Below are 812,676 nucleotides of genomic sequence, written 5' to 3'. Positions count from 1 at the left end.
AACTGCTAAAGAAAATTCGAAAGGCTGTGCTGTAAATTCGAAGTGGGATATAGGATGGGGTTGTGTCAAGAGGAAGGTTGAGATTGACAAGAAGTGCTTTAAGGGCAGTGGATCAAGAGATGGAACGTTGCGGTGAATAGAATGGCTCGCGAACGGTTGATATCGTTGGATGAAAGGTCGAAGTGAGGAGGAAAAATGAAAATGATTTACTGTCTCGAGAGATGCCTTCAACCGAACTTGATGTCTGAGAAGAGAAGAAGCTGTGTATACTTCAGGAAAGTGAGAATGAGATCAGCAATCTTGGACAGATGATGAGGCCATATTCTAGTAGACAGAGTGCAATTCAGTTTTCTCTTTTCTATGTGCAGCCCTGGATTTACTGAGGTTTTGGCATCCTTCCTGCCCTGCGAACCTCATAGCGTTACTTCATCTACAAATGTAGTCAGAGTGTATGCCATGTGCACATGAAGTTTCAAAAGGATTTTATGGTATGTATATTCGATCCCTGATAAGATGACATTACCAAAGAACCCCCGGTATCTCTATGTCTCGAAGCGATTGCGAATCACTGGCGGATAGCGGGACTGGGTATGATCAATATACGACATTAGCATAGGCTTTAATAGTATTGTAGTCTTGGGACTGGTACTTTCCAGCAGCTTTGGTATTTTGGGCAAACCCTGAAGCCACTACACTGTGAGCTTCCTTTGCATCCAGCTACAGATATACCAGTTTCACCAGTGAGAGAGGAGCGTGCTGACAGTAGCATCTTTTGTAAAGGGGCTCTGTCCACCCTCAACCCAAGAAAATTGAATGGTTAGCCTTTTGTTGAGGCTCAGCTCCACTGGCTTTAGGGCGAAACGCTCCAGACCCCGAGAGTCTGGGGAAATGCGCACAAGTCCTGATGAGGCTCTGAATGGAACAAAAGTTTAATTTAATTACAGCTAGAATATAAAATGATTTTTTGCGAGTGTTCATCTTATCTATGCGAGTCAGAATTGTTATCTTGTGTAACGTATAGTATAAGCAACTAATTGGTCAGTATGAGCTTTGTGATCCATCGAAGACTCACCGCATCAAATGTTCATGAGAATGTGATATGTACCTGAGATTAGGCTGACACTGCGTTTGTAAACTGAGCCAAGTATGCAGTCTAGATTAAAATACCTTTGTTTCGGAGCATGCCAGCAAAAGATAAGCCTGGAGTGTGCGAATCATATGGATGAAGGTACTGCTCATCCCTGCAAGATAAGGTGAAAACAGGGAGTCACTAACCGAATCTCTCCCCACCAGAATCCACGAACGCGGTTGCCGCGCTAAAAGAAAACCGTCTAGTCGCGATCTGAATACAAGTCTTATCTACCGTCTAATTCCTTCTTTCAACTTCCCTTTCCCTTTCTCCTTTTCATCAAAATAAGCAATCCCGAAGTCCCGGAAAAGTTTGTGACCCCTTGTCAAATGAGATACGAAACCACTAGAAGACATGGAATCCGACCCCAATGCGCTTTATCTGACTTCCAACCTGCCCGACAGATGTATTCGCTTTCCCGATGAAAAGCGCCTCTGGTGCCATTTTGTCGATGTCACGTGTCATATGTTGACCTTGCCATTCGACGCAAGTCATGACCCTATCATGTCGGGTATCATATCCAAGGGTCTACATGACACGCTGGTTTTGAACGCCATCTTGTGCTTGGGAGCATCACATCTGATCAATCCAATGCGACCAGAAGCCCCCGAAGTGCAAGCCCTGACAAAAAGCAAACAATGTCTCCTGAGAAAAGCTCAAGAAGAACTCTCAACGAGGGCCTCTGCCCTACAATCGAACAAGCTAACAGCGCACAACAATGCTGAATTCGAGATATTGCTTACAGCTTACCTTTTACTGTATCTATACGAGCTTTCAGAAGGTGCAGGTGACGACTCGTGGGAGACTCGACTAGATGATACAAGGACCTTTGTGTATGGCGTGCTTGGGAGACATCGCACGAGCGAATCAGGTTCCCGATCGCTATCAGATGATGAGATTCAGACACCTTTCAATGAAGATTTTGAATTCCTAGGAATCGATAAATTTCTGATGCAATTCTTCTCATACCATGATATTCTTGGTAATGTGACCAGCGGCAACAAATTCCTGAGTCAAAGATACAGTCCAGCATCCCTGCTCGCTTGGGAGACGGATTATTTTGAATACGAGCATATGCTAGGAATGCACCATGGACTGGTTGAGATCATTTCGCACGTTCACACCCTTCAATTGGATACTTCGAATGCTGCATTTCCTAGGCATATTGTTATAACTCGAGCTGTTGATATTTGGCAGGATGTCAATGAGTGGGCGATCCCTGAGTCGGACTTGGATCTCCGCCACATATACGATGCTTACATTGCTGCTATCTCTATTTGGATCTTGTCTATCATATATCCTGGCGATGTTGCAAAGGACAAGGTCCAGACCATGGTCTCGAGAGGTATCGCCAGCCTGACTTCAATGGAAGGATATTCGTTCCAAATTGTTTCACTTTTGCCATTTTTTGTTATTGGATTGGGGTGCATTCGTCAGCAGGATAGAGAGGCGCTTGAGGCGCAGCTTAGAAGATGTGAGATGACTCGATGCTTAGGATATATTAGATTATGTCGGACGAAGATTCGAAAGGTATGGCAAGATTACGATGGGGGAATCAATAGATCATGGAATTGGGAATGCATATCGCAGGATGGAAGTCTGCCACTCGTTTGAGCTTACAATAGACCAGAAATAGAATGAATGCCCAGGTGACTGATCACTAATTCTAGCACCATGACCTAAGTCAATTACAGGCTCAATATAGTTTACAAAAGAAATTCCAACTTTCATTCAATCATTCATAAAGACATAAAATTTGACATGGTATCGGTATATATAAACGTGATGAGCGTGAGAAAGACAGAAAGAAACCAGATTCCCCTCTCCAATTTTGCGTTCAGCATGAAGATGAACAGACAAATCAATACAAGGGCATAGGCGACTGGTTCACATAATCAACATTATTCGCCACAGACTCAATACGATCACAGCATGTGCCGAAAATGCGATCCCAAAGTCGAGTCTGTTTCCCGTAATTATAACTCTTCTTCCAACCCTTCCGGTGATGCAAATCATGGTCCTCAATAACCAGCTCGGCATTGAAATAACGAAGCAGCCAGTTCAGCGTCGAAGGCGGGCTCGAGTGTACACGAAGTCCACTATGACCCGCTAGCTCTGCGAAGACAACATATTGATGACAAACCCACCACTCATAGAAACCCATCGGCAACCCAATAAACTTCATCGTGAAGTAAGTCGCCAGCGGAATTCCAGCGATATCGAAGAACTCCTGCTCCAGGTCTGCGTAGAGGGTAAGGAGCGGATTAGGGTGCTTGGTCAGGTGATGAGTGCGATGGTATTTCCAAAGTGGCTCGAAATCGTGCATCAGGCGGTGGTACCAGTAGAACCAGAAGTCGAGGATGATGCCGTATAGACCGATTTCAAGAGGTAACCAGAGGAAGTTCATGGATGAGGGGGCTTCGGATGTGCGGTAGGCGAGGAAGACGGACATCATGGGCCGGATGGTGGAGGTCGACATGAGGGAGCGGACGACCTTTGCGACGCCAATGTCGGGGACACCGTCGCGCGCATGCTTATCACCATCTAGGAAACCGTGGATATGGCCCAGGCGACGGAGGACGTGTAATTCATGGATGGCGATGAGTTTAAAGGCGGCGCTGTAGAAAAAGAAAGCGGCGATAGTGCTGAGATTGCGGCCTGTATATTGGACGTAGGCGTGTTGTAGTAGGAGGGGAATGATAGCGTGGGTGATGACCCAGCGGTGGGTGGACCAGTTTGGCACATAGGGGACTGCGTCTTCTTTCAAGTGGACGGGGACGTTTTGATCGAGATGTTCCGGGTGGATGCCGAGTAATTCGTAGAACCAGTGGAACAGAGTCCACTCTGAGCGGGCCTGCCGGCGCCAAGTGGACTTCATGGAGTCCTTGGGATTTCGTTCAGACATGGCTGATATAGTCGCAGTTTCAACTCAAAGCGAATGCCGCTAAGGCTTCCCCGGAAAACATGGGCATTGTGGGCTTTTAAATTGGATGAGGGACTTGGACTTGGACTGTCGATCCCCTGAACCACTAAATCACTTCGGCATCATGTGAATCTCCACTCTCCGCAAAACGAGCCTCGGACTGATGTCGATCGCATCTGATACGGGAATGGCGTCTTCCCCAACATGTTCTCCTTTAGGTCTAGGCTTCTGTTTAGCTTATGGCTGTGGACTCAGGTCGCTCGGTTTACAGTACCTGCAGGATCAATCATGTTTGTGCAGTTCAGATGATGAAAACACAATACAAACCCCAGAGAACTTCGAACATTAGGAGGTCCAGTCATATGAAATTACTTTATCAACCTTGAATGTGATACGTACCCTGTATACTGCAAGGTACAGACAGTTCGGAGATATGCACGTGGTGTTACACCTTAATATCCCGAACCATTAGGAACATCTGATTATGTGAGCTGCACGTTAATTGGTGGATATACCTTCAGAAACAGAAATAAATTCATATCAAGGTGGCAAGATTAGACAAGTCATAATGATCACAATCAGATAAAATCAACACAACACTTGAATTTGTGTGGCGAGATTCAGGTGGGTAGGAGTACGTCGCTGTAGGCGCTAGATTCCCTAAGAAGTGAATATTTGAAGGGTCCAGCTAGTACTAGGACTAACGACATTAGACGAAGAGATAATTGAACACGCACCGAAGGAGGTGATTTAATCGTACCATTTCAAAATGACAAAACATCCATGTATTCTATACTATCAAACCAACCCAAGGGAATATAACCAAGTGTAAATTAACAACTGAGCCATACAAGACAACAGACCCCAATCACAGGATCATCGTCGATGGCCAGGCAGAAAGAAAAGGTAGGCAAATTATGAAACAGGCTTAAGCGGCTGATAACCCACAAATGATGAAGCCTAATAGAACCCCCGAAAATGGAAAGAAAAATGTTGGGACGCAAAGGCCCTCAGTGCAACTGCACATGCAAATCCGATATGCTAATCAGACAATCTCAAGCCAAGCAGACACAACACATGGGCTCAAAAGCCTCGGTTTGGTTGATACGATCGACTTCCTGTGATCTTGAACTCTCCTACCACGCTTGCGGTTCTATGTGCGTCTATGCCGCGACAGTAGTAGTCTGAGTCTCCTCGGTTGACACCTGGTCAACGTTGACCGCGACCTTCTCATTCTCCGTCGGGACAGGAGTGGATTCAGCGTCGCTGCTCGCGGACTCAGCGGCCTTTGTGTTGGCCTCTGAGGCAGATGCTGTCTGTCCTGTCTTGGGGACGGGGATGTTGCTACGGCGCTCCTTGCCGTTTTCAGTGCCTACTACCTCGATCTGATCGCCCTTGAACCGCATCGGGCCCTTCAAAAGACCCGGCTTGCCACCCTCTTGGACCTCAACACCCTTCAGCAGCTCGCGGCTGGGCTCGTCCAGGTTGGGCAAATCGCCCCATTGCCACTCCAGGTCGCCACCATACTGCTTCGGAATGCTGGAGGGGTCCATGAACGAAGTAAGAGTAGGCTGCACCTCTGCAGCGGACAGAATAAAGATCTTGGAGGTGGTTCCTGGGTCGAACCAGCGCTTGATCCAGCCCCAAACGGTAGGGAAGAAACTAGGCGCACCAACAATCTGTGTACTAGTAAGAATCAAATCTCATTACCAAGAAAGCAAACAAACTTACAAAGATACGATCCAAGGTCTCGGGGTAGTGAGCCGTTGCCAACACACTAGCATCCTGCATGTGGCTCTTCAAGTTCCAAAACTGTTTCAAGCCAACACCGCTGACGTCGACAATATTGGTAGAAGTCACAATGGGCGTCTCGGGATTGGGCCGTGAAAGTGCCGAGCAAAGCGGCATCACAAATCCAAGAAGGTTCTCATACAAGGCGAACAAGTTGAGCAAGCGCGCGGGCACGGAAGAGGATTTGTGAGTCTCGGGGGTACCGGTGCTCAAGGTAGAGTTATAAGCGGCCATCTCCTTGGAGTTGAGGTGCTGGATCTCGAAGACGTAGACAGGGATACCACGGCGATCACGACGGCCAGTCCACTGGGGATACTATACAGAAACGAGGTCGTTAGTCTATTGCCCGGTACATTCAGATGTATGTGAGTGAAAATATAAATCACGAACCATTCGCCGCGCCGCCTCATACGAGTCCACGCCGATGTTATCGTACAACGACTCGATGGCATTTTCTTTGCGCCAGTCTTCGGTATCCTTGAACTGATTCCACGCCCCCTCAACCTCGAACTTGCGAGCACGCAAAAAGCGCCTGTGGTCATAAACAGTATTAGTTCAACGAGCCCGAGGCATATCTCAAGCGGTGCAACATACAACATGGTCGCATCATCATGGCTGGCTGGCTTCTCCTCCACTCCTTCCGCTGGTGCCACAGCAGCAGTATAATATCCACGTTTAGCACAAACGTCCTTGAACTCGACTAGCTTCTCTTCTTGTTCCGGTGTAAGGTGGTGTAAGTGACCCGCAAGCCAAGCCGTGCCCGCGGCCGCGGAGGCAGAGGCGGCAGGGTCATTGTTGGACGCGGACGCCACAGAGGTCTGACTGTGGTGGGACTTTGTTCGCCAGAGCATGATGACTTTGTAGGGTTGTGAACGTGGGATCGTCCCCTGTTTATAAGTGGCGTAGAGTCGGGGGAGAAAAAGAGGCGGTCAGCCGTAATGAATTTGCGGAGTATTTCCAGACCCTGGAAATGCGCCTCTCTGGATTCGGAAGTTCCGGCTTTTGGCCAGGGGTTACTTATGGTGGATTTTATGGATCTATATTGTTCTAGTTCCCTTCTAGATCACCTTGCACTAGATATATGAGCCGATCTGCCATCTTATGGATCTTATGGGGTGTTATTGCAGATCTAGAAAGTAAGAGATTCATGAATCATGAACGCAGCCACGATCAGTCAGTTAGCGTCGATTCCCTCGAAATAGCCCATAACAAGAAAATGAAGAATAACCAAGGATTCTGGCAAGGGAGATCTAAATGCAAACTGCTTTACTTATACTGTATGAGTCTCGCCAATATGTGCATCATGAACCTGCGGGGTATCATCGGCACGGACCACTGGGCTTGAAGAATGTAAGCAACATTTGATAATACATAAATATCATGCACATGGTGTATCTTGTGGTAAATAATATCAACATCTATCGACTTGTACCTACATTTCTTCAAATAAATATGTTTAGATGCCTGTATTGTATGGAGTAAATATTTAGGAAATTCAGATAAAATCAATTGATGATTGGTTCAATCGAATCCACGCCACTCTTCACCCAAAAGAGGCAACGCATCCTTATCTTCTTCAGAGAATCGGATTTGACTTGTCCGGATTCATTGTTGACAAGGGTCAGAGGTGGTCCTAACGTGATATTTACCTAACTATTTACCCAACTGCTTTTTCTTCTTGCATCTCAGCTGTCGCTACTCCCTCTCGAGGACACCTGTCATAAACACCATCACGATGCTATCTAATATCGACGAGAAAGAGAACTTGGCCCGCATGGAGCGAGGTGAGCTCTATTTCGCCTTTTCTCCAGAGCTGGTTGCTGCACGTAAAAGATGCGGACGTATCGTCGGTCAACTCAACCGCGCGGGAGAACTGTCCCGACGAGAACTGGCAGCATACTGGAAAGAGTATGTCGCAGTCATCAACCCATCCATTCTGAATCCTAAGAAGACCTGATTTTGGAATGAAAGCATAAAGCTGCTATCTGGACTCGCTAATGCAAAAGGGAAAAAAAGCATAACGAAGGATCCTCGGCCTCTCCCACCTCCTGGTGCAACAGATGAAGAAGAGGATTCAATCCTGCATGAATACCCATGGATTGAACGCCCTATCAATATCGACTACGGAACCAATATCAAGGTTGGCAGTAATGTTTTTATCAACTTTAACTGTACCATTCTTGATACTTGCCTTGTGTCAATTGGAGCGCGCACTCTCATCGGCCCCAATGTGTCTTTCTTCAGCGGCACCCACCCTTTAGATCCTGATCTTCGCAACGGCACCAATGGACCGGAGTTAGGTCGGCCCATCACAGTTGGAGAAGATTGCTGGATTGCCGGAAATGTCACCATCTTACCGGGAGTGACAATTGGCGACGGGTGCACCATCGGTGCAGGCAGCGTGGTGACAAAGGTAATGACCAGATTTTATTGGAGCGTTTTTTCTCTAATCAAAAGCTAATCCTGGCTCTCCCTACGTCTAGGATGTTCCTGATTGCCATGTTGTTGCTGGAAACCCTGCAAGAATTCTTCGCAAGATTGAGCGCAGTGGTACCTCAAAATGTCAGGCTAGTGCTCAAAGTCAGGTCAATGGTCCTTGAAACAACCATCAAGTCAGGTAATTATCAACTTTGCAGGATCTTTTACCTGCTATTTGTCCTTGCATGCGCGGTGGATTGCACAGGTTGTGACCCAGAACAACTGTTGGGATACAGTACATATGTATGCACATGTGGTAAATATTAGAATACAATTCAACTATGGAATCCTAGAACAGTGATGTGTCTATCGCATAGATTTTTCAGATAGACTTGATTCAATTAAAAATCGGCACAGGGGCTGGAGAGAGTGGAGGCTTGAAGCGTTTAGAAGTAAAGGAGAAACGAATTGAAGGTTTTAGGCATGGAAGAAAAGAGAAGTGGAAGGAGAGGGGGAAAGAATGATTAGTCGGAGGCTGGGGGTTTGGAATATATATCCAAGAACCTAAGAAAGAACATTGTAAACAGTTTATCAACATTCAATCTCAATTGGAACATTTAACAGAGGGTTAGATCCATCACCATGTCTCTACTCTTTTCAACATAACATACATGAGACTGGCACCTGGGTCATTATAAGAGGTCAATCGATGTGCACTCATAGAGCTACTAGAGGAACATCAGGAGCAGACATTTGAACTTGGAGTTGAGGTTTATGAGATTTGAGTTTGGACTGATTCTGCAAGGTCTAAAGGTTCAAACCAAAACCCAATTCACGATCCATTATCGATGCGGGATAAAAAACGGCATACCTGCCGGCACAAGAATCGCATAGGGCCATCCAGCCCGGAGAAAAATCAAAAACAAGAGCAAATTACAGGACAATGCATATCATATGGAACAAAAGAAGTTTTCCCATGCCTGAATCCCAGTTTTGTACAAAAGACGCCACACTAAGAAAAATTCTCAAAGCCAGAGATTTAATCCTCGGTGAGGTCGCCGTACTCCCACATACCACGGCGGTCGGCCTTGGCCTCATCCTCGAGAGTACGCAGCTTCTCCAGGGTGTCAAGTGAGGCACACTCCCAGGCCTTCAGCTTGCGAGGCACCATGGCCATACCCTCGCTGATAATGTCAGCGTTGATACTTTGGTCAATGCTCTTCGCCACTTCTGCGTCCATGAGGGTGACGTAGAGGGTACCATCGGTGTCAACATAGTCCACGTTGGCAACGAGTTGGCGGTCGAAGGCCTGGTCACTGATAAAGTCCACGGCGTCCTGAAGGTATTCGGGGGAAGTGGGGAATTGGCAGAAGGAGAGGACAGCATCGACAGCCTGGGGGCGGAGCTTCTGGGCCGAGAATTGGGGCTGAGTAAGAGGGCGTAGGTTAGACCAGGGGATGGTCTCAGAGTTTCCAAAGTCAACGTAGAGAACTTCGGCGGTCTGCTTCTCGCGGTCATTGCGGCGCACCTTGCCGCGGTACCAGTTGTTGTCCTCGCTGAATTGAGCGGCGACCCAGTCGCCAGCCTTAGGGGGACCCGGCAGAGGGGTGTCGTTGGCCTTGTTGATGTGGAAGGACCGGAAGGCGGACATCAGCTCGGTCAGCGCACTTGTGCCATTGCCAATCTGCTGCAGCTTCAGACGACCAGTCTCGGGGTCAATGTAGGTGACCATAACATCACGGTAGTCCCTACGACGCTGAGTAATGGCCTCGCTGTCAGTGCTAGTGGCGTTGGCAGCCTCCGCGGCGGCTTCGGCCTCAGCAGCCTCCTTGGCTGGGTCATAGTTCTGCCACAGACCCTTGCGGGCGTTCTTGGCGCGCTCCTCAGCAGCATAGTACTCGGTGGCGTGACCAGTCTGCTCGACTGAGTATGCGTGCACGGTAGCAAGACCCTCCTCCAGCAGAACCTTGGTGAAGTTCTCCTTGTTAACATAAAGAGTACCAATGAACCCACCGACCTTATCTATGGTCTCAACGTCAATCTCAACGTCACGCTGCATGCAGCGGCGGTTGGCCAAGTCGTGGGCTTCCTGACCGAATGGCTCACCAGCTTCGTTCGGCCCACGCGCAGATCGAGGGGCACGAATGCCGGAAAGAACAAGAGTCAACTTGGCATTCTCACGAGGAATCAATACAGTGAAGCGGGAGCCTGACTTGACAAAGTCGACAACAGCGGGGATCCGCTTAGAACGTTGCAGCACACCAACCTCAAGCTTGGCCTTTTGGACATTCTCGGAGTAGTCCACATATTGCTTCGACTTGGGTGGCTTGGGGGACCACATACCGCGGCCATCCTTTTGCGCTTCCGCCTCAGCGGCAAGGAGAGCATCGTAGTCGGGTGAACGATCATCGTCGTCCATCCGGTGGCGAATCACTGAAGCGTAACCAGCCTCAACGAGGGCCAGACCAATGTTGGTGTTGCCCTGGACAACAGTAGCAACCTCACGTTCTTCATAGCCCTCGGTGGCGGGCTTCTTGCCGTTGACGGTGACCTTGACATTCTTAGCAATGACGCGCTTGCGCAGGAACTCCTTAGCATTGGCCGCGAACAGAGCCTGGTTAGGATCAGAGGGCTTAGGTTGGCGAATGCTAGTGAGACTGATTTTCTTCTCCTGGCCAGCCTTGTTGCGAATGAAAATAGTATCAGCATTCAACACACGGGTAACGGTGTATTCAGCGGAAGGGGCACCGGTGGCCTTAGATCCAACGTGGCCAGTGAAGATACCCTTGCGAGCATCCTTGGCAGTGTTCTCAGCCTGACGGAGAAGGGCCATATCGGCACCAAGAAGTGTAGAGTGGTGATCCTGACAACGTGCAAGACCCTCTTCAAGAAGGAATCGAGCGATATTTCCGTTGGGGTGGAGAACGGTAGCCACAAGTTGGCCCTGGGGTGTGACTCCTAGCAATGAAACCTTCACCTTGCGCTGCAACAACCGAGACTCGACAAACTGTTGTGCCTCATCACCGAACGGTTCGGCAGCCTGCTCCTTGCCATCGGCGTTTGTGCGCTTTGCAGAAGGGGCCCGGATACCAGCCACAGCAACCACAGTCTGTGCGTGTTCCTTTGGCGACAGCAGCAAACGGATCACCAGACGGTCACCATTCAGGACCTTCTCAATGATACCCTCCATCTGCACACCCTTGAATTTCTCAATGAGAGCTGCACTGCTCCAAAGCTCATTGTTTGTCTCAATCAGGCCGTCGTCTGAAGTAGCCCAAACACCTTTTCCTTCACCCTGAGCCAAAGACTCCAGGGCACGCAGCCGACCCAACAGCTCGACAGTTTCCGGAGAGTCATCACTGCGCTTGCCTGCCTCCTCCCGGACCCGGGCCCAACCCTCTTGCACACAGATATCAGGCAACTGGGCGTTGAAGCCAGGTAGTCTAATGATACCATATTCGCGCTTGGCACCGGTGGGGATGGTGTACACGACTTGGAATTGAATCACCTTGCCGACAAGGAGTTCACGGAGGAATTCGCGTGATTGGAAGCCGAATGCCTACAGAAAGTCAATTTGTCAGTTCAACGTCTGTGCTGTCTTGCGGGAAATCTGTATCTCCAAATATCTCCAAATGATTCTGAAGTCCTGAAAAGGACACAGATCACGCATTGAAGTACCCAATTGATATCAAAGAACACATACCTCATCACCCTCTCGTCTCAATCTGGGAGCTGATACATATGCTAAGCTCAGGATGCGGTCGTGTGCAGGGTTGGTGACATGTTCCAGAACAACTGTATCGCCCGATAGGACAGACTTGACGCGAGCTTCGAAAGGCATGGTGGGGAAGAACACCACTACCTGATCTAGGTAGAAGAATGGAGTTCAATGACAAAAAGGAGAAAATAACGCGTTGAACAAATGAAGCGAAGTTGAAAGGGGATAGCAACGTGGCCGGTTTGTGGGGGAAGGCGGTCAGCTATTTTGGACTACGACGGAGTGCAGAGAAGTATAGAAAAGAACACCTTTCAACTACAACTGATGAAAATGGAAAAAAAAATAATTGACATTGAATTCATCTCATCCTAGCCAGGAAGTAACCTGAACTTTTGGTCTTATAGCAAGATGGAGGGATATCAGACCTGGTTCAGCTAATTTAAGCGGCAATACCAATAACACCTAGACAATTTGATTAATAAATAGCTTGTTAGGATTATCAGACAGTACTTACCGCAAGCAGGGCGGGGTCCAGCGTTACCAGTCTTCTTGGACTCCTCGTTGCCACCCTTGCCAAGGTCGTCAGTGCCGGCGTGGACAACCAGAGTGCGCTGTAATTGTCAGTAGAAGTCCGGTCTACAAGTACATGGTTTGCCCGGGAGAACTTACGCCCAGAACGCTCTCAGCACCGATCAGCTTGACAAGCTTGTCCTGAACGGAGCCATTGGCGTTACCCTCAGCATCGGTCTTGAAGTTACCGAGGTCACCAACGTGGCGGTCCTCATCGGAGGGAGCACCGTGGGTCTTGCCGTGGGGGTTGACTATGCGGTGGTTAGTCTGAGTTCATACATATTGTTTTATAGTCGATCTTACAGTGGGGACCGGCGGAAGTGCAGCCGTTGGTGTTGTCACCGAACTGGTGGATGTGGAAACCACGCTCAGCGTTGGCGTCGTGGCCGGTAATGTTCCAGGTGATGGTGGTGGGGGCGGACTCGGCGGTCTGCTCGAAGGTGACAGTACCGGCGATCTGCGAGTCACCACGGATAACAGCAACTAGCAGGCATTGTCAGTGTTGAAATTAAGTTGGGTTTATAGATCGCTGATAGTGGATGGAATGTCAATCGTCCCGAGCGTTTGGAAGCTCGGGATCTGTGCCTCCCGCTCCCGCATCCGACAGCATCCAGCACCTAACCAGCACCTAACCAGCAATCAAGCACTCCGCAACAAATCAGGAGATGAGTATCCTGGAGAGTGCAGAATTATGATATCTGGTGGAGAGGTGTTGGGGGAGGGAGCAAAGCCGATAGGTCCGCGGTGATCCTCAAGGTGCTCAAATGTGCTCACCCCAAGGTCCTTTGCCACGGACGTGGAGAAGGGGAAGATCCAATAACAGGTCCCAAATCCATAAAGATAGAAAAATATATATCACACTCACCAGCCTTGACCATTTTGACGGTTATAATTTCAATTGATTTGGATATTTGGGGGAAGGAATTGTTTGTGAAGAAAGGAAGAAGGGGAGAAGGAAGGCGGGGACAACAGAATAATAAGCGGATGATGAAAGTTGACGTGCTACGTTACCGGGCTTAGGTGTCTAATACTTAGCTTGACCAGCAAAATATGCTGGTAGCTTCTGGTACCAAATACCGATTACCGCACCAAAACACCTTCCCCCCACCTTCCTAAGCGGGACGAGGGGAAATGACATAATGCCGAACCTAACTCCGACAAGCTATATACAGCTCCACCACGATTGAAATATTGATATGATCGGAATCGCTATTCAGTACAGCTCTGGCAATAATTCCAGGTAGACCAAACCCTAGATATCTAGGAAAGTTCATATTGTAATACAGTCACACGGAGTACGACTGCGGGATTCATTCCGCGAGGATCAGGGATTCAGAATCATGAATAAGCCGATGTGGTCCAGATCCTTGGGCATTAGCTTCGGATACGTCGGCCTACTCTGTACTAAGGCCGGAAATACATCCAATTGACAGTAAAATTACCGGTCAAAATATGGAACTTTGCGAGGGAGGGTTGATTGTAACAAAAATAAAATATTCATTTCATCAATTCGTATCTACCGATTCCAACGTTTTGAGGATTGCCAATTTACAAATCATAACTGGAGAAAAGGGGGTAATGGAGAAAAAGAAAACAAGTCAATCTAAGCCTGGATCTTGGCCTTCAGGAGATCCTTGAGAGTGACAGCATCAGCGGCGAACTTGGAAATACCCTCACGGAGCTTCTCAACAGCCATAGCCTCCTCGTTGAAGTCGAAGCGGAACTCGGCCTCGTTGTGGAGGTACTCGCGCTTGGGAATGTCCAAGTTGGTAGCGCTGGAGGAATCCAGCTTCTTGGGCACAGCATCGGTGGAGTTGTACAGGTCCTCCAACAGGTTGGGGGAGATGGTCAGGTAGTCACAGCCGGCAAGCTCGGTGATCTCACCAACATTGCGGAACGAGGCACCCATGACAATGGTGTTGTAGCCGTGCTTCTTGTAGTAGTTGAAGATGGACTGGACGGACTTGACACCGGGGTCCTCCTGGGGAGTGTATTCGCGCTTGTGGGCAGCCTTGAACCAGTCAAGAATGCGGCCAACGAAGGGGGAAATAAGGAAGGCACCGGCCTCAGCGGCAGCGATGGCCTGGACGAGGGAGAACATGAGGGTCAGGTTGCAGTTGATGCCGTGTTGGGACTGCAGGATGTGGGCGGCCTTGATACCCTCGTAGGTGGAGGCGATCTTGATCAGGACACGGTCCTTGGAAATACCGTTCTCCTTGTACAGCTGATATCATTGTCAGTTTTGCGATTTGTGATTAATTGTCCATTCAGATTGGTGCATACCTTGATGATCTCAAGGGCCTTGTTGACGGAGGCCTCAGTGTCGAAGGACAGCTTGGCATCGACCTCAGTCGAGACCTTGCCGGGAATGATCTTCAGGATCTCCTTGCCGAATTCGACCAGGAGGTGGTCCATGGTGGCCTCGACCTGCTCGTCGAGGGTCTTGCCGACCTTCTTGCCTTGGGCGACAGCAGCATCGATGAGGGCAGCGTACTCGGGCTTCTTGGAGGCAGCCAGGATCAGGGACGGGTTGGTGGTGGCATCCTGGGGCTTGTACTTGCCGATGGCTGTAATACGTTAGCTATCTGAAACTGAAAGAAAAGATTGCTCGATTGAGCAATGTTCGCCACTCTGTGAAGAACGAAAGAAATACATACTGGCAAAGTCACCTACATAGCGCAAGTTAGCGGAGTGTTCAAGCATGCATATCCCGGATGGATCGTTGGAACTTACCAGAGTCGCAGACCACGACAGTGCCGGTGGCCTTGAGCTGTTCGAGAGAGGAAGACATGATAGAGGATGAATAGAATCAAACAAGGAATAGATTTGGAGAGGATGAAGACAGATGGATGAAAAAAAGAAAAGTGGCGATGACAGAGTATTTAGAGGCGGGGAGGTCCATGGTTAGGTGAGCTATTATGGGGAGGTACCTCCGTAAACTATGGGGCTACCATAGTGAATGGAAGTACCAAATCGTTGGATTTCCAGGTGGGATGGGAAAGTGGGGCAAAATGACGCTGCACAATGAAATCACTCCCAAGTTGAACTTCCCGCTTTTGGTTTACTTTTACCCCTCCATTTAGACATATTTCAGGTACACTTCCAATTCATTAATTCCTGAAGAAAGTTCAGGTTCAAATTGTCATTCATTATTGACCGGTCTATTCAATTCCCAATAATTGACTCTACTGAAGACTATATTGATCGGGAGAAGACCCTGGGAAACGATGATTCGGCGCAGAGTGCTCCGGCACGTCCCTCCGGAGGATGGTCGACCGGCCAACGGCCCACTAGATTGTAACTGGGCCTACACTCTGCCTCACCGGGATCCGGTTAAATTTCACGATTTACGGGGTTCCGGGTGCTGAATGCTTTCCATTCCCGCTATGTATATGCAACGCTAAAAAACCCCGGATTCAGGCAATAATCCAGGGGATGCGACTAGGAAATAAGAACAAGAAAAAACATGGAATTCCCGGTTTGGGATTGAAACACCACGTGCTTTTTTAAGGTCACTCCAGTTGATGTAGAATCGTGGCCCTTCTATCAATATAGGAGGACAGTCTTCCGAATACTTAATAGCCGTACTGGGCGGAATTCACACCCGATACATCAGCGCCGCTGGATGCAGTTCCACTCATACTAGATTCAAGTCAGTCAAGCGTTCCAAATGAGCTAGAGTAATCGGATCAATAAGGGTAACTCACCACCCGTCCTGCCTCATCCCCCGTATAGACAACCTGGGGAAGAGCCAGAATACAACTGATGCCGACGGAGATATTCGCACCATTATCTCTATTGCTGTCCGTATGGTGCAGCTGTCGGATAAGCTCCAGTTCGAACAATCCATCCCGAATGTTCTTGGCCCAGATATTGACGACTCCTCGACTATGGCCCGTTAACACGAGCTCACGCTCGAGCCATTCATTTTGAACACCCTCGTAGAAGACACAGGAGAGAACGTGATCCTCGGTGGATTCACAAACGGGCTGGTCAACCAGCACATCTCCATTCAGCGTGTACATGGTGATGCGATTGCCACGGCATACGATGATATCTCCAGTCACGTCGTTGATTCGAGCGCACTAATTACAGGAATTAGTCACAGCTAACCACTGGTGGATTATGAGTACTTACATCGACAGTGCCATCGGCTGGAAGAGCTCGCACGAAGCATCGTCGATTCAGATCCCATAGCATGATTTGACCGTCAGTGGAGGCTGACAACATGGCGCTGAATGAACGAGAAACTGCAAGAACAGTGACTGGAGCACGATGACCAAACAGAGACCCTATGGGTTGTAGGTCGATCGAGCGAGAGGTCGAAGTCACTGTCCATAAGGAAATCGTACAGTCCGTTCCACAGGTGATGAGCGTGCGCGAGTCCGCGAAGCTAGCATATGAGAGTTGACCGACATGGAGGTGCTCAAAATGCCCGAGTATCTACTTGAGGTCAGATCTGATCCACAAAAGTTTGAGTTCCAAGTTATTTAAAACCTTACCTTGCGACTGTCGGTGGAATAGAAGCGCACACTTCCATCGAAGAAGCCCCATTCCATGTACTGGTCATATGTTGGTGGGACATTGAGTCGTAGTGCAGCAGTGCATAACAGACGATCCTGCTTCATCGACAGAGTACTCACTCGTTCTTCAATATCAAGAAGCGAAAGTGGCATCTGGGTTAATGATTCTGCAAGGGTATCGAGCCGTGGAATACGATGTCGATCATCTTCTCTCTGGGGATGGGTTCGTTGGAAGATTTGATGGGGCGTCTGACCAAAGTTGTGAATGATACCAATTGTTGCTAATCGTTCCATCGGATCGTCAATGGTGTCCAGGTCCTTTGCACCTCGGTAGGAAAGATGGTGAAAGACATTGATGGACTCCACGGCGGCCTCCCCTTTCTGTTTGCTGCCGAACACGAGATCTATCCAATGGTGAAGATTTTCAGACACATACGGGCTCTCCAGGGCCTCGCGGTGCTTTTGGATGAAGATCTTGGGATCGCCCTTGGCCCAGGGTGGAAGCTCAACAGAGTCGATGGCTGTTGTCTGGTTCTGTAACAGCCCGAAATCATATTTGTTGGAGTTGATCAGGAACTCAGGAAGATAAAAAAATTCAGGTGTCAGTTCTCTGACATCAGTCATGTTGCCCCGTGATGCGGACTCCCATGCTTTACGGATGGAGTAAAAAAGCCGATCTGCATGATCAAAGGTGCCACCTTGTAGGAGCAGATATGACTTCACGAACGGCTGAAGACGAATGAGGTATGAGCAGACAATCATGGCAGAGGAGTAGTGAGTCCCGTAATGGAATGGTGGGGAGTTGTCGTCGCCCATCTCTGCAAAGGCATTGTACCGCTCACGGAAGCCAGCCTCACGATCTGGTGTTTGGCAGCCCATGGGCTTAGACAAATCGCGGAAAGTCTTTGGGTTGGTGAGATCCAGCTCCTCGCTTGTATAATCGGCAAGAACCCAAGGGAAGACAGGGTACTGAGTCAAATCGTTGAAGGTCCGTCCAGCAAGCGTGTTGATCAGCATGAGATAATGGAAGTTGGAGATTTCACCACGGACCCATTTCCGGGTCGCTGGGCTTGATGGGAGATGACCAAAGACACTGGCAAATTTGGACCCAAGGGACTGCGGTGCATCGTCTTGGCTGCGCAAAGTTTCGAATCGCCAAATATCTTCTTGTCGAGAGTGCCCCACACTTCCAGTGACCTGGGGAGCCTTGTTGCCAAGTTGGGTGCACAGTTCATCTCGGACACGCGCAGAAAGGAATGTCAACAGATAGCTGGTACCATCGGTAAAGAAAACCTCAAGAGCAACATCCCGGAAGAGGAAGCGCCGTTTGGAAACACTGACCAAGTCAGACCATTTCCAGCTTCTTGTTTCATGCTCCTGGGATCGGCGGTCGTTGGATTCTCGCCCGGCAATCATTCGCACGTAGGGGTCTCGCTCCTCGGAGGGTGCTTGCCAAACATTGACGATCTCTCCATCAGCCCGCTGGAAGAAGTTGTCGAGGATGTAGATGCAGTCTTTTCCGATGATCAGAAGGCCTTCAACGGCCTCGAGGCCAATGATCCGTGACTGGTTACAGACATTCTGTACCTGGTCGCCTCGTTGGAGCGATCGCATCACTCTGCGATTTTTATCCTCATAGTCCTCAAGTTCAACCTTGGGATCTTCAATCATTTCAAAGTTCTCTTCCAATAAGCTGCGGTCTTCAGGGTCACCATCTAGTGCCTCAGGATCAACAGTCTCGGATTCCGCTGTGAAGCCCATTGACGTCCCTAACGCCTCACCCTCAGACAGTGCACGCATTCGAGTGTCAATTTTCATCACTGGAGGCTCGGAAGCCTTGCGCTTGGGCTGATAGTTTTGGCGTTCCCCTGAATCATCTGGTACAACGCGTAAGCGCATGCGACTGCGGCCTTCCGTCTGATCCAGTCTGTACTTTCTTTGCTTTTCCTCAGAGAGAAGACCACCCGGTCGTCGAAGATCCAACAAGAGATTAGAGAAAGCTGACCACATGAAGGACGAGTTGTCCTGAAGATCTTGCATACATCTCTGGGACTTGAGGGTCTCAGACGCGGAGATGTTCGAGATCCAATGTGGCAAGGTGGCATCATGCTTGCGAATCACATCTTGATCAAATTTCTCCAATTGAACCCATTGTTTGAGTTTCTCCTTGCGTTTTGCAATGCGGTTCTTCGCTGAATCCTCGCTCTTTGCATTCTCATCCTGGACGAATGCTTCCCATGTTCGGGCTAGGATACCCAAGAACAAACAGTCGAGGTCGTCACGCTGATCATCGATCCAATGTAAGAATGCTTCATCTTCCAGGCCTGCAAGAGCTTCGAAACCATCTGATAGTCGACGTTGCAGGGTATGAGGCCCATGAGCAATGATGTTGTTCATTTCCTCGGGCTTTTGCACAAGAATAATCCTCCAAAGGCTAGCAGCAGCCAGACGAATCTCTTCATCCGTGCTGAGTAACTTTGTGTAAAGAAGGTAGCAAAGGAGCTGAAGATGTTTCGACTCGGCCTCTGCTGCACCGAGAAGCACTACCTGCCAGTAGTTGAGACGCTTCAAAACAGCCAAAGTCTCGCTGTCATCGGCTTCCGACAATTGAAACAAGACAACTCGGTACAAAGTAGAGTGAGTTGTTGCCACTGCCTGATTACAAAGCCGGATGCTTTTCAGACTGGAAATGTCCGGTCGCTGAATATATTCCAAAATGGAGCCGAGACTTTCTAAGGTGGTAGAAGCGCCATCAATAAACCATCCTTCATAAACTGCCTCTGCTAGATGTGTTGCGAACCGGGAAATATTAGTGAGTGTACGAGGTTCGTGAAGAAGATGAGGCTTGGAGTTGGGCAATGTCCGCAGGGTTGACAAAAGCTGATTGAAGATCCAGGAATTGAAGTATGCATGATGCTCCAGAAAGCCAGGAGGGGTTTTGTGATATAGCCCCAGGCCTGTAAAGTCCTTGCGTTCCAATAGCTGATCCTCAAAGACGGCAAGAGCCAATCCAAAGACAGCCTTGACAAGGGGGTGATCTGACACAGATCTATCATTCGAAAGGGTAGGAAGAGTAACATGCCGAATGCGCGCAGAGGATGGCTGGTGTGTGGATTTATCGGAAGAAACGAGAATGAAGGAGCCACGACGAACAAACTCGGTGCTGTCGCCAGGACTAACGGGAAAATCGACAGTTGTAGTCTTCAAGGCATGCGACGTATTGGCAGCACTCGAACGTGGCCGCAACACCAGATTACTGTCATCAAAAGAAAGTCCGCCATATCGGGTGTTCAGCTCTGTACTAGGACTTGTTGAGTCTGAGCCAACGATGACCGGATACAAAGCAGCCAAGAGCTCTTGCACATAGGTGGACTGAAAGGTGAAATCTTGAAAGTTTCGTGATATCCTGCTCGCCTCATGTAGAAATCCAACCACCGAGGACAAAAGATGGTTGAGCTGCGAATCTCGATCTTCCAATGGAAGCTCTATTACAAAAGCAAGTGATTAGCAAAACATTCACGATCCCAGGTAGTTTGCTGGAACATACCATTGACTTTGACTGACGACATTCTGAAACTTTTCATGTCTAAATCTGGAACCTCTGTCCGGTCTTGCACATGGGGCGGAGTTGTTTCAACAATACTCCTCAATCCGCTCTTCAGCATTTCAGAAATAACCGGGAGCATCTCAGGGTTAACAATGCGAAGATCTCCATCGCTGAGGAAGAGCTTCAGAAGACCAGCGCTTTCAAATGGTCTGTCTAGGTCCAGCAGAGCAACGTCTCGCCCGAATAGAATGGCAAAGCAAATAGTCCACAGCACAGGAATGCTCCACCATCTTTTCAGGTGGCACTCTAGGATCTTGTATCCCCCATTCTTATCAGAGAACTTCTTACTGTACCCACTGCCATGAATAACTAACAACCGAGCTAGTACTTTGGTGGCGAGGACTACTACTTCTGGTTCATCCTCGCATGCTAGGTAAAGAAGCCACTGCAAGCGTGTTAGAATTATATTTAAAAGAGAGGCATAGCTGGTGACAAACCTTATTGGTGACTGCTTTGGCGAATTTCCTCAGTGGTGTGGAATCTAGCGGATTGCACAACACGGCGGTATAGACCCGCAGCATTTCAGTTCCTTGTGCCGTGGCCGATATGTACCTTTCGGAATCAGATTTCGCAGAACTGGGTCGCGAGGGAGCTGCTGCAAATCGAAGACTTTTCTTTTTCTGCAGGCCAGCAGTGGATTTTGGCACATGAAGTGTATACGTGATAGACAAAGCGAAGGACCGTAGCAGATCGGGAGACATGCTGCTCTTCATCAAAGACTCAAACGCAGAGAGACAAGGGTTTAGCGTCTCTGAAGTAAGTTCACCGCCCTTCATTGTCTCGATTAACTTTTTGCTGACACGCATGCGACCGAGTCGCTTTGCATTGAAGCGGTGATAGGTGCTGTCTGTGGCAAAAGCTCGGAATTGAGTATAATACAGTTCAAGCACAGTTGGTCCACCATGTCGCCAAATGTCCATGTCAACCAGCAAGACCCGATAAGCGAGGGGATTGGTGATTATAGAATGACCTGGGTGCTCAGGATCGTATCCAACAAACTCGAGTGTCAAGCGGAGAAGATCAAAGATCAGGGAATTTTGCTCTTCAAGCGTGGAGTTGGTCACCACAGATTTACCAAATGAGAGGTTACCGAGCTGAAAGCCTAGCTTTTCCCGCAGGAGGGCTGCAAGAATGCCATAGCCGTTTTCCCTTTCCATTGCTTCACTATTTCTCCAGTTGTCTTGAATGGCTCCAAAAAGAGCCTGCACAGCCAAGAGAAGCGTTTTGGGGGAGCTAGAAGATTTTATCAAACTCAAATGTACGGAAGCACAGCCACCGAGACACCAACTGGCATCATCTAATGACCATGGTACTGATACCACCGGATCACCGGTCAGAATTCCAACCCCCTGTGGCTGAGTTAAGCCATCGTTAATTGCAGGAGTCGCTCCATTGATTGCAACGGCATTGCCGCCCGCTTTGGTTAGCTGGTGCAAGCTCTTTGCTGCCTGTTTTGACAGGCATTTCATGAGCTGCGACTCGTCAACATTGTTGCTATCATCGTCATCGAGTACAGCAACAGGAGAAACATTAATCAAAAATGAACTCTCGTGGATCAGAGTGCTCGCTCGTCTCCTGATGGCAGTGACGATATCAGAAGATTCCTCCTTCCCGGGATGAAGGTGCTCATTACGTAGATTCAGGGTCGCAGAGGCCTTGTAGGTCTGAAAGGAGCCAAGGCAATCCTGGAAGTTTCCATAGTAGCGGGGTCCCAGGTTGTAAAAAACGGCTATCATATCGTCACTGAAGGCCTCATCGAGGAGAATTCCGTTGGCCAAGGACCACCTTGAAGTGGAAACTCCCTTGCCAAGACGCATTGCCAAGTCTTGGGGGGTGCCAAAAAATGCTTGGATGTGGGGTGGCCTGCTGAGATGATTACTTGTGGGAGCGGAAGGATAGTCAATTTTTAATTGTTCCACAAATTCGCCATCGACGAACAGAAATGCTCGCGATGATGAGGTTGGCTTTGGCCGTTTGTGGACCATGCAAATATGGTACCAGCGACCAGGCTTAAACCTGACAGACTTGAACCGAACACTGGGGCGAGGACCGCGGATGGACGTTTGAAGGATAAAATTGCGAGTGTCTTTCTCCAGGTAAGCAAGCAGGAAGCAGGTTTGACTAGCATCGAATGCGCCAAAGATTGTAGTATGGGTATTGAGATCGAATTCATCAAATCGAACCCAGGCCGCCAAAGTATAGCCAGCTGATGAGCTTGGGGGAAATGGGCGTCCCAAGGTCGCAAACTCCACAGAGGAATATCCATGCAGAGACATGTCAAACTGTATCGAAGGCGGCTCCTTGGAAGCTTTGAGGGCGGATACCAGGAACTTCAAGACTCGAGGGTTTTCGTGTGCTCGACGGTACAGAGTAACGGCATCTTCCAAGTTGTTCATTCCTTGGGCGCTGAGAAGCCGAGCCAAATCCTGGTAGAGTTCTGTCTCATTGTCGGGCCGGCCGTTGTCGAACAGAAGTGGTAAAATGGAAGTCAACATGCCCGTTGCATGTAAAGCTACAACGTTCCTCAACGATTGCGACGCCAATTGGCAAAGGCATGCGGGGATGGCAAGACGAAGAGTATCATTTCCTGGAGAAACCGATTGCTTCAGCCAAACACGAAGTAATGGCCCTAGAAGCTCTGCCACTTCCACAGTTTCGGCAGATCCCATGCATTGGTCCACGGCACGCCGCAGCTGCGCTGGAGACCGAAGGCTCTCACTCGGGGATTTCGCACTCAATGTTACAAAAATACCCGAAACACTCTCCTGGCACAGCGCGGCGGCCAGAACCGCTCCATATAGGTGCTGTGCGTCATTTTCGTTCTGGTCTATTTTCCCGACGAGCACATCCAAACTCCGCTCTATAGCGGCCGTTCCCCCTCTAACGATCTTGCGAGCAAAATATCGTCTGTTGCCGAAATGATCCTTCAATGCTTCGGCCAACACTCCCAGGACATCTTTTTGAATGGCCAGCAAATCTTTCCTCTCGTCCTTAGAAAGAGCATTGGCGTCATACAGCTCGGCGAGCTGCTCGGTCAAGCTGAGCAGGGTCTGAAACCCCAACAGTTGCCGGAATGTATCTTTGGCAGTTCGCGGTCGGGCATCATCGATGAAGGTATGGCGGAGGCGCAGGAGGGGTTCGGTGGCCGTCAGTGCCTGCGAGAACGTGATTGGATTGGCCGTCGTAAGGGACTTGAGCTGGTCCAGAGTGGGTGCCAGCTCTTCGGCTAGTCGCTCAGTCGATCCGGAAGGGGAGGGAGAGAGGGGCGGCGGAGCCATGACCAAATCTTATCCACGACCGTTCCGATGGCGGGTGACCATCAGAGACCGTGAATGGGCGATTGGCGAGACGATTGAAGCGGTCTGCATTGGTATGTGGTGGGGGATCGGACCGACAAGCACTGATACACCCGAAACGGAGTGAAACACCAAAGTTGAGTTCAGGACGATCCGGACCAAACAAGCCCCAATATTGCCTTGTACAGGCTACAAAAAATGGATCGGCAGCTGTTTGGAGAGGCTCTATCGACGGCGGGGGAGCCTATCAGGTGACTTTGGGGGCGTTTTGGGGCGCAGTTGCGTCTCCAAGTTTGGCTGTGGTAACTTCTGTATCAGCGTACCATGTACGGAGTAAGTTTACGGCATGATAAGAGCGATAAAGATAGTTAAGTTCATTAGTTTAAGATAACAGGAAGCTAACTCCGTACTCAGATGTGGAGCCCCGTTCCCTTGTGATCAGTGATCATGACAATCATACGGAGTACTAAGTAGTTAAAACGACTATCATTTCAGAATCTGTCTTGTCCATGCATTTACTACATGTCTCGCGTCATCCGAGATACTGAGAAAGCACGCGACTTCGGAGATCCTAGTTGCCTTGATTCGTCATGTAGCCTAAAAGTCCGTGCGACCGTGGCAAATCATGCCAGGTACCCGTGGGAGAGTGCGAAGAAAACCCTTCTTTTGAGTCAGTCTGGTTGCCCACATAATTATAATTCCCTTGCATTCAAAGGGCCAGAAATATAATCAATCCCGATATAGTTTAGTATCCAATGGTGTATGACGTGGATGATTGTATGGCGTGCGATAACAGACATTCTCGGCTTATCTGCTTTTCCTTTCCCTGATCGCGTGTTACCGGGGAAAGCTGAGCTGCCTTACAATACATTACTGTAACGTCCACCCCCGGTCTCGCTCCCCACTCATGATCGACAGCCAGCGCCAATCGACAAGTCATCTGCCACCGTATCCGTAATGTAATCGCCCGCTTGCATCATCTCGCCGGGTCCCCTAGATAAGGTTAGTGACTCCTCACTTCTCCTCACCTCCTCGTCCTCTCCCCATTTCTTCTTCAACCATCCTTCTCAACTTCATCCCTCCATCCACCTAACACTGTTTATTATTCCTGTTCACTTTCTCTACTCGTTTCTCGTCATTTCTCTCGTTTTAAGTCGATTTCGCCCATAATGAAAGGCTTCCTCGGCTTAACGCTGCTGCCCGTGTTGGCAGCTGCGTCCCCCATGGGTGTAGGCTCCATCCACAATGAGGCAGCCCCCATCCTCTCGTCCATGAACGCCGAGGAGATCCCAGACTCCTATATCATCGTGTTTAAGAACCACGTAGATCCATCCGTGGCCGCCGCTCACCACGACTGGGTGCAGGATATCCACTCCTCCCAACAGCGTATGGAGCTGAAGAAGCGTTCTCTATTTGGCTTCAACGATGATGCCTACAAGGGCCTCAAGCACACTTTCCACGTCGCTGGTTCGCTGATGGGATACGCTGGCCACTTCCACGAGGATGTTATTGAGCAGGTCCGCCGCCACCCGGATGTAAGTAACTTGTCTTACTCCTCACAAAGTATCTTCATTAACCTAGTTTCTTTCCATAGGTTGATTACATCGAGAAGGACTCCGAAGTCTGGACTAACTCGGTTCCCTCTGTCGAGAAGAACGCTCCCTGGGGTTTGGCCCGTATCTCCCACCGTGACAGCCTTTCCTTTGGCACCTTCAATAAGTACCTGTACGCTGAAGATGGCGGTGAGGGTGTTGACGCCTACGTGATTGACACTGGCACCAACATCGAGCACGTTGACTTTGAGGGCCGTGCCAGCTGGGGCAAGACCATTCCCCAGGGCGATGCTGATGAGGATGGAAACGGTCACGGCACTCACTGCTCCGGCACTATCGCTGGCAAGAAGTACGGTGTTGCCAAGAAGGCCAACGTCTATGCCGTCAAGGTCTTGCGCTCTAACGGCTCTGGTTCCATGTCTGATGTCGTTAAGGGTGTTGAGTGGGCTGCCGAGGCTCACATCAAGAAGACCAAGGATGCTAAGGCCAGCAAGAGCAAGACCTTCAAGGGAAGTGTTGCCAACATGTCCCTGGGCGGTGGTAGCTCGCGCACTCTGGACCTTGCTGTCAACGCCGCTGTTGATGCTGGCATTCACTTTGCCGTTGCCGCTGGTAATGACAATGCTGATGCTTGCAACTACTCTCCTGCCGCTGCTGAGAAGGCCGTCACTGTCGGTGCATCCACCCTCAGTGATGAACGTGCTTACTTCTCCAACTACGGAAAGTGCACTGATATCTTCGCCCCTGGTCTGAACATTCTTTCCACCTGGACTGGCAGCAAGTATGCCGTCAATACCATTTCGGGAACCTCCATGGCCTCCCCCCACATCGCTGGTCTGCTGGCCTACTACGTCTCCCTGCAGCCCGCCGCGGACTCTGGTTACGCCGTCGCCGAGATCACTCCCAAGAAGCTCAAGGAGGCTCTTATCACTCTCGCCACTGAGGGTGCTCTCAGTGACATCCCCGAGGATACCCCTAACGTAAGTCATCCTAGCTTAGATTGCACCAACCCCAATTCTAACTTTTCTGATAGCTCCTCGCCTGGAACGGTGGTGGCAAGGACAACTACTCTGAGATCATTTCTGAGGGTGGTTACAAGGTTGTCTCCGAGCCTGGTGTTGAGGACCGTCTCAAGGAACTGCTTGGCCAGGCTGAGAAGACCTTCCACAAGGAGATGGGTGCTATTTACAGCGAGATCAAGGACGCTGTTGTGGCTTAGAGTAGACAACGAACTGAGCACCCGTCTGTGACGGGACTCTTCACATGGGCATATGGATGGATGGATGGATTATCACACCGGCGCAGATCGTTTCATTTGGCTTGATTTCGTCTTCTTTTTCCTTTTCAGTTTTACCCTTGGGGTGGTCCAACACCACGGGGTGTCAACCCGCTCCCTCACCCAACTGTCGTTCCCCGCTTGCTTTTTATCATTATCGTAGTATACTTTTCGCTATGACGATACATTTCCGACAACATCTAGAATGTGTTTAGGGTTCATACATGTGTTTCAACAATGCTTCTGTATTTGTATTCTGTAAAGCCTTCGAAAATTGAACACAGTAGGCATGTAGGTCCTCGCCTTATTTCTAGATCCTAACACCATTGACTCGCGATTTCGGTCCTTTCCTGGGCAGTTACAGGAACATACTGATTGATGAATTTCTTCTTTAAATGGACATCCGTCATGGGCCTTTCCAAGCTCCCCACCGCATGATTCGGATGCTTCTCAATGGTGATATTCTCCCCACTTCCCTTCTTGAATGAAACGGTAAGATGACATACATCGAGCTTGAGGTTCTCGTCCACCTTCACCTTAATCCGAATTCTCACTCCCACAGCTCACGAATTAGTAACGACCTCATTCTCATACTGCACCGGTGTAGACTTTCCCAACAACAACCTAACTGCTCCACCATGATGCACACTAAACTTCGCTTCCAGCCCATGCTTAGGCTTCATCTTCCCAGTCAAGTCAACAACAAGAGGGTGAATTTCTGCCTGAACTTCCACAATCTTCACAACCGATAACCCTGCACGCTCCAGCTCCTCATGGATGTACCATAATTTCCCACCGTCCCGCGCGTGCAAGACTGTCGGTCTGTGCATCGAGTTCATGTGAGCTACTGACCACCCTCGCCAGTCACGTTTAGCTTCTAGAGCCTGTTGAACGCATGATGTGATTTAATATAATTCTCCCCAGATTCCTTTGCGATTCTAGACAAGCTTAAAACATTTGGAGGAGAGAAGCTAACATTGAATGCGCCACGCGATACACATTCCAAGAAAAGAAACACAATATATATATCAGCAACGTTAACACAGGAAACTGCACTTACCACCCAACAACATAAGATGCGTATCACATGATCATGGCAAGCGATGCCATCATATGCCCTCCTCTTCACCCAATAAGCGGGAGGTGGGTGGTCTTGAGAATTGGGCGAGCGCTTTGCGTGCTATAGTTGTTGCGGGATGGCCGCTGCCCGCGGCCCCCCCACTATACAACCAGCGCAATTGTAAAAGCTTGTACGGACGGCGGCGGTTTTGAGTTCCTCTGGAAATGAGGCGTATGTTTGTTTTACGGATAAATGGGCGAGGCTTTGTAGCCATTCTCAAGAGTTGAATAATTGTTTCAATTGAGCATTCAACAATTAATGGGGCTATTTTGATGTTCTCATGATTACTCCAATCAGTATAGGAGGTCAAAGTGCGGAGTATACTTGTATGCAAGATATCCTTAAAGTGGAACCCCTTTGAACAGCTCATTGGTTGAAGAACGATACAAGCAGTACAAGAGATTCTTCTGTGAGCTCAAGGATAGCCCCATGGTCCATTTCTATCGGTGGAGCTCAATACATATGTACAATATTTATGCACGCGGATCAATATATTTCATTTGTCCACTCCAACTTGTTTACACACGCACATTTGTTATGTACTGTCAGAATATCTCAGATGCTTGTAAGGGCTCAGTCTCCGCATCATGTTTTATTCATCAGTAGTAGATGAGTGGTAGACGTACATAAATGCGCGATGTAGCGGTAACAAGACTGTCATTAAAAATAAAAAAAATCCATGATATTGGCCTCATGATAAGATAAAAAATGACAAGCCTGATAAGCAGGTTCAGCTAAGCAAGATGCCCAAGACTCCATAAAATGCACCTCTCATAGTACTCCAGAAAACGGCCTGCGTTGTAAAGTTGAAAGAAAGTCGGTCTTCTCGATATACCCGTAAGTTGTATGCCGACAATATCGAATAGAATGATAGTGGGCTCATGTCAGCCATTGAAATGCATGGCTGACTTTCACGAACTCTTCTCTAGATCTCTGTCCTCATCCTCGTCCGCATCGTCCATATCACTGGCAGTAAGCTGATCCCCATCAGAATCCCCCTCGGAATCACTGCCACCGAATGGGTCACTGTCCTCATCGGAGTCGGCCCAGAAGTCGGCGTCCTCCTTGTCCATTTCCACCTGACTTGTTTCCTCGCTTGGCATCTTGAAATCAGGCGGGGTCATCGCTTTGGAGGCTTCAACATTCGCTTTGACCATTGCACGGTACTCTTCTGGATGTTGCCGCAACATCACCGCTGCGTCGACATTGGCAGGGGAAGACACTTCGGCGTCATCCAAGAGGGAGAGGATGGATATCAGGACCGACTCTACTCGCTGAGCAGGAGACCAACGCTCGGCAGCCAGCTCGCCAGACATTTCATCATCCCCGGGCGGGTGCAGAATGGAGATGCACACTCTGCCGTCTGTGTAAATATTGGGGTGGTAGAGAGGTAGAAGGAAGCGAAACCCTAGAGAAAAACTGGTATTAGTTTTGTTGTCGGTATCACCCAATGTCGGCTGAATAGGAGGGGGTGATACCAGGAGGCGAGTATGGGTAGTTGTCAGGGAACGTCATGCGGGCTTTGAAATAGCCGCCGTGATAAAGGGAGTCCTGGTTCAGGACGAGGAGCCCAACATCCCATTGGTAGATGTTCTCCTTGTGTAGCTATAAGAAGAATATTGACCGGTGAGCTTATATCATTTATGCGCACACATTCCAGAGGCATTGTACGAACCTCGACATTTAACCACTTCTCACGCGACAGCGCTCGAAACTCGTTCATGAGGATGCGTTCCGTCATGGCGAAGGACGCGTTTTGGTAAACGGACCTATTTCCTCTTTTCCTTGTCACCGATTTGTTTCCTAGTCCCACTGAGAAGTCCACGGCACATCCCCAAATGTTGAAGTGGACCGGAGAACCGAGAGGGGGAAGGGAAGAAGAGTGGAGATCGATGATGTCGGTAGGAAAAAAAGAAAAAATTGGGGTTCACTTTAGTCAGGACTCAAGGAACGTGGCAAAGAGTGAAAACTTAGTGGCAATCGAAGAAAATGTCTAATCCCCGTCGGACTTCCTTATGTCTCACGTGGATCATTTGCATTTTTATTTGCATTCACTTTGACCACTCTGACCACTTATCGTGTCATCATGTGAGATGATTCACTAACTGATAACAAGTGGGGAAGGCAAAACATGACGATAAGGATCGATCGGCAGTTGGAGTCAGATGAACATGAGATTGAGTACAATGGGGAGATCAAATCAGATTGATTGAACCTGAAACTGAAACCGAATAGTTTCAACTATATAGTTATATATCCTATAATCTCATAATGATATATTATTTGCAAAAGGAATCGGGTTTCGGTAGGATAAGTGGTACCTGACTCCACTATACTACTGGCGGCCCATGTCACCTTGGAACCGTTTTTTCCACCGCCGGGTTTGGCCCAGAACCTCTTCGCCTCTTGACTCCTCTCTCTCCCTTGGTGCATCTCAATTTGCTACCTTGCTTCATAATATCATCGAATCCTAGATATCTATCAACCCCATATTCTTGAGTTTGTAACTCTCCACGGTCCTCGGCTCCGGAATCCGGACTTTTTCCAATCCGATCTTGCTTTTCCGCTTTCGTCCAACTTTGCGATGCGAGCCTCGTTTGGCTACGGAATCGTTTATTCTTACTAACTGTCTGGGGGTGGAGGTTCTATCTTGCTTGTCTTTTCCTTAAGTCGCGTGGTCGCATAGCTTGAGAAGGCTGTGAATTGACCAATACCCGACACCTGGCCTCCGGGAGCTTTCCCCCTTCGTTTTCCCTAATCGTATCGCCCTATCTACTATGCTCCCACAATGTCCCGGCCCTATCTGGGCCGTGGATGACCTGTCTCGGTGCTTCCAGCGCAAGTAAGTGGTCATGTTCCAGTGGCCTCGTGTTCAAAAGTTTCGCGTTTGGGCCTCAGCCGACCGTTACAGTACTGATCGTCGAAAATCTGATATAGCACCCTGCAAGTTACTCTACCCCTCGCAGCATGCATTGTATCGCTGCTCCTCATAGTCGCGCGCCTAGTTCATCGCTATGTGGTATCCAGAAAAGACGTCGCATACAAGGTCCTGACAGACGACTCAGATTCATCGGAGGTTCCCAATGGCCCGGAAACTGAAACCGACCCGATGCTATTCCAGGCTGCGCAAACCGAACATGACCATTTGAAGCTGGAGGTTGATCGTCCCCGTGGAGAAATCGCGATCGTGGCTCTGGAGATCGCCGCACTCGTCGGTCAAGTCGCACTTTATGTGGTGATTCTATCTACCGATGGTTGGGGCCGCCATGGTACCATTCCGGCCATTGCTGGCTTGGTATCCTGGGGCTATATCCTGTTCTTGGTCTTGGTGCGGCTATTGCTATCGACCATGGATCTCTCCTCCGCGCCGCGGCTTTGGACTCATACTGCGGCTCTGTATGGTCTGCAATGGCTCTTCAACGTCATGGTCTTCAGATCCGCCGTCATTCACCCGATTTCAAAACAAGCTCTTGTTCTCAGCAGCGTTGGATTCTCACTGAGTTCGTTGCTTCTCTTGATCTGCGTGACTACTCGCCGTGGCAATAAGCCTGTCGTAGTAGAGCGCGAAGATGGACTAGAGCCTCCACGTCATCCAATGGCGAGTCTTCTAGCTTTAGCCACCTTCGCCTGGTTGGATCCACTCATCATGAAAGGCTATCGGCAACCGCTGGAGCTTGATGATGTATGGAACCTGACTCCCAGTCAAAAGGCGGCGGCGGTTGTGACCGACTTTCGAAAACGCCAAATGAAGGGCTCTTTGGCATGGAAGCTCATTCGATACTTTATCGGAACCATATTGAAGCAAGGCCTCTGGACGATTTTTGCCAATCTCTTCGTGTTTGTTCCCACTCTACTTCTTAAAGCGATTCTCGAATATGTCGAAGACCCTCGCTCGACTACGCCCAATGCCGCTTGGTTGTATGCAATCCTTCTGTTCTGCTCTGCCATCGTCCAAGGCGTGGGAGACGGTCAGGCGCTTTGGATCGGCCGTACGATGGGCGTGAAGATCCGTGCTATCATTATTGGTGAGATTTATGCCAAAGCGCTCCGCCGCAAGGCTGGCGCGTCAACGGACGTTGCTCGCAAAGCTTTAGAAGAGCAGGAGGCGCCCAAGGACGCTAAGAAGAAACGGATCTTCTCATTCGGCCGGAAGAAGAAGAAGTCTGCCGATGAGAATGATGCTGAGAATGGTACTAAGCCCAGCTCTAAGATCGAGGAGGCTGCTTCACAGGCAAACGTCGGAACTATTATCAACTTGATGGCCATTGACTCCTTCAAGGTCAGCGAAGTTGGTGCATACCTCCATTTCCTGTGGGCAAGTGTGCCGGTGCAGGTGACCGTAGCCGTCACACTGCTCTATAAGATTATGGGCTTCAGTTCCTTCGCCGGTATCTTGATAATGGTTTGCATGCTCCCAGTCAATCTCTTCATTGCCCGACAGTTTAGCAAGGTCCAAAACCAGATCCTCAAGGGCACTGACGCCCGTATCCATGCGACCAATGAAGTCCTCCAGAATATCCGGATCATCAAGTATTTTGCCTGGGAACAGCGTTTCCAGGATATTGTCAATGAGAAGCGCCAGGCTGAACTGAAGTCGTTGCGACGTCGCTATATCTTGTGGTCTTGTGCTGCCACAGTTTGGTACGGTACTCCCATCCTAATTACTTTCCTCTCGTTCTTCCTATACACGGTTGTTGAGAAGAAACAATTGACCCCTTCAATCGCCTTCCCTGCTCTGTCGATGTTCTCGCTTCTGCGGGTTCCCTTGGATCAATTGGCCGATATGGTGGCCCATGTCCAGGAGTCGAAAGTCTCTCTCGATCGTGTGGACAAATATCTAAATGAGGAGGAGACTGAGAAGTACGATCAACTGCGTGCCAGCTCCGATGGCCCAACTCAAATCGGACTCCAAAATGCGACCCTCACTTGGGGAACCTCCAAGCCAAGCCCCCAACTTTCCTCTTCCTCTGGCAATGCTGACGCATTCCGCCTGATCAACATGGATGTCAATTTCCCGCTTGGTCGTCTTAGCATCATCGCCGGACCCACCGGCTCTGGCAAGACTTCTCTACTCATGGCTTTACTTGGTGAAATGAATCTCATTGAAGGTCGTGTTCATCTGCCTGGTGCCATAGCGAATCGTGCTGATCTTCCGGTTGACCCCGAAACTGGCCTGATTGAAAGCATTGCCTACTGCGCCCAAGAAGCGTGGTTGGTGAACGCCACCGTGAAGGAAAACATCATTTTTGCCTCTCCTCACGACGAGAAACGCTACCGCGCAGTTTTGAAGGCGTGTGCCCTGGAGCGTGATATTGCTATTCTCGACGCCGGTGACCAGACCCTCGTTGGCGAAAAGGGAATCAGTCTGTCGGGTGGGCAAAAACAGAGAATTTCTCTTGCCCGAGCCATCTACAGCAGTGCTCGCCACTTGTTACTGGATGACTGTCTCTCCGCGGTCGACTCGCACACTGCTAAGCATATATTCCGTCAGGCCCTGACGGGCCCCTTAATGATCAATCGTACCTGTATCTTAGTGACTCACAACGTTTCTCTCACCGTTCCCCAGGCCGACCATGTGGTTGTCCTCGACAATGGAAAGATCACCGCCCAAGGCCGACCCGATGACGTTGCTGCCACCGGCGCTCTAGGTGATGAGTTCATCAACTCCCGGCCAGTCTCGCGCGACAGCTCGCGCGGCCTATCTCGGGTTCCATCGGATGCCGACCTCGCAGATGAGACCGCCGCTACAAACGGTTCAACGAACGGTACTGTCAAAAAGCCCCAAAAGGACGAAGAGACAAATTTGAAAGAGTCAAAGGCTGTTGGCAGTGTCAAGTGGTCCACTGTCACTATGTATCTGGGCTCAATGGGACGATGGTACTACTGGGTCATGGCTGTTGCGGTATTCTGTCTGCAGCAGATAGGTTCGGTGTCAACCAATATCTGGATCCGACAGTGGGCGAATTCCTACCAAACTTCCAGCGTTGGACCGAAAGATGACCCCGGTATGTATGCCGCTGTTGCTCACCTTAAGCCTCCGACATTCAATGTCGGCAGTGTCTCCAAGGTGAGCACGTGGGGGGCCCCACAACTGTCATCCAATAGCATGGGCCCTACTACTCCTGACGGCCAAGTCAATGCTTTGTATTACTTGGGCATTTACGCTCTGCTGGGTGTTGGTTATATTTCAATTTCTTTGACCCGCGAGGCTGTCTTGTTCTGGGGCTCTCTTCACGCGTCCTGGAAGATCCATGACCGTCTCCTCAAGGCCGTCACGCATGCCAAGTTCCGTTTCTTTGACTCCACCCCGCTCGGTCAGCTCATGAACCGATTCTCTAAGGATATCGAATCAGTCGATCAGGAAGTTGCGCCTGTGGCCATAGGAATGCTCCACAGTCTTGCTTCGGTCATTATGATTGTCATTCTGATTTCCATCATCACGCCAGGATTTTTGATTGCGGGTATTTTCATCACTTTAGTTTATACTGCCTTGGGTGCCATCTACTTGAACTCTTCTCGTGACCTTAAGCGCATGGAGTCTGTGCAAAGAAGCCCCCTGTATCAACAATTCGGCGAGACTTTGAATGGCATTGTCACCATTCGTGCTTATGGCGATGGCCCTCGGTTCATTGTCGACAATCACCGCCGCATCAATTCCTACAACCGACCTCACATCTATCTCTGGGCTGCTAACCGTTGGCTTGCCCTTCGAGTAGACTGGACTGGTGCCCTGGTCTCGTTCTTTGCTGCCGCGTTTGTCCTGATTAATGTTGGAAAGATTGATGCTGGTGCGGCTGGTCTTTCCCTGACCTATGCCGTTACCTTCACTGAGAACGTCCTTTGGCTCGTCCGCCTTTACTCAGAGGTTCAGCAAAACATGAACTCGGTCGAGCGAGTGCGGGAGTATCTTGAGGTTGACCAAGAAGCTGCTGCTATCATCCCCGAGTCTCGCCCCGCCAAGGGATGGCCGGTCGAAGGCGCAGTAGAGTTCTCCGGCTACAGCACTCGCTACCGCCCTGACTTGGACCCAGTGCTGAAGGAAGTCTCCTTCTCTGTCAAGGCCGGTGAAAAGGTTGGTATCGTTGGCCGCACAGGTGCAGGCAAAAGTTCACTCGCCCTTGCTCTGTTCCGCGGGTTGGAGGCTGAGAAGGGCAAGATTCTCATCGACGGTGTTGACATTGGTGCAATTGGTCTCCGGGATCTTCGCGAGGCCATCACAATTGTGCCTCAAGATCCTACTCTGTTCACAGGAACTATTCGCAGCAACCTTGATCCTTTCGGTTTGTTCACTGATGAGGAGATCTTTACTGCTCTCCGCCGGGTTCATCTGATCGGATCTCCATCAGGAACCACAACTCCATTGACTGGAAGCACATTCACCCCTACCGAAGCCAATGGCGTTAGCAGTGGTGCCAATGGCAGCGCCGTGACAATTGTCGACAACAAGAACATCTTCCACGACTTAGAAAGCTTGGTCTCCGAGTCTGGATCCAACTTGTCTCAGGGACAGCGACAGCTCCTGTGTCTTGCCCGCGCGCTCCTAAAGAAGCCACGCGTTCTTATGATGGACGAAGCTACCGCGTCCATCGACTACGCGACCGACTCCAAGATCCAGGAGACCCTTCGCGAACTCCACGACAGCACAATTATCACCATTGCCCATCGCCTGCAGACTATCATCGACTACGATAAGGTCCTAGTCCTTGATCACGGTAAAGTGATGGAGTTCGACCACCCCTGGACTCTAATCAATAGCGAGAATGGTATTTTCCGCGGCATGTGTGAGAACTCAGGCAACATGGACGTGCTTCTTGATGGTGCGAAGCGTGCCTGGGTCCAGAAACGCCTGGTCGATGACTCCTAAGCATTTCTCCATTTCCTTGTTACTCGCGTACATATTTGTTTTCCAATTTTCGTCTTTGTCCATAGTCCTATCCTTCTTTCTCATCCTTTGAGAGAACATTGCAAAAATGAGTTTCCCTTCCTTGTCCGACATCGTGATAAGGGTGGCTTTTGTACTTATCTCTGATTGTCATTCTTGAATGCCTCTCTTGTACCTACGTCATGGCGTCACAGACATTCTTACTTCTAGAAAACATCATATTCTTAGTTTATATTTCTATTACTTCCGACTAAAGTGCTATGCAGCCACCCGTATATGCTTTCAAAAATAATAATAGGTGTGGGTGGGTGGCCCACCCGACCGTGTGGCCCGCCCGACTGTGAAATACGTTAGTTACCTAGTTACCGAGAGAAGATAACTGGTATAGAAGATTGTATTACCCCTATCAAGACAGGTTGGATTGCAGCTCATATTTTGTTTATACTATATGCTATCATTACTCCGTATATATGCTCTTAATGGCACTCTTAGCTATAGTAGCTTCCAACCAACTACGTCTTAAAGTAGATCAAACCATAATATAACTTTGAAAGTTAACACTAATATAATGTGGCAAGGTCAATTGGTAGGTCGGAAGCTGGCTTGCGGTTTAATACTTTGTGGAATTTCTGGTTCGCTGTAATTGAAGTTTACACTTTCATATTCTGTGGGATTCACACGCTACGCATAAATCCTGGTGTGTGCGCAGAACCATTCGTGCACGAGAAAAATATAAAAGTGAATTGTGCGATCTAGTTATAGACTCACGATTGTGGAAGAGTGACTGGACACCAGAGAGAATAAGGTACATCACAAAAGTTACAGAGAGTCCGAGATAATGGAAGGACAATACGGGAATGATTGGGATTCTTAGATTTATTCAAAAGTTTTTTTTTTTTTTTTTTTTCATGATTCTCCTTGCTTTTTCGTCTAACGCAATTGCTGAAGATCTGCATCAATAATTGAAATTATGTGCGCCACATTGCTGATCCCTAGTGTTGTTGATCATTAATAGATATACTAAACCCCATTTACGTTTCATTCATTTCAGTTCTATAAATTGCTACTCAAGCCCAACATGCTATGAAAGCTGCATATGATTCCTCTTTATCTTTATTCCTTATTAACCAAAATGATGTCTACATTCAGCGTCTTGTTGAAGATTTCCACTGTGCTTCTTTGCTCTTCAGGGATTCTAGCAGACTTAACTCCTGACCAGACGGTATGGCTGATTCGAGATACAATTTATCGCAAAAAGCTCACGCGTAATATGAATAGTAGCCTGCCCTGGACCTGCATAATCAATGTGAGTTGCGTTTATGAAGTTGGATCTACTACCACAAGGCTTTTCAATTACGATATTAGATCGTCTTGCTCTTCATAATCCTCCGGCTGCCGACATGCTTGAGATGACTTGGGATGAAGAACTCGCCGATAAAGCCCAGGGTTGGGCTGACAACTGCGAGTTTGCATATGATCCTAGGCACTATACGGCCAAGTACGACTCTGTTGGACAAAATCTATATGCGTCAGATCAGTTAGAAGATATCTTCCAGAATGCAACGGCAACTTGGGCGGAAGAAAAGGATTACTATACTTATGACTATCCGTGCCCTGCTGGGCAGGAATGTCGTCAATATACACAAGTAAGTCATAAATGATAACATTTTTCCCCAGAATCTCCACTACCGAAGCCTACTCACTATTCCTTTTTCAAATTCTAGGTTATCTGGGCCAAAAGCTATAAACTTGGCATGGCTGTATCTTCGCGAAAATGTGCTTTTGGGAAATATCTTGTAGTTGCCAATTACGCGAAGAGTGGAAACTACGCAGGGGAACCACCCTATACAGCGGGCAACCCAGCTTCCAAATGTCCTGCGGGATCGCAACCCGGAGCTTCTGGAATGTGTGAGGTGACTGATGAAGACCAGCTAAGGAAATCAATCGGCCTAAGCACTCATGAGGAAACGGATTAGACCCGTTTCTCACGTTGACTTTATAGCTGAGCTGGTCTGTATGGTGTTGGTCGATTGGGAGATAGACAGATGGCCTGGAGACTTGTGAAGAACCCATGTCAAATATATTTGCCTTGAATGGATTTCTTGGCCTCTCAAGAAACAGTCTTTCATTAATCTAACTTCTTTCCTCCTGACGAGCAGGCCCTCTACACTGCCCGGTACATAGTGCCATATTCGAAATCAGATTCCCTTCGTCCGTTCAGAAAATAACTCTCCAACCCTATCCAAATCGCGCTAGTCTATATTTGGATTAGCTGCAGATGGTGGCTTGTATAAAATACAATTTCAATCTGCATCGTTCCAAGCTTCAATGTTCACGATACAATAATCGCCAGCATGTGATATTTTGACCCTACATAAATTCTTACTATTCGCTATCCAACATTGGATTTCAGTGCCGAGATTGTGTTATTTGTTCGTTCGGGCAGTGGCGGACACGGAGAAATGAATTTCGATCTTGAAACAACATTTGAAGGAGTCAAACGAAGACTTAGAGCAAACTATTGACCAAGCACACTAGGAAGTGGGTCAGGGTCCATGGATGTGAGCGAGCCAAGCCGACAATAACGAAGGCATGGAGTCCCGACTTTGATATTTTCCCGTTCTCTTGTGACCCAACGCTTTGCGAGGTACTGGGCTTTCCGTAGGAATGAAAATGAAAAATACTCTCCTTTAGACAAATACAACCTATCAAGTTGAGGTGGTCCAGTTCTTCTACTAGTATCGATTGATCACTTGAGAGCGGGGTAAACCAGGGTCCAGTAGAAGCTGGAAGATTTAAAGCTGACTACCCAGCCTCTTCAAAACCAGCCTCAACACGTTCAACACATCACAAGTTCAGTTATTTGCACATCGTCTGCATAGAAGCTGTGGTATTGACCCTTTTGACAGCCACACACTCTGATTTCATGGCAATGGATATTTCTCAACTTCCGGACATCACCGGCTTGCTTGTCAGGCCAGATAACCCTCCGCGAGAGGATGTCGAAGGAATGGATTACATGCGATGTGCACATCTATACAACTACCTGATCCAATATGCTTGGCTCGCTGAAGGCCGTCCACTGGCAACTCTGAATGGCAACAGCACCAACTTTTTCACGGTCCACGGTGCTGAAGCTGAGGCTCTTCGTCCAAGACTTGATCCGTCGGTGGTGGCTTTCCTTGACAACGCTATCATACCTCCTTGGGAAGGTTTTAATGATACGCCACTCTCTATTTTCGCAACGGGTCTTAATTCGCCACAAACACTATTTGCGGAAGATGAAGCTGATCTTGAAGACCAGCCGGTTGACAGCATGCTACGCTTGTGCCATGTGGCCTTAGAAACCAATGACAGTAATGGGGGTGTTATCTACCACCAATGCCACCATCGCGTCGCGATCTTCATGCATACTGATGACTGGGTCTTCGGGTTTCCAGTTAAGGATCATCCAGACGTTTGGAACCCATTCGAGACAGTGCTCTCCCACTGGATCGACCTAATTCATATTGGAAAAGTCGTGGCTGCGCCTCATGAAGAGCCAGCCCTATTCGAATTCGAGAAGATCGGGCCCTGGGAGTGGCGGCCCTATAGCGAAGCTCAGGTTACTACGTGTGTCGGCGCGTGGGATCGTCTGTGTCAGGCTATCGAGGCGCGTATCTCGCAGCTGCCAAACCCACCATCGCTAATTGGCCCCATTTCCGGGACTGATCCAGAGCCACTGGTTGCATCAATTGTCCTGGACGCCGCTTCGGTGCCCGATCCTTCCTTTGCGCGTTCATTTCTGACGTGCGTGAGACGACCCTGGTTTCACTACATCGCTCCGGGCCTTCTTCTGCCCCCAGCTGACTCGTCTGGATTTGTGGCAGCACAGCCATTCGCTGTGTTGCCCCGCTCTCAGCACACTGTACCGCCAGTGTGCCTTTTCCCCTCCGACAGTAAAGACCAGCTTCCTATCGAGCTCACCAGATTTATAATTCCATGGTCAATAGAGGATTTTACGCACGCACCTTCTTCCATCTCTGCGGGTCTGTATACTACAGCAGTGAATAGAAAATGGGATGATATGGTCGAGGATGGATTTCAGCTGTTTCTCCCGTTCACTGTCAATGCTGGTTATGGCAGGAAGATAGGCGCACGAAAAAGCGATGGGGAGCTTGTTGATAGGGACAGCTTTTCACAACTCTTTCAGCATGGATTCAAGCCTTTTGGTGGTGACTACCATCGCCCTCAGCGGCTGGAGCGTTTGTTGGATTGTTGGCTCAAGCTGGTTAAAGATGGCGTCTGGTCTGTTGGGCCGAATGGGGTAGAAGGTACAATCGATACTTTCAAAGATGCTGAGTCCGACCGTTGGGAGGATTATTATATTTCACCCACATGGTAGATATCCCAGTGCCATCCCATCCCGCCTTCAATCCGGAGACCATTTCTGCGCTCTATTCTGCGGGGATGGAGGTGCCAGGGCCTAAGAGGGTTATGCAATTCACAAGAAACCAGTCACGAGGATAAAAATTTTCCTGACTGATGGTGATTTATCTATTCTCTGTCTTAAGTCGATCCGCTGCTGTCTGCACATGCAAAAGCGCCCTCAATTTTCCCATCACGATAAGCCTCATTGATCTGGACGATGACCCCATATGTACCTCCAATCGCCATGAACGCACCTAACAGGATCAAGAAGATATGAAACCCATATACTACCTTTTGAGACACAGGGCCCTTCCTGTACTCAGAGTGACTGTACAGCCATAGCCAGCCAGGGAGACTAATTGCCAGCGGCGCAAAACAAAGCGCGCCCACCAAAGCAAGCACATAATTGAAGATAGGAATGGCACAGGCAAGGATGAAGGAAATAGCTGCCATGCCAATCGTGCAGCCCAGCCAGGTGCCCCAATGAGTAACCGTGTTGGCCTGCAAATGACGCGAGTTGCGAAGTACCCTTACAAACAAGTATTTCGCCGCAACATGCACGTACAAACACCCGCTAATTATGAGGCCCGGCAGGGCAACACCATACGCGACTCGTTTGACTGTAGGACCGGCGCTGCCGAGTGAGGGTGATGCGATCCATTTACCACACCAGGCATATATCACGAGGCTGAAGGTAAGATATGAGGTCGTAACTAGGCTCATGCTGAGGTAGACGGCTTTGGGATAGTCCTTGGGCTTGCGCATCTCCGAGATGACAGGGAGGAAAGCGGATGTTGCAGCGCTAGACACGAAAATTGTCGCAGCAGCTGTGATACCGCCGGTGAAACGAGGATCGCCAATTACCCTGTATCCCAAGTCAAATTCGCCTGACTGCGGCGCAGCAGCGGGACGAGCTCTCGTCGTCACGCCGATACTATGGACGGTCAGCGCGGATCAAGAGAGAAAGGCGAAGAGAACATACACAACAATAAGTACAGCGATATAGACGCTGGCAAATCCAGCCCAGGTAAGCCAGCCAATGTGGGAGAATTTGCGCACACTCGCACAGGCAACGATTACAGCTGTGGCGATGAGGGAAAACCATACCGTGCAAATAGAATGCAGCGACAAGGCATTGAGAGCGGTCGAGACGCCAATAATACCAGAGGCAGCTACAATCACATAGCTAACAATGAACAAGAAGCCAACCACCTCCTTGAGGAGAGGACCGCCGACAACCTGTGCCATGTCGGCAATAGAGTGGCAACCTGGATAGGCATTGCGAAAGTTGCCCTGCACAATAGCGCAGTAGGTGTTGAGGAGAGTCCAGCCGAGAACATTCAGAGCACCCGGTAGAGCTCCCAGTCCATACATCAACGATGGGATAGAAAGAATTCCAGTGGAAAAAATGACTGGAATTGCCAACTATTAGCATTCTGGAGCTCATCATGTGCGGATGCATATAGCTCACTCTTAATGAAGATCACACTTGCACGGATCCATGAGACAGTACGAAAGTCGACCTGGCCATCACCTCTTTTGAAAACCTCATGGTCCTCCATCTCCGCTTTCTGTATATCAGGGACAAATGAGTCATTTGCAAAGTCCGGGGCATCCTTCACGTTATCTGGCAAGGTTGTCATGATGATATATGAGCACTATAAAACCGCATATAAGTTCCCTACCCTCGACTTTCAGGGTCCATCAGGGGAATATATAGACACAACCAGTCTGATGCAGAGACTAATCCCGAGGCACGGGCTGGCCCATGCATTGCAGAATCAATTCCTGTTTTCGTGGTCTTATAGAGTTTCTGGTATTTCGGATGTTTTGGCTCTACTAAAGATAACGGTGCCTGAAGAAGTGGATTGGTTCCGTTACTTCCCCACAAACTCGAGCTATCTGATAACATGCATATCGACTTAAATTGACGAATGGGCTGAAGTTAATTGTTGGAGGTGTTAGTTGGAGCAGGCTACGGCTAAAAGCCCGGAATTGTTTAAGCGTCGGGGTAAATCAGCAAACGCGCGAGATGCAGATAAGACTTGAAGTAGTGTAAATCACAATGGATGTGGATTATGATAACCACGAGCTCAAAATTTTGGAGACGAGAGTTGGAGTAGTAGAACTATACTTGGCAATTGGAGATAGGATATTGTCATACATGGTGGAAGATTTTCAAATTGATTCAAAGAAATGGGAACTATGAAAGAGATGACTTCAGAATTGCGCCCACTTGAGCTGGCATTAAAGCCCCTGGAGGCATTGGGTTCTTCTTCTTGAACTCGTCGCATACTTGCTCCATCGTGACAAACTCTACACCTTCATGCTTCTTAAAATGCTCAATGAGCCTGTTCATCATTAGTATACATATCTCTGTATGTTAGACAGTGATCACACTCACCTCTCATGCATCAGAAGCACATGTGGCCGCCCAGAAACATCTGGATGAATCGAGATCGGGAAAATAAACTCATCATACTCGCGATAGAAATAGTCAAAATGGTCCCTCCAAATATCTTCCACGTCCCTCGGGTTGACAAAACCGTGACTGTTCGGTGCTGATTTGATAAACATCATCGGAGGCAGATCATCAATATACCAATTGGAAGGAATTTCCACTAGGCCTGTCTGGGGACCATGCTCCAGGGGCTTCATCCAGGTCTCGGCCTTCTGCTTGTAGTCGATATTGGTCCAGCTATCGCCCGTCCGCAGATAGTACGCCTGACAATCTTCGTGACTCATGCTGTGGTCATATTCGATGCCATAGTCGAGAAGAAGCTGGGCGCCCTCCCTGCTTGTTTCCCACCTAATCATGGATCGTTAGTTGGAGCTCGTAACGCGTAGATTGAAGTCTACGTACCATGGCGCTACGCTTCCTCGTGGGGGCTTTCCCGCGAATTCGGTGAGCATACGGTATGTTTTATCAAGCACGTCACGCTGTTGCTGGAGGCTCATGTCGGTTGGGTTTTCGTGCGAATACCCGTGTAATCCGATCTCGTGGCCTGCATCTCGGACAGCTGCCATATCCTCTGGAAAGGTTTCCAATGAATGGCCAGGGATGAACCATGTTGTCTTGATGTCGTACTTGTTAAAAAGCTTCAGCAGACGTCTAGTTCCAACAGTACCGGCCCAAATTCCTATATTATTTTTATCAGTGTTTTCCGAAGTCAAAGTGATAGTAACTTACCTCGACTAATGTCGTTAGGTGAATCTTCACCACCGTACGAGCCAATCCATCCAGCAACAGCATCGACATCAACTCCATAGGTGATTAGAACTCGCTTAGGACCCATTGTATACGGTTGCTTGCAAGACGGGGTGATGTGAATGTGAAAGCGTCTGGTAGCTAAAATACTGACTGGGATATTGATTGGGGAGAATTGAAGACCGAGCTAGTACGGAGTGGAGACTGGAGACTAAACCGAAACTGATCAACATTGGAGTATTCGGGGTCATTGCAACAATGTCCAGCGATCATCATATCGCAAGACTTGAATAATATTATTAGATTCAAAAAGTAATGCGAATGTCACACTCGGTATCTTGTCCGATCTTGATTATTTTCGTATCATATCATTATCTTTTGGAGGTGGTTAGCACCTGTGGGGCTGTCTGGAATGGATTTGGAGTAAATTTGGAGTCGTTCGACAGTCGGAAACGGTCGCCAGTGACCCAGCCAAATTAGGTAAGGAAGAGATTGGAGAACTGTTGTCGGGGAATGCCGATGATGAAAAGAAAATCCTTCTGATTTTATCAAATCTTCATGAACCCAGTCTTCGCTTCACAATCCCAAAGTGTCTTGCCATCATGTCTGTTCTGTTCACCAGCATATCAAAGTAAGCATCGCGATGAGATTGATACCGCAATCTTTCATTCATCACTGATTTACAATACAAAACTGACCACTCAACTAAGGAACAATCCTGTTAAACTGGGAGATGCGGAGAGACTCTTAAAGCCCCTAGGACTTACCATCGACCCGTCGGAATCAAGCGACTTTCAGACATTACTAGCAGCGGTACATGATTGCGCCGAAAGTATCGCGGCTCTCCCCGATTACCAGCCAGTCCCCGATCAACTCAAGTATCCGCGGGAGAATGTTCGTCGACCGTGTCAAGAAGAGCAGGCCCTGGGCCAAGCCTGGGCCTATAAGTTTCTTATTAAAGGAAAAGAAGGAGGCACGTTGACTGGAAAGTCTGTCAGCCTCAAGGATGTGATTGCAGTAGCTGGAGTACCTCAGCTAATGGGTAGCGACATTATACCATCATGGACGCCTGAAACTGATGCAACTGTTGTGACAAGACTCCTTGAGGCTGGTGCTGATATTCATGGGACATCAACATGCGAGAATCTTTGCCATTCGACTTCCTCATATACCAGTGCTCAAGGCACAGTTGAAAACCCCCACGCGACAGGCTATTCTGCCGGAGGAAGTACCTCCGGGGGTGCTGCTCTGGTAGCTGCGGAGCTAGTCGATATTACGATCGGAGGTGATCAAGGTGGAAGTATCCGGGTTCCAGCCTCTTTTTGTGGATGTAAGTTCATTTGCAATACTCACTTTAATTCTCATTCTAATCATCAATAGGCGTTGGGCTGAAGCCAACATTTGGCCGTGTTCCCTTTACTGGAGTTGCCAGTGGCGATGCCATGATTGACCATGTAGGCCCGTTGGCCCGCACAACGATGGAAGTGGCAGTCTGCTTGGATGCTATCAGCGGATATGATGGTATTGATGATAGATCAATAGGCAGTTCCAAGCCAGGCTCGACCAGCTTTGCAACCACCCTTAAGAACACAAATAGACTTGACGGTTTGCGGATTGGAATTCTCAAAGAGGGATTTGAACACGATGCTGTTTCACCAAGTGTTCGAAACTCAGTATTGATTGCCGCTAAGAAATTTGAAGATCTGGGTGCAACTATCGAGGAAATTTCTCTTCCAGACCATCTTCATGGCCCGGCAATCTGGACCATTCAACAGCGAATAGCTGGTGCACAAACTCTTCTGGGTCAAAACACTGGCCGACGCGGTCTATACATGACGGAGATGGAGCGCGCAAGGTTGCCTTGGACCGATGAAGGCTTCCAAAGAGCATTCCCATCCACGAAGAATGTGATAATCAACGGAGTGTATCTCATGTCTCATTTCCCAGGCCTATATGGCAAGACTGCCAATATCGCACGCCAGCTGAGTGATAAGTACCAGGCATTATTTGAGAAATATGATGCGATTGTGATGCCTACAACACCAGTTGTGGCTCCTAGACACGGGAAACGAGGCCAGCCAGTGGAGTCGCTCAAGCCAAGTATGGGGTTGACAATCAATACTGCCATCTTCAACGTGACAGGACACCCGGCGTTGTCGATTCCGATTGGATTTGCACCCGCCAAGGAGGATGAACAGATCATGCTCCCGGTTGGTATGCAGATTGTTGGTGGATTGTGGCAAGATGAAAAGGTGCTGCATGTTGGTCATGTATGGGAGACTCACTTTGACTGGAAGAAAATGAATTTTGGAACCACCCATCAGAATTAGGTATAACCAAGCACATCCATGAGTATATACTTTTCAAATTCAAGCTGCTTTCATATATTCACATTGTCTCAAAGATAGTAGCGATATCGGAAACCAGATCTACATCAGATAATGTTTGTTAACTACGAGTTCCTGGCTGTTTCATCAGCTTAGATCGTAATGTAACCTCCATCGACAACCATGGCATGTCCTTGGACAAATGAAGCCTGTGTTGAACAAAGAAAAAGGGCCGCATCCGCTACTTCAGATGGTCTCCCCATTCGTCGCATTGGAGCAATCTGTGCGCCGGGGGTGATTGCCTCCCTCACTTCGGCTTTCTCCATGATCAAAGGGGTTTCGATAACTCCAGGGCAAACACAATTCACTCGAATTCCATCCTTGGAATAGTCAATCGCATCGGCTCGCGTCAATCCAATGATTGCGGATTTGGACGCACAATATGCCGCTGTAAGAATCAACAGCCAGAAACCCAACCCAGGACAAGGTTCACTTACGCGCATTTGAACGACTGACAATCCCCAATTGGCTCGCAATATTAACCACGGCACCACGTTGTGCAGGACGAGTTGGATCGTGGCTAGGAAGCGGATCTTGTGCAAGCATTTGCTTAAGCTGTGCGCGGGAAGACAGCCAACATCCCCGATAATTGATGTTATTGACGCGATCAAATTCTTGAAGACTGGTTTCAGTCGATCGCATGGGTATACCAAGCACACCGGCACAGTTAACAGCATAGTCAACACGACCAAATGCTTTTGCGACTTTGGAAATGAACAGCTCGGCGAAGTGATCGTCTGCCACGTTCCCAGCATGGACAAGAAGCTGAACTTTCGGGTGAGCCATGGAAATGGCATCTTTGGTCTTCTCTAGAGTATCTGCATTCAAATCTGTGATTGCGATTCTGTCACATCCTGCTGTTGCGAACGCACGAGCTATCGATGCTCCAATTCCTGCCGATTTCCGGTCGTTAGTATGAATCCATTATATGTTCAAGTTGATGGCAAGTCTCTTACCAGTTCCTCCTGCTCCCGTGATCACAGCTACTCCTGGAAAAATACTTTTCGCTAACATTTTCAATAGTATTCCAAGAATGTTACTTTCAATATCCCAAGGCTTAAGTGCTGGCTGATATGATAAGTGATAAGCCGAGCGGAGAAAAGGTGGGGCGAAAAATTGGAGTCACCCCACGAGAATGAAAGGATAGGATTCCCCCCCAAACTAATCTCCGTCGAACCCGAGTCCACTTTCCTTGTCTCCAAGTACTCCGACAATGACATCCCCATCACCACAGGTTAAGAGCCGAGCAAAAGCACGGATCTGTAATCATTGCGGCCGAGGCTTTCGCCGCACAGAACATTTGGAGCGCCATGTGCGAACTCGTAAGCGGCCCCGTTGGAGTCAAGTACCGTGGCGAAACTGACAGGAAGCTGTAGACACCAAAGAGAAGCCGTTCATTTGCTTCTGTGGGTCTGCATTTACTAGGCGCGATCTTCTAAAGCGACATAATCGAATTACACACCAAGATGCCCTCACATCGCCCGATTCACAACCGGCGCTGAAGGCGGATCTTCAAAGACCCCACAGTGTGACACCTGCAGCCGTTCCGCAATACGATGCACCCGCCCGTCCAGTAGGATCAATCCCGGAAGCTTCCCCCGTGCATCAGTGGCCTGCTACCCAGCATGGTCACGTATCATATCTATCACCAAGCCATGGCGGCATGATGCCTAGCCATCCTACTGCTCATTCTGCGCCGGACAATCATCCAGGCATGCATGACCCGGCGATGCTTCAAGCGGCACAATTGCTCCTTCCTGGAGATTATCAGGCCCCTGGTATGAATATGACATTATGCAGATGGGTGGACTTAATTGCTGACAATGTGCCAGCACTACCTTACTTGCCAGAAGATCTCAACCATTTTCAAGAATTCACACACTTTTTAGATTCCATTGGTCTTCCAGCGGAATGGCTCCCTGCCGAAGGCGAAGCCGCCCAAATACAGGATGTTGGCCTTGAGGATGTGCAAAGGCCTCCTCAACCACAAGAGCAATCAAGGCCTCCAAACCCCCGAGAGGAGTCGCGTGGCGACTCTCCTTTCCGGTCATGGCTACCATCAGTGCCGAGGGGCGACCAGAGCTTAACTTCAATTTCGGACACAGGTGAGCTTTACTTTATCTTTGGCAGGTCTGCTTGCCTGACAATACCCAGAACCACCGCATGCCACCAAATCATCGCGATTTAATGTTTCCGAGGATCAACGATTTCGACTTGCTGCTTCCCTCGAGGATTTTCGCAATGTTATTCCCGATTTCACCCTTCCATCTCGCCACACCTTAACACGTTATCTCACATCATACTTTGAAGGGTTTCACCCTCATATCCCTTTTATACACATTCCGACATTTCGTTTCAACGAGTGCTCTCCAGAATTAATATTGGCGATAATGACGATCGGAGCGCAATATCGATTTGAGCACCGGACTGCAGAAAGGATCTTCCATGTATCCAAAGCAGTTTTATATGAGCGCATGTCAAGAGAATCCCAAGCTGCAGCGCAAGGATTCTCAGTGCCTGTAGGAAGGCCTTACTCAGAATCAAGAAAGGATCAGCGGGGCACGCTAGTATCCAGCACCTCGAGGCAGATGGAGGTTATTCGCTGTCTCCTTGTTCTCATGGGCTACGCCACCTGGGAGCGAGCAGGGCTGGTACAGGAGGCACTTCAACTTCAAGCTCAACTGGTTCAAATGCTTCGCGAGGCTAGCTTGACTGAACCATCGTCCGATCCACACGCATTATCCACGGACTGGTACGAATGGGCTGACCAAGAGTCGGTCCGGCGCACCAAACTGATCTCCTTCTGCTTCATACATATCCATAGCATCGCGTATAACGCTTATCCTTCACTTCGGAGTAGCGAAATCCATATGCGACTTCCCTCCTCTACAAAGGAGTGGACGGCAACAAATGCGGCCGAATGGGAAGCTGCTCAACGAGAGAGAGGGCCTCAGCAACTTTTCTTCCAGGATGCATTGACACTTTTGCTTCAGAAATCACGATCAGCAGTACCACTCAATCCTATTCCTTCACCCATAGGAAACTATATTCTTCTTCATGGCCTGCTTCAGCGGATTCATATCGTCAGCGAGCTGTCATTGCCCAATGGAAACCACTCCACTTCTCTTCCAACCGAAGAGTTGAACAAGATCGAGCGGGCTTTACGCTCCTGGACAACGGTTTGGCAACAAGCTCCCGAGTCCAGCCTGGATCCACACAATGCAAACGGCCCTATCCCATTCACATCAAGTGCACTTCTAGGCCTTGCCTATGTTCGATTATCCTTGAACCTCGGCCCGTACCGTCGTCTCGAAACACGAGACCCATTGATCATAGCCTCTGCTCTCTACCGTTCCCCCAAGCCAGAAAGAAGCTATCGCCTCATCCCGGCATTAATATACGCAGCACATGCTCTGAGCATCCCGGTACGCTTGGGAATCGATCACATTGCTCGCAGTCAGGCATTCTTTTGGAGTGTACGTCACTCACTGGCCAGTCTGGAATGTGCTGTATTGTTGAGTAAATGGCTTTTCACGCTTGCTGAAGCCGCCCCGGATCAGGCACTCAGTGGTATGTTCCAACCTCAAGTGGAGAAATTCCATTTATTAACAGTACCACAGAAAATGAAAGTCGAATCCTTCGTTGGACCCAATGTATCGTGGAGGAGGCCTTTTCTTCTATAGATCTGGACGACGAATCCGAGGCCCCGCCTAACTTGGAGCCGGCATCATTAGGAATGGCCGTTTTAAGACTGTGGGCAAGATTATTCAAGCGCAATGCACAATGGCCTTTTATCAACACTCTTGGCCAAAGCTTGGAGAGATACATGGCCATGATTTGATTTATGCACATATCCACCTGGACAGGTACCTGGATCACGTGAACGAATACCCATGTTTCGAATGTTTATGTACAATCATGTCCTAGTATTTGAAAATATTTCAATCAAATAAAATCACTAAATAAAATGATATGAGTTGAAGAAAAAATGTTGATCCGACCACTTAGCAAAATCCTTTCTGTACGCCTTGCCTTCTCGCATTGCATCTTAGCGAAATCATAAATATCACTGTATTTCCTCCCAAAACACTCCCTTGATTTCTTGACTCAATCCAAGTCAAGAAGATGCCCCTCGGCAACATAGGGGGTCTGGGGCTTGGGCACCACCTTTTCTCTTTCCTTGTGATCCTGAGATTTTTGGAGCTCAGCCTGGAACTCCTCAGCTAGGGGCTCTTCAGCTCCCTGGGACTCTTTCTTCAAGTCCTCTTGCTTCTGAAGCTCCTGAGACAGTTTGATCGGCAAGAAAACCCTGGGAATAAAGGACTTATCAAGATTAGCAATTGCATTTCGCACAACATCCGTGGTCGCATCGGTTGCTCTGTTCAAAGTGTCAATATACCCATCCACCTCTTTTGCGCCCCCTTGCGCAAATGCCTGCCATTTCAGCCGGCCCTCAATATCTCGCGGCTCATCTGTAGGCGTAGGTAGCTCTCTGAGGCCTTTTCGGCTGTCTTTGGGTCGATTGAGTTTTGAACCTCGGGAGTATAGAATGGACCTCATGGTTTGTTTGGCCGAGATACGTCCTTGTTTGACTAGGGTATGCGGCGGACGAGAAAATTCGCCATCAATAGCAGCCTTCTCAATACCATCAATCACCTTTTGAATGTCGTCTATCTCTTCGTCCTTGGTTCTTTCAACTACCACCGCATGTTCAGCACAGTCGCAGTGGTGGGAATGGACTTCTTTGCATAATCTGCCACATACGACCCTACAGCATGGCTGGACATGGCTGCATTTAGCCGTACAGATCACTGTTCTGTGGCTGGATCTAATTAGAACTCGTTAGTATGGTTTGACCAACAGGGTTCAGCCTTGCAATTTACCTGTGACATGCCATTGGGCACAGGCGGCCACATTCCAGAGTCTCTCCGCAGTCTTGTTGGCAACCACCGTTCGTATCTTTCCAGTCACCGGGTACTAAAGAAATAATTCAATTAGATGTTAAATCTGAAATTCCGAACAAGGAATATTACCACTGATGTCAATGGAACGGCCGTGTGACTTGCAAGTCAATTTGAAGGCAGTCCCAACACGCTCGTTAGCAGCCATGATGTCGAGAACTTTCTTCCACAGTGGACTGTTAGAGGCGAGAAGAGCTGAGTTCCCGAAAAGAAAATACCCTCTTTTGGCGCGAGACAATGCAACACACACTCGGTTATCCACCCCCAGGAATCCGATTGATTGGGACGAATTGCTTCGAACAAGGGACACTAGAACGATATCGTTCTCTTCTCCCTGGTATGAGTCAACTGTCACCACATTTACTGGCATAATTAGTGCGCTATGCTTGTGGCTCCTCATGAGCTTGTAAAGCAGCTTCCTTTGGCCGTTGTAAAATGTCAGGATAGTGATTTTTCTCCCTGGGGTTCCATTCATGACTAGATAGACGTAGAGCTCGACTATCATGGCCGCTTCCATCTCATTCAGCTTCGAAAAAAGACTGTCACCCTGCTCGGGCCAGCCATGAGTGAAAAAGAACGAGCGTATATTTCCCATTCCGGGAATGAGAGGGTACTCTAGAACAGAGGGATGGTCATGAAGTTCGCCGTAAATCGGATGGAGAAGCTCACGGATTTCCGGAATCATGCGTCGCTGCTCTCGCAACATGACATATGGCATGTTATTCCCAATCAACCTTTCAAACATAGACATGTCCAAGTGGAAAGGCGGTCCAGCCAGGTCGTTCAAGGAGCAGTGGCCCTTTAGCTGTTTATGATCTCCCACGAGAATGAGCTGTTGTACAGACTCGAGACATGCTGCTGTTATAGGGCCTTCGAGGACTTCGGCAGCTTCTTCAATGAGCACAATCTTGGGATTGACGCTGGCTACGAGAGCCCGATACTTGCTTAGACCGGTTGTGGTCATCGCGACCAGCTTGGCGGCGCGAAGAATTTCGGTGTCCACCTCCTGCCTTGTCATTGCAAAGATGTTGGAAGCTTCCTGGTATTTGATTGCAAGCTCTCGGACCTTCTCATTCAATATTTTGATCAGCTCACCGCGGAGATGATTGTAGATGCGACCCCGTAGCTTCGCTTCGATCTTCCCCAGGTCGGGATTCTGTAGGTGATCGTGAATGACTTTTTCAGAAACGGACGTGTTGTCTCGTCCACAGAACTTTGTCTCAAAGGCGACATATCTGCCATTTAGAAACTCTCGGTCACCAGTTTCTGATTCTTGCATGGCCTCATACACTTGGTCATTGTCATCCTCAATAGATCTCGCATGCTCTTCTCCGTATTTCACCCAGAAGGGCGACATCTGGCCTTCGAGCCAGTGTGTGATAGGGTCATCTTCCCCTTTGTCATTCCACCCCGTCAAGAGATTCAACGCGTGTTCGAGGGATTCAACCTGGTCCGATGTCAACAAGCCATATTCGAGAAAGGAAGAAGCACTGATGGGAGTTCCGGATGTCTCTTCCTTCAATGGATCGAAGAGATCAAGAATCTCGGAGGCCAATCTGTCCAGTTCTTTTCTTGAGTTCTTGAAAACTTTATTGAACTTTGGAAGCGGACCAGACATCCTGATGGCGTACAATGATTTTGCGACAATGTCCGCATCACTGCTTCTTCCACCCAAGCGAATGTAATTCTGCTCGGATTTAGAAACCAAAGTGAGAAGCTGGTCCACTGCATGGTTTGTATGAGCGGCGATGACAATCGGGGGATCACGTTTCACCATATTGGACAAAAAAATTTGCAACGCAGCGACTGAGACGTGGGTCTTTCCAGTACCTGGAGGGCCTTGGATGAGAGCAATCCTCTTCGTCAGTATCTCCTTTAGTGCTTGCCACTGAATAGTATTCAGACTCCCCATAGGAGCGGTAGGCAGATCATCGAAGATATTGTACACAGACCTTTCTCCAATAGAGACACCGGCCAATGACTGTAGATCCATAAGCGGATTTCTCACGACATGATCCGCCATGGCGACATTGGGGTCCAAGTGACAGATATACTGGCCCAATGAGAAACTGTGATATATCAGATCTTATGTCCCAAGTCTGAATAGAGTAGATACTCACCTCTCTTTGGCCATCTTTTGTAGAGCAGTCAGGGTATACCGGGAGGCTTCAAAATAGCTGTCTTTAGCCTCGACCATGACCCACTCTTGTTGAAAATCAATGTCAATATCCTTCGGGCGGGCGAAGTAAATGTCAATCTCCGGTGGATACTTGTTCACATTATCCAGGGGCCGTGCTGCCACAGTTGCCACCGCACACTTGGTCGAAAAGGAATCCCTGGCCGGGGATAAGGCGACAAGGGAACCTGCCATAAGACGAGATGAATGGTCCCACATGATCTTCTTGCCAGCACGCTTGGTGGAGAATCGGATTCGAAATGCGATTCCTCGGGGAGCTGCAGTCACACGGACAATGTGTACCTATTTTCACTTGTCAGCAGGAATTCTCCTCAGGAGGTTAGATAATGACATGCCTTCTCGTATACGGATACTTTCTTGGTGTCCTTCATATTGGGGCCATCACGTAGATCAGTCACAGCATCCCGAAGCGGCGCAATAGCATCCTCTCTGAGTAGCTCATAGTGCGTTCTGAGGTATTCTGTTGCAGATGGCCATGGGCCAAAGGGCCTGTTCGATGGCAAAATCACATCGTCTCCCGATTCTGTACCATCGATGCCCATGATCTCATCTCCGGACGGCACTTCAGGCTTGCTGATCCATTGATGACTGGTTGATGGTGTGGTTTCGGACCCAGCCAAATGTTCCTGAATGCTGCAATCGATCAATGGCATTTCACTGAGGGAATCCATGGTAGGTATCTCTCCAAACTTTTGAATGACTTCAACAGGGGGACAGTTGTTAGGCGTGGACGATGATGGCGCAGTCTCATGGCAACAACCCGGGAAGCTCAGACGTATTTCGGAAGAGGCGTGGTCAAGGCTGTAGAAGAGTGTAAAGTGAGAGAATTTGAAAGGAAGGAAGGTTTCATGGAAGCCGATCAAGCAAAGTCACGGAATGTGCAGTCAGGCAGAGAGAGTGGGGTGGAGGGCGTATTAGCTTACACATGTGAGTATGAATACAAATAAGGTTGAGATACTTGATCCTGTGAATGAAGTTTTGAAGTGTCCCCTTATCAACCTTGAATTATAATATCAATTGATGATCTACGGAAATATATGTTGGACATAATTTGCAAACGAAGTGGACCTGTATGCTGTACACACATACGATTCAATAAATCATTCAATACGAGAGGGTCTTTTATTGATTTCTTCTGCTTGCCCACCTGCTTCCATCATCCTTGGTATGCCAAGTTCTATACAGCAGAACCGTTGATTGGTCCGTGCCGCAATTCGACCCTAGCGGGATCTCGATTGTCCGACTCCAATCTTGCACATCCTTTTCAACTCATAACTCGGCTCTCAAAAAGGGCCTTCTCTTCTATCGGCGGGCGCTAAGGTCAATTTGTGGGCGCGGCATGGTGGGTACAAAGGGTGTCAAAGGGTATATTCACTTTCCCCGCATGATGTATTCTTGAAAACTCTAGTCTACAGTAAAACACACATCTAAAAATAGATGATTGGGTTATTTTTGCCTTGATCACTGTGATAAATGGCACTTTTGAATTCTGGATCTTAAAGAATTGGGAAAAAGAAAGCGGGCGACGCTTAAGATGGCCTTGTTTACTCATACGACATTCAGTGGCCAATTTCCCAAACTGAGGCAAGTCTTCTTCGTCTATATCAATTACAAATCTCATTATCTTTTGTTGTAGATGATGATGCCGATCTACCCGACTCCCAACATGATTCGGCGCTACGGCCGGCTCCTTAGTCCTGAACACGTCGGGAATACAAAGCTTCCGTATTCCCTTGCTGATGAAATCCGTATTTCCGGCAGTATTCGTACGGATGGTTGTTGGCAATTGGGCAAAACAGCCTCTGTTGCGGGTCCCTCCTTGGCCTCCGGCCACTTTATCCGACGCTCCCCAATTCCAATGCCTTAATGAGCGTTTCATGAAATGACTGGGTTTTTGATGACTAGATTAACTGAAATCGAATTTCTGGTATCTTTGTTGGTACAAAGTGCTGATGATGAACGAAAAGGTGCAATCCTGGCTCAAAGACACTGTCGGCGCCTATGCCGGGCCAGATGACCAGGCTAGCAACCATGATTCGAGAAGGCTGATTCAGCAAGTTTTTGAGCCCACAGAATGGTATCTTTGATACGAATGTCCATGTTATAGTATGATGAAGATCTAATACTCTATTAGTGATCAGTGCCAACGCAACATAAACGTAAGGACACCATGGGAATCAGCTGAGAAACAATTGCTCAATAACATAAGTCTGATAACAGACCTCCCTTTCAGCTTCAACCATGTCTTCATGACTGTTTCAAGAGGCCTGTTGGTACAAACCCCCGCAGGTCAGCCAGGATAGCAAAGGACCAGCGCCATCGCCAGCTATTGGCATTGGAAGATGAAGTCCAACATTGGTACCCACTGTTCTTTCTCTTAACGATGCTAGCGCAAACTAACGATTGCTCATAGTCCCTTGGATCCCGGCATACAAGATGTATCGGCACGCCTAGATCAGGTTGAAACGAAGTTGGGCAGGATCCTTGCGGCTACATTCCACGACCCTGAAGACTATGAATTGGATTCAAGCAGCAAAAAATATTTGTCCGAGAACAAGGATGATCTGCTGCACTCTACCACCGCATCAACTCCAAACTCCACAGATGAAGATTCAACTCGACACTCGATAGACCAAGTTGAATCCCATGTGAGACGTATCCAACCGACTTGCGAATCAGAGCCCACAACCCCTCCATTCCACCAGTCGAGTCGGACCTTCTATTTTCCCTCTACCCCAGACTCAACTTTCCAGGAATGCAAACCAGCTAATAAACCCACATTTCTCTCTTTTTATGGCATTGAGCCAAATAGAGCCTTGTGGGATGGGTACATGGAGGGCTTTATTGATGAGGTGCATGTTATGTACCCCATCATGCATTTGCCAACGCTCCAGCGACACTACGAGTACTTTTGGAATGACATACTTTCTGTGTCAGTGAAGGATAGAGCCCCGTCTTCCAGAAGGGACCGACTACTTGCCGCGCAAATATTACTCTGCCTGGCCATTGGAAGATGCGCTCAATTTCAGCGATTGAAGGGTGACAAAGAACGACATGATCCTGATTTGAGTCTGTACCATGCTGCTTTAGATCTCTTTGGAGACATGTTCATCAGCTTAGCAGACTGTTTGAACCCACTTGACGTGCCGCAGACTCTCACATTAATGGTATGCATACCCCCTGAAAAATTTTGCACACGAATACCTCTGCTAATAATCAACGGCGACCGATGGTTAGGCTGTGTTTCTCTTCCATTTGGATCTCGCCAAAAAGACAGAGAGTCTTCTAACCCTTGCCGTATCTCACCTCCATCATCTTGGACTTCATCGTGAAAATTTGGTTTTCGAAAACATGACCAGACTTGACAGTGAGATGTGCCGGCGGCTATGGTGGTGTATAGATATCCTGGGTCACAGAATGGTCATTAAAACCGGCCGCTCATTCTCCTTGGTCCACTGAAGTCAAAATCGAACTAGAAATGTTGATTATGATCACTGACTTTGTGTGTTTAACTAATCGCTTTTGGCTTGCTTTATAAAGTGAAACCTACTCGCTAACTAATTTGAATCATAATTTTAAAGTTTTTGGATTTCCAGAAACACCGTAAAAGGACTCTATAGGCGGTCTTCAAATATGGTCCCGATAATCTGGGGCAGCACTTAATCTTTGTTCTGGATACCCTCAAGATGACTGAACTCAGGTTAATAGAATTAATCATGTTCGAACAGGCTAGAGGATGGAACCAAGGGGTCGACGGGCTGTCTTTCATCGGAGTCGGCGTTGACCAGGGGCTTGGAATTGCGTAATATATCTGGGATAATCGGCGCTTCATGCGTGTCGCTAACGCATCACCGGACGGAAATGCGACCCCCGAGGCTCGACTTCCTCCATGCATGATAGCAGCTTTTCTTCTACCTATTGGACTATGCTGGCTGGCATGGACCAATTCGCCTAGCATTCACTGGTACCTATCATTGCTACTGCATCATTTGGCTGCGGGCTCATCATCCTGTTTTTGGTCACGATCAACTATCTCATGGACGCAAACACAATTTATGCAGCCTCAGTAATGGCGGCGAATACAATTCTGCGCTCTTTGTTGGGTTTTGCGTTTCTCATGTTTACTCGGCAGATGTACGCCAATCTCGGACTACATTGGGCAACTATGATTCCAGCTTTCATCACTATTCTTTGCTTTCCAATTCTGTTTTTGTTTTATAGATATGGAGGTTCCATTCGTGCCCCGGTGCAAGTATGCCGCTCAGACTGCAGAGATGATGGAGAAAGTTCGCCAGGCTGAGCATTTACGAGAGAAAGAAGGACCTGATCTTGTGAGAAAATCAGGGCATTCGTCAGCTTGACCTAACTATTTCATCTTTCATCTTTCACATCCATATTTCCGATTTGATATGGTCTAAGATGAGTGATAAATGCGAGGCGAATAACGAAAGCCCAAAGTCTCACAAGAATAGTATTTATTGTCCTATGGGCTCCACTCATTTATTTGAATTAAATGCTATTCAAAGGAATGATGATTTTTGTTGTTGTAAAAATGAATCCTTCAGACTATAACTATATTTAAGAAAAAGATCAATTGATTAGAAGTTGACTTGATGCTTTGTGCCTATTTATAGAAGAATGCCGTTCTATGGTTCGCCATGGATAGGGGACTTCGTCTATTATCCCTAATTATTATCCCAATAGGCATAACTAGAGGTCTTAAAAAGCCCGTGGGTACCTGAGTTTACCTTAATACAGATCACCCAGAGCAAAACGGTCGCTTATGTAATGCTCACTGATTGGGTCAGTGCGCTCAGGGCCGTGCTCAACTCTACTCAATGAGCAAAAAGCGGCAAGGGGTGAGCACTAATCTGGAAAGAGGAAACCCAAGAACTGGGACAGGAAATGCTCTACCTAGGTCTAGTAGAGATTCTCACTATACCTGGGGACAACTATATTTCCCACTGGAGCTATGCCGTCCATTGACGAGGACGAAGACCGTGACTTGGCGGGTAGGTGCTCCTGCTCATCCAGCTCTCCCAGATTAGGCGTATAGCTGACAATTTCTTCCTTGGACTTTCTAGGTTCCCAAGATGGAAGCAGCGATAACGAAAACGAAATTGACGACAACATGCGCGACATTGACGACGGAGACGGCGACGGAGACGGGGATGGAGATGGGGACGACAATGACAATGACAATGACAACGACAACGACAACGACAATGACAATGAGCAAGATGGTGATGCGGACGGAGATCAAGACCCCGACAGCCCTTCGAATGCAAGCCAAGCGTCAGAGGGCGCGGGTCTAGCGCAACAAGATCAAGATTCTGGAAACGGGGATACCAACATGGCGGACTCCTTCTCCATTTACCACCCCAGTGTGCGCCCCGAGTGCTTAACAGCTCAAACCTACGATATCGTCCCTACCACCGCCGCACCCCATAGCACCTCCATCAATGCGATCACCTCGACAGCTGATATGCGCTGGGTCTTTACTGGGGGGTCAGATGGATACACACGGAAATTCAACTGGGCGGATTCGATCAATAGCAAGCTTATGTTGACTGTGGCGCAAAGACACCCATTCGTGGATAGTGTTGTGAAAGCCGGGGTGTTGATGACATACTGGGAGAATATGGATGGAAATAGTTTGTCACCGGTCTACTCGCTGGCATGCCAGAGTGAAGGCATGTGGCTCCTCTCCGGGTTGGAGTCCGGTGCTATTCGGCTACAGACTTTGCGTCATGACGAAGGCAGGGAGATTATTCAATTACGACAGCATACTTCTGCAGTTTCATGCTTAAGCTTGACGTCGGATGAAAAATCACTTCTCTCGGGAAGTTGGGATAAGCGTGTATTTGACTGGGATCTGAACACAGGACAAGCCCGTCGTGCATTCGGTGGAAGTGCAGCACAAATCTCTACGGTACAAATCCGACCGGAGTCTAGTCTACCTATCCCACAAGATACAGCGGAGCCTTACCTGACAAATGGCACCTACTCGTCAAATTATCAGGCCAGGGACACCGACACATTCAATTTCAATACCGCCACGGAGGATGCTGGAGATCCAGGTGCCGCTGAAAACCCGCAGGCGGGATCACCAGCGGATTCCCTTTTCGGTGGGGCGGACTCATTATTCGGCGATGGAGATGGGGCTGCAGATGGAGGGGAGCCATCTGGAGGTGTGTTTGGAGTGGACGAAGATGACGAATTTGGTAAGGCGATGGTCAATGGCCTCGCCGATGCAGATGCTCCTGGAGAGATCGATACCGACGTCCTAGAGCAAACCAACCACCAACCAGATGCTCCTGCGGAGCAAGATACCGATGGTCCACCGCTAACCAATGGGCATATCGACACGGATATGTCAGGTACAGAGGTACATCCACTCACCAATGGTAATGCCAGAGCAGAAGAGCTTGAATCGTTCCCGGAAGATGCACCACAGACAATGCCGTCAGAGCAACAAGGATCCACTACGGACACTACATTTCTGGCAGCATCTATGGATGGAACAATCCGGGTGTGGGATAGACGCCAACCTGACCCTGTTGCTCGGATTACTCCCCGCAATGTTCCTCCATGGTGTATGAATGCTTGCTGGTCTCCAGATGGAAATTATATTTATGCCGGGCGACGAAACGGCACCGTCGAAGAGTATAGCTTGCACAAAGGTCTTCGCGAAGCGGAGCGTTCTTTCAAGTTTCCTCAAGGAAGTGGTCCAGTAACGGCACTCAGGGCCATGCCAAATGGCCGTCATCTAGTCTGGTAAGTTGACTTTTAGACACAAGGCCATGGACACAAGGCCATTCTGACATATCACAGTGCTTCCCATGATATTCTCCGTCTATATGACTTGCAACATGACCAGACCTCTCGACACTCAACAACTCCGTTTTTGATTATTCCAGGTCACCGGACCGGTACCATCTCTCAATTATACCTTGATAATGCGTGTCGATTTATGATCTCTACCAGTGGTAACCGTGGTTGGGAAGGTAACTCCACAGAAGTTCTACTTGGCTACGAGATTGGAGTTCCCCAATGACGGGTCTGATTTTGCTCCGAATTGAGCGTCAATGAATGTACCTAATGACTCGGAGCGGGTGTCCTGCCCTGTCTGGGATCGACAGCACAAGAATATTGTAAAATAACAACCTCTGATCTCTCCCTTCTTATTTTCCAGGAAACCCCGGGTCGTTCAATGTGACATGACGCATAAACTTATCATTAAAGGCGCAAATTCCATGTTCTAACGCCGATTATGTACAACACGCAAGGTATAAACTAAAAAATCGATCATTGCTCGTCACGGTAGGAAACATCGTCCAAGTCCAAACCTTCGCAGACATCACGCCTTTGCGCCCGCCAAGATTGATAATACGAGCTTTGCTCCAACTCATACCCTGGACGATCACTTTCAAAGTAGATATAAGCTGGTGGTTCAACGACTTCACCCTCGTCTTGAGAAATGATCTTCTCCGAACCCCGAACAAGAGCTTGAAACTCGGGCAGGTTGGAGCTGGGCACATGCGTCCGAGCTTGAACATTTCCGCTTCCGACATTATTCACCGTTATCAAATAGACAGGGGGCAAGTTGGCATCGCGGTCTGGACGAAGAGTCATCGGCGTCCACGCCAAATTATCGTAGGAATCAGGACGGCTTTGGTCATACACAAGTGGCAATGCTTGCGACAAAAGGATATCGTCTAGTTTCCTTGTGTCCAGAATCATACCACGTGATGGCAGATACAATACACTGTCGTATTGCATAAATTGAATTTGGCCTAATCGTAGTAATTTGGTGTCTGTTGTCGAATAGCCCTTTGACGACGCTGCCGTCATGTCAATTGGCAGGAGCCAGATACCATATTTTCTACTGGCATCGCGTAGAAAGGATAGGGCCGTCATAGCAGGCTTGCCAAGTTCTTTCGCCGACATTCGGTCCCATTCCTCGGGATACATGAACAGTCGGTCCTGGATGGCACTGCCGTTGAGAGCAAGTTGTTTGAAGAAAAGAATAGAGGAGCAGATGTCAGAAGGGTCTGGACTAGCAAGCAATTGTAGATATGCGTAGTTTCCCCCTGAGCTTGGACGGGGATCTCCAGCCCCTAAATCTAGATCTGATAAACCGCGTTTTTGTGCGGGACTCTGGAATGTGGATCCTCTTCCATGGGGTACTGGTGGACGCAAAGCATGCTGAATGTTCTTCACTGATTGTTGTTGGACCACGTAACCCGCCAAAAATAGCATCAGCGAGAAGATGCAGATTACCCCAAACGACACGATGGCGGAGACCGTTGATGAAGTAAGGAGAACCATGGCCTAGATGTTGACATGGGAAGAATGTGATTGAGATTTAGACAGAATAGAGATCACACTGCATACATGTCTGGGCCCTGAGACCCTTGATTTTTGTGGTCCTTGGCTCCACGTCTCCCTGTTTCATGACATCAATATATTGTTTACTGGTTGGCCGCGCGACTATCGATAAGCCTCGCTCTTGGCAGGCGTTCTGCCGCTTTTCACCTCCTTCTCTTGATCCGTAGATCCTTCCAAGCTCTACTCCACATTTCGACGTCCACATCGCTATGGCACAATCTCATCGCGCTGATGCCAGTCAGTTCCTCGACAATCGAGGATACAGCGGTCCGCTTGTGCGCGGCGTCAACCCCGTCACCCTCTTCGAAAAAGCCGTGCGCGACCGCATCACAGATTCATACTACTGGAAGGAACAGTGTTTCGGTTTGAACGCTGCCACCTTTTGCGATCGCGCCACCGAGTTAACCTTTATCGGTGGTACATACGGTGTCTCTGAAAAGCCTTCGCCATTTCTATGCCTTGCCTTTAAGCTCTTACAACTCAATCCCGAACGAGACGTCATCCTCGAATACCTCAACTTCAGTGATCCCGGAAGCGACGATGAGGGCGACGGTCAAAGCGGGGTGTTAAAGGCTCGTGGAGACTTTAAATATCTGCGTGCATTAGCAGCATTTTATGTGCGACTTACCTTTGACGCTGTCGACGTCTACAAGACCCTAGAGCCGCTACTTCTTGACTATCGGAAATTAAAGCGACGAGTGCGCGACTCATTCACATTGTCATATATGGATCAATTCGTTGATGACCTTCTCACAAAAGACCGTATCTGTGGTACGAGTCTCTGGAAGCTGCCACCACGTTCACAATTGGAAGACTTGGAGTTGTTGGATGAGCGGATCAGTCCCTTGGCGGATGAGCTAGAGGAGCTCGACCAGGACCAAGATAGTCAGCACGAAAAGGAAGACCGAGATGATTCCGATCGCAGTGACGGTGAAATTTCGAACTCGAAGGATGACTGAAGCGTTAGCCCTTTTCACATGCCTGCCCAGTGTTCGGATTGTCAACCCAATTATACCCCCGACATCAACGAATACTGCTTGAGGAGGAACATATGGATGTTGATCATGACATCGTCAGCCCCGGATTACCTCCAATCTCCACCGCAATTTGTTAAGGAAATGGCTACGGAGGCTTTCCACACGGTCACCATCGATGGATGCCCTTTTGTGTATTCATCAAGCAGAAGGGGTTTGCATCTAATGATTTCGAGTCACGATGCGTGTCTCAGAAATTGCATCTATCCGGAATATACCCCTCAAATGTATCATAGATCAACGAAGCCTCACAGATTAAATTAACATGAAAAATGTGCTGCAATCAACATTTCACTTGAAGCCCTGTTGGCGATGCCACTTTTCCTCCCAGCCTTTAAACCACGGACTATCATCCAGGGTCCCAACCTCCCAGCCCTTCGGAATAAGACCTGCCTCCTCCTGTTCCTTTGCCCACTCCTCAAGCTTGGGTAGAACGACATGCTGAACATGCCATACTCCCTTGTACTTCATCAGGTTCTCCTTTCCTTCTTTCAACACTTTTGCTACCAGAGACGGTACACCAGGTTCATCACGAAACTCGGATACTGGCGTGAACACCGCCTTGAAATTGAAAACAACCGATGCTGACAAGGGGAGACGGCGGAGCGTCTGCCAGTCCACACGCAAATTGCAATCATCGAGACTCAAATTAGGATCCTGCGATAGCCGAAGAGCCGCATGTGGGTCACCCGGCGGCATGTACAGCGGCTCCCCCACTTCCAGACCCCATGAACCTCGTTGAATAGGCTTATCAGTTGGCATTTTGACGAAATATCTGTATTGCAATCAGCTTGGCCAAAACTATACATATAACAACATCTTACCGGTCCATTGAAAATTGCATTTTCTCTTTGTAATCCGGGATATCAACATGGATTTGATGTAGTTGCTTGTCAATCTTGGAGGCAACATTCCACCCCATAGCTGAGCAAATCACCGCTGCGCGCAGGACATAGTAGCCTGTCTTTTCATCTCGTAGCATAAGTCCAAAGTCTTCAGGAACGTTATCCAAGAGAATCTCCAATGGGTGTTTGCTCCTGATATCTTGCTCCGTGGACAAAATTCTGTTTTGCAGTATTCGTCCATCAACGAGAGTGAAGTACTGCGGATAACGGGTGCAAATGAACTGAATCACCATCTCTAACAACTCCTTGCATGCCAGCTCGGAGCCAGGCCTTGCATCGAGAACTGCCTTGCCGTACTTGGCGTACAATTCTTTGCGCTGCGCGATGCGATCTTTGTATGTGCTTTCAAGTTCGATCCACCAGTCGGGTTCCAGCTTAGTCAAGGCTATTTCAGATGAGCACGTTTCTTTCTGGGTTATGCTTCACGTACACATGGTTTGATGATAATTCCATCGGAACGGCCGATAAGGTCTGGCCTTTGCTTTCTCAATATCATGCTCGGGGTAAGGAATAGGAAGTGGAACCCCACTGAGTGTCGCATAATCAGGGAAATCTCCCAAAGCTTTCACTTCGCTTACCGAGAATCCAGTCGGTGTGTACATTTCGCCTGGGCTTTTCATAAAGTCGGCAGTCATGGGTAGAATATTTTGGCGCACTTCGGCTTCGTCGATCTCGCGCCAGCGGAAAGTGATTTCTTTCAGCTGAAGAAGTGAATCTCTACGTTGTGGGGGGAGGTTGTAGCTTGTGGGCGATATGTCGCTGGTGGCATTTTTCTTCTCGGGTGTGATTGTCGAGTCTTTGCGGCCGCGAAGGGATATTATGTTCCGGAAGAACTTGCTTGATAACTGATAGAGGATTGAGTAGGCTGCGACGCTAGCTAGAAGGACCAGACCAGCCTTCCAGGCGCTTTCTGGGCTTGTCGGGAGCTGCATGGTGGCTTAATCCATGCGAGGTAAGGGAATGTGAGTGGTTGTTCGTTTCCAGTGGGCTTGTGCATTGGGCAATAGTGCTTTACTCTTTACTAGATGAGTGGCAATGAAGCTACTATTTAACAAAAATAAAAATCTGGAGGATACTACGATGCACTCAAGCCCTGATTCAGGAAGCGGGGAAGCTCACATCCATTCAGAATGGGGGAATCCGCATCGAATAACCTCTTTAGTTGCTGTTTAGCGACTAAACGTACACTCTTCATATGACAATGTGTACCACGGAGAATTGGAAGGGCTTATCTAGCTCTTATCTCACTTTTTTGTTATGATCTTGGACGTAACATTGATCTACTTTGCATGCCAGCATGTCACCCAGGTAACTCATCTGAGCTTCGGGAAAACGTATTAATAAAAGAACATTTGACAGCAGCAAATCTGCAGATCAATAATTCAATATATTCGTTACAGCTGTTCTAGTCCCTAATGAGTATTGAGGATTGGAAAAAGTATTACATATCGATAAGAATCTGGACTGACGGGCTTGGCTTCCTAAAAGGGTTAAAACTTCCCCGGTCTGTTAAACTAGAAAACACACCCATTATAGAAATTTGCTCTATGGCTCTCACACACCGCTCTTGGTTACATTTGACATCGCCAATCTTTTTTTCGAAATATTGGGATTCATACAGACGGATCAAGTACGTCGTAGTGCACTTGTATATAGTTGGAAATCCAGAATACAACGAAAAGTCACCCAAAGGTCGGAGCTACTAGCCATAAAAGATTCCATATAATGAAAACCTTATATTCGCTTTACTAAAAAACCAACATTGCTAGCTGGAAAATCGTTTCAAGGTTACTACATAAACCGAACTGTACAACTTCACTCTTCCAGTCTCCTTCGTTTTCTATAAAAGGCCATTGCAATTTTACAAGAAGAAAAAGTTCTTGAGAAGGTTGAAACCATTAATTGTGGTGCATGGAGAAAACATTGGACTTGAAAATTAAAGAACTTGAACTCTCCTGGGGGATTACAAAGTGGTCTGGTAAGTTCTCTTGTAAAGCAACTGTTGTTGGAAGTCGTGGCTCGGCTGCTCAAGAGACTCCTGAATTCGGCTGTCCAAGATGTTGTTGGAAGTCCCCGTTTCACTCGCCAATCTGTACAACATAGTTCGGAACACCAGGTCGTGAATTTACTAACCGTTTTTGACACAATCAGAAGGAAGATCGGTGAAACCGGAGCGCACTACGGATCCGGCGCTGGTGGCATCGGCCGAGCAGGCCGCCATCACCACTCGGCTGCTGGCTCGCATCGACGAGCATGGCGCCGAGTTGGCGGTTTCACAGGCCGCAGGAAGTCAACTTCCTTCACACTCCGAAGACACCCCGATGGGTGGTTTGGAGAACCAGCCGCCGTCCGTAGATGCAGAGGAGGAGGAGGAGGCCCCAGAGGGGGTGCGCGACAAAGGACAAGGTCGCGCCCAGTGGTGGTTGCGTGTTGTTTCTTTTTTTTTGTACTTTTTACCCCGTCGACACAAAGTCCGGGGTTTAGTTTTAGATGTATTTTTTAGAATTCTTATACCCAGTGGCTTCGGCCCTTTTTATTTATTGAATGCTGTTCACCTGTTCCATTGTAAATCAATGCTTTGAGATCATGAGGAGCTGAGCGTTCAGGAGAGGGGTGGTGTGCAACTCCACTCTTCCAGTCTCCTTGTTTCCCAGAAAAGGCCTTTACAGTTCTACAAGAAACAAAAGATCTTGAGAAGGTTGAAAACATCAATTGTGGTGCACGGAGAAAAATATTGGCGATTCCCTTACTTTAGACTTGGACATTAGTCAACTTATCCCTCTCCTTCATTCCAAGCTCACAACAGAATTTGAACTCTCATAGTCACTTTGGTAGTTCTTTTCTTACTATCTGATGTCTCTGCAGCTGTCTGATCTTCTGCTTAGAGCTCGTGGATGTTCCCACCAAGCGACAGTGGTCCTTTCTTTGTCATAATGGTAAGCACCTCAAATAGAACATCAGCAGCAGCCATCGTGGTGAGCTCGGCATTGCTGTCGTAGGCCGGGGCCACTTCTACGATGTCAGCACCGATGAAGTTGATTCCATCGAGGCCTCTGATAATCGTTCGAAGCTCACGGGTGGACCATCCGCCCGTCTCGGGGGTGCCAGTTGCAGGCGCGACTAATTCAATGTCAGTAGCTGACTCCAAATTCGATATATCCCTTGTGCGGTAGATAACATACAGGCAGGATCAATTGAGTCAATATCGATGGAGAGGTACACGGGGTTCTCGGTGCCAACGCGGTCTCGGATTTTGTTGATAATGCCGTCGGTGCCTAGACGAACATATTAGAAGAATCATTGGCTCATGGCAGAGCTTTGGGACGTACCAATTGTATCGATATCTCTCGCTTCGACGATTTCAAATCCACAGTAGCCGTCATTTTCATAGTCAGAGGGTCCCGACAGAGTCGTTCTGATTCCAGCATGAATGTTGGTATCGTTCTTCAACAGGCCTTCCATGGCAGCATGGTAAAAGTAGGTTCCATGATTAATGGCAGCGATCTCACTAGGAGATCCACCAAATACCTTTGGTTTCCAAGTGTCGCTGCATATGATACTAATCAGTACGGGGGGTTCGAATTGAATTTGGGGGAACTTGCAGGTGCGAGTCGAAGTGAATTACCGAAACCGGTCCATAAGCTCTGTTGATACTTCGCAGCAGAGGCAGAGTGATGGTGTGATCTCCTCCGAGCGTGATGACACGAGGAAGCGTCTTTCCAGCCAGAGAAAGGCCTGACTTATCAGCGTCAGTGTAAGGTCGGCGCATCAACACGCTGTTGTGTCCCTCTTCGATTTGTTGAATCGCCCACTGATTATCGTATCTATCATGAAAAAGTACCCGTAAGATTCATTGAAACTTTGTGCATTTAGAATGTACTCAAAGCTTGGGGTTACGACTCACGAGGACACGGGAATGTCGCCACAGTCAAGAATCTTCATTTCGCCAGAGAACGGATTCGCTTTCAGCGGGACATTATAGCCGCCGCTGAAACACGGAATGTCAGCATCTACCCTATGTCCTCTTGTCATGAAGGGTGACGTACTAAAGATTGAGACGACGAGACCCTTGTCTGATGCCACTAGGACCAAATCGTGCACCGGGTCGATACGAGGTTCCAGTATCGAAAGGAGCACCTAAGAAAGCAATATCGTACTTCACGTCATCGGTGGACAGGCATGGCGAGTAAGGCAATCGACCGAAGGTAGTGATTCCCGAAAATACCGAGTCGGCCTAGCAAAGAGTGTTAAATATCTGTTAGCTTTCATTTTGAAGCGCCAAGGTGAGGAAAACTTGTTCTGAATACCTGAGTACCCCCATCACCTGGTAGAGTGTTATGCCAGAAGTCTTCAAGCTGTTTATGAGGACCGGCCATGGGAGTTTGGCCATGGTCTCCATGGGCCGCGGACAGGATTGGCAGGGCCAGAAGTCCTACAATTGATTTGAACATTGGAGGAAAGATAATAATGGCACCTGGGAGTAGAAGTATTGACAATATTGGAGGTTTCAAGAGCCTTGATCACTGTTGAATTCCCAAAAAGTTTCCCAAGCTCACTGTTGCACCAGGGGACTGAACAAACTATATAAATAAAACTGAAGCAGTAACTAGAGCGAACCAATCTGCAGATGTCAATTTAAAAATTGAATAGTCTATGGATCAACTACCTATTGAGACATGCCCACTGACAGCCAACTCTTTCCTGGCGTATACAATAACATGAGAATTACATCACCTTCTACTCCGTATCTCTACCAATTATGCCCTATTTGGTGTTAGCACATTGGATGAATGACCTTTTTCTTCAACTCTGTTTGCCTTCCCAATTTAGAAAATTCGCGTCAGATCGGGGTACTTGGGAATCGACTGGATGCCATAGATGCCATCATATGCAAGACGAGTAGGCAAGCAATCCCAAAAAGGAAGTTCTTGGTAGAATGGCAAGGGCTGGCCTTATGTATAACACGGGAGGAAAGATAAGGGTTAGGGTGGTTGGGGTGGGGCCAATAAGGGGAAGATTTTTTATCAGCTTGACAACGTGCAAAAAGCCACTCCGACAACGGACAAGAGGGATGTGGATCGAAACCCCGCAAGAAATATCTTTATTTTTGATTTTTATGTCTACTCCAGGTTTCTTATCTGAGATCTACTACTATATTGGTTTGACGTTTCGTTTGATACTTGGTATTCCCCCTCTGCCAGGGCTTGGGCTTGTTTTGAGCGGGATGCATAGATAAGGAAATATCGCGGGAGCCAGTCAGTTTCCATGCTTCAATGACTATAGTTCAGTCGGTTATGATGGCGAATAAATTGGTTTTGGTTCTAGATTGGCTTGATACCTTTTGATGAAAGATTAAACTATCTATGGGCTGGACGTCACTGATAAGCGCTTGAGAGTTGTTTGGGACATCTAGATAATCGCAACGTTATGATATCTTAGAAGTTTGGGCTGGAGTTATAAAATATCCTTGTTGAAACATTTCAATGGCAAATTCCCTTATTTATCCAAACTCTTATCCCCTGCGCGATATCAATTGATTGCTTATTTCGTTCGTCGCTACTGGCAATGGAATCCGATCACGAATACGCCGAAAAAGGGGATATATTGCCTGGCTTCAGTGATCAGATACCGGAAAATCTTGGCCATGGAACTCAGATTGCCATTGATGAGCCGGCTATCAAGCTACATCCACAGCCTACATCTGATGCCTTAGATCCCCTGAACTGGTCGAGTTTTCAGAAACACATCATTCTCTCAATTGTTATGTTCAAGTATGTGTTGAGCCCCCCACTGCTTTACCGCGGGAATTGACTGGTACCGGACAGATACTTTCTATTCACGTATCTCACAACCACAACGGTCCCCTCTTTCGCGGAAATCCAAAGTCAATACGCAATATCCTACTCCCAAGTTAACTGGACAGTGGCTGTTCCTGCTTTAGGCCTCTCGGTTGGCCCACTCATATGGTCTTCATTGAGTGATATCTATGGCAGACGAACTGTTTTCATTTTTGGAACCATCATCGCCTTAGTATCAACGATTGGTGCTGCTGTGGCTAATAACTACTCGGGATACATGGCAGCGCGCTTCTTCCAAGGATTTGGCGTCAGTCCTGCATCCACGGTTGGAATGGCCGTCGGTGAGTGGCATCAATCATGTGTCGTTACATGTACTAAGCCGGCATCCAGTCAACGATTTGTTTTTCGACAACCAACGCGGGCAAAAACTTGGTCTCTGGGTTCTAGCTATTGACGCTGGACTACTCCTCGGGCCAACCTGTAAGTTGAATCTTAGCATTATAAATGGGCCCATAATTGACTGGATCAAACAAAGTTGGTGGATTTTTGAATGTTCTTAGTGCTCAATGGATCAATTGGTTTAATGCCATTTTGTTCGCCGTGCTACTAGTCCTTGAGTTATTCTTCATGCCCGAGACCCTTTACCCTCGCCAGCAGATGTTACTGAATGAAAGCATCGCGAAACTCAGTGAGCAAAGATTGAAGACAACTAAAGAAACATCAACGCTTCAGACAACAATTCCTGCTGAGGTACGAATCTTGATTCCTCCCCGAACACGGAAGCTTCCTTTCCTGAACCTAAGACCTGTTCCTGGCATGATTCATCCCAAGCCTTGGGACTCAATTTTTCGATTTGCTCTCACCTTTCAGTTTCCTGTCGTCGTCATCGCAGTCATTGGATACTCGTTCCTCTGGTATTGGTGGGTTCTATCTGTCATCACCATGATACCTTCGGCATATGCAACATATAGCCCACTTATACAAGGCTTGCTTTTTATCGGCTTGTTTCTGGGAACGATTGTTTCGGAAGTATGTTGCTCTGGGCGTCTGAGTGACTATATCGTCACGAAGCTCTCAAAGCGTAGAAACACTCGAGATGCGGAAATGCGACTATGGTTGGGGTATCCAGCTATTCTTCTAACAGCCGGTTGGTACCCCAAGAAGTTCCTTGCTTGGACCAAAACTTAATTTCTTTTAGTTGGATTGATCGTCTGGGGTGTCAGTCTTGATCGAGACTACCACTGGATTGTCGGCCAGGTGGCCTTCTTTTTGTGTATGTTGCGCAAATTCTCAATCCTGGAAATCATGAGACTTAACTATTACATATTTCTCTAGTTGCTTCTGGCATTCAGATCGGCAACACCGTAATCAGCAGCTACATTATCGATGCGTACCCTTTGCAATCGACTAGTGTAGTTACTTTCTATGCCGTCTTTCTGAATCTCAGTGCCTTCGTCAATCCGGTAAGTGAGCGGTCATGAGACTCTGGACAATTGAAGCTGAAGGTGATTGCTGACTTTTTCCAAGTTTTTCATTGCCTCATGGCAGACTTCGATGGGTTGGACCTGGACGTTTACTACGCAAGCGTTGATCGTTCTGGCAGGAGGAGGGCTACTTATGACTTCATTGCACAGATATGGGGCACGCATGAGGGAAATGGCACCTAAACCCTCGTGGGTAAACCCCGAGTACGATATAAGTGTGTAGTCCGCATTTGAAGTCAGTGTTATCGAGGCTGAGAATCGAATTAATCTCGATAAAATTGCGCAGTTTACTAGATGACTACAGCTCACTAAGCGGAAAGTGCATTAGATTCTGCAGTTGACATAAAAACGGCGAAACTCGCGAGTCTTGACATCTCACAGTGAGTTACTGATTAAATCATGCGCCCATCAATCAGCATGCAACTTGAAGACTTAGAATGTATATACATGAATCATAACTGATCATAGAGTAGTATAATCATGGAAGAATGCCAGGATTGAACGTAAATTACGGTTCAGACTGCGCCCTGTTCAAAACAGGTTTTATAAGTCCCCCGATGGAGTCTGGTACAGTGAGATGGTGTAGGGGATACTCTCCCGCCCGCCCTTCAGCCTCAAGGTCCAGGTAGCCCGGGGCATTAATCTCGACATCAATCATCCATTCCTCTCTGTCACACAAGTCCATCATTCCTGGCAGTTGGCCAGGGACCTAGAAATTAAACCATTCGTTGTAGAAACACAAATAATTGATATGTAACAAAGTATGCTTATGTTTAAACAAATAAGATAGTTAATAAATGAAAAGCCAGTTGAGTATGTTCTCCATCGTTTCTGAGCGCTTCTTATCAGTTTAGTGCTTCTCTTCAGTAGACAATTGGGGGGTAATACCTTTAATGCCGATTCGTGGAAACGCTCAAAGGTATTTCAGGATCCAGGGACGTAGATGCACTTGAGCATTGACCGAAGGAATTGATGAGAGATCGCCATGAGATTTCACATCGAGGTCCAGCCTTTTTCGTGCGAGGTATCGCCGGTGATTGAACAAATAGATTCAGGGAGAACATACACGCAATGAAAAGCAGCACAGAGAAAGCGACGAATATAAATTTTATGGAATGAGATAAACAGCGAATATGGAGCTGTATTTCTGTTATCGAGCTCTGCCCCGCAGTGAGGGTTTGTGCCATTGTGCGATTAACAGACTAAGCACTCCGGAGATCGAATGAGAATCCCAAGGTTATGGCCCTGAAATTCAAGAGTTGTCTTTTAGATACATAATCCCAAGCCTGAAGATGCGCCCCACTTTCCCAATTGGGGCAACGATAGGAGAACCTGCAAGGTAAAGATAGACATAATGTGTAATTACTGTTATCATTCAATCTATAACCAATGATATTTTTGACAAAATTAATGTTGATTTCAGAGCAATTCCGCGATTAGGGGGATGTCCGAAGTCGGAACCCCGTGAATGATGAGTTGGCTTGCATCAATTGACGACCCACTATACTTTGTTTGATTGGCCTTAGTCTAAGAGATACTGTCTTGCAGCTCAGGAATACCATACGAAAGCCATTTATGGTCTGCTCTGCCCGTCAAATTTTACGAAAGCGTTTCTCTTGATTTTGTTCTTATCGCTGTTCTAGCTTTGTCGGCAAAATGTCAGATCTGAGGCAGACAGATGAGTATACATCTCTTTTGCCTGGAACTACCCCCGAATTTCCCTCACAGAGTGATACATTTATGATAAAAAGCAATTCTCTTCTACATGAGTCATGGATCTTGATCAAGGGTGCCGTGCCCGTTATACTCGCCTACATGCTTCAAATGAGTATCTCAACGATCACTGTGATCATTGCAGGCCGTGCATCTCCATTGGACCTAGCTGTCAGTGCTTTCTCCCTTATGTTCGCATTGGTCACTGGATGGATGATTGCACTAGGTGGTTAGATATCCCCGAAATATACGTCGGCATTCAAATTGACTAACCGATGTCAAGGGACAACGGCCCTCGATACTTTGGCGTCATCCACGTTCACCGGAAGTAAAACGAAACATGATTTGGGTATACTGCTTCAACGGGCATTCTTGGTTCTCGGCGCTCTCTACATACCGGTGGCTATGATTTGGGCGTGCTCGTATCCACTTTTCCTCGCCCTCGGTCAAGATCCAGAACTTGCATACCACAGTTCTCGATTCTTGACTTGTCTCATTCCAGGAGGGCTTGGGTATATTTACTTTGAGGTCATGAAAAAATACTTGCAGGCCCAAGGTAAGAGTACAGTCAGTCCTCGATTTGACAGTCAGCTCTAATACGCTAGACAGGCATTATGCGAGCCGGAACATACGTTCTTATGATTACCTCGCCTCTAAACGGTGTGCTGTGCTATACGTTCTGTTATTCCCTGAACTTGGGGATCCTTGGTTGTCCTCTCGCGTTGAACATTTCCTACTGGCTATCCTTCATCTTGTTAGTTCTTTACGCGAAGTATATCAGCGGTTCCGAATGCTGGGGTGGATGGTCGCGAGACGCCTACAGAAACCTGGGGACTTTCACTCGCCTTGCAATTTCTGGGATCCTGCATGTCGGTACGGAATGGTGGGCTTTTGAGATTGTTGCTTTAGCTGCAGGCCACCTGGGCACTATATCGCTCGCCGCTCAAAGCGTTATCATGACGGCTGATCAGATCATGAATACCATTCCTTTCGGAATTGGTGTTTCTATCTCTTCTAGGTTGGGAAATCTTTTGGGGTCTCGAGATCCCAAAGGAGCTATGCGCGCCAGTCACTTGGCCGCTATAATTGCCTGTATCTTCGGCGCGGTGGTACTTGCTATTCTGATGGGCACCCGAGACCATTTTGCTAAGATTTTCAACAACGACCCACGAGTGGTGGAGCTGGTATCAGAAATCATGCCATTGGTTGCTCTCTTTCAGATTGCAGATGGTCTGAATGGAAGCTGTGGTGGCAGTTTGCGTGGAATGGGAAGACAGCACTTGGGCGCAGCCGTGAACATCGTCAGCTATTATCTTTTTGCTCTACCTTTGGGGATTTGGCTTGCATTTCAACATGGCTGGGGTCTCAAGGGTCTTTGGGTTGGCCAGTGTGTTGCCCTTTACTGTGTTGGAATTGTGCAATGGATCATTGTTGGACGTAGTCGATGGGACAAGGAGGTGCTCAAGGCATTCAAGCGCATGGATCATGAGAACTTGGAGGGTATAGACGAGGAAACGGCAATTGATGTTTGATAAAGTAGTAAAGATGAGAGAGTTGTTGCGAGGTCTTGGTAGATATGTGAATGATTTTTGGGTTGGAGCAAGACGCTCACTCCAACGATCACATCCTTGTAAGCATACGAGCAGCGGGCACCTAGGCTATCCGCCATATATAAAGCGCGGTGTCTGCTTAAAAATTATATTATATCTTTTACTTTATTTCCTACTTAGTCTCCTACCTAGTCCCCTACTCGGTATTCTATCTAGTATTCTACCTTATATCAATATCTTCCAAGCTGTGTACTACATGTGTTCGCTCTCAAACTGCCCGTTTTATATTAGAAGATGAGGAGACGAGATGAGAATGAGAGTTGGGAAAGAGCAAAGAGCTTCCGTTCCTGGCTGAAGAAGCTTACGACGACCGATGCTGTCCATCGTGAAGATACTGGTCGTCACACCGACCAGCTCGAAAATTCCACCTACTGCGCGGCTGACGTTGACCCTTGCTCCTCAACCGGATTGTTCAAGCTCGAAGACTCCTCCACATTCAAACAGCTAGAATATGGCATGAATATGACCTACGTGGGCGGAGACTATTTGTATAGTAACGAAGTCGCGGGCTATCGGCCCCCCCCCCCCCCCCAAAGGCGGTGCCTGCCCCGCCCGGTTTGATCCTTCGCGGCCCGCAAACAGAGAGAGAGAGAGAGAGAGAGATCGTGGGTGTGTGTGGGCGTTATTCGCCGTTTTCGCTGTCGTCGTCGGGTATCGGTACCGATGGAAGTAGGTATGTGAGTCGTTTTGTAGCCAGTAGAAAGCGGGCTGTCCGCTTAGCGTGCTCTTTGCCTAGGGCCAGTTCGAGGTATTGGGTGCTTGCTGGGGGCCCCAGGTCTGGTCCCAAAGCTCTCCGTTTGCACATGATGAGAGTATGGTAGGTCGTTTCGTCCCCATCCTGGCAGGTTGGACCGAGGGCGCTATCGACCTTTCCGGGTGACAATGCAACGATTGTAGAATTCCTCCGGGTATTGCCTGTTGGGGAAAAGTAGGACTTCTCGATCAAGGCACTGATCCCTCACCCTGTTCACGAAAACTTGGAAGACCGTTTGTGGGAGATGAGGGTGAGTGAAATATCTAGAGCTAAGATGATTACGTTCTCTTGTTCTCCCTCGCCCACAGCGGGCACTCTACCAAATTTCATCGCGGTCTCGACTTACGGTTCCTCCGGATCTACTGCTGCTGTTCCTGCTGGAACGCCCGCCTATACACTTATGTATATAGAAGAAGACCATGAACGAACCCGTACGGGGGCGAATAGGGACTATTTTGTCAAACCCCCTAAACCCAGGCAGAAATAGTAGAAATGGGAATATCCCGATATTCTGAAAACACTACTTCTCGCAGGAGATTTGGCATGAATTGCATGTTTGAGCCATGGCACGCATACTGAGAAAGCTAACATTTTGATAAGTGCGGAGTAGTAATACGCACATGCAAGTTACCGAAAACGGTTTAGGCCCACGTGGCAAAAATCTCCGAGTTTTTCGTACAGCACGTTATTATTCTAGACCCATTCGGGCATACGTGTGACTAATTATACGTACTTACCAAGGCTCCACATTTGGTGAGAGGGGGCATAAATTAATGCCGGCTACTTGTAAGCGAGACAAACATTAAATTCAGGGGTTCTCAGTTCAAAGTAACGTAATTAGCCACTAACGTGTCATTTTTGATGGTCCAGGCAAGATTGGATCGGTCCACCCAATCGCGTTCGTGTTCGTATTGCGAATACGCATACATAAAATCTCTTGAACCCCACTTTTCATCGGAAGACTCCTGTTCCGAACCAGATCGATTCAAGTTATTGGAACTCCTTTATCTTCATGGCCTTTTATTCTTCAATTTTCGAATGCTTATTCACCTCACGCCTATATTCACAGGAATGCGTGTAGCTTAATTAGTCAATCAACGTACGTTCGTTCCTAGGCTTGGCGAGTCGGTTGTTAACGTTTTATAGGAGAAGTTCGGAAGTGCTCAGGGCACGAATCCCTGATATGTCAAATACAGCCATGGAAAGGCCTGATGAATATCTGGATGAGAAGCAAACCATCTCTCACGGCACAGATGTCAATATTGATCTCGCATCGAAAGAGGCACAACTTACGAAGCTCGACTCCAAGCATGTGATTGTGGAGAATGCACTCGATTCAGACCCTTTCGGACATCTTCCAGCCGGGGAAGCTGAGATTCTTAAACGACAGGTCGTGGTTCCGCCCGTCCAAGTAACAATTCGAACACTTTATCGGTATGCAACCACTACGGATTTGGTGTTGATTGCAATCTGCGCTCTCTGTGCTATCGCTGCCGGTGCTGCCCAGCCTTTAATGACTGTCATCTTCGGCAATCTGTCCGGTCAGATCTCTTCATTCGCCGGTGGAGGCAGTGCCTTGGAAGACTTTCGCGCTAAGCTTTCTCACAACGTGCTTTACTTTGTTTATTTGGCCGTCGCCAAATTCTTCGTCACTTATATCTCAACTGTTGGGTTCATCTACACTGGAGAAAAGATCAGTGGACGGATCAGGGAGGAATATCTTGCTGCGTGCTTGCGCCAGAACATCGGATACTACGACCACCTTGGGGCTGGCTCAATCGTCACACGCATCACGTCCGACACTAATCTCATTCAAGATGGTATTTCGGAAAAGGTGAGCCAAAGTCTGATGGCGATTGCGACATTCTGCACGGCTTTCATTATTGCTTTCATCAAATACTGGAAGCTTGCTCTCATCCTCTGTTCGATCATCGTTGCCATTGTGATCGTGCTAGGTGGCTGCGGAAAATTCATGGTCCAGTACAACAAGCAATCACTGGCTTCGTACGCACTCGGAGGAACCGTGGCCGAGGAGGTTCTTTCTTCGATTCGGAACGCCGTGGCCTTTGGTACCCAGGAGAAGCTGGCTTTGCAATACGATGTGCACCTGGCTGAGGCTGAGAAATGGGGCTTCAGACAGAAGGCTGTTCTCGCCGGCATGATGGGCTTTGCCATGTGGGTTGTCTACCTCAGCTATGGTCTAGCGTTCTGGCAAGGCTCCCGCTTTCTCGTCGAAGGCGAAGTCAGCATTGGTCCAATTCTGACCATTATTCTCGCCATGTTGATCGCCTCTTTCAGTCTTTCGAATGTTGCTCCTAACGTCCAAGCGTTTACCACTGGACTTGCGGCTGCGGCGAAAGTTTTCGATGCCATTGATCGGGCCTCGCCACTTGATCCCACGTCTACCGAGGGTTTGATGCTAGAGCATGTCGAAGGAACCATTGAACTTAAAAACATTAAGCACATTTACCCTTCACGCCCTGAGGTGTGCGTTATGCAGGATGTCAGCCTGGTCATTCCGGCTGGCAAGAAAACAGCCTTGGTAGGTTCCTCCGGCTCAGGAAAGTCAACTATTGTTGGGTTGATCGAGCGTTTTTACGACCCAGTCGCTGGTGAGATCTTCCTTGATGGCCATGAAATCTCTACTTTGAATCTGCGCTGGCTACGCCAACAGATTTCCTTGGTGAGCCAAGAGCCAACATTGTTCGCAACCACTATCTTTGAAAATATCGCTCACGGTCTCATCGGCACGAAATTCGAGAATGAAAGTTTGGAAAGTCGCTGTGAACGAATCTACGAGGCGGCCAAGATGGCAAACGCCCATGACTTTGTCACCGGACTGCCGGAAGGATATGATACCCACGTCGGTGAAAAGGGATTCTTGCTTAGTGGAGGACAGAAGCAGCGTATTGCCATTGCTCGTGCGATGGTCAGCGATCCTAAGATTCTTTTGCTTGATGAAGCAACCTCAGCACTCGACACCAAATCCGAAGGCGTTGTTCAGGCAGCTCTGGAAGTTGCTGCCGAGGGGCGAACCACGATCACTATCGCTCATAGACTCTCTACCATCAGAGACGCAGACAACATCGTTGTCATGTCCCAGGGCCGCATCGTCGAACAGGGCTCTCACCAGGAACTGATAGATATGAAGGGGGCTTATCATGGTCTTGTTGAGGCACAGAGAATCGGAGGCGCAATTGAGTCGACATCCCCGGAGCAAGAAGATGCCCTGTCAGAGGACCTCGACGATGAGAATCCTGTGGACAAAAAGCTTACACTCGATCGTACCAACACGCAGAAATCTCTATCCAGCCAAATTCTACGAGACCGTCAACCCGAGGTCGGACAGAAGTACTCTATGTGGACACTTATCAATTTCATTGCGGCTTTCAACGCAAGCGAATGGAAGCTCCTGGTAGTTGGACTTTTCTGGGCTACGATCTGTGGAGGCGGTAATCCAACCTCGGCGGTCTTTTTCGCAAAGGAGATCATCTCACTTTCAACTTTCGGGGTAACAGCAACAGGCCCCGAGGCCCGAGCACAGAGTAACTTCTGGAGCTGGATGTACTTCATGCTGGCGTTTGTCCAGTTAATTGCGTTCATCGCCCAAGGTGTGATCTTTGCGTGGTGCTCTGAGAAACTCACCCGCCGAGTTAGAGATGCTGCATTTCGATCCATGCTTCGACAAGACATTTGCTTCTTCGACAAGGACGAAAACTCGGCAGGCGCTCTGACCTCTTTCCTTAGCACAGGCACAACAAGTGTCGCTGGCCTCAGTGGCGCCACTCTGGGATCCATTCTCACTTGCTCAACTACATTGATTGCTGCAATCTGTCTTTCCTGCGCTATTGGCTGGAAGCTGGGACTTGTATGTACGGCTACTATGCCGATTCTGATAGGATGCGGATTCTTCCGATTCTGGGTTCTCGCCAGATTTCAAGCGAGGGCCAAGAAGGCATATGAGTCCTCGGCTAGTTATGCTTGCGAAGCTACATCCGCCATTCGCACCGTCGCTTCATTGACTAGGGAACAAGATGTGATCGTTCACTACAGAGCTGCAATTGCCGAGCAGGAGAAGAAGAGTCTTCAATCTGTTTTGCGGTCTACGCTCTTGTTTGCTTCTTCCGAGTCTCTTGTGTTCCTCTGTATGGCATTAGGCTTCTGGTATGGTGGTACACTCATCACCACTGGAGAGTATAGCATTCTACAATTCTTCATCTGTTTCCCTGCTATCGTTTTCGGAGCTCAATCCGCAGGAAGCATTTTCGCATTTGCTCCAGACATGGGCAAGGCACAGGAGAGCGCTCGCGAGCTGAAAAAGCTCCTCGACTACAAGCCATTAATTGACACCTGGTCGACTGATGGAGAGAAGGTTGAGGAAATGGAAGGTCGCATTGAATTCCGCGACGTTCACTTCCGTTACCCAACCCGGCCAGAACAACCCGTTCTCCGGGGTCTCAATCTCACCGTCGAGCCTGGGCAATACGTCGCATTGGTGGGTGCTTCGGGATGTGGAAAGAGTACCACCATTGCTTTGCTCGAACGTTTCTATGATCCCCTCACCGGCGGCGTCTTTGCAGATGGCAAGGAGATTTCCTCTTTGAACCTACCTGATTATCGATCCTTCGTCGCCCTTGTATCCCAGGAACCTACTTTGTACCAGGGTACTATCCGCGAGAACATCCTTCTCGGTACGACTCGAGATGATGTCCCCGATGAAAGGATCGAACTTGCATGCCGTGAGGCGAACATCTACGACTTCATCATGTCAATGCCGGAGGGCTTCTCCACCGTCGTTGGAAATAAGGGAACCATGCTCTCGGGCGGACAGAAGCAACGTATCGCCATTGCCCGTGCCCTTCTTCGGGATCCCAGGATTCTTCTGCTGGACGAGGCTACCAGTGCGCTAGACTCGGAGTCTGAGCGGGTGGTGCAGGCTGCGTTGGATAAGGCTGCTAAGGGTCGGACTACGATTGCTGTTGCTCATCGGTTGTCCACTATTCAGCGTGCCGATATCATCTATGTCTTTGATCAGGGTCGCGTTGTTGAGTCTGGGACGCATGGAGAGCTCATGAAGTTGGGTGGTAAATACTCAGAGCTGGTGAATCTGCAAAGCCTGGGTGACGCATCATAGTCATAGCCCGTGGGGCCGGAGTTCTATTCATTTCATTGCACATAGATTATTATAACTGCAAATACAAATACAATCTTACTAATCCAATCAATACATTGCAATATAGTAGCTTTACCTTATTGTACATCATAGTATGACGTCATGCGTCACGTTACCGATGCATGTTGGAGGGGGAGGGGCATTCGAAGTGTCAATTTAAGAAAACAACTGAACCAAAACAGATTCTGCTTAAAAATGTCTACAGCTTTCAAAACTGTCATCGCGACCGGTGCTTCTTCAGGCCTGGTAAGAGCTCCCACCTTGTCTTCCGGCCATTGGTAGGGTTGAGAGGACTCTCTTATTTTGGATGAGTTTTAGCCAATACCCTTCAATCAATCCTACTTTCTCGCAGAGAGGACCTTCTCACTGTCTGCGACCTCATCACTAATACTTTCCAGGGATTTGAATCAATCAAACAACTGCTGGAGCAACCTGAGCCTTACAACTTTATCCTTGGTGCTCGGAACACAGAAAAGGTGCAGGCTGCCTACGATGATCTTGGATATGAGAGAACCAAACATAGCGTCACAATTCTTCCCCTCGATCTCCTGAGCCTGCGAAGTGTGCAGCTGTTCGCACAGGAGGCTCGAAAAAAGTTGGGCCATAGTCGCATCCAATTTTTATTCCTCGCTGCCGGAACCCTCGACAGTGCTGAGAAACCGAATCCCTACGGTTCTCAATGGTGCGAAGGACTGATGGTCAACCATTTAGGTCAGTAGGTCTTCAACAGGTGAAGGCGTGACATACTGACGATATCAATAGCTCAGCACTACCTCGTCCACTTGCTGCGGGAAACACTCATTGCCTCGAAGACTCGTCTCGTCTTCGTGTCATCTGGCGCAATCCGCAACGTCAGGAGCCAGGACCCTGCCACTCTTGATATAGACCTGAAGGCCAAATCCGGTGCGGGTGTTGGTACAATTTACAGTGCCTCGAAATTCGTACAACTGCTCGGAGCTCATTATTGGAGGCGTCAACTTCCCGAGTGTACTATAGTGGCTGTCAGTCCAGGATTGATCCCCAGTACTAACCTTGCCACAAGTATGGGTCTGAGCATGGATATGCCAGATGCCAAGACTATCCCTGAAGGTAAGAACCCGTCTCAGAATCGCTATCTTCTAGGCGTAGATTTTAACCAGTTATAGGTGCTCAAAGCCTTCTCCGGGCCTTCACAGCCAGTGACATCCCTACTGACCCGGAGCAAATCTTTCTCACTAGCTGGGGAGAGTGGTGGCCCAAGGATGTCTATGCCATGAGTCTCGATACCAAACTCCAGGACAAGTGGTGTCCCAGCTTGGAGCAAATTGAGAGAGAGGAGGGCCTCTCGAAGCAGTGAATCCACCTGGATTTACACAGAAAGGAAGATTACTACCTTCTCTATGCCATCTGGAATACACCTCCGGAGAGCTTGTTTGCTGCCAGCCTGTGATGGCGTTAAGGAAAGACGAGTCGACAAGCAGTTTACCCAAGGTTAGTGAGAATGGAGAGTGGGTCAACCCCTTCGAGCTTCAGTCTTGGCGAGACCTGCACATAAGGCTACTAGAAAACAATGACAAAGTTCCAACGGCAGCATGCTATCTTAAAACCGTCTACTGTTAAGTTCGTCTAAAAACTCGAATATGCACATTATTGAATATTAAAGCAAGACAAATAAAGTCTTGCGATTATCATTCATAGCATTAATCAATATAACTTGCTGACCATAAACCGTGATTCAGTACATAACCGTGACGTATGATCGTAGCAATCAATCCCTTATTACATGTATAGATCTAGATATAGATCAAGCCTTCTCCTGAGTGATCTCAATCTGGTCCTCAGTGACAGCGGTCTTGAGATCCTCAACGTTCTCAACACCGGCCAGACCAAGAGTCTCGTAAATACGCTCCATGCGCTCGCGATCAGCGGCGGCAATGGTAGTATCGGAACCACCGAAATAGATGTCCAGCTCTTCCAGGGTCTTATCCTTAGTCTCAGGGGCGTAGAGCCAGATGAATAGACCACCCAGGCCACTGAAGATGGCAAAGAAGATGTAGGTACCGTACTTCATGCTGTTGAGCATGTCCTTGGTGGTGAGACCGATGATGAAGTTGAAGAACCAGTTGGTCGAGGCCACGATGGCGACACCGCGGGAACGCTGGCTGTTGGGGAAGATTTCCTGAGTCAGAACCCAAGCAACGGGACCTAGAAAAGTTAGTATTGGTTCGAGAGGGAGAGAAAGGATGGAACATACCCCAAGAGTAGGCAAAGTTGACAGCAAAGAGCCAAATGAAGGCGATGGCCACCCAACCTTGGGGCTTGTCGAGGCCTTCGTTGAGGTTCCAGTTGTCCTCGTAGATACCCTCGACGGTAGCGACGACGATGTGACAGCAGAACATGCCAATGGCACCAGCAATCAGGAAGGTCTTACGGCCAAACTTGTCAAGCCAGAGGACAGTAGGCATGGTGAAGACAATCTGCAGGATACCGGTCACACCAGTAGCCAGGAGAGTTTGCTTGGTGGAGGTGAACCCGAAACTCTTGAAAATCTGGGGAGCGTAGTAGAGGACAGCGTTGATACCAGTGAATTGTTGGCAAATCATGGTTCCGCAGCCGAGGAACAAACGCTTGAGCATGTTGGGGGCAAACAGAGCCTTCCAAGGACCCATGCGACCACCAGCACCGACGAGCTCCTTCTCACTCTCCTCGTCGAACATAACAGCGGCCTTGATCTCGAGGAACTCGGCGCGAATCAGAGGGTCGTTGCTGGGAAGACGACGCAGGCGCGAGAGGGACTCGAGAGCTTCTTCCTCACGGTGCTTCATCATCAACCAACGAGGAGAGAAGGGGAAGTAGAACATTCCGAAGAACAGAATCCAGGCGGGGATAATCTGCAAAGCCAAAGGAAGACGCCAAGCAATGGTCTTCTGTCCCAGGCAAGTGTGGCCGTGGTTCGCAGCGGCGTTGTAGGTTCCGTCAGCGAGGTAGGGGTTGGAGATACCCTCGGGCTTGCAGGTGTTTCCACCGACGAACTGCATTCCGTAGTCGAGCCAGAAGGCAATGGAGGTACCGATGGTGATGGAAAGCTGCTGCAGGGAGACGAGGGAACCACGCAGCTCTGGGGGAGCAATCTCGGCTTGGTAGAGAGGAATGACCATAGAGAACATACCAATACCGAGACCACCAATGACACGACCGGCGAAGAAGTAGGCAGGGGTCTGAGCACCGGTTTGGAGACCAGTACCCAGGGTGAAGATAATGACAGCAACCATCATGGAGTACTTGCGAGAAATGCGATCCGCAAGGACACCGTTGATCAGAGCACCAGCCCAGGCACCGAGCTCGAGGGCAGACACCAACCAACCCTGGATGGTAGAGCCCATGAATGTGGGGAAGTGGTTCTCAAAGTTCTCCATGACCAGGACAGGTCCCATCACACCCTGATCGTAACCATACATGATACAACCCAGGGATGCGAAACAACATGTCAAGGCAACATAGGGATTCTTGAGCATACCCGCGAAGCCATGGGCCTTTTCCGCATTGTTGCGACCAACAACCGACTGACTAACCGCCATTTTGACAGATAACCAGAGGTATCAGGTAGAAATATGAAAGTAGAGAGTAAATGATGTACAGAAAAAAGAAACCTGGGGATGGGAGGGCTATATAAACTTTTTTTCACCTTTTTTTCCATACTTTTCTGTCCTTTCTTGGTTTATTTTTTTCTTTTTTTAATAATTTCTTTATTTTTGCCTTCCACTTCCTGGGGTTAGCTCTGGCCAAGCGTAACCTGCGGTCCTCGTGCCCATGGGCCCCAACATCACGGCTGACGGTGCCCTATGAGGGGACCCTGGGTCACAAGATTCCATGTGCCAGACCAAGCTAAAGCAACGCTAAGTATGAAACAAGTTAGACTCGGGGAAGCAATATACGTCGGAAATGCTATATTCCGGTTACACGAAACAAGAAGTATCAAACCTTCGGAGGCTAGTGGACGCCACTAAGCTTTTGTGGCCAAGAAGGCGTGTCAAGCCGCGTTGAGTGGACTGACCAAACGCCAGACTTCCCAAAGAACAAGCCTTTCGGGCCATGGAACGCCACTATTGGCCGAGACGGAGGACTTGCATTCTGTGCAGTTGCAGTGCTCTAGGGTCCTTTCTGGGGTGCTTCTGATTAGTCTCTAGTGCTTACGGCGGGACAACGGGCAATTCCCTCCAGACCTTAATACCCCGCCTGTCCGATATTTGACCGATGGAAGGTAATAGCCAGTAGGGAGAAGGGAGAGCGTAAAAATTCCGTCTCGGGCTGAATCGGTACGTCTGACCATGCCCCATATTCGGAAACGCCTCAAATTTCACTTGAGGGGGGACCTGTGGTCGGCCGAGCCGAGTCCTTGTGATGTTCAGAAAATTCTGCTTCTAATTGTGGATGCGAAAGAGGCAAGATGGGAGGGACCGGGGAGAAGAATATGGCATTAACCTCATCTGGAATAGACTACAGACAAAGCGATCCCAGATCTAGCATGGCTTACTCGGCTCATATGATACTTTAGTCAGAGGAACCGTAACATTCTCGAAGTCCAATCTCCACACGCCACGAGGTTTATTTTTCGGGTAAGATCCATGGATTGGTTGAAATCCGGCCTATAATCTTACCCGTCCAGGGGATTTGGTGAATTTTTCGGGATTTTTTGTTCTCTCGGTCTCGCCAAGCCTATCGGGGAACCGAGTCAATGGGGGGACGCGTGGCATTTGAATCTGCCCATGGGGCGGGAAATCCGGAGAGTCAAGAATTTTCAACCATGCCTGTTCCAGATTCCGGTGAACAAAGATGGTCAAAAATGTCGGGGGACAAATCTGGGGGAACGGCACTTGTTTCCTCGAAACTGACTGGGGGCGGAGATGAGGAGTTCACTTTAGCCTGTTTTTTTTACTTGTCGACATTGCGCTTCGGCCAACCGAACCCGCTGACATGCCGGTCCTTCCGGTCTCGGCTATCCTCGACCATCTTTTCCTCGCTTTTGTAACCAATGGGACCTTGGATCCTTCTCCGTCCCTGTCTCGGCCTTGGCCGTCCGTGAGCCAGATTGACTAGCGTGTGCAAGGGCATTCTGACCTGTAATTTCCCTGCTTTGACCGCTTCATGTCTGACCTGGGGAAGTACGGAGTACTCCGTACATGGGGAGTCACCCGAATCCTGTTTGAATCGAACCCTAGTCCATCTGCGAACATTGATGGCATGGTGGATACTGGGGCTCGTGGAGGTCGTGGAGGTCGTGGAGTTCGTGGGGATTTCATCGTGGGGAAGTTTCGCTTTTTCCATGTACAGTACCTTCAAGATCTTACTGTCGCTCATTTCCATTCTGGGCGACTTCATGCATGTGTTTACGGTGGGTCGATCGGTCTGGGGACAAAGATATACAGCGAATGTTGAACATCTTCACTTGTCTTTTAGTAACTATGATAACTGACAGCAGCGCATAAAGCGACACGAAGATTGGTGTTTAGCAATTCTAGGTACTTGGAATGCGCGGCTGAGCAGTGAGGACCATAATTAGACACAAGTGGCATGGTGTGCTAAATAAACGGAGCTAGAACCTTCTATGAGAAAACCTGGTCGGGCGTGTCTCATAGGTTATGGAGCGTACTAGAGAACAATTGTGATGATGATATGTTGAATCAATTTTTTAGACGAAAGCCCAATTGCTCGAGTCATGCAAGCCTTCCTCTACTCGCAGGTACTTGAAGTGTTGGTCATATGAGCGTGGAGGTTCCCCGGGTTTCCCCACTCTCTCCTCGAACACATCGTTCCATACCTGTCCCCTGACCCTGGTCGACAAAAGCGCCTGTCGCTCAATGGCCATTTGATGATAGTGCGGTTTCGTTTCGGGCATGGTACTGAACTAGTCCAGATCGCCGGTCTCGATCGAATGAGCGGGGTACATCCCACGGATCACATAGAATGTCGGCCATGTACTTGTTCACAGGATTCTCGACTTCCCGGAGTTTACCCGCGGGATCAATCTCCCACCGCACCGCCACAAATGGCGGTAAACTTCAGCCGAACTCGGGACCATCGTGGTTCTTGTTTTCGGCATGTCGATTTCCACCAGTATAACTAATAATGATATCTCGTGGCGTCGCCATCAACCACCCCATCGACAACCTCATCCAGAGTCATGATCTCAAAGCATTGATCTACAATGAAACAGGTGAAAAGCATTCAATAAAAGGGTCGAAACCACTGGGTATAATTGTTCTAAAAAATAAATGCTACCGACAAAAAAAAAAATTATGCCCCGGATTCGGTGCCGACGGGGTGAAAATAACAAATAAATTCGAACTCCACAAAAAAAAACCCACTACTTCGCGGGGGCTTTTCCCTTATCCCCCTCATCATCCTCACCGAGGATAGGCTGGGGCTCGAGGTCACCCATTACGGTGTCCTCAGACGCTTCGGCACCCAGGTCAGCAATTTCCCCCACCTTCTCCGACGAGCTCGATTGATCTGATTCATTGAGAACCGGTTAGCAATTGAGTTTCACGACCTGATATTCTACAGATGAATGGGGACTTCCAAAAACAACTTGAAGGCCGAGCCAGGACTTCCAAGTACAGCTTGGACATTCGCATCAAACCAGGACTTCCAACGACAACTTGGACAATCGCATCAAACCAGGACTTCCCGGAAACGGTGCTGACGGGGGTAAAAATGTAAAAACATTCAAACGCCACAAAAAAATGCGCGGCCTTTGCCTTTGTCCTGACTTGCCCCTTCTTGGGCCTCCTCCTCCTCGCCTTCCGCATCTTCGGGGATCGGCTGGAGCTCCAAGTTTCCCAGCACCGCATCCGAAGGGCGGTCGGCTAAACCTTTGTAGCAGCCCGGTTTGAAAGCCACCAGATCGGTGGTGATGGGGTGAAAGTAATTGGTTAGCTGATTGCTCTGCTGGACCTTTTTCTTACCACCACGTGTGGCCGTCTGTTTTTGAGAGGCCATTTTGATAGAGGGAGGGGAGGAAAGAGAGGGCAGAGAGAGAATAAGAATTTAATAGGATCAAAGACCCTTAGCTCTTAGTGGTTGTGGTTGTGATTTTGCAATGGATTTGCCGAAGGGTCGCCTTGCTGAACCTTTGTAGCAGCCCGGTTTGAAAGCCACCGCATCAATGGTGATGGGGGGAGCTTGACCCCCCGAGCCCGAAATATTTGCAGTCTGGGTCCATGAAAGGGAAGTTGAAGGCCTTGGGGAGATGTGTGTGTGTGAGAGAGAGAGAGAGAGAGAGAGAGAGAGAGAGAGAGAGAGAGAGATAGAGTAAAGGAAAGGTGAGAAAGCAGCTGCGGCGGGCGGTCCAGCAGGAACAGCAGCAGTAGATCCAGAGAAACCACAAGTCGAGACCGCGATGAAGGTAAGTATCTCAATGAAGAGAGTGACCGCTGTGAGTGAGGGAGAACAAGAGAACGTTATCGTGTCTAAATGTCAAATTGCCGGGTTTGTAAGTGTGCCACAGGGCTGATTGGATTCATATGCAGTGGATTTGCCTTAGGCTTCATGGCAGTGGACTTGCCTAATGGCTGATTGCCTTAATGAATTAAACTAGGCCGCGGTGCAGCGACAGTAGGCTTATTTCCTAAGGCGATATTTACTGTTAATTAATATAACCGATACGAGAATATATTTATAGTAGGAATACTTGTAGGAACAGTAGTAACCAGATCTGGAGGAACCGTAAGTATATAGGCTGGTGGTGCAGTAGTAGTAATTAGATCCGGAGGAACTATAAGTATCAATGGGTGTCAATATAAGCGAGTGGTCTAGCAGGCATAGCAGTAATCTGATCTGGAGGAACCGCAATTGTATGATACATCGCGAGGTCCGCCTGATTTTTAGACGTGGGTCGACCTTTAAGTATTCGTGCCCCTTCGCGGAACACCTCAAACACTTGCTTAGAATGTCCGAAGAAACATATGAACAGGAAAGCGCCTCATGTTTCCTTTTACCTCCTCGTCGCTTAGCTATAGCGGGTGGTAGAGAGCAATTTAAGGTACTGGGAGAGGATAGGAGAAAGCAGCTGCGACGAGCCGTCTTCATCTGGCGGTACCATGTCAAATCGAAATCATGAAATATGAAGTTCTCACCCAGGTGCACTACCTCCACTTCATACTTTGATACCTCGAACAAAGCCCCATCTCAATGTTATCTGCAATTTTGACAATGATGATTTATATAAATCTGATCTCACAAAGAAACGTCAACGTCAGAAATCCTCAAACCCATTCATTCAAATCTTGGAAGATCCAGAACTCCACTATGTATGCTAGCCCTGCCATCCAGTATATACTCCTCGAAATCCTAATTATCCCATCATGGATCTACACTGCACCCAAGCATCTAAAAAAAACCTCCCTCGGTGACATACCATGCGAACTCCTATTAATAATTGCCAAATTCTGCGACACCCAATCCTTCGCCCGCCTAACCCAAACCTGCAAAACCATCCACATAACCCTAACACCCACCAAGACTCACCGCGGCAAAGAAGAAGCCCTCCTCCCCGCAGAGTCCTACCTAGAACGCTGCATCTACAACAAAGGTCAAATCCCCCAGGTGCCGGCATACACCCCCCAGCCCGATTCTCCACAAAATGGCCTTCCACCGCCAGAATCCGACGAGGATTCAACAACGAAGGCCGCCTTGTCCGCGCAGTTCAAAAAGGCAAAATCCACGGCTTCAAGGCCCTCCTTGACTTGGGCGTGGATCCAAATGCATATGACTACACAGGCGTATGGGTTCTCGATATAGCAGTCTATAAACAAGATCTTGAAATGGTAGATCTTCTTCTTCGCCATGGAGCGATTCCTGACGTTACGGATCTTCATCATCGTAAATATGTCTTGAATTATGCGGCTTGGGATGACCCTATTACGCAGCGGTTGATTCTTGCGGGAGCGGATTTGAATCTTGGCTTTTTGATGCATAATATTGTTTCGAGGAATAGTATTCAGACTATTTCTATGGCGCTGGGGTATTGGAAACGGGGACAGCATTTGGAGGGGGAGCATGATGATCGGAGACCTTCACTGAGACATTCCGCTGTGAGACGAGGAGATCCGGATGTTCTGCGTCTTCTTTTCTCTCGGCCGGAATCCTATGTCATGTCGAATGATGTTGCTCTGTTTCAGGGATCGGCGCTACACATGGCTATCAAGGCACGGGAAACGGAGCTAGCGTGGATGTTGATTGAGGCGGGGATTGATCTGGATGTTGTGGGAAATGATAGCTCTACAGCGCTGCATTGGGCACTGAAAGAGGAACTTTTGGATGTGGCTCGGGGGCTGGTTGAGGCTGGGTGTGAGTTGAATCATGTCACTGCGGAAGGCAAGACTGAGTTGCATATTGCTGTTGAGGTTGGGTCGGTGGAGCTGGTTCGGTTGCTGCTCCAGAAAGGGGTTCTCGTTGATTTGCGAAGGAATAATGTTGTTTTTCGAGGTAGATTGACTTTTCTTCATCATGCGATTCAGGGGCGGCGGAGGGATATTGTTCAGGCGATTCTTTCGGAGGGATCTCATGGGCCGGATTTGACGATTGAGAACGATGTTGGTATAACTCCATGAGGCGGCTGCAGCTATTGGGGATCAGGAGCTTTTCGCTCTGCTCGTTGACTCAAAAATGTAATCGACTTTGATTTGGAATTGAACGACCGCGATTGTACTGAATGGAATTAGTCTGATTTGCAAATGATGGGCCATAAGATCCAGTTCTCTTTTTGCAAACGGCCTAGAATCGCAGAGGTTGCACAAAGACAAACAGTCAGATGACGCCCTTACACACTAGCAACATACTAGATTTATACTGGAGATCATGGAAGACTGTTATTTAATTCAGTATTGCAGATGTATCACTCTAACACCATGAGGCAACGCCATGGCAGAAATCCAAGCAAAACAGGTGGATTAGGATAAAAGAAAGCAAAGAACTGGCTGAATGGTACAACGGATGAAATGAGAATTAGAGAAAGAAAGATCAGGGATGAGCGATCTGGGTCGGATGTATGTACTGGAATCACATGGGCTGAGCTCATCATCCACGGTATTGTATGTATGCTGTTGCTCGTGAACTCGTCTCGACGGCAGATCATCGCTCCCAGGGGTCGAATAGGCTCATTGTCAGTCGGTGCCTCGTATTCATCCTTCTTCTCCAATCAGAATTGCGGTGGAAGTATTCCCTGGTTCAAATCCTCCATCTCGGTTTTCTTCACAGGCACCACCTTAGAAATAGGAAAGAAGTCAAGGGACGGTTGGGTATCATAACAGACTTGTTTTGGGCAAATTCGCGCAGAATTAATGGGGCGATCTCGCGGAGTCAAGGGAAAAGAAGAAAACGTGGATAGGAAATCCGAGTCAGATTTAGTCCGGGTTGGTGAGCTATCATAGGTTAGCAGGTACAAGGTCAATTCGGAATACAACTTACCCGAAGGACAGGTCGCGAATAGTCCTCGTTGTCCTGCAGCGAGACGCTGCTGTCCCGTCGGCCATTGGGGTAAACGGTGGTTGATTTCATACGGTTATCGGTGAAAGTTGCCTTGCGTCCAAGGTCGCCCCCAGGGAAAACACCACGAGACCAGTTGGAACCCTGACTAGTTCGGTCGGCCATATCCTGGCTTGGTACCGGGCTGGATGAGCGAGCACGCTTGCGGTAGAAGAAGACGAGGAAGATGAGCGCGCCGACCAGGGCAAGACCGCCCAAGACGCCAACGACGATTCCAGCGATCGATCCACCACTCAGGCCAGAACTCTTGTCGCTAGTGGAGACGGTGGTGCTATCCAGACCAGAGGTTGCACTCGAGGCAGAAACGGTGATTGTCTTGACTTCGCCGTCCGACGAGGTGGTATAGGAGACGGTGCCCGCAGTCGTGGTAGTGGAGGAGGAGGAAGAGGTGCCAGTCTGGTGAAAGGTTAGCTAGGTTAACGTGAGGGTTTCAGGTTGACGATAGTACATTGGTGGTAGAATGTTTGGTGGTTGACGATTTGCTCGTACTAGTCTAATCCAGGTATTAAAAATCGGGACCCATAGAAGAGCGCAGATTCAAAAGACCCGGAAGAATCAGAGGAGGGTATTTTGAAAGGAACTTACAGTAGTCGAACTGCTTTCACTGGCAGTGCTGGTCGCCATGTTTCCAGTAACAGAGACGTAGGCGTAGACTCCGAGGGTAGAATTGCCACAGCTATCATCGGGATAACCAGGGCATTCACCATCGCACTCTGCATGCTTCTTTTCCGTATCGGAGGCCGGTGCCACGTTCGAGCACCAACATTCATAGTCTAGAAGAATACCAAAGGCGTAATTCTCACAAAGCCCGGTACAGTGTCCGTTGGATTGGTAGGTGTACGAAGCTGGTGAATGGTCAGTCAGCTGTTCGGTCCGTTGTTGATTTCGGGTCACTCACAAGAGTTGCTAGAGGCTCCTGTATTCTCAGTAGAACAGTAGGCCAAGCTTGAAGTTGCCAAAGTCTGAGGCAAAACAGCCAAAGCGACCGACACCAGCAGTGAGAAGTGCATGGTGGGCAGAGAGGTCGGGTCGAGTCTCAGACCACAACCCAATCCTTTTTTTGGTGTATTTGTCCCTCCCCCTTTGTCGGCTTGTACCGTCCACTGATTGATGATGTTCCTTGGTGAGGGTGATGGAAGCCTGCTGTCCAGGTGTGATGAGGTTGAAAATGGAAATTGTGTGCCGACCGGTGTCGATCACCTCAGGGAGGGAAGAGAAGCGAATGGTCCCCCACCTTAGCCACCAGGGTATTCTTTAAACGAAGGCAGCGACAAGTGTCAAAAGGGTTGCATCCCTGAACTTGTCTAGAGGTCGATTACCTGGGGAAGTTCGGGAAGATGGGTGGGAAAAGGAAAGGAAAGAGGAGATGGTAAGGGAAAGTCGAGCTAGCGGCATGACCGGGTACGCAGTCCATCCCACTGCATGTGGGGACTTTTGTTACAAAACAATTTCTGCAAATCTTTTACATTTTATTGTTATGTTTGAAGAAACGTTTTCTTTGTCTTCTTTTCTGTCACGTCTTTGATTATTATTCCATGGATTTGTTTATAGATTCGGGAGAGACGCGAGGTACGGGAAGTACATAAAATACCAAACTTGGAAAATCGGATCCACCTTAACCATTGGAAAGACATTCAAAACCATGAATCATCACATTCTTGTCCCTGCATACCGTTCTATTTCTCTTATTCCATTTTACTCTTCTACGGGGTACGGAGTACTCGGTACTATTCTTATAATTCTATTCTAGTGAGGCCTGTGAGAGGGGAAATCAAATTTAAGGCATACGTAATGGGTCCACCTAACTTGGTCGTTGGTGTGTCTCAGAGCTGCACCAAACAAGCCACCCCCATGAGCCACAACTTATGCATCAGAGATTTTAATATCCTACGGCTGATCAACAACGAAAAGAATGCGAAAATAATTGTCTTAGAATCAGAGTGAATAGAACTAAACCAAATACAGAGGTATAAAAGTGTTCCCCCTTCCTGACCAAATGTGGTGTCAGAAGCTTTGTTCCAAATCTCTGCCGTGGATTGGCTCCGATCAGCCGGTAGGTAATCCTTGATATCCGCAATCATTCTGATTGATCAGAAAACTGGGCATAAAAACGCCATACATGACGATCATCCTGTGAAAAGCCCAGAATCACAGCCGAGTGTGACATTTTCTCACATATTGCATAACTCCTGCTGGACTATCTACCCAAGTAATTGATATCACATTGTTCAAACGTTGTTGCAGACATTAATCTCCCAAATGCCAATTTCGAAAAGTGGAAACTTGAATTATGCAAATGGATCCGTAAATTGGCAGTCAACTGACATTTTCGATCCGATCGGATCTGACGGACAACCCATGGTTCTACTGATCATATCCCGAACCAATCTCACGCGTCGGATCTGTATCAATTGTTGACACCGACTATTGTAAATTTGAAAACTTGAAATTTAACCCATGTCAATATTCTTCTTTCCGCCCTGAGTGGCAAATTACCAACTCTAGACTGTGCCTGGTACCTGGACTTCTCCACATCAATCCATTAATATGCCTGAAACCCACAATCCCGGGTGGCGGCAGGGATATGGTTAGGTTGCACCAGGGATACAGATTACTGTACATGGATCCAAAATTTGAATGATCGCCCTTGGACTTTGGGCCGGGTACTATAAGAGATCTAACTTGGTGCTAACTTGGGTACAGATCCTCGGTATGTTTTACAGGATCCCGGCGTGCTGCGTGGTGGCTTGTGGCTGGCCTTGGCGACAGGGGCTATTGGCTGTGATTTGATGCGGTAGAGTTTTCCATGTGTTGACGTTGACGTCTTGTGGCTTCGCAAAATGTTCTAAGAATACATACTATCAAGGGGCTTTTATGCAGGTCTTTGTTTACATTCTGAATATAGAAGCCGGTGGAGTATTGTCTCGGTTCTTTATGATTTCAGATGGTTGCACCGGTGGGTGTTCCGAGGATACACATTGATGGTCTAGATCACTGCACATGTCAGAGTGAAGTAGTTAGTGGGGCGATACTGGTAGCTGAGACCATGCTATTGAGCTATCTTTGACCCCTGAGTGATCACAACTGTAGTCTTTCGCTCGGTCGGTCAATTCACGATAGGAGATCTGAGTAAAGCAGAGAGATAAAGGGAGCATGGTAAAAGAAGCAGATAATAATTGCAAGAGATTTACCTTGGAAGTGTACTATAATCAGATACCATACTAATTGATGCGCTCATTCGTCTTACATCAAACCTTCATATATCTATAAGGCAAAATGTAAGGTCTTCACTATCATTACTTAACGTGCCAGTGACGGCAAAGTGATAGAACGTTCATCGGACTCAAGATTGGTTCATTCATTAGTGGTGGCCTATTACAACCACTCAATTATCCTCATCCCGACTTCTAATCAAGTTCTTCTCCATCCTGAGGATCAGAGAGCAAAGCTCCCACCCTCTTTTCTACGGCCCAGCTCAGCCGCCCCGGGCAGTCCGTGTCTTCCTCAGCCACATCCTGCACATCCATCTCGGACCCGCTCAGCGCGCCACACAATTCCCACGTACCGGCCATAGCCACGATCCGGTTGACGTACCACTGCATATCGAGAAGCTCAAAGCTCGGCAGTGGGCGGAGGACGGGGTCATCAGTTCGAAGTACGAACCGGTGGCCGGATGCGACGAGGAACGGCTCTCCACGCTCGTTCGTCAGGGTAAGGGTCATCTCTTTCGAGCCCTTGCGACCCTTTGTTGAAAATGGAATCTCGGTTGCAGCGCAGAACTTGGAAGAGTCCCGGTCCCCATGGGAAAGCCAGTGGAATTCAACCTCTAACTGGGTTTTGTCCTCTGTAACCGAGACTGGACGCAGATCGAAGAGGCCACTGACCCATGCTATGCTGAGGTCGTCGCGCAGGCTTAGCAGGAAAGAAGGGTCGTTGATGATGGCGTAGGTAGGGTTGCTGGGGTAGGGGAAGATGACATTGCGCCAACGCTTCACGATCTCGGGATCCCACAGGGCGTACATGAGTTTCCAGAATCCATGATCTGTGATTGATCTGTTGAGTAGGTCGGCCACGGCGGAGGCGGGAAAGATACAAACAAGGTTGATTGGGTGTTCGGCGCCTGTCAAGACGCATCTGGATAGATCTCGCTCTCTTGGTGCGCTTTGTGCGTGCTTGGATGTTTGGTAGGGGATGTATGGCGGGATGGATGATCGTTGTACCCATTTGCATGGGAGTTTTCTGAAGATTTCGGCCATGGCTAGGAAGTCGTCAAGCCAGTTTGCTGCGAGCCAGATGGCGAATTTTAGCTTTGAAATGCTGCAGACCTGAAGACATGCCCAGAATGGTACCGGTAGTGATTCTTGTCCACAAACAGCGTGAAGTTTGCGCAGCAGGGTGGTTCTGGCTTCGGTCCGAATGTTGTGATTCTCATCTGCAGCAGTACCCAAAAAGATGGTAGTATCCGCAGAGGAGTTAGATTCATACTCATGTTCATACTCATATTCGTATTCATATTCGTATTCATATTCGTATTCATATCCATTAGAGAATAGATCATCGGATTGTTCAGGGCTCATTTGAGCGGATAAGACAGCGGGAAGCGACATGCACGTGTCAAGATGAATGAAAACAATCAAGATGAAAGGCGAAAGGCGAAAGCAAAGCTAGAGATCGTTATGATGGGAATGATGAGAGAGTGGACGCTGTTATGGGAAGAAAGGATGGATGATACAGATTCTACAATCGTCGCAGCCTGTCCCAATCTGGATCTTGGTGCCTCGACGAGCAGGCCGTCGATGAGTTAGCGGAGCAAAACCAAAACCATACTGAAGATCTTCTGTATCCTATCAAACTCATGTTATTCATTCTCATTATCGTTAACTCCACCGACAAACCTTCTTGGAAAATGCCTAATGGTGACCATTGATAATCCACTCCCGCTCTCTGACATGCCTTGCGATTCCCGGTCGAGGTCGAGGTGGCATTCGATCTATCAAGGAAGCTGAACGACTAGGAACCGATGCCCGTTCACGGTGCATCTCCTTGATTCGTCGCCGCCGAGTCTGACGTATTTGGTCTGATAGCTCGACCAGCTCATCAATATCAGCCTGCAGAATCAGGTCAGTGCTTTCCGCGTCCCTTGAATTGTGAACATACCGGCTCAAGATATGAGAAGATGTAATAGAATGTCCTCGTCTCCTCGAACTCATATCCAAGTTCTTCGATAGCGCCACGAACCACAAGATCCTTGGTGATCTCGGTCCACCGTTCATCGCGTCGCTCCTTGGGAATTTTTCGTTCTGCTCTCTTTGATTCAACCTCAATCTCAACCTCTTCTTCAGACTCGGAACCAGAATCGGTGGAAGCATCTTTGGGAGCCACCTCGATTATGTCAAGGGCTCCAGTCATCTCAATCGCCTGTTCCTTGGGGGAATGAACAATAGACCATTCGTCGATACTCTTTCGTGGAGGATCGTCGGCTAAGGTTGAAGCTTTCATCTTTTCGCTTAACGTCATCACGTCTTCATCAGTCTCGCGAGGGGGACCTCGTCTGCAGCTATGAGGGCGCTCAGCCTCCAGGGGTTCTTCCTGGCTTATGGACCGGGACTTAGGGCGTGAACGGCGCTCATCTCGCTTCCAGGGATTACGGAAGTCACTAGTCGACGAAACGGATTCCTCTCCACGCTCAAAGGAAACGTCTTCATCAGATCGGAGGCCGCCTTTTCGGGACCTGAGCATGATTAATACATGAAATGGATGACAAAGGAACAAACTCACCGGCGCATATGGACTTCATCAAAACTGGTATCCGTTGATGTCTTTTCCGGGCTTGGTGCACGCGGCGGTCGACCTTCATCAAATCCTAAACAATTAGCCCCGGTGGAATACGAATATTCAAAGACATACTATGGTCAATATTCCGGTGGTGTTTTATGACATCATGAATCGAAGGAGCCGGTATAGGCTCCGGCGACACGCTCCGTTTTCGAGGCGAGGATTTACGTCTCTCGCGGATAATAACCTCTTCGATTTCTGTACTCCGTCTGAGAGGGGCTTTCTTCTCTCTTCGTATATCGATCTCGTCATCCTCGATATCTCCTCGTCTGAGCCGTCTTGAAAAGCGAATATCAGCCTCTTCGTCATCTGTCTGTTCCCAGCGCGGGGAACGTCTTGAGCGGATATCGATATCTTCATCTATATCTCCACCAGGTCTCGAGTGTCTTGAAGAGCGGATATCAATTTTATCATCCTCAATATCACGTCCATGTCTGGAGCGTCTTGAGCGAATATCAACTTCATCCTCTGTCTGTAGCGGTTCAGGCTTGAATCGACCTTTGGTTCGAGAATCAGACTCATGGTCGCCATCTGCCCGAGTAGACCTGGAGCGTCTTGAGCGAATATCAACTTCATCCTCTGTCTGTACCGGTTCAGGCTTGAATCGACCTTTGGTTCGAGAATCAGACTCATAGTCGCCATCTGCCCGGGTAGACCTGGAGCGCCTTGAGGGAATATCATATTCTGAGACTTCATCTTCATCTTCCAGATCATCAGGCCAGGAACCAGGCGGTCCTCGACCATATCGTGCTTGGTGTGGACTTTGTTGGCTGCGTCGCCGTATATCTCGCACCCGAATCTCCTCGTCCTCCTCGAGGTCCCTTGGAGAGGGCCTATCTTTCCACTGCATGATCTTCTCATCTTCTTTCGACATAGGCGGCGATTGATCCTGACGCTTCGGACGCCATGGAACTTCTTCCCCAATCAAGTCTTTTTCGAATTCCACTGCCCGACGACGAGGCTTGCGACGTGATTCAGAAGAGCGAACATACACTTCATCTCGTACGTCAGAGTAACGTCTTTCCCGAGGTTGTCGATCTAATTCGCTATCATAGCTTGGAGGCGGTCCCCTCCGTCGGAATGACATTTCGTCAAAGTCGCGTTCTGGGCGAGACCTTCGAGTACGACGTTCTCGCTCATCGTATATTAAATCTTCTTCAACACGAGGCCGATACTGTCTGCGTCGTATCTCCCTTTCATCGAGATCGTCGTCGATTCCAAGTGAACGATGACCCCACCGTGGTCGTGTGCGCATATGGACCTCTTCCCGATCCGGTATAGGCCCAACATCATCTGCAGATCTTCTCATATGAACGGGTGGCTCAAGGTCTCGGGGTGGGACTATGAAAGTCTCGCGCACAAACTCTCGTGGCATCTCCGGCGCTAAAGGGATTGGTTCCCTACGCCTTCTCACGTCATCTTCAAATGATGACCGGTCAGTCCGACGTGGACGGTATCTTTGATTCGGTTCGAACTCGTCTTCCTCCCAATATCCTGGTGGTGGTTCTCGTCGAGGCATGGCAGACAGCGACGTTAGGCGGCAAATCTTCAACTTGAGGCTATCTGATGGCAACAGAGAAAGGATCAAGGAGGGCCGAGAGTATGGTATAACTCAGTCACCTCAAGGCGTTAAGTCATTGAGTTCTTCGATCGAAACGCTCGGTGGATTACAATCGCAGCCTGACCTTTCTCATTGTTAGTCGCAATTCAAGGCGCAGGCAACTCGCACAGCCTTCGGAGCTGCCAGGTAGCAGCAAGCAAGCGGTTAGAGATTACGAAATGACTCACTGACGTACAGCTTGTTATTCTTGCAGAGCGCAGTTCTTGCCGCAGCAAGACGTATCGGTTTCAAGATCTTGGCGGGGTATTCGAGCGCAATCACTTGTCGCGCGGCACAACCCGAAAAGAAAAACCCGCCAAGCAATGACGTGGATTATGAATGGTGTAAAGGGATGAAAGCTAGCATTAAAAAGGGAACGTTTTGGTGCCAGGGAGAATAAGGCACGCAAGAGATAGAGAGCGCAGTGATTCGGCGAATGGCTGGGCGCAGCGACGACATAATCGCTACCCTATGACCCCGCTGCCTGATGTCACACACATTATCTACAGATACAATTACACTTCTGTGGTAATTGTGCATAGTAAAAGGATTGTAAAAGGATTTTTTTTTTTGTTTTGTTTACTCTTATTTACATATAGATCAAGAAATGATTTGATCCATGGTTAGGATTAGGCCCCCTGGTTGGGTCCCGAGCAAATTCGTTAATTATGACGTTTCCTGTCCAAGCTAGATTGGGTATGGGGTATATTATGAGAATTAAAAAAGTTCCAGAGACTACCTCCGTGTCATACAGATAGCTCTGTTATTGAAAAGCCAGTCGCATCTGTCCTTTCTCAGACTTTCCCCGGCCACCTCGACCTCCTCTGCCACGAGGATTGGACGCTCGGGAGCTGTTGGGCGTGTAGCTTTGTTGGGCATCCCGCGCTTCTTGTCTGTCCTGGGTTACCAGGTCTTTAGCAAAATGCCAGTCGTCATGTTCCTCTTTGTCATATTCGGGAATAGATTTTGAGCATCGACTGCAGGTAAATTGCGGAATATGGGTGTCCAGAGCTTGGTCCCCGCCAGGCGCTGGATCTTGGGCTAAAGGTTGGGCTAGAGGTTGGGGGCTTTCATTCTCTGATGTAACAGAATCATCATGAGGTTGGTTGAAAAAGCGCTTGATACCGTCATCAACCTTTCTCTTTTTCTCTGCAGGGGACTGTTCAGTATTGTCACTTTTCAGTATTGCGCGAGGTCTGGCATGTATGAGAGACTTGGCCTGATCAGCACGGACCAAAAAGCCTTCAATGGCCTTGTTCTGGCCCACGCCATCCTCAAAACTGCTCACGCTCAAAGACAGATTTGCACATGGCCACACCTGTCCATCTGCCAACACTTGTCGAAGCAAGGTTTTGGCCAGCTCGAAGAGCAAATTCTCATCAATAGTATTGGAACCAGGGATTGACATTTGGCGGGACCGACTCTGCACAACTCTGTGATGGAGAGTAATAACTCGAGGACGACGTCTGTTCTCAAGCACGCCGTCCTCTACTAGGCGACCGTAGATATCAGCTGCAAAAATGTGCAACCATTTTTCCGCTTGATCGACTGAATTGATACTGGGACGAAATGACTTTGCAGACAACATGGATTTGATCTGGGTTCGGGGATTGACCTCACTGCGATCGTCTCCCCGGATAGTGTTGTACAGCCAGGTTGCGGTGTGGTCGTCGAGTTTGGCACGCAATTGCTCAAGGGACACATTAAGAAGGTCGCTCACTTGTTCTGTTCCAAAAAAGGAAGTGATCTGATCCCCTAGCTTGCCGCCCAGCATCCGGATTTGAGTAAATTTGTACCCACCCAAGAAGTTTTGGACAGCACGATTCCGTACCACAGTCTGCTTATTAGGCTTGTTACAAGCGCTGCCCAGTTTCGCGAGCATCTTGTTTTTGGCAACTCCAGCAGAGCAGGTATAGTGTAACTTTTCCCACACTGCATTTCTGACCGACCTCGTGATCTCCGCCGCCACCAGCATGACAATGTCATCCCAATCTGGGTCATCTTCCTCGCTTTCCTGTAGATCTAAATCTATCAGATAATCGTCGGCTTCCCATTGCAGCACCGTAGGAGGGAAAGGTAGCGCGGCATCTTTTTTCTCGTCTTGCACAACGGCCCGAAGCTCGGGGTATCTCTGTAGCAAGACACAGTAAATGAGAGGAGAAAGATCAATGAAGACTTCATCGACGCTGGCCTTTTCCACTGCAGCCGAGATACCTTGGGTAAGGTGACCAAGGTCGCCCTCCGTATCCGTGCACCATCTCTGCACCTCATCCTTCATCGTCTGGAGGATCTTCCGCGACGCCGCCCGGTAGGGATCCAAGGAAACCTTATCAGTCTTGACACTGCGGAACGAGTCATCCCGATAGGCCCAGCGACCACCCTCGCCTTCCCGAAAAGTGGCAACATGTTGTAAGATGATATTCGGGCATAGTTTCCTGGCTTCAGCGGTGCTGACCATGCGGTTGACGCCGAATGGTCGTGCCGCGTAATTTACAGCGATCAGCGAATCCCATTGCTGCACTGCGAGTGGAGTATCACGAGGCGTCCCCAGGCGCACCATCTCACACTGAGCGTAGAAGGCATCGAGGTCGATGTGCGCAATGGCGCGTAGAGGTGTGGCAGTAGACCCTTGGCGCAGTAATTGAAGGTGGCGGTAGGTGTAGCGGGAGCGTTTCACGGCATCGGGCGAATTGGGTGGGTCTTCAGACGACATGCCTGTATATTCGTCATGATTCGGTCAATGAACTTGGAATGGTCCTCGTTATGCTGAGATTTGGAAGGTCGCGACCAAATGTTGGATATATGTCCCAATGGGGACTAGTGTATTCACGTGTAGTTTTGGAGCCTCAGGTTTCAATATTCCCCCACAAACAAACAAACAATCTATAGTAGAATAATATCACTCTTACAGTACTCCAAGGTTTTAACGTAAATCATGTAGATATATTGTATCCTCACCCATAGATTTGAATAGCTACTAGTATGTTTGATCAGCAGTCATCTTGATTCTCAGTCATTGGCACTAATTTATGCACTCCTGCACGTCACCTCTATCCATTCAAGAGCAAGCCCAGGATCAGTTGGAAATCCGTGAACTAACCTCCCACTCAAATCCAAATCTCGTCATCTTTAGAACGCGTCCCCTCTCATCTACTCCGTACAGTCGAGACCGAGAACCGCTGTGTGATCTGCTGACATAGCCGAGCTCTGAGTGGTCCACGCGCTGACGGAGTTGTGCCCAACACGCATCGGTGCCCAACGCCAGTCCTGTGGTTCGGTGGCAACGGTCTGTCGCTATCCACCGATCTGGCCTTAGATTGGTCCCTTACTTCACTGAATATTGCAGAGGAAAGCGAGGATCATTCCCCGTGGCCCTCCCAGGCCCCGATTTGTCCCACTTGGTCGCCTTGCTCACGAATTCGGAATTTTCCTCCCGGTCTTTCGCCACAAAGAAGTATCCCGTTACTTACATATTTAGTCACTATCCTATGTTTGACCGCTTGTCCATCAAGCTCAGGCATCTAACACTTATACAGTAACTGATTGATACCCAGCTAAATCACGTGGGAATACGGTCCAAGGGCACAGACTAAGGAGCAATCTAAGCTGAGAGGGACTATGGGGATGATCGGCCTTGCAAAGTTTACGGCGTCTTTTAGAATCAAGACTAGAACAAGGATTAACTCAGGGTTCATAGGGTTAATAGCCAGGGTATGTGGATTCTATCGGATACGAACAGTGTGGTACAGTGTACTTTTGATTTTTTTTTTGATTTTTTTTCCCACTCTAAGCCGTATTAGACCGTGCATGCTTTTTCACGCCTTGACTTGATAGAGTGAGAAGTGGGGGGAGTCGTGGCACCAGCCCAAGAGACGGCCCAACCGCCATGCCCACTTTAGTTCGCCCCTTCTCCTCTTCCTTCTTCTTTCTTCCACATCACCTTCCTCTCCCTTACCCCCCTCTCTCAACCCCGACCCGACTTCATCAGGGAAAAAAAAATCTGGAAACTATATATCGGAAATAGGAAGTGTGGACCCAACTTCTCCCCAACTCCCAGGATCTTTCAATCTCGCCTTGGTGTTTTCTTTTTCTCTCGGCTTCGCAGACTTGATTTAGTCTCTTCGACCCACGATATATCTCCCTAGGATTTTGATTTGATTTATTTGCCCTGGACAACCACTCTGGATACCTAAGGATTCCCTGGACATTTCTCCCGGACAAAAAGGACACCAGTTTTTGCTCTCCCGAGATCCCCTTTTGCTTCTGTGGCCATCTTTCCGTGGATTATATCCGAAGCCAGTGACAATTTCCCCTCAGGATTCGACTTCTTTCGTCATTAAAAGTGGTGACGACCGTGGACATCTTCATACCGGTCGCTCTATAGAAAACCAAAGCCAAAACTTGTACATTCTTTCCAATATAACGGACCCAACAACTACCTTTTCCAGGATCTCTCACTGCCCCGGATTTTCCTTTCTTTTTTTTGGCCCGGACTTGAGGAAGCCGTTCAATTACTTCCCGGATATTCTTTATTTCCCAAGGAACCCATTATGACAGGCCGTCAAAATGAATACTTTATCCCCGGTGATGGAATCAGCCGCGAGGTGATCCAAGCAGATATCTGTCGCTACCTTGGAAATGATGCACTTGTGCGACCCGGCAACCATGGTGTCCGTCCTCTTTCCTTTGCTTTGAACCTTTGACGAGTGTCTCAACTGACCCCACCACACAGGACCGTGCGGGCTTCTTCATCCGTGCCTATCGGAATCTCACATCAGTAAGTGGACATGCTGCGAATTTTAAAGCCAAGCCAACGACAAGGAGAACACCATCTGACCAAGGACCATCTGGATTAACAGGAAATGATTGCTGATATCAAGGCTGACTCCGCTCGGTGGAATGCGGATGTCGCACGTCGGGCTGACCTAGGCTATCCAAGAGGTAGTTATATTCAAGATGTGAATATGTCACACCCTAACTCTGGCTCAGCCAACTATGCCACTTCGGCTCTCCATGAGGTTCGCCAACAACAGGGGCCGTCCCCAACCACCTTCAGTGCTGCTCCTGCGCAGCCCTACATGGAATATCCCCAGGGTTCCTATGCTGAATCCCAGAGTGTTCAATACAACCAACCCCCATCTTCCTACACTTCCAACTCGCCCTACGGATCAGGCCCGGCTCCGTACCCCCCACCTCAAGTCTCCTACTCTGGCCCTTCTCAACCCGTGGTCACGGCTGCTGACATGCACCCCGCTTCCTATACCTACGCACCCGGCTATGGTTACGAGGGTGGCCGAAATGCCCCCAGGTATCCAGGACCCGGCTATAATGACCAGTCGGACTATCCTCCCCAGACCACCGGGATGACATACCCTCCCACTACTGCCCCAGATCCCCGGATAGGAGGAATGGAGCCGAGATATACCCCGGAATACGAGCGCAGTAGGCCGCAACCCACCAGAGAACGAGACCCGCATCGCCGGCGGTAGTTTTACTAGTCTGGCACCGAATTTTCTCTTCTGCATTGCATACTTTTCTCTCCTCCGTTGTGGCCCACTGGATGAAATGCCTCCCTGGACTATGAAGAAATCCTGGAATTCTTTGCTGTCAACGAACAAAAATTTTCCTAGGATTCTTTCCCCTTCTACTTCCACTTCTCCAAATGTCGGCTTTGCTTCTTCTACTCTCTCCTCTTGAAAGTCCAGGATTTTCCTACAGAAGGAACAAATTTCATCTAGTACAGGGTCCAACTCACCCACGATTCGTCGGATATGGATACCATTTCTTTTCCCCGGAACTGAATTCCTCTGGATACCATTGGCCACCTCGGGTCTACCACTCGAGCAAGGCCACCAGATAGGTCTTCCACATTTAATTATTCTGCGCTATCGTGCAGTTGGCCGGTTAGGAGCATTATGCGTTGGACTGGGTTTTTATGAAAACGGTGGCTTTTCTCGATTTTGAGCTGTTTTGTTTGTTTTTTATGGCTTGGCCCGGATACTCTATTCACACTGGGATTTTGTCATGGTTTATTTCCTTGGTCGTTTTTATGGTGTACGGGATATGTTTTTTTTTAGCAATGGTTGCTCCTCCCCTTGGGACTATTGAATTCCCTATGGTGGGACATACGGCTCGTGCCTCGCATGTTTGCTTTTTGGATTGGAGCCTTCTGGCTGACGGAGACTGCTTTGATAAAGCGATGCTGATGAACGAACTACATGTAGATATGAGCATATACGGCGTTATCCGTTGTGTGGTTGACGCTTTCATATGATCGGTTTCATCAATATTAATTGAACCTTTCATTGCCATTATCTCCAATCTTGCCAATAAACCTGTTTCAAACAAATTCAACGCAGGGTAGTCCGCGTTGCGACCTTAAGAAATGTACTAACTCAACATCACAAGGGAATTGTGACCAAGACAACATACCGCGATCAAGGTCTGGGAGGTGTTACAGCTGATTGAGGTCACAGAGTCGTGATGGCCGATCAATATTACAACTGTTCATTTCCAGGGCTGCCATGCGGTCTCTCGCAAGGCATATCCTGAAGTTGTCAACTTTTAATAGAGCTTACAATCTCGGGATGATAAATACAGAATTCACCATTCGAACTTTCGTACTTGCATGTGCGTAATCTTAAATGCCACACTTGCTTGTCTACGTAAAAGGAATAAAAGAGAAAACCTGAAATGGCCCTACACGTTGATACCAAGGGTATGAGCGCTGACGCTCTACCAGTTTGAACAGAAAACGACTGTGTCGGTTATATGATCTCTCTAAACATAGTAAATACACTGGCAGCGCATGATCTCGATACCCGACTGTGCCGAGATCATGCGAACGAGATTGGTATCAAAACGCCTCTTCGTGGGGAGAAACGAGATCGTTTCTTGCTGGTTAACAGCTCAGGCTATATCAAACAGCCTTGCTATCAACCTCATTTATTGAAGGCAACATTGCTTAATCCCCATCTTTCCGTCTCAAATAACGCGCATCATTCCAAGACCAAAAACTGTCAAACGTGGGTTGTCTTTTCTAGGGGCTCGACGTTCGGTCTTTTACTCGTCATCATATCCCTGAGGGATTGATCGCGGGCCCTTCGGAACTGTAAATATTGAACATTGTGGTTAGAATAATTCAATCAAGGCATAGATCATGCTGAGGGATTGTTATATCAGGAGCCCTTACGAGGATATGACAGGGGAATAGGCTCCGGGTCAACGTCGCCGAGAGCCCGACGGAGCGGGGGAAGGCCGACCAGCGCGACCGGGCCCATGGAACCAATGATCAGGGAGAAGAAGATCGCAGGCTTCTCGTGGGAGGCCCAGCGGATGTAACGGAGGGGAGTCGACCAGAATTGAGGGGCAGACATGGTGACGGAGCGAGGTCAGTCGACAAGACTGAATGAGAAGATTTTCGATAATGCGGCGTCAATGTCCTGAGGACTCCGTAGATGACAATTTCCGACGAGAAATTGACGACAGGCGAGACCGCTGGTAGGTGGTGGAGGGTAGACCGTGGACGAAGATCAAAATCGAGAGACCGTGGGGAAGAGATGAGGTCGAAGTTCCGGAGATGCGCAGGTCCCGAAAGTCTTGGCATCCGCCCGATTAACACGTCGCCCTTTCTGACGATCTATACAACTTCGTACTCTCCCCTCACCAACCCCATCAACTTCATTTTTTTTTCTCAAGGTGTCCCGCTCCGCTGTGCGGAATTATCCTAAAATGCGGTGGTACCTTGCGATGCTTGTCTGCGCCCTTGTGGCTGCGGTAAATGCTCTGAGTAGCTCTGGCAGCCGCCTGCTGGTGGTCTTGGACGATACTACAGACAAGAGCAGTTACTCGATACTGTGGTCAGATTTGGAAGGTGATTTTTGCAAACCGAAGCTAAATTCACTGTTACTGACTCCAATTGATAGGTCGTGGATATGATTTATCCTTCGAATCTCCCAAGAGTGACAAGCTGTCCCTCTTCCAACATGGCGAAAGAGCTTATGACCACCTCCTCATCCTTCCCCCGAAGTCAAAGGGTGAGTAGCTTTCCTGTCAGTTGTGGAAATCTCAATTGACTCATTGCATAGGACTTGGCCCTAACTTGACCCCGAAACACATCTTGGACTTCATGAACCAGGATGGTAACATCCTCCTCGCCCTCTCTGGCAAGGCCTCTACCTCCAGCGCCATCAGCTCCCTCCTCCTTGAACTTGATATCCACCTTTCGAATGACCGCTCCGCTGTCGTGATCGACCACTTCAACTATGACACAATCTCGTCCGCCGAGAAGCACGACGTCCTTCTGCTCGAGCGCCAAGGTCCCCTGCGTCCCGATGTCAAGGCCTTCTTTGACGGAGAGGGTGTTCTCGCCCTCCCGCGTGTTGCCCCTCAGACCCTGGGTAGCGATAGCCAGCTTATTGCCCCGATTCTGCGAGCTCCTGCCACCGCTTATGCGTTCAACCCGAAGGAGGAGATGCCTTCGCCCGAGGACATTGAAGCTACCGGCTCTCAATTGAATGTAGTATCGGCCGTTCAGGCTCTTAACTCGGCACGCTTCGCTGTTCTGGGTTCCGTGGAGGCTCTGGAGGACCAGTGGTTTTCCGGTTCTGTCAAGGCTCCCAACGGCAAGAAGGTTCCTACTGTTAATCGCGAGTTTGCGAAGCAGTTGACTGCTTGGGCTTTCAAGGAGACTGGCGTTTTGAAGGTTGAAAAGATTGAGCACCACCTGGCCACCGATGGTGAGGTGGCTGCCGAGGACCTGAACCCCAAGATCTACCGTGTCAAGAACGATACCGTACGTCAACTTCCATTGTCAAGCTAGTTTCTCTTAATTTTTTTTTTTTGCATGCTAACCACTTTCTTCCTACAGGTTTTCAGCATTGAGGTCTCGGAATACTCTTATGACAAGTGGGTGCCCTTTGAGGTTCCCGCTGGTGATGAGCTGCAGTTGGAATTCACCATGCTCTCTCCTTTCCACCGTCTGGCTCTCCAGCCTACCAGCCAGACCGAGATCAGCACCGTGTACAGCACCCAGTTTACCACTCCTGACCAGCACGGCATCTTTTCGTTCCGTGTTAACTACAAGCGCCCTTTCCTTACCAGTATTGAGGAGAAGCACGAGGTCACCGTGCGCCACTTTGCGCACGATGAATACCCTCGCAGCTGGGCCATCACTGGTGGTTGGGTGTGGATCGCCGGTCTGTGGTCCGTGATTGGAGGTTTCCTGGCCTTTGTCGTCGTCTGGCTGTACTCTGCTCCCGTGGCTGACAAGGCCAAGAAGATCCAGTAGATTTGTATTCAATGTACGTCAATGATGTGAAATTATTTACTTTTTCTTGCGATTGCATAGGCATTCTTAGGCTACAAATCAACCTGAGTTTCCACGGTATATAATTTATGATAGGTAATCGTGTCTTGAATCGGATCCTAGTGGAGATCGCCAACTTGAACGTAAGAATGATATGGTAAAAAACAAAACTCCAACCATGCCAGCATGAATCAGAACTTCCACAGAATTGTATGATACATAGAGGCCGCACACCTTGGAACAAGAATGCCGCTCCGCAATTGATTGGCTTCTTTTTTTCTCCAGGGCCCTCCCTAAATGTCCAATATTTTCTTACAGACCACGGGTCTTCTCGGGGTCCATCTGCACTTCATCACCGCTGATTTCCTTGACGGTCGTGTATGCTGGACGTCCAGCATATAGCTGTTCCGACTGCTTTCCTTGCCCATCAACCTCCTTGCCCATAGAAATCGGGTGATTCCCTCGGAAACGCTTGCGCATATCAATCATTCCACGCCTATCGTAAGAGCATGTAAATTAGCCACATCGTTCCTATCTTGTCTGGATTGGACTCCAAAATCTAGCATGCCGAATGATCCGCTTACTTGCACTCGCTGAAGCCTTTCTTCAACTGCTGGCATTTCGTGGGTAGCTCTTCAGCCAACGGAGAGCTTAGGCACTCACGCGGCGTGTGCCGCTGCACCATAATGCAGTCCGACTCCTGCAGGCATTGGGCCAGTGCCTCTCCTACGAGTCGTGTGGTTAGCGCGCCGGGAAACTATTAAAAAAATCTGTCCACGTGAAGTGATTTGGGGATTGTGTCGCTGGAGAAACGGGTATCACTCACTGATATCCGAGCACGAACTCGGCATTGTGATCTGCGATGGGTGAGTCTCATGGAGCGGAACTTTGGACAAAATCGGGCGGATCATACTACTGGCTGATGATTGGTTGAGTCCGGATGAGTAAGCATAATGCTTTGGAATGCTCAGATGACGTCGCATTGAACTTCACATGCTCGCAAGTCGGCTTCAACTTGTCAACAATTTGCAATCTTGTCAGTGTATATTTGTACACTATTATCTTTAAACATATGCATAAATAATCATACAATCAAGCATCATGTCTCGTGTACCTTTTATTGGGAGGTTATTTTGGTAAGTTCTGGGGGCGCCAAGTACCAGAACATGGAAGTCCGGGGTAACTAATGTCCCACCTCTAGGTTCGAGTACCTAGCACTGCTGGGATCTTTGGTCCTGGTATTCCTCGAGACTGTCATTCATCTAATCACATTCTGCCTTCGTGAGTCTAGTCGCATGTTCCCTCCGTGCTACCAACTAACTGGCAGTTAGCATCGCCGATCATTCGATTTTGCCACGATCAGTCGAAGAAGCTTTTCAATGTATTCATTCCAAAGGAAGCACAGGATACTCGCACAAAGGAAGAAATTCTTGCTGGCTGTATAGCACAGGCGTCGGACTTTGTCGAGATGTGTGCCCTGTTTGGATACGAGGCGGAGGAGCACATCGTCCAGACTACTGATGGGTATCTCCTTGGATTGCACCGACTGGCCTACCGTAAGGGCGAGGAAAACATGCGTGTCAATCAGGGACCTGGCTCGATTACCAAAAAGGTTGTCTATCTTCATCATGGTCTTCTCATGTCAAGTGAGGTGTGGGTCGCCTTGACCGACGAGCAGCGCTGCCTTCCCTTCCAGCTGGTCGAAAAGGGGTACGATGTATGGCTGGGCAACAATCGTGGCAACAAATATGCAAAGAAGTCTGTACAGTTCTCGCCGGGGTCGAATGAGTTCTGGGACTTCTCTATCGATCAGTTCGCCTTTCACGATATCCCAAACAGCATTGAGTACATCCTCGATGTGACCGCTCAGCCATCGTTATCGTATATTGGTTTCTCGCAGGGCACTGCTCAGGCTTTTGCGACACTCTCCATTCACCCATTGCTTAACCAGAAGGTTGACGTTTTTGTGGCCCTGGCACCAGCAATGGCACCGTCCGGTCTCCGCAATCGCATCGTCGATTCTCTCATGAAGGCATCTCCTAACTTTCTATTCCTCTTGTTCGGTAGACGCAGTATTCTTTCCTCGACAACAATGTGGCAGACAATTCTGTATCCGCCAATCTATGTCCGCATCATCGACACTGCCCTCTCAGTTCTATTTAACTGGCAATGCCGCAATATTACTCGAACCCAGAAGCTCGCCGCCTACCTCCACCTTTACTCATTCACAAGCACCAAATCTGTTGTTCATTGGTTTCAGATCATTCGCAACAAAAATTTCCAGTTCTACGACGACGAATTGCAAACTCCATTCAGCATCGTTGCCAGTGAGCGCTTCTACAAGCCTGTCAAGTACCCAACCCGCAACATCAAGACGCCTATTGTGCTTCTATATGGTGACAGCGATAGCCTTGTTGATATCAACGTCATGTTGCAGGGCTTGCCTCGTGGGACTATTGCCAAGCCCATACCCACTTATGAGCACTTAGACTTCTTGTGGGCTTCGGATGTGGACCGACAGGTCTTTCACCATGTCTTTGACGCACTGGAGAGATATAGTCCGAAGAGTGTCAATGGTGTTCACGTTAATGGTGCCAATGCCGTTACCAGCGACTCAACTCCAACCAATTTGCTTGAAGACAGACCTTCTACCGCAACGCATGCGTCGAATACCTCTCTGCCAAGACATCGAACTAACTTCACGGCTGACCCTGCATACAGTACAGCGCCATAGACTTGGTTCACTTGCTTTACTCGTACCATTAATTTTGTCACGCACATACCCTTGGCATGTATGCCATCACACGTCGTTCTTTTTGGCTCATTGATTTTGCTTTTTGTCTAAACATAATACACGACTAGGTCTTAGACAATATAATGGCCTTGAAGCCTTTCAACGGGATTTTGAGGTTCGAACTTCCGAACATAACTAAACCATATAGGCACCTCCAGTAGCCTGGAAAGTTTGGCCGGTCAACCACTGCGACTCAGGGCTTGCAATAAAGGCCGCAATGTTCGAAATATCATCCGGAAGCCCTACCCGACCCAATGGAGACCACTTTGACAACAGAGTCTCGATCTCCTCGGGTGTCATCTTATCCCCACCAGGGATATACTCAGCCGAGTTCTCATCATACATATCCGTCTTCACACCACCCGCCGCAATACAATTGACCGTAATATTCCGCGGTCCAAAATCCACAGCAAGACACTTGGTCATACCCTGAACCGCTGCTTTCGAAGCAGCATAAACAGCATGCCTAGGAACACCCTAAACATGACCCCAGTTAATCACCCATCAATCAGCTTCAATACCAAACAATCGATTGATCCATACCTTGACCGCCGAAATTGACGAAGTCAACATAACCCTTCCGTAATCCGCCATATACTTGTACGCTTGCTGCGCAACAAAATACTGTCCCTTGACATTAACCCCAAAAACCCGATCAATATCCGCCCCCGTCGTCTCTGAATGATCGGCAAAATACTCAATCCCGGAGTTGCTAACCGCGATATCCAGTCGACCGAACTTGTCCATGATCGTCTTGAACATGGCGCTTACTTCTTCCTCTTGGGAGACGTCGGCTTTCACAGTGATAACATCCACGCCGTGGGAGCGGGCTTGTTCTGCTATGGCATTTGCGGCTGCTGCGGACGATACATAGTTGATGGCGATGTTTGCGCCGTGTGAGGCGAGTTTGATGGCGACTGAAGCGCCGATTCCTCGACTGCCTCCCGTGACTGTGATGGGGTTAGTTTGTTGTATATTTATATTTGGTAAATTCTCACTCAGTGCCACTTTTCCAGCCAGGTTCTTCGTTACAGACATGATGGTGGAATTTAGGAGAGAACTGGAGTTCACGTTTGGGTTGGATGAGGGGTGGAATAGTTGGCCGGTCATGCAGAAGAATCGGTGAGGAGCGCAGATCTGATGATGCACGGGGTCAGTGCATACGGTACTAGACTATGTGACCATTTGAAATCAATTGGTACTCGTATTTGAAAATTGAAGGGACGATCATCTGGTGCGTCAAGCTTCTGGTCAATTGAACTAAGGCAAGGCACCGCGAACTTGATTCATCGTGTCAAACCCGAAATACAAGAAAAGGTCATTGTCGATGTTGCGGTCTATTGTGTATTTCTTGCTCAGACTACAGCTCAGCAAAAGCAGTAGACGGCATCGTGTAAGCGAAGGGTTACATTGAAAGCTAATCATGATCTGATTCGTGCAGACTGGTTTCCTCTTTTCTTTCAGTTTCTCCCTTCACAAGACAAAATGTGATAATCAGTGCGACAAGTATAAGTGCTAGTAATATCAGGTCAACAAACTTCAAAACAAGAGAAGTGGGATACTCACCCGGTGCAGCAAGGAAAGTTTTTCGGAAAATCGCTTCAACCGTCTTTCTAACTTCATCGGGAAGAGAAGCGGTATACTGAGGATATTCCAATATATCCTTGACCATCTTCCAAGCTTATCAATTCATGCCCTGGACATTGAAAGATTAAAGAGTTTACTCACCTTTACTCCCTGCGAAGTTTTTCCAATTTGCTTTGTCAAGTCACTCGCAAAGGAACTTCGAATTAGACAAGCTGTCACGGATACACCGATCACGGATCCGATTTGCTGCATCATATAATACGTTGTGATTAACCTTGCGACATACTTTCTTGGTGAATGAGCAGCCAGTACCACAAATTGAGTGGAAAATAATATACCCAATCCCACTCCATAGCAGAAAGGATAGAAAAGTTCCACGAGGGATGGGTTGAAGAAACACCATCGAATCATGATCAAGGTACAGCTGACGATGCACAGAGATAATCCGATCTGACTTAGTTCCTGATATCGACCAGTTCTGGATCCTAGATTAGTCTTCATGAAGGGCGTCAAGGCCTGATGTACCAACCGCCGAATGTGATTTCCTGCTAAATATCCTCCGAGTGCGCCTCCAAGTGCTGAGGGGGCTAGACAGGCTGATGCGGCGACCATGGAGAATTCTTTTGTTCGCACGAAATAGTCGCTGATTGTTGAAGACAACTTCATAAATTTAGCGTTGGAGAAAGTTCTGGGAGAGGTGAAACTCACGGCAAGGTCTGAGATCATAGCTAGGATCTGCACAGAGCATACAATGCCGGTTTGACTAGACATCATAAAAGATAATGGAATTAAGGGGCTTTTTGCCCAGCACACCTCATGAAAACAGAAGATACCCACCAGTAACAAACTAATGGTTCCAAGAGCAGTGCTGATGTATAGTTTGTTGTCTGGGAAGATATCCTCTTGTAGCACTTGAATCATCATCAAGGTTGAGACAATTGCGCACACAAGGAGTATAATGCCTACTATGTCCATGCTCATAGGCTTTGGGGCTTTTGTTTCTTGCTCTTCCACGTTATCACCGAGTGGGGCTTGCAAGGCTCGGGGTATATCCCTTGGAAGCTGGATAAGTGTGACAAGAGCACAGATGAGGATAATCGGCACATGGAGAAGAAATGACCTGGAAAAGCAGTCAGATTTTGAGTTACAAAACGTGTGAACTCTTACCATCGCCAACCGACCAACGTAGCCAGTAATCCGCCTAGTGTTCCTCCACCACTATATCCAATCATCATGACAGTCATGAAATAGCTTCGCAGTACTGCAGCTCCGAAGGGACCGCCAAGATCTAAGTGATAATCAATTTCGTATGTTCGTGGCTTGGATTCATTTCGGCTCACCATTTATGAGAACGGAAGACAAATCCAATATGCCTGAGCTCCCAAAGCCGGTGACTATTCTTGCGAGAATGGACATGTAAATGTTAATCGACGTTCCCCTGTTTCCTGTCAGCATGTATATCCAGATGAAAATTGGTTGATCCACTGGTTATTCCTACATCGCCAAACAGCCAGCTCCATATACAGCGTGTGAGAATAGATAGGTGTATTTTTTGCCTAAGACATCACAAAGATATCCATACTATTTTAAGGTGAGTACACGTTCACCAGAAGCGTAGATTCAACTCACAACAGGAAGAGAGACCATGTATCCCAAATTAAACCCTGTAATCAGCCACGTACTAGCATTGGTTTTTTTCAAGTCTGCAGCAATATCAGATGAGCTAGAGAGAACGAACGAGTCGTCGGATGATGCCAGAAAATTTGCTGATGAGAATGTATCAGGCACGTTCCAATTCTTCAAGTGTATCAATTAACTGACAGAGAAGCATCACGGCAAGAAAGCCGGTCCCGATTTTAAACCTAGGGGATCCATTTTCCAGGTCCCGGTCATCGTCACTCGATTCTTGGAGAAGTGACGATTGCTCATCTGTGGACATTGTAAAGGTAGAAAGGCGTGATCGAAACTCGCAAGATTCGGGGGATCATGGAATATTATAATCTATTCTTGCCTTCACATTGAATTGGGGAGGCATACAAAATTGCACGGTATGGGTTAATGGTCTCGAATCCTTGCATAGGCTTGCATGGAATATTGTACTTGGAAGTCTTCAATGATTTCGTAAAACTTGCCCACGCAAGGAGATTAGCTGCAGGGCGAGGTCTGCAGCTCCAAATACAATTTCAGTGATTATTATTTCCGTTTTCTGTTTGAGACGGGAATTGGAGGATAGAATGAATTTTTCCAAGGTCTACAAATTGAAACTGGCTGAAGATTTTGATTATGCACTTACTGAAGTCATAAATAGCTCTTATACCCAGATGCAGCTGCCGGGAACCGCAATAGCAACAATATCCTTGAATCAGTACTATATTCCAGAAACATGCAGATAGCCACGCATTCATTCCTGATCCTCCCTTCAATCCAAGGTTGCCACTCAGATAACAAACACATCAACCCCATCCAATATGCCAAAATAATAAGAGCAGGTGGATCTCTTCTCCTCAGAAGAGCCAGGAAATCACACTCCAACCTGCCCATGAACGATGCACAATGCGCAGCATTAGGTCCATTATGCTCCAGCTTCATCAACTGAGAAAGGTAGACTAGAGGAGCATAATAAACATTGTTTCTCTCGGTGCTTTCATCATCAATTCCACACAAGTCTGCCAAATCAGAATCAAGACCTTCTCGTCCTTTAGCTTCCTGTTTGAAAATCTTATCTCCAGTCTTATCAACCTCTTTAAAAGCATCACCCCAGATGCTTGTAGAAAGATACGGAGATGCAAGCTTCAAGATGGTTTTCAGTCCACTTTGCAACGCAAGCCAGTTCATCGCTTCGGGTCGGTTTGTAAGAACCCAAGAGTCTGTTGGCTCGAACTTCTCGGGACAAATTGTCATTACTCCCATGAGCATGCATGTGGATAAGAGGGCATTCACGTTTTCGGGCCGTATTTGAGAAGATAGGGCCTTTTGGTATGACTCGATTGCCGCTTGCCAAAAATAGGACTCTACTAGAGATCGTCCTTTGTTTGGTGAGTAGCGGTTATAATGAAGCATTGCGACAGCGAGGATTGTGTACATCAAATGATCACTCTTCATAGCATTTCGAAATTAGATCATTTCTGTTAGGGGTTCAAATGTTTCGTAGGTGCTTACTGTGAATGCGACGCGTATCATATCTGTTCGCATGACATCGCGAATGGCAGGGACAGCAATTGTATCGGTTGAACATCTCACAAAATGCTGGAAAGCGATTGTACTGATAGGATGATCGGAGTTGTTATCCAGCAAGACAAATGGGCTCCAGTCCTGGTCCTGGTCAAGGCTCAATGTAGTCTGAATGCTTTTCGTAATATTTTCCATTGCGAAAGAGGAAATTATAGTAGTTGGGGAAAACATTCCCTTTCTTTCATCATTGCTGGTACTTTCCAAATCAGAGGAATAGCAGCATTCAATACCCCGGTTTTTGCATCTCTGACATTTTGGCTTCTCTTCATCACACTGTGGATATCAGTTAAGCTCTGCACAACTTGAGCTTCTTTGTTTATAGACATACCTTCACTCGTCTCTTCTTGCATGTCAAGCAACCAGCTCGAGACTTTTTGTGAGCTCTTCTTGAATGAAATGCATTTTGTTTCTGCCCTGGGAGAGAAACCCGGAATACAGTCTGAAAAGTGCGTGGTGTGTTCTCGTCGGAGGATGAAAGTGATAAAGTATTATTTGCAGACATGACGTCGTTATGGAGAGTGTATCAAATGTAGTATTCGATAGACTAGGAGCATGCTGCGATAGAGAGGGTAGAACCTCAGCTGGAGGGGCTTAAGGTTAAAGCATCGCCACCTATTATGATCACGTGTTGAGGTTATGGTTCCTAGTACTTCAAGTCTAAGCCATGTACACAAGTTGAATTGAAAATCAGATATTACTAGTATGGACCGATTATTGAATCTTTCTTGACTGACTTAACTAGCCAGATGCTAGATCATACAGGGTCAGCCCGATCTCTAAAGATCGTTGCATAGCTGAAAAGACCACCCCTCGTGAATCGTTCATTGAAATCAAAAAAAGCAATCTCTTCTCCGGTTCACCTAAATCAAAAGCACGGAAAACGCCTTCCCGAAACTGCAGAACGGCAATGATAACTTTCAAGGTGGATATGGCAATAACACAGGCAGGGAAGGAAGACAAATATGTATGTGACAACTCATACTGGTGAACAGGAACATTACTCCTCGTCAAGACTGAAATCAGTGCCGTTGGCACTGTCAAAGTTGGAGTTGTTGAAGGTAAGCTTGAGCTTAGGTTGCGCTCCGGGGGTACCAGCAGTCAACGGGGTGTCGGCGCCGGTTGACTGGCCGTCACCAATGGAACCAGGTTCGTCAAAGTTGGCAAACTGGGGGTAGCCCTCAGTCTGTCTTCTTAGTTCCGACAAACATTTAGCCTGGGTGATCATTAGTATCGGGAGAAAATAAGGTTTTATTCCAATGATGTGCTTACCTCGATATCATTCGCATCCTGGAACAAGACGCTGCCATCCTCGTTGTAGGTCCGAGCATTCTGGCAGAGCAGGTGGACGTCATCCCGGAACTCTTTCAAGCTTTGGTAATCATCGCGCTTCAACTTTCGCTCGATGTTTTCTATCGCGATGGGGTTCTTGATAATCATGTAGTAGTCGGGATACTGTGAGCGCGGCGGGATCTTCATAAAAGGCTCGATGATGGCACGCAAAAGAGGGCCATCCTCGCTTTCAGAGCCCTCGGCCGGGATCTCCTGCTCCATATCCTTCAGCGCCTGAATGGTGCTGCTAACGATTCGGGTCAAAGTGGCACGATCGGCACTACTCAAGGTTTCGGGAACCTTGGGCTGACGGCCTCTCTTGCGCTTGGGTTGGGGGTTTTCTTCAATGGCTTCCTCGGCCTTGCGCTTTGGTGGAGGACCGCGGCGACGACCCTGCTTCCGCTGGGGAGTTTCTTCTTCATCTTCATCAATAATGGATGGTTCGGGTTCTGGTGAAGAATCGGCACCTTGTGCCTTCTTGTGCTTCTTGTCTTTTCTAGCCGCACGTTCAGCAGCACGGCGCTCATTTTTCTCGATAACTTGCTCCAAGGTGAGTCTTCCTTCTTCCAGACCTTCCATAGCATCCAGGAATTGCTGCTCAGACAGGCCATCGTCGTATCGGGTGACCTTGCGTTCACGAGCACCGCGACCATAAACCTCCGCCTCAACTTCCTCAGTGACGGGGTTATCCTCCTGCAGATAGATATCCGGCAACTCTTCCTCGCACATAAGACGGGGGTAGCGCTTTCCAGGGCCGTACTTGTCATTGAGCTCTCGTTCCCGATCCATTTGCCGGAAGATCTCGATCTCGCCTTCAGAACGAGCCATGATTTCGTTCAGGTCCTCATCATCCATTTCCTCTTGTTCACCGATTTGATCAGCAGCTTCTGCAGTATCCAGAAGGGTTCGAAGAAGGGCGTCACGCTCCTCATTGGTGGACTTGTTATCGAATTTTCCGGCTTGGATAACCTTGCCGTCCATGTCAAGCTTGAACTGGGCGCGCTCCAGAATCTTCTCCTCAACGGAGTTTGAACTGATAAGTCGCAAAATCCGAACCTCGTTCTTCTGACCGATACGGTGAGCACGATCTTGGGCTTGCAAATCCTGGTGAGGATTCCAATCAGAATCGTAAATGATGACAGTGTCAGCAGTCTGCAAATTCAAACCAAGACCACCAGCACGGGTGGAGAGCAAGAAGCAGAAGTAATCGGAGCCAGGGTCGTTGAAGACCTTCAGGAGATCGGATCGATCGTCGGACTTTGTGGAACCATCCAGACGAAGGTACTTGAGACCACGCATGCGAAGAAAATCTTCCATAATATTCATGATCTGGGTCATCTGGAAGAACATCAAGACACGGTGACCAGTGGCACGGAACTTGGGCAGGATACGATCAAGCAGTTCAAATTTACCGGCCGTTCGCCAAAGAAGGTCGTTGGTCATGCGAGTAGGGTTCATCTGGTCCTCAACAGGCTCAAAGACGAAGGGATGGTTGCAAAGCTTCCGCAGCTGCATAAGCATGTTGCTGAGACCACGCATGCCAGTCTTTCCACCCTTGCCGTCACCGACAGCGATTTTGTTGGTAGTGACAAGCTGCTTGTACAGCTTGGCCTGCAAGGCGGAGAACCGACACTTGACAACACGCTCTTGCTTGTCGGGCAGATCCTTTTCGACATCTTTCTTCAGGCGACGGAGCAGGAATGGGCGAAGAACCTTGTGCAAACGACGAATCACAAGCAACTGCTCTTCTTCGCTCAGGTCCATACGATCTTGGCCACCAGTGTTGGCAAACGGTGTGTTGAACCATTCGTCGAACGACTTCACAGACTTGAAGATATTAGGGAGAACAAAGTTCAAAAGAGCCCAAAGTTCAGGCAAGTTGTTTTGCAGCGGGGTACCAGTCAAAATCAGACGATATCTGCTGGTGTAGTACGATGATAGAGTGCTGCTCAGCTTGGAATTGGCGTTCTTCATACGGTGACCCTCATCAACAATCATGTGAGTCCACTTGATCTTACTAAGAATAGGTCGGTCCTTGATGATGTATTCATAAGTCGTCAGCAGAACCTGGAAGTTACCCCAGCGAATCTGCTGTTGCTGCTGCTTTCGTGCATTCGGAGGTCCCTTGTAAACCACCTTGGCAACGGAGGGAGCCCACTTGTCAAATTCGATGTTCCAGTTGGTGAGTGTACTGAGAGGCACAATGACCAGGAAGGGACCGTTATTTCTCTTCTTTTCAATGATGTGGGTGATCAAACTGATGGTCTGAATAGTTTTTCCAAGACCCATCTCGTCTGCCAAGATACCGTTCAAGTTGTTGTTGTACAGCGAAATCATCCACTGGAGACCCTTCAACTGATACTCCTTCAGAGTACCACCAACAAGAATACTCGGCTGTTCTGTAACCGTCTCCTTGATGCGGTGGGCCACAGCATAGTAATCGATTGTCTTCTTGTTGGGATCTTGATCAGCCTCGTCAATCTCACTGTTGGCGATCTCTTCGTCTTCATCCTCTTCCTCATCCATCTCGTCATCTTCACCGTACCGCTCAGCCTGGTTACGCTGCTGCCGTCTGACTGACGCAGCGAGCTCTTTCAAGAACTTGTCGGTCTGGTTCAGCAAGTGCGTAATACGAGAATCCTTTGCCTGTCCAAGCAGCTTCAGGTAGGTTTCCTCATCGTTGGCTTTCAAAGCTTGGAGACGTTGCTTGGCGGTACGTTCCACACGACGCTGCTCTTCACGTTCCATATGCTGGTGATGCTGAACCATCATACGACCCAGTTTCTGAGATCGGGCGCGGGTCTGAGCTGAGTTGTTCATGAGCTCGGCAGTGTGGGCCATAATAGCTTTAAGCTGAGCGAACTGTTTCTGCTTCTCCCGAGTCTCGCGGGCATCCCGCTGTTGCTTCTCGAGACTCTCGGTGACTCGAGCTTCACGTAGCGTAGGCTTCTTCAGACGGCGGTGAATGGAACGGTTGGCAGTCATGCCTTGGCTATATTGGAACATCTCTCGGGAGATAGTGTCCCGAAGTCGCTGTTGCTTGGCATACTTGTCCAATGCGGAAAGCTCGTTGAAGATTCGAATCTTCAATGAGTCGTCACGGGTCGGAGTGTCATTCTTAGCAGTGTCCCAAACACCGATGGCAGACGACTGTTCAGCAAGTTGCTCACGTCGGCGACCCATCGCATGAATCAAAACATCATAGCGACGCGCACGGATCTCTGTCATGTCAAGGCCATAAGGCCAAGAAGCTGGGATGGTGGGACGATTCCTGCGAATGCGATATTTGTGGTAGTTGATTTGCTGGTGCAGGATTTCGGGTTGCTCGAGATTGTTGTACCATGTTTTCTCAGGAGTAGCATCTCCATTGCTCGCAACTGGTTCGACTGATCCTTTCTCAACCTCACTAACAATCTTCTCTGCCGCTGCAACCATCTTCGGGCGTGAAGGGGCGACTACCGATGTATATTCCTGCAGGCTCTGCATATCAGCTGCTGTGAGGGGTTGGTTGTTTTTTGCTTTCTCGTGCAAAAGTTGTTGGTGTCGGTACAGATCATATTGAGCTTTTGACCATGGCCCATTTCCGATCGTTGCACCTTTCTGGGCAGTGGATTGGGGCTGAGCTTGCTGTGATCCAGCGCTAGACGGCGTCGAGGCATTTTGACCTAATTAAGCGGTCAGTCATGAACAAAAGAGCTCGAATATCGGATGTGTTGGAAGTACTTACCCTGAGCACCATTAGCGGCAGCAGCCTTTTTTTGTTGGTAAGCCATGACCTGTACGTAGACAGAAAGGAAGTATTTGTAAGTTTCCTTTTTATCGCTTGGGAGGTCGTCAACTCGAATTCCCTTGGCGTCCATCTGCGTTTTCATCTGGCGGAGTTTCTGTGTCGAGGTTAGACATCTGACGGTGTAGACAGGGGAAATACGGCAACGAGGGAACACATTGGTTGGAAAATTAGGGTTGGAAAATACTTACGTGAAGAATATCCTTCACTTGATCACCATTCAAGTTCTGTAATGGGTTCGCGCCCTGGGCCGCATTGGTGCCATTGGCTGACGCCATATTTGGCGCCGACTGGGTGGAAGCCATGGTATGCGTGATTTCTTTTTTTTTCAATTCATAGATAGGGATAAAAGGTTGGTGGTGGTGCAGAATTGATAGAGACGCGGAGTTGGAGTGAGTGTCGCGAACTCCACTTTGTTCCTACAGTAGGTCGCGACTAGGAGACCAGGGAGTAGTAGGGTGGCGATGGGAAGGGTGGAACGGCGACGACTATGAGATGATTGGGGGATCGTGGGTGGCCGAAACGGGTTGTGAAAGGACCTCTTGGCGATAAGACGCGATGCTTAGGCGCGTAGTCGGCGGTTCGGGGATGCGATCGATGGGATGGGGGGGGCGGGCGGGTACTGGGAACAAAAGGGGATAAAGGGAATTAAATGGGGGGAGACCAGGGATCTTCACAGTGAATGCCGTTAAAAAAGTGAATGGCAGTCGCTGTGGGGGGATGGCGCGTGGACGTGGATGGGAATGGAGATAGAGGGGACCGAGTTGCGCGACTCTCTCTCGGGGAAACCTGGGTGCTCTCTGAGTTGGTAACAACAGGAAGGGAGGAGATTTCAGGAAAGTCACGTGTTGGCTGATTCAGCCTGGTCTGTGCTGAACGCAACTTATATTCTGTCTTAGTATTTTTCAGACCCCAGAATGACTAAGGCAGCATATCCAAAATTTGGTACTCGGTAACAACCGAGCTACTTTATAGATCCAGGTTTACCTTATTCTTAACGTCATCATGGTAGGCTCTCCGGTATGGCGCAATTTTATTTGTAGCTAAAATCAACTGGATCAAACCCCATGTGCGGATAAGCTCAAACGTTCCCTTCAAAAGAATTACAAAGCTGCTACCACAAGGCAAATCTGTAGAGAAATGCCATTCTAGTAGTCAACAGTAACAGGTAAAACGCTAGAGAATTAATAATAATGAAATCCAATGTTCATCATGAAATTAACAACTCTCAATTCCCCCCAAATAGAAAGCCTTCATTTCGTTCCTACGCTGTCGGTGCAGTGGACAAACTGCGCTTCATGGGGGGTGGAGGTGGAGGAGGCTTCTTTGCACGAGATGGAGGAGGTGGTGGAGGACCTTTTTTGCTCAGATGGGTCGAATTCAGGGCCGTATAACTGGGTTTCCGAGATGCTACACTGCTGCCATGGGAGGTAGCCGGGGAGCATGATCGATCGCCATACATGCGTTCCGGGCTTGAGCGACCATACGAGCCGTAAGAGCTGAATTCAGAATCGGCGTATGGATCAGCCGCTCGAGTATTCAAGTACGTGCTATTCCGTCGGTTGGCAAGAGTTTCGCTATTCGTTCGTTGAATCCACTGCGATGCGACTGGGGACTGATCTTGCCGAAGCTGAGTCGGTCCTTCAAAAGTGGGAACTCGACTCAGAACGGGGCGGGAGTAACCATTGCTAACAGGTTGGGCTTCTCGCTGGACTTCTCTCGGGAAAGTGTCTGCCAGGTTTGACGACACAGTCCTAGTCGGCCGGATTGTGGGCCGGCTCTCCACTGCAGTCGTAATCTCTTCCTGTACGGGCTCATACCGCTCCTGGTACGAATGTGCTGTGTTGGAGCGGGCTCGTGTGGGGCGACGTGGCGCTGGACCTTGGCCGGATCTATACAAGTTAGCACAAAGTTCTCCCACTAGTGCTTTTTGGATACTAACCCGCCAGGCCAATCATTTCTCAGCTGCAAAAGTGCTTCCCGGCAGCGATCGTGGTATTCCAGCTGGGCGTCCAAAAACGCGCCCAGGTCCATAACGCTGTCGACTTCCGACTCCTTGATGTCCTGCATACGGCGGAGCACTTCGTCATTGGCCTCTTCGTATTTCACTTTCTGGGTTCGAAGCTCCTCTTCGACTCGGAAATCTTCTTTCTTGGCCTTTTCCATCTTGGAAAGTGAGGTGTCATATGCCAGTCGTCGGCTGTCCAGCTTCTTGCGCGCCTGTTGGTACTCTTTCATTTGAGTAAGAGATCTCTCCTGTGACTCAAGCCAGCTTGAGGTCGCCTGTGCGATGTAATTCTCTTGAATGCGAGCAACGCGCTCTTCGATCCTTCCAAACACTAGACTGACTGTCAGTCATGCAATTTCGATGGTGGGAACGAGTATCAACTCACTAATCAGGCACTGCCCGTATTCGGAGTTTCCGTCAAAGTCCTCCCCATGGCTGACCATACTGCCTCCCAGGTGAGCGATTGGCAGGGTCTTTTCCTTATCGTCTCCCTCGGTGCGTTTCGAGATGGCCTTGACGTAGGCAGTCATGGACTTGTGAATGTGATCAATACCTGATAATTAGGGATCAGTATTGAGTGGTAAGACGGTAATTCAGGGATGCAAACCTTCATGGCGCACACCCATCTCCGTCTCCATAGCCTTGAAGTCATCCGACTGGCAAGTCTTGGCCTCACCACCCATGCGCTCCCCCGCCCATTGCTTGAACCGACCGATTCTTTTATTCACGTGCATTGTGGACGTAGCTGACCCTTCCAGACGAGGTAATGAGTGGTATGGTTGATCGCAAATTTAACCGTCGCGGCGGAGCACGGAGTAGTGATCGAGGGGGTGATAAATGCAGTGAAAGTCTTATGAAACGATTGTGATATTTTCCGAACGCGATATACCGATCCGGAAGATTAGGTCAAAACGAAGGTTATTGCCTGGTGGAAGATGCGGAGGGGAAGAGTGAAGGGGGGGGGGGTTGGGAAGGAAAGCCGGGGCAAGGGAGAAACTTGATATAATTGTACGAAGGTACAGGGTACGTAACTGGTTGTCCATCCAATCTGATTTTTTGATTTTAATTAGTTTAATTTATCCTCATGGCACGCAATTGCTTTTCCAGACAAAGTTTCTCGAATTTCCCTCCCTAAAACGTTTCACTGCATGCAGAGATACAGTACAATGGTGTCGATCGGTGGGGAATGCGCCTCAACAATGAATTGATTGGAGATGGAGAGATTGTTTCATCCGCCCCTCGCCACCATCATTCAGTTTCATTACAGACAAAACTCTCAACCCCTTATTGATGACCAAAAAAAGAAATAAAAAATAAAGGGAAAAAAGTGAAAAAAAAAAGCCAATCTCCCCCCTAATCCACACTAGGAACAACCTGCCAGGAGATTGAAAGTGTTTCAAATGGGCTCGACCATACGGTTAAAGGTGACACGCGTTAGTGGATCCATTGGTGGGGGAAAACCATGATTCCAATTGGAAGACCAGGAAGTTGTCCCGGATCTTCAATTGCTATAATTATCTTCAGAGAAAGCGACACGCCACCTCAAGGAAACAGGGTCCTGTGGATAGACCAGCTTGCAATCCAGGCGTCAATTGAATCGATTCCAATCCAATTGCCGATTGCTCAAGATTCCTTGAATGGTCTACGTATACCTGGGCATGGTACCCCCCAGTTGTCGTCTGAGCGTCTCCGGAGTCCGTAAAAGTTTGCGGGTGTTTCAGTTCACCCTTACATATTGCCAAGCCGTGTATGGTGGTGGCGATGAAGATAATCACGTCGAATCATAAAAGATGATTAATCCCACTTAATCTACTCCTTCTGGTGCTTCGCAGCAGGGACGCTCACAATCTTGGTCATGCTTATCTATTCCATATATGGAGCTAGAATTCTACTTGTGGAAATTGTTATCGTATTCGTATATTTCATTTACAACGTAATAAAGACAAGCATCGTGGGTCTGCACCCACAGCCGAATGATAATGAAATGAACCGGTTCGCGACAAACTCACTCACGCCCTATGAGAACTCGAGGATCAATCGAGAACGAATCCATAGGATCCACCTGATTCTCTGCCGCTAACAAAACGTCAAACTCATTCCATGCATTATTCAAGATGACAGGAGAAAGATCCTCCAGCCTAACCGCCGACTCAGGAAGCGCAGAAACCATCCCGCAATCTAAATCCAGCTTGTTCCCGCCCGACCCAACTAACCCAGGTGATGCCAATGGAGGTGTTTTAAGCTCAGACAAAGTATCAGGCGTTAAAGACCCCGGTGTCGGACATGAACCATTCTGAACCACACTACTCGCATACTGACCCGGCGTAACGCCGAGGATCTTCTTAAACACACGATGGAAATGGCTGGGCGTCAAGCCTGCTTGAGTCGCCAGATCGTACAGTCGTGGTTTCATCCCCGCGCTGACCTCGTCCCGGATTGTCTGGCATGCCTTCTCAACCATGGCCGCTTGGGGATTACTCTGCGCTGCCGTGCCGCATTGTGGTCGACAGCGCTTACAGGGTCGAAAGCCTGCTTTCTCGGCTTGGGAAGGAGTATTGTAGAATTCGACGTTTGCGCGTCGAGCGAGCCGCGCGCCGCAGGACGGTCGGCAATATATTTTTGTTGTGAGGACGCCGTAGACGAAGTTGTTCACTGTTGTGTCGCGCTTGGTGATGGCTTGCCACCGCTCAGCGGAGGTGGAGGTATCGGATCGGCTGAGGCGGGGGATTTTTAGCGGGGCAGCTTGTACACTGGTCATCTTGGAAAGGCCTTGGTAAGATGAATCAAATTTGCATAGACCCTGAGGCCGGGCAGTGAGGAAATGAGGAGGTTTTGTAGGTAAAGCTGATAAGATCCCAAGCTGGTCCCCAGTCGCACCCATGTCACTGATTGGTCAGTTTAGGATCAACGATACTATGACTGATAGTTCCGCCTCTTGTCTCAACTCTTCCTATATATCAGGTTTACCTTATCAATTGATGGATCAGGGTCATTTTGCTGGGCATTGATTGATTGGAAGGACTATAAATTGGAAAGTAGCACATGCAAATGTTGTGTGACATCGGAACGGTTAGGATTGACACTAAATATATTTCTCCGGGTACATTAGAACTGCTCTAAGGTGTGTTGTAGAAACGGTTTTCTAGTGAATTTTGAATTTTGCAAATTATTTATTATATCACCCTAGACTTATTGCAGATGTCCATATATACTGGATGATCAAAAAAACTCCCAAAAAGGGACAGACGGCAGGCAAAAAATCCATTCTTAGACATGCATCCAGTTCACCAAGCACTCGAAAATTACGGCGTCGCAACTTTGAAAGAGCGGAAATATTTTACGAAAAGTATGGGAGACAGCCTGGAGTAGTGGGAACTGGCTGCTTCAAGTTCTATCAAGATATGGATGTAGCCCAACTTCAAGGCTCAGGTGCCAGAGCATCCAGATATCGGAGACGAGTCTTAATTGAAGCACTTGCTCCGAGGTTCAGACGCCGTCGTCCATGTCACTCCAATCTGGACGTAGGTTCCGTTCTATGTACTGACAAGATCTACAATCTATAGGGCGGCATCAGGACATTTTGAAGTTTCATAGATATATCATTTCAGAGCCCCATTGGGCCTTTTTGATTTTTCCGTCCTGCCCGACATGAGGTCAACCCCGGACCCCATTCCACCGCCCTTTTTGTTTTATTCAGAAAAAGGATGGTGACCACAACCTTAATTCGCTAAGGGCGCATGGGACGCTTATCCGCAGTCGCCTAGGTACATATGTCTCATAGCAGAAGTCCATTTTCAACCCGTCACAATAAAAACTCCACAATACATCACTACCCTTAGTCCTTGGTCTTCTGGGTACCACGGAGCAGACCAGTACGGCGGGCAGCAATGAGACCGGCCTTTTGACCCTGGGTGGCGTAGCGGGAGATGGTCGAGGCCTTACCGATGTGCTGGTGGTTACCACCACCGTGAGGCTGTAGAGATGAAATCTGGTTAGCCAATGGAAAAGAGGGCATCTCGAGTCGTCAAAACTTACGTGATCGACGGGGTTCATGGCAACACCACGAGTCTTGGGCCAAGAGTTGCGCTTGACAGCGAACTTGTGCTTGGCGCGGGAAGCCTTAAGCAAAGGCTTGTCGGTACGGCCACCACCGGCGACGATACCAACCATACCACGGGCGGTGTTCTTGACGACCTTCTTGGCACCGGAGGGGAGCTTGACACGGGTCTTGCCCTCCTCGGGGTTGTGGCCAATGATGGTCACGTAGTTACCGGAGGTACGACCAAGAGCACCACGGTCACCAGCCTTCTCCTCAACGTTGGTGACAACGGTACCCTCGGGCATGGAGCCAAGGGGCAGGACGTTGCCGACGGTCAGCTGAGCGTTCTTACCGGCGTAGATGAACTGGCCGGTGTACATGCCCTCGTTGGCAATGAAGGTCTCGGTGACCATCTTGAACTTGTAGGGGTGACGGAACTGGACCTTGGCGAGGGGGGCACCGCGACCGGCATCGTGGATGATCTCCTTGACAACACCACGGGTGTATCCGTGGCGCTCGGCGAAGTCGAGAGTACGGAACTGGGCCGGGGTCTTGTTAAGACGGGTGTTGGCCGCTGTACGAGAAAAAAAAATCGCTATCAGTAATCCAATTCCTTTCGCGCATGTTGTATGTGGTAGCCGTAGGGTTGTTTCCATCTCTTTTCTGCTCTGGAGGGCAGCGCCGACAATTTTTCGAATATAGGATGTGTTTGTGGGATTTTGATGCGGTCGCACTCACTGAAAATGGATCCACGACCCTTCCTCTGGTTACGGATGACACGACCCATGGCGACTGTCTGTAAAAAGGAAGAACCCTGTGTTAGTTTGAACGAGGAGGACAGACGAGGTCGGGGACGGTGGAAGGGGAAGGTCGTACCTCGAATTGCTTGTCGTTTGGGAGGATGAGAAATCGACGGAGAATGGGACTGTGTGGGCTTTAGGGCGCGGTCGCTAACCAAACCCAATCAGGGTTAGCGTTCCGTTGCTTATGTAATTATCCATGGTTTGTTTAGATCACATGATCTGAACAACTAACCTGAACTGCTTCAAGTTCTTGCGAGAGAACGAACTGCATTGCCATTTTCTTTCAAGAAATGGCTAACCTAGGATCAAAAATTGTCCATAAACATTCAGAATTTCCTTAAGCTAAAATTACTTTTTTTTCTTCTATATTATAGACAGTATTATCTGAACCTTCCATTCAGATGTTCATCTCGCCTACACTCGATGACCTAATAAAGTCACATGACCAGACCGTTAGCCCTGAAATCATAATCACTTGGCGGGCATCATCGCCGACCATGCACCTCCATGCGGAGAACAGGATCTTATCCTTTTCAATGAAACTGATCAATCATTGAAGTGAGGTTTTTCCCTTTCTATGCCCCAAGTCTCATGATCGTCTCTCTTTGAAGATGAATCAAATCAATTTTAAGGGGTGGCTATGTCGAATAAGCTCGCGCATCAATTCGCAAGATTTGCCTTGAATGAACCCAACAATGGTCACAATTTAATGGTCATTGCGTTTTAGCCTAGTTTCATTATCTAGATTCATGAAATTGACTTCGAATGCTGCATATTCGTGATTCTCTCTATTCCATTACAATATACAATGTATACATATTGATACAAAAACCCTCGGGCCATTTGAACCGAATCCAATCCATTTCATTAATGATGCTCAAATAGCTGTAAGACAGAAGGGTTCGAAGTACGTAAGTATTCTGTTCATACTAGTTGCCAACGCGGGCGCGAAGACCCGACGTGACGCTTCCTGCGCGGACTTCCACTTTATCCTTCACATCACCTTCCATCTTCCATCATTTCCACCATGGCACCCACAGACTCAGATCTGTCATCACTATCATCGGCACCACCAACAGACGACGAAGCCGCTATGGCTATCGACGAGAAGCCTGTTGGTATCGCAAAATACTTCAGAAAAGAGTCTGAGACTCCGCCGCCAAAGCGGGAGCCATCACCACCACATGAATATGTGCTGGCAGACAACTCCAGTATCGCTGTGAGTTTTCCTGTCGCCGATAAGATCGCCTGTTCTTATAAATCCAAGAACACGTTTAAGACGCGTTTACTTCACTCACGAACACGTTCGCTGACCTGTCGCAATGTTTAGTTCATCGTCATGTTCCGCGCGCGATTCCACGACGCCTTTCCTCGCAACCTGCCACATTTTGGTCCACAGGACATCGAGAGAGGTGTTGAAGAGCCCATCCCGGGTGAATATATTGAGCGACTGCTTTGCGCATTGTTAGGTCTTGTTTTGAACCGCAAGAAGGATGTTGAGTATGTTCGCCACCCGATGCTTGGTCCCGCTCAGAACCTAAAGAATCCGCGCGCTTTTGGCGGCCGCCGCCAATTGACTACATAACGTAACGCTAACCGCATGTGTGTTGTTATTAGACGGAATCATTATACACGACCGCTAGAGGAGGCAATTCATACACATCAACCACAGTGGCCCAAAGCATGGGAGGGCAAGAATCCCCTTCACGGGGGTCGCAGTTTTACGACCATGACACCCGAAGAACGCGTATGCAATTGATACCTTGACAACGATTAGGAATCGCAATTCTAATACTTTCGCTTTCCTGATATAGCTTGAGCTACTTAGGTCTTTGATCCTCTGGTCTCTTTCGTCATCTGAAGCCATTCAGGCCAAGATCAAGGAGTCTTACAAGCAAGCGCGCCATGACGACGACCTCAACCAGCCTCTATCCGTTCAATCGTGGGGCCGTGATAGTTTGAAACGGCGATACTGGCTGATCGAAGGGCAAGATGACACTAATTTCCGTTTATACCGTGAGAGCAACCCCGCTCTCAAACATGTCAGCTGGTGGAGCGTTGCCGGAAGTATCCCCGAGATACAAGATCTCGCCGAGAAACTGCAGCAAGAGAAAGGCACAAATTCGAAGAAACTTGCCGAGAGGATATATAATGCGATTCCCCGGTTCGAGGCATCAGAAGAGGTATGTTACTGCATGGATTTTACGAGGGCGCCAGAAATTGATCATAAAAAAGAAACGAAAACGCCGGGACTACCGTCTTGCTCGCAAGGCCGCATTTACCCGACCCGATCCTGGATTTTCTATGTACGAAGGTCGAACTCGTGGAAAAAAGTTGAAGTATACGTACTCTGAAGATGAGGATATCTTCTCCGACGACCAGCCTTCCAGACGATCCGCTCGCAATGCATCATCCAACGTGGCAGCCCCCGAGCCTCGTTCTCGATTCACGGCCAGCGGGCGGCAGATTCGTTCCCGTGCTGGAGGTCTTTATGGAGAGACCTTGCTTAGTGGACAACGTGAAGACTCTGAGGAGGAAGAGGAGGAGGACACTGCAAGACCGCAGAGATCCCGAATTTCCACCAATCCCAACGGCTACTCTGGATATGCTGCTGATGATCTTGAGGACGAGTCGGAAGCCCGGTCCAGTGGAAATGAAAGTGGAAATGAGTGGCAAAGCGGAGACAATGAAAATGGCGTTGAGGATGAGGAAGTAGAAGACTCAAGCGGGGATGAATCCATTATCAACGGAGAGCCTCCTAGTCTCGTGGTTCAACTTCGTGTTGGCAAAGGGAATATGCAAAGTGAACAGAAACCAGCCAACGATGAGCCTCCTCCTGCGCAAGATGTTCAGATGAAGGGTATCCGTGAAGTCGTGCCATCGCCATCCGCCACAGACCAGGAGTTGAAACCCCTAGCAGAGAAGCTCCCGCAGGTCCCGATAGGCCCAGTAGTGGCCGCACCAGCCATACCCTCCAAACACCAGGAGACCGCCCTGCCGATGACGGCGGATGCATCAAACTTGCCCAATATCTCCACGCCACAGGTACCGAATTCCGTTCAGCCCGAGGAGAATGGATGGATTCAAGATAGCAACGGGGCTGAGAGTCGACCGGGTGCTGGACTGACTCAAGTGCATGCTCCTACTCAAGGCTAAAATCTGATACCCGGGTGCTAATGTTCAGTCTTGGATGTTGAAACATCAGGCCTATGTATTTCTTTGGAGGTAGCACTTTCAGTTGCTCATTATGAATTATTTCCCAAGCTGCGAGAAACGCGGCCATCGATAGGAATATATATTGGACTAATACGAACTTATGCCATCTGCGATTTAGGAAATGTAGGCACAACTTTGGCTGATGAAAGAGAAAATACTCTAGATATTGGGATATAGAACAGAAGAAAACAAAGTTAAAATAAGACCCAACGCCAAAAATGCTAGTATCCAAGCATCTGGATCTAGATTCAACGCCCAGCGTAACAAAACTCAATCCGAACCAGCATTGGAAAACTGGGCCTCGTAGAACTTCAAAAACTCCGGCAGCGTTAGCCCCATTGCCCCTATAGACAGCGAAATGTGTTCATGACGATCTACTCACTTCTTCAACTTGCGATGCAACACGTGGGTTCTTTGTCCACTTGGGTGGAAGTTTCCAGTTATTGACATCATACCACCATCTGCGAATCCGACTGCCAACCGTTTGTCCACTGAGAGAGGCGTTGCGGTTCCAGAACTTCCAACCGGAGAGCGCAAGAGTCCAGACGGTACCTTGGATAAGTGGAAGAAGGACCTGTAGATTATTCGAGTGAGCCATTATATCTCATAAAATCCATCACACAATGCATATTTGGAATTGGTCACAAAGGAGGATTCCTCGTGATGTAGAGGGTATGGAAATGTGCTTACCTGGTCTCTCACGGTAATCCACGCCACCCGCCCCCAGGTGTCAGCATCCTTCAAGCTAGCTAGATAGCTCTGCTCGAAACGAAGGTCCGGGAGTGGAGGGAGAGTCTGGTGTCGGCGAAGGGGTCGAATTACCCGGTGTTCATCGACAATGTCCGAGGCAAGGCTACCAGCTTCCGAAGCTGGGGCAGCGACCACGGGGTGTTTCTCCGAGGCCGCGGTGGAAGGATTGATGTCGTGAGCTGCGGAGGGATGACGTTGAATTGAGGCTGTTTGGATGATCTCAGGTATCTCCAACGTATGATCGGCCATGATGATCGGTTTATGAGTATACAGCTGTAAACAGGCTGGATGATTTATTGCAGGAGACGAACATCATCAAAGTGGAGTCGGGGACTTGCCGCCCCGACACCCGGCAGAAAAGCCCCTCCATCCCACCTACTCCTCTTATCCCTCCTTACTTTTTCCCAATTCTCATTTCTCTTCCCCTTATTCAATTCATCACTTAAATTGTTAAAAATGGCCGCCCCTCAAGGATACCCTCTGCTCTGCCTGGAGAACCCTCTCCTCGATATCCAGGCTCGTGCTGATGCTGCTCTTCTGGAGAAGTATGGCCTGAAGGAGAACGATGCCATCCTTGCTGAGGATAAGCACATGGGTCTCTACGAGGATCTCATGAAGCTTGATGCTAAGCTCATCCCCGGTGGTGCTGCTCAGAACACTGCCCGTGGTGCTCAGTACCTGCTCCCCGATAACTCAGTCCTCTACATTGGCTGTGTTGGCAAGGACAGCTACGGTGAGATCCTCAAGAAGACCTGTGAGGAGGCCGGTGTCCACACTGAGTACCGTGTGGATGAGACCCAACCCACTGGCAAGTGTGGTGCCGTCATCACTGGTCACAACCGCAGCCTGTGCACCCACCTTGCCGCTGCCAACGAGTACAAGCTCGAGCACCTTAAGCAGGCCCACATCTGGGACCTCGTTGAGAAGGCCAAGTTCTACTTCGTCGGTGGCTTCCACCTGACTGTCTGTGTTCCCGCCATCCTGGCCCTCGCTGAGGAGGCTGCTGCTAAGAACAAGGTATATACTTCCTTGCCCGAATTGGTAAATCATGTCAACTCACGCTTTCAACTCTAGCCCTTCATGCTTTCTCTCTCCGCTCCTTTCATTCCTCAGTTCTTCAAGGAGCAGCTGGACAGTGTTCTTCCCTACACTGACTACACCGTCTGCAACGAGACTGAGGCTCGTGCCTACTCTGAGAGCCACCAGTGGGGTACCGAGGATGTTGTCGAGATCGCCAAGAAGCTCGCCCTCCTGCCCAAGAAGAACACCCAGCGTGCTCGTATCTCCATCGTTACCCAGGGCACCGAGCCCACCATCATTGCCGTTGCTTCCACCAGCGGTGATGTTGAGATCAAGGAGTTCCCTGTCCACGAGCTCTCCAAGGACGCCATTAACGACACCAACGGTGCCGGGTATGTTTACAGGTCCCTACAGTTCCCTATATTGCAGTCAGCTAATTGAATCTCAACAGTGACGCTTTCGCTGGTGGTCTCGTCGCTGGTCTTGTCGCTGGCAAGTCTCTTGAGGACTCCGTTGACATGGGCCAGTGGCTCGCTGCCAAGAGCATCCAGGAGCTTGGACCTTCGTAAGTCTTCTGTCCTTATTCACTTTTGATTCTGAAAGCAACTTACTAACATGTCATTTTTTATAGCTACCCCTACCCCAAACAGACCTACTCCCGGTCTTAAATGGTCACCCCTAAAAGCCAAAATCAGTAATGAAGACCTTTCAACACAAGATTTTCCACAACGGAAAATCTCGGTGCATTGCAATACCAATTGATCATGCACCACCAACCTTTGGATGTTTCAACCCTCTATACCCAAATATTTTCTTAGTTTTTCCGTTTTCTTATAAAATTTCGACTTGACGTCGAGAGACTGAACAAAAGGCACTCGACCCTTGGTCAAAATATATTTTTCTTCTCTAGTATCTGTCCTTACCTAGATGAGAAACTTTCGGTTATCTTGAATGTTTGTTACGACCATGTCTGCGACGGCATCATGTGCAATATAGACTCGAGCATGGGAATTCTCAAAGTGCCCCGTTTTCAACAACGATATGATGAATTAACACGCCTATCTGATATGTCCAAGATTCACTTGTAAAACAGAAATAATAACATTCATTGCATTGCATTGACTAGACGCATTGATTGCATAGAACCTATTCTGGACTCAAGCCTTCTTCAAATCATACCTCGGGCCATCGTACCATTCCTCCAAGCCGAAAATTGGGATAAACAAAAGCAGGGCTGATAAAAGCAGATAAAGGATTTTGCTGGTCGTGACTGGACTTCATCTCATATGAAAAAGGACAACAAAAAGAATAAGAAGAATAAACTCAATGTGAAAATGATTTTCCCAATCAGTCTATCGCCTCGTTTCGATTCCCATTCCGGTGTTGAAAATACAGTGCATACCATCCCCCACACGGAAAGGAAAAGCAGAGAACAATCAACATGGAAAGGAAATGAGGGGTTGGGGATATCAATACATCTTAGAAGCACACCACGAGCATTCCTATTTTGACGATGACAAGGACATGGAAGGGTTCAGCCGAACCTAGTTCCAGAAACGCAGCTGCATCGGAAAGGAGATACCAAAGTGAGCATGAGCATACAATCACTGTCCATGCGGTCTGTGCTGGATATAGTCTTTGTCCATAAGAAACGGTAAAACAGAGCACACCGATACCGGGTAACTAGGGAAATTGATTCCGGTTGCGCAGGTAGGATAGTTCGATATCACTTTTTCGCATAGCTGATAGGTGTGGGCTGTATGTGCAAAGCACATAACGAAATGGTTCATACTTATCGTAATTAAGCCGCAAGGAGGCCCTAATCAGCCCCCCTGGCCACATGGCGGAGTCTGCCCGATTGCACCGAGCTGGGTGGCTGTTTTGCGGTGAGGGACAAGCCCAGGAGGGTACTGGGTCGCACCAGACGCAAAACTGCTGGCAATAAAGGCATCATTGGCCCATGACGGAGCTTGCATGCTGGACATGGCTTGAGTGGGGAACTCGTAGGAGCCGAAAGTCATTCGGCTGAGAGGTTCTCGTTCCCATTGGTTCATAGGGGGGTGGGCCGGGGCTGCAGCGGGTGAGTTGGAAGACGCCATCCACGAGGGAGCAGATGGTGTGTCGTACGAGTTTGAGAGCTGGGCCTGGGCCATAATACTCTGTCGGAGTAGTTCGTTGGCCATCTGCTCCCGGGATGGTGACCGTTCGGAGATGTTACCACCAACCGAGGCCATTGAGGGCAATTGGGGTTGTTGACCAAGTCCGGGTGGAGTCCGCGGGGATACAGCGCTTCTCAAGGACCCGGGAGAAGACGTATTCCATATACTTGGTATGCTTGGCAGAGCAGCCAGTGGCGTGTATGGCTGGGCAGATGATGAGCGAAGGGTCTCTGTATTGTGAACAGGCGGCCCGAGCCCAGGAGGGGCCATTGGCGTGCCAAGAGGCTGTACACTCTGATCATTAAAGGGAAAAGCATGGGGGGTAGGTCTGATATGAGCGGAAGGCGTGGGCATGTCTCCAGTGTCGTGTAGGAATGGTTCAAACTGGCCAGGAACACCAGGCGCATTCTCATATGTATCAGACTCAACGAGACGCTCAACACCTTCCACGATACGATTCATATTGGCAGACATGGATGCAGAGGCAGACTGAGAGCCCCCAAACATGCTGTGACCCTCGACAACAGAATTGGAGTCTTGATTTGGTGGTGGAATGTCTTCACGCTCAATGGTAGCGCTTGAAAGTGTATCCTGGTGAACATGAGGACTGGAGAAGAATTGAGCAGGCAGTCCATCTTCCTGGTAGATGAATGTCTTCTTGTCCTCATCATCAACAAGGGCGATGGGAATTCTATTTCTCACAACCATATCAAGACCGTCGATTACAAACTCGCGGACTCGATACAGCATTTCCATGTTTGGGTGGCTTCTTTCAACGCCGGGATCATTCAATCGAGGCTTGAGATGCTCATCTGTAGCATAGTATCGGCGGCGAGTAGCTTCTTGATCTAGGGGCGCAAATCCTAGGCTTTCTTCATCTTCTTCGAGAAGATAGTCAATCTCTGGGAGATGCACAACATCAAAGGTGGACGCGAGGAGAGTCAGGGTTCCAGCGTAGATTTTCCAAAATTCCTGGATTTGAATCGATAGAGCCGAGTCTTTCTCTTCCTTCTGTGCAAGAAGAAAGTCGCAGGTAGTGAGAAGCCAGGAGCTGTAATGACGTAGAGCAGGCAGGATACGACGGGCAACTACAGTCACCTTGTCTGGGACATTGTCTGTGGATCTGCTATTCGAATCATCCACAGCGAAGCGTTCCAATTCAACCAGTAGGATTTGCAGCAATGTGAAAAATGTCTTCACGTTAATGCGCTGGAAGAAAATGCGTGCATTCGCCGATTCTTCGGTGGACCGCGCTCGAGCGAAATCCTCCGCAGCGATATTGACGAGACAATACTTCTGGAGTGTACCCTCCAGTGAGCGCTGTTCTCGAATATCCACGGCAAACTGGCTCATGACTTCACTCTCTAGCTCATCATGTTCGGAGAAGTCGTTTCCTTTGTAACATTGCGCATGCAGATAGACAAACCAGGGAGCCAGAGCTCTGCCTGGAATACCCGCATCCTCGGGGCGGATCAGCTCCCGTTTGGCCCATGCGTTCATGACCTTTCTGAATTCTATCTCCAAATTTCCCTTCGCAGAGGGATGGGGGTCCCGGGCGGACAAGGCTCGATATAGATGATAGGTGGCGCGGAAATGGTTACCATCGGCGAGTGCAATAACAGCCAGTTGGTTGTGTGATGCGCCAGACGTCGGGTATATCACGGAAGCTAAATCATAGTACCCAATAGCGGGGCCCCAATTGCGATCCTTACTGACCAATTCCGTTTCCCGATATCGAGAGAGGTCGCCAAGTCGAATAAGGGTTGCATGGCAGGATTGGAGAATGCGCTTGCGCAAGTCAGGAGTGATCGAGGACGGGGATTGCGCAGACAGATCTGAACAACTCATTAGTAACCTTCAATGGGCCGCTGGATAAGCAAATTCAAGGGTATCGCGCACTCTCGAAGTTGAATTTGCAGGCAACCTTCTTCAATTCCAAGATTCCAGAAAAGTGAGACGACAGATGCTGGATATATCCTCGGTAGAATCGCTGGCTCGACTTGATGAAGTCCAAGTAATGCTTCTCTAGCTTCCGTTTCTCGACTGGCTTCTTCTTGACGTTCTCCTCCTTGTGCTATCCAATTCGCACTAGTCAGCTACATGATGTTACGTGCCTCCTCCAGGTCGGCACTCACGCGAGACAGCTTCTTGCGAAACCGGGTGTTGAGTTTCAGATGCGCATCCCACAGGCGGCCTTCAATATCGTATTCGCGGGCGGCATCGAAATCCAGGAGAATAGCATTTTGAGCTGCGGTGCGGAACCTGTTCGACGAGAAGCCATTCAGTCAGCGTGGGCCGAGAGTCGCGCGGCCAGAAATAACACTAACTCGGACAGATAGTGCGAGAACTCCACGAAGGTCGGTTCCTTGTCAGCGAGGCATCGCAATAGCTCGCGTTCGGCATCAAGCGTAGTTCTAAGCCCGACCGTCGTTAGCATCATTATTTATCGCTTATTCTTTTAGTTCGGTTGTCGCTGGGAGCAAGGAGCACTCACTGCCACGCATCCGGGAAGGACGCCATAATCGGGGGGAGGGGAATCCCGTTAGCCCCACTGGGACGCCCGTCAGATGGCTCCTTGAAAGACGTCAGACTTAAAGAACAGTGGCCAAGCCATCAGTTCTGGGGGAAGGAGTAGTTGAGGGGAGGAAATTCAGATTCCGATATCAAGAAAAAGCGTGGAGTAAAAGGCACAAGCGCGGAAACTCCCCCCTTTGGTTCGAAGGTCTGATTGGCCACTGAGCAAAAGTGGAGATTTTCTGTTAGCAAGATTTGCGTGCCTCTTTCTCCTCATAGATATCATATTGAGCCCATACAGTCAAAGCCACCTCACAAAACATGGCATCTGTGAGAATGAAATCTTTTTTCTGATCAGGTCGTGACTTCGAAAACACGTCATTGAAGGCAAATCGTATAGAACCTTCGATTCGTGGTTTAGGTGTATCTCGTGAAATGCTTATTTTGTCTGTCGGCACAGGTGGTTTATTTGGGTCTTCTTTTCTCCATCTCTCGACGACCAGCTTCGATTTCATCACGCAAACAGTCAATGAGACGTTAACTCCGGTTCTTGTCCAAAAGTCCATGTCTTCAACGACTTTCCATTGCGTTTCGCTAAACCCCACTTCCAGGGCGATTGTGGGCCAATCGTGGGGGTCCTCAGGCCCCCAGGCTGCATCAGCGCTTTTGGTACCATCGTCATGGTGCACATGGGCAGCACCCCATATTAAGAGTCGTTTTCGTGCAATGGTTGTTGCCCAATTATCGAACAAAACGAAGAATCTACCCGCAGCTGCTTGGTGTGGCTTTGAGACCGGCATGATGAGAAGATGGGTTGAGGAGTTTTCATATGATTTCCACGATTTTGACATTAGATCATCATTATTAAATCCTTTTGGAAGGTGCACTCGTCCAATTTGAAAATGAAATATGGGTTTCGACTACACTCCCGTTTGTAAACCTCAAGGAAATACTGTATCCCACTATACTCATATACTGGTATTTTAGAGGATGCCATAATTGCGATGAAATAGGTAGTGAGATTTCCAGGTGGCAATCCTCAAACAGGTTTGTGGAGGTTCTCGCTGGTGAAGTGGATATTGATAGCATATCCCGTTCACTCGTAGCGTAGCGCAGATGGTACCGAATGAAAGGGAACTATACCTTACAGTATTTATGTGGGTTTGAATATTTAGGATCATAATGATGATACCATTACGGAGGCGAGTAGTGGCCACGAGGACAGAACCTTTAAATACTACACCGCCGACTTCCATTTTTTTACCTTCTCCTCTCTTCTCTTTTTTTTCTCTTCCGCTATGCATTAATTTGGAGAGCCCTTTGACCCATTGACTGATCCGGTACGAAAGAAGGTATAATACTGGATAGGATATCGAGTAGGAGACTAAGTAGGAGACTAAGTAGGAGATTCAGTAGGAGATATGGTAGGAGGTGTGGTATAATACCTAAGTAGCGCAAAGCCTCTGGTATAACAGTGCCCTTACTGCATATACCTACCCTACAGATGTACCTAACCGCTACAATACTCAAACTACTATCTATAATCCAATCCATGTCCATAGCAGTTCAAAATAAGTGGTTCACAGTAACAGAAATTATCACAGTCGCAATTAGCTCGAAGTCGATGTTATGAGAGTGGAAGCCGGCTTCTTCTAGCGTTCCATTTAGCAGACTAAGACAAAAACCGACCAACAACTAGTTACTAATAACTTATACTGCATATATTTATCAATCTAAGCCTATTCGAGATGATACCTCGATACTATACGGACTATCCATGATAAGATTGCAGTCTTTATAGTATGTTCAAATTCTATTAAAGAGAGTAAGCAGGTATAGAAATTTATATAGAGACAGAGTTAAGTGTAAGTGTATACATAGGTCAATACCAGTTGGGTGGATATAATATGATAGCATTTATGGAGATTTTCAGCGCAAGTCTGTATAAAAGTGGTAAAAGCGGTGAATACTCATCATAGAATAAAAGGTTCTGTCCTCATGGCCGCTAGTTAGTTACTCGCCCCGTATATCATTACTAAGCTCATCTTGGCGGAAGATCAATGATAGATCACATCTGGCCGACACCGCAAGTGCCTTAAGTACCTAGCAATCATGTCCAAACGCTCCAGAAGCCATTCACACTCCTTGTCGGACCTGGAGTCACAACCAAGGTCACCAACATATCAAGGTAGCACCACACCTCCCGTCTTGGAACGAGCAAAGATTGCACGGGATTCGATCCCCGTCACCGAGGTCATGCATTGTGCGCTACCACCACATAGAGAGACGCTGTCATTCACCTCCTATGAGGACTATGAAATTCATTACATCCAGGCTCATGTCAATCGCTGCTCACAGTGTAGCAAGAACTTCCCTACGGCTCATTTTCTAAATCTTCATATCGAAGAGAACCATGATCCTCTTGCAGCGGCTCGAAGGGCACGAGGGGATAAGACCGTAAGTCGTCATGTTTCTTTATGCATGAACAAGACATCGGGGTATTAATTAACCATTTGATGAATTGAGCAGTACGCTTGCTTCGTTGAGACGTGCGAACGGAAATGTTCCACTCCCCAAAAAAGGAGACTACACCTGGTAGACAAACACATGTTTCCTCGGGTATGAATGACAAAGCCATCGAATTGAAACTCGCATAAAAACTTACAACACCTTTAGTCGTATAATTTTTACGTCATTAATGATGGAATTGACAAGCAAACCTCGTTGCTGCGGCCAATGAATAGCGACCGCAGCCGACGGCGCTTCTCCACGGCGTCTATCTCATCAGTCAACGAGGGACGGCTACGGCGGCGAAGCTCAGCATCTCAAACAATTCCTCCACCAATCCAAGCAAATACCCCGGCTCCGGATGATATGGAGATCGATGACCTCGAGAGGTCCATGTCCGCACTTCGATTTGTGCCTGCTAGTGTGACGAGGAACCGGGCGAAAGGATTGAAATCCAGTTCTTAATCAAAGATACCCTAGACATTTTGAATAACATAAGGGCACTATACTAGCTTTTATATTCCGCTATAGGCCCTCGCATGACAATAATATTACACACTATAGTAACCCATCCACCTCCCGCTGCGAGGTTACCTTGTAGTAAGAGGACTTTGATAGATGAACGCTTTTGAAATCATAGCATGCCACACAAGAAGCTGCAGGATTAATCTTCTACCTTGTCTACCTTCTACCTTTTAACTACTCCAAAGCGGACTTTCTGTCCCTCCTTTAGACTTCCACCAACTTCAAGATTATTTCAAGAAGTCTAAATGACGTTTTAAAAGAAAGTGAGCTGCGGCATATTCATGCAAGTACAACTCATACTTAATAGTAACATTAGTGACATGTCCGATGATCATCCGAGTCGGGGTATGTTGTTTTACCTTTGCAGGGTCTCCTAGAAATAGTGACCCACATTCAATAGACTATTCAGTATTTATAGTAGATAGGAAGTGATTACTATTCGCACACGTGAATGAGGTATTTTTCATGCCTGTATGACTCTGGCCTTTTCATATTGTTGCTAGATGGCCGGCCATATTCTGAAGTTAATGTCTTATCCCAGTGACGTCGACATGAACAATTCGGAGTGGTAGAAGCCAACAGTCATAGTAATCACGGATAATAAGCCATATGTACACCGATATGCATCCACTCTTATGTGGCATTGATCCGTAATCCATGGACGGCACTAGGCCCATGAATAGACAGCAATAGGAAAGCCACCGGCAGCCACCGGGAGCCATCAGATTAAAAGCCATCGGCAGGAATTGCCTATATGATGGCGAATATCAGCCGGGTGGTACATGGTAGGACCATTTCGGGAACAGCACAGCTATTTGGGTCCTCGGACGTATGGATTTGACTTGGCAGGTTTAAGACTTGACGAAAGTGTATGAAAAAATTTCATTCATAAAATGGCAAACACGCAGTACCGGGTATAGACACCAATCACGAGTCATGATACATACAATAACTTGAAATTTCTCCCAGAAAATCCTTCCGAACACTCCCAAAACACATGTACAGAACTCAACTCCGACAGATATCATGTCCACTAGAAAGCAACAGAACAAAGATAAACAGGAAATATAAAAAGCGTCCGCAATAAAATCATTAAAGTGGCTAGGCCACGTAATCGAAGCGGTTCCCGATAGGAAACCGTTTCCAAATTTTGAGGTTCCAAAACCATACATGCTTCAATCCCGTTTAGTTTTCTAAGAGGTCGGCATAAGCATCCAAGCTCGCGCCAACGAGATCCACAATGGCCCAGCTGGTATTACCATTGAAGGTGCGGGCCCAGACACGAACAATAGCCACGCTCAACTGCCGTACCTTGTATGGATTCGCCATGAATTCCATATCTGGTGCTCCGGGAGGATCAACAGCCATGTCGGTTTCATCCATCATGCTCTTGATCCATGAAAGAAGCTTGCGCTCGTGTTCTGACAATCTTTGATCTGGCTGCGTCGCAGGAATGGCGAGCAGCCAGCGGCTTAGAAGGAAAGCGCATTCGAGACTGCAGAGGGAATGCTGAATGCTCCAAAAGAACGAGTGTGTCCTTGCCACAAAATCAATTCCCAGTCGAACTGGGATAGAGAGAGCGTGAGCAGAGTGTAGTAATGCCATAATCAGCCGGGGGCTGCGAACGATAGGCGGTGATTCACTTAGAGCTAAAGCGATCTGCATTGGGTCTTGAGTGATTAAATGCCGGCAAGGACCTAAGTCAACATGTAACCTGATATAAGCCAAGCCGAGGAGTGCTGTGGATGTAAATGCGATAGGACCAGCTGGGTTTTGGGGATCAATGCTGGATTCAGGAGTGCGTTTCCACAAGGCTTTCCAAGCGCTCAATGAATTATCCAAGACAATAAGATCCTCTTGTCTCAAGCTGGTGCCTTGCATATGTGGCGCAGACAGGCAAAGTTGACGGGCAAAGAAAATTTGTTGTATGATGGCGTGGATGAGGATATAGTTTCCGAGAGGAGAGATCGGGGCCGATGGGACAGAGGTAGAGGATCTCGAGAAAAGTCGAGCAAATGCATCTTGAAAAGATACATCGGAGCCTTGCCGGGTGCGACACACTCGGCGCCATTGGGCCGCATTGCTTGCCTTCCATAAATCATGGGAGCAAGGCATATTCAGCTTCAGCTCCCCATTGAGAATCAAAGGCGGAATGTTATACATGATGGAGTGTAGGTTGAAGAAACAGTATACGATGAGCTTCGTCCGCCTGTTGCCCTCTCTTCTCACCCATTCTTCCCAACTGATTGGATCCAGGGTAGGTTGTGGCTCGGTCAGGCCGTGCTCTCGAACAAGCCTTGCCAATGTGCTCTGAAGCGAGAGAATCTCTCGCAAAAGTTCTGGCTGCTTCTCCCAGGATGCGAACACAGTCAGTAGTAAGAAGGTCCGTATTACTTCCATATGAGCATCCGAGTCATCTAACGTGTATATCGATGTATTGAAAGGTGGATTTTGGAGATGGTGTTGGGTCTGAAAGGGACTGCTCGCTGTGTTCGAAATCATTGAAGACCCCCGTGAATTGTGATAACCGGAAGGCGGAGAGATATAGTTCCATGTAGGAAGAGGTACCTGTCGGCTGTCTCTTCGACGGAGGCGCTCCAACAAGATGGCTTTGGCAGCATGGAACAGTTCGATACCGCGGCCATTCTCAAATCGGTAGTGCGATCCTGCAGCCGCTGTGGCTAGCGTGAGCTCTGGAGAGCACTTGGCTATAGAAAGAGTGGGGACATGCACAAAAGGTAGATGCTCGTTTAAACCGTTGATATATCCAGCGAAAAACCGGGATAAAGCGTGACGCGAGGGCGGAACGAAGCCCTTGGGAAGAACGAACGAAAATTCTTCAAGCTTTGAGACAAACACCTGCCGATCTGAATTGGAAATATCCCAAGCTGGCCGGGAACCTTCATCTTGAAGACCAATGCGATCCTCAATCTCATGAGAATCGGGTTGGAGCGACGGTAACCGAGACCCAAAGTTGGAGAAAGATGGGGGTTCATCCACGTGCATTCGTGGATCACTCATAAGATCCCCACCCAGTCTGTTCGAAGATGTTGTTTCCCGAATTTGATGTTTTGAATCCATTGGTATGGCTGGTGGCAACATCGGCTCCTCCACAGATGAAAATACTCCGGAGTCCCAATCTGATGACAAGCCCACACTTTCCAGAAAGACAGTAAAATCTTGAACCGGATCACCCAAGTCTGTCAGATCGAGGATGGAGGGCTCTAGACCGTAGTTATCGGTGATTGCCCTCTCTGGAGCCTGAAAAGATTGCGATGGTGTGCTGACTGAATGTGACGATTTTCGAATCGATTCCAAACTCTCCTGTTGTCCTTCCAAAGCGACATGGCTTGCAGCATGCGACAATAAATTGAGGTCGTAGCCCCAGGATGGATTGAAGTGTGTGGTCTCTAATATTGGGGGTGGTTGGACCTGTACCTCAGGAGGGGGAGGAGCGACTTGGGTGTGAACGGGGATGGCGTCGGCCAGCTCGAGCATGCGGGACTCGTGATGGGCGGGTTGGATTATCGTCGACTGGATTGGAATTTCATGATGGGTGTTTTCATTGACGTTGTGCGTACGATTTTCTCGACCAGCTGCAGTCTCGACAGGATGAACTAGGCGTTCATGTCGCACTAAAAGGTCACTGCGGGTGCATGGGAATAAGCGATTGGACGATTGCGGCGGGATGTCATGGATAGGGCATATTGGAATTGGGTATTATTTACCTTCGGGCAAAAGACTTGGAGCAGATATCACATGAGAAAGGCTTCTCCTTGGTATCTGAATGGTCCTACATCAGCCGGGTAGTCAGGGAGGCCTGGGGAGGTTACTCAACGAGTGCGGAGATGGCGTTGGAGATGCTCCAAGCGGGCAAACGATCGACTGCAATATTCGCATGAAAGGGACTTTCGATGAGTGGCCCCCTTCTTCTTAACTTTGGCAGATTTGTCGTCCTCCATATTTGGGGACAGTTGGGGTCCAATTTGGGGTGAGTTTTCCAGAGAGGGGAAAGAATTTGAGGCCCTTTAGGAACTGAGCGGGGAAAAAAAAGAACTGTGGGGTTTTAGGCGCAGTGTGAGGGGGGGGAACCACGGTCACGTGTTGCGCAAAACAACTATGATAAACATAAGATTGTTTACAGTCAAATAATGTATATTTTCTGGTAAAATTGATTTATGGCGATAGGTTGAGATTTTCCTGTAGCTGACACATATATTCCGTTATGCATGTTGTCCCCACTGGTGCGGAGAGGCCATGCTGGACCGGTGGAAAAATGCAAATTTAATGCGACTTTGAGTTTATTAAGCGGAGTAAATATAGCATAGACTTAACAAAAGTGGAAAAATAAAGTAGTTGCGATTCCATCTTTGTTGAAACGAAGCTCCTATACTGCTGGTCTGCCGGTCTCTTCCACTGCACTTGCTACATAATGAAATTATGCCGTAAGCGTAGACATGATAATGACCAAACCCACGTGGATATAGTAGAAGCCTCCGATGTTTCAGATGAGGTATCTAAAACCCGTATGTTCCAAGCTTTACTCTATCTGTATTTAAAATTTACTAGAGACCTCAGAATAGGCCACAGGCTATATCATTCGCGCTAGCGGCTTGTCCTAGTTCTGGTCTCTATACGGGGGCTTGTTCCTTCTAACTAAAGGGATTCGATAAGTAAGAAGCTTGGGGAGAGCCTCCTTAGAAACAGAGCCAATGATAACCTCCCGTTGTTCGAAAGATAAGCAATCTCAAAAAAGGCATCCTAGACAAGATCTATCTGTTTTTCAAATTTGTCACGATTTTCCGCCGGCATTCCATCAAAGATCTCATTCCAGACAGCTCTTTCTGCATCCTCTCATATTCATCTGGCGCCTTAAATTCCCCGCCCGCCTACTCGCCAGCATAGGTATGAAGCGACCAAAGCCAACGCTAGGTTGCAGAGGTGTAAAAAGCTCCCAGTCGATCAAGCTAGTTATGTTGCAGTCCTCGTCAATTAAAACATGTACTTCGTTCAGGTCATAGTGAGCGACCTATAGTAGGAGCTGTTTCAGCTGTTCTAGCTTGTTTTGAAACCCTTGAAGCTGATGTCGGTACGGATGAATGTCCTCTAGTGGCGATTCTAAGAGGCCTGAAGGTGGCGGGATCGGACACGACTATTCACAACCTTATCGCTGGCATTGTCTGAGGCAACCTTCGGAACGAACACGGCCGAGAGATTTAACAATAGTAATTGGACCCTTTGCGCCCTTGCCGGTAATTCCGTGAAGCCATATCTTTCTATAAAGACGACGAGAAGACTACGCCCAAATACCTTCACTAAGAAGGTCCTCGATCTAGGAGACCTGTCAACATTTGAAGCATATTGATAGCACTACCCAGATGTTTGATGGCCACTTTTTACCCATTTGACTTGTTCCATGGGTGTGTTGAGCAGCTTAAGGAGGACTTTGTCAGAAGAGCTCGGTGGCATTGTCATGGTGAAGGTGTTGAGTAGCAAAGACGAGAAAAAGAACGGTATTATATGTCAAAAGAGTATAGCTCCCAGGACTGGTGGGAACACCTTTGGGCACACATTGTACATATATCTACTGCAGGGCGGTGAAAATAGGGACATCTGGATGTGGTTAGGATATATATTTACGGATACACTTTAAGCCTCACGCGATTTGAACTTGATGTCATGTGGAATATGGCTGGGAACTATCAATAGTTACATAGTCGCATCGTAAACCTTGCCAACTAGAATAAATCGAATTCCTTTAAGTGCTCAGCGGGGTCGATGGGTCTTGAGAGAGTCATGGTCAGTTTCAGACCACAGAGCCAGTGTTTCAATTGTGGGGCCTTTCGGGAATATATACATAGACCAAGAGAATTGCGATGATGAGTGTTGAGATGTAGCAGTAGACAATTAACATAATCCATATATATGTACATAAACTGTGCCTAAGTTGATCCTATATATATGCTTCTCCGTGGGTACTGTACAGGGTAAGCGCATCAGAATCCAGGGATGAGACATGTCATGGCCAAAACCTTCAATGTTCCGTACCTTGAAACGTGTGGGGGATGCCCCTTGCAGTCCACGGTTGAGACCGAATCTCCATCTGGGACATTACACTCAAAAGTGGAAGAAACCAAATTTTCGATCCATTTGACCTTTGATTTGTGTGACTTCTTTTCCCCCCAGATCTTCTGTTGCTCTCATTTCTCTTGCCAAGGTTCTTGTCAGGTGGGGAGTTTATCTCGATAACGCCCGATCTCGACCACACTAAGTCCACCCTTGACCGATCTCACCCCAAAAAAGCTCAGACGAGATCAGTCGTCACCCGCTTTCTTTCTTCCCCCCAATTCCAATTCCGCCTACCAGGGATCCTTTGTATCTTTTGTACATTGTGCAACAGGTCAGTCAGCGCTCCGTCATACTACACTGGACCCCCGATGTCATATCATGGCCAGACCGGAACGATCACCGCCCCTCTCTGCCCCCAACCATCATATAACATACTGCCTGACCATGTAACGAAAGAGCTGACCACAAATCTCAGGTGCTGAGATGATGTATTGACCGACCTCCATCTCCCTCCGCCTGCGTATCGAACCTCGGCTCAAACGGCCCTTGTCCGTGGAGGCAAGGGCGCTTCGATCGCGATTCGTCTTCAACAAGAGATATAGCAAGGAAATCTCGCGGCAGGACCCGGTACAACCATGCTGGCCAAAACTCAGTACTCGGCGGGCCCTTTAGGGGTCCCGACTCCAGTGACAGCTTATCACACAACGACCCCCCGACCTGCGACTGCGACAAAAGTGGATGGAATTGGGTTCGCAAGCCCGACCAAGTCGGAATTCTCCGATGGACAGGATGAGCTTGCGACCATTCGGTGAGAGGTGAAATACTGGAGTCATCAGGAAACCAACTGACCTAAAATAGAGGGTGGGATGAAAAGAAGGTTGTTGGATGGCTTCACAGTATCAAATGCGGCCAGTACGAGTCGGTTTTCAGAGGTATGTTTCTCCTATCATTTTGCGCAGCGAATGAAAATTGACTTCATTGCAGCCAATAATTTCAACGGCGACAATCTGATCGACTGTGACCAAAAGATACTGCAAGAGATGGGCATCAAGAAAGTGGGCGACCGAGTGCGCATTTTTGTCGCAATTAAACAACTTCGGAACAAGGCTATGGTGAACCCAAGACAGAAGAATATTGTATGCTCTGGTTAACGATTACATTTGATTGGGATGCTGACTTTTCGTAAAGAACAAACTAGCTGCCATGGAGACCGCGGCGTTGTCCTCTGAACCTTCACGCTTCTCAGGTTTTGGACGCATGTCTCAGTTAGCGGAGGAGTTCGGAAAATCATCACCTGGGACACCTGGAGATTCTGACCGCTGGCGCAAAGATTATCCCAATCAGCCATCATCGGGAGGCTCAGGAAATGGGCGAAGCTCTCATCCGCGTAATCCAAGTCTTGACGGGCTAACAATGGGCCCACTCCCGCCCAACTCGCCAGTGATTCGTGTGATTTATACTGGTGGGCAGACCAAGGTTCTCGATATCCGACACTGCAAAACGCCAGACGAAGTGATGGTTGGAGTTCTGAAGAAGCTGCAGCTCCCCGAGCATCAGTACAGGAACTACTGTTTCTACGTGTTGGACGGATTGGACCCAGATTTGGCGAACTGCAGGCGGTTGACTGAGAACGAACTCATGGAGATCTGCGAAGGCGTCAGCAAGTCTGAACGCGGTCGTTTGATCTTGCGAAAGATTCACGCCGGAGAGCCGGATGGCGATGAACTCCGTCGGGCGTCGCAGCTGGCTGTGGATGAAAGTTCTGTTACACACCAAATCGCCCTCAACAGATCCAACCGTCGCAATCAACACAAGATTCAACAACTGACGGGTGAATCATGGCAGGTTATTAATACCAAGCAGCCAGTCTCTCCACAGGGACCTCGCAGTCGCTCTAACCCCTCAATCGAGATAGAGCAAATGTCGCCTAATGACCAGCGCAACCCAGTGGCCAAACTTCGGTCATTCTTCGGCCAGAGACCACCTAGTGAGATGATTATCCACGAGCTTCCATCATTCTTCCCTAGCCATGATCGGGAAGATATCGAGAAGACGATGCGGAGATCGCAACGTCTTAGCCGTGCTGCCAGTCGCCTTAGTGTTGTCAGCAACTATAGTGTTGCATCGAGTATGAAAGATGCACCTCCACTCCCACCGCTACCATCTATCCCTCCCATTCCCCCAATGCCCAACATTGCCGACGCCTGGCTTCAGCACCAAGGCGGAGCACCAGCCGCGCGTGCACGACCCGCCTCTATCTCCAGGTTTAATCTTCCCCAAGCCTCCTACCGTGACTCTATTGCGTCGAGCACCCTCCAACCCCTCCAGGAAGAGTCTCCTACTACTACAGAGCCGAACCGCAAGTCTTATGTCTCACTTGATAGTGGCTCGGATGAGCAAAACCAATCGCGCCAGAGCCTGTTGGAGGAGAGTATGAGTGTTGCTGCCACCGACGGCGGTTCCTTTAATGATCGTATGAGCGTCATCGTGGCAGAAGATGATGAGGAGGAGGAAGATGATGAAGAAGACCCAGACATGTCCGCTTTCTTGGCTGGCAATCACTTTGCACCGGCGAATTGGATGAAGGGTTCTCTGATCGGCGAAGGTTCCTTTGGAAGTGTCTTCCTGGCCCTACACTCCATTACCGGAGAGCTCATGGCCGTGAAGCAAGTTGAGGTTCCCTCCGGCACGAAGGGCACAGAATTCGACCAACGAAAAAACCTCATGGTCACTGCCCTTAAGCATGAGATTTCGCTCCTGCAAGGCATGCACCACCCGAACATCGTGCAATATCTGGGTACAGCTGCTGACGAAGAGCATCTGAACATTTTCCTGGAGTATGTGCCCGGTGGCTCCATTGCAACCATGCTAAAGCAATACAATACCTTCCAGGAGCCTCTCGTCAAGAACTTTGTCCGACAGATTTTGGCTGGTCTTTCCTACCTACACAGTAAAGATATCATTCATCGTGATATCAAAGGTGCCAACATTCTCGTTGACAACAAGGGTGGAGTCAAGATCTCCGATTTCGGTATCTCCAAGCGCGTCGAAGCATCCCATGTCCTCGGATCCCGAGCCAGCCACGGCGGCGGTGGTCTCAACCGTCCATCTCTGCAGGGCAGCGTGTACTGGATGGCACCCGAAGTTGTCCGACAAACCGCTCACACTAAGAAGGCTGATATCTGGAGTTTGGGCTGTCTGGTCGTCGAGATGTTCATCGGCGCCCACCCATTCCCCGATTGTAGTCAGCTTCAGGCTATCTTTGCTATCGGTAGCAACCAGGCTCGTCCACCAGCTCCAGACCATGTTAGCCAGGATGCAGTGGAGTTCCTGGATATGACTTTCCAAGTTGATTATGAGAAGCGACCTAGCGCAGACGAGTTGCTGAAGTGCAAGTTTTTAGCTATGCCGAAGCTAGGATAGCGGGTTTTCGTTACTCTTGTCTTTTCTTATCCTCTGTACAACGATATCCACGCAAAGTTATTCTTACAAATGATGAATCTGATCACGAAAGTGTAATGTTCTCTACTGTACATCCGTATGAAGCTAAAAGATCTTTTGTCTGATGTAAATCGCTTGACATGAATTGGAATTGAAAATAATACACAAGGTTGGTGAATCGCAATGACCACTATGCAGGCCACCTCTAAAGTTACAGTTTTATAGGAACACAACACCACAGGAAGAAGGTAAGGAAAATCGCCAGTAGTGCAGACAGCCTATCTAGCACCTCAATGGATGATCTTTCCGTAGAAAGGAATTCCCATGGCACTGAGGAGGAGTCGGGCATCCTTGTCTGCCTTGGCAGTTGTGTGGAGGGTAATGTGACAACCAGGAATCATCTTGGGAGGGTACCTATGTAGAAGATTAGAATCAGAAACTCGCCAATAGTCCACAGCAAAGACAAAACTCACATATCGTAGTTGATTTCAATTTCGGGGAACATGGCCACATTCTCCGGTTCCAGACCGAACGTGATGTTTCCGCTGCTGTCACCACTGCTACCCTTGATACCCTGCCAATCCTTGATGCGAGGTAGGACCACATCAACCAGCTTGCCCAAGAAGTGATACATAGTCTCACCCTGCAGTTCAGCCTTGACTGCCACGGTATCACGGCCTGGAGCAATGCTCCAGGTAGCAACACTGGCCTTGGACTTGAATGTCTCCACGCGCACATTAGAGATAGCCTGGACGGCAATACCAGCGACGTGCAGCCACGAGGAGTTATCCTGTGCCGCCTCCTTCACGTAACTGTGAATGGTAATTCGCTCGATCTTAGGGATATTGTTGAACTTGATCGGCTTGCGGATCAACCGCAGGACGTCTCCACCACGGGGTCCGCGGAGAGGACGGTTCTTGTGGTATGGCGAGCTGTCGTCCCATTCACGCAGACGTGGCGCTTTGGGAGGGGGAGTAAAGCCTGGAGGGGTGTGAACATAGCAAAGGGTGAGAATATCAGATGCGATGGTCGAGTTGTAGGTTTGCTCGGCACGAGGAAGAGCGAAAGGACCCGGGACGAAAAGACGGGAGGAGGGATCGGACGGAGGAGGCGGTTGGTGAGGGTGGAGAGGACCACGATCGTATTTCGGAGAACGGAATTGGTATCTGAGTTAAGTTAGTCAAGCTCCTTTATCCCAGGATAGCTGTTCGCTGTCACACGACTAGGAACACAGTCTGGGACTTGATTTACGTACCGACTCCGTGGAAGTTGGGTTCTGCGAGATTTGCTTCGCGCAACAGGGTCGAAGGACTTTGCTGCATCCTCGGACACAGGTGTCGTCAATGAAGACGCGGTCTCCAAGTCCGAAAGACGTCTGTCCGGGGCTTCGTCGGAGACATTGCGCCGTCCCAAAAAGGCCTGCGAACGGGCAGAAGGTGCAAAGGCTCGGGGCAATGCCCTTGATAGATATCTAGATGGCTCCCGGGCAGCCATTGTGTATGTTGTGAGGATATGGTGCGGATGAACTCGACGTTCTAGTTCTGGGGACTTTCGGGAAAATTGTTTGCAATCCGGGACAAAGTCACGTGTAAATAATGGCGCCTGATATACAAGGCGAAAATATGTGTCCATGCCCCGCGCAAGTGATCAACATGCCTTAGCTCCGTTCGATCATCCCGCGATCTCTTCTCGAATCATTCTGCCTTCCACCCATTCTCGATACCTGAGTGGTTCTCTTAAGATACCCCGTGCGCTACAATAGGAGCCATTGTGGCAGATGATGTGTTCTCCAGGTACTCCATGGGAATCTTGCAGCCTCGACTCCGCCCGGCGTTAATACAAGAGCTTCCTCATTCATTTCTCCGCATGTCGCCCAACTAGAGATTTCGTCGACCCACCTCCACCTGCATCCCTGTTCACTAGAGGGCCCGGAGCTTGCTTCACACAAACATTCAATCCACAAGCCTTTCAGAATGAGCGGAATTCATCGATTTCTCACGCGCCGCGACAAGCGGCGCCATGGTAAAGATGAGGTATTGTTGTCATTTTGTCATTTTGTTCAAGCCATTACTATACACTACTTTTGTATTAATTATGGAAGAAGTTTACTAACCTCACTATTATTTTAAGAGAACACACGCACTTTCATTACCTCTGTTTCACGGATTCTTTGACTCTCACGTCCCAAGCGATGAAAACCAAGAACGTCAGAAGAAGGTTAGTGCCCCCTCATTTCCCCGCTACTGTATAACCTCTAACCTCTTGGTTTGATTAAATAGGTGAAGACAATTGAAGTCCGCATGCGAGCGATGGGCATTGCAGCCTTAGAAGATCGCCATTTTAATTATGCATTAAAGTCTACCAATGACGACGTCGATCAAGCCATCAATTTACTGTTGTTACTCGAGGACTCGATTGAGGGAATTATCAGGAATTACACACCAAGTACCAAACTCCTGGGCGCGGAAAATCGCCAGGGTGTCACCTGCTATCTGGACGCTCTTTTGTTCGCCATGTTCGCCCGTCTTGATTGCTTTGAGGCGATCTTGTACAAGTCATTCAATGATGAGCCACGCCGCAAGCTCGTCATTCTCTTGAGATTCTGGGTCAATATGCTACGGTCCGGGAGATTGATTACAACCGATATTGTACGTATATCGGAACATCTCATACATGATTCCTGCGAAGTTCTCAGGCTAACTATTTAATCCAGACAAAACACATACAGGATGCTCTGGCCGAATGTGGCTGGAAAGATGCAGCCATGCTTCGACAGCAGGATGCCTCCGAGGCTTTCACTTTCATCACAGAAAAGCTAGAATTACCATTGCTTACTCTTAAAATGGACATCTACCATTTTGGGAAGGAAGATGCCAGCGACGATCACAAATTCATCAACGAACGTCTGCTGGAAGTTGCGATTCCACCAGAGCCTACTGATGGGCAGACACTTACACTCGAAGACTGCCTGGAAGCCTATTTCAACAACAGGATCGAAGTGAAGCGAGATCTGGTACGACGAAACACAGCTAGCTCCGCTCGATCGGTGGACTCGATGTCCATCTCGAAAGGGTTCACAGCTCATGTGGAAGAAGTTGAGATAACGCCAACAATGACTCCTGTCCAATCTTCTCAATCCGATTCGCCTCGACTTGAGAAACCAAGTCCATGGTCTTCTTTTTCGGAATTCAGTGAATCTCTATCATCACGAAGAATCGGCCGACGGGACAGTCTAGTTCGTGAGCGGTTTGTTCCAGACTCGGAGGATACCCCAGGTACCGCAGATTCATCTACCTCAGAAAATGCGCCTCAACGAAGGGGTATTTACAGAAAAGAGGTGATGATGCCCGCATGGCAATTCTTCAGCCTGATACGTATGTCATTTTGCCTCAAAAACTTCGATGAATGTTTAACTAACTGAGTCATTCGCATAGCATGGTATACTGACAATACGCCAACCAATGACGCTCAAGTTGCGGCACACTTCTCTTCCAAGAGGCCTATTCTGGGCATGTGCTTGAAACGATATTCATTCCTCCCAAATGGAAAAGCCATTCGGCTGAATACATACGTTGATATCCCAACTGAAATCGGCTTGCCTCACTTCATTCAGGATGATAATCTCGACGCAAATGCCCCGATTTACGGGAACTTCAAACTCTCCTTGCAAGCGATGGTCTGCCACCGGGGAAATTCAGTTGATTCTGGGCACTACATTTCTATTGTTCGAGGCACTAGTTCTAACATCGCTCCTCCGGGCTCTAGTGATAGCTCAGGTCACATCACTACTGAAACCCCGAAACACTGGATGCGCTTTGATGACTTGGCTCAGGAACGGGTGACTCTGATTGACATTGATCAAGCGCTGAAAACAGAGTCACCTTATCTCCTATTTTACCAGATTCTCCCCATTGACCAGGATGCATCTATGGCGAACTATCTAAGCCACCCCCCATCCTCCCAGGCCTCTGATGCTACGCTCGATGTGGATATCGCAGAATTAGCTAAGAAGTTCACAACGCAGAACATCGAGGAGATGACAGACGGTAGTATTACTGAGGATGGATGGTCTGGCCGACCCAGTGTTGAAATAACCGCACCAGACAATATTCCCCAACTCCCAGTCACTGGTGGGCGACCGAGTAGCATTGCCTTTTCCGAAGCCAGCTTCAATCCTCCTCAGACTCCCCGATCAATGCCCGCTTCATCACCACGACTAGCCCCCATGGAAGAGGATGGCGGCAAAGGATTTCCCTTCCCGCGACGGGGATCTCGTACTGCAACCACGAAAAGCAACTCCGGAAGTCGTGCTGGTAGCCAGTCCGGTGAGAATCGAATTGGCGCAACTTTCTCTCGATTCGCCACCCGACTCAGTAAAGACAGATTCACTATCGACAGTGAGGGCGAGGCTGAAGAGTCCGCTCTCGAAGTGGATGAGCCCGTCCTTGAAGATGGCAAGCCGGGACCACCTCAGGCAGCTGAAGGTAAAGAGAGAAGTTTACGAGGACGCACTAAAGATCGTGGTATGAAAGGAAAGAACAAAGAGAAATCGAAGGAAAAGGTCCGCAAGCCAGAGCGGGAATGCATTATGATGTAGTTTGGGTTTTTCCTGGTTTATGATACCCCCAAACACCTATGTTTCTGATGACTTCTGCTTCCCAATTTTCTCCCTATCGATTGATGATACCCAATGCATGCAGTAATAAGATAAAGTATTCATTACACAGATATGAACCCCTTAGATTCATCTCAACATTCGATTCTCCACTTTGTTGTGTCATTCCCAGCCTCACATTGTGGCCTCAGGCAGCCAGGGACATACCCGTGCTCCGCATTCCAGCTTGTCTTCCCTCGTCAACTTAAGCTCTTCCAGCTCCCCTGCAGCTTGCCCAGAACTAACGGGCGGCATGATATAGCTGGTCGACATGGCGCTGGACGGATCCAGCAGTTATGTTGCTCCCAACAACCTGACTGAGCCCGCTGACTCCCTACCCATCTTCGACGTGCAGCGGGTGCAGCTCCAGTTCCCCATTGCGGCCGACTTCGTGGCGGCGCAGGTCGCCAACAATGTGTTGATTTTGGCTCTCTCGACCAACCGAATCCTTCGAATTGACCTTGACTCGCCAGAAGATATTGATGGTAAGATACACCACAGCCCTTCCCCGCAATCGTAACCGAACCGGGCGGAACCTAACTGTGTTCATTCGAAACAGACATCGATTTGCCTAAGAAGTCCTCGGAGATTGGTTTGATCCGTCGCATGTTTCTGGATCCTTCTGCATCGCATCTTATCATCAGTACTACCCTTGGCGAAAACTATTACCTCCATACCCAATCGCGACAGCCCAAGTCCCTGTCCCGCTTAAAGGGTGTTTCCATTGAAAGTATTGCCTGGAACCCTTCGCTACCAACTGCTTCAACCCGCGAGATTCTCTTAGGTACAACGGATGGCAATATTCATGAAACTTACATCGAACCATCCACAGAGTTCTATCGGCGCGAGGAAAAATATGTTAGTGCTGTTTATAAGGTGCCAGACGCTTCGCCCGTCATTGGAATCAGCGTCGAAGCAGCTTCCTCGAAACCCGACCAGAGGAGGGTGATCGTGGCAACCTACGGAAACTTGGTTCATTTCTTAGGTCGGGTCGGGTCTACAAAGCATGGAAGAGATGGTGGTGGATCTATATATGCGGACCTTTTCCAGCGCGAGACGCCCCTGAACCATGAAATCCCGCACTCGTCTGCCTCTGCACCATCAAAATTGACGGTCTCATCGTCGCCAACCAATGCGGCAGACCAAGCCGATGGATATACTGCAAAGGAGTTTGCGTGGCTAAGTTCTCATGGAATCTACCATGGCCAACTTGCATCTGATTCACCATTCGAAAACGCAAAAATGCTTCCGCGTTCAAAGTTCCCGGCTTCTGAATCTGCCCGAGGTGGAAGGAAGATGATTCAAGATCCAATCACGGCGATGGCCCTGTCTCAGTGGCATGTTTTGGCGCTTGTTGAAGGACGAGTAGTCGCTGTCAATCGTCTCAACGAAGAAATTGTTTACGAGCAAACGGTCTTAGAGCCGCGACAAAGCTCACTAGGTCTTCTGACGGATCTGACCCAAAACACCTATTGGCTTTTCACCAGCCAGGAGATCTATGAAGTTGTTGCCAACGACGAAGATAGAGACATATGGAAGATTCTTCTTCGCGAGCAGAAGTTTGAGGAAGCACTTCAGTATGCTCGCGGCCCTGCCCAGCGCGATGCTGTCCTGACTGCTTCCGGTGATTTTCTGGCCAAAGAAGGCCGTTTCTTCGAGGCCGCGAAAGTATGGGGCAAGAGCAGTAAGGGATTTGAGGAGGTGTGCTTGACAATGATCGAAAATAAGGAATATGATGCTTTGCGCAAGTATCTCCTCGCGCAGATTTCCACATACAAAAAGGGATCTATCATGCAAAGACTGATGGTTGCAAGCTGGCTGGTGGAACTCTTCATGTCCAAGCTGAATTCCTTGGACGACAACATCGCAACGAAAGCGGAATTGACTGAGCATGCCACCACGGGAGAAATCAAGGATGAACTTGGCACCGTTCGACTCGAGTTCCAGGAGTTTGTGACCAAGTATAAAGCCGAACTGGATAAGAAAACCGTCTATGGCATCATCAGCAGCCATGGTCGTGAAGAAGAGTTACTTTTCTTTGCGACCGTTGCCAGTGACTTTAACTACGTTTTGTCTTATTGGATCCAGCGAGAGAAATGGACCGAAGCTCTGAATGTTTTACAGCGGCAGAGTGAGCCCGACGTATTCTACAAGTACAGCAGTGTACTTATGACGCATGCGGCTACAGGCTTGATTGAGATACTGATGCGACAGACCAATCTGGACCCCGAGCGGCTTATCCCTGCGTTGTTAAACTATAACAAGACCGCCAGTGTCGCTCTGGGTAATAACCAGGCTGTGCGGTACTTGAACTTCATCATTGTCAACCATCCTAAACCTTCCGCGGCTGTTCATAATACGCTCATCTCTATCCATGCCTCTAGTCAGTCTGCTTCAGAGGCTGGGCTGCTTACCTACCTCCAATCACAACCATCCTCACCACCTCCATATGATGCAGATTTTGCTCTCCGACTATGCATACAGCATAAACGAGTGCAGTCATGCATTCACATCTACAGCGCTATGGGCCAGTATCTGCAGGCAGTGGAACTTGCCCTGGAGCATAACGATATTGAACTCGCTGCCATCGTGGCTGACCGCCCCGAAGGCGACGATAAGCTCCGCAAGAAACTTTGGCTTCTAGTGGCTGAGAAGAAGATCCGCCAGCCCGGTACCGGCATTAAAGACGCGATCGAATTCCTGCGCCGCTGCGAGCTCCTTCGTATTGAGGATCTTATTCCATTCTTTCCGGACTTTGTCGTCATTGATGACTTCAAAGATGAAATCTGCACTGCACTGGAAGATTATTCTCGTCTCATCGATGCTCTCCGTCAAGAGATGGATAACTCGGCCAATACAGCCCGCCAGATCCGCAATGAAATCGCCAGCTTGGATACTCGTTACGCTATTGTTGAACCTGGTGAGAAATGTTGGATTTGTTCTTTACCTTTATTGAGTCGCCAGTTCTTTGTCTTCCCCTGTCAGCATGCCTTCCACAGTGACTGCCTGGGTAAAGAAGTGTTGGAGGGCGCAGGAGGCAAGAAGAAGTATATCCGAGACCTCCAGGCCCAATTGAGTCAGGGAGACCTTTCCACTTCCCGGCGAGAGGAGATTGTCAAGGAGCTTGATGGACTCGTTGCTGAGACTTGGTAAGTCGTTTCTTCGAATTAGATATTCCTTACTAACAATTCTCAGTATTCTCTGCGGCGATCATGCCATCAAGCAGATTGATAAGCCCTTCATAGCTGCCTCCGAAACTGACGAGTGGGCTCTTTAAACACTCCACCCCAGTCTTGTTTCAGGTGCTTTCTGTCATGTCCGATAGAACTTAGATGGGTCAAATGAGTCTGCTTTTGCATGATCTACCTCGACCCTTACCTTGGGCGACATCTCGATTTTCATTTTTCATATTGGCAATACCCTCTTATTTGACTCATTACTGCGCTCATGAATATCGTAAATAGCTATGAATATACCTTGAAATCTGGCTTGTCTTGTAGTCCAGTAATGTACCCCAGTTCCCCACAAAGTAAGAATCGACGATCGACCGGTCCAATAGCAGTCAAATGATAAGCGTTTGAGTCAAACCCAAGCATCTACATTTGTTCCGTGAAACTCTAATTGCGGCGTTTGCGAGAGACGTGGAGCTTCTTTGGGGTGTTTGTTTTCAAAGCACCAAGTCGGTCCCCGCTTTACATTTCGTTACTGGTCTCAACATACGCCTCAAATGCAATAAGAAGCAGCTCTTCCCCCCTAAATGGAATCCCATATACCCTCAACTCAAGAACAAAATGCAGTATCAACACTCCATCGAAGTCTTTGGCACAGGCGAAGACCCTAAAAACCGTTCCCACTGGGGCTTTGTCATCCATCAACCACCCCGGACTTTCGGTGATCTAGAGAAACTCTGGTACGAGTTCGAGCCTCGATTTGGCACAGATCTTGATATCATGCAGGCGCTGGGTCTGTGCAAGATCGGCACGCTGGATTCTCCGCAGCGGAGACTTGCCATTGAGCTTATTAGTCAGGAACCGGCTCAGGGACGGGAGGAGAAAGTGTCAGGATTGAGTGTTTAGTACGTTGATCTCTCTGGAAGTGGAGGATTTGGTTCCAACTGGGACATCGCAATTTTGGAAAGGAATAATTGAGTTACCTGCGAAAGAAGTTCAGAGAGCAGTCGGGGGAAATTGGAGTTTTATGCAGAGGTGATTTGAATGAATTGATGTGATCAGCTGTAAAATAAGCTTTTTAGTCGTCCAAAGTCGCCAACAAAGTAGCTGACGGTGCAAAGAACGTCGTCCCAGTCAAAGGAGTTGAGAAATCCAAAATCCGATCATGTAGACCGGGAGGATCACCGATAAACATTCTCTCCAACATCTTTTCAATCACCCACAACCTTCTTGTATATCCAATGAAATAGGTCCCAAACTCCCCCTTTCCTGGTGACCCAAAGGGCATATTATCCCTTAGAATATCATGCTCATTCCCTTCCTTATCCTCAATAGTATTAAGAGTCTTGTGAGACCTCTGTCCTTCCTCAGCATCATCCAACTCCACATTATCGAACTTGGTCCGTCCAATGATCTTCTCCTGCATCTCCACCGAAAGTCCCTTCCAAGCCTCAAGATCATGTGTATACTTCTGCACAACAATATAACTCCCACCACTTGCCGACGCATCCTCTTCCGCAATAAGCACCGAGTCCGGCACAGCCGGACCAACAGGATTGGCAGTCCCATCTACGAACCCGAGCAGATCACGTACATCAAAGTAGCGAAATCCGACCGTGTCATCAACAACAGACACCGAATCCCCCAATTGATCCATTAACTGGCGCTCGAACTCAAAGCTTAGATCTCGCCGTTCAGCGCGGATGTGGAAGAGAAGATCACCCGGTGTGGAGGGGGCTATGTGTTTGGATCCTTTGATCGGGTTGAAGGGGTGGAGTTCTTTTGGTCGGGGGAGGTTGGTTAGTTTGTCCCAGATGGCGCTGCCTATGCCTACTGTGCAGGCGAATTGGCCGTTTAGGTCGCGGATTGAGACGTTTTTGGCGAGGCCGTCTAGGCCTGCGAGGGTTGAGCGGATGTTGTTGAGGGAGTCAGGTTTGTTGGTTGCTGTTACCACGAGGAAGGTTGCTGAGGAGGTCAATGGTGCGTCGACGCGCTGGGGTTCGATTGGAACTCGGGTGGACATGTTGAATTTGGTGATTATCTGATTAAGTCTTGGATTGAAGTGTCTGGCTTGCTCGAATGCAATTGATGGAGCAGCTAAGGAATATTGACTGACTCTAAACATATTTAGTATCAAAGATGTGTGATTAATGGGTAAAGGTTCTAATGAATATTGTCGAGTTGAAAGCTTCAGTGATGATGTCACGATCGGATAACGCCACATCCAGATGTCGATAAAGTTGGAGATCGTATACTTCCTCAGTGGGGCTCGTGGAAGTAAACCGCCAGATGGCCATTATCGCAGATCGGAATAGCTAAGTTGCATGTCAGGTGTGGGGGGTATAACGTGTGTATAACGTGTGTAATACTTGGGTCTTGCGCTTGTGGAGATGGAATCGGAATTGTAAAAGTTCTAGAAACACCTACATAGTACGGGGGTATAAGTATCCAAGATCGGTTTCAAATCAAGCTAGACACGGCGTGAAGCAATTCTCACGCTCTACAAACAAATGGCTAATACTCGATCTTAGAATTCGGGATCCATTCGCTTTCGCGGAACCCGCTGGTGTAGACATGGTTGAAGTACCCCATTTTACAACATTGTGTCTGTCACTGAATCTGCCCAGTAGATAACAGAACTTAAGAACTGAAAGGCTGCTTCTTCATGCTGCCTGAATAACGAACCAGTAAACACCAGATATAAGGACAAAGGTCCAGACACGCAATACGGAAACGACACGGAAATCAAAGGTGGGTCAGATGACCTGTTCTAATAAATAAATCCTATTTTACTTGTGATCCTAATTCTGCCGTAATACTGGGGCCCGAGCCGCAAATTGCGTGTTAACCCCCTATATCTACGCTTTTATTAGTGTAGAGGCACTTTATTCCTTCTAGCTTAGCTTCAATAGAGGTTTTAATAGGCATAAGATCTTTATATCTACATATATTAGTAAACATAGTATTGGTATATCCCCTCTAAAAGTAAGGATATGGTCTATCTACGGAGTCTGGGTAATAGAAGAAAATTGTACCAATTCCGCATTTTTATTTCTTTAAAGGATGTCAAAACTTTGTCCTAGCAAGATATGCGTGCCTTCTTCTCCCCATAGTAATCGTACTGTGCCCAAAAAAACAAAGCCACTTGATGAAATATGTCATCTGTGAGGATGAAAATCTTTTTTTTGGGTCAGGTCGTGATTTTGGAAAAACGTCGTTGAAAGCAAAACGCAAAGAACCTTTGATTCGAGTGGTGACTGTCTCTCGAGAAGCGCTCATTTTGGCTATTGGCCCAGGTGGTTCATTTGGGTCTTGTTTTGACCATCTCTCGATCACCAGCTCGGATTCCAACACGCGAACAGTCAATGCGACATTGACTGCGTTCGTCGTCCAGTAGTCCATGTCCTCAATGAGTTGCGCTCATCTGTCGGTCAGGGCAAGAAAGGAAAGGGCTATCTGGGTAATTGAGAAACAGACGAAAAATTTATAATCTGTACTCCGAGAGGGATAGAGAAGTGAGAAGGAAGAGAGAGAGAGAGAGAGAGAGAGAGAGAGAGATATCTAGCTAAGAGCAAACGGAGGAAGCTACTTGACCCATAGTCCAATAGAATTTAATAATATCAGCTCCCTAAAGCGACTATTTTTGAACTTCAGAAAGAACCAGTCTCCTGTACTCAGATCCATGTGAACTCTCAATCCCTCTATTACTTGAACACACCCCAGACTTCTTGGATACGCATTGGAAACCCTTTACTCCCACTTGTCTTTCTTTTCATTTCAGTTAGCTGCTTGAGGAGAACCCTTTAGAGAAGAACCTGTTGAACTTTTGGATAATTTGGTAGGAGACTGGGTAGGAGACTGGGTAGGTAAATGATATTTAAGGTAAGCAGGTATAGTAGAAACATTAGTTGTCTAGGCGCCGCGCAAAATGCGCGGCGAAAAACCTCTGGTGTACTGCTATCAGGCCCAATATGAGGTTTGCATTACAAAATTAAAAAGGAAAGAGAAAAGGGTCCACTCCAGACTGGCCGTCCGTGAGATAGTCGGCTGTCCATGGAGTGATTCCTCCATCTAACATGTCCATGAACGCCAAGTCTGATGGATCCCATGCACCACCAATGCCAGGACCAGATGGTGATGACAGGGTATTTAAAGCCAAAGAAGGATCATCCCTACTCTGATTAGGGGGTATATAAAACGGCTTCCCACGAGAGACACTGCTTTCTTGAGAGTTCACTTGCATTTGCTCCTCTGGGTGGCGATATGTCTGTGCTGAAATTTCCACTTCTGGTCTTGATCTTAGTTGAATGTTGGCGGCAGAGCTCGGCGAAGCAGCTTTCTGTGTCGATGGCGAATATGAAGTCGATGATTGGCTGTCTTTTCTATGCAGGGCTGTTCGAGCCATGCGATAAATGGCCAGTGGATTGAGGACGTTCTCCGGAGATGATTGAGCGGGCGGGTCTGGGGAAGCACTGTAATCTGTTAGTTAGAACAGCAATAAGTAATTTTCATTCCACGGCTCAACATACACATCTTCTGTCTCTGGCGCTGGGACATTCCCAGGAGCGTTCAGCGAAATACTAGGCTGGATACCAGCTGCTACCAGCATTTTCACGACCGATACCGACTGTTGAAAAGTCAGTATAGATGTACCTGTACGCTTGGATCAAATCACTACTGACACAATGTTCCGCTGTTGCTACCATGGATCTCATCTGTAGTAATGCGTCGAGATTGCTATGCACCAATGTGAGTGTATCACTCATCTCACTTTGATGAGTATCAGCGGACATTCCGTTCAGCTTCAGATAATGAAGCATGACCTTCGTACTGTCATGTGCGATAATGCAAATCCACGAATCCGCAAGAAATTTGAGACCATATCGTAAGGCTTCGGATATAATTCTGGATACCTCGCACGCATTATCATAACAAACCCTGCGGCAGTGTTGAAGAAATTCCTGCTGGTCAGATGGGAAGTTCAATTCCTTTTGAATGCGAAACAAAGACGGCATGCCAATACGGTACAGATCGACCAAGCTTTGGTGAAAAGTGCACCATAGTAATGTCAAAGCTCCGAGCTGCGAAGACTCCTTTCGCGCATAGATCGATCCAGAGTTCCAAAATAAGCTTTTAGGAAGAGAGCGACGAATTTTTTCAAATTGCGCTGATAACAATTGAAATTCAGAATTTGCCTGCCATGGGGGCTTTGCTGTGTCTAGATGCTTGACATATCTTACTATTTTGTCAGCTTTACGATCGCCATCTAGGAGTGGAGTTTACAAACCGTAGTACTTTCTTTCGGATACTAACCAAACGAATGAAGTACGCTTCGATACCCATGTTTTCGCAAGAACCTGGAGGTACTTGATCGCGAGGTACAAAGCTCAAAGTTTCTCCTTCATCCAGGGTCTCTGTGAGGCATAGAATGCCCAGCGAGAAATTTTGGCTGTGGCATGGAAGTTGAATTTTCAAATCACGGTCTTCAAGTAAAGTGAGTTGGTTAACACCACTGCCCACCCAACTATCGAGCAGATAGCAACTCCACATGAGTCGCCTTCTAGTCTCATTAGTGATCGCAGATGAGTCTGACTTTTGGCAAAGTACGTCTGCAGAGTTTTCCAGATTCAGCTGTAAGGCTTGAGACATTCTTGCTGTCATACCACTCAGCATGAAAGCACTTGCGTAGCTTCCAATCCGAAGATCATGATCATATAGTAAGATCGCAGTCTTAGGTGCCCCGAATAGATTAGTCCAGAGCACCAAGATAATCTTTCTCAACTGCACCCAACAGACTTACCATGAGTTTGTCAACAGACAAATCGTCCATGTCTATAAATATTCCAGCCTTTGCTATTTTGGCCCACTGGTTTCCGGCCGTCAGAATCGCCTCGGGTGGTAAAAAAGAGGTGTAATTAAGCGCGAAGAATCTAAATGAGTATTAGTGATGTTTCGCGAAATTGAGACATTCACCAACTTGGCTCCCAGTGCGCAGATAATATGAAGCAGCGACTCCTGACGACACGAATCCAGATCTTCATCTAAACGTCGCATAAATGATGGCTTGTGTACAAAACCATTGCATCTTAATGGGTGAATATGAGAGAAATATTCTTCAACCAAGACTCTAAGGTTCTCGCCATTTGGAAGCTCCGAAGAGTATAACCTTCAAGAGTTAGATTTCCGAACTTTCCGACATAAAAAAGGGCATACCATGCAAGTGAGCTCGTCATATTATCAAATCCAGAAGAAAACAACGATACTGCTGGATTCTGCATCAAAAATCGTCGGCTTGGCTCGACATCCGCAGACTGCCTTCGTCTCAAGTGTGGTTGTGAAGTTTTGCTTTGCTCATCCCCGCTTTGACGGGACATGTTCATAACACAATCAAAGCCTTTTGCAGCACAGCGAACGCAAATAGATTCACCTGAACATTTTGTCTTTGCAGAACGACACGCTTGACAAGAGTTGGCTACCCTTCGTCGTAAAGTTCCGGCTTGGGTGAATTCTGTATTTCGGCGGTTTCGCGGCCTCCGATACTTCGGACGGGCATTGGGACTGGGAGAAGGTGGACCAGGACAATTCAATTTTAGCCGGTCACACTTGGAGCATGTCGGCCATTTCTCATCACATTTCACTTTTCGAGCTCGACACACTGTACAACCTGTTTCAGATATTAGTGTATGTTAGTTTCCAACACGCATGTCAGAAAACAGTCTAACCTGATCTAGCTCGTCTTGACCCAGAAGTATTCCCTTGCATCGGATCATGTAAAAAATCCCCACTCCGCAACATGACGAGTGCTGGGAAAGCTGAAGAGGAAGAGCGGCTGTCGCGTGGCAGTCGGCTATAAGTGCGGTGGATTACGGCAAAAATGCCTATTCCACAATAGCGGTCCCTCGTGTAAACAAAGAATCACGACCACAGGTGGATTTATTTCCGTTTTTTCACTTGATAATTACGTGGACCGTCTCAATGGCACCATTCTAAGTCTGGTTGACGAACTAGATGTGACCCCGCCTCAACAGATGTCGGCTAACTTGATCCTCGCGTCGCCTGCCCGATCGGGTGGAGTACATAAATCTGGGGGCCCAGGTCTACAGATTGCACAGCTATCTACAGCTTTCTTGATTCTGTTCTTGATCTGGGGTAATCTCACTATGGGAAAATCCTATCTTCAAAATGTGTATGTGATCAGCGGACTGACGACCATCGGTGGCCTTATTCAAGGTTTCGATGTGTCGAGTATGTCTGCTATAATCGGCACTGATGAATACAAGAAGTACTTCAACAAGCCTGATGCAGTTCAGCAAGGCGGAATCACGGCGAGTATGGCAGGTGGTTCTTTGCTAGGATCTCTTGTGTCGTCTTGGACTAGCGACCGGTTTGGCCGTCGCGATTCTCTTTTTATTGCTTGTATCACTTGGCTGATCGGGTCAACATTGATGTGTGCAGTGCAGAATGTTGCGATGCTAATTGTGTCGCGAATCTTGAATGGGTTTGCGGTGGGAATGTTGACCAGTCAAGGTCCCATTCTTATCGCAGAGATCAGTTTGCCTCATCAGCGTGGTCGTTTGCTTTCGTTACAGCAGTGGATGATCACTTGGGGTGTAAGTTCTACCTTTCTATGCGTCAACAGTGCCTTTACTGAAAAAGCTGTTAGATCTTGATCATGTACTTCATTAGCTATGGGGCATCCTTTATGGGAAATAACGGGGTCTTTCGCCTTCCATGGGGCCTCCAAATGATCCCGGCTATGCTGCTGCTCTGCTTTCTTCCCATGATACCCCGATCCCCTCGTTGGCTAGCCTCACAAGATCGATGGGAGGAGGCTACAGACGTTCTTGCTCGGCTGCATGGTAAGGGCAATACTCTTGACCCTATCGTTGTGGCACAGGTCCATGAAATCCGGGAAAAGATCGAGTCAGTCATTCCTTCCCCATTGCATGTTAAGTATTAAACCCACTGACGTCAATTATCAGACTGGAGCGGCAATACCGGAGCACGTCATGGCTTGAATTGTTCAACAAGCGCAACATAATTCGAGTCCATTGCGCTATCTTCACACACGTATGGTCTCAGATGACTGGAACCAATGCAATGATGTACTACATTGTCTATATTTTCCAGGTACGTTTTCTCAGACTTTCACGCAGCTACATCAATCCAAATTGATATCTGACAAATTCATAGATGGCTGGCCTAACTGGGAATGCCACACTTCTTTCGGCCTCTATCCAGTACATCATCAACGTTGTCATGACACTTCCCGCTCTCATATTTATTGATCGTCTGCCCCGACGTCGCCTATTTATATTTGGAGCACTCGCAATGGGCTCTTTCCAATTCATTCAAGCAGGGCTCGTGTCCTCTTTTGGTCACAACGTGCCAGGCGGCTTGAAGGGATCACCGACTGTAACATGGAAAGTCACCAACTCCAAGGCCTCGAAAGCAATCATTGCGTGCTCTTATCTTTTTATTGCATCCTACGCACCTACATGGGGGTATGTAAAGCTCCACACTGCCTACACATCGAACATTTGCTAATATGCCTTTGCTTTAGTCCTCTTGGCTGGTCAGTCTACAGAGTTACTAATATCCTATACTAGTTCAGGGTTACTGACGTTTATATAGGACCTATCCACCTGAGATCATCCCACTATACATCCGTAGCAAAGCAGTATCTTTGGCGACTTTCTTCAACTGGGGTTGCAACTTCGCGCTGACCTTCTTCACGCCCCCGGCGTTCGAACACATCCAGTGGAAAGTAAGTGTTCTTTTCCTTCCCACTTGACCTAGTACTCACGGCTTATAGATATATTGTGTATTCGGCACATTTTGCTTTGCCGCTGCGATCCACGTGTTTTTTCTGTTCCAGGAGACATGTGGCAAGTCCCTGGAAGAGATTGATATCATCTTCGAAAAAGAGAGTATTTGGGCTTTCAAGGCTAAACAAGAGCCTAGTCGATTGGCTGCTGATATTGAGCAAGCGAAGGAGGATCTAAGTATTGGAAAAGTAGGGGCATACCATGCTAAGCAGGCAGAGTCGTGATTGCTTGGCATTATATCCGCTTTAATTAATGATGATCCGGTAGCTACTCAGCGAGGATTATAAGCCTTTTGTAATGAAATATCAAGAGCTATTCTTTGTGATTCATACATGACTTATAACGTCACAAAGGCATGTCCTTTCGGATTGATAGGACCGGCAATAAGACGGATTTAAGGGTTTAAGGTGAGTGGGTCCTATGGGTCCCGGTGTCAGCAATCCGCATATCGGGACTCTTCCAACTGCTGGGGCGTCAGTATTTTGCATAATGGGACTCTTTTCCTGTCTGAGATGCTTCGTTTCCCGAATGATCACGAATCCCGAGCCAAGTTCGAAATGCCAGCCTCTCAACAAAACTTCATTGACCCTTCTGGAATGCCTATCCCACTAGCGCAATCGGAACTATCACCGGCAGACAATTGGCAGGGTCTGGCGGATGCCAAGGAACGCAGAAAAAGGCAGAACCGAATAAACCAACGACGACACCGTACGTGATTCCCATTTCGTAATGCAGTCAATATCTTAACCTTGATTGGTATGTAGGCGAGGCCAAAAGAAAGAAGCATGTAGCCAAACAAATCACTTCTATTACAGCCGGACATTTAGGTCTGGTAGCGCAGACTGTCGACCTTCAAACTTCACACCAATCACCATCAATTACAGAACTGGCAATTCTGGATGCAGCATCCATCCCCCAATCCAACAATCCATACCCAAGTCCAGAGACTCCATCCCGCACAGACCAGGACTTCTCCCCAGAGTCCCCACAAATGATGACCCTCTGGTTCACGATGCCATGTCCCAAAAAGCGAGCGGCATTACTGGAGCAACTGGCTACATACCACAATAGCTACACCATGAATTGCCCCTTATCCAACCACCTCCTCACGCTAACAAAAACGAATGTCCACCGTGCCTTCGTGGCTAACATGGCATCTCTGGGAATTACCTGGGAATGGATGGAAGAGGATTCAATATCCCCATTTAGCATCCCCGGGCCAGCCGAGAAGTTACTACCGGTGCAGAAAAATCTTCACCCGACAGCTCTTCAGCGAAGTACAGTGCATCATACTTGGATTGATCTGTTTCCTTGTCCTCTTATGCGAGATAATCTAGTGAGGGCGGGGAATGACTGGGACGATGAAGAGCTATGCACTGATATCATGGGGTTTTGGAATGGGAATTCACCGGATCCCCATGGTCTAATTGTTTGGGGGGATCCTGCAGAGCTTTCGAATTGGGAACTTCAACCGGGATTCGTGAAGAAATGGGGGTGGGTTATACGGGGGTGTGATGACATTATACACTCCACGAATAAGTGGAGGGCAAAGAGAGGAGAGCGGCCACTATTTTCGACGTCGTTTCTTTTATCTGCTTAATTTACGAAGAGCTCTTTATTTGAAGTGTATACGGATTCTGACTCTTTAAGCACAAAATGAGGTCCGAGGATTACTTGTAGCAGATACCTAGTAGAGATAAGGGCGATTCCAATACGCACAGTCCATATGATGGGCCTGTCTACGATTATCAGTCGGATGTTATATACAGTGAAGCTTGAGATTCTTAGATGGATATGTATCTCCTAAATATATGCAGTATATCGAAGTAGAACGGAGAGAGAGATATAGACAAAACTGGAAGGCAGAGAACGGATCTACCTAACACCCGAAGTGTGATGAGAACGCCCGAAATATGGCCAAAAGACCGAAGCAAAACTGAAACCCCCTCCCCCCCAGTTTCTTCTGCTATGTAGTTTCTTAATGATATATGACCGCCGATGAACTCCAATAAATATTCAGAAATATTCGAAAATGAATCATACAGATCATGTCTCGCCCCAGGCACCGAGTCCAGCTCCGACACCAATAGCACTGCTACTCTCAACACTACCACCAATGTCCCAATAGTTACGACTTGAGCCCGTGAGGGTGCGGCGACTAGAGATAGCAGAGATCTTCGCGCTTTGACTCGCACAGCTCGAGCTGGGGCGACGAAGATGAGGTCGGAGTAAGGGGGAGGAAACACCCACGGGCCCTGTCACACCGGAATACTGAGAGGGCCGACGCTGTGTTTGGGAGCGGGAATGAGCCCGCGCAACAAGAGGATGATGGTGACGAATCATAGCTGCGCGGCGGGAGGCATCTTGTGTGTTGCGGGGAGAAGGGGTTGAGGTATATTTGTCATTTGGCATGTATCCTCGGCGAGTGAAGCGAGTGCGAAGGTAGCGGAAGACCATCATGGCGTCTAGGCCATGTTCCCAGTATTCTTGTTCTTGCTGCACTCGGGCAGCTTCTGAGACCGGGTCTACTGAAGGGTCGTCTTCCTCAATGCCCCATTGAGCCTCGTGTTCTCGATTTGCTTCGCGAAGAGTAGGGATGAATTGTGGTGATGGCATGGAGTTATCGAGATCCGTGGCAGATGTTGAGTCTGCGTGCTCAGTAGGCTTTTGAGAGAGCTCGCTTTCAGCTAAACGGTTGAGCGACATGCCTGCATATTGACTTGTGATATCCTTGGTCATTTGGTAGTATGTTGTAAATGCACCCGGATGTTCACACAGCTGATGCACTAAAACTCCAAGCTCATGTGCGATGCGTTGGAGTACTTGGCTCTGCCACATTGGCGAGTCCGAGTGATCTGGATCTGGTTCACAGGCCAGAACACTTTCCATGTCGAGCTCCCCAGACCGTTCTGTTTCTTCTAGCCCTTCGGGTAATGACTCGCCAAAGATGACAGAGAGCAAGGAGTCATCGATGCCAATCAAATCCCGAATCACCTTCCTAGTGATACGTCGCCAGAATGACTCATCTGTCTCTGGGTCTGCCTCCGGGTCTGCCTCCGGGTCTGCCTCTGGGTCTGCTTCTGATTTAGACACCGCATCTGTCAATTTCCCTGTAATGCGGGCAGGCGATATTTGCTCGACAGCATCAGGGATACTTGATCCGCTGACACGGCTGTTCCGCCGCCGAGTCTGGCGTTCGATCTCCTGCAGCAAGGCCCGACTCTGATCCATTCTCCACTGCTCGATCCGCTGCCAGCGCTCTCGTTCAACATTTGCCTCTCCCTCATCAACAGTATCCAGATGCCGCTGGACACTCGTCCGCCGACGGGGCTGAGGGGAGGCATACTGGCGTCGTTGAGGATTATACTGCTCATGTAACCAGAGCTGTTCCTGAGCTAACTGGCTCGACGCCTGAAAGCTACCTAAGCCATCGTGAGCCGGGAGCAAGGCCGGTGGACCATGATCCACCCGTGCGGGGGATGTGGGGGAGAGTGATGGGGCACGAAACGCATTCAGCCCATCATCCAAGCTATCCAGCTCGGTACCATCTTCGTCCAGATGATCATCTAAGGCCTCGTCATCTGCATCACCCTCGAGTCCAGCAGCGGATCGAGTTGCGGTACCAAATGAGCCAAAGTCACTTAGTCGAGAGGCTCCTGCTGTCTGTGTACGGTCGGTGGAGGTCGTGTTTGTATGGGCGGTCGGGGAGAACAGCACCCATTGTGTGGTGTCGTCATCTTGTTGTTCCGGGGGAGAGGATATTATATCGAGAGGAGGAGGGGGTTGCGGAGTCGAGTATGAGGTTCTTCTGCGAGGGGCCTGGGAAGGGACACGGAATGCCATCGTTGCCTCGGGCAGGCACAGGACCAGATAAGGCTTCAAAGATTCCTAGATTATGTGGATCTTCCCCGCAACAAAGAACCGCAGAAGCGGTCAGAAGCGGAGAGTCCGTTAAGAATATATGAACACTCAAGGGATCGATATGTATAGATGGGGTGTGAAATCCTGAAAGTAAAGAATAGAGAAATCGTGTTGCTTGGGTATGATGATGCGTTGATAACGATAAGGCGGTGGAGCCGGATCTTCCCAAATGGCGTATCGGGCCACTTTCGGAATCTATACAGACGGTGTACACGCGTTTGTTTTCACGAAAACCAGATTCCTCGGAGATAAAGAAAAAGAAGAAATCTTTCAGTAGACACTGAGAGACTGCGGGAAAATAGGAAAATCTGTTGGGCGCACCGTCAGCTCAGCCTACGCGATATGTACGCTTAGCGCTATGTGACTGCTCGCGTGTGATTTCCCCAGCAGAACAGACGATTTCAGTCCGAACAACCCCCTGACAGACTAACTTTTACCGAACTCCAGTAGCGTAATACTGGAATCAAGCTAAGGTAATAAACAAGTTAAGTGCCTGACGTGGAAGTGGCGAAAGTGATCGACAAACACCCGTCATTTTACGGTCTGACCAACAGGATAAATGCAAGGATAGCGCTGATCGCCCATATCCATCCAAGTGGGATCTCTGGATCTACCCCTACATGTCTGGAACCAGTAGATACGCATAGTATGATCGCTTATTTGGGGTATATACAAGATAGAGCATGGCAGGATGTTCCGACCAGGAAAAACATGGTTTCACTGGCCAGCAAGGGCCTCGCCAACCCAGTCCATCTGTACGGCGCTCACACCCCGCGCGTAACTGCGGTTCGTGAACACAAATTCGTTATACATGATGGCCTCGACCTTTTTGCCGAATAAGACGCTCGAGGGGTGGATCGCAACAGTCTGGTTGCCGACCACCGTACGATAGCTCCCGTCGGGCACAAGACGAGCGGTGTTTGTCGCAAAGCCACAGAGGAAGCTCTGCAAGATATGCACCGGCGACGGATCATAATGTTGGTTGATTTGGTCATCACGAGGTAAGAGTTTTGCTTGGCGGCATTGGGTCCGTAGTTGTTTCCGAACATCCTAATCATTATCAGCTTGGCTATTCAAAAATTCGTAAACGCGATAGAAACGTACCATGACGGACTGCATCGCACGATGCGACACCAGGTGCCGCTCGGCCCACGCCTTTCGGTCAGCATTCTCACCCGCATAGGCCCGAACCGTTGACAGCATCGTCATATGATCTCCTTCGCGTCGATAAAGATCCCGACGGGCGATCTCGGCTGCTTCCTTCTTTTCCTCAGAGGTAGTGTTCAGGAAGATGTTTTCCACACTGAGACAAGAGATAATGTCAATCACATCAATCAAACATTCAGCGCCGTTTTCCGACGCCGCCAACAAGACTCGTCCAAGGGTGGGAGTCAGGGGCAGCTTGGCGATCTTCAAGCCGACCTCACTGATACCACCGGACTCGTTCAACGCGTCAATATTTAGCAAGTGGAGCAGGGCCTTCTCCAGTGCCTCACGCGGTGGCAGTGTCAAAAAGGGGAATCGGGCAATGTCGTCGACACCACGAGCCTTCATATTGAGGAGTGCCTGACTCAAATCACATCGGAGGATCTCGGGGGTATTAGTTTCGTCAAGTTTCAGGTAGTCACTCTCGGTGTACAGGCGGAAACACTGGCCGGGTGCTTCACGACCAGCACGACCCTTTCGCTGGATGGCGGCGGATTTGGAGATGGGTTTCACTAGCAGGGAATCCAGGCCAAGCCGGGTGCGGAATTGTTTGACCTTGGCCTTGCCGCAATCCACGACATATCGCACTCCAGACACCGTCACGGATGTTTCAGCGATGTTAGTTGCCAGGATAACTTTACGAGTCCGGGGTGGTGCAGGAGCAAAGACTCGCTGTTGGGCAGCTTGAGGAAGGGCTGCAAAGAGCGGGAGGACTTGAATCCGTGGTAGATTGGGATCCATTCCGGTGGCATATTCATTGACCAGGTTCTCCAGAGCTTCCACCGTCTCTTGACCAGTCAAGAAGACAAGAATGTCACCAGGCATCGGCTCCTTGTAGTGGATCTGAAAGATGACCTTGAGAGCTGCATCAACGTAGTCATGGACGGGCTCTGGTGCGTATATAGTTTTCACAGGAAATTGTCGACCCTTGATGTGACAGACTGAGATCTGCTTAGAGCTCTCGTCATCTTTCTGCCCTTCCGTGGCATTTTTGGTCCCGTTCTGGAGTTGGAGCTGGTCTTTGAATCCTTCCTGGAAGAAGCCAAGTAGACTCTCCATATCTGCTGTAGCACTCATGACCACCACTTTCAAGGGGACTCCCCCACGGCCTTCCCGCTTCCCAGACACCAAGTTCCGCAAGAACCCCGTAGTTAGATCAACATTGACACCGCGTTCGTGAACCTCATCTACTACAATCGCGCTGTACTTAGTAAGCCACGGGTCATGCAACATTTCTTGCAGAAGCATTCCTTCAGTCAAGTATTTGACCCGGGTACTCGGCGAAGTGGATGTATCGAATCGTACCGAGTAACCGACCTTACTCGCTGGCGATGATGATCCAAGTGGTGTTCCCATCTCCTCTGCCACACGGCGGGCCAGAGAGATAGCGGCCACTCGTCGCGGCTGTGTGATCGCAATACAACCACCAACCATCATCGATTTGACTGATCCATCCTTCTGCGGTACCTTGGCTGGTGTCGGCCGGCACCAGAATTCGTTCACCAGGAACTGGGGGATCTGGGTACTCTTTCCGCTACCAGTCTCACCGACCAAAAGCATAACATCCTGTTCACGAAGATTTTCCCGGATCTCGTTTGCATGGGCGAAAATTGGGAGTTTCTTTCGTATTTCGTAGAGAGCATTGGCTTTTTCGCGGAGAGATGTGAAATTGGTCTTGGGATCGATGAAGGATTTAGGCTTGTGTTTGGGCTTCCCATTGAGCGCGCTCTTATTTAATGGTGCTTGAGAGATATCTGTTACTTTCGCTTCCGGTTCGGGTTCCTCCTGGAATGCAGGGGCAGGAGTGGGCTTCGTTTGAATGGATTCATGATCGCGAGGCGGTTGGGGTTCGGACTCGTCGCGCTTCCGTTTGTTAGCCCGCTTCTTCTTCCGGGCAGTTTCTTCAGTGGTGGGAGGCGCGGTGAGTGAAATCTGCTTAGGAGCAGACTCCTCACCACCAAAATGAGTGTGGACTTTTTCGGGCATTGTGAATGGGGCGTCAACACTAAAGTGACACCGCTAATCATATCCCGAAAATTTTCTCTTATCGATAAGGAGATACGTTATCTTATCTGAATCATTTCTATAAGCATATGGAAGATTTATGGATTAGTCACTAAGTAGGATTTGTCACTCAACTCATCTTCCACGAATATATTTCTATAATCAGTTAATTGCATTCCACTATCCTGCATATGATCCGATACAGTAAAGGTTGCCTCGTTACCCCCACCTAGATAGATCAGTCGGTGGATGTATGGACAAGTGGAGAATGTCAAACCTTGTACCTAACAGCTTCGATCAGTTCATTGTCCGCACAATCACAAGTTCACAGCCAATGAACCACATTGTTTAATAGTCGTCGATCTCTACTTTTTTGACCCGAGCATTCGGGTCAGCCCCTGTCAGAACTACGAATCTAGACCCGAATTCCGTCTGCGCCAGCGGTCAGACCCCTGTACTTTTGCCGAGAAGATCTCCGAACGTAGGGGTGAAGCAGTATGTACGGGGAAGCGACTGGATAGATTCACTACGGATGATGCTTAAACAGTCCCCGAATGCAGTACAACCATTTCCACACCAATCATTAAATCCAAAAGAATCCCAATTTCTTTCGCCCCACGGGCATATGGCAAATGTAAAGGATTCATGTTGCGGTTCGGTGTATCCAAAACCATGCAAGCCATTCAAGCCAATCACCACGAACACGGCGCTACGTCAAAAGTCTTGCCGCGAAATGTAAAATTCGATAGACTCGGAAACAGCCGCAGATCAACGCATTGTTCTACTTTAAAGGGGCATTGGACCAAACCCTTCGCTGCACAATTGCATCACCGGTCCAAATCGACTCCGATCTCTTGTGGACCAGCCGCCGCGTATCGATCGATCGCTTGTTTTTTGCAATTGTGACCTACCACTTACACCCGCAAGTGTTGTCTTGCCTTCCATGTCAAGCACTTCCAGGTGCATTGTTTTCTATGCACAGTACTAAAGTTCCAACTGGAACATAGTCGATCAATTGATGCATCAATAAGCACGTCCAATTACCAAAGTTGGACTAGACTGTTAAAGAAAAGGTAAAATCCCCAGCTTCCTCAGCTGTGCTGTCAAAGGAGAAGAAAAATTATTTCCTTTTTCCGTCCTAATCATGTCGACTATAGATTTCCATGCTGGATTGACCAGTCCTGATGCTGAATCTCTGCGTTCATTCACGGAGACGTTACCGGACGAGTATCACGAATGGGTCTCTGAATCGGGTCGATCTTCACGGTAAGGAATGGATTTTACACCGTCTGGTCACTTCACCGCTAATCGCAATTCAAGAAATGGTCAAATCCTGGATGATTTTCCTCAACCGCCGATTCGGAATCAAAATCTCGACGCCATAGCCGAAGAGACAGTCTACCCCACTCCCAGGACTTCTATCAAGAATATGCGACGAACCGTGACAACAAATGAGCTCACCATGGGTATGGGCATCACAACTGACCTCCCTCTGCTCCAACAAACGAACCCTTATGAGGACGCTGAAGAGTTCCACCCCGTCAACGAGGAAGGAGCTGAAGGCGCTTCCTATGACTTGATTGCGCCTTTTGAAGGCGACGAGGCGCCACTCCACAAGCTGGAGCGGGTCTCCGATGTCATGTTCGGCACTGAGCACATGTTACATATTCTGAACAATCCACGCTACCTGGCTCGTTTTCGCGAATTTCTCCTAGAAGAACGGCCGCGATCTATCTCGACTCTTACCTACTACCTCAACGCGACCAAAGCGCTCAAGGCGATCGAATTCGCCAATGCGCTCGTCCGCTTATCCGTTGATGTTCCCCCTGCCGCTATTACGAATGTTCAAAAGGACAGTGAAGCCGTGGGTGTCACCGTGAATAAAGCTCTGGAACAACGAGTTGAAGATGGACTGCGCGCTTTGACAGCCGAGGAACTTCCCGCGTTCATCACATCTAGGTGCATCACTATCACCAGCAAGATTGTTGAGGAACGGGTTCGAGGTACACTGCCAATGAAGTTTCGAGATACATCAAATGCGTTAGCGGAGGTCTTTTGCCTGACGGATCCGACACGGCCTGATAATCCTATCATTTTTGCATCGGAAGGTTTGTCTGCGGTCTTCAGATTGAGGCTCAAATCTAACATAAGCAGAGTTTCATCGAACAACACAATATGGCATGGACTATGTTCTGGGGCGTAACTGTCGATTCTTACAAGGGCCGAAGACAAATCCAAACAGCGTTCGACGTCTTCGAGAAGCAATTAAAGAGTGCCGCCATCATTCGGAATTGTTCCTCAACTAGTACGTACCCTCCCTACCAAAACTTCTCATGATGTTAACATACTCCAGTCGCCGCGATGGCTCTCCATTCATGAACCTTCTCCAATGTTCTCCTCTCTGCGACAGCCAAGGTCGCGTGAAGTACTTTATCGGTGCACAAATCGACGTGTCAGGATTAGCACTGGATGGTGCGCAGATGGAGTCACTGATCGAACTGCAATGCAGATATCGGAATGCAGACGAGGAAAGCGTGGCAGAGATGCCTGAACTCAAACACAAAGACGAGTTCCAGGAACTATGTGAACTCTTCAGTCCTCGCGAATTGAACTCGGTTCAAGAGCATGGTGGCGACCTCTTCCAGCCATCTCACAACAGGGCAACGATGAGGGGCCATAGAACTTGGCTCCAGCGTGGCGGCTCAAGTGGTGGTGTATCAATGGACAGCGAGACGGAAGCGATTCGTCTGCGCGATATGAAGTCGCCAATGCGAAGTGGTGCTCTTTCCGGTGTCTATGAGAACGTAAGTCATTCATTCCCGGCATCACTTCTGTCAAAGGCTTATTGGTATTTCAGTATTTGCTTGTTCGGCCATACCCTTCCCTTCGCGTCTTGTTTACCTCGCCGTCTCTTCAAATCCCCGGAATGCTTCAGTCATCGTTCCTTTCTCGCATTGGTAGCTCTGCTGCTGTCAAGGAGGAGCTTGTCGAGGCAATGATGCACGGACGCAGTGTGACAGCACGTATCAAATGGGTCACTCGCTTCAACCCCGAGGGTCGCAATCGCTGGGTTCACTGCACACCTCTGATTGCCAGTAATGGAAAAGTAGGAGTTTGGATGGTGGTAATTGTGGACGACGATGAGGAAACACTCATCAACTGGAGGAGTTGAGAATGGTGAATTCTGCCTTTTTTGTATATATCGCGAAATATCCCCAATGATAATTAATGGACTTGAGCAAACAGTCCACAGCGCCTGGAATTATTTTGGATCATTAATGCGTATGCCACGGGTTTGGTACAAATCGCTAGAGTTTGCCCCAGACCAATTGATGAATTCAGTGCATATACAGAAATTTTGAGCATCAACAAAAAAGGAGAGACCACGGGATTGGATGTCTGCTCTCAAGGACATGGTTTAGACAGGGGTAATCAGTCTGTCACACGTTGACGACCCCAGCAAGTAGGCGTTCTACCCATGGATTACCCCTGCATCAGCTTACCCATGATCTTTCTTTTAAAAAAGAAAAGGGATTAATTGCCTATTTGGGAATCTGAGATAACGAATAGAAGTTTTCAAGCTTTTTAACCTACTTCCCCGGGGTAAATAGCTTCATATTCTTTATCTCAGAGGCTGAGATCAGAGCTATCTTCTTTTGAATCTTGATAATTATTGTATCTTAGCGTCTGTTCGTCTTGAAATGTCTTTTTTCGATGTGGCGGAGTTGGCATCGGGGGAAGGTTGTTTTGTGTGGACGACTGTATACAAATGCGATTTATCCAAATGCAACCTGAGCCATCAATTTTCTTGATTTTGGAGGTCCCAGAATCGATCCTTGTTATGCGCACTTTTTGAGCGCGCCTATAATAAATAGTCCAGAGTACTCAAATGAATGTGCACTAGAACTAAAAAGATCTATCTATCAACTATTAATTCACCGTTACCCTCCTATACATGTAGTCTTACTAAAACACTATCAATTAGCTTTTATAAGATCTACATACCGTTTTGACCCGGGCCTATCATATTGAAGGGTGCTTACTCCAATAAATATCAATACGAAGAACAAGACTAGTACTCCTCTTTCAACAGTCGCCTATCAATTTAGTATCCATCCTTCACTAGTAAAATGAGCGAATACTTAAACTCCACTGGTAATCACGGGTTTTATCGAGGCGGTATTGCTCAGCTGAATCGCCTGGAAAAGAGAGTGTCAAGTCAGGACCCGGGAATCAGGACTTAGATAAGATGGAAAAAAGTGCCCGCGAATAGGAATCGGTTGTTCCGTAAGGCGGCCCTGGAGATACGGAGGTAAGGGGAAGGAAAAGATACAGAGAAGAGAGGTGTGCTCTCGTATATCTACTCCCAGCGCTAAAAGAAGCATCGGCAAAGCTAAACCTTTGGCTGTAGAGTATAAAGTACTGCCCATTGATTGACCTTAATGACAGGCGTCCTAGAGGGCCGGATGGACAGCTCATGGCTAAGAACGGACCCGCCGAAATTTTTAATTTCTCGAAATTAGGGGAGAGTCGACATCTTTCAACACGGTGGCAAGGTCCCCCACATAACTTGACTCGGCTTTCGTGTACTTGTTATCTCCCAATCCAAAGGACCAAGCAATAATTCTTGTTGGGTGTTTGTCGTATGACGGTGCCTCCGTAAAGAAGGTTCGCACCCGGTCATTCACAGCAGGTAACTCATTTTGTGGGAGGCTCAAGGCATAGAAAGCCACCCGTTTGATAGCTCCTGTCTTGTAGTCCATTGTGACAGCAAAGGAAAAGCCTTGAGGATTCAAGAATGATTGCATATCCCGAAACTCTTGCGAGGTGGGAGGTGTGCATTGAGCCATTCCAGTGTACTGTGCAGCCTGGGTCTCAGAAACCGGCCCAGGCGCGGTGAAATACATATTCATGGTAGATCCTTCGTAATCAACGGCGACGAACCTTACCAGCTTTAAGCCTAGGCGATGGAATGCTGGCCCATGGGCCCGGACGGATTCTGAGACTTCTGATGCGCTGAGAATGCTGTCGACTGGGCGTGGACCTTTCAAGTTCACCCAGGTTTTGACCAAACCCGTCTCGGGATGAAAGTCGCACCACTGCTCGGTATCTTCATTGTACAGTGCACTCCAGGAATTTATTAGTCGGGCCATCTGGTTGTCCGGATCGATGTAGCGGCTTTGGCGGCAATTTTAATGGTGTCTAATCTCCGCTGAAGGTAGAATCGATAATTGACGGGATCATTTTCTCGATCTGTGGTGCGCCAGATTACCGTAGCGTCCTGAAAGCAAGATTTGAATGTCTGTAGAGATTTCAGGATGGAGGACTCCGAATAAGAGGCACCGATGGCCTCAGAAGTCTTTCTGAAATCAGACAAAAACTGCGCTGGATTGAACTTGCTGGTGACTTCCACAACGGTCATGATGAAGATAGTAGGAATAGTTTGCCGAAGATCGGATGGTATAGTTGTATTAGGGGAAGGAAGCCATCTTATATTTGAACCGCAGCACTCCAATAGGCCAGAGTGGAACTCTGAGTCTCTGACTCAGGGAGGGACTCGCGATAGTGGAGGGATTTCTACATTGGCTTTTTAAGGCTTGCAGTGCATATCGAAGCCACGGAATCGCACTATGTAATGACAAGTGTGATCCTTTGCACCTTGTGCGCGGGGAAGCCTTGGCAAAGTCAGCTGCCACCTGTCACTTTCATGTATCTCGTCCCGTGGAGTTGGTTATCTTGACCAAATTCTTCTTACTAGCTGCAGGAATCTCATTCCGGTTATTATTGCCTCCATGAAAAACTCGACATTTCTTCAATGGCAAGGGCATTGGCGAATTCTGGCTATTAAATTGCTGATCCACTAGTCCCCCACCACGGCGCCACCAAAGAGCGCGTATGTACGACAGGGCCAGTGCTGCTGACTGGATATTGCGGCACATGCGGCACGTGTGGACGCAGATGCGGACGCAGGTGCGGACGCATCAGCGGACCCCTAAAGAGACCCGTTGTTTCCAATTGGTTATGACCTGTCTTACTGATGGTATTCAGAGGGAGAAGATCACCGATGATGAGCAATTATTTGCGACGGTCTGAAATCCTTCACATTATTGTCCCAATCAGATCACTTGTCTTGTATGAAGAACCATGCAGTGTCTTGCATTTCACAATGCCAATTCCGTTCGTCTCACGGTGTTTGAAAGAGCGGTCCAGGTCTCCCCAAAGTGTATTCCAGATATCGGACACTCGTGGTTCGTTCGGCACTCTCGAGCTGCGGGAACCACCGCGAAAGCACTCTCGTGGGTACATAAACGCAATTTGTTGCCAAATGCCAAAAGTACCAGAGAGCAAAATCAAGTATAAGAACTATTGTTAGGCTCGTACGTATGTACGATTGGGACTTTAGTATTCCTCTTTACTAAGCTTTCATTCCCGCTTTCACATTTTGTGACCTGTCAACATGTTCAACGCGCTCCTGAAGGCTATACTGGGGCTACTCGCTCTTTATACCACGAAACTATGGGTGGAACGTAAAAAGCCCTTAGGGCCACTGCCCCCCGGGCCACAGCCTAAGCCAATCGTGGGCAACATCGCCGACCTGCCGCCTGCAGGCGTGCAGGATTGGATGCATTGGCTCAAGCATAAAGATCTCTATGGTAGGCTCAAGAAGCTCCGGTTGATCGAGTCTTCATTCTTCTCCGGGGCTTTTGCTGATTAGAGATGCTTTTGTAGGGCCGATCAGCTCCGTCACCGTGATGGGACAGACTATCGTAATCTTAAATGATGCACAGATAGCATCAGAACTGTTGCGCAAACGCGCCTCGCTGTACTCCTCACGGCCGCATATGGTTTTTGCTTCTGAGATGTCAGTTGGAAATCCCCTTTCAAATTGCAGCACCAGGACCCAGTCATCGGACCGAATATTGACAAAGTAGTAGGGTGGGTTGGGGGCATGCTTTATCTATGCAGCCGTACACGGACCGTTTCAAAGCATATCGGAAGATTCTCAAGCCATATTTTGGCTCACGGAAGGTCGCTTTACAGTATGCTCCATTGCAGGAGGTCGAAGCCCATCGCCTTTTGTGGCGTATTCTGAAGGACCAAGATAACATCACGCAGCACATCCAGACGTTAGTAATTTCCCTTATATCCAAAAAGAGAAAGCACTCATATAATAACGGGATTCTATAGTGAGGCTGGGGCGGTTATTCTTCGAATAACATATGGTTATAGGGTTGAGCCGCACAAACAAGATCTACTGGTGAATCTTGTCAATGTAGCCCTTGAGCAATTCTCACTCGCATCAACACCAGGTACTTGGCTTGTAGATATCATACCGGCATGTAAGTAAAGCCTGAAAATCCCTTTTATCTGCTTTCTTCCTCAAGCTTTCTTCCTCAAGCTTTCTTCCCCAAGCTAATGCCAGCTCAGTGAAATACTTACCATCCTGGTTTCCGGGGGCTGGATTCAAACGAACCGCACAGGAGTGGAGGAGAAGTCTTGAAGATGTTGCAAAAAAACCTTACGCTCTTGTTCAGAAGCGGATGGAAGGTGGTAGATATGAGCCCTCGTTTCTCTCCGATATATTTAAATTAAAGGGGATTCCATCTCCGGGATCAGAGGAGGAGCTGGTTGCCAGATGGACAACTGCATCGCTTTATGGCGGAGGTGCCGATACTGTAGGATACTCCCTTGCCTCCCTATGACTGGTGCTCTCACTAACGTGAATCAGACTGTGTCTTCAATTGGGACCTTTTTCCTCACTATGGCATTGAATCCAGAGGTCCAACAAAAGGCACAGGATGAGATTGATCGGGTGATCGGGACCAGTCAACTCCCTACCTTAGCAGACCGTGACCGCCTGCCTTATGTCAGTGCAGTAGTAAAGGAGGTCTTCCGTTGGCACGCTGTAGTACCAATGGGGGTCCCACATATGTCCACGGCCGACGATATGTACGATGGATATTATATCCCCAAAGGTTCTCTTCTTATGCCAAATATTTGGTGAGTTCTCTTCTTTTCTCAAGGTTCCACTAAGATATACATTTTAACTTGCATCATAGGGGTATGATGCATGATCCCGTGTTGTATCAAGACCCCCTGGCCTTTAAGCCAGAGCGCTTCTTGGAGAACGATGGCCGGGAACCTGAAACAGATCCGCACAATCTTGTGTTCGGCTTTGGGCGTCGCGTCTGCCCTGGTCGAATTTTGGCAGATACTACAGTATGGATCAGTGTTGCAAAGTGCCTCGCAGGGTTCAAAATTAGCAAACCTGTAGAGAGTGGGAGTGGTGTTGAGGTGGATGTAAAAGCAGAATTCCAGCCTGGGGTCATCAGCCATCCGGTCCCGTGCAAGCTGCAGGTCGTGCCTCGGAGCGCTTCGCATGAAGCACTGATATTGGCCGTCGAGCAGGAACACCCGTGGGAGCAAGGTGATGGTTCTGAGTTGGATAAAATCCGATTTTAAGGATCTTGTAAGGATTCATGGATTGCTTATGTGAGCCTGGAAAATTCCCACAATGAATGGCCTTGAGGATTTTGGTGTCTCCTAGCGTGTGTGATGTAGGGAGTGTCTTGTAGGAGTCTGATAATCTAGTAACTTAATAAACTAAAACTAAGATCCTCTTTCACATTACTAAGTATCATTGGTCTAGTGGTAGAATTCGTCGTTGCCATCGACGAGGCCCGTGTTGGATTTACGGATGATGCATTGCTTTTTTGCCTTCTTGCATTAGATCCATACGCGTTAGTTTGTTCTTCTTAGATTGTTCCCTGTATTCAATTTTGTAGATAATTCAGTACATAGTGCTTTTCTTAGAGTGGCTGAGGTACCAGCGACACGTGGCTTAGCTTCAGTCCTGCGGCACATGCGGACGCAACTGCGGACCCCTAACACCCAATAGACCACATAATGCGGTACACAGCATTTTGCTTGTCAGCATAGTGTCGGACTAAAGCTAGCAAGTGGATATCATCGGAAAAAGATGCCATCGATACTGTTAGTAATAGCGAACTAGACGTAATCCACCACTGAAAATTGTTGAATGTAAACTTATCTCTCCACATTCTTCCCAATGACGGCATCTCATTCTAATCAAGGGGATGCCCGACATACCGAGTCGCCACGAGACCTTGATTTAGTGACGAAAATGGAATATGGGGTAGAGGATCTACACTTCCCCTAGTTCCTGCAGGGTCCACAATTGATCTGAGATAAGCCGCCCGGGCCTTATCATTCACTAGCGCCAGTCTCAACTTTACCGCTCTCCTATGGTTGGCCAAAAATATAGAAGGGTCCAGGGCATCTTCAATAGGCAACTGTTTCGACTTACTTGACCAGCGTCGATCCAAAACACTCCACTGAAAATTCCTGAGCATAAAAATCAGTACATCTTGAAATGGCAATGGCTTCGAATTAGCTAACTGGATGTAGCAGGTCCTCTGGCTCTAGTACGATATAGCCAGGCACCAGGAATGTTTAATATAGCTCAGCTGACTAGCATCATGTCAACTATACAACTTACCTAGAAGGAATCAAGCCTAGATCCACACCAAGGTATCTTGAATAGGTAAATGGGTCGCCTTACCTGGCTAAACTTCGCAGTTCAAGAGCACTTTCCAATTTGATCGATCTAGGCTCGCCACCAAAGGTAGAAAAAGGAACGTACTTTCACGTCAAATTTGTCTATAAAAGCCAGGCCCCCTTCAGTGATTTCAATAATATCATCAGTTCCAGTTCACAACACACAACACACAATCAGCAATCATCAATCATCAATCATCAATCATCAATCATCAGTCTTCAAAAAGTCTACCTTAGTAGAAGCTCAAATACCGGCAGTAAGTACATAGTCAGTATAAATCGTCGGCATCGTCACTGACCAAACCCTTCAGCCATGCAATTCAAGTCTCTTCTCCCTTCCATTCTCTTGGCCAGCTACGGATCTCTGGCAGCCGCCGACTCGTTCTACGCCTACACCTGTGATGGCTGTGGCTGCAACGCCTTCCAAGGCCTGGGAGCCAGCATCGAGGGGACTTGCACCAACCTGAACAGCGGTGCTGCTTCGTTTGGTATTAGTACCGGCGAGGATAGCGGCACCTATTGCACCTTGTTCACTGGAAAGGACTGCAGCGGTTCGTCGCAGAATGTTGGTCATCACAAGGGTAAAGACTGGGGTTGCACCAACTCGAACATTGGATGGGTGTACTCGGTCCTTTGCTTCAAATAAGAGCATTGCAGAGCATTGCATAAGCTGCGGGACGCAAATGCTATCGAGCTTTGGAGGTTGCAGACAAATTCTGCAGGAGGTGATGAATATGATTAGGAAATCTAGCTTGACCATAGTGTCAGTATGAATTCAACTTCATTAGATTTCGGGAGAATATATTTGTAAATATCGTATACTTCGGGCATAGTGTTTGATTTGGTTCTTCCGACTGAACTTGGTTAGGCTGTAGCGTAGTCCGATTCGCGCCAGCATTGTAAGCACTACGTACTATCCATTCCCCGCGTGCTTATCCGAGCACTTTGAGCCCCCACCATTGCCAATCTTGCCCTTCACCAAAGCTTTTCGAAATTCAGAAGTATCAAAAAATGTCAAACACGAAGCAAAGTACATCTCTTTCTCCTCTTGACTGGATGATGCCTCAGAATTGACCCAAGTCTTATAGTAGGAATGTCGATCATCATCTTTAGTTTCCTAGTAGATCACACTTCAGTATTTTGTCATCCGAGATTCAACAAAGCATGGGACGCAAAAATTCCAGGATGTTTAAAAAGCAAATGAATCGGTTATAAAATTCTGTCATCTCACCAGCATTATCTCTATAGCCCACACGGAACTATATCGCTCAGGTGCCTAGGCCGTGCTTGCTTCGTCAACTAAGAATTGCACCTGATGATATAGTCACCTCGAATCATCGAGAGCGTTCATTGCGGTGTCCTTTGCTTGTATCCACCCTGCTCGCCTGGATAACGCATAGGTCCTTTTCAGCCTGAGATATGGATTGGATGGTGACAGCTGTGGATGGCATCTACAAGGAGCTATTGGATTCCACATATAGTAATACAGGCACATCCAAGCGGCATATTTTCAGAGGATAAGTTACAAACTGAAACGGTACTGTAAAAGTCCAAATCATGCATGGAGCACAGCAAGCCCCTTTATTATTTGGAGCCTTGTAATTGCAAGGTTATATATGTGTAGATGATCCCCTTGAAACCACTGAAAGCCCGTGACTTTGATAAGGAGCTGATATTGTGGTAAGCATTTTCTTGAGTTGGAGAACGACCACAAGATGCCTTATGTCAAGGTAATACAAGTCGCGAAGATAATATCTCCTAGCAAAATGACTGCTATTACTTAATGAGCCAGAGAACGGATTGACAAGTGTGGCTGACTGATCCATGGGGCAAAAAGGTAGGTGGATGATTAGGCAGGTGAAATACTCGTTGACTCAACTTTAGATCTCGCCAGTGATATCCACTCTAAATTCCCTTAGTCTGAATAATACCTTCAAGGTCTTGATTTGAATTCTTAAAGGAGAATCTTAACGCTTGTTGAAAAATGTTAAGGGTTTTTGAATCAAGGTTTACCAAATCTCTCTTTGAAAGCCTTTTCAACACGTATGAATTTAAGCTCAATTTTTCGAAAGATTTCTAGTTTTCCACATTCATAATCAGGGTATGAGACCTCAGGAAACTAGCAATTTAGTCTTGATTTGTCTGTTGATAACAATGCCCCACTCCCTGACCATTCTCCTGATTGGCTCGCAAATACTTGCCTCATGACTTACCCAATCAACGGGCTCCATCCCAGTCTTTAAGCGGTAAATCGAGACAAATCGATTGGTCCACGTAGGGCGATGACTCTAATCTAGTGTATTTTATGTGAGATATGCAAATGCGGATGCAGGTGCGGGTTCAACCAAAATTAGTACCCAGAGGGTCATTCGAGGGTTTCAGAAGCCTATAGATGTGCTAACTTCTGAACTAACCACAAATCAGGCTTTCAAAAAAAAACTGCTCAAGGTGAGAGGAACGGCTGAGAGCCGCTCCAATGAGATACGCAACAGATATTCAGAAAGCAGACTTTCCTTTTAAGGATGTTTTTTCCCCCCAGCTGACACTGAGCTTTGCCTTCATTGAGTGGTACGACGTTTCCAGTTCTACCTCTTCTGACCTCAACATATCATGGCCATACCATCCCAATTCGTATCTGCAATTTTGGACGCGATTTCCTCCGCACGTATAGCATTTGACCAGAAAAAGGCTGGCTCGAGGGAATGTCTTATCGACCACAGCCGCGCGCTGATTGCAGCACTGGAGATTCCGAGCGAGTTTATCCAGCGCACATTCTGGGCAGAAGTAAGGAACTACTAAGATCCCTCGAGATCAATCACGCTGGTCATGATAACTTTAGAGTGTACATTGCGTGATAAACTGACTTGGATTGCATGATAGCCCGCTCAATCAGCTATAGTACGCCTCGCAGTGGACGTCAAGCTTTTTCAGCACCTGCAAGAATCGGGAAATGCGGGCCTGGGACTTTCTTCTTTATCCCAAAAGACGGCGGTTGATCCTACCCTCTTGTCAGGCCTAGCGAGACACCTGGTGGCCATGAAACTTATAACATTCGACAAGGGTGCATTTCACGCCACAAGGATGAGCAACGATCTCGCAGCGGATAACTTTCAGCATGGTATCTGCTACTGCTACGATGTTGTTCGTCCTTCTGTCAACGCATTTCCAGATTATTTCAAGAAAAACGGATACAAGTCCCCATTAACTGATGGAACCGATCTACCATTCCACGAGGGACACAAAACCCAGCTACCATTCTTTGAATGGCTTGTCGCAACGCCCTCACATCTTCACCATTTTGACTCCTTCATGAGCGCATATCGTGCAGGCAAGCCAAATTGGTACGACTTTTACCCCGTGAGCGAACGCATTATCGATGGTTTCAATTCCTCCATCAGTAATATCCTCCTTGTCGACGTCGGTGGCGGAAGGGGTCATGATGCTGCTAGCTTCGCCGCACAATATACAGATCATCCAGGAAAGATTGTGATCCAAGATCGGGAGCCTGTTATTGCTAGTGTGTTAGCTCAAGGCCCCAATCAATGCTTCCAAGCGGAAGTCCACAACTTCTTTACGCCACAGCCTATCAAGGGTGCACGTGTCTACTACCTTCATTCTATTCTGCATGACTGGGGCGATGAAGATAGCGTTAAGATACTAGAGAACTTGGTACCTGCTTTGGAGAAGGGCTACTCGAGGGTTTTACTGAATGAGATTGTCGTCAATGAAGAGGAGCCAACGCTAGCAGCGACTAGTATGGATCTAATGATGTTGGCGCATTTCGGCGTCAGAGAAAGAACTGAGGCTGAATTGATGAGTCTTTTGACGAAGGCTAAGCTGAGGATAGTCAAAACATTTTGCTGTCCAGGTGTTGCGGAAAGTCTAATCGAGACAGAATTGGCCTGAGCCTAGATTATGGCGGCTAGTTGTGTTATCAGAGAGACCTTTGCAGTGAACTTGATTGCATATGGATTAGTGCTACCCATTAAAAGAGCAAACATCAGTACTGTAGTTGGTTGGTTAGTATCTCGCATTTCAAAGGAGAGACACGGCAAGCGGTTATGAGAAGGATTAGGTATGTATATCTCCCGTATTTATGCAATCCAAATCAAAGCCCATTAGAAATGACTGTCTGTGTAGTTTTTGTCTACTCCTCATGGTTTCAAATACTAACCATACTGGGATCCAAGCCGGGTGGGACGGGGAAGAACGAAAAAATTAATCTCATGGCATAGAGCAAGTCTGTTGCATTCAGCGGGCTCTGCGGCCGCAAGTGGGGCTGCATTTAGGGGGCCAGAGGGTCCGGAACTGGACTCATGTGATCTGAAGAGTTGTGAAGCATTAGCAATGAGAGGTTTCGGTTGGCTTAAGTAGCAAGTTTTGTAATAATAGCAAAGGAGACTTGATGGTGTTGTTTGATGATTGTCAACAGACCGCTCTAGTAGCATGTTTCGCTTAACATCGCTGATTCGCCGAGCGTCGGGCAAATTTTCAGTCGTCCAAAAAACCGCCACCAGCATTTCAAGGGCTACTGTAGAGGAGGACATGAGAAACATAAAACTAAGGTTGCAAAATAGACTTTGAAGGGAAGCACATTTTGACCTACAACGTGCGTATTTCAACTGTAACTAAACAGACTCCCACGGCGGTTCGTTTAGTAATTTGCTGACGCAAGTGACGTATACGGTATACAGGAGTTTTGATTTTCTTTTATTCTTATCTTTTTCTTTTTCCCAAAAATATGCCTTATGAGTTTTGGGTCTTGGCAGGGTTTAATGCACTTAGTCATGCAACCAAGTCATTTTCACGAGCTCAGGCCATCCTGGTCTGTTTTCTCTTTTTCTGATCGAACCCGGCATTTCCATGACTGGTACCAATGGAGGGCGAACAGATCCAATTACCGAGCCCATCTCTTGTCTGTTTGTCTTGTAAGGCAAGCAAAAGACAATGCGACAAGCAGCTTCCCTCGTGTTCGAGGTGCAAGAAGTATGTCTTGGTTTCACTGTAGACTTGGTCTTAAATGAATACTCACGACCTATTTCGTCTCCTTTAGATTTCAACGAGTGTGCAAGTACCAATCTATTCCCTTGTCATCAGCTGCGCAATCTGAAAGATTGCCACCGCACGATGGTGCGGGGTTGTCTGCAGACTTAGGGTTGGTGGCGGCCAGGGTGTCAACACACTCCTGTCTAAGATGCAGGATCTCTAAACGTAAATGCGACCGGAGATACCCCGGCTGCTCTCGGTGTATGAGGTACACAATTTCCCTGCGCTAGCTGAGCCTCAATGGGGTCTATCACGTCTAATTTTTGGTTTCTCTCAAATCGATGACCAGGATAGCTGATGATATCTTGATTCAGGTTACACTTGAGTTGTGAGTACAGATCCGCCAATACCAATTTAATGCCAGATTATTCGAGTAATGAAGCGACGGACTTCAGCCCCGACCATTCGGAGATGAGTTGGGCGCTAGGCAATTTCCAGGTGCCAGGCCTTGCATTCCATCCTCCAATTCCATACCGTCCCTACATGCCCAAATTACTACAATTTTGTAAGTGATGAGCAACTAAACTATCAAATAACTCTCTATCTAACTTGAGCCTCCCTTATCTTTAATTTGAAATCCAAAGGTCGCCGGTCGGGAGAGACTAACCTTTGATTGTGCGCGCAGTTCTTACTTCTGTGGCCTTGCCTTCACCTTTGTCGGCAACCAATACCCTGGCTTCGCACCTCCGCACAGAGTGGATTCAAGCCTCAATGATAGATCCTTGTGCATTCCACGCTACCATGTTCAGTGCCTCGGTCTCTATTGATACTATAAATGGTGTGAAGCATAATTCAGTCACACTATACCACCAAGCTTGGGTTATTCGTCTACTCAATGATCGGCTCACAAAGGAAGCGCCTTTATTGGACTACAGCACTTTGGGATCTATAATACCCCTGCTTTACTACAACGTGAGATACTTTCGTGCCCTACTACGAGTCTCCTCTCAACTTGAAATTTCAGCTGATTGCAGATGTACAGATGATAGGCTTGGACCGATTTTCTGCCATTGTTCATCAGAAAGGATTAGTCAAGATGCTACAATCTACGCCGGTGACAACAATGAACGTATTAGGATCCCTGTGGGGTAATATCAAATTGTTAGTATAATTGTCATTAGTGAAACATGCAAAAGTTAACGTTTCGCAGAGCAATGCTTTCCTTGTCTTGCGTGTTCGATGTATCTCCAGCCTTGGACTGCTTGATATTAAGCACAATCCGTCCAAACTTGATCTTACGAGATCTTCTGGCAAATGCCAGCTTTACCGGTAGCGGGTCCTTGTTTGAGGCCAAAGTCGAGGAATTCATTCGGGATGTGTACAAAGCCGTATCACATTTAGATCACCTCGTCCGTACTGATCCCGCCACTATGAGAGTGAAATTCCGAAATCATTCCTCAATAATTGAACAAAACGGCTCTTCGGTTCTAAAGCAAGATTGGAAAGAACAAGATGCTGCCGGGCGGCTCAATCTTTGCTCTCGACTATCCTGTCTGCTGTTTTGGAAGATACTGAAGCTTCGAGGGCTCATACACCAGGAAATGGAAATGGACAATGTTGATGAAATCAAGCTGCTTCTTGAAGTCTTGAGGGACGTCGATACGTCTTTTTGGATCTTCAACGCACCAGAAGCCTTGATCTGGATTATATTTACAGGGGCCGCTGCTTCTATGGATGGAAAGACACGGGCGGCATTTATTCACCTCGGAGGCGTAATCGTCACCGCAATTGATTCCGAGGATCTGTTACTGGCGAGACAGGGCTGGACGTATTTCCGTTTACTGCAGGATTTGAGAACTTGAACTCCCTCTGGGCCATTATGTGAACCAATCAATGCACAATCAAGGACAAACTCTAAGGAGCCACACTTGAAGGGAGAATAGAAGCAAAGTTGTTTAGACTTGCTTCATTATTCAATCCTTTCCTTCTTTCAATCCTTCAATACAACTATATCTTACCCTGAATACCTACCCAAGTAGGTGACCTAGATCAGACAACATATTCGTTAATTGTGACGAAGATAAAGACCCTACTCCTTTGGGGCCCATGCTTGAAACCAGGATTTGTGTAGATCATTGGAGTAGCGGCGTCGGAAGTATACTAATTAGACATTGAAAGAGCAGTCATTGCAAAGACAGTGACAAATGTCTCGGCGCTTGATTCAACATGGAAATTCCATTTGCCAACTGAAAACTGCAAAAGTGGAGATGGATCGAGGTAGGGACTAACGATGGTGAAATAAAGAACCGTAACAGGGTATCCTTCATGTAAGCTACAGGCATGGTCGTCTTAGGCAAAAACATATTTCTCCTATGGTCCCATTCCAAGTAGAAGGTTCTAAGGCTCGCAACACTTAAAACAAGAGATAGATGGAATCATGTAACAGACAGGCCGTCTTTTCACATACGTTTCGATCCATCCTTTCATCAAATGAAGAGATGTTCATTTCGTTCAAAATTTCCATCCATCGCTGTTATGAGGGGCGAAGTCTCAAAGCCACCATGAGAGGTGGCTGGTGCCAGGACACAAAGGCAACTTGGCTATCAAGCCATTCAGAACTCTCGGGTGCCAGGTCTAGGTCGAACTTCCAAATAAGCCGTGCTAGAATGAGCTTCATACTATCAAGAGCAAACCTTGATGGGCGATTAGCATCAAAATTGCAATTCCTCAGTCTTTTCACACTTACTGTTGTCCGATACAATTCCTTGGCCCAACTGAAAATGGCTTAAACGCCTCTTTATTATCGCCACGGAATTTCTCATTATCAAGCCAACGGTCGGGAATGTAATCTTCGGATTGGCTGAAATTCTCTCGGGAACGATAAGTGCTAAAGTGGCTGACGTTGACAACGGTCTATCAATACCACACGTTAGATACTTATGATACTTCATATAGTGTAATTGCTGAAGGGGAATCTTGGTACTGACATTCCCCGGGATGAACTTCCCATCGATGATAGCTCCTTCAGTGGGGGTCTCACGAGGGAATCCGTTCGCAATCGGAGGCTGCAGGCGCATGATTTCTTGTAGTACAGCATTGAGATACAACAGTAGACTTCCGCAAAGCCCAACTCAACCCGGGCCCAACCCGGGCCCAACCCAGGCTGGGTTGGGTTCTGGGCCCAGGACTCCAACCCAGCGCTGGGCTCTGGGCCCAGAGCTCCAGCCCAGCCTGGGTCCGGGCCCCCAACTTGGGCCACAAACATAACAGACATGCCAAGACCCGTGACTTTTTTTCTTTGCATTAATCATGCGGTTTTTGCCTGTAATAGTGCGTATTCCCTTTACAACAAGAAAAGTATGCCAGGATAGAAATAGTGTATTCTATTGAAAATTCATCGGGGGGCTGCCCCCCGATGAGAAAATTATGTACAATCATTTTGAGTAATACTCAAAGACCTCATCCTCTCGAGCCTTACGTTTCCGTCCTGATGCCCGTACCTGGGTACTATTCTCAGGTGCCGGAAGCTGGGGCTCATCTACCTCATCTAGCTGTACATGATCACTTGTCTCCTCGTCTGCCTCCTCAGTATCACTAATCAAGTCAAATTCCACCTCCTCAAGCTTATCATCTTTCTCTTCCTTCGCTGTTTCTATCTCGATATGAGAGAAGAATTTCTCTAGATACTTCGCCTCCTTCTCTTCAATATCAAACCTTGAAGTACAAAGAAACATCATTAGCTCTTCAATTGTCTGCTTCTTTTGTCTCCCTCGACGATAATGACAGATATCCCGAGCAGTATTAAAGAGTCGTTCAACACCTGCACCTGTTGCCGGGAAGGAAAGTGTATCCCGTGCAAGGGCAGCAATTGCTGGAAAGCGAGTTTGGTGCTCTCTCCAGAAGGCAAGAGGCCTAAGATGAATAGTATCTATTAACCAGTTAGTATGATATCGTAAAGGATTCGAAAAACGTACCACTATCAAGATACTGGGTGATTTCATTAGTCGCTGTCTCTGGTTGTGCTATACTTTCATCTAACATTTTATCAAGCTTTGGGCTTAATTGAACAACCGGGCGGGTTCCATCTAAGGACTGGCTAAGCGTTGAGAGTTGCTCTTGGTATGGAATAAGTGCCTGTTGGAAGGAGTTGCGATACGTATCGCGCCATTCCTGATCCCAATCGTTTGTTAGGAAGAATTTAAACTTGTTCACAGGCGCAAGCATTGTGCTGATAGCGTAGAGATGTCCTTGAATACCACCAGTTTGAGAGTAATATTCATCAAGCTTAACCCGACCAGCTTCTAGCGCGTGGAGCATCTCTTGCTTCCATGGAACGCGCTTTCGTCGTAGCTGTTTCATTGACTGTTCAAGGTGTTCAAAGAGCTTATTATAAATCTTGAAGATATAATGCGCTGTGACATCACGAGTCTTTGACAGTTGAGTTGTATAATCAAAGAAAGGCTCAGTAATGCAAAGAAGATAGTCAACTTGGCGCCACTCTTCGTCATTTAGTAGCATCTCCTCGCAGTCGTACTCCGTACAGAATGGGGCAAAGATATCACGGAGACGCTTTGCCCGGCGAAGCATCAAGAAGGTTGAATTCCATCGAGTTTTCACATCTTGGATAGGCACTAGCTTCACGTCTGTTGTCTGGAGATTATAGAATATTTCCCGGCGCTGAGGACTCGCATTGACGTAGATAGCGAGAAAGCGGACCTTATTCAAGGTATAGGAAATCTCACGTACTTGGTGCTGCGCGTTAAGCTTTGCCAGTCTTGACTGCTTCTCTGTCCACTTTGTCTCGGCTGACTCATTTAATGGATTTGCCTTGATACGGCCAAGAAGCTGCTGGAGACTGAGCTGGATAACGTGAGCAAGGCATGGAATTCGAGGAAGAATCACATCATCTGCGAGAGCCTGCTGGAGAGACTGCTGGAGAGAAGTAACCAAAGTCTTATTATTCGATGCGTTATCCGTGGTGATTCCAAACACTCGGTCTTTAATATTATGCTCCATAAGAGTTTGAAGGAGCACACCACTTAGATTCGCACCTGTATACGAACCATAAACTGGCTTAAAGCCAAGAAGTACCTCATGGTACCTCCAATCAGCATCAATAAAATAGCCTGTGATTGCCATAAACGACTGCGAATAGGGAGACGTCCAACAATCAAGCGCAATTGATATCTTTGAGCCAACTGGTAATCTCCGAAGTATGCCTTCTTGCCGGTCTTTAACAATGCTTGTTAATCGGCGGCGGATTGTATCGGCAGAGGGGATTATTGGTAGGCTTAGGGCGCAGCGAGCCCGAGAAATCAGACGCCGGAGCGAGGGATGCTCAATAAGGTGAAGTGGGAGTCGATTAAGTGTTAAAAATTGGAGGAGGTCTTCTTCCCATGATTCTTGTGAAAGGGGCGTATTATCATCCATCGGTAGTCTCTAGTATTCCCCAAAATATATTAGTTAAGATATTAGACACTGACTTTGGCCGAAGATAGGATCAAAGAAATGATCGAACATACCCCATTCTTTAGAAATTTAGTGATCTCATTCCCCTTCCCTTGCCCGGCCTTTAAACACCCTGCTGTCTTAAGGTGTCTTTATATTGTCGATGTGCCATGGTATTGCGCCTTACCCTTTGCCTTTGGATTAACTGTGTATGGATGCTCAAGGATAGCATCACAGCGTTGACACATTACCTTTGGCGCACCATCCATATTATGGGCAACTTGGTGGAACTGGCTCCAAATCTCCGCATGTCGGGTTGAGTCCCAGTTGATCTTACTTTTTCTCCCATAATCAGTCTGTAACCACCAGTCCACCCATTCACTATGGGCCATTCTTTCATAGAGAACAAAGGCTTTCCTTCGGTCGGGTCCAACGCGCGTAAAAGAGGAAGGAACTACCGGTCGGAGAGGTCGGAGAAAGTCTTGTTCGGAGGCATCAAGCGTGTATTGACTACCAGATGGAGTGGCTGGGGGGTTTGGTGTTGTAAGATAGCTAAGATTATCTATCTCGCCGTCATAAATTGAGGATGCGAAGTTAGAGTGCTGACTTTGTGACATGATGAATTAGCTCTATGATCAATATTGAATGTAAGGGAGGATTGATTAAAGAGACACCTACTAAGTAATAGTATCTTTAGGTAGTAGGGAATAAGTTAAATAAACATGATACATCAATCATGATGAGGGGGTAATAAGAAGAATTAGGTTTGATTGGCTAGAGAGTTACATATGATGTAGAGATAACCCAGAAAGCCCAACAATAACCCAGAAAGCCCAGCTAAAGCCCAGTAATAACCCAGAAAGCCCAGCCAAAACCCAGTAAAAGCCCAAAAACCCAATAATAACCCAATTCCCAGCCCAACTTATGTTTAAGATCGTCAAAAAATTTCAACCCATCGCGCCAAGAAGAAAAACTTCAATCTTCCAGTGGCCTTCCTACTCTATAGTCTTCTTTTGGCTGATTTCTGAGTAAACTAATCTAATTAAATGAATAAAATGAATCACTTTTATATATATTGTTCTCTATATTCTGTTAAATTAGTGCAATTCGATAAAAATTTTCTTTACTCTCAAAAGATGCATTAGGTACCTTCTGTTATAAATATATATCTTTATCACTTCATTATTAATTCAAGGCAGAAATCTCATGATTAACAGACCGCGCCTAGAATAATAGAACTTTCATATAGCTCTATGGTAATTTAGTATATGCTAAATCAACTCCTTATGAATACAAGTCTATTTCTTAAAATTTCAAATGATTTATGAAAAGAAGGCATAGTGCTACGTTGTATAGACCAGACATGTGTAAAGAACGGTATATTATCTTGATGACTGAGCAGAGTTATGACAAGAATTATGCAAAAGTTGGGCTAAGTTGGGCTAAGTTGGGTTTTACTGGGGGCCCAGCGTTGGGTCCGGGTTGGGTCCGGGTTGGGCTTTGGGCCGAGTTCTTAGGCCCAAGTTGGGCTTTGCGGAAGTCTATACAACAGTCGGTTGATAGATAACAAATCAATATCTCCTTCGTTGGCAAAGTTGCCGCGCACTTCATCACACAGTTTTTTCAAGAGCTCTGGCTTACTCAGAAGGAACCATGTCGCAAATGCCAGTGCCACCGACGTGGTCTCACTACCAGCGAGGATAAAAATGCTTGCCTGTGTCTCAACCTCTTTCACGGTAATTGATTTGCTTTCTGTGGCTTTCATCATGTAGTGAACAAAGTCAGGGCGATCCGTACCTTTACGTAAACGGCCACGAACTTTCTCCACAGACATCTGGTTGTGCTTGTCTATCTTCTCCAGCAGAGAAGCGGGTAGAAGCAAGGCCAAGACTTTGTTCAAAGGATAGAATCGATGCACGACTTGCAATAATGTCGCAGCGAAGAAATAATCAAGTACAAATGCAACCCACTCGTGATATTCCGAGTTCTCCAGGCATCCGAACGTTTCGCCAAATGCCAGGTCCCCAATTAGGTCAAAGGTTGTGTAGTTGTACCACATTCTCAGGTCAATTGCAGATTTTTCCTTGCATTTCTTTTCAATTTGTGTAATGAAAAGTTCCACATTCCGTTCTATGATTGATTCGTGAAGGAGCATGGATCGTGGGGAGAAGCCGGGTGCCATGGCCCGTCGAATGCGGCCGTGATCAAAATCGTTCATGACTGTCAATGTCTGAGAGTCAACAAGCATGTCATTGAAAAAGATCCTGTCTTTTTTGAAGGCGGGCTTTCCTTCACGACGGGCATAAATATCGTTCCATGCCCCTGCTGATGTGAATGATAACTCGTTTGGGGCAATGCGCACAACACTGCCGTATTTATCATGAGCTGCTTTGATTTCTTTGTGACACCTACCACGCAATTGGGCTAAGGCCAAAGGAATCGAAGATGCTGCAAAGATCTTCGGCCCTGGAAACGCAGATAAAGGGTGCAGGTAGACATTATAGAATACCCGAAATAGAATCACTGTTATCGCCTGGTTTTCGGTCCATTAATTTAGATCTTATTCGTGCGCTGGAGAATTTATGAGAAGCTTACCATGTAGCCCAAGAGAAATGACATACTCTTGATGTCCGAAGGAATATCCAACATTGAGAAGTCATACATGACGCCCATATTTAGGAGTGACAGGCAAGATCGGTAAACTATGGACCTTGTTAAATTCGAAGAGAGGGGATTGAAGGCAAAAGCCTGTGGTCCTGTTGTGGGAATAGATTAATGGGATTCAAAATGTCTTATCTTTCAAAACTAGGCTGTGAAGAATCCAAGAATACAGTTTAAGTTTTGGAAATTCTGGTGGTGAGCCGTCACCTCTGCACGAGCTCGCAAGATTCGGTCCCACATGTGGCGTCTGATAGCTCTTCTGTGATGTGATTCGATGTGATTCGAAGTCGCAGCTTGCATTTACTGCCAGAGTTTGGGGTATATTATTGGACTACTGAACACCCGTGGACCCATATGGGTACTTCGCAGGAATGCAAAACACCACGTAATACCATCTGTAATTAATTAAGGGTTTCCAAGAGTGCCCAGATACCCTCCTAGTTGATACAATCATTTTTCTCTGTTCATCGCTAGCAATACACCGGTATAGGAAACCTAATGTCTCATTCTATCAATGAATAATAATCCGTAGAGCGAGCACCGTCCTTCCATTCTTCAAACCAATATATCTAAGTACGACCATATTCCTAATGTCAAATGGAGAATATCTCAGCCAGTCTCAATTTCGGAATTAAAAACGAACAAAAGAAAGAAAACGAACGAAATCATATTCATAACCGTAAATATCTATATTCCTGGTAGCACTGAAGTGACTTTGCTATGCGGAGAAGCATCGGGCAAATAAGTGGTCAGAATCTACGTTTCAAGGCCACTAGACATCAAATTCACTTGGCTCTCAGGTGCGTTAGCATGCACGAAGTACTCCAATCTCGCCTCATCCGAACCCAACTTTGCCTTCTTAGTGTTGGGCACAACCGTGGCCTCCAGCCGTCTCTTCGCATACCTCTCTCCACTTGTCTCAAGCGCTTGGATTGCTAGCGCCGTAGTCAACCCGCGATTTCCAATGTTGAGCCCCGAGGATCCGTATCGGTAGACCACGCTCGCATCCCAGCCTCCGTCCTCGCATTGCATCGAGCGCAGGGTCGATGAGTCAGTCGGATTCTCAACACCTGCCATTTTCCCGGCGAGTATTCGCATGGCAAGGCACAAGGGATCCCCATCGGCCCCGATACGTTCACGGACGCGCTCTGCAGCCAAAGATTTCAGATCCCGGTATAACTCAAACTCCTTTCCATATATTGTCTCCAGAAAGCGCCCGAGGAAATAGAGGAAGGCCTCTGCTGTCGGATAATATCGGGTTCCGTCCAAATATGCACGGTGGTAGAGGACCTGTCGAATCCATTGCTGGGTGCGCTGGAGATCCTTCCCACGTCCGTACTTGTAGAATGCTCGGAGTACGTTCACGCAGACCACTGGATCAATGCGTGGTCGTGATTTGTCGTAAAAGGTCTTTCAGAGACATATTAGAGAGAGTTTCTTGCACCACGATGTCAATTGAATTTGCCTGACATGCACGTACCATTATGAGCCCCTCACTGCTCATGAAGCCAAGCATGTCGTCGAGCATGAAGTTTATATGCTCGTTTGAATGATCTTGGATAATCAATGCAGCCGAGGTCGTATCAAGATCGAACGGGAACTCTTGTGTCGTCAACAAAGGCTTGCCTGACACACGAATATATGGTTAACCTCTCTTTCTTACATCATCTGCGTCTTTGAATGTACTTACCAATGAAAAACTTCCATCTTCTTTTGTGATGCTCCAGTGCAACTAATTCTCTAAAGAAACATCAGCCGGCTTGTTTCTGTCTTAATTTGAGGTCCTGGTAGTACTCATTCTGCGTTGCCTCCAAAATCAGCAATTGCGCAAAATTATCTTTGATGCGAACCCCAGTATCCGTAGTACTGTCCATATTCTTGGCATTCCTTGAGAGGAAGTTATTTCCCCTCAAAATTGGATTGCCCAATAAGTTCCCCAAAGTTCGGGTAAGACTTCTGACATCCTTGAATTGTATCGCACGTATTCCCAGTGACTTGGCAGAAATTACATTCTCCAACTTGTCATCAACAAAGATGACTTCTTCTGGTCGAACATCTATAGTCTGAAGAACATGCTTGTAAAAACAAAGATCTGGCTTACGCATACCTACCTCCCCCGAAGCGAATATATGGTCAAAAACACCCCAGTCGGCTATTTTGGTGCGCAGCACTTCGTAGTCAGGCTTGGAAATATTTGACATCGCATAGATCCGTCGCTTGGATCCTGAGCTGTCCTTAATTTTGCGTAAGAAAGATAAAATTGTATGATCGACCTTCAAGGAGTCGCGAGCCTGTGAGAATGCCTCCTTGACCTCGGAAGCCTCTAGATTATAGGCGTCGCCCACTTTCACATAGCAGTCGGCTTCTGAAAGCCGACCTTGTTCATATTCACACCAAATGTCTGATGACAAGATTGATTTCAGGGTCTTTCCAGATATCCCTGTCTTGGTAGAGGGGGACCAAGTGAAGAGAACATCCCCAATATCGAAGATCAGAACACGATAAGGAGAGGAGCTCATGGCTGTGGGCGAGAGTACGCTCCAGGTCGTACTTAGAATGTTTGGTGTAATTTTCACAGTACTGAAACTCTGTGAAGGTTTGTAAAACCATTGGGAAACCAAATTTATAGAAAGGATCGGCTTGCATCAAGGGTCCACCTCATGACATTGTCATCTATGAGTGATTCAGGTCATTGTTGCCGATCAGCAATTTATGCCCCTCCTCTTGCCGCTAATCAATTGAACTAAGCAGCAGACGGGATGTAATGCTGCAGTGAAGCATAAATGGCGTTAAGGGAATATCGTTGAGATACTAGGCCTCTAATTCATTTTTTTTATTCAATAAGCAGCCCATCGTACTATTAGTGCTTTTAAGTCAGGATCTCATTAGCTCTGAAGAATATCAATTCGTGTATCCCAGCCTTGTATTTTCAGTAAGACTTAGACTCTTATTCAAGTCAGTTTGGGATCTCTTGACTTGAATCGCCATTCGTAAATCTCCTCGTGCCAAGAGTGGAAGACAACGCATGCAATAATAACAATGCGCGTAGCGATAGAAACTTCTCTCGTATTACGGTACTACCTGCATCGGCAGATAAAGTCTGATCGAATAGTAGTTAAATGGATGGGCTCGCGTATCTTTCCGCCGGCACTTACCACGCAAGCAGTCAAGCGGCTCATAGTATCCACGCCTCGCCTGCATCCAAGGCCATCTGCGTACATCCATCCGGAAAAGGTCTGTATTTCTACCAGAAAGTCTGCAACCAGGCGTCACACGACGAAATTACATGCCAAAATTCAATGAATGGAAGCTGATAGAAAATTTGCCGAGTAAGTTAATGCGGCATACATCTTATGCAGCTGCAGGGGCGGCTGCGGGTGCGGCTGCAGGTGCGGGGGTGCCCACACCGCGGGACCTACAACGTGCTGTGCTTACCGACGCATTTCATCTCGGCTCGCAAATACTTGGCACTCGCAAGCACTCGGCCAATCAGCAATGAGTCCACCTATAATATTGCATTCTTCTGCATGGACCCATTCATAACCACAGGCAGATTCTTGGCAGATACGTGAGATTTTAGCTCATTGTGAAAGACCTCACTGGTTACCCCTTTGGGACATGTCTTTCTCACAGCTCGTGCAACTCCCCCAGGTGCCCTACTAACATTAACTCTGTCTCCCTTAAAGTCTTAGATACTTCTATTTTGTCTCAATTTTCTTCACTCACGGTTTTAGCCTCCGTTGGTAGGCCATGAACTAGCTTGTTGTGACCAAATCTCTTACGATCTGTGCCCTTCGTTCTCGTCAGCCGATATCATCAAAGCTCCTATAAAGAATCAAGCTATCCCTTTTCCCCTCCCTTTGATAAGATCAACCATTAGCGGTGTGGATCAATCCTGCGACGCTGAATAGCAAATGAGGGAGTTTTCTGATATAGCACGTTGCAAATGACTAGTGTTAACCGTCGGACTACAAGAAGACGCGTAATCCGATGCAGCAGGGTGTTTGCGAGTTGCTTATTTGCATTAGCTCTTACTGAGGGGAAGACTCTTTGTAAAATATCTGTGGACTGGAGGCAAGCTATCGAATGTTAGTTCTGGTTTACCATATTTAAAGGCGTTCATTCCCTATAGAGATAAAGCAGCAGAATAACCAAAACTTCCCTCTTATCTCGAACAACCACAAATAAGCTACTCAGCTTCAAACACGCAGATAAGATGCAGTCTACTATCTCTAAGGTCAGTGTAATCTTACCCGAAGACTTCTCACTGACCTAGCAATATTCATCTTTTGCATTCCCTATCTATATTTCATACCACACGCGTTAACAGTCTATATAGGCTCTTACCCTTCTGTCCGTCATCTCAATGGTCACGGCAACCGACTATCAGACTATCACCGTTAATACCTATTATTTCGCCAACTGCTCCAGCGGCGAGATTTCAGTTAACGACCAAGTGTACGAGGGCGAATGTACCGGCACCGACACTTGGCCACTGAAATCGATTCTAGCCTACCAGTCCAGTGGCTTATGCAGTGATACTTCCACCTCGCCTGTCCTATATGTATATTCGGAGACATTCTGTGCAGGCGATCCGGTTGCCTCCTTTGATGTGACGGATGAGGAAACGTGTTTTGAACTAGATGATACGGTCCAGGGGTTGATGGTGGAGTGTGTCTAGGTTTATTTGAGTTTTAGGGACGGTGGTCCTTATCTATTACTTTTATATAGGTCAGCACGATTTTGAGTATACTCTCTCCTCTCTAAGTACCAATTATTGAAATATATAAAATACACCTATGACCGCTAGTTCCCCGATGCTGTCGCAGTACAAATTTCTCCTCCCTTGTGCTTAGGTGCCTCATTCCAAGGTTGATGTATCTTGTGTGCTAGTAAGACGTAGGACACTTCCAGTCCATATGTCGCGTCACCACCCTCAAGTGCTATAGAATCATTCACCTTGTTCCGAGACAGTCTTACCATCTTTTGCTTGAATGGCCTGCACCTGCTGCATCTGCATCTTCTTCATGGTTTCCGCTGCCTCGAACGAGTACTTGCATTTCATGCGGACTTGCATACGATAGCGATACATGATCTTCTGTTTTGAACGCAGCACCTAGGCCTTGGTCGCGTGCTTTGTAACAGCAAAGGTATATGAGGGCTTCATGTCGTCCTTGACAACGTAGTAGTCGTCACCTTTCATGCGCATATCCCGGGCGTAGTACTCAAAGTTCAAGGCGCTGCTGTTGATATCAAGAGTCACAAAGCCGTTGGCAGCCTGATTGGCATCGGCACCGAGCCACTTGGCGTAGTCACCGAGAGGAACACCATAGTTGCAGTCGCCGGCTTGAGCATAGCCTGCGCCGCCAGTGAGAACAAATTCAGTGCCTTCATACTGGTAGTGGGCCAAGCAGTGATCATGGCCATTAACGACGACGGCATTGTTTGCGCGCACAATTTCCATCAAGGGGTCCAGCTCAGTGTAGTTGGTCGAGGAGGACATGTAGCCGTGGTGGATCTGCAAGATCTTCCAGGTAGCGTCGGACTTAGCAAAAGACTCACGCAAGAAGTCCACCTGCTTCTGAGTTTCTTTGTGACAGGAGATCACATAGTCAGTGTTGTAAACCGAGGTGTTCTCTTGGTACTTGTCGATAAAGCAGTCGGAGTCCACAACCACCATGGTTGCGGTCCAGTCGGATCCGGTCAGGTCGTAGGTATAGTAGGGCAGGTTCTCGTGTCCAAAGTACCAACGGTCATCGATCAGGGGCGCAAGACGGGTTTGGAAATCAACACCTGCCTGGCCAGCGACAACATCGTGGTTACCGAGAGCCTGGTACCAGGTCTTATTGTCAAAGGCCTCGCCGACGTACATGTCAGCCCAGCCCTCGTAGAAGCGCTGGATACCTTCCGATGTGAAGTCCACACCGCTATCGTAGAAGTTGTCGCCGACAGAGACAAAGGCCGAACAATTCTTCTTAAGACAGACTTTTTCGATGTAGCTAGCCGTGCGGGCTATAATGAGCGTTAGCGTTAGTGCATTCTTCCGTTTCCTTGTGTTTCTATTTTTTTCTTCTTTCTCCTCGTCGCTTTTCTGTGGGTTTTTCTTCGAACAATATTCAATGATAACAGACTTACTCTCCTCGATCGTGGCATTGGAGATGTCTAAACGGTCACCAGCATCGCAATCATTCTGAATCGCTTTGGGGATCTCCACACCGTCGGCCTCGAGCTTTGAAAAGGCATTGTTGCAAAAATCCAGAGGAAGTGGCTGCCAGCCAGTCCAGCCGTAATCTAGATCCGTTATTAATTTTGCCCCGGGACTTGGTCTCTATTGTTCGAAGATACCAAAACTTACCGCCAAGAAGAGCCAGGGTGAGGCTCTCGGCACCCTCGGGCGCAGCGATGGAGTTTGGGGCAGCAGCAGCACCGAGGGTTAGACCCAAGGTCAGAACAACACGAGACATCAAAGGCATGTGTTATATGGTAAAGACAAACAATTTTCTGTCTCAACTTTCTACTGTTTCCTGCTCGCTTTTTATATGGGAAGTTTGGGGGTAGACAGTACAAAAGGGAAGTAATTAGCCGTCGGTAGTATATAGACAAGGCAAGTGGGTTTAGCAGGCTTCTAGAATCCAACAATTATACTGTGAATGAGCGGCGTTCCTGTTCCTAATCTTGCATCTTCGTAATAGTGGAGGACGCTAGACGGTACGATCAAAACCTTGAGTTTGCTTTTACGAGACTTCCACATCGCTGTAGCTAATGAGAGATCATGATGTGACATTGTGACCCGGAGATTCTGGGTCATCCTGCTTTTAGGCAAGTGCTCGGACAACGCATTTTCCACCAGCGATGTCAGTTTCTCTATCGGGGAGCCAGAGAATTAAGGCACAGGATACATCAATGGAAATTGCCGTGATCCGAGATCCCCTTTGTACCAATAAAGCTTGGCATATTTACCCACGTGCATGGTCGATCTTAAATTGTGAACTTTAATGAATTAGTAAGCTCAAGCCAGTCATAGGCTGGACTTGGCACGTGTTTGCAAGGTTGGCCTGGACCTAACCGGATATAGACGGATCCTCTATACTTAAAGAGAACAACCAGAATAATAAATAAAAGTATACATTCCTACTTCCAAAGTAGTAATATGAGCCCTTACTCTCTCCTCTCGAAGTACCAATTATGGGAATATATGTAGCATACCTATGACCGCTACTTCCCCGACGCCGTCGCAATAGGAATCCTCCTAAAGTACCACCTAAACAACATTGAAATGAACGAAGAAACCGGAGGCTAGACGATCCGCCTGTTGAACGTCTATTGGAACGGCGGAGAATTCAATCTATGGCGTATAGTTTTTCCCCTGAGGTACCTCATAATAACTTTATCAAGGTCCTATTGTGCTCCTGTTCATCGCCTCGCTCATTTCGACGCTCCCATTCCTCGACTCTATCCCGCTCATCATTCATCGCAGCCTCCAGCACGTCAACGTGCGTTTGGCCGAGGAAGGCTTTGAGATCTTCCTTCGATTTAGGCCCGTACATACACAGATGACGGTATTGAGCTTGCATAAAGAAATCGCTTCGCAAATTCTCTGCTTCAGGTGAAAGCCAACGGGGGTTCGCTGACCTTTCCTCCTCCGAAGTCTGATATAGGCCATCCTGTCCCAGAAGCGACTTTCCATACATAACGAGCTTCCTGTACATCTCTAGACACACGTCCGTTCCTTCAAAGATGTACTGATGACCTTCAAGATAGTGGGCGGAAATTGGCAATCCAAAAATACCGATTCGCTTGAAAGCATCGTCGGAGCTACAACGTCGGAGAACTAGGGCATGAACCTGAATCTCATGCTCTGTTTTCTGCGAGCTCATCAACGGAAGAATAAAAATCTCATCTCCATCACTGATCTTCTCCGGCCCATCAGTATTCCAGTCGTAGTCCCTTTCTGGGAGATGGCACACTCTTGGGTTTTTGTCGATCACAATGCCCGTTTCCGTCATCTTTGCTGGGAGTAGGTACCCTGACAGTACGGCATAGCCCGAACTAACTCCCGTGAAGACATTGTTCGAGGAACCAAGAGGCATGCACGCTGCCTCTTCTAGCTGGCAAAGAGCCTTCATATCTTTATCCCCTTTATTGTAGGTTTTGGGTCGGTCGCTTCGAGCCCAGGACCAGGTTGGAATACACTCATTGACTCGTGGAGGGTTGTTAACAATGCGAGATGAGGGCTCCCAAAGCATATCCTCGATGAAAGTTTCTTTCCAGGAGCCCGCAAAGTAGCTCATAGAATGCCCTTCATCTAATCGTTTGAAAAGCCTTGTCGCAATACCCGCGATGGCAGACAGCTTGTCCTTGTTGAGAGTGAGCAGGAGTTGGGTATATTCCGTGACCATTTTGCGCCAAAGCATTAATAGTAAATCTTTGGAGCATTTTTGGTTGTAAACTGAGGTGAATGCATGTTTAGGTCGAGAATCAATCCACGGGTAGCCAGATTCAGTAGTATTAGACACCCGGCATTCAAAAACCAGCTCTAGGGGCGTGAAGAACAAGACTCGACCAGAAAGCATACGTTCTTGATAGATCCAGGCGCGCTTCATCAGTGGAGAGATTTCCTCCGACCTGGACCTTTCTCGGACAGGTTGAAGACGACCGTATTCAAAGAATGCTGGATTTGAGAATCGACGAAGTGCAGGTTGTATTTTCCCCTGGTTGCTATGACCGAGAGCTACTCCAGGAGTTGATTCGCGAAACAGTCCGCCCTTGGTATCTTGAGATGAAGCCGCAGCAAGTGTCAGGACCGCATTTTCATATATACTGGCCATGCGTCCCGCTTCCCTGAGCCAATCCTCGCTATCATCTTGAATAATGCACAGAGAGTCAATCCAGAGGAATCGATATCCTAGCTTGCGTGTGAAAACAACAGCATCTTGGAACGTCTTTGGGAGTATTTCATAAGAGATACTCAGTTGGAACCGGTGCAGCCTTTCAACCGTTGTTTCCAAGGGTTTTGACCCCATTTCAGAGCCCCAGCAGTAACTGAGGCAGACGTATGTTTCTGTCTCATTCTGCGTCACATATAGTTTAATGTCTGATGTGAATTCATTCTGGGTTTCTCCCAGGTCCAAAACCCTGGTTGGAAGTCCCCAGCCCGCCTCGTTCAAGTTGCATTCTGGATGATTGTCTCGGCAATTCTTTAGCTCTGAACGCGTGAACTGAAGGGCCGCCTCACCCCCTGTGTCTCCGGATCGAGAAGGCCTGCGAAGAATACTGCTCCATAAGAGATGCGATTCGTCATCCAGAGCTTGAGTCATCAGCATTCTTTAAGTCAATTTCAATGCTTGCAATTCACTCACTTTCAGATCCCGCTGAAGGAAGGTAAAGCTCATATGCTGGCGAGGATATCCGATACTCCCATTCCCTGTTTGGGGACTGTTTGCTAGGTCCAGTATGGATAGCTACTTTCAAGTCAGGGTTTCCTTGTGATTGCTCCAAATCTCCCAATTGCGTATGGGCTGGATGGAGCATCGTCAGTATTAGAGACAGACCCGGTCGTTGCTCATCTTCGAGAAACTCCACAACAGCGTTCCTAAAACCCAGCCCATACTCTTCTTTGATTCTATCAGCAGCCTGGGAGAGCAAAGCGCATCCTTCACAACCAGTTGATGATATATTTTCAGCCAGAAGCTTAAGAGTCAAAGAGTATGGGGCATCCGCTGCAAAAAGTCCCCCAACAGAGCGCCATTGACGGCGGAGATAGTCTCTGTTCAGATCTAGACATACGGAACAGCGTGCCACAGAGTCATCAAATGCATTTTCCATGCTCATCGGAGTCATCGCCAATGTAAGTGATGTCTCTCTATGCAAAAAGAGTGAGCAATAAACCTCGATTATCCTCCAGAGTGGCGGTTTTTCTTGAGGCAAAATCGTTCAATCTTCAGCCTCACTCAACCCCGCTGCTTGGCGCCAACATCATATGCAAGGCTTACTTTAGGTAGAACAAATTTGGGCTGCTTATACGCCCAGAGTGCGCCACGTAGGATGGGGGCCATCGTTTCACATATGGGAAGTTCCACTGTCGATCACAGTGTCAAAGAACCAGGGTCCAAAAGACAAATGGCGCACCAGAAGCAGATCCTTGACATGTCATTACTGGCCTGTTCCTTCATATGAGGACTTTTCGATTCCATCTAAAACTGATACATCATGTCTTTAACACCACCGAACTCCAAAAGAACCACATTGCAGGAGGACCTTGGGCGAGTGTTGAAACAACTCAACGCACTTGAGGTCGGGTCGCTCCCAATAGAGATCAACAGCGCTGTCGACTGTGCAAGGGCTGCCGCGCATGACACTACCCAAGACGAAGCCGGGAAAGTTTTAGCCCTGACTATCCTCGCTGCCGCCCTTCAAAAGCGGTACCAAGTTTCTACACCAAAGAATCCTACTGATCTGGAAGAAGCTGTCGACGTGACGCGAGCTGCCGTGGAGATAACTATTCGACGATCCCAGGAATCTTCGATCAAAGACTCGCAAGTTTACTTCATAAATCTGGAACGCGCCCTCTGCTTTCGATACGGGACAAAAGAAGAAGCACATATTGAAGAATGCGTCGCTATTGTAATTCCCCTTCTCAACCTTGTCCAGCAGGGCAGCAAGTGCCATGCTTTCACCTTGAAGATACTCTCTTCTTTGTACAGTGCCGGTTATAATCGGACAAAGAATCCAAAGTATCTCGACGACGCAATCGATGTGACAAATTCTGCGATCTCCATAATCCCAGAAAAGCACCCCTTTGTAGCTGTCATGCTGAAAGTTCTCGCCAAGTTACATGACCAGCGTTTTGAGAAGACAAATCTCCTGTCTGACCTGGAAATCTTCATCAGTACACTTCAAGAGTTATCTGAAGCACATAATGATACTCTCAAAAAGTTTGATGTCGTCCACGAGCTCGCCTGTGCATTTGAACGTCGCCATAAGCTCACAGAAAACATAGAAGATCTGGAAAAGGCGATTGATTACGGGACTGCAGCTGTCAAACTGGCCCCGAAGAGCTCATTAAAAGGCCACCCGATTTCCGCAAGAGATATAAGCGTTCATAATCTGCGAATCCACGTGAAAGACTATTTCAGGAAAACAGGAAACATCCCTGAAATCGATGAAGACTTTCTTGAGGGAGCAGGCATTGTTGGGATGCTTGTCAATTTGGACAGCGATAATAAGACACAGCAGCGACACAAGATCGCTAAAGCGCTTCAGAAACTCTATGAAAAGACAAACAGGGTTTTTGACATCGAGCAAGCCCTTCGTCTGACATTGACTGCGATGCAGTCAATCGATGACTCGCAGGATGAATGGGGAGCAATTCAGGATACTTTCAAAGCTCATTTCCGTCTTTGGTCAGAACATACTGGCAAGATGCCCGATTGCGAGATAACGATAATGGCCTTTGAACGTAATGGAGGCACTTATATCCCACCGGAATCGACGGCGGACTTGGGCCTTAGCGTTCCACTCATGATATTCAGCGGCGAGCTACCTGTGGAATAGGAAGCAATTCCCAAAACCCCTGGGTCCGTGATTGAAATACTCCATTCAATGCTATATCTATGCCTTTATATATTTGTTCTTGGATCGTAAATCATCATCTCAGTCGAGGCCCCAGCCTCTCACGCGTCGAAAAACAAATGCTCGATCGTTGCGAAGACCAAACTCTCCCCAATCATCAGTGAGCGTGTTGTGGCCCCAGTAGCCGCGCCAGACTAGTTTAGTATTCTTTGACGGGTTCACGTGGGACTTGGATGCAGACGGAGACCGCAAGCTCAAGTGCATAATATTGACATACTTCGGCTCAACACCCTCCGTTTCGATAATGATATCTCGTGGATCGGAGGATTCCTCGGGCCCACGTAGACCTGCCGCTGGATTCTGCTCTTCAGGCGAGTTTTCCGAGCGAGAAACGGGTGAAGTCAGGCACCAACGGCCACGGTGGGCATGTCTCAGCGCATTCATCGCAGCTGCAGGTACGGGATCGGTTGCACCGGATAGTGACTGACCCTGCTCCGCAAGCTGCCGCTGATGTTGCTTGTGTGAGGTAGCTCGGGCGGCCATCATGTTTTCCTTGTTAATGTGTGGCACCACGTCGACAGGCTCTGTGGTTGAAAGCAGGGAAACGATAGATCCGTCAGGGTAGAATCGAAGGTAGCGGTAATAGGTCACAATGTGGATGGGACTATTCCAGGATACAGTCTGGTAACTTGACTGGGCACCGTCTCGGGTGTAGTTGACTGTACTGATGTAGATTCCAGAGAACCGAATTCGTGGGAAAGACTGGAATACTTGACTCCATGAAGAAAGGGGTTTGGGTATCTCCAAAGGAACTCCTTCCGGGAATGGGGTGTACCGTGAGCCATCCAGAGTGTAGATTGGAAGTCCATGAATATCACAGGCAAATGCGTAATGCATTCCAGCGAATCCAAATTTGGAGCTCTGGCAAACCGCTTTCCAGATCGGTTGTTCATGGGCAAAATGATATGCCAGCCGCTTGCAAACCAAAGCCACACGGCCGAAGGTGGCCGGATCCTGCAGCGCAACATATCGCAGAATCTCACTTATGACTTCGGAGGGCATCTTTGCAATAGGACATGGCGGTGGTGGTGAATTTTCGACGAGCGGTTCCGCCTGAGGGATAGGCAATTGGGCGAATGATTCAATCAGCTCATTCGTGGGGATGTTTTTGATTTCAACGGGGGCCGCAGTCGTCGCAGGTACATCATCTGCTCCGGGGGCAGGCTGTGTGGGCTTTTTCCACACATGAGCATAGTGCTTGTTCCGGTAAGACTTGTCTACACTTGCGTCTAGCTATGCAGTTGTTAGGATAAAGCCGCGTCTGTAAAGTGATCAAGGTTGTCACTCACCCGGTAAGCTCTACGGTAATGCTGCAAGCTATCCCCCAGGTTGCCCGCAGCTTCCTTCTCGACAGCCCGCTCAAAATGCTCCAGGGCTGAGCGAGGTTCATGATGATCCGTTCTGGTAAATCCATCTTCTTCATGCTCTTCCTTTGGTTCCACGGTCAGCTCCCCAACCTGCTGGGCCAGCTCTTCCGGATCAAAAGATCCCGGCGGGGGCCCCTCTTCTTCCAAGTCCTTGCGGTGAGACACCTCATGGTGCCTTAGTGGAAATCTCGTTGGTTGCGAGTCCCGGGCCACAGATGGAGGGGTAGCTCTGGGTTTAGATCGACCAGCAACTTCCTCGCGCCACTTGCGGCGGAACGATTCGAGCTCCGGATTGTCTGCCATGGCGGGAGGGGAGGGAAGGGGGGGCGTCCGGTCTCGGAGATCGGTCGCGATTGATAAGCCCACCAGAGGGGTCCACCGGGGGCTAAAGGATCGAAGCACAAGAGAAGAATGAAAGTTAACTATCCAAGAACTGCAGTTGAAGCCATTGATCTTGAAACGGAGGGTTTGTTCGAACTTCGAAGTGTGTAGAAGAGGGAAAGAGGAATCCGGGAAGCTTATCTCCGCTCGCCACCTCCCGCAAAACCCCGAAAATCTTCTGGGAACTGACGCTTCGTTCCTCACCTCAACCGCTCGCGTCGCAGGCTTCTATTCATCGCCAAACTTTCTCAACGCGGTGCCTATCGATTGAATGACGACCGGGTTGGACTTCACTGCGACTCACACCCCAGGTACCCCTGGTAGCGAATTCGTTAACGAGATCGACTCCTCACCGGGGACGTCATGGGCGTCCCAATTTGACGAGACTCCCATGTCAGCTTCAACAGGGCTGGGCAATGCCCTGCCCACAAGCGCTCATACTACGAATCATGATATCTCCATTGGACAGCGAATGACATCTGCGTCGGCCGGAAACATCTTGACCGGGCTCCTTGGTGAGTTGCAGACCTTAATCACCAGGGTCCTCGGAATTAAATAACTAATACATGTCGCAGTCACCCCTCTCGATGTCGTACGAGTTCGTCTACAGTCACAATCACAGGTTACAAGCGCTTCACAATTCACCACACATACGACCCGGTCTTTAAAGAACCTCCCTGCGAATATTGGAATCACTTCGTGCTGTCGCGAAGTGTTTTGGGTTGGAGACAATGCGCAGATGTGTATGCTAGGCCCCCAGGCTGGTGCAATCGGAAACCCGGCACACCCTGCACTGGACTGTGCTGTTGAGGAGACTCAGCGGCGGACATTTACATCAACATTGGATGGATTAAGAAAGATTGCCCGGAATGAGGGTGTATCTACCTTGTGGCGAGGTCTGAGCGCGACGTTGATGATGGGCATTCCGGCAAATATAATCTACTTTGCCGGGTATGACTGGCTGCGCATGGACGATAATAGTCCAGTAAGAAAGCTTGTGCCGGACGCTTATGCACCATTCATCGGCGGTGCGATCGCGAGAACAACGGCTGCTGCCGCCACCAGTCCCATCGAGATGTTTCGCACTCGGCTTCAAGCTACCCCAGGCACGGGCGCTGGCCATTTCAAGGCCACTCTGCAGGGGTTACATCAAATGACCAAGGCGAAAGGTTATACCTCTCTTTGGCGTGGATTGTCGCTGACGATGTGGCGCGATGTCCCGTTTTCTGGTCTCTACTGGTGGGGATATGAGAAGGTCAAGCTAAATCTGGAGATTGCGCGTCAACAGACGCCAAATCTGTCGGGCGCTGACCTCGATGCTCCCACTAGTGCTACTGCCTTCCTGGACAGCTTCATTGCCGGTGCCTCTTCGGGAGCCGTCGCCGCATTGGTAACAACACCTTTTGACGTCGGAAAGACGCGCCAGCAGGTTTACAGACACAAGGACGACCACATTCCCGCTACACAGCGATCTAACATGGCTCCTAAGGCCCTCGTTCCTGAACAACTTTCCCTCCCAAAATTCCTTCTTCACATATTCCGTGAAGAGGGCATGCCTGGACTCTTCCGTGGCTGGTCAGCACGCTGCCTTAAGGTCGCACCAGCCTGTGCAATCATGATATCTACCTACGAACTGGGGAAGCGCATGGCCCGAGAGGTCAATGAACGCCGGCATGAAACCCCATAATTCTCCCCTCATTTGTACTATTAATGCATGCGATCGTCTCGATCGTCCCCTCCCTACTCTTTTGTCCTTTCTGGCGTTCATTTTCGATACCGCATCAGCCGAACGATAAAGACAGCATCGTTTTTGATTTTGTTTGAAGCATATACGGAGTGGTTTCTGGGAAGAAAATGCCCATTTGTACATCAGGGTTTTTATATGGAATAATCTCATCTTGGAAAGCAAAATACATTAATGTACTAGTCGTGTCCCTATCAAGTGCAAATTTGTAGTAAGCCAGCCTAACGGTAATGGGCATATAGTACTCCTACTTGACCTAAAACGTGACATTCGTACATTTGATCAAGGGACCATCCTCGTGTTCAGGTGCTTTGACTCAGAGATCGGCGGGCACAGCCGACATAGGGCGAAACAGCATGCGTGCCGGGGCGTGTTCATCTGATCGTTGAGGCTGAAAGTCCCCCTGTTAATAGGGTCCATCCCGGTATCTCCTTTCAACATCATTTCCTTCCATAGCGCGATCCGTTCCAGTAAATCAGTACAAGCTATGCTACCGGCATCCGGGCTGGGACGTCCATGGTTTGATATCCAAGCCGAACCACAGACAAACGTGGAGTATGTGGGCCTTTTCCCCGCTTACAGGGGGCCATTTTAACCTGTCTACAGCATTGTTGCCATACCACCTATTGGAGCGCATCATCAAAAATCATGGACTGCACCGGGCTCAGATACACCCTGGCTCCGGGCCGAGTTGGTTCATCGGATGCCCAGGGCACGGGTTATGTTGTTTAACTATGGGCAACTGCACGAGCATGACAAGATCGAGGGCCTTGGTCAACGATTGTTGAATCTCCTGTTAGACGAACGAAAAAGTCACAGTTCTCGCCGCCCGTTATTCTTCATTTGTCATAGCACGGGAGGCCTCGTGGCGAAGGCATGTTTGGCTCTCGCGTCACGGGCCGAGCCGAATCAGGCTATCCTGACAAGCTGCTATGGAATCGCGTTTTTTGCGACTCCCCACCAAGGCTCAAGTTATTTGTTCGCAGATGAGTATGTGACGAGTATTCGTCACTTGCTGCATCTTGAGCAGGAAATTCCCGTGTCCCTTAGAGAGCAGTTTCGGCCTCGACAGGAGAAGTTATGGCATCTTTCTAATCAGTTCAAAGTACTATCAGCGGATATGAAAGTCTGGTCTTTTCTTGAGACCATTGACTCAACTCTGACTGTATTGGATGTAGAGCTTGGAACTACCATGGAGTTCCATGCACCCATCACATCCATCCGATCGGGCTTGTTGGGCATCGAGCACGAAAGTGAGAGACCTATGGCTACAGATCATGTCGGAACAGCAAGCTTCCAGGGCCTGGAATCATTTCGAGACGCTTTTCTGATCGAGCTAGCCGATGCAGTCAATGTAGCTGTTGAACTTTCAGGTCATCAAGACACTCCGTTGAATGTTGAACAGAGCGTAATTGTTCAGATCAACGGATTCTTCGAAGATGCTGCTCTAGGCGTCAGTGATGAGACACCGCTGAAGCTCTGGTCAACTCGTGTGTCTTTAGAAGAATACCTTATTCGGGGACCTGGCGCATGCCTCCGAGAGCGCTTGAAGCGCATTCAGCCTCGTGGGCTAGATGATTCTTCTCTAAGCAGCTTTGACAGCCGCAATTCTTTTTCACACCCCGTGCCAGAACCAGAGCACCACGAACATCCAGAAATAAAAGAAGAGCAGCAGGAAATAGAGCACATTATTGATCCCAGACCTTCCCGACCTCCCGTGCGAGAAAGCCGCAGCTTCATGGTACCGGAGCACCTCTCACCAACAATTCATATCACAGAAGCAGGAGGCGATGGATACTTTGATCGCGATCGTCCTTCAAGCGAGAGTCCCCCACCGCCAATGGAACGGAAGCGGAAATCGTCAATTGCGAAAGTGCTAGGCCTTACCCAGTTGCGCGCTCACAAGCGCAACACATCCGACGTCAGTTCACAGGGAAGCAGTTCTCGTCCAGTATCGTAAGATTTCTTTATAAGATGCTCAGGAATACTATTCTAACCCTGCATAGAAGCTCGACTTCCCCACCACAAAGTGCCGGGTTCTTGGCAATTCCTCCTTCTACGCGGGATCGTATCAATCAACTTGGAGATGCACCGGACATTCCTCGTTCCGTGCCTCGTTTTGATCGACCCGAACCCGACACAGAGAAGCTACTTTGGATCCATGTCCCTTATACGCATCCTGGGTGGGTATCGCAAGTTATTCGACGGGCCTGTCAAGATCGCCAAGAGCCAAATTTGTAAGGGAAAATTCCATAACATCCACAGGATTCATAACTGACAGTAACGCAGTCTGAGGAAATTCATTAACGACAAGAATTGGTATCTAAATCTTAACCGCGCTCGACATTTAGAGCCGCATGCTCGATTCGTCCGGCCACAGTGTATTCATGCCCGCCATATGGATGTTTCTCAGGGCGCTAAGCCTGGGGCGTCTGAAGATCCTCAACTGGCCCTTTATGTGAGTTCCTACTCCAGATCAAATTTGTGATCAAAGAAAAATGAAAAGCTAATTTCTCTACAGACACCATATGTGAGTCTGAACGATATCGGGTAGTTCAATCGTCACTAACCATCAACTCAGCTTCATTGGGACACGTATCGCAATCTCATCCAGCGTCGCAAAGTAGTCGAAGACCGACTTCGCCAGGGCCGCTCTCGCCCAATCCCGCCTCGAATCGCAAAATCCAGTCTAGAAGCACAACTAATCTGGCAATATCTGGGTTGCGAGCCGCCCATCCATTTCAGACGCACTCTGGACCAGTTCGGATACCCCAATCTACGATCAACAGTCGCTCGAGATGATGATCAAATGTTATGGAAGCGTACACGCAGACCGGCCCGTTTGGATAAACAACTTCGAGAGTATCTTGACGCCGCGAGCGATGATGCCGAAGACTCGGAGCCAACAGAGTTCATGGATGGTAATGTATTGATGGTTGATCAGCTGTGGATCTGGATTGTTGACCAGAAGACCATTATCACATTTTTTCCTAATCAAGAAGCCACAACATCTGAGGGCAAGCTGTTCGAGCAGTCAAATCTGCACAGCAGCATCTATAACGAGCTGAATGGAGACTTGGCGCGTCGGTTTGAGACGGCTGGTGATCTTGCGGCTTTGATTATGTTACATGCCGTGACTGTTCTTCTTGACCGGACCCTTCATCATGATCTACAGGTTTTGAGAATCTTTGAAGAGTCAATCAGTATCTTGGTATGTTCTTGACTTCCGGCATGTGTTAATGGAATAGAAACTAATCCGAATCTACAGACGGAGTCAGTGACGAAATCATTTAAACGTTTTCGTAATCGTGGGTTCGCCGACCGACCGGCTGATCATGATCGAACCGCTGAGGGCAGGTTGATGACAACTGCGCAGCGCGATTATCGAGACCGCCAGGCAGCACGACGAAATCGAGACGACTTATCCGTTCTACTTGAACTCCGAGATATTGAAGACGAGCTTTCGACTATTATAAAGCTTCTAGATCAGCAGGATGCTGTCATCAAGAGTATGATGAAGTACTTTGAGCGAGACGGTTGTGGAAAGATGTTCCTCGACGCTGCACAGCTAAGAATCGACGAGTATCGAACCCAACTAAGTGAGATGAAAGAAAACAGTCATCTCGCCCAAAAAGCAGTAAGATGCCGTGACTTGAAGATATAAAAGCTCGCATTCACTGACTTTGACCCTTCAGGTGGAAACTTTACTCGACCTTAAGCAGAAACAGGCAAATGTCGACGAGGCCAAAATGGCGCGCTGGCAGGCAGAAGAGACGCAAAACCAGTCAAGATCCCTGATGGTTTTTACAATCTTCACTGTAATGTATGAGGCTCGATCCATTCAGCAACATTTTCGACAAATACTGAACTTCTCAGCTTTTTACCACTGTCTTTTTTTACCTCCCTCTTCGGAATGAATGCGCGGGAATGGAGTGGCGAACAAGCTAACCTCCCTTTGGGCGTAATGTTCGAAATTGCTGGTAAGTTTTAACAATTCTATTTAATATCAATGCTAATCAAACATTCTAGCCCCAGCGTCATTTGCCATCATCGCCGTGGCTCTCCTACTGGCCTTTAGCCAAAAGCTACGAGAAGTAGTGACAAATTCTCACAAAATCGGATCTGGTCTATGGTCCGACTTCATATCCAACCCTTTCAAGAGCCTTATGCGTTGGAACTCTGTTAAAAGCCGAATCCCTTCGCTTGTGCCAATTGAAAACACAAGGTTGCGGAACCGGTTTGACCAGTATCTTGGGTATACACAACATCGGGTCAAGTTTGACGAGGACTTCTGGAAGAGGAGGCAAGAGGACAAGAACTCGATATTGGAGGTGGAATGGAAGAACTATAAGTTTGCCCATACAAAACACGGGGAGGAGTCGGAGAAGCTGCAAAGAGTACTACAGCAGGCATCAGTCTAAGCAGCGTGAATCAAAATTGCATGGATGGATCTCTTGATGACTGTCTTCAGAATCAGACCGGCAGATGCCGTGTAGAGAAGGGTGAATAAGATGGTTGAGGTGATGCTGTTAAGCATCATTCGACACTTGGTACTTAGAGAAATGGCGAGATTTCATACTATAACTCAGGCTTTTTAGGTACTATCGAATGAAGCTTTTCGCCACTACAAAACCCAATCTCATACACAAACCTCCTCCTCTTGTTCAACCATCCTCTCACTTCTTCGCGAGGTCATTCCAGACGCGTTTCCAGCCGTATCCGCATCTTCAATCCGCTCCTTGAACTCTTTCTTGTCATTCTCTTTGCTGAAGGCTAAATCAGTCATCATGGCTCCCAGCGGTCTCATAGTGAAGGGCATATCCAGCAGCTGGGACAATGAACCTGAACACCTACTAACTAGTCAAGACTTTGATAAACCCGAAGTCCATTACGCGATCAACCCGCATCCAGTCTGGGGATGGGCCCATGGTGAGTTTGTTTTCATGCATATCAGACAGGTCGTTTGTGGTTCTTCTAATAAACCAGGCCCTATTCCCAACCTGGCACTGACGCAAACTCCTGTCGTTAAGCTCATTCCTGTCAAGGTAGAGTATGTGGCAGAGTACAGGCGTGAGGATGAAGGTGTTATCCGTGCTTTGGTCCGCAAGAAAGTCGTGCCAGACATCCGTCGCGATCCTATCCCGCCTGTTCAGCTCAACACATACAATAACGTGATGTGCGTATAATGTTCCCATTTATTCAAAGACCAAAAGCTTATACTTCCAGTTGCGATGTGGTTATCAATAAAGCTGGTACCATGTGCGGTAGGAAGTTTTATTTCAGTACTGAGCTGCATACTCATCTTCGTCGAGATCATCCTGGATGTAAGCACTCTTACTCCCGCTCTAACATTATTTAAAGCCCTTTAGTCCCATCCTTTTTATTTTTATCACTTCACGCTACCTATATATACACTAACATTCCCAGCCTTTACTTCTACTTCCCACAAAGTCGAATCTGAATGGAATGTTCATGTCAATGCGCTCAAGAAATGGGTACTGCACCATGGCTGGCGCGACGCCATGTATGCCATCGAGCCAGTCCGTATGCACCCTGATTCACTGATTGATCAGTTCTGTGAGACGCTGGACCATATTGCGTGAGTCATCTTTGTTGAATATATGAAAGGGAAAGAAAGAGCATGTGCTAATCATCTTTGCTTATAAAAGACGCCACGATAAGTCCTTTGCTCGCAGATTCGGTCACCACTTCCACCGCCATGCGGCTTACCTGAGCAGCATGGATGACCCTGAATGGGGTAGCACTGCACAAAACCACAGATTTCGCGCCGACAACATTTACAACTATGATGACCACAGCGAGGATACCGACTCTGCTGGTCAGCCCAATATTTGAAAATTATATCGAGATGGAGATTAAGGATTCAAATATTTCGAATTTAGGAAGCTGCTTCTGACATATCCACAATTTTCTCATGGGTCATGGTGGTCATTCTTATGGACAGGCAGCAACAAGCACCTTGTGGGCAGTTATGATTAGTGGCGGGTACTTATCGCGAAGTCAGTAATTTGAATGGAAAGGAAAATCAAAGAAGAATCCTCTCTCTTTGAACAGTTACTTCCGATGGTTGTAGTACCGATTTGCAAATTGATCTTGGGGGATCATAAGGCTTGCCTCTGGCGCTATCTGCTCTTTGATACTGCTGGAGCTGTTATGCCTACTACCTGATTGGCTCATCTGTTACCGGATATCCATGTTTATCCTATAGGAATCATGGTTCATGGTTCAGTAATAAAATTCGTATTCCCTAGGAAAAACTCAAGGAAATTATTGCGGTTAAGGTTGGCACCTGTCCACCCTAGCAATAAGTGACAATATTTGGAAGCACAGTTAACTAAAGCTCATCAGCTCTAGTATAACTTGACTGATAAGAATGATCGCCGAAAAATCTAAAATACCTCCAACCTGCATGGGGCCCAAAAGATGCATATAGAAATGATGTAATCAGATGAGTGAAAAGAAAGGCTTGCCGTCCAATAAATCCAGCGTAGTACATCAGACAGCAGTAAGTGTTAAATCTTCCTGGGAAGAGTTGGTCTGTGGGCCATGAAGATCAAGAGAAATGGAAACCAAGCCAATTATATTCTTCAAGGCTTGTTTGCTGGGAATGCGGAAAGGTTCATCGCCGAGTATTTGAGAATGGTCTCCATCATGTGATTGGGTTGCAAAGGCTTGGAGACGTAATCGTCCATCCCGGATTCAAGGCACTTTTCACGATCTCCGAGCATAGCATGTGCTGTTAGTGCGACAATGGGTGTTCGAGGGAGATTCTGCAGCTTCTCATGCTGTCTGATCGTCGCGGTCGCTTCAAAGCCGCCCATCACTGGCATCTGGACGTCCATGAGAACCACGTCATAGCGCCGGCTTTTGACCTCTTTCACGGCTTGAAGCCCATTGCCAACAACGGTGACGTGGTGTTTTGCTTTTTCGAGAATGCGGACAGCTACTTTCACGTTGACATCGTTGTCTTCGGCAAGAAGAATGGAGAGAGGGCGAGTATTTCCGGGCTGTGTGAGATTTTGACGGTTCCCCAGAGCAAGAATAATTCCATTCCAGAGATCGATAGGGCGGCAAGGAGTGGTGATATAAGCCGTTATACCCAATGAACCAGCAGTCTTCATCGGCAACGATAGCTCAGTGGCCATGAATATGAGAGGGGTGGGCGAGAAGTGGCTGCAAGCGCGTAACTCGACAGCATCTTCCATGGTTGAGACAATAATAGCACTAAACGCAGAGCTTCTTTCATTGCATTGGCTTGAAAGTTGATCTCGGGTCAAGATCACAGCTTGAAGACCTAATTCTTGCAGCATGCGGATAGCGGGGCATTCTGTCTGTCTGGGATCGCCGACGACCAAGAACTGGCGATCTCGATACGGCATGACTTGCTCAGCGAGGGTCAATGGAGGTTCACTAACATCCAGTTTGCAGGTGAATCCGAATGTGCTTCCTTTACCAGGGTTGGATGTGACCCAGATATCACCACCCATAAGGGAGACAAGGCGCTTGGAAATGGCAAGTCCTAGACCTGTGCCTCCGAAGCGGCGGGTCATGGATCCATCCGCCTGTTGAAACTTGTCGAATATAAGCCCAAGGTTGCTTTGTTCGATTCCAATGCCAGAGTCCGTAACCGAGAACTGGAAGGTAGCTTCGTTAGATGCACAAGTGCTATCTTGAATATGCTTTATGGAAACATGGATTTCGCCGTGGTCGGTGAATTTGACGGCGTTACCGACAAGGTTCATCATCACTTGTCGGATTCGATAAGCGTCTCCAATGAGATAATCTGGCACACTACCATCGACTGAATAAGTCAAGGTCAACGCTTTTTCGACTGTTTGGACGTCAAAAGCCTTCAGCACTCTCCACACGGTTGTGCTAAGACTAAATGATGTCTTTTCGATCTTCATGTGGTTTGCCTCGATCTTAGAGATGTCTAAGATGTCGTCGATGATTGTCAGAAGGCTGAAAGCCAGGCTGTGCACCATACTTAATGTTTCGCGAACGGAGGCGGGCAGATCGTCTGTGTCGAGGGCTAGACTGGTCAGTCCAATGATTCCATTCATTGGAGTACGGATCTCATGGCTGGTCTCCTATTAGCATTACCATTGACATCATGAACAGATTGGAGACGAACCTGGTATTCGCAAGGAACTCCGATTTACTGCGATTGGCCAACTCGGCTGCTTCGCGAGCAGCAGTATTGCGCTGAATGCTGTCTCGAAGACTCGAGATCATCTTGTTGATCTTCTGCTTCAAATCGTCCATCTCACCCGACGCAGATACCGTGATAAGCGAAGTAAAGTCACCGCTCATGGCTGCGGTTGTGATCTCTCCAAAGGCTCGCACTTGCGATGTAAGGTTGTCCGCCATCGTATTGACGTCTTCGCTAATCGACCTCCAAATACCATGAGATCCTTCAACATTCGCCTGTCCACCAAGTTGTCCTCGCACGCCCACGTCTCGTGCCACGCCTTTCAACTCGCGTGCAAATTGACCCAGGCCATCCACCATGCTATTAATTGTTTCTTTCAGGGTCAAGATTTCCCCTTGAGCATGGACCTCGATCTTGGTGCTGAGATCACCACGGGCAATGGCCTGGGTCACGTTGGAGATCTGCCGAACTTGCATAGTAAGATTCTGGGCCATCGTATTGACGTTGTCTGTGAGGTTCCGCCACTGTCCTTCGACGTTCTCCACCTGTGCTTGGCCGCCCAGTGTACCGTCAGTTCCCACTTCACGTGCAACTCGGCTGACCTCAAATGCAAATTGATTGAGTCTATCAACCATCGAATTAATCGTCAGCTTAAGGTCCAAGATCTCTCCCTTGACATCCGCCGTCACTTTCATGGTAAGATCTCCACGAGCCACAGCGGTCGTTACTTTGGCGATTTCACGAACTTGCTGGGTCAAATTAGAGGCCATTCGGTTCACGTTATCGGTTAGATTTTTCCAGGTTCCTTCCACGCCGTGGACGACTGCTTGACCACCAAGTGTTCCATCTGATCCCACCTCGCGAGCGACACGGCTGACCTCAAAGGCGAACTCCCGTAGTTGATCGACCATAGAGTTGATAATGTTCTTCAGCAGCAAGATTTCTCCTTTGCAATCTGCCTGCACCTTGCGGGTGAGATCTCCCTTTGCTACTGCCGTCGTAACAGTGGTGATATCGCGAACTTGGGTCGTAAGATTGTTCGCCATAGCGTTGACATTGACAGTCAGCTCCTCCCAGATACCCTGAATTCCCTCGATCTTTGCCTGTCCACCCAGGACTCCATCGGTCCCGACGTCGCGGGCGACCCTGGAAACCTCCTGGCTAAAAACCTGTAACTGATCCATCATTGTATTGATCGTTTGTTTAAAGGTGGCGATATCAGGTGAAATCTCCAACGGGTGCATGCGGGCCCGCTGCGACAAGTCTCCATGGGCAACTTGGGTTATAATCTCTCCGATCTCACCCAGTTCCTTCTGAAACGCCTCATTTATGTGGGTGTGTTTGCGTAATTCTTTCCGAAGTTGCGAGCACTCGCGCTCGATCTCTGCGATGGATGAGTGAGCCTCGCGACATTGGATGAGCTCCTCGACAATTTGTGTGATGAATTCGCGTGGGACCGAGACCTCTGGACTCTGTTGGTGTTGTAGGGCTGCACGAGCCTGGTAAAGATCAACATCAGCAGCTGGGGCCATTTCTACGGCCATAGTCGCTGACGGCGGGATATGTTGACAACCCCAATGTGTGGGGGATGAAGATCAAAGATCGAGCTCCACTTTCCTCGGTCAAAAAAGTCTTTTATTTTGAGGGGTGGCAATACGCGGTAGTATTATTGGTACGATTGTCCCGTGATCCGGGGATCGTGAGAAAAGTCTCCCCCTGTTCGCAGGTTAGAGGTACAGCAAGGCTGGAATAATGTAGGCGCGCTCGTATGCATAACCGAGTTCCCCAAGTCCCAGAATTCGTCCCTGTCAGAGGAAAAAGAGATGAAAGTGGTTCTTTTGTGAGGCTAAACTAAAATAGGGTGGAGGTAAATACAAAGGGGAGAAAGGGAAAAGACAAAACACTTTTTCCCTCGGGTTCGTTTATACCGCCGATGGCAACCTTTGACAAAACTTGCCAAAATACCCGAGGCGTGCGTAATTCCAATCTTTATCTCGGGATCAATTGCCACCCAAAAAATCTCTGGAATGCTGGATTGTTTGATAAACAATTTACACATAAGACATATCAAAGTCCAGAGTTCATGCAGATCCGTCCAAGCGGGACGATCCTTATTCCTGGTCCACTTCAATAGCCGATCTACAGTCAAATTCACCATTCCCGGAGAACAGTTCCGACCGCATCTTTATGCAACCTGGAGGAATAATGGAAATCAGAATAATATGGCATCAACTTCAATGCATTAGAACCACGTAGACTGAGAGGAAATATGATACAGGATTGCGCCGGAACCTTTTTCGAGCCCCAGGAGAGTGGAGATGGGAAATAAAAAAAGATACAAAAATACAGGTATAGGAAGCAACTCCAAAACATTACAAAGATCCAGGGCCGTAGAGGGGGACACGGCGATGCAAAAGATGCGCATGGAAGTCGTCAGGAAGGCACAGGGTTAAAGGGGAACATGGAAGGCGCTTAGAACATGCCGCCGCCCATGCCGCCCATACCACCCATACCACCCATGCCACCGGGGGCGGCAGGGCCCTTCGCCTCGGGAGCGTCAACAATGGCAACCTCGGTGGTACCAAGCAGGGAGGCAACACCACTGGCATCAACCAGGGCAGTGTGGACAACCTTCAGGGGGTCAACGATACCGTTGGCAATCATGTCAACGTACTCGCCGGTGGCGCTGTTGAAGCCCTTGTTGAAGTCCTTGGCGAACTCATCAGTGAGCTTGCCAACAATAACGCTACCCTCCAGACCGGCGTTCTCAACGATGGTGCGGGCAGGGCGGGTAATGGCGCTCTTGATGATGCTGACACCGAGCTGCTGGTCGAAGTTGGCGGGCTTGAGGTCGTTAAGGGCGTTGGCAGAGGCCTTGAGGAGAGCGGTACCACCACCGGGGAGGATACCCTGTTCAACGGCAGCACGGGTGGCGTTCAGGGCGTCAACAACACGGTCCTTCTTCTCACCAACCTCAACCTCGGAGGCACCGCCGACCTTGATGACGGCAACACCACCGGAGAGCTTGGCTAGACGCTCCTGGAGCTTCTCCTTCTCGTACTCAGAGGTGGTGGGGTCAGCCATGACACCACGGATCTGCTCGCAGCGCTGAGCGATGTTATCCTTGCTGCCCTCACCGTTGAGGATGATGGTGTCCTCCTTGGTGATGGTGATGGAACCAGTGGAACCGAGCATCTCGGGGGTAAGCTTCTCGAGCTTGATGTCAAGCTCATCGGTGAAGACGGTACCGTTGGTGAGAACACCAAGGTCGCCAAGGATGCTCTTACGGTTGTCACCGAAGCCGGGGGCCTTGACGGCGGCGACCTGGAGCTGACCACGGAGCTTGTTCAGGATGCAGACGGCAAGAGCCTCACCCTCAATGTCCTCGGCAATGATGACCAGGGGGCGGCGCAGGGTGGTGGAGGCCTCCAGGGCGGGGATGATGTCCTGGACAGCAGAGATCTTCTTCTCAGACAGCAGGATCAGAGGCTTCTCGAACTCAACCTTCTGGGACTTGGGGTCGGTAATGAAGTAGGGGGAGGTGTAACCACGGTCGAAGCGCATACCCTCGGTGACTTCGAGTTCGTCCTCCAGGGTCTTGCCTTCCTTCACGGTGATGACACCCTCCTTTCCGACACGCTCCATAGCAGTGGAGATGAGCTTGCCAACGTGGGTGTCACCGTTGCCGGAGATGGTGGCAACCTGAGCGATCTCCTCACCGGTGGTGATGTCGCGCTTGTTCTCCTGCAGGTACTTGACGACAGCCTCAACAGCAGACTGGATACCGCGGCGCAGATCCATGGGGTTGCAGCCAGCCGCAACGTTCTTCACGGTCTCAGAGAAGATGGCACGGGCGAGGACGGTAGCGGTGGTGGTACCGTCACCGGCGATCTCGTTGGTCTTGGAGGCGACATCCTGGAGGAGACGGGCACCGAGGTTCTCAAACTTGTCCTCCAGCTGGATGGCCTTGGCGACAGTAACACCGTCTGGGCAGAGAAAAAAGATGTTAGCGTGTTTGTTGATACTCAGCGCCAATCACGGAGCAACATACCCTTGGTGATCTTGGGAGAGCCGTAGGCGGACTCGATCAGAACATTGCGACCCTTGGGACCAAGAGTGGAGGTGACAGCCTTGGCGAGAGTGTCAACACCCTTGAGAAGGCTGGCACGAGCATCGACACCAAACTTAAGCTCCTGTTCGCGGTCAGCCAGGGATTCTTCGGAATCGACGGGGAAAGAGGCCCAGAGTTTTTGAATAGATCATCGAGGAAGAATTGAAGGTATCACGTACCTTGTGGGCGAAACGCTGCTGTTGCAGGTTCAGGGTTGAGCGACAGAAAGGGGCACGCTTGGAAGCGGCGGACAGGACCGAAGTCCGGGAAGAAAGAGCGCGCTGCATGGCTTTGTGAAAAACAAGAAAAAGATCAAAAGTAATTAAAAACAATAAGATAAATTATGGAGGAGAGGGAAGTAGCCCGATGGGAATTGGACACGGGTGGTAGTGGTAGGAGGGATGAGATAGAGTTGGAGATGAAGCCAAAGTCTCGAAAATTTTCCAAGCGTTTCTTTCCCCATACCCGGAGAGCTTGGCGGCAGAAAGAGCTAGAAGATCACCTGACTACCCGAGGTCCGGGCCAACGGCATTACACTCCTAGATGTTTCATCTTTCAGATATTCTTCTGAGTTTCCTTATTCATTCTTATGGAGCTTTCATCTCCATCTAAAGTCATGAGCTATTGTTCCAATCTTTCAAATGGTACTGTCAATCCGGATATGTTCGGCAAAATATACTGTACGGGTTCCCGCGGGCCGCCTCCAGGGACCTGGAGCTATGTTTACGACAACATTGTATAGCACTTTCAAGGTATGCACATGTGTTCGGGATTAACAAGCTTACATGTAATTTTTGGACTTTCTGGTTAACTTCCACTTACGTGAGACACTTTTCTCATATTTTATCGCTGATTTCGTAAATAATCAGGTTCATCTGTCCATCTATACACATATCCTACATATAACACTAGAAGGACTAAACTGGACAGTCCTCGGAATCAATCAATCACTTATTTATTTAAACTCAATAATTATCTGAGACTGAATTCATGGTACAGCTGATATTCCCCGATGCTGTTAAAAGGGCACATGTTCTCTCATCTACTGCGTCCATTTGACTGCAAGTGGAGGACGTACTGAATATATATGAAGTCCTCATTCTTTTCTTGTTCCATGATTCAAACCTCGCCACTGAAGTGCTAAAATAAAGGTGCAGGTGATAAGCGGTCTTTGAATCATCAGCAATAGTATTGTTTTTTATTTCTTTAATTGACTACTATTGCTAATTTATCATCATCAAGTTCCTTGGAAGTTCAATTCAAATCTCCTTGAAATCTTGGAATATTTGCAGCTTTGAAGCTTAAGCAGGACATAAATGGAGGTCAATGTACCACTGAATCGAAAGACACAGCCATGAAATCGCAGTCACCTCCAACCAAGAGAGCTCCTTCAATTGGACGGACAGTATGCTCTCTCATCAATCGCTGCACTCATCAGTGAGCTCCCATGAAGTCCCTAGTGAATTTGTCTAGCCCGTCACTGCTAGATTCTTTCAAGCCATAGAACAGCTCATGATCCTCATGCTCTTCGTCTTCGATGCACCTGGGCTCCTCCTCGGAATTCTCCCCAGGCTGTTTGGCCGGCTCCTCCATAGGCTCCTCCTTGACCGGTTTCCTCACAGAATTATCCACGGACTGATGAACGTGTCGCTCCGTACGTCGGGATACTTCAGATGTGGTACCATCTGAACCATGATACGCCGAGTGCTCTTCACCCATTGCCCGCTGCATAGCAGCAAGCCGAGGATCGAGAATGGATGGCCCGATGATATAGTCTCCCTCGCCTGGCGTTTGGCTCATCGAACCCATGCCCCGATCCATGCCCTGAGGTGCCCTTTGGGGCATTTGACCCATCGAATTTATGCCCCGATCCAGGGCTTGAAGCATTTCTTCGTCCATCTGGCTCATGCCTCGATCCATGCTTGGAGTCATGGCATCCGCATCAAGAGGGCTCGAACCACGTCCAATGCCGATGAAAGTGTTTCCCTGGTTCATACCACGGTTCATCGCGAAAGGGCCCATGGCGTATGGCATACCGTAGGGCATGCCGTAAATTCCTGGGAAGGCCATTGGGTACTGACTGCTATCGCCAGCCATACCTCGACCCTGGCTTGGGTACTGGTACATGCCTTGGTGATAGCCATGCGACGGAGGCGTGGTCGCGCTGTCATAGGCAATAGGCGAGGGAGGCGGGTACCATGGCATTCCGCCATAGATACCAAGATGACTGTTTGGTCCTGTTTGACCATGAGATCCTGTTTGACCTTCAGCTCCTTGTTGACCTTGATAAGGGTGCTGACCTGGGTACATGGGATACCCTTGGAAAGTCGCGTCCCAGGCCGGAAGGTAGGGGTCGCTACCCGGTATCGAAGGTGGAGGGCCCATAGGGCCCATGGCCGGCATGATGGGCGAAGTGATCCCGGCCAAATTTGGAGCTACGGGCTCCCTGCTAACCGGCAACCATGGCCTAGAGGCTAAAGCCAGAGACTCCTCGGTGGCTTCGGGCATAGGCGGACGAACATTTCCAGTCAGTCGAAGATTTTCAAGTGCCCCAGGATCAACTCTCAGAGCCACCACAATCGACTGCTCATTCCTGTCATCTTCCTCCGAGTACGCATCAGAAAAAAAAGAAGGCTCAGAGTCAGTACTGACATCATCCCGATCCTTTAGTTTAAGAAATGGGGCTTGGGCACAGAGCAAGCCCCTGCTGCTGCCCGCGCCGGTACTGCTCGACTGTGCGGACTGGCTCGAACCTTTCCCACCCTTTCCACCCGGACGCATTTCGTTCTTCACGATCTTGGAACGCTTAGGTCGGTAAGTAGGATCCTCACGATTGTCGGCCCCATCCGAGCTCTCCTCGCTCGAAGACTCTTCCTTGATTGCCCTCTTTCTCTTCGTGCCTGTGCCAGCTGCAGAACCCCCGGGGCCTCCGCCTGCAATTTTCTCTGATTTTTTTCTAGGAGCCCTTCCACTTGGCATGCCTGCTTTTTTCATAGCGCAACGGAGAAGGGGAGGAACTGGCTTTCCCTCGTTCTTGCGACGAATGCGCAGCTTCGAAATATGCTGGATGATCCCGCTATCGGTGTACTTGGGACCCATTGCCTCAGCAATCTTCACCCAGGGGAGCTTGTAACCAGTAGCATTACAAACTTGTTGAATGACGAGCAAAAGGTGTACATCCATATCATCTACTTAAGTCAGTAATGGCCACAGACTTTGTCATTACGATACATAACATCTCTCAGAAACACAGCACATGTTCCATTCATGTAGAGGACCTCGAAAATGCTATGCACTCAAAAGAGGACATAGAAGGGGATGACAGGACAAAAGCCCTACATGGGGCAAGCTGCAACACGGGATATTTACTTACTATCCCATCGAACTAGCGTTCGTCCTTTGTGTGCTCCTCGACCTCCTCGAGCAGGACCTTTCCCTTTAGCTGAAGAAGGCTGGCCAGATGGACCTTCGCCATTGTCGTCCTCTTCGCTGTCGTCTTCGGGCGAGTCTTTCTTGCCAGAGTTCTTCTTAGGGGCAGTCTTTTTGTCATCAGACTGTTTATCAGCCTTCTTTGCCATGGCAAGAAGACTTATTGATGCCTTTTTCTACCAGATGTTAGCTCTTTACTGCTTCAGAGAATGTTGATGGACAAGTGTGATGCTGAGCATGTGGACCCAGGTCTTTCAGACAACAGGTATATGCATTCGCATCATCATCAGAAGAATAGGCTAAACAACGCGACCTAGGACAGTGTACTTCAAGGTTTATGTCTTGGAATGTATCCCGCACTATGAATTCTCACGGATTGACGCGACGATGTTCCATATATGGGGAAAAGACTGCCGGGTACAGCAGAAAACGGAAAGCAACGCGTGAAAATGTTGGTTTACTGACCTTTGAAGATGTTTCCAAGTGATATACAAGGTTAGAATGTTTCGAATCGCTTGGATCAAGAGAATTGCAGAAAGACTGCTGGGAAATAAGAGAAATAAGATGAGTGCGAAAATGAGATGGGTGTCACTGAAGTGAGGTCGCGGCGGGGAAAAGTAGAGTATAAGAATTTACGTGAAAATATCTTTTGCTCAAAAACAGGACACCCCCAGACGCGTTTGGGGAGGCCAGTTTCTCCTCGGACGTGTTTGGAGAGGCTGTTTTACTCTTAGAGAGTTGCGTTACTTTCGAAATCTACTAATCTTGTTTGAACTCCACCAAATTTTTAATTTCGAGCAGAGAACTCTGGCAGCATATCAAGTATTCTCTCAGTTCTCTACTCTACTCAAAAGTATACTATATGATCATCATCTTATCAGAGTACTTTTAATCTACTACTATGTCCTGACTCCTGACTCCTGAGTCCTGACACTTGATCGATCATCGTCGAGAATCGAGATTAGTACATCAATTTGGACAGCAGGTAGGGAGAATCTGCAAGTCTCTTAGGATAACATATTATCATTCTGTATCAATCTTGCTCTATTTGAGACTTTCATCATTTTAATATATTCAGCCTAACTAGGTAATATAGTGGGCGAATTGGCATACTATATTCTTGAGTTGGGGCTATATTTACACGTGACTGATGGAGTCACCGCCTTGGATCATGCATCACGTGACCTCCATAATAGCATGTTTGATACACGTGATTTCAACACACGTGACCATGACTCCCGATCCTCCGAAGTCGAACGCTTCCAAACTCACCCGAAGCCGTTTTCACCCCCTTCAATCGAACCACTCCCCCTTCCATACCATTCAAAATGACTGCCGCCTGGAAAGCCGCTGGCCTCACGTACGTCTTCTTGAAGAGAAACTACTCGGACAATTGGTTTTCTGACACCGTTCTAGCTACAACCGTTACCTGGCCATTGCCGCCCGCACGGTGCGCCGGTCCCTTAAGGATGAGGCTCGTCTCGCCTCTGAGCGTCGCGGTCTGATGGACCTGCGTTTCGCCAAGTGGGAGGTCAGTCAATAAATACATCCCTGGAGCTCCGACCGATAAACTGACAAGAACCGAATGAACAGAACGGCAAGCAGGGTACCGTTCGCTCGCTCGCCGAGGCCAACAACGAGGCCATTGCCAAAGCCGCTGAGAAATAAACGAAAAATGCGCAATCAGCCAACCCGAGACCGTGAGAGTGTGATGGTGCAATGATAGACCCAGGCACGAGCGGCCACGAGAGGAGAAGAGACTCCGGGGAAGCATTCAACTTGTACATGTGTAGCAATACAGGCTCGTCTTGGATAGACAAGGCCTAGAAATCGCACTCTGCTTTTCTTTTCTTGTCCGATCGTATTCTTGCTGCCAGAACTATGGTTTTTTTTGTCAATGTTGTAGCAAAGTACTGTTGTAGAGTGATCTGGTGGTCGGCCGCAGCTGCACGTCACAGGTCCCCCAATCTGCCCGAATCACTTTTTCCGTTCACGACACCCCCACTCACCCCTCGACCCGTGTGCTTCCTTCCAAACCTCGTCTACAGTGCTTTTCGAATTATTCTGTTGCATGTCAAGAACCGGCAGCAGAGTACAGAGCTTTCATATTCCTCTGTGATGCTGCCGAATAATGAGGTTCGAGTGCCCCCGAGGGTTGTGCCGTCCACTCTTCGGCGCGACATCACGGCCGAATTCACGGAGGCCGCCTCGAGTAAGTAGCAACAAAGCCTGCCTTGCCGCTTTATTCCCGAACTGACAATCATTTCTATTATAGAATTACGGATGGGTCAGCTCGTGAAAGATGAGACATTCACCCTCTTCGAAGCCGTGGGCGCATTGGAGGTGCGTCCTTGTTACACCGGGAAATAAACAAGCGGGACAAGATGGCGCTGACGAGAAGTCGACATTGAAACAGATTATGGACTCCAAGATGGACAGCGGTTATATTGCCCCAGGCGAAAATCAAGCGCAGGCGCTAGAGGATGATTACGATGTGCGACGAGCATTGACACCAGAGGAGGTGGTGGGGTTAATGGATCAGCTGCTGTGCCACGAAGTACGTTGTCGTTTCCATGTGGGCTATAGCTGTGCTGATGGATCTTTAGATGGCATGGCATATGGGCCATCCTCTGTCACAAACTCTCTTCACATCCATTTACCTCGACAAATTATTGTGGCCAGTACCGAAGTCTATGCAGGACGCCCGCTTTGATCGCGTGCCAAGTGAATCGCCTCTCGTTAGCATTGTGCTTCGAGCATATTGTCTTGCAATGGTCAAAGCTTGCGACTTTGTTCATGCTCGGGTGGCAGTCGAATATTACTACGAGGTGAGCTATGCAAGGAAGTGGTCCTTGAACCTGCTGACATTGTTTATATTTGGTTTTGGTTTAGGAGGAGGACTTTGTCACCCAATTGTACAATCGTAACCTGTTATCTGTCTTTGACGGATCACACTTTTACCGCCTGCTGGACCAGGCGGTTGCGTGGGTAGATGCACAGGATGACATTGATAAAAAGCTTAAGGATGCTATTCGAAGCAGACTACTGTTGCGGCATGAATTCCTTTCTGCTTTGGATCAGGACCTCGAAATCCTGGCAACTCGGTCAACAGACAATTTCATGGCATGCTTGTCGTATCTCGATGAACTAAAAGAGTCGCACTCGCTTGGCCAAGCTGTGCCGGAAGCCTTTAGCCTGAAAATTCAACGGAAGCTCGCGAGCACTGTTCCCCCACGTCCCATTGTGCATATCAGTCATGAAGACGCCCTTGCTCATTTAAAGCGGCTCTGCCAGGATGCTATCGATATGCAGCAGATGCTCGACTATCGGGGTCCAACAAACTTCAAGGTACAGACAGAGAACCCCTTTACATGCTTGAATCACTAATAGTTTGTAGACTTCTATATGGACTCTTATGTCGCGGAAGCCTCAGCCGTCAGTTTATATTCGCTGCCTCATTCAGGCGTTGATCGTTAGCGACATGACGATCCTGGGCGCCGTTTCAGTCAAAACGTTCCTTTTCGATGATCTTGCAGAGCTGGTGCTGCCCTGTAGTATTCTTCTTGAGGCAAATACAGATGACGTGGAACTCCCATCCGACCCTCGCTTCCAAATCGCCCGACAAATGGACGGTTTTGTGAAACGATTTGCACAGGTACGTTTATACAGCCACAGAGCTAATGAGGTTATACTAAGAAATTGCAGCCTTTCGTTGACTCGGTGCGATGTGCTTGCCTGAACCGATGTCGTGTTCGTCGAACCGTTTGTCATACTGTCGTGGACTGGGACAGTTTACAGATGGAGGTGAGATTGCCCTCAGCTGTTAGTTGAAAATTGCCTTTGCTGATCTCTTTTTAAGGCCGAGGAACTTGATTTGCAGCTTCAAGGCCTCAGCGGAGAGCCCCCACTGCAGATGGGGGGTGGAGAGCCAACTTATTCATACCCGCTTAGCAGCTGGGCGTATCACCAGAAATTAAATCAGCTTCAGCTCATTCTTCAAATGGGATTCGAGCTTTCGATCTATGCACCGGAGGAACTACCGGGGATATACTGGTATTTGTCACACATATGCTCCACGCACCTCGGTCATCTTGATCGCATTCGAACGTTCACCGTTGCTGCCCGAAAACGAGATCTAACATCGACAACTAATCGGGCGAGCGCCACCCGGAGAGCTTCCGCATTCCACAGGTCATTCCGATGCCTGGAGAGATTGACGACACATCTCATCGCGGTAGATGCCTTTGCAATTGCCCTTCACGCTCTATACGTTCTACTGGCGCGACACAAGGTGCTCCCATCTGCCTCGGGCCCTCAAGCATACTCGACGGATAGATTGCGCTATGAAATTCGCATGAAGCCTTTCCTTCCTATCTCTTTGCCTGAGTTGGTTCCTTTTGACGAATTCCGGCGCGAAGCGACTCTAGAAGGTGATACAGATGCTACGATTTTGGATCGCGCCTCGAAGGCGATCACTGAAGCTCGGAAGGCTTGGGAAGCAATGCTGACTCTTGGCGCATTTGTCGAGGATCCGTCCCTAAGCATAACTCCAACCACCGCCATTGAGGCAGATTGGCAACGTAATATTAAAGACACGATGCGTGCCTGTATCGGAGCTAGCATTGCCATTGAGACAGTCAAGAAAGCTCTTTCGGGCGGCAAACAGTCGGAGTTGCAGGTGAACATCCCCGAGATCGGGACTAAAAGCCGATGGCATGACTGGTGGAGCGTGCCGCAGGTTGTCCAGAAATCGGAATGAGATGCGAGATTCTTATGAGCATAAATTAGGAAGCATTTAGAGAATTATAAGAAAAGTATCACACATCATAACTACAATTCATCTCTTTCGGTTAAAGAGGATATCAACTAAATACTACTAAGTAGCATCAAACAAACGCCACTAACACAATTCCGTTTTAGGCGGCACGAACCAAGGAACTCCCCAAATTATGAAATCATCGATCCCAATCTTCTTTAACAACTTCATTCACCTTTTAACGATCGGCACTATATACATCCGGGGGAACAGGAACACCTGCGGGAACTGTCGATCTCAGTTTATTCTTTCCCAACATCCGGGGCAAAAAGCTCACGGACCTACCAAAGATACGCCACAGCTTGAACGGTTTTTACCCGAGATTCGACTCCTCGTTCTTACTGTTACTTGTCACTAGTCACTAGTCATTAGTCACTAGTCACCCAGCCTCCTCCAATCTATGCTGCTCTTTGCCCTCTCGATGCAGGCAGCCTGACCTCAGATCGCTCTTCCGAGACCACGCGGGGCTCTCTAAAACATGCCGACGTATCCCATCCGCCGCCGGCCACGCGAGTGCAAGACCTGCTTGCCATGTCGCGCCAGTAAAGTCCGCTGCGATCGCGAAGACCCCTGCGGGAATTGTGTCAAGCGGAATTTCACCTGTTCCTACGGTCGCCCGCCATCCACCAAACCATCGGCCCCGGTCCCTCTCCACCCATCCTCCACGCCGCTCCAGCCGTCTTTTGCATCGCCCGCTACTGCGCCATCTTACACATACAGCCAACAAGATACCTCATACGTCGGCCCGTCTTCCGGGACTGGCGATGATCATGATCAGGATCAGGATTTGGACCTTCCGGAGGTCATCGATATCTCGCAGGTCGAGTGGGACGAGATAAATTCCAAGATGGCGGCCATGGAACAGATCCTTGGGAGTCTGCATTCTCTCTTCGAGGCTCACTCGCATAAGCAAAGGGAGGATCGGAGTATGGAGCGCAAAAATTCCACCCGGTCGGAGGGTGTCTACGGGTCGAATGTGTTGAAGACTGGTGCTGTCCATCTTGGCGCGAGGTCTGCGCTGGTGGATATCCTGGACAAATCCAAGAACTCGGAGGATACAGCGCAGGCGCTACCCCAAGAGGATCTGCTTGCTGACCTGGCACTGGGCAATGAGTCGGTCGCGTATCCATTCGTGGATCTTTGGTCGTCGGATCCGTACACGTTTAACATTGCGGGAGTGTGTTCGGTTCTTCCGGACGATGATCTTTGTTGGAGGTATGTTTGACAAAGCCAGAGATGGAAGGCATTGCTAACGAGAACTTCAGATTCGTTAAGTTCTATAAAGATATCGGTGCGGTGTTGTACCCTGTACTACCAGATCTTGACAAGATCGAACGACAGACGAATCAAATACTTTTGGGAAGGCAACAGGCCGGTGGTGTCTATAAACCAGACGCCAATGGATTAGTCAAACCCTTCGGGATGGACTTGCCCTTCCTCAGCTTACTTTTTGCCATTCTTGCCTCGGGATGTCAATTGTCCGATCTCCCGGGGCGCGACCGTGAGCTGACATCATGGGTATACGGTATGTACCAAAAGTCCGATTTTCAATGTTTAGAAGCTGACCCCTTGTAGTGTCATGCGCATATCAGTGCTTGCGGATGATCAATTACGTTTCGCAACCCACAGTAGAGGTTATACAGATTCTACTCATTATCAGCAATGTATTATCATATAACATGAACGCCGGTTCGTCCTACACATTACTCGGCATGACAGAACGGTTATGTCTCGTTCTCGGTCTTCATGTCGAAACGACCGGACTCTCATCTGAAGAGCAAGCCGTTCGACGGCGTGTGTGGTATGAATCTTCGAATTTGCCCCCATAGAATTGAACTGACCCAATCAGGTGGGCGATGGCTTTCCAGAACAGCCACTTTTCACTTGCTTATGATCGACCTTCAATCACGATGGTCAGCCAACCCGACATTCCATTTGATCGTAAATCAATGCCGGGGCATCGATCCCACGTTGAAACCATGTGTCGGATCGTATCGCTTGCATTGGAATTATTACGGTCGCGAATGGACTCGAATCATTCTCACACCAAGTTCCATGACATTCAAGAATACAAACACCGGATCCAGCGCACCCTTCTCGACGCCGCGCCACACCTGCGTCATCGAGAACATTGCCGAACGCTAGCCGATCATATCGAACGGACGGAGCTGCGACTTCACTCCTCATATCTTCTTTCAGTCATATGTCGAGTTTCATTAGATTCGCATGCACATTTAGATCCACAGCGTCGAAAACTGGTTCGGGAAGACTGTATTAGCAGCCTGATTAACACGGTAGATGCATTCGTGGAATTGCACGAAATCAATTCACATTGCTCTCGGTCCTGGATTAGTCTGCAAAGGTCCATTGCCTCGGCATTCTTGCTGATCACCAATGACGATAGCCCTCGGACCTGGGAACTCATTGACCGTCTGGAGAAGGTCTTAGGCGAACATGTTTACGCAGACGGTGCTGCCGACCATAACAATCGCACTGATTCCGCCAAGCATCTCGCCTCGTCTCTTCGTGCCTTACGTGAGATCCGAAAAGCGTTCCGCGTCCGCAAACCTGCGGCTGCCCCAGCTCAAGGCCAATACCAAACCTGCTCACCACTGGTATTGCCTTCCCCTCCATCAATCGTCACCACTCCCGAACTCCCTCCAACATTTGCAAATGCTGGCAATTCCGGACTTTCCATGGATGGTTGGAGTATGCGCAACATCCTAGGTCGCGTGTCAGATGTCATGCTGTTCCCAAGCATGAGTGGACAAAGCCCAGCTGTATAGGAGTTTTGCTCAAGGGACTGTCAATCTGGTCAACATGCCGGCCAAAGTTGCAAGTTGAAAGGAACATTCAAGGGGAACCGAAATTATTTTGTTTGCACATACCCGGATCTCGCTATTTACCTTAGAGACAACTATATGATATCATATTTAATCAAATCACCACACCCGATTCGGACCGGAAGTTCAAAAAAAAAAAAAAAAAGAACAAGAACGAAAGGGAAACCCCCGAGCTAAATATAAGCCCCGAGTCCCAAGGGCGTTCGGATCCGGTCTCATCCGCCTCGCCTTTAATCTCCAATAATTACGTCAAGTAGCTTCATTCCATCACCGTTTGTGGAGTCATGACCGTTCGTTCGGCCGGCCGAGAAATCACCGCGGCTGATCGTCTGATCGACATTTGTCTCCGCTTCGGTCTTTGACCCAAAGCCTGGGGTTCTGCCCAACGTATTTGGACTCTCCATAGGTTCCTGTACCAGTCTTACTTACCTCCGAAGTTTCAGCAGATACAAATGTCCTAACGGGTCTTTTCTCCGAGTCGATTGTGTGCCAACCGGCCGAAGGAGCGGTTGAAGTGTAATGTTGACCACGGGCCACATTCCTCTCTTTGGTTGATCTTCCGCCCTGGTCGGTGCGGTACGATGCGAGAATGCTATTCGCTCTGCTGGGTCAGTCTTTATTGCTGACTTGTTGGTTTCAGATGTGAGCGGCCTTTTCAGTGTCCTACTTTCTTGTATGCAAGAAGTCGCTTCCAAGGGCGATATGAGATACCCGAGGAATACGCCATTTAATGGAAGAAAAAATATTTGGGGCTATCAAGCTCCTAGAGTGGGTTCCCGGTCGTGCTGACATGGTGTGAACTGCATCACGAAAGCTTCAAGGCAAAGGCTATTTGACTGATTCTCACCGCTAGTCAAGGCAGCCAGATGTTTAACTCTGCTTATCTCCGACTTTCAGATAAGATGCATACAAAGCGTCATATTGACAGGCCAGATCTGCGAAAGCAACGATGTGAGCGATTCTACTCGCCGGGGATCGTGGGCCGAAGTATCGGAATCCATCCCGAATGAGTAGCTACTCCTTCGAGACTGTCAACACGTTCGCCAATCAAACATCTCACGGGCTAATCAGTCAAAATACATTATCTTCAAGCACCAACTGAACTGGTCTCATGCAAAATGTACAGAACCGGAATATCTTGTTTTTCATATTGATATCGTATGAATAGACATGAAGACGTTGGCTCACAGCCCAGGCACATCAGGAGACTGCTCCGGCCACCACACCATCGCATATAGAGGAATCCCAGGGCCACCCGGCTGGACTATAGCATTCGGATCAACCTTTCCTTTCCCGAGAATAATCTCCTCAATCTCTTCGAATCCTAGCGACAAATAGAGCTTGCGGGAGCTTGGACTTGTAGCCTCCAGCCAGATGGGGACGTTCTCGGCTCTGGCAGTGTACTGATGATCGCGCATGATGGATTTGGCAAGACCTAAAGTACCTTTAGCACCGAGTCTAAGTCCAGCCCTGCAGCAAAGCGAACATACCTTTCCCACGGTGTTCAAGCTCTGTTCCAAGACTGAAAATATAATAGTACCGCTTCTGACCGCGCAGACCCTTCTTCTTCGCATTATCCGTCATGCCAGAAAAATCATTCCAAAGGCGCTAAGACTCTTAGCCCCCCCTTCACTCCATTCCGGCAGAAGCAGAAAGGAAAATTCACCTTGAAGCCCGAGAACCCAAGCCTCCACAACACGCAAAGAAATCCCGCGTAAATCAGCGTCCACACGTTATCGATACATTTCCCAGGCGGTATAATCACAGAAGCAGCCTTCCAGCCATCCGCCTCGGTAATGATGGCGTCATTCAGCAGAGCAGACCTGATAAGCGTAGACCAGTATGTAGGAAGATATGCCAACCGTTCCTCCGATGACATGTCCAGTAGCATGTAGGTAATGACAGGATCTGTATGGAAAACATGGCCGTTGAGGCGTGCGACGGGCTTCAGGAGCTCTTCAAGTTGATTCGCTAGTTAGTTCGGAGCTGTCAGCCGAGATCGGGGCTTAAGCTTACCAGCTCTGCCGTGCGTGAGTGGGACCAGGGACTTGGCCATTGCTTAGGAATATTCTTGGGCCATATAAATGAGGAAAGCGCACTTTTAGCTGGAGGTTAGGGTCATGGTTGGCCATAGAAATTGGGGCGATTATGTGATGGATGTCGCGCGAGACGACGTATTTGTTATGTAAGCTGGTGTTGTTTGGAATGGTACAGCTTATTCTGTGCTAGTACTGGTTATAACTCAATTGATTGCTTGATTTGAATGCGGACAATAGAACCGATTTATTGCTCATTGTTCATTCTGTACTAGATTTAGTCATTTCCTGAGGCCCCACTTTATGCAGCAGTGGGTCATCTACAGGTATCGTCAACTGTTCGAGTCTGTGTAGTCTTTACTTCCAAGCTCTAAAAGACAGGCGGCTTTTTTGAAATGGAAGAGTTTCCTGTTCACCAGAACGTGGATTCACTTCAACTGTGGTCTCCCTGGCTTTGGAAGTCAGCCTAAATGAGCGGGGGGTAAATAAGCTATCTCCCGCTCATTCGACTGGTTGGTAGGTGGATCCAAATATCCTCTGGGTCTGGCGAATTTCAATTTATTAATTTCGAGTACGGACTTTATTGGTCGATAAAATACGTCTGTTTACGTGAGCCGACAATCGTCTGAAAAGGCAAAATAACAACTTTATAAATTCTTTTTCCACCAGCCAGCATATATTCAACCTCCTTTCAAAATGCTCACTATGCACACAATGGCCGAATTAAAGACCATTCCTGCCGAGGTCGTCATCAAAATATTCGGGGAGCTTTCTCTTCCGGACGCGCTTCACTTGGCTGCGACATGCTGTCGACTCCGCCAGGTCTTGGATGAAAATACGCCTACTATCTACAAACGCCTACGCAGAAATATCCAATGTGAAGGATATGCGAGAGTTCTCCTAGCAGATCAAGGGGGTCTGCCATCTGATTCTTCTCCGGTAACTATATGGGACCTTTTACGATTGCGACGAAACTCCCGTATAGTAGAGAAGGCGATTAAGGTGTTTGATCGTGATATTACACCGCATATCCGGAGTGAGTATAAGCACGGTAATAAAACCTGTATGAGACTTCAGCTAAATTATATCTCCTGAAGTTCCTGACATGAAGATTGATGATGAATTTTATGGGGGCAAACCGCGTCCGCTGCATTTGACTCCGACAGAGCGTCATCGGTTTACTCGGAGCTACTACCAAGTCTGGAGTCTCTTCCTACTAAATCGACCATCTCGGCAACAACGATATCGAAGCTTGCTGTTGAAGCATTTATACATGGTTTACGAAATGATTGATCTTGACCAGCCGATTGGCGACGAGCCTCCTCCACCCATCGAGAAACGGCGCGAACTTTTCGAAGAAGTGGACGTTTATTTACGTCATATCTACTACCAAATCCATGGACAAGACTATATTGATTTCTCAGGCCTGAGCGTTTCTATGCGCACACAAGGGCATGCAGCTATATGGGACCATTACCAGCCTGATCTTAAGAAGGTCGTTTGCTACCAGTGGCGGGATCCGCAAGAGAAACCCATTAAGGATGAAGAGGTGTGGGAGCATACGACTGATGAGGAATGATTTATGTTTTTTAGCATTTCGCACTGGTAGGACTATTACAGATTTAAAAAATAGGGATTCTCACCCGCTCTAAACCTGATCATCACCTTATTTATTCTGCACTTGGCCTAATCACCTCCGATCACGCGACGCTAAAGCCGCACTCACCGTATAGTTACCTACGGCATATTGTTTATCACTGTCAGTCAAATGAAGCGACCTTGTCAGTTGCCAGAGAAGCGAGCTGCGGACTAGCGCATTAACCTAGTAAGCTCTAGGCGGATGCATACTAATTGAATCCTACCATCGAAGGACTGAGGCAAGGGAAAAAAGACAAGGTCGGGTTTAGACGAAAGTCGTAGTCTCAAATTTCGACTTTGAAAGGTGCCCATATATGTATTTTAGTTGGGAGACTCAGTCCGCCAACGAGCGTTCCCCTCATTCAGTATGTACCTAGATAGGACCCACCCGATTCGTGGATATCCAGTCCTGATCTGATGTCACTTCCACCTCATCCAACACAAGTGCTGAGGACCTCAAATTAAAATTACAACTTGAAAGATCTGAGCTCTTTATGAATTAGACCAATTCAAACTACGCACAAGAGCCACTTATGACCATGGCCCATCAGAAGCATCTTCTCCAGAAATGGTTCCCGCATACGTCGACTCCATTTATCGCCAATGCACCTATGTTCGGGTTTGCAGATTCTCACCTAGCGACCGCAGTGACAAAGGCTGGTGGCCTTGGTATGTGGGCAGCTTCCCTCCCCGAATTCGAGGTTGAAAGCTAGCTCGATTAGATTCATTCCGGACTTGATTTACTAACCTGGGCGTCTGCGAAATGATTCAATAGGATTTATCGGCGGAGGGTTTGACTTTGCTAAAGAGTCAGATCAACTCACGAAGCTTGATGATCAGCTAAGCAAGGCCCGCGCAGAGCTTGGAGCCATTGCTCCGAACAAACTGTCCATCGGCGTCGGATTCATCACATTCAAGCCCACAGGATTTGTTGAAAATGTGATTCCATTGATTCAAAGTCATCGACTAGCGGCAGTCTGGCTATCTTTCCCCGAATTCGACGCAGATCATCTGCCTCTCATTGAGGGAATTCGTCAGGCCCGGGAAAAGAGTAACTGGGATGTTAAAATATTCGTACAGACAGGGACTGTTGCAGCTGCTATGGAAGCCGTTAAGCAAGGGGCTGATGTCGTTGTCGTGCAAGGTTCTGATGCTGGAGGGCACCAGTGGGCACAGGGAGCTAGTCTGATCTCGCTTGTACCCGAGGTACGCGATTCACTCGTGGAAGCTGGGGTCGCATCTCATACTGCGATTTTGGCGGCTGGTGGTATTGTAGATGGCAGGGGATGTGTCGCAGCACTTGGATTGGGTGAGTTACTTAAGTTACTAAAGGCATAGCTTCATGAGTCAAGTACCATCTGACGACATTCTCCTGAAAATAGGCGCTGATGGAGTAGTCATGGGCACCAGGGTGAGATATCTGACATCTTCCCTTAATCACGGAGAGCTTACCATGTCTAGTTTGTCGCTGCTACGGAATGTCCGGCTCCATCTCTTATAAAACAGGCGATTCTGTCTGGCAGTGACGGCGCTACCTCGACCGTCAAGTCCATCCGGCATGACGTCTTCCAGTCGACTGATGTTTTCCCCAGGCAGTATGACGGAAGAGCCGTCATTGGAATTAGCTATGATGAGTCCAAATCGGGTGCCAGTGACGAGGAAATTATCCAGCGATACAAGGATGCCATCAAGAACGGAGATGACTATCGGCGGACCGTATGGGCGTAAGTTCTCTAGAAACTTGTTGGGAAAACATTTGCTTACCACTCATTCACAAATATGATTAGTGGTGCGAGTATCGGCGGAATCAAAGAAGAGTTGTCTGCATCTGACTTGATCAAGGGTGTCCAGCAAGAAGTGAAGTCTGTTGTGAACCGACTGAAAAGTATCTGATAGCACTACTAGATCTGAATAAAAAAAAGCTTGAATGTTGAGAATAAAGTGTTACTAGTGATAGTCCAATGTCAAGTATCAAAATCCAGAATGTCGAAGTGTCACATTGTTCCAACTTCCCCAATCGGGCAAGGGCCCCCCCCTCCCACATCCTACCCCCCCCCCCCCCTCCTCTATCTCTTCACCCTCAATTCCTCTTAATTCCTAGGTTCCTCCGCCTTCAACTTCCTTTATTAATCCCCGTAACTCCTCGGGAAACTATCAATTCACAATTCACCGATATATTTCATCATCGGCTCCGAAGTTGGGGTCGCGGTCGCTTTTGAGTTATCCGCGTTTCGCTCCGCGACAGTGGATAACCCGCTCAGGTTTGCAGACGTCAAGCTCCGAGAAGCCCCCAACCCCCCTCCTTTGCAACTCGGCCTACACCTACGAGCCCTTGCGATCTGCCTATTCGACATATTACCAGGTCGGCACAATGAAGGGTGCTACACCCTCCCCCAGTCCGGCGCCCGGAACGAAAGCTTCGCCGGCCCCAAAATCCACGCCCTCTCCCGCCGCAGGAATCAAGCGCAAAAGAGTCCCTGCCGCAAAATATTACGCTGTCAAAGCAGGCTTCAAGCCAGGGATTTACTATGGATGGCCGGAGTGCTTAGCCCAAATCACAGGGTTCAAGGGAGCTATCTGTGAGTGATCCCTTCACAGCTACAGGTCGCATTCCAAAAGCACGGCTTTTTCTGAATACTAACGCGTCTCTTGTCACAGTTCAATCATTTTTGAGCCACGAAGATGCCACCGCTTTCTTGAACGGTGTTAAACCTCCATCCGGCGGTGCGACAGAGGGCGCCGAAAGGTACTATGGGATACAGCGAGGCCGTGTGCCTGGGGTTTACACAGACTGGTCGAAAGCACAGGAGCAGATTCGGGGATTTACGCGCCCGCGATATCGCAAGTTTTCGACGCGAGAGGAGGCCGAGGATTTTGTGAGAGAAGGACAGACACAGCCTCCTGTTGGCTTTGGGGATACAAAGAAACCCACTGGACCGCATGGCATTATGAGTGAGAACCTTAAAGATGCAGAAGGTGTGGAATTTGCGCCTGGAGAAGGACCTTTGCCACAAGGTGCGGAGGATGGGTTTGACCCCAATGTGCTGCTTGATTCCACCACAGGGAAGGTGGTCTATAAGACTGCACTTGAAAAGGCTGGTACCAAGACCCAAGCAGCGGGGATACCGGGCATGCTACGGATTTACACGGATGGGAGTTCCTTGCGAAATGGGACACCACTGGCATCTGCTGGGGTTGGGGTCTTCTTTGGGCCTGGAGATTCAAGGTATGTCCAATTCCTATTCCCCATGAGTCCATCTGACTTACTTGGTGTCATCCCAGTAGGAACGTATCGGAGCCACTAAAAGGCAGTCGTCAAACAAATCAACGAGCAGAATTAACGGCAATTCTGCGAGCGATTGATATTGCGCCTCGTCACCGCGACGTGACTATTTTCACCGACAGCCGATACGCGATTGACTGTGTTACTGTTTGGTTTGTTAACTGGCGTCGTAACAACTGGATGACCAAAGACAAAAAACCAGTGGAAAATAAAGACTTGGTCGAATCAATTTTGGTGAAGATTGAAGAACGTGAAGAGCTCAAAGTCAAAACTTTGTTTCAATGGATCAAGGGACATTCTCAAGATCCCGGCAATGAGGCGGCGGATCGACTTGCCGTAAACGGAGCTCACGAGGGTGTCAGACAAAAGGCTGAAGCCTTGGAAGCCACTCGAGATATTCCTGATGATGTATTTGATGACGATTTCTGATCTTCCAAGTTTAAATGAAAGAGTATCTAAATAATGAAATGCATACAGCGTGTATTTAATTTAATTTAATTTTTTGAAGCATATACTGAACTGTGGTAGCATGGTGGAGTACGTAAATTCTAGATTTCGGTCCCGCCTTTTTCTCTCCCACGTTCCCCCACACATTCTCTTGGACGTTTCTTTTCCTTGACACATCACTGCGCATCACAGCATAGCAGCATCTCAAGCCCATACAGGATCTTATAGATCCTCAAATCTCTACAGTGTCTTTTCTCTGGTCGTTCTTCATCTCCCAGATGGTCGCCTTGCACTTCATCAAGCGCGTTCAGATCACGATTCGATAACATTTGCTTGTTGTTACTTGAATTAAAATACATCATCTATCTTAATCTCCCTGAGCCCCGCATTAGATCTCAACATCTCATCTCAGATCCCAAGTCTCCAGATCTCTGGAACGGCTATCCGACCGTGAAAATCCTGCTACCGGCAAAATGCCGACTCTCTCATTGATCAATTTCAATATCGTCTGTGCCACTCTCGGAGGATTTGTCTCTCTCTTCGGTCTAGTGTCGTATCTATGCAAGGAGCGATTTTATCTTTCGGAAGCATGTAGGTAAACCCCCTCACTGCGGATCATGCAGTAGCTAACATATTGCCGCTAGTGATCTCATTGCTAGCCGGAGTTGCTTTTTCACCCCATGCAGCCAATTTTATCCGTCCAGAGGACTATGCCTTGCACTCTTCAGAGAACCTCGCGGCAATCACCCTGAATTTCACTCGTCTGGTGCTGGGCGTGCAGTTAGTTCTGGCAGGTGTGCAGCTTCCTAAACGCTACCTGCAGATCGAATGGCGGAGCTTGTCTCTACTACTCGGGCCTGGTATGGCCGCCATGTGGATCTGTAGCAGTCTGGTTATCTGGGCTATGGTCCCGAACTTCAAATTTCTGCATGCCTTAATTGTTGCGGCCTGTGTGACCCCGACGGATCCTGTCCTATCTAACTCGATTGTCAAGGGCAAGTTTGCGGACAAGCATGTTCCTCGTCCCTTGCAACGGATCATCATCGCGGAATCCGGTGCCAATGATGGTCTGGGTTACCCGTTCCTTTTCTTTGGCATCTATCTTATGAAGTATGTCGGCATGGGTGGCGAGGGATATAGTGGTGGAGCTGGAAAAGCCATAGGCATGTGGTTCTATGAGACCTGGGCTTATACCATCGTTTTGAGCGTTGTGTACGGGGCTGTGGTTGGCTGGCTGTCGAGGGAGTTGCTCCACTGGGCTGAGGAGAAGCACTATGTTGATCGGGAGAGTTTCCTGGTGTTTGCGATTGCCCTTGCAGTAAGTTTCAGTCCGGAGCTTAAAGAAAAATTGGGTCTAATCGCGAATCTAGCTCTTTGTTGTAGGAACCTGTGGGTTGATTGGTACCGATGACCTTCTGGCATGCTTTATTGCTGGAAATGTCTTCACTCAGGAGTAAGTTTCTGTGGATCTGAAATATGGAATGCAATAGCTGATCAATCTAGTGATTGGTTCCGCCTTGAAACCATAGATGACTCTCTGCAACCGACCATCGATATGCTTCTCAATCTGTCGATGTTCATGTGGTTTGGTGCAGTTTGTCCCTGGTCATCTTTCCTGAAAAACGATATCATCCCCATCTATCGACTCATAGTCTTGGGGATTCTGATCCTCTTGGTTCGTCGGATGCCCGTCATTTTCGCCATGCACAAGTACATCCACCAGATTGAAGATCTCTCACACGCCGCCTTTGTTGGATTCTTCGGCCCAATTGGCGTCGGTGCCATTTTTTATCTTTCGATCTGTCGAGAGACTCTCCTAGAGATCAAAGTCAATGGCCAAGTACGAGAAGATGCACAGCAGGTGGCAGATACTGCCGAGGTTGTGGTGTGGTTCCTTGCTATTTGCAGCATTGTGAGTGTACCTTGAACGAAACTTTTCACAACCTCAATTTAACAAAAACTCTAGATCGTACACGGACTATCCGTTCCTGTCGGCAAAGCCGGCTACAATCTTCCCCGGACCCTCTCGACCGCCATTACCGCGACTACCACAGAGGAGGACCAGCCTGTAGCCATTCAAGCAATCCGCCATACTCGCAGCACCGCCACGCCACTTGAAAGCGATGCTGCAAGCTTCCGAAGCCGCAGACGCCGACAGTGTGCTTCGCCGAATCCGCCGATTTTCCGTATCGGCCGCTCAAAGATCCCCGAACCATCGCCTTCCCAAGCGCAGCCTGGTACTGGACAAACCGATGAACCGGAGAGACCTGTCAACCTGGTTATCCATGAGCCAGTGACAAGTGTTGGCGAAAGGTCTGACGATTCGTCCACTCCCAATTAGCCATCACGGCAGACATACCTTTCGACATATTATCCTGGGGAAACCTCCCCATGATACACTGTCTGTCAGGTTCCTGGGCCAAGTTTTCTATCATATGAAAGGTGACCCTTTCTTCGCTGAATATTTTTGAACTTTCCGTTCGACCCCTTGTCATTCTTTGAGCTGCTCGTGACCAGGTGCATAGAGTAGTCGACTTTGTCACTGCCCTGTCCTGGTTCATTCATTGTCACATTGTTGTCTTTCCTCTCTATTTGTTCGCGGCATTCAAACTGCATATATCTGTCATCTAGATCTGCCAGCGAGCGTTGTACAGGAAGAACATATCCATAGAATTGTATCTACAACATTTATTGCTTGACTACACCGCGGACTTTTTGGATCTATGAGAGACCGGGTGGGGAAACGAGTAGGTAAGTTATACAAGAGTCCATATGGTACGAATATTATATCCTAGGCGCCGCGTGAAATGCGCGGCGGAAAACCTCAGTGCTGGGTTCTTCAAACTTAAGTACCAGTCTCCTATATTTAAAGTTCAATGTCACGTCGAATATACGGGAGGACAAGAAGATCCGAGTCTTATACGCATTTTATTGAAGTAATTGGCAGATCACAACCAGGTTATGCAAACTGATAACTCCATGAACAGGCTTTCCCAGAACATTTTCATTTCAGATTTTTGCTCAACCTTTTAACTTGGGAGGAAGGCTCTTTCGTTCTGTTCTCTTTTCTATCTTTTTTTATATTTGAAACGTGTATATATTTGAAACGTGTAACTAGTGAGAGATGCTATACTCTGTCTGGTAATCATATAGACGTCGAGGCGTAGTAGTAACTGAACTGAAGTATATGCATAGAAGACACCACGATCTCTTAGTTATCTATATGTGGCTGTCTAGAACACTTGGGGGAGAGGGGGAATGGGAAAAGGAAGAGATATGAGAGATCTCAATTGACGATTATACTGAGGGATACTACCTTCGGAAATTGGTGTCTCGAGGTAATCATCTGATCAAAGCATTAGGCAATGTTTGGACAGCAGATGAGACTCAAATCAATAAAGAAAGCAAATAGGTAGAAAAGCAGTAGTGAGGGGTGAAAGGCGCTTTGGTAGAGCTTAAAGTGAAGGACTCGAGATCTACATTTACAGGTGGTCATAAAATTTTTGGAGGGACTTGGTTGTTTATTAAACCAAGCCCCTACTATTTTTTGTATTTTTAATAAGAATCCCCTCTTCCTGAGGGTACGTAGCGCACGAGCGCGAAGACACACACACACACACACACACACACACACACACAGCCAGAGCCCCATCCACTCAATCACCCGCTTACACACCGACTGGGCGGGCTTCACCACCATCCACCTGGCGCTGCAACTGCTGTACACGCCGCCAGACGTGAATGATCTCCCGGTTAAGAGGAGAATTGGGGTCCACAGACTGAACCCCGTGGAAAAGCTCGGAAAGCCGGTTGTGAAGCAGGGTCATGATGGGACCCACCACACCTGCCAGCTCCTCATCCTGTAAAGAGTTAGTATGATGAACTTATTCTAGATATTGTATAGGGCAACATACGTGAGGGTGCAGGTTGGTCAAAACCGATTCCAGCCAGCGGAGGCGAGCAGAGGTATTCTCCCGCAGAGTTCCAGTCACGGCCACAGCAACGGAGATGCCCACAATGGACGGGACCCGAGCCGCGATGACGGGGTCCACCTGGCAGAAGTAGTTGTCAAACACCTCTGCCTGGCGCTCCGATCGTATCCACTGCAAGGGAGTTAGAAATAAAACATGTTTCAAAAGTACAGGGGACTAGCCTTGATAATGGCCGGCTCGTGGGGCGGGGGGCTGGTCACGAACAACCGGTGGATTTCCGCAAGCTCCTCCTGCAGACTCAGGATGTGTTCCTGAGGGGTATGGGGTGTAGACTGGACGGGGGGCGCAGGCTGAACTGGGGGCGCAGGGGGCGCAGGCTGGACGGGAGCCGCAGGCTGGACGGGAGCTTGGGCAGCAGTGGGGATTGTTGGGGTACCGTTAGAGGCGTTCGAGGCGCGGGAAACGTGATTTCCGTGACCCATTTGCGCCATCATAGTACGCATCATCTCTTCCATCTGCTCCAGTTTCTTCTGGGTGGCCTGGGCAGTCACCCAATCATTCTCCCGTGCCTCCTCCAAGGCCTTGATGCGGCTCTGCGCCTCATCAGAGGCTTGCTTGGATCGCACATTGAGTTCTTCCATCAAGGGCGCGATTGAATTCTGGACAGTCAGAGAAACTTCGCGTTGAACGTGCTCGCCGAGCTGGTTCAGCATAGAGGAGGCCACTCCGTCAACCAGACCTTCGTTTCGGAAGACCGAGTCGACAAACTGGGGGATAGAATTTTGAAGTTGCGCGTGCAAGGCGTTCGGGAGGTAGTTCGAAAGGTTTGTCTCCAGGAGTTGAGAAGCGGCAACGGTGGTCAACTTCTCGACGGTAGGGAAAACCTGGGTCTCCATGGCGTCCTTGAACATGCGTCGGAAATTCTTTTCAATGTCCGAAGTCAGCTTGTCTGAGACAAGACGGAGAAGTTTCTCTTGCTTGACGTTAGAAGCGCTATCCCAGAGTTGGCGTTCAGAGTCGAAGCGTTGGAAGAGACGATCGAGGCCATTGTTCAGAGAATCATTGAAGTCATCCGAAATATCCATGCGCTGAACGGCAAACTGGCGCGTGACAAACTCGGGAAGGCCAGCGTAAGAGTCGTCAGCTCCAGCTTGTGGGTTCCACATGGTGGCGGTGGAGGTAGCGAGAGGTTCAGATTCTTTGGAGGACGTAATAGGATGGGGTTCAGCACCAGCAGTAGAAGTCAGATCTTTGGATTTGGCCGCAGCGTCGGGGGAAACCTTCTTCTTCTTTTTCTTGTCAAGCTTTTCAGTGGTGCTGGGGATGGAAATAGATTCAGGTAGCTCGTCAACAGGTTTCTTCTTGGTGAAAGATTTTGTGGGTGAAGGGTTGCGGGAGGAAGAAATAACGGGGGAGTCAACAATGTCGTTTTTCTTAACAGCGTCTTTGGGGGTACGTGACGCAGAGGATGGAATGTCGCCGTTAATGGAGGGGTCTTCAACCACAGACTGTGGGAACGATTGCAGATCGCGGACCTCAATTGAACCCTCCTCTGATGCATCAATCGGAGATATAACTTTGTTATCCAATGTCCAACCCAAATCTTCCTTCTTAATGTTCAAGCACGTCACTCCACGTGAGTGCATCACATACAACTCAAATATGTCAGTTTCATCTGAAGCACGCTTTTCCGTGCCAGTCTTGGATAACGGTAACAACTCCAGACTTCTGAGCTGGCCCTTGGAGCCGAGGGAAATCTCCCGAATTCCGCTAAAGCATGCAGTTGAATCCGGTTTGGGCAGAGGGCTATCCTTGTCACTCGCAGCGATGATGAATTGGGCCTGTGACATAGCTGGCAAGCTATACTTTGGCGCCGACAGATGCACGAAATAAATCGAATTGCGAGTGGGGTGCCCGACTACGATGATACCCGACGAGGCATGGAAGACCACGCTGCAGATTGCATCGGACTCGTTCTCATGAGGGAAGTTCACCTCTCCCACGGCCTTGCCAAGCCCAATATCCCAGAGCTGCAAGGTGTGATTCTGCTTCAATCCCACAAGAACGTACCGGAGAGCATGCGAGCGTGTGTACGGACGCAGCTTATCCACGAAGAGCACTGAGGTGGGCCAGGACTTCTCTGCTGGAGAGCCGGTCACGAATGTGTTCAACGGAATCCGCACCTCATTCCATACATGACCCTCAGCGAAGCTGTTGCGATCCAAAAGCTCGCGAGTGTCCCAGAAGCGCAAACGGCCAGTCTTGTCCAGCGACGCAATGACGGTGTCATCACCACTGAAGGCAAAATCCTTTCCAGCTTTACCACAAGAAATCTTCAGAGCATGCTGCTTGAAGAACTTCTCCGTGTTCACCGTGCGTTGGGTACCAGACACGCCAAAGCTAGGATTCATCGCAGCCTGGGGAGAAACGACATAGATGCACTTGCCCCGTCCGATGGCAATGAGATCCGCATGACGAGAACTCTGTTTGGCCCGCGTTTTCAGCTGACCACCAGAGGTGTTCTCATCCGAGGCTGGAAAAGGCGGGAATATGAGGCTTTCACTCTCCAGCGCATCCATCTCGAACAGATCCTTGCCCTCCCGCGAGATTAGAGACCAGTAAACCGCACCGCTAACGCCGATCCCGAGGATGGCCTGCACATCCGATTGGCTCATCACAGTGGGAGACGAGCACAAGGAAACGTTGAATACACGATCCCGAGATGATCGGAAGACTTGACGGTCACTGCCGTCGTCCTGGCGAATAATCCGAATTCCACCACTCTTCGCAAGCGCATACACAATGTAATCAGATGTGGCAGCCGTCAATGTGCGGTCCAGTTGATCGAATTCCTTCTTAAGACGAGCGATGTCCATAACAGCGTCGTCACGGAAAGACACAATCTTCCCAGTTTGCGGTTTGACAGTCACAGAGATGAACGGCCGCAGGGGGAAGTTCCGAACGCACACTACGCGCACCTCTTCCTTCTCGGCACTGTCCTCTGCGCTCTCCCAGCTGTCAGCCAGAGCCTCGGCATTCTCATTCCGGGTCTGAGGAGCAGTGGTATCAGCGGTGTTACTCTCTGATCGCATTTCAGCGACTTCTTTGGGCTCAATGACAGTCTTTTGCAGCTGGTCGGTGATCGATGAGATCACATCCTCGGTCGGTTCCGCAGCGAGAGCTTGCGCTTCCACGTCAGCCTTAGCTTCAACCTCGACATCGACCTCGGCTTTCTCAGCCTGGGTTTCCCCACTGTTGAGCGAGCGCGAGATCTCGTCGACAAGGCGAGCAACGACACCATCCACTGCCTGCTTTTGTCCCGGCTCAAGAACCGGCGACTGGCTCCGTTTCGGCTTCTGGGATGAGGCCAAATCGGTAGCCCGACAAGACTTAACATTGGCGGAAGGATCAACCTTCAACTTTTGCATATCTTCAAAGACCGAGCCCTCGTCGTCCGACTGGGATTGGGATTTGGGGCCAGGCGAAATGGCAGCCAGCTGGTCAAATGGATTGACATAGGTGAACAATGATTCCTTAGAGGGAGATACGACCGTTTCCGGCTTCGCAGTCTCGATAATGGAAGTGATGGTCTCCGTCGGGGTGTCATTGGTCTCCAATGGCTTCTTCTGAATAGACGCCCCAGAACTGGACTGGTTTGATGCGACTGAGATCGGAGCTTCCGTTGGCTCATTGGCAGACTGGGATCTGTTGAGAAGTCGGAGCAGAATATTCTGAGTCTGATCACTTGGGCCACCCTCTTCCTGAGCAGGAGCCGCAATTTCAGCAGCAGCAGCTTGAGCAGGGGTCTGAGTGCCGCCAAGCAGAGAGGTAACCAAGTTCGACGAGGAAATGTTTCGTCCGTGCGAAGATGAGGCTACCTCCTGAATTGGAGAAGGCCGCGATGATTCCGATGCCATAGCGACAGCAGTCGGTGGGACCGCAGCGGTAGGGCCCTGGCCAAATCTCAGGAGATTCAGCAAGTTGACCGCACCTTCTGAATTATTCTGTTGCGGATACTGATTGAAGTCGGGGCGAGGGGAAGGCACGTTCGGGCTAAGGATATCAGATCCATGATGAGGAGGTGTATTAACCGACTGCATTGGGGCAGGGCTCTGAATGGCTGATGCCACCGATGGATGGTGATACCCATTAACATCGTGATCCTGATACCTGTGAAAGTCTGGATGCTGCATCGTGGGAGGCAGCTCTTGACAACCATCAAATTGAGGGTACTGAGGGTGTTGCGGGTGCTGCAGGTGCTGCGGGAACATGCTAGGGTGATGGTACTGGGGTTGAGGTTGCGCATACATCGGCTGCCCCGGCCGCTGTTGCGGACCAGAGTCTTGTGCAGACCCGTGATTCGGCGAGGGACGTGGCCGAATGGAAGCCAGGAGGGCTTGGAGATCATTTGGAGTAGCCATGTCTGTCTCTGGTTATGATATGATGCCGTCCGAACAAAGTCCACGAAAACGCTTCAAAGCTAGTCAGAGCTGGTCCTTTCGCGCGTGTAGGTGAAATCACACCGGAAGGAATGAGTGACAGCAGATTCAAGGATGCAGTGACCGAGTGAGAAGAGATATCTGAATGAAAGCAGAACAAAAAGAAAGGGGATCGTGAAGAACGTTAAAGAGTGGTGGGTGAGGGTAAAAAGAGAAGTTCGAGTCTCGTGAATTCAAGAAAAGCTTGGACAGCTTGTGGCTTCCGACACGAGTTTATTACGTCCCCCGAATTACGGTAATTACGATACGGCTTGCCTTGCCGCTTCGTCATCAAAACGACTGCACGACCTCACCAACTACACATCTTCAAGGACTTAACTGGATGGAACAATCCCCAGTTTAATGGAGTTTCAACTCGAAAGATACGGGTCAACTCAATAACGACATCCTCACGTGTCTATTCCATTTTGCACCAGCTTATAGCCATCCGGCAAGCCCATACACGATGTTCTGTCTACGAAGGTAAGACTCGCAGACTCATCATGAGAGAAGCGCACCACCAGAGCGTGGAAACTAGGAAGAATATGAGTCTAATCTGAACTCTTTCTAGCTGGCTTCCGCTTCTCTTCATCCCGACGAACGCCTCGCCGCTATTCATCATTTCCTTCGTGGCGCTCACATATACCATCCACCGGCCATGCATCTACTGTTCCGCACTCCTCCTAATACTGTTCGCATCATCCTGCCACTGGTCTGATAGGTGCATCTTTGATTTACGCAGCAACTGGTTCGCGCCACGCTATAGCTCCCAGTCAAGCGGAGATTACACACCCATGTCCGGAAATGCCACTACGGCGGCGCCGCTTCCAGGTGACAGCCTGACGAACTTTGTTTTTGATTCTTTCAATTCAACTGCGAAGGTTTTAGCCGGGGCGGCTATGGAAAGTGCGCAGCAGCGTCTTGGGATCAAATCTCAGTCTGATGAATGGACTGGCGTGGGGCTGGAGTGGTTGCGCAGCTTGTTAGGACGGCGGGAGTGGACGCTTCCTTGCATTGATGTTAAGGTCCAACTATAGGACGGAAAGGAAGAGAGAGATTATATTAGGGGGTCGCCTCCAGATGTTTTCATATCCAATTTTTTCATGCGATGAGAACCCGGACAATGAACATACTATGTACTCTGTTTACCTGAATTCTAGTACCCGGCAGGGTGGTTTTTTCCCGAGGTTAGATTCCATTTCATTGCGGAACTAAGTGAACAGGTGAATATAGATCGACTTGATTATTGACATCAATACGTTAAAGTTTAAATTTTAAGGAAGCCGAATTGCGACGAAAAAGCAATACTTATCGGAGTCACGATAAGGTACTCTGGTTAGGGAAACATGAATGTGAACAAAGGTTGAAGCTATACGACCAAGTAATGACATTTCACAACAAGTACACAAGCAAGGCACATTACTGCTCAACATAAGCACGGTGGAGGTACAGATTCAGGAACAATCTTAGAAGGATCAAATGTAGATGGCATAGCAGCCCTCATCTCAGACAAGAGATTCGACAAAGAAGAATTAGTGACATTGTCAATATCGAGACCGTTAACACAGACTCCTAAAGCCTGAAGGAAATTGTTCATGGTTGGAAGGCAGGCAGCGCATTCGCAGATCTATATTATATACTTCATCAGTACCCAGGATATATTTGTCACCAAAGGAATGGAAAATGAAATAGAATAAAGGCGAATAGGTCATACCTCACCAAGTCCTCCAGAAAGACATTGCCGTAATGAAGTAGTATCACCAGTTGAAATGGCCGAAAGAATACATGTGAATGTTCCTGATAGGCCGACACAAGCAATAAGGTTACATGTTGGCGGCAGTTTTTTAGCGAGTGGGGCATTCTCTGCTACTAGGAGACTATTAGTCTGCCCTGATACAGGCAACTAAATGGCTTCAGATCATACAGGCTATGTTATGTGCCGTATGAATCCGATGGTCAAGTGCAGGAGTTGCCATGCCGGTAGTCAAGCTGGAGGCCAGAGCGAGGGCAGCAATATTGATACGCATTTTGAGAACTCGAAGATTTTCGTGTATGTAAGGGTGATATCACTCAAGTGTGTAATGCTAAGGTTGAACATGAGATGCGGACACCGGGGTAGCAGCCTCGTTAGACTATATATCTTCATTTCAAGGTTCGGAAGAAAGGAACTTGCAGTCCTTGATAAAGTAGAGATGATCCTTGGCTGCGAATGTCACGCAAGAGGAAAGGACTCAGAACAGAGAGACATACGGGAACCGGCATTGGATGGTCACACTGGGTCGTATTGAGGGTCCATTCAAACGTCTTGAGTTGCTGCCAATGCAAGTTCGACAGAGAGAAGATTAACAGATGTGAAGAGAACTTGATTATCGGACAAGAGAATTATAACCGTGGAACCTAAGTACATGATGGGGAGGTATCTGACATTTGAAACACAAAAGACATGCCCACAAGGCTCCTAACCCGTTGATAGATAACTAGGAAGATCCCAGAGAAATCAGGTAGGCCAGGCCGGGGAAAGTCGACGCAAGCCGCCGAAGACGTAAAGAGAAAGAAAACAGTTGATCGTGAAACATGACCCAGAGGAATGTGGTATCACAACGTCGAAAGCTCTATTCATGACGAACTTGTCACAAAGAACTTAACGCCTCGGAGAGCCTGAAGACAGGCGAATGGAGGTTGTATGTATGGAATAGAGAACAAAAAGTTGCAGAAAGATGAAAAACGTAACAGGCCTACAATTAGTTGTATCCACTTCCGACGGGCAGGGGCCAGTCGTCTTCGGTAATGCTACTCCAGAAAGCCCAGACGCCAGAGACGGCGAGCAGCGTAAAGAAGGTCTCAAACAAGGTACCGTTGATCGCTCCGTTAGAGGCCTCACAGAGGTGAACGCTGATAACATACTGGAAGATCTGGCCAATGGCAAATAGAAGCGCGGAACCAGTCAGATAAACTGTGGACGGACTATTAGCAAGCGACTCTTCCAGGGATTTTTAGCATCAACATACGCATGGGTCGGTATTCTCCGAGAACTCGCAAAACCAGCACGGTCTCAAGAACGAAGAATACAACAAGACAGACTAGCGGGAACAGCTGGTACAGGACGTAAAGAGCGATATTGCGGTAATTATCGCCTTTGCTGGGCACGAAATGGCCAGACCAGTTGAAAGCCGTATCGAGGGCAATATAGCCCGTACCGATGAAGAGAACAATGGCGGACGCGGAAATTAGGCCAATCGAGGCCGCTGTGCCATCATCGAGTAGCTGGAACCCCACAAACGCATTCAATAGCAGGATCCAACAAGTTGCAGTAATTGCTCCTAGATGAACAGCCGAGAAACCCTAACTCTTGTCAGACCCCAATCGCATGAAAAAAAAAATCATCATTGCACGATGTGTCAAACTCTTACCTTTCGAACTGAGTCTTCGATCGGAAGTCCACCCACGCTGAAAATCTCACAGATCTCGATGATGATGAATCCCAACAGAAACAATTGCATCTCCCTATTCAATCCTCGTTAGTATCTTCCCCAAACATCACCCGAGGGGAATTCGTACCGACGTCCGACGGCGGCATGCTTCTTGTCCGACCTCCATAGCATAAAGAGCGACGCCAAGATAGCAATGAATGCGATCAGAATTGACCCTGTATTCCGCATTAGCCCACCACTTCGTACCTATGTATCGTGTCACCTCAAGCAGTCCATACCTAAGTTGGCAAGATGGCGGCCCCCACTCAAACTGATACCATCGAGTGGGCATCCACCGAAAGTTCCATTAGGTCCTCCATTAGGTGGTTGATTGTCCAAGAAGAGCTAAAGACGAAGAATCGGTCAGTTTGGTGGCTCGCGCGGTTGGCTCAGGATGAGGTTTCACGAACATTGCAAACGGGTAATGTCGAGTCGCGACAAAAGTCCTGTGGTACCCGAGGGTTTGCGGTCAGCAGGGGGTCTATTGGGCGCGGAGCGTGGAATATCCAGGGAAATCTCCTAGAGCTCACCTTGAAATTGCCGAATTGTGTTGAGCCCATGGTGACAATGATGTGATCACTTAAGCACAGGTGACGGTCGCGACAAAGGTGTACTGGATGTTGATTAGGGACGGGGAACCGGAGCGTCCCCTGACCCTTGAACAAGAAGATTCGCGATGAAAGGAAGGTGGAGGGTGTTGTAGAATATGGCCGAGCTCCAACGAAGGACGAGTCTGATCAAACGAGAGTCAATGGGAGGAGAGTGTGAGGCGATTCCAAGGTTTGGGCTCGGAAATTGGCGCTAGTTGGGGACTAGGCTGAAGGTGGATTACCTCCGACTTTGGATGAATTCTTGGTTTGATAACAATTTGAAAATTTGTGTACAAAACCTATTTATTAGTTTATTGATTGATTTTGGACCTGAACCTGAAATTTGAATTCTTGTTAAACCAGTGGTTCACAATACTTGGTTCGTTTTGGGCTAAGAATAGTCCGCTTACGTTGCCGTTGCCATAGGCACAGACCAACTAATCTGAATAGAAGTGGATAAATGCATCAAACATGAGTACAGTCGAACTTATGTACTCCCTTGCGTTACTGTTACAACAAATCGGACATGGTCGACGGGGCGACCGTACAAAATAAAATCTTCAAAGTTTACCTCCCATTACGGTTGCTTTTACAATTCTGATAAAGAAAAAGAGAAAAAGTAGGCACAAGATCATCTTTGCAGCTTTAGATGTCCCACACGGGAGATCAGCGTATGGATCAACCTAGCATACATCCTCAACCACCAATTCTTTACCATCATGCTCTCCAAGGTCCAGTTTCAAGGTGCGACCAAATAGCTCCAGCAACATCTCAAAACAGGACTTGGTGATGGCGGGGTCATATCGACCCTTGCTGAGCTCATCCCGAATAAATGCATCTATGCATGATCAGTTCTGACTTCAAAAAGAAAATAAACAAATAGCAGAAAAACTCACGCTGAGCCCAGGCAACTTCATAGAAACTGAACAAAACTCCCTTCTCATGAAGGGTCTTGCGGATCAAATCACGACCCTCGGGAGGGACGTGGTTATCGTTCTTGCCGAAGATCTAGATATAGTCAGCATCATATAAAACAAAAATCGACCTGCATAAAGGAAAGAAAGAAAATAACGAAGAGATATACCATCAAAAGCTCGCCCCTGATATCCCCAGCTCTCGCCAGACTATCATCATTCTTGCCCGCAGCTAGGGTCTTGCTGTGAATATCCGTCGCAAAGTAACACACAGCCGCCTTGACCCGACTATCGAGGGCACAGCGGTACGCGAGATGCCCACCCAGACACATGCCAGTGGCACCGACCCGACCATTACAGGTGGGCAGGGAGAGCAGGTAGTCTACAGTTAGACTAGCGTCTTCGTCATAGGCGGCCAGTTTCTATTACAATGGAATCTGTCAGAATCATGGAATCTGTAAAAAACCCAATGCAATGCATGAATGACACGCATATATCAATCTGACGTACCTTGCTGATCTTCCACGCGTTGCCCTTGTCCGTGTCCTCTGCATTATACTGCAAGGGCTCGGGGCCCCGTGAATTCGTGGTAGCTCGATGGCGCCGCACAGATGTAGCCCTGACCGGCGATCTGGCGGGCAAAGCGTGCCACAGGACCCGTTACTGTCAATTGGTGAGCTTGGTTCCTGGAGCACAATGATTGGGCTTAGCTAGTGCCTACCCTGGTAGATCTCGCTGAAGACAACCACTCCTGGGAATCGTGCTTTTGGATATCCCGGAATTGTGGGGTGGAAGACATAAATGCCTGTCAAGTAGTTAGTCAGGTATGTGGTTTTACTGGCATGAAGCTCACATATGCATCATAGCATGGAGCTCATCATAGCTGGGTCGGGGTATACGTACCCATGGTCCCTTGTCCATCGGCCGTGGTGGGGACCTCGTGAAAAGATTCTTGGACGAGCATGGTGAAACTTATTCTGAATTGGTTTCGTTTTCGGTCCCTGCAAATTGCTCAAGGATTATGGTGCTCAAGTGTCAATTGATGGAGTGAAGCTACTTATCGATAAGCTCCAAGATGGCGGGGCAAAATGGATTAGATCAGCAAGGCATGAATTTGTGAATGCCTCACAAATTCATGCCTGATACAAGATTTAAGCTGAATACCATTACTAGTACTAAATAACATTGATTGATATAGAACCAAAAAACTCAGGAATGGATTGAATATTGTACAAGGAACTGAATGTTGAAGAGTCACTGCCAAGTTGACCGCACCGATATACGGTAACCACACCATGGCAAGCATTATAAAGAAATAAGAAGGATCCCAAGTAGTGTGCAATTGAACTTGTCCAACGGCTTTCATGGGAATTTTGATAGGCCCATGGGCAGAAGCAGAAATATGCCCTTGAACCCAATGTACAGAGGTTATGGAAAAGGGTGGGAAACACCATCGTCAAAGGGCGTTAATTAAATGACGTACTGTGACAGAACTGTTAAAGTCGATTCTGAGAGCAGCTGAATGGGATTGGACTCACGGGAATGAACAGGTAAGGAACCTCTCGCTCATACTGTAGCCAGGCTTCGCCGTACTTCTTTCGGCACCGTTGGATATCACGCAAAGCACGGTGGGAGATCATGCAGGCGAAGAAGAGTGGGTAGAACCAAGGGAAGGGGCTGGAGAAGCCAGTGATAAGACCCCAGTTCAAGGCGAAGAAGAGATCACAAGTATAGTGGATCTTGCGGGCCTTGCCGTCTATATAAAGTGATCAGTATTTGGGTCATGCGCAAAGGGAAATTGGTATAAACTTACACCAGCCATCAACGAGAATCTTCGAGCCATCTTCAGAGGTAATGGTCTTAGGGTTCTCGACAGTTTGCCACGGAAGCTGGGGGAAGGTGTTTCGCTTGACCAGGGTGCCACGCTCCTGCTGACGGAATCGGTTCTTCTGGCTGTTCGTAGTGTCCCAAATCCAGTAAACAAACAGATAGGCAACGAAGAGAAAGGCAAGGAAGAAGCGGTTCCAGTGGTATTCTGCGGGGTCGTGATTGGCCAAGTAGATTGTGCAGTGGCAGTAGCTCAGAGGCACACCAGCCAAATTCCAGAAGATGAGCATGAAGCCCCACTTCTCGTAGTACATGTCCCTAGTTTGAATATTAGCTGTATGATCCTAAAGCATAAACCAGTTTAATAAACCTACCAGGTGGACACAATGCACTCTTCACCCTTGGCGCAAGCATTGGCGTACAAGAAATGTGCCATAACAAGGAACATTACTTCCCCAGAAACATAGCCGTAGACCTCGTACTGGCGAGCGGCCGCGCCCATGGAAAGGAACAGCAGAATGAACCACGGCAGACGGACCTCGAAGAACATCTTGAAGTCAAGAATTCCAAACATGCGGGGGTTAAGCTCCGCACCCATGAAGAAATCGTAAATCGGGGATCCAGTCATGCGGTGCTCAGCACCACGAGCCAAGGCCGAGAAATAGGCAACGATAGAGACCAGGAAGCCTGACAGGATGGCAACACTAAGCAGAGGACCAAACTCATCAATGATTGTGTAGAGCTTGAAAAGACCGGTGAAATGAAGAGCCAACACAAGGATAATACTAGTGTAGAAAGACCACACGGCCGAGCAGTAGTAGGGCAGCTGCTTGTTGCCTGAGTGCGGCAAAGTACGGCCAGTGACAGAGATACCAGGAAGCAGCACATAACAAGCACCCTCAAAGATGAAGAAAATCCAGTAGATAGCCCATGCCTTGAGCGAGGGGAAAGCACCAGTGTAGACCAGATGCGCCATGTGGCTGAAGAAGTCAGAGAAGCTTTGCCCCTCCTCACGGGTAGGGAATTTGCCATTATAGTAGGTCGCCCCAATCCACATGTAGTACATGAGCATGGGAAAGCCAATCATCATGGCGGAAACGCCGAGAGAACCACCGAACTCATAGTGACCGCTGTAGTCGATCTTGGGATCGAGTCCCGGGCTCCAACCATCCACAATGCGAGACTCAGGGTTAGGGGCGGCGACCTTCCCATTGGTCTCTGACTTCGCTGGTGTGTCCTCCTCAATTTTGACCTTGGCGGAAGCGCGACGACGAGTGGCTGATTTGGAATCGCTGGCAACTGTGTCGGAGGTATCGTTCTCACTCCCGTCGAAAGCAGAGCTGTGACGATTGGAGCGACGGCCAGGAGTCTCAACGAAGCCGGGGCGCTCCACCTTCCTGATAAAATATATACGTTATTGGGAGGCTCTCAAGGGACAACATTAGGCAATTGCGGGTGGATCTTGTAAACAATCCTCACGGGGGTTGAACGGGGGGTGGATCGCAAGTAAGATCCTGGCACAGTCACTCACTTAGGGGTTCTCCCTGTTTGGGAACGTGTGATAGTCATGATTACCTACTCGGAAATATGAGATCCGAGAGGACAATGAGTGTGGAAAGTAAAGAACGTAGGGAGCGAAGTGGAAAAAAGGAAGTGGGAAAGGGAAAACCAATCTGGTGTACCTGGCGCGTGTCTTTCCGCCCACTGGGGTGGCAGAAATACGCTTGACTTGCGCCTCTTCCGCACTAACGTGGACCTTGGTTCTTTCCCCCACTCCAACCTGGCTTTATAATGCTTCAATCTGTAAAGATGGAAATTTAGTCTTACCCAATTGATTAATTGCCTAAATAATCATTGGATCTTTCTTTTCACATAATCAAAATTTCACAATTTTGGTGGCTTCCTGCCCTGCAGTGACGATCATGCGCCAAGCTTATCGTTCCTGGCGGCAAAGCATCAATTGGGTTTCTAGCGCTTACTTCTGCATAAGAACCTTCCAAGGTTCACACATGGTAGAGTGGATATATTGATATAAATCGTAAAAAAATAATTGGATAAATTTCATCAATTGTGACCAAAGATCGCTTGTAATTTATGTTTATTTCATTTCAGATATTCGACATCATGTAAAATGTTGGGACCGAAATGTGGGCCCGGAACCGGCTGTTTGAAAGAGACAACCCTGAACGCTCGATAGCATCGGTAAATGAATATAGTATATTGTGATGATGACAAGAGAAATCAGGGAAGACAAAAGTCGAGACTCTCAATACACAGCTCTTCGAACTTTCTATTAAAAATAAGCTCGATCAATGATGGGGGACCCAAGGGCCCAACTTAGGCACCTCGGTGGCTGTTAGTGGACATCAGTGTGATCTTGTTTTTCTTCTTTTTCTTGCCTCCATTCGGCGGACCGGATGTTGGTGGGAGAGCATCGGGGGCCGTCAGAGCCATTATCTCAGACTCTTGCTGGGCCAGTAACTCGTCCTCCCACCCATGCAGCCAACCGTCACTAGGTGTTCCGAGTTGAGCTTCTAAACCCGGTAAGAGTGAACCAATAGCTGCTGTACCCCAGACAGTTCGGGTGCCTGGTGGACTGGTAGAGGGAGAGGCCAATGCCCCGGACTGCGAGGAAGCGCGGGGGGAAGAGGCAGAGGAAGTGCCCATATCGGACAGGACAGGGTCGTTGCTGGCTAGCGGTTGGAAGTCATGGGCAGAGAAGGGCGCTTCGCTGACGCCTCCAATACTCGGTCGCTTGTGTCGTGCTGCAGCCCATCGTTTATCATCCTCCTCTTTCTCTGCACGGATGCGATCTTTCTCCTCGCGGGCCTCCTTCTCCCGGTTGCGCTTTCGCCTCCGCTCAGTCTCGGTACGGAATCGTGACAGAACTTCTGGTACAACCACATCACGCCAGTCACATTCAAGGAAGTTGACCTCACAGCCATGGGGTAAATGGCCTAAGTATTTCACTCGTTTGCGAAGTTCGTCATCAACGATGTGGCCTGTTGAAATACGCTCGACTCTGGGCAGTATCGTCGCAGGGAACGAAGCATATTCATGAAATGCCGCCTTCAGAATCCGAATATCAAGAGACGACAGATAGAACTGCGGCAAGGCTTGATAGAAGTAATATGGCTCGTCTGATGGATGAGCGCCATGCGCCTCTTTGCCCTTGCCTTTAGGTCGTGATTTGGATATAGAATCCGAGTTCACCCGCAATTTATCCATGGTGTCTGATAGTTGATCTGTTTCATCAGAAGTTGTTGGTGTCGACGTAGAGTCTGCGAACTGATGAGAATCAGTGGTGGGGCCGGGCGCTGAGTCAGTGACGGGACTATCAGATGTGATAGCAATGTCAGATGGGCCCAGCATGCTAATCTCGGCGTCCACTGCAGGTTGATTGGTTGATCTGGAGATTGCAAGTTGGCGTAGAACAGCTGGAGGATTGCCAATGCCCTGCAGTTTCTCCTTTGCTTCGTGTATGCCGGAAATGGCCTTCCGTGTCCATGTATTCTCATCGCCGAACAACAGCTCGTCCTCAACTGCTTGCCTGCGCAGATCCTCAATCTCGGAATCATACTGAGATTTCATGTAGTCTTCGCCCCCTTTCATTATTCGAGCATAATCCGCAACTTCCGCTACGTGGTACCAGGGAATATCTTCTCCCCGTCCGAGCGTCTCGGCACCGTCACGAGGTAGGGCAAGGGTACTGCCAGGTTCTCGCTTTACTAGCCTCAGAACAACATCCCCCCCTTCGAAGGGAAGATCTCCCTCTTGCCCGCGGAACCACCGAACAGGACGAACCTCAGAAGCGTAAATTGAATCCCAGCAAATCGGACATTTCTTCCACCTGGGGCGTTTTTCCGGGGCTGAGTTGTCATCATCAGACGAGTGCATATACCGAATGAGACAGGGAAGACAGAATATATGCCCACACCGAGCCATACGTGGCGCCACAGGCGTGGATAGACAAATTGGACAGCTAGCAGCTTGAGTCTGCGCGGAGACAAGGACTTGAAGAACAGAGGCCCAATCCAAATGGACGTCGGCATTGGCTGCCTGCGAATGGTAATTTCGATCCGGTGAAACAATGAATCGATAGTTGGCATGAACATAACGGGCCTTGTCTACAGCATGATACCCGGATCCCGCTCCCCATGTATTGTAACGCCGAGTATTGCGAGGTGGTGGTTGGTACTGTGGACGTGGTGGGAGAGAAAAGTTCATCAAGTGAGTGATGGACGTTTGCCCTTTGCGACTGTTTGTTGATTTCATCACGGCCTGGGTATTGGTAGGGTCAGTAGGCAACGCTCGCATGTGAACGACCCTAGATCACCCACCGATTCGCTATATTCGTCATCATCCAACAGTCGCGATTTCTTCTGGTTCTTGTGTTGATTCTTTCGACCCTGAGTGTTCCTGGCAGTCGCCAAATTCCTGGAAGAGGACCCTGATCCAAAGCTTCCAGAGCCACCGACACGCCGCTGAGTGTTGATATCGAGTGAAGCTGTTGAGTGGAATGCGGCAGGCGCGGCCGGAGTATTTGATATATTTATTGCTTTGGAGGGCGGGTTCTGTCCTGCGTTAGACGACATTTCCAAGTCGAAATCTCCACCAAGCATAGATTGGAAAAAAAATAAGCTAGATAGTCAAATTGCTCCGACAAATCCAAAGACGTGAATCTTGGGGGATGGATGAACGAGGGGAGTCTTTGAATAAACCCGCCTAATCAGGGCAAATGAAGATAGACCGGACTGGCCATTCACAGTGGTCACTGTAACAAAGCACGCCGAATCAGAAGAGTAGAATGAGCCTCAAAAGGCCATCTAAGAATAGAGACAGCGGCCAAAAGTCGAAGGATCGCGGGATCTGAGAGGCAAGTACATGGGAGGGGCATGTCATCGGACAGCACGTGCATATGACTCAGCATGGCTTGACTAATCACCACCTTGACTCTTCACTTCAGCTTCTCTTCGGCACAAGCGCGGATTAATTGTAGAAGGTACCTCTTGACTTGTTCTACCCTTCCTGTCACCCACCCTACCGCTTTGACCACTGGTCCCTTGAATTTATCTATTCTACCCTGAAATGTGAGAATCCAGTACTGGCCTTCTTGTTGGGTATTCTTTTCGCGCATTGTGGCCGGTTCCTAACTCCTGCGCCTTCCAGCTCTTCGACTACTCCATCCGATATATCGATATATCCCCCCCCCCCCCCCCCGAACACCTTTAACGACAAACCTCCCAATATCTGGAAAGAGGCCAATATGGCTGCATAAGTGCACCTAGGGCATCCACTTTTGGCTTATCTTACTTTCTCCCGCGCATGGCTCCCATTGAGGCAACGCGTGGCTAAACGGTGAAGGCAACTATTTTCTTTCTTGAGCTCTGGTCAAGATGAACCATCAGTTACCCGCAATGCCGCATGTGCAGCCGCCCATGGGCCCGTCCAGGAGGCAGCATGACTATTCCTACAACCCAGGCCCTCCCAATATGCGCTCCCCGCTGTACATGGGGGGATATCCGCCGCATATGAATGGGATGAATGGAATGAATGGGATGAACAATATGAATGGAATGAACGGCCACATGCCTCCTGCATACATACAACAGTACCCACAGCCTTGGTACCCTTACCAAGTGCATGGCCCTCCACGTCAATTTCATCAGCCTTATGGACCGATGATGGCAACCATGTACCCACCCGCACATCACATCGTGGCCCCGAGTCACCTCCCTCAATCCTTGCCTATGCAACCTCCAACATCAACTCCGCTGCAGCAAGCAATGTCCCCGTCAATCCCAGCACCATTTCAACCCGAGCTGCATGATCACACCGGCCTCCCCCCTCAGCCACTCCAACAGTATCCTGTCGCTTCGCCTCCACCACGGTGGGAGCCCAAATGCCTACCAGACCCTAAACCAGCTTTTGCTGCACCGGTAAGCTTCATTTCAAGTCAGAGATATCCATTCGAGCATAGTTTAATCGTTAGAATAGGTACCTTGGCTGTCGGTCCCTGACGTTTCTTTTCCCGCCAGACTTCCTCGCCGTCAAAGGAGGAACCCCATGCGGGACTCAGTAGAGTTCCCTAAGAAAGACGGGCGATGGATAATCGGACCAAGGAAGGGAGAGGTTGAGCCCGTTGAAGAGATTAAGACAACAAACCTTACAACCCAACTCATTGAACCTCTGACTCCAACGACCTCCGTTCCTCAATCGGATACAAACTCGACTCAGCCTACGACTCCCTCATCCGCAGCAAAGTCAACTGTCCAGCAGAGAACTCCTAAGCCTGCCGTTCTCGTTGTCCCGGTGGTGCCAAACACCCCAGGTACTCCGCGTCGACAGACCAAAGACAGCCCCACCGCTACCTCGGATACCCCCAAATCCAATGCAGTCACTGCCCCGGAAGCCAATTTGGAGTCTATAAACACCAAAGAAGATATATCCAAGCCATCCTCGCCCGTCCCTGCCTCTGCTCCTAAGTCATGGGCGGAGCTTCTTCGATCGCAGCAAGCCGCTAAGTCAGCCAGCGCCGCGGCTTCGGCCCAGCCGAGCACAGCAGCCACAAAGAAGAGCGAGACCCTTGCAGATGTTTTGAGCAGCCTTGGTGAAGATGTCACCAAATACAGTGACAAGATTGCTTTCCTCGAGCCTCGAGGATTGGTGAATACCGGGAATATGTGCTATATGAACTCAGTACTGCAGATTCTGGTCTCATGCGTGCCCTTCCATCAGTTCCTTGACTATGTTGGTCGCAGATCTGCGCACAGCTTTCACAGTGACGTACCCATGATCGATGCCCTGATAATGTTCATGAGAGAGTTCCGTGTCATTGATGCGGCCACTTCAGAAGAGCAGTTGAGAATGCGACTGAAGCCCAATGAGCTCGAGAAGTATGGCGATGCTTTTGTTCCCGAGTTCGTGTATGAGATGATCCGACAATTGCCCCGCTTTAGAGATATGCGGCGCGGCCACCAGCAGGACGCTCAAGAGTTTCTGGGCTTCCTCCTTGAAGAGCTCCATGAAGAATGTGATCGTGCGGCCCAGCATGCCCGAAAGGCCGAAGAGGCACAGCGAGCCGAAGATGCCGCGAATGGCGCATCCGGTGATGGATGGCTGGAGGTTGGCCATAAGCAGAAGGCTGCCTTGACTCAGTCATCTGGAGCTATTGCAACTGAATCACCTGTCACAAGAATCTTCGGAGGCAAGCTGCGGTCAGAGTTCAAGGTGCCGGGTAACAAGACCTCAGTCACTATGGAGCCTTACCAGCCTCTGCAACTCGACATTGGGTCCTCTGAAGTCCACAACATCATTGACGCTCTCAAGGGACTTACTAAGCCGGAGAGCATTCAGGGTGATTTTAACTCATCTCGTGGGCCTAACGTCACCGCGACCAAGCAGATGTTCATCGAGACCATGCCCCCGGTTCTCATCCTTCATCTCAAGCGTTTCCAGTACGATAGTGTGACTGGAGCTACCCAAAAGATCTGGAAAAAAGTTGGCTATCCTCTTGACTTGGAGATCCCCTTGGAGGTCTTCCCTGCCCACCGGCGCAATATTCTAACCGCTTCCGGTGGTCTTCCTCAGTATCGTTTAATGGGCGTCATCTATCACCATGGGATGAATGCCAGCGGCGGACACTACACCGTTGACGTGAGACGGCAAGATGGGCGTGAGTGGATCCGTATGGATGATACTATCATTCGTCGCGTTCGCAGCGAAGATGTGGCTGAAGCTGGTGGTGAGGAGGACCCGAAGGTGCTTGCAGCTGCCTTCGAACAACAGAAGCACGATAAGAATCCTCGCGGCAACATCTTCGATCACATTGACCAGGATGACATGGATTCAGCGGACAGCGACAAAGGCTGGAGCCAAGTCAATGGAAATGGATCTAGCAGCCACGCGAGCAAGAAGTCTGTCAACGGTGTCACCCCCTCTCCTGCTACCTCGTCGGGTGTCCGAACCCCCCTGGGTAGATATGGTAGCCGCGACAACCGCGTCGCCTATCTGCTGTTTTATCAACGCATGGCTTGATTTTGGTGCAATATGGGACAGGACCCCAATATTGCTTCAAGTATTCCAGTCAATCCTTCCTGAAAGCTGTATTTCGCGGCTGAATCCGTTTCCCTCATCGTTTTACCTCATCACCATTGTCATCGTTTTCCTTTGAGAGCATCATACCCATACTCATACCCCCTGGTTGGTGGCACACATCGTGAACCTTGCCGCCATGTTCATTGATTTTATGAAATTTTAGCCCCAAATGCTTGCAGGGCTCTAATGTTCTTTGATTTGTTCGGTTATACATAACATACCACCCAGCTGCTTCGCGACTATCAGCCGCGTTCGAAAATTCCATCCATGCATCCGAGGTCATTGCTTGGCAACCCAAGACTGAAATGGGACTGAAATGGGAAGGTGAAACCAGTATTCTTTTCCTTTGGTTTGAGGCTCCCAAGGAAATGTCCTCGGGCCAATTCTTGCGGTTTGCCGCGACTTATCTCATCAAGCAACAACCAAAGACCTCCTCTCAACCTTCATCAAACCTTTGGGCCACCTCGGTTGCTTCTACCCCAGATGATGTTTAGTAAACATCTCAGAATCTCCCTCTTCCCTGTCATATTGAACACTTGTTCGTTTCTGAGTCCCCTCCATCTTTTGGATTGTACCTTATGGGATGTCAGATCCAGTTTATACCCTGCGTATTTACTTCTTTATTTCTTTGTTTTTCTCATGGATAGCCATTTTCATTCCTGACCGTCTTGGACTCAGAGAAAGATACAGGCAGTTGCCAATTTTGTTGTTACTTCCCTTTTCCTTGCTATGCTTGGCTGCGCTATTTTGGCGTGGAAAGGGGGATATGTGACGACGTCATGAATTTCCTTACCTTTTTTTTCCCCATAGACCGTGGAAGACGAGGAATAATGGCAGCTATGGTGATGTTGTCGGTCGACTTAGGGGAAAAAGCATTTATTCTGATGCTACGGCTTTATAGTCACTGTTGAAGTTGTCCGTTGGATAGCGAGATTGCTGGTCATACCCGATTGGGTATTCCATTGGAGGCAGTGTGCGAGTGTGTTGAAGTGCAGTTGTTGGGAATAAATGGAACGAAGAGGAGAAAGAGGAGGAATAAGGAGAGTCTCGAAAAAGCATGTTTTTACAGAACCCCAAAAAAATTTCAAAGGAAATTTACTTCAAGTCCATCTTAGTAAATGTAATTTTCTAGTACATAAACCTAGATAATGCCATCGGTATGGGCATGTACATAGATACACGATATCATGATTATCGTGGGATACTTCAAGCATTGAAGACCACATCATCTTCACCCTTGTCCTGGTGTTCCTCATCCTCAACAAACTCAAATCCTAAAGCGCGCCAGTTCAATTCCTTCCTCCAGTGCAAGCCATAGTACAAACGTTCATTTCCAGCCTTGTTCTTCTCATCCACCTCTTCAGTCTCGTCGTCGGAATCATCATCCCAAGGCGTAGGAGCAATAACAGGCTCCGACGCCAGACCGCCACTCTTCATCCGGCCGGAACGCGGAAAGATAACAGCGCGGAACCGAGAGAGAAGCAGGCCCATAGAGCAGCAGAGACAAGGCTCGTGAGACATGTAAATGTCGAGATCTGTGCAGAGATATCCTCCTTGCGAGCGGGTGCGAATACGAGAGGTTACACCTGGGACAGGAGAGGTAGGAGTAGATTTCGCCTGCTCAATAAGAGGGTGAGAAGTCGTAGGATCAGTGAAAGTCGTGACGGTTGATGGTGGGGGAGCTGGGAGGGGAGGCGTTGTAGGCTGGGTTTGCCCTTGTGCGGCATGGGTGGGGTTAAGGCTGATAGGGTCAAGAGAAGCAGAGATAGATTCAGGATTAGGCTCTTCGTGTTTCCTTTTCTTTTGGGGGCTAGGCGAGGACTCCTGTTTGGTGTTGACCGCAGGGACGCTGGTGGGGGTGGTCGGAAGACCAGGTTGATAAAGGAAGTATGACTCGAGAGGACTCAGTTGCATAGAAAGCTGAGGGTCCGTAAAAACAACAGATTGCGGGGTCGAGGCAGTTGCAATCGCTTCCTGGTGCTCGGGATCTTCGCGGCGTCGTCGTGCAACAAGCTCCACGGCACGCATCAGTGCATGCAGATCTGGGCCGCCTTCTACATCGGCATTGAACATCGCGCAGGCCGGGTTAGGAGTGACGCCGGGGTGTAAATCTGTCTGGGATGGCTTTCCAGCTTCTGATCGGGCGAAACGAACATCACCGCCAACAGCGAGGACAGCGTCAGTCCATCGTTCAGTACTGGACTCGCCACTTTCTTCTGCTGCTGCTTCGAGTGCGGCTTCGATGGCCGGATCGACGATGACTGCTCCGACGCCGCGGCCACGGCCTGACTGGATCGCTTCATCTGCAACTTTACGCGCAAGAGAGAGATAGTATCCTGCACGAGGCTCGATGGTTTCCTGGGCCCGAGTCAGGATCTGAGGGGGCGGAGCGACAGTGGACCGGGGTGCGGCGGGGTTAAATACGACAGGCCAGAGTGTTCTGCTCCATCGTTCAGCTTGGGCAGCATTGAAAGGCGGTTGAATTGGAATCTTGATAGGGTAGAGTTGGATATTTGCGGGTGGGGGCTCAGGTGTAGATGGATCAGGCGAAGCGGTGGGTTGATTGGAGCCATAAGTTTCTGGCGCGAAGGGAGCGAGTAGTTCTTGCAGTGCCTCTGCGGGAGGCAATGGGGGTGAAATGACAACAAAGATAGTCTTTGGTCCTCCTGCTGCAGGTGAGCCCTGGGCTTCAATTGCGGCGCGAAGTGACGCTGGCAGGATCTCTCTTTTGGCAAAGCGGCGTAGATGCGAAAGAGGGAGCGAGGGAACTCGGGGATACTTGGAGTCGAGCGCCCTAAATTAATGAATGGGTTTAATTCATTGCAAAGAGGATCGGTATGTGGCTAACTCACTTTATCACCTTCGCTGCACCTTTCACATTGACTTCTGCGACATAGGCGTCATCTGGCACGCGAGTTAGTTAGCGATATACATAGCGGGGGGCACAATCGTGGAAAGTCATACCGAATTCCTCAAGTGGTCGCGTTTCCTGGACTGTCCGAATAGGAACGACCGCTCCGCGCAAAGGCTGAATCGCATGGACTACCTCTGCGACGCCCATGATGGTGGGGGGTTGAGGTGCGGAGGGAAGAATTGAAAGAGATTAAGTCGATCGCGTAAGTTTTGAGAGGCAGGTTTGCTTCATGACTGAAAGTGAGAGAATTAAAAAGTGAACAAAACCAAAAAGAGCAACAAGCTGGAAAAACACTTCAGTGACGCATGAAGTTCAAGATTTCTAAGATCCGCTGCCCTAGTCCCCGCACCCTATGCCCTAAATTCTTAGGAAGGAAAGGGCCTAAATCACTACGCAAATGTAAATATTTGATAATTTGATCATCAGAATAAAATCGTATTTTTGGGTAATATATGTAAGATAATAGGTTCGTAGATAAAAAACCTCCAAGATCCAAAACGCCAGAATGTTCCGCTGGAAATGAAGCGCTGAAAACATGCTACAAATCACCGCCCCCGCGTGGAGTATGCTAAACATAGACCCGCTTCTATGGCATCCAACACCAACTCTTGATGCGTTCTAATAGCATATACATGGGTCAGGCCGTAGATGCAAATTCGGTAGAGTATTAAAGGTCGGTAGGCAAAGATCTCCACAATGTAAAGTCGATCATTGGGCCATATTCGTGGAACTCTGAGGCCAGCCCGAAAAGAAAACAAGTCCGTCACGAGTCATTCGGAGCCAGATCGTATTTTCTGTACATTAGGGGATTTTTTCATGCCGCAGGAGTCGTAACCGCAGAAGTCGTAGCCGCAGGATTCGTAGTCGCAGGAGTCGTAGCCGCAGGAGTCGTAGCCGCAGGAGTCGTAGCCGCAGGTGTGGATGTACTACCGTTGCGCTCAATCTCAAATCCCTCACACCGTTCTACAAGGCTCTGGTAGTAGTCAACCAGAACCTCAGGTTGAGGCACGATGCGCCACTGAACTCGAAAAAGGAACTCAAGTTCCAACATGGCTAACTCGTTCATGCCGATGCCGCCCACTCGAGCGTAGGTTTTGTTGGTCCAGAAGCTGTCACTCAGCCCTTTGCTGGCGACTGTGGCACTGGAGATGAGGAAACGGTGGATTGTGAGGCTGGAGACAGTGAAGGAGGGGTATAATGCGCAGAGACGATCAATGTAGTAGACCATACTGAGAAGAATGGGTGGTGAGAGGGTGGCGTGCGTTGTGAGGCGCTGCAAGTAATCCTGCACGGATATGCGAGGGGGCGATCGGGAGTGGAAGCGCGTCAAACGCCCCTGATGCAGGGGAATCTTGTCATTGAAGCGAATGAGCTCCATCAACATACTGGAAATCAGCACTACCAGGTCACGGGGATCAGCCAGTTCGTATTGGGCCGGCAAGATCTTGACGTTGGGCGCAGAGGGGCGCAGGCGCTTGGTCTGCGACACCTCTACATCCTGACCACCAGATTGGCCCGCCGAAGGCGCGTTTGGCGAGTGGTGGTCACTTTGGCTGTTGCGCTTGTTGGAGCCCCCCGAAGTTTGCAGGGCTGGCATTGAGACTGAAGGGGCAGGTGGTGGGTTCAAAGGGCCCGGTGGCGTGGCGGTAGGAATAGTGGCGGACGGAGAAGAAGTGGCCAAGGAAACGTAGGAAGCAGAGGGATCGACAGATGCAGAAGCGCGTCGACGTTGGAAGGCAGCGGGGGAATCAGGGGAGTTGGGATCGACAGTATGGCGATTCAAAGCCGACCGGAGCTCCTCAATGGCCAAGCGGGATGAACGTGGGCTACTAAACTGTGGAGCACTTTCATAGTGTGGATGTGCGGAGCCAGAGCGTAGCGCGGCCGATGAGGGTGAAGGGGACGAAGCCAACATGGCTTAGTGAGGGATCGAGAGGAATGTTGCGGCAAAGCAATAGGAAGGCACGCTGGCACCACGTGGGCGCACGAGTCAATGGGGCACCTGCGGAACCTGAATATTATTGGCGCACGGCCTCATCCTCACGTAGATCGTAAGGTGGAGGTAAGTTGAAAATCCGGGGGTTCTGGTTGCGGAGAGCCAACTTTGCAGGAACCCTTACTCATTTCAATTTGATGAGGGAGTAAGAAGGAGAAAAGGAGAGGGGGTACCACTTATGGGGGTTTTGGGAGTAAAAATCCTGTTCTTTATGAGGTAATTTTTACGACGAATACATGAGGTATCAGATTTACGGCCCATGCCCCGACAGACCGGCCTTCCTTCCGGAGAAATAAGACCAATTGATTGGTGAGGAGGAAATTTACTATGACAATCGTTACAATACGTTACAAGGTCACAGGGCTGGATTACGTCAGGCTGCATCTCGGGTGTTTACATAATTTTCTGCCCATATTTTCTGCCAGATAAAACTTCCATTCCGCCTAAAACTCATAGACTAGTGACCTAATATAGGTACGGAATAGGCGTTATAGAGAGAAAGAGGAAGGCGGTAATGGGGGTCATGTCAGACTTTTATGATGAGGGAAAACCCCATTCACCGCTAAACCATTTTGGGAAGCCGCTCTAACCGGAGAAATCGTTAGTCAACTCCTAATCTACGGTAACTAAGTCACTAGTGTAGATTAAGGGACGCCGCGTCTTGGAGGCTAATTCTGATGGAACCATTGGTTTAATCTGATTACTGCCGAAGGGCGAAAAGTGGGTATAAAATTCGTATCCGAATTCGTATCAGTATGGAGTGCTGAACTCAACTTTATATGACCAGTGCATCCACCGTTCCCCGTGTATACAAATCACCGACGGAAAATATTATTATTTCTGAATTAGATTTTCCATCAAATTGAAAGATTAATTCAGAATGCAACAAATCTTCTATGAATTATTGAATATTGTTTAAATCATACAAACTTGGGGTGAAACTGACAGATAAGGGAAGATAAGCAGAGTTGACTCTTACGTAACCACACAGTCATCCCCGGTGCGGAGTGGAGTCGACCACCTCCGTCCTGGAGAGAGCTTTAGAAGCTGAGTTGCAAGCTGATATCGATTACAATCCTTAAACCAATAGGAAATATTGAGATTGATCGCAGTCCGAACAGGACTACAAAATTGTCTTCATAGGAGAGTGATCGAACGCCACCGCCTGATTACACGCGACTTTTTCCCCGCCCTCAGAAGGCCGAATTCGGCCAACTCTTCCCATACTTGCAATCTCGCCCAGATTGATCGACCAACCTACCCCGACCTCCCCACTGAAATAGACGGTCCACCAACGCCGAATCTATTCCTCCTTGGTTTTCTAAATATCCATACCTTCACCGGGAGGCGGTCTTCCCCTGACGATGACGCGAGCGGTGGCTCCGCCGATTCTGCTACAGCTTCAAAGCCCGGACTCCATCTCCTCTCAGGTCGCCTCTCTACGGACCCTAAAGAATGAAGTTATAGGAAATGACCAGCGCAAAGAGGTCTATGTTGCTTGGGGAATAATCCCGGCGCTGGCCTCGGTGCTCGGGTCGCGATGGCCAGGAAAGCTATCTGCTGCTGAATCTAACGGTTCAGCTCCAACCCAGGCGACCAGACCTCATCAGTTCCCGGAAGGTTCAGAAGAGTCAGAGGCCTGTTTGCAGGCGATTCTGATCATTGGAAGCTTGGCGCAAGGTACTTAAGCGTCAACCCCCAGGATAACCGCAGAAGTTGGTGTTAACATGTTTAAAAGGTGGTCCGACATTTCTTGCTCCAATATTCGCCAGCGCCATTCTCCCCACTCTTCTTTCTATCCTATCCTCGTCTGATTGCCCCCAGCACTTCTGTCTCCCCATCCTACGACTTCTTAACACTATTGCAGACCGATTACCGTTGCAAAGCCAAGACCAATGGCCCCGGGACACCCGATTGGCAGATATCGTGTTCGCACCCGACACCGTCGGGGCTATCAGGCGGATTATTGCTCAGGATTATGGTCACCCAGGGAGCCAATCGAGTATTGAGCTCGCCGCTGCCTTGATTGGAAAGCTATGTAGGGAGGAGATCCACAAGACGACGCTGGCAGAATGCGGTGTACTAGATGCCCTGGCTGTCAAGGTTGCCAGTTTTGTGGTAGCTCAAGGATTCGTTCTGCCAGGTGCTGAAGAGCATCTACAGGAGCCTGGAGCTATGGGGAACTTCCCACCACCTGCCCCGGCAACAGCAAGGTTGGCACCCATTCTTCGCGCAATCACCGTGATCATCGAGCACTCCAAGTGGCGGGCAGAGCATTTTCTTTCTTCGCCGGGAATTGTCACCGTGTTCCCCAAACAAGTCCCTGGATTCGCCCCAACTGACGTTAAGAAACACCCCTGGGGAATCACGTACCTGTCTGGCTCGGCTGTGCCTCGTCACTCTAACGAAAACCCAGTCGATCATCTTCTCCCGTCAGTCCCAAGGGCAAGTGCCAAATCGCCCTCGGGATCAGCTAACTTTCCACCTCTGGGAAATTCTGGCACGCAGCGTCGCCATAGCCATTCCTTTTCCCCGCCGTTCTCGCTGGCCGAAACGTCTCCGCCAGAAGAGGATGAGAACTCCATTGTCCCATGGCTGCTTTGCATCCTTCGTTCGGAAAGTGGCATGGTTCAATTAATGGCGGCTCGCCTTGTGACCCTTCTTTTTCGGCTGGGTCTTGCGAAAAAGAATCGAGTCCCAATGTTCGGTTATCTCCTGGTCCCGATTCTCATTCGTATGCTGGAGAAAGATTTTCAGTTGCCAGATGAGCCTGGTGCCAATGATGACGGACTCATCACTCCGACGCAGTGTTTGAAAGAAGAGGCCCCGGCCGTGCTGGCAAATCTGGTTATAGACGATCAGGATCTACAAAAACACGCAGTTGATGGAAACGCACTCAAGCGGCTGTCTCAACTCCTCAAAGAAACTTACAACCCAGTTTCAGAAACCCTGCGGCCGATGTGGCACTCGGAGGGGGATAGCCCCGCTCGAGATCCTGAAACTATGTCACCAGACTGTCGGCTGGGACCCCCTGGATATTCGCCTACACTTTGCCACGTTATGAGGTATCGGGAGAGTATTCTCAAGGCTTTGGGTGCATTGGTGCCCTTCAAGGATGAATATCGGAAGGCAGTCTGTGAGAATGGAGTGGTCCCTTATATCATCGACTCCCTCAAACCTCGACCAAGTGATGCTCCCGCCGATGCTATACCAAAAAATTCTGCAGCAGATGGCAACCCGACACCAACCCTTTTGGCTGCTTGTGGTGCAGCTCGCATGCTTACCAGGTCGGTTAGCGTCCTGAGAACCAGCCTCGTCGATGCCGGCGTAGCCCAGCCGCTCTTTACACTTATTAAACATCCCGATCTGGAAGTTCAAATCGCGGCAACTGCAGCGCTCTGTAATTTGGCATTGAGCTTCAGTCCTATGAAAAACGTTAGTACGCACGTTTTGTCCCATTTCTCGCTGCATAATCTAACAATCATATTTCGCAGGCCATCATCTCGGAAGATATAATTCCCATTCTCTGCGAGCACGCCCACTCGCCCAATACGAAGTTACGGATAGAGTCATTGTGGGCTCTTAAACATGTTGTTTATGATAGCCCCAATGATGTCAGAATGGAGGTGGTTAAAGCTTTAGATCCCGCTTGGATCCGACAGATCATCAGCCAAGACCCTGTGAGCGCCTTGACCAGACGCGGAATGGATGAAGAGACAGATAATGCCTTTGGAATCGCCATGGGTCGAGCCAATTCGGCGGGAGAACAAGTTGACATCCTCAACCCCATGGATGATGCAGGCGAGTCGGCCGAGAGATTCAAGATGGGTGAAAGCATGCCCTCATCGAAAATGAGTTTGGATATGTTTCTTCCTGATGTCAGACGTCGGCGCAAGCTTGTCATGCATGGCAATCTGGAGCTGTCCACGCAGTCACGACAAGACGACATTGCCGTCCAAGAGCAAACATTTGATCTGCTGCGTAATATAATTTGTGGAACAGGTGCAACTGAAATGATCGACTTCCTCTTCCAGGCGATCGGTCAGGATGAGCTACTGGACGCACTTGCAGATAACTTGCGCCCGCGCACCATCCAACTACCTCACCGTCGTGAACCCTCGAACCGGGCACTACAGGTACCGCATGAAATCCTGAGTGCTGCCAGCGCCGTCATCATCCACATTGCCGCAGGACTTCCGCGCCACCGGCAACTAATAATGTCTCACCGTGATCTGCTGCGGTCCCTGACCAACTACTTCAATCACTCTCACCGCGAAGTGCGAGTTAACTGTGTTTGGGTGGTTATCAACTTGATATACCATGAAAACCAGGCTGATCGCGAAGGATGTCGTGAGCGTGCCACTAGACTCAAGGCCCTTGGAATTGTTGATCGGCTGGCTAGTCTGAAAGATGATCCGGACCTAGATATCAAGGAGCGCACCAAAACGGCTATGCATTTAGTCAGCCAACTGTCTCCTCCTTAAATATTGGTTATGGAATTTGTTTGGAGAACCGGACATGGAAGTCATATTAAAGTGCATAGGCCATTTTGTGGATTACAATGCAAAATCCATGAATTATAGTGTAAACTCTAGACTTGGATCTCACAATTAGTTCCGATACGTGATACGCGGAGATTCTATCTTGTGCGGAGATCTAACGTCATAGCTGCCCTGCAATATCATCCCTGTGCTAACCACACCTTAAACTATCTCATAAAATTTGGTTTTTAGTCCTCGCAGAATATATCCCATCATAAATCATAACCAGCAAAAACATGTCCCCCGTACCAGCAGCCATTCTCCAAGCTCTATCACTTTCATCCGACCCATCAAAAGTCAGCCTCTCCGGTCTAGGCTCGGGCTTCACGAACACAGGCGTCATCCGCGCCGAAGTGACCAACGAAAATGGAAAGGAAGAAGAACGACAATATTTTGTAAAAACCTCCTCAGACGGCAAATCCGCCGAAGAGATGTTGCGCGGCGAATACGAGTCTCTCAATGCGATCGCGAGCGCCGTACCAGGATTCTGTCCTCGCGCACTAGCCTGGGGCCCCATGGAAGAAAGCAGCAAATCCAAGACCTTCTTTCTTGTGACCGAATACCTCGACCTTGGGGGCAGGACGCGACGCAGTTCTAGCGGCGAAATGAATCCCACGACGTTGGCATACCGGCTCGGTAGACTACATACCATGGCTGCGCCTCCAGATCCGAAGACGGGAGAAGTCCTTTTCGGATTCCATGTTCCCACGTTCTGTGGTGATACAAAGCAGCCGAATAAGCCGCATAGAAGCTGGGCTGATTTCTATGCGCATGAGCGACTTCTCACCATTCTCGCTACTTCTGAGCAGCGAAATGGCCGGGATAAGGAGCTTCGGGAGCTTGTTGAGAAAACCGCGTATACCGTTGTGCCCCGTCTACTAGGTGATGGACATTTGGGATATTCCAACGGCCAAGGCGAGGGTATCGTGCCTGTTGTTGTGCATGGGGATCTATGGAGTGGGAATGCAGATCGTGGCCGTATTTGGGCCAATGGTGGGGATGATCAGGTCGGGGATGTGATTTATGATCCTTGTGTGTGTTATGGACATAATGAGTATGAGCTTGGGATTATGCATATGTTTGGTGGGTTTGGGACTCGGTTCTTTGATCAATATCATCGGGTTGTGCCGAAGACTGCGCCGGTGGAGGAATATGATGACCGAGTGCGGTTGTATGAGCTGTAAGTTTGTGCTTTCTCCATTGTTTTTGCTTGAGCTAACTAATCCCTAGGTATCATCATTTGAACCATCATGCGATATTTGGGGGTGGGTATCGTTCGGGTGCAGTATCAATGATGCAAAAGCTGATCCGGAAGTATGGAGAAGATAAGGGTGAAGGTGAAAGTAGTGACGAGAGCTCATAGATATATTTTGGTATCATCCTGGACCATCATTATTAGTCATTCTGTCCTCGCCAGGTGCCTTAATGATGTTCCTGGGGGGCAGCAATGGACTATCTGCGCGGAACGTTGTAGACAATCATTTCACGTCAGACTAGACCAAAAGGATTGTCTGTTCTCTTCGAAGAAAGGCAGAAAAGGTTAAACGTAATCTTTCTTATCAATCTTTTGATCCGATTACGCCTGTCCTCGAATAATGAAATCTCCAATTTACAATACCACCCCTTCATGCCCGCCCCCGCCCTGGAAAGCTTGGGCAAAAAACATGGGGCCAAGACATAAAGCTTTATATCACACATCAAAATGGTACTCTGGATGATATGGCATAGACTTTGATGGCCAGATTATGGAGCTACTGTTCGGACTTATCTTGAAGTGTTCCCATCGAACAATTAAGGAGTCCGCCGGAATACAAATAAGATGAGCTGCTGATATGCCTGTTCCCTACATCCTATTTTGAGGGGGGCATCCAAATGCACCCTATAATTGCTGTGTTGACTGAATCATATATGTATGAATACCATATTGCAGTTTATATGTACATGTAGATCTTGGCTTAAACCTTGGCAATTTCAAGGCCTGACATATATATACACATGCACGTGTGATGTATCGAGATTCAGGTTAAAAGAAGAGAAATACCAGTTCAATGTTCGAACGATGGATAGCAGCTGAACGGAAAATTTTAAGGTGATTATTTACAGTACATGATAGTATCAACCTGCCGAATTGAGTGGTGAGGATATAGAAAAGAGGGATCTACTAGGAGTTCAAAGTATTTAAGGTCTATTGGGAATGTGTACCATATCATAGTAGCACTTGAGAAGTGTCGACATTCGTATCTTGTAATGCAATTTACTGCTCCACTCTACAGTTTCCTTCTTCCTTTTACTTCTCTTTCTTTTTCTTGTTCATTTCGAAAACTTTGCTCTTTCGTTCATCTTACTTCGGATTAACAAACACCCGCTCACGTGACCACCAATATCAAACTACCAAGCCGTTGACCTTCAGCTGCACAAGTTCCATTTACTATTCATCAACGGGTCTCCTTTGAAAAATAATTGACACCGGAAAATCCATCATGCTTGAGGCAAGGATGCAGCGGGTTCGCTCTGGCTCAGGGCACGCGCTCCCACCTCCAGAGCTCCCAGCGATTCACCCATCATTTATCCAGGTAGCCAGGCCTTATATGTTTGAGCAGACTATTCATGAGTGCATCCAGGCCATGGGCATAAATACCATTCGAGAAGAATCACTACGTTTGCAGGGAGTTTCGTGGATTGACAACGTGCGAAAAGTGCTCCACCTGTATGTTCACCATTGAATCCCCTCCCGCGATTAAAGGAAACACTCTGCAGGGCATGAAGCTGACTCTATAATGCAGGCCAGTGCGGACGTATGATACTGCCGCGATGTACTATCATCGGTTCCGGTTGGTACATCCGGATAACGAGTATAACTTCATGGTAAGTCTTTTGTCCCTTTCTTAGACATATCTCATCTAAAATGAGAACAGGATGCGGCGGCTGCAGCATTATTCACTGCATGCAAGACTGAAGATACACTCAAAAAGTCAAGAGATATTGTGTGTGCAGCATACAATCTCAAACTGTCACCATCAGAACACCTTGCTCCAGATGATCCAGTAGGTCACCAGTCCAGAGTCTCCCATTATTCCGTAAGGCCGAAGATGAATACTGACCCCGATGACTCTCAGATTTTTGACAATAATTCCCGAGGGATCATTGGACTGGAAAGGCTGATGCTAGAGGCATCAGGTTTCGACTTCCGCACCCGCCACCCTCACAAGACTCTATTCAAGCTGGCGCGTCGCTACGGAATTTCCAGAGAAGTCTGGAGCCTAGCCTACCGCATTTCACTAGATCTTTATCGCACATTTGCGCCACTCAAACAATCAACACCACCCTTGGCATTCGGCTGTCTCGAACTCGCCAGCCGACTCTTAGATCAGCGTATCGAGGCCCTAGAGTCCAGAGAAGAATATGAGCAGTGGCACACAACCCGTGAAGAAGTTATGGGTAAGCCAGTCATCTCAATTATATAGAGTCACACTAACCCCAATCCAGAAACCCTGTTCGATCTCCTAGAGCTCTATACGCATCACCGTTCCTCAACATCTGTTGGACCGGATTTCCCGGCAGACCGGTTTTTAAACGTCCGCATCCCACTGAACCAAGAAGCCGGAGAGAACAGTATCCGTCGATTCGCATTCTGGGTGGAGCCACCATATGACCCGAGGACATTGAACGAGGGTCGTAGGAAATCCATAGAGCAGCGACCTTTGCACCCGTTGACACCTCTTGCCGCCAATGGTGAACGCCACAGGGCGGATAGGGGCCGGGATGCGGCTGTCCGTTTTATGCTTGATCCAGCGGAGGCGGAGAGAGAAAAAAGCCAGGTTGAACCATATTTCAAGGTCGAGACTGAACAGTATGAGGTTGAGGAGTAAGAAACGGCAGGCATGTACTTCGATTCCCACTATCTGGTGAGCGCTGCAAGTTGGGAGGCATCAATGCTGAGAACTACTTGAGCTGATGTATATGGCTGATTATCTCCATGTTTATTATTATTTCTGTGATACCCAAATTCTATTGATGAGTGAAGAAAGATTTGACCAGTTCTTTTACGCAAGTCCCTACTCATAAGCTCCACATAGCTACTTCAAATATGCTTAACGCGAGTGATACAATGACAGAATAAAGCACTTGTTCCAAATAACAAGGTTAGCTTCAAAATGTGAATTAAAGGCTATGTACAGATTTGACTGCCTGGTTTACTGTTCTAGAGTACTAAAAAGTAAAGACTGCAGGACAGCGAGAAGCAAATAAGGCCACCTTGGCCCACCACACAATACAGATCCCATTTCTTCATGCATCGAAGGGATATCAGCAGCCCCCAAGCATGAGCAGCTTGAACAAAATAATCAAGACCAGGACACCAGTAGATCCCAGGCCAAATAGGCAACATAAGATAGACAAAATACTGGCTCAAGAGGAAATGTAAGACAGAAAACATCCATGAATCGAAATTAAAGATCATGCCCCTGTCTTGACCACGGTTGACGTAGATTGACCTCTGTTCATTTGAGATCTTGCAATTCATCTCGTGATTTGGATACTCAAACAAATACCGTGTTGAAGGGTGAGGTGTGGAGAGAAACGTCTGATAGCCATCATGCATGTGTGCGACCATCGTACGCATCCATGTCATACCAGAAAAAGCCAATCGAACCCAGTCAGCGGATAAGAGACCAGGGAGGCGTGCTTGATCAAAGACCAGAGGGTAAGAAAGAAAGAAGTTAGAAGTGGTCCTCGAAATGTATTACAAAAAGGGGAAAATGTAAATAGAAGTCATGAAGTTTTTGTATGGGGACGCCGGCGACACGAGTTGATCAGCGCTTGAGCTCGGTAACAAGGCAGTCCAAAATCTGTAAAGATGGTTTGTTAGTCGAAGGAAATGTTGATATTCACTTAGAGAAACTTACCGTATCTGAAACAACGCCTTGGTTGTGCAGGTACTTGCTGAGGCCGCGGACTACCTCGAATTGCTCGTCAACTGTGAGACCGTTGATGACAGTCTCGATGATATCTCCAACGTTCGCCTTGTAGACAGCAATGAAGCTGTGGTAGTACATGTAGGCGAAGAAGCCCATGATGAACTGACAGTCCATACGATCGGTAATACCACCGTGGCCGGGGATTGACTCGCCGAAGTCCTTGATCTGGAAGCTGCGCTTCAGACCTGACGCAAAGAAACCGCCGAACGGAGCAATGAGAGAGGCGAAAGTAGCGAAGCTCAAGATATGAAGCTGCATGGGCTCAATATAGAAAGTCTTATCCAGGCCGATCATTTCAAGGGAGTAGGGCTGCGGGATGAAAGCGGAGTTCGGAACGCACTCTAGACCAGTCAAAACATTCGAGCCCAAGTCGTTGACGGGGCAAATGAAGTACTTGTACCGCATCAGGATGTTGGTCATGAAGTAACCAAAAATGATAGTGCAGATCCACGCGCCCAGGAAGCCCTCCACAGTCTTCTTCGGCGAGAGTTTGATCAATTGGGTGCGTCCGAATGTAATACCACAGACGTAAGCAAAGATGTCATTGGTGATGACCAGAGATGCAGGAAGGAAGAACCAGATCATGCCCTCGAAAATGTTGTTCATCACAAAGTGAGCTTGCACCACAATCAAGTACAGCGCCATATGAGTCCAGGCAAAGTGGACGAATTGCAACTTGTAGGTATCTTTGCGCAGTGAGCCCACGAAGAACACGAATCCTACAGGACCTGTTAGCAAACAATCCCCCTAAATGCAGAGTCGAGGAACACCAACCCATGACATAAAGAGTAAAGCTAATGAAGCGGTGGTGGTTCGCCAGGGGCAACAGAACTTTGTCTACAAGCAGAATGTGCTTGAAATAATAGATCACGCTCTCTCCGTAGAGAAAATACATGGTCGTTGCGAGGAAGTACCAGCTCAGCTGCTTAGTGAAGCGGGGCGCGGGTTTTTGCTCTTTCTCCTCCTGGGGCTTTTTATTGGCAATGTTGATGACCTCCTTGAATGAAACAATTTGAATAGCGGTAACTAGGCCGATAATATAGATGTGGCCAGAGAACATGGCGATGAAGAAACCAGCAATCATGACGAAAGTCCATATTGTCCGGGTAATGAAGGTTTGACGTTTCTTCTCCCAGTCTTGCTGCTTCTTCTCACTATCTGACTGCTCGGGTGTCTAAGAAGAAATTCAGGCGCGTCAATAACATTCATAAGGTCATTAGTAGTGCTTTCAGCTTACCTCTTCGGCTTCCGTGGTCAGTTCGGAGACAGTCTTCTCATTTTTATTGGGGCTGAAGGATGCGGGAGCATTGCCCTTGCGACTAGCAACATTTTGCTTAGGCTTGGCCATGGTGGAGGGGTTGGGAGAAAAAAAAAAAAAAGAAAAAAAGGCGGAAAGGAGATTAAGAGGGGAGGTGGACCAAGTGCAGAAGCGGTAGTGAGATGGGAACTTCGAGAGCTCAATGCGCGGAGGTGGGAGCGGTGGCTGAGGCGGTGGGTCACCTACCCGATGCCATCTGCCCATTTTCACATGCCAAGTTTGATAATTTTCAATTTGTGTACATAAGATTAACACGTAATTGCATATTGATCACCTGAAAATCTATATCTAAATATGAATTCCGTAGTCATCTGCTATTAAATGACTTATACCTTGTACTAACTTTGGAACATATACATTGTTGAAGGACAAAAAAAAGTATCTGGTGGGTCGATCTGGCCAGTCAATGCATAATGCTACCATGGATATCTAAGGTACTTACGGAGTAGAGGTAACTCCAAGTCCCGTCACATCTTCTCCCCTCACGTGATTAACCAGCGTGAAAGCGGTCAGCATCATCATCCGCGTTTAGAAGAACGAGAGCAATTCATGGATGAAAATCCATCTTCTGCGAATCTTAGCATGCTGATTCATCCCTAAATAACAAAACTTTTTGTCTCAATTTTTTATTTCTCTTCCTGAGTCTCCCGTTCTCATTCAGGTCTCTGTAATCCATGGCGCGGGGGCATGGAAGACAACGATGATGACTACTTCTCTGATGACTTCGATTCTCTGCCTCCCGGGACGCTGTTTGACCTAGAGCAAAATGCCGTTCAAGCTACCCAGGCACAGGCCAGTCAATACCAGCATCATTCGACAGCCTCAAATAACCCGACTTTCCATACGGTAACCGTCCACAACTCCGCGACCTTGCAACCGCCACCTCGTCTACATACCGGACTAACGAACGAATATGGCACATTGGAAGTTGGAGAATTACAAGCGGAGGTACATGAAAATGGAGATACCTCTATGGCTTTTTCAAATAGCTATCATGTGCCAGTCAAGGAGCACGGGCGCCCTGTCAACGGCGGGATGGACGATGCGATGGAGGTGGATGACCATGATCCCGGGAACGTCTCTGCGACAATTGCGCGTCTAGAACAGGTAGGCTCTTATAATTCACAGCTTGATCCATCATTAATGACCATTGCCAATATACAGCTCGAGCGAGAGAAAGAGCAAATGCGGCTTGAATTGATTGAGGCCAAAGCGCAGGTGCAATCGAAAGCCGGCGAGATTGCCATCATCCGATCCAAACAGGTGCACATGGCTGCAATGCATGACCAGCAGCTAGCAGCCCTGCGCAAGGCTCATGCGGAAGATGCAGCAAAATATAGAGAGACTACCGAAGCAGCGATGAGCGAAGGACGCGTGTTGGCGACAGAGAATATCTTCCTTCAACATGACTTAGCAGAGGAGGCACATCATTTACGCAATATCAAGTCGAAGCATCGACAGGCAGAGGCGCGTCCTCCCGTAACGCCTAAGAAATCTCGAGTCTTGCCATTTCGAGATGGTTTCGACGATGACGAGATCGCTGTAGTGTCGCCTAGCAAGTCCGCAACCCGGTCGAAACGAGCAACTCCGACTGTTCCCGGCAAGCGAAAACGACAGGCAAGCCTAGACAACCCAGCCGCGTTGCAGCTCAGCCCTGTCGGTGAGCTGATAATGGTTGACGCTCCTCCCGATGGTCCTGAACCAGACGACGAAGGGCTCGAATCGGGTGGACGTGAACAGCAAGTTACTAAATGCTTGTTAAATCACCGTATGCCTCCTGGCCAAGAAACCGATATCGAGGCTCTAGCAAGGATATCATTTCCCTCAGAACCAGCACGACCCATATCTAGCATGGTCTTAGACCGTCTGGCTCATTTGGACATGGGCAGCTATGTGGTGGAATATATCCATACCATCGGGCCACTTTGGCAGCGTGCGTTAACTGAGCGGTTCTATGAGCCTGTTCCTCGTTTTATGACGCTTGTGCGATACGTCCTTAAGATGAATGATATTCCACTTCCAAAGTTAATTAGTCCCTTGGTCTCTGCATTGCAAGATTCCGTTGAGGTCAACGCGGTTCCCCGATTTCGATATTCCCCCGCTGCACGGGGAAAGGGAAGAGCTCTTCGATCGATACCGACTCCACAGTCAGACTTGCAGCCACAGGTCGACTCGACCGAAGCTCTGCGCCTGCTGTATCATGTCGCAAGCGAATTGCTACATCTTCAAGATGCACTGAATGAATTTTGGCGGAATATCCGACATACCTTCATCCTCGTTATGTTACATCCTTCACAGCCACTAAAAGATATTGTTCTGATCGTGCATCTCTTAGCGACTAGTATTCGACCAGAATCTTTCGGACCACTCATGCCTTCAGATGGGGAACAGAACGATGTACAACGGTGGCTAGTCGACAGACTTTCCTGGATGTTCAGTGAGCCCGCCCAGCCGGATGAGGGTCTTGAACCTTACACCCCGCATGACATATGTGCAATGCGTCTGGAGGTTTTACTCCTGATGGAGTCTTTAGCATTCAACCCCGCTGCACCAACTCGGGAGCATGGTAGCGCTACCATTGCTGCTCATCCCACCGCGTTAGCGCGCCTCTTCAGATCCATGCACGACGAACTCGATGCGTTATACTCTTCGCCGCCTGAACAGGGGGTGCGATTTGCGTTAGTCAACGGACTGATGCGTTTGTTATTTGGAGTGATGCGCCGCCACGGGTCATCTGTTGACATGCAGGAGAAGCTGGCGCGTGTTTCAGGAAGCAAACAGAAACACCTAGTGGTCTTGACACGCTTGGCATTTTGCGACGGGTCTGTTCTCGAAGCCGGTATTGATGACGAGACTGTTGATATGGCCCACGAGCTGCTCGAGGAGTGGACTAATCCCCAAGAAGCTGATTCTTTGGCCGATGTTTTTCCTAGTTCTCGACGAGAATAATTTGAGGAATATTAAATGTAGGATTAAGATTTTGCATACTTGAGGCGTTGTATGGGTTTGGAGTTGATCATCTGCTTGTTTTGTTTTTTTATGGAGTTTCATGAGTCTGAGATACCAAAATCTAGTTTACGATATAGCGCATCCATATATACAACTATTCAATACAAATGTTTCATTTCAAAATTTTGTTTGAGGCCTTGCAGACAGCCAGCGACTATAACAACCCCTCTTTTACTTGTGTATACCGTAGACTTTTTGAACACGCATTCGAAACCTGCGCCTGACATTTCTTTCCCCCTTCTCCTTCCACTTCTCTTTGAGATATGGTAGGAGATCTGGTAGCAGACAGGGTAGGAGACTGGGTAGGTAAATGGTGTAGGAGGTACGGTAGAAACATTATTGTTCTAGGCGCCGCGCGCCGCGCGAAATGCGCGGCGGAAAGCCTCTAGTAGACTAAAGTATGTACAGTAGGATTCGAAAACACATTGGCTTTCTTTCCCAGTGCGCCCTTAGATCTCGCTAGACTGGATCTGGCCAGTCAAAGTCCCCACCATCATTTCTCGATATATTTCTTGTAGATCACCGAAATAACAGGTTCTGCCATGAGGCAGTCCATACTTACCGAAACGCCCCGTGGCCATACTATACTGTACATAATTCTTACCCTCACACGTGTCTTGGTGAATTTTGAGTTCGTTGGCCCGTGGTGGCCACTGGCGTATTTGGTGATTGTTGTTTATAGCACGCGTTCACGGTTACGTTGACGTCATTTTTAGGCAAAGATACATAGATCGCTCGAATTCTTTTTAACCCCGCCTTCTGTGTACACGATCCATAATTTCTCTGAAACATACAAACAATCTTTTCGCTCACAATGGCGGCCACAGTCGAAATAAACGATGCTATTTGTTGCGAGCTTCATACACAAGAAGTGGTAAGTGTTTAATGAATTTAGGACTACCTAGGATAAGTATCGCTGGGTCGTGGGGCAGTTTGATATTATGCGGTTCCCTAATCAAATTGTTACAGTGCGAGGACTGCGACTATGATGGTCGCGAGGAAAATGATGCATTCTATGGTGTAATATCCTTTCAACCCCGAATATTGTATCTTTTGGTATACTAACTTGACCCTAAGTTTGACGCTACAGATCGTGGCCCTTTGGAAATTCCCCCTTCCAGCCGGAACCAGAACGGTGTTTATGTATGCAACGAGCATAGAAATGAGGGTAAGTCCATCTTTCTATTGCCTATACTGAGAAGATCTCTCTTGCGAATGGAACTCTGACTTGGGTTGCCAATGTTTTCAAGCTTGCACTAAGTGCTTCAACTGGAAGAAGCAGATAACTCGTCTGAGGGCTGCAGCAAAAAAAGGCAGGAAGTAGAAGATATGTGGATACGAGAGATGCTACTACCACCAAACAATTGAAGTTAGAAAGGACTTTTATCTGGGAAGAAAGAGTTCATTACATCGGCGTTCAATACACTAAACCAGGTCTATTAGATGCGACGCCTTCAACGGCGCTCTATTCCAGTACTGCGAATCCAATATTTTTGGTTCGAACCAGACATGCCCTCTATATAGGTATAGATAAGTGTGGACAGATAATTTCGATATAGGAGTTTTCCAATTTATATGTACGTCTCTGAATACTAATATAATATGACTATATGGCCACGGGGCGTTTCGGTAAGTATGGTATGCCCCATGCCAGAGCCTGTTATTACGGTTATTTCGGTGATCTACCAGAAATATATCGAGAAATGATAGTGGGGACTTTGACTGGCCAGATCCAATCTAGCGCGGGCGCGCTGGGAAAGAAAGCCAGTGTGTTTGGAGGGGAAAATGTAGTGGTACTGCTGGATCGTGGTGCTCCGGTGGACGCCTAGATGAAAAGAATTGTTCGCGTGTAAATGGAAGAAGTGTACAGTAGTTATCGAAATCAGTCAGACCTCCACACTCTTGCGACTCCATTCCCGGAAAGCAAAACCGAAATACGCTAACCTTTCTAGCTTACCGTATAAGTTTGGCAAAACAGCCGTAGTAATGGCCTTACATGATGGATGAGTCATTGTAATAATACCGTAATGTTTCATGGCACCACGTGGAAACTTAGGGGAGCCTTGGCGATCTGGCATGTTCTCCAGCTTACTCACCCCCTTCCCACTCAGCCATATCGTCTCATCTTTGACACTGTCATATCGTATGATATATTATCCTATTTTGATTAGTCTCTCTTTATCCCTACACCGTTGTGGCACATCAATTCTTTGTGTGCACAATCAATTTAAGCCGTCTCCCTGAAACCCGACGCTGCCGTAGTATCAGATCAAATGGTTAGCGTTTTCGGGACGCCATGGACCCTTCCCTGCTAAAACCTCCATTCCTACCGGAGGCAACTATCTTTCCGCTTGACAATTGCACACCAGTCCAACCAAATGAAGAAGCAACACGGCATAGTCAGTCAAGTTCAACAACATTCTCGACTTTTCGGATGTACCTAGCAGCCTCATTCTCTGTACAAAACGAGGTGGGAGACGAGGTTGGCGTACAGAGAATCCAAGAAGAAAATGTCCGAAATTTTCTCGGAACAGACCTTAGACTTACTCGTTTGGACCGAGTTGAGCCCTATCTCAATTTTTGCGCTCAAAAAAAGCCTGCGCGGCCGTTACATGAATATTTTATGGAGAACCGTTCTATCACTGCGACGGAGAACGTGGGACTCCACCTAGTGTGTCCAGCAAAACGTATTTTTATCAAACCTATGCCAACATATCTTCTCCATTTCAAGTTTTGGGAAGAATACCTCTGTGAAGACGCCGAATTGCACAGGTGTGCCCTCGGTTTTGTTCTTTCTTACACATGGCTGATCAGGCATGAGAGCGATCTGAGATTTGCAAAAGCACTGCACCTACTTCCAAAAGAAATTGACTGGAAGAGCTGGACCAAATTCGTTGATTCATTTTTGCTGATCATAAGCGGAGGACTTTCGCACTCTTGTTCTTCGCTCTCCGTGCACAACCGGTATGCTTACGGCGAGATAAATCTACCCAAACTCAACACCATGTACAGATATTCCCCGGAAACGAATGGACTGGGAATTTATGTAACTGGGTATGGGCAGTTTTCAGCCTTTCTCGAGCGGAATTTTGCTTGGATGGGCCTGGGGTTCTTATACTTGGTCGCGATTCTGACGGCTATGCAGGTCGGCCTAGCAGCTGACCATTTCAAAGACAAAGACAGTTTAACTGGGCGTCAGGATCTTTCTCCATATTCTGCATTTTGCTTTCCGTTTTTATTCTGGCATTACCTATACTGCGCCATGCGCTGTATTTCGTTTTGTTTACATCTGGATTTATGCGTGACAGATAAATTTGATTGCATCGGCACTTCCCTCCACGGCCAGAATCATGCGTACAAGCGCTACAATCTATAGCTGAATTCCTGACTATGGAAGAACTGGTCGTTAATAGGTAAAGTCGATTTGATAAAAAGGGCCTTCGAGGGGTTCGAAAACATAGGTAGATAAAGAGTTAATATTGAGGAATAGAGTAATGAGTATGAGCTTTTGAAGATACTGTTTAGTGCGTCGCCGACTGACTTGATTTGTGGGAGCGTGGACGTTTCCAAATTGCTGCAAGTTCCTGTGGTTACAGTCAGCGTTCATTACATATGTAGTATTTAGAACATGGTACCTACCCTACCTTTCTTTCTGCCAGCGGGCAGAACTACTTTGTTCCAATACTAATGAACGGCCACTGTATTTTTGACCGTACGTTCGCTGCATTCAGCCTGCTCGGCTATTTCAGATGTGGTTACCCGCTCTGTATCATATCACGAGTGAAATATATTCTCGAACGGGGCAGCTTCAGCGCCATATTGTGTAGATAGCCTAGGACGATACTCCAGACGGCGAGTGAATGGCTGTTGACCCAACAGTCCGGAAGGAGCATCTCCTTGGTGGGGGCATCGAGGTTGCAACCTTCATGGCGTTACCTGTAAATTACCGTATCCTACGCTGTGTAAAACAAAGGTCTGTTTCTAGCATCAGAGGGGTTGCGAATAAACTTAATATTGGCTAGCCTGCTTCAGGATAGGGCTGCAATAACATTCTGACAGTGTATGCGGAGGAATCTGATTTCGAAATCGGCAGTATCGTTATACCTGCATGCCGGAAATGGCCTTCGGCAAAAACGCACGTATCCGTAGAACTGCGGAATATGCGCGAGAGAACAATCCTATCCTGTGTAGCGGGCAATATCTGCTATCTCTGATCACGATAGATTTTCGTTACTTATAAAGGGGCCTTGCTAAGTGGTACCTAACCTGACCTCTTGAACCCAGCGCGTTCGTTATATATAGATCCATCAACATATACAAGGTAGCATTAATTAAAATCAGACAGATTATGCAGATAATCATCTCGTAAATCGGCATTTTTTTCTATATCGCACGTTGTCGTGCAGCCTTTTTCGACTAATACTTAGCGACAAGAGCTATTCTAATACTAGAGGTTGTAATAATGGTCTGGAACTTCATCCCGAAGGAATACAGCTAACTCGTCGAGGTATAGACCGGGTTTCTCACATGAATAATTATTGAGGACTTCAACTATTAGGGGTGTCATAGTTCCTTTCCGACCTACTCAGGCTTAAGGGGCATTAATGCTGTCAAAATGTCTAAGTTTCTGCGGATATTGATAATGGTCAGCTGGTTACATTCAGCTTGTTGCGCCATTTCAGATGTCGTGAAGCACTGGTTCTCTGACATAACACGTATAAGAGCGAGCTATGCAGCAGAGAGCATTGGAGCCGTATCACGTTGAAATAGGGGTACTGAGCTGGGAAGACTTGAGCCTGTGATATATAGGGAAGTTGTTGAGTGAAGAGGGGAGAAAGCAGGGGCCGTTGAGATCGTGTGTGTATGCCGGTTTCGTGTAAAATACATCTGTCATATTCTGATTATCGTATTATAAATACAGCGACCATTACAAAAAGCGGTCTGAAATAAAAATCGAAATACATAATCCAATACATAAGAGCTCATGCATGGCGGATTTATTTTCCGGGAATGAACTTGCAAGAGTGTAGAGGCATAACTGTTTTCGAAAACTACTGTATCGAGTAAGATCAAATTAAATAAGAGTGAAATTCCCAGAGAGAGATATCGAAACGAGTGAGGGAAAGGGAAGAAGAGTGAGAGTAAAGAGAGTTGTATAATTCCAAAGTCAGACTATTTAAGGACCCATACTGTACTATGAGACAGACAGAATACAGAACTTATGGTATGTTTTTAAGAACGAACACAACACCAAGTGCGTAGGACCATTCAGTGCACGTGTACAGTAAAAATACTTGCAACGTCTACGAAGTACTTTGTGCTCTCTTCTCCAAGCTCGGGTCGTTGACCCAAGAATTGATGAAAAGAGATAGATTCCACAAGTGGAGAGTGCCAAAGAATACGCCTGTCAATGACCCGAAAGCCGTTGAACAAACCAGTCCGCCGCGCTGTGCAATGCAGGGACCAATCTGTGGTGGACCGCCTTCATGATCGCAGCCACCCAAACAAGGTAAGTATGAAGAAGAAAAGAGAAAGAGGAGGAAAACGCGAGGACACAAGAAATATTTATAGCCTCGAAATAAGGCGGTGAGATGGGTTCCATAAGCGAGGCAAAATCCCGCCAATTAGAATGAACTGGGTGGGTCTATCTTGATACCTCGTTCATCGGGCATAAACTTGGGCAATTGACGGAAAGTCACGTGGCATGGAAGTTTTGGGTGCTCAGGTCCAACAAGTTAAGCATCCACGATTGCCCCGATCACCACCCTCTTTCCCCGCGTCGCATTTAATTCTTCGCACTCGGCACTATGAGAAACAGGGCCAGCAACACCTTGTCCAAGGGGGTATGTCAATTGCACCAAAGTCCAACCAGTGGACAAAGCCGCTAACAATGTGGTCCGTCTAGAAAATCCGTCAATCATGGAGCAAGTACAACTTGTATAACCTGCAGCGATTCCGATCCCCAGGTACCGCGAACCGCACATTCTTCCAGCAAAAATGGACTGCCAAAGCCCTTGCCCGGGCCTACCACGGTGAACAGGTCCGCGAGGGTCAATGGAAGCGCATGTTCTCAAAGCGTATCCGTAGCGTTTTCCCCATGAACACTGCCGATCTCGCCATGGATGATGGATCCAAGGCGTCTGCTGGCCGAGGATCCGGTCTGCAATCAGAGGGAAAGCCCGTCAGTTCGCGCTTGGTCCCCTATACCCAGATGGCATTCGCTCCCCTGGAACGCCGATTGGATGTTGCTATATTCCGAGCACTGTTTGCTAGCAGTGCTCGGCAAGCTAGACAGTTTGTCATTCACGGTGCGGTTACTGTGAATGGCCAGAAGGTATGTTGAACCAATCGAGTCTGCTTGAGTCAGTCGCATATTAATCTATTTCGCTTTTAGATGAGACACCCCAGCTACCTTCTCAACCCCGGCGATCTCTTCCAGGTCGACCCGGAGCGTGTCATGTTCGCTACCGGTGCTCCTAAGACTAAATTCGAGCGACGAGAGGCCCGCCAACTGAAGCAGAAGGACAGTGAGAATGAAGAGGCCAATGCCGAGACCGAGACCGAGACCAAGCCAGAGACCGAGGAGAAGCAAGAGAAGGAGAGCACCAAGGATACCCTTAAGGCCTTGATGGCCCAGGCCAAGACTATCATGTCGACAGACAAGGATGTGCTCCCGGCAAAGCGCAAGCAGGAACTGCGCGGCTTCCAGAAGGCCGTGCGCCGTGTGTTGTCCCGCTCCGAGACCAGCACCATCCTCACAGACAGCCTGGAATCACAGTTCTCCGAGCTCACTTTGATGCTAAAGGCGACCCGTGCTGAGAAGAAATCCAAGGACAACAAGAAGTCCAAGGACCAACCAGCCAAGGAGGAGACCACTGTGGTACCCAAGGAATCTGAAGAGGCTGGCAACAAGCTATCGGAGGCCTTCCAGAAGGCTGCCGAGGGCGGCGAGATTGACGCCTCTGAATTGTCTGATGAGGAATTTGACGTCCTCCGCCGTGCTCTTACTCAGATGCGTGACAACCCCATTGACCACTCCAAGCCCTACGCCACCCCTTGGCGGCCACGAGAGTACATGTCTGCCTTTGCTTTTATCCCACGCTACCTTGAGGTCAACCAGAATATTTGTGCCGCTGTATATCTGCGTCACCCCGTTGCCCGCCCGGGCTCCGCGGAAGTGCCCACTCCCTTCGGCGAGTCGGTTAGCACCCCGGCCTATGGCTGGTACTTGAGGAGACGGTGGTAGAGGGGACATTCATGATATTATAAGCACCTCTACACCCATATCTTCCTGTTTCTATTATTGTCCTCCCATCCGTTTCCCTCGAGTGTATTACTGGGTCTCTTTCATATTTACCCCCTGCATATCTCCTCTGGTGCTCATGTTGACCATGGTGTTGGTGCCTTCTTTGCTTTTTGTTTCCAGGGTTTCCTGGCCTCTGTACCAACATAACCATGATGGTTTGTAAATGGATATATCAACATTTCGATCTACAATCCTACATGCATAATCATTCCAATGCTCTAGGTATTTGTCACTTGATAAGCATTATCTAAGGAAGATTGTAAAGTAGTAAAAGTTATCTCTGGCATCGATTCCACACGTCTTTGGATATCACCCTGTACATCTCGCTTTTCAAAAACAAGACCAATCAAGACCAATCAAGCCCAAGTATCGAATCATCTAATAATACAATTCATACAAAACCGATCATAAAATCTTTCAGCAAATCTCCGACAACTCCTCCTCCGCCTTCTCCAGAACCCAAGTCCGCCCTAAGAACCACTCAAAGTAGAATCCCCGATTGATCTCAGGCACTCGGCAGTATGTTTGGATAATATTATCCACCAGAGAACCCTCAACCTGCCACTTCTGGAGCTCATCGGGCGTGATCCTAAAGTAGCGTAGACCCTGATAAAGTCTCACGAGGTTACTCTTTTCCCTGATCGTGTCAAGTTCGTCAAAGCCGAATTCTGCTAGGACTTGTAAGTCCGTGGGTATGAAGTCCCAGATCACGCTTTGATAGAGACGCTCTGCAGAAGAGAGAGATGGTGGGTAAATGGTATTGTCATGGTAGAGGTCGTCCAAGGTTAAAATGAAATTTAGCTTGGGGCTTTCCTTTCGAGGAGTTAGTGGGCGGTGATTGCTTTTCTCCAAGGTTCGGTATCTTACTTGTTCGATTGGAGGTGGTGAATTGGAGATTGAGTCGGTGGCGGGTTGTCCAGGTGAACAATATTCGTGGTGTTCTGCTTCTTCGTGATCTTCATCTTGGTCTTCTTCAAGATAAGGCGACTGGTAGGGGGACTTGATGGAGGGATCCATTGCTGTCAGCTCAGAGAGGTGAAGAGAGGCGAGGGAGAGAAATGAGAGCAAAGGTTGTGCTTGTCTAAAAGCAACATTATACTAGAAGGCGAGGAAGTTGCAACTATGCCTTGTAAGTAGTAGGGCAGGAGTCAACGTGCTTGCTATAGCGAAACAGTGAAGTCTGTATATTGATCTTGATCCTTTCAATCTTGTGTATGCCTCATATTCGACACATATAGATGACTCTATTATGATTTTATTCGAAAAGGTATGGATTTGTTTTCATAGTTCACGGGTATCAACATCGATACATATTTACTTGGATTCGGAAATGAAAATCAAGACAGATATAATCAACATATAAGTAATTACTATTTAGCCATATAATTACGGAGTATAACTATAACGAGTAAGTTGTGATTAGTACTGTATACTCTGTACTCTCGATAATGATTTCATATGCCTGATTGACCCACTTGTGGTTACGCGGCATTCCGCATCACCGCGTAAAAACACAGCCTTACGTCGATCATGATTGGAACATTCGGGTGGAGCCTAATCGATTTCATGTTGATTTATTGAAATTCTTACGACTTCGACCTGAATTTTCTGTACGTCAGTGGCTGGAATAAACTGTTATAATCCTGAGCTTTTGCTGCAGATCTTCAACCTACCTTAGGCATCACTCTCCTGCCATGACTTGGCCCAAGTGTAATTCCACTGAGGAGGATATCACCAGTAGGTCTAGAACTTTGTTTCCCCTTTCTCCAGATTCTGACTCTCTCTAGTCCATGAGGCCGATCTCTGGGATGGTGGTATCACCTTCCATGAGCTATGTGTGATTCTTTGCGCCATCTTCACAGTACTGGCTTTTATCCTCGCCGGTATTATTATGATCGGTCATGCTACTCACTACAGCAACCCCAATGAACAGCGATAGTAAGTCGTCGTGTATCGCATCATGAGTCCCTTCCTAATTTCTTTCAGCATTATTCGTATCCTGTTTATGATCCCCATCTATGCCATATCTTCTTTTCTCTGTGTCTACTTCTACAGACACTCGGTCTACTTTGAGCTGATTGGCGACTGCTACGAGCCATTTGCGATTGCTTCCTTTTTCACATTGCTCTGCTCCTATATTGCGCCTGATCTGCACGCGCAGAAGGAGTATTTCCGAGGCATCGAGCCAGTCAACTGGGTTTGGCCGATGAATTGGATGCAGAAATGCTTCTGTGGTAACCGCGATAAAGGCAAGCTGCGGAGGCCTCGCAGTGGGCTGACATGGTTTAATGTATGACAACCCCACCTTCGAAGAAACAGTGGTAACAGGCTAACGTGACACAGGTCATCTGGATTGGTGTCTTCCAATACTGCTTCTTGCGAGTGATCATGACAGTCATCGCTGTTGCAGCCGAGGCCGATAATCGCTATTGCGAGGATTCAGATAGTCCATACTACGCCCATGTTTGGGTAAGTCTACTTATTTGATTAACCAAACTCCAACCTCGTTAACGGATTTCAGGTTTTGGTTATCGAGTCAATTGCCGTCACCATTGCCATGTATTGCTTGATCCAATTTTACATCCAGATTAAGGGAGACATTGCGCATCACCGGCCTTTCCTCAAGATTCTCTGCATCAAGCTTGTGATTTTCCTTTCGTTCTGGCAATCGGTTAGTCCTCATGTCCACCCTTCACTATTCCCTCTTTAAAGCGTCTCTAATGATCTGAAAAGACGATCATCGACTTCCTAACCTCGTCGGGAACGATTAAATCATCCGCCAAAGTTCAGCTCTTCGACTGGAACAATGCGTTGCCTAATCTCCTCATCTGTATTGAGATGTTCCTCTTCGCCATTTTGCACTTCTGGGGATTCCCCTGGCGTGAGTATATCCTCAACAAGGGAGACATCATGAGCAACGGAACTGATCAACGTTACTACGGTGGATTCCTGGGAATCAAGGCATTCCTTGATGCGATGAATCCATGGGATCTGATCAAGGCCACCGCTCGTGGGTTGCGCTGGTTGTTTGTTGGTCGCAAGACACGCGAGGCCGATCCTAGTTACGAAATGTCGAAACGTGTACCCAGCGATGGCTCTGAAGTTCCGGTGGTTTGAGCGATTGACAGATCATGATTTATGACTATGCGATCGGGGTTTACCTTTGAAGTAAATTTGAGGTCTATTGAGACTGTTGAAGCACGCTTCATATATGCTCATGCATTTAAATTAATTTTGAATGGCTGGTTTCAAGGCCAATACTCTTAATGCTACGAGCGATAGAATCGATATAAATTGCGTGATTGAATTCATTCATATTTTTAGAAACTATGATCTGTCCATCTGCCTATTTTCTACTTGGAATTCCGAAATACTAGTATAACATGAAGTGGAGCTAAGTAAATTACAAGCCAAAATTACCAAATACCGACCTAAAATTACTTGAATTTGCAAAACTTTCTCAACTGATTTGCACTTTCCTTTTCCCCGCGATTGACGACCAAAAGCTTGATAAGGGTCGGGGCCGATCAGCAATCCAAGTATACAGAGCTTCAATCTCATAGACCCACCAAATACTGCGAAAACCTCAATACCAGCATTTGAACCAGGGAAATAACTGGCAAATTACATCCCAGCACCACATCAATGCAACTATCACCAGAATACACCTCTCCCACACCACCGACAAATGTCCTAGCAGACTCGGAGACACCACATCCAAGTCCCCAATCACCATCCGTATCGGTAATAATCCACAACAAACCAATGCCGCAAATTCCACTACCTACCACCCAGTCCCAGTCCCAATTCCAGTCCAAGTCCCCAGAACAAGGACATACATATTTAAGCAAAAAACGACCGCGCCAAAGCTCAGCTGAAGAAGACCGCGATACAACCCGCAAACACGGCAAAAGATTAACAACCCGCGAAGAAGTCTCCCTCTTCGAAATTTGCATCCGCCACGCCCCAACATTCGGTAAACGAAGCGACATCTGTAACTGGTGGCGCGGTGTAGCAGAGGAATTCACACGCGCGCATGGGCGGCCGTATTCCTGGCACTCGGTGCGACGGAAGGTGGAGATTGTCACGAGGCAGCGAGTGAAGTTCCTCGAGGATAAAGGACAGCAGGATCCTGGATCTGGAACTGGATCTTTGCCGCAGATTTCGGAGGCTTCAATGAATCCGGAATGGTGTGCTGTTTTGGATCTGTGGACTCCTACTTGGGTACGGTTCCAAGAGGCCGAGGCGATCAGGATCGAGAAGCGGGATGAGATGATTCGGCGGAGGAGGTCGCAGGCTTCGCTGCAGCAGGGGAGGGAGGAGTCGCATTCTGAGGGACATGGTGTTGGTCATGGTGGGACGGAGGAGGGTGAGACGCTTCATGAAGATCGAAGAGCCACGGTTGCTCCGCCGGTTGCGTATCAGTTTCTCTCTTTACCAGCTGGTGTGAAACTTCCTCCTGGGTTTGAATCTATGTACTCAAACTCCTCACTACCAGCGATACGGCCGCGAATGCCGAACAATCCGCCAAATAAAGGCACAGTGAATACGATGGAAACGTTGCGCAAACTTAACATGAGTCCAGATCGACAGGCCTCGCCAGTGCTTTCGCCTCTGGTACAAGCAGCCTCCGAGTCTAGTGCCAGTCTCTCGGATACAGAACACCGGACAAACGTGTCTGGATCCGGATCTCTTGATATCGAGCGGATCAAGGAAGAATTGCGTCGGGAGATGCAAGTTGAGATAAGAAGGGAATTGGACCGGGACCGTGCTGTCTTCCAAGCGAAGCTGGATTCTGTGCAAAGGACCCAGGAGATGATTCTTCAGATGCTGCGACAGCAGCGGTCTTAGGCCAATGTTTTGGTCTTTTCTCTGTCGCGATATAGTGGATTCCCGGTTATTTGTATATCCTCTCTTGTCTTTTATGATACCCAATACACAGGCATAGGCGTTTATAATTTAAATATTCATCAACTATCAAACTGTAGCTGTAGCAAGTCCAAAAGTATTGTACGCCTCTGAAAGTTGCTGAAGTGGCATTACTGTGCCCTACAAATTCATAGTTGAACCAAAATGATGACATTTGCTCTACTCTAAAAACAAGGGCAAGGACAAAACAAAGAAAAGAGTAGTCATCGGCTAAATTACAGAATAGTGATAGTGGAACGCGGATGCACTGTCATCCTCGATCCGAAGGGGAATAATACCCAAAGCATTAACTCTTTTAGATCCGGGTAAAGCCAAGATCTAGATCGCTACCGTGCAGCTTTCGGGAGATTGAGACATCTAGTAGTAGAAGGTCTCGTCGACGGTACGACCACGCATCCACTTGGGCTCGGAGCCACGGACGTAGATGTCCTCGAAGAGGTTGCGGGCAGAGTCCTCGGGGAAGGCCATCTGCTCAGCCTCGGCGACCTCGGCGTCGACGTAGGCGCGGGCGGCCTTGTCGATGCTCTTGAGCTCCTCCTCGGGGACGCCCCAGTCGAGCATCTTCTGCTTGAGGCCGGCGATGGGGTCGTTGGTGCTGCGCATGCGCTGAATCTCCTCACGGCTACGGTAGGTGGTACCGGGGTCGGACATGGAGTGACCACCGTAACGGTAGGTGACGTACTCCATGACGAGAGGGCCATTGCCAGAGATGGCGTAGTTCTTACCGTACTGAACGGCGGCCTTGGTGGCCAGAACGTCCATGGCGTTGACCTTAAGACCGGGGATGTACTGACCACGCTTGTAGTACTCGGTCAGGGCGGAGGAGCGGGCGGCGGAGGTACCCATACCGTACTTGTTGTCTATTCCGTGTTAATTCTGCGATTCCAAGTTACGCTTCAACTGGGGTAAACCTACTCTCACAACCGAACAGGACGGGGAGGTTCCACAGCTTGGCCATGTTGAAAGCCTCGAAGACCTGACCCTGGTTGGAAGCACCATCACCGTAGAGGACAATGGAGGTGTTGGGCTGCTCGTTGTACTGCTGAGCAAAAGCGAGACCGGCACCGACGGGCACCTGGGCGCCGACAATACCGTTACCACCGTAGAAGTTCTCGGCGAACATGTGCATGGAACCACCCTTGCCGTACGCAATACCCTCGCGGCGACCCAAGAGCTCACCAATGATGGACTTGACGGTACCACCGCGCATCAAAGCGAAACCGTGGCAACGGTAAGAAGTGATAACCTTGTCCTGTCTGTTGATAGCGTGCTCAATACCGACAGCAACGGCCTCCTGACCGGTGGACAGATGGCAGAAACCCCGGATCTTCTTCTCCTTGTACAGGCGGTCGGCGGCCATCTCCATACGTCTGCAGGAATCAAGGAATTAGCACGTATGCACGTGTATAGAGAAAGCTCCTAGTGGTAGGCGCATACCTGACCGCGACCATGTCGTGATACATGGTCTTCAGCTCCTTCTTAGTGGTCTCCAGAGTGTATGGGGGCGGGTCGAGCTCGTAGGTCTCGAAGCTCTCGTCGGAGAGGCGGACGGTGAACGGCTTGTCATCCTCCTGTGCAGCGCAATCACCAGAATCAGCATTGAGTCCGACAGTGATTGGCGGGGGTTTCCCAGTTTTCCGGACGGGCTCAACAAACCTGCGGGATGTTTTCGGCGTGCGCAGAGGCGGCGTCGGTGGTGACGGAGCGACGGGTCAAGGGGGCGAAGGCCTGACGGCGCAGAGGCGCAGCCTGGCGGACTGTGGAACGGAAGAGCATGGTGGAGGATGACCCAATTGTATATGGGAGAAGGGATGGGGGAGATAGCGATACTTTTCCGATGAGATGTTGGGAGCAAACTTTCCCGATTACTTAAGCGTTTCCCCTTCGGGAGCCGCCGGTGTAGATAACTGCAAACAGACCAAACTCGGAGCTTCCCTTTGTATAGATCAGATCATTTTTCTACCCAGGAAGCTTGAATTATTAAAGAAAGGATATCGGTTAGGGAAGGAAAGTGATGATTTAATTTGTTTCAGCTGTTGGGTGAAATTTGATTGTGATAGAGTCGATCAGTCCATCTATTCCAAGTTCGGAAAACAGTAGAGGTACTTCTTGCTCAACAGCTACAATGCTTCTTTGGAAGACTTGGAAAAACCTCCCAGGAACAGTCGATGAAGATGAAATATCAGACGAATGTTTGATAACAATAAACTCCAGGTCCGAGCCTTCCTCGAATACTCCGAAAGTTCCGATCAATACACCAGTTGGGCTACTACGGCTGATAACCTTGACCGCCGCGTGTACCCGCGCGGCGTCCAGTTCGTGATTCATGACGGCAATCATAACAATAGCATTTGTTGTTGCAAATGAATATAGATATATCAACTGTGTGTCGAATGGATTCTCAACTGGTACAGTAGGAGAGTGTTTGAGATTCAGACAGGGCAGGAGATACTTTAGACGATGGTGTACCTCACATGCAGGTGCTAGGTAGACTAAATAGATGGCGGATAAGTAGAACGATTTGGAGACCATGGATTTGCATGAAAGTCCGAAGACATCAGATTCCCAGATTTCTGGACTTAGGAACTCTTGATCAGGAATGAAAAACTGTTGTCCTACCGTGTGCGTCAATTTTCCCCAGGCACGGTAGTAAAGTAGGTAGATGTTCAGGCCACATAACCCCTCAAGTGCTTATCATATAGCACTTGAACCACACGGATCGCAGCCACGAAATATTGACTTGGATTCCAAACGAGCCAATCATTTCCGTGCATAGTAAAAACCAATAGCGCAAATTAATGGGGCAGAAAGACCATTGTGTATCAATCACATCAGTCCCAGCCACGCTAAATCGACGCCTTGATCAGTCAACTCGCATATTTACTTCCCCTCACTGACACCCACGAGGGAATGCATCAATTCATAAAGATTTAACATGTGAAAATATCAAAAGACGTAGGGTTGCAACGCTCCATTTGAACAACACGACCCGTCGCATTTCCGCCGGTGATTATCATTGCGTGTTGTGATGCAGAATATAGTTTTGCTTCACACCTGCATATCCAAGGCTCAAGGACCTGACAGAGCTAAAATTGGAATTTAAGCATAGCGGAAAAACCGAGTGCCTGAAATGGCCTATTCTACGGAGACATATCTTCCAAATACTCGATTTCTAGTCCCAGTTCCATGGTTCGTCCTGCTCGGCGATATCCTAGATAGAATCGCGTGGGCCACGGATGTATTCCGAATATTGACGCTCCACTCGCATGGGGCTCCGGGGCGTGAACCAAACAGGGTCGCGGATTTCAGCTAGCCATATACAGCAAGGTCACGAATACACAGTTCTTTGCAGTCTACTCCGTAATCCCGACTGAATTCCACATAAATTCCCAGAAAACTCTAGTTGGAATACCATGGTAGAGCCGCAAATCGCATCCGAGGTGAAACGCCGAGCGAGCTAGTAGAATATCGGTCCACCTTGCCTAAAAGGGGATTAAAATAACAAACAAGGTGGCCAAGAGCTTGATGGTCTGGACTCTCTAGTTGGCCTATCCCGGTAAGCCGGAACCTCGCTTTTTAAAAGCCCGGCTTTTCCGGTGGTCAAATAGTAGGTTCTTGTAGAAGTTTCAAGTCGACCCTAGCATTTTCAAAGGTTGATCAGTCTCTTTGTGGAAGGAGCTTTCAGATGGTGGATCTTTCTGGATATGGATGTGACAAAATAATTAGAAATCGGATGATTTTCTTTGTGATACAGCAAGATGGTTGGAAGATGTATGACATTGACTGCTAGTGGAGAGAAGTGACTGGGATCCTGAAACGTGCTCTGCCTTGTCACCTGTTTCTTCAGCTATATGAGACTCGGCTACTGCAAAGGTCGATCGCTTTATTAGGTAAAATTATACGGTCGCGTCGGCCAGTCCAATCAAGAAACTGAATCTATATCGTACTTAGTCCGTTGCAGTAGTCTAGGAGAGGTATTCGCGCATTGAAGCTAAGACATACCCGCATAGACAAAACTTGGGCACCTGGGCACCTACATATGCACGATTTATCTACAACCCCAAGCTGCAACTTGAATCAACACAATAGACCATGGCAGCGGCGGGTTAACCTGAGTCCTATGCATCTACTTCCTGCACGGACTAGCTCCCGTGAATAGGACCGACGTCCACGCGGTTTCACTTTCAAACCTTAATTGTTTTCCGCAGTAATGGACATGACAGGATTGAAGCAGCATTTCTGACTTAGGACAAGCGCACATGTCCCAGGTGGATACTTGGTTGATGTTCATGTCCTGAAACGCCGGCTTCATGATTTCACCTGAGCACGGACGAACGCGTATGGAAAAGGAAGCCCATAACGGTTAAAAATCGGGGTGGGTTGATAAGTGGGACAAAGAGAGAAAATGACAGTGGATAAATTATCCTAATCCTTTTGTTGTATGACACTTGGTGACTCTGCAAGTATGAGCTCGAGTGGAGAACCGGATGGGCGAAGAACGGTGTGCATATCCCCACTTTGCAAGGCATTCAACGGCGACGATCATGCATGCCGCAGGGCGCGTAAACAATGGCTGAGTTTTGGGGACTAATATAGCTTGGAAGGTCATTTTGAGTTTCATTTAGGTTTGTACTTGCATGATCTGAGTATATCTGAATAGTAGGACTTTGTACGCGAGCGTATGTTCTTATTTTTGGTGCAAATAATAGGAGAGTCTAATCATCTAATACCGGGGGCAAAAAGGGGGGCATTGTCATATGAGTTCGGCAATAGTGGTGACGATCGGAGGTTCCGATGGATCAATCAATTTCTGCAGGGCACGGATTGACAGCTCAGGGGATGCGGAGACACTCTACATCTCGCACGAAACCGGCACGTACACGTCAAACTACGTATCTACACGTGTAGATGAATCAATTCCCCGACCATAAGCTGTATCCGGGATCTTCGTAACCATGGACACGTCCAATGATGGCTGGCTTGGTTAGCCTTTGTCGACGCAGTATCCCTGCACTGAGTTCTGGCCAGGCTAGACTTGCCTACGGGTCCAGCATTTCTGACAGAACCACAATCAGTGGTCAGTTGAGCGGGTCGACAGTTATGATCGTCATATTGGGATTGAAAGGACCCAAAAAGCAGAGCCGGGACCGATCACTTGTGCAGCCGATATTTGGGAGACTCCACATTAGTGGCAGAGTGCCACGAGTTGATGAGCACTTAATTTCACTTAGCTCGTGCTGGTGGCGACCTGGCCACTAGGGTGCGAGACGAGCCGAAGTGTGGGGAATAGTGGACATGGAATGGCGGTGATGGCGAGGCAAGCGAGCAAGCGCGGCAGATGGTATAGGGGTCAAGGCGTAGAGTGGATTTGTACGCACTGGTAAGCTAGGGATCTGGGCTAGGAAATCTCCGTGAGTGGGCTCAGGTTACGGTAGTCATTTGCGCGGAGAATGACTGAAGATCCGCCATCAGGTTACAAATCGAACCTCGAGAGACTCGGATACAAACGTTTGACTATTTGCCGAAGGGTTGAGTGAACGTAAAGTGACGTTTCTGTCAAAGCCAAAAGCTGAAGTGCTCTGAAAATGAACCTTGGGAGAAGTGATTTTGTCAGTACCATTGACAGAAAACGTTTGGGAGGATCGACGCTCGGCTCATTGACCAATCAAAGATCTTGAAGCTTCCCCATGTATCCACTTCCAATATTGTAATTCATCCGGGCTTATGTCATTCTGCCAAGATTCCACCTTTTGCGCTTTGGTTCCAAGGTTAAGGCAGTACTTGAAATCATAAGATTGGTACAGTCGGATGAGGTTAAAGGGTATCTTGCCGAGCATCTGAGATGAGTTCTGGGGAAAGGGTTCTGCAGGAACTGATGAATCCATGGATATATTAACCATGATGGACGATCCCAAGGCGCTGGAAATGACGGAATTGGAAGTATTGGAGTAGGGGGAGCACATGGCTTTTGTACCCGATCACTGAAGAATTTATCGACACATTTGTATTCCATACTCAGTAAAAGTCTAAAGTCGGTTGATGACAGCCCTATATAAGCACTTGGCTAGTTCTAGTTATCACTCCGCCGCATGTGAAAAAAGACTTAGAAGGCTAAGCGCCAGAAATGCGTATGGCTTGGGAGGGTTGTATTGGTGCCGGCTGGACTCCGCTCAGGATTTATAGATTTGCTCCAACTACAACCATGGACATAGATCAACCCCAATAGATGGGAGACAGGGGCAAACTAGAGGTCTGATGTATGTGGTGACCGCGTATTCATCGGAGCAGGGTGCTCGAGAATTGGATATGTTTCTCTTGTAGCTCTCCAGTGGGAAGTATGAGCCCCGCCATGTTCCGCACTTGCAGAACAGGGGCCATTGCCCTGGTTCCCACTCTTGCACATGAACCACTCGGGGAATTATCATTTTCAGTAAATATCCCCAAGCAACTTCTCAGAAGTGAAGTAAGGCAATGATCCTTATGTTTGTTACGGGTCATATGTAGTCTGGCTGATGATTCTGTCACTAATGTATGCGGGATTTGCCTAAAGGGAGTTCGTATGTTCCACGTTTCTGCCACGCGGGATAGAATGTTCTATTTTCCTTCTATCCCGTGACCCGGTACTCCGTAATGGAGCAAGCAAATGAACGAATGATAAACTTCAATCTTCATCCAATACTCTGGGTCCCACTGAAAAAAGAGAAAGGGCTCGGAAATAGGGAAAAAGAAAAAGAAAAAAAAAACCCCCGACCCACGAAGCTAAACTAGTGTTATGGCTCGTTATTCGCTAAACCGACTTTGGTATAGAGTGGACCCGATCTCGTTCTCCATAAAGTCAGGTACTTTACTACAGAATCCACGATCGTCACTTTTCTCCTTTTTTGTCAAATTTTGATTTTTGATTTATTTTATTCCTTGGATATGATATTAACTAGTTTAGTGAAATGAATCCCTGGGTCCTTCACCCAATAGACTTTGGTCCCTAAAGCCCCTGGATGAATATACTGAAAGGTTACGAGGGGGGAAAACGGATTACTTTGGGTCCAACTAAGCCGCTTTGTGATTCTCCGATTCTTTCAGATTAAAATTTCCTCTACCCTTGACACTTCTTTCCCCTTTATTTATTCTTGGATTTTTATTAAAAAAAAGAAAACAACTAAAAATCCCGTTTTTTAAATTATTTTTTAAGTTTCGGTGGTTTTTTGGGATTTTTATTATTTCCTATTTTTTTTAACTCTCCTCCTTCTCCTTCCCCCCCCACCTCTGGTTGTTCCTCTTTCTTGTTAAGGGTGATCCCCATGTGGAAACCTCGACTTTCTCCCAGATCGGATTCTAAGTCTGGGAGTGATTCAAACTCTCTACCTAACGGCTTACGATCTAAGAGAAAGTCCTTATTACCTGGTGAGTTCAGATCGGAGAACCCGAATATCTGAGACTGTGTTGTCCTGTCTTGTTCTAGATGCTCCTACACCTCCCCTGACGGAGTACACTCCCATAGCATTCTTCTTTTTGTCTTCTTTTCTCTATTCCCACATTCCAGACCCATTCCAATCCTATTCAATCTTACCCAGCTCTACCCAGTCGTGGCCAAATTCCAAGCCTGTCAGCATTGCTTTTTTTCCACTGCCGCCCCGCAGAGCTAATGGGGTGAGGTACAGAATTTCAATCGCGACCAGATTCACCGTCCCGCTCGCCCTTCCGTTCTTTACGTTCATTTGGTCGCAAGACTGATATCAACCGATCAGAGACTCTTCTCGCCCGCTACGACAGCAGTACGAGTACGAACCGGCCGCGCGCGCTATCCGCTGCTGCAAGCTCCGTTCATTCAGAATACCCGGACCCCGTGCTGTCGCACTCCAATAAATCTCGCGTGTCTTTCAATTCTAGATCGGGCAGACACCCAGCCGGCCCCATGGAGGTTGACCGCACTCGTACTCGGAGGGAGAGGACGTTCATTGGCAGTGAATGCGCTGTCTGCGAAGAGCCCCTCGAGCATACCCTGCGTGGAGAACGGGTCCTTCAATTTTCCTGCAGCCATGTGTCTCATGAAGCATGCTTTTACGAATTCATCCGTGAATTTGAATCGCAATACTGCCCAACATGTGATGCACCCCTAGGCCTTGATACAAGCCGTGGAGGCAACGTCTTGGATATTGGTTCGTACCACCTCAAAGATGAGACACAGGATGAGGCTAATCAGGACTTGAATCTGCAGAGAAAATCAGTAATATTGTGCGCTCGGTGACCATGAGCGATACTGCCACTACACGGAGTGGCGTCACGGGCATCACAGGTACAACCCCATGGGAACAGCAATCGATACGCCGACCACCTAGTGACAGCGGGAGTCGCTCAAACAACCGCGATTCTTCATTTGGTGCACGTCGTGACAGCCGGGATACTACCGGACAGCGGGAACGGGTCGAGCGCCTGACTACAGCATCGCAACCTCGTCAACCTCACTCACGAAATGGCAGTGCGGCAGGCTCCTCGGGGGATTACAACGAGGCTCAACATTCCAGCAGTGGACGGCGACATGACTATGATGTGCAGGCCATGGAATCGGACTTGAGTCCGCGAAAGGGAGTCACTAAGAACCCCATCCCCGCCCCAATCGTCACCGTGCGCAGCGAATTCCCCACCATGAACCGATCCCGTCAGCAACAGTCCCTGACCTGCTTGATCACGGTCGAAGTACCGGAAGGCAACTGGCGCCCGAACGCAGAGGATCTGCGACATAGCCAGGCCACCCAACAGCAGTTGGATGAGCCATATTCTGCGCGATTTGGAGGTTCTCAGGACGCACGATCCATTCAACAGGAACCGGCGGAGAATCTGGATGAGATCGCGGAGGAGCTCAAGAACCGGGTGGACAATTGGCATGGTCTGGAATTTAATCGGTATGTTGTTTTAGGGTTTGGGTTTCTCCTGCCGAAGCTAACATACATTTGATATAGATTTGGCAAGTTGCGTCTGCATGGACAGATGCGCGTTGGCAAGGACCGAGAATCATGGCAAGAGTTGGAATGTTATTTATTCGCTGAGATGCTTATCTGTGTCAAAGAGAAGAAACCATCTAGCTCACATCACTATGAAGAAGAGAAGCGCAAACGGCCACGCTGCACCCTGAAGGGCTCGATCCTCATCAAGAAGCACTTGAAATCCCTGGAAGCGGGCGCCGACGAACCTATCCTTTCCCTAAATCTGTCTGTCAGCGAACTCCCCTACTTTTACTTGCGCTTCCAGTCTCGCCAGCAACTGGAGATGTGGCGCCGCGCCTTGACGGATCTGCACCCGATTGAGAATCTGTCGCGCGCTCAGGATTATGACCTCGATAACTCCGGCGCAGAGGAGGATGACTACCGGACCAGCCGTATTCAACGTCAAGCCTCTATCAACTCGTCCTATGGCGCGGGCAAGTCTAACAACACTGCCATCACTGACTATAGCAATCCCGACATGGAAAAAGCATCGATCGACTCGTTCCATGTTCCCATCGATCTCGTGGTGGTTATTCCCGTGTCGTCGTCTATGCAGGGTCTGAAGATTACTTTGATGCGTGATGCTCTTAAGTTCCTGGTTATGAATCTGGGTCCTCGAGACCGCATGGGATTAGTGACGTTCGGTTCGAGTGGTGGTGGGGTACCTTTGGTGGGCATGACTACCAAGAACTGGAGTGGATGGAACAAGATTCTTGATTCTATTCGACCAGTGGGCCAGAAGAGTCTTCGTGCTGATGTGGTTGAGGGCGCGAATGTAGCGATGGATCTCCTGATGCAGCGCAAGTTGAACAATCCTGTTTCGACTATCCTGTTGATTAGTGATTCGTCTACCTCGGACCCCGAAAGTGTTGATTTCGTGGTCTCGCGCGCCGAGGCCGCCAAGATCAACATCCACTCATTCGGACTTGGCCTGACCCACAAACCGGACACGATGATTGAGCTCTCCACTCGCACCAAGGGTTCCTACCTCTATGTGAAGGACTGGATGATGCTGCGGGAATGTGTTGCCGGCTGCTTGGGTGCCTTACAAACCACATCTCACCAAAATGTCAAGCTCAAGCTTCGCTTGCCAGAAGGATCCCCTGCCAAGTTTGTGAAGATTAGTGGTGCCCTTCACACCACAAAGCGTGCTACAGGCAAGGATGCCGAAGCGGCCTTGGGAGACCTCCGATTTGGTGACAAGCGCGATGTCTTGGTACAGCTGGTCATTTCCCCTGACAATGCAACACCAGACAATATGCCCCAGGACCCCTGGGAGAGTTTGGTTTCCGGATTGGAGGCGCTGGGCGGTGGCCTAGATGGGGATGAGCAGCGAGTTCTCAGTGTGGAGGAGGTTCCCCTGATCCAAGCTGACCTGACCTATGGTGATCTTCTTCGGGATGGCCACCTCACTCACTCCCCTCGCCCATCACTGCTTGCCATCACCATGCTCCCACCCAACCCCAGGGCCAAAAACCAACGACCCACGACACCTCCCATCCCCCCTCACCCCTCGATTGTGCAGCGACGCATGGAACTGCTTACCTCTGATATGTTGACCCGCGCGCTCACGCTCGTCTCTCGTGGTCAGCATGATCGTGGGGAGCATCTCTTGAACGAAACCCGAAGTATCCTCAAGGGTCTCGGCAAGGGTGGCCTGCCTCCCCTTCCGCCAGTAGCTTCTCGGTCGGGCACCAGCGACTCGGGCAGCCGAGGCGACCACACCCCGAGCTCCTCCTCGCCCAAGTCTTCCACCTTTGGGGAGAGTCACGCCTCCTCCGCATCTGAAACTGCAACCATCACACCTACCTCTTCTGTTGATACCCGGACCATGACTGCTCTCAATGCGGACTTGGATGCTGCTCTGGAGTGGATCAACCACCCTGCCGTGTTCGGCCGTGACTCCCGCAAGGCGGTCCTCCAGAGCATCGGCGTCATTTCATCACAACGCGCCTACACCTACCGCACTGCATCTGAAGCCCACTGGGCACAACGCATTGCTGGTGTCCGTCGATTGACAGACCGGTCAAAAGATTGGCGTGAGATGGGTGACGATGCATTGACCGAAGAATAAATGGTCTCATATTTTTACATATTTCTCTCATATTTTGCATATTGTTCATATTATCTGTTTGTCTTTATGGGTTGATACGTGCGTTCCTCGGGGAGTCGGCTCATGACTTGAATCTTTTCCTCTTTTTTTCCATTTTGCCCTATGATACCACTTTTGTTCCCGCCATGACTGTGCAGCATGATACCATGGGCTTTCGTTTTGGTGTGTTTGCACTTTTCCTTGGATTGGTACCGTGTTATACATCTGTTTCTCTACAATGCTCTAACGGTCTTGGTTATGGTGTGAGGATGGGATAGGTTTTTTTGCCCTTCTTTCTGCGATTACTGTTCAAATCCTGTGACGATCTCCTGGATTGATAAAGTCCTTGCAACATTGATTCCCATTGTGATTAATGACTATATACGTTACCTTGTAAAGATTCTTTTAAATGGACTTATGTAACCTACTAGCTGTGGCCCACTTGGAATTGGCTGCGGCTAAAGTTGGCTAACGCCGTGGCAGCTTATCTCCGCCTGCGCACCTCCACCCTTCACCCTTCACCTTTCGAGTCACCTCCAAATCCTGCTCTCTCTCGTCTGACTTCTTGATATATACCATGGTTACTTACAACGAAGTTATGCTAAACAGATCGAATTTGCGTGCGCTTCATGGCGCTCGCCTATCTCTGTCCTCATGGGCGCAACCATCATTCCTGCGACTCCGCGGTTCTCACTTTCTAGAACCCCAGCTGTCGCGTACAGCTCAAACAGCCTCTCCCCGAATATACTCACCATGGGTCCCCAGTGTATTACCCAGAAAGCCTCTCCAAACCCTTCAATCACTACCTAGATACCGATACCCCTTAAACTCCCGCAGAGCATTTTCCTCGGGCCCGCAATCCAGCTACCAACGAAACACCTATAACCGCTTTGGAACAGCAGGACGACGCCAACCACTACTCTTCGCCTTGGTTCAATATTTGAAACCACATCATTATGTCATGATTGGATTGGGATTATCAGGCGTGTACCTATACAACACCGATGTAGTAGAGGCAAGTCAGCAGAATGCGACACTATAGGACGAATCTAACGATTTAGAAATAGGTGACTGGCCGCCGCCGCTTTAACATAGTATCTGCCAAAACAGAACTCCAAATGGGTAGAGAAACCTACCAACAGGTTCTCAATGAAGAGCGCGGCAAGATCCTTCCCGATCATCATCCTTTGGCACAGCAGGTGGATCGGGTCCTGCAGCGTCTAATTCCCCTGGCGCCCATTGAAGGTGCTGATTGGAAGGTTCATGTTATTGCAGATCCTGATATGAAGAACGCTTTTGTGCTTCCGGGGTGAGTAGACTCAGCTAATCGATCGGTTGGCTCGATGCTAAGAAGCGACTGCTCGCTAACTCGGGTGCCTGTGTTTAGGGGGAAGGTATTCGTCGCTACTGGAATTTTGCCCATTTGCCAAGATGACGACGGACTTGCAGCTGTTCTGGGACACGAGATTGCGCATGTTGTGGCACATCATCCCGCGGAACGTGTAAGCAATAGCTTCATGACTATGGGTGTTGCTCTATTAGTTGCGCTTTTACTCGATTTCTCCGGACAGACGAGCTCGCTTGTCATGGAATACATGTATAGTCTGCCAAATTCACGGACACAGGAGGTAAGTTTACGTTTAAGATTGGAATTGGAAATCATTTGGCTAATTGAATGAAAATAGGCTGAAGCAGATCACATCGGGTTGTGTATGTACAGCGGGGAGTGAACTAGTACTTACTAGCTGCTGACCATAACTACTAGTGATGATGTCCAAGGCTTGCTTTAACCCGGAAGCTGCTGTCAGGCTGTATGTTTCTCCAGTCACCAATTTCATACCCCGACTAACAATGTCCTAGATGGCAACGGATGCAGAAAATGGAGAAGGGGTCACCGCCACAATTTTTGTCTACTCATCCTTCGGTAGGTTCCTTAGCTAGTAGAGTTGCTCATAAATTTCCTGGTTATCATGACTAACACTACTTATAGAGCTATAATCGCGAAGAAGCCATTCGTGGATGGTAAGATGACTCTTTCACTTAGGTGTTCTGATTATTGACAAACCAATTACAGGCTCGAGAAAGCTGAGCACATATATGCCGAGAATGGCTGCAGCTCTCTTGGAAGTTATAGTAAGTCTTATGAGATTACATCAGATGAGTTACTAATTTCGGTCTTTATAGTGCCCCAGTTTCAAAATGCGCTGCGTTCGCAGGGTAGTTCATATGGTTGGTGAAGGAAATTTCAGAGGAAGTTAGAACTTCCAAAGAAATGTAAATGCTGTAATATAAGAATATAAATGCCTCTCCTAATACATCTTGAATTAGTTGTCTAAAAAGTCAACTGGTGAGTTCCCCTCGTGCAAACGGAGCAAACCCACCATCCCCGAGCTCCCAAAAAATCCCCGGCACAACTCGACCCAGCATCGACCACCCCCCCTCATATTCCCGTCGCATCTTTCTTAGACGCGACACCTCACAATGTCGCTATCACTCCCTGGGCCCTCCCAAGCGGGCCTCTTCAAGTCCGGCTACCAGAGGTAAGCAGATGAATGAAACCATTCCAAACCCCATCCCACCGCTGCACACCTCCTTATCGTCCCGCCCGCAAAGCAAAGCACAAGCACCAGAACATACTAACCCCCCCTATCAATGCAGCCACGATGCCGAAGATGGAGCTGTCATCCGTAACATCGAGGCCTGCCAGGCCATCTCGGGAACCGTGCAGACCTCTCTGGGCCCTTACGGCCGCAACAAGATCGTCATCAACCACCTGCAGAAGATGATTCTCACCTCCGACGCTGCTACAATCCTCCGCGAGCTGGATGTGGTTCACCCCGCCGCTAAGCTTCTTGTTATGGCTAGTCAGCAGCAAGACCAGGAGATGGGCGATGGTACCAACTTGGTTATTATTCTGGCGGGCGAGTTGCTGAAGAAGGCGGAGGAGCTTATTCGCCTGGGTTTGAAGACCAGTGATATTGTTTCGGGTTACGAGAAGGCACAGAACTATGCTCTGAAGGTTCTAGAGGGTATGTTTTCGATCTTGGATATTGGAGGGGGTTAGCTGACTGGTTATCTCTTTTCTAGATCTCGAGGTCGACCGGCTTCAGGATATGCGTTCGAAAGAGGAACTCAGTAAGGCGCTCCGCACAGTCGTGGCTAGCAAGCAGTCTGGCACTGAGGATATCCTGGCTGGTTTGGTAGCAGAGGCGGTCCTCGCGGTCCTGCCTAAGAACCCCCTTAACTTCAATGTCGACAATGTGCGAGTTGTTAAGATCATGGGTGGCAGCTTGGAGCAGTCTAAGGTTGTGAAGGGTATGGTGTTTGGACGTGAGCCTGATGGAGTTGTTAAGTCGGCCAAGAGGGCCAAGGTCGGCGTGTTCAGCTGCCCGATTGATATTTCCCAAACCGAGACCAAGGGTACCGTTCTGTTGAAGAACGCCCAGGAGATGATGGACTACACCAAGGGCGAGGAGGACCGTCTGGAGACCGCTATCAAGGAGCTCTACGACTCCGGTCTGCGTGTAGTCGTCGCTGGTTCCACCGTCGGCGATCTGGCCCTTCACTACCTCAACCGTTTCAACATCCTGGTTATCAAGATTCTCTCCAAGTTCGAGCTCCGTCGCCTGTGCCGTGTGGTCGGCGCCACCCCCTTGGCCCGCCTGGGTGCCCCTATGCCCGATGAGATGGGCCAAGTTGATGTCATCGAGACTACTGAGATTGGCGGTGACCGCGTGACTGTCTTCCGTCAAGAGGACGCCAATGCCGTGACCCGCACTTCCACCATTGTGCTCCGCGGTGCTACCCAGAACCACCTCGAGGATGTTGAGCGCGCCATCGATGATGGTGTGAATGTTGTCAAGGCCATCACCAAGGACCCGCGCCTGGTTCCCGGTGCCGGTGCCACTGAGATCCAGCTCGTTGAGCGGATCTCCGCCTTTGCCGACAAGACCCCCGGCCTGCCCCAGCACGCCATCCGCAAGTACGCCGAGGCGTTCGAGGTCATCCCCCGCCTTCTCGCAGAGTCTGCCGGTCTGGATGCCACTGAGGTTCTTTCCCGCCTGTACACCGCACACCACCGTGCCGCTGCCGCTGCCACCACAGAGGAAGAGGGTAGCTCATCCGAGGAGGAAGAGCCCTACTGGACTACTGGTGTGGATCTTGAGATTGGTGGTGATTCCGATGGTACTCTTGATGCCGTGGATGAGGGCATCCTTGACCTGTTGGCCTCAAAGAGCTGGGCCATCCGCCTGGCCAGTGAGGCTGCCCGGACTGTGTTGAGCGTCGATCAGATCATCGTGGCTCGCCAGGCCGGTGGACCCAAGCCGCCAGGCCCCAACCCCAACTGGGATGAGGATTAAATCTAACGTTAAATAAACGTGGTTAACGTGCATTTACCTGGGATTCTCTCTTTCTTTTCTGTTGGCTTCGAGACCGTTGGGACGCTGATAGATTTCCGTACGATATCACGAAAAAAAAGTCGCCTGGTGTGTATAGCCGAGTATGATAATTCATCCATACATTGTGGTCTAGATCTATCAAGTAAATAAAAAACACTACTAAAATGGAATAATGTACACAAGTTAGCCCAAAGGTTTTGGCTTATCTCGAAGCTGACATAATACATATGCGTCCACGTGACACCCAGATTTTCCCCGAAACCCATCACTCACTTTTCGTCCTGTAACGCGGCGAAGCTAATTATCTCCCCCATTCCTCTACCACGGAGCGTCTCCTCAATTGAGAATTTCTTCAAATTCCTCCTCGTTCCTCATCCTCACCTCCGCCATGTCTCTCTCTGCCCGCGCCTACCGTCAGCTCTCCGGCTCCGTCCGCCCGTCCTCCCTGCGCATCGCGTCTACATACCTGCCCACAACCCGCACACCTGCCAGCCGACGATGGGAGTCGACCGGCGCCGCCGCTGCGCCCGTTAACCCCAAGATCTCCCAGATCGTTGACCAGATCAGCACATTGACCCTTTTGGAGACCGCCGATCTTGTTTCGAGCTTGAAGGTTGGTCATCGCCCTGATTTATGAAGCGCAATGACTCTTGTAATTGCGTCAATGGGAATAGAATCCCGACATTCCACATGTGGTAGTCCAGGGGAGAAAGAATTAAAACTAATTTATTCTCTTTAGACTCGCCTGAACATCCCCGACCTTCCCGTTGGCGGTTTCGCCATGGCCCCCGGTGGTGCCGCTGCTCCCGGAGCTGCTGCCGCTGTTGAGGAGGAAGAGGCTGCTCCCGCCGCCGCCGAGAAGACCCTGTTTAACCTGAAGCTTGAGTCGTTCGAGGCTGGTTCCAAGCCCAAGGTCATCAAGGAGGTCAAGAACATGCTTGGTCTGTCACTGGTGGACAGCAAGAAGTTCGTCGAGTCCGTGCCGAAGATCATGAAGGAGTCTGTGCCCAAGGAGGAGGCGGAGAAGATCATTGAGACCCTCAAGGCTCTTGGTGCCAAGGTTGTCATGGAGTAAAAAAAAAACACAAGTGGAACTGGGGTTCCGAATGGAGGGATTGGATAGAGCTGTTTTTTTTTGTTACTTTGCTCTCCTTGTTTTTCTAAGATCTGGGCATGTACGAGGATTTAGGATTTAGGGCTTCAAGGATATCCTGGAGCGTTGGCCCTGGTTGAGGGCAAATGTATATTATACGCATCGTTATGGACCCGTCTAGTACAAAGGGCTCGTTTTTGTTTAATTGACTGCATTGAGCATTTCAGCAATCATCTCTCTCATTTCCCAGGAATCAAGTAAATAGGCTTCTGTAAATACAGATATATAAGGTTGATCTGGCTAACCCAACTGCATGTGTCAAAATGCGGATCAATTCCGACTCCGCGATTTTCCACCTCAACCAACGAACATTCTACACATCTCCCGAGGTCCCTGTTCCCACCAGCCACAATGGGAACAAAGGCAGCCCTGCGGCAATGGCTCTACTTCCGAAAAGCCCTCGCGCCCACCTCTGCGATAATCGACTTGCCTCGAGCAAGCAGCCTTACACCCGCAAATCTACTCAAAGCCAATAGCCATGCGATCCGCACCACACGGCCATTCCACAGTACCTCGTCGAAACAGGCAAAAGTGCGGGCTCGCCCAGCACCTGCCGCAAAGCGAGCGCGAGAACAAAAACAACGCGAAACCAATTTCCGTGCTGCCTGGGACCCGATGAGTGGCGTTGCTGGCACGGGCCTATTAATGGAACCTTTGCGCGTCTTCAAACCGGAATACGTTGGGACTATGGAGGAGATGTTGCATAAGCATGAAACGCATTCAAAATGGGCGTACGCAGCTGCCACTAGAGACGGTCTGATTCCCAGTGCTATCAGTGAGAAGACATACAAAGATGTGGGTGATCAGCTGATCAGAGCGGCGTGGGATTCGCGGGCAGATGAAGGGAAAGATATTATTCGGGCTATTTCGACAGGTGAGTTTCTTTTTAAGCAGGCAAGAGGATCTACCCCGAATAGTATCTCGGGGAATCTATGCAAGTCAGTTACTGATAAGAGTGCAGATGTCGATGCTATTTACCGCATTGGTTGGATGGTCAGTGCTGAGAGCAAGGCCTTTCGCCAATGGCTTAATTTGGCATGTGCAGGCGCTGGCGCTGCTCTTCCGCTTGTGATCTTTACGCGAAACACTATCTCGGATACACATGCACCGGAGCACGATACTGTTCTGTTTAAGCGTTTGTTCGAATTGGCGGATCATGGATACCCTCCTGCCATACTACTGCAGGCAAAGATCATGCATTTACGGGGGCAACATGAGGCCTCTGCTAAGCTTCTAGAAGAGAAGGTGCTGCCGTATCTCTCCCCGACAGCACGAAAACCCTTGCCATTCGAGGACATCTGTCTGGGTGGCCTCATGGAGTCACCATACAGGTTATACGCGCTGATCCTGGCAACAATGGGCGAAGCGAAGACTTCCAAGGAATACCGCGCCAAAGCAGATGAAGCGCTCCGAGTCGCAGCACTGGAATACAACGAACCCGCAGCGCTAATCGAATACGCATCCCTTATGATGAACAAGAACAACTTGGAGATGTATGAAGAATGCATGTCCAAAGCTGCCACGCAGGGCGAAGGATCAGCTTGTTTCTACCTCGCAAATTTCTACTACCTCACCCATCAAGGGGTGTACCCAACACGCGGTGAACAAAAGCCCACACGAGCCAATCCCGACCCGGTCGCAAACTGGAAACCGATTGACGTCGACTCTAAGGCTGAAATCGAACCACCCAAAAAGCTTAGCAAGCAGATCGTCAAACATTTGAAAGGCCTATTCAACCGTTCCATGAGCCGTGCTGAATACCACCGGCTTGCGCTCAGTTGGTATTATCAAGCCGCCGCCTGGAATGGTGAACTCCGGGCAAGCTTTATGCATGCGCTTCTGTCGCGGGAGATGGGCTTGATGACGGAAGGCCGGCAAATGTTGGAACTTTCGCATATGGAATATGATCCCGTCTATTCGAAGAAGGTGGCGGACTTGAAGGCTAATTGGTTTAATAAGGATTATGAGCCATCGGTGCCGAAGAAGATGTTACCTGTTCGATGAGGGAGGGATGTTACTAATGGATTTGAATTGTACATTTTGTATATCTACGGAGTTCTTTCGGGAGTTGCCAAGTTCAAATGTTTGTACCTATATATTCAACCAATTAGATCTTCTACTATTACCTGCTGCCTATTTCTACTTGACAATTGGATTATATAACTCGATTAGCATCATCAAATAAATTTCCGTGATGGTCATACCGGTATTTTGTGCTCGCCAAAACCTGAATATAGAACCATGGTTCCTCTGTCCATGGAACCTGGGGTAAAGCTCGTGTACATCACCGCATCATCATTTTCACTGGTCATCCTCTTAGAGACCAGGCATGAATCTATGTCATTCGTAACTTTCAAACCTAGACAAAAGCATCGATGACACTGATGGCTCAACTCATCTTTCATGAACTAGTCACGTTGGTGGCTTGAACCTGTTTGAAACGTCATAAAGCCGACAAAAGACCAGTCATAGACCTTGATTCATATTCAGTTTAGATTTGAGCTCGTATAAGCTTCACATGGCGTCATGGGGGTATTCTCAAACAAGGCTAATTAACATGACGAGGGGTATATAGAGCTGGCGAGTAACGTATCACTTTTGCAAACATTAAATTCTCTTATCCGATTCAAATAACTCAAGAAACTTTTAACCAATATTTGTTGCAGAATCAAAATGTCGAACTTCATGCACAAAGTCAAAGACGCCATGACTGATCGTGACAAGGAAGACCGCACCTACAGAGATGACGATAACTATGGCTCCAATGCCCCGGGCACTGAAACCAACAATCCCTCTGACAGACCCACGAATCCATTTGGTCATAGCCGCGGTGATACCACTGGTTCCCACACCAGGTTCAATGGTCAGTTCTTCTCTTAAGTACTTATGTATGATACTTCTTCATATGCTGACTAGTCACCAGAGCCCTCGAACGTAGATTCAACCAATACCAAGGGCAGTCATAACACCGGTCCCACCGGCTCTGACTCCTACGCATCAGCCAGGTCTGGCGCAACCAACGCTGGCCCTCATGATTCAGCAACTGCCAACAAGCTGGATCCCCGGGTTGATAGTGACCAGGGTAAGTTATTTCCACACCACACCCACATTCAAAAACAAAAAACCAACTCTTGTAGATCACCGCGCCAATCAAGGAACAATGGGATCTCGTTCCAACGTCGGCCCTCATGATTCAGCAATGGCCAATAAAATGGATCCTCGGGTTGATAGCGACCAAGGTATGTTCATTGCACAACTACATCCACTTACAAAACAAAAACCAACTCTAGTAGATCACCGCGCCAATCGTGGAACAGAGGGATCCCGTCCTAACGTCGCTCACGCCCAAGGCTTCGATCCTAGTAACACATCCTCTCTCGGACAGGGACGTGGACAGACACAGGGACAGGGACTGAACGAAAAGGGAATGAACCAGGGACAGGGACTAAGCCAGGGACAGGGACTAAGCCAGGGACAGGGACTAAGCCAGGGACAGGGACTGAGCCAGGGACAGGGACTGAACCAGGAACAGCTACGTCCCCCAGCTTTCGATAACCACAAGAAATCCGAAGAAAATTATTCCAAGGCCACCCAGGAACACAAAGCCCACACCCAGCCCGGTGAAATGGGTAACGAGTTGAAGAGCGAGGATGATTACAGTAGTTCTCTCCAGGAGAACAAAACTCACTCTACTACTAGTCATGCTGCGCCTTGCCAGGAGGCTGGTGGTTTGGGTGGACAGCAGGGTATGGCTGGACAGCAAGGCATGGGTGGACAGCAGGGATTTGGTGGCAATGCTGCTGCTGGTGGCAGTGGGGGCATGGGTATGTCTGGGGGTCAGGGTGGGGTTCAGAGTCAGGGTCAGAATGTTGATCCTATGAATAAGCTTGATCCTAGGGTTACTCGTGCTAATGAGCAGCAGAGCAATGTCGGGAACCAGCGTGGATATTAGGGGGGTTCCTTCTTTCGATTGATTAATCGTATTTGTATTTCTATCCAGTTTATGTTTGTATTTCTATTTACTTTATGTGTGTATTTCTATCCATTTTTTTGTATTTCTCTCTAGTTTATGTACTGTTGTATCTGCTATGCCAAAATGAAATAAGTCAGTTTTGCTAAGGTTCCAACTAATCTACTAGTATGTCATGATTTTCTCCCATTTCTATTTACCAAACACCAACTAACTCATCGGAAGTTCATCCCACCATGGTTATACAAAAGAAAATCGTCATTTCACGTCATTCATATCTCATATCAATGCAGGAACGGAAAAGAAAAGAAAACAAAAGGCACTCCCCTTTCATTCTCGTTCATCCCATCCAACACAGCCAATACCGACCTTGCGAAAAGAAATCCAATGAAGGACCAAGTAAAGCAAAGATTGGTATAAAAGCCATCCAGGAAAAAGAGAGAAAATAAGAAAAGAGGAGGGAAAAGATTCACCACCTCTTCCTTCCCTTCCCCTTCCCATTCCCACGAGTCTTCAACTCCACAAACCCCATTTCCTTCAACCCTTCAGCCAAAATAGAAGAATCTCTCATTCCCGGAAAATCCTTCGCAGAATAAACCCTAAACGGATCCGACCAAGCCTCGGCAAGAATAGGCATAGATTGACCGGTATCTTCAACCGAGCCCCAATTCATAAGCCGGAACTGCAAACGATACAACCCGGCCGTCCGAATAGATAGGTCGGCAAAGATGAAAAATGTAGCGGGCTGGTGAAGTTTGGAGGCATTGCGTAGATTGGGATTAGGATGGGAAGAAAAAGCATTGTCATCTAAGCCCGAGCTGGAGGGGTGGGTTGGTGCGGAGTTGGGATCTGGATCTGCGTCGACGTAGAATGGGGACATGAATGCTTTTCCTGAGAGGAGGGGGGTGGAGAAGTCGTCGTCTGCTCGAGCGACACCGTCGGATTCTGGGTCTGCTTCTTCGGAGGGCTGAGGGGTTGGCGTTGAATTGGCGGGGTCTGATGAGTAAGGAAATAGTAGACAGCCTACTGTGAAGCGGGGATCTTGGAGGGTGTCTTTGTCGTCTTGGGATTCTGGGTCGAAGTCTGTGAGGAGGATTTGGACGATTGGTGGAGGGTCGACGGGGCGACGATCTCGGTCACCGGCGCCGCATGCTCGTGCGCCGATGGGCTGTTGTCGGACATGAAGATGGTATCGTGGTTGAATTGATTTCCGGCGGGGTGGTGCGGGAGGTGACGACTCGGGTTCATGATGTAAGAGTTTGTCGAAGCCATGGGGCATACTGTAAGGTGGAGTACGAGGGCGTTGGGGATCTTTCTCATTGGGTATGATGGCTGGAAGTTGACTGCCCACGGAGATTGGAGATTTCTCCGAGTGTATAGGGCTAGGTATAGCTATAGAACTGTTGCTATATCTAGAGAGATCCAGTCAGAAAAGGTTGACAAAATAGTATCCAGACAGCAGTACTTCTGAAGTAGAGCTGATCATTTGTGCACCAGACAAAGGACGGACGACTGACAGGTGGTGGTTCGATAAGAATAATGAAAAGAAAAAGGAACTTTACTGGGACTCCTGGTCGTATGATCGAAACCGATAACTAGGGAACTCATTGCCTTGAGTTGACAGTGGACTCGGTCTTTCTGTGTATATGACATTATAGTCTCGTGAATCCGCAATGATAGGGTGATGAACTCGTAGCGGCAGCGTCTGCGGTACCACAGGATTCACATAGCTACTATCCGCAGAAAGTACTGGCATATATCTTGGATCAGGGTTCCTCCGTCCCAAAGGTGGTAATCTGGGACCCCCAGGTGACAAGACAGGACCATAGCCTGGTGGACGAGAAGAACCATGATGCGAATGATATGTCATGGGCACAGGCTGATATGTAGGGTCATGAGGCCGATCAGTGGGATGCCCCCATTGCTGTGAAGGGGTCCTCGACATCTATCCTGAAAGGCGCAGGCGCCGTTGGGCGGCCGTTGCGCTACTTTAAGTAAGGCCCTGACTCTTTCAGCTCGTAAGGCATTGGATGTGACCCACAAAGCGGTCAGTCAGCCACACCCGCTCGGGACAAATTTGATGTCTCAGATGTTGTAGAGTTTCTTATATGTAAGGACGCAAGGACGCAAGTTGTGCAGGGCCGTGAGTAATCAAACCCCTCCAGATTGCATATCCTGGATCTTTCCCACATCTGATAAACGGAGGAACCTTTCGGTGAAAAAAAAATGGATCTGGAGAATATGCGAGGGGGTGAGTTCTAATCGTTTCTTCATTTTTCATTTCTTTTTCTATTCCTTTCTTTTTCATCATTTCTTGATTTTCCACGTATTGTAATGTCATGAAATAATACTCAAGAATCCACTTTCTCCCAATGATCCAATCAGTCTCCCGAAAACAAGTGTGAATTGTCAGTAGGATCTGCTCTCATGAATTTTACGGTAAAGCCCCACTGACGACTAGGGAAGACCCGGGGGAACGGGCCGAATAGGTGGTTTCGCCACTGTACATTTTAGTCTGTGCGTGATTTGAGATTTTTGGTCCCTGACAGACCTTGTAAAAAGACCAGAGTTTGGGATTTCGGCGTTAGCGTTAAGGAAAATATGCCATGCACGGAGGCTTAGGAAAGTTTCCTGGAATTCGGGATGTGGCTTGCCCACAGTCGCCTGAATGTCGGCCCTCGGGTAGTGAGAATTAGGGGGGGAAACCCAAGGAATCAGATTCCAAACCATCATGATCGGGTTGAAGTCGAGAAAAAAAAAGAAAAACAATAACTTTGTTGGGTTCCATGGAACTGGAACGGGATCATCTCAGGTCAAATAGAATAACTTTGTAGAGTATAAAGTAGAGTGTAAAGCGAGAGCGAGAGGCATAATCAAAGGCCCAATGCTGACCGACTAGTTCTGCCCAGGCTTGGCGTGATCTTCAGCCCCCACAGTGGGGGGGATCCTTGACACCTTAGTTTTCAATGGTGGCAAGCTTTTCGGTCAATTCATGTATCCAAAGTGTTTCGTGGTAAAAAGGCAGCCAGTGAAATTGGGGAAAAAGCGAACCATTTCCTATTTTCTCCTTCTCCAATGAAGTGATGGATCTAATGGGTCCAAGCGTTAAAGGCAAACATATCGATCCATCACAGTTGACTCCGTAACACTGTTTATACATCATTCTATGTAAACCAAAATATTTTTAGTCCGACAAATACCAGATACAAATAAAATCCCAGATCATACTAGTAGTGAAAGACTCGCATGACAAAGCGCCCCGAATCCAAAGGTTGGAAAATTGAAGATTCTGAATATTTAGCGAGTCCCCACATAGTCCGAGAATGAAAGTGGCCATTGCTTGACACGAACCTTGCTACCCTGAAACTTAGTACATACTCAGTGTAGATCTGTCGCCACGTTCTGAGCTGTTATGCACCCCTTTCACAAGAGATACTTCAAGGTAAAATTCCCACCGCTCGAGAGAAATGTGAAAGAAAGCCGGCGCGATCCCTGCAATGTGACGATCTAGAGTGGCTTGCTAGCTTTTACCGTCGATCCCTCCCTTTTCAGTTCCGTCTGGGTCACTCGAGTGTTTGCTTTCGAGCTGCGATGAATTGGTCGACGAATCAGAAAAATTCAGCCATACAAATTTCAGCGAAAAAGCGGTTCTCAGGTCTGGATCCAAGTGACATTCGTGGATCATAGGGAACTAAAAGTGGGTTTCTTTTTGGTTTTCTCCCCAAGATAGGGAAGAACATCCCCTGAGACATTGGAGATTATCAAAAAGCGGGTCTTTAAACTTCAGATCATGTGCTGGAAAAAGAAAAAGAGAATTTACAAAAAGATACATTACACCGCTGAATTGCAATCACATTACATGTGCGATCGTCTCCACATGCGATCCTCGAACGCGATCTTCCCTGTGCGTGAAGACTAGCCCGATGGCTCTCATCACGGACCCAAATCGGGGCTTGGGTCGATGTCCAAATAATAACGACCGGAGAACTCCCGATGCCGTCGATCAGGAGACAAGGGTAATGCATAAGCCTTGTCGAGGGGTCGGATATAGATCACAGCACCAAATGGAGCTGTTGACAACGTCGGACCATAGCCGATGACAGCCGAGTATTTCCCAACATATAGAGCAATCGTTTCACCGAACTGACGATCCCATGCCACGATATACCCGGATGGTTTCCATGGCTTGTTTGGTCCACGTCGCATTTCCAAGTATCCCAATTGCATCAAATGCAAGCTATTTGCTCCATCTTGGGGCTCGCCATTGATATAAGGACGAGCCCGCATCAAACCGAGGGCAGCCGGGGTCCATCGTTCGGACTGGTCTGTCAAAGTGGGGGGAGAGTCTGAGAACTCTATTGGGGACTGTTGAGGGCACCACCGAAATTCGACGGACGAGAACTGGGATTGGAAGGATTCTCCTTGCTCTAGGCTAAGCTGTGCAGTCACGTTGTATACATCGCCGTCGTAATCATTTAGCAAATCAACAACCTGACCAAGCTCTTGACGGGATTTGGAACTCCCATGGGCTTGTAGCTCTGGATAAAGTCGGGAGATATCGTCATATCCGGCGCAATCACCCTCGACGCTGATTAGTGGCTGATCCGTGAAATTCGCCCAGAGAGAATTCAGGCTTACACCAGAATGCGTACTGCAGTCTGGTTGCCCTTGAGTTTCTTGCCATTTAAGGCCCAATCTTTGCTCCATGTCGATGAAGCCCATTTCCAGCAGCCTTTTGTAACATTCATCATTGACCAAGTTGGCCAGTGATCTCCCCACAATAGGGTCCTTAAGCAGAGCCTGCAGATTGTATGATGTTTCGATATGGGGTAACATGTCGTTGCACTGCTTGGAGATGTCGTCCAGGAAATCCAGGGCTGTCTCCGAACGCCCAGATTGAACCAGGATCAAAACCACACTATAAGCAGAGCGACAGACTCCGGAATCTTTGCTATCGAATGTCTGCAAAAATTCACCCCAGAATTTATATAATGGCTCGTCACTGCCGATTCTAGCCAGGAGGCGGAGAAGTGCAGCAAAAGAGTGTTGATCAGGGCGAACCGAGTGAGACAAGATATTAAGCATATCCGAAGCTGTACCCCCTTCTCCTGTGATCTCAGCGAGCAAGGAAGAGGGGTCGTAATTCGGGATTTCAAAAAATTTGGCATTGACAGCAGATGTCAATGCTCGAACAATTTGATCTCCATAGGTCATTCGCTCAGCTGCCTGCCTTTCCCAGGAGCGGAGAAACTGTTGAAGGGCAGGAATGGACAAGTCTAGCGCTGCATAGTATACACCAAGCTCAAAGAGATGATGATCAATAGGCAGTTTGAGCCGTTCAAGCCTAGCAATAGTGTCGCTCAATACAGCAATAATCTCTGAATATGTGTTGTGAGATTGACAGCGTCGTAGCGCTTTCTCTAGAGCAAGGCAGTCATTCGTTTGTAGTCGCATACCTCCATCCTCATTAAAAGCGATCATTTCAATGATAGATTTTAAAGCCCGTAAATCAGTGACAGCATCAAGCAAAATTTCACCGGGTTTCAGGGTTGCTGGACGGACACCTTTGAGGGGTAACCACAATGCTGCAGGAGGGCCCAACTTCCATTCTGCATCAAGCAGCCCCAAAGCCTGACTGCGCAACATTTTATCGGGGTCATTCTCATGATGTACACAGTTCGAGGCCGTAACACTATACCGAAGCAGCTGAGAGGGGGACAGGACGATCGACCGAGTATTGGCTTCGGAGCTAACGAGGGCATCAATGGAGGAGTAGTAGCGAGGAAATGGTCGTGAATTAAGGGTCAAATGAGGAAGAAAGCCGTATCTTGTCATCCGAACCATGCCTTTCATGTTGGGCGAATTCTTGAACAGAAACTAATTTGTGGACAGCGCGAGTCACGACCCACGGGTGGAGATCGAAACTGACCCGCACGGCGTGGAAAGTCTGGGGTGGCAGTTTATGCAGAGTTGAGGGCGGTGGAAACAGGCGGTGAGGCTGATGTCATCTCATCGCCGAAAACTGCAGTTGCAAGCCCTCGCCCAATCCTTCAACCCTTCTCCACAAAATTTCACAAGTACATCCACTGCTTGTGCTCTCACACCATGCCGAAGACACAGAATCAGAATCCGTCCGTTGAGGACGCCGAAAAGACGGACCAGACGAACCTTTCTCCGGACGTTACTCCCGCGGACACCCCCAGCACAGAGAAACCAAATGTCGATAAGCAAGAAGACAGTGCGGCTGGCAAGGCAAATGACAGATTACAAAGATTCAAGGCCCTTCAGGCTAGAGCGGTAAGGTGCCCAGCATCCTAGTCACGAGCTTCAAATTCTCCATCGATCACATTACTGATATCCTCTAGAAATCTGCCAATGAGCGCAACCTGAAAGAAACCGCAGCGGAAACCCAGCGACTTGCTACTGATCCAAACCTGGCAACCTCACTTGCCCGCAAGCATGCTTTTGCCTCGCATAATCTCCTCAAAGCAGACACAGAAGCGACCGGCGAAGATTTCGAGCGCAAACGAGCCTGGGATTGGACGGTTGATGAATCCGAGAAATGGGATCGACGCATGGAGAAAAAGCAGCGTCACCGCGACAATGTTGCTTTCCAAGATTACACTCAGGACGCCAACAAGGTGTACAAGCGACAAATGCGAGAGCTTGGCACGAACCTGGAGGCATATGAAAAGGAGAAGCTGGCTGCAATTGAGAAGGCCGCCGCTAATGGCGACCTTGAAATTGTGGAGACCGCTGACGGAGAGATGATCGCCATCGATAAGAATGGCAGTTTCTACTCGACCGCAGACAGCGTGGGCTTTACCGACAACAAACCGGACCGCGCGGCCGTAGACCGACTTGTTGGTGATATTCAAAAGGCCGAAGAAGTGCGTCTGAAGAAACGCAAGGAGCGCCGTGGCGATGACGAAGCAGATGTGACATACATCAACGAGAAGAACAAGCAGTTCAACCAGAAGCTTGCCCGGTTCTACAACAAGGTATGTTACTATCATCTTCATTTATATGATCATCTTCTGACCTTTTCTAGTACACAACCGAGATTCGGGACAGTTTCGAGCGAGGAACCATGATCTAATGCGCCATGAAAAAAAAAATAAAAAAATTGAAATAATATACATGTGCTGGGCACTTTTCTGAGTGAAGATTGGAACAAGACGCTACAACCCGCGAAATCTCGTGTGCTTTATCGCGACCCTGAAATGTGTCTGCATCATTCGTGAATCGGGCTCCCTTAAAGCATCGCTTTCCTCCAGGCCTTTGTGGCCAATGCCTCAATCTGCTTTGTTCCCACTGCTCCTCTTGTTGACTCATCGTCCAAAGCCTCAACTACAGCTTCAGCCACCGTATCGGCTTTCAACGGCTTCTCGGCCATCGCACCAAGGAACCTAAGCTTGTTTCCCAGGAAAGTGTTGACCTCTGATGTTAGAAAGCCGCCCAAGGCGATCGGCAATGTGAACTTTCGGCTGGAATCATACAGGAAACCAGGTCGAATGAAGATACTCCGAAGTTCTGGAAGGGTGGAGGCGATCGCGTCTTCGGCTTCCCTCTTGGTGCTGATATATCGGGCGGGAAGGACCGGGGCGCCGGCCGCAGCGGAAATGTACGCAAAGGCTGGTACATGTTCGTTCAAGGATTCCTGGGCCAATGCAATAGCTGTTTCACAAGAGCCCATCAGCTTCCTGGAAACCCAGTTTAGTTAGATATCCCCAATCGATCAACTCACCTGAATCTCTGTTCATAAGCTCATAGGTCAATTGACCATCTCTTTCCTTCGGCTTAAGGGCTTCACCCTCTTTTCGTGTTGATAGATCTTGGCTTCCAAGCTTGGATGAGCTGAATGCCCGCTGAAGTCCCCCAATGATGGGTTCTCGGCCTTGTACCACACCCTTGTAGTCGGCCTCCAGCAGAATTCCCATCGAATGGACGACTGCAGTAGCGCCGCTCAGGAACGGCTTGTAACTCTCTGGCGCTAGAAGATCAGCTTTGGCCCACTCGATGGAGCTCGCCCAGCTTGGGCGTGTCGAGGAACCAGTGACCGTGTCCCACCGCGGTTCGCCAGACCGACTGGTGAAAACATCAGCATCCAAAGATCAGGGAAGAGAGCGCTTCGTCCTACCTTAAAGAGGTCACTGACCAGCCCCGCGCCGCGGCTGATTTGCAGATCCTGGAACCTGGAGCTGTGGGTTAGCATCATTCATATCCATATGCATATGCATCACGAACCTAAGAAACCGCTTCCACCAGCGACAACCAGCCTTTTGGTAGCCATTTCGTATAGAAGTATACACGGGGGTAATATTAAAATTTGCAGAAATAGGCAGTACGATTGACCAAGTTGACAGGTTCTCAAGCTATGCGAGAGCTCCGGCATGCCGTCACCGGGTCACGTGTCACGAGGGCCTTTTTCGCGCTCCTTCAACAGCTGAAGCAAGGCTTGAACTCAATTATTCCATTTCCACTCACTTCATCCCTTAAACGGACCAGCACTCCAATATGCCGTCTACACCTGCAAATAAGCGCGTTAGAGTGAGTACCCACTTGGTACAATCCCAAATCCGAGAAACCAAGCTAATCCCTTCATAGGGAGTTTCAGTATTCCGCCCATTCAGTATGTCTGAGCAGCAAACCTGCGGGTCAAATTAACACTAACACACCGATGTCCAGTTTTCGGCAGCGAAGCACAACTATTCGACCCCGAGAAGAAGCCCGCGAATGCGCCCACCGACCACACGCATCAGTGGCGAGTCTTCGTGAAAGGCATCAACGACGAAGATATCTCCTACTGGCTGAAAAAGGTCCAATTCAAACTCCACGAGACATACGCCCAAAGCGTCCGCACAGTTGAGGCACCCCCCTTCGAAGTCGTCGAAACTGGTTGGGGTGAATTCGAGATTCAAATCAAACTGTACTTCGTCCCCGAGTCAAACGAGAAGCCGCAGACACTTTGGCACAGCTTGAAACTCCATCCTTATGGCCCGGACGCAGAGGGTATGAAGGAGCGTCGGGAGGTGGTGGTGAGCCAGAATTATGAGGAAGTCATCTTTAATGAGCCTGTTGAGCCTTTCTATGAGATTCTTACTGGAGGTCCTGCTGGTACTGCTCCGCCTCGGGCTAAGGGCAAGAACACGAAACCAGGTGCCGGGAGGACCGCGGAGATCCCGCTTAACGATGCGCCGAAAAATCCATACAGTCGGAAAACGGAGAATAAGGAGCTTGATCGGATGTCAGAGGCCATGAAGACGGTTGAAGCGATGATCAAAGAGGAGAAGGACCGCTTGGTTGAGCGCGAGAAAACACTTGCCGAGTTGCGGGAAAGTGAAGGTATGCCCGCGAACACAAAGAAGAGATGAATGCCTGCAGGCTGCTTTCTTCTCAATAGTCTAGAAAGACAGACTATTGTATACGGGTTGTCAAATTCCGGAACTCACGTCGCAACTTCTGAAGAAGTTGTGTCTTCATTGATCACAACAAGTATCCAATCTCACGACCTCTGCAATATTGGAACCAGACCTGTGGATACCATTTGTTTGAGATTCAAACATGGTCCCACGGCAAAGAATCTATGGAATGATCCTCAATAGCAAGACTACCGGCAACCACCGACTTTCTTCAGCAGGTACCGGTGATTCCCGCCAAAGAGACTGGCTATCGGCTTCATAGCAAGGCCAAGGCTGGCAAGCCCTGTTCAATCCTGACAAGCGAGTCATGGCCGAAACATCTCAAGTCCCCGATTTGGTCACAGATACTGAACAGCGCTTTGGTATTTAGATACCAAAGCTACCAGGCTTAAATGCCAATCGAATATATTGTTGAATAGCCTTGAATGCAACCTGGAGAAAAATTCTAATCAAATCACCTTTCATAAGCTCCTATCGCCATCTCAACTACCAATAAAATATATGAAGATACCCTGCGTAAAGATTCACTCGTTAAGACGTTACTCAACTTCAAATTCGAAATAAGGCATTCTGTTCGCAGCAAATGAAATCGATTGGGGTGGAACAGCATTACCTAAATGATAAAATTTGACCAGATGCACTTTGTAATGATATAATATTTGTCTAAAAAATATACGGAGTGGTAGCTAGTACATAATTAATCTCCGGAAATGAAACAAACCGCAAAAGAGGGTCTAGTAGAAAGTCGCATCTTTGGTATCATCCATTCACTCCAAGAAAGACATCAGCGCAGGAAAGGATTTAGTCAAAAGCCGCATCCTTAGTGGTGTCTCTGGTCTCCTTCAAAAAAGGCATCAAAGCAGTCCCTCCAGTTCCGAACAACCCAGACGGGGTCTCATCCCTCAGTCCATCCACCTGGGCACTCGCCGTGGCGAGGTTGACATTCTCAGATGCATTTGTCTTTGGCGCACCCCGTCGAGCCGGTAGGATGATGTATCGCGTAACAATCTTCATATGAGTATCTCTGAATGCGGCGAGAGCCAAACACGCCGCATTGTATGATTCTTTCAGTGATTGTTCAGCCGGCGAAGACATGACAAATGAGCGGACGTTGGAGAAGTGGGCCAGAACTTCGAGGAATTTCTTATGAGAAGCAGGCATGTAGTCCCTCATTTCCTAATTTGAACAGTTCATGTCAGCATATCCATAGTAAGGAGGTTTAGCCGAGAGCCGTACTTGTAGATATCCAGAAGGCCCACTAATGCCGCCGGTGGCTGCATGGCTCACTTCCAGGAAGATATCAAAGGTCTGGATCAGCGAGCTTTGACCATTACTACCTCCACTGTATTGATGCCACTGTCCCTGGCCATTTCCCTCATCGTAGAAAACACCATTGGGCAGACCAGCACTGGCCATGTTCTTGCTACCAGCCAGGAAAGGGCGGAGTTGGTAGAAAAACACATCAGGGTCGCATCTCTCATACATACGTTGGAGAGTCGAGTTGAAGTCCCGCAGGCCATCTGTAAATCTGCACAACAATGCAGTCACGCGTGGTACATCGTTGGCTGTAGCCGCGGCAATAGTATCAAGCATCAGGGTGACAAGCTTGCCACCCTTCGCTTCAATAGCAACCGAAATAACAAGAAACCACTCTTCATCCGGTGTACCAGTAAACGAGGTTAACAGGGAAAGGTTATCAGGATTAGAGATATCTGCATCGTCAGGCGCAGTGTAGTTCCACAAAGTGAGCCCTGCATATGTTGCACAGGGCGGGAGTCCGAGATGTGCGCAGATCTCGAGGAAAGGTTTGGTAATACAAGGAGGGATTTTCTGGATATACAGATCTTGGTTAGGGCTGAAAAATATCCGAAATCCATTGATCAGGGGCTTACATCTCTAGGCTTCTCGCCGCCCCAGATATAGGCGTGGGTGAGAAACCCTAATACCGAGTAGGCGCGTCGCCATTCCGGCTCGGATTGTAGCCAGGTCACATTGAGGATTGGAAGGTTATCAATTAATGATCGGATGGATTCATCTTTGATCAGAGTTGATAGCTGGCTGGCAAGGAGTTCCCAGGGTTCGTAGAAACTGGGAAGTTTGGCGAGAGGAGGACTGGAGGGGAGGAAGCCATTATTATCGGACACGGCATAATCCTCCAATCTGATGACAGAGCTGAGCATCTCTCAAGGTTAGATAAGATTGAGATTAAAAAAATGACAAATGATGATTATCGTGGGTGTAGATGGGCTGAGAAAACGTTGAAAGGCTTGATGGATGGACGATGGACGAGGGAATGAGGGACTGAATATTGTAAACGAAAAGAAGTTCCCAGAACAGAAGGAGCCTTGAATTACTCACTCAGTTGGCCTTTAAAGAGAAACATTCGAATGTTCATATGACAGGGTAATATACGGTTGGCATCGGCCATTTTGATTTGCTATCTATAAATCACGGATCTCTCATCCGTCTTCCTATCCGTGTTCCGTGTTGGGATATGGAATGATGTAATTGCGAAAGCAACTTCAATTCCACCCATATTGATCACAGGAACTATGTAGATTCCAATTCAATCAACCTTGGAAGTTAGTGAGTTTACTTCGAGTTACTTGGAAAGATGATCCCTGGTAAAAGCAAACTTGCATACTGCATCTCATACCGAGTTTACCTCGAATCCCCCCACTTATGCATGTAACAAAGGTAATGAAATCAAACCAGACCAGATTATAGATTTCCGTTGTTTATTTTACGTTCGTACCTGTAAAGACTTCACATATAAAAAGCATTTCCATCATAAAACATTTGACATGATAACATCAAACCCAAAATTGTGGGGACGGATATGGAGGCGGAAGCGGAGATAACACCCGGATGCAACTGCCACCCCTCCGTTCACCTTATAAAACTCGACTGAATTGCGTGGCTTCTATCTCAGTCTCGGTCCAAACTTTCTTCACATCTTCAATCTGCCCGGGTGTTACTTCCCAATCCCTGTTCATTACCTCATCGCACAGCTTGCCCATCTATCAATATGGGCGGAGGAAACACAAATGGAGTCAAGGCACCCAAGCCTGTCTTCCCCGCTGAGGCTGCTTCTAAAGAATATGCTGCTTCTCTAGACCTGGAGGATCCTCTCCGAGAGATGCGAGATTTGTTTATTATTCCCTCTAAGGCTAATCTGTCTTGCAAGAAGCTGGCCAAGCCAGGTAAGTCGAACCAACAATAAATTGAAGGACGAAGGGTCTGACCATTGAATATAGGTCTTTCCAAAGAGCCAAGCATCTACTTCTGTGGTAACTCATTGGGCATTCAGCCCAAGGCGGTTGCCAAGTACATGGAAGCTCAGCTCGACACATGGGCGTCCATTGGTGTCTGTGGACACTTCACTAGCCTCGAGGACTCCCCTCTGAAGCAATGGCAACTCCTTTCCGAACAGGCTTCAGCTTCCATGTGCAAGGTTGTTGGCGCTACACCCGAAGAAGTCGCCGCCATGGGAACCCTAACCACGAACCTGCACTTCCTGCTCGCCAGTTTCTACAAGCCAACCGACAAGCGACAGAAGATTCTCATGGATTGGAAAGCATTCCCCAGTGATCATGTAAGTGAAAATTATATGTTATAGATCAGAGACCCAGACTCATGTAATTAGTATGCGATTGAATCGCACATCGCTTGGCACGGCCTCGATGCCAAGGAAAACATGGTCCTGATCGGCCCCGATGATAACCAATATGAGATCCCGACTGAAAAGATTCTCTCATACATTGACAAGCATGCTGATGATGCTGCCGTTCTTCTCCTGCCTGGCATTCAGTACTACACTGGCCAGCTGTTTGACATCCCCCGCATTACATCATACGCCCAATCTCGTGGTCTGATCGTGGGCTGGGATCTGGCGCACGCATACGGTAATGTTGAGATCAAGCTGCACGACTGGAACGTCGATTTTGCTGCATGGTGCACATACAAATACGGCAATGCCGGACCCGGAGCGATGGGTGGTCTTTTTGTCCACGAGCGCCATGGCCAAGTGGATTACAGTGAGGGCGAGGATGCGCCAAAGTTCCGACACCGCTTGACTGGCTGGTATGGCGGTGACCGGTCTGTACGGTTCAAGATGGACAACAGTAAGTTAAATTATGGTATACTCCTCAAACACTCGCTAATATTTGATATAGAGTTCAAGCCAATCCCTGGAGCTAACGGCTTCGTTATCTCCAACCCTTCAGTTATCGATTTGACAACCCTTTGCGCTGCGCTGTCTGTCTTCGATCAGACATCAATGGCTGACTTGCGTCAGAAATCGCTTAAGCTGACTGCATACCTGGAATTCCTTCTCTTGAAGGATACTAGTGATGAAACCAGCCAATTCGACATTATCACACCGTCGGATCCCCACGCCCGTGGTGCACAACTGAGTGTGTTGCTCAAGCCTGGACTTCTGCATAAGGTGGCTGAGCGTCTTCAAAAAGCGGGAATTATTTGTGATAAGCGTGAACCAGATGTTGTTCGTGTAGCACCTGTGCCACTCTACAATACGTTCTCAGAGGTGTACACCTTTGTGGAAACTTTCAAAGGAGCCTTGAGCACATAGCTCGCCTCCTATGGATGAATTTATTTCATGTAATGTTCGCATTCAATGTTGTTCGATCAAATGTGGCGACCTGTTCATAATGTAAGATTGCTTTGGGTCGTAAAGGAAAACCAGGGAACCATGTATTCAGTCCTTGGTATGTCTATCATACAGAAACTCAGAAATTCCCAATATTCTCCCAACTATCACCACCTCGAAGAAACTCTTGTCCCTGAGAAAAGAAGTTTGTAGCAAGGATAGAAAATTCATCGTTTGACAAAGCCAACTGCTGTGGCGCCACCAGTGAATTCGTAGGGTAATCGTGACCGCTGGGAAAGACGGAATTGGAATTAAAATTCGGAGATTGAAGAGTGGAAGATGATTCCTCCTGGGTAGTCAAACGAGTCGGGGCCGGTAAAGGCGAAGTCTGTGATACTTCCGTTGCCACAGATGGTGGTCCGGTATACAACGAATCCCCAAACAGACGCCGAGCAGAATCCACGTCACTATTGGATGAATACTCCAGAATCTCCCAAAAGCGAGAAAGATCAATCAGGAGACTTTGATTCTGAACACCTGGATCGGATTGGTAAGTGGCCGAAACCGCATTTTCCAGATGTTGAAGTCTTTCCGCCTAGATGGAGAGGAAGTTTAGCAAGCGATCAATTCGGCTTTATTATTAGATACGTACCAAGCGAGCCATATGAGGCCATCTCTGACCGATCTTTTGTACGAAATTGACACATTTTGTGAAGCGGTCTCGCTTTTGTTCCCTGATGGCTGGATTGTCTGTGAAGCTTAGCTGGAGCTCGATGGTAGCTACGACAGCAGCGCTATATCCCAGAAATGGATCTGAGACGAGGAACGATCTCTCTTCGAAATAATTGATGAAATGTATGATCCAGGTCGTATGTGACGATATCAGGTCGGAAGTATGTTGTAAGAAGATTTCGGGGATGGTACTCCTGAAAGTACGCAGACTCAAAGATAGCAGTAGTGGATGATTGAGGAGGCAGAGGATGGTGTGGTACATGAACTGGTTCAGAAACCACGGACCCCAGTACTCTCTATGAGTCTGTAGTTCCTCTAATGATCTGTCGCTGAGATTTGCTGGTTTGAACCGGTGTGTGAGTGGCATGCGCGTTTCCAGCTCCATCTGGAGCGCAATGACTTTGGAGTACTCTGAGTCGGGAGACCATGGTGGTACATTACCCGGTCGTCCCCGGTGCCGTACATATCGTGCTGTTCTTCCAAATGCTTCACTTAGCATTATGACATATGCAACGATTCCCTGGTCCTGAAGCTCGCTTCTTCGACCTGGAGTCGGGGGGCTTGGAGAGATAGCACGGGCCGGCCGACTTGGGCTTTGGGGATATGGTGGACCCCCTATGTCTGGAAGATCTAGGATTGAGAATTCGCCACCATGAAGTCGTCTGAGGAGACATATACTCCAGAAGCATCGCCTTCGTTCTTCGAGGAGGATACTATTTGTCGATACACGAGATTCGAGTCCAAGGTTGGCACACCGTGCAAGATTCATTGCCAGACTGCTGTGGATACTGGAACGATGGGTGTTGCCATCTAGAAGTGTGAGCGACAAACAAATAAATTCTTGATTCATGGTGTACCCACTTGTAAAATCAACCAGACTCAAAAGGCACAGGCACTGGAGAGTTGAGATTTCAACTGGCCCCTCCGATACTCGCTTCATTACCAGACCCCGCGCCACTTCAGCATAACCGTTCACCAATTCTGTCAGATTATGGTAGTTACGATATGAGTCCGAGAACCGCAGGCTCAGGGCCAGAATACCGTATATGATCTCAACATCGCGCCTTTCAAGACTGGCAAGGAAGCTGCTTCTGTGGAACAGGGGCAGGGGCTGAGATTCGCAATATAGTAAGTAGAGCTTTGCTATTGGAATAATCTCTTCCCACGGTGGAAGGATAATAGATGAACTGGATCCTGATGGCGTTGCAGCAGGAACATCACTTGAACCAGATTCGATTCTAGATCTTTGACACGGTGGATCAGTATAAAACGCTTCTGAGGCCGTGAAGGATTAATACCCTAGATGATCCAGAACTGCTCCTAGCTTGCCCTCTAAGCTACGCAATCTATCTTCCTGTGTCAACTGTTAGAATGGCACACTTATACCGTCTCGACAGGACTTACAAGGTTTGGAGAAGATGATGAGAGCGGAGCACTTGACCTCGGAAGGTCGTCCGGTACATATCGCCGTTTTAACCCTGCGTATACGCAGTCTTGTCGCAATCTAGCACATAAAGAGCAAATCGGCTGCGCTCCATTGCATTTTGCCTTTTTTCGTCTGAAAACCTGAGCATGGTCCCGAGTCCGATATGATGGGTATCTTGATCTTACCTGCAGGCCTCACAGGCGTGTCGAACTCGCTTGGCGGTATGCTCTGAGTATGACGAGTCCATTGGATTCAACAGTTGTTGCAAGATTCAAGACTCATGGTTGACGATTCGTGGTGATTTGTTTCCTGCCCAGGTGGTCCTGCCGTCCCCACCAAGATGTATAACTAATTCAGAATTGAGACTGCAGAGGACGGAGCAATCCAAATGTAGATGCCTCGGAATATTCATTCGATGAGGTCAGGGCATCCTATAGCCAAATGCCGCGTCGGTTGACAGATGCTAATTAGATGACTAATCGATACTGTATCCGGACCGGAGGTGGACCGGAACACGGAATAGATGGAAATATCAATTATAAGTGTAGTGTTTTGTTTACTGCAGATCAAATGCTAACAACTGAACATCTGGAGACCGCAGGCATAGTATGGTAGTACCGTTTTAACCTTGGAAGGTGCATCCGGTTCAGGAGGCCCAAGTACTAATAACCATGGTCTGCTCCATTTGAGCAATACCCGGCCAATGGCACGAAGGAAGCGTACAGTTGTTGGCTAATTATGACCGAAACAGCCAAAACAGTAAGTCCATGCATGTTTAAAGGAGCAAAGTAACTTCATTGGCACTTGAATTGGTGGTATATACAGCCCCAAACCAGTGTGCCTGCAAACAATCTAACAATCACCGGTAGAAATACACCAATATCGAGTCACTCAACATGCATATCCAACGATCCCGCCAACTGCAGATAGCATCATCTATTATCGTCGGACTAATTTAGATCCAGGTCTTGTGGCCCTGTTGAATATGTTAGTTGATATTCACGGACTATCTTCCGGTGATCCATAGCCAGAGGCGTCTAGGGAGAACAAGGATGCGAAACTTACGAAAACCATGCGGCACATGGCATAGGTGGTGGCTATTGTCATGTCAGTCTACTGCCTGTGGGTTTGCAATTCAATCCATGGTCAACTTACCAGCACCGAGGCCGTAGACGGAGATCAGGTAGGGGTACATGACGTAGCCGCTGCGGGAGGTCTGAATTGAAACGTTAAGTCAGCTTGTTGTTTGTACACAAGGGTCTAGTTGGGTCAAACGAACCTTCCACCATTGACGCTTGCCATCGTGGTTCTGGAACAGACGCTGGTAGTAAGGGACACGGTTCTCGCGGAACATGAACCTAAAGCCAAAAAATATACATTAGTCACTGCCACTCAATCCGAATCTGTTGCCTTTTCCCAGGGCAATATCCATGGCAATTGGCTATTGTGTTTCTGAGGAGCTGCGAAAGGATATTCGGCCGCACTCGGACAAGCGGTCCTGGGTGGAATTGGGAGTAATTGGGGATGTAGAGAGCAGGATTCGGTGTCGACATACCCAGCCAGACGAGGAGCGGTGCGGAACATTTTGGCGGTTGGAAGAGAGTGGAGGGGTTGGGCAATGAGAGAGGGAATGGGGTGATGTTCACGACTTGAGGATCGAGCTTCGCAGATCATGTGACTTTCCTCTTTCCTCCGCCCGCTTTTTGCCAATCAAACTCGTGTGCTTACTAAGGGTGCGATTCTCGAAAGGGGAAAGCGTCCTTAGTTCCTCCGCGAAGCTGGCTTGTTGCTTGTTCAGTCTTTTTTCTTGATCTCATTTCCAGCATGGTCCAGCTTTGGGTGCCATCTCATTCATTACATCCATGCGACCGGCTTTGACTCGATTGTTGAAGAGGCCGTCCGCGCTCTCGATAATCGACAGTCTCGCTGCTTGCTCGATCGGAATCGAGCAACTGGAGTCTCGATACACGCGCCTTCGATGTCAATCACGATGTCAATCACGATGTGCCAATCAATCCTTATTAGATAACGAAATTGAGCCCAGAACTTCCAACCAGGAGAAAACGAAGACTTTGGGCCCAGCCAAATCGAAAAAGCCTCCCAGTTTCTCCGTCCACGACATTATACCCAATTGTCCAGAACCTTCCCTTTGCGCAATCGATGCAGCCCCAGGCGAAGCTTCAAAAGTGATCAAATCTTTACGACTGGATCCAGAAAGATTGGAATTCGAATCAGATATTGGCCACACCAAGGACTTGGGAACGCGATTAGTGGACCTCCCAGAATACAGGAACAATTTTGAGCTTTGGGAGGAACTGCTTCGTTTTCGCCAGCGACATTATGGAGACCAAGGTACCCAAGTAATTTGGGAAGGGTTGACGAACCGGGTGGAAGGAGTGGAGTTGCCGTTTACAGGAAATTGTGCAGATTTCATCTGGCAAAGTTTCGTGGACTTGGGACTGACACGAGAGATACTTCTGAAGGAGATTCTGGATTACGCGATAACACTTGGTGGAAGTGATGGAAACTGCTGGCCCCAACTTTATGAACAGGTTGTTGGTGGTCTTCTGGACCGTGGCATGATTAAACAGGCGATTGAATGGCACCGAAAGCTTCAGGATTCTAAGCTGGCGAGGCCTAGTGACCTTATACGAATAATACCATACGCTATACCGCCACCGCCTCCTCCTCCAGTCAACAATCTACTGTGGTTCGCCAGTCCCCGTCCACAGGTGTCGGAGTCACCATTCACGCGGCTCAAGACCATGAGAGCCCTATGCCGTGGAATTGATCATCGCGTTTACAGCCCGGTTATTCTGAGGTTCATGGAGCAAGGCTATGGAGATGATGCACTAGCAATGCATACCTGGTTGACGGCTCGCCACGACCATCCTGAATCACTGGAAGAACTACAACCTTTATTGGAATACACGAGGAAGTACGGGCTTCGGCAGGAATATGACAATATTCGACAATATGCCGATATCAGATTTCCGGGCTCTTCCGAACAAGGCCCATCACAGAATCCGTCGAGAGACAGGGCCGACAAGGGAGGTCAAAAGTCTGGCGATTCAGGAAAGCGTCAATACAAGGACGATATCGCTGCCAGGCTGTTTGCAACTCCTGCTCTCAATTTAGACATAGTCATCGGTGGTCTTAGGATGCTCAGAATTTCTGAAATTGGCCCACGAACCTTGCGAGAGATGGCCGTGAGGGCCCATGATGGCCAGGAAATCTTGAGAAATCTTAAAGTGCTCCGCCAATCTGGTATCACCGTCGCCGATAGCGTCTTCGCGAGGCTGGTGTCGAAACTCGCAACCCAGAACCGAGATTTCCTGCTCTCCGACTTGCTGCTCAGTGATCAACATCCTGATGTGCTAGAAGATGCGAAGCTGCAGGAGTCACTCTTGGTCTCATACTATGTGGCTCGCGACTGGCGCCAGTACAATGTATCACTAGCTATCCTGGAAGAGCATTATACTGATTCCTCAGCCTTGCTGGATATTCACTTCCGCAAGCACATGGCCGCTGGGGAGCTCAGTGCAGCTTTGAAAACGGTTGATGAGCTGACCGTGCTTGGGAGGACCTTGAGCGAAGACAGCGTGGACTTCATGGCTGAAAAGCTCCTGCCAAATCGCAGGCCGCACCATAAACCCGAACAAATCGAAAAGGGTAACTTGGAAAAACTGATGTTCGTGCTCAAGGTTCTCCAGCGCGTGGTTCCAACCGGATGCTATGTCAGTCCAGCTTTTTGGCAAGAAATTCTTAAGCGGTTGGGCATGGGCAACTTTTGGCACGAGCTAAGAGAATGCTCATTGTGGCTAGTCCGCCAGTATGCCCACAGACCGGAAGATAATGTCAGACATCAGAGAATTTTCCTTTCGCACCAAAAGCCTGCCATCCAATCAGATGGTCGGGTTCATGGTCTCATTTTTGACAAGGAGATGCAACAGGCCATCGTTGCCTGGGGCTTCAAGTTTCGTGTGACTCGTGAAAAAGTAAGCGAATACTATTGCACACACCAGGCCACCGGCTCCAAGCTTATTCCTTGGACGCGGGGCTTGCTACTGCTCCGGGAGCTGGAAGAAGCTGGTCTTACTCTTCGTCCGGAGGCAATCCGGAGAGCCGCTCAAATTCGGTTGATCATTCTATTTGGCGACTACCCTCGTTCCGCATCTCCCTTCAACCGAATGATACGGAGGATCAATCCCTACAGTCAAGATAAAGTGTTTGAAGATATCAACATTGCCTGGGGCGAGTCCTTGTTTCAAGGGAAGGAAAATTCCCATCGCAAAAGGGTCCTGAATACATGGCGGTCACCCCTTTCGCTGAGGACTTCGGCCAAAGTCGAGATGCCACGAAAGCCAGCTCCATATATGAACAAACCAAAGCCAACTCGGCGAAGTGGATGAAATGATTCTTCCAGATGTATCAATAACTGTAATATAAAACGAACAAATGAAAAATATTGAAATCCAAGCCAAGCCCCTTGAATCATTCCTGTCTATACAATATACGCCGTGCCGCCTTCGTTGCTTCTGGCTATTCTCCACTTGGACATATAAGTTCTAGGCAAAGAAATTAAAATTTCTAGCCAAGACCAAAGGCTGAGGCAAAGTGCGAAGTCCCGTGGCTGAGATGATCTAAGAATAGTTGAGACGGCAACGCGGCCTGGACCCGCTTAGTATTGATCGTCACATAAACATTCTCTAACATCAGGGTTATTATTCTGATTCCAACTCTTCAACTCAGAATTATCTATACAGATTACAGAGTACAGAGTACATTATGCGATCATTTAATTTCCTAACTTTACTGCCTTTGGTACTTGCCAATCCGTTGAATGTTCGCACTACCGCCTGCAACAACTCCCCCGACCTTTGCGATAAGAGTTACGGCGAGATTACCCACTTAGGTGCCCACGACAGCCCATTCGTGCGTGACTCTACTACCGATGACTCTATTGCTGGTGACCAGTATGTTATTGCGATCAAATGAGAAACACAAATTGACATGCTAACTCTACTCGTCCCGTAGATATTACGATACTACCACCCAACTCGATGCGGGTGTCCGACTAGTAACCGCTCAAGTCCACAAGAGCAATTCCACATGGCACCTGTGCCACAGCAGTTGTGATCTACTAGACGCAGGATTGTTGAAGACTTGGCTGGGCAAGATCAAGACCTGGCTTGATGACAATCCCAACGAAGGTGCGCAACCTGTACTTCGGAAAGCACGTAGCACTCACTAACGATCCCTCTCTACAGTTGTCACCATTCTTCTTGTCAACTCCGACTCAGCCACCGCTGCCGAACTAGGCGCTATCTATGAGGATGCCAACATCACCAGCTATGCCTACGAGCCCAGCTCCCTGACCACCGCGCCCTCCTCCTGGCCAACCCTCCAAGAAATGATCAACAACGGCACCCGACTCGTGAACTTTGTCGCATCCCTCGACGCAAGCTCTAGCTACCCATACTTACTGGACGAGTGGGACTTTGTCTGGGAAAACAACTACGACGTGACCGACGCCTCCAACTTTACCTGCACACCCAACCGACCCTCCACCTACGAAAATGATCTCTCCTCCGCGCTAGCATCCAACTTCCTTCCCTTGATGAACCACTTCCTCTACTCTACAATCTCGGTCATCGACGTCGAGTACCCGAACGCTAGCTACGTCTCCACGACGAATGCCCCGTCCGGTGGAACAGGCAACTTGGGATCAACGGCGACGAAGTGCAAGGCGGCATACAACGGGCGCCAGCCTACGTTCATCCTCGTGGACTTCTTCAACCGTGGCCCTGCCATCGACACAGTTGATAGCTTGAACAACGTGACCAACGCCGTAGGTAGAACATCCGTCTCGACAACTGCGTCGACGTCGAGCAGCGATGGATCCACCGTCAACGGCGTTCTCACAACCCTTGTCAACCTGGCCGAGTCTGCTCGCTCTGGCTCTACTCCCACTATGGGCAACTGGATCTGGGTTGGTGGCAGCTGGGGTAGTATTCTAGGAGGCGGAATCACCCTCTGATTTACGATGCGTTGCCTTTTTTTTTCGTTCTAGATTTCTCCGTGTTCACTGTATAGCGTTTTTCTGGGACATTTCGCCAGGGTGTTCAGGCACTCGGATCTATGTGGTCCTGTATATAGAGCATGGAGATGAGCGGGATTTTGACATGGGGGCATGATGCAACACGCCCACGCCAGGTATAGGCGTTATTGGTTGATTGACTTAATTGGAACGATTGCATGACTCCGACCGTTGTTTTCGTGGATATCGAAACACATCTATGTGTACTATCATCTCTAAAGAAAACAAATTTACATCCTATGCTTCTCTCTACTGTAAACGATAGATTTCAACTAGAAGAAGCAAATACTTATACTCTGGAATCTATTTCTTCCCCAACAATTCCAGCACCTTGTTCACCTTATCCTCAGGAGACTGTACCTTATCCGTCCTAAATCAAATTGAACCAGTCATCAGTGAAAGGCGCATCAAAGCACGACATGAGAGTACCAAACGTCCACCAGAAAAAACTCCAAGAGATCAGTGGGAGGGGAATCAAAATCAAATCAAACATACCTAGACCCAGCCCGGATATCAGTCTGAATCCGCACAACACCTTGCTGGTGGAGCATTGTATGCGCCTGACCAATAACCTGATGAACACGGTCCCAGGATCCCTCTAGAACAAAAAGAGTTAGCTTCGATTCGATCCATCATTAACCACCTGGTAATGCTTCATCATAGAGATGGAGATCAAAGGTGGCAGAGATTAACATTATTAAGAATAAAAAACGCACCCAAAGTAGTGCCTGCTGAGTGCATCACATATTTAACACCGGATTGCTCAATCAGTCGCTGGACATCGGCGATTTGGGCCGAGACTGAAGCCGACGCGGTACCGATCTGATGGGATGTAAGCCGGACGGACCACCAATGACCAATCAACTAAATGACTGGATGGATTATACGAACTGGGATCAGACAGAAGTCTGCGACGCAGTGGTCGGGTGTGGGTAGGGATGTATAGTCCATTGCGAGGGAGTTGGAGTGGGGAGTTTGAGATGGTGGGGTCGGAGGTTGTTGAATCTTATGGAAGTAAACCCGCCTTGGAGCCAATAACTACACAAAACTCAACATTTCGAAGCATTTAACCTTGGACTCGTTAAATCTGACTAGACTGGATAAAAAAGGCTGAAAGTGTATTCTGGGCCGAGGTTCGGTCTTGTAGAAGTGAATTTTATTAAGACAAAGGTTGAAAATTAACTTAACAGATAATTGCGAATGGAATCAAAATGCCGCCCATTATTAATATAGTCATGCATCGTAAAAGTCTTCCGATGATAGGAGACTGAAAACGCACCAATATGCAAGCTGACCGTGACCCAGTATGATATCTGATCTCGGGTCTATTGGGTTGTATACTGCAGGGCACATTCACTGGGATCCTGACTGCTATTGGACCCAAGATACCAGCCCCCATCAAGAAGCTGCATTTCGATTTTCCTCCAGTAGGTGGCTTTTCCTCCGGCACCTGTCTTCAAGTCTAAGTCCCCCAGGCGGATCTCAACGGGGGAGTTCTCGTCATGTGGAATCTAGAAAGGTTAGCCATTATAAGGAATAAGTTTCAGTGTCCATACCTTAATAAACATTGTACAGTCCCGTAGAGTCATGTCAAGGGAAGACTTTTGCGATAAAGCTGGCGGTCCAAGCAAGCCCACCTGCGCCCACGTTGTCTGCTGAGCTCGTAGTGTATGAAGAACTGGATTGTGGAACAAAATGCGCGCCAGTCGAGCCCGGTCGTTGCAACCCTTAATAAAAGCCGTAGCACCCAGGACATCTTCATAGCAGCCAGATACAAGATCTAGAGGACAAAATGACATTTGCTCTTTCGAACCTATAGACCGCGCAGAATCATTCTTCATCTCTCTCAAAGCACAAGTACGACACCGACGCGCCATAGAAGGCGCCGAAGGAGACTGTGTAAGCCACTTGGGCTTCAGTTCCGCCAGCGTAGCACCGGGCTCATCAAAAGTCGTCATATCGGTAATAAGTAAACCGAACGGCTCATCGGCACAAAGATATCCGCCAAACCGCTTTTTGGGGCGTTGCCCGTTCAGTTCAGCCGCACTAAGCTGCTCATTACACCGCTCAATGAGGCCCCCCGGAAGAAGAATGAGAGACTGATCGACTAATTCCTCAGGTCTGAATAAAGGGCGCACGATGGTATTGAAATTGCGATTGATTTCTTTATATGATATATCGCCAGCCGTCTTCTTGCGGAGACGAAGCAATTTTCCTTGGAACCCGGGAGGCACACTAGGTTCGTCGATCACAATAGAGGAGACCGAGGCCGGTCTTTTGGGTTCCCTCACGACGAGTGTTGATTTTATTGGGGCGGCGACAAAGCGATAGATGACATTGGCTCCGCCTTCCGCGAGATACACGAGCTGGACCCCTCGGGGTAGCTCTAGAAGACTGGGGTTGGTCATTCGAAATCAAGTGGGTCGGGAGATGCACCCCAGGGGTTCAGAAATAAAAAAAGAAAAGGGATCAACAAAGTATGAGAAAAAGGCGGAGAGGAAAGCGTGACCGTGATAGATCGAATAGCCCCAGAAAGATGGAACTAAGGGAAATAGCGTGCAGGGATTAGTTCCTTATGTGGGGGGTCATCAGCATCAGTGGCGTTGGCTCTAGGGCCGATCATCTAAGTTGAAGCGCGGCAATCGTGGGGAAGGTGGAACTTTTAGAATTTCCCCAAATATCAAAGCCAAAGAAATGAATGTGAATGTAACAATAGATTGAAGTTGATCAGACTCAGAGAAGGAGAAATCGACTTGAAGTTCTTAAGTTCGCAACAATCGGGAATGGTCTGCAGTTTGCGCTAAACCGGATTTGGTCTTCCCAGCATAAAACATCCATGAACATTTGAATTTATATTATTCTCAAATTCAACATATTAAATTAACTGATTTGAAAGCTCTCTCCGCCCGAAAAGAAAACAAGAATCGAGGCTTGACATAGAAGTGACAATTTGTTCCAAATATAACGAGCTGTTTCCATCTAGGCAGTCTTTGTTGGAGCAAGACGCTTGTCAAAGACGGTACCTCAAACCCGCTTCCTCCGATAGCCCTATTCTCGTTGGATTTAGGAGCAAGAGAAGGAAGAGATGGGAGAGATGCAAAGTAGTCCTCATCTTCGGGGAGCCCCCTGTCTTGCACGAAGGAGGTTCTCCACGGCTTTCAACGGGCTGGATGAAGACGAAGGGGTAGGAGTAGGAGTTGGCATTGAGATAGGCGTGTAAAACGGGGTAAGAGTAGGAGTTGGTATCGAGACAGGCGTGGACATCGGAGTCGGAGTTCGCATTGGGGTTGGTACTGCAGAGGAACTAGACGATTTCCCAAGTAATTCATCCATCATGTCCCCAAGGTCCAAGCCTCCCAGGCCTCCTCTCTTAGCAATATCATCAGTTTTTTCAGTAATAGCACGCTCAGTTACCGCATGAGCTCGTCTGGCCAGTTTCTCGAGCCGCTTTCCAAGCAGGCTGGAGCCGGTTACAGGACCGGGGCTTCTGAGGTCTCCTAAAGAGGCGACCACCAGGCTGCTCCAGAGGGCTAGATTCGAGGCCAGGAGAATAATGTTGAAGTGCATAGTGTGTGTAAGTGAATGATGATAACGGTGACTATGTCAAATGAGTGGACGGTGGAAAGAGAGGCAGTCTCAAAAGATTGAATGGATGTAGGTCTTCAGAGGATGGAATATACCTGATGCTCGTGGGCAGATGGGGGTTTATATAAGTGCTATTGACACCTTTAAACTGATAGACCGTGTGAGCCTTAACATGATCTTAGACTAGAGCCAGCTATAGCTCAATAAACCTGATTATACCCTCGAGGTTGCACATATGACCTATAGTTCGTTCTGGGAAAATCATACATTGAGCTTGAGCTTCTCATCTTTCCCTGTTTAAACACGCAGATCGAGAAAATACTCTGAGTTTAAATAGTTTTGACCTGTTGTGTGGCAAGGATCCAAACATGAGCTCGTGAAGGTTGCACGAATGTCCATCTATTTTCAATGCCGCAAAGAAAGCAAGACATTCATCATGCTGTCATGGTTATCTCATATTTTGAAGATCATGAGGTCTCTTCTCTAGGCTAAACATGAACATTCGGCCGTTGCTCAAACAACGCGAGAAGAGGCGAGAACAACTTCCGTTCTACACCATCTGAACCCAAGCGGATCTGAGCGTCCGCCTGAGGTCGAAGTTCATCCCACGATATCCACTCCCATACCTCACATTTCTCTGGCTCCAAAAGCTTTCATAGGTTAACGACATGCAAGAGATAGGGGCAAAAAAGCAATATAATAGACTCACCTGCGGCTGAGCACATGCATCACTGACGACACCCTTCATGTAGATGGTGATGTAGTGTTTACCTTCTGCCTCCATGACATCGTTTGTGGCAGTCAAGAACTCCACTTTGGTGATGTTCAAACCTGTTTCTTCGAGAATTTCTCGTACCGCGCAGTCTTCAAAAGATTCGCCAAATTCAAGATGACCTCCTGGAAGAGCCCATGTGCCTAAAAGAAGGATGCTCTTGTCAGCTGATGTTGATGTTGACTGATGCTAAATTGGGACTAACCTGCTCCATGACTCCCTTTTCTTTTGCCAATGACGAACTTCCCCTCTGCATTCACAACAAAAACTCCAACTCCGACTCTGGGATCCATGATGAGATCGACGATCTTGCTTTTTTGTGGCTGGACACGGAAAGGTATTGGGGGAGCGTGGGGCGCCGAGCGGGGAAAACGAAAAGTTCCAATTCAAAGCTGGAATGGACAAGCGTACAAGAATAGAAAGGAAAACTTTAAGGGTGCTTTGAGAATGGAAATGCTTATCAAAGTCTAATTGTGAGTCATGTTTATATGTAACTTGACTCTTGAGGTAAAGTGTTCAATTGAAGTCTGCCTTGGGCTTAGAATGGGCTCACCCAGGCACCAGTTATGTTGAGCGCCGATCGGAGTTTCAAAGACGCCTGGCAAGGTTTACCCATTTAGACTATTCTTACATGCTTTCTCTTTAAAGGCAGATCCCGGTCTTTTGTGGTATTTTAGTAAACATTGTGATCAGCTCAAAGTGCATCAGACGTATTCAAAACAAGGGAAGCCAACACAATTTATGACACTTTTCATGTTCATGTAGATGATATGATTAAGAGCCTAAAATCAACCACAGCAAATGAACTTTATCGCAAGCAAGGATGGAGTTGAAAGAAGAAGCTGAATGGTGACATGTTCACCGACTTTTTGCCGTTTATTTCAGGTGTCAAAATCCCCAATTGGGAACAGCTTGAAGTTTTGGATGACAAACAAGTTCAATACTGCAAGCCAAAAAAGTCCAAGTCCTCAAGACAAAGTTCTTCTCATGGACAGGGACTCCACTTCCAGGATTTTCGGCTCAGAACCCTCTCAATCCATACCGTCTTAGAATCAACAGTACCCGATTCTTGTGCTGCTTCAAAGACCTTGGCAAATTGCACAGGAAGACGTGTCATGTCCCGCAAATAAGAGCTGTTGAACGTATGATCGTCGTAGAAAATTGCAGCTAACGAGGGCGATAGTACCGGTACCTTCAGGTGCTTGAAAGTCACTGATCGAGCGATCTTTTCAAAGCTGTCAAGAGCGGGCTCAATCTGCGAAAGAGTAGAAAGTACATGGGACGTTGAGCCAGGTCGATATATAGCCACATGCCGTGATCAACGAGTTGGATCTTCGCAATATAGTCTACAGTGCCTGCTATAGAGACATTGCTACGCCAATTGAGGCAGGCTTCTTCAAACGCTAAAGTCTGTGCAAATTCCCGGATCTCATCAACTGTTGTTTAGAGCAGTCTTCTAGCTCTATTACAGTGGCATTCGAAATCAGATTTACTTCCACACTCTTAGACTTCAAGTCCCGAACCCTAGTTTGAAACACGCTAATACAAGTAAGGTATGCCGGTCGATCCCCCGGATTCCAGATAGACATTGTATTTTACATGATGCGGTGGGACATCCCTTGGTATAATTTACGTGAAACTACTTTACGCATGCTACCACTGTGCCCCCTCTTCACTCTCGTCTCTCCAATCTCCTAGCAACTGACCTGATAACCTTACATTAGCCTTGCAATATGGCTCCGAGACTTCCCCCATCAAAGCTGCGTCTTATCCGTGATATGTCAGAGAGCCGGTTACTAACTACTATAGTCGGAGTCGAAAACAGATTCCCCCATGGACACTCGAATTGTTTCTCGGTTCGTATCCGAGATCGCCTAATAAGTCCTGAGCCGTTTTTTTCTAGGAATTGTTCCCATTTGCCTCTGGACCGATTGTGAGACATATAATACAGGATCTCGTACGAAATGGCGATACACATGCTATCTATGCCGCTCCCTACCTGTGCTTGCCGCCTCGCCGTCCCGTCATCTACGTATAAACCTTGTTACAGTAAACCCGAGAGTTACTGTAAGTGAAATCAAAGGTCAAATACTGAAATACGGGAACAAGTTTCATTTTTCTAATGTAGGGCGTTCAAATTTCGCAATGGTGAGGCCCGTCATCAGAACCAATTCTCGAAGATTAGCAGTCTCAATCTCATTAGCCTCCTTCAACTCATTGATAAAGATAAGGCCCTCTCGGCTCATGACAGCAATGACGGGAGATACAAGCTTAGAAGCGTCCCAGTGCCGTTGCCCGTGCCAGTCCGGGTTGACCCGACAGAGACGCGTATCCTTGTCCAAAATGAACGGCACATCTGCCGGTGCATCTCCATATCCCGACTTCCAGTCGCTATAACTCTCCCATTGGAGCGTCTTAGGATACACCTTTGGGAACTTCCGATCATGCACGACGCGCTTGGCCATGCGCTGGAACTGGTAATATGACTGGTCGATTTCGTCAAATCGCCAGCGTTCGCCGTTGGCCAGGGTTACCCATCCTCGATATCGGAAGCAACATCTGCAGTGCAGGAAACTGGGATAGTCAACGTCAATACCACCGACGACGTTCTCTGTTTCGAACGGAATTGACCCAGTGTCTCTAGCCTTTAGGGATGCTGTATCGTCTTCGTAACTAGTCACGATAAGGTTGTTGCAGTTCAGCTTATACGACCTTCTCTTGTTCGATGGACTTCGGTCTGATAGAGCTATATCTCCAAGATCCGGAATGGTCCACGTGTCTTGAGTTGGGTTTGGCAGTGGTAGCGAGATTCCGAAGTATGGGGGACTCCAGATGTTATATGTCGGGAACATAAAGCCGCCCTTCCAGGAGGAACCTTGGTTTATTTGGAAGCATAGTTTGGGCTCGGACGAGAATAAGCACCAGTTGCCTGTGTTGATAGCCCAGGGCTCAGCGCGAGTAAATTGGAACACATCCGTGCATTTGGGTTTTGATGGCCCGGGTGAAGCTTCGTGATCAGCACTAGAGGCGTGGAGGATTAGATGGAATGCTTAGAGCTTTGTGGGGATCGGAGAAAGCCTTACTTGGAGGCGGGCTTATCATCCAGAGGACTACCCATCATGAGTGAATGGTCGGATTAAATACACAAATTGAGTACATATATGTAGTTGGGCCGTCACCTTAGCGAAGACACGCCATGGGCATTCAATAGCGGGAAATATACGCAGGAAAAGGAGAAGCTACGAACACAAAGTAGCTTTATTGACATCAGCAGTTGAGGCGGTACCTCAGGCCCCTTGCCCGTGAGGGCAATGTTTGGTGACGACGTCAAGCCTCAGGCGGTATCGGAGGCTAAATGATGTGTAAGGTTTCATCAGGCAACAATTTTAAAATAGCGGGGCGGTCGGACCCTCGCATCGTCGCTGCTCCTCTATGGCACAGGATGCGCGGGAGGAAACGGTGGATCGGTCTGTAGGTCAGGCTCCGATACTATATTATTATATCGTAAACGTAGTATATCAATGAGGATTATGAATGGCCAAACCTGCAGATACTGAACAACCAATGGAGTCCTGAATGATTATTGGGTATTCGAAGGGTATTGCATCATACCCAGCTCGAATATCATAGATTATTCGTTGGCTTCTGAGCCTCAGCTGTTCGAGAGCCAACCCCTGTACAGTACGAAATCGAATCCTCTCGAGCAACAATACAGCCTTCCTCATGTTAGAGGTAATTTAGCTGCAGAATGCGCAGGGAAAGGAAGAAAATGAGGACGATGGACGTGGGTCAAGCCAGATCTCCATCGTTTCGAGAAAACTGCCTAGAACATTCTTTGGAGGTTTACAGTACTTAATAATCACTCATTAGACATTCAAACCCAATACATTATGTCGCGATACAGCTACTTCAAGCAGGGGTTTTTTTCCAGATACAGCTGCAATTTCTAATTTCAATATACAGAACTTTATGTAGATAAAAATTTGGGATTTTAGGGATGATTCTGAGCGATTTTTTGCACAACACTCATTTTAAAGTTCTGACTTGCCGCAAGTTGCTGGGACTCCTAATGAGGACTAACACTACTTTCATATTGAGGCTTGATGCCAGAAGTTCATCTCACCACTCGAACTTAAGTCTGATCACGCTTTTTGATGCTATCATATATTGACCAGCAGCTAGACTCAGTATGGTGGCACAGCTCCACTTGGCCTTTGCGGCCCTAAATCGACTGCGGATATGCTTCTCAAGCTGATCATTCGTATCTACCAGGCTTCGAAAATCATGAGCCCATATCACGGAAGTTTCATTCCGGTGGTTAAAGGATATACAGTACATGCCTTCTCAGGGAAAACATTACCAGTCGTTGGAATATGAATCTGAGGATAGAATACATTGATTTTTGCTCTAGGGCTCTAAGGCGCTCCACCTCTCATGTACACATCGACAAGTTGGGTATTAAGGACGAAGATAAATTGATATCAGGAGCGTCAAGTGACTCTCTGGGGCCTCTAGATAAAGTAACGATCATCTTCCCTTTCACGGCCCTTTCTTGCCCTTTTCCCAATATGCGGATTTACATATGTTCCTTATACCCGAGCTGAAACATTGCCAAGACACTCAGAAACCGAAACTATCCGAAACTATCTGCTGTGCCTTGGCCCTTGCGTGGCGTGCCTCCGATCTGTGGGTGGCTGCTTTCAGTGGTATCAGTGGCCAACCTGCAGTTGTCTTGAACGGCAAGATAACCGGTTTCGCCTCGGGTTCTATCTCCCAGTTACCCCAGATTCAACAATTATGTGGCAAAATACGGCTGGTTCAAAACGAACATGCCGTTGCCAATCATCCCTTGCCGTTGCGGTCAGAGCCGAAGCCTCAACTCTCCAATAACTTATGACCTTTTTAGGCGAATTGCATATATTTACGCCCCCTTTCTATTACTGGAAGAGATTATTGCAGACCTGGAATGCTCGTGCTCACAGGTTCTAGCTACTCTGAGAAGCCTGGTTGACATTAGCGCGATAAGCACAAAATAACGTATCTCATAAGCGGGTCGCGCACAAGCGGGTCGCGCACAAGCGGGTCGCGCACAAGCGGATCGTGCACCTCTAAACACCATAGTACATGCGACAAATTACAACTTATTATCTCAACGATAGTGGTCTATAGGAACTTTTCCTGTAGGTACAGTTCTTTTTATATGATATTTAGGTACTTCAAGGAGTTTCGAGAATTATTATCATTTGATGACCGCAATATACATATTCTGCCAGTGCAAGGGCGTAATCTTTATCAATGGAATAATAAAAGTATTCGATGTTTTTAAAATTGATACATACGTCTCATAATCCTTATCAATGTCTATCGGTAAATACTGGAACTGATAAAGGATATAATTGTTGAGATTTTAGGGTAGTATATATCGCATTTATTACGGTGTTTTGGGGTGCGCGATCCGCTTGTGTGCGCGATCCGCTTGTGAAATACGTGTCGAGTGAGGGTTATCTGAGGGGACGCGAATCCTGGCTCGTCTGACCGATAAGAAAATGCAAGGTCAGTTCTCCGTATTGCCTAGACAATAAGCTGAGTGGTCTTGGCTATTTCCAGAATGCGGACTTTACGCCCCAGCTGAAAGGAGACTTGATAGCCAAGAAAGCATGTTTGTCTCTTATCTCTACCACGTGAAACTTCACCCTGACATGGTTGATCTGTATACTTCATGAAAACTTATCACTGCAATTTTTTTCATTCTGTATGTCCATCTGAAATTGTAAATATTGAATGGGTAGAGATCTCTCACACTGAGTTATCAATATTTTATGTTGTCTACATAAAGTGGGGGTGACCCGCATGATAACCTCCAGGCTACGTAAATTGTGTTTTGCATGGCCATTCACCTTCCTTTCATTGGTTATCTATCCTATTAGACCAATCAACATTGAACTACATATTTAGTAATTCATAAAATGTATCGTGATGTTAACATCCTTGGCCCCAATCGTACCATCCAGCATCCAGCATTCCACTGATAAGGTACTTGCGCCAAGTCTGTAAATACCAATCAATGCCACGCGACTATATTGACTCCCCTCGGCGTATCTTTGCCTTGTGTTACGACATGCGGCGTATAAAACACACTAATGTTTGTACTTAAGACTTGACAATTGAACAAATCCCTCCTCTACTTTCCTCTCCTCAGAGTTCCTCTTCTCTCCCCCCAACTCTATATATATCTTCTATAAGCATCGGCGCCGAAAGGTTTTCGAAGCTCCCTCTCCCTGACTTTCTCTCGCTTTGTCAATCAAGTCGGGTGTCGCACCCGCTGGCACACAGCATGTCAGATCAATATTCCGAAAAGAACGACAGCAAAGCAGTCTCCAACAATGACGCCGAGGTACCGATTGAGGGCGATGTCTACAATGTGACCGATCACGGTGCAGACTCCCAGCTGAAGCGCCAGCTGGGATCTCGCCATATCAGTATGATTGGTCTCGCTTCCTCTATTGGCATGGGTCTTTGGCTGGGATCAGGAACCTCGTTGATGCATGCCGGACCCGCTGGTATTTTTATTGGCTACCTGTTGTCTGGAAGTGTCATTTGGAGTGTCAGCCACAGTATTGGAGAAATGTCAATTCTGTACCCCCTTCCCAGTGCGGTGAGTTTGTGAATCTTTTCTTCGGGTTCTACCTATCGGCCGTTACTGACGCGTTCTGCTTAAGTTCGTGCAATGGACCAATATCTTCGTCGATAAATCTGCCGGTTTTGCTCTGGGCTGGGCTTACTGGCTGTCCTTCTGGATCACAATCGCCAATGAACTACAAGGTGCCGTGACCGTTATCAATTTCTGGACAGACGCCGTCCCTGTAGCTGCTTGGATTACTATTTTCTGGCTTATCATCATCGGGGTGAACGTCGGTGCGGTGAAATGGTTTGCGGAGATTGAGGTTGTCGCTGCCACTATCAAGTTCGGCTTCATCTTTATCGTTATCATTTCTGGTATTGTGCTGTCCGCTGGTGGTGGCCCCAAAGGTGGTTATCCAGCCCGACCAGGAGGCACTATGGGCTTCCAGTTCTGGAACGAGATGCCTTTCATCAATGGATTCAAGGGATTCCTTTCCGTCATGCCAACGTGTATCTTTGCGCTATCCGGGTCCGAGAATGCCGGTCTCGTCGCTGCTGAGACGAATAACCCTCTTCGATCGGTTCCCAAGGCAGTGAAGTCAATGTGGGTCCGGTTGAGTCTCTTCTACATTCTCGGTAGCTTGATCGTCACTATCAACGTTAGCCCCAAGGACTCCAATCTGTTTGGCGGATCCGGCACCAATGCCAGTCCCTTTGTTATCATGTACAGAAATGACGGAGTGGCACCACTGGCTCACATCATGAACGCTGTCATTCTTGTCTCGGTGCTCTCCACTGGTGGTATCTCTGGGTACGGCGGATCTCGCATCCTGGTCGGTCTGTCGCAGCTCGGCATGGCTCCAAAGGTTAGTCCGCATCTCCATCTCATCTGCGTCTTGCTAACCACAATTCACCTTTTAAATCACAGGTATTCCAGAACACCGATAGCTGGGGTCGTCCGTGGTGGGGCCTTGCCCCTACCCTCATCATTGGAGGAGGCCTGTCGTACCTCAACGTCAGCAACAGCGGTTCAACCGTATTCGGCTGGTTCTCCAACTTGACATCCCTGTTCACTCTCTTCGGCTGGGGCATGATTTGCCTATCGCACATCCGCATGCGCCTCGCTTGGAAAGCCCAGGGTCGTTCTGTCGCCGAGCTTCCATGGAAATCATGGGCCTTCCCCTGGGCTGCCTACTGGGGTCTTTTCTGGTGCTGCCTGCTCATCGTCGTAGAGTTTTATCTGGCTGTGTGGCCGCTTGGTGACAAGCCTAGTGCGAAGAACTTCTTCGCGAACTACCTTTCCGTGGTGGCTATTGTGATCCTCTACATTGGAGCAAAGATCTACTACCGTGGCAGACGATGGAACAACATTCTTGATATTGATCTTGATGGTTCAAGAAGATTTTACGCTCCCAAGGATGAGGAGGGTCGTGAGAGCTTCGTTAAGAAGTGGCTCAAGTTCCCTACTAAGCACTAATTCTGTAGTCACCTATATAATTATCTAGCTTTCTAAATATTTGTTATTCCAACGGCTTCAATGATGTACGTGTATAACTAGATTTCCTCAAACTCGGGTACATGGTAAAGTAGCCGACTTGAATCTCGGCGACTCAACAACTCGCCGCTCTATCACACCCCGCACAATCATCAACCATCATCCCCTTCCTTGAATCAATCAACAAAACCGGTCCAGTTAATTGAAATGGCAAAATTCGCAGTAAAATCTCTTGACCATCTTGTCCTAACAGTCCGCTCCATTCCGGAGACGGTAGCGTTCTACACGACACACTTAGGCATGCGACACGAGGTCTTCGCCTCACCAGCCAACCCCACAATTCAAAGGTATAGAAATATCTTACATTTAGAGAATATGCAAAAACTAACAAAAATAGACATGCTCTCATTTTCGGATCCCAGAAAATCAACCTTCACCAGTCCGGAAAAGAGTTCGAACCAAAGGCGCAAAGTGTCATGCCCGGGAGTGCCGACCTGTGCTTTTTGACGGATCAAAATGTGGAGAAAGTGCTACAGGCTTTTCAAGATGCTAAAATGGAGGTATGTCAAAATATTGGCTCTGGTTCATGTGATATGCGTTGATCAACTGTAGGTTCTTGAAGGTGCCAAGATTGTGGATAGGACAGGGGCTGCAGGGAAACTGAGGAGTGTTTATGTGAGAGATCCGGATGGGAATCTTATTGAGTACGATAATGAAATTCCTTTGTATAAATTTGACAAGCTGACGATTGATAGGGTGTCCAATTATGTTTGATTAGGCCGATTTCAGAAATTAAATCCTATTTACTTACATCACTGACAAGCATTCAACCTTTTCTAAAATTCAAGAACCGGATCATCTCCGTACAGTGGTATAGCTAATCTATACAACCAGACTCCAAACAAAAAGACTCATCACACCTGTGAGAGCAATATTCTGCTGAACAACCGATCCAGCACCAGTAGAGGTTGCAGTAGATCCGGTGGTCGAAGCAGTACCCTAGAAATAATTAGTACCTGGGATTTACTCAGCCATACTTAAGACAATGACATACTGTAGTAGAGCCAGTAGAAGTAGCAGCCGCAGTTACCGCACCAATAGTAGATGCACACGAGCTCGCAGACGAAGAACTAGGAGTCGCAGAGTCGCTACAGTTTGCCGCAGCCGATTTAACCTCCGTTCCATAGTATTTCCAAATCTCGCAAGTTGCGGCGCATTTCAGGCACGTGCTGAGATCCGATGTGTAATTGGAGTTGGAGCAATAATTGCCTTGTTCGGCCATCAAGATAACCTCGCCTGGGGGTTGAATATCTGTTAGTAATGCCATGTGCAATTTAATTGTATCTAAATTACCGCATGCTTCGTGGCAGTCATAAAGAGGAGAGCCATTCTCAATAGTTTCGCGCGGTCCAAATACCTGCTGACTCGCCAGTGCCGAAGAGGTCAACACAGCGAGGTAGATGGTGAAGGATAAACGAACCATTGTGGCGGTTTATAAGGAACGAGATATACAATGAATGCAATTTTCCTCGGGTTGGTAATGTTTCTAGATCAAGAAGCCGTGGAGGACTGAATTGAGTTAATAAATATCTTTATAGCAGTCGCAATCTCTCGAAGCATACGACAGGCCATGTTCAAATTTCCGGTTTCGCTAGATAATACATTTGCCAAGCCTAACGTATCCACAAATTCATATCAGCCCACCAAGAACGACCCTCATCAGATTCACTAGTGTTCTCGGTACCTCGGAATGAATAGAGAAATCGAAAGAGGCGAAGGAAAAGAGGGGTATCTAGCTCGAATCAAAGGCCCCGCTTGATCTTATCAATCTAATCTGCTCCGGCGAATGTCTATCCGGGTAGCATCATCCTTAGGAACCCTGCTAGAAGGCACTAGGAGGACGCTAAGCTCCTATTTAGCTTTATCTGTCAAATTCCAAGCCAGTTGTAGCCGCGTATATCCACACCCATGGACAGTTTACATTATTCTACACATTATTCTACCTAGGTATCCCTGTTGGGGGCACGCGAGTGGCTGTCACATGTACTAGTATATAGTTGGTGGTATGCGGAGTCTCCGATAATTGTCCGATTATATCTCCGCTCCTATGGAAGAACTTTGTAGTTGTGAATAGATGGAGCTCGGTACGTGCTACCGACATCGTCCGTCACTCGGAGGTTAGTATTTTCTCGGAGATTGGACTTGTTGCTTGAGTATTTAATGCGACTTTCGATCTTCTTTTCGTAACTTCAAGTTCCTTGAGACATCAAGTTACCACTGCTACAGCAATTTGGTTTATACTACACAGATAAAGTTCACATAGCTGTTATGCGGGGTTATTCAACTTTCCTGGCCCTTGCCAGTCTCTTATTTGCTCCATGCCAGGCTGCCGATGATGCTACAGACATGGGACCAGCAGCCTTCCTATGGCCTCCTGACCGGGCTTGGTCAAGCACAGCAGATAACACCGCTCCATGCGGATCCAACGCAAATATCGGCAACCGGACAGAATTTCCTCTGAGTAGGTACCTGCCGCTAAACAAATCACGAGCCAATCTAACAACCACAGCAAATGGGGAGGTATCTCTAGTCCTACAAGACGAGTCTTATAATGTCAATCTCGCCATCTCCTATCACAGCAGTAAGTTCAATGTCCTTTAAGAATGCCAGAGAATTCCATTAATCCCACAACCAGACCCCCCATCAAACAGCGACTTCGTAACCGATGTCTCAGGCACACTTTTCCCAGACCTCTACCCAGGGCACGAATGTTATTCCATCCCAAATGCACCGTCTAATACATCCTCGGGTGACAATGCCACGTTGCAGCTGAAGTACCAGTCCACGTTCGATACGGATACTAATCAGACATACTATGCCTGTGCGGATATCACGTACGTTGCCTTGGCCGATTTCACGACCGATGTTCTGTGCTTTAATGTTTCGGTGGCTACTTCTACTGCTACTGCCACGAGTACCAGTAGCAGTTCGGTCAAGTCTGGTAGATTGTCAGGGGGACAGATTGCTGGGATTGTTGTAGGATGTGTTGTGGGCGCGGCGTTGATTGCGGGTGGTATTTTCCTCTTATGGTGTCGACACCAGCGAAAGGTTCAGCGGGATAAGGTTATTGCTGTTAGGATGGGAGATTGGGGGAATAGTGCGCAGAAGACGGTGTCAGTTGATGAGAGTACGCATGCTTAGTTGGGTGACCTGTGGAGTTCTATGATGTTGTGGTAGAATTGGGGTTCTCTGTTTTCTATAACTAATTTTTGATGAGATTCGATACATTTTGTGATAAAAATTCTGTTCTTGGGTCTTTAACATCGCGATCAAATTGATATTATCATCAGGCGAACAATTACCTGAAACGGTTTAGACTGGCGACCAGGATGAGAGTCGCACCATTTAGATGCGTTGGATTTCTGTTCCTGAACCTTAAAATGAGGCTGAAGAATATCTATAAATTGAACTACCCTGAACCATCCCCAACAGCTTTTGACCTGGTTCTCCCATGATCAAACTGTTCATCTGGGTGCCTGGACAACTTGATCCGTGCATGCTACCCTTGCCAAGAACTGGAAGAATACTCGGTCAAAGAGACTCGGACCATCCATGGATGCCATGAGAACCCAAGTCCTGGTAATTGATATAGTGAACAAGTCACTCAGTGGCGCACTCATTCCTCTATGTTAAGGACCCCTAGGCTAAACAACTAAACAGCAAATCCAAAAGTCCAACGTCGAATACCCTTTCTCTTGAAAAATCTTCATTTTCTCGCTATCGAGTACGAAGTAGACCCACACGCCGAGAACCCGACCCGGTATCATCTCGCATGGGTCCATAAATGACGTTACGATCCATTGAAAACTTTCAAAAAACAGGGATTCAGGAGTAGGGCCGATGCCCTAGCCCCTACACAGGAACAACTATTTAAGATCATCCAGAGCATAGTCTACTCAACCTTGCAACTCCCGAAATAAACCATCGAACATTCAAAATGGCAATCTCGACAAGTTTCCTTCTTCTCATTCTATCAGGGAAACGATGCAATCATTCACCCATGGACCACCTAACTAACAAATCCGGATCTGATCACAATTCAAATCCTATCAAGTTCAAACACTTATCAATTCCTGGGTAATGTTTCCGGAATGATAGATCCCGACGCCACCCCCCACTAGCGGGAACGGTCCGACTGGTTCAGGTACGCCGTCTTGATCTTGACATATGGAGTCCCCTCAGTGATGATGAACTACTTCCATTCTCTGCAAAGATCTTGGAGAAAATGGAACATGTTTCAAGACGGGTCTCTGAGGTTTAACGCAATTGAATCTTCACTTTTTCTTATTGAGATTGATACTAATCTATCTAAGTCTTTCCTCCAGTTTTTTGCGAATCTGGTATTATATCCTTCAAAATCCGTACACAAATACTATAGCGGGTATACAGCTTCTATGATGATTGACCACTTCCCTTTCTGCAAAGAATTCTGTGGAAACTATGTCTATCTACATATACATTGTTTAATTGGTCTTCTGAGTTGCTGCCGCTATTTCATTAAGAGATACCCATTTGCTACTCCAAATTAAATCAAGTTTGAATGTTTCTAGAAACAAAGAGTCTTCATTGCAGTTCCTTGTACGTAAAAATCATAGAATAAAATCTGTTTCCGAGATCTGCTTCCGAGAATTGATGAAACAAGGTTAGTCATGGTGATCAAGCTTTGCCATTATTCAGCCACGCGCCGTAATTCCGCGTTTTCGCCTCCGTTGCCAGGGGTAGCGGATATAAGCTGTTCTATCAACCATTTTTATATATAAGCAGCGGAATAAGGACAAATTTGGCAAAATTAAATTTTATTCAACTGTACAGTACAGATCCAAATATAAAGCAATGGCAACCCGCGTTCTTCGACCAATTTCTCATCTACCCATCTACCGCTTGGGATCCATTACACGCCCGACTTTATCTGTCCAATTCCAATTCCTCTCCACTGTCTCCCCTCTCCGCCCTTTGTCAACTACTGTCACATCCCAACTTCAATCTCAATCCTCAAAGCCTTTACCCGCAAACATGTCTATCGACGCTCTCATCCAAGCGGCTCAGAACCGTCGCTCTATCCACAAGCTGGGCAAGAACAGCACCGTCTCCGATGCTAAGATCGAGGAGCTTGTCAATGCCGCTATCTTGAACGTTCCCAGCGCGTTCAACACCCAGTCCACCCGCTTGGTTGTTCTGTTGAAGGACGAGCACGAGCGTCTCTGGGACATCGCTGCCTCTGTCTTCGAAGGCCTTGTCGCATCCGGCAGAGTCCCCGAAGAAACATTCAAGAACCAGACCCTGCCCAAGCTGCAGATGTTCAAGGCTGCCTTCGGAACCGTATGTCACACTCTACATACCCCAGCGCTCTAAACATACATACTAACCTGATCCAGATCCTCTTCTACGAAGACCCCGCACACATCCAGCCCTACAAGGAGAAGTTCGCTACTTATAAAGACCACTTCGAGACCTGGGCTGACCAGTCCAACGCTATGCACCAGTACTTCCGTACGTCTATTCCATCCCCATTGAATTGTATTCTTCCAAACTAACATCAATCTAGTCTGGACTGCTCTCGAGTCCCTTGGCTTCGGCGCTAACCTCCAGCACTACAACCCTCTCATCAACGAGCCTGTTGCTAAGCAGTGGAATGTGCCTTCTGAGTGGCGTCTTCTCGCTCAGATGGTCTTTGGTAGCCCTGAGGCTACGGTTGGCGAGAAGGTGCAGAAGCCTGTTGAGGAGCGGGTCAAGATCTTTGGCAAGCAGTAGGGGATTCTGGATCTTATGTTTGAATGACTTTCATTTGTTTGGCATTGATGCTTGTCGCTTTGCGAGCGCATTTCCTATAGAGTTATAGAGTAGATATACAATTTATAGAATATAGATCAAATCGTTTGGTTTGAGGAAATTGAGTAAATGTCTCTGTTCTCGGTACGAAGGTGGTTGAAGACAAGAATGAGCGACAGGGTCATCCAGATTTCTTTACATTGACTAGCAGGAATTCAATCACTTACTTATGAACAGAGTTTAATAGGATTAAGGTTGGTGTGACAGTTGGTACACACTACCATTTCCATGTCTCAACCACATCACTCATAAGAATAGCCGATGTACACTTCCGAAAAACGAATGCCGGTCTGAAACTCAATAGTGAATCCCACCCATAATCCAGGCCCAAGCACCAATGACCAATATACCCTTCTCCCCAAGTATAAAAAGCCTACCGACCGTTGCGATACCAGAACTCCGGAGGATCCCCAAGACACTCACCAACAGTAACCGCTAAGAATCCCATTAGCAAAGAACTCTCAAATCCCACCAAAGTTGAAAACATACTCTCATGTCCTCGCAATTTAATCTCCGCTAACATGTTATCCACCAGGACCTCCACAGTAGTCTGATGAGTATCATGCGCCAACACAATAGTCCCACCAGCATCCAGCTCCGCTCGAAACTTCTCGAAGCTGCGCCAGCTATGATCGGGATGATCATTCTCGTAATCCTTTGTGTCGATACTGGCTCCGATGACGTGGTACTGCAGGGCTGTCATTGCTTTTAAAACATCGGCCGTGACCATCAGGTAGGGAGCACGCATGTAGGCTGGGTAGAAGCCCAGGATGCGCATGAAGGCGTCTTCAAGGTTGGTCATTTGGGCGAGGATTTCGGCATAGCTTAAGGTGTCGAGGGAGAGATGGCCCCATCTGATGGGGATGGTTAGCTTGAATGGCTTGGGTATCATCTGGTCTGGATCCGGGTTGTGGGAAGGGGTGGATTCATTGTGGTTGCTGGATTGGGGACCGAGTTATGTACATACGTGTGAGAACCAAGCTGGTGTCCTTCGGATATAGTGCGTTGCACCAAGTCGTGGAAGGAATCAATGTTGCCTTTGTTGACGCCGTTCAGGAAGAAAGTTGCCCGGGCACCGTGTTTGGATAGAGTGTCGAGAATCTGGCCGGTGTAGATGAACGGACCATCATCGAAGGTGAGTGCAACTGTGTTTGGAATGTTGCAGTGCGTGATGATGAGTCCGTATGGAATAGGGGACACTTGTCGCTTGGTCAAATCGAGATCATTCGTCGGGGCGGGAACAGTTGAGGATCGGGGTATAACAATGGATGACGAGAGGCCAACGGAAAGAAATACAGTGGTCAGAAGGCCGCCAAGATGCATGATGGATGCAGCTAATGATGTAGACAGTATGGGATTGTAGGGAGAATACAGGAACAGTGAAATGCAAGTTTGAGTAGTTATGGATCGAGCAAATGACAAGCACGAACAACGTGCTTGCCAATCCTGTACATCTTTTGAACATTGAAATTTCACATAAAATCACCTCATATCAGGACATTTAACCTCCGATCGCCCATAAAAAGATATGATTACATCTGGGGACAAATAGTATAGTTAAAGGCAGATTAAAACAGTTTCCCTCTTGCCTCAACTTCAACTTAGGTTGTAGTCGAGGCAAGAGACAAAGAAAAGGAAGATCCCCAGATTTCCAATCTGCAGATCATTTAACCCTTACGGGTCATGCGCTTCGATGACCGACGCTGCTCCTTCTGGCTCTCGCGGTCCAGGTACTTGCGTTGCTCCTCAGCAGTCATACCACGCAGAAGACGCTCACGCTCGTCCTTCTTGATCTTCTCGGCAGCCAGCTTGCGTTCCTCGGCCTTCTCCTCCTCCTCAACACGGCGTAGCTTCTTGATCTCCTCCTCACGGACATTGCGGACCTTGCGCATAACCTCGGGCCGGAAGTGGGCAGCTGCGACAAGCTTGTCGCCAAAGCGCAAAAACTGGTTGAAGAGGGGAAGAGTTGCGGCATAGCCAGCAGCAGAGGAAAGGTTAACCGAGAGCTGAACACGCTTCTTGGGAACAGTCTCATCAATCCTAAGACAACGTTAGTTGATAAAATACAGAGCTACAAGGCATAGGCAGCTTACTTGGTGGGCTTATCAATGGGCTGGTCAGTCACAATCAAGAACTCAAAGTCATTGCCAGCCTGTTCAATGGCCTCGATAAGCTCCTTGCTGAGAAGGGTTTCGGTGATCTCATGGCTCTCGGACATCACAGTAACCCAAGAGGGGAGCTTGGGGTGGTCTTTAGAGAAGGTGATTGAGGCATCGTAACGATCAGTACGGAACTTGCGCATGTGGCTCTTGTGAACCACCGCCCAGATGAATCCGTCGTAGGTGGAGTTGTTCACCTTCAGGGGAGTATCCTTGGCGAAGACCGGAACCAAATCCTTCTCCTTGCCATCGAATGCATACATGAGAGCCTCGTACTTTTCACTGGGAGCCTCCCAGCTCTCAAAGAAGAAGCTGAAGGCGTACTCCATGAGGTAGGTGATTGGGTTGTAGCGCTTGGGCATCTTCAGAGCGATGTCAAGGAAAGCAACGTTCTGGCGACCAGTCGCATAAGTAGTGAACTCGGAGGCCGACTTCTCCTTCAAGCTCTTCTCGGGGTTGGCCAATTCCACAGTGATGGTCTCCTCCTCGCGGATACGGGCAATGCCATCGAATCCAACCACAGCGAACTCCTTCTGGAGAGAGGGAACGTGAGCCTGAGCCCACTCGCGCGCCTTGCGGCGGTTCTTCCTCGTACCCCAGACATGGAAGAGGACGAGGATCAGGACAAATGGCATGATCATCGCCTCTTGCATGAAGTCCTTGGGAGAGGTACGTTCCCAGATCCGGTACCATGCCGTGTATGGGGCAACGGCGCCATGCGTATTAGCAGCCGCATTGGTGGTTGAGTCGGCGATAAGGGACGCAGGCGATGGATTCGGGGCCTCGACGAAGTCGGCGAAATCTACGGAGGATCTGCGGTTAGATTGAAGATCAGGGGAGATTCAATTGCGCAAAATAAAGCTTACCATCATCGGAGGCAGCGCCAGATGGCTGACTGCCAAAAACGTTCTTGAACACACCCGCCATGGTTGGATGAAGACAAGATGGTGGGTGGAAGGGAAAGGAGGTTGAGAGAAATGAAGTGCGGAGCTAAGCTGCGCCGGCACTAGCGTCCCCCACGCAATTCAATTCTCCAGTTTTTGTTACAATTGACACATCTAATAACCAAAGTCCAAATTTAGATTTCCTCCTGTATATCCCTTGTATCCCTAAAAACCCAAGATTATATACAAAAATAAACTCAAGTGAGCGTGGTATCCAAAACAAGCCCCGAAAAAAAGAAAATCCACGCCAAAGAAACATCCACAGAAACCCCCAATTTTAGTACAGTCCCGCTTCCAAGCAATCCAAATCAACAGTGACAAGATAATGAGAAACAAATTAAAGTCGTAGCGGTCATTAAAAGCGAGTCTTGCTCGAACAATATCAAAAGAGTGTTTAATGGCCGTAGGCCGGCGGTGCATCATCCTGAGAGCGAGCCCAGAAGTTGCTACAGGCGTTGGTCATAAGCTTGTCTTCGCGCATTCGACGAGCAATTTCACCCGCCAGTCGCTCAACAAGACGAGGATCAACGGAATCTCCCTTGGTCGCCTCGTCTTCTTTGGTGAACGGAAGCACGGTGGCGGGCAAAGGGTGTCGAGCAGCACCTGAGGAAGGTCCAGCTTCGGCCTTTTCGTCGTGGAAGCTGGCGCGCAAGGGACGAGGAGTAGCATCCACGTCCGGAACCTGAGAGGCGCGAATTGTGTCATGAGCATGCCGTTCCTCATGTGCCACGCTAGTCCGGCGCACTGGTCGGGAAATGCTCATTCGCTCCCGTTCGGGGATTGGCTGGAGGTGGAATTCGGACTGGGGAGACAACGGTGGAGTCACTGGGTCATCGGATTGCTCGTTCAATACAGGTAAGGGCGCAGAGGCGATGGAAGGAGGGCTGGTAGACTCGGTGTGGCTTCCATCATCACTCACGCTCATGGCATCATCAGTCGTCTTGGGACGACGCAAGTCCACCACACGCTTCTTCCGTCTTCGAGAATTGGCCTTGGAGTGACGTCCCGCACCCAAGGTAAGGCCATAGCTGCTGACCGAATGGCTGGATAGAGAGGGTCGGCTTTGCATGGAGAGCGTACTACCAGTCTCGTGGATAGATGACGTACTGCCGACCTGCGAATGCGCTCTAGACAATCCAGGGCTCGAGGGGGATATAACGCTGGCAGGGAACTCGCTGGGATCGGAAGTGGATGTCCAGGCGCGGTAAACCACCTCATTGATGGAGGGAGTAAATAACGACAGGGTACGTTGGGAATCTGTGAGAGCGGCAAGGCGGAGAAGATTCTTCTGTGAGAACAGTGAATGGGTCTCGACTGAGGAGTCCAGCGACAACGACGCGATCTCGGATTCATTCAGCGCATTTCCAAGCGAGTCGACGGGGTCCTGTGGCGGGCTTGCCAGCGGGTCTTGGCCGGGGCCTTCGCTGGTCGCTTGGTTGGTATTCTCTGTCTCGTTCTGTTCGTCCTCCCCTGCGCGATATTCCGGAACCCATAGACGAAGCGACAACCGATGAATGATCGCGGGAAGCTCATCCATGAACAAGATGCGTAATTGAGCTTCGATCGCTTTCTGTAGGAAGTCGCGCACGAATGGGATAGAATCGAAGGTCGATGAAACCTTGAGGGACTCAAGCGGATCATTTCGGAACACAACGGTAATGCCCTTTTGCTTGGAGAAAACGAGTATGACGAAGCCGGAAAGCTTGAAATCCGAGAGGGTGATTTGGAGAGGGATGGTGAGCGGGGTACTAGATGACGATGCAGGTTAGCTTGGCGCTGCGACCGCGACCGACGCGCAACTCCCGGAGAGACTTACGCGGCTGCCAGTGGTTTTGGTGAGGCGAAAGAAGGGCGAGTTATTAAGTAGGTGTTGAGTGGGTTGGCTTGGACTCGGGTCTTAAGGGTCAAAAAGGCATCTCCAGAATACGACATTTTGAAGATTCCTCGAAAGCGATCCTCTGCCAAATCACCGATCTCCAAAATCTCCAGATCAGGGGGCATAGAGCCCAAGTTGAGTTCAGTTACAATAATATCATCAACAATGATGGGAGGTTTCGGGGATTTATTGAGGGCAGCTGTAAGCAGTTCTTGAGCACGAGTGTAGAAACCCGCGTCTGCCATCAAAGGCGACCAGTTGAAGTTGAACGCCATGCCCTCGCATTGAGAAGGAAGTTCAAGTTCAAGTTCAAATTCAAGATGAAAAGGAAAAGGGAAATCGGCGCAACCGGGGAAGTGGAGGCGAATTTCAGGAGGGAAAAGAAGGAAAGAAAAAAAAGAAAATCAAAAAATCCCGAAGTCACAAGTCACTGGGTCGGGAACATGTCAACTTTGCTTAGGAATTTCTACTTTTCCTTTTCTTTTCTTTTTTCTATTTACTTTCATTTCATTTCATTTTATATTCTATTCTATTCGCTCCTTACTTCTACTTGATTTACCTCCATGAGAATCCAGATTCCAGAATCAAGTCCGGGTACGTCACAACTTCAACTTGCATGCGGGTCCCACTCTTTCCGATCAGCCCCGAAGACATTCCCACTTGGGGCTTTATTGGACCATTCATGTTTCATTTAGAATCTATGGGATGCATAAGTCTTCTTTTACGCCCATCCAAGAATAGCACTGGGGAAATAGGAGAAGAGAAACAAAACAAAGACATACCATGGAGTTTCACGGGCCAGGAACGGACATGGTCTATGCCGATCTTGCAAGGGACTGAGTCCAGACACGTTCTCGTCTTACGGAGTACCGAGTATACGGAGTAGTGTCTTGTCCGAAATACGGGATGTCTCTGATTGGACCGCATGCTCTAACGCTCGTTCCCCACGATTATAACTGACTTGGAGCTTTAGATACTACCTCACGTGAGGTCTTTCCTTAACCCTTGAATCGAGAAAATACAGTAATCCTAACCTTTATCTGTCCATGAAGCTGCTTTCCAACTTCGGTTTTGAACTTGAAATGATCATTCACATTCACCCAGACAGATTCTTCAACCTTGGAATCGAATGCATATATGTACACATGATACATATACATGGTAGATATATGTGTAGCAGAGTACAGTACATAATGTAACATATGTTAACATCCTACATAAGCACCTGTTGACTGACTCCGTGAGACATGCAATGACACAGATAATATATCATTCATCGTCACGTAATATTTGCTGATTAACAGTTGTCAAAAAGTAATCTTGGAAGTTATAGAAACAATTCAAGGTGATTGGCTGACATAAGTGGAATGCTTCACCAGAGCAACGCGGACGCTAATCCATATTCGGATAAAGATCAATACTTGCACATCTTCTCTAGCGCATCGTCATTAATGTTATCTATCTCCCTACGGCCTTCGCCCTTGCCACTGTCGACCTTTCTCGCTCGGAAACACGCTCGAATTCTGAAAGTTTTTTCGCTACAGTGATTGCAACAGTCATGAGAACAAATTCACCCTCACCACTGTGTCACGCGACACCGCAGCCACGGAAACCCACCAGAACAGTCCAACGGAAGGTCTACGGCAAGAAGAGGAGCAATGCACCCAAAGCAGTATTCGACCAAAATAGTCCAGAAATGGCCATTTTTCGCCCTCAACAGCCGGATGAGGCGGTAGAAGCTATTCAGGCCAACCTAGCCCGGGTGTCCATCGCCGAGAAACCAGGTCCGGTCCAGGAGGCCGACATCCCATCACCAGACAATTTGGGGGACCAGACGAACTTGGAGACTCAGGACAGCTATGAATCAACATGCCCATCATCTCCGCCACCTGTACCCACTACCAACAGACCTCCCACTAGAGCCCCGGAGAAAAAGAAATATGAGACTATGGTGGAGGTGAGGATTGTTGCCAAGGCGGCCCAGCCAGCAACTACAAAAAACGAAGAGAGAACTAGAACTTTACCACCGAAGGAAATGACAAGCAAGAAGATATCCGCGGCGCGAAGATCATCTGGATTCGTCCACGACACAAAGGTCAACGCCTACGTTCGACCCATCCTCAACGAAGCACTATCACCACTATCATCACAAAGCGTCCAAAATTTCAACACCTGGGCCTCGCGCTCAGCCACCATGTTTAACGTCGCGAAGCTGGCCGAAGGCTCATACGGAGAGGTATACAAGCTAAATTTACACGAGGAAGGCAGTCGACCAGCAGTCTCTAAATCCAAATTGGCAAAACTGAAAGCGTACGGCGACGGAGTGTTCAAGGTAGTCCCACTCCGAGCGCAAAGTGGCCCAGGATCCAAGAAATTCACCACTATCGACGAGATTGTCTCCGAAGTCAAAATGCTGAAGTATCTTGATCCGATCCCTGGATTTGCTCGCTTCCGTGAGATTCACGTGGTACAAGGTCGCTTCCCGGAAGCTTTCCAGATAGCTTGGGATCACTACAAGAAGACCAAGGATGATTGTTTGAACCCGAATCCGGCAAGCAAGAAGTCATATCCCGATACCCAGTTATGGGCGATTATAGAGATGGACGATGCAGGGTGTGAGTTGGAGAAATTTCACTGGTCGTCAATTTTCCAGATCTATGATATCTTCTGGGGTGTGGCTATGGCCTTGGCTCGTGCTGAAGAGTATGCTTTCTTTGAGGTGAGTTTGACTGGGAGAGTGTCGTGTATGAGTTTTTACTAACGGAAACTCTGTAGCACCGTGATCTTCATTTGGGAAATGTCTGTATTCGGTCTACTCGACCGGATGGCTCGATGGAATCACCCACAGATATGGAGATAGCTCGCCAGAAATCTCCTAGTGGATTTGGAATTAGTGCATTGGAGACCACCATCATTGATTATTCTCTCTCGCGCAGACTTGCGGTTGGCCGATCTCCCCGATGATGTAGAGGGAGTTATTGAGAATGCCTCCTCCGACTTGGATAAAAAGCAAATTTTCGATGCTATTGGCGAAGATGAGGACGAGATTTTGCTAAGAGACACTTATAGATAGTAAGTTGATGCTTGAATGTCCGACAGGAAAAATCAATGACTAACGTTTTTCTAGTATGCGCGCAACTCTCTACACAGGGAACCCCACAGAAACCGAAAAGACACCTGACATCCCGGGTATCTGGGCAGACTACGCACCACGAACCAACCTGGTCTGGCTACTTTTCATTCTGAAGAATCTATTGAAAAACAGAAAGCCCGAAGTTCCTCCACCAACAGCGCAGCCGCAAAGAAAGGCTCTGGCTCCCTGTTCTCCCAACCGGACAATGGAACGACAGCAAGTATTGGGCAAAACCACCAAACACAAGGATCAAAGCGTGACTGGTGGTATGAAGGAACGGCAGACCAAGGATCTTCAAACCTGCGTTGCACAACTCAAGCAGACACTCGAGAATAGACTCAAGGAGGTGCTCAACCTTTTGGACCTGGAACATGGCCATGAAGATATGTGTTGTGCAGCTGACCTTGTTGCTTATGCCATGGACTCACAATGGCTGGCTGAACAGGATTTCTTCTAAATTAACCTTCACCTTACGTACTGTTTATAAAGCATTGCATTTTTTCTGGGCATGTATTCGGAGTTTTCATTGTTTGGGAGTGGTGTCATCATTTATATCGCCATGGCGAGGCGTTTGGCTTCAATTTTTTCTCCTGAATTACAGCTGCAAATAGATTATGCATGAATACACCGGTGGTTCTACCTGATATTTTCAATACACTGTCTGCCCAATTTTCATGGTTTTGATAAAGGGACTGAGATCCGGGCCAATAAAGTGATAATCCAGTTGGCCGTTCAGCACCACAAACTGGAAGAAAATGTGGGATGAATACTATAGAAAGGAAAAAAACGATAACAGAAGGAATCAAATCAATCGATGGGCCCAAGAGTCTATGGAATTCATAAGCCTTCAAAGCTAAGAATAGTCGGACCGTCAGCGTTCAACAAGAAGAGCAAGAGGTTGTCAAAGCCCCAGTAAACGACACAAATAACCCGCACATAGCAGGCCAAATTGTGACCGTCTCCCAAACCCGAGCAATTACTCAAGGCAAAGTCCAAAAAGACGGAAGATGAAGGCAAAACACAGAACAATGTCTAGCCGATGCCCAAGTATAAAGATACGACCTGATCAAACCCCTCCAGCACGGGCGAGAGTTACCATCAGCGCGGGGCGAGACCAAAGAGAAAAAGAACTCTGCTCAGACCAGTTCAAGGACTCGGGTTGGAGCTCGAAATCGAAGTACCAGAGAAGCTTTGTAAGAATCAGACGCATTTCCGCGTTAGCAAGGCTGTTCCACTGTTAGTTTTTGATAGATTGGAAAGAGATGTAGAACGAAGCTGGAATTTAGAATTTCTTACTGCTGACCCAGACAGTTCCTCGGTCCATATGAATATGGGTGGAACGCTTCTTTCTTATCGAAAGCAAAATCCTTGGACTCTGCACTGGTGAGCCAGCGCTCCGGGACGAAGGAGTCGGGTTGCTTGAAGTGGGCGGATGCGTGGAAGGATGAGTACAAGGAGACTGAGACAGAAACCTATATGGACTTAGTATATGAACGCAATAATGAAGCGAGTCAGATTATGGTGATAAGAAGGCTCAATGATCAGCGACTTACACCTCCAGGCACATAACTGTCATTAATAACGGCTCCACCCGCCGGCACGAGACGGGGAAGCATAGCCGGAATGGGAGGGTATATGCGGAGGGTTTCAGTCAAGACGGCATTAAGGTATGGGAGCGAAGCAATGCGTGCCAGCTTGATATCAGACGGGTTTTCGAAGGCATTGCGGATCTCCCGAACAAGACAAGTGTACTTGTCACGGTGGCAGAGAAGGTAATACATGCAGCCTGATAGCAGTGCAGCAGTGGTTTCGCTACCCGCAAGTACAAAAACAGCGGCATTGGCGTCAATCTCGGAAGGCGAGAGTCCCACGTCGCCCTTGCTGTGCTTGAGTATGTATGAGGTGAAGTCAGGTCTGGTGGTATTGCTGTTGAGCCGGCGACGCATCTTTTCCACGCTCAAATTGAAACTGGCAGTTCTTTTCTCCAGAAGATGCTTTGGAACCAACAGAGCGAATAATGGAAGCAGAAGCGGATAAAACCAGAAGACTTTGAGATACGCACTTGCCTTGACAGCATCCAAGATGATAAGTACCCACCAATGGTACGTGCTGTTTGACAGACAGCCAAAAGGTTCGCCAAAAGCCAAGTCACCGATCAAATCGAATGTAGTAAAGTCGAGCCAACGAGTCAAATCAACCACTGGAGAAGATTGTTCACATAATACACCTCCCAGCTTGTCGACCAAAATGTCAGCATAGGTATGAAGAATGCCTTCTTGTTCACCAAGAGCTTTGCTGAAGAATGCATGAGCCAGCAGACGGCGCATGCGCTGGTGATCCTGTTCATTGGCGGTGATGATGGCATTGACACCATTTGGCGTCGGAGAATATAGAGAAGGATCCTTGACAAAAGTACTTTGTCCCTTCTTCCGGTGACCATAGATATCTTTCCAAGCAGAAGCATCTCGATAGACCAGTGCATTAGAAGAAATACGAACAACATCTCCATATTTGTCGTGTAGATCTTTGATCGCTGAATGCTGTCTTCCCTGGATATCCCAGAGAAGGTGACAGAGGGGCGAAATGGCCGCAAGCTTGGGACCAGGGTACCGGCTCAGAGGATGCAAATACAAAGCGTACACCGCCCATACCAACAAGTATACCAACGTCTGTGAGTTATCTATTTCAGATGATAGGTCCATGCCACGCCGCTGGTCTAGATTGCTGCACTTACTAGTGTAAACAGGACCAACATTGTCGTCCAAACGGAAAGCATCATCGAGACTTGGCTCATGACTCAATAGTCAAGACCATGCGTCGGAAGATGAATAGTGATTCAACGGCTAATAGAGTAGTATCTTAGTACGGCGAGGAACCGGAGAAGAAAGCCAATGGACTATAGAAACGATCATTCAAGGTTCCAGTTTGACTTAGGAAGTATCTCGACCATGCAAAGACCTGGACAAGAAGGTTTGTAACATTCTGCTCAATTCGTCTTCAAATGTTGGAAGGTGCGGCTCAACAAAGAAACCAGGGTACCTGCATTGATGATCTGTTGGTAAACTCCGGCAAGGTCGATCCTATTTAGCCTAATCATTCACCTTATTATTGACTTGATTATGCATATGTGCTTAAAGTTTAAACATATAAACATGTTTACCTTATTCTTTGTTTGATTGAATATGGTAGCCTTGATAACAACATGAACTTTCATAGAACTTTGAGCATCAGATCGGCTATGCCTTAGGATATGCAGGAAATCATTCGATCAAGTCTAGGGTTTTACTTTCGTTTGAAAGGTCAAAGTTGAAAACCTTCAAAGACCCCTGTCTATACGTGGATCACAATTATTTTCAGCTCAAGTTGGGAATGACAAGATGAATACGATCAGACATAGATGGATGGCTACAAAGTTTAGAATATGCACTATTTACAAAACCGAAATGTATTATCATTAATCATGAATCACCTTGAACAAATCAACAGATGAAATATATGGCGCACCAATGGGACGGTTTAATTGGAAACGAGGAAGCTCAACAAGCTACCAGCCGTCAGCCCGCCAACGAGCATCATGTTCATAAATCCACCCGCGGCTTCTCGCTCGTGGGGTGCCACCCAGTAGCCTGCACCCATCATGCAGCTAGAAGCCAAATCCCCGTTGGTAATCCCGAACATAAGCTGGACAATGAAAAGGTAGAAAAAGTCGCTCGACACGAGAGCCCCATTGCCTTTTACGTTGCAAAACAGATAAAGCGGGATGAAGCCAATACGTGCAACGGAGAAAATAAAGGCGACCCATGGGCGATGGGCAAGAGAAAGTCCTGGAATAGCCACGAACAATCTTCCACAAAGGTCTCCCACATTCCAGAACAGGAAGGCCAACGGGATGAAGACGGAAGGGTCGAACATCCTTGATTTGGCCGGATCATTGACCGACAAAATGTTCGAGGTATAGACCGGGAATGCCAGCATGGTGATTGTGAAGCATAGAAACACAGCAATGGACAAATATCGGAGCTTCTTGAAGAGTTCCCCTAAACTCACAGTCTTATCATGCACATGGTCATGACCGACGAGAGTCTCATTCTCTTCTTCAGTTGACTTGTGTTGCAAATCAGGCCTCTGCCGTAGAAGATGGAGAAATGCCAGCAATGTCAGCACTGAGACTCCGGTTGCAGTTATAAAGTAGATAAAGGCAGACTTCGGCGACAATGCCTGCGATCCGTGATCACCTTCGGCTTTCCTCCGTACTGCCAGGACAGAGATAATCTGGACAATGCACGGCAACACACCAGCAACGCCTTGGCCACTCATAATCGCTTGCGTGTATTCTTCCCTGCCAAAGCTCGAAACGTATGCAAAAACTCCATTCTGGTTGAGACCAGTGGCCAGACTGGCACCCCATACCATCACCATCAGGAAAGCGAAATAGCCCTTCGCCGAAACATTTGTAAAAAGAATTGTGGAGATTGCGAGAAGAGTAAAGAAAAAGCAATTCATTAACAGCGCGAGCGTCACGCGCCATGGGTAAGAGACATTCTTTTGTACTCTGGCGAGAGTATATGCTGTGGCGAGATTGGTGATGGTCGAGACCGACAGGATAGACGATTGATAATGCGTCGATGTCCACTTATTTGACTCGAAACGTTGGTGGAAATAAGGTGCAGCAGCTAGCATCATGTTCCTAGAGTATCACGCAGGTTAGCTCTATGAGCTTATCGGAGAGGTTCTATGATCTGCGGAATGGTTCTCCTCGAGCCAACTTACCATGCCCATAACATGGTCACTCCCAAAAGAAAGAATACCCCATATTCAAGCCTCGAAAAGCGAGATCGTGGCTGGAGCTCAGACTGTTCTGTATTAGTTTCATCCTCCACCGAGTCTTCTAGAGGCTCGTATGCAACAGAGTCTGAGATAAGTCTGCGAGCTCGGTCCATGGCCGGAATTGAGCTATCCCCTTCTATAGATCAGGATTGAAGAGTAAAAGGGCTTTAGCTTTACAGGAGAGCCCGTAAGAGGAAGTCGTGAGGGGATCCTAGACGTTGCAGCTCGGATAAATCAGCGTCATACGGAGGTCCACGTGACCGAGAGCGGCGATAGCGGAGAAAGCAATGCAAATGACCCTACGAAGGACTCAGGTGGTATTACTCGAAGAATTAATCATAAAGAACAGTAGAAGTATTTTAGTCCACTATATTGGTTTTTTATACATAGTTAATGGTCTGTATAATATCTATCGCCAAAAATAAGAAGCCGAAAGAAAAAAAATAAGTTATGAGAAGAGAGTGAATCCTCGTGAGTTGAGTGTATGCAAGAGTTACAAGCCCTCGCCAGACTCCGCTTGATGAATGTGACAGAATAAAGGGAGATGAAGCAGTTGTTTAATCTTTCTTGCGAGGCAGCTCTTCAACGGCCTCTTCTTCTGAGAACTCTGGATCCGCTTCCTTCTGGAGTTCCCAAAGCTCTTCAGGCTCCACAGCCCGCTTAGGGGCCTGAGTGGCTTCTCCGCCACTAAGTTGCCACTCCATGAGCTTGGTGAACGCTCCATCCGGACGCGCACTAAGCTCTTTGTATGAGCCTTGCTCGGCGACGGTCCCATCGGGTCCGAGGACAATGATCGTGTCAGAGCGTTTGATCGTGGAAAGACGATGGGCAATGCTGATTGTCGTGTTATTGCCCTGCAGCAAAGCCGCCAATGCACTGTTGACTAGGGTCTCCGACTCGGCATCAAGTGCTGAGGTAGCTTCATCGAGAATCAAAATATCGGGATTCTTAATTAGCGCGCGGGCAATGGCTATGCGCTGCTTCTGTCCACCGGACAGTTGCGCACCGCGAGCTCCAACATGCGTGTCAAGGCCATCGGGCTAGGAGTTTGTTAGTATGCGTATGGTAGAATTTTCTGACTTGTTACTTACGAAGTCACTGATAAATTGGCAGTTGGCCTTGCGGGCGGCTGCAATGATCTCTGAACGAGTTGCATCCGGCAGACCATATGAAATGTTTTCGGCAATGGTACCGGAAAAGAGTACAGGTTCTTGGGAAACAACGCCAACCTTTCTTCGGAGAGACTTGGCATTCATTCCACTGATGTCGGTCCCGTTAATCAACACTCTACCAGCAGTAGGGCTGTAGAAGCGGAGTAAAATGGACGCGATCGTTGACTTGCCACCACCAGAAGGTCCGACAATGGCAACATTAGTGCCTTGCGGGATCTCAAAGTCCAGATTCTTGAAGATTGTTACTGCAGGACGAGTAGGATAGCTGAAGGTGACATTCTCGAAACGAATGGGCCCACGTGCAGACTCTACCCTCCTGCCCTTAGTCGGGTGGATAGTCGGGCGGCGATCCTGTAGCTCGAAGAGTCGACTTGCGGCACCGACACCTTTCATGAGCTCGGAGTAGAAACTGGAAAGACCAATCATGCTGGAGCCAGCGTAGGCGGTATACATCAAAAAAGAGGTCAACTCTCCGATGGTGATGGCTCCTGTTTGGACCATTCCACCTCCAACGTAGAGAAGAGACAGAACAGTCATATTACCCATTAGTCCCGTCTGACAATCATTAGCAAACATAATGAGATGGTTATAGAGCTAGTGCTTACCGAACTGAAAAAGGCCGCACTGATCAGAGATTCTCGCTTGCCGGTTTGGAATATCTTGCGAACTTGTTTGTTGTATCGATTCACCTCAAGGATTTCACCTGCAAATGACTGACTTGTCTTCACATTGCCCAAGCGTTCTTCTGCAATCTTGGTCAATGTACCTAGATTCTTCTGCATCTGACGACTGAGGTTTCGGATAGCGCGACCGTAGAAGAGAGCACCCAGACCGATTGGCGGAAGCAACAAGAACAAGATACTGGACAACTTCAAGCTAGTGTAGGCCATCAAGGTAAAGCCGGCGGCACCGCTAACAGCAGCACGCAATCCATCGGACAGGTTCTGAGTGATACTCTTACCCACGATAATGGTGTCAGAGCCCAGTCGAGAGATCAGGTCACCAACGCGGTTGGCATCAAAGAACTCGGCGTCCTGAATGAAAGTTTGACGGAATAGCTTAGAACGAAGTCTAGAGACGATGCGCTCACCAACGATGCGAAGAATGATGATACGGCCATAGTTGGCGGCGGCACCAATTACTAGGACACCCGCCAGAGCGCTGTAGAACATAGGAAGGCTCAGGCCGAAAAGCTCACCGCCGCCCTCTGTCACAGTCTTGGTCGCCGTATCCATGATCTTTCCAATCGAAAGGGGAATCGACATTGTTATGCCCGAGGAGATCAGCAAAAAGAAGAATGCAAGCCCGAGCTTCCTGGATTCGGGCTGCGCAACCTTCAACAGACGCCAAATCTCCGAGAAGCCGGACTTCTTCCCAGAAGCACCATCTTTAGCCAGCTTAGCACTCAGATTGACTTGCGCAGCTTGTGCTGCTCGCTCCGACAGCTCAAATCCTTTCTCCGTATCGTCTTCTTCCGGAACTGAACGGCTGGCGGAACCGGCGGGTTTGGAGGGCGCAAGCACTTTTTCTTGAAGGAATCGAGTGGTAGAAGAGAACGGTCGAGTTTGTGAAATCATACGGCTCGTCGACGGGGTATATTGAAGCCCACTTTGGTGAACCAACAGGGAGGTCTCGCCCGACCGGGAAAGACCACCGGATTTGTCGCGAAGAGCTCCGGAGGGTGTTGTATAAGATCGTTTGATGTAATTGAAGCCGATAGATTGTACGGAAGGTCGATTTGATTGGGAAAGTAGGTCTCGGAGAACAGCAGTCTGCGGTCTCAAAACCGACCGAGAGCTGGGGCCCGGGGCCCAGGCCGGCAGCCGGACGCCGCGCATCTTTCGTAGCAGTGATTTCAAGATCACAGCAGGATATCAGGGAGTAAGATCACTGGGATGTAACAGAAGAGGCCATTATTTGTACTCATGGAAGAAACAGCAATTCCGCACGGTCCATGACCATTGAGAGTATTCCCCGAAAGCATGTGGAGTAAGATCGCAATCCCCCGTTGTCGGCAATTCGAGGGCAGAATTTCTCACCGCCCATCGAAGCTAATCGAGAGCTGTAGATGCTTTTGGATGTTTTGGTTTAATTGGTGATTTCTTGTGATTGCAGGACTCCTTGCATCTTATTGTCAGACTCCATATCTTGGATCATCAGTGATTGGATTGGATTCTAATTCCTCCCATCTCACATCTCTTACATTCCCATCTTACCATTCATACCCCGCCTCACCCAAATTCACAACCCGCCAAGATGGTTCTTGACTACAGCAAATGGGATGCGCTTGAGCTATCCGATGATTCGGATATCGAGGTCCACCCTAACGTTGACAAGCGTTCGTTCATTCGAGCCAAGCAAAACCAGATCCATCAGCAACGAGAGCAACGCCGCCATGATATCAAGACTCTCAAGTATGAGCGCATCATCAACGATGGTCTCCTCTCGCGCATCGACAAGCTTCTCACCGCGCTCAAGCAACACGAGAATACCTCTACCTCTCCCGAGCAGCCTATTTTCCAGACGATCATGGAGTTCGCCAGCAACCCCGCAGACGATCAAGCCCCGCCACCACCGGAGGGCGTCTATACACATGAAAAGGAGCAGCCCAAGTACTCCCAAATGATAAGCTCGCTGCTGGACATGGTCAAGAAAGATCTCGGTGATTCGAAACCTGACAACATGATCAGCGCATACATCAAAGGCGTCGAGGAACACCAGACCAAGGTGCAGAATCTGCAGACGGAATTGTTGACAAAGCTCGCTGGGCTGGAGAAGGAAGAGAGCAGCAAGATCACCAGTGACAAATTGCACGATGGGTTCAACCAGTCCCACATCAGCAAGTCTACTGAGAAACCCAAAGATACTTCATCCAAGACAACTGAAGTACAGCTGCTGAACCCTGGCGCGGGGAGCTCGAACGCGGCCGAGAATGACGACGATGATGACCCGGCTGATGTCGAGATTAGTGAACTTGGCAGGAAGTTCGCCCGTCTCCGACCCAATGACTATGCTGCCTATCTGCAATTTATCAGTGAACACCCCCAGATTATTGCCGAGAAGGAGACCGATGGCCTGCTTGTCGAGGCTTTCAACACTCAAATGAAGGGCCAGGAGGCATATGCCCGGCAGTGTGTACACCAAGCTTTACTTCTGCAGTACTGCCGCTCCCTTGGTCCTGATGGCATTAAGCTTTTCTTTAACCGGTACGTTGCTCCGCGTATAAATATTAGACCGAGCTAACAAAATATTATGATAGCATTACAACTAAGGAGCACCGCGCAGCGGCTCTGTTCAGCAACGACGTCAATGAAACATATCACCGCATCAAGAGTCGTGCAGCCGAGCTGAGCAAAGATGGATCTGCCTCTAACGACCCCGCGGGTGTTGAGCAGATCCAGCTGCACGCCGTTGACCCCAACACGAAGATCACAATCAACCTCCCCCGGCCAAACAGCGAGGATCCCATTGAGATTGAGGCTCGCAAGATCTTTGATGCCTTCTCTCCAGAGCTTCAGAAGGCCCTCGAATCCGAGTCTCTGGACGAGGTGAACAAGGTACTTGGCAAGTTGTCTGTGCCGGACGCGGAAGTGGTTGTCGAGCAGTTGGGCGAAAGTGGTATGCTCAGTATGGAGGAAGGCATTATTGATGGTACCACCGAAGAGGGCCAGAAGAAGCTAGCAGAACTTGAGGCTGAAGGTAGGCTGGAGCAGGTTGGAGAGCCTGCTGGTGACGTTACGGAACTGGATTAAATTTCCCAAAAGTCACACATCTATTCTGATTGAATGTGCTAGTCTTTTATTTGTCCAATATGTTATCTATGTGATTTTTTATGTTTAATATAGCCATGAGCATAACAAAAAGAAATTCCTTGGTATTAACGATGCCATCAGTCTGAAATACTTAAATTACACAAATTTCCCTGAAGATGTCGCTGCATGGAGGGAAAGAGAAAAGGAAACACGTCAGAAACAAAAGACCTCTCTAGACCGGCGACGGACGCATAATGCTTGTAAGCTAAGAAACAGTACAGGGAACCAAATATCTCGCACGCGCCGGGGTGTCGATGATATATGACATTCGCTCCCTAGCCCTGAAGTAACTCGTGTACCCGTGACCCCTCACTCATTCCTCGGTGAACTTGAGGGGAAAACTAAAGCAAAGCAGTCTAGATCCCGCTAGCGCCCGGAGCCTCCTGGTCTTTCCGCAAATCGATCAACAGCTCACGGAAGCGTTCCTTGCCAGAGCCACTGGCACCACCGGCGTTGCCCTTTCCGGACACATCGACTAGCTTGGCAATGCGCTCCCAGCTGGTGCCACCAGCAGAAGTGTCTTCGCGGTTAGCGAGGAACTGTTCGGCCTCGGCCTTGGTCTGAGCACGGTGCTTGTCGGCCTTGTTGTTGTAGGAAACATAAAAGTCGTCGATGTCCTCCTGAGCCTTCTTCACGGTGCTGTCCTTCTTCTCAGCCGAGACCTGTGCGCGACGGGCAATTTCTGCGTCGCGCTTCTCGCGCCATTCGCTGTAGATGGGAACAATCATGATTAGCTCGTTTATGCGGACTGCAGACGTTATGCGCCCGCCTATCTTGTGGAGCCAATTCGACTCACCGAACGGCATCACCCTCGTCTTCAGCCTGAGGGGGGCTTTGGTATCCAGTTGGGGGGAAGGGGGCACCGGAGCCGGTGATTGTACCTCCAGGGGCGACTCTCTAGATAAATACCGTCAGGTCAGCGCAACTTCAACCTTGGGGTCATGGAGCAAAAACCGGCAGCCGTACCTCGTTTTGTCCACTTGCATCCACCTCAGGGAAAGAACTTTGGAATTGATCAATCTCCTCCACAGGTTCATCATCACCGCCGCCTAGAAGGTCATCGTATCCCGCATTTCCATTCTCGTTGGTGGCGACCTGTTCAGAAAATTCATGGTCTTTGCCGAGAAGTTGGTTCTCGCGCTCCTCAAAGGTAAGGCCGTCGATATCCTGGATCTCGAAGTTGCCCTGTTCTAAATATCCGGAAGTTAGCATTGATTACATGGGGTCAGGCACCGGGTGCGGGTGAATAGACATACCGCCATCCAGCTGCTCCACTGAGGGGTACTTGTCCATGTTGTGAGTGATGTTGGTGTGAAGTTTTGGCAAGTTATAGAAAGTGTGATCAAAAGGAAATTGTAAAAGTAGAAGGAGAAGAAGATGAGAGCTTGACGTAGTGTAAGTTGACAGGTCGGCGAGACGCTCGGAGCCCCGTACACTCTAAGGCGGTCAGTCAGCTTTGGTTATCACTTGAAATGAAGTGTTGCTTCTCTCTTTCTTGTTGCCCTAACGAATTGAGCAAAGAAGAACTGCATTTACTGTGCTGGTGATTACCTGGAGCTCTCTATTCACAAGAAGTTGATCTTATTGTTTTTACTTCATCTCAGTTCCACCGTCCTCAATTGCTCTCGGTTTTGACCGCGTATCTCCAATTGGTCCGGACCAACACTGTCGCGACTCAACCCCCCAACGCCCAAACTCTTCTCTGGTTTCTTTTCTTTCGTCAAGGATCTAGTGTAATCTTCTGTAGCAATGGCATACACAGATGATGCCGTTAAGGCAAAGTTGTCTGCTCTGAATGAGACTCAAGAGAGTATTGTCACTGTCGCCCAGTGGGTCATGTTTCATAGGTACGAGGACACCACAACATGTCTCCTGTTGGATGGAAGTATGCTAATCTTGTTCTTTTTTCCTAGACGACACGCCGACAAGACTGCACAGATCTGGCTGCAGAAGATCCGTGACTCCCAACCTCTGAAGCGCCTCAACCTGATTTACCTAGCCAACGGTATAACATGACCCACCAAGCTTCATCTCCTTCGGCTAATATGTGTGCAGAGGTCTCCCAGCAATCCAAGGCTCGTGGTAGGGAAGAATTTCTCAGTGCTTTTGCGCCAGTCAGTCACCCAGTATATGTTCCTTGTCAAGTCGCAGAACTAATCAGGACTTAGATCGTCGCGGAGGCTACAGCAGTGGCCTACAAAGGATCATCAAATGATATTCAGCAGAAACTACGCCGGGTTGTGGAGGTGTGGAGAGCACGCAATGTATTCGAGATCCCCATTCTAGATGCGGTGGATGCTCGTGTCAATGGTAAGCTAGGCCAATCACGCCGCTTTAGCATCGTCAGTCCTTCTAACTGGGATTTGTTTCTAGAAATTGACAAGAATCGCTCCACCACCAAGAAACAGCCTCTCGGTGGCTCACTCTTTAACAAGGAGCCTTCTTCAGGGTCTGCGCCATCCGAGCTCCAGCCACTAGTTCCATTGCAAGTTGCCTTAAACAAAGCTGCCATCCCCTCGATCACCTCCGCCGCAAATGCCGATTCCGAGTACAACAGGTTGTATGATACCAAAGAGCCGCAGCCTACCCCTCCGGTTCACGCTGCGCGTTTGAGCCAGCTTCTCAAATCTCTCGCCAATGCCGAGAGCTCTGTTTCAGAGGTCATCAAGTCCCGGCGCGCACTGATCGACGGCCTTGAGAAATTGCTTGCCACCAACCGATCAGAATTGGCCAAAGAGGAAACGTTGGTGGCGCAGCTTTCAGAGAGAAAGGCCCAGACAGACGCCAAAAAGCGTGAAGTCGAGGATGCGATAATGCAGAACATGTCTGATGATACTTCGGGTCCCCATTACTTTGGCGAAGGAGAGGTTACCCGTCCTGAGGCCGAAGCTCTGACCCCTCCTCCTGTTGAGGCTTTGACTCCTGTCGGATCACCCAAGCGAGAGCAACAAGTAACCAGCCATGGTCCTTTCACCGAGGAACCGCAAATGACGCTCCCCGACGGACTCGTCATTCCTGAAACGGGATCAGAGGGTGCACTTCCTTTAGACTCGGCTGGGCTTTCTCCAGGTGGCAATGATTTTGATTTAAGTTCAAACGGGGGCGCAAAGCGTCGCAAAGTGGCGCATGGTGAGGAGGACTACAGCCAATATGCGACTGGGGATCTCGATATTGACGTTGCTGCCCTGATTGCGCAGCAAGGCAAGCAGTAACGTGGAAAATTCATATGTTTATCTAGGAGCTTTCACCTTGACTTTTTATCTGATAGCTATTCATCTATGTATTTGTTTCCATACTTCAAGCACATGCTGGGTCCATTTGTGACATATGATACCATCTGACTTCAAAAATGTTCCAGTCAATATGTATGTACTACTAGTTCATTCGATGGTTTGCTTATCATGCACATCTGGTCCATAATTTATGGACTCATTTAAAATATCATTCAAGTGACCTTCCCGCTAATTGCTAATCTGAAACCATTTGCACAGGATGTAGACCATCATCGAAATATATCAGGATCCATCCAACGATCTCGACCGAAGCGACTCGAGGAGTAATGTCGCCTTTCCCTCGCCGATACCAATAAAGAACGGATATTATTAGATGATTCATCGGCAGGTGGTGGCGGCGCAGAAGCATGGTTCTTCGGTTTCACGACCAAAAGAATGATCAGTCCTACCACTATGAGGGCTAACAGAATCATGACCTTTCGTTTGGTGGTTCGGCGTTGGTAATTTGTAGCCTGGTAATCTCAGTTAGCCATTTCCCATGCCTGTATAAAATTTAATAGTAACGCACCACTTTAAGTTCCTTCTCCGCACCCCTGACTTCGGTCCCCATTCTCTCAACATTATAATCAATGCGATCGAGCATGGTGCCTTGGTCGATGATCATAGTTTGCAATTCACGGAAGATATCCGAAAGCTCAATAATCCCCTTCGCGATATCGTTGATCTCGCGCTCGCGCTGCGCAATAACCGCATCGTTCTGACCCGTCGCCCGTTGTTGAGTCTGCTGCAACATAGTCTGCGAGAAGGACTTGTCGGCATCAGACTCCATCAAAGAGGGGTCGGTGTAAGGATTCTGAACAGGAGTAGGCGCAGGATCGAATGGCGTAGAAAAGCCTTCTATATCTCGTAATTCTGCGAACAAAGGCACATAAATTAGCTGCATGTTCACGACAAAAGTGAGACTCAAGCAAGACTTACTCTTCAAATATGTGCTTTGCTTCTTTCGAAACCTCGCGCTCGCCTCCTGAACTCTTGATGCCAAAGAAATCTGAATGTTCTTGGCCATGGTCTCCTCACCACTTGTCACGGTGCCCTGCTCTTTCGATTCATGGACCATCCTCTCGATCCTCTTAATGGCCTTCTGACAATCGTGAAAGCTGCGCGTAATATCCTGCGTTAACCGCTCGATCTGGCTTTCATCGTGTCTCCGGACATCCTCATCACCGAACCCAGGTAACAAATGCTTGTGGTGCAGTTTATCCAGCTCCACAGACTTCTGCGCGATATCTGTTAGATACTCTGAGACTTCTTCTTGAACATCCACCCAGCGTGGAGGTAGGAGATCCATCTCGATAACCATGTCGCCATCTTCTTCGAAGCCGCTCGTCTCGGAGATCAGTCGCCGACTTTCCTCCGGGTGGGAGGGTGAGTCGAAGCCATTTGGGCCTGTGAAGCGCGGTTTCTTGGATGGGTGGTGTGCGAAGGATTGGCGATAGGATATGTAGCTGTGACGGCGGACACAGGTGTTAGCTTTGTGTTTCTGTGAAGGTTGACGTAGCTGGTTTGACTGGGAGGGGGAAATGCGTACAGATTGGTTCGATCCCGCCACATGGTGGTTGGGTATGGGGGAAAAGGCGCGTGTAGATTATGGAGAGGGTGGTGTAATTTTGAATTGCATGATCAGTCGAGTATTAGGGTATGTTCCTGGGGATGATGTTGGGAGTATGTTGCAGCGGAGTTGACGGCCCCGGGAAGCTCTCTCCACTGCGCAGCCCGATAATTCGTCCGGCAGCCCCACTCAGTCGGGGAGTAAGATTCTTTGAGTATTGTTACTTTGTCATGCATTTGAATTAACATGCTAACCATGCCTTTTGTCCTTGATCCTACCTGGGATGTTTTATATGCACCTTACCCGCTTACCTAATAGAACAGCTGTCATGATGTAGTTACGTCCAAAATATCAATCTTGGAATGCCTTGAGCCTTTCTTAATTCCAAGTTCTGTCAAAACAGTAGTACCTCGTCTAACCAATGCTAAATTGCATTTCCCAATGCGTTGGAGAATAATTTGATTTGAACCAAGTCTTAAACGCTGCCAACCATTGCTGGCTGATATAGCTTCTAGGCCTTTTGAGATTTGCCCTACCTAGATATTTATAGAGATGAGACTAGGGCAAAATGGAAACTACATTGAAGTACACAAAACAATGATCTGCGCTGAAGACTTTATACATGCTGACTACCGATATCTGTTAGTAAGTATTATATTCCCTCTGAAATATGTCCACCGGCTCTCTACCAGTCAGACATCTGCTTTCTGCTAGGTCCTCTGTCGATATACACTGCCCATAGCTATTTACATCGAACGAAATGGATACAACGTCCGAACCTGGCATAAATGACGGAATATCTAGAAAATGGGTTAAGTTTATCGTTACCATCACAGCTAATGTGGCCTTGTATGCGCCGCTCAGTAAGCAAAAATGATGTTGTGTTGCCCTACGTGTTCTAGATCGTAAACATTTTGATCAGTTGACGAGCTGCGTGCTGTCTAACATCAGCTCCGCCATAATCAGGGTCTAAGCGCATTTTTGTATATTCACCTGACTGTGTATAAATTGCGATGGATATATAGAAAGACCTAGATAGGGATAACATATGATTTAACCTGACCATGAGGGCTACGAAGGAAATTCATAAACATCATAAATATGGACTTCAGGCCTCGGGGACTAATGCCAGTTTAAGAGGCGAGCTCATACGCCACGTTTTCATTACCTATCATGTGCGTCAAACAGGACAGGATCTCAATAGCAATTTCAGTATTTACCTCGGAACATGTAGTACATGCATGAAATGTACATGGTGGTCCTTTGGTTTATGTTCTATGATTCCCACTGAGGCTTATCTTATCTCCCATACATGTAAGGTGCCGGTGCTTGCTATTTCGAATTTACCTAGAAAATCGAAAATAAGCATCTGAATCACCTTTTGCCGTATGTCATTATCTGTAAATCCCTGTTATTTCGGAGTAACCTTCCCCGGTATGAAGTGCGGGGGTGATCATACCAAGCTTGAGGTAACCAGTAGCAGTCACAAGCTTTTTCTCTAGCTAGCGGTATCTGGATGCCAAGAATTTACGTATCACTTGAGTATCGTTCTAGGCTGGGTTAGATGTGAAGGCCCACCGTACTTTCTTGAATTTCAGCTGAGAGAGTTTCAGCCCTGTAAACTTGTTGAATCTAAACATTTTTGTTATTGTTTTTTTGCCGGTTTCAAAGTAGTTGACCGCCTAAAATACTGAACGGTGACTGGTTTACTTATCACGCTATTTTTGTGTACGGTACCATGTACCTCGCTCGTAAGGCTGGCCCTTTTCCCCTTAACTTCTCTCCCCACCTTCACCCCTCCCCATTCCACATTTTTCCACCACATTTCAATCATGGTATGATTTCAGTCCGCTCTACAATTTATCTCAGACTTATCCCCTGGTTTCTCAAAACCGGATGGGTTGGAGCGAAACTCCCCGCCATGCGGGGCTGTGAGATAACAGCTTAAGATACCATGACTGACCGCGACATCACACTCTGTACAGGCCGATTCCCTGACCGAAGAGCAAGTCTCCGAGTACAAGGAGGCATTCTCCTTGTTTGTAAGTGTCCCAATACATGATTCAAGACTATTTCCTAAACTCGATATTAATGCTTTTGCCTAATAGGACAAGGATGGCGATGGTGAGTGCGACCGTTTCGATACCTTCAGACCCGATAATACTACGCCCATATAGCGAAGATGTAACTGAGACGAATGGATGGAATAGGACAGATCACCACCAAGGAGCTGGGCACTGTCATGCGCTCCCTCGGCCAGAACCCCTCCGAGTCTGAGCTGCAGGATATGATCAACGAGGTCGATGCCGATAACAACGGTACCATTGATTTCCCTGGTACGATATCCCCGCCGAACTTTGAATCCCTCCAAACCGGATCTATATTGATATGTGACAGAGTTCCTCACTATGATGGCCCGTAAGATGAAGGACACCGACTCCGAGGAGGAGATTCGCGAGGCGTTCAAGGTGTTCGATCGCGACAACAACGGCTTCATCTCTGCTGCCGAGCTGCGCCACGTTATGACTTCCATTGGCGAGAAGCTGACTGACGATGAGGTGGATGAGATGATCCGTGAGGCGGACCAGGACGGTGATGGCCGGATTGACTGTTCGTTTCCCCGGTCCACCTTGGCCATTCAACAGGGGATGTGCATGCTAACTGTTCATAGACAACGAGTTTGTCCAGCTCATGATGCAAAAATAAACTACTCATGTCGCCATGTTTTTGTTCACTTTTAGCTGAAGTCGTGGCTTTCCAACGAGGATATTTCTTTTTCTCTTCCCAGCTCTCCCATATCGGTCTTTGTACTCTATGCTCCAGCTTGGATGATTCATGACCAAGCGTGCAACTTGAATGCAGATAACACGTTTAGCATTTGGTGGAAGATTTTGTGCGTCGAGATATCATAATGTAGGCAATGAACTTGATTTTCACCTTGTTTCCACTCCGCTCCACGGTGCCATATCACTGGAAATTCGCAATAATCAAAAATGGTATTGACTTGGCCTTGCCCAACCCTGTACATGGTTCATATCCAATCTACCGATTAAATCGCAAAACTTCCATGTACTGCCTCGCGATATCCGCACCCTCCATATCAACCTCATTCCCATTCTTCTTCTCATCCCTCAACTTCTTCAACCGATCCTTAACCTCATTCCCAACCCCAGGAACAAGAATGGCCTCCCTCGCCCCCTGAACACCAAGTCTCCCCCAAAACTCCCTAATCAAAGCCGCCGTAGCCACATACTCCGCATCAACATCCGACTCCTCAATCGAGAACTTCACATCAATTCCAGAGTCCTCATCCTGCCCATCCACACCCTCGGCACTCATATTCGTAATTGAATCCACAACAGTCGGACCCCGCCACTCAATCTCAATAACCGTCCCACGCGGCCGCGCAGTCGGGAACGTCTGCCGCACATCACCTACTCTCACCCGGAAATCACCCACATCATAGATCACACCATTAGGCACAGCGACAGTCAGCCGATGTGCCCAGAAGGGCTGACAAGCATAGGTGAAATGATGGAATAGGGTACCAAATGATGGCATTGGGAGAATAGTCATGATCATTGGCGATGATTCTGACGATGCGGTAAAGCTGTTGCTGTTACTAGTTGACTGCGACAGCGACAGAAACTGAGGTTGAGATTGAGCCATAGGCGGTGGAGGACTTGGACTTGCCCCGGCCGGTGCATGTGGTGGGTGGAAAGGCTTTTCTGGGGGTTCGGATGTGTAAATGAAGCCATGGGTGGGATAGTGACTTAGCGAGAGGAATTGCATGTATCTTGGCTTTCCTGATTGGGTATTCGCTGATGCGGGGATGAGACTTGGTGTGTCTCGCATTAGTTTTTGTTCTAGGGCCCAGCGGCCTAAGGGGATAAGTTCTTCATCTGGGTAGGCAGAGCGAAGGCGCTCGGTGATGGCTGCCAGAGCTGTTGAAGAGTTTGGATGTGAGGGGATGAAGTAGACACTTTTTGGTGGTTAGTTAGGGGCTGGCCATCTTGATGCGTGGGATGTTACCCTGTGATTGGCATGATTTTGTAGGCCTGCTTATTGAGCAGGAGGTTGATTGGTTGATTAGGGTTTAGACGGAGATGGCGAAAACCATGCGCGTCTATACAGCAGAGAAATGTTAAATGAAGATATCAGTTCCTGGGTATATATGGTGTGTCTGTTTGATTCAATCGAGCGTTGCGCAGTGATTGAATAAGAGCTCAAGTAAGCTGCATCCAATAGAAAGGACGGGAACCTTATACAATGAATCTGTGCGCTGGATTAGCATATACTTCAGATATTAGAATGGGAGTATACTAACCTTATTTAAACGATGGTTTAGATGACAAGCCTGGATTTGAGTAACCGTTCAAGCTCGATTCATTGCAGACGTTGCTGGTTGCAAACAGAGCAAACATACTATCACCAAACACGACTTACTACGTATATTTTCTTACTTATTACTTACTCTTACAATTCAAAGCCGAATTGATTACTCTCTAGTCCTATTCAATTCTGACTTCAATTTCAGAATGATGCCAACAAATTCAAAATTTATTCCTGCCATTCTTGCCACTGGAGGGAGATGTGTCGAGGCAACACGGCCTGCAGTAGCGGTCGCGGGCCTAGTCAAGGGCTTCGCCCCCAAAATAGATTAAGCCCTTTTAACCAAATGCCTTCTGAGACTAGTGGTTTCAATTTTGAAAATAATGTATTGATAGCTACATCATTATTCTACTCTTAAGCTACTTATATTGTCACTACTTCAAATCCCATATTAATGCTGTACGAGCACGCGACAGTTCATTCAATGTTTTCACCAAGGGCATCGGCTCCGCCACAATATGTGACTAAACCGAGTTTGTTATGATCGGCTGTCTCTCTACCCGATTGAGATACATTCAGGGGACAAGTGGAACTTCTATGATGCTTTTGTCTGACAAAACAAGCGACGGCCAAATTGGGGCTGTGCCATGAGTTCTAGGCCATATCATCTTTAATTAATTCTAATCCTTCACTCTACCAAGACAAAGCCACAAAAGTATCCATGAAGCTTGAATATTCCTATGTCCTAATACATGTAAGGTACATTCTGTATACGAATTTCTACCAATCATATATTGGTATTCACAGAATTCGTCTGCCTGACGCGTATCATGTATCAAAGCTCAGAGTACGGAGTATATCGAAGGGAGATCCTGACGATCAATGGACCCTAGCCTTGCTCCTAACCCTATCATTCACATTGACCCTTATGCCCCCACTGACGTGATTTTGCTTAATGTGACATTTTTAACCCCAGACCCCCCTGAGTTCTCCCGGACTGTCAACTCGTTCAGACATCTGGAGTCCAGGACATTCTGTTCCATCATGGTGGAGGTCTTCCACATATCATTCTAGTCATTCCTTGTATGCGTTTTGCCGCTCATTGTGACTTGCTCTACATTCTTTCCTCCACACTCCTTCATTTATCAACATTACTTATTTATAGGATTCAAGTCGCTTTTCGAATCCATCGCTTTCGCGAACCGCCATTCATTATGGTCCCAAATCGCAGGGGCCGGTCATTGACCACCGCACTCTTTTTCCTAGTCTTAGGATATCTCTTTTTACTCTCATTACCCTCAAGTTATTCACCCTTGAATTTCCACCGAAAACCGACTCCGGTACAAAACAAAGACATCCGACCCGATGCCATTCATTTAGAAGACGCACACAAGATCCATCCAATTGCGTCATATATTCCCTTGCCAACGAATCCAACGCCGCTTCCTCGCATCCAGCATGAGTTCGAACCGGAGAGTTGGGCGGAGCGCAGAAAGAGAACTCGCAGACAAAAGGCTGTAAAGAAAACATTTCTCCACGCTTGGAATGGTTATAAAAATCATGCTTGGCTGCGGGATGAGGTCTCACCTGTCAGTGGCAAGTATGAAGACTCCTTCAGTGGTTGGGGTGCCACTCTGGTCGATTCATTGGATACGTTGATTATCATGGGTCTTGATCATGAATTGAAGCTTGCGCTGGAAGCACTCAAGCAGATCGACTTTACCACAACATTCAGCAAAGAGGTCAACGTCTTTGAGATCGTCATCAGGTACATGGGGGGTTTGATTGCAGCTCACGACCTGTCCAATGGGGCCCATCCGATTCTGCTGAAGAAAGCAGAGGAACTCGGCCAGATGATCTTCTATGCCTTCGACACAAAAAATCACATGCCGCAGATGCGCTGGAAATGGGGTCGGTCAGCCATCGGCCAAGAAATCGAGGCAAATACCCACACTAGCCTGGCGGAGCTGGGTTCCTTGACAGTTGAATTCACCCGGCTGACCCAATTGACCGGGAATCCAATGTACTATGATGCCGTCCAGCGCATCACAAACGAGCTAGACAACGTGCAGATGCATACCAAGGCCCCAGGGTTATGGCCTAACTTCGTTGACGCATTCCGTCTCGACTTCAACGGTTCCGACTTTTCGCTCGGTGGCGGTGCTGATTCAACATACGAATACCTACCCAAAGAGTACATCCTTCTTGGCGGGGAGAAGGATCAGTACAAGAAGATGTGGGAAAGATCCCTCGATGCAATTAAAGACAAATTGCTTTTCCGCGCCGTCACCAAGGAAGATAAACAAATCCTCTTCACTTCCAACTTGAAAGTCACATACGGAGTCGACCATGTCCGACACACCTCTGAACACCTGAAATGCTTTATCGGTGGTACAGTAGGCATCGCTGCCAAGGTGTTCAACCGCCCAGAAGATCTATCCATCGCGCGGGGACTGACAGATGGATGTGTCTGGGCATACGATTCGATGCCGACCGGTGTCATGCCTGAGTCCTTCCAGTTCACCCCTTGTGCAGATCTTGACGATTGTCCATGGGACGAGACCCTGTGGTACGAGTCTGTCCTCAACCAGCCTATCAAACTCCAACAGCACCGCAGAGAAGCACAGCAGATCGTTGCACAGGAAGTGATTCCACCAGGAATGGTTGGAGCTAGAGATGCCTCATACAAGCTCAGGTAAGATTCAGAGCCAACGACAGTGATTTTAGGATATACTAACTCGAGTCTAGACCAGAGGCTGTGGAGTCTGTTTTCATTATGTACCGGATCACGGGTGATAAGTCGTTGCAAGATGCAGCTTGGCGCATGTTCCAGAACATTGAGAAGATGACGCATACCAATTTTGGTCACTCGGCCATCCAAGATGTCCGTGATCCGGATTCAAAACTGGATGATAAGATGGAAAGCTACTGGCTTGCCGAGACGCTCAAATACTTGTATCTCATTTTCTCTGAACCGGACCATGTCAGTTTGGATGAGTACGTTTTGTAAGTCCATCTGTCTACTGGTGTCTACTTAGCTTAAGCTTACGAGTTCCATTTAGGAGTACCGAGGCACACCCTTTCAAGCGACCTTCAGGGGCATTCTAGTATTAACTTCTTCATTGCAAGCCTTCTCTCACTTTATCATTAGCGTGGATCGGCGTTCAGGGTCCAAATCCGTAATTTAAGGATTTATCATATAATTTAAATTGGTTCACAATGTTCATTAGCCTGTTGCAGATCAAAATAGATGGATTTACACATTATTGGAATAGAGGTCAGATCACATTTAAAATCTTGGAATGTTCTATATACTTAAGCACAGCACTTGCACTGAATCTACACATAAGCCATCGCATCAGTCGAAACCTGCTTCGAACCCTCCCCTCGTTCAAACTGAACAGAATACTGAACCTCTTTCCGGATAACCATCCTATCCGGATCATCTTCAGCAGGCCCCTCATCCTTGCGAGCATACTGTCTATGTAACTGAGGCATAAGCTCCAAAGCATCAGACTCGAACTCCAGAGCAGAACCACCTTGATCCCGAACGCCAGCTTTCCCTTTATCAACCTTGACAGGTTTCTTAGAGCCTCCAAGCGGGAACATAGATCGCCGAACAGGTGCCCGTACATCCTCAGCACCCTCAGTACCCTCAATACCATGCATCCGTGCAGAATTCTTCAGCAGACCCGCATCATCACCCACACCCCTATCACAGCCATCCTGACAAAGCTTTTCTTTCGACCCAGACCTCAACAATGCCCCTGTTGCTGTCCCCGCTCTCTTCCTCCTAACCCGAGACAAAGACCTAGATCTAGATTCTGCATTTGAGCCAGACCCAGACCCGGATTTGGAACTCTGTTTTGTGCCTCTTGATCGTGATGCGGAGGCACTACTCTCCAAGCTGGAGTCGCCCGCAGTCCCATAATTAGTGCTCACAGCAGCCATGAACGGTCGAAGGCAGAAAACGCTACACGCGACAAGAGCGTAGTGCAGTTCGACCTGTAGCCAGAGGGTAGGCTCGACGGCTGCCAGGGTGACGTCGTTATCGGCGAGAGCGGAGTGGAGGGCTGAGATATGAAGGACGGAAAATACTATTAGACTTTCAGGGCATCAGCTTTTCTGCCGAAACCATAGTAAGACCCGGAGTGAGATTGATACTATACGCACGGAAATCTGAATATAAATGCAAAGCCTATTCCTAGCTTGCGTTTGGCAGACATGAACAGTCCTTTGAGAAGAGCGACAGCTAATGAGAAGAGGATGATTTCCGTGATCACATCGACGGCAGCTATGAACTGCCATCGTTGGTACTTTATGGGTCAGATTAGCATAATTTAACCCGTGGATTCAACGCATGCAAGACTTACCAAATTCCGACACTGACCACCCTGTATCCTCCACGGGCTATTAAGTTCACAATTAACCAGCAAAATAAAAACAGCAGGTATAAGCCACGCCGTGCACAAAGCGAGTGTTGCCCACGAAGCCCAGTTATGCGGTTTTTGAGGCGTGAGACGGAGATAGATAGCGACGACGCAGCATTTCGAGAGATAGATTACCACCAGTGCAAAAACGTCGCTTGTAGCGATTAACTAGTTGATTATTAGGTTCTTGATACGGATAATTGTAATAGATAGGACTTGCATACTGTCTGGATCTGACTGAGTCGGGGTTCATTTAGTAAAGAGAGGGATGTGCCAAAGCCGCGAGAACATGCGTAGAAGACGAGGATTGATTGAATGATGCCGATAGCCTGACATTTGTTTAGCTTTGTTTTTAATTGATGCATCAAGATCTCAAGAACTTACAGTTGCACCCAGAAGAACAATATCATCTCGTGCGAGTGGCGGCATCAGCAGTAAACGCACATATAGTCGAATTAAGCAACAGACGAGAGAAACCACCAGCCCTAAGGCGGCTGTTATTATTATCCACGCCCCATGGTGAAAGTCATCAACTACTTCGAATGGTGGCGATTGACCTGGGGGTACATAGGGGCCCATGGCAGGAGCAATGGATGTAGAGAGCTAGGTTCGCTATATCCATGGAAATGAAGAGTAAGTTTCAGGAACCACGAGTCAGGATCAGGCCTTGCAAGGCAAGTGACATAGGCCCGAGATCGCAAAACCAATCAATGAACAATATTGATATATCACCCGGTGATCGTAGAAGCCGATAGCCGTGGGAATCACAACTCGGGACGGGATCCTAGTTGTTGTATACCAGTATGACTGAGCAGCTCTAGCCCACGTAAAGCAACCAAGTAGAGTTTGTGGCAAATTATCGACGCATCCCTTCGCAGTGATTAAGAGTCAGAACGAAAAATTAAATCACATTTGTGCATACTATTTAGCCAATATCATACAAGGAACTGGACTAGCGACTCCCTCACGTCGTGGACTCCAGCGACCGAGCACATATCCTCGGCGCAGGCGGCAGCTGCCATTCCGACATTTCGGCGTTGATCAACATGGAGTTATGCATTCGTGGATCCCGCGGACAGCTCTCCGATAGGGCCATGTGGCTCGATCCCTGGGACAAACATGTGAGGGAGGATGCATTTTGCTAGTATCCTCGGGTTGTGACATTGGGGTTGAGTAGAGGGCTTGGGGTTTAAGCATCAAGGGATGTATGCAGGGATTACAGGTTATGCCAAGATAGTCGGGCGCACTATTGAACGATACTTAGAGAAAAGCAAAGATGTCTTCGAATTCTAGATCTTGTCATTAGCAAAGAAAGAATTCAAAAATAAGTAGACACGTAGAGCAGCAAGCCACAGGATCTCGAGTGATCATAGACATGGGTCTGTCAGTTGCCTGCGGGAAGGGTCGCTGCATCCCTGGCATGCAAGGCGCCGATAGCTTCGAAGCCCATTCCTCTGACTTATTTTAGTTCAAGGGATAGCAATCAGTATGGCTCTAGCGGGTCCAAGCCCAATGCAACCATTGAATCTAACAACAGATGTGTCGAACCTGTGTTTGGGGATTTTCCACATGGCGTGGAATTTTCCCCATGCCTTGCGGCCACGTCGATACCACGCTTGAAGCCTGCAATGTGACACCCGGCGCCCCCAAACTATCAAAAATGAAAACCAAAACAAAGAAAACGGTTTAGCTCCTTCTCCCTGTAACTACTTCTTTCGGTTTAGTATAGGTCTTCTGGGTGGCCGACTTGCCCCCCTCGTTCAGCAGGGGCTGCTGTATCTCTTATATTGTATCGTTGACTGCACATGCAGTCACTGGGAAAATTGATTTCTTCGAACACAGACTGCTATTGAATTTGAGCCGGTTGCTTTTGTGAGGTTTTGTTTTACTTGAACCCTATTGTCGAGGCATGGTAATTTATTGGTCTTACGATGCCTCTCTCTCATAGGTCCAGGAATGAGTCTCAGATGTCTGGTAGCCTGATGGACGATGTGGAGGACTTTCCGCAGAAGGCTTCTAAGGGCCTTGTTGAGCCTCGGTATATGGGAACAATCGCTGATCAACGCGATATGAGTGCGCTAGGACGCGTACAGGTTCTGCGAGTAAGTTGGGTTCTTTGCGGTTGTTGACATTGCTAACATTTGGCAGAGAAATTTTCGATTTATTTCGATCGTTGGATTTGGATGTACTCTAATCTGCACATGGGAGGTTATCTTGACGTTAGTTGATGTTGCCAACTTTACACTGATCAAGATTGTACTGACAAAAGAATAGATTGCTGTCATCTGGATTGACTGATGGTGGTACAGCGGGTTTGATTTGGGGGTTCATTGGTGTTTCCACGGGGTTCACTCTCGTGTATGCGAGTATAGCTGAGATGGCCTCAATGTAAGTGAAACTGAAAGATACAACTCGGTTGGCGCTAACTCATGTAGGGCACCAACTGCTGGCGGACAGTACCACTGGGTGTCAGAATTTGCTCCGCGACGTGGACAGAAATTCCTCAGTTACATCACAGGTAGGAGCCTGGTATCACGGGACTTGACGCAATAGTATTGACATGTTTGTAGGATGGCTCTCTGCGATGGGCTGGCAATGTGCCATTGTTTCCATCGCATATCTGGCCGGCACAATTATCCAAGGCTTAATCGTGTTGAATCATCCCGAGTACGATTTCCAACGATGGCATGGAACAATGCTAGTAATTGCCATCTCGTCATTTTCGATCTTGTTCAATACTTTCTTGGCTAAGAACCTGCCATTTGTGGAAGGGCTGATTCTGATCATCCATGTCATTGGCCTCTTTGCGATCATCATTCCACTATGGGTAATGGCACCGCGCAACAATGCTTATGCTGTGTTCACTCACTTCAATAACGGCGGTGGCTGGGATAATTCCGGAACTGCGACTCTGGTTGGCCTCTCCACCACCATTACATCCATGTTGGGGTACGACTGCTCTGTCCATATGTGTAAGTTTGATTAACTCTCCAGAGCCTGTTTCAAGCTAACACCATATAGCGGAAGAAATCAAAGATGCATCAGAGACGCTGCCCAAGGCCATGATGGCCTCGGTCGCAGTCAACGGAGTGTTAGGGTCCATCATGTTGGTCACGTTGTGTTTCACCTTGGGCGAAGTCAACACAGTACTGGAAACTCCAACCGGGTACCCATTTATTCAAATATTCTACAACACGACCGGCAGTCTAGCAGCTACCAATGCCATGACAGCAGTTCTTATAGTGACACTGACCGCCAGTACCATCACCGAAGTGGCCACAGCATCGCGACAGCTCTGGTCATTCGCCCGGGATGAAGGGATTCCATTTTCATCCTTCTTCGCATATGTAGGCCAATAAACCCGCCAGATTTTTCAAATCAACCCAGCTGACTGTACTGGCAGGTTACACCGGGATGGAACATCCCTCTCAACTCCGTGATGGTGTCCCTTGGAGTCACGGTTCTCCTTTCGTTGATCAACATTGGATCTGAAGTGGCCCTCAACGCCGTCATTTCTCTGACGATCACGTCGCTCATGTCGGCCTACATCGTCTCTATTGGTTGTGTGTTGTTGAAGCGACTTCGTGGCGAATCACTCCCACCTCACCGTTGGTCCCTGGGCCGATTTGGCATGGCGGTCAATACCGGGGCCTTGGCTTTCCTGCTGCCAATTTTTGTTTTTGCCTTCTTCCCACTGTCGACGCCTGTGACACGTGAGACGATGAATTGGAGCGTGGTCATGTACGCTGGCGTCATTGGATCGGCGACGATCTACTATTGGGCCAGAGGACGGCATCATTTCGTTCCACCCGTAGCATTAATCCAGAGAGAGGGTTTCTAGCCTATGTTGGTGGTTATCGTCGATGTGAAATGCATGGTGTGGTAAATAGTGGTAAATAAAAAGTTATTTCTTCCCTCTTTGCTGACTCGATGCCTTGTACATTAATCAGCATATTTTTTTTTTCAAACGCAGTGACCTCGGGATGATGAGAAAACCCGGGTCCATCCTGTGCACGGTAGCAACTACTAGAGAAACCTCGGAACAAATTGGACACGCAACCGAATATTTTCGCAAATCTAAGTTATCAGATGGGCTGTTATGTACTGAGCGCTGCCTAAGACGAGTAGGTGTGACAGCCTAAATGCAAATATCCCTTGGGCTCGGAACACCTGCCGAGAACCCGTAAAGCGAGGAGGCTTCGATCCCGTCTCTAGAAAAGATCTTTGGAGGAAGCTAGGGAAGGCATAGACTTTCTAGAACGACCCACTGGTAACGTCTTTACCGTGTCAATGGGAACATTTGTACCGAGAGACCAGGCTAGATCGAGAAAGAACCAGGAAGTGGACCAAGACAAGCTAAAAATTTCCCCCTTTTGACCAAGAACGAATCAGATAAGGTAAGGGGTTCCCGTGTTCTGGTACGACGTACAATCTGATTTGATTGATAGGGAATTACATAATCGGTTGGCACGATCCGGTGTCGGCCCACTCATAGTTCTCCTTTTCTTGTTCTTTTTCTTTTTCTTTGGGCTTTTTTTTTTTTTGAAATTGAAATGTTTGAGAAAAATACTTGATCTTACTACATATAGAATAGCCTAATGCTAGGTTAAAAGGAAAAAAAGTACGAACCTTCGAGACCGGCAAGTCTACGGTTCATTTCAGATCCGGTCGGGATAAATGGTAAATGGTCGGCTAATCAATACGGAGTTACGGATACAAGATTTCTAAGATGACCTCTCCAACGCTGCCGACTGGTTTAAATGGTAATGCAAGGTCGATCGTTAAGAGGGTCAAAAATGGAGTTCCCCCATAATAAAAACAAATCATCACTTTATTCAGTAGTCCAATCCCGGAATGATTCCCCGTAACTTTGATTTCATAACCCGGTGACGAAGGAATGTGGCAAAATCAGATAATTTCCAGATCCGAATCTGGTTTGCGCTTCCCGTAATTTTCCTTGACTTCATTTCCTTCTCCAAAAGTGAGACCTCGCTACGAAGCTACTCTAATCTCTTCCCCCGTCTGGAACCGAATTCCGGGTCCACTGTCTACACCCTCAAAAACGAACCGTGTCCCCCGAAAAGTCCTCTCTCCGCCACTTGACGTTTCCGTTCTGGCGGCCATACCCGACTTCCTCCCCATATCCCTCGGTACTTCTTTCACTCTTCATGGGTATGTGATATTTCCCTGTCCACACATATCATATTCCCTCTAAGCTCCCCTTTCCATAGTCCACGCCGTCGACGCCATGCCTACAGCAACCCTCGCATTGGGTCGTCCCCGCAAAGACACCTTCCAAGAGATTCCTGTTACCTCGACCTCCCACCCAGATAATCCCATCCCAGAAGAGCCGCGTGGGGTACGAGCCCTCTCGGTCACCGATTTCACCTTCAATGGCTTGGCTTCGTCGGAATCCGAATCCAATGGCTCCAACTCTCCCTCTACCCCACTTACGCCACCCGATACTCAGAGCGAAGAAGAGGAAGATCTCAAGTCCAATGGCCGACGACGACGGGCCTCAACCATCCTCATCTCGCAGAACTCCGAGGACATGAGAAGGGTGCTGGAGAATGTCGGCACCAGTGGTACACAGAAGATCCAGTCCATGTGCTGCGGTGGCGGTTGTTGCCGAGGTCGGCCACTCCAGGCGCTGGATGGCCCAATCTCCGGATTCAATTCGATCACTCCTCCCGACAACAAGGCTTTTGCTAGTTTGAAACTGGATTTGAACCTCCTCACGCTGGACAGTGAGCTCTCTAACCTCGCCCCGCTCCCCGAGAAGACGGTTTCTTTCGCGTCCGCCCCCGCATCTGCTCGGCATTTGCCCTCGGGGCCATCTGACCACCCCCCGCAATTCGTTCAGCCCCATCCTCCTTATGAAGTCTACCGTGCGCCTCTCCACTCTGCGCGTGAGTTGACAAATGGTGGTGCGGAAAAGCGTACCTACCACTTTGATATTGATGTCACCGACTATCCCGCCGAGAGTGGAATGGTCGATTTCGTAGTTGGAGGTGCCATTGGTGTGTGCCCAAAGAACAAGGATGAGGAAGTCGAAGATCTTCTCGATCTGCTGTGTGTGCCGAGGTCGATGCGTGATAAGAAGGTTCTTATGCGCACTACCAATGGCCGCTGGCCTACTATCTGGGGTGACGACAAGCCCCGAGAGCTCATCACAACACGCCGGGAGGTGCTGAGCTGGTGCTCGGATATTCAGAGCTATGCCCCAACAAAGGCGCTGTTCCGACTTTTGGCCGAATACACCACTGAGGAGAATGAGAAGAAAGTCTTGGAGTACCTTGCATCCGCACAGGGCCAAGGTGCTTTCTGTGACCTTCGGACCAGTTCCCACGTCACCATGACCCAGTTGCTACACGCTTTCCCGTCTTCTCACCCTCCTTTGGATCACCTTCTTTCCGTTCTCAACACGCTGATGCCTCGATTCTATTCCTTGTCCCAAGATCCTATGATCTCTTGTCGGTTCAAGGGCACTGAATGTCGCCGATTGGTTGAAATCGCTGTGACTGTCGCTGATTCAAACGACTGGCGCGGTGGCCAGCGAACCGGCGTGGGATCTGGCTACCTTGAGAAGCTGGCTCAGCGAGCCATCCAGGCCGAAGCAGCTGGCGAGAAGATTGATATCCATATACCCATGTTCCGCGGCCTAATGGCCAACCCACTTGCCACTCGTTTTGCGTCCGATGGCCCAATGCTTCTGATCGGTGCCGGTGTGGGAATCGCCCCATTCCGTGGTTTCGTCCAGCGTCGTCTGCAGTCCGCCAACTGTGCTAACAAGGTCTGGGTGCTTCAAGGTGTGCGCGACTCATTACTTGATGAGCTCTACAGCGGCGAGTGGGGCGTTCATGAAGACAAGGTTCGTACTGTCGTACAGAGCCGTCGCGGTGAGAGCCGCTACGTCCAGGAAGAGGTCCGCCACCAAGCCGACTTGGTTTGGTACGTAATCAACGCTCTGGATGGCCGTGTCTTCGTTTGCGGCAGTGGAAAGGGCATGGGTGAAGGTGTCGAGGCTGCTTTGATCGAAGTCTCTATGGCCAAGGGCAACCTGAATGCCCAGGAGGCAGAACTGTTCTGGCAGCGCAAGAAAGAAGCCGGCCAGTACATTGCCGAGACTTGGTAATCAAATTACCTGTACTCTCAAAGAGGTCAATCCAGATGTCCTCTTTCCTAGTGTCATTTCACACCATTCTCTATCCCAGCAATACCCACTGTACATATTGGGGTCTTGCATTCATACACCGGGATTTGTGCATTTGTCTTTCTGTACAGACTTGTGATATTCTGTGTCAGGGCTATCTACCCAATCACTCATTTAAGTCTCTTTTGATTCATGCATTTTAGCGGGGGTTTTTCGGTTTCCTTTTGAATACTCGTCATTTTTTTTCCTTTCAGCTTTGGTATGGTTCCTCATTTCATCTCTGGTTCGGGGGAAAAATCAGCATGTGCTTACATGTAAATTATTGTGGTATTATGGTCTATCTATCTTTAAAATATGAATTGAATACCCACAAGACATCTTTCCAATAAAAGCAGTAAGCAGTAATATTTGAACGTACGCGGAGGACTATCGTCAGTATTGGGCACTGATAGAATCCATTACAATATTTATAAAATCTTTACCCTGTCTCATAGAAAGAATCTAAGTTTCACAAGAGCAAGAGCTGGAATTGAACAATGGATTTATCAGTTATGCCTAATCTCACCAAGTGTAAGGTACATCTGAATAGCCTAATTTGCAATAACCATGAGTTCAGCCACAAAATGACCGACCAATCTACCATACCCACACTTGATTTGAGATTAATAAATAATTAGATCCATCGAGAAGATGATATTGAAATGCTCTAAGAAAAAACACCAACCCAGAGGGACTCTCCTCTTACAGCTGTTTTGACTGCGGGGAATCTCCTATGAGTTGATGGTTCCCCAATTACCCCAACCAAGTACGCGGGGACTCAGTGGGTCAAAACATTGGTGCAGCTTGTGAGTGTTTACCACTCGACCCTTAAACTTGATTCTAGTCCATCTACCCCTCTGTTATTTAGTATATCTGCTTTTTGACGGCCCTTGATTGGCTAGGTCTTTGGATAAGGTTTCCTCTCGGTCAAGTTCCTGAGTACCCACTACAGTATCTACTTGGGGTAGCTTCTATCTATGCTTCCCCTCATGACTTGCTTCCCCTCATGATTATTCTCATCATTCGCTAGCATCACCGGAATTCTATCTAAGTGGGTCAAAGTACAATGATACCCAACGTACCACTTCGTCATATGTGCATATTAAGCCTTTTTAGCTTGGTAGACCCTGCATAAATATCAGCTGACCTTCAAATCATTGGTCAAGGCTCGCGATTGCTTATCACTTCGGGGTTTGACTGTAGGGGCCAATTTCAAGGTTGTGCCACCTGTTATGCTGTCCAAATGGCCCTCTACCTTAATTTTGAAAGCACAGATGGAGTAATAAAATCCCGAGCCTTGGAATATTGACAATTGAAAACGAAAGAAATGAGTCTTTTTGTCACTTCAACACGTGAAGTAAATTAAACTGCATCGAACGACAACTGAGAAAAGCATTACCCCCATCCAAAATAGATATTTATCAAGAATCCTCCGAGAACATAACGCAAACATCCCACAAAGCCACAACGCCAGAAATTGGAAAAGAAAAAAAAAGAGAAGAAAGAAAGGTTAATAATCATGAAGAGCCCTCGGCACCAGGCCAATAGGCATAGCCCCACCCATAACGGGCGCAGAATGTTGCTGGAACAGCGCAGGTCCCGAAAACGCCGCCTGGCCCGGTCCAGGCCCATACCCCGGCATCATCTGATCGAAAACCCCATAGCTATCAACGACAGGCTCCATTCCACCCGGCGCCGGAATGAGCTGACTCAGATCCAAGCTCTCGGTGCGCGGGAACATGGCACTTTTCATAGCCTGCGCACTCGGCGAGGACTGATGGTCATTCGCGGCTTCGGAATATCGGCGCTGGACTTCGCCGACGATAAAGGCGATTCTGTAGGAGAGGTGATCGCTGCTTGGGGCAAGGTGGAGGAGGAAAGCGCGGACTTGATCGATTAGTGGATCGGAGGGGTTGTAGTCGCAGAGTGTTAGCGCGGCGTAGCCGAGGATGTAGTAGACGTGGTCTATTAGGCCTGGGGCGGCGGAGAAGCGGGTTTGCATTGAGCGGGAGATTATTAGGCGGGCGTTGTTGCAGATTTCCGTGACGAGGCGGTCTGAATCTTGGATTCGGGTTGCAGTTCGGTGGAGGAGGAGTTGGCAGAACCAGATGCTTAGTTCGAGGGTTGATTGGCCATCGCTTGCTGGGGGTTTGTTAGTGTTGGAGGTTTGATTTGGGGGGGTGGGGTGGATGTACAGAGGAGGTGGGCCCATTCCATTTTCCAGCGTTCTAGTTCTTCGTATTCGAATTCGGCAAATTGAAGGCGCTGGGGTGTGTTTTGGAGCTTTAGCGTGATTCGGTAGAGGGAGATTTCGGCCACGATGCGTCCGTCTTCGGGGGTGGCTCTGGGGTGGTCTAGGATGCGAGAGCAGTGGTCGAAATATTGGGCTTGAACGTTGACGGTACGTCCGTAGCCGAGTGCGGAACTGGGTTTGATGTTAACCTTGGAACAAGTGGTCATGTTAATGGAAGGGAAGAGCTCACTGTAAATGAGTAAGACAGAAGCTGTTCCACAGGCGCATTTGAGGAAGCATCTCGCCGGGCAAGACACCTTTGGCCGGTGGAGAGTGAAGAAAATTGAAGGAAGTCAAGGCATGGTTGATTGAGATCCCGCTCAACAACCAGGCGTCCATGAAGCCTTCTTTATGGCCAGAAGTAGGATAGAGACAGAGTAAGGCGAGGGCTTGTAGCAAGTCGTTCGTCAAGGGAGACTTTCTCCAAAGTGTTTTAGTGACCGCATGTTGAACTTGGAGTGCGATCTCATGAGTAGTATTTGGAGGCATTCCCGGTAGATATCTGGAAGCAAGCAGGCAGGCAGTATTAAAAAGCAGAGGATTTGTCCGCTGAATATTTGATGAATGATCTATAGAGACCCAGGGGCTGAAGTAATCCACAAAGCTGAGGTTGGTCAGTGCAATTCACGACCAGACGAACTTGACTCGACTCACAGTTCGATTAGTTTCAATGATAACTTAGCATCTACAATCCCCTGGGAGACAACATCACCCAGGAGTTCACCTTCGGCAGGGAACTGATCCCTCTCGCCGAAGCATTCGACTTGTAAATCGCGAATGAATTGAACGGGTTTTAAAGTGAAACCCGGACCACTGTCGTTGGAATCGTCTATACTGTTATTTCGTGACGGGAAGTTCGGGCTGCTAGTGGTGGGTTGATTAACCATCTGTCGCATAAGATGGATCATCTCCCCCATGCCACGCTCTAGAGATACAAGTCGCTCCTCGATGGAGGGAATGGCTGCATTGGCATCCGACCAGGTAGATGAATTGTCCTGGTATCGATCGGGAGTTTCCGGCAGCTCACATTCAAGCCTTTACAAATAAGAATTAGTTCCTGGTGGAGCGATCCATCATGGCTGGGTGCATTGGGAATTGAAGAAGTCGGATGATTTGGACCAGCACAAACCTGAGCGAAAGACAGCGACGACATGCGTGGCCCCGAGGATCAAGGTCACAGCGAGTCTTCAACTTGCGACATGTATTGCACGCGGTCATGGAGCGACGGATCCGACCCCGGGGGCGAGAATCCTGGCCGACCGAGTCAAGTCGGTGACCATCATCCGTGGCAGCGATGCTTTTCGTCTCCCACGACGAAGCGCTATGAGAAGGCTCTGTTCGCGTCATTGCAGAAACTGAAAGTGGATAAATATTAATCGTGAATCATTTGGTTGGAAAGAAGAATAGAAGATCCGTTGATCAACAATTGGACCCTTGCCAAGAGGTTTCAAGTGCAACGAAGATCCTTTGAAAAAGGAAAAGGTGGAGAGGCGAAGGCTTATAACAGATATCAGCAAAAATACGACAGCCAATTGCGACAAGCCACTGATTACTGACGATATCATCGACTCCGCCAGCTGCGCAGGTACGTGATCCACTTGAAGCGGACCTGGGGTAATTCCCACGGCCTCCACCAATCCCAAGGTTTCCCGTGAGCTTCTAGAAAGAGGATGATGGCCGTGCCTGCTTCTAGGCGAGAGGGGGTTTGGGATTAGTTTGATTACGCCCCTGGTTCTCGAAAAGCCGATGTGAACCGACAACGTTTTCCGGGAGAGGGGTTAAAGAGGTTTAGAGGAGTTAGAGAGTTAAAAAAGCAAAAGTGTGTGGTAACTATTCTAGATCGGATCTACTGGGGCAAACTCTTATCGTGGTAAAATTATCATATAACAAGTTTAATTATATTTATATTTTTTAATAATTTATTTAAATCCCCTTGGATCTAATTCCTACCGGTTTATGGATCCCTGGGGACAGGATAGCGGATATCGCCGTCTTATGATCCCATTACTACGATGTATTATCCCATATGGATTATGGAAGTGGGGTTTCATTATCATATATTCGATAAAGCATGTGCAAGGCCAATTTCATCCAGTCAATGTTGTTAGAATAATCGGGGATTAGGACTCTTCAAAAGCGATGCGACTCTGTAACTTTCTAGACCCGGCTAACACCGGATCGCTAACCGTTTACCTGCTAGTGTGATTCTTCACTGTTCCAAAGATCCCAGGCCTACGTTGCCTGGACGGGAAACGTGGGAGTTGAAATTAATTCCCGGAATGTTTTCTTATCGGAAGTTTTGCTGCTTTCCCGCCCCCAGCCGATTACTGAAGCCGATTGTTCAATCCCTTCCTCTTCTCTTTTTTCTCTCATTCTCTTTTCGTTTTTCCCTTTTTTCAATAAAAAAAATCCCGCATTTGCTTTGTGCAATTTGATGGTAACCGAGGCTCATTTACCGTCCCCACTGGTGCCACTCGTGCCACTCGTGGCTCCACTTTCTTGTGTGGGTTAATATTGCAGATAGTTTAGTGTCTGCCACTGGTAGAAATAGCGTCTTTTGGGTTTTGGATTGCGGGAACGGGACAAGAAGCGGTCTGCAACCGATATGGCCACTCAACTCTGGGGTAAGCCAACCAAAGGCAATCGTTGTCGTTGGTCAGATGAAAGGTTGGGTTGAAATTACCCGAGGTAGGTTTGTCTATTCCATCCCATCCCATGTCTTCAATATCCGCGCCGCGTAAGCCTCGAGGCTTGTGTAGTCATTCCACGGTCCTGCCAAGCCAGATGGTGATAGTTCGAAAGAGTCAAGCAACGCCCAGTGGTCTGACAGACTTAGCCCGTGTCCGTAATCGTAGTTTAGATGCAAGTCTGGCAGGCCCACCGTGGCGGTGGGGACAAGAGAAAGACGGCAATCTTAGCCTGCGCCCGACGTTCTTTGCGGCAGGATCATAATCTGGAAAACATGGAACATGAATGGGACATTGGAGGATTGTTGCAGATGCTGGAGGCGCTTATGCAGACCATCAATTTGCAATTAGACATTGTTGCAGCCAGAAACCTAAGTCCAGGATGATCGGTCCAATCATTGTCCCGCCATTTCGGATTTCGTTCCAGTCATGATCACCGCGGACGGAAGATCCCCCGTGGTTGGATGGGGGCTGTCAGAGGTCAATATATTATTGGCGGATGAGATATTTTCCATTCCGGTTTGCGTTCACACTGCATGGTCGAGAGAACAATCCGGCTTCCATGCATTGAATTGATCAAGCCACTCGCAATCACAATGACGCAATGCCATAATCTCTGAATTGTCAATTCCTTCTGGATTGGTCGCTACTCACAAAGAAAAGCTTTTTCCGAAGATAAGGAAGGCGGACTAGGCCGTCCGCTATATGCCTCAAAGATAAGGAATTATCACGGTTACCGACGCAAAGCGACACCGCCAGTCAAATCACTAGTCAAATCGCGCGAGTTGTCATCTAGTTCAATCAATATCTTGGGGGCGCACCTCGCTTAGTCGATGCGCCGAACCTTGGAAGGCCATATTCTGCTTTTTACCTTTTCGGGGTCGTGGTCCCGATCTTCGATGCTCCACAGAGATAGCAGACTCGGAATAATGCACGGGCGTTCCGAGTGAAAATAGCTCGTTCGGCATCATCCTCGTCCTCCAGTTCGACTCAATTCAATTCACTGTTGATATCGAATTGTTCTTCGTTTTCAATTCGACAATTGCATCAACTCGGACTGTCATCACCTGGGCACTTTGGAAGAACCATAGCTAAATTTGCCAGATAGCAGTGATAGCAGTGTTTGAATAGTGCTGCTGTCATATGTACTTCTCATCCTGGAATTTCGCTCATCGCACTTGTGACCGACACCTGTTGTTCTTGGAAGCATAAGTCAACACGGCCCATGAAAACTCTTTCAAGCTGGCCGTCTCAAGGCATATATTCGTGATATGAAAAGGCTTCAAACACCATTTGTATGGTGTTGAATATCGTGGTCTCGTGGTAATCGATCAGGGTTTAGTTTTCATGTTTTCATGATCGCTGGGATCTTGCGTTGACAAGCACCGATGCAGAGAGTGCACTGTATCCCAACAGTGAGACGTCATATGTCGAGCCAAACAGTGCGCTTGCATCTGGAGACTTCTGACTCTTTCACGCACACTGTTTTGTGAGACTCAGGTTTTGCAATGGGGGTAAGGGGAGTAAGACAACCAAGTCTGCTTCGTAGGAAAATGATCGCCTCGATGTAGATACACGCCAAGTACTTCGATGTGGCTTTGAATAGCCGTGAAATTGATTCAAGAAAGACGAGTACATTGGGAATCTGAGCCTTTTCAGAAAAGTGTCCAACACAGGATGTTTCAGTTCAACATTCAAGTAATCTTCATCTTGTGACTTGGCCGGCAGAGTCGGCAGGGCGCAGATTATATGTAAAGAGGGGACCAAAGCATTCCCGGAGTTGTGGTCTAACTCCGAAATGGTAGGTAGATTGATGGAGTAAGAAGAGACTGTATTGGTCAACTTCTTTACACTAATCATTCATGAGTCATTTCGTTTCGACAAAACAAGTTAGAGCAAGGTTACCTTACCATCGGCTAGACTGTCATATCCGGATTATGCTTGCTTACTGGTTGATAATTCAAACAGATCGTGAGTGGATCCTTAGCCTTTATTCCGTCGTTTTAGTTCCATCAGGCCTCATGACCGATGCCGGGGAGGGATTCTGCAGGAATGCGAAAACTTGACACGTTTCATCATTGCAGAATTCAATCCGAATGAATGAATATCAACTTACATCCGGGTAATCTCCGGGCATATAGGGAACTCCAAGACCGTATCAATTGCGTCTAATACTCTAGAAAGTCCAATGATCCTCGGACCCTTCATAGAGCAGGTACTGTTTAGAAAGGAGTATGCGGGGCTTATCACCAGGGACATAGCCCCGTCTCTCACTCAACTAGTCTTTTCCTTCCGTACTTTCGGTCCCGATGCACTCTGTCTCCTCCTCTATATGTCCCTTCTTACAAAGGCAAATAGAGAATTGAAATCTTTGTTCCAGCCAAGAAGGATGGAGTGAGAAAGAGAGAGAGGGAGAGGGAGAGGGAGAGGGAGAGAGAAAAACATGTCATCTTGTTTATTGTTGATTCAAGTTGCCTATAGTTAAGTAACTATACAAAAAACTGCCCGATTCAGGTGATGGAGCACACGACACTAATCAGAAGATAAGTTGGAATCCGGGAGAATGGTAAGCTATCTGTATGTACCAAAATGGTAGGAAAGAGATAAATAAAGAGTGGGTATGGGTACGTACATCCATGGATGTGTTGGTAGCTAAATAAAGACCAAGCTATCACGAGGACAAACTAGGTGGTTGGATAAACTTTGTAACTTGTCTAGGCCTAGGCCATCAGAGTGGGAACAAATCTTACAAGCAACGCTAGAAGTTTACTAATCTCAAATAGAGAAAGCACAACTACTTGCATGATACATTATCCCAAGGGGAAACTCCATGGAACTGGTCTCTCGGCTTCCAGAAAACAGACGGATATTGCGACGCCACAATTTCATCTCTGACAGATGGCGTTATCTGCATGGCCTGTCAGATTCAGATTTGTGATATTTGTGGCCCTAGCTTAAATCTTTGGCATCATCGGGTGTAACATCATGCCTGGGGCAAACTACGGTCTAGATATCAATAACTTGAACTTCGACATATGATATCTTTTCTAGGTGGACAAACTCGAATCTTGTTTCCTTCTTTGACCCTTGCAGAACCTTTGGAAATGTATCTTGGCAGAAAGTCGGTGGCAGGATGGTGACCACCATATCATATTCTGTACATGTAGCATAACACAGATGTTCATACTAGCTTTGACCCCGTGCAGCTGTCAAGGTTATTCCGATTACTTAATATGAGCAAAAGTAAATGCTGACCGATGATCGATTCCCGTTTCATTTGCCGAATTCCCCAGTTCGCAAAGTACCCAACTATGTACTCCGCGAATGGTTCGAATAGAATCCCCACACGCTTACTGCATTTGGAGAACTCCGTGTCTACGCCATTCCCCAAAAACCAAGTCGGACAGTAAAGATCTTTCGGGATTTTCCAGAAAAGTCAATACAGTAGCCTGAGAAATCACCGTACTAAAACAACATTGGCCAGCTCACCCGGCACTATTGATTTCGCGTAGAACGGTGGGTCCACTCGATTAAATTGATTGAAGGGATTTAATAGTACGATCCAGCACGATCCTATACTTTCACAAGGGTGTTCTCCGCATAACCAAGTTCCTTATGCCTTACTGGGTACATAATCCTAATCTGGAGGTAGATACAAAGTTACAAGGCCACAAGGTTACATGATCGACATCTAGATAAGGACTTACTCTGCAAATGCGATTGAAAACGAACCTGTCACCTTTTTCTCTCCGTGAAAATACCCAAATAATCAATGAAACATAAAAAAAAGCAAGTCAAACTGTAATGGGACCCTATTGGCCAACATAAACTCACCGATCAACACCCTCGCGAACTCCTTGATCTGCACGCGATCGTCAGCAGAACTGACATAAGACAGATCACATTTTCAAAATACCATAAAAATGACAGATCCAAAAACCCCAATCTCAAGAACCGAACCGAGAGCGAAACCCCAAATCAAACCCAACGTGTCGCTCGCATTGTATCGCTGCGGCTGAGACCGTGCACAAGAACGTCATAATTGGATTTCACCGCTATATGACGGGTCATGTACAACACTTTTCTGTCGCCCACGCATAGCATATGGAGTATGGAGTATCCGTATAGGACATAGATGCAGATACAGACAGGGATTAGAATATCCCCGTGCTATGTGGTGCATTTATCCCTGTCGCCAGCGCGTCAGGAAACTTCTTCCCTGCTTTTTCTAGCCCCCGGGCCCCCAGTGTGGATGTGGCTTGCATAACCGCGCCCAATGTTGGGCTGTCACTGACTTCATTTGGTATAGATCATTCTCGGCCCTCGCGGGCTTTGATGTGTTTTCTCTTACTGTACCGATATATGCAGTTATGTGCTGTCCTTTGCATCTGGTTAAAACAAGTAAGAACAGGTAAGAACCGAGTGGGGACTTGGCCTGGTGGTCTCGAAGTGGATGTGTTGTATACTACAGAGTATTTAATTTGACAACCTTACTGATCCCAGGATCTACAGAGAAGTTAATCTTTGCTTCATTCTGCCATGCTGGGACATAACATTATTTGGAATCACTACAGGAATTGCAGGTAGTTAGTTCTCCATTCAAGTTCGCTTTATCAACTATTTGATTTAGTCTCGAAGTTTTGGCGCGTAACAATCCACATTTTAGACTATTAACCCAGCCACAGTCCCAATCCCGAGAACAATTGTCTCAGACAAAGAGACAAAAAAGCAACAAAGAATGGCTCGGCGTATCACCGACTCCAAATCCACGTGGATCTACTCCCCAAACTCAACCTTCTCCAAACCCCCGAGATTACTCCTTATAGTACCAGATTGTCTGTGGATGGAATTCCAGTCCGAAAATTCACATGGCACACCCTTAATCACATGGTACACCCCTACCCCTGTACAGAACTATCGAATTTCTGCGAAACGAAACAAAACGAAACATTCGAAACATTCGGAACGATGAGACAAAAGGATCCTTGTCCGAACATCGTTGATTTCCCATGGTGGGACTCGGGCGAACGCGCCCAAACAATGGGTGTTTCTGACCCCTTTTCTCTGAATTCAAATCAAAAACCAAGTCAAGATTTTCACTGGAACAATTTAAACAATTTAAAAATTTAAACATTTAAACAAATGACAGATGCAACCTGTACAGCGGTAGCAGGTTTCCGGCTGCTAACCGGACGGAACAAACTCTAAGTGCTGTCAGAAGGGGTAGTTCGTTTCTCTAACGATTCTTATTTCATATGGAATTCGACGTCATATGGACGAAAGTATGGGGCATCTCGATCGAATGTTTAAATTTCAAATTCAGGTTTGGCATCTGGGTCAAGTGGGTCAGGTGTGGGAATTTAATTAATTGATCAAATATTGGATGAATTCATTCATTAATATTACAAAGCACCCGGATCCATGGTCAAAGGTTGAAAGGACCCAATATTGAGTTGATCCATTTGTTCAGGAACTTATGATAGGCTGCGTGCAAGTATTTTCCGCTTCTGCTACCCGCGCAACAACGCGGAATACCCGAGTAAGGAATCGGGCCAAATGAAACCAGAAAGAAAAAAGCAAAACGTGACCAGCTGAACATTGATCCTCAGCTTCAGCCGTGATCAGCTGAATATGCTGGAAAAAGTGGTTCCATGCCGCTTCGTAAAACATGATCCACGTTTGCCGTCATGCGTGCAATATTACGAGATCATCTATTACCTGGTGGGGAAGATTGGTAGTTCCCCACCTTGAAATAAGGGAGACGGAATACAAGGGGGAGAAAAGAGAAAAGAAATGAATTACAGTACGCAGTACATCAGAATTGAGATCCTTTGGTTGAAATCTGTAATGATAGCCGATACAGCCGATAGAACGCCGAATAATGCAATTTCCAATGTAATGGTCTGACACGATGCCACGATGCGATGCGTTTTGAAGATACAATGCGATGCGCAACGCAGTTGCAGTGCAAGTGTCGAATCCCGATAAAAAAATAAATTCCCATGAATCCCAAATCCAACCTGTAACAACCCCGCTTGGTAAATAACATATCACATCAGATAAAAAAGGGTATCAAGAAATGATATCTGCAAGGTTCCCCTGTCCTGAACTAGGGGCCTTCTGATAAAGCAAAGTATCCCGCAATCCAGCAAATCGGCAGTCTCGAAACTTGTAAAGAAAATAGAATAAAAAAGACATAGGAGAAGAGAATAATGCCAGTCTATCTCCAGCCCGTGAGTCGTAAGAAAATGGAAGAACCTTCCGGTCGTGAAGTGATCCGAATGAACGCTCGATGCCGTGTATCGTTGTATGCGGTAATAATAGTAATAAAGGCCGTAAGTGAGTTAATGATGATGCGGTATTCGTAAAAATGCTGAGCATGCGCGTCTTGGCATGAGGCGAATGCCAACTCAGACTCAGGACTCAGACCCCTTCGACATCGCTAAAGGGCGAATGCCGCGAATCGTCACCTCCGCCTCGCATCTGGTTGCGCAAAGCAGGGAGTTGTCGCCGCCGGGCATTGATGAACCAATTGCTAATCTAAAATCCTGTCAGCTTTCATTCCAACCCAGGTCCTGTTCCAGTTCCAGGTCATGTTCCTTACCTGGCTTATTGAAAGACCAGTCCGAGTCATGAACTGCTGCTTATCTTCTTCGCTAGGATAAGGATGATCCAAATGATCATGGAACCAGGTACGCAAGATATCAGTAACAGGCTTGGGTAAGTTTCCCCGACGCCGTTTACTCTTGGGATCAATCTGGTCTCCCATAACTCCGAAATTGGCCTGAGGATGTCCCATCATCGCAGGCGACATCTGCTCCTCCGGGAATCCCATCGGGTGTCCATATGGCACGTGGCCATGTATCATATTTGCACTGTACTGTTCGGGTCTTCGGTCCATCATCTGCGCGGGCATGGCAGCTTGCCGGTACTCATGCGCATAGGGATCAGAACGCGGCGCCATCCTGCTGTCCTGGTAACCCTTTCGATCTGGCATGGATCCCAAGTCTCGGATCGGCGGGAGAATGGGACTGGGTCCTCGTGCGGAGTTCTCGAGCCGCATGTTTAAGTGATCTCCCATGGGCCGTGGGTGTTCGCCTGTACGGGTGGTGTATTCGTGGGGTAGTTCTCCGTAAGGTGCTTTTGGTGACTGGTTTGTGGGGTAGCCAGGGATAGAGCGAGGATCGGCGATTTCGTGACCATGTCCGGATCCAGGACGGTCTTGTGATTGGGGTCGAGAATTATAGTATGAGGAAGAGTCGATCTCGTCGTGTAAGTGAGGTGGGAGAAGCTAGGACGGATAAGTTTTGGTGGGGTTTGTTGGATATTGGATTCATCTCACCTCGCGGAATGATGGGAGTTGTTGAGAATGACCAGCCGGGGGCCGGCTTGCATATGAAATGGCCATGTCGGTATCCTCGTCCAACTCACGGGACTGGGACATAGACAGAGTATAGAGCAAAGAATAAGGTATGGACAACAGCAGTTTCAACAAGGAACAACTATACAGGCGGTCAGCAACAGCAATAGCAATAGCAATAGCTCAGGGTTTAGAGAAAGAAAAGGAACTCACATGGGAAACTGGGCTGATTTACGTTGACATGGCAGAGCCAAGATCAAGCAAGGTTGGAATGGAAGAGGATATGGGATCTCCAAATAATGCAGGGCATAAGTACATTTTAAAATAAACCAGCTGTTACATGTCCATGGAAAGGGAAGAACAGGGGGGGTCCAGAAAAATGACGATCGTGGGCACAAGTGGGTACTGGGAGCCACAAACTACGGAGCCACCACCTACCGTGTCAAGGCATGCAGAGCGGAGAAGAGGGGTGCAAATCACAAGAACCCGGAGCAGTAAGGTTGTCCTTGACAGATAGTGCCAAGGATCTTTGGTTCCTGTCAACCTGGAAATAGTCTGATTTTAGTGCCAGGATCTATCCAGTGGCGTCAGGAACTGTTTCCCTTTCGACGCTAGTGGAAGAATTTGTTATTTTTTTCTATAAGTATTTTCATTTTTGATTTTGAGATTTGATTTTTGATTTATCAAATAACCAATGGTTGGAAATTAGAATAACTTCAACCATAAAACCTGAACCATCAAACACATATTTGGGGTTAACAGATCCATGAAATGCGATCTCCGATTCTGGGCTGGTTTAAGTTTGGAACTAGTACTTGAGAAGAAAATTCAATAAATGATAAATGATTCATGATAAATGATAATTCAAATTTAAAAAATTAATATTAATGTAAATGGATATTTCTATTTTAAAAAATGTTTTTAAATCAGATCCGATCAATCGGTAAGGTCCGGAATTCCCATAGATCCAAGTATCAACACATACCATAGGGGTACATAGTATGGGCAAAATACAGCAGGGGGGGGGGGGGGAGAGAAAGTGGAGAGCGGCATTCTACTAAATGTTCCTGAGTCAAGCTGAACTCAATTAATTCAAATACTTGGAAATCCAGAATCCATAAGATTGCTTTTTTGAGGAGTTATTTTTTTCCTTTTTCCCTTTTTTCCTGGCTTTACCTTTTACTCCGTAACCCAGTGGAGAAATGAATAGTGAGCCCAAGTTTTCCACGTGAATCCAAAATGTAATTTCTGTAATTTCTGTAATTGTATGGTAAAACTCAAAAAGTGGATCATGTAATCCAAGTCTAGCAAGATCACCGCTTTTCTCAGCCCGGGGGAGATGGTTCCACCCTGTCAGACAGTGGACTGGGAACCGATCCTATCACTACTCGTCCCGAGGAGGAGCTTATCCCGGTGGGTTGAATCGATGGGGTGTTTCCTTTTTTTGGGCCGGGGTATGACGGTACACATCCGTTCGATCTAATTTACGAGCCTCTGATCGGTAGCCATGGAGATCGATCGACCACAGGGAGTGCAGCTAGAGGGGTTGGTATCCGTGGTGTGGTGTCTTGGCGTAACCCGGACAGGGATGGGCAGATCGCCTAGGGGTTCTTCAAATCGACTCCACTTCCTTCGAGATGAACCATACAGAGTGTGGCGCACAAGATCCACTCGGTCTTTGGTCTGCCGTACGTCAGATCACTCAAGAATCCGCTTGGATCCATTCATGACGCGACGAGAATTTAAAAGGATATTGGAAATTGAAAAATTGAAGGTGATGGCAATCTGTTTTACCGATTCTGCTCCTTTGGTTCTTTAGGGAATGCAGCTGATTTTCCGGGCAAGCATCATGCATATGACATCTCTTTTCTCTTTTTATTTTAATTTTCTACCATTTGTTGAACCTTTTGATCCATTGGGGTGGGGAAAAGGAAACCTTAGTGTGGCAGACTGACGTGGTTAGATGGCGTCCCCGGGAATTGAGTACCCCTCGATGTGACAGAACTTTGCTTCACACTTTTCCGACACTAGGGAGTTGCCTTGTGCTGATTTGACGTATTATGCGGCTCGCGTCTCGCGTATATCTACTCTGTGCTTCGTACGATTCAGCACGGCAGAGGGAAAAAATTCCCTAGTCCCCACTTGAAGGTCCACCTTGGGCTATCAATAATGGCGCAAGACTCAGTCCAGCTCTCCGGTCGGAGATCCTCAGTGGGGCTGGACAATGGGATGTGCCCACTTGCCAGCCTAGGCATAGGACCGCGAGCTAGTCATTCTCGGATTCCTTGGTCAGTACAGTATTGTGGGAGATAAAATAAAGGTCAAACAACTTGGGACACAGGATCAGGCTCCCCATTATATCCCTACTTTTCGGGATGATCCCTGTCAAATTCCATCAATGTGATACCTAGATCCCGTTGGGGTGCACGACATCTCGGACCTGTTCCGCAGTCGCATCGAACCAACAAACTCCAACTCAAGTAAACTCTGACCATGTAAACTGTCTTAACTAAACAAGGCAATCAACCCGGAGCTTAATCACCAAAGCTAGCCATGGCACGCCACACGATTAACCATTCTTTACTCCACTTGACCAACCCGATCTACCCCCTGTCGGAGCCGGAAAGATGTGGAATTCGGACCCAGCCTCCACGAGGCCTTGGATCTTGATCTGCCTTGTTCTCCCATGAGCGTGATTCGTCCATCATTCAAGGGCGAGATCGCCCGATCTTGATCCTTGCTGATCTTTTTTTTTTTTTTTTACCCATTACTTCATGTCAAGTGACATTTGAATTCAAATCGAAATCAGAATCAATAACGATTAAAAAGACCGAGAGCGAGAACGAGAAAGAAAAAAAAAGCAAATGACCGACAGATTCGTCCGATCCCCACTTTTGGTCTTGCGGGTTCAGGCACGGCAAAGCAACAAGCCAACAGAAGAAAAAAGAAAAATCTCCCATGACAGATCGACTCAAATTTGTAAGATCCGAGATCGTGCATATGGAGTATGCAGATCATCCAGTAAGAATTTGTCATGCAATGCATGCTGCTAACCCGGTACTTGGAACAAGTTACCGTCACTATGGCCGATCCCATTTTTGAGTCGCGGTAAGAGGAACCTTATTTCTGTCGTGACCTACTTATATAGGTAGTTATTTAATCCTTTGGTAGTTCACAAAAGTTCTGCATTTCTGCAGTTGTAGTTTTGTGGTTCTGCCGTACCTAGACTTGTTTCCCGCTCCGTACTACTTTTGTATTTTATCTTGTTTTGTTATTTTGGCTTTTTCTCTTCGTGATTTATCCACTTTTCCGGGTACCTGGGTCAATATAATCTGATCTGATCTGATCTGATCTCATCTTTTGGTTTTAGTTTTAGTTGAGTTTTACGAGAGATTGAAATCACAACTGCATCGGTCAAACACCAAATATCAGTCCGGAATGTGAGTAGTGGCGCCAAACAGCACGGACATTCATAATCAAGGAAATTCTCAAATCCAAAATTCAACTACCGTAGAATCTGTCAATATCACTTGGTTTGGCGGCTTCGGGTTCGGCTCCTGTCACTCAAGTTAAGTTCTTGTCAGTCCCAGCCCCGTGGTTTCTGGGATGATCCTATCCGCTCGAAACCTTATAGCTATCGGTCCACTCTGAATGTTCTATTTCTATAATTTGGTCATTTACGATCCACGGATATAAACTTGAACTTTGGTAGTAAAGTATGTCTTACTGCAATACATCAAACAAGTTACCTCGCTACATGCCAATTGTTCTGCAGCAATCACAAATGCAACGTGGTCTACCAATATTCGACTTGATGCGATTCGCCCCTGCAGGAGACTAATTATCTATCCCACCTTACCATTTCTCATTTCTCATTTCTTGGTCTTCCTGCTGCTACTGTTTGCTTGATATACCAGCAAGGGTGGCCCCAACAATCTGTGGTCGCATCCCTGTCGACCCGGTAACTCATTGACATCGGGCCGCGGGTGTGACCTCCGCCCTACGGCGTGGACCAGCCCCTGACGTATGTGGTGGTATTGCAGCATTATATCACATTCCAGTGGAGTGGTCGGTCTGTCAGTAATGATTGAACCATATTTCCAGTTGTGAGCCTGAGTACATGTTAGAACGTGTGGCTGAAACCGATATAGGTTTATTTCAATTTTACCAGGTCTTGCAGAATGCCCAGGTGGGAAGGGTGGGATCGGTTGTATCTGGAGAATGTCTTCGTCCCCGCATTTTTAGTCTTCTCTTCAATATAGGTGCTATTTTCAGAATTGTGGGTTCAAGGCATATATTTGAATGGCGTTCATCAAATACGTGGATTGATCCCATATGCTCGACGTTGTGGACTAGGTAGGTACCTATATCCTATAAAGAGCCTAAGTGCCCAGGACAGTACGTATGCGACTTACTATGTACACAATGCCTATTGCACGAATAAAACATTGAATCTCCTGCATATCAATAATCATACACATGCAAGTCAGTAGGGTCGTATGTACTGATGAACGCTCATTTTCATTATCGGAAGTCTTTGTAGTAATATACATCTTAGAAGTCAATATCTGGATTGACATCAAGTCCGTAAAAAGTGCAGTATGCTGTGCAACTTGAGTGGTCTCGTACAACATCAAAGCACAAACAAAACAATGAATCCTACGTCGATTGCACTGACTAGTCCCAAAGAGGTAAAGATATCTTTGTTTGACCGCTGTTTTGATGTCCTCACGGCAGGGGGAAACTGACGAGTAAATTAGGCGCTTAGATGAATAGTTGTGAGTGGACTAGACTGCTCGAGGGTTTTTATGTGTTCAGAATTTATGTCACCGATCTAGGTAGTAGTGACCACGCTATTCAAGGATGGCAGGCATGGAAAAGCCCAGGTCGCAACCCAACATAAATCACTCAGCACCTAGGCATGCATATTTTGTGTTTCTTCCTATCTAGAATGAGGTATATTTTTTGACTCTCCAAGCTTAATCTAGTTCTTTCCCAACTCCGCAGACCGCGAAGTAGCCGCCTGAACAGCCTTGTTAACAATCTCTTTGAAGCCCTGTGCCTCGAAGCTCTGCAGAGCAGCATATGTAGTTCCATTGGGACTAGTGACGTTCTTCCGCAACTGACCCGGCTCATCAGACGACTCGACAAGCATCTTACCAGCACCAAGACAAGTCTGGGTAGCCAAACGAGTCGCCTGTTCCTGAGGCAAGCCCAAAGCCGTAGCACTAGCGATAAGATGTTCCACCATAGCGAAAAAGTAGGCCGGTCCGGAGCCTGGATATGAAGAAGTTAGAAAATTCCCAAGCCGACATCCTAGAGTCATTGCTTACCAGAAAGACCAGTCACAACATCAAGAAGCTCTTCCTTGTCCACCCACTCGGTAGCCTTACTGACACTGCTCAAAAGCGCGTTCACGAGCTCCTTCTCTTCCGCGGTGAGGTCGGCGCTCGCATAAGCACCAGATGCACCCTCACTGACGAGCGCAGGGGTGTTCGGCATAACGCGAACAACATGTGCGGAACGTCCGTCAGAGGTTCGCGACCACTCTTGCAAGCTGCTGAGTGTGATTCCGGCGGCGATGCTGACGACAACGGGTAGGGATGCGCGCTGGGACCAGGAAGCGCCCAGCTCCTCGCAGACAACCTTGGTGACCTGGGGTTTGACGGCGATGATGACGATATCGGCATTGGCGCCAGCTTCGGTGTTGTCGGTGGTTGTCTTCACACCCACGGCCGCGAGCTTCTCCCGGTTAACGTCCCACGGCTCGGAAACAATGATGTTCTGCTTGTTGACACCCTTGGTCACGAGGCCGCCGATAATGGCGGAGGCCATGTTGCCACCGCCGATGAAGGCGAGCTTGCTGTCTTGGAGGGAGGGCATTGTGTTGTTTGTGGGGTATGTTAATCGTAGGTTGCTAGTTCAATGTTCTTGATGTTGAAAATCCCCCACTTTGGCTGACTTATCGGAGGTGGGGTACAATGTACGGACAAGCAACAATGTTCCGGTATCGGTTGAAGGGAAAGGATGTCTGAGCATTATATATCGAAATACACAGGAAATGGGGAACTGGTATATTTAAGCTATTCTAAATGCCATTTGACCCCGCAAAATATCAATCATGACACATCGGTAGTGACCCTAGAACAGACACGTGACTGCTTATCGCGCACCGGGCCGGTCAGCCGGGACGCCGCGGCCAGTGTACCAACAGCCATTGTGCCGGCCAATGAGTATTTTAGTAGTTGAAGGATGAAATATTGGGGTAGAACGGGCATTTCCAGGGTATGGATGGATCTAGGGTGTGTATTTAGGGCGGTACATTATATTCTATATTTGGGCTGCTTACTACATACATAATATCATGCTACTAGGCTTTACCTAAAATAACCCAACAACCAAACCCCATTCTGTTCTTGCCCAAGTCCTGACATTAAATATCATGACATTAGCTATGCACAAAGAGTAGACCCAATAAGCTCAGTAGTAGGATATAGAATCCGTGGCTCCCCACCGCCCATGGGAACCGCAACATTGCCACTATCATCAACAATAAGGCTCGTACAAGTAAAGATCTCCGTAACCGCCAGACCAGCAACAAAGCCCGTGTCCGACAGCGAGAGGGTGTATTTACTTCCATCCTCGCCGAGGTTAGAAAGGATAGTGATAGTCTGCGTGCCGTCATAGCCCTTGCGCATTGCCAAGGTAGTATCATCTTGGTAGATGGGGTAATTCTAGTGATTCGCATTAGTACGAAACAAATAAAATCCTACTTTCATACTGTTGAATATACCTTGTAAGTGATATAGTCCTCGGCCTGATAGATCGCCTTATTCCGGATGGCATTCGTCTGCGCGATAAGCGTGTATAACTCGCTGCTGGTATTGTAGCCAGACAACCAGGTAGCTTCACGGTTGTAGGGATCGCTACCGCCATTGTAGTGCTGTTCTTGTCCTGCATAAATGATCGGGATACCATCTGACATGATGGTGAAAACGGCCACGTTTTTGGCTAGAGACATGTCTTCGGTGTATGATGCAAAGCGGGGATTGTCATGGTTCTCGATAAAAGTGCCAAGGAGAGTTGAGTCGGAGCAATCGGATTTCACCGTATTGATCATGTTGTACAAACCAATGATACTTCCACTGGTAGATTCGAAGGCTCGGAGGAGAGGGTAGTACCTATTGGTATCAGTTTCTCGCTACTTATCAAGAAGAAGAAGAAGAAGAAGAACATACATCGGGTAGTCGAGAATACCATCCATGACTTCCTGATACGGGCAGGCTAATGTTGGATCACCGTTGAATACTTCGCCAACACAGTAGACCCCAGCGGCATCCTCAAAGCCGGCCCAGAAGCCTTTCTGAACCTCCAAGACGGAGTCGATGCGCAGACCGTCAACTTTGTCAAATTAGTAACCGTGATCATTGCGAGGTGGGGGTCTGAGGGTCTTACTGGAATAATTCGAAACAAGATCTGTGATCCAGCCATTCCAAATATTTTGCACTGTGGTGGACTCTGTGTTGAGATCAGGTAACGAGACAGTAGTGTCCCCTTCCCAGCATTTTTCAACCATAGTCAAGTTACTATAGTCCGTGATCTCGCAATAGGAATGGAAATAATCCTCAAAATTGAAGGGCTTAAAAATATTGTAGTCCACAGTATCTCCAGCTCCTGCATAACCCTGTCTAAACAGTCAATAAACGCCTTTTGTTGGATCGATTTGAGACTGACCATGTGATTGGTCACAACATCGACCATAAGGTACATATCGCGATCGTGAAGTGCCGAAGCCAAAGATTTGAGATCATCTGCCGTGCCGAAATTCGAGTTGACAGAGTAGCTTAGGATTGTTAGTAGCAACACGTCACGAAAGGATCCAGTTCACTCACATGTCTTGTTGCCAGTACCCGTGATATGCGGAGCCATCAGCCGTATGCTGAGGGAGCTGCTCAGTAACAGGAGTGATCCAGATAGCAGTAAACCCCATTCCTTGGATATAATCCAGCTTCATTTGTTAGTACAATGCCATATCGCGTAGCAAATCGGTCAGTACCTGGTTGATGATACCCTGCCAAGAGCCACCACAATAGACCTAAAATTCAATAAGCCCCTTGTTCGTCGACAACCTTGAAGATTTCTTGATACACTTACCCTATCATTTGTATCACATGTAGCAGTGGTTGAGCCATCAGTCCGTGCAAACCGATCCGTGAGCATGAAATAAATAGACCGAGTACGCCATTGTGCCGGAGTGGCCGCGAGAGTCGAGCCAACTAAGCTCGCGAGCCCGAAAAAGCGCCAGAAGGACATATCGCATCGACTGACCGTGTGAAGAGAAAATCGACGATGGCGAAGAAATTTTTATGTCGAGTTTTTCCGTGATGTCAATTTGAAACAAGCTAAATGGAGTCAATTCAGATCCATCGGGAATAAGAACCGGGTGGATCGACTGAACAGCCCTGAGTAGCCGCGACCGAGGGATCAAATAGTCAAGTAATAAATGTGGCGTCAATATTGATAACCCACCTTTTCTTAGTCGAGTCTGTCAGAATTGGGCAAATGATCTATCACACGGATGATATCCGGCGACAATAAAGGGGTAACTAACCTTCAAAACACAACCACTAGTAACCAGGGGCATTTAACCACTCCAGCCAATAGTGATATCTCACAAGGCAAGAACGTGATACAGTTCGCTTAAACTCAAGTTTGATTATGAAGGGTTTCATGCGGGGTCGCCGGTATTCGCCAGGCACGGGCTACAAGATTGCGAGTCAGAGCGAGTAGGAAATCGGCATTGGAGAAAACGTCAATCCTTAATTTTCCATCACTGCCACGCATAGGGTTTCAATGGGGGCTGAATGGAGTGGTTTGATTGGAGCGGTTGTTCCGATGTCGATCACAGGGTACAGGTGTCTCCATGTTAGCGAATCATTCGGCTCGGGCTGACCTGCCTTACAAGTATGTGACTTCAGATATATTATTGGTTTAACGAATGTGTTTTGGATTGCATGATCTATTGTATTTGTTACTTAAAACGGAACGGGTCTGTAGATCATGGTTTGCAGATCACTCAAGATTCCCCTGCCTACGAGTGTCCAATTCTGTAACCGTAAGTTCATGATGCGACAAAAGCTGGCTGAAAATTCTCGGTAATCTTCAAGTCTGCCCGTAACGGGAGTAGGGGTAGGGGAATGAAATCCCGAATATGCCGGCTTCCATGAAGGATATATTGTACTAGGTCAGGAACATGAAAAGAAACTGCCTATCCTAGAAGCCGTATATCGTGGCTTTATTTGGATGAGTGATCCCCGGTTTTCAGGTATTCAAGCGAGAAAGTTTGGGGTTCAGATACAGTAGCTGTAGAAGCATGATAGAAGAAGCCTTTGCATTCGCATGACAGTCAAGGGAAACCTAACTCAATAGGAAAAACCCTAACCAAGGCAACTCATGAACCATATCTAATCCAAAAGCCGAATTGTTTAACGCCACATCCCCTTGGAGAGGCATGTGTAGTTCGGATATGCTAGCAAACATATATATCAGTGGACGGCAATGACAGCGCGATTCTTAGTTCTTACATCAATAAGGCTTGCTGATGCCACAGTAGTACCAGGCGTATCATACACAAGGTATTTACTAGATTTGGTCAATATAAAGGCATTATGAAGGCATCTCTCAGGAGTAGGATAAACCACATACAACCTGTCCACGTCCCATCTCTGACAGCTTATTGATCTTCAAGTCATCTATCAAGCAGGAGGGGATCAACCACATACAAGCTATTCACGTCCCACCTCTGTCAGCCTATTCTCAAGTCATACCAAAAATGAAGACTTTGCCGAAGTCTTTGGTCAACTGGTCTACAATGGTATTGATATCCCATATCTTTCATTCTATTCCCTTAGATGATGCGGTTGACTCAACGGTTGTAGTGCTTGAGGTAGGAGAATTGGTTGCGATAGAAGAGTGGGTTGCGGTAGAAAAGTCGGATGCGATAGAAGAGTCGATTGTAATGGAAGAAGTGGTCGTAATAGAAGACTTGGTAGTGGTAAGAGTAGTATCTGCGCCTGCGGTAGAGGTGATATAGATCGTCGTAGCTAGTTCCATGTTGACCTGCGAAGTGGGGGTCGGTCATTTGGTGGGATCGAGTAGCCCAAGTTTGGCTTGCTTGCAGAAAAAGTACAAGACCATACCAACACATCACGGCAGCCATTCACAGGCCGGTATTTACAACTGTACTGGAATACTGCCGAAAAGGGAGTCAGGGGTAGGGTAACCATAATAGGTATCGTATGTTTTGGAAGAGGGTTCCAGAAAGAATCTCTGTAAAACTTGCGAAACTGATTTCGATCCATTATTTAATAACAATAGATTAAGTGATATCTTTATCGCTGGCTCACTACCATGTGATAACCCAGTCCTCCTCCCAGGCATTGTCTTTGAACAACTCAACATTTTGCAGGCCGGTAATAGTCAGAATGTGCAAATTAGGATCATAGTTGGCAGACGCCGAAGGAGCCGCCTTGCCATTCAGAGTCACTGATTTGATACCCTTACTCGCGCTCGAGTGATGTGGCTTTAATCCCAACACGGTGATATTGGCAAGTGGGTTCGCGTCTTTCCAGTTTCCTTCTCTCTTAGCAGAGATGCCAGACTGGGTAGCTGTGAACGACACACTGAGTGTAGCATTGGGGGTAACGCTCTCTCCGTCGTCAAGGTATAGCTGTCCCGAGGCATTTTGGCTACCATCGAGAGAAGCGAGGAGAGACCATGGGGAGTTGCGAGCCGCACGGGTAGTCAAGGCGGGCTCTTGCATGGGAATAATGCTGCCACCACGAAGGTAAACGGGAATGTGGCCCAGTGGAGCAGAGATAGTGGTATTCACTCCTGGCTGGGCGTTGACGGCAGTGTGGTTGTACCAGTCATACCAGATCTCACCTTGCTTGACACCAGGGAAAACTCCGCGGACGTAGTCAACCTGGGGCTCGAGAACGGGAATAACCATGATCGAGGGACCGAGGAGGAATTGGGTGTTCACGTTGGCTAGCGAGGGGTCGTTGGGGAATTCCCAGGCCAGCGCCCGCATGACAGTCGAGCCGGTGGTGTGAGCGAGATGGAACAGGGTGTAGAAGTAGGGAAGGATGGCGTAGCGGATCTTCATGGCCGACTTGGATGCATCAATGACCGACGCCCATTGATAAGGCTCCTGGCTGATAGTAGAGAGCTCATTGTGGTTCCGGTAGAAGGGGAAGAATGCCGACAGTTGCATCCATCGGTTGCACAGTTCTTCATCACTGTTCCCGTTGAAACCGCAGGTGTCAACGCCGAACATGGGGATACCGAATAGAGAGAACGACAGTGCCTGGGGGATGGAGAAGAACATATACGCCCACTTGGAGGCGTTATCACCACCCCAGTGACCTGCCCACTTTCCGGCTCCTGCAAAGGTTGAGCGGCCGATAATAAATGGGCGCTTCACTGGGTCGACCTCGCGCAATCCGTAGTAAGTGGCGTTCAGAATCTGGTAGCCCCAAAGGTTGTGGACGTCGTATTCCTGGACACCGTCACTGTGTGTGGCATTCGGAGATACCGCGTGGACTGCCAAGTCGTGACCGGTCTGATCGTGGTTGATAACATATGGAGGGTAGTTGATGTCACGCACGCCCGGTGTAGGAGACGTGCGGAGGTAAGACACCGTTGAGGTTGACTCGGTTCCAGCGGTGCTGGCAGCTGCAGCTTGGCTCGACGATGCCGCCACGGCGGATGCAGCCTCGGTCGAATTTGTGACATTGAACCACTCAGGATAGTCATATATAACATTTCCCGCTTCTCCAGGGAGTGAGAATGAAGGGTGGACCGGGTTTAAGCTCAGATTGTAGGTTCCGCAGCTACCAACACAGAAGGATGAGACTTCACTCATGTCGATCCAAATTCCGTCGAATGCAATCTTTTTGCTCCATGTGACAAGCTCGTTTGCCCAGAATGCCCGGGCCTGAGGGTTGTGCCAATCGGGGAACACTGTGTATCCAGGCCAAACCTCACCGATATAGGTGGTTCCATCAGGGTTCTTCAGGAAAGCATCAACTTTGGCTCCGCGAGTGTATGTATCGTAGCTATGAATGTTAGTGCTTGTTTGTGAATGATGGAGATAAAACATACGCGTCGGACTCATTGTTAGGATTAGGGATGTAAAGAGCAGAATCGACGATGGGAACATAATGGCGACCGCCATCGTGCAGCTTTTGCAGAAATTCTTCACCTTCAGTATATCCAAAACGAATTGGGTCATTATCAAAATCGCGGTACGACTTCATGTAATCAATATCATTCCTGTGAAGAGGTTAGATAAGAATTGACGTAGCAAGTTTGAGAGCTTACCAAAGAGTTTCCAGGGGAATCTCGAATTTCTCAAAGTTGGACAAGACAGAATCCATCACAGACCAGTTCTGGTAGCCCCATCGACACTGGTGGTAGCCAAACGAGAAATATTGCTGCATCGCCGGAAGACCAACAGTACTGACTTGATAATCTCTTGTGACATCGGCTTGAGTTGGACCAGAGTAGAAAGTCAAGTCAATACTGCCGCCAAGAGTACGCCAAATGAGGCTTGCCGTCCGCGTAAGGACTTCCTGGCCGTGAGCATTTCTCAAGAAAACACCATGAGAATAGGAGACATAATCTTTGGTCTGGTCGGTCTGGTCGCTCGTCACCAGGGTGTGGCGACCTTTACCATCGACCTCGTAATAGCGAGTGTCGAGGTAGAATGGATGAGATCCATAAATATTGCTGTAGACGTAAATCAGCTTCATCATAAAATCCAGGCAAGAGAACTCACCCATCAATTGGGTCCCCAGTATCCGAGGCATAAAGCGTGAGTGTTTTGTTCTGCAAGAGTCGCAATTGCCCAATGTGTTCGCCGATGCCGTAAAGGTTGTAGTCTTGTGGCAAAGCAGTGACAAACTCAATGAATTGGTTCTCAAAGACCAAAACAGTTCCGGTTGTATCAAAGATCACATCGTTGTTAGACTTGCGAATCAACTTGAAACCGAAAGATGGCTCATTAGTCCATAAGATCTCGATTTCACTCTCTGCTCTAGATGCGCTTTTATCTGCCTTTGCCCGGGGCACAAGGTCCTCGGGAAGCAGAAACCACGACTCGTTCGATGGACCAATATAGGTCGGTGTGATCTGAACGTTTAGCCGATCGGTCGCAAGGTACGTGATCGACAAATCCAACGAGTCCACATCAGTTCCGTATGCGTTGCATGGATTACCAGCCAATTTTAAAGTCGCCGTCAACCCATTAGAATCTTGGTGGACATTGGATGCCTTGTATCCAGGACAAGCCGACTGCGCATTGACGGCTTCGGGATCGTCGATGTTGGCAATCAAGGTAGCCCCTTCGTCAGCTGCAGCGGGGACCGTAAACTGAGAATATACCGCGCTGGCAGTAGTACTCCGCGCCTGTGTCAAGCTAGCTCCGTAAACACTTTGCAAAAGGCAAGCAGCAGCTAAAAAGCCCGTGGATCGAACCATAACTCGTGGATTGTTCTGTGCCAGTCCTTTTCAAAACACAGCTTTGGTTGAACCCCTTGAAACTTTTTTGCAGAGAACTGCTAAGACCGACACTTCTCACAACTTCTTATAGGGTCACAGTAACCAGAGGCAAGGGTGTCATAGCGTGACGATTTCTCCGAGCTCGAAATTGAGCGCTAATCCCAACACACCGAATACAGTGTTGAAACGCCGTTGAATTCCCGAGGCTGGCGGGATCGGCCTTGGAGTTGCATTCCTGAGTGGTTTCACTGGGGTAAACAACATGGGATCGTCATACAATTTGCAATGTTTGTACAAATAAAGCCATTTTGTTTGTCGAAAGACTTGTTCAAACCCACTTGTGGAGCTTCATTTTCCCCCGGGAGAAGTAAGAGCCTGAGCTTTTGATTGGTCAATTCTCCGATAAACGCCCGGCCCTAATGTGTAGACCCTTGAATTGCGTATTTGCAACGCGGGGTGTACCTGCACTTAATGTTATTGCATAAAAACAGGCTAGAATCTAAGTAAGAGAAGAACGGGTCAATGCTCTATAGCATAAATACAGCTTAAGCCGACTGATATATGTTTTCTGGCTAGATGTCAATGACATAGGACGATAATCAATGTGATCATGCTGAGACAATCGGGGAATACCGACAGTCAAGCCAGATTCTGGGGAACGGGAAATTCGTCGCCAATATCTCGGTGTTACATGAGCGGCGAAATACGATGGATCCACTGGGTATGGCTTGATGCAGGGTATCAACTTGCATCCGGCTTGCCTGGTGGCACTTCCCCTCACTGTACCAAAGTAATGAAGAGGTAGATTCCCCTTTGATGATCACTCGTCATTACCTCTCTGTTTAGTCGCATGGTTGACCGGATCTTGGTGTTGCCACTGATTTGTATAGCAACCGGTGTTGAGTGCAACGGACCACATTTGTAGTACAGAGCCCCTTGATGCCGCCCTTGTGTTCTTGCCAAGGTGTGATGAGCAGACGTGTACCTGGCAAATTGGACAATCCTGGAGAGCATAGGCTTGTATGGGTTGAAAAGTCTTTAGTTCCACATCATCAAAATTTTTTAGAATCTGTTTATGGGATCCATATATCTTCCCATCATTGAGCAAGCCTAACCTGCCAGCAGCCCTAATTCTGCCTAAGAAGCAAGAGCTGGGTGTCTGAAAGTTGCGTTCAACAAAATGAACATTGCCAGTGAATAAGGCGCAATGTCATACCCGTGACGTAACTTCTCTCGATAGTATTTCATTCAAAGAAATCTGCCAAGTATCCAAGAGCGAAGAAGCTTGAGAATTCTCGTGTTTTTCGAATCATCGCGGCTGCTGCCATTATTAAAATAGCGCCATTTGGAGCCGCAAAGGTCGCATTCCATTTTCTTTTCGGCATTGTTAAATGGAAGATCTCGAGACGACTCCCTAGAGATCTCATGCCCTAGTGAGCATTGACTCAGGGGATGCAAGTGCTGATGTTCTGATTCTCTTTTGTTGCCTCCAGTAAAGCTCGAAATATCCACAGGCGTATCACCAACTCTGATCTCAGTGTAGAGGTGATTATAGCCCGATGCCGCGAGAAATTCCCAGGGGAAATGCCAAAGCTTTGTAGCTCCTTCCGTAGCATTCACCAATTTCGTCTCTCATCTTTCTTGAGAGAATCAGATAAGATTTCAGATCGATCCTGAGCACCAGTACGAACCTCCCTTGGAAAGGTTTCGAGCATTCGTCTAGTGTTTTCTTGTGAGGAGCTGCAGTCACTTTTTGTTCGTTTCATCGGGGGGTTAAAAAAAAAGAGACCAGAGCGAGCCAATGGCAGAACATACATAATTGCGGCTGTATTCAAATGGTTCAAAGTACGAGAATGAGATTCGATTCAAGCCTTGATAGAGGCCAGTTCATTTTCACGCCAACCCAGTCTTTCCCAGGTCACCTGCGTAGTAGGCCCAACGCTATCGAAATGGTCTATGGTTTTCAGCTCCAGCAGGGCATCGTGGCATTGTTTCAAATCGTTGCAAACTTCTGAGAACCTGGGACTGTGGGACTATCCGCCTGGAGTTCAGCCCGCCTGGAGTTCAGCAGAATTCTGCTCCGTTATCTCAAGAATAACGAGCAGGTCGCTGAGCTCCCTTTGAACCTTTTAAAAGAGTTCGGGGGCAGTAAAAAGGGAGTTATGGATCGATCGGGCCAGAGGTTGAAGCGTAGTTATAGAGCTATTCAATTCGAGCACGGCATCGTCAGTAAGTAGGACCACGCTTCGCGGGATTTCCACTCACTAATGTTGATATCGCGCGCCGCGTCAATGTTCCCGCCAAATACGGCACCTCTCTGTGTGTTGTAGTCGCTGTTTGGATATTCTTGCGCATGAGGCGAGGTCATGGTTGCGGGTCAGAATCGAAATTGAGCCTCACTCTGACTATTCACGATTATATGTCTCAGGCGAACCTTAGGGGACATTTTTTTCCTCAAACACAAGCAGGTCTTCAGGTCGGGATTTTGGCCGCAATGGTTTTATCTTTTTCCAGATCCCTGTCGTTAGGATTGACCACAAGCCACTCAGCGGCAGTAAGGCCTGGTTGGTGTGGGAACGCTTACTCTGTTGAGAGAAGTTAAGCCTGAGGCCCACCATTGGGAGGGCTGAAGGCGTTTGTTCTTCGTACCGGCAGTAGAGCGGCTCAGTTCAATACTGTTCGTCATCATCTTAGATGCAATTATTCACACTCATTGAATATAAAAGAAATAATCTCAAAAAGTGGAGTTAATCCAATATTGATTGCAGGAAGTGGAGTTGTTTACGCGCGATAAGAAAAAGGAAAGATAAGCAGACCCACGTGATAGCCAAAATGCGGAGGCAAATCGGGTGGAGTTGAAGTCTGGCCACAAGCCACGGGTGGCGTTAGTCATATTGACCGGTGGCAAAGAACACGAATACTGCTCTGTCTACAATGTCTACAATGGAACGGAAATGTGTATAGCCGGCTAGTGCAGCCATGAGTAATTCATTGGGTAGTTGTAATAGAGAGTGGGATACCAGCTAAGGTGTAAAATAAAACCCGTTTAACCAGTGAAATAGAAAAGGAAAGAAGCCTCAGCTTCAAAGCCCGACCGAACGCCATGCAGGACCCGTAGGACCCATCATAAGGAAATCATAATAGGAGAGGTGGTGATTACTGGCCACCACGGAGACGAAGGACCAGGTGGAGAGTGGACTCCTTCTGAATGTTGTAGTCGGAGAGGGTGCGACCGTCCTCCAACTGCTTACCAGCGAAAATGAGACGCTGCTGGTCTGGGGGGATACCCTCCTTGTCTTGGATCTTGCTCTTCACGTTATCGATAGTGTCGGAGGACTCCACTTCTAGAGTAATAGTCTTTCCAGTAAGAGTCTTAACGAAAATCTGCATACCACCACGGAGGCGGAGCACCAAGTGAAGTGTAGATTCCTTTTGAATGTTGTAATCGGAGAGTGTGCGACCGTCCTCAAGTTGCTTGCCGGCGAAAATGAGACGCTGCTGGTCTGGGGGAATGCCCTCTTTGTCTTGGATCTTGCTCTTCACGTTATCGATAGTGTCGGAGGACTCCACTTCTAGAGTAATAGTCTTTCCAGTGAGAGTCTTAACGAAAATCTGCATACCACCACGGAGACGGAGAACCAAGTGGAGAGTGGATTCCTTCTGGATGTTGTAGTCTGAGAGAGTGCGACCGTCCTCCAGCTGCTTGCCGGCGAAGATCAGGCGCTGCTGGTCAGGAGGAATGCCCTCCTTGTCCTGAATCTTGGACTTGACATTATCGATGGTGTCGCTGGATTCAACCTCAAGAGTGATGGTCTTGCCAGTCAAGGTCTTGACGAAGATCTGCATACCACCACGAAGACGGAGGACCAAGTGCAGGGTGGACTCCTTCTGAATGTTGTAGTCCGACAGGGTGCGGCCGTCCTCCAGCTGCTTTCCAGCGAAAATAAGACGCTGCTGGTCCGGGGGAATGCCCTCCTTGTCCTGAATCTTGGACTTGACGTTGTCGATGGTATCAGAGGACTCAACCTCAAGGGTGATGGTCTTGCCGGTCACTGTGAATGAAAGTTAGTCAAGTGTCGTCAAGGTGGCGGTGAGGATGCTTTGCGACATCCAGGCACCAACATAGGCAGGGGCTGGAGATAAGGGGAGGACTCACGAGTCTTGACGAAGATCTGCATGATGGCGGAGGTTATTAGATGATGACAGTGATGAGTTAAGGTGTAGGCGATGAAGAAAGGGGTTGGGAGTGAGTGATGGAGGGAAGGTTGGGAGAGGAGAAAGAGGGGATTAAGTAGTTCGAAGCGGAGGGGGCGAGGCGTCTGACTAAGAAAGGCTGTGACGCGAGAGCAAATGGGAAAGTACTAGAAGTTGGATGCCGGATGCCGGATGAGTCAATAAAGTTAGGAACAGGTCATTGACGCCACCAGTGGCATGGGCAAAATTGAAAATTCTTGTTCCCGGGTTTTTCCTTTAGCGCAAATAGAATAGAATTTTTCACTAAATTAAATCCCTCTCCAGTACGGAGTTCTTACAGAGTTTCAAACATGGCTTGCCGTGTCTCCTAAGGTATCGATGACGTGTGAGTCTTATCGTCAAAAGAGGGGGTGGAACCTGAAATGGAGTCTAGCGGCTATAGTGACCAGATAAACTGATTACGGCCTTCACTATGGAGACTTGCGCCCCCCTTTTTTCTATACTTAGCCAGTCAGGTGATGCATCCGGGATAAATGATCGTCAAACTTTACCAATTCCTACCAAACCGTTACTTTATACTATAGTCAACTAGTGATAATGGAAAGTCAATCCGAGTTTTTTTTTTTGGACGGTTTACTTAAAGAATATTGGTATCGCTAATGAAGGATATATAGACAAGATCCCGCAATTTGCTAAAAGGCAGAGAAATCCACCCTTGTCAGGCGCCGTTATGCTCGGCGACTCCGGATCCAAAAACAAATCAACAATGCCGACAGCCACAAGAATGCGACCAGGTCTGCACACAGCGCTTGATGCCAGGTAAATAAATAAATAAAAAACAATAAGCAATAAATAAAACGAATAACACACGGCCGTACACAGTTCATAAAAATCGTGATCCTCGTTCATCGCTGGGAGCTATGCGAGAAAGGTTATACCACAAAAACAGGAGTAGAAACACAGAACGAGGCTCAGAAACAGAGATCTTCGACAGGGGAAAGAGAAAAGGAAAAGGAAAATTGGAGATAAAGAAAGGCGGTTCCCAGGAACCGAAAATGAAAATGCAAGACACGGGTCCTTCTCACTAGGAGTCAGGTATAGGTAATCATAAAGAGTGGTGGATACGCTGGCGCATCGTTACGACGTATTTCGCATTGATCATCCAGGTCATCTTGGCGCAGTAAAGAAACAAATCGCTGGAGTAATTTGCTGTTGAAAACAGGTCATGTTCAAATCATCATCGTGCGCAAGCGCATCGGGTCATTTAGTTGGCGCGAATAACGAGACGGGAAACAAATTTGTTGGAGAGGCAGTCAAAGTCGTCACGGTTGAATGCCGAGTTGGAGCGACCCCGCAGGTAGTTTTCTGGAATGATATTAGTTTTGAGATTTCGACTGGGTTGGAACATTATGCTTACCGTGTTGCTCGACATGTTGGCGGACCTCGGTCATAGTATTGCATACATCGGGGTTGGAGTACAGAACTTGGTGGTGCTTTTGCGAGTCCCACTCAGTGAAAGGAGGCAGCTTCTGCGAGATGGCCTGGAACAGTCCGACAATGACACCGACAGGAGTGGTCTCCATATCAGTGCAGAACTTATCAACGGCAGCCTGGTCTGGGGTGCGATAGTGTTGGTCGAACTGCATCTCCTCCCAGACAGCCAATAGAATGGAAGCCAGGATGAAGATAGTAGGCCAGTTCTTCAGTTTCTCACCACTGTATACACTCGAGTACAGCGCAGAGAGCTCCTCCAAGACATCTTTCTGGAGCTCACGCCACATGCTGGCCATAGCACACTTGATCTGGAAGTTGATCATCACGGGGGCCATGGTCTTGCCTCGGAACTTGGAGGACGCCTGCGGAATACGGCCCAAGAAGTTATCATCTTCACCGAGACCTTCCACCATGGTGACGTGGAGAGTCAGGTTATAAGCAATGATCAGCTTCAATGCTTTGCGGATGACGGGTAGCTTGGTGCGGTAGTAATAGCGGAAAGCGGTCTTCAGCATCTGGGTCAAGAATGGAGTGCCCTCAAAGTAGTCGTCGACAAACTTCTCAAAGGTGCCGTTACCGTCGATGTGGCGGTCCAGGTAGTCAGACAAGGTCGCGTGCGAGATACCCTCCATGCCAGCAGAGAGTTTGGCGGTCTCAACTTCGTATTGTGTTGGCTCGCGGTGCAAGGACTCCACCCAGTCAATGGTGAAGCACTGTTCATCACGGACGTAGACTTCCCGAGCCTTGATCGGCAGCATCTGTCCATAGCCATGTGTGATGAACAGAGTGCGTTCCTGGTCCGAGAAGCCCTTGATGTTGCCCACGGAGAATCCCATGGAGATGTGGCGCTCGTAGTCTGCCTTCCAGTCTTTCATGAAAAAGCCAATCTCCTTGATATCAATACGCGTGCAGGGCACCTGCCATAATCGCGCATGCGATGGCTGGCAACCAGCACAGGGCTCGCCCTTATCACAGGTCTTCTTGAGGAACTTGCAGCGCAAGCAAGCACGCAACTTGCGTATTTCGCTCGCCTGCTTCCGCTGGTCCGGCTTCAGGGGACCCTTCCGCTTGCCAACCCGCTTTTCGGTCTCGGGCTTGCCGGTCTGAGATTGCTTGCGAACCTTGGTTTCGGAGTTCTTGGCGGCAATTGGACTCTTTCTTGAGGGCTTCCGACTTGGGGGTGAAGCTGACGAGTGGGAACCAGAAGAGCGACTGGGCGAGGTAGACTTCTTAATTGGCACGGGGATCGGGCGAACCATGGCACTGGGACTGACGGCAGAGGGTGAGCGAGAGCCCTGGGAAGAACGCTCATGGCGGACAAGAACGTTATTGGGCGGGGAGGTTCCAGCGAAGCTCAGAGCAGGGTGGTTGTAGGGCAGATCCATGTGGCCTTCAGATCCAGGTGAACTAATCGGGTGGGCGATATCAATAAAGCTACCGTAGGAGGTTGAATATGATGACTCGGAAAGACTGCGGTCGTGAAGTGTCTGGGTAGGGTTGACGAAGACGCCCTGCTCAGGGAAGCCGAAATCAAGTGAGCGACGGTGATCCACCGTGCTCCACCCATTGTCGCTGCTCGAGAGGGAACGGACCTCGAGATAGGTATCGGTGGGGGAGCTACTCTCCAGCACTGGGTGCGGGGCGTATGAAACTTCCGGAAGTCCATTAGGGAAACCCATCAAGTCGGCCTGAAAGTCGTGATAGGTAAATGGCACCATATCGGGGGCAGATAGCGGCAGATAGGGACCATCGAGTAGACCAGCACTCATCTGACCCTGAGGACCGGCCATCAGATCCACCGGGGACGACTGAATGGCCATCCCATAGCTCGCAGCAGCAAATTGGGGGGCGGACGGGTCCTCGGTTGAATACGACAGATGGTGATGATGAGGGGTTTGTTGCAAGTGCTGATGGTAGTGCCAGTCGACCATTAGATTGGGATCCTGGGCCACCGACTGTTCCATAGGGTGACCGCTGGTTTGTAGGGGCGTTAAATCATGGGTTTCGTCTGACCGTGTATGTTGGTCTACTGTCACGGGCCATGTTTGTAGATAACCTCTGGAATCGTAGTCGACGCCGATAAGAGCATCATTTAGATCAACATTCGACATATTGCCGAAATTTCGAGATGTGTTAGAAGAAGAGAAGGACCAGCCTGGATGAAAAGGGCCTTCACAGAGTGAGAGTGACACAGCCTGAGGGGAGAAGAAAAGCGAAGCAGAGGCGGTGGGGGGGACAAAGCAGCGGTGAGCAAAGAGATGCGCTAGGGGAGTTATCGTGGTAGAGTGGGGAATGGCTGGGCTTGCTTAATTCCACGCTCTTCTTCCGATTGTTTTTTTGTTGAAAACTAAGTGAACTAGTGGATTCAATCTTGTCTGATTGGAAGTTCTGGAAAGTCCCATGATCCATGCGTTGGTTGAATCACTAGTCAAAGACTACTGTACATACGAAATTCTTGGTTTAGCAAGGTTTCGATAACCTAAGGGAGGACAAGATAGAGAACGGGATGAGATTCTTATATAGGGTGATGACTCTTTTCTTCTGTCTTTCAGCTCTATAGGTTAATTCTATAATTTTATTTGTTTACTCGGGAGTATGGAACACGGAGTACAAAAGATCTCCTCCGCGGAATTGAGCGGACAACATGACACGGGTCGGGAACGGGAGATCAGTGGAGAAAGATAAAAAGAGAAAAAGAGAAAAAAGAGACGAGAAAGACGAGGGCAAAGAAGCCAAGGATCCGCACATGGGAAAAACAGAAGAGCAAAATGCGTGGCAATAACACAAAAGGTCCGTGCTGCTGTTCTAGACGATCTGACATCGGATCGTGACACAGTTCAGAACCCATAATTTTCTCCAATAGTCTATTAGAATGTAGCAAACCGTCTCTCTGATTCGTACTCAAAGTTCCTCCCTACAGTGCCACCATTCCTCATACGTGCTAAGGCATCAATGTGGGGGCTTACTGCAGGCAAAAGAGCAGGGATTTCCGGCCGATCTGCTGGAGAGAGGGGTAATTTACCCAGAAACGGATCTCACCATGAACCCTGAATTTGAAAATCTTCCCTTGGGATAAGACCGGACAGGTCAACTTGAATAGGAGCCCAACCCGCAGTTTTCCAATTTTCCAAGGTTGGAGGACCGAGAGGCACATGCAGCCAGCAAGGGAGGGAAAGAGAAGGGACCGCCACGGATGTTGGAGGATTATATGCACCAGCCACCGTCGCGTGCAGCCAGTTTTTGCATAATTGGATATATCATATCATGGTGCATCATCATCATTGGTTATGGAGGGGTATGGGGTTCTCTGACATGCAGATGCGGAGGATTCAATAGCCTCTGCAACGCTGGTATGACGCACCTCGGGCCACGAGAATGTCTCAACGCCTTTGTGAAAGATGTTTTAGCTTTAGCTTCATATAGTTTGGCTCAACCAGACCAGGAAGATGACAGTAGATAGAACAGATTGCGGCCTTGTGGAAGTGGAAGTGGAAGTGTGGGATAACCCCGCGCGATCAAAGAGAAAAAGGAAAAAATTAAAGTGGAGAGAACAATAGCAACGTCAATCTTACCCATTACCAACAATAATAACGAACACTCACGAACCCCAACCAGAAAAGAGTAACCAAAATATTAACTACTGTACTCTTTGTTCTTGTCAAGTCAGAAAAAATCATTAAGTCGATGCCTCCCATCGTCGCAGGGAAGTATCGACGCAAAGTTCGCTTCCCCTCCAACCAACCCCCACCAACTCAATCCGACACTACCAACCAGAAGCGCTCGGGCTTGCGTCAGACCAAATCACCGACAGCCGAGAAAATGGCGAGCCAAGCAGCACGGCCGGGGGTCCCAGACTTGTTCACGCAGCCGCCGGCCATCCGCGACCCGCTCGTGACAGAGACCACTGATCTGCAGGACGCGACACTCGAGAAGTGTCTGCCTTTCCTAAAGGGCATCCACAATAGTCAATCGGGCCCCTTTAATGCATGCGGGGTGCCTGCACTCCAACGTGATGATCATGTTGCCTTTGCCTATGATTCCCTGGAAGATTATCCCTCTGGCTTTGTCATCTTGGATGCCAGTCGCCCGTGGATGGCATACTGGGGTCTTGCAACCTTATATCTGATGGGAGAAGATCCCACTCGATTCCGAGAACGGTAAGTGTGTCATATCTACAGAGTAATTGATTCAATTATGTATTTTTGCTTTTTTCATGTTTTTCTTTTTGTTGTCAAGGGGACTTGGCTTCTGTCACTTGCGTGACATGGAACAAGGGAAGGGAGAAAAATGAAAAAAAAAAAAAAATTACTCCAGAGAATCTTCACAGTGCTAAGACTTGTACAGCTTATTCAATACTCTGCGGCCTGCTCAGAACTCTACTGGTGGTTTTGGTGGCGGTCATGGCCAAATATCCCACCTGGCTGGGAGCTATGCAGCCGTTCTATCACTTGCGATTGTCGGAGGCGAGGATGCCTTTGCATTGATTGATCGGCACGCAATGTGAGTTGTCATTCTGGTTACAAGGAACCTTGTTTTGTGCATGCGTCTGACCGACTCCTAGGTGGCAATGGCTGGGCCGATTGAAGCACGCCGATGGAGGTTTTCACGTCTGCGAAGGCGGGGAGAAGGACGTGCGGTAAGAAATCTATGCTCCCGGTGCCAGATATCTGGGCTCTAACGTCGTGCAGTGGTGGATACTGCGCCATGGCTATTATTGCTCTGCTCAATCTGCCAGTCGAGTTGCCCCCGGACAGTGAAGCTCGGATGGCTGGGCTGGAGAAGTTTACCGATGGCCTTGCTGAATATCTTTCACGATGTAAGGAACACCCGTTTCCTCTGATCTCTCGGTATTAATCCATTTTCGGGCAGGCCAAACCTTTGAGGGTGGCATCTCCGGTAGCCCTGGCGTGGAAGCGCATGGGGCATACGCCTACTGTGCGTTGGCCTGTTTGGCTCTGCTGGGACCTCCGGAAGAAACAATTACCAGGTACGACTATTTCCCGTTGCATATCGTACACGTAACTGATCATTTCAGACATATGAACTTGCCTTTGCTGCTTTCATGGCTATCTGCGCGTCAATACGGGCCCGAGGGCGGATTCTCCGGCAGAACTAACAAGTTGGTCGATGGATGTTACAGCCACTGGGTTGGTGGTTGCTGGCCAATTCTCCAGTCTACTTTAGATGGCAAGCCACAAAGCAATGGGCCTCCCGCTACGACCGTAGGTCACCTTTTCAGCCGCGAGGGATTATCCCGCTATATCCTCTCATGTTGCCAATCTCAGACCGGCGGTCTTCGCGATAAACCCGGAAAGTAAGTATTACCTCTCAAAGTTCCAAGATAACGGTCCCGCTGATTGTGAAACCAAGATCGCCCGATGCTTACCACACATGCTACGTACTGTCGGGCTTGAGCGCCATGCAGCACTACCATTATCGCACGGACTCAAGCACCACCTCAGACCAGACATTTGCATCTACCTTTTCTTGGCGCTCGACCCCGATCCGTGAGGGCAACGTGTATGAAAAGGCCGATCGTCTCGAGTCCCTCCATCCTCTTCTTGGAGTTCCTTATCCCAGGGCTGATGCGATGCGGCTCTGGTGTGAAGCCCGACCCATTACACCTTAGTGGCCGGGAGGGGCTGTCATCTGACAGAATTCCAGGGAACGCCACTTATGCGTTATTCAAGTGAGATCGGAGAAAGTATGATGGACAGATCAAAAGTGTGTTTCCGAGAAACCTTGATCAGAAAGATTCCGGGGATCGGAGTATCTATGCAAAGGCCACGGGTTTGTGAGCCACGCGAGCTTATTAGACTCTAGGTCTTTACGCAAGGGATTCTGGTGGAAAAAGCCGAGAGTGCAACGTCGGACTCGGGGACTTTTTCTGGGAAGTAAAGTCCGATTAATTTCAATCCAATACAAGTTCAATTCGTCATGTATCAGATATACTCTGGACCTTCTCTTTCCATTTTAGTGCTCACCTCTTGCAGCTTTTCGGTCATGCAGTAACATTGAGCACCACCCTGACTTGATACTATACTTACATAAGCCTGCGATCTCATCTTGAGAAGCTATTATTGAATGCATGGAGTCAATTTTGGAATACTCATATTAATGACGTACAAATCGATATGTTCTTTCAGTTCCAAGTTTGGGTTGTTCTCGTCGAATATACCATCAAAACCCGAAACTTGTAGCGCGTGGGACCTAAAACGTCGTAGTCTTCAGGTGAGCCTCAGTTTCGACAAGACGAGCACTTGATGGATTGGAAGTCCAGAATGGTGACATTCTCCTTTGCACTTCAGAGCACTAAATGTTCACCCATCCACCCTCATCCCAACATTCAACGTTAGAACATTGAAGCTACCTATACATCAATATACAATTTACATATTCCTGTGGACCTCCCCCATGCCGCCGTCATAGCCATTTATTATTTGCAGAATTTCAATTGAGTGACAAGTTTTGATATCATTCTTTTCTTAAACCGGTAGGATCACTCAAGCACGGGGCTTTTTATGCCTTGATACTAGTGAACAATACGGGACCTTTCGGATCGTCGCCGGACACACTGCATAGTATTTCCCTAGGTCCCGAATCTTCGATAGTCATTATAAGACTTGTCTGTCATAAGGTAATTGGGTGCAGGTAGAGTTCTATGGTATGTTGAGTATCCTCTCTTTGGATACGCCGAAGGGATATCGCTCAATGAAGAGATACGGACGAGATGGAAAGAACGAAAGGATCATGCAGATTGTGGCAGATTGAGAAGGAACTTGACTAGGACTGGCGTCATATTGTAATCGAGTCTATCCTCTCGATATACAAGATGATCAGAATATTGCTACTGCGCTCAGGGTTGGGAAAATATGGTATCAGATGTACTGTAAATCCCATAGTTTCTGCCAAGGTAGCTAATACTTGTATAATTGCCTGTAGATAACTTCTATACATTTGATTTTCTTCTTTCAAGGTTGAACCAGGAAATCCTTGCTTTGAGCCAAGTATAGAAACTTGACTTCCACGTGACGAACGTGCTGATATTTACCTCAAGCTCGAGCGCATAAGAAGCGGCACAGTAAATTATAGGCACAGATTCGGTAGGAAGTATATCGACGATCCCAATTTTTGGAACGTAATCTGCACGAAGCCCAACACGGCAAAGGTACAATACGCGAAAATAGATAAATCAACGCCCTCCCCACCGTACAGCTTGCCAACTCATCACTGCGTCCGATGCCTGTCGAGTAACTTTGATGAAATTATTTCCAGGGGGGCGTGCATGTAGAATCATTTTGTTTTTGTTTTTCTTTCTTCCATCAGATTCGAATTCTGGTTTGGTTTGATTCGTTTTTTTCCTTTTCTTTTTCTTCCCTTCTAATCCCTCCCAGACGCGTTCTGCACAACATGACTGCTTGGCACCAATCATGATATGGTGGATTTACTTGCAGCGCTTCTACCACTCAGCGGTAAATTCCCTGTGGGGCAAGGATGACAGACAAAATATTCTCAAAACTCAAAATGATTGACGAACAAGGGGAGTTCCATGTTCCATGTTTTGCACAAGTTCTGGGCCAAGCCAGAGTCGCTTGAACTGTTTACTCCGATCTGAAGCTAGGAAAGGCCGGCCTTTTCGCTATCTTTCGCTATAAGGATCCTGTTCAATTTTCTTTTCTTGTCTTTTTCTGTCTTTTTATTATTTGTATTTTTATTGTTTTTATAAAGGTTTTCTCTTTGTTCGATCGGCGAATTGCAGGCGGGGGAACCTAAGCCCACAACGGACCCCGGAACCTCAATTCGGCTTGATTCGACTGGTAAGTAGCTATGCCAGCGCATCAGGCTCAGAAAACAACCCAAAGATTCCTTGGGAAATCAACCTAGAGTAACCCATTCGAGCAATTGCGGGCTTTTTGCCTCTTTGCCTAAACCATTGATGTTTGGACATGTCACGGATCCCCGGACCTTGAGTTTAGGATTTGGCGTGAGTGTAATTTTGTCTCTATCCTCGGGTCATTTTCCATGTACTGACATATCAATGTTAGAAATAGGCCCCTTTATCAGGTTTTCTCACTGAGACGATCCTTCTGCAGAACAGGGGAGGTAATTTCTTTAAAATTACTGTACGCGGTCTTAGTTGCAACTATAGACTGTATACAGCCCCACCTGTTTAGAAAGTCAGTATATGGCAAAGCAGTCTTGGGCCATTGACTTTTCATTTAAAACCAACTTTCGTTTTCTTTCCGTCTGCTTCTAAAATACGGGAACCTGTATTATAGTATATGTGGCGTGGCATCTTCCAATGTCTCTTTGATTTTATCTCATTCTCTCCATTCCCTCCTCGCCTTTCTCATTCCCCAAACATCAACCCCTTGAGCCCAAGTTCAACTAGACAATCTCAAAATACAATCACGCCAAAACTCAAAACCAAAACCTCAACTGCCAGCAATTCCATCAAAAGGCCAACGGTGTTAGGCATCATAATCCGCATATCCTGGAACTGCACCAGCCAGCTGGCCCAGCCTCGCCTCAGCCCTACCCGCTCCCGCTCCCACCAATCTATTCAATGCTGTCAGGGTAGCTGCCTCACTTCTGCAAACTTGACAGGGCTTCACGCTGGTTCCCGCGCTACTTTCCTTTCTCGGCTCGAGCTCCAGTTTTCAATCCATTGATCCCGTGGCTGAAGGGGAAAAAATGTACTATATCCTTTACCTGGCAAGTAAGTACGACATTTTATCTTGCTACTCTCCCCTGCATTGCATCTGCATCGAATCTGGCATTGCATATTGTCTAGGTGTGCCTTTATCAATGTACTCTCAGTCCAACGGCCTAACAGCCCATGATTCGTTCCTACTCTGTCCTTGTTTTCCGTCCGTGCTCTCAGGCCTTATGTACATGCATCCTAGATGACAACATCAAGTTGTTGCCCGATTGGAATGTCCCCACTCCAAAGCACAAGAACAATCCAATCAAACACAATCCCACACCCAAATCTTGAACCTGGACCTGAATCAAACTAACCAGAACCAGGCCTCTGCCGCCGTCGCCACTGGCACGAACCCTCCTACGAAGCCTACACCAGCCAAACGGGGTTTACCTGCATAGTCCGAGTAAACAACCGCGAATACCAAACGGAAAGTGTCTGCGAATCAGAAGTACTAGCCCGGGAAAGCGCAGCCATGCGCGCATATCTCATCTGCCGCAATTTCTCCGTCAACGACGGCATGATTCCTGCAGGCCATGCGAGACACGGAGGGGCTGTGCAGGGAATCCCTGTTGCTATTGGGACAGGACGGAAGTCGAGGGATGATGATGATACGGAGGGAAGTACTAGTAGTGGGAGTTGGAGTGGGGGGAGTAGTCCTGAGCGGATGGATCGAGATTTTCATATGGGATTGGCTGGGGATGGATCTGGGGATGGGTTTGGGTCTGAGAGGGGAACGAGGCCTGTTTCTTTAGTTGGGATGGTTGATTATGTGAGGGAGATGTGAGACCGAGGTGAATAGGGGTTTGATATGGTCCAGTTGACTATATGTGGATGGTTGTGAGGTAAGAAGAGATGGGGTATATGGTAGCTGTTATATCTCGTGAGAGATCGCTGGATGGACTTTACGACTTACGACTATGATTTATGAGATGGCTTTCTGCATGCGGATTTTATGTTTGAAGCATGGCTTATATTCATTGATAGATGGAAAAGCTTCGTCTGTGACGCTATATGACTTTTTCTTTTGGACCATATCGCAATGCACAAAATAATGCTCAATTCGAAGAATTTGGAGTTCAAAATATTGAAAATTAGTAGTGTCGAGATCATCTTTCTGTACCACGGATCAGGAGTCCGCTGTGTATAAACATCTTACAATTAACAAGTGACAATGACTTCTTCTAAACACCCATCTGTTCAAGCACCTCCTCCGAATTCCAGAACGCACACCTCTGCGCCAGATCCTCCCACGAACTCTGGGAGTTCCGGATAGTTTTCATTCCACTTGAAGGCCCACCAATAACCCGCACATTATAAACACCCGATGAAGATGCTGCCGCACTAGACCAGCCAGAGATCGAACCACTCGCCCTGGAAGGACTACCATACGTTGCAAAAGAAGCCCAGCTGCCACTCATCTCGCTTGCAAGCTCGATATCAGATGTCGAGGCCAGGTCTGCGTAAACGGTGGTTGCCTGGTTGAATACGTAGGGGATATCACTGAAGTGGCATACACCATAGAACAATTCATCTCCTGCTGCCAGGAACGGCGTGAAAAGGGTCTGATTCAAGTTGTAGAGGTAAGTCGCTGTAGAAGCGTCGGAGAACTTGCTGTTCATCTTCGCGGTGTAGAGGATTGGGCATGTCATCCCCGTGTCGCGATACATCTGGCTAGCTTGGAAGAACTGCGCTGCGATGCCCTCTGAGGGGTAGGCTGAGAATTGTGAAATTGGATAAAGGGAAAGGGCTTTTTGGATGTTCTTCTTAGAAAGGTTCGGGAACTGAGCTGCGAGGAACTCGGTGACGTCTTTGGTAGTCGTGGCGGAGGTGTCCGAGAATAATGAACCATCGTTCTCATTCCAGCCGGCGATTATATCGATGTTGTGAGTAAACCGACCGGAAGACAGAAGTCTGGAGGGACTATCGGGGATAAAAGATGACGGAGACGTAGGAATGAAGACGTCCAGTCCGCCAGATGATTGAATGCTGAACTCGTATTCAATCATTGCAGGCAAAATAGTGTCGAGCGGTAGAGCCCGGAGACAAGCGAGCTCTTGAGTACTCGTTGAGGCAGTGCAGTTGACAGACTTGATGAAGGCAGCGGTATGTTCCATGGAGACGTTGCCTGCAGTACCCGTGTCCGCAATAGCGCAACCAGACTGCATAATGGCTCGCTTGAAGGGTGCTTTTTTCTCACCACCATAAGCTGTAATCTGCAGACCAACTCCAGTAGCGCCATCACTCTCTCCAAAGATTGTAACGTTGTCGGGGTCACCACCAAAAGCCGAAATATGCTCCTGCACCCACTCGAGCGCGAGACGCTGGTCCAGTAGACCCGCATTCAAGGAATCTGCAGCCCTCAATGCCGATGATGCAGCAAAACCAAGGAGTCCAAGCCGGTAGTTCATGGCGACGTAGATCACGGGTGTACCTGCCTCAGCTGCGCCGAGAACTAATGCGGTCGGCTCGTAGGCTGTGTCATAGATCTGACCGACCGTGTCTCCACCCCCGTAGATCCAGACCATCACAGGGAGCTTATCGGTGCTTGATGTATTTGCTGGTCTGTCAATTCGCAAATTGAGGCAATCCTCGGAGACGTTGGTGACATTATCGAAGATCGGGAAACTCGGAATTGGGTCTTTTTGTTGAGGGCAGGCTGCACCAGATTGAGTGGCATTGACCACAGTTCCAGGGGGATATGTAAATGACTTTGGCGGGCTAAAGCGATTGCTGCCGCTAGTATCTTGACCGAATCGAATATTCAGGAATGAGTCAACATTGTTCGCTAATGTACCTTCGTAGATCACATGTTGAGAGCGGACTTTAGGGCTTGCATCACCACATGCCGTGAGTGCTGAAAGAGCGAGAATAGCAAGAGCAGCACGGCCCATTTCAGGATGTGCAAGTGGATTGCTTAAGCTTCCAAGGTTCTGACACGGTAAGCTGACTGCAGGTTGCGGATGTTTTACATGGCAAGGTACTGGTGTGGGGAGTGGGTTATTTATGTAATTGTTAGAATATTTAGACTCGGACCCTCATGTTTCTTGACTAAAAAGTAATTGATGAAATGCATCGTTGACTACGCTAAGGCGCACGCGAGCCGCAGTATATCTGAAGGATCGGGGTTGGCACCAAATTGAGGAGATTGATGAGTGGGTCCAACCCAGTCGAGGGGGGGAGGCTGCATTCAACGTCAAGCTTTCCATGTTTGGTCACTACTGCGGAACGTCCTTTTGTTGGTTGGAAGCCATCGACGGACTTCTCCGTACGAGATACGGGTTGAAGGATAGACAATGCAATACCAACTCGCTTCTATTGTCCGCTCAAGTGATACCGAAGTTGAATAGCTTTCCGGTGATCAAGAGGCTTTTAGCTGCATCGTGGCGTACTTGGGACTAATCATTGACGCGTCATATAAGTCCATTGTGATTGCTTTGCAGCAGCTGATTCCCAAGACTCCCTATGATGATAACTACTAGTAGACTTATTCACTAAGATCATCGACTGGAAAGACCAGAGGAAGTGAACATCGAATCACATCATAGCCATGGGGATTTCAATTTTTTCCAGGATCGTAGGCATGTGCTAAACAATGATATCTCATCATGGCCCCCTACTCGCCTAAAACGGCCCCCACACTAGCGGGGCCTCCGGGGCGGGGGCCGCGGCCGCTTGAGTCCATGGCACGACATTAAATTATTCATTCCACTGAAAATTTCCAGTACAGTATGGCTTGTGGTAAGCCCTCAATAGGCTGGTGTAGCTCTCTGGAGAGAGTCATGTTGATCAAGGTGGCCTAGTGAGAGACACAATAGTCAAAGTAGTAGATTGTAGCTTGTAGGGTAGGGGAACAGGTAGGGGAACCGGTAAGACACTGAGCAAAAGAAAAGTAGAATATTGGAAACGATGTGTATTAACAGATATAGTACGCAGTAACAAGGCCAGGATACTGAGTGGAAGACAAGTTAAGATAGTACCTTCTTGGAAGCCTCAGTATACCCAGTTTGGGTAGGCGGTGTGTCTTTCACCTTATCCTCAGCCACAACGGCACAAAACACAAAAGCGCCACATTGACGTCATGGATGACCCAAGACAGGGAAATGTGCAGAGCTCTGTATGTACCTGGATTACCCTAGCTCTAACAATGCCAACATTCTAGGCTTTTCCCACGTTGTCTCCAGATTTGTACTCCACAGTTCCGTGACACGTACCCTGCGTCATGACCTGACCGCTTCGTCTCCTTTCCAGTGCCCACCCACTTTCCTTAACTATGCACCGGACTACCCCCGGCTTGGCTCCAAAAAAAAGATACCCTGATCATATCCCGCACACAGCATTTACAGCCATGCGCTTGTCAACAAAGGGCTGCGTGCCATTCTTGTCGCCGGTGACGAATCGTGGTTGGTCGCGTGGGGTACGGACATGTTCGTCTGGGCGTTGGACGTCAACTGCTGCTCGCACAGTGAAGCCAAGTACGCTTCTAGGGGCTACTTGGGTCCGGAGGGTAGGAATTACCGATTCCAATTCCCGTGAAATCCTATATGGAGTGACCCAGAGTCGGTCATTGAGAAAAGCCAACTATGTCGAGAAGATTGGTGACAATGAGAGGACTGAGGAGTTACTGGAGTCATTGGAGGTCAGACACGACGAGGAAGACACCCGTCCTCAGGTAGGCGTGAACGAAAAAAATGCCAAATGGGCCGAGGACATGTCAAAGGGTAAATCTACATCAACATGATTGATTTCGTAAACACCAACTGATCTATATACCCAGGCAAAATGTTGACAACTCCATCACGACTGTTCAAACTTATCATCCCTCTAACTACCCTCGATCCAAAAGGCACCAATAATAAGGGTAAAAACATTTCAATCCACACCCCATCCCGAATCACAGCTAAAAAAAAAATAGGAATCGAGCCGATCGCAATCTTAGTCCACCCCCAACAACCCCTCTCCTACCTAGAGCAACTCATCCAATCCGAAATCCCTCCAATAAAAGGCGAAAAAGAAAAACTCCGTCCACCCGCCATTTCATTCATAGCCCTCCAACACGAAGACAACGCCATAAGGCCCAAAAAGCGCGTCAACGACCTTGATCCCGACTCCATTCGTCAAAACGCCATCGAAAAAGAGAACCAAGCCGGAAGCCCGCCAACACGCCGCCGCCGCTCCCGCGAAGAAGACGCCGAAATCTACAGCTATCCACGGAAAACAGACTGTAGCCTGGATCCGCTGAATGGGAAACCGGAGCGTTTCGTAAGATGGTCCCAAGCCACCGAAGTGGGCGACTTTATCCGTGATGCAGCGCGCACGCGCGAATTCATTGTGTCGATTGAGGGTGCACCGAGTGGATTGGGACAGATCCGGGTGACGGTGCCGTCATTCAACGAGCGGACTTATTTTCTGCGTATGCGGTTGCGGAAACTGTCGCGGCGGATTCAAGGGATTGCGGAGATTAAGCATAAATGTGATGAGTTGGCTCAGCGGGGTGCGCAGCGAGTTGCCATTGGAGGATTTGGAATCCTTTCGGTGTGGTGGTGTATGGTTTATAAGTTGACGTTTGAGACGGACTTGGGGTGGGATACTATGGAGCCCGTGACCTATCTGGTCAGTTTGTCTACGTTGATGGGTGGTTACTTGTGGTTCCTTTATCACAATCGGGAGATATCTTATAAGTCTGCTTTGGACTTCACTGTCAGTACGAGACAGAAGAAGTTGTACCAGTTGCATAATGTTGATTTGCAGCTTTGGGAGACCCTCATTGATGAGGGGAAGGCGTTGAGGAGGGAAATCAAGGGGATTGCGGCGGAGTATGATGCGGAGTGGAATGAGCGGGTTGATGAGCAGGATGAAAGGGTTACTGAGGCTTTGAGATCTAATCGGGGAGAGGAGGAAAAGAAGGAAAGTAAAGAGAAAGATAGCGATGATTGAAGCTTGCATGGATTTGTTTAGAGGCTGATAGCGTTCGAACATCATGGGATACTGATAGAATTCAAATTCAATTAAATCAATGACGGAACAGTATGCAACTAAAACACTCGAGGGATTAATGCATATAACGCTGGAATCAGGTAAGAAAACCAAGAAGATGTGCATCTAGAGCGTCCCATTCCGCACAGGATCATAGTAGCCCTTCTTCGGCGTCTCCTCAACCTGCCTGGGCCTCTTATCTATAAAACCAAATCAGAATCCAACGAGCATAGCACATAGACGTATTGCATATCTTACCCGCATCAACCGTTCCATGATTCTCCCCCTTCCTCCGATTCCGATTATTTCTCACATCCCGCGACCGAAACACACTGTATAACAACCACCCAGCCACCCAATTTGGTCCATACTCGCTATTGGTAGCGCCGCGGTCAAATAGAGGCCGAGTCAGAGGACCGGCATTGCGCCAGATCTCCATGATGGCCCAACGTTGGTGGTCGGGTAAGATGTGGTGCCAGAAGAATGGGGGACGGGTATTTGGATCTTGACGGACACTATCGAGGAGGTGGGAGGTGTCTTGGTTCATACGGTTGTAGACCATGATTGCTTCGTCCTGCACAATGAATGAGTTAGAATTGGATATGTCAATTGATTCATGGATGCAATGATGATTGGTAAGAGGGGGAGAGGTCTTGAAGTGTGAAAGTGTTTGATATAGGGCCTTCTTACTCGCATGGCACGGTAGTACTGTTCATGCTGTGGGTCGTGGGGGTTCAGGCCCAAAGCGTGGATAAAATCCTCCTTTGAGACTCGGGGACCGACTGGTTGCATTTTGGGTGATTGATGGGGGAGAAGTTGGTCTAGTGCAAGAGTAGAAGCTTGCTGAATATATAAACTTGGACAAGAGAGGGCTTGAGATGACGAGCTAAATAACTGGAAAATAAGATGGAGACGGAATGAGTAGGATTGACATCGAAATGCCTTCCCAAGGCAAGGCTTTATATCATTGATCTCATTATCCAACAGGTGCCGATTCAACGGCCACTAGGTACCCGATACTTACAGGCCGTTCCCGAGAGATCAATGCAATCGGATCTCTGACAGCGGGACGAAGCAGACCAACGAACGAGGGTGATCAATCAAGCAAGCAGGCAATATGCAATCGGTTAAGTGATTAAGCAAGGCTGTAGCAGATAAGTTGAGTCGGAGTTGAGGTGATAACGGGTCTATGTCAGGGTCTGTTTGCAGGGCCCGAGACATGGGACTTGGAGAAACCTGGGGAAACAGGAATGAATGTAGGGAAATAAGATAAATCAAATATGAACACGGAGAGCCATTATTCAGAGAAACAGCCTACCACAAGGGAGGCATTTGAGCTTACTATTTCCTACTTTTTCCGGAACCTGGAATTATCCAGGACTACATGATGCTTCTGAGATCCGTAGCTTCTCCTTGGCTTGGGGCTGTACAATGTTAATCTCACACTTGGTGATAGCTAACCCCGGATCACGTCAGACCACGTCAAATCAGACCTGTAAGATGTCAACAGGATGGTGAGAGTGAATGGCTAAGCGATAGAGAATGGATCGCATGTCAGCATCGGGTCAGGGATACAGTGACACTCGTGTTTCTGCTTTCTACCCTGGTTAAGGTACGGGACGTTCCGCTTGTCAAGTGTCGAGGACTGAGCGCGTAGATCAGCAGGAAAACGTTCGAGGGAGAGTATCCGAGCTCGAGTCTGTTATCCGAGACAGCAATACATTGTAACTTGCATGCATGAGATGGGTTGTTAGTTTGTATACGTCTAACCTGGAAGCAATCAACGACGCATTAGACGTGTACAGACGATTTGCGGCGCTAACTGAATCACAAAAGCAACGTGATGCATACACGAGGAACTAGTTCTTACTAACGCGCGCTAGTAACCATATGGAGACAATATCATCGATCGAAACAAATATTAAACCTCAAATGACTACTAAACTCAAACTATGGGAGAATCTGTACTTTCCCGCAAACCAAGCAGCCATGACTCCACCACTATGCAGTGTGACGCACGAAGCCGCCTACATAGAAAACGTGCCTCATAATTGCAATCTCACCCATACAGAATACGGCCAGCTTGCTTTCGTTGGATCGGAAGTAAATTCGATGCGTTTTCATCACGTACATGCGCTAATTTGCGGAGAAGGTAGTCCATTGTAAAGGATCCAGACTTGGCTCGATCTCAGATTCCATGTTTCGCATCGTTTGTGCGAGTGATCAATAGTCTACCGAGATGCAGGTGAGAAAGAACATCGAATGAAGTGTAACAGGGAAGACGAAGACTGAGCTGCACACCAAACCAAACCAAACGGATTTCCGGGTTATATACAAGGATAGAAAATACGTGAGAAGAGTAAGAGCAAAAGTCAAATGTGTTTTCTTTTTCCAGATCTATTACTATTCAACTGAAGCTGGAGCGAATCGTGTTAAGAAAGTTTCGAAGAGAACTTCGATTAAGTCTAGCGCCTCTCCAGGTGAGTGGGCTATCAGGAGTATTATCAGCCCAGAAGGAGGTACGAGCTTTTTTCTCTCATCCCCCTGGAGCTCTTCTTTGGTTGCTTCAGCTACCCTTGCAAGGAGGACGTTACCCAGATACACACGAGGCAACCGTTGAGCTTTGAGCACGTTACGGTATATGTAGTTTAGCGGCTACTCTACAGTTCAATCTCCACATGTAAGCTGCATCTCATCGTATCGCATCGTAGACTATCATATCTACATTCTAGTGCATAATAAAATTTGTTCAGCGAGATATTTCCAGGTCTAGACTCAGCATCCTATATGTATCTGCGAGATGATGTATCTGACCTGGATATCTTCCTCATCATGTCTTATCGCGATCCCATACAACAACCCTGGACAGCCATAAGAAATTCCCCGTCGGGATAGGGTAAACACAAGAGTCAAGACCTGCACTAGCAATCATCCCGGAGCCGTCGAGCGAACGTAGGCATCACACGGACCCTCTAGCCGGGAATCCGCTCATGCAGGTTCCCGATTGTCCGTTTTGAATGGAGACGGGTGGGCGAGACGGAGACAGGGTTGTTCAATGCAGCTTGCCAGTGAAGAACATCTGTACCCTGGTGTACCCTGGCTGGTGGACGTGACCTGAGTTCAAGTTTGCAAGTTTGAAGTTTGAATGCATTGGTTAGGACTTAAGAACTTGAAGTCACGGCTCAGGAGTCACTTTTTACTACCGAGTCTCATGTGAGAATGGTAATTAGATTTGAATATTACGAGTAGTAGTAGTAGTAGTAGTAGTAGTAGTAGTAGTAGAAGAGGAACTACTCATCTGCAGTTGTTTACCTTCGATTAGAAAACGTATCACGTGACATTTACATAGTTAATTGCCAGTCAATTAACTAATCCAGCTCAGAGAGTACTCAATTCTAATTTCCAGTAGGCAAGACCAGAAAAGACTGAGCCTAAAAGAAATGACAAAAGAAATAAGGCACCGCCACTATGTTGAGATCTTTTGTATTCAAACGTTCGAATATTGTATAGGATAATCCGAAATGAAATCATAAGTGTAGGGGAGGAACCAGTTCGCAAATATCCATTCATATACACATGGAAACACCAAGAAAACTTGAACTATTCATTTTGTCAACGATCTTCGTGATCGACGAACAAAGTGGGAAAGAAGTGCGGGATTGCCTGCGCCACATTCCCCGGATTCTAATCGATTGGGCCGTTGATTCAAGCTTATCGACCGACCCCAGTCCCACGCATGTGGCTGAAGGAAGGTTTCGGAGGCACCAATGGACACAGTGAAGACAGGGAATTGTGGACCAGGGCGTTTAGATCGGACGAATCTCGCTAATGTGGATTCTACAATACACGTTTAGATGAATACGGAGCCACAAGGCACAAGCCACATACTGAGCGATACAGATACAGATTCAGATATAAGCGGAAGTCCACTTCAAATCTTCTGGGGTTCCGTCTCATCCAGATCATTGTCTTGGAATTGATATTGGAAGATATGCAAGCAACATAGCCAGGTAGGAGCATTCGGATTCCCGTGTCTCGATAACTCTTCAGTTCCCTCAGCTGTGGGGAAATGCACTGTCGCGATCTCGCCTGCACTTGCGGGACGCATCCACGCAAGTGCTTCCAGGTCAAGCTGGAGCTGGAGGCGGGGGTGGGTTGTATGTACGTCAAGAAGCCAGAAACCAGGCATGAAAAAATAAGGCCATTGCAATGCTCCATCCGTCGCTAAAAGGAAAATAAAAAGATAAAGGGAAAGCAAACCGTGAAAGCCTTAGAAACCTAGGCTTTCTTAGGCTCTTCCTCCTTTGGGTCCTCCTTCTTCTCGTCTTTCTCGTCCTTCTCGTCCTTCTTCGCCTCTTTATCGTCCTTCTCATCTTTCTTCACATCCTTGTCGTCCTTGTCGTCCTTCTTCTCTTCTTCGGGCGCGAGATCTTCGCCGTAGTAACGACGCAGGAAACGCTCGACCTTGGCGTATGCGATCTTAACCTCTTTAATGGTGGTAGCGATATTCTTGAGTGAAATCTTATCGTCGGGCTGGTATGTCGAACCGGTCTCGTCTTTGCGGGCGCCAAAGTGCTGAATCTTTTCACATCCATCCTTAACGTGCGTGAGACCCAGGGTGGCCGATGAACCCTTCAAAAAGTGACCGAGGGATGAAAGATCATCCAAATCTTCGTCCTTACTAAGGAATGTTAGGCCATCGTAACATTATAGGTGGTTCCATAACTTACACAGCCTGCTCCATCTTTGCGAATGTGACCTCGGCCTGGTCGAAGAAACCATAGACAATCCCCTGGCTGAAATCGCGGTCTTCATCGTCGTCCATTTCCAGGATTTGCTCGAAAGTATCCGTGTCGATAATATCACGAACATCTGACAGCCGAGGAGGACCCTCTTTCTTCTGCCGGTTTGTCAGTCTCACATTGCTAGAAAAGTCTGCCACCTGCACTTACCTCCTCGGACTTCGAAGTTCCGGTGGGTGCCATGGTTATTGTGTTGAAGAGATGGAAGAGATAGGATCAGCCCAAGTCCTGCACGGATCGTCGATGAGATCGAACTCTCGCTCGATGTAGTAGTCAGTCCTAATTGAGGATCGGACAGATCTGTAAACCCAAGTCAGCCTATCTTCCACCAGTGAATGTTGAAGTGCAGGTGAATATGACGAATGACACAAGCCACGTAACGCGGGAAGCCCAAGATACAGCCTCCTGAGAAAAAAAAATCAACCAGAACAGGCAAGCCCCGTGGGTTTCGCCTTACAAGCCAGGGGAAAATTTACAGATTGAGGCGAAGAATCAAAAGGTTAGGTTGGAGGAAAGGTGCAGGTGCGCGCTGGATCTAGGCGTATGCACGCGTGGGCAGGGATCAAGAGCCACAGATCACAGGAACCGGGCTATCACGCTGTGGCGGGGCAAGAACTCCGGGCCAAAGGGACCCAACACAATGAAAATTACCACAAAAGAGGGGTAAGAGCAATGGCAGCTTACTGAACAGTACCGCAAGGCGAGAGCGAAAAGATAGAAGTTGATGGAAGGGGAGAAAATGAGGAAGTTCGAGGGGGAAAGGAATAGTGACGGGCCCATTCACCATATACTGGCGGGGGGTTGATCAAGCTGCACAAAAGCCCCAGGGTCCCACACTGCAAATAGCGCAACAGGCGCAAAACTGATAACCAAATTTGCCGTAATTGATAAATAAAAGAATAAATCAAGAAGCAGGTGATGATCAATCGGGTATCGCGTGTAGGTGTGGCGGAGGGGGGAAATATCCAGGTTCAGGCTAAAAAAGGAGGGGCAGATTTGGGGGGAAGATTTGATTTATCCCACCTTTTTGAATTTTAAGATACTTGGTAACTCTTCCCTTGTATTGGGAAGGTGAAGGTCAAGGTCAAGGTCAAAGTCGAGAGTTTAGGGGAGAGTTGAGGAAGGTTAGCGAGAAAAAGGGCGGAGAAACGTTTAGGTGGGTAGGTAATTATGGCCGGCAGGAACGAGTGGAGGTACAAGAGTGTTTCCCGCAACCTATTTGATTTCAGTCTGGTATGGTATTGATGAAAAAAATTAATTTGGTTTGTCAAATTTAAGTACTATATAAATTTCCATAATCCTGGTCATTTGCTCAGCCTGTGGTATAAAAGTCCTATTTCTCTGAGGTTTCAGAGTTCTATCCTTGTAATTCAGTAATCTTGTCAGTAATCTTATCATGTCATCTTGTCATGTCATCTTGTCATGTCATCTTGTCATGTTATCCCTTCAAACCTTGCAAAGGCAGATGACTCTACCACTTATTGATTCCCCCTGTCAGCCAGATTGAATCTAATATTTTTTTCTTTTCTTTCATTCAATATACTCTCCTATACAAGGCCACTGAAATCGTCTAGTCATTCAGAATACAGTGAAACCACGAAAAATCTGGGCCCTCACTCCATCGGGACCCGAATAACGGCATGAGATCATCCCTCTTTACCTTCCACCAGTTAGAATCTGGGTACCAAAGCAATACGTGGTGGAGATCACCAAAAAAAGAAGCAACCTTTTACGATTAGTACTGAACAGGTTACTCTGTGCAGGCAAACCAGGGAACAGGTGACCAAAGCAGCCTAAACCTATAAAAGATCTGGCAGCGGAAGGGGAAGCAGCCGCGAAACGACATCATCGGGGCCGCCGATCTCAGAACAGGCACGTCACTGGTTGGCTTTGTCCATGTTCCCAAGCCGCACGTGGACACTTTCGGTTCCAACAGATATTGATTCGATTCTCCACTCCTGGGTTATCTGGTAAGACTGACAAGGCAGGTAAAGAGAGAAAAAATGGGGGGGAAAATGGGGAGAAAAAAAGGAAAAAAAAAATTAGATAGGTCGGCCATGGTCCGCCCAGGAATAAGGGGAATTGTCTTGGGCTACCAATCCCCGGGGAGGAGGAAAATATTCCGGGATCTATTTCTCTTGACTTTCATCGTGGGAGTAGTAGATTTCGTACAGATCAATGCATTGCTGCAACCGGACTGTATGGGTTTGCGAGGTCTGGGCCCTCGGGGACCGCGACCATGTGTCGCTGAACCAGCCAAAAATACCCTTTCCCCCTGTATCCTGTGCTGGTATGCTGCATGAATACCGAGGAATCTGACGTACCGACCCTGGACTCCGCGGGGTCTTTATATTGTGAATGCGAGAGCGAGGGGGTAAGGAGATCGGGGAGTCGGGTAGTCGGCCGTAGATAGCAATTATGCTGTCACCGATGACGATAGTTGGACAAAAGGGCGGAACTAAGAAATTGGTATTGTCCGACCTAGTTAGCATGCAGAATGATCAATTGGAAGAGCATTGAGGATCCAGGGTAGTTGAAAACCCTCCAAAATCAAAGCAATTACTTCTTGCGTGAGGCGTAGTCGACTCTTTTGTTTATATAGCGGATTGGGGGCATTCGTGCCTCTGTGGCTTTCTTCCTTGTTGGGTGTGAAGTTGGTTGGACCCGATGGCCATCAACCAATCATGATGGAATATCAACGCCATGACATCATAATGGAGTATACCTCCACAATCAACAGCCTCTGATGTCATGTTTGTAACGTCGTAATCAAAATACGCGTCACTTACGGTGCTTGGCACAGCTGGGCTTGGTATGCTTTTTCTCTGCAATGGCGCACCACTAGTTGCTTGGCTGAACCCCCACATCGGTACTCATATACTTGGTCTCTTGCCTAGTTAGTTATAGTGAACTAGTTGAATTGCTCTGTGAATACTTTGCTTTCTAGGGCTAATGCAGGACGACACCACACATGATCTCATGTTGCATAAGCCCGTACGACGGACTCCGGTCAAGGGGGTGTGCAATATGAAATCATTTGCTAGATGGTACGACCCATCGGCAAGTATTAGGATATCGAGTGGCTTGGATGACTCCGCTGACTACGGTTGCCTTCATCGAATTCCAAAATCTGGCTGAGAAAACTTTACCTCTCAGCCATTCGTTAGTGGTACCCCAAGACCACAATGTTTGCTTTTTCTAGACGGAACATCTGTATCTCTTCCTAGTGGTCCCTAGCGACCCCCTAGCGGCAACAAACCGTGCAGTAATGGCGCGACGACTATACGGAGTATCCAGAAGGTCTTTCAAGGAAGCCTTCCGTTTGGCTGCCGGTACCTTTCCACTGGGACTAGCCATGAGATTTGGGCGCTAGGTTCTTTAGTCGGCTGCCACTATCCCCAACACGGCCATCATACCTTGGTTCCCGACTGATATCCACTCTCGCCCGGGATATATTCGGCCGCGAGAGAAAAAATAACAAAATACCCAAGAGATTGAACGCCAATCACTGATTGGACAGCTGCAGCCCAAAGACTCGATCTGGGTGAATCGTGAACCCCACAACCCTTGAAGACATGAGACTTCGAGAGGTCTTCTAGAACCGCTTATGTAAACATCCGAGGTCCCTTTTTTCTCCAGATTCAACATTCAACAACTCAACGCCTAGCTCCCCATCAACAATCGACTATCCAGCCCTCATTCTGGAGAATTTACTCAAACCAAATATCACCCTTCTTCACCCCCATCTCCATATCTCTGGGTAGGGCACTGCACAACCCCAAATCATCATGGCTTCCTCAATCGCGCCCAAATCGCGCTCCTCAGGCCCATCAGGCATAACAAGAGCCTACCTCTTCCTCTACAATGCCCTCAACCTCGCAACATGGGGCTTCTGCATCGCCTACACAGCCTCTTTAATCCCAAGCAACTTCACCAACAACACTCTCCCCTCAATCTTCAAGCAAACTTTCTCTCCATACCTCCTCGTAACGCAATCCATCGCGACCCTCGAAATCCTCCACAGCCTCCTCAAGCTCGTTCGCGCTCCTTTCCTCACAACCGCCATGCAGGTCGCCAGTCGTCTGCTTCTAGTCTGGGGAATCATGGTTCCATTCGGTGGCCAGGTTGTCGGCGCGTCTACCACCCAGCTCGGCGACTATGCGTATCTTGGTTGTGTGGGCGCATGGGGAATTACCGAGGTAATTCGGTATGGGTTCTTTGCGATTACGCTCTCTGGAAATGAAGTACCCAAGTGGTGGACTTGGTTGAGATATAACACTTTCTATGTGTTGTACCCGATTGGTATTTCCAGTGAATGTGCGCTTGTTTATTTGTCGCTTGGTCCGGCTGGCGATGTTAGTGAGTTGCTTTACTGGGGGCTTGTTGCTGTTTTGGCTATTTACGTGCCTGGTAAGTTTCTTTTTGGTTTCGTTTGGTGAATTGGTGCTGACTAGATATAGGTTCTTATATCCTTTACTCGCACATGATTGCGCAGCGTCGCAAGGTCATGCGGGGAAAGCAGCGGGCTGATTAGATTTTCTCGGTGGAATTGAATGCCTGGGTTTTTGGGTTGAAGATCTGCTTCGAGATTGACTGGAAGGAATATTATCTTTGTATAGAACTACTGCCTCCCTCCAGGTGGGGAAGACAGAAAAAGCTTAATGACGGAAGATGATATAATTACATTTGACATCTGATTAATCTATCATAATGATATGTGGAAATATGCTATAGTTCTCGCATAAGATCATGTACAGCTTTCGCCGCAAACTTCTTTCGCTCATTCTCCGGTAAATCAGCGCCCATATCTGCAATCTTGTCAGTACAGCTAACCTCAAGTAGTGTGGATCCATACCTCTAATAGCTTGCACACGCATCATTAGGCCTTCCATGGACTCAACCTTGATTTCATCATCCCCGTCCTCAAAGTCACCAAAATCAACGTCCTCCCCATCGCTGCCACCATGTTCAATCGCCATATGCAACCCAAGCATCTCTCGTTCCAGCTCGTGAACCTCATGCCCAAAGCCACGAGTACGAGACTTGCCACCCCCTAGCAACCCAGTCTCGAGATCATCCTCAAACTCATCATCCAGCTCCTGGTCCGCATCATCGCGCACATCCCCAGGTCCAGTCCAATCGTGTGTCTCAAGCACTTCCTTGATCCGCGGCATACCCTCGTATTCTTTGAATTTAACAAATTAGCCCAACCCACGTGTAAATTTCCGAAGTCAAGCAACCAAGTATAAAAGACAAGCACAACATACCTCCAAACTTATTCTTTGTCTTCTCACCCTGTCCTCTCGGATCCCACTCCACAACCTCCCACCCAATACATCCCAGATCATACAACATATCCTCCCACCAACCAGGAGAATACGGCACATCATCAGTCCCCATATCTTCCTCAACGCCCAATCTCATCTCATCGCGCTCACGTTCAGATCCAGATTCCGGCACTGCACTTTTCGCCGTCCCCACGAGAACAAACACTCCAGGTACATCGCCCATCCCTCCACGCTCTTCATCAATACGCTCCTTCACAGCTCCAATCTCCCGCATAAGATCTAACAGCGCGCGCACATCAGCGCGAGAGGCCGGATCAGAACCCGGACGCGGATCTGTCTCGCTGGGGTTCTTGACGCAGACTAGCAGTGCGCCGACGGCATCACGGACGATCTCGGCTTCGTCGCTAAGGAATTCCGTGCGCCATGTTGTGGGCTTTGTTTCGTCGGTGGGGATCGGATTCAGATTAAGGTTCAGGTCTGGGAGAGGTACCTCGTCTACCCATAGTGGGATCTCGGCGGAATAGTATTTCGTGTCTAGGTGGAGGGGGCTGTGAGTTGTGTATCCTGCGAATGAGGTTGGTGCGGTGTCATCTGGCGGGGTAGATGATGTTGCGACAGGTTGTTCTTGTGGGAGGTCGTGAACTGGGACGTCGGTTAGAGCGTGTAAGAGAGATGGGATTACGGAGACGGAGTGTGTGGTCGGGGAGAGGATTAGGAGGCGGCGTGGGTTGGTGATTTGTTTCGCTTTTGGCTTGGAGGGGTCCGCGGGGGAGGAGTTGGAGGTCATGGTTAGATGTAAAGGGGTAATTGTAGTTGCTGATGGGATTCTAGAGCTCGATCCAGTTGAGGTGTATATCGGAGGATTATGTAAAATCGATGAGCGCAATGGTTGGAGAGAGGTTGTGAGGTTGAGAAATAGTCCCCGCATGGAAACAAAATTGCGGAGATCGCATCATCCGCAAAGAGTAAACATTACAACGTATGTATGAAGTCCATGTGACTGAATCCTCCTTTAAAGCTAGTATGCCCGGTAAGTGAACGTTATCAATTAGCTCTAGACAATTTGCAAGCTTAATCTCACGGCAAATCTCAGAGGTTCAGCACTGGGACGCCACACCAGCTGAGATCTTAAGGATGAATAATATATGCGCCAGGTATTTGCCAGGTATTCATTCATGCGACATACACAAGTCCCCAGGGAATGCCAATATCCCCGACCCAGCAAGATGGAAAGAAGCCTGAGAATTTTTTCCATAATGAACCAAAGAAAACACAAAAGATGAACGCCAACCACTAGAATCCGCTAGGTCTTAAGACTGCGCTCTTGTAATATCTCATGCATCGCTAATTTACCGACCACGCCCGCCGGCACGTGCACGCTGGACAGTGGCCTTACCACGGGCCAGACCAACACCGCGCCCACGCTGGCCTCGTGAGCGGAACATAGGAGCGTTTCTATATTCAATTCAGTCAGTAGATGTTCAAAAAGCGCATAACTGAAACGCGATGCTGGACCAAAGAAAGATGTGTTTGGGGTACAATTGGTAACGTGACAGAGCGAAACGTACCTCAGCATATCCGGCACGATGAAGAATCGCACATGACTTCCCCGAATGTAGACCTGGTCAAGATGCGAGACACGGCCATCGCGAGCGGTAACGGTGATATCCTTGAGCTGGACGTTCATGTTGTCCTCAGCTGTGAGAGAGAAAAAAAAGTCAGCCATGTCTTCATGATTTTGGAGGGGCTTAGCCAGAGCTGTCATCCATTGAGGACCTCGCTTGCTCCGTAATCCCATATTTCAAACAGCACACAGTAGTACACACCTTCCAACAGCTTCCCTCGGTAGACAACGCCCGATGTGATTTCGAGTGTCACGACATGGCCCTGAGAGCGATATTAGCGGTCTGCCAACCAACCTTTCCCAAGCCAAAAGTATCCCAAGCTTGCACTGGAGATGATCAATCGAAGATAATGGGAACGCACCTGCGCCTCGTTCAGGAGCTTGATTGGGATGCCGATGGTGCTGGTGAGCTTGCCCATCTTGTCTGAATGTGCGACGCGGGGAGGGGAATAAGATCAGGAGGATCGGCAAAGAGGTATTTGAAAGACAATCGCAGGTTTCAAATCAATAACAGGCTCCTGTTTTCGAACCTGGACGAGCAAAGAAGTGGTGGTGGTTGGCGGGATGGTAAGACGGTGGTGGAGATGGCGGAGTTCGCGAGGTGAGTTTTGCGGCTAAGCTTCCTCCTTTCCGCTTTGGGTGTTTCTTCCCTATAAAACTCCAGACCGCGACCAGAACCTCGACAACAACCACGCTCATGATACTACAACGATAGCGATTACTACACACACACAAGCCACCCATTTTGCAAATCTTCACAATGGCCGGTTCCCCAAACTCCAACCTTCGAGGCTTCAATCACGCCGTCCAAACCCTCCTCAAACAACCCTCCCAATTCCTTCCACATCTCACCATCCCAACATTCACTCACCTCCCCGAAAACCTGGGCCCCCATCTAGTCAACACATCACGACCATCGCAAACATCCGAAAAGCATCAACGAATCCCAACAATTCGTGCCCTAGTCCTAGACAAAGACAACACCCTCTGCCCTCCCAAAACAACCACCTTTCCCCCCCAAATCCTCACCAAACTCTCTGAACTCCGTAAATCCCCCACGAGTCCCTTTAACCAACTCAAAAACCCCCACGCAATCCTAATCGTCTCCAACCGCGCCGGCAGCCACCCAAACTACGACGCGGAGGTTGAATCGCTAGAATCACAACTCGCGCATCTCCAGATTCCTGTTTTCAGGTTAGCGGCTGGCACGGAGAAGAAGCCGTTCTGTGGAGATCAAGTTGTGCAGTGGTTCCGGGAGCGGGAGGTGATTAGTTCGCCAAATGAGATTGCGGTTGTGGGGGATCGGTTGGGGACCGATGTTATTATGGCGGGGTTGATGGGGTCTTGGAGTGTTTGGTGTAAGGAGGGGGTTTATGAGGTTGGGGAAGAGGGGAAGGCGGATAGGAATATTTTGGAGAAGATGGAGGTTTGGATTGAGAAGTATTTGAGGGAGAGGAGGGGTCTTAAGGCTCCTGTGCCTACGGGGTGGGAATAATATGGGCTGAAGATGCAGTCGGAGGTTACGTGGTCATTGTTGATGATTTGTATAATATCTGTTGGTAGCATTTGATATAGACGGAGGATACCTCCAGGGCTATTCGTTGTACGATATACTGCCTAAACCATATGTTGAATTAGGCAATGGACAAGTGATGAAGATATGAAGCTACAATTGCTTTGCGATAACTACAAGAACTTTGGAACTTGATGACAAAAGTTAATTAGGAGCCTAGCGCCAATCTCCCACTCGTCGTTTACCGCCAGACCAGCGCCATTTTCATCGCCTAGGAATGTCAGCAGGATGTTTCAACTCTGCAGACCCCTAGGAGCGGCGCTGGTTTCATCAAACACATGCAAGTGTCGACAGGACCTTGTGTGAAGACTGACTCTAACTTCAGGATGAGAATGACCATTGATGCATGAGAAGATGGGTAGAAAAGCCCAACTCAATCTTTTGATGGTCAGACCCATCATCGATAACACAAGAACTCAAACACAAGAAAAGAAAAGAAAATTGGGGCCAAGAGGTTGTCTCCTCCAAGTCGGTCTGTTTGGCATAACCACGTAAAAAAGGGGCCCTGGCTTCAACCATTCCAAGTTGAAACAAAAGGGCAAGGAAGAAAAGAAACAAAAATATATATCAAGAATCAACCGGAACTTCCGGGATTCCATCAAGATTGAGAATCAAAGAAGCGGAAATCGCAAATCGAAAATCGCTTCAGGACCGGCCCCAGAATGGAAAGGGTATTAATACAAAACAACGCATAAACAGAAGGGATATATGTCACGCAATCAAAAAAAAAGAAGAAACAGCAATCAGTCTGATCGGAATTGCTTTCCCGGCCATCGCCAGCGAGACGCGAAGTTGCTCCAGGCAAATCGATCATGGCTGCATGCATTCATACCAAAATTGACCCTACCAGATCCAGGACAATGAGGAACTTCCGTGGAAACCAAACCCCATCACCATATGCGCCACAAGCACTCCAAAGACCGTGCAACATCAAAAGAATAAGAAAATGAAGTCAAATCTGAGAAATCAAGATCCGGTGTGAAGTCCTTGGGAGTTGATTTCGTCAAGATTGACCATGCCATGGGAGTAATCACCTAAGCCTGGAGAACCATGCCCTGACATGCCATGCATCGGGAGTTCAAAGCTAGGTCCTTCATGAGACATAGTATAATTGATATTATGCTTTGGGTACATGTCGTTCATGGAAAGGCCGTCCTCGTAGCCCGAATGCTGATCGTGCGAGAAACCGTACATATCAGAAGAAGAATGAGACATGTTGGACAAGGGGGGTGAGTGATTGGCAATCATGGGGTCTGCGGGGCTTAGACCGGAGTAAGGCGACGTTGAGTGGGATCCAGCAGTCGGTGAATCAGACGGGCCCGTTGAAACGAACTGTGGTACATTGAACTGAGGGGGCATGTTGGCGATAGGAGTTGACTCGCCCGGTGCAGCACTGCTGAACATCGAGGGGCTAGCAAATTCAGAAGGCGATGCGGTGGTTGTGGCAGACATCGGGTTAGTCCGGAAGTCAAGTCCATATCCATCAGTGTCGATACGCAAATCGGTGGGAAGAGCATGCACAGATTGCGGGACCGGAGCATAGATTCCAGACTCAGCAGGATTATACGGTGCTGGAGTTTGCGGCATGTGGAATGAACTCATGGGGCCTTGTAACGCCGAGATGTCAACTGCTACTGGTACGGAACGACTGCGCTGGCGCTTGTGTCCGCGGGAAGCCGGCATGTGGAAACCCAGGTGGTTGTGATCTTGGTAAAGGTTCATATAGGCTGGTGGCGCGAAGTGGTTAGGTTGGGAAGCAGGGCGCTGGATGAAAGGCGGAGACATGGCTGCGGGCACAGCAAAGTTATTGTTATTGCCGTATGCCAGACGGTTTTGGAAGGATTCCAAAGATACGAGCTTGGCAAGCTGCACACTCAAGACCTTGGGATGACCTCCTAGGTGATGGACCATGATCTGGCTCGCTTGCTGCTCCTCAGTGAAATCACCACATTGGTAAAAGCCGCCAGAGTTGGACGAATCCATATAAAACATGGGTGGGCGGTTAAGCTCGACCACCAGACCACCAGGTCGGGGTGGTTGACCATTTGGCCCAGGGTTGGGGTCTCCAGTTTCCAGAGTGATATTCTTGATGTGGGCAAATGGGTATTCGATCTTATAGCCAGCTGAGTCGTTGTTGATATAGTATGTCATACAAGCCTTGTCAGGCGAGTAAAAAATAACCAAGTCCATCGCATTCTGTCCAATGCGCCGCCAGCTACCGATTGTCAAGGATCGACATGTAAAATGCGAAATGACTGCCCAAAAATTAGCAAGCTGAAAGCCGAGTCGTGATTACAGACCAAATACGTACCGACTTTCCCAGAGCCATTCACATCGTTCGCATACATGCCAGGGGTTGGGTATCCCACTGAGCGTCCGTAGGGATCACGAGTTCCAGGCTTGGTGGGATCGAATTGCATCGCAAGGTAATGGCGCATGGACTCAGGAATCGAATCACAGCCCTCACCAGTCTCAATACTCTTTTTGGCCAGCATCTTGATTTTGGCACGACTAATTCTCAGTCAGCATGCTTCGATCTCACATTATATTCAAAAAGTACATACCGGTTCTGGAACCAAATCTGAACTGAACGTTCCGTCATGTTGATATCCTGAGCAATTCTTTCGCGGGTGGAAGCAGTAGGGGTCGGGTTCTTGTTAAATTCCACTTCAAGAAGGACGAGTTGGTCCTGAGTCGCGCGTTGGCGTTTGTTATTCTTTTGCTGCTGAGTCAAAGTGCTCTTCCGGGGTGGCCGACGCGAAGCACTTGATGACGGGGCTGTTGTAGCACTCGAAGTCGAGGGCGAAGGAGTCGAGTTTGGGGGCGAAGATGATCCTGTTGTGGGCGCGCCCATTGGGTCGGGGGTTTCGCTAAACGACATCTTGCAATGCGGTCGATGGAAATCGGGACACAAGAAGATGAGTTCGCAACAATCAGGTATTCCGATAAATTGTTTTGGGGATGAATTGCGTATATAAGTTTCTTCTCTATCTTCTAGAAGAGATGCGTGACGATCCAGCCGACAGGATGGAGAGGGGGATGGTTGTAGAAATGACTGATAGTCTTCCAAAAGATTTTCTCTAGGAGCAGCTTCAAGCGCAAGAGAATGAATCCAAAAACGAATGAAAGCGCTCTGGCGTAGGGATGATATCGAATCGTGATCGATGATCCGCGGCAGAAACGGGGGGGTTGGGTGGTAAGGGCGCGTCGCAGAGGCGTCCTGAGCAAAGTATAGAAAAGAAAAAGGCTGGCCTATGCAGCGCAGATAGAAGGGCAAGGGATTTTCCCAGCAATGACTCGATCGATAGGATAAAGTTGGCTTGTTAAATCGCAATACCCAGGTTGAATCGATCAACAACGGGGGTCTTTCAAAGGAGGGTGAAAAAGCCGTTCGAAATGAAGGTAGGGCAGAAAGAGCGAATATGGGTCGTCGTAAAAGAATGAAACGAACAGACCTAGCAGAAGAAGAAAAAAGAAAGAAATGAAAAATGGAAGACACACACGAGGCACAAGAAAGGAAGAGGAAGTTTGGAAAGGGAAATCAGGAGATGCTGACTACTCCGGGTACCAGGAACCAGGAACAGGAACCACCCTTAGCATCTTCCGTGGGGCTTTGTCGCTTCCGACCGTAACCCCATCAGAGCCTCGATATACTAGTTATTTTCTTTTTCTTTTCTTGTTTTATTATTCTACCTTCATTATTTTTTGCGAATTCTCTATATTCTTCATACCCCAAAAAGGGGGTGAAATCATTCAGGTTTGGCCCCTGCGTCGGGCTGCATACATCCAAAACCAAATTCTTCGGACGGAGCGATATGATTGAGTCAGAGCCTCTCTCCAAGAAGAGGGGTTTTTCATGCGCTATCTCCTTACTCCGTACTCGGGTAGCCATCACACAAGAGACTTGTCCCACTCTTGTACCAATTGCCATTCTGTGCTGTATGACGGAACTTACCGATTGTACATTGTACAGAACCAGGGTAAGCCTACGGTCCAGGTGGTCAACAGACTTATGGGGTTCTTGTGGCGTTTAGGCCAGACCATAAGATCTCCAAGAATGGGGAATGATATCAAGAAACCCAACCAAACTCATACCCTGATCGTCAGCAAATACCGCCGAACGGCAACCACGTGAGATCCGAGGGGATCTGAAACACCAGAAAGCTGGTGTGTCTACGCGTCAGAAAACATGAACTCCCGATTCATTCTTTCCTCCGTTAATGTTTAATTGCCTCGGAGTCCGACTTGTTCTAAGTCCTTAGTTTTCAATAGTCGCAGAACGTGCAGACTCCATTCCCCGGGGGAAACCACTTGCCCCTGATTCGAGAACATCCCTCAGCCACGGCTCCAGTTAGCGCCACCATTGACCACCCACGGTTCCAGGGGCTGTCTCTCAGGAATCTCCACCAATCATCGTACACTTCGCGCAAGAAGGCCCCACGTTGCCCGGAGTGTTGTGTGCTGTGTATGGACTGTCACCAAAAGGGGAGACAATTCAGGTACCCGCCCTGACAATCCTTCTGATTGGCCATGGGGTCCATTGACAGGTCCTTCCAGACCACAACGTTGGACAATGGTTCAGTCCCCGACTGTACATTCCAGGGTGCAACCTGTATCTTGTTTGACTGACCGGGCGGGCCTGACCAATTTTGATCTCTGAAAATATCCCGTGCACCTTTCTCTGTAGTGACCCCCTATTGGCCCGGTGGGACCGAGATGACTGCACAATGGCAATTGGGGGGGGGGGTTGTTCTTTTCCCTGCTGGCCTGCAGCGCACGTCACACTTGGATCCCCGTGCGCCATTGCGTTCTTCCGTCACATCCGATGGTAATGCCGAGACATGAACTGTATCATTGACTGGATCGGGGTGGTGTAGTCGATTTAAGGATACTGGACTTGGAGTATCCCGGGTATTCAATGAGGACTACATGTGTGCAACCTTGCGACCTTGAATTCGTCACACTGGATCAGTTGGATCCAGGGTTCGAGGCTGGCAGGTTAGAATCCACCGCGCTATTTTTGGGCGGAAAGCCGGCCTTCTGGCTGGTTGCCTGTTTGGGACTAGCGCTCTTTAACACGAGTACGAACACAATGTCTTAGAGGTTACGCTACAGTTACGATGGGTTGTTGAGGCTTAAGACTTTATTCTCAACATTAATTCAGAGTATGTTCACGCTTATATATGCAAATTAGCCATTGAACAGCCAAACAGTCGAACAGCCCAACGTTGCCACCGCCAAGACGTAAATTTAGAACACAGCACCCGGCGCCTTGGATTAAATTTAAAAAATGAAAAGGCAAGACTCTTCATCTAGTGTCTTAATCTGCTTATCTGCATTGGAAATTGATAAATGTATCGACTCGGTCTGGTCCGTAATCTCCCAAACCCGGTCCGTTAACCGCATCGCCATATTCCGTTGCTGCTCTCGATAATACGCTGTCATTGAAAGATGTTTTTGTCGCACCCACATCCGATCGTCGGGGGTGACTGCCTCGCGCGCAGCAAGATAGAAGGGCTGAGGGAGGGACGAGTCAGGTCCACAACCTGTCGATAGTTGATCCATCAAACGAAAGCAAATATGTGTTAGATGTTGGACTCGAGACGACCGTGTTGGATTGCGAAACACACGGCGCGCAAGCAAAAGATGAGCCGTCCAGTAGAAACACTCCGTCAGAATGTCTAGGGGTGGGCGAGCACAATCATCCATTGACTCTGTATATCGCGTACCCCATGAATGGAGATCGCTTTCCAGCCAATAAGCCTGGGCAAGCAAGTGATCGGCTGACATCTCATTTTCCTGTCGCTGTTCCACATCGTACGCCAAGTGTGCGATCTGTACCAGGAAGCACATAAGTGGCTGGGGACAACCAGTCATTTTATGGAACGAGGGCTCCGACTGGTCCCATCGCTCTGTATCAGGCCGATGAAGCACAAAATCCCTCGGTGCATACGGTCGCCGTTGTCGCGAGAATGCCAGCATGAGATCAACCATGGCAAATCGCTGCACCGTCATTCGCATGAGCGTAGAACGTGGTGGATTGTGAAAATAGTCCAGTGTCTCCATGAGAAACGAGGCGCATCGCACATGGGGTTCTAGCACCCCGTCTTCCGACTGTGCGATTACAACGCCCTGTAATACAACGGCGGTAAGCAGAGCTTCATAGTCTACCATGTTTGTTCTTGCTGATGAAACATCCCTATTTGCACAAGCCCCTGAATGGGTGACCAATTGGAGATTCTGGCCTATTGTGCGGAGCATTCGTTGTTGGCGTTGCGCGGCGCTTGCTACGCTGCCCATGCCGAAGTTGAGCATGTGCTCTGTGGCTATGCAGATGATGGTCTCACGCAATATAGGAGATGAAAGCGCGATGAATGATAGATGCCGGTATGGGTTGTCCGGTCCGTCTAATGCAGGGACGTTTGAGGATACCAGGCTCACATCTAGGATTGAAGTTAGCTGGAGAGCATATAACGGGTTATCAGTGGAGTTCATACAGTATTCCCATGCCAATTTCTCTTCGCGGGAATCAAATGGACTATCTTGGAAAAGCGACCGGGGCAGGCTGAGCTGCTGGGCATCGTGTCCATGTTGCATATTTCTGGAAGACCTGGGTCTTGATGAGGTGAGCTGGGATCTTTGGACCCATTTCAAGCCGGAAGGCCATTCACAGTCACGTTCCCTTGTAGAGCAGAATGAGCAAATTGGTCGTTTCTCATCACATTTATTATGCCTGATCCGACATGGAAGACACCCTGCCGATACCCTTTGTCAGTGACTACATATCAGGTCTGGATGGGCCTTTGATACCATTACGCGATCGTGAGAAGCGTTTCCCACGGGGCATTCCGTGCTTGGGAGAGATATGAGCACAGGAACTATATGAATATTGATGATATTGAGCTTGTAAGCAGATCGAGAGGATCTTCGCTTCCCCGCTTATTGCGACAGCACGGTCACATGATAGGCATCCAACCGAAGGCACAGAACTGTATGAATATACAGAAATTCAAATCCTTCTTCTTTCATGGATCTTATTTCTGCTGGATGATTCCTGGACTTTATACTGCCGAGCCAATATTCAGAAACCTGATTTGCAATCATTTCTAGGATTATTGAAAGGAATGCTCTGTGATAATCCCAACATTTGACAATATTCATAGCGATTGGATAGATTGATTGCGAGGATTCTTGAAATCTACTAAATATAATAGGCTAATATCTACGAATATCTACATTGATGTCCAAGCCTCTTTCTGTCCCTCAATTCAACTCTGTTGTACAACCATGGAATAATACATACAAGTTCCTTGATAACAGGCAGAAAATTCGTGTTGTGTTTCTTGTTAGCAACTCCGATAATAGTGAATAAGAAATATTGCAGGGTACAATTTTAGTTGAAACAAGGATTCTCTGAAAATTTTTACAGGAGCTGGACCCCGATCCTCTTGTTCTCCATTCCAAGGTTGACTGTGGTTGGACCGAAGCAAATCAAAAGGCCCACTATCTCCAACCATCCAGAAATCCCCCTCGCTAACAACAAGAACTTTGTTGGGTCGAACACAGTCTAAAACTGTCAACACAACATTGAATTCATATAACTCTGGCCTACTCCGTGATCTCAAGACAAAGCCACTGCTTGAGACCATTGCAGAAAACCCCCAATTTTCTTGACCGCCACACATCTTGCCATGGTTATCAAAACCGTTGCAATCGCCGGGGGCTCAGGCAACCTCGGCGGTCCCATAATACAATCTCTCATATCGTCTGCCTTCGAAGTGACAGTTCTCATCCGAGCCGACAATAAATCTTCTTTCCCGACATCTGTGAAGACCATTACAGTCGACTATACATCTCACGAAAGTCTCGTCTCCGCCTTTCAGGGCATCGACGCCGTGATCTCTGTCCTTAGCGGCCCAGGACTAGAGTTCCAGCCCGCCATTCTCGACGCTGCTATTGAGGCTGGCGTCTCCAGGTTCCTGCCTAGCGAGTTTGGCTCCAATACCTACGTTCCATTGATGTCGGAAATCCCGATCTTCAAGGGCAAGGTTGCGTTTCAGAAATCTCTGGAGCGGAAGGTGGTTCAACACCCGAGTCTTTCCTATTCATTGATTGTTCATGGGCCTTTGTTTGAACTTTGTTTGGCAGGTGGCTTGCTTGGGGATATTCATAAACGGGAGATGACTGTTTATGATGGGGGTAATAATAGGTTTTCGACGACGTGTTTGGCTGATCTTGGGACTGTTGTTGTAGGAGTTCTGAAGAATGCGGAGAAGACTAAGAACCGTGCCATTTTCGTCGAGGGTGCGAATTTGACTCAGAACAAGCTTTTAGAGTATCTGGAAAAGGCGACTAGGTCGACCTGGACAAGAAAGGAACAGACTCTTAGGGATCTGAAGGCTGAGATGGACCTTCAGATGCAAAAGGATCAGCCGAATCCTAGTGTTTTCGTTCCTGGTTATCTGAAGGTTGCTATCTTCGGTGGATCTCCGTATGGCTCAGACTTGAATGAGCAGACACCTGGACTTGACAATGATGTTGTTGGGCTGAAGCCATACAGCGAAGAGGAGCTAGAGGAGAAGATCAAGGCAATTGTTGTTTAAATCATAAGTAAAACATCGACTCGTACGTTCAAAGCAGGAGTTATTATTCTCAATTAAAAGAGCTTCTAAGACCCTCGAACTACTGGTATCGACCTAGGAAACGTGCTTATTCTCCCAGGACATCCTGAACCACTCCAACCACACGCTCAACGATCAATTCAATCTCAGCTCGAGTCGTGTTGTAAGCAGGAGCCAAGCAGACATGGTCACCGTTAATCCCGTCCACTCCACCATTTCCAGGAATTAGCGAGATCGCATGCTCGGGCTTAAGTCCCGTTGCGTGAACAGCCCAAGCCACTCCCTGCGAGGGCGGGTACGGCTCTTTGGTCTCCTTATCTTTCACGAATTCAATCTATAACCATTAGTAAATACTAAAGAAGGCGGAAACGAAAATAACTTACAGCCCAGAAGAGCCCTCGTCCACGGATATCACCAACATGAGGATGGTCATCAAGTTTCTCGTGTAGTAACTGGCATAGATAGGCGCCCATCTCGCGAACGTTGGAAAGAAGGTTATCTTCTTGGACAATCTGCTGCACCCGATACGCAGCCGCGCACGAAACAGGGTGGCCTTGATAGGTTTGGCTATGAGAGAATGCTCCCGTACCCTTTGTTAAGGTATTGACGAGATGTTCATTTATAAGAAGACCGGCGATAGGAGCATATCCTCCACCGAGGCCTTTGGCAATTGTTTGAAGATCTGGGACGACATCTTCCTGCTCCCATGCATGTAAAGTTCCAGTACGTCCCATGCCTGACATGACCTCGTCCAGGATTAACAAAGCGCCATGGCGCTGGCATACCTCTTTCATGGCTTTCAAATAACCAGGGAGCGGAGGCATACATCCTAATGTCTAGGAGAATTGTCATTGAAAGGCCTTGCCAGCCATCGCATGGGATTACTCACCGCACCACTCATTGTCTCCGCGACAAAAGCACAGACTGTATCAGGTCCTAGTCGTTGGAATTCATCCTCCAATTCTTGAGCTAGTCTGCTGACATAGCTTTCCACCGTCTCGTCGGGCTTCATATCTCGGTATGGGTAGCATTGGGAGACGTGAGAGACATTTTTCGCTAGAACTTTCTCGTAGAGTGCTCTGCGGCTGACATGGTGTCCCACAGAGAGGGATCCAAGGGTATTTCCATGGTAAGATTGCTTGCGGGCGATGAAGTTAACACGCTGTGGTTGAGGAGTGGGCAGCTCCATAAAATACTGAACGGCCATCTTCAAAGAGGCCTCGACGGCTTCAGTGCCTGGATATGATTGGTTAGTGAAGCTCCATAGGAAGAGTGAATATTTAGACTTACCCGAGGCCACAATAAATGCTCGAGACATTTTGCCTCCAGTTGAATCCACCAAAAGCTTACAAAGCTTCTCCATCGCGCTGTTGGTGAAGAAGACGGAGTAACAATATGAAACTTTCTGCAGCTGCTCTTGGATGGCTTCATGTACGCGCTTGTCATTGTGCCCAAGGCAGGATACCGCAGCACCGCAAGTGGCATCCAGAATCTCCAATCCAGTATCTGTGATGAGGTAGCTTCCTCTCGCGCTGACAATGTTGAGGGGCTTCTGGCGGAGTTGACGATAAAGAACACCACTTTCTCCATCAGAAGCTCCATTCAGAGTATCCTTGGCTTCAGTGATTGGCGCTGCAAAAGACACAGCTGTATCTGGCTCGTAGTCACCCATGTTGTATTTGATGAGGAAAAGATAATCAGTCAAGAGGTGACCGTGATTGAACTTATGCAACGTTTAGGACAGACAACGTGAGAGAAGAAGATATCCCTCGGTGAGTTGAAATGACTGGACTTTATATATACATCCTGTCTCGAGCGCTTGCCATCATTGCTCGTCATCCGACTCAATGCATCACACTGATTGGTTTCATTATAACAAACAGTTGTACTTCTTATCACTTCCACTAAACCCAAAGAGGGAATATTTGTCGGACCCACCTCTATCAACAGCATTTGTTGGTTGCGATAAGACAGATAACCTTGTCTACGTTGTTTGGATCCAAAACATATCAACCACCTCCAATATCTATCTTTGATTGGTCAATATGCCCGATTTTCTGAAGCTGATTTGACCAAACTCCCGACCTGCAGGTGCGATTCAGTTGCTGCCCGCATTTGAGTAGAGTTACGTCACATGTGTCTTCCCGTGGGAAAGTCAGCGAGTCAATTAGATTGGTCCAGACATTATTCAGCAAATATAGTCCCCCTACTATGAAACCACGTCTTAGTTGTATCAAGCCCCAAAAGCGTCACCAAAAGCATTTTACCAAATGTATCTACATCATCTGGCCGTGCAGTAGCCAGAACCCAAGAAAATTCCAGATTACCCACGACAAAGTGCGGCTTCTCTGCCCACGCCACGGCAAAGTCAAAAGCGCTCTGAGCATTCCAAAGATGGGATGATAAGTACCATGAGTGGTGAAGGCCCAGTTTCTGATCACATGACAGATTTGGAGTACCTTGGAGAACTTTGTATATTTGCATAAAATAAAACGCGAGCAGAACGGTTCTCCGTGCTGATTCTTGGAGAACCCAGGAATCCCAAAAGTCGGTGACTGCGTCGATGGATAGTGGCATGGGTTCCGTAGAGTCTGATGGAAGTGGGAGGTGCAAGTGACTCAGAAGAGTCAGGACGGAAGACCTGAGCGATACGAAAAGGGCATCTGCTGTGGCATGAGAGCGAATGTCACCATCGAATAGGCGCATGACCTGGTAGAGAATCAAGGCGTGAACCCGCGCAAGGATTTCGATTGTAGTAGTCGGCTCCGGGCTTGATATGAGGTCTATGATTCTGGCATCGAACAAGGCCATTATGACTGCCGCGTTGACATCGTTTTTGGACATGTATAGAGAGCAGCAGGCAAAGGCATCTGACCATAATTAATATGAATCTCTAAAAATACATTAAAGATACCTCAGATGAAGACCTACCCTGCATTGCTCTTGGCATATAATTCTGGTAAAGTTTAGGATGACACCATGGTGTTCGGTTTTCGAGGACCATCATTTTGGGTGATCTTGCTAAGATATCAATCGCAAATTGAAGGTTGGAAGCAATTATGTCTGGAAGCGACCTTGGCTGTCTTGCACGTGATACAGTCATCTCAAAATCAGGTCCCACGTTGATATCTTGATCAGGAAGCACGTAAATCCCAGACAGTTCAGGCCCTTCATTATGGCAATTTTGGTGAGAATCCGCTTGAACTGATATGACGGGAAAGGAAGCTGGCTGCGGACATAGATCCAAGTTTGGCTGGATTTGGGAGATTGTATCGTCCGGGAGATCAATACACTGGGAAATCCCAACCAAATTCTCGCAAGGCTGCCGCCACGGATAGACGCAAGCCACATTCCGGTGGATACATCGAGAACAGGCTGGAAGAGAGAGGTCACAGCGTCGTTTTGCGGTCTTGCATGCTTCACAGGACTTCCGCCGCGGCAGAGGGATCGACCCGTATGCCATTGTGAGAGTGGAGTTGGAGTAGAAGGAGATCAATCAATCGACGGCGGACGCAATACACTTTGAGTCATTTACAGTTTAGCGTGCGGAATTCCGCACCAAAAGTGGATCTCTATCATGACTTGACCAATAGGAAGAAGTTAGTCACTTAAAGTGAAGGGGAGTTCCATACGGACCTCCACTGAACACATCTAACATAGTAAGATGTGAAAGTATAAGAAGTCATGGATTTCTATCACTGGATTCACAATCTTCAATCTCAACCATGCCTTCAACTGTCTTTGTCTGCGGTGCCACTGGTACCCAAGGCGGCGCCCTTGTCAATCAGCTCCTCCACAAAGGCATCAACATTAATGCCATCACTCGAGACATCAACTCCACCCAAGCCCAACACTTAATCTCACTTGGTGTATCTCTCGCGGAGGGCAACTTCGACGACGAACAAAGTTTGAAAAAGGCCATGGTCAATTGTACAAGTCTTTTCCTCAATCTAAGACCCGACTTCACAAAACCCACCGGTGAAGTCGATCAAGCTCGAATGATCCTCTCCGTGGCCAAACAAACTGGCATCAAACATGTCATCTACACTAGCGTCTTGGGATCAAACAACCCCCAAAAACTCCCCCACTGGAAGCCCTCCGGCCTGGTAGGCATGCTTCTTCTAAGCAAACAAGCCATCGAAAAAGAAGTCAAAGCCGCCGGATTCGAAATGTGGACTATTCTGCGACCGGGCAATTTCATGTCCAACTTTCTAAACCCGCTTGTCCGGATGTATCAGGGTCTTGTTGAGACGGGCAAATTCACGACTGCCTTTCTTCCAGAGACACTGATTCCGATGATTGATCCGAATGACATTGGCAAATTCGCCGCTGCTGCTATTCTTGAGCCGGTCAGGTTCAACCACCACGAGATTGAAACTGTGTCTCAGATGATGACAGTCGACCATATATTGAAGGATCTATCGACTGCGACCGGAAAGAATTTTCAGACTGTTTTCTTGTCTGAAGAGGAGATTGCCAATCAACTTCCGCAGAACCCGACTCTGGGTCCGCAAAAGGTGATGCGCGATATGTCATTGCTTGTGGATATGGAGAATGTACGGAAATGCGGGATTGAGCTGGGGACATTCGCGGGATTTCTGGAGCGAGAAAAAGAGCGCGTGGATATGACATACCTGTAAAGAAGAATACTATTATTTCTTACGATAATTCAATTCTGGCATCTGTACCTATTCAGCTGTCTACTCACCTGATGACGGTGACCTTCCTATTTACAACGATAAGATTACAGTAAGCTGAGTGAGCCGTATAATAAGTTTCATCCAATCAGACATAATGAATGAACATCTGGTCCAGATGACACTACAAAAATAGTCGATCTAAATCGATCGTGGCGCAGGGTTCGTATAAAACGGAGTTTAGACTCCGCCATGTGGCTCAGGGCCACCCGCTCCCACCGGATAAGCTCACTTGGCTTCAGGCCTACCGCCGATCAAAGCCAAGTTCAACCCAAATGAGAAATTGGTCCTAGCGTGGAGAATCAAATATTGAGGTCAGTGGCGATGTAAGGACTGTGAAAGGACTGATTGGTGAAACCAAGGGATGCAAGATCCACGTCGAACTGAAAATTGGGAGGCCTTTCTTGCATCCGACCGAGACATTACCGAGACTTGGCGAATCACCATCTGCCCACCCATAGTCACTTTGAGACCTTCCTGCCTTGGTCTGAGAAAATCAGGGTCGAGTTCTGGGGAACTGGGGATAAAAGCCCAAGATTCTACCCTCAAAGTGACATTCATCAATTTCACACTCGTTCAGTCACTCTTCAATCTCAACTTCCACCTCAACTTCAACTTCAAACTTCTCGTACAATTTTTGTTACTTTAATTTAATCATGAAGTTCATCTTTTCCTTCGTTGCTTTTGCCGCTCTCGCTCTGGCCCAGAGTGCTCAAATCGGACTTCCTAAGGCTGGCCAGACAGTCGCCCCTGGCAGCAGTGTTGTTGTCCAGGTCCAACGTCCCGTATGTTGATAGCCGTCTCGAATCCTAAGCATTGCTAACTAAACCTTCAGAACTCTTTGACGGGCTCCCAAGAAATGGGCGTCGCAATCGGCATTTCCTCCTGCGGCAGTGGAAGCTGCCTCCCCGCCGATGAGGTTATGGGCGCAATTGTTTACAACGGGAAATTCAACCCCGTTTACCATGAGACTTATCTGCCTCCTTATCAGAACTTTACTGTCACCGTCCCATCTTCGTTTGCGGCAGGAAATGCTCAAATTAATGTGGCACACGCTACACTAATCGGAGTAAGTGACATTTTACCGTCGACTTCTGGTTCACTTTACTAACTTCTATCAGGCTGGTCCGTTCCCTGATCTGGAAACTTTGAATCAAACTATTGTCATTTCCTAAATACATAAGGTCTGTCATTTGGGTGTGATGTGTACATCTCCTCGTTTTGTATGTTAGTCTGGAAATAGTTAGCACATACGACTTGTCAATGATTCAATGCAAATTTACTAGACTTGAAGTTATAATCCCGATTTAATTTGGATGGATGAATTCGCTTTTACTGTTCAAATATTCGTTCATGTGCTGGCATTGCTATATCTGAGATGAGGAATCTCTAGTTAAGGACCTCATAGACAGCGCTAGTCCATCTTAAAGATTGTGGTTTAAGGCAGAAATATCTAGAAAGTGAGTGTTACTCATAAAAATTATCAAATTCCTCTTTAGAACCCAATAAATTTATGTAGACCAAACTCTATATCGTGAAATCCGTTGAAATCGAAGGTTAGATTTTGAACCCTGAGAAATCCCGAAAGATTCCGTAGTAAAAATCCACTATCATGTCATGAATATGATATATATGGTCAGTAATACCTGGAGTCCAAAAGTCACATCTGATCTGAATTCTAAATCGTGAAAACAAATCTTATATGGTTAATCCTTAGTAAAACTCGAACCTTTCTGGCCATGGTCGGCGAAAAGTGATGCCTAAGGCAGAAATATCTATAAACTAAGTGTTACACATGAAAACGATCAGAAATCTTCCTAGAATCCAATAATCTTATCTAGATGAGGTTTTACATAGTGAAGGCACGCGAAATCAAAGGTACATCTTCAAAAAACATGCAACTAAAAAATAATAGCATAGTCTGGTCATTGATGATAGTCATGCCCATAAAAACATCTGTATTATGTGTTTTACGTATGAGTATGATCAGAACTCTGCCTAGAGTCTGACAGTGCTATCAAGTCTCAATTCTATAAAGTGAAATAAGAAGTTTATTTTTTAATGCTGATTTTTTTTGTGAAAACATACGCTATGACCTATGGCTATGGCAAAAAAAAAGCCTTAGGATCAGATTTCGACTGATAATAAGCTTTTCAGCGCAAGCAAGTTACGCAAGCTAAGTCCTCTGGCTGTTCCACTTGCTTATTTAAGGGAATTGGGAAGCTACTATGTAATCTACTCCATTTAAGTTTGGGCGCCCCCTGCAGCATAACCTTACTGATCATAGTGTATCGAGTGTCAGCACTGGGGAGAAACGTCTGATGAAGGATCATAGATTGCAAGCCAAGGACTACATGTATTCCATGCACAAGTGAACAGACCGTAAAAATCCAATTCGGCGTCGCCGTGGCCGGGCTTTCCGGCTACAACCTTACTTGTCAACTACGGACTGTAGAACGTAAGAGTCCAGTGCCTAAACGTAGGCTTCAGTATCCTGCAAAATGAGATGAGTCCACTGCTGACTAGCTCAATTCCCTTCTGGGGAACCCAGATTTGCGTTATTTTTGACCAATTTGCACGAGCGGGCAATGGCAGCCAATCTGAAGCGGAGCAAGAATTTAGATCTGCCGGAAGTGGGGGCGTTTAGCTACGCCACAAAGAGGAGAAATTACCGATCTGGAATGAATGGTTTTGACGATGTAGTCCGTACTGCGCGTGAAAATGATACCATGCCGTTGAAATTGCAATGGCAATTGCTGTCACTTTTCATGATCCTTGGAAACTTGACGGGAAATCGGTCAACCCCTCAATTTTCACCAACATGCGAGCCCCATAGCCCCATCGATCCAGAAAATCGGGTACCATTCAGATAGCGTATCTAGGAGTGGAGAGCGGCAAGACGAACCTGCCAGGATCTCGGAGATACAAGATCCACTGTTCGTCTGGTAAAGTGCGATCGTTTCAACAGATTTATCCGTATTCTTTAATTATTAACAGAAACGATGCATGATTCCCCATTGACGTTTTCATCGGGGTTGAAACCTTGCAAGCGACAAATTTCAAAACGTGAAGAATAGTTTTGTTTATTCGAAGATTTTCCTTTGTTCTGCCTAGCCCCAAGAAACATTAAAATCGTAATACATGGTCATGACTCCGCCGTCGTCCGCTTCAGCCGGATTTCCAGCCCCTTAGCCCCTTCTGGTAAATTGGCCCCGTCGTCATTTTGATCGAAATACAATCGCCAAACATCACGCCCGGCGATCCCCAGCTCTTTCTCCGCCTGCTCCTGGAGCTCATCCTCGGACAATCGCACTGCCAGCCACCCTTCCCACCCTTCAAGAGTGATATGTTGTTCATCTTTTGTCCAGTCAAAGGGCCCACAGACATGGCCCTGAGAATCAGGACGACCACCCCAACGCATCTCATGCGTGTCGGCGTCTAGAAATACCCACCGAAGAGTCGGGGCCTCCTCACCACTGATGGTTACTATCCCTGATGTGTTATTCGGTGGGAAGTCTGGATGTGTATAGAAACCCCCATTAAAAGGCACCATTGTGGCGCTAGGATGTTTGGTGATATAGAGCTGAATACAATACAATTAGTTCATGCATGTTTCAAGCTGCTACCGGAACTTACTTTGCCGTCCAGACCCACTTGGACTTGGGCATTGTGCACCTGTGACCGCATTTCCGAAGTGCCTTGGGTGATAGCACAGGTGGCCACTAGGTGAGAACGCTGCTTGCGGGCCGTGGTGCGACGGGCTTCCTCCTGATCTCGTGACCCCTGGGTGGCCTCATTTATACCAATCATGGTCGGCAGCATAGCCGCCATCATGACGACTCCAAGTACCATGATGTAAGATGAAGTACAGAGACGGGCTAAATGGCAGGTGTATATATGTGAAAGAATTTGTGGGCGAATGACAGAGAAATACAGAACTTTTTCAGCTACAGTAGATTAGCACCTAAGGTGGATACGATCTAAGTGGGTATAGAGCCCACTTATTATACCGGATTGCATCATCCTTTCTGCAACTAAACCAGATAGGTTGGTCGATGAACAGAGCACAGACGATGGTGGACCGTAGATCTCACAAACCCACGTTCAGCTGTGACCTAAACACGGGCTGAGAGGAGGTTGGGATAGCTTGTATGTTGCCGAATAAACAGCCGTCTTGTCTTTCCTGACCCATATCTTTTTTTTCTCTTTCCTCATTCCTTTCTGTGCCTGCTTTTCCCCAGGGTTATCCTATTTTCCCTGCATTTTCCACACTCCGCCCACCCTCTTAATCAACCGACCTGCCCATTCCGAAATGGCTGACAACAGGTATCTGTCTCAATTTTTTACTGTTATCCTTCCCCGAATTGATTCTGCTCTCGCCGTCTGGTTTCTTTATTTTGCATACCATTCTCACTCTCCTTTCATGGCTCCAAAATCAAAGAAGATCAAAAACAAGCCGAGGCCTCCACCGGCTCCGGGCTCTCAACGCGAGGATTCTCAACAGGATGCCCCTGTAGAGGACCAGGACCAGGACCAGGACCAGGACCAGGGTCAGGATCAGAACAAGAATCAGGACTCTGCTGGGCCTGAAGATATTTCGCTTGCGTCAGCTGGGGGGCAGTCCACTCCCCCAGACATCCCAGTCGGACAGGAGAACTCCATTGTGATCCAGTCCTTGGAATTTCCTCAACCTGACCCAGATCAACAAGAGTCTCTAGCTGCGCAGCCTGATCCTCAATTTGAGAAGCAAGATCCTCCTACCGAGCAGCAGAATTCAACCGGACAGGATACTGTAGAGGAACCTCTAGCTAATTCTCCACTGCCACCTAGTGCTACTACCACGGACAATCGTCCCACTGGCGGCCGCAAGGGCGGAATCACCGACGATGCCACCAAGCAGGTCAGCAACCTGGCCAGCGAGGTTCCCAACTGTGGCCTGTTGCTCCCTGGTATTCCCCAGACCTCTGCCGAAGACAAGAGCAGCTTGAAGATTAAGATCCACCTCAATCTCCACGCCAAGGTCAAGCTCGAGCTCGATGCCCAGATCTACGGTGATGTTGTCATTGGTCTGCTTTAAGGGCGTATGAAGGTATGTTTTGCTTCCTTGGGGTTGGCGGTCATGCTGACAGTTTTTAAATTAGCTCATGATGGGCACCCTGATCACAAACCTGCCATTGATGATGTATATAAACGATCGGAATGTTGAACAAATACCTTTCCAGGCCTCGATATTAATAATTGACGAGATTTTCCTATGGAGTATTGAATCGTCCATAGATAATTGGCGTTGGATTTACCCATTTGATTTCAATGCTACTGGCAGCTACAGAACATGACAGGGATCATCCCCCTGGATTTCGGGCCGTCCACACCCGAATCTCTTCTAAACCAACGACGCGTTTCGTCTTATCGCGTATGTTTGATTTATCAGACAGCTTCAACTCGTTTCAATTGGGCCTGGTCTTGGCGCTGGCCGTTCCCTACATCAATTGGTATCCCCTGATTCCTCGCAAGAATCACTTTCCGATCATTTCGCGCGCCGTCCACCATGGTGCATGAAGTTCAGTCTCGCATCTTCCGCCTAGTTTGGCATCCCTCAAGACGGTTTCCTGCTAAGCCAACAATGTACTCTGCAGCCTTCTCAACCGAGTCCAAAGCAATCACATGGAAGCAGGGTCAGCTATATTCAACCCATTCTACATCAAACTAGCTCACACATCGAAGGTCTTGATCCTCACAATTAAGAAATCAGCCGCTGGCTACGCAATGAAAAGCAAAATCTTGCCTTACATCATTTCGACTTCGACTTCGACTTCGATGCACTATGCGCCAGGGTCCTCAAGCTGTCCGGGAAACAGGGTATAATCAACTGTGAGAAGATGGAAGGAGGTTCCAATCGAGCCTTCATCTTCACCTTCAACGACAACTGGCGGCTTGTAGCAAAACTACAATTCAAAGTTACCGGTCCAGCAACACTCACTGCGGTCTCCGAAGTCGCTACTAGCACGTACCGTACAACAGGCCCACCATGCTGGGGACCACTGACACAACTGACGGTCACTTCTCTAAAGTGTAAAACAAAACGAGCATTCCCGTACCGCAGATCCTGGATTGTGATCCTTCAGACCCCATCGGCAGCGAGTACATCATCTCGGATCATGCAGCTGGAACATCAGTATGGCTGAAATGGCCGTCCATGACACTGTCACAGCGGGTACGATTCATTGATGCTGTCTACAATCAACTCAAGGAGGTAGCCAAGCTTAGCTTTTCCTTTTATGGAAGCAATTACTTTGAAGATGAGTACATCTAATCGTATCCCACCAAATCCCTCGGACATGGATTCTGTATTGGGCCACATTGTGGACAGCAGTGGTGGGATTGTGGCAAAGAGAATTTCTTTAACCATCATAAATCACCCATTCGAGAGCATGTATGTTTCATAGCCAAATTTCTAACGCAAATTAGCTAAATTGATCAAAACTAGTACCGGACATGATCGCGTACATCAACGCTCTAATTGACAATGCACTCGCCCAAGTACCAGCAACAGACCCGGACCCGAAGACATTGGAAAGACCCTTACCTTTCTACCAGGGCGCCGTGAAAACACACATTCGGTTACTTGAGGATACTCGTCAGGTGCTTCACACAATGTCTGAGGACATCAAAGTGAAATACAGAGCTGAACCCATGTTATTCCATCCTGATCTCCACAAACGTAACATTTTTATCTCAGATGATGATCCCACGAATATTACGGCTTTTATTAATTGGCACTCTGCCAGTATTGAGCCTGCTTTTTGGTATACCGGGACGACTCCTGATTTTGTAAAGAGTCAATCACTAGAGGCGGTGCGCGTTGGACCTACTTCGACAGATTCTTCCGAAAGTGCCGCAGAACTAGAGATAATGACTCAGTCTTCAAAGACGCCAGATGAAACAAAGTCGAATCCCAGCCAGAGTCCAGCGATATGAAAATTGACTACCCCTACACCCGTCTTCGATATCTGCATGACATACTACATCCCCCAATTAGGTATCCCCTACGCAATGCAAACGAATACTTTCGCCCATATAGGATTTGCGATAGTACCTGGGACATAGGATGTATCAAACTGCAACTCGAACTTATTCAACTCGGCACCGAATGGCAATGGCTCGGGTTCAGTGGTGAATGTACGTACCCGAAACTGTCGACAGAAGAGCTTTACTCTCATACCGAGCGATACGATGCCTATAGAGCTGTCAAAGATCTTCATTCAAGTATGATAGATGCCTTGTCTCTCCCTCTGATGGGTGGGACCAGATGAGAATTGGGAAGTGAGGGAGAAGATGAACAAGGAGTTCTATTTTAAGCTTGTGACTGACATTGAGCGTGGCGCGAAGCAAGATCCCGATCCCAATGAGCTTATTAAGAATGAGGAGGACGTTCAGAGTATTTGGCCTTTTGATATTCCTGTATAGGTTTATCGCTGCTAAAGTTTCTAGCGTATGTAGTCATCAGATCTATAGACCTATGTAAACACACTCTCCTCCGTCCTGAAATCTCCTTGACTTTTCTATAGATAGATCCCAGGAGATGTCCACTCTCTTTTACATGATCCGAGCAAGCGGGATTTCTCTTGATCTAAAAGATTCTACAAGTCTCACAGCCTGAGGGTCAGAGTACCAATAATTTGAATATTTTGTATTGTCGTAGAATAAGCCGACTCATTCAACAGCTGCTCCAACGAAGGTTCCAACTAGAAGACTCAATTCTCCCTCCCGAGGTCCACCTGTCTCTATCCAACCATACACAAAAGAAACTTGCCAAGGCCAAAGAATGAGCACTTGAGTGCTCCAAACCAATACCCTCCTAAACAAAGACCGTAAGTATTTTCCATAATAAAAACATTCAACATAGAACAGAGCCAAACCACGCAAATCAAGACTTCTTTTGGTCAACTTTTGACCCCTTAGATCCATTTCATCGAACCTCCTTCCTCTTCTTCTCCTTCTCCTTCCGCTCCTGTTGCTTAGCCTCCGACGTACAACCACGGCATTTAGCCCACTTATGGAAGAATCTGTCGTGTGTAGCGCACCTGGAAATATGGCCTTTTCTGACACAGTTTTTACTGACGGACTCTTTGCAGGTGGAGCAGTGGTGAGTTCTTTCTGGCATTATGAGGGTTCAAAGGGTAGTCGATGTATGGTTTTGTGAGATGATGTGGGGATGGTTTGAGTGGAATAGCACTTGAGAGGTTCCAAGGTTCACCTGGGCACTTTATATAGATCTTCTTGGTGTGAAGTATGTATTGTATGTACCTTGGTATATACATTCAAGTATAGAGTGGACCATTGCGCATCATTAGATTCTGGAATATAATGATTCTTTTACCTAAGGTTGTTAGATGTAAATTGCTTTCATTTTGAGACTGTTCTGGTCTGTATCTAATGAGACATCCTGAAACGTATAGCTAGAGAGACATTCCAAGGTTGTGCTCTTCGAAGGTGCGGGAAAATAAAGGATGAGGGATCAATCTGCGCTAGAGAATTGCATCAATTGATTCTAGATGTAGATGATCCCAATACAAAGAACTAGAATAATCAATGATACATAAGCTCGAGACCGCATGGAAAGCTTCAAATGCACAAAGACGATCACCAGGTGAACAGTACGAATCTATGATTACCAACAATACATTGGAAGCACGAGGTTTCAATAATGCTTGAAAATCTTATGAACTGCAAATCTTAGTACCTATATACAGCTCCATCAAATCGCAGAACCAATTGGTTCAAAATAAAACAGATTTCCAACTGAGTCGGGGTATGTTCGTCCAGGAGACTGTGCACGTGTATGAAAGAAAAAGCAGAAAGAAAAAGCAAAGACGCATGAGATAGAATGCCTTTTAGTTCGTGGCTCCTTTTTCTCTCCTCGAAAGTTAAGGAGGGGTATCCAAGATACATGGATGATGCTATCAGTTCGAGAAGAACTGAGAAAATGAGGCGCTCGCTATGGGAATATAAAAGAAAAGGAAAAGAAAAAGAAAAAGACAAAAAACACCGCACTATACATCATATAGACAAGTGGTCCAAGAAATCCGTTCGGTCATGACTCATTTCAGTTGACTTTTATGGATTGCTCCAAAGCCTTTACTGAATAATTCGTGGATTTCAAAGGAGCGGCGCTGTACAAATGATTCAGAAGGTGAAGCGGGTCCCAGACCGTAATCATTCTCGCGTGTGTCATGGGCAGTGCTGCCGACCTGGCTAGCACTAGCACTAGCACTGGAGTAGCCTTCCAGCTCATGTTCATGAGTAGCAGGTTTGACCTCAGTCATGACACGCGGACGCGCCAAGAGTTCCTGAACATGGCGCTCACGGGCTTCCATCTCGATGTTCTCACGGGCAATTTCGAGACTTGACTTCTTGGTTCCATGGTCCCAGCCCTGCTGGAGTTCTGTAGCTGCAGCCTCTTCGAAACGTCTGCGGATATCGAGGTCTTGCTCGTATTCTTGGAAGATGTCGACGTCTGTGGGGAAGAAGAGGGCGCGGAGGGTGCTGACTGCCATTTCGAGCATGAGGACTGACGTGGCCGAGACAAAGAGGACGGCCCAGAAGAGGAGATTATGGCCAACATGGTGGAGGAAGTTTCCGGGGACATCGTAGACTCCTTTCCCGGAGCTGAGCTTGTATTTTTTGGAGAGGATCATGTTCCATACCATCCAGCCGCCAACGGAGATGATTATGACGATCAGGTTCATGTAGGTCTTGTTGTGGACTTCCAAGACTTGGAGTTTAATGTTGATAACCACTATGCAGGTAGTGAAGGTGAGGAGGCCGAGGGCGAATGTATCGACGTCGCTAAGGTTGATTTGAACCATGCCAAAGAGGCTATACATCGTGAAAAAGATGATGCATGCTTCACAAGCAGCCATGAATGACCAGCCAAGCCACAGTCGGATATTGAAGCCGCCGTTCCGTTGACCCTTAGAGTAGAGTTCCGGTACTGCCAACAGCGTCGATGCGGCCAGGTCCTTGGTGAAAATGCCCAGGAAGATCACAGCGAGAGAAGTGAAGAGCGTATTGAACATGCTCAAACTCCACGACTCGTATAGACTGGTTCCAGTATACCCGTTCCAATGCTGGTAGAGCGCCTGCGTCAGGTAGAAGAGCATTTCTTTCCAAAAGGTTCCAAGGGTATACTTGCATGCGCGCATGTAATTCCAACGACCGTGAACCAAAAGTAGCTTCTGTAAGAACCGGAACTGTGCAATGGAATAGTCCGAAATGCGCGCAGCCTGAAGGCCCTCTTTACCAGCGATACCTATACCAACATGCGCCTCCTGGATCATGGCGATGTCGTTGGCACCATCTCCAATAGCGAGGGTGATAGCGTCATTGAGATGAGTGCGAATCGTCTTGACGAGGAACGCTTTCTGCTTCGGGCTCGCACGGCAACAGATCACCGAATCCACACGAATAGCCAACTGGAAGAAGCGCTTTCGCACGACTTCGTTCGCCTCGATCGTTGCCAGTGTCTGCCCATCAACAACAACCACAGAATGGGCGACACGGCCGCGAATGACCTCGCTGGTCAGATCAATGATCGACTGTTCAACGTTACCATGCAAATGATCCAGGATCGTCAATTTCGAGTAGTCCCTGACTAGACGGCAAGCATGGCCAACGTTGATAGCAGTTTCGCGCTTGTCACCGGTCAACATCCACAACTTAATGTTGGCACGTCGCAGCTTGTCGATAGTCTCCGGGACGCCCTTTTGCAACTTGTCCTCAATGGCGGTAGCACCCGTCAGCTCCAGCTGTTGTTCGATTTGTTCGCCGACCTCTTCTATCTTCTCCTGTCGGTCCACAATACTAGTAGAGGCATCGTGGTACGCAGCCCTCCAAGTATTGTAGGTTGCCTCGTCCAAGAATCGGTGGCCGTAAAGAAGGGTGCGCAGTCCATCGGTCGCAAAGTCATTCAGGTGCTGGAAGCATCGTTCAAAAACAGCGGTCTCATTCACCACAAGAGCCTCTTCGACAAGATCCTCCTCTTCCTCGCCATTCGTAGAACTACCAGTATCAGAGATCGCAGCGGAGTTCCTTCCAATCGACATCTGTGCGGAAGGCCGAGGAGAATAATACTCGCTATCGGCTTCGCGGTTGGTGATACCACCATCCGTCTCCCGGTCGCGCAGCCAGACATCAATACTAGCACGGAGAGTTGACGTATGTTGGCCAGAGATAGACGAGCGCCGACGAGTAAAGCTGGGCCGGCTGAGACTGTTCCGAACACCACTGTCTTTTCGGCTGTTGTACTCACTGTTGCGGCGAATAACGTGGTCTGCTTCTGCAGCCTTGCGCTTGCTAGTGCGGCGCGCGATCTCCTGCGACTTCTCCTGTGCCAAGTCGGCACGCTTAAGCAGACGCATCAGGGAGGTATCGGCGCCCTTGCAGAACAGACAGATCCGCTGGTCAGGCATACGCACCACGACTGACATACGCTTCCGTGCACTGGAGAATTCAATGACATCCAGAATTTGGTAAGTCTCATCGTTGGCAGCCTCATCGGGACCATTCGGGTATGTTCGGATAGTCAAGCTATTTGGCTGTCGGTCCATCACCAAGTACCCAAGCTCCTTAGCCGCCAAAACAAGAGCAAGCTCATCAGGTGAAGCAGCCTGGAAGGTGTAATCACCCGTTTTGTCCTTTTCGGGAATACAGGTGTGACATAGAGCCATAGCCAGAATAAACAGCTTGGCCTTTCGAGCAAAGACGGTGTATGGCTTGCGCTGGATGTACTCGATCATCTCGGCGGTGCGGTGAGGAGTAGAGCGACGTAGCACGTCGACAGCGGATACATTGGATGGACGGGGCATGCCCATCTCGGAAATGTTGGACTTCCGGCCAGTGGCTTTCTTGCCTTTGATGGTTCGTTTCTTGTGAATAAGTTTGTCTCCTTCACGAGCAGCCTCTTTCTGAAGATCCGAGTCATGCAACCAAGCCGTTCCAGCAACACTAATCTTACGGAAGCGCATGGAGTTATTCGTCAGGGTACCGGTTTTATCGGAGAAAATGTAGCTGACTTGGCCCAGTTCCTCGTTGATGGTGGATGTTCGTGCCTCCAAGGGGGTATCGGACTCGGGATCGTACATGTCAATGTCGTTGAGAAGGAACATCTGGACAACCTTCACAATCTCCATACTCACATACAGCGAGATGGGGATCATGGTGTTGAACATGATGAGATAAGACGTGAAGACTGGACCGTAGGCCACGCTTGCGTTTTTAAGATACCAGGAGTGTTTCTCGACATCCTGCGACCAGAAGCGGTAGGCAACCGTGCACACCACGGCCATGATGACGACGATCAGCACAATCAACATCACGACACGGTTGACCTTGGCCTGGAGTGCTGGCTGCTTGATTCGGGGATTCTTGTTGGAGTTCATCCGGATCTTGCATTCTTCACCGGTGTAAATCACCATACCCAAAGCGCGATCGGTATTGCGCAGAATACTTCCACGGTAGACTATTTCATTGTTGGTCAGGGGCAACTTCTCCTGCCCGTTAACGGTGACATGACCATCGAATTTGTAAAGATCCAGATTCGGGTCTTCAACAACGAAATGCAACTGGTTGCGGGTGATATCTTCCTCTGTAGAACACACCTTGGCGACCGGTTGACACGGTGCCTTGTTCTTCAAGTTGGTCTCCCCATCCAGGGCCATTGTCTCGATGAAAGCCACGCCGTTAGGCCCGTTGGCATGAAGTAGGGCAATATCGGCAGGAACTGGCTGGTCGCGCTCCAATTTAATGACATCTCCGACTCGAATTTCCTGCCACTTGATTTGAACCCAGTCATAGTAGCCATTGGCCACCGCAATACCTTCAGTGGTTTCTTCAGTAGCCCGGAGCACCGACGCATAGCTATTATTCTCTTCTTTGTCCAGACGATACCGGCGCCAGTCATCAAACCCTTCCTTGCCCATGGAAATACCAACGAAGATCAAAAGCGGAACGATAGTTGTATAAGTGCCAGTAGTACTCAACCCAGGGATCATTTGCAAGATGGCCACAATCAAGAAGTAAAAGTTGGCCAGTTTGGTAAATTGCGCAAACAGCTGTCGAGGAAAGAAACTCCAGAAGCTGTAGCGACTTGAGCGAATCCAATTCTCGACATATGGCTTCCCTGTACGTTCATCGATAAAGGTCTCCACCAAAGATGGGTTCAAATCGATATGGCGTCCGTTCTCCGTCGGTGGGATTTCCTTGATACGCAGAATGAAATTCTGAATCTTAGTCAAGAAGGCTTCAAAGCGATCTGAGAGGATCGCCATCTCTGCTTTCTTGCTCGACCACCTGTCCTGCGCAATTGTCATGTAATGATCCTTGAAGCCATGCTCCGAGGAAAAGTACTTCGAGGCTGCTTCTTCATCCGACTCGAGTGTGGCGGTCGTCACAGTCGGCGCGACAGCCAATTCACTCTTTTCTTCCACGGGGCTAGGCATCATCGGTGGTACAGGAACAGGGCGCTCTTCCGGTACCGTACTCGGGGTCGAGCCCTTGGCCTCTCCCAGCTCTGCGGCATCCGAATCATCTTTTTCTGGCTGCGATAGTATATTGCGGTTAAAAAGAGATCGGCGCAATGAATATCCACGGTTTCGCGACCGCGACCGACCGTTAGAATCGGTCGGGGAAGTCGGGGAGAGTGTGGCGCTCGGGGTGGCATTGGGAGGGGAGAGTGGGGAGGTCGGTGAACGCGCTGCCTGTTGGATATTGGGAGGCGCCAGCGCCGTATCAATGGTCAGTCCTCGGGAACTGGGGCGTCGATCGTTGGAGACATTGCGCTGTTCTTCGGCGGAGGGGGGTTCGAGATCGGTAGAAAAGCGTACATGTTGGGAGGAGCGACGACCCAAGTCGGACATGGCACGGGAGGAAACTAGCGACGGTCGGCGCACGTCCTGCGACTGACGAGAGCCGTCGGTTGGCTCATTGTTGGACATGGCGGGAATGTGAGATCGTGCCTGCGCGGGATCGAAGATCGACTACCTCACTGGATTTCGATCGTCTTGCTTGTCCCTTCCTTCTAGGAAATTCTGTCTGTTACCCAGCGTCTTGCTATTTTAATGAAAGCGAACTGGAGATGTTAAGAAAACCAGTCATTTCTCTCTTTTGTCTCTCTAGCACATCGCAGTGCTTCCGATGTCGCGATGTGAGATGTGAGATAAGAGCAGGTGGCTATGACCGCAGAAACGATCAACGCAAGGAATCAACGAGGGGTAAGAAAAGAACCTCGATAACCTTCAGAAGAGAACAAAGACAATGTTTATTCTCAGGAAAAGAGAAGGATGTTGACGAAAAGCGCAACACCGGATGCGGCAAACCCCCAAAAGCGGGATTCAAGGCCCTTAACCCAAGGAAAAGAATCGAAAATTAAGTTACAAGGCAAAAGAAAACTGGGGCCTCAGCCTGTCAAAAAGAGTAAGTCCAAATTCGTTCAAAGATCCACTTGTAAGAGGACGCGCAATGATGGTTGCATCTGTTAAATCTGCCATGTGCCTTCACAGCCACTAAATCCACTTGAAAGTAGTCTTTTCACTGCCCGCAACCATGGTAATCCACCTGCATCCAGAACAATAAAGAGCCGGTCCACAGGTACAAAATGGCCGGTCCATAATTATGGAGCCTAAACCGTTCTAATTTTATTGTGGCAACTTAGTACTCGTGTACATGTACTTCTGTACCTGAAGTTATATGTGTTCCAAAGTTTATATACTCCGTACTCCGTACCGTACTTTTCATTTTATTCCGGTGGGGTTTTCTTCCGTCATGGATAAGACTTTCCTTGGTCAAAAGGTCAGACAGGGGCTGATCGCTACGTTCTTGGGTTTGGGTCGTTGAGGGACTAGCGTATAGCCACTAGGACGAGAAAGACCAGGTTCACCTAATCTCCCAATCAACAGGCACTCCATGCCCATCCCTAATTCATGATAGAAGATAACAATGGAAAAATTGCATGGATTTCGGCTAAAGATTCTGGCTAAAGAAAGATAATATATTAGCCCCGAGTTCCTACCATTCTATTCGGCCTTCGTTTTCCGTGGCAAATTGTGGGGAACCAAAAAACTAAAACTTCGAGAACGCGCCAAGAATGGAAAGTGGATATGACGTCACGCTTAGTAGCGACGCGGTGGTGGTGGGTAACCACCTCCAGCGGGATATCCATACTGGGGCTGTCCATATGGAGATCCACGACTTGCGCCCGAATAGGGCTGCTGGCCCTGGCCCTGGCCCTGGCCCTGGCCCTGGCCTTGCTGCCCTTGTCCCTGCTGAGGGGGCTGACTGTAGCCGGGCTGAGGGTAGGAGCTCTGGGGCGGTCCAGACTGGTATCCAGGTGGTGGGGCCCCATACCCGGATTGACCACCAGATGGCGCTTGATTGTATCCACCATAAGGAGCCTGGGGAGGCGCACCTCCGCTAGGACGTCCAGCTGCTTTCTCGTCCTTGGTGTCGTACGATGAGTCGATCGCGCCGAGCATCAGCTTCGCACACTACAGATACAGTCAGTGATGTTCTCCTTTTCAAGCAGATCGTAAACAAACCCAAAGTTCCCGAGTCAGATGCACCGGAGGGTTAGCACGCGACATCTCATCCTGCTCCACTTCGAAGTCTACAATCAAAATGTTAAAACTTGAATCGCTCACGGGACCATAGACAACTTACTCGACGTGCAATCAATCAGGCTGCCGATCTGAGGATCCTCATCCAAATCACCCAGAAACTCACGTGCCCGCTGGTCATTGCCGACCTGTGAGAACTGGAAAGATACCGCACCACGGCCGTAACGGGTGCGTGAAGTCTCATCGACAGCATAGCGGATGGCGTCGTTCACACTGCTATGAGGCTCACCAGCGGGCTGGCCGTCGGTGATGGTAATAACCAGCACTGGCTTATCAAGACGACCAGAACGGGCAGGACCGACGATCATAGGGTCAATGACCTTGCTCTTCAAGCCAGTACCAAGGGGTGTCAATCCCGAGAACCGAACACGAGCGACCAGCGCTTCGACATCATTCGCACTGCGGATTCCGTCACCAGATTCCGAGGAGTTCATGAATCGCACCGAGATACCATCTTCATCAAAGGTTGCGGCTGCGGTAGCCACAATTGCAAGAATCTGGCGCAACTGGTCTTTCCGCAGTCCCTTTTCTTCAAATTCGATGGATCCACTGTCGTCCACATACAGAATAACGTCGAACAGTGCCAGCTTCATCACGTCCGTAGCCACCTCCATGGGCACATTCCATTCGTGGATCAGCTTCTGCAGCTTGGCCGGTGCGTCCCTGGCCAGCGATTGCACAAGTCGATCTAGGCGCTCGGGTGGGTAGAAGCTTTGGATATTCTTCTCCTGGATAGTGCTAATCAGCAGCTGACGATACGCTGAGACTTGCTGTTGGGTAGGCGGGGCAGCCTGTGCGGGGGGACCGCCGGGCGCGCCATACTGGCCAGGCGGGCCAGGCGAAGGTCCAGGGCGGCTCTGGCCACCGGGGTACGGAGCCCCCTGGGGCGGGTATTGTCCTTGGTTCTATTTCCAGTTAGCACCGATCATGGTCCAAAGCAAATTTCACGAAGACTCCGATGCAAAAACACGTAAGCACAACGTAGTACAAGACACATGGGGCTCAGATATACATAGGCAGGCTGTTGTCCGGGATAGGCTTGTTGTCCAGCATTAGGTTGTTGGTCCCGTGAATAGGAAGATTGTTGCACTGGCTGTTGGCCAGGATAAGGGGATTGCTGTCCAGGGTATTGAGATTGTTGTCCAGGGTACGGCGATCCCGAAGATCCATAGGGCTGGCCTGTAGGCGGCGGCGGTGGAGGACGTGCATAAGCCTGCTGACCGGATGCGGGGTATGGTGAAGGCTGCTGCGGAGGTGGCCTAGAATATGGTGTCGCGACCGGAGAGGGAGCCTGATAAGACTGGTATTGCTGATTTTGCTGAGCAGGTGAGTTGCCGTACATAGGATATCCAGGGCCTTGTCGATAGTAGGGGTCCGACATGGTGGGAGTCGAGGGAGAACGTGGAGGGGTAGAGGGGTAATTCGGGGGGAAACAACAACAAAATTGGAAAATAATAAAAAATGTTGATGGAGTATAAGGGAAAGAATAAATGACAAAAGGTCGCTTACCGATCCCTGGTTTGGAGGTGGGGATCCTGCATAAGCCTGGTATTGTGGTTGTTGGGCTTGTTGTTGCTGATTTTTCTTCAAGTCAGTTCACAACATTGCGGGGATGACGTTGGGTTCTTTCGTGCAGCTGATTACTTACGTATCCACCTGGCCGCAGTGCTGCAGGCGGCCCTCCGGTGTATCCTGCTGGCGGTGCACCGCCATAGGTGCCTTGATTGACAGGCATATTCTGACCTTGACCTTGGGGGTTCTGGGTCTGACTATTCTGTGCTGCGGCAATCTTGGAGGCGAACTGGGGGGATCTGTCAGGACTGTGGTTATCGGGGAGAAAGAGTCAGTACTTACACCCATCTCTGAGAAGAAAGAATGATGAGAAGGTGAAAAAGGACAAGTCAGCAGATGACGAAGGTGAATGACGTGCCAAACCAGATTGGGCAAGGCTGAGGCTGAGTCTAGGGAATTGTGGGGTACACAACACTAGTACACTGTGAATCAGTGCATGTGTAGACAGATTCAATACTTTCAAATCATACATAGATGAATACCCAATAGATCAGAATAAATGAAAACATACAAGCAACACAACCTGGGATACATAAAAAGCCCATACAAGTGGGCCTTAAATTAAATGAAGGTAAGACTTTCGTAAAACCAGTGGTTCAACTCCACAAAATATCTAGGATATCAATTACCAAGTAGGCACATAGTCATAGTTCTTACTCAGCTATGCTCTACACTGTTGATGTTCCCGAGATCATTCTATATTAAGATACTTTAGAATCGGTTTGAGGAAGAGATCGATCAGTTCCACCTGATTCGCGGATCTTTCTCCCAACATTCCAACCACTTCAATTGAACCTCATACTGTATATAGAAAGAGAGCTTCACCCTGATTCCCCGGATTTGCCGCTTCGGCCCCCGAATGCCGAGTTTTGCCCCCCCCCCCCAACCATGGGTAGATCCTACGCGATGATTGGAGCACAAGATCGTTAGTGACTCACTCCCCTGAACTGCTGACCTTAAAGAGATTGAAGACACTGATGTCACAGGCATGGAATGGCGAGCTTGTTCAAATCCCATCACGTTCTCGAGAATAGATACTAAGTTCTCCTCTAAAATAAAGCTCTATAGCTATTCAGCTACCTACCATTCTAGTTACATCGTAATTCTCATCTCGACTTCACACTTTCTATACTTCCCTCTGTCCAACAAAACACAGCTTTAAAAGTCTCACTGGCAAGACCTCAACATTCCTCTTAGCTCAACCTCCCTTCCTCCACATCGCTCCCGCCAAACAAAAAACATCTGAATCTTCAATCTACTACCATGTTGACCTCAGTTCTCCGCCTCGGCATCCTAGGCGCATCAGAGACCATCCAAACAACAATCCTCCCAGCTCTCACATCTCTCTCAAGCCTCTACAAGCTCACCATAATCTACGACCAGAATGAAGCCCTTGCGAAACATTGCCAAAAGCACTTCAACATCACCTACAGCACCACCTCCGCCGAACACCTCATAACCCATCCAGAGGTAGACCTAGTGCTAAACCTCCTCCCCTTCGAATTCCACGAGCAATACACCATCGCCGCCCTTGAGGCTGGAAAGCATGTCATGGTCGAAGTGCCCCTCAGCTTAAGCATCCACGGTCTACGCCGCATCCGCATCGCAACCAAAAAAGGCATGACCAACCGCTCCAACAACAATCCCTACGACCCGCCCAAGATCTTCGTCGGCTGCGCACATCGCTACGCACCTTGCTTCACAGACATCTTCAAAAAAGAACTCGCCACTCTGGGCCGCGTCTACTACGCGTGTTGCCGTAATATATCTGGCCCCTTGCGTATCCCTACCCAACCCTCGAACACGAGCACAAGCACGAGCACGAATGATTACGGAATAACTACAAACATGAACGCAAATGGCAATGCAGTTCCTGCTAGCCAAAACACAGCAATAACAACACACCTCAATAACCTCCTCGCAGACATCTTCGGCGAAGATCTTACACCAGACCGAATCGCCTTCTGTCGATTCCTAGGTAACCTAGGTTGTCATGACCTATCTCTAATGCGGGAATCACTCGGCCTCCCCGACGCAGTCGCTAACGTAGCGATAACGGACCCGTTCTACTCTGCTATCTTCCATTATATGGATTCGGAATCTATCTGCGGTTCTTCGGGGGAGGGGCATCCGTTTACTGTTTTGTATGAGACGGGTGTGGATTCCGTACCGCGTTGTGATGCGCATCTTACTATTTATGGGGCTACGAAGACGATTTCGGTGGAGTATGAGTTTCCTAGTTTGGCGAGGCCGGTGGCTGTTGGGGGAGCGGTTAGGGTTGTTATCGAAGAGGTTGGGGATTGTTTTGATAGGGATGGTCGTCCTCGTGTGAAGAGGACTGAGGCTGTGAGCTCAGTTGATGAATCTTATGAGCGCGAGCTCTTGGCTATGCATTCTTATTTTGTTGAGACCGGAACTGGAGGTGAGGCTAAGACGACGGCTAATGATGCGCTGATGGATTTGCAGCTGTTGAATATGATCTTTGAACATTATGATCGGCAATGTGGTACTATTCGGACTCCTCTTGGCTGAGGATGGTGGACATTCTACGCTTCATAGCAATATGAGAAGCTGTGTGTCTGATGATAGCATTTGATGGATAAATATACATGTTCACCGAGGCTGTATCCAAAAGTCGGTCGGTTCCTACGGGCATATACTAGTCCTGTTAATAGCAATCCGCGGGGAATAATCACATGCAAATGGCAATTATGCCTGTTTCTATTCGAGTTCGATGCTTGATCTCATCTCTATACAGAATACACTCCGTAGGTAGCACTTTCTTACAGCCAGCAATTCATTGTGCCCTAGTAGGTGACCCAGTAAGTACAACTACCGCTTTCCCTTCTTCTTATTCTTCTTGTTACCGCCACCCCCAGAAACAGTCTGCTGCTGCGCAGCAGCTGGCTCACCTAGCTTCTCGTTGACAGCGCCACCCTGTGTACGCTCTGCAGCACGCTGCTTCCCCTTCCTTCCCTTCGGTCTGTAGGAAGATCGGTCGCGCAATGGCAGCCAACGTTCCGGGTCAGGCTTCTTCGCAGGGTCGTAGTCCTTGGGCAGACGGGATTTCCGTACCCGCTTCGTGGTGCGGCCTTCCTTGTCCGATGCAGAGCGCTTGCGAGCGCCGGCGAATGCAGCCGCAGCCGCAGCAGATGAGGCCGATGGCGCGATACCGGCCGACTCTAGTGCGGAGATATCAATACCTGCAACGAGGTCGTTGATAGCGGGGAGCTGATCAAGTTGCGACTCCACTTTGGAGTAGTCCAGGGTGGCCTTTGAGGCGACGTAGCCAGCGATGGCGATCCGGTCGCTCGAGTCTTGCTGGTGTAGGGACTTGAAGAGGTCAGCTGCTGTGGCCAGGTCTGCCGGGCTATCGGAGTGGAGGAGGGCCTTTGCGGCGGCACGTAGGAGAGAGGTAGGGGCCTCTGGCTTGTTGCGCCAGTGGGTAGCGGCTTGTGCAAGGGTTGAGCGAATCTGGAGTTTTCGGCCCTCGAGCTGGTACAGGGAGACAAGAACACCGAGTAGACCAGGGTTGAAACGGGCTTCTTGGTCGGCTTCGGAGACGGATTCTTCCAAACTATGAAGTGATCGCTCCACAGCGGTTATCGCAGAGGTAGTGTTGCCGGCATTGACGTACAGTTGGACGACGGTCAACAAGAGACCCAGGTCCTTGGGTCGTCGTTCCAGTAAGGGCAGAATCTTCTTCAGGCCTTTGGAGCCGGTCTCTCCCTGTGCATGAGCTGCTGCGTTGTACACAGAAAGAAGGTTTGTGCTGGCCTCGGTGGATGGGCAAGAGCTTCTTGAGAGGCCCTTGGCTGTTGATCGGATCATACCGTCATATTTATGGACAAGAAGATCCGTTGCGTGTGAGTTGCCCGTCAGGGCATTGTCCTGGAAAGCGAACAATCGGTCATTGGCGGTAGCATCGGGAGTTTCGTGAAGAGACTTGTACAGCAGGTAAGGGTTGACAGTTGTCTGGCGTGCTAGGATGATGTTGTTGCAAGCGATTTTCTTAGTTGAGAGTTCAGGAATGCTGATATGTATGTTAGCTTCGATCTCGATCCATTCGACCAGCCTTGACTTACTCTTCCACCGAAATTTCCTTGAGGAGCGACTCGGCCTCCTCCGTCTTGCCTTGTCGGATCAAGACATAGAGGTATTGCACCGCAATCGGAAGCAGCTCCGCGACTCTATCTTCAGGCGAGAGATCTTCTGACGTCTGGCAAATATCTGTGCAAACGTTAGTCTTCGAACTCGGTGATACAAGCGGCTGAAGACCCACTCTTTGCCCGGTTCAGGAGAACTGCTCCTTGAGCGAACTCGCCCTTGGCAATATTCAAGCAAGCAGCGTTGTATGCGGTTTCAAACGACTCCAAATCCTCTCTTGATGGCCGATCATGGCGTACGTATTCCGACTCTCCCTTCCACTGAAGCTGGGCATCAGTAGCCCATGAATTGATGCTCAGGTCGTTTTCCTCTCCCTGGGGTTCCTTGGACAATTGCTCGTAGATCTCAGCGGCGCGACGGAATTGCTCAGCACGGTAGGTCTATAACGGAAATGAATGTGAGCGCCTGATGGAGAATTCCATAAGAGTTGGATGACATACCACTTGAGCCTCAAGATGACTAGCCCCTCGACTGGCACCTGACTGGCTTACAGCGGTGAGTGCCTCTTCCAGCTTTGCGCATTTGTACAGCGCGTACGCATGCTCCAAGCCAGCCCGCTTCTTCAGAGCGTCGCCTCCGGCCTCCAGCACACGCAGGGCATCTTCGTATCGGTCGAGTTTCAATAGTGCAATGACTTTGATATGTTGGATGTTCAGGTCGGATTTAGACTTGGCGAGGGCTGCGTTGCAGGACTGGAGGACCTCCTCATGATCGTCAATCGATGCCCGCTCCAATAGCGAGCTTAGTAACTGCGCAACCATAACGCGCAGGGTTTGATGGGAATGCCGGTAGAATGAGTGGGACCAAGTTTGCTCCGGATTGAATGTGCAAGTGACTGGGATTTGGCGCTGGACAATCCAATTCGATGTGATCCACCTCCGCAAGACCAGAGTGTGCGGAAATGGTGTTTCCCCATTTGGAAATCCTGCGTCGTGGGGTTCAACGCCCCGCCGTATATGTCACGTGATATACTATGAATGGTTGGCCTCAAAAAGCAGCAGACATGAGCTTATACTTGTGTATGCATTTTGACGAAAATTTGTCCTGACTTTAACCACTCCGACTTTCAAGCTGTTATCAGCAAGGATCCATCCATTGAATGTTGGTATTTGCTTGCAATGCCTAATTGCAACCTATGAGAGCCCTGCACAGGTGCGCCGCAGGTACGTATTTCCGACATTCTTCAGCATGAGACTATAATGGAATGATGTCCAAGCCATCTATTCATTATCGACAATCAGCTGTATGTGGGTGAATAATTATAGCCTCCAAAATAATGTACACAGATTCTTCTCATCTTACAGGGTGGCACTCCTGGTCAGTGATGAGAGGTATAAAATTAGCAACCTGGGATAAGATCAATCATTCCAAGGCTTATGATAAATCTACGCCGTACAAGAATGTCATTTATGATTCATATTTAGCGGCTTAGCTATGTGATATGTAAATAAATACAGTCTTATCCCTCCTTGGTTTTAAGCATGCAATCGATGTTATTCAGAAGCTTCAAAATACTGCACGAAAATATTAGACTAGTGAAGCCTTTCACGTTATTATGAGTAACCAAATATCTACATCAAACCCTGGATCAGGACTGAGAAGGCTGTGCAGACTTCATTCCGAGGGGCCAGGCGGAGAGCGACCAATGTATCCGCTCTAGCGCACCACGATGCGGATACATCACTAACTAGCGCAGGCTAGTTGGGTGGGACTGGATTATCGGATGTATAACGAATCTAGACTTTCAGGGTCCGAAGGACTCTAATTCAAACCAGGGACAATTGTACCCTTTGTTAAGTCCTATGGTAATGAAACATCTGAGATTCGAGAAAAGCAAATCATTGACAGGGGTTGATCAGCATGTTCACCACCCAAAGTAGGCTGGCGGAAAATGTTAAAGCCGGTTTCAAGGGTTTTCGATCAGGATCCTATCTTCGGTTTTATCAAGAATTTGAAATCTAGTCACAATAACCCCCAGGGATAAGAACAAATCCTATCAAAGTTGGTTGTAGTCAGCTATGACAGTCCCTTTCAAAGAGATTTACGAAGATATCTGCACCACACAGACCATAGAAAAGCAGGGATATGTATGTATTGTGACGCGTGGAGTGGAGACTCCGTGCTGAATGACGGCGAGTCAGGGACCATCAATGTTTCCGAAGTCTTGGCATACCATTGAAAACAATCCAGACCTTGGAACATTCCCATTCGCCCGAGAACCCATGGATTGATTGTATCCAAGATGTTTGCTATGTAGTCTGTTGATAAATAGAAAGTAAAAACACTGCAGACATTATGAAAGCAGTTATCGTAGAAGACGGGAAAAAGTACGTCATTTAAGGTAAACCCAAAAGTCGAACCCCTGGCAATTGACCTTGCCTCTTTAAGGAACCATGGAACCATGATCGTCCCCCTGTGCCGTCTTTCTCTCTCCAAGATTTTTGTTTTCCACCACTTTTCCCCTCAGTACCTATATCCTCTGGGATTTGTGCTGCTTTCTTGTGCGAGTCCTCTGCAATGCGGATGCTGAATCGGTGACTCTTTTGTCCCAAGACGTGTACTATTACGAGGATAGGAATCCCCGAACCCTCGAATACCCCACGAAACGCGAAACCCACACACGAAGAGGGAAAATATATATACAAAATATGCTCTTTCAATCACGAGACGGGCCCATCCCGGCATCTTGGGCCTGGAAGAAAATGATGCGATTCGTCGTCATATTCCTTGCTGTCGCAGGATTTGCCTTCATCTTATGGCCGTCTTCCAGTACCCAGGTCTCCCCAATGCACGCTCAGCCCAACATAACCATATCCTCGGACGTGAAGTGCGACCCTGACGTCAACGTACTGCGGAAACTAGAAGTCATCAGATTAGCCAAATATACCCGCCGGGAGGTAGTCGCGGAATTCTCCGCAGATGACTTGCCCATGACGCAGCAAGTCAACTTGCCCTTGTTGAACGTGCAGTATACCGAATCCAGTCCGAATGGGATTGACGGGGTGCAGGACGGCTGCTCGGTTGCCACTCCCTTGACTGTTCAGGTCCCGAAACCCCCAAAAGTTCCGAACGCATCGCACATCGACTTTGGAGTCGCTACTACCGTATCACGGCTAAATGAGTCCCTGGATCAGTTTGCGCACTGGGCTGGGTACACACGCACACGAATATTCGCGTTGATCGAGCCCGATGAGTCGGGTGGTGAGGCAGTTGAGGAGGTTCGGGCTAAGGCGGACGCGCTAGGAGTCAATCTCCAGATCACCGAAGCCGAGGACGACTACCTGCATCGTTACTTTGCGTTGATCCCTTTGTTGGAGGCAAACTTGCGCAATATGACAAGGTGGGCCTGTATCATCGACGACGACACATTCTTCCCCTCGATGCCGGCGCTGGTAGATGCGCTCGGCGCCTACGACCACACCAAGCCCATGTACATCGGTGGACTCTCGGAGGGTGTTCCGCAGATTGCAGCATTCGGCTTAATCGCATTTGGAGGCGCAGGCGTCTTCCTTTCACGACCACTGCTGACCGAATTGACCGGCGTCTACGACGATTGCGAGCGAATGACCTTCACCGGTGATCGTCGCATCGCGCAATGTGTCTACCAATACACCAACACCCGGATGACAGTGGACCACCGTTTCCACCAGCTTGACCTGATGAGGGATGCCTCCGGCTTCTTTGAGTCCGGTCGCGAGCTTCCGCTCTCCGTGCACCACTGGAAATCCTGGTTCCAGGCCAACATCCCCGCGCTCAGCGTCATCTCCGACCTGTGCGGACCCACCTGTCTGCTTCGTCGATATAAATTCAGCGACGACTGGATTCTGACCAATGGATTCTCTGTCGTTCATTACGGCTGGGAGCCATCATCGAATGACCTCACTATGGAAATGACATGGGAACCGCACAACGGTGCCAACACCGATTCCTACCTCCATGAGCTCGGCCCATTACGCCCCAAAGATGATGAGAAGATCAGCTACCTACTCTCCGATTCTGTTGCTGATGAGAACGGCCGCGTCACACAATGGTATATCAAACGTGACTTCGGGGGCGATGAGATCCTGGAGCTCTCATGGCGGAAACAGTAGACTGTTTGGATCGGACTTTTCGTGCCGTTTTATTCTTGCATTAGCTCATTAGCGGATTCCCAGGTGGCGATTGGGCCATCACTTTTGGCTTTTCGACCCTTCTTTATTTGTCCAGCGCTTGGTCCTGGGCACATTTTGTAATACTGTTTATAGATTGGTGTTTTACTTTATTGGCCTCAATGTCTTCGTGGTTCAACGCCGGGGATAATTTGCGCTAACGTGACAAGGAATATATGGTTTTGCTGATTCCCTAGCTTGTTTATATGGACTGGAGATGTTTCATTCCCTGGAAATTTAGAGTTATTGCTTCAAACAGTGTTCTCATGGATGCTGCGTATGAACTACGTTCAAATGTTTGGACCCCTAAATAAATTGAGCTGTTATATCGCAAGTCAATCTCTACTTAGAGCTCGGAGAAAAAAAAATTAATTATGTGGAACAATCAGGTACTGTATTGCTCTCACTGTCTTCGCTACCCTCTTCTTGGTACTTCTTCATCCACTTCCAGCTCGCATTTCCAGCTCGAAATTCCCAGAAGATCAAAATTTGATCACTAGTAGTGACTCGTTCAACCACATGTGCACGGATGGCGGATAACCGGTTTGACATCTAGATGTATCCAAATGTTGGAACAGACTATTTTGTGCATGGGTTTGAGATATTCCATGACAACCTTGTCTACCACCAAGATATTTAGCCTGTGGAGAAGAGGATCGATTTTTGTGATATAGAGTCTAAGTCAAGTATGATTACTAACATTCGAAGTGACGCAGTACCAATTAAGAGTTCCCAACTCTTATCTTACAATCCTTGAAAACACTCAATTGAACCTTAACAGTACACATGTGCACTATTGAACTTCCCTCCCACGTGTCATCAGCACGTCACCTCCTGTAGATCTCCATTCTCATTATATCTAGCTACATTTCCATTTAATCTGATAACCGTCGGTATCCGTCGGTAACTACACTTGGACCCTGAACAAGGCACGGGTAATAGAGCGGTAAGTGCGGCTTCAGAATGAAGCAGAAGACAACTCACCCTCAGCAACTTGAGATGTATATATATTTTTCTCATCACGCCTTCAAATGTTTCAAGCACTTGAGGTTAGCCCCACGGATTCATGAACTAACGATTGATTAATGAATATATCTCTGAGCTAGGATTAGCTCCAGATAGAGGTCAGATCTCGAAGAATTTAGCAAAATAAGCGACGAGGCAAAAATAAGCTCCACCACCTCGGCACCTGCGCAGGTGGACAATGGAAGCACAAAATCAAGTGCAGCAGGTACAACCGACCAGGAGATACAATGGCCTTGATGGTGGCGATATTTGCCGAAACGCTAGCCAATTGCTTCATCTCCTCTCCAGGACCATGATTTATCCGCTTGGCTTAAGACTCAAATGAGTCGTCTGATGGGGTCTCAGAAAGGAGATCATATAACGAAAGGAGTGTGTTGATCGATCCGAACTATTTATTTCTATGGGTCCGTGAACGTGGACTAAGGAACGTGGGAACGTGGGAGGCCAGTGCGCGATTTCCCCAGTGACATCATGTTTTCTTTCCCCCTTGGTCATAGCGTTCAAATGTTGACCTTTAACTTTGTACGGAGTACTTACAGTCCAATCTTTCTATCCTTTCCACTTGGGCTACGATGATGTTGTCGATCTCCTAGATACTTGCTCTCCGATACTCACCTGCATAATCACTTTATGAGAGAGCCAGGGGTACGACTCCTGTTCTACAAATAGAAATATATGGAGCCTAGCGTGAACTTGATACACCAAGACACGTCTCAGCCACAACCATGTGGGAATCGCCTAGTGCTAGGGAGCCAATAATCATCGTGTGGCCCCAATTTCTCATCTGGGATTTCGAGAAATCAAGTAAAGCTCTGATTAGGTTCACGGTCATTGGCTGAACGTGAATTTGAGACATGCATACTTTTTTGTTTTGTCTGGTATCCACGCTAGTTACTATTATTTATTTAATTTTCTATTCAAACATTGGAGGAGCGGATGGCTGCGGCGGAAGTAGAAGCATAATTTCCGCAACCCTCCGTAGACCTCCCTAGGATGAGGATTTGCGCGGAAGGTGTCGTCACAACGGTCAGGGGTGAGAGATCATCACAAAGAGTACGGAGTAAAGAGGACCAATCCTCTTCTCTCCCTTTGTTTCGTCTATTCTCGTGCTTACCCCCTATCAGGCAACTGGTTGTCGGGCACTGAGCGGATTCTTTTTTTTTTTTTTTTCGCCAGTCTGCCAGTCTGGTCAGGTGGGAAAAAAAACAAAGTTGTTAAATCATATGCACTTACCGGGTCTCTCCTCCAGCTTCACGGAAATCCCAAGTCAGTGATGGAGGGCTCGGACCTCATCTTAGCCGTGCAGGATGGAGCCAGGCAAAAACGGTGCTCCAGTTTTCCATTTTTCTTTTTCTTCCACGGCTTCCACAACCCTTCGAAATCCCTTCTGGAAGGACGCCAGAAGGTCAGGAGAAGGCTTGGCATAGCCAATCCAGAGCGATTCTTCAGGCCGCTGTCCCCATCTGTGTGGCTATGGAGTGGAGTCTTGTAGAGGCTGAACCCGGCCGGAGCCTTCTAGTGCCCCCGGAAAGGAAAAGGGGCAATGGACGAGACGAAGTAATTACCGATACAGCTCAGGGGCCTCCACATGGATCGTCATCAAGGAACTGAATAGGGCTTACGCCGTAATTGCGGTGGGAAAGTGTTGTAAGGTTTTCCAAGACCGTGCAACGAGCCACATCATGCCCCGTGTTTACGTACTTGATCAAGGGATGGGGAGGGGGGATGTAGAGGGAAATACTCCGTACTTCCGAAAGATTCGAAACCTTCTAGAAGGAAATAGCTCCATCAATTTAGCCTTCGGCCGTCCATGTTCGGGTAGCAATAGTGGGAACAGACTATCGAGATGGGAATCCCTTTTCTCACAATCTTTAAGGCTTCGGGCTGCACATTAAAAAATTTCCAGGCCCGTTTCCGAGGGGAAAAAACATGCGTGTCATCATGATGAGACTTTCTTCCTTTCTTTCTAACCTGTACAATATGTCCATGTTAGAACAATTCCTCCCCTTTCACTGGATTTTCGAGGAAGGTCCACCTTCAAAGTTTGCGTCATAAAGCCTCGATCCGTGAACTTTAGATATTCGTTTCACACGGGAAGTTTAGAGTGTACAGAGTACAGGATGTCAACGAAAGGGGGCACGCCGACAATGTACAAGTTTTTGATTCAGATCGGCGTTACTATGTTGTATCCACTTGGTTTACTGGAGTGTTTTATGAATTTATTAGAAAAGAAAATGTGGACCCACGATGCTGACGGGGGCCTTCTGGTGCCGCCCTGTTTCCTTCTAGCGTACTTCGCTGGGTCCGACTAGAGGAAACTAGTAGAGTCAGACATTGTAAGGATGCAGGGATATTCTGTTTTATTTTATTTATTTTATTTTTATTTTTGCATTTTTTTCGTAGGAAAAGGAGGCATAGAACTTGTAGCTAATTCATACCAAATCATTTTCAATCCCCTTAGATAACGAATGTTATCACGATCTATTATAGATTCTCACCTAAGATAAAAAAGCAAAAGCAAATTAAAAAATCCCCCAAGCTCAGATCGTAAAGAAATCCAAGTGGGACTGAAGTAAATGATGTATTTCTTAGAGTGAAGTGGCACCTACCACACCTAAATATCCATTAAACCTTTTCCTCCCTTTCCCCTTTCTTGTTCCCTTCCCAACATTTAGACTCTTTGCTCCCCCGACTTTTGCTTTCGATCCTTCATTGACTTGGATTTTTAACAAAATTCCAAAAAAAACTCCGTTCGTGTTCCTCTGATGACGTGACCCTACGATCTCCCCTCGTTAGGCCTCTGCGCTTCAATATCTCGTGCGCCCCGTTCGCTCCAACTTACCCTGCTCTGGTATCGGTGTCATTGTGATCCAGTTGGTTCTTCCCCAGTCTCTTCGGGATCATCCGCGTTGTCATTCTGATGTTCGCGGACTAACGGAGGCCCGAGAACAAAACCAGTGCAGGATTGGAGGGCCGAATGGGCGAGACGAAGCCACCAATCCACCGTTTCGGATGAACTTTGACTGACCGTGCTTATGTCTGATAGGATTACTGTTCATTCCCCCTACATATCCTCCCCCCCCCCCCTCACGACGATCCCCACCACCAATCACACCCTCCGCGTCTAGCCGGTTGCCTTGACTGGTCTGAATCCATCTCCATACGCAGTCTCCAGGAGACAGACGGTTGTCACGATCTCCATCGGTATCGGAACTCGGTCCAGGTATAAATTCTCGAGGCCCACCTAGGATCCACCCGTGAGCAACATCGGAATCTTGGTTTCGAGATCTTCGAAAAACGCGTCGAGATTTCCTACACGCGCTTTCATACCACCAAACAAGCCCACGATTGTGAAATACAGACTCGAATCACGTCCAGGGTCGACCTGTTATTTGGCTACGTCTTGCGCAATCCAAGCGACTCGGTGCATGCCACTTATCCCATTTGGTGCCTTGCAGAATTCAACAAACAAATTCTGAACGGCTCGGAAAGGACGGTTGAATCAGAAAGGACGACATTGCGCTGTCCTTGGCCTCGGTCTTTCAACTGATCGGTGGGTCGGGTCATGGACTTCACGACTATCTTAAATCGGAAGAACTCTGCCGCTGCAGCCGCCGCCGCCGCAGAAGCCCAATTACACCAACAATATCTTCAGGGTGCGCATATGAACCAACATACACCCTCTATGAAGGCTGAGCCAGGCGTTTCGGATAACCCTGTCAATACATACCCTCCCCACGCCGTCCCAATGGATCAGGGGCTCGCAGAAACCTTTTACTACGCTCAACAGCCAGGCTCCACGCCGCGGAATATGGGATATGTTCCCGGTGGATATGCCGGAGAACCCCAGGTGCAGCAAGCACCGATTCCTTTAGAGCGAACTGGTGCTGAGGCTCCCCCCAAGACCTTTCATTGCTCGACATGTAACAAGGGATTCGCTCGCCGCAGTGATCTCGCTCGACATGGTATGTATTTTGCGGTTCATTGGTGTCATGGGTTTGCTGACCTGATATTATAGAGCGGATTCACACCGGAGTCCGGCCACATGCCTGCGATTGGCCAGGATGTGGGAAGCAGTTCATTCAACGCTCAGCATTGACTGTTCACTCCAGAGTTCATACCGGAGAAAAGCCCCACATGTGCGAGCGATGCGGCAAGGTTCGTATTTCCCTTCTATCACATTCAGCCAATGCTTATGGATCGTTCTTCTAGCCCTTCAGCGATTCGTCCTCACTTGCGAGACATCGTCGTATTCACTCCGGGAAACGACCTTACAAATGCCCGTACGCGAACTGCCAGAAGACATTCACCCGACGTACGACGTTGACCCGACACCAAAATCATCACACTGGGACGATCGAGGAAGCTGCCGCTGAGACTGAAGCCAACCTACGTCAAAATAAGGAACGCCGTGGCCCGGGTGAAGGAATGTTCCCGGATCACACCTCAATGGGCTCTACTCCGTCCCCTGGCCAGCACCCATCTATGTCGCCCGGGGGCGATCTCCCGCCTTTGAACATGCACCGCTCTGCTGGTGACTATTACATGGGCAGTGCTCCTATCCCGCCTCATGTACGAGGAGACTTTTCTCAGGGAAGTCCCCGTGCTTCTCCGACAGCGACATCCCCGTCACTCTCAAGCTACGGCAGCGCACCTCACTCGCGGCCTCCTATGACCTCCCATCCCTATGCTCCCCCACAGCCGCTGGAGCCCCCCGCCAACAATGACCACCGGCCGAATAGTGTGAATGGCAGCCCCCATATGACCAGCCTGGGATGGGCCTCGCCATCTCATGGCAGTATGCCTTCCCCCGGTTCGACCAACGATTTCGGCTACCCCGAACCCAGCGCGCCGACATACCCAACCTCCATGCCTCCACACATGTACTTCCCTAACTCGACCATCCGACGGCCCAACAGCACTGAGCCGGACAACTATGAGACCAAGCCTCGGTTAGGTGACCACACCTGGTCCACACCGGTATAATACGAGCATCGATCTCGATCATAACCACCCCACCATTTCCTTTGTTTTTTCCTTTGTTCAATCATTTCATTGCATCATTTCCTTGATTCCCATGGAAACAAAGCCACTTTCCATCGTTCGTTGATTCCTGCGATATTGCTTATTTGGAGCATGTTGATTTATTTTGTACCTATATAAGGGAGTCATGTATCCCTACGGAGTCGGACTGTCTGATCGTGTTGCTGGATTAAGGGCCTTTTTTTTCCATTTTATGTTCAGGGTTGTCATCCCCATTTGCTATCGTCCTTTTTGATTATTTGATTGCTCGCGGATGACATGGTTTACCGAGACACGACCAGACGAGGAACAGCATAGATAGAGCGGGGATTCGCCATTTTTACGGGGCTCATTGTATCGGTTGGGAAACAGGAACTGGGGTTCTTTTTTGCTTGGGAGACCCGTGTTGCGGTGTCTGGGATCTGGGTTTGATTGGGTTTCTGGTTTCGCATATTTCCTACTGACCTTCTCTTTGTTCTTGCATATCAGCTTAATTTGTTCTTTTGATTGCTATCTTTGTTATCTGCTTTTCTGTCCTGTTCTGTTTCTCTCGTCGAATACCATTGTAAACGAGGTCGACTATCTAGCGATCCTATTTCTGTATCATAGTATTGTCATAGAATTGTGCCAATTCAGCTTTGATCTAGAAGATTCATTTTGTAGAGCAACATGTGTTGAGTGAGTAGTATATACTGAAACCGAACCACTCATCAGACGATCAATCCCACAATACAGGGGAGACACAACAGCCAAACCAGTCCTGGTACTAGTAAATGTGACCATCAGTCGTATGCTGTATCATTCGATATCCCGTGTAACATTCCACTGTCGGCTGCCTTCTTACATCAGTACTTACCCATATCCAGCAGTTTCTAGTATTCACGTATTATACAAGTCTTCAGCTAGGGATTGAAGTTACCTATATGTAGCATATTCATGTACACATCCCCATACTGCGGAGTACTATTGGTACAATATCCCCCCATCGAAGTACATAATCTGCATGTAATTGAAACTATAGGTGACGCAGGTGGCATAAACCCGGGCATGGCTTGACGATCATGTTCATCTCAAGGGGCGGCGCAACCCACCACTGGAACCAATAGATCTGAACGGTACGAAGTACAGGTATGTGAACAAGGCCTTATGTCCAGTCACTTACTCCATTCATTATTTACTTGCTAGTACACACCTGACCTGACCCGTATCAAAACGAATAAAAAAACCTCTATGAGCCAGAGCCAAGACCCCGTGATTCAAATGCACATATAAAAAAGCAAAGAAAGAAATCAAAAGGCACGCGTCGATCGCATTGACCCCGATAGGATAGGGGCTATAACCTGTAAATACCAAGTTTCTTTTCTTTTTTCTTCACCCCTTTCGAATGATTGGTCTCGGGACCAGAAGAATTCCTGCAAGGGCGGGCCCCGCCGTGCAAGCAACACCTTCAGGTCAGAGTGGATATATTTGCGAAATCGATACCTGTAAGTACGTGTGTACTAGCTAGATGGATGCTCTGCATGAAAGGATTGGTAAAGAATACAAAGAAAACTCACTCTGCTCGTGTAGATCGCACGAGGTCCGCTACGTGGCTTGGAGAGCTTGTACCAGTCTGATTCGTGATGGTCCAAAATAGAACAAAACGTAAGAACAATGGATTATTCATACATTTACGGACCCCGGACCCCGTTCTGAAACAGTTGCTAGCCGGGTAGCTTCTAGATTTTGTATAAGAGATCCCTGGAGCACAGAGATGAAGGATTTATGTTCGAGATTCAAACCCATTTAGCTTGTAGTAGACCTATGCAACTGTGTGGCAAATAGACACTTCTTTTTCTATGTACTCCGTAGTGTTTGTATGTCTTTGCTGTGTAGAAAATAGAAATGAAACATAATACAGTAGAGAGGCTGGCTGGATTTCAACTTGGTCATGCAAAAATAGGGTTATTGCATGATTCGGTGTAACTGATCCAAAAACAACTCAAATTCAAGCTCCAGCTCCAGATCCAGACCCACATTCAGGGTTAGGCTGGATAGCCTCGTTTCAGGCACGTCCCTATTTACATACTAATTTGACTCCCTAATGCTGATCTGACGGACAATTAAATACTCCGATCAGAGGGTAAATTAACTAGTGAATAATCTACTGCCATGTCTCATCAGTTTTCTTTAGGATAAAATAATAACTTTGCAAGCCTATTCTACGAAGTATCGCTTCTCATATTGTGGCGTTATGGCTTGGGTGTGGTGAGCCCCAGGCTACAAGCCTCATGCATGGATGCGACGACGCCGAAATCTGCACCACAGCCACGCTTTCCGTGTCAAAATGTGTTGACCAATCAATTTCTCTATTTTTGGGCTTGCATGGTATAGAAAATTGGCGTCCAGTTCTGGCCGTTTGTCTACGCTAAATGCGGCTGTGGTTTCTGGTTCATTGCTTCGCGGGTCATTGCGTTGCTACCTTGTGTCGATCTGTGGACGTAAATGGTTAGACTGGGGCAGCTGGGTAAGGTATTATTCCGTACGTGGAGATTTTAGCTAAGAACTGGCGATTGAGGTTTGGGACGTATTAAAGAAGAGAAGAGGAAATGTTACTAATTTGCGTCACCGCGGAAGTGCACAAATGTACCCTGTGAAGGAGGATCCATTGAAGAGTCAACGCAACACATCGCAAGTATTCATGCTCACCCTCCGCGCACCTTGACATCTAGGAGGCTTGGAATACCGTATAATCCTCAAGGTTAACCAGAATCGTCACCTACCTGAACGGTCTGCTTGGCTCCGACCCACCTCAACCAGTGTCCGCTTGCGCTCCACAATGTCAGATAGCGGTCAGACATGTTCCGTGCTATTGTTCACATCTTCAGGTCGAGACCAGGGTATCAAATGCAATTGCCTCTGCTTTTAGCAAGATGAACTGGCTGGCATGGAACGTATACGATTGAAGGGGTAAGAGGGAAGGGAGACTGTATGTCGTAGATAAGAGGGATGGTGGGCCGTGGTGAAGGGGAGAGGGGGAAGGTTGCGGATCCGAATCTGGTGAATTAGTCAGGAGAAGCATGTTAGCAGACATATTTTAAGTAAGTTTGAGTGATTCCTGCTGAGTTGGAGTCCTTAGCAAGAATGGTCAAGATCATGTTTAAATGCCCATTAGTAGTGGACCTTGACCCGTCAAGCTTTAGGACCCCACCGAGTGGTTTCCAGGTGAACCCGATGAAAATAACAAAAACCCCAAGCCCTGCAGGATCAGGAATAGCCAGAGATTTATTATTAAATATTGACTCCCCTGTCTCAGCCGAGAACTACCTACTGCAAGGGGATCCACGGGCATGCCCGGGCATGCCCCCTCTCGGGCCAAGTCCAGCCAACCCGGGCACCCAAGGGGATAAAGTAAAACCGGTTCTTGAGAATGAACACACCATAGCTATTCAAACCAATAATAAATCCACTTGGGAGTAATGGGTGATTAGATCGGCTCCGATGTCAGAATCAGTTCCAATTGAGGTCCTATGCATGAGAGAGGCCCCGTCGTGCAACGGAACCCACATCGGATTTCGGGGATTCTTGGATTCTTGAATTCTTCGGATTCTGGAACCGGTGTTTTTTGACATGAAATACCCTCCTTTCCTACCTACGATCTCCTCATTGAAGCCACGGAGTAGTATTATTTCTATTTCCATTCCCTATTCTAACTAATATGGCCCCATGTCGTACCAAAGCGTCGGGATTTTTCAAGTTACACCCTCGTCATCCGTAGTGCATGAACGAGGGGCAAAAAAAGCCATGTAATGTACCTGTTACCTTGGCCATGCAGGAAACATTCCAGCACGTACATGTACGGGTGATCGTCACAGATTCATATTGTAGGCAAAAACCAGCTGATTCTACATATCCCGGCCACACCCGTAAGAGTGGGAACCGGAAATAATAATCTGGAACTCGGGAAGCCCCATCTTTTGCCTTTTCATCTATCGTTCTTGGCTTTTTTCTCCCTTTTTGTTATGGCCCGCAGATGGCGCCTTTCTCACCGTACTACCAAAGTGGAGAAGTATAGTCCCGAAATCTAAGTTTCATATGCCTTTCCACGGTTAGTTCACTTTTCTGTAATACACACTGTTATTACTGTATAGTATAGTCGGCTGCGCTTAGTTTGGGCGTGCAATGTACAGTGTACAGCGTTACAGCTTCGGCCTGAATTCGGGGGAAAGGAAAGTATGAGAAAGTGGGGAAATCATGAGAGAAAGAAACATATTCTCCTACAGTATTTTCCTATAGATAAAGCTCAAGTTTCAGTTATCGCACTACCAAGGTTCCTTAGGTCAAGGTGATCTCCATGAAACTTCCATTACAACCTTGGAAGATTCAAATGTTCCTATACTTGACTGAGTCAGGGTTCAGTGACTAACCAATGCTTGGAAATACACATTTACACCCAACGCAGGTGACGCTAAATCAGGCGCTGAAAACGGTTAGTTTTGACGCCAGTTTAACCCCCAGATGCCCTTTTTACCATTTACTATATAACATTATACTTTGAATGGACGTGAGTGCCACTCGTCGTCGGCAAAGTTGCGGAATTAAATCTCAATCATTCGAAGCCGTATATCTCCAGTAAGAGAAGGATTTTAAATCGTAAAGAATATCTCGAATTGCAACCCCCTCCATATTATGGGAGATAGAAGCACTTGAACCAGCAGAATAACCGTGGCAGTTCAAAGAGGAACATCAAGCCCCAGGATCACTGTTAGATCAGCATGGGAACTGTTCATTAAATCCGGGGTGGCTCCGATTCTCATTGACCGAACAGATACCTTAGTCCTTCATCTCATGACAATCCAAGCCTAGTTTACGAATGATACACGAATAAATGTTTGAGAGCGGCGAGGTAACTAACTCATCTTGTGCCCCGGGGCCGATCACTTCCGCGGCAGTTTTCACCCAAAAATACCATAAAATCAGGTTCGGTAATTTATGTATTTACCGTCACTGAATTTACCAATCGCCCCGTCAGCTTCTCCTCCCCACTCTCCGCTTCGCCTTGCTCGCCCTCTCCTCATACTTTCTCTCACTCTTGGCTTGGACTTCACTTCGCCTTTTTCCCCTTCTACAATCCCTTTCTCACTTCCACTTCTACTTCTGCATCCACCATCCACCGTCACTCCCGTTCTACTTCCGATCTTATGGCGGATGGTGTTGCCTCACTTCGTGCAGTTGGCCGCCTGACCTGCAGCTCTCACGCTGCCATCCGACCCTCACAACCTCAACCTCGAATCCTGCCTGCCCAATTTTCCTCCACCAAATAATTCTGACCACCATGTCTCCTGGCTTGGTGATCCCCGAGTCCGGGCTGTCTCTCCGCCATGACGAGCAGTCCGGAGCCGGTTCGGCGAAACCCGCTCAGATCATGCGGCTAAACCTGGTGCAGAGCACTCTGGATGAACTCTTGGAAAGTCTACGGAATGACCAGCCAGCTCGAGTTCGTCTGGGAAAACACCCGTCTCTTCATTACGCGGGCAAATCCCAAGCCTTTCACGCCTACCCCGAAACTCACCGTTCCGAGATCTACCATACTTCGACCGACGATCGGGACATTTACTTTACCGGTGTTTTGAGCCATAGCCTCGAGGTGGAAAAGGCCAAACAGGACACTGCGGCTACGGACCAGGCACTTGCCAATCTGGAGGAGAGCCTCAGTGCCTTTGAAAGAGGCAAAGAGTCCAAGAAAACTCATATCATCCACCATCCCGATGAGTTCAAGGCCTTGAAAGCCGCTGGCGCTGGAAGCTCTTCTCTCCGGGGTCACAAGACCAAGGCCGAATTGGAAAAGGACCGATTGCTGCGAATGGGGCCAAGTCGGTCACTGACCTCGAGCCCGACTCTCGGTGCTCCCAAGTCTCCCGTGCCCATGCTCATGCCCACCTCCGCACCAACCTCACAGATCAAAAATCGTGCCCGCCTCGACGCCCTCAAGACCCCTTTCATCCACCTCCTCGCCGTACGAGCCGTTTCGACCAAGTTCCTCTCCCGCCAAACCTGTTCCTCCATTGAGGACTGCGGCAGTCTTGCTCAGAAGTACGGTACGGAGAACCGCCTCAACCGCGAGAAATTCGATCTGAGGGACAAAACATACAAAGACCTTGATGTGTGGAACTTCCCCTACCCCAATCAAGAGGACCGACAGCAGGCAATTGAGAATGCCATTTCGGCTTTCGATCGGCTGCGGATTTCTCGTTCGGATAAGCTCTGGCAGACACTTCTTCCTAAAGAGGAGCGAGGCAAGGGCAGGTGCCTGTCACGACTCAATCTGAGCACTGGACCCGTCAAGAAGACTGCTACTCCGCGGGTCCAGTTAGACGGGGCTGATGATCGGGCCAGTGGTGAGGGTACTGGCAATGAATCGGAACGTCCTACTATGTCTTCCAAGGGACTAGACGGTGCTCCACCTCGATCAAATGTACCGAAGTCCCGGGCGGAGAAAGAACCTGCCAAACGACCTGCCAAGGCGAAGCCCACTAACAACAGTACCTTGACCGGCCGGGTTACAAAGAAGACGGCAGCGAAGGCACCGGCCAAGGTGGATACCAAGTTCAAGTCCGATGAGTTTGTCCACTCGTCAGACGATGACGATGTGGAGATGTCCGATGCCACGCCACCTTCAGCACCTCCGGCTCCGCGCCCGAAGGAGAATAAGCCGGTCCCACCACCCAGGAAGACTCAGGGTCAGAAGGGACCTCAGAAGACCCAGGTTCCTGCAAAGCGCCCTGCCGAAAGTACTGCGTCCAAAGTTCCCAGGGAGGCGCCTACCCCCAAGCTCGAATCATCCCATGGCAAGACGGCCTCCAAGAAACCTGCATCCCGACAGTCCACCTCACCCCAGAAGCCTTCTCCACTCGGCTCTTCTCCTCCTACTAATGCCTCTGATGTTCCGAGCCGTAACCGCTCCGACAGCCAGAACCAATCCTCCAGCTCGTCTTCGTCTTCTCCCCTCATCTCCCAGCTTTCTCGGACAGACAAAACCACCGCCAATACACGGGTTTCGAAACCCACTGGGCAAACCAATGGCGTTACCAAGTCTGCGGTCACTGGAAACCCCTTGAAGCGCAAGGCGGAGTCGACAACTGCACAAGCTGCACCTGTCCGTACGACTGGCAACCTCGACCACAAGCGACGCCGAGCCGTCAGCGCCTCTAGTGGAGGCAGTACTGGCAGTGCGTCCCCACCAATGAGCTTCGAAATTGCCCGACAGCGGCTATCAGAACGGTCACAGGTATTCAAGAAGCACTATGCCAAGTACCGCACCTTGCATAAGTCCCTCGAGGCCCTATCCAGCCCTCCCCAATCAGAGCTCGACAGACTAGTACGAATGCACGAGCATCTGCAAAGCGAAAAGAGAGAAATCTGGGAAGAAGATCGACGTCTTCGAGAAGGCATTCTCTCTTAATCATCTTATTACTTTTGTTTCCTGCATGGTGACGCACTCACCCAACATGGCGAAAAATGAATATTACCCCCAAACTTGACAGCTACGGCGTTTAATGGTTTCATCTGATTTTTTCTTTTTTTCTTTTTCATTTGTCTCATCTCAAGGCTATGCTCATCTTCCATTTTTTGCATCTCAGGAGAAACTCCATCCGTGATTTATCGCATCATTATCATTTACTGCATCCATATCCGCTTGTATGCGCCACGCATCAAAACATACCATGATTCCTAGTGATCAGCAAAAAGATTGCATCCTGCCTGACTTGATTGGGAACAATTTGAACTCATACTTTACGCGCCCCACTCATTACTCTTGTAGCTTGCCTAGTCTTCTCTTGTAAGGTTATAATGTCCATTGTACATAGAAACCTATACTGATTCTTTACCTACTTTGTCTACCTCGAAGCCATATTGAGTTCCTACTTGGGTTCGATAAGACATCATACAGGAACAAAGGATTTCCAAAAAAAAAAAAAAAAACACTCCTATAAACATCTGCAACATGCATTTTCCCATCCACATAATTTCAATAATTCATTTGGACTCGGACCTCAAGCCATTCCAGACCCTCATAGATCCACGCCCATTACCCCGGATCAGCAAATTTCAGGTTCTGGTTCGCCGCTCCCATTCAACCCCTGATTGGCGGCCCGACACATGGCTTGAGTCACGGGATCCATTATTGTTTTCTGTGTCAGTGCGTATTACAGTACCATACATGAAGGTAAAATACGGTTACATCATCCGGAATCGAATCAGAATAGAATCCCATGATAACCTTGGAAGTAGGTATTGTATTGAGTACAGAGGTGTGATGGAGGGAGTAATTTATCAACGTTTATGGAGTTGATGGAAATTTACCTGAATTAGGACGTGGATTGGAGGGGATTCTTATATTGTACTTTACCTGGATCGAGTTATTCAGTAACTATTTAGGTAGACGGAGACCAGGATCGATGCATTGTATGAGATTTGCATTTATTTTTCAACTTGGATTTCCATTTTCCATTAGTTTACTAATGGTCACAGTACCTTCTTTCCTGTCGGTTCGGTAGGACAAGTTTCGCTTAAACTTTGACAAGTCTGGATTTAGGAAGATTGGCTGGTTTCGTTCAATCGGAATACCCATTCGTTTTGGTTACACACAAGCTTGGATCCATGGATATAGGTGATAGCTAACTACTTGAGTTTATAAAGATCGTTATACAGAATCAACCCCTCTATTACTTGGGTGCCTGCTGACATTTTCCATTTCTCTTTTCTTATGTCTCCAGTTAGCTAGCTACTTGGAGGAGATCTTTGTCCATTTAATCAACATGGTAGAAAAGCAGGTAGGAGATATCTATTCGCGCGGCGGAAATGTCTCGTAGGATGTTATCTGGTACCTTAAGAAATACCGGCGGATTGATTGTGCGGGATTATTGTGCCGAGTCATGGTGCGGTGCATATGCAACCTTAGATCCAGGGTTACACGACTACCTTTCCTGCTTGGTGCATTGACGTTCCAGTAGGAATGTCAGCTTTACGGTATCTAGGTCACTTCTACATTAACCAGTAATGAAATAAATCCAAAATCTCCTTCGAGATGGACAAAGCCAACATTGAAGCCATGCTAATATAAAACAGAGACATTAAATATCAGTACAAGAGCCCGCGGAGCACCCAAGTGCATTCTTCGGGCCTGATTCTCCTTCGTATAAGGTCGATTCTGTTCATGCAGAATAATAGAGCCTTATTTTTTTTCTTTATCAGTCGTGTCTATTTTCTTCAAATTTAACCGGTAACCTTGAAGATGGACTCGGCGAGACGCTGGACGTTGCCGGAGGTGATACCAGCGACGGAGATACGGCCGTCCTTGGTGGCGTAGACGGAGTGCTCCTTGGCAAGGACGTCCATCTGCTCGGGCTTCAGACCAGTGAAGGCAAACATACCAATCTGTTTATGTTAGTCAGGTAATCTAGGAATGGCTGGTGTTTGATTTACCTGGCTGGTGATGTGGGACCAGTCGTGCTTGCTGCCGAGCTGCTCCAGGTTCTTGCGCAGAAGCGCGCGCATCTCGATGATGCGGTCGGCCATGCCCTTGACCTCACCGAGCCACTGCTCGTTCAGGGCGGGGTCGTTCATGATGGTGGAGGCGACGCGGGCACCGTGAATGGGGGGGTTGGAGTAGAAGGGACGGATGAGAATTTTGATCTGAGACTCAACACGCTTCTTCTCCTCGGTGGACTCGCAGACGAGCGAGAAGGCACCGACACGCTCACCATAGAGACCCTACAATACATTAGCATCCTCTTTGTGCAAGATAATTCGCAACTCTCACCATGTTCTTGGCGAAGCTCTGGCACAGAGCAATGTTGTGGCCCTCCTTGACGAAGTGGCGGGGAGCGAAAGCATCAGTATCAGCGTTACCGCTGGCAAAGCCCTGGTAGGCCATGTCGAAGAAGGCAAAGTGACCCTTCTGCTTCATGACATCGCTGATCTGGCGCCACTGGTCCTGGGTAGGGTCAACACCGGTGGGGTTGTGAGCACAAGCGTGCAGCAGGATGATGCTATTGTTAGGAGCAGCCTTGATGTCCTCAATCAGACCCTCGAAATCCAGACCAATGGTGTCCTTGTTGTAGTAGCGGTACTTCTCGACCTCGAGGCCCGAGTCCTTGAAGACGGCGCTGTGGTTGGCCCAGCTGGGGTTGGGGAGGTAGACCTTCTTCGCGCCGGGGTAGAAGCGCTCGAGGAAAGCACCGCCGATGCGGAGGGCACCAGTACCGGAGATGGTCTGGGTGATGACAAGGCGGTTCTCCTTGATGACAGCAGAGTCGGAGCCGTAGGCGAGCTCAGCGGCGGCGTTAGTGAAGGCAGGGATACCGGTGATACCAGCGTATTCCTTGTCGCTGCGCGAAGCAACAACCTTGTCCTCGGCGGCGCGGACGGAGGGCAGGACGTAGGGCTTGCCCTGGTCGTCACCTGTCGCAGGGTATCCATTAGCTGTCCCATTTTCCCTTGTGCGCAATCCTAGCCAAGCTCTTCAATTGGATGTGGAGATGACTTACGGTAAGCACCAACACCGAGGTTGATCTTCTCCTTGAAGGAGTCGGCCTTGAAAGCCTCGGTGATACCGAGAATGGCATCCTATCGAGTCCATTGTATCAGTGTGATCCTTGATAACACCATCGCAGCTCAGAAAAGCCGCAGGGAAAATCGAGCTTACAGGAGGACCCTGGGGAACCTTGGACCAAGCAGAAGCTTGACGAGCACCAATGATCACGGTGCGCATGTTAGCCTCGCGGGCAGCAGCCGAGCGGCTGGCGACACGCAGTGTGGAGAGCATTTTAGATAGAAGAAAAGTAGAAAATGATAGATACAAATCCAAGTTGGAATTGGGGAAGAGATTGAAAGGGACAAACCGGGAGTAAAAGAGAAAAAGGTCGGAGTTGTTGCGGTGCGTCTGTTTTGGCCTGACTCATGTGATACCGGTATTGGGTACGAAGATTGTGGTGTGGGGTTACATAGTTAAGACTGGTACCGGGTACATCCGTGTTCAAGAGAACAAGCCAGGGCGGGATTGGTTCTTCCGCACATTTTCAGTCGATCAAATGTGTCAATTAATATTTTCGGTTGCTATGGGAGATGGTAGATTTGATATAATAGATCTAGGATGTGATATACTTTATCCCTACTGTTGTACTACTTTTTGAGATTCTATATAGAACAAACTTATAGGAAATCGTCCCCCGACATTGCGCGACATCGGGATTCTACTTCCCGGTGAGCTGATTAAGGCTGGACAAAGACTCCACATCATTTTCCCCTCACGAATTCGGGGTAAAGACCGGTCTGGAAAGGAACAAGGATTAATATGCAACCAATGATTCATTTGCATATTCACATTTACTGTACGCATAACTGGTGTAGATCATAATTGGACAGATCTAAACCTCCGTACACTAATATTGGAAAACTCGGTTAAATATGAGGTCAAATACCCGTCATCCCCACACGCGGAGAGATGGTCTGATCACCTTACGGGAGGACTTGTCAGATATGGTTAGCGGGTGTTGTCCCAAACATTATCGTCGTTTTGCAACTATACATTGGAGTAAAAAAACCCCCCCCCCCCCTGGGGAATAGTCATATCGTTTAGCCCAGGCGTACACCGGCCTGGCGGTTTTTTCGTGCCTGTTGTCCCATAGCATTGTTCATGCCTGTGTGTTGACTGCTGTCCATAGTACTCATGGCCTCGCGTTTATCCTCATCCTCCATCTTCTTCAGTCGCTTCTCCGTCTTCATCTTGCCACTACCTTTGCCGTGGAATTGGTGACTAAGGTGCTTGAATGCTTCCTTCTGGTTCATCGATCGGCCGTATTCGTCAACATACTTGAGTTGCACGTCTGGCTTGTACTCCTTGTTGAATATCTCGGCCATCTGGCGGGCTTCCTGCTGGTCTCGCTGTTTGTTCTCCCAGCGAGCGTGATCCTCGCGCTCGCGGGCCGTCATACGGTCGAGCTTGCCAGAAGCACGATCGCGCTCACGCTGCAGCCGGGCACGTCGGTCGGCTTCGGCTTCCCGGTGTTCCTTTTCTTGGATGAAGCGCTGACGCTCACGCATGAGAGCGTTGCGATCGCTACCGCCCGTGTCCTTCACCAGACCGCGTCGTCGCAGCATGGACAAAGCAGCTCCCAACCCCTTATCCAAAGTAGCCTCTTCTTCCAATCCAGTACCAGTAATCTCTTCTTTCTCCTGCTGAGATTTCTCACGCTTGATACGTTCAGCGAGATCCTCGTCGTCTTCAATGTCATTGTAAGAGCGTTCCATATCCACGTCTTGTGGCTCCTCCGGCTCAGGTTTAGCTTCCTGGGGTGTAGACTTCTGTCGCTCTTCCCGCTCGGGGATTGTAGGTTTCTGGAGGTTGGAGATAAATTCAGATGTTTCATCAATTACGAGGCCAGGCTCTTCTGCATCTCCGTTGGGGGTTTCGACCTCCATTGGCGTCTGAGTCTCTTCTTCGCGAAGCTGTTGAGCGAGATCCTCTGGGCGCATCTTCTTCCGCTTTTTAAAAGCAGCACGTCGCTGAAGTGCGAGAGATGCTTGTAGGTCATCATCATCCACAAATGAAACGTTTTGATCCACCGGTTTTCGGGGAGGGGCTCCATTGACTGAGTCAATATCCATAGACGCTCCATTTGATTCGGTGGGGACAAGATCATCATCGTCAATGGTCGCTCGCTGTTTGGTAGTCTTGCTCTTTTTCTTCTTCGGCTTCTTGATCTTGATCTCGCTGATGTCCATGTAATCGGAAGTCGGAACATCAGGCTCTAGGTTTAGACTGATAGCTCCCATCCTTAACTTGCCTGAGACCTCCTGTCGCTTAGCCTCCCGTTCCTCTTCTGTAGAACCCTTGGCGTCTAGGGTAAATCTCTTGCGTTTCTTGCCGTCAATCTCCTCGTCGTATTGTGAGAGGATTCCTTCATTCTCAGCCGTGGGATCATAAACCGGCTTGCGCTTCTTCAGCTCAAGTTTCTCTTCGGTCCTCTCCTTCTCCGCCAGAAGCACATCTTCCAGCTCATCACCATCTTCCTCGTTGTCGATCGCACTGTCCTTCAGAGTAAGGATATGATCCTCGCCACCTCCAAATGCCTCAAGAGAATGTCCGACCTTGACGCCAGATAAATCCTCAGCGGTGTATTGAATCGCAGCCTCACGCTCCCGCTCCTCCAGTTCCTGGGCCAGTTTGCGCGCGCGCTCCTTCTCAATCTTCTTTGTGCGTTTCTTGGACTGCATCAACCAGGCTTTTGTGTCGAGATCCGCGCCATTCGAGTCGCCCAGTGTCGATCCTTCTAGCTGTATCATGCGTTGAGCCTCATCGCGGGCTTTCTTAATTGCGTTGTTCTTTTCTTCACGTCGGCGTTTCGCGTCGGCATCATCTTGTAGTTTTTTCCAGTTCTCGTAGCCTTCCTCTTGTCGGGTTTCGAGTGTACTCGAGGGTTCTTCTTCGTCTTCAGATCCACTGGAGGAGTCGTCTTCTTTGAATTCGGGACCGGTGGCGGCACCGGGAACAGGGAGTGGCTTGAGTCCGAGGGAGACTCGGATTTTGTTGGTCTGCTCGATGGATACGGCGTCCGCCATGGTGACGGATGTATTCGATAGAGCAAGACTGGGAGTAGGGAGAATAGATAAGAAATCAAAGAGGAGGTTGGTCACCAAGTGAATGCTATCAATATCAGTTCCACCCGATCCAGTGATCATGTGATTATATCCACTAGTCCCAACATAGACTAGCGTACTAATTTCCGTTAAATAAAACAAAGTTTGATTCCCGTTTTCCTCCTTCTTTCTTCAACAAACACAACCTAGATCTGTGTCCAGATTTCCTGGTCTCAAGGGTTCGCCCTTGTGTATCGGTTGAGAGCTGGGCAGTTCGACGTCACGGGGCCATACCTCATATGTATGGCACTTTACGGTATCCAGTCGACGGATCTCAGATTAAAGTCTACACTGGGTGTGACCCGGGTCTTGAGCTCCCTCCTGGTGAGCTCGGCTTGGGTGCCTGGTCTGTAGACAGCGTCATATTCCTGAACTCTTTGCCGATGGCCGTTGGTCTGTGAGGCTAGGGATTAACCATGACAGCAAACATTCCCTTTTATATAGCTTGCATTTGCATTTCATAGTAGACACATTTATCATGGATCGTATCAAGCGCCTCATTAGCTGAGATGATCTTGCGTAGCACTCGACCCCAATCGTTGCACGAAAATCTTTAGCAGGGGGCCATGTACCCAGCAGGGTTGTTGGCCCGGCGATGCGTGATAGATGAAGATTTATCATTCATGATCATTATGTATGGCGCAGCTTGATAAATCATATTTTACAGCAACTTCAAATGCCCCGTTACACCGTCAACAATGCTCTTGGGTCCCAAAACTCCCAAAACCGTCCGACTCCCACTAGCAATCTGTGTCCGGCCCGCATCCTGAATAACACGCGCACAAAGACCCAAGCTCATAGCTTGCGCCTGAAGAGTCAACAGCTCATCTTCGCCCTTAATCTGCAGCGCGATCTTCGCCTGGCCACCGCGCTCCCATTGGCGCAGGATCTGGCTGTCGGGTGCATGAGTGAGGAAATATTTGTAGCAGGCGAGTGTCGCATGGGAAGCTTGAGCGGCGATTTTGCCTGCGCGAACAGCGAACGGTTAGCGTTGCACGATAGGAACGAGTAGCAGGGTTTTTCTGGTAGAATGTAACATACCCTTGGTCATACCCAGGTCCGTCCTCACTACCAACACCAGCTTCACTTCCTCGACGTTGTCCTTGAACTGAGCTAGCTCCTCGCCATTGCCGTCTTCACTGTCGTCGTCGGACTCGGCTTCGTCTTCCGCTTCGTCTTCCTCGTCTGACGAGTCCCGGTGGACCTTGACGTCGTATCCGTTCGGCCAGCCTTGCTTCTCTTTGAAGAGATTCAGCGAGGAACCTTGGCCGATAAAGTAGCCTGTCACGCCAGCGAGAATGGCAGTTGCGATAACGTAGGCTGTTGTTGTGGGTGGGATGCGGTCTATGGGGGCTGATGCAGCCATTCTGAGGTTGAGGAGGTGGTTTCGGGAAGGGTCGGTTGTGTAGTAGTGTGGTTGATTTCTTGTGAGTAGATTTGCGGATCGGGTCCGGACTCAAGCGCTTGATTACATATCGGGCGGCGATGTTCAACCTTTGCACTGAGAGCCATAAATTTCTGACTGTTCGAATTCATGTCATGAATTTTAGAATTTGAGTCTCGCGCTGTTCAATATTTTTAGATCTTATCTGAGTACAGTGTGAAGTGCTGAACGCGTATGCGGTCAATTTGTAAACACTGAATATATCAAACTCCCAATGGGTGTCTATCTACACATTGTAAGCTCCCACCTTCGGAATTCCCAAATGTTTAACATTGTTTAACACTGTAGTATGTATAAGACAATTGTAAGATTCTAAATATTTTGGACTTTCCATGTTTTCTTTAGACATGGACATAACATCGGCTTTCATGAGGTTCAAGTTGACTAAGTAGATAGATCTTCAAGCCAACGTTATACACTGTGTACTTCCATGGATCCACCGATGCCCCCATTCCAACAATTTTGGCGACAGACAGGCCGAATGGGCCTGACACTAGGTAAAAGGCACCCATGTGGCCACAACCTTCAAGTTGGAAACTTCATTAAGCATTGATATTACGTAACCTAGATACTACTCCTGTCTAAACCCTCAGATGAGCTGTGATAAAGGTTGACCTTGATTAAAATTCCTAATGAAGCAGCTCTAAATCATTGAAATGAAGCCTTCCAGCAAAATACACGCGCCCACCAAGTGTATTGAAGTACAAAAGGCCTGCGACTCGCTATATACAATCCAAAAAGAAAATGCCATCAGATTAGAACCTTAGTTGGCGCTGCCAGCAGGCGCAGCAGGACGCGCACCAGCGTTACCAGGCATGCGACGGCTCCTAAAATTCCAGATTAGCACAAGTATCACCAGGTGACCCAGCCTCGGCAGAACTTACATAAAAGTACGGCTGAAGAAGGAGATACCAATCATGAACATCCAGCTGGGAACAGCACCGATACCGTAGAGGGCGTAGCCGATGGGAACGTTCAGCTTGTTCTGGGCGAGCCAGCTGTCAGTGGGGTGCATGGCGCCCTCGTAGGCCTCAACCTTCTCGAAGTTCTTCTCAGAGTGGATCTTATACAGCTCCTCGGGGGTGACGGTGGTGGTGTTCATGTGGACGATGTGAAGGGGAGTGGGTGCGCGGCCTTCGGGCTGGGCCTCGGGGACCTGGAAGTAGTAGACGGAGGGAGCGCCAGCGGACCAGATAGAGCAGAGAATACGGTTCTCCTCGCAGTCCAGCAGAGCGAGGTTAGGAGAGGTTGGATCCGCGGAGAAAAGGAGGGTGGATTCCTGATGAATTGTTAGTTATCGGAGTGGATTCGAAGCGCATGAGCTAAATACGAGCGCATCCAAATAATACTTACTTGGAAAGCCTTGGTGGCATGTTCACAGCGACCGAAGCAGGTCTTGTTACCACCGGTCACGAAGATGTACCAGTCCTCGGGCTGGGGGCCGGGAGTCAGCACCGACTCCCAGTTCTCAAGCGTCAACGGGGTGACGGCCTTCTCGGAGACCTTCTCAGCCATCTTGACGATGGGCTCAGCCGGAACAGCAGTAGGCACGTATGCCTTGGCCTTGTTGAACCATCCCTGCACGCGGTCGGCGAGGGGCACCTGTTCCTGTGCCAGGGCCAGGGCAGGGAGGAGGGCGACAAACGATGTGAAATGCATCTTGGCTGTGACACGGGTTAATTCAGACCAGAATCAAGTAAACAGTGAAGTTGTATAAATGCATCAACATGAAGTAGTTTGGATACTTACCTAGACTTGATCAATTGACGCAAACCAGAGGGTGGATAGGAGGAAGAGGGATGGAAGCCAACTAGGCTTGGACGACATCTGGCCTGAGCGCCCGGACCAACCACACGTAATTGGCACGCGGGGAGATCCGACCCACTCATGGATCTTTGTTTTTGTTCTTTATTAGACTTGATAGAGCTAGTCTTCTGCTAATAACATGACTTATCTCAAAGATTAGTAATGATTTGATCTACGAGTGTGAGCTGTCACGGATCTGGGCTGGTCTACTCTGGGTCTGCTGGGTTGCGTGTAGCTGTAGAGAGATTGGTCATCTGTTTGCCTATACCTGCCTATATAATGTTTCCCCACGTTATCTCTCTCTCTCCCCTCTCTCTCTTTCTATCTCCCTCCTTAATCTCTTGAGCTTAGTATTTTAGTGAATGGATTACTCCTCTCGTGTTGATTTGCTTGCCTCGTCACAAGAACACCCCGAGACAGTCAAGGTACAACGAACCTCACTGAGCCATCGGCCATGACTTATAAATAGCGGGCTCGAACTCTGCCGTTCCTTGTGGAATTCGTTCCCTTTACAGCCATATACATGCATAGCGTTGAAGATTCGCAACACTTCTCTTTTCCTCCACCATTTTTCCACATGAAAGTTGCCCCTTGGTGTATGTACAGCGTGTCTGTACATAATTACTGGGCTGAAAGAAACAAAGTGCTAGAGGAACGAAGAGAGGATAGACCAGCACTCTTTCTCAATTACTATGATTTTACTTACTCTTCACCTCGCAACTACCATGACACCAGAGTCAACAAGATGCCTCCAAACTTCAATGAGTGCCGGGACTTATTGAGTAGGTGCCCAGGGATTTGTAATCATTACATGCTTGACATTTGTCTAAATGACCAGTAGAATATCTCAACGAACACCCTGACAAAGTGAAGTGGCTTTTGGTGCCTCCAGTGCTATTTTGCCTTGTCAGCATTGCCTTAGGGCTCGTCAGGTGGGTCTGGCCGAGAACCTTGTGCAGGTGCTTGGACTGGATATTTTGCGTACATGGGCCCGAGTCCGAAACCAATACTGCAACGCCTCAGATACCTCACCAGGAAGTATTGGAGCTGCAGTCAATGGCACCTCGGCCACCGGGGTAGGGTGGAGCTCTGTTTGTTCCTTTCTGTTTGTTTTCCTGAATATTTACACCAAGTACACTTTGCATACTGGCACTAAGTGCGTTATCATATTCGGTCGATAGGTCTGCCAGCATTCTGCTAAATATGGGAAATTGGAAAGGAAGTAAAGATACGAATGAGAAATATGTGTCTCGACGATAAATCAAATATCTCAAGCTGCAACTATTCATGAGAGCACCATATACATAACGCAAAAGCAATAGTAGATTGCTAGCTTGACCCACCCAATGGTCAACTTGGTCGAAATACCTGATCCTTCATCAAGAAATAACGCATCAACCCTAGAACTCGGTGTTAAAATACGTACTCATCTAGAGAAAGCCGAGCCAAGGCTGGAAAGCCCATCAAATAGGGGATCTAGCTATTCTCCTTTCGAAGGACCCCGTGTTTTTCTCTACAGAATCAGCACACAGGCTTTTCGCTGATGGCAGATTACTCTATGTATGAAGAATCAGTTTCCAGGAAAGGGAACGAAGCTAATATAATGCTAGACTCTAAACGCTCTGAGAATACGACAAGAAACAGTACTTGCCCAGCCTAGGTGAATAAACGATCCTTGGACTCACCATGCAAAGACTCCAAAGGATCATTTAATCGATATACTTTTAGATTTGCCATCTATCTACGCAGAAATGGAGGAAATGCATGCCGATGCGAACTTCAACACCAAAAAAAGTCACCGTATGCATTTACGAGCCAAAGCTCTAAAGATCTCACGTAATCTCGTTGAGTGAAGAGTGAGGTTCGGTACAAATACCATCACTGCTGAGAGCGATTTGCAATTGCCTGGGAGTACAGGAACAAGTGAAATTGCAATCGTTCATGCCATGACAATCTTTTGGGCGATATGCATTCCCGCCTATGATGCCATTCATCTTCAGTTCGCCGTTGATAAAATCGCCATTGGAGTTGATCCAAAAGATTGTTGCCGGAACATTATACATTATATGCCATTGATCACCATCCAGCTACAGGTATGTTTCGTCAGCATCTCGGTCCCTTTCGAATCATGATAGCGATGGAATATTTGATCTCGGGTGAGACGACTGGTTTAGAGGATGAGGTCAAGTTTCATATCCAATTATCTGGAATGCCAGAGTTTGTACCAATACGCCGTTATTTCTGGTTTGAAGAGTGATGTATTTACTGCGAAATACGATTAAATGGAATTGTTTGACTTCCTCTCGAGTAGTCAGGAAGCCCCTTTATGATACATTGCCCTCACGTAATGAAGCGTTGATTCCGTTCGTATGCCCATGAACCACGGCTTGATGTATCACAGAAACGCCAATTCGACGCCCATTACCAAAGAATGAGACTGAAATTCATCATCCTCGGACGCTAAAGCTTTACAGTAAGCCTTGTTAAAGAGCACTGTCTAAAGAATGGTGATATGACCCCGATGATGTCTGACCATCTTGCTCGCCATAGGTACGATCATCAGTCTGCACACTGTCATGAGCTCATGCCAGGGAGAATCTGCATGGGGTCTGGACCATTCAGAGTTTTTGATTTGATGGTTGAACCATCGTATCTTTAACTCTTCCCAAGCTAAAATCTCCTGAATGTAAATTGACGTCATGAATTTGCCTGAAACTTCAAATGACCAGTGATAACTCCCCACAATAAACCAAGAGAGGTTATCCCATGGATAGATATGGGATATTGGCCTCGTGATGTTTGTGGAGAGGATAAGCGTTTTAAATCATCAGATCTTACATGCCTTTGAGGAAACACCTTTCTTCCCATCCACATCTCTCATTTGAGGAGAAAGAACAAGCATGACAACAGAGTCTGGATTTATTTTTGGAGATACAGGGGGTGGCGATAACCAGGGATCACTACCACTGTATTCGGAGCCCTCACCTGACGAACCTCATTCCTACGTTACTGCGAGATTCAAATATAGTACCATCGAAAACGGACACGTGGTAATCACAGGAAGAGATGGGCCTTTATTTCAATACTGCGAGGATGAGCCGATCAGAACTCCGGGTGCCATCCAGAGCTTTGGTGTGATCCTCGCACTACGAGAAGAGTCTCCAAGCCGCCTTGTGGTTCGTGTGGTCAGCGAAAATTCCCACCAACTTTTGGGATACTCTCCCAATCAACTATTTGAGCTGGAAAGCTTTTGCGATATCATGAACACAGACCAATCGGACACGTTGTTGTATCACGTTGACTCGACCCGTGAAGACATGAACGACTCTGCTGCGGATGGTCCTGAAGTTTTCTCCCTCTCTCTTATCACAGGCTTCGAGCAAACTCGTCGCTTTTGGTGTGCTATGCACGTCAGCGAAACCCAAAATGACCTGATCATATGCGAGCTTGAACTAGAAGATGATGAGATCAACCCGCTGAATATTAGTGGAACCAAGAATAACCCGATCGACACTACCGAGCGATTTGCGACTCCTAATATCAATCTCAGTCAGCCACTTCGGACTTTCCGTAATGCTCGGAAACGCAAAGGAGAAGCAGCGACAATGGAGGTTTTTGGTGCTTTGACTCAGATCCAGGAGCAATTGAGCCTAGCTACTAACCTTGATTCTCTACTTTATGCTACTGCAGGCCTAGTTAAGGATCTAACGGGTTTCAATAAAGTCTTGATTTATCAATTCGATAACAGCTGGAATGGTCAAGTTGTTACTGAACTGGTGGATTCCCAGCTTGAGCCATTCGTTGATCTATATCAAGACTATCACTTCCCGGCATCCGATATTCCACCGCAAGCCCGTGAGCTATACAGGATTAATAAAGTTCGGCTACTTTATGATCGCGACCAAGTGACCTCACGCCTTGTATGCCGAACAATAGAAGACATAAGAGCACCTTTCGATATGACACATGCATACCTACGTGCTATATCGCCTATTCACACCAAATACCTTGCCAATATGAAAGTTCGTTCGTGTATGTCGATCAGCATCAATGGCTCTAAAGATCTATGGGGCTTGATATCTTGCCACTCCTACGGAGATGAAGGCATGCGCGTCTCGTTCCCTGTTCGAAAGATGTGCCGCCTAATAGGCGATATCGTTTCGCGCAATATCAAACGTCTTTCTTACACATCACGACTACATGCACGGAGACTAATCAACGCATTTCCTACACAGGCCAACCTCTCTCTTTATATTATGACGTCTGCAGATTACTTACTACGGCTTCTCGGTGCAGACTATGGATGTCTCTCTATTTGCGACGAAACAAAACTTTTTGGAGATACGTTGAATACGGTCTCCGAGATTTTCGCACTTTCGGGATTTCTCCGTATACGCCAACCTAACTCCGTACTCGCCTCCCAGGATATCATTCAGGACTTTCCTGACTTATTCTACCCACCCGGCCTGAGAGTTATATCGGGCTTCCTCTTTATACCATTGTCCGACGATGGTCGCGACTCCCTTGTATTCTTCCGGAAGGGTCAACTATCTGAGATCAAATGGGGCGGTGACCCCTATAATACGAAAAAATGCAGGGGGACCGCACAGTATCTGGAGCCCCGTAGCAGCTTTGCAGCATGGCGACAAACAGTTCTGGGTCGATCTCGCGACTGGTCCGAAGCGGACATGGAGACAGCGACCATATTGTGCTTTGTTTACAGTAAATTCATCAAAGCTAGACGCCAAAGACAGGATTCCATGCAAAGCTACCTGCTGCTGGTTGACTCGGTCCAGCAGGTCCAGACTCCGCTGAGCTCAATAATAACAAATCTTGAGATTGCATTGGGTGGTGATGCCCTCAATGCAGAAACTCGTGAAAGCTTGACCAAATCGCATTCTGCCAGCAAATCCCTGATCTATGTTGTCAATGATCTACTCGATCTGACCTACACCAGAAAAGAACAAGGGCATTTTTACCTCCAAATGAGGGAGCTTTCCATTGGCGATGTAGGCATTCCTCGCACCGTATTCAGTCCGGGCGTTCATGCTTGGTGCGTGAATGTGGCCTATGAACCATATCCCAAGTTGGACTTTGATCCACGGGGATTCTTTTTCATCGAATGGCAATTTTTTACTTTGCAAGGTGAACCACTGTAAGTCTTCAGATAATTATTCTCGTTCACAGCTAATCTCTTTCTGAGGGACGACAATTGTGGGGTGTGGGCGTTACTCGATAGCAACCGGCTTCTTCCAACGAGCCAAAATTTCCCTAAATTGCTGCAAGACCCAATGGTGATTGAAAAAATACAAGATTCTGGAGTCATTGGATGCTTGTATATCGTTGGGGTGATGAAGTAAGTACCAGGGCTCTCAACCTTCCAAATGTTCTGACAAAATTTTAACGAAATTTGTTCCAGCCACACCCAAACATCGGCAAAGCTCCTATCCTATTTGTACGTTACTTGTCGGGAATATTGCTACCAGGAGTTTTTTGCTAATATTCAATAGGGCGTTTTCGATACGGCAAGCATACGTGTTGGGTAAATTAAACCAAGCTCCAATCGATATTATGGCAGATTGGACGACTGTCCCAGGAAAAATTTTGAGCATCTTGTGTCCTTGAAGTGTCAATGGAATAATAACTCTTCCATGATATTAACATCGGCGTGATACCTTAAAAAACTCCTGTAGTATAAAGCGTTAAGTGTACAAGGCCGAACGTTCACCGCTTTGATATAGTTACTCTTACCGCCTTTATTTTATGCCGTTTTAATCATCACCTTCTGACTCATGCATGCATCTCCCGAAAGCGGTAAAGGGTGGCGTGCAGGAGCATGTTTTCTCAGCATTCTCTAGGTTCTATACAAAATACTTATGCAGTGTTATAGACTTCTACATGGTAGCACTTACTCACCATCTCTATTTAGGGCCCTATTATAACAATTGAACGAGACGTTGTATGGATACTCTGCTATTTCTACATTCGCATACTGTAGGTGAACATCTCTTTTGTAAGCAGTCAACTACGTGGGGCCGATTATTATGACGACACATGAATTGATCTACCTTATCATAGGGATGGAAAATATTACTAAACCATAAGGCCTAGTTTTTGGCATCGGCGAAGTCCACCGGTCACTGTACGCAGACAAACCTGGGTTAGGACCCCGCCGTGCCGATGTCGGTCTCGAGCAAGCTGCAAGACAGAAGCAATGAGGGAAAACTAAAGTAATTTTCACCCACAATGCAAATGAACAATATTCCAGTAGGTAGAAAACTCGATATGGTATAATAAATAGAAGATCCTGAAATTGAGTCATAAGAAGCACAAAAGGACCGGAAAATGTAGCAGACATGAGGGGGGAACCTATGAGCGCATTCGGCGCAACCCTTGCTCCACCCCGCAAAAGTGAAATTTTTCATTTTTTTTGCCGCCGAGACAGCGAAGGACGATTACTACGCAAATAAGCCACCACACCGCCCACTCCACTTTATGACTCTTACTTCTTTGATTCTCCCCTCCTTGAACATAAATATCATCTGAAAAACCCTACTTGACCAGGCATTGAACTTGGTCCATACCTTGAACTTTTACCACCGCCACTACCCCTCCATAACCCCACCAACTCCCATACCCACAATGTGTCCCGGTGCCGACCCCGAGCCCGCTGCGCAGGCCAATGGTTCCAACAACCATGACGGTATGTTATTTTGCCCTGCACAACTCAATATGCGAGCAGGTTAAGAGTATCAGTTCTAATTTCAAAATTGCGAGCAGGCTTCACCGGCATTGAGACTCGCCAGAACCCTCACCCTTCCGCTTCCCGCAACCCCTACGGCCACAATGTTGGCGTCACCGATTTCCTGAGCAATGTCTCCCGCTTCAAGATCATTGAGAGTACCCTGCGTGAGGGTGAGCAGTTCGCCAACGCCTTTTTTGACACCGAGAAGAAGATTGAGATCGCCAAGGCCCTCGATGACTTCGGTGTGGACTACGTGAGTGATTCACCTATGCCCCACGGGGCATACTGGCAGCAAGGATCCCAGACTGACAATACCTTTGTAGATTGAGCTTACTAGCCCCTGCGCTTCCGAGCAGTCCCGTGCTGACTGCGAGGCTATCTGCAAGCTTGGTCTGAAGGCCAAGGTACGTTTCAATCCTTGGTGGCAAATTTCCGAGAATGTGAGTTGAGACTAATTATCCTATAGATTCTTACTCACATCCGTTGCCACATGGATGATGCCCGCGTTGCTGTCGAGACCGGTGTTGATGGAGTGTGAGTCACTAAAACAAAATGTCAAAAGTTAATGGAATTGATATAGCTGACTATTGGACCAGTGATGTTGTCATCGGTACTTCCTCTTACCTCCGTGAGCACTCCCACGGTAAGGACATGACCTACATCAAGAACACCGCCATTGAGGTCATCGAATTCGTCAAGTCCAAGGGCATCGAGATCCGTTTCTCCAGCGAGGACTCTTTCCGTTCCGACCTGGTCGACCTTCTGTCTATCTACTCTGCTGTCGACAAGGTCGGTGTGCAGCGTGTTGGTATTGCCGACACTGTTGGCTGTGCCTCTCCCCGCCAGGTCTACGAGCTCGTTCGTGTGCTCCGTGGTGTTGTCGGCTGTGACATCGAGACCCACTTCCACAACGACACTGGCTGCGCTATCGCCAATGCCTACTGTGCCCTTGAGGCCGGTGCCACCCACATTGATACCTCCGTCCTCGGTATCGGTGAGCGTAACGGTATCACCCCTCTGGGTGGTCTGATGGCCCGCATGATGGTCGCCGACCGCGAATACGTCATGAGCAAGTACAAGCTCGAGAAGCTCAAGGAAATCGAGGACTTGGTCGCTGAGGCTGTCGAGGTCAACATCCCCTTCAACAACTACATCACCGGTTTCTGTGCCTTCACCCACAAGGCTGGTATCCACGCCAAGGCCATTCTTAACAACCCCAGCACCTACGAGATCATCAACCCCGCCGACTTCGGCATGACCCGCTACGTGCACTTCGCCTCTCGTCTGACTGGCTGGAACGCCATCAAGTCTCGTGCCCAGCAACTCAAGCTCGACATGACTGACGCTCAGTACAAGGAGTGCACTGCCAAGATCAAGGCTTTGGCTGATATCCGCCCCATTGCCGTTGATGATGCTGACAGCATTATCCGTGCCTACCACCGCAACCTCATCAAGGGAGAAAACAAGCCCTTGATGGATCTGAGCGCCGAGGAGCAGGCTATCTTCGCTGCCAAGGAGAAGGAGTTGGCAGAGGCCAACGGTGTTGCCGTTTAATCTACTTTATTTATTTCCCCCTTTTATGTTGAATAGCGTGAGTTTTATTCGCCAGACCATTCCTGCGTCCATGAGCTTGCATAGCGGCAGCCCGCTTGAGAGTCAAGGTGCTGAGATATCTCTGATGATTTTGATGTGTTTTATGTTTGGGACTTTTCCTTTTGTTTGATTCTCAGGTTTTGAAAAAGTCTTTCGTGTTTTTATTACACTCGGAGCCCGGAAAGGAAGATCTGGGTTGGTGTTGGGAGAGTTCTCTCCACTGTACATAAGCGCAGAAGCCGATTGGCTACAATGAATCAGTCGATCATAAGATCTTTCAATATGTATGCCCACAAGTTGATATTTGAAGTAAATACTCCGTATGGTACAAAGATAAGACATGTGAGCCTCGGCTTGGCTGACGTGACGGGACCCGGATGGTCGGACCTTACTTAATGTCCACATCCGCCCCAGGCATCTCCAATCCCCCTCCGGCATCATTATTCCAAAGACCCATCCAACGGGCAAAATGAGCTATTCGGCGTTCCCAGTCGCCCTGCAGAACAAACTGCTAGGCTATGGCCGTGCGTCCAGTGCCCATCTGTCTGTCCTAAATTTGGACCTGTAAGTAACTTAAGCACTTTCCCCGCGAATCCAACAGACCCAACGAATCGATCAGATCAACGCTGACAAACCCCAACCATTGCACAGCATCCGCAACATTGTATTTGTACTTTTCATTCTCCGCTATACCCGCAAATCCTTTTACTCTCTCCGCGGCTACGGTCTCTTCGGTAGTATTCGCAATGTCTACCTCGCTATCCGCCTGTTCTGTTACTCGGTCCTTTTGCGCACCCCCGGTGTGCGCGGCAAAGTCGACAAGGAGGTGAATACCGCCCTTGAGGACTTGCAGAAGAAGCTTGTACCGACTGGACCGGATGTCGATCGGTATCTTACGCTTCCGAAGGAAGGTTGGAGTGCGGAGAAGGTCCGTGAGGAGCTCGGGAAACTCGCCGGCATGAAACGCACGCGCTGGGAAGATGGTCGGGTGAGCGGTGCTGTTTACCATGGAGGCGAGGATTTGTTGAAACTCCAGGCGGAGGCCTTTGGTCAATTCGGTGTTGCGAATCCTATTCATCCGGATATCTTCCCTGGAGTTCGGAAAATGGAGGCCGAGATTGTTTCTATGGTATGTGAATTACATTGGAGGAACTCAACGAAGACATGGAGTTTCTGGATGGAAGCTGATTGTTGATACAGGTCTTGAATATGTTCAATGCTCCTTCTGATGGGGCTGGTGTCACCACCAGTGGCGGCTCGGAATCGATCATCATGGCTTGTTTAGGTGCCCGGCAAAAGGGATTCTTGGAGCGCGGCATTACAGAGCCTGAAATGTGAGTTTGGCTTGGAGGAGTTGGCATCCTGCGGTTACTGACAGTTTACAGGATTATTCCCGACACTGCCCACGCTGCTTTCATCAAGGCCTGCAACTATTTCAAGATTAAACTGCACCGGGTTCCTTGCCCTGAACCTGAGTTCAAGGTGGATGTTCATGCCGTGCGTCGCCTGATTAACCCCAACACTGTACTTCTTGTTGGATCTGCACCGAACTTCCCTCACGGAATGGTCGATGATATCCCCGCCTTATCCCGCCTGGCGACCAAGTATAAGATTCCTCTCCACGTCGATTGCTGTTTAGGATCTTTCTGTATCGCCCTCCTCAAGAAGGCTGGCTTCCCCTCGCCGTACGAGGAGGAAGGCGGTTTCGATTTCCGCCAGCCTGGTGTCACTAGCATCAGTGTGGATACACACAAGTACGGCTTCGCTCCCAAGGGTAACTCCGTTCTGCTTTACCGCAATAAAGCCTACCGAAGCCACCAATACTTTGTCTACCCTGATTGGTCTGGTGGTGTCTACGCCTCGCCCTCTGTGGCTGGCTCACGACCTGGCGCTCTGATCGCTGGTTGCTGGGCTAGTCTGATGAGCGTCGGTGAGTCCGGTTACATCAACAGTTGTACCGAGATCATCAATGCCTCCCGCAAGTTTGAGTCTGCAATTCGCACACACCCCGTCCTCTCGCTGCATATGGAGGTTGTCGGCAATCCCATGGTCAGCGTGGTCGCTTTCCGCAGCAAGAATGGCGCCATTGATATTTACGACGTTGCTGATGATATGTCCGCCCTTGGGTGGCACTTGAATGCTCTGCAGTCGCCTCCAGCCATGCACTGTGCCTTCACCATCCCTACCGCCAAGGCTGTTGATCAACTCATCACTGATCTGCTCAAGGTTATTGACAAGGAGCTTGAGAAGGCTGAGGAGCGCCGCAGACAAGGAAAGTCATATATTCTGCAGCGTGGTGACACTTCCACTCTCTACGGTGTTGCCGGCAGCATCCCTGACAAGAGTGTTATCAGCCGCCTGGCCGTCGGCTTCCTCGACACTCTGTACAAAGCCTAAGCTTTCGGTGCAGAACAGAATCTTTTCTCTTTTCTTCAATGCATACCCGAGGTGATTGATTTTTGCTCTTCTGGGTATCAAAAACTCAAATACATCCCCAACCCGAGGCTATAGACGACGAACCCATTCCTGGAATCATGCTCTCGGCTTTTGGGTTGGGCATTGCGGCGTTTGTGGTGTGATTCTCAGCGCCTCCTTCTATCTGCCAATGTGGACTGAACACGAAAATGGCTGGCGCGTCTCTTTTATTTTTAGTGGTATTAATTCAATTCAAATTGCACATATTCGTTTTCGAAAATATTTGAATCAGGGTTCCGTATAATACATAGCCGACCAGAGAAAAAGCAAAAGAGAAAGAAAAAGAACATGGCCATGGTCATAGCTGAAACCAAGTGGCCATAGGAATAGAATACATGACAGAAACAAAAAGCCCGCTCCATGCAAAACATAAAAAGACAACCCAACAGTCTCCATGCGCATCAGGTCAATGAAAGGAACAAGCAGGTAGTAGATGATACACAACCAAGAATATCCATAGATGATTCAATCCAATATTTATTCCCTCGACCTTTTTATTCGAGGACAGAGATAAGCATCCAACAGTATTTACTGCTGCAACTCACCCCGTTCCTGCGCACAAGTCTTCTCAACATAGTAGCCCGGATCAGGTTTCCGCTCAAGCCACACCTCGTGCTGGCTCATATAGTTTTCGACCTCCTTCACCTCGACAAGTTCTTTGACCTTCATAATCTGACCCGCAGCAGAGGACGACACGGGGTGGAAGACAGTGGCCATACGCTTCTTCAGGCCGAGTGCCTTGAGGACATCTGTTGTGCGGCGGGGAAGACCGATTGCCGATCGGAGGAGGGTGATACGGAAGTAGCTCATATTGAAAGTGGATTGATGAGAGATTAAGGATGTTTCGTGATTCGGTGGTTGAAGCGTGCGCCGTTCGGGATGGATCGCTTTGCGCGGAGAGGGTTGCGAGAAAGATACTTTCCCGATAAATAGAGTAAGGAAGAATTGAAGGTGATAAGCGGCCGATAATTGAATGAATTGTCAATTTGCGCTTAACAAAAGTGATCGAGTCCGGAGTTCATGATTATGATCGGATCACAATGCAAAGCCGCAAATTCCTGGGCGGTGACTCACGTGCTGGCATTTTGCCGCTCCAGTCATTGGAGCTCCGCAGCTCTCCACCCAAGTGAAGCGACGGGTATGGTAATGCCGTGTTGGATCTCGAAGCCTCCTTGATTGCACAAACACATCTTGACTGCAAGACTGAAGTATCTTATCTGTAATATCAGACGCATGTTCACACCTTGATTCGTGCTCGCTTCTAACTATCGAGCCGCACCGCGGTGCCTCCGATTACCGTACCGACCATAACACCGACATATCCCCTCAATCATGGATAAGACAGCCACAATTGCACAAAATACCAATGCCGATGGCACGTTTGCCATGCCACGGCTGGGAGATCTCCTTCGACATCCAGAAGATCTGGACAAGATTGGCGGCCTGAAAGCCGAGTACTTGCGCAAGAAAACAGCCGTCGACTCACGGCTCCGTGAGGGACTTCGGGACCAGCTCGAAGCCGTACAGCGAAGTATCGGAGCCCTAACTGAGGGCCAGCGCCAGGTATCGAAGACGAAGGACGAATTGGCTGGGATCGACAAACTATGCGCAGAGTCACAGGACAGCGTGGAGGACTTTGCGCAGATTGACAAGTTAGCGCGGATCCAGCGCAATTTTGATGCGACTTTGATGATGAAGAAGGGGTTGGAGAATTTTAGCGCGGATTTGCAAGAGGTGGAGGACCTCCTCAGGGAAGATGATGATGATCTTGAGAACCAGCCCAACCTGTTGCGGGCTCACATGCAGATTTCGAGGCTACGAGATTTCAGGGATGAGGCCCTGGATCAGATTCGGAAGACGCAAGATTCTAGTGCAGAGACTACCTTGACGGAGTACTTCCAGGGACTAGACTCTGTTATTGATTGGTTTGATGATCATCTTGGCACGGCTTGTATGAATTTGATCCCATTGGTCCAGGAGGATAACAAAAGCATGGTTGTTCGATTGGCTGTTCTGGTGTTGAATGAGGAGAAGAATGATGATACCGTGCGGGCCTTGCAAGAAGCGCAAAAAGACCACAAGGACCTGGCTAGTCGCTTTAAGTCCATGAATATCGGTCCCAAGACAGTTCGCGGTTACAAGGAAAAGTTCCTACAGGCGATCGAGTTCTACGCACAGAACCAATTCGACGAGACCAAGGATCAATTCCTTGGTGACCCCGATCTTCTCGAAAAGAGTTTCCGGTGGTTCTTCAATGATCTGTTCACAGTCAAGCAAGGCATGCAGAATCTGGTCCCGAAGAAATGGAAGATATACAGGACCTACACCGATATTTACCATCGCATGATGCACGACTTCCTTGTGAAGATGATTGACGATCCCGAGATCCCTGCAGACAATCTGCTGAAGATCATCCACTGGGGCGATAAGTATTACAAGAAAATGAAGAAACTTGGTTGGATGCCGAATGAGCTTCAGCCCAACCTTCTCGATGACCGGGAGCCGGAACTGATTCGCCAGTGGCAGAGTGTCATTATCAACGCCGTCGAAGAGTGGATGGACCGCATTTTCGAGACCGAGAAGAAAGGACTTGTGGAGCGGCAACCAGATGCACTGGATACCAATGCAGAAGGCGTCTTCCGCACCAAGACACTGGCAGACATGTGGCGTATGCTTCATGAACAGGTTGTCGCTGCAGGTGCATCCGAAAGGCCCGATGTAGTCGAAGGTGTTATCGATGCTATGTTCCGTTCCCTGCGGGCCCGACAGAGCGCATGGCAAAACCTGATCGACGAAGAATGCGCCAAGTCCAAGTCAGCAGGCGCGGAGATGGCTGAAGGAATTCAGCTGCTGCAGGACTGGCTGGTCGGCGTGGCTAGTGATCAGATTGCCTGCATCGATGACAATGAAGAGACAGGCCAGATGGGCTACTTGTCAAGATTCAAGCGCGACTTCGAGCCACTAGTGACACCCAAGTACATGGCTACGCGGGCAAACGAGGAGCTAGATACACTGCGCGACGGCTACGTGGATCTGAGCACACACTGCCTGGCGCAGTTTGTACAGGTGGTGTTCACTGTGGATCTCGCCACTGTTATCCCAGACCTGTTCACCCCGAAGTGGTACGGCGAATACGCCATCAAGCGGATAACATCCACATTCGAAGATTATATGACCGACTACACTCCCGTGCTCCACCCCTCCCTCGTCGACATCCTTGTCGAAGAACTTTCCGACGAGCTACTAGTCCGCTACCTATCCTCGGTCCGCAACAAGAACGTCAAGTTCCGCCGCAATGCAGACCCCTTCACAGACAAATTCAAAGACGATGTTCTCACTGTCTTTGCCTTCTTCCAGAAATACGAGGACTCCTTCGAAGGAACCATCAAGCAAAAATGGCGTCTCGTGGATTGGCTGGTCCGCCTACTTGAAGCCGAGAAGGGCCAGGGAGTCGTCAATGTCTACGAGTCCTTCAAGCTTGAGTACTGGGATCTCCAGCTCTCCTGGGTCGAGGCTGTCCTGCGTACCCGTGATGACTTTGAGCGGAGCATGATCAGCGGTATCAAGGCCAAGGCTGCTGAGTTGTCCGTTGAAAGAGGCATAGAGACTATCATGAGCCGATTGAGGTGAAATAACTGATTTTACCATGCCACCTCGAATATCGCGGAAGAGATAAAGACGAGTGCATCAAGCATACGGTGTTGGGGTTGAAATTGGAAATTGGAGTCCCCAAGCTGGCTTGGGATGTAACCCTGAAGCCACTTTTGTCAATGAATTAGCAAGCAGGTTCTACTGTACTGCCACGAATAATAGAAAGTAATTTGATCTACATGAACAATTATCCACGGTTTTGACTCTCAAGGAGTATTATCTACCTGCGGAATCCAGAGTCCGACTTGCAACAACAGTATACTCCTGACCAAGTCGCGAATTCAAATCACAAGTCCCATGATCATCAGAATCAAGCTTCTTCGCCCCCATTTCACAAATACACACCGAATTAATCGGAATGTCCTTCGCCCAGACAAAGGGATACGATTTCCGGGCCGGCCTAGACGTAGAAGAAATCGTAGAAGAGACGGTATCACGGAGAACTGTCCTCGATTCATCGACATAATAATCTTTATACCTTTCCAGAATACCACGTGCATCAAAATCAAAGCGGTTGGGTATATTCTTGCCCTTGGTAGATTTCAAAGACCCATGCGCAGATTTCGGTCCCGGTCTCGGTCGCCCTCGCACGTAAATCGTATTGACTATTGTAGCATGCAGAAGAAGTGGCCTTGGTTTCGGTTTCCAAGTTATAGCTGCAGTATAAGGATCCAGTCTCGTTGAGGTGGTGGTGACTTCCTGCTGGCTCTGGCTTCTATCTGCGTTGCCTTTTGCCTGTTCTTTGTCTTTGGAGTCTCCATCCATAAAGCCTGCTTCAATAAATTTATCCCGGAGCATCAGGCAGAGTGGATACAGACGTCCTGTGTGATCTACAGGCGAGGCATATAAGACAGTCGCAGATTTTGCTTGGGGCAATGCATGGAGAGATTCGAGAGAGATGGATAATTGATGCGCAGATTGTTTTGCCTCATCTGCTGGCTTAGATTGCCGGCGGGGATCTCGCTTTTCTTTTTGACGGAGTGATGCGAGCTCTGCCTCGTACATCAAGTTGGCTAGGTCGAGTGTTTGTAAAAATGAGAGTGCCTCGTCGAGACGTTTTTGGCTTGGGAGACTCATGACTCCGAGTGTCAGATGAAGTGTACCCAAGGGACGAACGGCGCCCTCGGGAATAAGGGTCCTTGGAGCATTATCGGTTGATGATCTATCACGGCTTTCAAGCAGATCTGCAACTGCGACTGGGGGATAGTCCTTCTTAAAAGCAGAAATTGATGCTTCTAGCTGTGGGATTGATGTGAAGTTGACCAACGGCAGACAGAGAAAATGGGTGAGAGGAGGACGCTTTTCCCGAGGCAGGTTGTGCTTCGGTCCCATCTTCGGTCCCATCTTCGGTCCCATCTTCGGTCCCATGACTCTGCTGGTTGAATATGGTGCATGTGTTTGGAAGAAATTAGTAGTACGGGAAGACCTACAGGGCCACATGTTTACAGGAATAAGTAACAAGATTGTATAATTTTGACGGATAGTTAACATATTGTGGCGCCTCCAAATTCAGGTGTCTAGCTTGACCGCCCTTCAAGTCCCTGTTATCCACGGGTAGCAATGCCACAGTTCGAAATGAGATAGTGAATGGGTGGAGAAAAAGGAATTTAGTTTGATTGAAGAGAATATTTAGTTACAGCTGGAAATGGATTTTCTATCATCGAAGAGCCCTAATCTGAACATCAATCGTGAGAGACTACCCTTGCAATTGCCGACGAAGACCAAGTTCACACTGGATTGCAGATATTAGGGCGTGTGGACATCAACCAAGTATAAACTTAAGGTCTGCGGTTTTGAGGCCGTTCAGTCCATGGTGAGACACCATAGTGGTTTCAAACAAAGTGAAAAAAAGGGTTCATGTTCTAGGATTGGGAAAGTTCTAGTATCAAGTGTTGGTGACATTGCAAACCTCCAACACGCCAGAAGGTTGTTGGTGCCCTGTGTTGACTGTTACGGGAGTAATTTATTGGCTGGGAAAGCTTCTCACCCCAAAGGATGATAAGTTATCAGCTTCTGATTATTCTGAACATGTGTTGGCTTCACCCGAAGAAGAATATACTCATCAACAGCGCCACGAAGAGGTCTATGCTCGTCGCCGCTGATGCAGAGTACATCATATCAAGCATGCCAATCCGCGAGTATCACATGTAGGTCTGATCTGGACTCACATCGAGGGGAATGGGGAAGATAGAGAAAGCATGGTAGACGCACAGCATATTGCTGACAGAGTGAGTATCTCTAAGTATCCTGAATGCCAGTACCTTGTAGGTTCCTGTTGGGGGATAGTTGTCAGTGGTGATTCTCTTCCGTGAGTGGTGAGGGGCCCAACAGTATTGACAAACCAGACTGTATTGTTTGGTCTAGGATTGGGAGAGCTCTCACCTGGAAGGGCAGCCAGTCGGGGCTCTGTTGCCGGTAGGTTGTGGGTGCTGAGTGTTGCTGCTGTCAGTGGTGAGGCTCAAGATATGGGAGGATCCCGACAGTATTCAGGAACGCCAGAGGGGGTTGTTTTCTCGCATTAAGGTAGCTTAATATGAAGTTCGCCAGTGGGGAGCCGTGCTGGCAATAGGTTGTCGGTTCTATGTGTCGGTAGACTGTCGGTGCTGTGTGTTTTTGGTGTGAGGCTGTCAGCGGTGAGACTCGAAGATGTGCGACAGACCCCAACAGCATTAAGATGTCCGAAGAGGGTTGTTTCTGTATTGGGCGAGCCTCACGTTGAAGGATAAATGGCATCACACAAGTTTGAGTTGTCCGTGCAAGATGCGACTATGCATACTAGACTTCATGAGAGAAGCCCAAACAGAGTCCCCTGTCAGGTGAGGTCTTTCGCCGACTCTGTAAATTCGCCAACACTGTAAATAAACCCCAGGAAGTGCAAAGAGGATGGAAAGAGTTCTCACTGCAAGATCTGACATGGTGACCATGTAGGGACTTGATGACCGAAAAGAAGCCTACAAAGAAACATTTTGTTAGCCAAAGGTCGTTGAGTTAATGTTTCAAAGAAATGAACGAACAGAAGTCCCAATCCAAGGAGACTAGAGAAGCTTTGAATCGATGGGCAACACCAAAGATTCAAGTTTGGGAATTGGCAGAAGGGAACCACCAGAGTTCTCACCTGGAAAGCAGCGACAGACAAAGACCGGAGACAGAAACTCGGCATGGCATATGTTGCAGAGTGGAAAGAGACCCAAAAGTTTGTGAGCCCTCCCGTCAGCAAATTGCTGGTGAGTAGTCATCATGGCTATATTTAGGGTAAAGTGAGTAAGGGGGGTGTGACCACAAGCAATTCAAGTTGCCCGTAACAAGCAACCTCGACCAATGGACAAGCAACGCAGACAAAGGTCTAGCAGGAGCGACAAGGTCAAGGGAAGTCACAAGGGCAAGTTGCCAGAGTATCACCTGGAATGGAAGAGAAGTACAGCGCACTGGAAGATCCGACAAAGCGAGACAACAACAATGAAAGAAAGGAAATAACGAGGAGCAGGTGGAGGACAAGAAGAAAGGAAAAGGGAAAAAACATCAACAGGAAAAAGGAAATGTTAGAGAAAATACAGTGTTATGATGATCTGGAACACGAACAAACGATACGTCCCTGCAGTCATGAGAGAAGTGATTTGACAAAGTGAGATAGAATGATAAGGAAACAACATCATGATGACCTACATCTATGAACAAACAATAAAGAAAAGAAGGTGAAAGGTGGAGGATGGAGGATGGAAGATGAAGGAAAGATGAGATAGGTGAAAGGTGTAGGGGTAGGATGGAGGGGAGAGGGGGAAGGGAAGTGGGGAGTTGCAAAAGGACTAAGAAAAAGGGAAAGAGAGTACTTATTGCCCCAAGTAGAGTGAATGAGTGGATGGAAATGGACAAGTCTAGGGATTGTTCAATAGAACTAATAGTAATAAGCTTCACTCGGACGGATGCCTGTCCTCCTTCCCAAAATGGATCCGGAGTCCGGACAGCATGAGAGATGTCAGGGCTGGAGCTGCGAAGTATAGAGAATAGAGAGATTAAGCCCTTCTTAATAGGTGTTTGGGGGCTGTAAAGTGTGGCATTCATGTAGGAGTATCAGTGCGCGAAATTTCAGCTACGGAGAAGCACTAGGAGTAACAGTAATACTAGCAGGCCAGTAGAGTCCCAAGCGGAAATACAAGTGCCTACTAAGAGCATCTATTGGAGTACCTGCCGAGGCCACTAACTAGCAATACTATCAAGAGAATAGAAGTACCAGGATGAAGATGTCTAGGATAAAATTTCATCGTTAGGGTGACCAGGAACAACACCACGTAGGATGGACAACTCCGAAGAGATAGCAATAGACCGACAGGTAGACAAGAACAGACATGCGAATAACCTCATGAAGTTGACTCCTTCTGGCGTCCCTGCAGCACACGCATCACATCATCCACACTGTCCTTATCACCTTTCCTCTTTTTGGGTCCACGCTTCCGCTTCTTGGCACCCTGATCCTCGAAGTCCAGCAGCACAGCGTCCTCATCTTCATCGTCCTCGTTTCGACTACCCCCAAACCCAAGATCCATATCCGCATCATCCAAGGCAGCTCGTCGTCTGGCTTCCTCAAGGAACTTCTTCTGCCGCAGGGAGGACTCGGCAGACTCGCCTTCTTCAGCAGACGGCGAGGCCTGCCGAAGAGCAGCTGCTCGCTTGAGTGCAGCAAGAATAGTCGGATCCCTCGTGAGAGGATTAGACCGGTCCTCCGGCTCCTCCTCAACAGCCGTAGAAGAATCTGTGGCAAAGTAGTTACGAGGTTTGGAAGGTACTCCAGCGCCAGGTTTCTGATCCTCTTCGGCCGGGATCCTCTTCTCTTCTCGAGCTGCCTTGACCGAATCTTTCGTCTCCCCTTCTTCATCAGATGAGGAATCATCTTCGTCCTCGATACCAGCAAGGGGATTGTAGTCCGCACCAACATCCGCAAAAATATCACCATCATCCTCCTTCTCCTGGGCAGCAGCAGCAGCAATCTTAGCCGCGATCTCAGCCGGAACCTCCATACCAAGCGGCTTGGCATCTTTATCAGGCATGGGCATCGTATCAGGCTTAACATATTCACCAGGCTTATCAATCCACCGCGTTTTCCGCTTCGTCTTACCCTCCGCATCAGTGATAAGCAAAACCTCCCTCCTTCTCCCACTCGCATCTGTCTCGATAAACCGCTTCTTCTCCGGTTTTCCATCCCCAAGCTTCTTGAACTTAGCTCCCAGCACTGACTCGGGCGGCGGAGCAGGCACACTCGCAGCAGCCCGCTTACTCCTCAACTCTTGAAGAATCTCATCTCTCGTTTTCTTCCGCGCCGGAGGAGGCGCCATCATGCCCTTCTTCTTCTCCTTCTGCTCTTTTGGCGCAGCCTGAACCTCCTCCAATGCCTTCTCCTCCATCAAGCGCTCAAACGCCTCCTCGGCATCTTCGCCGACAAGCTCATCGTCCGCTGGTGCTGGTTCAGGCTTCGCAGGTGCTTGTGAGACATCCTCACCAGCTCTCGCTCGGCGAAGCAAAGCCCAGTCCAGACCCTTGACCATATGTGTGCTCCCAGTGTCACCACCGACCCCAAGTTCCTTTTGCAGCTTCTCGAATGTGGCCTGGTCGATTTGGCCAAGTTTCACCATGTCCTCTAGCGCCTTGATGCGCTTTGTCAGGTCATCTTCGTCGGCTGTTTCATTGCGCAGCTGGGCCCGGTCTTGATATCCTGTTGGTAGCTTGGAGCCTTTTGGGGCGGCGGAGGATTTGAATCGTTTGGTGGGTCGGTCGCCTCCTTCGCGACGCTGTTCTGCGAGTTGGCGGGCAAAATCGACACCAGTTACGGCGCGCCTGGAGAAGATACAGAGATTAGTAGGACTCTGTGGTAGGAGAGAAGAGCACATACGGGGTCATGGGAATGCTGGATCGCATTCGCGAGCCGAGTAGCCCGCCGCCTGGTGTTGCGCTGCCGGGGGCTGCATTTCGGGACGAGAACGACGATATTTCTCCAGACTTGTTTGAGGATGAAGTGTCGGCTAACAGCCGCCGGAACTGCTCGTTGTTCATGGTAGTGACATGGGCTTCAAAAACGGCGTTGGTCGACGTCAGTTTTAGCATCGGCGCGTTCTTGGCGCGTGCGATAAGGTTTTCTTATCAGTAGTATGAAGCTGGATATTGTACCAGCCAGGTGAGAGGGGGATTGGGGAAAGAGTTAATTACCAGATACAAGTGAAAATTGAAGTCTGGTAATTTGAGAATAATTTTTCGGTTCATTAACTCTTAGGCCTTGGAGCGCAGTAGATTTAAGCGTTTTGGTTTCCATTCATTCTTGGTACACTGAATCTGCTTTTATCAATGTGTATGTCCGGGATATGAGGACTTCTATAAAATATTCAATCACATGTATTTGTGTCAAAGATAGTTATACCTGTTAGCAAATTTTGATATTGAGAGAATTCCTCCTTCAATGTTGAGACATTAAAGCCCTCGAGAATGTCATATACATCGTCATCAAAAGTACAGAATATATGAACATTTGAACAACATTGAACAGAGAAGGACCAAGAGAGAAGAGAAAATTTGACATTTGAATGTAATGTAACAACAGTATCACCAAACCAAGCCACCGCTAGCCGAAATATTCGCCCTCAAAATGGAATGATGATCGCAGAAGAAAAGCGGGGACAAAACGATACAATTTTATTTTTGATCAATGACGTTCATTAAATCGTTTCCCATCCACCATTGTTGATCTCCGACTCTAGTTTGCGGCTGATTGTAGCAGGAATGGAGTGAGACAACCACACGTCACGCAAGAGCCGGTCGTAACGCTTTTGGTTCAGGATCAGCTGGCGGTTGCGTCTGAGGCCGGGGTCTACCTCGCCGTGGCGGTCGAGATAGGGGGCGTAGTGCCAGGATCCATTTTGGTTATGAAGGTAGAGGACTGTGCACTTGCGAATGTTTATAAATAGGCCAATGTTTTTGCCACATCTATTTTGTGGGTTAGTTTTTGGAACAACGGAAGGCCAATAGAGGATGTATTGGTAGGGAAAACATACTTTTGGACATGTTGGTTGCATCCGCCCAGCTTGTTGTGCATGCAGCATACTGCCTGGGAGCAGAAGATGTCACCGCAGAAGAGACAGATGCTTGGATCGCTGAGTTCCTTCTTGGAACTGGGGCAGCGGCGACGGTTCGCCTCTTCGATCAGGCTGTCGAAGTACTTCGGCAGACCGACCAGTTCGAAGATGACTGGGTGTGGAAGACTGGGCCACAGGCGGTGATCCTCGAAGCGAATACCCGAGCGCGATGCGTTCCAGTGAAAGATCCATCCAGAAATGATAGCGTCAAAAGAACTGCTGCTTGTCCGTGCAGGGTTAATGGTCATCAAGATCTCATCGAGGGAAGGCAGATGCAGGGCCTTGGTGAGTCTGTCCAGCTCTGACGAGGCAACATCGGTGAAGCCGGTGTTGGGGAAATCGACACCGTGCTGAACATTCAAAAGAATAACGGCCTTACGAAGGAAGGTAAGGGCATAGCTTGATATGAGGCGACGCAGGGTAAGTATTACACCCGGAGTTGCGGATTCTTCCCCATCCTTAACGTAACCGCTGGCTGCGGGCCAAGAGGAGCCTTCGGCGCGTCCAACGGAGTTTGCTCTGAGCTCAGAGACGATCGAGTCAAAGAAGTGCTTCGTCACGTCGTACCGGGCGGTTGAAAGGTCATCCTCTGTAAAGTCACTCTCTCCATGGCTGGAAAGCTCTTCTTTCAGTCCAAGGGGCCAAAGGATGAATGTAACAGCGACTTTGACAATCTCAGCCACATAGCACATCTGGATCAGGTGGCGCATATCAATGTTGAGGACCGGCAACAGGGAGAGCGAGCATTCTGCGAGGAAGACAAATGTATCCTTGGCAAGCAGAGGCTCGATATTCCGAACATCATTCAGCAGTGGCGTGCCGCTCAGGCAAGGATGGCCGACGAGCAACTGACAGATTTTCTGCCGATGCATCTCCTGGAATTCTTGAGCCGGACGACTCTTCGTGTTATTTCGCGAAGAGACAATACCAACAGCGGCATATGTAAGCGCTGTCTCCGCCAGAACGCGAAGATGTGTCAGCGTCAACGGTGGAATCTTGTCCAGAAGGGTAGAACCAGGTTCTGACTCGACACCACGTTGAGCAATCTCGACCGCAGAAATACTGAAACCAAAGCTTCGGATCAAAGAGTCAGTATGAACCAGATCGTCATTGTTGATAGTATCAGGGCTGTTGTTGAATATCGAGTTGATGTGATTCATCTTGATAGTCTTCTTCAGACGCTTGTAGATTTGAAGTAGTTCGGTCATGGGACTATGCAATGGATTGGACACTTGCTGCAGTGGACTTGATGGGGGGATTTCTTCCGAGCTAGGGAACAAGCCAGGGATATCAATCCGCACGTTGTTTGAAATGAACTGTCCAGGCACTGTTTGGGTAATGGACGGAATTGAAGAAGGCACTATTAACTGACCGACCTTGGATGCCAGTGGAGGAACCAGCGATTTTGAGAGGTAGTCGACAAACAGATCAGTGTAAGACTGCGGGTATCCCTTGTCCTTCTCAACCATAAGAACAGAGAAATTCTGCGACTGGTTCAACGAATTCTTAAGGCCTGTGTTCATCCAATCCTCGAAAGAAGAGGACGTGGTCAATGCACCAGGGTAAGACTCCTCCTTGCCCTTCCAGGTAATCGGCAGGAATGCATTGCCAAGGGCCTTGCACAACGGACAAACGAACTCCTTTAGCCCGGTGTTTTCAGGGTGGTTCCGGGCGATTTGCTGGCTATGCCGTCTGTGTGTGGCTGCATAGTAGACCTCAAAACAAGAATAATGCATGATATGTCCACAGCCAGTTGTCACAGGTCCACGTAATGTGCTCTTGGGGTTGAAACCCTTGCTGAGACCAATCTTTTCGCTAATGACTTCACCACCAGATGAATCCAGCCGCCGAATTGTTGTTCGGTTTTCTCCAGCAACACCAAAGGGGCGGATCTCCTCGGCAGATCTGTCTAAGCTGCACGGTGTTCTGATTGCCTCGCGTATTCGATCAGGATCCCTGATGTCGGTCTGTCGCAGAATAGTACTATCCTGCAGCAAGGCGAAAGTACCGTAGAGTCTCGAATCGTTGGTCTCCTCCTGACACAGAATACAGGTTCCACTAGGGTATTTCCAAACTTTCGTTTCGGGTGCAGCTTCGGTCTCGGAGCCCAAGTCACTAAAATCCTCCTCCCCCCAGTCAATATCCCCTTGGCTATTCAGGAAGTTCTGTTGCTGCTGCTGGAATTGTGCCATCACTCGCGCCTGTCTTTCCGTGGCTTGCTTTTTCTTGAGTTCCTTTTCGCTGTCAAGGTCAATCGCAGGTGAGTTTGTATCGATACGATCGAATGGGAATTTGAGAGATGCAGTCGCAGATGTGTAGGTCCGAGGACGCTTTTGCCACAGGCGCTTGAGGATATGGCGAATCTTAGGCCCACATGAAGTGAACTCATTTGTCACCGAGATTCTCTCCAGAAGACCAACAATTGTCAAATTACCAGCCTTGATCTCTCTGGATTTAGAAAGAGCATGCAGGTTAAAAGACTTCTCTTGCTCGGACTCCATGCTGTCATCTTGAGTCTCATCTTCCAACACTGCAGCAAGAATGAGATGCAGGATCACCTGAAGGAAAGTCTCCACGCGAGTAGGCGGGATTGATGGAGTACACTCCTTAAAGAAAATAACATACTCGAGGCACTGGTGCACAAGCTGGGAAAACAGCATCGTTCCAGTGAAACCTGGTAGATCGGAGAAAACACCAGAGCTGATGGTTCGAAGCTTCGGCTCGTAGACAATATCAGCAGCCTTCTTGCCAGTCTTCTTTGCCATCCACTCCCTGTATATATTCTCTGCCTCATCTCGCTGGTTTTTAGTATAGTGTGCACTGTAAGGATCTACAAGATCAAGGTATTCGGGCTTCAACTCAAATGTTCCAGAGTCACTCAAACCTTCGGGAGGACGGAAGCTGGCAACCTCCTCCAGCACATCTTGGAACTCGTCCGAGTCAAGCAATTTATCGCTCAGGCGAGTTGAGAGATCGGAAAATGAGAGTGGCTTGAAGCACAAAACGTGGGCAATGTCTCGGCTAATATTCTCCTTGCTCATATGGGTGCCGTCATTAATGGCCGTCAATGAGGTGCGATCGGTCAGCAAAATGACCAACAGGTGAACAAACTCTTCTGCGACATCGACAACCTGAGAATCTTCATAGCCAGTACGAGGCATGTAGTTGCGAGCCATCCAGTCAACCACCCCGAATCGATGCGCGATAGAAGCAAGAACCCTGCTCGGGTCACATGTCACCAGGGCAGTCTGGAGAAGGAAAATATCCCGGTAGTAGGCGAAATCGCGGGAGGAAACTCCACGGTACTGGGACATCTGGTGTCGAAGACTAAGACCATTGCGGACCCACATTCCAGCTTTCATCTGTGCGAGCCAAGCACAAACTCTCAGAGGGTAATCAAACATGATCAAAAGTAAATCCTCGGGTCCGAGAGCCAAGAGAGCATCATCCACGTTCTCATCATCAGCTGCCTTGGCATCATGGAGTGCATTCCTAGCATCCTGGGCAGCATCGAAGAGAACCTTACGCAAAACATCGCTGCTTACATCACGGCCGCATTCAATAAGCCACGACAAGGTGTAGTGAAGAGCATGATGGAAACTGATTGAACCTTTTTCAACGACAAACTCAACCACGCGGTGGCATGGGATCTGACCAGAGGAGCCAACCTCAAAGTCAAAGGGATTGAGTGTCTTGAATCGAACCTCGTCATTAATCTCGGCTTGCTTGAAGCGCTTTCGCTCCACGCCTGCAGAATGTATGATTGTGGTGACTGTTGTGGTCTTGATTGCCCGCAGAAGGTTTTCGCCGTTATCAGTTTCAGGGTTCCTGAATGCCTCGCAGAACTGTCGGCAGAGCCGGTTGATCTCGCGCATAAGAATTGAAGCACTAATCCAAGCGTCTGTTTCATACTCGACGTGCTCACCAACAGCGCGGACATTCGGGCAGATGCCCTGAGAGAGCTTCACAAGATCCAAGAACTGAGGCAAATATTGCTCTTCCGTCCGCACACGATACTGGACGTACTCAGATTGGAGGAGGTAGCGAAGATCAAGGAAGAAGTGGTACAGTCGTCTATTGGTCACAGAGCCTGCGTCAAATGCCAAAACAGCATTTGGATTGACAGCATGCGGCTCTCCAACCTGTCTCGTTGTCAAGAATGTATAGAGAATAGACATCACCTTGGTGAGGAAATTTCCACGAAGCACGATCTCTTCAGTGATGGAGGGGGTGGTCAAAAGTTGCAATGTGAGGTTGACAATGGAGTGATCTGGTTCACGATCCGCAACCAGATAAAGCTGAGCGAGTGCCGTGTAGAGAGCAGACAAGCGAAGACCCATGATGCGCTTGAACTGGGGCACATTCACAACGGTGCTGATGTAGAGATCCCGCAGATCAGTGCGGGTCTTCTTCCACAATCTCAAGTCAAACAGAATCAGCCAGTCCAAACGAGTCCGCTGCCACAGATCCTCATACGCTGCGACCTTTTCACCAGCAGCCGGAAGAGGAGGCCGAACTTGCCAGTGCCCTGCTGTCCTTCCCGGTTGTGGTCTGACCACACCTGAAGGGGTTCGTGGGATGGAAACAAAGCTGTTGGGATCAGATGTCTGATTATCTGCATCAGTCGAATTTGACCGCTCCTGTTGGGTCTGCTCTTCTTCCTCTGTGTCTTCGGCAACGGGCCGTGGTGGTGGTGGTTGCATGCCAGTCAATCCTGCTAGAATACGGTGTGCTATAGCAAGTTCGTCTGGTCCGAACTCGTCTCCTGCAGCGCCCATGTCCATTTCCATGTCCTGGTCACCGTCCCCATCAGCCTCAGCTTGCAGGCGGGTGAGTTCCATGTCCATGTCATCATCTTCGTCGTCGGCATCGTCATGAGCTTCCCCATAATCCTCATCCTCGTCGGCCTCATTTGTCTCATCAACAACATCTTCATCCTCTTCATCTTCATCGTCGTCATCGTCGGTTCGCAGAATCATATTGCCATTTGTGGGAAGGCTAAGCATGAAGGTGCGGCCACCCAGGTGATCTGCCCTTTCATGATCGTCAATGCCCTTCATGCCGATGTCTGCATTATAAGCTCCACTGCCTTTCCGCCAGGGAACAAGGAGCTCTTCGCAGATAAGTTGGCGGAAGATTTCATTATCCTCGAGAATACTACAACCCGCAATATCCGCCAGCCATTCAACTAGTGTGGCACACATTTGCTCTCTGAATGTGTCGCGTGCAGATCGAATTGTGACTGTGACCTTGATCTCCTCGATGATCTTCGATACGGCAAGCAATCTCTGTAGGTCTTTGGAGTGCTTTATGACACTTCGACCCATATCGTTCGTCTCGTGGGCCCGGGCAACACCGAAGCTATCCCGTTCACGACAGGCACGGCTCACTTGATGGGCTACATCTCTGATGGTATGTTTCTCGTCGTTCCACAGCAAGAGGGCAAATTCGGGCTCCTCCTCTGCTTGGTCGCCCGCCTCTGACCAGTCAGGGCACAGTCGCGATGCCTCTTCGTCCTGTTTGATGCCTTCAACGGTCTTGGGCAGACGTAACTGTTCCGGTGAACAAGAGATAACATCACAGAAGTAATCTAGCACGCGTGAAATGGTAAGACGAATGGAAGATACCAAGTCCGCGGGCAGCTGTCGCTGAGCGCGCTCTTTGCCTTTGACATTACCACTATCGGTATGAATGGCACAAAAGAGCGGCAGCCGCCAGGCCTCATCGTCCCCGCAATCACAGCAACCACAGTTACCGGATGAAAGTGAGATCTGGTACTGGTGTCCCGTGTGGTCGGATGCATCAAAGCATCTACTGCACAACACGCAAGTCTCGTCCGCGGCGCAGGTTATGCATCTATAGGTAGCTTCTCCAGCGCGGAAGATGTGACCGCATCGTTTGCCTCGCGCTGCCTCGGTATATTCAGCTCCTTCTCGAGCCCCTTGAGCTTCAGCAAGTTTCCATGCTCCGGCGGGCACACCGTCGGGAAAAAGGTGGTGTATCAACTCCTCATTGTGTCCCACGAGCGATCGGAAGAGCAGCTCTAGAAGATCTCTCTCTGCCTGTGGTGTGTATCGGTAGTTGTGTTGAGCTGGTAATCGAAGAAGGCCATCACCCAGGACTTTCTCACATTCCGAGAGCATGAGCATGGCTTAGAACTCTCGGGCGGAGGTGGAAGGTCAGGGCCGCTCGGCAGTGTGAGGTCGGGAGGGTTGTCGCGCTAGGTTCGTGGGTGGAAAGAGCAGGGAACATATATAGCTCGTTTGGGATATGGTCTGAGATCGGGCCTCCAGTTGATCTATAAAGTTCGTGCTTCAAGAGGGGACTGAAAGCACGTCGATTTCAAGGATTTGTAGTGGGGGGAGAATCGACGAGATGTGGATCGAATGCTTAGATAGGTCAGAATCAGACCTTAATGATTTGTTTTGAGGCGGTCGAGGGTCAGACAAAACATTTGAAGCTTGAACAAACTCCGATGGAAAAGATTTGTGATGGAACAAAAGGACTCCCGATGAAGATAGCCGTGAGAATAAGCAAGTGGGATAAGCGACCTTTTTTCTCTAGGCATTTTTCGTTATGACATCGACGGAGCGGTCTCGCTCTCCCCCCCCCCCCCCCCCCCAACGCCACAAGTGATCCACGCTCCTCCAATCAACATCTTACATAGCTTACAAATATTCACATCATTGCTTTTTGAGTCAGAATACAAATTTCCAATGTAAATAAAAAGGCTCTATCTCGTACAAACTCGCGGCTGGAATAGGGTAATAATGAGGGATCCAGCCGATCGCTTTTCCTACTTCCGCTTCCCCTTAAACCACTTGTAAATCTACACAGTAGAAGTCACCCGGTCCTGTTGTTCATTTATTCATCGTCCTCCTCCTCAGCAGCGGCAAGGTAGCGGGGCTTGATGTCCTTCCATTGGCGCTATAAGCAAGGGTAATCAGTTAGCGAAATGTCTCCGGGTTGTCTCGGTAAAGCAAGAGGATGGGATCGAAAGAAGTCACGTACGCCGGCGTTCCAAGAGTCCCAGATCTTGTTGGAGGCGGTGTCGAAGGAACTGTTTCGCAAAGCTTTGGTCAGGGATTATGTATGGCTCGGGGGTTCTTGAATGTAACGCACAGCTCGAAAGCGAAGGCACCAGCGAAGATAGCAGTCAGGTAGACAGCATTCTTGCGGAAGAGGGTTCTAAACACGAGAAAGGAACGACGGTTAGACTTAAAAGCGACAATTGCGACCATCCGATCGGTGGGGAGACGTGCTGGTAGATAGTGTTGGAGATCTGATTCGCGGTTAGCCAGGAAGTTATACGTTGACGCGAAAAGCACCATTGGAAAGAGGAGTGACATACGCCGGCCATTGTGACGGAAAAGAAGGTGTTGACACAACCGAGAGCAAGGGAATATCTGGGGGAATCGAAGATGAGAGAGAGTGAGAAGGAATGGAAGTTCGCAGGACTGAAAAGCTGCGGGAATTCCCGGTCCGCTGATTGGCCCGTCCACACTGACTAGTCCGGCCATCCGTACAATCTTCAAGTTTGCATTGTTTCTTTCTCTCAAGGGCGAGCTCTTGAGAGTCGCCCGTCATATTCGAATAAATTCATTTACATTTTGCTTTTTTCCTTTTCCTTCTGTCACCATCCATCATGACTTCCAACGTCTCCAAAGCCGGAATCACCACCGATGCAGCCACTGGTGCAAGCTTCATCCCCTCTTCAATCCGCGCAGATGGCTCCAAACGTCGAGAGATTCGGGTTCGCCCTGGCTACAAGCCCCCGGAGGACGTTGAGCTTTACAAGAACCGTGCCGCCGCCGCGTGGAAAAATCGTGGGAAAAGCGGGGTGCCGGGTGCAGAGGCCCTGAGTAGTGGGGACGATAAATCCGCGGCCGCAGACGCCACAGCTGCCAGCAACAAAAATGCAAAGCGCCGCGAAGCGAAACGCCAGGCAAAGGAAGCTGAGGGGTCAGGCACTCCAAGTGACAAAAAGGGATCGGGGTCAGATAATTGGCGTGTGCCCGCCAAAAAAGACGAAAAACCTGCAGAGCCCGAGCCCGAACCCGTTGATCTGGAGGCTGAAAAGGAGAAGAAAGCACGCAATCTCAAGAAGAAACTCAGACAGGCACGAGACCTGCGCGACAAGAAGGCTCAGGGCGAGCCCTTGCTGCCCGAACAGCTGGAAAAGGTCATCAAGATCCACGAGTTGGTTCGACAGCTCGAAACCCTCGGATTTGATTCCAATGGAGAAATACAAGAAGATTGCCAAAAGAAAGCTTGAGAACATATTGCTCTTATGAATGCAATCTTGCTGGCCCGCTCCTCAGTCCAACCGTATGACAGATTGGTTACACGCGGTAAAGAATGTGTGCACCTTCGACACTACTAGTGGCAGTATCTCTAAGCTATCTACCCGGTGCCATCTGCAAATTAATGCGAGTTGAATAAACTGCCAACCCAGAGGGTTCTCTATTCAAATTAACTCTCAAAGGTGGCATCGGAGCGACTTTGAAGCATGCAGAGAGGATTTCTGTGGTGTCGCCAATGCTACCCCTTCATATCGACAGTCACTCGTTGCTTGGTTCACTGCGGGTCCAATTCATTTAGAACCACGGGGCAAACAACAGGCTTTCTTATAAGTGGCATGGGGAGGCTAAGGACCTCGCGGCCTGTCCGACCTGACACCCGTGGTCAAATTTGTAAAATTTAGAATATCCATGCATATTTGATTAACTTTACATTTATATGTCACAGTTTTTTTTTGAGATGCGTAATATACATTTACTACAAGTCCATCCTTTGCCTCCACTGGCCAGCATTGACATACTGCACTGGTGATGTGGGAATGCCACCCTCCAGATCCCAATCGAAATAGTTATATTCTCCAAGCCCGGACGTCTCTACACCCTTGGGGGGCTCGCCAATGCCATATGTTGCAGCAAGAATTCCTTGTCTAATGCAATCGTTGATCCCAACTCCAGTATACCAGTTCCCTGCAAGAGCAAGCCGCTTATTGAATTCCTTCTTCACTGTAGCGGACAGGTCATACATGCGGTCAATGTGCCCAACAGTGTATTGAGGAATGGCGTTCCTTTGAAGATTGCTTCGTGCGACGCTGGGGGCGGCTTTGATTCCAATATGACGCTGAAGCAAGGCGCGGGCCATCTTCACGGCGGAGTCATGATCGGGGTAATCTGACTCTTTCCAATCGTCCCAATAGTGGCCACCGAGCATCACTGTAATCTTAGTTCCCGGCGCATTGTCCTGCGTGGCAAGATCGGCGGATGCGAGGGAAGTTGGCAACCCCCAGCTAGAAGCAGATGCAAAGAGGACCCCCAATCCGCATTCTGGATTTTGATCGTACGGAACTGAGCGAGGAATTAGGTACCCAAAGCCATCGTTTTGAATGATATTGGGATCCTCATAATAGAGATTGACAACCATAACAGTGACGGCATAGTCATGTAATTTAAGTTTTCTGGCGGTCTCGCGGGGAAGAGACTGACCCGGGTGGTTCGTGTTCGTCGAGTCTAGGACTTTAGCCAACGCAGGTGCTGGGAGCGTAGCAATGACCCGGTCATAGTTCTCGCGACTTGTATCACGATTGCTTCGACGAGAAGTAATCTGCAAGATTTGAGGGTTAGCCTGCACCCCATAGAGCAATTGGGTGGCAGTGGAGAAGAACCTACGTAGATTTTATCACTATTCGCAACTGGGCTCATAGCTTGAACTTCTGAACCTGTTATCATTTTGACTTTTTTTGACGTTTTTAGATCAGCAACAATCGCGTCAACAAGCTGCTGTGTCCCTTGTTTGAAGGTCAATGTGCTCGAGCTTTTATTCCGTGCTATGGCGTGACCTGCGGACTGACACAGATGTTCGAATCCCGGCTCAAAGTAGTGTTTTGTGTCGTGAGAATATCGTGCCAAGGCGGCGCCCTTAGCAATTGCATTATCCATCAGAATGGACTGTTGCTTGGTCAACATCTGGTTCAAGATGCCAGATAAGATGCCAGTATCATCCATGTTGCGCATAGGACCCATAAGAGCCTGCGCGCTCAGCTTATCGATATCTCCCGCATATATTCCATGCATCATAGCTGAAACAAGATTGTCTGCGATTTCTGGAGTGAAGCGGCGTGAGATGAAATCTGAAATAGACTCGTCCTTCTGCCATTGATCGAACGGTCGAGGCGGTTTGAAAGGCTCCGTAAGAAGGGCCGGTATGAACGTCTTGAATACGGGCTCTTTGAGGATTGTTGAAATGGCATCTTTCACGAATGATCCTCGACCATGTGAACTTGGCAGGCGGACGAGATGATCCGGGTAATAGATGAAACGATTGGCTGAGGCGGGGGCATTCTTTGGGGTCCAAATTGCTTCATCTGCTAAGCCTAAGGTTTCAGCCTTTGAGACAGAACAAACAAGTCAGTAGATTTTCTTATACTGGGGGCCATAGTGTTCAATCAAGGGCAGTTACCATCCACCATGTAGTTAAAGTTGCGTCTGAGCACCTTATCGTGCGAGGGCCGTATTCGAATATAACATCGCCATTTTTAACTGGAATTCGCTCGGATTGCATCCAGCCTCCAAGACGAGGAGATTTCTCATGAATTGTGACGCTGGAGCATTTAGGGTTTCGCGACAGGTGGTGGGCTGATGTGAGGCCGGTGATGCCACCCCCAATAACAGCAGCGTGAAAAGCACGGTGCTGGGATCGAAACACAGTCACCGGTATCCGCTGCCTAGTTCCAAGGCCATTGTAGGCTAGAATCCGCATCTCGACAGGCTCCAGGGAGGTGGTTTGCTGAGCTGTCTGTCTGTCTCCAGTTGTTCCGCGGCAGTTCCATCTGACTAAGGAGGTTCTGCTTATCAGCTTATCAGTTATCTTATCGTAACAACAGAGATCACTCCGTACTACAGTTATAAATGTGATACTACAGCAGCTTTAAGGTCTTCTAATACCTGGAATATATTCACTGGGGAATCAAATTCGCTTTGTCTTCTTGTTTTCCATATCAGGAGAAGTTTATGTACAGATAAATGAGCCTCGAAATCATCGAGAAAAGCAAATGCATCAAACTATGAACGCCCTCCCCACCAGCCATTCATCATCACAATTCAAATTGTACAAGATAGTGCTCGAACACAGCGATCGTCAACTTCAATTAAGGCGGAGTCATGTGGTAAGCTCCTGGTTTTGAGAAATATCTCCCGTAGTCTCGGGCTTGATAAGTTCCTCAGGCATATTCTCGTCCTCCACAAATGTGCGTTCGCTGACATGCTTGGGCTTCCATACCTTGTCGGGGAAGGAACCACGCTGGCCCTCGGCATGTTTGTATTGGCAATTCGGATTCATGCATGGGGTGAACTTGCAGGCAGTCTGGTGATGCGTGAACTTGCATCCTTCAGTCGTACAGTCGGCACCGTTGCGGCAAAGTGGCATGTCGGGGTGCTTGAAATGGCAATGGGGGTTGGTGCAATGGGGGAAGAATCTACACATCTCCTCTGATTGGTGTGCAGACTTGACCGCTGGTGATGGGTGACGACCTGTGCACTTTGTGTTCTTGCAAGCGGCTCCGAACGAGCAAACATCGGAAACATCAACGGAAGTGCCCTCGGGCGCGACAGGAGATTGGTGAGCGAATTGGCAGTCTTTCCGAGTACAGCGAAGGTTAAAGCGACAGACACTGTTGGGGCCGCCCTCATTTTGCTCGCCGCCCATTTCGGTATCCATATCACCACTGGCTCCTGGGGGCTTTTGATTTTGGCGCTTATTAAACCGTCCACCACCTTGACCCTGGCGCTCCACACGATCGAACAGTGAGCGGCCTTGCTGATTTCCGTTTTGGAAGGCTGGATTCACGGCGGGCGGGACGAAACCTGGCATCAGTTGAGACATCATTCTCGCTTGCTCCTCCAACATTGTCATGAGTTGCATCTGGTTCTGGGGGCTCATTTGCATCATAGGTCCCGCCCCCATGTTGCCTTGCATTCCACCCATGTTTCGGGCCCCTCCGCGACGAGGTCCCTTCATTTGGTCACGACCGGGGCCTCCGATACGCCCGTTTCCTTGCTGTCCGCGGACTCGGTGGAGAGTTCCGTCGGCATTTCGATCAAGATTTCGGTTGATCTGATTAAGCATTCTGCCTCGTCCGGCTTGTCGTCCATTCCGCATCGCTTTAGGTCCTGTGGGTCTAGCCATAAAGAAGACAGGGTCAGTTTATTGTATCATCTTACAAATCGATATGCAAACTTACATGGAATCACTCGCATCGCCCATCTCTGCATCCATGCCATTTCCTTCAATTCCTGAGCCTCCATCGAACGAAGGAACTTGCTGTGTCGCGGAATCACTGGGGCCTCCGTTGATCTGTTGATCAAGAGTCTCGACCTGACCAAACAACCACCTTGAGAACTCAAGTGCCTGTGTGTCGCCTTCGTCTAGTCCGAGAAAGTCGTTGGAAAGTTCAGTCGCAAGCTGCTCCTGGGTCTTGCCATTCACGAGCATGAGAACAATGTATTCAATAAGCGCCCCCTCTTGACCATCGTCCGTGCTCCAGCCCATTTCCACCAGCTTTGGTCGAATGACAGTAGCGATGGCGGCCGCGAGAGGCGAATCCTGAGTAACAGTGGGAAGCATTTTGATGAGAAGGTGAAGTGAGGTGCGAGGGGCGGGGTTCCGAAAGAAGAGGTTCGGAGCTGCTGAAGAAAGGTGGGTGAATTGCGCGCCACCGAGAGAAAAAAGGGTTCGCACGTTTCAGAACAATCAAAGAATGACAATGAGACAATAATAGGAATATGCGACAAAGATGACCGATAGAATTTTCGTGTTGACCAAGATATGTTTGGCAGTAGATCAGATCTTGCTGGGATACTAATTGACGCGATAGCAGAAGCTTCGGCGACGAAATTGGGCTAAATGTCACGTGAATTTGGATAATAGGCAAACAGTGCAAACACAATTTCCTAATATGGAATAGTAGCTGTTACCACTTTTATATCACATGACTCACTGCTACCAAGCCAAATTCGAGACAACTTTCTATTTATATGAAAAATTTTCGTCTCAGGAGAAACAGATTAAGAGGATTTTCTAAGAATCTAACATTCACTCACTAGTTATGCATAGGATTCAATATATCTCATACAGTTATGAATCTCGAAATAAAAAGGTTCTTCATTCATCTCCCAAAGCCTGTCCACTGCTCCATTTGGAGGTCGCACACAAATCATAGAATGCAATGTCTGGTAGATCGAGGATCTACAATGATTAGGATTTGCCATTCCCTCACTCACATTCACCCTACTCTGTGAGTTACACGGCACATAATAGTAAATCTTGGCACGGCTAGCCGATCCCCACTTTGCGATCATATGAAACCGGGAGAGCCGAGGCCCTCACCCCCAGTTTAATTCCCCGGATTATCACAACTCTATGTTCTTTAAGATCTGAGCACTAAAGAGACCAAAAAATTGCTATCAGACTCTAGCTGACGATCTCGTATTCTATGAAACTTCGGATCTGAAATCAACACAGGTTGACCAGTACAGATGCATAGAAAATTTAAGGGTGGGTCAACCAATATCGACAAGCCGAAATGAAGTCATTTTAGCGGGGTTTGGGAGGAACCTCGCAAGAATGTCTTGAAAGGTGATGAACCCGCCTGTCCTAGCCTCCGGGTTGCTTCCGGCTCTCTATAATAGGCTGAATCGTTTCAATTTTGGAGGGAATCGGACCTACTGTGCCCCGACTGATAAACATCCTTGGGTCATTCCTATTAATGAAAGGCTAACAGGGGGTTCGTGCATGGATCCTTTGAAACACCGGACTATCAAAATCAGTGACATGTGGATGACAAAATGGTTTCCGCGAGCCATATAGGAACGTTCATTCCTATTTCCTGCACTTTAATTTCTCAATCACTTACGCATCTTCCACGCCCACAATGATTGAATATCTGCTTGAGGGTCTGACCCCTGGGAAGGCCACTTTGTGGCTCCTGGGACTATTCACTTTCTTCTGTGTTTTCCGCAAAATCCAAGCCTCTGTTCAGATCGCTCGCCTTGGTGCTAGAGCTCCTAAGATTAGCTTCCGACTACCCTACGGTATCGAAAAATTTCTTCCCCAGACTTGCAGTCATTGAGCCGGACACCTGACTAGATCATTTAGCTCTCGACTTCATGTACTATGGTCACAAAGCCAATCTGGCACACAAGGACATTGAATTTTGGAACACGAAGATCGTGACCGCCGGGGGTTTATCGAACGTCAAAACTGCTGAGCTCGATACTGGGATTTCTACTCGGATGGTCTTAACAATCGATCCAGAGAACACAAAAGCCCTCCTGACAGGACAATTTGCGGATTTTGGAAAAGGAGAGCCATTCCACCGTGATTGGAAAGAATTTCTGGGCGACAGCATCTTCACCACCGATGGAGAATTATGGTCGCGGTCCCGCCAGCTCATCCGTCCTATGTTTTCCCGTGATCGAATCGTCGACACCGAGATCTTTGAGAAGCATGTACAAAAGCTCATTCCGCTTCTCGGTGGGAGCCATTCACCTCATTCTAGCCGGGTTGTGGATGTTGGATCCCTCTTCTTCCGCTATACCCTCGATGCAGCGACCGATTATCTGCTAGGACAAGGCACAGACAGCCTGGAAAACCCAGCAACTCGCTTTGCGGAAGCATTCAGATTTGTGCAACAACGACAAGCCGAACTATTTCGATTTGGGTAAGCAGCCTCGTCTGTTACTGATGAGATGTGTGTAACCTGATTTGTACTTCTAAAACAGGGTCTTTAGCCCCCTCATGTCACGCAAGGAGTTTCGGCAGAGCCTCAAAGTCATGGATGAGTTCATCCAGCCTTACATTGAAACAGTGCTATCCCTGTCAACTGCCGAACTGGACCAGAAACTCTCGAAGCGTGAAACCTTCCTTGACGCCCTGGCTCGCTTTACTCGTGATCCTCAAGTCCTGCGTGACCAACTAGTTGCCGTATTACTTGCCGGTCGAGACACCACAGCCGGAACACTGTCCTTCTGTCTCTATGAATTATCGCGACACCCCGAGGTCGTCGCCAAGCTACGCGAGGAGATCCGCGACCATCTGGGGGTCGGTGCTGATGGCCAGAAGCCTAGCTACACCGATCTCAAAGAAATGAAGTATCTTAGTGCGGTCATCAATGAGACTATGCGCATGTACCCGGTCGTTCCGTTCAATGTCCGCTACTCGCTCCGTGACACTACACTCCCTCGCGGTGGTGGACCGGACGGCCTTGCCCCGGTTGGCGTTCGCGCGAACACTCGTGTTATTTATTCGACTATGCTGATGCAGCGGGATCCTGATCTCTATGACGGTCCTGATTCCAAGAACTACTTCGATCCCGGGCAGTGGATTCCCGAGCGCTGGATTAAGGGGTGGCAGCCGCGTCCTTGGCACTTTATTCCTTTCAATGGTGGTCCTCGTATCTGCATTGGGCAACAGTTCGCCACTATTGAGATGGGATACACCATTATTCGCATATTGCAGGCTTATGAGCGTGTCGTCGCTCTTCCTGTCAGTGGCAAGGATCGTGTCGAGGACCCTGTAATGAGATTTGAGGTGACGTTAAGCCCTGGTGCTGAATTGAACTGCGTATTTGTCAAAGAGGGAGAAGATTATGCACGCTCCAAGGAAAGTGCCTCTGCATGGGAAGACAGGTGACAGAATTATCAACCAGTCGAAGTTCGCTCTTGCTATGACTTAATTAAATGAGAAACGAATATTCATACCACAAACACAAAAATGGATTTCGGGACTTCCCTCGTTAATCACAAATTGAATCAAATAAGAAATCTCAAAGACCATAGACAGAACACTCCGCAACTAGTAAACTGGTCTGGGCTGCACACTATCTGCAGTGCGCATGGCATTTTTATTCCTCCAATCCTTAATCTCCTTAAACACCTGCAAATCATTACACTTCAAAATCCTCCTTCCATCAATCGGGCGCCGAACATTTGAAGCATATCCAAAACCCACAAGACCCAAACTCGACAAGTAATGTCCGGTACGCTCACCCGGTCATCAAAAGACCTTATGGTTTGATCCAAAGATCCTCCTGACCAGTCAGTACATCGGCGATCCTGAACAGACCCACTAATTGAACCTCTTTCATCAGTCCGCGGGTCTTCGTGGTCCAGGACAATTTTTGCTAACACCTCTAATATGGTATTTTGTGCCACCTTGTTCGGGGCTGGGATGGAGGTAGAGGGTCCAGTGGAAATTTATTGGCTGGGGCGGGTAGTGTATGATGAATAGAAAGGCGTAGATTCCGTTTGGTTTGAGTGGTGAGAGGGACTTAGGGGGCATAGTGGGTATAATTTATATCTTAGGTGGAACGGGGGATGCGAGGCCTGGTCCATTGTGAGGAATGTGTCAAAATCCGTATGTATTCTTTGCCCTTATTCTGGGGGTCCTGGTGGACAAGGTAGACATGATGGACACCTTGAGTCCGGGCACGACGTGTTCAAGTTTGTTAATTGTTTGATCAGCCCCTCCATGTATGCAGGAGCAATTGCAGCCCTTTATCCAATCGGCACTCATAGGCCCGGTGTCTCCGATGATTCATCTATTATAAGAGTTGAAGTGCAAGTTCGCTTGTCCAATTGTTCACGGATATATATTTCGGTAGAGAACCGCTGATCTTCGAATGACACGATTATCTCAGGATCAGGTTCATACATGTACTTGCCCATACGAGATCGACACTTTCAGTCATGTAAGAATCAATGATAAGCATACCATCTGATAGAATTGAGGCATTACGAATAATCAAATTGGGATCATCCGTGTTCAGGCTCATCTTGACAGAACTTCAATATGACACTTCGTTCAGATAGCATAAAAGTGTGACCCACTTCATCAAATGGGCTTGTGGTTTAGTGGTATAATACTCCCTTAGCATGGGAGTGGTCCGGGGTTCGATTCCCCGCGAGTCCATTCTGTTTTTGATTTTTCACGCACTCAAATGTGTCATCCATCAACCGTAGGTTCCGATCTTTCTTTTTTTTTTTTTTTGGTGAATTTTTAATTAGAAAAAAAGGAACATAATACATAATACCAAACCTGTGGTCAAAGCCTTGTATTGACTTGTAAAATGCCTGGAACGCTGTATGTACCGACGATAAAGTAGCAAATCTATGGGTATATTCACATGAATAGTCGATGTATGTCATCAACAGGCGAAAAGCGAAAAACAGAAGGAAATCAGGTGTAATCAGAAGATTAAACCCGAGGAGGATTGGTGAAATGTCTCAAAAGTTGAGTCCGGAAGGATCATTAGGGAAATTAGATAGAGCCTGCAACCGAATTAGCAACCCAAACAAAAGATAATAATGTAAAACGACATACCCATGAATCAAGCTGAGCCCACCAGATCGATCCCTCAAGATTTTCAAGAAGTCCCGCATCCTCAACAGGATTAATTCCAAGCTCAGGAGGCTGCAACATAGCCGGCATACTCGCAAATTCAAGACTCCTCGCATCAAATTGCACAGGGTGATCAACCCCATCCGCAGTACCCAAAACCTGGGGATGTGGATTCAACACAACAAGCGTAGGAGCAATACTACTAGATTGATCGTCCTCACCCATCTGTCGATGAACCTCCCGTCTCAGTTCTTCGAGAATAATACTATATCGTCGACTGGGGCAGTTCTTCCGCGTCGCTTCGGCAAGATGTTGCTGACATGTCTCTGCCAACGCTAGTAAGTACTGCATTTTGTCCATATCTGTAGGACTTCCGGCGGATGGGCTGGGGTCGGTCGAGTGGCGGTGTTGCTGGATGATATAAATGTAGACGACTAGGATGGCGCAGAAGCCTACGTAGTGGGTGAACCAGAGCGATTGGATGAAGACGCTTCGTTGGACGAGGCTGTCTATTAGAGTCATGGTGTCTTCGGCTGCTTGGATGCATTTTTGGACATAGATGCTGACCATTGCGTGGGAGTCGCGGGGTCGGCGGCTTAGGTCTGTGAAGTCGCTCAGTAGGAATGAGCGGGTGACATGGATCATGGCGTGGGAGTAAGCTAGTTGGAGGACTTGGCTTTGTCGACATAGTGGCGGGATGAGACTAGTAGGCTGGACGCTGTTGAAGAGGGGCGGGACGCTTTCTTTCCATCTTTCTAATTCTGTTGTGAGGCGAACGGCAGTGTCCAGTGGGGAGTCACGAGAAAGGGGATTGATGCTGTAAAGTTGACGTGAGATTTCTCCTAAGATGCGGCCGAGTCTGTATGTGTTAATGAAGAGGATAGTTTTGAAAATTAGAAAGTGGTGACTAACCGGTAATGGAGGACAGATGCGATCATCATGCTATCTGTGGCGCCTGATCGCCGCATTGGATCTTCCTCCAGCAAATCCTCGTCATTGATCTCACCCGGTAATTCCTGGTCAGTGTCTTCATCATGAAGCAGGCGAGGCCGGCCAAACATGATGCTGAGATATTTATCCAAAGTGTATACACTCCAGAATATGCGTTTCCGAAGTTCTAACTCGAGAGACGAGCATCCATTCTTGGATGTCTTAGCAGGCCATTTTCGATGTAGTCCAAGGGCCGTCACAACCTGCAATGCAGTCCCAAACGAGTACCAGCATTCATTAGCCCGCGAGGATGACAGGAGATAGAGGCATTGTATAAGTCGTACTTGGATGGTCTCCAGCCGCGGAGGACCCGATTCCAAAGAAGACAGATACTTGGAAGCCGTAAACCAATGCTCACTTTTGATATCAGCCGTGTGTTGTCAACAGCAGTGGAAAAGACTTACCTTTTACTATGCGCATTTGCCACAGCCTCCGTTTCAGGATCCTGGTGAAGCGTGCCCACGGCACATATCATAAGCACAATCGCCGTTCGGGCGACCATATCCCCAACAGGAAGCTTCGATACAGAGATATTACTCTCATAGATCTGTTTGACCCACTCTTCTACGTTCCAACGATGTAAAAACCGATAAGTGACCATGGAGAAATCAAAGTAGATAGCCACCAGGTCCATTACCCTCTCAATGGGCGGCAGGGCAAAGTCCGAGTTCTCAGGATAAGTATACGGCTTATCCCCAAACATAAACACCCCCGTATTCCTTGAGGATTCATTCTGTAGCTCATCCGGGATCCGATTATGTTCATCATGATGCAAGCGACTCCAAACCCGATTAAGAAACGAGATTCCAGACGCAGGTCCAAGATAGTTGCCTTCGAAATCCGTCGAACCCGGCTCAGGCGAGTTCCGTGAAGCCAGCACTTGGCGCTCCAGTCCTGCAGTATGCCGATGATTACTACTCAATGACTCCCTCCCACCAGGTAGGCTCGAATGCAGGCTTGCATTCGGATTCGAATTCGGAATCCCCGCTCTCCCTCTCGAGTGAGAACGGCCAGCATGGGACACGCGGCGCACCGAGTCTCCCGAAGAAGGTGACCCAGGCAGGGGATCTGGAGGCAAGCCTCTCGAGTAAGCAGCATTATATTCGCAAGGAAGCGAGAGGCGCGTACACCTCATACACGGCAGCGTGCCCGTGCATCTTGTTTTTTTTACTTTGCACGAGTCACAGGCCCGGGTGATCTTCTGACGGGCGGCGGCATTTTTACTAGGGGTAAGCATTGGGTCGGACGGTTTTCTCTTGAGTCCGGGCGTGCGTGCATCGGCAGTTCCAACGGCATCGTTGGTTCTGGATCTGGACAATCCAGGCCCCATCGAACCTTGCGTGGCTGTGTGGTTCACGCTAGTTGGAGCCATATCAAGATCGGCTAAGCTGTGTCACGCGATACATGCTTTGATTTGCTTTTCCCGTTCTTTTCCATGTGAGTGGGATGGGCTTTTTTTGCTTTTGTTTTTTAGAATGGACGTGAGGAGGGGAAGAGGAGAAGAATCCGGGGAGGAGGTGGAGTTGGAAATCCAATCCCACGGTGCGGTTACGGTGCGGTTACGGTGCGGTCGCGCGGGGCTCTCTCCACTTGCCCCGGATTTCTTGTCGAACTCTCGAGTGCAGTTGATTTGCCTTTTTTTTTATTTTTTTTTTTTAAAACAGGACTTGATATCAGATATGTGGAAGCTCTCATGGTCTAGGCTACTTTGTCCTGGGTCAACTAATCAAGAGTGATCAGCACTGCAGAGTTGAGGTGATGGCATGGGCAGTATTCAAGTTCAGGTACCAGTGCATATCCTGAGTTGTTCACAGCCGACACACGCATGGTCACAAGGGAAGAAGTGGCCTGGAATCTTCAGGGGACAAAAATATAAAGGGTTTGGTTCAATATATGTATGCATGGCCAAATAGAGCGAAGGCATCCAAGTTCATGGCTGGTAGTGGCCAAAACAATAGGCATGAATAATCCAGGCCTGTCTCCTGCTTTAATCATTAAACATTGGTTGTAGTTCTATACCTATTTCCCTAATATCACCCTTATATCACAAAATAAGAAATTAATTCCTTAAAATACAGTGAGTTGTTCTTAGACCGATGATCTGTCAAGTATTACTACAGTAATGGTGAGGACAGGCAATTATTCGAATGGAAAATTTGATCAAGCCCACTGGTATGAAAGCCATGTAAAGTGGATACTAAAGATCAAAGTAATGAATAAAGATGTCTGGGTCCATCGGGTAACTCAGTCGGTCCCGTGAGAAATAGTTCTCCAGAGGTGGAACCCATCCAACACTGAAACCGAGACCGAGACCGAGAGTCCCCAGCTAACACTTGGGACCCATTTCATGCCATCAGGCATGCAGTGACAAATAGGACAACCAGCTAAAAGGACTGGCGCCCCCAAGGTGACAGAAACTGCCAAGCGTCTCGAAGCTCGCATAGATTTCACATATCCGCAAAATCCACAAAACCTCGGGAAGTTGCATGAGAGCTTCTCTTTTGATAGGAAGGTGTCGGGAGGGGATCCACCGTCCAACAGTAGATCAGGAAACAGCGGATAGAGGACTAGGGCTCAGCCTGAATGGAAGATATACACAGGTTTAAGATCATTGGTTTGAACTTTGGAAAAAAGGAACGCTCTGAATGACGGTTCAACAAAGTGTATTCATGTGCCATACAATTTGAATGTTATGGACGAATCTCCATACAGTCCCAAGTGCGAGAACACGCAAGAGTAGAACGATCAAAAGATAAAATACCCAAGAAGCCAAACATTCAATCAACGGACAGAAGGCTGGAACCAATAATCGATTGAAGGCGTAGAATCAGGTGTATGGTGATGCTGGCATGCGACGGACGTGAAGACCGAGTCACTCCGGTGTTATGCAACAGGAAAGCTCCTAGAATGCGGGAACAAAATTCAATGAGAGTCAAAGAAGTTGTTCATGTGATTATTTATCATGTTCGGGTCCATGCCGTGTGGATGGGTTGCGGAGGATTGAGTATGAATGAGGAGGACGGCGCGGCGGATTTCCTCGTGTGATGCCCCGGAACGGATGGTGTCGATGAGATGCCGTACGACATCACTATCATTGCTGCCCAATGCGCCCAACAACTGATCCAAAAAATCGCGTAGGCCGGCGAGCTCCTGCTGGGATCGTGTGAGTTCCTCCTGGGTTCTCCTCGCAGAGGCTTTGCGACGCCTGTCGGATAATTCGTCGAATACGCATTCCCGGTCATGTGCCTGACATTCTAAACAAGGTGACCCACTACACTAATTGGAGACAATAAAGGCGTCAGAGAGATGGGTAGATAGTATATTTGCTTGCAAGTGGATAAGGCAAAAAGGACCGGGAAAGGGGAGGTTCTGGATGTATACCCTTGTTCGCCGTTTCTGGCATTCTTTGCATGCCGTTGAAGCCCTTTTCTTTTGACCTTCTTCATTCGAGGAACCTCCATTGGGCGGTAGTTGTCCGATTTCGACTCCGCCGCCTGGAGTCAAGGTCCGGGGAGCAATGGGCCTGAATGGCCTGGTTGCGTCGCCCATTGCGGGCGGGGCGGGGGTGGGGTTAGGGGGTTAAGCTGTAAGAGCAGGGGAAAACAAGGGAAGAAGAGAAGGAGAAAGTCAGAATCCCAAAACGAGATTAGATGACAGAAGAGTCGGACCTGACTCTATCAAAGTAAGGCATTAAAACAACATCTTCTGGCCCACCCGAATCATATCAAACCCCGTCTGAAGAAACTCAGGGTGCTAATTCGTCGGGCGCTAAGCTCATGTAATTTCAGCGCCAAATAACTGGCGCAATGCCCTGTCCAAAGAAGAAGGTGGATGGTCGGACGGGACAAAGAGGGGTCCTTGAGCGATATGTAAGAAAGGGAAAGAAAGAAAGAGATGAAGAGCTGCGTGTGTGGCGGAAGTGGATCTTTCCCAGAGCTGACATTCCCTTATTGTATGTTTCGGGGCTACAAGAAACCACCCACAAACCCTTCCCATCCTGTCATGGTTCGGGGCTATCGGGCACTAGCCAGGAACTGCGAACTATTCCATAGTAAGTTGATCAACCTTGTAAATTCTTCCCTCTATTTTGGAAATCGTGTGAAAAAAGAATTGGAAACCAATAGAAAACAAGGTAAAGTGTCCGTACCCGTAACTGGATTTGATTCCAGTACGGAGTCTTTACCCGAAGTCCATGCTGTTTTGGTATTTGTTCCCCGGAGCCTCTGGTTCTTTTACCAGTAAGAAAGGCTGCCGATAGGCTGGAAGTCTCATATAGGCACAGGTGATATGTGATCTGGCGTGGGTCTAGGCACGTTCGTTGTCCCAATTTGCATAATCTTCTTGGGGAGGGGGCGAGGGTGTTTTCTTCCAAAAACAATTTTTGGGGGGAGATTTGCTGATTTTTTTTTTTGGGAACCCCCTTTTGGAATTTTCTCCTTTTCATTTCTCCAGAGAAATGCAAGTTGTCGATGGCTGTGGGTATCAAGGGATCCATTGTTGGCAGGGCAGATTAGCTCGAAAGGAATATATTTCCATGGAGTTTGATAGGCCTACGGATCGTCAGGTTTCCGCCAGGCCTAGCTCCGATCGGCCGAGGTTTTACTGTACAGTACCCTTCGGGCTGATTGGTCAAAGACACAGAGCAGTTTCCTTGATCTGTTTGTTTCCAACATGCCCATACTCCTGTTTGGGACATAGTCAGTCTTCAGCTTATGCATAGTCCACTTAGACCAGCGATCTGCCCTTCAATCCGAGAGAATTTTCTCAACCGTAAGCAGGATTGACGTGAAGAAAATCATCTGCATTGTCAGCATCAGCATCAGCATCCGGAAGGGGCCCAAGTGCTTCGCTTGCATTGTCTTTCAGATTCAAGCCGTTGCCCACAGAGCAAAAATGTAAGACTGCAGATATGAGCCATGGGCAATCTCCACTAAGCAAAGTGGTGACTCCACTGTGGCTGCCCTCCACATAACATGGTACCGTCCTTATTGGATGCTTATGGTCGGTGATATCATGCGGAGCTTGCAGTTTAGTGATTGGAGACCCGTTGACGTGCAATTCTAATCATATTTCAACGTGGCTGAGTGATGAGATGTTAACGTTCATGATCGTTCTCTCACGTGGCTTGCGGTTGTGGTGGACATAAACGTAACGTGATTGGCAGGAATTATTATCCACCCGAGTCCGGACGAATAGCAAGAAACGTGACAATCTTGAGGCGCCGAATGTTTCGCCACTGGCGCAATACTGTAGGCGCTTCTACAAAGACACCAATTGATTTTATTTTAGTTTATTATCCTGGTGTCGTTTGGTAAATACCAGGTATGAAAATTTGGTTCATATGTGGATCTAAAATGACCACCAGTTTGGGTTGTTCTATGGGGAGATTTGGTGATCTTATTACAGAATGACGTATGTGGTTGTGTATACGGAGTCCAACTGATGACCACTTTGTGGTGGCTTGTCCCATACCAAATGGACTTTGCAGTTAATTTTGAAAAATGTGTTCGGCTGTGAAACCCAAAAAAGCCAAGATCGATCAATGACATGTTGACGAGTTTACAGGATACGAAGCATCGGTCAACCCTTCGAAATTCGATCTGCTCTGTATAACATCCTCAGATACTCAAGAAGGTTACAGACAAAACTGGATCCACTACCATTTGGCTCTCGGACCCAAGAAAAATAGAATAAATGGATCAGCATTCAACGCTCCTTACTGGTGTCGGCTGTTAATCCCGTCAATCCCTACGATTGTCCAATCTCAATTCAAGACGCACTGACAGGCAGATCTATGTATGTATGTATGTGGTATGGGCATGGCGGGGCGCGGGGGAGGTTATGACTCTTCAAAATCCTGGAAAAATAATCGCTTAACGGGTGAAAGAGGTATAGCACAACCTGTGCCATTGATCATCAGCATTCTACTTCCGGGTTTTTTGAGTTGACTATCTTTGCCGAGCAGATTCTTCTCGCTTGCCTTAGCATGTTTTTCTTCTGGGGACGTCATAAAGCTGCAGAATTAAGAGCTTGCAATTTCCTCTGCTCTTTGTTTGGGAGATGATGGGATCCCCTGCTCGACCCGGTGCCTAGGTTGGTTTTGCACCGGCCGTGCCTTAGTGCCAAGGGAAAATAAAAAAGGACCACATCAGTTCAGTGTGTAATTAGTTTCTGTCGAGCTATTTGGGTTCGTTTATGCACTTCTCTTCAGTCTTCCTGTAAAAGCCACGTATGCAACGCAATGTCCCCAATGATGATATATTCAATCGAAAGGAACCAAATATAAGTATCAAGGGAAAGCATTGCTAGGCTTAATTTCACAAAAACAAAGTTACCCGGTTTCCTGGACCAAGTTCGTGGGAGGAAGCGAAGCGAAGGTATGTAAGAAGCCACCGGAGCGGGGCGAATGTTTCGCCCACAGAGTCATGCACAGTGCCCCTCTTGGCCGTATCCACTTCATTATACTAGGTGGGTGTATAATACAGAGGGGCCAGTACTGACTAGTCGTATGCAGTGTATTTAGTAAGAAGCGGTCAACTGAAATGCGGCCTAGGGCTAAGTAAATAAACGAACGGACGAAAGGCAGAGCTAGTCTTAGGGCTATGGATAACCCTATACCGGGAATGTATGAGGAACCCTAACTTTTATACTGCTGTGGAGTGTTTGACTGGTGTCAATTTTCGTGTCTTGGACTATGATTGGACCAAAGAGCTGCATGTCGTAAAGATATTCGCTTCGAGTATGGTGCTTTACCTCTATGCACAGGGAATGAGCCGAAGATATACGAGGATTGTGCTCTCTGCACTCGCACCTATGTGCCCATTAGATGAACAGATGAACCGAAAAAGGTGCAGATGTAAATGCAAATAGATACATCCCCGTTACTGAGAGCTGGAGTAAATCCTCACATCAATGCACAGATCTCCCGTTTCACTTAATTCATAGATGTGGCTTGTTTCTAGATTCTAATTGTCAAGCCACTGATGATTACTACACCGGTAAATGGTAGACGATATAGACAACGCCGTCGGAACTCCCGAAGTAGTGATGGAAACCTTGGTTTTACCCGCTTCGGTCCACAGAATACGGAGTACAGTATACCGGATATGATATCCGATAAATCATATCCGGTAATTTGGATTGTGACAGCTGGGGTTGCCCCTACCGGATTATCTAGATCCAAAAAAAATCCTATTCAGAATTCCGTGCCTTCGTGTCTGCGGACCACCTCACCTTTGGGTACGTAATGATTTCGGGTGGCAATGCAGGAGTACATACACATGCATACATATGGATAAATAGTCAAGCGTAGGGGATTTAGTGCCTCGATTTAGTGTCGGCGATTTAAACCTAGCTTCGGGGACCATTTAGCGTGCTGATCGTCGATTGAGAACGCCGTCGGCGTTGACGCGGAAAACTTGTTACCGAGGATTTAGCCTGTTTCATAAAGCAAGTGGGATGATAATGACTGTGGATTCCAAAAGGGGTATTGAACTTGGCGAATAGAACTTAAATAAACAGGAATATAAAATATGTACGGTGAAAATGTGAAATCAAAAAAAGAAAGTGCGGGAGAGAATAGGAAAACGACCCCAGGGAAACGATGTCTCGTGGCGCATTAGAATAAGCGAGGAGATAGAGAAGCGTTTGAGATGCAGGGATGCCCAATCGATCCCCGTTTTGGAAAATAATTGATTAGTAGATCGGACGGCCCTCGTCCCAACGTCGGGACTGTCTGGAAGAAGTGGATGCATCTTCGGTGCTGGCAGCTACGTGGCTATCGGCCTCGGCATTGCCCAGGGGAGAAGACAAAGACAGTCGGCCGCTGTCACGGCGAGCGCTGTCGTCTTGTTTGCCGGGACCACCACTGGCGCCGACACTACCAATGCCACCAATCCATTCCCAGCTTCGAGCGACGTCACCGCTGCGCCCTTCACGAACAGCAGCTCGGACATTAGCATTCCCCTCAACCACGCGGCGCACACGGCTCCACAACTCTTCACGCCGTTTACCATGCAGTTCGAAGCGTAGAACGTCGTCACGGAGTTGGCCAATGGGAACATAGGGTTCCATTGCACCCCCACGGGCATATAGTGCAGCTTGTGTGGCCAGGCGGTCAAGTGTTGTGGCAACTAAATCAGGCACACGGGCAATGTCCGAGCGGCGGGCACGAACCCGAGCGCGAGCATACACGAGGGAAGCAATGCCAAGGACTAGAAGTGAAAGAGGGAGTCGATACGCGAGGAGAGCGAGTCGGACGTAACGGCGGGCGGCGCATGTGAATGGGAGTCGTGAAGTGGATGTTGATGTGAGGACGAGGACAGCGGAGGGTCTGTGATAGCGATGCCGCCTCTGTTAGTTCCGGTACACAGTGTCAGAACGAAGACCTTCAAAAGAAACAGGTTTCGGGAGATGGAGACCCGGAACAATAAGTGTATCCAACGAGACATAGGGATGTCCCGCGAGAGAGAAGACTTACTGTCTTGTGTTGCTCACGACTTCATCTTTATCCATGATCTCACCAATCGCACCCTTCCACAGGTCATCGAATTCGGTGTCACTGAGGCCCCTGCGGCGCTTCTTTGCAACTTCTTCCTTCAGCTCCGGTTCACTGATCTCAGGAGATGGCTCTTTGCCTTCATCTTGCAATTGACCACATTCCCACTTGGCTCTGCGCTCCCGTAGCTCCTCTACAGCCTTGTCGGCAACAGCCTTGACACGACGCGCCTTTTCACTGTCAGGCTCGCATGTTGGGGTTAAAGGTACCAAGCCACCTAGGGAGAGAGGATGGGGCTTGAGAATGAAGTCGTGTTCGCAGCGTGCCTCGAAATCCGGGTAGCAGAATGCATGAGGCGGGCAGGGCTCGCAGGCCGGCTCCAAAACATTGGCCCACTCTGGTACATTGGTTTCAGCTAACGACCAGGTAGGCTTTCCAAGACCACAGTACCCAATCTCAATCTTTTCCTTGCGCCACCAGGCACCGAATCCAACAAGAACCAGAACGATTACTAGCCAGGAAGCTACCACACTAGTAGACCCCTGCTTTCGCAAGCGCTTGCGGGCCTGAGGACCTGGCGCATACTGTTCAGTCTCAAGGGCGAGCTGTTCCTCCGGTGTAAATTCTTCCCCAGCACCAACTTCACTTTCATCCTCGGATTCCTCTTCGGAATCCTCTGATTCCTCCTTTGTGGGCCTCAGTCGAGGAGCGAAGTCAAAGGAATCCCTCGCCGGGGCCTTGATCCCATCCTCCTGTTTTACGCTGGCGGGAGTAGCTGATCTCCGTGACCGCAATCCACTCTTCAAACCCGGGCTCTCAGTTGAGAAGGGCGTGCCACTATTGCGTTTGCCATCGTGGCTTGCTGGTCTGCTTCGCGGAATCTCAGAAGGACTGCCACTTTGAAAAGGATTGTCGTCAGTAAAGACACTTTCCTCCCTCGGCTCCGTCTTGAAAGATTGGGTGAATTCGTCGCTCTCTGTGGAGGGAAGAACCGAGCTGCGGCGGAGTTTCCTTGCCGTAGATTTTCGGGGTGAAGCACCAAGAGCTGCGACTGGAGTCGCCATTAAGTCATCACCAGTCTCTGTATCCGAAGCCCGAGGGTGCTTGCCTACGGAACGAGCCGTGCTTTTTCGCTTTGTTGCGGGGACAGGGGTGGATGGAGTGAGTTTTTCGTCTTCTTCAATAGTCGACGCACGGGCACTTCGTCGCGAAGTTCCTCGTCTGGTTCCTGTGATCGAAGAAACGGTGGATGGCGTTGGTGGCGGAGGCATCGAGTCGCGGTCGTCCCTATCACTGACAACAGACGAAGCTCGGCTTCCCATGTCTGTAATTCCCGCACTTGTCCTTCTGACTCGTTCACGATCCCGCAGCAGCTTCCTAGCCTGTGGCAGGACCTCATCCTCCAGAATTTGGATCAGCTGTGCCTTTTTCGCGGACGCAGGATACGGCACATCGTGATTAACGAGGATAGAGCGTAGGCGAGGGACCGTAAGGTTGTTTAGGTCGAAATCGGACTGCAAGTAGTCCAGCTCGTCGGCCATGATGGATGCGTGTGGGGTGTGTCGATTTTTCAGCGGATAGGCGATAAGCTCAGGTCGCCACACGCGAGACCAAGATTGTGACGGAGTGTGGTGGGTTCAGTCGGGTTTGCAAGGCGGCTGCACGACCACCGATCGCTTCTTTTCTGGAATGTTGCCTGAAGATGAAGGGGTGAAAATTGGAGTGGATGTTTGTCCAGCTGTCAAAAGCCCGAGTCGGTTGGTCAGGCTCGTAGTCACGGCAACAGGTGTGGGTCAAACGATCACGATCTGGGCATCTTTCAGTACTGAATGTGATGGCATATACTATCGTAGTTCAGATCAAACTTGACGATGTGGATGTATTCAATGAAAGAGGAATATGTTGAAAACAAAAAGAAAAAGAACCAAAAGTTGGAAGTTGCATTATGACGCACCAAACAAACAAAGACGCACGTGACTACGCGCCACTATTAACATAGATGCCCTCAGCACATGGCAATCTAATCTTTGAGTGAGTGGGAAACACAAGTTCTCGAGAATGCGTAATAACAAAAATAGTATGTAGTAAACTGATGACAGCTTTATCTAAATTGAATGTGTAGTCAGTGTGGCTTTATTTGCAAGTTGAAAGTATCCATGAATACTATTCACCTATATTCATGTGAGGATCCCTCGAACAGTAGAGCTTCCCAAGTTGGCTATAATAGTCTGATTCAGGCAGCAAAACCACCTGTGCACCGGAGTAAGTTAACTGATACATATTTTGATGGTTTATCAATCTTGTGACTAGCACCTGAGGAGAAATGTAAATGATCAGACTTTGCTTCAGCCAAGCCTAATTCTATATGCAACTACCGCCATTGAAGCGGCATGGAATAATGTGCCACGGGCTAGACCCAACACTCCAAGATAAATGAGATATTCAAGGACATATGTACAGTACATGTTCTAAGTGATAGTGATATAGAGGATCATATAAGCCTACCAATCAGCAACTGGGTAACAGAAGCGAGGACCTACGGTGTCACCACCGAGATCCTGCGCAACCCGAGCAAGTTGGGTGTGCCAAGTCACACATGGGCAGGAATTCACTCTATTGTTATATTCAGTATGAAGTACCCGAGCCATAGTCGACTGGTGATCTTCTACTCCATATATCTTGGAGGACCGATCGGGCCCAAACCCATGTGGCGCTCAGGATCTTCAATGCATCTGAGCTGGACTGATGATTGCAAATCGGTCGGGATCCGAACTGACCACGCTACTGGAACCATTCAAGGATATCAGAAGAGCACTGGCCTGTTACTAGGCTTGTATAACTATGGTCAACCTCGTTGCTAGCATTCATGTATCAGGTAGTCTGATCCAAATGAGTGAGAAAGTGACGTAGTATGTACCTTAATTTTATCCAAGGCTTGTCAGCCCTTCTGCTGGCAGGATTGAAACTCGATTTGCGAATGATCGATCGTTGATGGAAATCAAGAGGCTGGGACCCACAGCTGCCCGATGCGCGCCCCCTTGTGAATGATTTACGATTTGGTTTTCATGGGTAATTTTCTTTTCAAATTAACAAGGAAATTGAAGCATTCAAGTTGAAAATATAAATATAAGTAAATGGTACTAACCTAGACATATAGTTGTACGTACACATGTACGGAGTACAGGGGACACAAACCTTGAACCCTGATCCGAAGCCCCCTAAACGTGGCGCAGAGAGACTTGACGCTGATTGGACCAATGACAGCTTAAGGGATCCACGAATCACTTGAATTGATGCAAAAGTGAAAATAGGAAATAGAGGTGGCTGGCACTTGCCTAGAATATAACTTGAAAGGTCGCCAAGATCTGATGTTGCTCCTTTCTGTCTGATTTCTGTTCCTCCATCCATCTTCCATTCTCCATCTCCCGTTAACAGGTTCTCCCCAATGATATTTATCCTTCCACTGTGATTGTTAGCTTATCATCTCTTTCTCATCTTTACTGCACGACTCTTGCCCACCATGCGTCTCGCTTTTGGTGTGGCTTTGAGCCTAATCTCTGTTTTAGTGAGCGCTCAGACATACACCAGCTGCAACCCGCTCAAGAAAAGTAAGTAGAAAGAGCCTCAGGTAAACAAACATGGAAGCTGACAAACATTAGCTTGCCCTGCGGATCCTGCACTTGGCAAAGCGGATCAGAGCTTTACCTTCACCTCGGGTGCATCCGACCAATTCACTGCATCTGGCACTGTCGACTACGATTCTACTAATGGTGCCGCCTTCACGGTCGCCAAGAAGGGCGACGGCCCTTTGATCCAGTCCAACTTTTACATCATGTTTGGCAAGGTTGAATACACTATCAAGACTGCCCCTGGAACAGGAATTGTCAGCAGTGCGGTACTCCAGTCCGATGATCTCGACGAGATCGATTGGGAGTGGCTTGGAGGTGACAACACCCAAGCTCAGACCAACTACTTCGGCAAAGGTGATACAAGCACCTACAACCGCGGTGCCTTCATCCCCAACACTGGAAATCACGATGAATTCCATACCTACTCCGTCGACTGGACGAGCAGCCAGCTTGTGTGGGCCCTTGATGGCACGACCGTTCGCGTTCTCACTCCGGCAACCGCAGACACTAACCAGTACCCCCAGTCGCCAATGATGATCAAAGTTGGTGTGTGGGCAGGTGGTGACTCAAGCAATGCCAAGGGCACCATCGGTAAGTATTCAACAAATCCACCAGAAAATAAGGACACTGACACGCTTCACAGAATGGGCTGGTGGCGAGACGGACTACAGCAAGGGTCCCTTCACCATGTACTTGAAGTCGATGACCGTGACCGACTACTCGACCGGAAACTCGTACAGCTACAGCGACACTTCCGGAACATGGGAGTCCATCACATCGGATGGAGGCGAGATCAATGGCAACAAGGCCGACGAACCTACAGCAACCCAGAGTGCACCCGCTATTACCGCGACCGTGAGCAACATCCCCCTCGCATGGGATGGAACTCACAAGGAGACCGCGACCTGGACCACCCCCGATACTTGGCCCTGGGTTGCCACGGATTCTCCGACTGCCGGCTCGACTGATACTAGTAGTTGGGAATCTAGTTCCGGACATATTTCACCACCAACTGGGGGTTCCATGAGTGAGCACTCCGCCCCACCCAATACCCAAAAGGATTCAGGAACTAAGTCCCTGTCACTTGCACAGTCTACCTCCCTCTCTATATCAGTGTCTTTGGCTTCCTCGCTGGTTTCCTCTTCCCCCTTTGGTTATAATACGTCTTCTAGTAGCCTCACTCGAGACGCAACCAGGTCTACTTCGAAGAGTACTTCTACCCAGCAGCATTCCACTGCCCAAGACAATGGGTCCCTCACCACCGGCGCGAAGCCTCTTGCTCCCTCGATCGGTAATGCAATGAGCTTGACCATGGTCCCTGCTGCCCTCAGCATTTTTTGTGCATTGTTTGGTGGAGTTCTCATCTGGCTTTAGCCAACGGCATTGACTTGTACTATTATTACCCTTGAACTCATGATGGAATGAGCTCGATATGGCGTTTTCGACAATTTCTTTTGACCACAATTCGTTCGTCAATCTCATGCGCAATGAACTTACGCCCAGTATTTTGGGACTCATGACTTCAAGAACATTCTTGTTTATGCCTTTCTTTTTGTCACTTACACCGGGGACTTCTTGTCCTTGGCTTGCTGATTTTGCGTTGCCTCATGGCCTGGTTGCCTCATGACGTTCATGTATTATGTTTTGTTTGCTTGAAAAAAAGGCGATAGGCCTTCGAATTGAAATGACTTAATATGAGTAAGATTCAAAACACCTTCTTGCCTGTAAGATAGGATTGTTCCTTGAAGCAAATTGTATATGATTTATAGCTTGGAATGCCCATTCATCTAGTTGCATGATGCAAAGATCCTATAATCAAAAGGCTTCAAAAAGACCGCATACCATGATTTTGTGTCTTGCTGATGGTAATGACTTGACCAAAGCAATAGCTCGTCAATGCAATACAAGAAATCCAATGAAAACAAGTCCACCAATTGACAATCTGGAAATTACCCTAATCGGTATTAACAATTAAAGGCATACATGACGTGATTCCCTTCTCCAAACCTAGCAAGCACTATTATCCCAATCACCATAGTTTGACATCGGTACAGAACGAAAGTAATGCGCCAGATTTCTTCTCATTCGATTCCGCTCCTGTGTAGCCAGGGTAGGCTAAAAAAAGATTTCTATCGCAGAGTCAACTCACCAAAATATAGGGCGTGCACTCACGTTCTTATGAATTTAAACTATGTAACCTCACGACTCGTAGTTGGGTCGGGGCCCAATGAAACGTACTGATTATAGTGCATGAGCCAAGCCGGGCTTAACTTAATACTGACTAGCTACCCTCAGAGCAGAGCAAAAGAACGCGTAATCACCCATTTGCGGCCTAGTGAAGGCCATGATGAATTGCGTAATTGGTTGGCTAGGATGCTTGCGATAAGCGTAAGTTATGAATCTACATAAAAAATAATTTGGGCTTACGAGGCTGGGAAGTGTCAAAGTCACATGATGTGCCTTCGTACATAAGCGCGTGCTGTTTGCTTTCTTCATCTACGCGTATTCCATATTGTTTTGCTCTTCTTCCGTCTTTATCAGCTCATGTTACTTAACTGTTTCCCATCTCTTGCGCAGCTGTGCCGTTAATGGGAAGAGTTGAGAATGGCGATTTCTCAGCCGTTGTTTGTGTGGGGCGTATGCTGGGGGTCAATCGTTCTCTCGTCTATTCTTCTTCTTCAACTATGGCGAAGCATTCGCCTTACCCAAAGCTCCTTCATCGAAAGGATATTCAGAAACCATAATATTCGAGATATTGTACGTCTTTCATATGAGGTAGCCGAATGATATCCAACAGTTGACACATTCCAGATATTCCCGTTAGGTTTCTTGATCATACATCTCACAGCAACTTGGAGAGTCTGGTTCGTGTTCCAATTTCATGAAGCGCTCGTCATTTTTACCACCATAATATTGCTTACTGCATCGGCCGGAATTTTTGTCAATGCGCTGCTCGAACAAAACAGAAACTTTCAACCGAGACGAGCCTTAACCCTGTATCTTTCCCTCTCGCTAGTTCGAGACCTCATTGCGTTTACGCCAGTGGTGATTGAGCTAGATTCTTACAGTACTAAACTTACGCAATTTCGAGCATTCTGGGAATGTGCTTGGCTGGTCTATCACTCTCAGATTCTAGGGAGCCTTGATCAAAGTTCTCCGGAAATTTCAACCTCAGAAGAAGCAGCTGGGCTTTGTAGTAAAGTGTTTCTCTGTTGGGTTTTACCTGTGCTCAAAGAAGGGTATACCGATACTTTGGCACTTCACAGTCTACCTGAAATACACTCGAAGCTACGGCCCGAGGCTCTGCGAGAAAGGGTTCTGGGTGCGTGGAAGGAACGAGGTAAGGGATCTTGCTCTTTTTGCAGTAAATTATACTAATGACATTTGAAGCTGAGCCTGTGAATAAGTGGACATTGCCACTTGTGTTACTGCATTCATTTCAGAATGCGTTCCTGTCGCCAATACTGCCCCGACTTTCTCTTATTTTATTCCGCTATTTGCAGCCTATCTTCATTGGGCTTGCGATTGAATTTGTCAAAGGCGCATCATCAGGAACCGGTTCATATTTAGTGCTCTATGTCACAGTCATCTATATGGGATTGGCGGTAAGAAACACAGAGCATATCCAGCCAGTGCATCGGACGCATCATCATTTAACATCTCGTTAGGTTTCCGCCGCAATATACCAGCATCAAATCAATCGGCTACAAATCATGGTTAGAGGAGGCTTGATCAGTCTGATTCACCACCATTCACTGGAAATTCCAGCAACAAGGACCGAAGATTCCGAAGCTCTGACCTTAGTGGGATCCGATGTTGAAAGTATCGAATCGACAGGGGAGATCTTTCATGAGACTTGGGCCCAGCTCTTGGAGCTTTCTGTTGGAACTTTAATGCTCGCCGCGAGAGTGGGATGGTTTGCATTTTTGCCCTTGATCATGATTTTCGGTAATAAATTTTGATTCTAATACACAAATTAAGACTCAGATTACTAACGAAGCTCAACAGGTTGTTCTAGGATGAGCGCATATGTAGCTAATCACCTGGAGGGTAAACAAAAAGACTGGAACGTTGCGACACAGAGGCGTATCGCGACTGTCACGTCAGCTTTGAGTGGCGTCAAAAGTCTCAAAATGCTAGGCATGGAGGATGCAATTTACAGCCAAGTATCGTACTTGAGAAATCAGGAGTTGCGCATTTCGGAAGGAATGAGATGGATCCTGGTGGCCTATAATGCAAGTGGTACGTATAGCTACAGGCCCCATTGTTTCTTCACTCTGACAATTAAAAGCAAATGCTCTCGGTATCTTCGCCCCCGTCATCACTTTGATATTGTACGCAACTTCCTCATACAATGGTGGATCTATGCAGGCTAGTGAAGTCTTCTCCTCCCTTGCTCTTCTGGCTATGGTGACACATCCAGCGAATATGGTTATGACCCTAGTCCCTCGCGCTGTTGCTGTAATGGCAAACTTTGGCCGAGTACAGTCTTATCTTACCAAGCCATCAATTAAGGATAGCCGGCAACATACAGTTGAACACGATACACACTGCTTTACTTCGGTAGATAATGTGACTATCAAGCCTGCTTCGATGCCACTACCTATCCTCCAGAATGTCTCGTTTGACATAGGAAGAGGTGAATTGCTCCTCTGTGTGGGTGCTGTTGGAAGCGGGAAAACTACGCTGGCAATGGCCTTGCTCGGAGAGGCCCATAAGACCACTGGCACTATTCGCGTGCCATCCAAGCAAATCGCATACTGTGCTCAAGAGCCTTGGCTTCCAAGTGCTACTATATGCGATGTAATATCAGGCGAGGCCCAAAACCTAAATTTGGAGTGGTACAACACGGTAGTTGATGCATGTGGATTGCTTCCTGACCTCAAGAAGCTCCCTGATGGGGAGAAGACCATGGTTGAAAATAACGGTATCAATCTATCAGGAGGTCAGAAGCAGCGTATTGTGAGTGTCCCTGACTTCGCTTTCAGCCTGGTCGCATTACTGAGAAAATAGGCTCTGGCTCGAGCCCTATACTCTCAACATAGAGTACTCGTCCTTGATGACCCCTTCAGTGCACTTGACAAAGATGTCAGAGATCATCTCATACAGAGCCTATTGGGTTCAAGAGGACTATTCAAGAAGATGGGTACAACGGTCTTCTTGATAAGCAACTCAAGTAGGTTGAAAGTCTAGACCATCGATCAATATGGCAGGGTTGCTAACAAAAGAAGCAACACTCCATTCAAGTGCGGACAGAGTAGTATCGTTGTGCGATACAAAGACCTACAACCAAGCTAGAGTCATTGATAAAGAGCCGAAGCCTTCATCAAAAACTCCCCTGTTATCTAGGGCACCTCATAGTACCGACCGGCTTGCACAATCAAAATTGTCAAATGGGTTGAACAAGAGGTATCGAGTAAATCATGTTGCAAACGAAATATCCCAAAAAACTGGAGATACCGCAGTCTATGGTATGATACCCTTTTCGTCTTACGGATGTGTGCATTGTATCTTGAATACTGAAAATTAATTCAAATACTAGGTTTCTATCTCAATGCCGTCGGGCACTTCAATGCTATTCTAATGACGCTTTGTACCGCTACATATTCGTTTGCCTTGACATTCTCTCAATATACACTCAAATGGGTGGTTGAATCACCTTCAGGAGACTTCCACACATATATGGGGCTGTATGTTGCAATGTCTGGTATTGCATGGATAGCAACAAATGGAACCATGTGGTAGTGCCCATCTCTACTAGATTACAGCAGTCTTCATTGCTAAAATCATCAAGGTCCTCTCAAATGAAGATTGCTATATGCTCAGGGGATGTGCTCCATGCCCAGCTACTTGATAAAATTCTTCGGTTAGTCATGCTTTGCATTCTGTCTACAGTAAAGATATCTCATTGCCAACTAACCTAAAACTTGGAAGAGCGCCGCTGGCTTATTTTACAGAAACACAAATGGGGGCAACATTGAATAGGTGAGTGAACCAACATTTAAATCATGAATTGTAAATGACTCCCGGAAATTAGGTTTAGCCAGGATATCTCTTTGGTTGACAAGCAGCTTCCTCCGGCACTGGGCGACCTGAACACCCGTAAGCAGTTTTGGCTTTGCCTTCCTATTTTCTCCACTTAACATCACTACCAGAGATTTTCAAGCTTCTAGCGCAAATGGTGCTCATATTGAGCATTCAACCGTTGATCATAGCGACAATTCCAATCTGTTTCGTCTGCGTGTATTTCATCCAGCGAATCTATCTCCGAACGTCTAAACAACTTCGCATCCTTGACCTGGAGTCCAAATCACATGTTTACACCAGTATTATTGACACAGTATGTATCTGCGTATGTCCCAATCATGTGGCACGATAAAAGTCTGAAAATATCTCTAGGTGAACGGTGCAACTACAATCCGAGCTTTTGGCTGGCAGGAAATCTTTCAGCACAAGCTCGATAAGGCTTTGAATCTTTCCCAAAAGCCTTCATACCTGCTTCTCTGTCTGCAGTGTTGGTTGAAAGTTGCCCTTGATTGCTTGATTGCATCGATTGCGATCACTCTCATTGCACTCACTATAGGATGTAGAGACACTACAACTGGTGCCGATATTGGATTGGCATTCAATCTCATTATAGTGGCAAACGGCACACTCTTGAAACTCGTGAAATCATGGGCATCACTAGAGACCTCCCTAGGAGCCGTTTCTCGATTGAGGAGCGTACAAGTCTCTCTATCAAATGAAGACGAGGCCTTGGGTATTTCAGATCCAGGGCCACGTTGGCCATGGTCGGGTGATATACTAGTGGACAATATTTCGGTCTCCTATTCTTCGTCGCCGGACCTTGCCTTGCGGAATATGTCTATTCAAATTGTTGCTGCCCAGAAAGTGATTGTTATGGGACGAACAGGAAGGTATGCAATCACAACGGCAATTCCATGGAAAGACTTGAGACAAATTTACTGACTATCTGCTTCTACGAGTAGTGGAAAGAGCACACTCATGCTTTCTTTACTCAAGCTTCTCAATACCAAAGAAGGGAAGATTGAAATAGACGGTATCGATATTGCTCAAATTTCCTCAAGTGCTGTGCGCCGACGCGGGATCATCGCAGTGCCACAAGATGGCTTCAATATCCCAACAGCAACCTTAAGATTCAATCTGGATCCTTACCACATGAACTCCGAAGAAGCAATAATCAAGGCCCTGAAGAAGACAAGACTTTGGGAAAGGCTCACATCAGTTTCTAGTAAAATGCATGAAAACCCAGATGAAGAACAATTTGAACCTGCGAGAATACTTGGCTTACCAATGTCATTATTCCTACCGCTATCTGCTGGTCAATTACAGCTCTTTGCACTGTGTCGGATGCTGCTGCGGGTATGGTCAGACGTTTCGACGAAGCCTGTTATTATCTTGGATGAAGCAAGCTCCTCCCTGGATCTCGAAACAGAGTGCATCCTCCATGACATTATGGTGAAAGATCTTTGTACCCATACAGTTGTGATGATTGCCCACCGCATTGATGGAATAATCAGTGCTTTGAAGCCCGGGCATGATAAAATGGTGACAATAAAGGATGGGCTGCTATTGTCAGAATCTTCGGTTAATGGAGTCCGGTAGATGGGCAGGTGGAAGCAAGGCTTTGGATAGCTTCAGGCCAGAGTATGAATATTTTTTACAGACCTAGGTCCCAGGACTTGAGTTGTCTCCAAAGTCAGATATATAAACATCAAATTCATTCGTTTTATCTGACCATGAAAACAACTTCAAGCACATTTACTGATCGTAGTGACCCCGATGGAGATGGATCATCTGATAAGGCCAGGTGGTGGTAGCTCTGACTTGGAGATATAGTATAACATCTAAGTAAGCGCCGCCCCTAGTATTGAAGTGACATGGGTTAAGTGACTCCTGCGTTTGCTCCAGCTCGATCTCTTTCGCTCTCTGATCCCTTATTATCCCTCTCCGAGTAAATATCTTGTCCTTCGTCTATTTCCACCCTACAATGTAGCCCTTTGTTTCCCTGCACGACAGATGAGCTGTCGACCTAGTGGAAGGTGGTATCGCGCGTTTGTGGTGCACGTGCTCGGCCGGAGATTCAAGGTATGCCTGCTTCTCGGGGCATTAATGAGGGCCTAAGGCATGCTCCGGCACTTCCGGCAAGCTATGTCACCACTACATTGTCTATTAACTAGTCAAACAATTCATTACCGTGATGATGCTGGTATATTGGAATTGAGACAAAAATTATGGGGTTTTCCAACATGTCATCTATGTTGAAGAAAATCAAAGCGAAGCTGGGACTGAGTATCCCCATATTGCTGCTGATGTTCAAGTATGCTTTTCCAAAAGCTGAATGATGAGGCGCCTCTCCATTCCAAATAATCAAATCTTAGACTGACAGCTATGGGCTACAGAGGTGCTATTGCACCCACAGTTGGGCTCGCAATGTAGATTCACCCTCAAGTGCTCACCCGCCAGAGCTGCGAGACGAGCAAAGTTTACTGATGTTTGCAGATATCAGAGCGACGCCGTGAAAAGAGAATTTTCTACCATTGGCTATCTTATTCCTATCATCTCGATTCTTACGATTCCAGTCGCGCCACGCGCGCGATTCTTCCAAAATCTTACAGTGAGCATGGTATAGACCCTTGATTCATTTCATGTACAAGTCATCTTGTTTGTGCTGACTTCATTTCTACACGGCAGCTGTCGGTTGCTTTTGGAGTCGGGATATCGTTTTTATCAATGTGGTGTGCGATTCGAGCTCGCGCAAATACAACCCATGTACCTCAGGGAGGCAAGAGTGCTGGTCCAGTTACTGGCACTACTATAAGCCCATACAACGCCGCTGCGAGTGTGAATATGGCAGTATGGATGTCATTAGAAGTGTGGCTGGCAAATACGTCGGTTTTTTTGGATAAAATTTTCTATCAGAAGCTCTCAAAGCTGACGAGTGGAGTAGTTTCCGTGCTTTTCGACCGCAATATTTCATTCCCTCGATAATCTTTTCCATTTTCATCCAGGTGACGGCGACATATGGAACTCAGTTCGAAACGATGGATGAAGCTGGGTCTCTAAGTAGGATTTATCCATCTGCGACTCTAGCCGTACATACTTGCTAACTGTAAGAGTCTTCTCCAGTCAAACACTTGGTTGAATCATTTTTGGCCGGATTTGGGCTGGCGGCAGCAGTCAATGTGTTAATCGTTCCACTCACATCTAGAAAGATTGTCACTATGCACATGGCACAGCATTTTGATGCGATTCAGAGAACACTGGACGCGCGTCGTGAATTCACGCAATCCCTACCATTGCGTTACTGGCGCCTTCCCCATTGTACCTCGAATAACTCCCAACAGGAGACCACATCTTCATGGGCAGAAGCAAACACCCTGAAAAATGCAACCATGGAATCTGCCAGAGGCCTTGCAAAGATAACATCGGAATTGCGCTACGCAAAACGTGAAGTGGGTTGGGATTATTTGGGGCCCAAGGAGTTGGCGAGCATCACTCATCTATTGAAGAAGGTATTGGCTTCAATTATGTGGATGGAGTCACTTGTTGAAGTCACTACGCATATTCCTCGCTTAGTGACCGAGGTGGAAAGCATTCCTTGCGAAGAGGAACATCAGAAGTGGTGTTGGGTTATGGAACAGAGGCGCGGCCCTACTGAAAAACTCATCGAAGTCATGAAAGAATGTCTTAATCACTCTGTGCATATTCTTCACCTCGGAAAAGCGCCAACAGTATCTCAAACAGATATCGAAGCGAACAGAGATCATACGAGCACATATTTGGAAGAGATAATTGAAAACTTTCTTCAAGAGCGGCAGGGTTCATTGGAAACCTGGCTCTCATGGGCAGGTATGTATCAATCTTCTGGAATGCCCACCGGGATAAGCTCTCAGCAGCGCGAACGATATCGATTTCAACTATGCTTTCTCCTTGACGTAGGCTTCTCTTAGCCCCTTGGTTGAATTTTCCTACCCTAACTTCCATTTTAGTTGGAATCTTCTCTCATTTCGACTGCGCGAAGAATCTTAGACCTGGTAAAATATGCGGATTCCAAGGTGGACGATGGTACCATGGATAAAAAACGAGTGGTGCTGCCAACATGGAAAGAATTAAAAAAATGGTTCTGGGCCTCGTTGTCCGGGGAGTATCTAGAATTGGATTATTTCCAGTACAGCAAAAGATCCGGTACCGCCAGGATCTACCTGGACGATGTTCTACAGACTGGCACAGATCCAGAACACGTTGCCCCCCAAAGTACATGGCAAAGGGTTGGCGATCACTTTCGGAAGAGCTATCACTTCTTTGGTTCGCCTGAGTCCATGTTTGGCTTCCGAGTAGCCGTGGCTACCATGGTTGTTTCCCTCGTTGCGTTTCTCAGAAACTCGCAGCACTTCTACATCCAGCAACGTCTTATTTGGGGGTCGATCATGATTGCAATTAGTATGACATCGACAGTTGGGTCAGCTGTGTATGGACAATCAATGCGACTTCTTGGGACAACAATTGGAATGTTGTTGTCGTATATTGACTGGTATATAGTCGACCAACAGCCAGCAGGCGTTCTGGTCTTTGTTGGGATCACCATGTTTTTGTCCCACTACCCATTAATTAGGTTTTCTACTCACCCCGTGCCGCCTATGGTCGAAATGGTCACAGTTGTGTTGATTGTGGGCTATGCACTTCAGGTGAAGAAAGCGGGAGTCGTATTTTCTGAGGCCAACGAGCAAGCATATCATGCTCTTTACGTCCTGTCACCTTACAGACTCGCTACTGTTGTTGTTGGAATTGGGGTTGCTTTCATTTTCACTTATTTTCCCTCTGTGACCACAGTCAAAACCTGGTTCCGGCGAGATCTTGCGTCTTTTCTGTATCTTCTCGCCCATTACTACAGCTCTGTGTACACGACCAACTTGATGATAGTCAAAGGCCTGGCTGGAGATCATAACGACAAGAAGAGCCTGGGGAGAATCCTGGAGACAGCTCGTACTCGTGTTCTTGTCAAGGAAATTGTTCTCCTACAGGCAATGGAAGAGCACACGTGGTTCTTTTCCTGGGAGCCTACGACCGGGGGGAAATTCCCTAGGGATGCCTACCATAAATTGGCCGAGCATGCGCGAAAGTAAGTCCGTTTCTAATCTCGTCCAATTATTGTAAACACTGACATATTGTATCCCTAGCGTGCTTCAACTTTCGGTAACCTTAGTCGAAATCGCTGATTCATTCCATCTCGCCGGCCCATTGACCTCAGGACCAGCCCTAGAAGATATCGGACAGCTCATGGCTTCCTTGGACTTGAAGTCCCATGAAGTGACATTTCTTCTCACGACACTATCAGGTGCCATCAAAACTGGGAGCCCACTGCCACTTTATCTTAAGGCGCCTAAACCTCGTCTGCCTATGGAGCTGCAAGCTGCTGCTGCTGCTGCTCCCAACGAGAGTCTTTTTAGCATGAAAAACTTCAACAAGCCGGGGTTTTCAGCCGTTGCTTCGATCGAGATTACCATGATGGCTCTAGAACATGAGCTATCTCAATTATTATGCGAGACGAAAAATTTGGTAGGAGAGTTGCACCTATTGACAAACATTGTCCACAGCAAGGATCTGCCTCCGAATATGGATTCGATCATGCAAATAGAAAAGAAAGATTGAATTGTGTATCTTTGTAATGTCAGAAAATAATTGGCGAGGGTTTCCTAAAATAATGTCGGAAGAAAAAATCGAAACATCTATATGGTGGCCTATCATCCTCCATCAAAAGCATTTCTCATTCGACTTGAACAAGCCAGCTTTCGTAAACAAAATTCAAGATTTTAAAACCTTGGAACGCGTGTTCAAAGCCCGCTGTACCTCCTGGCTCTCGAGGTAAGCCTCCAATCGTATTATACGACAAGGCTGTGCTCAATCAGACGAAAACGGTGTATAAAACCGCTCATTTCTGTCGCGAAAGATTTACATATCAGAGGTATCATCGGAGAGGATTTGTAGAGCCTAGAACTTAGCTGTCATTGGGAATGTGCAAGGAGTAGACTTCTCGCTGTGGCGGCAAAATGTGACGAAATGGCCAATCTGTTCCTCTGTGTCACAGAGCAGAGTGTCTTGACATTGCACAGGTCACAAGTGATGTCGCTTGGTTTGTTGACAAGAGAGAAGATATTTCCTATCCGGGACCTTGCGTCGCCTGATCGCTGGATCGGGACTACCGCGCAGGACACATCTTCCTCTATCTCTTTCCTTCCTTGGCCTAAGTATTTCGCTGAATGGACTCTTTGCCTTTAAATTCGACTCGCCGTGTTACACTCTGATAATTTGAACACACGGGAGCCCGCACTGGACGGAAGTAAAAACCTGTGCAGTGGGGCCATTTCAACAATCAAATCTTAGACTGAGACTCCATCCACTCTTTCCCTGCACCGACAGGCAGGGCACCAGTCCCAAAAAGGGGCGAGACCCTGACGCGACAAATGTCCGTGCGCAGATTGAACTTCCCCTGTCAGATTGTTGTCATTTAAGGAGAACAAGCTCTTTTCAAAATCGATATAAAATCTGCACGCTGATATTGTCAAAGCATAAGTTGTCAAGAATGAAAAACCCACTACACAATCCACTGCCGGCCTCGCTTTCTAGTACTTCACCCGTTATCTTTTGACCTTCTCCAATCTAACCTTGCCCAATAGGCGAGTGCAAAAAGGCCGCTGCGATTCTTGAATCTTTCATCGACCCCAAGCTCAAGATTGATGGAGAGATCCCACGTAAGATGTTTCTCAGGGCAAAGGTAAAACATGGACCCACTATCAAAATTACACCACGGAACAACTTACTCAATGTCAGGGAATCGCAATCTACACAGCATTCAGAGTCGGGTTCCTAGGCTCTGTGCGCTTTGGTTCAGGGCTGATAGTCGCCAGACTGCCTGATGGTAGCTGGTCTGCTCCATCAGCAATGGCTATGGGTGGCATTGGCGCAGGTGGTCAATTTGGCGCAGAATTAACCGATTTCGTGTTCGTGCTGACCACGGACGTGGCAGTGAAAACATTCATGCAATCAGGATCTGTGACTCTAGGCGGAAATATATCTATGGCTGTTGGCCCTGTTGGACGCACTGCCGAAGCCGGGGGTGTTATGGGTACTAAGGGTGCAACTGGGGTTTTCGCTTACTCCAAGACCCGTGGACTATACGGCGGTCTCACAGTCGAGGGAGGGGTACTTGCGGAACGCAGTGATGCGAATAAGAAGCTCTATAGACGCAAAATCGGAGCGAAAGAGTTGTTGACCGGTGTAATTCCATCACCGCCAGAAGCTGAGCCTCTCATGACAGTCTTGAATGGTGATTACTTTCAATTAGAATCATCTGCCCAGCCAACTGCAGGGGATTCGTCGCAGGCCTTTAGCCGCGGTGTTGGAACTTCAGGTCAATCGAATTCTGGACAGCCACAGCAGATTGTTGCTTCCTCTCATCACGAGGCCGTGGTTGCCGAAATGGGTGTAGAGGAAAGGGCTAATGCTGCAGAGTCACCTACTAAAATACTCCATGATGCGCCAATCATCCCGGAATTACCGAGCTTAGCTTCTCAACCGACATCAATTGCTGAGCCCAAACCCGAGCTCTCATCGGCTGATGCTGAAATAGCCAAGAAGACCACCCTTGATGATTCGAAGACAGATCCTCTAGCAACTATGCCGAGTCTCGAGCAGGCACTGAGTACAGAGCTCCAATACACAGTTTCTCAAGTGGGATCTACTTCCCAAAACACTGCCAGTACTGCCATCGGGCCAATCGCTGAACATCTGTCTCCCGTCCATACAGATGCTGAGCGAGTGGCTCAAGTCACAGAATCGACTAATGATGTTATGCTAGATGAACTAAAGACCAAGCAACCCGAACCTGCCACCGAACGTGTATCTGGCGATCCAGAATCTTCTAAATGAGAGTCGGAGACATGGTTTGGGGGAGAGGTGTCTGACGGAAAGGCTCGAGGTGTTTGGGTTCGAGGGTTTCTAGGGTCTACTGCTGTGTGAAGGAAAGCAAAAAATTAGCGAGATATCCTTCCATATGGGTGATCAGCAAAGTTTTGCGGAGCCCTTTCGGCTGGCTCCATTCTTGCTTGGCGATTCTGCGTCCCTCACGATCCACCATTTGATAGTGGGGAGGGGTCGAAAAGCTTAATTATTGTAATGGGCGATGCTGGATTGACATTTTGCCCTGCTCAATATATGTGTCACAATACTTGCATCTCAACGGTTCCTATGATGGATCTTTTAGTAATGGATCATGCGAACTGTGGTTCCGAGACGATGGTTACCTGATGTGGGTCCTCAGATACCTCATTTTTAACCTCCAATACGTCGGAGTACCCCAGACTCCAAAGAATCGAGACTGAGTCCTGCCTAAAAATAGTGTCTATACCTAATTCATCATGATTATCATGGTATATTTTGGAACGGCAATTTCCTCGTTCACGATATAAATGCATCCTTGATTTATGTTTTTTAATTTTATCACTTTTGCTAAACCAGTTCATCCGGGTTAATTCGACCACTCACGTGCCACGTGTGTCAAACTTTAATGTACCTGCGTGGGTCTTGGCGGAGAAAATCTGAAACACAGTGTCTCAGTTGGCCTAAATACCACTGTCCAACGGTGGAAAAAAAAAAGAATCAGCAGTAGATGCGTACGACAGTCTAACATCAGACCAGTCTGATGTTCCCTCCTAATTCTGCTGCTCCCTGACCGGTAAGGGAGAAATGACCGGGTCTGAGAATGGACCGGTGAGCGGCGGAATTTCTCCCAAGGAGAACAAGCGTTGGTTACCGGACTCATTACGACCCCCTTTTATTTTCTCCGTGGCTGCCTTCTTTTTACTGTTGGCTTTGTCAATCGAATTTCTCCGACAGTACTCCAATCGTCACCACGGAGTCATCCATCTCAAGTCATACGAGCAGCTAGGGAGTCACACTTCAGGGGTGTACACGTATATACCTACTGCCTTTGCTGTTCTAGCCGTGACACTATGGAACATCTTGACTCTTGATGTTCTTCGGCTCGAGCCATGGTTTCAGCTAGCCCAGCCTGGAGGGGCCCCTGGGACTGTTTTGTTTACCAATTATTGCTTCTACTATGGAGTTCTGACTCCCGTAATGGCGGCACGTAACCGCCATTGGATCGTTTTTTGTGTGTCATCGATTGGTCTGATTCTGAGAGTTATGTTGCCGTCCCTGATGTCTGGACTCGTCAATCTTGATGAGCCGGCCATAGTCTCCACGAGACATGTCGATATATGGCCTAGTTTGGTGGACCTGGAAACACAGAGCGCCTGGCTAGCCAACGCGGCGTCCTATTCCAAAACCGGGACAAACACCCTGCTTGATACCTTTTTCTTCTACCAAATTTCTAATTACTCACTGCCACCCATCTCGAGGCCGGTGTACGAGGGCTCTTCAGCCTCAACGTGGGCACTTACGCAAGACATATACTGGGCTGAATTGAGCTGCGTGGAGGCTCAGTCAACTGACATCAGTCACATTATGTGGGTTGACCCTATCTCAACCGACAAGACTCTGAAATGGAATGTTCGCAAAGATAAATTCCCAAATTCTTCCGATTCAAATGCAGACTCGAACTGTCAGATCGAAGTCACCTTGAACAGTACTTATCCGACTGCTGGAAATGGGTTGGCCCAAGTACGACACTGGGAGCCTCTAAATCCCGATGACAATGCGGAAGCCACATCCACATTGAACAGTACTGGCTGCAATTCGTTTTCGTTGATTGGGCTCATCATTGAATTTGACCCCACATCCAGAATCTTGGCCTCCAACGCTACAATCTTCGGGTGCACCACCTCATATTTACGTGCGAAGGCGGCTATAACGCTACCTACAAATAGCTCCATTGCCAACATTAAGAACATCTCGAGCACCAAGGCCACTTTAAACCCTACGGAATTGGATATTTCGAACTTCCAAAATCTGCTTTTCATAAAATATCTCCAGAATGATCTTGCGCTATGGAATAACGGCCGCCCGATCAGCTTACCTGGGACTACAGGTGTGAATGATACGTTAATTGAAAGCGATGCCAATCCCATCAGTATTACTCAGTACGAGCGAGACGTCAGTCAGCTTTGGAACAAACACTTTGTCGTCGCTTTCAACCACTTCTTCGACACAGCTATTGGTCCTACGCGAGTCAATGCGATTCTCCATACCGCCACAATAATATACAGTGTTATCGGTAAATCTGCTATTCTCGCAGAAGCCATTCTCTTTGTGGCTTTTTTATTGCTTGTGGTGATGTCCGTCCTATATCCACTGCGACCCAACTTCCTCCAGTCGGACCCCGGCTCTATTGCAGCGCAATGTGCCCTCATTACGGACAAACTTTCTTCTCTCAGCCTGCTGACTCCTTCTAATTTGGACTACACACGGGCAACGCCTCGGCAGCTTCGTCGATTTGCTCGCACGCTGTGGTGTAAAAGGATCGGTGGCACTGATGGGAAACGCATAGATATAACCCCTCGCCATGGATATATCTCAATAGCGGCGTCTGGTATATCTCAAGTACGGCGCAGGACACGGCCCCTTTCCCGGCCGCACTTCCTCACGCTACCATGGTTTCTGTTGGAATGTCTGCTGATGGCAGGTGTCTTGGGTACATTCGGAGTATCATTCCAGTTTCTTCGCGTGGACAAGTTTGATAGCTCCGACTCAGCTGGGACGACGGTCTTGGCATATTTCTTAATCTACGGCCCGACTGTCATCGCGTCCATGATTAGCTCCCTCTTTGCCTCTGTACACAGACATGTGGGTTATATGGAGCCCTGGGTCCAGCTGCAAAAAGGAATGGCCCTGGCAACACAGTCTCTGACAGTCAATTACTGTGCCTACACACCTGTAACAGTCTGGAAACAGCTCCGTGAGAACAAGCCTCCTCTTTTGGTTATCCTCTCATTTGTTTGTATCCTGGATTTTGTCTTGACGATTGTGAGCAGTGGGATGTTTGAGCCGTCGGTGGACTATTGGACAGAGCATACCGATGCCCTTACCGCGCAGTATAACGGCTCTCGCTTCTTCAATCCAGATATTCGACCAGAGTTTACAGGCTTCAGTCTCATATCAGACAGTTTGGCCACTGGTCATTCTCTGCTCTCATGGAATACGCCCAGCTTTTCATTTTTTTCACTTGACATCAATGATCCCGATGCTGAGTGGACCGATTGGACGATGTATACGACCCGCGCTCGGGGGATTGGAATTGAACTTCAGTGTGGAGAGCTTTCTCCCAGCCAGTCGCGGTACAGTAATATCTCGGGCTTTTCATACTGGGACTACACTAGTGCCTCGGACACCAAATGTACCGCCGAGCTGCTTAACTCCACTCAAAAAAGCCAGTCGATCAACGCTGCCCTTTATTTCACTTCATCCATGAACTCAAGCCTTGCTTGCCGAAAGACCTTTCTCGTGAGCCTCTCCGGGAGCTTCAACGCCACCAATAACACACAGAAAGCTGCGGCTACAGAAACTCCGAGCGTCTTCCATTGCAGTCCCAATATGATTATCCAAGATTTTGAGGTTCGTGTTGATCCCGATGGAATGATCCACAGCTCCACGCCAATACCCAACACCTCTGTTACAAGCGGGTCGATGTTTCAAAATGCTTCCGATAGCCTTGTGCCATTCAGCCAGGCCTTCATACGACAAGACCAAGCCAACTCTTCGTGGGCGGGACTTTTAACAACTCAACTTTACAATAACTTCATCTCCAATCCTACTATGTCATACTATCATTCTCAATCACACTCTCACTCTGGATCTCATTTTAAAGCCCCACACGGACATACTCCCCAAAACGAAACGCAAAGGAAAGCTCTCTGGCTCCACACCCTACAGGTCGTGTACAAAGCAACTTTCAGCACATATACAACCCTTCAGCGCGATATCTATCTCTCTCCCCTCACCAACCCCAAAGACACTAACACAACCATTGCTGGAACCGTTACGGCTGCAGTGTGGGAAATCTCACCCTCAAATACTACAATCGTCATCATAATTATCCTTATCTCCCTCGATCTTTGCGTGCTAGTAGCCGTCTTCTGGCTACGCCACGATCGGCACGCAGGCCTGCCAATCCCTCGCTCGGTTGGCTCTCTAGTTCCCTGGATAGCGAACAGCAGAATGCTGAATGATATCCGGGACACTGCTCAAATGAGCCAAGGCGAGCGAAAAATACATCTCCAGAGGTTGGGGCATCGATACCGGTTTGGGAAGTGGGACGGAGCAGATCGGCGTGTGGCGCTTGATCACGATGAAAAGCTTACGGCCGAAGACGAGTACGAGATGAATGAATGGCGGTTGCCAACCTCTCATCAGGTAGAGGACACCAGATGTCAAAGGAGCTCGGCTAATGAACCGTCGGATCACGAATAGTTCTGCCTACATCTCAACTACATAGACGGCAAATTTGGCAAGTAGATATTTTTGTTCTCAGGCATATAATGATAGAATGATTGATTCTCATATTCTGCTTCGCTTTATTGAATTTAGGGCGTAAGCCAGCAGCAAATCGCCCCACATAGTCTTGATCAACGTAAGCGCGAGTAGACGAAGAAAAGCGGATGGTGGGAGGCATGTGGGAAGAGTGAACTCCGTAGAGGAGAGGGGTTGAACATGATTAGAAAACAGGCGCACAAGGCCTCTTCCAATCATGTATCCTCTTTCCTCAGAATGAAAAAAAAAGAAAGAATTTTGGTAAAAGTTTCGCCCTGTTCGCCCCTGGGTGAGCTGCCACCTGAAGCGGCACCGCAGGCGGCAAGCCGCATACAACATAAGCGGGACGCCAGGTGAACATGGGAATGCCATAGCTGTAAGTTTCAATAATTAATTTTCGAATCTGCTCCAAATTACTCATATTACATCCTAACCCAATTGAGAATGACCTTCAGTCTCCCTTACATATATGACTTAAGAGTTGTATACATACCGCCCCTACCTCTCGAAACAATGCATGATAACTGAAGGGGCTAGCCCTGGAGGTACGCTTGATAGGTACTTTACAAGTATTTATGTTAATATACTAGACAATCCCACAGAGTAGTGTAAACGAGTACTTTTGGGCATTACCCCCGAGCTGGTCTTTTCTATCTTTAGTAATTCCATGCGTGAAAGGTATTATGGTGATCCCACCCCTTTGCTGCTTGGCCACCCCGAGGAAAGCCGAGCAGTAAGTTGAGGGTCCTGTACGAATAGCAGAAAATATGCACTCAAGTGCTGACAAGGCAAAATTTGCCTGATCTGCGCCATGCATCAGATCTGTACTACATGACTCGTCAAGTATTACCTACCTGCATTTATCACAGCCCGTGCTCGGGCATCATACATGTACGTAGCTGAGCAAATACAAGTACGGAACATGTTGCATTTTCTATGACTATCACGCCTCATGACCAGACCGTAAATGCATATTCTCATGCAGCCGAATAGCTGGTACATAACTATATAAGCCCACGAGCACTACATAGGCACGCAATGGATGCAGTTTTGCTTCTGTTTCTGTCCTAAAATGCAACGAATTTTTCGCTCTCTTCATACGTCTGGAATTAGGGCTGCCAGCCATTCCAGTCGCCCAATCAGTAAGTGCGAAGTTCATGTCGAGCAAGATCATTACAGTACTAACGGCAACAAGGAGACCACAGAATCTCCAGTCTTGTACCCCTGATCGATGTCAGCACAATAGATCTCGCCTCTCAAGCCTCCCACCTCAGAGCTGTCAACGGGACGCTCGAAGCGAAGGGAGTCGTTCAGCTACAACTAGGATTTCCCGACGAAGATAGCACCTATCTCCAGAAGCTCATCCTCAACCTTCACAAAGAGCACCGACATGGTCTCCCAATAACCCACAGTGCCGAACGTGGCTGGTTTTGGGATGTCCGACCTAGCGCCGACAGCTTCCAAAGCCATGGATACCAAGCCCGATCGGAAACAATGCACCGATTCGACTGGCATACAGACTGCAGCTATGAAAAATGCCCCCCACGTTACTTTGCGCTTCAAGTCCTCCAGCCGGATCGCCGCGGTGGCGGGACTTTGTCAGTACTCAACGTGGACCGGCTCCTCACGCTTCTCTCCCCTTTCGCACGTAAATGGCTCTCCACACACAATTTCCAGATCAACGTTCCGCCCGAGTTTATCAAGGAAGCTGGTGAGAGGCATATAAAGGGAAATCTTCTTGCGATGAAGAGTAATGGGGAACACGGTGGCAGTCAATTGCGACTACGGGAGGATATTACAGTCCCATTGACTGAGAACGCGGCAAAGGCGCTGGATGAACTCAAGGGAGTTCTGTTTGGTGAGAGTGCAAAATCCGAGATACTTCATATGCATGCAGAGAGTTTGCCGCAAGGTTCAATTATCATCATGGACAATCAACGTTGGTTACATTCACGGAATGAGGTAAAAGATCCAAACCGGCATCTGCGCAGGGTGCGATGGGGTGCGACCGAGTTCGGGGCTGCGAGCCTTTAGTATATTACTATCAGAAGTTGTCATTTAATTTTCATTCTGAATATCATCAATCTCGGACTAGATCAAGGAATTACTGCGACGTGTATGTTTTCCAAACATTATATTTAAACATAAATTCTTGCTTTTTATATACATCTTAGAATAAATGCAATAAATCGGCATTCCACTTGCCAGGACCAAATGAAACCGAATAAGATGACAGTAGTAATTGACTGTAAATAGCATCATATTACGCATACCGATTATACGTATCCAAGTATGCTTAACAAACTGGAACGGGCCGGCGACCCATCGGATCAGCCGATGAAAAGGGAGTGAGACATTATCAAAGTTTTTGCGTCATCCCTTGGCGCAGGCAGTCAATTTCTGTGGCTGGCTGTAAGCAGATAAGTAGATAAATATTCAGCTGTGCAAAATCCAGTGGCGTAGACACTAGTGGCACTAATCGAGATTGGCTATTACCCATGGCCGATCATGTTCATGCGCAAGGGGATCATCCCGCCGATTAAATTGTATTGGACCAATAATACCTGTATACTTTATCGAATCGATGTTCTATTGAGATCGGCGCAAGTAAGGCAGCTGTATCTATGACATTATGCATACAAAGCGATTCACAAAGACTGGAAAGGAAATGTATTTTTCCAATTGAGATTCTATCATCCGTCTTGTTCCCTCATCTTTCTCATACTGCTTTTTGCGACAAAATGAGTGTTTCTACCCCACCAGGACCTCACACAAACAGTGAGGAAACTCCTCTACTAGGAAATTTCCGCGATGAACAATTCCAAGTTCTTCCGCGTCGGAAGCTTATGATTGTCTTTCCAGCCTTGGCCCTCGTGCAGTTCACTTCTTTCCTGGACCAGACCGCCATCTCGACCGCGCTACCAAGTATTGCAGAAGGTCTTCATATCGGATCCTCTATTTCTTGGGTCGGTGCCAGCTTCCTGATCACCAGTACCAGCATCCAGTTGATTAACGGCCGACTTTCGGATATCTTTGGCCGGAAAGCATGCCTCATATCCGCCCTGGTTATCATGGCTCTAGGCAACATTGCCTCGGGATTTTCGCGCACACCTGGCGAGTTGTTTGCCACACGGGCATTTAGCGGGTTCGGTGCCGGTGCTATTAATGCTCTTGTTCAGATTGCCATATCCGACTACACTACGTTGGAACAGAGGGGCTACTGGTTTGGTTTCATCGGGATTGCGACTGCGCTGGGCAATGGATTGGGCCCGCTAGTTGGAGGTGTTTTGACACAGTCCACTAGCTGGCGATGGACGTTCTGGTTCATAGGTCCTTTGGCTGCGGTGGCATTCATCTATCTTGCTTTGGTTTTGCCGCGGTCGCATACCACTGAGGGTATTTGGAAAAAGCTCAAAATGGTAGACTGGTTTGGTGTCTGCACGAGTATGACTGCTATCATCCTCATCTTGGTATGTTTGGGTCAAAACTTCGCATTTTCATGATTTAATAGTCGAAGTAGATCCCTGTATCCCAGGGCGGTTCATCCATCTCTTGGACTTCCCCGGCGGTAATCCTGATGCTCACCAGCGGCGTCAGTTTATTGATTGTATTCCTGGTTGCTGAATGGCGATACGTGAAGTTTCCCCTCCTACCATGTAAGCACCTCGACTAACACACCTGAGAACAACACTAACCGATATATTTTCACAGCACATCTATTCCAATACGGTTGCTCCACAAACATTCTTCTGTCAATGAATCTTATCATTGGCTGGATCTTCCACGGCAACCTATTTTACATCCCTCTTTATTTTCAGAAAGTTCGAGGCTGGAGTCCAACAGTGGCGGGATCTTTAATCCTGCCGTTGGTCATTACGCACGGGTTGACCTCCGGGTTGACAGGCCCAGTGATGTCTAAATTCGGCCGATATACACCTATCATCAGTACCGGGTCGGGCCTCTGGGTTATAGGAGCAACAGCGAAAACCATGTATGGCAGTGGAACCCCGGTGTGGATCGTGTCCATGTTTGCAGTTCTTGAAGGAGTCGGTCTTGGGTGTTCCTTGCAGCCCGGTAAGTTGTGCCTACTCAGACAGGAGAACCCAGGCTAAATGTCGCCCAGTGCTTGTCGGTCTTTTGGCAAGCTCTCAAAACTCCGACCGCGCAGTCCTTACAGGCCTTCGGAACTTCCTCCGCGATATTGGTGGAGGTGTAGGAATCACAAGTATGAAATTCCATCCCCTTGACAGTTCCTTCGATACATCACTAACCATAATTGTTCAAGTATCCGGTACCATCCTTAATAACATCCTATACAATGGACTACAGGGAAAGCTTAGTCCGAGTGTGTTTTCCCAGCTGGTTTCGTCTTCCTTCAATTGGGAAGGTCTCAATATCTCCAATCAAGAGAAAGAACTAATCTTGGGAGTATATATGAATGGCCTCCAGGCGGTCTTCATTTCATATGCGGTTCTGGCAAGTGTTTACTTCCTTTGCTCTTTCTTCATCCAAGATTATGGTCTTGGTGGAAGAAACTGTGTGCCCAAAAACGAAGTCGTACCGGAAAATGATGATTGCGGACATGAAACGTGATCTTTACTTGTGTGATCTGGGATTCCATATCCCATGGTATGGCTTTATAATTCTCATCATCTCTCCACTTTTCCAATTTTTGAAAGTCAAGCTTGTGATCTAGCTGTAGCACAAGATGACAACATTGAAATTGAATAATGTATATTTGCTTTTCAGCTCGGTTTGCACGTGGGGCTAATAGAGTTACTATACCAGAAAATAGCTCTAGAGATATTGATAGATATAGAGGAATATTCAGTGCTGGGTGTACATAGGATTCTGTCGGTGTCCCTGGGTCATATCATGTGACCTGAGCAGCGCTGGCATCCCGTTTAGGACTAGCTTAGTTTTGGGTCTGGGGGCATATCCTCTAGATCTTCTGCTCCTTCTCTCTTTTCTCCCCCCATACCCAATATCACATACGTTTTGTGTGAAGCTGTCAGCCTACATATTGTAGTCATCTTCCATCTTCCCCGCTTGGGGCCTATTGGCGCCAAGAGATTCTATTCAAGATTCCATAAGACAGAGTCCATTTTCTACTTGACTAGATATAGTGTGTAAAGGTCGAGATCGCATAAATACCCCTAATGTTATCGTATTCCACTTAAAGTTATGCACCTCCACTGTAAATGATCAGTTGGAGTGCCGCGTAATGACGGATACACAGATGCGCTTGTATAAATGGCTCCCGAGGTAAAATAAACAGACCAACTTACTGTACTGTAGCGTGCCATGAGTTTGAACCCCCCCCCCCCTCTCCCTCCCGTTTTCGAGACCCACCTATTAAATAGCTCTGCCGTATTTTCTGCCAGATAAAACATTCAAGTAACCGGTATACCAACCATCATTATCAATAACCTGCTTGACCCGGTGAGGCATGGTGAAAGCTAGATTTTCTAGCATATCAGATGCGAGCTCATACTATACTTCCTATGTAACCAAAGTAACGAGTTCTAGCGTCTTCTCGTTTTCAGGTATACCGTTCAGCGCGTCTTATAACTATCGCGTATCCTACTAGCGTATCTATAAGCGATGCGCTTTTTATAGTAGGCGGTGGCAAGAGAGCGGTGAACAGGGAGGGGGGTTTCAAACTCATAGAACGCCACTGTAGCATTCTGATCTATCCAACGGCTTCTCATGAGAGCTGAAACCTGCAGCCAATAAAGTGGTACTAGTAGATAGGGGCGGCTGACATGCATAACCCGAGCCTTGTGGCTTGGCTCTTCGTTCCTTTGTGTAACTATCGGCTTGTTCACCCTTTTCAAGCTCCAGATCAGGGTCAGAGCTTATTGGCATTGACTTCAACCCAGACTCGCATTCGGCCTGCTTATGAGGTTATTCAAGAAACGATGACTTCGTTGATACCAAGATACCATGGATTTTTCGCGAAAAACAACAAATAAATATGCGCTTGATTCTTTAATTTGGTATTTTTTCTTTTGAGGAAATATATATCGGACTAAATGACACGACGCTCAAAATACTCTTCATCCTGCAGCCACCACTAATTTGAGCACCGCACATCACAGATATGCAGGCAACAGACTACACACAAGTCAAGTACCTGCAGATGTCAATACTCAACTAACGCCTAACCTAAGAAGATCTATATAGAGCCTTGGAACGCTAACCGCCCAGAACACCAAATTGACTGGATAAAAAGGCCTCGGGCCGGTCAGCAAAGGACCCTAAGCTTACGAAATGTGAAAATAGCAAAGGACGAGACCAAGATCGGAAATCTCGATTGTTGAACAATTGTTTAACATAATGAAAACTATACAAACACAGAAACACTTTAATACGACTGATCCTGGGATTCAAATTCAAACTCAAGCTAAGTGTACAAACAGAGAATCTTTCCTGTCACCGCGCGCATATGTGTTACCTTCTGAGAACCAAAACGACTGATTCAATGATGACCAAACTTTTAGTCAATTTCGTGGGAATAGTATACGGCCTGAAACTCCTATATTTGATGTTTAGTTGGCACATAATAGTATCGGACCAAGCCACTGCAAGGCGCGAAGCAATCAATAAGCGACGTGTAATATATGCGACCTAACTTATTAAACCCACAGATTTCTCAAGACTACAAGATCTCCGAGTTCAGATATTCTGATGGACCTCGCATTCTCACATATCAGAGTCTCCATGCACCGAAGACGCGTACAAAGCTGAATATCCCATATGTAGTTTTTGTTCATGAAAATATCGACTGGATGAAGAGACATGTTCTTCAATCCGATGGTGGACAAGTGATAGAGTGGTCCGATTTCTGAGTCTACTGGATCCGACCCAAGAATCATCGATGGAGGGATGTTTTGACTCAATTGCGACTGTTGGATATAGTACGGTATGATTTCATCGCCTTTTAGGATGGCGACTCTGTTCTGACAAGATGTATCAATGATTTACGTCGCGGCGGATTTGCCTCAACTCAGACAAAATCACTCATCGTGATGGCCTCGCGCTCCGGAAAACTTCTGGCATTGGGATATTTACATTCCGTTTTAATGATCTTGCAACCTTCACTTACAATGTTTTATTACTTTGAGGTTATCTTGGCGAATGAGAACAGCTTTTATAGCAGTGTCGGTGACCAGAGCGTTTCGAATCTCGCGCTTTCGCGGTCTGGTCCGATCCAATGGACTACTGTCGACTATTCATGGCATATCCAATGGCCATGGGATGATGATGTTACGGCCGGCTATGCCGGGCCCCAACACATGTGAGTTCTAGGGACTATTTGTTTTCCTGGTATCGGCGAATGGTTGGCTATTATAACTCCTCGCACAACGCACCAGGTAGATAACAATCTTGGTATAATTATGCATTGACCGGAACTTTAAATGGGTTTCCATAAAGCCTGCACGCACCTTATGAATACACAATACAATATTTCTATTGTATAGCTATCGATGGTGCACTTTGCCGTCAGTCGCGACTAACTCAATATCGCTGTTTCCATTGAAGTGCTCCGAAACTTCACCATAGTGCACATTATAACTGACGGATTTGTTGATCCTGCTGTCCTGGCGTGCATATCCATTGGTAGCACAATAATCCGGACCGGAGGCGTATTGTCGTTGAGATTCACTGCCCATAAATCCAGGGAAGTAGTACCCGAGAAGAGCCCTCGATGCTGGCAGACAGGCACACATGACTGAGATCTGACATTCGATGACGGACCAGTAGATAAGTGGGTATAGACCCTTCGTTTGGTTGAGGCCCCAGCGGTTATTCCAGAAAACAACGACTCGAATAATGGCAATAATGGTAAGGCTGGAAGGCTCGGTTAGTACCTCCTAGAATTATTTGGAATGGAAGGGGCATAAGTGATATTTACACTGAGCCAACAACAAACATCAACGCTACGGTAAGCTTTTTCCGCAGAGGCATCTGCAGCTTGCTTACTTGATAAACAGGCATCAAGATCAAGATCTGTACAGACTGTTGGTCAAAAAGTAGGACAAACCACAGGAATGATACATACGGAGTCCACAAAGATGTTGGCGAGGCAGTTCACGAGGATAGAGTCAATAAAGTTAATACATCTTCCGGTATCCTCTCCCTTCCAGCCGTCCCAAGTCAAGTGAGTTGGTATGCATCTAAAGCTATCGATGAGAGCCCAGCAAGTACCAATGGCGCAGTTTGCTGCAATCAACTGGGGTTCAATTATTAGCGGTACACGGTAAGCTGCGGGCCTGACGGGGAGGTAGTGGTACATACAAAGTAAGACATGTAGCGAAAATCGGGCGTTTGGAAGATGCGCAACAAAAACAGAATTACACTGATTTTAGCGAGAGAGATCTGAACCTTATACATCACGGCCAGGCCTTGGAATAGCTGTTTTCCTTTAGAAAATGGATACAAGTCTGCTTAATAAGACCTCACGCACCTTGTAGATCATGGTGATATCTTCTTGTGGAACAATGTCCCAAATATTAGCACCAAATCCGTATCGAATCACTGTATTTTTTTCTTCTTTAGTAAACTGTAAGGAAAATTGCTGGTGTAAATCCTACTTTGCATATCAAGGAAGTAAATTGCAGTGCCGAGGACCCATGCAACAATGATACTATAATCATCCAATCCCCATCCCCCTGCAAGCCCGTTGGTCTTGGCGAAAATTCTGCCGATGAAGAAAAGTGTGGAAAGAATGAAAGGAATCAACGTGGCAGGATTGACTACCGCAGGCCTCTTAAGAGGAGTGACCTCACATGCCTTTTCGTATAGCCGTTTGGTAGCTGTAACAATTAGTCCAGTGCCGATCAAAGATATTTAAAACCCACTAAAGAACTCCTTTACCGTGCATTTGCTCTCGACCCTATCAAGGAAGGTGGTAAGCCTTGAGTCACTAGCGCAGAAGCAAGTCATATTAGTGCTAAGTGAGCAGTTTGAAAGATTCTCCTCGTCACAGGAAATCTTGCGGATAGTCAGCAGTGCTTATAGATTCTTCAAAACTCCATACGTACAGCGCAGGACGGGAAGTCAGTTAAGTCAGCAGCATGTAGCGCTACCACCAGTAACGCCAGGACATTAAGCAAGCATAGGTGAACTCTCATGACGGCGGTGAGCAGATACAAAAGGGTTGTCAAGGATCAGTGAAATCAGGAGCATTACGCATGGAAACCGGCTGGTTTTCATTCTTTGTCGGCATACATGTCTGACCAGGGCACTATGGAGACTTTTTGTGAAAAAGGCCAAAACACGTGGAAACCATCGATGGCGTTAGTCTGAAAATTTAGATCTAGTACGCCGTGCGCTCTTTGTTGGGTCAGGTGAGACCAGTACTGTGGTCCAGCCCTAATCTCTTAAGATTGCAGTGCCCGGTGTGATCTGGTGGATCAGGGAAATCAGCCGCATTCTGACTAGATCGTTTGGGTGAGACACCCTTGAGATCCACTCCGAACATCAATCGGAATTTGCAAATTTTGAGGCTTCGCCTAATTGCCTTGGAGGCTCCGTGCGAAAATAAGTCATACCTAAAATTTGGATGGCAACGATCGCAATGATTCTACTATAGAATTTTACATGTATTTTTGCCTTGTTTTACAAATAGGCTTTTACCAATAGCGCTTCTCTGTCATTCTCAAGTCTTAAAGGTTTGTTGAGAGATTACCTCGGATACTGGCTAGGAGAAGATCTATAACGTCTGCGTATCTCTGATACTGGTGGAAAAGACTCTAATCTCATACAAAGTCGGTCTCTATTGGTCGTATGAGAGGGGGAGGTAAATAGCAAATTTGGTCACGGGACCATACTCTCTAACAAGGTTCATTCTCACCTGCCCTTTTCGGGCTTCCCCGATCGCATGCAGGGCAGCTAGCGCTAATAGTGGTTTATCCTAACTCTAATTATGACTCTGCATTCAATTACTTCGCGACTTCTACAATAAAAGAAAAAGGTGCCGCCATACATGGTCTATCTGCTATTTTTTAATTGTTGCAATTTTTCAAAAAAAGCAAATACTGACTGAAAAACAGTTGACCCATGACTCTTCTATATAGTAGCTCTTGTTTATTGAGAGGCCATCAAATATTGGCTCCACATAGTTCAAGATTCCCTACCGCCGATAGAATTTCGGAGTTTTCTAAGAGTGCACTGCAGCTAAGGTGCCAGTCTGCCAAGTCTGCCAAGTCTGCCATGAACCTTCTGAATCCTGGAACCCGAACAGCTTTACTGTGAAACTTCGGTCAAATTTTTCACATTCTCTTACCCATCAGAAAAGAGAACCGAAGAGTGAGAGTGTTTTGGTCTAAGGTTGATGCAGATCAGGAACTAAATTCCCCGCATTTCTAGGTGGGCTCTAGTCTATTCGGTCGCAGTCTGATCAAGGTAGCAATTTCTGCGTTCTGCTTCGCGTGATATGTACTGACTGGGTATTCCAAACCCAAGGCGTCTGTAGTATGAAGAAGTGAGGCTTTTAGATTCCAAGTCTGTCTCGAAAGGGATTGACCAAAGCAGAAATTTGACCAGAGTTACTTAGCCCTTGTCGCGCTATTTTGACTATAGCTAGCAAATTAGGATGGGAGAATATGCGCCCATATAAAGGCAAGACGTCCAGTAATGAATGAGCTGCTTTCACTGGTGGTTCGCTGTCATCCAGCCTCTGTTTCTTACCAATAGTGAGAGGTTTATCTTAGAGGACTATTCCTGAATAGGCGAAGATACATGAATTATGTAAAGACTATTGGGAAGCTATCGAGTGCTGGAGAAAGTATGAATCATGGAATATTTTAGAAAGCATAAAGTGAGAGGTCATGTCACTGGGCCAGCGGGCTCAAGCAGGAGCTGGAGTAAGGCGGCAATGGGGATCTCTTAATGACACGAGGTAGGAACGACAGGAACAAGATATACAGCAGGTATTTATATATAGCGCTGTGGCGCCTACTATAGCTTGGGTGTGCGCTAATTATCACTCTATCCAGGGGCTTTTCAAGCGGCTTCATGCAGCCGTCCACCTCGACGTCCGCATGGCCCAACTTAACATGGGTTTGGCCGGGGTGGGACGGCTCATTAGTTTCTCGGATGAATCTGAAAAAATTCCAAAAAAATACAACAGTTAGGAAATTTGGACACTTCGCCCAATTGCCCCGAAGGCTCCGCCATCAGCTGATGCGATGAAGCCGAGTTTTGGAATGGATTTTGGGAATTGATGGCCCGGTGGTTCACAATGCATTGCTCCCGACTAGGCCACGGTTGCTCTGGCGCCGAATCCTCGTATATCATGTGTATGTGAGTTTCGTGGGTCCCAGCCCAGTACTATAGATACACATACTAAGTACTACGATTTGGCGTGACAGGACAATACCATAATACAGGTGCTCCAACAGAGGTGCTTGCGGCTAGGGTTGGACATATGACATATCCATGGATCATAGTTACCGCGTGATACTCTTGTGATTTTCTAGAGCCAATCAATTAATTCCGAAACTCAGACGACGTAAAATCTCGGTTCGAGCTCATTCGTGTAGCCCAGCGCGATTAACGTACAAATATATGCCCAGAGGCAGTAGACACGAGGTGTCCATCAAACATCATTTCCGGTGATATCGGGTGACACGACAAATATGTTTTAAATCCTTCGCAAGGCCAAAGATATTGTAATGGGAAGCTGGCGAAGATCAGGCGATGCCGTGAATGACAGTTCCCAAAATCGAAACAATCACGATGAACTACATCCTCATTGTGACAAGTCACATTGTCAGTGAGAACTCCTTTTTCTTTAGCTTTTCTGCAGACTCGTTGACAAATTTAAGTCAAGCGCACTGTGCCAAATCCCTCCGCATCTCTTCCTGGGGCCCGAGGGAAAGGAGGAGATTACAGTAATTCGAAATCTATATCCCGCATGAACGAATGGCACATAAAGCGTCGCTCAAAGAGGGTGCCATCATTTTACAGCTAGTATGCGCTCTACATCGGGGTAGGATTACAGATCCATATCTCATCACATTTATCAGAGAATTGCTTCACATGCAATGTCCCCAAATATCAGGCTCGGCGATAAACCTAGGCTCATGTACTCCAGACGCAAAAAATCTATATCTGGTATTCACCCGTATTTGAGGATGAAAACCATTATAATATAGACCAAGATTACAGAGTGAGAGAGATATTCAAAATCGGAGAGCCTCGATTCCTCACGTAGGGTTCCTTGACATTGAATGTTATTAAACTCACGATTACAGCACATTGAACTTTGATTCGTTATTGTTACAGCTCTTAGTCACACAACTGATTCATTTAGACAGATTCCATCAAATACGAGTCCCTTACAGCTGGTATCAGATAATCCACTCATTTTGACTATCCATCACAAAATCACATAATAACCATGGATTTATGAGCACCACCCTATATATGGGTCTTTTCGAAGTTTTGAGGCTCCACAGGTCAGATAAGTTTACTGGATCAACCATGGGGCAAATTTGTTCTACGAGAAATCATGACATCACTACCAAAGACCTTTTTTAGTGACGGAGATACGATCGGTACCAGATTCTACACTGCCACCTACAAATGATTGTCACCCCTCCCAACTAGTTACTGGCCAACCAGTCACGCAAAACGTGGCTCAGCCCTTCATATTCTATTCCCTACGAAAACCTATATAAATCTTAATAGCGAGCGTTCCTCGACCATTCCGCGACAATTACCCAGACCTTCGTAGATTACTGTGGCCTAATTAGATCTTTCAGAAATGAACAAAGAGTCTAAAAAGAAGGGCGACCAAATGGAAGGGTCCATGTGCGTCCAAATGCCCGTCGTACATGAGATTTCTTGCACCGTGATGCTCAACTTGGTTAATCTCAAAAATACCTCAGTTTGTCCTTAATCGAACTCGTGATCTAGCATTTGGTGCAGGGTTATGGGCGAACAAATTATATACCATTTGACAAGCTTACTGCTAAACTTCGTTGCATCTTGATGCCAACCGTGGATACTCTGTTTCCGATGATAACACCACTTTGCAAAGCTTGAAAAGAAACCAGAACTTCATTCATGTCCATTTTTGTTTGAGCTTTCCCATGATAAATATTACCGAGAATTAAAAGCAAAGTTTCAGCATGGATCAAGCCGCAGGCTGCAGGGAAATTGTTTTATGCTTTGACGGCACAGGATACAAATTCCATGGAGATGAAACAGATGGCAATGTCCTCAAGATCTACCGAGTAAGTGATCATAATACGAACTGATTTCTCTTATTGGCACTTACGTGAGCATAGATGCTTGATCGCGATAATAAAAACCACTTCCATTATTACCAACCTGGAATTGGGATGAATACCAGCTTTATGTTTGTCGCCCAGGACGACCACGCTCATCCCGTCCAGAGATGGTATACTAAAGCAAAAGACGCTGCCTTTGGCTCGACTTTTGAAGAACATGTCATGGCTGGCTATAGATATCTCATGGGAATTTACAGTCCTGGGGATAGAATTTATTTCTTTGGCTTTAGTCGCGGAGCATTTGTTGCGCGCTTACTTGCTGAGATGCTGGATCACATTGGTCTATTAGAGACAGGGAATGAAGGGAAGGTCCGTTTTATCTGGTTTGTCTTTTCCAGATGGGCACAATGCAGTTACAGCAGGGATACCAACCAGAAAGAAAAAGACGATGCTTACCAGTACATGAAAGCATTGCGGGAGACTTTCTGTCGCCCGGTATCGCAGATCCAATTTCTAGGTTTATTTGACACCGTCAACAGCATACCGCACTTCGAGATGAATCGCAACAAATTTGCATTTCCTTATTCTACAAAAACTTCTGCCAAGGTTATTCGACATGCAGTTAGTATCGATGAGCATCGTGCTAAATTTCGACAAGAAACGATGGCAGATCCCAACCCGATTTGTACGCCAGCTCGAACCAAATCGCATGACCACGAGGCCCGGAATTTACACTCCAGCAGTCGTCAAGATAGCTTTCTTGACCAGGGCCCTAGAACTAAGGGTCATAGGCCCCCTTTGAACGAGGTTCCTAGGCAGGGCGTCTACCAGCAAGATATGTTCTATCGACCTGCACCTCGTTCACATCAGCAAGCTATAAACAATAGTGATCAGCAAATGCCTCCAGAGCCCCAGACTTCCATGGAACATATGACTGCGGATTCAACCATTCCAGCAAGTAACTCCGAGGCAGTTGCTGAACAAGTACCCATATCGCCAGAAACTTTGTTCGATACTAATTGTCGTGGGCGGTGGAGAGATACCACCCAGGACATCGAAGAAGTCTGGTTTCCTGGATGTCACGCTGACATCGGCGGTGGATTGAAGTTGGGTGAAGACGAAGACTGGGCGCTAAGCCATGTACCATTAGTATGGATGGTACATGAAGCGCAATGCGCAGGGCTCCATTTTGATTCTGACAAGCTGAAGCAATTCCACTGCTTTGATGATTCAAATGATGGTGTCAGTCAGAAATATCCAGTGCATAGAAAAGCCAACCAAGAAAGGACAGAAAATGGTGAAAAAACAGGCGAAAGATCTGAATTTGAATACGCGCTTTGGAGAGCAAGCACGAATGGTCGAATACATGATTGTTTGCAATATCGTCATGGTGCGACGTGGCCTGTTGTTCTTTCGTGGAAGATGGTAGAGTACCTTCCGGTACGAAGGATGCTTTTACAAAAAGATCAATCCTGGAGACCTATTCGATGGCCTCTGCCTCTCGGGGAAAGACGCGATATCCCTGGGGATGCTACGATACATGTTTCTGCCATTCGCCGCTTGGAGATCAATTCAACGTATCGACCAAAAAATCTGATTCGCGGTGGAAAAGGAAAAGAGAAAATTGGTGCAAGCCATGAGGCCGGGGACTGGAAGGTGCACGCTCATCATGGTTGCCCAGTGCGAGAAACATACCGACGTGCGTGACTGAAGAACGATGTTATAGTTTGTAACGCCCGACCTGTAGGCTATTGCAAGTGAGCTGCTACTGAAACATAGTATGACTAATTGCACAAAGAACAATACACCAAAAACAATACATAAGAGTGTCTTATCTTGAATATGGAAGTCACCTAGTCGTTGAAGACATTGATTTATGCGTTCGGTTAAAAAGCGAGATAAATTGTAGTTCCACTTTTCCGAGCATATGGAAAATGGAGGCTTAGCGCTGATAATGTAATTACTGCTACATTCCTCACAACGACGTATTATAATGAAATCTATTTTTCCAGACTGAAAACTACCAATACTTGGAATTACATACAGACAATTGAGAGGACAAGTAAGGATGGTTGTCTTGACGACAAGAAATTCAATTAAACAGGAAAGCTGCCCTGGTACCGTGGCAGACTAAGCGTTTTGACCCTCAAGAGACGCTGCACTATGCTAACAATCGTGCAGAAATCAGGCCAAATGGAGCCAAACTAGACAGAAATGGGAATTTCTTGGCCTCGTCAGTCAAAAATATTGGCTCAGGTTAGTCAAAGCCTGTTCTGTTTAAGTGGCGGAATGAGGTACAATAAACGGGTGAGTCCATTGAAGTATGTCGCCTTGTGACTTTTGATCACGAAGTCTTACTTATCCCCTTTCCACGGCCTTCGAAACTCCAATCGATCTGTGTGGCCATTCTCACCTTCACACCTAGCTCATTAGCAAAGGCACGGACTAAGCCAGGATTCTGCTGGAACCAGCGTTCAGCCTGCACTACATCAATACCAGATTACACCACGTCCTCGGCCAGAGGCCCTGTTTTGATACCCCCGAATGCTGTTACCAGTAGTCCATCGCTCACGGCTTTTTTGATCTCTTGGGCCAGATGTACCTGATAGGTAGGGCCTGGTTTGATTGCAATGGCAGATTTGGCGTGCACACCACCCGAGCTGATACCAACCAGGTCAACACCTCTGTCAGCCAAAAGCGAAGCGAGCTGAACCGACTGGGAAACTGTCCAGCTCTTGGAAAACTCTTTCTTCAAGTCGTCTTCAAACTCAAGCCAATCCGTCGCACTTATCCGAATCAAGAGAGGTATCTCTTCTGGAATGCTGGCCCGTATCGTCTCACAGACTTCTAAAAGTAGTCTGACCCTGTCGTCAAAGCTCCCTCCACACTGATCTGTTCTTTTGTTGCTGACAGGGCTCAGAAACTGCTTTAATAGATATCCGTGGGCGGCATGAATCTCAACTGCATCAAAATTGGCTTTTACGGCCCTTTTAGCAGCCTCCACGAAGTCCCTTTTCAGCGCAGAAATTTCCTTCAAGCTGAGTTCCCGGGGAACGATACTGATTCCTTCTTCAAGGGGAATGGCCGACAGGGCAACAATCTGATCTGGCCACCCACCAGCTTCTTCAACGATCATAGCATTGGCGCTCAACCACGGAGCAACAGCACTAGCCTTTCGACCGGCGTGGGCTAGTTGAATAGTAACCTTTTGGCTTTGGCTATGAGCGAACTCGGTGATACGTTTCAACGGCTCAATTTGATCATCTTAATCAAGACCAAGATCTTGAGGCTTGATGCGGCCCACTTTCTGTACGGCTGTGGATTCCATGATTGCGAGCCCCGGGCCGCGCTGGATGATTCCGCCTAGGTGTGCAATATGGCAATCAGTGGCATAGCCATCTTTCGCAGAGTACTGACAGAGGGATGCGAGCAACAGACGGTTTGCAAGGGTCCTCCGCGGATGGTAATGGGAGTGAACAGCTTGACTGATCCTTCCAGTTGCATGCCAGCTGGAGGTGTCTGGGCTGTTGTGTAGTATGAGATGTCTTTGACCCGGACGTTGTCGATTATTTGCTGTTCCATGGTTGGGGACGTATTTTGACGCGATTTGAGTTGACGTTTAAGAGAAAACCATAAAGTTACATTCAAATGATCTGCAATTGATAAGTAAAAGCCTGGTGAATAAAGAGATGGCAAGGTAAGGGCAATTTTTGATCTACAAAAAGTAAACAAAAAGATCAATCCAGTGTTGGATTATCTGACCACCAGCGAGTTACCTCTCCATATGCAACTGTTGATTACAAATCCACCGCAGTGCTGTTGATGTGTCGGACAACCACGAATCTTAACCCTGCAACTGCGTGACGACTGTGTGTATCCAGGTCGGATATTCGATTGGGTATGAACAGAAGGAAAAAGAAAACGAAGTGTGCTCTACTCCACCTACCCAAAATCAAGCATCTAACATTTCTCAGATTCCCTCCGAAATCCGAGTCGGGGCAATAAGACCCTGACCCAAATGGAAGTCGTTTACCATTTCTTCATCACATGCATGCGGCCCCGAGTTGGAGACTGAAAATTTCCATCACGCCACGTACCCACCAGGTGCGCCCCTTAGGCGAATCCTCGCCATGAAGAAACCGAGCACAAGGAAGCATTTTTAATTCCGACCACCAAAATATCGTGGGAAACAATACGTAAAGAAGCGCAGCACACCGTTCTAGAATCTATTCCCATCCTTTGGCAGTTGGATATCGAAGAATATAGTGAGCATTTCCCATCTACGTGTCCACCATGATAAATGATATATAGATGACTGTGTTAACTATAACTGCTGGTGTGTTAATGGGGAGACTGGTCTTGTCTGATCCAGTAACTTTTAGCTATGGTGGATGTCCGAGTAATCCTCCATCAGCCTGAATGGACGATCGTGGAGCTGAGGCACGGAGATGGCCGAGCATGCGAGCGAACATCACTCCCGGGGGTTGTTGCAGGTCGTACGAATATATACTACCATGAAACAGAGCCAATCAATAAGGCGATGAAGAATGATAGTAGAGTACGAACGATAGATTTTGAACGGCATATGGATGAAATTCAGCCTCTGACTTATGTTCGTTCTTCTGTTTTAACCCATAGGGGTAACTGTAATATACACACCATTACAGTCTCTCTTCCTATAGTCATTACAGTTTTATTTGTAGACCGTGTAAAGCGAATTATTTTACTATGTAATTCCGCACTCTCTATCTTTTGATCAAAGTTAAATTTGAATCATTTTGAGTACCAGAAAGGATGTTTATAGGTGTTCAAAATCGAGTATTTTTTTTTGATGGGGTGCCAACCCCGCGCGACCGTGATGTGCTTCTGTTGTTCCTCACCTCCGATCGTACCATTCGTACAAGAAGTGCGAAATGCGCGGCATTTGAGATTGCGGGAGATGTGACCGGTGATGATGCTGGAACGTTGGAATTAGGCAGTAATTAGTCAGATGACTAATAGCTATAACTGGATCGTAAGTTACTGGCTTAAAATCTATGGGCTGTGAGAAAGGCGCTTACTCAAATAGCTTCTTCAATCGGAGGCCGCTATAACATCAAGCGCTTTACTGCTAATGGGACTTAAGTTGAGTGATGGCTCAGCCAGCCACGACATCTTTCTATTTACCCCTCTATTCATTCAGCCATCGGGCCTCCACGTGGGCACATCCATTTGGGTCTTAGGTCTAGTTCAATACTGCTCTTGGAATTCCTTAGCGTTATAGGAGAATGGGGTTTATTTGTTACAACGGCGGATTGAGCTCCGATGATTTCACAGAATGCGGTGAAGCTATTCAAGAAAACCCTGAATCTCTCAAGACAAATTCATCCTTCCAATACTTCTATGACGATTAAGCTTTCCTAGGTGAAGAAAGTGACAAGACTGTCTTTGGAACTCTGTGCGATAGGTTCGCTTGAAAAAACTAACCCTGCAAAACGAGAAGAGGCTTCCACGACTTCCAGACTCGACCAGGCGAGGATAGGATAGCAGAAATCATTCCGGCCATCTCCTCTTCCTCACATTCCGCATGATCCTCGAGCTCTCCATCATCGCTATCTCCCTCCATCATTTCTTCAAGCTCGATGGTTGCGTACTCAGGCAGCTCAACCTTGACCATAGTAGCTACACTGGGCGTGCCTTCGGCATCTAAAGCAAACAGCATATACCAGCCAGGAAGCAAGATACCAGCACTCTCAGGAAGGTTGGCAGTGAAGACGTGGCCTTCATGAGCATCCAACTCAAGTGGGACACGACGCTGATCAGTATTGACAGTGTGGGTGGTGGTTCCTTGTCGAACAAGAGACGCCGATGCAATGTGCTTGTCAGAGGAGAATTTCAAATCCCGACCCACGATGACTCGCTCATCAGCGGTGAGAATCTTGGGGCGCTCCCGCATTTCACCACTAGCAGTGAGCAGGTAGGGAGGAGTGAAGATCTGTGCGTCATAGTGGTTCGCAGAGCAGTTCCCACACAGACCACCACCACCATTCAGGACGGTCGCATCCGGGAGCAGCATGGAAATACTGTGGTAGACACGGATAATGTTGTGCCCATTCAAAAGCTCGAAAGTATCCGTCTCGGGGTTGTACATCTCCGGGTAGAACTGGACGGTGTGCTCGTTGAATGGCTGTCCCCATGCCTGACCACCTGCAATAAAGACTTTTCCGTCGGGAAGGACAACGGAAGTGTGGTAGACTCGGGGGAAGTTCATTCCGCCGCCAGAACCCCTGCCAGCAATTTGGACAAGAGGCTCTTCAAGTGGGGTTCCCAATGTAATGATGTGGGCATTCTTGGAGGCGTCAGAACCATCGTACGAAGGCTGGCCACCAAAGGTTAGAATCTTGCCGCGAACAGCATCATACATGACAGCATTGCCCGACATGGCGTCCTGGTCATCCATGCGCCTTCCAGCGAGAGTGGTGCTGCCGCTTCCATCAACAGTGTACCAATGCATCTTCATACTCGGTCCAGCCTGGAAAATGCTTCCGTCCTTCCATCCGAACAGCCAGGCGTGGTTATCGGCACGCCAGCGACCCAGTCGGTCATTGGTCAACATAGGGTTAACCTTGGCACCAGAGCGGGTGTACCACTTCCTCTTGATAGGGTTGTACACTTCGCCGTTCTTCTCCTCCTTGTTGCCACCGCTCCAAGAGCCTCCGATCGCGAAGATTCGACCATCGGAGAGAGTAGTGGTTGCGTGGTATCCGCGAGGCTGGCGCATGTCCGGACCATACTCCCAGGTATCTCCGTTGAAAATACTTGTTCGACCAGCGTCACCACCGCCACTCACAACGATGCTTCCATTGAAGTCCATGGACATGCCCGGGCAGAACATGTCATGATGGGTGTCGGCGACCACAGTCTGCTCAATAGTCTTGGTCTTGGGGTTCCATGTTGTGGTGAGCGTCTTGCCACCGGGGGAAGCAAAGAACTGGTCATCGGCCCAAGCTGACCAGAGCACGATTTGACCATTTTTCTCCTGGGCCGCGCCAACAGGAATAACGGGTAAATCGAGTGTTGGTCCCCAGGCGCCCTTGCCGGGCTCAATGGGGAGCCTGTAATCGGCAACGTAGATTCCGAGGTTGACGATCATAGCAGGCTCATGCCACCCCTCAGGTGTGTCCGGCAGACGGGGGGTATCACCGACCAGTTTCACGTAGCGCGCAGCTGTGGGGTTGAAAGCAGCGAGCTTCATGCCTTTGTTCTTACCCCAAGTTCCGTAAGCCACCGGCTCACCCCAGTTCCGGTCATCTTTGCTGAGGTAGACACGGTGGTTGGCAATCTGGCCCTCAGTGGCACTGTCATCCAACCGAGGCAGCATCGTTAAGCCGCTGACGTTGTGCACGGTCTTGAGATCAATTGAAATCCATGGTGGCCCTCTGTCAAGGTTGTCACTTTCCCAATAGGTGTCACTCTTGCCGTCAACGGCTTGTTCACAGTAATGACCCCATTTCCGACCAGTGCAGGTCGTGCGGAATTGTTTGATATTCAGGAGAGTCGAATTGACAGGCGGTGATTGCCATTGAATTTCACCGGTGACTTGACCGTTCAGGTCAGGACGGTTCTCCTCAGTGGATTCGTAGGAGTACTCGGCGGGTTTGTGGGCGCCGACGGAGACAGCTCCTAAAAGGAGACTGGCTGCGTATGGGATCTTCATTGTGAGAGAAGAAACAAATTGTTGAGTGCATCGTATACGAGTCGTCTGGGAACTTATAACGGTACGAAATGGTTTCAATGCAAAAGTAAAAATGAGGAAGAGGAAGCTAAGGCGAGGTCTCTAGGGAACCTGTGGAGCTGAGCCCAGCGGCTAGCGACCGCCACCGCTCCATAGCGCGGACGATGTGGGCTTCTGGATGGATGCGATCATCATGGACTTTGGTCCGTGATCTCACTCGACTACGGTTGACTCCAGCGGCCATGTCATCTACCACAGTACGAATACCTACTTGAGTACCTACCGATAATCGATGGTATATAGTCTTATTCTCACAATCGTAGTACTTTATTCCAGCCCATTTATGATCTGATTTAGGGGTCATTTCAACATAGTCGCTGTAGTCAACCATAACTTGTCGCGAGAAATTCTATTTGCAGAGGGACTCATGATATTACTGCCGAAGTTGCTTTCTCCACTTTGTCTGCCAAACTTTATGAGCGCAAACCTACGAGAGATTCTCGTCTCTGCTAAAACACATGCCCCACCTTGATGGATGCGGGAGCTTTGGAATCGGGAATCGTAAGACGCTTGGTCGTTGGAAATATCCAATTTTGCTGGTGATCTTCACCTTTGGAGCTCTTAAAGACAAACGCCACAGAATTCATCATCTTTGGATAGAAATTTTCCGACCTTTTCTTCGGTTACGCCAGAAGAGATCTAAAACAGAACTGTCAGTCTGTGCAAAATTCAAAACAACTTTGTCGTATCTTTCCGATCCAATCCATGATGATATTCCGATATATATGATAACAAAATGCAGACCAATAAATGAATAGATGATGACCCAAGTGAAAATTAGGTTGTGATTTCAAACCTCAGCTGCCAAGGAAATCTGCATTTTTTTTTCTTGATTTTGAGTCAGTTCATAGATCCACAAGGGGCCCGGGGAGAATTCTAGCATACCTATCTAGGTGTTGGATCGGCAGCTACTGATGCAACCCCACCCACCAGTTCCCTGAACGTCTGAGACATCGCCACTTGTTTCCGCCTCAGAACGCCAATTCGTCATAACGGGGCGAATCATGGACGATCGCTTCGTAGTCACAGAATTTGATTTGCTCGTATCTAACCGATCGTACTGCACGCTAGTCATTAGGGACATACTAAGTCGATCGAACTGCGTCTGAACTTTGAATCAAGATCGTCTCGGTCGAATGGTACAGACCCACAAGGGCGGGCCCGTGCCAGCGGTCCGCAACCTATTTAATATGGTTAAACATTTGTTTGCGTCCATTTAAAGTACGTCACTGCACGAACTGTGGGTTTCCCGACCAATTCTATTGTGGCTTTCAGCATGGGTTTTGACATCATATATCAAAAGTACAGTCTAGGCCATCTCAAGAGGGCAAGTGCCCCGAATATTTTTATCGATCACTTTTTTATCCATAGTTCAGCTTGGAGGGGCGGGCAGCAAGTAGGCGCATATTACTAGAATCCACTCTGGTATTATTATGATTAATGAGGTTCTGATTTGTTGACCTTTGCCGATAATATATCCACCCTCCGTACTCCCCGTGCAGACACGCCACGGTCGCCTATCCAGTTCCACTGCATAATGATCGATATTATAAATGACAAAATTGGCGCCAGTATTATTTGTCATTCATATCAAAGCCCCGCTGATAAACCGGAGTTAGATGTCTGGAGCGGGGCAGGACCACCCGTGTAGAATCAGTGAGTAACCCAGATTGGGAGTGTTGATGGTTCGCTCGGACAGAGGCAAAGTTTGAAGGAAAGTGAAGCGAGTACTAGTGGATGAGATCGATGAAGTGGTGACCCATCATTGCAATCGAGATGATGTTATTGGACACCACATGTTTTCTCAATTACATCGAGGGAACAATTCACGGAGATGAAAAATGATGCATAAGAACTGAAAGCCTCCCTCAAATTGGCAGCTTTTCTCCGAATCAATCGTTCTAGGAATTTTCACAATAACCTTTCAGCAATGAGTCATCCAGTGGATAAAAGCAACATCCAGGGCGGTATCTGGCCGCGCATGCCCAAGGAGTTTGAGTCCTACCTCTTTTACAAGATCACGAATGTGAACAGATTCCGCAATGACCTCAAAGAGTTTATCGGGGAAATCACCACTGGTAAGGAGTGTGAAGAGCGTTTGTCGAAGATCGACGCGGCAGAGAAGTCTGGCAGGCCAACAAGAATTCCCATGTCGGGCATTAATGTGTCGTTCAGCCAGAAGGCATTACAGAAGGTATGTTCTGATTTTCAGGGAGTTCCTCAGCCACGAGATCGCATGCTAACAATAAATGCAAAAAGCTGAACCTGGCGCAAATCAATGACGGCCTCTTCGAAAAGGGCATGTACAGCGACCTTATCTTCGAGGGGGCCGATATCCCCGAGAGGTTGCTTCCAGAGTTCAAACCACCTCCTGGAAACCCCAAGGATGATGACAGTTGGCGCATTGACTTGGTATTTATCGTCGCTGCTTCCGGCGAGGAAAGCCTTAATGAGGGAATCGCCAAGATTGAGACCAACTTCCATCTCAGGGACTTGAACAAGACTAGTCTGGAATCCGTGGTTGTGAAGCATGGACAGCGTCGGCCAGGAGAGTTTCGTGGCAGAGAACAGTAAATATTTCCCTTAATAGATTGGGCTACAATTTTCTAACATGATCTCCAGCTTTGGATTTGAGGACCACATTTCGCAGCCTCAAATCAAGGGTCTGGACCCGGAGCCGAAGCCACGTGAGCCGCTTTCTTGTCTTCCAGGGTAGGTCATTAATCTATGTTCGAAAGGCTTTGAGCTAATTGAGTTAGATACATCTTCGTGGGTCATGAAGGAGATCCACGAAAAGACACTACGCCCCCTTGGTCTGTTGAGGGCAGTTTCCTTGTGTTCCGTCAACTTGACGAGAAGGTTCCCGAATTCAATAAGTAAGTCTCACCAGTGTCTCACGATAGAATTCAATCTTACTATGTTTAGATTTATTGAGAATGCAGCAAAGAAAATTCCTAACTACTCAGGGGAGAATGGTGCGGAGAAATTGGCAGCGCACTTGATGGGACGTTGGAAGAGCGGTATTGGAGCCTGCATTCTGTCCTCTGACGCATAACACTGATGAATTCTAGGAGCCCCTGTGGCTTTAACTCCCGACAAGGACGACGCGAGCCTCGCCTTCAGGAACGACTTTGATTTCCGGCCTAAACAAAGCATTCTAGGGTGCCCGTTTGCCGCGCACGTCCGAAAGATGCGCCCTAGAGCAGACCACAAGCGCGACCTTGGCAAGGACGACGACTTGGTCGCCGGCCAATTTACTGATCCATTGGCACACGATACCAGCAACCCTCCAGATCTGGAAGTTGACAGCGACGAAGAACCTGACCAGGGTCCTGACAAGGAAGATGCTAGCGTTATCCTGCGGCGTGGTATAACGTTCGGTCCTGAACTTGGACCTGACGAGACGGAAAAGACCACCAAGAGCCGTGGTATCTACTTCACCTGTTACCAGAGTGATATCCGCGATGGTTTCAATTTTCTCATGACTCGTAAGCACCATTGCCCTCATAATTTTGAGTTTGGCTGACAATTATAAAGGCTGGGCTAGCAACAGCGTTTTCCCGACATCCAAGAAGAGAGCTCACAAGGATGGTCCTGGAATGGACCCGTTCATCAACCAGAGACAGCGTAAGGATCATCCCGAAGGTCATATCAGTCTTTACGATGGTGTGGATCACGAGAAAACTTACAAGCTAGAGCTTGGTACTAGCCCTTGGGTGGATCAGCGGGGTGGTGAATATTTCTTTACTCCGTCCATTCGAGGCCTCCGCTGGTTTTGCAATGCGCCGCATTAGGTGGAAAGAATTCCTTACTTTACGGCTCATTGGTATATATCAAGTTGCGATCGTATTTTTCTATGAAAGTAACCACGGATTGCAGCCGGTAGCTTAATGGCTCGAACCGCCTGGCAGGCCTGTCATGCTTAGGGTATTATGATCTATATTGTGCGCCTCATTCTATATTAAATCACCTGAGATTGCTGGTGATAGTGTCTTACTTTTTGCCTTCCCGCTCTTCCAAAATGGCTCTTCTAATTGCAAAAAGCAAGTTCTGGTGAAAGTTGTCCTATTGCCTGGGCAGTCGAACATCCAACTTAGAGACAATAATGCTAGCGCATTTTGACATCAAGGGTGGGTTGAGGCTTTTGCATGGGCTCTGAGTGTTGATACTTCGGGTCCTCTCACGGCACAACACGCATGAAGCGACATACTGAGTAGCGAATTAGACACGCAAAGGTATGGTGGGGCTCGGCCAATGGGCTCTTAGGCCTGTAGTCCAAGCAGGTCAAAGCACTTCGGATAACGCTGAGTTTACGTTGGGGTTCGGGCCGTAAGTTACGGAACGATCAAATAATTCGCCTTCTCACTTTATTGTGTAACACTCTGGTTACCCATCCCTGTCCAATAGAATAAAGGGCTACGCCAATAACTCCCGTGCTTCCGGGAACCAATTTGCAGGCCTGCTATTAAATCCGATATTTTGGATTACACCACGGCGGAAAATTTCCCAGAACCTACGAAGCTACATGTCCAGTTGACCATTTATCTACATGAGAGAACGTTTGGTCAAAGATTGGCAGGTAATGATTGACCAGCTTCATCAAAGCTAGAGACCCAATAGACTCATGGTAATATTCGAAATTGGCGTCCATATCTCAACGAAGAAATAATATAGGCTGAGCCGAAATGAATATATGGTTAAAATTATTGATAGACAAGTTGATCTCAAGCTTCAACACAGCACCTTGTCAAACAATATACGAAAAAAGTCGGAAATCCTAGATAAATTTGTTCGTTGGTTGGCACTGAAACCGTGGTCTTGACAGCCTGACACTTCAGTGTGCGAATTCCACTCTTTAACTATGAAATCCTTCTCCAGCAAATGTTTAACACTCGCTTAAAGGTCTTTGGCGATTTCACATTCGAGATGATGACGATTTCCACCTGCTTAAAGTCGACGCACATAGTATAGACGGCCATGGAGCAATCAGCTGCGGGATCCAGATCATCATCCATGAGTGGGATGGTAGTCATGTCTGAGAGCTCAATCACATTGGGGTGCATGACGCACAGTTCAATCAAGAGGCAGCTTTCCTCCGCTTACCCCTCCGTGCTGACATTCATATCTTCGTCGATGGAGCACCTTTTGCTCTGTCGGAAATTTTGCAAGTAGAAGCTCAGGTCAATCCATGGTATCTTAGAACCCAGATCTGATCTGCGATATCATAAAGACTGGCATCAAGTTAGAGAAACATGGTTGCGGTTGTACTTAAGATGCCTTGACACCTAGCGAGCTTTAAGACTAATTACCGCTGGCCGTGGTAATCAAGTAGGTCACCGGCAACCACTTTCTTACCGAACCTCAAACAAATGCTGTCTTCATGTACAACCATTTTACAAGAGGGAAATCTGGGTCATTCTTGTACAAAATTACGACAGCTAAGGTGACGAGATGTTTTAATTCCTTCATCTAGTGCACCGCATTTGATGACTTACTTCAACTTGAAAGTAAGTCCACACGCCCTACCTTGTGCAAATTCCTCAATGGCACAGACTAAGTCACAACAAATCTCTTCTAAAACCACACTGTCTGCTTTGTACGTTTCATATGTCTGAATAAATGTCTTGTCCACTTCGCCGTCGTCCATAGCTCCCCAGATGCCTTTCTCGCTACAAATGTCAAGTAGCCATTGAGGACATCTCGAGTTTCTGAATCAACTTTTTTAGCATCTAAGAGGGAAATGATTAGGGGAACTAATCCAGGGCCTCCTGGAGAGTCGTCACCACAACTATAGACGATTTTCTTTACCGACATGTCTCTGTAATCATTACCTGGATTGGAGTCACTGCCTGACCAGCAAGATGTTGAGGAAGAATCTCGCGATACCTCCGAGAGAACACATTCTGTAAATCAAAACCGATTCTGATTGACGGCGTCTCTCATCACAGCGCGACGCATATTCTCGCTCACAAGTTCCATGGGAATATAGAAGCTCAGATCAAAATGTGAGATCGTACGACTCATCAGCGCCATGAATACGACAAAGCGGCATTTTTCGAAATCAGTCCCCTGAACTTCCAAAGGCCGAAACTCGACGCGCCATCCCATATCCATTCCATCTGGCGGAGGCTTCAAGCGAATATCGAGCCAGAAACTGCCAATGAGAGCATGGAAATGATATGTATCCGAGGGCGATTCAGGGTCGAGATGCTTCGGGTCTATGATCAAGGGGTCGTATTTTAATAAGTGCGAGAAGAATTCAGAAAGATTAACATCCATTCCGGCTTCTTCGAACAGGGCTCTAGTCTTTGCATTCCCAGTGCTATAGGATTGGTATCCTTCCGGGATATGATCATCATGGCTGGCATACACGGGACTGAAGGACCACCGCATATTGGAAGTAACGACGTTTTTTCCCACAACGGTCTGTAATCAGCATGATCAGCATATTTATACACAACAATGAATTTCTCGAAACCAACTTTGCTCAGAATTTCTTCCATCGTTCGATTATCGTTCAACGCATCTGTGGCATGCCAGCGACTTTCTGTATCAACCAGATATCCCTTATAGCACAGATTTCCTGCTGTAAGGGCCAACATGATTGCACTTAAAGGACAGAGCTGATTATGTAGCGAGCGTGCTTCCTCCAGGTTTTTGGCTTGGAAAGTAGTCTGTAACCCACAAACTCCGCCACTCCACGCAAAATGGTCGAGCAAAAAACAGTTAAAGGTGGGCGTAGGCAGTGGAAGTGATGTGTGTACTTTCATTCGTACCCAATCAACCAATTCATCCTTACATGGCCAAGCTGTATTGATATCTCCAAATATCGGTACATTTGCTTCGGCGATACTACCACGTTGAGCCCGCAAATTATCGGAAAGTTACTTTGGACCGTTCAAAATGGCTAAACAGATCCTGCGACATAATATGGGAGTATAGCCTCTTGCTGCTGATGAGTTCAGTACTCGTGAACTTTCCAGATGCTCCGAGCCGGGGAAACATGGGGATAGTGAGAGGCAATTCATCTGTTCCCATGCAGGTCTGGATCGCTATTCACCTAAACGACATTAACAAGGATTCCCCCTGATATTTATCATACGGGAACTTTACCGCTCTCTCATTCTGGTATCTATCTGCGACATAGCCTGAATGCTGTCTCCAAATGGGGGTCCAGCCACTCCTTCCACCATGAATATCTTGGACTCAGGATGTAGTTGGAAAGCCATCCGGCGGCTATAAGATTTGTTTCAGCATACATGAATATTTCTTGTGCAAGAAACCAAACGTACTCTTTGGGAAGTCCCTCCCAATTATCCAAGACATCCTGCTGTTTCAAAGCCAAAGTCGCCGTCTTGTTCTGTCGATCCAACGATACAATGAGATATTAGACCTGCAACATATGATAGTAATTTAAACGAAAGTATTACCAATGGAAGCCTTATCTGCATACCTCATCATCTCAAAGTGGCGGGTAATCATCGAGATGTTTATACAGTTCCAAACCGCAATACATTGCTATTTTGTCAGCAACAAGCACCTAAGTGGACTGGACCTGTCACCTCTGAAGCAAAGCAAATTAACTTTGCTTTATTAGCCGAGATCTTCTTCTTGGAAAGACTATAGGAGTAAGCGGTGGGCCATCATATTCGCGGGAAACTTAAAACTGTGCATGCCTATTCGCAGTGGTACAACCCATTTCATAATACCCAATAGTGACAGAGAAGGATTTGTGGGCCCAAGATCAGGCTCAGTCTTGTCGGGAATGAAACAGGCGAAGGGTCCAAGATTTGGCTCCTCTATGAGGCCTGGATACACATTTGCGGGAATACCATTGTCCACCAGAAGTTTCATTGATTTAGGGACTCTACCGATGGATGCTGATCACCTTGACATACCCATGCTGGGACATTTTCATCTACTCCATTAGTGGTTGGAGCAGATTCTGGAGTATCTTAGGTCCGAGAATTGAGAGCCCATTTCCTCAATTGAAAGCACAGGATAGGTTTGTTCATACGTGAAATGTCAAGCTTTGAATAATCTAGTTATGAGTGTTTCCACATGCAATTTTTCCAAGTTTAACGCCGCTTATCTGAGTATATAGTGCCTCTCGGACCCTCTATTTGTCAAAAAGCGAATAATAGCACTAAAATAGCTGGCTGTAAGCCACAAGCACTAACACCCATCTCTATTTGTATTCTTTGACCCTGGTCAATGAACTTCATGCAATCGCTCTTAAGAATTGAAAAGCTATGATGAGCACTTTGTGGAGACTTCGCCGATCGGCTCTCCTGTGCTACATAGGCTTCTTAGTAGTCGTGCGCTATTGTACTTTGGCAACAGCAAATAATGACGAGATTCAAGGCTCTCGAAGAATCCGTGTGGAGAAAGCCAACGTCGGCCAAATCGGCAGTATAAGTTCTGCCATTCTATTAATAATACAACTTAAATAACATGGAGATTCTTGAATCTATTGATTATTCAAAGTTGAGATCTCGCACAAATAGAATTTGACCCAAATTATACATTGTACATTTCCCCAACGTAGAAGTCCTAGCAATAGGATATAGGAGAATGATTTAATCACTCCTCACTCCTCAGATTAAAGTAAGGCTAGGTGGACATTAATATTACCTAGAAAAGATACTCCCAGCGAAGTTAAATGAGTAAATATGTGCAAGCCCTACATCGAGAACCCTGGTCAATATTATTTTGTCTGAGTAACTTGAGCTCATTCCCTCATCACTCGTACTCTCGATGGTACCAAGATTCTGGTATAACAGCTGATCAAATGACAATATAGAGTGAAACTGACCTAGGCCGATGCGAACTTGCTCTTGTTTCTCAGATATTTCCCATACTTGGAAAGAATAAACCTAGAAAAGTCAGTAATGGCATGAGATCGAAATTAGACTCAGTCCATATGGGAGAGGCAGCATGGCCATGGTTAAGAAAGCAAGCAAGCAGGAGGCCCACTGGTAACCCATACTGGAATAAAATACACAGGCATTAGCGACCTTAGGACTTCACTTTGTGATAATGATAACCTACCTTGTTCTGTGAACAGTGGGAAAGCAGCGGCGAAGACACAACGCGTAGTTGTATTGACAGCTATAGAACTTGCTGCATAATTAGGATACCCTGCCATAAGGAAGGTCCGAATTCCTTGGAACGCAAAGAAGAATCTTGTTAAAATTATCAGCATTCTGAGTATTTCATCAACCTCGGATGTTCTTTAGCCAAAACAAGAAAAAAAAAACTTACCCCACACTGAAAGGAATAGTGGCGATAATTGGCACAATCCAATGCACGGATGAGTATGTTGTCCATGCAAACCAAAACAACCCAACTGTGACCAACAACGATCCCACCATTGCAGACGGTAGTCTTAGTTCAGGTTCAGGCTTATAATCAGAACCGTGAATTGCCTTCATTTGCGCGATAGATCCTATCCACTGCTTGTGCCAGAGAGGATTGCAGAATAATGCAATCACGTTACCAATGAGAAGACCAAGGAAGGTAAGGCCCACCTACTAAAGGTTAAGACCATGATTTTCTGTGAATACCAAAGTGAAAGTCCTAAAGTAAAGGTAGAGAATACCTTAGAGAAGCGAAGTATAGGTGCTAAGAGCCAAGACCATAGGATTCAGGAATAGGAACTTGAATAGAACTACAAGAGAAGCACAAAGCGCCTAGGATAACGTTTTGGAAGCACGAGCAAGCTCAGATGCTGAATTATAATGGCCGTCGCTAAATTTGTCGCGTAAGCTTGCGGCTTTCTTGCCGAGGTAGGTAGGGTAGAAAGTTTCGGGGACGAAGAAAACGCATACTAGAATAACTCCTCCCTATATTAGGAGGACGTAAAAAGACTAGCGCCTGAAATCTAATTAATTAGATAAGCAGCTAAAGGGAACGGGGAATTATAAATTACTAGTCGGTATATAAGTTAATAAATCCTCCAAGAAGGGGTCCTAGGGTAGGCCTAACGAAGGGCGCGCTAGTTAAGATCGTCATTAGGATGAACAGCTTCTGAGGTAGGAAGAGGCCTACAACAGTTCCACCGGCAACACTGAGAAAGGCACTACCTAATAAGCCATTTAAGAATCGAGCGACAAGAAGAGTCTATATATTCTTCGCAATAGCACATGGGATCAACCAGATCAAGAACATTGAAGTTGAACTTAAGTAAATGGGTCGCCGTCTATAAAACTAGTCAAACTTAGTGACTGTTCTTGGTTCTATTCTCCGATATACGAAATATCATACCCCTAAAAGCGGGCTGAAAAGTAGAGGCCCAAGTCCGAACCCTAGTACGTAGAGAGAAAGTCCCAGAGTTGCAAGTTCTAACGAAGTTCCAAACTCAGGAATTATTTGGTCGTAGGTTATAGTGTAGAGAGATGATGTACACGTGCTATATACTAATAGTCAGCTTCCATAATTTGAGATGTGAGCTGCAATATATATACTAGAAGCGATCCTACGGCTACTACCGCGACGTAGAACAACTTTCTTCCTGGAGAGAAGGTGCGTGGGTCGAGCGGATCATTGTCGCCATCCTATTCTACCAGATATGATTGAGGTGGGTCATGTAGGTTCTCTGCATCATGTATAGTATCCGAAATCGAGGGTAAATGCTCTTGTTCTTGCCCGTCGTCGAGTGCATGGTTCAGGGGTACGTTGCTGCTCAATTCTGAAGACATCTTGCCTTTTCGGTCAGTCTCGGCATTCAATATTGTATTGACAAATTGGTGGTATGATGTCGAAGCGATAATTCGGATGATATTGCACGGCGATCAAGGATCAGAGAACAGGAGCCAAAAATCAACGAGAATACCCTTCACTTTATCATTGCGGCATTAGCTAGCTTGGTTTACCATCGCCAGTGCTATGATCTTTTATCATGCACGCAAATTACGTTACTCCGCCGAGATGTGGGTCCTTGACCGTACCACTCCGTACTCCGTAATACATAAGCACAACCCCTTTTGGGCTTGTAACTTAACTGAGATCTCGTCCGCCGCGCTGACAAATCGATTAATCTATGGATTATCAATCTTATGAGCCCCTTGGACAGACTGTCCCCTAGTACATTTGTCTACCGACGCTATTAAGCCCCGATTTTCTTTCCCTTAACTGCCATCACTAGGTTGTCCCGTAGTGTTTGTTTAGCTCAGGTATGTCATCTGACCTGCACCTTTCCTTAATATTGGCAACCAATCAGCTCAAATCGGTTAATTGACGTAAGTTAAGTAGTGTAGTAGGGAGACCAGTTATGTATGTGGACTAATCGCTAACAGCGGAGTACCTGATAGTCAGGTATTCTACAGTTCGACATTTGTAAATGATCAGGTGATCAAATGGGAAGGTAGCCCATTCTCTTCCTCCGAATCTTCAATTTGCTTCACCGGTCAAATTACTGTGTTTCTTGACCCGTCGATACCAAATATTCATAACGTGAATGATATGTCATCCCCGATTTCTTCCGCCGACACACGGTCCTCCCATATTCATCCTGAGGCCCGCCGAAGGAAATTACGCAAAGGCACATTTAGCTGCTGGGAATGCAAGCGGCGGAAGATAAGATGTATTCTTGATCCAAACAGGGACTCCCGGATCTGCAATGGTTGCCGCAATAGAGGTACACGGTATATTAGCCAGGCGTTTCCGGGCCCGGAGGATGTTGCTCCGCATGGCTTAGCACGGAACAGCTGTGGCAGTACCGTTGGCGATCGCTACTCGCCCCTATCTAGAGACGACTATAGCATTCCTACACCAGCATCCTTATCCACAGAACCCACCCACGCTTTTGCTTTTTATCAGGCCTCTAACGTGTGTACTCCCTTCATCATAGATTTTTGATTTCATCATCTTAAACCTAAAATAACTAATTGATAATCAGGGCAAAAATCAAAGTCGAGGTAACTATGAATAATTGTCTCGCTTCTTATATTCATCCCTACCCTCGCGAGAGGAAACAGCGACCATATATACTGCCAGTCGTCATCCCGCCCTCCTTTCTCATGAGATTATGATCATGCCATATATGGCTCTTGAAAAGGATGGCATTAGAAGAACTACAGCCTTATTAGAGATTCCTTATATGGATGCGCATCCGGTGCTCATCGCGAAATATATGCTCCTCCTCGCTAGCCTACTCCAGTTATTACATATAGAGCAAAATGATCATACCAGTCAAGTCGAAAGGCACTCGGGGCCTCCTCATGCTATTATGGTTAAAGGTCTCTCAGAACCTCCACGTGTTATCATGGAACGGCTAGTAAATCTGACAGTTAAACTGGTCACTACTAATGACGAGCTTCTCGGCAGTCTGGAAGGGCTAGAGTATATCATGATTGAGACTCTATACCAATCGAATATTGGGAACCTGCGACGCGCTTGCATATCATGTCGTAGAGCTGTGAATATTGCATAGCTTATGCGTTTAAATAGACCAGAAAGTCAAGGCCACTACAGGGTCTCAAATCCTAAGACACGATACTACACCGATCATATATAGTTCCGCATAGTGTTTATGGATCGATATCTTAGTCTTATGCTGGGTACGTCAGAAGGATGTCTTAATCGCAACATTGCCTCTGACGCAATGCTGGCAGGCGCTACCCCTATAGGACGCCTTAAAAGAATTCATTACGAAATTGCGTCTTAGATGCTGGAGCGTATTAACTTCGGTGCAGGCTCTGGTGATACCAGCCTAACGCGCGATCTCGATCTACTGTTACAGAAGGCAGCCCGAATGCTACCCAATCAGTGGTGGTTAGTTCCAGAATTAGACACGACGAAATCGCCCGACTCTCAAGATCTATCCTGGAACACACGTCGAATTTTCTTTCAAGTCATTCACTATAACCTTCTCAATCAACTTTACTTGCCCTATATACTCTGGTCGACGGGTGATAGATGTCAATTTGCTCAGATAAGCTGTGTCAAGGCATCGCCAAGAAAAATACTTCAGCGATTCATGGCATTACGTGCATTGAACAAGGTTACTTGCAGTTATCTTACTATCGACTTTCTCGCTCTTATAGCTGCTGTGACATTATTATTAGCTCACTTGGACAACCGGCACTTAGACCAGAACCTTGTCGCTCACTCATATCACACCGACAGGGCGCTCATTGAACAAGTCCAAAACAATATGAAAGAAGTCAACCGCCTGAACTCAGATGCATTGAGCGCAAAAAGTGCTGAGTTACTTAGCCGACTATTGGCAATTGATCTAGAGCCAACAGATTCAGGCCACATCAGGAGAGTGAGCATGCTCAAAGACATGTCTTCCATAGATCCATCAGATCCCGATGACGGATCGGTGATACATATACAAGTCCCTTACTTTGGTACTATCAAAATAACCCGCGATTATATATATAAAGAAAGAGGAAATCACCAATGGCGACAGCAACATCAAATAATCTGCTAGCTGGGTCACAATGTTTGAACGGAATTCGCGGCTCCAGCCCTGCAAGCCTTCATTCCGAGATGCATATTCCTTCCTCTGAGGTAGAGGGATCCCACGGCACCACCAATGTTGAGTCCGCTATACCACAAGGTAATACTGACTATGGCTCTCTTGATCAAGCAGGAGCTATTCCGATGCTAGATATAAATTATGCGCCGCAGGTAGAGGATGGATATCCCAATTGCAACTTGCAGAATGCCGAATGCCCTGAACTAGCAGTCGGGGTGGAGGATTGGGCATTGCAGGGTGTTGACATAGCGTTATTCGATTGTTTGATGCGGCGTACAGGTAATGGGGTTGGCCATGTAGAATATATGCTGTATGGCCAATTTGACGATAACAGGGGGTTATAGACGTTCTTCACCTTATCTATAAATGAAAACCAGGATAAATTGTAACATGAATGTCCTCTGCGCGCGGATTTACTTTAAAGTAGATTGATCAAATATCAACTAAATTTTTTATATTATAGTAACATATATTAATAATACTCTAGTATTTTGAGAGGTCATCAAATTATGAGATGTAAAGTGCTGTAGGGAAAATCACGAAGTGTAAATATTATGTCTGCATGTAAGATGCCTTTTCACCAAATGCTAAAGATACGAGTCTGAGGTTGTGTGGCCTCTTGATGTTTCCCGTTTTGATCCAGGAAATCTAAACCATATCCAGACCAGTCACCTATTCGGTATGTTCACCTTCAAACACCTTTGACATATATCCTTTTGTTGCCCGTCGATTAATCGTTCCCACCTCCTCATATTTCCCTGGCTATCAGGCACATAGCCAAGATCACTGACACTGGTAGGCGTACAGAATGAGGATGTTCGTGTCAAAGCATTTTTTCACATCTTTCTAGTGCCCTTTGATGTATCGCTTCGGCCTCTTCATATCTCCCTTGGCAGGAGAGCACAGTGCCAAGGTTGCCGATACTGGTGATTGTGTGAGGATGCCCACGTCCAAGCACCTTCTCTTGTGCTTTCAACGCCCGTCGATGCATCGCTTCCGCCTCTTCATATTTCCCTTGGTAGAAGAGCACTAAGCCAAGTTCATTGACACTGATTAGGGTATTAGGATGCTCAAATCCAAGCACCTTTTCATTTCCTTCCAGGTCTCGCCGTTGCATCGCTTCCGCCTCTTCATATTTCCCTTGGCTGGAGAGCACATTTCCAAGGTTACTGACACTAGTGAGTGTGTCAGGATGCTCACGTCCAAGCACCTTCTCTCGTGCTTCCAACGCCTGTCGATGCAACGCCTCCGCATCTTCATATTTCCCTTGGTTGGAAAGCACTAAGCCAAGGCGACTAACACTGGTCAATTTGTGAGGATGCTCAGCTCCAAGCACATTGTTTTGTGCTTCCAACACCCGTCGATACATCGCTTCCGCCTCTTGATATTTACCTTGGTCAGAGAGCATATTGCCAAGGTTACTTGCACTAGTGAGCGTGTCAGGATGCTCGCGTCCAAGCACCTTCTCTCGTGTTTCCAACGCCCGTCGATGCATCGCCTCCGCCTCTTTATATTTCCCTTGGTAGGAGAGCACCAAGCCGAGGCGATTAACACTGATGAGCGTGTGAGGATGCTCGGCTCCAAGCACTTTGTTTTGTGCTTCCAACGCCTGTCGATACATCGCTTTCGCCGCTTCATATCTCCCTTGACTGGAGAGCACAGTGCCAAGGTTGCCGATACTGGTGATTGTGTGAGGATGCCTACGTCCAAGCACCTTCTCTTGTGCTTTTAACGCCCGTCGATGCATCGCCTCCGCCTCTTTATATTTCCCCTGGTTGGAGAGTACCAAGCCAAGACGACTAACACTTGTTAGCGTATGAGGGTGCTCCCGCCCAAGCATCTTGCTTTGTGCTTCTAGGGCCCGTCGATACATCGCTTTCGCCGCTTCAAATTTCCCTTGACTGGAGAGCACATTGCCGAGGTTTCCAAAATTAATTAGCGTATCAGGATGCTCACATCCAAGCACCTTCTCACTCCCTTCCACGCATCGTCGATGCATCGCTTCTGCATCTCCATATTTTCCTTGATTAGAAAGCACTAAGCCAAGGCGACTAACAGTAGTGAGCGTGTCAGGATGCTCGCGCCCAAGCACCTTCTCTTGTGCTTCCAATGCCCGTCGATACATTACTTCCGCCTCTTCATATGCTCCTTGAAGCAATAAATACCATCCACAATTGAAAGAAATAGTCGCCACATGTAGTCGATCTTCTTTATTCGCACTAGATATCGACTTCATCACCTCCTTCGCATGCGGAAGCAGCCTTTGACATTCAGTCCAGCTCTCGTACTGTCCATCGGGAAACATCTTTGCCACGATGGCTCGCGACTTCTCCTGCCACCGTGCTAGCTCAAGGTGGATCTCCAGCCATGTCCGGACCGATAGCTGTACTAGTCGGTGCATATCAAATGACGCTGTTTTACTTTCAAACCGAACAAGAGAATAACTAATCAATGGTGCCAATGCATCCTCAAACTGGAGGTCATCGCAATCTGCACGGACGAGGCTTTCTAAAATCCCCTGCCGATCATACATGCTCATGAACGCCAGCAGTTCCGTCGCCGCCGGCCGGTCATGGCGGATTTGCTCGAAGGATAGCTGCCATGTCGTGATGACCGCATACCGAATACTGGGATCCCGCCGGAGGTCTTTGGCGTCCTCATGCTGCAGAAGATGTTTCTGGTTCGACTCGCTCTCACGGAACAACTGAAGATAGCGGGACACCGTGACTCGCGAAGATCTATTCGCAATATACGACCCTGCTTGAGTGATTGCCAGCGGAATGTATTCCAGCACCTGGACCAGTGCCTTCTCGTCCCCTCCACATTCTCCAGAGTGGGCGGCCGGAATCCTTGCCCGTAGAAGGGCAAGGGACTCTGCCTCACTCATTGGCTGAACTGCGATCACATGCCTCTCATTCCCCACCAGATTCCGCGCCGCACGACCATTTCGCGACGTAATCAGGATTGATCCATGAGCGGCCTGGGGCAGGAAGCTTGCCAGTGGCCCTTGTTCATTGAGTTCGTTGTTACTGAAAAAAAAACCATCGTCGTCCGCATTATCTAGCACCATCAGCCAGCGCCCATTGCGTGCATCACACAGCCACTGATACACGAGCTGAAAGATATTACTCATCTTTAGATCGTCCCGTCTCGGGATCTCCGCGACTGCGGCAATCTGCTGGTAGCCCTGTTCGAACCGCGCCGCATTGCTAGCGTGGATCCAAAAAACCCAAGTGTCCGTTTTTGATGCTTCTACGAGATAGGAATACTCGATGGCTATTTGGGTTTTTCTGAATGACAGTTCTATCAGTTATTATTCAAATGACTTCCTTCTAGGGACGGCTCACCCAACTCCGGCCAATCCCACTAATGCCACCCGCTCATGACGCTGGCCGATCGCCCCATGTCTTTCCTTGACCGCACTGATCACAGCTTCACGGCCCACAAAAATCGAGTCCTTCTGGAAAGGCACCGTGGAGCACGGCTGAGGCTTCAGACGCGTCCGCGCTGAACACAGTTTCTATTAGCTCGCAGAAAGACCCTGGAGAAAGTCACCCACTGAACCGAGCCGCCACCACCGATGGTGCGTCTATTGAGAACTGTCGCAGTTTATCGAGCGCCGTTCGATACCCGGCCGCGTTGCGCGTGTCGAATTTGATGATCATTGAGTGATCTACATGCAGCGGCACTTTCTCCTCTATATGGTCGGGAAGCTGGAGAAGAGCCGAATCTGCATCAAGTGTCGTCATAAAATCCCCGGTCCGTTTCCATTGTCTGCTTTCCGAGTCCTATTGCGATCATCAGTACACGCCATGCCCTGTTTCAGACGAGCACCAACACAGACCAATACTAACTGCCGCGTCTGCTTTGTTTCATACAAGCTGATCACCTTACGGTCCCGGATTAGATTTTTAAAGTCGGCCAGTTGGTGGATCAGGACATCCGAGTTGCTAGAAATCTGTCGCAGTAGTTGCTCTCGCGGATGTTTCCTGTCCCCCGCTAGCATCTGCTGGATATCGTCCATCACTAATCCTTTGTGGGGGATGGCGAAGAGGATCATGCCGTACGTGGCTCGATGCAGCGACTTGATCGCCGGGTGGTCTTCCTCCATCGTCTGGATGGCCCTTACCAGACACTATAAGTGATGTCAGTTTATCATACCAATACCTCAAATCGGATGGTGGTCCCACGTGAGCCAAGATAATGCCTCCAAAGCTATGCGCGATGAAGATCAGAGGTCTCTGCTGGAGCTAGTCGAAGATTTCAGCCAAAACTTGCTATCGATAGACAATAAGATACTGTCTCCTACCTCCTTTGTGTTCCGGATTTTCTTGATTTCCTCCATCAGCTCCCGCCCATAGTCGAGGATCGTATCGACGCCGTGGCTCGACAGCTTGGAGTTGTACCCATAGATCATCGTACGGCACTGCGGGAGATCTTTTGACAGGAAGTCACGAAGCCACATTCGAGCGAGGTTGCCTCTGCCCTGCCATGATCCGTAAGCATGTCCATCCAGTCCGGCAATGGCAATGATGCTATGTCCCATTACTAGTTAGAATTAATCTCCTAGGTATAGATATCTGCACAGTCCTCACTCTGCAGCCACTGGCTCATTGTCGTCTGGCGCGTAGAGCTGGGTGAATCCAAAGAAGTGGCAGTCAATGTTGATGTCATCCTCTTCCATCTCGACCTGCCAGTCTCCAAGCGGGTTGAGTCTTAGCTCATAAAGAAACTGAGGCACCCCGCCACGAAACTGCACCAGCGCCACCCTCTGTGTGTCACTTTCATAGCATAAAGGGACTATTGTGATCTCAGTCTTCATTTGCGATCTCTCGTCGTCGATGAAGTTGTCGTTGAGTGCCTCTTGTAATGCGGTCTTGAGATTCTCATCGGGCTGTTCCCTGGACAGGCCTGTCACCCGGAAGACGTGCGACTTTTGACTAGCCATCATCATCTGTCTTCGTTGGAGTGGTACATCAGACGAGAGTGGACTTTGCGTCCTTTATTGATGGATTGTCTGGTCACCTCAGCCTTCCGGCGAGGCTGAATCCACTGACAGGTGCGGGGTAGTAGGCACCTGACTTACAATGATTGCTATATCACTTATCTAGGGAGAAAGTCGTTCGCAGCCATATACTAATCAGTCTAGAATCTAAAGGCTAATTTTCTTTAAAAGCAGATTATAAAACTCCCATGAAGTTCTACCCCGATCCACGTAATAAAGTTACTTGTCATCAAAGTTGTAGGTCGCGGGATCACATGATTCCGGCGGTGGAGAAGCTCCTCGTACGGGGACTGGGTGGCTCGTTTGTCACGAGCAGGCTCCTCCAGCTCAAGTAACTTCGATGGGCTCGTAAGAGCAACTCTGCTTGATTATTATCGATTTTATAATAGACCAGAGGCTGCTAGCCAATGATAGATTTGACCCAGCGAGCCCTGTTAAGCCCTTTCATCGATAGAGCCAATCTGAGCGCCATTTAAAACCTCAAGTGGGTCTCCTTGGATGGGTTTCTTGTTTGCTATCGGCACGGTACAGTTCTACTCTATAGAGCAAACAAAGAGAGCGTCGGGCTGGGGTGGGGAAGAAAAAAAGCCCCTCTTAGCAGTTGCCACTTATCACTGAGATCCTCACTTATTCTCTTAAATTTTTATTTCCACTCCCAGCCCAGAATCCGAAATAAACATACACGGCTTATCAAGTGTCTCGTGTCGAGTGCCAATAACATCTCTTGAAATATGTGCAACTTCCTCGTTACACACGGCCCTCTAGTCTGGGCTGTGGATTCTTTTTCCACCGTAGCCGATGGGCTATCGCAAACTTCCACTCTTTGATCACTTTGAAAAAGAAAAGAGATACCATCATCAGCATAAGGACACCGGTCATAAATCCGATCAAAGTGCTGAGCCAGTAGCAAGCTGCAAATAACAAAGCGCTCGAATACCTCTCATCAGAAGTGGAGGCTGCGAGGCTGACCTGCATACAATTCAGGGCGATCGAGAAAAATGCGAATGCAGAAATCAAGGGGCCTTGGATTCGAGCGAAGTACGCCCGGTACTGATATTTCTCCCGTTGATAATAGCTTTTCCTAAGGAGAACGGGCGCGTAATAGTTTAGTCGGGTCAGTCGGATCTCTCCGTAATGATATCGTCCCGAAACTTCGTTTTCCGTGATATCATTGAAACGGGCAGTGAACTGGCACCAGCGAGGCCAAGTCACTTCTTTGTGCACCAGACCGAGAGTCGGATCTTGTGCAATTTGTAGATCTGATTCATGCTGGATCAGATAGAAATACGTTCGCAGATACCCGAGCGCGGCCTTTCTGAGCTTCGCGGCCGCACCATACTCGGACGGATCGCTCATGAACGTATTCCAGAATGCGTAGGATGTTATGTACTTAGGAAGGGGTTTAAGAAATATCCGGTCGTCAATCCAGACAAGATGTAGCCGAGGATCCTCGCTAACGATAATCTGTCGGCCCTTCACTCGCTGTCGATGCAACGGCGAGATGTTGCTGCTATCCAGCTTCGACATCCACCAGAGTTTGCCTGATATTGATTCGAGGTCCTCTGACCAGACTTCCTGGCGAATGAAAGCAATCAAGCCCTTATGATCGTTGGTTTTGATCCGGGGATGACCTGGCAAATGATCAAGCGATGCATCGAGATCACCATTGAGCTGATCATCTTTGTGGAAGGGACACGGCAATGTAGGAGTTTTTGCGTGTGTTGACATTTCTGAAGTGCCAGATTCGGAATATAACAAGGCTTACGATGATATCGACTGCTAAGAAACAAATCAAACACTTTGTTTTCTCGATAAAAGTTGTCCATAAAGAACTTAAGTTAGTGGGGTTTACGTTCAGCCTTGTGAGAGTCTTCGGAAGCTCAGCCCCGCAAACCAGAATGCTGCCTGACTCGACCACCCGACCATACAAGGCATATCCACAAACTGCCTTCCCAAGTAAACAACGAGAATTTGGTAGAAAAATCTGATAATTGGCTTCAGTAATGACAAAACTACGTGTCGGCAGCTCACGTACCCAGGTAGCTATAAATTGAGTATCACTAGCAGATAATGATATGCGGGTTGGGTGAAATATATATCAAATTCAACCGCCAGCCAAATGCATTGATATGTTATTCGCGCCCGAAGAATTGATAGAAATACAAGAAACTTTAATATGACGATCGGATCTATAGTTCTAAAACTAAACAATAGTCACTCATGTTCCATGCTTCAATGTCCTGCTCCGCCTTGCGCTTCTCCTCCGATTTCGAAAGCCGCCTGCCCCCAGCTTTCGACCTCTTTTCCCGCGTTGCTTGTTCCGTCATGTCGCGTTTCTTCTGCGCCTCAACGATATCCTCGTAGCTCATCACTTTTGCATGTCCTACGACCGTCAGGCCGCTGGACAGCCGACAGGTCTTCTCATTGTTCTGCTCAAATAGGATCCGGTTCTCCTCCAGCAACAAGGCGCGCTCCGCAAAGACCTTTTCGGCCGCGCGGCTTAGTGTCTGCAGACGACGTTTGCACACACCGTCTAGATTCTGGGTGTCTTGCTCTACTTCGCTGCGAAGCAACGCGAAATGATCCGAGGTGTTTGGAGTATGACAGAGATTAGAGGTTACGGTCGGATGGTCCATAGGGATCGTGGTCTGGATCTCGGGCCGGGACGCCTGACACTCTCGGAGGACGCGAGACGGATCGAGAGGAAAGAGGCCGCTTCGCGACCAGGCCGATCGTATATTGCGGGGTGTAAATGCCTCTTTCCGAGCGCGATCATAAAGATAGGTGAAGTGGGGTTTGCCGATGGTGCTCACCCCAGCTCGACATGCCTGCTCAACCTGTGCCCGGTATGCCGTTTTCAGAGGACTAAAGACACCCACATCGCACGGCTGCAGTTTGTGAGACGTATGGGAAGGGAGGCGACACAGGATAATGCGGTTAGCAAAGCAGAATTTCATGACTTCCAGAGACTCATGGGTGCCGAAACCATCGCAGATCAAGAGTCGTGGCCGATCGCCCGCTCGGTCTCGAGTCTGCGGGTCAAACACATGTTCCACCCAGTACAGACTGATTTCTGTGTTCGTATAGCCCGTTTTAGAGCAGGCAAAATGCCATCCGGGGGTAGGGTGAGTGGTCCACGAACTGCGATGGGTGGCCGCTGGCCAGATAATGAGCGGGTGCAGGAACCGACCATCGGCGGAGATGCATTCGATCGCCGTGACCAGCGTCCGCTTCACCGTGGTCCCTCGATGCTTTCTCAAATCGTCTTTGTTAACGAGTACCTTGAGGGAGTTGAGAACACTGAGAAGAACTCCCGTCTCGTCCATATTATACACATTCTCCGGGAGAATAGCCGGCTCAGCTAGCTCTCGGCCAATGATGGCAAACCAGTGTCGGACTTTGTCTTCGATCTGCCGGCCATCTCGCTTCCAATCAATTGCTCGCAGCCGTCGCGCTTTCAACCGCGGGTGTCGTTGGTAAAACCCCTGCGGCCAATTCTTTCCAGGCAGTCGGAGCTCGAGGCCGGGGTCTGTGATCTGGAAATTCGAGGATCGTTGGCGCACGATGATCAGGGCGAGCGATCGTAGAAACTTGACTGGAAGCGGATAGCCGTTGTCTGCCAACCGCAACACGTATTCGACTAGCGCTTGCTCCTCTTGCGGGGTGAGATACTGCTGATTGGCGGCTTTATCAACGATCGAAGGCTTGTTATTAGCCCGGCGCCACAGGGTGGACGCGGGGATCCCGGTCGATCTCGACCGACCGGCGAATGATGTCTGCGTATGACGTTGATGAGCTGGAGACATTAAGGCTAGCTTTAGGACAGTATCCTGTAAAGCATATGATTCTTAGAAAGAACCTATTCAGACTATGAAAAAGGTTAGGACTATGAATGCTGCGATTTACTTGGATATCACAAAGTAATCGGATGACAGAATACTTTACGCTCGATTGGTACATAAATTCTCCTCGACTGGCCTTATGTGAGGTCCTTTTTAACATAGCTTTCTCTGGTTATAAAATTGGCGAACCCCCCAAAATATTGAGGAGATCAAACAACATTCAATTCGTGGCTTCACCAGGTGTTTCATAACCCGGTGAGAAAGTTTTTCTTATCTGCAGATTGCTGAATTTACCCAATTCGTGGATTCTCGATAATTGTTGATGAATTTGTGAGACTCAAAAAATCGCTGCGTGTTTAATCAATAATCCTGAAAATCTGTCGATAATAATGATGCGCAGAAACTGTGCTGTAGGCCATCAAAGAAGAGAGGATTTGATCACTGTTATTTGATCAACGTTGACGGCGTGTATAGTAATGAACGATGAAAACAGAAACATAAACGTCTCTTGACATCAACAGCCCTCCAACTAATTACAGCACGGACAAGGAAGATAGAGTATTTTGATTTACTCAGGTAGAGTATTATTCGACCGTTGAATCATAAGAAAGGATTTGAACATTGTGAGTTGAGCAAAAATAAACAAAACACGACTCTTGACCATAACCGCGCTAAGCCACAACACTGGCAAATCCACTTGCGTTCACCCAGGCAATTTTCAACAGGGGTGTTGCTCGAGATCTGAATTAAACGGTCGTTCTTGCTGCCTTGATGTGAGTCACCGGTCACGTGGAATTCAGGGTCTACAGGATCCCCAAGGAACACCCAAAGAACAGGAATTTTTTTGTTCGCCCTGATTGTGGTCTCACGTGAACCTTCTTCTTCTCATACAGTAAGGAGCTAAGTCTAAAGTGACTAGCTCTGAGCCAAACCAAGCCTGGTTAGCATCAAACCACGACACGTGATACCAGGCCAGATTGTGGGTAGACCTCGCCAAATGGGCGGGTTGGGTTTCGACCCTTGACCCAAAACCCGCCAAGAGATTAAAATACACGTAACATATACCTGATTACATCACTCTATATCTGGTATTAGGGATGTTGTAATTACGAAATTGGCCAACTCATTACGAAATCTTGAAATTTCATTTCATTTTCTCGTTTCAATTACATTTCAAGGGGCTGGCGTCTGCTGAGTCATCAGAAGCGGTAACCTATTATAGCCAATAAAGGCCTATACTTCATTTTTCTGCCATTGTCTTCATCAAGTATGCTGTAGCTCGTGGCAACAGGTGGAAGAATATATATCTTTGGCTTGTTTAGAATACTCTCAAGGTCTCACCCCTTCCTAGCACCCTCACCTTCGAAATGGCTCCTAATCATCCTTGCGGAAAGGTTTCCTACTCAGAGCTCGAGCTTCAGAGATGCTTCAAAATCATACAGGGTGATGAAAAGGTAAGAACTAATTCATAAACTTATCCTCTACTCCCCTAATTGCAGCTTCTTCAGGTGCCTCAAGCACAATGTCTTGGATGCTTGAAGACTCGCGCCAAAAATACTACACGCCAGAGTGAGCATGTTAATAAATGCACAAAAGCACAGGCTCTGATGGATCCCAAGACCGCCGCAGAGAAGAAACAGAAATTGCTAAGTTTCTCTACATCTCAGCCAGCCAGAAGCATTGATCAGCTAATCGCTCAGGTCTGTTTCACCGGGGCTAGACCATTCAACCTTTTCGAACAGCAAGAAATGCGAGAACTTATCCATGCGTTAAGCCCGACGTATCAAATTCCTTCCCGCCAACGAGTCGCCGATGACCTGCTGGATGAAGCATATAATGAACTACTAGAGAAGGTTATTAAAGAGTTACGGAGAACTGAGTTCTTAAATGTCACAGTGGATGAGACCACTAACATTAGATCTCAACGGGTGATAGTGATGACTATAACAACGCCGATAAAGTCATGGTTTGTCTACTTGAATGATATGGAAGACAAGACTCTTGATGCTCCTGCTATTAGTGGTTGGATCTTGAATAGTCTCAAATGTCTCCTACTACAACTGGATACAACGATTGACTGGAAAAGAATTAATTCTATCTCGACAGACACATGTTCTGTCATGAAATCGGTCTGGGAGAAGCTAGAGAACACACCAGAGCTCAAACACTGCTTTATGATTCCCTGTGACTCTCACGGCCTACAGTTAATCATGAAGGATATTGTTGATGCTAAGGGTTCGAAGGTTCCACGGGCTGCGGAGGTATTTAAGTCGGCCCTTGAAATAGTCGTCTTCTTCCACCACTCACCACTCGAGTACGCAAGGATGCAAGGAAAGCAGATTGAGAAGTGGGGATATAGGAAGGCTCTTATTGCGTCAGTCATTACAAGATGGGGAACGCAATATAATATGCTCTCCTCGCTCCACGACTGCCAAGAAGCTATCTGTGAGTGGACACTTATCACTCCTGCTACCTCGACTGCTAGGGGGAGGGAGATTATTCGGATAGCGAACTCGCATTCGTTCTGGTGGCAACTAAAGGAGTTGATTAAAATCCTTAAGCCTCTACATGTTGCCCAAAAAGAGTCCGAAGCTCGGAACTCGTCGATTATGGAGGTAACGCAGCGATGGCTAGATCTCCATGAAGATCTACGAACATTGGCTTCCCAAACATCTCTTAAGGACGATTTCTTGTCCTATTTGGATGGCATAGGCTGGCAAAGTCGAATACTACGTCAGCTTGAGCCTATCCACTGGGTAGCCTATCATCTTGATCCCGCTAGAGTCCCTGGGAAAGTTGACCAGAGCTCTCGTAATTATATCGAAGGTGTGCTACGGCCTCTACAGAACAACGACAAAAGCTCTTCCGCTTGGCATGAATTTCTGTCATTCAGGCAGAGAACGGGCGCTTTTTATAATGCCTCCTGCTGGAAGGCCCAGAGCCCGTCTCTCTTTTGGCTTGAGGCAGTACGTTATACTATCAACGATTAAAACGAAGGACTTACTTACGATATGCTTATACAGGAGGACTTTGCTCCGCTTCTTGCACCCTTTGCTCGTCGACTCTGCAATACTGTGGCAAATTCAGCGGCAGCGGAGAGAGCCTTTTCACAGATGAACCTTCAGCATACAAAAGTCCGAAATAGGCTCGAGCCCCACCGCGTTGAAAAACTGCTCTTCGTGCAGATCAATAAACGACAATTCCGGACAGAACGGCCTCCCGAAGTTGCGCAAGAATCACTCCTTCAAGAAGAGGATAACGAGATAGAGAGGGTTTTGCAGCGAAACCAAGTGCTAGACGATCTATCAGGGGGCTCATATCAACTACTAGAGCAACCACCGGAGCAACCACTAGGGCAACCGCCAGAGCAACCGCCAGAGCAACCGCCAGAGCAACCGCCAGAGCAACCGCCAGAGCAACCGCCAGAGCAACCGCCAGAGCAACCGCCAGAGCAACCACCAGAGCAACCACCAGAGCAACCAACAGAGCAATCACCAACGTCTGCCCTGGTTTTAGCATTGAATTCAGCTTTGACTTCAGCTTCAGAATCAACAAATCCTGCCCTCATTTCTGCGTTGAAGTCGAGGCTTAACTCCTTGTTGAAGCCAACTTCGGAGCCTCCCCTTAGTCCTTCAACGAAACCCACAACAAATTCAGATTCAGCTCATCTTATGCGGATGAGGTCGAAGCGTGTATCTGAATGGCCTCAAGGAGTTCCAGATGATTCCAAGCGGCCAACTCGGCGACGGCGGGGGATAGATGACACATGATGTCTATGTCACGTGCTTTACGTTCGACTGTTTTGATTGGAAGAATGGAAGATAATCATTACCACTTTGGGACTAGCTAGATTTCAAGATTTCAAGCCCCATTTCAAATTACATTTCAAGCAGCCAAATTTCAGGAATTTCGAAATTTTGAAATTTCATTTTGACATCCCTATCTGGTATTGGTTGTATTTCAACAGTAATACTGTAATATACAGGTAAATGGGTTCTTGGCGGGTTCGCGGGTATTCCTTCGGGTACCCAAAAAAGCAATATGGCGAGGTCTAATTGTGGGGAGGTTACTGTAGTCAACGTTTGTTGGAAAAATAGCCTTTGAATAAGTTAGTAGCAACAGACCGATTTAATGCATGATGTTCAATTATCTTCTCCATGAATAAACGAATGGTTTGAGGAGGGAGATGTATTTGGTATACAGTCGTATCGACGAAGTGATAGGAGAAATCATTGGAGGTGCATGGCCGATACCCCGCGCCTGGAGGTTGATTCAGCCTCATTAGCAAGGCTGAATTGGCAATCCATCAGCAACGACGTAGAGTTCGTTCTCAACTGATCTACCATTCTACCATTAAGCATGAGTTCGATGACTAGCCAGAGAAAGTCGCACGTCTTCCGGGTGACAGGCCTGTCGAGGGAGCTGCCTGATGAGAACCTCAAGACCGCTTTACAAGAGGCAATCAACAACAACCTCACCGACGACGAGAGATCGCATATCCAGGCTGAGATTACCATCGTGCCTTCATGCTATGAAAGCGATACGCAGAGGGTGGCACTGGTGCATTTTCGCGGTGGGGTGCCTCAGTTCCTTCATGAGCTGAGAAATGATCCGCTCGATGACTGGCAGGTCGAGATGGGAGACGATGACATCAACTTTGACGGCCACTTCTTTGGATTCACCCAGCTCTACGTGTCGGATGACGATCAGCCAGTGGCTGCAGAGTAAGGACTGTGCCGTTATCTCTATCCAGGAGTTCAGTACTGACCTATAACGCAACACAGTATCATTGCCATTGCCGGACTGGATGGACATGCATATGGATCCTGGCAAGGAACAGGAAATCTCGGTCGGATGTGGCTCCGCGACTTTCTGTCGAAGGATCTTCCGCAGTGCCGCACCATGATCTACGGGTACAACTCCAAGCTGTCGAGCCACGGAGTCGATACGATTCTCGACTACGGGCGGGAACTAATGGAGGAGATCAAGAAGATCCGAAACACGAAGGAGGTAGGAGACGCGTTTGACTTGTCTACGGACGGCAAGTTTGGGCTGACACTTCGACTAGCTCCAGCAGAGACCTCTGATATTCATCGCACACAGCTTTGGGGGCATTATCTTGGCTCATGTGGGACTCCCAACCGGTTTGAGGTGTTGTATGCTGACATCAACTCAAGTGTCTGGTCAGGGCCATCCAGACGATGGAGGAAGACCACCCGGCGATCACATCCCTACATCGAGCCACATACGGCATGATGCTTTTCGCGATCCCACATAAAGGATTGGTGATGGACGATATCCAACAGATGTTGGCCGGCGATGGGCGCCATCCGCGAGGACAGTTGCTGCAGCAGATCTCCAGTAAATCGGACCTACTGATCCATCAACTGGCCGACTTCAAAAATCTGATCCGGGACCGTAAGGTGGTCAGCTTCTATGAGACAGAGCAAACGAGGCGGTTGGTATTGGTGCGTGTTGGTCTCTGCCAAAATACGCCCCGGCCTATTCTAACAATTGCGATAGGACTCAGAAAGCGGACGATGGAAACGTACTGGTGAATTTATGACGACAGTTGGGGTGGATTCGGCCCTCCTCCAGCTCCCCGATCATATAGATAACAAGGTGCCGCTGCACGCCGATCACTCGATGTTAGTCAAATTTGACACTCCTTACGTGGCTGGTTATCGAACGGTGCGCGATAGACTGCTCCAGTTCTCAAAAGACGCGCCACCGGTCGTGGCGGCTCGATTTGGTGAGGGATTCAAGTTACTCTATTAGCATTTTCCGAGCTAACGGGAACTCTTTCAGCCCAAATTCATCCGACAGCCCAGCCACTTTCCACGGTGCCTTCCAAGAGAGACCGGATGTTTTTGCACCGTGAAGAGACAAGGGTAAATTATGAGGCGATCAGTCAGCGTCATGAGCGGTTGAAACTGGTGGGGTTAGCTGACGTTCGGTTAGCTGTTCCCTTGAGAAAGCCACATAGAAAAAGAGCTGCTCTAACTTCCCATTAGAAATAACCAGACAGCTATCAAACCTACAAATATCTCCTCGCCTAGTAAGTTTCGTCTGTCCGTCAACCAATTGGATGCATTGGACTACTACCAGGCAAGGTCCAATTGTGGAACAGGGTGCATTTGCAGGTGTCATTCTCCGCTACGCCTTCATCTTCCGCTCTTTTATGGTATTCTTGGAAATATAGGGATCACAATATCTCCTTCCTCCTCAGATAAGAGTATATGCACCGAGACCACTTGCTCGCGACGGCAAGTTTGTGTCTCAAGGGCAATGATCCAGCTCCCTGCACTGATCTTGAAAAAAGTCATATATCTCGCTGTTAGCGTCCATCCTTATGGTCGTCTCGACATGTCCCTCAAGACCCTGCGGATTGTGCCTGATAATGCAGAAATAATGCAATTTTCCAAAAAAGGGAGCCTAGCCGACGTGCAATCGCTTTTCACGAAAGGCTTAGCAGACCCAACGGATGTGAATTATAGCTGGGGAGTACCTGTGCTCAGTGTGAGTCATTCGTGAATCTACAGAATACAAATATTGAAAACTAAGCAAAGAAGTACAGTATGCCGTTCAAGGCTTACATTTGGACCTCTGCAGGTTTTTGATCAGAGAGGGTGCCCTTCCGAACGTGGAGAATAGATCAAATGTGTAAGTTGTCGCTCCGAAATGACTCAATGAATGGCCTGACAGAAGCTCCAGGTCAGCTCTTGATAGAGCATGGGATATTTTTCTATCGCAAAGCTGTGATTCTGAAACGGAGCAAAAACTTCGATCAATTTTCTCATTATGGTTTGACTCGGTCTGGTTTGAAGACCAGCAATTCACCAGTCTACATAAAATTGTGCTCGGCGCGGTAGATTATGACCTCGAAGATCAGTTGAAATTATCCACATCAAGTATCAACGAAAAAGATTCCAAAGGGTGCACTGCTCTTGCTTGGGCGGCTGCTCGAGGAGATATAAGTTCTGTGAAGACCCTGCTATCCTTTGGTGCAAATCCCGAAATTAGCTGTGATACAGGAAACAACCCTCTTTTGCGGAGTGTTCGCGCCAAGTCCCCGGAATGTGTCAGGCTTCTCCTGGAGTTTGGCGCCGACGTGCGACAAAAAAGCACACTAGGATTCACTGCTCTACACTATTCAGCCTACTATCGAGATGACGAAGCTTTAATACAGACACTTCTCGGATTTCGGGCTCAAATCGATGAAAAGGACAACTATGGTTGGACTCCTCTCTCATGCACTGCAGAGTATGATCAGCATAAGAGTGCCCGAGTTCTATTAAATTACGGAGCAGATCCAAATATCGCTGACAACATTGGATGGACCTCTATGTTGAGAGCTGTGAGCTCAAACAGTCATAATGTCCTGAAACTACTCATGGAGAAGGGTGCCGAGTACTGTTCTCTATCCTCCCGTCTAGAGACGATTCTTCATATTGCAGCGGCACGAGGTGATATCAAGACCATTGAACTACTCACAGTTGCGAAAATGAGGGGACTTAATGCCGATTTGAAAGATATCGGTGGTCGTACGGCGGCGGATATATTCTTTTCTAGGGATCAACGGGCACCAGATCTTGTTGCTGCTTTCACCAATCTTTTGAATTCTGTGAGGATTTTTTGAAGATGTTGACGAAAAAATGCATTCCAAAATGCAATGTGCTTGGTAATTAAGAGAAATGAAGGGACAGTCAATATAAGGACATATAGAGGTGTTGGAGATAAAAGCGCCGAAGAAGTGAGTGGTCTCGATATCGTTTAAATTTCTCGGATCAACACGGAAACGTCAATAGGTCACAAAACCTCAGATTCATATATATAGCATTTGGTGTAACGGCATCTAACATGCAGGCACAGTATTTATATTTCGTGGCTATTCTTGCAGCACTGTACATCTACATAGCTTCATGACCTCTCAAAGTACTCTTCCTAGAATTATATTTCCTTTGAGTAGGCCATCCCCTACTGCGGACAGGGTTGTGGGGCGGTTGTTCCGTTCAGCGGCGCTAGTATTTTTCATACACAAAATTACATGGTTGTTTCCTACTCGTGTATTCCTCTTATTAGTACTTTTGTTTTATGTACCTTTCCGCTGCCAAGAATTCCGCCAAAATCGGTATTCTCCCAAGTCACATTGTTATCATGATCTAAAAATCCAATAGATGTAACTAGACAGGTGAAATGATGCAGTGTTATATTTCTTATCCATCTCAACCGTTTTTGTGGATGATCTTGGTGTCATAGTAGTCAACAATGAATATCCTAGTAGTGTGTGTTGTCCCGTAATCCGCCATTTCAACAATGTATAATCTTACCTTGGAAAGAACTATCGAATAATACACCAAAAAAAACCGTTTCTACTGCCCTCAGGCAATATTCAACATGTGTATGGGGAGTGATGGTGTTCGAATGTGCAGGTACCTAGTAAGCGTTTCATCACGCAGGGCATTTCATGTCATAGGGATGAGGGTCCCCCATCCCGGTGATACGAAATGCCCTATGTGATGAAACGCCCACTAGGTACCTGCACTTTCGAGCTCAGTCACTCCCCATCCACATATTGAATATTGTCTGAGGCGAGCAGAAACAATAGTTACCTGAATCATTATTCGATAGCTGTTTTCAAACCACGATCACAAAGGTTTAGAGTGGCGGATTACAAGACGACACGCACTACTAGAAAATCCGCTGTTTGCTACTATGACGCTAAAATCATCCACATAAACGCCAGAGATGGATACGAAAGACAGATATTCATTATTTCGCCTACCCAGCCACCTCTATTGGGTTTTTATACCATCAAAATCATGTTCCATGAAAATTTATCAATTTTGGTGAAACTCTTGGCAGCCAAAAGGTACATAAGACAAAAGTACTGAAAAGGCGAATACTCCGGAAGAAAACAACCATGTAACTTGCTGTATGAAAATTACTAGTGCCCCAAAAAACGGAATTGCCGCCCCACAACCCTCTCCGCGAGTAGAAGATGGCCTACTTTAAGGAAACACAACTCTAGTCGGAGTACTTGAGGACCGCCTCTCAAATTATGCGGGCGTAGTAGTGTGGGAAGTAAATCTATTGGCAACATGTTATCTCTATGTATATACCTGTGGATTAAATATAGGTCTAGGAAGATTATTGAGCCTCATCGCCTTTCCCGTATTGATCTAGATCGTCTAAAGAAGGTCGAGACTAGTTACTGTTCCAGAGTGATCAAGCCTAAATTTTTGTCTTGTGCTTCCAACGCCCGTTGATGCATCGCTTCCGCCTCTTCATATTTCCCTTGCCTGTCAAGCACACTGCCAAGGTTGTTGACACTGGTGAGCGTGTCAGGATGCTCGCGTCCAAGCACCTTCTCTCGTGTTTCCAACGCTCGTCGATGCATCGCTTCCGCCTCTTCATATTTCCCTTGCCTGTCAAGCACACTGCCAAGGTTGTTGACACTGGTGAGCGTGTCAGGATGCTCGCGTCCAAGCACCTTCTCACTGCCTTCTAGATCTCGTCGATGCATCGCTTCCGCCTCTTCATATTTCCCTTGCCTGTCAAGCACATTGCCAAGGTTACTGACACTGGTGAGCGTGGAGGGATGCTCGCGTCCAAGCACCTTCTCACTCCCTTTCAAGTCTCGTCGATGCATCGCTTCCGCCTCTTCATATTTCCCTTGGCTGTCAAGCACATTGCCAAGGTTACTGACACTGCTGAGCGTGGAGGGATGCTCGCGTCCAAGCACCTTCTCTCGTGTTTCCAACGCCCGTCGGTGCATCGCTTCCGCCTCTTCATATTTCCCTTGGCTGTCAAGCACTAAGCCAAGGTTGTTGACACTGGTGAGCGTGTCAGGATGCTCGCGTCCAAGCACCCTCTCTCGTGTTTCCAACGCCCGTCGATGCATCGCTTCCGCCTCTTCAAATTTCCCTTGGCTGTCAAGCGCTAACCCAATGTCATTGACACTGTGCAACGTCTTGGGATGCTCGTGTCCATATACTTTCTCGCGTGCTTCCAACGCCCGTCGATGCATCAGTTCTGCCTCTTCATAACCTCCTTGAAGATGTAGAAACCACCCACAATTATATGACAGGGTGGCCGCGTTCAATTGATCGTCATCGTCAACGCCATACATACATTTCAGCACGCTTTGCGCATGCACAAGAAGCGATCGACATTGTGTCCAGCTTTCATAGTTGCCATTTGGAAAAGCCCGTGCCATAATCCTTCGTGATTTGGCCTGCCAGCTGTGGAGCTGTCGGTGCGTCTCTAGCCACGCCCGGACTGATAATTGTACCAGGCGGTGCATCTCAAACAACCGTTCGTTTATTTCTACTCGGATCAGAGAATAGCTGAGCAGCGGTGCCAATGCATCGTGAAAGTCCAGTTCGTCTACATCAGAGTCGCGCACCAGGTCTTCGGGGATTCCCTGCCGATCGAACATGCTCATCAACGCTAAAAGATCGGTCGCCGCGGGCCGTTCATGACGGATCTGCTCAAATGATAGCTGCCACGTTGTGATCACCGCATACCGAATGCTAGGATCGCGCCGGAGATCCGTGGAATCCTCATTCTGAAGAAGCCGCGTCTGCTTCGACTCACCTTCATGGAAAAGTCGAAGGTATGCAGAGACGGTGGTAAGGGGGAACCGGTTGGCAATATAGGACCCCGCCTGAGTGATTGCCAAGGGAATGTACTCCAGTGCCTCGACCAGGGCCTTCTCGTCCTCGTCGGGCTCTCCAGAATCTCCAAATTGGGGTGCCGGAATCCTGACCCGTAACAGGGCGAGGGACTCTGCTTCATTCATTGGCTGAACGGTGATCACATGACTGTTATTCCCCACCAGATTTCGCGCCGCACGTCCATTTCGCGATGTGATCAGCATTGATCCATGCGCGGCCTGGGGCAGGAAGCTCACCAGTGGCCCTCGTTCATGAGATACATCACTACTGAAAAATTTTTTATCATCATCCGCATTATCTAACACCATGAGCCAGCGCCCATTGCCTGGATCACACAGCCATCGATACACGAGCTGCAGGATGTTGATCTTCGGATCGTCCCGTCCTGGAATCTCCGCAACTGCGGCAATCTCCTGGTAGCCCTGTTCCAAGCGCGCCGCATTGCTGGCGTGAATCCAAAATACCCACGTGTCCGGTGTAGATTCTCGCACGCGGTGGGCATACTCGATGGCTGTCTGGGTTTTTCTAGATGGCCATTTCTCAATATCAGATATGATTCAAATCTGGGGTTTCGGGATAGCTAACCCAACGCCGCCTAAGCCTACCAATGCCACCCGCTCATGACGCTGACCGATCGCCGTGTGACTTTCCTTGATGGCGCTGATGACAGCCTCGCGGCCCACAAACATCGGGTCCTTCTTAAAAGGGACCGTGGAGCACGGCTGGGGCTTCGGACGCGTCTGCGCTGGAACCGGTTCCTGTTAGTTGCATCAAGACCGGAGCAAGAGCTCGCAAGAGGACACTACAAAAAGACGCTGGAGCGAGTCACTTACCAAACCGAGCCGCCACCACCGAGGGCGCGTCCGTTGAGAACTGCCGCAGTTTCTCGAGCGCCGTGCGATACCCGGCCGCGTTGCGCGTGTCGAATTTAACCACCATCGAGTGATCGGCATGCAGCGGCACCTTGTCCTCTACATGGTCGGGGAGCTGGAGCAGGGCCGAGTCTGCGCCCACCGTCGTCATATAATCTCCGGTGCGTTTCCATCGCCCGCTTTCCGCGTCCTGTGGCGATCGTCAATACATGCCATAGCTTGTTTCAGACCAAGACCAACGCGTACCAATACTAGCCGCCTCGTTTGCTCCGTCTCGTAGAAGCTGACCACCTTACGGTCCCGGATGAGATTTTTGAAACCTGCCAGCTGGTGGACCAGAAGGTCCGATTTACTAGAGATCTGCTGCAGCAAATGCCCTCGCGGATGGCGTTCATCGCCGGCTAGCATCTGTTGGATATCGTCCATCACTAATCCTTTATGGGGGATGGCGAAGAGGATCATGCCGTACGTGGCTCGATGCAGCGACGTGATCGCCGGGTGGTCTCCCTCCATCGTTTGGATGGCCCTTACCAGACACTATAAGCGATGTCAGTGTATCATGTTGATACTTCAAATCGGATGGTGGTCCCACGTGAGCCAAGATGATGCCTCCAAAGCTGTGCGCGATGAAAATCAGAGGTCTCTGCTGGAGCTAATCGAAAATTTCAGCCCAAACTTGCTACCAATAGACAAGTCAGATCGCGTCTCCTACCTCCGTCGTGTTCCGGATCTTCTTGATCTCCTCCATCAGCTCTCGCCCGTAGTCGAGGATCGTATCGACGCCGTGGATCGACAGCTTGGAGTTGTACCCATAGATCATCGTACGGCACTGCGGAAGATCCTTCGACAGAAAGTCACGGAGCCACATTCGACCGAGGTTGCCTCTGCCCTGCCACGATCCGTACGCATGTCCGTCCAGTCCGGCAATGGCAATGATACTATCATGCGTCATCAGTTAGTGTCGATCTTCTAGATGTAGATGAAGGCACAGTCCTTACTCTGCAGCCACTGGCTCCTTCTCGTCTGGCGAGTAGAGCTGGGTGAACCCAAAGAAGTGGCAGTCAAAGTTGAGGTCATCGTCTCCCATCTCGACCTGCCAGTCTCCGAGTGGATCAACTCTCAGCTCATGAAGGAACTGAGGCACCCCGCCGCGAAAACGCACCAGCGCCACCCTCTGTGTCTCACTTTCATAGCATGAAGGGACAATAGAAACGTCAACCTTGATATGCGACTTTTCGTCATCAGTGGAGTTGTCGTTGATTGCCTCTTGCAACGTGGTTGTGAGATCCCCATCAGTCATTTCCCTCAACAGACCTGTCACCCGGAAGACATGCGACTTTTTCTGGCTAGCCATCGTGATTTGTCTTCGTTGGAGTGTTAACTTACATCAGACGAGGGTGGACTTTGCGTCCTTTGTTGATGGATGATCACCTCAGCCCTCCGGCGAGGCTGAATCCACTAACAGGTGCGGGGTATCAAGCACCTACGATGATTGCTACTATCAATCACTTTTAGTATCATTTCTCTAGGGAAAAAGTCGTTCGCAGCCATATTCTAATCAGCCTAGAATCTAAAGGTTATTTTTCTTTAAGAGCGGATTATAAAAACTGGCATGAAGTTCTACCCAATCCGCGTAATAAAGTTACTTGTCATCAAAGTTGCGGGTCGCGGGATCACATTATTCCGGCGGTGGAGAAGCTCCTCGTACGGGGACTTAACTTACTTATAATAAACTCCGTGCCAGTCTTGCCTTGGTATCACGTGACATAGATTGGATGTCGGAACAATGGATCATGTAATCAACTTTATTAGTCAGCGTACCACATGTTAAATTGCTGTGGTGGAGACTAGACCTGCCAATATGGGACCGGAAAAAAAATATTCTTGTCCAAGTCCCATTTGCCAAGATCCCATGGGATTTACTAAGCGCAATGGGACTCCTATGGGATTCCCATGGGATCCCATGGGAATCCCAGCTAGATCCCATATCCCGTATTTCCTGCATAATTGCCTAAAGAGGAAATGGATAAATTAATGTAAATTACGAAGGTAATTTTGGCTGTTTTATATTTGTTTTACTAGTTACAGTCAGGGATATCATAAAGATATATATCTACACCCAGGGACTACTTATATTTTCCTAGCCTTATGAATCTCTACTTTTTTTCCCTAAAATTAGCTAAAATAGTGATTTTTAATATATTTTCGATTAGAACTAGTCATTTTTATCTTATTTCTTCTAAAACTCGATATCAATATAAGAGATTTCCAGGAAATTATTAAAGAGATATATGTTAGCCTACTTATCACGTGATTAACTTCACTAAAAGTTAAACCCCTAAAATAGGGGTTCAACTTAATTAATCCAATTCAAAGGTAGAAGAGGGGGGAGAGGGTTATTAGTAGTAATTTTCCTCTGTATCTTAAATCCTCTATACATAGTCAATACAGCGGAAAATTTCAACAAAGTTATGCAGTCATGTGATTATTCCTAATCTGGCTAGATCGAGTCCCATGGGATCCCATGGGACCATGCTTCTTGTCCAAATCCCAGAAGCAGAATCCCATAGGACTTACGTAAGTGGGATTTCCCATGGCTTAGCGTGGGAGTCCTACGTGGACCCATAGGTCCATGTCCCATATTGGCAGGTCTAGTGGAGACTAGAGAATACCAGACAAGTACACAGACGTGACCCATACCATTGGTACATGCTGTTCGACCCTGATTACGTGTTCAGAGACTAGGCCTATGTCACTTGTGTATTTGATGTACCGTAGAGCATGCTTAGCAGCTTCCATGTGTTTTGCCGTTGGCTTCGCATTGAACTTGGATAGACGTGATAGGGTGAAAGCAAGGTCCGGACGAGTCGCCATCATAAGGTACATCAGACCTCCCACTATCGCTTGGTACTGCTTTCTGTCGTCGTAGTCGAGAATCTTGTCATTGTCTCGAGCTTCATGTAGATCGTTCTTGATGGAGAGGGGTGTCGTGATCCCGTGGCTGCTTGACATGTTGAAACGCTCCAATAGCTTGTCAATATGACGCTTCTGATGAATGCGAATTCGATGTGAATCTCGTTCGATCTGCATGCCCAGAATGAGGGACACTTTCCCAAGGTCTTTCATGTGATACAGTTTCATGAGATCCTGTTTGATCTGCGAGACAGGACCTTGTGGACCAGCAAGAAGGATGTCATCAACGTAAAGAAGTAAAATGCACTGGACGAGTGTTGAGACATAAATGTTGGGATCCTCGGTTGACCGACGGAATCCAAGAGTCATTAGCTTCTTGTGCATATCAGAGTACCATTCATAAGGGGATTGTTTCAAACCGTAGAGCGTCCGATTCAGACGCAGAACTTTTCCAGCTTCAAGTTCCATGCCTTCTGGTGGCTCCATATAGATTTCTTCTGACAAATGAGGGTTGAGAAAAGCAGTGACCACGTCTAACTGCTCTACCTCCCACTGAAACCAGGCAGCGAGGGCTAACAGGAGCCTCATGGACGTTAACCTTGCAACAGGTGCGTACGTCTCTTGATAATGTACTCCATATTCTTGCTCATAGCCTTTTGCAACCAGGCGAGCTTTAAAATGCATGTCCCCTTGCGCATTGTACTTTGTCTTGAACACCCATTTGCAGCCAATCGCAGTCTTATCCAAGGGCAAGGGGATAATTTCATATGTCTGATTCTTTTGGTGCGCGGAAAACTCATCGCGTATGGCACGAGACCAATTGACGGGATCCACCTGCATTGCAGTGTGATAATCCAGTGAATCGCCTGCCACGTCCACTCGGAGCCTGCCAGCTGGCTTCTTCACTGCGCTCGGCTCTGCGCCGCCCTTAGATAGATCCTCCCTACTCCGTTGAGCGGTAAGAGCAGTTGCGCGTGGAGGTATGATGGGGTCACATAAATGATAGTCTTGTGGTGGCTCAATCCCACAGATCTTGAAATTTAACAGTTCCGGTTCTTGCTTGATAACCTCAAGATGGAGGTCTCGGAAACTGGATTGTACAATATTGGCCATAGCATGTGGGCCTTCAACTTGCCAGGATGGATGGCATTGCAGGTTTTGGGATTCAATGGGGATTCCTGGAAACTGTTCTTCATCAAATATCACTTGACCAGTATTGAATGTTCGCTTTGCTTCAATGTCATATACCTTCCAGACCTTTGTTGTGTTATGGATATAGCCCATGAACAGGCATCTTCTTGTGCGTGACTGCCATGTTGAACGCTGTGCGGGTGGGACGAGAACATAGGCTAAACAGCCAAACGGTTTAAGGTGATTATACCTAGGAGTCAAGTTTGGGTAAAGGCCAATCAGCGGTACCTTACCATTAAATGCATGGGAGGGGGATAAATTGCGTATGTACGTGGCAGTCGCCACGGCTTCGCCCCAGAATTCTTCGCGATCTGGCAGGTTCGCTCCTGCAAGCATAGTCCTCGCCATCTCTTTGAGAGTCCGGATTGTTTTTTCGCTCACACCGTTCATATGTGGAGTATTGGGAGGGCTGAATTCATGTTGATTGCCTTCATTGATCATATAATCGTGCCAATACTGGTTGGCAAATTCTCCAGTGCCATTATCGGTGCGAATTCTGCGAACGACCGCGCCGAACTGAGTCTTGATCCATGTGTGGTAGGCACGAAAGGCTTCAATGGTTTCCGTCATGCTTTTACCCTTCAGAAAGTAGGTGTGGGTGTATCGCGTGAAGTCATCCACGAAAACGAGAAAGTATCGATAACCGCCTAGAGAAGTAGGCAGCAAACCGCTGAGGTCGGAGTGAATGAACTCAAATGGTTTTGTAGCTCTCTCTTGAGGGTTTCGGTTAAACACAGCATGCTGTTTTCCAGCCATGCACGAGGCACATCGAGAGAGTTGTTTTGGTAGTTGAATTCGGGTAATCTTTGACACGTCCTTCAAATTGAGATGTCCAAGCCGCTGGTGCCAGATTGTGATCGGATGATAATTGTTGAATTTGGCATTAAATGCGGACGCGGGCAGATTAAGTTGGTAGAGATTCGATCGGATTTGACTTGCAGTAGCGAGCGATCTACCGTCGCGTTGGATCCTGCATTGGCCACCAGCAAATATGACTTCTAGTCCCATATCGTCCAAGGAACGCACGGATATCAGATTTGTGCTAAGGTGAGGCACCCACCAGACTTCCTTCAGATCAATAGAAGCCAAGTTTGTCCGTATGTGAAGAGTGCCGCTTCCGAGTGCTTTTACATGCGATCCATCCCCAATGATGACTTGGCGAGGTTGGTGAAATCTTTTGAAGTGGGTGAGGTTTGATCTTGTATGAGTCATTGTATGGCTTGCTCCAGAATCGAGTATCCATTCGTTTGTGGATGATGCATCATGGCTTGCCATGTGAGCAAACCCGTCTTCCATATAGTTCGCATCGGATCGGGATGGTTGTTGAGTTGGATTTGTAGATGAGGTCGCAGCATCCTCTGCCGTGTAATTTGTGCCGCGAGGTATTCGAGATAGTCGTGCTTGGTTTTGCTTGTCTTCCTCTTCACGACGTTGAAGTTCCCAGCACTTTGACTTAGTGTGACCTCTTCGTCCACAGTGGTAGCAGTATACTGTCGGCCGAGGATTTTCGACTCTATGTTCTCGACGGTATGGTTCAGATGGTCTATATCGACTGCCTCTTCCTCGTCGTAATTGGAATGGTCTTCGGGGTCGGTTTTCAGTGATCAGTGCCATTCCAGATCCATTTGCGGCGCCGACCGGTAGTTGATTTTCAAAGTCGAGTAGTTGCTGTAAAGCAGTCTGGTAGTCGAGGTTGGGGATTCGTTGAATGTGAGAGACTGTGATTTCGAAGCGTTTGGGAAGTGTACTGAGCAATTTGGCGATTCTCTCTAGTTCGGAGAGCTCAGATCCGGTTCCGATCAGGCGTTGATTGTAGGTATCGAGACGAGCGGACCAAGTTTGAATGGTATCGTTTTCTTTGAAGGATTCACTCCCAAGTTGTTGCCGTACAGCCCAGATATTGTAGTTGTTTCGTCCTCCTAGTCGACGTTCCAATTCGAGCCACATGGCTCGCGGGTCTCGACGGACAGCTGCAACGATGCTGTGAAAGTCGCTGTGGATATGATTCCAGATCCATTGTATCGCCTTTTCTCGAGCTTGTCGGTAGTCTTTAGCGTTCTGGCTATAATTTGTGAGTTCGGCTGCTCGTGATGTGGAGGGGACTTCGGGCACAGGCTCGGTGCCTTCGACGATGCCTAGTGCTCCCAGGCCGGTGAGTTGGACTTCGGCGTCCAGTCTCCAAGAATGATAGTTTGTTCGAATGAGCTTTGGATGTCCTGATTCACTATCCATGATGAGCAAAATTGAGGGCTCATAACCTGTTGTTGCATGTGTATCTCAGTTGTATTGTTGTGGAGTTCTGTGGGTCACGACCCAATACTATAGATACAGGTCTAACCCTAATGCATGAGTAGTGCGTATCAGGGTGACAGGACAATACCATAAATACAGGTGCTCCAACACATCAGAAACTAAATATCTCGGTCTCTAATGACTAATGATCCCCATTACCAACCAAGCTCCAAAATTGGGAGTGTTCCCACTTACTTAGAAGTCTGGTGAAAACGCGCTTAGATGCGCATCATAGTATAATTTATTGTTGGACCATACAGATGGTGCCGGTTTGGCTATGCTCACATCTTTCGACATCGATATGTACACAACGTCTCCGTCCGTCATGCTCTCTTTAGTCTCTCTATTTAATTTAAGTAGAATATTCCTTCTTTCTAGTGTCTATACTGTAAATTCACAACCAATATTAAGTTCTTGCGACTTAATGTGGCAGAAATAGCGCAAGAAATAAGCGGTGTGTAGGGCCGGAGACTTCAGCGCCACTGTATCATTATGAAGTCTCTTCAGATCCGTTCAGATCCATGTAGATCCATTCGGATCCATTCCCTGGGTTGATTCCAAAACGATGACAAATTCATTAAAGACTCCGAACCGGCTTGGCATTGGGCCGATCGGCAGTTAAAGTAGACGACTGCTGCAGCAGAACCATGAATTATCTGCCTTATCTGTAATCAAACGCTAACCCAATATATTCTATTGAAATGCCGAACAACACCGTCGGAGTGTTTCCTGCATCGGGAGGAATTGGCGGAGGTACTGCAAAGCACCTCTTGTCGCGCTTGCCGCCGTCAAGCTTAGTCTTCATCGCTCGAAGCCCAGAAAAGCTCATATCTCTTCCTGTCAGAGAAGCATTCTTACGTCGTGCAGACTACGATGATGACAAGAGCCTTGAGCGCGCATTTGATGGATTGGATACGCTTTTTCTGATATCATATGCGTCGGTAGAGCATGAACACCGATCTGAGGTGAGATCTGCATCGGGTAAAGAAAGTGCTAAGGAGCAGGCTAACATCATATATTGACCTATCTAGCGTCAACGTCTTGCGATTGATATGGCGATCCGGAGCGGAGTGAAATATATCTTCTACGGCTCTTTGGGATACGGTGGCAATCCAGGTAACAATGAGTCCGTGGCCCATGTGATGCAGGCGCATCTGGATACTGAGAGGTACCTCGACGAATGTACCCGCCAGCACGCGGGCTTTACATACACTGTAATTCGGGAGGGTCTCTATTCCGAGTCTTACCCACTCTATACGGCTTTTTTTGATCCCAAGCACCCTGTGGATGAAATCAAAATTCCACACGATGGATCGGGCCCGGGAATTGCGTGGGTCAAGCGCGAGGAGCTTGGAGAGGGTACGGCGGAGCTTATGAAGAGATTTGTACAGGATCAAGCAGGGTTCCAGTACAGAAATCAGAAGGTTTTGCTATCGGGATCTAAGACCCTGACGCTGGGCGAGACTGTCGCCATCTTGGGAAAGATTGCCAAGCACCCTGTGCATATCCACCAGGTTTCTGTGGACGAGTTCGCCAAACAACCCCAGATGACATCGAATATGACCTACCATGGAGTTGATCATTCGAAGGTATGGGCGACTACATTTGAAGCATTCCGTCGTGGGGAGGGGGCTTTTGTTTCACCCCTGCTCGGAGAGCTATTGGGACGTGAGCCGGAAGATTTTGAGACAACAATTTCTCGGTCGTGAACGAACGCAGTAGTACAAGAAATTACTATATGGCATCTTGACATATTTCACCCCTCAACAGCTTGGAAATTCCATCTATGAAGATCCTCCGGTCCCTCGCAACAGGCGTCAGTTTCAGTTGCTTGATAGATACACTAACGCCACAGTATTTTTACTCTCCGAACTCTGTCGATCTGACATTATCATGACAATAGCACGAGAGTAATATGAGCCAAATAATTCGCAAGAATATTAAAGCCATTTAATGTGAAGTCTGTTTTTTATATCTTCCAAGTCATACTCTTCAAATTCAATATGAGGTTAATATATCCTTTAGTCTATCTACTTTGAATCTAGATGAAGATAAACGTCCTTATTCTAATATATGGTATTAATATTCTTCTTACCCCCTTACATAAATATAGGGGTATATCTCATATTATATAAGATCTTATCATTCCGAAAATTCTTTCCTATAGAAGTGATTAAACTATACTAGACCGTGAAAATCCACGTAATAAGCAACAGAAAGGAACTTGTCTGGAGTATGCTCATTGTTGATGGTCTCTGTGCCACACCTGGAGATATGTCGTTTTAATCAGCCAAAAAGGTTACTGGAGCATTTGTCTCGGCGGGTGATTTGGTATAGAACTTATCTGTAGTACAGCAAAAGCCCCACCCTGAGTAGCATGCATTTAAAGAGCAGGTATTAAGCTTAGTGAGGCTCCAGCTATTATATTGCCCAGATGGAGCCTTGGTACCAGGCTTCTTCCGACCACATACCGCATTATGGACCGCAGCTGTCTTAAAAGTGTTACCTTTGCTCAGGCATATGATTTGATCTGGCTTTAGATCGTTCGCACCATAGCCAGCCCATGCCCAATTGTTCATGTTGAAGGTATAGATATCATCCTGGGTAATAGAAAACCCAGATGCAATACCAGCAGAGTTGTCATTGGGCTAGACAGTGTAAGTGAAACAGGTGCCATCCGCTTGAGGCTTAGGGCTGTAATTAGGAAGAGTGCCCGCTGAGCAGCAAACATGCTCTTGAGCCTTTAAATTCGAGTAAAGATTAGCACCGGGGCTGTACTTGGTAAACTTAGTCCCCGATTTACCACAGCGGCTTGCCAATGAGGCATAGCCATCTCCCACTTTGACTTGTATAGTACTATATTTACCAGGGGGACGGTGAGATTCTCGATAGATGAAAAGACGTCTGCCCGCTTGCTAACGCGAGAGGATACTAAAGTGCTGATTTTTGAATTTATCGAGTATTGACCGTCTGCACTAAGAAAATTGCCTTTAGACCACGTCTTAAAGGCGTGTCGATAATATCAAGCTCATTTAATGAATCTACGGTATAGATCCTAATAATCGTGTCTTACTTTAAGTTCGACTCGCATGATTGGATTGTCTGAGATCCGTTCTTAATGATGTTGGTAAAGCTGTCCAGGTATGGGCCTACGCTGCTTGAATAGCCATTCGCTCCGGCATACTGCGCAGTAACGATTTCTTCGACCTTTGATAGATCAATAGTGGGGCTACACGAGGCAGCATTGGTCCTGTAGGATGCTAGATTTTCAAAAGCAGCAGTGTCGTTATTGGGAGCCTTGATTAGCACCAGTAGGGCCCACTTGAACGGTCACATCTGACGTTTATTAAGATGCTCTATAAGAATCCGATACTACTAACGACTATGTCACAGCACCCGAATAGGTGACGTTGATATTGGTCCATTTTACTTCTTTGATATTCGAGCTTGGGGATTGCTCGTTGAAAGACTCGAGGACAATATAGGAGCGTATAACAAAATCGGAAGTTAAATCGGATTGGCTGGTTATAGATGCTCAAATCACTCTGGCGAACAATCAAGGTCTAATTGCTCGGGTTTTAGCCGACAACTGAGCAGAATTCTGGGCAACCCGGTGTAGGTAAGATATTCAAGCTTGCTGAATTATTGGCGGAGGCATAGGTAATAGAAGAAAAGGAGCGAAAAATAAAGGAAAGAAAAGGAATGAAAGCCCTAAGGTCAGTATTCTCGTGAAAGAATGAAGGCGAATATTACCCTAGGCGATAACTGGGAATGAACGTGAACTTGAGAAAAATTCAAAAGTGCTGAGGGGTGCCTATCACTATGTGACCAGTAGGCTTGGAATTATTAGATTAAACTTGGAAAAGAGCAATTCCGACGAGGACCGACGGATTTGGAACGATATGCCGTGATATTCCGAGGGTCTCGGTGGATCAAACAACATAAAGCTAATGAAATCAAATTACCACTCATCAGCCCATACAGCTTCTGAGGACTAAAGGATCCGATAAGGATTAGCGTGACTCGCTAAAAGAAGCCCCCTATGTAGTAACGCCACAATGTAGTACGAAGCTGAACACTATACGGAGTAAAGGTCGGCAAATCACATACTGTACAGCCAACCCACTCAGGCACCAGTATGTAAGTTTACGGTATAGCGTATGCGGCGCATGCGGCACATGCGTCACTGGGGGCCGGAAATGAATCTGATTTACGAGACAAATAACACGGAGAAAAACACCAGAAATTTGAGGCATGTCAGTCTATAAAGCGCGTCATGTACTGATTTTACTGTCGGCCTTGCATGTATATCCCTGCTGGACACAGCACGTTCCGCCTTATTAAGAATCTGCTTCTCCCCCTCTTTCTTTCAACCCACTTCCCATATTTATCAGCCATAAGCCCCTGCAGTGTTTATCTTTATGGCATCTACCCAGGATACATGGAGAAGCTCTGGTATTCCTCCACGGACCCAAAACTTCACACGGACAAGAAATAACCCGCTGAATACGACCTTAATCAATGTATCGCGGTAATAAAGGGGGAAAAAGTCCCGTCCGATATAAAGTCAATCTGGCATCGTAGAGCAGTCATTCGCGGGATCCAAGGTTCACTCTAATTTGCCACACGCCCGGTAATCATTGAGCTATGCTCTGGCGAAGATAGCCAGGCTCACCAGTTTGCTCGCGCCCGTAATGCTCGCCTGATAATGAGTAACACCATCCCTGATATGCAAAATCCTGCTACCAAGCTATACTGCATTTGGTATCCAGAACCTGCATCGGAAGAAACCTACCGCGAGCTTGCCCGTCGATATTCATCAATGCGCTATTAAGTCGGCCGCGTATGTGCTGCTGCTTCGTTTACGAATCTTTACAAAGATTTGGATCTTCTGCCAGACGTATCTATTGCTGAAGAAGCCTGCAACGCTGCTGAAGACGCCGAAATCTACAGAATTATTATGTTGGCCCCTTAAAGATGGGGTGTTATGGATGATTTTACTCGTTCTGTGAATTTTGAAAGCCTATAGGCACCCGCATTTCTAAATGGTGATATGAAGCCCTGACGGGCTTTGGACCGGCGTGTTCTTCCTCCTTAGAACTTTCTAGATACAACTGTAGATGATATTGATATTGAAGAAGATAGATTTATCGGGCTGAAAGAAAGAACTAGCAAAGTAGATCGCGATGCGATACTCGGCCTAGGAGCAAAAATCGGCCTAGGAGACTCTGAGCATTTATGGATGCCACTTCCGCCTGATTCTCTAGTTTTGATTAATGCCTTCTAACGCAAATGGCTGTATGGGAGGATAATATCGATACGACTGATGTACCCACGGAGGCTCAGAACAGAAACTGAATATAATTGTATTCTTCGTGGAATTTATCACCATACAAGTTTTGCCCGATGGTGGGCCTATCAGTTGGAAATCTACCCTGAATGAATTATTCTCCTAGGTAATTTTTTCAGCAAAGGCAATGAGCGCGAGTGTCGCGAGATTCGCACTGCGATATATGCTCGCAAAATCATGAACAATGATATCTCTGACCTTGACGATGACTCTGGCTGCCTCCGTTGGCTTATCTGGTGGCCGGTCAGGCCCTATGAGAATATTTTACGAGAGCTGGCTAGCAAGTGTCCGTCCATGAGACACTAAGTTGCGATCACCGCCACGCTTTGTGACTACAAATCGCTTTTCAGGTCGTTGAATCCCCCCCCCCCACGCGAGTCCTTCTTCGAGGCTGCCAAATAGAGCAGGAACCCGCTCTACCTCAGATATCTAGAGGAATATGTCAGGGAGCGTTCTATTAAAATCAGGTAATTTTAAGAGTTCGGCAGCGGAATCCATAACGATAGTGCGGGTATTGGCTACTTGAATATGGAAGATGATGATTCGGATAACGAACTTTGGCTGGTGCTCTCACGTCCTCTAAATTCTATGAAATCTTTCGAAATAAAAGACTTGGAGGATGAAACCTAGTTATACTGAAGGAAACAATTCTCTCAAACTTCTATTTTATTTTAAATATTGCCGGCCTATCTTAGCTCTTTGAATTACATCTTCCCGGCGAAATATCCCTTGGAAAGTCTCTGACCATAGACACTTGGCCGCTTCATCTTTCTTATATATCAAAGCTGTCAGTACATTCCCTTTGGTTCGTATTTGAACGTATCTCCTTATACCTCCCGGCGTAAGGTCCAACCAATACAAGTATATTTGCAGCCAACTTATGCTGTCTATTTACCCCCTTTCATAGATCATCCAGTCAGTATTCGTTCAGGATCCTGATGCTAGGAGTGAAATAGGCGTATTATGTAACCTTATATAACGGAGGTTTCCTATAGACCTGTAAAGATCGATAAAGTAGCCCGTTTCTAATTCTATATCATTTATAAGACTATTAGGTTTGGTTTAGACTATAAGACTATATTATTGTCCTTAAGTTTAGTGATATCTAATTACCTAGTATAAAATCCTCAGCTTCCTTATCTTAGATAGATACTTACATACATTACTACAGGGATATAAAGGTTTAGTGTCTTCTATAGTATAAGATACTTTCAAAGTATAGGGTCAGATGACCCCCTCCGTTTGCCAGCGCGTGCATGTCTTAGCTAAATATCTCTCTCTCTCTCCCTCTCTTTCTCCTCCATCCCTCTCAGAATATATATTTTTTTCGTCCCTTTCTTTTGTTTCCACGCTACCATGTAGCCCTTCCTTCCCCTCGGCGGCAGACCAGCTGCCAATAATTACTATTAAGCCCACTTAGCCTTAGAAAAAGAGATAGACGACGAGGAAGAGTATATCTAAATAAGGATATAAAGCCTTATTATGCAGAATAAGGCTTAGAAAGAGCTTCTTGTTACGGACCCACTTTGAGCACCCCTCACAAAAGAAGATGAGGGCCAACCAAGACCCCAGGAACAAGTGACATGTGTCGGCTCACGTAAACGGACGTATTTTATCGACCAATAGGGTCCGTACTCGATCGTGTAATTGTCTGAATTATTACCCGCCCTCGAACCATGTTTCTTATGTGCGAATCCTGACTAAGGCTAGCATGATAAAGCAGATTACCTAATTTTATGATTCTCCATAACGTGAAGTCCGGTTGCGCGGGCGACCTGGTTGAGCGAGCGACCCCACTAAAAATCCACTTCAATATTACTTCATCTTCTTTAACCATAACAAGAATGCCCCCTGAGCGCTCCGATAAGAAAAAAAAGCTAATAGAGCAGGAGGGTCGTCTTTTATTAGCTATAAAAGCTATAAAAGATGGTAAATATCCCTCTGCTGCGGCTGCTGCACGATCCTTTGATATCCCTGTCTCAACTTTGAAGGCACGGATTAATGGGCGTGAATCTGCTACTGAAAAGCGACACAATCGCTTTATTTTCACCGAAATTGAGGAAGGATCGATTGAAAAATGGCTACTGGATATGGATTCTAGAGGGGCAGCTCTTACTTTGCCTATGTTGCGAGATATGGCTAATCTGCTACTTTATGCCCGAAAAACTACGCCCTCTACTGTGGGTAATCATTGGCCTGCTGAATTTATCAAACGACGCCCAAATCTCTCTACTCGATTCTCTCGCAAATACGACTATCAGAGAGCCCTTTCAGAAGACCCTAGAATCATTAAACCATGGTTTGATTTGGTGCAAAAAACAATTGAAAAGTGGGGTATTGTCTCGGACGATATCTTTAACTTTGATGAGAGTGGTTTTGCTATGGGTATCGGCGCAACACAAAAGATTATCACTTCTGCAGAATACCACGGGAAAAGAGCTCTTTTACAAGCCGGAAATCGCGAGTGGGTAACCATAATCGAGTGTATTCGAGCTTCTGGAAGTATTATGCCTCCACTCTTCATTTTCAAGGGAAAAAAGTTTCCAGAGCATCTACGCCCTTATCTTCTTTCAAATCAAGAAGGAGCACGTCTCACTATGAGTGAAAATGGCTGGACTACTAATACAATTGGTTTATGGTGGTTGAAACATCTTTTTGTCCCAAATATTGGGCCAAGAGTGGGGAAATATTGCCTACTGGTCCTCGATGGTCATGGGAGTCATTTGACCCCCGAATTTGACCAACTTTGTGAAGAAAACCAAATTATCGCAATCTGTATGCCTCCTCATGCTTCCCACCTTTTACAACCTTTGGATGTGGGCTGTTTTTCGGTTTTGAAGAGGCTTTATGGAGGAGCGGTTTCAACCTTGATGCGGAATGGAGTGAACTCTATTGATAAGGAAGATTTTCTTGAACTTATCGCTGATGCGAGAATTGGTGCTTTTAAGACTTCTACTATACAAAATAGCTTTTCAGCTACTGGATTAGCACCATTTGATGCTAATAAAGTCTTGGAAAAGCTAAATGTGCGCCTAGATTCCCTTCCTCCTCTCGATATTGTCTCACAGCGACCACTCTCTTCCGGCAGTGATAGTGATCTAAATACTCTCTGGACTCTCTCAAAATTCATAAAATCACAATCTCGGATCAAAAAAGGTCTAGAATCTTCTTCTTCAATCCTCTCTTCACCAACAAAAAGAGAGCTTCAGAAGACCTATGATATAACTATCAAAGTGGTCCACCACCATATTTTTCTCCAGAATCGCTGTACCCATTTAGAGGCTACCAATAAGAAACAGACAAAAAAACGAGAGACCATACATAAGTTTACTGCCCAAAAAGGTATCTTTAGGGATCTAGAGAATAGTAAAGATAATGTGGTTTATGAGGATAAAGATAATAGTAAAGATATATATTTGCCAGAGATATCTACAAGAGCGGTTATTGAGCCTACTTTACCTTCTATGCCTTCGGTTCGGCGGTATGTGATATGTTCTGGCTGTGGGATAAAAGGTCATACATATCCTGGATGCCCTTCACGTGTTTAGTAGCAAGATTTTGAGTTACTTGATGGTTTTAGTGGTAGTTCAAAATTAATGATTTTTCGAAGTTTGGTGGGGTCGCTCGCTTAACCGGGTCGCCCGCGTAACCGGACTTCACGTTAGCGACAACACGGCAGGGTCACGTGAGCAGCCACGATACTCACGAGGAAAGGAGCCGGAAGACGACTCAGAACAGGCTCACCGCCCGCACTATTTATGGTCTCCTACTTGCCGTCACAACATATACTCGTTATTAAGATATGACGGTGATAAACAGGCCAGGAACGGCCGCCGACTCACGATGCTCAATTCTACGACAAGGGAATATGGTCTACTCAGCACCACCACGTGACACATCTGGTATACGGGAAGGTATACAGGAGGGAACCTCAGAAGGAACCATTTGGTATACCCAACGGGCTACCACGGAATATGAAGGATTAGATATATAAGGACAGTCATTACCATATATGTATTTAGTCTTCACGATCAATCATTCATTGTTACTTTATAATCTCACGTTGCTACTCGGAACCTACTAGTTCATCCACCTATTAGTTTCGTATAAGATAAACCCCAATCAGGAGAGGTATCCTTAGTCTCTGGAAAACCTGTTACAGATCCTAAGTATAGCTTAACTGAGCGAACCTACCTGGCGCATCCTATTAAGTCTATCCTATAGACCTGAGTCCGTATAAGGCCTAACGTTAACTAGCGACGGTACGGTTGCGAGATTGAGACTCCAGGATCGAGCATCACCTTGGTAAGCAGTCCCATAACGAATGATACTCACTGTGACCAGTTAGCGTTGCGTAACACTTCTATTCTACAAAAGCGTATTTAAAGTAGATTAAGCGTATTCTAAGTGATATTACAAAAATTATAGCCCTAGAGAGTAGAGATAACAAGGAGAGTCGATTCAATTAATTAGAAGTAGTATTCATCTATATAGATCTTTACTGTTCTTGATTAATTGTCTAACCAAAATAAATAAAGCAGGGGGTTAATAGCGTACGCATGACTTTTGAAGTCGAACACTATATAATCTTTTGCTTTTGGCGGAATATAGTTTCTCTCTATGATACTAGCTAAGCGGTATAATACATAAGGCTGGTATCATTGTTCACGGGCATTGCTTGTGCGATGGCGAGTCCAGAAATCCCGAATTTCGTAAGCGGCATGATATTAATAAATTATCATTCAAGATAATCTTCGACTAAAATGTACATTGTATTGAGGGAGCTTCCTAAATTTGCCGATTTACTATCTGCAAGCGTCCTGTAGAAGTACAATAAGAGAGGCGTGAGAAAGCATGTCAATGACAGACACATACAAGGGCGAAATAGACGCAGGCCGTACCTGCTTACAGGGCAGCTTAAGTGAAGCATGAAAAGGACCCAATGATCACTTCATAGAGGTCGGAAAGGCTCGAGGTCTCGTAGATCATTGCCAATCATAAATGGCGGTGAATGTTCGGCGGTAATTGACCCGAAATGCGGAGAAGGTATCTTGAACCCCCCCGTGGATCATTGCTCTGGATCAACACTGATGGGAAAACTTGAATACATATTTTTTGCACCTCTCGGAAATCTAGCCATAGCACCGCTTGGTCCCGTCTTCACCTCAGCAGGAGGCGTTGAAAAATCAACCGGTATTTGACTGATTTTAATTTCGTCTTCAGCTATAAAGTACGTTAATCACCCAGAAAACTTTCCATGCATTGCAAAAGACTTACTTTGAATCAAACAGCGAGCTCGAATTTATATTAATCTGTGCAATGACTTTGCTATGGCCTTGTCCAGCTGCAACCCTCTCAGTCCCTCCTAGATCGCAGCGGACCGAGGCTTTGCTTGATCCAATCGTAATTGGTGAATCCTATCCACGATTTAGTTGGCAGTTGATCTCGTCTGTCAATAGAGCTACACAAGTCGCTTATCAAGTTCGAGTGAATAACGCTTTTGGCAACGACCAGAAGATTTGATGGGATAGCAGCAATGTTATTTCGAAAACCCGGAAGCTTTGTACGGCGACAAAGCTCTTGAATCACGAGCACAGGCGTCTTGGCAAGTTCGTGCTTGGGACAAGAATGGCAGTTTAACGGCATGGAGTGAGCCCGCCAAATTTTAACATTCAAGTTAAATTATGATTTAACTCATACGAAACTGGTCTTCCAAGTCCACAAGACTGGATAGGATACTGGATCAGAAATCCTGTCTTTGAATTAGGAACGACTTCCTTACCAATTTTCGCCAGAAAATTTGAAGTGTCCTGTGACGTCTCTAACGAACGTCTCTACTTGGCTGGTCTGGACCTTCATTAGGCAACTCTCAATGGCCAATCAGTAAAGCAAGGTGTATTGGCTCCGGGTTACCCGAACCTCAAGAAAACGAAGTACCATTCTATCTTCAATATTACCAGTACTGTTTCAAGGGGTTATAATCTGCTAGGAGTTGAGCTGAATAGGGGCTACTACGATGCTCAAACCGCTCTTCGTGGTAGATACATGAAGTTCACCACTTCGGCTAAGTCACTTATGCTTTTATCGCAATTGGAAGACACCTGTAAAAATGGCAAATCTACCAAAATCTGGTCTGACTCTAGCTCGCTGTCTAACATTCATGGCCCCCTATTTGAATCATCTTGCCATGGCGGAGAGAAGTACGATGCCCGATTGAAGATACCGGGATTGCCAACTGCAATCTACAATAGCAGTTCGTGGCAGTTAGTTGCCAGAGCCTCTCCACCTCCTGGAAATTTGCTTCCTCAACCATATGCAGATTTGGAGATTGTGGAGATTATTCCCTGCATATCTGTAATCCACCAAGTCAGTGAAAAAGGGTGGACCTTTGGCTTCGGTGTCAACTTTGCTGGATGGTTCGAACTACAAATCAGTGAGCCAGCCGATACCAGAGTGGTGATGTGGCCAGCTGAGATACTGGACGACGTCGGGTGGGCGGATCAATCCACCACCGGGTCACCCATTTTTGACGCATTCACATCCGCCGGAAGAACACATTCATATTCTCCAAAATTCATGCAGCATGGAATGCGATATTTTTCGGGGTGTCTCACTCAATTACCATCGACCTCTTCCATCATAGGACATGTGATCCGTCAGTCGGTGGGAAGAGTTGGCGAGATGTATTCAATCAGCGAATTATTCAACAGCATACATGGTATCATCAATCGGTCCATCCAGTCAAATCTATATAGTACACTAACGGACTGTCCTCATCGGGGAAAACTTGGCTGGCTCGAACAGGATCGCCTCATGATATCGCCGATAATGTGGAGCTATGATGTGGATGCAATGCTTCAGGTGCCAGTCCAGGATATTGTTGATTCACAGCAGAATGCTTCTTTATTTGGCGATGCCTCTCCTCATCCTGGATTCATCCCTGAAATTGCTCCTGAGTTCCAGCTATTTCCATATACATTTAGAGACGACCCGAACTGGAGAGGAGCAATTAGCCTACTGCTATTACAGCACTACAAAGAATATGGCGATGCCAGGATACTGTCTAGGCAATATTCTGCGATGAAAAGCTATATGTCCTACTTAGACTTTTTGACAACGAACTACACTCTACATTATGGACTAGGTGACTGGGAAAAACTTGATGATTGCACAGGCAGCTTGATCCCTGCCACCTACGGATTCCAGCAAGCGGCGTAAAGAATGGCGCAGGATGCGCATTACCTTTCTCATTCGGACGATGCTAGATTCTTTGAGGATTTAGCTAACCGAATCACCACAGCCTTGCATACTGCAACATTCAATGCTTCTGACGCTGTCTATGGCTGCGGATCTCAAGGATTATTGGCTCTTGCCCTTGACATGGATGCGCCGCCTACGGAGGAGATATTCGCTCAAGTCCCTGATAATTTCGTTGAATCGATCAAGAACAATACGAATCATTGGACCGTTGGAGAAATCGCATTGCCAGCCTTCTTTCGTGTTCTTCATAGTAATGGGTATGATGAGCTGTTGTATAGTTTGATGAATCAAACTACTGAGCCTTCATATGGCTATGAGGTGGTCAGCGGTGCTACATCGCCATGGAAAGCCTGGGATGGGACAAGTACATCTGGTTCCAGCACGAATCACCTTATGTTTGGATACGGTGACGTTCAGCTAAGCCAACTCTCCGGCATGCAGCAGGTCAATTCTAGTGTTGCATGGGAGTCGATCAACTACTATCCTACATTGGTAGGCAACCTGACTGCAGCCTCCGCGAGTCACCTGACCCCTCGCGAACGAGCGAGTGCTGCCTGGAGTATATATCGGACGTGTTCAATTACAACATCACTGTGCCCATTGGTTCTAAAGAATATGTGTTCTTGCCTGCAAAGGAGAACGGTACAGTGATCAAGCCTTTTGATGGATTATACTCACCTGTTTTCGTTGGCAGCGGGAACCATTCTTTCACTGTGACGTGAATTTCACTTGGCTCCTTAGTGCTTTGAAAGCAGCATAGTCATCTTATTACTGCTCCATCTCGAGATTTTGAATATAAGAGTCTTTCTATTAGCATCATGTTTTACTCTTGACAATATCCAGATTGTACAATCATTAATAATTTTTATGTGAAATTTCCATTGTTGCCTGGAAAACCTATAACTGCCAACTTCTTCATTACATATGAAGCTAATGAATCATGAGATGTAGATTTTGAGTACTTTATAGTAAGGATATCTCAGCTCTAGGAAGATGGTTTTAGACCTTGAAGTAACCTGCGGGCGGCCCTTAAAGGGTTGCTTAAACTTAGACTTAAGAATAGAATATTTATATTCTAAGTACGAATAAGTAGAGCTTAAAAATTCCTAGATAGACTAATCTACAGTCTTAGCAGTAGTTTATCTATTCAATATGCTCTATTTAATGACTTTTCCCGTATTCTTTAAGATGGGTAATATTCACTTTATAATAGCTGGCTTGCTAGAAGCCATAAGTAAGGTTTCGGCAGGCGAAACAGTGACATTAGGTTCAATCCCAGTATATTAAATTTGACCCTTTCTAGCACACGCACTTTAACCATTTCATTTTCCCGCGACGTGGCGAAATGTATAGCAGCGAGCACTTTCCAATGAAAAAAGGATAAAATATGCGATCTTCCCATCGAGATTTTGCATTTGAGAGAACTCAGGCGATCAGGTCGAAGAAAATCAATTCAACAAATATATGACAGGCGGCATCGCTCATTTGAAACCTTTCATGCGGAGTGAAACCCTTCGCTGTTCCCTTGAACGACGCTCGGTTTCCATAAGTACATTTTGTAAGGACCTCCCTGCTTTAGATCTTGGTTCCACTCTATTGTCATTCAAAAGCTCGGTCGAAGCCGCTTTAAGTTGTTGACGATAATCCTGGTTTCGCCTGTTCAGGCCTGTCGTTATGGTAGCCTTCTGCGAAGCGTCGGCAGCAAAGGCAGGATATGATGATGAGCGCATGACTGAAATAGTTGGTACCAGTTTGGGGACTTTGTTCGTCGACGATGCTCTTTGAGAGACATGGGGTTGGTGGGCCATTGTGTAGGCTCAAATTCTGGTGATAAGTGCTAGCTTATGATGTGTGGAACGGAAATTTGCCAGTTGTGAAGGAGCGGGCGCAATATTTAACCTGTAAGAATTCAAGTAAGCCCCCTATTAACCAAGTAAATACTTCGTAGTTTTAATTGGTGGGTTGTTTGCCATACCTAGTTAGCCCTCTTAACTCATCATGACGTCTGACTGCAGCAAGGGGTCCAGGAGTAGCACAATTACTACCTTTTACTCGTGGGAATAGAATGCTAGGAATCCCTCGACACTGCAATACCATGAGTAACGTGATTTTTGTTAGCAATGGCTAGTATCAATTACCACAAACGGATAAGCCCCTGAGCTCAAAATTGCGCTTTGACATGTAAATCAAGGCTGTAGCCAAGCATGTAAAATAATACACATTTAGAGAGACACTAATGACAAGTATCGTTTTGTCTTTAGAATATGCTGTCCAATTCATTTCGCACAAAATTCGAGGTCTTAATCTTCCTACATATTGTAGTACAGTATCTTAGTTAGTATTATAGGCAAAATACATTTTTCATAATCTGGTGGCCCAACCGCTTTATAGTCGATAATAAGTTGACTAGGCATCGTTTGCCGAAATTCTCCATCTTTCGCCACCTGGGTGCGTTTTCCTTTCATCTTACATGACGGTTTATTACATGACGGTTTATTTACATGACGGTTGAATTCAAAATAGATTGATTGCCTCAGGATAGTTACGCGTTGTCACTTCCGCGAAACCAAAATCACGCTCATGTGTATCTAACCAGGCTTTCCAAATTGAGTAGCGCTTAGCGTTGACCTTTGAATTCATATATCAATCTTCAAATATTTATCGAGTTTAGGGTTGAAATGAGAACGAGAACACCGGCATTGAAAACTCGGAAATCTTCCTCGGGTTGCACTCGGAAGTTACTCGCCTGAATTTTCCAGGGGCTTTCCACTGTCATCCAAACGTTCGCTTTCCTCGTCAATCCCTTTCCACTTAGGGATCCCATCATGAATATCACGCAAACGGTTTTCATAGAAGATGTGGCACCTTATCATCATTATTAGACGAAGTATCCCCAACGAAACGCGAAAGGATACTTACGATGGTAAAAAAGTTGCAACCCGCTCCCGTTGCTCCTCCGGTGAATTGGAAAAATCTATCAATTGTGGGAACAACAGACACATGTTGCGCCCTTCATCCATGATCGGAGTCCGACAAACAGCGCAAGAAACTTTCGTAGGCGTTTGGTATTTTGTATTTTTTTCTCGAGCTGCATAAAATGACAGGCCGCTCGTTCCGTTATCGAATCGCACGTCCTCTTTCGGGAAGATGGCTGCCCATTGGAACGGTGCGCCGTGCATAACTTGACACCCGCGACAGTGGCAGAACTTGGCCTTCAACGGTCTATCGCGTCTCAATTTGTATGACACCTTGCCACACTGGCAATGGGCGCGCCACTTTATCTCGCCAAATTCGTCTAGCGACCGCTGGGAATACGGCGGGCGATTGCTAGGATCTTCGTCTTGATATGTGTATTCAGGACGTTGTTCAAGGGAGGGCTGGGGTTCAGGGCTATTACTAGATTGATGCATACTTTCAGTCAAAAGACAATGGTAGGGAGTATTGGTAAAAGACAATGGTAGGGAGTATTGGTAGAAGAGTGATCTTTCTGAATTGAAACTGAAAATCTATAGCTTGTGCAGAGGAGCGCCTTGGGGTCAAATTGCATTTGAGACAGTCATGCGAACTATTGCCTCGAGCAGACCTGATTCTCGAAAGCTTCAGCACTGTGAAACCTTATTTTCCTCCAATGAAAACCACTGAATGCTCAGCTTTTATGACTAATACTAAATTCAGTATCGGTAATGTTGATGTCATCACTAGCAGACTTGCTGATATCCATTTTTGAAATTTGGTGTCCGCCCGCAAAACTAATCAAGGCAATGGCCATCATGGGATCAATGGCATTTTTGATATGAATGATGTCAGTGTTGGGGTAATTAAGGTCACGACGATGAGTTATGTGATGGCGCGGGAGCTGAACGCCTATTCCTGGCGACAAATCCTCTAAACATGAGGCAGAAATATCTAGATTTATAAGCGACAGAATAAACAGGATACCCAGTTACTAGACCGTTAGTTTCAATAAAAAGAGGCCATATACCAATAAGTTTCTTGATAAAATGAATGACTCCTCATAATGGAGCCAGGTAGGAGAATTTAGACGGGCGGACAAGTGAGGTTGCCTTGTCTAGGGAGGATAATAAGATTGAGATAAAGCTGATAAGTAATACTAAAGAGCTTAATAAATTAAATGAAGAGGTTATAGTAATAGTAAATATCGAGGACAAGACTTCTAAATCTTAACTACAAAAGAAGAGACTACCAAAGAAGATATTTAATAGTACATAACTAAAAGTATTGGGACATAGTGGGAGGTTAATACCTTGGAATATCAACTATATATAAAGCGCCTTTAATTTCAATCAATACTTGATTTTTAAGCACTTCCTCGTTAGAGTTCTACTTAAATCAAAGAGAATCAAGAATAAAATATAATAAAAATACCTAAAATGACGCCAAGATATTGCTAAGAAACAGCATCCCTTCCCTTGCTCCAGCAGGTGATGGGCAACGTCCATGCCAGCACCTTTCAGAGATACATGAACCAACGCGTCCAGACACATGTTCAAGCCGCCTTGGCATACCCTCGCAAAATGCGTTGATGAAAATTCTTAGTCACCAAGGTCGCTACATTGACCCCCAAGCCCCATCTCACTATGAGGATCTGTCTGTGATCGCAAAATCATCATAGCTAGACAACCCTGAGATAGTAAAACTCAAGCAAATATGCGATGATCTTGCTGCGGAAGCCAAAGAACTCTACGGATCTATGAACAACGCTGCTAGCACAAAGCTTGGAGAGCTTAAGAACAAGGCGGATGCTCTATTAAGGACCACCAAGGCAAACTGAAGAATGGAACATTCCTTGCCGCTCGTGATGTATTTTTTGCCACAGTTGATACTCTGGAAATCAATAAGCAACTCGAACGCTCACCACTGGACATGGACCAGAGTACATACGAGCCGAAAGCAATTGTTCACTGTCTCAAAGAACGTCATCAGGTTGCGGAACTGATAAAATTATCGTTTCAGGATCCTGCTGAAAAAGCAACGGTGCTCAAGGATCTTGATGAGAATCAACTGCTTACTGAAAATCAACTAGCTTTCTTCAACCTTTCGAAGAAGACGAAATGGGGCAGCGTATTGTTCTAATCAATGCCTTGGTTGACTTCGGTCGAGTCGAAAAGATGCCATCCGAAAGGATTATATCAGAAACAGAATCCCAGTGTACACCAAATACAATCAAACCTCATCATATGAAGTATCAACTTGCTCAGAACAAGATCCTTCTTTGTCGCCTGAGCCGCGCCACGGTCCGATCTGTCTAACAAATCGACACTGCCTCTTTTGCGTCTTTGAGCCTAGCTTCCAGTACTATTTTCCCACATCACGAAAAGCTAGGGAGCATTTCGAAAAAATTTCTGCGGATCAAAACGAGACGGACCCATACCGTGTCCAGATCGATTTTGCAACCTTGTCTTACATGGAAACCAAGCCATTAAAAGCCACGCCAAAAATGTCCACTCGGTAACTTACTTCACTGAGGCACGGCGCATCCAGGCTGGTTTCTAGATGGCCAAATTTCCAGGAGGCTATTCCAGTCTTAAACCTCAAACCAGAAGACTTTATTAAGCCAAGGGCTTGACATGTGCTTTCCTGTGGGCGAAGGAAGCTTCAAAGCTTCAGATCCTTGTCCTTAACATTTGTTCTGACTAGTGGAAATGTAACTTAAAGCCATACTTCTTAATGAACCTAGAGATGCATATTTAGAATTAGCTGATCATCCCCCTCAATTTAATGTGACAATCTATCAGGCCTAGCAGCAGAACAGCGCCCCCGGTGTCAATGGTCTTTGTTGGAACGGCATCCGACCCAGCAATCAATTCACCATCGATAACGACAGTGCCAGGGTCGCTGATCTTTGTCCATCAAATACCCTGACATTCGTAATTACAGTGATAGGGGCCATGATGAGAGCAAAAGGTGATAATGTGGACTTCGTGGGGGGCAACTGCACAATATGCCGGAAAAAAAAAGAAGCCAGGTTATGTGCATATAGATGTACTGGAGGGGTGTGTTAAAATCCACGCCCATCTAGTATTAGTCAGCGTATTGTCACCACTGCCAAAAACATTCGGACCGAACGAAACTGGCCACCGATGACAGACGGCCCCCACAGCTGACCTCTCTCAAGGCGTCATTGGCTATCAAATTTGAACCAGGCCGGACCCATCATCGGCGGCCGGAGCCTATCCGACTGTTGAGGCTCCGACCTCCGATCCCCTTGATATGAATGGAATAGTTGGTGTTCGAGTTTATTTTGTATCGTTAGTCCCGTATATCAGCCCTTTGAGGGAGAGGCATTGCGAAGTATCCATACCCAGTTTATGTACGGCGATATAAAAATTTATCAAGATACGAATATACAAGTCGAAAATGGAATTGATTGAAAAGAAGACAGCCGTCAATTGCTACAACATATCTCCACTAAGACTTGTAAGCAAGAGACTTGAGAGTTTGTACATACACAGCGTACAGTATCAAGTCGTCTGGATGTTTAAAATTGCTCCCACCGGTGAGCAATTGAGGCCAGGAAGCAATTCTAGTACTCCGTACATAGTGTTGATTCATAAGATATACGTACTATAGCGACGATGAAACCCGCCACCAGCGCAATACCAATCAAGGCCTATGCTCGTATATTGCCACTTGACTGTGACTTACTGCTTGTCCATTCCCTCCCCTTTTCTCAAGATTCTCGTAACCAGTTCATACCTTAGCTAGGTTGAATCAAGTCGGCATCAGCTCATCACATGTCCGAGCTTTGCCATTGGGAGGAAGCTTGACCCCACCAAATCCCCCGCAGTCACGTGCAGGGTTATAGAACGCTATTTCCCCGCACGAGCATTTAGCCCTCCCCACAGCCACTTGGGCACTCTGATGCTGTCATCTCATTCATCTCGCATTCCCATGGCTCCGAATAGAGAACACGTCAAGATATCACAGGCTTGTAGTCACTGCAGGAAAAAAAAGGTGAAATGTTAGTTATAAGAGCAAGTTCGCGTGAGATGCGCTAATTTCTTTTAGGCGACGGCTCCGTCCCTTGTGGGAATTGCCTGGTATGCCAAAATCGCAACCCGTTATTTGAGGGGAAACTCATACAAATGTCGGCCATAGGACCGTGGCAAACAATGTGATTACACAGTCTTACAACGAAAAGGGCGGAAGAGTAACGAAGAGCGCACGGCACACGGCTGTGCCAGTCCGGCTAAGACGAACGAGCAGCCCAACGACTGGGGTGGATGCAATATGTTTTCCAACGCAACGAGGACCGACCCGCCAGCCTTTTCATTTACTGAAATGAGTCAAGACCAGATACTACCTCAGCCAAGCCTAAGTGGACCCAGTCAAATTTTCCCGAACATCCCAGAGCCGGCGGGATCGGTGGATGGTGTAGCAGTTGAGGATATAACTTCTTCTCTAAGCCTGAGTAGAACGTTGACCTATCTGAATGACCCGGAGAATATTTATGGACAGCCTCCGACTCCTCGAGACTCTGAATTCGATCGAGAGGAGGCTACTATAGACCTCCAAGCTGTATGTTGAGATTTTCAGCCCTTGCGACTTTTTCATGCTAATTCGGATCCTAGATAAATTGGGAGCATCATGGTGGGTTATAGTAAACTTGCTATGACTGCACTATAATAAGACTAACGAAAACAGGGCCGGGTTCATGGCTTTCTATTTGTTCAACCCCAGGCGTGCAATGGGTTTCTGCCAAGACCGGCACCACTCGCTTCTACGAAGTGGCGCAGGGACTGGTCATGGGTTGGACGAAAAAATTGACGCTGGCCTCGGACAAGATTCGTGAAAGATACCCGGAGCCAAGTGTTGAAAATGCTTGGAAATATGTAACAGGTACGCAAACCCTACCATTAACCATATCATGCCTGCCAAGATAATTTTAATGCTTATATGTTCAAGCTTATTTTGAGAACTCGCGAGCTAGTGTTTTCGGTGTTGTTAAGCGCTCAAATTTTGAGAGTCGACTTCGTGTTCATTTCCAGAATCCCAACAGGCCTAACGAGGACGTTGCTTGGTATGCTTTGCGGAACGCAGTATATGCATTAGGGCGTCGACTCGTGGCATCAATGGACGAAACTGTGGACTTCGCAGAAATCCAGTCGGAGTCATTGGGATTCTTTCACAACGCCTTCTTCGTTTTTTCAGAGCTTCTATTTAGGCCTAGTGGGCTAATGACCGTACAGGCACTGGTCGTGATGGTATGTGTATTTGAATGCTTGATACTGGAGTAACTGACTTGATACCCAGACTTCTTTCGCCGAGCTTTTAGGAAGCCCGGCCGTCGAGTACATGCTCTGTGCATCGGCAGTTAGACTCGCACAATCAAAGGGTCTTCACCGACAGTCATCAAAGGCATGGAATCTTCCAAGGTCAGAGATAATACACAGAAATTGGATATTTTGGGCGGCATACTTCTACGACAAGAATATTGCCTTGCGATCGGGTCGTCCATCAGTACGTTTCATGCTTCGGTTCTCTTTTTTTCCTTCCCCTTTCCTTATCTTCCGGCAATTCTCATTCAAACTCAGGCGGTCGACGACGACGAAATAAGCTGCGAGATACCTAGTGAGCTTCCCGATGGAAGTAAGTCAGGCATTAACATGGCAGTTGCTGCTATAGAGCACGCTCGAATCTGCGCCAAGATAAGTAAGCAGCTTTTATCGACGCGAGCATCCAATCAGTCACCAGAAGCTCTCTTCAACGCAATGGAAACGTTAGAGAATAAACTACAAATATGGCGAAATTCCCTCCCGGATCATCTAACCCTACCTAAGCAGAATGTTAACCTACCGTTAAGAAACTCTTACCAATGCAGAACAGACATTCTACAGCTACACTACTTATACTGGGGTAGTATCATCGCTTTGAATGCAAATTTCCATTATCCATGGATAAATCTGTTGCTTGCTCAACCGGAGCCCTATTTCGAAGATAAAAAGGTGAAAAGCTCAAATCGGGCTGCTATAGCTTCACGAGAGATTTTGTCGACTCTGAAAGATACCGAGCTCGATACGTCCTGTTCATCCCCGTAAGTATCTGGCTATGTCATTCCATCCTAACGCCATGAGCGAGTGCTAAACCGCTAGGGTTGCTTTTTACTTCCCAATGCTCGCGGTAATAAATTTATTCATTCATATCCTCAAAATGCCAATGCTTGAGACGGTCGGATCGGATCTTGCGCTCCTCGACCTGGCGGCAGGTCATTTCGCAAAGATCCATTTTCTCACATCGTCCCAAGTATCGTTCATTTTCGCGAGGGAAGTTGCCGGCCTGGCGAACAAAGCTGTACGAAGGGCGTCGTGGACAGGGCCTAGGAGCACGAATCGCTTGAGCGATTATTCATCCCACCTTCCCTCAGTGAATATGTCTAGAGAACCGGTAAGCCTTGGGATTTCCAATGATTTTTTTCGGATAGTAATTCCTGCTTCCCAGGCCTCAAATGCCAACTTCGAGGCTTTGAATACCCTGTCGTCTGGGTTCTTCGAAAACTTTTCAGCTGCAGGAGACATGATCATCTTTTGAAACTTCAACTGGCACCTTGATCTGTAATCTTAAGTGGACTTATCTTAAGACCTGACTGTAATGTGTGAAACCAATTTACTTTCTTCCTTGAGAACCCATGCTTATTTATTGCAATATGGGGAGAACAAGCGCTTTTAATGAGCAATACAGTAGGATATTCATGCGTGCCTTGGTATATTATATTGCTCCTCGATGACACGACTGTAGACAGAAGTAGTCGGCCCGAGAACGTCCGACTCAGATGGGAAATGATCCACTTTAACCAACAACAAAACAGCTCATTCTCCCCGCTATCTGGTGATTGCACTGCTAAACTACTAGACTCCAGTTTACGGACATTTGAAAAGGCCTTTCTCATTCTTTTCCTTTCAAAATGTCAGCTTGGACACATTTGGTACGTTTTGTAGCCGTCGAGGATGACCAAGTTCACTTGGGTCAATTAGTCGACCCAACGCGTGACGTCGGCCTAGACTCTACCAACGGAGTCCCTATCTATGCATTTGAAATAGAGGGAACGATATATAATGGCAAAGTAACAAGAAATACTTTGCAAGTCCGCAAGGTTTGTCGAGTACACTCTCCCAGAAGGCTTTGCATAGACTAATTTTTCAATTTTTCTTCACAGCTACTTTCACCAATTGTTGCAGAGGAGTGTCCCTACATTCGATGCATTGGTCTTAACTACAAGCTTCATGCACAGGTACGCCCTTTTGTTATACCATAATGTATCAATTACTAGGCTCTGGAGTTTAGATTTTAGCCCCCCTCTGGAGTTTAGAGGTGCTAAAATAAAACAGGAGGCCAACATGGCAATTCCTACCGTCCCGGCCCTTTTCTCCAAACCTCGCACCGCTATCACCGATCCGTATCCGACCACAATTAATATCCCTAAGGTTGCTCAAGATGGCTCAAGTGATTACGAGGCCGAGCTAGTCATTGTGATCGGAAAGTCAGCCCGGGACATTACCGCCGAACTGGCTTCTTCGTATATCCTTGGATACACAGCCGCCAACGATGTCTCAGCGCGGGATGAGCAGATGAAAACCCCAATGCCTTGTTTCTCCAAGGGAATGGACTCCAGTTGTCCATTGGGTAAGTCAAAGACTTGCACGAATGGAAAAAAGAAGAAATCCTAATATATCGATATTACTAGGCCCTGCCTTAGTTTCCACGGATGTTATTACTAAGCCCGAAGACTTGAAAATCAACGCAATCTACAATGGAAAAACGGTTCAGGATGGCCATACCAGTGACCTGATCTTTGGAGTGTCCGAACTCGTGGCCTACTTGTCGCAAGGGACTACCCTTGAGCCTGGATCGATTATTCTGACAGGAACACCGCCGGGAATTGGATACTTCCGGTCCCCCAGAGTCTTTCTTGGAAATGGAGATGACATCCGGGTTTATATTGAGGAAATTGGGACACTGGTTAACAAGGTTCACTACGAGTAGTCTTGAACCGATATACATTCAACGTTGATTTTCTCTCTATTCGCATGATACAGGCACTAAGTCAGTGAAACAACTCCATACGTGTTTATCTCAAGCTTGGAACATTACAGGTGAAAAAGCTTCAAATGTTCAAATTGATGTGCTTGGTTAATGATTGATGTTTGAGAACCTGTGAATACATCAGACTTATATGTAGTGGGAACTCACTCACTGCGGGGCAGTTGGTAGATACATAGAGAGGAACACCTAGTCGGTTACCAGTTGACCTACATATACAGCACCTGGTAAGAAGGACCTTGAAAGATATTTGAAGTTGGAAGGCCATATGAAACAGCCCAGGAAATAAATCTATACTCTGTTGCCGATCGCAGTGCTCCCTCCGTCTAATCCGTTTTGAAATTCAAATCTCCACCCCAAGCCCTCAACTCCATACCACGGAATTGCAACAAAATAATAATAGGAAAGACAAAAGCACAAATAGCTGCTTGGGTACCAAATGTCGCCTCTGCCCCAACACGACTAACCCATTCTACCTGAAAGTAACTGATAATAAACCCCCCGGCAGTGCGCGAGAAATTAATCCACATGCCAACTTCACCGCTGGCTTCCGGGTACGAATTCAGCACGTACAGATTCACGCTGGCGGAGTTGATAATCATGCCGAAGGTGTATAGGCCCCAGCCCAGCGCGACTAGCATGTAAGTGTAGTGGCGCTGCAACGCAAAGCCAACTATCACCAGACCGGAGAGCATGAAAGGCATAGCGAGCCACACAATTATGAGACGTGATTCGGGGTGAAATACGCCGTGATTTCTTCGGATGTAGCTACTCGCTAGTGCGTCATGGAGCCAGTGGCCTAGAGTATAAGCGATGATCGCTGCTACAACGGGAGCAAAGTACAAAAAGCCTGCGAGAAGCATCGCAATATTAGCATGACTGTGATCTTTTGTTGCAGCGAGTAAAAAACAGCGTGCTTGGGAGGCACATACCGATCTGCTTAGGTCCAAATCCGTACAGGGAAGTAAGGAAGATGGGAAGCGTCGCGTTGATGGCGACGAGCCATGCAAAAATGCAGACGTAGTAGAGGTTTGTAAGAAGGATTACTGGTTGCCCAAGAACAATAAAAGACCGTGAAACAGCTTCGACGAATGTGTTCCTCTGTGAGCGGGATCGCCATTGTTCAACGCCGGTTAGCCGCAGCGACCGGGATCCACGGGCTGGCTGCTCTCGTGGTGGAATTTGGCGGTTGTAAGATGTTTCTTGACCGAAAAAGATTACTCCCATGAGAGCGAGACCTGTCAAGATCGTATATAGCCAAAACGGCCACCGCCACGATAGGCTGATGGTCATGAATGATGCGAGAAGAGGGCCGATGAAAGGAGAAAGAATCACACATGACTGCCAAAGGTTGATTTTGCGCCTGAAGTTACCAATTAGTGAAATGTGATGGTTTTTAGGTTAAAAATTGATATGACTTACGCTTGCTCATGAAGGAAGAACAAGTCCTTGATGAACATCAAGCCGCCCTAGAGAACATCAAATGGATCAGTCAGCTATACATGTGAGATGGTATTGGTGTAGAGATGACTGACTCCTTGAGCGACTCCCGTAAAAAACCCGTTCATGACTCGTGGTACGAAGAATCCTACGAAGCCATTCGAGCCCGCCTGGCCAGCAGCTGTTGCAAAAGCAGCGACCATAAACCAGAAAAGCACCGGCAGACGACCAAAGTATGCAGACAACATAACAGCAATGATTCCTCCCGCGCCGACCATGAATTGGTTCCCGGATTGTGAATGGTTGACCACATCGGGCGAGATTCCGTATTCCCTGGATAGTTCATTTGTTAATTACTACCCCTTTCAACTTTGACATGCATAGCTATTGAGGGTAGTGTGCTTACTCTGCTTGCAGTGTCAAGGTTGCAGCACCGGTGACACTACCATAATCGGGTAGGAAAGAGCACGCAATCACAATTGCTAGAACGGCATGTTTCTTGCCAAAGTTCCAATTCAACGGATCCTGGGGATCGTCTGACGGCTGGGGAACCAGAACGACATTTTGGTCTGTAGTGAGCTTCAATTCCTCCGTTTTGCCGGACTCGGGATCCAAAAAGACGCCTTTATCACCTCGAAGCGTTGTGTTGTATGAATCAGCAGTCTGATTGTCCGCGAAGTCTATGTGATAAGCGCCGGCTTCCGCCTTGGTGCTGGAATCCATTTGGACAAATTGTAGTGCTTTCAAAGTCGGGGTTCTTGTGAGTTGCTTGACTTGCAAGCAAATGTGTAGTACTTATTAAGATCAGATGATTACCTCGTACTGAAACGTACCGAAGGAGCATCTCCTTGAACAAAATACCCCGGATTGCCCGTATTCCCCATATCCCCGCAAACATGATTCCGAACAGGCTGGGTTTAGTCAAAACTTTCATATCGCGGCCAGGAAAACTCCGGGGACAAGACTGGTATTGCCTCTCAACTCTTGTTCCGGGAGCTCGTATTCGGTGAATCCCCCTGCACGACACGGCATCGTGGTGTTTCACACAAGTCAAGACGCACGTGCGTAGCGCGGCCAACTTCAAGTTCGTTTTCCTTGCAAACTGCCTTCTGGGCTTCTTGGTTCATACCTGGGTACAGTGCAGAAATATTTTAAATTGTTCCGAAAACGTTGTGTGCGGCTAGGTAGATTCAAGAAAGATAACCTGAAGACAATGTAGCCAACTGGTTCAACGGATTGCTACCAACCAATCCAAATGCACAAAAAACCACCGGTACGCAGGTTTCTCACCAAGGAGCCAATTATTGTTCTTGCCTTGGAGCCAGTGCTAATGGGCCGAAAAGAATACAAAATCGATTTGGGTATTCGAACTTAAAAGCAGTCTTTAGTAATAGTAGAAATTCTGAAAATGGGATTACTATGAAAGAAGACCGTTTATATATTGGAAGATAACATATCTGAATACATATGTGACATAAAATTTGAATCCACGCGTTACCTGGGGTTAGAACTCCGCTTGTATTGCTTCAGTATCCCCTAGTAACAACTGGTCCATCGCAACTTCCAACTCCTTACCTTCAAGACAGCTTTTGTAGATCGACCTCCAAGCAATCATGTTATCGGGTCGAACAAGAATAGCTCCGCCGGCCTGGATGCCTTTCAGGCCATTCCATCGGTCGTCGTAGTCCCGATAAAGGGCCTTGTCACCAATCTGAGCCACAACAACTTCAATCCCACGGTTCTTGGCGATATTCTGAGCTGCAATTGCCCAATCACCGCCTTCTATGTCCGTAATCAAGGCGAAACCTGGCTTTTTTGGTACCAGGTCATGGGTAGAGATGACAATGTTTCCTGTCTCGATCCAGGCATGAGGGAGACGATGACCAGGCTGTGTGGTGGGGTAATACTTCAGACCCAAAGGATCCCGATCTATTGGGAGGCTTCCGTCGTGCAGAAGAAGACCGTTGGGGTATCTGAAGCCCAGCTCGATTCCATGTGCACAAAATTCGATGGCTTGAGAATCGATGATGCGCGCAACTTGAGCCCGGAAGCTATGGCCTTTATCGGTATCTTCGAAGAGGGAGTGGAAGCGGACTTCATTTGCTTCTCTTTCTCCCGGAATGAGTCCAAGGGCAGTGTTGATCACAGCGGAGTTGCTGAACGTGAACAGTCCCCAATCGCAGTTGATCTCGCCGACGGCGCGTCTTTCCGGCTCGTAGCTGTCTAGAATGAACTCGCTGGCTTGTCCTTTGAGGACCATGGCTAACTTCCAGGCGATATTGAGAGAATCCTCGATCGCAGTATTGAGTCCTAAACCGGTCGTAGGCGGACGACGGTTGCCGGCGTCCCCGGCAAGAAAGACTCGCCCAACCCGATACTTGTCCGCAAGAACTTTCTCGATGGCCCAGTGACTGATTTTATGAACTTCCATTTCGAGGTCAGGGATCTTCAATAGCTGGCGCATACGCGGGATCAATGCCGCGTCTTGGTATCGATTCTCGTCATCCATCGCAAATCCGCAGTGAAACACCCATTCCTTAGAATGCTTGCCCCAGTTCGGACCCATAGGAACAATTGCACCGCTCTCAAACACGGTGTTGCACTCGCCGTTGATGAGGTGGCAAGCAAAGTAGCGGTCGTCCCAGTACTCGGAGAGATCAGCGCTGAAGTGCACCGAAACCATATCGGCGATGTCGGTCAATCCTTCCATGTTAACGCCGAGCTTGGGGCCAATAGTCCGGCCTCCGTCTGCAGCAATCAGGTATTTACATCTATATGTTTTTTCCAACCCGGCTTCGTCAGAAGCTTTGACAACGACTGAAGAGTCCTCATCGGTGAAATCCACCAATTTATGACCGAATAAAACTTTGCCAGGGTTTTTCTGCTCCGCGATCTTTTTCAATATCGGCTCTAACCGAAATAGCGGAAGGTTTCCAGAGCGGAGTGGGGCGTCGCGTCTGTATAATATTGTCAGCTTCAATATTGTCTAGTGCTCACTGTGGAGGTGGTCGTACTTGTAGGCTTCCGCGAAATCGGTTCCATCATGTCCGCCGAAACATTCAAATTTAGAGATAACTTGGCGATCCAACGGGCCGGAGCCACCTAGCGAGGTCTGCCAGGCAACCAGACTCATGTGTCGAGGGGGGCAAGTCTTCTGCAGGATTTCTTCCACCATGCCATGATAGCGAAGTGTTTCCATGGTGCGCTGGTTCAGATAGTGCGCTTTGGGAAGGATCGATGTGCCTGTATGCTTCTCAAGAAGGACATGCTCAACCCCATAGTTGGATAGGAAAGTTGAGAGAGTCAACCCACAACCCCCGCCTCCGACGATGACAACTGGGATTTCAACCTCCTCAAGCATAGTAACAGAGGTAAGACGATGGGGAGAACAAACTAGAATACTGTAATAGTCTGACAATTCAGTCCTCGAAATCTTAAAGAAATCCAGGTGGCGTGCCAGACCGAGACATCAATATGGGATTATGAAGTTGACTTGAAGTCGCGTCGAGGTTCATTCTGACAGGCCCCTATTATTTCCTCTTTGGGGCGGAGAAATGCATGATGTGGGGAAAGCTGGGACTCCGGGGTGCCTGGGGTTGAGACCTCGGGCCCTTCCTCCGAACATATATCCATTTGAGGGGAAACTGGGTTTGCTGTGCAGACTGAACACTGCAACCTCGGATATCCGGATACTCTCTCATAGGACGAGCTAGTGTCAAGGCGATTTTTGTTCTTGGATTCAAATGTCGGGCCTCTTCGACTGAATAGGAAGTGTGTTTGGATATTGTCGTGTTTGGAAGGCAATGACATAAATAGAGATGATAGATAACGGCTTATCATTTCACGGAACCGGTCACGTATACTATCAGCGGCTGCACATGTGGGCAACAAGTAGAAAACAACATTCAAAAGCAGCCCATGTGCAGTCCAGAACGCGATTGTTCTAAGGGCAGAATACAGCACGAAGCGTATATGTATCAACTAGGTGTAATGCATATTGTAGAAGTTGCAATCAATTTATTTTGGACTTTCGAAGTCCGACTGACATTTAAACACGTAAGTCTTCTCTCTCTCCTCACAAAATTTGAATCAAACTGCCATAGGAATATCGTGTCGAAAGCCAATCTCGACCCGTCTTTTCAAGACCTTCTCATCCGCACCGGCCTCCAACTGGCGAAGGAGCTCCTCCGCATCAATATTTGTCCCGATAGGATTCTCCTGGAAGGATTTAGAAGTCATGAACTCATTCGCCTCCTCGACCGTTTTAAAGTTATCGACCTGAGTCTCAATCGAGTTCCCATCGGGGTCTTTGTAGTAGATACTAGTCGTAGGGCCATGGTTGACACACCAGGTCGGCTTGATATCAAGCTTCCTTCTCAGCTCCCAGGCTTTGAGGAGACCCCGGAGAGTCGCGTAGGTGAAGGACACATGGTGCATTCCCGCAGCGGTGGCCGAATGAGGGCCCGTACTCTCATCATTGATGATAGCAATGCGGTGATGTTCCTCATCATAGCGGAGGAAAGCAATGAAGTCGTTTTCGAACACTCGCTCCGCGCCCAGGAATGTGGCCCAGAATTCCACCATGACTTTGATGTTGGCCGTTCTGAAGACGACGTGGGCTAGCCCGCTGGGGCGAAGAATTGAAAGGTCTGACATTACGGAGGTAATGCTCAATTGGGGTGGATATTGCTTGGTTCACTCTGGAGCTTATGTGCAGGCCAAGTTCCGAACTAGTTCTTCTTGAACTATTATATACGGTTCTTCCTGAAGTCACAAATGATCGAGTTGTGTATGAGTGAAGCATTACGTCACGTGGTTCACCGGGAAATACAATTTACACTGTCACATAGTTCACGCATAAAGTCATACCGATGTAAAGAGAACCAATCGGAAAAGGTGAACATTCCAAGGTTTTGCTCTATTCCATTCTTGCTCGGGTATTTGTCATATGTCTAGGACGGAATACATAATTGTGGCGGTGTAAAAGTGTGATAAGATCTACAGTATGCGCAGAGCAACCTCGGAAGGAGTAACTGTATAGACTAGGTAGTTGATGTTAGGACCTAGGTTGGCCGACATTCCGGGAATTATACAGTAACAGAATACTGGTTGTGGGCCAACAACCCGGAAATCAAAGTTATCTAGCGCAATCCCATACCGATGGATTCGATGTTCTCCAAGATACTGCTCACAAGCTGGGCACATCGTGCGACTGAAGCACCGTCAAGAACTCGATGGTCTGCGCTCCAGCTGAGAATAGCTTTCTCACGCTTGGTAATTGGGGCTTCACCTTCGTTGTTGTGCTTTGCGAAGACCGGAACTTCTTCGCTCTTACCCAATGCAACAATGCCAACTGTCGGAGGCATGATGACAGGATTCACCACGGAGCCCCCGATGCTTCCAATGTTACTCACAGTGAAAGTAGCCCCACTCATGTCCGATGGGGTCAGACGGCCTTCTTTTGCCAGTGCACTCAGTCGCTTCAGTTCAGCTGCGATGGAAAGAATGGATCGACTTTCAACATCTTTGACGACTGGAACCAGAAGGCCACCCGGCGTGTCCATGGCAACGCCAAAATTATGAGATGCCTTCACAATTAATTGGGGCTTTTCCGGAGTCATTTCTGTGTTAAGATGGGCATTCAATCTGGGGTGTCGCAGAAAGGCCTGTGAAAGAGCCTTCAGGATGAAGGGAAGCGCGGTCAACTTGGAAACACAGTCTCCTTGCATGTCACTGCAGACCTCCAGTCGCCTGTTGAAGTTGCGACGCAGACTTGTCAAAGAAGTAAAGTCGACAAAATGGCTGTAGCCGAAGTGTGGGATGCTGAGAGCGCGAGTCATGACCTTGAACATATGAGTCTCGATTGGTGTCAAAGGTACAACTTTGTCTTCCAATGATGCATCAATCAGGGCTACGGTCGTGGAAGGTAGCTGCTTTGGTGCTCCATTTCTCAAGTCCAAATACCTTTGAACATCCTCCTTCATCACTCGCCCACCCTTTCCACTCCCTATGACATCGTTGATATCAATATTGTGTTGCTTTAGCATACCTCTGACAGCTGGGACAATAAGCTCAGAGCTCTTTGCTTTCGGCTTGAGCTTTGCGCCTGGGAGGTTGTCCAGCGTACCCGCATTTGCTGGGGCTTCCCCTTCTCTAACAGTCGCAGTGTGCTTATCTTCCGAAGCAGTCTCCTCGGGCGCCGACTGTGTGGGAGCCTGGTTTGCATCGGATGGGACGTCTTCGACGTCAATATCGAGAAGAGGCTGATTTTAATCAGTAAAATTTCGGCGCGGATTTCTGGAGGTCTAAGTTGATTACCTTCCCCACTTCGGCCATCTCATCTGCCTCGTGGTGGAGACTGGAAATGATTCCGTCATACCGGGATGTAATCTTTTTGGCGTTAGTGAATACAGATAAGGACACAAAAGGCTAATGATTAGGAGCATTGCATACCTCAACAGACGCTTTGTCGGACTGAACCTCACAAATTGCATCAAACTGGCTTACTCGGTCTCCTGGCTTGATAAACCATTGGACAATTCGACACTCCGTGATTCCTGGTTCGATTAATAATTATTCTCGGCAAATGCCTACTTGCGTAACTCACCTTCGCCAATATCGGCGAGCAGATATGGTTTGATTGCTTCCCGTGAAGGCGTTGTATGGAAGTAACTCTTCGGCACTCGGGCACCGAAACTGCGAGACAGTGCGAGATGCCGTCTCGGTATATTTACCGAGTGCAGCGAGCGTCGAAGAACGGAGAGTCGCATCTTATAAGGTATTTGTTGATTTGATACAATGAAAATTGAAACAGCGAAAGAGCGAAGATGTACTCTCAATCCATGGGGAATGAAGAAATCCCTAGAAAGCTACAGAGAGGGAGAGCAGCAAACATACTATTTGACTACCTTCGGAGTACAAACATCGGTTATCGAAACATACTCCTTGAATAAGCGAGGGCAAAAATGGGATCACAATCGTAATCATAGTCTAGAAGCCGATCCCCTTCCTTCCGACCTCGGAGGCTAACCCGATCGACTCGGCCCCAGGCTTTCTACCGTTCGCCTGCCTCGGAATAGACACGCCCGCAGATCATTTGAAACACATATTTTGTTGTACCTAGATATAAGCCGACGGTAACCGCTTGACTATTTGTTAGTCTGTCGGCTTGTCCCTAGTTTGTCCCGGTGTTCCCTATCTATGAGCTACAGCACTTCAGATTATCTGAATCCCGTCAAGAAATTGGAACACGAAAGCCTTCCCATTTTTCTTCCACATGCTACCTTTCTGGCAACTCGGTAATCAACAAAAAGAGCTTTTCATTATGAAGAAGGCGATGAGTAGACCGATGCTGCCTTTGTTTCGGGGGCCTCAATGTCTGCGGACAGGTAGTTGCGCCCTCGGGGCTCATCCCAAGCGCGCAAGTTCAACGATATCCTCAAATTCTCCTCATACTTCGTAAGATATTATTCCTAACGCGCTTTCTATCTTTTAATGCTAAATACGCATTGAAGACCATTTCCGGGCGCAGTGAATAGCCGTCTCACCAGCAAAATGGACTTTCTCAAGCCTGCGGAAGTGACCCCGATCGCAACGTACCATGTGATGAACGCCGATAGCTCAGTAGCAGATCCTAGTCGAGGACAGCCTGAAGTCACCGACGAGCAGGTTCTTGAATGGTACAAGAACATGGTAACTGGTGGGTTGGAAAATACCTTTTCATTGTGGCACCTCGTTCTAACAAGTTGAAACAATAGTGAATATTATGGACAACATCATGTTCGAAGCCCAAAGACACGGCCGTCTCAGTTTCTACATGGTGAATATAACTGTTCTTTGTTTCGTTCTTGCATTCGTGACACTGATGAGTCCCAGGTCTCCGCTGGAGAAGAAGCCGTCATGATTGGCTCTGCAGCCGCATTAGGCCCTAAAGATGTGATAACTTGCCAATATCGAGAGACCGGAGTCTTCCTGCAGCGTGGCTTCGAGCTGAAGGATTTCATGAGCCAATTGACTGCTAACCACAATGACCCTGGGAAGGGACGAAACATGCCGGTGCATTACAGTGGCAAGAACAAGGTCAACATCGTAAGTCTCTTTCATCGCGATATAAAGATATGGGACGTCTGACTTTAAGACAAATCCTAGCATGCCGTTGCCTCTACCCTAGCTACACAGATCCCTCATGCGACCGGTGCTGCATATGCGCTAAAGATGGACGCCCTAGAAAACCCTAACCAGCCTGGTAACATAGCGGTGGCCTACTTCGGCGAGGGGGCCGCAAGTGAGGGAGACTTCCACGCAGCACTTAATGTAGCTGCAGTGAGGGGGTGCCCTGTCATTTTTGTTTGCCGCAATAATGGCTTCGCCATTTCAACACCCACTACCGAACAGTATATCGGGGATGGGATTGCTGTTCGTGGCATGAGCTACGGTATTGAGTCTATTCGAGTCGACGGAACCGATATCTTCGCTGTCTACGAAGCAACGAAAGAGGCTCGACGAAAGGCTCTGGAGGGTGGAGGGCGGCCTATTCTCCTTGAACTCATGAGCTACCGCGTCTCTCACCACAGCACTAGCGACGACAGCTTCGCGTACCGTAATCGAAATGATGTTGAGGCTTGGAAGGCTCGCAACGATCCACTTTCCCGGCTGAGGCTGTGGATGGAGAAGAAGGATCTCTGGGACGCCAAGAAAGAAAAGGAATTTCGAACGAAAACCAGAGCTGCTATTCTTCGGGAACTGGTTGCTGCCGAAAAAGAGAAAAAGCCGGCGCTTCGGGGCATCTTTGATGATGTTTATGCTGAGCTGACAGAGGAGGCAAAGGAACAGAAGGAGGAGCTACGGAGGCTGATGATGAAATATCCTGAAGAGTACGATATAAATGACCATGAAGAGGGAATTCAAGGTCTTTAACTTCGAAGATACATAGAGCGAGGGAAATGTCAGTTTGAGAATCAGGGGGGAGGAATGAGATAGGAAGTGAGTGTACTTTATTCTTTTGTTATTTTCCGAACATATTTCTACTATTTGACAAGTTCCTGTGAATATGTCCACGCATTTACCATGCTCCTTTCTTGTATTAGGGAGTCAGTCGCTAAGCTATTTACATACGACATTGGCTGGGGTAATCGCAAGAACTCCTAGTTCGAAGCGGCTTCTAAAAAAGTTGATCACCTGGGCACCGAGTAGATCACCATGGAACACCAAATTACATGCTGCCCTTTCCAATCTTACGTCTAAACAACCACTGCATTGATTTACACTACTATGGCGATCCTGGTGGCTGAGCATTCTCTATGGTATATAAATTTGAATGAAATGCAAAGTTAGATAATAATAATACAGGGCTACATTACGGCGTAATCTAGGTAGTATCTACAGGATTGGGCCCTTAATAAGATAGCAGAATTGTCTTGCAGCTATAAGCTTTAAATTTCCAAGTACTACTCGTCATTGGAAGGAAATAAATCGAAAGGGGGGATGCAAAGAGATGGCATGACTAGAGTAATAATCATGTTAAACTAACCTGGGGTTCATGAAAGTTGAAACACCCAAATTATTAAAATTGAATGACCGAGGGGTTAAAAGTCCGACAGATCCTTTTCCAGACATACAAATTGAAGGAGATTAGGGCGGTACAGAGCCACAGTGATATCTAACGAGCCAATACAATGCCATGTTCCATTTCCCTGATTTAAGTTTTATGCAGAAGACTCAAATGTTATAAAGCAAGAAGAAATTAGGCATTCTATATTTTTCAGCGAGCCTCTCGACATCATACACAACATTTTCCCTTCGAGTTCGGAAGACCTGCTCCGTCCATCGATAACTAAGCTTCCAGTGTCTCATGGATGGCATCGTAAACCCCTTTAAAAGGTTCAAGGTGTTAATTGGGTGATCAAAGAAAAGCTTTCAGTGTTTGGAAACTTACTGGTAACATCAGGAAGAATATACTTCTCCCAGGCTAGCCCAGTGTGGGTGGTCCACCCAGCAACCCGCTTAATGGGAGCTTCAAGATGAAAGAATGCCTTCTCCTGTATTGTCGAGGCAACCTCTGCACCAACGCCAAAATTAACCATACTTTCATGAACTATCATAGCTCGACCGGTTTTCTTGACACTTTCAATCACAGTTTCTCTATCCCAGGGATACATCGTTCGCAAGTCGATCAACTCGATTGAGACACCCGGCATATCCTTTTCGGCAGCCTCAATTGCAGCCTGGCAGGTATAGAGAGGTCGGCCATATGAAATGATTGTGAGATTGGCGCCTTGTTTCAGGACTTCAGCTTTGCTCAGGGGTAGCGTGTACGAGCTCTCCGGGACCTCTTCGACAGCAGCGCGATAGAGGATCTTAGGCTCTAGAAATATGACCGGGTCTTTAGATTCGAGAATCGCAGATAGAAGAAGACCCTTTGCCTGAGAGGGTGACCGCGGCATCACGACCTTGAATCCTGGGATGTGGCAGAACAGACTTTCTGGTGATTGGGTATGGTACCTATGCAATATCAAAAACTAAAATTAGGCTTCCGCCAGTCCAGATTCCCGAGCTGATAGAATAGGAGAGACTCACAATGCACCGTGCCCGACACCTCCGCATGGCATTCTGATGACCATTCCTCCAAGGTTGCTTCCGGTCGCACCCTCTCGGTAGCGGAACTTGCTGGCTTCATTGACAATTTGATCAAATGCAGGGAAGACATAATCGGCAAATTGGATCTCAACGACTGGCTTTCGTCCTTCCGCCGCCGCACCAATAGCGGCCCCGACGATTCCTTGCTCCGTTAAAGGGGTATTGAAGACGCGCTCGGGTCCAAACTCGCTTTGAAGCCCACTTGTGCAGCGGAAGACTCCTCCAAAAGCAACATCCTCGCCGAAGCAAAGGACGTCTTTGGATGAACGCAGTGCGGTCGCTAAGGAAGAATTGACTGCCTGGCAAAGATTGAGTCGCTTAGACGGCCCTTCATCGGGAATTCCATTGCTCTGGAATGTCCTCGGGGAATGATGCAGCAACGGAGTAGTTTTAAAGTCGATCGGGACGTTGAGGCGACGCGGTTTTGCAGTTGTTGCGTAGCCGCGCGCCTTGAAAAATGATAATCCAACAGAGGATATGTGACGGGGAGTCATTTTTAAAGATATTGGCTCAGCTGTGAGAAATACTGGAATTGAATCGAGTATATAGATTGATGACTCCTAGCTCCATTTGCATTACATAATCTCAAGTCTCCTACCGAATGATCTGCCTTTCGGCTAGAAACGGATAACCTCATTTCAAAGCGTTCGAGAATGGGAGATCCTTGGCTGGGACAAACGCTTTCCCCGCAGTTATCCCCATGTTCATAGTGCCTAACTATTGTTTTCAAGAGTACGGAGTAGAATGGAATCAATGTTACTAGTGCTCCCGAACGAAAACGGCAAAGCGCGGCGTGAATAGGCCGAGATTGGAGTCGGACAATACCCCATATTTTGCAAATCCCGGGACGCGTAGTGGAGACATACTCTCATTAGTGCACACAGTCCTTTGTGAATAAAACCATTATTAAAGTTGTTTTTGTACAGAGGCTTCGGAAAGGTTGCGCGTAATACCTGCAATTGTTTTGCCCTACCCAGAAGATATAATCCCTGCGGTTTCATTCCGAGAAGAGGGAAGAATCAGGCCGACTGGGCGATGAGCCGGGTCTAGTATTTAATAATTAATTTCCGCCCTCTCGGACCCCCTCGCCTTGCAGTCCCATTTAATCATTCAAACGACACCCATCGGGCAATTAAACCAATTCGACAATGTGGCCAATTTCCCAGCCCTCACCAGAGGTGAAGCAACTTGTACACCGCTTCTTCTCTTTGGTAGACACCAATTCGGAAGAAGTAGGGCAAACCATAGCGGATGAGATCTTTACCCAGGATGGCTTGATGGTCACGGCGAATGCCATGTTTCAAGGGTCTGCCGGTAAGATCACATTACCGGATCTTCTCCTCAATTTCGTTCACTAAAGTCCGCATTCAGAAATATCGCAATCTAGAAAGGGCGCCTGGACGACGGTGAAGAGTCGACGGCATAGCATCTTGAAGAGCTATGTGAACGACGCAGATGGCACGGATCTCTTTTTAATCGGCAATTTGAAAATGAAGACATTGGATGGAACACAGATGAACATGGAGTTTGTTGCTCGGATGAAAATCATAGAACAACAGTCGGGGCCCAGAATACGCAAATATCAGGTTGTCAGTCCAACTCCACAGGTCGCATGGCCTATCATGGAAGCTGAATGAAATCTGCAGGGATATTCCGTTTGTGGATTCTTTTTGTACATAGTTGGAGGATATTTAAGAGATACCCAGTTTGCGCGCTGGCTCAAATAACCCAATTTTCTCTCTAGATGCAGATAGTTTCAATAGACAGTTTTTGACGCGTATAGCCTCTTCTTACATTTCATGATACAATCATATCCCGAATATTGTATGGAGCTTCACGGTAAGTGCCCCGACGCAAGCCAGCCAGACATAAAAAGATGCCGACGCTTGCCGAAGGCATTGTCAAAAGATCCGACCCGCAGCTTGTGTATGAGTCACTCACCTATTAGATTCGGCTCATTGAACCGGAAAATAAGATCAATGCTTTGAACGTCCCGATATCGCACCGCGGGTCTATCTACTTTCTTTAAAGATTCCGGGGTATCCTGTTCGCCTTTGATAGCTAGTGGCGCCTCTACTCTTGAAATAGACGCGAAGAATGGCAAATACCCCAATTTACTGATTCAATCTCGCTTGCCATGGGAGGCGCTCCACTTCGGACCCTTTTGGCTCGAAAGACCCGTCTTCTCTCTCAGTCCACGAGTAATGTCCGAAAATCTCGCATAGCTTCAATTGCGACGCATGAGCAAATCGGGATTTTCAATTCGAATGATGCTCCTTGTCCGTAAGTTGATCTCCCTTTGGGAACTGATGATAACAGTTCTGACTATCGGGTAGGGAGGTTAGAATTGAAAATGACCGACAAATTACTCCATATGCCATCGGATCCCGTGTGTCTTCAAAAATCTTGACGAAGAAGTCGAAAGATCTTGATGATTCGTGAGTTTTACTTCCTCCCCTCGGAAATACACTAGCTCACCCGAAGGAATAGATTTGTGGGCCTGTCCGGCGGGGAGATATTCAAAACCATGATGATTCGCCATGGTGTTAAACAAATCTGTAAGGTCTCCAATGAATCATGTAATGCCAACATCTAATCAATGCTTCTCGTCGACAGTCGGTTATCCCGGAGGCGCAATCCTTCCCGTATTTGATGCAATCTACGGTTGTGAAGAATTTAATTTTGTCTTGCCCCGGCACGAGCAAGGCGCCGGGCATATGGCTGAAGGGTATGCGCGAGCTTCGGGGAAGCCGGGGGTCGTTTTGGTGACATCTGGACCTGGCGCTACAAACCTTATTACACATATGATGGATGCGTTGGCAGATGGAACGCCTCTGGTGGTCTTTTGCGGACAAGTCGCCACAAGCTCCATCGGCCTTGATGGCTTTCAGGAGGCAGATGTTCTTGGAATGTCAATGCCATGTACAAAATGGAATGTGGCTGTTAGGGACATCGCCCAGCTACCCCGGTGCATCAAACAAGCATTTGAGATTTCAACAAGTGGTCGCCCTGGACCAGTGCTGGTTGAGCTGCCAATAGACATCACTGCTGGTACTGTGAGGAAACATATCCAAAGATCAGATGTCCTCCCTCCAATTTTGGATTCTCATCACGTCCCTCGACAAGAATCGATATCCACCATTAAACGGGCAGCCGACTTGATCAACATTGCACAAAGACCAGTTTTATATGTCGGACAAGGAATTCTCGCCAGTCCAAAAGGACCAAAACTTCTGAAAGAGCTGGCCGATAAGGCTTCCATTCCGGTCACAACAACTCTTCAGGGGCTAGGGTCATTTGATGAAGAAGACCCTAAAGCGTTACATATGTTAGGGTTGCACGGATCTGGATACGCGAACAAGGCCATCCAGGAAGCCGATCTGATTATCGCTTTGGGAGCCCGATTTGATGACCGTGTGACTGGCCACGTCCCCAAGTTTGCCCCAAAGGCCAAAGAGGCCGCTGATGAAGGCCGCGGTGGGATCATTCACTTTGAAATCACGCCTAAAAACATCAACAAAGTCGTAGAAGCAACAGAAGCGGTGGTGGGAGATTGTGCGGCCAATCTTGAAATATTGATGCCTTTAATCAAGGGTACGGAGCGTCCAGAATGGCTTAATCAAATTTCCCAGTGGAAGAACCGTTACGCGTGGTCGTCATATCCGCAAGGTGATGCTGATGGACTCGTCCAGCCGCAGGCCTTTATCGAACGGCTAAATGAACTTGTCCGTCCGGTGAAAGATCGCACAATCATCACAACTGGAGTTGGTCAACATCAGATGTGGACCGCGCAGCACTTCCGATGGCAACATTCTCGAACGATGATCACCTCAGGTGGGCTGGGGACAATGGGGTACGGGCTTCCAGCAGCCATCGGTGCCAAGTTGGCGCGGCCAGATGCGCTTGTGATCGATATCGACGGTGATGCCTCTTTCAATATGACTCTAAACGAGTTATCGACAGCAAGCCAATTCAATATCGGCGTTAAGACAATCGTCCTCAACAATGAGGAGCAGGGCATGGTCACACATCTACAATCGGTATATTATAAAGATCGCTTTTGTCACAGCCATCACCGCAATCCGGATTTTGTCGAGGTATCTCGAGCCATGGGCGTGCAGGCTGAGCGCTGTTTAAATGCCTCTGAGATGGATGAGAAGCTGAAGTGGCTGTTGGAAAGCCCTGGCCCGGCACTTCTGGAGGTGATGATCACTCAGAAGGCCTTGTCTCTTCCAATGGTCCCTGCAGGTAGAGCACTTGATGAGTTTCTGTTTTACGATCATGAAGCTTCGTCGGATGTGAAATGAAGAAGCTTTCTTGTTTTGACAAGAAAAAGCATCGCTGTTTGGGATATTTCAATACTAATCTTATTCGGGCCTCTCCACAGGGAGAGCGGCTCAAATGGAAACCGCGCTCTCGACTCTCCATCTGGCAAAATGGCCCTAGTGTCCGTGAAGCACTGATGTATCTCAAAGGGAACTAAGTGATGGTAACCTGTTCACCTTAAATTTTGAATGCTGTACTTTGAATTCTGAGAATATTTGACACATGCTACCATTAAAAGAAGAATGGTCCCGAGTCCAGTCTGGTCCCTATCTGCTCAAGTAGCCATCGCGCTTATTCTGGTTTTAGATCCCATCGGCTTCTTATATGTGATGTCGTCAATTGATCTCTCCGTGGGGGAAGCTCCAATCATCAAATAGCGCTGAGGTAGTATCTGGACATTGATTTCCGCTTCCTCGGATTCACGTATACAGCACGCGAACTTATTTAAATACCATCTCCCTATTTTCCAAGCCAGCGTTGAGGCCAAGTAACGCACTTCTAATGTCGGATATTTCATGTCACTTAGCTCACCATTCTCAGCTGCTTCCAAGGTTACAGCATTAAGGGTTTCCGAGGTCCATCCCTTGGAACATTTTTGGGGAGGAGTGGTGGTAATAGGCCTGAAGGCCTGAGCGTGGTGATGACTAACTTGGATAGTCATCATTAAGGACATGGCGGGTTTGGTTTAGACTTCAACATGCCCGTGGGTATGCCCGTGTGGACGGCCCGCGGGCCTGTCCAGGTGGACAAGAAGTGATTTGTCCATGGACAGGAAGCCCGTGAAAGGCCCGTAAGGCCCGTGAAAGTGGAGCTAATTTTTAGGCATAATTTATGAAAGTATGCAGTATTTTTGGTATCATAGCTATTAATTACCATAAATCAAATATACACATTTACTACTATAAGATGGGTTTTTGCGCACAAAACCCTTACTAGACTTCTGCATGGGCCGGCCCAATGGGCTTTTTTCGGCCCATTGCTGCCTGATTCTGCCTGGTTTTTTGACATAAACTGCTGAGTTACCCGAGATTAATTCTGTTATTTACCCCTGTTCTCGTTAAAACACATACTACCTACCCTATTATCTATCCTCTATATTGTATTTTTATGAAATATTTCTGTATATAGATAGATAACTACTATCTTTATACGTCTAATAGCTCCCTTTAAGGATAAAGGTAGGGTATAGGTTATATCAGAGAATAGTAGTTGGTAACGCTTCTAAAGCATGAAGATATATATTTCATATATGCATACCCTCACCATTTTTCTAGTTATCCTATCTTTAGTATTAAACTTACCCAAAAAGTGCGTTTTTGAACTATTTTACAGTAAAATCTGATAAAGTAGACCCTCTATTATCTATAATATTTATTGAATTCATAAAAATAGCTAGAAATAGTATAAAAGTTCAGATAAAAGGTTCGAATTGTTGGACTTCAACAGTCTTTCTCAGTAAATACTAGCCCCACTTAGACCCACTTACCCCTTTTATCTTTATATTCTCTTTACTTTTTCTTCTCTCTTTCTTCTCTGATTCTTCTCTGATTCTTCTCTGATTCTTCTCTTACTTACCCCTTACGTTAATATGTCTTAAATGTCACTTTATAGTGATTAGACCTCATTAAAAACGTTTTGAGGGCCGGTACCCCCGGCCCTCAGCCCGACCCGCACCAGTTGGAGGGCCGCCCGCGAGCGGCCCTCATCCGCCCGCATTTACATAAAAAAAGTTGACCTTTCCTAATTTAGACGCATAATGTTGCTCAGTCATCCTAATAGATTACTGTTTTTTAACACTGTTCTGGTTTCCATCTTTCATTTCTACTTTATTTCCTTGTTATTATTGAGAAATTTTAAGAAATCAAGTAGTATTATAGTATATAATGATAGGTAATGTAGATATTATTCACTTTTAGCCTACTATTATGAAGATAGGGTTGGTAATTTTGAATGTTGCGAAGTCTATAAGTTGAAGTTGTAGAAATATATATTTGCCCTTAGGGTATATAGTGTATCCTCCATAGGAACTTAGTAATACTCTCTTTAAATCTCGAATGCTAGTATTTATGATTAAAAATTGAATCAAAAGGAAGAATTACGATAACTACTTAATATATTGCTAGTAATTACTATTAAATTATATATGGTATAATAGTAAAGTGTTAGAAATTATGATTTGGTAGAAGATTTTGTGGAAGATTTTTGGGGGGGGCATCACGACTACCTATTTTTTGAGGGCGGATTATTGAACTGAGGGCCGCCCGCATATTTCGAGGGCTTTTCGAGGGCTTTTCGAGGGCGGCCCTTAACTAGCGCTCAATTCTGACCAATAGGGGAAGGTAGTAGTAGAAAAAGTGGGTCATAATATGATAGATTATACTATAATTACTATGATCACTATGATTACTTCTCTTAGAATAATCATAACGCGACTAGTCAACTTCGCGTCCTAAGTTCTTAGCCTAGCCCAGCCCCTTATTGAAGTTGAACAGAGCCAGCGGACTCTAATAGAGGATGAAACTAGTGGTGAGCCTAGCTTACCTAGTACACAGCGTTATTCAGGGAGGGTTCGGCAGCGCTCAACACTTCTTAATGGATATGAAACTGAGGGTTGGAAGCGTCGGAAAACTTCGAACTAGTCATTTATCTAGTAGCTGCAAATACCATTCATAAATTACTTATCTCACTTATCTCATCTTTTTTATCAATCCATAAGAAAATACTACTAACCTAGTCAAAATCAGTAAGAGTAGTGTAAAGTAAATACCTAAAGATACAGCTGAAAAACTGCATAATATATGCGAGTATGGGTCTTCAAAAGTATGTGTACTGTTTGTCCTGTTTGTCGGCCCTCGAGACCATTTTTTGATAAGTATCCTGTAAGCTATCCACTACTTGAAATCAAGCTCGTTAGATTATAAAAAAGCATAGGAGTATAGAACTTAAGACTAGTTTACAATACATTAGTAGATAACGATTGACGATTAAAACTGACGTTGAGTTCTGGTATTATAATCACTATCTTTAGTTTTCATAATGCGAATATTAGTCTTGACTCTGCGCACTCTCGCCACTAGTCCTGCCATAAACTGGAAGCATAAGTTAAGAGATAGTATACTAGATTATTATACGATAGACCCTTACTGAAGTGACTATTTCACAGGCCCACGATGATTCGTCTATAATTCAAGACTAATAAGGTTTCTAGGTGCCGAAAATATAGAAGCAATTTAACAAGCTATATTGAGGCATCGGCAAGTATTGTCCCGATGTAGGTCATGAGCTAGCCCAAGGACTGCGTTAATTAGCGGGCTCGGCCTTCGTTTTATATCCGTACGAAAAAGGTGACCGTATCACAGGAGCTGATCCACTGGTATCATAAAGTCGACACTATGACTATGCACATCAGAGCTAGCTCCTAGCTCTGAAATCATATATATTCCAAGCCTGGTAGACTTCCAGGTGCAGATATCAATAAGATGACGTGTCCGCCTATCTTAAGCTACCATATACAGTCTTGACATAATCTAAGGGCCGGGTTATACTTCGCTCGATCGATAGCTTATCAGCCGGCATTAGAAGCAATCGGGCTTGGGAGGTGAGAAAATGTCGGAAGGGAATACACGTCATAGAGCCATTGCCAAAATATCAGGCCGGATCCAGGGCTTACATCCCTACCAAAATTCAATCAAACTCAATCGAGACCTCTAAAGACCTTGAAAAAACCAGATTCAAACCTCGAGAAGCCATGTCACAAATTGGGCCTGGCCGGTGTGCGTGTATCACTACGTAAACTGCGTCTTGTAAATGACATCATGACATGGCTAAAATTTCAGACATAAAAAGATCCCTGATCTTAGACCTATTGCTTGGTTACTTACTGAGGATTATCAAATCTCTTCGATTTCTTCTATCTAAAAGTCAATTTTTAACCATACAATTAAAATGCTCGGCAAAATTTCCTTGGAGGAAGCCTACGAGATTCCGGAGCTGGCAGACCAGAGCCGTGATCAGGCGGCTTTGTACATCGCTCCATCTGATCTCGCACGGTACATGCGCCAGATCAAGTCCATCTCCGGGGAGCGTCTGGAGATTTCCGACGCTCAGGGAATCGGCTACACAATCTGCTCCTTGACCGTTCCCGGTATTCAAGGCATCACAGACCCAAAGACTGCCGAAAAACATGCCACAGCCGTCAACGATTATATCCACAAGGAGACCAAGGATCACCGCGACCGTCTCGGAGCCTTCGCAGCCTTGTCCATGCATGACCCGGTTCAGGCAGGCAAGGAGCTTACGCGCTGCGTGAAAGATCTTGGTTTTCACGGAGCCTTGCTCAACGATGTCCAGCATGCCGGACCTGATGGTGAAACCTATCTTTTCTATGATCAACCAGCCTATGACGCATTCTGGAAAGTGGTCTGTGAGTTAGATGTACCTATCTACATTCACCCTGCTGCGCCAATGGGTAAGTACTACCAGCAGCAATATGCCCAGCGGAAGTACCTCGTTGGACCTCCGTTGAGCTTTGCCAATAGTGTCTCACTTCACCTGTTGGGCCTGATCACCAATGGTGTCTTTGATCGCTTCCCAAATCTGAACGTTATCGTTGGCCATCTAGGAGAACATATTCCATTCGACTTCTGGCGTATCAATCATTGGCTAGAGGATGTTGAGCGACCCCTCGCTAAGAAGGCTGGCGATGTGATGAGTAAAAGAGATATTTATTATTACTTTAAGAATAATATATATCTCACTACCAGCGGCCACTTCTCGACACCCACTCTCAAGTATATTGCGGAATACTTGGGACCAGATCGGATCCTTTTCAGTGTGGATTACCCCTACGAAACCATCGAAAACGGTTGCGGATGGTGGGATAAAGATTCCGAAAACATCAAAAAAGCTTTAGGCGGTACAGGAAATTATGCAAAGGTTGGACGCGAAAATGCCAAGAAGCTTTTCAAGTTGGGCAAGTACCATGACTCGTAGGCGCCAGTCTCGTGAAAAACCTCATGAATCGGGAAGAATGCGGGATCGGACAGAGGGGGAACAATTTGTTCGCACTTTCCCAACCAGATTTAGTTCAAACTGCCATAACGTGGAATCTGCTAGTCACCCGGATACTTGTGATAGTCTTTTGTTTCTCCTTTCAAATTGTGGTTCACATGTTGCCAATCTTCAAAACTACATACTCGGGAGGAAACTATCATTATCCTCGATATCCAAATCCGTGCTTTACGACTTCGTAACGCCGTGAATCCTTATTCAATTGAATAAGCTTGTAGTAAACGGCACAATAGATGAAGAATTCTAATACCGACCTGTTTCATGTCTTTCTATTGGAGTGGGTACAGTGGGTCTTCGGAAGGCGGAAGCGAAGAAGTTCAAGTGGGGCAGGGACACGGAAGTGCAGAGACGATCCCGGAAGAGCGGAAGGTAAGCATATCTACCACCATGACCACCATGACATCACGATATCCCTTTACATGACTAGAGTGTTCTTAAGTTCGCTCTTCGCCGAGATAGGGTAAAATGATAAAGCCTGTATCGTCATGATAAACCATTTGTCGGCAGCTGATCTGCTGTCCAGGGGAAGAAGGGGCTACATAGTAGCGTGGAAACAGAAGAAATGAACAAGATCTGTATTCCGAGAGGGATAGAGGAGAGAAAGAGAAAGAGAAAGAGAAAGAGAGAGAAAGAGATCTAGCTAAAGACATGCACGCGCTGACAAACGGAGGGAGTCAGCTGACCCCATATACTTCTCTGAACACGTAATCAGGGTCGAACAGCATGTACCAATGGTATGGGTCACGTCTGTGTACTTGTCTGGTATTCTCTAGTCTCCACCACAGCAATTTAACATGTGGTACGCTGACTAATAAAGTTGATTACATGATCCATTGTTCCGACAATACTCCAATACCATTCAAACATTTCAAATAGTTCGATTTATGCGCTTTGAATCGAGCGGCTTACCCGCATACTTTCTCGCTTTGACGGTTTTATTAGCAGCTTCATGATGACCTTGCGCACTCTCGATGGCGCTACATACCAAAACGCAACCAAGTCTGTCAGCCACCTGATCGGCGCCTCCAAGACGGCCAGGATTGGTGGACATGAGAAGCAAGGGGGAATTCGAAATAATGGCGGACGGATTTTGTGTCGATCAATGAACGAATTTCCTCTGAGCAGGTAGTTTTCGAGGCTGTTTATACTTGAAGCAAAGGTACTCATCGGTTCGCTGCAGGGATTAAGATTGCCGGCCCAGGCACTGGTGATTCTTGAAGTTTCCCTGCTGCAGTCTAGACGTGGTAGTCCTACGGTTGAGGGCACCTTTGACGTTCGGGCTGGCCAACGCAGCGTCCGTATCACGGTATTTGGTCACAGGATCACGCCAATTGGCCAGTAGTGCTAGGCAATGGAAACATGTGTTTCTCTTATTACAGCGCCCCATCCTGCCAATACTTCGCTGGCTGCTACCCAGCCTCTGATCAGCGTCTTCCTCGTAGTCAAACCACATTACAAGCCAAATAAACAATACCCCCTGATAAAAAACGGTACATGGGGGTTTTTTGCTACAAACTTATCTTGCCGGCGTCTTCTGTTGGTGAGGTTGCCTGCAAAACGCCTTTTTTACAGTCATTAGCGACATCTACTTCCTACCCAACGACTGCTAATCTTCTCTCAAGCCCCACTGACAAGGCCTTAGCGCCGATTCCTTCATTGAATGTGCCGCGCTAAATTGAGGGCCGCCGAAAAATTGTCCTTACCTAGTACCGTGGCCATCAACGCTTACCGCCCAGCATTAGAAGCACAGATATAACATTAAGTTACAAAGGGAGATACAACATTATACATAGCGCGTTTTTGCAACGATCCTCAACTTGGTATGACCCGATCAATAAAGGATCTGCTCACTTCAGCAATTACGTACAATTTGAGCCACTTATCAAACTGAGCACTGAAAACAGAGCAGCGAGCGGTGTTAGAACTCCAGATCTTTACTTTCATTTTTGTTAATACAATTCTTCTCGTATCTACATTGAAGATTTCAAAGGTCTTCACTAGTTACTTCAAGGTAATTTATCTTCTTCGCTGCTATCTATTACGGCGATAAGAATCAGAAATCGATACCGAATATGATATCATCTTGCGGTTCGATATATGACGGATTGTAAGCACGGAATTCTTGACCTGAAACAGTGGTCGGAGGAGGAGGTTATCGGATTAGGGGAAAAAGAATCCAGAAAGATAAGCAGTGGAATCTCCATTAGTCCCTGTTCAATGATGATTCATAGGCCCCGTCGCTCAATATGGTCGCCAACTTGCCTAAGCATAAATATACTGCCCCAAGTTTCTAGGTTGAGAAGGGAGTGGTTTATTCCAGCACCTCGAAATCATGCAAGAAGACTTGCTGCAACCTTTCACAGGCCCTATCGTTTAATTTGGCCATATGCAAGCGTCTACTTACAAACCAAATTAATAGTCACAGCATGGGTCTTGGTGGTTCTCGAAGTAATTGATACAGAGACAGAGAAGATGATTGATGGTGATGATGATGAGATTCTATTAGCCTGATGCTGCCTAGCTAGAGTCGCAGTGGCAATGCAGACGCTTCGTCCGTCCGAGGCAAGAATATGCCCAACGCTGGTAAATCCCACATGCAGTAAGGAATGACTATGCACAAAGGAAACAGGTATCAATAAAGCCGAAAATGCCAAACAAAGAAAAATCACTCTAAAAAAGACGTCGCTGTCGCCATGCAAAATGCCTTGATATCCCCTATATCTTCCTGTTGACCTCCTCCTTCTGCGGTTATCAACTCCCTTCTGCCCCGCTGGCAGTAGCATACCCCGCTTCGATCAATTATGGTTCCGTACGCTTCTCTGTCGCTATGGGCGACATCTCACTTGTCGCTCACTTCGTTGTTAGATACGCATCATCTTCACCCCTTGCCCGTTCCGGTCACTCCCGGTTTGTTGATTCAGTGTCTTCCGGTTCAATGTCATATTGGCGAAACTGTCCGGGAATATCAGTGGGTAGCATGAATTCGGTGACGTAGCGAATCGCCTGCGGGTGTATATGGTACCGAGATATCCATTGCGTTACGTTGTAAGTCTATGACTAGATACTCTCCTTTCAATGGTCAGTGATCACCGAACCAATCAGCAAGCTTCCGGTGCGACCATTTACTGATTGGTCAAAATGATCAGCTCCGCAGTGGGGCTACAAAGGTAGCCTTTCCGATTGCCGATTAGAGTTTCCGAAGTAGATCAAGTTTACCCAAGCTTTCCTCGCGTTGCTCCTCATACGATTGGTTAATCAGTGCCCCACCCCCGGTAGATCTTCAATAGCGCCTGTAACCCTCCGCCTCTACCTAATATAGCCACTAGTGCCCTACTAGGTCCGTATCCTCTTAGGTGAGTCGGCATCTTTAATCCGAACATACTGTCCGCACGGCACGGATGGCGAATTTACAAACTACCTGATGTCTTATTCTAGGAATGCCGCATCTTCCGAGTCATATTGCCTCAGGAACAGAAGAAAGGCTATTTAAGACGCCATGTATGTCCAGATTGATTGCCCTTCTTTCTATCACCACAGTACTCTAATCTTCAACTCTCCTTGAAAAAGCAAGACTTCAAAGACTTCAACCTTTCTCTTCTATCAAATACCACCATCTCGATTCAAGATGCTCGGAAAGATCGCACTTGAGGAGGCCTATGAGCGCACCGGCTTGGAGGAGAAGTCCATCCGTGAGGCTAAGCTCTACATCGCTCCCGCCGACCGTGAGCGCTACATGCGCCAGATCAGTGACATCAATGGCGAGCGTGTTACCCTTTCCAACGCCCACGGCATCGGTTATACCGTCGTGTCTCTGACCGTCCCTGGTATCCAGGGCATTGCCGACCCGGCTGAGGCTGAGCGCATCGCTACTGAAACCAACAACTGGGTTGCCGATCAGATCAAGGAAAAGCGTGACCGTATGGGCGCCTTCGCCTGTCTCTCCATGCACGATCCCGTCCAGGCCGGTCAAGAACTCCGCCGCTGTGTCAAGGAGCTCGGCTTCCACGGCGCCCTTCTCTGCAACTTCCAGCACGCTGGCCCGGATGGCGAGACCTACTTGTTCTACGATCAGCCCGAGTACGATCCCTTCTGGAAGGTCCTGTGTGAGCTGGATGTCCCTCTCTATATTCACCCTGCCGCTCCTACCGGTGTGATCTACGAGAAGCTCTACGCCCAGCGCCCTTACCTTCTTGGACCGCCTCTCTCCTTCGCCAACGATGTGTCCCTTCACATCCTAGGATTGATCAGTAACGGCGTCTTCGATCGTTTCCCTAAGGCTAAGGTCATTATTGGTCACCAGGGTGAACATATTCCCTACGACTTCTGGCGTATTAACCACTGGTTTGAGGATGTCAAGAAGCCTATTTCTAAGGAAGAGAACGGTGTTATGTGCAAGAAGACCATCTATGACTACTTCAAGAACAACATCTGGCTCACTACTAGTGGACACTTCTCCACTGCTACCTTAAAGTACGTTGTTAGTGAGATCGGTGCCGACCGTCTCCTCTTCAGTGTTGACTACCCCTATGAGACTATTGAGGATGCCTGTGGCTGGTGGGACAATGATGCCAAGGCCATTGCTGAGGCTGTTGGTGGCGTGGAGAACTACCGCCGCATTGGTCGTGATAACGCAAAGCGCCTGCTTAAGCTTAGCAAGTTCCACGACTCTGAGGCCCCCGTCTCTCTGTAGAGCCACGGTCTGATAATCTCTCTATATGCGTAGAGCGTTATGAAACCGGGAAGAGAAAGTCTTTCAATGCCTGTATGTAAGAATATATGTAAACTCGAACTTTTGAGAATATACTACTTTTGGAAATCTGTTAGAACGTGCTGTAAGCCTTAGATCAAGTCTAGTAGTTGATCTGATAAGAATTGAATATGCCTTCATATAAAACATATATTCGTAAGAACAATTTCTTAATACCCTATTATGGGGAGAAAATCCCTCGCCATGGATATCACTCATAGTGTGAAGATAAAGGACATAGTCTTGGTTAGTCAATTATGAGCCGGAAATGGAAATGTGGAGTATTATCTGAGTCGCTCTATTTAAAGTCCAAGGGAAAGTTTTTCCAAATGAGTTAAGTTGGCAAACATGAACCATATAGGTCTTGTAAAGGCATACAGTCTCTATAAATCATGAAAGCGGATCACTATTATAGAAGTGATTGCCGACTGTTGTAATCCCAAGAGAAAGATTGATTGTTCTTGTACTAGAGGGAATAACAGAAGCTATAATAGACACGTCAGTATTACTTATTCTCTTTGCAGCCGTCGGATCCCGCAGCAACCCAATTCATAGCGCCTCTATCCGCGAGCTGCTGCTTGGTAAAAAACCTTAGGGATATGCGGCACTTTCTCAGGCAATCTCTGCTACTCAGCCGGTTAGTTATGCTACTGTGCAGGTGCTATACCTGCTTATGGCTGGTGAGGAGGATAATTCGGTATCCACGAAGGGATGCCAGCATATCTTCCAGCATCTCTCGAGCAACAGAAAATCGCTTCAGGTACTAGAGGGAGTGGGACTGGCGATTCATTGTAGCGCCTTATGAAGTTGGCGTGCTTATTGCGCAATTTCCAGACGGTATCGTCGTTTAATCTTATGAGTTTAATCTTATGATTAGCACTAAGATTGACATGCTATAAATTCCAATCTCTATCCTTGTGCTTCGAATCTGCTGAGAAGTAAACATAAATCGAAGCGTGGTAGTCGAATTGATTGAATTTTCAATACTGCAAATCACCCGACTTAAAATATGTGATAAAAACGCTATATTCAAATATGAACCAATAACCTTAAGAAGCAACGATATACCAATTTTAGTTCTTGCTCATGCACTGTCGGATTGCGTGTCTGCCACGAGCTTCACGTCGTACTTAAGCTCAAGCGCAGCGTAAGGGTCACCATCGCACGGAACAAAGTCTACGACCAGTGAATCCTTGACTGCAAACACGGATTCGTTCTCCAGGTATGCCCTTGCGGTCAAAGATCTGGGTAATAAGAGGACGATAGCCATTGTGAGTAGCCTAGTAGAGCGTTCAGTAAAAATATATCTTATTCGGCGTATCAACCATACCATAATATGAATGTGAGTAGGACGGAAAGGGTGGCGATCCATAAGCGCCAGCAGCTTTCCCGCGGGACCTTAACAAAACATATCAGCTTTAACTGATCCAGGAAGAAAGAAAACATCACTAACCATCGCCTGGAACAGGGTACGGGGTCGGCCGCAAGTAGTAGAAGTAGTACCGCCCATCAGCATCAGTCTGGAACTTGCCACGCAGATTATACTCATCCTGCTCAGGGTCCTGCTGCTCGTACAACCCATTTGTCGAAGCCTCCCACCCCTCTACAGTGGCACCAACAAGTGGCTTCTGCTTAGCGAAATCTATAATCTGGCCGTGCATAAACGCTATCTGGCCATCCTTGGGCTTATTGATGACGATGTCATCGCTATTAGAACGGGACGGGGTATCCGCACGGAAGAACGGTCCAAGAATAGCAGTGGCAGTAGGTGCGTCCTTAGCCTCCTCGGCCAAAGTAAAAGTGATCTCGTCAACGAGCCTGACGGGGCGAAGTTAGTGAAGGACTTATTTCCGTCGCGCCTACGCGCGTATTTCGTATCTTACGATTCAAGTCCGATCACGTCGCAGACTAGTTGCCCCTCATTGCGCTTATTATCGCTCATCTATCCCGCCTAATTGAGCATCTCTACGCCAGCCATCCACTCATCGACAGTGAGCTCGTTCTCGCGCGCGAAATCATGCACGTGTCTGATTAAACCGTTCATGAGCTGGCGCATACGTGGCGAGGTCTTGGAGCCCATAGAGTTGATGACATTGTCGGTGAAATCGGGGTCGAATCGATGTGTGGCCATTGTGAAGGTTCGGTGTAGTTGGTGGCGTGTCGAGAAGGACAAAGTCAAAGTAGAATCGAATATTTTTTAAGGTCTTGTTTTTAGAGGTCGCGGAGGTCTAATACAGAGAATAGTCATGCGACACGCTGCTGCGGAGCTTGAGTATTTAATTGTTTCAATGTCCGAGGGTGAATTTGCCTTCGGCTTAGAGCGGGAATATACGCCAACACGGATCTTGGACTTAGTTCCGGGACCCTTTAACGGACTTGACTAACTAGTCGATGCTCATTCGAGGGTGACCCCGCAAAATGGCAGCGCGGTGACATAATTGGGTCGGGACGGGATCGGATTTTGGAGTCGGGGGCGTCAGATGCTGCTTTGACGCATGGTTCAAAGCCGGCAAAAATTCCTTCTCCTGCGAGACGCTTCGAGGCAATGTTCCTAGTCTTCGTACCATCATACAGCACAAAAGGTAAAGCCTGGGTTTGAAGTAGGTTCAAACAAAAGGATCCCATCTTCATGTTTTCTCCATTTTTCTAGTACCATGGAAATATCAAATTTATCGCGGAGTTCTCCAATATTTTTCGGTCAACGGCTGTCATAACCGTCTGAGAATATCGAATAAATTCGGTGTTAACGGTAAAATTCCAGTACACTTTCGATGATTAGCTTATAGAATCGGCACGCCAATCATCATTCTTAATAAGGCTAGTTGTATTTTTCCATCGATAACCTTTTTTTCCGGGGCATCAAGGGCATATCGTGGTCATCTTGATTGTTAAGGACAATCAACCCGCATTTCTCGGCTTCTTCAGATGCGTTTTCTGCTTTTCTTAAGGTGATGTGATTCGGAAGTTGCGGCAATTATTTTTAATGGCAAAACGGGTTTTGTAAAGTTGCTATCCGCACGTCGCGAACAGCATGCTCGGACTGAAGATGCCGACACCCCTGAGAGGATAGAGATCTAGAAGCGTGCTTATGGCTACATTGAATAAAGGCTGAGAGTTAGAGGCGCCACAGACGATCTGCGAATGATGCCCTCATTGGCCAATCGTACGATGAGCAACGCGAGAAAATTGGGACTTGAACCTTCTACATCGGAAACTCTATCGACAAACGGAAAGCCTTCTTCTGGAGCCCCACTGTGGAAACCTTTAATTTTGCCCAATGAACAAGCGGACGCACCGAGAGCTTGCTGATTGGCTTAGTAATAAGTAACTATTCGAACTAGCGTATTCAGCTACATAGTCACTTGGTTATTGGAGAACCTGTATTTATAGTATTTTCCTGTCACTCTGATATGCACTATTCATGCATAAGGGTTAGACGTGTATCATTAGTGCCTAGCGTAGTGGAGACTGTATAGCCTTTAACCGAGAAGTTCGGACTCTCATCGGTCGAACCAAATCGCTCCAGAATTTGTGGCACGTCAATTCCTTCCTTGTTGAGGGATAAGATCAGGCCTTTCGGTCCTATCAGACGACCATATCCCTCGGAAATATGTAGAGTCGCTTATGATTTTGGGCTTTCGCATCTCTTCTACAGAATTCTCATTGGAAATGTTCTAGGGGCGGTATTCATCCGTCTTGCCCTCTGGATGTGCAAATTTTTGAATTCCATGAACGGCGTAGTGTCTCCATGGCGAAGGGAGAAAATATCCGGGCAATCTGACCACAGAGGATTGATGCGGGCGGACCCTTTCCTGAACGGTGAAATCATGGTTTAACAGTGGAGCTTTAGAGATTGACCAGGCCCCACCCGTGACACTAAATTATATTGAATCGAGAATTTGAGTCCGGCGCGTTGGAAAGTTCAATGGTCTTAAATGGCTCATTCCTTAGTTCAAAACTTTCCTGACTTGACATTTTGGGTTCCACAGTATGGTTCCGAGACTTATTTTCTGATATCTCTTGATCTATTATATATCATCGGCCTCTCTACCAGCAACTTTTTGTTCCTCAGTTTCGGATGGACAACATCGTGACTGAGCCAGGGCCATGGCAAATAGTATTACTCCCGCCGGACCTCCACCTGCAGGTCAAACGTCGAACTTTATCAACCCTGATTATGGTGGTACCAAGCTCCTGGTGGTGAATTGCGTGTTTCTTCCGTTGGCTGTCATTGCCCTTGCAGTGCGAATATGGACACGATTCTTTATCGTACGAATCTTCCGCGCTGATGATTGTGAGTGTCGATATTGATTCTCAAGGAGCCTAATTGACAATCTCTTTTCTAGTTTTAATGGTTATGGCTTTTGTATGCTTGATGACGAGTTTTTGTATTCAGTTCCTAAAGTTTTCTACTGACATAGGCTATAACAACAGGTATTATCATGTGTCCTTACCGGAGTAGTTTTAGATAGTAAGTGAAGCTGATGCAGCTCTGAGTACGCAACTGACCTTATCAGTGCTGAATTGGGGCCTGGCAAAGCATATGTGGGATGTTCCTTTATTTGAATACTCACCAATGTTTAATAAGGTTAGTGAAGCTGCTACCCTTGTTGGAAGCCCAGATTGTTGATAGACAATTAAAAATAGTTGAATCTCACCGCCGCCATTATCTATTGTGCAGCCACTGGGTTCACCAAATGTTCCGTCCTAATCTTCTACCTCCGAATCTTCCCAAGTCGCAAATTTCATACCGCCGTCTGGTCCCTCGTTTTCATTGCAGCTGGATACAGCTTCGCCAGTGTACTTGCAAATATTTTCAGCTGCACTCCGATTGCCAAGTCCTGGGACTCTACAATAACTACAGGATCCTGTATGAACCGACCTGTCTTTTACTTTGCCAATGCTGGCTTGGGTATTTTTACAGATTTCGCGACGGTTGCTGTGCCGATGTAAGTAGCTTGTGATTTTCAGGTTCTTATAGAGCTGATAAGGTCGCAGACCATGGATTCGTCGCTTGCAGATGCCTATGCGGCAGAAGATGGCTGTTTGCGGGATTCTTGTAATTGGATGCTTGTGAGTCTGATCTAACCGAAAAATCTGCTAGTTCTAATAATGGCATAGCGTCGGAATTGTGAGCAGTATCCGCCTTGCTACTATCTACTTCCTTTTGAAGAGTACTGATCTTACTTGTGAGGCTTCTTATCAATGACTGATTTAGAGAGAGTCTAAGAATAGTCTATAGGGACGACTACCAAGGCGCTTATGTGGTGCATAATCGAACTGAACCTTGGAATCTTCGGTGGCTCTGTCACAGCCATGCGACCCTTTTTTCGACGATACTTCCCCTATCTCCTTGGTTTATCCTCCGCCAGCGGATACTATGAATCAGATTCTCGAAAACAATCACTCCCCTTGAGCTCTTTCCCCCGAGGCGAGCAAATCGACTTCTCGCACCGCGATCATCACTACTCTGCTACACTCACAGCATCCCGAATCGCACCCGATAATGACAGCGAGGAGCATATATTGTTTCCGAAGAATGTTGCGCTAAAGGGGGTAGATGGTATCATACGGACGGTGGAATTTGATATAGAGGACATATCTACTGAGATGCGGTAAATAAGCTGATAGTCACTGAATTAGCTTATAATTTAAGCGCATAGTTTATTTTAGAATATGAATAAGAGCCCCTGACTTGAATTCTTGATCATTAGCAAGTGGCGGGTGGCGCTCGCAATAGCAGGGTGTAATCGAAGTATAATCTTAGCTTTTTTTATCCGCATTCCAAAGCGAGTCATATAACTATACAGCTCTCTCTCGTTTCCGATACCTATCAAGTCACATAACAGCCGGTTAAGGTTCTGCATGCCTGTAGGCTTCATCAGGACCCAACTTTAGACCCAATCTTGGCAATGCCAAGGACCAAAGAACCCAATCTGGACTCAATTTTTGTTACAAAGTGCCCTATCTAGGAAATTCTTGGCATTTTAATGCATTTTTATGTAAGAAGTTGGATCCCAGACTCAATATCATTAGGTATTGGGTCCAGACTTTAGACTCAATTGGGTTTTGGAGAAGTCTACTTGCCTACGGATCTACTCCCCGCTATATCTTGCTAAATCGATAATGCCTCAGGGGCTTAATTTTTCCAAACGCCGGACTAAAGTCAGCCTAGACGCTAAGCTAACACTTTCGGCAGATGAGGATACCTATAGTAGCATATGCCCAACTCCAAGAGTACCTCGAACAGAAGTCTTCGAATCTCAGCTTTAATATTCCTCCCCATGGTGCCTGCTTGTTTCTTTAACTCATATTCAACCATATTTACATCATGGGTATTTCATCTTTTCAGTTGCCCCTGGTCGGGTATACGGTTACGATCACAGCCGATTCTTAGATGACTAGAAGCACAATAGCTGTCGCGGCTGGCTACAGGGCTCTGCAGAATTCTTTCGCTAGAACCCTTTTTACAAGTATAAGGCCCGGAGCTTCTGGTCGAAGTCTGAGACCATAGCTCTGGGGTGTTTTTTTCTTCCTGTTCATTCGAGAGCTATCTCAGGGTCTAAGGGCACTTACTAGTGCTCATGCTGAGTTTTCTGGTAGTAGTGGCGGCCATATGAGCAATCGGGTAAGCTTTGCGCTAAGCAAAGTACGAATGGGAAAAATTCGGCACTTTATGGGGCTCTAAAAACATCGAAGGCGGTGTCTTAGTTAGTATATGAAACTCAACTGATTTACAGGTGAGTCACGGTAAGTAGCTTCTGTCAGTCGGCCCTACTTACCGGTAAGCCTTTCTTTGCTTCACGCCCTTTTGAACAAGAAATTAACAATAGTAGAGGAAAGATTTATATTAATACGTTAACCGATGAAGGTGGTCATCTTGGCCCTATTAGTCTGCCCAGTCTACTCATCGCTAGAAATTTCAACTTCTACGGTGTCCAGGTAAGCTTTGCTTAGACCACCGTCGTCAACTATAAATTATCCTGGCCGAGGGCTTCTCGTCCAGGTCAACACCACTAGTGACTCGTACTTATTTTAGGCCTTAAAGAAAAGTAGCAGCAACTTCGGTCTGGTTACCCTCTTTAATATAGAGATCATTTTGTCTCTCCAGGTACGGGCGGCAGTTACACTAACTAGTATAAGTAATAATGAAACTTTCCTCTAATACCTATAATACGAAGATGGATATCATGCCTGAATTCTTATAGGAAACACGAATATAGTATGATTGATCATTCTACAAATATAAAAATAGCACATTTTCTGATATTTCCTAGCCTTTCATCAATATCCCCGTTATCTCCAGCACTCCTACTATCAAGACTATTTCATAATTCACCGCCGAGACTATTAAGGTGATTTACGACGACATCATCTAAGATTTCTCCCTATTTTAGGTCAAATGCACTACTCAGAAAACTTAGTAATGTTTTCGTTACTACAATCAGAAAAGTACTTACAATAAGCTTTACGAGGAAATCAGCAGCATCATCATCAACACTACCTTCTTCAACCAGCTCCCTAAACTGATAATCACTGCAAGAAATCTTCATCATCTAATTGGATGGGCAGTCTCGTACTAGTAGTAGTAGTATTCAATTGCCCCGATCTGGCTTCCTCTACGTATATAGTGCTATGCAGGGGTGCTATCAGGCCTGCTGATGGCGGAATGGTGCGCAGCACCCTGGCGATCAGGTCTTCAGGGCCCCTAGCGAGAGCCTTTTATGCCTAGTGCCGGTAAGAATGGTAGTAAAGAGAATTACGCAGTATAAAGTGCAGATTCGGTGACAATGCCAGTCCAAAACATGCAAAAACATAGGAATTGCCAAAGAAAGTGAGATCCTCGGGCTCAGAGGTTGGTGGCCCCACTTTTTATTTTTTTATTTTGCCCCGCGGAAGTGCCCACCGCCTTTAGGGAGGCAACTCGCCGCCCACAGCTTCCACACATATAGGAGGATACCATCATCCGTCCTACAAGGGTCGTCTCTTGCCAGACTGTCATCATACCTAAGAGAGGAAGAAGATCTGAGTCCTCAAAACCTCGTGGCCGATCGGCTGGCAAGTGGGCCCGCCGCCTTGCTTGATCTTTGTGTGCATGGCAACGGAGACCAATGCCTTGGTGATAGAAATATGGATGAGCATAGCGCTCCACGACATGATAGTCTAGCTCCACCCAGCCTGGAGTTTCACCAACCAGCTTTATGCCCCAGACATCAAGAGTAGGCTTCGGCACGACACAAGTTTACCCGGACCCAACCCAACCCTTGGGGCCCCAATTCACAAATATAGCAAACATACCAAGCTTTTTATTACAGCATGTTTGTAGTACGTTTTAGGGCCCTATATATATGAAATTTTATGATTTTACTTATTATTCTCCTGTTATCTACTATCAAATATATATATTACCTATGATATATCTTATTATTATCAGTTTCAAAAATAAAATAAAATACAAGAGGTTCTCAGGATATGGTGGAAACCCGATAGAAGTAGCAGAATACAGAGGATATAGAAGCATAAAATTATGCAAAATAGGACCCAATTGGGTACCCAAGAAAACCCAATGGGCTGGGTTGGGTAATCGAAGTTGGACCCAAATTGGGTCCTGCCGAAGCCTAATCAAGAGCTTGATCAACCAATTCAGTCAGTGAGCTGTAGAAATGAGCAAATCGGGTGCTTTGTGCATTATCCCAGGAAAGGCAAAAATGGTCAGAGCGGCGTATCTAGTGGTCCATGATACAAGAAGTAGCATCGGTAGACTACCCATGACTTTGGATGATTAGATCTTGATATCCGAGAGACAAAGTAACAGATATGATACTAATTTACTTTCTTTCCTCAGAAGTATTATACACCCTTCGTACTCAACGATACTAAATCTTACATAATGAAAGAATGCCCTTCAGAACCTCGCGGCTCTGTGCCACACCTTTTATCGGTGTTGTTATTAAGCATGGCCATCCCTATCACACTCAAACGGCCAAGGACATCCTCATCACACCCCTGTCTACTCCAAGCATATGCAGGGAGTGATTTCTTGCACTTTGGAGTCTTAGACTGCAGGATCAGGCAGTTTTCTTGGCCTTAAGATTGGCCACGGGGAACATAGGCAATTTGAAAGGGATAGCGACAGCTGACATGAGCCCATCCAAGATGATATACCAGGCGATCATACTAGACACGAAGAAAAGTGCTCCACTTGCCTAAATTTGATCAGTAATGTATGAAAGCGTCGAGGGTGCCATATTTCTCACTTTCTGACATCTGGTGGCTGAAGCGGTCTCCAATGAGGCCAATTGCCAGAAAGCAGCAGCTAGAAGCTCCATACCAAGGGTCAAGCAGAGGAAAAGCAACATGTAGACAAGGTTTGTCCTCACGCTGACCAAGAAGAAGAAGAATGAGAGAATACCGACATAAAGGGGATAAAAGGCTACAATACTTATTAGTAGATTGTTGTTATTAAGTTTCTGGAAAGTCACTTACCAAAGGCGCGGTGGAACCCTGGATTTGCCGGATTTGACGGTTCGTACGCTGCTGCTGCATTAAAGTAGGGAGTTAAAGTGGCGGCAAAAGAAAGATAGAAACTTCCTGTTTGAAATATAAATATCCGATTTTAGTTTCACTCCTTTCACCTAGACATGCTGTAAACAGAGATAGAGAGATTTTTCTCTTACCATAGGTGCCAAAGACAAGATACACAAAGGTGTTGCCCAAGATAAATTCCAGAATGCAGGAGATAATGAGCAATAGCCCACCAGAGAACCAGAAAACTCCCCTAGAAAATGTAAGATTCATCGATCATCGAACGAGAGAGGGTTAACGTACACTATCGCAGCACCACCTCCTCCTGCGTCTCGCCATCCCATCATCTCGGCCGATAGAGGCCCCAACCCCAAGAAGAGGCCAATAAATCCTCTTTTAAGTGCACGAGTCAGCAAATGCTTACAATCCTAATTAGAGAAAAGAGGAAGTTACAAGACAGTGGGGCTACCTCCGAGCCAGTTCGGACGTCGATATTCAGGTACAGGAGCTTTCTTTTCGGCCATAGCAGCAGCGGCTAATCGGGCGCCAGAGTCTGGCACCGCTGGGGCTTCAATGTCCTCCATTGTCGAGTGAGAATCTTCTGGTCGAGAATCTTCGGGTCAATTTGGAAGGGAAGAGAATCGATATTTGGAAGTAGAAAACAACATCCGAAATTTTTCTTTCAAACTTCGCTACATTGCGAAGGGAGGGTTTTATGCACTCTCGTGACGAAAGTAGATCCGGCTATAGTGCTCCTGGTTGAGATCAATATTTGCGATACCATTAATTGATTATAGCGCAAAGGTTTACATAGTCTTACGTGTCGGAATTCGGATTCATCAGAAGAGCATCAAAGTTGCCGCTTGTCCCATAGTCGATTATCACTGAGCCAATCAACAAGCTCTCGGTGCGATTGGGCAAAATTATCAATTACCGCAGTGGGGCTACAAAGGCAAGCTTTTCCAATGTTGCGGTATTCACTGCACCTACTTAGCCGGTCAAAGCGGTGAAATGTCCCACAGTTTGAGCATAATTCGGGCTGTGGGATCCGTCCATCCCAGAATTTAGAGTTCACCACCAACTATTGTTTATGTGTATATTTTGCACCAATATTGTAAGGACTATAGTCTTATCCCGTGTGCACCGAATATGTTTCACCGATTATCGTTCAGAGTTTTCGAAGGAGATCAAGTCCCGAACTTTACTCGTGTTGGTCCTCGTCCGATTGGTCAATCAGTACCGCCCCCGGCAGAGATCCCTTCAGTAGCGCCCGTAAGCTCCACTGTTATAGCACGTGACCCATTATGAGTGTCGCTAACGTGAAGTCCGGTTGCGCGGGCGACCCGGTTGAGCGAGCGACCCCACCAAAAATCCACTTCCATATTAATACGTCTTCTTCAACCATAACAAGAATGCCCCCTGAGCGCTCCGATAAGAAAAAAAAGCTAATAGAGCAGGAGGGTCGTCTTTTATTAGCTATAAAAGCTATAAAAGATGGTAAATATCCCTCTGCTGCGGCTGCTGCACGATCCTTTGATATCCCTGTCTCAACTTTGAAGGCACGGATTAATGGGCGTGAATCTGCTACTGAAAAGCGACACAATCGCTTTATTTTCACCGAAATTGAGGAAGGATCGATTGAAAAATGGCTACTGGATATGGATTCTAGAGGGGCAGCTCTTACTTTGCCTATGTTGCGAGATATGGCTAATCTGCTACTTTATGCCCGAAAAACTACGCCCTCTACTGTGGGTAATCATTGGCCTGCTGAATTTATCAAACGACGCCCAAATCTCTCTACTCGATTCTCTCGCAAATACGACTATCAGAGAGCCCTTTCAGAAGACCCTAGAATCATTAAACCATGGTTTGATTCGGTGCAAAAAACAATTGAAAAGTGGGGTATTGTCTCGGACGATATCTTTAACTTTGATGAGAGTGGTTTTGCTATGGGTATCGGCGCAACACAAAAGATTATCACTTCTGCAGAATACCACGGGAAAAGAGCTCTTTTACAAGCCGGAAATCGCGAGTGGGTAACCATAATCGAGTGTATTCGAGCTTCTGGAAGTATTATGCCTCCACTCTTCATTTTCAAGGGAAAAAAGTTTCCAGAGCATCTACGCCCTTATCTTCTTTTAAATCAAGAAGGAGCACGTCTCACTATGAGTGAAAATGGCTGGACTACTAATACAATTGGTTTATGGTGGTTGAAACATCTTTTTATCCCAAATATTGGGCCAAGAGTGGGGAAATATTGCCTACTGGTCCTCGATGGTCATGGGAGTCATTTGACCCCCGAATTTGACCAACTTTGTGAAGAAAACCAAATTATCGCAATCTGTATGCTTCCTCATGCTTCCCACCTTTTACAACCTTTGGATGTGGGCTGTTTTTCGGTTTTGAAGAGGCTTTATGGAGGAGCGGTTTCAACCTTGATGCGGAATGGAGTGAACTCTATTGATAAGGAAGATTTTCTTGAACTTATCGCTGATGCGAGAATTGGTGCTTTTAAGACTTCTACTATACAAAATAGCTTTTCAGCTACTGGATTAGCACCATTTGATGCTAATAAAGTCTTGGAAAAGCTAAATGTGCGCCTGGATTCCCTTCCTCCTCTCGATATTGTCTCACAGCGACCACTCTCTTCCGGCAGTGATAGTGATCCAAATACTCTCTGGACTCTCTCAAAATTCACAAAATCACAATCTCGGATCAAAAAAGGTCTAGAATCTTCTTCTTCAATCCTCTCTTCACCAACAAAAAGAGAGCTTCAGAAGACCTATGATATGACTATCAAAGTGGTCCACCACCATATTTTTCTCCAGAATCGCTGTACCCAATTAGAGGCTACCAACAAGAAACAGACAAAAAAACGAGAGACCATACATAAGTTTACTACCCAGAAAGGTATCTTTGGGGGTCTAGAGAGTGGTAAAGATGATGTGGTTTATGAGGATGAAGATAATGGTAAAGATATATATTTGCCGGAGGTATCTACAAGAGCGGTTGTTGAGCCTACTTTACCTTCTATGCCTTCGGTTCGGCGGCATGTGACATGTTCTGGCTGTGGGATAAAAGGTCATACATATCCTGGATGCCCTTCACGTGTTTATTAGCAAAATTTTGAGTTATTTGATGGTTTTAGTGGTAGTTCAAAATTAATGATTTTTCGAAGTTTGGTGGGGTCGCCCGCTCAACCGGGTCGCCCGCGCAACCGGACTTCACGTTATGGAGAATCATAAAATTAGGTAATCTGCTTTGTCATGCTAGCCTTAGTCAGGATCCGCACATAAGAACTGTGGTTCGAGGGCGGGTAATAATTCAGACAATTACACGATCGAGTACGGACCCTATTGGTCGATAAAATACGTCCGTTTACGTGAGCCGACAATGAGCCAACATATGACCTTTCTATAGCTTAGTTCTAGCCCCGGTCCTTCTGACCTCTTACTTCATCTAGTCTCATTACCCATTATATCATGGCTCAGTGCCCTTCGTTCTTCCCACATAATAGTTGGTAGCACGTCCTAGCTATGTTTCTTTCGGGTCCTCCGATTGGTATTAGCCCCGGTTTTTCCCCTGCGCCGAGCCCGCGCTGGTGCGGTGATCGCACCAATCCCAATCCCGCCCCTGAATACCCTGCGAACCACTCATAAGCCGCGCCTACACCCACTGTTCCGAGCTTGTATGGACTCGCTGGATAAAGCATCAAGATCGGCTTTGATACTCGCCTCGCAGCTTAATAATTATATCAGCTCATCCCTAGCTGACCTTCCTACCCCCTGGGTTGAGTATTTGACTCTATTACTCATCCTGTGTCCGACACGTGATTTCACGTTTTGGGAAGGTGCCTTTATCCCGCTTACCAGGTTACGTCAATTTCCTTGTTAACTGGCCTATCGATTGTTCCTACTTAGAATAAGTAACGAAGAACTTCCTTTGTCTCTTAACCCCCCTTTGCCCCCCTAATCTACCTGTATTAGGCTCGGAGCCTAGTCGTCCTCTTAGCCGTCCCCGAAACTACACTCTTTAGCCAGAACTAGGCTGTGCCGTAACCCGCAGAAACCCGCACCCGAACCCGCCCTATCCTCCCTATGGGTCGGGTTTATAGGTTACCCAATGGTAGACTTCCGCAGAGCCCATAAAGCCCACGGCCCAGCCCAGCCCAACCCACGAATGGGCTGGGCTTTGGGCCTAGTTCTCCGGCCCATAATGGGCTTTGGGCTTTCTACCTAGGCTGTGCCGTAACCCGCAGAAACCCGCACCCGAACCCGCCCCATCCTCCCTATGGGTCGGGTTTTGGGTCGGTCTGTCTAACCCGCATGCGGGTTGCGGGTTCTGATGGGAAACCCGCGCGGGTTTATGGGTTACCCAATGGGTCGTCAAACAGGACAAACATAGAAATTTATGTATAAAACTGTACATAAAAGTGGTTTATTACATAAAAAAATGGATTTATCCATCCTTTTTAGGTATAGTGTTAAAAAATTATGCAAAGATGGGCTAGCGTGGGTAACCCGCACCCGAACCCGCAACCCGCATGGGGCGGGTTGCGGGTTGACTTGACCAACCCATGGGTTTTGCGGGTTGGGGTTGCGGGTTGACTTTACCTACCCATTTGCGGGTTATGGCACAGACTACATCTTTCGGTTCCCAGTGCGCGTGGGTTAGCGTGGCCTTAAGGCCTAGAAGCCGCACACCTGCCCTTTACACATGCTTAGAGCAGAAAATTCACATGCACCGTGCCAGGCTGGTTTGAGGGAACCAAATTTTTGAGCATCGCGAATTGCCTTACGGCCCTGCTCGAGCCGACGGAGTGATCTAATCAAAGCCTGATAATTTTGGTCCAAACGAGGAACCAAGAGACTGGATCAGCTCGGTCGAAGTATTCACGGCATGTGAGAGCACAGAATAATCTCCTCAATCTCGCTGATCTATCATGTCATTGGACTGCAAGAGCAGACACTGGAGATTCTTTTTATTGTTGGGCTGATCGTAGGCATGTAGCTTCGCGGCCAACATGAGTAGTTGCGATTCTTTTTGCTCATTCTCTGTAAGAAACTGATAGCCAAAATCTCGCGTTTGATCGACGAAAGAAATTTCGTAAAAGAGTGCTCGCTCTATCTTTTGTTGCATTTTTTCCTTCGCCTCTGATATACCCTCTGGGGTGTCATTCGATGGTAAAAGTCGAAGAGTACCCTCAATGAGCGCTGAGATAACCATATGGTCTAACTGCGTATCGATACGTCTCAATTGCATATCGACGTCGGGTTTCATGAAACGGAGGTGGCATGCTATTTTAAAGACAGGCGTGACCATAATCCGAGGTACCCCAGTATACGGTGGAACAAAATCATAAAAAGTCGCACCAATCATCAAAGCTCGTGTTTCATGTCGTTTCTTTTGGGGCCGTCAGGTGAGGCCTTCGAATATGTATTATCCACTATACTGCGCTGTGTCCGCAAAAGGTGGTTCTGTGAAGTCCTTATGTGCTGTTGTTTTGAACGAGTACATTGGAAGAACCTGTTGCAATCCTCACATCGATGCTTGGGGGACTGTAGGTGCTGTTCCAAAGCATATGGAGTAGTGAAAAGTCGGTCACAGGGAACGCAAAGTGACATGTTGGATCTGACAAGGTAGCTCTGAAAACAAGAAGATTCTGGAGTACTGTCAATGGATGGAGAAGTTTAAAGTAGAGCTGTATACTTGGTGACTCTGAGGCAGAGTTATGCTTATAATGATTTCGTCTTCGAATTACCTAGTGTACAGTATAGCGTATTTTAACACGTCATCTACCTGTGTCATGTCATCCGTCATGATAGAGCAAAAGTATAGGTATGTAGTGGCCTTCGCAGTCGTAGTGATTGACTTATAAGGACACTTTGCGTTAGCACAGATGTCAGACTTCGACGTGTTAAAAGCTGAGTGGCAATGACAGGGGGTAGGGAGGGGTAGAGTTGGTAAGAAGGGTAGACTAGCATTGGTTTAGTTGATGTTACACAGCTCATCAAGTAGTCTAGGCAGGCCTTGTTCTTCTAACAGACACAGCTTTGCATTTATCAAGACCCACCTCTCAAACAGACCGGAAATCAGATTCATCTGCTGATTGACAACCACTGCTAGCAGCTAAAACTACGACTATCCTTCGCTTTGGAGAGCATGCTATAGCACAAGATGCAGAAGGAAAGGAGAAAGGCATTGGGAACACCAATGGCTCATAAAGATGTGGAAAGCCAAATGACCAGACTGGTGCATGAGTTCTGTCAACATGGACCAGATGCGAATGATAACGGCTATTATAGGCATTGAGGACGCGTACTTGTAGTTCGACAGGGAGACTATGACTTAAGATATTTGCTTTTTTTCGCTCGTGGTCGCTTTCCTGCCCCCGCAGTCTCAGCTTAGAGACAGAGCTAATCCTTTAAAATACAATTGTCTAACAAGACTGTGCGGAACTGTGATGTTATTAATTATTTGTGATAACAAGTTTATTGTTGTCTATTTACTGATGTATATGGAACCATATTTAGCGGTGGAAGCTCCTCACTGGCTGCTCTAAGCTCTGCGGGTTGCCGAAATTCAGTTTCATTATCAAGCTTGTTAGACACCATATAAACATACCGAAGGCGTAATGACAGCTAGGGACCATTAATCATAATCCAAATTCAGAATTCATAACAGGCGCCTAGGTAGGAAAGCCAGCCCAATTACTTAATCAAGCTTGTAATGCTTGCCAGACTCCCCCACACAACTTCCTCTAGGTTTCCATGTATCCAGAATCCACCATTGCCATCCTGACTGGTCACAACAGTGTTTTCAATGCGCATGCCAAGCTTTCGGAATAGACCAGGCATCCTGACAAACGGCTGTACGTACTCAGGTTGGACTGTTGGATTCTTGCCTACTTGAAAATCTGTTTTGTATAAGCATATATGCGACCATGAGGTCGCAAGGAATTTCGTATCAAGCATCAGTGGCTTCCCCAGGGCGCGTTTATGGTGATCAATGATTAGGCGAAGGCAATCCGTAGTACGCGCATGGCGGATGGTCTCACGAATATGCGCGGCGAGGCCAATGATGTTTTTTACCCCAGAGCTAGAGTCGGGAGGCGGATTGGGCACTTGAATAATGACCCAAGGATTATGAAGGTCCGTATCATGCTTGATTTGTCTTCGAATGTTGAGGACAAAGGAAAATGCCGGATATGTCTGATGAGAAGAATCCTGCTTCCAGGATTGGGATGCGGTCGACGCCTGTTTTATTCAAAATTATAAGCTCCTCAGTAGACTTTAGCAAAGCCCATGGGCCGGCCCATGATGGGCTTTGGTAGGCCTGTCCAAGCCCATGGGCCCATGAAAAGCCCATGGCGGCCCATTAGAGTGGAGACACCTTTTTTACATAATTTATGAGAAATGTGCAGTATTTTTGGTATACTAGCTGTTAAATACAGCTCTTATAATACGCACACATAATAAATATATTAAAAAATTCACAAATTAAAGAAATATAAACCAGTCTGCACTGGAATCGAACCCTAGTTATTCATTAACTGGAATAGTATATACTAACTATACTAATATGCCAAAATACTAAGAAAATAACTCTTTAATTGGCTTATAACCCTATCCTTGACCCTAATTATTGTGGGGTTTTCTGCCGAAAAACCCGCGTAAGTCCAACATTTCTAACCTTTCATCCGAACTTTTATACCATTTTAAGCTATTTTTCATAGATTAAATAAAAGATATAGATAAAAGAGAGTCTAGTTCATTAGATTCAACTTTAAAATAGTTCAAAACCGTACTTTTTGGGTAAATTTGTGTGAAGGGCTGAAGCAGAATTTATGTTCAATTGAGCTAGGCCACGAACTGTGTACAAAAAGCTTAAAGAGAGAATTATTAAGTAGGTGTTCTGTGTGTTAGGTTGTTATGGTCACGTGGTGCACGTGACCTTATACCGGGCACTGGCCCGTGACAGTACCCCCCCTTTAGGGTGGTCCTCCTCATGTGTGTCGTAGTCGTATTCGGTTGTTTGCGGGCCTGTAATAGGGTCGAAACGGGGCCGAATCGTCTTTCAAAGGCATCTAATGCGGAGCAATCTCGTACGTCGTCGAGCCTCTGCCAGGTTTGTTCTGCCCAACCTGTCCATTTCACTAGGGCTTCATCACGGTATCCTCGACCGATTTTCTGACGTCTCACGTTTATTATCTCTTCCACTTCGTATTCAAGTTCTCCGTCAACCAGCATTGGTGGGGGATGTGAATCGTCCACAATCTGTGATGGAAACGGGTCTGAAGCGGCCGGCCTAACTAGCTCCACATGGAATACTGGGTGGACGCCGGTGGGCACCTCTAATCGTACTGTATGAGGTGTGGGGACGTCTAAGACTCGATATTGGGCATGCAGCCAATCAAGCTTCTTCGATTGTCGCTGTGTGCGTATATTCCGTAAATTTAGCCATACCCAGTCGCCTTTCTTATAGACTGGTGCGGCCTGTCGTCGCTTATTCGATTGCTCTTCCTGTAGAGCTTGTGCAGAAGCGATCGCGGCTTGGGCCCAGTCGGTGGCTTCTCGTAGTCGATTCACAAACATTTCGCCCGCGATTCCTGGTCGTGTACGGGTTTCGCGGGGTTCTTCTATCTCTTCTACCTCGATGGGGTCAACATGGTAACCATGTGTGAAGAAGAACGGGGATAGTCCTGTTGCGCTAGCGTTGCGGTTATTAATCGCTGTGGCAACGATAGGGAGTAGTGTATCCCAATTATCCTGCGTGTAGGTCGTGAATGCACGTAGGATCCGTTCGACTTCTTGGTTCGCGCGCTCTGTCGCGCCATCGGATTGCGGATGGAAAGCGGTCGATAGTCGACGTTGAATCGACAGCTTCTCACATACTATTCGCCAGAATGCACCCACAAACTGGGACCCACGGTCACTTGTGATCGCTCGTGGTAGCCCGTGGTGCATATAAAAGTGGGTAAAGAACGCATCCGCCACTCTCTCAGCGGTTATCTCTACCATACTTATAAGGATCACGCTCTTTGTAAGCCGGTCCGTGATTACCATCAGATTCGTTGCACCTGTGTGTGCTGTTGGGGGTAGTTCCACGATAAAATCCATGGATAATTCTGCCCATATTCGCTGCGGAATCGGTAGCGGTTTCAATAGCCCATGCTTTGTGTCGCGCCATACAGTGCTACGGCCGCAAATTGTGCAGTTTCGTAGGAAGCGTCGTACATCTCTCGCTGCTCCTGGCCAGAAGAACCTCCGTGATAGTATCGCGTAGGTAGCGTCTCGGCCAGGGTGTGCTGTGACGTGAGAGTCGTGGATCTTCTGTATAATCCCTGTGCGTAGCGTCTCATTGTCTGGGATCCATATCCGTTGCCTAAAGTGGAGTAGCCCTCGTTCGTCTAGGTGGCACTCCGATAGGGTCGTTTTCACGTTTGTTTCGGCGGTGATTCGCCGGTCTCCCTTTACCAGGGCTTCGCATATCTTCTGATACTCCAGATCAGTAGATCTCGCGTTCTTCCATTCTTGTTGTAGCGTAGGCTCTTCGAATAGGGGTATTTCCTTCTCAAAGTCATTCCCCTCTACTGCCAGTAAGTCAGGTCGTCCTGTCTTGATTTGCACCTTTTTCAGTAGGGTTCGGAACCGATTCGATAGTCTTTCGTCCGTAATGTGCTGTGGGGTGTCTTGGCTTCGCCGTGATAGTGCGTCAGGTCTCGCGGCGAGCTTCCCGGGGCGATACTTTAGTTCGTAGTTGAACTCCGCAAGGATATCCGCCCATCTCATTTGTCGTTCGTTTAGGTGCTGTGCTTTGCCAAAGTATCGTAGGTTTTTATGGTCCGTTACGATAGTGAATCGGGGCACCATCTTTAACTCTGGTCTCCACTCTCGGAGGGCACGTATAATCGCTAGCAGCTCTTTGTCATGAATCTCGTAATTTGACTCTGCTGGCGATAGCTTCTGGGAGAGGTAGGCGCACGGGCGTAGCTGTCCGTCTGACCCGTATTGCGATAGGACGGCTCCTGTGGCCCATCCTGATGCGTCTGCCTCGATAACTGTTTCCTTATCCTCTTCGAAATGTGCTAGAATCGGAGCGTTAATGAAGAGGCCCTTCAATTCTTCAAATGCTCGTTGGCAGTCGTTATCCCACGTGAATTGGGCGTCTTTTCTCGTCAATTTCGTTAGGGGTGCCGAAAGGTCGGCGAATCGGGGTATAAACGGGCGGTAGAAGTTAGCGAATCCAAGGAAGCTCCGTATATCTCGTACTGATTTCGGTGCTTCCCATTCTCGGATAGCTATGACCTTCTTCGGGTCAACATGGATTCCCCTACCCGCTTGTACGATGAACCCTAAGTATTTCACAGAATCCTGCTCAAACTCCGATTTTCCAATATCACACTGTAGGCCTGCTGCCTGCAGTTTCTGTAGCACTTGTCCTACTTTTCGCCGGTGATCCTCTAGCGTTCCGCTGCTGTAGATGATGATATCATCTACGTAGGCTGACACAAAATCATCAAGATACTCCTGTAGGATCTTATTGATATACCTCTGAAAAGTCGCTGGTGCGCCAGTCAGCCCAAATGGGGTAACGTTCCACTCGTATAGGCCGTATCGTGTCCGAAACGCCGTCTTCCATTCTTCTCCTGGTTGGACGCGGATCTTATGGAAAGCAGCGATAATATCCAGCTTAGAAAACCATCTGGCCTGCCCCATATTCCTTAGCGTCTCTCTTATCAGTGGTAACGGGTAACGACCCTTCACGGTGAGTTCGTTTAACCCGCGGTAATCGACGCAGAATCGTATACCTCCGCCTGGCTTCCTCACTAGTAGGACTGGGGCCGCGGCGGGCGATTTGCTTACTCGTATGAAGTTCTTTCCAAGAAGGTCCGTTAGCGTCTTTCGTAGATAAAGGAGTTCTTCTTTGTTCATGCCGTAGAGAGGACCATATGGGGGTGGTTCCTCAATACCGTTCTGGTCTCGTTTTAGGGTGATTTTATGGTCGATTCCTGGTCGATTCGGTGGTAATTCGTCAGCCAACTGCTGGCTAAAGACATTCAACCACCGCCAATAGTGCTTTGGCAGCTTATCCTTAGGGTCATCCTGTTTCTTTGGACGAAGCGCCTTCTCAATGTCGTCTATTGTGACTTTGCCGATTCGAAGTCGATTCGGCTGCTTCTCGTTGTGCATAAAGTCGTCCAACCCCTGAGCTGTCGACTTCTTGACTTGTATTTTCTTTACGTTGGTTGGTCCGATCGTGCGGTCTGCGCGATTCCAGCACCTTGTTCGTTCTCCGTTTCTCGCAAATATATCGATATACCCTTTCTTTGCTGAGTATCGACCTTTAACGTTCTTGTAGCCAAGGATCTCCTAATATTATACTATCCTCCTGCTGGGGAATAATATACGCGAATACTCGTCCTTGCTGGTGGCCGTGGATATCCAGGTTAAAGTGCGTAACTTGGGTGATTCGGCTTTGATTCGGGACTATTCCATCTAGGATCCGCGTAGGTATCCTAATGCGCGGGAGGTGGAGCGACTGAACTAACGCTTCATTCACGGTTGCGTAACAACGGCATCCGTTGTCGACTAGGGCTTGTGTAAATTGGATTTCATTCACCCTAGCGTCGACTAAAAATGGTAGTGTTTCTCGTTTCAGCAGCCTTTCGACCCCCTTTCGCTCCTGTTCGCGACTCAGAACAGGAGTTACTCTTTTCCCGAATCCTCGCTTAAGGAGACTTCGTCCTCGGAAAATGACACATTTGATCCACGATCATTTGTGTATCTGGCTTTCTTGCTTTGGACCCTGCGGAGATGCTTCTCTCTTGGTCCTTGGTGTTGTGTGGCTGGTAGGGGGCACTTTGCGATAAAGTGGCCCAGCTTACCGCAACGAAGGCATCTTCCTTCGTCTCGTCGCCTCTCTACTTCTTCGTGGTCGACCCACTTCGCCTGCCTACTCGTCTCGGGCCCTGATCGGTGGTGTTTCGTGCGGAATTCGGCTTGGTTGACTGTGGTGGTTGGAGTCCAATCCATTGAGTCCTGGTGCTTCTGGGCGTATACACGGTGCGATCTTTCTGGGGTATTGATGCTAAGGGCGTCCATATCGGTGCTGATTTCATGGAGCCGAGCAATAAGGTCCGAAAACGTAGCGGGAATACCACGATTCATCAACGAATTCGTCATGCTTTTATTCAGGGATCCCAATAGGATCTGCCTCTTCGCTTCGTCGTGCCATTCGAGGGCACCTGCGTCTGCAAACTCCTTCTCTAACCTAGGTAGAAATTTCGCAAAAGGCATGCTATCCGACTGGCGTATCTGGTGGAGACGTCTCGCAGCACGTGCTTTGATATTTGGGTCTCCGTAAATACCCTCAAGGTAATCCAGAATCGTCTGCGGATCTCCATCGTTTCGTCGCAGTTTCACAAAGGTTCCGGTATTCTTCCAAGCGAGCTTCTCAAGCCTAGAGAACACGTACATAAACTGATCTTGGGGCGAGCCAATTGCTACGCCATCCACATGCAGTTTATTCTCTATTGTCACACGCCACGTTGGCCAGTCGGCTGCGTTTCCTCTAAACGGGGTCGGGTCTGGCAGTCGTGCCTTCGGGCGGTATACGGGTTCTAATCGTGGGGGTTCCGGGGTCGATCCAACGGTGGTTCGTGCCGGAGTTGGTTCCCCTGTCGTCGTTGTTGGCCGTAGGGCTAATTGCTCTATTATGGTCTCTAGGCGACGGATTCGTTCGTCTTGGGCAACGCGCTCTTGGTCGTAACGTCGTATTAATTCTTCCTGCGCTGCGCGTTCTATGTCGATTCGCTCGTTCTGTTCGCTCTGTATGGCCTGTGACTGTGCCATTTGCTGCAGCAGCGTCTGCGCCCATGATGGTGGGCTCGTAGACTCCTGCATCTTCACTTAGGGGTCACGTCGCCGAATCACTCTTGATTCAGGGACGATTCGTCTATGGTTTTAGATTTTTACAATATCCAATTGGAAGCTTTTTGTATGTGAAGGGCTGAAGCAGAATTTATGTTCAATTGAGCTAGGCCACGAACTGTGTACAAAAAGCTTAAAGAGAGAATTATTAAGTAGGTGTTCTGTGTGTTAGGTTGTTATGGTCACGTGGTGCACGTGACCTTATACCGGGCACTGGCCCGTGACAAAGCAAGGCTTATTCAATACATATAGATGCTGAAGACCTAAAGCGACATCTATTCTAGTGATCTCTGCCGTCGGCTGACGCCACGAGCGCTTCCATCACGTCGTCGAATGTTTCATAGCGACTGGCGTGGGGAAGTTCGGTGGCGAGAATGACACCTTTTTCGGTCTATCCGACGCGGTGTAGCGAGGCCAGAATTTCCTCTTATAGCTCTTCAAGTTCCGATATGGTAGCGAGTTTGGTGAGAAGGTCAGAGTCGAGGGCATCGGGGATGGAGGAGGCGCCGGCGGGGCTAGGGAATGCGCTTTCCAGTGGGAGTGACTAGAGTCTACTAGAGTGACTAGAGTCTACTAGAGTGCAAAAGTCTTGGCATTTTTTCTGTATAACAGAAAGTGGTTCATAGAGTTATCTTTTCTACGGAATTGCTCATAATAAGGATGAATCTGTAAATTGTATCGTAGTCTCCTATTTATGCATCACGACTTGCCTTAGTCTCTCATTGGTTAAGTAGAGGGCGCATCAACGCAGCCGTAGTAATTAAGCCACAGGGACGAGCAGCCTGCCCCGACGTATGAATTCCATTGGTGCGCTGTCCCAGCAACGCTCAGCGTTTACATATTGTAGTGGGGAGAACTGGTCCCTACTACGGATTACCATACCCTTACGGGTCACATTCCGTCCCGTAAGGAAAAGGGTATATTAATACGAACTTAGCACTAGTTACAGAATGGACGCACTTACACATCTCTCACTTTTGACCTTTGTCGAGGGATCCACTGCTCGCCGAGGGCGACCTTCGGTCGTGGTGGGTTTTGCTGAGTATATCCGATTCGTGCGTCGTCAGAGCGTACAGCCAACGAGCGTTCCCCTCTTCAATATATATGTAAATCTTGGCCCACATTCTCAAAATCGTCAGAGGCGCCTAGGAAAATTCGTTCAACATAGACTTGTCAACACTTCACAAGAAAGGATGCTGTCAGTATTAGAGTGATGACCTATGAGGATAAGTGGTTATTATGGACTGGCTTCTTTATAAATTGTAGATAATATGCAGCTTTAAGAAGAGAAGTCTGAGGGTTATATTATAAGTTCGACGTAAGGTGCCCGCTTAGTAGTCGTGAGTAAGAAATACCCTTATGAGTGGCGGCAACTAGAAGCTACCGAATAGATAGTGGACTACGTAGTGTAAGACCAATATAGGCCCGTAAGGGATAACTTATAGTTTCTTACGCTAAAATCTCCGTCTAAAATTAGCCGCTACTATATAACAATAATTATAAGTTTTAAGCGAAATAAAGAACCTTCCGTATTCGATAAGATTTACCTATACTATAATGGCGTATACATAATATCAGTTACGTTAATGGGATGCTACCATTTAGTTAGCGGGTAGGAAATTTGGAACGCCACGTAAAATTTGCGTTCTTAGAGACTTGCTGATTACGATATATGATTCCAGATCGGTCGGCGGGCTCATGAAATCGGGCGTTGAAATTTTCACTGGGGCTCAGACTCACCAAGACGGTCTGCAAGTCCACAACGATGATAGATTAAGACCGAGACGACTCGCAGAATACAGCGTAATAGAGAAAATGTAGCCTCATGCGTTTTTATTTTATGCTTTAGAATTATTCTATGATGATTTAATCCAGAATTCAGGATCATTCGCGGTCCTTCCCTATACGCATAACATTATAACGTTTTCATCAACTTACATAACTTGCGCATACTGGCCGAGACCGGTCCACGTAGGGGACCATAGAGCCCCACCTTATGGGATAAGACAGCTTCTCAGTCTCATCGCAGTCCAATAAAATAGCTAATGTTCGCTTAACCAGTTTCCGACCAGACTAGAACGGACCAGTTTATTATATTACCAGCAATCCTCAATAATTCATGACTATATAGGTTTAAGCACCCCGAAAAGTAGTATAGCATCCTGACTTTGGCCCTAGTATATATAGTAAAACGATATCTATCCCTCAAAGAAAAAATCATTATACATGGAAATAGTTCGCGATGCACCGTTTAGACAGCTTGTCCGTTTTATTTTTCGTTATAAGTTTTTTCTATATCCAGAAGAGCACCCTGGTTTTGAATGCCCCCATACTGCATACAACGCAAGTAAATTCAAGGGAGCCGTAGCTGATGCTAATTGCTAGCTCAATAGAGATAGCAGGCTTAAAAGTAGAGCTGAGCCGTTTTTAAGTAATGCTGCAGCGGCGATTAATGTGGCAGGCTTTCAGGGACAGGAAAAAGACGATCTGGCCCTTAATTATCAGGATACAACATTAAGTCTAATCCAGTATCAAACACTCGCATTCACAGCGGAAAGGCTAGAAGAAGAAGAAAAACTAGCCCTAAATAAGACTCTAAGTATTGTGCTGTCCCTAGCGAAAAATTCCGACGGGACTATTTTGGTTAATTAGTATACGTCTAATAATACCGAAAATCCTCAAAATTGGTCTTAGAAAAAGAAAGCCTTTATTGCGTTTCACATTAAGTAAGTTTCTCCATCCCTTATATTCTGTGGCAAGATTGCAGATCAGAGCTAAATAGCCCGCACCCAGTTTATATAATTTTGTCGTTTATTGCGGTTCCGCTATCTACGTTTCCAATAAGATATAAGTATGTGTTTGGAAGGCTTGAAAATTCGCCTCACCTGACTAACTAGAAAATGATGTCCGCATTAGACTAACTCATTACCTTGAAAGGCAAATAATAGAGCACTTCGGGGTTAGTGAATTCAACGCATCGTTAGGACTAGCACTTTATATTATCGGATGTTAGTGTGTCTCCTTCCGGATTCTCATAACTTACTAATGTAGTATAAGATGGTCTCGGTCCTTTACTATAGGCTCCGATAAGCGAAATTCCAACTTTCGGTCGGAATATACCCTATATGGCCACATTTGCCATCTATCTAATCTCTGCGTGCTAACAGTACTTACGCATAATCTTCCTAGTCTCTTGGTCTTGCGTTTTCTATAAGGATTCTTTAGTATTCCCTATCTTACAAATGGCGGAGCGACCATATAAGATATAGATTATCTATACTCTCCTGATTTTCACTCAACTTTTGTCCAGCTAACCCAAACTTAGTACTCGCTTCTTTACTTACCTTATTCATTGGCTTGCTAGGTTTCAGCAATGTTCGCTGCTCCTGCATTAGGGCCCATGTTGTCGGGTTTTGCTGTTATCGCAGAAGAGTCAGTTATAAATCTTTACTCGGCTTTAAGAGTCAAGAGAGGTATCTGACGGCTCCACAGCTAGCGGTGGTCTTTATAGGAAGTACTTTGGATAGCGAGCCCCATTTTCATTCTTTGGTTTTTCTTTCTGCCCGAAACATCAGCAGACAATATTCTTCTACGTCGTGCTACGCGACTGCGAAAGGCTCTCGATAAGCAGAACATCAGATCGCAGACTAAGATCACGCGCGGAGACCTAAGCTTTGGGAATATCGCCTAGGATGCTGTCATCAAGCCATATAAAATTATGATCAAAGACCCCGCCGTCATATTCACCAACGTATACACCGCGCTTATATACCGTATATACTAGTCTGTGCCATAACCCGCAAATGGGTAGGTAAAGTCAACCCGCAACCCGAACCCGCAAAACCCATGGGTTGGTCAAGTCAACCCGCAACCCGCATGGGGCGGGTTGCGGGTTCGGGTGCGGGTTACCCACGCTAGCCCATCTTTGCATAATTTTTTGACACTATACCTAAAAAGGATGGATAAATCCAATTTTTTATGTAATAAACCACTTTTATGTACAATTTTATACATAAATTTCTATGTTTGTCCTGTTTGACGACCCATTGGGTAACCCATAAACCCGCGCGGGTTTCCCATCAGAACCCGCAACCCGCATGCGGGTTAGACAGACCGACCCAAAACCCGACCCATAGGGAGGATGGGGCGGGTTCGGGTGCGGGTTTCTGCGGGTTACGGCACAGCCTAGTATATACTACCCCTTCTTTGAGGTATTTCCATTGGTATATAGCCCACTATATGGTTTCAACCTAGGAGAAACTGGTGTTGTGTTTATTTATGTGGTCGTCGGCTATATTCTAGCAGTAGTAATATATTTTGCATATTTGCACTTTCTACTAATACCAGATATCAAGCAGAATGGTTTACAGCCTCCAGAGTGGCGATTAAGACCATCTCTTATTACCGTCTTTGGCCCCCCAATTAGCCTCTTTCTGTTCGGTAAGTAGAACTTTCACAAGGAAACAGATTTACACACATTTTCAACCATCAATCAGAATGCGCTAATTGAATCGAAGGTTAGACCGCGATTATTCATATTCATTAGATTACCAGCGCCATCGGAATCACAATTTACGCTCTAAACGTTTTCATCATTTTGCAGTGCATTTTTATTCATATTCCAATATCGTATCCGCAATATACTATATCTCTTTTTGCCGGCAATGACTTTTGCCGTTCGGCCTTTGCATTTGGCTCTATTTTGTAGTCTCGGCCAATATTCGAAAATCTCGGAATTAGTTAAGGGATAAGTCTCTTAGCAGGTCTCAGTATTCTAGGCATAGTAAGTTTCGTACTCCAGGTGCTTCGTAAAAGCTAACCAAAATCGTTGCAGGTCGGTATTTGGCTACTTTACTTTTTAAGAGCACGCTCTAAGTTTGCTGTTGCATAGAGCTGAAGAGTTCGCCGTTTTTATATATCTCATCCTAAGAAAGGCCAAGGCGCGGATAATACATCGCTCAGAGGTATACTCGCCGACTTCCTTAGGCTTATAAGTCGTGCCGAAAGCGTAAGACAAAATACAGTAGCGAGATCCCGGTTTTTAGCAGTGCCCGCGAACTCAAGAGTAACTTTTGAGGTAGATTATTCATTACTAGTAGTATTACTAGTAGGCTTCTTTAGAACCCAATTTAGGTCCTGATTACCTAGCCCGATCCATTATGTACCAACTAGGGCCCCATTAGGGCTTAATTTTACATAATTTACCCCTATTATGCTTCTATATTCTCTATATTCTGCTATTTCGACTAGGTGGATTTAGATAAATTTACACACATATATAGAGAAAGCATAGATAAATCTATACTCTGAAATCGAACTAAATTCGACCAGTAGAAAAGGAGAAATTTAAAAAGTCTCATTCTCATATATTCAAAAATCTTTGAAATAAGCGGTAGCTCCACCGCTTTTCTAATAACCCTTTGTAATTTATTTATTTTTATCGATTAAGAGATATCTAATATATTACTAGTAACATATAAATCTTCTTATAGATTTAGAGATTTTAGCTCATAAAATAATAAAACTTCATTAGCAAAGGGCCCTAAAACATGCTATGAACATACTATACTATAAGCTAGGCATATCTACTATATTTGCGACCTAATTAGGTATTGGGTTAGGTTAGGTCGGACTTAGGTCCTGCCGAAGCATAACAATCTCTGGATCAACCATAGTTGCGTAACTGTTCTAGAAGATTTCTTTTTCCCTAGACTTCTGCATGGGCTGGGCCTTGGACATAATTTTCTGGCCCATGGGCCGGTAAATTTAAATCTCTATGTAATTACCATGTAGTCTATCAGAAACATTAGTATTAACTAGGTAATATATGTAATATATGTATATATTACTTAGGCTTTAGCATGGGTTGGGCCTTGGACATAATTTTCCGGCCCATGCAGAAGTCTATTTTTCCCTATGAGTGTCTAGAGCATAGATAGATATTTCCATACCATACTCTAGGACAGTCTAGACTGTTCGGTAGCATTATGATATCCATACTCTTTGCCATTCGAAAGTATCGCGCGATGCGGTAGTATATTAGATATTGTGACTCTGCATATTAGGCTTCATCCATAGCCGCCATTTTCACCAGACACTCCCAGCGTGTCAGCCGATGACCTTCGCCACAATTGGCGCGCTTAATTAGTCTCAATCGCCTCTTCGTTAACGGACACTCCCAGGTCGGGTGCCCATAAGCGCAGTGGCCGCATCTGAAGACGTTGGAACTAGGTGATTAGATAAGCCTTAGCTTTTGGCATTTCCAACATAGTAATTCGTTCGCCACATCGGACATCGTCTTCTGAATAAGTTTCATCGACCTAGGGGATATAGTTTATAAGACACCCCACGACAGGCCTTCTACCACGCAGGATGCTTGCGAAGAGCCTCAGCCCCTGCTATACTATTGGCTATCGTCACCTAATCACCCGAAGGTAGCTTCCGGGTCGCGACAAACGAGGCTTACCCAGCCAGGACCCCAGAATTTTGCCGGGTAATCATAACCTGTCATTCGACTCTTTCAGCCAAATGTTTCGGTGTCAATCCTCGGATTTATTCCCGGTTCGGCCCAACTTTGATGATCTCACAGTCCTCACGAAGCTCGACCTTCGGTACTTCCGGGGGGGGACGTGCCATTGCTCCGGTATTAGGTGGCTCAGCCTCGGTTAGGTCACGCTGCCAGTCTCTGACTGGGATGGTGCGCCACGCCGCCGCTGAATATCAAGTTTTTTATCTGACCTTAACAGGTCTCGCGGCAAAGTTTAGGGCGCGCCAATAACAAACACATAACAGGGAGGTACACATATCTCAGTTTCTGCGCCTGTCTTGATATGATCTCATGCCTCTGTTGCACGCCTAACCCTAGAACACTCTAACGTCCCGAATTGACTACAATCCGGCAAGGCCAAGAGATACTTCTTATATCCCTCGGGAAGCTACGCCTCCCAGAGGCCGGTACAGTTATTACCACGGCCAAGTGGTCGCTTCCTGGTTGATTATGGCTTTCAGAAACTACTTACGTCAAACCCCTTATAGATCCCTCATGAATATTATTCTTAAATTACTATTCGTATTTATAGTATCTCTAATTATAATTTCAGTATCGCTGGCTATTATCGGTCCCCCTTCCGAGCCATCTCACAATCAACCCACTTATCACTTCCCGGCCTCGCAACCAAGTTATTTGTCGACGAAGAATCCGGAAATTCCTGGTCTGACCCCCGCTCGCTCCTCTGGTAGATGACCGTCAGCCCAACACTACCCTCTAAGTGCCCTCTCTTGTCGAGCGAGGACAGGTTGTGTGAGGTTGTCCGCGACGCCAGCGTCCCGGTAACGTGCTTTCGCCAGACAGCCTTGAAGGTCGGGAGATTTGAAGCCACAATGGCGCTGTTGAGTTCGACGGCAGAGATAATGACCATTTCGCCGAGGACGTACGTAAAGTCTGGGTGGACTGCGAACTGGTGAAGGACGATGATGCGAAGGCAGGAAACAATGACCGCGATACCGGCAACGGTGATAGTGGCAATAATACCCAGTCGGCGGGTGACGCTTGCTTGGATCTTCCATAGGGGGCGGATAGGGGAGAAGAGGATGATAGAGTCCATCATGATGCACTGAGGTGGATTGGTTAGCTGCACCGTCTTTTTCTAAAGCTAGTGGCCTAGGGACTTACAAGCGCGGCAGGCACGTAGTAGGTTACGGATGTTGATAGGCACTTGGCGTCTGGGTATGTCGCGCTGTCCCAAAAAGCTTCCAATGGCACTGGAGGCAGTAGAGCAGCCAGAGGGAGATGGAAACGAGGAAGTTCATTAACAATGTCGCATAAACACAATAGATGAAGCTTGTCTGGTTTGTGAGCCTTAGAAGAGCAAAAATCCCGTCTTGATGGAGAATTGCATCCAGATATATGCAATTTCTTCAGAAAGGAGAAGCTGCGTGCAGATTAAAAGTCAGATTGAGAACCTCTGAACTGGATATCGGGGTGGCTTTCCGAACATACATTGGATAAGGTCATTACAATCGCTGGATTAGGCGTGGGGGCAAGATGACTAGAAATCTGTATCAGACCCCATATCAGAGCAATACTTCATTGGGTATATTAGAACATACAGTCCGCCTCCATAGTGAAGAAACGCACAGAATATTCCTTGTTGTGCTATATTGGAAATCTACACGATGATTAGATTGACCGTGTAGATTTCAAAATTTCGATAATACCAAACTCACCATCACTATAACCATCCACCAATCATCCATCCCAAAAGCTTTGATGATCCATCCTCGCCAGTATACGCGCACGCACGTCGAAAAAGTGGAGAGCGCCCAGAAAATGAAGGAAACAGCATATGCAGCCGGCTGCAGCGACTCCAACATTTTCACGAGGACAAGAGCGAGAGAGCCAACGCCCGAAAAGAATGACTAGAAAAGACAGAGAACAGGGCGAAGTTCGCAATAATATAACCTGGTCTAACCAACACTTTAGATCCAGGGCGTTGGAATTTAATGAGCGGCTGGCCGCGAATACACATGCGATCGACAAAACATCTGCCTTTCCTTCAATCCTTCGCTAGCCGCGGAAACCACTCCAACATCGAGGAAAACTCAAGGACTCTGTCATATTAGAGGAAAAGCGATAATTTCCCCTTCTAATCAGGAAGACAGCTTAGAAAACATATCAATTCCCGGAACATTGCGAGTTCATATTGGACAAGGCTCGAGAACGCGGCACATAGCGCCGGGGCTGATGCAGCGCTAAATCCTTGGTGCCCCGAAGGATCGACTATTACGCCGCTTCCCGGCACACTGGATTGCCCCTAGTACCGAATCACTTGATTGTTTCCTTTTCTGGCTCCCACTTCTATCCGATAATCCTCCAAGGAACGATAATCCCTCAAGGAATTGGAGAATGGTGTCTAGATTACAAGTGCCATTGTGTCTGCTGCCCCTGGCCAGAACGAGAGAAAGGCGAGAAAGTCTCACGCCGTAAAGCCCCCAATTTTTGAAGAGATGGCCTGGCCAACGACCCTCGCGACACTGCTGAGCCCAGCTCCTTCGCAGATTGCACCCACTTTCACAGTGCTCGGGGCCGCATTTCATCAGTGCATTCGCACCTTGGAAATCGACAACCGTATCAAGTCACTCTTGGCCTTGTACCTGGGAGCTTGGTTGGCCCTGTGCGGCACCTATATCTGTGTATACTCTCTGGGCACATTCTGTGTGATTGGACGCTCCCTGCTTGCCGCATGTTGTTTCAATTTCGGACTCGCGATCAGTATCCTGATCTACCGCGCCTTTTTCCATCGCCTCAGTCGGTTTCCAGGCCCATGGGACGCTAAATTGAGCCGGCTGTTCCCGCTTCAGCAGGGGATTAAACAAACTCAGTACCACCTGGATCTCCAAAAATTGCACCAACAGTATGGCGACTTTGTGCGTACAGGTCCCGGGAGATCTCAATTGATCGGCTATCAGCCGTGCCCGCGTTACATGGGCCACAATCGCCTTGCACAAAATCTCCATGGTATAGCCATGTGTCAGACGATAATGCACAGATTTATTTGAACTTAACGCGAGATCCCATGGTCCACCGTCGCAGGCGAAAAGCTTGGGAGCGTGCATTCAACATGAAGGTAATAGACTCCAATCCAAACTCTCCTCTATGGTCTTCTTGCCCCTTATTGCGTAGTAGCTAATAGATGTACGTGTTGTATAGCACTAGCATCATACGAGCCCCGCGTTCAAAACAAAGTGAATGTTCTTGCCACTCAGATCCACTCCAGACAGAATCAACCACTCGACAAGAAAAAGGTGGGCCTGAGATGCAACTTCTACGCAACAATCCCTCCATGATTTTTCCTACGTACCAAGTTGAATTTCTAACGCGCGACCACAGCAATGGGGCTTGAAAAGCGACAAGACCCCGCAAGACGTCATCTCCTGGCTAGTGAAAGCCCTCGAGGAGAAAGACCAAGTTGCTCCACCAGGCGCCCAGGCTCTCAACGACGATGGCCGTCTCATAATCATCGCCGGAAGGTCCGTCAGGTATCCTAAAGGCCCTAAAAATAATTAATCCAACATAAAATCCAGTGACACCACGGCCAGAACCCTCGCCCACGCACTATATTATCTGGTCAAGACTCCCTCTGCATACCAAAGTCTACTAGAAGAACTTGACAACGCCTTTGGAAGTAAAGCCGATACCTCGGAATTCACTAACGAGAAGCTCTGCCACCTTCCTTGCCTCCAAGCCGTCATCAACGAGACCCTCCGCCTCAAGCCTGCCGTGCCTAGCGTTAACCCCATACTAACTTCACCACATGGTCTACATATTGAGGAAGTTTGGATCCCAGGCGATACGATCGTTGTGATACCGCAGTATGTGCTTCAGCGCGATGAGCGCTATTTTCCCTCCGGTTCGGAATTCATTCCGGAGCGTTGGCTGGAAGGAAAGAATGATTTTTCTAAGCATGAGGAAGCATACTTCCCATTTCAAATAGGTAGATATATCAGTTATTCTCATTGAGATTGGAATTGATGTGCTAATGACACTTCAGGTCGGTACTCCTGCGTTGGAAAGTAGCTCGCACTCATGCAGCTTCGATGCGTGATCGCCCGGCTCGTGTACGATTTTGTCTTTGCGTTCGCAGATGGGGAGGATGGGTTGTCATTTGATGCTGACTCTAAGGATACTTTCACTTTTACTCTTGGGTCATTATATTCAGTTTTCATAGATCGGGTTCGGGAATAGTGTGGGCTTAGACTTCTACATGGGCCGGCCCATTGCTGCCTGATTCTGTCTGATTTCTTAATATAAACTGCTGAGTCATCTGAAATTAATTCTGTTATTTACCCGCATTTTGGTAAGAACATGTACCACTTAACTTATTTTCTACCTTATTTCTTATATTTTTATGAAATATCCCTATTTATAGATAGATAATATATATGTTTATTAATATAATAGCTATTTTCAAAATATAAGCGTATGGTATAGGGTATATCTAGTCTGTGCCAAAACCCGCAAATAGGTAGGTCAAGCCAACCCGCAACCCGAACCCGCAAACCCGATGGGTTGGGTGCTTTACCCACGCTAGCCCTGCGGCTTTTCAATTTCCCTGTTTGAATTGGGGGCGTTTAATACATGGGTTTCTATCACTGGGTTGGGTTCTGAAATTTTGAAATGGGGCCCCATTTGCCGAAGCCTAAACGCAAACTAGTCAAATCCATACCGACAGAAAGCCACAATATGATTGGTTTCAGGAAGGCGGTGAGTTGTAAAAACAATAACAAAATCATCGTAGGAACAATCTTGATCCGGAAGAATTCTCTGACCAATCAGAAGCCTCCATTTCCACCGCTTTATGAGGGTACCCGAGTAGTAAGAGGGGTAGATTTTGATCCACGGAAAGAAACACCAAGGAAGTTTATTCTTCAATAGACTATGTTTCATTGGCCACAAGTCTTGGGTCCAGAGATGCCCTTGATTATTTATATATTGCTAAGCCTTACTCAGCTAATCTAATCGTCCTTGACTCTCATAGGGATTTGCGGGGTAGTCTAATTACCCACGTCGATCATGCGCCACATGAAGCGCGTGCATATCAGCTATCTGTCATAAATAGTCGTTCTCGGACCAGTAACTCAACTCATCCTAGCCTTTTCTTTCATATTGTCGCTTTTCCCCTCTACTTTACCCCCAAAGCTTATACGATGAGTTGTGACATTCCCCAAAAGCAGGACGAGGTAGATGAACTACCCACTGCGAGACATATCAATCTCGCCACTTCAAGCAAGGCAAATGATCATGGACATGTTGTCGACGCAGAAAACGGCTCGGGTTGTCTCAATAGCAAGTTAGCTAAAGACGGCCACACGATCCTCATCCCGCAACCGAGCTCGGATCCGGAAGATCCTTTGAACTGGTCTTCATTCAAAAAGCACCTCATCCTTCTCATTATATCGTGGACTGCCATGCTGGCAGACTATGGTTCTGCCACGGGCGCAGTCACCCTGATCCCGCAAGCGGCAGAATGGGGCATAAGCCCAGATACTGTGAACCATTCTCAGGTAGGGAATGTGTTCATGCTCGGAGTCGGTGGTATTTTCGTTGTCGCTGGGTCTGCCTATTTCGGCCGCCTTCCCGTTCTTTTCTGGTTCCTTGTCATTGCCACAGCCACCGCCGCTTGGTGTGCCGGTGCGACCAATTTCGAAAGCTTCATGGCCGCGCGCATTCTGAATGGATTTTTTTCTACGGTACGTTGGTATCCCCAACATGATTCAGGCCCAGCCTCCACTTCCCAACCGGCTTGCCGTTTTATGTCTCTCCGATTTGATGATACCGTTGCTAACGCATAATAGGTCGCTCAAGGGGGTGGACTGATGTTTATTAGAGACATGTTCTTCTTTCATGAACAAGCAAGGAAGATCAATATATGGGCAGCCTTTATCATTCTCAGTAAGCATGGCTCCCTCTCTGAGGCACTGCATCGTATTGATTGGCACACCTCGCCTCTCTAGGTCCATATCTCGGTCCCCTTTTCTCAGCATTCATCATCTCGACACAAAAGTGGAACGATGCATTTTGGCTGTTTTTTGCCATGTGCGGTCTTGCATTAATACTGTCTGTGCTCTTCGTTCCCGAGACGTACTACAACAGAAACTCCCATGACGTCCCTTCTAATGGATCACGGATCTCGACGCTTATCGGCATTCACCAGCGCCGTGTGAACCTACTCAAGCCAAACACTTTTATCGATGTTCTTCTCCGGCCAGTTAAAGTGATTACAAAACTACCAATTCTTTTGATGTCTTTTTTTTACTTTCTTACCTTTGCCTGGGTTGTCGGGATCAATAGTATGTTCTGATCATTCTCTCTCTTTTTCTTGGGAACTTACCGTTATCTAGCGACGCTCTCGATTTTCTTGACCCCGCTCTATAATTTTGGACCAAAACAGATTGGGTATGTTCACTTTCGTATGTTGACTGTCGATCTTCATTCGTTGCAGATGTTTTGAATTGTTATGTCAAGCGGTAGTATCTAATATTTATCCTCTAGCTTTTTCTACTTTACCCCCATCGTTGCCGCCCTTTTGGGTGAATTATGCGGTCACTATATCCACGATCTCATCGCACATCGCTACATCAAGAAGCATCATGGCCACTTCGAACCGGAAGTCAGGCTTCGGGCTGCGATCATATCAACGCCATTCATGGTAGCAGGTATCGTTTTGTTAGGATTTGCCCTAGAGTATGGGTACCACTATATGATCACGTCTTTGGGATGGGGTCTGTATGTGTTCGGTATAATGATCACCACAGTTGCTGTCAACGCTTATGGAGTGGACTGTTATCCTGAAGGAAGCGGCGAGGTTGCTGCTTGGATAAACATGGCACGTACTACTGGTGGCTTCATCGTGAGTTACTTCCAAGTGAATTGGGCAAATTCCATGGGCGTCAAGAATAGCTTTAGCGTGCAAGCTGGTATCATTGCTGTGGCTTCTTTCATACCAATAGGCTTGATGATCTGGGGCAGGACGTTAAGAGAGCAGAGTGGGCCACTGGGATTTAAGACGGTATGAAGTAGGACGGTAGAAATTTAGTGATACCTTCTCACTATAGTATTACGAAGTTGTGATTAGGCTGTGCCGTATAGACTTCATTAGCCTAACCCATGGGGGTAATTGTAATGCACTGCATTACAATTAGGGCGGGATTCTTTAGTATGGGCAAAAAAAAAAAGGGTCATAGTTAGGCTGTGCCGTAACCCGCAGAAACCCGCACCCGAACCCGCCCCATCCTCCCTATGGGTCGGGTTTTGGGTCGGTCTGTCTAACCCGCATGCGGGTTGCGGGTTCTGATGGGAAACCCGCGCGGGTTTATGGGTTACCCAATGGGTCGTCAAACAGGACAAACATAGAGATTTATGTATAAAATTGTACATAAAAGTGGTTTATTACATAAAAAATTGGATTTATCCATCCTTTTTAGGTATAGTGTCAAAAAATTATGCAAAGATGGGCTAGCGTGGGTAACCCGCACCCGAACCCGCAACCCGCCCCATGCGGGTTGCGGGTTGACTTGACCAGCCCATGGGTTTTGCGGGTTCGGGTTGCGGGTTGACTTTACCTACCCATTTGTGGGTTATGGCACAGACTAAGTATGACTAGTAGATTTGCTTTGATAGTTTTTGATCCGATCTTTTAAGCTTATCTTATATTGACTAGTATAATCTTGATCTAACCAATCAGGGGTTTAAAAGAAGTAGAGCTTATACTATGGGGCAAGGATTATCCCATGTGTATATAGATTACCAAGTGTCAGAGTGCAGGCTGGCAGGGTTATAATAGGAGAAGACCGGCGGGATCGGGTCGGGTTCAGAGGGTTTCTAATTGATCCGGCAGCAGGTCGGCGGACGGTCTAGCGTAAGCTATTATACAAGACGTAGCTCCAAGAGCTACAACAGGATCCAGATCGGAAGTGCAGATAAACAAAATGTCGGAACAATGGATCATGTAAATCAACTTTATTAGTCAGCGTACCACATGTTAAATTGCTGTGGTGGAGACTAGAGAATACCAGACAAGTACACAGACGTGACCCATACCATTGGTACATGCTGTTCGACCCTGATTACGTGTTCAGAGAGTTTTGATAAATTGGTCCCTATTCGCCCCCGTAGGGGCCGAATAGTGAGAAAATGCCCGCTGTGAATAGAACATTTCGCGAATATGATTCCACCACCTAATTTAACCTGTTGTCAGAAAATTCCTGTCACTGTTTCCGTCAAACCGCCAACATGATATCTGGGAAGCTTTGGTGGAGCACCTAAAGAATAATCGATCCACGGATCTATAGAATACCATTTTACACCGATGTTCCGATGAGCATGATTATCAACTTATGGGAGTGAAATTCCAGGGTTTGGTCTCTTTGAATAGCCTCTGAAAACTCGAATACTAATCTCTAGTATCAGGGAGAGGTTTCTGTACATTGCTAAAGGGAGCTTGTTCTTGCAACACTCCCTGCAGGGTTGTCTACTTCTCGCGACACAAGGGTTGCCTTGGTATTTATTGGCTTATGAAATATTCTTGTAGTTAAAATGGAATATTGAAATTTTTGTTTCAGCAGAAATTCGTGAGGCTGTATATACAACAAGAAGATCAACCATCTAAAAACCTCGAACTAATCCGGATGTTGCGGTTTGGTTTCTGATCTGCACCAGCCTTATATCGCAAAAACTACGTTAAAGCGAAAACCATCTTTGATAAGAAAAACTAAAGTGCCCTCTCGTTGATTGGAAATTAGCTTGATCTTCTCATTGTATATATAGATTCACGTATTCTTTCTATAACAATATAATTTAATCATTCTTTTGAACTACAACAGCATCAGTACTAGACCTGCACCAAAACACCGAACCTGTGACCCCAAAAAATCAAAATGCGCTTACAAATTCCACAGAGGATGAAATGGAAGGCCGCCACTTTTGCCCCTTCAGCCTAGCATGTCATTTAACTCTGGGGTGTTGGGGTAGCCTTCTGTGCATTTGTCTTCTCTCCATCTGTAAGCCGAAATGTGAACACGCGGCTACTTAAATTCCCACCATCTTAACTTCGCGTTCGTGTAGCAACACAGTACCTTCATCATGTTATGAAGCGCCACGTAATAATTGGTGGTCCCGAATGCCTAAACCAAAGTGGTCTCGATGACGTCAATAACCAGACTCGAGCTTACCAACCAATACTCCCCTTCTTCCCCTCCACGAAGTTTCGATCACACGCAATTGCCTTGTGGAGCTTAATCAATATTACTACAATACTAATTATTCTCTAAAGCCAATACAGCCTCGGTGTGAATCGGCTAGACTGTCTAAGATGTCACAAGAATCTGACGAAGATCTTCGAACAATTAGCCTAGTGACGCAGATTCTGTGTATGACGATCGTGTCCCTGTTAGTTGGGCTCCGGTTGTTCGTGGCGGTTAGATGGAAGCCACACGTCGATATAGAAGATTGTAGGTTATATATGCTTCTTTGCGAAGATTATGACCCTAAAGCTGACCAGTTTTCCAGATTTCTGCTTTCTATCCTGGGTACATGCACACGTCTAAGATTCCTAGGACTACATTATTGACATCAGCTCAAAGATTCTTTTTTTGGCGTATTGCACATGTGTAATTTTATGTGGGGCCCATTGCTCAATTATTCAGATCTAGAGGGGTACCCTGACTAACTTCCATGTGTTCTTCAGACAGAGCCTACGGTGAAAGAAAATCACCATCACTGCCAACCGAATCTCAGAACACTCGATTATATAAGGTATAGTAGAAAACTGATTGCAATATCTGGCCCTGACGTCTGACTAACACCCACGCAGCTTTATTACGTCTTGACTGTGATTTATCCCCCGCTGGTTCTTTGTGTCAAGACCACCTTACTTTCGATCCTTGCGAGAATCTTCACACTATACCAGACGCAAGTCATTGGTGTGTACTCAATATTTGCTGTTTTTGTTATCTACTACACGATCATTTTTTTCATCAAAGTCTTTATTTGCAGTCCGATTTCGTGTTTCTGGACCGATGTCAACAACAGTAACCATTGCTTGAATAAAGCAGCGGTTATCATTGCTGATGCAGTTATGAGCGTTACGAGTGATATGGTGATTCTGCTTCTGCCCCTGGCGCTTACAATGCCATTGAATCTCCCGAGAACCAAAAAATTGAAAGCAGCTCTGATGCTGGGTTGTGGAGGTCTCGCAATTGGGTTCAGTATCTATCGACTTATCTTGGTGGTCAATGAAAGAGGAAGCATCTCCTTGCCGTCAGTTTTCATGAGAGTTCTACTTTCTGGGTCAGTGGGCCGCAAAAGATCGAAAGATCAATAATTCCAAATGCTGACACCGACTTGATAGAAACGCTGAGATAGGATTTGGGCTCATCTGCTCCTGTGTCCCAGCTGTACATATCTTTTTGGCCCGCGGTGCGCAAAAATATTCCTCTCGCCGGTCGAATGCGTCATCTAGACGGGAATGGAAACAGATGACGCTCAAAAATTATGTTTGCAGTCATTCAAGCGCAGGGCTCCAAGTTGAACTAAAGCGTCTTGCACGACTGGCTTCCCCGAATGCGGTGCTGGGTGATAGGGCGGATAATGAGCATCTGGATTCGAGAGGAGTACCAAGGGTGTCGTTTCCTCGACATTCAAAACACTCTGAACAAGGCAATCGAGATATTTCTGATGTATGATCTGAAGGAGGCTATCTGTATTTTTTACAGAATATGTGACAATTTCTGTCAGAGTCCAAAAGTATTTCTAGTGATAGGTATAATACAATATACAATGATGGAAAAGCCATTCACATACTTCAGAGCCAGATCTTAGGTAGGACATTTATGCTATCGCCGGCCATGATTCCCTTTGATCTGACGGTGGAGCACATTTTACTCGACTGGGAGCGTTTACAGCTACCCCAGTTAGGAAAAATAAATCTAGATAAACTAAGGCGTTAAGTCTGATCATGTTGTTCGTCTTTTAGATTCTCTGTTGGACGTATACTTCGTGATCCGATCTTGATATTTCTTCGTGGCGTTGAATCAACCTGAGTAATACCCGCGGAGCATGGCTGACACTATAGCTTCAAGAACAAATAGGCGTTATATAGCGAGCAACTTCCCATCTCGAGAGAAAATCTTGCCAAGCGAATACGATGACGCGAGCCTTAAGAAGTATCAAGAGTTGCGACTCAAGGATTAAGTATCGAACCATATACCCAAGAGCGCTTAGCAGGCTTGGCTCCTGACTCCCGAGCTCGGTTCCTTCCATCATCTCTGTGCTCGTCCGAATCCTATTAATAAGTATGCGAAACCTACTAAACTATGTAATTAATTCCTAGCAATAGTCCTACTGTATTGGCCAAATGTATGAAGCCTATGTAAGTAATTCGTATCGATTATGGAATCAATATTTCATAACGTCCCAGTCCCCCCGCAGTCAACTACCCGAATACTCCATTTAGATTACCCGATACCCCGCATTCTCATATCCACAAATGGGCTGTCGGTTTGACAAACCTTAATCGTTGGGCTTGGGGGGAAATACCCACTTCGGAAACGGATTTGAGTGGCTTAAAGGAACGTCCAATCTTCGAATCAATAATGTGATCGTCATAGATGCATGAATAACTAAAATATTTGAGACGATGAAGCCTAAAAGCATGAAAAAACAGCTGATTGACTACATTAGGAGGTCTCGCTATCGGAAGCCTTGCCTCTTTAGGCTCTTAGGCCGTGCCCCTTGACATAGCCGATATTCAGTCCCGGATTTCCGAAAAACATGTTCGGCTAAGAGCATCCATAAGTACTCGTATGCATCTCAAGAGGATTTTTAAAAACATTTCCTTCAGTATATCAAGCATTACCCTACTCCCATATACAATGTCCTTAGAAAAACCCACCATTCTCCTTATTCCTGGAGCCTGGCATCTCCCCGACGTTTTTGATGATGTCCGCGCCTCTCTAGCACTTCGTGACTTCCCCAGCGTGGCTGTTGCACTCCCATCTATTGGTGCAGAGCCACCATCCAAGGGACTTACGGATGATGTCATCTTCGTGCAAAATGAAATTAAAAAATTGTCCGACGAAGGCAAGAAAATTGTGGTTGTTGCCCATTCCTACGGTGGAATGGTTGGAGCTGATGCCGTGAAAGGCATGGGATATGCAGAAAGGAAGAAGGACAGCAGTAACGGTGGTGTACTCATTTTGGTATACCTGGCCGCGTTTGTTGCCAAATCAGGCACTAGCCTGCTAGACATGCTCGGGGGAAAGTGGTTACCATGGATGCAACTTGACGTAAGTGATGTTCTCTTCTTTTTACTGTATGAGGGTTCATTGGAGCATTAAAAGTATCTAGGGAAACTACTGCAAGGCATCAATGGCATCAGAAATCTGCTATCACGACCTTTCCGAAAAAGACCAGGAAAATTGGAACCTTAGGCTCGTGCACACCTCGCGTGCCGCTTTCGAGGATCGAGTCTCTCACGAGCCTTGGCATAATCTTCCGTGTATGTATGTGTTTTGCGAGGAGGATCGGGCAATCCCCATTTCCGTCCAAGAGTCCATGGCGGGTCTATTAGGCGATTACAGCCAATATCGATGCAACAGCTCGCATTCTCCATTCTTAAGTATGCCAGAGAAGGTTGCCGAGGCATGTGAAATGGCAGGAAAGATTGGCTTGGAGAAAATCGAAGGAATCTCAATGGCTTTGTGAAGTAAATGATACTAATGTTATGTACTCATGCCATTTGATCCGCTAGGTTGGAATGTTTGGGACAACAAGAAAGGGGTAAAGGGATACAGTGCAGCATGTCCTGTACTAGCACAATATATCATGTATATAAATGTTCTGCGCGCGTTCGCTGATTCTACATGTAACTTCATGAAGCGCTACTTCAATGCAAAAATGAAACGCACATGGATAGTCTAATTTTAGATATACGTTGGATTATAATCACCCAACCATCTGCCTGACTACTATTGAATCGATAATACGCTACAGTGCCTCGATTTGAAAGTGCAGTCGTTGACTTAATGTTGGACCGTGAATGGTTAGCCAAAAACTTGAATCTCAACATCAATATCAAAACTGAAATATTCGTGAATTTCTGATCAGCAAAGCAATAGAGAAGGGCAGCCTGGCTCTGCAAAATTCATCGAACCTTGTAAGAGCAAGTACAACGTTAATTTGACAGTATAGTGTGCGAATATCTTGGTTTTCATTAAGTCATTTGAGCGTCCGGTTCGCGCCCGTCAACGAGGGATTGGAACTGAAGGCAAGTCATGCAGATGTCGCTATTTCTCACACAAGGCTGCGTCTTCCTCCGCCAACCTCATGCTACTGTACATATGCAACGTGAAATCTCTCTTTTAAACATCTCCGCGACTGAAGATGAAGTCATGGCTCATTTCTATTGACGATGTTTCTCCATGACTCATCGTGTTCGTCTCCGTCCTTGATCTGGAGAATTAAGGCCTGAGTACTAACTAACAGTCTAGCTACCGGTCCTTCTTCATCTTCTTCATAACGAATGGCAACGCAAATTCTCTCAAATTTTTCAATGTGGCTTGTTTAGTAACATGGTGTGACATCATCCTTACGGCAGATGTCGGTTTGTGAGCTGACCTGCGCTCGTCATTGACTTGGAATGTAGCCGCATCTACGGTCTACGTTTTTGAAAGATGGCTGTGAATTAATTATTCACTTCTTTAGACACATCCAATCATCCGTAGACCGAGGCTTTGCGTGCTTTAGTGACAGCGAAGTAGCGATGCGGGCGACTGGCTAGAAGAACCGTTATAGTAAATTAATGTATCCCAGGAAAATATCCTACCCTAAAAGTGGAAGGCCAGTGTCTAATTCGGCAAAGCACACCTGCTGAGTCAATACTTGATGTAAAGACAATAGCTTTGTGACGTCTACATTCTCCTCCACTCCAGGCAGCCGAAGCCGAGCTCGGGCTGGAGTGTGTGATGCATCCGATGCAAGCTGACTAAGCTTCCGATCGAGAAAAGTTCTCTCCCGAGTAGACCTGCCAATATGGGACGTGGACCTATGGGTCCACGTAGGACTCCCACGCTAAGCCATGGGAAATCCCACTTACGTAAGTCCCATGGGATTCTGCTTCTGGGATTTGGGCAAGAAGGGTGGTCCCATGGGATCCCATGGGACTTGATCTAGCCAGATTAGGAAGAATCACATGACTGCATAACTTGATGAAAATTCTTGGCTGTATTGACTATGTATGGAAGAGATTGTAATTTACTCCCTAGTGGGGAGTAAAGTTTTTGAATAAGCAGAAAGTGAATAGAAAGTGAGGGAAAAGTGAGGAAAAAGTGATATATTCGAAAATCTTAATTTAAAATTCAAATTCAATCTACTTTATCCTAACCCTCATAATATCTTGGGGCTTTTCGAGTCCGTCCTGATGACCTAACTTGAGTGCTAGAATTTGGAAGTCCATCATCACTAGATTCATCAAAAGAGTGCTTTCTTGAGTGAATTTGAGGTGAAGAAGTAGGGAAGTCTGGTTGAAGTTGCAACCTACTTTCATCTTGTATACCCTGATTACCCTGATGAATATCTAGGGAAACAGCAGGAAGAGGGGGTATAATCAACTGGCTTTCACTAGTCTGACTATAGGTTTGGTTGGCTAACACCTCTGTTAAAGGAGAGCAAAAGGTAGGATTAGGTCTATTTGACACTAAATCCTCATCATCTGTATGATAATCCTCATCATCACTAATCAGATCAAGATCAAAAGTCTCTTTAATCTGAATTTGTGATATCTGCTGAGTCCCTAGTAATTCATCAGTATATCGATCAAAATCAACCTGTGATTCGAACCTTGATGTACACATATACATCATAAGGTTACTAATTGTCGTCTCATTAAGAGACCCACGTCGATAATGGCAAATATCTCGCGCATAGTTAAACATTCGTTCAACCCCTGCAGAAGTTGCTGGAATTGATAGGGTATCACGTGCGATTCGAGCGAGAATTGGATATTCCTTTTCATGCTGTCGCCAAAAAAGTAAAGGATCAATACTTACTTGACCACTATTTAAATAGCGATCAAGCTCAGTAGATTCTGTGCTGATTTCATGGGTTTTCTGCCGGGAAAGAAGATATGCTAAATCTGAGGTCTCAGATATTGGCTGCAGCTCTGGAAGTGATTGTGAATCAAAGCGATTTTGATAAGCTTGTATTCTTTCTTTAATAGAGTTTTGATATCTTTGCTGATAATCAAGATTCCACTTAGAGAAATATTGTAGCTTATGAGAAGGTGCCAAAATCGTACCAATTGCGTAGAGATTTGGCTGTGAATTGGCTTCAATCATTTCATGATAATACTTTCGTAATTTCTCATGACTTGCTTCGAGAGCTGTGAACACGGCTTTTTTCCAAGGGATTTGCTTTTTATCAAGTCGTTCTTGTGCGCGGGTGAGATGTCCAAATAGCGCATTATAGACATCGAAGATTTGGTGAATTGTAGCAGTTTTCGACCTTGACATAGCATTTGTAAAGTCAAAGAAAGGTTGTAAAAGACAAAGAAGATAGTCAATTTGCTTCCATTGGCTTGCTGTAAGCTGAAATTTTTCATGGTCTTTTTCAAAGTATGAATCAATAGCTTTTCGGAGACGTTTTGCCCGGGCAAGCATAGTGAATGTAGAATTCCACCGAGTCCGAACGTCCTGGACAAGAAGTAGTTGATCGGTGTTTTCTTTCATACTTTTGAAAGCATTTTGTCGTTGTGGACTTGCATGGATATAGACTGTAAGGGCCCGAATCTAGAAGAGAGTAAGAAAAAGTAAGAAAAAAGTGAGAGAAAAGTAAGAGAAAAGTGAGAGAAAGGGTAAGGATTTCATACCTTTTTGAGAGTGCTCCTGATAATAGAATCATTAATCCTCATTAAGGATCTCCTCTGCTCATCTGTCCAAACTCTTTCTGTAACCTCATTCCTTGGCTGGAGGTTCAAGTCACCCAAAAGACTATTTAAACAAAGCTGAATCACATGTGCCATACATGGGACCTTGATTAGGTCTTGATTTATGCCTGTTTCCCGGAGGTATTTTAGGAGGGTCTGGTTATTTGACGCATTATCTGTAGTAATTGCTGAAATCCTTTTTGAGATTCCATACTTTTCCAAGACTTTAATCAACCTTTTTCCAAGGTTGGATCCAGTATGTGAGGTACTTAGAGGCTCAAAGCCTAGGAGTACTTCACGAAAGGCCCAGGAATCATCAATGAAATACCCTGTAATTGCCATAAATCCCTGCTGAAAAGGGGATGTCCAACAATCAAGGGCAATTGCAAGTTTTGCATCAGAAGGTAAAGAACGAAGAATTGAACTTTCTGTAGTCTGTAAAACTGACTTCAGATGGCTTTTGATTGTGGTTCGACCAGGAATTGGTGGTGGAAAGGGGGATAATCGGCAGTAATTCAAAACAGCCTCAAAATCAGGGTGTTCAAGAATTCTGAAAGGTAACTTTGAATCTGAGATAAACTTTAAAAGAGTATCATACCAGCCTTCAGTTGTAAAAGCTGGTTTAGGTTTCTAAGATAGGTAGAAAGTGATTAGATAATGATTCAAACATGATTTGATAGTGATTTGATAGTAATTTGATGAAAAAATAATGAAATCATAAATTTTTAGAAGGGTGATGTGGTTATTTTCAATACCACTGGGCATTGAAGATAACCGCATCACCCTTCTAAAAAATTTATAAGGGTTGTTGGTAACTGGGAGCTGAAAGCTTGAATAACTTGTCACTGGAGGCTGGCGGATGGATTTTGAAACGCCATATTTGAGCTCCCTGGATGACCAGTTGTGAGGTTTTGATAGCGTAATCCACTTTGTTTTTTGGAACAATCCTTTTTGGGAAGCCTAGAAGTTGCCAAGGGTAGATGCCTTAGGCTGCTTGATCTGTTCCTGAGGCTCTGGCCGCCCCTGAAGGATGAAGCTTCTGGTGATGTGATCCTTTTAGGAATTGGGGGGGCGGGGGGGCTTATAAGCCAATAGAAAATAAGGTGAAGTGAGGTTGAAGTGAAGAGAAAGAGAGAAGAGAGAGAGAAGAAAGTAAAGAGAAAGAGAGAAGAAAGTAAAGAGAAAGAGAGAAGAAAGTAAAGAGAAAGAGAGAAGAAAGTGAAGAGAAAGAGGGAAGAAAGTGAAGAGAAAGTGAGAGGAAAGTAAAGAGAAAGAGAGAAGAAAGTGAGAAGAAAGTAAGGTGATTTAATAACTTACCATCTGAGTAAGAGCTCTATGGATAGTTGGTTGGTCTGATTGTAGTATTCTGGTATGAATATTCGATTGAAGATGACGTATAAGACCAGATGTACCATTACCAGTATGTCTGTTTGGAACCCAATTTGGATGCTCTAGAATTGTGTCACAAAGCTGACAGAGAGCTTTTGGTAACCCAGTTTCCTCATGGGCTACTTGGAGAAATCCATCCCATGTAGATGATGACCGTTTTGACTCCCAATTAAGGGCTTTTCGACCTAGGCGGATTTTATCACCATAATTTGTTGTAAGCCACCAGCGGGTGAATTCGTGTCGATTATCCATATAGTATGGAATATATGATGAAAGGGGGCCAATTCCAGCACGTTTCAAAGTTGCTGGAGCTCTCTCTAGGATCCCAGAATATTGATCAAAAGATGTCTCTGAAAAGTCAATATTGGCAAATGAGGGAGGTTCACTATCAAATGCTGAGGAAGCTTGGGATAGGGTAGGAGGTCGAAACATAATTTTTGACTTTTAATGTTAGAGATTGTCAGAATTTTGGGTTTTAAAAAATAATAAAGGAGAGAGTAAGGAAATAGGGGGGGAAAGGCATCTTTATTTAAGATCCCTGATTGGCTTAATTATAGATATTGTGGGGCTCTAGTGGGATTCCTATGGGAAATCCCAGGAAAATCCCAATAAAATCCCATTTTACCTAAAATCATGGTTTCTTAGAGATACTCTTTAAATATATATCTTTAAACCTAGAAAGCTTATAAAATCATCGCTTTTTTTTAAAAAATATATTTTGTCTCACTTTTTCCTCACTTTCCTCTCACTTTCCTCTCGCTCTATTAAAATGGATCAACTATAGCAACTGGGAAGGCAGCAAGTAAGGGATTATAAGTAGCTGGCCAATAGTCCATCTGAAGAAGGTCTGTCACATCCTGTTTAAAGTTTCTTTTTGCTGCCTCCCAGGTATGAAATCCCTTATCACCCCAAGTTAGGCGTAAAAAGCATCTAATTCGAAAATCTTGCCACTGTTCATTTGAAACTGTCACAGCTGGTGGGATAGGTGTTGGCGCAATAGTAAATTGAGCATTATTTAGCCGCCGACCGTTAACCACAAGTTCGTAATTTTTAAGATTTTCCTATGAATTATGATTTGTTAGTAAACTTATAAGGAATCACTAGAAAATTAATACATACTGCTAAGTCCTTTCTGCGAATATTCAGATCATAGGCAGCAAGATGAGCCTTAATACAGGCATTAAAACATTTTGCCAAGTCCAGAATTGCACCTGCAATCTCAATTCGGAATTCATCTTCATATTCCTCCTCATTAACACAAAAATAGTCACACCACTGAAGAATTAGGTTTAAATCCCAACTATCTCCAATCATCATTGCTGGGACCTAGTAGTTTAAAATTGGTTAAATCCTCACTTAAACCTCACTTTATCCTCACTTACCATATCACATGAATCAGCATCCCGAAAGCACACATCACAACGTGCTGTATTAACCCCACTTATCTGACATTGAATCCGAAAGGGTCGATCATCAGCAGGATTATACTGCGAAATAGAATGGCGAAAACTATGAATACACCAGCTAAAGTTAGGGGTTTGGTTATTAACCCAATGAGTAACTGGGTCCGCCATACTGAAGCTCTGGAGAAAAAATGGGGAATCAGAGGATATTCCTACCTTTTTATGCCCTTCTTTAAGAAAATTTCTACTATTAATTCAAAGAAATAGTATATATAAAGCAAACAAAAAGTGAAAATAAAGTAAACAGAAAGTAAACAAAAAGTGAAACAAAGACAAAACAGCCAAAATTACCTTTGTAATTTACATTATTTTATACATTTCCTATATAGGCAATTATGCAATAAATGTGGGGCATGGGATCTAGCTGGGATTCCCATAGGATCCCATGGGAATCCCATGGGAATCCCATTTCGCTTAGTAAATCCCATGGGATCTTGGCAAATGGGACTTGGACAAAAATATTTTTTTTCCGGTCCTATATTGGCAGGTCTACTCCCGAGTCCGACGCTTAGATGATGTCATAGACAAGATATAATAGCTGAGCTGAAAATTTTGGACGCAACATCTTATTGGTATCTGCAATTGAGACTTATTAGGCTCAGAATAAATATGACTTCAGGGTTGGGGACTAGATCTGTCACGAACAAAATCCTGTGGGTTGCTAGATATTTGTACAGTACTCCCGTATCTCAACTTTCACCCGATGATTTATTTCAGTTTACGAGTAGACTGATAGTGAGAGTGCGCAGAGACCGGATTGATGCTTTCAGTAGGGATTTTATCAAAAAAATCTTTATAAACGTCATTTTGAATTGGGAACCACTAGCTATCAGCATACTGTATTAAGAAACACTTGATCCAGAAATGAAAAAGTATAATGGTAGCGGCAAAACATTAACTCATGACGCGCATATGCCCGTAAGATGATGCGTCCGACTATCCTAAGCTATCATATCCAATTTGACATTATCCAAGGGACGGACTATACTTCACTCGATCGAAAGCTTATCAGCTGGCATTAGAAGCAATCGGGCTTGGGAGGTGAGAAAATATCGGAAGCGTATATAAATCATAGAGCCATTGCCAAGATATCAAGGCCGGATCCAGGGCTTACATCCCTACCAAATTTCAATCAAACTCAATCGAGTCCTCTAAAGAGCTTGAAAAAATCAGATTCAAACCACCATGCGCCATGTCACAAATTGTACAAATTGGGCCTGGCCGGTATGCGTTATCACTGCGTAAACTATATTTTGTAAATGACATCATGACATGGCTATTTTGTTGACATAAAAGGATCCCTGATCTCTATCTTTTTACTGTAGATCAACCATTATCTTCGAATACTTTTATCTACAAGTCATTTTGTAACTATACAACCAATATGCTCGGCAAAATTTCCTTGGAGGAAGCATATGAGATTCCGGAGCTGGCAGACCAGAGCCGTGATCAGGCGGCTTTGTACATCGCTCCACCTGATCTCGAACGATACATGCGCCAGATCAAGTCCATCTCCGGAGAGCGCCTGAAGGTTTCCGATGCTCATGGAATCGGCTACACAATCTGCTCCTTGACCGTTCCCGGTATTCAAGGTATCACAGACCCAAAGACTGCCGAAAAACATGCCACAGTTGTCAACGATTATATCCACAAGGAAACCAAGGATCACCGCGACCGTCTCGGAGCCTTCGCAGCCTTGTCCATGCATGACCCAGTTCAGGCAGGCAAGGAGCTTACGCGCTGCGTGAAAGATCTCGGTTTCCACGGAGCCTTGCTCAACGATGTCCAGCATGCCGGACCTGATGGTGAAACCTATCTTTTTTATGATCAACCAGCCTATGACGCATTCTGGAAGGTGGTTTGTGAATTGGATGTTCCCATCTACATTCACCCTGCTGCACCAATGGGAAAGTACTACCAGCAGCAATATGCCCAGCGGAAGTACCTCGTTGGACCTCCGTTGAGCTTTGCCAATGGTGTTTCACTTCACCTGTTGGGCCTGATCACCAATGGTGTCTTTGATCGCTTCCCAAATCTGAACGTCATCGTTGGCCATCTTGGCGAACATATTCCATTCGACTTCTGGCGTATCAATCATTGGCTAGAGGATGTTGAGCGACCCCTCGCCAAGAAGGCTGGCGATGTGATGAGTAAGAAGGATATTTATTACTACTTCAAGAACAATATCTATCTTACTACCAGCGGCCACTTCTCGACACCCACTCTCAAGTATGTTGCGGAATACTTGGGACCAGACCGGATCCTTTTCAGTGTGGATTACCCTTACGAAACCATCGAAAACGGTTGCGGATGGTGGGATAAAGATTCCGAAAACATCAAAAAAGCTTTGGGCGGTACAGGAAATTATGTAAAGGTTGGACGCGAAAATGCCAAGAAGCTTTTCAAGCTGGGCAAGTACCATGACTCGGAGGCGCCAGTCTCGTGAAAATCTCCTAATTCTGGAAGAAAGCAGGATCGGGAAGAATGGGGAACAATTTGTTCCATCTTCCCACCCAGATTTTGTTCAAACTGCCATAACGTGGGTTCTGCTGGTCACCCGGATTCTTGTCATGGTCTTTTCTCCTTTCCAGGCTGAAGTTGTGTTATTTAAAAAAAATAAAAATTGGGGTTCACATGTTGCCAATCTTTAAAAGTCCATACTCGGAAGGTAACTACTAATATCCTCAATACCCAATTCCGTGCCTTACGACTTCATAATGCCGCAAATCCTTCTTCAGTTAAACAAAACTTGAATTTAATGGGAAATCGTCTACCTTATGGCCGCAAGACTTCGTTCCTTTCCGTCTGCGAAGCGATACTAGCCACAACTTTATCGAATAACTGGACTTGAGCAGAATTGGCACTCTGTTTTGAACTTGCAACAACGTCAGTAGCGCAGAAATCAAATTTGAAGGAATCACAAACCTGTTGTACATTAACTTCTTGGCATTTATTGAATGCCATCTTCAAGATTCTCTCAAAGGTTGCGAAGGTGGCACACTATATAGAGAATTCTAGTACTGACCCGTTTTATGCCTTTCACTAGGAGTGGGTCTTTGGAAGGCGAAAGCGAAGAAATTCAAGTGGGGCAGGGACACGGACACGGTGTCGAGGTAAGACCGGTTTTATGGGCAGATCGGGGTTTATTTGTTAGAATAAGGAAGCGGTAAAGAAAGAATGTAACCACGGGAGCTAAATCGCTCGCTGGGCTCTTTACCATTTCTATTCCTCCTTCACCTTCGGCGATATGTAGTGAAGAGGGGAACGCTCGTTGGCTGTACGCTCTGACGACGCACGAATCGGATGTATTCAGCAAAACCCACCACGACCGAAGGTCGCCCTCGGAGAGCAGTGGATCCCTCGACAAAGGTCAAAGGTGAGAGGTGTGTAAGAGTGTGTATTCTGTAACTAGTCCTAAGTTCGTATTAATATGACCGTTTCCCTTACATGACGAAATATGACCCGCAACGATATGGTAATCCGTACAGGGACCGAGTCTCCCCACTACAGTAGGTAGACGATCTCGTTACATTGTTGGTACTCAACGTTCAACATCGGAGACCAAAACCATGTAAGCGATCAATAGATGATGACTTTAATCACTGTACTTCAACAGATAGACTCTTCCTTATTTCTTCAACAATAATTGAAAGTCGGTTTATAAGAATCCATAACAATCCCATTCCAAGTTCTCGCACAAGAATCTTTGTCATGATTAAAGTCATCTTCGATGTAGTCGACGGCCCCTAGGATAAAGCTCGTTCCCTCGTGGACGGCGTGGGAGAGGTGGATGTTGAAGGAAAAGGGGGTTAAGGAACTGAATTGGATTGATCCATCAAAATCCCAAGGAGCAATCCAGGAAAGTGCCCCTCTCAGAGCAGAGAGAAAAAATAAAAATAAAAAATTGATGCATCACTTAAGTCAAGGACCCAAGGTAGAGGTTAGTGTAACTCAGGGCCATGGATAATTGCAGTAAAGCTGCCTATTTAGGTTTAGCCTTATGCCAGCCGACGAGGCGATCGTGTCGCCTTGGGAGATATGAATTATTATGTAAATAGCTCACTATTAGTCAGCTTTACACACAAAACCCATGGTAGGGGTGGAGAGAAGAAATCGGACTGTTACACATTCGAGAACGCACCCCATTGGTCGATAAAATACGTCCGTTTACGTGAGCCGACAGATCGAACATCAGCCCAAAATCAGGAATGCGGTGATAACAATGTCTCCAACAGTAATGGGATGATCATAAGTGTTTTGATTCTTCCCGAGAGACTCCCGAGGACGTAGTTAACTAGAGTCATATGACACAAAAATGCCGAAGATAAGTTTTCCCACTATATTTTAATATGCCCAGGCTGTGGTATACGAGCTGAAAATTCTGACCAACATTTTGACCGCCAATGGCGTCGCGGGTATTTCATCCGGGCTACTATACTGTCAGGTCGATGATTAAAGTCCACAAGAGTTTCGTCGCCCCCCCACCGATTTTTTCCCCCTTCTTTTCCATCACCTGAAGAATGACTGTGTATGCAATTCGTGTGCACCCTACCACACTAGAGGATTCTTGCCTTGCAACTCGACAGGCAAGAACGGCTAATTCCACGGCTCCGTTTGCCGCGATCAATGGCATCAGAATCGGGATCAGATCCCGCAGCAGAACTGTTACAGCACGTGACCCATTATAAGCCAACACGTGACCGTTCCGTAGCTTAGTTCTTCCTGATGACCCTTTACTCTATTCCATGCTTATTACTCATTATCGTCTGGTTCAGTGCCCTTCGTTCCATCAACGTAACAGTTGGTAGCACGTCCTAGTTACGTTTCTTTCGGGTCCTCCGATTGGTATTGGCCCCGTTTTTCCCCTGCGCCGAGCCTGCGCTGGTGCGGTGATCGCACCAATCCCAATCCCCCTGACCACCCTGCGAACCACTCACAAGCCGCGCCTGGACCCACTGTCCCGAGCTTGTATGGACTCGCTGGACAAAGCATCAAGATCGGCTTTGATACTCGCCTCGCAGCTCGATAGTTATATCAGCTCGTCCCTGGCTGACCTTCCTGCCCCCTGGGTTGAGGATTTTGACTCTGTCACTCTCTTCCGTGTCCAGCACGTGATCTCATGTTTTGGGAAGGTGCCTTCGTCCCGCTTGCCAGGTTGCGTTGATTTCCCAGTTGACTGGCCTATCGATCGTTCCTGCTTAAACCAAGCCACGAAGAACTTCCTTCGTCTCTCAAATCCCCTTTGCCCCCCTGATCCACCTGCATCAGACTCGGAGCCTGGTCGTCCTCTTGGCCGTCCTCGAAACTACGCTCGTCAGTCGGAACGCCAGCTTGACTCGTCTGAGCCAGAACGTCACCTTGACTCGCCCATCGCGGGTATATCTGTTTCTTCCCCTGTGCCAGTTTCCCGTCCTACTACCCCTCAGACCGAACAAACTCGGTCACTTCCCGCTGCTCCTTCACGCAGCACTATCAGCTTCACTGATTTCTCCCCTGTACGGTTACCGTACACTCAGGTTTCCCCTAACTCAGATCTTTCCTGCGGGACCCCACCCGCTACCGCTGATCCAGCCTCCGCTGAACCTGAATCGAATCTTTCCTGTGGGACCCCACCCGCTGCCGCTGATCTTTCAGCCTCCACTGACCCTCTACTTATACCTAGATTTTTTCCTAGTCAGTTACTGCCAATCCCTAGGATGGCTAACAACGAGCACCAGAACGGGCGCTCTAATGTCCAAGCGATACTCACTGAGATTTTTACCAACCCCGAGTTTATTTCACTGATTCGCAACCCGGCCCGTGGCAGCCCTACCCACGATGGCCTCGCTCCCCACGATAAGCCAGATACGTCGTGGAAGCCAGCTGAAATCGGATTCTTTAATCCGGGCCTAGACGATAAGGACGGCGGTTTCACCTTAGTTAGAGACAACATGCATTACTCTGACGATTTCACCTTCATCAGCCGCCTCAGTGATTTGGTCCGGCTTAAGTCCGAGCGTGTCGTCCGCGCCAATATCCACTCGTGCCTAAAGGCTGAAGCACTGGCTTGGTATTCCCAGGAACTGACAGATAACGAGAAGAATATATTATAGCTTATCCCCTTGACGATGGCTGGTTTAAGCTACTCAGAGACCGCTTTAAACCCGACCGTATAGCAACGCTTGCTAAGCTTGACCGTTACAAGTACGACTGGACCCAAGTTCGCGAGCACCGCTCAGCGCGATCTCACGCACAGACTATGCTCACCCTGCTGAGGTCTACTGGTATGACTGACCCCAAGGACCAGATCTGCAGAATCGTGATGAGCATCGATGCTACCTTGGCGCGTGACCTTGGCCGGCTAAGCGACAAAATCGAGGACTTCATGAAGGGTTTGGATTTCTGCTACGAGAACTAGCATCGCTAATCCGAAGAAAGCCGCAACCGTTTGTCTACCTAGCCTCCCCGCCAAGCCCCCCGTCCGCAACTTGGCTACAAGTCGCGCTTTAATACCAACACTAACCAGTAATGGCGTCAGGATTTGCCACTCCGGACCAGTACGCAGACCCAATATAGGTCTAGGTACCAGCAGCAGCTACAGCCCGTCTCACAGCAAAACTACCAAGCTTAGTACCAGACCCAGTACCAGACTCACCAGCCCCCGCCGCCCCAGTCTTAAGATTCTCAGTCTCAGGCTTCGCAGCCCTCGCGTCAGGTCTACACACAGTACCGACCTTAGCCACAGCAATTTAGCCAAGCTTAGGCAGCTCTATAAGCTCCTCGAGGTTAGCTTCTATTTTCGGACAAGCCATATAACCCATCACAGAACAATCGCCAAGCGTATAACCGCCCCAGGGCCCTCCTCGCGGACGCCAACCCGGGCGACACGGATGAAGCTTAGAGCCAATCGCGCTCCCCTACATCGAGGATAAACTGTTTAATAACTCAGCCGAGCCTAAGGCCTACCAAGCCAATGACCAGTACGACCTCTACGACGACGGCGCAGACGTTCCACAGGATAGGCCTAGTGATTTCCCTACCTTAGCCTACGCCCTAGATGAGGATATCATCGTGTCCTACTTATAGTGTGATACCGCTTTTCCCTCTAACAATCAGCTTTATACTCACTTTGAGAATTGCCGACCGAAAGCGGCTACTCCGATTGATCCAGTTATGAATTTCGCCGCGTGCTCAGTCCCGATCATTAACTCGTCGGCTTAGCACATATATGATAGCGGCTACGCGTTCCGGTCATGGCGTTACGCTACTGCCATAGTTAGCCTAATGGCCCCCGACCAAGTGGTGACCTCCTATCTTAATTCTGGCTACGTTATGACTTTAATCGACACCAAGCTCGTTAAGTCTCTCGACACGACCATCCAACGGATTTCGCCCCCGATCCCAGTCTCAGGAATCGGCTCTAAGTATATGTCAAACGGTTATATCACCATCGATTTATATATACTGGGCCAGCATGCCACATATGGCCAGGCCGCTGCTAAACTGACTATCGAAGCGCACCTCGTTGACGATCTCAAAGCTCAGTTACTTATCGGCATCGACGTCATGGCTAGACTTCTCCATGGACATGTCCATGATGGGCATGCCCATGGGCCTAAAAAAGCCCATAGGTGCCTGAATTTACTGGTTTCTGCCTGATTTTCCTTGCATAACCTTATGACTCATCTGAAACTAATTCTGTTATTTACCCCTGTTTTGGTTAAAACGCATACCACCTACCCTATTATCCATCTTCTCTATTGTATTTATATGAAATATTCCTGTTTATAGATAGATAACTACTATCTTTATATATCTAATCACTCTTTTCAAGGATAAGGGCAGGGTATAGGTTATATTAGAGAATAGTAGTGGATAATACTACTTAAGTATAAGGATATATATTTACTGCATGTATACCCTCACCACTTTTCTGGTAATACTATCTTTGGTAGTAAATTTACCCCAAAAGTATATTTTTTAGCATTTTTAAAGGAGAATTTGATAAATTAGCCCCTCTACTATCTGAATCCTTTATTTTATTTATAATAAATAGTTAAAAATTGTAGAAGAATTAGGAGGATAAAAGGTGAGAATTACTGGACTTCGACAGTTTTTCTCAGTAGATACTAGCCCCACTTAGCATAATTTACCCCTTTTATCATATCCTCTCTTCTCTCATTCTTCTCTTATTCTTCTCTCACTTTTCTCTAACTTACCCCTTACATACCCAATATGTCTCAACTAAGCCAATTATCACTCTATAGTGATAGTATTGATCCATCTGATTTTATATCATCTTTCCAGCCAATATGCCTCCCACCACCCCTCCCACCATCAGTTCAAACCATTAAACTTCAAAATCTTGAATATGCTATCTGGGCAAAGGTAGAAAGTCAAGATTTTGTTGATTGGTGGCTGAAAACTCAGTATGGGACCAAATCAGCTAGGGTTTCCATGAAATGGGACCAAAAGCGTCTATCTTCTGATATTTGGGTAAGTCTACAGCAAGTGGCTAGCCTACAGACAGGAGAACCTAAGGTTATATGTATTCACTGCAATACCTTACTTGGTCACCCTAATTGGAAGGGAACTGGTACAAATACAGTCCGGCGGCATTTACAGAGTTGCCTAATAAGGGTAAAGCGCCCTAGTATTCAGCATCTTATGCAGAAAGTGGTAAAATACGCTTTTTTCTACTTTTATCTGATCTTTTCATCCTATCTTTCCGACCGAAAAAGCTAACCAGCTCTCAAATAGACCCCAACCAATAAAACAACCTTACCCTTCTCTAACGATCTATGGGAAAAACAACATTTGACTACTATTACTAGTCTACGCCTCCCTTTTCACCTTATCGAAAGCCTACACTTCCGGAATCTTCTATAGCTTACCCAATCAGCACCTTCGATCCCATCTTTCCCCTCTGCTCGGAAGATTCAACGCTTATTACAACAAGAGACACTTACCCGACAGAGGGCTATTCTCGATACCCTACCAGCTGATTCTAAGCTCTCGCTTAGCCTTGATTGTTGGACCTCCCCTTTTCAGCAGGCATTTATGGCTATAACTGGCTATTTTCTAAATGAATCATGGGAGTATAGAGAAGTGCTTTTAGGGTTTGAGCCCCTATCAGGGATCTATTCTGGTGAAAACCTTGCAAAAGTAGTGCAAACGACTATCGAAGTATATGACTTATCAGACCGAATTATGGCTATTACAGCTGATAATGCGTCAAATAGCCATACTTTGGTCGTATCCCTCCAAGCTGAATACCCTACATGCTCATTTATCAGGAATCCTTGTATGGCCCACGTGATTCAGCTAAGCTGTCGGCTCACGTAAACGGACGTATTTAATCGACCAATGGGGTCCGTACTCGATCGTGTAATTGTCTGATTTATTACCCGCCCTCGAACCATGGTTCTTATGTGCGGATTATGACTAACGTGAAGTCCGGTTGCGCGGGCGACCCGGTTGAGCGAGCGACCCCACCAAAAATCCACTTCCATATTAATACGTCTTCTTCAACCATAACAAGAATGCCCCCTGAGCGCTCCGATAAGAAAAAAAAGCTAATAGAGCAGGAGGGTCGTCTTTTATTAGCTATAAAAGCTATAAAAGATGGTAAATATCCCTCTGCTGCGGCTGCTGCACGATCCTTTGATATCCCTGTCTCAACTTTGAAGGCACGGATTAATGGGCGTGAATCTGCTACTGAAAAGCGACACAATCGCTTTATTTTCACCGAAATTGAGGAAGGATCGATTGAAAAATGGCTACTGGATATGGATTCTAGAGGGGCAGCTCTTACTTTGCCTATGTTGCGAGATATGGCTAATCTGCTACTTTATGCCCGAAAAACTACGCCCTCTACTGTGGGTAATCATTGGCCTGCTGAATTTATCAAACGACGCCCAAATCTCTCTACTCGATTCTCTCGCAAATACGACTATCAGAGAGCCCTTTCAGAAGACCCTAGAATCATTAAACCATGGTTTGATTCGGTGCAAAAAACAATTGAAAAGTGGGGTATTGTCTCGGACGATATCTTTAACTTTGATGAGAGTGGTTTTGCTATGGGTATCGGCGCAACACAAAAGATTATCACTTCTGCAGAATACCACGGGAAAAGAGCTCTTTTACAAGCCGGAAATCGCGAGTGGGTAACCATAATCGAGTGTATTCGAGCTTCTGGAAGTATTATGCCTCCACTCTTCATTTTCAAGGGAAAAAAGTTTCCAGAGCATCTACGCCCTTATCTTCTTTTAAATCAAGAAGGAGCACGTCTCACTATGAGTGAAGATGGCTGGACTACTAATACAATTGGTTTATGGTGGTTGAAACATCTTTTTATCCCAAATATTGGGCCAAGAGTGGGGAAATATTGCCTACTGGTCCTCGATGGTCATGGGAGTCATTTGACCCCCGAATTTGACCAACTTTGTGAAGAAAACCAAATTATCGCAATCTGTATACCTCCTCATGCTTCCCACCTTTTACAACCTTTGGATGTGGGCTGTTTTTCGGTTTTGAAGAGGCTTTATGGAGGAGCGGTTTCAACCTTGATGCGGAATGGAGTGAACTCTATTGATAAGGAAGATTTTCTTGAACTTATCGCTGATGCGAGAATTGGTGCTTTTAAGACTTCTACTATACAAAATAGCTTTTCAGCTACTGGATTAGCACCATTTGATGCTAATAAAGTCTTGGAAAAGCTAAATGTGCGCCTGGATTCCCTTCCTCCTCTCGATATTGTCTCACAGCGACCACTCTCTTCCGGCAGTGATAGTGATCCAAATACTCTCTGGACTCTCTCAAAATTCACAAAATCACAATCTCGGATCAAAAAAGGTCTAGAATCTTCTTCTTCAATCCTCTCTTCACCAACAAAAAGAGAGCTTCAGAAGACCTATGATATGACTATCAAAGTGGTCCACCACCATATTTTTCTCCAGAATCGCTGTACCCAATTAGAGGCTACCAACAAGAAACAGACAAAAAAACGAGAGACCATACATAAGTTTACTACCCAGAAAGGTATCTTTGGGGGTCTAGAGAGTGGTAAAGATGATGTGGTTTATGAGGATGAAGATAATGGTAAAGATATATATTTGCCGGAGGTATCTACAAGAGCGGTTGTTGAGCCTACTTTACCTTCTATGCCTTCGGTTCGGCGGCATGTGACATGTTCTGGCTGTGGGATAAAAGGTCATACATATCCTGGATGCCCTTCACGTGTTTATTAGCAAAATTTTGAGTTATTTGATGGTTTTAGTGGTAGTTCAAAATTAATGATTTTTCGAAGTTTGGTGGGGTCGCTCGCTCAACCGGGTCGCCCGCGCAACCGGACTTCACGTTAAGCTCACTAGATTACCTAATTTACCATCTCTCCATAGCGACACACCCCCTCAGCGGTGGCACTCTCTGGCAGCGCTGCACATAGAGAAATCTGCGCACAAATATGGCCGAAATCCCTTGTCAGAGCACGTACGGGTGTTGCCGAATCTTGACCTACCCCGCGCGGGCCTGCCCAAATCCGCACAAAACCACCCAATTCCTCCATTTCTGCACTCTTTGCTAATCAACCTCTATTTCCCGATTGGGACTAGCCTTCCGTCTCAACTAGGTGCTGCACGTCCGTCAGGCCCAGCATCTTCACGAAAGCTTCATGTTTCTGCCTCGGCAGCATCTTTGTCAAGCCGTCAGCGACCATCTGAGCTGTTGGCACCCATTTGATACGTATCCTCCCTTCCTTGACCTCTTGTCTCAGCCAATGACCATGGATATCCACATGCCGCAGCTTGGTATCAAAAGGTGCGTCCTCGGCGTTTATCAAATCCACCGTCCGGCTGTTATCGCACTCGATAGTCAGCGCCCCCGGATACTCGAATCCGATTCTCATAAATAACCGTTTCCACCACAGCAGGGCCTTGCCGGCGTCTGATAATCCCAGCAGCTCGGCCTCGGTTGTCGACGTCGTCACTGTCCGCTGCTTTGTGGCCTTCCAGTCCACAGGTCCCCCGAAGATCTGGCAAATATACCCCGCGGAGCTTTTCCTGTCGCTGTGATCCGCGTACGAGGCGTCACTGGAGATCCTCACAACCTCGCTGTCGTCCTCGACCGGGCCATACTGGATTCCCCAATAACGTGTTGTGTACAGGTAACAGATCAGCCTGTCGACGGCGGCATGGTGTTTTGGACCCGGATTTTGCATAAACTGAGCGAGGATGGACGCCCTTTTGGCCGCGTCCGCCCGGGTTATGGTGGTGGCATACTGGACAGAGCCGATCTTCTGCTGATATTCGTGAATACTCTGCGGGGTAGCTTGCCCCTCGTAGGTGCTTTAGTCCTCGGCCCCAGGGGTCCATACAGGCCCCCGGCCGGTGAGGTTATATCTCTCGGCGACCCCCGTAAGGTAGCTGTCCTGCACTAACCAGAGCTTCTTTTCTGCACGATTCCGTAGGATTCGGATACCCAGAAACCATTCAGCCTCACCCTGATCTGTCAGCTGCCAGTGCTTCTCGAGTTCCTTTTCCAGCTGGTAAGCACGCTCCCTGGCCATATGATGACTGGCAATGAGAATGTCGTCCACATAAAAGAATATAATAACCCCCTCACCCACAAAGACACAGGGGTCCTCGGCTACCTGTTCTAGGCCGAGTTTCCTCAAAACTGAAGCAGCATCCTGGTGCCAGAGCCGAGGGGCGATTCTCAGGCCATACAAGGCCCGCATAAGTCGCCAATACCGCCCTTGAGTGGCAAAACCGTCCGGCATTTTGGTATAAACTTCCGTACGGAGTCTGCTGTTTAAGAAGGCGTTCACGGCATCTCGCTGTCGTAAGTTGAGATTATAAGCTGCCACCAAAGCGAGTAGTGTCCTCGCTGTCCGTGCTGCTAGCGTAGCCGCCCGTTTTTCCTCAGCTGATATCCTCTGCAGGTCTCCACGTACACAGATCCTCGCTTTGCATTTGATAAGGAAGCCGTCCTGGTCAAATTTATAGGCGTATACCCACATCAGCGGCAGGACCTGAATCCCCTTATCCTTGGGCATATCCACCACCTGGTATGTGTTCTTTGCCTGTAGTGCATCGAGTTCGACCCTCATTGCCTTGCTGAAACCGTCACTAAGTGGATGCTTCCAGACGTCCTTGAATCTCTCTGGTGCTGGTGGTAAATCGTCCCTGTGCTGGCGGGAGGATGGTTTCGGAGTAAAAAGACCAGTGGAGAAAGCCTGAAGGGTCACCGACGTAGTATCATCATCTGCTAACGTGGTATTATAGGCAAAATCTCTGTCCCTCCTTTGCGTCCGAACCCTCTGTCCTTGTACGATATTATCGACATCCAGGCCGTCGATCCTCCTGGACTCGATATCCCTGTTGAGCTGTGATTCGTTTTCCTGGTCGTCCGCGTCTGCCCCTAGATCCGTAGTATCGAGGTCTGCTACCGGATCCTCCTGTGGCAGTGAATTTGGCGAATCTGGTGTCAGATCCATGTTTAGTTGAGCTCCGTGCTCATCCTGGGCTTCATGCCCATCCTCCACCCCCTGATCTGGAATAGAATCGTCCTCAGGTGGCGGTGTCCAACCGTGTGTTTCGGTCCCCTTGTTATATGTTAAACCTTCGTTCTGTGACCCCGCAGGCTCCTCCGCGGCCAGTGGTGCCAGCACTTCGTCCGTGGCAAGATCTGGTGTACTGGCACCCCCTACCGTCGAAGCGAGTCCTCGAACGTCATCCCTGTTGTTAGAATTCATAGAATCAATAGATCCCATAGGCTCTATAAGCCCCTGCAGAATAAATTGATGTTCTGCACCTTCTTCGATCAGCGTAGGCGGCATACCGGTGACGATCGGCAATTGTACCTCCTCGTCCCTGATTTCGGCCGAATACCGCCGGTTTTCATCAAAAACTGCGTCTCGAACCATACGTACTTGGCCCCTGTGCGGGATCCAAACCTTCCATATATTCGAGGCCACATAACCCACTAGATAGCCGATTTCTGCCCTCGACCTCATCTTATCCAGGCGTGGAATACCATCCAGCCGGCAGTATACTAGCGACCCGTATATCTTGACGTTCGCCAGTGAGGTTCTTGGCTTTTCGGAATCATCTATGAACTTCCGTGCCTCATCCCATGGAATGATCCACTTTCCCTCCACCTGTGTAGGCGTCCGGTTCAACAGATAAATAGCTGCATAAATCGCTTCTGGCCACAGGGCTGTCGGCAGCTGTCCCTCCTTTATTAAAGCTCGGGCTCGGGTCGTGAGAACCCCCCCTGATCTCTCACCGGGTCCATTCATCTCTGGTGTGTATGGCACCGTGAACGTGTGGACGCATTCGATTGAGTCAATTAGCTTTTCAATCCTCTCATCCACGGATTTCTCGTTATCTGAGTGCTATACCTTGATCGGCAGCTTCAGCTAGCGGATAGCGAACGCAATAAAGCTCAAAATCGCATCCTGACACCCGTTTTTGTTAATATGGGTCATAGCCCAGTGGAGATGAATCCCTTCAATGTAAAAATGAGTAATCCAGCAGTGCTTATTATAACCCATCGTCATCTGGATCAGATCAAAGTAGACCCGTCCACACCGCCCATAGTGCTTGCCGATAGGTCTTCGAGATATCTGGCGGGGTGCTTTAACCAGGTTGCATACCATGCATACGTCCGATCCCGGTTGCTCATCCCCATCCTCGATTTGTGCACCTTCGACCATCTCCGGAAGCTTCTTGATGATACCATAGTGGACATGACCTAGTCGTCTATGCCATATCTCTGCTGTGGTAGTAGATTTGAGCGGTTTTGCGGAGGTCTTCGTGGTAAAAGCGAGTTCTGCGGTTGTGGGGATTTCCGGCCGATTAAACACATAAATCCCATGCTCCACATGGCGATTTACGGCCAGCACCGGCTTTCGTCCGTTATCCACGATATATCCTCTCTTCATATCCCACCATGACCCTCGATCCTCTAGGCGTGCTAGCGAGACCAAATTACAGTGGAAAGTAGGCGAATACAGGCAGTCAGAGAAGGTCACTGACATCTTCTTACCTGTAGCAGGATTTACGCCCGTCATGGTCGCTGTGCCTACCCCCTGGACCGGGGTATGGCTATCGCCTGTACGGAAAGACGTGGGCATCTCCTGATAATCCACGAACTTGGACCGATCATTACAGACATGCACATTTGCCCCCGAGTCCAGCACCCATTGGTCCCGATACTGTACGTCCCAGGTCGCCAGGGCGGTGGCATACGCAATATGGTCGTCAGATTTCGAGTCCATGCAGGATTTCGCTTTATTTTCCTTCATCTTTGTTTCTACCCATACCTTCCATTCAGGTTCCTTCTCATACGCACGTCGGACAGCTTCCAGACGGCGGTTAGACACCTGATATTCGGTAGGGCGTTCATCTTCATTTAGGGTCCAGCACTTCAGTACGGGGTGGGCACCCCCGCAGGGGCACTGCTTCCTGTCTCCGAATCCCTCGGACTTAGTCGGTGGACCCTGGTTGTTAGGCCTTGCTTCCTTATGCCCCTGGAAGGTCGAAGTCGCAAAAGCGGGCCTGGAGCTTGAGTTCTGGGGCTTCTTGTTCAGCTGGGATTCCTGGTATGTGGCCCTGAGGGATTCGATCAGAGTCTGTACGTCTATCGATTCTCGATTAACCACCATCTCCTGGAATCGGCTTTCCCACCAGCTCGGTAGGACGTATTTGGAAGCTTTTAGCAGTAGTAGTGCATGGTGGGTCGAATCCTCATATTCTAGACTGACAACTTCTTCACGCAGCTCCTCCCATTCGTCCAGCCAGCGGAGTACGTCCTGACCCTTACTCGGTCCTTTTATGCACTCCTCCCTCCATTTCCAGAGGGTCTCGACCCCATGGATATACGTCCGTCCGAATCTTTCTTTCAGGAGTGAAAACCGTTCACGGGGCGTATCCAGCCGGTCGAGGACTCGGTTTAATGCCGAGTCCACAGATGCAGTAATCGCCTGGTCTATTATCCGCAGTCCGCGCTGCTGATCCTTGTACGCAGCCAGCTGGATCTTGAAGTTATCCATTTCGTCCCGCCAGACGGTCCTCTCATCTCGATAATCCTCCTTAATCGACCGTATCTCATCTTCATCTGTATCGTCCGGTATATCCAGGACCGGTGCAGCCGGCATGATAGGTTATTCGATCAGGGGTCGAGGGGTCCGGTGACCCCGTTCTGGGTCACAAAGGTCCCAAACGTCTAGGCTCTGTCCAAGGCGCTTCATGGCCTGATACCACGAAGTCCACCGGGTAGAGCTCTTTAGCTTCTCTCCTCTCCATGTTGAGACAGAACCAATCGAGTCCATGGTCAATAATATCCGAATTCGTGTGCGCGGAGGTTTTCAGGGGCTGCCGTTTTATCCAAAAACCGGTCGAAACAGGTCAAATATGCCTTAATTCGGTCGGATATAGCTTCAATTTGGCAGGATCTATAGGAATCCGGGCTCATAACGTGATCCACGGTCGCCCGAGCGACCCCACCAACTTTTCAATAATCACCAATTTTCAATGACTATTAAAACCACAAAAATAACATGAATTTTGTTATCTAAAGCGAGTAGGGCAATAAGTATATGTATGCCCTTTCATCTGACACCCAGAACATGTCACCTGCCGCCGAACTATGGGCATAGAAGGTAAAGTAGGCTCAACAACCGTATTTGTAGATACCTTTGGTAAATATATATCTTTACCATTATCTTCATCCTCATAAACCACATCATCTTTACCACTCTCTAGACCCCCAAAGATACCTTTCTGGGTAGTAAACTTATGTATGGTCTCTCGTTTTTTGTCTGTTTCTTGTTGGTAGCCTCCAATTGGGTACAGCGATTCTGGAGAAAAATATGGTGGTGGACGACTTTAATAGTCATATAATAGGTCTTCTGAAGCTCTCTTTTTGTTGGTGAAGAGAGGATTGAAGATGAAGATTCTAGACCTTTCTTGATCCGAGATTGCGATTTTGTGAACTTTAAGAGAGTCCAGAGAGTATTTGGATCACTATCACTGCCGGAAGAGGGTGGTCTCTGGGAGATAACCTCGAAAGAAGGAAGGGAATCTAGGCGCACATTTAGCTTTTCCAAGACTTTATTAGCATCAAATGGTGCTAATCCAGTAGCTGAGAAGCTATTTTGTATAGTAGAAGTCTTAAAAGCACCAATTCTCGCTTCAGCGATAAGTTCAAGGAAATCTTCCCTTTCAATAGAGTTGACTCCGTTCCGCATCAAAGTTGAAACCGCTTCTCCAAAAAGCCTCTTTAAAACCGAAAAGCAGCCCACATCCAAAGGTTGTAAAAGGTGAGAGGCATGAGGAGGCATACAAATTGCGATAATTTGGTTTTCTTCACAAAGTTGGTCAAATTCGGGGGTTAAATGACTCCCATGACCATCGAGGACCAGTAGGCAATATTTTCCCACTCTTATCCCAATATTTGGGATAAAAAGATGTTTTAACCACCATAAACCAATTGTATTGGTAGTCCAGCCATCTTCACTCATAGTGAGACGTGCTCCTTTTTGATTTAAAAGAAGAAAGGGGCGTAGATGCTCCGGAAACTTTTTCCCCTTAAAAATAAAGAGTGGAGGCATAACACTTCCAGAAGCTCGAATACACTCAATTGTGGTTACCCACTCACGATTTCCAGCTTGCAAAAGAGCTCTTTTCCCGTGGTATTCTGAAGAAGTGATAATTTTTTGTGTTGCGCCGATACCCATAGCAAAACCACTCTCATCAAAGTTAAAGATATCGTCTGAAACGATACCCCACCTTTCAATGGTCTTTTGAACCAAATCAAACCATGGTTTGATGATTCGAGGGTCTTCTGAGAGTGCTCTCTGATGGTCGTATTTACGAGAGAGTCGAGTAGAGAGATTTGGGTGTCGTTTGATAAATTGAGAAGACCAATTGATACCAGTGGTAGATAGTGTGTTTTTCTTTGCACTAAGTAAGAGATTGGCCATATCTCGCAACATAGGTAAAGTAAGAGCTGCACCTCTTGAATCCATATCAAGTAGCCAGTTCTCTATCGATTGCTCCTCGACTTGGGTAGATATATGGCCAGATGCCCTCTTTTCAGCGGCAGATTCGCGCCCATTGATCCGGGCCTTCAAAGTTGAGACAGGTATCTCAAAAGATCGTGCAGCAGCTGCAGCAGAGGGATATTTACCATCTTTTATAGCTTTTATAGCTAATAAAAGGCGACCCTCTTGCTCTATCAACTTTGCTTTTTTTTCAGAGCGTTGGGGTGGCATTTTGTTGTGGTTGTAAAGTATGTATTATTATTGAAGTGGATTTTCGATGGGGTCGCTCGGGCGACCGTGGATCACGTTAGCGACAGACCTTCACCCACGGCGAATACGTCCGAGAGCTCTTCCCCGAACCCACCATAGCGGTTTTCGAGCTCCACAAGCCACTCTGCAGACCGACCAGCGCTGCACTCATCCAGATGCAAGCAGGTAAGCTGACCCTGCCGGCCTATCTGGCAACCATCTCCGCATGGCGCGAGGAAAGGTAGCTCGGGCACTTGAGGATGGAGTGCCAGACTTGAACTCTTCCAGATGCCACCACTGCGAGCGTGGCGAGATGGACACAAAGCACGAGCTGCTGACCTGCCCTCGTTAAGCCACGCTTCGCGCCGAAATCTTCGGCATCGAACGTCCACCGGGCGTATGGACGTCCTGGCTCACCAGGCCAGAGCGTGCGCCTAAAGCTGCAGCCTTGATGCTGGCCACTCGCCTACTTGGCCAGTTCCGCCACCTGTCAGACACATATCACACCATAGTCGGTTCCGCAGCTGCGTAAGTGCTCGACACATTCCTTGGAGTGCCCGCGGGCCTCCAGAAACCATTGACTTAACCCGCCTGGGCGCTTCGGGCGTCTAGGGGCAACTGCGTTATTCGAAGACGGAGGGCTGACGCGATCGATCACCATGGGAGATGCTTGCGGAACGGTTCGGACCTGCGCTACGGTCTACACTTCTCTCTCGCTTCTGCCAGCGTTAGCGATATGTAAGTAAGGGTATTTAAATGGTTATCGTGAGCGAAACGGGCGCGTTGATGGGGTGCAAGTGAAAGAAGAGGGGTTTGAGCGTAGGCGGAGAAGGGGCGTGTACGGGGGCGAGTAGCGGCCAATTTATCAAAACACCTTATCACATGACTTTTGTTCACCGCTTTTATCAATTTGGTAACGTATTGTACGAGAAAACCCCTAAATCCTACCATCTAATATCCACCCATTTAATATCCACCTATCTCCACCCTTTTCCCCCCTTTCACCCAACATGCCGCGCCCGCAAATTGACCTTGCTGCCCACCGAGACGAGATACAGACCCTTTTTGAGAGCGGTGCTACTCATGAAGCTATTCAGCATGCCCTGGCCGCCCGTGAGGTGCACGTGACCCTTATTACGCTCAGAAGACGACTTGATTCCTGGGGTTTTCGGAGATACAGCACCGGACCCGATATGCGTGAGAATGTTAAAACCCTACTACCCCTTATGCGCCCTCGAGATGTCCAAAAAGTGCTACCTACGCTTACCGAGCGCACTTTTCGGAGAATTCGGGCGGAAATGGGTGTCAAATTACGCACAGACGACCCTGTTGAGCGTGACCAGCAAAGAGAGGAGTTACAGGCGGTTTTGACCTATTATGACCGTACTGGAGAAATTGAGGGGTACGGACGACGCGCAATGCAGGTCCACCTCCGTCGTTATGAGCAATATTATCCAGCGTAAGTGGGAGATATTTGGGAGATATTTGGGAGATATGTGGGAGATATTTGGGAGAGAAACGTGCTGATTTCTTCTTTAGTGATCTAATCTACGACGTTTACCGAGAAATCCGCCCTGACGCAGTTTTACGCCGCACAAACGACCTCCAGCGTGGCCGTGGTAGCTATAGCTGCCCTGGGGCTAATTTCGTCTGGCATGTTGATGGGCATATGAAGCTTGAACCTTATGGATTCGAGATTTATGCTGCTATTGATGGATACTCTCGCAAAATCATGTGGATTTATACCGGTATAAGCGCACGCACAGCTGTGAGTGTTGGACGTCAATATCTTGACTGTATTCAGCATGCTGGGTGTATTCCGCGTTTTATCCGCTGTGATTTAGGTGTTGAAGGGCATATGATGGCTGATTTTCATCTTGCACTCCGGAGGGTGGAAGATCCTACGATTACACGTCTTCGTGATTGTTTTCTACTAAGTAAAAGCACAGAAAACCAGCGTATTGAATCGTTTTGGTCGAAACTACAGAAAACGTGTTTATTTATCTATCGTCATTACTTCATGATTTTACGAGAATCACACCTCTTTTCAGCAGCAAATATTACAGACCAGGTCGCCCTTCTCGCCATCTATATGCCACTTATCCGACGACATGTTTCAGAGTACATCAAAGATCATAATTCGTTTCCCATCCGCCCTCAAAAAAATAGGCTTGGGTGTGTTACCGGTATTCCACTCGTCAACTACGACTTCCCTCCACCTGGGAAGCAATACAAGTGCGAAGTGAGCGAGGAAACCTATCAAATCCTGTACGAAAATGTCGCACCATGGGATCCTATAGAATATCTTCCACCTGCTACTCTGGCGTGGTGCTCTACACAGCTGAATGATATCATTCCAGGGGGATTTGACCCCGAAAATCCACCTCTCTACCGACCGGGTGATAACCCCTTACAGCCATATCGATCTGTGTACGAGCAGCTGCGGATTCGAGCATTAGACCATGAAGATTCTGGTATGCAGCCGAAATTCAGCGTTTGTGACAAGCCCTTAGATGGATATAATTGGCGGAATTCAGGTGCAGCAGAGGGTGTAACAGCGGAAAGTGGTTGATAATCTAATGTCTTAGGTTGCGCAACGAATTTTGGTCTCGGGTAACGAATTTTGCGTTTGCAAAACATGATGATGAATATGTGGTTGATTTCGTATACTAAATAGCACTTTTTCCCATCAGTATCTTCCACATAATCCACTTTTATTCATCAATTTATTGCTTAATTCCTCCAAATATGTCCGATTCCAACGCAATTATCGCAAGATTTCTAGAGTGGCAAAGTTCTCAAGCTTCACCTACCCCTACCCTTACCTCTACCCCTGCCCCTACGCCTATTCGTACGCCTGCGCAGGTCAATACTCAGGCCCTTCAGCTGACAGGGTATGAAGCTGCTACAAGGTCTTACGGGGCTGGGTCCCAGGCGAGAAACCAGCAAATTGGTCGAGCTCCGGCGCCAGCGCCTACCCCACCACAAATCAAGTTGGTAACATATGTCTATCTTTGGGAGCGTGGTGGACCAATTACGCAAATTAGAGAGGGTTTGCGTTCCTGATTCTCTGCTTTTTCTATACACATTCGATATATTTGCTAACTTTTTGGCTCTTTTAGTCGTTTTGAACCCCGACTTTCCTCCCGAATTCATCGTCCAAAATACACGTCAATTTGTCGAATTCGACATATTGACCCCCACCAATGTCGCGCTGCTGGAGAGGAAGGGGTATAACCCGACTTTGGATGAATTCGACGGGTATTTACTTGCGAGGGACGTCAAAACGGCCAATAACCGAGATCCTACAGCATTTATGGTTGAATGTCGCCCAAATACGCCCCTCCAGGAGTTTTGTGACCATAATTTGGGCCTTGTTAAAGGATTTAAGGACCGTTGGACCCTTCATGTGATAATATCACAGCATTCAGATACTACTCTTACCGCCCCGGTAGCCCCCGCAGCCCTTACAGCCCCAGTAGCCCCCATAGCCCCAGCAGCCCCCGTAGCCCCAGTGGTTACTGAGCTCTACGAAGACCGTCTCTGGTCATCTCCGCCTGCCTACAGCGATACCGAGAACCTCGAGATCCCCGATCTTGCCCCTGAGGCCCCTACAGCAGCGCCAGCAGGGCGTCCAACACGGTCAAGAAGAAGAAGGAGAGATACCCCTGAGCTTGTAAGCCAGCGTACCAGTAGACGCAGGCGCTTTTGATAGGGATAGATGGGTTCTGAAGGGTTTTGTACGCTATTTTCTCATGCATGCATTTTCGTTTAGGATTTGATAGGTTTCCTCGCTCAATTCGCACCTGTATTGCTTCCCAGGTGGAGGGAAGCTGTAGTTGACGATTGGAATACCGGTAACACACCAAAGCCTATTTTTTTGAGGGCGGATGGGAAACGAATTATGATATTTGATGTACTCTGAAACATGTCGTCGGAAAAGTGGCATACAGTTGGGACTTAGTAAAATTTGACTAATATTGGACTTATTTACCTTGAATATGTAAATTACTGTTTTCTCGAAATCCAGTATTTTTATGTTTTCTGCCATTTTTGCTGTTTCTGCCTGGTTTTTAGGGGTATTGATAAATTGGCCGCTACTCGCCTCCGTAGGCGTGCCGAAGTTTCGGTGTTTGTACTGTTTGCTGTTTTGGTCTTGGCTAGGGATGTCAAAATGAAATTTCAAAATTTCGAAATTCCTGAAATTTGGCTGCTTGAAATGTAATTTGAAATGGGGCTTGAAATCTTGAAATCTAGCTAGTCCCAAAGTGGTAATGATTATCTTCCATTCTTCCAATCAAAACAGTCGAACGTAAAGCACGTGACATAGACATCATGTGTCATCTATCCCCCGCCGTCGCCGAGTTGGCCGCTTGGAATCATCTGGAACTCCTTGAGGCCATTCAGATACACGCTTCGACCTCGTCCGCATAAGATGAGCTGAATCTGAATTTGTTGTGGGTTTCGTTGAAGGACTAAGGGGAGGCTCCGAAGTTGGCTTCAACAAGGAGTTAAGCCTCGACTTCAACGCAGAAATGAGGGCAGGATTTGTTGATTCTGAAGCTGAAGTCAAAGCTGAATTCAATGCTAAAACCAGGGCAGACGTTGGTGATTGCTCTGTTGGTTGCTCTGGTGGTTGCTCTGGTGGTTGCTCTGGCGGTTGCTCTGGCGGTTGCTCTGGCGGTTGCTCTGGCGGTTGCTCTGGCGGTTGCTCTGGCGGTTGCTCTGGCGGTTGCTCTGGCGGTTGCTCTGGCGGTTGCTCTGGCGGTTGCTCTAGTGGTTGCTCCGGTGGTTGCTCTAGTAGTTGATATGAGCCCCCTGATAGATCGTCTAGCACTTGGTTTCGCTGCAAAACCCTCTCTATCTCGTTATCCTCTTCTTGAAGGAGTGATTCTTGCGCAACTTCGGGAGGCCGTTCTGTCCGGAATTGTCGTTTATTGATCTGCACGAAGAGCAGTTTTTCAACGCGGTGGGGCTCGAGCCTATTTCGGACTTTTGTATGCTGAAGGTTCATCTGTGAAAAGGCTCTCTCCGCTGCCGCTGAAATTGCCACAGTATTGCAGAGTCGACGAGCAAAGGGTGCAAGAAGCGGAGCAAAGTCCTCCTGTATAAGCATATCGTAAGTAAGTCCTTCGTTTTAATCGTTGATAGTATAACGTACTGCCTCAAGCCAAAAGAGAGACGGGCTCTGGGCCTTCCAGCAGGAGGCATTATAAAAAGTGCCCGTTCTCTGCCTGAATGACAGAAATTCATGCCAAGCGGAAGAGCTTTTGTCGTTGTTCTGTAGAGGCCGTAGCACACCTTCGATATAATTACGAGAGCTCTGGTCAACTTTCCCAGGGACTCTAGCGGGATCAAGATGATAGGCTACCCAGTGGATAGGCTCAAGCTGACGTAGTATTCGACTTTGCCAGCCTATGCCATCCAAATAGGACAAGAAATCGTCCTTAAGAGATGTTTGGGAAGCCAATGTTCGTAGATCTTCATGGAGATCTAGCCATCGCTGCGTTACCTCCATAATCGACGAGTTCCGAGCTTCGGACTCTTTTTGGGCAACATGTAGAGGCTTAAGGATTTTAATCAACTCCTTTAGTTGCCACCAGAACGAATGCGAGTTCGCTATCCGAATAATCTCCCTCCCCCTAGCAGTCGAGGTAGCAGGAGTGATAAGTGTCCACTCACAGATAGCTTCTTGGCAGTCGTGGAGCGAGGAGAGCATATTATATTGCGTTCCCCATCTTGTAATGACTGACGCAATAAGAGCCTTCCTATATCCCCACTTCTCAATCTGCTTTCCTTGCATCCTTGCGTACTCGAGTGGTGAGTGGTGGAAGAAGACGACTATTTCAAGGGCCGACTTAAATACCTCCGCAGCCCGTGGAACCTTCGAACCCTTAGCATCAACAATATCCTTCATGATTAACTGTAGGCCGTGAGAGTCACAGGGAATCATAAAGCAGTGTTTGAGCTCTGGTGTGTTCTCTAGCTTCTCCCAGACCGATTTCATGACAGAACATGTGTCTGTCGAGATAGAATTAATTCTTTTCCAGTCAATCGTTGTATCCAGTTGTAGTAGGAGACATTTGAGACTATTCAAGATCCAACCACTAATAGCAGGAGCATCAAGAGTCTTGTCTTCCATATCATTCAAGTAGACAAACCATGACTTTATCGGCGTTGTTATAGTCATCACTATCACCCGTTGAGATCTAATGTTAGTGGTCTCATCCACTGTGACATTTAAGAACTCAGTTCTCCGTAACTCTTTAATAACCTTCTCTAGTAGTTCATTATATGCTTCATCCAGCAGGTCATCGGCGACTCGTTGGCGGGAAGGAATTTGATACGTCGGGCTTAACGCATGGATAAGTTCTCGCATTTCTTGCTGTTCGAAAAGGTTGAATGGTCTAGCCCCGGTGAAACAGACCTGAGCGATTAGCTGATCAATGCTTCTGGCTGGCTGAGATGTAGAGAAACTTAGCAATTTCTGTTTCTTCTCTGCGGCGGTCTTGGGATCCATCAGAGCCTGTGCTTTTGTGCATTTATTAACATGCTCACTCTGGCGTGTAGTATTTTTGGCGCGAGTCTTCAAGCATCCAAGACATTGTGCTTGAGGCACCTGAAGAAGCTGCAATTAGGGGAGTAGAGGATAAGTTTATGAATTAGTTCTTACCTTTTTATCACCCTGTATGATTTTGAAGCATCTCTGAAGCTCGAGCTCTGAGTAGGAAACCTTTCCGCAAGGATGATTAGGAGCCATTTCGAAGGTGAGGGTGCTAGGAAGGGGTGAGACCTTGAGAGTATTCTAAACAAGCCAAAGATATATATTCTTCCACCTGTTGCCACGAGCTACAGCATACTTGATGAAGACTGGCAGAAAAATGAAGTATAGGCCATTATTGGCTATAATAGGTTACCGCTTCTGATGACTCAGCAGGCGCCAGCCCCTTGAAATGTAATTGAAACGAGAAAATGAAATGAAATTTCAAGATTTCGTAATGAGTTGGCCAATTTCGTAATTACAACATCCCTAGTCTTGGCAGACCTGTGTGATTGATTTGTCTTCCCCCACCCACCACTTTGTTTTAACCTACTCCCTTTGCCCCATCTGCCTACCACACAGCCTACAGCTGCATCTGATAAGCGTTATTTCCACACTGTGATATAGTTGTTCCTGCTATCCTACAGTGCCCTACTGGCAAATCGGGCCAGAAGCCTGACTGGACCATGAATACAAAAAAGAAAATCATGTTCTGACAGATTTCCAAAAATAGTGTATTCTAAAAATGGTTCGAGTTCACATACATTCTTGCATATAGGCATCAAAAGTCTCCCTCGTCCCGGTCTCAAAACAATCTATGCCGCATGCGTATAGAGAGATTATCAGACCTTTGCTCTACAGAGAGACAGGCGCCTCAGAGTCGTGGAACTTGCCAAGCTTGAGCAGGCGCTTTGCGTTATCACGACCAATGCGGCGGTAGTTCTCCACGCCACCGACAGCCTCAGCAATGGCCTTGGCATCATTGTCCCACCAGCCACAGGCATCCTCGATGGTCTCGTAGGGGTAGTCCACGCTGAAGAGGAGGCGATCGGCACCGATTTCACTAACCACGTACTTCAGAGTAGAAGTAGAGAAGTGTCCACTGGTGGTGATCCAGATGTTGTTCTTAAAGTAGTCGTAGATAGTCTTCTTGCACATAACACCGTTCTCTTCTTTAGAGATAGGCTTCTTGACATCCTCGAACCAGTGGTTGATACGCCAGAAGTCGTAGGGAATATGTTCACCCTGGTGTCCAATGATGACCTTCGCCTTCGGGAATCGATCGAAGACACCGTTACTGATCAATCCTAGAATGTGAAGGGACACGTCGTTGGCAAAGGAGAGAGGAGGGCCCAGAAGGTAAGGGCGCTGGGCGTAGAGCTTCTCGTAGATCACGCCGGTAGGAGCGGCAGGGTGGATATAGAGAGGGACATCCAACTCGCAAAGAACCTTCCAGAAGGGATCGTACTCGGGCTGATCGTAGAACAGGTAGGTCTCGCCATCTGGGCCAGCGTGCTGGAAGTTACAGAGAAGGGCGCCGTGGAAGCCGAGCTCCTTAACACAGCGGCGGAGTTCCTGACCGGCCTGGACGGGGTCGTGCATGGAGAGACAGGCGAAGGCACCCATACGGTCCCGCTTCTCCTTAATCTGCTCGGCAACCCAGTTGTTGGTCTCAGTAGCGATGCGCTCAGCCTCCGCCGGGTCGGCAATGCCCTGGATACCAGGGACAGTCAGAGAGACAACGGTATAACCGATGCCGTGGGCGTTGGAAAGGGTGACACGCTCGCCGTTGATGTCACTAATCTGGCGCATATAGCGCTCACGGTCGGTAGGAGCGATATAGAGCTTAGCCTCGCGGATAGACTTCTTCTCTAGGCCGGTGCGCTCATAGGCCTCCTCGAGTGCGATCTTTCCGAGCATTTTGAATCGAGATGGTGGTATTTGATAGAAGAAAAAGGTTAAAGTCTTTAAAGTCTTGTTGCTCTAAGAAGAGTTGAAGATTAGAGTACTGTGGTGATAGACAGAAGGGTAATAAAGGCGGACGTATATAGTTTCTTAAATAGCTTTTCTTCTTTTGCTAAGGCAATATGACTCGGAAGATACGGCATTTCTAGAATAAGACATCGGGTGGACTGTAAATTCGCCATCTGTGCCGTGCGAGTAGTATGTTCGGATGAAGATGCCGATGCACCTAAGAGGATCAGACCTAGAAGGGTGCTAGTGGCCAAATTAGGTAGACGCGGAGGGTTACAGGCGCTAGGGAAGATCTGCCGGGGGCGGCACTGATTGACCAATCGGACGAGGAGCAACACGAGTAAAGTTCGGGACTTGATCTACTTCCGAAAAATCTGATCGATAACCGGTGAAACTTATTTGGTGCACACGGGATAGGACTACGGTCTTTACAATACTGGTACAAAATATACATGTAAACAAAGTTTGATGGTCAATTCTTAGTTCTGGGATAGACGGATGCTCCCAGCCCGAGTTCTGCCCAGACTGTTGGGAAATCTCACCACTCTGACCGGCTCAGTAGGCACAGTGACTGGAGGAAAGTATTTGCACCCCTTCCTGCCAAATGTGGAGCGATTGCGTGCAAATACTTTTGTACTTTTACTTTGCAGTATACTACCAACGGTACAGTAAATACCGCAACGTCGGAAAAGCTTGCCTTTGTAGCCCCACTGCGGTAACTGATAAATTTGCCCAATTAGAAAAGATTCGCACCGAGAGCTTGTTGATTGGCTCAGTGATAATCGACAAGTGGACTAGGGGCTGATGAATCCGAACTCCGGCATGTTAGACTATGTAGAGCTTTGCGCTAGTATTTAATCGATAGTACAGCAGATTATGATCTCAACCGGAGCACTGTAGCCGGATAAAAATCTGTCACGAGAGTGGATAAAACCCTTCCTTCGCAGTGTATCGAAGATCAAGAGAATATTTTCGGGTGTTATTTTCTACTTATAAGTACCGGTTCTCTTCCCTTTCAAATTGACCCGAAGATTCTCGACCAGAAGAATCTCGCTCGACGATGGAGGACATTGAAGCCCCAACGGTGCCAAACTATGGCGCCAGATTAGCCGCTGCTGCTATGGCCGAGAAAGCTCCTGTACCTGAATATCGACGTCCGAACTGGCTCGGAGGTAGCCCCACTGTCTTGTGACTTCCTCTTTCCTCTAACTAAGATTATAAACATTTGCTGACTCGTGCACACAAAAGAGGATTTATTGGCCTCTTCTTGGGGTTGGGGCCTCTATCGGCGGAGATGATGGGATGGCGAGACGCAGGAGGAGGTGGTGCTGCGATAGTGTACGTGAACCCTCTCTCGTTCGATGATAGATGAAAGTAACATTTTATAGGGGAGTTTTCTGGTTTTCCGGTGGGCTGTTGCTTATTATCTCCTGCATTCTGGAATTTATCTTGGGCAACACCTTTGTGTATCTTGTCTTTGGCACCTATGGTAAGAGAATCTCCCTTTCTCTCTTTACAGCACGTCTAGGTGAAAGAGGTGAAATTAACATTGGATTATTCGAAAAGGAAGCTTCTATCTCTCTTTTGCCGCCACTTTAACTCCATACTTCAATGCAGCAGCAGCATACGAACCGTCCAATCCGGCAAATCCAGGGTTCCACCGCGCCTTTGGTAAGTGACTTTCCCAGACACTTAACAACAATTTACTAATAAGTATTGTAGCCTTTTATCCGCTTTATGTCGGTATTCTCTCATTCTTCTTCTTCTTGGTCAGCGTGAGGACAAACCTTGTCTACATGTTGCTTTTCCTCTGCTTGACCCTTGGTATGGAGCTTCTAGCTGCTGCTTTCTGGCAATTGGCCTCATTGGAGACCGCTTCAGCCACCAGATGTCAGGAGGTGAGAAAATATGGCGCCCCTTTACGCTTTTATACATTACTAATCAAAAATAGGCAAGTGGAGCACTATTCTTCGTATCTAGTATGATCGCCTGGTATATCATCTTGGATGGGCTCATGGCAGCTGTAGCTATCCCTTTCAAGTTGCCTATGTTCCCCGTGGCCAATCTAAAGGCCAAGAAAACTGCCTGATCCTGGAGTCTTAGACTCCAAGGTGCAAGCAATCACTCCCTGCCTATGCTTGGAGTAGACCGGGGTGTGCTGAGGATGTCGATGGCCTTTTTTATGTGATAGGAATGACCATGCTTAATATAAAAAACGATAAAGAGTGTGGCAAAGAGTTCGCGAGGTTCTGGAAGGCATTGTTTCATTATATTAAATTTAGTATCGTTAAGTACAAAAAAGTAAATTAGATATCTGTTGCTTTGTCTCTCGGATATCAAGATCCAATCATCCAAAGTCATGGGTAGTCTACTATTTTACTTCTTGTATCATGGACCGCTAGATACGCCGCTCTAACCATTTCTGCCTTTCCGAGGATAATGCACAAAACACTCGAGTTGCTCATTTCTGAAGCTCAGTGACTGAAATGGTGGTTGATCAAGCTCTTGATGTCTTGAGCATAAAGCTGGTTGACGAAACTCCAGGCTTGGCGGAGCTAGCCTATTATGTCGTGGAGCGCTTTCAACTGTCAATCTTTCGCATTATGCTTATGCATATTTCTATCACCAAGGCATTGGTCTCCGTTGCAATTCAAATAGAGGACCAAGCAAGGCGGCAGGACCACTTACCAGCGGATCCGCTACGGGGCTTTGAGGACTCAGATCTTCTTCCTCTCTCAGGTATGACTTCTAATGCTCTCTTTTCTAAACTAGTCTTCTACTTCTAGTAGAGACTTCCCAGCTCTTCCGTTGCATTTTCATCTTCCTGCTAGGCGATTTAGCAACTAACCTCGAATATAATTTGACATTAGGGACTGATGATTTTACTCAAAAGATTCCTCGCGATAGGTCTGGAACGACACATTTTGTTGAATTAAGTGAAGCTGTGCACCTGTGTGATAGTGAGAAATCCGACTTGTATTGCTTCCTGATTTGTCCCTTCAAAGAGGCATCATGGCTCGGTATTGTTTCTCTGTTGGCCTCACGTCACCACTTGACGGGCCCAGAAGGATTTAGATCAGGGTAAAGAGGGTTCAGGATAGTGCTCCACTTGTGAGTAATAATCGGGGTCTTTGGTCGTGACCAGCACTAGATAACTAACCAGTTCCAGCTCAGTGACAACTACCTCTTAGCGTGTAGTATTTTTCTGAATTTCTCGCCAACCATAGGCCCTAGTTCATTTATATAATTACTTCAGCGACTAATGTTTGATCACAATCTCAAGGATGAGATGGCAGCCGTAGGGGTAGCGCAGCCGAACCGTGATTTTGAGTCCAGTCTAGGCACTAGTGGAAAATCAAAACATTTACGCGCCAAGTGGCCCAGGCCATCACGGGTGAGGTCAGCTCCAAACCATGAAAGATACTGCCCTCGCTGCCAAGAGAGTGCTTGAGTATATTGAAGCTGAGACCCCGGGCACGGATGAACTCGTCCTAAATGCCTGTGACTACGCCTAAGCGCCCAGAGCCCCCAACGTTGTGACGCGACTGGCCGGCATGGCGAAGGTCCTTCAATACTGAATAAGATTGACCAGGATATAGCCAAGCTGGGTCAACGACTAACAGGCATCAAGTCAGCAACAATAACAATAACAAAATCATTATTATCATCATTCTCATCATCATCAAAGTGCCTACCACTCCACTTCTGAAAGGAGGCAATGGTAACGCCAGCGACGGTACTAAATGCAGTAGCAGCAGCGGCGGCGGAGACGGCAGGGGCGACATTCGGCCGAATACCCTCGGAACTAGGCTATACCATAACCCGCAAGAACCAGCACCCAAACCCACCCCATCCTTTATGGGTAGGGAAATGGGTCGGTCTGTTCAACCCGCATGCGGGTTGCGGGATCTTATGGGAAACCCGCGCGGGTTTGCGGGTTACCCAATGGGTAGTCAAACAGGACAAACATAAAACTTTGTGTATATAACTATACATAAAAATGGTTTATCATATAAAAAATTGGATTTATCCATCCTATTTAAGTATAGTGTCAAAAATTTATGCAAAGATGGGTTGGCTTGACCTACCCATTTGCGGGTTTTGGCACAGACTACTCAGAACCCATATCCAGTCCACGCAGAAGCGAGGACTCCCACGGAACTCCAAGAATAACTCCAAGATAATTAACTAATGAAAACACACCAGCCCAGGGTCAGGCCTAGAGTCAGGTACATAGCACAGCCTTAACTTCTACCCGGTCTCGCTCGGTTTTCTGTTGCATCTCCTACCAAGAACCACCAAGACAAGAGAGCACATTACATCAAAGAAACAGCGTACGGGAAAAATGCAAGATGAGGTGACGCCACGTTTGCGATTATAACCGGCATGGACAGCCCTGAACCAGAACCAGAGCGATTTGTTTGACCAGAAGAAATGCAATGGCTGCCACGATCCCCCATCGTCACCCGGGGCTTACAAAGTAAGTCAAGGGCGGCAGTGGTTATCTATTAAGCCCACGGAGCTGAAGAAGTAGAAACGGCGCAGGAGCAATGGCACGATTCCTCAGAAAAGTCCGACGTTAGAGAGCCGAAAAGCGAGATCGATCCCTCATGAGCATGAGTGCGTTCGAGATCATCCAAAACAATGTATGCAAATCTTGGCCGTTGATGGCGTCTTTCATCCGCGATAAGGGTGTGCGTAAAGCGGACGTGATCGCTGTCCAGGAGCCCTGCAAAAACGACAACACTAATACAACCCACCAATCGGCTACGGCCTCATTTTAGCTGCCATTCCCAAAGCAAAGCCAGTAACCAGGAGAGTAGAATGGAGTTTGCTTTTTTATCAACAAGGAGATAGACTTTAGAGGTGGCCATTCCAGAATATTGATAGAGACTATCCGCTGCTATTCTCCCAAAGTGCCACCCCAACCCGAGTGGATGAATACATGTATATTTATCCATAACATCTGCTATCGACCGGGCACAGGCACGGTTTACAAGCTATGATCGGAGCTTCGGGGCGCGGAGTATATGTTCGTGAGGGATTTAAACATGCACCACCCGCTGTGGGGCGACCCAGATGTCACAGCTGATCGAGAGGCAGAGAATGTGCTGATCATGATGGATGAACTCAAGCTTAATTCTATTACAAAAGAGGGCATTAGAAGCGACATGGTACGGGGGAGAGCAATCGTCAGTAGTCGAATTCACGTTTAGTGAGACGTTAATGGAGCACCTGGTGTAAGGCACCATGCGTGCGGACGACCTAGGCTACCAGCCAGACCACTACCCATGCACATGTGTCAAGGTATTGAGATGCCTCTCTTAACGAAGCTGAAGCAACGTATTTGGCCTGCCTAAGACTTTTTCCTTTGTATTCATTCATGGTTCTGTCAGGCTTTTGGCCCGATTATCCAGCGGGGCGCTATAGATCAGCCACAACAACTATACCACAAAGTCGAACTAATGCTAACAATATGAGAAGTAGACTGGTAGGTAGGCAGAGCGTAGATCGGAATCGGTTGGGTGTAGCACCATCACTTCTCTCCCTATGGAGGTCAGGGCGACGGTACCTGCACCCGGGGGGTTATCAAGTTTAATGCAGTTAGTGTAAGCAATTGCGACATACGGCACTTGTGATACTGCAGCCAAAAAGAAAGCTTTGTATTGTGTAATCAAGGTCTTATTTGCGGCTATCCATACTTTTGGCGGCTGCCACCACGGAGAAACCGCGTACGACTTGATCGGCTCCAGGTCACGCACCCGGATACTATGAGCTAGGGGGTGCTTCTTGAGGCGCTGTAGCGGGGTTGTAATATCTTTCTGAATCGGTTCGAGGCTGTGGCTGGCTTAGACGAAAAGGTGTTCACGAAATTCCGTAGAGCACGGCTTAGAGCTTCTCTAAGGAATGTAAGGGAGCTGTCAAAAAGGCATAGAAGCTCTGACGGAAATTCAAAGCTACTAAGGACGAACACGGCCGCGACCGCATTCTATACAATATAGCCCAAGACCAGAACTCCAGAGTTGCAAAGGAAGCCATGCAGAGAGTGCACCGAAAGCGAGTACAGAAGGTGATCGAAGAATGGCCAAAAAGACTCTGGCGCTTAGCAAAATGGCCTTGTAATCACTCAGGGCATACGAGGAGTGCGCAGCAGCTGGCCTTCAAGAGGCATTCTTTCCGTAACCACCACCAGCAGATCCCAGCGATATAATTGTATTCTATTACCTATATATAAAGCGTCGATTTCCCGAATATCACCAAGAATGAACTCGAAAAGGCGCGCCCGCAGTGAAGGCACCTGAAGATGATGCGATTCCGAACTAATTATGGGACAAGGCGATTGAAGTACCAGGGGCCCTGGATACCTTACAACATGTATCCAACGAATGCGCACGAAATGGATGTAACCCAACAAACTTTCAGCGGTCTATCACTCTAGTCCTCCGTAAGGCAGGTGACCGTGATATCCAGCAACATTGTGAAGCAAAGTCGTATCGGTCAGTCGCCCTGCTAGATAATGTAGCGAAATTTTAGAATCAGTGGTCGCCAGGCGTATCTCGCACGCGGCAGAAACGCAAGGGCTACTACTCTAAGGGCACCTCGGTAGTCGAAAGGGCATCTTCACAGGCCATGCGATCCAATTGAATTTGTGTATACGATCTACACGGCATGGAGGAAGGAGGCCAAAGCTTCCATGCTCATGCTGGACGCCTCTGGAGCGTACGATAACGTCTCTCACGACCGACTATTTCATAATCTGCGAAAACGTAGGGTAGGTACGCTTATCTCATGGATCAATGCGCTTCTCACAGGACGAAGCACACGTATACCAGAGGGCATCTCCGAGAGCATACTCACGCCTACAGGCATACCACAGGAGTCAATGATCTCACCGATTCTCTACCCATTTTCATACGCAGATTTCATCCAAGACGCAGTATCGATACCAAGGGTGGCAACAGCATATGGATGAGTAGACGATGTAGGCTTCATCGTCGTGGATAGAGACATCAATGATGATGTCAAAAAAACTTGAAAAAATATGCAAAATAGCAGCGAAATGGACACTAAGACATGCATCAGTCTCTAATGCAAAGAATATTGACCAGGTACACTTCAGCCAACAGTTCATGCAAGAGGTGAATCAACCAACACCTTATTCGGCCAAATACCAATTTGGCAGAACACTACCTCGGCTTCAGTTGAGATTCGCGACTAACCTTGACCTGCAACCACGACAAAGCGCTTATAAAAGTAAATGCGTTCATCCAAGCGCCCTGGAGCTTAGCTGAATCAACGTGGAGTGCTTCACTCATGACGATGCGGAGAATCTACCAGGCAATGGTCACCCCCCAGATGCTCTATGGAGTCCCAGGGGGATCACCACTGCGTGACAAAGGCAAAGTTAAAGTGGTTATTCAGAAATTCGTGGCAGTGCCAAAACTTGCGGCGTGCCTGGTGGCAGGTCCTGTAAAATCACTGCTGCAGAAGCGCTAAACGTGGAACTGTACCTGCCCCGGTTAGCATCCGGATGGACCGAATGGTGAAAGATACAGCGCTCCGACTCCGTACAGGCCCAAAATACGCCATGCCTTCCTGATAAAACAGCAAAGGATCTGGTCACAAATTATACGAAGCGTGGGAACCAATGGAGACGCAATTCTGGTTGGAAGGCGGATACTTAACGGCTCCCCTAAATGCTTTGGCCGGCAGGCGGGAGAGTCGAAAGGCATACGTCAGAGCGCCATCACCCACGCTATCGCGAATGATTATATAATATTGTGAACAGGCATTTACCTTACACGGAGATCTCATCGACTGGCTGAAGCTATCCATATTTACCGACGGAAGCGGGTTCGAAGGGGGTATTGGGACGGCGGCAGTGATTAATGGGCCAAGATGGCCACCTGCATCAGTCAAGTCTTAGTTGGCAAGGTATGAGTATATTTTCTTCCTCTATTATTGTCAATTCCTTGTTCAAAAGGGCGTGAAATAAGTAAAGGCTTACCGGTGGTAAGTAGGACCGACTGACATAAGCTACTTACCGTGACTCAACTGCAAATCAGTTAACGTCCATATACCAACTAAAACACCGCCTTCGGTGTTTTTAGAGCCCTATAAAGTGCCGAACTAATGCTATTCGTACTTTATTTAGCGCAAAGCTTACCAGAGTGCTCATATGGCCGCCACCACAAACAGCAAACTCAGCATTAGCAATAATAAGCGCCCTCAGACCCCGAGCCAGCTCCCGAACAAACATGAAGAAAAGAACAACCCAGAGCCATGATCTCAGAGTTTGACCGGAAGCTCTGAGCCTTACTTGTAAACATGGGTCTAGCGAACGATTACTGCAGAGCCCTGTAGCGAGCCGCGACAACTATCGTGCTTCTAGCCTGCAACAGAAAAGATGAAATACCCATGATGTAAGTATGGTTGAATATGAGTCAAGCAAAATAACCAGGCACCATGTAGAGGAAGAATTGAAACCAAGAGTTGAGGTATTGAAATATTAAGCGCCGTGGGCATTATCCACTTAGCGGGACATAGCGGGGAGTAGATCCGCAGGCACGTAGACTTCTCCAAATCTTGCCCAATGATTTTGAATCTAGGATCCAACTTTCTACATGAAAATGCATTGAAATTCCAAGACTTTCCTAAAAAGGTCACTTTATAACAAAAATTGGGTCCAGATCGGGTTCTTTGGTGCTTGGCATTGCCAAGATTGGGTCTAAAGTTGGGTCCTGGAGAAGCCTACAGGCACGCAGAACCTCAACTGGCTGTTATGCGAGTTGACGGGTATCGGAAACCAGAGAAAGCTGTATAGTTCTATGACTCGCTTTGGAATGCGGATAAAAAAAGCTAAGATCATACTTCGATTACATCGTGTTATTGCGAGCGCCACCCACCACCCGCCACCCGCCAATGATCAAGGAACCGAGTCAGGGGCTCTAATTCATCCTTAGCCATTCATGATCCACTCTATGCATACAACTCTATCGAATGAATTAATAATATCTAATTCATAGGATCGCTCATCTTCATATTTTCTATTATGATTATTCGTCATATTTACATTCCAATAAAATTTCTGCGCCTTAAATAGAAGCTAATTAAGTGTGTTGTTGCATGTGTATCTCAGTTGTATTGTTGTGGAGTTCTGTGGGTCACGACCCAATACTATAGATACAGGTCTAACCCTAATGCATGAGTAGTGCGTATCAGGGTGACAGGACAATACCATAAATACAGGTGCTCCAACAAAGTGACTATCAGCTTATTTTACCGCACCTCAGTAGACGTGTCCTCTATATCAAACTCCACCGTCCGCATGATGCCATCCACCCCCTTTAGCGCGGCATTTTTCGAAAATAATATATGTTCCTCGCTATCATTATCGGGTGCATTTCGCGATGCTGTGAGTGCGGCAGAGTAGTGATGATCGCGGTTCGAGTAGTCGGGTTGCTCTCCTCGAGGGAGGAAGCTCAAAGGGTGTGCTTGTTTTCGAGAATTCGATCCATAGTATCCGCCGGCGGAGGATAGACCAAGGAGATAGGGGAAGTATCGTCGGATAAAGGGTCGCATGGCTGTGACTAGGCTTCTACAAAACCCAATAGACCCCAAACCCAACCCCACCCAACCGCACTTTGGGTTGGGTTTTGGGTCCAACCTTCGACCCCAGCCTGGGTTTTGGGTCTAGCCCTCGGACCCAACCCAATATATGGGGCCCCAATGGGGCCCCAAAAAGGTCAAAACATTATAAACATGCCAAGTCTGGGCATGTACATTATTTATGCGTTTTAAAGCTGTAACATTGCGTATTTCCCTTACAACTTTCGACAGTAACCATACTAATCACGGTAAAAAGATCATATTCATTCGCTTAAAAACTTAATAAAACTAGTAGTGCTCAAATCCATCATCCTCTCTACTTTTCCGCTTTCTCCCTGATACCCGTAGCTGCGTATTCATACCCATTGGTGGTAGGGCATTATCCTCATCCTTATCCTCATCCCTATCCCTATCCCTATCCCTATCCCTATCCCTATCCCTATCCCTATCCCTATCCCTATCCCTATCCCTATCCCTATCCCTATCCCTATCCCTATCCCTATCCCTATCCTCCTTCTCTTCCTCTTCCTCTTCCTCTTCAGAGTCTTCAGAGTCTTCACCCTCTACTGCTTACTCCTCAGTATCACTAATAGGATCTATCTCAACTTCATCTAGTCTCTCATCATTTTCTTCCCTTGCAGCTTCAATTTCATCTAATAAGAAGTATTTCTCTACTTCCTTCCTTTGTTGCTCTTCAAGGTCAAACCTTGAAGTGCAAAGAAACATCATCAGCTCTTCAATCGTTTCTGACTTCATACGACCACGGCGATAGTGGCAGATATCCCAGGCAGTATTAAAAAGTCGCTCTACACCGGCACCAGTTGCCGGAATAGATAGAACATCCTGTGCAAGTGCAGCGATTGTTGGGAAATGCCCTTGATTCTCTCTCCAGAATGGAAGAGGCTCAGCATCAATAGGATCTAAGATGATTAGTAAATAGAAGAGAATAGAATAGATTAGGATATTTCAACGAACCGCCATCAAGGTATTGTGTTACTTCGTCTCTAACTGGCTTTATCTGCGATTTATTACCACTTAGCATCTTATTAAGCCTTAAACTCGGCTTTGGTGTAGAATAAGAGCTAGCTATGCCTGAAACAGTGGAGAGCTGGCGTTAGTAAGGAATAAGAGCTGCTTGGAATGCATTTCTGTATTTTTCCTACCACTCCTTATCCCAATCATCTGATTTGAAAAATTGGAACCGGTTATCAGGGGCTAGCATGGTACCAATTGCATAGATAGATCCCCGAATATTATCCGTCTGTGAGTAGTACTCATCAAGCTTTAATCGGCCAGCTTGGAGAGACTTAAGCATATGCTTTTTCCATAGAACACGCTTCCGCTGAAGCTGCCGTATTGAATTTTCAAGATGGTCGAATAGCGCGTTATAGACTTTAAAAACCAGGTGTGTTATGATATCTCGGGTCTTTGAAAGTTCAGTAGTATACTCAAAGAATGGCTGAGTAATAGTGATAAGGTAGTCAATTTGACGCCACTCCTCATCATCTAGTAGCATTTCTTCACAGCTATACTCAGCACAGAAGGGTGGAAAGATAGCACGAAGTCGCTTTGCCCGACGAAGCATCAAAAATGTTGAATTCCATCGAGTCTTGACATCTTGTATTGGGATGACCTTTGGCTCTTTAGTCTGAAGGCTGTTGAATGTATCACGGCGTTGAGGGCTTACATGGATATATATCGCAAGGTAGCGGACCTTATTTAAGGTCGACGCAATACCACGCTTCTCACGCTTCGCATTAGCCTGGGCTAATTTTGATTGCTTATCTGTCCACTTTGTCTGAGGAGTATCATTCAAAGGAACTGCCCTTAAACGATCGAGAAGCTGGTTAAGACTGAGCTGGATCACATGAGCAAGGCAGGGTGTTCGGATAATGTTGATATTCTCTGGTAAAGCTTGCTGAAGAGCATTAACCATGGTCTTATTATTTGATGCGTTATCGGTTGTTAATCCGAATATCCGGTCTGTAATACCATATTCCAGTAATGTTTCAAGAAGAACAGTACTGAGATTTATACCAGAGTGTGAACCAGAAAGTGGTTTGAAACCAAGAAGCACCTCTCGAAAGATCCATTCTGCATCAATAAAATAGCCAGTTATAGCCATAAATGCCTGTCCAAACGGAGAAGTCCAACAATCAAGTGCAATTGACATCTTTGTATTTGGTGGTAGGAGTCGAAGGATTGTCTTTTGGCGATCTGTAACCCTATCCTTTAGTCGCCGGCGGACTATATTGGCGGATGGGATTCGTGGAGGTACGGGTGCAGAGCGAGCCTTATGGATAAGGCTAGCGAAGGTTGGGTGCTCGATAAGACTGAAAGGGAGACGGTTAAGGGTGAGAAATTGTAGGATCTCATCATACCAGTCTGATTCTAAGAATGGGATGGTCGTTGGTATTTGTTGCTAGTTAATTAAAGTGTTAGTTTGATCTTTTGTGCACAAAAACTTATCTCTTAAGAACTTACTCCTTTCTTGAGAAACCCTGTGATCTCAGTATCCCGTCTTCCTGCTACGGCCCTTTGATCTGTAGTTTTTAAGTGTTTCGCCATAGTCGATGTGCCCTGGTAGCCCTTATCGCTGCCTGGTCGAACAGAATAAGGGTGTTTTAAGACCCTCCCACAGCGCTTGCACATAACACTTGGTGCCCCATCTGTAATTTGAGCAACTTGGTGGAAGCTGCTCCAAATTTCAGAGTGGCGGCCAGAATCCCAATGAATCTTACTTTTGCTCCCATAATCAGTTTGTAACCACCAATCAACCCACTCAGTATGATTCGACATATCATAAAGGAAGTAGTTTTTTCTCCGATCTGGCCCGACGCAGGTAAAAGAGGGAGGATTTTGAGGAAGAGGAAGATCTGGTGGAAAGAATTCGTGGTGAAATTCAGATATAGCTTAGCTACCAGAAGGTATTGCTGCTTGAATAGATGGTATAAGGTATGAGAGATTATCTAGATCTCCATTATAGATAGACGATTGAAAGTCAGAATGCTGGCTTTGAGACATGATGGGTTATTAAGGATGACCATAGGTAGTAAAAGGTAAGGGGGAGAAAGACTTACAATATTAGACACTGTATAAGGTAGATAGAAAAGGGAGTTAGAACAAAAGAAATATAGTCTAATAGCTATTGATTGGCTAAGTAATGAGAATTAATATGGGTCTAACCCAACAGAACCCAGAAAACCCCAAGAAAACCCTAAGAAAACCCAATAAACCCCAGCAAAATCCAATAAATCCCAGGAAAACCCCAAGAAAACCCAATAAACCCCAGGAAAACCCCAAGAAAACCCAATAAACCCCAGGTGAACCCCAGCAAAACCCAATAAACCCTAAGAAAACCCAGGAAAACCCAATTCCCACTCCAATTTCCCCTAAGATCCCTAAAAATATTTCAACTCCATGAAAGAAGAAATCTTTCTGTTCAATTTTCTACCGCAACAAATAATGTCTATCTATTCAAAAAGAAACAAATTGTAACAGAGAAATTTAGCTTTCATTCTATATAGAGATCATCTTCATTAGAGTGAATATTAAAAACTTTTGTTTCATTTTCACTAATGTCTAAATAATATACCGACTACTTCATATTCAAATATATATTTCTATATGTTCTTCATAACCCTTTCCCTATTTTGTGGAACTACCACCATAATATACTAAAATCCAACGTTTTTCTTTTATAATTAATAGAGAACCAGTCTTTCTATCTTCTACTCTGCCTTTATTACCTAAAATTTCCTTTAATTGAACCTATAACTAGAAAGAATCTTAGAGGGAAACCAGAACACCTGTAAAAAACAGTATTTTAATTTGATTCGTGAGTAGGGTTATGCATGCCAAGACCTCTTTTTTATGCAAAATTGGGTTTCTTTGGGGCCCCAACCCAAACCCAATATGGGTTGGGTTTTGGGTCAAGACCTTGGACCCAAATTGGGTTTTGTAGAAGTCTAGCTGTGACAGAGCCACCGATAATTCCAAGGTTGAGTTCGATTGTGCACCACATAAGCGCCTTGGTAGTCGTCCCTACAGACTAGTATTAGACTATATTTAACTCAATTATTGTAAAAAAGCCTCACAAGTAAGATCAGTACTCTTTAAAAGAAAGTAAATGGTAGCAAGGCGGATGCAGCTCACAATCCCGACACTATGCCATTATTAGAACTAGCAGACTTTCATTTAGATCAGACTTACAAGCATCCAATTACAAGAATTCCGCAAACAGCCATCTTTTGCCGCATAGGCATTTGCAAGCGACGAATCCATGGTCTGCAACCTTATTAGCTCTATAAATCCTTGAAAATCACAAGCAACGTACATCGGCACAACAACAGTCGCGAAATCTGTAAAAATACCCAAACCAGCATTGGCAAAGTAAAAGACAGGTCGGTTCATACAGGATCCCGTTGTTATTGTAGAGTCCCAGGACTTGGCTATCGGGGTGCAGCTGAAAATATTTGCAAGTACACTGGCGAAGCTATATCCAGCTGCAATGAGAACGAGGGACCAGACGGCGGTATGAAATTTGCGACTTGGAAAGATTCGCAGGTAGAATATTAGGACTGAACATTTGGTGAACCCAGTGGCTGCACAGTAGACAATGGCGGCGATGAGATTCAGCTATTTAATATTATAGATCAGCAAAATTAGGCTCTAACAAGAGTAAGCAGCTTCACTACCTTGTTAAACTTTGGTGAGAATTCAATTAAAGGAACATCCCACATATGCTTTGTCAGGCCCCAATCCAGCACTAATAAGGTTAGTTGCGTACTAAGAGCTGCATCAGCGTCACTTACTATCCAAAACCAGTCCGGTAAGAACACATGATAATACCTGTTATTATAGCCTATATCAGTAAAAAAATTGGGAAACTGAATACAAAACCTGGTCATCAAACATACAAAAGCCATAATCATTAGAACTAGAGAAGAGATTGTTACTTGGGTTCCCTCAGAATCAATATCGATACTCACAATCATCAGCGCGAAAGATCCGCACGACAAACAATCGCGTCCAGATTCGCACTGCAAGGGCAATGACAGCCAATGGAAGAAACACGCAATTCACTACCAGGAGCTTAGTACCACAATAGTCCGGGTTGATAAAGTTCGACGCCTGGCCTGCAGGTGGAGGCCCAGCGGGAGTAATATCATTTACCATGGCCCTGGCTCAGTCACGAATGTTGTCCACCCAGAAATGAATTATTGGTAGAGAGGCCGATTATATATAGAAGATTGAGGGATATCAGAAGTTAATTCTCGGAACGATTCTGTGGAACCCGAAATGACAAGTCAGGAAAGTTTCTAGAACTAAGGGATGTGCCGTGTTAGACCATTGAACTTTCCAACGCGCCGGACTCATTTTCTCGATTGAACATAATTAAGTCTCACGGGTTGGGGCTGGTCAATCTCTAAAGCTCCACTGTCTAACCCGGATTTCACCGTTCAGGAAAGGGTCCGTCCGCATCAACCCTTTGCGGTCAGATTGCCCGGATATATTCTCCCTTCGCCCTGGAGACACTACGGCGTTCATGTAATTCGGAATTTGCAACATCCGGAGGGTAAGAGGGATGAGATGTTTTGAAAGTCCCTTGGAAGCTAGTCCCGGGCCCCTAAAGATCAATCCTGGTTGCAGCAAAAATGAGTATAGGATCGTATTGACCGGTCCTGGGAGTCCTTGCGATTCTAGAATGCTCGCTCTTGATCCTAGGACCAGGACTGCGCTTTCGGGGATCTATATGAGGTATGCTAGGGTAAATAGGCCAGTTGTACATATTCTGCGGAAGAATATGTAAACGTGGGTGAGATGTGGTGGAAGTCTTCTGGCTTGCAATTTGTTCCAAGGGACGTCTTGACTCTGCTAATTCATCGTTGATACCATCCACGGCGACAATGCTACTTATCACATTGTTGATTGTGAAAATGACCGTTCGACCGACTGACCCTCTGGCAAAGTCGTATGTTTGATATGCAGGTAGGGCCATCTTGCGCATTTCAGTTTCTAGACAGATAACACGAAGTTTTCTTTATCACCAACCCTTTCAACAGCCATGTGAAGATCCTGGGTGGACTCAGATTGACTGGCAGACTTACTAACGAGCTCAACAGAAAGTCCCGTGGCCGTTTCTCCCACGCTATAAATGAGGTGCTCCGGGTACTAACTCTAGATTGCCACGCTTTCTCCCACTGGATGCCCGACACTTCTTCTTCGCCAGTGTCACTCTACTCATTTTATACTTTCACACCTATCTTGTCTCAAACACTTTTGGTTGATGATGCCTCTCCACACTGGTCAAGGCTCATCGAGAAGCGCCAATAGACGCCCTTTGCAGAAGGGGACAGTGGTCAAAACTGCTGACTGCGGTCAGGCCCAAAGGTCATCTCGCGTCGACGATAAGATCCTGGAGCGAATTCAAAAATGCCTCAGTCGCGCTCACCACCCGAACTCCTCCGAGCTAGAGGCTAAAGCTGCCCTTTTCATCTCTCAAAAACTGATGAGCCAGCATAATGTGACCCAAGCAGATCTCATGGCTGCGGATGGAAACAGCGATAAGGCATCTTTCGGTGGACGGAGCAAAGTTCGCATTACCAAAACCGACAGATCCACAAAAAGAGTCATGATGGAAGCCTTCACCTCCAAGCTAGCGCAAGCCATGTGTACCAGTTTTGACTGCAAGTGTTACTCAACTCACGGTGGTGACTTTGTGGAATGGAGCTTCTTTGGCATTACGAGCAACACGGTTGCAGCGGCAATGGCATTTGAGATGGCACACAATAGAATTCTGGACTGGGCATGTTCCTATAAAGGAGGCACACCAACGTTTAGTTATCGCATCGGTGTTGCCGATGGGCTGGCAGCCATGGCTTATCGCGAGAAACAAAGAGAGTTGGACCAAGCGCGGCGCAAGGAATTAGATTTCCTGGCTTCTCAGAAGCGCGAAGTGGCAACGACAATTCAGCGAGAAACCCAGAGACTACAGCTGCCTTCGGGCCAGTTTGCCACTGCCGTTGACGATCAATGCCCCGATCGAGGAATTCGCAATAACGCGCGCGATGTTGATCCTTGTATCGGGGAGGACGACAGCGAGGACTTCGAGCTCAAGGCTGACTTCAATACGGATGACATGGAGAGGACAGACCTCTGTGGTGACGTGAATGAGAGTATTGACATGTTTGTGAAACGGGAACTTGGAGAACCACGAAGAGCAAATGATGTGCCTGCTTTTCAACCGGTGTCCGCAGCCGATGTCAAAGCCGAGTTTGTGGCCTCATCTTCACCCGCGGCGTCACCATGGGTGTCTGGCGCCCAGTTGGTCCAGTTCCGCGCAACAGCGGAGCAGGTGGCAGACGATTATTTGACCGAACACAAGATCGAGCTGTCCGAATGCAAAAAGCGACACTCTGTCATTCGAGATCTCGATGTCTATCGTCAAGGCCAGAAGGATAGCTCGAAGATTGAAATCAGTCGAAACAGGCAAGACTGAGGACTCCTTAATTGATTCCAGATGCCGAGTGCCTGAATGCAACTCTTGTTGGGATATTTATGTCGTTAGGTTACAGCATGGGGGTTCGCGCGCCGTCAGGTTTTCTGAGTTGTCGTTCTCCCTTCTTGATTTATTTTCATGGACAACTCACCTCGTTTTTCGTATCAAGCACCTACAGTACACATGTTCAGAAAAGCCGCTCGTCAACCTCGCGCAAATAAGAAAACACAACCGTTTACGCCAAAATTAGCTCGTCTTTAGTTTGACATGCATTCACCTCGATTCAAGGTCATCCACTCCGATTTCATTTTCTAAGTGCTTATAATGCAGTAAGGGTTCTTGTTGAAGGCGATAGGGTTGCAGGTTTGTGTGGAACATTCGTTTGCCTTCCACGACGGTCGCATCTCTGTATCTCTCCTTTGGATCGTTTGACCATCTGATTTCTAAAACAAATGAGCATTTTGGGGGTTGGCACGTGTTTTTCGTGTATTGGATCTCCACTCCGACTGCCTCAGCCTACGTCGCTGATAATTGAATTTGATTTCGCGGACAGCCATGTTGCAGAACTTCTGCCAATATTTCACCGAGGTTTCCCCGATTGGTGCATCACTTGTGTAGGATCGTCAACCAACGCTTCAATTCCGTCACTTGCGCCGATCGTACGTCCACAATCACAGCCGGGTGCCCGAGGTTCAAGCGCTCGGCACGCACCTCCTCGTAGAAGTCATGACAATACATCCTGTTAAATTGGTGGTAAGAGTCGTTTGTCTGAATTCCTTCATCTTCTCCTGCATCTCCGCCAGTGTAATATTTTACCCTTTTATCTCCTCCTGATTTCTCCCATCCCTGCGACCCACCTCGTTTCGAAGCTCGGTGATCAGAGCCTTAAACTTGAACACTCTCTACATTTCTCGCTTCAATCTCTTGGTGGATTACTCGTTCGAGGTCTCGATTCCTCGAATCTTCTACAGTCGCTCGTAGAATCGGGTCCGTTTGGTAAGGTGTTGGTGTCCCGCTTCGCACTCACGTGTTGGTTCGGTTCCAGTAGGCCCTTTGCCTGGCGTCTGCTAATAGCGTCATTTTATTGCTCCTGAAAGTAGGAGACTGGAGCTCTGGTCTGTCAATTTGATGTTCGCAAGTGCCATTGGCGCCGCCGATAACTCGGTCAGCTCAGGTGTTGCCGCGCTCTCGATGGCAGCCGCCCTGAGGGCATCTTGCCATAGGGAGATCACTATGGAATTTACTCGCAGAATTTTGGGCTAGAGCCGTCAAAATGCTCGGTCAATACCCCCCGACGTATTCAGTCGAGTCTCTCCTGAACCATCAAAAATTGGTGGGGTAACAGGCTCGCTTATGCAATACGTAAGCTCAAATCGCTCCTTTTCTCCTTGGGGCCGTATTTATCTCCTTACCACCCCATCCACCTATCGTAGCTTCTACTGGCTCGATCAAAAGTCCCTACATTACTGATGTGTAGCTCGCCAAAGATAATCTGCTCTGTTCATTTTCAACATACCACTATGGCCGAACGAATGAGCATTGATTTCATTTTGAACCAAAGCAAAGAGGGCAATGCATCTCATGTCAAGAGCACTTCTATCACGAGACCGGCTAGTCGAAATTGTCAACCCATCAGAACTATCTCAGATGGCCAGCGATTCGACTCAGGAATTCATGCCAATTCGTTTGGCAGCCGAACTACCGTCAAAGCAATCAGAATATGTGAGATTGTCAATGACTTTCGCACTTTGGAGATTAAGACATTTGCTTGCTTGCACATTCTTTTCTCTTTAACAGTATCTCGCGACCACTGTAAATTTTACCGTTGGCACGAGGTTACCACTCAGCTACTGCACCCCTCAAATTTGTTGAGCAAGAATGAGACCAGTCTTAATGTGAAAGCACATCTTGATATGTATGATTGGCAGACTCCCTAATGTCGGAACAATGGATCATGTAATCAACTTTATTAGTCAGCGTACCACATGTTAAATTGCTGTGGTGGAGACTAGAGAATACCAGACAAGTACACAGACGTGACCCATACCATTGGTACATGCTGTTCGACCCTGATTACATGATCCATTGTTCCGACACACCCTTTCAGCTTTGGCAGTCCTGGCAAAGCTGCGCAGTTGCCATAAATGGTCACTTGAATCATTCAAAGCTTCTCAGAAGCAACAAAATAGACACAATTCCTTCAGAACTGCGATCTTTTCAAAACAGCCTCTACTTACTAATTAGGCAAGTATGACTTATTTTTCTTCCTCAATGAGATGACGCACGTCCGTCAATCCCAGCATCCTGACAAAAGCTTCATGCTTCTGCCTCGGCAGCATCTTGGTGAGTCCGTCCGCGAGCATCTGCGCGGTTGGTACCCACTTGATCCGCACCCTGCCTTCCTTGACTTCTTGTCTCAGCCAGTGCCCGTGAATATCAACGTGCCTGAGCTTGGTATCGAAGGGGGTATCCTCTGCGTTGATCAAGTCCACCGTACGGCGGTTGTCACACTCGATTGTGAGACCCTCCGGATGTTTGAAACCAATCCTTCCAAATAGACGATCCCACCACTGTAGTGACCTTCCTGCGTCTGATAGGCCTAATAACTCAGCCTCCGTCGTCGACGTGGTCACGGTCTTCTGCTTGGTTGCCCACCAGTCCACCGGTCCACCGAAGAACTGGCAAATATATCCTGCGGAGCTAGTCCGGTCACCCATATCCCCATACGAAGCATCTGATGAGAACTTCACCACTTCGCTGTCGTTGTCAACTGGACCGTATTGTATAGCCCAGAACCGTGTGGTATAGAGGTAGCAGATTAAGCGCTCAATTGCTTGGTGGTGCTTCGGACCAGGGTTGGTCAGGAACTGTGCGCAGATAGACGCTCGCTTTGCTGCGTCCGCGCGGGTAATCGTGGTACCATATTGAACTGAGCCCACTCGCTGCTGATATTGGTGGATGCTTTCGGCTGTAGCTTGCCCGTCGTATGGCTCTAGGATCTCCGTGGTTCCCGGAGTCCAGACCGGAGCTCGGTGAGCCAGGTTAAACCGCTCAGCAACACTGGCAAAATAGCTGTCCTGCACTAGCCAGAGCTTTCTCTCTTTGCGATTTCGTAGGATTCTGATCCCTAGAAACCACTCAGCGTCCCCTTGGTCAGTCAGCTGCCAATTCTTCTCGAGTTCCCGTTCTAGCTGCTGAGCACGCTCGCGGGCAGTGTGGTGGCCGGCGATTAGGATATCATCGACGTAGAAGAATACGATAATCCCATCCCCAACAAAAACACACGGATCCTCGGCAACCTGTTGTAAACCAAGCTCTCTCAGTACACGCGCTGCGTCTCGCTGCCAAAGTCGTGGAGCAATTCTCAGTCCGTACAGCGCCCGTAGCAGCTTCCAGCACTTGCCCTGAGTCATAAAACCCTCGGGCATCAGAGTGTATACTTCTGTTAGGAGCTTGCTGTTTAGGAAAGCGTTTACCGCATCTCGCTGTCGGATATCTAAGTCGTACGCTGCGCTCAGGGCAAATAGCATACGGGCAGTTCTGGCTGCCAGTGTGGCAGCTCGCTTGTCTGCGTCTGAGATCGTCTGGAGATCCCCACGTACGCAGATCCTGGCTTTGCACTTAATCAAGAACCCATCTTGATCAAATTTATAAGCATATACCCACATGAGGGGCAGTACTTGTATCCCACGATCCTTTGGCCTTTCCACGACTTTGTACGTCTCTTTGGCCTGTAGTCCGTCTAGTTCAACCCTCATAGCTCGGCTAAAACCTTCGCTCAATGGGTGTTTCCAGACGTCTCGGAATCGTTGTGGTGGAGGTGGTAGGTCATCTCGATGCTGCCGTAGCGACGGTTTTGGTGCTAGAAGACCGGTAGCAAACGCTTGTAAAGTGGTTGTTGTGGTATCGTCGCCGTTGTCGTCATCGATAAACATGGTGTTATAGGCGTAGTCTCGGTCTCGTCTCGATATTCGCACCCTCGGTCCCTGGATGATATTGCTGGTATCCACAGCTGCACAATCGCGATCTTGATCCTTAGGCAATGACCCTGCCAAGTCGTTCTTGGCCGATGTCGTACGATCCTCTTGCTTAACGCTCTCCTGTAGGGATAGCTGTAATTGGTCCTGGAGTTGATCCTCCGGGCTCGGTTCCCGTAGTGATACTGGCGAAACAGGCGTCTGATCTATTTGATTATGGTCCTGAGCGAGACGCTCAGGATCATCCCTCACCCCTTGATCAGTGGTAGTTTCCGCAGAATTGCTTCTAACTGGATAATCCGGTGGTGGGGTATGATCAATTGGGGTTTTGTGCACAAAAACTTGATCTTGTCCCGAGTGTGGTATTGTCGTCTCCTGTGGTTCTCTAGATCCTCCAGATTCTTGATCCTGTATGAAGTCTACATCATCCGCATCTCTTGCTCTATAGGACCGTCCCGGAGAGCTCCCTTCTGGGGTACTCTCGGGAATACTCGTACGAGCAGTCTGTTCGTCGAGACCCTGTCGAATACAGTCGACCTCTAGTCCTTCCTCCATGATTGTGGGAGGATAGTCCTCTGGAACTGGTAGCTTCACCCCTTCATCCGGGTCATGGTTCTCTGCCGAAAAACGTCGGTTTTCATCAAAAACTGCGTCTCGGACCATCCTGACCTGACCACGGTGCGGTATCCAGATTTGCCAGATATTCGAGGCCACGTAGCCAACGAGATATCCTATCTCAGCTCGTGACTTCATTTTGTCAAGTTTCGGGATATTGGGGATCCTGCAGTATGCAAGTGATCCATACAATTTGATATTCGCAAGCGACGTCTTTGTGGGAGTATTGACAGGAGTACCCTCGGTACCCTGGTTGAACCCAATAAAGCGCCGTGCTTCATCCCATGGAACTATCCAAGTCCCATCTTCCAATCTCGTAGGCGTACGGTTCAGCAGGTATACTGCCGCTTTTACCGCTTCTGGCCATAGTTTATCGGGTAGTTTTCCTTCCTTAAGAAGCGCTCTCGCTCTAAGGATAATCACACCTCCAGCACGCTCACCCGGACCGTTCATCTCAGGCGTATACGGGACTGTAAACGTGTGAACACACCCCAGCTGCTTAATTAGCAGTAGAATACTCTCATCAACTGATCTCTCGTTATCAGAGTGGAACACCTTAATCGGCAAATTTAGCCAGCGAATAGCGAAAGCGATAAAGCTTCTGATCGCTTCCTGGCACCCGTTTTTGTTCACATGGGTCATTAACCAGTGGAACCGGATACCCTCAACGTAGAAATGGGTTATCCAGCAGTGCTGATTATATCCCATAATGACCTGAATTAGGTCAAAGTAGACCCTCCCGCACCGTCCGTAGTGCTTGCCTATCGGTCTCCGCGAGACCTGTCGTGGAGCGTTGACCAAGCTGCAGACCGTACAAATTTCATCATCCGGTCGCTCTTCCCCATCCTCCGTGCTTCGTACAACCTCAACTCCACTGACCAGTTTCGGTAGTTGCTAAATTGCTGCCTTCGAGACATGGCCAAGTCGTTTATGCCACGTATTAGTATTGGCAGACGATTTCAACGGTTTCTCTGATCGTCGGGTAGCAAGTGCAGTTTTATGCTGGGTGTTGTTTTGGGTCTTGATCGTAGTCGTACGACCCTCTGTTTTCGGCCGAAAAACTGTACGTTCATCCCGCGTCTGTGAGAACAGATAAATATCATGTTCTCGGTAGGTCTCAAGAATAGGTTGATCTCCAATCATAATCCTTCCTTGCTTCATATCCCACCATCCTCCATGGTCCTCTATCCTGCCTAAGGAAACCAAATTGCAGTGAAAATCTGGAGAATAACGGCAGTTATACAGGTTAACCACACGCGGTCTGCCAGTTGTAGGATCCCTTCCGGTGAAGGTTGCTGTACCGACTCCAGCAATTGCGGTCCGATTGTCACCCGTACGGAGATACGAGGGGTCTTCCTTATACTCGGTAAATTTGGTCCGGTCGTTGCATACGTGTACGCTTGCTCCGGTATCCAATACCCATTGGTCTCGGTACTTGGTATCAACTTCAGTTGATAGGGCGACTGTGGCAAAGCCAACGTGGGCTAAATTTGCTGATCCAGACGGTTTTCCTGCCAAGTCAGGTGAGTTCTTGATCTGGTTTTCGGCCCAGACCTTCCACTCTGGTTCCTTTTTGAATGACTTCTTCAGCGCTTCGGAGGCCTTTAGTAGGCCCATCCACCCATCCGGTCGTTGGTCTTCATTCAACACCCAGCACCGGGTGACCGGGTGTTTCATGCCACAAGGGCAGTAGCTCCGGTCCTGAAATGGTCCAGTTTTCCCGTCTTTTCTGTCGGTTCTAGAGGTTTCAGCCTCTGCTTTACCCTGCCAGGTCGATGTGGCAAATGCTGCTTTGGATATAGAATTGGTATTCTTCTTGGTAGTCTCGGAATACGACATAGTATAGGAGTTACGGAAGGACTCAATCAGATCATTTATCTCGATTGTATTACTTCTTAGTACGATATTTTGGAACCGAGCTTCCCACCAGACCGGTAGGATGTCCTTTACAGCATGTAAAAACAGCTGCGGATGCTGCGCAGTGTCACTCTCCACTTTTAGGTTGACCGCTTCATCACGTATCAGCTCCCACTCTTCTAGCCAGGATAGTACGTTTTGACCCTTCTTTGGTGGTCGTACGCACCCTTCTGCCCAGCGTAGCAGGACTTCATTCTGGTGAGACTTTGTGTGTGAGAAGCGCTTCTTGAGAAAGCTAATCTTCTCGTACGGAGTCTCAAGATCATCCATGAGACGGTGTAGCTTAGTATCTGTTGACGCAGTGATCACGAACTCAACTGATTGTAGGCCGTTTTCCACCTTCTCATACCTTTTGAGCTCCTCTTTGTAATCGTCATGGTCGTAGCTATACTCCATCTGACGATTCTTAAACTCTTCCCTTAGGGTCTTGGCTACCTCTGTAGTTGCCCCTCGTGGGATATGTAACCGCGGTCGTGCGGGGGCCTGCGGCTCCTCCAGCACTTCCGGGGCTGGTTTCTCAGGATTGCAGTAATCCCATACTTTCCTAGTCTTGGCAAACTGCTTCATCGCAGAGTACCAAGCTGGCCAATGAGAGCTGTTTTTCAGCTTCTCACCCTTCCATTGTGAGACAGATACCGTGGGGTCCATCCTTAGTTGGTTTCAAATGGCTTTCAATCCTTTCTCAATTGTCGTGTTCTTCGGAGGGGTTGACGCGGCAACTTTGTTGTCGTCGTCAGTGATCTCAGGGGTAAACAATCCTGTCGTCGCAAGTCGAGGAGAGCTTCTAGAACGTATATTCAATCAAAATATCACGGTAGGAGAGATAATCCGGGCTCATAACTCTCTGAACACGTAATCAGGGTCGAACAGCATGTACCAATGGTATGGGTCACGTCTGTGTACTTGTCTGGTATTCTCTAGTCTCCACCACAGCAATTTAACATGTGGTACGCTGACTAATAAAGTTGATTACATGATCCATTGTTCCGACAAGACATGGTGAGGCTACAGGCATTGTGAGGCAACCCCAATAAAACCACTCCCTTTAATTCTCCGCTGCAATCATGCCTCGTCAGAATCTCGGGATTTTGCCGTCGTGTTTCACTAGGCCGTCACGTGTCGACCCTGCTAGCGTAGTCGAACTCTGCTACTCCCAAGTTCCTGCACACAATCATCCTCTTCTTTCTGAATAGTCACATAATTGTCAACATGTCGTTTTCCATCGATGCTAGAGGTACCAATCCTTTCAGCATAAGCGCAGATAGAACCCCTTTGGTCCTGGATGAGTCGACACGCACCCTCTACAACCGCGCCATATCCAACCCCTCCTCACTAACGGATCAAGAACGCCGACTCATCACCCACCGCAGCCCACCAGACGATGAAGACACCCTCTGTCGAAATGCCTGCGGCTTGTCCATGGGCGAGCTAGTTACCAAAGCCATCAATCGCAGCAACAACAATGGTGATGACAATGATGGCTTCCCCCTTAGCAACCTCGGCCTGAGCTACAAAGAAGCCAGTCTCTTAACGGCCGGCGTTGTCGAGGGACAATCGGGCCATATCCTGTCCGAGGTGGCGCGCCTTTCTCCTGAGGATCGGGACCTTAAGGCTCGAGCTATGGAAGCGGCGACGACGGACGATATTCGGGCTGCTAGGGAGGTGGCGCAGAGGGTTAAGCAGCGATGGCTAGAGGTAGAACTGGCGGCGGCCAAGGCGCTGAACGATGATGACATTAAGAATATTCGGTTTGCGATGAAGGTTCCTTGGCAGGAGCATGTACTGCAATCCAGTTCAGCTTCAGCGCGTGATTCTGCTCCTGGTTCTGATTCTGGTCCTGGTGGTCAGGGCCCTGGTGAAGCAGGTGGTCGCTTCGGTCTCGTGGTATTCTACCCGAAAGAAGAAGAGGAAGAAGGCCGCCTTCCAGAATATAAATCCCTGATAGGAACGGCTGTTTACCATGGACTACACTATTCACCGAGGCTGATTAAGGACGAGACGAGAGACCGGTTCACATTGCACTGGGTGGCTGTTCCAGGTAGTAATGGCAGCATGGACCCGAGTGCACTACGGAGCAGGTTCAGCACAATGCTCTCAAATGACGAGATTCCTGCTGGCTTTCGACGCGATGTTTTTCTCTATGTGGATGACGAGGCGTTCCGCTCGCGTGAAACGACACGGCCGTATCTCTGGTTAGCTGAGCCTGAACCCCAGTCCGAGTCAAAGACAGAGCGAGAGCCAGAGCCAGGAACTGAGACTGGAACCGGGACCGGAGCTGCGACTGGAGCTCAGCCTGAGGCTTTGCAACCCCTAAAAGTCGACATCAAGCATATCGCCCCGACATTGTTTGCGCGGTTGGTTCAGCGCGATCTCCAGGGCGAGGCGAGACGGAAGCCCTATCGGCATACCTCGGAGCTGACCAGGTTGCATGCGGCCGCCAATGCGAAATATAGAGAGGAAAGAGATGGGATTTGGCCGCCACCTGCTCGATTCCAGTAGTTGAAGCTACGCGAAGCTAGCTCATATTACCTATTGTGATTAGATAATGGTCTTTCCATTGCAGTCCGAGAAAGAAGACAAAATTGTCAGTTTGAGTAGACACCATCCACCTATCTTGCCTACGAGCTACCACTATTCCATGTAGGTACATATGTAGAATGTTTACATCCCCACACAAAGATAATAATCCGGCCACAACCCACTGCAGTCCCCATTCAGCGCCGGGTTCCAGCCATACAACGTATTCAGGGCGATCCCGTTTTCAGCCGCGATATCATAGCAGCCGTCTCCATTTTGAACGTAGTAAAATGATTTGCAACCACTTACCATCCCAGATTGGGTGGGAGTCGGTGTTGCGACTGCCCCTGGCGCCGTGGTAGTAGTAGCTGTACTTGTAGTGGTGGCAGAACCAACCCCGACACAGATATAATAGTCAGGCCACAAGCCAGAACAGTCCCCATTCAACGCTGGGTTCCAGAGGTATAGCTCGTCCAGGACGATACCATTCTCTGCCGCGATGTCGGAGCAGCCGTCCCCGCTCTGAACGTCGTAGAACGAAGTGCAGTCCGCTACCATTCCGGCTTGGGTTGGAGTGGGGGTTGAAACTTCCACGGATGTGGTCGTCGTCGTTGCGGTGGCGGTTGTGCTACCAAGCAACCCAACGCAGATATAATAATCCGGATACAAACCCGTGCAGTCCCCATTTAGTGCCGGATTCCAGGTATATAGGTTGTCTAGGGCGATGTCGTAGCAGCTGTCGTCCGTTTTGACGAGTTAGAAGGCGCCACAACTGTTAGTCATTCCGTCCTGTTCAGAGTATATCAAGTGAGTTTCGGATCCTTGACTTGCGGAATGGAACGGGGATAGAGAGGATGTAAGTACCTGGATAGGCAACGGGGTCGGCTGTCCGCTTGGTCCCGTGCTCGTGGCCTGTCCACTGGTTGTTGTGCTGCTTGTCGTCGTCGTCGCCGTCGTTGTGGTCGGTATAGCCGTGTTTTTAGTCAACTGGAGACAGTACTGATACCCCGGTTTGAGTTGGCAGTCATTGGGATCAGCTGCGTCCGGGTCATAAGAGAGGGAGGGATTCCAGGAGACAAAGTCTGTCACGTCCACTGCAGTAGGAATAGGTCAATTAATCCAGTTTTCTCGAAAGGAAGAGATTTCTGTTCATCTATTCACCATCGTACATGCTTGCCACAACGTAGCAAGAGTTAATTGTCGAGGTATTCCGCATCGGCGAAATGTACTGCGTGTAAGTCGAGCAGTTAGACCAGGTCCCCGGAGCCAGTGGTAAAGGGGTCGGCTGGGTGGCATTGGTCGAGTAGGTGGGAAACGTCCAGTCAGAGTCGGTGGTCGACACTGCGGTTGCTAGGCAGCTGGATGGGAGAGGAACCGACGTTATGCAGGGGTTGCTATATCCTCTGTAAAATGAATTGGTTCAGTAACCAAACAGAGAGTCAATTGAACGGCGCGGAGCGGGCGGAGAGACGCACCCGTATCCCAAATAGGTCGCGATATCGCCCACGGCCTGGACGCAGTAGGAGGAGCCGGCCAGGAGATTGTTGCAGCTGGTGCTGTTGACCTCGGGGTTCTAGAGTAGTTGAGTTGTTTCTGTCTACGCGAGAAGGATTTGGGAAGAGTCTTACCAGGAAATAGAATTCGGCCAAGCTGATGGCCATCATCACAGTTATAGAGCTGCAGGTATCCCCCGGCACTGCTTCGTAGTACTTGCCGCAACGGGCGTTTGTCCCGTTCGCGATATTGGTTGGTGCAGGTCTTGATTGTAGGGTTATCAGCATACAGAATGATCTTATGATCGTGAAGTTAAGTGTTAGTGAGGCAACTTACGTAGGCGTTGCAATAGTTGACGTCGTGGTCATCGTCATGCTGGATCCCGCTGTGTCTCCTGGAGGGCTTTCAGATGTCAGCAGGAAGGACCGTAGAGAAGGAAGAATAGGACGGATAGCGCGTACCTGACGCAGAGATGGGTCCCGACCATTACCTCCAGGTTACTGCAGTCTCGGTTGATATCTGGATTCCACGAGTTCAACTGCGTCACCGTGAAAGTGTAATTATAGGCCAGAGTGATATCATAGCAGCTCTGGTTTGCCTGCAAGGTGTACACATCGCAAGTGGCAGGAAGACAGAGCGAGGTGCCTACATCAGGGAAATTGGAACAATCGGCCGCGATATCATTGTTGTAGCGGAGCATCGCCTCAGAGACCTTCTGGTTATTGCTGACACTGCTGCAATCATCGCCCTCTGTAACAGTATATTTGGAAGCGCAGCTGATAGACGGAGTAGCTGAGGTGGTGGTACTAGTGGCCGAAGGACCTTTACCATCCCCAGTTCCTACTGGTATCTCCGGTGGTTTGATGTCCCCAGCATGCTGAAGTATGCCGACTGGACCAACATGATGACCTATGATCTCCACGGGGTGTGGGACAAGGAGAACCCCATTGGAGATATCGTCCAGGGACATACAGACTTGACGGAAATCAAACAGTCCATGGACCTTCTATGGCGTAACGACGTCCCTCCAGAGAAGGTCGTCCTCGGGCTAGGCTTCTACGGACGGTCCTTCCAGCTGAAGAGTCCGACGTGTTCATCGCCTGTGTGTGAGTTTGCAGGGGCTGCAAAGGCGGGTGATTGCACGAATAACGCGGGGACTTTGGCATAGTATGTCTCCTCCTAACCCTCACTATCTCTTAAGTTTAGACCTCGCCATGACCCGTGGGTGACCCGCAACGGGTGACCCGCGACCCTCCAATTTGCGGGTGACGGGTCCTGACCTCCTACCCGCGGGTCGGTTCTAGTATTATACTCACCCGTAAAGGGTCACCCTCGGGTTACCCGCGGGTGAGCAAACAAGTCAAACAATATCTTATGCACTTTTTTTTGTATGTAATTGTAATTTATGTATATGACTCATCAATTTTATCTATCCTAATTAGGAAATGTTAAGAAAAGTTATGCAGAAACGGGTGGGTGAGGGTGAGTGCGGGTGAGCCATAAGTAACCTTCTGCGGGTAAGGGTCGGGTGAGGGTCCCTAAGGTTGGACCCGACCCTCACGCGGGTCGGGTGGAGGGTCTTGACCTTGGACCCGTTTGAGGGTCATGGCGAGGTCTACTTAAGTTTGGTTCGATCTGTCTAATCTCACTGAATGGTAGCTTCGAGATTCAAGACATCATATCTGAAAAGGACCCCGAAATCATCCACGACGAAGACGCCGGGGTAAAATACTTCACTTTCAGCAATGACCAATGGGTCAGCTTCGACGACAAAGACACCTTCAAGCAAAAGACCGACTACGCCAACGATGTCGGCCTCGGCGGGCTCATGATCTGGTCGATCGACCAGGATGACAAGCAGTTCACCGCACTCCAGGGCCTTCTGGGCACAACACTGCAAGACTACGACCTGAACCTCTAACCCATGGGGGTAATTCCATTCTACTACGATGGAATTAGGGTGGACTTCTTTAGTATGGGGGAAAAAAAAGTGGGTCGGGGTACGATGGAATATTATTTCAAGATAAGGATGGATTTACATTCTGGACTCGGACGGGGCTCAGATTTTGATATGTTTTTCGCCAGCCTCTAACCCATGGGGGTAATTGTAATGGACACCATTACAATTAGGGTGAGATTCTTTAGTATGGGAGAAAAAAAAGTGGGGCGGGGTCCATTACAATTAATTTTCCCGAGTCCGTTACAATTTTAATGCTTTATCGTACAGATCTCAAATTTTGATATGTTTTTCGTCACCCTCTACTTCATAGTCAAACCAAAATTCAGATCATTTCCAGCAGCAGAAATCGTTATTGCAGGGGTCCAAAATCCGGGAGTTTTTTTTGATGGGGTGCCGACCGCGGGTTAGGGTGATACATCACCGTACGACCACGACCACCCGATACCCAATAGGGTATAGGGGGATCACATGGGTGAGAAAGCTGAAAACTCAGGGGGTCGATTGATTTGATTCAGCCATATATTCAGTTTGTTTTCCAAGGCCAATTGACCAATTCACCCGTATAGTGTTAAAGTTGAGCGTACAGATTTCGCATAATCGCTCCCAGCGATATATTACCATTTCCAGCATGTCCCAGACCACGCCCCGCAATCCCACAGCCAGCGAGTTATTTTTCACCAATTCCGAGTTTCATGTGGTAATTTGCCGTAACTGTGAGCATGCCGTGCGACGAGATAATATTATCACGCATTTAACCAGTACCAACCACCGAGTCCCGCGTACGGTAGCGCAGTATATTGAGAGTTGCGTACAGCAATGGGACCATATTGAGGACCAGCCCGATATTATCCATTGGCCCACCCAGATTGATAGCCCAATACCCGGATTAACCGTATTTGATGACGGTTTATTGTGTTTACGGTGTGAGAGATATATTTGCCGTACGATGCAGTCATTACGAGTCCATTGGCAACGCGCACATGAATGGTCCCCCAGCACCCACCGGGGTCGTCCCAAACCATCCGAGACCAGGCGTATCCAGGAGGATATTAATACCAGTTACCAGAGTGTGACATGCCAACGTGTTTTCAAGCATGGGTCCGGTTCCCAGTTCATCCCCATCCGCCAGCCCGATCCACCGCGGGCCGAACCGGTGCCACCCGTGGATGCCATCCAGCAGTTGGTCCAGCGCGTACGAGCATTCCAGGCCCAGCAGGCCCGCAGCCAGCAGACGGTCATCCAGGCCGGGGAATTGGACGAGGCCACCCCATGGTTAAACCGTACGGGGTGGGTCCGGTATTTACAGGGCATTTCGTCCGCCCCGTTAGTGCAGTCCATGGAGCGGCCGGACGAGGATGCCGAGGGCCCCGAGGGTGCGGCATGGGCCATTTGGCAGGCCATGGAGCGATTGGCCATGGTCAGCCAGCAGATCACCCGGGCGAGTGGGTTTTTGGTGCGGATTGAGGCCGCCCGCACGCAGAAGGCCGATTCCCCGTACGAGCCGTTGTTGGCGTATATGAAAGAAGCGGAGATCAAGGACCATATTGAGCCGTGGCAGCGGATATTGATGTTTTTCACCCGCACCCAGCAGCCGCACGATTGGGAGAGTCCCCCGTACGAGTTCACCCCCGCACAGCAGCGGTCGTGGGAGATCGTATGGCGGCGTGCGCAGGCCGCGGGCCGGTCCAGCCCGGACCCCATGGACCCCGAGCCGTACGAGTTATCGCCGTTGGAGTGCGCGATTATGGATTTTTGCATCAATTTGTTACGCCAGCGGATCCGGCACCACGAGTATGGGTGTGCGTTTATATGCGCATCGGCCGTGTTGGGCCGGAAGTTGTCCGGATGGGATGGGGTGGAGGATTACCCCCCCAAGATATCCAGTTTGATCAAGATCGCCCGTTTTTTGGTATTGCATAAGGCGTTGCGGTTAGACCCCGATTCGTTGGCCATCCGGCGTGGGTTCGCGCAGGGCAGCCAGGAGCCCCATTTCCGTGGTGACGATATCCCCGTCGCGGACGGATATATATTTGACGGGGACGAGGGTTATGCCAGCAGCCCCGTCCGAGAGACGCCCACCCCCCGTCCCATGCCCGGATCCCCCACCACGTCCATTTTGGGACCCCCCACCCAGATCCAGGGTCGTCGGGTGATTCGTACGTTTCCCGAGTGGTTACGATTGATGGTGGATGCGTTTATGGTGCGTGGGACCCACGGGCCGGTCCAGTGGTTATTGGATTTACGCACGTACGGAAAGAAGGTGTTTTTCAACACCCCGTCCGAGGGGCATATCGGATGGAAAGGCGAGGATGAGTTGTTGTATAAGCAGTTGCATTTTACCATGGGTGATTTCCGTGGGATGGTCCACGGGTTGGTCGAGAGCATGCGGAACCAGTTTCACCAGCAGTTGATATTCGCCGAGGGTGCACAGATCCCCAGTATTGATTTACAGGATATATACGACGATCCCACGCAGCGGACGGCGGATTGGAGTTTTATCAAGGATTCCCGTACGCAGTGGCCCGTCCACGGGGCCGAGTGGTTGATCCAGCGGGTGGCCCAGGAGCCCACGTTCCGGCGGCGATTCAGCGAGCCGGACGGCCAGGGGTTCCGGATGCGTGCAATTGACCGGTATTTTGCCGAGGTGGCCCGGTTCCGCGAGCGGTTAAGCGTGGCGATCCATATCACGGCCGGCCAGCCCAGCCGTACGCCCGAGTTGTTGAGTATCCGGTACCGGAACAGCGAGCGAGAGATCCGCAACGTGTTTATCGAAGATGGGATGGTGGTATTTGTCAGCCGATATCACAAAGGGTTCCATATCACCAACGATACCAAGGTGATTCAGCGGTATTTGCCGCAGGAGGTTGGGGAGTTGGTCGTCCGATATATATGGTTGGTGTTGCCGTTTGTGGAGATATTGCAAGCATATCAGTGGCAGCAGCGAGGCACCCCCACCCCCCGCCGACAAGAGTATTTATGGGGCCCCGACGCCGGCAGCGAGAAGGCGTGGACGGGCGTACGATTCCGGAAGGCGTTGGAATCGGCCACGGCCGCGGGGTTGCACGGGCAGGCGGTCCACGTGTCGGCATACCGCGACATCGCCATCGCGATCAGCCGGCGGTATTTACGGGGCAAGAGCCAGTTTGAGAGTAACGTGCAGGAGGGCACGGGCGAGGCGGCCCCCCCGTACGACCCCGACGACGAGGGTGGGATGGACGAGGAGGAGTTTATGGGGCATATTGCGGATTTGCAAGCCACCCATTCGTCCCACGTGGCCGGGATGATGTACGGTCGTACGATCATGGAGCCCACCAACAGCACCACGCACCGGCGGCAGCGGTTCCGGCAGTCCAGCCAGGATTGGCATCAATTTTTAGGGTTTGCATCCGCCGTCCGCGCCGGGGTATGCGGTAAGCGTCCGAATCCGTGGGAGGATGATGCCGAGGAGAGCCGGACGCAGCGGCGGTATCAGTTACAGCAGGCCCATATGTTGCAGTCGTTCCAGCAGATGGTCGGACGGCCCGAGATGGTATTCCGTGGGGTGCAGGAGCCCGCGTTGCGGGCGATCCAGCAGGGGGTCAGCCCGGTCGTGGCGGTGATGCCCACCGGGGGGGGCAAGAGCATATTATTCATGTTACCCGCGTGGGTCGGGGGTGGATTGACGGTGGTGGTCGTCCCGTTGATCGCGTTACGCCAGGATATGGTCCAGCGGTGCGAGCAGTTGGGGATATCATGCGTGCCGTACGACCGCCAGCGGCCCCCGGACGAAGCGTCGATCGTGTTGGTCACCCCCGAGAGCACCCGCAGCCAGGGGTTCCGGACGTTTTTGAACCGGCAGCGGATGTTGCAGCGGTTGGAGCGGATCGTGATCGATGAGTGCCACGTCGTGTTGAACAATCAAGATGATTTCCGGCCCCAGTTGCAGATGATGGGGGAGTTGCGGGCCGCCAAGACGCAGATGGTCATGTTGACGGCCACGTTACCCCCGGCGGCCGAGCCCACGTTATTATACCGGATGGGGTGGCCCCGGGAGCAGGTGGCCATATACCGGGCCCGCACGCACCGGCCCAACGTGGCATACCGGGTATGGTGCCCGGAGGTGGAGGCGGGGTACGATCACCCATCCCAGTGGATCCAGATGGACGGGGTGATCCAGTTTATCCAGGAGCGGGTCCAGCGGGCCCACCCCGGACGGGTGATCGTATATGGGAGTATCGTGGCGCACGTCCGGATGATGGCGGACCAGTTAGGGTGTGACGCATATTTCAGCCAGCAGCACGATCAAGATGGGGTGTTAGCCCGGTTCCGTACGACGGCGGGGGCGGTGATCGTGGCCACCAACGCGTTAGGCATGGGGATCGACATTCCGGACATCCGCAGCGTGATCCATTTGGGGCAGCCCCGTACGATATTGGATTACGCGCAGGAGAGCGGGCGTGCGGGGCGTGACGGGTTGCCGAGTGAGGCGATCATCATTCAGCCGGAGGGGCAGCGGGTGGGATATCAGCAGCGTCCGGCTTGGATGCCCGAGTCCGCGGAGGAGCAGCAGCGGGTGCAGCAGTATATGTTGCCGTTGGACGCGGGGGGTGGATGCCGGCGGGTGATATTAGATGAATATTTAGATGGGCATGTCCGGCCGGGGTGTACGGACGACGAATCGGCATGTGATGGGTGTGATCGGGGGTGGTATCCACGCGAGACGGATATCGGTGACGAGATGGAGAGCAGCACGCCGGACGGGCATACCAGGGTACCCAGAGTGCAGACGTCCGGGGAAGAGAGCCCCAGCGAGAGGTCCCGCGAGAGGTCCCGCGAGAGGTCCAGCGAGAGGTCCCACGAGAGGTCCCGCGAGAGGTCCAGCGAGAGGTCCCGCGAGAGGTCCAGCGAGAGGTCCAGCGAGAGGTCCAGCGAGAGGTCCAGCGAGAGGTCCAGCGAGAGGTCCAGCGAGAGGTCCGGGGAGAGAGCCCCAGCCCAGGGTCCACAGGAGAGAACGCAGGGCAGGGGTCCCGGGGAGAGGGCCCGTCCATCCCCATGGCCGTCCGACATGAGTTCCGGCGGCAGGACATCCAGCGGGCCCAGTTGTCCAGCCAACGACCCGAGGCCAGGCAGGACCAGATCCAGAGAGATATGTATTTCCAGAGTGAGATCGGACGGTGGTTGATGCGGTGTTGGTCGTGTGCGCAGGAGGGGAGGGATGACGGACATGAGTTGTTTCGGTGTCCGTGGGGGTATAATATCGAGGCCAAGGCGTGGTGGAAGCGGATGCGTGCGTTTGATGGGATCCGTTACCAGGATTACAGCGCGCATTTCCGGTGTGGGATGCCGCAGTCGATATGCCCGCAGGGGGATCCCAGCAAAGCGATATCCCGTACGACGGAGGCGCAGCAGAGATGTGAGCAATACCGGCACACATTGTTACCGATGGTGGCGATGATGTTGTTCAGCCAGAAAACGCATGCGGAGATCCGTACGGCGTGGGATCGACGGTTACAGTATGTCGGGGTGGATAGTACGGATGAGGAGCAGTTAAAGCGGTATTTTGGGGGTATGGCAGAAGAGATTGCATGCCAGCAGTCCCGGTTAGTACAGGAGTTCATTTGGTGTCGAAGGATTTATCAGGGGCATGAAGTCGAGTAGATGGCGGAATCGGAATATATTATCATTCACGGGATCGGCGGATTTCCCGTAGGGTCGTTCAGTAGATATATATAATCAAGGTGGGCATTCAAGAGATAGGGTTTTGTGCACAAAAACGCAACAGAAGATAGGCATTGGAGAGATAGGGTTTCGTGCACAAAAAGCCAACAGAATGTAAAGACGTACGAGAGATAGATTTTTGTGCGCAAAAACGCAACAGAATATCAGATATGAGAGAGACAGGTTTTTGTGCACAAAGACGCAATAGAAGATCAGATATGAGAGACAGGTTTTTGTGCACAAAAACGCAACAGAAGATAGGCATTCGAGAGATAGGTTTTTATGCATAAAAACGCAACAGAATATCAGATATGAGAGACAGGTTTTTGTGCACAAAGACGCAATAGAAGATCAGATATGAGAGACAGGTTTTTGTGCACAAAAACGCAACAGAAGATAGGCATTCGAGAGATAGGTTTTTATGCATAAAAACGCAACAGAATATCAGATATTAGAAAGATAGGTTTTTGTGCACAAAGACGTAACAGAATATCAAGATCATCCCATATAGGTATCGAGCGTGTAGGGTGTTTAGGGGTATAGGGCCCAGTAGTATAGAGGGCCCAAGCGTGGTTAGGGTGATAGTGTGTAGCGTAGTAAGGGTAATAGTATAGGGAGTGGTAAGGGTGGTAGCGTACCAGGCATATCGGGTTAGAGAGTATAGGCGTACATATGGCGAGAGCACCGGCGTAGGTACAGGCGTTAGCACAGGCGTGAGTGTAGATAGCGTAGGCGTAGGCGTACGGGGCATAGGTATATAGATAGGCGTGGATGTAGGCGTGGATGTAGGCGTGGATGTAGGCGTGGATGTAGGCGTGGGTGCAGAGGGCGTAGGTACAGAGAGCGTAGGCGTACGGAGTATAGAGCCCGGTAGTATAGAGAGCCCAAGCGTGGTCAGGGTGATAGCGTGGTCAGGGTGATAGCGTACGGGTGGTGAGGGTAATAGTAGTGAGGGTGGCGAGGGCACAGGCGTAGGCATAGGCGTATAGGTACGGAGATCGTATATATATAGATATAGAGAGCGTATGCGTATAGGTAGAGGCCCGTGGTATAGAGAGTATAAAGAGCAGGCGTAGGCGTAGGAGCAGAGGGCGAAGGTATAGGCGTGAGCGTAGGCGTACGGGGCATAGGCATATGTGTAGGCGTGGACGCAGGGGTGAGTGTAGGCGTAGGTGCACCGGGCGTAGGCGTACAGGGTAAAGGGCATAGAGGCGCAGAGCGCAGAGCCCGGGGTGGCGAGTATATAGGGGATCATCGTTATCAGTATGGTCAGGGTAATGGAGAGAGGTCAGGGTTTTGGTAGTAAGAGATATGATTCAAGTAGAGAAAGCGTGATTTCGGCCGGAATAATTAAAGTATCAATACAATATATAGATCAATCGGGTAGAGGATAGAGATATCGGTCGAAGGAATATCGTGAGGATAATTATATATCGAGGTAGAGAGCGTAGAGCCCAGGGTAGCGAGGATAGAAGGGTGCATCACGAACGATCCGGATTTCGAAAGAAAGATATATCATTGATCGAGAGAATGATGTTCGCCCATACATCAGTGATATTGATAATATATATATTCATAAACCAGAGAGATGGTGGAAATGGAGATTTCAGTAGAAATAAATATAGTCGGGAGAATCCGATATCCCAATCGAGGGAGTACAGGTAGATAGAAATCGACAGCGTAGGGGTATAGAGTATATCGATATTCCGAGTATAAGTGTGGTCCGGGTGATAGCGTATCGGGTGGTCAGGGGAAGAGAGAGAGAGGATGCATTCGGCCGGCATCCAGTTAGGATTGCGAATATATAGATCAATCGGGTAGAGGATGGCGATATAGGACCCAAAATATATTATCCGAGGTAGGGTCATATATTCGGGTATCAAGCATCAAGACGGAGAGAGCATAGGCGCATAGGTATTCATAGGGCGAAGGGATCGAGATTCCGAGTGTAGGGAGATGGAGGGTAGGGGTAGGATAGAGCGTAGGGGTAGTAAGGGTGATCGTGGTAAGGGTGATAGTATGGTTGGGGGGATAATAGCGTAAGTGGGTAGGGTGGTCGGGGTAAGGATGATCGTGGTAAGGGTGGTCGTGGTAAGGGTGGTCGTGGTAAGGGTGATCGTGGTAAGGGTGATCGTGGTAAGGGTGATCGTGGTAAGGGTGATACAGTAGGGGTAGTAAGGGTAATCGTGGTAAGGGTAATCGTGGTAAGGGTAATCGTGGTAAGGGTAATAGCGGTAGGGGTAATAGTACGGTCCGGGTAATAGTATATGGGTAGTAGGGGTAGTAGTATACCAGGCATATCGGTATAGAGAGGATAGGCGTAGGGACAGAGGGCGTAGGTGCAGAGATGGTAGGTATAGAGAGCGTAGGCGTAGGGACAGAGGGCGTAGGTGCAGAGAGTATAGGTATATAGGTGCGGAGGGCATAGGGATGGGTATAGGCGTAGGTATAGAGAAAATAGACATACAGGTCCGGTGGATACCAGCGTAGGGTAGCGAGTATATCCGGGACCCGGGTAATATATATCGTCAGAGTAGAAGAGAGGTCAGGGTTTCGGTAGAAAGAGATATCATTAGTAGAGAGAGAATGATTTTACAGAAATATAAGGAAGATCGGTAATATATCGATTTATATTGAAGAGCGAGAATAGACATCAAGATTTTCGTCGGAATATATAGAGTAGGGAGAATGCAATATTCGGGTCGAGGGAGTATAGGTATACCGATAATAAAAGCGAAGGGGCATCGAGTATATGGATATCAATCATATCAGTATAGTCAGGGTCACAGGGTATATAGTAGTCAGGGTAAGAGCGTATACGGTAGTAAGAGGAAGAGATTAGTCGGAATCGGGTTAGTATACAGAAGATATATATCAATCGGGTAGAGGCATAGATATATGAGTCCCAAACGATATGGAAGGAGTAAGGGTAAGTATATATTAGGGTATAGAGTAACATGGAGAGTATCGGCGTAGGGGTAGGGAGAGGCGTCCGTATCAGGGTATAGGATATAGATATAGACGTAGATATCAAGGTAAGTACCGGTATAGATAGGGTAATGGCGTATAGGGTAAGATAGGAGAGAGAGAGAGAGGAGAAGAGAGAGAGGAGAAGAGAGAGAGGAGAAGAGAGAGAGGAGAAGAGAGAGAGGAGAAGAGAGAGAGGAGAAGAGAGAGAAAAAAAATTAAATAGGAAATTAGAAAATATAGACAATATAGATATGAATCAAAAGGGATTTGATAGAAGTCGCGATTTTGGTAGAAAGATAGATAGTTAGGATATAAATCGGTATAGATTGAGGGTTATTGGTTAGTTTGGCAGATATAAGTAATGTGAAGTATAGAAGTAGCGGCGTATGGGGTTGGATGATAGTAGAGGGGGAGTTCGGACGGGGTTTCCAGGGTTATAGAGATACGATATAGGAAGGTTGAGGTTATATAGGAAGATATCGGGATCGAATAGGATTGAGGAAGGGGCGATATAATAAATATTTCGATAGATGGTATAATAGATAGGTTAAGAGAGGATGAAGATAGAAAAGAGGAGGGTATTGATTAAGAATAATATAAGGTGGTAGAAGATAGACATAGTGGGAAGGATGGGGATATAAGGGAGAAGGAAGGAAAGTATAGTAAGGGTAAGAACGGGGTATATAGTGAGGGTGATAATTGTGTATGTGGTAAGGGTGGTTAGTAAAAGTTGATAGGGTGAGAATTGTGTATGTGGTAAGGGTGGTTAGTAAAAGTGGATAGGGTGAGAGTAGCGTAGGTGGTGAGGGTGAGAATAGGGTAGGTGGTGAGGGTGAGAATAGAGGGTGGTGATAGTGTATGTGGTGAGGGTGATAATGGCGTACGTGGATAGGGTAAGAATAGCGGACGTGGTGAGGGGGAAAATAGGGTGTGTAGTGAGGGTGAGGATAGTAGACGTAGATAGGGGGATCATAGTGTATATGGTACGGGTGATAGGGTGGATAAGGTAAGAATTAGCGTAGGTGGTAAGGGAGAAGGAGCAGAGATATGGATATACGCGCGAGCGAAGCGAGTAGCGTATTTGATGAACGGTTATCGCGGATTAAGGACCCGGGTCAGGGTGGATTTAAGGCACCCGGT

At 47.8% G+C, this 812,676-nt stretch overlaps 295 protein-coding genes across 295 annotated transcripts; 145 read left to right on the top strand and 150 right to left on the bottom strand.

Moving 5' to 3' along the window:
- Positions 1-1,483: 1,483 nt before the first annotated feature.
- Positions 1,484-2,743, top strand: N7520_010531 (uncharacterized protein; the record flags this gene model as incomplete). The annotated part of the gene is made up of 1 exon (XM_057144464.1): positions 1,484-2,743. One exon carries the CDS (start codon positions 1,484-1,486, stop codon positions 2,741-2,743), a length of 1,260 nt encoding a protein of 419 aa, XP_056990218.1.
- Positions 2,744-2,990: 247 nt separating this feature from the next.
- On the bottom strand, positions 2,991-4,034 carry N7520_010530 (sterol desaturase family protein; the record flags this gene model as incomplete). Its single annotated transcript, XM_057144463.1, has 1 exon — positions 2,991-4,034. One exon carries the CDS (start codon positions 4,032-4,034, stop codon positions 2,991-2,993), a length of 1,044 nt encoding a protein of 347 aa, XP_056990217.1.
- Positions 4,035-5,215: 1,181 nt separating this feature from the next.
- On the bottom strand, positions 5,216-6,694 carry N7520_010529 (SEC14 family lipid-binding protein; the record flags this gene model as incomplete). The annotated part of the gene is made up of 4 exons (XM_057144462.1): positions 5,216-5,731; positions 5,784-6,158; positions 6,234-6,375; positions 6,438-6,694. 4 exons carry the CDS (start codon positions 6,692-6,694, stop codon positions 5,216-5,218), a joined length of 1,290 nt encoding a protein of 429 aa, XP_056990216.1.
- Positions 6,695-7,578: 884 nt separating this feature from the next.
- N7520_010528 (sugar O-acetyltransferase) lies at positions 7,579-8,443 on the top strand (the record flags this gene model as incomplete). The annotated part of the gene is made up of 3 exons (XM_057144461.1): positions 7,579-7,751; positions 7,860-8,256; positions 8,327-8,443. The coding sequence occupies 3 exons, from the start codon at positions 7,579-7,581 to the stop codon at positions 8,441-8,443; spliced, it is 687 nt and encodes a 228-aa protein (XP_056990215.1).
- Positions 8,444-9,300: 857 nt separating this feature from the next.
- N7520_010527 (putative transcription factor (Snd1/p100)) lies at positions 9,301-13,427 on the bottom strand (the record flags this gene model as incomplete). The annotated part of the gene is made up of 6 exons (XM_057144460.1): positions 9,301-11,820; positions 11,965-12,128; positions 12,494-12,590; positions 12,649-12,800; positions 12,853-13,032; positions 13,415-13,427. 6 exons carry the CDS (start codon positions 13,425-13,427, stop codon positions 9,301-9,303), a joined length of 3,126 nt encoding a protein of 1,041 aa, XP_056990214.1.
- A 725-nt stretch (positions 13,428-14,152) lies between these two features.
- On the bottom strand, positions 14,153-15,340 carry N7520_010526 (sedoheptulose-7-phosphate:D-glyceraldehyde-3-phosphate transaldolase TAL1; the record flags this gene model as incomplete). Its single annotated transcript, XM_057144459.1, has 4 exons — positions 14,153-14,773; positions 14,833-15,116; positions 15,207-15,218; positions 15,283-15,340. The coding sequence occupies 4 exons, from the start codon at positions 15,338-15,340 to the stop codon at positions 14,153-14,155; spliced, it is 975 nt and encodes a 324-aa protein (XP_056990213.1).
- An 821-nt stretch (positions 15,341-16,161) lies between these two features.
- Positions 16,162-23,957, bottom strand: N7520_010525 (Beige/BEACH domain protein; the record flags this gene model as incomplete). Its single annotated transcript, XM_057144458.1, has 6 exons — positions 16,162-16,191; positions 16,257-16,634; positions 16,687-16,992; positions 17,052-20,557; positions 20,620-21,064; positions 21,117-23,957. The coding sequence occupies 6 exons, from the start codon at positions 23,955-23,957 to the stop codon at positions 16,162-16,164; spliced, it is 7,506 nt and encodes a 2,501-aa protein (XP_056990212.1).
- A 1,187-nt stretch (positions 23,958-25,144) lies between these two features.
- Positions 25,145-26,747, top strand: N7520_010524 (S8 family peptidase; the record flags this gene model as incomplete). Its single annotated transcript, XM_057144457.1, has 3 exons — positions 25,145-25,510; positions 25,570-26,508; positions 26,562-26,747. 3 exons carry the CDS (start codon positions 25,145-25,147, stop codon positions 26,745-26,747), a joined length of 1,491 nt encoding a protein of 496 aa, XP_056990211.1.
- Positions 26,748-27,367: 620 nt separating this feature from the next.
- Positions 27,368-27,643, bottom strand: N7520_010523 (uncharacterized protein; the record flags this gene model as incomplete). The annotated part of the gene is made up of 1 exon (XM_057144456.1): positions 27,368-27,643. One exon carries the CDS (start codon positions 27,641-27,643, stop codon positions 27,368-27,370), a length of 276 nt encoding a protein of 91 aa, XP_056990210.1.
- A 1,192-nt stretch (positions 27,644-28,835) lies between these two features.
- N7520_010522 (uncharacterized protein) lies at positions 28,836-29,665 on the bottom strand (the record flags this gene model as incomplete). The annotated part of the gene is made up of 3 exons (XM_057144455.1): positions 28,836-29,332; positions 29,403-29,529; positions 29,600-29,665. The coding sequence occupies 3 exons, from the start codon at positions 29,663-29,665 to the stop codon at positions 28,836-28,838; spliced, it is 690 nt and encodes a 229-aa protein (XP_056990209.1).
- A 1,036-nt stretch (positions 29,666-30,701) lies between these two features.
- Positions 30,702-35,788, top strand: N7520_010521 (uncharacterized protein; the record flags this gene model as incomplete). The annotated part of the gene is made up of 2 exons (XM_057144454.1): positions 30,702-30,766; positions 30,862-35,788. The coding sequence occupies 2 exons, from the start codon at positions 30,702-30,704 to the stop codon at positions 35,786-35,788; spliced, it is 4,992 nt and encodes a 1,663-aa protein (XP_056990208.1).
- A 1,418-nt stretch (positions 35,789-37,206) lies between these two features.
- Positions 37,207-37,782, top strand: N7520_010520 (CAP domain-containing protein; the record flags this gene model as incomplete). The annotated part of the gene is made up of 2 exons (XM_057144453.1): positions 37,207-37,452; positions 37,531-37,782. 2 exons carry the CDS (start codon positions 37,207-37,209, stop codon positions 37,780-37,782), a joined length of 498 nt encoding a protein of 165 aa, XP_056990207.1.
- A 956-nt stretch (positions 37,783-38,738) lies between these two features.
- N7520_010519 (uncharacterized protein) lies at positions 38,739-40,190 on the top strand (the record flags this gene model as incomplete). Its single annotated transcript, XM_057144452.1, has 1 exon — positions 38,739-40,190. The coding sequence occupies one exon, from the start codon at positions 38,739-38,741 to the stop codon at positions 40,188-40,190; it is 1,452 nt and encodes a 483-aa protein (XP_056990206.1).
- A 164-nt stretch (positions 40,191-40,354) lies between these two features.
- N7520_010518 (putative neutral amino acid permease) lies at positions 40,355-41,859 on the bottom strand (the record flags this gene model as incomplete). The annotated part of the gene is made up of 3 exons (XM_057144451.1): positions 40,355-41,150; positions 41,199-41,628; positions 41,688-41,859. The coding sequence occupies 3 exons, from the start codon at positions 41,857-41,859 to the stop codon at positions 40,355-40,357; spliced, it is 1,398 nt and encodes a 465-aa protein (XP_056990205.1).
- A 560-nt stretch (positions 41,860-42,419) lies between these two features.
- Positions 42,420-43,512, bottom strand: N7520_010517 (polysaccharide deacetylase family protein; the record flags this gene model as incomplete). The annotated part of the gene is made up of 4 exons (XM_057144450.1): positions 42,420-42,567; positions 42,621-43,025; positions 43,080-43,356; positions 43,407-43,512. The coding sequence occupies 4 exons, from the start codon at positions 43,510-43,512 to the stop codon at positions 42,420-42,422; spliced, it is 936 nt and encodes a 311-aa protein (XP_056990204.1).
- A 514-nt stretch (positions 43,513-44,026) lies between these two features.
- N7520_010516 (putative amidase) lies at positions 44,027-45,754 on the top strand (the record flags this gene model as incomplete). Its single annotated transcript, XM_057144449.1, has 3 exons — positions 44,027-44,055; positions 44,135-44,754; positions 44,805-45,754. The coding sequence occupies 3 exons, from the start codon at positions 44,027-44,029 to the stop codon at positions 45,752-45,754; spliced, it is 1,599 nt and encodes a 532-aa protein (XP_056990203.1).
- Positions 45,755-45,903: 149 nt separating this feature from the next.
- N7520_010515 (SDR family NAD(P)-dependent oxidoreductase) lies at positions 45,904-46,825 on the bottom strand (the record flags this gene model as incomplete). Its single annotated transcript, XM_057144448.1, has 3 exons — positions 45,904-46,199; positions 46,249-46,704; positions 46,768-46,825. The coding sequence occupies 3 exons, from the start codon at positions 46,823-46,825 to the stop codon at positions 45,904-45,906; spliced, it is 810 nt and encodes a 269-aa protein (XP_056990202.1).
- A 199-nt stretch (positions 46,826-47,024) lies between these two features.
- N7520_010514 (C2H2-type zinc finger protein) lies at positions 47,025-49,652 on the top strand (the record flags this gene model as incomplete). Its single annotated transcript, XM_057144447.1, has 5 exons — positions 47,025-47,133; positions 47,188-47,589; positions 47,644-47,916; positions 47,966-49,381; positions 49,432-49,652. 5 exons carry the CDS (start codon positions 47,025-47,027, stop codon positions 49,650-49,652), a joined length of 2,421 nt encoding a protein of 806 aa, XP_056990201.1.
- A 266-nt stretch (positions 49,653-49,918) lies between these two features.
- On the bottom strand, positions 49,919-53,640 carry N7520_010513 (uncharacterized protein; the record flags this gene model as incomplete). The annotated part of the gene is made up of 5 exons (XM_057144446.1): positions 49,919-50,639; positions 50,695-50,788; positions 50,845-52,841; positions 52,893-53,251; positions 53,305-53,640. The coding sequence occupies 5 exons, from the start codon at positions 53,638-53,640 to the stop codon at positions 49,919-49,921; spliced, it is 3,507 nt and encodes a 1,168-aa protein (XP_056990200.1).
- Positions 53,641-57,941: 4,301 nt separating this feature from the next.
- N7520_010512 (WD40 repeat domain-containing protein) lies at positions 57,942-60,026 on the top strand (the record flags this gene model as incomplete). Its single annotated transcript, XM_057144445.1, has 3 exons — positions 57,942-57,981; positions 58,054-59,746; positions 59,804-60,026. The coding sequence occupies 3 exons, from the start codon at positions 57,942-57,944 to the stop codon at positions 60,024-60,026; spliced, it is 1,956 nt and encodes a 651-aa protein (XP_056990199.1).
- A 251-nt stretch (positions 60,027-60,277) lies between these two features.
- N7520_010511 (uncharacterized protein) lies at positions 60,278-61,300 on the bottom strand (the record flags this gene model as incomplete). The annotated part of the gene is made up of 1 exon (XM_057144444.1): positions 60,278-61,300. One exon carries the CDS (start codon positions 61,298-61,300, stop codon positions 60,278-60,280), a length of 1,023 nt encoding a protein of 340 aa, XP_056990198.1.
- Positions 61,301-61,569: 269 nt separating this feature from the next.
- N7520_010510 (PRP38 family protein) lies at positions 61,570-62,319 on the top strand (the record flags this gene model as incomplete). The annotated part of the gene is made up of 1 exon (XM_057144443.1): positions 61,570-62,319. The coding sequence occupies one exon, from the start codon at positions 61,570-61,572 to the stop codon at positions 62,317-62,319; it is 750 nt and encodes a 249-aa protein (XP_056990197.1).
- Positions 62,320-62,685: 366 nt separating this feature from the next.
- Positions 62,686-64,231, bottom strand: N7520_010509 (heme-dependent oxidative N-demethylase family protein; the record flags this gene model as incomplete). Its single annotated transcript, XM_057144442.1, has 3 exons — positions 62,686-63,169; positions 63,219-63,684; positions 63,730-64,231. 3 exons carry the CDS (start codon positions 64,229-64,231, stop codon positions 62,686-62,688), a joined length of 1,452 nt encoding a protein of 483 aa, XP_056990196.1.
- Positions 64,232-65,356: 1,125 nt separating this feature from the next.
- On the top strand, positions 65,357-65,783 carry N7520_010508 (uncharacterized protein; the record flags this gene model as incomplete). The annotated part of the gene is made up of 3 exons (XM_057144441.1): positions 65,357-65,418; positions 65,458-65,731; positions 65,772-65,783. The coding sequence occupies 3 exons, from the start codon at positions 65,357-65,359 to the stop codon at positions 65,781-65,783; spliced, it is 348 nt and encodes a 115-aa protein (XP_056990195.1).
- A 397-nt stretch (positions 65,784-66,180) lies between these two features.
- N7520_010507 (agmatinase) lies at positions 66,181-67,750 on the bottom strand (the record flags this gene model as incomplete). The annotated part of the gene is made up of 7 exons (XM_057144440.1): positions 66,181-66,419; positions 66,482-66,574; positions 66,629-66,827; positions 66,925-67,123; positions 67,204-67,287; positions 67,346-67,533; positions 67,607-67,750. The coding sequence occupies 7 exons, from the start codon at positions 67,748-67,750 to the stop codon at positions 66,181-66,183; spliced, it is 1,146 nt and encodes a 381-aa protein (XP_056990194.1).
- A 1,114-nt stretch (positions 67,751-68,864) lies between these two features.
- N7520_010506 (uncharacterized protein) lies at positions 68,865-70,804 on the top strand (the record flags this gene model as incomplete). The annotated part of the gene is made up of 7 exons (XM_057144439.1): positions 68,865-69,070; positions 69,125-69,438; positions 69,488-69,577; positions 69,633-70,244; positions 70,296-70,370; positions 70,433-70,560; positions 70,625-70,804. 7 exons carry the CDS (start codon positions 68,865-68,867, stop codon positions 70,802-70,804), a joined length of 1,605 nt encoding a protein of 534 aa, XP_056990193.1.
- Positions 70,805-72,225: 1,421 nt separating this feature from the next.
- On the top strand, positions 72,226-73,826 carry N7520_010505 (MATE family efflux transporter; the record flags this gene model as incomplete). The annotated part of the gene is made up of 3 exons (XM_057144438.1): positions 72,226-72,523; positions 72,578-72,850; positions 72,904-73,826. Coding segments are annotated over 3 exons (1,494 nt in total), but the record flags the coding sequence as incomplete, so codon positions are not given.
- A 700-nt stretch (positions 73,827-74,526) lies between these two features.
- Positions 74,527-74,709, bottom strand: N7520_010504 (uncharacterized protein; the record flags this gene model as incomplete). Its single annotated transcript, XM_057144437.1, has 1 exon — positions 74,527-74,709. One exon carries the CDS (start codon positions 74,707-74,709, stop codon positions 74,527-74,529), a length of 183 nt encoding a protein of 60 aa, XP_056990191.1.
- Positions 74,710-75,856: 1,147 nt separating this feature from the next.
- N7520_010503 (ABC transporter ATP-binding protein) lies at positions 75,857-79,792 on the top strand (the record flags this gene model as incomplete). The annotated part of the gene is made up of 1 exon (XM_057144436.1): positions 75,857-79,792. One exon carries the CDS (start codon positions 75,857-75,859, stop codon positions 79,790-79,792), a length of 3,936 nt encoding a protein of 1,311 aa, XP_056990190.1.
- A 234-nt stretch (positions 79,793-80,026) lies between these two features.
- N7520_010502 (uncharacterized protein) lies at positions 80,027-81,167 on the top strand (the record flags this gene model as incomplete). Its single annotated transcript, XM_057144435.1, has 4 exons — positions 80,027-80,077; positions 80,230-80,542; positions 80,594-80,920; positions 80,977-81,167. The coding sequence occupies 4 exons, from the start codon at positions 80,027-80,029 to the stop codon at positions 81,165-81,167; spliced, it is 882 nt and encodes a 293-aa protein (XP_056990189.1).
- Positions 81,168-81,614: 447 nt separating this feature from the next.
- On the bottom strand, positions 81,615-83,388 carry N7520_010501 (sugar porter family MFS transporter; the record flags this gene model as incomplete). The annotated part of the gene is made up of 2 exons (XM_057144434.1): positions 81,615-82,015; positions 82,065-83,388. 2 exons carry the CDS (start codon positions 83,386-83,388, stop codon positions 81,615-81,617), a joined length of 1,725 nt encoding a protein of 574 aa, XP_056990188.1.
- Positions 83,389-84,742: 1,354 nt separating this feature from the next.
- N7520_010500 (uncharacterized protein) lies at positions 84,743-84,922 on the bottom strand (the record flags this gene model as incomplete). The annotated part of the gene is made up of 1 exon (XM_057144433.1): positions 84,743-84,922. One exon carries the CDS (start codon positions 84,920-84,922, stop codon positions 84,743-84,745), a length of 180 nt encoding a protein of 59 aa, XP_056990187.1.
- Positions 84,923-86,174: 1,252 nt separating this feature from the next.
- N7520_010499 (uncharacterized protein) lies at positions 86,175-86,809 on the bottom strand (the record flags this gene model as incomplete). The annotated part of the gene is made up of 2 exons (XM_057144432.1): positions 86,175-86,320; positions 86,581-86,809. The coding sequence occupies 2 exons, from the start codon at positions 86,807-86,809 to the stop codon at positions 86,175-86,177; spliced, it is 375 nt and encodes a 124-aa protein (XP_056990186.1).
- A 1,308-nt stretch (positions 86,810-88,117) lies between these two features.
- On the top strand, positions 88,118-89,421 carry N7520_010498 (F-box domain and ankyrin repeat protein; the record flags this gene model as incomplete). Its single annotated transcript, XM_057144431.1, is given in 2 exon segments — positions 88,118-88,400; positions 88,415-89,421. The coding sequence occupies 2 exon segments, from the start codon at positions 88,118-88,120 to the stop codon at positions 89,419-89,421; spliced, it is 1,290 nt and encodes a 429-aa protein (XP_056990185.1).
- A 792-nt stretch (positions 89,422-90,213) lies between these two features.
- On the bottom strand, positions 90,214-91,365 carry N7520_010497 (Carbohydrate-binding WSC subgroup; the record flags this gene model as incomplete). Its single annotated transcript, XM_057144430.1, has 4 exons — positions 90,214-90,231; positions 90,278-90,751; positions 90,941-91,200; positions 91,254-91,365. The coding sequence occupies 4 exons, from the start codon at positions 91,363-91,365 to the stop codon at positions 90,214-90,216; spliced, it is 864 nt and encodes a 287-aa protein (XP_056990184.1).
- Positions 91,366-93,762: 2,397 nt separating this feature from the next.
- On the bottom strand, positions 93,763-94,932 carry N7520_010496 (uncharacterized protein; the record flags this gene model as incomplete). Its single annotated transcript, XM_057144429.1, has 1 exon — positions 93,763-94,932. The coding sequence occupies one exon, from the start codon at positions 94,930-94,932 to the stop codon at positions 93,763-93,765; it is 1,170 nt and encodes a 389-aa protein (XP_056990183.1).
- Positions 94,933-95,265: 333 nt separating this feature from the next.
- On the bottom strand, positions 95,266-97,709 carry N7520_010495 (uncharacterized protein; the record flags this gene model as incomplete). The annotated part of the gene is made up of 4 exons (XM_057144428.1): positions 95,266-95,463; positions 95,513-96,086; positions 96,134-96,218; positions 96,263-97,709. 4 exons carry the CDS (start codon positions 97,707-97,709, stop codon positions 95,266-95,268), a joined length of 2,304 nt encoding a protein of 767 aa, XP_056990182.1.
- Positions 97,710-98,553: 844 nt separating this feature from the next.
- Positions 98,554-100,503, bottom strand: N7520_010494 (DNA-directed DNA polymerase eta; the record flags this gene model as incomplete). The annotated part of the gene is made up of 1 exon (XM_057144427.1): positions 98,554-100,503. The coding sequence occupies one exon, from the start codon at positions 100,501-100,503 to the stop codon at positions 98,554-98,556; it is 1,950 nt and encodes a 649-aa protein (XP_056990181.1).
- Positions 100,504-102,340: 1,837 nt separating this feature from the next.
- On the top strand, positions 102,341-103,279 carry N7520_010493 (putative transcription factor RfeG; the record flags this gene model as incomplete). The annotated part of the gene is made up of 3 exons (XM_057144426.1): positions 102,341-102,460; positions 102,523-102,567; positions 102,650-103,279. The coding sequence occupies 3 exons, from the start codon at positions 102,341-102,343 to the stop codon at positions 103,277-103,279; spliced, it is 795 nt and encodes a 264-aa protein (XP_056990180.1).
- Positions 103,280-104,852: 1,573 nt separating this feature from the next.
- N7520_010492 (NADH:ubiquinone oxidoreductase subunit NDUFA3) lies at positions 104,853-105,166 on the bottom strand (the record flags this gene model as incomplete). Its single annotated transcript, XM_057144425.1, has 2 exons — positions 104,853-104,899; positions 104,983-105,166. The coding sequence occupies 2 exons, from the start codon at positions 105,164-105,166 to the stop codon at positions 104,853-104,855; spliced, it is 231 nt and encodes a 76-aa protein (XP_056990179.1).
- A 355-nt stretch (positions 105,167-105,521) lies between these two features.
- On the top strand, positions 105,522-107,079 carry N7520_010491 (dolichyl-diphosphooligosaccharide-protein glycotransferase; the record flags this gene model as incomplete). Its single annotated transcript, XM_057144424.1, has 4 exons — positions 105,522-105,663; positions 105,716-105,826; positions 105,878-106,584; positions 106,660-107,079. 4 exons carry the CDS (start codon positions 105,522-105,524, stop codon positions 107,077-107,079), a joined length of 1,380 nt encoding a protein of 459 aa, XP_056990178.1.
- A 330-nt stretch (positions 107,080-107,409) lies between these two features.
- Positions 107,410-107,948, bottom strand: N7520_010490 (PET191 family protein; the record flags this gene model as incomplete). Its single annotated transcript, XM_057144423.1, has 3 exons — positions 107,410-107,593; positions 107,682-107,823; positions 107,924-107,948. 3 exons carry the CDS (start codon positions 107,946-107,948, stop codon positions 107,410-107,412), a joined length of 351 nt encoding a protein of 116 aa, XP_056990177.1.
- A 250-nt stretch (positions 107,949-108,198) lies between these two features.
- N7520_010489 (sterol esterase) lies at positions 108,199-109,831 on the top strand (the record flags this gene model as incomplete). Its single annotated transcript, XM_057144422.1, has 3 exons — positions 108,199-108,233; positions 108,299-108,378; positions 108,429-109,831. The coding sequence occupies 3 exons, from the start codon at positions 108,199-108,201 to the stop codon at positions 109,829-109,831; spliced, it is 1,518 nt and encodes a 505-aa protein (XP_056990176.1).
- Positions 109,832-110,026: 195 nt separating this feature from the next.
- On the bottom strand, positions 110,027-110,929 carry N7520_010488 (uncharacterized protein; the record flags this gene model as incomplete). Its single annotated transcript, XM_057144421.1, has 3 exons — positions 110,027-110,368; positions 110,435-110,841; positions 110,890-110,929. The coding sequence occupies 3 exons, from the start codon at positions 110,927-110,929 to the stop codon at positions 110,027-110,029; spliced, it is 789 nt and encodes a 262-aa protein (XP_056990175.1).
- Positions 110,930-113,776: 2,847 nt separating this feature from the next.
- N7520_010487 (Zn(II)2Cys6 transcription factor domain-containing protein) lies at positions 113,777-115,211 on the bottom strand (the record flags this gene model as incomplete). The annotated part of the gene is made up of 3 exons (XM_057144420.1): positions 113,777-114,574; positions 114,638-114,982; positions 115,038-115,211. 3 exons carry the CDS (start codon positions 115,209-115,211, stop codon positions 113,777-113,779), a joined length of 1,317 nt encoding a protein of 438 aa, XP_056990174.1.
- A 495-nt stretch (positions 115,212-115,706) lies between these two features.
- N7520_010486 (putative RSC complex subunit (Sth1)) lies at positions 115,707-120,130 on the bottom strand (the record flags this gene model as incomplete). The annotated part of the gene is made up of 4 exons (XM_057144419.1): positions 115,707-115,922; positions 115,979-119,703; positions 119,766-119,922; positions 120,017-120,130. The coding sequence occupies 4 exons, from the start codon at positions 120,128-120,130 to the stop codon at positions 115,707-115,709; spliced, it is 4,212 nt and encodes a 1,403-aa protein (XP_056990173.1).
- A 959-nt stretch (positions 120,131-121,089) lies between these two features.
- Positions 121,090-122,567, bottom strand: N7520_010485 (uncharacterized protein; the record flags this gene model as incomplete). The annotated part of the gene is made up of 4 exons (XM_057144418.1): positions 121,090-121,717; positions 121,768-122,164; positions 122,219-122,386; positions 122,441-122,567. The coding sequence occupies 4 exons, from the start codon at positions 122,565-122,567 to the stop codon at positions 121,090-121,092; spliced, it is 1,320 nt and encodes a 439-aa protein (XP_056990172.1).
- Positions 122,568-123,838: 1,271 nt separating this feature from the next.
- On the bottom strand, positions 123,839-124,591 carry mpt (putative DNA repair and transcription factor Ada; the record flags this gene model as incomplete). Its single annotated transcript, XM_057144417.1, has 1 exon — positions 123,839-124,591. The coding sequence occupies one exon, from the start codon at positions 124,589-124,591 to the stop codon at positions 123,839-123,841; it is 753 nt and encodes a 250-aa protein (XP_056990171.1).
- A 1,077-nt stretch (positions 124,592-125,668) lies between these two features.
- On the bottom strand, positions 125,669-126,659 carry N7520_010483 (60S ribosomal protein uL2; the record flags this gene model as incomplete). The annotated part of the gene is made up of 3 exons (XM_057144416.1): positions 125,669-125,806; positions 125,869-126,446; positions 126,611-126,659. 3 exons carry the CDS (start codon positions 126,657-126,659, stop codon positions 125,669-125,671), a joined length of 765 nt encoding a protein of 254 aa, XP_056990170.1.
- Positions 126,660-127,702: 1,043 nt separating this feature from the next.
- N7520_010482 (uncharacterized protein) lies at positions 127,703-129,831 on the top strand (the record flags this gene model as incomplete). Its single annotated transcript, XM_057144415.1, has 5 exons — positions 127,703-127,894; positions 128,006-128,175; positions 128,293-128,422; positions 128,490-128,858; positions 128,911-129,831. The coding sequence occupies 5 exons, from the start codon at positions 127,703-127,705 to the stop codon at positions 129,829-129,831; spliced, it is 1,782 nt and encodes a 593-aa protein (XP_056990169.1).
- A 330-nt stretch (positions 129,832-130,161) lies between these two features.
- N7520_010481 (DUF1770 domain-containing protein) lies at positions 130,162-130,890 on the bottom strand (the record flags this gene model as incomplete). Its single annotated transcript, XM_057144414.1, has 3 exons — positions 130,162-130,209; positions 130,274-130,465; positions 130,582-130,890. 3 exons carry the CDS (start codon positions 130,888-130,890, stop codon positions 130,162-130,164), a joined length of 549 nt encoding a protein of 182 aa, XP_056990168.1.
- A 207-nt stretch (positions 130,891-131,097) lies between these two features.
- On the top strand, positions 131,098-132,329 carry N7520_010480 (adenosine kinase; the record flags this gene model as incomplete). The annotated part of the gene is made up of 4 exons (XM_057144413.1): positions 131,098-131,658; positions 131,716-132,053; positions 132,113-132,226; positions 132,293-132,329. The coding sequence occupies 4 exons, from the start codon at positions 131,098-131,100 to the stop codon at positions 132,327-132,329; spliced, it is 1,050 nt and encodes a 349-aa protein (XP_056990167.1).
- Positions 132,330-133,484: 1,155 nt separating this feature from the next.
- N7520_010479 (uncharacterized protein) lies at positions 133,485-136,260 on the bottom strand (the record flags this gene model as incomplete). The annotated part of the gene is made up of 4 exons (XM_057144412.1): positions 133,485-135,655; positions 135,720-135,894; positions 135,956-136,082; positions 136,148-136,260. The coding sequence occupies 4 exons, from the start codon at positions 136,258-136,260 to the stop codon at positions 133,485-133,487; spliced, it is 2,586 nt and encodes an 861-aa protein (XP_056990166.1).
- Positions 136,261-136,579: 319 nt separating this feature from the next.
- N7520_010478 (uncharacterized protein) lies at positions 136,580-137,134 on the bottom strand (the record flags this gene model as incomplete). Its single annotated transcript, XM_057144411.1, has 1 exon — positions 136,580-137,134. One exon carries the CDS (start codon positions 137,132-137,134, stop codon positions 136,580-136,582), a length of 555 nt encoding a protein of 184 aa, XP_056990165.1.
- Positions 137,135-138,446: 1,312 nt separating this feature from the next.
- On the top strand, positions 138,447-139,307 carry N7520_010477 (uncharacterized protein; the record flags this gene model as incomplete). The annotated part of the gene is made up of 2 exons (XM_057144410.1): positions 138,447-138,791; positions 139,011-139,307. The coding sequence occupies 2 exons, from the start codon at positions 138,447-138,449 to the stop codon at positions 139,305-139,307; spliced, it is 642 nt and encodes a 213-aa protein (XP_056990164.1).
- A 1,245-nt stretch (positions 139,308-140,552) lies between these two features.
- Positions 140,553-143,329, bottom strand: N7520_010476 (uncharacterized protein; the record flags this gene model as incomplete). Its single annotated transcript, XM_057144409.1, has 3 exons — positions 140,553-143,013; positions 143,096-143,150; positions 143,206-143,329. The coding sequence occupies 3 exons, from the start codon at positions 143,327-143,329 to the stop codon at positions 140,553-140,555; spliced, it is 2,640 nt and encodes an 879-aa protein (XP_056990163.1).
- Positions 143,330-146,071: 2,742 nt separating this feature from the next.
- On the top strand, positions 146,072-148,859 carry N7520_010475 (STE11 family mitogen-activated protein kinase kinase kinase; the record flags this gene model as incomplete). The annotated part of the gene is made up of 4 exons (XM_057144408.1): positions 146,072-146,244; positions 146,295-146,368; positions 146,421-146,572; positions 146,625-148,859. The coding sequence occupies 4 exons, from the start codon at positions 146,072-146,074 to the stop codon at positions 148,857-148,859; spliced, it is 2,634 nt and encodes an 877-aa protein (XP_056990162.1).
- Positions 148,860-149,167: 308 nt separating this feature from the next.
- Positions 149,168-150,371, bottom strand: N7520_010474 (mitochondrial 54S ribosomal protein uL5m; the record flags this gene model as incomplete). The annotated part of the gene is made up of 3 exons (XM_057144407.1): positions 149,168-149,291; positions 149,351-150,043; positions 150,133-150,371. The coding sequence occupies 3 exons, from the start codon at positions 150,369-150,371 to the stop codon at positions 149,168-149,170; spliced, it is 1,056 nt and encodes a 351-aa protein (XP_056990161.1).
- An 815-nt stretch (positions 150,372-151,186) lies between these two features.
- Positions 151,187-153,474, top strand: N7520_010473 (ubiquitin C-terminal hydrolase family protein; the record flags this gene model as incomplete). The annotated part of the gene is made up of 3 exons (XM_057144406.1): positions 151,187-151,525; positions 151,573-152,251; positions 152,312-153,474. 3 exons carry the CDS (start codon positions 151,187-151,189, stop codon positions 153,472-153,474), a joined length of 2,181 nt encoding a protein of 726 aa, XP_056990160.1.
- Positions 153,475-153,802: 328 nt separating this feature from the next.
- On the top strand, positions 153,803-156,808 carry N7520_010472 (vacuolar protein sorting protein DigA; the record flags this gene model as incomplete). The annotated part of the gene is made up of 3 exons (XM_057144405.1): positions 153,803-154,016; positions 154,091-156,680; positions 156,727-156,808. The coding sequence occupies 3 exons, from the start codon at positions 153,803-153,805 to the stop codon at positions 156,806-156,808; spliced, it is 2,886 nt and encodes a 961-aa protein (XP_056990159.1).
- A 514-nt stretch (positions 156,809-157,322) lies between these two features.
- Positions 157,323-157,740, top strand: N7520_010471 (uncharacterized protein; the record flags this gene model as incomplete). Its single annotated transcript, XM_057144404.1, has 3 exons — positions 157,323-157,494; positions 157,548-157,554; positions 157,608-157,740. The coding sequence occupies 3 exons, from the start codon at positions 157,323-157,325 to the stop codon at positions 157,738-157,740; spliced, it is 312 nt and encodes a 103-aa protein (XP_056990158.1).
- A 39-nt stretch (positions 157,741-157,779) lies between these two features.
- N7520_010470 (Dyp-type peroxidase) lies at positions 157,780-158,724 on the bottom strand (the record flags this gene model as incomplete). The annotated part of the gene is made up of 1 exon (XM_057144403.1): positions 157,780-158,724. One exon carries the CDS (start codon positions 158,722-158,724, stop codon positions 157,780-157,782), a length of 945 nt encoding a protein of 314 aa, XP_056990157.1.
- A 2,359-nt stretch (positions 158,725-161,083) lies between these two features.
- On the bottom strand, positions 161,084-162,866 carry N7520_010469 (fungal specific transcription factor domain-containing protein; the record flags this gene model as incomplete). Its single annotated transcript, XM_057144402.1, has 6 exons — positions 161,084-161,180; positions 161,231-161,328; positions 161,384-161,936; positions 161,989-162,431; positions 162,502-162,631; positions 162,679-162,866. Coding segments are annotated over 6 exons (1,509 nt in total), but the record flags the coding sequence as incomplete, so codon positions are not given.
- Positions 162,867-163,729: 863 nt separating this feature from the next.
- On the top strand, positions 163,730-165,753 carry N7520_010468 (sugar porter family MFS transporter; the record flags this gene model as incomplete). Its single annotated transcript, XM_057144401.1, has 7 exons — positions 163,730-164,311; positions 164,365-164,624; positions 164,684-164,831; positions 164,895-165,205; positions 165,265-165,276; positions 165,336-165,468; positions 165,517-165,753. The coding sequence occupies 7 exons, from the start codon at positions 163,730-163,732 to the stop codon at positions 165,751-165,753; spliced, it is 1,683 nt and encodes a 560-aa protein (XP_056990155.1).
- Positions 165,754-166,086: 333 nt separating this feature from the next.
- On the top strand, positions 166,087-167,129 carry N7520_010467 (bZIP transcription factor; the record flags this gene model as incomplete). The annotated part of the gene is made up of 2 exons (XM_057144400.1): positions 166,087-166,237; positions 166,294-167,129. The coding sequence occupies 2 exons, from the start codon at positions 166,087-166,089 to the stop codon at positions 167,127-167,129; spliced, it is 987 nt and encodes a 328-aa protein (XP_056990154.1).
- A 446-nt stretch (positions 167,130-167,575) lies between these two features.
- Positions 167,576-169,372, bottom strand: N7520_010466 (uncharacterized protein; the record flags this gene model as incomplete). Its single annotated transcript, XM_057144399.1, has 1 exon — positions 167,576-169,372. One exon carries the CDS (start codon positions 169,370-169,372, stop codon positions 167,576-167,578), a length of 1,797 nt encoding a protein of 598 aa, XP_056990153.1.
- A 795-nt stretch (positions 169,373-170,167) lies between these two features.
- N7520_010465 (putative ATP-dependent RNA helicase (Hrh1)) lies at positions 170,168-172,642 on the bottom strand (the record flags this gene model as incomplete). Its single annotated transcript, XM_057144398.1, has 2 exons — positions 170,168-170,500; positions 170,555-172,642. 2 exons carry the CDS (start codon positions 172,640-172,642, stop codon positions 170,168-170,170), a joined length of 2,421 nt encoding a protein of 806 aa, XP_056990152.1.
- Positions 172,643-173,804: 1,162 nt separating this feature from the next.
- N7520_010464 (uncharacterized protein) lies at positions 173,805-175,832 on the top strand (the record flags this gene model as incomplete). The annotated part of the gene is made up of 5 exons (XM_057144397.1): positions 173,805-173,926; positions 173,981-174,768; positions 174,815-174,965; positions 175,014-175,464; positions 175,518-175,832. 5 exons carry the CDS (start codon positions 173,805-173,807, stop codon positions 175,830-175,832), a joined length of 1,827 nt encoding a protein of 608 aa, XP_056990151.1.
- Positions 175,833-177,165: 1,333 nt separating this feature from the next.
- N7520_010463 (secondary metabolism biosynthetic enzyme) lies at positions 177,166-177,813 on the bottom strand (the record flags this gene model as incomplete). The annotated part of the gene is made up of 1 exon (XM_057144396.1): positions 177,166-177,813. The coding sequence occupies one exon, from the start codon at positions 177,811-177,813 to the stop codon at positions 177,166-177,168; it is 648 nt and encodes a 215-aa protein (XP_056990150.1).
- A 1,304-nt stretch (positions 177,814-179,117) lies between these two features.
- N7520_010462 (cytochrome P450) lies at positions 179,118-181,123 on the top strand (the record flags this gene model as incomplete). The annotated part of the gene is made up of 7 exons (XM_057144395.1): positions 179,118-179,313; positions 179,390-179,522; positions 179,596-179,787; positions 179,849-180,000; positions 180,089-180,336; positions 180,390-180,661; positions 180,721-181,123. The coding sequence occupies 7 exons, from the start codon at positions 179,118-179,120 to the stop codon at positions 181,121-181,123; spliced, it is 1,596 nt and encodes a 531-aa protein (XP_056990149.1).
- Positions 181,124-182,552: 1,429 nt separating this feature from the next.
- Positions 182,553-182,885, top strand: N7520_010461 (uncharacterized protein; the record flags this gene model as incomplete). The annotated part of the gene is made up of 1 exon (XM_057144394.1): positions 182,553-182,885. One exon carries the CDS (start codon positions 182,553-182,555, stop codon positions 182,883-182,885), a length of 333 nt encoding a protein of 110 aa, XP_056990148.1.
- Positions 182,886-184,849: 1,964 nt separating this feature from the next.
- On the top strand, positions 184,850-186,145 carry N7520_010460 (O-methyltransferase; the record flags this gene model as incomplete). The annotated part of the gene is made up of 2 exons (XM_057144393.1): positions 184,850-185,023; positions 185,120-186,145. 2 exons carry the CDS (start codon positions 184,850-184,852, stop codon positions 186,143-186,145), a joined length of 1,200 nt encoding a protein of 399 aa, XP_056990147.1.
- A 3,613-nt stretch (positions 186,146-189,758) lies between these two features.
- On the bottom strand, positions 189,759-190,302 carry N7520_010459 (uncharacterized protein; the record flags this gene model as incomplete). Its single annotated transcript, XM_057144392.1, has 3 exons — positions 189,759-189,918; positions 189,972-190,138; positions 190,213-190,302. The coding sequence occupies 3 exons, from the start codon at positions 190,300-190,302 to the stop codon at positions 189,759-189,761; spliced, it is 417 nt and encodes a 138-aa protein (XP_056990146.1).
- A 357-nt stretch (positions 190,303-190,659) lies between these two features.
- Positions 190,660-193,290, bottom strand: N7520_010458 (uncharacterized protein; the record flags this gene model as incomplete). Its single annotated transcript, XM_057144391.1, has 4 exons — positions 190,660-191,153; positions 191,200-192,664; positions 192,748-192,809; positions 192,861-193,290. 4 exons carry the CDS (start codon positions 193,288-193,290, stop codon positions 190,660-190,662), a joined length of 2,451 nt encoding a protein of 816 aa, XP_056990145.1.
- An 896-nt stretch (positions 193,291-194,186) lies between these two features.
- On the bottom strand, positions 194,187-195,346 carry N7520_010457 (uncharacterized protein; the record flags this gene model as incomplete). Its single annotated transcript, XM_057144390.1, has 2 exons — positions 194,187-195,206; positions 195,269-195,346. 2 exons carry the CDS (start codon positions 195,344-195,346, stop codon positions 194,187-194,189), a joined length of 1,098 nt encoding a protein of 365 aa, XP_056990144.1.
- A 744-nt stretch (positions 195,347-196,090) lies between these two features.
- On the bottom strand, positions 196,091-197,853 carry N7520_010456 (HAD family hydrolase; the record flags this gene model as incomplete). The annotated part of the gene is made up of 4 exons (XM_057144389.1): positions 196,091-196,744; positions 196,815-196,960; positions 197,025-197,074; positions 197,129-197,853. 4 exons carry the CDS (start codon positions 197,851-197,853, stop codon positions 196,091-196,093), a joined length of 1,575 nt encoding a protein of 524 aa, XP_056990143.1.
- A 1,697-nt stretch (positions 197,854-199,550) lies between these two features.
- On the top strand, positions 199,551-200,015 carry N7520_010455 (uncharacterized protein; the record flags this gene model as incomplete). Its single annotated transcript, XM_057144388.1, has 2 exons — positions 199,551-199,571; positions 199,674-200,015. The coding sequence occupies 2 exons, from the start codon at positions 199,551-199,553 to the stop codon at positions 200,013-200,015; spliced, it is 363 nt and encodes a 120-aa protein (XP_056990142.1).
- A 125-nt stretch (positions 200,016-200,140) lies between these two features.
- N7520_010454 (uncharacterized protein) lies at positions 200,141-200,426 on the bottom strand (the record flags this gene model as incomplete). Its single annotated transcript, XM_057144387.1, has 2 exons — positions 200,141-200,277; positions 200,315-200,426. The coding sequence occupies 2 exons, from the start codon at positions 200,424-200,426 to the stop codon at positions 200,141-200,143; spliced, it is 249 nt and encodes an 82-aa protein (XP_056990141.1).
- Positions 200,427-200,450: 24 nt separating this feature from the next.
- Positions 200,451-201,807, bottom strand: N7520_010453 (uncharacterized protein; the record flags this gene model as incomplete). The annotated part of the gene is made up of 3 exons (XM_057144386.1): positions 200,451-201,346; positions 201,470-201,625; positions 201,690-201,807. The coding sequence occupies 3 exons, from the start codon at positions 201,805-201,807 to the stop codon at positions 200,451-200,453; spliced, it is 1,170 nt and encodes a 389-aa protein (XP_056990140.1).
- Positions 201,808-202,710: 903 nt separating this feature from the next.
- On the bottom strand, positions 202,711-204,657 carry N7520_010452 (HET domain-containing protein; the record flags this gene model as incomplete). The annotated part of the gene is made up of 1 exon (XM_057144385.1): positions 202,711-204,657. One exon carries the CDS (start codon positions 204,655-204,657, stop codon positions 202,711-202,713), a length of 1,947 nt encoding a protein of 648 aa, XP_056990139.1.
- An 886-nt stretch (positions 204,658-205,543) lies between these two features.
- Positions 205,544-206,887, top strand: N7520_010451 (uncharacterized protein; the record flags this gene model as incomplete). Its single annotated transcript, XM_057144384.1, has 1 exon — positions 205,544-206,887. The coding sequence occupies one exon, from the start codon at positions 205,544-205,546 to the stop codon at positions 206,885-206,887; it is 1,344 nt and encodes a 447-aa protein (XP_056990138.1).
- A 99-nt stretch (positions 206,888-206,986) lies between these two features.
- N7520_010450 (putative F-box protein (Pof7)) lies at positions 206,987-208,635 on the bottom strand (the record flags this gene model as incomplete). Its single annotated transcript, XM_057144383.1, has 2 exons — positions 206,987-208,198; positions 208,255-208,635. 2 exons carry the CDS (start codon positions 208,633-208,635, stop codon positions 206,987-206,989), a joined length of 1,593 nt encoding a protein of 530 aa, XP_056990137.1.
- Positions 208,636-208,984: 349 nt separating this feature from the next.
- N7520_010449 (putative mitochondrial carrier protein) lies at positions 208,985-210,400 on the top strand (the record flags this gene model as incomplete). Its single annotated transcript, XM_057144382.1, has 2 exons — positions 208,985-209,228; positions 209,289-210,400. 2 exons carry the CDS (start codon positions 208,985-208,987, stop codon positions 210,398-210,400), a joined length of 1,356 nt encoding a protein of 451 aa, XP_056990136.1.
- A 544-nt stretch (positions 210,401-210,944) lies between these two features.
- On the top strand, positions 210,945-214,878 carry N7520_010448 (uncharacterized protein; the record flags this gene model as incomplete). The annotated part of the gene is made up of 10 exons (XM_057144381.1): positions 210,945-211,012; positions 211,064-212,413; positions 212,464-212,694; positions 212,747-212,915; positions 212,979-212,987; positions 213,039-213,668; positions 213,726-214,094; positions 214,153-214,280; positions 214,334-214,437; positions 214,487-214,878. 10 exons carry the CDS (start codon positions 210,945-210,947, stop codon positions 214,876-214,878), a joined length of 3,450 nt encoding a protein of 1,149 aa, XP_056990135.1.
- Positions 214,879-215,244: 366 nt separating this feature from the next.
- N7520_010447 (uncharacterized protein) lies at positions 215,245-215,643 on the top strand (the record flags this gene model as incomplete). The annotated part of the gene is made up of 2 exons (XM_057144380.1): positions 215,245-215,386; positions 215,444-215,643. The coding sequence occupies 2 exons, from the start codon at positions 215,245-215,247 to the stop codon at positions 215,641-215,643; spliced, it is 342 nt and encodes a 113-aa protein (XP_056990134.1).
- Positions 215,644-215,714: 71 nt separating this feature from the next.
- N7520_010446 (uncharacterized protein) lies at positions 215,715-216,313 on the top strand (the record flags this gene model as incomplete). Its single annotated transcript, XM_057144379.1, has 3 exons — positions 215,715-215,721; positions 215,885-216,056; positions 216,127-216,313. The coding sequence occupies 3 exons, from the start codon at positions 215,715-215,717 to the stop codon at positions 216,311-216,313; spliced, it is 366 nt and encodes a 121-aa protein (XP_056990133.1).
- Positions 216,314-217,065: 752 nt separating this feature from the next.
- Positions 217,066-220,174, bottom strand: N7520_010445 (CheY-like superfamily; the record flags this gene model as incomplete). The annotated part of the gene is made up of 2 exons (XM_057144378.1): positions 217,066-218,560; positions 218,613-220,174. 2 exons carry the CDS (start codon positions 220,172-220,174, stop codon positions 217,066-217,068), a joined length of 3,057 nt encoding a protein of 1,018 aa, XP_056990132.1.
- Positions 220,175-221,102: 928 nt separating this feature from the next.
- hsp60 (chaperone ATPase HSP60) lies at positions 221,103-223,028 on the bottom strand (the record flags this gene model as incomplete). Its single annotated transcript, XM_057144377.1, has 3 exons — positions 221,103-222,616; positions 222,682-222,823; positions 222,921-223,028. The coding sequence occupies 3 exons, from the start codon at positions 223,026-223,028 to the stop codon at positions 221,103-221,105; spliced, it is 1,764 nt and encodes a 587-aa protein (XP_056990131.1).
- A 1,147-nt stretch (positions 223,029-224,175) lies between these two features.
- Positions 224,176-226,319, bottom strand: N7520_010443 (uncharacterized protein; the record flags this gene model as incomplete). Its single annotated transcript, XM_057144376.1, has 2 exons — positions 224,176-225,929; positions 226,115-226,319. 2 exons carry the CDS (start codon positions 226,317-226,319, stop codon positions 224,176-224,178), a joined length of 1,959 nt encoding a protein of 652 aa, XP_056990130.1.
- A 1,179-nt stretch (positions 226,320-227,498) lies between these two features.
- Positions 227,499-227,838, top strand: N7520_010442 (ATP synthase subunit epsilon family protein; the record flags this gene model as incomplete). The annotated part of the gene is made up of 3 exons (XM_057144375.1): positions 227,499-227,530; positions 227,587-227,701; positions 227,764-227,838. 3 exons carry the CDS (start codon positions 227,499-227,501, stop codon positions 227,836-227,838), a joined length of 222 nt encoding a protein of 73 aa, XP_056990129.1.
- Positions 227,839-228,288: 450 nt separating this feature from the next.
- Positions 228,289-230,929, top strand: N7520_010441 (N-alpha-acetyltransferase 35, NatC auxiliary subunit; the record flags this gene model as incomplete). The annotated part of the gene is made up of 8 exons (XM_057144374.1): positions 228,289-228,382; positions 228,446-228,513; positions 228,587-228,727; positions 228,777-228,998; positions 229,063-229,518; positions 229,568-229,825; positions 229,876-229,974; positions 230,030-230,929. The coding sequence occupies 8 exons, from the start codon at positions 228,289-228,291 to the stop codon at positions 230,927-230,929; spliced, it is 2,238 nt and encodes a 745-aa protein (XP_056990128.1).
- A 535-nt stretch (positions 230,930-231,464) lies between these two features.
- Positions 231,465-233,772, top strand: N7520_010440 (uncharacterized protein; the record flags this gene model as incomplete). The annotated part of the gene is made up of 4 exons (XM_057144373.1): positions 231,465-232,201; positions 232,252-232,511; positions 232,562-232,787; positions 232,836-233,772. The coding sequence occupies 4 exons, from the start codon at positions 231,465-231,467 to the stop codon at positions 233,770-233,772; spliced, it is 2,160 nt and encodes a 719-aa protein (XP_056990127.1).
- Positions 233,773-235,013: 1,241 nt separating this feature from the next.
- N7520_010439 (GNAT family N-acetyltransferase) lies at positions 235,014-235,885 on the bottom strand (the record flags this gene model as incomplete). The annotated part of the gene is made up of 4 exons (XM_057144372.1): positions 235,014-235,264; positions 235,320-235,437; positions 235,496-235,800; positions 235,846-235,885. The coding sequence occupies 4 exons, from the start codon at positions 235,883-235,885 to the stop codon at positions 235,014-235,016; spliced, it is 714 nt and encodes a 237-aa protein (XP_056990126.1).
- Positions 235,886-236,561: 676 nt separating this feature from the next.
- N7520_010438 (F-box protein) lies at positions 236,562-237,444 on the top strand (the record flags this gene model as incomplete). The annotated part of the gene is made up of 2 exons (XM_057144371.1): positions 236,562-236,901; positions 236,963-237,444. 2 exons carry the CDS (start codon positions 236,562-236,564, stop codon positions 237,442-237,444), a joined length of 822 nt encoding a protein of 273 aa, XP_056990125.1.
- Positions 237,445-238,042: 598 nt separating this feature from the next.
- On the top strand, positions 238,043-239,396 carry N7520_010437 (nitronate monooxygenase; the record flags this gene model as incomplete). The annotated part of the gene is made up of 5 exons (XM_057144370.1): positions 238,043-238,172; positions 238,279-238,812; positions 238,856-238,914; positions 238,965-239,227; positions 239,291-239,396. The coding sequence occupies 5 exons, from the start codon at positions 238,043-238,045 to the stop codon at positions 239,394-239,396; spliced, it is 1,092 nt and encodes a 363-aa protein (XP_056990124.1).
- A 478-nt stretch (positions 239,397-239,874) lies between these two features.
- Positions 239,875-241,215, top strand: N7520_010436 (RNA-DNA hybrid ribonuclease; the record flags this gene model as incomplete). The annotated part of the gene is made up of 3 exons (XM_057144369.1): positions 239,875-240,082; positions 240,162-240,729; positions 240,789-241,215. The coding sequence occupies 3 exons, from the start codon at positions 239,875-239,877 to the stop codon at positions 241,213-241,215; spliced, it is 1,203 nt and encodes a 400-aa protein (XP_056990123.1).
- Positions 241,216-241,706: 491 nt separating this feature from the next.
- N7520_010435 (putative Na/H antiporter) lies at positions 241,707-243,574 on the top strand (the record flags this gene model as incomplete). The annotated part of the gene is made up of 5 exons (XM_057144368.1): positions 241,707-241,824; positions 241,878-242,551; positions 242,604-242,686; positions 242,737-243,145; positions 243,200-243,574. 5 exons carry the CDS (start codon positions 241,707-241,709, stop codon positions 243,572-243,574), a joined length of 1,659 nt encoding a protein of 552 aa, XP_056990122.1.
- Positions 243,575-244,901: 1,327 nt separating this feature from the next.
- N7520_010434 (uncharacterized protein) lies at positions 244,902-249,586 on the bottom strand (the record flags this gene model as incomplete). Its single annotated transcript, XM_057144367.1, has 3 exons — positions 244,902-245,093; positions 245,148-245,336; positions 245,387-249,586. 3 exons carry the CDS (start codon positions 249,584-249,586, stop codon positions 244,902-244,904), a joined length of 4,581 nt encoding a protein of 1,526 aa, XP_056990121.1.
- Positions 249,587-250,109: 523 nt separating this feature from the next.
- N7520_010433 (uncharacterized protein) lies at positions 250,110-250,680 on the top strand (the record flags this gene model as incomplete). The annotated part of the gene is made up of 2 exons (XM_057144366.1): positions 250,110-250,126; positions 250,215-250,680. 2 exons carry the CDS (start codon positions 250,110-250,112, stop codon positions 250,678-250,680), a joined length of 483 nt encoding a protein of 160 aa, XP_056990120.1.
- Positions 250,681-252,384: 1,704 nt separating this feature from the next.
- Positions 252,385-253,673, bottom strand: N7520_010432 (chitin synthase export chaperone; the record flags this gene model as incomplete). The annotated part of the gene is made up of 6 exons (XM_057144365.1): positions 252,385-252,596; positions 252,652-252,985; positions 253,054-253,147; positions 253,202-253,289; positions 253,353-253,458; positions 253,524-253,673. The coding sequence occupies 6 exons, from the start codon at positions 253,671-253,673 to the stop codon at positions 252,385-252,387; spliced, it is 984 nt and encodes a 327-aa protein (XP_056990119.1).
- A 713-nt stretch (positions 253,674-254,386) lies between these two features.
- N7520_010431 (dienelactone hydrolase family protein) lies at positions 254,387-255,581 on the bottom strand (the record flags this gene model as incomplete). Its single annotated transcript, XM_057144364.1, has 6 exons — positions 254,387-254,541; positions 254,600-254,711; positions 254,788-255,039; positions 255,177-255,280; positions 255,339-255,422; positions 255,521-255,581. The coding sequence occupies 6 exons, from the start codon at positions 255,579-255,581 to the stop codon at positions 254,387-254,389; spliced, it is 768 nt and encodes a 255-aa protein (XP_056990118.1).
- Positions 255,582-256,087: 506 nt separating this feature from the next.
- erg4 (c-24(28) sterol reductase) lies at positions 256,088-258,013 on the bottom strand (the record flags this gene model as incomplete). The annotated part of the gene is made up of 5 exons (XM_057144363.1): positions 256,088-256,099; positions 256,156-256,373; positions 256,431-256,762; positions 256,819-257,841; positions 257,976-258,013. The coding sequence occupies 5 exons, from the start codon at positions 258,011-258,013 to the stop codon at positions 256,088-256,090; spliced, it is 1,623 nt and encodes a 540-aa protein (XP_056990117.1).
- A 768-nt stretch (positions 258,014-258,781) lies between these two features.
- N7520_010429 (RING-type E3 ubiquitin transferase MAG2) lies at positions 258,782-261,039 on the bottom strand (the record flags this gene model as incomplete). Its single annotated transcript, XM_057144362.1, has 2 exons — positions 258,782-260,725; positions 260,785-261,039. 2 exons carry the CDS (start codon positions 261,037-261,039, stop codon positions 258,782-258,784), a joined length of 2,199 nt encoding a protein of 732 aa, XP_056990116.1.
- An 801-nt stretch (positions 261,040-261,840) lies between these two features.
- N7520_010428 (mRNA-binding ubiquitin-specific protease UBP3) lies at positions 261,841-264,481 on the top strand (the record flags this gene model as incomplete). Its single annotated transcript, XM_057144361.1, has 2 exons — positions 261,841-262,383; positions 262,442-264,481. 2 exons carry the CDS (start codon positions 261,841-261,843, stop codon positions 264,479-264,481), a joined length of 2,583 nt encoding a protein of 860 aa, XP_056990115.1.
- A 365-nt stretch (positions 264,482-264,846) lies between these two features.
- N7520_010427 (uncharacterized protein) lies at positions 264,847-265,035 on the top strand (the record flags this gene model as incomplete). Its single annotated transcript, XM_057144360.1, has 1 exon — positions 264,847-265,035. One exon carries the CDS (start codon positions 264,847-264,849, stop codon positions 265,033-265,035), a length of 189 nt encoding a protein of 62 aa, XP_056990114.1.
- Positions 265,036-265,747: 712 nt separating this feature from the next.
- N7520_010426 (putative tRNA-specific adenosine-34 deaminase subunit Tad3) lies at positions 265,748-267,602 on the bottom strand (the record flags this gene model as incomplete). Its single annotated transcript, XM_057144359.1, has 3 exons — positions 265,748-267,335; positions 267,394-267,445; positions 267,506-267,602. 3 exons carry the CDS (start codon positions 267,600-267,602, stop codon positions 265,748-265,750), a joined length of 1,737 nt encoding a protein of 578 aa, XP_056990113.1.
- Positions 267,603-268,269: 667 nt separating this feature from the next.
- phoB (regulatory cyclin phoB) lies at positions 268,270-269,370 on the bottom strand (the record flags this gene model as incomplete). The annotated part of the gene is made up of 1 exon (XM_057144358.1): positions 268,270-269,370. The coding sequence occupies one exon, from the start codon at positions 269,368-269,370 to the stop codon at positions 268,270-268,272; it is 1,101 nt and encodes a 366-aa protein (XP_056990112.1).
- A 1,445-nt stretch (positions 269,371-270,815) lies between these two features.
- N7520_010424 (armadillo repeat protein) lies at positions 270,816-273,935 on the top strand (the record flags this gene model as incomplete). Its single annotated transcript, XM_057144357.1, has 3 exons — positions 270,816-271,131; positions 271,190-272,886; positions 272,946-273,935. 3 exons carry the CDS (start codon positions 270,816-270,818, stop codon positions 273,933-273,935), a joined length of 3,003 nt encoding a protein of 1,000 aa, XP_056990111.1.
- Positions 273,936-274,228: 293 nt separating this feature from the next.
- Positions 274,229-275,355, top strand: N7520_010423 (putative fructosamine-3-kinase; the record flags this gene model as incomplete). Its single annotated transcript, XM_057144356.1, has 2 exons — positions 274,229-275,172; positions 275,223-275,355. The coding sequence occupies 2 exons, from the start codon at positions 274,229-274,231 to the stop codon at positions 275,353-275,355; spliced, it is 1,077 nt and encodes a 358-aa protein (XP_056990110.1).
- A 1,117-nt stretch (positions 275,356-276,472) lies between these two features.
- N7520_010422 (putative cyclin) lies at positions 276,473-277,861 on the top strand (the record flags this gene model as incomplete). The annotated part of the gene is made up of 4 exons (XM_057144355.1): positions 276,473-276,699; positions 276,776-276,857; positions 276,908-277,430; positions 277,479-277,861. 4 exons carry the CDS (start codon positions 276,473-276,475, stop codon positions 277,859-277,861), a joined length of 1,215 nt encoding a protein of 404 aa, XP_056990109.1.
- Positions 277,862-278,803: 942 nt separating this feature from the next.
- On the bottom strand, positions 278,804-280,316 carry cds1 (phosphatidate cytidylyltransferase; the record flags this gene model as incomplete). The annotated part of the gene is made up of 4 exons (XM_057144354.1): positions 278,804-278,839; positions 278,897-279,687; positions 279,743-280,142; positions 280,206-280,316. 4 exons carry the CDS (start codon positions 280,314-280,316, stop codon positions 278,804-278,806), a joined length of 1,338 nt encoding a protein of 445 aa, XP_056990108.1.
- A 657-nt stretch (positions 280,317-280,973) lies between these two features.
- On the top strand, positions 280,974-283,235 carry N7520_010420 (uncharacterized protein; the record flags this gene model as incomplete). The annotated part of the gene is made up of 1 exon (XM_057144353.1): positions 280,974-283,235. One exon carries the CDS (start codon positions 280,974-280,976, stop codon positions 283,233-283,235), a length of 2,262 nt encoding a protein of 753 aa, XP_056990107.1.
- An 874-nt stretch (positions 283,236-284,109) lies between these two features.
- Positions 284,110-284,581, top strand: N7520_010419 (uncharacterized protein; the record flags this gene model as incomplete). The annotated part of the gene is made up of 3 exons (XM_057144352.1): positions 284,110-284,169; positions 284,265-284,315; positions 284,498-284,581. 3 exons carry the CDS (start codon positions 284,110-284,112, stop codon positions 284,579-284,581), a joined length of 195 nt encoding a protein of 64 aa, XP_056990106.1.
- Positions 284,582-289,102: 4,521 nt separating this feature from the next.
- N7520_010418 (mitochondrial 37S ribosomal protein uS4m) lies at positions 289,103-290,541 on the top strand (the record flags this gene model as incomplete). Its single annotated transcript, XM_057144351.1, has 3 exons — positions 289,103-289,138; positions 289,201-289,629; positions 289,690-290,541. 3 exons carry the CDS (start codon positions 289,103-289,105, stop codon positions 290,539-290,541), a joined length of 1,317 nt encoding a protein of 438 aa, XP_056990105.1.
- Positions 290,542-291,018: 477 nt separating this feature from the next.
- N7520_010417 (uncharacterized protein) lies at positions 291,019-291,618 on the bottom strand (the record flags this gene model as incomplete). Its single annotated transcript, XM_057144350.1, has 2 exons — positions 291,019-291,414; positions 291,469-291,618. The coding sequence occupies 2 exons, from the start codon at positions 291,616-291,618 to the stop codon at positions 291,019-291,021; spliced, it is 546 nt and encodes a 181-aa protein (XP_056990104.1).
- Positions 291,619-292,295: 677 nt separating this feature from the next.
- N7520_010416 (OSTA/TMEM184 family protein) lies at positions 292,296-293,718 on the top strand (the record flags this gene model as incomplete). Its single annotated transcript, XM_057144349.1, has 6 exons — positions 292,296-292,338; positions 292,389-292,539; positions 292,588-292,891; positions 292,945-293,070; positions 293,123-293,272; positions 293,335-293,718. The coding sequence occupies 6 exons, from the start codon at positions 292,296-292,298 to the stop codon at positions 293,716-293,718; spliced, it is 1,158 nt and encodes a 385-aa protein (XP_056990103.1).
- A 528-nt stretch (positions 293,719-294,246) lies between these two features.
- N7520_010415 (uncharacterized protein) lies at positions 294,247-295,452 on the top strand (the record flags this gene model as incomplete). The annotated part of the gene is made up of 1 exon (XM_057144348.1): positions 294,247-295,452. One exon carries the CDS (start codon positions 294,247-294,249, stop codon positions 295,450-295,452), a length of 1,206 nt encoding a protein of 401 aa, XP_056990102.1.
- A 435-nt stretch (positions 295,453-295,887) lies between these two features.
- Positions 295,888-297,306, bottom strand: N7520_010414 (pyruvate dehydrogenase (acetyl-transferring) subunit E1 alpha; the record flags this gene model as incomplete). Its single annotated transcript, XM_057144347.1, has 4 exons — positions 295,888-296,390; positions 296,446-296,900; positions 296,968-297,101; positions 297,187-297,306. 4 exons carry the CDS (start codon positions 297,304-297,306, stop codon positions 295,888-295,890), a joined length of 1,212 nt encoding a protein of 403 aa, XP_056990101.1.
- A 3,195-nt stretch (positions 297,307-300,501) lies between these two features.
- On the top strand, positions 300,502-306,585 carry N7520_010413 (VWA and PH domain-containing RING finger protein; the record flags this gene model as incomplete). Its single annotated transcript, XM_057144346.1, has 4 exons — positions 300,502-300,607; positions 303,189-303,686; positions 303,746-304,430; positions 304,488-306,585. The coding sequence occupies 4 exons, from the start codon at positions 300,502-300,504 to the stop codon at positions 306,583-306,585; spliced, it is 3,387 nt and encodes a 1,128-aa protein (XP_056990100.1).
- Positions 306,586-307,180: 595 nt separating this feature from the next.
- On the top strand, positions 307,181-308,840 carry N7520_010412 (M48 family metallopeptidase; the record flags this gene model as incomplete). The annotated part of the gene is made up of 9 exons (XM_057144345.1): positions 307,181-307,618; positions 307,671-307,912; positions 307,991-308,231; positions 308,289-308,313; positions 308,369-308,414; positions 308,464-308,527; positions 308,594-308,625; positions 308,678-308,736; positions 308,788-308,840. The coding sequence occupies 9 exons, from the start codon at positions 307,181-307,183 to the stop codon at positions 308,838-308,840; spliced, it is 1,200 nt and encodes a 399-aa protein (XP_056990099.1).
- Positions 308,841-309,084: 244 nt separating this feature from the next.
- On the top strand, positions 309,085-310,964 carry N7520_010411 (chaperonin-containing T-complex subunit CCT8; the record flags this gene model as incomplete). The annotated part of the gene is made up of 3 exons (XM_057144344.1): positions 309,085-309,143; positions 309,262-309,632; positions 309,691-310,964. 3 exons carry the CDS (start codon positions 309,085-309,087, stop codon positions 310,962-310,964), a joined length of 1,704 nt encoding a protein of 567 aa, XP_056990098.1.
- A 427-nt stretch (positions 310,965-311,391) lies between these two features.
- N7520_010410 (mitochondrial 54S ribosomal protein bL12m) lies at positions 311,392-312,078 on the top strand (the record flags this gene model as incomplete). Its single annotated transcript, XM_057144343.1, has 2 exons — positions 311,392-311,616; positions 311,743-312,078. The coding sequence occupies 2 exons, from the start codon at positions 311,392-311,394 to the stop codon at positions 312,076-312,078; spliced, it is 561 nt and encodes a 186-aa protein (XP_056990097.1).
- Positions 312,079-312,507: 429 nt separating this feature from the next.
- N7520_010409 (uncharacterized protein) lies at positions 312,508-314,160 on the top strand (the record flags this gene model as incomplete). Its single annotated transcript, XM_057144342.1, has 2 exons — positions 312,508-313,030; positions 313,118-314,160. 2 exons carry the CDS (start codon positions 312,508-312,510, stop codon positions 314,158-314,160), a joined length of 1,566 nt encoding a protein of 521 aa, XP_056990096.1.
- A 669-nt stretch (positions 314,161-314,829) lies between these two features.
- On the top strand, positions 314,830-316,108 carry N7520_010408 (uncharacterized protein; the record flags this gene model as incomplete). The annotated part of the gene is made up of 4 exons (XM_057144341.1): positions 314,830-315,019; positions 315,080-315,238; positions 315,294-315,395; positions 315,702-316,108. 4 exons carry the CDS (start codon positions 314,830-314,832, stop codon positions 316,106-316,108), a joined length of 858 nt encoding a protein of 285 aa, XP_056990095.1.
- Positions 316,109-316,595: 487 nt separating this feature from the next.
- N7520_010407 (velvet factor family protein) lies at positions 316,596-317,405 on the bottom strand (the record flags this gene model as incomplete). Its single annotated transcript, XM_057144340.1, has 1 exon — positions 316,596-317,405. One exon carries the CDS (start codon positions 317,403-317,405, stop codon positions 316,596-316,598), a length of 810 nt encoding a protein of 269 aa, XP_056990094.1.
- Positions 317,406-320,059: 2,654 nt separating this feature from the next.
- Positions 320,060-321,979, bottom strand: N7520_010406 (uncharacterized protein; the record flags this gene model as incomplete). The annotated part of the gene is made up of 1 exon (XM_057144339.1): positions 320,060-321,979. One exon carries the CDS (start codon positions 321,977-321,979, stop codon positions 320,060-320,062), a length of 1,920 nt encoding a protein of 639 aa, XP_056990093.1.
- A 252-nt stretch (positions 321,980-322,231) lies between these two features.
- N7520_010405 (pre-mRNA-splicing factor SYF2) lies at positions 322,232-323,225 on the top strand (the record flags this gene model as incomplete). The annotated part of the gene is made up of 3 exons (XM_057144338.1): positions 322,232-322,423; positions 322,492-323,127; positions 323,178-323,225. The coding sequence occupies 3 exons, from the start codon at positions 322,232-322,234 to the stop codon at positions 323,223-323,225; spliced, it is 876 nt and encodes a 291-aa protein (XP_056990092.1).
- A 156-nt stretch (positions 323,226-323,381) lies between these two features.
- horA (ubiquinone biosynthesis protein COQ11) lies at positions 323,382-324,419 on the bottom strand (the record flags this gene model as incomplete). Its single annotated transcript, XM_057144337.1, has 4 exons — positions 323,382-323,803; positions 323,874-324,214; positions 324,267-324,321; positions 324,374-324,419. 4 exons carry the CDS (start codon positions 324,417-324,419, stop codon positions 323,382-323,384), a joined length of 864 nt encoding a protein of 287 aa, XP_056990091.1.
- A 224-nt stretch (positions 324,420-324,643) lies between these two features.
- On the top strand, positions 324,644-325,500 carry yaf9 (YEATS domain-containing protein YAF9; the record flags this gene model as incomplete). The annotated part of the gene is made up of 3 exons (XM_057144336.1): positions 324,644-324,676; positions 324,734-324,758; positions 324,815-325,500. The coding sequence occupies 3 exons, from the start codon at positions 324,644-324,646 to the stop codon at positions 325,498-325,500; spliced, it is 744 nt and encodes a 247-aa protein (XP_056990090.1).
- Positions 325,501-326,349: 849 nt separating this feature from the next.
- Positions 326,350-327,728, bottom strand: N7520_010402 (indoleamine 2,3-dioxygenase; the record flags this gene model as incomplete). The annotated part of the gene is made up of 3 exons (XM_057144335.1): positions 326,350-326,724; positions 326,785-327,378; positions 327,441-327,728. The coding sequence occupies 3 exons, from the start codon at positions 327,726-327,728 to the stop codon at positions 326,350-326,352; spliced, it is 1,257 nt and encodes a 418-aa protein (XP_056990089.1).
- Positions 327,729-328,576: 848 nt separating this feature from the next.
- On the top strand, positions 328,577-330,139 carry N7520_010401 (kynureninase; the record flags this gene model as incomplete). The annotated part of the gene is made up of 4 exons (XM_057144334.1): positions 328,577-328,751; positions 328,806-329,143; positions 329,195-329,672; positions 329,724-330,139. The coding sequence occupies 4 exons, from the start codon at positions 328,577-328,579 to the stop codon at positions 330,137-330,139; spliced, it is 1,407 nt and encodes a 468-aa protein (XP_056990088.1).
- Positions 330,140-330,296: 157 nt separating this feature from the next.
- Positions 330,297-332,562, bottom strand: N7520_010400 (uncharacterized protein; the record flags this gene model as incomplete). Its single annotated transcript, XM_057144333.1, is given in 5 exon segments — positions 330,297-330,752; positions 330,810-332,127; positions 332,188-332,243; positions 332,294-332,489; positions 332,501-332,562. 5 exon segments carry the CDS (start codon positions 332,560-332,562, stop codon positions 330,297-330,299), a joined length of 2,088 nt encoding a protein of 695 aa, XP_056990087.1.
- Positions 332,563-333,270: 708 nt separating this feature from the next.
- N7520_010399 (cytochrome c oxidase subunit 7) lies at positions 333,271-333,899 on the bottom strand (the record flags this gene model as incomplete). Its single annotated transcript, XM_057144332.1, has 5 exons — positions 333,271-333,291; positions 333,381-333,412; positions 333,471-333,531; positions 333,595-333,673; positions 333,871-333,899. 5 exons carry the CDS (start codon positions 333,897-333,899, stop codon positions 333,271-333,273), a joined length of 222 nt encoding a protein of 73 aa, XP_056990086.1.
- A 278-nt stretch (positions 333,900-334,177) lies between these two features.
- Positions 334,178-336,727, top strand: N7520_010398 (uncharacterized protein; the record flags this gene model as incomplete). The annotated part of the gene is made up of 1 exon (XM_057144331.1): positions 334,178-336,727. One exon carries the CDS (start codon positions 334,178-334,180, stop codon positions 336,725-336,727), a length of 2,550 nt encoding a protein of 849 aa, XP_056990085.1.
- Positions 336,728-337,103: 376 nt separating this feature from the next.
- On the top strand, positions 337,104-338,355 carry N7520_010397 (uncharacterized protein; the record flags this gene model as incomplete). Its single annotated transcript, XM_057144330.1, has 3 exons — positions 337,104-337,291; positions 337,353-337,528; positions 337,586-338,355. The coding sequence occupies 3 exons, from the start codon at positions 337,104-337,106 to the stop codon at positions 338,353-338,355; spliced, it is 1,134 nt and encodes a 377-aa protein (XP_056990084.1).
- Positions 338,356-338,718: 363 nt separating this feature from the next.
- On the bottom strand, positions 338,719-339,366 carry N7520_010396 (thiamine-binding protein; the record flags this gene model as incomplete). The annotated part of the gene is made up of 4 exons (XM_057144329.1): positions 338,719-338,785; positions 338,911-339,013; positions 339,132-339,237; positions 339,307-339,366. 4 exons carry the CDS (start codon positions 339,364-339,366, stop codon positions 338,719-338,721), a joined length of 336 nt encoding a protein of 111 aa, XP_056990083.1.
- Positions 339,367-339,740: 374 nt separating this feature from the next.
- N7520_010395 (inositol-pentakisphosphate 2-kinase) lies at positions 339,741-340,823 on the bottom strand (the record flags this gene model as incomplete). Its single annotated transcript, XM_057144328.1, has 2 exons — positions 339,741-339,926; positions 339,972-340,823. The coding sequence occupies 2 exons, from the start codon at positions 340,821-340,823 to the stop codon at positions 339,741-339,743; spliced, it is 1,038 nt and encodes a 345-aa protein (XP_056990082.1).
- A 700-nt stretch (positions 340,824-341,523) lies between these two features.
- N7520_010394 (uncharacterized protein) lies at positions 341,524-341,982 on the bottom strand (the record flags this gene model as incomplete). Its single annotated transcript, XM_057144327.1, has 1 exon — positions 341,524-341,982. One exon carries the CDS (start codon positions 341,980-341,982, stop codon positions 341,524-341,526), a length of 459 nt encoding a protein of 152 aa, XP_056990081.1.
- Positions 341,983-342,488: 506 nt separating this feature from the next.
- Positions 342,489-343,065, bottom strand: N7520_010393 (nucleotide triphosphate diphosphatase NUDT15; the record flags this gene model as incomplete). Its single annotated transcript, XM_057144326.1, has 3 exons — positions 342,489-342,650; positions 342,710-342,915; positions 342,978-343,065. 3 exons carry the CDS (start codon positions 343,063-343,065, stop codon positions 342,489-342,491), a joined length of 456 nt encoding a protein of 151 aa, XP_056990080.1.
- A 1,818-nt stretch (positions 343,066-344,883) lies between these two features.
- On the bottom strand, positions 344,884-345,893 carry N7520_010392 (uncharacterized protein; the record flags this gene model as incomplete). The annotated part of the gene is made up of 2 exons (XM_057144325.1): positions 344,884-345,793; positions 345,856-345,893. 2 exons carry the CDS (start codon positions 345,891-345,893, stop codon positions 344,884-344,886), a joined length of 948 nt encoding a protein of 315 aa, XP_056990079.1.
- Positions 345,894-349,106: 3,213 nt separating this feature from the next.
- On the top strand, positions 349,107-350,870 carry N7520_010391 (putative amino acid transporter; the record flags this gene model as incomplete). The annotated part of the gene is made up of 3 exons (XM_057144324.1): positions 349,107-349,427; positions 349,492-350,259; positions 350,322-350,870. The coding sequence occupies 3 exons, from the start codon at positions 349,107-349,109 to the stop codon at positions 350,868-350,870; spliced, it is 1,638 nt and encodes a 545-aa protein (XP_056990078.1).
- Positions 350,871-351,095: 225 nt separating this feature from the next.
- Positions 351,096-351,662, top strand: N7520_010390 (VOC family protein; the record flags this gene model as incomplete). The annotated part of the gene is made up of 4 exons (XM_057144323.1): positions 351,096-351,235; positions 351,286-351,448; positions 351,501-351,592; positions 351,644-351,662. 4 exons carry the CDS (start codon positions 351,096-351,098, stop codon positions 351,660-351,662), a joined length of 414 nt encoding a protein of 137 aa, XP_056990077.1.
- Positions 351,663-351,770: 108 nt separating this feature from the next.
- N7520_010389 (uncharacterized protein) lies at positions 351,771-352,371 on the bottom strand (the record flags this gene model as incomplete). Its single annotated transcript, XM_057144322.1, has 3 exons — positions 351,771-351,887; positions 351,943-352,184; positions 352,242-352,371. The coding sequence occupies 3 exons, from the start codon at positions 352,369-352,371 to the stop codon at positions 351,771-351,773; spliced, it is 489 nt and encodes a 162-aa protein (XP_056990076.1).
- An 845-nt stretch (positions 352,372-353,216) lies between these two features.
- On the top strand, positions 353,217-354,089 carry N7520_010388 (uncharacterized protein; the record flags this gene model as incomplete). Its single annotated transcript, XM_057144321.1, has 3 exons — positions 353,217-353,409; positions 353,458-353,529; positions 353,584-354,089. 3 exons carry the CDS (start codon positions 353,217-353,219, stop codon positions 354,087-354,089), a joined length of 771 nt encoding a protein of 256 aa, XP_056990075.1.
- Positions 354,090-355,961: 1,872 nt separating this feature from the next.
- Positions 355,962-356,699, top strand: N7520_010387 (uncharacterized protein; the record flags this gene model as incomplete). Its single annotated transcript, XM_057144320.1, has 3 exons — positions 355,962-356,267; positions 356,324-356,438; positions 356,494-356,699. The coding sequence occupies 3 exons, from the start codon at positions 355,962-355,964 to the stop codon at positions 356,697-356,699; spliced, it is 627 nt and encodes a 208-aa protein (XP_056990074.1).
- Positions 356,700-357,150: 451 nt separating this feature from the next.
- N7520_010386 (chitin deacetylase) lies at positions 357,151-358,100 on the bottom strand (the record flags this gene model as incomplete). The annotated part of the gene is made up of 3 exons (XM_057144319.1): positions 357,151-357,212; positions 357,267-357,631; positions 357,745-358,100. The coding sequence occupies 3 exons, from the start codon at positions 358,098-358,100 to the stop codon at positions 357,151-357,153; spliced, it is 783 nt and encodes a 260-aa protein (XP_056990073.1).
- A 344-nt stretch (positions 358,101-358,444) lies between these two features.
- On the bottom strand, positions 358,445-359,863 carry N7520_010385 (CCDC47 family protein; the record flags this gene model as incomplete). The annotated part of the gene is made up of 3 exons (XM_057144318.1): positions 358,445-358,817; positions 358,871-359,738; positions 359,803-359,863. The coding sequence occupies 3 exons, from the start codon at positions 359,861-359,863 to the stop codon at positions 358,445-358,447; spliced, it is 1,302 nt and encodes a 433-aa protein (XP_056990072.1).
- A 411-nt stretch (positions 359,864-360,274) lies between these two features.
- N7520_010384 (MDM34 family protein) lies at positions 360,275-362,031 on the bottom strand (the record flags this gene model as incomplete). Its single annotated transcript, XM_057144317.1, has 2 exons — positions 360,275-361,628; positions 361,697-362,031. The coding sequence occupies 2 exons, from the start codon at positions 362,029-362,031 to the stop codon at positions 360,275-360,277; spliced, it is 1,689 nt and encodes a 562-aa protein (XP_056990071.1).
- Positions 362,032-363,314: 1,283 nt separating this feature from the next.
- Positions 363,315-365,346, top strand: N7520_010383 (uncharacterized protein; the record flags this gene model as incomplete). The annotated part of the gene is made up of 4 exons (XM_057144316.1): positions 363,315-364,475; positions 364,532-364,649; positions 364,693-364,828; positions 364,884-365,346. The coding sequence occupies 4 exons, from the start codon at positions 363,315-363,317 to the stop codon at positions 365,344-365,346; spliced, it is 1,878 nt and encodes a 625-aa protein (XP_056990070.1).
- Positions 365,347-365,955: 609 nt separating this feature from the next.
- On the bottom strand, positions 365,956-367,591 carry N7520_010382 (cytochrome P450; the record flags this gene model as incomplete). The annotated part of the gene is made up of 3 exons (XM_057144315.1): positions 365,956-366,115; positions 366,186-366,361; positions 366,443-367,591. 3 exons carry the CDS (start codon positions 367,589-367,591, stop codon positions 365,956-365,958), a joined length of 1,485 nt encoding a protein of 494 aa, XP_056990069.1.
- An 814-nt stretch (positions 367,592-368,405) lies between these two features.
- On the bottom strand, positions 368,406-369,829 carry N7520_010381 (nucleoside transmembrane transporter FUN26; the record flags this gene model as incomplete). The annotated part of the gene is made up of 2 exons (XM_057144314.1): positions 368,406-369,576; positions 369,660-369,829. The coding sequence occupies 2 exons, from the start codon at positions 369,827-369,829 to the stop codon at positions 368,406-368,408; spliced, it is 1,341 nt and encodes a 446-aa protein (XP_056990068.1).
- A 444-nt stretch (positions 369,830-370,273) lies between these two features.
- mdr2 (ATP-binding cassette permease mdr2) lies at positions 370,274-372,726 on the bottom strand (the record flags this gene model as incomplete). Its single annotated transcript, XM_057144313.1, has 3 exons — positions 370,274-370,756; positions 370,808-371,443; positions 371,494-372,726. The coding sequence occupies 3 exons, from the start codon at positions 372,724-372,726 to the stop codon at positions 370,274-370,276; spliced, it is 2,352 nt and encodes a 783-aa protein (XP_056990067.1).
- A 418-nt stretch (positions 372,727-373,144) lies between these two features.
- Positions 373,145-374,640, top strand: N7520_010379 (Hsp90 co-chaperone CDC37; the record flags this gene model as incomplete). Its single annotated transcript, XM_057144312.1, has 2 exons — positions 373,145-374,094; positions 374,148-374,640. 2 exons carry the CDS (start codon positions 373,145-373,147, stop codon positions 374,638-374,640), a joined length of 1,443 nt encoding a protein of 480 aa, XP_056990066.1.
- Positions 374,641-375,056: 416 nt separating this feature from the next.
- Positions 375,057-376,137, bottom strand: N7520_010378 (clathrin light chain CLC1; the record flags this gene model as incomplete). Its single annotated transcript, XM_057144311.1, has 4 exons — positions 375,057-375,408; positions 375,497-375,597; positions 375,667-375,890; positions 375,957-376,137. Coding segments are annotated over 4 exons (858 nt in total), but the record flags the coding sequence as incomplete, so codon positions are not given.
- Positions 376,138-376,449: 312 nt separating this feature from the next.
- N7520_010377 (CTD-interacting domain-containing protein) lies at positions 376,450-377,912 on the top strand (the record flags this gene model as incomplete). The annotated part of the gene is made up of 5 exons (XM_057144310.1): positions 376,450-376,547; positions 376,614-376,705; positions 376,756-376,814; positions 376,869-377,010; positions 377,074-377,912. The coding sequence occupies 5 exons, from the start codon at positions 376,450-376,452 to the stop codon at positions 377,910-377,912; spliced, it is 1,230 nt and encodes a 409-aa protein (XP_056990064.1).
- A 290-nt stretch (positions 377,913-378,202) lies between these two features.
- N7520_010376 (t-SNARE syntaxin TLG2) lies at positions 378,203-379,544 on the bottom strand (the record flags this gene model as incomplete). Its single annotated transcript, XM_057144309.1, has 4 exons — positions 378,203-378,445; positions 378,502-378,845; positions 378,912-379,438; positions 379,522-379,544. The coding sequence occupies 4 exons, from the start codon at positions 379,542-379,544 to the stop codon at positions 378,203-378,205; spliced, it is 1,137 nt and encodes a 378-aa protein (XP_056990063.1).
- Positions 379,545-381,374: 1,830 nt separating this feature from the next.
- On the top strand, positions 381,375-382,248 carry N7520_010375 (calmodulin; the record flags this gene model as incomplete). The annotated part of the gene is made up of 6 exons (XM_057144308.1): positions 381,375-381,377; positions 381,528-381,584; positions 381,651-381,666; positions 381,753-381,878; positions 381,940-382,152; positions 382,214-382,248. The coding sequence occupies 6 exons, from the start codon at positions 381,375-381,377 to the stop codon at positions 382,246-382,248; spliced, it is 450 nt and encodes a 149-aa protein (XP_056990062.1).
- A 336-nt stretch (positions 382,249-382,584) lies between these two features.
- N7520_010374 (uncharacterized protein) lies at positions 382,585-383,588 on the bottom strand (the record flags this gene model as incomplete). The annotated part of the gene is made up of 2 exons (XM_057144307.1): positions 382,585-383,524; positions 383,575-383,588. The coding sequence occupies 2 exons, from the start codon at positions 383,586-383,588 to the stop codon at positions 382,585-382,587; spliced, it is 954 nt and encodes a 317-aa protein (XP_056990061.1).
- A 1,500-nt stretch (positions 383,589-385,088) lies between these two features.
- On the top strand, positions 385,089-386,982 carry N7520_010373 (glycoside hydrolase family 47 protein; the record flags this gene model as incomplete). Its single annotated transcript, XM_057144306.1, has 3 exons — positions 385,089-386,569; positions 386,623-386,880; positions 386,937-386,982. The coding sequence occupies 3 exons, from the start codon at positions 385,089-385,091 to the stop codon at positions 386,980-386,982; spliced, it is 1,785 nt and encodes a 594-aa protein (XP_056990060.1).
- A 231-nt stretch (positions 386,983-387,213) lies between these two features.
- N7520_010372 (uncharacterized protein) lies at positions 387,214-388,883 on the bottom strand (the record flags this gene model as incomplete). Its single annotated transcript, XM_057144305.1, has 5 exons — positions 387,214-387,979; positions 388,048-388,190; positions 388,248-388,472; positions 388,529-388,633; positions 388,689-388,883. The coding sequence occupies 5 exons, from the start codon at positions 388,881-388,883 to the stop codon at positions 387,214-387,216; spliced, it is 1,434 nt and encodes a 477-aa protein (XP_056990059.1).
- A 1,388-nt stretch (positions 388,884-390,271) lies between these two features.
- Positions 390,272-392,145, top strand: N7520_010371 (putative GABA permease; the record flags this gene model as incomplete). The annotated part of the gene is made up of 7 exons (XM_057144304.1): positions 390,272-390,406; positions 390,453-390,523; positions 390,579-390,692; positions 390,740-390,822; positions 390,875-391,276; positions 391,326-391,651; positions 391,708-392,145. The coding sequence occupies 7 exons, from the start codon at positions 390,272-390,274 to the stop codon at positions 392,143-392,145; spliced, it is 1,569 nt and encodes a 522-aa protein (XP_056990058.1).
- Positions 392,146-393,472: 1,327 nt separating this feature from the next.
- Positions 393,473-395,439, top strand: N7520_010370 (FAD binding domain protein; the record flags this gene model as incomplete). Its single annotated transcript, XM_057144303.1, has 2 exons — positions 393,473-393,476; positions 393,536-395,439. 2 exons carry the CDS (start codon positions 393,473-393,475, stop codon positions 395,437-395,439), a joined length of 1,908 nt encoding a protein of 635 aa, XP_056990057.1.
- A 1,567-nt stretch (positions 395,440-397,006) lies between these two features.
- On the bottom strand, positions 397,007-399,136 carry N7520_010369 (Transcriptional activator of proteases prtT; the record flags this gene model as incomplete). Its single annotated transcript, XM_057144302.1, has 5 exons — positions 397,007-397,638; positions 397,692-397,921; positions 397,980-398,393; positions 398,444-398,824; positions 398,919-399,136. 5 exons carry the CDS (start codon positions 399,134-399,136, stop codon positions 397,007-397,009), a joined length of 1,875 nt encoding a protein of 624 aa, XP_056990056.1.
- Positions 399,137-406,899: 7,763 nt separating this feature from the next.
- Positions 406,900-407,920, bottom strand: N7520_010368 (homeobox domain-containing protein; the record flags this gene model as incomplete). Its single annotated transcript, XM_057144301.1, has 3 exons — positions 406,900-407,016; positions 407,081-407,767; positions 407,819-407,920. The coding sequence occupies 3 exons, from the start codon at positions 407,918-407,920 to the stop codon at positions 406,900-406,902; spliced, it is 906 nt and encodes a 301-aa protein (XP_056990055.1).
- A 4,900-nt stretch (positions 407,921-412,820) lies between these two features.
- Positions 412,821-413,719, bottom strand: N7520_010367 (pyrroline-5-carboxylate reductase family protein; the record flags this gene model as incomplete). The annotated part of the gene is made up of 2 exons (XM_057144300.1): positions 412,821-413,113; positions 413,170-413,719. The coding sequence occupies 2 exons, from the start codon at positions 413,717-413,719 to the stop codon at positions 412,821-412,823; spliced, it is 843 nt and encodes a 280-aa protein (XP_056990054.1).
- Positions 413,720-414,288: 569 nt separating this feature from the next.
- Positions 414,289-416,149, bottom strand: N7520_010366 (alpha-amylase; the record flags this gene model as incomplete). The annotated part of the gene is made up of 8 exons (XM_057144299.1): positions 414,289-414,570; positions 414,630-415,017; positions 415,075-415,237; positions 415,292-415,520; positions 415,571-415,679; positions 415,729-415,844; positions 415,893-415,931; positions 415,991-416,149. The coding sequence occupies 8 exons, from the start codon at positions 416,147-416,149 to the stop codon at positions 414,289-414,291; spliced, it is 1,485 nt and encodes a 494-aa protein (XP_056990053.1).
- A 1,612-nt stretch (positions 416,150-417,761) lies between these two features.
- Positions 417,762-417,977, bottom strand: N7520_010365 (uncharacterized protein; the record flags this gene model as incomplete). The annotated part of the gene is made up of 1 exon (XM_057144298.1): positions 417,762-417,977. One exon carries the CDS (start codon positions 417,975-417,977, stop codon positions 417,762-417,764), a length of 216 nt encoding a protein of 71 aa, XP_056990052.1.
- A 264-nt stretch (positions 417,978-418,241) lies between these two features.
- Positions 418,242-421,378, bottom strand: N7520_010364 (glycoside hydrolase family 31 protein; the record flags this gene model as incomplete). Its single annotated transcript, XM_057144297.1, has 4 exons — positions 418,242-419,955; positions 420,002-420,172; positions 420,221-420,628; positions 420,678-421,378. The coding sequence occupies 4 exons, from the start codon at positions 421,376-421,378 to the stop codon at positions 418,242-418,244; spliced, it is 2,994 nt and encodes a 997-aa protein (XP_056990051.1).
- A 5,479-nt stretch (positions 421,379-426,857) lies between these two features.
- On the bottom strand, positions 426,858-429,198 carry N7520_010363 (Zn(II)2Cys6 transcription factor domain-containing protein; the record flags this gene model as incomplete). Its single annotated transcript, XM_057144296.1, has 2 exons — positions 426,858-426,958; positions 427,011-429,198. 2 exons carry the CDS (start codon positions 429,196-429,198, stop codon positions 426,858-426,860), a joined length of 2,289 nt encoding a protein of 762 aa, XP_056990050.1.
- A 1,573-nt stretch (positions 429,199-430,771) lies between these two features.
- N7520_010362 (CAAX farnesyltransferase subunit beta RAM1) lies at positions 430,772-432,716 on the top strand (the record flags this gene model as incomplete). The annotated part of the gene is made up of 7 exons (XM_057144295.1): positions 430,772-431,244; positions 431,432-431,587; positions 431,649-431,723; positions 431,776-431,903; positions 431,957-432,074; positions 432,123-432,401; positions 432,458-432,716. The coding sequence occupies 7 exons, from the start codon at positions 430,772-430,774 to the stop codon at positions 432,714-432,716; spliced, it is 1,488 nt and encodes a 495-aa protein (XP_056990049.1).
- Positions 432,717-435,781: 3,065 nt separating this feature from the next.
- On the top strand, positions 435,782-436,578 carry N7520_010361 (uncharacterized protein; the record flags this gene model as incomplete). Its single annotated transcript, XM_057144294.1, has 2 exons — positions 435,782-435,806; positions 436,118-436,578. The coding sequence occupies 2 exons, from the start codon at positions 435,782-435,784 to the stop codon at positions 436,576-436,578; spliced, it is 486 nt and encodes a 161-aa protein (XP_056990048.1).
- Positions 436,579-436,975: 397 nt separating this feature from the next.
- N7520_010360 (carboxylesterase) lies at positions 436,976-438,685 on the bottom strand (the record flags this gene model as incomplete). Its single annotated transcript, XM_057144293.1, has 1 exon — positions 436,976-438,685. The coding sequence occupies one exon, from the start codon at positions 438,683-438,685 to the stop codon at positions 436,976-436,978; it is 1,710 nt and encodes a 569-aa protein (XP_056990047.1).
- Positions 438,686-440,139: 1,454 nt separating this feature from the next.
- N7520_010359 (uncharacterized protein) lies at positions 440,140-441,728 on the top strand (the record flags this gene model as incomplete). Its single annotated transcript, XM_057144292.1, has 2 exons — positions 440,140-440,512; positions 440,569-441,728. The coding sequence occupies 2 exons, from the start codon at positions 440,140-440,142 to the stop codon at positions 441,726-441,728; spliced, it is 1,533 nt and encodes a 510-aa protein (XP_056990046.1).
- Positions 441,729-441,893: 165 nt separating this feature from the next.
- Positions 441,894-442,559, bottom strand: N7520_010358 (uncharacterized protein; the record flags this gene model as incomplete). The annotated part of the gene is made up of 3 exons (XM_057144291.1): positions 441,894-441,967; positions 442,026-442,341; positions 442,458-442,559. 3 exons carry the CDS (start codon positions 442,557-442,559, stop codon positions 441,894-441,896), a joined length of 492 nt encoding a protein of 163 aa, XP_056990045.1.
- Positions 442,560-445,698: 3,139 nt separating this feature from the next.
- Positions 445,699-445,956, bottom strand: N7520_010357 (uncharacterized protein; the record flags this gene model as incomplete). The annotated part of the gene is made up of 1 exon (XM_057144290.1): positions 445,699-445,956. One exon carries the CDS (start codon positions 445,954-445,956, stop codon positions 445,699-445,701), a length of 258 nt encoding a protein of 85 aa, XP_056990044.1.
- Positions 445,957-446,045: 89 nt separating this feature from the next.
- Positions 446,046-446,752, bottom strand: N7520_010356 (uncharacterized protein; the record flags this gene model as incomplete). The annotated part of the gene is made up of 3 exons (XM_057144289.1): positions 446,046-446,448; positions 446,498-446,667; positions 446,720-446,752. 3 exons carry the CDS (start codon positions 446,750-446,752, stop codon positions 446,046-446,048), a joined length of 606 nt encoding a protein of 201 aa, XP_056990043.1.
- A 3,605-nt stretch (positions 446,753-450,357) lies between these two features.
- On the top strand, positions 450,358-451,103 carry N7520_010355 (protein tyrosine phosphatase-like domain-containing protein; the record flags this gene model as incomplete). The annotated part of the gene is made up of 2 exons (XM_057144288.1): positions 450,358-450,979; positions 451,030-451,103. The coding sequence occupies 2 exons, from the start codon at positions 450,358-450,360 to the stop codon at positions 451,101-451,103; spliced, it is 696 nt and encodes a 231-aa protein (XP_056990042.1).
- A 194-nt stretch (positions 451,104-451,297) lies between these two features.
- Positions 451,298-452,644, bottom strand: N7520_010354 (adaptin-binding domain-containing protein; the record flags this gene model as incomplete). Its single annotated transcript, XM_057144287.1, has 3 exons — positions 451,298-451,377; positions 451,425-451,754; positions 451,837-452,644. 3 exons carry the CDS (start codon positions 452,642-452,644, stop codon positions 451,298-451,300), a joined length of 1,218 nt encoding a protein of 405 aa, XP_056990041.1.
- A 562-nt stretch (positions 452,645-453,206) lies between these two features.
- N7520_010353 (putative small nuclear ribonucleoprotein SmD3) lies at positions 453,207-453,900 on the bottom strand (the record flags this gene model as incomplete). The annotated part of the gene is made up of 4 exons (XM_057144286.1): positions 453,207-453,312; positions 453,426-453,555; positions 453,684-453,744; positions 453,844-453,900. The coding sequence occupies 4 exons, from the start codon at positions 453,898-453,900 to the stop codon at positions 453,207-453,209; spliced, it is 354 nt and encodes a 117-aa protein (XP_056990040.1).
- A 341-nt stretch (positions 453,901-454,241) lies between these two features.
- Positions 454,242-454,976, top strand: N7520_010352 (phosphatidylglycerophosphatase; the record flags this gene model as incomplete). The annotated part of the gene is made up of 1 exon (XM_057144285.1): positions 454,242-454,976. One exon carries the CDS (start codon positions 454,242-454,244, stop codon positions 454,974-454,976), a length of 735 nt encoding a protein of 244 aa, XP_056990039.1.
- A 1,044-nt stretch (positions 454,977-456,020) lies between these two features.
- N7520_010351 (homeobox domain-containing protein) lies at positions 456,021-457,935 on the bottom strand (the record flags this gene model as incomplete). The annotated part of the gene is made up of 3 exons (XM_057144284.1): positions 456,021-457,309; positions 457,366-457,565; positions 457,619-457,935. 3 exons carry the CDS (start codon positions 457,933-457,935, stop codon positions 456,021-456,023), a joined length of 1,806 nt encoding a protein of 601 aa, XP_056990038.1.
- A 2,402-nt stretch (positions 457,936-460,337) lies between these two features.
- Positions 460,338-461,651, bottom strand: N7520_010350 (uncharacterized protein; the record flags this gene model as incomplete). The annotated part of the gene is made up of 1 exon (XM_057144283.1): positions 460,338-461,651. One exon carries the CDS (start codon positions 461,649-461,651, stop codon positions 460,338-460,340), a length of 1,314 nt encoding a protein of 437 aa, XP_056990037.1.
- A 1,094-nt stretch (positions 461,652-462,745) lies between these two features.
- On the top strand, positions 462,746-463,657 carry N7520_010349 (aromatic alcohol reductase; the record flags this gene model as incomplete). Its single annotated transcript, XM_057144282.1, has 1 exon — positions 462,746-463,657. The coding sequence occupies one exon, from the start codon at positions 462,746-462,748 to the stop codon at positions 463,655-463,657; it is 912 nt and encodes a 303-aa protein (XP_056990036.1).
- Positions 463,658-463,763: 106 nt separating this feature from the next.
- N7520_010348 (uncharacterized protein) lies at positions 463,764-465,347 on the bottom strand (the record flags this gene model as incomplete). Its single annotated transcript, XM_057144281.1, has 4 exons — positions 463,764-464,009; positions 464,059-464,511; positions 464,565-464,911; positions 464,966-465,347. The coding sequence occupies 4 exons, from the start codon at positions 465,345-465,347 to the stop codon at positions 463,764-463,766; spliced, it is 1,428 nt and encodes a 475-aa protein (XP_056990035.1).
- Positions 465,348-465,859: 512 nt separating this feature from the next.
- Positions 465,860-466,778, bottom strand: N7520_010347 (uncharacterized protein; the record flags this gene model as incomplete). The annotated part of the gene is made up of 2 exons (XM_057144280.1): positions 465,860-466,545; positions 466,607-466,778. The coding sequence occupies 2 exons, from the start codon at positions 466,776-466,778 to the stop codon at positions 465,860-465,862; spliced, it is 858 nt and encodes a 285-aa protein (XP_056990034.1).
- Positions 466,779-467,400: 622 nt separating this feature from the next.
- N7520_010346 (NmrA/HSCARG family protein) lies at positions 467,401-468,315 on the top strand (the record flags this gene model as incomplete). The annotated part of the gene is made up of 1 exon (XM_057144279.1): positions 467,401-468,315. One exon carries the CDS (start codon positions 467,401-467,403, stop codon positions 468,313-468,315), a length of 915 nt encoding a protein of 304 aa, XP_056990033.1.
- Positions 468,316-471,517: 3,202 nt separating this feature from the next.
- On the bottom strand, positions 471,518-472,224 carry N7520_010345 (uncharacterized protein; the record flags this gene model as incomplete). Its single annotated transcript, XM_057144278.1, has 2 exons — positions 471,518-471,955; positions 472,009-472,224. 2 exons carry the CDS (start codon positions 472,222-472,224, stop codon positions 471,518-471,520), a joined length of 654 nt encoding a protein of 217 aa, XP_056990032.1.
- Positions 472,225-472,795: 571 nt separating this feature from the next.
- N7520_010344 (uncharacterized protein) lies at positions 472,796-473,449 on the top strand (the record flags this gene model as incomplete). The annotated part of the gene is made up of 1 exon (XM_057144277.1): positions 472,796-473,449. The coding sequence occupies one exon, from the start codon at positions 472,796-472,798 to the stop codon at positions 473,447-473,449; it is 654 nt and encodes a 217-aa protein (XP_056990031.1).
- Positions 473,450-473,920: 471 nt separating this feature from the next.
- N7520_010343 (uncharacterized protein) lies at positions 473,921-474,557 on the top strand (the record flags this gene model as incomplete). Its single annotated transcript, XM_057144276.1, has 2 exons — positions 473,921-474,047; positions 474,118-474,557. 2 exons carry the CDS (start codon positions 473,921-473,923, stop codon positions 474,555-474,557), a joined length of 567 nt encoding a protein of 188 aa, XP_056990030.1.
- A 1-nt stretch (position 474,558) lies between these two features.
- N7520_010342 (uncharacterized protein) lies at positions 474,559-475,350 on the top strand (the record flags this gene model as incomplete). The annotated part of the gene is made up of 2 exons (XM_057144275.1): positions 474,559-474,586; positions 474,860-475,350. 2 exons carry the CDS (start codon positions 474,559-474,561, stop codon positions 475,348-475,350), a joined length of 519 nt encoding a protein of 172 aa, XP_056990029.1.
- Positions 475,351-477,473: 2,123 nt separating this feature from the next.
- Positions 477,474-482,366, bottom strand: N7520_010341 (aminophospholipid-translocating P4-type ATPase DNF3; the record flags this gene model as incomplete). The annotated part of the gene is made up of 1 exon (XM_057144274.1): positions 477,474-482,366. One exon carries the CDS (start codon positions 482,364-482,366, stop codon positions 477,474-477,476), a length of 4,893 nt encoding a protein of 1,630 aa, XP_056990028.1.
- A 1,173-nt stretch (positions 482,367-483,539) lies between these two features.
- N7520_010340 (vWA domain-containing protein) lies at positions 483,540-485,424 on the bottom strand (the record flags this gene model as incomplete). Its single annotated transcript, XM_057144273.1, has 4 exons — positions 483,540-483,914; positions 483,966-484,033; positions 484,087-484,948; positions 485,056-485,424. 4 exons carry the CDS (start codon positions 485,422-485,424, stop codon positions 483,540-483,542), a joined length of 1,674 nt encoding a protein of 557 aa, XP_056990027.1.
- Positions 485,425-485,634: 210 nt separating this feature from the next.
- On the bottom strand, positions 485,635-485,903 carry N7520_010339 (uncharacterized protein; the record flags this gene model as incomplete). The annotated part of the gene is made up of 2 exons (XM_057144272.1): positions 485,635-485,844; positions 485,898-485,903. The coding sequence occupies 2 exons, from the start codon at positions 485,901-485,903 to the stop codon at positions 485,635-485,637; spliced, it is 216 nt and encodes a 71-aa protein (XP_056990026.1).
- A 975-nt stretch (positions 485,904-486,878) lies between these two features.
- N7520_010338 (Gfo/Idh/MocA family protein) lies at positions 486,879-488,147 on the top strand (the record flags this gene model as incomplete). The annotated part of the gene is made up of 1 exon (XM_057144271.1): positions 486,879-488,147. One exon carries the CDS (start codon positions 486,879-486,881, stop codon positions 488,145-488,147), a length of 1,269 nt encoding a protein of 422 aa, XP_056990025.1.
- Positions 488,148-488,447: 300 nt separating this feature from the next.
- N7520_010337 (signal recognition particle subunit SRP72) lies at positions 488,448-490,543 on the bottom strand (the record flags this gene model as incomplete). Its single annotated transcript, XM_057144270.1, has 4 exons — positions 488,448-489,648; positions 489,701-489,845; positions 489,898-490,162; positions 490,223-490,543. 4 exons carry the CDS (start codon positions 490,541-490,543, stop codon positions 488,448-488,450), a joined length of 1,932 nt encoding a protein of 643 aa, XP_056990024.1.
- Positions 490,544-492,430: 1,887 nt separating this feature from the next.
- On the top strand, positions 492,431-493,873 carry N7520_010336 (glycosyltransferase family 31 protein; the record flags this gene model as incomplete). The annotated part of the gene is made up of 1 exon (XM_057144269.1): positions 492,431-493,873. One exon carries the CDS (start codon positions 492,431-492,433, stop codon positions 493,871-493,873), a length of 1,443 nt encoding a protein of 480 aa, XP_056990023.1.
- A 4,648-nt stretch (positions 493,874-498,521) lies between these two features.
- Positions 498,522-499,942, top strand: N7520_010335 (putative C2H2 finger domain protein; the record flags this gene model as incomplete). Its single annotated transcript, XM_057144268.1, has 3 exons — positions 498,522-498,921; positions 498,975-499,114; positions 499,169-499,942. 3 exons carry the CDS (start codon positions 498,522-498,524, stop codon positions 499,940-499,942), a joined length of 1,314 nt encoding a protein of 437 aa, XP_056990022.1.
- Positions 499,943-505,292: 5,350 nt separating this feature from the next.
- Positions 505,293-507,419, top strand: N7520_010334 (uncharacterized protein; the record flags this gene model as incomplete). Its single annotated transcript, XM_057144267.1, has 1 exon — positions 505,293-507,419. The coding sequence occupies one exon, from the start codon at positions 505,293-505,295 to the stop codon at positions 507,417-507,419; it is 2,127 nt and encodes a 708-aa protein (XP_056990021.1).
- A 1,814-nt stretch (positions 507,420-509,233) lies between these two features.
- N7520_010333 (aspartate aminotransferase) lies at positions 509,234-510,785 on the bottom strand (the record flags this gene model as incomplete). The annotated part of the gene is made up of 5 exons (XM_057144266.1): positions 509,234-509,395; positions 509,444-509,731; positions 509,781-510,421; positions 510,508-510,586; positions 510,666-510,785. 5 exons carry the CDS (start codon positions 510,783-510,785, stop codon positions 509,234-509,236), a joined length of 1,290 nt encoding a protein of 429 aa, XP_056990020.1.
- An 809-nt stretch (positions 510,786-511,594) lies between these two features.
- On the bottom strand, positions 511,595-513,580 carry N7520_010332 (U4/U6-U5 snRNP complex subunit SNU66; the record flags this gene model as incomplete). The annotated part of the gene is made up of 1 exon (XM_057144265.1): positions 511,595-513,580. One exon carries the CDS (start codon positions 513,578-513,580, stop codon positions 511,595-511,597), a length of 1,986 nt encoding a protein of 661 aa, XP_056990019.1.
- A 739-nt stretch (positions 513,581-514,319) lies between these two features.
- On the bottom strand, positions 514,320-515,024 carry N7520_010331 (aminoacyl-tRNA hydrolase PTH2; the record flags this gene model as incomplete). The annotated part of the gene is made up of 2 exons (XM_057144264.1): positions 514,320-514,624; positions 514,700-515,024. The coding sequence occupies 2 exons, from the start codon at positions 515,022-515,024 to the stop codon at positions 514,320-514,322; spliced, it is 630 nt and encodes a 209-aa protein (XP_056990018.1).
- An 841-nt stretch (positions 515,025-515,865) lies between these two features.
- On the bottom strand, positions 515,866-516,761 carry N7520_010330 (uncharacterized protein; the record flags this gene model as incomplete). The annotated part of the gene is made up of 3 exons (XM_057144263.1): positions 515,866-515,929; positions 515,987-516,381; positions 516,456-516,761. 3 exons carry the CDS (start codon positions 516,759-516,761, stop codon positions 515,866-515,868), a joined length of 765 nt encoding a protein of 254 aa, XP_056990017.1.
- A 3,047-nt stretch (positions 516,762-519,808) lies between these two features.
- On the top strand, positions 519,809-522,067 carry N7520_010329 (uncharacterized protein; the record flags this gene model as incomplete). Its single annotated transcript, XM_057144262.1, has 1 exon — positions 519,809-522,067. One exon carries the CDS (start codon positions 519,809-519,811, stop codon positions 522,065-522,067), a length of 2,259 nt encoding a protein of 752 aa, XP_056990016.1.
- Positions 522,068-523,550: 1,483 nt separating this feature from the next.
- On the top strand, positions 523,551-525,207 carry hcsA (homocitrate synthase; the record flags this gene model as incomplete). The annotated part of the gene is made up of 5 exons (XM_057144261.1): positions 523,551-523,611; positions 523,689-523,906; positions 523,977-524,057; positions 524,120-524,187; positions 524,250-525,207. The coding sequence occupies 5 exons, from the start codon at positions 523,551-523,553 to the stop codon at positions 525,205-525,207; spliced, it is 1,386 nt and encodes a 461-aa protein (XP_056990015.1).
- Positions 525,208-525,715: 508 nt separating this feature from the next.
- N7520_010327 (sphinganine-1-phosphate aldolase DPL1) lies at positions 525,716-527,643 on the top strand (the record flags this gene model as incomplete). The annotated part of the gene is made up of 4 exons (XM_057144260.1): positions 525,716-525,810; positions 525,898-526,375; positions 526,447-526,580; positions 526,632-527,643. The coding sequence occupies 4 exons, from the start codon at positions 525,716-525,718 to the stop codon at positions 527,641-527,643; spliced, it is 1,719 nt and encodes a 572-aa protein (XP_056990014.1).
- A 606-nt stretch (positions 527,644-528,249) lies between these two features.
- On the bottom strand, positions 528,250-528,531 carry N7520_010326 (mitochondrial 54S ribosomal protein uL30m; the record flags this gene model as incomplete). Its single annotated transcript, XM_057144259.1, has 1 exon — positions 528,250-528,531. One exon carries the CDS (start codon positions 528,529-528,531, stop codon positions 528,250-528,252), a length of 282 nt encoding a protein of 93 aa, XP_056990013.1.
- A 522-nt stretch (positions 528,532-529,053) lies between these two features.
- Positions 529,054-531,351, top strand: N7520_010325 (SNARE-binding exocyst subunit SEC6; the record flags this gene model as incomplete). Its single annotated transcript, XM_057144258.1, has 1 exon — positions 529,054-531,351. The coding sequence occupies one exon, from the start codon at positions 529,054-529,056 to the stop codon at positions 531,349-531,351; it is 2,298 nt and encodes a 765-aa protein (XP_056990012.1).
- Positions 531,352-531,588: 237 nt separating this feature from the next.
- N7520_010324 (uncharacterized protein) lies at positions 531,589-532,740 on the bottom strand (the record flags this gene model as incomplete). The annotated part of the gene is made up of 1 exon (XM_057144257.1): positions 531,589-532,740. The coding sequence occupies one exon, from the start codon at positions 532,738-532,740 to the stop codon at positions 531,589-531,591; it is 1,152 nt and encodes a 383-aa protein (XP_056990011.1).
- Positions 532,741-535,727: 2,987 nt separating this feature from the next.
- Positions 535,728-537,414, bottom strand: N7520_010323 (uncharacterized protein; the record flags this gene model as incomplete). Its single annotated transcript, XM_057144256.1, has 2 exons — positions 535,728-537,198; positions 537,254-537,414. 2 exons carry the CDS (start codon positions 537,412-537,414, stop codon positions 535,728-535,730), a joined length of 1,632 nt encoding a protein of 543 aa, XP_056990010.1.
- A 656-nt stretch (positions 537,415-538,070) lies between these two features.
- Positions 538,071-544,636, bottom strand: N7520_010322 (putative ubiquitin-protein ligase E3 component (UBR1); the record flags this gene model as incomplete). Its single annotated transcript, XM_057144255.1, has 2 exons — positions 538,071-538,338; positions 538,407-544,636. 2 exons carry the CDS (start codon positions 544,634-544,636, stop codon positions 538,071-538,073), a joined length of 6,498 nt encoding a protein of 2,165 aa, XP_056990009.1.
- Positions 544,637-545,351: 715 nt separating this feature from the next.
- N7520_010321 (cytochrome b-c1 complex subunit 9) lies at positions 545,352-545,818 on the bottom strand (the record flags this gene model as incomplete). The annotated part of the gene is made up of 3 exons (XM_057144254.1): positions 545,352-545,414; positions 545,499-545,547; positions 545,610-545,818. The coding sequence occupies 3 exons, from the start codon at positions 545,816-545,818 to the stop codon at positions 545,352-545,354; spliced, it is 321 nt and encodes a 106-aa protein (XP_056990008.1).
- Positions 545,819-546,132: 314 nt separating this feature from the next.
- Positions 546,133-546,762, top strand: N7520_010320 (putative RNA binding protein Pym; the record flags this gene model as incomplete). Its single annotated transcript, XM_057144253.1, has 1 exon — positions 546,133-546,762. The coding sequence occupies one exon, from the start codon at positions 546,133-546,135 to the stop codon at positions 546,760-546,762; it is 630 nt and encodes a 209-aa protein (XP_056990007.1).
- Positions 546,763-547,265: 503 nt separating this feature from the next.
- On the bottom strand, positions 547,266-549,260 carry hem14 (oxygen-dependent protoporphyrinogen oxidase; the record flags this gene model as incomplete). Its single annotated transcript, XM_057144252.1, has 3 exons — positions 547,266-548,105; positions 548,171-548,887; positions 548,961-549,260. 3 exons carry the CDS (start codon positions 549,258-549,260, stop codon positions 547,266-547,268), a joined length of 1,857 nt encoding a protein of 618 aa, XP_056990006.1.
- A 399-nt stretch (positions 549,261-549,659) lies between these two features.
- N7520_010318 (mRNA-binding protein NAB2) lies at positions 549,660-551,123 on the bottom strand (the record flags this gene model as incomplete). The annotated part of the gene is made up of 2 exons (XM_057144251.1): positions 549,660-550,677; positions 550,741-551,123. 2 exons carry the CDS (start codon positions 551,121-551,123, stop codon positions 549,660-549,662), a joined length of 1,401 nt encoding a protein of 466 aa, XP_056990005.1.
- A 1,306-nt stretch (positions 551,124-552,429) lies between these two features.
- N7520_010317 (cytochrome P450) lies at positions 552,430-554,189 on the top strand (the record flags this gene model as incomplete). The annotated part of the gene is made up of 3 exons (XM_057144250.1): positions 552,430-552,589; positions 552,654-553,218; positions 553,280-554,189. The coding sequence occupies 3 exons, from the start codon at positions 552,430-552,432 to the stop codon at positions 554,187-554,189; spliced, it is 1,635 nt and encodes a 544-aa protein (XP_056990004.1).
- A 1,592-nt stretch (positions 554,190-555,781) lies between these two features.
- N7520_010316 (Zn(II)2Cys6 transcription factor) lies at positions 555,782-558,258 on the bottom strand (the record flags this gene model as incomplete). The annotated part of the gene is made up of 4 exons (XM_057144249.1): positions 555,782-555,826; positions 555,879-556,755; positions 556,809-557,243; positions 557,291-558,258. The coding sequence occupies 4 exons, from the start codon at positions 558,256-558,258 to the stop codon at positions 555,782-555,784; spliced, it is 2,325 nt and encodes a 774-aa protein (XP_056990003.1).
- A 1,550-nt stretch (positions 558,259-559,808) lies between these two features.
- Positions 559,809-560,435, bottom strand: N7520_010315 (uncharacterized protein; the record flags this gene model as incomplete). Its single annotated transcript, XM_057144248.1, has 2 exons — positions 559,809-560,132; positions 560,268-560,435. 2 exons carry the CDS (start codon positions 560,433-560,435, stop codon positions 559,809-559,811), a joined length of 492 nt encoding a protein of 163 aa, XP_056990002.1.
- Positions 560,436-564,581: 4,146 nt separating this feature from the next.
- N7520_010314 (putative sister chromatid separation protein (Src1)) lies at positions 564,582-566,924 on the bottom strand (the record flags this gene model as incomplete). Its single annotated transcript, XM_057144247.1, has 2 exons — positions 564,582-565,218; positions 565,366-566,924. The coding sequence occupies 2 exons, from the start codon at positions 566,922-566,924 to the stop codon at positions 564,582-564,584; spliced, it is 2,196 nt and encodes a 731-aa protein (XP_056990001.1).
- A 1,979-nt stretch (positions 566,925-568,903) lies between these two features.
- On the top strand, positions 568,904-570,386 carry N7520_010313 (glycoside hydrolase family 16 protein; the record flags this gene model as incomplete). Its single annotated transcript, XM_057144246.1, has 3 exons — positions 568,904-568,991; positions 569,043-569,603; positions 569,656-570,386. 3 exons carry the CDS (start codon positions 568,904-568,906, stop codon positions 570,384-570,386), a joined length of 1,380 nt encoding a protein of 459 aa, XP_056990000.1.
- Positions 570,387-573,145: 2,759 nt separating this feature from the next.
- On the top strand, positions 573,146-574,025 carry N7520_010312 (lipid A export ATP-binding/permease protein msbA; the record flags this gene model as incomplete). The annotated part of the gene is made up of 2 exons (XM_057144245.1): positions 573,146-573,254; positions 573,304-574,025. The coding sequence occupies 2 exons, from the start codon at positions 573,146-573,148 to the stop codon at positions 574,023-574,025; spliced, it is 831 nt and encodes a 276-aa protein (XP_056989999.1).
- Positions 574,026-574,977: 952 nt separating this feature from the next.
- Positions 574,978-576,638, top strand: N7520_010311 (ATP-binding cassette transporter; the record flags this gene model as incomplete). Its single annotated transcript, XM_057144244.1, has 6 exons — positions 574,978-574,997; positions 575,050-575,114; positions 575,168-575,352; positions 575,412-575,772; positions 575,821-575,929; positions 576,002-576,638. The coding sequence occupies 6 exons, from the start codon at positions 574,978-574,980 to the stop codon at positions 576,636-576,638; spliced, it is 1,377 nt and encodes a 458-aa protein (XP_056989998.1).
- Positions 576,639-578,257: 1,619 nt separating this feature from the next.
- Positions 578,258-580,685, top strand: N7520_010310 (FUSC family protein; the record flags this gene model as incomplete). The annotated part of the gene is made up of 3 exons (XM_057144243.1): positions 578,258-578,971; positions 579,026-580,155; positions 580,214-580,685. 3 exons carry the CDS (start codon positions 578,258-578,260, stop codon positions 580,683-580,685), a joined length of 2,316 nt encoding a protein of 771 aa, XP_056989997.1.
- Positions 580,686-581,616: 931 nt separating this feature from the next.
- N7520_010309 (lipid-binding SYLF domain-containing protein) lies at positions 581,617-582,962 on the top strand (the record flags this gene model as incomplete). The annotated part of the gene is made up of 3 exons (XM_057144242.1): positions 581,617-581,659; positions 581,711-581,808; positions 581,865-582,962. The coding sequence occupies 3 exons, from the start codon at positions 581,617-581,619 to the stop codon at positions 582,960-582,962; spliced, it is 1,239 nt and encodes a 412-aa protein (XP_056989996.1).
- An 816-nt stretch (positions 582,963-583,778) lies between these two features.
- On the top strand, positions 583,779-587,459 carry N7520_010308 (DUF3433 domain-containing protein; the record flags this gene model as incomplete). Its single annotated transcript, XM_057144241.1, has 1 exon — positions 583,779-587,459. One exon carries the CDS (start codon positions 583,779-583,781, stop codon positions 587,457-587,459), a length of 3,681 nt encoding a protein of 1,226 aa, XP_056989995.1.
- Positions 587,460-588,591: 1,132 nt separating this feature from the next.
- On the top strand, positions 588,592-589,553 carry N7520_010307 (uncharacterized protein; the record flags this gene model as incomplete). The annotated part of the gene is made up of 2 exons (XM_057144240.1): positions 588,592-588,661; positions 588,715-589,553. The coding sequence occupies 2 exons, from the start codon at positions 588,592-588,594 to the stop codon at positions 589,551-589,553; spliced, it is 909 nt and encodes a 302-aa protein (XP_056989994.1).
- A 707-nt stretch (positions 589,554-590,260) lies between these two features.
- Positions 590,261-592,112, top strand: N7520_010306 (uncharacterized protein; the record flags this gene model as incomplete). The annotated part of the gene is made up of 5 exons (XM_057144239.1): positions 590,261-590,989; positions 591,040-591,175; positions 591,231-591,593; positions 591,643-591,744; positions 591,805-592,112. 5 exons carry the CDS (start codon positions 590,261-590,263, stop codon positions 592,110-592,112), a joined length of 1,638 nt encoding a protein of 545 aa, XP_056989993.1.
- A 2,516-nt stretch (positions 592,113-594,628) lies between these two features.
- On the top strand, positions 594,629-594,823 carry N7520_010305 (uncharacterized protein; the record flags this gene model as incomplete). The annotated part of the gene is made up of 1 exon (XM_057144238.1): positions 594,629-594,823. One exon carries the CDS (start codon positions 594,629-594,631, stop codon positions 594,821-594,823), a length of 195 nt encoding a protein of 64 aa, XP_056989992.1.
- Positions 594,824-595,003: 180 nt separating this feature from the next.
- Positions 595,004-596,468, bottom strand: N7520_010304 (uncharacterized protein; the record flags this gene model as incomplete). The annotated part of the gene is made up of 7 exons (XM_057144237.1): positions 595,004-595,373; positions 595,438-595,532; positions 595,585-595,755; positions 595,821-595,937; positions 595,990-596,060; positions 596,117-596,338; positions 596,384-596,468. The coding sequence occupies 7 exons, from the start codon at positions 596,466-596,468 to the stop codon at positions 595,004-595,006; spliced, it is 1,131 nt and encodes a 376-aa protein (XP_056989991.1).
- Positions 596,469-600,661: 4,193 nt separating this feature from the next.
- Positions 600,662-602,470, top strand: N7520_010303 (T6SS phospholipase effector Tle1-like catalytic domain-containing protein; the record flags this gene model as incomplete). The annotated part of the gene is made up of 2 exons (XM_057144236.1): positions 600,662-600,766; positions 600,821-602,470. The coding sequence occupies 2 exons, from the start codon at positions 600,662-600,664 to the stop codon at positions 602,468-602,470; spliced, it is 1,755 nt and encodes a 584-aa protein (XP_056989990.1).
- A 793-nt stretch (positions 602,471-603,263) lies between these two features.
- N7520_010302 (uncharacterized protein) lies at positions 603,264-604,345 on the bottom strand (the record flags this gene model as incomplete). Its single annotated transcript, XM_057144235.1, has 3 exons — positions 603,264-604,013; positions 604,068-604,175; positions 604,202-604,345. 3 exons carry the CDS (start codon positions 604,343-604,345, stop codon positions 603,264-603,266), a joined length of 1,002 nt encoding a protein of 333 aa, XP_056989989.1.
- A 1,879-nt stretch (positions 604,346-606,224) lies between these two features.
- On the bottom strand, positions 606,225-608,459 carry N7520_010301 (uncharacterized protein; the record flags this gene model as incomplete). Its single annotated transcript, XM_057144234.1, has 1 exon — positions 606,225-608,459. The coding sequence occupies one exon, from the start codon at positions 608,457-608,459 to the stop codon at positions 606,225-606,227; it is 2,235 nt and encodes a 744-aa protein (XP_056989988.1).
- Positions 608,460-610,467: 2,008 nt separating this feature from the next.
- On the top strand, positions 610,468-612,331 carry N7520_010300 (Dyp-type peroxidase; the record flags this gene model as incomplete). The annotated part of the gene is made up of 7 exons (XM_057144233.1): positions 610,468-610,731; positions 610,797-611,107; positions 611,160-611,249; positions 611,297-611,413; positions 611,463-611,557; positions 611,609-612,025; positions 612,075-612,331. The coding sequence occupies 7 exons, from the start codon at positions 610,468-610,470 to the stop codon at positions 612,329-612,331; spliced, it is 1,551 nt and encodes a 516-aa protein (XP_056989987.1).
- Positions 612,332-614,447: 2,116 nt separating this feature from the next.
- On the bottom strand, positions 614,448-615,139 carry N7520_010299 (glutamate-cysteine ligase; the record flags this gene model as incomplete). The annotated part of the gene is made up of 2 exons (XM_057144232.1): positions 614,448-614,963; positions 615,020-615,139. 2 exons carry the CDS (start codon positions 615,137-615,139, stop codon positions 614,448-614,450), a joined length of 636 nt encoding a protein of 211 aa, XP_056989986.1.
- A 4,726-nt stretch (positions 615,140-619,865) lies between these two features.
- N7520_010298 (Zn(II)2Cys6 transcription factor domain-containing protein) lies at positions 619,866-621,204 on the top strand (the record flags this gene model as incomplete). Its single annotated transcript, XM_057144231.1, has 3 exons — positions 619,866-620,366; positions 620,509-620,955; positions 621,055-621,204. Coding segments are annotated over 3 exons (1,098 nt in total), but the record flags the coding sequence as incomplete, so codon positions are not given.
- A 1,642-nt stretch (positions 621,205-622,846) lies between these two features.
- Positions 622,847-626,971, bottom strand: N7520_010297 (uncharacterized protein; the record flags this gene model as incomplete). The annotated part of the gene is made up of 7 exons (XM_057144230.1): positions 622,847-625,313; positions 625,371-625,530; positions 625,583-625,811; positions 625,868-626,158; positions 626,214-626,273; positions 626,333-626,558; positions 626,619-626,971. The coding sequence occupies 7 exons, from the start codon at positions 626,969-626,971 to the stop codon at positions 622,847-622,849; spliced, it is 3,786 nt and encodes a 1,261-aa protein (XP_056989984.1).
- An 804-nt stretch (positions 626,972-627,775) lies between these two features.
- Positions 627,776-628,756, bottom strand: N7520_010296 (uncharacterized protein; the record flags this gene model as incomplete). The annotated part of the gene is made up of 1 exon (XM_057144229.1): positions 627,776-628,756. One exon carries the CDS (start codon positions 628,754-628,756, stop codon positions 627,776-627,778), a length of 981 nt encoding a protein of 326 aa, XP_056989983.1.
- A 461-nt stretch (positions 628,757-629,217) lies between these two features.
- Positions 629,218-630,834, bottom strand: N7520_010295 (uncharacterized protein; the record flags this gene model as incomplete). The annotated part of the gene is made up of 1 exon (XM_057144228.1): positions 629,218-630,834. The coding sequence occupies one exon, from the start codon at positions 630,832-630,834 to the stop codon at positions 629,218-629,220; it is 1,617 nt and encodes a 538-aa protein (XP_056989982.1).
- Positions 630,835-635,229: 4,395 nt separating this feature from the next.
- On the top strand, positions 635,230-638,509 carry N7520_010294 (ankyrin repeat domain-containing protein; the record flags this gene model as incomplete). Its single annotated transcript, XM_057144227.1, has 9 exons — positions 635,230-635,594; positions 635,655-636,014; positions 636,059-636,338; positions 636,394-636,622; positions 636,679-636,826; positions 636,885-636,928; positions 637,193-637,389; positions 637,448-637,533; positions 637,585-638,509. The coding sequence occupies 9 exons, from the start codon at positions 635,230-635,232 to the stop codon at positions 638,507-638,509; spliced, it is 2,634 nt and encodes an 877-aa protein (XP_056989981.1).
- A 1,572-nt stretch (positions 638,510-640,081) lies between these two features.
- Positions 640,082-643,775, bottom strand: N7520_010293 (uncharacterized protein; the record flags this gene model as incomplete). Its single annotated transcript, XM_057144226.1, has 7 exons — positions 640,082-642,074; positions 642,135-642,294; positions 642,383-642,611; positions 642,668-642,958; positions 643,014-643,073; positions 643,134-643,359; positions 643,420-643,775. The coding sequence occupies 7 exons, from the start codon at positions 643,773-643,775 to the stop codon at positions 640,082-640,084; spliced, it is 3,315 nt and encodes a 1,104-aa protein (XP_056989980.1).
- A 2,826-nt stretch (positions 643,776-646,601) lies between these two features.
- N7520_010292 (uncharacterized protein) lies at positions 646,602-649,144 on the bottom strand (the record flags this gene model as incomplete). Its single annotated transcript, XM_057144225.1, has 4 exons — positions 646,602-646,657; positions 646,759-648,701; positions 649,013-649,020; positions 649,076-649,144. The coding sequence occupies 4 exons, from the start codon at positions 649,142-649,144 to the stop codon at positions 646,602-646,604; spliced, it is 2,076 nt and encodes a 691-aa protein (XP_056989979.1).
- A 374-nt stretch (positions 649,145-649,518) lies between these two features.
- Positions 649,519-650,526, top strand: N7520_010291 (uncharacterized protein; the record flags this gene model as incomplete). The annotated part of the gene is made up of 2 exons (XM_057144224.1): positions 649,519-649,782; positions 649,849-650,526. The coding sequence occupies 2 exons, from the start codon at positions 649,519-649,521 to the stop codon at positions 650,524-650,526; spliced, it is 942 nt and encodes a 313-aa protein (XP_056989978.1).
- Positions 650,527-653,238: 2,712 nt separating this feature from the next.
- N7520_010290 (uncharacterized protein) lies at positions 653,239-653,792 on the top strand (the record flags this gene model as incomplete). Its single annotated transcript, XM_057144223.1, has 4 exons — positions 653,239-653,348; positions 653,385-653,424; positions 653,463-653,625; positions 653,653-653,792. 4 exons carry the CDS (start codon positions 653,239-653,241, stop codon positions 653,790-653,792), a joined length of 453 nt encoding a protein of 150 aa, XP_056989977.1.
- Positions 653,793-653,794: 2 nt separating this feature from the next.
- N7520_010289 (uncharacterized protein) lies at positions 653,795-654,104 on the top strand (the record flags this gene model as incomplete). The annotated part of the gene is made up of 2 exons (XM_057144222.1): positions 653,795-653,801; positions 653,926-654,104. 2 exons carry the CDS (start codon positions 653,795-653,797, stop codon positions 654,102-654,104), a joined length of 186 nt encoding a protein of 61 aa, XP_056989976.1.
- A 152-nt stretch (positions 654,105-654,256) lies between these two features.
- On the top strand, positions 654,257-654,473 carry N7520_010288 (uncharacterized protein; the record flags this gene model as incomplete). The annotated part of the gene is given in 2 exon segments (XM_057144221.1): positions 654,257-654,273; positions 654,287-654,473. The coding sequence occupies 2 exon segments, from the start codon at positions 654,257-654,259 to the stop codon at positions 654,471-654,473; spliced, it is 204 nt and encodes a 67-aa protein (XP_056989975.1).
- A 133-nt stretch (positions 654,474-654,606) lies between these two features.
- Positions 654,607-654,797, top strand: N7520_010287 (uncharacterized protein; the record flags this gene model as incomplete). The annotated part of the gene is given in 2 exon segments (XM_057144220.1): positions 654,607-654,634; positions 654,646-654,797. 2 exon segments carry the CDS (start codon positions 654,607-654,609, stop codon positions 654,795-654,797), a joined length of 180 nt encoding a protein of 59 aa, XP_056989974.1.
- A 6,198-nt stretch (positions 654,798-660,995) lies between these two features.
- Positions 660,996-661,385, top strand: N7520_010286 (uncharacterized protein; the record flags this gene model as incomplete). The annotated part of the gene is made up of 1 exon (XM_057144219.1): positions 660,996-661,385. One exon carries the CDS (start codon positions 660,996-660,998, stop codon positions 661,383-661,385), a length of 390 nt encoding a protein of 129 aa, XP_056989973.1.
- Positions 661,386-661,388: 3 nt separating this feature from the next.
- On the top strand, positions 661,389-662,149 carry N7520_010285 (Alpha-L-rhamnosidase; the record flags this gene model as incomplete). The annotated part of the gene is made up of 2 exons (XM_057144218.1): positions 661,389-661,986; positions 662,040-662,149. The coding sequence occupies 2 exons, from the start codon at positions 661,389-661,391 to the stop codon at positions 662,147-662,149; spliced, it is 708 nt and encodes a 235-aa protein (XP_056989972.1).
- A 3,723-nt stretch (positions 662,150-665,872) lies between these two features.
- N7520_010284 (uncharacterized protein) lies at positions 665,873-666,219 on the top strand (the record flags this gene model as incomplete). Its single annotated transcript, XM_057144217.1, has 3 exons — positions 665,873-665,966; positions 665,993-666,039; positions 666,061-666,219. The coding sequence occupies 3 exons, from the start codon at positions 665,873-665,875 to the stop codon at positions 666,217-666,219; spliced, it is 300 nt and encodes a 99-aa protein (XP_056989971.1).
- A 92-nt stretch (positions 666,220-666,311) lies between these two features.
- Positions 666,312-666,697, top strand: N7520_010283 (uncharacterized protein; the record flags this gene model as incomplete). Its single annotated transcript, XM_057144216.1, has 2 exons — positions 666,312-666,363; positions 666,492-666,697. 2 exons carry the CDS (start codon positions 666,312-666,314, stop codon positions 666,695-666,697), a joined length of 258 nt encoding a protein of 85 aa, XP_056989970.1.
- A 2,032-nt stretch (positions 666,698-668,729) lies between these two features.
- Positions 668,730-670,104, top strand: N7520_010282 (fungal specific transcription factor domain-containing protein; the record flags this gene model as incomplete). Its single annotated transcript, XM_057144215.1, has 7 exons — positions 668,730-668,966; positions 669,020-669,038; positions 669,129-669,287; positions 669,354-669,652; positions 669,702-669,908; positions 669,983-670,037; positions 670,076-670,104. The coding sequence occupies 7 exons, from the start codon at positions 668,730-668,732 to the stop codon at positions 670,102-670,104; spliced, it is 1,005 nt and encodes a 334-aa protein (XP_056989969.1).
- Positions 670,105-670,577: 473 nt separating this feature from the next.
- N7520_010281 (uncharacterized protein) lies at positions 670,578-670,963 on the bottom strand (the record flags this gene model as incomplete). The annotated part of the gene is made up of 2 exons (XM_057144214.1): positions 670,578-670,764; positions 670,803-670,963. 2 exons carry the CDS (start codon positions 670,961-670,963, stop codon positions 670,578-670,580), a joined length of 348 nt encoding a protein of 115 aa, XP_056989968.1.
- A 386-nt stretch (positions 670,964-671,349) lies between these two features.
- N7520_010280 (fumarylacetoacetate hydrolase family protein) lies at positions 671,350-672,428 on the top strand (the record flags this gene model as incomplete). Its single annotated transcript, XM_057144213.1, has 4 exons — positions 671,350-671,538; positions 671,602-671,676; positions 671,774-672,068; positions 672,130-672,428. 4 exons carry the CDS (start codon positions 671,350-671,352, stop codon positions 672,426-672,428), a joined length of 858 nt encoding a protein of 285 aa, XP_056989967.1.
- A 383-nt stretch (positions 672,429-672,811) lies between these two features.
- Positions 672,812-674,648, bottom strand: N7520_010279 (uncharacterized protein; the record flags this gene model as incomplete). The annotated part of the gene is made up of 5 exons (XM_057144212.1): positions 672,812-673,335; positions 673,418-673,848; positions 673,908-673,954; positions 674,021-674,258; positions 674,332-674,648. 5 exons carry the CDS (start codon positions 674,646-674,648, stop codon positions 672,812-672,814), a joined length of 1,557 nt encoding a protein of 518 aa, XP_056989966.1.
- A 781-nt stretch (positions 674,649-675,429) lies between these two features.
- On the bottom strand, positions 675,430-677,286 carry N7520_010278 (FAD binding domain-containing protein; the record flags this gene model as incomplete). The annotated part of the gene is made up of 2 exons (XM_057144211.1): positions 675,430-676,882; positions 676,940-677,286. The coding sequence occupies 2 exons, from the start codon at positions 677,284-677,286 to the stop codon at positions 675,430-675,432; spliced, it is 1,800 nt and encodes a 599-aa protein (XP_056989965.1).
- Positions 677,287-678,014: 728 nt separating this feature from the next.
- N7520_010277 (Glyoxalase/Bleomycin resistance protein/Dihydroxybiphenyl dioxygenase) lies at positions 678,015-678,581 on the bottom strand (the record flags this gene model as incomplete). The annotated part of the gene is made up of 1 exon (XM_057144210.1): positions 678,015-678,581. The coding sequence occupies one exon, from the start codon at positions 678,579-678,581 to the stop codon at positions 678,015-678,017; it is 567 nt and encodes a 188-aa protein (XP_056989964.1).
- A 485-nt stretch (positions 678,582-679,066) lies between these two features.
- On the bottom strand, positions 679,067-680,695 carry N7520_010276 (uncharacterized protein; the record flags this gene model as incomplete). The annotated part of the gene is made up of 4 exons (XM_057144209.1): positions 679,067-680,188; positions 680,244-680,315; positions 680,379-680,482; positions 680,533-680,695. The coding sequence occupies 4 exons, from the start codon at positions 680,693-680,695 to the stop codon at positions 679,067-679,069; spliced, it is 1,461 nt and encodes a 486-aa protein (XP_056989963.1).
- Positions 680,696-681,479: 784 nt separating this feature from the next.
- On the top strand, positions 681,480-682,841 carry N7520_010275 (thiamine pyrophosphate-dependent dehydrogenase E1 component subunit alpha; the record flags this gene model as incomplete). Its single annotated transcript, XM_057144208.1, has 4 exons — positions 681,480-681,624; positions 681,683-681,744; positions 681,801-682,013; positions 682,074-682,841. The coding sequence occupies 4 exons, from the start codon at positions 681,480-681,482 to the stop codon at positions 682,839-682,841; spliced, it is 1,188 nt and encodes a 395-aa protein (XP_056989962.1).
- Positions 682,842-683,757: 916 nt separating this feature from the next.
- N7520_010274 (alpha-ketoacid dehydrogenase subunit beta) lies at positions 683,758-685,054 on the bottom strand (the record flags this gene model as incomplete). The annotated part of the gene is made up of 3 exons (XM_057144207.1): positions 683,758-683,795; positions 683,860-684,425; positions 684,501-685,054. 3 exons carry the CDS (start codon positions 685,052-685,054, stop codon positions 683,758-683,760), a joined length of 1,158 nt encoding a protein of 385 aa, XP_056989961.1.
- Positions 685,055-685,708: 654 nt separating this feature from the next.
- N7520_010273 (uncharacterized protein) lies at positions 685,709-686,197 on the top strand (the record flags this gene model as incomplete). Its single annotated transcript, XM_057144206.1, has 2 exons — positions 685,709-685,874; positions 685,932-686,197. The coding sequence occupies 2 exons, from the start codon at positions 685,709-685,711 to the stop codon at positions 686,195-686,197; spliced, it is 432 nt and encodes a 143-aa protein (XP_056989960.1).
- A 500-nt stretch (positions 686,198-686,697) lies between these two features.
- On the top strand, positions 686,698-688,867 carry N7520_010272 (uncharacterized protein; the record flags this gene model as incomplete). Its single annotated transcript, XM_057144205.1, has 4 exons — positions 686,698-686,843; positions 686,897-686,998; positions 687,051-687,118; positions 687,177-688,867. 4 exons carry the CDS (start codon positions 686,698-686,700, stop codon positions 688,865-688,867), a joined length of 2,007 nt encoding a protein of 668 aa, XP_056989959.1.
- Positions 688,868-692,831: 3,964 nt separating this feature from the next.
- N7520_010271 (amidohydrolase family protein) lies at positions 692,832-693,878 on the top strand (the record flags this gene model as incomplete). The annotated part of the gene is made up of 1 exon (XM_057144204.1): positions 692,832-693,878. One exon carries the CDS (start codon positions 692,832-692,834, stop codon positions 693,876-693,878), a length of 1,047 nt encoding a protein of 348 aa, XP_056989958.1.
- A 3,703-nt stretch (positions 693,879-697,581) lies between these two features.
- Positions 697,582-698,646, top strand: N7520_010270 (amidohydrolase family protein; the record flags this gene model as incomplete). Its single annotated transcript, XM_057144203.1, has 1 exon — positions 697,582-698,646. One exon carries the CDS (start codon positions 697,582-697,584, stop codon positions 698,644-698,646), a length of 1,065 nt encoding a protein of 354 aa, XP_056989957.1.
- A 1,141-nt stretch (positions 698,647-699,787) lies between these two features.
- N7520_010269 (uncharacterized protein) lies at positions 699,788-700,834 on the bottom strand (the record flags this gene model as incomplete). The annotated part of the gene is made up of 4 exons (XM_057144202.1): positions 699,788-700,101; positions 700,157-700,521; positions 700,587-700,645; positions 700,673-700,834. The coding sequence occupies 4 exons, from the start codon at positions 700,832-700,834 to the stop codon at positions 699,788-699,790; spliced, it is 900 nt and encodes a 299-aa protein (XP_056989956.1).
- A 1,976-nt stretch (positions 700,835-702,810) lies between these two features.
- On the top strand, positions 702,811-704,322 carry N7520_010268 (uncharacterized protein; the record flags this gene model as incomplete). The annotated part of the gene is made up of 8 exons (XM_057144201.1): positions 702,811-702,997; positions 703,050-703,069; positions 703,138-703,174; positions 703,221-703,291; positions 703,351-703,652; positions 703,702-703,776; positions 703,825-703,892; positions 703,946-704,322. The coding sequence occupies 8 exons, from the start codon at positions 702,811-702,813 to the stop codon at positions 704,320-704,322; spliced, it is 1,137 nt and encodes a 378-aa protein (XP_056989955.1).
- Positions 704,323-705,217: 895 nt separating this feature from the next.
- N7520_010267 (FAD-binding domain-containing protein) lies at positions 705,218-706,037 on the top strand (the record flags this gene model as incomplete). The annotated part of the gene is made up of 6 exons (XM_057144200.1): positions 705,218-705,331; positions 705,354-705,413; positions 705,444-705,453; positions 705,542-705,645; positions 705,743-705,814; positions 705,981-706,037. Coding segments are annotated over 6 exons (417 nt in total), but the record flags the coding sequence as incomplete, so codon positions are not given.
- Positions 706,038-707,771: 1,734 nt separating this feature from the next.
- On the bottom strand, positions 707,772-708,812 carry N7520_010266 (GPR1/FUN34/YaaH-class plasma membrane protein; the record flags this gene model as incomplete). The annotated part of the gene is made up of 6 exons (XM_057144199.1): positions 707,772-707,909; positions 707,961-708,136; positions 708,190-708,243; positions 708,381-708,481; positions 708,532-708,621; positions 708,682-708,812. 6 exons carry the CDS (start codon positions 708,810-708,812, stop codon positions 707,772-707,774), a joined length of 690 nt encoding a protein of 229 aa, XP_056989953.1.
- An 11,124-nt stretch (positions 708,813-719,936) lies between these two features.
- N7520_010265 (uncharacterized protein) lies at positions 719,937-721,133 on the bottom strand (the record flags this gene model as incomplete). Its single annotated transcript, XM_057144198.1, has 1 exon — positions 719,937-721,133. The coding sequence occupies one exon, from the start codon at positions 721,131-721,133 to the stop codon at positions 719,937-719,939; it is 1,197 nt and encodes a 398-aa protein (XP_056989952.1).
- Positions 721,134-723,386: 2,253 nt separating this feature from the next.
- On the top strand, positions 723,387-724,429 carry N7520_010264 (MFS general substrate transporter; the record flags this gene model as incomplete). Its single annotated transcript, XM_057144197.1, is given in 6 exon segments — positions 723,387-723,507; positions 723,556-723,803; positions 723,855-723,886; positions 724,098-724,172; positions 724,212-724,317; positions 724,328-724,429. 6 exon segments carry the CDS (start codon positions 723,387-723,389, stop codon positions 724,427-724,429), a joined length of 684 nt encoding a protein of 227 aa, XP_056989951.1.
- Positions 724,430-724,533: 104 nt separating this feature from the next.
- On the top strand, positions 724,534-724,851 carry N7520_010263 (multidrug transporter; the record flags this gene model as incomplete). The annotated part of the gene is made up of 2 exons (XM_057144196.1): positions 724,534-724,633; positions 724,688-724,851. 2 exons carry the CDS (start codon positions 724,534-724,536, stop codon positions 724,849-724,851), a joined length of 264 nt encoding a protein of 87 aa, XP_056989950.1.
- Positions 724,852-728,272: 3,421 nt separating this feature from the next.
- N7520_010262 (uncharacterized protein) lies at positions 728,273-728,767 on the bottom strand (the record flags this gene model as incomplete). Its single annotated transcript, XM_057144195.1, has 1 exon — positions 728,273-728,767. One exon carries the CDS (start codon positions 728,765-728,767, stop codon positions 728,273-728,275), a length of 495 nt encoding a protein of 164 aa, XP_056989949.1.
- A 1,399-nt stretch (positions 728,768-730,166) lies between these two features.
- Positions 730,167-731,736, top strand: N7520_010261 (cytochrome P450; the record flags this gene model as incomplete). Its single annotated transcript, XM_057144194.1, has 4 exons — positions 730,167-730,586; positions 731,050-731,189; positions 731,244-731,653; positions 731,711-731,736. 4 exons carry the CDS (start codon positions 730,167-730,169, stop codon positions 731,734-731,736), a joined length of 996 nt encoding a protein of 331 aa, XP_056989948.1.
- Positions 731,737-732,866: 1,130 nt separating this feature from the next.
- Positions 732,867-734,734, top strand: N7520_010260 (MFS transporter; the record flags this gene model as incomplete). The annotated part of the gene is made up of 5 exons (XM_057144193.1): positions 732,867-733,409; positions 733,515-733,611; positions 733,674-734,009; positions 734,061-734,115; positions 734,212-734,734. The coding sequence occupies 5 exons, from the start codon at positions 732,867-732,869 to the stop codon at positions 734,732-734,734; spliced, it is 1,554 nt and encodes a 517-aa protein (XP_056989947.1).
- Positions 734,735-737,406: 2,672 nt separating this feature from the next.
- Positions 737,407-738,198, top strand: N7520_010259 (uncharacterized protein; the record flags this gene model as incomplete). The annotated part of the gene is made up of 3 exons (XM_057144192.1): positions 737,407-737,472; positions 737,531-738,010; positions 738,082-738,198. Coding segments are annotated over 3 exons (663 nt in total), but the record flags the coding sequence as incomplete, so codon positions are not given.
- Positions 738,199-739,589: 1,391 nt separating this feature from the next.
- On the top strand, positions 739,590-740,421 carry N7520_010258 (alpha/beta hydrolase; the record flags this gene model as incomplete). Its single annotated transcript, XM_057144191.1, has 2 exons — positions 739,590-740,003; positions 740,065-740,421. The coding sequence occupies 2 exons, from the start codon at positions 739,590-739,592 to the stop codon at positions 740,419-740,421; spliced, it is 771 nt and encodes a 256-aa protein (XP_056989945.1).
- A 7,453-nt stretch (positions 740,422-747,874) lies between these two features.
- On the top strand, positions 747,875-748,936 carry N7520_010257 (amidohydrolase family protein; the record flags this gene model as incomplete). Its single annotated transcript, XM_057144190.1, has 1 exon — positions 747,875-748,936. The coding sequence occupies one exon, from the start codon at positions 747,875-747,877 to the stop codon at positions 748,934-748,936; it is 1,062 nt and encodes a 353-aa protein (XP_056989944.1).
- Positions 748,937-751,460: 2,524 nt separating this feature from the next.
- N7520_010256 (uncharacterized protein) lies at positions 751,461-752,582 on the top strand (the record flags this gene model as incomplete). Its single annotated transcript, XM_057144189.1, has 1 exon — positions 751,461-752,582. The coding sequence occupies one exon, from the start codon at positions 751,461-751,463 to the stop codon at positions 752,580-752,582; it is 1,122 nt and encodes a 373-aa protein (XP_056989943.1).
- A 146-nt stretch (positions 752,583-752,728) lies between these two features.
- N7520_010255 (uncharacterized protein) lies at positions 752,729-753,555 on the top strand (the record flags this gene model as incomplete). Its single annotated transcript, XM_057144188.1, has 2 exons — positions 752,729-752,861; positions 753,419-753,555. The coding sequence occupies 2 exons, from the start codon at positions 752,729-752,731 to the stop codon at positions 753,553-753,555; spliced, it is 270 nt and encodes an 89-aa protein (XP_056989942.1).
- A 6,156-nt stretch (positions 753,556-759,711) lies between these two features.
- On the bottom strand, positions 759,712-762,628 carry N7520_010254 (uncharacterized protein; the record flags this gene model as incomplete). The annotated part of the gene is made up of 3 exons (XM_057144187.1): positions 759,712-759,732; positions 759,785-760,255; positions 761,795-762,628. 3 exons carry the CDS (start codon positions 762,626-762,628, stop codon positions 759,712-759,714), a joined length of 1,326 nt encoding a protein of 441 aa, XP_056989941.1.
- A 3,146-nt stretch (positions 762,629-765,774) lies between these two features.
- N7520_010253 (uncharacterized protein) lies at positions 765,775-767,336 on the top strand (the record flags this gene model as incomplete). Its single annotated transcript, XM_057144186.1, has 2 exons — positions 765,775-766,223; positions 766,304-767,336. The coding sequence occupies 2 exons, from the start codon at positions 765,775-765,777 to the stop codon at positions 767,334-767,336; spliced, it is 1,482 nt and encodes a 493-aa protein (XP_056989940.1).
- A 176-nt stretch (positions 767,337-767,512) lies between these two features.
- On the top strand, positions 767,513-768,476 carry N7520_010252 (uncharacterized protein; the record flags this gene model as incomplete). The annotated part of the gene is made up of 2 exons (XM_057144185.1): positions 767,513-767,816; positions 767,887-768,476. The coding sequence occupies 2 exons, from the start codon at positions 767,513-767,515 to the stop codon at positions 768,474-768,476; spliced, it is 894 nt and encodes a 297-aa protein (XP_056989939.1).
- Positions 768,477-772,160: 3,684 nt separating this feature from the next.
- Positions 772,161-773,225, bottom strand: N7520_010251 (amidohydrolase family protein; the record flags this gene model as incomplete). The annotated part of the gene is made up of 1 exon (XM_057144184.1): positions 772,161-773,225. One exon carries the CDS (start codon positions 773,223-773,225, stop codon positions 772,161-772,163), a length of 1,065 nt encoding a protein of 354 aa, XP_056989938.1.
- A 1,114-nt stretch (positions 773,226-774,339) lies between these two features.
- Positions 774,340-775,368, top strand: N7520_010250 (GPR1/FUN34/YaaH-class plasma membrane protein; the record flags this gene model as incomplete). Its single annotated transcript, XM_057144183.1, has 6 exons — positions 774,340-774,467; positions 774,528-774,617; positions 774,668-774,768; positions 774,846-774,950; positions 775,002-775,177; positions 775,231-775,368. 6 exons carry the CDS (start codon positions 774,340-774,342, stop codon positions 775,366-775,368), a joined length of 738 nt encoding a protein of 245 aa, XP_056989937.1.
- A 1,520-nt stretch (positions 775,369-776,888) lies between these two features.
- On the bottom strand, positions 776,889-777,132 carry N7520_010249 (uncharacterized protein; the record flags this gene model as incomplete). Its single annotated transcript, XM_057144182.1, has 2 exons — positions 776,889-777,084; positions 777,128-777,132. The coding sequence occupies 2 exons, from the start codon at positions 777,130-777,132 to the stop codon at positions 776,889-776,891; spliced, it is 201 nt and encodes a 66-aa protein (XP_056989936.1).
- A 3,883-nt stretch (positions 777,133-781,015) lies between these two features.
- N7520_010248 (6-hydroxy-D-nicotine oxidase) lies at positions 781,016-781,539 on the bottom strand (the record flags this gene model as incomplete). Its single annotated transcript, XM_057144181.1, has 3 exons — positions 781,016-781,035; positions 781,325-781,394; positions 781,447-781,539. 3 exons carry the CDS (start codon positions 781,537-781,539, stop codon positions 781,016-781,018), a joined length of 183 nt encoding a protein of 60 aa, XP_056989935.1.
- A 1,019-nt stretch (positions 781,540-782,558) lies between these two features.
- N7520_010247 (uncharacterized protein) lies at positions 782,559-782,861 on the bottom strand (the record flags this gene model as incomplete). The annotated part of the gene is made up of 1 exon (XM_057144180.1): positions 782,559-782,861. The coding sequence occupies one exon, from the start codon at positions 782,859-782,861 to the stop codon at positions 782,559-782,561; it is 303 nt and encodes a 100-aa protein (XP_056989934.1).
- Positions 782,862-786,759: 3,898 nt separating this feature from the next.
- Positions 786,760-788,066, bottom strand: N7520_010246 (uncharacterized protein; the record flags this gene model as incomplete). The annotated part of the gene is made up of 8 exons (XM_057144179.1): positions 786,760-786,932; positions 786,986-787,053; positions 787,101-787,175; positions 787,225-787,526; positions 787,586-787,656; positions 787,703-787,739; positions 787,808-787,827; positions 787,880-788,066. The coding sequence occupies 8 exons, from the start codon at positions 788,064-788,066 to the stop codon at positions 786,760-786,762; spliced, it is 933 nt and encodes a 310-aa protein (XP_056989933.1).
- A 1,111-nt stretch (positions 788,067-789,177) lies between these two features.
- Positions 789,178-790,389, top strand: N7520_010245 (DUF2786 domain-containing protein; the record flags this gene model as incomplete). Its single annotated transcript, XM_057144178.1, has 1 exon — positions 789,178-790,389. The coding sequence occupies one exon, from the start codon at positions 789,178-789,180 to the stop codon at positions 790,387-790,389; it is 1,212 nt and encodes a 403-aa protein (XP_056989932.1).
- A 6,076-nt stretch (positions 790,390-796,465) lies between these two features.
- N7520_010244 (uncharacterized protein) lies at positions 796,466-797,546 on the bottom strand (the record flags this gene model as incomplete). Its single annotated transcript, XM_057144177.1, has 2 exons — positions 796,466-796,492; positions 796,536-797,546. 2 exons carry the CDS (start codon positions 797,544-797,546, stop codon positions 796,466-796,468), a joined length of 1,038 nt encoding a protein of 345 aa, XP_056989931.1.
- Positions 797,547-798,107: 561 nt separating this feature from the next.
- On the top strand, positions 798,108-799,397 carry N7520_010243 (uncharacterized protein; the record flags this gene model as incomplete). The annotated part of the gene is made up of 1 exon (XM_057144176.1): positions 798,108-799,397. The coding sequence occupies one exon, from the start codon at positions 798,108-798,110 to the stop codon at positions 799,395-799,397; it is 1,290 nt and encodes a 429-aa protein (XP_056989930.1).
- A 162-nt stretch (positions 799,398-799,559) lies between these two features.
- N7520_010242 (LysM peptidoglycan-binding domain-containing protein) lies at positions 799,560-801,609 on the bottom strand (the record flags this gene model as incomplete). Its single annotated transcript, XM_057144175.1, has 7 exons — positions 799,560-800,151; positions 800,257-800,509; positions 800,577-800,818; positions 800,891-800,988; positions 801,044-801,173; positions 801,246-801,311; positions 801,371-801,609. The coding sequence occupies 7 exons, from the start codon at positions 801,607-801,609 to the stop codon at positions 799,560-799,562; spliced, it is 1,620 nt and encodes a 539-aa protein (XP_056989929.1).
- A 174-nt stretch (positions 801,610-801,783) lies between these two features.
- N7520_010241 (bacteriodes thetaiotaomicron symbiotic chitinase) lies at positions 801,784-802,830 on the top strand (the record flags this gene model as incomplete). Its single annotated transcript, XM_057144174.1, has 2 exons — positions 801,784-802,076; positions 802,569-802,830. 2 exons carry the CDS (start codon positions 801,784-801,786, stop codon positions 802,828-802,830), a joined length of 555 nt encoding a protein of 184 aa, XP_056989928.1.
- Positions 802,831-803,497: 667 nt separating this feature from the next.
- N7520_010240 (uncharacterized protein) lies at positions 803,498-808,506 on the top strand (the record flags this gene model as incomplete). Its single annotated transcript, XM_057144173.1, has 2 exons — positions 803,498-807,469; positions 807,619-808,506. 2 exons carry the CDS (start codon positions 803,498-803,500, stop codon positions 808,504-808,506), a joined length of 4,860 nt encoding a protein of 1,619 aa, XP_056989927.1.
- A 511-nt stretch (positions 808,507-809,017) lies between these two features.
- Positions 809,018-809,821, bottom strand: N7520_010239 (uncharacterized protein; the record flags this gene model as incomplete). Its single annotated transcript, XM_057144172.1, has 1 exon — positions 809,018-809,821. The coding sequence occupies one exon, from the start codon at positions 809,819-809,821 to the stop codon at positions 809,018-809,020; it is 804 nt and encodes a 267-aa protein (XP_056989926.1).
- Positions 809,822-810,452: 631 nt separating this feature from the next.
- On the bottom strand, positions 810,453-810,992 carry N7520_010238 (uncharacterized protein; the record flags this gene model as incomplete). Its single annotated transcript, XM_057144171.1, has 1 exon — positions 810,453-810,992. The coding sequence occupies one exon, from the start codon at positions 810,990-810,992 to the stop codon at positions 810,453-810,455; it is 540 nt and encodes a 179-aa protein (XP_056989925.1).
- Positions 810,993-812,302: 1,310 nt separating this feature from the next.
- N7520_010237 (uncharacterized protein) lies at positions 812,303-812,509 on the bottom strand (the record flags this gene model as incomplete). Its single annotated transcript, XM_057144170.1, has 1 exon — positions 812,303-812,509. The coding sequence occupies one exon, from the start codon at positions 812,507-812,509 to the stop codon at positions 812,303-812,305; it is 207 nt and encodes a 68-aa protein (XP_056989924.1).
- Between the last annotated feature and the right edge of the window lie 167 nt (positions 812,510-812,676).

This window comes from Penicillium odoratum, assembly GCF_028828045.1.
Source record: "Penicillium odoratum strain IBT 22623 chromosome Unknown utg000008l_segment0_segment0, whole genome shotgun sequence".
Classification (NCBI taxonomy): domain Eukaryota; kingdom Fungi; phylum Ascomycota; class Eurotiomycetes; order Eurotiales; family Aspergillaceae; genus Penicillium; species Penicillium odoratum.
The sequence above is the reverse complement of the archived record's forward strand: the minus strand, read 5'-3'. Positions and strand labels throughout refer to the sequence as shown.